The sequence below is a fragment of the Acanthopagrus latus genome, chromosome 18 (genome assembly GCF_904848185.1).
Source record: "Acanthopagrus latus isolate v.2019 chromosome 18, fAcaLat1.1, whole genome shotgun sequence".
Taxonomy (NCBI): Eukaryota; Metazoa; Chordata; class Actinopteri; order Spariformes; family Sparidae; genus Acanthopagrus; species Acanthopagrus latus.
The window spans coordinates 19,923,695-21,077,127 of NC_051056.1; the positions used below are offsets into that span (position 1 = coordinate 19,923,695).

General features: G+C 42.3%; 69 protein-coding genes and 9 long non-coding RNA genes across 183 annotated transcripts in view; 64 read left to right on the top strand and 14 right to left on the bottom strand.

The window, feature by feature from the left end:
- The window catches only part of spock1 (SPARC (osteonectin), cwcv and kazal like domains proteoglycan 1), a 122,646-nt gene extending 62,210 nt beyond the window's left edge, over positions 1-60,436 (bottom strand). Inside the window, exons 1-4 of one of the 3 annotated variants that reach the window (XM_037077871.1) lie at positions 60,291-60,436; positions 59,484-59,621; positions 5,880-5,888; positions 922-967 (exon numbers count right to left, since the gene is read on the bottom strand). In XM_037077871.1, the coding sequence (XP_036933766.1) occupies positions 922-967; positions 5,880-5,888; positions 59,484-59,618 (190 nt within the window). In that variant the 5' untranslated portion in view covers positions 59,619-59,621; positions 60,291-60,436. The remainder of the gene's footprint in view (positions 1-921; positions 968-5,879; positions 5,889-59,483; positions 59,622-60,290) is intronic. The other 2 variants (XM_037077872.1, XM_037077873.1) reach the window with 2 other exon arrangements.
- LOC119007914 lies at positions 59,864-61,545 on the top strand. Its single transcript, XR_005071276.1, has 2 exons — positions 59,864-60,178; positions 60,327-61,545. It is a non-coding gene; the product is annotated as an uncharacterized LOC119007914 (long non-coding RNA).
- Positions 61,546-90,818: 29,273 nt separating this feature from the next.
- On the bottom strand, positions 90,819-100,908 carry LOC119008066 (serine/threonine-protein kinase Nek4-like). Its single transcript, XM_037078101.1, has 9 exons — positions 99,726-100,908; positions 95,935-96,028; positions 95,516-95,607; positions 95,299-95,382; positions 95,127-95,188; positions 94,785-94,880; positions 94,507-94,561; positions 92,716-92,904; positions 90,819-91,778 (listed from the first exon to the last, which is right to left on the bottom strand). Exons 1-9 carry the CDS (start codon positions 99,846-99,848, stop codon positions 90,819-90,821), a joined length of 1,755 nt encoding a protein of 584 aa, XP_036933996.1. The 5' UTR covers positions 99,849-100,908.
- Positions 100,909-103,725: 2,817 nt separating this feature from the next.
- Positions 103,726-117,311, bottom strand: LOC119007905 (calcium/calmodulin-dependent protein kinase type 1D-like). 3 transcript variants are annotated; one of them, XM_037077853.1, is made up of 10 exons: positions 117,101-117,311; positions 116,675-116,806; positions 111,631-111,727; positions 111,353-111,444; positions 111,185-111,268; positions 110,968-111,029; positions 108,417-108,515; positions 107,870-107,924; positions 106,254-106,442; positions 103,726-105,715 (listed from the first exon to the last, which is right to left on the bottom strand). In XM_037077853.1, the coding sequence occupies exons 2-10, from the start codon at positions 116,792-116,794 to the stop codon at positions 104,789-104,791; spliced, it is 1,725 nt and encodes a 574-aa protein (XP_036933748.1). In that variant the 5' UTR covers positions 116,795-116,806; positions 117,101-117,311; the 3' UTR covers positions 103,726-104,788. The 3 variants fall into 3 exon arrangements, with proteins under 3 accessions (XP_036933748.1, XP_036933747.1, XP_036933749.1); XM_037077852.1 differs by having other exon boundaries at positions 116,675-117,311; XM_037077854.1 differs by lacking the exon at positions 117,101-117,311 and having other exon boundaries at positions 111,631-111,705; positions 116,675-116,769.
- LOC119007906 lies at positions 112,651-115,011 on the top strand. Its single transcript, XR_005071275.1, has 2 exons — positions 112,651-114,233; positions 114,769-115,011. It is a non-coding gene; the product is annotated as an uncharacterized LOC119007906 (long non-coding RNA).
- A 37,980-nt stretch (positions 117,312-155,291) lies between the features above and the next one.
- LOC119007982 lies at positions 155,292-262,983 on the top strand. 2 transcript variants are annotated; one of them, XR_005071293.1, is made up of 3 exons: positions 155,292-155,659; positions 261,409-261,521; positions 261,879-262,983. It is a non-coding gene; the product is annotated as an uncharacterized LOC119007982 (long non-coding RNA). The 2 variants fall into 2 exon arrangements; XR_005071294.1 differs by having other exon boundaries at positions 261,412-261,521.
- On the bottom strand, positions 200,012-207,414 carry LOC119007981. Its single transcript, XR_005071292.1, has 2 exons — positions 207,354-207,414; positions 200,012-200,138 (listed from the first exon to the last, which is right to left on the bottom strand). It is a non-coding gene; the product is annotated as an uncharacterized LOC119007981 (long non-coding RNA).
- Positions 217,755-223,586, top strand: LOC119007983. The gene is made up of 2 exons (XR_005071295.1): positions 217,755-217,996; positions 222,692-223,586. It is a non-coding gene; the product is annotated as an uncharacterized LOC119007983 (long non-coding RNA).
- Positions 262,984-287,205: 24,222 nt separating the features above from the next.
- On the top strand, positions 287,206-294,818 carry etf1a (eukaryotic translation termination factor 1a). 3 transcript variants are annotated; one of them, XM_037077987.1, is made up of 12 exons: positions 287,256-287,357; positions 287,526-287,616; positions 287,741-287,851; positions 289,232-289,407; positions 290,110-290,249; positions 290,386-290,524; positions 290,654-290,844; positions 291,858-291,987; positions 292,102-292,275; positions 292,378-292,442; positions 292,532-292,679; positions 294,075-294,818. In XM_037077987.1, the coding sequence occupies exons 3-12, from the start codon at positions 287,766-287,768 to the stop codon at positions 294,155-294,157; spliced, it is 1,332 nt and encodes a 443-aa protein (XP_036933882.1). In that variant the 5' UTR covers positions 287,256-287,357; positions 287,526-287,616; positions 287,741-287,765; the 3' UTR covers positions 294,158-294,818. The 3 variants fall into 3 exon arrangements, with proteins under 3 accessions (XP_036933883.1, XP_036933881.1, XP_036933882.1); XM_037077988.1 differs by lacking the exon at positions 287,526-287,616 and having other exon boundaries at positions 287,206-287,357; XM_037077986.1 differs by having other exon boundaries at positions 287,225-287,616.
- Positions 294,819-296,206: 1,388 nt separating this feature from the next.
- Positions 296,207-310,992, top strand: fbxw11a (F-box and WD repeat domain containing 11a). Of its 3 annotated transcripts, none has more exons than XM_037077983.1 (13): positions 296,207-296,364; positions 300,976-301,044; positions 301,857-302,076; positions 302,492-302,678; positions 302,955-303,045; positions 303,605-303,742; positions 305,758-305,876; positions 308,175-308,424; positions 308,548-308,666; positions 308,897-309,007; positions 309,114-309,192; positions 309,383-309,547; positions 309,663-310,992. In XM_037077983.1, exons 1-12 carry the CDS (start codon positions 296,326-296,328, stop codon positions 309,542-309,544), a joined length of 1,584 nt encoding a protein of 527 aa, XP_036933878.1. In that variant the 5' UTR covers positions 296,207-296,325; the 3' UTR covers positions 309,545-309,547; positions 309,663-310,992. The 3 variants fall into 3 exon arrangements, with proteins under 3 accessions (XP_036933878.1, XP_036933879.1, XP_036933880.1); XM_037077984.1 differs by lacking the exon at positions 296,207-296,364 and adding an exon at positions 296,544-296,817; XM_037077985.1 differs by lacking the exon at positions 296,207-296,364 and adding an exon at positions 298,773-298,848.
- Positions 310,993-315,293: 4,301 nt separating this feature from the next.
- Positions 315,294-324,338, bottom strand: fgf18a (fibroblast growth factor 18a). Of its 2 annotated transcripts, none has more exons than XM_037076068.1 (5): positions 322,710-324,338; positions 319,198-319,237; positions 318,902-319,082; positions 317,155-317,261; positions 315,294-317,015 (listed from the first exon to the last, which is right to left on the bottom strand). In XM_037076068.1, exons 1-5 carry the CDS (start codon positions 322,739-322,741, stop codon positions 316,743-316,745), a joined length of 633 nt encoding a protein of 210 aa, XP_036931963.1. In that variant the 5' UTR covers positions 322,742-324,338; the 3' UTR covers positions 315,294-316,742. The 2 variants fall into 2 exon arrangements, with proteins under 2 accessions (XP_036931963.1, XP_036931962.1); XM_037076067.1 differs by having other exon boundaries at positions 315,294-317,018.
- A 25,616-nt stretch (positions 324,339-349,954) lies between these two features.
- On the bottom strand, positions 349,955-373,244 carry LOC119007770. Its single transcript, XR_005071226.1, has 2 exons — positions 373,111-373,244; positions 349,955-350,219 (listed from the first exon to the last, which is right to left on the bottom strand). It is a non-coding gene; the product is annotated as an uncharacterized LOC119007770 (long non-coding RNA).
- si:ch73-233f7.1 (uncharacterized protein LOC100537710 homolog) lies at positions 360,069-366,735 on the top strand. Of its 2 annotated transcripts, XM_037077637.1 has the most exons (5): positions 360,069-362,680; positions 362,771-362,884; positions 365,418-365,476; positions 365,633-365,760; positions 366,051-366,735. In XM_037077637.1, exons 1-5 carry the CDS (start codon positions 360,362-360,364, stop codon positions 366,398-366,400), a joined length of 2,970 nt encoding a protein of 989 aa, XP_036933532.1. In that variant the 5' UTR covers positions 360,069-360,361; the 3' UTR covers positions 366,401-366,735. The 2 variants fall into 2 exon arrangements, with proteins under 2 accessions (XP_036933532.1, XP_036933531.1); XM_037077636.1 differs by having other exon boundaries at positions 360,069-362,884.
- A 1,166-nt stretch (positions 373,245-374,410) lies between the features above and the next one.
- Positions 374,411-388,594, top strand: LOC119007761 (protocadherin alpha-C2-like). 3 transcript variants are annotated; one of them, XM_037077654.1, is made up of 2 exons: positions 374,411-376,965; positions 388,544-388,594. In XM_037077654.1, exons 1-2 carry the CDS (start codon positions 374,584-374,586, stop codon positions 388,553-388,555), a joined length of 2,394 nt encoding a protein of 797 aa, XP_036933549.1. In that variant the 5' UTR covers positions 374,411-374,583; the 3' UTR covers positions 388,556-388,594. The 3 variants fall into 3 exon arrangements, with proteins under 3 accessions (XP_036933549.1, XP_036933548.1, XP_036933547.1); XM_037077653.1 differs by lacking the exon at positions 388,544-388,594 and adding an exon at positions 385,667-385,693; XM_037077652.1 differs by lacking the exon at positions 388,544-388,594 and adding an exon at positions 379,877-380,020.
- LOC119007766 (protocadherin alpha-C2-like) lies at positions 377,416-379,877 on the top strand. The gene is made up of 2 exons (XM_037077659.1): positions 377,416-379,232; positions 379,796-379,877. Exons 1-2 carry the CDS (start codon positions 377,471-377,473, stop codon positions 379,849-379,851), a joined length of 1,818 nt encoding a protein of 605 aa, XP_036933554.1. The 5' UTR covers positions 377,416-377,470; the 3' UTR covers positions 379,852-379,877.
- LOC119007758 (protocadherin alpha-C2-like) lies at positions 380,175-420,730 on the top strand. 5 transcript variants are annotated; one of them, XM_037077649.1, is made up of 3 exons: positions 391,720-394,301; positions 417,660-417,695; positions 418,885-420,730. In XM_037077649.1, the coding sequence occupies exons 1-2, from the start codon at positions 391,893-391,895 to the stop codon at positions 417,669-417,671; spliced, it is 2,421 nt and encodes an 806-aa protein (XP_036933544.1). In that variant the 5' UTR covers positions 391,720-391,892; the 3' UTR covers positions 417,672-417,695; positions 418,885-420,730. The 5 variants fall into 5 exon arrangements, with proteins under 5 accessions (XP_036933542.1, XP_036933544.1, XP_036933541.1 ...); XM_037077648.1 differs by lacking the exon at positions 391,720-394,301 and adding an exon at positions 412,717-415,286; XM_037077647.1 differs by lacking the exons at positions 391,720-394,301; positions 417,660-417,695 and adding an exon at positions 380,175-382,752.
- Positions 382,842-385,769, top strand: LOC119007767 (protocadherin alpha-C2-like). The gene is made up of 2 exons (XM_037077660.1): positions 382,842-385,022; positions 385,586-385,769. Exons 1-2 carry the CDS (start codon positions 383,261-383,263, stop codon positions 385,639-385,641), a joined length of 1,818 nt encoding a protein of 605 aa, XP_036933555.1. The 5' UTR covers positions 382,842-383,260; the 3' UTR covers positions 385,642-385,769.
- On the top strand, positions 385,943-388,544 carry LOC119007768 (protocadherin alpha-C2-like). Its single transcript, XM_037077661.1, has 2 exons — positions 385,943-387,899; positions 388,463-388,544. Exons 1-2 carry the CDS (start codon positions 386,141-386,143, stop codon positions 388,516-388,518), a joined length of 1,815 nt encoding a protein of 604 aa, XP_036933556.1. The 5' UTR covers positions 385,943-386,140; the 3' UTR covers positions 388,519-388,544.
- LOC119007759 (protocadherin alpha-C2-like) lies at positions 388,839-391,449 on the top strand. Its single transcript, XM_037077650.1, has one exon. The coding sequence runs from the start codon at positions 389,014-389,016 to the stop codon at positions 391,432-391,434; it is 2,421 nt and encodes an 806-aa protein (XP_036933545.1). The 5' UTR covers positions 388,839-389,013; the 3' UTR covers positions 391,435-391,449.
- LOC119007757 (protocadherin alpha-C2-like) lies at positions 394,636-397,577 on the top strand. Of its 2 annotated transcripts, none has more exons than XM_037077642.1 (2): positions 394,636-397,179; positions 397,510-397,560. In XM_037077642.1, the coding sequence occupies exons 1-2, from the start codon at positions 394,771-394,773 to the stop codon at positions 397,543-397,545; spliced, it is 2,445 nt and encodes an 814-aa protein (XP_036933537.1). In that variant the 5' UTR covers positions 394,636-394,770; the 3' UTR covers positions 397,546-397,560. The 2 variants fall into 2 exon arrangements, with proteins under 2 accessions (XP_036933537.1, XP_036933538.1); XM_037077643.1 differs by having other exon boundaries at positions 394,638-397,179; positions 397,554-397,577.
- On the top strand, positions 397,761-407,382 carry LOC119007755 (protocadherin alpha-C2-like). Of its 2 annotated transcripts, none has more exons than XM_037077641.1 (2): positions 397,761-400,184; positions 407,299-407,382. In XM_037077641.1, exons 1-2 carry the CDS (start codon positions 397,779-397,781, stop codon positions 407,365-407,367), a joined length of 2,475 nt encoding a protein of 824 aa, XP_036933536.1. In that variant the 5' UTR covers positions 397,761-397,778; the 3' UTR covers positions 407,368-407,382. The 2 variants fall into 2 exon arrangements, with proteins under 2 accessions (XP_036933536.1, XP_036933535.1); XM_037077640.1 differs by lacking the exon at positions 407,299-407,382 and adding an exon at positions 403,530-403,613.
- LOC119007754 (protocadherin beta-16-like) lies at positions 404,763-411,168 on the top strand. The gene is made up of 2 exons (XM_037077639.1): positions 404,763-407,298; positions 411,082-411,168. The coding sequence occupies exons 1-2, from the start codon at positions 404,890-404,892 to the stop codon at positions 411,151-411,153; spliced, it is 2,481 nt and encodes an 826-aa protein (XP_036933534.1). The 5' UTR covers positions 404,763-404,889; the 3' UTR covers positions 411,154-411,168.
- A 4,206-nt stretch (positions 420,731-424,936) lies between the features above and the next one.
- On the top strand, positions 424,937-428,153 carry LOC119008067 (protocadherin alpha-3-like). The gene is made up of 2 exons (XM_037078102.1): positions 424,937-427,431; positions 428,052-428,153. Exons 1-2 carry the CDS (start codon positions 425,074-425,076, stop codon positions 428,151-428,153), a joined length of 2,460 nt encoding a protein of 819 aa, XP_036933997.1. The 5' UTR covers positions 424,937-425,073.
- On the top strand, positions 427,890-430,685 carry LOC119007765 (protocadherin alpha-3-like). Its single transcript, XM_037077657.1, has one exon. The coding sequence runs from the start codon at positions 428,322-428,324 to the stop codon at positions 430,683-430,685; it is 2,364 nt and encodes a 787-aa protein (XP_036933552.1). The 5' UTR covers positions 427,890-428,321.
- Positions 430,686-432,037: 1,352 nt separating this feature from the next.
- LOC119008069 (protocadherin alpha-8-like) lies at positions 432,038-434,525 on the top strand. Its single transcript, XM_037078105.1, has one exon. The coding sequence runs from the start codon at positions 432,129-432,131 to the stop codon at positions 434,523-434,525; it is 2,397 nt and encodes a 798-aa protein (XP_036934000.1). The 5' UTR covers positions 432,038-432,128.
- Positions 434,526-435,370: 845 nt separating this feature from the next.
- On the top strand, positions 435,371-437,888 carry LOC119007764 (protocadherin alpha-8-like). Its single transcript, XM_037077656.1, has one exon. It carries the CDS (start codon positions 435,519-435,521, stop codon positions 437,886-437,888), a length of 2,370 nt encoding a protein of 789 aa, XP_036933551.1. The 5' UTR covers positions 435,371-435,518.
- Positions 437,889-438,708: 820 nt separating this feature from the next.
- LOC119007749 (protocadherin alpha-C2-like) lies at positions 438,709-630,547 on the top strand. 30 transcript variants are annotated; one of them, XM_037077635.1, is made up of 5 exons: positions 575,557-577,813; positions 577,898-578,024; positions 614,796-614,860; positions 618,280-618,365; positions 627,334-630,547. In XM_037077635.1, the coding sequence occupies exons 1-5, from the start codon at positions 575,655-575,657 to the stop codon at positions 627,639-627,641; spliced, it is 2,745 nt and encodes a 914-aa protein (XP_036933530.1). In that variant the 5' UTR covers positions 575,557-575,654; the 3' UTR covers positions 627,642-630,547. The 30 variants fall into 30 exon arrangements, 29 of the variants coding, with proteins under 29 accessions (XP_036933525.1, XP_036933521.1, XP_036933529.1 ...); XM_037077630.1 differs by lacking the exons at positions 575,557-577,813; positions 577,898-578,024 and adding an exon at positions 438,709-441,110; XM_037077626.1 differs by lacking the exons at positions 575,557-577,813; positions 577,898-578,024 and adding an exon at positions 446,294-448,720.
- On the top strand, positions 442,533-445,732 carry LOC119007339 (protocadherin alpha-3-like). Its single transcript, XM_037076944.1, has 2 exons — positions 442,533-444,999; positions 445,655-445,732. The coding sequence occupies exons 1-2, from the start codon at positions 442,627-442,629 to the stop codon at positions 445,730-445,732; spliced, it is 2,451 nt and encodes an 816-aa protein (XP_036932839.1). The 5' UTR covers positions 442,533-442,626.
- LOC119007763 (protocadherin alpha-8-like) lies at positions 456,195-458,639 on the top strand. Its single transcript, XM_037077655.1, has one exon. The coding sequence runs from the start codon at positions 456,195-456,197 to the stop codon at positions 458,562-458,564; it is 2,370 nt and encodes a 789-aa protein (XP_036933550.1). The 3' UTR covers positions 458,565-458,639.
- Positions 459,060-461,618, top strand: LOC119008020 (protocadherin beta-15-like). Its single transcript, XM_037078050.1, has one exon. It carries the CDS (start codon positions 459,210-459,212, stop codon positions 461,616-461,618), a length of 2,409 nt encoding a protein of 802 aa, XP_036933945.1. The 5' UTR covers positions 459,060-459,209.
- LOC119008021 (protocadherin alpha-8-like) lies at positions 466,462-469,097 on the top strand. Its single transcript, XM_037078051.1, has 2 exons — positions 466,462-468,916; positions 469,074-469,097. The coding sequence occupies exons 1-2, from the start codon at positions 466,571-466,573 to the stop codon at positions 469,095-469,097; spliced, it is 2,370 nt and encodes a 789-aa protein (XP_036933946.1). The 5' UTR covers positions 466,462-466,570.
- Positions 469,179-471,701, top strand: LOC119007760 (protocadherin alpha-3-like). The gene has a single exon (XM_037077651.1). It carries the CDS (start codon positions 469,284-469,286, stop codon positions 471,699-471,701), a length of 2,418 nt encoding a protein of 805 aa, XP_036933546.1. The 5' UTR covers positions 469,179-469,283.
- On the top strand, positions 472,430-474,981 carry LOC119008022 (protocadherin alpha-7-like). Its single transcript, XM_037078052.1, has one exon. It carries the CDS (start codon positions 472,603-472,605, stop codon positions 474,979-474,981), a length of 2,379 nt encoding a protein of 792 aa, XP_036933947.1. The 5' UTR covers positions 472,430-472,602.
- LOC119008024 (protocadherin alpha-8-like) lies at positions 475,436-477,932 on the top strand. Its single transcript, XM_037078053.1, has one exon. It carries the CDS (start codon positions 475,542-475,544, stop codon positions 477,930-477,932), a length of 2,391 nt encoding a protein of 796 aa, XP_036933948.1. The 5' UTR covers positions 475,436-475,541.
- On the top strand, positions 481,826-483,954 carry LOC119007769 (protocadherin alpha-6-like). Its single transcript, XM_037077662.1, has 2 exons — positions 481,826-483,712; positions 483,820-483,954. The coding sequence occupies exons 1-2, from the start codon at positions 481,960-481,962 to the stop codon at positions 483,828-483,830; spliced, it is 1,764 nt and encodes a 587-aa protein (XP_036933557.1). The 5' UTR covers positions 481,826-481,959; the 3' UTR covers positions 483,831-483,954.
- On the top strand, positions 489,298-492,356 carry LOC119008025 (protocadherin alpha-8-like). The gene is made up of 2 exons (XM_037078054.1): positions 489,298-491,807; positions 492,342-492,356. The coding sequence occupies exons 1-2, from the start codon at positions 489,408-489,410 to the stop codon at positions 492,354-492,356; spliced, it is 2,415 nt and encodes an 804-aa protein (XP_036933949.1). The 5' UTR covers positions 489,298-489,407.
- Positions 492,816-495,728, top strand: LOC119008026 (protocadherin alpha-8-like). The gene is made up of 2 exons (XM_037078055.1): positions 492,816-495,302; positions 495,723-495,728. The coding sequence occupies exons 1-2, from the start codon at positions 492,927-492,929 to the stop codon at positions 495,726-495,728; spliced, it is 2,382 nt and encodes a 793-aa protein (XP_036933950.1). The 5' UTR covers positions 492,816-492,926.
- LOC119008027 (protocadherin alpha-8-like) lies at positions 500,374-502,910 on the top strand. The gene has a single exon (XM_037078057.1). It carries the CDS (start codon positions 500,490-500,492, stop codon positions 502,908-502,910), a length of 2,421 nt encoding a protein of 806 aa, XP_036933952.1. The 5' UTR covers positions 500,374-500,489.
- Positions 552,247-561,450, top strand: LOC119007753 (protocadherin alpha-8-like). Its single transcript, XM_037077638.1, has 2 exons — positions 552,247-554,745; positions 561,036-561,450. The coding sequence occupies exons 1-2, from the start codon at positions 552,367-552,369 to the stop codon at positions 561,177-561,179; spliced, it is 2,523 nt and encodes an 840-aa protein (XP_036933533.1). The 5' UTR covers positions 552,247-552,366; the 3' UTR covers positions 561,180-561,450.
- Positions 630,548-631,715: 1,168 nt separating the features above from the next.
- On the bottom strand, positions 631,716-640,752 carry LOC119007662 (uncharacterized protein K02A2.6-like). Of its 3 annotated transcripts, XR_005071190.1 has the most exons (4): positions 640,433-640,752; positions 633,059-633,120; positions 632,873-632,958; positions 631,716-632,574 (listed from the first exon to the last, which is right to left on the bottom strand). XR_005071190.1 is itself a non-coding variant. In XM_037077468.1 (3 exons), the coding sequence occupies exons 1-2, from the start codon at positions 637,829-637,831 to the stop codon at positions 633,095-633,097; spliced, it is 3,807 nt and encodes a 1,268-aa protein (XP_036933363.1). In that variant the 5' UTR covers positions 637,832-638,040; the 3' UTR covers positions 631,716-632,574; positions 633,059-633,094. The 3 variants fall into 3 exon arrangements, 1 of the variants encoding a protein (XP_036933363.1); XR_005071191.1 differs by lacking the exon at positions 632,873-632,958; XM_037077468.1 differs by lacking the exons at positions 632,873-632,958; positions 640,433-640,752 and adding an exon at positions 634,051-638,040.
- Positions 640,753-644,813: 4,061 nt separating this feature from the next.
- On the top strand, positions 644,814-905,896 carry LOC119007663 (protocadherin gamma-C5-like). Of its 50 annotated transcripts, none has more exons than XM_037077475.1 (6): positions 875,840-876,078; positions 886,684-889,090; positions 897,836-897,894; positions 898,999-899,052; positions 901,456-901,553; positions 903,135-905,895. In XM_037077475.1, the coding sequence occupies exons 1-6, from the start codon at positions 876,032-876,034 to the stop codon at positions 903,416-903,418; spliced, it is 2,949 nt and encodes a 982-aa protein (XP_036933370.1). In that variant the 5' UTR covers positions 875,840-876,031; the 3' UTR covers positions 903,419-905,895. The 50 variants fall into 50 exon arrangements, with proteins under 50 accessions (XP_036933393.1, XP_036933410.1, XP_036933397.1 ...); XM_037077469.1 differs by lacking the exon at positions 875,840-876,078 and adding an exon at positions 879,382-879,559; XM_037077470.1 differs by lacking the exon at positions 875,840-876,078 and adding an exon at positions 879,385-879,559 and having other exon boundaries at positions 903,138-905,896.
- On the top strand, positions 661,299-664,339 carry LOC119008028 (putative protocadherin beta-18). The gene is made up of 2 exons (XM_037078058.1): positions 661,299-663,865; positions 664,312-664,339. Exons 1-2 carry the CDS (start codon positions 661,446-661,448, stop codon positions 664,337-664,339), a joined length of 2,448 nt encoding a protein of 815 aa, XP_036933953.1. The 5' UTR covers positions 661,299-661,445.
- On the bottom strand, positions 668,214-669,455 carry LOC119007687. Its single transcript, XR_005071192.1, has 2 exons — positions 669,040-669,455; positions 668,214-668,800 (listed from the first exon to the last, which is right to left on the bottom strand). It is a non-coding gene; the product is annotated as an uncharacterized LOC119007687 (long non-coding RNA).
- Positions 669,506-673,170, top strand: LOC119007680 (protocadherin gamma-A11-like). The gene has a single exon (XM_037077536.1). It carries the CDS (start codon positions 670,252-670,254, stop codon positions 672,670-672,672), a length of 2,421 nt encoding a protein of 806 aa, XP_036933431.1. The 5' UTR covers positions 669,506-670,251; the 3' UTR covers positions 672,673-673,170.
- LOC119008029 (protocadherin beta-16-like) lies at positions 679,898-682,410 on the top strand. The gene has a single exon (XM_037078059.1). It carries the CDS (start codon positions 680,017-680,019, stop codon positions 682,408-682,410), a length of 2,394 nt encoding a protein of 797 aa, XP_036933954.1. The 5' UTR covers positions 679,898-680,016.
- On the top strand, positions 683,903-686,453 carry LOC119008030 (protocadherin beta-15-like). Its single transcript, XM_037078060.1, has one exon. It carries the CDS (start codon positions 683,979-683,981, stop codon positions 686,451-686,453), a length of 2,475 nt encoding a protein of 824 aa, XP_036933955.1. The 5' UTR covers positions 683,903-683,978.
- On the top strand, positions 688,108-691,982 carry LOC119008031 (protocadherin beta-16-like). The gene is made up of 2 exons (XM_037078061.1): positions 688,108-690,486; positions 691,938-691,982. The coding sequence occupies exons 1-2, from the start codon at positions 688,108-688,110 to the stop codon at positions 691,980-691,982; spliced, it is 2,424 nt and encodes an 807-aa protein (XP_036933956.1).
- On the top strand, positions 691,944-695,169 carry LOC119007679 (protocadherin beta-15-like). The gene has a single exon (XM_037077535.1). It carries the CDS (start codon positions 692,038-692,040, stop codon positions 694,477-694,479), a length of 2,442 nt encoding a protein of 813 aa, XP_036933430.1. The 5' UTR covers positions 691,944-692,037; the 3' UTR covers positions 694,480-695,169.
- LOC119007683 (protocadherin beta-15-like) lies at positions 700,289-702,841 on the top strand. Its single transcript, XM_037077540.1, has one exon. It carries the CDS (start codon positions 700,403-700,405, stop codon positions 702,812-702,814), a length of 2,412 nt encoding a protein of 803 aa, XP_036933435.1. The 5' UTR covers positions 700,289-700,402; the 3' UTR covers positions 702,815-702,841.
- LOC119008032 (protocadherin beta-15-like) lies at positions 704,563-707,173 on the top strand. Its single transcript, XM_037078062.1, has one exon. It carries the CDS (start codon positions 704,741-704,743, stop codon positions 707,171-707,173), a length of 2,433 nt encoding a protein of 810 aa, XP_036933957.1. The 5' UTR covers positions 704,563-704,740.
- On the top strand, positions 708,637-715,766 carry LOC119008033 (protocadherin beta-15-like). The gene is made up of 2 exons (XM_037078063.1): positions 708,637-709,407; positions 714,132-715,766. The coding sequence occupies exons 1-2, from the start codon at positions 708,637-708,639 to the stop codon at positions 715,764-715,766; spliced, it is 2,406 nt and encodes an 801-aa protein (XP_036933958.1).
- Positions 734,875-757,946, top strand: LOC119008035. Its single transcript, XM_037078064.1, is given in 5 exon segments — positions 734,875-737,317; positions 741,047-743,515; positions 748,645-751,035; positions 751,990-754,587; positions 755,391-757,946. Coding segments are annotated over 5 exon segments (12,396 nt in total). The 5' UTR covers positions 734,875-734,935.
- On the top strand, positions 758,660-764,817 carry LOC119007674 (protocadherin gamma-A3-like). Its single transcript, XM_037077531.1, has 2 exons — positions 758,660-761,285; positions 764,777-764,817. Exons 1-2 carry the CDS (start codon positions 758,829-758,831, stop codon positions 764,783-764,785), a joined length of 2,466 nt encoding a protein of 821 aa, XP_036933426.1. The 5' UTR covers positions 758,660-758,828; the 3' UTR covers positions 764,786-764,817.
- Positions 765,541-768,165, top strand: LOC119007676 (protocadherin gamma-A11-like). Its single transcript, XM_037077533.1, has one exon. The coding sequence runs from the start codon at positions 765,703-765,705 to the stop codon at positions 768,163-768,165; it is 2,463 nt and encodes an 820-aa protein (XP_036933428.1). The 5' UTR covers positions 765,541-765,702.
- LOC119008036 (protocadherin gamma-A12-like) lies at positions 768,888-772,334 on the top strand. Its single transcript, XM_037078065.1, has 2 exons — positions 768,888-771,566; positions 772,321-772,334. Exons 1-2 carry the CDS (start codon positions 769,085-769,087, stop codon positions 772,332-772,334), a joined length of 2,496 nt encoding a protein of 831 aa, XP_036933960.1. The 5' UTR covers positions 768,888-769,084.
- On the top strand, positions 772,464-775,049 carry LOC119007678 (protocadherin gamma-A10-like). The gene has a single exon (XM_037077534.1). It carries the CDS (start codon positions 772,602-772,604, stop codon positions 775,047-775,049), a length of 2,448 nt encoding a protein of 815 aa, XP_036933429.1. The 5' UTR covers positions 772,464-772,601.
- Positions 775,802-778,525, top strand: LOC119008039 (protocadherin gamma-A12-like). Its single transcript, XM_037078068.1, has 2 exons — positions 775,802-778,430; positions 778,517-778,525. The coding sequence occupies exons 1-2, from the start codon at positions 775,977-775,979 to the stop codon at positions 778,523-778,525; spliced, it is 2,463 nt and encodes an 820-aa protein (XP_036933963.1). The 5' UTR covers positions 775,802-775,976.
- On the top strand, positions 778,861-782,336 carry LOC119007666 (protocadherin beta-16-like). The gene is made up of 2 exons (XM_037077522.1): positions 778,861-781,459; positions 781,560-782,336. Exons 1-2 carry the CDS (start codon positions 778,970-778,972, stop codon positions 781,758-781,760), a joined length of 2,691 nt encoding a protein of 896 aa, XP_036933417.1. The 5' UTR covers positions 778,861-778,969; the 3' UTR covers positions 781,761-782,336.
- On the top strand, positions 782,513-788,475 carry LOC119007673 (protocadherin gamma-A9-like). The gene is made up of 2 exons (XM_037077530.1): positions 782,513-785,120; positions 788,311-788,475. The coding sequence occupies exons 1-2, from the start codon at positions 782,796-782,798 to the stop codon at positions 788,458-788,460; spliced, it is 2,475 nt and encodes an 824-aa protein (XP_036933425.1). The 5' UTR covers positions 782,513-782,795; the 3' UTR covers positions 788,461-788,475.
- On the top strand, positions 785,727-791,793 carry LOC119007672 (protocadherin beta-16-like). Of its 2 annotated transcripts, XM_037077528.1 has the most exons (2): positions 785,727-787,698; positions 790,982-791,793. In XM_037077528.1, the coding sequence occupies exons 1-2, from the start codon at positions 786,010-786,012 to the stop codon at positions 791,768-791,770; spliced, it is 2,478 nt and encodes an 825-aa protein (XP_036933423.1). In that variant the 5' UTR covers positions 785,727-786,009; the 3' UTR covers positions 791,771-791,793. The 2 variants fall into 2 exon arrangements, with proteins under 2 accessions (XP_036933423.1, XP_036933424.1); XM_037077529.1 differs by lacking the exon at positions 785,727-787,698 and having other exon boundaries at positions 788,874-791,793.
- On the top strand, positions 792,534-795,105 carry LOC119008043 (protocadherin gamma-A2-like). Its single transcript, XM_037078069.1, has one exon. The coding sequence runs from the start codon at positions 792,664-792,666 to the stop codon at positions 795,103-795,105; it is 2,442 nt and encodes an 813-aa protein (XP_036933964.1). The 5' UTR covers positions 792,534-792,663.
- Positions 796,385-798,994, top strand: LOC119007682 (protocadherin beta-16-like). Its single transcript, XM_037077539.1, has one exon. The coding sequence runs from the start codon at positions 796,552-796,554 to the stop codon at positions 798,964-798,966; it is 2,415 nt and encodes an 804-aa protein (XP_036933434.1). The 5' UTR covers positions 796,385-796,551; the 3' UTR covers positions 798,967-798,994.
- Positions 799,589-802,329, top strand: LOC119007670 (protocadherin beta-16-like). The gene has a single exon (XM_037077525.1). It carries the CDS (start codon positions 799,785-799,787, stop codon positions 802,263-802,265), a length of 2,481 nt encoding a protein of 826 aa, XP_036933420.1. The 5' UTR covers positions 799,589-799,784; the 3' UTR covers positions 802,266-802,329.
- LOC119007686 (protocadherin beta-16-like) lies at positions 802,976-805,678 on the top strand. The gene has a single exon (XM_037077542.1). It carries the CDS (start codon positions 803,214-803,216, stop codon positions 805,599-805,601), a length of 2,388 nt encoding a protein of 795 aa, XP_036933437.1. The 5' UTR covers positions 802,976-803,213; the 3' UTR covers positions 805,602-805,678.
- LOC119008044 (protocadherin beta-16-like) lies at positions 806,958-809,511 on the top strand. Its single transcript, XM_037078070.1, has 2 exons — positions 806,958-809,386; positions 809,505-809,511. The coding sequence occupies exons 1-2, from the start codon at positions 806,985-806,987 to the stop codon at positions 809,509-809,511; spliced, it is 2,409 nt and encodes an 802-aa protein (XP_036933965.1). The 5' UTR covers positions 806,958-806,984.
- Positions 816,785-823,745, top strand: LOC119007684 (protocadherin gamma-A9-like). The gene is made up of 2 exons (XM_037077541.1): positions 816,785-819,513; positions 823,701-823,745. Exons 1-2 carry the CDS (start codon positions 817,132-817,134, stop codon positions 823,713-823,715), a joined length of 2,397 nt encoding a protein of 798 aa, XP_036933436.1. The 5' UTR covers positions 816,785-817,131; the 3' UTR covers positions 823,716-823,745.
- Positions 827,362-830,112, top strand: LOC119007668 (protocadherin beta-16-like). The gene has a single exon (XM_037077523.1). The coding sequence runs from the start codon at positions 827,539-827,541 to the stop codon at positions 829,987-829,989; it is 2,451 nt and encodes an 816-aa protein (XP_036933418.1). The 5' UTR covers positions 827,362-827,538; the 3' UTR covers positions 829,990-830,112.
- LOC119008045 (protocadherin beta-16-like) lies at positions 830,760-837,036 on the top strand. Its single transcript, XM_037078071.1, has 2 exons — positions 830,760-833,378; positions 836,989-837,036. The coding sequence occupies exons 1-2, from the start codon at positions 830,979-830,981 to the stop codon at positions 837,034-837,036; spliced, it is 2,448 nt and encodes an 815-aa protein (XP_036933966.1). The 5' UTR covers positions 830,760-830,978.
- Positions 837,580-840,403, top strand: LOC119007681 (protocadherin beta-16-like). Its single transcript, XM_037077538.1, has 2 exons — positions 837,580-840,005; positions 840,356-840,403. The coding sequence occupies exons 1-2, from the start codon at positions 837,624-837,626 to the stop codon at positions 840,386-840,388; spliced, it is 2,415 nt and encodes an 804-aa protein (XP_036933433.1). The 5' UTR covers positions 837,580-837,623; the 3' UTR covers positions 840,389-840,403.
- Positions 861,954-864,553, top strand: pcdh1g22 (protocadherin 1 gamma 22). The gene has a single exon (XM_037077524.1). The coding sequence runs from the start codon at positions 862,067-862,069 to the stop codon at positions 864,551-864,553; it is 2,487 nt and encodes an 828-aa protein (XP_036933419.1). The 5' UTR covers positions 861,954-862,066.
- LOC119007675 (protocadherin gamma-C5-like) lies at positions 868,652-871,312 on the top strand. The gene has a single exon (XM_037077532.1). The coding sequence runs from the start codon at positions 868,847-868,849 to the stop codon at positions 871,310-871,312; it is 2,466 nt and encodes an 821-aa protein (XP_036933427.1). The 5' UTR covers positions 868,652-868,846.
- Positions 872,064-875,137, top strand: LOC119007671 (protocadherin gamma-C5-like). Its single transcript, XM_037077527.1, has 2 exons — positions 872,064-874,702; positions 874,998-875,137. Exons 1-2 carry the CDS (start codon positions 872,249-872,251, stop codon positions 875,019-875,021), a joined length of 2,478 nt encoding a protein of 825 aa, XP_036933422.1. The 5' UTR covers positions 872,064-872,248; the 3' UTR covers positions 875,022-875,137.
- An 89-nt stretch (positions 905,897-905,985) lies between the features above and the next one.
- On the bottom strand, positions 905,986-912,316 carry LOC119007688. Its single transcript, XR_005071193.1, has 3 exons — positions 912,147-912,316; positions 907,041-907,197; positions 905,986-906,137 (listed from the first exon to the last, which is right to left on the bottom strand). It is a non-coding gene; the product is annotated as an uncharacterized LOC119007688 (long non-coding RNA).
- Positions 912,317-924,789: 12,473 nt separating this feature from the next.
- On the bottom strand, positions 924,790-1,020,596 carry LOC119007135 (protein diaphanous homolog 1-like). 2 transcript variants are annotated; one of them, XM_037076544.1, is made up of 28 exons: positions 1,019,766-1,020,596; positions 999,659-999,685; positions 998,691-998,855; positions 997,827-997,928; positions 997,005-997,135; positions 995,988-996,071; positions 995,839-995,902; positions 994,483-994,622; positions 993,536-993,641; positions 993,229-993,339; positions 992,891-993,009; positions 991,566-991,682; positions 989,129-989,244; positions 986,491-986,555; positions 984,611-984,790; positions 981,872-982,426; positions 979,258-979,372; positions 979,089-979,097; positions 943,239-943,337; positions 943,024-943,118; positions 942,632-942,733; positions 942,015-942,254; positions 941,224-941,353; positions 940,908-941,032; positions 940,569-940,733; positions 939,976-940,108; positions 935,628-935,717; positions 924,790-927,217 (listed from the first exon to the last, which is right to left on the bottom strand). In XM_037076544.1, the coding sequence occupies exons 1-28, from the start codon at positions 1,019,868-1,019,870 to the stop codon at positions 927,030-927,032; spliced, it is 3,678 nt and encodes a 1,225-aa protein (XP_036932439.1). In that variant the 5' UTR covers positions 1,019,871-1,020,596; the 3' UTR covers positions 924,790-927,029. The 2 variants fall into 2 exon arrangements, with proteins under 2 accessions (XP_036932439.1, XP_036932440.1); XM_037076545.1 differs by lacking the exon at positions 999,659-999,685.
- A 2,599-nt stretch (positions 1,020,597-1,023,195) lies between these two features.
- Positions 1,023,196-1,025,394, bottom strand: LOC119007470 (small integral membrane protein 32-like). Of its 2 annotated transcripts, none has more exons than XM_037077191.1 (2): positions 1,024,719-1,025,394; positions 1,023,196-1,024,399 (listed from the first exon to the last, which is right to left on the bottom strand). In XM_037077191.1, exon 2 carries the CDS (start codon positions 1,024,288-1,024,290, stop codon positions 1,023,949-1,023,951), a length of 342 nt encoding a protein of 113 aa, XP_036933086.1. In that variant the 5' UTR covers positions 1,024,291-1,024,399; positions 1,024,719-1,025,394; the 3' UTR covers positions 1,023,196-1,023,948. The 2 variants fall into 2 exon arrangements, with proteins under 2 accessions (XP_036933086.1, XP_036933085.1); XM_037077190.1 differs by having other exon boundaries at positions 1,023,197-1,024,324.
- A 13,828-nt stretch (positions 1,025,395-1,039,222) lies between these two features.
- Positions 1,039,223-1,092,255, bottom strand: LOC119007524 (short transient receptor potential channel 7-like). 3 transcript variants are annotated; one of them, XM_037077279.1, is made up of 13 exons: positions 1,092,188-1,092,255; positions 1,090,546-1,091,159; positions 1,082,260-1,083,022; positions 1,074,680-1,074,862; positions 1,071,488-1,071,652; positions 1,066,333-1,066,549; positions 1,064,711-1,064,944; positions 1,061,815-1,062,079; positions 1,047,058-1,047,253; positions 1,046,061-1,046,282; positions 1,043,552-1,043,632; positions 1,042,669-1,042,744; positions 1,039,223-1,042,298 (listed from the first exon to the last, which is right to left on the bottom strand). In XM_037077279.1, exons 2-13 carry the CDS (start codon positions 1,091,028-1,091,030, stop codon positions 1,042,159-1,042,161), a joined length of 3,027 nt encoding a protein of 1,008 aa, XP_036933174.1. In that variant the 5' UTR covers positions 1,091,031-1,091,159; positions 1,092,188-1,092,255; the 3' UTR covers positions 1,039,223-1,042,158. The 3 variants fall into 3 exon arrangements, with proteins under 3 accessions (XP_036933174.1, XP_036933173.1, XP_036933172.1); XM_037077278.1 differs by having other exon boundaries at positions 1,090,546-1,091,213; positions 1,092,188-1,092,230; XM_037077277.1 differs by lacking the exon at positions 1,092,188-1,092,255 and having other exon boundaries at positions 1,090,546-1,092,152.
- Positions 1,092,256-1,126,035: 33,780 nt separating this feature from the next.
- LOC119007825 lies at positions 1,126,036-1,131,736 on the bottom strand. Its single transcript, XR_005071238.1, has 4 exons — positions 1,131,673-1,131,736; positions 1,131,432-1,131,532; positions 1,128,412-1,128,519; positions 1,126,036-1,126,434 (listed from the first exon to the last, which is right to left on the bottom strand). It is a non-coding gene; the product is annotated as an uncharacterized LOC119007825 (long non-coding RNA).
- Positions 1,131,737-1,140,699: 8,963 nt separating this feature from the next.
- The window catches only part of LOC119007156 (dedicator of cytokinesis protein 2-like), a 105,942-nt gene continuing 93,208 nt past the window's right edge, over positions 1,140,700-1,153,433 (bottom strand). For both annotated transcript variants that reach the window (XM_037076575.1, XM_037076574.1), the window contains exons 36-51: positions 1,151,688-1,151,778; positions 1,150,686-1,150,796; positions 1,149,179-1,149,268; positions 1,148,082-1,148,186; positions 1,147,019-1,147,160; positions 1,146,498-1,146,579; positions 1,146,248-1,146,332; positions 1,145,056-1,145,142; positions 1,144,672-1,144,848; positions 1,144,098-1,144,181; positions 1,143,857-1,143,994; positions 1,143,295-1,143,422; positions 1,142,858-1,143,059; positions 1,142,620-1,142,725; positions 1,141,239-1,141,387; positions 1,140,700-1,140,963 (exon numbers count right to left, since the gene is read on the bottom strand). In XM_037076575.1, the coding sequence (XP_036932470.1) occupies positions 1,140,901-1,140,963; positions 1,141,239-1,141,387; positions 1,142,620-1,142,725; positions 1,142,858-1,143,059; positions 1,143,295-1,143,422; positions 1,143,857-1,143,994; positions 1,144,098-1,144,181; positions 1,144,672-1,144,848; positions 1,145,056-1,145,142; positions 1,146,248-1,146,332; positions 1,146,498-1,146,579; positions 1,147,019-1,147,160; positions 1,148,082-1,148,186; positions 1,149,179-1,149,268; positions 1,150,686-1,150,796; positions 1,151,688-1,151,778 (1,840 nt within the window). In that variant the 3' untranslated portion in view covers positions 1,140,700-1,140,900. The remainder of the gene's footprint in view (positions 1,140,964-1,141,238; positions 1,141,388-1,142,619; positions 1,142,726-1,142,857; positions 1,143,060-1,143,294; positions 1,143,423-1,143,856; positions 1,143,995-1,144,097; positions 1,144,182-1,144,671; positions 1,144,849-1,145,055; positions 1,145,143-1,146,247; positions 1,146,333-1,146,497; positions 1,146,580-1,147,018; positions 1,147,161-1,148,081; positions 1,148,187-1,149,178; positions 1,149,269-1,150,685; positions 1,150,797-1,151,687; positions 1,151,779-1,153,433) is intronic.

Below are 1,153,433 nucleotides of genomic sequence, written 5' to 3' on the forward strand. Positions count from 1 at the left end.
GCCATTCTATCCAAAACTGGACACAGTGTTATTATATTAACCGGCACAGATTTTCTAGTCTTTAAAGGAACTAATAGCCCAGGAAACTCAGACCAATGGGCGACATTGTTGATCACTCATGTAAAAGAGAAATGTCCCAAACTTAAACTTGCACACCAAAGTCATGAATACAAGCAGAAGTACCGACTGGTCAGTGGCATCCATCTACAAATTGTCTTTCTACTTCGTCTCTCTTTTGGTTCATCTTGATGCACATATTCTAGATAGGGCATTGAGCTGTGCTTTCAAAATAGAAACATTTAGAGCCACACATTGCAACTTAACACTGCATTATATATAGAGATAACAAAGGTAACTTGAACCTGAAGAAATCATCAGTCACAAAAGACATGTTTGCATTCACTTTGAGTCAATGGATCAAATGGCCTGGAAGCTATTGAAGAAAAAGAGCAGGAAATGTAAACAATGAAAACTCTTTGAGAAAGTCCCTGATGTGTGGTGAAATAAGCCGCTCTGTGTTAAACATTTTTTTATTTTTTTAATCAAGCAAAAAGAAAAGCCTCTCAACTTAATTGAAGATTTCGTGCATCACAGGAAGGTTAAAAGTCTTAGGAGATGAAATGACACGCTTGCAATTTGGCACCAAATTATACTTGTTTGAGTTCTTTAGTTTGAGGAATATTTTTCTAAGTTTGTTCTGTGATCTAAATACATCAAACCTCTCAGAGTCACAATCCAACATAAGACAAGTTGTTAGATCAGGATAAACGGTGCCTGATCACATAAAAACGAGGCAGTGTGTGACGAAGCATGCTACACACACACATTTTGGCCAGTGCTCGTGATGTAATGAGGTTTGAGATCCGCCATCGCCTCTTACACTGCGTGCACCCATGTTCACGCACAAACAGCAGGACTCACCTTGGTCTAGAGACTTGGCAGGAGCCCAGCTTTTGAAGTAGTCATCCTGGGTGGAAACACAACACAAGAAACTGTGTTATGAAAAAATAACGTAGAGAATATCACTGAATTATTTTGCAGCACAGAGAAAACAGCCCAAATACTAAACCACACCACTGAGAAGTCCCGTCCTCATTCTCCTCTCCCTTTGTTCTTTAACACTTGTCTTTTGTAAAAATGAACGATTGCAGCAAAAAAGTGGAAAGACGTTGACAGGTAGAGGCTTGTTTGGACGTTTAAAATAGGACACACACATACAGAGATGCCTGCAGGAGACACATGGGGAAGTAAAGAAACTCACAAGCTTGAAAAGGATTTAAGTAGGACAAAAACATGCGATGTCAAGGTCAACATAGACTTCTTCTCTGACGAGCATTTTGCTGTCATTATCAGGTAGAAAACTGCAGCAGGAAAAGATTTTGATTTTGGATTTTGAAGAGAGAGGCAGTGCAGTGTCACATTTAAATTGCTGGGATGTTTCCAAAATTACATTTGAAGAAGCACTTATTCTTTTTATTGTCCAGACTCCATATAGTCTACAGTCACAGAGAACACCAACTGAAACATAAAAAAGAGACAATAATTGGCTTGTCTGAGCTAAGCTCAGTTAAGAAGAGGTTTGGATTTGTTAAATCAGTGGGTCCATTCAGAGCGGATCCCCTGCCCAGCCGGCTTTTATTCTGCAGAGCAATTACGAACCTCGTTCTGACAAAAGCCACAGCTTAAACATTGTTGTTTAGCCTTACATGCATATTGCAGCTTTAAGTGAAACAATTTGAAATAAGTGTATGAATCATCTATTAGGACATACACTGTGGATGAAGGCAGGCGTGGTATAGATGGTATGTTTTCATCTCGTGGTGCAGTAGCAGCCACTGAATAAAAATAGCAGCAGCAAAAGCAAGTTGTGCATTTCAATAGAGCTCTCTGTTATGTGAACAGGTCGATGCTCAGGAAGATCAGTCGATCTGTGGGGTGTTAATGCCCGACATTAGACTTTTTCCAAGATCACTTTTTAAAGTTCTCGGCCTCGTCTCGGAATCGACCGCATTTTTACTCGGCCTCCTTTCGGTCACAGGCAAGCAGGACTCTCTCAAGACTGCAACCGCAGGGATACCACTCTGTTGTCTGTTACATACTGTCCGTGAGTGATGGTTTCTATGGGAGGGCAAGAGTAAGCCAGAAAACCTGATGAAGGTCGACGGTTAAACAGAAAAAAGGAAGGTTGTTTTAAACAATTTCGAAGTTAATTTCAGCTCCTCCATATTTGTTTTCCATGAGCAAGCAAATACAGTAAAAATACAGTAAAATTCGAGTCCACAGAATTGACCTCTGCAATACTTTGATTATATTATTTATATCTATGGCAATAAAAGAGGCTTATTAGTCTTTTGTGCGTGCAGGATGAATGGATCAGATCAGTTTTAGGAGTGCCGGTGGTTTTTGGTCTTGTCACTGTCTTGATTTACTCCGGTCTTCTTCATGACTTGGTGTCTGTAAGAAGACTGGTGAGGCTTTTGGGGAATCCTGCTTTAGAATGCACTTCTTTATTTATAATGCTTATATATAATACACCATTGTCAAGCTATTGGCTTCATTCATTTTTTAAGAATTTAAACACATTTTTACGGAACACTATTCTATCTTAAATCTATTTTTTACCTGCACTAAGGATATTTTAGGAAACATTTGATCATTCTGTTGTCTACTTGACTATATATTGAGATAATGTCCTTTTTTATTTTAATGTCATTACGACTCGGTTACCCTTTATATTATTATTTTAGTTCAATCTGTTTGAATATTTCATTGTGTATTCAGGTCTCTCTTGTTAATAAGATCTTGATTTCAATGTGATTTCTTGGTTAAATAAAAGTTTTTGTCTACATCTATAACTATAACAATGAGAGAATGTGTGACTATATTGGTCATGGGTTGGTCAAAGTGCTATTAAATCAGACTGACACTGAAAAGTTGTCTCTATTCTGCACAAAGTGGGCCAAACACACACACACACACACACACACACACACACACACACACACACACACACACACTCGCATGGCGGTGTCGTCTGCATCTAAAGCAGTGCCCACGGCGAGCCATATGTGTGTCAGCAGGGAGTGAGCCTGTGTCAGTGACACTATGTGAATGAGGCAGAGAAAACCTGCTGAGTTTAAAAGCAGAAACCTCAGCCTCCTGTATTATTGAATAAGAGAGGGAGCGAGAGAGAGAGAGGATAAATTAAGCAGCCATAGAAAACAGAAAGTGGACAGCTGACCCACTCAGCCAGTCCATGTTCTATAAATGACAGCCCCCGCCACTTGAGCCAGCACAAAAGTTTCAAATGAGGAGATGAAACCTAATTAGCTTCTCCCTTGGGTCCCTCCTTCACTCATGTCTTCACTTCTTTTTTTCTGTTACTTTATGTCCATATCTCCTACTCTGTCTCTATTATACAGTAATTCTTTATGGCTGTGCAGCAGGATGTTACTGTTGCACAGTCATTTGTGCACAGCTGAGGCCAACACCACTGAGACAAATGTGAAACCATTACAATTTAATTCTGCATTCTGACAGCAACTTTCTAAACAGTCTATTCTCTCTTCATACAGTATGAACAATCAATTTGAAGCTATAGCAAAAATGGCACAAGGCCTTAATATGTCATTAAATAGTAGAGTAACTGTTCTGATCAGGGATGATATTTCCTATACTCTATATTATGGCCCAATCCCAGTTTTTACCCCTGCCCTTTGGTCAGAGGGGCAAGGGGACATGGAAAAACAGAGTTTCAAGTGGTAGTGGTTGACATCTCCCCCTATGAAATGGGACAACCCTTCAGGACCGAAGACCCAACAATTCATTGACAATTTCACACTATCAAGTGCACTGACATTAGAGGAGTCGTGCTAACTGCAGCAACTTTGCTGCTTGATATTAGTTAAATTTCAGATGTCAGATGCCATCAGACAGGGAGGAGAATGAAATGTGTCAAAATACGGGACTCTGATGCACAAATACAATAGGAAAGGTCTTTATTGTCATTGTCACATTTACAAGGAAATTTAAAGTGCTCTTCAGTCAGCGCATTATTTATGACTATAAAAATATAAAAATTCAATTTAAGTGCTAGTGTTTATAAAAGAATAAATAGAAACATATAGCACCATACACAAACACACACAGTCATACACACCCAGTTGTCCAGTAAAAGCAGTATGAACATACATTTATAGACATTCATACTTTTTGTCATTGCACTGATCCATTTCACATTCAGATCAATTGTACTATTATTATTATAATTGTACTGTATTATTTTTTGCAGCATTGAGGGTGGTTATTGCAGTTGGGAAAAAAAAAAACTGTGTTTGAGTATGTTTGTCCTCGTTTTAATTGATCTGTACCGTCTGCCTGAAGGCATCAGTTCAAACATGGAGTGGTGTTGGGTGTCATTTATGATGTTCTGAGCTTTTTTGAGACAACGGGAACTGTGTAGTTCTTCCAGTGTGGGGAGAGGGCAGCCAGCGATCTTTTGGGCGGTGTTGATGACACTTCGGAGCGCTTTCCTCTAAGCCACTGTGCGGCTGGTGTACCATACGCACATGCAGTACGTTAGTATGCTCTCAATGGAGGCACGGTAAAAGGACACCAGCAGTCTTTGTGTGATGTATTCTCAGGACGTACAGTCTCTGCTGGGCCTTTTTCAGCAGCTCAGAGGTGTTCAGCAATAACACACTAACACTGGCTAGCTATGTGGTTCGTGGATATTGGATAATTAGGAGCTAGGAGGAAATTAGGAGTTTTATGCTTGTTATAAAGAAAAGGTCTATGACATTGTCATAAACAGCCTCTGAAAAACCTCAACGTTGTTGGGTATCTAGCCCAAACAGGTCACTCCTACCTGTCCAGCCCAACAGGAATCAGGACTCCCTTTCCTAGACATGGATGGGCAAAATGGAGGGGTGGAGCTAAGTGGTCGGGGGTAGGAGGTGTATTTGAATTGGGCCAAAGTCTAATAATATTTGCCTCCAGTATAACTTTAGAAATATTAACCACAAGTTATATACATGCACCTGATATAAAGGTATAACTCCCATGTAGAGTCCAACTAAGTCATCCTTTTTGAAAGCTTAAATTTGGTGTGCAGGCTGCCATTTTCTCCTGAGACTCTTTCTCAAGAGAAGCAGAAGAAAAAGACAAAACGATTGTACTGTACTGTCGGTCTGGGGATTCTTATTAAGATCTGGCCTTGGTCCCTCGGTTCCAATCATGACTAAATACAGCACACAGTGGCAACATGAAAATCCCCCTTTGCACAAGGGAGATCAATACAGATATTATGTTCAGGGTTTAAAGAACTTGATAACCTGAACCCCATCAAACGTAAGATAATTCCCTCTCCCCTAACATCAGCATTCGACCTCGCTAAAGACTTTGTGGTTAAGTGCTCCAAACTCACAGTGAATGGGGTCATTATGCATGATATTGATGCCCGTGGCTTCAGAATGAGATGATCAACAATCAGTATGGGTGAGGCTTTAATAACATGGCCAGTTACATTCCATTACAAGGCCAAAAGCATGTGAAAACGGGGGAGTGTCCACATACTTTTGTCCTTGTAATGACAGCTTCCCTTTAAGCTTTCCTCTAGTACGCCAGCCATGGACAGCTCATTCACATGTATTTTCCATCATCACCGCAGCAACAGTTTAATATGAGATACTACACCACGCTTTTGCTGACCCGTCACCCAACCTGCTGTGCATTTAAATCGGGCGACACCTCCTCAGCTCTGCAACGACGTCTTAAAGCAAGTGTTGTATGAACTCGACGGTGTCTGTGGCTTCCACAGAGGAACTGCAATTTGTTTCAGAACAGTTTTATCAAATTACAAACACAATGGATTTACTTACCTCCGCTTCCTTTAAATGATTGCAGGGGGGAGAGGCAGAGGGGAGACAGAAAGACAGAAAGAAAAGAAAGGAAGAAAGGTCAGTGATAATGGCACAGTATGCAACGTCTATCAGATCTATTACAAGCCTGTGTTTCTCCCTCTGAATACTGAGCTCAACTCCAGAGATTCATTTAATAGGAATCTGATTCAGAAGGTGGTAGAATACCAAAGCAGCCTCGCATACACACGCTCACGCTCGCAGCCGTATGAGATAGCTTTATTTGATGTGGCATGTAATTCGAAACACATTGAGGGGCAAATTATACAGGCTTAGAGTTGAAGCACAGCATAAAGGGAAAGGAGGGAGGGGGTAAAAGAAAGAAAGGACGACAGAAAGGAGAGGCAGGGAAGTTGTGCAAAAGCGGCGTAAAGAGGGAAGAGGTTATATTATTATTTTAGTGTCTTTTTAATGTGCTATAATTTGGTTGAGATGAGGAGAGGAACTTTGAAGGTTTTCACCATCTGAGTGAAGGTCTACAGTAAAGTTATGGCACATATCTATTAAACCATATAAAAACTTGAGATGACATAGAAATGTATGATTACTGTGAAAACATCATGCAAATTAGACACATTAGAGATGATAACTAGACGGTAAAGATGCATAAATAGAAAGCTAGATGTTGAGATGGCAAGATAATGCTCAAACTGACTCAATTTAATAACTATATTTTAAAAAAATAGAATTTCCAACGTCTCTGTAAAAGATTAATGCAATTTGTTTCATTTGCTTCATACAAATAACATTTAAACACATAAAACTTTGGATGAATTCATATATTGAACTTAAATATAGTTGAAATTATAGTATATAAGGGTCATTGTATACAGACACGCAGGCAGAGCAAAACAGATTAATGCTTATGAACAACTGACAGTAAATGATCAAACTAAAATTATAAAGTATAATACATTCAAATGGACAAGACAGTTAAAAAAAATCAACATTGTTATTGCTGGAGCTGTGTTTTTCCCTGAAGCACGCCAACAGCTAAAGTACAGCGTGTACATTTCTGTAGGCCTGCTGTAGCTTCTGTGGGTCGTCTGAACCTGTTTTTCTCAGTTTCCCTGCTTCTGTACTGTTGTGTACAGATTGCAAATGTGTGATTTGTCCTTAAAGCTGTATAAATAAAATTCACTTGAGGAGGATCAATACTAGTCAAGATATAGAGCCTCACATTCTGTCTTAACCCACGGTGTTTCACACCTCCTCTCTAGGTCTCCAGGTCTCTCATCTCATTGCATGCTTGGACTTTTTAGTTGGTCCACAGCAGCAGCAGCAAAAAAAAAAAAAATCTCCTTCTTTGTCCGCCTCCTCAGTCCTTATGAGCAGAAAGAATGCATAATGCTAATCAGTCAACCATAAGTTTCTTGTCTTCCTTTACATGACAGTGTGAAAGATCTTCTGTATTCATAGACCTGTGATGAATTCCCCCTCCTCTCCCCCTCGTAACTTCTGTATTTTCTGCTCCATATTGGCCAACTACAAGGTGACTGGTTTGCTGCCAGGGGGTTAGTTGTTGTATTTTAGTTTTTGATGTTGTTTATTAGCCAGGTCAAACAATAAAAAAACAAAATGATAGTGTTTTGCCCTTTTTGTACCTGTTACCCACAATTACTCTGGTCGACCAGCTGACCGGATGGATTACAGCCCATTTGAGGCTTACAGTGAATCACTCTGTCTGTGTGGATTTATCTCAACCAGATCCTGTGGAGCAAATAAACTCGCTGTCTTGCTGACTACAGTACCATCTGGAACATTTTCGACATGTTGTTGTTTTCTGCTGAGTTAATTTAGACCTGCAGCTGCAAACATGTTGTGTGTACAACAGCACGTGTTTCATTTTTTATCATCAGATAACAGCGTTTACCGTGTCCAGCAGAGGACCGAAGCTCAGCTGAGATCTGCCGGCACTGTTCTTTTACGAGCTGGTGTTACTTCTGGTTCACAGCAGTTGCTACAGGCCCTCTTATTATTCAATCTAAGTCTCAGGGATGACCTTTCCCTGCCTAGGACCCCCATTAATATTTTAGTGCGCTCATCTCAAAAGCATTAACTGGCTGTTTAGCTCGCTGCGACACTGCCCCAATGTCATTCAAACCCTTTAAAGTGATTACAAGGAGATAAAACTGCGCCGTTATAATCATATCGTCTTTGTTGGAGGTGGAGCTGGAACTTTCAGTCGTGAGTAACACAGTGAAGGGAGTCTTTCAAGCTTGTCTATTTAAAGTTGCAAAACACACTGCGAACTGTTTAATTAAGTCTTTTTTAAAGTTCAATTAAAATCTGTTTAAAACGTGGCACAACAGCTGTGAGTGAAAATGGGATTCCTTTATTATAATACTCTACATGATGCAGTTTATTTAGAACTGCCTTGGTTTTAATTATGGTTAATTGACTGTAGGTCTGCATTCAAACACCTTCATGTCTCCATTATATGGTGTTCTTTAGCTGTGGGGCGATCAAGTTAAACTAGGCTGCGGTGTTCAGACAGTCTCCCCCAGCATTATTGTGATCCCCAGCTTCTCGTGTCAAACTCTGACTTCCAGTCAGAAATGAGGTTTTTGTTGTCATAAACAATAAAACGTAATACTTTCTGTTTTTATTCCCGACATAAATATATTTTGGTTTAACTGTGATGGACACCAGGGTGCTGTGGCATGTAATCCAGGATTCTGATTATTCGCTGTGTGCAAAGGTGCTTCATTAACCCAAGTTATGTTTCGATTCGATTCGATTCAACTTTATTGTCATTGTGCACAGAACAAGTACAGACAACGAAATGCAGTATTACATCAGAAAAACTGACCTCCTTCTTAAAAATGATCAATACCTATTGATATTGACCAATATGAAATGTCACGGTTGTGATAGACCTGGGTGCCCATTACAAAGGAGTTCTGGGTTCCAGCTATAGTTGCACAGTTGGGCAAGATATCGTTATGAGATTAGAAGATATCCGCATAAGAACCACTGCTGTATGGCTACTACTAGTATAGTATAGAAGTGAGCACTTATGGTATATAGATAGTTATAGTACAGATTAACATCATGGCAGGACTGAAAGGAAAAGTTGCAATTACAAAGCCGTCTGCTTCAGAACCATGGACAGCGCCATGGATTAGATAAAATCCTGACATGTCCGAGCCATGGACAGGGCCACGGATCTAACATGCACAAACATTAGTTGGATAAAGGATCAATGAGTCAAGTAGACCAGACTAACATTATTCAACTTAACAGGCCCCTCTGCACCTGGACTCTGCCTGCTATAGGGATGGAAAGAGCGGTTAACATGGAGGATTCATTTTAGTCTTTTTGCTTATAAGAGCGGCGGCATCCACACTCGAATCTCACAACAACATGAGGTCACTCGGAAAATTAAATGTCAGCATGGGTTGTTGAAGCCGCGCTTTCCTTTTAATTTGTGAGGACAGTCTCAAAAAGTCGCTCATTTCCGTGATGACCTCTGTGATGAGTCATTCTGTCCCCTGGGTCTCCAGCCGGTCGGCCCTTCATTTTATTTTCTCTCCAGTTTAAAGTGATGAGCTGAGATCTCCTCTGATAGCAGATCTCAGAGGAAGTGCGTGACAGGAAAAGGTAGAGAGGGTGCAGAATTGATTCAGAGAGGGAGCAGAGCGGGAATGACTTCGGCCCGATTAGCCTCTCTCAGCAGAAGTTACCTCCACAGAACATGAGTGCGTGTGTGTGCGTGTGTGTGCATGCGCTCATACTCACAAGTTGGTATTGGTTTGCGCAAATAACTCGCATTAACATTAAAATAGGCAAAGCCATGCCCGGAGTGCTGACTGAAGATGTCATAATCAGGGGATGAGGATGCAAATCTGGCCTCTCGGTGGAAACTAAACAGCATTAAAAATTTACTGTGTACATTATGCATTTTATTCATGGGTCTGGAACCTTGCCGAATTCTTTCCCTCCCTCGTCCTTTTCCCTGTAGTCTCTAATTCATTCCCCTCTCCTCCGCCTCCTCCTCCTCCCTTCCTCTCCACCTAGTCTCTGCTCTCCTCCTCAGGCTACACCCTACTTATAGACAAGCCTTGGTCTGGGATCTGATCAGCGTCCTGTGAAGCAGAAATATGAGGTTTGTGAGCAAAACGGAGCAGAGGGTAGACTTTTTAAGAGACGCACTGAATCAGATTACTTTACTGCTAAGCCTATGCAGAAGTAAGGTATGCTGAGTTGGACCCCTGGATCCAGAGAGAAATAGCACTTGTGATGAGTCTGTTCTCTCTAAAATAGCCTCATTAGTAGGAAAAGAAATATCTGATTTGTAAAACATAACATTGTGCACTGTGTGAGGTCAACCAAGCTGGTCTTAGGGGGAAAAAGAGCAGAGGAACTTCTTCAGAAGTTTGTTAAGTCTTTGAAAAGCATCACATGCTCAGAACATTTTGACCAGCAATCTGAAGTCATGTGAGCCTAACTGGAAGAATGAGTGTAAACTAATCCGTCAGCATCACCATTACTGCAGCAACAGTGTCAAACCAAACACATTTACACCAACAGTGAAAGCGGTGCTGTTTAGCCGACCACAGTCAGCATGCATCCTCTCTAACAGATGGTATTCTGCGTGAGTGTGGAAGTTATTCAGTCTAAAAACACAAGTGTGAAACTGGCTGTGACACAAGTTTTGGGAAGAAAAAAAAAAATCATAAATAACAATATAGTTTTTGACCAACCCCCACAGTCTGGATGTGAAACCTTCTGTGCAACTCTAAAGCTGGTATCAATTCCAAGCTTATGAATAAAAGTCAACAAACTTTCAATCCGTGATTTCTTGCATGGCAATATAAGCCCTATTCACGCAGGCAAGTATCACGAGGGGCCTCAGAAATTACCACTTCACATTTGAGTTTCATGCGGGGCATTCACACTGGATAAGTGAAGTCTTTTACTTGTGTTTATCTCCTGGACATGAACTGAATGTTCAGAAGTAAAGTGTCTGTTCTACAGATGTCAAATTATTAATACAGCTCCAACTCCACTTTCTACATGTGTTACAAGTATAAATACGTTTTGCAACAGTTCAAGTAAAAGATGCTTTGTAACTACCTGAATATATAACAACCTTTGGTTGCTCCTAACCTTCTCTGTCATCTCAAAACCATCGATATAGCTGAACTCACTGCACGGTCGTCCACTGCTGTTTATTAACTTATTAAGACCCTGTCTGTGAAAAGACTCTAAATCTGTCTGAAAAAATGTAACCCCAAATTACCAACATGCTGATTTGCGCAGGACTAATATTATCAAATACAGACGTGGCTGATTCACACTGAGTTAAAATCACAGACGTCCTCTGCAATTATAATAAATTACTATTAGTCCCCAGGTGATAATAGTCCTGTTGGAATAGGGCTATAGACTGTATAATAGAAGTGACATTAGTTTTGTAAATGATGGTCCCATTTACAATAGAACATAATGCAGGGTATATTTTACTATCAATTTAAGTCCATTTTATTTATTTAGCCCAAAATCAGAAGCACATTGCCTCAGTGGGCTTTACAGTCTGTACAGCGCACGACATCCTCTGTCGTTAGACATTCGATTGAAGCCAGGAACATTTTTTAGAGGTCTCTTGCTGACATGCTGCTCAAAATTGAAAAGTAGGAATATGTAACAGAGATGAATAAAGGTAGAACAGATTTCATAGAGTAGAGAATTGTGGATATTACCTTCAGTTCATCAGCAGGGTGGGTTTGGGGATTTGTCTACCTGTCTATTCAAGCTGGACTACAGCTGAGTTTTTGGTTTATAACGTTTTTAGATGACTATAATCTGACACATTTCTTTGCAAAAACGTTAAAAAGCTAAATCTTGTACAGACACGGCTGGTTCACCGTGCAGGTTTAGGTGTAAGACGCAACAGCTGAGTTGGGAATTAACAGGGAAAACTGACGGCGAAAGAATGGAGATATACACTGAAGCGCAGATCAAGGAAGAGGAGGGTTGAAGGAATGCTCTCCAGGAGCAAAAGAAAGATGAAGACGGAGGACAAGGAGGAAAGATTACAAGGGTAGATGGAGAGGGGTGGGGGGAGGAGAACAGGCAGTGCAGAGTGAGAAGACATTAAGAGAGAGTAGAGGGGAGAGGAAGGAACAGAGATGGGAATCTGCTTTCCTGTAGGGCAACTCCACCGTAGACTATCCACCGCTCTTGTCTACAGCCTCCAGATTGACAGGCGGCATCTCATTCATGAGAACAGACAGGTAGCACTGAATATTACATGGTGCTGCGAGAGTGAACAGCACACCACACACACACACACACACACACACACACACACACACACACACACACACACAGTTTGCGCCTGCATGTGAGGAGAGCTACACAAACTCAAATGAATAGTTTATTGGAGTGTACTCGATCTGTCTCGCCTGCTCTCTCTCTCTGTCTCACACACACACAAACACAATTAGCTCGAAAACAAACACAGCCCTGTCATGAGGTCCTTCCACACTCAGATGCTACGTAGGAACAGACCAACCGATGACAACATTTGTATGAACGGCCAGTCCCGCCTCGATAAACTTAGACCTCTTCCCTTTCTGCCGACTTCCCCCTTCTCCCCTCAGCTTTCTATTTTTATAGCCTCCCTCATTCATCAACTCTCTTCCCCTCTCCTCCACTTCTCTCCCCACTGAAAACATCCCTCGACTGAACAATGTGGCTCGAAGCCAAACAGAAGAAAAAAAAACACGCTTCCTCTTCATTCTGTCCCTTCTCCTCACGTTAATGAGGGAAAAACCTTCACCGAGCATCCTGTTCTATCTCCGTCTATCTCTCCGTCTTCACCCTCTTCAGATTCTTTCTTTCTCTCTTTTCCTCCCTCTTTTCTTTTCCCTTCTACTTCCACTCAGTTTCCAGGATATTAAACATGAAAATCACTTGATTACAAGAGGTGGTACAGAAGTGGTGGGAAGAGGAGAGAGTTGGTTTAACTAGAAACTTGGAGAAAGACGAAGACACAAAAGGAGGGGGACAAAGACTCAAGGAGCTCTGGGAAACAGCAATCTAAGCACGTTCCTGGTGAGAGAGAAAAGAGGGTTCCAAGCAGTTAATACAGGAACAGAGTGACAACACAGACGGAGCATAAATGATGGAAACAATTGGAGCAGAGAGAACGAGAGCAGAGATGAAGGACAGTTCGGACTGAACTGCTGCCAGGGCATCCGCAGTCCAGACGTCATGTGGATTTCTTTTTTCAAGCAAACTTTTGAACTGATGCAAACAGTAGAATGCATGAGGAGAGCTTCCATTAGCCAGCGTAGAAAAACAAGTGCACCCTTAAAGGCAATCACTGAATAGTTTTGTGCTCAAAATTCCTTTTACCTAATGTCAGTGAAAAAACTGTGTGCGAAGAAGTCATCTAATGAAGGGAGGAAGAGGACAACGAGCAACGAAGAGCTTCACTGTAAGGGAACGCCACTCTCCTTTCAACGTTGGGCTCAACACAATATTGACATTTTTGGATTCATAAATTTGAAATTAAATCCTTTTTGAAGCATAAAGAGTGGCTGAGTGATCAGGATGTGCTATTCAGGTGCAATTCATATGCAGCTGCTGGTGGCGCCTTCATATTTTACTGCGTTCTTGTTTTCCAATTGTTAACGCTGTTGCTGAACCTCACCAGCATTGTAGAAGAGAGCAAATGTTTTAGATCAGGCAGCAACTGACTTTTGTGATTATCCGTGGCATCTTTCCACCATCCAAACTGACCAGCTCCTGGGAGGAGAAGAAGAGTATCCGGATGAGCCTGAAGCTGCTCTCGTCTTGGCTGATGTCTGGTTGCAGAGAAATTAAACGGTCAGAGAGACCCGTCTCCATCACACCACCCCGGATCGAGCTGTTGCACTCAATAGGCTGATGATGCAGCGAGCCGACAAAGAGCAGGATGAGGGAAATCGGTCGCGGTGTTCACGTCGTCGATGCTCGGTGCTCGCACGCAGTCAACTTGACTGACTGCGCTGAACTTTTAATGTAAGTGCCGCCGACTAGATTATCATCGCCATCTCTTCGCTGCAATTAAACTTTTGCCAAGAGGCAAGTTCAAGAAATGCTGTACACAATTACTTCCCGGGTGTATACACAGATGTACAGTATGTTCAGAGCTTAAATAACCGTATGATCATTGTTAGTATAGCATGAAAGAGTGTGAAACTTCCACTGGGTTATTCAACCCTGTTCTATGATGACAAATAAATCACCTTAACCTTGACAGATGGTTGTTTTGAACTCCTCACCAAACAGGAAGACAATGTGTTTCATAAGGCTTTGAGAGAAGGAATAAAGGCTTTTAGTTTTAACTCAATACATCTCATCAGAGCGATGGAATATTTAATCACCCATCTCTGCTCTCTACCTCTCCTTTGTTACTCTCAGATGTAAATAAACGGCATACTTACAAACCACAGGCTATGAACTTCATTTTAAACAGCAAACTGGTGTTGTCATATCAGTATCGGCCTTAAGAATTCACCAATGTCATAAAACTGTGGTAAAATGTGACAATTTCCCAGACAGTGATGAGTTTCAGTTGTCTTCTGTAATCTATGTTTTGCATGCCTGAAGATATCACATTTCTGTCTCAGTTACAGACAAGGAAAACTGAGAAAAGCAGCACACTGAACTGAAACTGTCAAAGTTTAGGCACTTTTGCCATATAATTGACTTGAGCGATAATCATTTAATTTCCCTCAAATATTGTGTTTATTTCTGTCAGGTTCTGAATTTACAGTCAAGGATGAAGTGAAATAAAAAAAGAAAAGCAGAACAAATCTCAGGCCAAACACTGAAGTTAAACATATTGAAGGAGAAAGAACTGAAGAGAAGGAGATCAAGGCAGAGGCAGATGGAAACTGAAAAGGAAAGGAATAAAAAGTCTGAAACACTTTGCTGGCGATTCCGACATTTTCCCCACACAAACCGAGCTCTGTCTCGTGTTTGTTTCCGCTCTCCCCGAGTCACTTTCGGCTCAGCGTTTTCTTCACCATTGTAATCCTTGCAGCGGCTCACGGCATTTCGAGGTCAACATATAGATCTGAGGCTGCGGGGCAAGACACAGGCTGGCGGACACAGTGTAATAAATAATAGATAAGACAGCATGTCACTAGATTAGTCTGACATGGCTATAGGTCTGCTGCCTGCTGCCCCGGGGCTCTTTGATTGGTGAGGGAAACTGGTCGGAGAGAAACATAATGGGAAGTGCTGCTTCTTCTTTCTGTCAACTTGACTCCTGCACTGTCAAAACTAGTGTACAGCAAGGCTGGATCCTTGATTTTCTTATCTGTGAGGTGAGCTCCAGCAGTGACTGTGCAGCCTTAAGATAGATGATGATGAATTGTCTCCGCTGCTGCTGGTAGTGAACAGCCTCAGCCCTCACGCAGTGCTTTCCCGCAGCTGCTGTAACCTTTTCTTGGTGTGAAAAAACAAAGCCGTAGCTGCCTCTTTTTCATCTTCTCCTGGATAACAAAAGAAAAGCCAAATGCTCAACAGCTTGTTCTGAACACGACCTCTTCACTCTCCCTCCTCTAGCTGACAGATGTCAGCTAGCTGAGTCTGTGGTCAACGGTTCGATTCTAAAGTAATTATCAATGCATCGCGATGCAACAATTGTTTTGGGTACATTTCCATGCATGATAACCCCATACACTACACTGTAGTCTTGATAAAAATAAAAAAAAACTTTCAATGCTAGCCATTGCAGCCATTTTGTTGTAGCTCAAACATAATCAACTCACACGTGTGTGTTCGGTGCGCATGCGTGCACAGCAGAGAATCAGCAGGCGCTTTCTGTAGCGCTCTGCAGCAGGCGAACTGAATGTTGCAGCAGGCGAACTGAATGTTGCAGCGGGTGAACTAATTTCAGTTTCAAAATTCCGATTATGAACTGATCTGCATCGAGACATAATCATTCTAGAGAGAATCGCGATGCATCGACCCCTACTACCCCCATTAAGCAGGCCGCAGATCTGTAGTGTGAACATTTTGATGCAACCATCTGCCACTGCCTGTGTGGTAGACAAAACGATATTTGGGAGGAGACGGCGAGAGAAGGAAGGAGCTTTTGAGCTGTCTCTTCTCTAGATCTTCAATTTGTTGAATTAGAGGGAACCCGGCTTATACAAAAGATACACTGGCAGTAATTGAATCCATATATTTGCATTGATGAGCTGCCAAAAGGCTCCGGAAGGGAGATAAACGAAAACACAGAGTAAAGAACACAAAAGTGAGGGTGAAGGATGCTAAAGTTCACAACAGACAAAGTATTTTTTCGGCAGCTGTTTTCCTCTCCTCTGCAAGACGGTTAGTAAAACTAAACAGAGATTTTCTCATTGTTTGAAAAGCAGAGGATATCCTGCAAACACAGAGCGATAGGAACCGAATTAGACGTTTCACAGCAGGGTATTCTGGGCATTTTTCAAGCTCAAGACTGAGTTCACGCGCAGAATCCGAATATGCTGATTTAAATTCAGCCAGCTCCAGCTTCCTGTACAAAACTATCCTATCTGTTTTAGCGCTTTCCTATCTGACAGAAATCCCAGAATCCCTGTCGGTGTCCCAGTGCAGCTGTGGCGATGGGCCAAGTGTTAAGCCAATCATACGCAGGCTCTCTTATCTGTCTGCTCCGCTGGGGAAACAAGGCAAGAGCTCAGGGGGACAGAGAGATAAATGTCCTTTCTTTACTCCGAGTGCATTACTCTGCACTGTTTAATCCTCCTCCTCCACCTCAGTTCCCTTCAGTAAGTTTCCTCCTCCCTCAGCATGTTGGAGCCGTCCTGAAACAGCCGGAGTAGTTTCCTCTCTCCCTCATCTCTTCCTCGGTCGCCTTCATTCTGCTCTGACACTTCCGCTGTCTTTTCTTCTTGTTGTCTTGTGTTGTTGTCTTATTCGCTGAGTAAACGCCAGCAGAAAAAGTTCAAAGACAGCCTGTGGGAAGAAGCTCTCACTTCTCACTGTGTGTTCGTGTGTGTGTGTGTGTGTGTGTGTGTGTGTGTGTTGTGTGTGTCTCTGTGCTGATATGCACCTGTCTCTGAGGTTTTGTCAAACTAAATGCGAGTCAAATGAATGCAGACTGAAACAGCCACGCCGGGCCCCTGACGAGCTCTCTCGCACTAAACTTTTCACAAAGTGTTTTCGGTGTTTGCTGCGTGTGTCAGGTTTTCACTTTGTTACGGAGAAATGCAGTTTGTTTCACCGCGTGGGTTTTTTTTTTTTTTTTCTGGAGGTCACCCAAACAATATTTACAGTAACAGCTGAGTTCAGCCATAATCCAAAGCAGTAAATATATCCTACACGATCTGTCTAAATACAGAGCCGGTGATATATTGCAGTTCCCAAATGAATCTGCTGATATTCGGTTTCACCCAGAATCCTGGTGAGATCAGATCGGACCTGACCGATGCAGTGACACCACAACACCACCACGTAAACAGCAGAGTGCCTGTGTGTCTCAAGGAGATCAAGAGCTGCATTTGAACTGCGCTCACTGTTTTCTGTTCTGGTATTACGGTTGTATCTGACATTTATCTGGTGTATTTCATAATTTACAAACCTGAACATTTCTCGGAGCCCTCTCAGTTGATGTCTACAGATTTCTGTTCAACAGCCAAAGACTTCAATTTACTATAGCGTACAAGAGCAAATTCTCACACTGGAGAAAACAGAACCATGAAACGTTTAGGATTTTTTCTTAAAAACAGCTCTAACCCTTAGTCTGAAAAATATTTTTTAGGATAAGAAACTCACCTTGGGACATGCTCAACACTTTTTTGAAGATAAATTGTTTGATATTCAGCGTGCTTTCCACTCATTTCACCAAGTTCTTCTTGTGTTTCAAACTGCACTTTAACGCTGTACGAGCTGTAACAATTAAATCAGAAGTTGTCTATTAAATTAATTGCCAACTACCTTGATAACGTGTTTGAGGAATATTTTCTTTTTTAACAAATTCTTGAAATTATGTTTGCCGAGGTAGTCAGTGTTCCCTGTGTCACATGGTGGTCCTGATCACACCAATCATCGATGATCGACCAATGATCGATGCTGCATATATTACATATATATTAATTAAATACATTACAAACTGCCACAAGTCTAGCCTACTATTTCACTTGTGTGACAAGAGTAAGGACAGTTGACTGACAGGACGATGGCGGATTTGGACCTAATGCTAACAGGTAATATGATAACGCTATTGAAAGGAGTTGGTTACCTCACTGAGAAGCTGGAGTTGTGCAGCTCTTAATCTAACAGCTCCTTCTCGTTCCATTGACAATGATTTTGGTAAGTGCTAAACTCAGTGAACACATTGCATTTCCTATGCCTTGTTTACTTCCATAATAAAGGTCAATCTGTGTTTTAGCAGTTAAATGCTTTGAATGTAAAGCTGCACTAGAAAGAAATGTTAAGTTTGCATAAGCAGTGAATGAACACATAAAAATCTGGTGTACCGGATGTTAGCAGTGATGTCACAAGCTTCTTAGTCAGTAGCCCTAACTCAAAATCAAAAATGAAAAAAAAAAAAAGCATTAATTGCAGCACTAACCCTTATGTGCCTGCATCACATATTAACTATTGTCTTTTATAGTTTTTCTTCTGTCATTACATCTAGGCAGGCATGAGCTTGAGACAGTCTAGTTCACTCAATGTGCTGTCCGATCATGTCTGAAGGCTAAATGAATTAAAGGCTTATGAAGGGAATATCATAATTATGTAAGTACAGTAATATTATAAACTTTTGCTCATTTATGTATTTACAAAGGGTGCATCTTATACAAGGAAACGGCACTGTGTAGAACAAATGTCACAATCTGACATAACAACAGATCCAAAAAACACACATGCAAACGGACACACAGTCTGGATATTTTTAGGCAAACACAACTGTGGTGTTGAAGGGAAGGACAGAGGATTTTAAGCAGGACGGCACTCTGGACGAATATCGTTCTTCTTCTCAGTTACACCCACCATCTCATGAACACAACAGGGAAACAACAACCTGCATCATGTCTTACCAAAGTTAGCAGTAGAAAGTACCAAGACTACTCACACAGACACACAGACGCAGACACACAGACACAGACACACACACACACACACACACACACACACACACACACACACACACACACAGCTCTGCCACCCACAGCAGCCAGGAGCTAATTTCACACAGTCTCATGGGGGTTTAAAAGGCTTACTCAGGAACAGAGTCAGTGAGGGAAACAAAGGAAAAAGTGGGAAAGGTGCTGATGAAGGAAAATAAGGAGGAGAGTGAATCGGAAAGGGGCGAATGCAGAATAAAAAAAAAATAAAACAGATGGAAGAGAGGAGAGGAGCATCAAGGCGAGAGATGAAGCAAACGTGGCGTGATTTAAGACGATAGAGATGTCTTTATCTGAAACAGCTCACTCCGTCAAACTTAAACCTACACGCACAATGCACTTCAAGATAAACAGCACTGATATTCTTCTGTCAACACTCTTCAAGGCTCAATTCCATCATGTTTTGTTACATAACAACTTAGTTTGTGAAAGCAGAGTTCAGGTCTTTTTTATATAGATATGTGTGTGTGTGTGTGTGTGTGTATGCATGTATGTATGTATGTATGTATGTATGTATGTATGTATGTATATATATATATATATATATATATATATATATATATATATATATATATATATATATATATATATATATATATATATATATATATATATATATATATATATATATATATATATATGCTGTAATTAATCCTGGTGTGTGCCACATTTTGACATTGCATACATTTGCATGACTTTTAAAACATAACAGACAGTCATGATAATGGAAGATTCTCCATTTATTGAGTAGAGTTATCATTGGGGATTCATGACAGGCAAGTATTTAAGTGAATGATCAAAATTGAGAAAATAAAATCATCATCAAGTACTTCTTGGTAAAACATTAAAAACCATGATATGGAGAAAAGTTGTGAATAATTCCCCCCAATTACTGACTTAAGACTGAAGAGATGAGTTTCCGTGTAATCCCTTACAAATGACGATTTGAGCTGCCTTGTTGGTCTTGTAGGAAGAAACCGTCTCCAGACAAAAAAAAAATGCTCTTTTGTTGCCTACAGTGGTGATTCAAAAGACAAAGGTAAGAGTCTGACAGTGTGAGCCAGGTGTGTTCCAGTCAACATTGTGGTCCGGTGGGTTTTCATTAAGGAGAGGGAGCCAACCGCCAGGAGAACAGAGCACTTTTAGGATCAGCAGGAAACATGAACCCAGATGGTGTTTGACCTTTTCCATTCTGAGCGAGTTAATCCTGTCAGATCTGTTCCCAGGGGGTTCAGTCTCAAGAGGAGCAGAATTCCCTCTGCCTTTCTAACACATGATGATGGCATACATGCAATTACACTGCCTGACCATTGGCAAGGCAATGGTCAAAACTGATCATTGTCAGTACATTTTTGGATATACATATCTTTGTAAAATGGAAAAGGGCAGGCACTTTCAAATGATACTTGGCAGGTGATTGATCACGATCGACTAGGGGTTTACTTCAACCAATCAGATCAAGTAGGAATGCACAACCCATGGAGCCTGTTGGTCAATCAAACTAAATCAAACTGCAGGAGGCGTTTGGGAGAAGATGAATATTCTGTTCAATTTTCAATTAAATATACTCTTCAGTTAGGATGTAACTGATACTAGCAACATCTACACTAACATCTCAAGGAGCCGCCATTGTTTGCAAATGAAGGGGCGCTTCTTCCTCTGTGGTCACACCTAAACCATGCCCATAGCTATAGTAGTAATTCCTCATAGGATGCTCATTGGTTGAACCAAGAGGGATTCTTGCGTGATCTTGCAAATTTAGTTGGCTTGCTTGGTAGAAGTGTAGGCCATGTGGGTCTCTTCTTGTGGAGAAGTAATACATTTTTGAGAACTGACTTTTGTTAATTCCCAAAATGTTTTTTTTTTTTTTAAAGCTTGTTTATATATCTTCCTTAAAGTAAAGTTTTGAAAAATATCACTTAGGCACTAAATCAGTGAGACCGTGTTGGCACACATAGGACGAAATATCAAACAATACCCAGTCCTAATAATGGTGGGAGAAGATCGGCGTCTGTCCTGACCAATTTTTCTTTCTGTCTCTTCACCTACGGTCACTGGACCATTTCCTACATTGGACCAAAGCAGCACAGAACCAAACACGTCACCCTCTTCAGACACAGAAATCAGACAGAACCACACCCACACAAATTGCTGTGTTTTCCTTATCGCCTCTATCAGTCTAACCTGTCATTATCTCCTCTCTCTCTTCCCTCTCTTGCCTCTCGACAAACAAACAACACCAGGTCCCTAACAAGCCCACATGGGAATCGGCCGCTTCCGACTGGGTGATCTCAACACTGATTGGTTGAGGGATGTGATTTCACTCCGCAGGGGTGATCTGTTGATCTAGTACAATTATTATTTCCTATCAGAGCATTGCAGCTGCTTCTGCATAATTGTTCTGTATGGAGGGGTCCTAATAGTACTTCAATATGAGTTATGTCTGTAATGACAAAGGGAAAGGTCTTTCTTCTTTATTCTGACTTAACAAAAAAACAAAATCAAATTTAATGAGCCCTCCTGGGAGAGGAGCCCTCCCACTGCTTTCATTGGACGATTGAAGCCTTATTCACCCTTTAGAGGTGAGATGGGGATTTGCAACACTTCTTGATCATATACAAACCCAATTACTTTGTTCACCCATTAGTGATGATGTATAGCACAGTCAGAAAGCATTAAGAAAGTCATGTGTTTGTTGTTGCTGGCCACTTCCCCCTCTTCTTTTTGCTCTTGCAAAAGAACCGATTTCAAAGAGAATTAGACATGATTCGAAAGCCACAGGTATCAAGTAAAGGTAAATCAATATAAACCTAATTCACTCTGCTGATACATTTTTGATGTACCTCACCAACTTAAAAGAAAATCTTTACAGCCTTTGTTTATGCTCCACAGTGTGAGGTTCTGAAATGAAATGAGTTGGGAATCATAACAAAAGACAAGGACCTAAAACAATAATTTAAGTGGACAATCAGTATTAATAACATAGAATATGTAGTAAGTGCCAATAAGCATATATCATTAAATCTGTCTTAATTAAATGGATGAATCTTCTCATATAATTTGAAAAAAGGACATTTTCATTTCTGTCCTGTACAGTATCAATTATGCCAACAAACACTGTCTTTAAGATACATTTCCTTCCATTAAATATATAACATGGAGCAGAAAAAAGAATAAAAGGCTTCACAACTTCCACAGTTTGAGGATGTGTTTAATGTTCCAAACAGAATCGTCTTGCTGCTCAAGTTTTTAATGTTCAACACATAAGTTACTGTAAATCGTTGGTAACTGTCGGGTTAGTTGTAGACTATGACTCTTTGACTAGGGAGGAGAAGTGAGAAACAGTTTCAGCTTAGAACTGGTTACAAATTATCGGAATCATTGGAATTGGACGCCTCCAGCAATGTTTAACTCGTGCATCTACACTGCTGGAAACTTGTAACTATGATGCGTCATGGCGGAGGAGAAGAGATTGTCATGCAGTGTTATCTGTCATGGCTGTAAAATGATCTTTCAAGTAAGAGTGGAAACACCAGCATTACTCTGAAACATCAGCATAAATTCCAGGACAGCCATATATTTGACAAAAGCACAGCCACTGCTTTTCAAACCTGCAACACATCCGGTGTAGCCCATACATTTCCTTTGTTGCAATAACATTATGACCTTCTTAGCCTTTCCTAATGCAATTTGCAAGCATATGCGGCAAAATCAGCATAGTCTCATTAGTTCTTATTTGACTGTCCTGAGAGAGATGAAAGCAGTGAGACATGTTGCCCTGTCTGAGCCTGACGAGCTGTTTCTATTCTCATTCCTGTCGCTTGCCTTGAAAGCACAACATGAACAACAAACGGTTGTTTCACAAGGTTTATGTGGGGAGTTATTGATACCATACTGTCTCCTTTAAAGCTGAAGCAGACAATTCTAGTGCTTGGTGGCCAACCCGAAGCATCAGTGTTTGACACCCTGTGAATGATACTCAATAATCAACAGTCTTTCTCTAGAATTGTCTACTTCAGCTTAAACTACCAAAAGCAAAAGACGCTGCCAGCTGGCTGGAGCAAGATCACCTGGGAGCGGAAAGTTCCTGATAAGAAAACACATCTCTCAACTTGCTGTGGGCTCAAGTTTGCAGGAAACTTTTTCTACCTTTTCAAAGAGCAAGAAAATCCTGGCAAATCCTGAGCGAGAAACCTTTGCTCCTGTCTTATTCTTTAATATGACACTTTTAAATTGCCAATTAGCATCTGCTATAAACACTGATACTTGCATCGGACAGATGTTACAGGTTACCTCTGTATGTTGTTTCTCTATCAAATAAACCATTAATAAAACCTATGCTTTTCCTTGTAGAGAAACATCTAAATATCACAGTATAAAATGTATGTTTTCTGTTTGAAAATACAAATGCAGGAAGAAGGGCTATCTCCGACAACTAGCCCATCTTTTGCTTGAGCGGTCAAGTCCAATCAATAAAGAATCAGGCTCCTAAGCAGAACTGATAATGGCATTGGTGTTATGATATGATATAAAATCTTATCAAATCCCTTTCCTTTGTATTTGCATGTTATTGTGCAAAGTGTAGCCTGTGTGACGATTGGTTCCTTGGCTGGAGGGATCCCAGCATGATTGGTTCCTTCCTGATGATGTCTGCCTATCTACATATTAACCCTTAGTAAACATGGCTGCTTTGTTGGCCCCTCATAGTAAATGAGGTTTGCTGAAGTTAAAAGTGAGTCAGCACTTGGCAAACTCTTAGTCATGGCTCATTTCAGGTGTACAAACAACAAACACAGCGTGTTCCGTCCTGACTCTTTCTGACTGCACTGCAGGATCTTCAATATTGCCTACCTGTGATGTCATAGACACATTCTAAACACAGCAGCTGCTCTGACCCCATGACGCGCTCAGACCCGATAATCCGTGTTGTGGTTCTTGAGTCATTCTCCATGTTAATTATGCTGAATTTTACATGCGCCCTCGAACAGTGAAAGTGAACTCGCCGGGCTAAGTAAAAGCTCTTACTGCTCTCGACGCTGAACCACAATATCAGTCTAGTCCCTCGTCTTTCAGCCGTGCTGCAGAGGAGGTGCTTTTACACGCACCATCAACTTGAGTCTCTCCAGCTGCTCACTGAGAAACCTTGTATTTCTGCACTCTGCGGCAACGGAGTTCACCGGCTTATTCACCATTTTATACCCACTTAAATCAGTCAAGTCGGCCTTATTGCTGATATTAAAATCTTTCTTTTCTGCTGTGTAATTACGAGATCAGTGTAATTAGACTGAAAACATGAGGCCGATACTAGAGACACTGAGTAGATACTGAGGCTTGAAGCACTCTTTCTGAACAACGGTGAGTCCCTAAAAGGAGCACTCAGTGGATTCATCTGTGCTTGAAGCTTTTACACAAAACCTCTCTGGATTGAGATGTTGAGAGCCCCGTGAAGAGCTCTCCACGCCCCTGACACGCTCTTCCTATCACGCTGTTGGTACAGTAATTCAGTCGGGGTGACGGAGGAGCTTAACAACATTTGCAGGGACCCTGCTGTAAATGCAGATTTGTTTTGGTTGAAGCTCTTGGAGTCATGAGTGTGACATTTGGCGAGCTGCTGCGAATAACCAACAAGATCTACATCATTCACTCCGACAGACAGCCTGTTTGACATTCAGCACGAGGAGTGAAGCGTGCTGTGCGCCTGTCAGGTGGGTTATCTGCAGACACTTTACCAAATAAGATCTATGAAGAACGCATACAGATCGCATACAGTCTGTTTTTCATCCCTTTCATTTGGAAAAGTATTATAGGGCTCGCCGACAAAGAAAAAGGAGACGACCAGGGACATGTTTCAGCTGCAAGTTATCACAATTGTCATTTTCTTTTCCCCATTCACTAGTGATTTCCTTCCCGTTCGACAAAGCCAGATGCCGTTAAAAACAAACACATCTATTTATCATGTCATCTTTTCCTCTTTACATCCATCAGTTCTTTTCATTTCTTCCTAATAGCTGTTAAATGAGATTTGAGCTTCTGCATGCAGGGGCGGTATTTGCAAGCTGATGGAATTTTTTTTCTCCCCTGTTTGTCTTCCTCCACCAGTTTCTGTCTTTCCTCCACAAATTCTTGTTGTGATTATAGGTATTAACCTCTGTTTGTCTGCGCGTCTGTGTGTGTGGATGTGTGGTTTGTTTAAACCCCTTTTTCGTGCAGGTGCACACTTCACACCCAATTCACAAAGCATCATGTGTGAAACACGAGGACAATTTTCTGGAGAAGAGTTGTTCTTCTGATTAATACCCTCTCTGCTTTGTTTTCTCACCAATCATCCCCAGGCACCACATGTTTGTCTTTCTACCTTTCTGAACAATAAGACTGATGGTAAATGTACCGTTTAGGGCTTTTCTGGCCGTTGACAAAGGTAAGAGCTCTCTTCCTCTTACAAATGAGTTCTTGAATTCTTAAGCAACGAAATCACCCTTGCTTAATTCTATGGCCCAGGATAAAGGGCAAAATTAATAATATTGAGCTTGCAGAGGCGATATCCTTGCTGACACCAGCTACTGATCTGGCCATGATAAGCCAGCGCTGGTAACTGAGCGGCCAGTGGTAGGAATTGAGAAGCCGACTATTCATTCGACTATGCATGTAACTCCTGTGGTTGTTTTACTTTACTTTAGATTTGCAATTTATCACTCAGGGCATTTATGATGTCAACTGGGCAACTTGTGTACCAAAATTTTGTTCACACTCGCGTCAATTTTCCCAGTCGAAAAAATATGATTTTTCCTATTATCCCTATACTACTTGAACAAACTGTTAACTACTGATTAAGCTTTCTGATTCTTCTTTTTGGCCTATTGAAGCCAATTAGTAGCCAATTATTATCCAAGTACAAATCGTTTTGTATTCAGCCATTCAGAGTGAACAGTCAGTCAGCAAAGTGAGGAGTAATCAATCGTTCCTTTTGTCCAAGTACATTTTAAATGAATTGCTTTGTATTTTTGAGTAGATTTTTACACCTGTCGTTTTACCTTTTGTTTGTGCCGTCTTTTCATTTAGCATTTTATCCTGTAGTATGGAATTCAGTACACTCAGAGGTTTTGCTGCTTCAGCCTCACTTGTTTTGGTAAACCTAGCAATGTATGACAGCTAATACTAAACTCATTTTCAACAAAGTTTGGGTCCAGGATTAACAAGCAGAGAATATTTCTGAAAACAAAAGCTCTGTGAGTGTTCAAAATTCGATTATACAAGAAGAGCCTGTTCCGACCTATTGATGGAGGCACACATGGGTGGTATGGGACTTTCAGCAACAATACAAGCTAAATTTATTGCTGCTGAATTAATGTGGCAAATTTTCTGAGCAGAAAAGGGAAAAAAAAAAAAAAAAATCAATAATCCCCTCGGTGATATCTTGCATAATCTGTCTCAACGGCACCGTCGATACCTGTTCTGGGAAGTCAAGAGATGATACGAAATATGCATTGACAGGGAGATTCTGCTGCTGTTTTCTTATACAGTATAAAAATTATTCTCATTTGTTCCTGTAATTGTGCAGGGATGTCTAATTGTGCCATTGTTGTACTCACCCCACATTCCCAAACATCTGACTTATTTTTATGTTTTATAACGTAATGTTTATTTCAAAATGATGTTTTATGCTAAATTTCAACTCCTCCACATCTAACCACCCACTGAGTAGAAATCCTGTCTTCAGACACCCTCCACTTTTGGTTTGACATCTCTCTTTCCCTCTATCTGGCAGAGCTCGTGCCCGGTTAAAGCTCCAGCTTCCCTTCCCTTCAGACTGCGAATTCAACACAGAATGAGTTGAGTGGCTGAAAGATTGCTCCTCTGACAAGGCCACAGTCAATAAGCAGAGTAATCACAAACACAATCATCATCACCATCATCACAACAGTTATGATCACCATAATCGGCATCATAATCATAAAGCTGACAGGGACGCTAATCAAAATGCTGATAGTCGAGGGGAAAAGTAATTGAAATGGATGTGAAGGTATTTATCTCCATTGCGAAGCTGGAAGGTTTTTTTTTCTTGACTTGAAGACTCACAAATGTGACTGAAGCGACGGAGCCTCTGTTAAATGCTGTATGCCTGTGAGACTTGCATGTTTGCTGTTGTGTTTGTAACTGTGCATCTGAGCATGAATGTGTGAATGCGGAGGAAATGTGTGTCAATTCAACAGGGACAGAGATGGAGGCAATATTGAAAGAGGAAAGATGTTGGAAACTGCTGTCACTTCAAGGTTTCAGAGAAGACAGAATAACGGAGCTATGCAAAAAAAAAAAAAAAAAAAAAAAACAACCCACAAAGACCTACAGTTCAGAAGACTCAGAAAAACAGAACGATTTCAGAAGTTGACACATAAAGAGTTTTTTTTTTTTTTTTTTGCCATTTTTGCTGAATTACTTAAAGGGACAATGGTGTGAGTTTCCAAGTTTTGGAGATAAATATTTTCTCTCAAATGTAGTGTAACCAGGTGGCGCTTGTTTGGAGCTCAAGGCACAAAAAATGCATTTTGAAGCAGCAACGTGTCTTTATAGAAGTCAGAATCAGGTTACTCAAGAGAAGCTCCAGACCTTGTGAAGGAAGCTTCTATCTACTCATGGACGATGAGGCTAATGCTTGTGTCAGCATAGGTTGTAAACACTAATGACGTACTTTTCTGTTTAGCTGTAAAGAAAGCCCCCAGGAAGAGCACCAGGCTTTTTTCCTGAGTGTAAATTGTGTAATTACATTGCTACATGATGCACCGACGCCCCCAAAAAACTTTTCTGATACGCTTAAATTGTGAACAAAACAGCTGTAAACTGGTGGATAATTTTTTTTTAGCGTCATAACCTTTCTGCAAATAATAATTTGAGCCATTTGGTCCAATAAAATTGGAAGAAGAATCGCAAGATGAAATCATTTTATCTCTATTAACTATATCTATTCCTGTTAGCCTTGGGCCTGACTGGAAGTTAGCTGGCTCGGTTGGCCGAGGTCCTAAGTGCACATGTTCTATGAGTCCCAGTGGAAGATCTGTGAAATTTATAGTGAACGGGGCTCTGTGTCTAACACTGTATCCAGGTTTTAACACAACGTCCTTGGCTGTAACATAGGATAGTGTCCCCACATCCTCCTGCGCAGTGATATGGTTTAGTGATTGTAGACATAAAGATTAAGAAGTAGAAGTAGTTCCAACATGAAACTGTTCACAGCAAAATCTGCAGATTATCCTGAGTAACCAGGTGATTATATCTGGACAGAAATACTGCTGACAAGTTTGTAAAATGTATCATTTTGTCACTTTGAGCACAAGCTGATCTACATTTGTACAGCAACTCACCAAAACAATCTAGATGGAGAAATAGCACGACAGGTACTGTCCCTCGATCAATAATTGATAGCTGGCAAAATACCATATCAAAGTTAATTCTGAATTTATGCTAATAGCACTGATGAAGTAGAATTTCTGCTCACTGAGGTGACATATTGAGTCGAGCTGGACACCTTCCCACAACCTGACGCCGAAACCGAGCTGCTCTTTTCCCACGTGAATCTTATCATCTTCTTCATTCCATCACCGCTGACAACATGACAACGAGTCCTGGCCAGACTGCCAAGTGCCTCATGGCTTTATGTCGAAGCTGTTATCGCCTCAAATCTTGAACGCTGTAACTGCCTTCTAGCCTGGCTGCCAGAACCTTTACTCCAGCCGGTATTAAGTGAGCACTGCAGCCTGCCTCTCCTTTAGTCTTACAAATTTGTAAGTGTCAATTTGAAACACAAGAAAAACAAACTTTCATGCCAGAGAAATCAGTATCAGATCCTGCAAAAGACAAAACAAAACAAAAAACCCCCCCCCACAAAACGGCAAGACTTGACAACAGAGCTTTAAGAGCAAACAGTGGCAGCTAATTTGCTTTACAAATTGAAGATGGTGAATTATGCAATAACACTGAGCTAAACAAAAAAAATATCTGAGAATGTTTGCCAAAATCCAAGTGTGTGTTGTGGGGAAGATTTGTGTGGGGATGAAAGGGAGCTCATATTTTCTCTGGAGTGCACTTGTTAAAAGTGTAGATAAGTCAATGAGCTCTGTTTTATCACTCTGGGTGACAGCACATTAAGCTCCGTATGGCTGCAGGCTGACGACAACATGCGCTCACTGGGAATCTTTTCCTTTTTCCGAAGCCTGTCTCGAATAGAGATGTTGGCCTCCCCGCACCCCAACAAACACCCAGCTTATTTATATAGTAACAAAAAGCAACTTCCAACTGAGACCACTCATGTTAACAGCTCGATTACATCAAGGTTTGAGTAGAACACTGCATCAAGTACAACAGTGCTATGAACAAACAGCTCATTAGAACAAAAGCCTTCACGTCCCTCTCATGCTGCCTGAGCACCTCAGATCATCATAATGGACAGTGTCATGTTCAGGGCTCAAGAGCAAAGAGGGCAGAGAGGCTTGGTGTGATAAATGGGAATAAGAACGATGATATAAATCAACACTCAGACACCTGATTTGAAGCACTGGCGTAATATCTATTCGGATGTTTAATATAACGTTGCCTTCCTGTATTGGAGAGCACCAAAAGCTCTCTCAAGTTGTACTTAACTGCTGCATAAAACTCTCATAATGAGCCTGGAATTGTTTCAGGCTTCAGACACCTTTGTTTTTTCATTGTGCCCTAAAAAGTTGCTCGCTATATTCCCACACCCACAGACAATCAATATGGAGGACCACTCGCTGATTTGACATGATAACATAGTTGATGCCATGCAACACCCTTTCATGTACTGGAGTCTTGTGCCTTACTGTATGCATGTCTATCATAGCTGAGACCGTTCAGTCAGTTATAAATTCAGTCGGACACTTGATAGGACCAAGTGTAAACACACCATGATGTCCATTGGTTGGTGGAGCACTGTTTCAGAGCCTCATCACTGGTGTTATGGCCATCACCATCTTGTTTTCTTGGAGCCAGAACTGACACACTTGGATGATCGGGTGGATGGGGGGACAAAGCCGATGGCAACCTGTTTATCATAAGGCAGCCAAGCATTCCCTTCTTTACCAGCTATTTTAATCTAAATGGGACCAAAATGTGCAAAATGAACATCATGTGGTATTGAAGAAGACTCTAAACCAGTGCCTGAGACCATGAACTCATTAGGGACCTGTTTGCAGAGGAGATCAATCAAGTCAGAAGTAGGGACAGGGAGAGAATGCAGGTTAAGGACATTTCTACTTTGTTTTTGTTTTTTTTAAATAGTCAATGAACTGGAAAGATTCTATTTTAATCAGTACAGCTGCCTACACAGGTTGCATAACAGCTAGTGTTTCATTCGCTCTGAACATCGGTCATTATGACCTGGAGCATATTTTTGTGCTTTAAGTCTATACAGCGGTTGTCTGTTCAGCACAGCCGGAGTCTGTGTGGAAAGCGGCACGAGCCCCCGAGTGTTCAGATAAGGCCATCATCCTTTTCTTGTTGGTGGCAACTGATGGCATTAAGTGTATGTTGTGGTTTACTAGCAGCACCAACAGCCAACAGCCTTGACGGTGATGAATTCCCCTCAAACAGGCAGCGCTGAAGGCCCTATTTCTCTTTTTTGTATGGCTAATCTGAATTGTCTATTAGCGCAGTGGTAGTCAAATTAATCTTCACACTTCTCCATCCAAGAAAGCTGTGTTGTTGTGCTAACTGCAGGTTCGCTCTCCTCTCAGATCTACGAGGACGGATGTGTTTCACTGCTGTGGTAAACCATGTCAAAGTACACATAAACGGCGAACAAATCAAAGTGAAATTCATGGCAAATGTCACACGAGGTCAGAGATCAAGGCAGTGTTTAAAAAAATATTGCCAACGGCTCAGGAACGATGCCCGCAGGTGGGCCGATTGGGGAATCTGCTGTTTAATACTTTAATTTCAAGCTTCTCTTATTCACAGTGTGGAAGTTTTTTTTCCGCACATTTTCCATCCATCCATTTTCATCTTTTTTTTTTTTTTTAAATGCAGGATTTAAAAGCAAAACCCATTTCATTTGAAAATGAAGGACAGCGAAGGACGACGGTATCACACTCACACACACAGAGACTCACGCACATACACAAACACAAACACAAACACAAACAGAGGCTCCAGAGACTACGATTAAATCATTTTTTCATCAGGATCTCAGGCCCCTTCGATGACACACGGCCCAATCTCATGGGATCATCACAGCAAGTAGGCAAACATACAGATGACAGAGAGGTCCTAAAATGAAAAATGGTCGAAACAGCCATCTAACAAATATTCTGCGGGATAAAAACACACAGCGGAGAGAAGCGGCACTGTCATACAGTCAAAGAGGTACAGTAGTGCAAACCCAGAGAGAGCGCTGTTTTACTCGGACACAAATCTGTTCTTTCTAAAATCAAGGCTAGTGAAACATGTTGCATTGTGGTGGTTGCAATTTCAGCTCTCTCTTTCTCACATGAAATTTCAGTCTGTTTTCTCTCGCTCACACCACCTCTTAACGAAAACGCATGCAGAAAGAGCAATTTCTGCAGCTTAATTTTGCAGTGGGCTGCACACACAGCCCTCTGCAAAATAAATCCCTTTAATGTGTGAGCTCTGTGGCTTTTACTTTGACATTTTTCATCCAGTTCAGCGCATGTAAACACACAAAAATGCACATCAAATACCGTTTTTTTTTTTTTTTTAATGCAACCGAGGCCTTCGCTTGGTGAGATTAATGCCCGATCACCAATAATGTCGTCCACAAGTCTTTGTTCTACGCTCATCTCCTTTCAGCTGATTAAATACTGTTGCCATAATACAGCAGCAAGCTGCTTTTCCAACAGCAGCTTTTGATTTGAGTGCACGCAGGTCAAACAGCATGTGCATCCTGATAATTAATTACACACAGCACCAGGATCGAACAAAATATGTACAAGACCTTGTGTGCATTTGTGCACAACAGAAGCTCCTCATTGCATATTCAAGATTACAGTGTGAGATCATTTAGATATCAGTCAACACTTTCTATTATTATCCATGATAATGTATGCATTAAAGACACAGGCTTAATAGTACTACCATAAAGACCCATATATGACTGTATGTCATTTAGATAAAAAAATATATATAATATGAGGGGCTCCTTGTCTATTTGGGTCCAGTCGTTATTGAGTATATAGAAGTACCTGGACTGAAAACTACTCCAGTGTGTTTATCACTTAATTAAACAAGAAAACACAGGCAGCAATAATGAAACACAAGTTACTATAATTGTAGTCTCGCGGCTTCCACAGACGTTTTTTTCCCTGATGTCACCTGGACTCTCCTCCAGGCTCATTAGAAAAGTGTCTGCTGCAATTACCGGGGGTGAGACGAGCCGACGTGATTGGTCATTATTCTAAAGTTCGCCCCCGACTCCACCTTCTGATACTGTAGTCCTCCCTCTAATAATGTGCTCATCCTGCTCGGTGCCAGGGCCGATCTTCTGCCTCTGGTCCCCAATATTGGAAAAATTAATTGTGTGTGTGTGTGTGTGTGTGTGCGCGCGCGCGCACGCATGTGTGCCTGTGTGTGTGCGCGCATGTGTGTGTGTGTGTGGGATGACAATGCAGTAATAAGGTTGCAGACTGGCTCCAAACACAAATCCAATACTCTGCACCACAAAGCAGAATCGAACAGATCAAACCAGGCCTCCTGTGCATGTGCATGTGGATCTGTGTGTGTGTGTGTGTGTGTGTGTGTGTGTGTGTGTGTGTCTCCACTCTTCTACATGTACATGCATCACTTTTAGGGACTATATTAATTTGGCGTAACAATCTAAGGCGCAAAGTAACGGCCATGTTTTAATTTTGTTTGCCAACGTATTCTGTCGACAGCTGATAATGTCAGGGATGAAGTCAAACAGCATTTCTTGGCTCGGGGGTCTCCGTAGAACTGAACGCTTGCATGCTGCATTGAGATCTGCAAATCAGACAGCTCTAATTACTCTGCAGCTATCAGCGAGCCACATTCATCTTGGGTCTTTTAGACAAATTGACACACTAACTATTGTGCTGCTGCATTTGCATCATGGCAGGAAATTAAAAGGATTTAGTATGCACGTGGAGGAATTATACTGGCATACAAAATCGTCATTTTTCTATGGGAGGCGAACAAAGCAACCAGCAAGCCGTGACAACACCTATTATAGAAATCCCCACTAGTGCATTTGACTTATCTGTGTTGAGATTATTGGTGGTTTTTGCTTCCGTAATATTTCATACTCCATTTTGCTTTTCTAGTATTGTGTTGTATTTTTTGCTTTACATCTCACCACCGACAGCACATTATTTTAGATGCTGCCAACATCCCGTTTCCCCGCGAGGATCAATAAAATTTCATATTGTTTTATCTCATCGTATATAGTCAGAGACACCTGCAGACTTAGTTTGCAGCTGTTGTTCACTTTACTGTCGTCTTCTGGTGTGTGCGCACACACACACACAGGCAGACACACCCAAACAGCTTGCCTGCAGGCACAGATAGACGCATTTGCCGTTTCTTGTCCTTGCCCATCAGCTGGAAATCTGTTATTGTACTTCAAAACCATCAAGTACCATTGTACTATTCTCCTTTTGAGAGAGAAAGAAAGACCTATACGAAGTGACTAAGGCTGATAATAGAGCAATTATATATAAAAAAAGAGACTACTATAATAGAAAAAAGGCAGCGACAGGCCGACATAAAAAAGGTGTGAAAGAGTGAAATGGAATAGAGGAGAAGAAGTAGAAAGATAAGGTGAAGGAGACAGACTCTCTCCCTGAAACGTGATTTGTGGACTCCCGTGTGGTAATGATGCAGCAAGGAGACACACAGGACAGACCACAGACCACTTCTTTTCCCTCTCCTGCCCTCCTCGCAGTTAATTACCACTCGTCACAAACACGCGTGGCTCGCGATGATTGGCATTCTGTTTGAGGCTCGATCCCGGCCCCGTGTTTGTTTGCCTCATTTCTACCACTAATGACTTTGCTGTGTCTTCGCAGATGTTGGAAATAATGGAGCTGTCACTGTCCAAACTTAAAGAAAAAGTCCTTCTCCGCGTCTTCCCCTCTCACTCTCATTACCCTGTCATGATATCTTTCGGTGATCAATTTCCAGACGTCAGCTTTTCATTTGTCTGCCGCCGTCCCTCTCCCCCTCGTCATCATCGAAGTCCCCCCATCGCTTCTCTCAGCGCTGACCTCTCCGCTCACTTTCCATTCCCCTCATTTATGTCGGGCTGTTGACACTCTGTTTGAGAACAGAGATTAGCATTGTGTTTGTTTGTCTCTGCGAGCGCCAGGATTCATTTCTCACACTAATGACCTGGCTGGTTATTAATGGATGATAGCAGTAATGGAGCTGTCACTTTCAAAACTCATACTATTCTGTTTGGCTCTTGGTTTCCCCTTAGTTTCCCACTACAATATACTATGTCCTTCACTTCTAGTTCTACATCTCCTCTGCACACTTTAAAATGACAATATACAGTTACGTTAGCATTTCACTATTTAACTTTATCTTCACTTATGTTGGAAATACCTGCGTTGGCTTTTGTCTTGATTGATTTGTCAATAGGAGAAAAATGGATTGCCAGCTATTTTGGTAATCGGTTCATCGTTTCAGGTCTTTTTCAAGCACAAACGTCAGACATTAGCTGGTTCCAACTTCTTAAATGTGAGGATTTGCTGCTTTTCTTTCTCATTCATGACAGTAAATGAAGAGTCTTTGGGTATTGAAGTGGTGGTCGGACAAAAGAAACAATCCAAAGAGATCACCTTGGGCTTTGGGAAACCGTAACATTTCATTTTACATTTCATAGACTGAATCTTTAAAATAATCAGCTGGTTAATCAATAAAATTAAATAATCATTAGCTGCAGCCTGAAATATGAGCCAAAACATTCCTCTCACCACCCCAAGCATCTATTTTTTTTTTTCAAGTTTAAAATGCACCACCAAACTTTCGTCAATTTAAATGAGCTTTAAAAACAAGTCGTATCAAAAGTCACTGGCCTACAGTCTGACAGCGGGGGCAGGATTTATACTGTGCACAGCACAAACAAGTGTTGACATAAAGCAGCAGTTATGGTAAAATTAAGGCACTGAAAAGTAGAACTATTGTTAATGACATGCATGAGTTTGTTTGCGTACCAGCTATAAACTACCTACACACGAACCAATCTCGAAGTTAAAAATAATGTTATTTCCAAGGAGTCAAGTAAACAGATCATATTTACCTCAGTGAACTGTATAATTAAATGGAAACACAAGACCCAGCATTTTCTAAACAGGGCTCTATGTGAAAATTTGTATAATTTATCCATATTAAGAACTTTTTTATTGGTCATACATGAGCGGATTGCAACCTGACATGGAAAATTAGACCTTCCTCGTCTTTCTCAGTTGCCTATACAACTTGGGGATGATTCCGTTTAAGTTGTTTAATGCTGTGGTCCTTGTGACGGACTCAGTTTTCTGCAAAGGGCGTCCAAGGGATGTGACTTTATGCACTTTCGTAAGTGCTCCGGCCTAGTGCCTCTGTCTGCTCTGCTACCAAAGAGCAACAGCTGCTAACGTTGGTTTAAAAAGGGAGTCTGCTTACATTAACTAATGACTGGCTTACAGCACAACACAGACCACAGAGCCCTGTCAACTCACTCAAAACACATCTAATTGTCTCATTTACAGCTAATTTACACTGCATTTCTGAATATCACCACTTTTATAGTATTTACTTTTGTTGCACTTCTGTCCAAAGCAACTTATTTACTACAAACAAATTGGGGAGCAGCTTGAGATTCAACATCAGTGACACTCTAACATGTAGATATTTGGGGGGAACCACCCCACCACCCCAGCTCCAGCCTGACTCTGCATGTTCATGTAATCTGGTATACGAAATGTGGATGTTGCCATTCACCATTACTGACATTTTAAACATCAGCCACATATGTTAGGCCTTGTGAATCCTGAGTTTATCAGCTAAACTAATCACTTTTCATTATGTGCAACAGCGCACTTTTATACAGTTACTATGGATATAGACACTATTTTTAATATAATCCAAAAAAGAGAAAAAATACACTCTAAACAAAGTTAAAGTTGAATTCGACTGATAACTTTTCAACAAAAATGTCTATAGCGACTGCACAATTGGAATCAGGAATTTGTATAGATTATCAAACTTCAGTGTCATGGATGCAGCAGGACATACACAGTATATTAAGTGTTGTACAGCAAGACTGCATGAAAAAGTATAATTTTATGTGCCAACAGAAACCCGCAGTCTTGATAGGATATGAAGACAGACAAAGGCTGCTGCTGATACATAAACTTTACCGCCTTCTGTTACCGACTGTGTGTCAGGGGTCTACATTGTGCTGGTGGGAAATACTACAGTGTTTACTATACTGAACTAAAACGAAAAATACACAGCACATGAATAACATTCCCAAAGTACTATATTAACTTAGATCAGCTAGGATGTGATTATGATAAACTAAGCCCCAGCAGTGTTTTAATTATTTTACGTCACTTCTAACATCACTTCACCATTAAATATTATATACATCAAAACAATATTATGAGGAATGTTTGATTTGAATACAAGTTAATCCTGCTGGCTTTTTCCTAACACCCACGTCAGGGTTGCCATACCCATGGTAGTTGTATAGTTTGGTGCTAGCAGGGGTTTATATCATCACTCGGGTCGAAACCATGGCAGCCGCATTATCGGCTGATTGTGCCAGTTCTCAGCAGTCAAACTAGAGGCCATAGAGTTTTTACTGTCTGTAGTGAAATCAAACTGTACTGTGAGTGTGGAGACTCAGGGGAGAACCGAGCGCGGAGCTGCAAATCTCAGCTGCCACGCTCGAGCCTGGAGGCCAATACTGTAGTTACCAAGGCTGTACCTGCTAAGACACACACAAACACACTTACAGGCTCAAAGCTGACAAACCATCTCGCCAGCGGCACAGATTTGTGTGTGTGTGTGTGTGCATCTCAGTTTGGATGTGATTGTGTGTGTGTGTGGGACTCAGTTTGACTGTGTGTGTGGGGGGGTGTATGTGTGTGTGCTTCAGTGTGCTTGTGATTGTGTGTGCAATGCAGGTTAAAAAAAGGTGCAAATCCCTGCAGTCACAATTACACACCATCCAGAAAACATGCATAATACTACACACACACACACACACACAGAGGGACACTCTAATTAAAATGCAAGCACCACCATCTGCGCTGCAACTAATATTTGACTGTTATCGGAGGTAGTTTCTTGGTAGTTTCATGATCAGAGCACTTTGTCTCTTTGTGACTCCTTTAAACACACTAAACAACAACACAAAAAACAGATAGAAAATACAGACTTACCTGATGTACCATCAGTGAAGGAAAGGATCAGACATGAAAGGAGAACAGCAAATTAATATCTTAAGGTACAAAAATTGAGATCCTTGCGCTGTTTGTCTAACACACACCCACTCATAAACAATCACAAAATCACTGCATGGCTACTGAGAAATTTTTGGGTTTTTTTCCATCAAACAACCATTTGTTTCAAGGCTGTCAAGTATCTTATTGCTTTTATTTTCATTTTTACATCAAGTAAGTCAATGCAAACTCTCTGAATAGTCACAAACACACATACAGCGCAGGACACCAATGTTTAATAAAGACTGAGATCAAATGTCTGAGTACACAATTTGCTTCGTATTTAACCAGATCTTTCTTAGCCTCGCCTTGTTTGAACCTCAGCAGTCAGAGGAAAAGTTTGTCTCACACACATGCACAAACATGTACTGTTTATTTACACACCACCTCACAAAATAGTATATTTTTCTTTGGCCTTCGCTGCAGAAGTATTAAACTAGGCCAGCTTTAAAATCTGACTCAGGAATATCACAGTCTGGATATTCTGACCCTTTCTCACTCCCTCGTTGAGTGTCCTTGTTAGACCAGCATGGGAGAGCAAGTGAAGGAAATGTGAATAAGACACACACGCACACAAACCCGAACAGGCATACACACAGACGGCAGCCAGCTAAGCCACTGACTTTTGAACTTAACGGTGCAAATATTGATTTGAGCAAAGTATGTCAGAGTCGGGCTATTTCAAAACCTTCATATGGAGACACTGCTGGAGGAGACGACCGATGGTGAGGAGAAACATTTCCTCTTGTCCATAACACACATTCAGCAAAGTCATCACCACTGCTAACCCTCTTATCATTATTAGTTAGACCCTTGAATCAAAAACTAGACTAATAAATGAAAATACATTCCGCGTCCAAAGTATCAGTCATTTCAGCCTGCACCGTGATATTAGATATCTTTGCAAATTTGCAAATTATTTCCTCAATAAATCCATGAATCATTTAGTCTATAAAATGCCCCCCCCCCCCAAAAAAATGAAAAATGCTCATCACAATCTCCAAGACCCTAAGGTGATGTCTTCACAAGGGTTTATTTTGTCAAATCGACAGTTCAAAACCCAAATTGTCTTTATTTGCTATGATAAATCACAAAGAAAAGCAGCAAATCCTCTTTAGAGTGATGGATCATGCATGTTTGACATTTTTGCTTGAGAAATGATTGAAATCCAAACACATTTTTGTTTTTTATGCCTAACCAAATCTTAAAAATGCATAATTAAAAATTCATACTCATAAGCAATAAGGGGGCAGGATATCACCAGAGTTACTGCCAAGTGCTATCAACTGTACCTGCCCTTAGCTAATTAGCTCTATTAGCCATGCAGCTCCTAGTTTGGACTGCAAGCTCAGGGATCAGGTGAGTGTCGGTGTTCACACTGCAGGCAGCTTTGGACCAGGATGGGCTGGGGCAAGATGGTTAACATTCTAATATCTGCCATTTAACCACATTCTGTTGATAATGTTAGTTAATTTATGACATGTTTAAAATGATTTCTTATATACTGTCTCATTAACTGTGGTGTTTTTATCATAAAACTCTTTTACAAACTAAAAACATTTTGTTGTTGTTTAGTTTGGAACCTGTTGTGAATAAAGTTGCATAAAGTAGCTATTAGCATTCAGTTTTTTAGCAAATTAACCAATCATCATTATCCTGACAGAGAGCTGCCAAAGAATATGTTACTGTAGTCCAGCGCAACCAGGATCCAAGCTTCCAGCAGGTTGGCTACAGCCTCATGAATCTAGTCACCCCAGGGATCCTGAAGGCATCATGGAAAGGTAACGCAGTTCCTGTATCCCAGGAAGTACAACAACTGAAGCTTGGCCAGCAGAATTTCAGGTCTAGCAAACAGCATGCTGTGTGCCATATGGGTACACACACATAATGACAGAAAAAGTATATTTAAAAAAAAGCACATATTCGGTGGAAGAGAGCTGCTGAAACTCTCACCCACTCTCTTGACAGTGAGCGTCAGAGTGGGTTGGTACTGGCTGACTCCATCTAAATGTCAGAGCTCTCACCATGAAAAGTTGCAGTAATAAAAGCGAGAAGACACAGAAGTGAGGGGTCGCAAAGATTTCATTTCAGTGTGTGTGTATGGGCGCCAGGGTCGATTAATATCTGTGCCAACGCAAGTAGTTTACAGTCTTCCTGATTACTTAAAATGCAATCAACTGAAGATCATTAAACAGACCACTTAAAGCAGCCTGAATAGACCATATATAAGTGTGATATATAACTGGGTGTGTGAACCCTTAATTACTTGTGCTTGCTTTAAAGCCCAATCCCTATTGGATTTTTGAGGCTACTTCCAATATTCATATGTAAGAGTTGAAAAGATATTGGCTGATGTTTTCTTTTAACATAATCACAAATCACAAACAAGAAAGCTCCCTCAGACTTTACAGTTTAACCATCAACTTTATTGGCCGACACTCACAGTGAATAATGCATAAAAGCTCATTTTGAACAGTAAACTTGACTGGCAATAAAAGAAAGATATAAAAGAATGAATTAAAATCTACAGTGCACACACAGTAAATATTCAATTTCATCACTTTAACCTGCATTAAATGATGGGCTCTGATTTTTGCAAGTGCAAGTGTGACTTGAAACAATATTCACACCACCAACACTACATCATGTACATGAATCATTGGTTTGGTACCATGGATTTTGTTCCCAACTTCTTCCAAACAGTGTATGGAAGAAGTTGCTTAGTAAGACATCTAGCAGTTGCAGAGCAACATTAGCATTAATTTAGAGTTGCCACATACTCGGCTATGATCGCAATCTAATCACTAACTTTGTCTGTTTTCTGCTGGTCAGTCAACTTTAATTTGCCTTAATTTGTAATAATTAAAGCAATGGGGGTGAAAAACACTATGATGCTCTGTATTTAAAGTAGTCATGTAATCCATTGTTACATAATTAGCTAAAGTCAAGTTTCTGTTCATAAGCTGAGGTGCTGAATAATGGCCAGAACATTTTTTTTTGCAGAATATTATGATGTCACAGTGAAGTTGACTTTCTTTGAAATTAGTTGTCACAACATTGTTTGACCTTTGTCAAATTTTCTCTTCGTTACCATTTAAGTTGTTGAGCAATGGTCAAAAATGTGCATTGGGAAAAATCACGGTGACCTTTAACCTTTGACCACCAAATTCTAATTAGTTCACAGCTGGTTCCAATTGGATGGTTGCGCCAAATTGAAAGAAGTCCCTTTAAAGCATTATCGCGATACCACATCCACAAGAATTGGATGGACAGCCTCCTGACCATGGAGTCATTAAAAAATCTAGGTTGCTTTAAGCCCCTGAAAACTTAAAATGTGAGGTATTTATTAAGAACAATATGAACACAATTTTATGCAAATATTGCCACACACAAACAGGGGTTGGTGCACGGAAATAAATAATATCCCCTTATGCGAATTGGCCTCCTAACACTTCAAACCAGTCAGGAGAGCATGGACAAAAACACAAATACAGAAATCTCTCAGATGAAAGAAACAAATAAACTAAAACTATTATGACTTTGCCAGAAAATGATGGGTCAGTGGAGGACTATGATTAAAAGGTTGGTGAGAAAAAAGGTTTTCAGAGCCTTTAATGGTTGGTTTGGACATACCACACTATTTCGTTTTCCAAACCTATGCTTCTTTCATTATATCTGTTAAAACCATTCATCAGCTGCTCATATATGCTTGTGAATATATATCAGTCAGGTCTTCTGTAGTTCAAATGTAAGGTTCTGGTTTAATGGATCCCTTATTATCACCAGTTGAAATGGTGCCCTTCGAAGTGAAGCTATGTCTGCCAGTATTGGCAGGGATGGACCAGTTTTATCTGTCAGTTCCAGATAAAAGAAGCCCCCAGTATCGATCAGCAGCATCCCAACTCACCTTATTATTCAGCTCAAAATCCACGAGAAAGTCACTGGGAACGTGCCAAAGGCTGGTGCTTTCAAGGTTAGAAGCACACACACACACACACACGCACACACACACACACACACACACACACACACACACACACACACACACAGACACAAACCAAAGGCAGTCAGAGAGAGGAAGTGAGGTTTAAAGAGACAGACCTTATTCCGTGTGTGCGGTTCATTAAATTGTGATTGAAGCCGCAGCTCAGAGGCTGACTCAGCAGAGTTTAATTAAAGCTGTCAAACAATTCCTGTGTCACCCTCCAACATGCATATGCATAAAAGTATTCATTTTCACATCCACGCCCATCTCACTCCGTCTCTCTCTCTCTCTCTCTCTCTCTCTCTCTCTCTCTCTCTCTCCCATCAATTGAAGTGTGACATTCTCATAATCAGTCTCCCTTTATTCATCCCAAAGACATGACTGGCTTCACTATTCTTCCCATGTCCCTCCCCCGCCCACCGCTCGATCACTGGGACTGCCGTTTTCAGTGCACAACATGCCTGCATCACCAAAACTGAGAAGGAGGAGACAGGAAAGTCAGGAAAATGATGGAGCTGAGTAAATCGCTCTGGTTATTATTGAATTGGTTTCCAGCCATCTGATAACACGACCTGCAGGGTTGTGACTGTCACAGGAGACACTGAGCTCCAGACTTCTGTCACTTTTCCCACAAAAAATGAAACTGTATTGCTTGAGAACTAAAAGCTGTTTTTGTCAGTCTACCATCTGTGTCTAGGTATTACTCGACCACATGCGTACACATTAAGGCTGGTAAACACATACATGTCTAGAATGAGTCTGTTTGTATGGAATTTAATGGTTGAAGTTATTAACATGGCAGTAGTTACCCTGCTGCATATAACAAGTAATATTTATTGTTATACATGTCTGATTTTGTCATTCTTCTGTAGCTGCATTCCCAGCATGCCAACACAGTCGTGTTACTGAAATTAGACTTGTTTTGCCTTGTGGTGACTAAGGACCGCTCTCAGTTTGATATCTTTCTTCTGAAGCATTACCTATAGATATAATTTGATTATATGCAGGTAATTTAATTCAGTTTTGCCTGGGAAGAAAGCACATACAGATTAAGTCAGCAGGAGTCTTCAGGGATAAGACAGCATTTTGTTTTATTAATTGAATAAAACAATTACTGTTTGGAAAGTATTTTCACCCTTAAAGGTATCATTTAAAGAACGACCAGAATTTGAAGGTAGCTCCAAAACTACAGGGGGCTTACTGTTGCTCATTTGCTTTAACTATCTTTGACTGTAGGGTCTAGCTGCCATTAGCAAGTAACACAGTTAGCCATGGAGTCCTTTAAGCTGACCAGAGTGTGCCCGCACCGCAACCTTGGATAGGGGAATCAAGGCAATGGGACTCAGTCAGCTGGCCTCTGAGACTGAAAGATGCCAGTTCGACAGCAGAGGATGCAGTATGGAGGTGATTTACAGCAAATCCGACAATGAATGCAGGGATGAAAAGACATGGCAGGCGGGGACAGGAGAGGCATAAGGCAGCAGAGAAGCGAGACAGAGACAGACATCAGCAGTGTGTGAAAACTGCTTGTTATTCAACCAACAAGAGGGGACTGCAGAGAAGACAAACCAAGATGTTTTAATGATTTTTATTTTGTTGATGTCAAGTTTGAATGAAGAGTACTTAACGGTGCATTAACTAGGCAATTAAGCTTGTCTTAGTTGGTAAAAGAGAGTTGATACAGTGTACATTTGTATATTTCTGTTCAGCAAGAATAATGAGTGTAACAAGATCTCCTTTCTTGAAATTGTTTGGGTTTATTTTGTTTTCTCGACACACAAGGCAGCAAACACGCCACATCTTCCAGCTGATACTACTATCAGACTGTTGCCTCAAGGTGCAAAGTGGTATTACGGAACATGAAGGGCGATGGCTATCTGGTTAGCATGCTGACTTCTATAGACATCTCTGCAACACAACACATGGAGGTCGGTGACTTAAGGTCAACACTGTTATTTCTTCACATGCTGGCGATAATGTTGGTTAAATAGTTTTTAAAGAAAGCACTGTTAATCACATATACATGTACCACAGATGTGTGTTTGTGAGTACTACTTCCTCTCACAGCATTACTAAGGATGAATTACAAGCAGCTCATTTAAATTCAAACAACATGTTGTCTCCTGCCATGCACCTTGGTAGCACAGTGTCCCATGACGACCCATATAAAACTTAAGCACACACAACACATTACATTACATTACAGGGCTCATCTTGTGAGTTGGGAAATTGCTTTGCCTACTATTCTAATTACCGTATTTACAGACCAATCAGCAACCCAGTGCGTAATTGCTTTACTTCAAGTCTTTATGACTAAATGAAAAAGAAATTTGCATCAAAAACCCACACAAACTTGGTGTAGGTGTAATATTTTAAAGGTGAACAGAATGTGATATTTGTGAGTCAAAATCCCAGTAGGTGGCTGATTTAGAAGAAAATTACAGAGCTATTTTTGTCCAATTACTCACTGTGACATTTCAGTTTGATTTAATGGCAATGTCATGCTTTCTTGAATGGTGCTCCATGTGCAAACACTGACACAAATCCTTGTTGGAGTATCTGAAAATAATTAGGTTGCATGATAACACACGTTCAAATAATTCAGGTAATCTTTAATTCAACCCTTTACTGTTTGTCACATTTATATATTTGTGTGTTATTTACCTACGAACACATGGCTTTCATCTTGCTGTATTATGACTCAGACCTAATCAGATTCCAAACCCCCCAAGATTTGTGTGTTTGCTTTGAAGATTGTGTTAAAAAAAAAAAAAAAACTGAAGTAAAATAGATATAGATATAATTAAATAATGAGTATGAATGCATTAGGTAAAAACAAAACTCAGCTGCTTGAGTTAAATGTTAAAGTAATTTACACTGCGACTATAATCAATCTTGGTATACAATACTTTGACACTTCATACACAGCTTTGTTCCATTGTATGCAGCCAGACAAGCATCTGTTCATCGACAATCTGCACTAGAAATACTATTAAAAATAACCAAATGACTTTTAAATGAGAGTTTCTCCTTCAAATACGTTACTGTGTGTTTATAATCAAAAAGTTTAAATGGGATATAAGGGATAAAAACACCATCTGGCTTAAATCTGGTTACTCGTGCCTCTCTGGGTTTGAAAGTCAGCCCGAAACAGGACATCCAGCCAGCTGTTACTCTGACAACAGCACAGCCTTTGATTGGGGAATGGTTGTGTAGTGCAGTGTGAAGTTGGCAGTGACCAGCTAAAACAAACTTCAATACCACTGCCATCACACAGAGTGGTAGCAGTCCATCTATGGGTTTAAGCTTAAACATAGTGTCAAACGCTGTTTTTATCCACATGAACTTTTCATTTCTGACCCTCAAACAGGGCAGAAATTGAGTGAGTACTCACCCCAATCTGACAGCAAAAACACACCAACCGAAGGATTAACAATGAACTGGATCCTTCTTGTTTCAGAGTGGACATAAACAACATGGTGCTGATATGTAGTGCCCGGATTACAGCTGGAGGACTCAGGAATATTCACTTCTATTCTGCCATCCTAAGAGCACTAAATTAGTGTTTCAACTAAAGTTAAACAACCTCATGAGGATCCTCAAGGAACTGACCAAATCAAGGGTCTGTTTTAATCAGAATTACGTTTCCTAAACCTAACCAAGCTAGGACAGAATACTAATATAAAGGACAATTCAATCAAACCTAATGCAGTATCAAACTAGATAGTTCTGTATCACACAACATTTGAAATCACCCAAAACTGCGTAACCATGATTCAAGCTCACCAGACCTAGGGTCCACATGAAATTGGACTCACTCAAGCCACCAAAATTGATTTGTGTCATCAAGATCCATGCAATAAAAATGTCAAAAAATGCCCTTTATCTCAACGTTTAAGAGAGTGAGAAAAAATTCCTGCACCTATCCCTTCTGATCCTCATCTTCCATCCACGTTTTGTGGATATCCATTTCGTTATTTGTGTAATCCTGCGGATAAATCAACCAACCAACCAACAAACGACCAGGGGTGTAAACATGACCCCCTTGATAAAGGTACATATGGTGATACACGGAGAGAAAGGGACAAAATACAACTGCTGGAATTGAACCCTGGTTTTTGCATAATATGAACCAACACCAGTAGACCATGTGTGAACCCTTATATATATAGTTTATCATAGCAGAAATGAAAGAGGACGCAGCAGTTTCCTGGTACTGAAGGTTCAGTATCACTATCTGGTTAGTCTTGGGAGAAACAATTTCTAACTAAATTGCCCAGAGGGCTATTGGTTTAACTGCCCCCACATACACAAACATAGAGCCCATGATTTTACATGCAGTATTCATTCAACCCCTCTGAGCTCAACTGTTGGTTGCCATTACCGACAATTCCCAGGAGTTTGTCTGTCATAAACAAGAGTGCACCAGAGAGTTACTTAGCTGCACAGAACTACAAACTGATGCAGTAAGGAATATGGAAAGGCACTAAAAGCTACAAGGAACAGATCTGCCATATCTCTGTGTCAATCTCCCTCCCCTCCCTGTCTTCTTCCCAGGAGCATCACACAAGCTGCAGTAGCAGTAACCTCCTGAATTATTGAAGCAGACAAGACATCTCTCAAACCCCCACACACACGCTCATACACACAAACAGTAACCGTATCCGTGCCCTCAGGGGGAAAATGAGATAATGACCAATTCAATCTGACATGGTTTTAGAGACCATAAACATCAGAGTGAGAGAAAGAGGGGTATGAGGTGGAGAGATGCTGACACTGATCTAAAGGAGGACTGGGGAGGTGTGAAAAAGAGAAACAGACTGGCCATGATTTATTCCACACTGTGACACTAAGAGTCGGAGGGCTACTTTCAAATGTGATTTGAGCAAGACTGCTTTGCTTGTAAAATAAAATCTGCTGCATTACATAATTGATTAGGCTTCCCCCAAAAACACAATGCATAGCCAAACAATGCTGTTTGTATGATCATCTGCATCAGCTATGACGATGGCGAAAAGCCATGATTGTGTCCATCATCTCTGTAACAACAGCTGTGATTACAGGGAACCAGCAGATGCAGACACAAACTATCAATCAAAGCGTGAAAATGCTTTATGAAATGCTTTTACGACTATAATTATAGTGATACGTGACACATTGCCATCAGCCAACAGCAAATGTTAGCATGCTAATACAAAGCTTGGTATATATATCTAAGCAGAGCCTATGCCATAGCCTGATGTACACGCTCACAAAAATGTATCTGCAGGTTGAAGCCACACAGACCACAACGACTGTGATCGGTCCACATGGTAGCAACACATTTCTGGCTTCTCCTCCAGTGATCACCAGCAGTGCTAATGCAGGTCACCTGTGGTTTCCCCAGTAAATACACCAACCTGTTGCAGTGCCTTCCGACCAGGCGTCTCTCGCTCTTCTTGGGCTATCCTTCTCTTCAAAGCTGCTTATTGCTGCTTGAGTGTCCCTTGGCTAGAGAAACGGATTAGCCAGATGTCCGAATGCCGGGCTGCCTCTCTGTGGTCAAAACAGTGGCAAACACCACCTTGCCAAAACCAGGTACTGTTGTCTTGCATCCAAACTTTGTATTGAGGGACGCACTCCCTTTGAACACATGGTCTGTCCACGGTACCTTGCCGTGAGACAAACCTGCTAACCGAAGAGGTTGGTTTGTTTACCAGGGAAAGTACAGCAGGCAATCTTTTTTATTACCACCGCCATCAACATAGACACATCAGTGCAGATATTTAAACACTCACAATGCATAGGTTACAGTTCCTACATTCTCTGCGTAGAATGTAAAATTATAAAGCAGCTTTGAGATGGTTAACACAGTTAACATTATAGCTGATAGACATCAGCATGTCAGTAATGTAGTGTGCATGTTGCTTTAAGCATTTAGCTAAAACCCCAAAAAGAAAGAGGCACCCAACTAGAAGGAAGCAAAGATAAGGAGTGATCATTCCTTTATGCTCTTAAGTCAAAACAACAAAAGAACTCATCCATTTATTCAGTCAGAAGTTATGTTGAATCATCTACATCCGAAAATAGCCCTTCTGAGCCTAATTACAGAGTTTATCGTCAGTGCTGAATAAAAACATTCTTTTTAACTTTAGATGTCTATTGGGTTATATTCCAGAGTCATCTTTCAAAACAAAAGGTTTTGAAAAGGATAAGCAATGAATCAAAGATCAGAGAACAGGAATGAACCCAAGACCTCAAACTCTGAACGCAACAAATGCATCACTGTGCCAACAGGGACTTCCTTTTTGGCAGTTTAACAAGGAGGCAAATAAGGCTGCTATGGCTCATCTCCACTCCGAGATTCAACTTATAAAACAGATTATGAAAAGACAAATCAAAAGCTGGCATGTGGAGAGATGTGGAGGGAGCCAAACCCAGACGAAGAAGCATCTGATCCTATCCTAGAACCAGCACACAGTGAGTGTGACAGCTTCACTAATGGCAGTAGCAACAGAAACACATACAAAAAACTACATTCAAAACTATTCTGACATGCATACATCCTTAGTTTTTCTCTGATATGCAGACATGATGATCAAAACAAGCTATTCATGTTTTATGCATGAAACTATACACAGTTATGTTCATACGCAGGTTGTGACAAGCTCTCTCTCTCTCTCTCACACACACACACACACACACACACACACACACACACACACACACACACACACACACTGCTATCTGCCTCTTCTGTCAAAACCAGCTCTGAAAATCTTACCATATTATAGACGCACAGTATGTTGACAGAGAGCTGGCTGCCTATCATTAGTTAAATGTAGATTTTCTAACAACGACGGCAGACATCCATGAAAATGAAATATGGTGGAAATATAGTGAGGACAGCTTGGAGCCATATGGATCATTACTGTGTGCAGGGTGATGGCATATTTATTCTGGAAATTACATTTTGAATGAGTCTGTTCTAGTGCTGAAATGATTTAGCCCAAAAATCAATAACATGATTGACAGTAGATTAGTCAACTGCAATTTTCAATCATTCTTTAATTGAATTGCTGACATAAACTTTCAATTGAAATGCAGCTTTTCTCAGTTTCACGTCATTGTGGACTGAATTAAACTTCGATTTAAGCACTGGCTGCAGCCCTATTATGGGTTTGCTGAATGTATTATAGTTTGCATTGCATATTAGATCCTTAACAGAATATTTAAACAGACGAGGAAATATACTTTAGGTTGGGATGCGCAATATGGAAAAGAAATCCTCATCAGGCTGTGGTTATGGATGTTGGCATGCTAAATGCTGATTTGGTTCCGCATTTAACCCAGAGCACAGCTGAGGCTGATGGTAACGACTCATACATTTTGTTCTGAACAAAAAAGAAAAATATCTGATGAAGGTGCTATATGAAAACTGTCGTCCCTTGCCTTTGACCTTCAGTTATTCCACTTTAGAGGAGGGACATGAAATAAAACAAATCTTATGGTAATCTATACAATAAAGACATTTTACTTAAAAAACTCCAACATGCCAGGCTCCTGGTGGTAATAGAAGAAAAGTCAGGAAAATTGAAGGGATATTCAGTGGTTAACCACTAGACCAACCAACAAACAGACCAAAACATTTTCATCTAGCCATCAGCTGTTGACTGAGGATAATTTTGCCACTGGGGGCAATAGCCAGGGTCTTCTGGAGATATCTTGATAAGAGATTTCTGAGCGAAGACTTCCTCTTCTGTTCGCCAGTCATTGTTTTAGTCTGATTAGGAACTTAAAATACAAGAACAGAGTTGGAGTTGAGTGATGGCTCTTAATATATCTGCATGTGTATACAGAAACATTTCACAAAATCTGATAAAATGATTTTTAAAAAAAAAGATAAATTGGAAGCTGTGGAATATTAAGGAGTCAGGAAATTTCACAACTGGACTTGCTGCACAGGTGGCATCCTATCACAGTACCACACTGGAATTGAGAGCAACCCATTCTTTCACAAATGTTTGTAGAAACAGTGTGCATACCTAGGTGTTTGCTTTTATACACCTGTGGCCATGGAAGTGACTGGAACACCTGATTCAATTATTTGGATGGGTGAGTGAATACTTTTGGCAATAGTGTATTAAAGGGGTAGCTACCTTAGTATAAACAGCATGCCAACATCTCTGATGGTAGACAATTATATACAATCTCCTAATATATGAAGTATCCCCTGTCAACAGGTTACAGAGGGTAATAAGGCTGGTGGGCAAATATAAACATTAGTTCTGTATGTGTAGTACAGGTGATTCTACATCATCCCTCTATGAAGAGAGATGACGCTGACTCTTACTGCTCAAACTAAGAATTAGTGGTAGACAACATTAAGTTTTTTTTTCAGTGGTCATAGGGTGGTTTCCCTGTCCCTGGTAAATCTTTAGACAAAAGCAGCAAATCCAACAGTGTTGCTTCAAACAAATCAACAGCTTAGCGGGAGAGCTTCATATCAGCTCCAGAAAGACGGACAGAAAGATAATTCCCACAGAGAGAGAGAAGGTGGGGGGGGTCTGGAGGGGCTGCCATGACTAGGCAGACTGAAACACATGTATACACACACACAGACACACACACAGACACACACACACACACACACACACACACACACACATTGTATTGATGATGAATTCCACATTGCTCACGTCTTTCCATCCTCAGTCTTTCCATCTGTTCTGCCCACAGCGTTGATGGGCTTCACATAAAAGCTCCTCCTCTTCCTCTCTTCTCCAACCATCTCTCAATTTTCTCATTTCCTCTTTCTTATCTTGAGCCAAAATTACTCTGGCAATCCTTGAGCTCTCCTGCTTTGTCTCCCTGTTTTACCTTACAACACACACGTGTGCACACACATGCTCATGCGTGCACACACAGACACACACAGACACACACACACGCACACGCACACACACACACACACACACACACACACACACACACACACACACACACACACATACGCTCACACACACAAAACCTATTTGTCCAGGACACAGGGGACAGTGACCTTTGACTAGCCTGTGACCGAATTGTCCTCCAGTGCATTTTGTGTGTGTGTGCCTGTGTAAGTCTCTCCTGTCTATTCACACCCCTATTGATTATATCAGTGCTCCAATCAGGGTTACCAGGCCCTGTAAATTTACTTATTGATCTCTCCCAGAGCCACAGGGTAGACGGGAAGCTGCGTGTGCGTGCGTGTGTGCATGTGCGTGTGTGTGTGTTTGTGAGTGCATCCATACACATGCAGGGACAAGAGAGATACGTGAACATTTTCCACCAATCGTTTTAAAGAGGCGCTACATGACACAGAAGAAAGAATGCACTTGCAGCTGCCGCTGCAATGCTTGTACCTCTCCGCACACACAGCCACAATCCTTCAGAGCAGAGATTAGAATCAGCATTTTCTCATTTGAAATCAATAGCTCAGAGTGAGAAATATGCACATAGAAGGAGAGCAGGAAGAGAGAGAAAGGATGAAGGGAGCGGAAAGCCTGAGAGGGAGAAGATTTTTATTTTTTGAAGCAACTGTTTCATTGGGAATTAGTCGGGTATAAAACTGGAGAAGGGAAACGCAGGAGAGGGTGAAGGTGATAAACAGTGTGAATAGGAGGCACAGAGGCAGCTTCGGAGGAGAAAGAGAAATGGAGGACAGAGCAGGAGAGGGATAAGAAAGAATGACAGCTGTTTGGCCAAGTCTTCGCTTAATTGACGGAAATACTGTACGTCTGCTAAAGGAGTGTTCACCCAGAGAGTTTGTGTGTGTGTGTGTGTGAGGGAGAGAGAGAGAGAAAGAGAGAGAAGGTGAAGGTGACTCAAGGGTTCATCTTGTCTGAGCTGCTTCTCTAAACCGTACCCTTCCCCTCCCCCCCGAGCTGTCCAGCCAGCCAATCAGGACACACACACACACACACACAGGGGAGCAAACATAGATATAACAGAGAGCGACCAGTTCATTTAGATGCAGTGGGAGGCTCCCAGGTGTGATTGTATTCACCATGTAGAATATGAAAGCTCAGCAAAACCTTGGCCCCCATAAATGCAAAAAGGGGAAAACATGCAATACAAGAAGCAATCGCACCAACCAGCTTTAAAATGGAAATAATAGAGTCACTGCAGCTGCTTCCATCGCAGAAAGAAAACACATAGTAACCCACAAATTGCTCCACACGCATGTGCAAAGACACAAGCGCACACGCAGCCCTCTTGTTTTGATGGAGAGCGACAGCGGGGGTCTGTGACTGGCAGCCTCAGAGAGGATGTCGCCTTGGAAGACTGAATGCTGATGATAAAAGATGACAGCGTTTAATTCTCGGCATGAGCGTGAGCTGAGACTGGACGCACGCACGCACCAACACACACACACACACACACACATACACACACACAGGTTCCACACAAACACATTCATGGCATTTTTTTGCCAAGATTTTCCACGTGCCACCAGGTCCACCAGCTAATAGATAGACAGTCTGGAAACAGCGCGCATTTACACAAATGCATGAGGAAAATATGCAGCACACATCCGATGTCCCTCACAAATAGGATTTAGTGCATTTCTGCAAAGCTGACAGCATGCAAACAGGGTAGAAGACAGGATTTCAACTGGAAGAGAGAGAGAAAAGGAAGCGGCGGAGGACGGGGACAAGGGGAAGCCTTTTTTGGGGAGAAAATAACAACGGGCTCGGGAGAGTGAAAACAACTTTTTCCCCTCTTGAGGATAAAAGTTCAGGCTGTCAGAACGGAAGCGACAGCTTTTCTGTTGCCGTTTGCAGACAGAGAATCTGACAAGAGACACACGAGAGCAGGGGAGACAAAACACGATGATGGGAGACAAAATGACAAGATTATACCACACAAGACAAACTGAGACGACATCCGGGCTGGATGTTGTTTGAAATTTACCTGCCTACCCAGCAAATAGTTGAATGACCATTGTTTGACATTCCATTCAGGACGTCCCCTCGTGGTTCAAAAGTAGTTCCAAAATGCAAAAGCGAAAGTTGTGTGGATGATACTGGCAGTCAATAATGACAACACCACAAACAGGCCTGTTCAGCTGCTCTGACTAAAGGTTATGTACAGAGTATACATTCAGCAGCTGTATACATCCTAAAAACTGATGATAAGAATAAGTCAACACAGTCATATTTTAGACTTTGATGACGTGTTAATTTCAGTCAAAGCAACACTGCTTCACAGGGGACACAGAAACCAGCCAGCCAACCAGACTCGTGCCTCACTCACTTGATCACCACGACATCCTCCTTTCTAGGAGTTTGATGCTTTATCATAAGACGTCAAAGTATACGATCAAAGGCAGCTTGGCTAAAGGCTTTTCTACAGCACAGGCTTTAAAAAAGAGAGCCCAAGATACCTCCATTTGCATTTTCATGAACATTTTATGATCATTTTTTTTCTGGTTTATAAGAGAAGGTCCTACTGGACCATCATTGAAAGTAGAAACACATCACCAGCTGGCCGGTTTTGGCACTGTGCACTGTCCGATCAATGATACATCCAAAATAAAAACAAGTTAAGTTGTCGTACAGTATCTTGATCACTTCTTACAAATACTTTCTGGCAAAATTAAGATAGAATTAAACAATCTATGAATCTGACTAGGCATCCAACGCCAACTTCTGGTGCTTCAGACACAACAGAGACATTTTGGTTGGTATACCAAAAAAGTAATGTCCACACACCCAGACTCATTATAATCTCCAGTAGTCCTGGTGATCAGCTCTCGGCACATATTCGCAACATGGATCAAAATAATGCTCACGTTACACACTGACTCTCTAATGCTAGCACTTACTGTACCTTGACCTCAATACAAACTACCCAATCATTTCCTTGCACATCATAAATCCACCAATAATAGACCCGCTCAGGCCAGAATAGCAGAGCTGGTTTGAACCAGCCAGCTCAGCAATCCACATACATTATATGTATTAGCAGACTTTACTATGAATAAAAAGCAATTACAGCCGGAGCTTTTCAAACTATTATTATCCAATGGTAAATCAAATATCAATCTTATGACTGTGCCTTGCAATAAACCGCAAAACGTTAAAAATAGTTTTGCTCCAAATTACCATAAAATATGTGCTCTCTTACTGCAGAGACATCATGAGATTGAGGCCAGCGGTTTTGACACGTAAACCGAGAGAGGTGAAGTAATTAGGCTTGTCATTTAGGAATAGTGAAGGACTATAATTACCAGCTTAAAATGCATCAATTACTCTAAGAACACTTCTCCTCAGATTCACTCAATTAACAAATACATTGACAGTTATTGTCTCTGGAGAGTCAGAAAGACTGAGAGCAGCCACATCGGGAACGAATGCGTAAGCGGCACCATAAAGAGACAGCGTGGAAATCGCTGGAGTTATACATTCATGCACCATGGCCTCATCTGTGCGTGCTGGCGTTCCCAGATTTGCATGTGGGTATTGAGGTCTTCTGTTTTACCACCCCTGCATCTACCGCTGTTCCAGCTGGACCCCTCATATTCACTTTTGTCCTGACCAGAATACGTTGATGTTGCCAATATCACAACACAGTCGCAGGCTTGCAACAAAGTTGGCCATGCCTGAAACAGAAACACAGTTGAACTCGGTGCTGCATACAAATGTGTGTATATTCGAAGTGGCCGTTTTATTTGCATAAAAATCGAAGCGTTGATTGTAACTCTGGGAAGATAGAAACACCGCTGGTATAAATGATGACAACAACAAGCGAAGAATAAGTGGAGCTATTTAATTGGTCAAAACTGTGAAGATATCCTCTGACGAGCTGTACATATTGCATGCTGGACACAAAACAAAACGAGACCCTTTTCCGCAGGACAACTAATCATGTGTTAGACCCGATCCAGACAGTGGGACAATGTCAGTGGGTGTGTGAAGAATTGGTGTAGCTCAGCCTGCAAGCCTGTTCACAAACTTCAGTCTGAGGCCAACACGGCGCATCATTTATTCCCCAAATGTGTCCCTTTGTTTCAAGAATACATCTGAAATCATGTCTACGACAAGCACACAAGCAAGCAGCAAAGACTGCAGCTTTGTTTTGACTGAAGAAATATGTTTTTCCAACAGACACAATATGATGGTAATGAGAGACATTGTTTTCACTGCGTGCCCTCCCTCGCTGGAAGTGGACTAGAATAAAACTGTCTCCATCTGCAGCGCACTTATCTTCCAACACATTACAGATCAGTTATTAGGGGGGGCGACGAGACAAAATAATGAATCAAATCCTGTTTTTCCTGTGTTTTCAAGATAAGCCACCTGAACTTTGACTGCTAAACTATTACACCGGCTCCCCCGCCAACGAATGGATGCTCATACATTATGCAGGAAGGGAGCAAGTGGCTCATCAGAGATGCAGAGTGAAACATGGCAGGCAGAGGAGAGCAGCAGAGAGGAGGAGTCACGGGTGAGGGCAGAGGGAGAGGGAGAGGGAGGAGGGGGGAGACAGAGAGGGCTACGGCTGAGGAAGCACAGGGTCATTCACCGCTCCGGAGACAGACGGAGAAAATGAGAGACGGAGGGAAGGGCGGAGGAAAAATGTGGCGTTCATGTCTCAATGAGAACTGAGAGGAGGGGGTTGACTGAGTGACAGAAAACAGTGCGTTGTGTCTAAAGTGTAAAGCTCTATGAGGACTGTTCTCCAGGAGCACAGTGGCTGTTTGGATACCATAGACTGCTAATCTGGTACAGAAGATGAAAAATGAATTATGGTGGTTAAAAAAATACTCATTCCTCCAAACAATCTATGAACAATCAATTATAATGCAGGCTTAGGATATAGTGCCCAATCCAGCTCACATCCTCCACATCTACCCCCTGATAGGATGAAATTCAGGGTCCCTCAGACGGAGCGGGATGAACTGTTTTAAACATTCACTCCTGCTTCTGTTAATATTCTCCACTCTAACAGGCAATTAAAGACAACGGACGAGGGGGTTATAAAAGGGTGTGACAGAGGGTGTTCTAACGTATATGTTAACTGTTATTTGGAAGCTTTGTGTTGTCGAGGTACCGATGTTTTCTTTGTTTTGCTTTGTGTTTTACAACGCAGTACGAATCTTTTTATCTTCTGTGGAACTGCAGGACAAATTTCCCAGTGGGGACATTTAAGGATTGTCTTATTATGGCTATCTGTTGTAGCACTGAGGTGAACATGCTATGGCTCGCCAGTGTATTCTGTGTTATTTCAACTCGTATTCTCAGTCGGCAGCCTGTTTTTGGTCATCAAAGCTCTAAAGTAAGCCGTTGTGGATTTAAAGGGAAACACCACCTTTTTTTTGTTTAACACTTTAAAGTGTGTTTTGCAGATCTTGGGGAGTGTTACTCCGTACGTGAAAATAGTCGTACAAAGCCTTTTTGTGGCTGCAGAAGAAGCTGGATGAAGTCTGACAGACCGCCTCCAGTGATGTCACTCAGTGGCTAAGTTGCATTGTGGGTAGTGAAGGAGCCAGGGTTTACAAAGAGAGAGGAATGTGTGAAATAAAAAAGATGATTCTGTATCAATTTTGATCATCTTTAACTGTCCATACTGAGTGTTGTAGGAGGAAATGTTTGACCAGTGGGCTGCTTTTCGAAACCTGGTACCTACATTACCCACAGTGAAGTCTGGCCACTGAGTGACATCAAGATGACATGAAGTTTCCTGTGGAGCCACAAAAGCCTTGCTACATATTTAATTCAAATATGCAGTTGTGTTCCCTGAGACCTGTAGACACACTCCAAAAAGCTGTGCTTTAGGCCAACATCTATGATTTACATCTTGTGATTTCACCTCAGATTTTTCGCAACTTTCATGTGAGACAGCCAAAAAAATCACACAGTGTGAAAAGGGTTACTGAGCACATCATGACCACATCTATAGCACCTTAGGACAGTCAATTAACACCTTAAATAGTTGTAAGAAGGGTGGTTTTAATGTTTGAGACTGACTGACTCGTAGGACCACATCGTCCTTTTTTTGTACCAAAGAGAAGAGGAGAGAAATGACCAAGAACTAAAGAAAGCCAGTGTTGCAGGAGACAAATTACGACCAGTGGGCCTCCCTATGTGATAGGGCAGACAACACACACACACACACACACACACACACACACACACACACACACACACACACACACACACACACACACACACACACACACACACACACACACACAGCAGCAGCAGCAGCAGCTCCAGCATTTGCTTGGTAGCATTGCTTGAAATATTAAACATAAATGTCACAGCCTTTCCACCTATCCATTGCTCCTCATCCTCCCCTCCCTCCCTCCATCCGTTCCTCCCTCCTCTCCGCTCCTGTCCTCAGCCCCCTACACTGACAGCTTCCTGTTAATGAGTTTCATTCGCACAGGAGACCACAGCAAGAAATAAACAGTGGGAAGCACACACACACACACACACACACACACACACACACACACACACACACTGCAGGTAGTAGAGCCCTGAGTGAGCGTACACAGACATGACTAATACTAGTTCACATCACCACGCCAGTACTGCATGGGAAAGGCGAGCTCTAATAAGGCCAGCGTTAGCCCACTGTCTGCTGCAATCTCTGGAGGACGTGTCAGCAGACAGCCACAGACACAGTAAGAGTACGGTATCCAGATGGGAAGGTAGTGGTTACTGTCATGATGGCGACTGGTCAGAACGGAGAGTTAGTTAAGCTTTACTGTCATTCTCCAGGATTCAGGACTATACTGTACTGTGGGAAGATTTCAAGTTTTGTCTGATTGTTTTGAAGAAAAAAAAATGTCAAGCATTAATACATCCAAGTAAGAAAAATCCTGAGGCATCTGAAACCCACCTAGGAGTCACCAGGAGGTGTAAACTGGAGGTAATGTGCTTCCCACCACTGAAAATGTGTTATGGAGATGTGCAATCACACTAAAAAGATAGAGTCTATCTCAGCGCCAACACAGCCGACCCGTGTTTGGTCTGTGTTCCAACACTGTAGGCACCCCTCTTACGTCACTTCTTGAAGCACCTAGTTTAAAGAGTGAATAAGGTCTGAGCCAGGGGATAGATGGACGGGTCATTCACACTTTCCCTCCAGAGATCGGGGTTCACGTTCACGATTGTCATCAAGACTCTGGAGTGATTTATTTTAATGTATGGAATGAAGTAACCTACAGCATATGATCTAAATTATGGGAGTAACATAACTACATCACAGGACACGTGATATGCTACTTCTGTTACAAGACAACAAGATCTTCTCCTAAACCATACAAAGTAGTTTTTGTGCCTAAACCTCACCAAACTGCAATTAATAACGTCAACTGTTTGTCAGCAAGATTTATTTTTAAAATCTTACAGAGCATTGCACATTATGTATTATTTCTAACTTGACAACGTAGCCTTTATTTTGAAAGTTTAACCAGATGCTGCATATTACATCCTGTTGCTAACTGGTGGTTTTTAAGCCAAAGCCTAACCACATAGTTTCAGTGCCTCAATTCCACATTCCAGAAGTCAGCTGTTTGTCGCTGCACATTACGTACTATTGCTAACTTGACCATGGAGCAGTGTTTCCCACACATGTATTTGGCAACCCATTTTCACATTTTATGCTTGTATTTTATGCTTGTAAAACGCCCGAAATAACGACACCAACTTAATGTTGCACATTACATATTACTGCTAACTTGACCACGAAGTCCTTCTTATGCAAAGCGATGCTAGAGGGGCAGGCCACTGACCAAGCAGGAAGTGAAGTCGTTATGTTCATGACACATTGGACTGAGTGTAGAAACGACCACCACCTTTGTTTTCCTCTGAAGCGGCTGTATGGTTGTTAAAACCACACTCTATGGCAGCTTCACATATACTCAAACTGCAGTGCCGTTCCTTCAAATACAAATACTTCACTTTCTTGAGCATAATTTTGAACCCACACCCCAAATTAGGCCTGATAATCTGGCATGGCTGAAACCTTGGTGCCCTCTATGGGTTAGAGTAATGCGGCTGCAATAGAGTCGGTTCTGGCGGATCCTGTGCTTTAATTCTTATTTCACAGAACAATTACACCTGGATGTTTGGGTCACTGCAGTTAGCTCGAAAAACCGTGCCTAGACTTTAAAGTGACTTTCAGCCCTTTCTGTATGAGGCTCCCGCTGTACTCAGGTAGCTGACCCCTCAAGCACTGAGCGCATGTTTTGAACATAGAAATCCAGGTTTCAAACATTGACTCTAATCTCAGACGGTCACTGAGTTTAACACACACTGAGGACAAGTGACTGGCGACTGTAGAGCAAACACGCTTGATGTCCCTGAGGAAACAAACCGTAATGATTCTCCGTAATGGATTACACTGAACCACGACAACCTGTGTACATACAGGTGTCCTAGCTCTTGTGTAGAAACCATTTCTGCACAGGTTGTTCTTTATGTTATGAAACACCACTGATCTCATGTAGATGCACACAATAAATCACAGACTCGTCTCATCTGATGACTGAAAGAGATAATCAGTATCAGTTATAAAAGCCCATCGCTGTGGTGCGGCCACTTGTCATGGACTGAAAATGATGAACTGTCACCACGAGCGGGGTGAAGCAGTGAAATCTGCCGGGAAATCCTCCAGATCCCATCAGTCCAAATCATGATCTGAGGCGCAGGAGCACAATGCTCTCCGTCTACGAGTCTGCTTCCTCTTTCAACCAGGGTTTGAACCTGCTGAGTCTCTACAAGGTGGATTATGCCTGCTGGCAAGTGCTCAAGTACTCAGGGGGGGTGTATCAAGGGCGTAGTGCTGCCTCGCTCTCTCTACCTCACACACACACACACACACACACACACACACACACACACACACACACACACACACACACACACACATAAAAATGAAGGTAATAACCCCCCCCCCCCTTGGCTAGATGTTGTGCCTCTCAGATCAAACTCACATCTCTGAATCTGTTCCAGGGTCTGTCCTTGTTGTACTGAGCCACGGTGCTCAGCCATTTGTCGTTACTGCTCCCGGAGACCGCCGATTCTCCGCTCAGCAAGAGAGCCACGACAGGTAGCAGGAAGAAGAACATCTTCTGGAAGCAAAGGCAGAGAAACACAAAGACAACAGAACAGAGGGAGAGGGGGGTGTTAGACGGAGCCAAGGGGAGAAGAGAGGAGAGGTGAGGTGGAGGGGGGACGCCGGGAAGTGTCAGAGGAGCGGGATGAAGTGAGACCGCGCACTTTTTATTTGCAGGACGCAGAACTCTCACTTCGTGGCGTATCAGAGGTCAGGATGTCACCGTTGCGCGTCCAAAAACGCGTCTGATAAGTGCGCACGTTTTTTTTTGTTTTTTTTTTGTTTTTTTTTAAAATGTTATTATCAATTTGCTGATCCTCCATCTGATATAATCGGATTATAAAACACCAGAGAGTTTGTCGCGGCGGCGGCAGATGGGGGCACGGCGGAAACGATTAGCTCGCGAGCTTCCCCTCCGTTAATTTATGGGGGAATAAAAAAAAAAAAAAAAAGCAATTAGCGGCGTCAACACAATCGCCAACCCCCCACCGGAGCTTTGTCTCGGCTTTCATCTGCTTTTCTCCTCCATCCTCAGTCAGACAGTCAGTCAGCACCATGAAAGTCGACAAATGCGTAACTACGGACTTTTTTCTTTCTTGCTTGCTTTCTTTTCTTCTCCAGTTTATATTTCTTTAATAGAAAAAAAAACAACAGAGATGCATCGCTGCTTCGCTGCTTCACCTACCTGGGATGTTTATTTATTTATTTTATTTTTTTGTAGGTGTCCGGTTCCTGATTCCCGTGGGGAGAAAAAATAAGTCCACAGCCCCGGGCACTCCGGCGGCACCCGACTGGTAGTAGGATTTGACTGCGAAAGAAGGGGAGCTGCGAGGACGAGCGGACCGGGAGCCTTTCTCCTCCTCCCCCCTCCTCCTCCTCCTCCTCCTCGGTCACCAGACACCGCCTCCTCTCTCTCTCGTTCTCTCTCTCTCTCTCCAATAACCGTGTCATTGATTTTCGTGTGTGTGTGTGTGTGTGTGTGGGGGGGGGGGGGGGGGGAATTCGCCGTCTCTGTTCTGGCTGGTACCAAACACAAATTGCACGTTAGTCACGCGCCTCTGTTGTGAGTTGAGAGTTCAGGCACGTGCCCCGACATAATAAACACAATTTAATTAAAAAACAAAAACAAAAAAAGCACGCCAAAGTGTAAAACAAACGAACAAACCCCCCCCCCCCACGGGTCGAGGTGGTTACTGCGCTTTTTCAGCACCTCGGACAGAGGCTGGAGTCATAAAAATGAAACGCTCCTTTAATTTCCTTTATGAATATACACACTTCATAAATGGGCCACATAACTGGGGCGTTCATTTATTTTGGGGGGGGGGGGGGGGTAATGTAACGCAGCGTGTGTAAATATTTAATCTGTGACTCTCCGCTTCATCTCTCTCTGGGTTTTGTTCGCTTTGGCAATAGTCTTGTTTCTCTTTTCTCTCTCTTTGCATAATGTGTGTCTGCCTGTGCGGAGTTCAGGGAGGAGATGGTGTCTGCCGTTCACTCTCCACCTCTGGTGTGTGTGTGCGTGCGTGCGCGTTTGAGGCAGGCTCATTTGGCTCATAGGCACCCGGCAGTGGGGTACAGTTCCTTATCTATCTCCCTCATTTTCGCATAAAAGCTTCTCCTATTCTGACTATTCTGGCTGACATCATGATTCTCATTTGAGTCGCTTTGCATCTCTTTTGGCAAAGAGTTAGCAAGATTAATTTAGTCGGGAACAAAAGCTGGAAGGAAGAGTTTGGTTTCCATTTGTGATCCTGTATTCAACTTGACCCACCAGAAAAGGCTTTGTTTTGTATTTTTTTTTGCAAACTGCAAGCTGTATTGTATATTTATGCAAATATCTTTGTTCTATTTTAATGACTCTGAGTTGTTGCGTCACCTGAAGTTCACTGCTGTTTAAGTTCTTCTTTCCAGTAAAAACTAAACCCTACAGGACTACTGAAGTTTCTCTCTCTCTCTCTTTTTTTAAATCTGGTTCTTGGTCCAGAGTCAGAGCTCATTAAAAATGAAACAGATTGAACACACAGAGGTAATACACACTGGTTTTGCAGCTGTGTTTGCTGCAGTGTGGTTTCAGGTGACACCCAAAACCATTATTTATCAGTGTTTGTTTAATATCATTTTCCACATTTAGTGAGGTATAAGTTTCAGAGACTCCGTATGGAGATTGCTCATCATGAACGAGCCTCGCTTGTACTTAAGGGCCTGGTGGTGCCTTTGAAAATACACGAATCAGGAACTGCACCAGCTGGCCTGTGAGGTTGAAAGGATACGTTTGGAGGTTCACAAAACATTTCTGGTGCTGAGCTGCAGCTGAAGAGGACGAGGACTGCTGAAATAAAGAAGCATAAATTGTCTTCGTAGCTCTTCCAGCATAAACCAAGTCTCCGAGAGCCCCGAGATCCCAGACAGATTTGAACAGACTTTATTTACACCCTCAATGTGCAGACGAGCTCTTGCACCCACTTCAGACAGAGCACCAGTTTTAGCCTTGCAGCTACAGTAAGATTTAAGGGTTTTTTTTCTTCTTCTTTTTTTAAGGGTCTGAGTAATATCTTTTGTATGGAGCCATCTTGTGTTTTCTTTCAGTTGTTAGTTCCTGTCAAAGTTGGTGAATTTCAACCATGGTGTCACTGTGATGTCACCCACTGTGTTTGGGGATGAGTTTGGCATTACTGCCTTTGACATCTTGGTTTTTTGGAGCGAGAGGTGACCATATTTGGACAATAGGGTAAAGCTGCAGAGGAAACCCTGATTGGAACTGACTCAAAACTGGAGGACATGCCATGATAGAAACTTGTCCGTAATAAGGCAGCGATGCCCTTGAAGCTTACACTGCTTTTATCATCTACGTTACTCTAAATGTGACCCTTATTTAAAAAAAAAAATGAGCATCATTCTGTATTGAAAAAAATTTAGCCATTGAAACTGTGAACTAATTAGGAAACTGTTCACTGAGTCAATGCATCAAAAGAGAAGCAGGGTGATTTTGTCACAAGTTTACATACAATCAGACTTTTTGAAACCGGTTGAGTCGCCACCTGCTGGCCTTTGTTTTCACTTTTCAGACCCAGAAATCAAACAAATGGTAAGAGATAATTATCAGTGCAGGAAATAAAACAGAATGCACTGATTTTCACATCCAAACCCTCTTCAAGTGTTACAGTTATCCTGACTTTAGCTTTTGTATACTATGTTTTAGGAACCAATCATAAAAGTAAATATAAAAGTCTGGCAATCCAAATCCCCCTCTGGGGAAGAAATGGCCAGAAATCTAAAAAGTATTGCATTTAAGTGGTTGCTTTTATTGCCATACACCTTTATTGTTATAGAACAACTCTCATTGTGTTCATGTGATATAAAATAGTCATATCAACATCCTAAATTAAAGGATAGAAATGAAGGTCTAACACTAAATTGCGGGCTAATGATGACACTTTCCTCTCTAAAAACGTGTCTCTCGCGCTTTGCCATCTTGTACTGTGAAGAGCTGTGTGAGTGTTGAAACTGGAAAGCCCAATAAGCAGCTTATGAGCTGAATGAGACACTTGATTTTGACATTTAGAAGCTCTTACGAGACATTTATATGCAGTATATGTTAACAGTTACGTAGCCCGTGTTAAATGGGTAGCCTGACATTTGCAGTAAATCTGGGTAAAGTTGGGACACTTGTGCCACTCTTGCAAATGAGATCGAGTGCTTTGTCCTTAAGCTACTGCCAAATGCCTTATTTACATTCACACTCAATTCTTAATGTTTTTTTTTTTTGTTTTTTTTTAGCCTTTTAGCTCATTTCCAGAAACACTGTGCAATGTGCATATTGCCAGTGACGATACGTTTGCTCCAAGGGGCTGGTGACACATAACAAGATATCCTGAAGTTAAAGTCAAAAAGAAAAGGCCTCTAATTATAACACATCTGTCACAGTTCATCAATAAACACAGACACAGAGGCAAAAGTGACGTGTACAATACTTTTCAGGGACCTCCCAACAACAGGAAGCTGCAGCAGGAGAGTGGAGAGTTGTGTTCACTTTACAATAGCAATCCGGCTAAGCTAGCGGAGGTTTGATGCCTCAATCTATGTGCTGGGACCCTATTTGTACTGTTGCTGAAGTTTGGTGCTATTCTGAGCATTATTTGTGGCTTTTTGATGGCAGTTTCTTGGTGGAGGTGTATACTGCAATGTATTATTATCACATGGTCATTTCTGAGGTTGCTAAAACTATGTAAATTAGTGGTCTGCAAACTTGAACGAGAGGGGGTCTTATTAGACCATGGATTAAATTTAAACTGGAATATCCCTTCAACAAGGTGCGTAGTGTTGCCACAGTACCCCAAAGCCCAACCACCCAAATCACATTCAGTGCCGTTGCTGGATTAACTGAAAAAAAAAACCCCACACATGGCAGCGCTTGCAGTCGGCCATCACCAACATGCCTGTAAGTAGCACCCAGCTTGTGCATTTATAGAGCTGCACTATGCAAAGTAGTTCATGTCAAACGGCTGTTAATAGAAAACAGACAAAGACAGGAAGGGGAAAGTAAAACATGAAATTGCATATAATTTACAAAATAAAACAGAGAATAACTAACTGAACACCCAAGCTATGACATCATGTAGTATAGCTGACAATTTAAAATGCCTGTTTTAGGCCTGTTTTTATCTAAAGTGCTAAAAATAGTGACATTACTGACAAAGTAAATTGGAAAAATGTCTGTGAGAGAGCTGATTTATTCACTTAGTGCAACCTAACAGACATCACGGTTGTGAGCAGAGGAGGTAGAAAAGGTTTTGCTTGTTACCTTCAGATTTTTACAGAGCACTGTGTTTTCAGCCCCCATATCAGATGTAACCTCAGGTTATTTGTATGCTTTCAAGTAGAACACCTGGATGCCACATACATTCATCATTTCTGACCATCTCTCATTGTTATTGTGTTGTTATGGCAGCTTAGCCAGAGACTCACCACTCTCTGAGTTCAAAGGATCCAATGCAGGCCCACTTCAGTCGGATATTCCCCTGATTTCCCCCTCTTCTTCTTCTCTTAATACCACTATCCGCTGGAAGGGGGGGCTCTAGAAGATGAAGGATGAGTGCAGCAGTAGGGGGGCCAATTTTGAATAATAAAGATCAAAATATGTGAAACACAGCAGAGGAGAGCAGTGTCCCAGAAGTAAATTTACTGTCATACACGACCCACATTGCAAATGCAGATGGTGAAAGGAGAGGAGGGGAGCGGGAGGAAACAAGAGTGATGAAACATGATTAAAGTTGTGCGGCATATGTGTGTGTGTGCTGGAGATGAGCACAAAAGAGGGGGAAGTGTGCGGGAGATGTTTGAAAGTGAGCAGTGGGGTGTGATAGACTACCTCCTAATGAGCTGTGTGTCTCTAACTTAACTTGTGCATGAGAACTTCCGTTCCACTCGAGCGACTCTGGAGAAAAGCTCCGTCAGTCTGCCAGAGAACGGACCGTGATGATCATGAAGCATATCAACGTCCTAGATGATATCTGCCGGGGTTGTCCCACTGTGAGAGGCGCCGAACGTTGCGGAAACGCAGCGTTTCCATCACACAACAACTCGCATTCATGCTCATTGCTCTCGGGGGCATCCGTAAATCCAATCATACATCTGACGTTCCACATAGGATGAAAAGAGAAAACTCATAGAGCATGAAACCCACCAGCAAATGGGATAAAGAGTATAAATGTCTCAGCATCCTGATAGATGTTCCTGCAACGGATCCCAATCAGTGCCTCATCCTGGACCGCAGTGACAGTAAACACAATATGTTGTTGACTCGGCCCAATCTAAAAACAGGACTAATTTAGCATCCAAATAATAATTGGATAATGTTCAGCACGTAAACACATTAAATCACCACAGATATCTTTTAGAAACAACCTCAAATCAGCTTTGATGTTTTCATCTGTCATTCGGGCACTACTGCATTTATATGGCATCTTTTCGTTCATAGTGAAGGCCTTGTTTTGTCATTTTCCCTTCCCAAAAGTTCTGAGTGATCACAGCACTTCTTTGTCGAGCTGAGAAAGACGTTTTCGGAGAATGGATAAAGAAAAGAAAACAGAAAAAAATAAAAATAAAGAACAAAATTTTACGAACGTGCCCTAAATAGATTGATAAAACACATTTGTACTTTAAAAGTATGTCAGCCTGGTTCAGTTCTCCACTGAGACATTTTTTGAGGAGGTGACACTGAGAACACCACAATAGCTTAGAATAGATAATAACTGAAATTACTTAGAAACTGCTGTTACAAGTTGACATAGTTACAAACACTACATAATGCTCCCTTGACCTCCCTTTATCACCTCCACATGTGACATTTCGGGCCAGAGCCCGTTGTTAGACACATGACGGGTTATATGACTGGTACAAGGAACACATTAAATCCATGACCTAACACAAACAATAAATATGATTAGTAATTTTCACTCCTCTGTATGCCAGAATTTTTTTTTTCTCTGATGATGATTGCCTCAGTGGGCGTTACAATTTGTACAATGAATAATATCTGCTGTCCTTAGACCCTCTATGCAAGTAATTAACATAATATAAACAAAACCCTGTAATGGGTGAAAAATATGATATATTTATGTGGTACAGTTAATATTGCAGATATGAATTATACTTACACACTTTGTTGCACATATTTATATTTGTTAGGTCTAGAATTGAATGTATTCCATGTATTTTTGGATTCTTGTTGTTGCATGTGGTCGGTGATCCCTCTGCACAGCTGCTTGTATGGTCCAAAACATGTGGACGTTTTAATTGCTCATGGGAGCATTATCCAATTTGCAGACATTTGCATTCGCAGACAAATTGCCTCTGCTGAGCACCATGTGTATCTCAGCTTTTGGATTTAAACTTTCTACAGGTTTCCATTGTGACATTTCAAGTTTGACGTAACTGAGCTTCCACTAGCCTTGAAGTACAGGAGTTTCTTCTTTTAGAGCTTGGAAACTTGGAACCACATTCACACTTCCTCCAACCTGTGCCCCGGGAATACAGTTATTTTCTGTAAAACGAGTCTAATATAATCAGCAAGCTTTAAAGTTCCTATGAAGCCAGTGTCATTTTTATCACATATGTCTTGCTCTGTTTCTTTGTATTGCTAGCATCAGACCCAACAGTGGCCTAAAAAAGTTATTCTGTAGTTATTGTTAAAGTTTGTAATTTCCTGGACAACGATAAAACAAACGTGGATAAATTATCAGCACTTGGGGGCATGTACTGGTTTTGGGTTCAATACATTTAATATGGGGATGTATTAGAAAGAAGGATGCTGCCATAGCCCAGCATTTCTGGGGACTTTGCCTCAGATTATTGTACAAAAACACAACTTCATAACTTGCTTTGGATCTCAACTTTATAACTTTGGCTGGGCTCAGGGTAAACACACAATCAGCACTACTGACTTCTTCGAAAGCCACTGACCCTTTGGACAGAACCAAGCTAGCTGTCTCCCCCATTTACAGTCTTCTGTGCTAAGCTAGGTCAACTTGCTTCTTGCAGAATACAGACATAAGAGTGCTATTAATCTTTCCCATCTAACTCTCAGGAAGAAAGGGAAGTAGTGCATTTCCCAAAATGTCAATTTATTCTTTTAAAATACAAAGATTTCAATTTTATGACAGGCCTATGAGGTTTGAAATGGGGGCAGAGAAGCACTTTCCCTTTAAAAAAGAGGGTGATTGACTAACTGTGTCTGATTATCATCCTAAAAGGTAAAAGAACAGAGATGCCCTAAAGCAGAGGACCACATCGGAAATTCACTACAGCCTCAGCGAAAGGAAGACTATGGGCACTATACAGTAGAACCATATAAAGAATACGTGTGCTTTTTAATCGAAGATCATTCATTAAAGAAATTAACACTCATCCAGAAAATAACAACAGAAGCTTCTCAAAAACTCATGATATTGTAGACCTCTGGGGGAAACCAGCAACACACATGATATCAAACTTCTGATGGTGGAACACAACACTCTCTCTGACATCGACACTTTAAGAGAGACGGTAGATGAAGAGATGACAGCCCCCACTAAGAGACAAACGTCAGCATAAGTAAAAGTCTGCTAAATTTTCAGACATTATGACATTGCCTGTTCCTCTATGAAGACAGACACTGAGGCAGACAGTGTGGTTATGGCCAAGGACAGTAAAGCTAGTAGTGAATAGGTAAAGATTACAAAAAAGAAAAAAGGAATGTTAAAAATATTTCAGGGGCTGTTCAGCATCACACTCTGCTGCAAGTGCTGTGTTCAGGGTCCAAAGACTACTGAGATATTCCAGGAGAGCAGAGGACACATAAGAGTTTAGTTTAATAAACCAGCAATGACACAGAGAGGTTATCTTCCTACAGCAGCCCGACGTTCGAGAGGACACAACAGAAAGAGAGATGCACTGCAATGCAGCACAGCACCAAAAGCTGCCGGGCCTCCCTCCAGGGTAGCAGGGAAGAGGTAGCGTGCAAGGTCGCTGAGGTTTCTTGACTCGGGCAATGGGGAGAGCTGTTCTCAGGAGGAGTTTCTCACCAGAGGCCGCAACCAGACACAGCAGTACCCCAGGGAGGGATGTTTGACTCCATGTCAGAGCTATTATCTGCAATGACGCAGAGCCCCCGCTTCACCTTCTTCAAATATGAATGACTTTGAGAGCTTTTTTTTTTTCTCCCACCATAAAGTTTATTTTCTGGAATGCTGCTTTGGACACACTTTATGTATAACTAAAAATATAATGCCTTATGAAGTGTGTATAAATCTTAATAGAGCAACAATAAAAGCTTAGTACATTTTAACAATGGCAGGGAAAATGTGTGATAAATGATAAAGTGATAAATCTATTGTGCTAAAACACAATATTGTTAATATATATTTTAAAAACTTTTGAAGACCTCGAATGAAACTTATTATTCTTATTTCTAGGTTCAAAATTTCATTTTTGGTTACTACTATAATAGGTTTGTATGCTTTAATGCTCAAAAAAACAGATCAGTTTTCTCAGACTGTCCAGTGCTGCAGCTCTGTATTCTCCCCTCTCTCTGAAACACTCCTCCTGTCTCTTTAAGGCCCCGCCTCTTGAATATCCAGTCTCCTCTGATTGGTCAGCACACACGTTAACCAGCACCTCTAACAAACTGGCTAGATCAATACTCGTGTGCCAAACTAGCCGCTAGGCATGACACTTGCAAATGTTTGACATGGTGACATCACAAAGTGCCAGAATTAAAGGCGGGACTTCTGACAACGCGTTTCAGGAGCAGTGGAAAAGAGGAGCTTCTGTTGGTGGGGACCTTGACCTTTTTAACTTACTTTTACATGCCCAAGATTCAATTGTTAATACGATTTTAGCCTTGACTAACAATCACTATTTCTTTATTTCTGAAATTTGCAGTAAAAAAAACAGTTTAGCTAAGTTATGTATTGGTGCTAATGGTGTAAGAAATAATAGGTCTTTAAATCTTTACGGTCATGAATGAGTTACAGGCTGCACCAGTTGATGTTCCTACCCTTTTGTTGTCTTTTGTAATACAGCATGGATCTGACTTGAACATGAATGCTAATGTGGCATTTTCTAGCATGTGGGATGATCCAAAACATATATAAGATAGAGGGTCTTCTCTATTCACGATGACAGGGTGGAAATTCTGTTAGTCACCACAGTGGTGGGGCTCACGCCTGCCTCAGAGTGGGAGGAAATAGATTGCCCTTATCAAGGTTTTCTCAAAGGAAAGTTGCAGCCATGAAAGCTAATTACACTCTAGGATCCGCTGAGAACAACAATAAAACCCACTGATCCCTTACATTTTATTATCTCTGAACTTCGCTGACAGGTATATGTGCACACATTGTTACAAACAGTCCTGTTTTGTGTGTAATCATATTATGTGCTGTGCGAGGATGTATATGAGTTTCCTGCGGATCCCCTAGGCAAAGGAGCTGGTGGGGCTTTATTGTGATCTTCTTGCCAACAATGAAAGCAGAAAAACAAAGAGAGGAAAGAAAGGGACTAATGGCTAGAGCAACAAAATACGGTGTTAGCAGTGTCCACACTTCTCTCTCACTGCAGAGTGTTGTATTAATAATGACAAATTAATGCCAGAGTTCAGCTCCCATCAACTCCAAGGTCCTAGATACTCTCTTTCACTGCTCAACAAATCACTCAATCCTTCAAACATCTGACACTGACATTCTGACAGTCAATTAAGAAGACTTTTCTCCTCCTCTGTCCATCAATCTATCTTTATATGTCTTCCCTTTCATTTCTATCTTTTGTGCAGGTCAAAATAATCCATGAAGAGCACTCTCTGCCTCGTGCCAGGCGGTCAATCTGAAAAAAAACAAAAACAAAAAACAGGCGAATTCTTGGCATGCCTGCATGATCGAAAATGTATTAATATTCCAGAAGGTGGCGTTTAACATTCAACTGGCAGTTTCTCAAAGTTCAAGCGCGCCTGACACACCAATTCCTTTAGGCAAGACAAGTGTGATGAAAGAATAATGAATCGGTTTATGTGGCTACAAAAGTACACATCTGAAATTGTTGGCCCTTGAACTATAAAAGAAGTAACACCTGTCAGTTTGTAGGTTATTTAGTGACAAGAGCTGGCAGAGGAGGATGATCCTCTCGACTCATCTCAGGAATGTTAAATCAAAACAAAATCCAGTAAAAATCCTGCATATGGTAAAGTTGCATAGTTAAACAACTCAAGAAGTTTCATCGAGAAGGTCTATCACACTTGTTTAGTTTTTTCTGAGTTAAGCAGCCAGAGAATGAAAAACTGATTATGCAGGAGATGGTTAGTGTTTTTTTATTTGTACCTGTGCACTGCTAAATATTGCTGTAGCACACAGGACATCCAGCTGCCTCTGCTGCTTGCCCAGATGAGGTGCTTGTTATTATAGATAGTTCTCTCAAATCAGCCCTTATGCATGAATTCAAAGCATTCAATCTGGACAGACTGATAAAAGAATGACTAAGTACAGTAATTGAATTGGTTTAATTGTGCATTACAGGAGAAAAAGTCTTTGACGATATGACCACATTGCGGCATTTTACAGGGCTAGTAATATCGTAAGTTGTTGCAAGACTATCCCACTGATGGAGTTGAGGCACAGTTGGTGGCCCAGAGGTGAAGAACAGCCTTGATAAAAGATCTGGATCGTAGTGATTCCTGATGATAATTAAAAGAACCAAATGAGCAGGGAAAGGTCTTATGATAGGCTCTTGGGGTGGTAGCAAAATATGAATCAATCAAATCACAACAAAATCAGCAATTATGGTAGTACACCACTGCCAGCTGTACAGGAAAGGCACATGCCTCAGGCTTTGTAGCCATCAGGGGGCCCAGGCAGACATGTGACCTGTTTCTTCAACATGTCGAGTTTTCATGAGCTATGGTTTAAGCTCGGTCACAACCCAGTGTATTGAGTTTTATCAGCCTTGGTAGTTGCACATTTATGAGGCTCAGGAGGACCTTCAACCAGTCTGACAAAATTGTTAAATCAGAACTACATGACAACAATACTCAGAAGTTGGTGTATCAGAATCCCTTTTAGTGTCTTTCTTACTTCCTCCCGTCCCTTTCTAGGCACTTTTGAGGGTAATTGGTATATATTTTCTCCACTTCTCCTCCATAACTATTCTCTTGAGTTGCTTGACTTCAGTGTTTCACCCAAGTTTATTCCTCAGTCTTTCTAGAGTCTGATCATCCAGTCTGTCATCCTCCTCCTTTCTCTCCTTTTATTTTACTCATCTCTGACTCGTCGTCTGTCTTTGTCATAGTTTCTTATTTTATTTTTTTCTTGCTCCCAAAACACAAAATTGTACTGACTGCAAGCTTTGTCTCTCATCCCTGCCTTCACTCCCCCTGCAGCTTTAAAAATGCTGAACTACATCTCCAGTTCATCGTCTGCAACTTTTTCATCCTCTGACTTTATACTACTCTTTCTGCCCCGTCTCTCAGTCACTCCGCCTCAGCTCTCTGTAGATTTTTTATCGTGGCTCAGGATGAGTGTCAGAGCACCCCTCTTATCTGTTTCTCTGGGTGTGACCCAAATTGTTTTGGACAGGCACGTCATGGCTGCCTCTGCCAGAGGTCCTTTTGTTGGGCAATGATTCAGAAAGTTGTAGTTGAAAACATTTCATGCGCTGCGAGGCGCACAGATACAAGGATACAACATAGAGAGACAACACAGCCTGCTAACTGTCTCTCTTTGAGCTGCACAGCAGGCTTCAGCACGTTTTTACATTAGATGTCAGACGGACAAACAGCATCAAAACCTTTCCAAGGGCAGTGGAGAAGTTTCATGGGTTGCACAGTTTGAGCAGGACTTCTGCTGTGCAGCTGCTGTCAGTTCAGAAAAAACATCATCAGCTCTTTGCCCATGTAACAACAGTTTGCCCCACGGCTGCAAAAACACCAGCTGAGTTGATGGGGAAACACAATGGGTGGGGCTTGCTCAGGACTGTGAGAGCTGACCAATCAGAGTAGACTGGGCTTTTTCAGGACGGGGTCTGGACAAGACTAATTAAACTAAACTGGATGATAGACAAAGGGGGTAATAGAGATGCTGCAGCAATTGGCAATATCAGAATAACAATGTGTTTTTGTTGAACATTAGAGCATGTTAACATTTTCTCATTGAACATTATGAAAAACTGTACCTTTAAACTCATTTAATTTCGGATTATTTTAAAATTAGTACACAACTAGTCCTCATAGGTCATAGCGTCATTTAGGTTTAGGTTTTGTTTTAGCTGTTTCCTGTTTTATTTCATAGATTATAACTTTGTGTGTCATGTTTTGTGTGACACTTTGTGTGTCACCCTTTTTCTGTGCAAACCTGTGTTTTCCGGGGTTTTTTTTTTTTTTTTTTTTTTTACTGTCAGTTGTGCGCCCTCTCTGAGTTACTTCCTGTGTCCCCAGTGCTTGATTAGTTTGGACTTCAGTTTTTTTTATGTTTCCCTGGCCTGTACCCCCTCTTTTCTGTTGTCTGCCAGTTTTGTTATTTCAAATACTTACCTTATTAATACCTTGTTTTTTTTTATTCACATAACAGTGAGAAAATGTACACAAGTTGTTGGTTAAGGATCAGTAAGCATCACAGTAGAGAGGGAGCAGAAGAGAGAAGAAAGAAGCATTGACCAGGTGAGAAGAGGAGTCTGACAGGATCTGTTATGCACTATGAATACTCTGTATGCTTAGCCAGATTGAGAGGCAGCGATAAACTGTACCCGGGGCAATGACTTAGATCTTCCATAGTCTCTTATCGCACACTGAAAAACAACTTTCCACACACGTACAAAGTCGAACACGCAGGGTTGCGAAAACTAATCCCCACCTTCTGTTACCACAGCAGTCACCTGTGAAGATGCCTTCCTCATGCCCTCATCTCTCTCCACAGAAAAAACAAAACAAAACAAATGAATCACTGGTGAAGGGGGAAGAGAGAAAAGAAGAAAAAAAGAGACTAACAAATGAAACACAGACAGCTTATCAGCATCTAAACAACACGCAAGGCTGGAAAAAGACTAGTGGAGAATACATATGATGGAAGAGCAACTATTCAAGCAACGACTGACAAGTGAGAGTGTTGTACAATAAAACAGAGGAGGTGGTATACAGCAGTTCAGACAGGGGCAGTGGTGGAAAGTAACTTCGTACATTTACTAATGTCCAGTATTTGAGTACAATTTTGAGGGACCTGTATGTTTCCTGCTACTTGATACTACTACTCTACAATGTTTTAGTCCAAAAATGAATAGGGATTTGTGTCACTACCTCTTCTTCTTTTGCTTCTTCCTCTTCTCCACCTTCTTCTTCTTCTTTTTCTTCTTATGTTTCTTCCTCTTCTCTTCCTTTTTCTTCTTCTTCTTCTTCCTTTTTCTTCTTCTTGTTCTTCTTCTTGTTCTTGTTCTTAATGGAGTCTTTTTAATCGTGGAGAAAATGGGGTGTTTCTTAAACTGGTATGCCGTCTTAAATAAATGATTTAAAGCCTTCTTCCACCTTCGGTTTAACACTTGATATATCTCTACTTTTTAAACCAATGTGGAGTAGACTATCAGCAATCCCATTTGAAGAGAGATAAAGACATTTGTTACAACAAGTCAAACATAGAAATAAATCAAAGAATCACTACAAACCACAGTTCATGTAAAAGTTTATTACCCTTTTAAGGTAAGATGTTATCAGAGAATATAATGGTGGATTGAATGGAGATTAAACTTCTTTAAAATGGCCTATAACTAAAGCAAACCCATGGTTTGAATAACAGTTAGATTACAGCAATCCACCATTGGTGTGTAAAAGGCTGGAAAAGAGAGATTGTAACTGGAAGGTCAGCAGCTCCTATCACAAGTCAGTGGCTTCAAAAGAAGCTGCTGCAATCTACAGCGGAGGTGTCTCTGTTACTCGAATGAAATAATGATTCTACCCATAAAGGCAGTGGCTGTAAGAGTGGGTAATAAAAAGCAAGTAGCCTGAAGGACAATAAAAGCAAGCTTCTGACATGGAGGTATTGTGTAAGTGGAGTGGGATCAGGTTATAATACCAAAGGATGGTGCTGCCTGACCAGGTGAGGGTGAGTGAAATCTTTAGAAAACTTACCACGAGGAAAACCTTGAGCATGTTTGATATTAAACTGAGACAGAAAAAAAAGATAATAGAGTCCAATCAGCTTTAAGGCCATAAGAGATGCTTGCTGTTGTGGCTCCTGAGTCACACATGGGGAACCATTGAAAGTGAATTTAATTAGTTGGCATTGAACACATCAGCATAAATAGGTTTGGAGGACAAATATTTATTTGAAGTACATTACAATATGACACAATACAATGTAATAGAATGGCCAGTTCTCCATCTTTGATGTGCCAAACTGAGCATAAGCTGCAACGCTACATACTCAAGCTCTTAAATATCTCCTCAAATGATTTACGTGTGTTATTTGTTTGTTTGTGGCCATGAGGAACAGCTCAATCGAAGCTATCGATCTGTGCCATAGGTGAAGTATCGAACCCCATCTATCTATCTATCCATCACCCTGGGTTAATAATATATTACAGCGCAGTTAGCTGATAGTTGAGTGAGACTTGCATGCCTTCCTTCACAGGAAGAAGAAGACAGGAAAAACAAACAACAGGAGAAGGGCAGAGGTGCCAGAGAGTGAGACAGCTGCACTGGGAAATGATGGAAATGAAAGTTGTTGACAGCACATAAATGGGTGAGAAATGGAGCAAAGCGAAGTGAGGCTAAATGTTAAGATGGGGAGAATTGACTGACTAACACCCCCTGAACACTCCGTGAGAAAATAGGTGTTGTCAGCAAGCATGAGGCAGAAATACTTCATCTGCATGATATTTGACAGCTTCAACTCTGCCCTGCAAGATCCGCACCCCTATGCATTATATAAAGTTAATTTACTGAGACACTGCAGGCGAACAGAGGCAGCAGTGGGGACTTAAGAAGGGAGAAAAGTTAGAAAGTAAAGTGAAAAAGTTCAACTTTATGTATACAGCAGCACTTTTATTATAACAGAGGTTACAACGGGCTTAATGAGCATTATGGACAATGCTTGTCATTCCATTCAACTCTAATAAAAGATGACCATAAAGTATAAGAGAGAAAAGGAATGAGAACAGAGTCATAGAAATGGACACAAGTACACAACAGACTCAACTCAGCTATGTGAAGTGTTTTTAGATACAATGATACTTAAAAAATGAGAGAGACACTCACTGGAAATCACTGAAATGCTGTTGACACAGTCCAAATCTGGAAATAGTTCTTTCTTCTCACCTGTCCACTCTCTTAACTCCCACAGTCGAGCTCTCAGCAAACCAAACATGCAATTATAGTGTCTATTGAACAAAGATGGGGAGGAATTAATTAGGCAGCAGCCAAGCTGACAAAACACTTCTCTGTTACAGCATCAGTCTCTGTTCCCTGCATCATACAGTCATAAAGTAATGAAGGAGAGAGTTTGATAAAGAAAAGAGTTGTCAGAGGCAGAGGCTTTAAATTGGTAATATGTATGTCCATGTTTTCTTATTAGAGAGGGATAGAAAAAAAATCTGTGTGTGAGTGCGTGTGTGTGTGTAGTGTTGGGTTACTAATTGGTATTTACTATATCAACACATTAAATCACTTTTAATAACCTCCATGCTGTATTCATCATTCAACTGTGGGGTTCCCAAAAGTCAGAAGTGTTGGCACAATAAAAGCAAGTAATGGTGATTAAAGATAGTAAAGATAATTTAATTAAAGATAGAAAAGTTGGAAAAGGATCCCGTAGTGATAGAAATGTTGAAATGTGAGAATACTGTGTACAATGCTGCCTTGCACTTTCATTCCATAAGCAGTTTTAATATGTAGTTATATCATAAAATGTGGCACTGGCACCACCAACTTGACTACTGGTGAGCTAACAGTAAAGGTAAAGACCAATGAACACAAGGCAAATAATGCAGTTATTAGCAGTTAATGGTGGTTTTGCATGTGGTGGCCAAAAGCAGCTGCTCTCTCCTCATCCTTCCTTCCTGACTGATTCTTCTCTTGTTCTGAGTTCTGCTTGTGTCCTTGTCCCTAGTGGAACCATGAGGCAGGTAGTCCAGCTCCTCCAGGATGGCACATCCGTATGTGCGGTCGCAAGGAGTTTTGCTGTGTCTCCCAGGACAGTCTCAAGAGCAGGGAGGAGATACAGGGAGACCAGCTGTTGCACGAGGGCTGTCAGAAACAGGCTCCATGAGGATGGGACCTGTTCATTTGCATTTGCAAGAGAACGCCAGAATTGGCAGCACCGCCATTGGCGCCCCATTCTTTTCACAGACGAGATGCTGTGGTGAACGTTATGCTGCTTGTATCATCATCCAGCATGACCAGTTTGGCGGTGGGTCAGTGATGGTCTTGTGAGACATATCCCTGGAGGGTCACACAGACCTCCATGTCATGTCATAGCACGTCATGTACCAGGATGAAATCCTCAGAGCGACTGTGCGCAGTGAGCCCTGGGTTCCTCCTGGTGCAGGACAATGCCTTGCTTCTTGGCCAGAGTTGGCCAGTTCCTGGAGGGTGATGGCATTGATGCCACTGGCTGGCCATCTCCTCCCCCTGACCTAAATCCAATTGAGCACCTGTGGAACGTATCTGTGTATTGGTGCATCCGACACCACCAAGTACCCCCACTGACTGTCCAGGAGCTCACTGACACCTTGATCCAGGTCTGGGAGGGGATACCCCAGACCTGGATCAAGGGATCAACACCATCTGCCAACTAATCAGGAGCACGCCCAGATGGTGCACACACTACTGAGTCACATTATGAGTTGGATTGGCCCGTGATTTCAATTTTTTACTTTTTAAATTTTCATTGTGATTTTGTATCCAGCCCTCGGTAGGTAGGTAGGTAGGTATTTAGGTAGATAGATAGATAGATAGATAGATAGATAGATAGATAGATAGATAGATAGATAGATAGATAGATAGATAGATAGATAGATAGATAGATAGATAGATAGATAGATAGATAGATAGATAGATAGATAGCAGTAGCTCTTGTGTCATCCCTAAAATGAAGAACTTTCAGTCGAAACAGGACACATCTTCATAATTCATACGATTAAGAAAAGAAGAAAAGATGAAATGATATGAATATAGATATACATGAATTGTTCATAATCCCCATGGGGAAATCTGGCTCATCGTCTCTGCACCACTCAACATCCCAGAGGGAGGCAGAGGAAGGCAGCATTAATATGGGGAATACACTCTGTCTTTTATTTTCTTCCTGTCACCCTTTCAGACACACACACACAATCTGTTAAAACGTCTTACATACAGAGGGAGGCATACAAACAACCAGATATACGTCTGCTAAACAAGATAATCCCCCCAATTCAACGTGTTTGTAGCGATGTGTGCTTTTGATCACAAATATCAGATTAAAGTTCATTCCTCTGGCATCTTGCTGCGCAGGTTTCTCCTTCCTTTTGTAGTTGACGTAGGAATGAATTTCTGCTCTCCCCATTCCACCTCCCACATGAGTCAGATGTCAAGCACACACACATGAATTCAAATTGTTTTAGGACACACGCCGGCACATATCACAGATAGCACACAAGTGCGTGGTTGTGCAGGCACTCACACACAAAGAACAATAGAGTATGTTACTCCCCCCCCCATGTGGGAGAGAGGAACCCGGTAACCATAACAATCTATTCTTTCTGTGTGTACTCCTTTTAGATTGTATTTCTCCTCCAGAATCTCTCCATCCATCTGCTGAAATCCTATTTTCATGACAAACAATGAGACGCACACACTCACTCCGTCACTGCTCCCTGTCTGCCAAACAGCCAGATGAAGGAGGACAGAGAGGAGAGGAAAACAACAAAACACAGGGAAAGGGACACGACAAAAAAGGGATGGAAACCTTTAGAATCACAGGACGATTCTTATGCAACTTTTCTGCAACATTTATTGCAAAAGTTTGATGCTGATGTGCAGTTTAGAAGTGTAGAAGTCCGGGTGGTGGTCCCTAACGGCCCCCTTAGTGACTTCATTTCAGTGAAGGAACCCAGTGACAAATCTACTGTTGTGGGCCAGAGGAGAGCTGTATACACTTGCACAGAGTCACCAAACACTTCAGTTGATTACACCACAGCCACAACAAAACATATCCATGACATGTTTGAGTGTTTCAGTGAATCCTCACCTACAGGCTGCGTCTGTGGCCCAGCATAAATTGGTTTGCTTTGAAGGAAAATTTCAAACGTGTCGTTGATCTTTTGCTGTCTGTAAACAAAAGGTTTATTTTAATTTATTATGTGCATATAATTACAGTAATGGCTGTCCAAATGAAAATATTGGCAGCGAACGTCCACAGATGGACTGTTTTTTGAGGAATTGTCAGCGAAATGAATTCCCAAGTCACTGGGAGTGTGTGATTAATTGATAGTTTTGAAGAGCTGGATTAGTGAAACTGTAATGAGAGGGATAGTGTGTGTTCACACTGTCGGCTAATGTGTTGATATTGTTGCTGCCGGCCCAAGTACTGCAATCATGTGGTTAGAATCCTGCACGACTGAAGATCTGTGTGTGTGTTGTTGTCCTTCAGACTGTCATCATAGGCTGCATCCTGTTAGATATTTCAGGAATCAGATAGCTCCGGATTGAGGAAATAGTGTGCATCCCTAGCTTTCCTTTCAGTGTTTCCCACTGATTGAAAGCATATATGTGGTGTGGGTAGGTTGGGCTGATGCTACATTACCCTATTTTGTGGTAGGTTATTTCTTATTTCTGCAAAATTCCCCACCTTATTTTAGTGTTTGCTAAAAAACTACTTTGTTCTGCTCACCTTTCTTTCCCTTCAGTTCTCCATCCACCTCTGGTCTCTTTATTGCAGACACCCCGGCTGACCTGCTCTGCTCAGTGTCTGTCTGTTTCTCTGTATGTGTCTGCTCTGTGGACTGTCTTCGTCAGCAGTATGTTTTATAAAGGCGCCCCAAAGCAAAGCTCACGTTTGGACATTTTACCTGCAATTCCATTCACACAACAGCAGGCGAGCCAGGAATGGAAAAAACATGTTATTAACCACGGAGCCGATCAAATCCAACGTGCACTGAATGACATGTTGTTGTTCAACGGCATAAGTAGGCCTTCATTAAATAAGAGAGGTTGCATCCCAATCAGTGTGTTTAAAAGAGGGATGTAATACTGGAGAGCTTCTCACGCTCCACTGATTAATCATGGATTGTGTCATTCTCTTGGATGGATAACGTTTTAAAGAATATGTAAATATATGTGTGGGTAACACATTTTTCACCCTTGCTGTTAATGATGCAGGCTCTTGAAACAATCCAAGCCAACATGGTACCAAACCAAGTGCACTTACAAGTCTTACAAGTCCTTCGTGAGGGACCCCAACTCTGCGGCTCTTCGTGAGGTTTCTTCCATCTTTTCTTTTTTTGGTAAGTCTTTCCACAGTCAAATCGAGGGTCTAAGGACTGTCTTCCATGTCTTAAACCGTACAGATTGCAAAGCTCACTGAAACAATGTGATTGTGATTTTGGGCTGAATAAATAAAATAGATTTGATTTGACCTAATTTCTCTCTCTCTCTCTCTCTCTCTCTCTCTCTCTCTCTCTCTCTCTCTCTCTCTCTCTCTCTCTCTCTCTCTCTCTCTCTGTTGTTTTTCTGTGTGTGGAAGGGAAAAGCAAGGTCAGGTTGTCCACCAGTTAATCGATCACAGGTGGCATCATTCATTCACCCAGATGAAGAAATAGAAGCGGCCGAGATAAGAAATGTAAAAACAGTTGGCCGATTGTACTTTAACGACCGTCAGTGCACCTGGGCAGCCTGCCCAAGTAAAGTCTACCTACTGAATGTGTGGAAAACACAAGACAGACAGCTCCAAAATGTAAAAATCAATATGTGGCGGCCAGTGTTGATATTCCGGCACGCTGCCACGAATACTTGAATGTGTCTGAAACCCTGAGTATGCCCTGGTGTTTTGTGAATTGACTTACAACATCATTTTATTAAAAAATAGATGCAATTTCTGTCAGTGTTGTTTTGCTTTGCTCTGTTGGTTTCAGTCTGTCTGGTTTAATAATAGTTTACACCACGACAGATTCATCTAATCAGTATCATAGTCTGGCTTTTACAGTACTGATGTGTGAATGAATCCTGCGACAAGCTTTTCCTGACACTAAAATGTGCGGCGGCTTTGTCCTCGCTGCAGTGGACCTGGGTTGGACTCCCGGCCTGGGGCCCTTTGCTGCGTGTCACTCCCCTTCTTTCTCATCCATTTTCTGTCTAATCTTCACCTGGTCTATGAATAACGCCATAAAGGCCAAAAAAACAAACAAACTTCATGGTCAGATTCAAATAACTAGTTGATTCAGGTCTTTGGGAAACAGTCAACAGACTGTAACTCTGTGAGTTTACCTCTTCTCACAGTGGCAGTGCATTTTTTAAATCTCTTTCCTGTCACTTTTTCATTTTGTTTGCGTTTTCATCACATTCATACGTTTCTGAAGTCCTCCGTTCATTCTCCTCCCTCGTTTGTTTCCATTTAACCTCATAAGCCTCTATAACAAATTCACCAATTGAGAGAAAAAGTGCAGTTACTATAAACTGTGTGCGATTAAAATGACTTTTTAATTCTAACAGACATTAAACGGGAAAGGCAAAGTGCGCCATTAGAGACAGGGGGTTGTGTTTTTTCTCTGCATTACAGTGACAAAAAGTCCTGACATCATTATCACGCCATCCATCGCTTTACCCTTCCAGCAACCGTCTATTTAATGGATTGTACATTTACATTTAAGCAGTGTCATATCATTTTGGGACACAACAGTTGTTTCCATTTGAGTACTGCTACATGGCATTGTTTACAAAACGTGAATGGAAGGAAAGCAATGTTCAAATGGTTCCTTTTCTACAAGACACTAATAAAACTTAATCAGGACAGAGGATTTGCAAACCACACCCAGCTTTAACTACTTCAAAAGGTACAGTAATTTAACAGTGCTCCGCTCCTCTTGGGTAAACGGAGGAAAAAAAACTGAAAAAATCCAATTACAAAATCCTTCCAAGAGAAATAATGAAAATTCAAATAGGTTATGTAAATTCAGCGTGTTAAATGGCTGGGGACAAGCGTGGCATGCATGCGATGGTGCACGTGCACAAGCGCACGCACGTACACATATCGGCCGTTTTCTGCCCCTCCAGCTTTCATTTTCGATATTCTAATCTGAATCCATCATTTCCTCCCTGTCACCTCTTTGATAGCGCTGCTAATGTTGCTTAATGAAATTTGTTGACAAAGGAACAGCGCTCCGTCCCGTTTCGCAACATATTGAATTAGCTGTCTGGGGAGAGCGGAGGCAGGAGGGAGAAACCCAGAAGATAGATGACCTCCTCCGGTCGCTGTCAGTGCACTGAGAACTTCGGGAGAATCTCTTCAGGTCTCTCTCTCTCAATCTCTCTGCCTCACTCTCGGGGGTTATTATGGTTTCTATACACTGCTCACTCACTTAATGCAGCATGAAAATAGAAGAGAGGAAGAGGAAAGAGTGTGAGAAAAAGGATGGCGCTAGGCGATAGGTAAACAGTAAAAAAAAAAGAAATAAAAAAGAGGAGGGTGAAGTTGAGAGGAGTCAGGTTAGAGAAAAGAAAGAGACGAGTGGACGAGAGAGATAGAGGGCCTAATGAGAGGCAGAGGCAGAATGAAATATGAGGGGCAGAACTTGAGATATAGCAACCTCAAGAGGGAGGATTGAGAGGGAGGCATAAACTTGGGGGGGGGAGAGAAAGCACCAGAGAGAGAGAGAGATTCGGGGGAAATGGTTTGGAAAAACGGCCATGGCATATAATAAAAAGGAATTGTTCTGGAAAAAAGGTCAGATTAGCGAAGAGGAGAGGAGAGGAATGATGTAATGATGTGAGCTAAATAGGAAGGAGGGGGCAGGCACTTGGTTTGGTCCGTGGAGCTCTCTCGGGACGGGAACACTTTCATATTAATGGGATCTGGAGTATAAGGGGTCAAGGTCGCGCGTGTATATAATCAAAGATAATAAAATAAATCAAGATCTGTCTTTGCCTCCTTCATGAAGAAAAGCTCACTAGTGAGGCCACTTGTGATTTAAGACGAGCCGGAGGGACTCGTTAGTGTACCAGTAAGCTAAACCTGTCCGCTGGATGTGCATTGATGAGGACTGGCATCGTTGGTTATCTTTCACACTGCTGTGAGTAAAATCCCACTCTCTTACCCTGCCAGTACTATTTATTCTGTTTCTTTTTCTTCTTCCTCTTCTTCTTCTTCTTCTCCACTGACTCTTTAATGGGAGTGGTGTAATATCTCTGCGATCCCCTTCCGCCTTTTAAACCACCAGGGTCCTTGACACTCCAATCCACCTTTCCTTTCTGTCCTCAGAATGGATGCGGTTGCGTTAAGATATATGTGAGAGGGCTTTTGTTGGTAAAAGAGGAGGCGGTTTGACTCTTAGGCTGAGATTCCTTTGTCATTTTATCATAATAAAAATGACAAAAGGGGGAAGGAAGGGGGCGGCTGCGGAGGAGTGACAAGAGTAGATAGGGAGAGTAAGCTGAGATGAAATACGGGGTGGGTTGGAGGGGAGTGCACGAGGTTAAGTAAGGTAAAGAGAAACTTGGAGATTTCAGGAAGCAGAAGTAAGCAAAGCCTGCGCAACACATGGCAGGATAATAAGACCCTCATCTATTCCATCAGCTGCACAACAGTTTCACAAAAGGACATGAAATCTAAAGTAGTTTCAGTGAAAATGTTATACCTTGTGAACAACATGTACTTCTATTTACAAAACAAGGCAGATGATAAGCATGATAATGGAAAGGAAATGAAAGGGAGTAGGAGACCAGTCAGCTTGCAGGTGAACGTATCGCCTCGAGCAGCTTCATGCTGAGAGCTTGTGCCGCTGATAGCTGCCTTTTCTTAACTCTCATTTCCCTCAGTGGCAACAACAATAAAACATATCCATGTCAGACAAAGGTGGCCTTGTTGGCTCTGCCAGATGTGCGCCTTAGGTTTTGTAGCACGGCAGATGCTGCTAGTTTCTTTGGTTTTGCAGCCTGTGGCCCTGTCAGCTGACTCATTCAGTGAACATGGCCAGATCAGGACTCAGCACAGCCTATGAGACTGACGGACGCCAGTTTTACAGCAGGGGCTTCAGTGCTGAACTGATTAAAAACCTGCGGGCCCGGTCCGGTCGGGTTATAATTTTCAGGCCCATGAGAACTCTAGCTGGGCTGCTAACTTTACTCGCTTTGTTATAGCAATCAAACACGCTGCACTCCTTTAGCTTCATACCATGCGCACGCTCCAAGTGTTTGGTGATGTTGCGTAACCCGAATGTCCACTGGATACTGTCCACTGTGTAACGGCTTCGATCCAATTTTGAGTCTGCCACAGCACAGTACGGTAGACAGCTGGCATCATGAGGCCGAAGAGTTTCCGTGATAATCACATAATCACTCGCAACCGCAGTTATAGGTATGTGTCCTAAAAACAACGACAGGAAGTGTTCCCGACCGAGGGATTAGTAGAAGAGCTTGTGTTTGTCTCTTTTTTGAGATGTGCGTGCTGGTGTCAACACAGAGTGTTTTATTTTGAAAGTAACCGGATGTTATATTGTTGTTTCGGTGCTTGACTTGCTGTCTGCTCGGTGCTAAATTCAGCTGAATTGCTGCGTCGTGCTCCGGCATCCGCCAGATATAAAAGTCCTGGTCATCTGTTCCAGAGTATTTGTAATTGCATAGCTTCTGTTCTGTTGAAGCTTTATCATTACCTTGTAGCAATAAAAAGAAGGCTGAATCTTTTAACATCATGTAGTCTTTTTTTTTTTTTACACAAAATTACATGTTGTATGTCGATAAGTATCGGTACCGATAAGGAGTATCGGTATCGTTAAAATCCTAACGATATACATCCCTACATATGACTAATAAATATGCGAGAAATTATACAAATGCCATAACGTACAAATCTCAATGGCCCCAGTCAAGACGCATTCACTGTCATGACATTAGACATTCAAAGATCATCAGTGATGAAGACAGTCTTTGCATAAGCTCTGGCAGTCCTCCTCTCTGCTTTCTGTTCCCCAATAGCTTAACTGAACACAACTGAACACATCTGTCTGTACTGAGCTGTGGATTTCTTTCGCCAGAATTCATATGCTTATAATCGGCAAGTGTTAATGCTCACATACACACCACACACCCACACACACATACACACAAAGTACAGTAAAGAGCCGCATAGGGGATTTGTAATCAGCCCATGCATGTCCTATTAATATGCTTATCGTGCCCTGCTCATTGGATTGATGTATAGATGGATTTACTATTTGCAGAATGCATATGCGCTGCTGCCCTTTCAGAAATGTGCTAAATGCCATCCTGCTGTGAGGCTGTCAAAACAAGCTGCCACTTATCCCAAGAATGTCTCCCAACAGTCGTGCATATTTCTGAGTGGTTCAGAAACATCTGGAAAGTAGCTGCCTCTCAGTGCAAGAGAAAAGGGAAAGACAATAACTGCCCAATCAATAAGCAAAGTAGATGGATTCAAGTTTCTGAGGTCTTTTCTCCACTGGAAAGTCTTGTTGGTAGGGTTTTCTGTGATGAAAATAATTACCTCAGTGCTTTTTCAGATAGCATCACAGGGGTCTCCTGTGTAATTAGGCAATACACTAAGGTTGTGTTATCTGTTGGTTTGCCAAATGACTCTCAATATTACAGCACCCATGAGCGTCAGTGTCTTTGCGAAAACACTGTAAGAATCTTTGCAGTCAGGGACCAAATGCTGCATCATTACCTCAGCAAAGGAGGTTTTCACCCGTGTCTGTTTGTTTGTCTATTCATTTGTCAGCAGTATTACACAAAAACTAATGAACAGTGGGATGGTCTCAGCCCAGAATGGACCCCATTATCTTTTGGTGTGGATCTGGGTAAAAGGACAGATCCAGGAATTTTTTTCTTACTTTGTTAAAAGCAACATTATGTAGAAATTAGCATTATCTGTGCGATTTTGCACCCCACACAGTTTCTGAGTGCAACACCACTGTCGTAAAAACAAATCCAAGTCCTGTAACTATGTAGGTCCTAACTACGAACAAAACTCAATAAGTCATACCAATGTTATGTGTTGAAATTGTATGTTGAAATAAACATGCATGTTACGCTGTGATCTGGTCCTCTCACTGAAGTTACATAGTGCAGAAACACAGACATTTTTCACCCCATTACAGCTGCACCATCAACATGATTTTAAGGTTAAAAAGTTACGTAATGCTCCTTTTGATTTTGTGAGATTTGTTAATGTCTTTGGTATATTTAGGTGGCTTGAATCTATGAGTGAGTACAAAAGGGGACTGTTGGGCCTTGGTGGAGGTATGCAGTCTACGGAGTGCCATTTTAGTAGCTTCTTAATTCACACAAAACTAAAAAAGAGAATGAATGAATTCAACCTGCTGAAGTCTACGAAACACAATTCGTGACTTCATTCCACCGTTAAAGCAATAGTTCGGGTTTTCTGAAGTGGGGTCATATAAAGTACATATCTATAGTCGATCTGGATGCAAAGAGAATTTTAACCACCTAAAACAAGGCCCACCAAAAAAAATCTGTATCAGTTCAAGTGTGCGTTGTATAGAGAAAATTCAAACCACTCTACATGGCTGCCAGACCACCCTTTCTTTTGGCACTACATTTTCTCAACTTTAGAACCTCCATATCCCTACGCTGAAACTTTGACCCAAACAGGTGATCTATGAGCCGCAAAATACAGTGCGAGGCCCAGTTGAATACGGAGATTCTACGGTTGAGAAAAGGTAGTGCCAAAAGAAAGGGCAGTCTGATGGCGATGTAAAGTGGTGTGAATTTTCTCTATACAACGCACACTTGAACTGATAGAGATTTTTTTTCTGTTCACTGCAGTACAAAGCTGAGCATCTGGGCTGGAGTGGCTCTTTGCCTCTCCAAACTGATCAGCAATTACAGTAGAGAACAGACCGACTATAGATATGTACTTTATATGACCCCACTTCAAAAAACCCGAACTATCCCTTCAAGGCGGACGTTGATTTTGCACATGTGACTGCAGCCTTACAAAGACCACCACGCATCCGCCATCAATTTCTCTGAACCAGAGATTGAAGTCAGGAGTGCGATTGGCAGTCATCTTGGTAGGAAATAGGGACACACATGCAGAAGCACACCTCACACACATCGCATTAGGAAAAGATGTGAAAATCAACACTGTTTTGATGACGGATGAAAGATTCAGAGTGTGTAAACATGAATAACGCCCAACTGGTCAGTAGTGATTACTAATATATTACATGAGACCACACCCATCTTTGAATTTGGCCTTAGTTTTTTTTTTTTTTTTATCTCAGCCAATGGCCTGTAAAGTTTCATGACTGCATCTTGTAAGACAGATATCTGTCCACAGACAGACATACATACATATAAACACCTGGCTAAGTACTCAAAACTGTTTCTGTTATAGTTTTCTGATACAAAAGGTGGCTACAGGAATCCATTTTGCTATGATGACACACACAGAGAACACAGGTTGAAAACAGTGCCAGTTGACACTGTTGCATCTGGTAACTATTCTTAGGTTTGTAAAAGTAACACCCCAAATATAATGTATAAATTGTAACCAGGCAAAGGGGAGGCTTTGTAGGGAATCAGTTTTCATGCACAAACAAAATAAAACAGTATATTATCTGTAGAGCTGACAATTATATCATTTCCTTGTCACAGGGAGAGTAAGGCCCTGTGATTAACTGCTACTATAAAGAAGACATTATTGTTTTATGTTTCAAAATGTCCTGAACTATTTATCTGCCAAAAAAAATTTCCACCAGGCCTTTATTTTAATCAATGAACAAATACAGAATAAATATGGAGCTTTTTCTCAGGGTTACACAGAGAAACTAATACGTGATTTATTACGAGTACATTTAATTTTTTTTTCCCTCGCCGGCTCCCAGTTAGTTTCAAATTTAAATTCAAAATTCTTCAGTCAGTTTCTAAATGCATATACAGCCTTGCATAATAATACAGATCAAATATACTTATCAGACCTGCTTGTTCCATAGAAACCTTGTGCCTCAAATCACCTGGTTCTGGCATTTCACTCTCCTTAGAAAGAAACAAAGTGGCCCTGGAGGACTGAAACTCCAACAACTATAACAACAAAAACAGCAACACAGAAAACCAGTTTTACTCAGCAAAAAAACAAAAAACATCTTGTGTATACACTGTTTCATGAATATGCCTTTTATAAGTGTTTTTTCCAAACATCATGTTTGCTGAGCACTTTGGGAAGAAAACTGTGAAAACATTCGATTTGATTCAGTCTCACACCTTCACAGATCAGTGAAGAATGTTTGTTTGCAGATTTAATTACTTTAAATTTGCCATTTGAGAGCCGTTATGCGAATTATTACAACTCTTAATAGCGGAACCCTTCTCGAGTGGCACAGGTGGGAAAAGTATGTTTCCATGTGAATCATTAGGTTGACAAATTTGTCTGCAAAGAGAACCCCCATTAAAATGAATTAAAATCAACAAGAAGTCATTAACTGTAATAATCAGGATGAGAACAGTTAAAATGTTAAATTATTGCTCTGAATTATTGCATTTATAAGGTGATTTGTGTGTGACTAAGTAATCACACATGGCTAAATAAGCAAGCAGCCACCTGAGCTTGAAATCCAACATTATTTTTTCAAAGTCACTGTCACTCAAATCAAAATCAATCAAAAATCAATCAATCTTTAATCAATATCAAATTTCCATCCCTTGCTTCCCTCTTTACCCTTTACTCTCAGTCATCATGTAGACCAACTTTTGTACATTCAGGTTACAGCTGAAACCCCATGTGTTCTGTGTATCTCCTCTAAACTAATTAAATCATGGAAGGACTGTCTCTGTCATACACTAACATGTAACAGTGCTTCTCTCAAACACAATGAACAGAACTGAAGAAACGAAATTATGTCAGAAAATCAGAAAAGGCGTATGAGAATCAAAAGAATAACAAAAGACATGTCAGTTTGTTTTAAACAAAGAACAACTTAATCATTTCATTTCATTCGGTGGCACCGCTGACAGCCGTCCAGGGTGACAGAGTTCAAAGTAGCATATTGAGCATTGTGCCATTTCATGCAAGGCTAAAAGCACAAAACTTACTTTCAGGTGACATAGGGGGAGGAAACCAAGCATGTAGGAAGAAAGAGAGCAAAATGGCAGCAAAAAAAGATTTGGGCTTTTAGTGCAGATGAATCAAAGGTGGACTTCAAGTGGACATCAAGCAGCTGGCTCTTGGTCCGGGGTCTTGGTGAGCCTGTTGATCTGACAGGCAATGTTAGACGTGTGTGAAAGAAAAAGACACAATTTTTAAGATAAGAATTTCAAGTCAGACTCTGACATGCAACTTTGTAAAAATAAAACCTCCAAAAGATGTCTGACTTTATTTCAGCATTTTGAGAAGCAAAAGTCAGAATTCAGATTTTAAACTCTGAATTTTTGTTGAAAATATTACCCAGAAAAGAAAGAATATTTTCAAACTACGCATATGTGCAATTCTAAAACTCAGAACTTAAGCTCAGTTGTGACTTTTTTTGTTTTCAGAATTCTGAGTGAAGAAGAAGTCACAGTGGCTCAAAGTCTCTCCTGTAAAAATCTGCCATGATACGTAAATAATTTCATATGAATATTTATGATTGACAGCAAGGTGTTAGGTACTACATAGCTTTTAAAATTGACATTGTTTTCTTATAACTCATCCTGTATGTATGAACTGTTGTTGGCTGTCTATCACATAACTTATTTCATATAAAATGTCAGAGAATAAGACCAGTGTTTATTAGTCCCAGTTAAAGCCACCTTGTGTGCTGGGGAGAATGAAAACAGCAGGTCCAGGTCTGGTTGTCTGAGGTAGTAACACTCTATACTCATTTTTGAACCAAACCAAAACAACAGCTTTATAGAGCCCAGCCAGATGGTTGAACTCAACACACCTGACTCAATTTCCCCTTACAAACTTAATTTAAAGAATGCATCTTGTTAGAGGGTGTGTAGGCAGTGTGTAATACGTTTCACTGAGTGGCTGCTGTCAACACTGACAACTCCAGCACCATAAAGGGCATGGGGTTGAAACCAATAACCTTGAAGAGAGGCATCCTCTAAATTCAGTCATGTGATGAAAACAGGTTTTAAGACCTTGACTAGTCAACAATAACAGTGAAGCGTGTTTTCAGTCGATGATTGTCTATGAGCCGAGAGCTCTGGGTAACTGTCTCATTCATGTGGAATAGTGCAGGCAGGCAGAAAGTTGCTCCTGTCCTGAACTGTCAAAATAAGGTGCACAAAAATGATTAGTTGGACAGCCACACACTGGGATTAGACAGCAACCATCTTCTTGATTAAAAGTTAAGGACTGCTGTAACAGTCAGTTATGAATCATTAAATCCGAATGATAATTTTACAGCTATCTGAGAGTTAGACCCAACCAACCACTTACTAAACAGAGAATATTGAAATAAAATGAAATTTCAAAACATTTTCATTTATTTTCATTAAAAGGCATGTATAATATTATTGACAGATTTATGGGGTTAATTATGATGAATGAGAAAATGAAATGAAAAGAGAAAATCCTTGTAATAACAAATGTATTATTTTTCAATACAGGTGTTTACAATATTTCTCTGTATTACAAATTGATTCATATGCTAATGAGAAGCTTACAGTGATTTTGGAAACACCAAGCATTTCATGTTCTTACAAAAATTATCACAAAAAAGTATGCAAAAATGATTTAAAAAATAATAATAATAATAATAATAATAATAATTGTCAAATGTCTCACAATCATGCATGTGTTGATGCTGTAAGCCCCTACAAAATAAAAGAAAAACAAGAGTAAACTCATGGTTCAGATTGCTGACAACCATACTACAACTTACTACTACTACTACCACTACTACTACTACTACAATAAATCTCTTATGTTTCAGGTTGCTACCATTGTAAAACACCATAAAAAAAGAAATACATTGTGTAGCCATCCAATAAACATTGCACAACATTGCACATTATTAAAGCAGAACTATCAAGAACAGAGTTATCAGTAATAATCAAAGCTCAAAATCATGATACAGTATTCATTATTATATATGTATACTTTATATGACTGAAGTTACTAATTTGACCAGTACTGGTTTTTGATTGAATTTACTGAGAACAATTTCAACTTTGAAATGATCTTCGAAACTCAGAATTTCACTTCTGGATTTATTATTGTTGTTATCAAGGCTATGATTATGAGACTCAGTCGACTTACATGGGTGTCGACATGCATATATTGAAAGCAACTTCTACTTTTCTATAGTAGACAGAGCTGTCAGTAGTCCAGCACACTTTCACTTTCTCTGACTGAGTGGAAATCTGATGTTTTCAGATCACTGTCAAAGTAGAAAGGCACCAAAATGCCTCTATTTGCTTAGAGCAGAAGCAGAGGGAAAAAATAGGGTGTGTCCCCTGATGTGTCGATAGTAAGGTTCCTGTGTCATTTTGGATTTTAACATGTTAGCAATGCAGGACTTGTACCAAGCAACATCATTCTATCCATTCCAGCTAACTCTCAGAATGAAGTGAAGGGATAGATGAGGTGATCGTTTTGAGCTCATCCAAGACTCTTTGCAATTTGTCTGCTGCCTGCCTGATTGATCGGACAAATTTCATGATCTCAGATCTGATCTGAGTATCATTTTGGGAAGCCTGGTTCTGTGGCTGAGGCGGGACCTCTTGCTTCATTGAGCTTGCCACTAGTGCATCCTGATCAGAGGTGGATGCAAAGTCACTGGTTTCAGTCTCAGACATTGACTCACTTGTGTCCCCATCCTCTGCTCTTTCCTCTGCTCTTTCCTCTGCTGCCTTTGCCTGTCTAATGTGGTGTAGCTCTTTTGCATCCATGGCAATGAAGAAGATGTCCACTGCCAGAAATAAACCAGACAACACACCTGTTACTGCCTCTGCCGCACGCAATGCTTTGGAAGTTTGCGCTGCAATTCTGCCAATGTTCATCACCTGAATAAGTCGAACAAGCTCAGCAATGCCTCCTAGGCCCCTCCCTGCTCTGGAGCTAAGCCTGACCAGGTTGTCTTTATTTAACTGGTTACCCTTCATGTTAAGAGTGTCAGCTAAGTCACATTTGTCCTTGATTAACTCTAAACTGTTTTTAATCTCCTGGAGCCAGGTGACAAGTGCATTCATTCTCTCTTCAAACTCTTTAATGATGCTTCGAACAGCTTTGCGATCAGAAGACTGATTGACCATATCAGTGATATTGGAGACACTAGCAGTGAGCCCACCAGCTACACCCACTCCGACTCCAACACCAGTGACAATGAGAGAAGCTCCCAAAGTGAAGGGGGCCAGTATAACTCCCACTATGGATGTGATCCCTCCTGCCGCTCCAATTACTCCTCCTGCCAGACTGACGATGGTGGTGCCCTGGTGCACACGCTCCAAACCGTCTGCCACTTTCCTGAGATTGTCCAACTTTGTCTGCAGGTCATCTACAGCTCTTTTGCTCTACAAAAAACATGCACAATATACATTTAAACAGCAGCTTAAGACCCCTAAAAAACTTGTTTTTGACAATTTCAAAATGTTCTTTAGTGCAACACACTATTCAGTCTGGTGTTAAGTGTAGTGGAAATTCTCCCTGTGAGGTTGAGAGTTGCTAAATCTCCAAAGAATTTCAGACTTCAGCGTATGAATGAGGTCTCTATAATAACACGCAGCATGGAAAGTAGGCAAAAGCGTTCTCTGCCGAACTCTAAAATGTTACCCCTTAAGTACAGAAACAGAGAGGTTACCTTCATTTACAACAGACATAAATCATTTTCTTTCCACAACAAATAACCTCTCGATGTTTGGGTGTATCCTGTCTTTCCCAGGAGAGTGACACCTTGATGCAACAGATGGGACAGTAAAATGCCATCTTATCTACATTCCTGTATCTTCCCATGTGGGGGATGTGCACCACCTGTGGCTATCTGACACTTCAAGCAAAATGGCATTCTCCCCTCCTCCTCTAACATCCTGCACCTGTCTTTATAGCACATTTAACACAGAGAGAAAGCCTATGTAATTTCTTATAGAAGTTGCTTTTTAAAGCTCTAAATGATCAAGAGAGGAAGACATTATAACTAGGAAGTAACTACCAGTCAAATTCTAGTCAAATCAGATTTAAAAAATCAAGTCTAGTCTTTCTCACTCAGTGATGAGATCACAATGCTATGGAGCCCTGAAAGTTATCAAATATTGTAAAAAGTTATGAGATACTTCTATTGCATAAGAAATACACAAAGCTTTAAATCAGGTTAAGGAAGAAATTAGGTGTGCTTAGTAAGACAGGGTCTCACTCTGCTAATGCAGACATGGCAGAATTGTGCTGCCCTAAATGGAAAGTTGGTATGAGTAAACTATGAGTGAGTTCACAACTGTGTTTACAGAAATTTCATACCTTTTCTGAGAGACATCTTATCATAATAGGACATCCCAGTATCTCTTGGACTGTTGGTCTTGATTGAGGGTCTTTTTTAAATATATCACTCAGTAGTTTGCAAAGTTCTGGTGAGAAGTGCTCTGGGAGAGATGGGTAAGGACCTCCAATTATCTTGGGAATGAGCTTGACTGAAGTCTCTGCTGAGAACTGAAGAAGAATAATTTTTGGAAAAGACTTTTTATAATTATTATAATATGGAGTATAATAGCATGATGAAACAATAAACATAGTTAAATTGTTTTAGTATATAAGTTTTTAGGTTGATCTGGATCAGACCCTATCTTTACAAGACACAAGTCTTGTTGATACACTCTGGGGTCACGGGTATAATTGGCTGGTTTTGGCCTATTTTATATTTTGCCATTGTATTTCACCTTAAAAACTATTTACCCTGCCTTATTTGGTGTTGTTATTTTCAGCACAACCTCACATGTGTGACTATACAGTTACTTTTTCATTTTGACATACCATATTAATACAATGGACGTAAAATCACAAAAAAAACCCCACAAAATCCAAGTAGGAGAAAGTTTGATTTTTTACTGTGAAAACCACAAATATGTTTAACGAACCATTTTTATTACTTATGATGCAAATATAAATTGTTGTTTGCTAAATTTGTGCATACGTTTTTCAAATTTACAAAGTTATAAGTTATAACTTTTTACATTTAAATGCAGGCAATGCCTCAGGCTCAGGCCTCCCTCAGCTTCTTCTAGCTCAAGCTGCACTGCCTGCTCCACATTCAGCAGTCTCCTCATTGTTTTGAGTCACAAAACAAAAAACGACTTCACTACACATTAAACACACTACACCAAACACTACATAACACACTAACTATACACTCCAAACTCGCTAAATGTCACAAATCTCTCAACTCTCAAAACTCGCTATCTCTGTCGCTGTTTCTATCACCGTCACTGTCGCTGTCACCCCAAAACTTCCCCCTGTTATTCAGCAACCAAATTGCTTGGTTTGTCATATAATTTTGTGATTGGTTGGTGTGGTGCCTTTTTCCACCAATAGAAGAGGGGTGTCAAAGGTCTTTTTGCTTGCAAACACTTCCTGCTTGCCGGGACTTTCATGAGAGAAGCCCGTTTAAATCATTTCTTCCTGCACCAAATGCGCAACAAACGTGACGGCAATGTTAGCGAAAAATCGTGCCGTACATTATTTATGGTAACTCCGGTTTTACTTGGCCTATCAACACAATTTGAAAACTGGTATATTGTTTGAAAGCCACTCCAACACATAGGTCGGAACCGAGACTCACTGAGGCTCCGTCTCGCTGCTACTTTATCTTAAATTGGTCACGTAATTTTTAAGCACTGGCGCGTCAATCGACCTCAGAGGGTTAACAGACTGCACCCTTTGCCATTATGATTTTTTGTTACATTTTTTTATGGTTCTGTCCTGCAACAATACAGAGGTCTTGCAGGGCTGCTTTAGCTTCATCTGTCCAGTCTGGATCCAAATAGGTGCCCTTTGACTAAAGTGGTACTGACTGAAATACTATTCCAGAGTATACATAATATTCTCATGATCATTTTGTGGATGTTCTATTTTGTTATGTATATTGTTTTGGTTGCACAGCCCTACTGGTGAGGTTATTCTTGCTGTATGCTCAACATCAAAGTTGAGCTTTTTGCTACAACATAAGACACACATATGTCAGAGAAGTACTTTACATTTTCTTTACTTACTGAGCGAAAATCATGCAAACCTCTTGCAAACCGTTTGGTAACTTACCGCTGAATGTTGAGTACTGAGCTCATAGAGTATGCATCCCATTGACCAAATGTCACTAAAAATAAAGCAATAATGTGAGAATTAAAATAATAATAATAATAATAATAATAATAATAATAATAATAATAATAATAACAATATATTATTATTATTATTATTATGTTTATTTTCAGTAATAGTGGGGTAGTAGTTGTATAGGATTCCTTTTTAATGAATCCATTCCCCTCTCGGGAAAGTCATTATGAAGTGAATTTCACCATTAGTGAAAACATTTTTACCTTTTGGCATCATACACCCCATCTGTGAAGACTTCCGGTGCCAGAAAACGTATTTTTTCCGATTGATCTGATCCAGTTGGCTGTGTTTGTTTTGAACTGTGTGGAAAAAAAGTGTACATATATATATATATATATATATATATATAAAATGGATTTATATATATATATGTATATATATATATATATATATATATATATATATATATATATATATATATATATATATACACATATACGTATATGTATATATGTATATGTATATATATATATATATATATATATATATATATATATAGAGAGAGAGAGAGAGAGAGAGAGAGAGAGAGAGAGAAAACACAGTACTTTTCATAGATTTTTCCAGATTCCCCCAAGCGCACTGTTCCATATTCAGTGAGGAGTACATTCTGTGAAGACAGAATGGAAATGAATGAAAACGGGTATGAATGAAAACGGGTAAACTGGATACATTTCTCTGGAAACACACAATCTCTGAATCATGTAAAAGGTGTAGTACCTCTGGTGTCAGATGTTTGTGAACCAAGCCTTTTTCATGCATGGTTTTCAAAGCCATGGTGATCTCAACAATCCAGCTAAGTACCTGGAAAATACACTATTTACACAAAGTGTATACTTTGCCAGCAACGCTATTAAAGCTTGTAAATATGTATGGTAGTATATAATAATATACCACAGGAGTAATGTGAAATATCTTTTGCTTCAGACAACTGTACCTCAAACTCTTGTGGAGGTCGAGTCTCTCTGATCTTTGAAGCAAGGCTTCCTCCCTGACAGTAGTTCATCACCACATAGTAAGTGTCGCACTCTTTATGACAAAAGTAGATAGAGTAATCTATTAGTATTTTGTAACGAATATTTTTCGGTATATAACTATATGTAAGATACTCCCAAATAAATACAATATAAAATAGATATAATAAGAGGTTTTGTTTTCATTTCCATCTGAACTCACAGAGTTGTTAAATCCTTTTTTAAAAAGACGGCAAGGGTATAAGTGTCAATAAAAAGACAACAACTTTGGTTTGCAGCTAATAACTATAACTATTAACTATAACTATTTTCAGTTTGTTAACAGCAATGCCTTTTCTTGAAAAAAACTATGAACTTTCATTGTGTCTTGAATAAAACTTACCTCTGAAAGAATCCTTGAAGCTCACAATATGAGGATGGCTTGTCTTCATGAGGATTTCTATCTCATTTAATGCTGGGTCAGCATTTCCGGATGTCTGTTGAAAATAACAATTCATTTTCAACAAACTAGAATCTTAAGCAAAACCCTACCCTTGCACTTTGACCTGCTGCCTCCACTTGTGCTTACAAAGTCAGGTCACTCTTTCAATCTACCTCACTGAATACAACTGTTGTGTTGTTTTGACCACCATGTTCTCACCTGATTCTTGCTCTCCTTCTCTCTCTCTCTCTCTCTCTCTCTCTCTCTCTCTCTCTCTCTCTCTCTATGGGCAATGAAGTCAAGTAACATCAAAGCCTTATTTTCACCTGAACTTGACAAATTGTATCCTTTATCCATTAATGGAAAAAGAGACATTTCTTTGGAGCTACACATTGAGTTGAAAAAAGCTGTAACCAACATATTTACTGCCTCACAATTAGTGTAATATCTTAAATAGAACAAAACAGAGACATAGAGATGTAGCAAGATGTATCACAGTGAGTTGTTGTCAACTCAAGTTATCATTAGCTCACCATTCGTTTCCTCACTGTTCTTCATGTGTCTGTGAAGAGCCCCACCTGTGTGTCACATAGCCAGTGCTACATCCACAGCATGTAAGCTCTAAGCCCGCAGTAAACAAACTAGTGTGACATGTAAATGAGTGCACATTAGAAAGGTTAATAACATGAATACATTATTTTGTTAGTTTCAGAGGGGCAGGTAATAATGAATGAAATGTATAATTATTATTTTTGTTATTATTTGGAGGTGCTGAGATGAAATATAAGTGTGCTTGAGCGCCCCTAAATAGAGCCTAAAACCACCAATGGGCTATTGGCATGGTGTCCAGTAGTATAGCTATAGGGGCTGAATAAATTTTTAGTAAAGGAGACACTCCTAATGAATTCACTGTAGGAACTTTCTTTTGAGTAATAAAATGTGGCGTACTATTGTAAATAACACATTTATATTATATTATCATTATTCATTTATTTATTTATTTTAGGTCAATTTGATGTTTATTCACATCAAACTTGATTAGGGCGGACACAATAGTTAACATTTTTTACTTTATAAAGAGTTTGTGTTATGATTTGGGCTTTCGCCGTGTGCTTTATTCTGTGCTTCATGTTTTTGATTTGCCTCTGTCTTATCAGAGGTGCGTTGTTAGAGGCTTGGCGTGGTTTTCCAGGAGGGCTGGAGCATCTGCCTCACACACCTGCAGCTCATCTAATCATCAGCTCCAGTTTTAATACTGGTCCACTCTCCATGGCCGATGGCTGACCTGCTAGCATCTCACTGTGAATTCTTGCCTGCATTTATTTTTGCTATTTCTCCGATCGCACTTGGCTTTTTCTTGACCTCTCAAGTGCTGGCATACCTCCGACACAGTTCTACAAACCACACTGCCTCCCAGCCTCCTGCATCTCTACCACCAGCTTCCACTTCACCTTGGACCTTCTGTGCCTCATTCCAGGATCTCCTCTGAAACCACTGCTGACATTGCAGTGAGCCCCACTACTCAGCCAGCTGACACACAGCCTGAGACTACACCTGTGTCTCCTCCACCAGCGTCCCTACTGAGCCGCTGCCGACCCCACTGTGAGCCACGCAACTCCATCTGCTAACCAAAACCCAGAGCCAGGGACGACTACATCTACACACCACTTTAGTTTGTTCATTCCTTTCCTAAATTCCTTTAAACCTTTTACCAGTCTGATTGTCTGCTTTTAGTTCCTGCTACAGTCTCCCACAAATCATCACTTTGTTCAAAACCATTAGTACAGGTTGGACTGACAGAATAATCCCTGTTATGAAAACATTTCTGAAGAGTTTGTTTTGTTTGTGTTTATGAATTCATGTTTCATCTACTAAAAGTATTTTAATACTTTTGTCACATTCCAGTGTCTGAATATTAATAATCAAAGGTATTGCTCTTTTTATACTTGAATTATTGTCCACACATCTATCTGTAACCAGTTATCCTTTTCAGGGTCACAAGGGGTTTGAAGACAATCCCAGCTGACTTTGGGCGAGTGTAAGTCGGCATAAGTCGGCAGTTCTTTCACCTACATTCATGCCTAAGTGTAACAGATAGATAAAAGAAACATTTTGGTGTTTTATTTTATTTTATTATTATTAATTTCACCAAAATCCTTCACATGATGTGTTTCAGTTCCGTTTTACTTGAAATATGGATTGTTAAAATTGTTGTGCTTTTATTTTCTTATTTCCTTCATTTTTACAAACGTGAGCTTTTATTTTGAAAGTTTGCGGATATGTTGTGTGTAGCCCCTTTCCCGGTCAGTCTGCGCTGTTTCTGACTGGCAGAGGTATGTTGATGAGGCTGTGGGATCAAAAAGTTTTGTTTTTGAGTTTTAGAGCAGATTTGGTGAATGAATGTTAATGTAATGCTGTTCTGAGATGTGTTTATGCTGTTTACTATCGTGTAGCTTGATTGTGGGAGCCGTTTTGAGAAAGAGAAAGAAAGTTAATTTGCTGTGATTTCTCCCTGTGTGTGTGCGCGGAAGTGAATGTGGATGTGTGTGTTGTGTGCATATGCTAATGCACTCTCCATGTAATAGCCTACATCTTAAATGGATTTTATTTTGTATTTTTTTTGTGTGTGTTAGGTATGTTGAGGGGAGGATGACTGTTTCACTCACATCCATATTGTTTCATGTCACCATCATACAGGTATGTGTGTGGTTGCTCAGCGTCCATTTGCCATGTTCAGAGATGTTAAGTAATTCCCTGTGTGGAAATATGTGATATTTTTTTGGAGATAATGCTGCATTTGCAGTCTGCGCTGTTTCTGACTGGCAGAGGTATACTGTGGAGAGGATGACTGTTTCACTCACATCCATATTGTTTCATGTCACCATCATACAGGAATAAAGTGACAGTGAGAAACCACCCCTGCGTCCCATGTTATTGAGCACAGAACACAACACAGTGTAGTTGGGGCCTGCAGACCGTTCCAGCTACATAAGGACAATTTCAAGAAACCTTGTGACCTAACTTCTTGCATATTTTTGGATTGTCGGAGAGGGATTGCTGTAGGGCAACAGTGCTAAACACTGTACTGCTGCTTGAATTATTGTGCTATAATACCATTATCACTGGCATAGAATAACAGTAGTATCATTTATTGCAATTTTTTCCTGACACAATACATAATCTAACAACAGTAGTTATCATGAGGGTCTGACGCAGCGGTCCTCAACAGGCGGCCCCAGGGCCGCATCCGGCCCACCGGCCTCCTATTTGTGGCACCGAACTGTTGTTCCTTAACCATTACATATGTTTTGGTTGGGTCGGCATGTTTATACCGGGACCTGTCTCCATGCAAATGATACACAGACAGCTGCGAGCGCTATTTTTAACTTTCACTTTCGTTTTTGGAGCAGTTCGCATATTCACATTTTGCCGGCTGTAGCACAGATGACAAGATCACACAAATGGCGTGTTCCAAGTTCACTGCTAAAAGAAAAGTGGACAGTGAAAATTGGCAATTCAAACATGAGACGGTTTTCTCTGCTGGATGAGACAGTTTCAGGTTGCTGTCAGTCAGAAACAGCAGTGACTATGGTGGTGAGCAAACTAATATTTGTTTCCTCAATTTCGGACATTGTCATATGCCAATTCGGCAATTATCACTCAACCCTAGTGCTAACAATACGCATTTTTTTTTTTTTTATTTAGTTTAGTTTGTTACATATTTTTAATATCTTGGTAGCAAGAGGTCTTACCTGAAGTAAGTCGATCTTTTTAATGAAAAATTTCTCATCTCCTTTTGTAGCAACAATAGGATATCGTGTTTCATTTTCTGGTCTGAAGCCTTTCTTTTGCAGGGTGCTCTGTTCTGACCCCATCTTTGTTTTTATCTCCTAAAAATGCAAAAGATCAAAACAACACAAAAAGCATTACAGTATTACATATCATTGCATTTTTAATTTTTTGTTTGCTGAAATGCAAATCACATTTCAAAGCTCACAGTTCAAACTTCCCATCACTGTTTATCTTTATCTGAGCCATACCTTGATCTTCACTGAATAATGGACTTATGTGATTCGTTAAATTACTTATCAACCTTTATTTACCCAAGGCACATCAGTTTGCAAAGCAGTTACATTTTTGTTTGGTCTATGTTGATGAAAACAGAACAGTAAAAAACAGAGCCTTATAATGTTATAAAATATTGTATCACATAAGTAGTTTACATACCCAGATGCAAAATCATGAATGACCCATCATCAGGGAGGCAATGCTACAACCAAAAGTGGAACTTATCTTATATTGCGAGGTGAGAAGAAACTTGATATTATTGCTTCCACCCACATAAGGCTGTCATTTTGCAGCATCCTATCAGAGCCTTTGAAGAGGTGTTGTCTCAATACAGTATTTGCACTGGTGTGGATCCTTTTTCAGTTCCTCCAGGATTTCACGGTGTGCAGCTGCACCAAGTCATTCAAAGTCATCCAATGTTGTCTAATCACCACAACTTTAGTGCAAATTTGACCTATGCTGTGGTCTTGCTATTTTCACCAGTCACAGCAGTTCAGCGAAAACGCACTTCCTTGTTTCTGGATTTGTAGATACAAACCTCTCACATTTACCAACAAAATCACTGCTAAAGGCCGTGCAAATTGTGCAAACTGTGTCCTTTGGTGGGACACATAAGAAAGTCATCTTTTGGTGAACACTTCACTGCTGCAAAACACATACACGGCATTGCTGACATGTGTGGACAGCAGCCAAGACAAATGACTGGACAGAGGCTGTTTTATCCAATATCCAATATATGTTTTATCCTATGTACAGAAATAATAGAGATTTCGTTTCGTTTTGTTTTCTTTCTGCTTATCCGTGAGGGTCGCGGGATGTTGCCGTTTCCCCTAAGGGGGCTGCAGGGCTTACTGGGGCCAAATCCAGTTTCACACGATGGGCATAGGCCAGGGTACAACCTGGATGAGTCCAGCTCATCGCAGGACACTTACTGATGGCATCTGCACATCAGGAGCAACTTTGGGGTTCAGTATCTTGCTCAGTTCCACCCAAGGTTATGAAATGTGTATGTTTAGTAAAAACATTTGTGAGTGAGAAAAGTGTGTTTTCTTGTTTTCCTGACAAACTCAATGCATAAGTGAGTCAATGGTGGAAAAAGAAAATCGCAACTACTTTTGCAATTTTCACTTGCTCACTCAATTTTATTGCAGAATTCACCTAAAAAGCATTGTAACTTCCTTTGCAACTTTTTAGGAAAGCTGCGCAAATACAGGCATTTCGATCATCAATCGCAAAAATAGTCTGTAACCCGAACAGACTGCTTTTTCATTGTTTTCACACAAACTGCATTCAGTGACTACATCTTCCTTATTCCATGAACACAATTTTCAGTCATAATCCCGCACGTGTTGCGTGCACTGCTGTTGATGAGCAAAAGCCATACGGATCTGTGTATTTGCACTCATATCCTGCAGTTATATTTGCACACCCTCTTGGGCAAATGTATTTGCAGTCACATCCTGCTTGATTACTGTTGCATAAGAACAATTTGCATGTTTCACTGACACCTCACTGTAAGCTATGAGCAGTGTAAATGCTATAGCCACTTATTTGCATTAGTTAGAGTGCTCAGTTAAATGTGGAGAACAGAGAGATGAATGAAAGCCAGAGATTTGTGTACATTTAAAAAATAAATTAAACAATATAATATTTAAATTGTGAAATAAATGAACAACTTCTTCTGAAAATTAGAAAACCTACACATGGAAAGTAGTTTGTTTAGTTATAGTACTTGAGTTATAGCAAGAAAGGTACAGGTGTGTTCACGCAATACAGTGAAAATGGTTAATTGCTCCTAATTCAATTCAAAAAACTTTATTTGTCCCGGGGGGGGGGGGGGGGGGGGGGGCAATCGAAGGCACATGAAGGAGGTGGACCCACACAAGTCAGCATGTTAAGTACACACGACAGCATGTTAGTTGCACACAAAGTACACAAAGCAAGTCGGTTATAATAAATTAGACTAAATAAACTAAAAAAGAAGGAAGAAGAATACACACACACACACACACACACACACACACACACACACACACACACACACATTCACTCACTCACTTACTCCACTACACAAAAAAGACCACATACATACACAACTCAGTATTTGCACACTCCAATCGGTACATTTTATGTTCCTTTGCCAGTTTTTCTGTGTTAATCTTTAATCACCATGCACCTGTAAATATTACAATAATATACAATTGTATTGTAATTTTGTATTGTAATTAGTATTCACTAATATATTTAATCCAGTTGCTACATTTTATGTTCTTATTACACAGTTTTTCTTTGTATATAGTTATTTTTAATCGTCATTCACTTGTAAATGTCTCATAAGAAATGTAATTTTGCATTAATATTATTCACTAATATACATCTCATATAATAACTATTAATTTCTGGAGGGCAATTAAATAATAATTATAATAATTAAACATCAACATGTTTATCCCTAAAACAATGGCATCTTTTGGTTTGGGTTTTTTTATTGGGATAGTTACCATAAGCTTCTGACACATACAGCCCCACCGAGAATATTGATGTAACCAGCTGCCACTGTTTGCGCCTGAGTCTACTCAGATAGATCAGCAGTTGTGGTCGTTTAATGGTGTGTTTATTACCAGTGAAGCAAATTTTGTCTTGTGCAAGTGTGACTGTGGGTCATTTGTCTTTCTTATTTATTTATGTTTGTCATCCTTAACAGTCAGCCTTTCATTAGTCATAAACTAGTGAGCAAGGGTACTGGTCTCTTTGTGTGTTTAAATTTAGGTTAACCTCTCAATGAACTCAGTACTCACCGGAGACTCTGTTTTCCCTCTTCTTTTCCCACTCTCCTCTCTGTAATGTGATGTTCATAAAGTAATATATATTTTCCCTCCAGCACCAGTTCGAAATCAACACTTGAATATATAAACACCCACAAACAGTGGTCACCTCTGCAGATCACTGCTGCAGTCAGATTGATTAACAGGAGTAAAGATAAATCTACTTTCTAATCCCAGAAATTAAAAGATCATCTCTGAGCTCTACATCAGTCCGTAAAGTAGCTCCGACCAGAGCATAATTTGATGGTAATCTGGATGTTTATTTCTCGAGAAGGTCTGGCTCTGAAAATTGCACCGAGCCCCAAGCCAATTTTCTAGGGTTATGGTAAGGGATAGCGTTAGGGTTAGCGTTAATTTTATAGAAAAAAATGGCAGTAAGGAGGAGTTCTGATTGATTTGTCATCAGCAACTTCTTGTACATTGCACAGAGCCTTTCCCAAAGACTTGATTGCCATCAGGGCAATGTTTGTTCACTGAGGAAAGCTTCACCATGAACAAATTATGAAATTTAACACAGTATATAATTAAGAGTAGCACTATATTGTTTCAGAATTAATCACAGGATTAACAGAAATATACAGAAAATGATACACTAACAACTAAGGATATTTAAAAGTTTCCATTTTTCCTCACCTGCATGTTCAGCGAGAGGAAAGTACTGACAGGGCTTTAAACCCAAGACCTTCATCTTGTATAGTATTAGCCATAATTTTACAGCTATGTGAGAGTTAAACCGAACCAACCGCTAACTAAACAGAGAATATTGAAATAAAGTTAAATTAAATGTCATTAAAAGGCATTCATAATTGTACTGAGAGCTTACGTGGGTGTTAATGAAAAATGACTATCAAAGAGAGAATCTTTGTAACAATTTGGATTTATTTTTCTTCAATGCAGATGTTTACAATATTTATATGTATTATAAATGGATTCATATGGTAATTACAAGCTTGCAGTGATTTAGGAAACACCAAGTTGTTCTTACAAAATTATGTTTTGTCATAATTGTTGTCAAAATTATGACAAAAGAAGTACACAAAAATGAATACAAAATAATTGTCGAATGACTCACAAACACGCATATTAATGTTAATGCAGTTAGCCCCTACAAAATAAAACAGGCAAAAGAATAAACTCAAGGTTCAGATTGCTGGCAACATTGGGCTACTACTACTACTACTACTACTACTACTACTACTACTAGTACTACTGATCTCTTATTTTTCAGGTTTCTACCATTGTAAAACATCATGAAACAGAAATACTTTATGTAACTATACAATAAGCATTGAACATTATTAAAGCAGAACTATAATGAACACAGTTATCAGGGTCATAAATGGGAGTATGAGACTAATTGTCATTATATTGACGAAGGTTCTCAGTCATCCAGGTCATGGTAAATCTGTGTGCTGACAGATTTTCACCTCTCATCCAAGAGGCTTCTTTGGTTCTAACTACCTGGAGAAGTGTTGGTAGGCTTTTAAACTCTGTGTGGGAGTGTTCTTAAAGACTTGTTGAGGACACATGTGAGCTCTGAGTTTCAGAGTCTTTAGGGCCACTTGTGGGTCATTGGTCAAACCAACCAATGCTGTGCTGAGTTCTTTTCCCAGAGAACCATTCACAGGTGGGTTTGACTAGCCCAGCAGGAGAGATGTTCTGTGTTGCGCTGGGATTTTATAACTTAACTATGATGAGACAAAAACTTTTATATTCGCTGTGTGGAAATCTGATGTTTTCACATCACCGATAAGGTAGAAATGCATCAAAATGTGTGTATTAGACCAGAGCATTTGAACAGAGCAGAGTATAAGCAAAGGAAAAAAATGGGGTGTGTCCCCTGATGTGTCATTTTGGATTTTAACATGTTAGGAATGCATGACTTGTACCAAGCAACATCAGTGTAACCATTCTAGCTCTCTCTAATACTGAAGTGAAGGGATGGATGTGATGATTCTTTCGAGCTCATCCAAGACTCTTTGCAATTCGTCTGCTGCCTGTCTGATTGATCGAACAAATTTCATGATCTCAGATCTGATCTGAGTATCATTTTGGGAAGCCTGGTTCTGTGGCTGAGGTGTGACCTCTTGCATTATAGAGCTTGCCACTAGTGCATCTCGGTCAGAGGTGGATGTAACGTTATCAGTTTCAGTCTGAGACAGTGAAGGTGCACCTCCTTCCCCTGCTGCCTTTGCCTGTCTAATGCGGTGTAGCTCCCTTGCATCCATGGCAATGAAGAAGATGTCCACTGCCAGAAACAAACCAGAAAACACACCCGTTGCCACCTCTGCCACACGCACTGCCCTGGAAGTTTGTGCTGCAATTCTGCCAATGTTCATTACTTGAACTAGCCGAATCAACTCAGCAATGCCTCCTAGGCCTCTTCCTGCCCTAGAGCTAATCCTGGACAGGTTGCCTTCATTTAACTGGCTACCCTCATTGTCAAGTGTGTCAGCTGAGTCACATCTGCCCTGGATTGCCTCTAAAATGATCGTAATCTCCTGGAGCCAAGTGACAATTGCATTAATTCTCTCTTCAAACTCTTTAATGATGCTTCGAACAGCTTTGCGATCAGAGGACTGATTGACCATATTAGTGATATTGGAAGCACCAGCAGTGAGCCCACCAGCTACACCCACTCCTACTCCAACCCCAGTGACAATGAGAGAGGCTCCCAAAGTGAAAGGGGCCAGTATAAGACCCACTATGGATGTGATCCCTCCTGCCGCTCCAATTACTCCTCCTGCCAGACTGCCGATGGTGGTACCCTGGTGCACACGCTCCAAACCGTCTGCCACTTTCCTGAGATTGTCCAACTTGGTCTGGAGGTCCTTCACAGCGTCTTTGCTCTATCAAAAAGCAGACAGTTATTAGAGCATTAAAGAACAACTTAAGACCACTGAAAAAGCTTATCTGTTTTTGATAATTTCAAAATGTTCTTTAGTGCAACACACTGTTCAGTCTGGTGCTAAGTTGCTCTTTAAAGCTCCAATTGATCAAGAGAGGAAGAAATTAGAATTAGGAAGTAACTACAGAATTCCAGTCAAAATTAGAATAACATAATCCAATTACAGTCTTTCCCATTCAGTGATGAGATCACAATGCTATGGAGCCCTGAAAGTGACGAGATGTTGTAAAAGGTTATCAGATATATCTATAATATAATACAATACACAGAATCCATAATTCAGAATCCATACATTTAAATCAGGTTTAGACAGATATTAGATGTGCTTGGTTAAATGCAGTTTATCAATTCACTAATGGAACATGGCATAATTGTGGCGCCCCGAATGTTATGTTGACAACGGAAAGAAATACACAATATGTGTACAGCATGTGCTGTGGAAGAGTGAGTTCACAACTGTATTTACAGAAGTTTCACACCTTTTCTAAGAGACACCTTATCATGATAGGACGTTCCAGGATCTCGCTGGCTGTTGGTCTTGATTGAGGGTTTTTGTTTAATATATCACTCAGTAGTTCACAAAGCTCTGGTGAGAAGTGCTCTGGGAGAGGTGGGTAAGGAGCTCCAATTATCTTGGGAATGAGCTTGATTGAAGTCTCTGCTGAGAACTGAAGGAGAATCAATTTTAGAAAATACTTTTCATACTTACTATAATATGGTTACAGTAATTTTGCTTTTCTTTAATTCTATGTTACTTTCTAAAAGTTGTTCTCTGCCATATTTGAGATTAGCATCTTGCTCAGTATTTGTCTGAAAGGCAAACAGAAGGAACCGTCATTGCCTTTTTAGCATATTTTCAGACCTTAGCTTAGTTGAATGGTTTTAGTATATACGTTTTTAAGGCTGACATCATAATTTGCTGGAGGGTTAGTGATTCTGACCTGGATCTGACCTTATCTCTACGAAACAAAGGTCTTGATGATACACTTGTGTTAACATGCTGCACCCTCTGCCATTTTTTTTTGTTTTATTGTTCTCTCCTGCAAACAATACAGAAGTCCTGCAGGGCTGCTTCAGCTTCATCTGTCCACACTTTATCAGTTTTAACTGATGGCTTGACCCTTTTGATCAGCTGGGAGTAAGTAGACAGTATAAACTGCCAAATATGGTCTGATGGGCCAGTTCATGTGTCCATTCACTTTGACTGTGTTTGAGCACAAAGCATAATTTGTATAGACACAGAACTGGTGTGCATTTTTCTAACCAAACTGTCAAAGGGAAAATGCAGCTCGATCGGGATTCATGAGAGAACACCAGAATTGGCAGGCCCACTATGGCGCAACAGATGAGAGCAGGTTCACACTGAGCACGTGTGACAGGTTTGAAAGAGTCTGGAGATGCCATGGTGAACGTTATGTTGTTTGTAGCATCATATAACGGACTGGTTTGGTGGTGGGTCAGTGATGGTCTCGGGCGGCATATTCCTGGTGGGTTGCACAGACCTCGATGTCATAGCCAATGGTGCCCTGACTGCTGTGTGATACCTGGATGAAATCTTCAGAGCAATTGTTAGACTTTATGCTGGTGTAGTGGGCCATGGGTTTCTCCTGGTGTAGGACAATGCTCAGCCTCATGTGGCCTCATGAGTGTGAAGGCAGTTCCTGGCTGAGGAAGGCATTGATGCCATTGACTGGCCCTGTTGTTCTCCTGACCTAAATCAAATTGAGCACCTATGGGATGTTATGTATCAGTCCATATAGCGCCACCGCTTTTTTACAATTTGATATTGGATTAGGATTTGTGTCCTTTGACTAAAGTGGTACTGACTGAAACACTGTTTGAGAGTATACTATATTTCACATTTTCATTCAGTGGATTTTATTATTATTTTTTTAACATATAGTGTTTCTGTTGCCCAGCCCATTTGATGTTTATGAAGTTAATATTTGCTGTACACTCAACATCAGAATTAAGTCTTTTACCACAACATAAGACACATATATCACAGAGAAGTACTTACTACATACTTACATACACACTTACTACATTTCCATACTAACTGATTGTAAACAATGCAAACCTTTGGATAACTTACCGGTGAATGTTGAGTACAGAGCTCATAGAGTATGCATCCCACTGACCAAATGTCGCTACGAAAAAAAAGTGATGATAATAACAACAAAAATGAATACAATTTATTATTATTTTGTATTATTATAGTAATTATAATTGTAGTAGTAGTTGACTGAGCTTTTATTTCAGTGAGTCCTTCTACTCTCTCTGCATTAAATACAAACAGAATAGAAAACAGATTTATTTGACTATTTATGGGACTGTTTAATTATTTGGTGTATGTAACATATAAGATGCACTGTCACTGGTCAGAGCAAACAAACTTTCTACTTCCTTTTTTATAACCCGAACCCTTGTTGTTCCAAAATGTGACAAAACAACTTTGAATATTTCTGCTTCACATTGTCAAAGCTCATTGGGCTCAAACATTGAGTATATGGGAGTGATACTCCTCTGGTTTGTGTGCACATAATTTATCTATTCTAATAACCTAAACCAAGTGACGTTGTTGTGTGGGGCCTCTAAGTCATTATGAAGAAAATTTCTCCATTTGGCAAAAACCTCTTTACCTTTTGTCATCATACATCCCATCTGTGAAGACTTCTGGTGCCAGAAAATTTATATTTTCAAATCGATCTGATCCAGTTTTTGGCTGTGTTTGTTTTGAACTGTGTGGAAGAATACAGACAAAAACCGATCAGGCATAACATTATGACCACTGACAGGTGAGGTGAATAACACTCATTATCTCTTCACCATGGCACCTGTTAGTTGGTGGGATATATTAGGCAGCAAGTGAACATGTTATCCTCAAAGTTGATGCATTAGAAGCAGGAGAAATAGGCAAGCAGATTTGAGTGAGTTTGACAAGAGACAAATAGTGATGCCTAGATGACTAGGTCAGAGCGTCTCCAAAACTGCAGCTCTTGTGGGGCATTCCCAATCTGCAGTGGTCAGTATCTATCAAAACTGATCCAAGGAAGGAACACTGGTGAACTGGCAACAGGGTCATGAAAGGTGCCACAATACACAGTGCATTGCAGTTGTGTATGGGGGTGCCAAGTTGCAAACCAGTGAAAGTGCCAACAATGGGCACATGAAGGTGGCCTGGTCCAATGAATCACGTTTTCTTTTACGTTACATGGATGGCCAGGTGTGTGTGTGTCACTTGGAGAACACCAGGATGTACTTTGGGAAAAAGGCGGAGGTGGAGCCATGTGAGCAGTTTTATGCTTTGGGCAATGTTCTGCTGGGAAACCTTGGGTCCTGCTATCCACATGGATGTTACCTTGACGCATACCTAAGCATTATTGCAGACCATGTACAACTCTCATGGAAATGGTATTCCCTGATGGCTGTGGCCTCTTTCAGCAGTTTAATGGGCCATGTCACAAAGCACAAAATGGTTCAGGAATGGTCTGAGGAGCACAACAAAGAGTTTGAGGTGTTGACTTGGCGTCTGTGAGGGACCAAAGTGGCCTCCCCACATAAAGGGGATCAGGGCAAGCCAGACTCAGGTGATGGAGGTGGGAAACAGAGCCAGCGAAGCGGCAGGTGCCAAAAGAACAGGCTTATTATTTTACAAAAAAACCCCAATGAAAATACACGTATTCAGAGGACAAAGCAAGGCAAACAATATAGCAGGAACATAGCCTTGCACCAGGCTACTTGCACTCAGAGCTCCAGAGAGCTGAATGAAGCTCCCTTAAATATGGCAGCCTGCTAAGCCCAACTGGGCCGAAACAACTAACCAGGTGGACCTCCAAAACTATAATGGCCCACCCCTTACATTATACACATAAATACCCCTCAGAACAAACAATACCAACATCCCCTTGTGACACAGACAATATTTCACTTGACATACCAAATCCCTGCACAAGGATCACACAAACCAATATACAATAGCGAAACAAACACTCCTGAGCGACATGGGCCGCGTCCCCCTTGCCCTGCACTTGATAAAGACTGCCCCTGCAGTGGCTCGTGCTTCCACAGAGGAGTAGTGGAGCTGGACCGGGAGTGGATGTGAATACCGGTGAGTGTATTTGAATGTATGCAGGACCAGAGTCGTTACCAGTGAACAGATGAAGAGCGGGACAAGTAGTGGGTACCTCACTACATGCCAGGATGATATAAAAGAGTGAAAACTGTCACAGGTGAGTTGTGGGTGTGTTGAGTGCGAGCTGTGGCGCACCGCGTTCCTGACGCCGGTGCATGGCTCATGCCACACACGTTAGCCAAGCATGGCACAATACACACATATCATAACCGTACACATCAAAATAACATTTTCATAGAGTCCTTAGAATAATATGCGGGAGTGTGTGCTGGTGTAGAGAAGAGAAGTCTCTCTTCGCTCCCTCGTGGGCCACGCCACACAGTGGCGTTCCCCCAAAGAGACTGTGAGAAGGGGGGGTGAGCTCACCTTCTCACTGCATCCAAATTCCCCAGATCTCATTCCAATCAAGCATCTGTGGGATGTGCTAGACAAACAAGTCCGATCCATGGAGGCCCCACCTTGCAACTTACAGAACTGTAAGAATCTGCTGCTAACATCTTGGTGCCAGATACCAAAGATAGTTAGATAGATCGAGTCCATGCCTACATTAGACATGTAACAGTACTCAAATTCTTCACAAATTGTCTTGGTACAGATTTTTGGTGCATGGCCATTAAACATCAAAAGCAGAAAGAGAAGAAGACACGATAAGTGAAAAGGAAGACAAACAAAACTCTGATGCGCTAAGGCTAATAAACAAGAGACATTTGAGCTATATAGTTTACCCGCAACTCTCAACTCAGCTGTGTGGGAAAGTTCCTAGTGTGGTGCAGTGGCCAATGGCAGTGTGTCATTGTGGCATTGCTAGACAGTTGTTTATGAGTGGTTACACATCGGACATGTTAACACATATTAGATGGCATCACCCAGATGTGTCAAGTATATATGAGAACACAAGTCAAACTGTGTTTAGAGTATTTTTGAGAAGCCTCTATATTTGAAAGCAGACACAACTTAAGATATTACCAAAATAATTAGAATTGACATTACATTTACATTTGTTTCTTTTTATCATCAGCATGGGAGTTCTGTATATAGTACATAAAAAAGGCCAATACCTTTCATAGATTTTTCCAGATTCGCCCAAGCGCACTGTGCCATATTCAGTGAGGAGTACATTCTGTGAAAATAGAAATGGAAATACTGCTATTTAGAAAAAACAAAAACAATGTATAGAACAATGGGTAAACATTGATACATTTATGATGATTTAAAACAGATGATGGATAATGTGGAGACACTTTTAATCTTTTAATTAAGTAAAATGTGTATTACCTCTGGTGTCAGATGTTTGTGAATCAAGCCATTTTTATGCATGGTTCTCAAAGCCATACTGATCTCAACAATCCAGCTAAGTACCTAGAAAACAAAGTATGGTACTTTTAGGATAGCAGGTATATCACAGATGTAATTTTAAATATCTTTTGCTTTAGACAACTGTACCTCAGACTCTTTTGGACATGGAATCTGTCTGATCTTTGAAGCAAGGCTCCCTCCCTGACAGTAGTCCATCACCACATAGTAAATCTTGCCCTCTTTATAAAGGAAGTAGATAGACAAATCTGTTCTTTTTTTCCTTTGAATTCACTTTGAGTTGTCAAAACAGTTTTTTTTTCTTAAATTGTTCATATTTGCATTTGCAAAAAAAAAAAAAAAAAGGCTATTTTAATAGACGCTGAGTGTAAAAGTGTCAACAATACTAATTTTCATTAAAAACTTACCTTGGAAAGAGTTTTTGAAGCTCACAATATGAGAATGATGTGTTTCCTTGAGGATTTTTATCTCGCTAGTCACTGCTGGATCAACATAGTCAGATGTCTGTTGAAAATAGCAATTCATTTTAAACAAACCACAATCTTAAGCAACTTCACTCCTCTTGTGCTTGCAAAGTCAGTTTACTCTTTCAGTCTCTCCACCAACTTCCTTACTGAATACACCTATTATGGGCAAGCTCAGCTCAAGTTATCATCACCTTACCATTCTGTTCCCCGCTGTACTCCATGTATGTTACCCCCTGTATGAGTGTCACATAGCCAGCCCTACCTCTATAGCATTTAAACTGTAATCCCACAAACAAACTAGTGCGTCTGGTGTGGGAACATTTTGGGTGAAATATAGTGGGAGAGGAGACCGGAAGAGAGTCTAAATATGGACTTAAGTAAAATAAGGTAAAATTTGTAAAGGCACTACGATGCCTGTTATGGATAAGTTTTGTTAACAGAGCACATTTTATTTATTGTTTAAAGCCATAGTCTGTAACTATTTTTTGGTTATATTTGCTAAAATTGTCATTATGGTCTGACAGTAGAAGATACCGGTCAGCTGTGTAAAAATCCACTGTCTGTGGCACCACCCAATGGCCCTAATTTGATTTACAAGAATCCAACGCTCCTAGTAGAATACAGCCAATCAGAGCCAAGGGGAGTGTCTGAAAAATGTCAATCACTTGTGTATATGCCTTCCCTCATGCAGTGCCTACTCGGCAGTGCCCGTCCCCTGCGCAGTTGCAGTGCCCGCTCTTACCCTGGTCAGATAGGTTCATGCCCAAACTGTAAACAATGGCGGAGACCAATAAGAAGACTTAGAAAGAAAAGCAGTGTAAAAAGAAAGAATTGGACAGAGCCAGAGAGAAAACAAGGATAAATATTGGAGTGGCATTTCAGAGGTGGAGGGAGCTGCGGGACTTTTAAGGACTCAAGACACAGAGTTTGCTGCTTTTCTGCTGGACAAGTAAGGACCCCTGCATGATATATGTTTAAGTTATGTTTTAACTACAAGGTTAAGATGGCAGCAGTTACAGTAATACTCACAATAGCGCATATGGCCATACGATGTTGCAGTCGAGCTACGTAGCTTGTCGCTAAATCTATCTTGTTAACTTGTATGCTAACTCTGGTGTTTAGCTGTGTGTTTATGGCTACTGATTAACAAAAGTGTCTTTCAAGAGACCGGGCAGTTATAAGACCATTACTTTGTGTTTAGGGCTCTCTGAGGTGGTTGAATTGGTTTAGAGAAATAACATTACTCATGCTTCAGAGAAAAAATGTTGCACCGGGTAATGATTAGCTGGTAGCTTTGTCTACAGTGAAGTGAGGAATATTGTTTGTTACTCAGGATATCTACAGTGATCGGCACGAGGCACTCAATATTGTGATTTAGTTGTATTCATCAGAAATAGAACTATCAGGGCTTATGTTGTTGTTATTTTGAATACAACATGGTTACCTGGTGTCCTCTGTTATCATGGTTACAAGCCTGCTGGTGCAGGGCAGGCTCCTCTGTAGGGAGGGGCTTTGAAGGCAGGGCTGTAGGAAGAAGGAGGGAGCTGGAGCTGTGCTTATCCAAATTATCTGGCTAAGTCCAATTTTTCCTCAAAGCTGGTCAAGATTGCAGCTTTAATCTGTGTGGTTTTTAAGTTCATGTTTTATTAGTTTTTTTGTTTTCTTTTTTTGTTTAAGCATGGTCTCACTTCTCCTGGTACATTATGACACTACATTCATACATACATTTATCTCTCAAAAAGAGGATGAGAATAACTTTGTTTCGATACTACTGTATCTGTTAAATGAATATTTCTTGTGCAAAATAATGTTTTCAGGCTTCCACATTGCCCCACATTGCTACTTGTTTGTGCTACTGCTGATTGAAAAAAATAATAATAAATAAAAGGAAAAAAACAGTTGGCAATTTGTTTATTATTGGTAATCTGCTATTAGTATCATGTGGGCCTACCTCCCCCAACTTATTAAAAAAAACTATATTACCACTAATAAGTGGTAAGAAAAGTTATAGATTTGTAATTTTGCTAATTTATGTATCCTTTTTGAAAAGAAAAGAAGATGCATATATTTCTCTTATTTCTTTAATCATTACCCTATTGATTTAATAATGTATTAGAAATAAGTCAAAAAAAGTTTCCTAAAAAATATTGTATTGCTTGAATTGGCCTTACTTCAAAGGTTTTGTAATTACAGTGTCAAAGAAGCTGAATCTAGCAGCATAATGCTTTTGAATCCGAGTCACTAATTGAACACCGATGGTAGCCACTCACTGTGTGGGGAACATAGTATAAATGCGGCAGCCCTCCTCGGCTCTCTCTCTCTCTCTCTCTCTCTCTCTCTCTCTCTCTCTTTGCGCTCTCTCTTTGACACATCACTTCCGGTCCAGAAGTTTTGGCTCTCGGCGGGTAGGAAGATATGCTGTCCATCACTTCCACTTTGCCAGTTGTTGATTCTTCATTCTTATGGCGCATGTATGTTGTATTGCAGAACGGCTGAGCTGACATGCCCTGCTTAGTGTGTGCTGGTCCCGTTGGATTGCGGTGGTAAGTGTCCTCTCTGTCTGTATGATCTTGGTCGATACCTTTAAAGCTAACTGTGGCATGGTTGCAGGTAAATGCCGGTAGCCGCGTGGGTGTCTCCCTCTCCCACCACCGTGTGTCTATGTGTGTATGATGTTTTTACTGCAGTGCTTGAAACCAGTATGGTATAGTGTTAATTTTGTTCTTGGATGAGAAACGTCATGATCAGCTGACTGCTGTTGCTTGGTCGCTGATAAACCACTTATCTTTTAATCTTCTTCTTCATGGCCATGTGTTGGCAATGTTTAGTTTTACTTTGACACCTTTATTTTTGTTACCCCACATGTCTTGACTTTTGATATTCTTTTGGTTTGCTTTAATTAACAGGTGTTTGTTTAGGGCAGGTGGTGTTTAGTTTCTGCATACAACGTGTTATTTGCTTTCTTTTCTTTATTAGTTGGTTTATTCTGGGCAATAGATATTTTTGGTTTGACTATAATTTGCCCAGTTTTCATTTTACTAATTTTCTTTCACTTTTGTGTGACCATTTTCTTTGCAGAGGCCAGTGCTGGTGACCTGGGTGGCTGTGTCACTTCCCTCCCTGTGTGCTGTGCTGGGGATTTTGGTTACACACAAAGTGTGTGTGAGTGTCACGTGCCTGGGTGACTTGAATATAGTTTGGACCCCTCCCCTCACTAGTTTCCCCCCATTAACGAGCCTCAGCCCTGAATAGGCTCCCTTTTAAATTTTGTGTGGATGTTACATTGTTTTGATAAGATTTAATAATAAAGTATACACTGTATTTAACTGGGAACAATGTCTCATGCCTGAGTTGAACTTACTTTCGTGCCCTCAGATCAACTGACAGAACTAAATCTTTGGGTGAAAGTCCCAAGGTGGTGTTGTTTGCAGTCAGTACAAGTGGGACCCCGTCAGCCATACTACCCTCCTGAACACAGGCAATCCAACATTGCTGTGTCTTGTGTAATGTTGCTTTCGTCAACAAAAATTATGACTAAATATCGTCGTCAACGACCCTTTATCACGTGATGGAGACGAGACACAATGTAAATAGTGGTCCTGTGACAAAAACTATAATCAACTATATAATGCAATATTGTTGACGAACAAAAATGGGACTAAATGTGGTTTACAAAATAAAAACTCTTCTAAAGTATCTCTTTTTCGTTGACCAAAACGAGACGAAATGTAAACGTTATTTTGTCTTTGCATTATTTCTGTTTCTTGAGTCTCAGTTCAGGTGCTGCATCAGGTCGCACTACACAGAAGCAGCCGACGTCTCTTCCTCAATCCCCACCCGTGCGGCATTATTAAGGAGATGCAGCTGCAGTGGCTTAATAACTCAAGACACCAAATTAAGTTAACTCTAGCCCAAAGAAAGGGACCGATTGCCGGCCAGCCAGGGTTAGGTGTTCCCTCCAGTGTCCCCTGTAAGTCTAAACCCACAGACAGTTTATAATCATATGGATGCTGTTATAATGTGTAGTGATTGAGATACTGACCCACCAAACATCCTGGAAAGTTACAAAGTTACGTTTTTTGCTCTTAAATTACATAATTACATGATCGTCATCAGTAAACTGGTTTACTGACTCACTCGCGGGGACAGACGCTGATTTCTGGGGGAAAGTCTGGGTCTGGAGGGCTGATTTATTTTCATCACAAACACTCAGTGAGTTAATGTTTTTTGCCGGTGACAGACGCTGTTTTTAGGGCAGAAATGTGAGGACGGTCGGGAGGACTGACAGGAGCTTCTTCATGAGCCCAACAGTCGGCCAGCCGTGTGTGTGTGAAAACAAAACAAGGAATACATAAAAAATACAAATAAAACATAAAATAAATAGAAAAAAAACAATGAATAGTAACATGAGGTGTGTTTGTGTGTGTGTGCTGCTGTTACCAAATGACACTGGCCTATGAGGGGAGAAGGGTACGACATAGCAAATGCAAGACAAGTAGACAAATTGCACTACTAAAGAGACTCAAGTACAAATTTCATTGACTAAAACTAAACTAAAATGTCATCAGTTTTCGTCGAGAAAAACTAGACAAAAATAGTCATGGATAATTATGACTAAAATAAGACTAAAATGCTCAGACTTTTAGTCAACTGAAACTTGACTAGACTAAAAAGAGTATAAAAGTGATGAAAACTAATGGAAACTAAAATGACAGTTTTACACAAAGACTAGACTAAAACTAAAATTAAAACAGGCCGCCAAAAAGAACACTAGTCTTGTGTCCTCCCTATGTTCGCCACATTTTTGTTCAACATCAAATTGGGTCAATGAACAATGCCATCACCACTGGTTGACAGCCGTTGTTTCATCTCACTTGACAACATTTTCATATGCCAATTAAGCAGAAATCACCCAACCCTAGTGCTTAAACATTTATTCAGTTGAATTTGAGACATGTATTTAATACACATGCATAAGTCTTACCTTAAAACTGATCTTTATGATGGAAAATTTCTCATCTCCTTTAGTAGCAACAGCATGATGTTCTGTTTCCTTTTCAGGTATGTAGCCATTCTTTTGAAGGGTGCTCTGTTCTGACCCCATCTTTGATATTTCCTAAAGACACAAATTATTAAAATAACACAAAGCATTATACATGCAGGTGTAGCATTACAGTATCATTGCATTTTTCCATTTTATATGCTAAATTTCAAGTTCAAATCACTAATTTCCCCTTGCTGTTTCTCTTTATTTGAGCCCGACCTTGACTGAATATTGGACTACGATGACCTTTAAATGGACTTTTTAGTTGCCCAAAGCCCATCGGTTTGCAAACAAAAACAGAACAATGAAAAATAGAGCCTCACACTGTGATGATTGAATATTGTTTAACACAAGTAGCTTACATACCCAAACACAAAATCACGAATGATCCAACATCAGTGCATGAGTCACTTCTCTTACAACTGAGAGTGAACCTTATTTTATACTGAGAAGTGAAAAAGTTGAGGCCTCTACCCACATAAGGCTGTCATTTTGTATCATCCTATCAGAGCCTTGGAGGAGGACAGAATTTGCATTGATGTGTCATGTGGTGAAAAGTCACATTCTATCTGATTACAGAAGTCAACATTGAACACTGTGCTGTGGTCCTAAGAGTGACAGAGTGTTCAAGTAAATGTGGTGAATTAGAACACAGAGATAATTGAAAGTGAGAGATATCGAGCAAATCAAACAATATAATATTCAAACTGTAAAAACAACTGCTAAACCTTTAATGTAGTTTGTTTAGTTAGATATTACTTGACATACAACGTAACTGACTTTTTTGTATTCATTAAGATTTCATACATTGAAATCATCTAGAAATAATCAAGTTTGCAGATTTCGCATAGTCCCACAATTCAAATCAACTGGCAGTTTTCTACCTGGAAGTGACTTTAAGTGCAGTTGAAGTTATTATTGTCTTTTCACACACACTCTGTTCTCACGCAACACATTCAGTTACTCTGATGTTATCTGTTGCTGTTGCAATGAAAGAGCTTCATCTTTCACTTTTGGTTTTGCAAAGTAGGATGACCTTAAACTATGAACAGTGTAAATGCTAATTCCAGTTATCTGCATGGGTTAGACAGAGAGGGTTCAAGTACATGTGGTGAATTAGAGTATGGGGATTAATGAAAGCGAGAGATATTTGTTTATTTCAAATCAAACAATATAATATTCAAATTGTGAAAACAACTGCTACACCTGTAATGTAATTTGTTTAGTTAGATAATACTTGACATACAGGTTAACTGTCTTTTTTTGTGATAATTAAAATTCTATACATCAAAATCATCTAGAAATAATGAAGTTCACGAATTTCGCATATTTCCACAATTCAAATCAACTAGCAGTTTTCTACCTGGAAGTGACTTTAAGTGCATCGTCGTGGTGATTTGATCTATATTGTATCTTGTGATCTCTCAGCCAGAAAATTCCACCCTCCTGTCACCGTGTGTGTTTGACTGACAAAACGTTGAGAACATGTTCTTTCAATTGCAGGCTTAAAGTTATAATTGTCTTTTCACACACACTCTGTTTGAGTATGGGGATTAATGAAAGTGAGAGATATTTGTTTATTTCAAATCAATGTAATATTCAAATTGTAAAAACTACTGCTACACCTTTAATGTAGTCTGTTTAGTTAGATATTACTTGACATATAACTGACTTTTTTGTGTTCAATAAAATTGTATACATTGAAATCATCTAGAAATAAACAAGTTTGCGGATTTTGCATATTTCCACAATTCAAATCAATTGGCAGTTTTCTACCTGAAAGTGACTTTAAGTACATCTTCATGGTGATTTGATCCATATTGTATCTTGTGATTTTTTTTTTTTTTTTTTTTTTTGTATTTCCTAAATTGTACATGAAACATATTTACATTTTTTCAATTGTTAACATACAAAACCAGGTCACATTCTCAAAACTTTGACAGTGAAACTGAGGTCTGTGGGGGGCTTACGGAGAGTGTAAGCCACACTTGTATGTGTTTGTACTCACAACCTGTTCTCATGCAACCTTTATTTTTCTCTGATGGTTAACTGTTAGTGTTGAATAAAAACAGTTTTCATATTTCACTTTCGTTTTTTCTGAGGTAACCTCAGATCACTGTGAGCTATGAGCAGTGTAAATGCTATGGCCACTTATCTGCATTGGTTAGACAGAGTGTTCAAGTAAATGTGGTGAATTAGAACACAGAGATAATTGAAAGTGAGAGATATCGAGCAAATCAAACAATATAATATTCAAACTGTAAAAACAACTGCTAAACCTTTAATGTAGTTTGTTTAGTTAGATATTACTTGACATACAATGTAACTGACTTTTTTGTATTCATTAAGATTTCATACATTGAAATCATCTAGAAATAATCAAGTTTGCAGATTTCGCATATTCCCACAATTCAAATCAACTGGCAGTTTTCTACCTGGAAGTGACTTTAAGTGCAGTTGAAGTTATTATTGTCTTTTCACACACACTCTGTTCTCACGCAACACATTCAGTTACTCTGATGTTATCTGTTGCTGTTGCAATGAAAGAGCTTCATCTTTCACTTTTGGTTTTGCAAAGTAGGATGACCTTAAACTATGAACAGTGTAAATGCTAATTCCAATTATCTGCATGGGTTAGACAGAGAGGGTTCAAGTACATGTGGTGAATTAGAGTATGGGGATTAATGAAAGCGAGAGATATTTGTTTATTTCAAATCAAACAATATAATATTCAAATTGTGAAAACAACTGCTATACCTGTAATGTAGTTTGTTTAGTTAGATAATACTTGACATACAGGTTAACTGTCTTTTTTTGTGATAATTAAAATTCTATACATCAAAATCATCTAGAAATAATGAAGTTCGCGAATTTCGCATATTTCCACAATTCAAATCAACTAGCAGTTTTCTACCTGGAAGTGACTTTAAGTGCATCGTCGTGGTGATTTGATCTATATTGTATCTTGTGATCTCTCAGCCAGAAAATTCCACCCTCCTGTCACCGTGTGTGTTTGACTGACAAAACGTTGAGAACATGTTCTTTCAATTGCAGGCTTAAAGTTATAATTGTCTTTTCACACACACTCTGTTTGAGTATGGGGATTAATGAAAGTGAGAGATATTTGTTTATTTCAAATCAATGTAATATTCAAATTGTAAAAACTACTGCTACACCTTTAATGTAGTCTGTTTAGTTAGATATTACTTGACATATAACTGACTTTTTTGTGTTCAATAAAATTGTATACATTGAAATCATCTAGAAATAAACAAGTTTGCGGATTTCGCATATTTCCACAATTCAAATCAACTGGCAGTTTTCTACCTGAAAGTGACTTTAAGTACATCTTCATGGTGATTTGATCCATATTGTATCTTGTGATTTTTTTTTTTTTTTTTTTTTTTTTTGTATTTCCTAAATTGTACATGAAACATATTTACATTTTTTCAATTGTTAACATACAAAACCAGGTCACATTCTCAAAACTTTTGACAGTGAAACTGAGGTCTGTGGGGGGCTTACGGAGAGTGAGCCACACTTGTATGTGTTTGTACTCACAACCTGTTCTCATGCAACCTTTATTTTTCTCTGATGGTTAACTGTTAGTGTTGAATAAAAACAGTTTTCATATTTCACTTTCGTTTTTTCTGAGGTAACCTCAGATCACTGTGAGCTATGAGCAGTGTAAATGCTATGGCCACTTATCTGCATTGGTTAGACAGAGTGTTCAAGTAAATGTGGTGAATTAGAACACAGAGATAATTGAAAGTGAGAGATATCGAGCAAATCAAACAATATAATATTCAAACTGTAAAAACAACTGCTAAACCTTTAATGTAGTTTGTTTAGTTAGATATTACTTGACATACAACGTAACTGACTTTTTTGTATTCATTAAGATTTCATACATTGAAATCATCTAGAAATAATCAAGTTTGCAGATTTCGCATATTCCCACAATTCAAATCAACTGGCAGTTTTCTACCTGGAAGTGACTTTAAGTGCAGTTGAAGTTATTATTGTCTTTTCACACACACTCTGTTCTCATGCAACACATTCAGTTACTCTGATGTTATCTGTTGCTGTTGCAATGAAAGAGCTTCATCTTTCACTTTTGGTTTTGCAAAGTAGGATGACCTTAAACTATGAACAGTGTAAATGCTAATTCCAATTATCTGCATGGGTTAGACAGAGAGGGTTCAAGTACATGTGGTGAATTAGAGTATGGGGATTAATGAAAGTGAGAGATATTTGTTTATTTCAAATCAAACAATATAATATTCAAATTGTGAAAACAACTGCTACACCTGTAATGTAGTTTGTTTAGTTAGATAATACTTGACATACAGGTTAACTGTCTTTTTTTGTGATAATTAAAATTCTATACATCAAAATCATCTAGAAATAATGAAGTTTGCGAATTTCGCGTATTTCCACAATTCAAATCAACTAGCAGTTTTCTACCTGAAAGTGACTTTAAGTGCATCGTCGTGGTGATTTGATCTATATTGTATCTTGTGATCTCTCAGCCAGAAAATTCCACCCTCCTGTCACCGTGTGTGTTTGCTTGACAAAACTTTGAGATCATGTTCTTTCAATTGTAGGCTTGAAGTTATTATTGTCTTTTCACACACACTCTGTTCTCACGCAACACATTCAGTTACTCTGTTCTCATGCAGCAAATTTGTTACACTGATGTTATCTGTTGCTGTTGCAATGAAAGAGCTTCATTTTTCACTTTTGGTTTTGCAAAGTAGGATGACCTTAACCTATGAACAGTGTAAATGCTAATTCCAATTATCTGCATGGGTTAGACAGAGAGGGTTCAAGTACATGCGTTTTATTTTCATTTGAGGGGTGAAAAAAAGAGATGATGTGCTAAAAAATGTCCTGACCCTCATAGCCTGGAACACCTCCTCCTCCTTAAAGATGTTTTGGGTTGAAATAAATATACATTTCTCCACCAACTCTCAGCAGTGTTTGAAGGGGAAACAAATAAGTGCAGGTACTCTTACTTACATGTTAGCAACCAGGATGGGGGGTGTGTAAGCATTTCTGGAGCCATCATTGTGGATCATGAGCCGCCCATGGAGCTTTGCACCATGGCATACTCTAAATGAACAGCCCAGTTAGTTTACACGTGCACCAAAAGGAAGCAGGCAACACTTGGGTGCACTCACTGTCCTGTAGCTGTACAGCCATGTCCTTTGAATGCAAATGATTTGAGTATCCTTTTGAGTTCAGAAGCTGTATATGGGCCAATAGAGTCGTCATGACCAGTCAGATATTTTACAACATCATAGTTGATTGAGATAATGACTTTTGGGTGTTTGAGAGATGCCTTTAGACATGATTAACACTTGTGGTCTTTCTGAAGGACTGGACCAAGTATTCAGGTGAGGCAGCATGTTAAACATCGGGGCCCAACAGAGGCTGTACATCACGCTTTTATTTTTTGACTTGATCTCACAAAACCCAGTTGGAATTGTCCTTCAACTGAGACAAAACTTTACTGATCAATACTTTGCTCACAGCACACATTTGCCAAGGCATCGTTTTGAGTATGCAATGTCACAACACTTATTTATGTCCTGGGTTGCATTCTTTTTTTAGTATGTATGATCAAATATTCTTGGCATATTCCAAGAAATTCCAAAAAGATGTCTTTTTGACCAGACAGTGTATGACTCAACAGTACTTCATTCAGTCCTTCCTACCCCTTGATTAAGCAATTCTATATAAGTGTAGAACTAATGCAGGCTCCTTTGTGTATATAAACACATCAGCAAAATCTTTACAGGTCTGTGAACATCAAATCATTTTGTTCTGGAGACACAGTCATCGTCACTGAAGTTTCTCACTTCTCAATGGCAGCAGTACTTCGCTAATCTTGACTTTTACAACTATGTGTATCTGTTGTCGTCCAGTGGTTTTCATTTACAGATAACATGTCTGGAAAAAATAAAACAGATGGGAACTATTGTTTTGGCTAACACAGTTAATTAGATATGGCATAATGGCACCAGAGGTATTATTAAAATGTTCCTGTCAGCTCAGACCATATTTCTCAACCCTAATCAGCTCCATGCATCACTAGTAAACCTGGTACACACACACACCAAATGTGTCAGAGATAACACAATCACTCCACAAACTGGTTACAGTCAGTATTGGTTTCTATCTGCTTTTTTTTTTTTTTTTTTTTTTTTATTTCTGTGTCTTTCTTCATCTCTCTCATTGTCTCCCACTGTCCTTTCATTTACTTCCCACTGACTTAATGGTCTGTACTCATTTTACATTTATGGGAATGACTGCATGAAATGTAACACCACCAAGGCATTATTGTGACTTGGAGAGTGGAAGACTTTGGTGGAGGGTTATTGTTATGATATGAAACTGGATGATTACTACCACTGAAAATGCAAGAAGATGTGCAACACTGTTTGAGTTGGAATTATAGATAGGATTATATACAGGCTGTGTCCACCGCAGTTGTTACAGCAGTGTAACAGAGTGAGACTTCTGCCCTTACAAATGATCTTTGGTCGAGTACAGACTGGAGTTGTCATGATCTCTGAGTTTCATGATAATCAAGGCCAAACTAATTCACAACAACAATAATTTTCATGATACCTATTGGGGATTGGACAACAAGTAATGCAATCAGTCAGACTGATCTTTAGCTTTGTTGACTGTGTTCTTGTCTCTTTTTAAGAAAATCAATTGCACTCAACACACAAGTGTGAGAGAAGAGAGAATCTATAAATTGTGCCTAAAGAAAGATTACACCTTATGGATAGCAAGCCAGATGAACTCATAAACACAAGATTGACAAAGGCCACAAACATCTGTGTTGGATTATTCACACAATTGTATAGTATTATTATATGTGTTGTCAATATCGGTATATTCTGACACCAACAGACAGGTTTAAATTGTGGCTTTTATCAAGTCACTCAAAAAGTTTGGCGGATCTGTGCATTTGGAAACTATTACATATTGATATTGATTAAAAGTGGTATCCCTAGATCAACATACAGAAAATATACTGGGGAGAGCAGAATTTCAACTGTTTAATATTAACACACACTAATCTCACAATCTAATCTCATAAATCGAGATCATAAATGTGATTGCTGTATATATTGGATTTATTCTTTAAATGGAACAGAAGTAATGTCAGTCAGCACTGAGGGATTCTGTGTTAATCAGTGACACAGTCAGACAGAATAAGATGGATTCTCACTGGCACCAGAGTAGGAATCATTTAAGTTTAAATGGTTATTCTCAGGGGAACTGTGCATGATAGAAACCCATTTCTCTATTCGCTGAAGTCAGAGAACTCTGTGCATGTGTGTGCACGTGTGTGTGTGCGCGTCTGCGTGTGTGTGTTTGGTGCGTGATGCCACGCAACAAATATTTGCATTAATATTAAAAACCAGGCAAAGCTGTGTGTGGAGATGGGCTAGTCTCCAGGCCCATGAATAAAATGAATAAAGCAGGCAGTTAATCTTTAATGCTGTTTAGCCTCAACATGGGACCCTGACTGTGACATCATCAGTTAGCACTTCAAGCATGACTTTGCCAATTCTAATATTGATGCAAATAATTTGGCAGTGTTTTCATCGGCTATGTGCTCAGACACACTTTCATACACAAAGCAGGAAACGGGGAAATGACTGCTTAAAGGATTATTAATTAGCCTGTAACTGAACAAAATGTCCACTGAGGTTGTCAGCAGGAGGCACACTTACTAGAATGAATGTCTGGATATGTTTCATCATACAGTATACTTACAAGACTTCTACGGTATAATAAAAGAGTAAAAAGGGCCTAGACAGTCTTAAAATTAGTTAACACTACTGCCTTAGGGAGGACTTCTGTCATTCTTAACTGGACACGTGAACGCATTTCCTCTTTTTTGCACTTTGTCTCAGTAATATCCAATCTGTGCAATATGGATACCGTGTAAAAGATGGAGAGAAAAGATCCGCTAATACAGAAACTGATGTTGATGAGGGAATATCAAACAGATGAGACTATAAGCAAGGAGTACAAGGATGAGAAAGAGGGTAAATGAGGAATCATGAATGGGTTTCCAAGTGGGAATTGCAGTCAGTTTGATTTTAAATGGCCGTTCAACTGTTAAAGTGAGGATAGAGGTGGGTGGAGACAGGCAGAATGTGGAGGGAGAGGAGAGGGATTGAAGACGAAAGGACGGAGGAGAACGTTTCGGTGGACACAGAATTTGTGAGGAAAGCCCTGGGATAGAAAAGCAGACTGAGATATGAGGAGACAAAAGAGGTTCAGAACACACACAACCAGACCTTTTTACTATTCCCTTTACAATTTACCCTAAACCTATTCCCATTAGCATCTCTTAAAGGGATAATTTTTTTTCCCACCATTTCCCAGTATGCACATGTTCCTATTTGATGACAGCATATATTTTTGATCAGGTCACGTCACAGGACTAACACAGGCAAACACATAAAAAGTCACACTCATGGACAGTCTAAAGCAGGGGTGCTCAAATACAAATCTTAGGGGCCACAACATTTTTTCAATGACTCAAAGGTCCATGTATGGAGGTCGGTCAGGCCACATGCAATAATACTGTAATATTCAAAACAAAATGTCCCTTTCATTCAAAACAACAAAATACGAACTAAAAAAAATGTCATCTCCATTTTTAACATAAATTAAAATACATAGTTGAATATTTCCTTGTTTTGTTTGCCATCAAACATTGTGTCCATCACTTCAGTCATGCATTATTTTACTTCATTGTGTCATAGATGTGACAAGAATCCTGCTTGCAGCTTGATATGACGATTTCAGTGCATTTATATGTGTTGTTCTTACCTCCGAATTTTGAGGAAATGTCTTTTCAAAATTCCTATGCTTCAATTGCAAATCTTTATCACAGCCTCTCCTGGCATATTGTAACGCCCCTTGTGGACTGTGGCGCAATGACTCTTGGTTATTCTGTTGGTGTTGGTGTAAATATGGTTCGTGAATGTGTTAGGGTAAGATGGTTGTGGGTTAATTCATGTTGTTTGTTTTGTGATTAAATGGTGTTGAGTTTTAAAAAGCATGATAAAAATTTTGGCACCGTGAGTGAAAGGGTGTTTGCCAGGAGACACTCACTGTCTGTTCCATGAACGTAACTTGAAGAAAGGATGTTTGAGATTAGCCACCATCGGATAAGCGTTTTGAAGACAAGTGTTTGCTTCCACTAGAATGCAGAACCTGTAGGGATTGTGCTAGTTAAAAAGAAAATGGACGCAAATTCAGTCTGTCATTTTTTAGTAGCAGAGTTTCAATGATCATTTCATTTAAGTGATCTATTTGGAACACGCCATTTTTAATACCTTACAACCGGCAAAACGTAGACACGCGAACTTCTCCGAAAACGAAAGTGAAAGTTAAAAGTTGCGCTAGAAGCAGTGAGTGACCCGGCTGTCTGTGTATCGTTTTCATGGAGACAAGTCCCGGCGTACACTCGCTGACCCAATCAGAACACATAGTGAAGGAATAACAGTTCGGGAGCCACAAACAGGCGGGCCAGCACTGGTGCAGATTAAACTCTTGATTTAATATGTGTCTACCAACAGAAACACTGTGTCACTTATTACACAATGACTGGAACAATTCTACTGGTGGCATTCCAATATGTATTGCTATATGTATTGTCTTAGAATTATCTTTATTTCATTCAGCTATAAAGTATATTTGTGTGTGTGTGTGTGTGTGTGTGTGTGTGTGTGTGTGTGTGTGTGTGTGTGTGTGTGTGTGTGTGTGTGTGTAGTTAGAGTATAAACACACAGTTTCAGTTTTGATTGAGTTCCCAGTGAGTCAACAGCTCGTGAATTTTGAAAGACACGTTTTGGAAAGGAGAAGTCAGTATTGAGAAAGGTGCTATCAGTTGTAAAAAGAACAAAAAAAACAGGAAGAAGCTGATAAATAACGGAAGTCTTTCCAAACAGTCAATATTTTCTCAGACTCAGCTCCCTGTTTTTGTAGTCTCTGGCTTTCGCCTCTGATTTCTTCTTAAATCGCAGATCTGAAAATGTCCTTCAACTGATCCTGGCATCACTGTGATTCTGAGCCAACCATCGCAACATCCTCCCACTTATTTTCTCCCACTGTCTCTGCTTGTATCTCTGAATTCACACTCCCCCATTCCTCCTTCAAAATAATTAGGGGAAAATCTTGAGTCAGCTGCAAACGTCAGTATCAGTCAAAGAAAAAGCTCACTCTTTAAACACTCACCAAAAAAAGTGAAATGTTTACTCCTTTTTATCTGAGGCAGTATAAATTGTGCCATGTTTTCCCAAGTTTCTTAAAGCAACATTAAAAGATGGAGAGCTCAGCATCTCTGCCAGTCCGCTCGAACCAAATAGTGTGATTTACATGAGAATATTGGTGTGTCAAAGTTGAGGCAGCAAAAACAAGAAGAGAGGGAAAATGACTTGGAAGAAGATATAGGAGGGTAAAGTGAGTATAAACACAAAAGGGAAGCTAATATATACTAAACCAAGAGTGAGGGATGCATGATAATTGCCTGAGTCTCCAACTGAAAGTGGAGAATGATCCATCTTCGGTAATCTTGTAGACCGTCTGTACTGGTTAATCACATTGCATCTGGAAAAGCTGCAGTCAAGGCTCTGACAGATGGAAAGCTGCAGTCATCCTGTCCAGTCAGCAACATGATGTGCTGGAGATGGAAATGTTTGTAGCTGCTGTGAAAGTTGCAGAAAAGAGTTGCGCTGGGAACACTTTGTTATTTCAACTTCAAAATGTTGAAATAACCACAGTACTGATGATGTTCTGGCAAACCCATGCTGTGGTTTAAGATACTGATAGTGAAATTGTTCCTATATGTGTTTATTTAATCTTATTTCAAAGGCTGAAAGCAACTGAAATGATTTTTTCTGAATTAAAAGACAGGGATTTTGATTTTAACAAATTAAAACATTCTTTGTGTGGACATTCTTCATGCTGCTGTATCGAATACATGTTTAAAATCACTAATCCAGCATTTTTCATCCACATCACCAGCCCGTCCATGGATAGACGTCCCCCTATGCAAACCATTTCAAGATACAACTTGATACAGCTGGCAACAAATGGACAAACAAGCAATTATGATGTTTTGGTTTGCTTACGATGAAGTGTCTTTGTCTGTCAGTAGTGCATCAAACTCTTTTCTCCATTTCAGCAATACATTTAGTCCAAAACACAGTAGCCCATGCATAAATAGCAATGAAACAACAACAAACTGTGATCGTGTATGCTTTTATCTGTCTAAAAGCTACCTTTTTTACATTCCATTCTGCCATTATTCAATAATTTGGGTGAAACTGAGATAGTTGCCATTTGATTGACACCTCATTTTGCCAGATATGAGTTTATGGGCCCATCCAAGACGTCAACAGCCAACAAGTGATTGCGTACATGGGACACCCACTCCTTTTTTCATCCCCTCTGTCCTGAGCCAGTTACACACTAGGGATGATTGACACATTATCATAGCTAATGAAATTTCAAATCTAAGAACATATATTTCTTTTGGCCTAAACTATATAAATTATGCAATTATGTGTAGTTTTATGCATTTTGAGCATTTTGTATGGGCTGTTTTTCCGCTTAACTACTTTTTTCTGACCGTTTCATATGCATAATTTAACGAATATAAGGAAATAAAGAACTATAATTAGTTTATGCTTCTGTTGCTCTCGGGCAGCAATGTTTTGAGGTTAGTGTTCATTTTCAGTTACATTTATAACAATTTTGAACTTGCACCGTGTCAGATTATATGATGTGGATCCATAGCGTTTTCCAGCCATTAGGGGCCTTTATATTTCATCTCCAGGCTTATTTTTGTATTTCAAAAATTCAGGCAAGTAAGTGGAATAAATATTTCAGTGCATTCAAACTCCTTTAAATCAATGACAGGAGCATTTACAGCTGCTGACTGTAAAAAAAAAAAAAAAAAAATCAAAATCAAAATCAAACCATAACCTGGAGCACAACACCATGTTTGTACAGCTTTGACTTCACTTTTGGCTGGACTGAAAAGGCATTTTTAGGATAATTTCATGAACATTTTCAGGAATGGTAATGGTTTCATCAATGAAACGACAAAAAAAAAAGTGCTAATCAGACAGAATACCATGAAATTATCATTTTGTGGTTCACTTGTCTGCAGTTATCAGGAAGCTCTATCCGGCAAAGCTAAAACGTTTTATAAGCAGTTAATGCATCAGTAAGTCACCTTATATGCACACACTGCCAGTCAAAACAAAAAACAGATATTACATTTATGGGAGGCAGCTGCCCTCTAGGGAAATTATATTGTCAGAGATGAATCTGTGTTGAAAGTGACTATGATAAGAGAGGTGCTGAGCAATGTGACATTGCTTACACTACAAGGAGCAACAAAGGGGAAAAGATAGATATAGAAAGAATGATCAAGACAGGGAGTAAAAGATGGTGACAGAAGTTGCTGTAAGTGGCAACGGAAGATGGAAACTGTTTTCATACACAAAAGGGGAAGTTTTTTATCAGACAGTGGAGAGAGTGAGAGGAGGAGGGAAGCGAAAAGAGTGTGAAGGACAAAGTGAGATCAGTGAGTAACTGGCTAATGTAGATGACATACGACTCAAAATATCTGTTCAGAAAAGGTGATATACGTCTATTTTCAGTGTAAAGCTGGTTCATCATGGGGAGGTGAATAGTTTAGTCATTTTCACCTGTGTTTGATCAGTTGTCCCATGTTTAACACTACTTGTTATTACTTTTACCTTATGGCCATCCGTATTCTAAAGCATATTATAATAGTATATAGATGATGATGATGATGATGATGATGATGACATGATATTGTACATTTTACAAAAAAGATTACAGTTTGAATACTATGATATAAAAGTTCAAGTTCAAAAGATGTAATTGTCTCATTGTATATATAATCATATTGGCCACCAGTCCCTCAAGGTAGCTGGTAGCGTCCTTCATAAAGGTCCAGTATGAAAACCAACCAACTAACACAAGCTTGAGCTAAAAATTTTGACAGCTTCGCATTCATCAACACACATACATCCTCTGAGGCTACCCAATCATATAGATTCATTTTAATAGTAGACAGTAGACACAATAGTGCAGTGCCTGTTGAAAACATGCTGTTTGGCATGCTGGTAATGTAAGGCGGTTTTGAAACCAGTCTTAAGCCTCCTGAGCTACTTACAGGCTCATCATGGCTGCCCTGATAACATCAAAAACCTGGATGATTACATCCATTTTTCTGAGCAGGACCACCACAAACAATGAGAGGGGCATCCTGGAGCAGTTGACAATGCTGCCCAGCAACGGTCAAGATTTTAACCCTGGAGGCTGATGTCAGCTAGCTTTCTTCTGTTGACAGACTTGAAATCTTCCCTCCAATTCTTGTACATGAATTAAAAAAAAAAACAACAAAGTTTTTCTCAGTGCAACGCACTATGTATAGCAAGTTGTTGCATGCTAATCTCCATTTTGTTTAAGTCTGCTTCCCTGTAAGATTGTGTGCATGAGATCAGGCCCCAAATGCTGCACATAACGTGTTGTTGTTTTGTTTTTTTCAACATATATACATTGCAACATGTCCCATCTGATAACTCTACCCAATTCAATGCTGCATCGCCTTGGATCCTAAGCAACAAATCTACAAAGTGTGAAACAGATTGGATGAACGGTTCTCAAGATACATGAACAACATCCAGACAGACAGCGATTTCTCTGCTTCATGGTTAGATAATGTTGTAACTGTCTGATGTAAATGAGGACCCACGATCTGCCTCCAGATATGCATAAAAGTAGACAATCTTGCTTATTGGCTGATTAGAGTTCTAATTTTATGCAAATACTAATAAGGTTTTTTACAAAGATGAACTCTGCAAAACATCACATAAGGGGAGAGAAAAAAATCTGACAGATAAGAGGTGAAGTACAGAAAAAAGCAGCAAGGGAAACAAGAAAGAAAAGCAGCAGCAGATTTAAGCTGCTGAGTGATTGCTGCATCAGCTTTGCGAGAACAGACATCCCGAATCAAAAGGGAAGCCTTCACTGTCGTGCAGTTGTTGTGTTACCGCAGTTATGGATGTGTTTGTCTGAACTTGGTTGTTGGTCTCAGCTTTTTCTTTTTCAGTTCCTGTCTCACTGGTTTCTAGCTGACAGACTTTTCTGTTTCCATCCCATCAGCACTGAGCGGGATATGGCCGTACAGAGCCCCACATTATGGGCTGTTAATGGCCCACCTGTTCCTATACTGCAGCTTTTGTGGGTGCGTTAGTGTGTGAGTATATATCGTTATTAATAACTCAGAGGCAAGGAGTAGTGGAAACCAGTAATGGGAGCGACATATCACACACCTGTCCCGCCAGTGCTGAATCTGCTTTTCACCGCACATCCATTTCTTCCTCATGTTCTCCTTTAGTTTTCGTGCTAGATGTGTTGTTCATGGTCATGTGAATGCGGGAATAAACAGTGTGGTTGATGTGGAGGGCTTTACTCAAATGTAAATGGTTAATCAGTTGGTGCTATTGGTATGGGGTTGGGGGTAGGGGTGGGGGTGGCGAGTAATAAATAAGATGGTAATTGAATCCATACATTTGCATTGATTAACTGTGTGGCACTAATGAAAGTTTCAGAATGGACAGATGAATTGATGTACCGTCGGTAAGTTTATAGAGTGGAGGAGAAAACGTCCATACGGAACTTGATTTGAGAAAGAGGAGAAAGTTCTTTGAGGCTACAGTTTGTCAATTTGAGTGATCGCCTCGCTTCAATAATAATTGAATGATGATGATTAATTATTCTACATGCGTAATTATTAAAAGAAGAAGTGAGTCGCTTTAAACTACAGATGTCAGCTCATTGGACTGATTACATTTATGCCTTCCTGAGATCCGAACACAGTGTGAGCCGGACTCTCTCCAGATGTGTTCAGGCAGATCCGATCATATTCTGTTCACAACGCACTTACAGCTTGCATTGTTCCTGATCCAGATAACGTGTCCGAATATACTGTAAATGGCAGCGTAAGACCAGGTGTAAATGGGCATCTATTTTGTCTGGATCTTTCTGGATGGATGGATGGATGGATGGATGGATGGATGGATGGTTAGATAGAATGAAGATCTTCTCTCTCTCTTGACACGTTGCAATTTTCCCTTTTATCGTTCTGTCGTCAAGTTATTTTTCCAAAGCCCTTTTGCCCTACCAGCTCATTAAAGCAAGTCTACAGTCCTCTGCTCTGTCTTGGTTCTGACTTTTTGGCCACAGTGAGCAAATGTCAGAGAGAACGAATGTTCAAAGCTTGTCTGTGTGTGTGTGTGTGTGTGTGTGTGTGTGTGTGTGTGTGTGTGTGTGTGTGTGTGTGTGTGTGTGTGTGTGTGTGTGTGTGTGTGTGTGTGTGTCTTTGTCTTTGTGCTAATTCATGTCTGTCTGAGGGTTTAAGAAATAAAGAAACATCTTTCTCAGGTCAGAGATGTCACCTCATTAATGAAAAACATTCAGTAATAAAGTGAAAGATTTGGCTGGATTTACATTCGGCGATGTGATGTTTGAGAACATTTTTTTTTGCCTTGCTTACAGTTTTGATCAAACTGAAATGATGACTCATATGGTGGTCTCAGTTTGCCTGGTAATTAGAAGTCGGAATGTCTCAACTGAAAGAGCTGTCCTTTATTTTTTTGACAAAACCTTGAATAACAGTTACTTGATTGTGGAAGAAAGTTATTCACCATGTGAGATTGCGAGACCACACTGACTACATTTACTGTACTGTAAAATCTAAATTAATAAAGATCCCAAACCAGTCATTGTCCATTGGGAGCTATTGCATTGCGCAGTACTCCACATGATGTATGCATCCTCCTGCATGGATGCTTTTTAGGGTGATGGATTGCACTTATTAAAGTGATTCATTTCATCTTTTTATATCAGCTCTCCCTCCCCAGAAAGGCTCTCTCAATGATTTCTCTGCAGCTGGAATTATCCTAAAATACACACATTTACACCTCATCATTTGAAATGACCTTTTCCTCATCGGTGTCTGATTGATCAATGTATCCTTACTCTGCTGATTCTAAGATACTAGAAATGGTTTGTGTCGCTGCACATTGTCTACACTGAGGCAGAAGAGTTGACATTCGAGGTAGAGAAAACCTCTAAAGTCCTCTCTCACTCCATTGACTTGTTTAATCCAACACACACATAAGCACATATAATTGTCAACCCTCCTAAGGAAGAAAGCGTGGTCATTAATACAAAGAAGGACAGAGAAAGATTAGGCTTCTTGTTAGGTCTGCAAATTGGACAACAGAAAAATCAATTCGAGCACAAACCGAGGCTAATATACATTTCCCCATGAAAGGAGATCTCACCATGTGTGTGTTTGTATATATATGCATGTGTCTTCCAGTGAGTGTGGAGGTCTCTGTCGCCTCGGATGAAGATAATATGGAGACGAGGAAGTCAGAAGCTACAGTTGAAGACAAGGATGAAAGGAAGAAATATTACTCAAGAAACCATGAACGAACCACAAACACACACACACACACACACACACACACACACACACACACACACACACACACACACACACACACATTAAACTAAGCTAGAACACCCATGGATCCATAAAGTGATCAATTACTTAATCTGTACTGACTGACAGCCTTGATTGGAACCTTGATGAAATCAATAAATGCTTGAGAAAGTAGGGGGAGGCACACACACATACAAGTTGAAGGACAGGTAAAGGTTACAGTCCCATCCAACCAACATTAGGTTTATAGTTGTTATAAATCAGGTTAATTGACAAAAATTGGCATCAACACATTAGCAAACCAAAAACAACAACTATCGGAGATACTATACAGAACATTTCTGCATCAAAATGTCTAAAAATGACAATATGGTCACTTAACAACAACTCCCATGACCCCACGCTGTTTGCGTCTTTTGCTTTGTTTTGATTGAGAGACCCCTTGTGGCAGAAATGAAATACTTTGAGTTAAAACAGAATTTTGATTTTTGAAAATGAATACACTCAGTTTCAAGCCCAGTCTCCTAAATACGCGAAAAAGTAGTATTCAGTTATGTATCGTATGTCTTCAGAAGAGTTAACATCAGACGCTTTGATGGCCATCTGTACTTACAGAATTCTGGCTATACAGAAAAACATGGACATATGCTTTAAGCCTTATATAGCCTGCATTTAAACAGCAATAAAACAAAACAAAAAACACACAAATGCAATGATCCACTTTGATTTGTTCTAGTTGACATTTCGTCTAGACCGTCCAGCTTTTCATGCCTCAGTGGTGAGTGTGGTGCGCCAATAGACCGGGACATCTGCACAAGCTGCCTGGGCAGAGTGTGACATTGACAAGTTGTGTGACTTGAAGGAAGAGTATCTTAACTTTCATGCAAGTCCAAAAAACTGCCATGCCAAGCTGACTGTAGTGAAGGAAACAATGATTTTTGTGTTTCTAGCGACAAGCATGTGTGATCTGCTGCCAGTCTGGTTTGAAAAATCTTTTATGACTGCTGTCACATCTTCCATTTCTTGAGCAGAGGGAGCTTGACACTTTCCTGTGGCATCCACTTCAGTACTTGTTGCACCATTGCTTTCTCTTTCACAGGGATGTCGGCTTCGCCTTCACATTTTGCATTTGTAGTAACTGCTGTCGAGCCAAAGCGTGGGGCTGTTGCTGGAGTGTTTGGCTTTTGAACCTTGTGTCCGCATCATTTTTTAAATTTCCAGGTGGAGCACCTGTGACTGCAGGGTTGAAATGTGCAGTAAGAGAAAGAAATGCTGGACATGACCAAACACTCACTGATCTCTCCATGTTAGGTGAGCTAATATGCTGTTAATGAGTTTATTTGCTTGGCATGTTTCCCAACTGATATTTTGACTGCTGATATTCTGTCAGACACGTTTTTCGAATGTTTCTTTTTACCGTTTCATAGAGAGCACTAAACCTAACATGCTACTTGACCTAGTCTTAGCAGTTGATCCCTTCTGATCCCAGCATCCGTCCAGCTCTCTCATAGATGACCACATCCACAGAGAAAAGCAGCAGAATTTCCACTTTAAGGTGAAAGAAAAAGAGGACAGGATGACACATGCTTGGCTTATACCGCATTGCCTTATTCTGTGTCCCATTTCTTCCCATCACTGTCACCTTCAGCCCTCCCCTTTCTGATTGTGTGTTCATGTGAAACGTTGTGGTCTGCAGATACTGTCTGATAGATTAGTGGTGATTCAGCTAGAAGAGGAAGCAGCCCTCAGATATAGGTTGCCATAAAAGAGCTGACTGGCTCACACCAGCCTGCTGGAATTAGACCCATAAAACCAAAGACTGTTAGGTCCCTCACAGGTGCTCCAGATAGAGTGCCCCAGAAACACACAATGCTCCATGTGCGCTATAGTAATGTGAGGTCACAGCTATTTACCCCACATTAAATTTAACCAAGCACCAAGGTAAAAGAAGAAAGAAAGAAAGGAAAAGACCTCACTCTGACTTCAAAATCTATACTCCTACACTTAATTTGTTCTCCTTCCCTCAGTTCTCATCATCTGTTATCTCAGGCATTAGATAACACCAAAGGGACTCCAATGACCCTAGGAAAATGCTCCATCCTAGCCCAAAGGACAAACTCTCCTATGACTGGCTGTGGGGGGTTTTGTTTCACCTTCCGGAAGTAAGACGTGGATCTGCTTTATTGTTCTGAAGCTTTTGGCAAACACCCTATTTCAGCCTTTAAAGGGCATTCTGGATTTATTGGCTTTTAGGAGGCACAACACAGCTATCAGCAACTTTGTAGCTACAAAGCAAAGGCCTTCCATCCCTTCATGAAAGCATAGGGATTTAAGCCTGCGTCAATCAATATTTTGCATATCAATATTCAGTCAGATCATGTAGAAAAGCTCATTCAAAGCGCTGAAATCACAGATGGCAAACATAAAGCTCTGCACCTTTTGAGTTAGCCTTACCTTGAGTTTATTTGACAAAATTAATGTCACCCAAAGTGTCTCTGCACACTTTAAGGGTTAAGAAAAGAAAATGACATCACATGTAAAATCCACGCACAGATATAAATGGTCCCAAAACTACAGGTGGTAATGGTTCAAGTTTAAAACATAAAGTTCAAGTAGCAACAGAATAAAATTGACTTTTCCAGCCAGTGAAATTCGAAAAGGCCAGAGTGTAAAGCAAAAAGCTGTGTTTTCGACCTGGATTAAAAAATCTCAAGGGAGATTCCCTCACCGCAGGGAGGTCCTGGGTTTGAATCTCGGCTTGTGCAGAACCTTTCTGTGTTAACGCATTCCTAAATGATGGATGAGATTGACTGATCAGTGTAGCAGCACCACATGTACCATTCCCTCTTTGTCCAGTCAGCTTGGTTATGTTTAGGCAAGAAAACTATGTGATTTGGGTTAAAATAACCACACTACTTATGTAATTTCCCTCACAAATGTACCTGTGTTACCTGAGTAACTGTTATGTAAATAGCATTACTTCACCACGTTAATAAGTTCAAACTCACTGTTGACTTTTGGTTCTGGATACAAACAGCAGTTCCATGGATGAAAGTTCTGTGCCCCTCTTCCCCTATTCAAACTGTTTAATCTTTATTGTACTTCTGTCATCTTCCTCCTTTCCAGCCTTAATAATTACTACAGCCACTAGGTGTTGCCACCTAATACGCAGCATAAATATGGGTCCCAATAAGCTGCTTTGCTTTTTGACCCATGTGGCTGTTTGCCTGATGAAGACAGGCTCTTCTGTGTGGAGTTCGCATTTTCAGCTCGTACTTCTGTAGGTTTCTTCTGGGTGCTCTAGTTTCCACTACCCTTAAAACATGTATATTAGGTTAATTACGCCCAGTGCTCCTCTAGGGATGGGTTAAATGCACAGAATGAGTCTCACTATGTTGTATGGTTGTATATGAAGAATATATATGATGATTTTCCTTTAAGGGTCTCACCCAAAAACATTTTCTGTCGGAACTGAGGAGCAGTTAAATAACCAGCACCAATTGAACATACAGGACGTGATAGAGTATGTAGAGTAGTAATACTGGAGATGCATGTAGGAGTGGATCTATTTAAAGCCTTTTAAGTCAGAAGGAGGATTTTGACACCAGCGTTCTTTAGTATTGAAGCCAATCCACAGACGTCATGACAGATGTTGTATGATCAAACTAGACTGGGTGTTATGAAAAGCAGTGAACTTGAGCATTTGAATTGGATAGAATGGGGTGTATTTTGGCAAAGTTATCTAGCTGAAAGAAGACGGTTCATGCAATTGACTTGATTTATGACTCAAAGGCAAAAAAGGGGATCATTGAACCATTTTTGAGCTTTGCTTTGGTTTATGATATTTGAGTCTAACACCTTTTACTAGCGAGAGGCAGATGGAGGAGTTTTGAGGTGACCAAAACAGAGCTAAACTGAAAAGTGAATATTTCATTTTTTGGACAGAAAACACAACTCCAGACAAAAGCCAATGTTGTTTTATGTCTGCTGAATGTGAGATCAGACAAATAACCTCTACTAACTAATTGTATAAGCTGAGGATAAGGTGGCATCTGCTTGTTTGATGCTTTTCTGCTCCCTGGTCGTCGCGAGTCAATTATTGTAGCTTAAGTATTTAAAATATGTCTCAGCACATAGAGAGGGAGAACAACACTGTCATACCTCTCTTCTAAATGTTACCCCCCAGATGGTAAATGGAGAACCTGCCGGTTCTATATCTGAACACTGAGTGTGACAACTCTTACACACCAAATCTCTCTGCTTTAGACAGTCATACTGTATGTTTTGGCCTTTAAAAGGAGGCAGCAATGGTAAAAAAAAAAAATACTGTACATCTTTTTCCTGAAGCCTGAACTTGTATAGCAGCGGTGAATTTCTGATTCTGCCAGGGACTCGTGGGTGCTTTGCAGTCATGTTGAATCAGTGCTTGAAGCTTTTTGTACAATCTCCGGATTCAGTTGTCGGAAACCCTCCACAGTGATTCAGTCGGGGTCACAGAGGAGCTTGATAACATTTCCAGAGGCTGTGCTGTAAATGCAGATTTGTTTTGGTTGCAGCTCTGTGAGCAACAAGCCGTTTCTGAGGGTTTCACTTTGGAGGTTTCGAGAGGCATTGTGAATAATCAATAACATCAACAGTGTCCACTTAGGCAGGCAGCCTGCAAGTCAAAAGATGGACACTTCTTGATTGACATGTCAAATGGGTTTCTCACCTCCTCCTTTACCAGTGTCCATGACTTACTTGTCGACTTACCACACAGTTTTGTGGTTCTCTGTTGTTGTGCTACAAAAATGAACCAAACAAAACCTCAACTAAAATGTGGAAATACCAAAGCAACGCTGAATCTCTCTCTCTCTCTCTCTCTCTCTCGCTCTCTCTCTCTCTGCAGCTCCAGGTTGATGACTTTTTCTCATCCATCTGGAAAGCCTCAGGGGGAGTAGTTCTTCTTCTCCTCTCCTGTCATAACAGCAGTCATTGTATCAGGGTGACAGCCATTCTATCGTTGTGACAAGCGTCGCGGGCAACAATGTAATGAGACATGAAGGGAGAGCAGGAATCTGTGGCACGAATGTTTGTAATGCAAACAATATCAATCACAGTCAGCTTCTCACTTCTGTCTGTGTTACACTGTGTGGGGGGGTTGTATGTCTGTTACACAGATGCTCTGCAGGGGAATGTCTCCAAGGGATAAATCCCAGGATGACTCTTTAGACACAGAGCTGAGAGGAATGAACAGTGGAACAAATGAAGCAGAACAGATTTAACCATCCCCTAGCTGGTCAGACGGTCTTTGTGTAAATTCCAACTGTGTGCAAAGGGATTGCTTTGCAATAATTTCCTCAGCTGCAGTGAAAGTCACTGGAAGTGCATGTGTTGTGACAAAAATACAATAAAGCTACACACTGAATTCACCCGATGCAGCTTTAGGGTAAGTGTGTTGTGTGGTTTTATAGGCACCATCATGCTTGCTGAACTCCACACTAGCTTTAAAGGGTTATATCAGTGGTTATGCTCTTTGGTAACGGGCCAGGAAATATAAAAACAGTGATGAAATGAAACTCAGCCTGAGCCTCAGAGAAAAAAAAAAAAAGTACAGCAACAAATCACAGCTGCCACATTCGCAGCCTGAGAGTACAGGAGTCATAACACACACGTTCACAACCTGTGATTGTGAAACTCAATTTCCAGACTGATGAAAATAAGACGTCGTCTGCCCTGGAGTCCATGTAAACTTTGATATCCCAGTGGTGGAATACAAACTGACATACTGCAATTCACTCTGCTGTTATACTGGATGTGATTAATTAATGAGAGTAAAGTTACACATCCTGAAGAAGCTATTGCAGTTCAGCACTGATGCTGCAAAAGTCTGAGGATCAAGAAGCTTTTTATTTTACTACAGCAGCTCTGTTTATCCATTCACTGGCCCATAGAGGTGTGAATCTTCAATGGCCTCATGATTCAGATGAATTAATTTGTTAATTATTCAGATGCTCTCATGATTCTCAATGCATCTTGACATGCATCCTCAGTTTTCTGTATTACAGGCCACTTACATATAAATAATAAATATATATACACACACTTAAATAATTGTTGCACTGTTGTAAGAAAAGCATTGGGTGAGATGGTGGTCAGATGGTAGGTACTGAAGCACAAATGACTGGTCTCTGCTGTGAGCCTCAGCTACCTTTTTTCCTCTGTGTCTCTCTTTTAACCATGGGAAGTGGGCAAGAGGACAGCACAAAGTGATCCTGAGGGAATGGGAAAGGATTGGAGTGATGAAACATGGCTCTGAGTGGTGACCAGAAAAAAGAAACACTGCACAAGTGGCTGAAAAGAGGCTTCTGTACGGCAACAACTTGTCGAAAAAGGGTGAGGAGCTGTGCAATCAAGAGGGACTTTGAGGGAACTGAGTTGCTGTTGCTTCTCACTGAGGTGAGCTGGTTGATGTGACTCAGGCACCTGAGAGCATCCAGGTAGAAGATGACCTTACCTGGTTCACGATAGACTAAATTTCCCAGATTGCCTCAGTGCAACAGGGATTTTATAACCACCTACACAGACTGATTTTGATTTAATTGATAATATCTCTTAGGTGTGGGTCAAATTACATGGCCTTTTTTTGTAATTGTGAAAGTAATCACAAAAAAATAGGATTTTAAAAACATGTAATCTCATCTGATTACCTTTGGATTACTTTAAAATGTTCTACATATATAAAAGAATTGACGCAACTACAAAAGTTAGGGTTCTACAAATATCTTTTTTTGTTGTTGTTTTTAATCCGTTAAAGCATCATTTTGTAGAAATTGGCATTTTTTGCAATTAGACACCTCCCACAGTTTCTGAGTACAACACCACTTGAAGTAAACATATATGTGTTACAAGACACTGTATCATCTTTTTTGGTTATCCATATATTCCATGTTTTTCAGTGCACAAGTGTGATAGTAGCTGCAGAGCGTGATCGATGAATCATATGTTTTATCCAATTTGTTTCTTCACAGAATGTCTCACGTCACATATGTTGGCGTAAATGTTGGTCAGTAAATAACTTTATATTGGAATTTTATCATACCCAGTTTAAGCTTGACCAGGTTGGCCTTCTATATAGCTTTCACTTATATATGACTGATCAAAACATTCATTTACATTTTGAGTTGCCATTATGCAAATTTAAGTTTCTCTCTAATTACAGTCTGGTGAGTAATACTGAACTTATTCTGCTCTTCTATTTTGCATTCACTCATATCATAATCATTATTTGCACTACACTGTAAACAAACTCAAATATTCTACTGCATATGGGGTATTTATTACTTTATATATAGCTGTTAGTTACTTTAAAATCAAACTGTATGAATATAATTAACCTCATTGCAGGTGCGGGAAACACGATCCACTTTTTACTTTACTTACTTTTAGTTCCTCTGCATGTTTACGCACATATACACTCATGTTGTTGCATTGATCTACATGTAAATATACCCCACAGCTGCATTAATTAAAGGAGAGATGCTAAATGAGCCTGTAGCCGCAGTCAGGAATGTGCCTTCCAAAGGAAATCCATGTCTACAAGCATCAGGCTTGGATGGCACTCTGGCAAAGCGATGCGGGGAGTTGGGAAAAATTAAAGATCCGCATCAATTTTGAGTTTCAATGCGCTTCAAGTATTGATCAGCTGTAACTGCTCACGGTCGAGGGGGAAGTCGCAGAGGGAAACACAAGTCAATGTCATGTGTTATCAAGAGGACTGATCCGATCTGATTCACATCGCTCACATTGCTCAAACCACTAAGCAAACAATACTGAGTGTAAAAAGACAACACAGCCATTTAATAATGCTAAGACTATATCCGTTTCTGGTCTGGACAGATGACAAATGACACAAGTGATTTAAAGTTATTGAGAATACAGCAATTAATCAATCAGAAAAAACAATCTAGCAAACAAGGCAGACTGCCTTTTGGTTGTGAAAGATCTTTAAATTTCACCGCCACTTTAAACACAAACATTTGGAGATGTGTCCAGTATCAACGCTTTTTTGAGGAGTGGCACTTAACACAAGAGAAACCAGAGAAGACATTTTTCCACTGCCTCATGCAATGACGGGTGATGAAATTCATTGTGAAAAGATGTGTCACACAAACACAGCAAGGAAGCAGTGATGAACTGACGGCTGTGAGTTCCCTGTGGATACAGTGGAAGTGAAGGAACAACACTCATTTCCTGGTGTCGCGCTTGTGCCTGCTGTGGTGACGCGTCGGCTATATTTTAAGCTAGACAAGCCGACACAAATATGGCAATGAAATGATACTTAAAGTGATGCAGTTCATGACAGCCCTGAATTCTAATTTTCTTAGTCCTTAATTATTTGAATTACCATCATTTTACTGTTGATTGGGATGCTGTTCTCGTTCTTTTTCATCAGCAGCGGTCGTTGTTTCTTTTTTCCATCACCTGCGTGCACAAGTTTAAATGCAGGTTAATTTATGCAAGTGTTTAATCAGCTCAGACTGGATCTTTCCTGTATTAAGTGTAAGCTCACTACAATGGCACACACCCGTAGCATCTGCCTGTGTGTTTGAATTCAGGCCAACCTCTCACGAAACTCAGCACTCATCAGAGACTGTGGGTGTCTTCATTCGTTTCCCCCTCTCCGCTCTGTAACGTTACGCTCTTGAAGTGAACTACATTTCCCCTTAGTAAATTACAAAACATACACACCCAACATGGTGGTCACCTTCATGGAGCATTGCTGCAGTCAGGTTGATAAACAGGAGTGAAGATATATCCACCTTTTAATCCCAAAAATGTAAACGTAATCTCCTTTTCTCCTCTCACTGTATCTGATGTGACTCTGGTTGCTTCTTCCTCCAGGAGGTCTGGCTCTGCACCCAACTCCAGCTGGAAAACACCTACCTTTATTTCAATATCAAGACCCTAAACGGCAGAAATGACATAGTGTGCACCTTCCGCAAGGGCACCCCAGTTTTACAAATGGGGGCAAGCTCTTTCTTTCCACCAACTCCTGAATACTGCCTGAATAAATGTTGGCAAAGGAGGTTTCTGGCCCCACTTCCCGTCCACAGTATCGTGTTTCTGTCACCCCAAATATACAGGAAATTGTTGAGAGAGTCTGCAAAAATGTTAACTACTAACAGTGACTGGGCTGGATTTCACTATTCTGACCCAAATGTATTCAACTGGGATTTAACGGGCAACCTTCTACTCACACCACTGCCCTAATACTGTATTCTCGAAATGCACTAGGACTCCCCATGATGAGCTGCACGGTGTGGCTGCGGAGAAGGACAACTGGGCTGTCCTTCTCGGACTGATACCACAGCAGGTACGTTATCTGTGTATGTAAGATTTACCAAGGAATATGTCACATCTCTGTGGAGCCTTAGGTTAATTTGGCTCCCTCGTCCCCACTCTCCACCTCTTCAGTGTCTCTTGTCAGGATGTCTGCATGGAAACAATGGCAGAAACGCCTGCCGCTGCCAATCAAACAGCCCCACTTTGATCCTCAAGAGGTGGAAAAGTTGTTGTGCGTCTTTACGCTCATTGTTTGCCTCACCTCAAAGACTGCTTACCTGTCGCCTGTCCCCCTCCTCCTCTTCCTCCTCTCCTACTTACGCCTGTTTCCCTCCTTTTCCTCTGCGGTGCTGACAAGGAGTTCTGCTGTTTACTGCCTAAGTGCTGTCAAGGAAAGCTTGTGAGGAACACTTTCTGCATCTGCACATCTAACTTCGTGTTCTAATGTTCTCTTTCTAGGCATCGCATGCCTAGTTGCCTGCTTGTGTGGCACCCACCAGCCTCAAAGATCTGTCTGCTCTCTGTATGTATAAAAGAGACAGAGCGCCTGTCTCAGCTGAGTCCCCCGACGAGGATTAGATATTGTCATCTTTTATCAGCAGTCATTTCTTTGCCAAGCTCTGACAGTCTCTCAGGGGCTGCCATTTGCTATGACGTCTTTCTCTAGTGTGTGTGTGTGTGTGTGTGTGTGTGTGTGTGTGTGTGTGTGTGTGTGTGTGTGTGTGTGTGTGTGTGTGTGTGTGTGTGTGTGAGAGAGAGAGAGAGAGAGAGAAGCCCCGTGTGGATTTTGCATATTTTTCCACCCAGTCCCTGCGTTTTACAGTGATTATATCCAAAAGCAGATTTTGACACATCTTGAAGAGAAAACCTTTTCCTCAAGTGGTTTCACACTTAAAAGCTTAAGGACTTAACAGCATATATTTATTTTATATTGGTGGCAGCCCAGTCCGTCTGCGCTTTGCAACAGGGTTACGCCGAGAGTAACACAGCATGACAGGTGTTTAAAGGAGTTTATTAATTGCCGCCTCGAGAAGATGCACAACAGAGATATATGCATTTTAATGTACACTAATTCACCTTGTGCATATCTTTTTCCAATTAGAATCGTATAGCTATCAATTCTCGCGCTAACTGACACGGACGTGTGAGGGGAATTAACGTTTTTTCTTTGCTCAGGCTGTAACATAAAGGATCAAATTAGATCAGCTGATGCTGAACAGCAGGTAGAAGAGGTCTGCCGCAGAGATAATCTAATTCCCCATTGGCGTCGCTGGGAGTGTGAACAGTCAGAGAGGGGATGAAGAGAGAAGAGGAAACATTAATCTTTAAGTGTTTAAGGGTCTGTCACCAATAAATAACCCCACAGGGAAAGAAAGTAAACAAGCTTATCACCTGCTTTTTGGAATCAGCAGGGCGTGTCCATTAATTGTTGTTGCCTGTGTCACCTGCATGGCTATTGGACAAACACGGTGAAGGTGACTTCAGTGTTTTTCCTCGTGGCTCATGAGGCACATCCAGCTCCTCCCACTCTGCAGTCAACCAACTGAAGGAAAAGCCCCTTAAAGCGAGCGCCGTTTTGCCATAAGTCAAAGTTCAGTGTAACATTTACATCCTTTATCTCTCGCTCCTTCATTCCAGCCCTTCTTGCATTTTCTCTACCACCCCTCTATCTCCTCCTTTCTCTCTCCCCCTACTATCTTTAGTGTTCAATCTTCCGGCTCTTCACTCTCTCGTTTCATGCTCCATTAATCGCTGATGAAGTGTTGCATATATAGTCATATACAGCTGCCCGGCTCACATATTCTGCCTCTTTATGCCCACTGCATGCATTTTCTTGTATGCATGCTGGCCTATGTACAGGGAGAGAGAGAGAGAGAGAGAGAGAGAGAGAGAGAGAGAGAGAGAGAGAGAGAGAGACCACAGGGTGCCATGACCGAGAAGAGGAGATTTTCATGCCACACGGTCCAGATAACAATTTAATCAACTTTAATTCAGAGGTCTGTTTTGTGAGAAAGTTTGTTTTTTGAATCTTGAAATATTTCACACTGAAATCATACTTCTGCATACAGAAAAAAACAGGCTTCGCTGAATGTTGTTGTAATTATTCATATCTCTAACCATGATGATGTGATAATGTGTTTTGGAAATTCATTTTACCTTTTCTAACGTACTTGTGTTGTTCCATTAACAACTTCCATTAAGAAATAAATAATGCAAATGTATGATTCTCTTCACTATTCCATTTTTTTCCCTCTCTTTTCCCAATTGCTGAAATGCCGACGGCTGATTCACGTTTCAGTGCTGCTTTAAAGCATGTCGTTTGCGGCGGGTTGGAATCAGGGTCCAGACTGTAAATGGGATTTTTTCAAAGCATCAAATATACAAAAGTACGTTTTTGCCTTTTAGTTTTGAGAGGAGGATGCACATTGACATCTAACTGGAGAAGGTCACTGTTAATGTGTCTTGGATCACACTTTAGAATAGCCCCTTTGACCTCGTCAGTTGTATAATACATGATCAGCTGTCCTTGTTGTGCTTGTGTTTGAAACCTTAAATTCTGCCCTCTCCGCTTCTTTCTCTCCTCCTCTTGAATCTTCTGACCTCTGCTCATCACCGACAGTGAGGGGACTTTCATTTCATTTTCGGCCGTCTTTTCACATTAACCTCCTGTTTTTCTCTGTCTCTGAGGTGTTTGCTCTCTGGAAGCATGTCAGATTAAATTGCTTTATTATCTGCTTTCATCCCACGAGGGCAGGCTGATCAAGTTTGCTGTTATTATTTCACTGAGTGGCTGTGTATGTTTATATATGTGAGAGAGGAGGTTGCCATGTCTGCTTCAGTAATTTTGCGTTGAGATTCTGTAGTCAGAAATAAATAGTAGGTGAAGAAAACAAGGGATGAGAGTGTTAGAATAGTTAAGAGTATGAAAATTGGAGTTAGATGGAAAGACATAATAAATCTGAGCTTTGCAGTCTTCGATTATCCTAAGCTGTGTCACTTCCTGCTGTGTTGTAAGTGAAAGTGTTACTTCCAAGTCTGTCTGGAAAGTTTTAATCTGGAGTGCTGTAATGCAGATCATTGCACAGTGTTGATTTATATATAGGTGTCAAGTTAGTGATTATATTGCAGACATTGTTCAGTTATAGAACTTATGTTTCGCACTGGAATACCAGGCAGTACTTTTCAGCACCACGGACAGCTCCATGCTGTTTTTCGCCTGCTGTGAAGACGTTTCTCTCTTTTCATTACAGCTAATATATTTTCTGAGTAGTTTTAATGTGAAATGTTTAAGGGAACGATGAGGCTTTGTTTAGTTTGACAACCAGACCGCATAGGCCACATCTCCACGGCAGCCATTTTCCCCTGACGTCACGCCCCAGGTTGGAAGCTCGAATGATGGGATAATGTTACGCTGCCGTCGCTCCAACATGGAGAATCTGAGAAAAAATTCATTTCAACACTTTCTGATTGATCAGCAACTTCCAGAGGGAGAAAAAAACTGGAGGGACATCAGGCCGCATTTCAAGCTAAGAACCACATTTGATAACCCGTTAGCTAACATTAGCATTCATCCACTTCCAAGCTGCCATTACTGTTTTATTACATCTGCTGTGTTTCACCGCCAGGTTTATACAAATGCGACCGAGATCTGCACTGATTGTGTTTCAGTAGCGTATAACACAATCAAATGCTAACGCTAGCTAGGAAGTGGCTTGATGCTAACATCAGCTTTTGTCTAATGAAAGCTATCGAGGTATCAGATGATGTTTCGCTGCCTTGAAATATGGCCCAGTGTCTCCTTCACCTCTGTTAGTGTGCCAGAGAATTCACACTGCAAACAATGCTGTATTTGTGTGTATGTGTGTGTGGCTGCTGACTATGCAGGCTGTATGTGTGTCAGAGGTAAATTGCTCTGGCTCCCTTTGGTGTGGGAAGCCGCAACAGCAGATAACATATTCATAGCCGGTGTTCTGTGTGAGCAAAATGCACGTGTGTGCCCCTCGGTGCAGCCTCCACTGCTTTGTTTTGTGGCAGAAGGGTTGCTTGAATCAACACTATAAAGACAGCTGTGATTCTAGCTTCAAAACATCAGCGCACACACACACACACAAACATGCACACACCGGCCAGTCGTCTCCTGGCTGTGCCTCACTTTTCATCATCAGCGAGAGTCCAACTGAGAAATCAAGACCTTTGATTGGAGCTCTGAATCTATCATCACAACCTCCTCCCCCAGTGGCTAAAATGAGCCTCTAATTAAAATCAAAACGTAATTTTTGATTTGCAGGGCATAATTATGAGATCCGCCACAAGGACACACACAAATCTGCAGCAGTCACACCCACCTCCCCCACAAATAAAGGACCTGTTCCCCTCAAGGCCAACGAGTATCTGAACTGTCACCTCGTTGTTTGACCTGTAATTTTAGTGCTGCTTGGTAAGTGTCAGAGTTGTCAGCTGGCCTTATTGGGATATGTTTCACTTCATGTTATGGGTTTACCAGAAATCCATCACCTTGTCTTTCTTACCTCAGATTATCAGTGGAGTCAGGACATTCTTTTTCAGTATTCTCCCCACATTTTCATCATATTTTTGTTTGACCAAACAATTAAAGCTTTCCTCTGACCTGAGGGCTTCATATTCCTGCTCTTTGATCCGCGACACCTGTGACTGCTAACTCTGTGGTGTGTACAAGAGCCTGTGTCTATGGTTATGGACATTATTTAGTGTTTTTCAGATTATCTTTTTTTTTTTTTTTTTTTTTTTAGGGAGAGATGGTTAATGAAACAACAACCCCACTGAGCTGATTAGATGGGCAGGCGATTCCTATTGCTGTTGCTGCAAACATCAAACCTCCAACATGCCATTAATTAAGAGACAAATTCTGCCATGTTGTTTTCTGTTGGAAAACAACATGTGCCTTTTGCCAAAAGTTTCAACACCACTGCTACACTTGTCACACTCCACATTTCCTTGAAATTACATTTTGATAGATGCTTAAAATATTGATTGTACTAATTAATGCGTTTGGGCAAAAGTGCACGCATCTGTTAAGCATTTAATGGGAGGACAAGACTGTTGGCTGTGTGAGAGCTTGAGCTAAATGCTCACTGACAGTGCTCACATGTTGATGTTGACCGGATGATAGCGCTGGATGAAAGGTCAAGGAGAGGTAAGAATGATTAAAATTCATCCTCCGGGAACCATGGACATCTGTGGACATCTGCTTTTCTTTTTTTTTTTTCACCAGATCTATACAGTGCATTACATGTTCTCACTTGAGTTTATACTTTCTCATATCCTAAGCTTTAAACTCTCCACTCACCCCTGGTGTCAGTTTTGCATGGGATGCGCTCTGCAGTCATTTTATCCATAATATGTAATATGAAGACTTTCTTAATAAAACTTGATGACAAAACCCTTCACACGTCATGACATATTATGGCTTTCGGACATTTATGTATGTTGGCAAAAGGTCACAGTTTCCTTAAATCTTAAAACAAAACTTTATTGGCTGGGTTTAGGAGAAGATTTCGTTGGGTCGAAATAATTCCATTTAGTCTCACAAATTAAGTGATGCAGGTTATGTCCAACAAACAAATCACAAAATTGATTCTTGGTCACAAACATTGATGCAAACCGCAGTCTGACCCATCTGAGCCCAGTCTGACCTGTCCAGCCACCCTGACTGACCCCTGATTCAGACTTTGCCCGCAATTTACATAAGAGGGGTGCTTCAAGAAATGATGCTACAGGGGAAACTACAGCATCAAACTGAGATGCGTGCGCTGACTATGCTGCTTTCTTTGATGTATCAGAGTGAGAATGTGCTATATCCGATGGTAGCAGTGCAAAATGGAAAGGCAGGCAAACAAAAAGAAAATACACAATGGAAGAATAATATGGAAAGTACATAATATACATATGACCTTGCTAAGAAGACGCAAGTGAAGGAGTCAGCGTGTCGAGATGTACAATGAAACTGTCTCCTCGCACTAACAAACAAACAGGTACGCTGGTGTCACACGTTGTGTGTGACAGCTGTGCGTGCTGCTGTCTTTCACTCAGTATATCTCAAAAAAAAGAAAAAAAAAAAAAAACACATGCAAGCTTCACACACTGAGGGTTTGTCCCCCACCGTTGGGCTATATGTTTACTAATGTCAAGAGATGTCAAGTTTTTATTCTGGATTTGGTATGTTAGCGGGCTGAACCTCTGCTCCTCCTGATGCTCAGGCTCATATTCAGCTGACCTTTCCCACCCTGCTCCTTTTTCACTTATTGACAAGTTGGATTTCTCTTTCCTTAAAGGCTGTGTTTGGAAACTTGCTGAAGCTGCCGTTATGTTTATATTATCTTGGAGGTTATGAAGCTGAATCAGATACAGCTGTCCGATACATTTACAGAAGCTAAAGCGTCCCATTTCACCTTTGCCACACAACATTTTGATGATCACTGCATATTACATCAGGCTCATCATTCCATCCCACATAGAAGTCAGTGCATGTTGATATTGCCGAGTGTTATGCCTGCTAGTGCTACATTATTTTAGATGGTACAAATAAGGAGCTGGAAGACTGAGATTGGTGTGTCTACATAAGCTCATTTTTTAATTCCCATAAAGCCCGATGTTTAGCAATAATTTAAGTTTGAGAGGAGAGAGGGAATGTTCATTTTTTGAACCTCTTTGATGGCGAAGTCTCTATTTAATCATCATCCATTAAGACAGGATAATTAATCAGTGGTGTAGATTAATCCAAACACTCTGACTTAAAGATCCTTCGTCTCAAGTGGACCAACAAATCTAAACACAGCGAATTAAATGAGCGGCAGATAAGTTAGACATAAGCAAGAGAAACGAACAACAGAGGGCTTCATTAGTCCAGAGTTGTACCGTAAATATTCATAAATATACAACAGAGGAGGGATATTTGTTCTGAAAGGAAATCCGTTTGTCCGACAAATCTAAACACGTAAAGAGAGGCTTTGGCTCAGGGTGTAGAGCCAGCGCCTTGTCATCGGAAGGTCACTGGTTTGATCCCCCTGGTCTGCAAGATACTGAACCCCAAACCTGCCCCTGATGTGCTGGTCGGCACCTTGCACAGCAGCCATCGCCGTCAGTGTATGAATGTATGTATGAATTACTGGACAAAAGCGTCTGTTAAATGTAAAAGCAATCATGAAAATAACATTGACTGCAAGTGAATAAAAGAAGGAAAATAGAGACTTGGGTACAAAAGGTACATCGTGCCGGTCCACCAGCTGCTGATAATGACATGCACAATTAAACATTGATTGTTGCCGTCACTTCATGCAGTTTTTATGCCAATATACAACAACTAATCTCTCTCATCTGACTGAGTCTCATTCTGCTCGTCAACCCTCGAGGTCCACTTCTTATAATCTTTTGGCCAGACTTAAGAGAATTCAAATAGTCAAGCAGATTAATGTACAAATCTCCTGCTGCTGTGGGAAAGTGTGCCTTCAAACGTCTGGCTGAGAGTGATGGAATACAAGGAAAGAACAGACGGAGGATGTCTGTAGTCTGTCCCTCTTCTTCGTCTTCTTGCATCATTGCTTTTCCGGAGTCTGTTGTTTTCCCCTCCCCTCCCTCTTTCTCCTGCCCTTTCTTTCACCTCTCCGTTTTCACCTCTTTCTGTTTCACAGCCATTTTTTTTAAAGGCATGTTTGTTTTTTTGTTTATTCTGTCCCATCCTTTTTCATGTTATCACCTGCTTCGCCTGTTCTTATAATACGTATTCACTTTTTTTCACTGACTGACTCCTTTGCTTTACTGTGGCGGAAAGCATAATGGAATTTATTTGTGTGACTGTGAAGCACAATGTTGGAGCCATATTTCTGCTAAGTCAAGAAGAGTATCACCCAGGTGTGTGTTTGTGTGTCTTTCAAGGCTTCTGTCAAAGTTGTCAGAAAAGTAAAACGTACGGGAGAATTAAGCACAGCGTTGTCACAACATAAAACTGGACCATAATTGAAATGTAGAGTTTGAGATGTATTTATACAGAGACCTACGAAACAATTTTTTTTTTTTACTGGACATCAGGCTGTAATTGTGAGTGGTTGGCAACAAAAAATGACACAGTACTTGGCTTAATGAAATAAAATGACCTGAACAACATGACCTGTTGAACGACCACATACTGACAAAATACATGTTTGAAATAATAAAAGGCTCAGCACGCCATATTGAGAAACACACACGTACACACACACGATACTGTATTGGAAATTCAGCTCTGTCACTCATTTTTTCGAGTGTCTGACTATGCATACTGTGTGTGTGTTTCTCTGTGTGTCTGCATGTGTGTGTGTGTGTGTGTGTGTGTGTGTGTGTGTGTGTGCTCGTGGGTGCATGTGTGTGTCCTCTGGGCTGGCAGACAGTGCAGTATACTGATAAGCAGAGAAGAGCCTATTAGCTGTTTGGCCTGCAGCCTGAATGTCACTGGTGATTTTTCCGTCCCCGGTCAGAAACCACATCCACACTTATCGGAGAGCCGGTGGGACATGTGATGGTCTCCATCACGTGATTTTTGTCATTACTTTATTCATTGGCCTCAACCTCGGCAGACACAAACCTTGTTTCTTGTCATCATCTCGGCTCATTCAGTTCTGTCTCTCTCTGTCTGTTTATGTTTGCCTCCAGCGTGCTGCAATCTGGGCAGAATGAATGTCAATTAGAGAGGAGGTGCAGCATGTATTGTATTATGTACATTTGAACAACAGCAAACACTGGGATTATGGCTTCTGTACTTTTTTTTTGGGGGGGGCACTTTTATTTTCTTATGTTTCATTCTTTGGGTTCTTCCTTTCTTATGCAGTGACTGCTGTGAATTTGCCTCTGAATGGGCATCAAAGACACGATTATTCCAGTGTCTTATCACCATAGCAACAGTCATAATCGTTCATCTAGCTCCATCTTTTGTGTATTGTGTGCTTAATGTGTTGCTAGTCTGTTGATGAGTTTACAAAAGTTTGTCCTGCCTTTTGAGGTCGCAGCTCACACCTGGTCAGTGACTACACATGAAAACTAACTTCTTGGATAATTCTGGCACTTATAAGTTCATGTTTTATTAAAGGGGCTCTGTGGAACTTCTGTGTTGTGCTGGAAGCCAATAGTCTGTAACATGCATGAAATCACATCTTTTGCAGTGTCACTGAAAATCCATACCCAAGACCTCCACAGAAAAATCCTCAGTCCAGCAGCATGAAGCAAGTTGTCACAACACTTGTCCACACGTTTGTATAGACAACTGAGAGGGACGTCACAATCCACTCACGTATGGCCGATAAAAGTGATAATTACAAGTAGATTGTGTTGTGGAATTTCAGCTCACTTGAATGTTCAGGAGAGATGAGGAAGACTGAGAGACACCAATGGCTTATGTTGAGATACTTTATAAAGTATGATCATGGAGGAGCAACATAACCTCATGTCTGTCTATACAGAGTGCTGCAATGATAATCCTAACGAGCCTTCTCAAGTGTCCAAATTATACTTCAGCAGGCATTGCTTCCATACGTGGTTATCTTTTTAATAACATAGCAGGGAGGGGTGATGCAGAATGTCTAATGTCTGTACAGGACACGTATGTTTGGAGAGATCATGTCCTGGATGGATCATATTTCTTCCCCCACAGACTGCTACACATTATTACATAGGGCGCTTTATTCTCCAAATTCTTATTTTCAGTAAAGCACATGGACTCCCTGTTACTAAAGGATTAATTCTCTGCTCTTCATGTTGTCATGTGTGGCAGGTAGCCATTATCATTTTTTTCTGCCAAAGGCACCCAAACCTGCTAGTGTTTACAGAATAGTCATTTAGAAAATGACATTTTTAATGCATGTCATTCACTCAAAGTTAATCATTCATTATCTGTAGAATACAGTAAGTTTGTCAATAAAATTGGTAATTTGGTCTGGTAAAGGGGAACAATGTAAAAAATTAAAACAAAATAAAACAAAAAAACAAAAAAAACGTTACTGTGCCATCTGCATTTTGATTAACAGTTGTCTCAGCTCTATAATTATGGTGATGATAATTGTTGCGATGATGACGGTTGTGTTTTTAATTACTCTGCTTATTGACTGAACATCATATCTCTAATTCGTTCTATCAGCCCACTCTCGATGTGCTCGGCTCATTCTGTCCACAGTGACAACACAGGAGAGAGGAACAAGCTCAACAGTGCCTCACCTGTCTCAAGTCTTTTAGTAAGCAATACATTAAACTGAAACTAGAACGTGAACCCACTGGTGGTGCCAAAGGAGAAGTCAGGGTTTCCAAAGAGGAACCTTAACCCACTGTCATGATTCAGTGTCTTCTTGTTGGTCTCATGTTTCCCGTTTTATTTTGATATTACCCTCATGTGTCACTTCTTGCTTTTTCAGTTCCTCCTGTGTGTTTTCTCCTTCCCAGTGTTTTTACGTTCCTTCCCTCACCTGTCCTCTTCCCTCCTCACTCCATCTTGTCCTGGTCCCCTCGTTAGTGTGTTTGTATATAGCCTTTGTTATCCCTCATGTCTCTGTCAGTTCGTTCCATCACCCTCCTTGTCCGTCTGCCTTCCCCCTGTGTTGCCACCCTGCAGTCTTCCCAGCCGTGTCTCCTCTTGTCACTTCCTGGTATGTTTCTGGTTTTTATTCCTCCTGTTTCGTCACTGATATGTACTTTGCTGGTATTACTTGTTTGTATCTTTCAGCTTTGTTTTATTAAAGCCTGTTTTCTGCCACCTGTGTGTGTCTGCATTTGGGTTCTCGCCTTTTTTGCCACGACGTAACAGCTATAGAACATAAAAACAAACATGTTTTGAACACCGAGAGAACTACAGAAACTAAAAGTAATGAAAACTAAACAAGTTAAAAACACACAACATGTAGAATGAACAATACAATGACATGTCTCAGTGTTTGTACAATGTCAAACAAAAATATGACATTGCCAAAGTCTGTTATTAACAACTTTTGTTGATTAAAAAAGACTTTGGAGCAGCGCATCACCGATCTGGGAGACGCAGAAGGAACATAAAAACATAAAGGATTTGTCTGATCAGCCCCACATAGCTGAAAGTAAAATGAATAGTTGCTCCAGTGAGTATTTTTATCACACAATTTTTACTTGGGATATGGGGGCTGATTTTGACACCTGTTAATGAAATGTAACCTGCAAAAAATATCAAGATGTGACTTCCATCTTAATTTACCAAGATTTATTGGTGTTTTTCACAGCAGGCATTTTGGCCTTGTCATAGAATCAGAGCTTTTACTTAAAACAGTCATGATGACTCTGTTTTAGTAAAGCATCTCAGTCAGCCATGATCATGTGACAGTGAGCCAGAGTTAATTATATACTGTACCAGGACCCTGAAACTGAAAAAGCAAGATGGAATCTGTCCATCACTAATTTAATTATTTACATCTTTGCATTCGCTCTTCTTGCCTCTGAAGCAACATGACAGCAAGTAAAGCTTCCAGCCCACCCGTCTAGTTCAGAGAGTCGGTACACTGCATCAAAACCAGAATCATTCGCAATGAAGACAAAATGAGTTTTTTTGTAAAAAGGCGATAAGTGCGCGGGAGAAGTGGATATTTTTCCAGCGGCGAGCCCTCCGAGGCAATACATATTCATCATTTTGCACACACCCCTCCTTAATCTGAAGAACTGAAGTGACTGGTCTTGTTTATTTATTATTGATCAAGATAAAATACCAGCGGTGTTGCCTCTTGTTGCCTGTTAATTCAGAGCAGGATAGATATGGCTATAGGGAACACCGATTTTTGTTTTGTTTTGTTTTGTTTTGGGCCTGGAAAAGCTTCTTATAATCATTACAGCGCAATGAGACCTCAATTTGTTTTGGTGACATTAATATTTGTAAGTGGTTGCTCTGTGTGTTTGCACTGTATTATCCCCTCCTCTCCGTCTCCGTCTTTGCATTTGTTGGACGGTTTTCCTATTTTCTTGTAATCTTTACAGATGACACTGTGGACAAATACAAACAAACAAATATATTAGAATGACACATATTACGCATGCGCACGTTTTTTGCATGACATGAATTCTCCTGTGTATTTGTGGTTCCTAATAGATGAGCTCTGGTTGAAGAAAAAAGAAAACAAAGCAGTGTGAATATGTATTTCATTCTTTTTTTTGTTTTGTGTTTCATTTTTCTTTCTTTCTTGCATATCTGTTTGTAATATCAATTATTCTGTCACCTCTGAACAGAAGCTCCTGTATGGGAGGTACACAGAGATACACTGTGCTTGTTTAACATTATTTATTTATTTCTTTTTTTTTAACCCAGGCCATAATCTTACAGTGTGTAGCCCTATGGAAAATTCGGCCTAGAATATAAAAGTCACGATAGATAGGGTACGTGCATAAACAGAATAAATCGAATTAAAAGGTTCAAAACTATTCTGAGGATGGATATTGCATATGGTGCAATAGAAGTGGGATTTATTGAGTTATTTACATGAGGTCAACTGACATTGTTTTCTTAAAATATTGAATTCATGATGCTGTAAATGTTTTAAGAATATTTTATTTAGTCTAGCGCATAGTTTTGTATGACGTTTATTGTCTGAGCCAATGGGATATGAGTTGGAGGGTCGAGTTGAAGGGTCACGAGGAAGTGATGGCGACAACAGCGAAGAGACATGTTGAGCTATGCTCCGTGGCACAGTCATGGTTTTACGTTGGTAACATGTCCGGTTATGCTGGACTTATGCTGTAAAGGTGTGTAGACGAACGACCAGTGTAGCGGCGTAAGTTAGTCGTGTTGTGTTGAGTTATTTCGGAGAACTCGGGCTGAGCTAACCCGGGAAGCTAACGCGGCTAGCGCTATCTTACTCGTCAAAGAGTTGTACAAGTGCAGCCTGCTCGGACATGTTGGACACGTCGTCTGGACTACTACGTTAAACACACGGAGACCAAGAGACTGAGGTATCCAACGGACAGTGGAGAGCTCAGGTAGCCAGACATCTCAGGTGAGCTGTAAGTTATAGAAGACTTCTCTGTGTTTGACGGCTGGGCGCGCACCTCGGCAAGGGTGCCAAGTGGATGTTGTGTTACTGGCTTGTATGATACCGAGCTTCATATCAGGCCTGCAGATCTTGATCAGATAACTGATTGGGTACCCACAGTATTATTTCAGTTAGAAAACAGCTGCAGGGTTTTAGGATTGAAGGTATTTTATATCTTCTTTGAAAGTGAATATTTTGGTTTGGTGTTCATGTGAGTAATGGGCAGTAAATCAGAATAGTCTTGCTGTAGAGTAATTAATACATGGTAAAAAGACAAAGTAAACACACACTTATTGTACGTGTTAACACACGCACTAAACACGCATTTAAAAATAGAGGTAGCTACCCTGTTATTTGCCAGAACAGCAAGGAGGCGCTACAGGTGTATAAATGATTCCCGAAAGATTTGGAATCAGTCCAGTAGATCACCTCAGCTGGCAGCCACAACATGGCGGCACTGACTCTAATGTAAAGCCTTTTGTCAAAATTGCATAAAATTAAAGTGCTTGATAAGATCCTCTTTGAAATGAGTAATACAAGTCTCGCTCGGAAATCTTGTGAGAGGTGAGGTGATGCAGGAAGACGGCGGTGGAAAGAGTCGGAGTTTGGAGCTTACCTCGAGAAGCCGCCAACAAGATTTTTTTTCTTTTTTTTTATAAAGTTTTGACTCAGCCTCGTTGAAGTCTAGATGAGGTCAGTTGTGACCTTTGCTAGATGAGGTCACAGCTGTAACGAGTCACCTTGCCAAATTTCAGAAAGAAACTTCTTGAACGAGACTTGTGTTTCTGGCAGCAAAAAAGATCAAAATAAATCCCTTAACTAAAAAGTCTATCATAGGGGCCCAAGTTTCCAGCTGTGTTTGTAGTGTCTTGAGTGGGTGTTTCAAGCCAAAGCACAATCTATTCTTTGCCCTAATCAAGTAGTTTTTGTACTTGACCAGACCATAAGCACAGTGTTTTCAGTGTAAAATTTAAAAAAAAAAAGAACTTAACAAGCCGAAGAGTTGTAGGATAAAAAAGAGAGGGAAGTTTGAACATATCCATGGTTTGCAGAAATGTACTCTACCCAGCGACAGGGTTAGGCCCCCAACATTTGATTGCTGAAAGGTTTTTTAAAAGGTGTTTTTGTTGTTTAAGTCACCGTGGTTTTAAACATGAATTGCTTCAAAATATGTTATTGAGTGCATATCCAGCTGCTACATTGAAAATGGGAAGCATCATGCAGGCTTCACTGATGGAAAAGTGAAGTAAGTGCAACCAAGCCACTCCACTCTGCTCTCCTAACAGCAGCTGATGGACTTTGACTTTGATGATGTGTGTGATAGAAAAGGCTTCTCTGGAGCTGAGGTTGAAATGTTGACATTGTGGTTCAGACCTGAGCAGAGAGAGGAAAACACATTTTCATTTCCACTGTCGCCAACACTTGCTGATGAAAAGTGACTGTTGGGCTGTACTGTACAATCGATGTGCAACCAGGGGAGGTTTTTCCTCTTCTTCTTTTCAGATTCTTGTGATGATGTAAAATGTCTTTCTGTGACTCCACATACACAGCATTCAACAGACTGGTGGCACTTCTTTCACTCCCTCTGTCAGTCATGCTGAAGATAATCCAATGGGGGATGGGCATATTTTCAAGAGGGCTCATTAGATACCTTGTAGAGATGGATGTAGAGAAATGAATTATTTGGGATTTGATGTTGTGTGCTGTTAGGGACAGGAGCATCACTCCTTTGATATACAACAGCGCAACTGAACAAAAAAAAAAACATACTGCATTGATTATTAATAGGACTGGGCAATAATTAAAAAATGTGCATCAATGTTAAGTGGAACTGCATTATGAACACATACAAAATATTGTTTATACTGTTCACTTGTGAAAAAAGTTAGTTGTTTGTTGAATATCAGATTATATGCCATTGTGATAAAAAAAAAATATATAAAGCAATTTATAATCAACAAAACCATAATAATCTAAAGTACACTTTCTGCAAACATTTCTCTCAGGGGCGTTTCTGATGTCAAGTTTTGAATATTTATTTACCCCCGCCAAGGAGGTTGTGTTTGTTGGTTGGTTGGTTAAAGGGCAAAGCATTAATTTGCTTGTTTATTTCCTGTACTAAGTAACTTATTACACTTAGTAACAAGGCGGAGTGACACAAACAACATTCACTTTATTACAAGACACTGCTAAACACAGAAAATAATGTTGCGGGCTATTTGCTTTTTTCTAATGTGTTGCGTTGTGGTCTTTGCATCACTTTTTTCTAATGTATTGCGTTGTGGTCTTTCCAGCGCGTTTTCTAAATGTTGCGTATGTGTTGTCAAATTGATGAAGATGTTTTCTTAATTTGCTTGTGTTTTCTCTTTTTGCACATGTTTTCTTAAGTTTCAGTGCTGTGAGCTCTCAGGGCCACCGTAGAAGAGCTTTTTCTGCGGGTGCACTGACAGCGTCACTGTGTTGAATCTCGTGGATGTTAGGAGGTTTAGATGAAAAGGCCCACTTAAGGATGTTTTTCTATCAGCCCAATATATGGATGGTTGTTGAACTTTGTGAAATCAAACAATTAGTTAATCAATAACGGTAATAATATCACTTTACACTGCTGCATTACACCCAGCACTATCCACTTGTTGGCTGCACTGCAAAAATTGACAGCATTGTATCTTCAATAGGCTCTAACAAGCTGAGATGTCAGAAAGTTATCTTTGCTGGTGTGAAAGGTCTCATTGCTGTACTATAGCTAACCTTTGGAAAAGTCTGCTGCATCATCTGTCCATCCTGTTTTCATTTCTGTCTTCTTTTCTGTCTTCAGGCCTGATTTTTTACCAGAGGGAAACTTCCTGCTTCCTCTAAGAGGTCTCAAAATGTGAACACAGATGTTGTGCGTCTCAGAGCTGAGCATGTGGACGTGTTGAGGCAGGAGTTAGTCTTTGAAATTCTCCCTCTTTGATCAGCGATGTCGGTGCCATGCTCGTGCTCCGGCTTTGTTAATGTTGGAACAATAGGCAATCGACAACAAACTGCATCTTCAATGTACTCCAGCTGGAGAATGACTAATTTAACCGCTTCTACTGATAGAGCACCTGAAGTTTGAATTGTCCTGATTTAATACTTTTGGTAGCAAAGATAAAGTCCAGCAAACTAGAGGTTTAATGTTCAAGCATTTTTATTCCAGGAACAGTTTCAGGTGCTTTATTTTAAAGGTTGAGTCCAAACAAAAAACACAGCTCGTCCGGCTTTGATGAAACTTCAATGGACAGATGATGCAACCTGTTCGTAGCTAGCTCGAGGTTCTGCATCATTCACAGAGGTAAACACAGCTCGCGCTCTTTGTTTGTTGTTTTTGTTGTCTCGCCTTCGGTCTTGTTCCTGTGCGGTGTGACTCCCTCTCTCCCCCCTGGGTTTACTTGGGACATGAAAGAGAGCAAGAATCCTTGATTTGTTTGCTGTAGTTCTTGGTTTTTAAGGCAAACAGTCCTACTTATACACAGACACACACAGACACACACAAATGTGGAGTCCATTTTCCCTGTAAAGGTACATTAATTAGCGTTTGTACTTTAATTGAATTTCTCAACAGTGCGCCGAAAATGCACCCTTTTATTTTCCATTCAATTTATTTTTTTCCAATAAGTCTCTCAGAAAACCTTATGGGAGGAATTTGCATATTAATTCAGTTTGGTTCCACACTTACAAACATACACTTCTATCTGTTAGTGCAACACATGACAGGGGCAATGGTGCAGGTGCAAACCAAGTCATTTCACACCGGATAAGAGAGAGGTTATAATGAAAGAAGTAAAATTGGTTAGATGGCTTGGAGCAGGGTAAGTGACGGGTGCATGCGAGAGTAAAGGAAGGACATTTAATCTTTCCTTCCCTCCTGAGCTCAACGCTTGTTTCCTACAGGAGCCAACAGATAACAGTCTGTGTCTGATTGGTTTAACACTTGGCCCAACACAGCAGCAACACAGTGGGATACACTCAAACATGTGAAACGGAGAGAAAGGCTGTTATATAATCAAAATATTACATTTGCTGCGAATCCCTTCCCTCCCATTTACCACGTTCTCCTGTGTTTTCATTTATCTCCCTGCATTAGTGCCTCCTCCCCACTCATCAGTGCTAATATATGGATTCAATTACCACTAATGGAGCTTCTTTATCAGCGTAAGTTTCTCCTAAAACCACCAGCGAACACACTGGTGACTTTTGTTTTTGTCAGGAAACATAATGAGCAATGTTAGATGTTGATTTTGTGCTGTTTTGTATCTGTTTGCTGAATTCAAATCAGATTGAAATTAAAATTTAGTCCTGCTCTTAAAGCTATGTGTCTGTAAAACCTTTTTTTAATGGACTATTGTTTGAATTATGCATGTGCTTGTGCGGTTGTCTGACTTGATTATATGCAAGGCTTTGTGTGTACATTTGAGATTATTCTCAAGAGGGAGTGCGTGTGTGTTTCGCCAAACTAGATGCAAAGTCATGAGTTTGTGTGTTGCCTCGTCTCCTTGGCACCGCATCTAATATTTAGTGCTACCTGTCTGTTCATATCAATGGGACGCTGCCTGTCAATCGCAAAGCTGTAGACATGAATACAGAATAGAATCCAGATGAGCTCCATCTCTTATTAATGTCCTCTCTGCTCTTCCTCCGCCCCTCTCACTGCTGCCATTCTCCTCCTCCTGACATCTCTGCGCCATCAGTCTGTGTTTCTTCTCTCTGTCGTAAATTCATTTTTCTGTTTTCCTTTTACTCCCTCGCATCATCCTCTGCCCAACTTGGACACATCCCCAGTTCCTTGTTTTTCTCTGAACTCAGTTTCTAATCTTCCCTTTGCCTCATCTTTTGTCACATCCCCTCCTGTTCTGCCTCATAAATTTCAGATTGACTCACCACATTATCCTTAGTAATCTTAACCCTCTAGTTCTAGAGCAGTTTTTCGTGTGCTTGACTGTCCTCTATTTGTTTTCCTACCCTAATCTGCAGTCAGCATCAAGTGCCACACAACATTTGATTCAGGAGAAACCTCAGTTTTTGTTTGGCTCATTTAAAGTCTCAATTTAAATGTACCCCCCTTTTTTAACATAAACAGTCAAAAGTCGGAAAGTTTAGTTGTTTACATAAAATAGATGCACTTCCATATGAATTTTTTTCTGTATCTGACTTTCCCTTAGCAAGTGACAGCAACATATTTATTATGATATTTTTAGTGTCACTAAGTTAAGAGAGTGACTAGAAGGGTTATTAGATCACAACAGAGTGTCGTCTTCTAAAGAAATATACAGGATCATCCATTGAACATGAACAACAAACAGCTTGACTACCATACAAGTGCTGCCCATTGGCCAAGACAAAGAAACAGAGTTTCATTGACCAATCAATACTGAAAGATTTTGCAGAAACAGCCAATGTAGTCTTGTCTGATTAAGACAGTCTATATTTTTCCCGTTCCCTAATCAAGGAAACTTAAGTAACGGTATATTCCCCCACCTAGAAAAGGGTACATTTCGGAGAAACTTGTAGGAAAGGCAGGTGATTCTGGAGAAAGATAGGTGATTGTTGAGTCTCACTCCCTGGTAGGGCCGGGCGATAAATCAGAAAAATCAAATAATTCGTTTGTGATTTGGGAGTTTCTCTTGAACAGGTTGCATATTGTTAAATATATTGTTCCTGTATATATATTATATACATGCTGTACATATGTACATAATCTGCTACGAAGCCACAACGTGGCATCAAGCCAGAGGCAGTAGACAGCCTCGTCTTCCTGGCCAAAATATGTTAAAAAGACAGCAAGCGCACACCTCATGTCCTGTACATCTACCAACGTGATGTTTACTATGCAGTGCATGCAGATGTTTAATTTAGTTTACATGTCTTTAGGGATACAAAATATTGTATACTTATGTTCACATTTTATCAATCCCAATAGGGAAACTGATCTGTTTTTATAAAAACATGCAATCTGGCATGTTGAATTTAAGTTTACAAAAGCATTTTATCAAAAAGGGACACATTTGTTTCAGGTGAGTTTGAAGGTGCACTGTTTAGAATGGCAGGGTAATTGTGTTTACAATAAAAGCAATAAAATAATAGCAATTCTTTTAATGATTTCTTTTTCATTTGTAGATTTCATTTGTTTTTGTCAAGGAAAATAAAGTATCTAAATTGTAGATCGAGTTTGGTGTAAAAAAAAAAAAAAATGAGATTCAGTTTTTAGGCTATGGCGCCCAGTCCTATTCCCAGGTCATCAAACACTGATGCTTTATGATGGTAATTGTCATGAAATTCTATCCAAAAGTGTCTGCACGTGATGACCTCGGAATGACACTCAACAATCAACTATCTTTCTCCAGAATCACTTTCACAACCTGTGAATAGGCCCATTTAAAAACCGATCTTCCAGGAAATTTATTATGATAGGTGTATAACAATCTATTCAAACTGATAATGACAGGTGGATTGAAAAGTCTGACTGTGAATTAATTAATTTTCTTCTCTCTGCCTCTGTTTCCGATTAACTTCGAATAGGCTCAGCACTGAATCAAATCAATTCTGCTCAATTATTTAATGGGGATATCCAGCCATGGTAGCCCAGCATTAATCACAGTAATCAATCTGCAGGAGATAAATTTAAATCGAAGTGAAGCAGAAGTTTTGGAAAAGTCTTTTCCGGGAGGTGAGCCTGTCATGTACAAACCCAAAGTAACATTTAGATTTTTGAGTCAGTCAGCATGTTGTTATCGATGGATCTGCTCCAGTGTGCTTTCATTAGGAGCTCACAGATGTGAGTCTGTTCTGTGTTTCATCATTGAGGCACAGTATTTAAATATTAACAGGACTCTCAAGCTGACGACGACTCTTTTGGCCCGTTGTGGTTGTAACTGGACTAAATGGACTATTACTGGATGCTGTCCTTGGCTTTTATGGTCAGCGGAGGAACTTCCTGTTCAGGTTTTGGATTATTACAGACAGACATTTTTAGAGCTTGAGTGTATTATTTTAGAAGTCTGCAGCAGGCCAGTTTCTGACCTGTTCTTGAAGGATTTCCGACCATTAATTCTCACCCTGCAGAGGCACCATGCCACTCTCTGACAAGTAAATGCTAAGATTCAGGTCTCTCTTGCCTGCAACACTTTAAGTCTATTGAAAATCTGTCCACCTCATCTCACAGAAAATGTTACTTTTTAGCCTAAAGGAATGCTAATGCGATTACTCAGCTATTTAATAAGACACGTCTACCAGACGTGAGCTGAAAACATCTTTTTAAATGTCGAAAAAGTTAAAAGAAGCAGCTGCAGCTTGAGGATGTGCCAACCGAAAGTGGAAAACACCCCACAATTTCGTTCTTTTTTTTCTGTTTCTCTGGTAGTTAAGTTAGATTCTCAGCCTTAGACATAAGAGAATTGAGTTATTGCTTACAAATCAGATTGGATTGGGGTAAGCCTTTTGGCCAATATGACAGCAAAATTTATATGAATAATCAGTTTTTTACAAAAAGGGGCAACATATGACTGGATAAGCAGGAGCAATATGATGAACTTAATTTATAGCCAAATTAATAGGCATCTGGTTGACTGAAGGAGGCTGGTTTGTGACCTTTTGGTAGATCTACCCTCATGAGTCATGTTTTACTTGTCACTTCCTGTCTTTGTGTTTTCATTCCTGCCTTTTTTTTGTTGCCTTTATAGTTTCACCTGTCTCTTATTAATCTTCCCTCAATTGAGTCTTTAAGTCTGCGTGTTTGCTTGCCTGTGTCCTGGTGTTATCCTGGTTTATACATTAGTGTTAATACATCCTTTTACTGCAACGTTTGTCTTGGATCAGTCTGATTTACCCTCTTACTCCTCCTCCCCTCTGTCTCTTCTCTTTAGATCATCTATCTCTGTTAATTCATGCATGTTTAACAAGAGTTGTCACTTTGCTGCAGGGACATGTGATCATGTGAACGGGTGACTGTCGCACTGTGTGTGTCTGTGTGTGTCACATAGCACTTAATCCATGAATCAGCTGTTAAATGAATTCCTTTTCTCGGTTTGTATTCAGGAGAAACAGCCTCATACCTTCCTCCGATCAGATGTACTTCACGTACGCCATTATCAACGACCTTTCCCTCCCTTCCACCAACCGATCACCTCCGTCTACTCCCTCTGTCCTTAGCAATTATTTAAAGTAGGTTCTGTTAAGTTATTAATCCACTGTTGTTAGACTTTGATAAGCATATTGAAATTCACCGCAGGATACCTGCCAAACCTGTTTCTCCCATAAAGGGGACACTGTCAGAAGGCATTACAGTGGAGCTGTGGTTGAAGCTGGCCGAACATGTTGTTTTACAGCTCATTTCTGCTGGAAACTATCGAAACATAAGGTAATTTGTAATTTATTGTTTCTTTAGTGTTGTATGCCAAAAAGTGGCCGCAGGGCTACATGGGCTTACAAGACACTACAAACATAACAAAGAGCAGAGACAAAAAAGATTTCCTACTTTTTATACTTAATATAAACCCAAGAGTGCAGGATGAGTCATCAATATTTTTATTGATTTCCTTTAAGTTACAAACTCTAAAACACCAATAAAAATACCTACAAATGTTACTGCATATCAATGAGGTATGGAGCAAGACTGGAAAAACAAAGATTTTGACCTTTTGGGACTTTATGATGTCATGATGTGGCCCGGTCATCAAAGACTCATCCGATATGCATATTGTAATGAAAATGTTTATTCACTGAGAACACAGTCTTTCCTGATTTAAATTGCCATGTTGGTGTAAAATGACCAGTTTTATTTAGAAAAGCAGCACTGTGTTTGCATTCAAGACAACATCTGTTGAGGAAGCTTTTGTCCTTGTTTGGATGTACGACACATTAACATACAGTAGGTGCACAGCAGCACTGAGTTAAACGTTAAAAAAAGTAACCTTTTACATCTCTGATTTGCATTATAAAAGCTTTTTTTTGAAGACATTAACTGTTTTATGATTACTTATTGTTAAATGCTCCCTCAGTGGCCCATTTAATAACTAACTTAATGTCTATAATTATTCTGGGGCCATTAAATGAAATAATTCACTGATTTCTATTCAGTTCACTTAGGAGCTAATAGCTTTTCATCTGCCTCGAGATGATCCTGTGGTTAGACAAACTTTGTTTTGCTGAATTTACCTAAATGGTCCAGTTGTTGATTGAATTCCCAGTTTACCTATTAGAAAATAAATGTCAGGATGACCCTCTATTCAGAAAGGTCAGCTCAGGTCAGAAATTTTGACCTTTTGAGTTAATGTTAGATAATGTCCATCATATGGACAGAAGGACTCCATTTCTGTGGAGCAACTCTTAACAGCTTGATGTATTCCAATAGGTTTCTAAAGTAATTGGCTCCCACTTGTTAAAATGATGATGTCCTTTCAAATTTCCTTCAGACCTCTCATGGAATCAGGCTATAGTATCGTGATAACATTGCACTTCCCACTTTCATAGAGGTTAATTAAGTCTAAGTTGGTCAGAGGGGAGTGAAATAAGAAGCAGAGAGGAAATGAGTTACAGAGAGAGAGATGACGGTCTGAGAAGAAAGAGACTGAAGACAGCACCTGTGGGGATAATTTGGTCAGTTTTGTTTCTAAAGTGCAAGAGCTGAGGTTTCTGAGGTGTGTGTGTGTGTGTTTGTCAGAGAAAAGACAGTTTTTTCTGTCTCTCTTTGTCCATTTGTAAAAAAGTTTCTGCTTAGTCAAGCTTGACGTTCAGGTCACTGTATCTTTCTCTTCACTCCTGTTTCTGCAGCTGTCTGTCTGTCATTCTGTCAGCGACTTTCTACTTTTATTGCTGTGTTTGCTCTCCTGAACACAGACAGAGTCAAAGAGTGGAATAAGAAGAGCAGAGCAGGACAGAAATGGGGACAGAATTTACTGACTCCCTGGTGGTCTGTTTTGTTTGGGTATGGAAAGAAGTCAGGCTCTGTTTCTATGAAATTCAGGGCAAACACAAGTGAATGCACAAGAGGGTGAAAATCCAGAAAATGGATAATTATGAGAAAAATATATTTATAAAGAAGGGTATGAAAAAAGGGAATTAGAAGCCGCAGAGACAGAGGAAGACAGAGTATTGTTTGAGTCTTTCTTTCATCACAGAAAAGAAAGAAAACCTTTGAAAATATTTTTTCAGAACCCAAATTATTGTATAACAAATGCATTTAAAAAAAAAAAAAATGTGAAAACTGAACGGATCTTCTGTTAGTAAATCACTTTTAGTACCAAGGAAGTTATTCTTCAACCAAGTCCATTTCTTGGTTTGTTTGTTGGTTAGTTGGTTTGCAAGACGATTAACACAAAAAACTTGGTACAAAACTTGGATGCAGGATGGGTCTTATCCCAGATCAGACCCCATTAACATTTGGTGCAGATACAAATAAAGGGATGGCTCAAGGGAGGAAACAGGGAATAATGCATAGCTTTTGATGAAAAAGACATAAAGCGTATCTGGTATCTATGAGTGAGTACAAAAGGAAACTGTTGGGCCTTGGCGGAGGTATACGCTCTACAGAGTGTGATTCTAGCTTCTTTCGATGTCCTGTTTGTAAGAATCTCCAGCTTGTCAAGTCAGCTAACCTGAACATGAGAACTCTTAAGAATACAGTGGGACATTTAATCTTCTCTGCGTATTTTATCAGCCACTCCCAATGACTTATATAAAGTATTCTACCTACCACTACTACCTAGTGTGCTGTGTAGGATGTGCTAAATAAAATAAGACTGTCATACCTTGCACGACTGGTGAGAAAAGAATAGGCCAAAAAAAAAAACAATTGTAGACATCTCACAATTTATGAGACGTTATTGTGAAAATACTACATTTTGCCCTGTGGACCAATGTAGCTATTACACATTTTAATGTGAGACTGGGTTGGTACATCATGTAATGTTTATCAAACCAATTACATGGTTTGGCCACTACGTAAAATGGTCTTCAAATCCCGCCACACATACTGGAGGCTTGAGAGAGAGTCATTGATGGTTCATTCAAACTATTGACCACAAAGTCAAACTTGTGCCTAAACCAAGGATCAAGCATCTAGATATGGCAGTCACATCAGGCAACACTTTATTGTTTATTGTTTAATGTGTTGAGGACTATATGACACACTTCTTACCAAGAATGGTCATCAGACTCTGTGTTTCAGACCTCACCTTGCCTCCACCCAGCCCTTTGTGTGTTGGTTGCCTCGTCAGTTGATTTTCTGTGTACCCAATGAGCCTTCGGTAAAGACTTTCAACTTGGAAAACCTGAACTGTGTGTGAGTTGTGCATGTGGGTCTAACCATGGTGCGTTTAATTCTTCTTCAAATATACATCAAGATGTCATGGCTCTCAATGTAGCCTACTGACACACAGTTCCAAGAACAGTATTTAGGAAAATACACCAATACAGTAAATATGTACACACATACATAGCTGCATGTTACAGAAAAAACATAATTTTGTTTGATTAGGAGAATTTCGTTCCATTCCAAGTCATCTCTCTTCCCCACATCCATCAATATTTAACAGCAATGGGATAATTTTCACTGACACGACAGGCATATGTATCGCAAACAACACCCCTGACAGTTGTGGCAGTGTGTGTGTCTGTAAGTGTGTGGTAGTTTTCATTTATTTTCTGTCACAACAGGTTCCACATCACTGATTACTGTGATTGGATGATGTGTTATGTGTTTTGTCGAGGTGAGACTGTTGGTTAACAAAAAAAAAAACACGCTGTAAACATTTTCTCTTTTTGAAAACAGGGAGATGAGAACTCAGCTTGAGGTCACCCGTACAGTTACTTTTTCTTTATACGACCGAACGAGCAAATGAGATCAGAGCAGTAAACAATGAGTAGCGAACACCCAGAGAGCGAGCTACAAACCCTCGGCATATTAAAATTAAATGAGATTTGTTCTTGCTGTGATTCCTCGCTCCATTTAATACAGTGCATGTGGTACCTCCCAGCGCAGACCAGAGGCGCTCAATATTGTTTTTCCGACTTCTTTGTCACTTTTCATTGTTAGACTCTGTTATGAATGTTCCGTTAGACAAAAAAAGGCTCTTTAATTATGCCTGGAACTGTGGTCGAGCAGAAAAATCAGGTTCGACATTATCGAAGCCTGAGCCAATGAACTGCTGTGGCATTTAATTTGCCCAAACACTATTAAAACTGCTTTTGTTGTAAACTCCTTTCTTTTTAATATCTTACTGTAACAGATTTTCATATATTTGATTCAACAAAACCTATGTGTTGACAGTGACTCCAATTTTGATCCATATCTTAACCATGTGGGTCACTGGAATTGAGGTGGTTTATGTGTGGTTCAAGTGTGGTGTAACAAAGTTTGGCATTATCTGGACAATGAAGAATAATGTGGCAACAAACGACAACCAAAAACCAATCTTGGTAAGCCAGGACGGATGCAGTATCACCGCGCATCAGGAGTGGGCCTCATTTCTCCCTTTCAGTTAGCCATTCTATCTAGAAATTGTGGTTCAGCACTCACTGATGGTGCATGTAATCCTGTAATCCGAATCTGTCTCACTGCCACCCCTCTCTCTTCGCATACAGTTTATTTCAGTGTCTTGTTTGGTCTTCACGCCACTTTGACTCTCCCATGCTCCTCTGGACTGCCTGTGATAATGGGCGCTGCATGCTATGTGTAATCCTCCTTTCACCAGATAATGAATTACAAACACACAGTCGCACACAAAAGTCTGCTGTGCAAACACATTTGCAAGTGCCAAGAATGAAATTACACGTCGACCAAGTATGGACACTGATGAAAGTAACAACGGTTATCTGTTAACAAGGACCTTCCTGTTTTTCTGCCAAAGATTAGAATAGTTCTGAGTCTATTTTCACTCCTGACAAAACGGAATCGAAAGGAAAGAAAGTACCAAAAAAACTGGTGGGTGAAAATAATCTTCTGAAGGTTCCTGCAAAGAAGTATATAGATTGATACGTTAACTGAATGGCCCAATCACATTATAATTATTATACATATAATTTAGCAAACTAAGGTAATGTTAAATGTCTAGGATTTGATATCATTTGGATAAGATGAAACTTCATAGTTCTGTATTTCTTATTATTTACCTTCTCCCAGAAACCTAACCAAGTAGTTGGTTTTTTTTTTTGTTTTGTTTTGTTTTTTTTTTTTTTTACCTAAACCTCACCAAACACCCCCCTTATATTATGAAAGTGCTATTCTGATTTAAACCAAAACATCTTAGCCAGCTCCTTGGAACATTGTATTGGATAGTTGGGGATACCGGAGCACCATGCAAACAAGGTGAGAACATAAAAACTCCAAAAAGAAAGGCCCTGTCCCAGATGGGATTTAAACCCAGGGCCTCCTTGCTGTAAGACTACAGTGCTAACCTCAACAGCACAATTCTTTTAAATGCAAAATATTAGACAAATTTGACATTTTCGCATGTTCATGTGATCTGCTGTGCCTGACAGAAATTCCCTTAGTCACCCCAGCAAATAATCTGATGTAATTATTTTTGGCAAGCACCAATAGAATTAGTAACAAATTAGATACAGTTATGCTTTCTAAGAAAGTCTGGGGAGGTAATGTTACAGTTTGGTATCAGTTCATACTTGAAAATTAAACTTTACATGATATAAAGCAGAAGAAGATCAATGGGCAAGAGGATCCATAATTTGAAGTTTAATTTAATTTGAAATTTAAACACAGATTTAATTCAACTGTAAGACTTGAATATGGACTATCAAAGTGTGTTTTCAGCAGCAAAACTCTCACCTTTAATCTTCTAACTGGGACTTGGATCTGCTTGATATGCTGTTGGGTCAAGTCCCTGAGCCCCAATCTCCAATCAGTGTTTAAAAGGACATGCCCCTGGTGACTGAGACAATATTATCTCCAGAACCTTTAAGACCCGATCTGATACCGGCCTCTGGCATAAAAGCGAGACTTCTTATCCCGCCATATATTATGTAAATCCTTGCTTGTGGATCCTGGGTCAGCTGAGGGCAGTGGCGGGAGACATGTGGAGCCCTGCAGGATCCAATGCAAGTTCAGCAGACGTCTGGTTAAACCACCCGCAGGGTAAGCAAGACTGTCTGCGAGATACGGCCGGACTGACCTCAGAGCTACCTGTCACCTTATCTCCCTGCACAGGGACACTCGCGTGCACACACAGCAGCTCACACGCAACCTATTTCCATCTCCATGAATTATTCTGTTTTCAGTGGGAGCTACTCACTTTTACACTCTATATTTAGATGAGCTTCTCTTACCATAAATGCATCTGTACAAACGATTACCAATATCTTAAAAACAATAAAAAGTCTGTGACGGTAATGTGGCGAGGATTGGAAATTAAAAAGAGAGGATATAAGTGAGATAAGCGATGTCATCGCACAGTATTGGTGTTGTGTTTTGAGTACATGACACAGTGTAATTCAAACTGTGTGAACCAGACTGGGAGGACCGTTCGATTACTGCAAAGCAAGGAGAGTGACAAGGTGAAGCTGAGTACAAAACTAAATTGCCAGTGGAAGCAAAGAACAAGGCGTTCAGGCCTGGACGCTGGCCAAGAAGAACTACGAGGGGCCTTGATGGCTTGAATGAAGCAAAATTGAATTTCAACAGGCACTCAGCACCTAGTGTAGAGAGTATATGAAGGGACGGTATTGAATAATTTGAAAAGATTGGAAATAAAGGGTGCTGTAGTATGTCGAGTTGTAGGAGCTGGAGAGAAGATGTTTACCTTGTCATCATGTATTCCCACAAATCCATCTTGCCAGACTTCACACATTCGCTCGCGTCAGAATCAAAGTGGGTGAACGATGAAGAACTGCTGGCAGCTACAGAGACGAGACTGTTTAACAATATCAGTGGTGGCTCCTCAAGAAGTGAGAGTAGATGCTGCTGTAGCATCATTTATATTAGAACTGGACGGTGTGTTACAATATAGAAGAGGCAAGAACAGCACCGAAGGCTTTTCTTCAACGGAAACAGTCTACCAACCGGCTTTGGTGGGATTTACCAGCCTGCTCAGCTGGTGGTGGCACTCTCGTATTGTTGATCTGATCTGTTAAATTAATGAAAAGTTACATTTATCAATTACAGATGGCTCTACCATCGTCAACTAGGGGCCAGTGTGTGTTAAACCCAATCCCAATCTTGTTATGTGTTTCAACAGCTGCATCTGAATATAAAATGCCAAAATTTGTTCCAAAAAATGTTCCTTGAAGAATAAACAAAGCAACAAATTCTCCCTCACTCACTACTAAATCCAGTTTTGAAAAAAGGAAAACAAATCCAGAATCTTTCACTAATTTCACAAATGAATGCAAAGGCATTTGGCCGGCTGAATTCAAATGAACCTTGACTCTTAGCATCAGTGCTGGCAGGAAGAAGAGAACAAAATGTCAATATTTACCGCAAAATAATAAAGCTGCTGGACCAACAGACTGAAGCCACCAGAGAACAATTAGGGAGGGAGTGTGAGAGTAATATCTAAACCTCTTTAATAAAATATGAATATATGAAAACTACCCACAGTTGATTCCCACTGGCTTTAATTGTGTGTGCAGCGCATCAGTTTTGTCCCCCCCCCCCGTCGTTGTTCATGCAGAACTATCTCCATGTAATTTCCGTCTGATGAACTCAATGTGTCAGGAATCGCATAAAGCTGTAAGCAGAGAAGGACACGAGAGTATGAAGAGGAAAAGTAGAGCTGAGAATGAGAAATACGTCGGAGGAAAGTAAACAGAGAAAGAATCCTGAGAGAAAAAGAGAAAGTGAATGAAATAGAACAAAAGAAGAGGGACGATAATGACTAAAGAGAAACAGATAAGTGAGGCCATGGGCGTAATGCAGCATCCTCTCTCTGAAACAAAGCAAGCTAAACAGATAAGCTTGTGTAACTAAGGTACCGCCTGTTTAATAAATTACCCGGCCTGAAAAGGATACTGTACGGTGCCAACATTGCTATTCACATTAACAAAACACTGATGGGGGAAGAAAAGTAATTAAACCGACTACACAAACAAGACAGAGACAGATTCTTTAATAAAACACACATGGCGGAGTGTGTGGAGGAACAGGTCCTCGTTTCAACAGAGGTGTTGTAGTTTTAAAGGCTTTACTGCCTGGCCTTGATCCCCTCGCACATTTCCAGAGTCAATAAGAATAAAAGCAACAACACAATCCCGACAAGATAATAATAGAAATACATTAGTGAGATGGATCGTGCACTCAGGAGGAGAACATGGTCCATAGCTCAGCGTGATCAGTAACTTTCGCACCTCATTAAGTCGAGGTAAGACTCTAGAAACTTAACTGATTCACAATAATCCCGACCACAGTGCATCACCTTAAATAATCAATCTACTTTTAATCTAGCATTCACTACTTTTCTCTTTGTCTTGCGCCACTATGAAGCTGGTTGCTTTTGAGAGATATAAATGATAATCACTGCGATCACGGAGGTGTTGCAAAAGCGGCAATCTAGAAATCATCCCCGTAAAGGTGTGTGAGGGTGTGAAAGGGGGTCAAGAGAAGTTAGAGGAGCCATTATGTACTTGTAATTAACACTAAGGACCTTTCGCTGTTGCCATAGCAAGCAGTTGTTTTCGTGAGTGAGTGTAGTCCGACCCGAAACACCCACACTCGCAATGTGTTTTATAATTATATGCGTAGGATGTTGGCTCGGCTCTCTCAGCTAGATTGTAGAACAATTATCAACAAGAGGTCTGACCAATCAAGAATCTATTAGAGAAAACAAGTGGTGGGTATACACATCAGCCTCTCCTGTAAACAGAAACACGATCTCATGTGCCACTTCAGCTGATGTGAAATGTGAGTGATGACAGTAGATGCTGTGGCATGTTTGCAAACTTAAACTCAACATTTACACCCCAGATATTAATATGAATATTCCATCAAGTTACAAACATGTGATACAAGCCAGGATATGAACATGGAGACAGTGCCTTCTTTATGACAATATTTCTCACAGCTATTTATACATATCTGTCTCCTGGGTAGTAACTTTTGAATATTGCTAAATTGTTTTCCGATGACATTGTGGTGTCAAACGTCAACACTGTCTCAGTAATGTTCACAACGTCTGCAACTTTCTTTTCCTCTTAGCAGATTAAACATTTATGTACCACACCTGAGTTGTAACAAAGCGATCAAGCATTTGACAGCAGTTTCATATCCACTAACCCGTCTGCGGTTGAGGCACCAAAAGTGCTTTGATCGTGGCTTCAGTTAAATCATGTCTGGCGCTTCAAGTCCCGAAGGACTCTTCCTCTATTAGGATCCTTAACCAAGTGCTGTCAGTGCCCATATTGCCTGTAAACATAACTTTAAAAAAGTTTAACAATGCTGAGGTCACTATGAGTAGATAAATCAGTGACAGTTTGACTAATGTCTTTTGTTGTTGTGTTGATAATTGTGCCAACATCACATGTCCTTCGCAAATTAGCTGCATGGCTGTGATTTCTGAAAGACATGGTTGTGATATGAAGCCCACTCAGGGCAAAAGAAATGCTGGAAGTTTTTTATAAGAATGAGTCGGAACTCAAAGCAGTTGGTTAGGGATGGTGCTCTTGATGTGCTAAAAATCAAATATAGGAACCTTGCCTTGGGCCCTTGTTATATGTTAATCCTTCTCTCTTGCCTGTCACTATCTAAATACAGCCAAAAAGGTACAAAAAAAATGTGACTTCAAGCAGGGGAAAAAAAATGTTTAGCCTTTATTTGGACAGGACAGTTTCAAGTTTTAACAGGAGATGGAGGAGAGAGAGATGTGATGAGGAAAGGGCCACAGGCTTGGACTTAACCTTGGTCCAACAACTCAGCCTCCATACATGAGGTGCACGCTCTGACAGGTGAGCTACCAGGGCGCCCTGTGTTTCCTTTCTTTGTATGTAAAAACCCTAAAATCTTTCGCTAACCTTAACCAATTTGGTATCTGATGTATGATTACACCAAAATACACACCACCATAAATGTTACCAGACTGGCTTTTTAAGGTGTAGGTAAACACAGCACACACTAAATGAAGATGAAGCAGATGAATAATTGTGTGCACACAACTCCATTGAGTGTGCATGTGTGTGGTCCTCTGTGTCTGTCAGAACCTGGCACGTCTGCTCTCCAAGTGATATGACGAGCAAACTGTCTGAAGTGAAGATCACAGCAGGCTTCAGGCCAAATGTCAGGAAGATAAGTGACACTGGGGGAAAAAGTGTGTGTGTGTGTGCGCGCGCACAGATATATAATGGCGAAGACCTTGCAGTAAGACAGCTTGAGGAGGGGATAACTTTAAGATAAGAACGACACTTCATGATGAGAAAAAGGATGTTGGAAAATTGACACAGCGAGAGAAAGACAGAAATAGAGTGATGACTTGGAACAAGAAACAAATATAGGGCTTTCTCTAAAATTAAATGTACTGTCCTGGGTGACTTAGCAACAATCCAGGAACCTGTCACACCTCTGCAACACTATTTTGTTCCCCACTTTTCTCCACTTGGCTTTCCCCTTCATCTCAGTTTTTATGCTTCCACCAAATTCCCCTGGAGCAGAGAATAAAGAGCAGGAGAGATCCATCAGCGCGTGCTAAAAAGCCTTGCTGGCTCATAAATAAAGGAGGTGGATGAATTAGGAAGTTAAATCACCTTTGGTTGTTAATGTCACTACCTGCAGACAGAAATGAAATACGTAGCTCTCAATGTTTCTCCCTCAGGTGCTGCCTCCGCATCACCGTGTGTTGAGGTGTCTTTGCATGAAGTGTGTGTGTGTGTGTGTGTGTGTGTGTGTGTGTGTGATGATCACCCTGTTTCCTGCCCCTTGTATATTTCATTTAGCTGGCTATGTTGTCTTAGTCACAGTGGGCCATTTGAGCCTAATTTACGTGCTTTTATTTTGCCGACTTCCACTGGAAATGACATCACATGTCGTGTTATTTACCACAAGGTCTTTATTAGTAGCTACTCTGGAGCTTTTGATTATATTACATGATCTTCATCAGCAAATGGCCTTTTCTCAGTTGTCACAAATGTGTTAATGTTCACTTCACCCTTTTCCAAGCACTTTAAGGACTTGACATTTATGTTGTCTTAAAAGTTGTGAGCTGCTCTTGATTTGTATTTGATAGCTTTAGCTGCCACTAGTGTTGCCTACAAGGCTACTGCTAGTTTTCAAAAGCGAGACACAACTGTAAGAATGCAACTTTGAACTAAGAACCCTGATCTCACTGTAATAGCAGAAGCAGAGTAACAACAGCTGTATCAGCCACTCGTGGCCCAGAGTTAAGGGGATCACATACAGATGGTGGTAACAGACACAACACCAGAGCACTCTCCATTAACTGAATGCCCACCTGTTCACTCTTGTTTTACCTTTGTGTCTATCACTCAACCCCTTCCACTTCTTTGCTCCCACAGTTCAGAATCTTCTTCTTCTTTTTCTTTTGCTGGGCAGAGTATCCACAGTTAATCTGATTGTTCCTGTCATGATCCTTGTTGTGTGTCTGTGGTTTCATGTTTTATTTTGAAGTTTTGCCATGTTTTACTTTTCATTCCCTCCCATCGTTTGACTTTGAAACCGAGAAATAATTTAGCATTTTGGCACTTCTGGAACCCTTGTCTCAAAGTCAGTGATTTTTTTTAAACACAGTTTATTTCTGCCAATAATCCAAAATACAATGGAAACATCCCCTAGGTTTTTTGAATGAGGGAGCCAGGGCGATTACAATTTCTGGGTTAGCCCACCAAAAATCCCCTTCCTGAAGCCCGCTATGGGAAACCACTCTATACACGGATGGTCTCATTTTTCTTCAGCTATTACACTTTGCTATCAACATTTAGGTCATAATGATGCCTAAGTCAAAAAGTTTCCTACTTGAACTAAAAACATTGTCTTCTTGGAGCACGTTGATTGGCTGAATGAAGCCGCCCAAAGAGGCCAATAAAAAGCTAAAAGGTCAGGTGAATGTGTCAACAGTCCTAATCTGCCTTTAATCTGCTTGACCAATGCTGCTGTCATGAACAAATTAAACTCTCCTTGTCCGATTTATTGTCCATGCTCATACATATTTCGCTCATGCACACAGGGAAAGCATTTCCCATGGAGGGCTGTAAGTCCATTGTCCTTCCTTTTTCTGTCTTTTCATTGTATTTATTTGTTCTATTAATGTAGTTTCTCCAAAATCTTCTCTCTAAATCTGATCCATAACTATCCTCCCACTGTGACCACTCTGGCATAAAGATTTGGACAAAGCCCACTCACATATTGATTTACTAAGCATCTATTTTTTCTTCATTAGTGTATGATCCAGTATTTAATGGCTGGTTGACAAAAACAGAACTTGTTTTTCTTTCTCTGTTAGAGTTCCTACTACAGTAAGAACTGATGCTTTAGCTTTAGTATACAATACTGTTTTGTGTAATTAGTGTTCCACATGTGTCAGAAATGTGGAAGGAATGTCTTTATGGAGTGGAGAGATAGCCAAGCCTTCAGGCTGTCATCTGAACGAGATAGAGCCATGGCTAATGCACACAGGAGGATCAAAGCTAACCCCTTCAGTAACATGGGGCTATTTCAAGGGTTAGCTTCAATCCTGACATCATGGTCTGTTAGTGCATGCTAACATGAAAGCTGTAGCTTGGGACTTAGTAACGTTGTGGGCCGTGGATTAGAAAAATCTTCCTCCGTAGAAAAACATGAGCGTTTTTACAAGAGGATGTAATCATAAAGGCTAACATGGCCTCTGTTCTGGTATGTAGCTTCTCAGAGGCTAACAGGCTTGTTTACTGTGGGCAGACATTGGTCATTTAAACTCATTGAAATGTCTTAGTGGACCCAGCCGATGCCTGTAACCTTGAACCCATCTGAGAAGTAATAAAACAGCAGAAAGGAAATCTGTTATGAAGTCAGACTTGTTTTCTGTGAAGACCACAATGACAATATTTATCAAAATAAAATATATTTTAGTTTCAGCTGCCATGCCAGGAATAAAAAAAGACTGTAAGAGAACAAAAGTTGCCCTCATCTGCATCCTCCTTATTAAATTTGACCAAATGGTTCAGTGGTTCTCCCCATTTGTTTCCCTGCCATGCGGCTGCGTCTACATGGTTATTATGATTCAGCGGATAGATGAGACACAAATAAAATGAACGCCGGCCACCTCTGGCACTACCTGCAGGCAGTGTGTGTATGTTTGTGTGTCTGGGTGTGCATCACGCACCCGTGGGGAGCCAACAAATGAACTATCTTGCTGGCTGCTTGCGTGAGTTTGTGTTGAATGTGTGAACATCAGCCTGAACAAACATACCTTCAGTATTAGAATGTTTGCTGGGCTGCAGAGACACAAAGACAGACTCTCGTGGAAACTACATTAATCTATGCTCGGGCCTAAATCTACGAAATATTCAACCTTAACCTCACAGATTTTTTTCTAAATATTGCTACATAATAAACAAAAAAAGGAAGATGAAAAAGGAGACATTTAGCCAGTGGTTCATATTGAATCACAGTCCTACAGACTTCCCTTGAAGTCTGCAGCCTAAGGCAGAAACTGTAAAACTTACATTTAGTAATTGCTCCTGGCTAAAACAAACTGCAATTTCAGAGGTCAGTCTTTATTAAAAAACATTAGTCTGAGTGGAGTTCCAAAAAGAGAACTTATGTACCTCTCTAAACTCAGTGGAGGAAGTGTGAGGTGTTGTTGCAGAGGGGAGAAAAGGTCACATATTCAATATTCAATAACCATCTTTTATCTTCACTATATTATAACTCAGCATCTTTCCTAAAGCCATAAACTGTAGGGGGGAGCCCTGATGGTGTCATTTCCCTGTAATATACTGAATAAAGGCATCATTATTTACATTCCAGTGACAAAAAGATTTGCTATTTGTAATTCTTTAGCCTCTTCAGTCTGTGTATCCTCATAGCACCGTTTTAACTGCTGAATCAAACATCATAGTCATGTAGTCCAGTGACTGGTATATAAACATTACCATCCCTTTTCTGAAACAGAGTTCAGAGGGTTTTTTCCCCCCTGTCACTGGTTTATACATTTTTCTAACGAAGTCAAAACTCCCTTTTGTGCAATGTCGTTTACAGCAGCAACAGATGAACAGATATTTATTTACTATCTACCTAATTCTTAGCTACCGGGATACCATGCATGTGTAATGGCTGACTTTCACCAATTGGAACTGGCACTTTGCATGTTAGCAGGACACTACTCATTCTTAGAGTGATTGGTAAGGCATTTCATTCTTGAAGATCGTGACTATCACTGCTTAGTCCACTGAGCTAATGCTTTCATAGTTTCAAAAGTCCATTTGTTCTCATGATACTTTGTTACTTACACTATGTCTTATGATATGACACTTTTTAACCTATGAAACATCAGTATAGACATATGTGTGGTTTGCAAGAACATTAACATTTTATCCTGGCAACTGACCTGTGTCCTTTTCATCTTAAGTAGTTCTTGGTTTCTTCCATCCATAACAACCCATGACATAAACCTTCAGCCACCTAAAACCAGCATTTGATACAGCATCTATTTTGTGGCTGTTTTGGATGAGTACACTTGAAAGTATGACAAATTGTATTTCTTAGTGTTGAACTCTGAAGCAGGAGCTGACAGTCCCAGCCTCTAATAAATGCTGCTGCCAGCCACTTTCCAACTATTACTGAACAAGGCTTGTCTAGATTCCACAGATTCCATTCAGCAAGGCATTTATTCAACCATGGCGGACAATAAACCAATGGGTGTCAGCCCCTAGTACACAACAGATTCACTGCCAGGAGACTAAAGTTCTTGTGGTGCTGTGGAGATCAGATTTCAAATTAAAAGTACACAGGTTTGAGATGATACTGTATGTAACCTGACAGAAATATGATTACAGATGTTGATGAAGGTTCTCAGTCATCCAGGTTAAGATTAGTCTAGGTGCTGTCTCAGTTTCTTGAAGACATTTCACCTCTCATTCAAGAGGTTTATTCTAACTAACTGGAGGGGAGTTGTAGGCTTCAAAACTCTGTGTTGGTGTGACCTTACAGAGTTGTTAAGGACACGTGAGCTCTGAGTTTCAGAGACATAAGGGCCGCTTGTGGGTCGGATCCAACCAGCCTTCATGTGGGTTGTTAAGGCTAGATGAGCCCAGGTGTGAATGGTTGTTAAGCTGACTGGGGCGAGAACTCAGCACAGCATTGTAGGTGGATGATAAGTAATGTCTTAGGCTACCTCTTCTGACGGTCAGTCCAGTTTGACATAGATGTGTTTGTTTTACTCAAAATATCTGTCTTCTGTGGCCCAGATGTTTACATTGTTGTCCTCAAAGGAAAGTTTCTTCTCCTTCAGATTTAAGTGGACAACCGGGTCTTGACCTGAGCCTCCATGTGTTGTTTTGTCTCATTGATTGATTCATCGATTTTGTACCAGTGTACACATCTGTGCAGTCCTGGCTGCATTGAGCAGCATAAACAACATTACTCCTTTTTATGCCAAGGTGTTTTGTCCTAAAGATGGATAAATCCTAAGGACAGAACATCCTGGTTTCTGGACATGTGTTGCTAGAAAATGAATCTCTAATTTCATTCAACACTTTGTGCACTTAAAAGCTATGCTTCTCACTCCTTCCCCTCCTGAAGGGGTCTGACAGGTATTTTATGACCAATGTGTAACCTCCAAATCACTAATCTGACCATGGAATAGTTTTACTTTAAAACATTTATGGGCCTATCATGCAGCTGTTTTTTTCTATACGCAGGTTTTTCCTCCCCTCGTTAGCTTAAACATGGTCTGTTCCATTCCTGGATAAATTACGTGCCTTGTTAACAATAGTTAAAGTCAGAGGCACACATACACAGGTATTTCTTACATAATTAATTTCCCACCTGTTTTGCTTTCATTTTTCACACATTTTGCTTGAATAACACTTCTCTCAGTGTTTTAAAAGCACAAAATAAAAGGTGTAATCAACAACTAGAGGCATGATTCCTTCAGACTTCTGACTTGCTCACTCTATAAATTTGAACAATAATCTGTATTTTATGTGAATGTAAAAAAAACAACAATTTGTAACATTTTTTAAGAAAATGTTTGGCATAATAATTTCATGACCTTGATTATGCGAAGATAAAAAGTGCCTCGCTAAAATTGTGCCCCACAAAATTGTGCCCCCACATGGGAAGCACAATTGCTCCTACATTCATCATCTGGTTTCTCATGATGGGGTTTCATGTGCTCTGTTACAAAGGGCATAAATCAGATTAAAGCCTGTGATGTCCAGTGACGACTGAGAGAGTGCTTCTTCTTTCTTCTCCACAATCGACCTTAGTGTGTCGTCTTTGGTCTGTTACTGCATACCTCTATGGGTGGCGAGGCCCATGATAACTGATGCCGAAGGGTTGGCATTGATCATCTTGTGCTTGAATTTAATTGGCACCGTTACAAAGAATAATTTATTTCAAGGGCTGAAGATAGGTCAGAGGAGTCTGTCGCAGTATTGTCATTCTCTTTTTGAAGGTCTAGATTCTTTTGAATCGATCGCAATTTACTTGGTCATGTTGCCATCTCAGACAAAGAGGACTCATTTTGAGACCAGCCAAAGCCATGACTGCAGGGTATCACTGTGCTGTTTAATACAGGCTGTACTTAATGAGGGTTTTCTATGGGATGACAAGAAACCCAGAAAACCTGATGTTTTGCCCAAAGGAACTATATTGAGGTAAAACTTGGACAATCAGCATTGAAATAAAATGTTTATGTCCATGTTAGCTTCTTTGATTTCTTTTTTGTATTTCCTTGCACACCGAAAACAAAGTCAAATTCCCACATTCAAAATTCCCCTCAGCAATGCTTTTTGATTATTTTATCAAGACATGTTTCATGATACATTGGTACACATCAAATATATTGCCATAAAAGTGGTGAATGAGGAGGAATTTTCATTTGTCTTTTCATGGATGTTTCTATATGAATGTGGATTTAGTCCTGCCTCAGCCGTGGTTATGACTTGGTCTTGTTATACCTTGGTCTTGGTTTGTCTCTGTCTTTTCCTGCCTTGGTCTTGGTTTGTCTCTGTCTTTTCCTGCCTTGGTCTTGGTTTGTCTCTGTCTTTTCCTGCCTTGGTCTTGGTCTTATCTCGCTCTTGTCCTGTCTTCTCAGTCTTGCCTCAATCTTGTCTTGGATTGGTCATAGTTTTGACTTGGTCTTGCCTTGCCTTGGTCTTGGACTTGACTCAGAATTGTCATACCTTGGTCTTGGTCTTGTCTCTGTCTTGTCATATCTTATTCTTGGTCTTGTCTTGGTCTTGGTCTTGACACAGTCTTGTCCTTCCTTCATCTTGGTCTTGATGCCTTGTTAGGGCATCAAGACCAAGGATGCCCTAACAAGGCATCCTTGTTAGGAGCTTTTACACAGAGGGTCCAATAATGTTATGATTTTCAAATAAACATGAAGCCATATTTTGGATGGTCATTTACCTACTAAACAGAGTTCCCCATCTCTCCGGATAACTTGGCCACAAAAAAAAAAATCTAATCAATCCAAAATGTATATCTTATAATAGATTTAATTAGATCTATGTAAATCTATCTATGCAAACTGGCTGCCTTGAACCACAAGGAAAATTCTTTCAACAGTGTTAGAGAGCCACTATGTTTATCTTTTCTGCTCTATTGACTATAATTGGTCAGAATCAGCAGTGGCATCCCATAGCCTGGAGGCAGAGTGGCCTCACACTCACGCTGCCGTACCTTCATTAACACCAGTAGACACTTGGAGTCTCACTGTGACTCAAACAGGAATTTTCACAGACTTGACTCGACTGGTCGGCTTTTGGCATCTGTCTGAGGGCCTTCTGGCAACATGTCCATCTGCAGCTTATTAGCATTTCCCCACTACAAATTTCACTGCATTGTTTAGAATTGTTTTGGCCTCTTTTCACATTTCCTTTACTAGAAATGGAGCCTTTCTCCTTCTTCTTAGCAGAGTTCAGAGAAGTTAGCAAACAATAAATTCACCTTTTTCTCTATCACATAGAGAAATTAAATGTATTGTTAATTTTTAATGCCATATAAATTAGATCTTCAACAGTTGATTGATTCAACGATTTGTTGTCAACTTTTTCAAATGAATCCCCAACAGTTTTGATAGTCAATTAATCACAATTTTAAATTGGGGGAAAACAACTCAAAATTCCCTGGTTTCAGTTTGGGTTATTATACTGTAATATTTATACTGTCATTAGGCTACTTCAGGTATTTCATTTTTTTTGTCTGGTTATAATGCTCTCACACAGTCATTGTAATGACTGTCCAATTCAGTCACTTGGTATGTGAGAGGCGTCTGATGGTTTAATGATGGTTTAATGGTAGAAATTGTGTGCTCTCTTCACCTACTACCCAAAACTAACCTAAAATGACCTACACACCTGATGCCCATCTGCAATCAGTGACACAAACCAAACTCCCCCCAGTGGTCAAAACACACACGCACAAATGGCTCCTACAGCCATCATCAACTCCCCTGCATGGGCTTGGAATGAAGATTCGTCTACTATTTTACAGAAATACTATTTTTATTATTTGTTTCAAAAGAGGAGTTATCCAAGGGACAATTTTAATCCTCCAGATAATTATCAAGCTAAATATCCAACATGCTACTTAATGTCAAGGACTACGGTGGAAGATGACGGTAACATATTTCCTTTCTCTAACACTGGATTTATTTATGCCAACGGTTTTACATGAAATCTGATTTTTTGTGAATATACAATAACAAACTAAATGTTTCTGATACTCTTCAACTCACCGTAACAGTCAGTCATAGGCAACATGTTTAGTTACAAAATGACAGCATTGTCATTTTGTAACTAATTCATGGCTGCTTCAGAGCGGCACACGGACCCACCATCTGTCACCGTGTGTGTGTGGCGAGTGGAGGAACCTCCGAGGGCGTGAAGCGCACTGCTCCAGGTTGGAAAACAGCTTCATATTATTTTTTTTCACTAATACAGCCGTGAATTAGCAGTACTGAAGTCATTAAAAGTAATGCAAACAAAAGAGACTGACTGAAATGTCAGTATGTGTTGGAAAGGCAGAAATATTTTTTCACATTCCATATTTAGACTATGGCGGGGCAAATTAGACTATGGCGGGCCGACACAGTCTTGTCAATGTATGGAAAACACTGCAAAACAACTATTCAGTTCATGAGAAAATTATCTTCAGTTTGATCAGCAATTATAATGATAATCAGTTGCACCCCTAATATCAATTTCCAATAATAAAAGGCATTCATATATATTCACAAGTTAATTTTATGCTTCAGAGACATGAGCAGAAATCAATGTGATGTATTCCACAGCAATTTTAATACACTATTAATTCTAAAAAGTGTAATTTTGCAAGCAGTTTGCTTCTGAATGTGTATATGAGCATTATGGTCATTTAATTGCAAGCTCTTAAACGCACACCATCGGCTCTCAGCACTGCTGTATTGAAAATTTCAGTGCTGTTGTCATGCAGCAGCTAATGGGTTGCTTCAGAGGTCAGTGCATGCTTTTTGTACTTGGGTAAGGCGTGTCGCAGCAAAAGAACCTGCGGATTTGAAAAATACTGAAAGACAAAGGCCACAGCAAACATGCCTTTGTTAACAAAAGAAGAACAAAAAGGAAAATCTCCCTGCAAACACAACAGGTCTGCTTGAAGGTGAACAACAAAGTCAAGGATTCTGTTATTATAGTAAAATGGCCACGTCAGCTTCCAATTAGTGGCATGTCGCTGTGGGCCCCGGAAGGTCTTCTGGCTAAATGTCAGATGTGACTTTGTTTTATAGAGCCTTTGAAACTTTATTTAGTGAAAATCTTAGATTTTTTGTGTAGCTGGAACACATGCATAGATTTCTAAAGCTTGTGGTGTGTGTGTGTGTGTGTGTGTGTGTGTGTGTGTGTGTGTGTGTGTATGTGTGTGTGCGTGCGTGCGTGCGTGTGTGCGTGTGTGCGTGCGTGCGTGTGTGCATATGTATGTGTTTGTTTGTGTGAAGTCTGTCCTGACTCCAAGACAGTGAGTCAGTCCATAGCGCCACGATGGAGCTAAGTCTGCTCTTTCTCTCTGAGCAGCTTGTTATACAACAAATATTCTTTGAGTTACATCAGTAATATGCAGCGATATTTTTTGCACATTAATTTTGTCCTCTTCCCATCATCCTCTTACAGGTTTTGCCCTCTATTCTGTTGTCTCCTCTCTATTATCCCACACTCCAGTGCCCCTCAATGGCCAAACAGAGTCACACCCCAGGGAATGTTTTTTTTTTTTTTTTTTTTTTTTTTTAAAAGGTAAAAAGAGCAGTGCTGTTTTGAATGTTTTTTTTCTCTTTTCTTCAACTCCCTGAAGTGTGTGAGAGGACGCACTCTCATATCTTTTGTCTAAAATCTCACTTTGAAGCAACACAAACACTCATTTAACGTTCTCTTAAAACATCTTTTGATTGCAAACAATTAAAGGCAGATCAAGAACAATTACTGGCACAAACTACAATAGCCGACTAAGATATCAGTGAGGACCCAATCCTTGTCAAACTCAGGGAAGAAGTGAAAAATGCGTCAAGGTCTCAGTGATGCTTGATCGTTTAAAGGTCGGAAATATTCAGCACTTTATGGGTGTGCTGGAGGTGCAGTGCATTACAAACAACACCATGAAAGCAATGACTATACCATGACAGAGAGGTACACAGGTGCAGCTCCCCAGGCAGGCCTGCATTACTTTTTTTAAGTCAAAGAAAGAGTGATGAAAAGCCAGTAAAGTAAATAGAGCAGCATGGGAGGATGTACAGTTGTTGAGGACAGAGATGGCTGCAGCATTCTTGATTTCTTAATGGAGGGAAGCCGAGGTACAGGGGGATAAAAATGACATCCACACAATGTGTTATGGTTTTCAAAAAAGGACCCAAATCCAAGACACTGCGGCAGACAGGGAGATTAAACAAAAAGCAGTTTTGTTAACTTAAAACTGAATTTGTAAAAGATTATACCATATTCTTTATTTAAATTATCTACAGAGATCCAACATTGCCCCCACGAGCAAGTAGCGTGGAAGGAAAACATGATAAGTTAAGTGATCACCAATATTTAGATGATTGCTAAAGTCAGTGCACTTCATCCTCTTGGGACCATGAGTGTCTCTATAAAGTTTCATCTCATTCTTTCCAATAATTGTCAAGTTATTTTAGGGCAGAAGTGGTATACTGATTTACCTGTCTGACAGCCGCACTGAGAACAGGACTTATAAAAAAGATATTGTATGAGATACCAGGTTGGTAGAGCAGCATTAGAACTGGTCTATTATTCATTGCTGTTCACTCAAGTGGTGATGGAACATTTCTGTGCTCTTTCCATTGTGCTCCTCCCATTAATTTGTGCTTACACTCACATCTACAGAGTGTTTACTCTGAGTATCAGAAAACAAGAGATGTGTTGTGTCTCGTCTGGCTGATTCAACATTAATGTCATGTAGACAGTGTCTAATCTGGTCAGTCTTCATTTTCATAACAAAGAGGCAGCAGCTGTGCTTAAAACCCATCAGATCTCTATGAACATCCACATCTACACACTGTGCTTTGATCTACATCCTTATCATGACTAACTGATGATTAACTAGCTTTGAAATCACTTTCAGCCCTTTTACGTTGGTAAGATGTGTGTGTAGGTCATAGTGGAAACAAATGAACAATGGTTCAAAGTGAGAATATCTTTGATCTTCGTCGGACACCCGACAGATGGCTCTCTCAAATGAATCTCCTGATCAAGCTCTCTATACTTCAGAAAACGTGATATTTACTTCAAAGTTTTTATCATTCCTCTAATAATACTTCTTTCTTTTTGACTGTTTTCTTATTTTGTCTCATGGCAGACTTTGATGTTTTTAATTTGAAAAGTAAATTTTACAAAAAGCCAAAGAAAAGTTTGTTAAATATAATAATGAAAATATAGTTTCATATATTTCTTGCATGCAAACTCTATACAATGAAATATGGTGTATCGGCCGATCACCCTTTACTGTGACCAGAACAGTGCAACATTAATGATAAACTTTTGCCATGCGTACGTGACACGAATAATAATGTCAAATTTACTCAAAAGAGGGTAAGCACATAATGTCAGCCTCGAGACAGTCACTAGCAGAAATGCATACCACAGAACTCTAAACTTCTGCAGTCTGGTCCTTGACTACACTGCTTTAAGTATATTGGAAGCAATGTTTGGACAGAACGTTTCCATGTTTCTGCTGTGTAGTTATTAACGGAGACATATTATTCTCAATCTCAGGTTCATAATTTTCTGCTAGAAATAGATTTACATGCTTTAATGTGAAAAAACACCTCAGTTTTCTCATACTGTCCAGTGCTGCAGCTCTGTGTTCCCCCTCTGTCTGAAACACTGTTTTAGCTCCTGTCTCTTTAAAGCCCCCCTCCTGAACACCCAGTCTGCTTTAATTGCCCAGCTCACACAACCCTGACCCAGCACTGCTAACAATAACAGAACAGCTGTGCCAAATCAATTCTTACGTGCCAAGCTAGCCACTAGGCATAAATGTGCAAATGTGTGACATGATGACATAGTGTGATGTCACAAATTCACATAATTAAAGGTCCTATATTATTTCACAATTTCACACGGCTGTCAGAGGTCCAACAACACTGTATTCAAAATGCATTGCCCCAAACCCATCCATGATCCTGAATTTCAGCTGTCTAGAGGTCGCTCAAGTGAGCTCTACTGAGAGCAGGCTATTTCTGTGCCTGCACCTTTAAATGCTAATGAGCTCCATTTGTCCATGCCTACTTGCCAGCTACGTGTCCCTCTCAGGAAGACGATGCCTCTAACGCTAGTGCTAGCATGTGCTAATGTTACGGTGGATGTGTATATGTATCGCTATTGCTTGCGGAGATGCTTTCGTTCAACCTAACCACCCAGAATCGGACCCAGAGGGAGAGGCTCCTGAAGAAGTACATACTCTGCGGCTGCAGCAGGACGTTTCAGAATGGTTAGTGTGTCTGAATAATGTTAGTTTGTTTGTATGTGTTGTTACAGTTACTACCATGTAGCTAATGGCTAACAGCTAGCAATAGCTGTGTTTGTCTCCAACACAGACTCCAAACTCTTGGACACTGTTCGCATCGTCTCTGTCTCCAGTCTGCACGTTTCCAGACTTTTTACTGTGACAGCCAAGCTCCCTCGTAATTTTATTAACATTGAACTCCCTTCAAACGCCATTGCGTATAGGGACGAAGCGGAGCTACCTAGTTAGCCAATTTCCAGCTGACTTCACCATACTCGTAGGCAACTGTAAATACTATCAAAACGTGACGACACTTACGTGTGACTTAGGTGCAGTTCCTGGGTCCGGTATGGTTGGGACTGATCCTTTTGCAAGGGTCAGTGTCGAGGCAAAGCCAGCTTTTTACTGACCCTTGTTACTGAAGCAGTCTGATGTGAAGTGGTTAGCACACACACACAAATGTACATGACCCGCAGCCAGCACGTTGTCATTAAAAATGAAACTCAACCACTGTCTCCTCTGTTCATCTGCAGCTGGGACAGAAAATTGGTACTTGTGGTGATTTTTACAAACAACAACAGAGCAATTTGCATGTCTAGCTCTGAGCGACTACATAGTGAAACACTACTAGCTTACTGCTGGACACACCGAACTTCATCTCTGGGATGAACGCTCCCCTCTCGATGTCTCCTATCACCACGCATAGGAGGCCTGCCTATGATAACAACTCCTTTTGTTACGTAACAACAGGAGCTGAATCTGAACAGCCTGTAGGAGCGCTGTTTTACCAGTGGGTGGGCTGCAGAGACCATGCAGGAATAGCTTGTTTTCCTCATTCTGGGAGTTGGCAGGCTCAGGGAGGACCAGTTTATATATGTAGAGACCAGAGAAAACTTGTTTTTCGTAATATGGAACCTTTAAAGGTGGGACTACTGATGAGGAGCAGTGTTTTGTGTGGGAGAGAATAGTTTCTGACGATGTAGACTTTGACCATTTTGAATTTCGAGATCTTTAATGTGAGAAAGAACCTACATAACACACTCAAGAAACGGGAGAAAAAAAGCATAATAGGTTAGGGTTAGGGTTGGTATAATGTTATTGTGAAAATTTAGGCTACACAAAAAATAATTGAGGTTGTTATAAAACACATTTCTGTCTGAGAAAAGAGAATAACATAAAAAAAAATAAAAAGGGAATATATGCTGTGTTAATGTATAAGCCATTTTCCACATTAAACACCAGAATGCATACACTTTTTCTGTTGTCTAGAAATAAAAAATGCCTGCCGCCCACACATTGTGCCCTACAGTCCCAGCTATTATTTACTAAACCTGCAATCAGCAATAATAACCTGTCTCTATCAGACCTCTTTGTGTAATCTGACCCGAGCCGTTCTGAGAAAAGAAGCCGTATGACAGATGACAGTGAAGAAAGAGGAATGACGGCTGAAATGATACCTCCCCACACCCTAACCTCTGCTCTTTTTCTCCCATTCCTCTTTGCAACATTAAAATCAATTATGCAATTAAGTGGGAGTAAGTGTTCATTTCTTGATGTTGCTGATGCTCGTGGACAGCCTTGAATGTCAATGAGCAGCAATGGCTCATGCAAATGAAGGAGCTAATGGACACTGCCCTGTTTTTCTCACAGTGTCACTATATCCATCATTCTTCCCTCTTCCTCGTTGTCATCTTAGCACTTATTTAAGTGTGAAACAGTGCATTCCTTTATAAAGTCTCTTTTTATGCATGACACACTTTATCTGACTGCTGCTGTCTTTATCTTAAGTGTAAATGTGGTCCACAGACAGGTTTTTGTCACACACTTCTCCTCAGTTCAGTAGGTGTGCTTAGGTAATTAATTAAAGTGTTTGAATTAATTCAATTCCCCCATTACCCCTGACATTTATCTGACAAATGACTTGTGTTATAACTCCATCTTCTTCAAGAGCATCAGTCATTGAGGCTTTGAGCCATGCAATTGTTTAATCTCATTTAATTTGACTGAGCTGTAATTAACACAACATTGATGGAGGGCCCTGTGGTGGTATCACACACAGAATACTGTATGTATCAAGACATCTAATAATCAGCGTCTTTAAGTGGACTTTATAGTTATTTTAGCATCCATTTGAAAGTTTCAGTGATGGTAAGAAATGCACTTAAGTCCTTTGTTTTGGTAGTTTTAACTTTACTTGAGAATTTCCATTTTGTGCGATTCTAAACTTTCACTTCACCAGATTTTGGAAGCAAATATTGTATAACACCGTATTTTTATGTGGCATTTAGGGAGTTTATCAGTTGGAATTTAACAATTTAACAATTGGAAACTGAGAATCTGCACATTCAGCTAAATATACACCAATCAGTCACAACATTAGAGCTCCAATTTGTTAGACAGTTGATTGCAGAGAACTTGTCATATGCCGATTCTCTGTGATTTCTGCCTCGCTTTGTTTTGATGGCCAGTATGACCTACCGACCCAAAGCGTCCATATATTTAAAACACGGACAGTTCTTTACATATGGAACATGTAATGTAGCACTCCCAATGCATCTCCTTTCCTCCACTGCTACTTAAAAAACAACAACTCCAGACTCCAACCTCACAGCTACCATTAACTCTCTCCCCGAGCTTCACAGCTGCATCTTCTGCACTGCTATCCACTGCGACACACAGACACAGTTTCATTAGCAGGCTGTCATGGATATCCAGAGCAGAGAAATCGGACTCTCTGGGGCTGAACACCTTTCTGCTCTGCTGGTTTTTTGCAAGGTCCAAGATGATCAGGAAGGAAAAAAGGCAAAACCATACCGCCTATTACTGTTTTTTGGTGCACTCTAATCTGTGGGGGCAGTGATTGTTCCTCGGTTGGTGAGTCTGATACTTGTGAAGGAGGCGTATGACACGCAGCCTGGGATATACTTGATGTAGTTGCAACAAGTTATATAGTTGTGAAAGAGGATGTGTGAGAGTGGAACCTCCACCTGTTCATTTCTGGAGTTTAAGCGAGGACTCTGACTCCAAATCAGGAGGCAGCACGTTGTTCCATAAGAAGAATTTGTCAGGAGATGCATCCACTCATCTTCACACGCACATTTACAAGCTCCTATTAATATGACAATGCTCTCATCGCTAAAGAGACTGCTGCCCACTCAGTATACTGTAGCGCATTACACCTCGGCCCTCTTAAATCATCGCCTCATCTACTCCCCTGTGTTCGTCCTCCAGCTGAGCGGAGCAGCTCCAGTTTGTACTCTTCAGCAACTGCCATCTCTTGTTAGCTCTTCCTTCAATTATCTGCTCAGGCAGCAAGCAGTCTATCAAAACAAAACTCAAACCGCAGAGAAAGACTACAGAAAACTGCGTGGAAGGATCTGGGAAAGAAGTTAACTGCAATAATTTTCTCTTCCTGTTTCCTGTTCTTCACCCTTTGCTGAAAGTAAATAAAACTGTTCCACTCATCACTCCTCACTCATTTCCCACCATGACATGATGTGTTGTAGGAGCATGGTTTCATTAAAACCATATCAACCCCCAGAGAGAGAACGAGAGAGGTGAGCCAGTGATTTGAGGAGGTCATCCATCTCGTGGGTTTTCTCCTATTCTCTCCCCTCAGACAGATAATTCAATATGTTCAGAACAGGATGGAGAGCTGTACCTTTGCATAATTTTATTAAGCGACATTAGTGGTGTTATCTGAGAGGTGACAGGAATGGAATGGTTCTGAATTAGAAACTGATAAAAGAAGGCATCAGTGGGAGAAAGGTGAGGCTGTGTGTGCAATGTGGTGTCACACACTTGTCTTCAGCCTCTCAAAGGCAGGATTTACATAACCTACTTTAGTTTCTATTATTTCTCTGGGGGGGACATTGTGATTGGATTGTTTTTTTTTGCTTTCACACCAAACAATTTCTTACCTCGGGCTTATTTCAGAAGGGAGCAGTGCTATTAGAGTGCACTCTGAAGTATTTGCTTTGTCTCACATCCCACGCGCTGGGAAATTGGTTGTGCTCATTGAGTTTCTTTGTACAAGCTTATATATCTACTGTACATCTGCGGGTCTGTTCTCATATCACTTTATTCTTGAGGGATCTGTTACCCATCCAGCAGCAGGGAAATCTTAGGGCCTCGTCCTGTTAACCTCTTGCTATAAAATCTGGCAGTCGGAGCATGAAATGTAACCTCTAATAATGAAGGAGCTAGTGTGGAAGGTGGAGATGCACCAACTAGATCTTTTGGCTCACTCAGCAACAGCTCCGTAACCTAACTCCTAGACTGCATATAAGACTACAGTGTATTTTGTGTTTTGTTGAGCCAACTGTAGAGTAGCTGGGATGAGAGACATAATGTCTAAATCTGAGTTTCTGTGGTTCAGAGTTAAGTCACTGCCTCTATTGAACGAACTCACTGTTTATCACCTGTTTATGATTAAGGGGCACAGAAGAAGAGCACACAAGCAATGTGATCTCATGAGAAGGCGTACGAAAGCCATGCTACTTTTAAGGACATTTCCTGTGTCATGTAGATTAATTTTAAGCTTTTCGTGTGTCAATAGTAAACCCGTTGTGAGTGTGAAACAGTAGTGGTTTGGTTTGGTTTATGAAAAGATCATTGTTTGAGTTAAAGTAACATCCATGACCCAACCACATAGCTGAAGTACTGGTGTGCCTAGATATGCCCATGCCATTTCAGTCTCAAGCTGACAAACCCAACAAAATCATAAGCAATATGATTTGACACGATCTTAGAAGGTTACAGATCCATCAGTATTAGACAAATGTGTAGATGCTTAGTGAAAGACCATTGCAGTCATCACAGCTCAAAGTTTTACAAGAGTGCTACAGTTATTTGGAATTTAGAGCAGCACTGAATGGAGGAGTAAAGTTGCTGCTAACCTCCACCACCTCATTTCTTGAACGAATATCATGTTATGTTTTAGATGGAACATGAATGCAGGTGACTGTCCTCAGTTTGTGTAACCTGTCCACAGCATCCTCCTCCTTATCTATCACCTGACATTTTTTCTGTATGATATGAAATTATCCTGCATAAAAAGTTGAGAGGCTTAATACTGACAACCTTAAATGACATGTGAATAGCGAAAAATGCTTCGTACTGACACATGTAATGACTTAGATCTTGGGTCGGCCTTTACCAGACACGCAAACAGATATAACATCACAAGAAGTTGAGTCGGAGTCCGGCAGAAGAAGAACAGTGAATTTGAAGGCTTCTGGTCTCTGGGTTTTTTTTAGCGGCTTCCTCTGCGTTACCAGACTGACATCCTTTACACATGATGCCTAGTGTTGCCTCAGTTTTCAGTGATTGTGTATTAGGCTGTCTGTTTAACAGGCTAAGGAAAGCAGCCCAGATGCTGCTTTACACTCCATGAGCTGCAGAGAGACGGAAGCAGCTGATACAGCGTAGAGTAGGTCAATCAAAGTTATGATGAGAGGGGTTTATTCTCGGGTGAGTCGTTGCCGTGAGCGATAGCAGTGATTGTCAAATGACTACTCCCACAGTATCCGCTGCAGCTTACTTTGATGTTCAGGGGCAGTGGTGTTGTGACAGCACATGCTGAGTTCACATCTGGGTCCCTGGGTTCCTCGTACGTGGATAACTGAGTTACGGTTGAGTTTGTTGACAGTTTAGTATATGCCCAGGATTGTATGTTCCCTGGAGCAAGCTCTGCTCTACTTTTTTACCACAGCAGCAGTTCAAATCTTCAAAGTCACAGGTGTAGTCAACAACATGTTCAGACATGGCTGCCCGTTTCATTTCGCTTTCAAAAGTATTATTAGACCGTTCACAGAGGGGTGAATTATTTGTCTTATTCCTCGTTGGTGAAGATTTGTTATTTCAAAAGGAGATACTCGATTCTGGAGACAGTAGAAGGATTCTAAAATTAAAGCCACAGGGAAATGCAAGGCTTTGACTGCTGTTAGTCTACCAGCCAGTTAGTTGGCTAGAAAGATATAAGATAATTTGAACTAGCATACATGATGTCAGCCTGACAAATTAAACACTATATCAGACGCGGGATCTTTTCTCTGCTTCCTCCCACCTCATCATTTTTAATTTTGCTCCATCCTTTCCCTCATACTGTTCTTTGGCAGCTTCAGGCAGCAGTGATGGAGTGAGTGTGTGTGTCTTATTGTTCGTCATGAAAATAGGATTTCAGCAGATGGATGGAGAGATTGTGGAGGAGAAAAGTAATCTAACGGGATCGGCAAAGAATGTAGGGAGTGTTATGGCTGCAGACTTCCCATACTAGGGGGTGGATGGGATGAAACCACAACTTTAATATTTCTACTCATATAAAGGTAAAGTTGTTTTTAAGCATAGTGCAGATTGCCTTTATTAGCATCATACACAGATAAGAAGATAATTACCATAAGCATTGAATCACAGTCCACCCATCTGTGTGTTTTGCTTTACAAACTAGAGCCCCATGATGGAAGATGTCCCGGAGATATAAACTGCAAAAAAAGGCTTTCTCTATCAGTCTTTTGTCAGTCTCATTGTGGCAAGTCTGAGGGAAAATGGGGAGATAATGAAAATAAATATGCAGAAGGCGGCACTGAACCAATGCAAGTAAAAATCACTCTTGTGTGGAGAACTAATGAAAGAATAAACCTGTGGAGAAAAAAGTACTCTCCAACGTGGGATTTAGAAAACAGAGCACTCATTCTTCCCATTATTTCATCTACAAATATGCAAAGATGTCTGTGGTTTCTACATTGTTTTGGTTTGTTTTGGAACTTAGTGCATACAACATCTCTCAACAGCCTCAGAATCAGCAACTCATGATGAAACAACAAGTTTGAGTTCAGTTCACTGATTAAATACATTTTCAGAGCTCCCTTAAAAGTTTTCCTTTGGTAAATCATTTGCCAAGCCCAGTAACAGTATGTTACTGAGTACATTTACTGAATACACAAACGCTCAATAATAGAGCAGTGACCTTCATGGATCACTGCTGCAGTCAGGTTGATACACAGGAGTGAAGATGAATCCACTGGTCATCTCTGATCTCTCCTCCCGTCAGTAGTCCGCTCCGTATCAGAGCAGAGTCTGAGATGACTCTGGGTGTTTATTTCTCCAGTGTCATGGTGCTCCTGTGACAGTCTGGCTGTTTTTCTTTTTCCAAGCTCCGGCTTTATTACCCTGGTCTCTCCACTACATCGGTGCCAGATTATTACGTCCTGTATGGTGACTACACAGTGCCACTCTTTAGTGTTCTCTTTTGCCTTTGCGCTAATGCCCGTGTCTTTGTTGGCTCCTGAAAAAACCTGTAGCGCCGTTCTGCTCTGCTTCCAGCTGGTCTGCTCTCCTGAGTTCGTCCACGCCGGCTCCAGTCAACCCTGCCTGGCTGCAAGCCTGGTCTTCTCCCTCACATTACCCTCTGGAGATCACAGTTTGTACAATAAATCCTTTACTCACTGACTTCTTGTATCTGATCTCTGCATTCAGGTCCCAAGAAAAACCTCACTGTAACATCCAGAAGGTCTTACTCTGCATCTTTTCTTGCCACTGGTGCAAAAGAATTACACTTTCAGCGATTATATTAGGGGATAATTACAGCTTCATACTCAACCATAGAGCCACTGACCGGGATGTTGTTGGGAGTGAGAACGACCTTAAACATACTTTTACTTCCACCCTACTTTTGATACTTCACAACATTGAATATCAGATTTTTAAAGTTTTTTTTTATGTTAACATTATAAAGGTGGATGACTTTTATAATTAGTAATATTTAACCACAATATCCTCGACTCAGATATGACTTTCTGGTACTTTCTGCAACACTGGCTATGCCCCAATTCCTTATTACATACTCCACTTGTGTATATAGGATGAGAGTTTGCAAGAAAAAAAATCAGCATAGTTTACAAAAATGACTTCCAAAACTGCAAAGTGATAACCGAAAAACAGTGAAGAAGGCGGAAAGATGTCGGGAACAGAGAGTGATGCTGTATCAAAGAAGTCTTGTACCATCTTGACTGCTGCCTAATTAATTCGTCTCTCTGTTTGATCAGTGGAAACTATAATTATGTGTTTGGTTTGCTCAGAGCTTGGCTGTGGGACTTAAGGAAGTGGGAGGGTGCGTGTGAAGTGAAAGAAGATCTATCTCCAGGTCTTGGACTGTGTACACAGCATTACATGACTTTCTAGTGTTTGGCTCACTGCTGTCATTCTTATCTTCGCGTTTTTTGTAACGTCTTCCTCTCGTGAAACTCACAGTCAGTACTTAAGATATTACTTTCAGATTTTAAAAAGGCGAACTGTGTGTTGATACTCAGACGAATGAACGTGATGAGCGGAACTAAACTCATTAAGTCAAAAGTCTGCTCCTCTTTCTCTTCCTCTTCCTCACATCTAATCTTGCTTTTCTTTTTTATTTCTTGCTGGCAGCTGTCTTTAATATCCAGGCTTTAGTCTCAGCATTCTCACTAATGAGTTTTAGCATCCCTCCACTCTCTCCTCACTCATTCTGTGCCTGATGGACCAAACTTTACAGACACAGAGTTTCATTTCTCACATTTTTTTTTTCTCTAACTCGCTCTGACATTTAATTGCTAGCCCTCCCTTTTCCCACCAGCCACTCTCTTTGTCTTTGTCATCTCTCTCAATCGCACTGTAATGAGATTGATGGGCAGATGAGAACAGGGCGAGGCTCCTTCCCAATCCTCTCTCTGCCCACTTTTTTTAATTATTTTTTTTTATTTTGACATGACACCATCCGAAATGATTGGCAGCTAAGCCAACAGGGCCCGTGTGCAACGCGGTTTGGATGTTCACCCTCTCACTTTTTGACAACTTTCTTCAGCTTTTCTTATCTGTTTTTTTTCGGCCCAGATGGGGACAAGCCGCAGCAGGCTGGGATAACAGCGCAGTGGTTAAACTCTCTCAGACCTTTGCACCTGTCAGCTCGGTGCAATGGGGCCGGCTGCTCCGTGGTTCTGGTGGGCCGAGGGAGGCAGGCAGTCTTGTTATGTTATGAAGCAATGCCCTTGTGCCAGGGAATCTCTCCACACACAAGTGATATCTGTAGAGGAAAGAAGGTGTTTTTTTGGGTTGTCTTCTTCACAGACTTTCCCAGCTATTTATTCTGCAGTTTTCCCCACAGGGTCATGGATTCGACCTGTGAGCTTTCATCCAGACACGCAAAGTTTTATCTGCAAACGCACTCTCCGTCCTGGTATTTTATCTCTCTTAGGACGTTAATGTGGTCTATTAGTCTCCTGCAGTGGATACAGTCATTTTTACTGAAGACTAATCTCTTTTATCCCATTTGTATTCCCTGCTCTCATCCTCTCTGCCTATTTACCAAATTGTATTTGTGTTCTTGCTCTCTAAAAAGCAATAATTCACAGTTTCAGCATTATCAATTGCAGCAGTAAAAACGTGTAAGCGCAGTTCAATCCCCCAAATTGACGCCAGGGCCGATACGAACTCATTAGGCCATGAAAGTCTCTTTCCAGTTTTTAAAAGTTAATTAGATGTTCAAATTGGAGCCGCAAAGGTGAACGAGTTTGGATCCTTTAATTCTGTTTCTTCATCGGCCCGACGCAGCCAAAGGAAACCAGTCATTCACAAAGCAAAGTCAGCCACCGAATGAGCTAAATCCCTCGACTAAATTAAATTTGTCCTTGCAACATTGTCTGACAGCCACACAGAGCTCACAGGAGGATGGATTATGTTCCTGCTCTCCACTCCTTCTCCTCCCCTCCATTCTGTCTGCTCTCTTATAATGGAGTGCCTTTGATCCCATATAATTAAACATTTGTCTCAACTGCTGCAGAGACTTGCCCGTCATCGGCACACACCCACGCACACACACACACACACACAGACAGACACTCACAGAGACGTACACAAATAATGCTCTCTCCATAATGTTGTAACACATCTAATTCATTTCAAACTGATTTTGCTTTTAAAGCAGCAGTTCTTAAAAGAGCACTTGAAAATATATTTTTATTACCATTGTTACCTAATCCCCAAAGCCACGAGTGTTGAGTGTACTAATTAACTTGTTTCAAACTGAATGTCTTTTCCTGCTTTATTGTTTGCAACCACAGTGGTGATAAGTAGAGATCTCGCCCTGTAAACTGGATCATGTTGAGAACCATAGTAGTCTGAAAATGTTACTTTGCAGAGACTTTAGAGACATTGTGATGATATTCTGCTGTTAAAAGCAAAGCACAGTGGATACTTAGAGTGAGGGATGTAAGTCTTGTAGTGTGCAGCCACCAACCAGGGCACAAAATTAACAACAGCCACATGCTGGTAAAATATTGAAGTGGCTGGAAGATTTTCTTCACTCGCTCGATAAAAAAACAGTCATTGTTATCGACCATATAGGTCAACTACGGAGACAGATTTAATTCTCCTGTCACCTCTAGGGGCTGTAGTGATTATTATGAGGAAGTGAGGAGAAGTAGTATAAAAGCATTTTACTTCCTCTGAGAACAGCTTGTTTAGTCAGTTACAGCAAAAGAATATATTCCTGAGTTTGTATTACTGCCTCATTAATATTGCAAATATTTAAAATCTGAGTTTGAATTTCTTCCCCAAAACTTCATAGTGCCCCTTAAATTAAGTGTTATTGTATTTTTGGTATTTTGTTCCCCTTTTTTCATTGTACTATTATGAGCTCTTGAATTAATTGTGTTGCAGATTAAATTGTATTTCATATTAACCTTTGTTCAACACATTGTAACAATGTTTAAAGGGTGCAATAGAAATAAAGTGTAAAACAAACAAAAAAAATACATACACAATGCTTATTCTCCTCCTGCACAAAAGACATGTTGATTAGAATATTTTTAAACTGACTGCATCGACTACTTACCACAAAGTTTGTTTGTTTTATTGTTTCGCTTTTTTTTTTTTTTTTAAAGAAAATATTCTCTTAGAAGCAAGAGAGTAGGCAGGGAAGAAGCAAAGATGCTGGAGGGAAATTCCACTAAATGAAGATTTTGAGAAACAGACCATGTTGTCACTCAGACAGATTATGTGACAGTGTTGATCCTCTGTGTTCCCATGACAATAGCTGTCATGTCCTCATCCTTCACGTCAAGGTGTCATCAGAGACCCCCGGCGACATGTCATCTGTCTTGTCTGGAGCTACCTGAATCGGAACTGAGTTGTCACAAGACGTGACCTCTTTTTGCACTGCAAGGTCGCTTCTTGTCCCCAAATTACATCAGTTTTTACCTATCGTTTCTTCCTTTGAATTAATTCATGCACCAGAGCTCCTGTTATCTCTGTTGTAACACCAAGCCAACAGTTGCTTCACCTTTCATGAGGTTGCATCTGATTAATGAATCCACAAAATGCCTTTCTGTTCCCTTGAATAACCTCCAAAATCCAACAAGACCACAGAGACTTAAATAGGGTGAAAATGTGTTTTTTAATTGCCAGCTGGAGGAACAGAGCGGTGGAGAAGAGGAACTGAATGGGACTGAAATGAGCTGATGTATTAGAGAGCAAGGTATCCCTGTGCGTCTCTTGCAGATGTTTTCACACACTATATCTGTTGTATGACTTGTGTATCTGCCACTTCCCCCACAAGAAGGCATTCAGTGAAGCAATGCACGGGTGTGTATTGTGCATATTTGTCTTTTGCAGGCCTGTGTGTGTGTGTGTGTGTGTGTGTGTGTGTGTGTGTATAAAAAAACACGCAGAGCACTGGGTTTTGTCTGCCCAGTGCCCCGGGAGTCTCCATCGATCTGAGAGACGAGGGAGACAGAAAGCAGAAAAAAAAAAGGTAATTTCCAGCCAGAAACCAGTTTCTCATATCTAACCTGCAGCTAATCGATAGCTTCTCCTGTAAGAAACACGCTGACAGTCTGACAGGCTTCTTACTATCACTTCCTCCTGGGTACTACGAAGGCAAAACAAATTACACCGCAGATGATAGCCTGGACATGTGGTTTGGGCTGCTAAAAATACAATTCATGGTCTGCATGAAGCCACCCCGAAAGAATTCAAATATTAGCCCCAACTTATTAAGTGGACAAGTCTGACTTGCCCTGAGCTATAAGCTAGCAGCGAGAGCGTAAATGTCGGCAGTTATGAGAGTAATTCTTAATGCATTTGGTGAATTAATGGCTTTTCCATTGGCTCATGTGACATTTTGGAAACTTTATTATACCATTGACGGAAATTATGGTGGGGGGGGGGGACACCTGTTTTTGTCGCGACAAACAGGGCTGGAACATTTCCTGGGCTGTCCTTAAAATATTTAGGGGTATCTAGTTCAGGAATTGCTCTTGAGAATGTTTTCTGTTTATTGCCCCCCTTCCCAACAGTGAAGTAAAATATCGACTTTTGCCTTACACCACTCGAGCAAAACATATTTCATGATTCACTATAAAGGTCACTTGGCAGGGGATTATAGAGAGTATATTCCAAGAGGTAGAGGTGTTCCTGTGTTTTTCTGGTCCTTTTCATCACGTCCTTTTCCCGCCTCACTCCACCTGTACCTGATCTCCTCGTAATTGTGTCTGTGCATAGTTTTTGTTCTCCCTCATGTGTTTGTCACTTTGTTCCGTGTTCGTCTGTCTTCCCCTCCGATGCCACCCTGTGTTTCCCACCCACGTCTTCTCCAGTGTCTCTTCGTGTCTGGTATGTTTCTGGTCTTTTGTGCCTTGTTGATTTCATTGATTGGTACTTTGCTATTGTTTTCACTTTGTTTCAGCCCTCTTTGTTGCCACTTTGTCTTCTTTTGTTTTGGTTCATCTGGTTTCTTCGGGTTTGGTACCGTTCAGCCTTGTTTTATTAAAGCTCGCCTTTTGTTCCCCCTATCCTGCCTCCTGTGTGTTGTCTGCATTTGGGTCCTCACCGTGTTTTTCAAACCGTAACTGTAAGAACAACCAAAAAGTAACGATTCTTCTCTTTCCCATCCCTCTTGTCCCTTTAGTCTGATCTGCACCAAAGGTGTATGGGGTCTATTCTGGGTCAACATCATTCCCAATCCAAGTTTTGTTGAAATCTGTTCATTTGTTTTTATGTAATCCCCCTACAACAAACGGATGCAGATGAAAACAAAACCTCCTCACCACCCTACTATTGCACATGTGGAAAAATAGTGTAAAGCCCTTTTATGGTTCTAGAGGAAGCTGCATGTAACCTGATAAACCGCCTGCAGTAATATCACTCGGTGGTTAACCCCTTCGCACCCACCTTTGTTGGTAATTTTCGCCTAATTAGCATACCCAAATGGAAAAGCTTATAACACAACAACTACAAGTCCCAGATGGATGTATGATACTTCACTTGAAAGCTGAGAACCTCTAGTTTCTGACAATGTGCTTACCCAGCATGTACCTGTGGTGGAAATTTCTGTCAATAAAAGAGTAAAGTCAGATCTGTCTTTTCGGTAAGTTTAATCCAACCATCTGCAGATGGACTCACCACACAGTCAAATTCATGAGCTGAGTGAATGAGCCCCGAGTAAAGGAGTGTTCACAATTTTATACACAGATATCAACAAGGTCAGGGGAAGAGACAAGCACTCTCGGTGCCAGCAGTGATTAAGCTACACACACACACACGTACATACGACTATCCCAATCAGACAGGCTTCTCATCGACACAAGACGTAAAGTTAAAACTTCATGACGCATGACCTGGGACTCTGTGCAAAGCATAAAATTATCAGACATAAAACATAAGACAAGAAGACGACTTTCTATCTGAGTTTTGGCTGGTTCGTGACACTGTTACAATCATATAGGGCAGAGGTTAGGTGTTCATGCATTTGCATAGCTCAAAATTCATCAACCCATAATGAAAAGGAATTTTTCCATCACAATTCCTCCCTTTGAGCATACTATGCTCACTACAGACTAGATTAAAAAAAATTCCTTCGTAAGTAATAGTGAAGGACAAAAAAAATCAAGTCAGCTTGGAAAACAGATTCTTTTCACAGCTCAAAAGACATGCTCAAACATCAGTCATGATTATTCTACAATAAGCACGCTCTGTGAGGTGTCGTCCGCTGGCTCTGGAACCCGTTTGCAGTGGCTGGCGTGAACCCAGATGGCTCTCTCTGCGATCTTCACTACCGTCTCCGTGGTCAGAAGCACTTGGAAGGGACCGTTCCATCTGCGAGCTCTCCAGTTCTTTCTCCTGAGATCTCGAATGACGACCCAATCCCCTGGCTCCAAATCATGCAGTTTGTGGGCTGCTGGGGCGTCCTTGACCTGTTTGTGAATATCAGAAAGAACAGAGGACAGGTTTGCACAATAACGCAACATTTCATCCTCACACTGACCTGTCCCTGGGAGCTGTCTCGTGCCGGGCCCAATCCCGGTGTGCAGAGGTTGACCAAACAAGATTTCAAAAAGGCTAAGGTTGTTTTTAGCTCTGATTCTAGCCCTCATGTGCATGAGGACGGTTGGCAAGGCTTTGGTCCATGACAGACCTGTTTCTTCGCAACATTTAGCAAGTTTGTTTTTCAGGGTGCCATTTTCTCTTTCTATGGCACCTCCGCTTGCTGGGTGGTAGTCGCAGTGCTGTTTTAGGTCGATACCTAAGTAGTCCCCCACACTTTTCAGGGCTGTATTTACAAAAGGTGTGCCATTATCACTGGAAATTTTAGCTGGAATTCCCCAACGTGGGATGATTTCTGTGATTAAAGTTTTGCAACTGCTGCCGCATCCTGTTTGGATGTAGGGAAGGCTTTCACCCACTTAGAAAACATGTCAACCACCACGAGACAGTATTTCTTTCCCTCACTAGGCATTAGTTCAGTGAAATCCATTTGTGAATGATCAAATGGTCTTTCAGGGGGTGGATGGGCGCCCTGTTGCGTCCGAAGACCTCCCCTGCATTGTTTGTGGCACAGATCACACACCTTTTGCAAAAAGTTTGGGAGAAGGCTGAGAAGCCCTTTGTGAACCAATATCTTTGTATCTCACTCATCATTCCCCCTTTTGACACATGATCTCGTCCATGTGTCAACTTAGCATAGTGAGGAAAAAGATATTTGGGCAAGCACGGTTTGTTGTTAGGACCATACCAAACATTGTCTTTGACACCGCAACCAGCTTGCCTCCAGTTGGCCTTCTCCTATGGAGTGGCTTTCGCTTGTAGTTCCTGCAGATCTGCGAAAGATGTCAATGGTGAGGCAGGGATAACAACACATTGTTTTGTTAGTCGCTGCTTAGCTGCTGTCTTCGCAGCAGCGTCTGCTCTGGCGTTTCCCTGTGAAATGAGGTCGGGTTTGTTAGTGTGAGCTTCACATTTACAGACAGCGATGTGTTTTGGTAGCAGCAGAGCATCGAGGAGGGAGGCAACCTATGTGTGATGTGCAATTGGCTTTCCTGAAGCCGTCAGGAATTTTCTGTTTGCCCAAATTTGGCCAAATGAATGACAAACTCCCCAGGCATAACGACTGTCTGTGAAAATGTTAACAGACTTGTCCTTGGCCAATGTGCATGCTTTTGTTAAGGCTACAAGCTCTGCGGCTTGAGCGGAATAGTTTAAGGGGAGAGGTTCAGCTAGAACAATATCATGTAATGTTGTGACTGCAAACCCTGTTTGGTTCTTTCCTGTCCCTGGGTCCCTTGATGCTGAGCCATCCACAAACAGTTCCAGGTCTGCATTCTGAAGTGGCACTTCCTGCAGATCAGATCTGGGAGAGCAGACTTCATTAATGATAGCAACACAGTCGTGCGCCTCTCCATCGTCAGCTGTGGGAAGAAGGGTAGCAGGATTAAGAACTGTACATCGTTTCACAGTAATGTTTGGGAGCTCTAGCAGAATGGTGTTGTATCTCAGCCACCTAGCAGCTGAGAGATGAGAGGTTTTCTGCTTAAGCAAAATCAAGGAGACAGCGTGGGGTACCAGCAGTGTCAGATCAGAATACCCTACAATGTCTCGAGAGGCCATCACTGCTTTCTCTGCAGCAGCCACAGCTCTGAGGCAGGCAGGCAGGCCTGCCGCCACTGAATCAAGTTTTGATGAAAAAGTACGCTACAGGCCTGTTGCGGCCCCGTGGTCTTGTAGCAATACGGAAGTCATGTACCCACCCTTTTCGTCGACTGTCTGGGTGAAAGGTCGTGAGCAGTCAGGCAGGCCCAGAGTCGGGGGAGACTGCAGGGCCAGTTTGAGGTCAGTGAATGCTTTGTCAGCGTCAGTTGTCCAGTCAACTTCGTCGTTCGCATTGAGGCCTTTCCCATGGGCGATTGCTGCCAATGGTGCCTCTATTTATGCGTAGTTCAGGATCCATTGTCTGCAATATGACGTCATACCCAAAAAACTCATTACCTGCTTTTTGGTGAGAGGCCTCGGAATAGACTGGATTGCAGCTATTCTGGAGGGAGAGAGAATCTTCCCTTCCCTTGTGATCACATGACCTAGGAAAACAACTTTCTCACAGACAAACTGCATCTTTGACAGGCTTGCTTTGTGTCCATTATCAGCCAGATGGGAGATCAAGGCCACTGTGTCTGCTACACAGGCTTCTCTGGTGGGAGAGCAAATCAACAGATCATCCACATAAGTCAACAGTGCACTATTGCTGGGCAGCCTTAAAGAATCCAAATTGTCGTGCAGTGCTGCGTTAAAAATTGTTGGTGACTCGGAACTCTGGTACCTCAGTGACGTCATCAACAAAAAATAATCAAAACAACCCTTATTTGACCTGACAAATTTTGACAAATCCCATTTTGTGTCAGGTATGAGCTCGACAGATCATACTGCAGTTACTACAGCTGAAAACCTTTTTCTGTATGTTCTCAAACTGTGGTGATACTCAACATGTGGATCGGACGTCTGTGTACAACCTGTTGCATCATTGCATGCCCTGGTCCATGGTCCCAATTCCTGCCACCCTTTCCCCTTTGGTTTGATCAATGGAATGTGAGGGTCAAAGTTCGGTACCGAGAACAAACGCTGAGAGTGGGAATCCGTCAAGGTTACAGAAGCAACACACATTTAGTCGTTCCAATACAACCACACAAGCCTCAGTTATCTTGTCCCTGTCTCTCCCTGCACCAGTTTTTTTCAAAGCTCGTATCAGGACCGAGGGAGATATGTGCTGTGCACTGAAGGTCTTGTGCTCTCACCATGTCTGCGTGTGTGTTGCGTGTGTGCGCTGTGCATGCTCTGGCTGTCTGCAGGAGGGTGTGATTTACAGAATCAAGAGCTGTGAGGGGGAGCTGCCAGTGATATGAGTAAAAAAGATCTTCTTTACCATACTTCACGAATGTGGCTGCTTCCCCAACCACCACTAACCCCTTCGGAGTCTATCTTAAACCAATACCCAAAGCACACATTAGATCTCTCCCCATGAAATTCACGGGACAGTGTTTAGAAAGCAGGAAAGAGTGTTTAAAACGGCCCTGTAGCTCATCTTCGCATGCAAGTGGAGTAGTGTACCTTTCTGTTGTTTATTTTCAAGATATGTGATAGCTTGCAGTGTAAGGGCATACATCTCTTGTGGTGTGTGTGTGTCAGTGTTGGTGCTCTCACGTGAAAGATGCGTAGGTTGCTTCTCCTCCCCAGCCTGTGCATCAATACCAGATTCGTCCGTCACTGTACTCGGCTCCCTAGCTAGTCAGTCGTCCGTTGCGTCGTTCTCTGGGTGGTTGTCTTGCCAATGTCCCATTTTTCCACATCTATGACAGGCACCAGGGCGTTTTTTTGAATCTGCCCCGGCGTCCCTTTCCTCGTCCTCGTTCGCAACCCCTTGCTTGGTGCTCGTAGGATGCCAACTGAGCCAATTGGAGTCTTTCTGTCAAGCTTGTCGCCTTTCAGTTCTTTTCATCGTTGAGGAACTTTTCTGCGTGGTTGGCCCGTTCCTCAACGGTTTCGAGATTTGCATTGTCCCAGCTCACACATTGTTCTCTCACCATTCTGCTGATCTCTGGCTTCATGCCATTCATGAAGCGGTCCCGTAGCTGGGCCTCCCAGGGAGTGACTTCATGGATACCTCCCATGACTCAGGGCTTTGCGAGGCCACTGTGTGTGGTGTGGCCTGCGGCCTGACCAGATAGTCCGCTAAGAGTTCATCGTCACGTTGTTTGCAGGCAGAAATCTTCCCCATGTCTAATTTCAGAGGGAAGGTCTGTCTGATTCTGTGACATAGTCCCCCAATGACGTCTTTGTATACCAAATTGTCTTTGCTGGCCCAGTCAGAGTTCTCTACCCTAATGTCCTCCACGGGGTAGTCGCCCGCAACTCGGGCCCACGTTGTACCCATCTGAACCATCAGCAGGCGTTGCAGTTCAGCAGTGGTGGGCTTGAACTGTCGGCAAAACGTTATGAGCTGAACCGCAAACTCCGCTCCCCCATTGCAGACGTCTGGAAGCGATGCGGCAGCGTCCTTCATGTCACTGTATGTCCAAGGCCTATAAACCAGCTGCACTCGACCCTCACTCCCCGCCACCTCCACCATGGGAGCCTGGAAGTTGTACACAGAGTTGCTCCATGTGTGGTGAGGGCTGTGGCTGACGGTGGCATATGGTGGTGGTGTGTTTAGGCTCTCAACCACCAGCAATCGCCTCGCTCTGGCCCACCCTGGGTGGAATTCTCGCCGTACGATGGGTGGTAGGTGTCGTAGGAAGGTGGGCGGCGCGGAGGACATCCCAGCTGCTGGTTCCCAGTTTACATCCGGTGGCCCTGGAGTCCTCTCGTGGCGTGCAGACGGTGCAGGTGGTGCAGACGACTTAGCTGGAGCCGAGTCCAGATCGGGATCTAGTTTGAGACACTGAGACTGAGAGGTTAGAGGAGCTGGCCCTGCCTGCCTGTTCTTATCCCTGTGAAAAGCTTCCTCCTGGCAATTTGTGAAAGCCTTACAATCTGGTTCAAATGTCTGTTTGTTCTTTCCCCTCTTCCCTTTTTTCTCCTTGCTTTCCCTTTGTTTTAGTTTGCTTTTTAAGGCGTTAAGTTGTTTGGTGCTAAAACTGCCAGCACTTGGAAACCCACACTCTCGGACCCACACATCAAGTAGATCCACACTCTTCTTACCGTAATTGGCATTCATATACTGAATGTGAGGGGAGGTCAGCTTGAGTGGATAATCGTTGTCCCCCTGAATTTTGCTGTTTCCTGAACCCATTTTGGTTTTTGTTACCCCCGAATTGTTTAGGACAAGGCGTTGTTAAAACTATTTTTCTTTCACTCGAGTGGATATGAGACCATGGAGCGGTAAAATCAACAAAAGAAATGGATAAAAGGCAATGCAATGACCTAAATAACTGTTTTCTAATAAAAACCCAATCCGCAGAATTTGTAACTTCGGGAAAAACCCACTGGGGATAGAAAACTGACACATGCACACTCCCTTTCCGTCCGGCACCCTTTTTTTTTTTTTTTTTTTTTTTTTTCAGTCACTCAGAGGAGGGAAAGAAAGGAAAACGATGCATAGGAAAGAAATGAAAAGTTAGTTCTGTCTGTGTCTGAGCAGGCCCTTGGCACTGCGACCCACTTTGAGAAATTACTTTCCCCCTAACGAGAGAGAGGGACAAATCCGGGCATCAATTTCCCACGTGATTTGCTCTACTCCCAAGAAGGAAAAACTCAGTGCTCGCTGGCTCTCAGTTCCTCTCTATCACAAACCAGAGTTCTCTAGAAAAACTCACAGGGACTGAAACCCTTTCGAAGCTTCCTTGATTCTACAGCGGTTCGAAACCCAAACCTGCCCTGTTGACACGTCTGTCACGCCCACCCAAAAGTGGCGAGAATCGATTCAAGTACGTACACACACATTTTCTGAAGCTTCCTTGATTCTACAGCGGTTCGAAACCCAAACCTGCCCTGTTGACACACCTGTCACGCCCACCCAAAAGTGGCGAGAATCGAAGTACGTACACACACACCGACGGTCTGTTGAATATTGGCTTACCGAGAAGACAGCTTCCACACGGTTCTGTAGATCACAGCTGTGAGCGAGCCACCTTGTCTCAGGCGTCAGGCCCTCACGTCTCTGCTCCTTTGATGGCGAGGTTGAGGTTTTGGAGTCCGAGCTCCCGGGTACCCTTTGAACCGTCTGCACTGAGTTTAAGGCGCTCTCTCACAGAAGTGATCCCATCCCTCGTCGCCAAATTGTGGTGGAAATTTCTGTCAATAAAAGAGTAAAGTCAGATCTGTCTTTTCGGTAAGTTTAATCCAACCATCTGCAGATGGACTCACCACACAGTCAAATTCATGAGCTGAGTGAATGAGCCCCGAGTAAAGGAGTGTTCACAATTTTATACACAGATATCAACAAGGTCAGGGGAAGAGACAAGCACTCTCGGTGCCAGCAGTGATTAAGCTACACACACACACACGTACATACGACTATCCCAATCAGACAGGCTTCTCATCGACACAAGACGTAAAGTTAAAACTTCATGACGCATGACCTGGGACTCTGTGCAAAGCATAAAATTATCAGACATAAAACATAAGACAAGAAGACGACTTTCTATCTGAGTTTTGGCTGGTTCGTGACACTGTTACAATCATATAGGGCAGAGGTTAGGTGTTCATGCATTTGCATAGCTCAAAATTCATCAACCCATAATGAAAAGGAATTTTTCCATCACATACCATACACACAACCTAAATGACATCAGTTCAAACATGGCTCTAAAACATTTTTTTTTCTTCGAAAAAAATAGGTCATTTTTGAATAACAATAACTCAGATGTGCTTTAGGTAAGGCATATGGCAATATACCACATACCTTCTACATCTTGTCAACTACACCTGGATGAAATTTCAGACTTCTCGGCCTAACCTTATGGGAGTTATGGAGTTTTTAGTTTGTGGTTTCACTGGCGTCCACAAACCTCTCCAAAACGTCTCCAAATGGCCAAATTGTGCCAAATGCTTTTTCTCACTTCTGTGACACTGGAAACATTACTGAAGCATTTTGGTGACTATAAAGCCTTCCTCCATGATTCAAAACATAATGTTTTCACACATTCATTTGATGGGTGGTCGGAGGGGTTTCCACACACTTCTAGGTGGCCATATTGAGATATTGTCATGCGACAAGACTCTACAGAATAGTAACCATTATACAAAAATGACATACTGAAGTGAATTTCAAACAAGGCTTTTATTATCTTTCAATATACTAATACTGTATGTACACAGTGGGGGAGGTAGCACTGGTGGATGCAGAGGAGGATCGTTGGCACTTCTGATGACCGCCTTCAGCAGGAGAGGGGGTTGGGCGTCTGACTGCCTCACTTTCAGGCTCCCAATCCACGTCACTGTCTTCAGACTGTGTCCTACAAAACACAATGCAATGCACAAATGTTACCAAATATAATGAAAAATGAAAAAATATATAAATGCAATTCAATAGGGTGCCATTTACATAGGAAATAAATAAACACAGATATATGATATTACATATTACACAAAAACATCAGGAAAGTAACCGTACATAAACAGAATAATTGAATTGGGGGAATATTCCCAGTGTCCGGTCAGTGAAAAAGATCTAATTCAATTTGTTTACAAGCTTGATAATAAAAAAAATCTAAATAAAAAGGAATTAGAGGCTCAAAGAGAATTACATCATAGGACAGAATTACAAGGATTACCTAGCTTTGGTTGAGTAGTTGAGGCTAGCTAGGCTAATTAGCCCCTGGGGCCCTAAACATTTAGCGTCATTTATGAAATGCTAATGTATACTGGACTGTTCACTGTAAGCATAAGAACCCCTTCCCACTAACTTTCATTCAAATTTCACTCATGGCTAAATAAATAAATCAAACATCATCAATGATAACGTTACTCACCGATCTAAGATGTCGTCGAGGCCCTTAGCAAACATCTCCTCTCTCTCAGAGTCCTACTCACTGTCTACAGTTTCATCAGATGATGCCATGATCCATTCCAGGTCTTCTTCTCGGACATATTTAGTGTTTTTTGTGGATTTCGCCATTGTAAACTGTGAAAACTGCCGTCCATTAAAATTTAAATGTCCGCTGCGAGTGCGTCTGCTGCGCAAAGTTAGCGCGCTAGCTGCCAGACGCAGCGATATTCCTCGGCTCGTACAAAACGGACCTGGGCACGCCTACCATCGTTGGAAAGGTAAAATAATTGGCTAGAAGTCTGAGTGATTGACATGTTGATAGCCAAAACGCTATCCCCGTACTAAGGCGGCAAATAACAGTAAACAAAGCCGATTGGCCCTTTAAACAAGGAGCGCTCCATGTACTTCACGGGCTGTGCTGGGGTGAAAACTGAACGGAAAAAGATGGGGACACTTTTGTTTTGTAGCCAGCAAAGTGATGAAAACAAGCATACCCAACAACACAATACAGGAACTAGAGAAAATAAACATACGGCCGGCGAAGTCTGGATTTTATTTGACAAACAAAGTCGGTAGACGGTAAACAAATGGACTTTACAGGACGATATTCACAACCTGGAATAATTTTATGAAAAACCATTTTGATGCTTTTGATCAGTGGATTCTTACGGACAACTGGAATATAAATAATTGAGGATCGGACACATATTACGGCTTTATGGCCGCGTCAAAGGTAGGGAGTCGCCGTGCGTTTCTTGTATCTCACGTTTACCATGCTGGTAAATATAAATGATTTATGGTTTAGTGCTCATGATTTCTGCAAAATCAACTGGATGAATGAATTGCTGAGATTCTACCCTTTCCAACGACGTATAGTATGTCTGTAATGATGAAAGTTGAAGCGAGTTACGTCACTGCGCACTGTAAAAAACAGTCAGTTATCTGCAATCGCCCGCCGGCGGGCGGGTGGGTGCGTAGAGGTTAACTTGCATTGTGGGTAATTTAGACACCAGATTTTTTTTTTTAAAGGAAAAAGAAAGAAAATAAGGCGATATCTCTTTTTCTGCTTTATTGATTGATTGATTGAAAACATGAGCCTACCATACCCACAGTGCTATTTAACCACTGAGTGACATCACGGGAGACAATCTGTCAGATTACAGGAAGCTTCTTCAGGAGCAACAAGAGGATTTTTATGACTTTATTCACATATGCACATACTTTATTTTGTTATATTAGTGAAGATGCCCTTTAACTCCTTGTGTAACACATAAATCTGGATCAAGATATCAGTTAGAGTTGCAGTTCTGGTAATAGTTTGTCTTCTGGCCTCATGTTTTGTGGTGAACCCAGAAGCTGATAAGAAACCATCTGTTACCTCAAGCTATGTTTCTCTTTTCCTTCACCTGCTCTCTTTTTGTCTTTGTCTCCCTTCCTAACAGGTAACAGATGGGGTTTGAACATTCTGCTGGTAGTAGGGCAGAGAGTGAGATCCACATAGAGAACATACGCAGAAAAAAAGGATCAAAGATCTAACAGTACAGCTCCTCTCCTTTATCCATGCTGAAGATGACCTATTGATTTCCTCAGTTCCTCCGGTCCAAGCATCAGTGTATTTGTTTCTATCTGCGTAATCTAACATCTTTGAGGGTAATCCCCTCTGCCCAAAGCTTCTGTTTGTGTTTGTGTGTGTGTGTGTTCGTATATGTGTGTGGAAAAGGTATTTCATAGGGTGAGATAAGAAACTGCGTACGATTCCAGCTCAGAGCCCGAGGTGGAGTTTATCGTCGTCTCTAAATCTGAATAACACACAGGAGATTCACAGCACATAACACATCCTGGCTGAGGTGTACGCTTGTTTGCCTCCTCTCGCTCATTTTCTCTTCGAGTCTCACAATATTGTTTACACTTGAGTGCCTGTACAGGGGTCTTTTCACTTGAATCAACAAGTTATTATACACACCTCTTTCTCAAACCACCACAATGGGTTTCATCCAGCGGCAGCAGGAGCACCAGCATGACTATGAAGCCTCCACATTGTATCAAGCTGTGCCAAAAAAAAAAAAAAAAGCAAGGATCGTCTTTCTTTGTTTAAAATGTAGTCATTATCTACCGGTCTACAGTTTTGAAAAGACATTATTTATTGTTTATTTATAAAGATAATAAGTCAAAATCTTCACTGCAGCTGCTGAGCCACGAGTGTTAGCACGTATGCTGTCTGAAGTGGCTGCACTGTCAGTGTTACCTTTGATAATCAGTTTGTGGTTGTTGAGACTGCAGTTGTTCAGGAGAAGGCTGCGATGTTGCTTTGCTGCGAAGTTCCAGAAATGTCTTGCTGGCTAAACTTCACCTGGCATTCCATCGGCTTGAGGGCTGGGTGGATAATATATGAATTTTCATTTTTAGGTGAAACTATCCTTTAACCTGCCTTTCAATTTTGTAATTATTCATATTCAGTTTCAGTACTTTGAAACCACATGGAATTTGCTCAGAATGCCAGATGGCTAAATGCAGCCTGGAGTCCTTCCACAACGGTTTAGGTCACAGAAGTGAAGGAGAGAGATTTTGCTCGCTCACTTTGGGCATCACAGCGGAATCAAGAGAGATGAGTGGGAGTTAGGGAAGGAAAAAACCTGGATTGTGAGTGTGAAAAGTTACGCGGGATGTATTTCAGCAATTTAAAGCTATAGAGGGAGTGAAGAGAAGAAGCACTCAGAGTGTCAGAGCAAGAAGTGAAAGAGGAGGGAGAGAGCTCAAGAGATGTAATGATCTAAGAAAAAGTAGGGTAAGTGGCCTCCATTGACTATCAGAGGATTGTCAGTTTGAGGAGAGAGAAACAGAGGGTGGACAGGCAATGTAGAGAGAAATGTCCTCAGAGGTGGAACGACAAAGGCAGCGAGGGTGACAGGAAGGGGGATCGTTATGGAGGAAAGCAACTCTGGGTGGAGGGAGAGTCATAGAAATGGAAAGGGGCGGGGGGGCTGGAGTCCGCTGAAGGTTTCTGTTTTGGGAAAAGAGCACGGTGCCTCAGATCCACTCCTGCCTGAGGAAGAGTGATATTTAGGAGGTGAACGCAGATAATGTTCAGCTGTTGGGATCCCGATCTTTCTTTTTTCTCTGCGCCAGGCCTGCAGAAATGAAGTACACTGTGAAATGTTATCCGTCTACTCTCACCAAAAGGGTTGTTACACATGCGCTAACACACGCACGCAGACGCACGCACGCACATACACACACAAACACACACACACACAGAGACAGGCTTATGATTTGAGCAGAAATGTCAGCTCGGATAGCCGTCCAGATGAGGCTGTTATTTGTCTTCTCCTCAGCTCCAGTCTTTCACCTGGACTTTATGTTTTTACGCCAGCTGAAATGACGTGACATTCTCAAATTACAGTCATAAAAAAGCACTGATTCATTCTAAGTGTATGTGAGAGAGACTTCTGAAAACGTAATCCACTTTTGCAGACAATCAAAAACTCTTATGTTTAAAAAAAAAAAAAAAAAACATTAAAAGATTGCTGAATTTTAAACAGGAACAGCAGAGTGCACACCTCCTACCTGCACGTCCTCGTGAATATTAACACACTACTATCTCTCTGCTTTGCCAAGATTGATGAATGACTTGGTTTGTCTCAGTAGGAGTGAGAACAAAGAGAGAGAACTTTTCCTTTTCAAGCCCCTACGCCGACCTTCATAAAAAGATAACAAAAGAGAGACCTCTCTTGTCAAGACTTGAAAGACAGAAGAATTGAGGTATTCTGATTATCTGTTTGTGTGTTTTCGTTTGTTTTGGGTTTTTTTTTTTTTACTTCATTGAGCCAGCTCTCTTTGACAGTATATGGAAACTCGCCTTAAAACCTCAGGATGCCTCCCACTTTGGAAACGACGACTGTTTTATTTTGTTTATTTCACCCCCATCTTAGGACACTTTGAAATCCATCACAACATGGACACCAATATCTTGCCCTTCTCTTTCAGTCTTTTATTTTCTCTCTGCATTGTGTGGTTGCTGTATTTTCTTCCCTCCTCGCTATTTCCAGCTGTTTATCACCAATTTTCAGTGTCGGTGTGAGTAATATTTTACCTTCCTTCTCTCCCCGGTGTGCAGCGACACAGAGCACTTCTGAAGGACTGACCTGAGCGAGCGTGTGTTTCATTAGACAGCCTTGATAGTCTTCTCCGTTATACGCGCTGGTCAGTTTGGTGCCATGAGTTGCAGTGGGATTGATGGAAAGAGGGGCGCGAAGGAGGGACGAGTAGAATCAGAAAAGTGGTGAGGGAGTGGAAAAACAAGGGAGTGAGAGAAAGAAGGATGGGAGGACGAACGTTTGGTACTCAGGTGGAGATTGATGGAGGCAGGAGGAGCACTGGAGAGGTTGTTGGAATGGGTAAAGAATAAATCGCCTGACCTTGCGTGTTCTTTGATCCTGGTCTGTCCTGTCAGAATCAGATGAGTGGGCGTCAGATTCAGGGTCGTTGGACAAGCCACATGAGTCAATCAGGATGAGTGACAGCTGTAACCCAAGATGGAGTGACATCTTTTTTATTTATGCAGCTGAGAAGACAAAGGGAATACAAGAGTAAAAACATATAGGAAGACAAACAACTCTGTGTGTGCACCTGGAAAGGACCAGTTTTTTTTTAATTCTGTTCTACTGTGTTTCCATCTCATCTCAAACTTTGTTATTTTCCTTCCGGTCATTCTGCCTCACTTCTCTCCCCTGTTGTTCTCCTTGGTGCATTCTTTCTCTCTTTATTGCAGCTGCTGCTGACAAATATGGCAAGAAGACAGACCACAAAACAAGGCTGTTTCTACTCTAGCCCAGCCTGTCATGCTTTGCCCTCGCCTTTGTTGTCGGGGTTTTTCCTCCTTGTTTTGGCTCCATTGGCTGCTGTTTGTCTGGCCATCTTTCAGAGATAGAACTTTGATCCAGTTGGACCGCTGCGTGATTGTCTTCCCTCTCTGTGGAGACAGCCTGCAGAGCCTCTCTTTAATATTACAATCCGAGAAACATCACAGTAACAACTGCATTCTGTGAGAGACACGACGCCCACGCCAACGAAGTCGAGGTTTATCAAGGCTATGTGATGATTACATGATGTTTAAAATTCTTTGAGTGATAGTCCTCCTCCCTTCATGACTCATGTCGTTGTACAGACAGTTATTTTATAATCTGGTTTCAGTGACCTTTTCATGTTTAAGGTTTAAAAGAAAAAAAATGCTCTGGACAGGGTGGCTGTGGCTCTGGGGTAGAGGCAGCAACTTGTTATCGGAAGGTCACTGGTTCGATTCCCCTGGTCTGCATTTTGAAGTGTCCTTGGGCAAGATACTGAACCCCAAACTGCTCCTGATGTGCTGGTCGGCATCTTGCGTGGCAGCCACCAGCATCAATGTCTAAATGTATTTACGAATTACTGTAGGTTACTTTGGACAAAAGCGTCTGCTAAATGCCTTAAATGTAATGGGCATCATTGAGTCCTTCACCTCCCCCACAATTTTTAATTACACAAAGTTTAGTAGTTCTAGTAACCTTTTTATAAAGTGAGATTGTATCATCACTGCCAACAACCACCAGCAGTTGTCTCACAGTCCAAGTTCGGGCCTGTCCTCATCACCAAAAATGACCTTATTGGTTGAAAATGAAAGCCGCTTATTATGGCCCGTATTTCTTTTTGTTGTTAGGCGGCGGCCTCTAGTGGCTGTAGCAATCGTTACGTCTGCAAAAGAAATAATAGCACAGAACTTTCATTCAGGAGACCACCGGTCATGCCCAGTGTGAAACCAGAAGTAAACAGTGAGTTATTTTGACTTACTAGCTGGTGAAGTTAAGTCATGTATATAACTCAGTGTAAATTGTTGTGGTAATTTAGATTCGTTTGTAACAGAAGATGAATAAACTTTAACTAAAACAGCAGTGTTTTCCTAAACATAACCAAGTAGCTTTCTTGCTTAAACCTAACCCATCAACCTCACCATACTGCAACTATACGACAAAGGTCCAGCATGAGTGTTGCTGTTCTGTTGCAATGGTCATGTTGTTTTTTTCCGAGCAATGACACATTACCTTTTGGGAGAAGCTGTCAATCAACAGGTGTACCAGTCGTTCATATATGAGGATGGGATGCAACGTTAGTTATGAGATGATTTGCTTGATGAAACCATTTCCCTCCTTCGACTCTTTTAATCCTCATCACATCGTCCAGTTTTGTGATAAGACAGTCACATTCAATTGTTTATTTCAAGCTTAAATGTTGCCCACAAAAGACTTGATTAGTACTTGCATGAAGTAAAAGGCCATATTGAAGCAGTAAGTTTTTTTAGAAAAGTTTGTGTTTTTTTTAATGCTGCTGTGATCTTTCATGTTGTTATTAGTGCAATTATCATGAGCATGTAGTGTCGCAATCCCCTCTAATGTTATTATCTCCCAGCACAGTCAATAATACAAAGAACTCTTATCGCTGACTTTGACCTTTTTAAATCTTGGCAAAGCTGCAGCCCTCTTAAGAGAAGCACATAGACGGGGAAATAGCAGGGGAAAAAAGAAAAAACTCTTATCTCTTGGACTGGAGAAAGAGGACACATAAAAGCTGCAGCGTACTTTGATTCAGTTCCTCTCAAGATTACTTCCTTTAAAACCCCTTTTGTGAGGAGTAACATAATTTGCTCAGCAGATTGACACTGATTTCATGCTTTGTTGCATTCTTTAAAACAAGCTAGAGAAAATCTCTGTTGTGGTAGAGTTGTAGTGACGGTGTCCGAACATTTGGAAATGCAGTTTAGTGCGCTCTGTAATGTGAGGGGGGTATAGCAATGACAAACACAGCTGCACGAGCTTATGTATAAACGCAGCACAGGTAGAGATAGTTGACAAATGCATGGGAGTAATAGTAGACTCAAATTTGCAATTAAATTTATCAGCCGAGACCAGCAGTGAAGCCACTGGAGCCATTCCCCTCTGCGGTTCATTTTGAATGGGACTGCTCTCAGTAGGGTGGGATTGCAGGGGCGCCTCAGGCTCCTGTTACAGTCAACGTGTTAATGAGAACAGCGTAATGTGACCAGGTTTCATGTGAATGAAATGTTAGGTTGCACGCGGTAACCTCATGGTCCGCACACACACGCACACTCTTCATGCGAGTGACCCTGATGTGGTTCGCCTCAGCTGTCACACTGGGTTGTGGATGAGTGTGACTCCTTGCCTTGGGGAAAGTGGTGGGTGGCTGAGACATGCAGCTGCAGCTAAGTGTGAGAGCTGAAGCGAGTGGAACACGGATTGGGTGATCCGTGCGTGTTTTAATGGCTCTGTCTTGCATGATCACTACATTTAAAGATACCTTCAGAGCATACACAGCTATCTTCAGAGCATATTTCCTGCGTTTGAAGAACACCTGCACTGGACTGCTAAGTAGATGAGGTCTGAAATTTAATCTGGCCCCCTGACTGTGCGGCAGTGAGGGATTCTTTCAGAGGTGACAGTAGGAGGTAGACACATTTACTTTGTTCTGGGCCACATTTATTCAAGATAATGACTATTTACCCAACACTGGAATAACAAGGTTTGGCACCCAGCAGTGCTCAAATCCTTTACTTTGGTAAGACCTCAAAAGTGGAAAAACTACAGGTAAGTTTTGCGTTAAAGTTTCATCTTAAACAAAAAACCTATTGCATATGTTTCACCATATGTTCACCTTTGCTTCGACTGCTTTGGTTTTTTTTTGTCCTATATACACAAGGCAGCCATGAAAAACAGAGTGCATGCTTGGATTGGGACACCTTGTATACATAAAGAATGACTGAAAAACATGAAAATAAGTATCTAAACTTAACTCGGGGATGGAGACTTGGATGCCCAAGACAGGCCTAGCTCAGAAAAGACTCCATTGGCTTTTGGTGCAATGTGACATTGTGAGATGTTTTCATTATTTCTGTTTCAGTAGTTTTTTATGGAAAAAATAGGGGAAAATGTTTTCACTCCAGCTTTTGAAATCCATCAGATGTTTTTCTTTGTCCTATGTGATATAAATCTTTTCCCTTTGCATTGACGGACAGATACAATGAAAGACTTCTACTATTTTCTGATATTTTATAGACAAAGCCAATAATCAAGAAACTATGTGAGCTGAACTGACACAACCACTGACCAACAGGCTGTTATGGTAACAGACCAAAGAACACCTCTCTGAATACCTGCAAAATTAAATTAGAAGCCTCGCCTTGGTATTTCAATAAAGGGCTATTGGATTACATTGAATTAAAGTGTAGGCCACATGTGTCTTTTCATTCTGCAGCTCGATGTTAATGCCTGAATAAAAATGTTTCAGCACCGCGGACAGAGCTCGTCCATCTGCGGACCTGTTGGCTCAAGACCTGCCACATACATAATTCATCTCACGGTTGTGTCGACATGGACAGACTAGAGGATTTTATCTCACCAAAGCGTAGAATTGATAAAATGTTTAACAATTTAGCCCATTTGTCAAGATGTAGGTTACTGTGTGATGGTGATAATACAATGCATTACTGTTGGGAGGCAGATGCCCAAAACAGAAATTGCAGTGACTGTAAGTGTAATTAAAACATGATTTCTCTTAATTGCTGGGGACCCTCAGTCCAAAGTGTGTCTATGTACTGTGAAATCCTCTTCCCCATACCTTCAACACCTGGAAATCTCCATACAAACTGAGTCACTATTCCCATGTGGATGCAGCGCTCCATCTGTTCTACAGCAGATCAATGACCCCTGGATTAACAGAGAGAGTGAGAGTGGGGGGGAGTAAAGTAAAGTGATTATTCTGAAGCACACATGCAGAGATAAGATGGATACAAAGCCTGCATACATAGATTTTATTAGAAATATTTTGATATTTCCGAAACTGTCACAAATTTCAATTATTACTTGTCTGGTACATTTTATTATAAAAGAAAATCTATAGCCTTTCGGCTAACTCTGGTGAACTTACAGGAATGTTTGATTAATGTACACTGTCCCTGTAGTTTTTTGTTTTCTATGATTTTTTCAAGGCAAATGACTTCTCTTTTTTTCTCGATGTAATAGGCTACAAAAAACTATATGACAGGTGAGAACTGTGAACAAACAAACAAACAACGAAACAAGAAAAGTAAAGGAGAACAGTAAAAGTTATGCTAAAGGTGTAGGATAAAAGAGCTAAAATGAAAGGAAGCCTCAGCTTTGCCCTTCTGACTGTTAGCTGCACTTAATGACAGAACAGAAGATCACTGACGGTTCTGGAACATCGTGACGTGTACAACACTCACATTGCATTCTGTTCCGTAACTCACCTCTGTACTCTCTGGGTTAAGCAGCTTTCTCAACACCTTATTATACAAGCCCAACTTTCTACTCCCAGGAGACAGCAGGGGCAGAAGCTGGAACAACAAACTACAATAGACTCTGTAAGTAAAAGATTATGGCTAATTGATAATGACCAAAAGTTTTATTTTAATGATGTACTTAACACTTTGAGATTTTATTTTATTTACAGAGTCACACCACATTTTTTTGATAACCTCAGTTACTAGATACTTAGCAGATTCAGATCATCTAATCTTACTAGCAAGACTCGTGACATGTTACAGAGTCAGACAGAAGTAGGATGTTACATCAGAGCCAAAGTAATATATCTTTAGATGTATTTATTTTATCTCAGATGCAAAAACAATACAAAACAAAAAAAAAACCACTAGCTTCCAGCTTACTCATGAACCAACCGGCCCCTTTCTCACCTTTAAAGCATTCGTGATAAGAGATTGCACACTGTTTCGTTTTATTCTGATTGTGTATGAACGGTTATAATTATGAAAAATTATAATATTTCACTCAGCGTTTTTGAATCTGTATCACTGATTCATTCTTCAATTTGTATAATTATAAAGATATGTGTTTGCTTTTATTGTGACCATTATTTTCTTATTGGCCTGTAGTGATATGATGCAGGATTATTCCTACATATGACACTTTATTGGAAAAATAGTTCATGAAAAGCGAAGTGACCCAGCTGAGGTGAATGCAGGGTGCTGAGCCCATTAAGGTAGTTAAGTTAACTACAGCTTTCATGTAGGGGAGAGACTTTTGGCCGCCTGCTGAGCTGAACAGCAGAGTGAGATGGGTCGATCCGTCACAGCTCATGGAGGGCCTAAAATAGGTGGCATGTCCCCATCCGGAGCAGCTGGTACTGCGCACAGCTGAGCTTTTCTTGTACAATGTAATTATAAATGTTTCTGTATGAGAGCAGGGTGGGTTTTTGTTGGGTTTTTTTGGCTCCAGAAATGTGTGCTGCGGTAGTGATGACTGTGCAGTCTCTCGTCTTTGAATGTGCACTTCTGAGAGACAAGATTTGAACCAAACGGGCCGCAGTCCCCTCTCCTCTCCTGCTTTTTCAGCATCTTTTGTCAGATTGTCTTTGTGAAAATAGTAACAGAGAGGATGTTGTTGCTGAACAAGTAGAACTGATTTGATCCTCTAAGAAAGACAAGGAAATTCTCTGGTGTTGTCTCCTCCTTTGCGTCCTCTACCGCTCGTCCTTTTACCTTGTCTTATATCTCTTTTTTTTTTTTATCCTCATGCTGATTGAAATCTCTCTGTTTTCCGGGGTTTTTATTCATAATTTAACAATGCAACATCTATGAAAAGTGTTGACAGGTGTATTGTGTCAGCAAACAGTGCAATCTAAAATCATTTCTTACTGTTCGAATAAGCGTCTGTTTGGCTGAATCTCATATTTTATCATCTGTCTTACAAACTTTTGACTTTGTGGGACTCCCAGATCTCCTGGGGGCCTAACCTTTTTGTCTCCTACAGCGCAGCCAGATCACTCCGGGCTGTACAACTAGCACACACACACACACACACACTTCCTCCCTCTTATTAGGATCTTCAAGACTCCTTGGCTGAACATCCACTGTATCAGTCTTTGTCATCTCTTTCCCTGTTTTTCTCATCTCGTCTCTTCGTCTTCCTCTTTCGTCCTCCAAACCTCAGAGCTCTTCCCCTGCTGGTTTCATACTTCACTAATCACTGATGAATCATATAGCCTTGCTCTTTCTCCCGAGCTCACTTTATCAGCCTTCCTCCGTCTCCTCCACTCTTTTCTCCCAATGCCGCTGCCTCTCAATCTGCCTCCTCCTTCCTCAGCCTCAGTCACTCCATCTCTTTAATCTTATTCTGCCCCTCCTTTTCCTCTGTTTTCCTGTCCTTCTTTCTTTCTCATTCACTTCTCTGTCAGCCATGATAAGTGAGCACAATCCTCAGCTGCCTGGAAGGGGAAGGAGCGCGAGGGGAAGAGGGGAAACTAGTGTTTCTCTGCAGCTTGAACTGTGCGTGTGTCCGTGCCGTAAAACCTTTATGAGCAGATCGGTTGGAAGAGCTTCATATTTTAACAGACACAGACACACACACACACACACACACACACACACACACACACACACACACACACACACACACACACACACACACACACACACACAGAGGCACAGCCGGTTAACCACCCTCAGGTTCCCAGGGTGAAAAATTTAATAGTCAGCCATACGTAATTAGAAAAATTACCTAGCTTCAGACCTTGATTAGAGCCTTGATGTAAGTTGTGTGTGTGCGTGTGTGTGTGTATGTATGTACCTATCTGGGTCCCCCGAAGGAGACGGAAGAAGGAATATTTTAAAGCAGAACTTAATGCGTGTAAGAGTTTAAAGTTTACACCGAGCACTGCCGCCGTAGACTGCAGCTACTGTAGAGTTTCTCACTAGGGCACGTTATTATACACACTCCTCTAAAGTGGTTTTAGCTTTAAGGCAGGCTTTCAGGCCTAGAGAGCATCGCACTTCAACACCTACCAGGGAAGCATGCTTTAATCAGTCGCCTGAATTAGTCATTCGCCAACTAGTTATACAGTGGAGCTAAAGATCTCTACAAAGAGCAAACCTCACAAGTTTTTTGCAACTTTTTTAAGGCTAATCATACATTTTTAGCAGTAGCCTCAAGACATTACAGTCTTTAACAGTTAGGGTAATGAAAAAATATTGTATGTGATGTTAGTCAAAGTCAAAGAACTGAAATTGGTAGCAGTTTCAAAAGGCCTTGAACAAACCTAACTTTGACCTGAGCTGTGTATGAGTTATTGCATGTTATATCATCTGTATAGCGATATTGTGCGTCCCTGCTGTTTACTATCTCTGATCTGCACACAGCATGTTCTCCAGTCTGGATGCAGAACAGTACGACTGACTAAATGGGCAGTGTTCGCTTCAACACCTGACACATCCAATGACAATTCACAAAGGTTATGAAATGACTGGCACACCTTGCATTTTCAGGATTAGTCGATTGTTTGTATTAACATCCACCATTTTCTCGCTGCTCGCCCTAATCGTTTTAATCAGAATTAATGGCCCCTCCCTCACCGAGATGGCACTCTATGATGTGATAACATCTGGCTGGACGTCATGTTTCTGGCTGACCTTCCAGACCAGTGTGTGTGTGTGAGAGAGAGAGAGAGAGAGAGAGAGTCAGACTGCCTGTAACTGGACTGGATCTCTAACAGATGGTGTTTGATCCCCTGCTCGTACAAACCATTGATGTCTCTAATATAGACATGTATCAAAGAGAAGCCACAGTTTAAAAGGTTATTAAATGTCAAAATTCTTGGCCCTGCTTGGAGGTATTACATCCATCATCCATCCATTTAGTTTGCCGTAATTTAAGGGTGAGGATGATTCACAGTTTTTGAGGTCTATGTCAAGCAGGGCTCAAGGCTAACAGCACTTGAGACAAACAGACATCTTCAGTGGAGCACCTCTGGGTCAAAAGGGGGGGGGGGGGGGGGGTTTGTATGCATGCAGTGTGTATATATAACCGTCAATTAGCAAATGACAAATTGAACCAAATGATATAGCAATGGGTTTCCCCACGCTGTTGCTGCAGTTTTCTCCCTCTGTGTTGCATTATATTCCAAAAAAGACATAGCAGCCTCTATCTATGGGGGACGCAAGCTACTTATCCCATGATAACGCTTCATTTACAGTTAGCTACGAGCAGCCTGTGGGCAGCTGGGACCGTCTGCATGGTAACTCTGCAGTGTCATTCCTCTGTGACGATGAGATTTCTTTCAGACAGAGAAAATGCAAAAAGACAGAAAGAGATGAGGCAAGATTTGGGATTTAAACTTAAAGCAACTAATCCAGCAAATCAGCATTAAGGAAACTTTGCCAACAAGTGTGTGTGTGTGCGTGTGTGTGCGCGCGTGTGTGTGTGCAAGCGAGAAAGAAAGAGAGTGCAAGATAGAGAGAGTCAAAGGTAGAAGATAATTAATGAGACTGGAAAACATTTCTCTCGCCAAACAACGGTAGAGACTGCAGATACCTGACGCTGCAGTTTTGGTGTGTGTGTGTGTGTGTTTCACTGGTAAGTGGCTCAGTGGTGTGGGGAGCAGCTCAGAGTAGATTACATATTAAAGGCACAATAGATCTGCTTTTATTTGTGAAAGCAGTGTTTTTCATTTCTTAAGTAACAGTAAGTAAACCTCTGTGAGAGCAGCAAGGCTTCCTCCTCGATACCAGATGTTAGACTTTGCCGACATACAAATACAACAAATCATTATCTGATGTGTGTAACAACTGGATTTGTGTGCAGTAGTCTCGGTAGCCAGACTGGATCCCTCTCCTCTACAGAACCTGTGGCTAACTCAGTTTCCTTTGTTATCCCATCGACTCTGCTAATCAATAGAGGCACTAGAAGCATGTGATCGATTTTTTTTTTTCCTTTATATTGGAAAGAGGCGGCACGTTGCAGCTCTTTTGGGTACTTTACACGTCTTGTTGTCCGATTTTACTTTACTTTACAACATTATTGTCCGACCAAGACCAGAAAAATCACCATTAGTAACCTCAGACACAATAAAAACATCACAACAATTGCACAACACACACATAATTTACAGCACACATTCAAGGAGGTGGGGCAACTCAAACTCAGTATGGGCGGGGGTGTTCAGTGTCACGAATGATATGATTGTAAAAGTGATTGCACTCTGTGAAAATGATCCTGGTTAAGTATATTTATCTCGCTTTTTTTTTTTTTCTTTTTTACCGGTGAAGGTTTCTGTGGTTGCAGCAAGAAGTGCCGAATTAATCAGAGATGTAATTCTGCCAGCTCACCTGCAGTCTGGAGGGGGGAATGTTTTTCTTCCCGTGGCACGGGATATCCATCACCTTGTCACGATGATTTCAAAGGTCACCCAGTCGACCAGGTGGGCGGGGTCATCACTGTCACTCTGCCTTCCATTGGACGGCTGGGCAGTGGTTTGATTGATGGAAAAGCCGAGGACCAGAGCTGCTTCTACTGCACAGATTGATGAATGGTTTATTTTTCTCACAAGGACACACAAGACGGATTTGTTTGCAAAATGGGCGGGGCTGTATAATTTCTGGACTCGTGTAAAATGGAGGATATGTGTGCGTTTGATTTCCTCCCCTTCAGTTTAATTTCAGTACTTGGATAAATATGTGTTCTGACATTTTTCATTTCTAGACTGAAAAATAAATGTCACATTAGGCCTGAATGGTTTATACTGTGACTGGCAATGTTCTCCTATCTGTGCTCTCTACTCACGCTGTGACACATATTTTGGTTCTTTGTATTTTGAATGTGGGTGGAACATCATCAGGATTTGTTCAGGAATTGTTGAATTGTCAGGTTGTTTTTGTGTTGCTGCAGATTTGTATTGGCGCCCCTCAACTGAATTTACTGGAACAATTATCTGTAGATTATAATAGAGAAGCACATTTGCAATTTTCTTGGCAGATTCAGATTTCTGTTTTTTTTTTTTTTTGTCTGACCTGCTGACTTCAATTTTGGTTGATTCTGATTATCTTCCTTTCTAAGAAATTAAATCAACAGCATAAAGCAGGATTTTCTGAAACTCTTTTTAATGGAAAATTAAATGGTATGTTTGTAGTAAAACATAGATTAATAAATAACTGATAAAGAAGACATGTTGAATGCTATTTGTATGGTCTGTTACTGAAATTGAAAAGTTGATTTTTGATCCGATACATCTGATACCTATCAGCCGGTTCATGCTGAAAACCCTCCGATTCCAGTCTGTGGCCGATCGATCGGTTCATCTCTGCATTATAACACACAAACTGATATAATGAGTAATGCAAAATGTGTATCTCCAGCTCACAAACACACTGTCAGTTACAACTCTACACAAGAAGGAACAAGGTGAGGTTCTTCCCTCTCTGCATAATTTAGACTACAACTATACCATGATTTACTGGGCCAGCTGGTTACCAGAGAATTGTGTTTAGTAAAATGTCCATAGCTTATGAAGCAGCTCTTTAATGTTAATGTTCTCATAAAACTTGAAATGGAAAAGCAGTCATTCACCACTTTCCCACGTCGTTTTCCTATCGGCAGATCTTTCAAGTAAATGGCCTAGTGCACTAAAATATTGGGGTTTTTTTGGGTTTTTTTTCAAATAAACAACAACAAATCACAGTTTGTGCAGGTATATATTTTCAAGTGCCGGTGCAACCACATCACGTCCTGTGAGACAAAATTATCTCAATTCAGAGGTTCAATTTGTAGCTTTTTCTGAGGCTTCAACAGCATCTTATGATCCTCATCAGCAGTCAGCTCTCAGAGCCGGTCACAGCATTGACTGGGGAAAGGCCAAGTTAATCGACCAGGAGTCAGTGGATGCTAGTAGGAGGGGTTGAAGAGTCCATCCACATCTGACACCAGACTGTCCTAAGAGGAGGGCCGGGGTCACGACCACTCGCGGTTCCACACTTCATTTTACACCTCGGCCAGCTCCATTCACTAATGAATCTCAGAAAAGGGAAGAAGTTGAAGGTGTAGCACCGAGATCATACCGTTGCACAAACCGTTACTGAGGTGAACAATAAACGTTCATTCATACATTCGAAGATTATCTGGACTTTCAGAGAATTCTGGAGGCAATACTGAGCAGTTATTTTTGAGTTGCTGTTGTTTGAGCGTGTACAGTGACAGCTCCATTATTTGTATCATCCATTAAGTGCCAGCTAAGTCATTAGCGCTAGAAATGAGTCCTGCGGCACGGAGACAAACAGACCCGTCGCCTCAAACAGGATGCCAATCAACAGCCTTGTGAAGTTTGTAATGAATGGTAATCAAACTGTGAGAGGGACAGAGAGGGGGAGAGACGGGTGTCTGTGGTCCGTCCTACGTGTGATCTTGCTGCATCATTACCGCGGTGGATTCAGTTAATTATGTTTTAGAGAGATAGTTTCGTTTCTGGTTTCCCTCCAGCGTGTCACCTCTTCAGAGTACATCTCACACTTCACTCTGTCGACTGCTTTGTTTCCGCAACCGTCACCGTGCCCACTTTGTAAGTGTTTTCTGTTTTCTGTTAGCCGCTCATCCTTTCCCCTACTTCCAGTGTTTGAACAGAAAATAAAAAACACTGAATAGGTGGGCCGGTCCACATCACCAGTTTCTCACCTTGTGAGTCAGCATGTGTGTGTGGTTTTTTTAGACATAGGCTTCTTCCTGGAGCAAATTTCAGACTAAAGACCAATTCACTGGGGACCATCAAAACAGTGCTGTCGCTACACTTTAAAGGTGTCGAGTTGAGGTTTAGCCATGGTTCAGTTAACCTGTTTAGCCAAGTTACCTTCTCATGTAGTCAGTTGCACTTTACACATTGACTTGGGGTGATGGTCGTGAGACCGTCTCTGGTTATGTTCAATTTGAGACTTGAAGTTTGCCCACGTCAATAAGAAAGATCTGTGTATCCTTGAAATGTGTTGAACTGAAAATGATTTTTAATTTTATCAAATGTAGGGTGAGACCATAATCTTAAGGCAGACTCTTGAAATGGCATAAATGCTTCTGTCACAGCATTGAGCCTCCAGAACGTTTGAAAAACAGAAAATAGGATGATGTCATGCTCAAAGCTAGAAATCATGAACATGAACATATGCTATGAACATTTTTTGATTGTCTCTTAAAAGTGAGAGTCGCCTGTCACACTTAGTCGGGCACATCAGCACTCATACTCTGCTATTAACTAATAACAAAAAACTTAATGATAAGGTTTACCAGGTTGCAGATGATAACCAGAACGGTGAAAAACATAGTAGCCATCAACATCTGATCAACCAATCGATGCCATTTTCACTGTAAACCAAAAGCAACAAGATGGAACAACTTCTCAAACATCTGAGTTACTGAGTCGCGTTGTTGGATTTCTGTCTGAAAACAGCAGCAAATAAAGCATCACGATATAAAACACAGATGGTAAAAGCGAGGAAGTGTGCTCACAGAGGCTACGCCAGGTCAACTGCCTGAAGTATTATTAACTGTAGCCAAGACAGCGTTCTCACTTAGAATAACTAGAGCTGACCAGGACAACGCTTGTTGGCTGAACATTCTCTTGACCTTATCTAATGAGACTGTTAAATTAACATCTCATGATGTATGTACTGCATGTACACACACTTCACGCACTCTCGAGAACTAAACTTATCACAGTTTACTCACACATGTACTCACAAACATGCTCAGCTATTTGTCCTGTCCTCAGTGAAACACAGTCAGGCTCACACATGCAGGCGTACAGGTACAGGTGCACTCGTGCAGGCTCAGATGCACAGGTGGAGTCTTGAATCGCTGTGTAATTGCGTTTTTGAACTCGAGCTCGCAGCTTAGCCGAGCATTCAGGTTCTCCCTCAGAATATGGACGCGCGCATACAAATCTTTGACAGAGTCCTGAATTGGTTTCCAGCTCCTTCCTCCTTGTGAACAACAATATGCCACTTAACTGGCTTAAATTGTAAAGCTTTCAATTCTAAGCAGGGGAGGGAGGTTCAGCCAGGGCTGGGAGTCACACTGTTGGTGTGTGTGAGTGTGTGTGTGTGTGTGAGTGTGTGTGTGTGTGTGTGCGTGAGTGAGTGAGTGAGAGAGAGAGAGAGAGTCCATGTCCGTGTGTGTGTGTGTGTGTGTGTGTGTGTGGGCTGGCAGACAGTGCAGTTTACTGATAAGCAGGGCAGAGACTATTAGCCATTTGGCCTGCAGCCTGAATGTCACCAGTGATTTTTTCCTCTCTGGTCAGAGACACTGTCATTGTTTTGGAGCCAGTGGAATCTAGGTTGGTTTCCATCTCGTGGTTCCTCTGCTGTTGAATTTATGGTGAAAGAATCTGTTTTTAATGAAAAACATGTCAGTTTTAGGTATAGCGATGCCTCACTCACCTGGTGTATATTAGGCTACTTACACACCACATGATGGATCACACTTACCCTTCCTTACCTGGTGCTTCTAAAAGTATTAATACCAGGGCCTGGCAACCTGCAATTAAAGTAATTCAATCAAATAAACAAGATGTTAATTAGTTGGCTGCTTAAGAGTTGCCTTAGGGCGGATTTTGCTCTTTTCTGGACGGAGACAAGCTTGTAGTTTCTACTGTTTCAAGTTCATATGCCAGTATAATAATCCACTCTATTTTAATATTAATTTGTTAATCAAATTAATTATTTAAGTTCGATACAGACAGAAGTCTCCAGGCATACAAAATGAATCATTATATCTTCCACAATGTTCAGGATTTCATTTAAACCAGCAAAATCTACATAGTCTAGCATATCAGTATAATATGAGAAGCTTATGGGTTGCATTATCAAAATTTGAGAAATAGGGGGGAAAAAAACAAGTCCGAAACAGATTCACTGGTTTGCTATAAATGCTTTTAGCACCTGTTCCTGTGGAGACTATTATCAATACAGTGAAAGCAAATTTTGAATGTTGATCTTGTTTTAGCCTCAACACTGAGCTGCGTTTTTTTCCAACAGTTGGATTTGCTCTGAACTCGAACGAATTAAAGCGAAACTCTCGCCAAAATGCAACCTAGGCTTTTTTTGTGAATATATATGAGTCAAACATTCATGTAAAAGCAGAACTGCGATGAAAGAGGCACTTTCAGGATTTACCCTATTTTCGTTTTCAGGTCAAACTCAATTTCAGCAGGAGTGCTGTGGGCACTTTAGCGGTATCATCAAAATCGCTATTTTTAAAACACTAAGAAGGCTCGACACAACGTGAAATTTTGCTCGTATTATCACCAGGGTCTCTACACAAGCCTAAGTTGCATTTTGGTGAGAGTTTTCCTTTAAGTATGTATCTACCTGTGTATATAGATGTTGGCTGCAGCGATTTGAATATCTCGGCTATCAACTTTCAGACAAAAACAAAGTGAAGAAAAGTGTTTTTTTTCTTATTCAAAGAACACAAAAATTCAAAAATCAAAAATGTAACACACATGTGGAAACAGGTTGCACTAGCTTTCATTATTGGGGAAAAATGCATTTCCCCACTCGGGCGTGCATCATAGTTTTCTGCTTTTTCATGACAGTGATTTCCTCTCGTTTCCCCTTCCCTTCTCCTTTCTACCTGTATGTTCTTAGTGTGATGTTTTACGGTGCACTTCTACACAAGGAATTAATGTACTTTTATATTTTGCATCAGTGCTGCAAAATACGTGAGCTGAGTGGAGGTGCAGCAAACTCTGATGGTCACCAGAGGCATTCCCGTAATCACGCCCCTCCCAAACACTGAAACCAGTTCGCCTCATAGAAAATACGATGATGTGGCTTTTAGTGAATTTACAGGGAAGGCAAAATTCAAAAATCACCATGAGCACACGTGCAGAGATGAGAACAAAATTGGAAAATCAAATGAAATTCACATCTGACCTGGCTTATTCATTTCTGTTGTGTGTTTTATGCCATGAATAAATAAATGAATAAATAATCCAGCAGCTGTGGTTTCTATATCCAGGCAGAGATCACAGTATGTATACAAAACATGATTGTGGTATACGTCAGCCCTTGAGCAGTTCTTTACCACAATTTTTTTTTCTTATTGGAAGTCTAGATGCACTGGCAGAGCTACTCGCACCTCACAAAATATCTGAGAGTGTTTGAAGCCTACTTTTATTTGCCCTGTTTACTAATCTATTTTAATCTGACCTAAATGTGTTTCCTAAATTCACCTTTGTTCAGTGTTATTTTTCCCTCAGAAGCGTGAACCAGATATACAGGCAAATACATCTCTTCTAGAGTAAGTCATTACCTCTGAACTCAGATCATGTGTGACCTTTTCCAGTCTGAAGCGACACTGATGCTCGTCAAAATCCCAGATCACAGCTTTTCTGCTCTCTCTGAATGGTATCAAATTAAGAGTAAACAGTGTCAAAACCACCAGAGAACAAAGTCGGCACCGCACGGTTGAATTCACCCACTTTGCTAAGCTTTTCCCACCATAGCAGCTGCTTTCCTTGTCCTCCCCTCCTTCTTATCTCTGGTAAGGGGATGGCCTGCAGGTATTTGAGGGAGAGAAATGTCATCTTCCTGCAGTATTTAGAGCAGCTCTCACCACTTTTCCTCCACAGTCTTTCCTCTGTCAGATAGATTAGTGATAATTCCGCCAGGGCCAGAGAGGAGGAACTGGCTTCAAAGAGATTGTTATAAAGACGCTGACAGTCTCAGACCAGCCTGCTGGAATTAGAGTCATAATACCTCAGACCTCGCCGGTGATCCCACAGACTGTCCGAGAACTCTCAAAGCAGAGAGCTTTGTTTGTTGTTTTGGTGTCAGTCCTTTCAGATCCACTCGGCTTTATGATGATGAAGATCTGAAAGAACTGATCAGTAAGTTGACAGAAAAAAAGACTATTGGTGGAAAAACTATTTTGAGAATCCTTTGAGTCACTTTTTCAAGAAGAAATGCCAAACATTCATCTGTTTCACTTCAATGAATATTGGGATTTGCTTGAAATGTTGTTTTTTGACTTCTTGACTACCAAAAATCAAAAATATGATCATGTCACCTTAAACTTTACACTGTACTATATTTTATGAAGCATTTGGTCAATCAATTAACCAAAAAAAAAAAAAAGATGATGTCACCGCATGATTATCATGGTTATCAGTTCAAATTAGGGAGATGAATGGAAGCTGGCTACATTAGCTGACCTGAGTCCAGTAAACTGTGTCGTGAGTAGTTACACTACACATGCACCCACCATAGTTAATGGGACTGTCACAACTCCTGGTGGTTAACTGGCTCTGGCTATTTAACTATCACGTCTCTGAGATGAACTGACTGAAAAGCGATTCTCATCATAAGTTACATAACGTTGCTTTAAAGTTGGTGTGATAGTCCATGTACTATGGAGCAGCGTTATCAAAATGCAGTCATTTCGTCCACCCTAATCCTCTCCATACACAAGCCTAGAATTTCAGTGTATTGAATTTACATCTATCATTGTAGGGTGAATTACCAGAGGTGCTGTCGGTGCCTGTTGAGCCAGGAGAGAATAAATATGGCTGAGAAGATAATTGATTATTTTCCCAGGTCTGCTCAGGAAATTCTTAATTTAATTGCAGTAAAATCTCAGATTGTTTTGGTGACATTAAAATCTGTAAGACAGTGTGATTGTGTTGCTATTGACAACAGGATGATGAGGCGGTTAGAGAGACTGTGCTAACTCCAGATGATCACGGCTTTTATATCTACGGCGATCAATATATCCATCCCTGCTGCAAAGCATCTCCTCCTGGCCAACACTCTCAGAGCACATAAACTGTGTGTTTGCTGCACACAAAGCCCAACAGGCTCACTAAAACATTTCTACACAGTTTTCATCTCAGGCTTTACACATTTTACTGCCATTCTCATTTCCCACTGCAGAGAGAATACTGGAAGGAGAGGACAAAATAGACAAAGGAACGATGAAGGTTGTACTGTGGACATGAAAGTCTAAAGACTGAATTCTATTCAGTCTGCTGTACTGCTAGTTACCTGATGAATAACTTTGTACAGTTCATTGCTTTATAAGATACATCTATACTGGTTGAATGAGATACATCTGTTTTTATTGGATTTTAGTGGAATCTCTATTTTTCACGAATTTCGTATTTTATTAAATCGCCATTTAGAGTGGATACACCCCAAGTTTTTTTCAATATCCTCCAGGTCAAAACTATGACATTAACAATAAGTCCAACTATGTGTGATCCAAAAAAAGGGTCAATACGAATATGTACCAATCAACTCCAAATGGCCTGAGACATGCTCCTAAAAAGCTCTGGAGGAATAATTTTGGTCCTGAAACGTTGTCAAATCTCATCTCTGATCCATCTCATTCACTTTGGAGGCCTGCCTCTAACCTAACCCTAGCCCAAGATCGGAAAGTGTGCAAATTCAAATATGTCCCAATCAACTCAAAATGGCCTGAATCATGCTCCTAAAAACTTCTGGAGGAATAATTTTGGCCCTGACTCTTGGTCAAGTTTCATGTCTGATCCATCCCATTCACTTTACAGGTCTGCCTCGGACCCAGCCCTAACCCTAGATGTAGCTATGTGAAACTTGTGTCACTACAAGTAGGTGACAATCAACTCCTGACACACTTAGGAACACATTTTGATGAATATTTTCAACAGCTTCAAGGTCATTTGACCTGTTGACTCTGCTGCTTGAATGAGACACACCTATTTTTCCTGGATTTTGCTGGAATTTCTATTTTTCATTCTTCACAACTTTTAGTAAATGCACCAAGTCTTTTTCAATACCTTCCAGGGTGATTGAGCCATTGACTCAAAATCAAATATTTTTCATTATATATATATTAAACGTTGTAGTGTCAGGTTTGCACAGCACAGTAATAGCACTGAAAGCTGACATCCATACGCATTATTATATGAAGTGAATATTATTGATGTACAGATAATGAACTCTTATTCACCGACAGGAGAATATTTAGCAAACAAAAGAATGTCACAGCTTGATTTTGACGTTGCTGTCAAGTGTCGCACTGTGAGAGACAACAAAGGCACTTTGAAATCTGACATGAGCAGCCAGAGTGTCTGGACTGAGACACATTTTAAACCACCTCCAAATGTAACACAATATGGTATTCTGGTGAAAGATTGTAACTCAAAGTTACAGCCCTCTGGTGGATTGTGGCTTAGGAATGTTTTATTATTTTTCATATGTGTTTGCTCCTCCCAAACGGTTACTCTGAGACAGCAGAATTGTTACACAGTGGCGAGGTAAGATCATTCATATTATACTTTGGGTCTGTTTAGACCTGTATATCTATTTAAAGGTAACTGCAATGGATATGAGTTTCTAATTGTATCTATGTGCATGAATGTGGATGTATAAACTGTAATAGTCACATCATTTTTGGAGATTTTTCTCTCTTGTTTGCCCTGCCCAGTGGGTAGTGGTTTCCACAAGAAAGAAAGAGAGACATCAGGACCAAGAGTGGTTTTTGATTTGTACACTGTTGCTCATTGTTACCTAATTTCAGTTCAACATTCCCAAGAATTACTTTATAAAAAGATCAAAAGAAAAGCCACGATTCATCAGCACATCTGTGCTACAGTACTTTGAACCCACTTCCTCAGTGCGTGTGGTTTGTCTGTGTACTACAGTGTACAGGCCCAATAACTCAATCAGTGAATCAATCAGTGCAGCACTTTTTGATGCCATCATATGCAGCAGAAATGTGGCTCCAATGTAACAGAGACACAGAGAGAAAAGCTTACCTCAATGGAGCAATCTCGTCAAACCCACTTTGGCACGTTCCAAATAGACGCTTGACGTCTCAATCTTTAGGTGCAGAAGTTACTGCCAGAAGACGTGTCCAAGTGGATGTGATGGTCACAAAGAGGCTCTGTTAGTGTGTAATCTGTCTTCTGAAGCTTTCTTTATCAAATAACTGAAATAGAAAAAATGGATGGTTAGAATGATAGATGGTCTACTGACTCTCCTGTTGTCCTTCTCGGATGACATGCTAAACTGTTCAAGTTTAACAAAGTGGACTCAAATGCACACACACACACACAGGCAAACAAGTAACTTAACAAAAAAGCTAGCTTATAGAACAAAAGCTGAAAATACAAAGACCAAACAAAGAAGCTACATAAAGTAAAACCAAAAAAAATGGCCTTATGCTTTGTGATAATAATTTCTCTAACCATCATCACAAAATCTGACGGGCACACTTAAACATATCCATATCTGTCACAAGATATTTTGAGCGGGAGTCAATTGAACACATGTGGCCACTTCTCATACAAACACAGACTTTCAGGTTTTCAGAGGAAATCTTTGTTAGCTTCTTTAGTAAAATGCTTTTGCATTGTTTAGTTGTGATGTTCTGACAAACGCATTTCACCCTTTTATATTCAGCAAGCGTAGCTGCCGGAAAACATTTTATATTCATATTTTTCCTCTCTGCTGCTACTCTCAAAGTCTTGGGACCATAAATTGAAAAAGACGGATTTATAGAATTAATCCCGCATTTGTTGTTACACAGTTCTAGACTTGCAGCAAGTTATTGATCATTAGGAGTACTGCAGGCTCCATCAATAAATATAATTATGTATTTAATAGTTCCTAAAGGGAAGGGCATATTGGCTGGATGGGATTTGGGCTGAGCTTAGCATTTACTGCAAATGCAGTTTCTTTGGCCTCAAGAAAAGCCCACACAGTAAAAACATGTTTTTTTATATACCAAAAGTTAAAAAGAGTTAGGTTTTTTTTCTCCCCTTGTATTTTCCATATCCAGTAAAACTGCTTTGTAAGGAGTTTAGTGTGACACTTGGCCATGGCCTGGAGTCAAATGTGTGTCTGCTTTCCTTTGATTCTGCTTAGAAAAGCTTGACAGACAGGTACATCAGCACAAAGGTACACAAACTCTCTCTCTCTCTCTTTCTCTCTCACTCCCTGTCTGTCACCCAGTCACTCACTAATTCACTTGCTGTCATGCACATAGCCACACAATCACACCCGGGAGGAACAATAACTTTTCATTTTCACTCTTAAGATCCATATCCTGCTAACAGTGATGGCAACATCTGTCGGCTAGAGATGAGAGACTCAGAGTGATAGTGAAACATACAGAGCAATCAGTTGAGTTCCTTCAGGAGCAGAGACAGACTGATAGGGGAAAAAAGGCAGCTTCATGTTTGTTTCTCATACTATGGAGAGGTCACGTAAGCATCACAGCCTTGTAGATGCAAACAGTGTTTCAGAACCAGAGCAGAGAGGTCAGACTGTTTGCAGCGGCACCAAAATGCCTCAGGTTTTACGCCTTGTGGTGCGGGGCGGGACCTAAAAGTGGACAGCGAGGCAGAGGTTGAGTGTAGGCAGATTTATTGACAATTCAATAATGGAATCTGTAGGGAAGGATGAAGCAAATCCTCAGCTGGAGAGTCCGTCAGAGAAAGGAGAGATGTCGGGGGAAAGGTTGCTCACTGTGGTGCTGGTGGACCAGGTGATGTGTGGAGGCTCAGGTAGAGCTGGTAGAGCTCTAGCTGCTAAATCCCTGGTAGAGATCATCTCACACCTAAAACATGCTTAATCTTAAGTGTATGCATGTGTTGTAGGTATAATTTTGAGTTATACGATTCATGAGATTCCCATGTGAGCTTCTCTCTCGGGCTAAATGGGCTCAAGAAACATCTCTGCTCTCCGACGTAGCAGTTTGTGTGGTCGATTATTACTTGGTGTGTAAAAGCAGCACATTCTCTGGCATTCTGACTGATTCCATGTCTCACACTTTCTTGACCTTTTCAGCGAATGTTTAATGAGCATTTCACCAAACAAAATTAAAAGATGCATAACTTCAAAGGAGCTCTGTGTAACAATTTGTAGTAATTTCCATGTATCAAACACTTTTTTATCCGCCATAAATAAATGGATTGTAATGTGACGGGTAAAATGTGACCTTACCCGTCTCTCCTGGTTGCCTTTACAAGCCTGTGGATGATTCATTTGAGTTGTCTGATGTTGCCGGACTGCAGATTTCTTTGTGAAGGACTTGGGTTGGACTATCCTCAACAGTCCAAAGGATGTGACCCTATGCACATTCTCGACTGCCTCGCCCCAGTGCCTCTAACTTCGCTCCGCTGACAGAGAGCAAACAGCTAACAGCAGTTTAGAAAATTAATAGGGCTGGGACGATGCGTTGACGTAATCGATTGAGTAAACATGTCGATTTGCATAACGTGCATTGAAGCGTTGCAAGGAAGCAAATCATGCTTTATTATAGTTTATATATGAGCTTGATTTACGCCTCTGTGCTTGTAGATGCATGCTCTACGCTGTAGCCTCACGTGCACCTCCCCAGTAATGAAACTCCACATTGCAGCAATGAGAGCTGCAAGGATTGTCATTGGTCCGCTCAGTAGCATCATATTCTCCGGCTTCTCCTCCAGTGCTTTGTGGTGCTATGAACACTGGGATTGTGACCTCCTGATTGGTCTCATCATGTATCTGTCACAGCAATTCTTTTTAATTTTGAGGATCAGTATTTTTCTCGTCACGCATCCGACAAACAGGGTTTATCATTGTTAATGTCATAACACAACACTGAGATGGAAATTGTGCTTGTTTTGAAATATGCCACTTTGATCATTTTTTCACAATGTGTTTTTATGTGTCAGTCAATATCAAATCAATCAAAATAATCGAAAAATGTGTCATTAGATTAAACGGATTAATTGAAAACAAATCATTCAATTGATCGATCAAAAATAACCCATAGGTGCAGCCCTAATAATGGAGCCGGTTACCATAAACTAATGACCGGCTTCCAGCACCGTTTTGAATCACACAACCTTTTGGGAATTACACGGCCGACACATAAGCAGATAAAGACGGACAGAATATGTAATGACAACACTGCACTGCCAGCATTTGACTGTCACTCTATTCTCACTTATTTTCTCACCTGTATAAATTTCAGTCACACTTGTTTCTGTTTGCAGGGAATCATATTTTTTGGTCAAATAATTCAAAGTTATTTATGAGACGATTCTCTATTCCTATCCCTCATTATGTTTTGCCAATGTTTTGATGCAGCAGTCTGCCAGTCACAAAGATGCCCCCCTTTTTCTTCCTTTATTGCTTTCTCATTATCTGTCCACCCAGTACATGTTTACCCTCTCCCATCTTCCTTTCCATCTCCTTTTTTATACTCTCCTTGTCTATTCCTCCCTCCATTTAAAATGGCCAGTGGCAGCAGGATTTTAGTAGAGTCTGGCTAATGAGACACATTTTGTCTTATCTATTATTCAGAACTCTACCGGCACCAGCCAGTGGCTTCACTGATGCCAGATTTAGAGTGACCTGACACCTGTCTTTTGCTGTAGAGCTACATGGGTGAGAAAACAACCCTGGGTTTGGATTAGAGCCATAGTCTACAAGTATTTTTTTTTTGTTATATTTGCTAAAATTGTCATTTTGATCTGACAGTAGATACAGCTCAGCTGTGTAAAGATCCACTGTCTGTGGGTCCACCCAGTGGCCATAACTTGATTTGCAAGAATCCACTGCTCCCGGGTCAACTCAACCAATCAGATCCAAGGGGAGTGTCTGAGAAGTGTCAGTCATTCTCATGCATATGCTGCTGCAGCCCTACTGGGCAGTGCCCCTCCCCTGAGCAGGCACAGTGCCTGCTCTTACCCGGTCAGATGCGTTCAGGCCCAAAACTGTAAACAATGGCGGAGAACAGACGACAACAACAGAGCTGAAAGATGCTCCACCATTGCCCACATCAAAGAGAAGAAATGAGATGACTGACGATGAAAAGCAGTGTAAAAAGAAAAAGTCGGACAGAGCCACAGAGAAAACAAGGATAAATATCGGAGGGTCATTTCAGAGTTGTAGGGAGCTGCAGGATTTGTAAGGACTTTTCTGCTGGACAAGTGAGGACCCCTGCTTGATATATGTTATGTTCTCTCTTTTAACCGCAAGGCTGTGGCGGCGGCAGTTACAGTAATACTTGCAATAGCACATATAGCCATGCGATGTTGCAGTTGAGCTACGTAGCTTGCTGCTAAATCTAGCTTGTTAGCTTGTATGCTAACTCCGGTGTTTACCTTTGTGTTTATGGCTACTGGTTAGCAAAATTGTCTTTCAAGTGACTGGGCAGTTATAAGTTAGTTTGTGTGTTCTGTATGTTAGTATGTTCTGAAGTGAAATAACGTTACTCATACTTCAAAAAGTCAACATGGTGATGATGATTACCTGAATGATTAGCTGGTAACTAATAATATAATAATAATAATAATAATAATAATAATAATAATAATCCATCCATTATCTGTACATTATATGTACGCCGCTTAATCCTCTGCAGGGTCGCGGGGATAATAATAATAATAATAATAATAATAATAATAATAATAATAATAATAATGTTTATAACTAGGGTTACTATAGTGATCAGCATGAGGCACTCCTCACGGCAATTTAGTTGTATTAGTCAGGAATAGAACAATCACGGATTATGTTGTTGTCGTTGTTATTTTGAATGTGCTGTCTTGGTTATCAGACGTCCACTTTCACAGTGGTTACGAGCCTGCTCATGCACGGCAGGCTCCTCTGTGGGGGAGGGACTTTGAAGACAGGGCTGCAGTGCAGCAGAGAGGAAGAAGGAGGGAGCTGGGAGCTGTGCTCATTCAAATCCTCTGGCTAAGTCCACTTTTTTCTGAAAACTCCAGACTGCAGCTTTAACTGAGCACCATGTCTGAGCATAAGTACAGTTTTTCATCTGCGAGTGAAGGGAAAAGTACTTTTTCCACTTTTTCTTTCCAGTAATTTTTCTTCCCACTAAAATCAAGAGCAGGGGGTCAGTCACCAAATGAAAAATACATTGGCGATTGTGTCACTGACCAGTACAGGAATTCAAGATTCAGGCTCAGATACGTTGATTAGCAGTCTGTGACCACCGTAGATTTTTACCTTTATAGGTAAACAATCTTCTTGGAGTTGATGAATAGATAGGAGAAATAGTGACAGTAGAAGAGAGGTATTTTCAATTACCGCTATCAGTACTGGTATTTGGTACTGGTACCCAATAGCAATTTCATTTTGGTATTTCTAAAAAAGTCCAAGCTTTCATGATGCAGCCAGAGGCTAAGTGTCGGCTTTTGATATTAAAAGTGCTAAACTAATATCCAACAAGACAGTGGGAAAAAAAATCTCCGTCATTTCTAACAAAAACCTATCCAACTGACTAAATAATTAAACACCTTAAAACGTCAATGAAGTTGCTGATGCCTCACTTAAAGATCTGTCGTCCATGGAGGATTCAGCTTTTTTAGGTGCTGGCTGCAGGCTTTTTTTATGTTGGCTGTGGCTGCTGCAGGGGATTAGCTTTTAGAAAGTGTTTGATCAGGTGTTTACTCGGCTTCTCCAGGCCAGCTTTAGATTTTACGTTACAATATCACAGCAAGTGTTGTCTATGTCGAGTTTGGAAAGATTAAGCACATTTCCAACTGGTAGTACCTTTACAAATTCAACATCTAACCCTCGAAATGGTTGACTTTTGAAGTAAACCTCTTCATTTATTGAATGTTCCATTGTTGAATATTGCTGCAAAGGGATGAGCTGACCTGAGTCTATTTCTTATGTCCTTCAGTGGGCAATTTCTCCTCCTGCTTGTCAGTCCTTTTTACTTTTAACTTGTATTCCTAATCTCCCTTTTCCCTTTACCGTCCTAAATATATACTTTCATGCCTTTTGGGCCTATCTTTCCTCCACAATTTCAGTCTCATTTCTGTAGCTCTATAGGATATATCTGATTCTAAATCAGTACCTAACAACACAGTGTAGACAGGATGGGAAATGCAGGCAGAGGGTAAGCAGGAGGAGGAAATGTGTGAGAGTCAGAGGGGAAAAAAGGAGTCAGGCAAGGATGCAGACCTATGAATAAAACAAGTGCATGTTTTATCTCACAAAATGATGCAGCATTGAGTTAGTGCTACTTTCAAATATGTGACTTTGTGTATGTTAGTTGCATATAGACAGAAAGGAGAAAGAGGATATTTCACTGGACTGTGTGTCATTCATTCAGTTGTTTGTGGAAGGAAATGGTTTATGCTGAACTTCAAAAGTTCCAAACTTGAAATTGCAAATTTGTACCTGAATGGGCATGATATATGTGTCATTCACCGCATGGAAAGTGTGAAAAACTGTCCCTGTCTGTTGAAATTAGAATTTCAAACAACGTCTTCCATGTTGGACGTTTTTGGACTTCATACACTGTATTTGTTACTTGCAAAGTAGGACTGCACAGTTATAAAGATATTATGAAATTGCAATATGACCAAATGCAATATCTAAATCATAGATGCTGCAGTTTGTTTTTTGATGAAGACAAAATGTGTCACCACATACTGTTATTACTGAAGCATTGTTGGACAACCTGCCTACAAATAAAAGGATCACAGTTTGACACCGATAATTTAACTTTTTTTATATATACTTTTCTATATCTATACATAATGTTCTATATATTTAACTATTGTAAAGACACTCAGGCCTTCATTATTCGTTTCTGTGAATGAGCACAAAGTTGAACCACAACAACAAATATTGCCCTCTTTTCCATAAAAAAGACTCTTTTTGATAAGTCATTGTCAGCCAAAGACTCAGAAGGCCCCAGCTCACGATACTGACAATAATGTCTACATGAAACAGCTCGTGAACACACACACACACACACACACACACACACAGAGGGACCCAAAAAATAAACAAAGTTCACATCGCTACGAGTGTGTTGCTGTGGAATTGGATTTGCAGATTTTATCGTGTCTTATTTTTTCCACTGCAGTGGTACATCTCTCGCTCTGCAAACCCAGCAGTCTATCTACAGTGTTAATATTTGAACACAACAGCATGATTAGCATCTCTTGTCACAGGCCTAATTTGTACTGTGTAAGTAACCGACTTAGTGGGAGTCATCGTTGACTGTAATGACTCCCCAGTGGCTCTCCTTAAGCTAGGGAGAAGGAGAGTATATTTTGTGTGTGTGCATGTGTGTGTGTGTGCGTGTGTGTGTTATCATATATATCTAGCTCAGCAGCAATGCACGCCTCCGATCGTTTAGCTTTCAGTGCGGCAACACCCAGATTTTCTCTTCAGTGTCTTGAATGTCAATGTCTCAATGTCTTCTCTTCCTCATTTTGTTTGCCATAAGCTCCAAGATGCAAACACACAACATAAACAGAAACTGATATTATGACTTCAGGACATAATGATTCACATATGGACAAGTGTGTGTTGTATCTTCAAATAGAATCCTGATGATGGTGACCTTCATCAGTCCAGAAATAAAATCTACTCCAGACACAAAATAAAACTAATCTAAAATGCAACTGCAGTTGCTGGCCTCTTTCTGTAACTGGGTTAGGTCACTGAATGAGAAACAGTAGCTGACAGTGGAGCTCACTCATACTTCAGAGGTGAACTATTAAACTAGTAAAATAAAATGACAAAAATCACCCAAATATCACCATTAAACCAAAAAAAAACAGTGATGAACAATCACCAATAGCCAAGATATTTGCTCAATTGGCCCGTCCTAAGTCCTGCCCATTTTCATTCTGTGGTCCAATAATAGTTGAGCAAGCTTGGTCAACTTTCCTGTTTCCTGTTGAAATTATATGTGCTAAGTGCTAGGATTGTCTATTCTGAACAGAAAAAACACTAATCTACACACATCTAATACACACTGCAGCATTTGGTGAAATGAGGCCGGTGTCACCATGTATGTTATTGTCAAACTAAGGGGGTAGGGATTTAGTGTTGGTCATTTGCCCAAAACTAATCCAGACAAATGAGTCAGTTAACCAGTTTAGAAAAGTTTTTCTGCATGAATGATTTTGTATAGTGACTATTCTTTACACTGCTGAATGATCTAGAGTCCTGATCTTGTGAGCACACTATAAAGGCTCCAACTATTAAATGTCTACAAGCTTAGTTTCTGCTTGTGATCATGATGTGAAAGAGTTTCTGAGGCTAATGTCATATCCTTTTGGGAGAATCATTTTTTAATCTTGCGTCTCAGCAGCTGTGTGAGCCAGACACTGTGAAATCCAGTCATCTATCCGAGCAGATCCATGCAGTCACATCTCCAAATCAAATCTGCCTGTTAACTGTGCCATGAAGGCAGTAAAATGAGCCTCTACCAAATGGCTCATACCAGTTAGAAAGCTCTGAAATATTCCCCCCAGTGTCCCAGGACACCCTGTCCAGCTGATGCAGCAGCTGTTGCCAGAATGCAACGGATGCATGTTACCTGTAGAAACATGGGAAGGGTGTCGGTGGTGCCATCTGGCTTATACAAATCAGTGGCACAACTCAATGATTGAAGCCCTGTCTCTGCGCACACTGGGCACACTGAGTGTCTAATAAACCCATCGCGGGCTCAGTACCAGCTTCCCTTCTGTAATGATTTTCAATTAGTTTGGGAAAGTTGGGAAACTGCTTTAAATACCATTCTCATTATTCACAGAGCAGCTAAGATCATTCTGCGGTCTAATTCATTTAATTCCAGACCGTGTGACTCAATGATTATATCCTGTTGGACATCTCTGGTTTTAATTCCCGTGTCCTCATTCGACCATGACAGCAGGATGACAATGTGTCATTAAACTTACACAACGTCCACGGCGGGGTACTTTTTATAGTTAATTCTCTATGTGCTAGTTACAGCAAAGACTACAAGACTGGATGCTTTGAACTGCAGGCATTTGACTCGTCTCCTTGTCTCGATTCGGCCAATTTTTGTGTTTGTCACAATCTGGCTGTCCTGCCAGTGTAACGTATTACAAGACAGCAAATGCATCATTCATTTTAATGGCATTTTAAATCTGCCTCACACCCTCCCTGTCCACTCTCTGAGGGAAAGGGGTGACATACATGGACATAACTGTGATATTTATTAGCTGGGCAAGAGGAAACAGACAGGAGCAATAAAACGAGGATATGATCACAAAAGACAGTTTTATACTCTTCTAATCACTTTTAAGAGTTTGAGTGACACCAGGGTGAAGCCAGGGAGGGGCAAGTTAATGCTTCTGAAATGAGCATACTTAAATATTAATTGGGTTCTGGCGAAAGATAAGGTCATTGATCAGACTAAGGCGGAATAATAAGAGAGCCAGTGGCAGCCATTGTGATCAGAACATGGAGGAGTTGAGAGACTTGGAGCAACATTGCATCTAGGGCTGGACAGTAATGCGATATCACATAAGTGTTATAATTAATTTAAAAAGCTGCATTACTGTGACGTTTCTGAGCCTTCAAGACTGTTCTGCTTGTCCTAATACTTGCCTTTATCTCGGCTATGTTCAGACATCAAGCATATCCCGTTTGTTTTGTCAAATCAGATCGGAAGGAGTGTGTGAGAGAGAGAGAGTGTCCACACCGTCATTTTGCAAGTGAGCCACCGACTTTCAACATGGAAGCATAATCCATCATCTTGCTCTCTCAACAATCACACAGTCAAGTTGCAGAGCAGACAATTAATTTCAGCGTGACTGTTCACGGACTGTTGCTCTGCGTGTGTTCTCCTTTATACTCTGCTGGTGGCAGCGTGGATTCTGCTCCACCACTCTGATGCACTTCTGTCTCTGTGGATTCCACGTGGTTGTTGCGTGTCGCATTGCTTCTGAGTGACGACAGAGGACGCTTTGGAATCTGATATGAGCGGCCCGAGTGGCTGAACTGAGAGCTTGAGAAATCCAAATTGAGTCCCATTTCAAACCACGTCGGGTGTCATCCACCACTATATTGTTGCAGTTTTGATATTGAGTTATCTGGTCAAACGATGTCATGATATTTGATTTTGTTGTCCCAGTCCTGACATTTATGAAGTACTGTTGAGGAGATATTAAAATAACATGACATCAATTTCCAAAAAATGTCCATATCACCCAGCCCTAATCCCAACCAGCTGCACTGAAGCTGCAGTCCTGCACTGGATCTGAATTTCACTGTAAAGGACAGCTGACCCAAGAGGATCAATTTACTTGTCACAAGTAGTCGTGCTCAACCTGATTAAAGGGTAAATGTGGTGTTGACCATAGCGATGAAGGCAGCTTTTTAAAGTCCAAGAAAATAACCCTTGTGATGATATCAGATTTTTGCTCAGTTGTGATCGGAGTCAAAGTTTGAAATGCGTTGGCAGGTACTGGCTCATGAAGGTAACTGCAGTACCCCGTGTTTTTGGAGCTTGACCTACATCATATGATCTAAAAGTCAGGATGTCTCAACCTTATGTTGCATAAATTTGTACCAAACTCATTTCTCTCTCTCTCTCTCTCTCTCTCTCTCTCTCTCTCTCTCTCTCTCTCTCTCTCTCTCTCTCTCTCTCTCTCTCTCTCTCTCTCTCTCGTGTGAGTCGCTCAACTTGATAAAAAATAGCTGGTTTAACAAATTAACACGTTTTCTAAAACCATTCTTTAACACATACACAAACACACCAGCAATTATTCTTAAGAGCCACTTAACTGCCACACTGCACCAAGCTCACAGCCGTGTGTTATTGTCCACTACTAAGGACATATTTCAGGCAGAGAAATGGACGGGAGAAGGACAGGAAGCTGCCTGAGACTCCTCTGTCCTGGAATTTATCTCTCTCTATACTCCATCTCCTCTCTCTCTTTCAGCCTCTATAATTTGCCCTCGATGTGTTTGGAATTACATGTCACATCAAATAAGGCTATCTAGCTTCTGCAGCCATAGCGTGAGTGTGTTTGTGTGTGTGTGTGTGCGTGTGTGTGTGTGTGTGTGTGTGTGTGTGTGTGTGTGTGTGTGTGTGTGTGTGTGTGTGTGTGTGTGTGTGTGTGTGTATCTACCAGTGCAGCGGTACCACCACCAACAACCTCAGAACCAAATTGCCATTAAATGAATCTCTGGGTCGACTTTAGCGTTCAGAATTAGCAGCAGGGGGTTGTAATAAATCTGATAGACACACAGTATATCATTATCGCTGACCTTTTCTTTCGGTTGCGCGGCCTTCAGAGGATGCGGAGGTAAATAAAATCACTGTGTTTATGTTAGAATAAAGTGCGGCGCCTTCCTGTAAGGCCCTGACATTGTGGAGTTCCTCTCGCAGTGGAGGCGTTATCGTGAGTTATGACTGCGGTGTTGCCAATTTGAATGCACAGCGCGCAGCGGCTTGGGTCGCCGGTCAGCCATAAATTGCTGCATTAAGTGTTATCTATGCACATATAGCATAAATACTTCATTATTGTGTTGAACTACTTTGGGAAATGAAATAATAGGAGTTTGATGGTGTGGGAAATCTGCTTTTGACAACCTAGATTAATGTCTGTTTCTCACTATGTCTGTTTTGCAGTCTTCTCAGTTGACAGCTAGCGAGTGTTTTTGCTGCAGCGACACTTTCAGCAAAACTAGCTGCTGATCCGTTAACCCACTGTAGGGTGGCATGCCTCGTAGATGTCTAATAACCACACATTTTCAAAGTGGGTGAGGTAGTTTATATAACCTCTGACGCCTGCATGTGTCCATAATTGACAGCATTGTGTGAATTGACTGTTTAAGATTCAAATCATAAAAAAGGGGCTTATAATAGTCTATTCTGCTGTTCTCATTATTATTCTTCTCAGTGTTGGCTTGAGACAGATCTGAGCAGTAATAACTGTTTCGGTAGAGACAGTGACTACACACACACACACACACACACAAAGGAAAAATCATTTTCATATTCAATATATACTTAATGTATGGCTTGAAGCAATGTTGTTGGTTTTTTTCATGCAACAAAAAAATAGAACACTAAATATAACTTAGATGCGTGAAAAAGAGAATAAAAGTAGAGAGATGAACAGTGTGAGCAGAAGGATAGGAAAGTTGCTATCCGTGTTTCATTATCACATGTCAAGCTAACAGAGCCATTTGTATGAAACCTTCGCCGCAGCAGATTATAGGGAGACTTAAAGACTCAGTTAGTCAATTTTCTCTTTTTTGGGGGGTATATTTTTTAGATTATTGACTGTGCTGATGTGACATTATTATTCATCCATCATTATCTTCTCTTGTTTGAGCCTACTCTCTCTCTGTCTCTCTGGTTTGTATTGTCGTCGGCTGACTTGCTAGTCGATTTGTTGGTGCGGTTGCTGGTGGATTGGTCAGTTTTATCAGGAGGATTACACAAAAACTACCAAAAAATTTCCCACAAAACTTGGAGGGAGGATAATAATAATAAATGATAATGTTGCATTTTACTGAAAGGCGCCTTTCAAAGCACTCAAGGACACCACACATAACAACAACAGTACATCAAAAAAAAAAAATCAGGAAACATTTTGCTGCATTTATGAAAAGATTAATAAATAAATATGAAGATGCAATTACATAGTTCAATAACAGAGAATAGGCAAGAGTGTGATTTTATGATTAGTCTGATACAAAGTAAGCCACTAGAAATAAGTGTGTTTTCAGGTGGGATTTAAAGGTAGAGACAGTGTCAGAAGTGCAAATGTCTGGTTGGAAAGAGTTCCAAAGGGTCAGATCGGCTGAGAGCTCTTGACCCCATGGTGGTTAGGTTGGCAGATGGGGCAGAGAGCTGGATGGTAGAAGAGGATCAGAGAGTGCGGGAGGGAGTGTGGATATAGATAAGTTCAGCAAGATATGATGGTGCCAGGTTGTGAGGGAGGATGGGTCGTGGCCCAGTATGGAGCCCAATAACTTTGTGTGAAGATCCGAATAAAAGGGCATATTTTTCGACTTATTTGTTGATTTCTCAGGGAACTATGGATGTATATATCTGCTGTATTTAGGTGGCTCTACACATCCAGGACATTGGCACCTTGTTTTAATCAGCAACACTAATTGGAGCCTGTGCTTGTGGTACAGCCAGAGTTGTGTTACATATAAAGGGACAGCACTTAACTGTTGTTTATCTTCCTGAAAGTGCTAAGCTGTGCTTTTGTGTCTTCTATCACTTCTTACATGCCACATTTAAAGCATTCACCAAAAAAGACTCCTGACAAACGGCAGCAGCACCAGACGTGTCAAGCAGTCGATTGATTACCTCGGTGACGAGGCTTTTTCAGGTAGCTGCTTCACAATAAAAGCCCTCCACTGTGACTCAGTTGAAAGCTTTCACGACCCTGCAGCACTCCAAAAATACTGATTGCATTAGCAACAGCTTATCACAGCAAGTGTGGCTGCTACAGTGCGGTAAAGTGGAGTGGAGTAGAAATCGTGAGGCTGCTGTCTGTTGTATGAAAGTGAGAAAAGGAATACTCAACTGAGACTGAAAACGAAAACCACAAAGGCTTTTTTTTAAAAGTTCTGTTTCTGTCTTGCTACCTGCGTGACCGTGCACATGTTGAGCCAGTCAGCTCGGTACATCAACAGCTGCTTGCGGAGCCCGACACAGTTTGATCCTGTTAATAAGCAGGACCATAATATCACAGGTCGGTTTGGTTATCGCCTGCACAGGGGAGCCTGGTGTGACTAAACTGTGTCACATTGAGCCAGTGGGAATGGGGCCATGGTCATGTTACCGCCTCGACTCTCTCACAGTGCCACCTGAGGTGTAGACGACCCTGCTAGATTCAGGGGGCCAGTTCCTAGATTTATGCTGTAAAAATAACCAACAGGAGTTGGCTGAGACCGTGCTCACCTGTATCTCACAAAGTGTGAATCTTTCAGTGTGAACCCTATTTTGGTAGTTGCTTCTTGCCTCATTGTTAATGACTGATAAAAAATTGTGGGGTTTCAGTTTAAATTTAAAGTTAAAGGTTGTGCTAAAGAAACAGCGCAATTGGACGAAGATGGGAAATGTCTAAGGTAGGAGATAGACAATATGGAGATAGAGAGGTGGACAGGATAAGGAAAATTGTTGGTGAAAAGATGTCAGCCTTAAGAGCTCGCGCAACCCTGGTTACCAAGCTGTGAGAAGTCAAAACGGAGGACTGACTGAGCTGCTTTGTCATCTCTGAGTGGGGGAGAAAACTCTTCCACTTGACTGAGGCAAACTGAGCCACTTAGATGAAGTAGGAGGCCTTTAGCTGTAGGTGACGGTTATCTCCTGAAGCACGTGCCCAGCAGCCAAAAAAGACAATATACTGGTTCTGGATTTTGACACATTACGGTTAAGGAACCGGCTGTCACATCGTCAGAGCTAACAGTCACCACTGTGTGCATGCCATTGTTTTGTGACTGAGAGCTGAATGACTGAGCAATTACACAGACTTCAATTGAATTTGATTGAAAATGCACGAGGTAGATTAGAGTTGTTGCAGCTCTAGTAAAAGGAGTAATTTAGATGTTTTGTGCTGCAGTTCTGCTTATCACTAAAGCAACATAATGTATTTGGCAATCCCCCACCCCAAATTCAAATCACAGGTTTTTGTAACCGTTTGTCAGATGCAGTGAAACATTATGTGTTAACTACACACAAAACTCCTCACTTCGTAACGATGTCAAGTCTTGAAGTACACGTGCATGCTCAGGCATTTTTGCTATGTGACAGTCAAAATTCCCAAAAGCCTCGCAAGCAACCCAGAACAATAAAACAAGCAGCTGTAACCTGAGCAAGGGACAGTAATAACTGGCTGTAAAATTCTGTCAGCTAAACTTGGTAATAGCGCAGAAACAAATGACAGCGGCGAGGGGTGGCTGAGAAAGAAAGCTCATTTACCCTCTTATAAGTCAGTGTTTCATTAAAATGCCGTTATTTTTGGGTGAAAGAACCACATGATGTTGCTCAAGGACACATTCGTGTCAGGGAAAACAAAACACAAATACGTTTTATATTTAGTCCCTAGCAACTTCCTTCTGCAGCGCACAGCTGTGTACCAAACTGCCATTTGTAACACATGCAACTGTGATTCATTAGAAATATTCAGTCGCTGACACAAACACTTTGATCATACACCAATTTGATTGTAATTACGCCAAACACCAAACCCTCGGAGGAAAAACAACATTGGAAGCTACATTAGAGAGCAGGTTTGTGTGTAGGTGGGTGGAGAGGGGAAATCATTTTCAGAGTACAACCCTCTAATCAGTATTTAACTTCAAACATTTGCTTGTGGGGCTAATTGAGGATGACAGATGAAGAGAGGCTAGCCTACTCGCAGAGTGTAATTGGAGGCTAATTCTCTGCGATTTGTCTCATCTGGGTGGGACAGATCAGTGGTCTGGGGAGGGGAGATAATCAGGTGAACAAATCACTGTAGTCGCGCTCTAAATTCCTGTTGAACTGCTGGACCTGATAAGCCGAGCTGATTGCAGATGAGACAACATAACTGAACGCTACATCATTTACTTTTTTTTTTTTTATTAGATCAAAAGCCACCTCGGTCAGGCCCCATCAAACACACACTATACTGTGGGAGTAAACGCTCTTGTTTCTGTGCTCGTTATTCTCCCGCAGTGTTTTAACACGATAACACTAATGCCGCTCGGCTACCATTTTTATTTCATGGCGCGGTTGTTTGTTTGTTTGACGCTTTACAAATAAGGGTTTTGGAGGGATAAATGCCTCATGAAGACGTACAATCCCAAAAGCCTCTTAAATATCTACATCTCCGTAAGTGTGGGAATAAACAAAATTGGAGAGGAGCCGCACTAATCTCGTCATCTCGCTGTCAGTCTTTTCTTTTCACTCTCAATAGCCGAGTGGCACATAAAAAAACAGACAAATAATCAGTCTAGCAGGCATTTAATCGCACAGGCAACACGCATACATTATCTGTCTGTCTCAGTCTCAGTCACAGCAAGTCTGAAAGCTCGAGTTCAGCCCGAGAAAATGTGGAAGTGGTTTAATATTTGGTGTTTTTAATGGTGTGTTGTGTAAGATCTAAATGTAGTTAAAAACATTCAATTGTGTCAGCTTTACTCAAATGTAGCTTGCAGTAGTTGTTTAGTATGCCTGCTTAGTATCGTGTTTACCTCCTAATATTTTATTTAGCATTTTTTGTATAAGAGAAAATGCAACAATGACACTGAGGAATGGTGAATATACAGGTAAATAATCATTATTTTGATCGTCACAATTTGAACAACTTGATACAGTGAATTTGTATAGAAACAAATATGTCGAATAAAAACCAAAAAAAAGTTTGAACTAAACATTTAGATGGGGGTGACCGCTGCCCCCTTTTCGTTTGAAGCAGGTGGCTGGAAATTACAAATAGTTCCTTTATTGCAGTCCGTGGACCATTTTAAAAAATAATTCAAAACTATAACAGATAACCTTATCATCAATAGTTCCTCTCAAACAAGGGTAGAAAATATAGAATGGAGCAAAAGAAGTAATTTGAGGGGAAGGGGATATGATTCTGTGAGGAGGAGATGACTGTGAGGTGTGTAGGAGGCGATTATAAGGAACAGTGAGGTGTTTTTTTTTCTGCTCCTTTGTGAGACTCTGACAGCTAAAGGAAAATGTCATTATTCACCTTTACAGTTTCTGTTGAAGCGGGGAACGTGGCAAACGAACATGGCGGAAGAGGAGACAAAATCAAGGGAAGAGGAAAATCTGTGCCATTATGGATAGACCTCTGTGCCCCTTCCCATAATGCCTCTCTATAGTTAATACAGGGCAGGTCTTAAAGAGAGCCTCTCCCGTCGGCAGCTGCGTTCAGTGTGGTGGAAGATGGGCTGATTTCAAAGGAAAAATGCAGGAGTTTGTTTCACAAAGACAGCATTTAAATGCCGTAGAAGGCTTCTTTTGTTGCTACTTGACAGTGTATGGAGTATGGCCCTGTTTGAATGGGATATTTTCCTAAGCATAGCAAATGTGCAAACACACAGATGAAAGAAATCCTACCATCCATGTGTTGAATATGAACTCTGTTAAATCAACAGAGGATGGTTACCTGGGGACAGTGGCAAGCTCAAGTTTTGTGCTCAAGTTAATATCTAATATCACTTTAATCTCAAACTGTCAGGGTTAACATTGTGAGACCAGAAAGACCCAAACGCACACGCACGGGCAGGAAGGCAAAGATGTTAAGTTGAGAAACCTCAGTCCAATAAACCAACCTGCAAAAATCATGTGAGCAGCACAAAGGTAGGTGACTAAAAGGCTGGCGACAAAAAAAAAAAAAAAAGGCAATAAGTAGAATCCAGGAAACTAAAGGATAAGGTAAATGCAGGAGACGCATGACAAAATCAGACATACTGACAAAGAGTTAGAGGCGAAACACAGGCTTGAATAACCATGAACTAATTAACAAAAGGGAACTGAAAAGCAAAACATGACACATGCGGGGGAAAAAAATACAGGATAAAACTGGAAATGAATCCAAAAGACAACAAAGCTATTTGTCAAAACATATCTGACAAACAGGGTGGATAACCAACATTGTCAGGAAATGACTCAGAAGAATATTAACTGTAAGATTCCCAGAGTGCAGTGGCGTGGGACGTAAAAGAAGCTGCTGATGGCGACAAAGTCATCTACATGGACTCACTGCTAAGTAAATACTGAACTCGCAGTCACTCCAGTTGCTCTGTAACTCTGCTGTATGTGTTGATATATCAAATCTATCCTGTGATAGTAAATTTGTTTTTATATCTTTTTCCTTTGCCTCCAAGAAGCCCCCCAAAAAGTCAAACGTGCTTTGAAATGAAAAGTAATCTGACTTAACATGTGCTCCGTCTCAGTTAGACATTTGGATTTTGTTCTTCCTACGGCTCTTAATTGTATCATTTCATCATAATGTGGCTAAATCCAAGCCTATTTTTTTTAATCCTCAGGGCTTCTGTTTAAACAGAGTCTCTCTGTCACAGTCAGTTAAGTTCTTTGTCTTGTTTGCACATCTGAATCTTTTTTTTTTTTCTTTTTTTTTCAGCTCCAGCTTTGTTCCAGAAATATTCTGGTTAGAATTCACAGAGCAGACAATTAACCAAAGCCACAGTACATTATAAGCAATACCTCAACTCCTTCGTATGGTTCATCATTTGGTGTTTAGTGACTCAATATCAGTGTGCAGTGATAGATTCTGTTGTCTTCTGGCTGTTAAAAAACATTATTCAGACACGTGATTGTTGATTTACTGTTATTGCTGTGAACGGCAAGTGATCGCTTCTCCTGAGTGTTGGGAATACACTCAGAGTAATATTATTTGGAAATAATACATTTAAAAAAAAAACATATCTTTGAACATTTCTTTCTCATAGATTTATGACGCTTGTACATCTGATTATCTCCTCTCCTGTTATTATCATTCAGTTTCGTTCAGTCCCTTTGCTCCTTTCTGGATTCTAATCATCCACACTGCTTTTTTATGTTCCCCACCATCTTCAACTATTTGAGAAACTTTTGGTTTTGTTGTATTAAAATCTTGAGATTAAACTCAAATTACTTTCCAGTAGATGGATGAGAGAGAATCAACACAGCAGAGACCTGTGGGATTTAGATAATAATTATGTGCATGCATTTCACACATACTTGAGCAAAGTGGTTTGCTCGTTATTATCTCACCAGTCTTTTGTTTCATCAGGCTCTTATGCATTCCTTTGAATCTTCATTAGACCAAACGAGCGCTGTAACCATCTGCCCAGTTTCTCTTTCCCCTCATTTGAATTCAAGTCCAAACACAGTTTCAGAGCGTTTATTAAGGTTTTTTTTTTGTTTTTTTTGGCTTAATATTTATGGATGATCTGTTCCTTTTTTCTAAATTGCTCCAATAAAAAGAAATTGTTCCTTTTATATTCACAGTGTTTGTGACTCCATGAAATAACCAGATGAAAATGTGTGTGTCTTCCTGCCCATGAAGTGTGAGAAACGCACCGTCTGATCCAACAGACAACAGACAGGACAGCCTCGACCATATTTAGTTCCATCAATCAGAACGGATGTTAAAGTTTGATTTGTTATAATTTCAGTTTAACACAATGTTTTAAACCTGCACAGCAATTTGTTTTATTGTCAACCAATCTAACATTTGCACGATTAACTGTTGATGATAATAGCAACTTTATTTATGTAGCAACTTTAAAAACCGTTACAAAAAAACAAGTCATTTTGGTAGAAATCACAATCACGTGATTACTCGTAGTAATCTTAAATAAATGAATATAAGCAGCAGACAGTGTAACATTGGAATAAAAGAAGTAAAATCTGGGTTATTAACTAACTTATTAGCTCAAATCATCTAAATCAGGTCTTAAAAGCAGTTTTATACAGCTTTTATATCCAGATGGCAGAAATGACTTGCAATATTACGTAGCTGATAAAAAGATTAATGGAATTTAATGTTGTGTTTCCGTATAAAATCTCCAGTTAACTGTAATATTTGAGCACTGCTTCACTTTGTGGCTCTTTCTTTTTCAAATTAAACAGAGCACTGTTATTTCTAAGAATTCTGTTGTTATTACTTTATCAATAATGTGGTCAAGATGGAAACAATGAAATGTAACCCTGGTGGCTCACCCTGACCTTTTCCCTGACTGTTCGAATGTGACGCCTCATTCAGACCTTGAATCGCTGTGGAACTGCCACACAGAATCTTTGCAGCATTGAACCATTTTGTATACATTCTCTGCTGTATGTGGTACTTCATTATATTACTGCTAATATGATTGTGTCGCCATGGTGACGGTCTATTGGCCAGCACACTTGATTTGATATTCAGCTGAGGGTGCCTGTGGCAACCAGAGCTGGTCGTTGTTGTGTGTGCGTGTGTGTGTGTGTGTGTGTTTGACAGTCTGTTAATGAATGTAATACTTCACACTTAGGGACAAGGCTGTTCTGACAAACCTGTCTCTACCCATGTGCATACAGAGGGAGAGAGAGAGCGATGCAGCGTTGGATCTCAGTTGCAGCTTCAGTGCCTCTGTGAAAAACTGATCTCAGATAAGATCTTCAAACCTTAGCGGTAACACTTGCTATCTTAAGATTGATCTTGGGGCCTGACTGTAGTTCGGCACCTGCAGATGATCACTGCCGCCGAGCTTCGCGAGGAAGGTCATATGGCAGATAATGTTGTTTCGAGTAGTCAGACCAAACACTGCACAAGCTTCTGATTTCTGCAGCCTAATACAACAGTATCCGTTTGATCACATTCGTATATCCGTCGCCTTGTTTCCTTTTTGTTGTCGGCTGGGTCAGCGACACGCTCGCTCGCCCGAACATTAATTGGTATACGCCTATTTATGCACAAGGCTTACATACACGCACTTTCACACAAACGTACAATCAAACGTAGAAGTGGTTGCCCTTGCTCTCTGCCCCCCAGGTGTGACTGACTTTCGCAATCTCAGGCTGCCTTGTAGTCATTAAAATGTCAGTCGTGTCCTGACATTTACTTCATTTCCCATTTTCGTGGACGAGGAAAACAGACCCATTCTCAAACAAGCTCGTACGCTCGATACCGAGAGAGAAATGCATCCGCTGTGAGGTCTCACGTTGTATGGCTGCCAGTGTCAAGCTGACAATGTCCTTGAGGTTTGTGCATCTGACTTCCAAAAAATCCAACTCCGATTTATTCATTATCTGCATTATTTTGTCCCTGTCCCATCTGTAATGGTTGGAGGCTTGCCCAGAGAGACAACGGAGAAAGAAGAGTCCTTGGGAGCAGATACGAGTTGAGCTGTTAGCAAGCAAATCTCATTCTTTGAGTCTTGTCTATCGGCATGCCCGACAGATTTGTGGGGCTGTGATTGTAATGCATTATCTGGTGAAGGCAGTCCAAAGGAGGATTACAAATGGCAAGCAGTGGCTCATTATCACCGCCCGTCCAGAAGAGCACAGGAGAGTCAAGCTGGCACAGAGACACAAGCAAGAACCCACAGTACACAGAAATGTAGATAGGAGTGAAAGACATGTCCGTCCTTGTATCTGGAATTTTGAGGTCAAGTCAGAGTTGGCGTCTCCAGTTTATTAATTCATCATGTGCTTTTTGTTTGTGCTTTTTATTAATGTGTAGGAATGTTTCATTTTCATGAATAGTCAAAATGATGAGTGATGATGATTCAAATACGCCTGATCCTCAAATGTGAGGAATGTGTTATTCACTCCCCGACCCAATCAGTTTCCATTCAGCTCACACACAGCAGCCTCATGTTTCACCTGTAAGACTCATATTTCATTGCCCATGTTCATCTTCTGTGAAGTGAAAACATAAGATTTACACAAAGTCAACGCTATAAAGAATCTCATACTTCAGTACACTGAAACAAACCCCATTTGTTTTAACTTAAAAAGTTAGTGTCTGGGCTGCATGTGAATTTCAAAAATGACTGAATTTAAGCAGACAGGCTGAGGTAATTTTGTCATGATGCAAACCAAAAAAAACTTATTTTCTAAGAATATGAACATGAGATTGTGGAGTCAACACTTTTAGTTTCTATCAACTGAAAATCTAAAGCTGAGAAAACTTAATCTGCAGGTCAGTCTGCCTATAATATGTAGTTTACTTAACTTAGTTACATCAGTTATGTTACTGTAGATAACAGCTGTAACCACAACCACCGGGCCCTCCTTAAAATAATCTGCTGGCAAGGGTCACAGGTATTATTTTGAGTGTTTGCAACCCTGGCTGTTGCTACTTCTCCTGGAGTTAATTTATTCAAACACTGGTACAGAGATGAATTCACTCCAAATAAGTTCTTCCTTGTCTGTCATTGTTGAGCAGTGGTTTTGGTTAATAGTCCCCGGTCATTATGTTCTCCAGTCAGGGTACATTGTCACTCAAATGTTAATGTTGCTGTCAGGTGAAACGGGTTTTGTTTGGCAGCTGAGCAGCGGTTGCCTCATCCAGGCATCAGTTACATTGTCTGCCATGAGCTGTCAGTCTGGCAAATGGTAGGAAGACCATTATTGTGTGTAACAATTTGATTGCACATGAAATGATGTGGCATCAGGTGTTTTCTAGATGTTTCGGTGCATTTTGTGTATTATATGTATGTTTTGAAGTCTAGAAAAACATCCTTATCCAGCTTATCTGAAGTATGGCTGGACACTGGAGACAGGAGTTTGAGGAAAGACTGCTTTAATGAAGAAAAACCAAAGAGTTCAAAATGAGTTAGCAGCTGCTCCCAGAAAGTCCACAGTGGATAATTCAGAGCTGGGTTTCTGATGAGACAACAGACGAGGCTGGATGGGCTGGTGTGTGTGGCAGGTCCGCAGCACAGAGGGGAAGAGGGTTGGTTTCAGACTGGGGAAAAAACCAGAGCAGAGGTGCACAAAATATTCCCAAGCTAGGCCCATGTGTTACCACTGATGGTTTCACAACGAACTGGCGAAGACTGGAGGGGAAAGACCGGCTTAGGACAGGTAACTGGTGGTCAGTGTAGATGGACTGACTATCAAAAAGTAGGTCAGCCACGCCCAGCCTGAGACAAAACACTGACAGACAGAGGGAGACAAAGTTTTACATCAAGAAGGGGAAAAACACAGGAGAAACAAGGGGAAATGGACAAAGCTCAGCAGATCCTAACAGATCACAACAGAGCACGACATCTCATGCTGTTCCTAAGTGCCATTTTTTCCATTCCATCTGCCGGCCTGGCTCTACTCGGTCTGACTCAGCATGGCAGCTTTTTCCCCTTCACAACTTGGCTACCTGCCTGAAGGTGTGTCTTAAACCAGTGACCTGCTTGTCCCCGCAGTACTAAGAAAGTATCAAAGAATCACACATTTCATTTACTATAACTTCTCCACAATAAAAGCCCCTGTTATTTAGCCAGCTAAAAGCTTTTTTTTTTTTTTTTTTTTTTTTATGAAGTAGCATGCTGTGTTTTCACCACCAGTCACTGAACAGTAAACACGACTGCTGAACCAGCTGAAAGCAACACAATGAAACAGTGAAACACAGCAGATGTTTTAAAGCATAAACAGGACGAGAGGAACAAAAGCGATTCAGTCAGAAGCTACAAAAGTACTTTGACTTTTACTTTTGACTTTTAAAAACATCTTTCTCTCAGTATTCCTTAACAGATGGGAGTTCAGTATCAATTTTAGGGGGGAGACTGGTGTTTGCTACACTATAGTTTCTCTTACCGGCTGGCCGTTCAGGATGACGCGTGAGCTCTGAGCAATTGGTGGGCAGCGGAATCCTAAACTGTGTGGTTTGAATGCTAATACATTCAACCAACAACTATAGATGGTAATAACAAAGTGAAGAAACATTTTGACATTAATTACAGTTTACTTCATTTACTTCAGGATAGTTACAGTTATTTTCCAGGCCGAGATGGTAGTGGAAAAAGCACGTTTGGAACCCCAGGCGAAATAGTTCAAATCAATGACAATATCTAAAACATGTGCCACAACTGTGGCAGGAATACGCAACTTGTCAGACATCACACTTGTTTACTCATGTTGCATTAATAGTTCATAAACAGTGTCTCAGTAACAGCAGCCTCAACCTCTGCGTTTATTATTGCTACTCTGCTTCGTGGAGGCGTGCACTTCCCAGCGACCTGTCAGTGCACAAACAAAGTGAGAGCTCGACACAAGCCTCTCACCCGCATCGCATTACCCTGTCACACATACAGCCAGCGACGTGGACTCTGCTGACACGCACGCTGAAACAATGGAGAGAAAAAGAGGCAGTAAGGCATTGTGAATGGAGCAAGCAGACTGCTCAAGGGAGATAAAGTCAATTAAATTCTAATCAAACCAAGAGGATACCATGCATTAGATTATGGGGAAAATAGAGACGTGTGTGTGTGTGTGTGTGTGGTTAAGTCAGGTTAGAGGGCAGAGATGGCCTGCGTGCCTTAGGAAATACAAAGTAGCTCCACATGCAGTTGATTTGTTCTGCTGTGCACTTACAAATACGAGCAGAACCAAAGTCAACAACAAACAAGCTCAGTCCAGAATGCAGCTGTGAATCGATGGCGCTCTCACTCTCACTCCGGTGTGTAAACAGTACTGAGCCAGCCATTTCAGGAGGTAAACAACACACGTATTGGTACGTAAAACAGGCAAAAAAAAAAAGCCGTGCTGGTGTTGGAAAAATTGGTACAACTTCTTGGATGCACGATAGCAGGTATGTGTCAGAAAAGGTTGCAACAGCACTGAAAGAAAAGAAATTGTGATGAGCACAGACAGTTTCAGCCACATGTGTATGTGCAGTGAGTTTGGAGGCCAGCCCTGGAGCTCTGCATATGGCCAGAGGAAATATAGTGCCCGCAGCCAGAATGGTGTCCCAGTCACACTGTTAAATCCTTAATTAACACAGGGCTGAGTTGGTGTCTAGCTGTGCTAAACGCCAGCAGCAAAAGGGGGCATTATATCTGTGCCAAGGAATCCATCTTTTGACCCATTGGTATTGTGTTTATCTGCTGCTGATTAGTGCAGCTTGAGACAAATGAGACGCAGAGGGAAGTCACACAACCAACATAAAATACTTAAGCCAAGCCGACGAGCCACCCACATCCTGACATCTTGTATTTAATATGGGTGTAAATCACCTGTTTTGCCATGATATTATATCATATGATTTCTTTGGACGACAAAGTGTGCAGCAGTAAGATTTTGATGAAACAACTGACAAGGAGACTAAACAATTGTTTTTCTGTTTTGTTTTGTTTTTTTCTAATCACAATTATTACCTCAAGCTTATGGCATTTAACATTGTGTTAATTAGACCAGGAGCTTGCAGGCTTTCCCTCCTACTCGCAGCTCCACAAACTCCATTTATGCTTTTCTTACACACCATCGTTTTAAGTCACTGTATCTCCTGACAGAACAGCACGGTTTAATTTGAGCCTGCATCCATGTCTTTTCTGCCAGTTGACACAGAGAAGCTGATCTTGCAGCGGCAAGGGCAACAAGCTGGCAGACCCTGAGACAGATGTCCTGTCTGTTGACCTGTCTTTTCTCAGAAGTCCAAAACATGTCCACACTGCTCATTTCTTCCTGAGAGGGAGGTAAATATCCTCTTCGGCTTTTTCTAGGCAGCTTGACATCACCAGCCCGATGAGTGTGACTGTCTAGGAAAGGAGGTGACACAAACGTGCAAGGGGGAATTTCAAACTAAAAGGGTATCTAAAGAGGATGATATTGATGGATGTTTTCACTTTGCACTGATGATATCGGGTCAGTATTTATTAAAGCCCTGGGATGAAATGATGACATGTTCAGGGTGTACCCCGCCACTCGCCCCATGTCAGCTGGCATCAGCTCAAGTCCCCTGGAGGATATGAGGTTTAAGGATAATGAATGAACGAATGAAATTGATAATGATTAAATTGATATACTATGTTGATCAGAACCAACACATCATTATACAATTAGTAATTAAACCTGTCACAATAATTACATTATCAACTTACACAATTTATCTTATCAACTTATTGATATGTTCATAACCACCGTATATTGTATACTGACTGTTGTGTTTGCATGCAACCCTTCTTAACAGAGCCCTAGTGTCCATTTTATTTGCTGTTTTACTTGTGGGATGCAGTTTTGTGTTGTATTTATTCAGGATATTTATCCAATTCCACTATTTTGATTTTTTTTTTTTTTTGATAAACATTCATTGCCTTTTGAAAAGGGTTTGATTGCATCATTATGCCGAACCCCACTGTAAAACACCGTAATTAATTGAGTTGAATTTGATTAGATTAATTGAAATTATGTTAATGTTTGATTATGATAAGGCCAGGCATCCCCTCAGCTCACAGAGTCCCACTCGTACTTCCTTTAAAGTCATTATACATTTCCTTGATTGCTCTAATGAGAGACTGGAAATGTTACTTAGCGACGTGAAATTGTATTTAAGGAGCTACTTCACAAATATGGTGTTTTTGTGTATACTAAGTGCTGTTCATGTAAACGTAACATTGTGTTAGCAGTGATCACATTCACTACAAGGACGAGATGAGCAGCATGGAGGGAACATAAGCCACATGTTAGCCAGGAGCGCATGGATGAGCAGTCTCGGACATCTTATCAGTCATTTGTATTCTGTCAATGAATTGTTCATTGTCATTGAACTGAAGGTAATAGTAACACTTCGTCCTTGTCTGTCAGCCGCTGTGAGTCAGTCCTTTCTGTCTGAAGTCAGTGTGCTTTCTCTCTGGGATTTAGAGTATAGCTGATATCAAAAGGGGACTGTGTGAGAGGAAAGATGTAACCCTCCTACTCATATCCATGCATGAGCTCACACACATGCTAATGCACACACAACCCTGCCCTGGGCATCATTCTTTAGCTCTAATACCACACACAGAATCACAAGTTGAGCTCAAGTCTTTTTTTTATATAAATCATTTAAATGGCCAAAACCAATCAGAACATTAACGCAACCTTGGCGGGCCTCCTGTATTATAGAACAGTGTATCCTTGGCGCCTGATTGGTCAATAACTAGGAAGCCTTGTATGTTTATTAAAATACATGCCTGACCATGTTCTCTCTTCAGTGCAGGAAGGTGTGTGAGTCTGTATGATGTCAAACGAATGTGTGCTTATTTGTTGATGTGAAAAGTTACTTAGTCCTACACATAGTTAGCTGCAATAGCTTACATTACAAGAAGGTTGTTATTTATCTCAAAGGTAACATTGTGCTCATTTTCAAGTTCATGCTTTTATTATGGGTTGCTACTTGAAAATGTTAAATCCTTTGATATTGAACGGGCCTACTCTGCTCTGATTGGACAACTGTCACAGGCCTGAGCAGGCACAGCCTACTGCATTTCCCGATCAGTTCTACGGTTGTTTTTGCAAACCACTGTGTACTTGGGTTCTGGCTGAGGCTGCTGTCTGTTTCGTTGTGACATTACAATCTTATGTAAGTCCTGAAGGCTTGTCAGAAAGCACAGTTACTAAATACGGACTGTGTGCATTTGTTACAGGCCTGACACCTCGTGTTGCCAGCAACAGGTGTGGCGTCCTGTTTTGCACAGGATGAGCACAGGCAGGAAACTTAAGTTGTGTTCGTTCAGCAGGCTATTCTCTGTCAAGGGAACATGCAGCCCTACTGCGACTGGCACTAGCTTAGGCAGATACTCCCCCTGGTGGCAAAATGAGTCTCCTTCAAAGTACTACCCAAAGCCTATTATATACATATAAATAAGACCTTTTTCACAGTTAGTTACATGAAAACAACTTCACAATTGGGACAATACATTTGTAGGCATCACATATTCCTCCATCGTTGGAGTGTTTTGATACATTTACAGTTACATTTACATGTCGCCTGGACCTGCTTAATAATTAAAAACAACACATGGTAATCTGACTTTCAACAATAAGAGACCTTTAATTTGATGAACATTTGTTATTACAAGGACAGAGTTTGTAATTAGTGTTAAGGTCGTGATGAGACTTTGACTGCTCAGATTGCCTCAAAATCCTTGTACCAAAATGGATAATTTGCAACACAGATGCTCTTTCTTGGCATTTTTTTTTTTTTTTTTTTTGGCAAAATTACAATCTGAGGCTTGATGTGTATGACTGGAGTTTTACAGGGTCCCATCTTTCATCAGGAGTCGACTCGCTGCGGTTTGTTGTTTTCATGCTCATAAATGAAATATGGCACAAACAAAAATTGGCTGCCAAAAAACCTAGCTCCTCAGCTCACATTACCAAAAGCTTGGTTTTGGTATGTAAGAATTGGGAAGGAGATCAGACTCCTCTTCTGTTTAAAGCCAAAGCAGAGTCCCATACTCTTCTCGGCAAAGTACAACTATGTGCAATTACAAAGGGGCTGTTTCTCCTGCCAAATCTAAGGTGATAGTACCCTTGATGTCTGGAGGGTATATGGCAGCATGTACTGTAGGTTATGTAGATGACTTTGATGGTTGTAATCTATTTGAAGTTAATGCGACATATAGGTCTATATTCATTTGATAATGTTGGAGGCTCTGAATGTGATGAACGATACTGTACGTAGGCCGAAGGCTGGCTGTTACTTCTCTGCGTCTGTTAATATAAATTAATAACACGCTTGAGGGAATGTGTTTGAAACGGCCAGCTGACCTCAACTATTGGAAAGACAATTTATTGATTAAGGCATTGCATTAGATCTGGTCCAGTTTATTATGTAGGAAGAAATTATTGATTAGAGAAAAACACATTACTGGAGCAGCAATTTGCGAGATGCTTGATTCTCAAAATATGTTACCCACGTATGAAAGATGCTGATGCTCCTCTGGCCTGCTTTAATACACCCGATATTAATATGTATCACAAAGGCTAATGGTTTATTTTTTCCACTTTAGGTTTTCACACCTTTTTTGCATGTTAACAAAGCCCACCTCATCATGATGCATTATAGAATAGAGCAATTGCACATTATCATAGGCTTTTAGTGCATTTGCCGTTTGCAGATCACCACAAGATACAAGTAATAGCTGACAGGAAAACAGGCACTCTCTCGCTATGCCTTATTCTTTAATCACATTAGAAAAATAGCCTGTTTATCTTGTCCAGTCCTTGACTAGAGCCACATGAATAATTGACCAGCCTTTTTCATCACTGTGATGATCACAAATAGTCATGTTCAACGCTTTATTTTCTGGATATTACATTTTTTTCCTTTAACTTTCCTATCTTTACTGAGATGTCACTGATCGACACAGACACATCATTTTTTTTTTGTGAGACGCAAACAACCAGAGAATCCAGTCCTCCTGCTCTGATAATGGATAAATAAATGGAGGTAAACTCTTGCTGTAGTTGGAATATGTAGTATTAGCACACCAGTTTAACTTGTCTTTATGTCTTTTTACAACATGCAAGCCTTTCCAAGTCCCCTCTTCTCCTGCACTCTGACTATCTTTATTATCCAATCAGTACTGGCCTCCGTCCAATATTAGAGGACCAAGGAAGAGTGTTTCATCTTATCAGTCCTCTTTCAGATGCAGTTTTTGTCTAAAGACGCATTAGGTGTGAAATAAATAGATAAATCAAGACACACAGGACTGCAGTTTACAGGGCGGGAGAGGTGCTTCATGCTTAACCTTTCTTGTAATTAAATTTTAAAGCTTACTCTGAAATGTTATGTTTCTGCCAGCAGCCCATTTGGAAGTTTTGCTGCAACTGCAAACGAGAGGACTGGATCATCATGGACCTTGTAAAGATGTTCGATAACACCTTGAGTCACAGACAAACATGTCTATTTGTACTGTAAGTAAAGCGCCACTACCACCAATGAGAATCGTCCACACTGCTTCATGATTTAATGACTGCGCTGAGTCTTTGTGTGCCAGTTTCTGCTCCTGTGTTTGCCAAGCCTTACATAAAGCCATGATGAATGTTTCAAATTTAGATTACTGACGGAAAGAAAAAAAAAAAAACTCAGTATATGAAAAGTGAATGATTGGCAGATTCAATCATGATCATAAGTGAACCGGGTCTGCTGGGAGCTGCTTAATGCCAGGGAAAATACACAGAGCGAAGCAGAAAAGCGGCTGAAGGACAGCAATCAGAAAAAAAATAAAGTGAAAAATAATAGTTATTGTTTTGCTGGTATTTTATTTTTAGGAGCTGAGCAAAGGAGCTCCCATGAGGAGCATTTTTCATATCTGCTGTCGTTTATGGAGGTTATGTACATATTCCCCTATACCATCATCTCCTGGGCTGCCTCCGCATGAAGCTATGCTAACTTCAATACACCAAGACACAAAGGCTTCAACAGTGCCTCAAACGTTTGTTTTTTTTGTTTTTTTATTTAACGGACAGTAAATCTGTGATCTAATTACCCATATCACTGCAGTTAATAAGGCATGATTAATTAGATTCACAGTGCATTTGCAGGTGTCTCTATTCTCCTCCTCCCACATTTGGGGTCCTTCAACTGCACAGAATACATAATGCACTAAACCACACACACAGCATGCAGCCACACGAATTATATGTTGCCAACCTAAAAAGTAGCGGACACCTTTAACTTTATAACAATATCACTTTTTCTGTTTATATTTAACTGCTTTACTTCAGCTTTGAGTAGATGCACATGCAGCGCCTCCACACACACACTAGTAGACGAGCAACCCTTAACTGATGTTCACCACCCTGACTTTTTACTTAATTTACATACTGCAGTATTTTCCATGATGGTTAACTGACTGGTAGACAGTGAAGATGGATTACTCAGTAATTCGAGTCAAATTGAAAGTCTGGTTTTGTTGAAATTGATATTAGGCTTTTCCAGTTAAGACATGCATTGCAGATTATTATCTTGACTGCATTCATGAAAATAATGCACATTAAACTGGCATCTTAAACTATGTGATCCATTTATTAATTTCATCTTGGCTGTAGCCTTGAGGTCAGTCTCACATGGTCTTGAAACTGTATTTGCTCGTTAAGCAACGACCACATCCAGTTAATATTTGCCGTCGAAATGGAATGGCCTGAGATATGAGGTGTTCTGCATGGATTATAAACTGAGACTGAGAGACTCTTTTCTATAAAGAAGTGTTGATATACAGCACAGGGGTCAGTGACATATTTCATACATACTGTTCCCAGGGTAATGCTCCACCTTAGGGGCAGGCAATATGACCTAAAATTTATATCATGGTATTTTTTTTTTTTATGTGCTTTGTGGTGTCATATCACAACATTACAAAAAATAAAAGAGATATTCCACTCAAACATGATTCTACCTCTTTTCAGTCTGTTGGCAGTGTCAGGGTTTGCATTAAGAGAAAAAAAGATTTAAAAATAAAGGTTTATAGAAATTGACTTCAAATAGTGTTTTGGGTACAGTAGCCTAATGATAAAATCACGTACATTTACATACAGCAGCAACAGACACATATATTCTGGTTAGGGTCACAGAGCAGATGGATCTTTTGTGTTACGTTTACAACATTGCTGTATTAAGTGCCATGTAACTAAACGGTACTCAACATCTGACCTACTACTCTGGTTATCCAGCTTCATACGTGGCTCAACCTTCACACAATTTTTTTGTTTGTCCTTTTATTACCAAATACACTGCTCCAACATTGCTCCGGCATGCTACAATGGGCGGTAGCCACATTAGCCATGGGACTTGCTGAGCTCAACAGGTTTTAAGCTGCAAAACAAACAGTAACCTACAGCAGTGGTAAAGCTTACAGCTTTCGAAGTTTGAACTCAGAAACTATCCATCGTTTAGCTTGAGTTTCAAAGCAATTCTCGTTTTTTAGCGCCGCTGGTGCTCGATTAGAAAGCATATCAGAAAGTAACATGGTTAGCGCACACATAGCCTGTAAGAGTTTTCCAGTTGCTGTGGGGGACAATTCCATCACAAACAAAATTAATCCAGGTCCTTACTTTGATGCTGTCATTGGGGTGCTCTGCACGGCTTCCACGTTCGTGTTACCAAAGTCAGGATTAGTGATAAAAACAGAGGTTACTGGATGTAACTCCGGTGCTACGAGTATGTGTTTAGCCCTCCGGCTGCAGGTTATGGCAGCCATCGTTAAGTGCGCTGTATCATAACATGCTAAAACATTTATGTCTGTAATGGCAGTATTGCAAAATACATCTTGTGGCCAAACTTGACAGCACTGGTGGTGATAAAACCGGTATACCACCCACCAGTACCCCAGAAAACCTGAGAATTATCAGTGCCAATCCAAAGCTTTGTACTAAATCAATCCACAAAATCACAAACACATAGTACGACTCTTTGAAGAGCAGTGTTTTCACCGTGTTTTTAACCCCCACAAGACATCTGGTAAAGAGTCATCACACTAACATCCTTTCTACTTTCTATTTCCTTTACATTAAATCTTTATTTTTCAACAACAGGGACCTGTTTCATTAAAAAAAAAAAAAAAACCCTAACAGAATTACAATCTGCTAACAGCCATTGTGATTTCACCTGAAACCAGTTAAGCTGCCACGTTTGTGCCAATGGGATGATATCATGATAGTTTCAATTTTCTTAATGAATTTCTAACAGAACTGCAGGAAGTGGTCCTCCCACATTATTGAGTTTTAAGTGGATTAAACTGTCCTCCCCCATTAATTATCATTCTTTAGGGCGACTTCTTCCATCCCCTTTACTCGTCCTCCCCACACCTGTCCACTCTCCTGACCTCTCCTGTTCCTCATCTCCTCTCATCAGTGTCACTACATCTTTTCAACATTTCTCTTCCCAGCCTTCCTTTCCTGATCATTTAACTTTCTGGCTTACTTTATTCATATGACATGCATGCAAACATCATTTACTCCGTGACAAAAGGAGACTTTTCTGCATTCAGAATTTCACTGATGTTGCTCTTTGTCTCGATTTGTGATTGGGCATGTTGGTGTCAGTACACTAACGCCTCCATCTTACACTGCCTCTGGACCTCTCTCTGTTATCGTTTCCTCACGGTGAAAATGTCATTTTAAAGTGATGGGAAGTCAGACAGGTCGTACGGAGCGCTGATATATAGAGCTGAAGCCAAGCACCAAATTAAAAAGCCATAACATGAACGTGGAAATGTGACGCGTTTTGCTTGTCTGAAGCTCTCACTTCCTACACAGTCTGTCAGGTAGAAATGGCTGAGTGTTCCTTCTCAGCGGTCTGTTACTTTGATTGTACATAAATAAGCTCTGACAACTTTATTGTATGTGTGAAGGTTTCATTTTCCTTCTGTCACCTCCTGCCGCTTTTCCCATCTTTATTCTGCAATAGTAATCTATTTTTTAGAGTCCCCGTGTGAAAACCAGTCCCCACTGACCAGAAATAGACACTCTGTTGGCCTGAGTGATGCAAAGCTGGGATGTAAAAATGATATGCTTGTACACACTATGTCAAGGTGTAATCTTTACAATATAGCCAGAATTTGAGGGTAGCTCCAAAAATATTGGGGGGGCGGCATATCAGCAGAGTAACAGACAACTGTTGCTCTTTGCCGGTGGCAGCAGAGTTTGTGTGGATAGAGGGCAAACTCAACCGGACTGAACACAGCCTCCCAGACCAGCTGAGGTCAGTTAGACAACAGGGGATACAGGAACGAGGTGATATTCAGCAGCTCTGAATTTGAGGATGACAAGACATGGCAGGTGAGGACAGGAGTGATGGGAAGATGGAGAGATGTGGCAGGTAGTCAAACATCGGCAGCGGGTGAGAACTTTGTGTAGAGCTCCAATATTTTCACATTTGTCTCTGTGAATTGCAGATTTATTTCAACCAGAGGCAATTTTGGAAAGACAGACTAAGGCTGTTTATGTGAGTTTTATCGAGTTAATCTTGCATTTGATTGAAGTGAGTTTTAGGATGAGTTAATGAGGCGATTAAGCTCGTCTTAGTTCAGTTCATGAGAGCAGCTATCAGATTTGGAATTCAGATGTTTACAGTTGTTTTTTTTGCTTTTTTGTCATTTCTTGACATTTTAAGAGTTATTTTGTTCATTTATTCCACTTACAGCTGACGTCTATCTGCCAGCTGAAACTACAACTATACAACGTGGTTTAACAAGAGCTAATTGGTTAGCATGCCAACTTCAGTAGATATCTCTGCAATACAGTACACAGATGTTGTTGACATATCGCATATTGACATATGCTAGCTGATTTTGGGATGTTTTGAAATAAAAACCTCTCCAAATTCCTCCTTAAATGATGGCCGATCATTTATCTAACCAGGACAAGATTCAGATATTCAGAAAAGTAGGTGGGAAGTAGGAGATTTTGTGTATCTGATGTGATCAGGAAAGTCTCCAGCAGATTGATAGTGTGATCTAACAGTAATAACTGAGCGTGTAAACAGCGGCGCAGCGTGTGATCAGGTCAGGAACTAGTTCGTGTTCACATCAGACACCAGCTGCGTCTCAAAAACAACCCATTAGGCCCCTAATGGAGAAAAGGCTGCTCTCTTCCTGTGAAGATAGCAGCCACTTGTTAATGACTCGTACACAACAGTTTGTGCTGTAAGTAACAAATAGAAGAACAGAACAAACATCAAGTAACCTCGTGCATGAAGGCAGCCGGGCTCCTTCATGCACGAAAGAAAAACAGGAGAAGGTAAGGTGGACACTTTACACCACTGTCCTAATATCCAGTGTAGAACCCTGACTCCCTCTCTTGTTGCCGTTACACTCCAGGTTTTGATTTAATCCCTCTCACTATCTCTGTCTTAAACTTCCTCCACCCTCATTTGTTTTCTGTTCTTCCATCTGTCACCTGGAAGTGGGTTTGTGCCGTTACCCTACTGTGAAATTACATAATGCTCAGAGTCAGTGAGCTGCTTTGATCTCCGTCACCTTGAATGCCAACCAGCTGTGCCTCTGTGCCACAGTGATAACATCACCATGAAGACTGACGCAGAAGAAGATGCCGCTGAAGTTCCAAAAAGAAGTTGTCGCTAAATGTCCTGCGTTGTACATTTCATAGTCCTTTTTTTAATCACTTCTGCTTCTGTTTTTTCTTTATGTCTTGTTGTGCTCTAAGAGGATCTGCCAGGTGGAAAATTGAAAACACAGTTCACCAGTTAAAGATAAAGGTTGCAACTCCACCTTGTTTTCTAACGTTAAGTCTTCCATGTCATGTTGATGCTAACGCGTCGATAGATATTATTATGCTGTTAAAAGAACTACACATACAAACTCAGTGTACAGCCACAAAAACACAGCGATAATGACAATGAACTGTCAAGGAGACACTATGGGAAGACCTGTATAAATGTGCTGTTTAAACCACACTTTTTTTAGCATTTGGATTGTGGATTGTGATTTTGAAGCCACATTAAGAAGTACTGTAAGTGGATATTTTCTGCCCCCAAGTGGTAAAAAAAACTTCGACGACAGTGTTTCCTTCCACCAAGTGATAGAAAATGTACCACCCTGAGACTGACATTATGATGCAGACAGAAGGCTGCTCAATAGAGAAACAGCTCATCAATTATGTGTTTACATGCGGAGCTTTGTTAGTGACTGCATCTAATCAGCCTCAGTCACCACCGTTCTGTCTCTCTGTGTGAATCCATAAAAGGCAGCCTTAGCCATGGGAGGTGAAGGCTATGCTCTTGTGCATCTGATGGCCACATTTAATTTTCAAATATGAGACATCCTGTCTGTCTGTTTTTCTGTTGGTCTGAAAATCATCCTTTTCTCGCTATGTTTTCTTATTTTTGCATCAGTGACGGTTGTGGCAGGAGGATTTATGTTTTCGGGTTGTCATCCATGATTAGGTTTTTATGGATCTAAGGTTAAACGTAGCCCTGACCTCACCAAACCTAGTTTTGACTCCAAAAATGATATTCTAATTCCAATTTTCTGAGTGTGAACAGACATAAATGTAAACTGCAACATGACAGGACGGTTGAAGTTTTCATTTTATATAGTCTGAATCTCAAATGTGTTATCCCCCCAATATTTTTTAGAAGTTTTATTATAGAAATAAGTTTTCCTTTTCTAGAATACGCTGTATTTTAAACCTTCTTCCTCTTCAGTCTTTGGTTTCACTCCTGGACTGTAAATTGTTTTCACTGTCTTTCTCTACCCATGTCCTTCACCGTGACAAAAGATAAAGGCCAGTGCTTCGTCCTTTATTATACACAAACACACGCACACACACACACACACACACACACACACACACACATACACGCATACACACATAGCTGGCATAGATGTTATAATAGGCTAGGAAAAGATGTGGCGTACTCTGTCCTCTCCCCTTCGTCTCTGTTTTTGCATGAAATAAATTAGTGTTTAGTCTTTTTATTAATAGAAAGGGAGTTTGTGTGCACAGACAGTGATTGCTGTAGGTCATCTGTCTCCCGGGTTTTCTTTCTCACCTCCCTCCCTTCCCAGACAAATAATTCAATATGCTGCAAACAGTGCTGTTCTTCTGTCAACAGATTTCATTAAGCAACATTAGAAGGAATTAAAAAGAGGTGAGCGGGTACAAATGATGGTTTTGAATCCAGAATAAAACGAGAAACCATAATGTTCTGTTTGGAAAAGGCTAAGGCCTCTTTGTAAAGCCTGTTTGTATAGTAAAACGTGTCAGCAGCTTCCTCTCAGGCGGAATTTACATAACATCTCAGTTCTCATTATTCTTCTTGGAGGGATTGTGTAATTGGATTTCTTTCTCCAAACTATCCAAACAATTTTGTAGCCCTCACTTACCTGAAATGAGATTTATACTGTTAAATTGCACTCTGAAGTAGTCCATCTTACTTTTTGCGTTGCGTTAGGCTTGTACCGCCGCATGTAATAGAATGTCACTGGCCAGCTCTGTGTCTAATGGTGTCTACACAGCCACCTAATGGACGCATCTGTTCATCGAAGATTAATCGCCAATTCTGTCTCAGGGAATCTTTCCCTCACCTCGTTCTGTGGGTAACATACCTGGGAATGAACGTGTTCATCGGTATACCTCTGGTATGGGGCACTTAGTCTGCTGATATGTCTGCTGAAAATAAGGTCCCCATGAACACTGTTCGAAGCTCGGAAGGTGGCAGGGTCCGCCAAATGTGATCAAAGTGGAACAGCGTGAAATTGTGTCGTCTGTTGGGCCAGTTTATTTGTTCAGTTTATTCATTCGTGAAAACATAGAGTTTATTTATTGTGTTTAAGTGTAAAGAAAAAGTAAAAAAAAGTTTCTCTTGTGATTAAATGCATATCCAGCAATGCCATAGCGCACCATTAACCGGGCATTAAACATAATCAAAAATGTGTGTGTGTGTGTGTGTGTGTGTGTGTGTGTGTGTGTGTGTGTGTGTGTGTGTGTGTATGAATGATGTACGCATGAATATGGATGTGACCTTGAATTTTAGAGATGGCAAAAACTTCCCTTTTGTTCTTGATGTCTCCCTCTGTGTACGTACTGGATGCATGTATGTACGGTCTGTACCTTTGCATCCACTTATCTGTCTGGGCGCTGCAAAGCTCATCCACCTCTGCAATTACGTCACTGCAGTAGAGCTGGTGGCTGCCCCCCGAAACTCAAATTGATTATAGAAGTTTAAGAAGCTCAGATGAACTTTTAAGATATGAGAGAACTTTTTTTTTTAATTATTATTTGACTCAGTCCAGAGATTAGAGTTAGTGACATCACAGTGATACATTTATCAACTTATAAATGGCTTGACAGGCTCATTCCAAAGTCCACAGTTTCTGTCCTCAGCACCCAAGCTAGGAGAATTACTTTGGGTTTACAAGACCAGGCCCCTACCTCAAAATGTTTTTCAGCCAGTACCCATAACCTATGATTAACTGCTTCTGATGGCGATAAGATAACCAACGATTATTATTATTATTTATTTATTTATTTATTTTATAAAAAAGAGGTTCCTTCCTTGCAATGGGCACTATGTGTGTCATTAGTAGATGTGAGCATTGATGTAATTTCTAATGTATGTATTGCATGTATGTCTGTCGTGTTTCTTTCTGTGGTGGATTTGGGTTTCAGTTAGTTAAGCCTTCAGTGAAGCAACAATCAACACAGCGTCCTCAGAAGTGACCAAAGCCAGCATGTGAGTGTGTGTGTGTGTGTGTGTGTGTGTGTGTGTGTGTGTGTGTGTGTGTGTGTGTGTGTGTGTGTGCGTGCGTGCGTGCGTGCGTGCATGCGTGCGCGAGTGTGAGACGTATGGTTATTGCGTTTTCTCCGCTGTGCTTGTTTCCACTCCCTATTGATCCGAGAAAACAAATACTGCATGAAACCCAGAAGAGTGAGGAAGATGGAGGGAAGACAGAGGAAGGGAAAGGCAGGAGGGTAATTCCCAGCCATGATCCCGTGTTTGATATCTGACTTGTGGCTCAGATCAATAGTGTGTGTTTTGTGAGAGACACACAGCCTTCCTGCCTGACTGTTTACTACAGCTTTCTCTTGGGTACATGTGAAGCCCTGAGACAACTGTTTTTCACACACACACACCCTCACAACAGCTTTATAAAGTCCATATATGGCCATCTTACCTTAATCCATGTGTACTGCCTTCCCTATCTTACTCATCATCTTCTTTAATCTATCAGGTCACATTAGTTACTTAATCACCCAGTAAATGTATACACACAGGTTTAATCAGGGGGCCAGAAACAGGACACAAAACAAAATTACTACTGGTTAATTGTGTCTTTGTAAGTAGTCAGGTTGTTTAACATGGTGAAGCTTCACAAGTGACAGAAGTAAAACAAAAACATTTCATCACTGCACAGTGCACAGTAATGATAGTTTACGGTATGACAAACCCTTCACTTTGTTTCACTGGTCATACTTGGCATGCCTGATATACATACATGGTATGACAAGAATTCAATCCAGTATTTCTTAGGAAAAATGTCTGGAGTTGGAATCAGATATCCAGCACTTCTGTCTGTGCCCATAGTTGTTTAAAATCTAACATTCACACTGTTCCTATCCCTTCCTCTCCATTGTTCCATCCATCTCCGTGTCACCCTCCCCATTCCTCCTCTCTGCTCCATTCTTATATTTGATGGTGACGGCGCTGCATAAGGGCGGATGGATGACCTACACATCGTGACTGCAAAGATGAATTACTCACATCGCCATTTCTCTTTCTTGTCCTGTTTCATAAAAGCTATTTCATTTATGGCACTTGCTCTCTGCTTGTCCTCTACTTTATTCAAAGAATGGCAAAGCCATATTCAAACTGTTAGCAACATAAAAAATCATAAATATATACTGTACTTCTATGGATGTGATGTGAATGACTGTCCAAAACAGGACTGTCCGTATGTGCAATGATGCATGTAGCAAGAACTTCACAAATTATCATGAAGATAAGATGAACATATCTGTGAACCAGTGGAGTCCAGCCCAGTCACTGAAACAAAATGTTCGTAGTTAATGCTGATAAATTCAAATTTGTATGTGTCATAAGCTAACATTCCATATTGATATGGGCACAACACATGTGTATGACCTGACTTTCATATCAGGCAGTGGACAGGATGGTGATGAAGCCAGTGACCACAGTTCAAGACTGTGTTCCAACATTTGTGAGTGTGACACCACTGGATATTTCTGGGACCCCGGGATGATTTCCAAGCAAGTTTCCAAGTTTCCATTTGTATCCATGGAAAAACATGCAGATGTACAATCTGTAGTTCCAACAACATCCCAAAAATGTGTCATCTGGAGCACTTTTGCTAGCAAATGAGTGTGGAGCTCATTTTGTTTAATATTATTCATAAGGAAGCACTACCCATATTGTAATGATGAAAAACTGGTTAAAGTTTTACTTTTAATGTAAAAAAAAAAAAATAAAATAAATATTGGTGTCATGTTCTTGTTGGCACTTTCTTTTTACGTGTCAGCAAATCTCATAGTAAGTAGGTGCTAATTACTAATTAACATATGTACAATTTCGACAATTACCACTAAATGTATTGGATAAATTACCCACGATTTGGTTTGATAATAATATTCTGCTACTTTCCAATAATCAGTTGATAAATAGCTGGTATTTATTTGAATACATGTCCAGTAAACTTCCAGCTGGTTACTAGCTTACTTTCTGCCGATCATTCCATTTGAATTTCCAACTAGTTTTTCTCTGACCTGTCAGCAGACCGCGGAACTGAAGTGAGTTATTGCCTCATGTTACTTCATAAAAAACTGTTGTACAGCAGTCTGTGTGTGTCCTTGTGCCTTGTTCCTGTCCTATACGATCTTAAAAAAGGTGCAGACACTACAAACCTGTCCATTCGGCGCCGTGCAACTCTTTTCATTCCCTCTATTTCTTTTCCTCTATTCTTTCCTCTCCTCTCTCAATGACCAATTTATTGCAGCAGTTCATCTGTCTTGCTATCTATCATCGTTTTGCACTTTAATGCCTCAGTAATCTAACATATCTGAGTCCAGGACTGTATTTTTTCTTTAGCATCTCAAAGAGTGCTGGATCAGCCGCTGTCTAGTCCACTCAGGGCCGCTTGTCACACTGTCTCATTCAAGATGACTTTACAGAGTGAATGCTTCCCCTCACAGAGACCTCTGAAGGTTTCTGTAACCACGCTGCTCCCTTGTGCTCTGAATGTACAAGTGTTCTGCGTGTATTCCCCGTGGAGCAACTTTGATGTCGGTTTGCGTGTCAGACATCTTTTAGGCGGCCTGACCCCGCCGCGGTGCTGAAAGAAACAGTTAACAGGACATGATGTCTCTGTGTATCCCGTCCCTTTGTGTGTGTGTGTGGCACCCAGTGTGCAAATGTTGTTGTTTTTCTGACTCACTGCCCAGCAAAAGCAGTTCCATCACAGGCAGCAGTGCCGTTCCTGTCCAAAACAATTTGGGTCACGCCAAGAGAAACAGAAAAGAGGGTTCCTTTGTGGGTCGTTGTGGGCCACGGTGTCTAAAGACAGCGGCGAGGCAAAAAAAGTAGAGGTGGGAGGGAGAGGTCAGAGCAGCAGGGGAATTGCGGGAGGAATAGAGTGTCGAAGTGAGCAAATTAATATTGTGTTCAAATACTGAAGACTGTCAAAGGGGGAAAATGGAAAACAGCAGAAGGGAAAAGGGAAATGAACAAGACATTTTGAGTCAGGAGAGAATGAGTCCCGCAGATGTTTAATGATTTGAGTTCAATGGCCTTCAATAGACTTTCTCATTGAGTCACTTTTCTTATTGTTTTAGCTGAAGAACATGAAATCATTCAATGGGTGGGGGGTGGGGGGGGGGGAGGATGGATGCTCACCTGTTGTGTGCATGTTTTCTCTCACCTCCTGTCACCCTGGCTGATGACAAGCTGTGAAAGTGTTATTGTGAACACACACACACACACACACACACACACACACACCCGTGTCATGTCTCCCTTCCCGGAGTGAATCCAGTGTTTACTTCACAGGCTGCCGTCTCTGTTTATCAATTAGTGCTGCCGATCAAAGGAGAGACTCACACACACTCACGCACACAGACACACACAAACTAAATATGCGGGTCAGGTATAATTATCAGATTGTGTTCCTATGGTAACAGAGACTTTGCCACAGATCCTGTGTTTTTCCTGTGTTCATTTGATGAGGAAAAAGGGAAAGAAGCGAGACGAGATTAAAATTATAAAGATATTTCTTTTTTGTCTCGGTTTGTTTCTTTGCATATTACTTTTTTACAGATGATGCTTTTTTCTGTCTCCCATCCAGTGTGTTTGTGCTGTTCTCATATACCCCTCTCCTCATTTGGGAGCCACTCTCAGTTTTGAGTGGCCAACAATAAAACATCTATGAGATGTGGAGGTTAAATATCTAGACCATGAATTGGGTTGTCACTTCCTCAAGATTTGGGGCAAGGATGTGGGGGTCCTTTTGTTCTTCTGTTTTTGTTTTTTGTATTGTTTTTTTTACTTCTTGAATTATTTACTGTAATGACTGCATGCAACTTATTTTGCATTACTGCCATCTACTGTTCATCTTGTTTGTATTCATTGTTTATACTTAATGCAAAGTGTGGTAGTGAAAAATGTCTGTCTTTAGAAAAAGAGGAAGGCTAAGTGTTTTCTTTTTTAATTAGGAAACATTTCATATGAATGTGCAATCAGGGGCAGGGAGGAAATAAAACTGTGTGTGTGTGTGTGTGTGTGTGTGTGTGTGATGGCATGACTATGAGAGATGTGTCCTTGAATGCTGTTTAATCTGTTGAGAAGCCACATACAAGAAGGCACTTGCTCTTTTCAGCTGTAATTAGGAGATATTAACATCGGTCTCTCTCTGTCTATGGGTAGGCACAAAAGCGTTGACAGTTAACCAGGTCTACTGATAAGATAAAAAGAATAATAATGATTAAAAAAAAAGACATACTGAACAAAACAATGCGCTACCCTTAATGAAAAGCTGTATTAAAATGAAAAGTTGAGAATGAGACAGGTCCGCACAGGGCAGCAAGAATTCAGCAATATACTGTAACTGGGAGGTAAACCATTAAATACGTTAAAAATAATCAGTAGTATCTTAGACTCCATTCTAAAATGTAGAAGTAACAAGTGGAGAGATTCTAAACAGACCTGATATGATCTTGTCTTTTGGTATTTATTGTTTTTCACAAGCTGACGTTTTGAGGTTGTTTTCGGCTCAGCCCTTAATTCAAACCAAGATGATATAAAGGCACATATGACCTTTTCAAGATCAGGTCAAGACAGAAAAAAAAATAAAAAATTCTGATGATTGAACAACTTAACCCTTAACGTAACCCGTTTCCCAAATGAAAGGTCGCTGTCAAATATAGCACACAGGTTTATGGCTGCTGGATTGACAAGATGTTTCTTTGTAAAATTGGGACAGATTTTGGAGAACCAAAAAAAAAAAATGATATAACATTTTTCACCATTTAGCGAAAAAGGTTTTTGAGACATCTGGCAAGGTAATAAGTGATAAAGGATTTTTTTTAAAATCCTATTCTTCACTGTTTTTCAGTTTAATGGACATACATTTACTTTTGTCCACATGACAATGGTACAGAATCTTTTTTTTAGATGTGATATGTCCTGATGGCAGATGAATATACAGTTTACACAGAACAACAAGGGGGCAAGGTTAAAGCCTTGGGGCACACCACGGGTTGGATGAACCAAGGAAGAGAAGATGTCTCTGACTCATGCTGACCCAAAAAACATTCTGTTTGATTAATTTAGACCAGTATCCCTGATGCCAAAGTAATGACTGTATCTACACTGCAAGTGTATGTAAATATGTATAGGTTTATATCATTTTAGACTGGCCAGTTGTCAGTGAGATACTAGCTCTTTGGATATTGTCAGTTATCGGGCTGGATGTTCAACAACCTAGATTTGAACTCTGGCCTCCTGCCCAGCCAATCAGATCTAGGTGCCATCAACCGAAACAAGTAAGCACTGTCCCTCTCCTACTTATTTGCCTCCATCTAGACAGCAGGCAGTCTAATGTTGAATGGCACAACTGCTTCTGGAAGAGGGGAAGCGGGGGGGAGTCAGTTTTCCCCAAAGTCTGATGAAGTCTGACAGAGGGAGTAAAGATGAGGGGTTGAGAAGATGCAAGCAGTTCAGAGGGGAGGAATGAAAGCTGCAGCCATGAATGTGTATTGAACAGTGAAGTTTGCCATTTGCACTCATTTACACACCCTATCCCCCAGAAATTGGGGCAAAAATGCTGAAAACATTACTGTATGATACAGAGAGAATGATGGCAGGGAGAAAAATATCTGATTAGCATCTACAGCTTTACGTTAGCGGAATTTGAAGAAGCGGCTGTGTTTTTATCACAACATTTTGACAAGATGACGAAAGGGAGGAGTGAGGCGGGCAATGATAAAGAGCGTGACTTACTGCCTCTTTCACGCCTTTGTTAAAAAAGCAGTTATGTAAAATTCTGTATTTGTATGATTTCCGGAGTAAAAAAATATGACCCTGAATGAAAGGAAGAGGCCCGCAGGCCAGTTTACAGCTGTCAGTCACCCTTCCATGTCCAAGGACATAACATGCCCCTCTTGGTGGTTAATCAAACTATAAAGTTCTCAGTTCTTTCTTTTTTGTATCTTTGCGGCCCTCTAAGGAAAGGAAATGGGATGGCGGGGAAGAATGGGGCATTGACACAGGTTCCATTGGCCAGTCATGTATTACAGACAGGTATTAATTACATCTACTTGTCCTTCTTCACAACAGCACAGAGCTTGAGAAATGGTCTTTGTGTGTGCGAGTTATTATAGAGAGACCGGTTGTTTTCAAGTGTGGACATGTGAAGGACTTGAGCTGAGATTCCAAAACCCAGGTTTGTTAAAAGAAGCTAAGTTTTATTTTTTGTCTGATATTGGTTGTTTTTTAATCAAATGGTGTGCCACTTGTGCCAAAATGAATACTAGCCATCCCTGTTCTATGCATTCCAAACAAACATACCACCATCTGTTGGAGCCTGTGAATTCACGTGTCTTTGCTAAATATGACTCTCAGCGACAGCTCTTTGATCCAGGTAGAGTGCTGTGAGACTGTCATCTTTCTGCCTGTGTAATCTGGGCTGCTGAAGACAGCCTGCTGGGCCTCTCTTTAAACTATTATACTAAAACATGGTGATCATCCAAGTTTCACATGTCTTTTAGAGGCACAGAGGACACTGAGTATTTAAAGGCTCCTTCAGCATTTTGTTACAATAACAGGGTCCTCAAGACTCAATTTGTCCTGGCTCCCCCATATCTTTACATAGAAAATAACTGTTTGCTGCTATATTAATGTTCAACATCTCACATAATCAACGTTTAATGTATGATTTTTTTCTCTGCCAGTCATCCATTTACTTTGCCTCTCTATACAATGCTGTGCTGTTTGTCCAACATTTAATCTGCTTGTGTGAGCTGCTGGGTTTTAAAACGTGGGGAGGAACAAGAACAAGAAACTGAACCAAAAACCATGAGCTTAAATTGCAATTTGCTGCAGTTGCAGCTGAGGGTACAGATTTTGTTTGAGAATGGCTTTATTATTGACACATTCACATTACAACTTGATTACCACTTGATTCTGTGTTAAATAAATAAAGATAGAACTGAAACCCTTTCTATCCACTCTTCAGTGAATGCTTGTATTGATAGAAGCTAATTTTCTCTTCCAACTGAGGCCTTAAAGTCTTTTTGATTTTTTATTAATAGAAAAGATGTGCGTCCTGACTCTGGGGTAAACAGAACAGTTTAATGTAATTGAATACATATTTGCCTCGAAGCATTACTATATTGATGATCTTGTTACAATTGTGTCAGAGAGATTGATATTGTCAGAACATAGTTTGTGGTTCTTTTATGTTGGATTACTTCCATGGGTGCTCCTGTTCTTCTCTCTATCTACCCCCTGCACATCTGTGAGTGTTTGTTTGGTATTCTTTTTACATCTGAGTTATTTCCCCTGAGGAGATGATGGGCTATAACATAGGAAACTCCAAACAATCAAAGACAATCTGCCAGCCTCTCTGTGAGTTTGTGTGCTGTTGTCTTCCTCTATTTGTGCAGGATATGTCAGGGGAATTTTTACAGTGACAGTGATGTCATTGTCTTTGGTGACCAAGAGAAGAGACTCAGAGTCATCGCAGAAGGAGCGAGGCAAACACAAACAGGGAGGGGCCTGGATCCACCTCAGAGGAGCCTTTGGAGTTGATGAAGACCTGGAGAGAGAAGGAGGAAACTGGATATGTTTATATAGCTTGACTCCTTCTATTCTGCTATAAGTCAACCGTGCAGGGAGTCATGTTCTTGCAGCACAGATTTTAAGTCATTTCAGTGGGTTCACAAACTTAACGATGCTTAATAATTGCAGAGAAGTCATGTTCAGCTGCTCAGTCCTGCTGAAATCCAAAATGTGATGCGACGTCTACTTCCTCTTTGTCAGTTTTTCCTCTGTCCGTTCTCTACCCTCATTCTGTCATCTCTTTCCTCTCTGTGGCTGTGTGTCGTGATCAGATCATCTGGTCTCAGTTTGAGAGGACAGAAATGTTAGCTGACTGTACATATTGTCATAAATATTGTACGTTTCTTCCAGGAAAGCCAAATTCTGGTTTATGGTTTCTGTCTCTCCATCAGACATTCACTTTCTTTGGTATTTCACCACTGGGCTCAGTACAGTGTTGATGCATGTCACATTCGCAGGCTCATAGGTGTTTGTTATTTTTTTCATATTGGGAATCTCAGATGATGGAATGATGGAAATAGTCCGAGAAACAGAAAAATCTAAGATGCAGTTGTACATATATTTTGCACAGCGCAGAATGATAATAATTTGTCTTCATGGTGATCAGGCCATCTTTTTCTCCAAACTAAGGGTCTTGACAGAGAATATCAAAGTGTTGATTATATAACATGTAGAGTGCATTATTGCTGTCTTCATATCATAAAAATTATTCATTCTTTTGTAGCCTATAGGAAATTAGCTAAGCTGAATTTAGATACAGTGTATGGACGAGTGGTGCAACGGGTTTGTCTGGGAGCCCAGTTGTGTTCAATACTTCCATGTGGGAAGAAAAGAGGGGGAAAGATCGGTTTCTATCCTCACACATGTTGTGGAAAGTGGTTTGAGAATAACACAGGTGTTGGTGTTTGCACATCAAGAAGCCGTCCAGGCAACTTTTGTGTGCAAAGATTTTAGAAAAAAACTATTGTTTTTGGCACTCAGTCTGTCGCCTGCATGAAACATGCCAACCAGCCAGAGTGGAGAGCAGAAGAGGAAGAGACCCTGCGTTATTTCTGTATTTCAACCAGTCCAGGATTGGTTCACTTGTAAATAGGTGTATAACCTAGCCTTCACAATGAAACACCAAATCGAAAACTCAACATTATGCAAACTTTTTCCCCAATTAAAACTTAAAAAAAACACCTAATTAACCTCTTTAAAAACCTTGAAAACATGCCAACATTTTATTTTTAACACCGACCAAAACAGAATTAAGAAGCTGTGCTTAGCTGTTGTTGTTGAAAATAAAGGTACAAAAGCATTAAGCATCAAAGTGTCAGACAAGAATCTGACAGCAACAAGGATTGTTTGAAAAAGTCTGATACATGTTGCCTGTGATTCTCTCTCTATTTCTGATGTCTGATGTGCTAAAAGAGTTTATGTTTAATGTTTAATTTATTCCTCTGAATCTGATAAACAGTCATCTTACAGGTCATGGTTCCTATTTTCATTAAAGAATTAAAAGCAGCATCTTGAGTGATTTGTTTGTTGTTTGTTTGTAAGTTCCCGGTGAGGGTGAGGTGTCTGCCTAGCAAATACATTTGAATTCAGACACTCATCAATATTAATGCCAGCTCAAAAAGTACTGAAATTTTTAGTCTAATTACTCAAGCCATCGACTAATTGCAGGCTTCAGTCCCTGGTTTCTGTCCTTGAGTGTCCCTGAGCAAAGCACTGAACCCCAAATTGCTGTAAATGGTTAGGATCTGCACTGCCATCAGTGTGTGAGTTTGTGTTTGAACAGCTGAATGAGAGGCAAATTGGAAAATGTGCTTTGCATAAAAGCATTATATAAATACAGTCCCTACTCAAGCAAGAAAATACTGCTTGTTTAATCAAATTAGAAGGGTAGCCTGCGACAAAAATTAACAGTTGTGCCTGTCAGAGATTAAATGATTGATGGCGACAGTATAGTTCAGTAGCAGGCATTTGTGATGTTTTTAAGAATATAAAATAATCGTATTCTCAGTCAGAAGGGTTGCTCCTCCTGCCAGTCCAGCAGAATTTGACCTTCACATTTCTTAATGAAAGTCATAAAGGTGGTTTTAAAGAAAAATGAAACAACGCTGCCCACTTTCCATCCACTGTATCATTCCTGTGGCACTTCTCTCAGTCTTCACCTCTGACCAGGACTCACTGACATCCATTGCAAGGCGCTCCTCTTTCGTCCGGTCAATGCCATCGACTTCCCTTTTGAATTTTTGAATGTGAGATATTGATTTAATCATTTAAGAGATGAATACAGCAAATGAACACAACCTCGATTATCGCTCTTTTGGTCCATTTCGTCTTATCCCAGCTTCACGGTCAGACTGAAGGGAGGCTGACTGCGACTTTATGAACACAACAAAGGTTTTATCAATAAAATAAAAAAATATGTTAAGTTATAAACAATGAAACATTTATATGGTCTGCTTTTGAACTACTTTGAAAGCTATATGAAATGCTGACTATATGAGCAAGGCTTTGGTTTCCCTGACAGTTCCACTACGTTTGTCTGAATAAATCTAAGTCACCCTGCTCCATGCAGTCTGTTCAGCGTCTTCAATTCTGTGACAGCAGTCAACACATGCCAGTAGCAGACACGCATACAACTGACACACTTACATGCACCAGAGCAGACTTACTCTACACTCACAGGGTGGATGCATGCATTGATTTGAGCATGCCCCCAGAAACATTACTGAAGTTTACAGAGTTTTTTTTTTTAATGATGTGATTATTCATTCATGCTAGAGTGAATATGAGTAATGCGTTTTTCTTTTTCCAAAATACTTTTACTCTGAGATCGACTTTTGATCATTCCCATCATCATCCCTCAAAGTAAGCTCGCCTCAGCAGCCACGCCTTCGTCTTCATTTAATACGCTATATTAAATCCATTGTACTGATAATGCCCTTTCTGTGGTCAATTTGATTAATGCAGCTCGAAGAAAAATCCATTTTCCACCGTCTTTCTCCCCTGTTTCATCCTCCCTTTTTCCCATCTTCCTTTCCCCATCAGTCTATCTGTGAGGTTGTCATGGTGGTGGCTCCGATATAATGATTTCAGACTGGTTTAAAGCTGTGCTGCCTGAGTGGTGCCATGGATTACTGCATGTACTGGACTCACTGGTATGAAAACTTGATTTTCCTGGGGAGTGACAACCAAGACCTCAGCATCGTTGGTGCCAACACAGAAAATGTTTCTGCACTGGTATAGATATTGGCCATATAGCTTCATCTGAATACAGCAGCAAAGTAATGATTCTCTTTTTTAATTACACCGAGACCCAGATGAGCACAGCCATAGAATGAAGAACTGCTGTGTTTGTGCATGTGGTAGCCGTTGATTGAACAGATGTTCCAGAACAGCTTTCGGTGCAACTTGCATTCACAAATGTGTGTTTTACTGCATGTGCAAATGTGTACATTACTCCAGTATATATTGACATACCATCAGTCCCTGGGAAAGCTGTGAGAGTGATCCAGTAATCTCTCCTTGGGGAGCGACAGGTATGCCACCAGGCTTTATCAGCTGGATGCGTTGACAGCTTTCCTCCAGGCTAACAATGGCAGGTAGCTCGTTGTTTGCTCAACTGACACTGCTTTTCTTTTCATATGTAATAGTCTGCATTGCAGCAACAGAAAATAGGACAAAATAAAAAAAATAACTCAAGCCTGAAACAGACAACTCATACTATCATTTCCCTGTGGTATCACCATTGGCACCGCAAAGACAGAGTTAGCAACTTGACATACGCTAACAGCCTGGCTATTGTCCAAAGCAGAAATCGACCATAAGAATCCCAATTTGACCTTGCAGGCCTGCATTCAGGGCTATGAAAGGGCAGAGTTAAACAGCCAGTTGTATTAATGAGTGGGCAAGTTTTGTTACTCACTGATCAAGTAGAAAGTAATACCAGTTTTGACCAGTCTTAAGTCCCTGTGGTGAGGGGAACATTTCAACAGGCAAACAGGCTTTGACACAACACTTGCACTATTCATCTATTGAATATCCGTCCATTCACTCTTGTTTTACCTCAGTTTCTATCATGCTCCCTCTTCGCATTCTTTGCCTCCTCCACCCGCAGGGGTTCTTTTTCTTCTGCAGTATAGAGTTTCCACAGTTATGCCAGTTGTTCCAGTTACTTGGCGATAGCAACCAGGGAAAACAATGCCTTGTTTTGCCATAACTTGCCCTTCGTTTATAGGGAACCAATTTAGCAGATGGTGTAATTTTTGATGACCATTACACTGTGCAATAATAGGACTGACTTGATTGATAAGTTAAATCAAAAACATTTGTCTAGTTCCAGTTTAAATTCCAAAATACACTAAACTCTTGAGGCTCCCTGAGGCGTGAAAGACAATTGGATTAAGCCCTGGGTCAGTGAGTGGTGTAGGCAGGCCAGCTGGTCCATATTACCTTTGGGTTTAACCCCTTTCCAATGCATCATTAAGACTGACTGTGTGTCCTGGCCTCCAAATTGAGGTTATTGGTCTTAATCCACTGTGCTGATAAACTCCTAATAGCCTACACTGTGTGGACACGCGGCATGTCTTGCCCTATGCCTCAGAAGACCTCATTTATATTTATGACAACCTCTACTCTCCCTTCCTGATTAGTCTACTTAATAGTAGGACACAGATCCACAAATTTCCCTCTGCCTCTTTGAAGAGCAGTCTAAAGCCTGCGGTGTGACAAAAATGTCAAAAAAAAATAAATAAATAAAACATCATACTTGCACCAGAACATTCATGCTGCTGCAATCCCATATCTTTGCACATGTCCCAGAACCGAAAGACTCACAGCAGCACAGCAGATGGCTGGCAGATGCTAACAGTTGTACATTCTCATACCCATACTGCGCGTCCTAAGAAGATTGGTTTAAGTCATAAGCAGGCTATTGAAGTGCTGATGATTGTGATCCTCTTTTTCACATGGGAGGACGGAGAAAGAGAGCCTGAGAGACAGACACACACTGAGTCACAGATTACCCAGTCAGCAGAGAGGACGTGCTGCTTAACTCCCTCTGAGGAGTTCAAAGGTTTCCTCATATGTGTTCGAGCATCAGAGAAAGGTCTGTCAGGGAAACAGGTATCACAGAGCTTTGATTTGTTTCATATTCAAGTCTCTTTCCAGTTCCCACTAACTTCTCCAAGTCCAAGATGTGTCGGTCCTCTCTGAGTTTCACAACCTCTGATTATGTAATGACCCAGCCTCTTTCTGCAAGTGTCTGATTGGATGAGTCCTCACTCCCTCGCTGTCTTTTTTACCCTCACATGTCTCAGTGATGACAGGCAAGACGGTGTCCTTGAATACCCCTGAGAGTCCCTGCGTCCACCTCCACTCTTCCCTCTCTCCCCTTAACTCTACTTAAGCAGATGGCCACAGATGGGAAAACAGAGCCCCGTGAACCTGGTGGCATCTGTTTTGGGTCACACTCTTCATAACTCTCCCACATGCATATCTACATAAACACACACAAACACACACACACACACACACACACACACACACACACACACACACACACACACACACACACACTTCCTTCTTATGGCCTGGTCGCTATGACAACACAGACTATTAGTCACTATGCCATCATTACCTGCACAGGCCATGAAAGGTCTCCAGTGATCTAATACAGAGCACAGTGTGACATTCTGGAAAGGGCAGCTATATGGGCTACACAGTTATTGAGGTGGCTGCATGTGAGGATGTAAGTGAAGCATGACTGATAAAGTTAAAAAAGTGCTATAATTCACCAAACTTGAAGCTAAAATTCAGAGGATTCCGTATTATTTGGAGAACCAATATGACAGAAGTGTCAGGAACAATGAAACACCGTTAAAATAAAGTGTATTGATCTCGCAAAGGTGCAAAGAAACTGTCAGTTGTAAAGGCATCAAGGGAAAATCAGAAAATGCGAAAACTAAAGTTTAAAGTGGCCCTTTGCAATCATTCTCTCTCACACCTTCTTTGCCTCCTCCATAACATGGGGTTCTTTGTCTTTTGCAGTGAAGAGTTTCCAGTTACCTGGGGACAGCGACCAGGAGAAACAATGCTTCTTCCTGTTTGTGCTGTTATTTAACCTTCATTTTCGCAGGAAAATCCAGCCTGCCGGCAGGCCGGATGGTATGGCAAGAGCGAAGGTTGTACGGAACAAATCTGTAAGCAGATGGTGTCATTTTTCTACATTAAACTGCGCAATCAGTATTTACTTCTGAGTGATTGAAGTTAAGGCAAAAAAAGTCGTCAACTGCCAGTTTAATAAGGGATCTGAGTATGTTCAAATAAAGTCCATCTAACAGTGAAAAGAGTAAACAATATATTTAACACACATATCTTATAGATATGATTGCAAACTATTAAAAACACTTGAAATGTTGGGGCTCTATCTGAGCTCTCTCAAAGCTCAGAAAAAGGAGTTTAAACCCCTGATATATTTACTGTAAATAATCTTCTAAGTGCCATAATAAGAAATACAGCCTAGTATTTAGCCACAGAGGCTGAGGAGCCAGCAGCCTCCTCTGCTCATCGAAATGCTCCTGTGTGACTACCAGGTAAAATGAGGAATGGTGGCCGTGGTCCGCACAGCTCCCATCCAAAGCACAGCAGGCGCCATCTATTTCTAAGCGACAGATCATTACAGCTCTGATGGTCGACAGATGGTGATGAATTGGCGCCGATACCAACGCTGGGCAATTTTCTAGGCAGTCAATTGCACAAACTGCTATATTACTTTTTCTCCATGATGTAGCCATCATGTGAGCACCAAATCCAGACAGAAGGCTCCAACCACCTCCACCCACTCCTGCACTTCACCAGAAATGGGTAATACAACAGGGCTAATCCTTGAAATTGTTGTTTCACACAGATGTTTGTTCTGAAAGAAACATTCACACTTACCAAGGCACTAACTAATATCCAGCATATGGCAACCTGCTTAAGTCTAACAAAGTGCATGCAATGATTAGTTGAATGAACACACAACAAGACATGAGCTCTAAGGGTCCCATTGAGCTATAACAGAAGCTCCAGGGGTTTGATGCTCCTTCATCAACTGATAATAAGTGAGATGCTGCCGAGGGCTTTATTTGTCCTTTAACCAATGGTGCCATCTAGTGGCTTCAACCTGTATAGACTGTAGTAATCTTTCACAGCTGCTCCATGCAGGAGGCCTCTGTGCAGATGTTCCCAAGAGGAAGTTAATATGTCACACGTACTTTCCTGTTCTCATTTATTTTTCCTTTTTGTTTCAGGCGATCACTGTCATGCCTTCTGGTGAACATTTTCTGTAAATATACCTTTAATTTATTAACTTACAAAGGTACAAACAAATTCAAATTAAAACATTTCAGGAAGCCTGACACATCAGACCTCAAGCCCAACATGTTCATCCAAAGTAAGAAATGTATGTTACAAGTTCTTTCAAGCACATAAAAAGGTACAATACAAGCTTGTGATGCACAATTTCACTCTCTAGTACTTTTCACACTGTACTTGGCCCCAGACCAAGCGTGTGCTTAGCCCCAGGTCAAGGAAGCAGTTAGCCCAGGCCGAGGAAGCTTTTACCACTGGGCTAATGAGCTGGTCATTCCGAAATTGTGGGTTAATCTCAACAATAGCCTGGTGCTTGCTGGCCTTCCTCCAGAGCAGACTTTATCCCCAGAACATCAAACAAATGTTGGGCTAAGAGGTGCCAGTGAAAAAGGGGCTAAAGTAAACAGAGACTAAACGCAACATTCTGTACTTCTGTGCTTAGCCCAGGGCTTGTAGAAGTGCTGTGTGAATTGTATAGCCATGGGCCTAGGTTAACCCTGGGCTAACAATCTGCATTGTGAAAAGGGGCAAAATTATCTCTGGGCTAAGAATATGCAGTGTGAAAAGCCCATCTTACAATGGCCACAAAACATGTATAGCATGAATTAGCATAAATGTAGATTTAACACTGAACAGAAACATTTTCATTCAAATTTTGTAATATCAGATTTTATTAAAAGTTCAAAATGTTTTCCTTTGTTACCATTTATATCATATTTATATCTCCTGCTAAAGTGACAAAGGTTAGTAAGGACAAAATATTTTATGAGAAACAAAGGGCAGCCTAATATATTTAACCTAACCTGGCTCGGCAGTTAATTGCTGCGTTGCCGGTATGACCTGTAACCTGTAATAAGAACCACACTATACTTAGACTGTACTCACACTGCAATCTCAGGCTTACACATAACTCACCCAGCATCTCTAACCCAGTAATTTGCATGTGCATCATCACCCTCAACAACAGAGGATAGTTGGATTTACTGTAACACCTTGCTGGAGCTTTTTTTTCTCCCTCTCTTTAAGAAGGTTTTCTAAACCACCAGTCACACTAATTGGACAGCTGACCTTTCTCTACCATGAAAATTGCCCACTCAGCGGTTAGGAAGCCACACTGTTGTAACACTCAAAGGCTAAAAGGATGACTGGACCCTGCTGACTTGGAAGAGAAACACTGGCAGTCAAATTTAAAATCTGGTTGATGAGCAAGTGAACTGTTTCAGAAGACAATGGAAATGTCATGCTTTGACCATAATAAATAGTACATCAAGAAGTGATGTCTGCTGTAATTGCCTTTTTCAATTGTCCTGAGACCAAGGCTGTAGCTACCAGTGAGGACACTGCATCTTGTCCTCTGTAATTCTTTCTGAGAATCTGACAGGTTGAGGATCCCGGAGAGAGTGTGGATTCTACAACTGGAATTTTTACAGACTGATTCCATTATTTTTCAGCCCAATAAATAAACAAATTACCGGTTGAGTTTTTAATGGTTGAGATAATTATCTTGTGTTGTTATCTGAATCATTTGTTGAAACACCTGAATGGACCATCTGAAAAGTGAGTGAATACAATGTTTTTTAAAAAACCTGAATAATAAAATAAGAGAGACTTGACTTAATGATTTCTGGTAAAATGTGTTTAAAAGATGGTGGACTGGAACTCAACAGCTCAGTATTTCTAAAATCATACCCACAGTCCTGTCTCAGACTATCTGTGCTTTATATTATTATCTGTACATAAACCTGAGCCTTACTCTCTTGCTACGTATGTTCCACTTACCTCAATATTTTATTTTATTTCATAACTACTTAAGTATTTTATTGTATATACTTTATTGTTTTTCTGCATATTGTACTTTGTTTTATATTGCTTCTATATATGCCCTTAAATTTGACTCTCTCTCTCTCTCTCTCTCTCTCTCTCTCTCTCTCTCTCTCTCTCTCTCTCTATCTATCTATCTATCTATCTATCTATCTCACAATAGTTAATCCTCCTGCTCTCAGTTTAACAACTGCTAGTGGGGAAAAATCTATATAATTACAGCTGAAAATGTGACATTGCATATACAATATGACATTCACAACATTCAATTTTGTTAAGGAAATGTGATTTAAAAAATTAAAGGCTGACTACAGATGTAAGAATTTATCTGGCAAACATGTTTCCGAGGTAGTCAGGAGATGTCACTCTTCACACTAAATATCTATTAAAACTCTTGAACTCTGACACAGATAAAGGTAAAGCAAATGTTCCTGCCAGCTCTGCACAAACTGTTAACTGAGTTGAAGTCACATTACACTGCCTACACATCCCATGATCCACCGATACGGACGCCCACCCACTTCCGACGACGTTCGTAGCTTCTGCCCAATCGTTGCGCCGTCTTTTATGATTGACGTGCGCGTCAGGATCTGTCATTGGTTTCTATGTGGTTTCCAGGAAGTGAACGCCACCTCCCACATGTGAGCCCCATCGCTAGCACCACGCGCAGCGTGTGGAGGAGAGAAACCGGTCGGGAAAGCAACGTCACTCCTCGGACCACCGACTCGACGTAGCGCAGCGGACAGATAGCGGAGCGGAGTTGTCCGAGGCAGGTACCGTACCGGCTCCATTTATGCCGATATATACTCGACATCTGAATAACTGGCAGTCAGTTTACAGGAGAACGGAGGGAAAGTAGGTCGTATTAGATAAGAACAGGGTGGACGCTAGGGCCTGGCAGACTTTAGGCCCCTAATTCTCCGCGCACTCTACTGACACAGACTCCCCGGGTAAAGTCTGTCTCTCGCGGTCAGTCCGGCTGCCAGTACTGGTCAGGTGCCGTAACGGACACCGCGCCACTAGTTTGGAGAGGTACCTAATCCGGCTAATGAGAACTAATATTTTGTCAGTCTTTTCAGACTGTGAAAATCAGTCAATCTGGTCACTGGCCGGTTTACCGCATATGTTTTGCACTTCTTTTTTCACGTCTTTTCAGGTGCTGAAGCGATTACAGCAGAAAGATGGCGGACGACCCCAGCGCGGCGGATAGGAACGTGGAGATATGGAAAATCAAGAAGCTGATCAAAAGTTTGGAAGCTGCCCGTGGGTAAGGAATCTATTAGAGCTGTGTGTCGATGGCCGCCCCACCTGTACTTGGGTTTATTGCTTGTGCTGATGGTGTGAATGTTGACCGCCGCAACAGCTGGAGAGCGAATAAGCGGGGCCGAATTTGGGAGTGGTTAGCTTAGCATGGCTACCTTAGCTAACCATAGCTTTTGGTGCTAGGTTGCTAACTGCTAGGCGCTAACTGCTGTCGCATTTACCCTGTGTGAATGTTGGGAACAATGTGTTTATATGAATAATTGTGTGTTTTGATGTTGCCGGGTTTGTGTGTTATGGCTGGCACTGTGCAAGGTGTTACTTAAAGCCATACAAAGGGTGTAATAGTGAAGCAACTAGCGTTAATGTTAGCTATGTTGCTAATGAGAACCGTTAACAGACGTCATCTCTGGAAAGAGGCCTCTATGGGTGTCTTTAACAAGAAAGCACGTTGATGAGGAAGGAAGGCCGGCTAGCTTACAGTTGGACGTCCACATGCCCCGTTGGACTCAGTCCACAACTTTAAACGACGCCTTTCTGACTTTTATATATGTCGATTGTATGATAGAGCGTCTTTATTCCCTCATGGGTCCACTAAGTCGGTTACCTCATGGCAGCCGAGCTGCTCGGCGTTACATTAGAGCTTTACCGGCAACAAAATGCTGAGTTGAAAATAATATCAGTTGTTTGCTCGCATGAGCACTGGCCTTGAATTATCGAACACGACGTGTGAAATGTGGGTGTTGCTACACTGGCTTGTTTCTTGCTCTGCGACAGCTTGTCGTTTGGTGCTGCGCAGAATTTGCTGTCCTGTGCTCCACCGCCTGCCATGTCACACACACAGTTGACCATTTGCCCTACATTCATCCAGCTGCTGCTACCTACCTGCCTGCGTGTGTGTGTGTGTGTGTGTGTGCAGTGCAGTGTCAGCCTGTACCGGTATGCTTTGTCTCTTGTTAGGTAGTGAATGGGGGGAGAGAGAGAGATTGAGTGGGACTGGAGCTCGGTCCTCAGCTCCAAGGGCAGAGATTGTGTACTGTGTGACTGAAAGCCCACCCTGTTTGTCCCTCAACCCTTTACCCCTTGTCAAGGTGATATTTTGCCATGGACTGTTGTGTGTTTACAAGAGCTGATTGTAAGAGTTATCTTGAATGTAATAAAATTAACAGCTTAAAGTTACTGATCCAAATGATCTGAGTTAGACAGGGTGAAACCTGTCATGTCAGTGTCATGTAATTATGTTGCTTAGCCCCATTGCAAGTAGTGGCGAAGCTCTAATAATTATGGTGTGTTGTTAGGGATATGTAAACACACACAACAATGGTATTGAATGCAGTGTATAAGTCTTTGTTTAAGCACTAACATTAAATCCTTTCTCTCTTTACAGTAATGGAACCAGTATGATCTCACTGATCATTCCTCCCAAGGACCAGATATCTAGAGTGGCCAAGATGTTGGCTGATGAATTTGGAACTGCTTCCAACATCAAAAGTCGAGTCAACAGGCTCTCTGTGCTTGGGGCCATCACCTCTGTACAGCAAAGACTAAAACTCTACAACAAGGGTATGTGTTGACAGTGTAAACTCAAATAAACGTGTGATTTTGTTTCTCAGGTGTAGCTGAACACAATGTATTCCTTCTAGGACATCTTAAAATGAAAATGACTTCTATTCATAGTAAAGGTTGGATAGCTAGTCTGATCTAGTGTGTATTTGACATTTAGTCAAGTGTTACCGATGCAAAGATGTAATTTCAGTGGCTGTGACAAAGCTGCTAAATAATCATCATTAATAGAATGTTGAAATCCAGATTTATAAACATAAACATTTTTCAGTTACTGGAATAGATTGAACTGGAAATAATTGTGAATATCCCACATCTTTTAACAGCATGTCACATTGCATTTAATCATAGGAACATATGTTGCATCACGCACCTCCTCTCAGTTTACAAGAATATAAGTGAGAGGGCAGTATTTGACTGGCAGTAGATGTGGTGTTTATAGCACTGAATTGCAAAGTGGATAGCTATAAACATGAGGGGCGTGTTTTAAACATGGTTACAGTGTAAGACTTACAAGGCAAGACATTTTGTATGTTGTCACTGACTGTTGTTTCCGTTCAGAGCCTGTAGAGCAATATATGCAGTGATGTATTTGAGAAAGCTGGGTGATGCTGGCTTATCCAACAGAAACTGAATTTTGTTTATGTATCTGTACAAACACCTGTTGAATCTAATGGCCTCTGACTTTTTCTCTCTTGCCAGTGCCACCCAATGGTTTGGTTGTGTACTGTGGCACTATTGTGACAGAGGAAGGCAAGGAGAAGAAAGTCAATATCGACTTTGAGCCTTTTAAGCCAATCAACACCTCCCTGTACCTCTGCGACAACAAGTTCCACACCGAGGTGAGAAATTTCATTTGGCTCTTAACGCATATATTTCTCTTGTAGAGAAGATTCTTGGGACACAGTCTTTCTGTAGAACACTTGGTTTCTGTCACATTCTCATCATCCGTTTTTCCCCAATTCTTTACAAACGCAGGCATTGACAGCCCTGCTCTCTGACGACAGTAAGTTTGGCTTTATTGTGATCGACGGTAGTGGGGCACTCTTTGGTACACTCCAGGGCAACACCAGGGAGGTGCTACACAAGTTCACTGTGGACCTACCCAAGAAGCACGGTACTTACCCACAATGCTCACACAACACTGAACATTTGATATGTCAGCAATCTTAAGAGAACTGATTACTGTCTAGTAGTTTGTGAAACATTCTAAAGATTGTGTCTCTTATCTTTATGTCTCTGTCAGGCAGAGGAGGGCAGTCTGCTCTGCGTTTCGCCCGTCTGAGAATGGAGAAGAGACACAACTATGTGAGAAAAGTGGCTGAGACGGCTGTCCAGCTCTTTGTGTCCAACGACAAAGTTAATGTGGCTGGAATGGTCTTGGCTGGCTCTGCCGACTTCAAGACAGAGCTAAGCCAGTCTGACATGTTCGACCCAGTAAGTAATTTTGTGTGCCTCTTCTAATTTAACAAAAAAAAAAAGCTGAACAAATTGAATATTTGCCATATATCATAACCTAATTTACTTGAATGACTTTACAAACCATTCAGAAATGATACTACTAAACAATTTAAAATCTTTTCTTACACTTACATAATTATACCAAGTAAAACTAATTATTTGTTTACATATACAAGCAAGATTAATACAACTGTATTCAATTAAGATGATTAGTAACAGCGCATCAGTTTTTCTTACAACCTCAACACACACTAGATGTACAATAACATTTATGTACAATAAAAAATATTATGAAGACCCTGGAAAAAACATGATTCGCTAACCTAGCTTAGTGTGAAGAATTGCATGTCAAAGGTAAAGGTCTTCAAAGTAAATTGTATTATATTTCTGGTAACCACAATGGGTTAATCTTGTAGGTGTTGTTAACTTGCAGCAGAAGCAGTTTATTCAAAATGTTAATGTCTTAAAACCTTGTAAATACTGTATCCAGCCATTGAATAATAACAATACCTCCCTCAACCCTTTTTTGATATCCTCTCACATTGCAAAATGTGTTCATGATGCGATATTTATTGCTATCTCCAATTGGCTGTTGTCACTGGTTTGACTTGCACCATTATACACACCAACATGAGATTGTTAAAGTCAAAATATGATGTATTTTTTTTAAAAAAGAATAGAATAATTACATGAACAAAAACTGAAGTATTAGAAGCTTATCTGCATATCCCAGATTGTATTAGGAGGTTGGCAGTTCTTTGGGTGTGCTAACTCTCGAGCAATCAAGGTCTCAACACTGGCAACTTTGTATATGCGCTTTCCACAGTTATCAGACAGACAGAAACCTGTGGGAACAAAACATGCAGCAACATAGGTCATTGCTGTCAGTATATTTGTGATGATAGCCTTTAGCATACGTCTTATGTCAAGCATTATAACTGTGTAGATATCTTTGCAATGTGTTTAACCTTTGTTTGTTTTTTCTACAGAGGTTACAGGCCAAGGTTCTGAAGCTGGTGGACATCTCCTATGGAGGAGAAAATGGTTTTAATCAAGCCATTGAGCTCTCAGCAGAGGTTCTCTCTAATGTCAAGTTCATCCAAGAGAAGAAGCTCATAGGTGAGTCACTATGTTGACACATCAGAACAAGTGTTTTAGGCTTCAGCAGTGACAGCTAAATAAAACAAAAACTTTTTTCTTAGAGATTTTCCTCATGGTTGTCCCTTTCTATAGGGCGGTACTTCGATGAGATCAGTCAGGATACGGGGAAGTACTGTTTTGGTGTGGAGGACACACTCAAAGCCCTGGAGATGGGAGCAGTGGAGATCCTCATAGTCTACGAGAACTTAGACACCATGCGCTACATTCTTCGTGTGCATGGGGCAGAGAGCAATGGAGCAGAGAACGGTACAGAGACCACAAATATCTACCAACACTGCGAAATGAAGACAAAGGCAATAACTATTCTGTTTAATGCTATCATCTTCATGTCTCTGCTGTTGATTTCAGATGAGAAGACTTTGTACTTAACGCCAGAGCAGGAGAAAGACAAGTCTCACTTCACAGACAAAGAGGTGAGCAAGACAAAAAAAGGAAAGATCCCTGTGATTTAAGACCTGTTGCCCATCATTCAATGTGTTCCTAACTCTGATTGTGTTTGTAGACGGGGCAGGAACATGAGCTGATCGAAAGCATGCCACTGCTGGAGTGGTTTGCAAACAACTACAAGAAATTTGGAGCCACGCTGGAGATAGTCACAGACAAGAGCCAGGAAGGGTCCCAGTTCGTCAAGGGCTTTGGAGGCATTGGGGGTAAGCACACTGGCTAAAGACTTGTAATTGTGCTTTTTGTACAACAAGTACCAAAGAATGGAAAAGAATGTGTAGCTCTATGACTGTTTCTTTTATAAAGTTTTTTTTAATTTTGTGGCTTGGTGAGTATATTTATTGCTCTTCAACTAGAGAGGCTAGGTTCAAACCTTCACGTAATCTCAAATTATAAAGAGTGTTTAAGAAAGACTTTCTTCTTTTCATGGAAAAGTATAGGAAACAAAAAGCACATTACACATTTTTCTCAAAACAAAAGTATACTGCAAGGAACTATGTTGTATGCTACACTGTGGACCACATACAAGTTGCTGTACCCTAAATTATTTTTTATGCTAAGATCAGCAACAATTAAGACATTGATAGCCAAGGCAGTACGACAAGAATGTCACAGGCTAATAATAATCATATGCTTCACTCTATGAGCTGTAGGCCTATACAGGGTAGTTTATGCCTTTTGAATAATTCTACTTAAAAAATGCCATTTCAGACCACGTTTAAGAACAAACTGTTGTTTGTATACAACCTAGGCTACAGCAGACCAAAGTGATGGACTGCATTTAAAATGAGCTTTTGTATTGAGGCCACTTGATTGAGATTTTGATAGAGCGAAGGACAGAATGATCCAGTGTGGCTCTCTTCCCTGTTTTTTTTGATTCACCATCCTCCTGGCTTTTGGCCACCCTTTGAGGTTTTCTCAGGTGACACGTGGTGGATGGGGGAGGTAAAGAAAATAGATATAGTGAAGACAAATTAAAAAGCACCCTGAATTCAGGTAACCTTGGTATGTGCTGCATGTTCCCCTCCCTTTTGAGCAAAGGAAGGCTGTAGAAATTCCAAACTGTACAATAATGTTTCACATTATCCTGTTCTTTCAAGTGTTTGAATGTGGCTTTTTTATCCCCAACTCTGAGTTAGTGTCTGAATTGAGTATTATGATAAATCAAATGATTTAAAAAACATATTTAACACCGTTTCCTGGCTACAGGTAAGACCTTTTCATTCTGATGAATTTTCTAGTAGAATTTAGTATAATTATAGGCCTTAATCATCATCTTTGAATCCTGATAAAGATTTTTTTTTAGAAAGAAATAAATAAAAGTTCTCAAAACATTTCCTCCTCAACTAAAAGTCAATTTTGTGCTTTTGGTTTTGTAATTCTGTAAGTAGCACTTAAAAAAAAAAAGAAAAAAAAAGAAAAGAGGATTTCAAGAAAATCATGCTTTTTAGATACAAATACTCCCAGCCCCATAGCTAATGGGGATTAGCTTATCCTAATAAAAATTCTTCCTGTAATGCTGCAACAATCTAATCAAACATGACATAAGCTGGCCAGCCATCATATTACCCTTGCTAATCTTTCATCTTTGTGTTCCTCAGGTATCTTGCGGTACAGGGTGGATTTCCAGGGCATGGAGTACCAAGGAGAGGACGATGAGTTCTTTGATTTGGATGACTACTAGGTAGTCGGGGACTGATAATGGGAGAAAAAAAGCAAAGGAATGAATGAAGAAATAAGGAAAGAAAAATGCCACCTCTCTTGCAGCAAGTGAGAGGTGCAACCGTGTTGACCATATATATGACAGACACACCTTCCAATTTACCTGTTGCATACACAAACTTGCACATACATTTCATCTGTACACAAGACAAGTACATCACACAGGCTGAAGAGGAGTGAGATTTTCTTTCATCCAGAGAGGGAGAAAGCCCTTCCTGAATAAATCCCTGCCTTAGAGTGCTGGTTCCTTCCCCTAGTTGGATTGGACTCGACTCATTTTTGTTCTTTTTGTTTTTTCCTCCTCCCCTCCATTTTGAATGAACACAACAGCAAGTTCCCAGATTCCTCGCTGCCCCTAACCCGGTCTGAAGATGAACTTTGGACTCGCTCCTCACATATAGAAAAATATATTTTCCTTTCTTGCCTCATCATGTCCCTACCCTCTCTCTCTTCTCCCCTCAATGCTTTCTCTCTCTTCTTCTTTTTTTTTTTTTTTTTTTGCATTTCATTTTTTTACTGGTAACTGCTGCTGTTGTATTTTATGAGAGTGGGGGATTTTTTTTACCTGGGTTTCTGTAGAGAAAGGGGGACAAAGTATTAAATTTGAACTGCTGAAAACCATTGCTACCTCCTCATCTGCTGTGGTCTCAATCCTGTACTGTGTCTGTCCTGTTTCCTGCAAAGGCCGAGCTTTTTTTTTTCTCTATCATGACTTTAAATGAGTATATTGTGATAAGTCATGTGTGAGTTAAGTATGCATGGCTGTATGATTCTTGGTTCATCAGTTTCTGCCTTCTCATTTTAAAATTTAATTCATTTCAGGGAAGAAAAAGTATCAAATCTTATATAGATACTCCTTAGACCCCCTGATAGAAGATGTGTACAGATAAAATTAAATGATCATTTTCAAGAATCTGACTCCCTAGTATAATAAGACTTTGTAAATGAATCTGTGCTAGTCATGTAATCAGAAATGTGCTTACCTTTCTTTGGAAAATAAGAATAAGTGTTAATTTTTATTCTAATGTCTTTTTAGATAAATGTTGAGGACATAATTACCAAAGAAGCTGTTAAATATACTCATTCCTTCTTAAGAAGTGATTCACAGGATGAACTCAGGAAGTAAAACTGCGTTAAAAAGCTTGCATGGATGTATTCTCAGAGTAGATGGGAGGAAACCAAACATCCTGCATTTTACAGCATTAAATATGTCCTGTGAAGATAACATTTCAGTTCTGGGACTTCAGGATGTGAGTAATTCAAACATATGCACTGTCAACCGTGTTTCTTTCATTCCTGTGGGAGTCATAGGAGAGCATCAACAGAGGTGAACTGAGGTAAAGGATGACTGTAGCTGAAGCAGCGCCTGGCGTACTAAGTTTTACGGATTACTTTACTGAATACAGCTAGGACCTTGTCTTTTTACATCAATCCATGAAAATGCAGGTCAAGGTTTGCGTGCAAAATTACCAAGTTAATTGAATAACCGTGTTTTTGCAAAAGTATTTTGTCACTTCTATCGCTCTTGTTATTCATGTGCATTCATTTATATTGCGCAATCGTGCGTGGATTTTCTAAAATATGTAATTAAATGGTAATTTACTGAACCACCCAAAACCTATTATCAGAAGGTGTATTTGATCCTATTAGCACAAAGATGTAGGAGCACACAGGCTTAAATCCTGCCGCCACAACTCGTGTTACGGTGATGTGTTTACGTTATCATTTCCTTCAATCGCACCTTACTTTAAAATCACCAATATTCTGCAGTATTTCATAGCAAAGCTATGCGGATGATTGATTTTGCCTTAGTGTATTCCTCTTCAGGATAGCAACAGCATCTTCATCCATTTGCCCTTTTGTTTGGGGGAGTCACCGGGGAAGCCTTGGTAGCACGGATAGCCAATCAATAAAAGGCAAAGCCGCGAAGATACGCCCCTTTTGACAAAATCCGTCCAATCGGCGCGTTTCTTCAGTGCCTGGGCGTTCCCATCCCCCCACCCACCCTTTTGACACTGCCCTCCCAAAGCTGTGTGGTTGAGCGAAGTGAATGACGTCTCTGCATTTGCGGGCCGCCGACGCAGGGCTGGGTTTCCATTTTCAGAGCGAGTTTCGGGGGGGATCGTCAACATGGAGCCGGAGATGGAGGACAAAACGCTGGAACTGATGGTAAGATTCGTTCCGTTGTGGCATCCTGAACACCCCCAGTGTTCAGTGCGAGTCCGAATTTGCGGGAAGCGCCGAGGCTCGATTCGACGACCGGAATGGGCTGAAGCAGCTTGTCGGGAGAGGTGGAGGAGAAAGGAGGGGGGACCAGAAATCAGAGGGAGGGCCTGAAATTATCGATACATTTTGCTAAGAAAGCGCCGCATACTCGTCGGATTGACAAACAGGACATATACGTCAACATCTGGCGAATCTCGAACACATGTTGTTGTGGATAAAATAGGTAAACAGCGGGCAAATTAAAAGGTTGGTGTTCAGTCGTCGGCCGAAGACAGCCGAGGATTCTCGGGGTAGCGTTCACTGCGGTGACGCTGCGCCACTTTAACTGGGCCCTGTCTGATACTTAGCCTTCCAGCTAACACAGGCTAGAAGGCGATGAACCACGTAAATTTACGGGTATGTTATATTATATACTTCACATGAAGACATTCTACTTGGTAATTAACGCGTGTAAGAGTCTCTGGAATCCCTCAGTACAGCGTTATGTAGGTGGAATCGTAACAGTGTGCTGCTTGTCTGTTTATATTTTCAAAGTGCGTAGAAGGAAGTGTATTGCCTTTTCATTCACATAGCGTTACCACGATTAGCGAGGTAGCAATTAGCTTAATAGCTAACGTGCTAACGATGCTAGGATTGACAGGTATTACCATACCAAAACAGTTAATTGGCCATGGCAGTAGACGCTGTTTGTGGTAACTAGAAACATAAACTATCAGTTTGATATCGCTTCCTCTACAAACTGTCGTATTTTGTCAACAGCTAACATGGTTTTCTCGTGAAATGACGATTTCTTGATCAGCTAGCCGTCCATGCTAACGTTAGCTCACAAATAGCTAACATTAACATAACAGGGGTCAAAGTGGTCGAAAGGAAGACGTCAATTAAGATAAAGCACAGATGTGTTTTGTCAGTGAACTTCCAGGTGGATAGAGTTGTTGAATTCGTTCGTTTGGCGAGTATTTATTGTCCGTAGTGGGAAATTCGCACAGCCTCAGTTTCCTCCACAAATGTATCATTTGTATGGCCATACTAACAAAGCAAGTTAGGCCCTAGAAAGTAATACGTATGGCTGTTTAGTGAATTAAGTGGAAGTGACATATCGTGAAGTTACCAGCATGAGGAGTTTGTGCCTCTTTTGCTAATTCTGTCCACAAATGCTACAGATGTTTATAGGCAGTGAATAACCATCGTTGGGAGAAATGATTATAAAAATAGAGACAAAAATACTAAATGAAGCTGCTAGGAGATCACCAGAATTAACCAAAGTCTTTATAAGTCTATCAATTTAAACAGCCATTTCAAAGATGAATATAATGTAATACATACACGACTTTCAAATCTGTAATTGATTCTTGATATTTGAGTTAAATCATCATAAATGCTGAAAACAGAAGTTTCCCATAAGTACTCTCACAGCCACAGAATAAGGAACAACTGGTGAAGAGGGATTATTAGGATAAATTGTATTGATTGTATGATATGTGACAGTAGCAGATGTAGCCTGAGACTTTCTGAATGTACACCTCGCCTCTATTTCCTTGCTCTGTAGAATGATAACACATATCATTCTTCATTACACACTTAATACTACTTTAGTGAATATTATGCATCAGTGCAGTCAGGGGACCTATAAAAAAAGATGTCTGGATTGTGTCTGTATTTAATTTGATTTTATTTTTTTGTCCCAGTGTTATTCACTAACCACTCATGAGAGTGGGGATGGCAGAACAGCGGTTGGGGTTTCTGTCAAAAACAATAGTGACATTAATTGACAATTAATCCTATTGCCCCTTCCTCTCCTCTACCTATCCCCACCCAGTTCATGTCTAATAATGCTTCTGTGTGTATGTTTATCAGTCTGTATCTTGTGTGTGAAGGAGTGTGTGTTCCTGCGCTCACTGTGCCAATGTGTGTGTAGCTCTAATACTGGTTTTTCCCCTCACTATCCCCCACCTCCTCCCCTCTTCTTCTCCCCTCACTTTTGATGGTTACACACCCACCTCCTCTCGATTTCAAACCAAACTTTATTTCTGTGTTTATTTTCAATTATTTTTGAATTATGACACTTTTCCACACTCCGCCTGTCCCGTTTCCTCACCACCTCCTCACCACTTCCATCCATCTGTCCATTCATTGATCCATCCATTCACTTACCTCCTTTGGTTTCCTCCTCCCAACTTCCCTCATCAACCCCCTCCTCTACTTTTCCTTTACTTCTCATCTCTGGTCTCTCGCTCCTCCCTTTCTCTTCCTCCCTCACCCTGTCCACTTCGTTCTCCTCCTCCTCCTCCCTTCCTCCCTTCCTCTCTCTCTTTCACACAGTGCTCTGTGCCTCGCTCTCTCTGGCTGGGCTGCTCCTCGGTGGCTGAGAGTTTGTGTGCACTCAGGTGCCTGCAGAGCATCCCCTCCACCCGGGCTCACAACCAGGTTCTGCCTCTCTCCTCTTAATTCTGCTGCTCCTCCTCCTCTCCCTTCCCTTCCTCCCTCGCCATCTCCTCACCCTTCACTTTTGTTCGCCCACTCCACATGACTCCTCATGCCACCTTGGTGCGGACAGCACCCACTCACCCCCTCACCCTCCTACCTCCTCACCTTCCGTAGTCCTTTCCTCCCTGTTGGAAGCACACTGCTCTCAGGTTCTTCTCTGGTGCGTTCTCAAACTCTCTCTGCTGGAAACAGAATTGTAGCTTCACAAACTGTAATTGAGTTCTTTTATAATCATGTCAAATCACAGTTCTGGCATATAAATTAGACCCCAGAGCATTTAAAAAGTCAAACAGTGATTATGCCACATCATGAAAACGGGAGACATTTACAAAAAGACAAGTTTGAATTTTAGGCTGTTAAACTTAGCATGCGTCAAGGGTTGGATGCAGGGGGTACCAGAGAAGAATCCCGCACTGAGGAGTTACATTTTCTCCTCTTCTACCTGGAGGTGTGAGGGCCGAGGTGGGGGGTCTTCCTTCAAGCTCTGAGGGGCTACATGCTTGCTTGCCTGTTTGCCTGGCCAGACCTGATCTGTCTTGTTTGTTTTTGTTTTTTTTCTACTTCCCCCCTCCTACTGTCTCTTCTTCTGCTCTGCATGGTCATCAACATCAGCAAGCCCATTCTGGCTTCTTGTCCTGTCTGCTTTGGTCTCGATACCTAACTGTTTTGTTTGTTTGTCTATGGTTGGCGCTAACACAACCGCACAAACATCTCTATTGGTTTTGCTCTCCACATGCAGCAGGGTCATAGATGGATAACTCCACTGAGCAAAATCCGCAACACCTCTTGAGAGGGTTCTGGTTCTGCTCAGAGAAGAATATATAGATAAGATAGTAATTATATTTTTAAGGCGTCTGGAGAAGCACAGAAGACAGGCCATTGTAGCTTCTTCTTCTTCTTCTTTTTTTTTTTCTTTTTTTTTGACCATGATAGCCATTTTCTCTGGCAAGACTGTGACCTTGACTCAGTCATCACTTCCACAGATGTGGAGTAAAATTGACCCTCTCCCAGTTTAAGGCCGTATGTATCTTCTATCCTGTAATGAGTTTGTAAAAAACATCTAGGAACATGGGATTGTTCAGGGAAAAAAAGTCCAAATTCAGAAGAAAACTGCAGATAATAATGCATTTGTACCTTTTTGGCATGTTTCACATGTAGTTATGTTTTTGTAGGGTTGCCCAGTTCTTTCTCATTTCCCATAGTTTGTCGTGTGTATCTTTACAGCATCTTTGTAGTTCAGGAATGTGCCAATTTGAGGAAAATTGTAAATTTACAGGATGCAAACGTGTTGGTTCAACATGGCCACGACTAAAACCAGTAAACATCAACCCCCCCCTAATAGAATAGCAGGTCTTCTGGTTGATTTGTGGATGTAATTATGAATGTAAGATTATGATATTGTTGCCTGGCTGTCCCTAATGTCCAAAGAAGTGGATATGCTATAAATACTATAAAGTGTTCATCATTATATTTTGAATGTATTAAATGTAAGAGCAAGGCTAATTGGTAAGCCCATGTTTTGTGCAATAATTATTTATTTTATTTAAATTGTATGCAGTGCTCTTGTAAAGGACTCAAAACATTGTAAGACTTTGGTCATGCTAGAAATGGGTGGGATCCGGTTACCTCACAGGTTTTTATTCCTATCCTCCTTGTATGCTGGAAGACCACTATCTGATGTTAGTTTCATTAAAGTCATGCCTCAGTTGCTGCCAGTGACATACCCAAGATGCTGCAGTTTAATTTCCTGTCCAGACTACTTAGCCCACATCACAGACAAGCAAGCAAGCAAATAGATTCCTTTTGTTGCAGTGCTCAGTTTTTTTCACTCCATATATGTGTGTGTGTGCGTGTGTGTGTGCGTGCGTGTGTGTGTATGTATGCACGTGTGTTTGTGCGTGCACGCCTCAGAAGTCATGATGGTTACCCTTCCTTGGCTGTGTTTGTGGCACTCTTGTGTCCAGCGCTGTCCACGCTGCTGCCCTGGCTCTCTCAGTGCCTTGAACACAGATGAAGAGAACAAAACTCTAACCCGCACCTTCTCTTTGTTTTGTTCTTTCATTACAGAACACGTCGGGAATGGATTCGCAGAACCTTGTGGACGATCTGTCGCCAAAGAAGAACACAGTTCTCAAGGTGTGTGTGGACTGTTTGTGTATCTGTCACCACAGCTTGCTGCTAAATTGAGAGCTACAGTGTAGTTGAATCATGATATACTAGTTCATAATAAGCTCACAGGCTTCAAAATCACTGAAAATATGAGAAAGTACACTTTAAATAATGCTAGAGTATAATTTATGTTGGATTGACATGCTGTTGAACATGACTATTTATTTTAAAGCCTATTCCCACAAACCCCCACCACTGAGCTTCTAGTGGTTTAACGAGCTTCAACCCATCGCAGTGAAAATTGATTTTTTAACGTGGTCCATTCTGCAACAGTAAGATCTCCCACTTGATCCTATACACAGACTAAAGCCCAATATGACAACTATCATTTTCAGTCCCCATTTTAATCCAACACATTTAGGCTGGAAGAATGTTCTTTATCAATAACTTGACAGATTTTTCTATATTGATTGATTAATCATTTGGTCTATATAATGTCAGTATATTGTGAAAAATGTCATCACAAAGATATTCAGTATACAATGATATAAATCAGAGCAAGAAAGAGCAAGAAATCTACATGTTTGAGGCTGAAAATGGCATGAAATCCGCAATTACATCAAACAGTCAATTTATCAACTAATGGTTGCAGCTCGACAACAAACTAATTGCAATAATGATAAAGGACTTTAAAGTAATTGAGATGAGATGTTGTATTGAAGATGCTTCTCAAGAGAACCCTAACTTGACACAATTTGCTGCATATGAAACTCTGAAAATGTATAGATACATGGTTCAAAACATTTCATAAATCTGAGTGTACCCTCTGATCCTTACAGCTTAGTAATGGTCCCGTTGTGGGGTCCCGTAAGCGTCCGTCAGAGGGGAACTATGAGAAGGAGAAGGAACACTGCATCACCCTGTTTGACCAGTGGTCGGAGGCCGACCAGGTAGAGTTTGTAGAGCGCCTGATCTCCCGTATGTGCCACTACCAGCACGGCCACATCAACTCCTACCTCAAACCCATGCTGCAGAGGGACTTCATCACTGCGCTGCCAGGTAAAGATACAGACACAGATATGAATGCGACGTTAAGCAGCAACTGCTCCAGTGCTGGCTCCATTTTGCCATGCTTGACTACACATTTAGGAATGCACAAATCTCATCATCAGACGTCCTAATTTGGAAAAAGAGATTATTTTAAGGTTAGCTAAATTTGTGTCCATCCATCCAAATGCGTTTCCTGCTGCATAGGACCAAATGTTATTTGTAAAATTCATATCTTGGTTTCTGTATTGGGTTTTCAGGTTTTTTAAGGCATTTTTAATATTTGAAATAAATCCCAATAAACACGGATTACTTTTGAAAACTAAAATCTGACAATAATGATCCTCGGGCACAAAAAACAAACCAGACGAGATACTATTAATTTTTCTGCAAGCACTCACTCAGCCCCTTCTCTTCCTCCCTCCAGCCCAAGGCTTGGATCACATAGCGGAGAACATCCTGTCTTTCCTGGATGCACGCTCGCTATGCTCAGCAGAGCTGGTGTGTAAGGAGTGGCAGCGGGTCATCTCTGAAGGTATGCTGTGGAAGAAGCTCATCGAACGCATGGTCCGCACCGACCCGCTCTGGAAAGGCCTGTCTGAGAGACACCAGTGGTGAGAAAGGACATAGACCTGTTTGCAATCACTTAAAGGGGTATCTATCCTACTGTTGCTTTACATTAAGATCTTGAAATGCTACACTCTGGAAGAATTGAAACTACTAGTTTCCAATCTGCCTGTTAGTCTTATGGCTTGTTATTAAAGATAAAAGAAAGGAAGAAAAGGAGAAAGTATAGTTGCACTTGGTTGGTCTTGAGTGTCTATTGTATGTGGAAAGAAAATCCCAGTGGATACAAAGCAGATGTCATTCTTTCATTTTTCTTGCCCCAGGGAGAAATATCTGTTCAAGAACCGCACGGCCGAAGTCCCACCCAACTCTTACTATCACTCCCTTTATCCCAAGATCATCCAAGACATAGAGGTAAGAGACAGTGAGATGGATTTTAGTATGTAACTGGACACATTTTTAGAGATTTTAGTTCTTTTTGGCAAGTTTATTGTACCAAATATTTATTTATAATATTTTTCTTCCTAGTTTAAAATTTCCCTTTTCTGTCTGTTTGGAAAGTATTGCAGTATGTCAAAAACTCTATGAAATAGGGTTGAGAAGGAGGATTATTTTAATAGTTTATTAATATGAGAATTATTTTTGTGGTTTTCATATTTCATAGAGATTTTGATGAACATTTTTACTTATTTTTTGACTTTTTAATGGTCATTCTAATGGATTAATGTCTATATGTAGCAAATTTATTAGTCTGTTTAAGTCAGAAGCCTCTGTAAATGTTGCTCCACTCATGTAGAAAAGCTTATTTAAAAAGTTGAGCTGATTACCTTGATATGTCATTCAAATCACAGCAATCTCATGACCACTATTCCTGCTCACTAGTTTCTTTCCCCTCTAATGACATTATGTAATATGATATTTGCCCCCATCTGTTTTTCATTGGTTGCTTTTTGTGTCTTCCTCTTTCCTCCAGACTATTGAGGCAAATTGGCGATGTGGGAGACACAACTTGCAGAGGATTCAGTGTCGCTCAGAAAATAGTAAAGGGGTTTACTGTCTTCAGTACGACGATGACAAGATCATCAGTGGCCTTAGGGACAATTCAATTAAGGTATGTGTGAATTGAACCTCAAGGGCATGACTTTATTTATAATTTATAAACTTTATTTATAACCCTAACCCTAACCCAATTTATACCCTGCCACCCACTGAATCCTTTTCTGAACGTGGACCTCAGCGATCTGTATAGTAGACATGGTAATAAGTATTTGTTTTAATTTACAAATCAGTGAAAAGGCAAAGAAAAGTCAGGCAATTCCTGGTAACAAAAACCTATTGCCAAGAATTACAGCTGATGGCACCTGTTATGTACAACAACAAAGCACAAGGATTTAAAAACCATCATCAATGCCAGCTGATTTACTTTACAGTTCCAACTAATAAGCTTGTGACAGCACAGGTGTTCCCCTGTACACATTTTACACGAGAAGACTTACTATCTTTGGTGAGCAGTGTTAATTTACTGCAAATGCACAGTGGACATCTCTACTGCTGCTGCTTCACATTAAAAGCATTTTACTGGCGAAATACCCATTGACTTTTTTATGAAGCAGGTTATTCACAGGAAATGCAATTTGTTCAATTCGTTTAGCTCTCACAGCTGTTGTTCATCCAAAAATGCAACTACAGTGCATATCACTGGTCATTTCTGGCACTTGTTTACAGTGGATCAGTTTGAAATATGTCAGGGAGTATTTTTATAGAGTGTTATAAAGTTTTATCTGGTTCCTTAGCATTGGCTGTGTCTGAAATCATTCACAACCGGCTATAAAATAGACTATAGTGATTTTGCCCTTTTGTAAAGCCACCTGAAGTTCAGTGGGAATTACTACACTCTGTGTAGTTGACTCATTGTATCCCACAATGCATCCTGAAAAGTAGTGTACAGCCAGTATTGTAGACCAGCTGGGTCCAAAAGCGTTTGAGCTCACTGTATAGTCCTCCATTTAGTACTCCAGATGTCGTGAGTAGGGATCAGTGAGTAAGGACACAACCATCATGTTTAAATCCCGAATATTGCCAAAAACCTTTTTGCTTTTTTTGCTTTGACAACAAATCCCAGCCATTGTCTTTTTGGTTAAGCCTCCTTACTCTTGTCACTTGGTAAGTGAAATGTGACTCCTGCTGCTCTGTGCTGTGACTCTGCTGCTGCGCAGAGCAGACACCTTGACTTTAGTGTCCGTTGTCAGTCCAAGTATTGATTGTTTTCAAAACGACTGTGTGGGTAGAGGACAAGTTGCAGTTGCAGCAGCAACACGGTGACATGGACTACTGCAGCAAGCCTAGTTAAAAATAATTAAAACCTTTTAACATAATTACTTTTTACCTCCTTTTTATAGTGTATTTCTACATGTTCCCTTGTAAATATATTTTTACAGCACAGATTTCATGTAAAGCTCAAGGAAACTTGGTACACAGTAGATAAATTGCACAACTTTTTCATGTTGTAAAGTAATGAGTGAGGGTAGTTGTTATTCCTTCTTTGACCATCACACCATTTTGCAGCAATGGAGAGATTCAGGAGCGTTGGCTGTGAGAACGACATGCATGCTGCGTGTGCGGTTGTTGTCTTCCAACCTGGCTTTATGCCTTTATGAATTGAATCTTTTCTTCTGGCTCAGTACGGCTTATCATCTTATTGTTTGTGGCGCTGAGCTAAACCAGCAGACACTAAGACAGAACACAAGCGAATTACCGGATAAAAAGGCTCAGCTCCAGACCTGTTGTGTTTTCTGTCTGCCCTGGGAGGAGAGGAGAGTAGAAGATGATGAAGAGGTGGGGTGGATGGAGGGAGGAGAAGAGCAGATTTGTCTTATTGTTCTGAAGGAGGCTGATGCACACCCAGAGTAGTGCTGAATGGCTCTTACATATAACACAGCTCAGCGCAGCAGTGGGGAAATGGGGCATGAACGCTGCTGAGAGAATAGGCCATTCTTAGAATGACCCAAATCTGTAACCTTATCAAAACAACTTATTTCTCCTCTTTCTCCTCCTCTGTTAGTATCTCCCACTCACTCGTATTCTTCCCTTCTCTTCCTCCTCCACCTGTTCTTTTTCTCATCACAGATCTGGGATAAGCAGTCTCTGGAGTGTCTGAAGATACTGACCGGTCACACAGGTTCAGTGTTGTGTCTGCAGTATGATGAGAGGGTCATCGTCACTGGGTCTTCTGACTCAACTGTCAGGTACGACGCAAATGTAGCTTCAGAAAGCACACACTGTACTGGCATAGAACTCAACGCTGCGTCAGCAGGCTTAAACCTGGTGTAAATCACTGAAGTCGCTGTCAAGTTGTTGTCAGTTATGTTGAATGTGTGGGTGAATTAATAAGTCTATGCTTGGATCAAATGTCAGTAATTTATCTATATTTACGAATCCACATTCAGTTTGAACACAGTGTAAATCCTTACGTAATAGTACAACGTAATGAGACCTAAAGCAGATGGTGTTTGAAAATAGTAAGAGTATTATCCTAATGTAATGGACTTTGACAGAACAGTTAGAACTGCAACACTGACTTACTTATTTTCACAATATAGGCATTGGACATTATATTAAGATGTATTGTCAATATTCTGTCCAACAAAATTGCTCATGGCATTATCTCTATAATCATCAAAATATTCTTAAAACTTAGGAAAAACAACAAAAACACATCGCTCTCACCTGACTTTGTGTTAGGAAACAAAATTTTTTATTGCCTCATAAAAGAGAAAACAGATCTTTTTTAAAAAAAAACAAACAAACAAACAAAGGATCTTAAATGCAGTCTTTCTTGCCAATTAAAAGATAAACAAATCCCCATTCTTTATTCTGGATCTGTAGTATCAACATAAATTTGGGAAATCAATAAAGGTAGGACATCAGCAAGCTAGCTTTTTCCATTCATGTGAGCACATCCACTATGTTCTTGATACAGGATTATCCATATAATGAAAATTCTCATCAATCATCCTATTGTGAGAGATTTTGATGATGATCGGTACTATCAATTAATCGTAAAAAAATGTGAAAAATGCTGATCAAAAACATCCCAGTGACGTCTTCAGACTACTACTTTTGTTGCTTTAAGAAGCTACATGAAACCATCAAATGTTGCAAACTGACCTGAACAAAAAATCGATCGGCAAAAAAGTTTGATTAATTAGTTTATCAAAGTGTTGCAGTTCTAATAGCAGTCAGATTATATGTCAAAACTTATTCAGATCCTCCATATTTCTTTTTGGTTTGAATACTCTACTAATGACAAGTTACTAACTAAGTATTGAGGATTTTTGTTTCATGTACAGAAGTTTAAAAAAAGCAGAATAGTTGACTTTAAAAGCTCGAGTGTGGGCGTCAAACAACTGTGTTCCTGCACAGCTTCTTTAACTGAACAGAATGCTTCACAGTCGAGATCAGGTTAGATACACGGGGATGCACTTGAACGATACTAAATCATACATATCAATAATAAATGGATTGTTATTCATATATAATTGTTCAGTCTTTCAAACTGGAGTGCATTGGAAGGATATAATGAATAGCTTGTCAGCACAGCAGCGTGTACAAAACTACGCACAGTCCAGTTTGTCTGAGGAGGTGATTTGTTTTGAAAATGTTTTTATTATTTCAAATCTGCCATGAACTTTCAGTAAAACATTTCACAAAAAATATATCACTGCTATCAATCCGGTCAAGTGCTGTTGAGTTGAACAAAGTCGATTCGAAACACAAGAAGGAGCAAAGTGAATTTTGTTTATGACGTGCATTGTAAAATGTACCTTCCTGATGTATGGCAACATGAAATTGTGTCTTATTTCATAAGGAGTTGGATTTATAATCATTACTGGAGATAGTGGGATAAGTTTTATTGCAGATATTAAAAGACCTGGCTTGCGTTTGTCTGTGTTGACACTTGCTTGGCTACTGCACACAGAAGCTCAACATTAATGCTCTTATTACTTCACACTTCAGCCGTACTCTCTGGGCTGTATCCAAGGAAAATGTGACTTGACTTCCTTAGCAACTGCTTGACAGGCACTTTGTTTGTAGGTTTAGCTGTCAGCTTTTCCAGTGTGTTCTGTGTTTGACTCTGAAAGCCCAGCGGTGTAGTTCAGTAACATGTTCTCCACAGCCAATTGTGCGTGCGTGCGTGTGTGTCCATTGTAAAACTAATAAACATAATTCTCTCGTGTCTCCATTGTTTTCCTTTTTCCTCTGCTCCCATTACATTTCTTTTCCACTCCCTATTGTCAACCTTCTTTTCTTTTGATTTGGACCTCTCCTCCCACTGCCCCCATCTCATTATTTTTTCCTATTCACCCCTTCCTTCTATCTTTTTCCACTTTTCTCACCCCTCCCTTCTTATTCCACATCCCAATTTCCCCTTCCCTCCCCATCCCACCTTTTCTCTCTCTACCACCTTTGTCCTCATCATCTCTCCATCATTCTTCCTCCTGTTTACCTCCACACGTCTCCTTCTACCTATTCTGCCTCTGCAGGGTGTGGGAAGTGACGACGGGTGAGGTACTGAACACACTGATCCACCACAACGAGGCAGTTCTTCATCTGCGTTTCGCCAACGGCCTGATGGTTACCTGCTCCAAGGACCGTTCTATCGCCGTCTGGGACATGGCTTCTCCTACTGACATCAGCCTACGTCGTGTCCTTGTGGGACACCGGGCAGCTGTCAACGTGGTCGACTTTGACGACAAATATATCGTGTCAGCCTCAGGGGACCGCACCATCAAGGTAACAAGAACAGCCTTTATTAAGTTGCATTTGAGTGTGAATTAATGGCCGATGATCCTTTCATTGAAATGGGAAATGTCTTATTCTCTAGTTTTGAAGTCTTTCTATGTTGCTCTCCTGTAGGTATGGAGCACCAGCACCTGTGAGTTTGTACGCACTCTTAATGGTCATAAGCGGGGTATTGCCTGTCTACAGTACAGAGATCGCTTGGTGGTCAGTGGCTCATCTGACAACACAATCCGGTACGTGAGTGAGACTGAACGTGTATAACGTGTTTATAGGTACATTGTTGAAAAGAGTATTGACAGATTACATAACGTACAAGTTAGACTACTTTGCTGAAACACTTTATGGGTGCAGCGTTAATTTTTTTCAACTCAATCTAAGGATAAAAATGTTGTTTTATATAATACCACTGAAACCTAAACACACACTGTAGGTGCTAATGTTGCTCATGTTTCTCTTTCTGTAGGTTATGGGACATAGAGTGTGGGGCATGTTTGCGAGTGCTGGAAGGTCATGAGGAGTTGGTGCGCTGCATTCGCTTTGACAACAAAAGGATTGTCAGTGGCGCCTACGACGGGTCAGTCTTTCTCTCTCTCTCTCACACACACACACACACACAAAGCTTTGTTCACGGAGACACATTTTGTTCCTGACGTTGTGTCATCTCATGTTTCTCTCTACAGTAAGATCAAGGTGTGGGACCTGCAGGCAGCCCTGGACCCACGAGCCCCCGCCAGCACATTATGTCTGCGCACACTAGTGGTGAGTGTCACTGAGCTTTTTGCAGCATCACACCAGGCTGAATCAGAGTCGATTGCAAAACGGAATTAATATCCAAGGCTAACAAACAGTCATTTACGTTGTACACTGCCTGACCAACCCTCAGTTTCTGCTGCGTTGCATCGGTGGCTTACCAGTACTTTAACATCATTTTATAATTCTGTGTTTTCAGGAACACTCTGGCCGCGTGTTCCGCCTTCAGTTCGATGAGTTTCAGATCATCAGCAGTTCTCACGACGACACCATTTTGATCTGGGACTTTCTGAACGTCTCGACCAACGGCCAGTCAGAGGGACGGTCTCCCTCCCGCACCTACACTTACATTTCTAGATAGCAGGTACAAAGACACACATGTTCACATTTAGTTGATGAGTCCTTAGTGTCATCATGTTATCATCTTCGGCCTGTATGTTGGACCCATTTGTGATCGCAAACTATTTTCTACCCCCCAGGTGGCGCCACCCATTGCACCCTTTCTTGGAGGAGCCCAGGGCTGATTGGCTGATGGGTGCATCCGTCGCAAAAAGGAGCCCATCTCTTCTCCTCCTTCCTCGTCATCTCTCTGTCCACCTCTCACCCCGCCTCCCCCCCGCCACCTCCACCTCCCTGCCCGTTCTGACAGACTCTTGAGCTTGTGCCCATCGCCTATCAGTACTGAGACATGCACTCACAGACACACACAGGTCAACACCGATGAGGATTCCCTCCTACAGAACCAACACAACTTTCCCAAGAAGTTCACCTTCTACTACTAATTTATGTTTTGTAAAGTACACTAATGTCAGTATTAACTTAGACATGATGTAAGTCACAAGCTCCCTTTTGTCCCCCTTGATACAAACTTAAAGCAGCTTCTGCTCCTCAGTTTTCCACCCCTGCCAAACAGGTTTCCACAGATATGGAATTGCTTATAGATATATATTTATATATATATATATATATATATATGACACGCATACACATGTATACACATACACCACACACCACACACCACACACACACAGCGGCACAGTTGGACAGAGGATGACCGGAGCTGTGATGCGGGAGACAGAGACTCTTTACTCAGCTCCAGGAAAGGAGGGAAGGATCGGAGATAGAGGGAGTGAACGAGGGAGAACTGTGTCGGGGACAACTCCCCTCTCCCCCCCACTTCCTCTCACTCCCTCTCACTCCTCCCTGTCTCTCTCTCCCCTCTTGCCCCCCCCTTCCCTTCTAACCCCCAGAGATGCACACTCGCTTGGAATATGGGGGCGCACACACTCAAGTTTGCGTGAGTGTGTGTTTGTGTATGTGGACTTGTGAAACGGCAGAACAGAGCAGAAGCGTCAAACAGACAGACATGCATGTGAGGTTGCCACGGATACGGCATCCCGGTATACCTCTGCTTTTTTTTTCTCTTTAACTCTTACTTTCTTACTGTTTTTTGTTACTGTTTTTTTTTTCTCATTTTATTTGAGTATTTTGGTTCTTAGTACAAAAATCATACTAAGCGTAGTCCTCTTTCTCTTTCCCTCTCTCTCACTGTCTTTCCCGTCATTCTTTCTTCTAACTTCAACCCTTGTTCATCTGTCCCTTTCACTCCATCTTCTCTCCCCCGTCATCTACGTGCTTGCTTTGGTTATGAGAGAAGCTGGAACTCAAGAGCTCAAATTTAGCTGTAAACGGAGTTGTCTTGTCAAAAATTGTGTTGTATATTAAAAATGATTTTTTAAAGAAGAAAATGACCTTATTGTGAATAAAGTACTTGACAGTGGTGGAGTGTTGAGCCAACTGTAACATGAATGAGTGTCTAATTGTCTGTCTGTTCTCGTCTGTGTATGTGTGGGTGGGTGGATTTGTGCTCTGCTGCCTCTTTACCGCTGACAGCACTCACAACTCTTCAGTCCTTTTGTACTTCAGACAAACAGGTGGGAACCTGTGGCTGTCTTCCTGAGGAGGACAAAGAATTTAGATATTTATTTGCAGAGTTGTGGACTTGAGTCTTTGAGTTGGACTTGAGTTGACTCAGGCCACAGTTTTGATGACTTGCAGCTTGACTTGACAAAATAAATCTAGTGTTTAATAAATATGTGATTGGACTAGAAAGTTCAAGATTTGTGACTTGAAACATTATGACTCAATTGACTGTTCAATTTATGTTGTCAGTTTAATTTTTGTTCTCAGTATTTCTGTTTGACAGTGAGAGGGAGGTGATTTTTTCATTTTATTGAAAAAGAAATTGGAGGAGGGATGCATTTAAGTTGTTTGTTTTTTGTTTTATTTTCACTCAGTATCACTTACGATACAACTTAAGTTCTTTTACCAAGAAAAAGAATGAGTTGGGACTAACTTGAGACTTTGACCATATGACTTGAGTTATGTGTCTGTTCATTTGTCATTTTTATGTTGGAAATGTGTGGTTGTTCTCAACAAACACTTGTTTTTGTCTTTTGTGAAACAATTTTAAGTTAAGGTCTTCCAAAGTGGAGTTTGCTGAGGAAGACATTAATGAAAGCTTGGTGACCAAAAACTAAAATCTTTACTCAAGGACTAAACATGTTTTCAAAGTTCAAGAAAGTATTTACACTCCACCTAAAACTGACTGAATTTACTTACAGATCAGTAACCTGGTTTTTTTTATCTTGTTTGAAATATGTTCACCTGGAACATCAGAAACCTGCTTATTGATATTGATAGTTTTGTGTCCATCTGTGTTCAGTGTAATTTTGATAACCTGCCATCCTCCTTTTTGGACCAACAAATCATATCCTGGTTGTGCATTTCCAGGTGTCTCAAAATCAGGATATGATGTTTAAACTAGCAACATATAACCCAGACAGTCAACTGAGATATGAGTGTGTAAGTAAACACACACCAATCTCTGTTTGTACTGTGAGAGAACTGATGGAATGTGTGATGTGATAAAGATTAAGAACACAAACTGGCTGCTGTTAAATGTAAAAGATCGATGGATGGTGTAAATATGGACGACAACACTGTGGTAAGTTGTTTTAAACCATCATTTCATCCCGTCACATTCTATGTCTTAAAGTCTTGACACACATTGGCTTCAGTTAATTTTAATCTACTTCTGACTTGGGAATCCAGCTTTTAATCGCATGTATTCACTTGAGCAATGTTTCAATTTTCAGACCATCAAATGAAACAATGTCTGACTGTCAATATGAAACATTAAAAAAAGCTGAGTACAAGTGACTTAAAAGTATGCAGAATTCCAGACAGTTAAAAGTAGCGGAATTCATGTTGACTCTTTTTTCATTTGGGAGCACGTTTTATATCACAAATTCACTGTTACGGTCTTGATTCTACACACTGGTGTGCAAAAACGGTAACACTTGGTCATAACTCGTTAATGAATGGTGAAATTAATGAAATGTATAGTTAATTAAACTTAAGTTTATAGTTACTTCACTGTTAGCAATTAACTTATTTACAAACCATCTATTAACCATTGTTAACCAAGTATTATTAACATCAATTTAAAATTTGATAAAAGGTTTATATAGTATTTTGCAAGGAAAGAACTATTGTCTAAAAGTTAATTAATTGTGAACTTGCCATTTGTTAATGATGTTTATCACTAAATGTTACTGCAGAAACTTACTGTAATCATTGTTATTTTTCACAATTTTGACTTGAAGTCATTTAAAGCAACAAAGTGTAACTTTGTGGAGACGAATGTTCATTGTTGAGTCTCATACACAGGTGTTCACATGCTGATTATTTGGGTTTGTGGCCCTGAGGAGAACCAGTAATCAATTCTCCACTTGAGTGTTACATAGTGTTGCTCTAACGTGAATCAAATGTTTGGTCAAGCTGTGCTGAGATGACATTACCAGTGTGTTCAGGATGGCCACCAGGTGGGAGTATAAACCCAACCATCTCCATCAGTGTTATGTGTTTATGAGACTTGGGCTCTGACTGTTTGGTAGCCAAGTTTGGAGTCTAAATAACCTGTTACTCTAGATCACATACCCAGTCCTGTAAACAGTGTAACTGTGAAGGAGGAATGTGTGTTTGAGATGCTAAAAGTGGTGCCTTTATAGAGAAAAAGGCCTGACCAGTGTGTCTGAGCTAGATAACACGTCTGTCTGGTTATTGTACAGCGTGTATCCTCTCGACCGGGACGAGGAGGGGAGCTCGGCCTGCTGACGGGGTTAGGGTTTTCAAAATCTTCTGGGTTTAGTATAGTATAGTAGAATGCTTCAAATTCTGGGAGTAACTTATGTGGGATGGATTTGTGCTTGGTGGAGCACCATTAGTATATGATGTGTGTATGTGTTGGATATGGGTGTGTGTGCTTCCTCTGGGTCTGTGGGATTTTGGCCCATAATTCCTGCAGCTCTCAGGTCACAGCTCCGTTCTCACGCACATATTTGGCATTCCTTCCCCGACATGATTACCATACACCTTCCACTCTGGGTTTGGCTACGCGGAATATTTCCATCATTCCCCGAGTGGAACTGGAGCAACGTTCCAGAAAAGAACAGCTCGCCCCACCACCCCCATACTCACTCTTCTTTAGCCCACCCCCACACCCTGTTTCCCTTCCACCCCACTGTCTCCTCCTTATACCACCCCCCCTCCAGCGCAGATTCCTGCTGCCTTGCAATAGGAATCCTCTGGTAAAACCCTTTTTTTCCCCCCCTGAGTCAGCTGTTTGTGTCTGCCGGCATGATTGGGTCATTTGGCAGCGACATCTCTTCAGTGACCTCCTGCTAGGATGGGGAAGGAAGGGGAGGAATGGTGGAGTGGGGGGGGATAAGAGCAGGATAGATGAGAGGAGAAGCAGCTATGAAACTCTATCTCACTACTGCATGTTTCCCTTCTACTGCTTTGTCTGATCCTTTCATGCTGTGTATTCAAGGCAAAAACTGTAGAATCTGGAGGTTACTGTTGATTTTTGGCGCTCAGCAGTTTGCAAAAGGTTCCTGAGTGAGGCCGGTCCAATTTAATGTCTTACGAGAACTTTGATAACTACTTTTCCTCTTGTCCCTATTACAAATCTGCTGCTTTGATTTAAGACTCTTGCAGGGGTCGAGGAGCTTTTCCGCACTCCGTATGATGAATTGTTGTGAGAAATGCAAAGGTTTCATACTTTCGCAGTAGTTCTTCTACCTGGTAGGGGGAAGAGAGTGAAGCCCTTGCCATTGTGCGGCAGTCTGCCGCCGATACTCGCTCTGGGAACATTTTGAAATCTATGATGTAGTTTTCTAATCGCTCTGAAGCCAGCTAGGGCTGCAACTAATTAAGTTTCATTGGCAATCCATCTTTTAGTCATCAGTTTTCTTTGTAACTTCCTATCAAAATATTTATATATATCCTGATACAGAAGAATTTCAGAACGTTCCTGGATAAGATCACTATAGGACCTTGTTTGTTTTTGGTTATTCTGGTTAGTTAAAGACCTGAAAGAATTAAGGAACACTCCTCAGCAAACATCAGCCACAACATTGAAACCAGTGGCAGGGGAAGTGAAAAACATCGATCATCTATTTACAGTGAAATATTCGCCCTGGAGTTTAGAAGAAGAATGCCACTTGGCCAAACACTTTGAGGGCCGACCTAACAACCCACAGGACCCAAAGGATCTAACCTGTGCCATTCACTCCAGGACACCCCTGTAGGTCTTGTGTCTATGTCTTGATGGGTCTGCCAGCTTTCTATTCACAGTGGGTGATCTGGCACAGTCCACAGCTGAGTAACACCAGAGATAATAAGGTTATAGATGTCTGAGTATAAATGTTAGTGTACAATCTCTGTTGGTTGACACATTTGTACTCCATAATGGTAAATATCCTCAAACCGCCCAACCCCTGTCTCTCAGAGCCCAAGAAAATGACTTCCAGTCACTTGTTCTGTTTAACCCAAAGCTTCTCAATTTGAAATGATATAAAACAAAGAAAACAACAACTACTTTATCAAAACTGTTGCCGATTCGTTTTTTTATGTATCAACTCATTGATCACTAAAGTCAGTCGGCAACATCAGTTGGCTCGGTCAATCAGAAAAGATCCCTTTGACAAAAAGGAGTGTGAAGCGGTAGAAAGAGGCCGACAGACACAGGAAGTGTTTCTGTAAGGTTTACTGAGTCGAGAAAGACTGCTGCACACAGAGCTGAAATAAATAAATGAAATAATTTTATCGTAATAATTATAGTAACCATCATAGTAAGATTGCTTATTTAGGGTTTCTGTCTTCTTTTATATATATAATATATATAACTTTCAATAAATTGTTCCCTTTAATATTTTTTCTCCTGTGTATGCGTGAGACTTTGGTTTGTTCCACTGAATGTCCTGGTAGCAGCATTCTGTATCCACGGTATCGCACGGGAGCATCATCCCCTGGGTCATTTCTATGGCAATGCTTTATCGACAAGGCACCCTCGCCGCCGTGCTCGCCCCTGCGCTCGTCACCCTCTGCACCTATAAGCTGAGGGTGCAGTGTCCTCGGGGGGGCAGGGCGTCAGGAGGAGTCATGAAGAAGGTCTCCAGTTGTCTTTGGTCGGGTGTTGGTTTGGTTTGCGGTGATTGGTTGGCTGTTTTTGGTGCAGCTTGGTGGTTTTTTTTTTTTTTATACATTCGAGTTCCTAAAGCTTCAGTCCCTGCGGTGAGTTGTCACGGGTCCATGCAGGGACTGAATGGTCCCTTTCCAGAGTCCCTTGCGATCCAGCTTCACTCATGGTTGTTGATGCACTCACTCACACACACACACACTAAAACACACCAAACACCCACCCACCCACACACACACACACACACACACACACACACACACACACACACACTCACTCTTAGGTACATTTCCTTGTCTTCGTCTTCGTCATGCAAACATGCATTTATTCAGCAAGTCAGTCACTCGATCCTTCCATTCATCCAACAATCTCACAGGTTCCCACCAATCTAGCAGTGAGACAAATAAGTGCGTCACATGTCAACAATCCATTATTGGTCCATTTTGATCTGTGCAGATCACTCAATCCCTTTGTCCACGCCGCCATTTTCCTGTCTTCCCTTTATCCTTGGGCTAAGCACCCACTTTCTTGTTCAGTCAGTCTTTCCCACCCTTGTTTTCTCTGCTTGGTCCAGTTGCACTCCCATACTTGATATTGTCCAGCTGGTCCAGAACAGGAGACATGAAGGCCTTGTGGTTTCTGTGGTTGTGGAATAAAGGCCTTCGAAGAGCCTGGGACTCTGGCTGCCCTTCAGGTTTCCTGTCAGTGTTTCTGGCCTATGAAGGGAAGCAGACCAGGTCCAGAGAGCTTCCAGCGATGGACCGGAAATGGTCCAGTTGGTCCAGTAAGGGAACTAAAACTGAGAGGAATGATCACTAACTAGGGGGCTGTAGTGGCAAATTAGTAGGTGTAAAGCTAAACCCCGTGAATGATTCATCTAGTTTCTGGTCAATGTTTGTCCCAACAAAGGGAGGTGTTCAGTCGTGTGCGACAGAAGAGATGAGTGGGTTAGCCATTGTCAGGCTCAGGTCAAGGCTTTGGATGACAAGACAGTGGGTACTAGCGTTAGCCACTACTAGCGGGGCCCAGTAGCACGCACCCTTTTGCCGCCCCGCCTGCCGACGGTGGTGAAGCGAAAGGGTGTGGTGAGGTCGGGCTGCTCCCCTGGCGGGAAGCGCTTCATGAAGTGTACGTCCTGCTGGTTGGGGAGGGTGTGGGGTCCGCGGCGAGGACGGCCTCTTTTAGTGAAGCCCACATACCAGCCTGTGTAGCGCGCTGACATCAGAGCTGTGTAGTGGTTTTCCAGAACCTTTTCCACGAAGACGCAGTCTGCGCTTCGATTACTGGCCTTCTGAGAGAGCAGAGAAACCACAGGTATCCACACACACACACGCACACACACATTGGGAGAAACAAAGAGAGGCTGGTCAGGAAACTGTAAGATATTTTTTATTTAAAAAGATGTCTCTAAAAGGAAGAAATCTCACCTTTCCTACCAGCTTGCCGCGGCGGTTCATGCACAGGTAGAAATTGGTTTCTTTGCCCCGGATTCTCACCTGGCTACCGAAGGTGTCGGCCTCCACTACGAGCTGGGCTTGTGAAGGGACAGACAGAGGGACAGACAGACATTAGAGCCACAGGCATTGAAGAGACATACGACATGCTGTGTTGGCAGAATTTCACAAGGATATCAAGTTGTATCAGACACATATTTAGAGGTAGAAAGACCTTCGTTTAGGGCCCACGTAGCCATAGCAAAGAACCGTTTTTCAAGCCAGCCACACTGCCAACAAGCGTGACACTAATTGCGCAGATTACCAGCCACCATTAAATCAGATTTGGCTATAAACTAGATAAGGCATTCACATTGGATCACAGTTTTGGGATTCATAGTTGCTATTAAATGTGCTGATAAATCACACACAGATGTAAATGTCTCACGCCGGACAGATGGTTGTCAGATAAGCCTGGTCACACACATGGATGTGAGGCCGCTGACCACAAATGGGCCTCGTAAAACAGATAACAGCCAGGAGTAGACGGAGCACGGTGGGCCGAGAGCAGCGGGGGAACAGTCAGACTCGGCGTCTGCGGTGCTGTTGTTTTAGAGGTGCGAGTGTGCCTCTGTATATACGCGTGTGTGTGTGTGTGTGTGTGTGTGTGTGTGTGTGTGTGTGTGTGTGTGCATGTTCATCCTTCCAGGCACCACGGCTTCACCGACCGCACATCTTCAGAGAGCGCTTGTGCCTGTTTAAAAATAAATCCCTAAAATGGTTCCTACATGACCTTAGTCAACAAAAGGGTCAAGAGAAATCAATACCTCCCTCCCTCTTGCCCTCTTCCTCTCTCTTCCCCCAACTCTCCTCTTGTCTACCTTCTGCTCTCTCACTTCATGTTTACACCTCCTTTTGCTTTATTTCTCCTTTCTCCTCTGCTCTTGGTTCCCCTGTGGAACACGTCATCACCATAGCTGGTCAGTTTTGGGTGGATTGTGTCAATATAACAGACCGGCTTTGCATCTGTGGTCCCATATCTATGGCTTGAAGTGATAGCAACCTGACATGTTTGTGAATGGACAGGATTTTTGCCACGTGAGCACACGCAGAATGTGAACTCTAGCTTTTTTTACGGCTTGGCTTTCTTCTGCCCATTCATTCTGTGTGGTTTAAGAATGGGTTAGACATCATTAGAGATGGAAGGTGGAGAGGAAGCGGGAGTGGGGGATGGACAGAGGGAGTATTGGAGGAGGGAGGGAGGGAGGGAGGGTAAAGGAAGCCTGCTGTTTTAAATCCAGAGGAGACAACAGGGAGGATGAGAAATCAATGGAGGGATCGATGAAGGAGATGAGTTTCTAACACTCAGCCCGACACTACCTGCCAGGCTTCTCCCGCTCACTCACACTTTTTTTCACTAACACCTTCTCTCCCCCCTTCTCTCTCCCTTTCTCTCTCTCTCTTTTGCTCGCTCTCTCTTTTGCTCTCTTGTGAATCATTGAGTCAGCAGCCAGTCGATGAGGTCTTTGTACTCCCAAGACAAGCTCCACTGCCCCTCTGCCAAAGCCTGGGGAGGCATGTGTGTGTGTGCTTTTGTGAGTGCGCCTGCACAGTTGCATTCTGTATCCACTCATGCATGCACTTGGTCACCCTTCAAGTCTTTGTACTCGCAGCCATCGGTTGGTGTGAGCGCACATGTACGAACTGTGCAATGCGCATGCACTGTGTGTGTGTGTCTTACCATATTTGTCTCCGTCTTCTCCTCGTGCGCTGATCCTGCGTCCGATCACCTGCACGTGTTTGCCGCTGGTGCGGCTGTAGAGCTGGTAGACCCGGTGGTGTCGCCGACTCATGGTGTCTCGCACCTGCGTCTGGTTCTCCACATGCACGCTGAAGTTTACCCCATCCACACCGAGTACCTGCTGTTAACACACACACAGGGTTATGAACGGGCTTGGAAACACTGCATGTACTACCAGCATACAAATTGTCTTTCATACTGTACGAAGAATCCTTGCCCTGCAAGAAGATCCTTACCTGTAATGGATTGCACATCACCAGCAACATCTGGATACATCTGACAAAAAAGTGAAAACAGATGAGTTTAGAAATATGTAAGCAACACTGACTGTTGGAAGAGTCATAAGTGACACCATCATTTCCATCTCTTTCTTCTCTGCCGTTCTTTCTGTTCAACATCTCTTTTCCTCATTGGGCGATTACTCACACTGCTGGGTGTGTGGCTGGCACCAGGACTTGACTTACAGACAGGCAGATGTCCAGGCATCGGCAGACAGACAACACCCAGAGCAGTGTTTATCGTTACGCTACCAGCCTTCTGTCCAAACCCACTTTCTGACCCGCTCTTGACTTTCGCCACACCAAAATCTGGCCTCCAAATGACCCGATTGGACCGTGGCGAAATGGCAAACATGCCGAGACAACTAGAACATGTTCTGGTTTGGACATCTAAGGGAATGGGCTGGCTTATTTGGCTGCCCCGTGTATGTAGACAGCTGGGCTGGACTACAGGTGTACACTTGCTGTGATGTGGCTTTGGAGAGCGGCGGACTGTGGTTACATTTAGAGATGCTATGAATAAGTGGGAAAAACGTGTGGAAAGATGATTTATGGAGGAATCGATCAGTGGGGAGTAATCGTGCAGAAGTGATTTATATTGTATCTGAAAGCATACCTTTTAAGTATTATCACTTACTCGACTATCTGGACCGTCAGATACATTTATGATTGAAACAGCTGGTTACACTTACAATTAAAATTCCTCTCACATTATCACATTGCCTAATTGAAGTTTAGACCTTGACCTTGGATGTATCAGATGTTATTTACAGCTTTAGTAAGGGAGGGATTGTGTTGCGCAAAAATCTACTCTGGCAGTCCTTGAACTGCTCTGAATTAGTGGCTGAAGACTTGATGAGGTTCAGAACCGAGTGTGTGGGCTGAACAGCAATTCTGCGAATTTTGTCTTTCCCCACCTCATCACTTGGTATCTCTCTCTGCATGCCTCTTCCCTCGCTCTCTGCGCTCCGCTCTCTTTCTCTGGCTTGACGTCTTCCCTATCTCTCCTCTACCTTATCTCTCGATCCACTCTACCTTTCTCCTATCGTTCCCTGCCTCCTATCTTTATGTTTGGGGTTAGCGGGGTGACTCCTCCACACTGTCATGGGCATGCACACAGATGTGCAGATGTGTGCGGGGTGAATGTGTGTGTGTACAGGCGGAGCACGCAGCTGACAGCTGGGCCAAAGCAAAGACATACACGCTGCTGAGAGAGGGAGATAGTGAGGAGGAGAGAGAGGTGGACTGAAAAGTACACAAATGGATAGGGAGAAGACAGGACAGGGGAAGGTGATGTAAGAATAAATAGAGGGGAGATGAGGCGAGGGAAGGCTGACAGATAATAAAAGAGGTGAGATAAAATCAGAAAGAATGGGCAGATGTGAGGAGGAGGAGGAGGGAGGAGGAGGAGGAGGAGGAGAGAGGGTCAACAAAGACTAACGTTACATCTCGAAGGACGGAGGGGAGAAAAAGTGGCAAAATGAGAGACAGTCGTGTAACCACAGAGTGTGGTCTGGCGTGAGAAGTAGACAAAAAGATAAATAATGGGAATGAAGGGGGGGTCGACTCATGCACATCTTAACACATGTCGCTGCCTCCTGACTCACACACATATACCATCTCGCTTCCCTTCTCCCCCTCTCAACATGTTTTTTCCCATGGCTGGTGTGTTGGCCCCTGACTCGCTCCTAATAGATGCAGATACCTCGGGCAGTGCACTGGAGTGTTGGCCCTCACATTTTGCCTGCGCAGCCGAAAAAACCTGAGCGCCTGTGCATTGTGAGGACTCTCAGCTGTTAAAACACCACAGCTGCACTGCTGCCGAGGACACTGCAGGAAAAGTGCCTCGGCACTGGATTCCCCCGCTCCCACAAAAACCACAGACACTCCATATTATGCCAGCCACAGAGAGAAAAGAGAAGGAGCGAGAGGAAAGAGGGAGACAGGATCAGTGGGGGATCGGGGGGGAGGGAGGGAGGGATGAGAAAACGAGAGAATAAGAGAGCAACCAAGTGAAAAGTCGGGGAGAGTAAAGACAGAAGGAGGTATGGAGAGAGGGAAAGCCCGGTGCGCCTTGGCCGGCCGCCAAAGCAAGCAAGGGTCTGACATCATAAACCTGCGTCCCAGCAGATCTACCATATGGAGGCTGCGGTTAGACTAGCAGGCCTCAGCGCCGAGGACTGGGCAGCAGCGTGGAGTGAGAGCGGTCGGCCTGGTGGGACTCAGCACAGAGCGGCGGTTTCAGCTGTGTGTAGCAGTGGTTATCGTGGTAGGCCAACACTGGTGCAGTGGGCTTCGGCACGGTGCGAGAGTTTCAGATGTTCAGCAGTGGGCCTCGGCGAAGAATAGTGGTTAGGCTAGTGGGCGTGTGAGTGGAATGAGCAGTAATGGGGCCTGCGGAGGAGCGGAGGGCCTAGACATGGAGCTGCGGCTTCAGAGGAGGAACTGTAACAGGTTGTTGTGGCAAAAAGGCCCCCTTGGCTTTTCTCACCAGCTGAAGAATTTTGGGGGAAAACAACACGGATGAAACAGTGTGGCTGATAGGCAAGAAGGAAATGAATGGAGAGATGATTGGCTCCGAAATACATAAACTAAAACCAGCAGACTAAACAGTGAGACTTGCTCCTCCTCAGATACTGCCAGGGGCGCCATCATTCATCGGTTATTAATTCATACTTTTTATCTGAGCAAGTATCTGTGGAAAAGAAAAAAAAACGGGGGTATAGGCAAAGACAGGAAGACAGATGTAGGCAGTTAGGTGGGTAAGTGGAGACAGTGTGAGAGAGACACGGACGAAGAGAGAGAAAGTCAGGCAGACACCAGCAGCAGCAGCAGCAGCAGCAGGAGCACACACCCTGTCCAGGTTGTCTGAGGAATGAGAAGTATCTGGAGATGACTGCCATCTGGGAGAAGTACAGCCGACACAAAGAAAGAAAAATAAATCCCTCGGCTTTTAACAAGACACACCTCGAATGGGCAAACTCAAGCCCCCTGAGTCTGTATCCTCCTCCCTTAGATTTGCTCTTGGCAATTTATCATTTTCCTATCCCACTAGATAAAGCCGGTGTTATTTGACTCAACTTCTGAAATATTTTCAATAGGGGGGAAGAAAAAAAAAAAAAAAGAAGAAGCATTTTCTTGGCGATGGGAAAATGGCCTTTTCTAAGCCAGCTTGGCCATCCCTGAAGTAAGTGCAGATGGTGATGGAGATGTTTATGGCAGGTTTTATGAGTAACGGGGCCCTGACTCTGACCCAGTGACCCTGAACTGTCAGCCAATCAAAACAGGGCCTTCGATGGCATGTTTTCTATGGGGACTGATGAGGAGTGATGTAATCGTTAGACACTGCTACCCTCCTCTCCATCATCTTCATCTGTTGCGAGGCCTGCCCTGAAACTAGTTTAAACAACTGCAGACAGAGATAAGACCAAAGTGGATACATAAGATTTGAACAGGATAAAGTGACTTACAAGACGGTCAGCGTGGAAAGAAGGGACCACATTGCTTCCCCCCTCCACTATGGAACTTGGCCCAGAGACAGTCTCCTCGCTCGGTCTGAGCCAGTCCGACAGTCCGGAGAGTTCCCCTCTGTGTTTTGAATCCGCTGGATGTTGTGCAGAGTCAAAGAGTCAGCGGACACTCCCGTTGGCATCGGCGGCGGCGTGCCCCGGTTCCCCCAGCGTGGGTGAATGTGCGGGCGTGGGCAATGTGGGGTGTGAGGCCGGGGTAACTGTGCCACTGTGACCGCCGGGCAACCTCTAACAGCTGTCCAGACCGGTGGAGAGACGAATGGGCGGGGGAGCAAACAGGGGGAGGTTAGGGCTTTAAAGGCTGCGCGTCCCCGACAAGGAGAGGGAACAGGTGAAAGCGCGCTCACGCGTGACAGATAACCAACTCCAGTCGACCTCGCTGACCCTCAGAGTGATGCTCGGCCCCGTGGACAGATGCGCCGCGTGCGTAATCTTCTGCGTAATCCAATGCGTAATGTTTCAGCACAACAGCAAGCTCTCCAAAATGACTTATGCTGTCGGTGAGGTGAGAAAAGAAAGTGATGGAGTGTTTGTTCCGGCACAGGCAGGAGCAGGAGGCAGGTTTAGTCCCAGCAGACCAGGGTCAGGAGCTGTTGGAGGTGGGCTACCTGGGCTGGCTGATGGAGAAAACGACGAGCTGGAGACGGGGGCTCTGCGTGCGCAGGGTAATGCAGGGCGGCCTCGGTCATGACTGCGCCCCCACGCTGGCTCAACGGGTCTGTGGCTCAGGTGACACCGACCAACAGTGTCCGACGGAGAGGGTGATGAGGTCCCGGAGCGGTCCAGCTCAGAGGGGTATATGGAGAGTGCTGAATGAGAATGGGAGGGGATAATAAAGGGGAAAGAAAGACGAGGGAGGGAGGGGTGGCTGGAGAGGATGGGAACAGCTGTGACTGGGTGGCGGACTCAGCCACCCGCGACACAGCGAGGAAATAACAGCCGCACTTTGCACCTGATTTTCCGGACTTCCCCGCTCGCCTCAGCCGCTGGTAACCGCCTGGCTGCAGCAGTCCTCTCTGCGCCCTCTCGACACAATACCAGCCAAAACACAGCACGATGACATCACCTCCGAAATGTTTGAAGGGGGAAAATGCAATCCGATCTTTTTATTTATTTTTTTAAACGTAGAAAGTTTAAGCAGTTTCTCTGCAGGGGGAAAAAAACACGAAAGTCTCCTCGTTCCGAGAAAAAAAGGCAAAACTCCGCGGCGTGCAAGAGGCGAGGAGTCGAGCTCGCCAGTTTCTGAAGAAATAAAAGTTAAAAACGGGGCGCACTGGAAAACGTGTTTACTCAAAAGCACACTGACAGATCGAGTCCCAGTCCACAACCTGCACCGTCCCTCTTCCCTTTATATTTGCCTCCCAGTTTCATTCAGACACCAGAAGAGAAAACGCAGGAGAGAACGCAAAAAAAGAGAGAGCCCAGCCGTGCGTTCTTTTTTTTTTATCCACTTCACTGGTATCATGCAGATCCTTCTCCCTTTCAGAAAATTCCAAGGTTTCCTTCCATAAAAAGCTCTTGTTGAGGGGGGCTGCACAGGAGAGGCGCGTCGGCAGGCACAGACCTCACTCCAAGAAAAACCAGAACAAGATTTTAACAGACGCGGATCAATCCTCCCTCCCTCCCTCCTCTCCTCTCTCCCCCTCCCACCTCTCTCTCTCTCTCTCCCCCTCTCTCTCTCTCTGCCTCACACACACGCACATGCACACTTATTGGATCAAAATGGGATTAGTCAGTCGCTATGCGATGCCGACCCAACTTACACTGCAAAAAAATATCCCCCTTTAACAAGTGTTCCGTCCTATATGAGAAACATCTGCTAACGAGGTGAGATAATTTCGCTTGTTTACAGTCCGCACCAACTTGTTACTGTCATTCTTCCCGAATCGGGCGATTATCTGCGGCCTCGTCTCAACTGATATTTGTTTGTGGAAATTCCTGACACGAGTCAGATGCATTGGAAACAATTCGGATGATGTCATGGTTTTTCGGGAGGAATTAATTCGCTTCCAGAAAACGCGATTTAAAAATGCACCTCAGAGCAAATCAGCCGGGCTCTCGAAAAAGTCGGAGAAAGTGGCGTGAAACAGCCGCCTCGCGCTCTGCAGAGATCCTCACGAGACAAAGACACCTGCCTCACACAAGTGAACATCTGTCTGCAGACCGGGCGCACTTCTTGCCCTCCTTTATCTCCCCCCGAAGATAACCTCACCCCTGCAGCCCCACTGGCCTCAGGATGGAGGGTGGAGGACAGCGCGCACGCACACACGCACACACACTGTGCAGCACCGCCGCACTGATGTATTTTGACTCCCCCATTTCATAACTTTTAAGTTAAACCTTAAGAGGGAAAAATGAAACGCAGAATGAGAGACAGTCGGGAGGGCGGTATGTAAGCACGGACACGGATCCAAAACGAACATTTCTCAGGGATTTCGGCAGCAACGCCCGCTCTGCGCTCCCAAAACTCCCTCTCACCGCCGCACAACCGCAGACGGTCAGCCAAGCCAACACAACACTCCTGCCATACCTTTCATTCACACACACACACACACACGCGCGCGCGCGCGCTCACACACACCAGGGCGCAGAGAGAGAGAGAGAGAGAGAGAGAGAGAGAGAGAGAGAGAGAGAGAGAGAGAGAGAGAGAGAATGGTGGGGAAAGAGAGTCAATTTGTGCGTTCGTGTGTGCGTGTGTGTGTAATAGAGGTGGGAGGGGGTTGGCCTCATACATCAGGGACAGTTATCTTGGCTCAAAGTGTAGGCTTATTCTTTTCAACATTGTACTTTCAAATCACTCTTTCGCGCGCACACACACACACACACACACACACACACACACACACACACACACACACACACACACACACACACACACACACACACACACACAGACTTCTGCAACTGGACAGGGTTGAGCTGGGCTGGGTAGGGGTACTGTGGTTGAATGCCTTTCCAGTCATGCTCCATAGACAAGCCTCTGGCCTTCTTTCCTACTACTGGCTCCCTCTGTCTTTGCACCTGTGTCTGGGCGCTTTTTTTTTGTTTTTTTTTTCTTTTCTTTTTTCGCTGCTCACCGCACGGCTGCAAGGGACACGAGTGTAAATGTTGTGGAGAGGGATTTGAGCCACATTCTGGTGATGAGGTATGGGGCCCGTCTGGTACTCTTAAGCCCAGATGGAAGAGTTCAGAACGGGGACTGTAGCACATCTTGGTACGAGGTTTTGGAGTCAGAAATAACAGGCAGCAGGGCCTGACGACGGTCTCGCACTGTGCACGAAAAGCCTGATTTAACGGTAGGAGAAGATTTGGATGTGGATTTTCCAAAAGGTTACTGATGCTGACAAACTTAGTCTCACTGTAAATCTGTAAAATTTATGCTACACTGAGATTCTTCTGGGAAACAAAGCTCAGTGCGTTGCCTTGGCTGAGCACAAGTTTCGGCTGAAACACGAAAAGAAAATAAAGGACAAAATTAGATTGAGCCCCACTCACATCTGGAACCATAGACAGTTACAATAACATATTGTTGCTCAAACATTCGTAGACTCGCCAAACAAAGCTGTACCTGTGGCTCAGAAAATGACCCACAGCCAACCCCTTCTGTGGGGAAGAAGAAGGTGGGATCTCATGCAACCAAAACGTTACCTGGGTTTGGAGAAGGAACAGGAATAAAGAGAATCAAGGGTCATTACATCACAATGTCGCTTTGGTGCTAGACTGTGATGTCAACTGTACTGAAGTCTATGCATGGAGAAACACACTAAAACCCAACACATCGATGTTGTTTGACCTCTGATAAGGAAATGTCTCCAGAAAATGAATGACGCACTTCAGAGAGAAGGTAAAGGACTGATGTTTTTATTGTCCCTCAAGTAGTAAGGGAACCCCCTGTTCGCAGCGTCTCATCAGCGACATTTGGTTGGACCTGTCTCGTTCGATCACAAAATCATCGGCCCTGTCTATCATTTGTAGAGAAAAAAGAAAAAAATCAGATCTGAACTGTATTCCTTCATCTTCACGAGGCGTTTCTTCATCAGAAGTCGTGCGACATAGATATGTGAGACACAGTGATGTAATGACCCTTCCTTCTTTATAAGATTCCTTTGCTTTGGCAATGACAGTCCTTTCACTCACCTTATCTTAATACACAAAAAAATGACACAAAGTTAAGACAGAACAAGGTTTTCAAGCAACCCCCCCCGCCCCCCCCTTCTGTCACATCACTCTTTCTCATTCATTTTCTGTTCTCCCTATCCGTCTCTTTAATCTCCCCGGCTGTTTTTTATCTGCTCGCTCTGTCCCTCCCTCTGTTTGCAGCCAGCGTATTGATTGCCCATGTCTTTGCCTCTGCAGCTCCTGCCTATTGATCCTCGGCTAAGACACACACATGCACACACACACAAAACTTATGTGCGCACACATCCCCGCATACATGGATGTCCCCTTTCCGTCCCCTCCACGCTCAAACGCCCGTCTTACTTTCATGCGGACCAACTTTGCCACACACACATCATCCATAAATGCACACTCACATGTGCACAAACACACAAAGAGACACACACCAGGACACCTATTTTTTTTTGCATATACCCTCTGTTGTGTTGAATAGACTTGGCATTGATGGACGTTATGCCTTTGTGCTCCTCTCTCGACTCATTAAAGTGAATGAGACCCGTGTGTGTGTGTGTGTGTGTGTGTCTGGGGCCCTGTAGCTGCTGTAGGTTTGGGCCCAGTAGCTTTCTCTCTCTCTCTCTCTCTCTCTCTCTCTCTCTCTCTCTCTCTCTCCCTTTGACTGGGCCTGCAGGCTTCTTCATCCAGGGAGCCTGGTCAATATGGCCATTCTGTCTAGCAATTAACATCGATCAGCGCTCGTCAATACCGTCAGCACCCAGACAAAGACCCAGGGTGCATTGCGTGTGCTTGCCCTTTCTCTATCACAGTCCAACAAATCCCCAAACAGCACTCTCATTATATGAGGGCATTCTGGCCTGACCCCAAGGTCATCGTGGAGGAGAGGGATGGTGTGCTGGACTCTGTGTTATGGGTGACTGGAGTGGAACCACATGCAGGGCTCGGAGCGCTCTGAGCCGCTGGCCCATTGTTGACTCGTTATAACCGAGTCTGTGTGCGTGTGGAGGTGTGAGTGGCGTTTAGATAGTCCTTGGATTGGATGCAAGTCAAAGCAAGTTGGCAGACAGGCGATATCGTCCCCCCTGCTGTGTACTCTAAAGTGTTTGACACTGTGAAAACTTTGAACAGTATAAATGCAATCCATCATTCTGGTGACACTGCACAGATTTGGAGTTCTTAGATGTGTCAAGTGCAGTGGATTGTGTCCAATTAGCTCCGTCTATAAGGAATGGGCTGTATATGTTTGGATGGGAGGAGGGAGCGGGAAGGCAGGCCTGTGTATATGTGGGATCTCTGCGGGGAGAGAGAGGCTTGTGGCTTTGATTAATACCTGCAGACATGGACCTTAAACTTCACATCAGATGTTGAGATGTCAGCCTAACATTGGTTTCTGGGATAGATATCCTCTGTCTGTTAATCACAGGCCAAGTTTAAACTGTTCCCCAATGTGTAAATGTATGAGACACTTAATAAAGGCCCTTTGATGACAGGGGGGCCCATGCGAAGTCAAGGAATGTGTACAGTGTGCCGGGCTTTGAAATGAGAACCTGTTCGCCACTTGTCCGCGTCTGCAAGATGAGAGAATCGACAGCTGCAACTAAGTAAGAGCAGGAATTAATTAGCGGCGGGCCGTTTGTGCGATAGTGAGCCGCGGCCGAGATGAAGAGAAAAGCAAAATATTGTTTTTATTAGTGGCGATGTTGGTGGTGCACAGCCTGCTCCCTTCTCTCGCTTAGCAAGATTAATCCAGCGAATATGAACATTTACTCTCCTCCCTCCCAGAATCCATTGCAGCTGTTGTCTCTATACTTAGACCAGCTGAAGTGCTGGAATAACTTTACTTTGACACTTTCAAGTTGGAGGGTTTGATGCTGTGTTGGATTTGTGTCAGGGTGATTATTCATGCAATCTAGCCTGTCACTGTTAGGCCAAAGCCTGGTTTTTACAGAGTGAATCGTACCCAGGTAGTCTTCCTATTCTGGCTATGGGGTGCGTGGTACGATTCTCATTATGGATGTTATTCAGTGGCCTCAAAAGTTTATCGTCATCGCTGCGGACGTTTTTTTGCCAAAAAAATCGACTGATCCAAAACATCTGTGTGCCTTTCATATTAACCAAGTGCATAACATCGACCTTAGATGCATCAGCATATGCAATCCAGCAGCAAGACTGTCTCATCTTCACCTCTGTGCCATCTGGCAAGAGTACTTGTTGAAGTTTGGACACTTTGCATTGATGAAGTGGTATGTAAAAAACATACTGAGCACCATCTTCATGCACCTGGATCGTATATCAGCATTATCAGTTACTCATGACAGAAGCTCACGCGGGGGCCAAAAACTTCTGACCGGCCCAATAAAATGAAACCACAGACAGAAATAAAGTTCAGCTAGAGCACATCTGACATTTAAATGCAAGACAGTAGAGACAGAATGCTACAGCACTGCACATTAAAGACGGAAAAACCCGATTTACTGTGGGACTGGCACTACATGCCGTCTGACACTGATTGGCAGAGAGGAGGAGGAAGAAGAAGAAGATAATTGCTTTCGACCAGTGAGGTTGTACATAAATACGCAGCGCTCAGCGGCTGGGTGGATGTTTGTTTAATTATGGTCCTTGTGGTTGTGTATGTTTGGTTGAGTGAGGGTGTCATGACCCCTCAGTGACAGACTGTGCACAGCTGAGTGTGTGGGCTTTGTGGCTATAGTGTGAATGGTTACGAGCGCATGCAAAGATTGTGTCAACAAGGGTATGCACAAAGTTGTGTGGATGTGTGTGTGTGTGTGTGTGTGTGAGAGGGAGAGTTATCCAGTGCTGTCCATGCATAATGATGTGAATTGCAGCTGTGGCTCGTGTTGGACGCCGATCCAGCATGTTGTTTTTTTTCCTTCCTTTTTCATGTTCAGGCGCTCAGCGATGGAATCCATGATCATGGTAACCTTCACTCCTTTCGTCCTTTCTGTTCATCTCTTCCACACTCCTCCCTTCTTCGCCCCCCCCCCACCCCTCCAGCGAGTGCCCTTTACTCCTCCATCCTCCTCTCCCGCGCTCCTTTGTGCTGCCTCTGCTCACCGCTCACTGTGTCCGCTTCCCTCATTTCTGTTTTTTCCTCCCTCCCTGCCCCTTTAGCCTTGCCACCGGGCAGAGGAGGAACTGTAATGTTTATGAAACCCTTTAATGTGCTATGTAATTACCCTGGCAACACCTCCCATCATTACTCACGCCAATAAAGCACCTTCGAATTGACATGTCAGAGTGGGAGAGCAGGAGACAGAGAAAGACAGAGTGAGAGAGAGAAAGAGAGGGGGGGGTACAGCACACACACTTTCCATCATTCACCCCCACCCCCACCTCCATTAATCTCTCCTCCTTTCTTTTCTTTCCCCCCATTCTCCATTTATTCATCTCCCCTTTTTTTGTTGTTTCTTTCATTCTTTCCGTCCACTGCTCCTTCCTCTCCCTCTGCATCCTCCTTCTTCTCTCCGGCTCACTGTGACTTCTGCCAGATGCCCAGGTGGTGGTCAATTACAGCACAAGTCCTTTTGGAATAACAAAAGCATTCTTTAACTTGCTTCACTGAGCCTATTTTCGGAAGACCTCTCTGTATGTTGGAAACTGGGTGAATGGGCTCGGAGAGAGAGAGAGAGAGAGAGAGAGAGAGAGAGAGAGAGAGAGAGAGAGAGAGGAGAAAGAATTACGAAAAACAACACTTACTGGACCGAGTGTAAATACGGATGCATTTAACAAGCGGGCAGCTGCAGGAGTAACCTGGGTGATGCATTCCTTAAAACAAATTGTTGTGAGTAATGCACAAATGTTTGTTGATGCTTAAAAACTTCCATATGCAATTAACACATACTCTGAGCCTCTCACAGCGGCCCCTCCCTTCCCAGCGCACCCACCCATGCTAGTCCTCGGGTCACTATACCTCCCACTTAGACAGCTGAAGCCTTGGCTCTTCTTCTGCTAGCACTTATGCTAAGTCCCCTAGCTTTTCTCTACCTTTACCGCGAGCGCTCAAAAAACCCATTTGCGGCCTCAACGTCGGGCTCTTGCTCTAATACCCTTCGCCCACCTCTGTTCATCTGCAGCTGCAGCCTCTCACTCTTCCTCTGTCCTGGCAAAATCCTCATTTGTAAGACAAATATTATAACAAATTAAGCAGCAAAACAATGGGTGGGTGTCTGCCTGACGTCAGCCTGCATTTCATTAGCAATCGCTAGGCTAACGCGTTCCATATGGAGGAGCCTGCAGGGTAGCCCCCTGCTGCCCAGCCCCAGCCTAGGCCAGCCCAGCATGGCCCAGCTCGACTCGGTTGCCACGATCTGCCCCCACCCTCAGTCTCAGTCAGCCCCTAGTTTGGACCCCATCCGGGCCCCCGCCATTATGTCATCTTTAATTTGGACTTGTCACACATCACCTGACACCTACCCCCGTCATGCTGTAACCTTTTGTCCCGTTGGAGCGAAAAAGCACTCCGGAGGCTTTCTCCCTCTCCTTTTCTCTCCCACTTTGCCTGTTGTTTTACTCTCCCTTTTCTGCTCGTTCCTTCTCGGTCTCTCACGCTCTTTCCCCCTCGCTCACACTTCTCTCGGTTGGCTTCTATCACTTACTACCTTCCTCTTTTCAACCTCTCACTCACTGTAAACCCACCTGCCTTTAACCTCTGTCCTTTGTCATTTAGACTCGGGTCAGATATGTGTGTGTGTGTCTGAGCAGAGGAAACAACTGAGAAAACCTCAGACAGGAATCTGATGACACCTCTGCTCAGTCACCCGCAGCCCTTTTCCCAGACCCCCGACAGATGAGCTGAATGACAGTGATGTATGGGAAGTGACAGTCAGAGGGAAAGTAAAGCGTCCTGGAAAGAGCTAAATTATAGCACATGACAGGATTCTGGAGTCAGACTGGTGTGTTGGACAGAGCTTTGGACTTCTGGAGAGCGGCAAGGCCGTGGGGCTGTCTCCCGTGATGGAAATATGGAATGTGACGGATGTTTGGAATTTGATAGAAGAAGAAGGAGAAGAAGGGGCAGAGATGGAAGCTGGGAGAAAAAAAAATGAGAAGAAGCGTGCAGATAAGAAAAGGATTTGTGGTAACCAGCTTGAGATTGTGTGTTCAGTGTGTACTAGAACAAAGACGCCGATTGCGCGTGCACTACAGGTGTGTTGTTGTTGGATGGGGCGTGTGTTTGCACGCGTGCCCTTTCCTGCACTGTGTATCTATGTGTGTAATCGTGTGTGTTTTTTATAGCCCTTGTGCACTGGTGTGTGTGGGTTGCTGTGCATGCCCATGTGAGTTGCTGGGTGTCTCTGGTAGCTGTCCCTCATCGCCGCTCCGTTCCCCCAGGTCTCTGCTGTTGGCTTCACTCTCCTCTCCTGTTCCGCCGTATGCTTTGTGTTCAGCTCTGCTTTACCCTCTGTTCTATTCTGTCGCTGGAAGTATGACTAACCGCAGCACTGTAAAGAGCTTTGCCAATGTAAATTTTTATCATACAGATAATATTTTTTCCCCTCTGACTGGTTTGAGACTCACAGTTGGGTTGTCGGATGATTAAACTGCATCCCTTTGAAAGCTCTATTTTTATATCTTGTAAGTCATAACTCTCCTCTTGCTTCTGCAATAAAAAAAAAAAAAATGAATGAATCAAGTAGTGACAGCTGCTAGACAACCATTTGGTCAAATTATTCTCTTCAGCTCAATAGCCTGTATTCAGCTCAGTTGGAGGAAAATGATTTTTATTATAAGGGAACTATTCTGGATCCAAATGATCTGGTGAGAACTGCGCTGACCGAAGTGAAAGGAAACTTCGGAGGCTATAAATACCCAAACAACTACATATTGGATTAAACGGTGAAAATGGAAAAGAACAGGGAGACTCATATTATACACAACTAAATTATCTTCATTTAAATTCCTTTGTATAGAGCAAAGCCAAAAAATATATTCCCACACATTTTGAAACGCTGCACGGCAATTAAGAAGCGTCTCCTTCACTCAAGACTCATGGCCGTATGAACATTCCTATGAAGCTGATAATTGACATTTTCCATACACAGATGGGAGACAAATTAAAGAAACCTGAATGGAGAAACTTAACGGATGCAGATGCTTCCACAGAGGGCACAAGGGGTCACTGCAGGGACAAGCACAGACATTTTGAGGGGCCTTTGCTATTAAACTGAAAACTGATGGAATAAGATGACTTCTATCAGCTACATCTGCTTGTTGGTTGAAAATGTATAATGTGCTGAAGGAAGCTAGCAGCTCATGTCACAAGCCAGAAAGAAGCTAAGGTGGGTGTTTGGCCTGCCGAGGCACACTAACTTCGTTCGGCATCGTGTTTGCATTCGACATGTAGCTTCATATTTATAGTATGCAATACCTAATCTGGCATAAATCAAAAGTCAAAACCATCAGATCCTCATACTTCCCCATAATGAAACTTTGTTGCAACTAAGGAGTGATTTTACATTTTGAAATCGGCTCCATGAAATGTGTCATGCCAGAATCAGGAAAGTTATCAGCCAATCACATTGTTGCAGCGAACAGTTGAGACTCATGGAATTGCAGATGGACTTCTAATAAGCAGTGAAGAGAACAATATACTGATCATGCACAAGATTACTAGGCAAGGTGAGGTCATTCACAAGTATGACATTAAACCTTAAAGCATTTTTTTTCATGCTAACTTTTGAAAGCCATTCTGTATTAAGCTGTAAAGAAAAGTTGGTGTTGTGAAACCTTGCGGGAAGAAAGCATTTTAAATGTTATTGTTGGGCAAAGTCGCCAATGTTGTTATCAGATTCAAATGTAGTTTTTATGTCCATGACCCTTGAAAGTGAACTTCTGGCTACTTCCCTATTCATTTAGATAGGTGCCTTGTCTTAACCTGTATTAACTGCTTGGGGGCATTGCCAAGATCAAGATGGCTGCAGAGTGGCAAGACTTGCCTATAAAGACTTTGATAATAACATCAAAAAGACAGTGAAGACTCACAAAGAGCTCTCAGTCAACAGCAATATTATTAAGTTTGGATGATACCGTGTTAAATGACTCAAGGCATAGGGCATCCCTTTGCTTTGCATCAGGTTTCTTTTTTTTTTTGTCTTTTTTAAACACACTGAATTTGGTCTAACTTGTATCAGTTATAGGGCGCTCGCATTCATACAGCCACAACAACCTTTTTGTTTCCTCCAGAGGGGCAGATCTGTCAAAGTGGGCAAATTGGCTTGAAGAACCTTTAACGCAACCTTGTGCTCGTCCTTGGGTCACTGAATGGTTCGATGAGCATGAAAATTATGTAAATCATGTGCTACAGGCTTTAAAGTTCATGATCTCAACACAATTAAACATCTGTCATTAGTTTTGGACTGACATGTCAAACGACACCTTTTGTATTTTATATCTTCTGGTCTGATGGTGATGGAGTTTGGACACCAAGTTTAAAGCTGTTATTTGCAGCTTGTAGTGGCTCAAGATCTTAATAAGACACTTAATGTTGTTTTTGTCTTAATTTGTTGCACAGCTGTATTTTGAACATTTGCCTACTTTTGTCTTTTCATTTCATTGAACTGTTTTTCTTTTGATTTATGTTTTTTTCGTCTCTTGTTGGCCAGCCTCCTGCATCCTGGTGTTGCTTTGAAATGTAAGTACATCAAAACACATTGGACATTTTGACAATGGCACTGGAAACAATTTCTGACATTTACAGCACTGGATGAATTATTTAAACCCGAGACGACACTTTGTTGGCTGCACCATTAGATCAAATGGAGCCCTTAAAACATCTCATACATCGTTTGCTACAGTTTTGTGCAATCAGCATGACAGATCAGATCAGATTTTAAACCCAGCGTGAAAGTTGATTCTCAATGTGAAACCACAGTACTTTCCCAAAAATATTCTTAACCCAAGGTCCACTTGGCAGCGTATTTTTGAAACTTTCAATCATATCCCCTCCTCATTAGATACAGAGATGTCACACAGGTGAGATGCAACCACCGAAGACTGAAGTTTCAGATTTGGGTGAGAGCTGAGGCACCTCAATCTGATGATATGGTTGAAATGACAAGAAAAAAAGATAGTAAGTGGACCTGGAGTGCTACGTTTTTTGTAGATTCCAACAAATTTGGGCAGAATCATTTGAAACCTGAATAACATGAAGGAGAGAGGTTTTCAGGGTGGTGTTTTCACCATTTTTAGGGTTTGTGCAGAGAACACATCAAACAGACAGTGTGCTCAGAGTATCTTTGGTGATGAAAACAACAATATTTACACCAATAACACATGAGCTCTTTCATCTCTGTTTTCATTTTACAGTCAAACAGAGACGTAAACCATGCCGACGTAGTGGAATTGTAGCACTCACGCTCTGTTTTCAACCAATAACTGTCATATTATGTGAGCTGTACTTTCAGCACGCAGCTAAAATCACAATGCTTGCACATTCAAAGTAGTGAGGCTGGCTTATAAACTGACAGTGGTGGAGTGGTAAATACCAGAGTGACAACATCAGACATTTGTTTAGTGAGTTTGGAGTGTCTGGTTGCGCGGTATGCTCAGTAGCAGTGTGTTTTCAGTGGCTGTGTCCTATGTGTGTGTGTGTGTGTGTGTGTGTTTGAAAGCATGGTTTGTTCATACGAGCACAGTTTACAATGTGTGTGTGTGTGTGTGTGTGTGTGTGTGTGTGTGTAGATGCTTGTGTGTTAAACGCGTCAGTAGCTTGCGCCTCCAGTGTGTGTGTGTGTGTGTGTGTGTGTGTGTTGGCTCTCTGTGGGGTTGTTGGTTGCTCATGTTGGTTGGAAGTTTATGATCAGTATTTTCCGGCTTGCATGACTTAGCGTGTGAAAATCCATTCACACCCAACACAAACACACACACACACACACACACACACACACACACACACACACACACAAAAGACACACAGTAATGGTGTGGATCTTGATGATCTTCCATGGTGTGTCCGTTACTGTATGGTAGTCTTGGTAGCAGTGCAGTGAGGGGGAGTCAGGGTGAGTGTGTGTGTGTGACTTTGTGTGTTTGTGAGTGCAGCTGCGTGTCGGTGTGTGTGGAATGAGTGTAAAAGACATCAGACACCACCGTTAATGGGCTTAATCAATGACAGATGAAATTCCTGTTGTTTTTCTCACCGCAGCACTGTCTGCTCCAATAGAAACACAGCACAGAATGTGCAGAGAGACTGATGGGGACGACTGAGGTTGGAAATCTCACTTACGCTCTCAGCCACCATACACACACATACACACGCACACACACACACACACACACACACACACACACACACACACACACACACACTCACTCTCATGAACGCGGCGAGGAAAGGTTTGACACTGGCACGGACCTGCTTGCATCTTGCTCCGCCGCAGAGTTTACGAATTGCATGAAATATGCATATTACAAATAAACTATGCATACACTGGTCTTTGACTCTGTTACACACACACACACACACACACACGTCCACACACACTCACTCACACACACACACTTGCCAAAGTCCTTTCTGTGCTCCAGCTGGGGACCCAGCTGCAGTGATGTCATTGCTTGCTGCCACTTTGCTGATTGTGACTCTTATTGAAAGCAGAGCACTTTGATTCAGCTTCAAGAGCGGTCACCGTGCACGGGCGGGCGCACGCAAACACACAACAGACAAACGCTAAAATAGATTGCACGCATTATGCACAGACGTACACACATGGTTCATACCATCAGCTTATTTTTTCTGTTTCAGCACAAACACACACACGCGTGCGCAGACACACACTCACACATACACACTGTCACGCACACAGTGTTTTAAGGTTGGATCATAGTGGCCATCACTTTAACAGCACTTTTCCAAAGTAGACAAACAGCTTGAATAGGAGATGAGATGGAAAGCAGGATGAGTGAGGAGGAAAGCAAAACGGTTGTGCCCTTGAAGACTTGATCCAGAAAGAGAGATACAGAGAGGGGGGAGAGAGGGGGGAGACGGGAACGTAGCATTGACAGTTTGCTTTGAGAGCAGAGATAAGAGATGAGGTTACGCAATGAGGGAATGTCTCCTTTGCCTCTTCAAGCCATCCCCAAATACATCCATCTCGCTAACACGTGTAAGTTTATGCACACAAACACCTACCACACAGCACGCTGACAAACACACACTCATAACTGTGTACAGATTTAGGTACAGACACATACACAGAGTCTCTGCCAGGACTTTTTTTTTCTCAACTATCAAGGTCTGATATAAAACATCATTCTCCTCTTAACCTCCCCAGCAGACACACATGCACACACACACACGCTGACAAAATCAGTTACAAGACGCTGTGAAAGTCCTGCCAGTGTAAAAAGCTGCAAACATATGAGAACAGTTCGGAACAGTTTCCCCATATTATGGTCCATCTGGAAGAGTCCCAGCAGCCCCCCTTTTCCTTCTGCGCTGGCCTTCGCTCTGTGTCCTCACTGCCAGTGGCACCATCTCAAGTTCTCAACCCTCCATCACCTCCTCCTCCTCCTCCTCCGCCTCCCCCCTGCGAGACCTTTCTACCCATTCATGTCCCCAGACTTTATTCGTTTGCCTCTTTCTAAAACCTTTTTGCCCTGTCCCCTTCACCGTCCCCCCCTTTCTCTCACATCTACCCCCCCCCACCTCCCCTCCCCTCTCCTCTGCCTTGTATACACTCGTCTGTTGGCATGTCCTCTGTCTTTCCAGCCTTTGAAGGCTTTTCAGGCTGCTAATAAAAGACAGGTCCCCACCACAACAAAAGGGCTCAGCGCTGCCTTTGAATAAACAGTTTATTTCGCTTTTTTTTTTCTCCCCATCATGCAACCCCCCTTCTCCCAGCCGCCCTCACCCCATCCCCAACCCTGTGTGTGTGTGTATGTGTGTGTATGTGTGTATGTGTGTGTGTGTTTTCACTCTTGGCTAAGGGGGAAATATGTGCACTTGCTATGTTTTTTTCCATGCGATCACAATGCTCTGGAACAGATTAACAGAAGACGAGGGAGGGAGAGAGAGAGAGAGGGATGAAAAAGAGCGGAAGAGGGAACAGAAACAGAGAGCAGGTAACTGTGGCAACCTTGGCCTTCGGAGTAGAGCAGTGTGTGTGTGTGTTTGTGTGTGTGTGTGTCTGTCAGTCAGTCAGTCCAGTTGTATCATCTCTGTCGCCTCAGACGTCATTGCTCAGAGGGTTGTGGGACACATGCTTTCCTCCCATCTCGGGCATCTTATCTTGTGTGCAGCGCAGCACACACACTCCTACAGGCACCTGTAGTTTGTGCTCGAAGGTAAACTCCCCAAACCACATTAGGCCTGTGTACACTGGCAACACCTGCCTTTTCCCAAGGGGCTTTCAAATAAACATCTAGTTGAAGAGAGACCTGTTTTGTCGGATAAACTGGAACAACCTGGCTTTGAATCTGAGCGTAATCCACCACATCCAGGGGAATCACGTCAAAGTTAAGTTGACAATTTGTCCTGTTTACATGTGTAGAAATATTTTTCTGGCGAGAAATGGCTTGTAAGGCATATTTGAAAAGGCATATTTTTCCCCCCGCGAATGTAAATAAGTTCTCAGTTTGTTGGACCTGGACCCAGTGCGGCCCTGCGAGCTGGAAAGACACTCTGCTACTGAACGGAGCCCCAACGGCCTCAGCCAGGAGCAGGCTGGGAAGGGCGGCGCGCTCCCTCCAGCAGACTTGGATAAACACAAATACAACTCAAAATATTTGCAATAGATGAGGTGAACCTTAATTTGTCTCATCAGTCACTTACACAACCTCGGCACGCACCTAAATCACTTGGAAGATACATTTATTAAGTGCTTGTAATGTGTGCTTTCAAGTGCTCCGACTGAATTCAGCTACTTTTTCTTGCCCGGGTTTGTTTCCCCCGCTCGTTTTCAACCCAACCCACACAAGCCGCAGCCAGACTGTAACACAACCAAACGCTACACTGGACCAAACCACAGCTCGCTGCTCCACATCCACCAGCAGACTCGCTCCCTCGCTCTCAACCTGTGGCTCCTTCTGGCTCATTCGTTTCTTGTTCGTCCACCGCTCCTCCCTCTGTCCTCTTCTGTTGTTCGCCTACCTTTTGCCTTCCTACTCCCTCCTCTGTTTCGCTCTTTGACTCTTTTTTTTTTCTCTCTTCTGGTGCTGGCAGGCGGTGTTGCCGCAGCCCCACAGCTCAAAGTAAATAAATGGTCATTTTTCGGCCTCTTTCTCTTGGATGAAGAATAACAGCGAGAGGAGGCATGTGTGTAAAGGTTTGTGTTAACTGTGTAAGTATGTGTGTGTGTGTGTGTGTGTGTGTGTGTTCATGCGCCAGTGTGTACATATCTGTGTATATATGTGTGTGTGTATGAGGCAGCAAACCACAGGCTTATTGGAGCTATTAGAGAGCTGGCTGTGCAGCACAGCATAGCAGCACCAGATGGGCAACGAGGAGTAGACACATTGCATGTAGACACATGCATACAAAACACACACACACACACACACACACACTTCATACAAACATAAAACACACAATTTGTACACAGACACATGGCGCACGTTAATATTGACAGATTGACAGACGGACTATTAATACATACTGTACACATGTGCATAAACAGACTTTGAAATGTATGCAAACAAATTGATTACACACACATACACTTGCACACAGCTAGCATGCACAGCTGCCACACACTCCCCGAGCCCCGCGATGCTCCCGCTCGCTGAATGATGGACGGAGTGAGAGTGAGGACGTATGACACCAGAGAGCATCCCTTCATCTCTGTCACTCAGCTAATCCCTCTCCCCTCTCATCCATTACGTCACTCTGCCTCTCGCCAGACGCCCCCTCCAAACCCTCACCCCGCTCCGTGCGTCAGTCGCCTACTCTTTCCCCTCTCCGTTTGCCTACTTTCCTCCTTGAGATTCATCTCTTTTTCTAGCCCCTCCCCATACTCTCCTTTGTTTGGTTCTAATTTAAGGAAAAATGGCAATTTGGTTTATGTTTTCAATTTTTGCTATGACATACTGTAAGACATGGACAGTGAGGACATGGACAGTGTGTCTTGTGCAAGTCATACTTACATTTTTAAGTAACGCTACGATGTTAAGAGACTCTATTACAAGTAAAAGTCCCAAAAAGTTTGACTTAAATTGGCAATAAACAAGTTTTCTGCTTTAAATTATCATTATGAAATAAATGTTGATTGCACAACATCTTGGCTTTACAATAAAGACGCCAGCAGTATTTAGACTGGTTCCCTAAAAGCCTCACTTTCAAGATGCAATTTGGTTTTGCCATCAAGCATGAAATCTGCCAGGAAAATGATGTTGACTGGTGATCCAAGGTCTAATTTATAAGAAAGTTGATTTTGAGTCTCATTCCCAGCTTGTCAAATAGTGACGATTTGGCATTGTTGGTCTAGTTGGGAATGAGACTAAAAAATCAACTTTTATTACAATTTGTAGCCTTAAATGTAGAATGACGCTCGGTAGAATGCATACCTCCGCCGAGCCAAGACAGTCCCTTATTTGTACTCACTCATAGATAGAAGCCACCTAAATACGCCTGATTCTGTTATGTTAAAGACACAAAAAATTCCTTGATCTGAACCCTTTATTCAGATACACACCAAAAGTGAGTGGGGTCTATTCTGGGCCGAGACCCATCCTGCATCCTCCATCCAAGTTTTGTGGTAATCTGTTTAGTAGTTTGTGTGTAATCCTGTAAAGAGAAATAATTGCCCTGATTATACAGAACAGGCCCTTTTCAGTATTTCATATTATTAAATATATGCTTTTATTAGATTAGAATTACTAATACAGTGGTGTGTAACAAGCACCTTTAAAGGCTTTAGACATGTCGACATGGCGATAATTTGAACTTCTCTGTAAACTTCTGGGCCGTTAAATCAATAACAATGCATCATATTTTATAGGCTAGGGGTATTTTTACGAATATAACAACTTATATGGAAAGTCACTAGTAAATACAGTTGTCAAAAGAATGTAGTACAAAGTATAGTACACCTCTCATGTACAGAATTTTAAATTCAACATCAAATGGAAACACTCAGCAACGTTACGTAAGTCCTCCTTTTTGAATTGTCTTTAGCATCCCTCTCATTCCCATTTTGTGTTTGTCTTACAGCTGTGTGCGTTATTGCAGCCTGTTTTGTAAATTTCCAGCCTTCAGCATTGCTGTCCAGCCAAACCTCTCTGAGTATATTGTTTACCCTCTCCACATCCCTGCTTTACACCTTGCTTAGTACCAGGGATAACCTGTCCAGAAAGCCTTCTTTATCTAATCCCAGTGATTTGAAATCCCACAAAACACACGGCTCACACTTATCTGCTTCCCAGAAGTCAAAGCAGCTCGTCTAGAGTTTCTTATTTTCCCTGCAACGTTCTCTTTGCATCTCCCTCTTGGCCGGCAGGAATTTTACTACGAGCTCCAGCATTGCCCCTAACGTTCTTCCATTTGTCATCCATCAGGCTCAGCAAAGTTATTGGAACGTTGCAGCCCTGCTTCCCGTGGCGTGGATGCGGCCGGCGGGCACGTTCTTGGGGTTGCAGTAAAACAAGCGTCTAATGACACCCCCTGTAACCACAGCAAAGGGGGGGCACGCGTCACCAGTGCTAACCCAGGAAATGCTTTGGTTGGCCACAGGGTAATTGGGACTGTCCCATGTAATTTGGGCGGAGAGGCAGGCAAGTTTGGCCGGCACTCCTGCACTTGTCTCTCCCCTGGCTGTTGGTCAACCACACAGCACCACAGAAATGACAAAGGGATGGAGGGGGGAGAAGAGATGCAGGAGATAGGGGTACCGACGAGAGATAAGGTTGGAGTTGATGAAATCGGGGGGAAGGAGTGAAGACAGAATACTGGAGGCTGCACGGAAAGAAGTCAGCAAACAGAACGCAGAAAGAAACTGTAGATATTGACGGAGCAGTCAGCTGTGTGTGTGTGTGTGTGTGTGTGTGTGTGTGTGTCACAGCGAGAGTAAAGAAAGTGAAGCGTGGCGTGTATATGGTGGGCATTATTTTTCCCCACACAGGTTCTCCTACGCTGAGGCAGATGGAAAATAGGAAAGGGGAGCAGGGGGAAATTCAGCTTAGTCAGGTCTTCTGCTCCAGCAGTGTGCTCATCGCAGTGTGTGTGTGCGCGAGGTGTGTACGTGTGTGTGTTTTCTCTGTCTGTCAGGTCCTCTTCACAAGCGGCGCTCACTTTAAGTGGGACAGACAGCTCAAAGACTAAAGAGTTCTCTGTGTGCGCTGGCTCAAAACCACAGGTGTGTATTTGTGTGCACACACTTGTGCCTCCTGTGTGTGTGTGTGTGTGTGTGTGTGTGTGTGTTTTGGTGCGGGTCGGTTTCAGATGTGGTGGTCATGCATCTGTGTTTGTTTATACATGTTTGTGTGTGTATGTGGGACCATGCAGTATGGCATGTGACCGGTTATCAGGTGTCTCAGGGTGTATGTGTGTGTGTGTGTGTGTGTGTGTGTGTGTGTGTGTGTGTGTGTGTGTCTGCATGTGTGTTTGAGTTAACCTTCCTAAACACATAACTGTGCACTAGAGTGTAATGTCTCTCGTTGTGTTTGTAGTGTCATACCTGTCTGTGTCTGCAGATTTTTTCGTATTAGTGGAATTAGACGGCTTGTTCCGCATGTTGTCTGTGTGTGTGTGTCCTGTCTGCCTATCTGTCTGTGTTTTCTTGGCCCCTGATCTTGTGTGTTTGTGTGCACGAGCAGAAATATGTCTGCTTTCCTAAGCGTGCATATAGAAATGTGCAAGAATGCGTGTGTGTATGTGTCTGTGTGTGTCTGAGTGTGTGTGTTGCAGGCTACGGGGTCACCGGCAGGTCCTCATCTCCTCAGACCAGACCAGACGATGAGGAGGGGAGCGGCTCGGAGTGGAGTGCAGCGGTGTGCTGGGTAGCAGTCTCCAATCTGGGACATGGCCTTGGGCTGCGACTAAATGAAAAATGAAAGCGCAGCAGCGGGGCCTTAAATGTTTGTAAATCGGAGACTGACTAAACCGCGCTAAACACAAAAACACACACGGAGCAGACTCCAAACAGATCTCCCGCAGAACAGCACCCCCTGACCTGCTTTCCTGGCCCAGTTCTGGCCTGAATCCAAACCTAGTCAGGTACACACTGAAGGCGATTTCTCCACCAGTGGCCTGCCCGGGGTTTATTTTCCTTTTAAAGGCTGCTTTGTTTTCATGATTAATCAGAGTGAAGGGTTCTCAAGCGGGATTCATGACCGCAATTGAACGCATTTTTAACTTCAATAAACAAAATATTTAGCAAGTGTTGTTGTTCTTTGCCCCAGATCCTTGCGTAACAGTAATATGTTTAACAAAGCACAGATGCTGTATCAGCCTGGAGACATAAGTCTGCCTTACAGAGGGAGAAAGACAGAGAGAGAGACTCTTTAAGAATGTCCTTACCTTCGGTTCAGGCGCAACACGCACGTTCTCATCCGGCTGGGAGCAAATGCTGGCTGGGCCCGAAGAACACTCTGACCTTTCTCCGGACAATGCCGACCTATTAAGTTGGTATCATGTTCTCTTTGTGACATTTGGGCTCGGCTCTCCACACGTGGCCGGCTGGGGGGGGATTTGGGGTAATACAGGAATAAGCTTAACTGAAACCACAGAGGAGGCAGGGTGGAGGAGGTGTAAAATGTGGTGGAACAGGAGATGAGAGACAGAAAGTGAGATATATACAGAGCAAGAGACAAAATGGGGTGAGGTGAGGGGGAGAGGGGTCCTGCCATAAACAGAAAGAGTATGAGGTACACTTTGCGCAGGGGACCAATAGAATTTTAAGCCTTTCTTTTTCTTTTTTTTTCTGCAGCAGTGGAGCTTACGAGTTGTTTCAATTCAGGAAGGACTCGCCAAGTCAAAACAGTTCCAGTATCCCTGCACCAGCACAGCAGACAACGCCAAACCTCTGCACAGCTGGGAAAGTCCAATCTGACTCATTTGTGGATTCCATTCAATGTCTATGCATCCACAGATGGAGAAATACTGCTGCAGTGTAAATAAGTAGTGAAATACAACACCGTGCGGCCGGCCCTTTCCTCTCATCCATTCTAACAGTAAGCACAATGAACAGTAGCCTCTGACCAAATGTCAATCATTGAGTGACGCCCGCTGCACCACTGACAGTCAAACTGGGTTCCTCCTTTTAAAAGAAAAATCATTTCCACAAGTCTCTAATGTGGTGAGAGGGATAACAACGAGCTGCTTAACGAAAAGCAGCGAAATGAGGAGAGAGATGGTGGTGATTAACTCAATTATGTTTTGAGATGTTTTTTTCTTTTTTCTTTCCCTGACAGGATGTGGGAGAATACTGACTACTGCCCTTCAGCTATAGCTTCATCATTCCCAACAAGTCTCAGCACTCATAATGTCTCGCTACAGTTATTTGTGTGAATGAAAGGGCATTACCGCCTCGTGGCCTTACTTTTAATTCATTCATGGTTTTTTGGGGAGAAAAAAGAAAAACAAAAGGGCTCTCGTAACAGTTTAAGTGGAAAAAAAGAAAAGAAAGGAAAAGACAAGAAAAGAAAAGAGAGCGGCAGTAAAGGCTGGGACACATTATGTGATATACACTGCAGATGACACTCCATGTTCCCATCCATCCATCCATCCATCCATCCATCCATCCATCCATCAGTCTGTGTGAGTCCACACTCTTGCTTCTTCACTCCTCTCTTTTCACTCTCATCTCTCCCTCCTGCTCCCTCATTCTCTGTCCTCTTCCTCTTTCATCTCAGGCCAGACATGCCCAACTGTAGCCAATTAGCATTTTTCTCCCTCTCCTTTTCTCTCTCTCACTCCACCCCCCCTCTTCTCTTCCCCTCCGTTTTTTGCCCTCTCTTCGCTCCTCTCTCTGTTTGTTGTGTAAATTAGATTTGGGGGCTCTAGACAGATTTTGTACTGTTTAAGCTCTCTCTTTTTTTCCCCTCCTCTCCCTCTCTTAACATGAATAAACCTGCTGGCAATTAAACATTTATGGAACTGGCATGCCCCCATTTATCCCATCTCACTCCGGCTTTTCTCCCTTTTCCCACCCGCTCTCCCTACCCATTCACCTCTAACCTGCTTTAATTCCGCTCTGTCACTCTCCCCTTTTCTTCTCGTGTTCTTGCACTGACGCTCGTATTGTCCGCCCGCCTCCTCACCTTTCAACACCTGCTGTACAGGTCGTCCAGTCCCTGCACTCGTCCGTCCTCATCCTTTGGTCCTCTCTCTCTTTTCTCTCTCTCTCTCTCTCTCTCTCTCTCTCTCTCTCTCCCTGGGTGGAATAGGGGAATGATTAGTGAGAACACATTCAGATTTTCCTTCCACGTGTCGTGCCAGTGAAACGCCCGTGTGCCCGCAGCATTTGGGACAGCTGTGCCAGGGAAGAAGTGGTGTTTGAGTGTGTGTGTGTGTGTGTGTGTGTGTGTGTGTGTGTGTGTGTGTGTGTGTGTGTGTGTGTGTGTGTGTGTGTGTGTGTGTGTGTGTGTGTGTGTGTGTGTGTGTGTGTTTGTGTGTGTGGGAATGCATGAGAGTGTGTTGAGGATAAGAAAAGGCCGGGGTTGAAAAGCAACAGAGCGTGGAACAATAAGCAGCACTTGCATAACATAAATGAGGAGCCGTGTAGTTGCTTGTACAGTGTGTGTGTGGTAGCAGGGTGTGTGTGTGTGTGTGTGTGTGTGATTGGTGCACATGTTTGCTGCTTATACATCACAGATGTTTGTGTACCGATCGCGGTTGATCAAGGTGTGTGCAGACGCATGTGAGTGTGTGTAGGCTATGTGTTTTCAGTCGTGGGAAATCTAATTCTGCTCTTGCAGCCCAGATGTGCTGCATGGTGCTATGAAACCTGACCCCCACCACCACCACCAACCATAGCAGCCCCCCTCTCCTGCCTTGTCCTCCAAACCCGCCCAGAACTCTGCGTTAAGACACATGTGGAAACAATTCAGTCAATGCCCTGAGCAGGGTAGCCCTCACACACACACAAACAGACACATACATACACACACTTCACACACACACACACAGAAGATACACACTCATTTCACACTCACCCCTCTCATATACTATGCACAGACACACACACGCCCAGCATATGCTCACATGTTACTCTCATCTGTCCCCCTGTTGAGGTGCTCATTGCATGGCATTTGACAGTGTGTTAACTCTGCTGTGATCCTAAACTGCTATCAGGTTGTCTACACTCAATCAGTAAGTCGTGTGTATCCCCGGGATAGCTCAGGGTTTATGGAGGAGGTGAGCAGGGGGCTACACTTTCAGAACAACATGTGCAGAGAGGAGGACGTAAATTTGGGGGGGATTCTGTAACATTGTACAGCTAGCAACTAATGCTATATTAGCCTGTGATGTACAGTGTAAACAAAAGATTTGATGTGTTGTGATGTGAATCAAGGAGACGTGTGAGTTCTTTTCATTTAACCACACTATTTTTTTTTTACATAAACATATATGTATATTAATCATTTCTGAATATAAAACACAAAATGTGAATACGTCCAATTCACTTTTTTAAGAAACATCATTCATTTTAGATTTAGCAGGTGAGTAAAGACATATTCCTATAAGCTTCTGCAGTTGCCTAAGTTTTAAACTATTTAGGTTGTTAAATAATCTTATGTCTTGGACTTAGGTTAGGACTGGGTGTTTGCAATCTCATATTTGTATATTTACCTTTAAATGTAATTATCTTAACCTTCAGAATGACCCTTTACTTGTCACCTCTGTTTGTATTAAAAGTGAAGTGCAAATGGTGGTGAAGTGGCAAGAATAACATAAACATATCATTTGTTTTTAGGTTCAGCAATAACCACCAACCAAATTCCTGTAGTCTAATTTTGTGGCTGCACTGACTGACACTGACTTGTATTCCTCATATAAACCGTTCCCTGTGTGTGTATTCAGCCAATACACCCAAAAGCCCTCGAGATGTGAGAAAAGCATTCTGGGATTCCACCGTGACATTTAGAGAATTCTGTTCTGTGCAGCCGTTCCAGTTCTCTCAGAGTATCTGCTTTTACTGCTTATTGTTGTGATTAGGGACATCCAGCTAAGCTATTTCATTAAGAGAAAACTGTTTGTACAACCTCAAACCTATGTGTTATATTTGGTAAAGTTTTTGTTCAGTGGACATACTCCATGGTCTTTATACAGATGTTTGCTTTGTTTTCTGTATCTTCATGTGGACCTTATTCTATAGCCTAATCTAAAAAATGTTAAGCATGTTATAATGTATAAGCATTATTAAACCATACCTGTCCTTTCATGAATGCTCACTGTAACCCTTGTTGTTAAGATGAGAACATGTATCTCTTAAGTGCCATGTCATAAATGTATAAGAATTCTAAATAAGCATTGTTTTACCTTATTTAACCATTAATTATTAACAACTGAGCGTCAATTCATTCCGACAACCATCTGTTATCAATATGAAATGAAAATAAACAGTTGTTAAGCATAACTTAAAGCTAAAGCTAAGTGATGGATGCTTTTACCTTAAAATACCAGCTTACCAGCTTGTCTTGTAATGGTAACTGTTACAGACTCTGGGTTTGTATTTACTTAATGGCATCTTTATGAACTATTAAACAATGTATAAATAAATATCTTAGTGAACCTGAACACTGTTAATTAACCATTAGTTGACGCTTTTTACCGGATTAACTGATATTAATTAACGTACCCTTACTGTCACCTCCATTTGTTTCACCAGATTTGGGCAATACTGTTAAGTAAGGCGAGGCTGATGTAGGTGAAGCAAATGGCAGCCACCACAGCTGAGAGAATAAGAGATCATCACACAAATCAATCAAGCAAACACACCATCCAAATATATGTACCTTTAAAACTTAATATCCCCTTCACTGAACAATGACTACTGCAATAAGCAGAGGTCTAACTAATAATATTAATGATGGCTGAATTCCGTCACACATCTATCTTTAATGTTGTTCCCTCTGACAAAGTTAAATTGACATGTGTTGACCAAGAAAAGTACAGACAACATTGTTTATATCACAATTTTAACTGCTTTGGGTTCCATTTATTTCCTATTAGCTCTTGACATAAACAAGACCTTACAGCATGAATGAACCATGAGGCCATTAACAATGTTTTTATTTGTATCTAAGTGCTCTGTTGACTTCAAGAGTTTTTCTCTGAGCCAGCATCTAGTGGTTTTTACAGGGAGTGCACCTCAAGGCACTTTTGCAAGAGCTCAAGGATCCAGCTGTGGTTGCTGTTTGACTCAGTGTTTATTGAGAGTGTGCACGCTAAAGTGAAAACAAATATCACGTAAGTCTGAACACACGATCGAGCCACCGTAACGAAAGTACCAGCACTACTCGATAAGTAAAAAAGAGTTACTGTACTTTTGCTCTGTTCACCTGCGGTGTACAGTTGGGGCACAGTTTGAAATGTGATTATCAAAGTGTGAGAAAGTGTATGTGTGTCAGGTCAGGAGAAAGGAGAGGCTGGGTTGTTTTTGATACAGCCCCGAAGTGCAGAAACAAGCCCATTTCTGTAATTTAATATTTCACTGCCTTCACATCTGGAGCTGCATGTAAAAATGGAAAATAGAGGGGTGGGATATAAGACTGACATGGAGAGAGGGAGGAAGAAAGAGGAGAGAAAAAATACACCCTCCTCTCCTCTCTACGGCACACACATTCACAGCCTTCACTCACTCACTACTCACACTATGACCACATGCTCGTCTGCGTACACACACACACACTTTTTTTTTTTTTTTACGGTAACACAGGATGCATACTTGCCGCATGCACATATACTTCTTGTCTTTCGTTTTCCTTCTCCCTCTCAATCAGTCTCCCTTTTTTTCAAACACACACACACACACCACTCTGGGGTGACTGGTGTTGTAAGTTGGCGTGAGTGTGTAGGTGATCTGGGTGTGATTACTGCTTGGCTCCCCGACAGCTCTGATGATGACATTCAGTGCTTTGAGCTCCTCTGGCCTGGGCCCGCTCCAAACACAACCAGGCAGTACACTCTCTCTACCTCGCAACCGTGCATATATGTGGCCTAGATACTACAGCAACGCGCACTCGACGTATGTGCCTAAATTTTGGCTGTGCATTCAGGTTCTGGTGTGGGAGTGTGAATTTCACGGACGACAAAAAAGAAACGTTAGCTGTGTACTTTGTTCTCCTGGAGGTCAAGTGATGTGCATCTTGCTGTGTTTAAAGGTGAGATGTGACTTCCGAGGGTCACGTCCCCCTCTCAGTCTCACACACACTCAAATGTTGTGTTATTTACAAGAAGTGCAACCTGCTCTCGAATCCGCTGCTGCTCCTCGAGTCTCCTTCTATCTGTCTGTGTTGTCGCCGCCTCTGTCTGTATCCCATTTGCTCCAAGTGTCGGTTTGCCTCATTTAAATGCCAAGCTTAGGGAGCAGCTGTGTGTTGGTTCGTTGCTATCAAGGCAGAGTCAACATATGTACACACACGCACACACATGCACACACGCACGCACACACACGCACCATCTTCTCAGTTGTGGGGCTTCGTGCCCAGATTGTGTTAATCCTCTCTGTCCTCCACATATTTCTCTACACCCATCAACGTCAACGCCGCTTTGATGAAGACACACACATGCGCGCGCACACACACACACACTTACTACTCTCCATCATTATCATTGTTTCAGCTGGAGAAGAGTCAGCGCTTTTGTTTGTAATTACGGGGGTTTGAAGTGAAAGGGAAGAATTTTTAAGAAGAGAGAGAGAAGAGGATGGATGGTTGGAAAAGGGGGAAAAAAGAAAGACTAGGTCAGAAAAAAAAGCACACCAGCGTGTCTGTGACATATTAGTCACATTTTACCGTAATTGTTGTTCGACCCCATCCCACACTTGTAAAAAAAGAAGAAAAAAAGAAATACTTTGGGAATGTGCTTTGCAGTGGATGGCTTCCAAGGTTTTGTCTGGTGTGTTCTGTACAAAGGGCAAAAGGAGCTTTGTGGCTGGCTGGTATGGCTTTAAAAACATTACAGCTATGGGTAGGGGCCTGTTCCGCTTCCTAAGCCTGGGGCTTGAGTTAGGATTGACCCCATCAAAGCAGAATAGATTGTGCCATTTGTAGAGGTACTAAAGAGTCTTCAGCTGTAGTCTTTCAGTTTCCCTAAAAATCAAAACGAATCCCTCAGTGCAAAACCCGAGATAAAGGAAACATGCCGCCTCACTTGGTTCTCCTCCATCTGGACATGTGGTGATAAGACAACCTGAGGATCTGTTAAACAAGAAAAGAAAAGAAAAAAACAATTCATTGACGGACCGATTGATTCACTTTTCAGCAAACCTATCGATTCAACATGGCAAACAGTAAGCCCGCCTGTCAGAGGCATTAGCTTGTTTGACTGAGGCACAGAAAATGTTCAAAAACAACCCTGCTGAATGATGACAGGCACGTGGCACACAGCAACATCCACACAGCTTGCAGCGATCCCTCAGGGTTCATAAAACACAAGCCTCGTTAAAGCCTGCGCCCCCACTGTGACAAGCAAGTGAAGGTCGCAGTTCAGGGATAAGGGTCGCCATGAGTAAAAATCAGAGTGTGAGGGAGACTTGTAGTAAACAATACTCGCCCGTCCAACTTTTAATCCCCCCATATTTTATCTTGTCAGTCTTTTTACATCTTTGGAGCTCGTCTTTCTCTCTTCCCCCCTTTGATCCCTTGTTTTCTTGGACAGTTCGCACAAACTCCAGTGCCACTTTCAACACTCATATTTCATGCAGCATCTTGGAAACACGCGCTGTTTTTCACTTGCTTGTTTGTGCAAGGAGAGAATTTCTACGACAGGGAGAAAACTGGTTGTGCAAAAAAACACTGCGATTTACGGCTGAAACATATGCACATACACACACACACACACACACACACACACACACACACACAAAAAAAAAAAAACGCTCAAGCACACAACTGCTTTCAAACTTGCAGCGCTTAGGGAGGTGTGTGACCCATGTACGTCCTCTCCTGACTCCCAATGTTGCCCAACAGGGAGTGTTTGTGTGGTATCCACGGGCAACGGCTGGAGAGGGTGGGGGAGGCTGATGCAGAGAGGCGGGGCTGCAGCCACACTTTCTACTCTGGTTTGTTTGCATGTCTGATTGCTGAATGTGTGTGTGCGTGTGCCTGCAGAGAGCGTGCAGGTGGGCTTATGCACGATGTCATTCCAGTATGGCCCTGTGTGAGTGTGTGTGTGTGAGTGTGTGTGTGTGTGTGTGTGTGTGTGTGTGTGTGTGTGTGTGTGTGTGTGTGTGTGTGTGTGTGTGTGTGTGTGTGTGTGAGCGTGCATGTGTGTGCCTGTGCAGTGTGTGGAAAGTGTTGTTGTCTACAGGCTAACTGTTACTGACAAGCACACACTGACTACTGGAGTCAAAAAGTTAAATGCACTCTATGCTCTTTTCTCTCCCCGGAGGCTCCCTCTTTCTGCCTCTCTAACTTTCTCTCCTCCCATTTTTATTTTCTATATTTTTCTCTCTGTCATACTCTCCCTGCTTTTTCTCTCTCCCTGACGATTTCTTTCTTTTACTCCCTCCCTCCCTCCCTCCATCTCTGATGATTTTAGCAGAGGTGTGACTCATTGGGCATCGAGCCACAATGTCAGGTAGTGAGGGGAGGGCGGGAATGAGGTAGAGAAAGAGAGAGAAAGAGAGAGAATGAGAGAGGGGGGAAGGAGAGTTGTTTTAAAAACAGCGAGGTATAGTGCGAGGAAGGAGGTGGGGGGGGCAAGAGATATGCAAAACGGAGAGGAATGTGCAAGAAGGAAAGAGTGAGAGTGAAGGAGGGAGGCTGGGGAGAGGGAGGGGTGTACAGTCAGCACAAGGAAAACATAAAAAAGGAGGGAAATGAATAATTTCTGCAAACGGTTTCCGTCACGATTGAGTTTTTTTTCCTCCTTGCATGTTTTCTCGATTGCCGCTCATGTTTTGGCCACGCAGCAGCGCTGTGCGAGCTGACCAATGTGTTTATGTGCAAACCTGTTCATGGGCAGGCCCTCCATTCATGACTTTTTTATGCCTTTAAAGTAGCTAATTACCGAGGGGCTCATTAATATATGCCCGCCTCCCTGTAAAAAAAAAAAAAAAAGAAAAAGACCTGGAGAAAATACAGAAGGGGAGGAATGGTTAGGAGATGAGTGTAGAGGATGAAGAGGGCCGCCGCAAAGAGGAGAGGTGGAGGTGGGGATGGGTGGAGAGGAGAGGAGGCACAAAAGAGGAGAAGTTGTGGTGTGATTATGAGGATTTTAGAACAGAGAGGGTTACACAGGCACATTCATGTTCATGTGACTTGTCAATCAACTGTCTTTGTGGCCCCTAAGGCAGGGGCTCTACACTCTCATCTCAGGCTTGGCACTTGCCCACACACACACACACACACACACACACACACACACACACACACACACACACACACACACACACACACACACACACACACACACACACACACACACACACACTTGGCTGATAATACGGACATTGGGGTATTTTCTTCTGCCTTGTGATGAGACATTGTACTGAATGACTTTGCTTGATATGCCCTAATGTTCAGGCCAACCCAGAGGACACACACGTTCACATGCGCACACACATACACAAACAAAAACACACACACTTGAGCTTTGACTCCTGTCCTCAGTAGACTCTGCGCCTGTGCCAGAGCCATGTCTCCGTCTCCTCTCTGTCTCCATCTTCTCTTCCTTCCTCATGTTTTTCTTCCTTCCCTCAAATCTCAGATCGTCTTGTCGACAAATCCGGAGAAATTATTACCATCAGATCCGTATCAAAACATGATGATGGTATCTGTTGTGTTGTTTCGCCGGGACCAAACATTCCCATGATGTTGTTTGTAATGTTTCAGGTGTAGCTCAAACTTCCCTGGAGTCCCTGGAGCTTCTCTCTCTCCATACTGCCCCCTTCAGATCACTCCCTCTCACTGATGAGATGCCACTGTTTTTTGTGTATCTGCTTCACTTTTGGACCAAACTCAAGGAAGCACTGGGTACACAAACATTCAGTCAGCATGTCATCTTGTTGCCAGTGTGTACGGTACGGCCTGATGTGCAATCAGTCCATCAAAACCACTATTTTACTTTGCAGGGTATTTTTGGTGCGGTGCTGCTGTTATTACATCTTGGCGTGTGTGTGCACATTATGATTAATTGGAGGGCGGCCTGATCAATCCGGTGCATTTTCAGCAGTGGTGACAGAGGCATGGGAAAGATCAAAGTCATCCTGATAGATTGCTATCACCACTCCCACCTGTTCCCTGTGGAATTTCCTCTCTACCCAGCATGTGTGCGTGCGCGTGCACGTCTGTTATGTCTATCAGACTGTTTGTGTTTCTGCATGTGTGCCTCGGTTTGCATCTGTTACCAGGTGGACGTGGACCTGTGTGTCAGCATATACGCATCTGTGTGTGTGTGTGTGTGTGTGTGTGTGTGTGTGTGTGTGTGTAGTCTGTTTCAACACGTCTGCAACTTGCGGGAATCTTATAATCTGGAGCTGGGATATGTGCTCATGTCTGTGTCTGTCTAGCCCTGCTCCACCTCTCTTTCTTCCTTTTCTCCTTCTCTCTCACTCTTTGACAGCTCTAATAAGTTGAGTAGATCAGGTTACACCCCTCGATACATGCCAACTTCTCCCTGTTTTTTCTGCTCTTTCTCTAATTCTGTCTTCTCTCCTCTTTTCTTTTTTTGCCCAGTTTTTCATTTAAACGCTGCGTCTCACCAGCAGACGGTTTCTCACGAACATGAGGATACACACACACACACTGACAGGGAGTGACACACAGTGCATGCACGCACTGTCTCTGCAGGCCTCTCAGGTTGCTGACATTTTCCATTTTTGCGCATATAAAGTAATAATAATAATATTAGTGGGTGTGACAGAGCAAGGGTCCATTCACTGCGACTGCCAGCCTCCTATAAATATCCCCCTTCTTCGGGGGAATCCGAGAAGCAGCAGAGACCTTCAGTTTACACAGCTGAGGAGCATGTGGACGAAAAAACCCTTTTATTCTCTCTCTTTCCCTCTCTTTTTTCCTCCCTCTCCTTTTCCCCCTATCCCTGCTCTTCACTTTCCTATCACATCACCGCTCGGCCTTGCTACTGTGCATCTGACATTTCTGCTTTCTGTCTTTTGTCTTCCCTTATCTCCCGTCACCTGCCTTCCTCCCCCATGATGCCTTGCACCTATCTCTATATCTCATGTGACCTCCCACCTTTTTCCTCTCAAGCTCTCATCGCTCTCTCTTTTTTCTCCTGTTTGGCCTCCCCTGATAGATACTGTGGTGACACACCGGACAGAGTTCAGCAGGTTATTGCTGGAGAGCGTGGAGAGTGATGAGGTGAGGCTAATTGCAGGTGGAAGTCACCTCTAACTCTCTTTCATCACGGCCCTGTGTTATGTTGTTTCATCACTTCCCCCTGCCGTCTGACTCTCTAGCTCACCTCCACATGCAGACACTCACATATGCACACACTCGGTGTCACATCTGCTGAAGCAATCAAAATAATCTCAGGGGCCCACACACACGCAAGCTGCATACACACATGATGTACACGTATAAACATACATATATTCATAGCAGTTTATTTACATACTTCATCATATATGGGCCTTACTTCGTGTGTATGTCAGTAAGACAGGCATAGTGAGAGGAGAGGGAGATGGGTGGAAAGTGTGCTCTGGCCTGTTGTTTTATTGGTCTTTAGCTCCTCCTAGTGGATTTTCAGTGCTAACGCCACGTCAACGTTAAAAGGCCTCTGACTTTCCTAGAAATGTGACGTCAGTGAAGTCGCCCAAGTTTCACCTTTAGCGTTGGAAAAAACGCTGAAAGGCAGCACACAGGATCAGGGTCACGCATGTTTTCTAGAAGAGGGGTTCTTCATACAGAACATATGGTAAAATTAAAATCAAATCAAAGCAGACAGCTACTAAAAGCCTTTTCTAAAAGCTTTACTCTGTTTTCTTTGAATTAATATTGATATTAGTGTGGAGAACTGAATATCACAGCTCAATCACATTAATTCATCACCAGTCAGTCGACTTAAACAGACCAGAGCCTGAAGTCACCAGCTGTGATTCACCAACAGACCACGTGATTTGCAGGACCTAAAGGAAAGCGGCGCACCTGTCCCTCCGCCTCCAGCCGCGTCACCAGCCCTACTTTTTAATATTCACTCATGACCTCATTTCTCTGTAAACTTCCAACCGTGTTTAATCAAAGCGTTAGTCACAAGCACATTTCTGAGTTTCAGGTTGAAACCCGGAAACCACAGACCTCACAAGCCAGACGCACAGATGTTTTCTTCCCCTTTTTCCTTCTCGGAAGGCATTTCATCTCAAAACTACAAGCCAAACCCTGTTATAACAGCTACAAGTTAAAGTGGTGGAGTAAATAACCAGCAGTGGTCGTGTTGTGATTTTGTAACAGAGGACCATAGACCATCCAATGACTTGCCTCCAGCATTACATACCCAGAATCTGACCATAAATATATAAATAAATAAACACACATTGCCACTGTGCTGACTGAGATTTACCCTCAACAGCAATGACATGTCACTGTGGTCCCTCTTACAGACGTGTTGCTCAGCAGCTCACATTTACCGCTTTTGTCTCCAGTAGAAGTCGCTGTTAGACGGCTCAGTATCTTACAATGCCTTTAATAAGGCGACCTTAGCTGCTCCCTATCAATTGAATCAAACTACTTTAAAGTGAGGCAGCTCAGTCTGTAAGGTGGGGGAAAGTCATAAAACACTATCATGTCCTGACCATATAAGGTGGACTGTCCGAAAACTATTAAAGATATGTTATATTTCACATGCATGCTACTTTAATGTGTTATGTTCATTATCCTATGTATTATGTCTCTACAGAATAAGATTCCGATTTTCTCTAAGAGGGTTCATTGCAGCCTGGCAATGCAAGTTGCACAACAACTAATTAGCCCATTAATAATAAGACACTGCTAGAAGCCAACCACTATGCCCCTTGGTACCACTAATATTTAATAAGGCATATGAATTATTTCATCTGAAGTGGGCGAGGTTACCAACACCAACGCTGAACTTAATGTAATTTATTTAGCTTTGTTATTTGTCAGGGGAAAGTAATCACCCCCGCCAGATGTGAACTATGAAAACAGAATAAAAGCCACAAATCTGATTAAATTAACCAAATATGTGTAATAACAAACAACGCGCTTAAGACTGTATAATACACACGCATTTATAAATAACATAACGATTTAAAAACTAATCTTAAAACAAAAACATTCTGATTAAAGGATATAAAAGGTGTTCACCGCTCATTCGGCAACAGTAGCTGCTGTTCAGATTAATATCCGGTAGATGGCGCACTAACATCACAGATAGAAAAGAGACCAAAAATACCACAGCCCATAAATAATGGCCTCTGATGGGAACTGAGTGACAACTACGGTAACTTAATTGACAAATGCTGATTGATGCTTCGGGATATCTTTATTGATGGGCTTTAACTGCGTTTTTATGTGATTTGATTTATTGAGTGGAGTGAGAGGCATAGTGAGGGAGGACAGGCCTTCAGTGGTCTGCTCACATACATTTATGCAGACTACTCGTCACATCCTCATCCTCACTTTGTTTATCTATTTTTGATTCTATGCACACATTCTTGTTTTATGTGTGCATGTCCCGCTGTTTAAAGTGCAGTGTATATCAGATTGGATATGTTTGTAATATCTTTCCAAATGAGCCTGATGAAGACTGCAGGCTGAAACACACTGGTTTCCCTGACAACACTTATTCCCCCTGGAGGTTCAGATTCATGACCTGGCGGCTGGTGAGTCAAGTTATTACTATGACCGGCCTTTATGTTTAAGACAAATGATCGCTCGGGTGACTTGAACTACGATGGTAAAATAGGCCGGTCATGATGAATCCCTCAGTGCGCTCAGTCAGAGGGGAGCAGGGACAACCCATCATGTCAAGAGTCAAGGTTAAGAAGGGCAGCGTGTGGCTGCATTGAGTGTTTTATGTGCTTATGACTGGTAGTGATGTTGTTTTAAAGACAAATACTGCTGGACCAATATTTCATCTGAGGGATGAATCCCTTGAGGTGAGCCATGTGGGTTTTTTAGTTTTTAAAATACAATATAAAACAACACAAATATATACACGCAAACACTCCTGCTGATTCTCTGAATAAATACCGAAACACACACACCCATACAAAATTATACGAAAATTATGAATAAATACTATAAACATTACAGCAAAATGCTCTATCTGATCTTATGGCAAGATCATTGTTTTCGTTTTCTTCTATTCTATATTAAAAACAGTCTGGACAGCAGCCAGTAGATGGCGCCACCAGATCACAGATGAAATTAAGTGGCTCAGCTGGCGTCCCCTGCGCCCACTGTGGGTCAAATGAAGTGTCGCCTGTACCTGCTCAACTGAAACCACTTGGGAAAATTACACATAGGCTTCTTTATCTTTAAGCAAGAAAAGAATAAATGAAAAGTTTCCAGCCATTAGTCTTTAACTTCAGTTAATCCACCCCTCACCACTCACTCCACCTTCTCCCCCCGCGTCCCTCACCTCAGTGAGGGCTGGAGCGCCGGGTCACGGTCAGGTGGTTGTTGAGCGGTAGTTCAGAGAAAGTAATGGCTGTCTTTCTGTCGGACAATGGGGTGAGCCAGGCGATAGGGGCGGATGAGACCGGCTTAATGCTCCATGTAATGCATGTTAATGTAACAGGCACCGAGGGACCGCCGGCCGGAGTGCTTTGGGATTATTTATCACAAAACATTTGTATTCTTCCGTCGGAGAACGGTTGATCCCGGATAGCTGCACACTAATCCTTCACTCCGTTAATTAAAAAGAAGGGGAAAGCAATGGAACTGGTGGTGGTGATTTTTTTTTTTTTTTCCTTTTCCAGAAATGTAATCATTTCTGGAGAAGCTTAACCATCTGCTTGAGGTTAAGTCTGCAAGCAGATTGTGTTTTCTGCTTATTTAAACCTGCGGATTTTAGTTTTTTTTTTTTTTTTTTTTTTTTTTTTTCCTGAAAAGGGGAGGGTGTTGCATTTCGGGGGCTGCTTGTTGGACAAATACATCTGGGACCATTCTTATGCTCATGAAGAATAGTATAAGTGAGACTTATTATGTAACATTTTAATTCCACACTGAGCACTTCAGTGCTGCGGTGTTCATTCAGACGTAAGTCATGACCTTTGTTATCCACCCTGGACATGAATCATACAGATATTACACCCCACTTCATCCCCCTGACGCCTAAACTTATTATTCTCTGAGTTGGCCGAAAAAGAGAAAATGTCACAAACAACCACTTTCTCAAAAAGCTGAAGTATTCCCATCAGCCCCGTTTGTTTTCTCTCAAGTGAAAAGATCACAACATCATCAGACATCGACGCAGCTCGGTTTCCCTGCGCATTCTCACAGAGGACCAGCCGCCATCAACACTATTTTCGACAGAGGATGCAGTCCTCAGGTTTCGGGGGGCAGTTTAACACGAAATGTAGAGTCTAGTGTAAAAGAAGAAAAAAAAGGAGAAAAACTTCCCCTAGGAAATAGAAAAATGTGCTTCTTGTTCTTTCCTCTCTCATCTCCATCTCTCTTGTTTTCCCCTCTTCTTTTAAAGCTGCCCGGGGGGGCCAAGGCTGTGTCGTCAGTCCCAAGAAGAGACTTTCAGATTTCCAGCCACCGTTTTACATTAGGATGCCACTCGTGTCTGTGTGGAGACGAACCCGTATTCACAAAGACATCCTTTACTTTCTCTCCTTCCCTCTCTCCAACTCCCTCTCTCTGTCTCTCTCTGTGTGTGTCTCTCTCTCTGGTTCAGTGGTTGTCTAACTGACCAGGATTAACAGGAAAAAGATTAGATCTGAACAAACATGTGCCGCACTCTAAAGAGGCCAGAGTTGTCCTCTTTGTCCTATAACAAGTGCGGTGCTTAGCGGCCGCGCTTCATCCACAGAGTTCAGTCCTCGAAAAAACATCCCTTCGGCTTTTCCTCTCGTCATCTGCGAACTGTGAACACATCACCTTTGGGATAATCCAAACTATAATACCTGATTAGAGATGAATATGATTGAGGCTTTATGACGGTGCTTTTATGTTGATTGTGTCGATACATGTTCGGGCCAACTTAAGTGAATTAATGTCGTGTAATGCGCATTTGTACGAGTGTACCGCTCGCACGTGACTGTCACTGTAATCATTTTTAAGCTCCGAGATGTTGCCACCGCTCATTTAAATACTGATTAAAATTGAAAAAACTGACCCATCAAAGATTCTTTTTGTAAAAAACCCAATTTCGTGTCTGATGATTAATGAATGGGACTGTTTTTTCTGGGCATTCATCTTCAAAGGGGTCTCATTAAAAGGCATTAAAAAACCCAGGAGCCCATACTGGCAGGGGCCACTGGCCCATTTGAGGCGAAGCGAAAGAGTGCTCAGGCCAGTGTGTGTCTATTTTCTTGTAAAAAGCGGAACCCCTGATGAATAGTTTGCTCTGTGTTGAAGCTATAATGAGGTTATAATAGATCAATGTAAAATAATGCCGCTGCCATCCTGGGCCTGGAGGGCACTGTGGTCACCATGACAAATCCTTGTCCATCCTCATCTGCCCAAGGCAGCCTAGAAAACGACACCCACAACACAATTTGTCCCCTAATCCAAATCTGGCTCTGACGTCTGGTGTCAAACTTACGCCTTCTCGTCTCTTTAATGGGTCAGAGGAACAGACACGAGGATGTGAAAGGGTTAAGCGTCTACAGTAATTAGAGTCGCACTTCGCGTCGGCGTCCTCCAATACGGAGCTGCGAGGAGCTGCGTCCACCCCCACTCTTTCTCTCTCTCTCTTCCTCTCTCTCTCTCTTCCTCTCTCCCTCTCTCTCTGTCTTTCTAACACACACAGATGCACACACACACACACACACACACACACACACACACACACACACACACACACACACACACACACACACACACACACACACACACAACCCCCACACACGCGCCTACCCACCAGTTCCTCCGACTGTCTAATACACTGTAAAATCAAAGCGCAAGCCTCCCCCGTTCACACATCACCGGTGTTGCGCGTGGAGCACGACAGAGAGGGAGAGAGGTGCTTTCACTGTCCTCTCCCCTCAGCCTAACTCTCTAGTAAAGTTATCCACACACCTAGATGTTGCAAACTTACATCTGAAGATTTTTTTTTTTGTATTTTCATTTTTCTATTTGGGACGCACTCTGCTTTTGTTTGCACTTTTTTTTTTGCACTCAGCAGCTGAGTGGCTTTATGAGGCGCAAGATGTCTAGGTGAGGTGATTTTTACGCACGCCGCTGAGATGGATAACAGACTCTCCAGAGGCAGCTGGGTACCGGTGACTGGGCTGGTTATATGTCTGCTTCTGTGTGCGTGTGTAGTGGACCTGGTCCTTGCGCAAATTCGGTACTCCATCCCCGAGGAGCTGGAGCACGGAGCTTTTGTGGGCAACATCGCCGAAGACCTGGGCTTGGATGTGGCCAAGCTGTCAGCCCGTCGGTTTCGTATCGTCTCCGGCGCAAAGAAGCAGTATTTAGAAGTGAACTTGGAGAATGGCATCCTCTTCGTCAACGAGAAAATAGACAGAGAGGAGCTGTGCGAACGGAGCCCGGGCTGCTTTTTACACTTACAAGTGGTGATTGAAAACCCACTAGAACTGTACAGAGTGGAAGTGGAGATTTTAGATGTGAATGACAACTCGCCCAGTTTCCCGTGGAGCGAGTTTAATCTTGACATCACAGAGTCGGCGGCGCCCGGCTCCTGTTTCCCGTTAGAGAGCGCACAGGACCAGGACGTGGGCACCAACTCCCTGCGCTCCTACCAGCTGAGCGCAAACGAGCACTTCATACTGAATATCCAGACGCGCAACGATGGAAGCAAGTTTGCTGAGCTCGTGTTGGACACCCCGCTGGACCGGGAGCAGCAGAAAAAGCACGAAATGGTTCTGACTGCCTTTGACGGGGGGTCACCGGAACGCTCCGGGACGGCGCTGATAACTATCACAGTGTTAGACGCGAACGATAACGTGCCCGTGTTTGACCGCTCAGTTTACCGGGCGAGCCTGGTGGAGAACGCGCCGAGGGGGACGCTGGTGCTGAAGCTGAACGCCACAGACCTGGATGAGGGCTCCAACGGGGAGGTGACCTACGCGTTTAGCGGGCACGCACCCCTAAAGGTGCGCGAACTGTTCAATGTGGACCCGTACACCGGTGAAATCCGAGTGAAGGGCGTCGTGGACTATGAGAAAGCCAGTGTGTATGAGCTGTATGTGCAGGCGAAGGACCGGGGACCCTCAGCCGTGGCAGTGCACAGCAAAGTGCTTGTAGACATCCTGGATGTGAATGACAACGCACCCGAAGTCATCCTCACATCAGTGTCCACTCCTGTGCAGGAAGACGCGCCACCGGGCACGGTGATAGCTGTTATCAGCGTCATGGACCGGGACGCGGGAGAGAACGGGAACGTCGACTGTCAGATCCCGAGCAACGTCCCCTTCCAGCTCCACTCGTCTTTTAAAAACTATTACACTCTGGTGACAAGCGAGTTCCTGGACAGGGAGACGGTGTCTGAGTACAACATCACCCTCACAGCCAGAGACCTGGGCTCTCCTTCGCTCTCCACCAGGAAAACCATCCTCGTCCAAGTGTCTGACATTAATGACAACCCCCCGCGCTTCTCTCAACCTTCATACACAGTGTATGTGACCGAGAATAATGCCCCCGGCGCTTCCATTTGCTCTGTAACTGCGTTCGACCCCGATTCTAACCAGAACGCCTATCTGTCTTATTCTATTCTCGAGGGTCAGATTCAGGGCATGCCCGTGTCCACTTATGTCTCAATCAACTCTGACAACGGCAATATCTACGCACTGCGCTCCTTTGATTATGAGCAACTTAGAAACTTTCAGATTCTGGTTCAAGCGCAAGACGCCGGGTTCCCCCCTCTCGCCAGTAATGTCACAGTCAACGTCTTTGTCTTGGACCAGAACGACAATGCACCTGTGATTGTGTCCCCGCTGCCTAAAAACGGCACGGTGGCCACAGAGGTGGTTCCGCGGTCAGTGGACGCTGGGTATCTGGTTACCAAAATAACAGCGTTAGACGCGGACGCGGGGCAGAACTCCCGGCTGTCCTATCAGGTGTTGCAGGCTACAGACCCCGGGCTGTTCAGCGTGGCTCTGTACACGGGAGAGATCCGGACTATTCGCCGGCTGGTGGAAAAAGACGCAACAAGGCAGAGACTGGTCATATTAGTCAAGGACAACGGGCAGCCGCCGCTCTCCGCCACCGTCTCTATTGTCCTTACAGTGGTAGACAGCGTGCCGGAGTCGCTGTCAGATTTCGGAGACCTCACTCTCAGCCCACAGCCCCCCTCCAACCTCGCTCTCTATTTGATCGTGTCACTGAGCACCATATCTTTAATATTCCTGGTGGCAATCATCGTGCTGGCTGCGGTCAAGTGCTACAAGGACAGAGAGACCATCAGCGGGTACAACCTCCCCCCGTTCGCCTGCTGCTGCTGTGGGGGCTTTCAGCCCGAGCCGCCCCCGGAGGTGTTCAAAAAATCCAACCTCAACCTGCAGATCTCGTCCGCCGCCAAAGTGCCCACGAACTGCATGGAGGTGAATGGCAACAGCAGTCTCTCACAGTCATATTGTTATAAAGTGTGCCTGACCCCTGAATCAGCCAAAAGTGACTTTATGTTTCTGAAGCCGTGCAGCCCGGGCAGCACGCCGAGGAACAACGAGGCGAAGAGCGCAGAAAACTCGTGGAACGCGCAGAGCCGGAGCGCATCTGTGAACAACGGAGCAACTACTCCCAACGAGGTACAGAGAAATCAGAGTGTAAGATGCCAGAGCTCGTGTTGTTCATTTCACTCACTGTCACCTCAAAATCCAGCTCAGACTTCTATCTGATCAAGAATCTAGACTATGACATTCTCACATGAAGGTCAAATTACGCATGCCAGACAGATTTAAACTCAATTTGCAGCAAAAACTGATCAAAGCCACAATTTTGCTCTTCTCCTCTCCCTCCTGTGCGTTACACAGCATGTTGTCTTGAATGTTTTTCTAATTATGGAAATAATTTATCCTAATTGCGCAGCCTATGGTAATGTTTGGCACCGGGGAAATGAAATGAGACGATGTGAGATTAGATTTTAATTGACATGTTAATGAAAGTGTAAAATCCTATCCTGCGAGGAGCATATTCTGTGCGCATACCGTGTCTTATCATCTGTATGGAATGAAGTGAGATATCAATTACTGTGTGAGAGGGAGTGGAGATGTAGCTCAAGTTGACTCCTCTTTTCAGTCTTGGTAACATTTCCAGGTGCCTTCAAGACAAAAGAAACAAACGTGGAAGAAGCTTGACACAGTAATTCGTGGATTTTAATTTTTAGTCTGTGACCTGAAAGATTAATGTCTACATCATCCACTGTCATTGTCACACACTTCTCCTGCGATCAGGGCACACACACCTGCATCCGGCGCACCCCACCTGAGTCTGAACAAAAAGCCAAGGTTATACACGTGACGAGCAAGGTGAACTGCTTGAATCCATCGGCCTTGAGTTCAGACAATTCGTCTTCGATCAGTCGGGGTTTACGACACGCCTTCTTGTTCTCAAACTAACAATATAGGACAGATAACCTCACTAACTATGCCTCAAGGGCACGGGCGCAAGCCGAGCCATTATACTACACACAATGTGGCGTATTCGCGAGGGGGGGCTGCCCATTATTGACGAAAAATGGCAAATGGCCGATTTCGGGGAGACAGGGGAGGACATGGAGAGGGGAGGGGGCAAGGAGAAGGAGGGGGGTGCAAGGACATGGCTGGACTGAGACGTGGGCCGCCTGTAGATCGGCCCCGGCGCTGTCCTCTGAATGCGTGGAGAGAGAGAGAGAGAGAGAGAGAGAGAGAGAGAGAGAGAGAGAGAGAGAGGTGGCTTCATATTTGTCGAACGAGGATGGGGGAGAGGAGGGGTGTAATGGGAGGAGGGGGGAGGAAGGAGACATGGAGAAAGGGAATTTACGGAGGCAGGGTGTCTACACCAGTGTTTTCTAATTCTAATAGACGGGGCAGCAGAGCGTAAACATGTGCGTATTGCTCATTGTCGCCTTCGTGGAAAGCGCACAGGGACAAAGACTCAGAGTCATGATACCGGACTCCACCAGGCGGACTGAGAAATGTCAGCGCGGTCACTGGCACACACACCTCTGGCCACGAGAGGGATTTCGAGGTCACGGTGATTGTTCCGCCCGCAGCCATGCTCCTTCAGGAGAGAGTGTCCTTCCTGTCGTTAATTGGTTCCCCTAATTCACCCGGCGGACGTCCCTCAGCGCGCCCACGTGAGTCGTCGAGAGGTCGCCGGTGACACATTAAAATCTCAAAGGCAAATCGCAGTGAAACTGCGCGAGCGTTGCACAAAGCGAGTACACGGGCCTCCGCTCAAGTTGATGAATTGAAGGTGAAGAGGGAGATTAAACACACATCCAACCGTGTCAGACGCGCAGGACAGGTGCGTGCACGTGTATGGCAGGGCGCTGCGTGCCTTGCGTGTTGAGCCGCCTCGGCTTATATACAGCTGCAAGGACCGCAAACTTTTTCAAGGCTCTCTGCGAGACTTTTAATTAAAAACCTTGCTCGAGGAGCATCAGGCAAATATTAATGTAAAATGATGCATAAAATCCACAAAACAATGACGTGTGTAATTTTCTTAATTTCCTCCCTGGCACGCTTTCCTTTGAAGATTAAAATCATGTTTCGTTTCATCCCGGTGGGGTTCTAATTGGTTTTGTGCGTAGCTGGCGAGGAGTGTATTTTGAATACAGATTCTAATAATACGCCAACGTCGCATTCTCCTTGTTAACAACTTTAAGTGAATTAATAGAGCGTGGAATCCATACTATGAGACTCAGACCCGGAATAAATATCACTCGTGTGCCCCCCCCTCCCCACCCACCCACTCTCACCCCTCCCGCGGCACCACAGAGGATAAAAGCAAAACTAAGTGACAGACGAGTGGTAGCTGAAGGCAACCAGCACCTCCGCTCTCGACGCGTCTGTTCCGCCAAACGTCCACGGGGCGGCAGCCGAGATCCACGAGGAAAAGAGTCCTGTCTCCATTTCAGGGCGAACACAAAGATAGACTGCTGCTCATGTCAGTTATCACTGACCTCTGCTGACTCAAGGAGAGAGCGTGAGCAGACAAGTCTGATGTCAAATCTGCTTTCGAAATAGATCCGTGCAGTGACATCTCACTGCCACGCTGTGAGCCTGAACATGAGGAGTGTGTCATTTTTATAATAACATTTAAATTCGCTTTGTGGTTTCTCTTCCCTTTTCCCTGCAGCTGAAGCAGCCGAACACAGACTGGACCCTCACAAAGAATCAGAACTCCTCCATTAAAAGGTAACACTTCTGACCTTTGACCTTTGACCTTTGACAACCCAATGTAAGCCACAAGTGACAAACTACATAGAGCCTGTATAAAAACCCTCCGGTTCAGGTATATAAAAATATTTAACTTAAGTATAATTAAGGCACAAACTTGTATCTTGTTCACAGTTATAACTCTATCAACATGGACGGCACCCTCATGCGTAAGGCCATGCACGCAGACCCAGAAAACTATGTCACCTCCATGACACCTGGACAGTACTGGACCTGGGGGACTCACATGAGAGGCATGAAAGGTAACAGCCGAAATATTTTGGGTTGAGTTTGCTGGTACAGTATGTTATATGCACCCAGCTATAACAGTACACTTGTAAAATGAGATGTCCTCTGTTGTTTACTTGGAAATGTGGTTTGTTGTTATAGTCTGACCTCCACTACCACTGACAAAATAAGGGCAATATTCTTCTTTTGTTATATGTTGTTGTTTATTGTCCAGATTCCAAAGACCTTACCAATAAATTGTTATTGAAATGAAAAGAGCGCTACAGCAGTGAGGAGTAATCTCCTTTTCTATGTCACACTACAGACTATAAGATGTCTCCTTCAACCAGTGGAGTCCCCTCTCGCCCCTGGACTCCTCGCTGCACGCCTCCTCCCCAACAGCAGCAGCCATCCATCCCCCCGCACCCTCACCCACACCCACACCCTCCCCCTCACCCACACCCACACCCACACCCACACCCACCACCTGACTACCATCACAACGTATACATCCCTGGGACACCATCGGGCTTCTGCACCCTGAGGCCCGCGTCACAGCGCAGCAGCGAGCTGGACGTCCACAATTCCTTCTCCACCTTTGGCAAGAAGCGCCGTCTTCAGATGTCCCCCCAGGGGGAGGCTGCGATGATAAATAATGACCTGTACAATGACTGACCTATCACTGACTCTCTGAATGGGTGATTGAAAATGATGGATATTCTCATATGAAAGCGGAGGGAGAGACCATTCAGTACATACAGTATAATAATGGACATGTGATTTATACGTGATCTGAAGAGGATGCAGTGTTCACTAAAAGAAATAATGAATCAGTTTTGGCTAAAATGCTGAAAGAAAAAATAAGTCCGATGGCTATTTATGTGACAAACCACTGTAATATGGCCAGTGTATGTGTCTGCCTATTATTATTATTATTATTATTATTATTATTATTATTATTATTATTATTATTATTATTATTATTATTATTATTGTTATTATTATTTAGACAATCAAACTGGAGCAGCAATTACATCCAAAATGTTTTCAAAAAGCATTAGTGGACAATAATTTTGCACATCCTTATGAATTTATATTTTTCTTTCTATGAAAAGTGTTTTTTTTTTCCTTTTTCTATGCTTGTTTGCAACAGAGCTTGTGTGAATATGACCAATAGTATGATGATGTATATGCAAGCTGCAACGTGATGCAGATAACTGTAAAGAGAAGGGGACTGTCCCCACACATGTACTGTATACATTTATGAAAAATAAAGTATTTTTTTCATATGGTCTTTTCTCATGTTTCTTAAACGTGCATGCGTGGCCCTTGCTGTGATTCATCAAACCCGGGGCTGAACACAGGTTTCGGTCGATCAACACGCACCCAGCATTTAGATGCAAGTTTTCTGTGTTTAATTAGCTAGAGTCAATTATTTTTTGGGGTGAAAAAGTTCCACAGCTACTCCTACAAGGGTGAAAAAGCTTTTCGCCTTGGTAAGCTGTTTTCACGGTGAGGAATAAACATAGTAAAATGCTAACATATGCTAATTGGAGTGCTTGCATTTCCATTTGCCCGCAGAGGATAGTGGGGTTCATTAAGTGAACAAACAGAACCTCCTCTCTCGAAATATCACTTTAATTAAGACCACGAACACGAAAACAAGCGTCAGGGGAGCAAGAGGGGGGGGCTCAGCTCCAAATGCCACACCTGGATGGGAGCTCGGGGGCCCTGCGCCTTCTCTCTCTGTGCCCTTTTACGTCTTACTTCTCTGGGAATTAGTTCCTGCCATCAACAGATGAGAGCTGGCCACTGCCCAGAAATGAACAGGGTAATTAGGTCGTCGTGTGGCTCAGATTGAAAATAATTCCGTTAATAAGGAAACGGGTGTCCGTAGAGAGCAAGGAGGAGGGGGGGAGAGCAGGCTAACCTTCTCTGCGGTGAGGTGATCCATGGGGATGGCTGAGGGGGCAGGCGTTTTTAGGTCAGCTTGGCTTACTTTCAGATGAGAGAGGATTGGAGCTATGTTCTTATTATAGAGGTGGAGGACTGTCCTCACTCTCTGCCACAGAAACTACTTTAAAATGTAAAGTAACTACAGCTGTTTTGGAATCATCAAAAAAAACAAACACGTGTTAAAAATATATTCAGAAGCTTTATGTATCGAGACATGGAGAGCAAACCAATCACGCTCAAACAAAATATCGTAGTTGGTTAAATTGTTTTGAAATGACAGAGCTGTGATTGGTGACATCATGGTCATTAAGGGTGTAAGATCTCCCAGTCTGTTCAGTAACAGTAACGTGATGCACAAAGCACATCGTGTCACTTCACGTCATTCACGCGTGTTGGTCATCTCCACCGGGAGCTGTCCATGACCACGGTGCTGAAATTGTTTGTAACCAGAGGTTCTTTTACAGCCAGCCGCAATGTCCCCAATCGTCCACAAGAGGGCGCGTCTAACACGGCTAAATGAAAACTGGTGCTAGATCTAATGTTTTGGAAGCAGTCATTACACAAACAGATACACATATTTTAACCATATTATCACATCTTTTATTCCAATTAAACTATTACTATTACTGCCTTACGACTCCAGTAAACACCCATGTTTATCTTCAGTTCAACAATATTAAAAACAGGTGTTTACGGTAATAATAATAATAATAATAATAATAATAATAATAATAGTATCAACAACAACAATAATAATAATAACTCTATTTATATAGCAAATTACAAGGTGCTAGCGAAACAGTGAAATAAAACAAAAACAACAAATGCAATAAAAAATGGGAATTTAAGAGCAATAAAAAATAAATATAAAACTATTTTTAAAAAAAGCTTTTTTAACTACTAGAATTATAGCTGCAAAATGTACATTAAACATAAAAGTGCTCATCATTTAGATAAATGGCCCATGTGAGTGTTATACAGTAATATTACCTGATAACTGAAGCATTGATGTGCAGGAAACATTTGGATGTTGTGGCTGATCATGGTAGAGCTAATGTTGACTACTTTTTGTCTATTTCCTGTGTGTTATATTTTAATATGCAAGTAACTAGTGACTATAGCTGGCAAAAGTATTATCAAAGCTCTGAAAAGAGGTGCAACGGAACTATTTAGTAGCCTTAATACTCAAGTGAGGCAACACAAACATGTTCTTAAGTGAATTACTTGGGAAAGTCTACTTAGTTACATTCACTTTTTCTTGGGCTCAGATTTTTAGAATACATACTCTTGTCATGTGGAGTGCCACAAGAAACAATGTTTGTGAGCCATCTGCATCCCAGCATGAGAAATTATAGACAACTATAACTGAAGTCATTGACCATATTCAAACAGTGTGGAGCAGTCAGATACTGGAGAAAATTAAAATCATCTATGACTCATACACAGTCACAGTCAATGTGCCTGGGTAATAATAATCTGCACCATTTTCTAACACTGACATTGGCACTGGTTTCTCCACCAGAGGGCATCATTGAGTAAGAATCGCTGCACACCAAACAAACAGTCTTATGTTGGAGTATTTTCTTTATAAACCCAGTCAGTGTGGGGCTGGGAGGTCACAATGACGTAATCCAAAACAGTGTCAGACAAAGAAAGGAGCCTGACTGAATTCATTTGGGGGGAGAAAAAAGAAAAAAACAGAGAGTGGAGGCGGGAGGGGCAGAGGATGTTCCCCTCTCTCTTTCTTCCTTTTGTTGAGACACACACACACACAAACAATCATAGTATTGGCTTTTAATCATGAAATAAAAGGTCTGTTTCTGATTTAACTATTATACTTGTAAATAGAACTGGCATGTATTAATTATTTGACAAATTTACTTTAAATGCACATATAAAGTCATATTTTATGTATGAATGCAGTCTGTTGTGCTAAATGTTTGAGTTCTGTTTCCATAAAAACATTAAAATCACTGTCCCAGGTTCTGTCAGCTAACAGAGTAACACATGATTTATAAGTGACCCACTGCAAAGTCTGATGCTTTATTGCTTTAAGTGAGACGGAAGGATAACACAACCTGGGATATAGTTGAAGAGTTTGTTTTGTGGTTATTAATTCGATTCTGGTGACTTGATTAACTGCTTTAAATGCACAATATTATCCCACCATAGATTTGGAACGAAAATACAATACTGTCAGTCAGTTGAATTTGACAGACATCAGGCTAAGATGGAAATAACACTGCAGTCATTTACATCTTTGACAATTGGAAACAGGCAAGTCTTACTTTGTTCAGTTCCTTAGTTTGCCTAAACATCAGTTTGTCTTGTTATGAAATATGAAATAGCATATTGCTGTATATTAGTTTAAAAGAAAATCAAAGGATCAGGCTCAGTAAAATGACTAGTGCTGTGTCTAATATGGATAACGTGGAACTGGCTGCAACAAGTGCAATATATGTAGAATTTTTTACTTTCAAGATTATAATCAAAGAATACTGTGTCTTAACATGCTCCACATCTCACCCCAAAAGTCATGCATCATCAGCAGACACCTTACAACACAGCACTGTAGCCTGTATGGCTCAAAATAAATTTTAAAAAGTACTTAAAACAGTGTGTTTGTGCAAATAGCCATATACCGGTTTGTTGACATTCGTGTCTTCCAGTAACTAGTCAATCTGTCGAGCGTGTGCTTAACAGGCTTAACAGGCTATTATAAGGCTTGTGGCTCATGACAGGCTGTAAGATGGACATGTAGATTATGAACAGAAAAACGAAAATGCTGGAATACGTTTCCGTCTCCACCAGTGAGGGAGTGAACGGGAGTTTGGTCTAGCTACCGGAAGACACGGATGTCAACAAACCGTTATGTAGCTCCTTGCACAAACACACTGTTTTAACTACTTTTTTATTCATTTTGAGTCATACATGCTGCAGTGCTGTGTTGTAAGGTGTCTACTGATGTTGCATAACTTTTGGGGTGAGATTTGGAGCACGTTAAGATGCTTAAAACACAGTGTAAAGTTCTGACCCTGATGCTGTTAGCTGTCAATGCTAACTCGCTGTTCACGGAGCCCTGTAATGGTTGGACCAAATGTGTTCGCGTCTTCGGTACTGGCAAGTAAAGGGTAGCTTGAGCAATGAAGCTGCATGTTTAAATTGACCGAAGTTCTCCTTTAAGTCTGAAAATACTGGATATTTTTAATGAGAAGCCATTTCAAGCCGTGTTATTGCAACAAAAGTGGATTTTTTTTTTTTTGACGAGACATTGGTAAAATTCGACAGATATATGATCTTTTCCTAAACCTAACCAAGTGTTTCAACATATTAAACATATTATTTCAAAATATCCATGAAGGATAAGAACTGTACTGTGGTGATTGACTGACTGTCTTTGAGGTGTGGGTAGAGACCTGATCACACAAGAACACAAATCACAACCATTAGCTTAAAGTAATAATAGAAAACACCTGTATGATTTATAAAGGTTTACTGGTTATTTTCATTTCCCCGGTCATTTACTAGCTGCCACTATTCTTGAAGGCTCACTATGGGCAAATGATTGTCCAGGTTTGTGTTGGCAACCTTAGGGCTAAATCAGCAAGGGCCCTGCTGATTTAGCACCCAGGTTAACTTCCCCCAAGCCCACCTGCGTGAGTGCTCCATCATTTGGTAGTGACCTCGTAGGACCTGCACTGTTGCTGAGCCTCCCTTACTTCAGAGACTGACTTTGAATATTATATAACTACATCCATGTCTGTATTCAACATTATAAAGGCAAATCAGGTCTGCTGCCTCCCAAGTGACCTTGCTGCTCTAGTGTTTATGGCATTTTGTTATTCCATACTGGACTTACACATTCTGAATGGCTGGATTGCATAGGGGTCATACTAAGTGTCAGACACCTTCTGGTGTGCATCCAGCCAGGGCATATAATCCTGACTGATGAATATTTCCACATGCAAATTGTGCATCACAGGAGGTAGCTGTACATTGCATTCAGAAATCAATATCACTACCTCCTGATCTGCTTCACTCAAGCCAATATAGGCAAAAGTGAGCCTCACGTCCCTGTGCTAATGTGGAAGGACACGGCTTTCACCCAACCATGTCTGTGAGGGAGTGCAGCTGAGGTGCATCCCTCATTACATCAAGGTCTTAACAGACACCTGCCTGACCAGCTAGACCCTAAATCTGCCCATCATGGCAGGCATGTGGGAGATCACCTCCCACCACATCGACCAACTGGAACTAACAGCAGTACAGAATGTGCTTCACCACTTTACTCCTTAGTTGAGTGGGAATCACATCATGGTGAGTGTTGAGAGCCAGTAGCTGACCTCCTCAGCTCTGAGTCAGGAGTTAGGTAAGGGGGGAGGGGACATACATTAAAAGTTACATTGAGCTAACTACTATCTCTCCAGCCTGCTTAGTGTTTAGGGAAGGAATATTTTTAAAATTGTGGCTACATGAAATAAACTGGGCGGTGATTTCATACAGAGGGATTGGAAAACACAACATTAAATTATTTTATGTTGTGTCCAACAGGTGTTGATTAAGCGCAGTATGTGATGTTATTGGGGTTACATTCGACTCTCGGTTTTCCTTTTAGTTTTCTTCAACATAATACGCTGACAAAATCACCATCCTTCACATTTAAAAGAAATATGTGTGAGACCACTGTTATTGAAGTAGTAGCTAAGTGGTTTGTGTGTTTAAAGAAAAAAGCCCTTATGAATAGCCTGCTTTAAGCATCTTTAATATCAAAGCTGCAGTCTGGAGTTCTGAGAAAAAAAGTGGACTTAGCCAGAGTATTTGAATAAGCACAGCTCCCAGCTCCCTCCTTCTTCCTACAGCCCTGCCTTCGAAGCCCCTCCCTGCACCAGCAGGCTTGTAACCATGACAACAGTGGACGCCAGATAACCACGATGTCACATTCATAATAACATCAACAACATAAGCCCTGACTGTTGGATTTCTGATCAATACAACTAAATTACAATGCAAAGTGCCAGCCGATCACTGTAGTAAACCCAGTAACAAACAATATTCATCACATCATGTCATGGCAGACGGAGTTATCAGGTAATCATTACCCCCTGCAACATTTTTGCCATGCTGCCTTTCTGAAGCATGACTAACTTTATTTATCTAAACCAATTCAACCACTTCAGAGCCTAAAGGACACAGACTAACGTTATAACTGCCCGGTCTCTTGAAAGACAATTTTGCTCACCAGTAGCCATAAAGACAAAGCTAAACACCGGAGTTAGCATACAAGCTGACAAGTCAGATTTTCCATCAAGCTACATAGCTTGACTGCAACATCAGCAATTTGCACAATAGCGAGTATTACTGTAACCGCCACCATCTTAGCCATGTGGTTAAATAACAGAGATAAACATATATTAAGCAGGGGTCCTTACTTGTCCAGCTGCTAACTCTGCGTCGCTCTTGAGTTCTTACAAATCCGGAAGCTCCCTCCACCTCTGAAATGATGCTCTGATATTTGTCCAAGTTTTCTCTCTGGCTCTGTCCAATTCTTTGTTTTGACACTGGTTTTCTTCCTCAGTCTTCTTATTTCCCCTCTTTGATATGGACAATGGTGGGGCTTTTTTTTTTTTTGCTCAGTTGCTTCTCCGCCATCATTTACAGTTTGGGATTGAGCTTGAACATATCTGACCAGGTAAAAGCAGGCACTGCGCATGCGTGGGATGGACACTGCCCAGTACACGCTGTGCAAGGGAGGGAGGGAGGGGGGCTGCCAGCGGCTTATGCACTAGAATGATTGACACATCTCAGACACTTCCCTTGGCTCTGATTGGTTGTGTTGATCCGGGACTAGTATATTCTTGCAAATCAAATTACAGTCACAGACAGTGGATTTTTACTCAGCTGACCTGTATCTTATTCTACTGTCAGATCATAATGACAGTTTTAGCAAATATAACACAGAATAGTTACAGACTACAGCTTAAAGTTAAGTTTGGAAAAAAATAAATGCTTAAGAAATGACTCAAATTATTTTAGTGTGAATTCAGTACACTTTGTTTAACTTGACAGTTCTGTTGACCTCAAAAAAATGACATCATCATTCCTAAATGACAACAATCCTCTATCATACATATGAACTATGTTAAGTCAAGCGTGTTGTTTGGCCAACCTAATTCTGAACACATTTCAACATACTAAGAAAAAAGGCACTATTTAACCATTTTGCATGCAACCCATCCTTGGATGCATCTCTCATCAGGAAGTTCGTTTCACACTTCTGTCTTTGTCTTCAGCCCTGGACTAACTCAAACGCAGGATGTTATCCAGGAGAACATATCATAAATATTCTTCCCACAGAGACCATCCTGTAATTCTACCTGTAGAGGTTTAAGTTTTCTGATACTCTCATATCTCATATCAGGTGATTGCTGACTGGGTTGTCACACAAATCTAGTCACTATGCGCCAAAATACAAACAAACATGGTTAACTTGGTTAAAATAACTTGTGATGATGACGCTGACTGCATTTTGTCTGACAGATAACAGATTAAACAGAAGCTATTTCTGAGGGAATACTGAACATTTTTGTCAACTGTCTCTGTCCTGTGAAATCATATTTTGTCCAGTTATTCGTCAACAAAGCTGATTCTACAGTGTACAGTCTCCGCCACAGGGTGCCACTGTGGACCACTAAAACATAATGCATCTCTCTCCTCCAGTCATTACAGCGACACACCCATTTATAAAGGGTGCAGGACACAGCATCCTGGAGGATGTGCCTTTTTTATTCTTAAATTAACGACTTGAACCCAAGCCATGCCCTGAGGTTTTTAGTCAGATCCTACGAATTAACCAAAACATCCAGTTGTTACAATCTGGATTACTGTTCCCTGAGGACGAGAGGATGCATCTCTGGGCCACTGCCTTTGTCTGGTGCGCAGTGTGGCCAGGCGCTTTGTCTGTGACACGGTACTCCATAGCCGAGGAGATGGAGAGGGGCTCTGTTGTGGCTAATCTCGCCGCGGATTTGGGACTTGATCTTGGAGGTTTGGCACAACGAGAGGTAAAACTTGATATTTTCCATAACAAAAAATATCTAGATGTCAATAAAAAGACAGGAGAGCTATATGTCGTGGAAAAGATGGACAGGGAAAATCTCTGTCCGACGAAAACAGCCTCCTGTTTCTTAAAGCTTGATGTCATCATAGAAAGCCCCTTACGTATCTTCAACATCGAACTCGGAATAACGGACATAAATGATAACGCTCCACATTTCCGACGAGACAGAGTCGAGCTAGACGTTTCAGAATCGGCCACACCAGGAGAGAGATTCTCCCTGCCCAATGCTGTGGATCCAGATGTTGGCGTCAACACAATTAAGACATACAGACTCAGCGCCAGTGAACATTTCACCATTGAAATTCAGACGGGCAGTGATGGAACTCAATATGTTGATTTGGTGCTGACAAAGTCTTTAGACAGAGAGAAGACCGCCGTTCATAATCTAATCCTGACAGCTGTAGACGGCGGGATCCCTGTGCGCTCCGGCACTGCAAATATTATTGTGAGAGTACAGGACACAAACGATAATCCTCCTCGGTTTGACAAGCAGACCTACACGGTTAATATGACGGAAAATTCCCCGATCGGAACCTTAGTGATGAAGCTGAACGCCACAGATCTAGACGAGGGTGTGAATTCAGAGATGGTGTACTCGTTCACCCTGTACACGTCAGAGAAAACACAAGAGGTGTTTGCATTGAATCCTAACACAGGGGAGATAACAGTTAAAGGTACTATTGATTATGAAGATATGAAATTTTATGAGATGCACATTGAGGCCAGAGACAAGGGTACACATCCCTTACTAGGGCAATGCAAAGTGGTGGTCCAGGTGACAGATATGAATGACAATTATCCAGAAATTACAATACAGTCAGTGAAAGACACAGTGGACGAGAACATCCCAGTGGGAAGTGTCATAGCTCTGGTTGGCATTAGTGACAGAGACACCGGCGATAATGGGAAAGTGAGTTTATCCATAAATGAGAGACTGCCCTTTATTCTCAATAAGTCATCAGACAGACCCACGCATTATAAGCTCATAGTGTCAGAACCCTTGGATCGTGAATCAGTAGCTGAATATGACATCACGTTGATAGTGACAGATGCAGGGACGCCGACTTTATCTGACAATGAAACAATACATCTGCATCTACTGGACGTCAATGACAACGCGCCACAGTTCCCTCAGTCGTTTTATACTATACGTGTGATGGAGAATAACGCACCTGGGGCCCTGCTCAGCTCACTCACTGCGTTTGACCCTGACCTCCATGAAAACCAGTATCTGGTTTATTTCATCCTGGAGAAGGAGATAGCCAACACCTCCATGTCCATGCTGTTCTCCATCAATCCAGAGAACGGCAATCTTTACGCTCTGAAAACTTTTGACTATGAGATCGAGAAGGAGTTTCTTTTCCACATCGAGGCCAGAGACTCTGGCTCTCCTCCTCTCAGCAGCAACGTCACCGTCCACATCATCATCGTGGACCAGAACGACAACGCTCCGGTCATTGTGTCTCCGTGGCGCGCACACGGCTCTGTGGTGGAGGAAAAGATCCCCAGATCCACTGATAAAGGCTCCCTGGTTGCCAAGGTGATAGCCTTGGACACCGACTCGGTGCACAACTCTCGGATTACCTACCAGTTTCTACAGGTGACTGACGCCACCTTGTTCAGTCTGGACCAATACAACGGAGAGATCCGGACTATGAGGATGTTCAGTTACAGAGATCCGCGCCACCAGAGACTGGTTGTTATCGCCAAGGACAACGGGCAGCCTGCTCTCTCTGCTACAGTCACCATCAAGCTGTCCACAGTGGAGACTGCCGTGAAGGCCTACTCTGACCTGACTGAGGTGCCTCTAGAATACGACATCTTCTCAGACCTCAACCTGTATTTGGTCATCGGTCTGGGCTCGGTGTCTTTTCTGCTGCTCATCACCATATTGGTCACCATCGTGCTCAAGTGTCAGAAACCCAAGGCCAGCAAAGCGGCTCCTCCCTGCAGGAACAGTGTGCTCAGTGAGAGGAACTCCACCATCGCAGACTCCACTCTGGTGTCCAACGATGCCTACTGGTACAGTCTGTTTCTCGCAGAGACCAGGAAAGGGAAGCTGGTGGTCAGACAGCCTGTGCCAAAGGGCTCCAGATACATCGTGTCCAGTTTACCGAGAGGCACAGGGCTGACAGACACTAGTGACTCAGCTGCTTCTACTCTGCAGGTAAGAATCAGCTACAGGGATTTATTGCTGTTATTTATTTATTAACTTTTTCAAATTATGTAGTTCTATACCCTCTTCGAGCTATGTATGTTTGCAACATTTAACTATAGTTGGATAATTTGATAAACTGTGCTACTGTGAGCAGCAAAAGCAGCTGTGTTCAGTTTGAAAGTCATTTTTAGTTTGAGGTTTCCAGGGTAGTTAAAGCTTTAAGTGTAGCACCTGATAATATGCAAAGAGTGGCGCTGTTTACTCCAAAATATACGAGCCCGTGAACGCCATGACAGTGAATCTGAGTCAGTGAGGCAGACATTAGAACACCCGGACAGCTCCGTGGTGCTGAAACTCGCAGCAGCCTCAAGGAGAAATTACCATTTGATTGTGACAAAATCTCGTTGGGATTTAAACAACACACAAGTGTTTTAATTGACGTCTGAAAGGACACTTGGATATATTTGGAAATGTGCGTTATATTGGCTGAACTGCAGTGAAGCCACACACAACAATGGGGTATGTTGTAACAATGCGTTCTTGTAAAAGGTACGTGCTGCTCGTTTTTCTCCTTTCTTTCGTTCGTAACATTTCGTCTTCAGTGACTCATTATTCAATACCAGAGGAGATGAAAGAAGGATCGGTTGTGGCAAATCTTGCTACAGATCTCAGCCTGGACGTTAAAACACTGAATCAGAGGAAGATGCGTCTGGACATCATTGCAAATAAGAAATATCTGGACGTGAACAAAGAGACTGGGGAGCTGTATATTGTGGAGAAGATTGACAGGGAATATCTCTGTACAAAAATGCTGACATTGTGCTATTTAAAAATGGAAATAATCCTAGAAAACCCAGTGCGAATTTTTAATATAGAAGTAGAAATTTTGGATATGAACGACAACGCCCCACAATTTCGAAGAGACGTCATTCATTTAGATATCTCTGAAGCGGCACCGAGAGGAGAGAGATTCTCTCTGAGCAACGCAGTTGATCCTGATGTTGGAAGCAACTCAGTGAAAACATACCATCTGAGTGAAAGTGAACATTTTAATATTGAAGTCCAGACCGGAAGAGATGGGTCGAAATTTGCTGAATTAATCTTGAAAATGAACTTAGATCGAGAGCAGCAAGCTGTTCATAATTTAATACTCACGGCTGTAGATGGAGGCACACCTGCTCGATCAGGTACTGCAAGTGTTATTGTTCGAGTTTTGGACACTAATGATAATGCTCCTACATTTGATAAAGTCAGTTACAATATAAAAGTGATGGAAAATTCTCCCATTGGAAGTCTCGTTGTTCATCTCAATGGTACAGATTTAGATGAGGGGTCAAATTCTGATATAACATACTCATACAGTTTATATACGTCAGAGAAAACACAAGAAACATTTCATCTGAATCCTTCCACTGGTGAAATCACTGTTAAAGGAATGTTAAATTATGAAGATTTCAAAATCTATGATATGGAAGTGATAGCCACTGATAAAGGAGCCAATAGTTTGTCAGGACAATGTACAATAAAGATTATTGTGGAAGACATGAACGACAACCACCCAGAAATATCTATTAAATCATTTCAGAGTCCAGTCAATGAGAACATAGAATTAGACACAGTGATAGCTGTAGTTAGTGTCAGTGATAAAGACTCAGGAGACAATGGAGTGGTGGATCTTCATATTCCAGATAATATGCCTTTCAAACTGAGGGAGTCCTCTGATAACTATTATGAATTAGTGGTGTCAGAGCCGTTAGACCGTGAGAAGGTCCCAGAGTATGACGTCACGTTCACCGTAACAGACAGAGGTTCTCCTCCTTTATCTGACAATGAGACTATGACGTTAGAGCTGCTGGATGTTAATGACAATGTTCCACAGTTCCCTCAGTCGTTTTATACTATACGTGTGATGGAGAATAACGCACCTGGGGCCCTGCTCAGCTCACTCACTGCGTTTGACCCTGACCTCCATGAAAACCAGTATCTGGTTTATTTCATCCTGGAGAAGGAGATAGCCAACACCTCCATGTCCATGCTGTTCTCCATCAATCCAGAGAACGGGAATCTTTACGCCCTGAAAACTTTTGACTATGAGATCGAGAAGGAGTTTCTTTTCCACATCGAGGCCAGAGACTCTGGCTCTCCTCCTCTCAGCAGTAACGTCACCGTCCACATCATCATCGTGGACCAGAACGACAACGCTCCGGTCATTGTGTCTCCGTGGCGCGCACACGGCTCTGTGGTGGAGGAAAAGATCCCCAGATCCACCGATAAAGGCTCTCTGGTTGCCAAGGTGATAGCCTTAGACACCGACTCGGTGCACAACTCTCGGATTACCTACCAGTTTCTACAGGTGACTGACGCCACCTTGTTCAGTCTGGACCAATACAACGGAGAGATCCGGACTATGAGGATGTTCAGTTACAGAGATCCGCGCCACCAGAGACTGGTTGTTATCGCCAAGGACAACGGGCAGCCTGCTCTCTCTGCTACAGTCACCATCAAGCTGTCCACAGTGGAGACTGCCGTGAAGGCCTACTCTGACCTGACTGAGGTGCCTCTAGAATACGACATCTTCTCAGACCTCAACCTGTATTTGGTCATCGGTCTGGGCTCTGTGTCTTTTCTGCTGCTCATCACCATATTGGTCACCATCGTGCTCAAGTGTCAGAAACCAAAGGCCAGCAAAGCGGCTCCTCCCTGCAGGAACAGTGTGCTCAGTGAGAGGAACTCCACCATCGCAGACTCCACTCTGGTGTCCAACGATGCCTACTGGTACAGTCTGTTTCTCGCAGAGACCAGGAAAGGGAAGCTGGTGGTCAGACAGCCTGTGCCAAAGGGCTCCAGATACATCGTGTCCAGTTTACCGAGAGGCACAGGGCTGACAGACACTAGTGACTCAGCTGCTTCTACTCTGCAGGTAAGACTGTAGATTGCATTTGGTTTTAATATTAGATTTTCTGAACTTAACTGGCATCTCAAATTGCATTTTACAAGTTGTGAGAATACAAATACTAAATTAGTCTGATGACTCTATTCTGCAACATCCGCAGGAATCAATCTTTTAAAATCCACTTAAACTGCAGTTAGTTCTGATGTCAAACACAGTGTTTCAAAATGCAAAAGGTGGCGCTGTTCTCTCATTAAAAAAACAGGCAAGGCGGCCATGACAGTGAATTTTGTCATTCAGGCAGTTTGAAGAAACGGGACAGCTCCGTGGTGCTGAAACGCCACGACTAAAAACGCGATCGCTCTTTTTGTGAGCAAATACATCACCTGGATTTAAACCATAATAATATGTCTTAGACCAGGGCCGGAAATATAAACTTGGATATATTTGGAAATGTGCGTTATATTGGCTGAACTGCAGTGAAGCCACACACAACAATGGGGTCTGTTGTAACAATGCGTTCTTGTAAAAGGTACGTGCTGCTCGTTTTTCTCCTTTCTTTCGTTCGTAACATTTCGTCTTCAGTGACTCATTATTCAATACCAGAGGAGATGAAAGAAGGATCGGTTGTGGCAAATCTTGCTACAGATCTCAGCCTGGACGTTAAAACACTGAATCAGAGGAAGATGCGTCTGGACATCATCGCAAATAAGAAATATCTGGACGTGAACAAAGAGACTGGGGAGCTGTATATTGTGGAGAAGATTGATAGAGAATATCTTTGCCCCACAAAGTCGTCAACGTCTTGTTATCTCAAACTGGAAGTAATATTAGAAAACCCACTGCGAATTTTCAATATAGAAGTAGAAATGTTGGATATGAACGACAACGCCCCACAGTTTCGAAGAGACGCCATTCATTTAGATATTTCTGAAGCGACACCCAAAGGAGAGAGATTCTCTTTGAGTAATGCGGTTGATCCTGATGTTGGAACTAATTCAGTGAAAACATACCATCTGAGTGAAAGTGAACACTTTAATATTGAAGTTCAGACAGGAAGAGATGGGTCTAAATTTGCCGAATTAATTTTAACAAAGACTTTAGATCGAGAGAAGCAAGCTGTTCATAATTTAATACTCACAGCTGTAGATGGAGGCACACCTGCACGATCAGGTACGGTCAGCATTATTGTTCATGTTTTGGACACTAATGATAATGCTCCGACATTTGACAAAGTGAATTATAACATAAAAGTGATGGAAAATTCTCCCATTGGAAGTCTCGTTGTTCATCTCAATGCTACAGATTTAGATGAGGGGTCAAATTCTGATATAACATACTCATACAGTTTATATACGTCAGAGAAAACACAAGAAACATTTCATCTGAATCCTTCCACGGGTGAAATCACTGTTAAAGGAATGTTAAATTATGAAGATTTCAAAATCTATGATATGGAAGTGATAGCCACTGATAAAGGAGCCAATAGTTTGTCAGGACAATGTACAATAAAGATTATTGTGGAAGACATGAACGACAACCACCCAGAAATATCTATTAAATCATTTCAGAGTCCAGTCAATGAGAACATAGAATTAGACACAGTGATAGCTGTAGTTAGTGTCAGTGATAAAGACTCAGGAGACAATGGAGTGGTGGATCTTCATATTCCAGATAACATGCCTTTCAAACTGAGGGAGTCCTCTGATAACTATTATGAATTAGTGGTGTCAGAGCCGTTAGACCGTGAGAAGGTCCCAGAGTATGACGTCACGTTCACCGTCACAGACAGAGGTTCTCCTCCTTTATCTGACAATGAGACTATGACATTAGAGCTGCTGGATGTTAATGACAATGTTCCACAGTTCCCTCAGTCGTTTTATACTATACGTGTGATGGAGAATAACGCACCTGGGGCCCTGCTCAGCTCACTCACTGCGTTTGACCCTGACCTCCATGAAAACCAGTATCTGGTTTATTTCATCCTGGAGAAGGAGATAGCCAACACCTCCATGTCCATGCTGTTCTCCATCAATCCAGAGAACGGGAATCTTTACGCCCTGAAAACTTTTGACTATGAGATCGAGAAGGAGTTTCTTTTCCACATCGAGGCCAGAGACTCTGGCTCTCCTCCTCTCAGCAGTAACGTCACCGTCCACATCATCATCGTGGACCAGAACGACAACGCTCCGGTCATTGTGTCTCCGTGGCGCGCACACGGCTCTGTGGTGGAGGAAAAGATCCCCAGATCCACCGATAAAGGCTCCCTGGTTGCCAAGGTGATAGCATTGGACACCGACTCGGTGCACAACTCTCGGATTACCTACCAGTTTCTACAGGTGACTGACGCCACCTTGTTCAGTCTGGACCAATACAACGGAGAGATCCGGACTATGAGGATGTTCAGTTACAGAGATCCGCGCCACCAGAGACTGGTTGTTATCGCCAAGGACAACGGGCAGCCTGCTCTCTCTGCTACAGTCACCATCAAGCTGTCCACAGTGGAGACTGCCGTGAAGGCCTACTCTGACCTGACTGAGGTGCCTCTAGAATACGACATCTTCTCAGACCTCAACCTGTATTTGGTCATCGGTCTGGGCTCGGTGTCTTTTCTGCTGCTCATCACCATATTGGTCACCATCGTGCTCAAGTGTCAGAAACCCAAGGCCAGCAAAGCGGCTCCTCCCTGCAGGAACAGTGTGCTCAGTGAGAGGAACTCCACCATCGCAGACTCCACTCTGGTGTCCAACGATGCCTACTGGTACAGTCTGTTTCTAGCAGAGACCAGGAAAGGGAAGCTGGTGGTCAGACAGCCTGTGCCAAAGGGCTCCAGATACATCGTGTCCAGTTTACCGAGAGGCACAGGACTGACAGACACTAGTGACTCCGCAGCGTCTACTCTGCAGGTATGACCAAGTTAAAATTTCTTCTGTACTTTCTACTTTTTAGTACATTTCACGTTGCCATATACCGAGTGATGGTATTAAGATCATGACGTCATCTAACAAAGGTTAACCAGACAACATAACTCTTTTCAAAAATATCTGCAGCATTGAAACACTTTGAGGTCAGGTTTCAACGTTTACAGCCTGGTCACTTTTAAATTTGCCCTCATTTTTGATACACCTCCCTGCGATTTGCGAAAAGCGGCGCTGTTTACCCGAAAAATACACTAACCCACAGACGCCATGACAGGAAAGCATTGCAAAAACCGCAGAGCTCCAAACAGCCGGACAGCTCCGCGGTGCTGAGCTCACGCGGAATGCGATGTCACCGTTTTATAGGTCCACATCTTCATGGAATAATATTTTCATCACTATGCGCGGACTGATATCTTAAAAGCAAATTTGTAAATCAGTGGGTATATGCATTGCATGGACTAATGCACTTTTCTCAGTGAACAGAAGAACGGTAATGCCGTCCGACCTAACAATGCATTCGTTGACAAGGTACGTGTCGCTTGTTGTTCTCCTGTCATTCGTTCCTCATGTAACTGGCTCAGTGACTCATTATTCAATACCAGAGGAGATGAAAGAAGGATCAGTCGTCGCAAATCTTGCTACAGATCTCAGCCTGGACGTTAAAACACTGAATCAGAGGAAGATGCGTCTTGATCTAATCGCCAACAAAAAATATTTGGATGTGAACAAAGAGACTGGTGAGCTTTATGTTGTAGAGAAAATTGACAGGGAATTTCTTTGTACAAAAACGCTCACATTGTGCTACTTGAAAATGGAAGTAATACTTGAAAATCCATTGCGAATATTTAACATTGAACTTGAAATTCTGGATATGAACGACAACGCCCCACAGTTTCGAAGAGACGCCATTCATTTGGACATAGCCGAGTCAACGCCTGCTGGTGAAAGATTCTCATTGAGTAATGCAGTTGATCCTGATGTTGGAAGCAACTCAGTGAAAACATACCATCTGAGTGAAAATGAACACTTTACTATTGAAGTTCAGACCGGAAGAGATGGGTCGAAATTTGCTGATTTGATACTGAAAAAGGCTTTAGACAGGGAGCAGCAGGCTGTTTATAATTTAATACTCACAGCTGTAGATGGAGGCACACCTGCTCGATCAGGCACTGCAAGAGTTATTGTTCATGTTTCAGACACTAATGATAATGCTCCTACATTTGACAAAGCTAGTTACAACATAAAAGTGATGGAAAATTCTCCCATTGGAAGTCTCGTTGTTCATCTGAATGCAACAGATTTAGATGAGGGGTCAAATTCTGACATAACATACTCATACAGTTTATATACGTCAGAGAAAACACAAGAAACATTTCATCTGAATCCTTCCACTGGTGAAATCACTGTTAAAGGAATGTTAAATTATGAAGATTTCAAAATCTATGATATGGAAGTGATAGCCACTGATAAAGGAGCCAATAGTTTGTCAGGACAATGTACAATAAAGATTATTGTGGAAGACATGAACGACAACCACCCAGAAATATCTATTAAATCATTTCAGAGTCCAGTCAATGAGAACATAGAATTAGACACAGTGATAGCTGTAGTTAGTGTCAGTGATAAAGACTCAGGAGACAATGGAGTGGTGGATCTTCATATTCCAGATAATATGCCTTTCAAACTGAGGGAGTCCTCTGATAACTATTATGAATTAGTGGTGTCAGAGCCGTTAGACCGTGAGAAGGTCCCAGAGTATGACGTCACGTTCACCGTCACAGACAGAGGTTCTCCTCCTTTATCTGACAATGAGACTATGACGTTAGAGCTGCTGGATGTTAATGACAATGTTCCACAGTTCCCTCAGTCGTTTTATACTATACGTGTGATGGAGAATAACGCACCCGGGGCCCTGCTCAGCTCACTCACTGCGTTTGACCCTGACCTCCATGAAAACCAGTATCTGGTTTATTTCATCCTGGAGAAGGAGATAGCCAACACCTCCATGTCCATGCTGTTCTCCATCAATCCAGAGAACGGGAATCTTTACGCATTGAAAACTTTTGACTATGAGATCGAGAAGGAGTTTCTTTTCCACATCGAGGCCAGAGACTCTGGCTCTCCTCCTCTCAGCAGTAACGTCACCGTCCACATCATCATCGTGGACCAGAACGACAACGCTCCGGTCATTGTGTCTCCGTGGCGCGCACACGGCTCTGTGGTGGAGGAAAAGATCCCCAGATCCACCGATAAAGGCTCTCTGGTTGCCAAGGTGATAGCCTTAGACACCGACTCGGTGCACAACTCTCGGATTACCTACCAGTTTCTACAGGTGACTGACGCCACCTTGTTCAGTCTGGACCAATACAACGGAGAGATCCGCACTATGAGGATGTTCAGTTACAGAGATCCGCGCCACCAGAGACTGGTTGTTATCGCCAAGGACAACGGGCAGCCTGCTCTCTCTGCTACAGTCACCATCAAGCTGTCCACAGTGGAGACTGCCGTGAAGGCCTACTCTGACCTGACTGAAGTGCCTCTAGAATATGACATCTTCTCAGACCTCAACCTGTATTTGGTCATCGGTCTGGGCTCGGTGTCTTTTCTGCTGCTCATCACCATATTGGTCACCATCGTGCTCAAGTGTCAGAAACCCAAGGCCAGCAAAGCGGCTCCTCCCTGCAGGAACAGTGTGCTCAGTGAGAGGAACTCCACCATCGCAGACTCCACTCTGGTGTCCAACGATGCCTACTGGTACAGTCTGTTTCTAGCAGAGACCAGGAAAGGGAAGCTGGTGGTCAGACAGCCTGTGCCAAAGGGCTCCAGATACATCGTGTCCAGTTTACCGAGAGGCACAGGGCTGACAGACACTAGTGACTCAGCTGCTTCTACTCTACAGGTAAGAGTGTAGTTTGCATTTGGTTTCAATTCGACATTTTCTAAAGTGAAGCGGCATTTTATTTTGCATTGTAGAAATTGTGAGAATAAAAATACTAAATTAATCTGATGATTCTATTCTGCAACATCCGCACAAGTCAATCTTTTAAAATCCACTAAAGAGACTGCAGTTAGTTCTGATGTCAAACACAGTGTTTCAAAATGCAAAAGGTGGCGCTGTTCTCTCATTTAAAAAAAAAACAGCCAATGTCGCCATGACAGTGAATTTTGTCATTCGGGCAGTTTGAAGATACGGGACAGCTCCGTTGTGCTGAACCGCCACGACGAAAAACGCGATCGCTGTTTTTGTGCGAAAATATGTCACCTGGATTAAAACCATAATGATATACCATAGACCAGGGCCGGAAATATAAACTTGGATATATTTGGAAATGTGCGTTATATTGGCTAAACTGCAGTGAAGCCACACACAACAATGGGGTCCGTTGTAACAATGCGTTCTTGTAAAAGGTACGTGCTGCTCGTTTTTCTCCTTTCTTTCGTTCGTAACATTTCGTCTTCAGTGACTCACTATTCAATACCAGAGGAGATGAAAGAAGGATCGGTTGTGGCAAATCTTGCTACAGATCTCAGCCTGGATGTCAAAACACTGAATCAGAGGAAGATGCGTCTGGACATCATCGCAAATAAGAAATATCTGGACGTGAACAAAGAAACTGGTGAACTGTATGTTGTGGAGAAGATTGACAGAGAATACCTGTGCAACACAAAATCGTCTTGCTATCTGAAACTGGAAGTAATATTAGAAAACCCGGTTAGAATTTTTAATATAGAGGTGGAAATCTTGGATATGAACGACAACGCCCCTCAGTTTCGAAGAGACGTCATACATTTAGATATTTCTGAGGCGACACCCAAAGGAGAGAGATTCTCTTTGAGTAATGCGGTTGATCCTGATGTTGGAAGCAACTCAGTGAAAACATACCATCTGAGTGAAAGTGAATACTTCAATATTGAAGTTCAGACCGGAAGAGATGAGTCTAAATTTGCTGAATTTATTTTGTCTAAGAATTTGGATCGAGAGCAGCAAGCTGTTCATAATTTAATACTCACGGCTGTAGATGGAGGCACACCTGCTCGATCAGGTACTGCAAGTGTTATTGTTCGAGTTTTGGACACTAATGATAATGCTCCTACATTTGACAAAGTCAGTTACAATATAAAAGTGATGGAAAATTCTCCCATTGGAAGTCTCGTTGTTCATCTCAATGCTACAGATTTAGATGAGGGTTCAAATTCTGACATAACATACTCATACAGTTTATATACGTCAGAGAAAACACAAGAAACATTTCATCTGAATCCTTCCACTGGTGAAATCACTGTTAAAGGAATGTTAAATTATGAAGATTTCAAAATCTATGATATGGAAGTGATAGCCACTGATAAAGGAGCCAATAGTTTGTCAGGACAATGTACAATAAAGATTATTGTGGAAGACATGAACGACAACCACCCAGAAATATCTATTAAATCATTTCAGAGTCCAGTCAATGAGAACATAGAATTAGACACAGTGATAGCTGTAGTTAGTGTCAGTGATAAAGACTCAGGAGACAATGGAGTGGTGGATCTTCATATTCCAGATCATATGCCTTTCAAACTGAGGGAGTCCTCTGATAACTATTATGAATTAGTGGTGTCAGAGCCGTTAGACCGTGAGAAGGTCCCAGAGTATGACGTCACGTTCACCGTCACAGACAGAGGTTCTCCTCCTTTATCTGACAATGAGACTATGACATTAGAGCTGCTGGATGTTAATGACAATGTTCCACAGTTCCCTCAGTCGTTTTATACTATACGTGTGATGGAGAATAACGCACCTGGGGCCCTGCTCAGCTCACTCACTGCGTTTGACCCTGACCTCCATGAAAACCAGTATCTGGTTTATTTCATCCTGGAGAAGGAGATAGCCAACACCTCCATGTCCATGCTGTTCTCCATCAATCCAGAGAACGGGAATCTTTACGCCCTGAAAACTTTTGACTATGAGATCGAGAAGGAGTTTCTTTTCCACATCGAGGCCAGAGACTCTGGCTCTCCTCCTCTCAGCAGTAACGTCACCGTCCACATCATCATCGTGGACCAGAACGACAACGCTCCGGTCATTGTGTCTCCGTGGCGCGCACACGGCTCTGTGGTGGAGGAAAAGATCCCCAGATCCACCGATAAAGGCTCCCTGGTTGCCAAGGTGATAGCCTTAGACACCGACTCGGTGCACAACTCTCGGATTACCTACCAGTTTCTACAGGTGACTGACGCCACCTTGTTCAGTCTGGACCAATACAACGGAGAGATCCGGACTATGAGGATGTTCAGTTACAGAGATCCGCGCCACCAGAGACTGGTTGTTATCGCCAAGGACAACGGGCAGCCTGCTCTCTCTGCTACAGTCACCATCAAGCTGTCCACAGTGGAGACTGCCGTGAAGGCCTACTCTGACCTGACTGAGGTGCCTCTAGAATACGACATCTTCTCGGACCTCAACCTGTATTTGGTCATCGGTCTGGGCTCGGTGTCTTTTCTGCTGCTCATCACCATATTGGTCACCATTGTGCTCAAGTGTCAGAAACCAAAGGCCAGCAAAGCGGCTCCTCCCTGCAGGAACAGTGTGCTCAGTGAGAGGAACTCCACCATCGCAGACTCCACTCTGGTGTCCAACGATGCCTACTGGTACAGTCTGTTTCTAGCAGAGACCAGGAAAGGGAAGCTGGTGGTCAGACAGCCTGTGCCAAAGGGCTCCAGATACATCGTGTCCAGTTTACCGAGAGGCACAGGGCTGACAGACACTAGTGACTCAGCTGCTTCTACTCTGCAGGTAAGAGTGTAGATTGCATTTGGTTTAATTTCGACATTTTCTAAAGGGAAGAGACATTTTATATTGTATTGTAGAAATTGTGATATTACGAATATTAAATTAATGTGATGATTCTATTCTGCAACATCCGCACAAATCAATCTTTTAAAATCCACTTAACAAAGTGCAGTTTCTTGTCATGTCAAAGATAGAGCGTTCCAAAATGCAAAAGGTGGCGCTGCTCCGTAATTAAAAACAGACTATGGCCGCCATGACAGTGAATTTTGTCATTCAGGCAGTTTGAAGAAACGGGACAGCTCCGTGGTGCTGAAACGCCACGGCGAAAACGCGATCTTTCTTTTTGTGAGCAAATACATCACCTGGATTAAAACCATAATAATATGACTTAGACCAGGGCCGGAAATATAAACTTGGATATATTTGGAAACGTGCGTTATATTGGCTGAACTGCAGTGAAGCCACACACAACAATGGAGTCTGTTGTAACAATGCGTAATCGTAAAAGGTACGTGCTGCTCGTTTTTCTCCTTTCTTTCGTTCGTAACATTTTGTCTTCAGTGACTCATTATTCAATACCAGAGGAGATGAAAGAAGGATCGGTTGTGGCAAATCTTGCTACAGATCTCAACCTGGACGTTAAAACACTGAATCAGAGGAAGATGCGTCTGGATATCATCGCAAATAAGAAATATCTGGACGTGAACAAAGAGACTGGGGAACTGTATATTGTGGAGAAGATTGACAGGGAAAATATTTGCCCGACAAAGTCGTCAGCGTCTTGTTACCTCAGGCTGGAGGTGATACTTGAAAACCCATTAAGAATTTTTAATATAGAAGTAGAAATCTTGGATATGAACGACAACGCCCCACAATTTCGACGAGACGCCATTCATTTAGATATTTCTGAAGCGACACCTAAAGGAGAAAGATTCTCTTTGAGTAATGCAGTTGATCCTGATGTTGGAAGCAACTCAGTGAAAACATACCATCTGAGTGAAAGTGAACATTTTAATATTGAAGTTCAGACCGGAAGAGAGGGATCGAAATTTGCCGATTTGATCTTAACCAAAGCTTTAGATCGAGAGCAGCAAGCTGTTCATAATTTAATACTCACAGCTGTAGATGGAGGCACACCTGCTCGATCAGGCACTGCAAGTGTTATTGTTCATGTTTTGGACACTAATGATAATGCTCCTACATTTGACAAAGTGAATTATACCATAAACGTGATGGAGAATTCTCCCATTGGAAGTCTCGTTGTTCATCTCAATGCTACAGATTTAGATGAGGGGTCAAATTCTGACATAACATACTCATACAGTTTATATACGTCAGAGAAAACACAAGAAACATTTCATCTGAATCCTTCCACTGGTGAAATCACTGTTAAAGGAATGTTAAATTATGAAGATTTCAAAATCTATGATATGGAAGTGATAGCCACTGATAAAGGAGCCAATAGTTTGTCAGGACAATGTACAATAAAGATTATTGTGGAAGACATGAACGACAACCATCCAGAAATATCTATTAAATCATTTCAGAGTCCAGTCAATGAGAACATAGAATTAGACACAGTGATAGCTGTAGTTAGTGTCAGTGATAAAGACTCAGGAGACAATGGAGTGGTGGATCTTCATATTCCAGATAACATGCCTTTCAAACTGAGGGAGTCCTCTGATAACTATTATGAATTAGTGGTGTCAGAGCCGTTAGACCGTGAGAAGGTCCCAGAGTATGACGTCACGTTCACCGTCACAGACAGAGGTTCTCCTCCTTTATCTGACAATGAGACTATGACGTTAGAGCTGCTGGATGTTAATGACAATGTTCCACAGTTCCCTCAGTCGTTTTATACTATACGTGTGATGGAGAATAACGCACCTGGGGCCCTGCTCAGCTCACTCACTGCGTTTGACCCTGACCTCCATGAAAACCAGTATCTGGTTTATTTCATCCTGGAGAAGGAGATAGCCAACACCTCCATGTCCATGCTGTTCTCCATCAATCCAGAGAACGGGAATCTTTACGCCCTGAAAACTTTTGACTATGAGATCGAGAAGGAGTTTCTTTTCCACATCGAGGCCAGAGACTCTGGCTCTCCTCCTCTCAGCAGCAACGTCACCGTCCACATCATCATCGTGGACCAGAACGACAACGCTCCGGTCATTGTGTCTCCGTGGCGCGCACACGGCTCTGTGGTGGAGGAAAAGATCCCCAGATCCACCGATAAAGGCTCCCTGGTTGCCAAGGTGATAGCCTTGGACACCGACTCGGTGCACAACTCTCGGATTACCTACCAGTTTCTACAGGTGACTGACGCCACCTTGTTCAGTCTGGACCAATACAACGGAGAGATCCGGACTATGAGGATGTTCAGTTACAGAGATCCGCGCCACCAGAGACTGGTTGTTATCGCCAAGGACAACGGGCAGCCTGCTCTCTCTGCTACAGTCACCATCAAGCTGTCCACCGTGGAGACTGCCGTGAAGGCCTACTCTGACCTGACTGAGGTGCCTCTAGAATACGACATCTTCTCAGACCTCAACCTGTATTTGGTCATCGGTCTGGGCTCGGTGTCTTTTCTGCTGCTCATCACCATATTGGTCACCATTGTGCTCAAGTGTCAGAAACCAAAGGCCAGCAAAGCGGCTCCTCCCTGCAGGAACAGTGTGCTCAGTGAGAGGAACTCCACCATCGCAGACTCCACTCTGGTGTCCAACGATGCCTACTGGTACAGTCTGTTTCTAGCAGAGACCAGGAAAGGGAAGCTGGTGGTCAGACAGCCTGTGCCAAAGGGCTCCAGATACATCGTGTCCAGTTTACCGAGAGGCACAGGGCTGACAGACACTAGTGACTCAGCTGCTTCTACTCTGCAGGTAAGAGTGTAGATTGCATTTGGTTTAATTTCGACATTTTCTAAAGGGAAGAGACATTTTATATTGTATTGTAGAAATTGTGATATTACGAATATTAAATTAATGTGATGATTCTATTCTGCAACATCCGCACAAATCAATCTTTTAAAATCCACTTAACAAAGTGCAGTTTCATGTCATGTCAAAGATAGAGCGTTCCAAAATGCAAAAGGTGGCGCTGCTCCGTAATTAAAAACAGACTATGGCCGCCATGACAGTGAATTTTGTCATTCAGGCAGTTTGAAGAAACGGGACAGCTCCGTGGTGCTGAAACGCCACGGCGAAAACGCGATCGCTCTTTTTGTGAGCAAATACATCACCTGGATTAAAACCATAATAATATGACTTAGACCAGGGCCGGAAATATAAACTTGGATATATTTGGAAACGTGCGTTATATTGGCTGAACTGCAGTGAAGCCACACACAACAATGGGGTCTGTTGTAACAATGCGTAATCGTAAAAGGTACGTGCTGCTCGTTTTTCTCCTTTCTTTCGTTCGTAACATTTTGTCTTCAGTGACTCATTATTCAATACCAGAGGAGATGAAAGAAGGATCGGTTGTGGCAAATCTTGCTACAGATCTCAGCCTGGACGTTAAAACACTGAATCAGAGGAAGATGCGTCTGGATATCATCGCAAATAAGAAATATCTGGACGTGAACAAAGAGACTGGGGAACTGTATATTGTGGAGAAGATTGACAGGGAAAATATTTGCCCGACAAAGTCGTCAGCGTCTTGTTACCTCAGGCTGGAGGTGATACTTGAAAACCCATTAAGAATTTTTAATATAGAAGTAGAAATCTTGGATATGAACGACAACGCCCCACAATTTCGACGAGACGCCATTCATTTAGATATTTCTGAAGCGACACCTAAAGGAGAGAGATTCTCTTTGAGTAATGCAGTTGATCCTGATGTTGGAAGCAACTCAGTGAAAACATACCATCTGAGTGAAAGTGAACATTTTAATATTGAAGTTCAGACCGGAAGAGAGGGATCGAAATTTGCCGATTTGATCTTAACCAAAGCTTTAGATCGAGAGCAGCAAGCTGTTCATAATTTAATACTCACAGCTGTAGATGGAGGCACACCTGCTCGATCAGGCACTGCAAGTGTTATTGTTCATGTTTTGGACACTAATGATAATGCTCCTACATTTGACAAAGTGAATTATAACATAAACGTGATGGAGAATTCTCCCATTGGAAGTCTCGTTGTTCATCTCAATGCTACAGATTTAGATGAGGGGTCAAATTCTGACATAACATACTCATACAGTTTATATACGTCAGAGAAAACACAAGAAACATTTCATCTGAATCCTTCCACTGGTGAAATCACTGTTAAAGGAATGTTAAATTATGAAGATTTCAAAATCTATGATATGGAAGTGATAGCCACTGATAAAGGAGCCAATAGTTTGTCAGGACAATGTACAATAAAGATTATTGTGGAAGACATGAACGACAACCACCCAGAAATATCTATTAAATCATTTCAGAGTCCAGTCAATGAGAACATAGAATTAGACACAGTGATAGCTGTAGTTAGCGTCAGTGATAAAGACTCAGGAGACAATGGAGTGGTGGATCTTCATATTCCACATAATATGCCTTTCAAACTGAGGGAGTCCTCTGATAACTATTATGAATTAGTGGTGTCAGAGCCGTTAGACCGTGAGAAGGTCCCAGAGTATGACGTCACGTTCACCGTCACAGACAGAGGTTCTCCTCCTTTATCTGACAATGAGACTATGACGTTAGAGCTGCTGGATGTTAATGACAATGTTCCACAGTTCCCTCAGTCGTTTTATACTATACGTGTGATGGAGAATAACGCACCTGGGGCCCTGCTCAGCTCACTCACTGCGTTTGACCCTGACCTCCATGAAAACCAGTATCTGGTTTATTTCATCCTGGAGAAGGAGATAGCCAACACCTCCATGTCCATGCTGTTCTCCATCAATCCAGAGAACGGGAATCTTTACGCACTGAAAACTTTTGACTATGAGATCGAGAAGGAGTTTCTTTTCCACATCGAGGCCAGAGACTCTGGCTCTCCTCCTCTCAGCAGTAACGTCACCGTCCACATCATCATCGTGGACCAGAACGACAACGCTCCGGTCATTGTGTCTCCGTGGCGCGCACACGGCTCTGTGGTGGAGGAAAAGATCCCCAGATCCACCGATAAAGGCTCCCTGGTTGCCAAGGTGATAGCCTTAGACACCGACTCGGTGCACAACTCTCGGATTACCTACCAGTTTCTACAGGTGACTGACGCCACCTTGTTCAGTCTGGACCAATACAACGGAGAGATCCGCACTATGAGGATGTTCAGTTACAGAGATCCGCGCCACCAGAGACTGGTTGTTATCGCCAAGGACAACGGGCAGCCTGCTCTCTCTGCTACAGTCACCATCAAGCTGTCCACAGTGGAGACTGCCGTGAAGGCCTACTCTGACCTGACTGAGGTGCCTCTAGAATACGACATCTTCTCAGACCTCAACCTGTATTTGGTCATCGGTCTGGGCTCAGTGTCTTTTCTCCTGCTCATCACCATATTGGTCACCATCGTGCTCAAGTGTCAGAAACCCAAGGCCAGCAAAGCGGCTCCTCCCTGCAGGAACAGTGTACTCAGTGAGAGGAACTCCACCATCGCAGACTCCACTCTGGTGTCCAACGATGCCTACTGGTACAGTCTGTTTCTAGCAGAGACCAGGAAAGGGAAGCTGGTGGTCAGACAGCCTGTGCCAAAGGGCTCCAGATACATCGTGTCCAGTTTACCGAGAGGCACAGGGCTGACAGACACTAGTGACTCAGCAGCGTCTACTCTGCAGGTAAGAGCGTAGTTTGCATTTGGTTTCAATTCGACATTTTCTAAAGTGAAGTGGCATTTTATATTGCAATGTAGAAATTGTGAGAATACAAAAACTAAATTTCTGTGATGATTCTATTCTGCAACATCCGTACAAATCAATCTTTTAAAATCCACTAAAGAAACTGCAGTTAGTTCGGACGTCAAACACAGTGTTTCAAAATGCAAAAGGTGGCGCTGTTCCCTCATTAAAAACAGACAAAGGCCGCCATGACAGTGAATTTTGTCATTCGGGCAGTTTGAAGAAACGGGACAGCTCCGTGGTGCTGAAACGCCACGACGAAAAACGCGATCGCTCTTTTTGTGCGCAAATATGTCACCTGGATTAAAACCATAATAATATGCGATAGACCAGGACCGGAAATACAAACTTGGATATATTTGGAAACGTCCGTTATATTGGCTGAACTGCAGTGAAGCCACACACACCAATGGGGTCCGTTGTCACAATGCGTTCTTGTCACAGGTACGTGCTGCTCGTATTTTTCCTTTCTTTCATTCCTAACATATCGTCTTCAGTGACTCATTATTCAATACCAGAGGAGATGAAAGAAGGTTCAGTTGTGGCAAATCTTGCTACAGATCTCAATCTGGATGTCAAAACACTGAATCAGAGGAAGATGCGTCTGGACATCATTGCAAATAAGAAATATCTGGACGTGAATAAAGAGACTGGGGAGCTGTATATTGTGGAGAAGATCGACAGAGAATACCTGTGCACATCGAAGTCGTCTACGTCTTGTTATCTTAAACTGGAAGCAATACTGGAAAATCCACTTCGAATTTTTAACATAGAAGTAGAAATTCTGGATATGAACGACAACGCCCCACAATTTCGAAGAGACGCCATTCATTTAGATATTTCTGAAGCGACACCTAAAGGAGAGAGATTCTCTTTGAGTAATGCAGTTGATCCTGATGTTGGAAGCAACTCAGTGAAAACATACCATCTGAGTGAAAGTGAACATTTTAATATTGAAGTTCAGACCGGAAGAGATGGGTCGAAATTTGCTGAGTTAATTTTAACAAAGACTTTAGATCGAGAGCAGCAAGCTGTTCATAATTTAATACTCACAGCTGTAGATGGAGGCACACCTGCTCGATCAGGTACGGTCAGCATTATTGTTCATGTTCTGGACACTAATGATAATGCTCCGACATTTGACAGAGCTACTTACAACATAAAGATGATAGAAAATTCTCCCATTGGAAGTCTCGTTGTTCATCTCAATGCTACAGATTTAGATGAGGGGTCAAATTCTGACATAACATACTCATACAGTTTATATACGTCAGAGAAAACACAAGAAACATTTCATCTGAATCCTTCCACTGGTGAAATCACTGTTAAAGGAATGTTAAATTATGAAGATTTCAAAATCTATGATATGGAAGTGATAGCCACTGATAAAGGAGCCAATAGTTTGTCAGGACAATGTACAATAAAGATTATTGTGGAAGACATGAACGACAACCACCCAGAAATATCTATTAAATCATTTCAGAGTCCAGTCAATGAGAACATAGAATTAGACACAGTGATAGCTGTAGTTAGTGTCAGTGATAAAGACTCAGGAGACAATGGAGTGGTGGATCTTCATATTCCAGATAATATGCCTTTCAAACTGAGGGAGTCCTCTGATAACTATTATGAATTAGTGGTGTCAGAGCCGTTAGACCGTGAGAAGGTCCCAGAGTATGACGTCACGTTCACCGTCACAGACAGAGGTTCTCCTCCTTTATCTGACAATGAGACTATGACGTTAGAGCTGCTGGATGTTAATGACAATGTTCCACAGTTCCCTCAGTCGTTTTATACTATACGTGTGATGGAGAATAACGCACCTGGGGCCCTGCTCAGCTCACTCACTGCGTTTGACCCTGACCTCCATGAAAACCAGTATCTGGTTTATTTCATCCTGGAGAAGGAGATAGCCAACACCTCCATGTCCATGCTGTTCTCCATCAATCCAGAGAACGGGAATCTTTACGCACTGAAAACTTTTGACTATGAGATCGAGAAGGAGTTTCTTTTCCACATCGAGGCCAGAGACTCTGGCTCTCCTCCTCTCAGCAGTAACGTCACCGTCCACATCATCATCGTGGACCAGAACGACAACGCTCCGGTCATTGTGTCTCCGTGGCGCGCACACGGCTCTGTGGTGGAGGAAAAGATCCCCAGATCCACCGATAAAGGCTCTCTGGTTGCCAAGGTGATAGCATTGGACACCGACTCGGTGCACAACTCTCGGATTACCTACCAGTTTCTACAGGTGACTGACGCCACCTTGTTCAGTCTGGACCAATACAACGGAGAGATCCGGACTATGAGGATGTTCAGTTACAGAGATCCGCGCCACCAGAGACTGGTTGTTATCGCCAAGGACAACGGGCAGCCTGCTCTCTCTGCTACAGTCACCATCAAGCTGTCCACAGTGGAGACTGCCGTGAAGGCCTACTCTGACCTGACTGAGGTGCCTCTAGAATACGACATCTTCTCGGACCTCAACCTGTATTTGGTCATCGGTCTGGGCTCGGTGTCTTTTCTGCTGCTCATCACCATATTGGTCACCATCGTGCTCAAGTGTCAGAAACCCAAGGCCAGCAAAGCGGCTCCTCCCTGCAGGAACAGTGTGCTCAGTGAGAGGAACTCCACCATCGCAGACTCCACTCTGGTGTCCAACGATGCCTACTGGTACAGTCTGTTTCTAGCAGAGACCAGGAAAGGGAAGCTGGTGGTCAGACAGCCTGTGCCAAAGGGCTCCAGATACATCGTGTCCAGTTTACCGAGAGGCACAGGGCTGACAGACACTAGTGACTCAGCTGCTTCTACTCTGCAGGTAAATGAATTAGTTTCATCAAAAAAGTTTAAAATGTTTTACTTAACCAAAATCCCTCTCAGAAACTGTCATTTTTCTTGTTTTCCCGGGTCCAGTAGTTGTGAAAGTGACATGTTAAAAAAATAAGAAACATGAACAAGGATTTGGTATTAAGCCGACTAAAAAAATATGTTTTCCAATTATACAATCCAAATAAAAGAAATCTTTGAACAGAATCTAGTGTACAGTTCAACATTTTAAACATCACTTTGATTAATTTCAAATCAATCCGACGTTGTAATACACTCCATGCAAATATAATCATGCTTAAACGCGTTTTCTGCATTTTAGTGTCGCTGTTCTCCAGTAAAATATCCCTATCGGTGACTTCATAGGCGCCATGACAGTGTTTCATCCAGAGACAGACCAGACGGCAACAAAAGCAGGGTGGACAGCTCCCGGTGCTGAGCAGGCTCTAATGGATTCATTTCGCGTGTATTTTTCTTAATCCCACATCCTTTTATGATTAGCGTCATCAGAGTATATAACCTTTGCCCTTTTTTCTCTGCTTCATCTGAACTGACTCACAGAAAAGGGAACGTTTTATTAGCGGGGTAACAATGCACATGCTTAACACTGGGAAATCTTGGAGGAGGTATGTGGCTGCGCTGTTGTTTATTTTTACATTTGTGGACACGGTTGTTGCTGTTACCCATTATTCTGTACCCGAAGAATTAGAGGAAGGGTCGGTGGTGGCCAATTTAGCTTCCGATCTAGGTTTAGACGTGAAGACTCTGAGTCGGCGCAAGATGCGGTTAGACATCATATCCAGCAAAAGATATCTGGATGTGAACAAAGACACAGGGGAGCTTTACATCGTTGAGAGGATCGACAGAGAGTTCCTCTGTGCCATAAAGACACCGACATGTTTCCTGAAAATGGAGGCTATTGTGGAAAACCCGCAAAGAATATTTTACATCGAAATTGAAATAACGGATATTAATGATAACGCTCCTCACTTTCGACGAGACACCATAAACTTGGACATTATGGAATCAACCCCAGCTGGCGAGAGATTCTCTGTTAATAACGCAGTGGACCCAGATTTAGGATCGAACTCCGTTAAAACATATCTTCTGAGCGAAAATGAGCACTTTGAGATAGAAATTCAAACCGGAAGGGACGGATCCAAATTTGCTGATTTAATATTAAAGCAGGGTTTGGACCGAGAAAAGCAAGCAGTGCACAGTTTAGTACTGACTGCTGTGGATGGCGGAGTCCCCACTCGCACGGGAACGGCCAGTATCATTGTCCGTGTGCTAGATACTAATGACAACGCCCCAACCTTCGTCAAAGATAATTATGACGTTAATATTATGGAAAATTCTCCTGTAGGAAGCCTTGTTCTGAAGCTGAATGCTTCAGATTTAGACGAGGGGACAAATGCACAGATTGAATATACATATAGCCTGTACACATCCGAAAAGACACAAGGGACATTTAACCTGAATCCGTCCACTGGCGAAATAACAGTGAAGGGAATGCTAAATTATGAAGATATTCGGAACTATGAGATGGAAATTATAGCTACGGATAAAGCGGTCAAAAGTCTTTCAGGACAGTGCAAAGTAAAGATTTCTGTGACAGATATGAATGATAACCATCCAGAAATATCAATTAAATCATTTCAGAGTCCAGTCAAAGAAAATGTGCCATTAGACACAGTGATAGCTGTAGTTAGTGTCAGTGATAAAGACTCAGGAGACAATGGAGTGGTGGATCTTCATATTCCACATAATATGCCTTTCAAACTGAGGGAGTCCTCTGATAACTATTATGAATTAGTGGTGTCAGAGCCGTTAGACCGTGAGAAGGTCCCAGAGTATGACGTCACGTTCACCGTCACAGACAGAGGTTCTCCTCCTTTATCTGACAATGAGACTATGACGTTAGAGCTGCTGGATGTTAATGACAATGTTCCACAGTTCCCTCAGTCGTTTTATACTATACGTGTGATGGAGAATAACGCACCTGGGGCCCTGCTCAGCTCACTCACTGCGTTTGACCCTGACCTCCATGAAAACCAGTATCTGGTTTATTTCATCCTGGAGAAGGAGATAGCCAACACCTCCATGTCCATGCTGTTCTCCATCAATCCAGAGAACGGGAATCTTTACGCACTGAAAACTTTTGACTATGAGATCGAGAAGGAGTTTCTTTTCCACATCGAGGCCAGAGACTCTGGCTCTCCTCCTCTCAGCAGTAACGTCACCGTCCACATCATCATCGTGGACCAGAACGACAACGCTCCGGTCATTGTGTCTCCGTGGCGCGCACACGGCTCTGTGGTGGAGGAAAAGATCCCCAGATCCACCGATAAAGGCTCTCTGGTTGCCAAGGTGATAGCATTGGACACCGACTCGGTGCACAACTCTCGGATTACCTACCAGTTTCTACAGGTGACTGACGCCACCTTGTTCAGTCTGGACCAATACAACGGAGAGATCCGGACTATGAGGATGTTCAGTTACAGAGATCCGCGCCACCAGAGACTGGTTGTTATCGCCAAGGACAACGGGCAGCCTGCTCTCTCTGCTACAGTCACCATCAAGCTGTCCACAGTGGAGACTGCCGTGAAGGCCTACTCTGACCTGACTGAGGTGCCTCTAGAATACGACATCTTCTCGGACCTCAACCTGTATTTGGTCATCGGTCTGGGCTCGGTGTCTTTTCTGCTGCTCATCACCATATTGGTCACCATCGTGCTCAAGTGTCAGAAACCCAAGGCCAGCAAAGCGGCTCCTCCCTGCAGGAACAGTGTGCTCAGTGAGAGGAACTCCACCATCGCAGACTCCACTCTGGTGTCCAACGATGCCTACTGGTACAGTCTGTTTCTAGCAGAGACCAGGAAAGGGAAGCTGGTGGTCAGACAGCCTGTGCCAAAGGGCTCCAGATACATCGTGTCCAGTTTACCGAGAGGCACAGGGCTGACAGACACTAGTGACTCAGCTGCTTCTACTCTGCAGGTATGGGAAAACATCTTTTTAGCCTATGTGACACAAAGATGTACATCCTGAATATTGAAGTCCATGCTTTGATAACAATAGTATGGCTTTGTCATGTCAGCAGGTTTGAATTTGTCTCCTTTCTTCATTTTTTATGTATTCACAAAGACAAACTAAAAAAGGAGCCAGCCATCATAACTTAAAGTGTCAACGTTAACATTAACACTGTGGTAGATAAATTACCTTAAAGTCTTTGGCAACTAGTTTCCAGTAAAACTAAGTAACTAAGTACATTTACTTGAGTACCTTCTTTAAGTACAAATTTGAGGCACTAACACACACTAGCGTCTGGGCAGCTTTGACTAGGCAGGTATTGGAAAACCTTATCTAAACATGTCCTCTACTGATATGCACTCAATGAATCTGACAAAATTGAGTTCAATGGATATTTGACCCTCTACTCAACGAGTATGAATAAATGTAAGGTTCATATCATTACGTCACCTCGTTTAAATTCTGATCACCAGTGTGTTGATCCGGGCTTTAACCGTGCTGTTACTTTATCATCTTGTTCAGCACGTATGTGTACAGACAAATTTAATCGCACAAATCATATTTCGTAAAAAATTGTATTCATCACTTTAATTGGAAATCAAATGATAATTTACAAATATGATCATTTCAGCCTAAAATGTTCGATTAAAGCTGGTGGCAGCCACATAGGACACAAAGCGTCGCTCTTTACCACCAAGAAATACGTCTTAGTGACGCAACCGTGACCAGACAGCGGTTGAAAGAACAGATCAGCCATTTCTGAACAGCTCCCTTTTCAAGAAACCCGAGGTTGTAATATTATCACTCGTTTGAGGATTTTCATACGGTGGCGCTGCTTTGGAACTGAATTGTTGCATCTGCAAACTGGTAGAGCTTCATATTTCCGACGACCACAAACGCATGATGATGGATTTTAAATCCCGTTACCGATTTTGGAGAAGGTATGTCTCGCTGTTTCCGTTGTTATGTGTAGCCTTCTCTACTACATCTGCTGTTACACACTACTCAATTCCCGAAGAGATGGAGCAGGGATCAGTGGTCGCTAATCTCGCGTCGGATTTGGGTCTGGATGCAAAAACCCTGAACCGCCGTAAAATAAGACTGGACGTCATCACTACTAAGAGGTACCTTGAGATTAACAAAGAAACGGGAGAGCTATTCGTTGCTGAGAAGATTGACAGGGAATATATATGCAACAACAAGAATCCATCGTGTTTTCTTAAAATGGATGTCACAATTGAAAATCCGATTCGGCTATTCAACATTGAAGTTGAGATAATGGACATTAATGACAATGCGCCAAAATTCCACAGAGATACCATGCATTTAGACATATCCGAATCCACCTCCCCAGGAGAGCGTTTTTCACTAACAAATGCAGTAGATCCAGATGTGGGGTCAAACTCTGTTAAAACATATCATCTTAGTGAAAGTGAACATTTCTCTATTGAAATTCAAACAGGGAGAGACGGGTCAAAGTTTGCGGATTTGATCCTGAAAAAAGCTTTAGACAGAGAGAAGCAGGCTGTTCATAATCTGATACTGACTGCAGTGGACGGTGGAGTCCCCACGCGCACAGGTACAGCCAGTATAATTGTTCGCGTGCTCGATGTGAATGACAACGCCCCTTCATTTGACAAAGACAAATACGTCATAGAAGTGATGGAAAACTCTCCAATAGGCAGTCTAGTGATCAAACTGAATGCTACTGATTTAGATGAAGGCTCGAACTCTGATATTGTTTATTCATATAGTTTGTATACATCAGAGAGAACGCAGCAGATGTTCAACTTGAACTCAGGAAACGGTGAAATCAGAGTGAGAGAAATGATCAATTATGAAGATTTTAAGATTTATGAGATGGAAGTTATTGCCAGCGACAAGGGGCCGAACTCTTTATCTGGACAGTGTAGACTGACAATACAGGTGACAGACATGAATGATAATCATCCAGAAATATCCATCAAATCATTTCAGAGTCCAGTCAAAGAAAATGTGCCATTAGACACAGTGATAGCTGTAGTTAGTGTCAGTGATAAAGACTCAGGAGACAATGGAGTGGTGGATCTTCATATTCCAGATAATATGCCTTTCAAACTGAGGGAGTCCTCTGATAACTATTATGAATTAGTGGTGTCAGAGCCGTTAGACCGTGAGAAGGTCCCAGAGTATGACGTCACGTTCACCGTCACAGACAGAGGTTCTCCTCCTTTATCTGACAATGAGACTATGACGTTAGAGCTGCTGGATGTTAATGACAATGTTCCACAGTTCCCTCAGTCGTTTTATACTATACGTGTGATGGAGAATAACGCACCTGGGGCCCTGCTCAGCTCACTCACTGCGTTTGACCCTGACCTCCATGAAAACCAGTATCTGGTTTATTTCATCCTGGAGAAGGAGATAGCCAACACCTCCATGTCCATGCTGTTCTCCATCAATCCAGAGAACGGGAATCTTTACGCACTGAAAACTTTTGACTATGAGATCGAGAAGGAGTTTCTTTTCCACATCGAGGCCAGAGACTCTGGCTCTCCTCCTCTCAGCAGTAACGTCACCGTCCACATCATCATCGTGGACCAGAATGACAACGCTCCGGTCATTGTGTCTCCGTGGCGCGCACATGGCTCTGTGGTGGAGGAAAAGATCCCCAGATCCACCGATAAAGGCTCCCTGGTTGCCAAGGTGATAGCCTTGGACACCGACTCGGTGCACAACTCTCGGATTACCTACCAGTTTCTACAGGTGACTGACGCCACCTTGTTCAGTCTGGACCAATACAACGGAGAGATCCGGACTATGAGGATGTTCAGTTACAGAGATCCGCGCCACCAGAGACTGGTTGTTATCGCCAAGGACAACGGGCAGCCTGCTCTCTCTGCTACAGTCACCATCAAGCTGTCCACAGTGGAGACTGCCGTGAAGGCCTACTCTGACCTGACTGAGGTGCCTCTAGAATACGACATCTTCTCGGACCTCAACCTGTATTTGGTCATCGGTCTGGGCTTGGTGTCTTTTCTGCTGCTCATCACCATATTGGTCACCATCGTGCTCAAGTGTCAGAAACCAAAGGCCAGCAAAGCGGCTCCTCCCTGCAGGAACAGTGTGCTCAGTGAGAGGAACTCCACCATCGCAGACTCCACTCTGGTGTCCAACGATGCCTACTGGTACAGTCTGTTTCTAGCAGAGACCAGGAAAGGGAAGCTGGTGGTCAGACAGCCTGTGCCAAAGGGCTCCAGATACATCGTGTCCAGTTTACCGAGAGGCACAGGGCTGACAGACACTAGTGACTCAGCTGCTTCTACTCTGCAGGTGAGACGCTTTTGCTGCTCCAACCCCACTGTCGTCTGTAATACAATATGCGAGCTTTTCAATTTGTAAATGGTTACTTTTTATATGGCCATATAGGACTTCGGAATTTGCAGTTGTCTTCTGAAAAATCTCTCCTCCTGAAGGGCTGCAACTCTTGACAAATCACTGAGACACGCTCACACTTATTTCCTCTCATTTATTGAAAGTTTGATTTTGTCTTACCTTCAAGACACTGTGGGCATGAGGAAATGTCATTTAGATATGAGATACACACAGATAACCTCCGGGAATTACCATTAAATACAGCAACATATAAACGTGTAAATCATAATATTCTATAGCAGTTATTGATTTTTCAACATTGCAACACTTTGTTCCAGTGCTTATATTATTGTATTTCCATAGGTATCCGAGTTGTTAAAACTGACATTGATATATGTTTTATAAATGAGTACATAACAAATATCCCGTCTCCATACTGGTAGTAAAGAAGGATGAAATTTAAACTTTCACGAGGTTTATACATGCTTAAAACATGTAATAATTCAGTGGCTATTTACAATCTGTTCTCTTTTCATGAATCGGTTTTTCTCGCAAAAGTCATTGAGGTAGGGCTTATAGTCGAAGTTGCAGAGGTTATGGGGCAAGCGTGTGTACTGCACATGGTGAAACCCGGTAACGAACGAAAAATATAACTGATGACATTCAGGAAATCCATTAAAGTGGACTAACAGCGTGAAAAACTAAATTTAAATTTTCTTTTGCCGTAATGGATTGGTTTTACGCACAGACATCTGTACGTAAAGGTCAAGCGCGCTGGCAAGGGCTGTGGCATCATACATTTGGACCGATGGAATATTGTGTAGCATGTCTGTTATTTATATCTAATAGAATAACATGACACGGAAAAGGTTATGAAAACACTACAACGAAATAAAATCGAGTGGTTCTTGCCCTCACACCCCTCGAATAATCTCGTCTAGAAACCTGGAAAAAAAAATCCACACAGATAATTGATTAAAGGTTTCTTTTAACTAAAATCTAAATTTCACCGCCATATGATCTTTTTGTAACTGAATGTTAACATCCCGATATTCTGAGATGTGCACAGACTCCTAAAAGACGACTCGCGTCGCTGTTCTCCACAAAAACTTACTCACTGATGAAATCATCGTTCTCCTGATATTTCATTGGAGGCTGGGCAGGCAGACATGTTGCACGCAAACCTCTTCTGATTCCAGCATAAAGAAACGTTTCACTGGAAGACCCGCGGTGACTATCATCATTTACTTACGGGACTGTTTATCCTTTCTCTAATACAACATCACCTTCCAAGGACTCAATAACGGATTAATTCGCAATGGCTAATCAACATCGCTATTGTTCCCGGCAAGGGTACGTTTCCGCGTTTCTCTTTCTCTCTGCCATAGTGAACACTGTCTCCGCCGTCACCCTTTATTCCATCCCCGAAGAAATGGAGGAGGGATCGGTTGTTGCTAATTTAGCATCTGATTTGGGATTAGACGTGAAGACTCTGAATAAAAGGAAAATGCGCGTAGACGTTGTAGGCAATAAAAAGTACCTGGACATCAACAAAGACACAGGAGAGCTGATTATTTTGGAAAGGATTGACAGAGAGTTTTTATGCCCACTGAAGACTGCTACATCGTGCTTTCTTAGATTAGATGCTGCAATTGAAAATCCAATACGAATGTTCAACATTGAGGTGGAAATCACGGACATTAATGATAACGCTCCTCATTTTCGACGAGGAACCATGCATTTAGACATCTCTGAATCCACCTCTGTTGGAGAGAGATTCTCTTTGAATAATGCTGCAGATCCAGATGTTGGAACGAATTCTGTGAAAAATTACAATCTAGGTGAGAATGAACACTTCTCTATTGAAATTCAAACAGGACGAGACGGGACGAAGTTTGCAGACTTGATCCTGAAAAAAGCTTTAGACAGAGAGAAGCAGGCTGTTCATAATCTGATACTGACTGCAGTGGACGGTGGAGTCCCCACGCGCACAGGTACAGCCAGTATAATTGTTCGCGTGCTCGATGTGAACGACAACGCCCCTTCATTTGACAAAGACAAATACGTCATAGAAGTGATGGAAAACTCTCCAATAGGCAGTCTAGTGATCAAACTGAATGCTACTGATTTAGATGAAGGCTCGAACTCTGATATTGTTTATTCATATAGTTTGTATACATCAGAGAGAACGCAGCAGATGTTCAACTTGAACCCAGAAAATGGTGAAATCAGAGTGAGAGAGATGATCAATTATGAGGATTTTAAGATTTATGAGATGGAAGTTATTGCCAGCGACAAGGGGCCGAACTCTTTATCTGGACAGTGTAGACTGACAATACAGGTGACAGACATGAATGATAATCATCCAGAAATATCCATCAAATCATTTCAGAGTCCAGTCAAAGAAAATGTGCCATTAGACACAGTGATAGCTGTAGTTAGTGTCAGTGATAAAGACTCAGGAGACAATGGAGTGGTGGATCTTCATATTCCAGATAATATGCCTTTCAAACTGAGGGAGTCCTCTGATAACTATTATGAATTAGTGGTGTCAGAGCCGTTAGACCGTGAGAAGGTCCCAGAGTATGACGTCACGTTCACCGTCACAGACAGAGGTTCTCCTCCTTTATCTGACAATGAGACTATGACGTTAGAGCTGCTGGATGTTAATGACAATGTTCCACAGTTCCCACAGTCATTTTATACTATACGTGTGATGGAGAATAACGCACCTGGGGCCCTGCTCAGCTCACTCACTGCGTTTGACCCTGACCTCCATGAAAACCAGTATCTGGTTTATTTCATCCTGGAGAAGGAGATAGCCAACACCTCCATGTCCATGCTGTTCTCCATCAATCCAGAGAACGGGAATCTTTACGCACTGAAAACTTTTGACTATGAGATCGAGAAGGAGTTTCTTTTCCACATCGAGGCCAGAGACTCTGGCTCTCCTCCTCTCAGCAGTAACGTCACCGTCCACATCATCATCGTGGACCAGAACGACAACGCTCCGGTCATTGTGTCTCCGTGGCGCGCACACGGCTCTGTGGTGGAGGAAAAGATCCCCAGATCCACCGATAAAGGCTCCCTGGTTGCCAAGGTGATAGCCTTAGACACCGACTCGGTGCACAACTCTCGGATTACCTACCAGTTTCTACAGGTGACTGACGCCACCTTGTTCAGTCTGGACCAATACAACGGAGAGATCCGGACTATGAGGATGTTCAGTTACAGAGATCCGCGCCACCAGAGACTGGTTGTTATCGCCAAGGACAACGGACAGCCCGCTCTCTCTGCTACAGTCACCATCAAGCTGTCCACAGTGGAGACTGCCGTGAAGGCCTACTCTGACCTGACTGAGGTGCCTCTAGAATACGACATCTTCTCGGACCTCAACCTGTATTTGGTCATCGGTCTGGGCTCAGTGTCTTTTCTCCTGCTCATCACCATATTGGTCACCATCGTGCTCAAGTGTCAGAAACCCAAGGCCAGCAAAGCGGCTCCTCCCTGCAGGAACAGTGTGCTCAGTGAGAGGAACTCCACCATCGCAGACTCCACTCTGGTGTCCAACGATGCCTACTGGTACAGTCTGTTTCTAGCAGAGACCAGGAAAGGGAAGCTGGTGGTCAGACAGCCTGTGCCAAAGGGCTCCAGATACATCGTGTCCAGTTTACCAAGAGGCACAGGACTGACAGACACTAGTGACTCAGCTGCTTCTACTCTGCAGGTGAGACTCTTTTGCTGCTCCCACCCCGGTGTCGTCTGTAATACAATATGCGAGCTGTTCAATGTATAAATGGTTACTTTTTATATACCAAAATAGGATTTCGGAATTTGCAGTTGTGTTCGAATAAATTTCTCCTCCTTAAGGGCTGCAACTCTTGACAAATCATGTATACACACCCATGCTTATTTCCTCTCGTTTATTGAAAGTTCAAAGTTGTCTTGCCTTTAAGACACTGCAGGTATGGGGAAACCTCATTTAGACAAATGATACACACATATAACCTCCGAGAATGACCATCAAAGACAGCAACATATAAACGTGCGAATCATAATACTGTATAGCAGCTATTGACTTTTCAACATTGCAACACCTTTTTTTCCAGTGTCTATATTATTGTATTTGCATAGGTATCTGAATTGTTAAAATTGACATGTTTCATAAATGAGTACAAGAAAAAAATATCCCATCTACACAGTGGTAATAATGACATATGAAATTCAAACCTTCACAAGGGTCTTAAATGCTTAAAACATTTGATAATTCAGTGGCTATTTACAATCTGTTCTCTTTTCATGAATCGATTTTCTTGCAAACTCTATTTGGGTACTGCTTATAGTCCAAGTTACAGAGGTTACGGGGCAAGCGTGTGTACTGCACACGGTGAACCCCGGTAACGAACGAAAAATACACAACTGATGAAGTTAATGAAAATAATTGAAGTAGACTAACAGCGTGAAAAACAAAACTTCATCTTTCTCTTGCCATAATGGATTGATTTTACGCACAGAAATCGGTGCGTAAAAGTAAAACGCGCTTGCAAGGGCTGTGGCATCATACATTTGGACTGATGGAATATTGTATAGCACGTCTGTTATTTATATCTAATAACATAACACGAAACGGAATTGCTTATAAAAACAATACAACGGAAAAAAACAACAAATAAAATCTTGCAGTTCTTGTCCTCACGCTCCTCGAATAACCTCGGCCAGAAACCAGGCGAAAAAAACACAACTCATGTAATTGATAACAGTTTTTAAAAAAAAACAACTAAAATCTAAATTTCACCTCCACATGATATTTTTCTAACTTAATGTTAACATCCCCGATATTCTGAGATGTGCACGGGCTCCTAAAAGACTCCTCACGTCGCTGTTCTCCACAAAAACTTACTCAATGATGAAATCATCGTTCTCCTGATATTTCATTGGAGGCTGGGCAGGCAGACATGTTGCAAGCAAACCTCTTCTGATTCCAGCATAAAGAAACGTTTCACTGGAAGACCGGCGGTGACTATCATCATTTACTCACGAGACTGTTTATACTTTGGCTGACACAACATCACCTTCCAAGGACTCAATAACGGATTAATTCGCAATGGCTAATCAACATCGCCACTGTTCCCGCCGAGGGTACGTTTCCGCGTTTCTCTTTCTCTCTGCCTTAGTGGACACGGTTTTCACCGTCACCCATTATTCTATTCCCGAAGAAATGGAGGAGGGATCGGTTGTTGCTAATTTAGCATCTGATTTGGGATTAGACGTGAAGTCTCTGATTAAAAGGAAAATGCGCGTAGAGGCTGCAGGCAATAAAAAATATCTGGACATCAACAAAGACACAGGAGAGCTGTTTATTTTAGAAAGGATTGATAGGGAGTCATGTCCTTCGAAGACAACTACATCATGCTTTCTTAGATTAGACGCGACAATTGAAAATCCAGTGCGAATGTTTAACATTGAGGTGGAAATCACAGATATTAATGATAACGCTCCTCATTTTAGACGAGGAACCATGCATTTAGACATCTCTGAATCCACCTCTGTTGGAGAGAGATTCTCACTGAATAATGCAGCAGATCCAGATGTTGGGACTAATTCTATTAAGGATTACCATCTCAGCTCAAGTGAACACTTCTCCATTGAAATTCAAACAGGGAGAGACGGGACGAAGTTTGCAGACTTGATCCTGAAAAAATCTTTAGACAGAGAGAAGCAGGCTGTTCATAATCTGATACTGACTGCAGTGGACGGTGGAGTCCCCACGCGCACAGGTACAGCCAGTATAATTGTTCGCGTGCTCGATGTGAACGACAACGCCCCTTCATTTGACAAAGACAAATACGTCATAGAAGTGATGGAAAACTCTCCAATAGGCAGTCTAGTGATCAAACTGAATGCTACTGATTTAGATGAAGGCTCGAACTCTGATATTGTTTATTCATATAGTTTGTATACATCAGAGAGAACGCAGCAGATGTTCAACTTGAACCCAGAAAATGGTGAAATCAGAGTGAGAGAAATGATCAATTATGAGGATTTTAAGATTTATGAGATGGAAGTTATTGCCAGCGACAAGGGGCCGAACTCTTTATCTGGACAGTGTAGACTGACAATACAGGTGACAGACATGAATGATAATCATCCAGAAATATCCATCAAATCATTTCAGAGTCCAGTCAAAGAAAATGTGCCATTAGACACAGTGATAGCTGTAGTTAGTGTCAGTGATAAAGACTCAGGAGACAATGGAGTGGTGGATCTTCATATTCCAGATCATATGCCTTTCAAACTGAGGGAGTCCTCTGATAACTATTATGAATTAGTGGTGTCAGAGCCGTTAGACCGTGAGAAGGTCCCAGAGTATGACGTCACGTTCACCGTCACAGACAGAGGTTCTCCTCCTTTATCTGACAATGAGACTATGACGTTAGAGCTGCTGGATGTTAATGACAATGTTCCACAGTTCCCTCAGTCGTTTTATAATATACGTGTGATGGAGAATAACGCACCTGGGGCCCTGCTCAGCTCACTCACTGCGTTTGACCCTGACCTCCATGAAAACCAGTATCTGGTTTATTTCATCCTGGAGAAGGAGATAGCCAACACCTCCATGTCCATGCTGTTCTCCATCAATCCAGAGAACGGGAATCTTTACGCACTGAAAACTTTTGACTATGAGATCGAGAAGGAGTTTCTTTTCCACATTGAGGCCAGAGACTCTGGCTCTCCTCCTCTCAGCAGCAACGTCACCGTCCACATCATCATCGTGGACCAGAACGACAATGCTCCGGTCATTGTGTCTCCGTGGCGCGCACATGGCTCTGTGGTGGAGGAAAAGATCCCCAGATCCACCGATAAAGGCTCCCTGGTTGCCAAGGTGATAGCCTTGGACACCGACTCGGTGCACAACTCTCGGATTACCTACCAGTTTCTACAGGTGACTGACGCCACCTTGTTCAGTCTGGACCAATACAACGGAGAGATCCGGACTATGAGGATGTTCAGTTACAGAGATCCGCGCCACCAGAGACTGGTTGTTATCGCCAAGGACAACGGGCAGCCTGCTCTCTCTGCTACAGTCACCATCAAGCTGTCCACAGTGGAGACTGCCGTGAAGGCCTACTCTGACCTGACTGAGGTGCCTCTAGAATACGACATCTTCTCGGACCTCAACCTGTATTTGGTCATCGGTCTGGGCTCGGTGTCTTTTCTCCTGCTCATCACCATATTGGTCACCATTGTGCTCAAGTGTCAGAAACCCAAGGCCAGCAAAGCGGCTCCTCCCTGCAGGAACAGTGTGCTCAGTGAGAGGAACTCCACCATCGCAGACTCCACTCTGGTGTCCAACGATGCCTACTGGTACAGTCTGTTTCTAGCAGAGACCAGGAAAGGGAAGCTGGTGGTCAGACAGCCTGTGCCAAAGGGCTCCAGATACATCGTGTCCAGTTTACCAAGAGGCACAGGACTGACAGACACTAGTGACTCAGCTGCTTCTACTCTGCAGGTATGGGAATACATCTATTTAGCATATGTGACACAGACGTACACCCTGAATATTCATCAATTCCACTCTTAAGTGACCATAGTAGTAATCGTGGTTCTCTTGTGGTGTTAGCGGTTCAGAAATTGTTCCCTCCTCGTCACTTATTTTTAGTTATTAAGCATAAATAGTTATCAGCTGTCTCACAAGGAAACAGGCATCACAAGTAGAAATGTATCTGTGCACATTAACGCATTAGAGAAGTCTTCTTACACTCACTGGCAGGTCATTTCCAGTGATAGAAAGAAAGAAAGTACATTTACACCAATCCTGTACTAAACACTTTTGTTAGGTACAGTAGTTGTACTATACTCAATTACATCCATTGTATGCGTCTTCATATCCCTACTTCATTGTATATCAGAGGTAAACATTGTTGTTTTTACTGAACTACATCCCTTTACCTACTTTAATTCAAGAGAGAAAACACTGATACATTGTTACAGACTGAAGTCCCCTAATACAGCCACAGGTGTTCTCAGGTCAAATCTGTGCTGAGATTTGCATGAGGTTATCATCCACTTAAAATAATGATAAATGTGTAAATTGTCCCACCACAAAACTAACAATAGAGCTCCTGAACTTCTGAAGTATTTTTTGCTGTCATGTTACTTGACAGGATGATAATGTGGGTGTGCAAACTATGATATTCAAAGCATGTGACAAAAATATGGACACATTTACTCATCTTTCTGGACTTTGAAGACTCCAGAATTAATCATTTGAAAATGGGCTGTGGTACATAGAGACAACTTTTAGTTTTGATACTTTAAGTGTGTTTTGCATAATACTTGTATACCTCTACTCATACATCATTTTGAATGCAGGACCTGTACTTCCACTTGAGTATTTTTAAGTTGTAATATTGGTACCTTCACTTAGGTAAAATATCAGGGTACTTCATCCATCACTGGTAGTTTCTACTTAAAATCTTGAAATAGTTTTATGAACTTCAGTAATTTAATGAATAACCTACTCTTCCCCTGTCATAAATAATTCTTTCTTGTTATATCAGCCTGAATAATTCTGTAAACATTAGTGTTTCTTTTTTTCTTTCTTTCTTTTTTTTTTTTTTAAAGAAAAAAGAAATTAAGGAAGATGTGAGGCATACTGACATCATAAATCAAATTTAACTGCAGTAACAATTATTGATGATGCATTCACGGTCACTTTATTCATCATGTGTGGCACTGTTTCAGTGACATCCGTGCGTGAAACTCGTAGAACAAAAAGGAAATGCGTTGCTCTGATAAATGTTTTATGTCGTTACAATCACCGTATACAGCTGTAACAACAACAAACAAAGATGAAGTTTCTAAAGAAATGCAAATACACAACATCGACTTGAAGTGAAAAGTGTCTGTCATGTATTCAGACTTCCACCTCCCGACCAGGGAATACAAGTCCAGAAAACGCAGCTGAAAACGTCACAAAAAAAAAATGATTTCAGCACAAACTCTTATCAGAATCCACTCTCACCCTGTCTACGTTTAAAACATTTATTTTATTTTTTTGTCTTAAAAAGTTGTAAAGTCTTCTGCAAGAGTACTTTCGTCGCTGCTCTCCATGAAAACACGCCCGCTGATGAGGTCATCGTTTCCTCGGGAGTTCATTGGAGGAGGCACTGCCAGACATTCTGCTACATGAGCGTCACACTTGGGCTGAGCGTGAAGGGCCGTACTTCCGTTTGTTACTTCAACAGGAGGACTGTTTATCCGCGTTTCAGCACATTTCAAGGATTTACATACGGAATCTGAACGATGGCACCTCATATCACTCTGATGCACGTGAGGGGGTACGTTTCCGCGTTTCTCCTTCTCTCTGCCATAGTGACGACGGTCTCCACTGTCACCCATTATTCTGTTCCAGAGGAAATGGAGGAAGGATCTGTTGTTGCTAATTTAGCAGCTGATTTGGGACTAGACGTGAAGACGCTGAATACAAGGAAAATACGCGTAGACGTTGTGGGTAATAAAAAGTATCTCGACATCAACAAAGACACAGGAGAGCTGTTCATTCTGGGAAGGATTGACAGAGAGTTTTTGTGCCCCTTGAAGACAACTACATATTGCTTTCTTAGATTAGATGCGACAATTGGAAATCCAATACGAATGTTTAACATTGAGGTAGAAATCACGGATATTAATGATAACGCGCCTCATTTTCGACGAGGAACCATGCATTTAGACATCTCTGAATCCACCTCTGTTGGAGAGAGATTCTCTTTGAATAATGCAGCAGATCCAGATGTTGGAACGAATTCTGTTAAAGATTACCATCTCAGCTCAAGTGAACATTTCTCCATTGAAATTCAAACAGGGAGAGACGGGACGAAGTTTGCAGACTTGATCCTGAAAAAAGCTTTAGACAGAGAGAAGCAGGCTGTTCATGATCTGATACTGACTGCAGTGGACGGTGGAGTCCCCACGCGCACAGGTACAGCCAGTATAATTGTTCGCGTGCTCGATGTGAACGACAACGCCCCTTCATTTGACAAAGACAAATACGTCATAGAGGTGATGGAAAACTCTCCAATAGGCAGTCTAGTGATCAAACTGAATGCTACTGATTTAGATGAAGGCTCGAACTCTGATATTGTTTATTCATATAGTTTGTATACATCAGAGAGAACGCAGCAGATGTTCAACTTGAACCCAGAAAATGGTGAAATCAGAGTGAGAGAGATGATCAATTATGAGGATTTTAAGATTTATGAGATGGAAGTTATTGCCAGCGACAAGGGGCCGAACTCTTTATATGGACAGTGTAGACTGACAATACAGGTGACAGACATGAATGATAATCATCCAGAAATATCCATCAAATCATTTCAGAGTCCGGTCAAAGAAAATGTGCCATTAGACACAGTGATAGCTGTAGTTAGTGTCAGTGATAAAGACTCAGGAGACAATGGAGTGGTGGATCTTCATATTCCAGATAATATGCCTTTCAAACTGAGGGAGTCCTCTGATAACTATTATGAATTAGTGGTGTCAGAGCCGTTAGACCGTGAGAAGGTCCCAGAGTATGACGTCACGTTCACCGTCACAGACAGAGGTTCTCCTCCTTTATCTGACAATGAGACTATGACGTTAGAGCTGCTGGATGTTAATGACAATGTTCCACAGTTCCCTCAGTCATTTTATACTATACGTGTGATGGAGAATAATGCACCTGGGGCCCTGCTCAGCTCACTCACTGCGTTTGACCCTGACCTCCATGAAAACCAATATCTGGTTTATTTCATCCTGGAGAAGGAGATAGCCAACACCTCCATGTCCATGCTGTTCTCCATCAATCCAGAGAACGGCAATCTTTACGCCCTGAAAACTTTTGACTATGAGATCGAGAAGGAGTTTCTTTTCCACATCGAGGCCAGAGACTCTGGCTCTCCTCCTCTCAGCAGTAACGTCACCGTCCACATCATCATCGTGGACCAGAACGACAACGCTCCGGTCATTGTGTCTCCGTGGCGCGCACACGGCTCTGTGGTGGAGGAAAAGATCCCCAGATCCACCGATAAAGGCTCTCTGGTTGCCAAGGTGATAGCCTTAGACACCGACTCGGTGCACAACTCTCGGATTACCTACCAGTTTCTACAGGTGACTGACGCCACCTTGTTCAGTCTGGACCAATACAACGGAGAGATCCGGACTATGAGGATGTTCAGTTACAGAGATCCGCGCCACCAGAGACTGGTTGTTATCGCCAAGGACAACGGGCAGCCTGCTCTCTCTGCTACAGTCACCATCAAGCTGTCCACAGTGGAGACTGCCGTGAAGGCCTACTCTGACCTGACTGAGGTGCCTCTAGAATACGACATCTTCTCCAACCTCAACCTGTATTTGGTCATCGGTCTGGGCTCCGTGTCTTTTCTGCTGCTCATCACCATATTGGTCACCATTGTGCTCAAGTGTCAGAAACCCAAGGCCAGCAAAGCGGCTCCTCCCTGCAGGAACAGTGTGCTCAGTGAGAGGAACTCCACCATCGCAGACTCCACTCTGGTGTCCAACGATGCCTACTGGTACAGTCTGTTTCTCGCAGAGACCAGGAAAGGGAAGCTGGTGGTCAGACAGCCTGTGCCAAAGGGCTCCAGATACATCGTGTCCAGTTTACCGAGAGGCACAGGGCTGACAGACACTAGTGACTCAGCTGCTTCTACTCTGCAGGTATGGGAAAAACATCTGTTTAGCATACGTGACACAGACGTGCACCCTAAATATTCATCAGTTCCACTCTTAAGTGACCATAGCAGTCATCATGGTCATTCCCTTGTCATGTCATCGGTTGAGAATTTGTTCACTCCCCTTCAGTTATTTTGAGTTATTAAGCATAAATAGTAACCAGCTGTCTCAAAAGGAAACAGGCATCACAAGTAAAAATGTAACTGCCACAACACAATTCAAGATACAAAACACTGATACACTGTTATAGATTAAAAGTCGATAATACACCCACAGGCGTTCTCACGTTGAAGTTGTGCTAAGATTTACATCAGGTTATCATCTACCTAAAACAACGATAAATGTGTCAATTGTCCAACAACAAAAGTAACGAGAGCTCCTTAAGTTCAGAAGTATTTTTTGTCATGTTGCTCGACAGGATAATGATGTGTGTGTGCAAATTATAATCTTACATTTATGTATCTTTCTGAACTCTGAAGAATCCAAAATTGTATCATTTCAAATGTGCTGTTTTGCTAGAGACCACTTTTAGTGGTGGCTTTTAGTTCATACTTTAAGTGTATTTTGCAGAGAATACTTGCATGTCTTTTACTCATATATAGTTTTGAATACAGGACTTTTACTTGAAACTGAACATGTTTAAACTGTAGTATTGTTACTTTCAGTTAAGTAAAGGATCTGAGTACTTCATCCAGCGTTGCCAGTTTCTACTGAAATCATGAAATAAGTAATTAAATAAATCATCTACGCTTCCCCACCCATAAAACATATTTTCTTGTTATATTAGCCTGAATAATTCTGCAAACTTTAGTTTTTGGCTGAAGAATTGAAGCAAGATGTGAGGCACACTGACATAATAAATGAAAAGTAACTGACAGTCGCAAATATCGATGATACAGAAGTTAAGCCATGGTGTCGCAGAGAAATCTAGGGATGTGATTATTATTGTTTATTAGGCCAGAGAAATATGTTGTATGCATTAAGAGCATGCTTACACTGTCATACCATGCAAGATAAACATTTTGCCACACACGTTCCATTTTCCTGCAGGCCTGCTTGAGATCTTGGGTTTCATTCGTAACCAGGGAGTAGATTTCTTTGGTCCTTTTGTATTGTTAGAGACAAGTGCCACAGAAGGACAGAAACAAGTAGTGAAATTCTTTTTAGAATTTTTCCCCAGATTCTGTCGCAGTTGCAAAAGGAGCCAAGACCCCAGGCAATTTTTCATTGAGTGTCGCTATGACTGTCAGTTTTATTTGACGAGAAGTAAAAGCATTTGTGTCACCGGGACAAGGACAGGCAAATGATGCTTCAAATGTAATATGAAAGTGGTCTGACATAGGAGAAGAGAGGACGATAAGAGGTGATAATCAGGGCTGACACATTTCATTCATGGGAAAGGATCAAGTCCAGAGTGTTACCTCTGGAATGAGTAGGTTCATGATCATGCTGAAAAATAGCTTCACTTAGACAGTCAGAGGGCTTATACAAGTGGATATTGAAATCCTCAATAATTAAGGATCTTGTCTGAAGTCATAAGATCTGCAACACAAGGAATAAGGCTCTTGAGGACTGTAGATTACCACCAGGTAAAGCCTGTTCCCTGGACAAGGCCATTGCCTCTTGATGAAGATGGTTTTAGAACCAGACCCTCAAATGAAGTATATATAATATCCTGGTTGGAGGTTAAACTGAAAATGTGTTGGTGCCTGATCATCAAAACAGTATAAAAGTTTGGTTGATTCACAGCACAGAATGAAATGTGATTCCTACTATGCCTCTGATGTTTTCTCTATTTATGTTTTGCACCAAAGATGATTACTTGTCTCAATTTTTGTGTGTGCGTGTGACGTCTTAACACAATGGCTTGTCGTCAAATACAGCAACAAAATTCAGTGTCACTCGACACGTGTATCTACATCGCTGGATGATCTGCCCTTGCTTTTTTATTTAACAGACAGCATAAAATATACCAATAAGAGCCCAACTGTCAGTATATCTATCTATCTATCTATCTATCTATCTATCTATCTATCTATCTATCTATCTATCTATCTATCTATCTATGCATCTGTCTATCTGTCTATGGAGGTAAGTATGCTGCTTAAAGAACAAACTATTATATATCTGAATGTTTTAACCCACTTTTATAGACTGGATTGTATGAAGCTGCAGTATCTGTTATAAAGGATCACACTAACTTGTATATTTGTGGTATTTTTCAAAGATAACGCTTCATTCATAGTGCCTCGGCACCACTTTTGTGATCATAGGATGCATACACAAATGATCCTTCTTTTCTGCTTGCAATGACCTGACCATTGAACTGCTTGTTTTGTTCTTCTCCCCGCTCTAAAGTACCCTAAATGAGGGAAGTCCACTCAGCAGCTGGAGGTATGCAGGAGTCTCACTCCCCCGACCCGGATGCCCTTTTTACTGAATGATGTTACAGATCTCAGTGTTTGAATTCTTTTTTTTGGTGTTTGTTTTCTTTTCAGTGGTTGGATTTTTCTTTTTTTTTTTTTATTATTATTATTTTGTCTTATTTGATTTCCCTCAGAGACGGAGATTTTTTTTAATTAACCTCTTCATGATCTACATTCTGGTTACTGATCCTCATGTTACAGTCTAATCCTTAAAGCCCACTAGAGTAATCTATGTACATTAATTAGCCCTACAGAGCCTAAAAGTATCACTCTAATGATTTTGGGGAAAGAGACATGAGACCACAATAATAATAATGGATAATACACTGAGTCTGACTGTCTGTTGCTCAGTCCTGCAGACAATCAAATGTGGTGATCCAGATGAAGTCGTATTATAACAGTGTTCCTGTCCTAGTCATTGCTTTTTCTGAACAAAGTGAGAGTGAAGCATAGTCAGTCCCTGAGTCACACACCTGATTCCTGGGCCCGGTCAACATGCTGCTCTACCTGAATCGATTGATCACAGGTCTAAAAAAGAAAACAAATTTCAACTAACAATGCTGCCATTTGCCAGCTTTTCTTTCTTTACAATCTGGCTTCTGCTGTTAACACATCATGAGACATTTCTTTATTTGAATCACTATGTTCTCAAAAGGATCCTGTGCATGTTAAGATTAATTTGTGTTCATCCCCTGACTGACCCATCAGTAATAGAGAAGGAGTGTGTCCTAGTTGTGAATGTTTATGAGTGGGAATGGAATGTGCTGTATCCGTATTATTGGGTTGGTTATAATTCTAGTGTCACTGACATCACACAGACACAGATTAACACTTTTGAATTTTCTGTCTGCTGTAGTGTGAATTATGACCTAATTCTTTGTGCAGGCGAGGCGCAAAGTGAAACCAGTCGCCCAGTTACCTAGCAACCACCCTCCTTCACATAATCTTGGAGCATGGTATTCATAGATAGAGCCCGTGCCACATCACCACTACATGTTGAAGGATCCCCCTCACCCAGTCTGCCCCCTGCCTGAAGCCCCTGTCTGAGAGATCGGACGTCGGCTGCATGAGATATGTCACTTTGGCCAGTCACAAGGCTGTCCATGTCGTGCTTTGTTCCCAGATTCGTCTAATTTGTCTCTTTGTCTCATTGGCAGGCATCCACCACCAGTAGCGGCAGTTCCGCCTAAGGCAAGACCTTCAGCTGCGTACCGGATTTGACGCTGACAGGAAACCAGAGGAGAGGAGAAAGCCCCTGCCCGTAAAACTCCCCCTCCATGTCCACCCTGTTCAGTCTGATCCTTGCTCCGCATGAGCTGCCATGCTATGACACCAAACGGACTAATCAATGACACGACCCTCCCCCCTCTCTTTCTTTAAGCACATGAAAAGCCAATTAACACCGCCTCTCTGTCCATTCAATATGCATGATAAGACTGCATGGTTTCAACCACACTACAAGACCTCCATACAAAAAAAAAAGTTCATATTCACCAAGAAGCAGACTGGACAAAACACAACACAAATGGATTTTCAAAGAAGCCACAAACAAGGACTATTGGATTGGACACGGGAATGTTAAAATGCCTTTAAGAGACTGTTTTCCCTCTCTAAAAATGAAACACATGTTGGATATCATTTTGAACCTCTGTGCTTTGTCCTGCCCCCATAACAGCTTCAGTGTATAATATACAAGTTATCTAAGAAGTGAAACAGCACAATTAAGTAAATGTCAGAAAAGCACTAACCTACGATTTCAACATATGAAACAAATGGGAGTCAGTATTTTATAAATGTGATGTAGCTTTTAGTAGTTTTATGTTTGTACTTGACTTTGTGCATTATATGTGAACTAGGCCTAAGTATATTAACGAGAGCGCTAAGAGTTAATTGTGTTAACCAGTACAACAAACGGATAAAAGTGAGGCCTTTAGCTTTATTACGTATCTGCCTTTCATTTGTTTTTGCATGGATCAATCAAAGTATTGACAGCTTTGGATATTTTATGATATTGAACAATCCATTTTCTGTAACTATGCCTCAATGCTTGGTATTATACAAAACAAGACGGAAGATTACATTTTGATTTGACAGCAGTGAAGTACAACAGTATAAACCCTTTGTCCAAAATCATGAGATCCTCTGAGAAGGACAACAAGATCTGTAATCTCACCCTTTGTCCTGGTTCCTGGGCAAGAGGGAAATGGCTGGCAGCAGTGGGACAATTCTATTGATTCATTAAATTATTCAGCTTAAATTTAGACGTGCTTGAATGTTATGTCCACTTGGATGGAGAATATGAGACTAGAGGATGGAACTGAACACATATAAACACAGAGCGTCTTTGAGAATGGATTGATTAATATCTCTATGAATACTGTATATACATCATAAACATAATCACATACTTTCACTTTTTTTCTTTTTTTTAAATTTCTAATGCCAAACTCTGGATGTTCCCTAGTATCTCCTGAGGATGTGTAACAAGTTGAAAAGTCAGAAGTTAACATGGTGACTTAGCGTTTACTTTATAATACTGAAATGACATAGTTGTGGTTGATTTTACCCAATTAAGGCTGTGCTCATGTTTATTACTGACTACTTTATGTATCTACATATGCAACACATGAATACAGATATGACATATACAGTATATCATCTTTAAATATGCCTTTCTTTTCAATGCCAATACTGAACTTTTAAATGTGAAAGAAAGCAGTGCCATCAGATTTATGAGCCAACTCGTGTGTGAAACAGTAAAATGATCAGACATCATTTAGTCAAGCTCTTCAGCACAGCTCACATTGCATTACATGTATAAAGTTGAAACGTTTTACAGACAAACATATACAGTAAGTGCTTTTGTACGGTGGTACTTTGATGGTGCAGTATGTAATAACCTGTGTAATGTGAGCTTACTGTATGCAATGGTCTGGTGTGTATGATCTATTAAATACAAAAAACAAAAAACAAACAAAAAAAAAACTGAACAGCAAACCTAAAGATGGACTTCTGAATCTCTTGAGTTTTTGCATCAAATGGTATAATGTTTCTTTGGGACAGCAGCATTTTTGTAAAATTGGGTTTAATTCTGGTCTGAGTTACAAAGCAAAGTCAAATTAAGTTTGTGATGGGACAATGTTAATAAGTTAAAGGCCTACTTACCTGCATTATCAAGCCCGTCTCACCTTTTTAGCAATGTAACTGATGTGGTTAAGTTTCACTTCACTTGATGCGCCAATTTAAAAGAAAAACACACTGAGCTCATTTCTGAAACAAATCACAGACACTGAAAACACTGAGTCAATTTATGGAAGAGTAATTAGCATGAATGAGCACACAGTGCACAGTGTACAGTTATTGAAGTGGTAAGGTTGGATATTTGTTGATTTTTCTGATTCAGGGGCTTTCCGGACCTTTTGAAGATCATCTGGCCCAGATAGTGAGTTGAGTCAGGGATAGTTATGTACTTGCATTCTTAACTCATGGAGAATACTTTATAGTGGCACAGACCACCCACACGATACTGTTAAAAACATATAGTGTCAAAACAGTCTCACTTTAATGTGGACCACTTGCTAAACCAAAGTATAGATCAGGTGTAACACAGACATGTTAGATTCCTATACTGAAGGATGAGTTATTTTATGTGTATGTAGATGCTTGTGTATGTAGATGGGAAAAACTGAGAGAATCTTTTTTTAATTATGGTCAAAAAAGGATTTACTTGCAAGGTTTTAGCAGGCAATGTTGTATGGATCACTATCTTAAAGGCTAGAACTGGTATTAGTATTCCCAAATGGAGATGCTCCCCCAGGATGCTTGTAACTGGGGCTTCTATTTTTATCTCATCATTTTCTTTTTTTCCATCACTGAGACAGTGTTAGTACGGTGATGAAATTAGAACATCCATGAGGGAAAAAGTTGTGACTTCCCACTAGTATAATTTAAGTAGTGATCCAAATAAGACCGTCAGTGTTTGTCAAATATTGGTTATACATGAAATAAGGACAGACAGGAATCCATATAATAATGAGTAATAATGAGGTAGAGTTTTCTATATCATACATGAATGAATTAACTGGTCTGTTAGTTAGTGTTTGTCTGTGCTGTCTGATTTCTTAAATGAAATGCATTACTTACCTGCTGCATCCTATAATGTTGAATTCAAAGTGTGTCTAATCATTACAAAATACATACTGGGCAAGCAAAGAATTCTGAACAATCACACTGCTATACACTTTTTTATATCTAATATTTTTTGGCATCTGAAAAGTCATTGTAAGAGTAAAAATCTACATATAAGCTGAAAGTTCTGGTTGAGCTTCCTGTCTCCACTGTCGACTCCTTAATCCTTAATGGTATTACGCCACTGCAGTAGCAAGCAATTTAAGTGCACAATATGTGTGAGTCAAAACAAGAGGACATTTCCACAAGCAGGCGTTTGAGGAAGTCTGTGACAATACCTTTCTAATGTATGACAACAGTGGAAACTGGCTCCAGTTAAGAGCCCCTTCTGTTCTGGTCTCACTTGGCAGAGTCAACACTTCCACCATGTGTGAGAACATCACAGCCATCCTCATCCTGGAAAGGAACACACAGTTAATAATGATTAAAATTTAGATGAAAATAGCAGCCACATTATGTCTCAACTGAAGTTTGACAGTGAAGTAATGAATTGTGCTAAAGGTCACAAGTTGAACAGCTGAAGGGTATATTTAGTCAATTGAAATACATTTTATGATAATCTAAAACAAACACTCATCAGAAGATTGTTAAGTGTTAATGCACATTTGCAGACAATGCATGCTTTCAGGGCATTTTTTTTCTTTTCATCTGAGGCCACATCTGTCTCTGCCTGTGTTTGCATGACCTCATCTCCCCAGAGAGATGAAGTCATTTGTGAACAGGAGAGATTGGAATTCATTTTAATTCATTAAAGAAAAACCTTCAGACGACCCTCAAATTTTGGTAGTACTGGTTTAATACTGAGGAGGTGTGTGTGTCTTTCTAATAATGTTTTAAAGAATACAGGCTTTTACAGTATTTACAGTATAGGGAATTTAGTTTTGTTATCATTTAGTTTGATTGCAGCAAAGTGAGAAAGGAAACGGTCCCTTTTCTTCCACCACTTAACCCTGAGAGGAGACACTGCCTGATGTCTGCTGCTCTGCTCCACTGGCAGACTAGCACACTGACACAAGGATGCACCAATGTGGAAAAAAACACTAGAACAACCACCAGCTGGCAGTAGCAGGCTAACACATGTGCACCATATATCAAACTCCAATGTATTCTATGTATTACTATATCTGGGGTCGAGGATATTTGTAAACTAAAGAGAAACGTATGATTTTAAGAGAAATATCTTACATGTGTCTCCTTAACAACAACTCATGCCCTCCCATTGATAGCCCCATTAAAAAAAATGTGTTTATTATAGTTGTATAATTTTATAAACCACGAGGGAGAGATATTACTGTGAAGGGGAATATATTTTGGCATGATTTGGGCAACCAAATTATCAGGGCGTGTGGATACAGCTGATTTTCTTTGTCTGCAGCATTCACAGCGCCTGCATCCCTCCCCCTCTGCTTCCTCAGCCCAGCTTCCTTTCAGCACCACGGACAGTGACCTGCCTCCTGGAGCTGCGTTGCCATGGCGACGTGCTGTCTGTTCGCTGGAGCTCGCGGTGTGCAGTGAGGCTGTCTGTGATTTAATATTCAGACACCGCCCACCACCACCACCTCACAGTGCAACATCCGCAGCCTGCAGACATCATCTGAGCATCTTCTGTGAAATATCACCGCTCCCTCTGTCTACTGAGGGCGAATTATTTTAAAGGACATGAGGTGCTTTGAAATGTGGTAGAACTGGTGCAGCATGGGGGGGGGGGGGAATGGAGGCAGACACGGGAGGAGGTGTTGCAGAATGCGGCAGCGCTCGTGAGCGCGCACGTAAACGTTTGGCCTATTTCCAGAACCGATACGCAGCCGCAGCATGTGGGAGGGGTGGGATGCGAGGAAATGGGTTTTTCTTTTCTTTTTTTTTTTTTTCTTTTAAATGTGGGTCACTTTATTTCCTGGTTGTTGTTAGTCCAATCGTTATTTCCCCCCTTTCTAACAAAATCCATTATTTCTTCCACGCTGTGCTGCAGTGTGATGAGGCTTCAGCGTGACGCACAAGGCACGATTACATATGAACAATGCAGACACACGAGTGGGCTCCTCGGAGCTGCACTTGCAGGTTGAATCCATGAGATGTCGCTGCTCACCGCTGCAACAAGAGGAAGATTGTGGGTGTGTGCTGAGTAGATGAAACACAGAGCCGAAGCAGGCTGAATGTTAATGTCGACAACTCTACTACAATGTCCCAAACACAATGACACGTAAATTACCGCTTTATGTTAGGGTTCGTAATTTTTACTTGTAATATTATATGCATACAGCTCTAGAATTTCCCTGTAAACAGCTATAAAATAAAGCCCAGAGATAGCCGTATGGTGCAAATATGTGACTTTATGTTTGGGTTTTACTCTTCTTTCAGGGAAATCACCTTTACCTCATACTACAATTAATACAGCTCTTTCCAGGACAAGTCCTTGTTGATGTTGTAAAGAAGATCATGTGCATTTTCTGATTGTTTGTTGTCATATTTGCACACTTTGTTGCCAACATTCTTTAAAATGTCAAGTAAAAAGTAAAACGGATGCGTACTTACTTTCTTAATAAATAAGTGAAGGCTAACAATTGAAGGTTTTATTGTTACTTTAATTACACGATCTTTGACTAGATATGCGAGTTGTAGGGAGTGGATATTATAAAACAAGACATCATATGATAAAAGGCTTCAAATTAACAACATAACGTGAAATAGGAGATTTGAGAAAATTTGAAATATGTATTTTCAGAATCCACTTGTAAGACTCAACTTTTAACACACGGGTGCTGCTAAAATGAGACCATTTTCTTCTGGACTGATGTAATTATAACTTCAGCTCTCGCTCAGAGCGCCTACTGGCTGAATGTAGATGTGGGGTAGTATTTCAGCAAAATCACCTGGGCTACACTGTAGGCTCAGCTGAAAGCACCATCCCTCCAGTGACAACAGGTGGTGCTGTTACACTAAATATCACTACAGAGGCTGTGTGTGAGGAGGCTTTCTTTTGCATGTGCATTCAGTAACAACCCAAAGAGAGAGGTGAAAGAACGCACGCTCGTTCTTCAGTCAGTATGATGGTTCCCGCGGACATGAATTGTATTTTAATCGCAAGAGGAAACTGAAAATTCAAGAAGAATTTTGCAGCGGGTTTAAGACCGTTGATTCAAATATTTTTGCTAAAAAAAATGGCGATAACGGATATCAGAGGAAGACGGCTGGATGTGTGGATTTCCTTTTGTCTGGCTCTGCTGATTGGGACTCATCTGGAGGGAATATCTGCTCAGATACGTTACACTATTCAAGAGGAGGTAAAAGTGGGCACCGCTGTTGGAAATATAGCCAAGGACCTTGGATTAGATCTCGGGAGGCTGGCGGACAGGAATCTGCGCGTCGTGTCGGGGACAAAGCAGGATCTGTTCAAGGTAAACCCGAGAGATGGAGTTCTGTTAGTGAACCAGAGAGCTGACAGGGAGGAGCTGTGCGCAAAAACGGTTCCGTGCATCACAAATCTGAAAGCAGTGGTAGAAAATCCTCTCGAGATGCACCAAGTCGTAGTCGAGATTCTCGATGTAAATGACCACTCGCCGAAATTTCCTGAGGAGAACTATACATTAGAGGTGCTGGAGTCCGCCGTAGTCGGATCTCGATTTCAGATAGAAGGAGCCCACGACCTGGATGTTGGTTTGAATTCCTTACAGGCATATAAAATAAACCATAACCCGTATTTTCGCCTGGAAACAGAGGAATTTGGGGAGGATGGAAAGGTCCCATTCCTGATATTACAGCGGCCTTTGGATAGAGAACAAGCCGCTCAACACTGGTTACTACTAACAGCTACAGATGGGGGCAAACCATCAAAATCTGGTACTATAAACATCACTGTCAATGTATCGGACGTTAACGACAACTCACCAGTATGTGATAAACAAATTTATACCATAACAATAAAAGAAAACGCACCTGCAGGGACATTCCTGGTGACAGTAAACGCATCAGACTCAGATGAGGGGATAAACAGTGAGATAGAATATACTTTACGGAGTAAACACAGAGGACTCTCATCAGAGCCTTTTGATCTGGATAGTAGAACTGGCAGACTAACGGTGAAGGGAGGCCTCGATTATGAGGAAAAGCAAGTGTATGAGATTAAGGTGCTGGCTTCAGACAAAGGTGCCGTGTCCCTCTCCACACACTGCAACGTGGTTGTCAGAGTGGAAGATGTGAATGACAACCCGCCCGAAATAGAAATCACATCCCTTTCAGGTCGCATCCGAGAGGATGCACCTCCTGGCACCGTGGTGGCGCTGATGGCTGTGACGGACCTTGACTCAGGTGTGAACGGGCAGGTGGTGTGCAGTGTTCCCGCTCATTTACCTTTCGACTTAAAGCCGTCACCTGACGGTCAGTCTTACTCTTTGGTCACCAAGGACTACCTAGATAAAGAAACAACATCTATGTATGAGATTACAATAACAGCAAAGGATTTAGGTAGCCCCACTCTGTCCTCCACAAAGGTGATACAGGTAGATGTGCTGGATGTTAATGATAACAGACCTTTGTTCACTGAGAGCCCATATACGTTTTATGTGCCGGAAAACAACAAGGCTGGAATGTCCATTTTTTCTGTGAGTGCGTTAGATGCCGATGGAGGTGAAAATGCGGCAGTCTCATATTCACTCAGCCGGAGTCCAGGTCCCACTGTGACCTCATTTTTGAATATAAATGAAGCCAATGGCACCATATCTGCGCTGAGAAGTTTTGACTTTGAAATCCTGAAAACGTTCCAGTTCCAAGTTGTGGCCACAGATTCTGGAACTCCGTCACTGAGCAGCAACGTCACAGTGAACGTGTTCATTCTGGATCAGAACGACAACGCTCCAGTCATCCTGTATCCAGTCAGCTCCAACGGTTCTGCTGAAGGTGTGGAGGAGATTCCCCGCAATGTGAACGCAGGACACTTGGTGACTAAAGTCAGAGCCTATGACGCTGATATAGGATATAACGGCTGGTTGCTCTTCTCACTGCAGGAAGTCACTGACCACAGTCTCTTTGGTTTGGACCGCTATACAGGACAGATCAGAACACTTCGCTCATTCACAGAGACAGACGAGGCTGAGCATAAACTGCTCATACTGGTCAAAGACAATGGGAACGTTTCTCTCTCAGCAACAGCTACTGTCATTGTCAAACTGGTGGAGCCCAAAGAGGCTTTTGCTGCCTCTGATGTTAAAAGCGCCACTAAAGTTGACGAGGAGGACAATGTGACATTTTATCTGATGATAACTTTGGGCTCCGTCTCTGTACTTTTTATCATCAGTATCATCGTGCTGATCGCGATGCAGTGCTCCAAATCCACAGACTATACTTCTAAATATCTCCAAGAGACTAATTATGACGGGACTCTGTGTCACAGCATCCAGTACAGATCTGGAGACAAACGCTACATGTTAGTTGGACCCAGAATGAGTATAGGATCTACTATAGTCCCTGGCAGCCATGCTAACACTCTAGTGCTCCCTGACAGGAGGAGGGGATCTGGAGAGGTAAGAGCATTATTCCGATTTTAATTCAAGAAATGTTTTTTGCTCTGCTGATCTGAAATTGTGCTGTCCATGGTGCTGAAAGGGTTTTTTTTTTTTTGGCGGATTTTCATTTTGCAATGCAATTAAGGACAAGTTGACGTAAGTTTTGCTCTGAATTAAGTTTAAAATACACGTTCACTATTCAGTATTGTTACATTCGGTCACACGTTTGTGAATCAATCCGTTTTGATCAAAACTGACCTCAGTAGCAGACATGAAAGGTGTGATTCTTTTATGTGGCTCGATGACATTAACCGAGCAAATTCGAAGTTGATGTGACAGCATACCATTTAACAAAAGATGCATTGTATTGCAGGTGTTATTCATCGTGCTGTTGATGATTCGAAAGTTGCACAACAAGCTGATCAGGAGGTTGCTGACATACTTAGAAAACATGTAGCTGACTTGCTGGAGAAGTCAGACGTGGGTATCCTCCACAACGTGAGACTGAGATGCGTTTTAACTCATCAGCTCATCGCATGTCCTTTAGGAGTTGGCAGGATGGAGGGACATATGCGTGGATTGCAGTAGAGAAGGAGGTGTTGAGGAAAAAACACTTGCGATGTGATTTCGTGTTGCAGCTCACAGGCCACATGGTGTCAGTGTGTGCTAACGGTTGTGTTGCTCAGTCTAAACAGGCCCTGCCCATCTCGGGATCATTTCTGATGGAGAGTCTTTGCTGACGGTGTACACATCGTAGGCTCTGTATGTAGTAACATACACATCGTTTTATATATTTGTGTAAAAGCGTCGATTTGAGAGTCGTGAGGTGGATCTAATTAGACTGCTCTGGTGAGCAGTTGGATCACTGTATTTGCTTCACAGAAAACCTTCATTTTTTTTGCTTCACAATGGGAGAACGAGGACAAAGGCAGCGAGTGAACTGCTGCTGGGTTGCCGGGATTGTGTTGCTGTGCTGTGTGGAGCGCATTGTGGCCCAGTTAAGATACTCCGTTCCGGAAGAAGTGCAGGTGGGATCCTCTGTTGGAAATGTGGCCAAGGATTTAGGACTCGACATCAGCACTTTGACAGACAGGCGGTTTCGTATTGTTTCGGGGCCCAATCACGCTCTCTTCCAGCTGAGTCAAAACAATGGGGGGCTGTACATTGGGAAAAATGTGGACCGGGAAGAGCTCTGCGAAGGCATCAAGGTTTGTTTGATAAACCTGAAAATTGTGGTGGAAAGTCCCCTGGAGATACATTACGTCGGTGTTGAAATAACGGACGTTAATGACCACTCACCGACGTTCCCAGAAAGCGAGCAGCGGCTGGAAATAGCGGAGCACACTCCTCCAGGTACTCGTTTCCAAATCCATGCAGCCAGAGACCCTGATGTCGGCGCACAGTCAGTCCGATTATATAAACTGAGCCAGAATGACTTTTTTGACATCGAAATCAGAGACAGCGAGGAAGATAAGATCCCGTTCTTAGTGCTGAAAAAGCCTCTGGACAGGGAGCAAAAGGCAGAACACCATTTAGTGTTAACTGCTCTTGATGGAGGCAGTCCGTCAAAATCTGGGAGTCTGAATTTAACGATCACAGTGCTGGATACAAATGATAACCGCCCTGTGTTCAGCAAAGATATATATACTGTGGTACTAGATGAAAATTCCCCGATAGGAACTCTTGTGATACAATTAAATGCTACAGACTTAGATGAAGGTTTGAACAGTGAAATTGAATACATGTTTGGAAAAACACAAAAGAAAAAAGTGCACGAAACATTTGAATTAGACAGCGTGACAGGGGAGATTCATTTAAAAGGGAACGTGGACTTCGAGGACACTGAAATTTACAGATTAGATCTGCAGGCTTCAGATAAAGGCCTGCCACCTTGGACAGCTGAGAGTAGAGTTGTAATCAAAATAAAAGATGTAAACGATAACAAGCCAGATATTGAAGTAACATCACTGTCTAATGTAGTCCCAGAAAACTCAAAGCCTGGCACTGTCATCTCCCTCATCAGTGTTACTGACAGAGATTCTGGTCTTAATGGAAAAGTTATTTGTAAAATCTCAGGTGATGTTCCGTTTGATCTGACGCCATCCATTGAAGAAAATATGTACTCTCTTGTCACAAAGGGGCGTTTAGATCGAGAAACTGTGTCCCATTATGACATCACAATAACAGCTACTGACTGCGGTGAACCTCCACTTTCCACAGTGAAGACCCTGAGTGTCCAGGTGTCTGATGTCAATGACAACAAGCCGATTTTCAGTCAGAATCCCTTTGAACTCTACCTGGTAGAAAACAATGCCCCGGGCGCTTCAATATTTTCAGTAAGCGCTGCTGATAAAGACCTGAATGAAAATGCACTAATAACATATCACATTGTGAGAGGTGATGGGCAGCACAGTGATATCACATCTTTCCTCAGTGTCAATTCAGATAATGGACACATCACAGCATTAAAAAGTTTTGACTTTGAGGTTCTGAAAACGTTCCAGTTTCAAGTTGTGGCCACAGATTCTGGAACTCCGTCACTGAGCAGCAACGTCACAGTGAACGTGTTCATTCTGGATCAGAACGACAACGCTCCAGTCATCCTGTATCCAGTCAGCTCCAACGGTTCTGCTGAAGGTGTGGAGGAGATTCCCCGCAATGTGAACGCAGGACACTTGGTGACTAAAGTCAGAGCCTATGACGCTGATATAGGATATAACGGCTGGTTACTCTTTTCACTGCAGGAAGTCACTGACCACAGTCTCTTTGGTTTGGACCGCTATACAGGACAGATCAGAACACTTCGCTCATTCACAGAGACAGACGAGGCTGAGCATAAACTGCTCATACTGGTCAAAGACAATGGGAACGTTTCTCTCTCAGCAACAGCTACTGTCATTGTCAAACTGGTGGAGCCCAAAGAGGCTTTTGCTGCCTCTGATGTTAAAAGTGCCACTAAAGTTGACGAGGAGGACAATGTGACATTTTATCTGATGATAACTTTGGGCTCAGTCTCTGTACTTTTTATCATCAGTATCATCGTGCTGATCGCGATGCAGTGCTCCAAATCCACAGACTATACTTCTAAATATCTCCAAGAGACTAATTATGACGGGACTCTGTGTCACAGCATCCAGTACAGATCTGGAGACAAACGCTACATGTTAGTTGGACCCAGAATGAGTATAGGATCTACTATAGTCCCTGGCAGCCATGCTAATACTCTAGTGCTCCCTGACAGGAGGAGGGGATCTGGAGAGGTAAGAGTTTGATAAAAATATATACAACATGCTCATATGTATTCCATGTTCTTACTACTTTGTGGTCAGTGGCACGTTTTCTATGTTATAACCTGTCTATCGCCTCGAGGACACAGAGTACCACCAACGTACCTAAAGCAAGCTCGGTACATATCGGCTGAAGTGTGATGCGTATTATTTGCATATTTACTCGTTCATATGACTCTATTTGGTGATACTGTCGCCACTTTTTTAGACTTTTTCTGTAAGGGATGATGGTCTTCTTTGTTTGTTTGCTTTGCTGTTATGACACTAGCTATACTGCCCCACAGTTGATCCTGTACTTAACTTGCCACCGATTTTTCATGTGCAAGTCTATACAAGCTGATTAGTGAAAATTAAATAGTTAATCGTCTGGCATCGAGGTTGTGGACTACAATATGACTGTTTACCACATTACAGAAATGTCATGTCATGTCAGGTCATTGTCTGAACCGCTTATCCCTTTCCATGGGGTTGCGGGGTGTTGCTGCTGGAGCCAATCCCAGCCTTGTCTCAGGGCGAGGGCAGGTTACTCCCTGGATAAGTCGCCAGCTCATCGCAGGGCCCTCACTAGTGAGCAACGTGGGATTCAGTATCTCGCTCAAGGACGCTTCGACATGCAGCTCAGCCCATTACAGAAATGTTTTGCAGTCTATTCTTAAATATAGCCCCATGTAAAAATGTCAAACAGTTGAAGTTCTGTAATATATCCTTAACCTGCATCCAAGTCCTGGACTACAACGAACAGGGAAGTTTGAGTTTGAATTTAGTTTAGTCAGGAGATTTATCAGATTTCAATACACGAAAATGTTTCAATCGGTACTTCAATATTTAGAATGAATGCCACGGATCCAGATGAAGGCAGCAATAGCGAAATTGAATACAGCCTCGTTAAAACTCTGAAGAAAGAAGTCTATGACAATTTAAAGGTATGTCAGTTGATTTGGTTGAGCAGCATACTGCGCATCAGGCTGGACTCTTGTTCTCAAGCAGTCACGTGGGACGTTTGTTTCACATCTCTGCCCATGGTGCTGAAACGAACTTGCTCTCTTGTCCATATAAAACAAGGTGCACATACAGTAAGTCTATTGACTACACATATTCGATGCATATTTTGACACACAGATTGAAGACCTTGATTAGGTGTTTCCATGCTGAAATGTTAATGGTGCATGAAGTCTGAATGTGGTGATCTGTTTAGATTGCAAACAGCCTGGTGCTTTAACAGTGACCTCTGGGTGTCAGTATTACATTAGGAAACCACAGAACTCGTTGTCCCTCCCCTCGCAGAGCTTTTGTTTGCCCCCTGGAAAACGCAGACTTCATTTGAATCAGCTCGCCACTCGATGGAATCGTGTTGTCTTACTTGTAATTTTGCCACAAACAGCGGGTTTGACATAGTAACTGATTGCAGTAACGGGATTTTTTGCGCTGATGAGTTGGTGGATAACGATGGGGATCCAGAGACAAACCAGAGGAAGGGTCTCCTCCTTGTTCTGCTTTCAGTTCGCTTTATTGCTGCTCATCGGTAAACGCGCTTTGGGAGAAATCAGATATTCTGTTCCAGAGGAGGTGAAAGAAGGAACTGCTGTTGGAAATGTTGCAAAGGATCTTGGACTCGACGTCTCCTCTTTGTCTGACCGACGGTTCCGTGTTGTGTCTGAATCTAAGGAGACATATTTTGAGGTAAACCAGAACAATGGGGTTCTCTATGTCCGGAGTAAGATCGACAGAGAGGAGCTGTGTCAGAGCACCGGCGCATGTCTAATGGAGTTAAAAGTCATTGTAGAAAATCCTTTGGAAATACACTACGTGGTTGTAGAAATCACTGATGTAAATGATCATTCTCCTACTTTCCCTGAAAAAGAACAACGATTTGAAATATTTGAACAAACATTACCAGGAAGACGATTTCAGCTCCATGCTGCTCGCGACCCCGATGCTGGAATTAATTCTATTCGTACATACACATTGACGTCAAATGAACATTTTGAAGTAGACATCCGCCAAAGTGACGAAGATAAGGTACCATTCTTAGTGCTGAAGAAATCGTTAGACAGAGAACAAAAGGACAAACACACGCTGCTGGTTACAGCAGTTGATGGAGGTAAACCTCCAAGATCAGGAACACTGAACGTTTCTATTATTGTTCTTGACAGTAATGATAATCGTCCAGTGTTTAGTCAGGAGATTTATCAGATTTCAATACAAGAAAATGTTCCAGTCGATACTTCAATATTTAGAATGAATGCAACGGATCCAGATGAAGGAACAAATAGCGAAATTGAATACAGCCTTGTAAAAACTCTGAAGAAAGAAGTTTATGACATTTTTGAGTTGGACAAATTAACTGGAGTGATTCAAGTAAAAGGAATAGTGGATTATGAAAAAAACGACGTTTATAAACTGGATGTTGAGGCATCAGATAAAGGAACACCTCCACTGACAGGTGAGTGTAGAGTCATTATCAAGATAAAAGATGTCAATGATAATCCACCGGAAATAGAAGTAACATCTCTGTCAAATACAGTGTCTGAAGACTCAAAACCTGGAACAATGATCTCTCTCATCAGTATGAGGGATAAAGACTCTGGTGTGAATGGAAAAATAATTTCAAGTATAACGTCAAACGTGCCTTTTGAGTTAAAACCTTCGTATAAAGAAAACATATATTCAGTTGTCACTAAAGGATTTCTGGATCGAGAGGAGGTGTCACATTATGAAATAATAATAAAAGCCACTGACTGTGGTGAACCTCCCTTATCTACTTTTAAAACTCTCAATATTCAGATATCAGATGTAAATGACAACAGACCACATTTTGAACAAAATCCATTACAGTTTTATCTGGTAGAAAATAATGTGGCTGGAGCGTTAATATTCTCTGTCAGCGCAACAGACAACGATCTGAATGATAATGCAGCGATTTCATATCATATTGTGAGAGAAGGAAGTCAGAATGACATCATGTCTTTCCTGAATGTAAACTCTGATAACGGACACATCACAGCTCTAAAAAGTTTTGACTTTGAAGTTCTGAAAACGTTCCAGTTCCAAGTTGTGGCCACAGATTCTGGAACTCCGTCACTGAGCAGCAACGTCACAGTGAACGTGTTCATTCTGGATCAGAACGACAACGCTCCAGTCATCCTGTATCCAGTCAGCTCCAACGGTTCTGCTGAAGGTGTGGAGGAGATTCCCCGCAATGTGAACGCAGGACACTTGGTGACTAAAGTCAGAGCCTATGACGCTGATATAGGATATAACGGCTGGTTACTCTTTTCACTGCAGGAAGTCACTGACCACAGTCTCTTTGGTTTGGACCGCTATACAGGACAGATCAGAACACTTCGCTCATTCACAGAGACAGACGAGGCTGAGCATAAACTGCTCATACTGGTCAAAGACAATGGGAACGTTTCTCTCTCAGCAACAGCTACTGTCATTGTCAAACTGGTGGAGCCCAAAGAGGCTTTTGCTGCTACTGATGTTAAAAGTGCCACTAAAGTTGACGAGGAGGACAATGTGACATTTTATCTGATGATAACTTTGGGCTCAGTCTCTGTACTTTTTATCATCAGTATCATCGTGCTGATTGCGATGCAGTGCTCCAAATCCACAGACTATACTTCTAAATATCTCCAAGAGACTAATTATGACGGGACTCTGTGTCACAGCATCCAGTACAGATCTGGAGACAAACGCTACATGTTAGTTGGCCCCAGAATGAGTATAGGATCTACTATAGTCCCTGGCAGCCATGCTAATACTCTAGTGCTCCCTGACAGGAGGAGGGGATCTACAGAGGTAAGAGCATTATTTCAATTTTAAGTGAAGTTGTGTTTTTTTGCTGTGCTGATCTGACACTGTGCTGTCCATGGTGCTGAAAGTTTGTTCCTGTTTTTTTATCTGTGGATTTTCATTTGGCAACGCAATGAGTGGCAAGTCGACTTAAGTGTAGTTCAGAATTAAGTTCATAGTTCCCATTCAGTCAGCATTCTTACACCCTGTCACACATTTTTGTGAATCAATCTGTTCTGTGTGAAACAGACCTACGTAACAGATTTGCAATATAGGATTATTCTATCTGGTTCAGTGACAATAAACAGGAAAAATCTAATTGCTGTGGCTGCATGCCATTTAACAATATTTTTAAGACATCCAGATGTATCTTGCCCACCGCTGGAACAATCTTATAGTTTCTATTCATTTGTCATTCATTTATTAGCTGACCCTTGAATAGAGTAATATCCATTACAGTGCATTAGGTCTCAAGGGAATTTAATGAATACTAATTATTCACCCTTAGCAATAATGACACAATTATCACTGCTATAATCACATGACAAAAGCAAGTCTCTTCATTTATTGTCATGCTATACAGAAATGAAGGGAACTTATCTACCTTGAACGGTAGAAAAATAGATAATCCCAATCTAAAACTGTAAAATATAGATTCAGAAATGGTCATCAGAGGTATAAATTAATTGTAGTTAAGGAGCTACAGTTTGCAAACACACTGGTTTCAGGCTTCATGTCGCGGGTTGCTCATACAAAGGTCATAATGTGCCCAGTCCACAAGGTGTCAGTGTCATATCAGCATCAATTGCTGAGCTGGTTGGTCCTGCCCCTCACAGACACGTTTTGTTCTGGTCGACAGAGAGGAGACAGCACCTTCAACAGAAACGAGTGGTGCCGTTGTTGCATTTGTACAGAAACGTTGAAATTATGGGATATGTTCCAACTGTTTATTTTGTGGAATAGGCCATTTCCTTTTTTCGTAAGGACCTGTGAGTGGATGTTGTAATAATCAAACCTGAAACGATGGGAGCCGGAGGACAAAGACGAGGAATACAGTCATGGTGGTTTGCCCTGCGCTTTTCTGTGCTGCTCAGCTGTGTGGAGCGGGTTTCAGCTCAGATTAAGTATTCTGTTCCAGAGGAGGCAAAAGTGGGATCTGTTGTTGGAAACGTCGCTAAAGATCTCGGATTGGACATCAGTTCGCTGGGAGAACGACGGTTTCGGATTGTCTCGGGAACTAAAGATGCTCAGTTTGAAGTAAATCAGAACAATGGCGTCTTGTACGTACATAAGAACATCGACCGAGAGGAGCTTTGCGAGAGCGTCTCTCCGTGTTTGATTAACCTTAAAATGGTAGCTGAGAACCCCATGGAGATACATTATGTGGGGGTAGAAATCATGGACGTAAATGATCATTCGCCGAGCTTTCAGGAGGAAGAGAAAATATTAGAGATTTCTGAGTCCACCCTTCCTGGCAAACGTTTCCAGCTGCCAACTGCGCACGATCCAGATGTTGTCACCAACACTGTGCGCTTGTATAAATTAAATCAAAACGAATATTTTAGTATACAAATTCGAGAGAGAGGTGAGGACAAGATACCTTTCGTAGTTCTGCAAAAGGCTCTGGATCGTGAAAAGAACAGTGAGCACAGACTCATTCTGACCGCAGTTGACGGTGGAAATCCACCGAGATCAGGGACGCTTAATGTCACAGTCATCGTTCTCGACTCAAATGATAACCATCCTATATTCAGCCAGGAGGTATATTCAGTAACAATGCCTGAAAATGTCGCCTCAGACACAAGTGTAATCACGGTAAAGGCGAGTGATGTGGATGAGGGCACAAATGGAGAAATTGAGTATTTTTTCGGTGGCCAGCTTGACCGGAAAATATATGACATGTTTAGCTTGGATAAAGACACTGGTGAGATTCGAGTGAAGGGAGAAATTGACTATGAGAGGGTTGACGTTTTTAAGTTGGACGTCCATGCCAGTGACAAAGGACAGCCACCGATGAGTACGGATTGCAGGGTGATCATCAAAGTGCTCGACAAAAACGATAACAAACCTCAAATAGAGGTGACGTCCCTGTCAAACATGGTCTCTGAAGACTCCAAACCTGGAACTGTGGTTTCTCTTATCAGCATCACTGACCAAGACGCCGGATTAAACGGTAAAGTGATCTGTAGTCTTTCAGAAAATGTGCCATTCGATTTAAAACCATCATTCCAAGATAATATGTACTCCTTAGTTTTGAAACAGCGTCTGGATCGAGAATCAGTTTCGCATTATGACATCACAATAACAGCTACAGACTGTGGCCAGCCCCCCCTGTCTACATTCAAAACTCTGAGTATTGATGTTTCAGACGTCAATGATAATGTCCCACAATTTCCCCACAACCCGATTGATCTTTACCTGGTAGAAAATAACGTGCCTGGAAACCCAATATTTTCTGTTACTGCGTCGGACAAAGACCTGAATGAAAATGCTGCCCTGACTTATCATATAGTGAGAGAGGACGGTGGTCAGGGGAAAATTACAGCGTTTTTAAATATAAATTCAGATAATGGTCAAATATCCGCTCTAAAAAGTTTTGACTTTGAGGTTCTGAAAACGTTCCAGTTCCAAGTTGTGGCCACAGATTCTGGAACTCCGTCACTGAGCAGCAACGTCACAGTGAACGTGTTCATTCTGGATCAGAACGACAACGCTCCAGTCATCCTGTATCCAGTCAGCTCCAACGGTTCTGCTGAAGGTGTGGAGGAGATTCCTCGCAATGTGAACGCAGGACACTTGGTGACTAAAGTCAGAGCCTATGACGCTGATATAGGATATAACGGCTGGTTACTCTTTTCACTGCAGGAAGTCACTGACCACAGTCTCTTTGGTTTGGACCGCTATACAGGACAGATCAGAACACTTCGCTCATTCACAGAGACAGACGAGGCTGAGCATAAACTGCTCATACTGGTCAAAGACAATGGGAACGTTTCTCTCTCAGCATCAGCTACTGTCGTTGTCAAACTGGTGGAGCCCAAAGAGGCTTTTGCTGCTTCTGATGTTAAAAGCGCCACTAAAGTTGACGAGGAGGACAATGTGACATTTTATCTGATGATAACTTTGGGCTCAGTCTCTGTACTTTTTATCATCAGCATCATCGTGCTGATTGCGATGCAGTGCTCCAAATCCACAGACTATACTTCTAAATATCTCCAAGAGACTAATTATGACGGGACTCTGTGTCACAGCATCCAGTACAGATCTGGAGACAAGCGCTACATGTTAGTTGGCCCCAGAATGAGTATAGGATCTACTATAGTCCCTGGCAGCCATGCTAATACTCTAGTGCTCCCTGACAGAAGACGTCCGTCTGGAGAGGTAAGACTTTAAAAAGAAACACTAGAGAATACAGCAGTTCATTTTGACTTGCCCGCTGTCCATGGTGCTGAAACGCTTTGTTTCGTTATCAAGCGAAACAGAGCACTTAAAATTCTAGAACTGATTGATATGTTTGAAAATGTTTGTTCAGTCTGTAATTGACAGTTGCATCCACTGCAAAAAAAAATACCAAAAAGTGGCGAAGTGATTTTTAAAAAAGAGTTAGTACTGACTGTTGTTGCGCAGTTTGTATGGGTTTTGTTGTTTAGTTACGGAGCAACCTTTGACTGACAAAACATATGAGCCTGATTCTGACTGCCTTCCACAGTAAAACACGTGAGCATTTGTAATCAACAAGAAGATAGTGCACCAGAGATAATGTAAGGTACAAACAAAGTAAAGTTTTGAAGTGAAGACATAAGACACTTCCTAATACAAATTATCTCAGGAAGTGCATCACTTAACACACAGAAAGAGGACTAGAGAGAAAGCAGCAGAGACTGTATAAATGTGGGTTTCGTTTTTAGTTTCCTTTCTGATCATTTGTATTATTTTCTGAATACAAGACGTAGTGATTTGGACAGTAATATGATATCATTAAATATAAAGTACAAGTCCATATAATGTCTGTTACTTTCATTTGATGACCTCTGGGTGTCACTGTAACATTGGGAAACGATAGAACACGTTGTCCCTCCCCTGAAAAAGCTTTTGTTTGCCAGCTAGAGGAGAACAGGCATTTGAATCAAACACGCCGGGCGATGGAATCGTGTTGTACGTTTTGAAAACTATGCGAAGCACAACGGTTTGGACATAAAGATTTGTTTTTTTGTCTTGACAAAAATCTTGCTCGTGTTTTCTCTAAGTTGAAGTATAATGATGGGGACGGACGGACAGAGTCGAACGCTGGAGCACTATTTGCTTGTGTATGGTTTGGCTCTGCTGCTGTTTTTCGGAGAGCAGGCTGTGGCTCAGATAAGATACTCTGTTCCGGAGGAGGTGAAAGAAGGAACTGCTGTTGGAAATGTTGCTAAGGATCTTGGCCTTGACATAAACTCGTTAAATGACCGACGGTTCCGTGTTGTGTCCGGATCTAAGGAGACATATTTTGAGGTAAACCAGGACAATGGAGCTCTGTATGTGCATACGAAAATCGACAGAGAAGAGCTCTGTCGCGGTACCGGTGCGTGCCTGATGGAGCTGAAAATCCTTGTTGAAAACCCTTTGGAGATGCACCACGTAATAGTAGAAATAACTGATGTTAATGACCACTCACCTAGTTTTCAGGCAAAAGAACAGAGATTTGAAATAGGTGAACAAACATTACCAGGGAGGCGATTTCAGCTCCACGCTGCTCGCGACCCCGATGCTGGAATTAATTCTATTCGTACATATACACTGACGTCAAATGAACATTTTGAAGTGGACATTCGCCAAAATGATGAGGACAAAATACCATTTTTAGTGCTGAAGAAATCATTAGACAGAGAACAAAAGGACAAACACACGCTGCTGGTTACAGCAGTTGATGGAGGTAAACCTCCAAGATCAGGCACACTGAACGTTTCTATTATTGTTCTTGACAGTAATGATAATCGTCCAGTGTTTAGTCAGGAGATTTATCAGATTTCAATACAAGAAAATGTTCCAGTCGGTACTTCAATATTTAGAATGAACGCGACAGATGCCGATGAAGACACTAATAGCGAAACTGAATACAGTCTTGTAAAAACTCTCAGGAAAGAAATCTATGACATCTTTGAATTAGACAAATTAACTGGAGAGATTCGAGTAAAAGGAATAGTTGACTATGAAGAAAACGACGTTTATAAATTGGATGTTGAGGCATCAGATAAAGGAACACCTCCACTGACAGGTGAGTGTAGAGTCATCATTAAGATAAAAGATGTCAATGATAATCCACCGGAAATAGAAATCACATCTATGTCAAATACAGTGTCTGAAGACTCAAAACCTGGAACAGTTATTTCACTAATCAGTGTGACAGATAAAGACTCTGGTGTGAATGGTAAAATAATTTCCAGTATAACATCAGACGTGCCTTTTGAATTAAAACCTTCGTATAAAGAAAACATATATTCAGTTGTCACTAAAGGATTTCTGGATCGAGAGGAGGTGTCACATTATGAAATGATAATAAAAGCCACTGACTGTGGTGAACCTCCCTTATCTACCTTTAAAACATTAAATATTCAGATATCGGATGTAAATGACAACAGACCACAGTTTGAACAAAATCCATTACAGTTTTATCTGGTAGAAAATAATGTGGCTGGAGCGTCAATATTCTCTGTCAGCGCAACAGACAAAGATCTGAATGATAATGCAGCGATTTCATATCATATTGTGAGAGAAGGGAGTCAGAATGACATCATGTCTTTCCTGAATGTAAACTCTGATAACGGACACATCACAGCTCTAAAAAGTTTTGACTTTGAGGCTCTGAAAAAGTTCCAGTTCCAAGTTGTGGCCACAGATTCTGGAACTCCGTCACTGAGCAGCAACGTCACAGTGAACGTGTTCATTCTGGATCAGAACGACAACGCTCCAGTCATCCTGTATCCAGTCAGCTCCAACGGTTCTGCTGAAGGTGTGGAGGAGATTCCCCGCAATGTGAACGCAGGACACTTGGTGACTAAAGTCAGAGCCTATGACGCTGATATAGGATATAACGGCTGGTTGCTCTTTTCACTGCAGGAAGTCACTGACCACAGTCTCTTTGGTTTGGACCGCTATACAGGACAGATCAGAACACTTCGTTCATTCACAGAGACAGACGAGGCTGAGCATAAACTGCTCATACTGGTCAAAGACAATGGGAACGTTTCTCTCTCAGCAACAGCTACTGTCGTTGTCAAACTGGTGGAGCCCAAAGAGGCTTTTGCTGCTTCTGATGTTAAAAGTGCCGCTAAAGTTGACGAGGAGGACAATGTGACATTTTATCTGATGATAACTTTGGGCTCAGTCTCTGTACTTTTTATCATCAGCATCATCGTGCTGATTGCGATGCAGTGCTCCAAATCCACAGACTATACTTCTAAATATCTCCAAGAGACTAATTATGACGGGACTCTGTGTCACAGCATCCAGTACAGATCTGGAGACAAACGCTACATGTTAGTTGGCCCCAGAATGAGTATAGGATCTACTATAGTCCCTGGCAGCCATGCTAATACTCTAGTGCTCCCTGACAGGCGGAGGGGATCTGCAGAGGTAAGAGCTTGATAAAAATGTCATATACAATCTGTTTATATGTATTCCATGTTCTTACTGCTTTGTGGTCAATGGCACGTTTTCCTTGTTATAACCTTTCTATCGCCCCGAGGACACAGAGTACCACCAAAATAGCTGAAAACAACCTCGGTCATATTGCATATCGGCCTAAGTGTGATGCGTGTTATTTGCATCTTTACTCCTTCATATGACTGTATTTGGTGATACTGTCGTCGCATTTTGAGTCCTCTTCTATAAGGGATGACGGTGAGCTTTGTTTCTTTGCTGTGTTGACACGATCCACACTGCTCCACAGTTGTGTCTGTACTTCACTCTCTACCGGTGTGTCATTTACAAGTCTATGCAAGCTGATGAGTGAAATTTAGTTAATTTTCTGGCATCGATTTTATAGACTACAATATGACTGTTTACCACGTTATAGAAATCATTTCCCATCTGTTCTTAAATATAGCCGCACGCAAGAGTTGCAAACTATGTTTGGCCTCAGTGTTTGTAATGTATACTTAACATGTATCCAAATCCTAAAGTAAAACAAAGAGGGAACTTTGAATTTGCTGGTGTTTCCGTTGATTTGGTTGAGTAGCCTACTGCACATTAGACTGGACTCGTGTTCTCGGCAGTCATTTTAGACGGTTGTTTCATATTTCTGCCCATGGTGCAGAAACGCACTTGTTTCTTTGCGTCCATATAAAACATAATGCTAATTAGGCGGAGTTATTGAATGCCTCTTTTTTTTAGTGGGTAATGTGACCCGTACCCAGAAGAAGAGAAGGTGTACTTCCGCTCCATGCGTAAATATGCCGCCAGCGGAGTCAAGACTCCCTTTTTATTTAATTCTGTAATGTGTTGGTGGTTGTTGGATCCGCGGCCTGTGTTCGCCAGTGCATGTAATAACTAGTGCCGTAGAGATCTGGCATGGTATGGTCTGTATAGTGTATTAAAATGACATGCGGAAAATCCCACGTGTTGCCTGCTGTGTGTTTGAGCTAACCGGAGCCATCGCCACTATAAGCGGATCATAAACTTCCCTTCGCCGCCCACGTTACAATGCACATACAGCAAGTCCATAGACTACAGACATTTTATTAACTTTAGTCAATTAATACACCTTTTCCACACATTCTATGCCAACTTTGACACACAGAGTGAGGACCTTGATCAAGTGTTTACATGCTAACATGTTAGTGAAGCATAAAGTCTGCATTAGGTGATTTGTTTTTTTGTTTTTTTGTTTATTTGTTTGTTTGTTTTTTAAAGAGTAGACTGCAAACAGCCTGGTGCTTTAACAGTGACCTCTGGGTGTCAGTATTACATTAGGAAACCACAGAACTCGTTGTCCCTCCCCTCACAGAGCTTTTGTTTGCCCCCTGGAAAACGCAGACTTCATCTGAATCAGCTCGCCACCCGACGGAATCGGGTTGTCTCATTTGTAATTTTGCCACAAACAGCGGGTTTGACATCGACATTGATTGCAGTAACGGGATTTTTTGAGCTGATGAGCTGTTGGATAACGATGGGGATCCAGAGACAAACCAGAGGAAGGGTCTCCTCCTTGTTCTGCTTTCAGTTCGCTTTATTACTGCTCGTCGGTAAACGCGCTTTGGGAGAAATCAGATATTCTGTTCCAGAGGAGGTGAAAGAAGGAACTGCTGTTGGAAATGTTGCAAAGGATCTTGGACTCGACGTCTCCTCTTTGTCTGACCGACGGTTCCGTGTTGTGTCTGAATCTAAGGAGACATATTTTGAGGTAAACCAGAACAATGGGGTTCTCTATGTCCGGAGTAAGATCGACAGAGAGGAGCTGTGTCGGGGTAGCGGCGCATGTCTAATGGAGTTAAAAGTCATAGTGGAAAATCCTTTGGAAATACACTACGTTGTTGTAGAAATTACTGATGTAAATGATCATTCCCCTACTTTCCCTGAAAAAGTACAAAGATTTGAAATAGCTGAGCATACACTACCAGGAAGAAGATTTCAGCTCCACGCTGCTCGCGACCCCGATGCTGGAATTAATTCTATTCGTACATACACATTGACGTCAAATGAACATTTTGAAGTAGACATCCGCCAAAGTGACGAAGATAAGGTACCATTTTTAGTGCTGAAGAAATCATTAGACAGAGAACAAAAGGACAAACACACGCTGCTGGTTACAGCAGTTGATGGAGGTAAACCTCCAAGATCAGGAACACTGAACGTTTCTATTATTGTTCTTGACAGTAATGATAACCGTCCAGTGTTTAGTCAGGAGATTTATCAGATTTCAATACAAGAAAATGTTCCAGTCGGTACTTCAATATTTAGAATGAATGCAACAGATCCCGATGAAGACACTAATGGACAAATTGAATACAGTCTTGGAAAAACTCTGAAGAAAGAAGTTTATGACGTGTTTGAGTTGGACAAAGTCACGGGAGAGATTAGAGTGAAAGGAATAGTTGACTATGAAGAAAATGACATCTACAAATTGGACGTGGAGGCATCAGATAAAGGAACACCTCCACTGACAGGTGAGAGTAGAGTCATTATAAAGATAAAAGATGTCAATGATAATCCACCGGAAATAGAAGTAACATCTCTGTCAAATACAGTGTCTGAAGATTCAAAACCTGGAACAATGATCTCTCTCATCAGTATGAAGGATAAAGACTCTGGAGTCAATGGAAAAGTAATTCCCAGCCTAACTTCAGACGTGCCTTTTGAGTTAAAACCTTCGTATAAAGAAAACATATATTCAGTTGTCACTAAAGGATTTCTGGATCGAGAGGAAGTGTCACATTATGAAATAATAATAAAAGCCACTGACTGTGGTGAACCTCCCTTATCTGCTTTTAAAACATTAAATATTCAGATATCAGATGTAAATGACAACAGACCACATTTTCAACAAAATCCATTACAGTTTTATCTGGTAGAAAATAATGTGGCTGGAGCGTCAATATTCTCTGTCAGTGCAACAGACAAAGATCTGAATGATAATGCAGCGATTTCATATCATATTGTGAGAGAAGGGAGTCAGAATGACATCATGTCTTTCCTGAATGTAAACTCTGATAACGGACACATCACAGCTCTAAAAAGTTTTGACTTTGAGGTTCTGAAAACGTTCCAGTTCCAAGTTGTGGCCACAGATTCTGGAACTCCATCACTGAGCAGCAACGTCACAGTGAACGTGTTCATTCTGGATCAGAACGACAACGCTCCAGTCATCCTGTATCCAGTCAGCTCCAACGGTTCTGCTGAAGGTGTGGAGGAGATTCCCCGCAATGTGAACGCAGGACACTTGGTGACTAAAGTCAGAGCCTATGACGCTGATATAGGATATAACGGCTGGTTACTCTTTTCACTGCAGGAAGTCACTGACCACAGTCTCTTTGGTTTGGACCGCTATACAGGACAGATCAGAACACTTCGCTCATTCACAGAGACAGACGAGGCTGAGCATAAACTGCTCATACTGGTCAAAGACAATGGGAACGTTTCTCTCTCAGCAACAGCTACTGTCATTGTCAAACTGGTGGAGCCCAAAGAGGCTTTTGCTGCTTCTGATGTTAAAAGTGCCACTAAAGTTGACGAGGAGGACAATGTGACATTTTATCTGATGATAACTTTGGGCTCAGTCTCTGTACTTTTTATCATCAGCATCATCGTGCTGATTGCGATGCAGTGCTCCAAATCCACAGACTATACTTCTAAATATCTCCAAGAGACTAATTATGACGGGACTCTGTGTCACAGCATCCAGTACAGATCTGGAGACAAACGCTACATGTTAGTTGGACCCAGAATGAGTATAGGATCTACTATAGTCCCTGGCAGCCATGCTAACACTCTAGTGCTCCCTGACAGGAGGAGGGGATCTACAGAGGTAAGAACTTGATAAAAATGTCATATACAACTAGCTTACATGCATTCCATTTTGTTATGCACATTTTCCTTGTTATCACATATCTCCCTGATTACAACGAGTGCAACCAAATAGGTAAAAGCAAGCTCAGTCATATTACACATCTGCTTTGTGTGATGCGTATTAGTTGTAATTTTACGCCTTAGTATGATTGTTTCTAGTGATATTGTCGTCACCTTCTGAGTCTTTTCCATGAGAGATGTAGGTAGACTTTGTTTGTCTTTGCTTTGCTGTGTTGACAAGAGCCACACTGCTCCACAGTTGTGTCCGTACTTCACTTACCACCAGTGTGTCATTTGCAAGTTTGTGCAAGCTGATGAATTAAATGTAATTTGATTTTCTGGCATTAATTTTATAGACTACAATATGACTGTTTACCACGTTACAGAAATGTTTTGCCGTCTCATCTAAAATATAGCCGCATGCAATAAGGTTAAAAAAAAAAGAAAAGAAAAGAAAACAAGTTGAAGTTCTGTGATATATCCTTAACATGCATCCAAGTCCTGGACAACAACGAACAGGGAAGTTTGAATTTAAAGGTATGTCCGTTGATTTGGTTGGGCAGCATACTGCGCCTCAGGCTGGACTCATTAGGCTCCTTCATGTTGATCTCCAGCTGACCTCCAGCAACAGCAAGATCTGCTGGCAGTACCTGGGTAGCAACTGCTCAACAGCCACCTTGCTCCCGCGATAACTTAAGGTCATGTGACATCGAATGCGGAGCAGAAACCACTCCCATCCAGGTCATTACAGACACAATTTAACCAGCATACATCACGATGTAGGCAGCCCTGCGCAGCGCTGCACAGTGCTGCGTGGTCATGAACTCCCACGTGTACTCAAGCAGTCACGTGGGACGTTTGTTTCACATCTCTGCCCATGTTGCTGAAACGAACTTGCTTTCTTGTCCATATAAAACGAGGTGCACATACAGTAAGTCTATTGACTACAGATATTCGATGCATACTTTGACACACAGATTGAAGACCTTGATCAGGTGTTTCCATGCTGAAATGTTAATGGTGCATGATGTCTGAATGTGGTGATCTGGTTTTTTTTTTTTTTTAAGAGAGTAGACTGCAAACAGCCTGGTGCTTTAACAGTGACCTCTGGGTGTCAGTATTACATTAGGAAACCACAGAACTCGTTGTCCCTCCCCTCACAAAGCTTTTGTTTGCCCCCTGGAAAACGCAGACTTCATCTGAATCAGCTCGCCACCCGATGGAATCGAGATGCGTTATTCGTAATATTGCCACACAAACAGAGTTTGACATAGAAATTGATCGCAGTAACGGGATTTTTTGCGCTGATGAGTTGGTGGATAACGATGGGGATCCAGAGACAAACCAGAGGAAGGGTCTCCTTCTTGTTCTGCTTTCATGTCGCTTCATTACTGCTCGTCGCTAAACGCGCTTTGGGAGAAATCAGATATTCTGTTCCAGAGGAGGTGAAAGAAGGAACTGCTGTTGGAAATGTTGCAAAGGATCTTGGACTCGACGTCTCCTCTTTGTCTGACCGACGGTTCCGTGTTGTGTCTGAATCTAAGGAGACATATTTTGAGGTAAACCAGAACAATGGGGTTCTCTATGTCCGGAGTAAGATCGACAGAGAGGAGCTGTGTCGGGGTAGCGGCGCATGTTTGATGGAGTTAAAAGTCATTGTAGAAAACCCTTTGGAAATACACTACCTGGTTGTGGAAATTGCTGATGTAAATGATAACTCCCCTAGTTTTCAGGCAAAGGAACAGAGATTCGAAATAGGTGAACAAATATTACCAGGGAGGCGATTTCAGCTCCACGCTGCTCGAGATCCTGATGCTGGAATTAATTCTATTCGTACATACACATTAACATCAAATGAACATTTTGAAGTAGACATCCGTCAAAGCGGTGAGAATAAAGTACCATTTTTAGTGCTGAAGAAATCGTTAGACAGGGAACAAAAGGACAAACACACGCTGCTGGTTACAGCAGTTGATGGAGGTAAACCTCCAAGATCAGGCACACTGAACGTTTCTATTATTGTTCTTGACAGTAATGATAATCGTCCAGTATTTAGTCAGGAGATTTATCAGATTTCAATACAAGAAAATGTTCCAGTCGGCACTTTAATATTTAGAATGAATGCGACAGATGCCGATGAAGGAATAAATAGCGACATTGAATACGGTCTTGTAAAAACTCTGAAGAAAGAAGTTTATGACATTTTTGAGTTGGACAAATTAACTGGAGAGATTCGAGTAAAAGGAATAGTGGACTATGAAACAAACGACGTTTATGAACTGGATGTTGAGGCATCAGATAAAGGAACACCTCCATCAGCAGGTGAGTGTAGAGTCATTATCAAGATAAAAGACGTCAATGATAATCCACCGGAAATAGAAGTAACATCTCTGTCAAATACAGTGTCTGAAGACTCAAAACCTGGAACAATGATCTCTCTCATCAGTATGAAGGATAAAGACTCTGGTATGAATGGAAAAATTATTTCCAGTATAACTTCAGATGTTCCTTTTGAGTTAAAAGCTTCTTATAAAGAAAACATATATTCAGTTGTCACTAAAGGATTTCTGGATCGAGAGGAGGTGTCACATTATGAAATAATAATAAAAGCCACTGACTGTGGTGAACCTCCCTTATCTACTTTTAAAACATTAATTATTCAGATATCAGATGTAAATGACAACAGACCACATTTTGAACAAAATCCATTACAGTTTTATCTGGTAGAAAATAATGTGGCTGGAGCGTCAATATTCTCTGTCAGTGCAACAGACAAAGATCTGAATGATAATGCAGCGATTTCATATCATATTGTGAGAGAAGGGAGTCAGAATGACATCATGTCTTTCCTGAATGTAAACTCTGATAACGGACACATCACAGCTCTAAAAAGTTTTGACTTTGAGGTTCTGAAAACGTTCCAGTTTCAAGTTGTGGCCACAGATTCTGGAACTCCGTCACTGAGCAGCAACGTCACAGTGAACGTGTTCATTCTGGATCAGAACGACAACGCTCCAGTCATCCTGTATCCAGTCAGCTCCAACGGTTCTGCTGAAGGTGTGGAGGAGATTCCCCGCAATGTGAACGCAGGACACTTGGTGACTAAAGTCAGAGCCTATGACGCTGATATAGGATATAACGGCTGGTTACTCTTTTCACTGCAGGAAGTCACTGACCACAGTCTCTTTGGTTTGGACCGCTATACAGGACAGATCAGAACACTTCGCTCATTCACAGAGACAGACGAGGCTGAGCATAAACTGCTCATACTGGTCAAAGACAATGGGAACGTTTCTCTCTCAGCAACAGCTACTGTCATTGTCAAACTGGTGGAGCCCAAAGAGGCTTTTGCTGCTTCTGATGTTAAAAGTGCCACTAAAGTTGACGAGGAGGACAATGTGACATTTTATCTGATGATAACTTTGGGCTCAGTCTCTGTACTTTTTATCATCAGCATCATCGTGCTGATTGCGATGCAGTGCTCCAAATCCACAGACTATACTTCTAAATATCTCCAAGAGACTAATTATGACGGGACTCTGTGTCACAGCATCCAGTACAGATCTGGAGACAAACGCTACATGTTAGTTGGCCCCAGAATGAGTATAGGATCTACTATAGTCCCTGGCAGCCATGCTAATACTCTAGTGCTCCCTGACAGAAGACGTCCGTCTGGAGAGGTAAGACTAATGTATGATTTTACATCACTACTTAGGATCTTGTTTTGGCTTAGATTTCCTGTAGAATGAATGACTTCATAATTAATTAATCTAAATGTTTGCTTTTGTAAAAGAGCGTTATTGTTGTCATGTGATTTCTCCTCAGCAATGTTTCATGTTTTGCCTCTGTCGAATTTGTATAAGGTGTTCTGGTCATTCAGCCCACACTCTTACGAGCATAATATAGTTTTGTACCGTGATTCTGATAAGGACCTAGGACGTTAGGATAGGGCCATAAGAGACGATTGTATATCTTATTTCAGGACACTTGAAAGGTTACTTTGTCCATTTGTTCAGTAAAGCTTTCATGCTAACACTGATGTCTGCTGTCCATGGTGCTGAATGTTTGTCTCAAGTACCTTAAGTCCTGAGACGGTTTAACATTGCAAATACTTTCATAGTATTTGACAGGGTTCTGGGTGTGACTGCTGCTATAAACTGGCATTTTGCACAGCTGTCGGCTGCCTAGTGGTAAGTTTGCCTATGGTGAAGGCCATCTTGAATACTCAAAGTTTTTGCAGCATTTTTTGAGACTTCGTGCCGGAAATCTTTCAGTTCGGTGGAATGGTGTCCAAAATGCATTTTTTCCTTCATACGAAATGACTGCATTGAATGGTCCACTGGGTGTCAGTGTTACAGTACCGATTTGCTCAGACTTCATTCAGAATAGACTCTGCCCCTTTCAAGCGTGTTCTTTTCAGCCCGACCACAAAGAATCACAACGTTTCGGATTTTGATCTCTGCATATCCTCTGCGACCGTGGTTTTATAACATTTAAACTGAGGAGAACTGGAGGCGTTTTGAGCTGAAGATTTTTGTGGGCGCTGTTTCAAATGATTACGTCGAAGAGGACAAAGGACAAAGAGGCGGAATGATGTCCTGGTCGTGCGCTCTGCTTTTCTCTCTGCTGTGTTGCTTTGGCGAGCTGGTTTCAGCTCAAATAAAATACTCGACCCCTGAGGAAGTGAAAGTGGGAGCTATCATTGGAAATGTTGCCAAGGATTTGGGCCTCGATGTCGGTACCCTGGCGAACAGGCGTTTTCGCATTGTATCTGGAGCCCAGGACGCGTTGTTTGAGGTAAACCCGAACAATGGGGTTCTCTATGTGCATAAAAATCTCGACCGAGAGCAGCTGTGCGATAGAAACGGTGCTTGCTCAATAGATGTGAAAATAGTTGTTGAAAACCCACTCGAAATTCATTACGTCACGGTGGAAATAACAGACGCGAATGACCATGCACCGACGTTTGTTGAGAAAGAGAAGGTTATAGAAATAGCAGAAAATACTCTGCCGGGAGCACGATTTCAGCTACCAGGCGCCCGTGATCCAGATGTTGGAATAAATTCAGTCCAGCGCTATAAACTGAGTCAGAACGAACATTTTAATCTGGAAATTCGAGATAGTGGAGAGGATAAAATCCCACTGTTAGTATTACAGAGGCCCTTGGACAGAGAGCAAAAAACAAATCATAGCTTGATTTTAACCTCTATGGATGGAGGGACACCGCCGAAATCAGCAAATCTTAATCTTACGATTAAAGTTCTGGATATCAACGACAACAGACCAGGTTTTTCAAAAGACGGCTACTCTGTGACATTACAAGAAAATGTTGCTTTAGAGACGGTAGTGATAAAAGTCCATGCAACTGATCTAGATGAAGGAACTAACGGGGATGTGGAGTATGCGTTTGGAGGTGACACTAATTCTAAGGTGTTGGAGCTTTTTAGTCTAGACAGAAATACCGGTGAAATTCGGACAACGGGACAAATTGACTATGAGACCGCTAACGTTTTCAAGTTAGACGTCCAAGCCTCTGACAGAGGTCAGCCTCCGATGACAACGGACTGCAGAGTTATAATAAAGATCCAAGATGTCAACGACAATAAACCAGAAATAGAAGTGACGTCAATATCGAGCATGGTCCCCGAGGATTCAAAACACGGCACCGTGATTTCTCTGATCAGTGTCACAGACATTGATTCTGGCCTCAATGGCAAAGTCCAGTGCAGTCTGACGGGAAATGTGCCGTTTGAATTAAAACCGTCGTTTAAAGAGAATATGTATTCATTAGTGACAAAAGAAAAACTCGACAGGGAAAGTGTGTCACATTATGACATATCGATCACAGCGACAGACTATGGCGAGCCTCCACTTTCAGCGTTCAAAACTCTGAGTATTCAGGTGTCAGATGTGAATGATAACACCCCAGAGTTCTCACACAGTCCACTGGATTTATATTTAACGGAGAACAATGCTCCTGGCGCATCAATATTTTCCGTGAGAGCATTTGATAAAGACTTAAACGACAATGCCGCTGTGTCCTATCGTATGATAAGAGGGGAAAGCGGTCATAATGATATGGCATCTTTTCTAAATATAAATTCAGATAATGGACAAATATCCGCTCTAAAAAGTTTCGACTTTGAAGTTCTGAAAAAGTTCCAGTTCCAAGTTGTGGCCACAGATTCTGGAGCTCCGTCACTGAGCAGCAACGTCACAGTGAACGTGTTCATTCTGGATCAGAACGACAACGCTCCAGTCATCCTGTATCCAGTCAGCTCCAACGGTTCTGCTGAAGGTGTGGAGGAGATTCCCCGCAATGTGAACGCAGGACACTTGGTGACTAAAGTCAGAGCCTATGACGCTGATATAGGATATAACGGCTGGTTGCTCTTTTCACTGCAGGAAGTCACTGACCACAGTCTCTTTGGTTTGGACCGCTATACAGGACAGATCAGAACACTTCGCTCATTCACAGAGACAGACGAGGCTGAGCATAAACTGCTCATACTGGTCAAAGACAATGGGAACGTTTCTCTCTCAGCAACAGCTACTGTCATTGTCAAACTGGTGGAGCCCAAAGAGGCTTTTGCTGCTTCTGATGTTAAAAGTGCCAGTAAAGTTGACGAGGAGGACAATGTGACATTTTATCTGATGATAACTTTGGGCTCAGTCTCTGTACTTTTTATCATCAGTATCATCGTGCTGATTGCGATGCAGTGCTCCAAATCCACAGACTATACTTCTAAATATCTCCAAGAGACTAATTATGACGGGACTCTGTGTCACAGCATCCAGTACAGATCTGGAGACAAACGCTACATGTTAGTTGGACCCAGAATGAGTATAGGATCTACTATAGTCCCTGGCAGCCATGCTAATACTCTAGTGCTCCCTGACAGGAGGAGAGGATCTACAGAGGTAAGAAATTTAAAACATCGTTTTAATCTGTTATATCCGGATTTCAAAAGATTTGTTTCTACATTTAATGTCTCATTCATCACATACAAACTGCTCGTTTTTATACAATGGCATCTAAGATTGCAAGTCAACGCTGAACATGTTAAATGTGGCTCCATAACTCCGTCTGCAAGAGCAACTCTGCTTTGCTTTGATTGGTTGCGTTTCCTGCTGATGACCACATACATTCATAACCATGATGAATGATCATAAGCTTGAAATACATAAAGGAGCTCATCCTTCGAAAAAAAAAAAAAAAAAGCAGTCAGTCCCCTGACTGTGATCACTCTCCATGGTGCTGAAATGAAAGTTTATCGTTATCCAGCAAAACAGATTAAATATAGTTTGTATGAAAATTGTAAGCACTACGTTTTTGACAGGGGAATTGAAGCTGTTGCAGTGTTTCTGTCGCATTTTGCAATATGCCTGGACTTAGTGGTCTTGAAGTAGATTTTTTTTATGTCATTAAAGGGAAAGTTGGCTTGAAGTTGAATTATTTCTGTTGTTAAAGGGAAAGGCTGTGCACCGAGTTGTGGCTGCTGTCAGTGGTGCTGAAATGCATGAACACGTCAAAAATAATGCAATATTTAAAACAATCCCACAGTGAATAGTATTCTGTTAAAGATCAGAGGGGTCATTGGTAGATGCAAACAAAGTTAAGGAATGTATCGCTTCAAAATCTTTAAATTAACGTGTAATGAGTCAAAAACATGTGATGATGTAGACCAATTAACAAGGCACTTTACGCATTACTTTTTGCTCCCACGAGCTTAGAATATTAATTTCAAAAGACAAAAATATTTATGTGGTCAAGTTTGTTCTCAGTCATTACCTCTGGGTGTCACTACTACACCAGGAAACCTCAGGATACGTTGTCCCTCCCCTCAGGACGCTTTTCTTTGTCATCTTAGCAGAGCAACGATAGGGTTTGAACGCAACACACCCGCCGCTGAATTGAATCTATGAAGATGGATATTAAGCGGATTGGACATGAATCATAGTTTGTCGCATTAACAGCCTCGTTGTGTGTTGTTGGATAACGATGGTGACGGATACAAAAATTCGGAGGATGGACTGCTTCTGTTTTGCTCTTCATGTCGCTCTGCTGCTGCTTCTCGGAACGCAGGCTGTGGCTCAGACAAGATACTCGGTTCCAGAGGAGGTCGAAGTGGGAACTGTTGTTGGAAATGTTGCGAAAGATCTTGGCCTCGACATCATATCTTTGACTGATCGGCGGTTCCGCGTTGTGTCTGGAAGTAAGGAGACGATTTTTGAAGTAAACCAGAATAATGGAGTATTGTTTGTCCATAAGCATATCGACAGAGAGGAGCTCTGTCAGGGCAGCGGTGCTTGTCTAATAGAGCTAAAAATCCTTGTTGAAAACCCTTTAGAAATGCACTATGTAGTTGTAGAAATTACTGATGTTAATGATCACTCTCCTAGTTTTCCTGAAAGAGAACAGAAATTTGAAATAGCAGAACAAACACTGCCAGGGAGGCGATTTCAACTGCACACTGCTCGAGATCCCGATGCAGGAATTAATTCAATTCGTATATACACTCTAACTTCAAATGAATATTTTGAGGTCAATATGCGTCAAGGCGATGCTGGCAAGGTACCATTTTTAGTGCTAAAAAAATCATTAGACAGAGAACAAAAGGACAAACACACGCTGCTGGTTACAGCAGTTGATGGAGGTAAACCTCCAAGATCAGGAACACTGAACGTTTCTATTATTGTTCTTGACAGTAATGATAATCGTCCAGTGTTTAGTCAGGAGATTTATCAGATTTCAATACAAGAAAATATTCCAGTCGGTACTTCAGTATTTACAATGAATGCAACGGATCCCGATGACGGCAGCAATGGAGATATTGAATACAATCTTGGTAAAACTCTGAAGAAAAAAGTCTCAGAAATATTTGAGTTGGACAAATTAACTGGCGAGATTACAGTAAAAGGAATAGTGGACTACGAAGAAAATGAAGTATATGAACTCGATGTTGAGGCATCAGATAAAGCAACACCTCCGTTAACTGGTGAGTGTAGAGTCATTATCAAGATAAAAGATGTCAATGATAATCCGCCAGAAATAGAAGTCACATCTCTGTCAAATACAGTGTCTGAAGATTCAAAACCTGGAACTGTCATTTCATTACTTAGTGTGAAGGATAAAGACTCTGGTGTAAATGGAAAAATTATTTCACATATATGGAATGACGTCCCTTTTGAGCTGAAACCTTCCTATAAAGAAAACATATATTCAGTTGTCACTAAAGGATTTCTGGATCGAGAGGAAGTGTTACATTATGAAATAATAATCAAAGCCACTGACTGTGGTGAACCTCCCTTATATACATTTAAAACTCTCAGTATTCAGATATCAGATGTAAATGACAACAGACCACATTTTCAACAAAATCCATTACAGTTTTATCTGGTAGAAAATAATGTGGCTGGAGCGTCAATATTCTCTGTCAGCGCAACAGACAAAGATCTGAATGATAATGCAGCGATTTCATATCATATTGTGAGAGAAGGGAGTCAGAATGACATCATGTCTTTCCTGAATGTAAACTCTGATAACGGACACATCACAGCTCTAAAAAGTTTTGACTTTGAGGTTCTGAAAAAGTTCCAGTTTCAAGTTGTGGCCACAGATTCTGGAACTCCGTCACTGAGCAGCAACGTCACAGTGAACGTGTTCATTCTGGATCAGAACGACAACGCTCCAGTCATCCTGTATCCAGTCAGCTCCAACGGTTCTGCTGAAGGTGTGGAGGAGATTCCCCGCAATGTGAACGCAGGACACTTGGTGACTAAAGTCAGAGCCTATGACGCTGATATAGGATATAACGGCTGGTTACTCTTTTCACTGCAGGAAGTCACTGACCACAGTCTCTTTGGTTTGGACCGCTATACAGGACAGATCAGAACACTTCGCTCATTCACAGAGACAGACGAGGCTGAGCATAAACTGCTCATACTGGTCAAAGACAATGGGAACGTTTCTCTCTCAGCAACAGCTACTGTCATTGTCAAACTGGTGGAGCCCAAAGAGGCTTTTGCTGCTTCTGATGTTAAAAGTGCCACTAAAGTTGACGAGGAGGACAATGTGACATTTTATCTGATGATAACTTTGGGCTCAGTTTCTGTACTTTTTATCATCAGCATCATCGTGCTGATTGCGATGCAGTGCTCCAAATCCACAGACTATACTTCTAAATATCTCCAAGAGACTAATTATGACGGGACTCTGTGTCACAGCATCCAGTACAGATCTGGAGACAAACGCTACATGTTAGTTGGACCCAGAATGAGTATAGGATCTACTATAGTTCCTGGCAGCCATGCTAATACTCTAGTGCTCCCTGACAGAAGACGTCCGTCTGGAGAGGTAAGACTTTAAGGGGCTTTATTTAAATATGACGTTCCGTTTGACCTGCTTTTTCACGTTTTTAGCATGTCTTGAAAGTTGTTTGTCCAAAGAAAAGTACCGAAGTGAGTGAAAACAATGAATATGTTGCAGTGTCTCTGATAAGTTTTATTTTTTGTTTTTATTTTTCATTTTTTAAGCAATATTTGTGAACGTGTTTATTCTGTCACTGAAATACTGTTGTGATTGGAAGAAAAGGCTCTGCAACGACTGCTGTCCGTGGTGCTGAAATGGGTTTACCTGAATTGAATTGTTAGAGGAAGGTACTGAAAAGCATAATTGCATCATCCCTATATCTATGTTAGCAAACAGTGTCAATTAATGAGCATCTATGAAAGTGCATAATCGATCTGTAAGTTGTCATGGTGAAGGAGAGGGACTTGAACAGATGGAGAAGGACATAGCAAAAAAGAATAGAAGAGTAATGCTATGACATTATGTTGAAATTGTTTTCTCAAAGATATTTCCGTCGGTTGTTTTCTTGCAGTTGAGTAAAAACTGAATTACATTTGGTCAAATATATCCCTGCTGATAACCTCTGGGTGTCACTATTACATCATGAAACCATAGATGACTGTGTCCCTCCCCTTTCAAGGCTTTTGTTTCCTCACGAAGAGGGCAAAGCCGTATTTGGATCATGCCGACCAGGCGATGGAATACGGTTTTGCGTTTTGCAAATATGCGATAGTCAGCGGGCTGTACATAAATAACGGGTTGAGGCATTAACAGCCTCCTTGTGGTTTTTTTTTTGGATAATGATGGGGATCGAAGCACAATTTCGAACAATGGACTGCTTCTGTTTTGCTCTTCATGTCGCTCTGCTGCTGCTTCTCGGAACGCAGGCGGTGGCTCAGACAAGGTACTCGGTTCCAGAGGAGGTCGAAGTGGGAACTATTGTTGGAAATGTTGCGAAGGATCTTGGCCTCGACATCACCTCTTTGATTGATCGGCGGTTTCGCGTTGTGTCTGGAAGTAAAGACGCTATTTTTGAAGTAAATCAGAATAATGGAGTATTGTTTGTCCACAAGCATATCGACAGAGAGGAGCTCTGTCAGGGCAGCGGTGCTTGTCTAATGGAGCTAAAAATCCTCATTGAGAACCCTTTAGAAATACACTACGTAATAGTAGAGGTTACTGATGTTAATGATCACTCTCCTAGTTTTCCGGAAAGAGAACAGAAATTTGAAATAGCTGAGCATACATTACCAGGGAGGAGATTCCAACTGCACACGGCTCGAGATCCCGATGCTGGAATTAATTCTATTCGTACGTACACTCTAACTGCAAATGAACATTTTGAAGTAGACATCCGTCAAAGTGATGAGGACAAAATACCATTTTTAGTGCTGAAGAAATCATTAGACAGAGAACAAAAGGACAAACACACGCTGCTGGTTACAGCAGTTGATGGAGGTAAACCTCCAAGATCAGGAACACTGAACGTTTCTATTATTGTTCTTGACAGTAATGATAATCGTCCAGTGTTTAGTCAGGAGATTTATCAGATTTCAATAAAAGAAAATGTCCCAGTTGGTACGTCAATATTTCAACTAAATGCGACTGATCCAGATGAGGGCAACAATGGAGAAATTGAGTACAGCCTTGGTAAAACCTTGCGGCGGAAAATTTATGAGATATTTGAGTTGGAGAGATTAACTGGGGAGATCAGAGTGAAAGGAATAGTTGACTATGAAGACAGTGACGTTTACAAACTCGATGTTGACGCATCAGATAAAGCAATACTGCCATTAACTGGTGAGTGTAGAGTCATAATAAAGATAATAGATGTCAATGATAATCCACCGGAAATAGAAGTAACATCTCTGTCAAATACAGTGTCTGAAGACTCAAAACCTGGAACAATAATTTCACTCATCAGTGTGACAGATAAAGACTCCGGTGTCAATGGAAAAATTATTTCCAGTATAACTTCAGATGTTCCTTTTGAGTTAAAACCTTCTTATAAAGAAAACATATATTCAGTTGTCACTAAAGGATTTCTGGATCGAGAGGAGGTGTCACATTATGAAATAATAATAAAAGCCACTGACTGTGGTGAACCTCCCTTATCTACTTTTAAAACATTAAATATTCAGATATCAGATGTAAATGACAACAGACCACATTTTGAACAAAATCCATTACAGTTTTATCTGGTAGAAAATAATGTGGCTGGAGCGTCAATATTCTCTGTCAGTGCAACAGACGAAGATCTGAATGATAATGCAGCGATTTCATATCATATTGTGAGAGAAGGAAGTCAGAATGACATCATGTCTTTCCTGAATGTAAACTCTGATAACGGACACATCACAGCTCTAAAAAGTTTTGACTTTGAGGTTCTGAAAACTTTCCAGTTTCAAGTTGTGGCCACAGATTCTGGATCTCCGTCACTGAGCAGCAACGTCACAGTGAACGTGTTCATTCTGGATCAGAACGACAACGCTCCAGTCATCCTGTATCCAGTCAGCTCCAACGGTTCTGCTGAAGGTGTGGAGGAGATTCCCCGCAATGTGAACGCAGGACACTTGGTGACTAAAGTCAGAGCCTATGACGCTGATATAGGATATAACGGCTGGTTACTCTTTTCACTGCAGGAAGTCACTGACCACAGTCTCTTTGGTTTGGACCGCTATACAGGACAGATCAGAACACTTCGCTCATTCACAGAGACAGACGAGGCTGAGCATAAACTGCTCATACTGGTCAAAGACAATGGGAACGTTTCTCTCTCAGCAACAGCTACTGTCATTGTCAAACTGGTGGAGCCCAAAGAGGCTTTTGCTGCTTCTGATGTTAAAAGTGCCACTAAAGTTGACGAGGAGGACAATGTGACATTTTATCTGATGATAACTTTGGGCTCAGTCTCTGTACTTTTTATCATCAGCATCATCGTGCTGATTGCGATGCAGTGCTCCAAATCCACAGACTATACTTCTAAATATCTCCAAGAGACTAATTATGACGGGACTCTGTGTCACAGCATCCAGTACAGATCTGGAGACAAACGCTACATGTTAGTTGGCCCCAGAATGAGTATAGGATCTACTATAGTCCCTGGCAGCCATGCTAATACTCTAGTGCTCCCTGACAGGAGGAGAGGATCTGGAGAGGTAAGACATCTTTAAATGTTGTTTGTCAGGCCTTTGAAGTTTTTCCGAATCAGAACAAATCATTCAGCCTTTTCAGCTCAAAGACAGTTTCAGTAATAGATGTCAATTTTTAAAACACATTACTTTCATCTTTTTCACTCATGTATTCAACAACCTGTCCCGGCTAGCTATTCTATACTATGAAGCTTTAGTATTCGTCGGTTTTTCTATACATTTTACATTTTTTTATAAAGCGGCATTCCACTTCCAAATATCCAGTGAGCAAAATACATATATAGCATTGTGAGTGATACTTTCTTAAGAGTGAGTCTGATTAAATGTACGATGGCCACTGAGTGTCTCTTCATGTAGAGTGTTTTTTTTTTCTATAGGACTTTATATAATCCGTTGTTGTGAATTCATCGCATGGTGGCACTAAACAACCAGAAATGCGCATCGCACCGGTTCTCCGTGCATAGCTCTGTGAGACTGCCTCTGAAGCATTCAGGAGGGCAGACCATTATACTCCGATCGGATTTTTTTTTCGTACCGAGGATTTTCTTGTCCATATGACCCGAGTGCGTTGTGATATACTTAGGCTTTCTTTTCTTCAGTTGATGGATATGTAAATCGTGCGTAGTTTCGTTTGTAATTTCTGGATTTATCACTTGGTTCAAGACAATGGAACGAAGCGGAGGGGACTCCTGGCGACAGGGAAGGAAACGGCTCGCCCTCGTCCTGGTTTTGAGTCTGATTTGGGGAAAAGCATCGGGACAAATAAGATATTCTATATCGGAAGAGATCAAAGAAGGTACTGCTGTTGGGAACATAGCAAAGGATCTGGGAATAGATCCAAATATATTAAAAGCAAGAGGATTTCGTATTGTTTCTGGCACCACTGAGCCCCTTTTCCAAGTGAATGAAAACGATGGGATTTTATACGTAAATCGTAATATTGACCGAGAGGAGGTGTGTCAGCGGACCAGTGTATGTTTGATTAACCTTAAAACTGTACTAGAAAACCCACTGGAGATCCACTATATCGCAGTTGAGGTGTTAGACGTCAACGACCATTCGCCCTCTTTCCCCGAGAACAACAAAAGGCTCGAGATTTCAGAGTCCACGTTACCAGGGACCAGATTTCAGCTTCATGCTGCTCGCGATCCTGACGGTGGTATGAATTCAGTCCAACAGTACAAGCTAAGTCAAAATAGTCATTTTCGCTTGGAAGTGAAAGATCGCGGGAAAGATGGCAAAGTCCCTATTTTACAGTTACAAAGCCCGTTAGACAGAGAGGCCTCCAGCAGCCATAGGCTCCTGCTGACTGCCCTGGATGGGGGTAAACCTCCTAAAACAGGCACCATGGAGATATTAATAGATGTTTTGGATGTGAATGATAACGCACCGGTTTTTACAAAAGATGTATACTCTGCTGAGATAAATGAAAATTCGCCAATTGGAACAATAGTCATCCTAGTAAATGCCACAGACATGGATGACGGGTTGAATGGGGAAGTTAGCTATTCTTTTGGGAATGTTAACAGTAAGGTGCGCGAGCTGTTTGATGTCGACCCGGGCACAGGTGAGATAACTGTCAAAGGACAGTTAGACTATGAAGTGGATGACAGTTACGAGATAGATATCCAAGCATCTGATAGCGGTACTGTTCCACTTAGAACTGATAAAAGCGTAACTGTAAATATTAAAGACGTAAATGACAATGCACCTGTAATTGAGGTGACGTCACTTTCTAACCAGATTTCAGAGGATTCCAGACCAGGAACGACCGTAGCACTGATCAGTATTACTGATTTAGACTCTGGGGTGAACGGAAAAGTGATCAGCTTTGTTAAAGGCGATGTCCCTTTCACACTAACGCCGTCAATACAGGACAACATGTACGCTGTCGTGACAAAGTCACAGCTTGACAGGGAAAACAAATCGATGTATGACGTTACAGTAGTGGCCAAAGACGCAGGTGAGCCAGCCTTAACATCTGAAAAGACACTGAGGGTTGTTGTCTCTGACGTAAACGATAACAGACCAGAGTTCTCAATGAGCCGATATAATTTTTACGTGACTGAGAATAACCCTCCAGGAGTGTCGGTATTTTCTTTAATTGCGTCTGATCGTGACGAGGGAGATAACGCGGCTATTTCCTATCATATTCTCAGAGATGCTGGTCAACACAATCAAGTGACAACATTTCTAAACATAAACCCCGAAAATGGAGATTTTATGGCCCTGAAAAGTTTTGACTTTGAAGTTCTGAAAACGTTCCAGTTTCAAGTTGTGGCCACAGATTCTGGATCTCCGTCACTGAGCAGCAACGTCACAGTGAACGTGTTCATTCTGGATCAGAACGACAACGCTCCAGTCATCCTGTATCCAGTCAGCTCCAACGGTTCTGCTGAAGGTGTGGAGGAGATTCCCCGCAATGTGAACGCAGGACACTTGGTGACTAAAGTCAGAGCCTATGACGCTGATATAGGATATAACGGCTGGTTACTCTTTTCACTGCAGGAAGTCACTGACCACAGTCTCTTTGGTTTGGACCGCTATACAGGACAGATCAGAACACTTCGCTCATTCACAGAGACAGACGAGGCTGAGCATAAACTGCTCATACTGGTCAAAGACAATGGGAACGTTTCTCTCTCAGCAACAGCTACTGTCATTGTCAAACTGGTGGAGCCCAAAGAGGCTTTTGCTGCTTCTGATGTTAAAAGTGCCACTAAAGTTGACGAGGAGGACAATGTGACATTTTATCTGATGATAACTTTGGGCTCAGTCTCTGTACTTTTTATCATCAGCATCATCGTGCTGATCGCGATGCAGTGCTCCAAATCCACAGACTATACTTCTAAATATCTCCAAGAGACTAATTATGACGGGACTCTGTGTCACAGCATCCAGTACAGATCTGGAGACAAACGCTACATGTTAGTTGGACCCAGAATGAGTATAGGATCTACTATAGTCCCTGGCAGCCATGCTAATACACTAGTGCTCCCTGACAGGAGGAGGGGATCTGCAGAGGTAAGATTAATGCTTTGGATATTTATTTTGTTCTTTAAGTGTACTAGCTAAAACGTCCTAATTGCTTCGGATTGTGTACATACTTGGACGATCATATGTCAGGAACCTATCTTCAGTGACGATCAACAGTAGAATTTCCTTTTATCAGGAACATCAAAACATGTGGGTGTGCTCGGATCTGAGCTGTTCGTTGCCTATAAGGAGGTCAACATAATAATAATAATAATAATAATAATCTATGGATTGCATCCCTGGTCTGCTTACTGTCAAACTTGCCAATATATATATATATATATATATATATATATATATATATATATATATATATATATATATATATATATATATATATATATATATATATATATATATATATTTTTATCTCTCTTGTAAACTTTTATTTTCATCTGGGACCGCTATGATTACCAGGCATACTTTAAATTGATGGAATATATAGTTATATTCCATTGTAAAGCAAGTTTGAGAAAATCACTTGTATCACTCACCATGTCTTTTTGATTTTTTTTTTGCAATGTATTCAACAGGTTTTGACCAAAATCTGCCCATTTCATCTGCAACAACCCCATACCCACACTTGTTGTTTTGTTCCGTGGATGAATTTGCTTGACTATCTCGTAACATACTTGATAACTGAGTACAGAACTCTTTTGCTGAGGATATTAGTTTTTTGAAGAGCAGTGATCACTGTCCATGGTACTGAAATCCATTGCCTTTACTGTTTGCAGGCAGAATAAAGTAGCATAATGCTGCCTAAGCATGGTAACTAGTAAAATTTCATCAGATCAGTTAATTTGCATTAAATCGTAGCAGCCTCACTTGTTTTGGTTATGAGAATAAAATATGAGTGCTTCCATCAACTTTAGGGAGTTTGGATAGTTTGTACACTTTTGTTTTGATTTTTCCAGGTAACTTTCCTGAAAATCTTAAGTGATAAACCTTTACTCAATTTAAAGTGGTAAAAAAAAAATACTGTCCTCTTGGTGTCAGTGTAACATAAACGAGGAACTACCAGACGCCGTCCCTCCCATCGGAAAGCTTTTGTTTGGTAGCTCACAGCAAAGGATACGTCTGTTACTGGGAGTAGGATGAGACCGTGTTCTCCGTGGATGTAGAACATTTATTTGCTGAGGAAACAGACGTGTGTTTCGCTGGAGAAAGATGGGGAGTGAAAGGCAATGTAGATTAATTGACCACTGCTGGCTGGTTTTTCATTTTTTCTTACTGCTGTTTTTGTTCGGAAAGCAAGCCGTCGCTGAACTGAGGTACTCTGTTCCAGAGGAGATGAAAGAAGGAACAGTTGTTGGAAACGTTGCTAAAGATCTCGGTCTGGATAAAACATCTTTGATTGATCGACGGTTCCGTGTTGTTTCTGGATCGAAGGACGCGTTTTTCGAGGTAAACCCAGATAATGGTGCCTTACAGATCAGTAGGAAAATCGACAGAGAGGAGCTGTGTCAGGGTAGTGGTGTGTGCATCATGGAGCTGAAAATCCTTGTTGAAAACCCTCTGGAAATGCACCATGTAGTTGTAGAAATTACTGATGTAAATGATCACTCCCCGATTTTTCCAGAGAAGGAACAGCAATTTGAAATAGCAGAACATACACCTCCGGGAACGCGATTCCAGCTACATGCGGCCCGTGATCCTGATGCGGGAGTGAATTCTATCCGCACATATACAGTGACGTCAAATGACCACTTTGAAATAGATGTCAGTCAGAGCGACGAGGATAAAATACCATTTCTAGTGCTGAAGAAGTCCTTAGACAGAGAGCAAAAGAATAAACACGTACTAATCGTTACAGCAGTTGATGGAGGCAAACCTCCGAGATCAGGAACATTAAATGTTTCTGTTGTTGTTCTTGACACCAATGATAACAGACCAATATTTAGTCAGGAGACATACCAAATAGAAATAAATGAAACCATCCCAGTGGGTACGACTGTTACAAGAGTGAATGCAACAGATCCAGATGAAGGGACGAATGGAGAAATAGAGTACAGCCTGAGCAAAACATTAGTGCGCAAAGTTTACGATGTCTTTGAATTAGACAGAATAACTGGGCAAATCAATCTGAAAGGGGCGTTGGATTTTGAGGAATCGGAGATTTATAAACTAGATGTCCAAGCATCAGATAAAGGAACGCCTCCATTAATAGGGAGGTGTAGAGTCGTTATAAAGATAAAAGACGTAAATGATAATCCACCAGAAATAGAAATAACATCTCTGTCAAATACAGTGTCTGAAGACTCAAAACCGGGAACAGTTATTTCACTAATCAGTGTGACAGACAAAGACTCCGGTGACAATGGTAAAATAATTTCAGGCATTGCAAATGACGTGCCTTTTGAATTGAAACCCTCCTATAAAGAAAACATATATTCAGTTATCACTAACAGATTTCTGGATCGAGAGGAGGTGTCACATTATGAAATAATAATAAAAGCCACTGACTGTGGTGAACCTCCCTTATCTACTTTTAAAACTCTCAGCATTCAGATATCAGATGTAAATGACAACAGACCACAGTTTGAACAAAATCCATTACAGTTTTATATGTCAGAAAATAACGTCGCAGGAGTGCCAATATTCTCTGTCAGCGCAACAGACAATGATGTGAATGAAAATGCAGCGATTTCATATCGTATTGTTCGAGGAGGGACTGGAAATGACGTCACATCATTCCTCAACATTAATTCAGATAATGGACAAATATCTGCGCTAAAAAGTTTTGACTTTGAGGTTCTGAAAAAGTTCCAGTTCCAAGTTGTGGCCACAGATTCTGGAACTCCGTCACTGAGCAGCAACGTCACAGTGAACGTGTTCATTCTGGATCAGAACGACAACGCTCCAGTCATCCTGTATCCAGTCAGCTCCAACGGTTCTGCTGAAGGTGTGGAGGAGATTCCCCGCAATGTGAACGCAGGACACTTGGTGACTAAAGTCAGAGCCTATGACGCTGATATAGGATATAACGGCTGGTTACTCTTTTCACTGCAGGAAGTCACTGACCACAGTCTCTTTGGTTTGGACCGCTATACAGGACAGATCAGAACACTTCGCTCATTCACAGAGACAGACGAGGCTGAGCATAAACTGCTCATACTGGTCAAAGACAATGGGAACGTTTCTCTCTCAGCAACAGCTACTGTCATTGTCAAACTGGTGGAGCCCAAAGAGGCTTTTGCTGCTTCTGATGTTAAAAGTGCCACTAAAGTTGACGAGGAGGACAATGTGACATTTTATCTGATGATAACTTTGGGCTCAGTCTCTGTACTTTTTATCATCAGTATCATCGTGCTGATCGCGATGCAGTGCTCCAAATCCACAGACTATACTTCTAAATATCTCCAAGAGACTAATTATGACGGGACTCTGTGTCACAGCATCCAGTACAGATCTGGAGACAAACGCTACATGTTAGTTGGACCCAGAATGAGTATAGGATCTACTATAGTCCCTGGCAGCCATGCTAACACTCTAGTGCTCCCTGACAGGAGGAGAGGATCTACAGAGGTAAGAGCTTGATATGCAAGTATGATGTTTTATATTCAGATGTGTATCAAATCATTTGGGGTTCCTGGACTGGTGACTTAATCAGACTGTTGAACCTAAGTTGAGAAACATCATAATTTATTCTCAGTTAAGAAAAAGAATAGAAGTTTGTCGGCCAGTTATATTGTTGCACTTGACTTTCTGATTATGCAAGCAAGAGCTGCTGTCTGATGCACAACTTAATCTCCTCTCATTCTTTGTCTCTGTTAAAAAACCTTCATAGACTCTCGAAGCTATTATAAACACCACATTTGTTCGCATATAATGATGTGAATATCCCTTCTCTCCTGGTGACAGAAAGCAAATGATTATATTATAATGATTATAATTCAATTCTTAACAACACCTGCCTACACTCATGAGCTGTTAGGGTTATTATGTTCATAATATGTATCGCCATTCTGCAAAAGGCATCATATTAAGGAAGCCACGGGAGGTGGTTAAGGCAGAAAAAGGATGCGAGTTTGCTTTGAATCGCTGTCCAAGGTGCTGAAATGCATAGACTTGACTGTTTTCCTGCAAAACAACAAGCAAAGCTTAAACGAATGTATATTCCAGTCAGAAAACTCAAATCTGAAATGTTTATTACAGCAGCAAAACATAGATAGAGTTTGGTGTCGAGGCTCTGACTTCCTAACTCCCCGCATATATGTTTACATAGAGATATTGGAGAGGACGCTGGGGCTCAAAGAACATGTGGCAACACTGACTCAGTGAGGTGGTGGCACTGGCAGGCAGAGGCAGAGATGGGAGATTTCTGCAGTTTAAATTGACCTTTAAATTAGCAATGTGTCTTTGGTGGATCAGGGTGGAGAGTGGGGTGTGTCATGTGTATATCGGTGCAGCTCTGGTTGTCTGCCTGAACCAGCTCGCAGGCGTCGCTCCATTAAGCGTAGCGATGTTTTTTCCCTTCTTTACACTTTCTTTAAATTGCCACTTAGAAGACATACCTATTGAGATTCGCATTGAGCGTGGTGTTTCACTACTCCGTGCTGTTTGTATCTATTTAGAGCAAAAGGAACAATCATACTTAAGAATTTTGGAGCGTTGTAAACAGGATTATGCGTTTGTGATCATGCTGGTTTCTCAAAAGCAGATTTATTCCTGCTTTTCTTGTGATTTGTCCGATGGATTTTCTAACCAAATCATATGCTCTGTACGTGTCCTTTCAAGACGCTGAATCGTCTAAAATGTTGCCCTCTTGGTGTCACTGTTACATCAGTAAGGACATGAACCGCTCTCAGTCCCTCCCATCAGAAAGCTTTTGTTCAGCGCCTCACAGCAGAGGATACATTTGTTTTGAGCATGCGAGTCGAACGAGACCGTGTGGTGTGTTTTCTAAACATGCTATGCTAAACGTGTTGGATATATACATTTGATTTTGTGCAGAAACAGACACCTGTGTGTATCTGTGTTGTTGGATAACGATGGGGAGCGACGGACGATGTCGATTTAGTGACTGTCGCTGGTTTGCTTTTCATGTTTCCTTACTGCTGATCATTGGGGAGCAGGCTTTGGCTGAACTACGGTACTCTGTTCCAGAGGAGATGAAAGAGGGAACTGCTGTTGGAAACGTTGCTAAGGATCTTGGCCTGGACAGAACCTCTTTGACTGAGCGAAGAATCCGCGTTGTGTCTGGATCTAAGGACGCCTTTTTCGAGGTAAACCCGGACAATGGCGCCTTACAGGTCCGGAGAAAGATAGACAGAGAGGAGCTGTGTCAGGGAAGCGGTGCCTGCGTGATTGAGCTGAAAGTCCTTGTTGAAAACCCTCTGGAAATACACTATGTAGTCGTGGAAATTACTGATGTAAATGATCACTCCCCCATTTTTTCTGAAAAGGAGCAGCAATTTGAAATATTTGAACAAGCGTCTCCGGGAACGCGATTTGAATTGCATGCGGCCCGTGATCCTGATGCAGGAATTAATTCTATCCGCGCATATACAGTGACGTCGAATGACCACTTTGAAATAGAAATTAGTCAAAACGATGAGGAAAAAATACCTTTTTTAGTTCTGAGGAAATCCCTAGACAGAGAACAAAAGAATAAACACGTACTATTTGTTACAGCGGTTGATGGAGGAAAACCTCCGAGATCAGGAACATTAAATGTTTCTGTTGTTGTTCTTGATATCAATGATAACAAGCCAATATTTAGTCGGGACACATACCAGATAGAAATATATGAAAACGTCCCAGTAGGTACGACTGTTACAAAAGTGAATGCAACAGATCCAGATGAAGGGACCAATGGGGAAATAGAGTACAGCCTGAGCAAAACATTAGTGCGTAAAGTTTACGACATCTTTGAATTGGACAGAATAACTGGGCAAATCAAACTTAAGGGAGAGCTGGACTTTGAGGAATCGGAGATTCATAAACTAGACGTTCAGGCATCCGACAAAGGAACACCTCAATTAACAAGCAGGTGTCGAGTCATTGTAAAGATAAAAGATGTCAATGACAATCCACCAGAAATAGAAATCACATCTCTGTCAAATACAGTGTCTGAAGACTCAAAACCTGGAACAATTATTTCACTCATTAGCGTGACAGACAGAGACTCCAGTGTGAATGGAAAAATTATTTCCAGTATAACCGAGGATGTTCCTTTTGAATTAAAACCTTCTTACAAGGAAAACACATATTCAGTTGTCACTAAGGGATTTCTGGATCGAGAGGAGGTGTCACATTATGAAATAATAATAAAAGCCACTGACTGTGGTGAACCTTCATTATCTACCTTTAAAACGCTCAATATTCAGATATCAGATGTAAATGACAACAGACCAAAATTCTCCCAAAATCCATTACAGTTTTATCTAGTCGAAAATAATGTGGCTGGAGCGTCAATATTCTCTGTCAGCGCGACAGACAATGATGTGAATGAAAATGCAGCGATTTCTTATCATATTGCTCGGGGAAATGACGTAACAACTTTCCTGAATGTAAACTCTGATAACGGACACATCACAGCTCTAAAAAGTTTCGACTTTGAGGTTCTGAAAACGTTCCAGTTCCAAGTTGTGGCCACAGATTCCGGAACTCCGTCACTGAGCAGCAACGTCACAGTGAACGTGTTCATTCTGGATCAGAACGACAACGCTCCAGTCATCCTGTATCCAGTCAGCTCCAACGGTTCTGCTGAAGGTGTGGAGGAGATTCCCCGCAATGTGAACGCAGGACACTTGGTGACTAAAGTCAGAGCCTATGACGCTGATATAGGATATAACGGCTGGTTACTCTTTTCACTGCAGGAAGTCACTGACCACAGTCTCTTTGGTTTGGACCGCTATACAGGACAGATCAGAACACTTCGCTCATTCACAGAGACAGACGAGGCTGAGCATAAACTGCTCATACTGGTCAAAGACAATGGGAACGTTTCTCTCTCAGCAACAGCTACTGTCATTGTCAAACTGGTGGAGCCCAAAGAGGCTTTTGCTGCTTCTGATGTTAAAAGTGCCACTAAAGTTGACGAGGAGGACAATGTGACATTTTATCTGATGATAACTTTGGGCTCAGTCTCTGTACTTTTTATCATCAGCATCATCGTGCTGATTGCGATGCAGTGCTCCAAATCCACAGACTATACTTCTAAATATCTCCAAGAGACTAATTATGACGGGACTCTGTGTCACAGCATCCAGTACAGATCTGGAGACAAACGCTACATGTTAGTTGGCCCCAGAATGAGTATAGGATCTACTATAGTCCCTGGCAGCCATGCTAACACTCTAGTGCTCCCTGACAGGAGGAGGGGATCTGGAGAGGTGAGTAAATATTTACATTTCTTATATATGCTGCAGCTCGTTCGTCATGACTGACCGACTCGGGGGTCGGAGGACTTTCCCATTCAAAATATCAACACATGCTCAGTGAATTTCAGTAATGACCACGTGATAAATGCATTCTCCAACACATTCACAGGGTGGCAGTACCTTATCAGTATAGCGCCCAGCAGGGCCTCTGTACAGGATATAGTCTACATGAGTCCGCCTTGTACGTTCAGTCTGGTGAGGCAACATTTAGCTGGCAGACCTGGAATACGCGCACGGTGGCGGTTTCTGGATTTTGTCAAATACATTCCAAGGAGATATAATCATTCTTGATGGACGCGCGAATCTAGACACGTGGAGAATGACGGACGCGTTTGGATTCGTACATTTACCTCAAAACATGAGACAAAGAGGATGGGAGACATGGCGAAAGCGACCACATTTGCTCGCCGCTTTGGTTTTGCTTTTATTTTTGAGAGCAGCTTCGGGACAGCTGAGATACTCCATATCTGAAGAGCTCAAAGAGGGCAGTTTTGTTGGGAATGTAGCGAAAGACCTGGGGATAGACCTGAATTTGATGAAGCAGAGGGGATTTCGCATTATGTCCGGCTCGACCGAACCTCTTTTCCAGGTAAATGAGAATGACGGGGTCCTTTATGCGAACCATAAAATAGACAGAGAGGAAGTGTGCAAGGAGAGCAGTGTGTGTTTAATCAACCTCAAAACTGTTCTCGAAAACCCACTCGAAGTACATTATGTCACAGTGGAGATAACTGATTTGAACGACCACTCTCCCACATTCCCAGAGAAAACAAAGAGGCTGGAGATCTCAGAGTCTGCGCTGCCGGGTGCGCGATATCAGCTGCAAAATGCCCACGACCCGGATGGAGGCACGAACTCCGTCCAGCAGTACAAAATCAGTCAGAATGAACATTTTCGTTTAGAGATTAAAGATCGCGGGAGGGATGGCAAAACTCCAATTCTACAATTACAAAGACAGCTTGACAGAGAGGCCAAAAGCAGCCATAAATTGGTGTTGACGGCTATAGATGGAGGAAATCCACCCAAGACAGGCACAGTTGAAATATACATAGATGTTATAGATGTTAATGACAATATGCCGGTGTTCACTAAAGACACATATTCAGCCGTGCTACAAGAGAACGCTCCTGTCGGCACGACAGTCATCCAGGTTAATGCGACCGATTTAGACGACGGTACCAATGGGGAAGTTATTTATTCGTTTGGCAGTGATGTAAAAGATAAAATAAGAGAGCTGTTTGATATCGACTCTGTTACTGGGGAGATCATTGTGAAGGGTCGTGTAGACTTTGAGGAGCAGGACAGTTATGACATTGATATACAGGCCTCTGATAAGGGAACCCTTCCATTTAGGACAGATAAAAGTGTTATCATAAAAATTGGAGATACAAATGATAATCCTCCTGAGATAGAAGTGGCATCGTTGTCTAGTGCTGTTTCAGAGGACTCCAGACCAGGAACAACCGTAGCACTTATAAGCATCACTGATTTAGACTCTGGAATGAATGGAAAAATAATCAGCTATGTCGCTGAAGACAGCCCTTTTACATTAACTCCATCAATACAAGACAACATGTTTGCTGTTGTCACTAAGTCACAACTTGACAGGGAACAACAATCAACATATGATATAACAATAATCGCTAAAGATGCAGGTGAACCTGCTTTAACATCTGAAAAGACCATAAGCGTGTTTGTGTCAGATACAAATGATAACAGACCCCTGTTTTCAGTGAGCCCCTACACTTTCTACATCAGCGAAAATAACCCCCCAGGAGCCTCTGTGTTTTCTGTTAGAGCGTCTGATCGTGACGAGGGAGACAATGCACTTATTTCCTATTATATTCTCAGGAATGCGAATAATGGAAACAAAGTGACTTCATTCCTCAACATCAACTCGGAAACTGGAGACATTTTGGCTCTAAAAAGTTTTGACTTTGAGGTTCTGAAAACGTTCCAGTTCCAAGTTGTGGCCACAGATTCTGGAGCTCCGTCACTGAGCAGCAACGTCACAGTGAACGTGTTCATTCTGGATCAGAACGACAACGCTCCAGTCATCCTGTATCCAGTCAGCTCCAACGGTTCTGCTGAAGGTGTGGAGGAGATTCCCCGCAATGTGAACGCAGGACACTTGGTGACTAAAGTCAGAGCCTATGACGCTGATATAGGATATAACGGCTGGTTACTCTTTTCACTGCAGGAAGTCACTGACCACAGTCTCTTTGGTTTGGACCGCTATACAGGACAGATCAGAACACTTCGCTCATTCACAGAGACAGACGAGGCTGAGCATAAACTGCTCATACTGGTCAAAGACAATGGGAACGTTTCTCTCTCAGCAACAGCTACTGTCATTGTCAAACTGGTGGAGCCCAAAGAGGCTTTTGCTGCTTCTGATGTTAAAAGTGCCACTAAAGTTGACGAGGAGGACAATGTGACATTTTATCTGATGATAACTTTGGGCTCAGTCTCTGTACTTTTTATCATCAGCATCATCGTGCTGATTGCGATGCAGTGCTCCAAATCCACAGACTATACTTCTAAATATCTCCAAGAGACTAATTATGATGGGACTCTGTGTCACAGCATCCAGTACAGATCTGGAGACAAACGCTACATGTTAGTTGGCCCCAGAATGAGTATAGGATCTACTATAGTCCCTGGCAGCCATGCTAACACTCTAGTGCTCCCTGACAGGAGGAGGGGATCTGGAGAGGTAAGACATATTTCAAATTAAAGGTTTTTCTCCTTCCAAAAAAATATTGTAGTACTATCAAAGACCTTTCTAGAAGACAGAGTTATATGAAAACTTTGAAGTGTTGTTTTGTTGGTTTTATTTGTGTATTTGCTCACTACACACATAACACTGAATACTTTGCTAGTGCATTTGTATGGTTTTGCCAACTATTGCACTGAATATGCTGGTAGTTATTCGGCTTACCTGTTGTGTAATTTAAAAACAACTTGCAGTAATTATGCATTCTATGTTGAAAGACTACCTGTATTTTTATCACATGCTAGGCAAACTATTCAACAACACGTGGAAAGAGTTTTGTTTTCACAGGTGTCAGTTCACTGAACTGATCCCAGTGGGGAAGCTGGTCATGTATTGATTGTCGCTGTCCGTGGTGCTGAATCCCTTGTCTGGGCAACATGCGACACTCACTTGAGGCATGACAGTTTAATGTTTGCTGCAATTTAATGTCACAGTTAATGTCTTCCTGGACTTCAGTTAAATGAAGGTGTACGAACCTCTTTGCCTCTTCTGTGCTGTGTAAGTGGGAATATGGCAAGTCATTGTTAATAATGCATTCTTTTGTTGTTTATGCATTTTCTATGTTTCAAAATTCAGTGCTGCAGTGTGATTCGCTGTCACTTGGTGTCAGTATAATGACAAGAAATACTTCCACATGTTTTCGTCATAGCTACTAGACCCATCCCCTTCCTTTAACACCATCACGGACTGAACCTTTTGACGCACAGACGGCTTGAATTTACAGTTTACCTTCTATAAATCGAGATGCTCTGTGGCATAATGGTTGGATTATGGCAACGAATGTGACGGGGGGATTTTGCGTCAGTATACGAGTATAGCTCTTTCAAATCTGCGTTTTGATTGACTGTTTTATCTTCACATCATGGAACAAAGGCGACGCGATACACGGAGAGCGCGGACAATGTGGGGAGCCTACATGGTAGTTCTGGTTACGTTCTGGAGCAGAGCCTCGGGCCAATTCCGATATTCCATCCCGGAAGAAGTAAAAGAAGGAACTATTGTTGGAAACATTGCTAAGGATTTAGGTCTCGATAAGACCACACTGAAAGAGAGGGGGTACCGTATTGTGTACGGCTCGACAGAGCCTCCTTTTCGAGTGAATCAAGACGACGGTATTCTGTATGTGAACCGCAAAATTGACAGAGAGGAAGTGTGCGACCGGAGCAAGGTTTGTGTGATTGACTTGAAAACCGTGTTAGAGAACCCACTGGAGGTCCACTATGTAGCTGTGGAGATTGTCGATGTGAACGACCACGCACCGAGCTTCCCCGAAAATAAAAAAATTCTAGAGATTTCTGAATCTGCATTACCAGGAGCGAGATTTCAGTTGCAAGCTGCGCGTGATGCTGACAGTGGTTCACTGTCTGTTCAGCAGTACCGGTTGAGCCATAATGAACATTTTCGGCTTGAAGTGAAAGACCGTGGTGAGGACCGTAAAACCCCGAGTTTAATTCTACAGAAGCCACTTGACAGAGAATCTGTCAAAACTCACGTGTTACTTCTGACAGCTATTGACGGAGGTAAACCTCCACGATCCGGTAACATGACAATAATTGTTAATGTTTCTGATGTCAATGATAACCCCCCAGTTTTCACCCAAGAATCATATACTGTGCAGCTAAAGGAAAATTCTCCTCCTGGTACAACTGTTGTTCAGGTTAATGCTACAGATCTGGATGAGGGTTCAAACGGTGAAGTTATGTATTCGTTTGGCAATGACGTAGATGCACGAGCACGTGCACGTTTTCATTTAAATCCAGTGACTGGAGTGATTACTGTGGCAGGATCTGTAGATTTTGAAGAATGTAACAGATACGAAATAGACATCCAGGCATCAGACAAAGGTGCGGCCACACTCACGACAGATAAGAGCGTTATTATACATATTGTTGACATGAACGACAATGCACCAGAGATTGAAGTGACATCTTTTTCACATGCGCTCCCTGAAAACTCAAAACCAGGAACCACAGTGGCCTTGATTAGTGTTAGAGATTCGGACTCTGGTCTCAACGGGAAAGTTATGTGTTACATAAACCAGGATCTTCCCTTTATCCTCACCCCATCTTTACAAAATAACATGTATTCTCTCGTCACAAAATCGCTGTTGGATCGAGAACAAATATCACAATATGATGTAACAATTGTCGCTAAAGATGCAGGTGAACCATCCTTATCGTCTGACAAAAATATTAAAATAATAGTGTCAGATGTGAATGACAACAGCCCAGTGTTTTCTCAGAGCCCCTATACTTTCTACATAACTGAAAATAACAACCAGGGTGCGTCTATTTTTTCAGTCACGGCGCGAGATGACGATGAGGGCAGTAATGCTCTTATTTCGTATCACATACTAAGAGATGCAGGCAGAGAAAACCTGGTTGCATCCTTTTTAAATGTTAACAGTGAAAATGGAGAAATTCTAGCGCTTAAAAGTTTTGACTTTGAGGTTCTGAAAAAGTTCCAGTTCCAAGTTGTGGCCACAGATTCTGGGGCTCCATCACTGAGCAGCAACGTCACAGTGAACGTGTTCATTCTGGATCAGAACGACAACGCTCCAGTCATCCGGTATCCAGTCAGCTCCAACGGTTCTGCTGAAGGTGTGGAGGAGATTCCCCGCAATGTGAACGCAGGACACTTGGTGACTAAAGTCAGAGCCTATGACGCTGATATAGGATATAACGGCTGGTTACTCTTTTCACTGCAGGAAGTCACTGACCACAGTCTCTTTGGTTTGGACCGCTATACAGGACAGATCAGAACACTTCGCTCATTCACAGAGACAGACGAGGCTGAGCATAAACTGCTCATACTGGTCAAAGACAATGGGAACGTTTCTCTCTCAGCAACAGCTACTGTCATTGTCAAACTGGTGGAGCCCAAAGAGGCTTTTGCTGCCTCTGATGTTAAAAGCGCCACTAAAGTTGACGAGGAGGACAATGTGACATTTTATCTGATGATAACTTTGGGCTCAGTCTCTGTACTTTTTATCATCAGCATCATCGTGCTGATTGCGATGCAGTGCTCCAAATCCACAGACTATACTTCTAAATATCTCCAAGAGACTAATTATGACGGGACTCTGTGTCACAGCATCCAGTACAGATCTGGAGACAAACGCTACATGTTAGTTGGACCCAGAATGAGTATAGGATCTACTATAGTCCCTGGCAGCCATGCTAACACTCTAGTGCTCCCTGACAGGAGGAGGGGATCTGGAGAGGTAAGCTTGTTTCTATGACTAAATCAAACTTTTGTTTAAAATATGAATTTGTCTTTTTATCACTTGTACTGCTTCACGGGGTTACATGCGCTGGCACACACACATTTGACTTGTTTTGTGATTTTATAATATACTCTTTGGTCTGATCTGAGTGATAATGTCGCCGCCCATCGTGCTGAAACCTCCACTTGTAGCGCTGTCAGTGTGTTTTATTGCACTACAGCCAATGGCATGGACACTGTAATGTTTCTTATTGAAACCGTCAGTATTATAACGAAAATGTCAGACTTTGAACTGTGTATTATATGTCGATGAACAAGCTTTATGGACACTTGGTGTCAGTATGTGAGCAGAAAAGTGTTTCAAGAAGAGCTCTTTGTCAGATATATGGGTCCTCCCCTTTGTGGGATGGCTTTTGTGCTACTGGCTGCATCCTTTGCACTCACAGCGAATATTCGGCACATTACGCGTTTGATAATACACAGCAAATTGCGCATATTATCATAATTCTATCCGTTTTTCGTATGATAAAGGACTTCTCATTGTGACTCATCGGGATATATTTTCAACTGCTAATTATGGAGCAGAAGGGACTTGGAGGATCGAGAGAGCAATGGCGCTGCATCGCTTTCATTGTTTCATCAATTCTGCTTTGGAATAGAGCTTCGGCGCAGATAAGATATTCCATCGCTGAGGAAGTTAAAGAAGGAACTGTTGTCGGGAATATAGCGAAGGATTTGGGATTAGACAAGAACACATTGAAAGAGAGAGGATGTCGTATTGTTGAGGGCTCAACACAGTCATTTTTTCACATCAACCAGAATGATGGAATACTGTATGTTGACCGAATAATTGACAGGGAGAAGGTTTGTGAGCGGAGCAATGTGTGCTTGATCAACTTAAAAACAGTGCTGGAGAACCCTCTAGAAATTCATTACGTGACGGTGGAGGTACTGGATGTGAACGACCACTCTCCCACCTTCTCATCGAAAGAATCACGCCTCGAAATTTCGGAGTCGGTCTTACCAGGCTTGCGCCTCCAGCTGCAGGCAGCACGCGACCCTGATGTCGGCCAGTTTTCAGTACAGGAGTATAGACTTAGTCCTAATGACCATTTTCGTCTGGAAGTGAAAGATCGCGGGAAAGATGGGAAAATACCGCTTTTAGTTTTACTGAAGACGCTGGACAGAGAAACAAAGAAAACTCATAAGTTGCTTCTTACAGCAGTTGACGGAGGGAAACCATTTAAATCTGGAACAACAGAAATAACTGTTGACGTCATAGACGTCAATGATAATATGCCAGTGTTTAATGAAGACACGTATTCGGTGCTTTTAAAAGAAAATTCTCCAATTGGCACAACAATTATAAAAGTGAATGCTTCTGATTTAGATGAAGGCTCTAATGGCGAGATTGTGTATTCATTGGGCAAAAATGTGAATAGCAGAATAGGCGAATTATTTCGTGTCGATCCAAGTACAGGTGAAATTATTGTTCAAGATCTGATAGACTTTGAATTGGAGGAGAGTTATGAAATTGATATACAGGCGTCTGATAAAGGATCAGCTCCTTTGAGGACAGACAAAAGTGTGTTGGTGAATATTGTTGATTTAAATGATAACACTCCTCATATAGAGGTTACATCATTTTCAAGGGCAATACCAGAGGATGCGAGACCGGGAACCACTGTGGCATTAATCAGTGTTCTCGATAAAGACTCTGGTCTAAACGGGAAAGTTATTTGCTTTTTTAATGAAGATGTTCCGTTCACATTATCACCTTCAACACAAGACAACATGTATTCTATTACCACAAAGTCTCCTCTAGATAGAGAAAAGCAGTCCATATATGATGTTACAATAGTTGCAAAAGATGCGGGTGTGCCATCGTTGTCTTCAGAAAAAAGCATAAGTATTGTTGTGTCAGATGTGAATGACAACAGTCCACAGTTCTCAGCGAGTCCTTACACATATTACATTACTGAGAACAACTCTCCAGGAGCTTCACTGTTTTCTGTGAAGGCATCAGACCGTGACGAGGGTGATAATTCTCGGGTTTCATATCATATTTTAAGAGATGGATCAGAGAAGAACAAACTCCATTCACTGAATCTTAATATTAACTCTGAAAATGGAGAAATTGTGGCACTAAAAAGTTTTGACTTTGAAGTTCTGAAAACGTTCCAGTTTCAAGTTGTGGCCACAGATTCTGGAACTCCGTCACTGAGCAGCAACGTCACAGTGAACGTGTTCATTCTGGATCAGAACGACAACGCTCCAGTCATCCTGTATCCAGTCAGCTCCAACGGTTCTGCTGAAGGTGTGGAGGAGATTCCCCGCAATGTGAACGCAGGACACTTGGTGACTAAAGTCAGAGCCTATGACGCTGATATAGGATATAATGGCTGGTTACTCTTTTCACTGCAGGAAGTCACTGACCACAGTCTCTTTGGTTTGGACCGCTATACAGGACAGATCAGAACACTTCGCTCATTCACAGAGACAGACGAGGCTGAGCATAAACTGCTCATACTGGTCAAAGACAATGGGAACGTTTCTCTCTCAGCAACAGCTACTGTCATTGTCAAACTGGTGGAGCCCAAAGAGGCTTTTGCTGCTTCTGATGTTAAAAGTGCCACTAAAGTTGACGAGGAGGACAATGTGACATTTTATCTGATGATAACTTTGGGCTCAGTCTCTGTACTTTTTATCATCAGCATTATCGTGCTGATTGCGATGCAGTGCTCCAAATCCACAGACTATACTTCTAAATATCTCCAAGAGACTAATTATGACGGGACTCTGTGTCACAGCATCCAGTACAGATCTGGAGACAAACGCTACATGTTAGTTGGACCCAGAATGAGTATAGGATCTACTATAGTCCCTGGCAGTCATGCTAATACTCTAGTGCTCCCTGACAGGAGGAGGGGATCTGGAGAGGTAAGATTAATGCTTTGGATGTTTTAATTTTATCACATTCTCCAAGAAACTTTGAGTGGAAATGTTATGATTATCAGTGAGAAGCCTCTTTATAAATAGCAGGGAGGCCATATCTTTCTGTTTAGCATCATGAACTAGTTACAGACTAATTTGTTTTTTCTGATATCATAATATTTGAAGACAGCTTTATCATACCAATGGTGGCGCATTGTTTTGCTATTTCTCATCATACATATTATTGATGCTTGTATAACAGCATGTTCTTTCACAGTGTATGCCGGCTTTGGTTCATGCTGTTGAGCGTTTGAGTGAAGTCCACTAATACCTTCATTGCTCGTTTTGTTTGTACCTGAAATGCAAAAAAGAAAGACTCCAGTTCCAACATGCGACATACAAGTCAAAGCCGCTGTGATGAGTGGGGTCATCACCCCTAAAAGATTTTAAGATTGTCCTTGATCTACTAAATGATCACTGCAGTAATCTGTGTGTATAACCATCTCAACGCTTGGTGTCAGTGTAGTTTAGCGATTCTGTGCGTCTGGTCGCACTTGACGTCACGAGCTTTATGTCTACCGAGCCCTTGCATTTATTCCCAAACAGCACACTGGAGCGTCAGGTCGTGTTCGGCAGCGGACGAGTTGTGTTTCATTTTATGCAGTTTTTGTAAGAACAGACTTCGGGTCTTGTTCAGAAACATGACACATTAAGTCTAATTTGTTTTATCGTGGCAGTAACAGGACTTGTCTTTTTCACCTCCGAGTCATGGAACAAAGGGGATACAAAGCATGGAGGGAGCGACCCCGCTGGTTTGCCGTCATGGTTGTTTTGGATATTTTATGGACCGGAGCTTCTGCACAGATCAGATATTCGATATCCGAGGAGGTTCAAGACGAAACAGTGGTCGGGAATATAGCTAAGGATCTGGGACTGGATAAGAGCGCGCTCAAAGACAGAGGGTATCGCATTGTGACGGGCTCAACTGAACCCCTGTTTCACGTGAATCAAAATGATGGGATCCTGTATGTGAAAAGGAGAATAGACAGGGAGGAGGTGTGCGACCGGGTCAGCCCGTGTTTGATCAATCTGAAGACCGTTCTGGAAAACCCGCTGGAGATCCACTACGTAGCGGTGGAAATACTTGATATAAATGACCACACGCCGGTCTTTCCAGAGAAAGAGAAAAGGCTTGAGATTTCCGAGTCGGCCTTACCAGGAGCGAGATTTCAACTGCAGGCTGCACGCGACCCTGACGCGGGCCAGTTCTCCATTCAGCAGTATAGACTCAGCCATAACGATTATTTTAGATTAGAGGTGAAGGACAGAGGCGAGGACCGTAAAGTACCATTTTTAGTGTTACAGAAGCAGTTGGATAGAGAAACAGCCGGGAAACATAAGCTCCGCCTAACAGCTGTTGATGGAGGTAAACCGGCAAAGTCTGGCGCTATAGAAATCATTGTAGATGTACTTGATGTTAATGACAACTCTCCGGTGTTTACCAAAGAACTCTATTCTGCCACACTTAAAGAAAATGTTCCTGTTGGCACTGTAGTGATTCAGGTGAATGCCACAGATTTGGACCAGGATGCAAATAGTGAAATCATATATTCATTTGGTAAAGAAGTTGATGCAAGATTAATGGATGTTTTCAGCATAGATGAAAATACTGGTGAAATTCTAGTAATTGGTCAAATAGATTTCGAGAAAAGTAAAAGTTATGAAATTGACATTCAGGCGTCTGATAAGGGACAAGTCCCTCTAACGACTGACAAAAGCGTGATTATAACTGTTATTGATGTTAATGATAATGCACCCGAGATAGAAGTTACCTCATTTTCTAACTCTATCAAGGAGGATTCAAAGATAGGAACCACCGTGGCCCTGATTAGTGTCAGTGATTTAGACTCTGGAATAAATGGGAAAGTGATATGTACAATCAATGAAGATGTTCCTTTTACTTTATCTCCATCATTACAAGAAAACATGTACGCTGTTGTAACCAGGTCGCAGCTGGACAGGGAAAGGGTTTCTAACTATGATGTCACAATTGTTGCGAAAGATACAGGTGAGCCATCATTTTCAGCTGAAAAGACCATAAAAGTCGTGGTGTCAGATGTGAACGACAACAGTCCACAGTTTTCATCAAGCCCCTATACATTTTATATCACAGAGAATAACAGCCCCGGAGCCTCAGTGGTTTCAGTTAAAGCCTCTGATCTAGACGAAAGTGACAATGCTCTCATTTCATATCATATTTTGAGAGAAGCAAGCGGAGAAAATAAATTGACCTCATTTTTAAATATCAACTCAGAAACTGGAGAAATTCTGGCTCTAAAAAGTTTTGACTTTGAAGTTCTGAAAAAGTTCCAGTTTCAAGTTGTGGCCACAGATTCTGGAACTCCTTCACTGAGCAGCAACGTCACAGTGAACGTGTTCATTCTGGATCAGAACGACAACGCTCCAGTCATCCTGTATCCAGTCAGCTCCAACGGTTCTGCTGAAGGTGTGGAGGAGATTCCCCGCAATGTGAACGCAGGACACTTGGTGACTAAAGTCAGAGCCTATGACGCTGATATAGGATATAACGGCTGGTTACTCTTTTCACTGCAGGAAGTCACTGACCACAGTCTCTTTGGTTTGGACCGCTATACAGGACAGATCAGAACACTTCGCTCATTCACAGAGACAGACGAGGCTGAGCATAAACTGCTCATACTGGTCAAAGACAATGGGAACGTTTCTCTCTCAGCAACAGCTACTGTCATTGTCAAACTGGTGGAGCCCAAAGAGGCTTTTGCTGCCTCTGATGTTAAAAGTGCCACTAAAGTTGACGAGGAGGACAATGTGACATTTTATCTGATGATAACTTTGGGCTCAGTCTCTGTACTTTTTATCATCAGCATCATCGTGCTGATTGCGATGCAGTGCTCCAAATCCACAGACTATACTTCTAAATATCTCCAAGAGACTAATTATGACGGGACTCTGTGTCACAGCATCCAGTACAGATCTGGAGACAAACGCTACATGTTAGTTGGCCCCAGAATGAGTATAGGATCTACTATAGTCCCTGGCAGCCATGCTAATACTCTAGTGCTCCCTGACAGGAGGAGGGGATCTGCAGAGGTAAGACATCTTTAAGTGCAAACTGTGAGGACTAATTGAATTGTTTGTGAACTGTACATATCAAGTATGAGCATCATGCCTAATGTGTTGCATGACACTGGATTTTTGCTTTCCCTGGTTTCCTCTGGCAGTTGTGATCTTGTGTCATTTCTAGGACTTACATGCTGTGAGAGTGAGAGTAATTTAGGTTGACTTGAGTAGTGACACTTCATTTCTTAATTTTTGTAGTCACTCACTTTGTCAATACCAACTCTATTAATTCTTACCCCATGCCTGGTTTGACATAGTTTGATGAATCTCCCCAAGGAAACAATAACTGAATAACTTGAAAGGATGTGAAAATACTTTAACAGCAATGGTCACACTGAATTGCAATGCTTCGTAATAAAGTCCCTGGTGCTGGAAGTTGTTGACTTCATCTGTAGATATAAATATAGTTTAAAAAGTGCCCTAATTCATGACATAATCATTATCCTGCATGTAAATTATGTTTATTAATGCTCTGTAGAGCTTTAAAAACATATTCAGGTATTTACTGTTTTTGACAGCAGGTTTGTGGTCACTCATCTGGAGCCCTCTGATCTCTTTCTATGTACTCAGCTGACTTTGCTGGGTTCATTGTGATTATGAACAAAGCTGCCACTGACCGCATGTGCAGAATGTTCATATATTTTCTGCAGTAGGAAATAAGCTCGCATGGTGTCAGTGTAATGTAAAAAGTCCGCGTTGCCCGGGCTTGTCGTCACTGCTGTTTGGTTCCACCTCCTGATAACACTCTGACTTCGACACCGGCAGGATCGTCTCTCTGCTTATATTGCGTAAATGGTGGATTTGTTTTCTGGTCATATAGAAAGCCAATGATTGCTTAAATACAAGTAATTGGTGTATTCCGTCCTTGGAGCATAGTGATTTTTCTCGTGATGGATTACTGATGATTTCGGGTCTAACCATGGAACAAAGAAGATACGAGGGAGGAAGGGCGCGAGGATATCTGGTCGGCTGCGTGGTCGCGGTGCTTTTGTGGAGCGTGGCCTCGGCGCAAATACGATATTCAATCTCTGAGGAAGTGAACGAAGGAACTGTGGTTGGAAATATTGCGAAAGATCTGGGATTAGATAAAAGCACGCTGACAGAAAGAAGGTATCGGATTGTTTCCAGTAATGCGGATCCGCTTTTCCATGTAAATCAGAACGATGGCATCATGTATGTGAGCCGAAAGATTGACAGAGAAGAGGTGTGCGCACAGAGCAGTACGTGTTTGATAAATCTGAAAACCGTTCTAGAGAATCCGCTGGAGGTGCATTATGTTGGAGTGGAGGTGCTGGATATAAATGATCATTCTCCCAGTTTTCCAGATGAGGAAACAACGTTGGAGATTTCAGAATCCGTGCTGCCTGGAGCACGATTTCAGCTAAAACCTTCACGGGATCCAGACAGTGGTCATTTCTCTGTACAGCAGTATAAGATAAGCCAAAACGATCACTTCCGTCTTGAAGTTAAGAATAGAGGAGATGATGGCAAAATACCAATATTGGTTGTTCAAAAATCTTTAGACAGGGAAACAGCGGAGAGCCATTCGTTAGTACTGACGGCTCTGGATGGAGGGAAACCTCCCAAATCTGGTAATATAAATATAATAGTAAATGTTTTAGATATTAATGATAACGCACCTGTTTTCTCTAAAGAAGTTTATTCTGTGACTCTCAATGAAAATGCTCCAGTAGGTACAACAGTCATACAAGTGAATGCAACAGATTTAGATGAAGGTTCAAACGGAGAAGTAGTTTACTCGTTCAGCAAGAGTATGCATAAAAACATATTAAATACGTTTGATATCAATACATCCACGGGCGAAATAGTTGTTAAAGGTCTTATAGACTATGAGCAAAAGGACAAGTATGACATAGAAATTGAAGCATCAGACAAAGGTTTTGCTCCTCTGACAACAGAAAAAAGCGTCATAATCCAGATAGTAGATGTGAATGATAACGTACCTGAGATTGAAGTTACCTCATTTTCAAGCTCCATCCCTGAAGATTCCAGACCTGGAACTACAGTTGCTCTTATCAGTGTAAATGACTTGGACTCTGGTCTGAATGGAAAAGTTATTTGTTCCATAAGTGATGATGTTCCTTTTACATTATCACCATCCTTACAAGAAAATATGTATTCATTAGTCACTAAATCTCCTCTGGACAGAGAGAAACAGTCACATTATGAACTAACAATAACTGCAAAAGACGCTGGTCAACCTCCATTATCATCTGAAAAGACAATCAGTGTTGTGGTGTCAGATGTGAATGACAACAGTCCAGAGTTTTCACTGAGTCCATATACTTTCTATGTCACTGAAGCTAATGAGCCAGGTACCTCTGTGTTTTCTGTCAAAGCTTTTGATCGTGATGAGAATGACAATGCTCTGATATCCTATCATATTCTCAGAGATGGAAACCAAGAAAACAAATTGGCTTCATTCCTTAACATTAACTCTGAAACTGGAGACATTTTGGCTCTAAAAAGTTTTGACTTTGAAGTCCTGAAAACGTTCCAGTTTCAAGTTGTGGCCACAGATTCTGGAACTCCGTCACTGAGCAGCAACGTCACAGTGAACGTGTTCATTCTGGATCAGAACGACAACGCTCCAGTCATCCTGTATCCAGTCAGCTCCAACGGTTCTGCTGAAGGTGTGGAGGAGATTCCCCGCAATGTGAATGCAGGACACTTGGTGACTAAAGTCAGAGCCTATGACGCTGATATAGGATATAACGGCTGGTTACTCTTCTCACTGCAGGAAGTCACTGACCACAGTCTCTTTGGTTTGGACCGCTATACAGGACAGATCAGAACACTTCGCTCATTCACAGAGACAGACGAGGCTGAGCATAAACTGCTCATACTGGTCAAAGACAATGGGAATGTTTCTCTCTCAGCAACAGCTACTGTCATTGTCAAACTGGTGGAGCCCAAAGAGGCTTTTGCTGCCTCTGATGTTAAAAGTGCCACTAAAGTTGACGAGGAGGACAATGTGACATTTTATCTGATGATAACTTTGGGCTCAGTCTCTGTACTTTTTATCATCAGCATCATCGTGCTGATTGCGATGCAGTGCTCCAAATCCACAGACTATACTTCTAAATATCTCCAAGAGACTAATTATGACGGGACTCTGTGTCACAGCATCCAGTACAGATCTGGAGACAAACGCTACATGTTAGTTGGACCCAGAATGAGTATAGGATCTACTATAGTCCCTGGCAGCCATGCTAATACTCTAGTGCTTCCTGACAGGAGGAGAGGATCTACAGAGGTAAGACATCTTTCAAATTAAAAGGTTTTTCTTCTTTCAAAAAGAATTTGCAGTATGAAGAGTGGCATTTGTAGCAGAAAGAGTTATATGAAAACTATGCAGCTGTTTGCGGATGACTTGATTTGTGTATTTGCTCCCTACACACATGACACTGAATACTCTGCTGGTGCAGTTGTATGGTTCTGCAAAGTATTGCACTGAATATGCTGGTTGTTCTTTGGTTTTCATGTTGTGTAATTTGTCATTTTTAAGGGGTCATTACATCTTTGGGAAATGCCGCTAATTCTGGTTGAGAGTCAGGAAACATTGTGGTCCTGGCGTGGTACTACTCTATGTCAGAGAAAAACAATCCATATTGCACATAAGTTGTATATGAAGATTGGTTATTGAGTTGAATCTGCTGGTTGTTCTTTGGTTTAGATTGGGGGATTAATGCTTTGTGTGTTTTACAACACATTTCTTTTTTCATAGGTTATCCTGCAGGGCTATATAATATTCACACCCACTGAGCATTCAATGAGTAATTTGTTGTCCATGGAATTGTCACTAGTTTGTAAAACCCCATCAGCATTCGAACTTCTCTTTTTCAGTTTTGACTTTACACACTGGTTGCTATTTTCCGCGTTTTTCAGGGCATGACATGAGTAATACTTATTGGTACATTTTTGTTACAATGCAAAGTTACTTTCTTGATAAAATTATTGCAGTTATTTCGTAATCTTCCTTTGTTCATATATTGCTTTTACAGGTGTAGTAGATTTTTAGATAATGTGTAAGTTAAAAACATGGGACAGAGTTAAATGACAGCTGACTGACGGCGGATTCATGCTCGTGCTGCAGCGGTATCTTGAGCCTCACGTCTCTGTGTCGAGACTGAGCTGAGAGCAGTGGTGATCGCTGTCCATGGTGCTGAACGTGTTTAGCCTCATTTCCCAATGATTTGTTCCTCATACAAGGAAGATGGCCTAATCCCAGCGACTAAGTTCATACAACTGTATCATAAGAAATACTTGATATCAGCAATTCTCCTGCAAAATCCTCAGCACATTTTTTAAATGCATTTGTTTTGCAATCTGAACTTCAAGACATTTTTACTTTTGCTTGTTTAATGAAAAGGAGTCCACCTCCTCGTCTCTTTAAAATCACCTTGTGCAAACGTTTAGATCGGACGGGATATATAAAATGTATCAATCTGCAAAGCTTTTAAAACGTTTCTGCAAGGCGACGTTTGGTCGCATGGTGTCAGTGTAATGTAATAAGTCAGCAGTACACGGTCTTGTCGTCATTGCATTTTGGTTCCTCCTCTTGACAACAATTCACTTCTTATTAGCGCAGTCTGTCCTGCGCTTATTGTTGCATTTGTGAAGACCCTGTTTGCCATCATCACTGACGATGTAGGAAAGGAGGGAACTATTTCATACAACAAAGTACTGGATTCTGTTTCTACAACAAAGCTTTTGCTCTGGTGATGGATTACTGATGATTTCGGGTTTAACCATGGAACAAAGAAGATACGAGTCACGATGGGCGCGAGGATATCTGGTCGGCTGCGTGGTCGCGGTGCTTTTGTGGAGCGTGGCCTCGGCGCAAATAAGATATTCAATCTCTGAGGAAGTGAACGAAGGAACTGTGGTTGGAAATATTGCAAAAGACCTGGGATTAGATAAAAGTACGCTGACAGAAAGAAGGTATCGGATTGTCTCAAGTAATGCGGATCCGCTTTTCCATGTAAATCAGAACGATGGCATCCTGTATGTGAGCCGAAAGATTGACAGAGAAGAGGTGTGCGCACAGAGCAGTACGTGTTTAATAAATCTGAAAACTGTGTTAGAAAACCCGCTGGAGGTCCACTATGTTGAAGTGGAGGTGCTGGATATAAATGATCATTCTCCTAGTTTCCCTGAGAAAGATAAGAGGTTAGAGATTTCAGAGAACGTGTTGCCTGGAGCACGATTTCAGCTAAAACCCTCACGAGATCTAGATAGCAGTCATTTCTCTGTACAGCACTACAAACTGAGCCAAAATGATCATTTCCGTTTGGAAGTCAAGGATAAAGGTGACGATGGTAAAATACCGATATTAGTAGTCCAGAAATCTTTAGATAGGGAAACAGCAGGAAGTCACTCATTAGTCCTGACGGCTCTGGATGGAGGGAAACCTCCAAAATCTGGCGAAATGAATATAATAGTAAATGTTTTAGATATTAATGATAATGCCCCTGTTTTCTCTAAAGAGGTTTATTCTGTCATGCTGGATGAAAATGCTCCAGTAGGTACAACAGTAACACAAGTGAATGCAACTGATTTAGACGAAGGACCCAACGGAGAAGTAGTTTATTCATTTAGCAATAGTATGAATCAAAAAATATTAAACCTTTTCGATATTAATCCATTAACAGGTGAGATAATTGTGAAAGGTTTAATAAATTATGAAGAAAAAGATAGGTATGAAATTGAAATAGAAGCATCAGATAAAGGTCTTGTTCCCCTAACTACAGAGAAAAGTGTTATTATTAAGATAGTGGATGTGAATGATAACGCACCTGAGATTGAAGTTACCTCATTTTCGAGTTCCATCCCTGAAGATTCCAGACCTGGAACTACAGTTGCTCTTATCAGTGTAAATGACTTGGACTCTGGTCTGAATGGAAAAGTTATTTGCTCCATAAGTGATGATGTTCCTTTTATGTTATCACCATCTTTAAAGGACAAGATGTATTCATTAGTCACCAGATCTCCTCTGGACAGAGAGAAACAGTCACATTATGAACTAACAATGACTGCAAAAGACGCTGGTCAACCTCCATTATCATCTGAAAAGACAATCAGTGTTGTGGTGTCAGATGTGAATGACAACAGTCCAGAGTTTTCACTGAGTCCATATACTTTCTATGTCACTGAAGCTAATGAGCCAGGTACCTCTGTGTTTTCTGTCAAAGCTTTTGATCGTGATGAGAGCGACAATGCTCTGATATCCTATCATATTCTGAGAGATGGAAGCCAAGAAAATAAATTGGCTTCATTTCTCAACATAAACTCAGAAAGTGGAGATATTTTGGCTCTGAAAAGTTTTGACTTTGAGGTTCTGAAAACGTTCCAGTTCCAAGTTGTGGCCACAGATTCTGGAACTCCGTCACTGAGCAGCAACGTCACAGTGAACGTGTTCATTCTGGATCAGAACGACAACGCTCCAGTCATCCTGTATCCAGTCAGCTCCAACGGTTCTGCTGAAGGTGTGGAGGAGATTCCCCGCAATGTGAACGCAGGACACCTGGTGACTAAAGTCAGAGCCTATGACGCTGATATAGGATATAACGGCTGGTTGCTCTTTTCACTGCAGGAAGTCACTGACCACAGTCTCTTTGGTTTGGACCGCTATACAGGACAGATCAGAACACTTCGCTCATTCACAGAGACAGACGAGGCTGAGCATAAACTGCTCATACTGGTCAAAGACAATGGGAACGTTTCTCTCTCAGCAACAGCTACTGTCATTGTCAAACTGGTGGAGCCCAAAGAGGCTTTTGCTGCTTCTGATGTTAAAAGTGCCACTAAAGTTGACGAGGAGGACAATGTGACATTTTATCTGATGATAACTTTGGGCTCAGTCTCTGTACTTTTTATCATCAGCATCATCGTGCTGATTGCGATGCAGTGCTCCAAATCCACAGACTATACTTCTAAATATCTCCAAGAGACTAATTATGACGGGACTCTGTGTCACAGCATCCAGTACAGATCTGGAGACAAACGCTACATGTTAGTTGGACCCAGAATGAGTATAGGATCTACTATAGTCCCTGGCAGCCATGCTAATACTCTAGTGCTCCCTGACAGGAGGAGGGGCTCTACAGAGGTAAGACATCCTAAAACAAGCATTTTGTGTGTGTGTTTGCATTTCTGCAAAAATTACTTCCAATAATTTGAGCATTCTATGTTTAGGAGGATATTTCATATCAGTTGCATGTGAAAGACAGTTTAAGCAGACAGAAACTTGTTTGGAAACAGTGGCATGATTGCCAACTCTGTGATTTGTTTACCTACAACACACACAAAACATGCACAGTACTGTATGATTTCCAAGTGCTGCTGTATGGTTTTGCAAAGTTGACTAGTTTTTGATTTTACATTCCAGGTGTGATTGAGAATGCTTTTTGGTCATGATTTGACAGTAATACGTTTTTTCCCATTAATTTGTTGTTTTCCTTCTCATAGCCTCTTCCTATTTTAAAAATAAAATTCACATGATATTGACATAAGGTCATATTCCAGTTGTTGTTGCTCATCTGTTTAGATGATACGGGTACTGACCCCAGTGAAGAAGAGCTATATGACTGCAGATATATGATCTTGCTGCACCAGCAGAATTACTTTACCAACACTGTACTCAGCCTTCGACATCACGTGAAGTGAAGTCTCACATACAAGTGCACAACGTGGCAGCATGAAATAACAAAACATGCAGGAGGAGTATGATATATTAATCTGCAAAATTAACTTGAAACACAATTGTAATTCATTCCTCAGCTGTGCCTTGACTCAGCTGTGGTCGGTCTGTGGTGATCGCTGTCCATGGTGCTGGACGTGTGTGGATTCATTTGCAGTTGATTGTTCAAATAATATAAAAAACATTAAACCACAGAATAATGTAATCGCGCTGATTGAATTCATATCAATGAGGTTTTCAGTTATCTTTTTCTGTGAAAAGTTGTCTACCGTTTAATTTTTTATCCAATTATTCGACTGTGCTTTGGTCAGAGAAACTATTTGATATTCATCTAACATGAAATGAACCCTTCATCCTCTCTGCAGAGGGACGTTTGGTCGCATGGTGTCAGTGTAATGTAATAAGTCAGCAGTACACGGTCTTGTCGTCATCGCATTTTGGTTCCTCCTCTTGACAACATTATCACTTCGGTGTTAGCGCAGTCTCTCCTGCGCTTATTGTTGCCTTTGTGAAGACCCCGTTTGCCATCATTACTGACAATGTAGGAAAGAAAGAAATCGTAACATATTACAAAGTTCTGGATTCTGTTTTTACAACGGAGGTTTTGTTCTTGTGCCGGATTACTGATGTTTTCGGGTTTAACCATGGAACAAAGACGAAGCAAGCCACGATGGGCGCGAGGATATCTGGTCGGCTGCGTGGTCGCGGTGCTTTTGTGGAGCGTGGCCTCGGCGCAAATACGATATTCAATCTCTGAGGAAGTGAACGAAGGAACTGTGGTTGGAAATATAGCGAAAGATCTGGGATTAGATAAAAGCACGCTGAAAGAAAGAAGGTATCGCATTGTTTCCAGTAATGCGGATCCGCTTTTCCATGTAAATCAGAACGATGGCATCCTGTATGTGAGCCGAAAGATTGACAGAGAAGAGGTGTGCGCACAGAGCAGTACGTGTTTAATAAATCTGAAAACGGTGCTAGAAAACCCGCTGGAGGTGCATTATGTTGGAGTGGAGGTGCTGGATATAAATGATCATTCTCCCAGTTTTCCGGAGGCAGAGAAACGGTTGGAAATTTCTGAATCTGTGTTGTCTGGAGCACGATTTCAGCTAAAAGCCGCACGGGATTCAGACAGCGCTCATTTCTCCGTGCAGCAATATAGACTCAGCCAGAACGACCACTTCCGTCTTGAAGTTAAGGATAAAGGAGAAGACGGGAAAATACCGATACTGGTGTTGCAAAAGTCTTTGGATAGAGAAGCAGCAGAAAGTCACTCATTAGTATTGACAGCGCTGGATGGAGGGAAACCTCCAAAATCCGGTGAAATGAATATTTTAGTGAAAGTTTTAGACGTTAATGATAACACGCCTTTTTTCTCTAAAGAGGTTTACTCTGTTACGCTCTCCGAAAACGCTCCAGTAGGTACCACAGTCGTGCAAGTAAATGCAACTGATTTAGATGAAGGTCAGAATGGAGAGGTGTTTTACTCATTTGGTAACAGTGTGACTAATAAACTACTTAAACTTTTTGATATCAATATATCATCAGGTGAGATAATTGTCAAAGGTCTTATAGATTATGAGCAAAGGGACAAATACGAAATAGAAATTGAAGCATCAGATAAAGGTCTAGCTCCTCTAACCACAGAGAAAAGTGTCATTATTAAGATAGTAGACGTGAATGATAACGCACCTGAGATTGAAGTTACCTCATTTTCAAGCTCAATCTCTGAAGATTCCAGACCTGGAACTACAGTTGCTCTTATCAGTGTAAATGACTTGGACTCTGGTCTGAATGGAAAAGTTATTTGCTCCATAAGTGATGATGTTCCTTTTACATTATCACCATCCTTACAAGACAAGATGTATTCATTAGTCACTAAATCTCCTCTGGACAGAGAGAAACAGTCACATTATGAACTAACAATAACTGCAAAAGACGCTGGTCAACCTCCATTATCATCTGAAAAGACAATCAGTGTTGTGGTGTCAGATGTGAATGACAACAGTCCAGAGTTTTCACTGAGTCCATATACTTTCTATGTCACTGAAGCTAATGAGCCAGGTACCTCTGTGTTTTCTGTCAAAGCTTTTGATCGTGATGAGAACAACAATGCTCTGATATCCTATCATATTCTCAGAGATGGAAGCCAAGAAAATAAATTGGCTTCATTCCTGAATATTAATTCTGAAAGTGGAGATATTCTGGCTCTAAAAAGTTTTGACTATGAAGTCCTGAAAAAGTTCCAGTTCCAAGTTGTGGCCACAGATTCTGGAACTCCGTCACTGAGCAGCAACGTCACAGTGAACGTGTTCATTCTGGATCAGAACGACAACGCTCCAGTCATCCTGTATCCAGTCAGCTCCAACGGTTCTGCTGAAGGTGTGGAGGAGATTCCCCGCAATGTGAACGCAGGACACTTGGTGACTAAAGTCAGAGCCTATGACGCTGATATAGGATATAACGGCTGGTTACTCTTTTCACTGCAGGAAGTCACTGACCACAGTCTCTTTGGTTTGGACCGCTATACAGGACAGATCAGAACACTTCGCTCATTCACAGAGACAGACGAGGCTGAGCATAAACTGCTCATACTGGTCAAAGACAATGGGAACGTTTCTCTCTCAGCAACAGCTACTGTCATTGTCAAACTGGTGGAGCCCAAAGAGGCTTTTGCTGCCTCTGATGTTAAAAGTGCCACTAAAGTTGACGAGGAGGACAATGTGACATTTTATCTGATGATAACTTTGGGCTCAGTCTCTGTACTTTTTATCATCAGCATCATCGTGCTGATCGCGATGCAGTGCTCCAAATCCACAGACTATACTTCTAAATATCTCCAAGAGACTAATTATGACGGGACTCTGTGTCACAGCATCCAGTACAGATCTGGAGACAAACGCTACATGTTAGTTGGCCCCAGAATGAGTATAGGATCTACTATAGTCCCTGGCAGCCATGCTAATACTCTAGTGCTCCCTGACAGGAGGAGGGGATCTGGAGAGGTAAGACATCTTTCAAATCAAAAGGTTTCACTTTCAAAAAGAATTTGCAGTATGATGAATGGCATTTGTAGCAGACAGTGTTATACAAAAACTTGTGTTTTTTTTATGATTACATTTCTCTATTTGCTCACTGCACACATAACACAGAATACTTTGCTAATGCAGTTTTATGGTTCTGCAAATTATTGAGCTGAATCTGCTGGTTGTTTCTTGTTTTCATTGTGGGATTGATGCATGGTCATCTCCATGGCAGGTTTCTCTTTCATGGGTTAGCCTGGATGGCTTTATATATTTAGGTTGACTGATAATTTTATGAGGGAATTCTAGGTCATGATTTCTTCAATAGTTTATAAAACGCCCCACCAGCATTCTGACCTTGCTCATAGGCTGAACAGTTTTGACTTTGCATACTGGTTGCTATTTACCATTTCCTGCAGTTCATAACATGCTTAGTAGTGGTTGGTCTTTTTTGTTACAATCTTAAGTTCCTTTTTCAATTCAATATTTGTGGTTATTTAATAGGCTTCCTATTTTCATATGATATTTGTTGACGTGCAGACCATCCAGCTATAGTTCAGTTATTGGAGCTACTGTGTGTTCAGATGAGGAGAGTCCTGCTCCCAATGAAGGAGAGCTGACTGATAAAAGATAGATCAGGGTACTGCACCATCAGTGTCAATGTACCAAACTTCACTAAGTGTATCTAGACTGAGCTGCAATCAGTGTGGTCGCTCTCTATGATGCTGAACGTGTTTGGCCTCATTTTCCCAATGAATAGAAGTCCATTTCCTCACCTGCAATTAATCGATCATGTACGTTTTGATAGCACAAACAATTCCACGTTCATCTAATGTGCTATAAACCTCCTCGTCCTCTCTGCAGCGGGACGTTTGGTCGCATGGTGTCAGTGTAATGTAATAAGTCAGCAGTACACGGTCTTGTCGTCACCGCATTTTGGTTCCTCCTCTTGACAACATTTTCACTTCGGTGTTAGCGCAGCGTCTCCTACGCTTATTGTTGCCTTTGTGAAGACTCTGTTTGTCATCATTACTGACGGTGTATGAAAAGAGGGAACAATTTCATACAACAAAGTGCTGGATTCTGTTTGTACAACAAAGCTTTTGCTCTGGTGATGGATTACTGATGATTTCGGGTTTAACCATGGAACAAAGAAAATACGAGGGAGGAAGGGCGCGAGGATATCTGGTCGGCTGCGTGGTCGCGGTGCTTTTGTGGAGCGTGGCCTCGGCGCAAATACGATATTCAATCTCTGAGGAAGTGAACGAAGGAAATGTGGTTGGAAATATAGCGAAAGATCTGGGATTAGATAAAAGCACGCTGACAGAAAGAAGGTATCGGATTGTTTCCAGTAATGCGGATCCGCTTTTCCATGTAAATCAGAACGATGGCATCCTGTATGTGAGCCGAAAGATTGACAGAGAAGAGGTGTGCGCACAGAGCAGTACGTGTTTAATAAATCTGAAAACTGTGTTAGAAAACCCGCTGGAGGTCCACTATGTTGAAGTGGAGGTGCTGGATATAAATGACCACTCTCCCACTTTCCCGGACGAAGAAACAACACTGGAGATTTCAGAGTCTGTGTTACCTGGAGTACGTATTAAACTAAAAGCGTCGCGTGATCCGGACAGTGGTCATTTCTCTGTACAGCAATATAAACTTAGCGATAATGATCATTTCCGATTGGAAGTTAAGGATAAAGGTGACGATGGTAAAATACCGATATTAGTAATACACAAATCTTTAGATAGGGAAACAGCTGGAAGTCACTCATTAGTTCTGACGGCTCTGGATGGAGGGAAACCTCCGAAATCTGGCGAGATGAATATTAAAGTAAATGTTTTGGATATAAATGATAACGCACCTGTTTTCTCTAAAGAGGTTTATTCTGTGACACTCAATGAAAATGCTCCAGTAGGTACAACAGTCATACAAGTGAATGCTACTGATTTGGATGAAGGACTAAATGGGGAAGTAGTTTATTCATTTACTAACAGTATAAATCAAAGGTTATTAAAACTTTTTGATATCAATCCATCAACAGGTGAGATAATTGTAAAAGGTTTAATAAATTATGAGCACAAGGACAAATATGAAATTGAAATTCAAGCATCAGACAAAGGTCTGGCTCCATTGGCTACGGAAAAAAGTGTCAATGTCAAAATAGTTGACATGAATGATAATGCACCTGAGATTGAAGTTACTTCATTTTCGAGCTCCATCCCTGAAGATTCCAGACCTGGAACTACAGTTGCTCTTGTCAGTGTAAATGACTTGGACTCTGGTCTGAATGGAAAAGTTATTTGCTCCATAAGTGATGATGTTCCTTTTATGTTATCACCATCCTTAAAGGACAAGATGTATTCATTAGTGACCAAATCTCCTCTGGACAGAGAGAAACAGTCACATTATGAACTAACAATAACTGCAAAAGACGCTGGTCAACCTCCATTATCATCTGAAAAGACAATCAGTGTTGTGGTGTCAGATGTGAATGACAACAGTCCAGAGTTTTCACTGAGTCCATATACTTTCTATGTCACTGAAGCTAATGAGCCAGGTACCTCTGTGTTTTCTGTCAAAGCTTTTGATCGTGATGAGAACGACAATGCTCTGATATCCTATCATATTCTCAGAGATGGGAGCCAAGACAATAAATTGGCTTCATTTCTCAACATAAACTCAGAAAGTGGAGCTATTTTGGCTTTGAAAAGTTTTGACTTCGAAGTTCTGAAAACGTTCCAGTTCCAAGTTGTCGCCACAGATTCTGGAACTCCGTCACTGAGCAGCAACGTCACAGTGAACGTGTTCATTCTGGATCAGAACGACAACGCTCCAGTCATCCTGTATCCAGTCAGCTCCAACGGTTCTGCTGAAGGTGTGGAGGAGATTCCCCGCAATGTGAACGCAGGACACTTGGTGACTAAAGTCAGAGCCTATGACGCTGATATAGGATATAACGGCTGGTTACTCTTTTCACTGCAGGAAGTCACTGACCACAGTCTCTTTGGTTTGGACCGCTATACAGGACAGATCAGAACACTTCGCTCATTCACAGAGACAGACGAGGCTGAGCATAAACTGCTCATACTGGTCAAAGACAATGGGAACGTTTCTCTCTCAGCAACAGCTACTGTCATTGTCAAACTGGTGGAGCCCAAAGAGGCTTTTGCTGCTTCTGATGTTAAAAGTGCCACTAAAGTTGACGAGGAGGACAATGTGACATTTTATCTGATGATAACTTTGGGCTCAGTCTCTGTACTTTTTATCATCAGCATCATCGTGCTGATTGCGATGCAGTGCTCCAAATCCACAGACTATACTTCTAAATATCTCCAAGAGACTAATTATGATGGGACTCTGTGTCACAGCATCCAGTACAGATCTGGAGACAAGCGCTACATGTTAGTTGGACCCAGAATGAGTATAGGATCTACTATAGTCCCTGGCAGCCATGCTAACACTTTAGTGCTCCCTGACAGGAGGAGAGGATCTGGAGAGGTAAGACATTTTTAAACAAGCATGTTGTGTGTGTGTTTGCTTTTCTGCAAAAATTGCTTCCAATAATTTGAGCATCCTATTTTTAGGAGAAACCCCATATTTTCATCAACATTTTTCGATCTGGAAAGTAGATGTACAGGATAGTTTGGCAACTAATACAAATCCTTGATTGATATCAGCGAAACACAGGGGTCCAGAATTGGCCCTACCTTAAGTATGTGAATGTAAATCATATTTCATATCAGTTGCATGTGAAAGACAGTTTAAGCAGATAGAAACTTGTTTGGAAACAGTGGCATGATTGCCAACTCTGTGATTTGTTTGCCTACGACACACACAAAACATGCACAGTACTGTATGGTTTCCAAGTGCTGCTGTATGGTTTTGCGAAGTTGACTAGTTTTTGGTTTTACATTCCAGGTGTGATTGAGAATGCTTGCTGTGGCTTGTTGGTCCTGATTTTACAGTATTACGTTTTACTATTTATTTGTTGTTTTTCTTAGCATAGCCTCTTCCTATTCTGAAAAATAAAATGCACGTGATATTGACATGAGGTCACATTCCAGTTGTTGTTGCTCGTCTGTTTAGATGATAAGGGTACTGACCCCAGAGAAGAAGAGCTATTTGGCTTCAGATATATGATCTTGCTGCACCAGCAGAATTACTTTACCAACACCGTGCTCATCCTTTGAAAACAGTTGAAGTGAAGTCTCATATACAAGTGCGCAACGTGGCAGCATCACATAATAAAGAAGGCTGGAGTGTATGGTATATTACTGTGCAAATACAACCTGAAACAGAATTGTAATTCATTGCACAGCAGTGCCTTGACTCAGCTGCGGTCGATTGGTGGTGATCGCTGTCTATGGTGCTGGACGTGTGTGGATTCATTCGCTGGTGATTGTTCAAACATTGTATCAAACATTAAACCACAGAATGATGCACTCTCGTTTATAGAATTCATATCAAGAGGGTTTTCAGTTAGCTTTTTTTCACTGAAAATTCGTCTCCCCTTTAATTTCTTTTCCAGTTATTCGACTACGTTTTAGTCAGACAAACTATTTTACATTCATCTAATATGAAACGAACCCTCCCTCCTCTCTGCAGCGGGACGTTTGGTCGCATGGTGTCAGTGTAATGTAATAAGTCAGCAGTACACGGTCTTGTCGTCATCGCATTTTGGTTCCTCCTCTTGACAACACTGTCACTTCGGTGTTAGCGCAGTCTCTCCTGCGCTTATTGTTGCCTTTGTGAAGACCCTGTTTGTCATCATTACTGACGATGTAGAAAACGAGGGAACAATTTCATACAACAAAGTGCTGGATTCTGTTTGTACAACAAAGCTTTTGCTCTGGTGATGGATTACTGATGATTTCGGGTTTAACCATGGAACAAAGAAAATACGAGGGAGGAAGGGCGCGAGGATATCTGGTCGGCTGCGTGGTCGCGGTGCTTTTGTGGAGCGTGGCCTCGGCGCAAATACGATATTCAATCTCTGAGGAAGTGAACGAAGGAACTGTGGTTGGAAATATTGCGAAAGATCTGGGATTAGATAAAAGCACGCTGACAGAAAGAAGGTATCGGATTGTTTCCAGTCATGCGGATCCGCTTTTCCATGTAAATCAGAACGATGGCATCCTGTATGTGAGCCGAAAGATTGACAGAGAAGAGGTGTGCGCACAGAGCAGTACGTGTTTAATAAATCTGAAAACTGTGCTAGAAAACCCGCTGGAGGTCCACTATGTTGAAGTGGAGGTGCTGGATATAAATGATCATTCTCCCAGTTTCCTGGAAAAAGATAAGAGGTTAGAGATTTCAGAGAACGTGTTGCCAGGAGCACGATTTCAGCTAAAAGCCGCACGGGATCGTGACAGTGGTCATTTCTCTGTGCAGCAATATAAACTCAGTCAAAACGATCACTTCCGGTTGGAAGTTAAGAATAGAGGAGATGATGGTAAAATACCAATATTGATTGTTCAAAAATCTTTAGACAGAGAAACTGCAGTAAGTCACTCATTAGTACTGATGGCTCTGGATGGAGGGAAACCTCCCAAATCTGGTGAAATGAATATTTTAGTAAATGTTTTAGATGTAAATGATAACGCACCTGTTTTCTCTAAAGAGGTTTATTCTGTGATGCTGGATGAAAATGCCCCAGTAGGTACAACAGTCATAGAAGTGAATGCAACAGATTTAGATGAGGGACCAAACGGAGAAGTGGTTTATTCATTTAGCAACAGTATGAATCAAAATATATTAAACCTGTTTGATATCAATTCATTAACAGGTGAGGTAACTGTGATAGATTCAATAGACTATGAGGAGAAGGATAGGTATGAAATAGAAATTGAAGCATCAGATAAAGGTCTAGCTCCTCTAACCACAGAGAAAAGCGTCATTATTAAGATAGTAGATGTGAATGACAATGCACCTGAGATTGAAGTTACTTCATTTTCGAGCTCCATCCCTGAAGATTCCAGACCTGGAACTACAGTTGCTCTTATCAGTGTAAATGACTTGGACTCTGGTCTGAATGGAAAAGTTATTTGTTCCATAAGTGATGATGTTCCTTTTACATTATCACCATCCTTAAAGGACAAAATGTATTCATTAGTCACCAAATCTCCTCTGGACAGAGAGAAACAGTCCCATTATGAACTAACAATGACTGCAAAAGACACTGGTCAGCCTCCATTATCATCTGATAAGACAATCGCTGTCGTGGTGTCAGATGTGAATGACAACAGTCCAGAGTTTTCACTGAGTCCATATACTTTCTATGTCACTGAAGCTAATGAGCCAGGTACCTCTGTGTTTTCTGTCAAAGCTTTTGATCGTGATGAAAACGACAATGCTCTGATATCCTATCATATTCTCAGAGATGGAAGCCAAGAAAATAAATTGGCCCCATTTCTCAACATAAACTCAGAAACTGGAGACATTTTGGCGCTGAAAAGTTTTGACTTTGAGGTTTTGAAAATGTTCTCGTTCCAAGTTGTGGCCACAGATTCTGGAACTCCGCCACTGAGCAGCAACGTCACAGTGAACGTGTTCATTCTGGATCAGAACGACAACGCTCCAGTCATCCTGTATCCAGTCAGCTCCAACGGTTCTGCTGAAGGTGTGGAGGAGATTCCCCGCAATGTGAACGCAGGACACCTGGTGACTAAAGTCAGAGCCTATGATGCTGATATAGGATATAACGGCTGGTTACTCTTTTCACTGCAGGAAGTCACTGACCACAGTCTCTTTGGTTTGGACCGCTATACAGGACAGATCAGAACACTTCGCTCATTCACAGAGACAGACGAGGCTGAGCATAAACTGCTCATACTGGTCAAAGACAATGGGAACGTTTCTCTCTCAGCAACAGCTACTGTCATTGTCAAACTGGTGGAGCCCAAAGAGGCTTTTGCTGCTTCTGATGTTAAAAGTGCCACTAAAGTTGACGAGGAGGACAATGTGACATTTTATCTGATGATAACTTTGGGCTCAGTCTCTGTACTTTTTATCATCAGTATCATCGTGCTGATTGCGATGCAGTGCTCCAAATCCACAGACTATACTTCTAAATATCTCCAAGAGACTAATTATGACGGGACTCTGTGTCACAGCATCCAGTACAGATCTGGAGACAAACGCTACATGTTAGTTGGACCCAGAATGAGTATAGGATCTACTATAGTCCCTGGCAGCCATGCTAATACTCTAGTGCTCCCTGACAGGAGGAGGGGATCTGGAGAGGTAAGACATCTTCAAACAAGCATTTTCACATATGCACAAGAGTAAGGCATTAAGCCATAATCAAGTTGTTGAGACAAATGACACTCAAAATAGATACAACGGTAAAAACAGTGTGACCATATTCATGGCTTATAGGGAAAGGGTTTATGATAGGTAAATCTTAATTCATCATTCAGATTAGTTACTTCTGATCATAATTGCGCTTAATTATAGCAGCTATGGTGTTTCAAACTGCACATATTGTATAGTGTACTATATGCCTCTGCTATACTTTTGAAAAGTGTAGTAGTGGATGCATTGGCAACCCCTCAATTTACCTGAGCAACTTTCGTTCTATGTTGCTTCAGGATATATACATTTTCTTTTAAAACATTGTATGCCTGCACTTTAACTAATCCACAGTAAATAAAAATAACATTGAACCTGTGCAAGGTATGACAACATAAAGAGAGTTGGACAAGCCAGTGTCCAGGATGCATCATCAACTAATTCAAAATGGAAGACTGCTGAAGGTTTTCGGACTAATGTGAAGTTAGTGGTAATCGCTGTCCATGGTGCTGATCGTGTTTGCTCTCATTTCCCAGTATTTGGTCATGTGTTTTATCAAATCACAGCGACCTTTCTCTGCGTTTTAATGAAACTCTAGCGAAAGTTGAGTCAGGAGGACTATTCTGTTGCATGGTTCGGCCTGTAGATTATTTCCCATCACATCCTATCATTCAGTCCTCTGACGCATCAGCTGTTCACATCAGCTGTTCAGTTATCCAATAGCGCAGTGACACATCGGCATTGTTGGCCTATCAGCTTGCTGCTGTTTTTATTTTTTTCTAAATGTGATTTTCTCTGCCTCTAGTTCATTCATGCTGTTGTTTTGCAGACATTATCTACAGTAGTAAAGCATGTATTTAATTCATTCACTTCTCACCTGATTCAACTACATATACCTTGTGCAGTACCACAATAGTTGAACATATCCCGACGTGATAAGTTGAATAAACATTAAAAATGTTTGTTTTTATTAATTCATAGCAGGCTTGGTGTTGAAAGTGGGCAATCACGTCATATTCAGATTCAACTCTATTATTTTTGGTGCACTGATTTCAGATGAATGCGTACGAAAAACACACAGAAAGAAAATTCCCAATTAAGCTAAAGTGCTACCGGCTTTTGACGTGTTGCAGTGAGGATTTAGGTCGCATGGTGTCAGTGTAATGAATGAAGTCAGCACGGTATGTGGTTGTCGTCAGTGCGTTTTGGTTCCACCTCCTGTCGGCTCCCTCGGATCAGTATTTACGCAGTCGTTTCTCTGCTCGCTGCTTCCTTTGGAAATACTCGTGTTTGCCCTCATGTCTGTCGTTATAAGAAGACGATGAATGTCTTTACAAGTGCAGTAGTTGGATTCTGTCATTTTAACGCAGTTGCTGTTTCTGTGACGGAGTACTGATGATTTCGGGTTTAATCATGGAACAAAGAAGATACGAGGGAGGAAGGGCGCGAGGATATCTGGTCGGCTGCGTGGTCGCGGTGCTTTTGTGGAGCGTGGCCTCGGCGCAAATACGATATTCAATCTCTGAGGAAGTGAACGAAGGAACTGTGGTTGGAAATATAGCGAAAGATCTGGGATTAGATAAAAGCACGCTGACAGAAAGAAGGTATCGGATCGTTTCCAGTAACGCGGATCCGCTTTTCCATGTAAATCAGAACGATGGCATCCTGTATGTGAGCCGAAAGATTGACAGAGAAGAGGTGTGCGCACAGAGCAGTACGTGTTTAATAAATCTGAAAACTGTGTTAGAAAACCCGCTGGAGGTCCACTACGTGGGAGTGGAAGTTCTGGATGTGAATGATCATTCTCCCAGTTTTCCGGAGGCAGAGAAACGGTTGGAGATTTTTGAGTCCGTGTTGCCTGGAGCACGATTTCAGCTAAAAGCCGCACGGGATTCAGACAGTGGTCATTTCTCCGTACAGCAATATAAACTCAACCAGAATGACCACTTCCGTTTGGAGGTTAAGGATAAAGGAGAAGATGGTAAAATACCGATATTGGTGCTGCAAAAGTCTTTGGATAGAGAAGCAGCAGGAAGTCACTCATTAGTGCTGACAGCGCTGGATGGAGGGAAACCTCCGAAATACGGTGAAATTAATATTCTAGTTAAAGTTTTAGATGTTAATGATAACACACCTATCTTTTCAAAGGATGTTTACTCTGCTACGCTGTCTGAAAACGCTCCAGTAGGGACTACCATCGTGCAAGTTAATGCAACTGACTTAGATGAAGGTCAGAATGGAGAGGTGTTCTACTCATTTGGTGACAGCGTGACAAATAAACTACTTAAACTTTTTGATATCGATCAATCATCCGGTGAGATAATTGTCAAAGGACTTATAGATTATGAGCAAAGGGACAAATACGAAATAGAAATTGAAGCATCAGATAAAGGTCTGGCTCCATTAACTTCAGAAAAAAGCGTCATTATTAAGATAGTAGATATAAATGATAACGCACCTGAGATTGAAGTTACCTCATTTTCAAGCTCCATCCCTGAAGATTCCAGACCTGGAACTACAGTTGCTCTTATCAGTGTAAATGACTTGGACTCTGGTCTGAATGGAAAAGTCATTTGCTCCATAAGTGATGATGTTCCTTTTACATTATCACCATCCTTACAAGACAACATGTATTCATTAGTCACCAAATCTCCTCTGGACAGAGAGAAACAGTCACATTATGATCTAACAATAACTGCAAAAGACGCTGGTCAACCTCCATTATCATCTGAAAAGACAATCAGTGTTGTGGTGTCAGATGTGAATGACAACAGTCCAGAGTTTTCACTGAGTCCATATACTTTCTATGTCACTGAAGCTAATGAGCCAGGTACCTCTGTGTTTTCTGTCAAAGCTTTTGATCGTGATGAGAACGACAATGCTCTGATATCCTATCATATTCTCAGAGATGGAAGCCAAGAAAATAAATTGGCCTCATTCCTAAGTATCAACTCTGATAACGGACACATCACAGCTCTAAAAAGTTTTGACTTTGAAGTTCTGAAAAAGTTCCAGTTCCAAGTTGTGGCCACAGATTCTGGAACTCCGTCACTGAGCAGCAACGTCACAGTGAACGTGTTCATTCTGGATCAGAACGACAACGCTCCAGTCATCCTGTATCCAGTCAGCTCCAACGGTTCTGCTGAAGGTGTGGAGGAGATTCCCCGCAATGTGAACGCAGGACACTTGGTGACTAAAATCAGAGCCTATGATGCTGATATAGGATATAACGGCTGGTTGCTCTTTTCACTGCAGGAAGTCACTGACCACAGTCTCTTTGGTTTGGACCGCTATACAGGACAGATCAGAACACTTCGCTCATTCACAGAGACAGACGAGGCTGAGCATAAACTGCTCATACTGGTCAAAGACAATGGGAACGTTTCTCTCTCAGCAACAGCTACTGTCATTGTCAAACTGGTGGAGCCCAAAGAGGCTTTTGCTGCCTCTGATGTTAAAAGTGCCACTAAAGTTGACGAGGAGGACAATGTGACATTTTATCTGATGATAACTTTGGGCTCAGTCTCTGTACTTTTTATCATCAGCATCGTCGTGCTGATTGCGATGCAGTGCTCCAAATCCACAGACTATACTTCTAAATATCTCCAAGAGACTAATTATGACGGGACTCTGTGTCACAGCATCCAGTACAGATCTGGAGACAAACGCTACATGTTAGTTGGACCCAGAATGAGTATAGGATCTACTATAGTCCCTGGCAGCCATGCTAACACTCTAGTGCTCCCTGACAGGAGGAGGGGATCTGGAGAGGTAAGACTTTTCTTTGTGAAAGTCCTGGCTTGTTTTCACTCATGATGATAATAATTTGTTCCTTCATTCATTAGTTTAGTCACGTACTGGATATGCTGCATGTAAACTGCTTGGCATCATGATATGGTTTTGTGAAGCAGGACGCTTGACTGAAACCCCTCATTTTATAGCTGTCCTTTAAATTACAGTTGTAAGTATAACAGCAAGTAAAACAGATACCAGTATCACAACAATTTGATTGTCTAAGAACCCACTTGGGTCGAACTTTTTGCACTTTAACTTGGACTGTGTTGTGTTTTGAACCTTCGGGGCATTTGTGACAATATTTTGTGTTGAACATGTGGCTGGGCCGAGTTCTATAGACCGTTGATTGCTCTTCAGGGTGCTGAAACCTTTTGCTCTCATGAACTGATATCTGGTTAAAATGTGAACAACCTCATGCGTTTTCTTTATAAATATCCAATGAATGAAGCTCAGCATTGTTATATGGAATCCCTAAGACTTGTGGGGGGATTTAATGTCTGCATTTAAATGACTTTACGTTCTTTGCCGACACGTTGAATCATCTGCAGAAGGCATCACCTCACCTGAAGTATTACAACATTTACGCATGAGGCCAACGTAAATAAAACATGAAACTTTTAAAGTAAATAGCTATGAACCTTTGATTTTCTTGCAGTTTCCAATGAGATCGCATGGTGTCAGTGTGTTTTGAAAAATAAAGTCCTTAGCTTGTCGTCACTGCCTTTTGGTTCCACCTCTTTGTAGCGCTCTCAGTTCGGTTCTGGCAGAATCGCTTGGCGGCTCGCTGCTGCCTGTATTAGTCATGTCTCGCTTTTTAAAAATGTTTTGAACCGGACTGATCCTTTGCATAGCCGGATGTATTGGATTAATTTCTTCAAAGACGATTATTACCCGGTGAGGAATCGTTAACTGTTTCGTACTTCATCATGGAACAAAGGGAATACGAGGCAGGACGGGCGAGAGGACGGTGGATCCGCTGCGTGGCCGCGGTGCTTTTGTGGAGCGTGGCCTCGGCGCAATTAAGATATTCTATCTCTGAGGAATTGAACGAAGGGACTGTGGTCGGGAATGTAGCGAAGGATTTGGGATTAGATAAGAGCATGTTGAAAGACAGGAAATATCGCATTGTCTCTAGTGCTGTGGATCCGCTTTTCCGCGTAGACCAGAACGATGGCATCCTGTACGTGAGCCGGAAGATTGACAGAGAAGAGGTGTGCGAGCGAAGCAGTACCTGCTTGATAAATCTGAAAACAGTGCTAGAAAACCCGCTGGAGGTGCACTACGTTGGAGTGGAAGTTCTGGATATAAATGACCATTGTCCCAGTTTTCCGGAGGAGGAGACAACGCTGGAGATTTCCGAGTCTGTGTTACCTGGAGTACGTATCCCGCTGAAAGCTGCACGAGATCCAGACGGTGGTCCTTTCTCTGTTCAACAGTATAAACTCAGCTCAAATGATCACTTCCGTCTGGAGGTTAAAGATAAGGGAGAGGATGGTAAAATACCCATTTTAGTTGTGCAGAAATCTTTAGACAGGGAGGCAGCAAGAAGCCACTCACTGGTGCTGACTGCCGTTGATGGTGGGAAACCTCCAAAATCTGGAGAAATGAGTATTCAAGTAAATGTTTTAGATGTTAATGATAACGCACCTGTTTTCTCTAAAGATGTATATTCGGTTATGCTCTCTGAAAATTCTCCAGTGGGTACAACGGTCATACAAGTGAATGCAACTGATTTAGATGACGGTCAGAATGGAGAAGTAGTTTATTCATTTAGCAAAAGTGTGAGTCATAGATTATTAAACCTGTTCGACATCGACCCTTCCACAGGTGAGATAATTGTTAAAGGCTCAATAGATTATGAGCACAAGGACAGATACGAAATTGAAATTCAAGCATCAGACAAAGGTCTGGCTCCTCTGGATACGCAGAAAAGCGTCATTATTAAGATAGCTGACGTTAATGATAACGCACCTGAGATTGAAGTTACCTCATTTTCGAGCTCCATCCCTGAAGATTCCAGACCTGGAACTACAGTTGCTCTTATCAGTGTAAATGACTTGGACTCTGGTCTGAATGGAAAAATTATTTGCTCCATAGGTGATGATGTTCCTTTTACATTATCACCATCCTTACAAGACAACATGTATTCATTAGTAACTAAATCTCCTCTGGACAGAGAGAAACAGTCACATTATGAACTACTAATAACTGCAAAAGACGCTGGTCAACCTCCATTATCATCTGAAAAGACAATCAGTGTTGTGGTGTCAGATGTGAATGACAACAGTCCAGAGTTTTCACTGAGTCCATATACTTTCTATGTCACTGAAGCTAATGAGCCAGGTACCTCTGTGTTTTCTGTCAAAGCTTTTGATCGTGATGAGAACGACAATGCTCTGATATCCTATCATATTCTGAGAGATGGAAGCCAAGAAAACAAATTGGCTTCATTCCTAAATATCAACTCTGATAACGGACACATCACAGCTCTAAAAAGTTTTGACTTTGAGGTTCTGAAAATGTTCCAGTTCCAAGTTGTGGCCACAGATTCTGGAACTCCGTCACTGAGCAGCAACGTCACAGTGAACGTGTTCATTCTGGATCAGAACGACAACGCTCCAGTCATCCTGTATCCAGTCAGCTCCAACGGTTCTGCTGAAGGTGTGGAGGAGATTCCCCGCAATGTGAACGCAGGACACTTGGTGACTAAAGTCAGAGCCTATGACGCTGATATAGGATATAACGGCTGGTTACTCTTTTCATTGCAGGAAGTCACTGACCACAGTCTCTTTGGTTTGGACCGCTATACAGGACAGATCAGAACACTTCGCTCATTCACAGAGACAGACGAGGCTGAGCATAAACTGCTCATACTGGTCAAAGACAATGGGAACGTTTCTCTCTCAGCAACAGCTACTGTCATTGTCAAACTGGTGGAGCCCAAAGAGGCTTTTGCTGCTTCTGATGTTAAAAGTGCCACTAAAGTTGACGAGGAGGACAATGTGACATTTTATCTGATGATAACTTTGGGCTCAGTCTCTGTACTTTTTATCATTAGTATCCTCGTGCTGATTGCGATGCAGTGCTCCAAATCCACAGACTATACTTCTAAATATCTCCAAGAGACTAACTATGACGGGACTCTGTGTCACAGCATCCAGTACAGATCTGGAGACAAGCGCTACATGTTAGTTGGACCCAGAATGAGTATAGGATCCACTATAGTCCCTGGCAGCCATGCTAATACTCTAGTGCTCCCTGACAGGAGGAGGGGATCTGGAGAGGTAAGATCAATCACTTCATTTCAAGGCGGACTTGGTATTAATGCTTGTGATAGATGAGATGCAGATCACGTATTCAGAACAGCTGGATAGAACTGGATGACAGACATATGATTAATCATTGGGGGAAACGAGGAGTGTGTTGTTATGAGACTGTTGAGTTAAGTTCCTGGTTTACAGGTGGTTGTATGGTTGGTTTTCACACAGCCTATAGTGTTAATTGATTCATCAACAACACTTTGGGCTGACGTTTGTGTGCTGTTTTTGGCTTACCTCAAGAAATTTTAAAACCTGATGAAATATATTGACCTCATGTTGGCTTTGGCTTCAGAAGAGAGAATGATGTGGATAGTTGTGTGTTGTTAGTACTTTTTCTCATCAGTATCATCATTCTGAATGTCATGCAGCGCTTCAACCCAACGGACTATACTTCTGCATAACTATAAAACTCTTACTATGACGGGTCTCCAGTACAGATCTCGAGATATACAATACAAGTTAGTTGGACCCGAATGAGTATAGAAAATACTGCAGTCACGAGTAGCAATGCAAATACTTTTGCAGAAAATTAGTACTCGGAGAGGTCACATAGATTAATATAAATAATATTAAAACTTCAAGTCATTCAAATAAGTTATACAATCATTTCACCGCAGTCTGAAAACACACATTAACCACAACTGGATAGAATATGTGATCATTAATTACATTTAAAGGAAGACCCTTTGATTGTTTCAAATGCAGTTTTTCTGTCTTTCACCTAACAGCATGCTTTTTGTTGTTGTATTTACATAATGTTGCCTTCCTATTGTAGGATAGTTGGGGATGTGCTGCGTGTTAATGCTGACACTGTCAAAGGAAGCAGCCTCAGAATGTGTGTCCCGTGATTGCAGCTGGTGAGTCTGAGCGCACTGGCATGTCGCTATCCGTGGTGCTGAAAGTTGTTAGTTTTTAGAGGCAGTACATTCCTCAGAATAAGAGTTTTTGGAGGGGGAACCGGTTGTGACTTGAGTCCAGTGCTTAAGAAGAAAAAGCCTCTTTAGGCAAAGATTTCTCAACACATCTGCGGGCTCTTTAACTGCTTTGCCTCGCGGTTTCCTTGTTACATGAACTTTTGATTTTACTCATTTTTGTTGGTCTAACGGTGCTGTAATAATGTCCTGAATCGCATGGTGTCGGTATAATGACAAATTGTGTCCCCGGAACTTTACGTCATCACCATTAAAATCCCACCGTGTGTTTCGGCAGTACGTACAAAGGGCTTGTACAAGAAACTAGCTCCGTGCGATTCCCAGGATTGTTTAGCGATGGAGCGAAGTTTGCACAGGGTTACGGCTGATTATTATTTCCTAAACATACACGTATAGATCCAGGAATTAGCGGGCTTACATTTTTTGTTGTTTTTTAATTTGCTGTACATAATGGAACAAAGCGGGCGCCGGACGTGGATCGAGCGGTGGAGATGCGTCGCCTTCATGGTGGCTTTGGTTATGCTCCGGAGCGAAGCTTCTGCTCAGATAAGATATTCCATCTCCGAGGAGGTAAAAGAAGGAACTGTTGTTGGGAATATTGCGAAGGACTTAGGCATTGATAAGGCTACGCTGAAAGACAGGGAGTATCGTATTGTTGGCAGCTCAACCGAACCTCTTTTCCGTCTGAATAAGGATGACGGTACCCTGTATGTCGGTAGGAAGGTGGACAGGGAAGAGATCTGTGAGCGGAGCAACGCGTGTATAATCAACCTAAAAACCGTGTTAGAAAACCCGCTTGAAATCCATTACGTGGCCGTAGAGGTGCTGGATGTGAACGACCACTCCCCCGTGTTTCCAGAGAAAGAGAAGCGGCTGGAGATATTTGAGTCGACACTGCCGGGAGCGAGGTTTCAGCTCCAACCTGCACGGGACCCCGATGCCGGTCAGTTCACCGTGCAGCAGTACAGACTGAGTCACAACGACCACTTTCGTTTGGAGGTTAAGGAGAGAGGCGAGGACCGTAAGATGCCCTTTCTGATTCTACAGAAGCAGTTAGACAGAGAGGCTCTGATAGAGCACAAGCTACTGCTCACTGCTACTGATGGAGGGAGACCGGTGAGGTCTGGAACAATAGAAATACTAATCAAGGTGCTTGATGTTAATGACAATTCACCAGTTTTTACTAAAGACGCATATTCCGCTAGTCTAAATGAAAACTCCCCCCCTGGCACGTTAGTTATTCAGGTTAATGCGACTGATTTGGATGAGGGTGACAACAGTGAAATTGTTTACTCATTTGGTGAAGAAGTGGATTTGGAGTTACAAAAATTATTCAGCATAGACCCAAATACCGGTGAAATTAGAGTGACCGGGGTGATTGATTTTGAAGAAAATAAAAGTTATGAAATTGATATACAAGCTTCAGATAGAGGCACTATCCCCTTTTCAGTAGACAAAATCGTGATAATAAAGGTAATCGACCTGAACGATAACCCTCCAGAAATTGAAATTACATCATTTTCAAAATCAGTTCCAGAGAATTCAAGAATTGGAACAACAGTAGCTTTGATCAGTGTTAATGATTTAGATTCAGGTCCTAATGGGAAGGTGTCCTGCTTTATACGTGAGGACGTTCCTTTCACCATATCGCCATCTTTACAAGACAATATGTACGCCATAGTGACCAAATCTCAACTAGACAGGGAAGAAAAGTCTTTTTATGAGCTCACAGTTGTTGCAAAGGACACTGGAGAGCCATCACTCTCATCTGAAAAGACAATTAGTGTGGTTGTTTCAGATGTGAATGATAACAGACCACAGTTCTCACTGAGCCCGTACACCTTTTACATTACTGAAAATAATGGCTTAGTAGCACCAGTATTTTCAGTGAAGGCATCTGACCTTGATGACAGTGACAATGCACATATTTCATATCACATTCCGCGGGACAACAGTGGAGAAAGTGTTGGTCTGTTTTTGAATATTAACTCTGAAACTGGAGATATTCTGGCTCTAAAAAGTTTTAACTTTGAGGTTCTGAAAACGTTCCAGTTCCAAGTTGTGGCCACAGATTCTGGAACTCCGTCACTGAGCAGCAACGTCACAGTGAACGTGTTCATTCTGGATCAGAACGACAACGCTCCAGTCATCTTGTATCCAGTCAGCTCCAATGGTTCTGCTGAAGGTGTGGAGGAGATTCCCCGCAATGTGAACGCAGGACACTTGGTGACTAAAGTCAGAGCCTATGACGCTGATATAGGATATAACGGCTGGTTACTCTTTTCACTGCAGGAAGTCACTGACCACAGTCTCTTTGGTTTGGACCGCTATACAGGACAGATCAGAACACTTCGCTCATTCACAGAGACAGACGAGGCTGAGCATAAACTGCTCATACTGGTCAAAGACAATGGGAACGTTTCTCTCTCAGCAACAGCTACTGTCATTGTCAAACTGGTGGAGCCCAAAGAGGCTTTTGCTGCTTCTGATGTTAAAAGTGCCACTAAAGTTGACGAGGAGGACAATGTGACATTTTATCTGATGATAACTTTGGGCTCAGTCTCTGTACTTTTTATCATCAGTATCATCGTGCTGATTGCGATGCAGTGCTCCAAATCCACAGACTATACTTCTAAATATCTCCAAGAGACTAATTATGACGGGACTCTGTGTCACAGCATCCAGTACAGATCTGGGGACAAACGCTACATGTTAGTTGGCCCCAGAATGAGTATAGGATCTACTATAGTCCCTGGCAGCCATGCTAACACTCTAGTGCTCCCTGACAGGAGGAGGGGATCTGGAGAGGTAAGACATCTTAAAGTGCAAACTGTGGCGAGTGACTGTATTGGTTGTTTGTTTACTGAACATTCCTTCACTTAGCCATGAAAAACACACAATGTGAAGTTCGATACCATCCTGAAGAATTGCAAGCACAGTATGATAGTGTGGAAAAACATGCTCAAATCATTATAACTGGTGCTCACAGTAGTGCTCCCTGACAGGAGGAGGGGATCTGGGGGGTAAAGCACATGTATGGCTGTATCCCCAGATTGTTTCTGCTGGCTTTGATATTCAAGTGCTCCCTTCATTGATTATTTCAGTCAACCATCCACTGCATGTGTACTGTCACCTATTTGTTATTTTGTAGTCTCCTGTTTTCCCCCTTTACTCTGAAAAACACGTCTGTTTTACAACAGACTTTGTGATTTTAGTTTTCAGGGTGTCTGTGATTGACTATATAAATTCACACCTGTGGCTGTCCTGAGTTATAGCTGGTCTTAATCGCTGTCCATGGAGCCCAGAGGTTCTAAAGTCCCATGTCTTGCCTAATATCTGAAGAAGTAAAAGGTCATCGCCTTGGCTTATCGATCAGTGTATGAGGATAATGACAATATTGATAATGACAATAACAATAATAATTATTGTTGTTATTATTATTGTTGTTGTTGTTGTTGTTGTTGTTGTTGTTGTTGTTATTATTATTATTATTATTATTATTGCTGTTGTTGCGTTACTGTAACTGGTTTGTAAATTTTTTTATTACCATATGGAGTTCACCTTCTTCCTGTTTTAATTGCACCTTCTGCAGGGAATAGAAGCGTTTAACTACAACTAAAGTCATACACAAATATTTTGTCATTGAAAGTGTATCTGCATTGTATCATCAGCTCGCATGGTGTCACTGCTCGTGTAAATGAAGACTCTCGGTTGAACATCCTCCACGTCAGTAGTTTGGCGCTACAGTATTTCGCGACAGTGTGCGCTTGTGCGTCAGGGCGATGGCTTCACATGTGTGACTCGTTCGCCAGTATTTTCCTGATATCGAACAGTTGTGTTGGTTTTTTTCCCCCAACAAAAATGCGGGTTCCTGTGTAAACGCGCATTGTAATCTCTGAACCTTATATTCGTCTTGTTTTTATTTATTTATTTTTTGGAATCAATCATGGCTGGACGAGGACGCGGAGCGTGGCTGGAGCCCCTGGTCGTTCTCATTGTCTCTTTGGATCTTACTTTTCATTTCGCTTCGGCACAGCTACGATACTCTGTACCCGAGGAGCTCGCCGTGGGTGCTGTTGTTGGTAATATCGCGAAAGATTTAGGGCTGGATGTCGGTGCTTTGACTGCTAGAGGATTTCGCATCGTTTCCGGATCGACCGAACCCCTCTTTCAACTGAACAACAATGGCATCTTACACGTTAACCGAAAAATAGACAGAGAGGAGGTGTGCGAACGGATCAGCACCTGCATTATCAACATTAAGACGGTGCTGGAGAACCCGTTAGAGGTGCATTACGTTAGCATCGAGGTTTTGGACGTGAACGATCACCCTCCCACCTTCTCCGAAAACGAGACGCATTTAGAGATTTCTGAATCCTCCCTACCTGGGGCACGATTTCAACTACAAGGCGCCCGTGATCCAGACAGTGACATGTACTCTATTCAGCTGTATAGGCTCAGTCAAAATGATCATTTCCGTCTGGAGGTGAAGGATAGAGGAGAAGATGGGAAAATTCCTGTTTTGTATTTACATAAACCGCTGGACAAAGAGACGGCGAGAATTCACAGATTGCTGCTGACAGCGGTTGATGGAGGGAAGCCTGCTCGGTCAGGAACTATGGGAATTATCGTTAATGTCCTGGATGTAAATGACAATATGCCAGTTTTTGACAAAGACTCATACGCTGCCATGCTTAATGAAAACTCACCTATTGGCACGACTGTCATGCAAGTAAATGCCACAGATTTAGATGATGATTTAAATGGGGAGGTGGTTTATTCATTTGGAAATAATGTTAATAATAGATTGCGTAAACTTTTTGAGGTTGATGCAAATACAGGTGAAATTATTGTTAAAGGACTTATAGATTTTGAAGCAAAAGACAGGTATGAAATTGATATTAAAGCTTCTGATAAAGGACCAGTCCCCCTTGCTACAGAAAAAAGTGTGAAAATAACTATTGTGGATCTGAATGACAACGCACCTGAGATTGAGGTGACATCCTTTTCAAAAGCAGTTCCCGAAGACTCCAAACCTGGAACGACAGTAGCATTGATAAGTGTGAATGATAATGATTCAGGTGTAAATGGAAAGGTGATCTGTTACATCAGTGATGATGTACCTTTTACATTAACACCATCTTTACAAGACAATATGTACTCTATAGTCACCAAATCTATGCTGGATAGAGAGCATCAGTCCAAGTATGATGTAACAATAATTGCTAAAGATGGAGGTGAACAACCGCTGTCATCTCATAGGACAATAAGTGTGACTGTGTCAGATGTGAATGACAACAGTCCAGAGTTTTCAACAAGTCCATATACTTTTTATGTTACTGAGAACAATGTTGCAGGAGCCTCTTTATTCTCAGTGAGTGCTCATGATGGTGATGAGGGTGATAATGCTCTCCTATCATATACAATTGATAGAAATGGGGATGAACACAAGAAAATTACATCATTTCTCAATATAAACTCTGAAAATGGAGAAATTGTGGCTTTAAAAAGTTTTGACTTTGAAGTTCTAAAAAATTTCCAGTTCCAAGTTGTGGCCACAGATTCTGGAACTCCGTCACTGAGCAGCAACGTCACGGTGAACGTGTTCATTCTGGATCAGAACGACAACGCTCCAGTTATCCTGTATCCAGTCAGCTCCAACGGTTCTGCTGAAGGTGTGGAGGAGATTCCCCGCAATGTGAACGCAGGACACTTGGTGACTAAAGTCAGAGCCTATGACGCTGATATAGGATATAACGGCTGGTTACTCTTTTCACTGCAGGAAGTCACTGACCACAGTCTCTTTGGTTTGGACCGCTATACAGGACAGATCAGAACACTTCGCTCATTCACAGAGACAGACGAGGCTGAGCATAAACTGCTCATACTGGTCAAAGACAATGGGAACGTTTCTCTCTCAGCAACAGCTACTGTCATTGTCAAACTGGTGGAGCCCAAAGAGGCTTTTGCTGCTTCTGATGTTAAAAGTGCCACTAAAGTTGACGAGGAGGACAATGTGACATTTTATCTGATGATAACTTTGGGCTCAGTCTCTGTACTTTTTATCATCAGTATCATCGTGCTGATTGCGATGCAGTGCTCCAAATCCACAGACTATACTTCTAAATATCTCCAAGAGACTAATTATGACGGGACTCTGTGTCACAGCATCCAGTACAGATCTGGAGACAAACGCTACATGTTAGTTGGCCCCAGAATGAGTATAGGATCTACTATAGTCCCTGGCAGCCATGCTAACACTCTAGTGCTCCCTGACAGGAGGAGAGGATCTGGAGAGGTAAGATAGATGACTTAATTTCCAGGAAGTTCTGGTATGAATGCTTGTGATAGATTAGGATCTGATTCTGATGATCAATTTGTGCCGAAAATACTGAATCACACCATCATTTCAGAACAGCTGGATAGAAATTGATCACAGGCTTATGATGGAAAGTGAGGAGGTTGTGTGTTGTTACAAGACTACGTTAAGAGTTAGTCTTTTTTTTTTTTTCAACAGGTGCTTGTATGGACACTTGATTCATGAATACGACAATGTGCTTAAAAAGGAAAACATCCCAAGAAATTATACAACCTGATGAGAAATACTGATGGTGTTTGGCCTGTGTGGATTGTAGTGCAATTGTGGTCGAGATAGTTTTAAGGATGAGAAGATGTTTCTGTAAATAGCATAAAGCATACTCTTTTGTAACACTGAGGACAGCTGCTTTCTAGAACAACAAAAAAACCTCTTGCTGAATAGAATGGATGTTATGTTACTGTATTTCATCACATGTGATTTCTTTGAGATCATTGAGAACTTTGTATGCAGTATGCTCACCCACTTGGACTATAAATAATTTAGACTGTACTATGCCTATTTCAGGTAGTGGTTGTGTCATAGGAAAGATTTGAGCTGATGGTGGGTAAACCTGATGAAACACAGAAAGGTCTGGGTTCAGCTCAGTATGAAGTTTAGTTTATTTCAATAACCACTGACCCCATGTTAGCTTACCGTTAAAACAACACAAGTCTCATTTGCTGGCTGTACAAAGCAGTTTGCTCCCAAAACTGGAGTTGAAGCTTTTCCTAACATCTGCATTAATTCAGTTACTGCATCTGTTCCCACATGTCTGATATAATGTTCTCTCAGTACATAAATTTTCAGATATTCCTTTTAAAAAGACATGTTACACATCATTTGTGTTTATGGTCTGTGTGTGTTACATCCCTATACACACATGTATGTTTTTGCTCTTGTCTTGTTACATGTGTAAAGACAGCAACTGAGTGACTGAAAGACTGACTAGAGGTCAGTGCTCGCTGATGTAGTTGAGGTGATTCAATGGGCCATGAATGGCTGCAGACACGACAGAGCGAGGCATAGAGAGGCAGAGAGAGGCAGAGAGAGAGCCTGCGGCTGGTGTGCAGTGAATCACAATGTACAGCCAGTCAGGTGGGGTTGGGGGACTTTGCGTCAGCAGGAATCATCATTCATTACACGGCTGCATAGCAGAGAGCTGTATTTTTTAAAATATTTGATTGGATTTTTGTGCTTCTGATTTACTAGGCGGTTTTGTCAAAGAGTGTATTTATGTACTATACATACAAGCTTCAGTGCAGATGAGCTGTTCTGGCTGACTGAAAAATAGGTCATATTTTATCACATGTGTGAAGGTCTGCATGCTCGGCTTCTGGGCTGATTCTCAGTCGAACACTGTGTGTTGCCCATAGCAACGCACGAGGAGATCCACCTCTCAGAGTCTACTGGTTTCACAGACTAGCATGCGCTCGGCAGTCTTAGCAACAGCAGCAGAAGAGGATGAAGGAGGAAGGGAGGGAGGGAGAGAGAGACTAGTAGAGGAGGGGGGAAGGGAAGTGGCTTTTGTATGGTTCATCTACAGACACCTCACAATATTTAATGGAAATGGGTTTATTTAGATAGAAACACATGGATTATGGCTGTGAAATCACCACATTAAATCAGGCAACAGATGGTGCAGATATAGCACCAATAGTCAAGGCGGGAAGAGTTGAGCTTCTAATTAGATATTTTATGGTATTGAGATAATCTTTTCTCTCCAACAACTGGGTCAACCTTAGATTCCCTCCCTAGAAAATGACTGCCAGAAAAAAAAAAAAAAACATGAATTTTAAACTGTCATTAGATGCATCTTTATTGAAAAGCTAATGGCATATGTTGACCCAGTGAGCAGCATGTGAAATAAAGCAGTAAGCCAGAGTGGAGTATGCACGCAGGCACAGAGAGGATGGGTCCAGCTTCAGAGGACAGCAGCAACTGAGCTTCATGAAGGAGAATCTCAACACACTTCCCCTGCAGCAGCTCCTCCATCCACTTATATTCAGTGCTCTACTAGAGAGTGATCACTGCCTCTCTGTGTGTTTGTGTGCACACAAATTTTATGGGCACATGTTTGTGTGTGAGATAAAAGAATGCGTGGCATCGTGTGTTTCGCAGAACAGCAGCAGTGCTAAGCTGTGCCTGGACAGCAGATGCCCGGAAAAGATTTTATTTGACATGATTAAAAATGAATTCATGTCATTAAACCTAAAAAAAGTGCAGGGTAGTGTCAGGGCATGAAATCGGTTGCCTTCTGTTTTGTTCCTTTGCCACACGTTTTTGTAGGAGGAAAAATCAGATGAGAAAAGAGGAGTGGATGAATTATTAGCATGGTCATGAGCTGAATTAGGAAAGCTTCTGGGATGTGGCTTCATTAGACATTATGTTTGAAGTTAGCAACTCGATTCTAAAATAAACTTCTATTGTTTGTAACTACATGATTTAAGATTAAATGATACATGACATGATTTAAAGGCTACAGTGCAGCAGGGCACTGTACACTGAAAGCAGCATGTGTATGTTATCATTCTGTATGCTCCCTTTGGCGGGGGTGTGGCTGCTTGCTCCAGTGGCATTGTGTGTCTGCTTGGCTGGCTCAGCAGATCAGTGCAAATGTGTTTGCATGTTGAGTGTCTGCACTGAAAATCAGTCACAGTGCAATGACCCTCGTGCTTTTTGTGTGTCTGTTGTGTTTGTTAAGTGGGTGACAGCGTTTCCCTCATTAAACCACGTTCAGTGTCGCAGGAAGAGAGAGGGTGAGAGAACAAGCTACACATCACCGAGAGAGAGGAGACACAGCTCTTACAGCACCACAGTATCTACTGTAATGTGTTATCATCTTCATTCACACCTACAGAACAGCTGACAGCTCTCTTCCAAGCAAACACTTCTTCCTGTGTTCCGCTCTTGGCTTTGCTTACTAACTTTTTCTGCATCCACCTCCCTAACCCTTTCACCCATATGTTAGGTGAACCTTTAAAAGCAACCTCTCTTGTGTTACCTCCCTTGTAATTTACTGTCCAAATTTACTCCTTCTGGCAAACTCATCTTCATGTTCAATACTGCAATATGAATTTTATTCAGTAACATGCCATTCCTCGTAGCACTCCCTGTTGTATTCTGCCTCTGCTCTGTTTTGATTCTGCTTTTGCTTCCTTCCTCTTTGCTGCTTCTGTTTCTGCACCACTCCTCTCCTCTTTCCTCACCCTCCATATTGGTATCACTCCCCCTCCCCCACCCCCACTCTTGGCCTCCTTTTCCCGCTTTCATGTCTCTGTCCATCGTTTCCTCCCTCGTATGCCACCCTTTTCGGCCTCACAACCGCTTTCTGTCCTTCTTTCTGTCGCCTATCCCCTCTGTCGTTCAGCCACATGCTCTTTAGATGTGTTGCTGTGTGCCTCATGCCTGTGGGGTTGTGGCCGCGGATGCTGCATGCGCTGTTGTGTGTCAGTAGGGCACATTCTCCCTTATTGCTCCAGCTTTGTTGGGAGGATGGCGCCACTCACATTGAGGTCAGCAGCAGTGATGGTAATCTAATTTACACACACAGTCGGGTACAGGGAAAACAGCTACTATCTTTATGTTCACTCCTCACACACACACGCTCATGCTCATAGACACACACGCACACACAGGGCACAGCGTGCACCAACACATCACACACACTCTTACGTGGCTAATCCGCCTTATTGAAAGGCACTTTCACAGCAGAGAGGGGGTGCGACAGACAGAGGGAGAGATGATGTGCAGGGAACAAGAAAACAGAGCATAAGGAGCACTTGCCCCAGTGGTGATCTTGGGACTTGCTGAGAGAGAGAAAGAGACACACCCACCAGGAAACAGTTATATAAATCCAGACAGCGTGCAAAAAAGAAAAAAAAAAGTCCTTCTTGACTGAAAATAGAGTATAAGGACGTGTCTTTTTTCATGATTTCAGAGTTTCTTCTGATATATTTATATTTTATGCCACCAGCTTCTTACACAGGAAGTTCGAACCCAACATCTTTCTTTTTTTTCACAGCACATTTCATCTTCCCTCCTGGACCAAACTTTTATCACAGAGTCGTGACGAGTACCGACAGCAGCTCTCAGACATGCAGAGTTGACCAAACAATAACACTGGCTGACCCACGTCACTCAGAGCACTCACTGGGTATATAATTACCCAGATAATAGAGCCACTTAATGATGTTTAATAACCGTATATTATGTATGCTCATTCTCACTTTGCTCTGTATACGTATACTGTATGCCCGGTTGTTCCGGACAAGTCGTTAGTTTTCACTGTTGCATGTCACTAGTGCTTTTCTCTCTACTTCTGAAAACTTTTAGTCTCCCTTCCTCTGCCTGCACTCTCTCTGTGTGATACATCTTTTTATTTATTTCTCCAACAAACCCTGCCTTCTACTGTTCCACCAGGTCAGTAATGACATAGCTTATCTTACTTTCTGCTCTCTTGTCCTGTTTTGGTTGCAGTTTCAAATAAGTAAAACACATCTCAAGCTTTCAGTCTGGCAAACAAGCCATGAACAATGACACCATGAAAAAAGCCATGTCTATAATGTTAATCAGTAGCATTGATTTCATCCGCTGCCCTAGCACAGCACACACACAGCACTGAGTTAGGTCTGGCAGTGCAGCATTACTCACAGCATCTTACTTAAACTTGGTAGTTAGCTCCGTCTTTCTAGAGTGATGACCTTCTATTTCGTGCTTTACTTGTTATCAACATCTATAAACATATATCCATAAGGGGTTAATTCAAAGTGTTAGTAAACTTTTCTATGTGTCATTAGGTATTGATTTTTTTGATCACCCGTCACTAGCAGTTGACAAGATTGACTGGAGAGTTATTTTTAACTCATTAAGGTGACTGGCTCAATGAAATGAAGAAGGGAAGTATATCAGCTTAGGTTGCTGACAATTATATTGTGATGTTTTGTAGTGAAAGGGGCTCTATGGAATGATTTGTGGCAATTAACATGTGTGAGTCGCTAAAAAATATGTAAGCGGATTGTTACATGATGTGAAAAATTCACATATTTCACATCATGACCTTTTCCATCTCACTTGGTTGACTCTGAAAGCCTGTGGATAATTTAAGTTGTTGAATGCTGCTGGACTGTGGATTTCTTTGTGAAGGACTCATCTCAGTGTCTCCCTTTGCCCTGCTAACAGAGAGCAACAGTAAGTTACGTTACTTTAATAACATTAACAAACGATTGGCTTCCAGCACAACACAGAAGTTCCACAAGAAAAAATGGGCTGTTTCAGGTTCTATTGTGTTGTGCCAAGTAAACTGCTGTCCAGATGTTTCTGAGCATTTAATTATCCTGCTGATGCTGGATGCACTCTCTCTGTGTTTGTGTGCTGGTGACGTGTGTGTTTGTTTGTATCAGCTTTTCGTCCTTGTGGACCATTCAGTTGATTGGGTGCTGGTGAATCAGGAGGTTGTTACTGTGAATGTCAGCAAGCACAGGCACTGGTGCAGTGCAGCTTATGGAGTGTTTGGTCAATAATAATCTCCGTGTGGTGCTGTATTTGAAAGCAGAGTGGCAGTGAAACGTTTGATCAAGAAGTGTGACGTCTCTATATCAGATTGAACCTAATATTTATGAATATGTCTCTGTATTACAGTATTCACTGTTTATCATTATACATTGCTTTGTTATGCTCATGCAGCAGAGAAAACAGACTTTTTCTCCCATAGCCTACCCCTACCCTATTTGAAAGCAACATTAAATCAAGTGAAACAAGATATGCAGATGTACTACATTTTTTTGCCTCTGGGTTCACAGGGCAAAATCAGAGTCAGTGGGCCAAACATTTCATGTAGGCTGCGCTCACAACCGTGGGCTAAGACTCCCTGGCACTGCTCCTTTCACTCGTGTCATTTGTCCTAGAACATGACGAGACTGGTTCAGAGCCATGTGTGGCTTTGATGTGAATTGGCCAAAGCTAGTCCCTGCTCTTAGTATATGGGTCAAACCTGGTTCTTCCATGTTGATAAAGAGACATGCTGGTTTTATTTTTGAGCTTACCTGACAAGTCTGGCCTGGTTACCCTTTCATCATATCAAATAGTAAAGACTGATTGTAAATATTTTATCACATCTGAACAATTTCTTTTTCGATCTCACTCTTCTCACACTCACTGTCTCTATCTCTTCCTCGTTCATGCCTGGTATATTGTGTGAGTGGGTCTGACCCTTTCTCCTCTCCACCACTCGGTTATATAAGCCCTCAGTTTCATTATGGTTCAGTCCATTGACTCGTGGCTGTGTGGATGAATCCTATACATTGGATCTTGCCACTCTCATTTTAGAATCAGTCCATTGCAGCTGAAACAAGGCACTGAGTTCTTTCTGCAGGGTTTTAGCCGGGTCAGCCTCCATGAGCATTAACAACACTGCACTAATGAAACCATTCGCACACACTATCTTCATGTGTCATTTTAAATCCTTGCTGGGTAGTATGAGCTTAGCTTAGTGTGCTGCATTATGCTGACATGCTATCTTACTTTATTTTGAAATACAATGATCTGTTGACAATGCAATAATCCCCCCCCCCAAAAAAAAAAAAAAAAAATCACATTAATACAATGACAATGCTGAACATGTTGGCCTTCCCACATATCTGTCTGTCTGATGTAATAACCAGCACTTCATAGCTATGTTAAGTGTACTTGTTTAAATATTTTTTTTTTCCTGAATCAACAGAGATCAGAACAGATGTGGGTCTGCACTGCTCTTGTCTGGCATCAGTGCTCATACAGTCACAACATCTGCTGCTGTGCTTAGGTCATCACTGCATGCCCGCAGGATTGAACTGACTGAAGGGTCAGCGTAAGGCTGCATGCAAGACACAGCTGGTTAAAAAAAAAAATCCACTTTAAGTTCATCTTGTTGCTAACCTAAAAGAGTCCTGAGCTCTGGATTTAAAGGAGGTGAGGGGGTTGTGAACTCTGATTGAAAGAATGTATGAATGGGGTAAGGGGAAATCCAGAGTCAGCTGTTGGGACTTTGGATGCAGCCTTAGTAAGAGGATTGCCTTCTTACAGCAGTATCCCTGCGCTGCTCACTGTGGGTGAGATGTAGTATACAGCCACAGTTGCCATAAACTTGTCTGATTAATGCTCTATGTTGTATTTATTCCTGGCCACACATGGATGGGATCAGATGTTGGCTGTGAGAGGGATCCAGCCTCTAGCTGCAGGGTTCCTCTTCCCCCTGTGGCCATTTGCCCCTACCTAATGCTCCCTACTAAGCATCTTGGGTAATTTTAGCTAGTGCATTCATAACTTCTCTGAATGTTGCCTGTTTGGGTATTCACACCCAAAAAGTTGTCAAGTCAAGCTTATGTGTGTTAAGGAATTGTTTAATGTAGCTACAACATTAACATTAATTTTCACTTTTTATACTTTTTCACATGGATAGCCTGGTTTGCAGAATGCTATATCATGAACTATAGAGTAGAGAATATAATAAGATATGGGATAACAGCCTGGTATGGCAACTTGTCTGCAATTGAGATCACAGATCTGGTACAGACTGCTATGACTATTTAAATAAAACAATATGAGCAGCCTGTTATCAAACTCACATCCTCCACTCAGACCTCCTGCTTTTACCCTCAGTCAAATTATTTTCAGGGTCTCCCTGAGCAGGATTATGTTAAGTTTCTCTAAACTTACAGGTAATGTAAGATGTTGGCCAAAGGGCCTGTGTAATATGTCACCACAGACAAAAGATGTGTACCTGTGCCTGAAGACTGTGACATGGAAGAAGATAAAGGCCTTTAACCACAATTGTCTGAATACTAAGACAGATAGGACTCTGAATCTCTTTTTGAGTATGTTGCACTAGTTGTATATTGAAGTTTATGAAAGCGTTATGAAGAAGCAATTTGATGAAAACTAGCAGTTAGACTGGTTGTCAAACTGTTGGCTTCTGTTTAAGTTAAAATTGTTAAGAGTTACAAGGCTTCACCTGACATCAGTGACAGATTTACTACAAAACAGCCCTTTCTATTAAAAGAAATGTGGAATGTGCTAGGCACTGAGCCTGCGTGTTTACAGAAATACATTGCATTGATCTGTGGTCTTCTAGGACTGCGCAGGAAGTAACTGTGCTGATATCATGTGAGGATTTGTGAGAGATTACATGACATAGATACAGTATGACTATGTTGATGCAGAGAGAAAGCCTGTTTTTATTTCTGAAATGGTCTGAGCGTCATTTGGTTCCTTGTGGTCATCTTCTTGAGTGTGAACATGCGAGCTGCTCTGCACAGCGGATGAGTCATCTCATCCCACATGTAGCTTTTCATTTTGCAAAGCTGGTCAGCTGTGTTTATTTTTGGGTGAACCATCTGTCATGACAGAAAAAAATTAAGTCGGGAACTTCAGCATTTAGGGTTAATGCTCGTATTATTCTCTCATTATATCAGGGAGATTTGGTTATGTGATGCCTTGCAGCCAGACACACTGGCTAGAGTTATGTATGTGTGTGTGTGTGTGTGTGTGTGTTTACATGTGAGTCGATCGCAGAATACTCTGACATGTTTCCCGCCATCTTATCTAGTGGGTGCGATGTATGAATAAAACAATGAGACATGGGTGTGGAAGATGAGTGTTAATGCTGTAAGCCTGACTCATATCCCACTCTCTCCTCCCACCGACTGCCTCTCTCCTCTCTCCCTCTTCCCCTGCCTTTGTTCTCATTCTCACTACCCCACTTTTCTCCAGCCTCGCATGCTTTCCTACTCATCTTCAATTGTCATTTCATTTCCTTTGCTTTCTCATTTCCATCATTCCATCTCTTTGTTTTCACATCTCTTCATTCTCAGCCTTACACAAAGAATCTGTTTCTCTGATTTTCTTCATCCCTCTCCTCCTCCTACGCATCCTGGTTTCCTCTGGCTGGTACTCTCTATTATGCCCCCTCCTGTCTCTTCAAGTAACTGCAAGCTGATAGAAAATGGCTGACACCTTTTAGATGCTCTCTCCCTTGTTCTTTACCATATCTCTCCCGTTTAAGTCTGCTCTTCTTACTTTGGTTGCTAATTGCCATTGGAATACATAGCTTTGTCCATTAGCCTTCACTCAAACATGCACGCTCCTTTTCTCCTCTCTCTTTCTGACCACAGAGACAGCCTCTCCTCTCTACAGTGCACCCGGTTTCTGTAGAAACAGGAGCTGTGGGTAGAGCTGGATATTTCAGAGCACTTTTTTTTTCCCTCTCATCCTTATGAGTGCAGCACAAACAGGGAGATGGGACACATGAATAATACCTTAGTGTGACTCTTTACAGCCACAGGCCTTGAGCCCTAAGGCATGAAGCAAAATAATCTGAACTCATCCTCTGTTACTGTGTGCTTGTGTCCTGTATATGAATATTGTGACTATTGAGGCTATTTGATGTTGAACCCACTCGGCTTTAACAAATGTAAATAGCTAGTGCATATGCAGCATGAGAAACGTCTGATGCACTGACGAGGCATGGCTTTAATGTTTTCGTACTTTGTTCCCTTTATTTGACTTACAAATGTGTCTGTGGGTTTTCACTCTTGATCTTCCGATGAATTGGACATGGACTGTATTTAACTGAATGCAAGAACATGATTTAAGATTGGTTGTGTGGGCTCGTGTCAGTGTGTGTGTGCATGTTAATAAATATGCAATGAAAAGTGACCTACTTTCTATAATACCACTGAACATTTTGTTCTAATTAGTATTAAAATCACAAACAACTTCATTTCAGTTGTTTATGAGTTTCATGAGGGTTAAGGTTAGGGAAGCTGCTGTTTAAGTTTCTTTTATACTTATTCTATAAAAGGGACTCATGTGTGATAAGGCTGAAGTGTTACAATATTGCCGCAAACATTTGTTGATTGAATGCGATGCTAATTAGGATCAACGCGTGTCATATGTACTATATGATAAGTGTTTTTTTTTCTAGCTCTGAACTGACAGCGCTTATCCAATCTTGCCTCCTCTGCTGGTTCCTGGAGTAAAGCTTCAGGCCTGATGTTATGGCTTCAGTTAGTGTGTGTATGTGAGGGCTGCATTATAAGTGATCATGACTACTAGTGACAAGTATATATTGTTTTTAAATCCCAAAGCATCAAAGTGACACCGAAGTATGTGACAAGTTTGGGAATGAGACCCAAAACAACTTTTCTTACAAATAGGAGCTTTAAGATATGGTGTGTATTGCTGTACAGAAACACTGTTTAATGGATAAGTAATTAGGGCCATAAGCACATGCCCATAGCTGTCAGTACAACAATCACATTTGATTTTAAGCCAAGGGCGTCTCTATATGTCAGGCGACAACGCTTTTGTCTCAAAGTTAAAAATAAGAGAACTTTTTTCTTGCTGAATGATGAATTCTGGACCTGCTTTCTTGTTATTTTGACAGAATATTTATGTGAGGGCTATTGTCAGTCAAGTTTGCTCATTTTCAGATTCATCTTTTCCTACATTTTAACATTTCTACATTTAACACCATTGTTTTCTTCACGTAAGTGCAAGTTTCACATTTAAACACTGTAATTAGTCATTCAGAGAGTGTGATATCTTTCACTACCAGGGTGATGGTAGATGTATTTTAGTAGAAATCATTATTGTGGATTTGACATCATGATGTAATTTCTTTGGAATTAATTGTGCAGCCCCTGGTGCATCTTTCTGAGTCTCTGCCTCATGCAGCTTTTGACCTACAATCCAGTTCTCGGTGCACTGATGTTAGTGTGTTGGACCATTTTTGCTGTGTTAAGGCTGACAGTTTGGATATCTTTGATAGCAGATAACAGGATCAGGTATCACATTATACACTGAAAAGTCAAACTGAACTGTCCACAGTAGAGACTGGGCTAGATAATCTAAGCATCACATTACTGTTAATGAAGTGAGAATCTGCTTAATGTGAGCAGTGGAGCAAAACTGAGCAGAGACAACAAAGGCGTTAAAAACATGCTCCCATAATAACAAGAGTTCGGCCTGCTTGTTTACAGACTACTGTAAATGGAGTCTTTGCGATAAGACCAGAGTATAATTGTTCCCTAAGCCCTTGTTTACCCCCTAATGTTTGTCTTAATCCTAACTCACTTTGGTTTGTCCTCTAACTGAGAACTGGAGAAGTAAATTGAACTCATGGTGCTTCTTGTGGAGCAAAGATATCTAAAGTATGAATTAGTATGAATAATACACTCATTGCCCAGTGAAATAGAAATGTAACCCTGCTGAAAACATTATGCTTGTGAAAACAATATATCAGATCTCTGTGTACTCTATGGGATGTAAGTATTTGTTGAACCAATTGGTTTAAACATTATCACTGTTCATTCAGGTGTTGTAGTGGATCTAAGTGGAAATTACTGTCATGCGTTCTTTCATTTCTGCTACTGCTGTCAGTACTCCCAGTTGTCCTGGATTAAGGCTTCTGTAAAGTATGTAAAGAGATAATTCTACTATGCTGCCCCTTTAATACGATTAGGTGGAATCATCTTAACGATGCCGCGAAGAGTAGCTTTAAAAGGGCAACAGCACACAGACAGCAAGCTGGAATGTCACTCACCCTTAAATTCTGGGCTAATGTCCAGGCTGCTTTTTATTTTTTTATTTTTTTTTTCTGTGTTTTATCCTTGTAACAGGGCAGTTGCTTTGGCCCGGTCTTTGATTATGTTGTTAACATCAAACGTGATAATATGTACGTGTAATATTTGCTGCATGATTTATTGCGGTATATATTCCAGTAAATGTTGGCCAAAGTGAGGGGGTGTTTTTTCAACTTGCAGGTCTTCTGGAGGCTGTAGTTTTTAGAGCTGCTGAATTGTACTAAGAGGTGATACTCTACCCATTGAATGGAGCAGACAAATACACTACAGCCTCTAAAAGAGTATTACGATGTGGTAGCATTCTTCTCAAATACTCTCAACAAAAACTGAACATTGTAACTATCATGAAAGCAGTATTTATTGCAGGGCTGTTGCATCAGTGTGCATTAGTTTCAATAAAAAGGCAACTCTACACACACAACCAGCATACCACACGCATACAAGCTAAAATGCACACTCATGTTCCACTTCTCACCACATTAAGGGGCTTGTGTGGCTACTACACATGCCGGGCTGACGTCTTTGTAGCTGTTTAAGTTTTGATGCTGATGAGAGTGGAAGATGGTGTTTGCTATTCTCAGAGAGCGGCAGCAACAGAGCCCAGGCTTAAATGATTCGTAGGCAAGTCATTACTTTATAAATAGTTTTATTCATTTTCTGTGGAAAGTGGAGCAACCTCACAAAACCATTTCAACCGTTTCTAACATCAGACTCTCTGCAGGCCGGCACTCTCCTCTATTATTCAGACCTGTTTCTTTTTTTATATACCGGTATATGTATATATTTAAAGAAATGGGCCAAGCCCTTGCGCAGCAGACCTGCACCTGCAATGCACTTATCATGCAGCACTGACTGCTGCACATTCAGTGCTGCATGACTAATAGGAAAGTAAAAATAGACATTACACAATACTACTTTGATACAAGTATAATCTGCTGATGTATTGATAATTTAAATGAGACACAGAAGAAGTGGATATACTATTCGTTACAGCTGCAGTTTGCCTTTACAGTTTGTCCTTGTAAATTAAAATATATGCAGCTGATCTAAAAAGGATACTGGCTGATGGGATTATCTCTGTCTTTCCCTCTATGTTTTGATATGTATCAGACTGGATGAGAAGTCGCAGGTATTGTTAAACACATACACATCTCCCTTCCCATCTGGGACAGTTGACATTTTAATTTCCGCAGGCAGAGGAAAAGTATGGCAGACACCGAGGCTGGGAGTGTCTCTGTACTACTGATACAATTTTTCGAGTGTGTGAGCGTGCTAATCTAATATAGTGCCTTATACGTATCATTGCCTGCCTCTGACATCAGCGTGTGTCTGTCTGTGCAACACTGCCTTAGATAACAAAGGAAAGGGTGAAAAGGCTCCCCCTTGTGGCTAAAAAGCGGAACTGATTCGCCACTTCTGTGCTGGAAGTGTGTCTGTGTGTCAATACATTCAATTATTTACCATGTTGCCACTCTGTATGTGGTAGTGTATTGACTGGTATCAGTATTGAGTTTCTGTGTCAGTATTGATCCACAGATAGTGGGTCCTGCCCCATTTTTTACATTCCGATTAAAGCCAAACACAGTTCTCGCCCTCTTCCCCCGTGAATTGTTTGATTGACAAATCTAGGTTATCCACGCCCGAACATAAAGCTAGATTTATTCTTAATCCCGAAAAAAAATGGTTTGGTTCAGGCTGCTTCTGTGTGTGACTGATTGACAGGGAGAGAGAATAAAGGAGATAGAGAGCATCTGTGTCCTTTATATTCAAAGCCTGTATAAAATTTGTTAATGTAGGCAATGTTGCTAATATATGCATTTTAGTTGAATGTCACACACACTTTGGAGTTTGCAGCGTTGTGATGAGGTAAAAATAAATGCCCTGTCCTTGGTTTATGTATTGTGTTCTCATCAAGAGGGGTGCGGACGAAGAGGAGTAGGGAGGGGCACTGGCGGGGGCTGCATCTGCTTCACCATGGATACAGGAGGGGAGAACGTGAATCAATTACGGGTGCTATCGGACTGTGCCTTTGTCTCCAGGCACAATGCTGAGCCAATCAGAGTGTCCATTACAGTCACATTGATTCCAGCCAACCAATCAGGCTCCCTTGCTACCTCCGCTAACTAAAGCTTGCTGTACACCTCCTGTTGTATCGACAATTTTGATTAATGGTCTGTTTTTGTAAAGCACACCGTGACTGTGCCTCTTCTCATACACTCTGTTTGCAGCATGAGATGTTTTTTTTTTTTTTTTATTTCCTCATCACATGAGATGCAGCTGACAATCCTCACTGAGCTATAATCAAATATACATGTATTATATGCACACAGACTTCCTGTTTGTATCTCTCACCATCTGTTTACGGATCTCGCACCTCTCTGATACACGCGCGCGCGCGCGCACACATGCACATGCAAATCAACCCTGTGCCTTCCTTCCTGCAGTTCAACTTGATACAGAGACATTTGGATTAGCTGCTGATTATGATCTGTTTTCACAGATTTCACAGATATCACAGATTCAATAATATGCACCCTCTCCAGTTGACTTTGTGTAATTACTGAAATTGTAGTGGCAAGGATCCATTATGATGAGGATATGTACTGGCTTTTTACAAACAAACTAATGCAATAAATGAATGTACTTACATTTAATGCACCCACACCAGCTGTTTTATCAGTAATAGATATAGGATCAACCATCAAATCAAGTGTCAAAATGTCTGCAAAGTTGTAAAGAATCAAGCAAAAATACTGTTTATAATATTGACTGGGCCTGTAGAGTGACAAAGTGAGTTAAAATCAAAATAAGAGTCCTTTCTCCCCCATGGGGCAATGGCAGCTTGCAACAACATCAAAGAGAACAATCACCTCGGCAAACAATAGCACGCCGTCTCTCTCTGGCCTGTTGTTTTACAGTAGAGTAACTAATTATGTGATTTGTGAGCATTGTGCCATTACTTTCCAAATGAGTGAACAAATGAGTGTGTTGGTGTGCCTCTAGTTTTATCTCAGGGGTTTGTGCATGCGTGTGTGTTTGGGCATGCTCCATATTGCTGTGTCCTGGTTTTCATCATGTTCCGGCTCATGTTTCCCCGACCCGCCCCTGTCCTACTTACTCCAGAAACCAGTGGAGGCGAGCGCAGATTTAGAAATAAATGATTAAGTGGTAGTTGGATTAAATACTAGGAGCGATTCGTCTCCCTCCCCACTCCATGATTGATTCAGTAGAATGCACTTGTAGGACATTTACACACATCTACCTATCTATCTATCTATCTATCTATGAAGCCATGGATGATATCTATATCGAACTGTTCCTATTTGTGGGGCTACAAGTGTGAGTGCAGTCGTTTTGTAAGTCTTCTCTGTGCAGGGTTGGGGTCATATCTCCTGATTTCCCCAAGAACATCCCTGTCTATTTTTAGACTTCTTTATCTTCCAAGGACCATTTCCTTGCCTCCCCTTCATATTTGACTTCATTTGGGTTTCCTCTTTTGCGATAACACTTCCCTATTTTCTGTTTCTATTACATTATACCAGTTTTGTTGCCGCCTTATCTGTGTTCATCCCATTCGCTTTATCAGAGAATCTAAGTCATTAGTGCAGTGCTGCAGTTGGGTGTGGTTCCAGTCACTGTTTGTAAAATCAAGTGCTGTATGAGCCATGTCGCAGCTGTTCACAGGGAATCATTATATGAGTAAGGTTCAGCACACAAAGAAAAAGGAATCCATCTGAACAAGGTAGTGCTAGAAGACACAGAGTAAAGGAACATGCACAAGGAGTAGGTTGCCCCCTTGTGCCGTGATTAGCTCTATTCCACACAAAACAGCACAATGACATCAGTATCTCGTCACATCAGGCGGGATGCAGTGTGTGGACTGCAGGAGTGGGGGTGGTCCCCAGAGCCCTGGCCCACAGAGGGTATTGTGGGTTGGGCATGGCTTGATGCAAAGGTCAGGCTCTCTGTGGGGGCTGTGGGAGTGGATGAAGATGGAGAAGCAGGCCCTGCTGCTAAAGTGGATCTGTCATAGTGAATATGCTGCTGCAGTGCTACATTACCAATGCATGAGCAGCCCAACTGTGGACAGCCTGGTAGGCTATGCATAGGAGTGTGGTTTGAGTTTGCTTGGGTGAGTTTGTGTGGGAGTGTGCGTGTGCGTGTGTGTGCTTTGTGCCTGTCACAGCGATGTGATCTGATTGGTTCAGTGAGATGAAAAGGCTGTGTGAAAGTGAACACTAGCAGATACAAATGTGGAAGTGGCTGAAAAAATCCAGTGTTCTACTTTCTATATTATCCCATGCCTTTTGAAAAATAAACCCATAGGCTCCTACATTAGTGAGGGTGTGTGTGTATGTATATGTGTGTGTGTGTGAGTGTGTGTTTGTGCACACATGCATCATGTCTGTGCCTGAGAAGGCGTTGCTATGGAGACAAGAGAGCTGTGCAGAAGGAGAGAGGGAGACTCGCCTTGGAGCATGTTCAGCTAGCACCCATCCCCCATCTACTCACACACAGATGAACAGTACAGTACACACCCATATTACGCACACACTTGTTCACAGGCTCTCTTGCACACACACACACACACACACACACACACACACACACACACACACACACACACACACACACACACACACACACACACACACACACACACACACACATACACACACACACACAAATATACACATGAACACACAGACACAACCAACTGCTGACATACAAAGAGATATCATAAAATCATGAGGCGGAGAAAGAGGAATAGCAGCTAATTTGGTGACTATATGTGGTGGTAGCCCTTTAATAATGCAGTATATCCAGCTAAAACACTGCTGATGATTGCTTCCGCCCCTGCCACCCCCTCCCTTCCCCTCCCTTCCCCTCCCCTCCCTTCACCTACCACTCCCTGCTCCCTCTGCCCCTTTGATCACACTGCTCTGGTGCTCTCCTTCTGCATCTCCTTGAACTTCATCACGGGATTGGTAAACCACAGACGGAGGGCACACATGTATTTAACCACTAGATTCATTATGCACAGCTCCCTGTGTTCGGGGAGCAAATCCTGTGTATTTCTTCTAAACCACTATTTGTTCACTATTAATTATTCAGCAAACCAATTATCATAACCTCAGGAAATGTGACTTTCATCAATGCATTCACAGTTTATGAATAAAAAGTGATAAACCATCTTTATGAGGGTTGGTTTAATCACCTAAAAGTTATCAATTAAAGGCCCACACATGGCACTGTCTATTTGTGTGTGTGTGTGTGTGTGTGTGTGTGTGTGTGTGTGTGTGTGTGTGTGTGTGTGTGTGTGTGTGTGTGTGTGTGTGTGTGTGTGTGTTTGGTGCAATACAGAGCTATTTATAGAATGACTGACCCCCTCTGCAGATGCTTCCCAGAGGAGCCGTATCTGACATTGGAGGAGGGGATGTGTGTGTCCAGCATCTTTCATTTCTCCATGACACAGTCAGCTTTTCCTCCACATGGTTTACTTGTGGAGTGTAAACGCAGACAGTTTCATAACTTGGCTTATTATTTCTTGGAGCGTGACTGTGATTACACATTTCAGTGGCTTGTGCATTTAACCTACAAAATAAGGTCACGGTGTCAGCAGGCCACAAAGCAGGATCCCTGATAAGATTAAAGCTTTCATAAAAGATAAATGCTCTTGACAGTGCTGAATAAACTGTAGCATCAGAGGTCCATCTGTGTCATGATGATTTTATGACAAAGACAATCCAGACTAAAGTACTGTGAGGTTGTAACTGTATAGACAGTGACCTACAAATAAACTATGAATCACTGAATTTCATCATGGGCCGTCTGGGTCTGATGGACCAGGTGGTCTCTGCATGTGTGTGTGTTTGTGTTTGGTTCAGTAGAATGTACTTGTAGGTTATTTACACACATACAGTGCCCTCGTAAACAGTGCATACTATTGTCTCTTGCCATACATTAGGGAAATTGAGCACACAGGTCAATCTTTACGACCTATTATTAATATTGCATTTTGGGGCTAACGGATGACTGCGGCTCAGTGTGTGATGGTTATTAATATTTTCAAATCAAATCATGTTTCCTCCAGAATGGAAATAGGACAGGAGTTTCTGAATCCAAGGCTTAATCCTGGGATTACAAATGAGGGAATGTTCATAAGCTCATGACTACTGTCGCTGTGGAAACGTGGAGGAATCCTGAAATACACCGAAATGCACCACAGCACACGGATGCTCCCTCTGTGTTCATGAGCTGTGGAACAATAGAGTCCAATTAACTTCATTTATTGCCCCCAAGGCTGACAATGACAAGAAAGGATTAGGGAGTGATGTGGGAGCAAGGGGAAGTAAATGTTTGATTTATTTCTAAATATTTGGGCTGTGTTCTACTGCAACTTGGTTGTGTCTAAGACCATTATTTAGGTATATGGTTATTCAAATGTGAAGTAAAACAAACAAAAACAACAACAACAAAACATTAATCATAGCTAAAAGTCTTAACTATTGAGGAAAGACTGGCTGACCAAGAACAGGATGCAATTCAGAAATGGACTCCAATACTTTTCTGACAGCAATGGAAAGCCCTACGTCACACATCACCAAAGATAACTTTAAGCATAGTGTACACAAATAAGCAAATGACTGCCTGAATTCTGCATGCACATATGCAATGCATGGGGAAGGAGAGAAGTGGAGGGAGGTGGAGTGAGATTACAATAAGGACAAGTGCTGGTATGCTGTCAATGGTGCTGAAATGCGCTGTTCAGCTCTCTCAGTGAAGTTGTGATTATGAATATTTTCTCAAGTGAGGTAAGGACTGCTGAAGAGGAGGGTGCATTAAATTGTCACCACTGCCTGCAAGTCCCCTGTTCCCCCACGTGGCGCCGCTGTTGATCCATCAGAGACAGCGGTACTGTCTGATAAACCTAGGCCCCTCCTGTTTTCAAGCGACTTGGACATTTTCTCAGTCTTTGTTATAAAGAGAGGACGGTGGAAGGAACAAGATTTTCACTCATTCAAAGCGTGTCAGAGCCTCCATATATACACAATACCTGACCGTGACTGGGAGTCATATCAATGCTTTGTTCATACTGGATGGAAACATGTCTTCTCCTCGCAGATGGAGCTATTTCGGGATTTATCTAGGGCTTTTTCTTCTGGGGTGTTATTGGGAAGCGGTGTCTGGGCAGCTCTCATATTCCGTGTCAGAGGAGGTAAACCAGGGGACTCCTGTTGGAAATATCGCCAAGGACCTCAGCCTCAATCCACAAGACTTGGAGCACCGTATGTTTCAAATTGTTTCTGGATCAAAGAGGACATTTTTCGAGGTAAATCTAAAGACTGGTGTTCTTTATGTCAGTGAGAGGATAGACAGAGAGGAGCTCTGCGCGGAGGAACTCAAATGCTCAGTAAGTGTAGAAGCCGTGATAAATAACCCGCTGAAGCTGTATCGCATTGACGTAGATGTTTTAGATGTAAATGACAATGCCCCGTTGTTCACTACCAAACTTCAAAATCTGTTTATCGCAGAGAGTACTCTACCAGGAGTGAAATTTGCATTATCTGAAGCAGCTGATGCAGATGTGGGGAGAAACGCAGTCAGTACATACAAATTAAGCCAAAATGAGCATTTCTCTTTGGCAGTGCACAAAGCAGGTGACAGCGTGTCTGCTGAGCTCGTGTTGCAGAAAGCTTTAGACCGAGAGAAGCAGCCTGTTATCACCATGACTCTGACTGCTGTCGATGGAGGGAGCCCTCCGAAATCAGGCACCTCGCAGCTCGTTGTTAATGTTTTAGATATTAATGATAACATACCGATATTCAGTGAAACGTTATATAAGACGAAAATTCCCGAAAACACGCCAGTGGGCACGGTAGTCATGGCTGTGAACGCCACCGATGCCGACGAGGGCCTGAACAGTGAGATTGTGTATTCGCTGAGAAGCAAAGATCAAGATCACGTTCTCGACATCTTTGAAATTGAAAGTCAAACAGGTGTCATCAAAGTCAAAGGTAATATAGACTATGAAGAGCGAAAAGCTTTTGAGATACGTGTAGAGGCCAGCGACAAAGGGCAGCCTCCGATGTCAGCTCATTGTAAAGTGCTGGTGGAGGTGGTGGATCTCAACGATAACGCTCCTGAGATCACCGTGACGTCACTACATGGCACGGTGAAAGAGGACGCTGCTGTAGGCACCGTGGTCGCTCTAGTGTCAGTCCTCGATAAGGACGGTGGGAAAAACGGCGATGTGAAAATTCAGATTAAAAATGAAGCCCCCTTCAAACTCGAGCCGAACTACAAAAACTACTTTTCTTTGTTAGTTGACGGGCCGCTGGACAGAGAGAGTGTCGCTAACTACAACGTCACTATAGAGGCCACTGATAAAGGAACCCCGTCACTGTCGAGCACAAGTGTGCTGTCAATACACGTGTCAGATGTTAATGATAACGCTCCTCTGTTCCCAGAGCCCCAGATTAATGTTTATGTGAAGGAGAACAGTCCAGTAGGAGCAGTTATTAAAACTGTTACTGCGACTGATGCTGACGTTGACCAGAACAGTCAGGTGAGATATTCATTTTTACAAAGTAACACGAACACATTACCGTTTTCTACAATGATAAACATCAACTCAGAGACTGGAGATATAGTCAGTCTGCAGTCTTTTAACTATGAGGAGACAAAAACGTTTCAGTTTAAAGTTCAGGCCACAGACTCTGGTGTTCCTCCGCTCAGCAGCAACGTGACTGTGAACGTTTTGATACTCGATGAAAATGACAATAATCCAACAATTCTCGCGCCCTATTCTGAGCACGGCTCCGTTAACAGTGAGAGCATCCCCTATTCTGCTGAAGCGGGATACTTTGTGGCAAAGATCAGGGCTGTAGACGCAGACTCTGGATACAATGCACTGCTGTCTTATCACCTGTCAGAGCCCAAAGGAAACAACCTGTTCCGGATCGGAACCAGCACCGGAGAGATCAGGACTAAGAGGAGAATGAGTGACAATGACCTGAAAACTCACCCCTTGGTGGTGTTGGTCTCTGATAACGGAGAACCCTCCCTGTCAGCTACTGTGACTATTGATGTGGTGGTGGTCGAAAGCACAGCTGACATCCAGACTCAGTTCAGACATGTGCCCATAAAGGAGGAGAGCTTCTCTGATTTGAACCTGTATCTGCTGATCGCCATCGTGTCGGTGTCGGTCATCTTTCTGCTCAGTCTCATCAGTTTAATAGCTGTCAAATGCCACAGGACAGACGGCAGTTTCAGCAGGTACGGAGCCCCCATGATCACCACCCACCCTGACGGGAGCTGGTCTTACTCCAAATCTACTCAGCAGTATGACGTGTGTTTCAGCTCAGACACGCTCAAGAGTGACGTAGTAGTTTTCCCTGCACCGTTTCCGCCTGTTGATGGGGAACTGATCAGTATAAACGGAGGAGACACTTTTACCAGAACTCAGACTTTACCCAACAAAGAGAAGGTAAGACAACTATGTTAAAGACTTACTTTTGGACACATTTCCGCACTGTATTCATAAATGTGTTCGTTGGCTTGATGTAGAAATTACATATTATTTTAAGTATTATATTATATTGGTAAGTGTGTTTTCAAATATGTATCGTAAATCAACTATTGACAACAGAAGATAACATAAAGTAAGCCTCTGATTCATTCCTCTCACAGCTCTGCCGTGTGTCGTTCTCCATGGTGCTGAAATAAGCGCACAGTGTCTTGAGTGCAGTGTGTAGGGAGCAAAACAGATTCCAGACATTTAATCTACCCGAAATAGTTCACAGTGCGTTGTTCTAATGGTACCCGGCATATTCCCTGGAACTTTCTTACCATTACATTACATTTCTATTGATACATAATGTACAACATATATCAAAAGTGTCTCTTTATCATTTGGTTACCTTCATTTCTAGACCAAAGAGAAACAGAGAATGCAGTAATGTTGATCTGCATTTTTTATCTGTATCTTACTATTCTGTTGACATGTAAATGAGGCAGTTGATTCGTTTCTGGTGTCTTGTGTCGTGCGACTTTTTGTTAGCTGTATGTTAATCTGAATGTTCAGCAGAATTTAAGTTGCCTGATGTTGTATGCACTTATGGTACATGACCACACGGGGACACTGTAGACCATGACATCTGAACATTATTTCAGGAGGCACAAGACTCCTCCCAGAAACACAGGATGAGGATGATGATGTTTCTCTCGGCTTTGTTACAAAGAGACGCAGAGCGAGAGAGAGAAGAGGGCGAAATACATTTTCCAACTGACTCATGAAAATGAAAGAAACTGGACTTGTACACTTTACTTTGACTATGAATGAGTGACGGGAGGTTGGACTGAGATTCATGCCTTTCTCGGATTGGATATAATGATGCATTTCTCAAGAAGATCGAGGCTGGTTCGGATATGTTTCGTGGCCGTGCTGCTGAACTATTGTTGGGAAGCGGTGTCTGGACAGCTCTCGTATTCCGTATCAGAGGAGGTAAACCCGGGGACTTCTGTCGGAAATATCGCCAAGGATCTAAATCTTAATGTCCAGGATTTAGAGTCTCGCATGTTTCAGATCGTTAGCGGATCAAACAGAAAATATTTCGATGTAAATCTGAAAACTGGTTTTCTTTATGTGAATGAAAGAATAGACCGTGAGGAGCTTTGTGCGAAGGCTACAAAATGTACTGTCAGTGTAGAGGCCGTGATCAACAATCCACTGAAGCTTTACCGTTTGGAGATTAATATACTCGATATAAATGATAATGCACCTGTTTTCTCTGAGCAGCTGCAGACACTTGATATTGCTGAAAATACTTTACCGGGAGTGAAATTTGGACTGATAGAGGCATCGGATTTGGATGTAGGCAGAAACGGTGTTAATACCTACAAGCTCAACAATAATGACTATTTTTCTTTAGAAATACACAAAGCAGGAGACAGTGTGTCTGCAGAGTTAGTACTGAAGAAATCTTTAGACCGCGAGCATGACTCTGTTATAAAGCTCACACTGACTGCAGTAGATGGAGGAAATCCATCCAGATCAGGAACATCGCAAATTATTATCAACGTTTTGGATATAAATGACAACCATCCTGTATTCAGTAGACCTTTGTATAAAATTCAAATTTTTGAAAACTTGCCGACGGGATCTACTGTGATGATACTGAATGCAACAGACGCTGATGAGGGTTTAAACAGTGAAATAGAGTATTCTTTGAGGAAAAAAGGGCAGGATCATATTCTAGACTTGTTTCATACTGATTCTAAAACAGGTGCGATTTTAGTAAAAGGAAAGATTGATTACGAAGAGCATCCTGCGTTTGAGATTCACGCACAGGCCAGTGACAGAGGGCAGCCTCCCATGTCTGCTCATTGTAAAGTGCTGGTAGAGGTGGTGGACCTAAACGACAACGCTCCCGAAATCACTGTGACGTCACTGCTAAACACAGTGAAGGAGGATGCAGAAGTAGGTACTGCTATTGCACTTGTCTCTGTACTGGACAAAGATGGAGGGAAAAACGGGGCTGTAAAGGCTGTTATTACAAATGATGCCCCCTTTAAATTGGACACAAACTATAAAAACTATTATTCGTTAGTAGTTGATGGTCCACTTGACAGAGAAGCTACAGCGGATTACAATGTCACTATCGTAGCAACTGATGAAGGGATTCCGCCTCTCTCCAGCACCAGCACAGTGATTGTTCATGTTTCTGATGTCAATGATAACCCGCCTCGTTTCTCAGAGCCGCTCATTAATGTTTATGTGAAGGAGAACAGTCCAGTAGGAGCAGTTATTAAAACTGTGACTGCAACTGATGCCGATATCAATCAGAACGGTCAGGTGAGATATTCATTTCTACAAAGTAACACGAACACGTTGCCGTTTTCTACAATGATAAATATCAACTCAGAGACTGGAGATATAGTCAGTCTGCAGTCTTTTAACTTTGAGGAATTAAAAACGTTTCAGTTTAAAGTTCAGGCCACAGACTCTGGTGTTCCTCCGCTCAGCAGCAACGTGACTGTGAACGTTTTAATACTCGATGAAAATGACAATAATCCAACAATTCTCGCGCCCTATTCTGAGCACGGCTCCATTAACAGTGAGAGCATCCCCTATTCTGCTGAAGCGGGATACTTTGTGGCAAAGATCAGGGCTGTAGACGCAGACTCTGGATACAATGCGCTGCTGTCTTATCACCTGTCAGAGCCCAAAGGAAACAACCTCTTCCGGATCGGAACCAGCACCGGAGAGATCAGGACTAAGAGGAGAATGAGTGACAATGACCTGAAAACTCACCCCTTGGTGGTGTTGGTCTCTGATAACGGAGAACCCTCCCTGTCAGCTACTGTGACTATTGATGTGGTGGTGGTCGAAAGCACGGCTGACATCCAGACTCAGTTCAGACATGTGCCCATAAAGGAGGAGAGCTTCTCTGATTTGAACCTGTATCTGCTGATCGCCATCGTGTCGGTGTCGGTCATCTTTCTGCTCAGTCTCATCAGTTTAATAGCTGTCAAATGCCACAGGACAGACGGCAGTTTCAGCAGGTACGGAGCCCCCATGATCACCACCCACCCTGACGGGAGCTGGTCTTACTCCAAATCTACTCAGCAGTATGACGTGTGTTTCAGCTCAGACACGCTCAAGAGTGACGTAGTGGTTTTCCCCGCACCGTTTCCGCCTGTAGATGCGGAACTGATCAGTATTAACAGCGGAGACACTTTTACCAGAACTCAGACTTTACCCAACAAAGAGAAGGTAAGACAACTATGTTAAAGACTTACTTTTGGACACATTTCCGCACTGTATTCATAAATGTGTTCGTTGGCTTGATGTAGAAATTATATAGTGTTGTAAACCAGAATAATTAAACTATTTGAAGGTGTATGTCGCTGACCATGGTTCTGAAATGAGCACCACACTGTGTTGTGTATCGGCCGGATAGTGCAACACGGAAAAATGGTTTGAAGCGTCATGTCCTGCCACGTAGATTTGGAATTCCTGACAGTTTTCTAGCGTAAGATGCAATCATCATTTTATCACATTTCGGGAAGACATTTGACTTATGTCAGCCTATTTCAAGGCCTTCATTTTCTTTTATTTATTTTCTTTTGGAAAATAGGGAGCTTAAACCATATCTGTACAACATATCAGTAACAGGTGAGTGTGTTTTGGTATAGGTTAAAAAAACAAGGCAAATGTTAGAAAATGACAGAGAAGGATAATAAGAGAAACACTACATGGCATTTCGTTATGATCGGTTGACAAAGTTGTAATCATTTATTCACGTTACTATGAGACTGGTCAGTTTTCGCAGTTGGTTGATCAATCCACTGCTGTTGCCTGATGTTGTATGCACTTATGGTACATGACCACACGGGGACACTGTAGACCATGACATCTGAACATTATTTCAGGAGGCACAAGACTCCTCCCAGAAACACAGGATGAGGATGATGATGTTTCTCTCGGCTTTGTTACAAAGAGACGCAGAGCGAGAGAGAGAAGAGGGCGAAATACATTTTCCAACTGGCTCATGAAAATGAAAGAAACTGGACTTGTACACTTTACTTTGACTATGAATGAGTGACGGGAGGTTGGACTGAGATTCATGCCTTTCTCGGATTGGATATAATGATGCATTTCTCAAGAAGATCGAGGCTGGTTCGGATATGTTTCGTGGCCGTGCTGCTGAACTATTGTTGGGAAGCGGTGTCTGGACAGCTCTCGTATTCCGTATCAGAGGAGGTAAACCCGGGGACTTCTGTCGGAAATGTCGCCAAAGATCTAAATCTTAATGTCCAGGATTTAGAGTCTCGCATGTTTCAGATCGTTAGCGGATCAAACAGAAAATATTTCGATGTAAATCTGAAAACTGGTTTTCTTTATGTGAATGAAAGAATAGACCGTGAGGAGCTTTGTGCGAAGGCTACAAAATGTACTGTCAGTGTAGAGGCCGTGATCAACAATCCACTGAAGCTTTACCGTTTGGAGATTAATATACTCGATATAAATGATAATGCACCTGTTTTCTCTGAGCAGCTGCAGACACTTGATATTGCTGAAAATACTTTACCGGGAGTGAAATTTGGACTGACAGAGGCATCGGATTTGGATGTAGGCAGAAACGGTGTTAATACCTACAAGCTCAACAATAATGACTATTTCTCTTTAGAAATACACAAAGCAGGAGACAGTGTGTCTGCAGAGTTAGTACTGAAGAAATCTTTAGACCGCGAGCATGACTCTGTTATAAAGCTTACACTGACTGCAGTAGATGGAGGAAATCCATCCAGATCAGGAACCTCACAAATTATTATCAACGTTTTGGATATAAATGACAACCATCCTGTATTCAGTAGTCCTTTGTATAAAATTCAAATTTCTGAAAACTTGCCGACAAGATCTACTGTGATGATACTGAATGCAACAGACGCTGATGAGGGTTTAAATAGTGAAATAGAGTATTCCTTAAGGCAAAAAGGCCAGGATCTTGTTTTAGACTTGTTTCAAATTGATTCTAAAACGGGTGCGATATTAGTCAAGGGCAAGATCGACTTTGAGGAACATCCTGCGTTTGAGATTCGCGCACAGGCCAGTGACAGAGGGCAGCCTCCCATGTCTGCTCATTGTAAAGTGCTGGTAGAGGTGGTGGACCTAAACGACAACGCTCCCGAGATCACTGTGACGTCACTGCTAAACACAGTGAAGGAGGATGCAGAAGTAGGTACTGCTATTGCACTTGTCTCTGTACTGGACAAAGATGGAGGGAAAAACGGGGCTGTAAAGGCTGTTATTACAAATGATGCCCCCTTTAAATTGGACACAAACTACAAAAACTATTATTCGTTAGTAGTTGATGGTCCACTTGACAGAGAAGCTACAGCAGATTACAATGTCACTATCGTAGCAACTGATGAAGGGACTCCGCCTCTCTCCAGCACCAGCACAGTGACTGTTCATGTTTCTGATGTCAATGATAACCCGCCTCGTTTCTCAGAGCCGCTCATTAATGTTTATGTGAAGGAGAACAGTCCAGTAGGAGCAGTTATTAAAACTGTGACTGCAACTGATGCTGATATCAATCAGAACGGTCAGGTGAGATATTCATTTTTACAAAGTAACACGAACACGTTGCCGTTTTCTACAATGATAAACATCAACTCAGAGACTGGAGATATAGTCAGTCTGCAGTCTTTTAACTTCGAGGAATTAAAAACGTTTCAGTTTAAAGTTCAGGCCACAGACTCTGGTGTTCCTCCACTCAGCAGCAACGTGACCGTGAACGTTTTAATACTCGATGAAAATGACAATCATCCAACAATTCTCGCGCCCTATTCTGAGCACGGCTCCGTTAACAGTGAGAGCATCCCCTATTCTGCTGAAGCGGGATACTTTGTGGCAAAGATCAGGGCTGTAGACGCAGACTCTGGATACAATGCGCTGCTGTCTTATCACCTGTCTGAGCCCAAAGGAAACAACCTGTTCCGGATCGGAACCAGCACCGGAGAGATCAGGACTAAGAGGAGAATGAGTGACAATGACCTGAAAACTCACCCCTTGGTGGTGTTGGTCTCTGATAACGGAGAACCCTCCCTGTCAGCTACTGTGACTATTGATGTGGTGGTGGTCGAAAGCACAGCTGACATCCAGACTCAGTTCAGACATGTGCCCATAAAGGAGGAGAGCTTCTCTGATTTGAACCTGTATCTGCTGATCGCCATCGTGTCGGTGTCGGTCATCTTTCTGCTCAGTCTCATCAGTTTAATAGCTGTCAAATGCCACAGGACAGACGGCAGTTTCAGCAGGTACGGAGCCCCCATGATCACCACCCACCCTGACGGGAGCTGGTCTTACTCCAAATCTACTCAGCAGTATGACGTGTGTTTCAGCTCAGACACGCTCAAGAGTGACGTAGTGGTTTTCCCCGCACCGTTTCCGCCTGCAGACGCGGAACTGATTAGTATAAACGGAGGAGACACTTTTACCAGGACTCAGACTTTACCCAACAAAGAGAAGGTAAGGGCATGATGGTATTACGTAACTACGCACGCCATTACTACATTTAAGTCCAGAATTGGACTTTTGGGACTTCAAAGAGCTTTGTTCCATGCTAGTGACTACGAAACGAATCTTTGAGTTGCAGTTAAAACACACATTTTCAATAACCTTGGTGTTTTTATTTAAGGCTGTTGTAAATACGTGTAAGGTTTCTGATGTTACTTGCCGCTGATGTGTTATTCCGTGTGTTGATCGCTATCCATGGTTCTGAACGCACATTTCTGGCAGTGGTTTGTTTCTAACCAGGTGACAGAAACTGAAATCTATTCACTGACAAGAAAAATACTATGTTTAATTGTATGGAAATAGCCACCTTGTTGGTTAGAAGTTTACATAATGATTCATATCCTTGGCAATAATTATTTGACAATATAGCATAACAGATTGTGCCATTTATCAGCAACCTTATTTAAGTCTCTCGATTGACTTTGTTCATGGTTTCTTTATTAAATATTTTTGTGTGTCTCTTTTAATTGAAATTACTAAATTGAGCAATCATTCCGTAGTGTAGATATTTTCAATACTGTCTTATACACACAACATGCTGACTCAGTTATTAAAATAGGTTTCTCACTTTACCAGAATACATAAAAAACTGACCTAGAGCATCAGTATAATAACAAAGACGGTTATGCTGACTGACCCTTTAAAATACAGAACTGCTTGACTGAATGTTCTTTGGGAAATTAAGAATGAAAGGGTCCTGCTAATATTTTAATGTGTTGATGCTGGATGTAGTACTTCCAATTGTCCACATGAGGACATTGTAGACCATCACATTTGAACTTCCGATGTGGAGGCTCGGGGCTCCTCCCAGATTCAGAGGATATGATGATTTTTCTCCGGCGATTGAAACAAAGAGACTCAGTGGACGAGCGAGAACGGTGCAACGACCGTTTTCTTATTGTGGTATAAATGTGCAGAGGAAATAATTTCGCGTAGTCCCCTGTCATGTTTAATTTCGCTTTGTGAGTGAGATTATTGGCCGATTTTATCTCTATGCCTCTTCTCGACGGGTGGAATAATGCATTTAACGAGCAGGACGAGCTCTGTGTGGATATATCTCTTGGTAGTGCTGCTGGATTGTTACTGGGAAGCGGTGTCTGGGCAGCTGTCTTACTCCGTCGCAGAGGAGGTGAATCTGGGGACTGTTGTCGGAAACATCGCTAAAGATCTGAGCATCAATGTCCAGGATTTGGAGTCCCGCATGTTTCAGATCGTTGCTGGATCAAAGAGAAAATATTTCGAGGTAAACATGAAGACTGGTGTCCTGTACGTTAATGAGAGAATAGATCGAGAGGAGCTCTGCGGAGACGAGCCCAAATGTTCGCTCAGTGTAGAAGCAGTTATCAATAATCCATTAAAAGTGTACCAGATTGAAATTACGATTTCAGATGTGAATGATAATTCGCCTTCTTTTCTTAGCACGTCAGAAGTATTCGACATTAGTGAGAGCACAGCAGCAGGGGCTAAGTTTCCTCTGCATCCTGCTGATGATGCAGACGTCGGTAAAAATACAGTAAATACCTATAAGCTCAGTCAAAATGAATACTTCTCTCTCGCTACACATAAAGGTGAAAGTGTATCTCCCGAATTAGTGCTTCAGAAAGTTTTAGACAGAGAAAAACAGTCTGTGGTCCGACTTACACTCACTGCTATTGATGGAGGAACACCTGCTAAATCAGGCACTATGGTGATTACAGTCAACGTCTTGGACAATAATGATAATCCTCCTGTATTCAGTCAAACTCTGTACAAAGCCAGAGTGAATGAAAACGCCAAGATTGGAACGTCAATAGTAACAGTAAATGCTACTGATTTAGATGCAGGACAAAATGCACAAGTGTTGTATTCGTTCAGTAAAGCAGGCCGAGGGAAACAAACTGATCTGTTTGCTATAGACGAGAAAACTGGAACTGTAACAAACAAAAAAAATATCGACTTTGAGGAAAATAATGCTTTCGAGATCAGAGTACAAGCCAGTGATGGAGGTTCTCCTCCTCTCACCTCACACGTCAAATTATTGATTGAAGTTTTAGACGTTAATGACAATGCCCCTGAAATTTCTGTGACGTCACTACTAAATGCGGTTAAAGAAGATGCGTCCATTGGCACCGCCATTGCACTTGTTTCAGTACTTGATAAAGACGGAGGTAAAAACGGGATGGTGAACTGTAAAATTTCCAACGACGTCCCTTTTAAATTAGAGTCAAATTATAAGAATTACTATTCGTTGGTGGTGGACGGTCCTCTAGACAGAGAGAGCGCGTCTCAATACAACATCAGCATCACTGCTACTGATGAGGGCAGCCCCCCACTGTCCAGCACGAGCGTCATTAATGTACACGTGTCTGATGTGAATGATAACGCACCTCTGTTCACAGAAAACATAATCAATGTATATGTGAAGGAGAACAGTCCAGTGGGAGCAATTATTAAAACTGTGACAGCAACTGATGCTGACGTTGACCAGAACAGTCAGGTGAGATATTCATTTTTACAAAGTAACACGAACACATTACCATTTTCTACAATGATAAACATCAACTCAGAGACTGGAGATATAGTCAGTCTGCAGTCTTTTAACTTTGAGGAATTAAAAACGTTTCAGTTTAAAGTTCAGGCCACAGACTCTGGTGTTCCTCCGCTCAGCAGCAACGTGACTGTGAACGTTTTAATACTCGATGAAAATGACAATAATCCAACAATTCTCGCGCCCTATTCTGAGCACGGCTCCGTTAACAGTGAGAGCATCCCCTATTCTGCTGAAGCGGGATACTTTGTGGCAAAGATCAGGGCTGTAGACGCAGACTCTGGATACAATGCACTGCTGTCTTATCACCTGTCAGAGCCCAAAGGAAACAACCTCTTCCGGATCGGAACCAGCACCGGAGAGATCAGGACTAAGAGGAGAATGAGTGACAATGACCTGAAAACTCACCCCTTGGTGGTGTTGGTCTCTGATAACGGAGAACCCTCCCTGTCAGCTACTGTGACTATCGATGTGGTGGTGGTCGAAAGCACAGCTGACATCCAGACTCAGTTCAGACATGTGCCCATAAAGGAGGAGAGCTTCTCTGATTTGAACCTGTATCTGCTGATCGCCATCGTGTCGGTGTCGGTCATCTTTCTGCTCAGTCTCATCAGTTTAATAGCTGTCAAATGCCACAGGACAGACGGCAGTTTCAGCAGGTACGGAGCCCCCATGATCACCACCCACCCTGACGGGAGCTGGTCTTACTCCAAATCTACTCAGCAGTATGACGTGTGTTTCAGCTCGGACACGCTCAAGAGTGACGTAGTAGTTTTCCCCGCACCGTTTCCACCTGTAGATGCGGAACTGATCAGTATAAACAGCGGAGACACTTTTACAAGAACTCAGACTTTACCCAACAAGGAGAAGGTAAGATCAGCCCATTTGCAATGGTCTACAGCTCAAGATGATTCAGTGTTTCCAAATGCTGGCTTTGTTCGTCATTCATATAATTTTCCCTTTCTTTTTTAGTTAGATCTCACTGAATGTGCTCAGTTGTTGTGTAAAATGATTTCCTCGAGTGATCCCACTGAATCGTTTTTAAAAAATGGTGAATATTTGCACCTGTAATCATCTATGATTGCAGGCCTAAAACAGTATCTTCAATGCAGTAGTCGCTGTCCATGGTGCTGAAGACCAGAACTAGCCTAACCCAACAAGACCATCATGTTGGTGTTGTACTATTTAATTTTTTCATGGCAAGCAATACATTGAATTGGTTTGGGTGCAAGTTATGTATTATAAATTTGATGGTGGGTCAGATTTCGCTGTTTGTCTGCTTTTTTGTCCATTTGATTGTTATTATAGTTCATTGTGAACTGGTTGAATAATTTTATACCGAGGCATTCCTTTTTCTGCCAGATCTTGCAATTTGCTTTCATCCTGTCTTCTTTGAGCATATCAATGATGATCCTTTGAGATTTTCTACTTTTTGAAATACATTAAATGTTGCATATTACCAGATAATACGACAAATTAATTCAGTTTGTTTCTAAGAAAGAAATCTTCTCTGTCTGGCTTTCTGTTCGTTTGAAAGCTGGTCACGTTGGGATGAGAATTAAAGACAGGTGATTTGTGTCATGCTATATTCTTCCTTTTGATTTGTAATGTAATCAGTCCACACGTCCATACGGGGGCGCTGTAGACCATAAAACAGAAAAGGTTTGACTGAAGGCCTGACGCCCCTCCCAGATTAAGAGCGTGATGATGTCTTTCGTGGGCTTTGACACAAAGAGAGGCAGACGCACAGAGAGAAGACTCGGGCATTACCTGCATTGTGGGGGAATCACAGGGAAAAGGGACACAGTTTCCCGTAATACTCGACATCCATTTGGCTCGTTCCTATGCTTAACTCACGTTGCGCGTTGGATTATGTTTTCCATAAACAGGAGTCCCGTGGTGGCGTACGTGTTGTTTGTGCTGCTGGATTGTTACTGGGAATCGGTGTCTGGGCAGCTCTCCTACTCCATATCTGAAGAGGTGAATCCGGGGACTTCTGTCGGAAATATAGCCAAGGATCTAAACCTCAGTGCTGATGAACTGGAGTCTCGTATGTTTCAGATTGTAAGCGGATCCAAGAGAAAATATTTCGAGGTAAATTTGAAGACTGGTGTTCTCTTTGTCAATGAGAGAATAGACAGAGAGGAGCTTTGTGCGAAGGCAAAGACGTGCACAGTGAGTGTAGAGGCTGTGATAAATTCTCCCTTGAAGCTATATCGGCTAGACATAAACATCCTAGATGTAAATGATAATCATCCCACTTTCAGTACGAATTCGCAAAGTATTGAAATAGCCGAAAGCACACTACCTGGGACGAAGTTCCTTGTGCTGTCGGCCTATGATGCCGATGTCGGAAAAAACGGTATTAGCACGTACAAGCTAAATCAAAATGAGCATTTCTCATTATCAGTGAACAAAGGAGAGAGTGTTTCTGCCGAGCTGGTCCTTCAGAAACCTTTAGACAGAGAAAAACAACCGGTGATTAAACTCACATTGACTGCTGTGGACGGAGGAACGCCTCCGAAATCTGGAACATCACAGATAATAATCAAAGTCTTAGACAACAATGATAACATCCCAGTCTTTACCAAATCATTGTATAAAACAACTATTACTGAAAATGTACTGCTTGGCACATCAGTAATAACAGTAACAGCGACAGACGCTGATGATGGACCAAACGGTGAGATTTCATATTCACTGGGCAGCAAAGATCAGGATCATGTTTTGGAAATATTTCAAATTGATGAGCACACAGGGTTAATAACGGTTAAGGGAAAGATTGACTTTGAAGAGCACTCGGCTTTCGAGATACGCGTCCAAGCTAGTGACAAAGGCTATCCTCCGATGGCAGCCCAGTGTAAAGTACTAATAGAGGTGGTGGACTTAAATGACAATACTCCTGAAATATCTGTAACATCATTAATGAACAGAGTGAAAGAAGATGCAAAAGTGGGTACTGCTGTAGCACTAGTGTCAGTTATGGACAGGGACGGAGGGAAAAATGGTGCAGTTCACTGCGATATTAAAAATGAAAGTCCCTTTAAATTAGAAACAAATTATAAAAACTATTATTCTTTGGTAGTAGACGGACAGCTGGACAGAGAGAGTGCTTCACATTATAACGTGACCATCACAGCTACAGATGATGGAATCCCTCCTCTCACGAGCACCAGTGAAATTACTGTTGATATTTCAGATGTCAATGACAATGCACCTCGTTTTTCAGACAGTTTAATCAATATTTATTTAAGAGAGAACAGTCCGGTAGGAGCTGTCCTAAAGAGAGTATATGCAGTTGATGCGGACATTGATCAAAATGCCCAGGTGAGCTACTCAATTCTAGAAAATAACAGTAACTCAGTCCCCCTGTCCACAATGGTGAACATTAACTCAGAGACTGGAGATATAGTCAGTCTGCAGTCTTTTAACTTCGAGGAGACAAAAACGTTTCAGTTTAAAGTTCAGGCCACAGACTCTGGTGTTCCTCCACTCAGCAGCAACGTGACTGTGAACGTTTTAATACTCGATGAAAATGACAATAATCCAACAATTCTCGCGCCCTATTCTGAGCACGGCTCCGTTAACAGTGAGAGCATCCCCTATTCTGCTGAGGCGGGATACTTTGTGGCAAAGATCAGGGCTGTAGACGCAGACTCTGGATACAATGCACTGCTGTCTTATCACCTGTCAGAGCCCAAAGGAAACAACCTGTTCCGGATCGGAACCAGCACCGGAGAGATCAGGACTAAGAGGAGAATGAGTGACAATGACCTGAAAACTCACCCCTTGGTGGTGTTAGTCTCTGATAACGGAGAACCCTCCCTGTCAGCTACTGTGACTATTGATGTGGTGGTGGTCGAAAGCACAGTTGACATCCAGACTCAGTTCAGACATGTGCCCATAAAGGAGGAGAGCTTCTCTGATTTGAACCTGTATCTGCTGATCGCCATCGTGTCGGTGTCGGTCATCTTTCTGCTCAGTCTCATCAGTTTAATAGCTGTCAAATGCCACAGGACAGACGGCAGTTTCAGCAGGTACGGAGCCCCCATGATCACCACCCACCCTGACGGGAGCTGGTCTTACTCCAAATCTACTCAGCAGTATGACGTGTGTTTCAGCTCAGACACGCTCAAGAGTGACGTAGTGGTTTTCCCCGCACCGTTTCCGCCTGTAGATGCGGAACTGATCAGTATTAATGGAGGAGACACTTTTACAAGAACTCAGACGTTACCCAACAAAGAAAAGGTAAGAACATATTTGTATTCAACCCTCATAGTAGAAAATAGATAAATGTTCCATTGCACTTTGTGTTAGATAAGATAATTAGTTAAGTGATGCTGTAGTAGTGTTTACATTATTATTAAAAAGAGTCTTACAAGTCCTGTATAGAATTCAAAAAAGGAGTATTAAATTGACTGTCCTTTTGAATTCAAAAGGATATTGTGTCACGTAAAACTAATTCATGTCACCGAGTTTGTAGTTTGGTATTGTTGACTCTTAGCTTGCTGTTCAATAAAGTTCAGTTCAGTGTGTCTTTTTGGCTGCAGATGTGCAGTCTCGGTGTTTGTCGCTATCCGTGGTGCTGAACAAAACTTTTCTTAAAAAACAATACAATGGGTCACATATTTCCTGACATATCTATTAGAAAACTATTTTGATTCAGTCTTAAGAGTCAACTTCCTTCAGATAAATTAAAGTCAGTTAGTATTTATTGATGTCTTCTCATTGCCAGTACTGAAAGCCTTTTGTTTGAGCATTACGTTTATTTCACAAAGAGGTTGTAATTGATATTATTAACATTATATTACAAAGTTAATCTCTTAATCAATAGACTGAAATTTCTTGCGTTTTAATTCATCGTTTGACTATACAATTGTTTAATGTAGACTGAGCACTGAGAATGTTGTCCATTTTCCACTGTCATTATGATTGATATAGAGTGTACGTAGAGATTGTGTCCACAGGGGGACGCTGTAGACCACCACATTTAGACGGCCTTTTCGGCTGCTCGGGGCTCCTCCCAGATTCAGTCGATGATATTCCTGTGGGCTTTGTTACAAAGAGAGGTCGGACGACAAAGCACGGGTGTGTTGCTGGTCATGAAAATGCGGAAATGTTTGTTTGAAATATTTTGTTCTTGATCTCGATCTTGGGGTTGTTTTGCAGTATTATCCGGTTTTGCCTTCATGCTCTTTCGACGTGTGGAATAATGCATTTACCGAGCAGGACGAGCTCTGTGTGGATATATCTCTTGGTCGTGCTGCTGGATTGTTACTGGGAAGCGGTGTCTGGGCAGCTCTCTTACTCCGTCTCAGAGGAGGTGAATCTGGGGACTGTTGTCGGCAACATCGCTAAAGATCTCAGCATCAATATCCAGGATTTGGAGTCCCGCATGTTTCAGATCGTTGCTGGATCAAAGAGAAAATATTTCGAGGTAAACCTGAAGACTGGTGTCCTGTACGTTAATGAGAGAATAGATCGAGAGGAGCTCTGCGGAGACGAGCCCAAATGTTCGCTCAGTGTAGAAGCAGTTATCAATAACCCACTGAAACTGTACCGGATTGAAATTACAATCTTAGATGTCAATGACAATTCCCCGTCATTTCGAAGAACGTCACAATTCATCAATATTACTGAAAATACAGTAGCAGGGGCAAGGTTTCCTCTGCATCCGGCTCATGATGCAGACGTCGGTAAAAATACTGTTAACACCTACAAGCTGAGCCAGAATGAACACTTCTCTCTCGAAACAAACAAAGGGGAGAGGGTAGCTGTCGAATTAGTGCTCCAGAAAGTTTTGGACAGAGAAAAGCAGTCTGCTATTCGACTCACACTGACTGCTATTGACGGAGGAACACCTGCTAAATCAGGTACTATGCTAATTATAATCAACGTCTTGGACATAAATGATAACGCTCCTGTGTTCAGTCAAAAGCTGTACAAAGCCAGTGTGTATGAAAATGTTAAGATGGGGACATCGATAATAACACTAATTGCTACTGATTTAGATGCAGGACAAAACGGACAAGTGTTATATTCGTTCAGTGAGGTAGGCCGAGGGAAGAAAACTGATCTGTTTGACATAGATGAAAAAACTGGAACTGTAACAAATAAAAAGAATATCGACTTTGAAGAAAATAATGCTTTTGAGATCAGAGTACAAGCCAGTGATGGAGCTTCCTCACCAATGACCTCACACGCCAAATTACTGATTGAGGTTTTAGACGTTAATGACAATGCCCCTGAAATTTCTGTGACGTCACTACTAAATGCGGTTAAAGAAGATGCGTCCATTGGCACCGCCATTGCACTTGTTTCAGTTCTTGATAAAGACGGAGGTAAAAACGGGATAGTGAAATGTAACATTTCCGACAATGTCCCATTTAAATTAGAGTCTAATTATAAGAATTACTATTCGTTGGTGGTGGACGGTCCTCTAGACAGAGAGAGCGCGTCTCAATACAACATCAGCATCACTGCTACTGATGAGGGCAGCCCCCCACTGTCCAGCACGAGCGTCATTAATGTACACGTGTCTGATGTGAATGATAACGCACCTCTGTTCACGGAAAACATAATCAATGTATATGTGAAGGAGAACAGTCCAGTGGGAGCAATTATTAAAACTGTGACAGCAACTGATGCTGACGTTGACCAGAACAGTCAGGTGAGATATTCATTTTTACAAAGTAACACGAACACGTTACCGTTTTCTACAATGATAAACATCAACTCAGAGACTGGAGATATAGTCAGTCTGCAGTCGTTTAACTTCGAGGAATTAAAAACGTTTCAGTTTAAAGTTCAGGCCACAGACTCTGGTGTTCCTCCGCTCAGCAGCAACGTGACTGTGAACGTTTTAATACTCGATGAAAATGACAATAATCCAACAATTCTCGCGCCCTATTCTGAGCACGGCTCCGTTAACAGTGAGAGCATCCCCTATTCTGCTGAAGCGGGATACTTTGTGGCAAAGATCAGGGCTGTAGACGCAGACTCTGGATACAATGCGCTGCTGTCTTATCACCTGTCAGAGCCCAAAGGAAACAACCTGTTCCGGATCGGAACCAGCACCGGAGAGATCAGGACTAAGAGGAGAATGAGTGACAATGACCTGAAAACTCACCCCTTGGTGGTGTTGGTCTCTGATAACGGAGAACCCTCCCTGTCAGCTACTGTGACTATTGATGTGGTGGTGGTCGAAAGCACAGCTGACATCCAGACTCAGTTCAGACATGTGCCCATAAAGGAGGAGAGCTTCTCTGATTTGAACCTGTATCTGCTGATCGCCATCGTGTCGGTGTCGGTCATCTTTCTGCTCAGTCTCATCAGTTTAATAGCTGTCAAATGCCACAGGACAGACGGCAGTTTCAGCAGGTACGGAGCCCCCATGATCACCACCCACCCTGACGGGAGCTGGTCTTACTCCAAATCTACTCAGCAGTATGACGTGTGTTTCAGCTCAGACACGCTCAAGAGTGACGTAGTAGTTTTCCCCGCACCGTTTCCGCCTGTAGATGCGGAACTGATCAGTATAAACAGCGGAGACACTTTTACAAGAACTCAGACTTTACCCAACAAGGAGAAGGTAAGAACATATTTGCATTCAACCCTCATAGTAGAGAATAGTTAAATGCTCCATTGCACTTTGTGTTAGATAAGATAATTAGTTACGTAATGCTGCAGTATTGTTTACATTATTATTAAAAAGAGTCTTACTAGTCCTGTATGTGACTCAAGAAATCGGTGTTAAATGGACTGTCCTTTTGAATTCAGAAGGATATCGTGTTACGTAAAAGTATTTCATGTCACTGAGTTTGTAGTTTTATATTGTAGACTGTTAGCTTGCTGTTCAGTAAGGTTCAGTTCAGTTTGTCCTTTTGGCTGCAGATTTGCAGTCTTGGTGTTTGTCGCTATCCGTGGTGCTGAACTAAACTTTTGTGAAAAAACGGCCATTCCAAGAACATGTTGCAAGAGAAAACGTAATTAAAGTCCACAGTGTATTGAAATACAATTACATGTATTTTGGCATTAAAAACTTACAATGTGGCACATATTTCATAACTCATTTATTAGAAAACTCTTTTGATTCAGTCTTAAGAGTCGACTTCCTTCAGATAAATTAAAGTCAGTGAGTATTTATTGATGTCTTCTCATTGCCAGTACTGAAAGGCTTTTGTTTGAGCATTAAGTTTATTTAACAAAGAGGTTGTAATTGATATTATTAACATTATATTACAAAGTTGTTCCCTTAATCAGCGGATTGGAATTTCTTGCTTTTTAATTCATCTTTTGACTATGCAATTGTTTAATGTAGACTGAGCACTGAGAATGTTTTCCACTTTCCAATGTCATTATGTTTGATGTACAGTGCACGTAGAGACTATGTCCACGTGGGGACGCTGTAGACCACCACATTTAGACAGCCTCGTCGGCGGCTCGGGGCTCCTCCCAGATTCAGTCGATGATATTTCTGTGGGCTTTGTTACAAAGAGAGGTCGGACGAAAAAGCACGGCTGTGTTGTTGGTCGTGAAAATGCAGAAATGTCTGATTGAAATATTTCATTCTTGAGCTCGATCTTGGGGTTGCTTTGCCCGGTTTTACCTTCATGCTCTTTCGACGGGTGGAATAATGCATTTACCGAGCAGGACGAGCTCTGTGTGGATATATCTCTTGGTCGTGCTGCTGGATTGTTACTGGGAAGCGGTGTCTGGGCAGCTCTCTTACTCCGTCTCAGAGGAGGTGAATCTGGGGACTGTTGTTGGAAACATCGCTACAGATCTGAGCATCAATGTCCAGGATTTGGAGTCCCGCATGTTTCAGATCGTTGCTGGATCAAAGAGAAAATATTTCGAGGTAAACCTGAAGACTGGTGTCCTGTACGTTAATGAGAGAATAGATCGAGAGGAGCTCTGCGGAGATGAGCACAAATGTTCGCTCAGTGTAGAAGCAGTTATCAATAACCCACTGAAACTGTACCGGATTGAAATTATAATCCAAGATGTGAATGATAATTCCCCTTCATTTCTAAGCACGTCACAGGTAATCAACGTTAGTGAAAGCACCGCAGCAGGGGCAAAATTTCCATTGAAAAGAGCTCACGATGCAGATGTCGGTAAAAATACTGTAAACACCTACAAACTCAGTCAGAATGAACATTTCTCTCTTGCTACACATAAAGGAGAAAGTGTAACTGTCGAACTGCTGCTTCAGAAAGTTTTAGACAGAGAAAAACACCCTGTGATACGTCTCATACTGACCGCAATTGACGGAGGAACTCCTGCTAAATCAGGCACTATGGAGATTACAGTTAATGTCTTGGACAGTAATGATAACGCTCCCGTATTCAGTCAAACACTGTACAAAGCCAGTGTCCATGAAAATATAAAGATAGGCACATCGATTATAACACTTAATGCTACTGATTTGGACGTTGGTCAAAATGGACAAATATCATTTTCTTTTAGTGAAATAGATCAGAGGAAACAAACTGATCTGTTTGCTATAGATGAAAAAACTGGGACTGTAACAAATAAAAAAAACATCGACTTTGAAGAAAATAATGCTTTTGAGATCAGAGTACAAGCCAGTGATGGAGGTTCTCCTCCTCTCACCTCACACTCCAAATTATTGATTGAAGTTTTAGACGTCAATGACAATGCCCCTGAAATTTCAGTGACGTCATTACTGACTGCGGTTAAAGAAGATGCGTCCATTGGCACCGCCATTGCACTTGTTTCAGTGCTTGATAAAGACGGAGGTAAAAACGGGATAGTGAACTGTAAAATTTCCAACAACGTCCCTTTTAAATTAGAGTCAAATTATAAGAATTACTATTCGTTGGTGGTGGACGGTCCTCTAGACAGAGAGAGCGCGTCTCAATACAACATCAGCATCACTGCTACTGATGAGGGCAGCCCCCCACTGTCCAGCACGAGCGTCATTAATGTACACGTGTCTGATGTGAATGATAACGCACCTCTGTTCACAGAAAACATAATCAATGTATATGTGAAGGAAAACAGTCCAGTGGGAGCAATTATTAAAACTGTGACAGCAACTGATGCTGACGTTGACCAGAACAGTCAGGTGAGATATTCATTTTTACAAAGTAACACGAACACATTACCGTTTTCTACAATGATAAACATCAACTCAGAGACTGGAGATATAGTCAGTCTGCAGTCTTTTAACTTTGAGGAGTTAAACACGTTTCAGTTTAAAGTTCAGGCCACAGACTCTGGTGTTCCTCCGCTCAGCAGCAACGTGACTGTGAACGTTTTAATACTCGATGAAAATGACAATAATCCAACAATTCTCGCGCCCTATTCTGAGCACGGCTCCGTTAACAGTGAGAGCATCCCCTATTCTGCTGAAGCGGGATACTTTGTGGCAAAGATCAGGGCTGTAGACGCAGACTCTGGATACAATGCGCTGCTGTCTTATCACCTGTCAGAGCCCAAAGGAAACAACCTCTTCCGGATCGGAACCAGCACCGGAGAGATCAGGACTAAGAGGAGAATGAGTGACAATGACCTGAAAACTCACCCCTTGGTGGTGTTGGTCTCTGATAACGGAGAACCCTCCCTGTCAGCTACTGTGACTATCGATGTGGTGGTGGTCGAAAGCACGGCTGACATCCAGACTCAGTTCAGACATGTGCCCATAAAGGAGGAGAGCTTCTCTGATTTGAACCTGTATCTGCTGATCGCCATCGTGTCGGTGTCGGTCATCTTTCTGCTCAGTCTCATCAGTTTAATAGCTGTCAAATGCCACAGGACAGACGGCAGTTTCAGCAGGTACGGAGCCCCCATGATCACCACCCACCCTGACGGGAGCTGGTCTTACTCCAAATCTACTCAGCAGTATGACGTGTGTTTCAGCTCAGACACGCTCAAGAGTGACGTAGTAGTTTTCCCTGCACCGTTTCCGCCTGTAGATGCGGAACTGATCAGTATAAACAGCGGAGACACTTTTACAAGAACTCAGACTTTACCCAACAAAGAGAAGGTAAGATCAAAGTTGCACAGTATCTTAAATACGCCTAAGTTTGGTATTTTCACCAGAATGGCATGTTAAAATTTCACATATTATAACTGCAAAGAAAGCTCTTTTGGTCAAAATATGCAATGTCTTGTTAAAACAAACAAACAAACAAAACTTTAGCCCGTGTATTGTTAATTATGTAGATTAGTAAATCTCACTCTCATACTGTAAGGGTAAGGGTTTTGTTTTTAATCGCTGTTCTGTGCATGCCATTACTTCCTCCAAAAACTATGATATTCTTTCAACATTATAATCTATAGTGTGACCATGATGTCTCTCCATTTCAAAATCAATGATGACACTCTGGAAATAATTATCAAGCATGGCAGTGACATGTGATCAATCAGATTTGATATGGTTCTTTACCACTCGCAGCATGCTTCTTCTGGTTGATTTACATGAACATCAGGTATAATGTATTTATTGTTCCAGATTTATCATTCATGTTGGCCATGAGGACACTATAGACCGTGACACCTTAGACACAATTTGCGTTCTAGATGTCGCGGCCAGGGGCTCCTCCCAGATTCAGTCGACGGTATTTCTATGGGCTTTGTTATGAAGAGAGGTCGGACGACAAAGCACGGCTGTCTCGTTGGTCGTAAAAATGCGGGAATATTTGTAGGAAATATTTCATTCTCGATCTCGATCTTGGGGTTGTTTGCTGTATTGCCTGGTTTTTCTTTCAAGCTCTTTCGACGTGTGGAATAATGCATTTACCGAGCAGGACGAGCTCTGTGTGGATATATCTCTTGGTCGTGCTGCTGGATTGTTACTGGGAAGCGGTGTCTGGGCAGCTCTCTTACACCGTTTCAGAGGAGGTCAATCTGGGGACTGTTGTCGGAAACATCGCTAAAGATCTGAGCATCAATGTCCAGGATTTGGAGTCCCGCATGTTTCAGATCGTTGCTGGATCAAAGAGAAAATATTTCGAGGTAAACCTGAAGACTGGTGTCCTGTACGTTAATGAGAGAATAGATCGAGAGGAGCTCTGCGGAGACGAGCCCAAATGTTCGCTCAGTGTAGAAGCAGTTATCAATAACCCACTGAAACTGTACCGGATTGAAATTATAATCCAAGATGTGAATGACAATTCTCCGTCGTTTCTCAGCCCTTCGCAGGAAATAGGCATTAGTGAGAACACAGCACCAGGGGCAAGATTTCCTCTGCACGCTGCTGACGATGCAGACGTTGGCAAAAATACTGTAAACACCTACAAGCTGAGCCAGAACGAACATTTCTCTCTCGCCACACATAAAGGGGAGAGTGTATCTCCCGAATTAGTGCTTCAGAAAGTTTTAGACAGAGAAAAACAGTCTGTGATTCGACTCACATTAACTGCTATTGACGGAGGAACACCTGCTAAATCAGGCACTATGGTGATTACAGTCAACGTCTTGGACATTAATGATAATCCACCTGTATTCACTCAAACTTTGTACAAAACCAGCGTGTATGAAAATGCAAAACTAGGCACGCTGGTAATAACTCTAAATGCTACTGATGTGGACGCAGACCTCAACGGTGAGGTTTTTTATTCGTTCAGTAAAGTTGGTCGAGGGAAGCAAACTGATCTGTTTGCCATAGATGAAAAAACTGGAAGTGTAACGAATAAAAAAAATATCGACTTTGAAGAAAACAATGCGTTTGAAATTCGAGTACAAGCCAGTGATGGAGCGTCCTCCCCGATGACTTCACACGCCAAATTATTGATTGAGGTTTTAGACGTCAATGACAATGCCCCTGAAATTTCTGTGACGTCACTACTAAATGCGGTTAAAGAAGATGCGTCCATTGGCACCGCCATTGCACTTGTTTCAGTACTTGATAAAGACGGAGGTAAAAACGGGATGGTGAACTGTAAAATTTCCAACAACGTCCCTTTAAAATTAGAGTCAAATTATAAGAATTACTATTCGTTGGTGGTGGACGGTCCTCTAGACAGAGAGAGCGCGTCTCAATACAACATCAGCATCACTGCTACTGATGAGGGCAGCCCCCCACTGTCCAGCACGAGCGTCATTAATGTACACGTGTCTGATGTGAATGATAACGCACCTCTGTTCACAGAAAACATAATCAATGTATATGTGAAGGAAAACAGTCCAGTGGGAGCAATTATTAAAACTGTGACAGCAACTGATGCTGACGTTGACCAGAACAGTCAGGTGAGATATTCATTTTTACACAGTAACACGAACACATTACCGTTTTCTACGATGATAAACATCAACTCAGAGACTGGAGATATAGTGAGTTTGCAGTCTTTTAACTATGAGGAGTTAAACACGTTTCAGTTTAAAGTTCAGGCCACAGACTCTGGTGTTCCTCCGCTCAGCAGCAACGTGACTGTGAACGTTTTAATACTCGATGAAAATGACAATAATCCAACAATTCTCGCGCCCTATTCTGAGCACGGCTCCGTTAACAGTGAGAGCATCCCCTTTTCTGCTGAAGCGGGATACTTTGTGGCAAAGATCAGGGCTGTAGACGCAGACTCTGGATACAATGCGCTGCTGTCTTATCACCTGTCAGAGCCCAAAGGAAACAACCTCTTCCGGATCGGAACCAGCACCGGAGAGATCAGGACTAAGAGGAGAATGAGTGACAATGACCTGAAAACTCACCCCTTGGTGGTGTTGGTCTCTGATAACGGAGAACCCTCCCTGTCAGCTACTGTGTCTATTGATGTGGTGGTGGTCGAAAGCACAGCTGACATCCAGACTCAGTTCAGACATGTGCCCATAAAGGAGGAGAGCTTCTCTGATTTGAACCTGTATCTGCTGATCGCCATTGTGTCGGTGTCGGTCATCTTTCTGCTCAGTCTCATCAGTTTAATAGCTGTCAAATGCCACAGGACAGACGGCAGTTTCAGCAGGTACGGAGCCCCCATGATCACCACCCACCCTGACGGGAGCTGGTCTTACTCCAAATCTACTCAGCAGTATGACGTGTGTTTCAGCTCAGACACGCTCAAAAGTGACGTAGTGGTTTTCCCCGCACCGTTTCCGCCTGTTGATGCGGAACTGATCAGTATTAACAGCGGAGACACTTTTACAAGAACCCAGACTTTACCTAATAAAGAAAAGGTAAGATTAAATATTCTCGTTTAATTGAGTCTAATTTCCGCTTTTATATCATGTATTATGTTACAAAGTGCAATGACCTTTTCTTCGCTGTTCCGATACTGAAATCAAGTTTTGGATGAAAGCAATGTGGTTGACATAGCGTGTATGTCTGCTGACATGTAGTTCTTCACTCTATTGGTCTTTGAATGTTTGGTCTGAAATGTCACAGACAACGTGCCATGTTGTCTAAATATATTGTATTGTTTCCAAGAAGCTGAAATAATTCGCTGTTCTGTGTTTCTCCTGCCATTTTCTTTCCTCTGATCAAACCTTTTTGGATATTCTTTCAACCGTTTAATCTATAGTGTGGACCATGATGCTCTCTCCATGGTGCTGAAATATGCAGCTATTACACTCTGGTAAAATTATAAAGCATGGCAGTGGACATGGTGATAAAGGAGATTTGATATGGTTCTTTACCACTCGCAGCAATGATCTTCTTCCTGGTGATTTACATTGTAAAAAATCATTTATAACTGTATTTAGTTCATAGCCTTGCAGTTCTTTCAAGTGGCCATGAGGCGACACTATAGACCGTGACACCGCCAACTGGTCGCTGATGTGGACAGGCCCCTCCCACATTAAAAGGATCGTGTTGCCCGTGCTTTGTTAGAATGAGACGCAGGGTGAAGGGGGATGGATATAGAAAACATCCCGGCACATAATTTCGTCTTTCAAACGGCTTTTTCGCCTTGAACAGCACAGGGCACGTTGATTAAAGGATATATGTTTTGTCTCGTGTGTGGAATAATGCATCGGCCGGGAAGAAAGACCTCCATTTGGATTTATCTCTTGCTTGTTGTCGCGGTGTTTAACTGGGGAGCGGTATCCGGGCAGCTCTCCTATTCCGTCTCAGAGGAGGTAAACCCGGGGACGTCTGTTGGAAATCTCGCCAAGGATCTAAATCTGAACGTGCAGGATTTGGAGTCGCGTATGTTTCAGGTCGTTGCCGGATCAAAGAGGAAGTATTTCGATGTAAATTTGAAGTCAGGTCTTCTGTACGTCAGTGAAAGAATAGACAGAGAGGAGCTCTGCGCGAAGGCTGCAAGATGCAAAGTAAATGTAGAGGCTGTGATTAACAATCCATTGAAACTGTACCGTATTGAAGTTAATATTCTTGATGTGAATGATAATCCCCCTTCGTTCAGTGCCAACTCACAAACTATCGATATAGCAGAAAGTGTACTGCCGGGAGCTACGTTCCCTGTTTTGTCGGCCTACGATGCTGATGTAGGGAAAAACAATATTAACACGTACAAGCTGAATCCCAGTGAATATTTCTCATTAGCGGTGCACAAAGGAGAGAGTGTGTCCGCAGAGTTAGTTCTTCAGAAATCATTAGACCGAGAAAAACAGGCTGTAATCAAACTCACGCTGACCGCTGTTGACGGAGGGACTCCTCCAAAATCAGGCACGTCAGAAATAATCATTAATGTGTTGGACACAAACGATAATTTCCCGACGTTTACCAAAACGTTGTACAAAACAAGTATAACAGAGAATGCACCACTTGGCAGTACAGTAGTAACAGTAACTGCCACTGACGCCGATGAGGGGGCGAACAAAGACATTGTGTATTTTCTAAACTCGAAAGATCAGGACCATGTGTTGGACATTTTTAAAATCGATTCAGAAACAGGAATAATAACAGTTAAAGGACAAGTTGACTTCGAAACAAATCCTGCTTTCGAAATTCGTGTGCAGGCTGCAGACAAAGGCCAGCCTCCGTTAACTGCACAATGTAAAGTGCTAGTGGAGGTGGTGGATCTGAATGACAATGCGCCTGACATCACGGTGACGTCACTGCTCAGCACCGTGAAGGAGGACGCTGAAATTGGTACTGCCATTGCACTTGTTTCCGTTCTAGACAGAGATGGGGGCAAAAACGGTGAAGTCAAATGTGAGATAATGAATTCAGTCCCGTTTAAACTGGAGACAAATTATAAAAATTATTATTCTTTAGTTATTGGTGGAGCTTTAGACAGGGAACTCGTTTCCCACTACAATATCACTATCAGAGCTACAGATGAAGGAAGGCCCCCTCTCTCTAACACTAGCACAGTTATTATTCAGGTGTCTGATGTAAATGACAACACACCTCGCTTTTCAGAAACTGTAATTAATATGTACGTGAAAGAAAACAGTCCAGTTGGGACGGTTTTGAAAGCAGTATCTGCAACAGATGCTGACATTAGTGAAAATGGTCAGGTGAGATATTCATTAGTCAGTGATAATGACTTAGTGCCGCTGTCTACAATGGTGAACATCAACTCAGAGACTGGAGATATAGTCAGTCTGCAGTCTTTTAACTTCGAGGAGCTAAAGATGTTTCACTTTAAAGTTCAGGCCACAGACTCTGGTGTTCCTCCGCTCAGCAGCAATGTGACTGTGAACGTTTTAATACTCGATGAAAATGACAATAATCCAACAATTCTCGCGCCCTATTCTGAGCACGGCTCCGTTAACAGTGAGAGCATCCCCTATTCTGCTGAAGCGGGATACTTTGTGGCAAAGATCAGGGCTGTAGACGCAGACTCTGGATACAATGCGCTGCTGTCTTATCACCTGTCAGAGCCCAAAGGAAACAACCTCTTCCGGATCGGAACCAGCACCGGAGAGATCAGGACTAAGAGGAGAATGAGTGACAATGACCTGAAAACTCACCCCTTGGTGGTGTTGGTCTCTGATAACGGAGAACCCTCCCTGTCAGCTACTGTGTCTATTGATGTGGTGGTGGTCGAAAGCACAGCTGACATCCAGACTCAGTTCAGACATGTGCCCATAAAGGAGGAGAGCTTCTCTGATTTGAACCTGTATCTGCTGATCGCTATTGTGTCGGTGTCACTCATCTTTCTGCTCAGTCTCATCAGTTTAATAGCCGTCAAATGCCACAAGACAGACGGCAGTTTCAGCAGGTACGGAGCCCCCATGATCACCACCCACCCTGACGGGAGCTGGTCTTACTCCAAATCTACTCAGCAGTATGACGTGTGTTTCAGCTCAGACACGCTCAAGAGTGACGTAGTAGTTTTCCCCGCACCGTTTCCGCCTGTAGATGCGGAACTGATCAGTATAAACAGCGGAGACACTTTTACAAGAACTCAGACTTTACCCAACAAAGAGAAGGTAAGAACATACGCACTGAGTGCATCTTATTGTTGCCATTCCTTTATGGTTTGTATCTGTATGGTTGGTATGATTACTGACAGTAACAATATACTTGGTTCTTTGTTTGTACAAACAACACGCTTTCAGTTTGTGATAAGTTGATATAGACCTGCTTTACATGCACTGCTCTAATCTTCCCATTTTGGCTGCCAACTCTGCATTTAATGCGTGTGTCGCTGTCCGTGGTACTGAACGTGCGTTTCTGTATCGGTTCTACCGGCAATCCCCATAACAAATGGATATTATACTGTATCGGCAGGTCTAAGAATAAGAACATGTTTGAATGGTCATGGATGTAATATATTTGCAAGTGAAATTATATATTTATTTTAATGACAGAGTGTGAAAACAAGTGACTTGTTTCCTCACAGTGACGGTCGTATTGCTGCCTTTGCAACAACTTTTTTTACTTTTAAACATTCCAGAGTGCTGTAATGAGTAATCTCTCAAAATATCTTGTGCCAGTGTTTGTTTGGCTTGTTATTTCTGATGTGTGTGCCTCAGCTTTGACTGATTCTAACCTATTAATCTTGTATCTTGTATAGGGTGACTAACAATAAATGTGTACTACCTAACCCACAGAAATGAGAGAAATCCCTTAATGTTATCTATTTCTTTATTTAAAAACTTAACTATCTAGTTAGAGACATTTGTTTTCCTGATACATCCTGACAACATTTGAAGTTAAGAACACTGCCTTTCACAATTATCTGACGTGGAGCCTGACCTTTAATGCTGAATATCAATTCAAATTACTGTTAATTTGCACAATTCAATACATCAATAGTGATACTGTCAATATATATCAAAATATATTGTGGTTTCTATGTATCGAAATCCTTGCAATGACTTAAAATGTAGAAATAAGTGGTTGTCAGTGTTGCAGAGTGAGGAGGGATTTTCCACGTTTCTAACTCGTGCAGTTGTTGGAAGTTACCACACAGTGACGCTATAGACCGTGACACAGAAATTGTTGAGGCTCCTCCCAAAGTAAAGACAGACGGACTTTGGTTTTCATCACAAAGAGACACGGGAGGAGAAGGCAGGGCACAATGGAGTCATCGTGAATAAGAAGAGGAAAATCGAAATAGTGCTGACTAAAACTGTTCGTCTTCGTGTAATTTCACGGTCGAAACCTCGGCGTGGATGTATGTTTTTGTTCTTCTTCGGCGGAATGATGTCTTTACCGAGTAGCAGGAGGTCTATTGTTGCATATCTGGTGCTGGTGCTGCTGGATTGTTGCTGGGACGCCGCGTCTGGGCAGCTCTCCTACTCCGTCTCAGAGGAGGTGAACCCGGGAACGAATATCGGAAATATCGCCAAGGATCTGAACCTCAGTGTGCAGGATTTGGAGTCCCGTTTGTTTCAGCTTGTTACAGGATCTAAGAGGAAATATTTCGAGGTAAATCTAAAGACCGGATTTCTGTATGTCAACGAGAGGATAGACCGAGAGGAGCTTTGTGCAGAGGAACCCACATGCATGGTCAGCGTGGAGGCAGTGATAAACAACCCGTTGAAGCTTTATCGTGTAGAGATAGAAGTTAAAGATGTGAATGACCATTCTCCATCCTTTAGCACGAAATCACAAATACTGGACATAGCAGAGAACACCCTGCCTGGATTTAGATTCGCGTTGTCGGAGGCAAGCGATGCTGACGTAGGTAAAAATGGTGTCAGTGCGTATAAGCTCAGCCAGAACGAACATTTCACTCTTGCGACACACAAAAGAGAGGACAGCATATCCCCAGAGTTGGTGCTGCAGAAACCCTTAGACCGTGAGAAAAAGGCGCACATGCAGCTCGTGTTAACTGCGTTAGACGGAGGAACGCCACCAAATTCAGGCACATCAGAAATTGAAATAAATGTACTCGACATTAATGATAACGCACCAGTGTTCAGCAGCACTCTTTACAAAGTTCAGACGCTTGAAAATGTCCCGATTGGTACGACAGTCTTCACCTTAAATGCGACCGACGCTGATGAAGGCACAAACAGTGAAGTAGTGTATTCTCTCCGTAGTAAAGATCAGGACCATATTCTGGATATTTTCAAAATTGACCCTGACACTGGTGTTATTTCAGTGAAAGGAAAAATCGACTATGAAGACAGAAAAGCTTTTGAGATCCGAGCAGAGGCTAGAGACAAAGCCCAGCCTCCCCTGTCTGCTCATAGTAAAGTGCTGGTAGAAGTAATTGACGTCAACGACAACGCTCCTGAAATCACCGTGACGTCACTGATGAATACAGTGAATGAGGATGCGGCTGTAGGCACTGCTATTGCACTTGTATCCGTTCTAGACAGAGACAGCGGCAAAAATGGTGAGATGAAATGTGAGATCTTAAATGCGGTTCCGTTCAAATTGGACACAAATTATAAAAACTATTACTCTTTAGTGGTTGACGGACATTTGGACAGAGAGGTAACTCCTCAGTACAATGTCACAATATCAGCTAGAGATGAAGGGAGTCCTCCTCTTTCGAGCATCAGTATTATTACTGTTCACATTTCTGATGTCAATGACAATGCACCATCTTTCCCGGAAACGGTAATAAATGTTTATGTGAAGGAAAACAGCAAAGTAGGAACAGTTATTAAAACAGTTACTGCATGTGATGCTGATGTCAGCAACAATGGTCAGGTGAGCTACTCATTGTTAGACAGTAATAGTAAATCTCTGCCTCCACCCACAATGGTAAACATCAACTCAGAGACTGGAGATATAGTCAGTCTGCAGTCTTTTAACTTTGAGGAGACAAAAACGTTTCAGTTTAAAGTTCAGGCCACAGACTCTGGTGTTCCTCCGCTCAGCAGCAACGTGACTGTGAACGTTTTAATACTCGATGAAAATGACAATAATCCAACAATTCTCGCGCCCTATTCTGAGCACGGCTCCGTTAACAGTGAGAGCATCCCCTATTCTGCTGAAGCGGGATACTTTGTGGCAAAGATCAGGGCTGTAGACGCAGACTCTGGATACAATGCGCTGCTGTCTTATCACCTGTCTGAGCCCAAAGGAAACAACCTGTTCCGGATCGGAACCAGCACCGGAGAGATCAGGACTAAGAGGAGAATGAGTGACAATGACCTGAAAACTCACCCCTTGGTGGTGTTGGTCTCTGATAACGGAGAACCCTCCCTGTCAGCTACTGTGACTATTGATGTGGTGGTGGTCGAAAGCACGGCTGACATTCAGACTCAGTTCAGACATGTGCCCATAAAGGAGGAGAGCTTCTCTGATTTGAACCTGTATCTGCTGATCGCCATTGTGTCGGTGTCGGTCATCTTTCTGCTCAGTCTCATCAGTTTAATAGCTGTCAAATGCCACAGGACAGACGGCAGTTTCAGCAGGTACGGAGCCCCCATGATCACCACCCACCCTGACGGGAGCTGGTCTTACTCCAAATCTACTCAGCAGTATGACGTGTGTTTCAGCTCAGACACGCTCAAGAGTGACGTAGTGGTTTTCCCCGCACCGTTTCCGCCTGTTGATGCGGAACTGATCAGTATAAACAGCGGAGACACTTTTACCAGAACTCAGACTTTACCCAACAAAGAGAAGGTAAGCCACGAACAATTTCCTTGATCTGACATCTTGAAAAGTATTTGTTCTTTTACCCCGGATGGTACCACAAGTAAAAATAATCAGCAGTTTTAATCAATTACTGTTAAACTGTTGTACACCATTGTTAATAATGTGACAGTAGCTCAGACATGTATCTGCAGTATCTTCTGTGTTAAACTGGATGCTCACCGGTTTCATGGTGCATTGTTACACACTTCAAAGCTGTCAGGTGTATTGATCGAGGAAGGTTTTATCAATTAAGAACAATTTCAGGACAACAAGGTTGAAATATTTTTTTTAACTGAGTGATACAGAATTTTGTTGACATTGAGGCGCTGTCCATGGTGCTGAAACCATATTCTCTGTCCACTATTCTCTGTATTCACACCCGGCTGCTGTCTGCTGTGCTGATACTGTGCAAACGTGAATGAAACGTTCAGAATGACAGAACAAATGCAGATCTAATGGGTACATATTGTTTTATGAACAGTTGTCTTTAAATATTTCAAAATCCACCCATTAATGTTAGAATTTTATCCAGATTATATATTTGTCATTATCTGGGTTTGTGTAGTTTATGTTGTGGGGCGTCTGTCAGTGTACAAAAGTGTCACTAGATGTCGCTCGAGACCACGCAAAAATATTGTGTACACCGTTTAGAAACTCCTCCTCTATTCGTGACATAAAAAAGAAACGTCATCATCTAGCAGTGCTTAGTGAGAATAGCATTCAGACGAGTGAAACCCTACAGAGAGAGGACACACAGCGAGGATGGATATATAAAACGTTACTTTTTATATCTCGTGGATTGGCCAAGAGGCAGGAGAACAGGATTTGTTGCTTTCTCCGCGACAGCGATGGCTGCTCGGGAACAATGGGATAATATCGTGGGTCTGTTTTTCACGCTGCTTTGTCTGTGCGACTGGTCCGTGGCTCAGATATCCTACTCCATTTCAGAGGAGGTGGACAAAGGGACAGCGGTGGGAAATCTCGCGAAGGATTTAAATCTCAGTGTGCAGCAGCTCCAGTCCACCGGTCTTCAGCTCACCTCTGGGTATAACAAGCGGTATTTTGACATAAACCATGAATCTGGAGTACTTTTCGTTAACGAGCGGATAGATCGGGAGGAGCTCTGTCCTAATACGGTAAAGTGCACTCTAAACATAGAGGCCGTACTGAGTAACCCACGAAGCCTCCATCGAATTGAAGTTGTGATTAATGATATAAATGACAACGCTCCGTCTTTTCTGGAAGAAACAACCACAATAGATATGTATGAATCTTCATATGTTGGAGAAAGACATCCGCTGCCCATAGCTCATGACGCAGATGTAGGAAGTAATTCGGTAAAGACTTATAAATTAAACCCGAATGAACATTTCTCTTTGGATATACAGAGCAGCGGTGACCAGAGCGTGTCTGCTGAGTTAGTGCTGCAGAAAGCATTAGACCGAGAAAAACAGGCTGTTATTGAACTCACACTGACAGCGATAGATGGAGGAAAACCTCCCAAAACGGGGACTTTACATATAAGAATTAATGTCCTGGATGTAAATGACAATTCGCCCTTGTTCAGTAAATCTCTTTACAAGATCCAAGTTGTAGAAAATGCAAATATTGGCACAGCGTTGTTAACTCTGACAGCGACCGATTTAGATGACGGTGTTAATGGTCAACTTGTATATTCTTTCACGGAAAAGGGACGATTAAATCCTGATGACACATTTGCCCTGAATGATAACACTGGAGAAATTAGTGTAAAAGGTAATATTGATTATGAGGAAAATCAAGCATACGAGGTTCGTGTTCACGCACGAGATAAGGGCACTCCTCCTCGCATTGCACACAGCAAGGTTTTAGTCGAAGTTATTGATGTCAATGATAATGCTCCAGAAATCTCCGTGTCTTCACTCATGAGTCCCGTTAAAGAGGACGCTGAGATAGGCACAGCTGTCGCTATGGTCACCATTACTGATAAAGACGGAGGTAAGAATGGTCTGACACATTGTCAAATTACAGGTTCCGTGCCATTTAAGTTAAAATCTAACTATAAAAACTATTATTCATTGTTGGTTGATGGCCCTCTTGATAGAGAGAGTGTTTTACAGTATAATGTAACAATTACAGCTACAGATGAAGGAACTCCCTCTCTGTCCAGTACAAACGTCATTAATATTCAAATTTCTGACGTCAATGACAATCCTCCTAGATTTCTGGAACCTGTGATTAATGTGTATGTGAAAGAGAACAGTCCCACTGGAAGTACTATGTATACACTGACGACGTTAGATTCAGATTTGAATGAAAATGCAAAAGCAACGTACCATTTAATCAACAGTTCACCTAAAGCCACCCCCATAGCTTCAATGGTGACTGTAAACTCAGAGACTGGAGATATAGTCAGTCTGCAGTCGTTTAACTTCGAGGAATTAAAAACGTTTCAGTTTAAAGTTCAGGCCACAGACTCTGGTGTTCCACCGCTCAGCAGCAACGTGACTGTGAACGTTTTAATACTCGATGAAAATGACAATAATCCAACAATTCTCGCGCCCTATTCTGAGCACGGCTCCGTTAACAGTGAGAGCATCCCCTATTCTGCTGAAGCGGGATACTTTGTGGCAAAGATCAGGGCTGTAGACGCAGACTCTGGATACAATGCGCTGCTGTCTTATCACCTGTCTGAGCCCAAAGGAAACAACCTGTTCCGGATCGGAACCAGCACCGGAGAGATCAGGACTAAGAGGAGAATGAGTGACAATGACCTGAAAACTCACCCCTTGGTGGTGTTGGTCTCTGATAACGGAGAACCCTCCCTGTCAGCTACTGTGACTATTGATGTGGTGGTGGTCGAAAGCACAGCTGACATCCAGACTCAGTTCAGACATGTGCCCATAAAGGAGGAGAGCTTCTCTGATTTGAACCTGTATCTGCTGATCGCCATCGTGTCGGTGTCGGTCATCTTTCTGCTCAGTCTCATCAGTTTAATAGCTGTCAAATGCCACAGGACAGACGGCAGTTTCAGCAGGTACGGAGCCCCCATGATCACCACCCACCCTGACGGGAGCTGGTCTTACTCCAAATCTACTCAGCAGTATGACGTGTGTTTCAGCTCAGACACGCTCAAGAGTGACGTAGTGGTTTTCCCCGCACCGTTTCCGCCCGTAGATGCGGAACTGATCAGTATAAACGGAGGAGACACTTTTACAAGAACTCAGACTTTACCAAATAAAGAAAAGGTAAGCCACGCCCAATTTCATTAATCTTATATGTTGAAAAAATGGTCAAACGGATGGTACCTAAAAATAATATTGATCAGCAGCTATAATTAATTACTGATGAACTATTGTACACCATTGTTAATAATGTGACAGCAACTCAGTCATGTATCTGTAGTCTCACCTGTGTAAAACTTGATTCTCGGTGGTTTTATGGTGCATTGTTATGCACTTAAAAGCTGTCTGGTGAATTCACCCACTGTTAAGTTGATCGAGGATGTTGTTTTATTAATTAAGAAAAATCGCAGGACATCAGGGTTGAAATCTTTTTAACTTAGTGATACAGAACTTTGCTGGCATTGAGGCGCTGTCCACGGTGCTGAAACCATCTTCTCTGTCAACTGTTTCCTGTCTTCACACCCGTCTGCTGTGCTGATATGGTGAAACGCAGTGAAACGTTCTGAATAACAGAATAAATGCAGATTTCACTGATATATTTTGTTTACAAACAGTCCTCTCTGAATTTATGTGAACTTTATCCAGCATACATTTTTTTTTCCATCAACTGTGTTTGTGAAGCTTATGATATAGATATCATCTGTTGTGGGCAGTCGTTCAGTATACAACATTGTCACTAGATGACGCTGGAGACCACTCAACCGTCAGAGTTTGTAAACCCCTCCTCTATTCGTGACATAAAATAGAAACGTCATCATCTGGCAGTGCTTTGTGAAAATAGCGTTCAGATGAGTGAAACCCTACAGAGAGAGGACACACAGCGAGGATGGATATATAAAACGTTACTTTTTATATCTCGTGGATTGGCCAAGAGGCAGGAGAACAGGATTTGTTGCTTTCTCCGCGACAGCGATGGCTGCTCGGGAACAATGGGATAATATCGTGGGTCTGTTTTTCACTCTGCTTTGTCTGTGCGACTGGTCCGTGGCTCAGATATCCTACTCCATTTCAGAGGAGGTGGACAAAGGGACAGCGGTGGGAAATCTCGCGAAGGATTTAAATCTCAGTGTGCAGCAGCTCCAGTCCACCGGTCTTCAGCTCACCTCTGGGTATAACAAGCGGTATTTTGACATAAACCATGAATCTGGAGTACTTTCCGTTAACGAGCGGATAGATCGGGAGGAGCTTTGTCCTAATACGGCAAAGTGCACTCTAAACATAGAGGCTGTACTGAGTAACCCACGAAGCCTCCATCGAATTGAAGTTGTGATCAATGATATAAATGACAACGCTCCCTCCTTTCTGAAAAAACTAACTACAATAGATATGTCTGAATCTTCATATGTTGGAGAAAGACATCCGCTGCCCATAGCTCATGACGCAGATGTAGGAAGTAATTCGGTGAAGACATACAAACTGAACCCGAATGATCATTTCTCTTTGGATATACAGAGCAGCGGTGACCAGAGCGTGTCTGCTGAGTTAGTGCTGCAGAAAGCATTAGACCGAGAAAAACAGGCTGTTATTGAACTCACACTGACAGCGATAGATGGAGGAAAACCTCCCAAAACGGGGACTTTACATATACAGATTAATGTACTGGATGTAAATGACAATTCGCCCTTGTTTAGTAAATCTCTTTACAAGGTCCAAGTTGTAGAAAATGCAAATATTGGCACAGCGTTGTTAACTCTGACAGCGACCGATTTAGATGACGGTGTTAATAGTCAAATTGTATTCTCATTCACTGAAAGGGGACGATTGAATCCTGATGACACATTTGCCCTGAATGATAACACTGGAGAAATTAGTGTAAAAGGTAATATTGATTATGAGGAAAATCAAGCATACGAGGTTCGTGTTCAAGCACGAGATAAGGGCGCTCCTCCTCGCATTGCACACAGCAAGGTTTTAGTCGAAGTTATTGATGTCAATGATAATGCTCCAGAAATCTCCGTGTCTTCACTCATGAGCCCCGTTAAAGAGGACGCTGAGATAGGCACAGCTGTCGCTATGGTCACCATTACTGATAAAGACGGAGGTAAGAATGGTCTGACACATTGTCAAATTACAGGTTCCGTGCCATTTAAGTTAAAATCTAACTATAAAAACTATTATTCATTGTTGGTTGATGGCCCTCTTGACAGAGAGAGTGTTTTACAGTATAATGTAACAATTACAGCTACAGATGAAGGAACTCCCTCTCTGTCCAGTACAAACGTCATTAATATTCAAATTTCTGACGTCAATGACAATCCTCCTAGATTTCTGGAACCTGTGATTAATGTGTATGTGAAAGAGAACAGTCCCACTGGAAGTACTATGTATACACTGACGACGTTAGATTCAGATTTGAATGAAAATGCAAAAGCAACGTACCATTTGATAAACAGTTCACCTAAAGCCACCTCGATAGGTTCAATGGTGACTGTAAATTCAGAAACTGGAGATATAGTCAGTCTGCAGTCTTTTAACTATGAGGAGACAAAAACGTTTCAGTTTAAAGTTCAGGCCACAGACTCTGGTGTTCCTCCGCTCAGCAGCAACGTGACTGTGAACGTTTTAATACTCGATGAAAATGACAATAATCCAACAATTCTCGCACCCTATTCTGAACACGGCTCCGTTAACAGTGAGAGCATCCCCTATTCTGCTGAAGCGGGATACTTTGTGGCAAAGATCAGGGCTGTAGACGCAGACTCTGGATACAATGCGCTGCTGTCTTATCACCTGTCTGAGCCCAAAGGAAACAACCTCTTCCGGATCGGAACCAGCACCGGAGAGATCAGGACTAAGAGGAGAATGAGTGACAATGACCTGAAAACTCACCCCTTGGTGGTGTTGGTCTCTGATAACGGAGAACCCTCCCTGTCAGCTACTGTGACTATTGATGTGGTGGTGGTCGAAAGTACAGCTGACATCCAGACTCAGTTCAGACATGTGCCCATAAAGGAGGAGAGCTTCTCTGATTTGAACCTGTATCTGCTGATCGCCATTGTGTCGGTGTCGGTCATCTTTCTGCTCAGTCTCATCAGTTTAATAGCTGTCAAATGCCACAGGTCAGACGGCAGTTTCAGCAGGTACGGAGCCCCCATGATCACCACCCACCCTGACGGGAGCTGGTCTTACTCCAAATCTACTCAGCAGTATGACGTGTGTTTCAGCTCGGACACGCTCAAGAGTGACGTAGTAGTTTTTCCCGCACCGTTTCCGCCTGTAGATGCGGAACTGATCAGTATCAACAGCGGAGACACTTTTACCAGAACTCAGACTTTACCCAACAAAGAGAAGGTAAGAGGCACAAAGAATTAACACTGCTAATGAGTGTATATTTTGTTTCCATGTATATCTCCAGGTGCTTCAAGTGAGGGCAAAAGCGTTCGCAGTACACTGTAATTATGCCTTGCTGTTTTAAAGGTGGTGCAGGTATTGTCTTTACATCACAGATAATAGAGGTTTATTATTAAGGTTCTGACAAAATTACACGTCTTATGGATTGGATATTGTTTATCCATAGTCTAGTACTGCTGAATGGGAAATGCTCTCTCCATGGTGCTGAACTCTCTCTGCATCCATTAGACTTTTTGACTTCATGTACTCAATTTCAACTTGTGTTACACTTAACATGGTCTGTCTGTGGGTCGGATCATGTTGGGGGAAAATCCATTTCAAATACATTCTGTTTTATGTAAACTGGTAAAGCAATTTAAACATATTCGGGCGTAGACGTTTTCTATCATAGATTTCCATAACAATATCATAAGGTGGCAAAGTAGCAGGGAACGAAATTAAGGCATTTAATCTATATTGCATGTTCTTTTTTATAAACGTGCTTTTTAGTTGTTTTGGTGGTGGAAGCTTATTATTATATATGTAGCAGCAAAAGAACAGTCTTATACAATCGTTATTTATTTAATTTATTCAGTTTTTTTTATTCAACAAAGATCAATACATTGCCTCTCTTTCCAGTTATAATATTCTTCTCTGTTTAATCTCGTTTCCAATGACGTGGATACTTCTGCTATTCCTACCGTTTTGCTTTTACAACAAACAAACACAAGCCTTCAGCAGTCAGCTCATAAACATTCATTATGTATTGTTAACGAAAACACTAACTCATGAGGTGTTGTTGGTAAGAATCCACTGTGTTCTGTCAGAGGAACGCAAGATGTCGCTGGAGACCACGGGTTTAATCGTGTTCATTAATGACTTAAAACTCCTCCTCCTTCTCCTCCTCCTCCTCGTCGGTGAAATCAGACACAGCCTGTACGTTTCGTAGGGGATGGGTTAGTAAACCATTCGGTCTGAGAGATCGTTTTGACACGTAGTGAGCTCGGCTGTCTTTTGGATATTTTACGTTTCTTGTGGATCAATGACGTTTGTTTGGCTGGGCTTCTTATCTGAAGAAAAGGATGGGTCGTCAACGGTGTAGAGAGGCAGAATGGATGCTGTGCGCCATTCTTCTTTGTTTATCTGACTGGTCTGCTGCTCAGATTTCGTACTCCGTTTTCGAGGAGGTGGACAAAGGCACAGTGGTGGGGAATCTTGCAAAGGATTTAAACATTCAGACACAGCAACTGGAGGAACGGGGATTTCGGATTGTTTCGGGATACAGTAAGAAATATTTCGAGGCAAATGTAAGAACGGGAGCCTTGGTTGTTAACGAAAGGATAGACCGCGAGGAGCTTTGTCCGAATTCACCTAAATGTTCCCTAAATATAGAGGGACTGTTGAGCGATCCTATGAATATTCATCGCATTGAGGTCATCATTGTTGACATAAATGATAATGCACCATCCTTCCTCGAGCAAATCCATGTGTTTAATATATCCGAGTCTTCTTCATCGGGAGAAAGGTATCCGCTCCCGATAGCTCAAGATGCAGACACAGGCAGCAATTCAGTGAAAACCTACAAGTTAAGTACCAACGAGCATTTCTCCATTGATGTGATGAGCGGAGGAGACAGCGCGTCCGCTGAGTTAGTGCTGCAGAAAGCTTTAGACCGAGAGAAACAGCATATTATTAAACTAACTTTAGCAGCTGTAGACGGAGGAAAACCTGCGAGGTCTGGCACGATGCAAATCATTGTCAATGTGATAGATGTCAATGATAACACACCGTCGTTTAGCAAGTCGCTTTATAAAGTGAGAGTCAGCGAAACTGTACCTACAGGTACAACAATATTGAAACTAAATGCAAGCGATTTAGACGAAGGTCCACATTCAGATATCAGATATTCTTTAATGAAAAGAGGAAATGTGAATTCTGCTGAAAAATTCACCGTCATTCCGGAAAGTGGTGAAATCGTTGTAAAGGCCAATTTGGATTATGAGGAAAGTAATGCATATGAATTAAGAGTACAGGCAACAGACCAAGGCGCGTCCCCTCGCAGTGGTTATTCTAAAGTGCTGGTAGAGGTGGTCGATGTAAATGACAATGCACCAGAGATCTCTATAACCTCACTAATGAGTCCAGTGAAGGAAAGTGCTGAAATTGGAACAGTGGTTGCGTTAGTGACTGTGACTGATAAAGATGGAGGGCAGAATGGCCTTCTTACTTGTAAGATTAAAGATTCAGTCCCTTTTACATTAACGTCAAATTACAAAAACTATTACTCTTTGATAGTTGACGGTCTCCTCGATAGAGAGCTTGTGCCACAGTACAATGTAACCATCACTGCTATGGATGAAGGTATTCCGGCTCTTTCCAGCACTGCTGTAATCACTGTGCAGATTTCTGATGTGAATGACAACGCGCCTAGTTTCCCAGGTGCCAACATAACTATTTACGTGAAAGAGAATAGTAAGGTGGGAGATGTTGTCGCAAGGACAACTGCTGAGGATGCAGATGCAAACGAAAATGCTAAATTAATGTATTCATTACTGGATAATTATCCAAAAGGTTTTCCGATTTCATCAATGGTGAATATAAACTCAGAGACAGGAGATATAGTCAGTCTGCAGTCGTTTAACTTCGAGGAATTAAAAACGTTTCAGTTTAAAGTTCAGGCCACAGACTCTGGTGTTCCTCCGCTCAGCAGCAACGTGACTGTGAACGTTTTAATACTTGATGAAAATGACAATAATCCAACAATTCTCGCGCCCTATTCTGAGCACGGCTCCGTTAACAGTGAGAGCATCCCCTATTCTGCTGAAGCGGGATACTTTGTGGCAAAGATCAGGGCTGTAGACGCAGACTCTGGATACAATGCGCTGCTGTCTTATCACCTGTCAGAGCCCAAAGGAAACAACCTGTTCCGGATCGGAACCAGCACCGGAGAGATCAGGACTAAGAGGAGAATGAGTGACAATGACCTGAAAACTCACCCCTTGGTGGTGTTGGTCTCTGATAACGGAGAACCCTCCCTGTCAGCTACTGTGACTATTGATGTGGTGGTGGTCGAAAGCACGGCTGACATCCAGACTCAGTTCAGACATGTGCCCATAAAGGAGGAGAGCTTCTCTGATTTGAACCTGTATCTGCTGATCGCCATTGTGTCGGTGTCGGTCATCTTTCTGCTCAGTCTCATCAGTTTAATAGCTGTCAAATGTCACAGGACAGACGGCAGTTTCAGCAGGTACGGAGCCCCCATGATCACCACCCACCCTGACGGGAGCTGGTCTTACTCCAAATCTACTCAGCAGTATGACGTGTGTTTCAGCTCGGACACGCTCAAGAGTGACGTAGTAGTTTTTCCTGCACCGTTTCCGCCTGTTGATGGGGAACTGATCAGTATTAATGGAGGAGACACTTTTACCCGGACTCAGACTTTACCTAATAAAGAAAAGGTAAGAGGCATAAAGAGTGAACACTACCAATATGTGTATATTTTGTTTCCGTGTTCTTCAGTTTTAAATGAAGTTCTTAAAATATGTACAATTGCCATGTTTTAAATATTCTGCTATTACTTTTTCGTGTGATTATGAAGTTCGTGCACTAGTCAGGGGTAGTCACGGCCTGAAATCACAGTAATACATGAAGTAGCTCCCAAGTTGCCATAACAATGATTTCCACTTTTTACGCCAACATATTGTCGTTACATGAACTCAACAAAATTGCAATTTTTTAGCTACCAATCTTTTATACCACATCAAAGACAGGGAGCTCATTTTCTCTTATGTTTCAAGGATGTCTCTGAGAACAGGGCTATTTGATACTTTTGGCTCTAGACAGATCATTTGTACACTGGGCTCATGTGGTTTAAAGCCTGAATGTAGTTACAACGCTCTCCTTGGTGCTGAAATACCTCACAGCAACTTTACGATTCTGTTAGCTCTCTGAATCTTTCCATTGTTAAACCCTCTCTATTTCTTCAGAAACTGTTAGGGATTGGGCTACTTGGATGACTGATTATCTAATTGTTTGCTCAAGTGATCTGAAATAACGTAAAATGCTTAGAAATAAGTGACCTTGAATTGCTCCTTTAATTTTCAGACTTACACATAAGAACGGGCATTGTTAAATAACTAAAATGAAACATAAAATCTCACCTTCTATTTTGTTTCCATACTATATGCAGTAATCCACAATATATGTGGCAAGGATTTAAAAGACCACGTCTGCTATAATACAGTAAACCAATGGGCTAAGTGTCTCAAATTTATGTTGATATATGCGTCATTTACCACACGATGTCGCTGGAGACCACAGATATGATTGCGACATTATGTGTAAAACTCCTCCCTGCACGGGGAACCTAACACCATCATCCGCCTCACTTTAGAGAGACGCTGGGACAGTACGGTGGTGAGAAGCTCTGCCGCTGGATACTCTTGTTTACGACGGATACATACATGAAATGGAAATACATGTATAGCGGGAATCGGTGTGTACTGTACAACGATGGGGAACGAGGGATACGCCTGGATTCGTGCTGTTACTCTGCTGTGTCTTTGTGACTGGTCCGCTTCGCAGTTATCCTACTCCATTTCCGAGGAGGTGAACAAAGGCACCGTGGTGGGAAATATCGCAAAGGATTTGAATCTGAATGTACAAGACCTGGAAAGCAGGGATCTACGTGTTGTTTCGAGTTACAGTAAGAAATATTTTGACGTGAATTTGCGCACCGGGAACCTCTTTGTTGACGAAAGGATAGACAGAGAGGAGCTTTGTCCGAACACAGCGCAATGCTCCGTAAGAATACAGGCCGTTTTAAGCAATCCAATGAATGTACACCGCATTGAGGTCAGTGTGTTAGATATAAATGATAACTCGCCAGAATTCATTGAACAGTTGCATCCGTTAAACATCTCCGAATCAATGTCACCGGGAGAACGATATCTTCTCCCAATAGCAGAAGACTCAGACATAGGCAGCAACTCTGTGAAAAGCTACAAGCTGAGCCAAAATGAATATTTCTCGCTTGATGTGCAGAGCGGTGGAGAACACGGTGTGTCTGCTGAGTTAGTGCTGCAGAAAGCTTTAGACCGAGAGAAACAGCCAGTGATTACACTTATTCTAACCGCTGTGGATGGAGGAAAACCAGCTAGATCTGGTACGTTAAAGATACATGTAAACGTAATAGATGCAAATGATAATCCACCAATGTTTAGCAAATCACTTTATAAACTACGTGTGCATGAAAATGCAGCGCAAAGATCAGTTATAATAAAACTGAATGCAACAGATTTAGACGAAGGCATGAACAGTAAGATCTCGTATTCCTTAATCAAACGAGGTAGTACGGATCGATCCAATATATTTGATTTAAATCCAGAAACAGGAGAGATCACTGTGAAGGGAACACTAGATTATGAAGAGACTCCTGCTTATGAAGTCAGAGTTCAAGCAAGGGATCAAGGTATATCTCCTCGTAGTGCACATGCTAAACTGCTGATAGAGATAATTGATGTGAATGATAATGCCCCAGAAATATCTGTGACGTCACTCATGACTCCAGTGAAAGAAGACGCGGAGCTGGGGACAATCGTTGCTCTGGTGACAGTGAGTGATAAAGATGGAGGAAATAATGGAGTAACTAACTGTAAGGTAGTTGGCTCTGTTCCCTTTAAACTCAAGTCCAACTACAAAAATGACTATTCATTGGTAGTAGATGGACCACTGGACAGAGAAAACACTTCTGTTTACAATGTCACCATCAAAGCCACAGATGAAGGAAGTCCTCCTCTGTCCAGTATCAGAGTCATCACTGTTCACGTTTCTGATGTCAATGATAATGCACCTCGATTTATGGAACCTGTGATTAATGTTTATGTGAAAGAAAACAGTCCCACAGGCTCCGTTATTAGCACAGTAACTGCCTTTGATCCTGATTTGGATAGTAATGCAAAACTGACTTACAAATTGTTGGATAGTTCTACAAAAAATATTCTAATTTCGTCGATGGTAAACATCAACTCAGAGACTGGAGATATAGTCAGTCTGCAGTCTTTTAACTTCGAGGAGTTAAAGACATTTATGTTTAAAGTTCAGGCCACAGACTCTGGTGTTCCTCCGCTCAGCAGCAACGTGACTGTGAACGTTTTAATACTCGATGAAAATGACAATAATCCAACAATTCTCGCGCCCTATTCTGAGCACGGCTCCGTTAACAGTGAGAGCATCCCCTATTCTGCTGAAGCAGGATACTTTGTGGCAAAGATCAGGGCTGTAGACGCAGACTCTGGATACAATGCACTGCTGTCTTATCACTTGTCTGAGCCCAAAGGAAACAACCTCTACCGGATCGGAACCAGCACCGGAGAGATCAGGACTAAGAGGAGAATGAGTGACAATGACCTGAAAACTCACCCCTTGGTGGTGTTGGTCTCTGATAACGGAGAACCCTCCCTGTCAGCTACTGTGACTATTGATGTGGTGGTGGTCGAAAGCACGGCTGACATCCAGACTCAGTTCAGACATGTGCCCATAAAGGAGGAGAACTTCTCTGATTTGAACCTGTATCTGCTGATCGCCATCGTGTCAGTGTCAGTCATCTTTCTGCTCAGTCTCATCAGTTTAATAGCTGTCAAATGCCACAGGACAGACGGCAATTTCAGCAGGTACGGAGCCCCCATGATCACCACCCACCCTGACGGGAGCTGGTCTTACTCTAAATCTACTCAGCAGTATGACGTGTGTTTCAGCTCAGACACCCTCAAGAGTGACGTAGTGGTTTTCCCCGCACCGTTTCCGCCCGTAGATGGGGAACTGATCAGTATTAACGAAGGAGACACTTTTACCAGGACTCAGACTTTACCCAACAAAGAGAAGGTAGGCTATCATGGAGATTAATTTCATTCAGTACAACTAAACTGCAGCAGCATAACTCGCCTCCTTTCAGAATGTGTTCCATTTTGCTTGCACTGGTTTGAGCTACACATCTCTGTTAAAACAAAACACAAAATGTATTCTGTAATGATATTGTACTTCACATCTTAGTCTCATACAAACTGAAATAACCAAGGTGTTTGTTTGTGTCTTAATATGCCATGTGATGAGTAAAGGTTTTTTTTTCGAACTATCATTTGTAGTGAAGTTGACTCCTGGTAATAGTATAAGTCACCCTGACCCCAGCAGGTCTGTGTTACTATGGCAAGAATCAACATGGTGCTGATCTGATGGTCATTGGTTCCATTACCATTCTGCTCTCTAACACTATTTTTCAACTTTGAAATGAAAATAGCTCTTGATAATCCAAAATCTTGTGAAATGGCGCTCTCCGTGGTCCTGAAGTCAGGCTTGTAACATGGTTTCTGTGCCTCCTACTGTCAAAAAAACGTTGGTTCGTCACTTTATTTAATAACACTGTTTACTGAATAGAGTTTATATTGTTTTTAAATCACATGAAATAATTATTTTGTCTTTTTGACTTTATATAGATACATTCCTGTGTTTTCACTTTTAAGTGGCTTGTCTGGCTTTGGAAACCTCCATCACTGAATGTCTGTTGCACTCTGAACATTGAACACATTTTCAGAAGCTCACCATTAGTACTAACAAGCATAATCTGGATGATGGTGATGGACTTTTAGCAGTTTATGATTTACTGCCAAATCATAGTGAGGTTTTGGGCTTCATTTCGATACCCTATACATGTTTTGTGTAGAGATATACTCCAAATGAACTGAAGAGGTAAAGTAAAACATATCCACCGTTCACCACAAGATGTCGCAGGAGACCATAGATCAGAATGTGTCTGTATATACGTATAAAACTCCTCCTTCCCGGATGGGAAAAAATGAAATCGTCATTGGCCCACATAATCTCCTCGGCATTCGGTGGTGTTGGGACGAGAAATGCTGGAGTTTAAACGGGGAAATTTGCTTTTGTAGGAATTACCTATACATTGGATTAATGCGTTACTCGGTTCAGCTCCGTTATGGCACCAAGGATGTATTCACGCCGACAAAATGAACATGCCTGGATTCTTGTTGTTGCGCTGCTTTGTCTTTGTGACGGCTCTGCCTCACAGATATCTTACTCCATCTCCGAGGAGGTGAACAAAGGCACCGTAGTGGGGAATATCGCCAAGGATTTGAACGTCAATGTACAGGATCTAGAAAGCAGAGATGTCCAAATCGTGTCGAGTTACAAGAAGAAATATTTTGATGTGGATTTGCGGACCGGGAACCTCGTTGTTGACGACAGAATAGACAGAGAGGAGTTTTGTCCAAATACGGTAAAATGCTCCTTGAAACTACAGGCGGTTTTAAACAATCCAATGTCTGCACATCGTATTGAAGTAAACCTTTTAGATATAAATGACAACTCGCCTGTTTTCACTGAACAATCGCAGTTATTGAATATCTCGGAATTACTGTCACCGGGGGAGCGATATCTTCTCCCAATAGCAGAAGATGCAGACATAGGTAGTAACTCCGTTAAAACCTACAAGCTGAGTCAAAATGAATATTTCTCGCTTGATGTGCAGAGCGGTGGAGAACACGGTGTGTCTGCTGAGTTAGTGCTGCAGAAAGCTTTAGACCGAGAGAAACAGTCGGTGATCACACTCGTCTTGACGGCTGTGGATGGTGGTAAACCACCTCGATCAGGAACACTTCAGTTAACTATCAATGTATTAGATGTCAATGACAATACACCGACATTTAACAAATCTCTTTATAAGGCACGTGTCAGAGAAAATGCGACCCCAGGAACACTAGTTATGAGGTTAAATGCAACAGATTTAGACGAGGGAATGAACAGTAAGATCCTGTATTCATTTATCAAACGTGGCAATATGGACCGATCAAATGTTTTTGATCTAAATCCAGAAACAGGAGAGATCACTGTGAAGGGAACACTAGATTATGAAGAGACTCCTGCTTATGAAGTCAGAGTTCAGGCAAGAGATCAAGGCACTACCCCTCGTAGTGCACAAGCTAAACTACTGGTAGAGATAATTGATGTGAATGACAATGCCCCAGAAATATCTGTGACGTCACTCATGACTCCGGTGAAAGAAGACGCAGAGCTGGGGACAATCGTTGCTCTGGTGACAGTGAGTGATCAAGATGGAGGAAACAATGGAGTAACTAACTGTAAGGTAGTTGGCTCTGTTCCCTTTAAACTCAAGTCCAACTACAAAAACGACTATTCATTAGTAGTAGATGGACCACTGGACAGAGAAAACACTTCTGTTTACAATGTCACCATCACAGCCACAGATGAAGGAAGTCCTCCTCTGTCCAGTATCAGAGTCATCACTGTTCACGTTTCTGATGTCAATGATAATGCACCTCGATTTATGGAACCTGTGATTAATGTTTATGTGAAAGAAAACAGTCCCACAGGCTCCGTTATTAGCACAGTAACTGCCTTTGATCCTGATTTGGCCAGTAATGCAAAACTGATTTACACTTTGTTGGATACTTCTGCAAAAAACATTCCACTTTCATCAATGGTGAACATCAACTCAGAGACTGGAGATATAGTCAGTTTGCAGTCTTTTAACTTCGAGGAGTTAAAAACGTTTCAGTTTAAAGTTCAGGCCACAGACTCTGGTGTTCCTCCGCTCGGCAGCAACGTGACTGTGAACGTTTTAATACTCGATGAAAATGACAATAATCCAACAATTCTCGCGCCCTATTCTGAGCACGGCTCCATTAACAGTGAGAGCATCCCCTATTCTGCTGAAGCGGGATACTTTGTGGCAAAGATCAGGGCTGTAGACACAGACTCTGGATACAATGCGCTGCTGTCTTATCACCTGTCTGAGCCCAAGGGAAGCAACCTCTTCCGGATCGGAACCAGCACCGGAGAGATCAGGACTAAGAGGAGAATGAGTGACAATGACCTGAAAACTCACCCCTTGGTGGTGTTGGTCTCTGATAACGGAGAACCCTCCCTGTCAGCTACTGTGACTATTGATGTGGTGGTGGTCGAAAGCACGGCTGACATCCAGACTCAGTTCAGACATGTGCCCATAAAGGAGGAGAGCTTCTCTGATTTGAACCTGTATCTGCTGATCGCCATCGTGTCGGTGTCGGTCATCTTTCTGCTCAGTCTCATCAGTTTAATAGCTGTCAAATGCCACAGGACAGACGGCAGTTTCAGCAGGTACGGAGCCCCCATGATCACCACCCACCCTGACGGGAGCTGGTCTTACTCCAAATCTACTCAGCAGTATGACGTGTGTTTCAGCTCAGACACGCTCAAGAGTGACGTAGTGGTTTTCCCTGCACCGTTTCCGCCTGTAGATGGGGAACTGATCAGTATAAACGGAGGAGACACTTTTACCCGGACTCAGACTTTACCCAACAAAGAGACGGTAGGTTATTCACCAATGTTATCCTAAAAACATAAAGTAATTAACTTACAGCGTATGAGTAATAATTTGGCGCATTTTGATGAATATTAACGCAGAAAGTCGATCACACTTGTTGAAACTTGAAGTGGTCTTTTTACAATACTGCAATTAAATGTTAGTAGATCTATAATATTGCTTGACTACAAGTTGTAACATGACTTCGAACTGTCTCAGAATATGTGACTCATGTTCCCTACTTGAAGTGCTGTGTCTCAAAACTAAGCCTGAAATTGTTTTGTGAGTAAACAACTTGTTCGTTTTAGACGAACATTCAAACTGGCTCAAAGCTTCTGACTATATTGAGCTCTCCGTGGTGCTGAACTTAGTTTTGTGCCAGTCTGTTGTAAATGTTGCTGCTTCAGAGACTACTGAAAACATAAAATAAGTGATTAAATTATCTAAGCTGATATTTAACTTAATTTAAACAGCTATGTTTGTAACCTCATGAGTATGACTGGTATCATTCTGCTGTGATCTGGTGTTACCTAAAGTTGAAATTACTGAAAGGTGCTGTCCGTGGTTGCGGAATTCTGCATTGAGTTGTGGTGTCTGTTCCATCCTGCTGGTAAATCATGCTAGTTTCTTTGATTTATAATTGTTTCAAAGTCATTTCTTTATGGTTGCATTACATAATTGGTCCTTTGCAATAGTTTGTTTAGTCAGTGAATTTTTTTTTTTTCTTTTAAATGTGATTCTGGGTCGCAAGACTTTAAATTGTAAAATTAAGTTTTACATTGTGGACTTAATCACTCATGTCATTCATAATAATATAAATGATCAGGGTTTGTAAATCTTGAATAGTATTTGTGTACCTATCATTCACCACATGATGTCGCAGGAGACCGTAGATATGAAAGTGTTGTAAATCTAAAACTCCTCCTCTCTGTGGGAAAAATTAAATCGTCATCAGCGATTAGTCCATTCGCGGAAGGTGCAGTGTCGAGAAGGACAGGGGGCGAGACACAAAAACATTTCTCTGGACGCTGATAGCTCTACTGAGGATAAATGATCGTTTGGATTCAGTTTTTTTGTTGCTTCAACTATGTATTTTCGACGACGGAAGGAATATGACTGGATTCACATTCTCGTGTTTCTTTGTCTCTGTGACTGGTCCGAGTCGCAGTTATCCTACTCCATTTCCGAGGAGGTGAACAAAGGCACCGTAGTAGCAAATATTGCGAAGGATTTAAACCTCAACATACAGGAGCTAGAGAACAGGGATCTACGTATTGTTTCGAGTTACAGTAAGAAGTATTTTGAGGTGAATTTGCGGACCGGGGACCTCTTTGTTGCCGAAAGGATAGACAGAGAGGAGCTTTGTCCCAATGTAGTAAAATGCTCGTTGAAAATACAAGCTGTTCTGAACAACCCAATGACTGCACACCGCATAGAGGTTAACGTTTTAGATATAAACGATAATTCCCCTGCTTTTGTTGAAAAGACGTATTCTTGGAATATTTCCGAGTCATCTTTAACAGGAGAGAGATATCTTCTTCCAGTAGCAGTCGATGCAGACATAGGCAGCAACTCAGTAAAGACCTACAAGCTGAGCCAAAATGAATATTTCTCGCTTGATGTGCAGAGCGGTGGAGAACACGGTGTGTCTGCTGAGTTAGTGCTGCAGAAAGCTTTAGACCGAGAGAAACAGACGGTGATCACACTCGTCTTGACGGCTGTCGATGGAGGAAAACCTCCGAGATCAGGATCATTACAAATAATTGTAAATGTAATCGATGCCAATGATAACATACCCACTTTTAGCAAATCGCTTTATAAAGTGCGTGTTCGTGAAAACGCAGCACATGGAACCTTGGTAATAAAGTTAAATGCAACAGATTCAGACGAGGGAATGAACAGTAAGATCCTGTATTCGTTTATCAAACGAGGAAATATTGATCCTTCAAATATATTTGATCTGAATCCAGAAACAGGAGAGATCACTGTGAAGGGAACACTAGATTATGAAGAGACTCCTGCTTATGAAGTCAGAGTTCAGGCAAGAGATCAAGGCACTTCCCCTCGTAGTGCACAAGCTAAACTGCTGATAGAGATAATTGATGTGAATGACAATGCCCCAGAAATATCTGTGACGTCACTCATGACTCCGGTGAAAGAAGACGCAGAGCTGGGGACAATCGTTGCTCTGGTGACAGTGAGTGATAAAGATGGAGGAAACAACGGAATAACTAACTGTAAGGTAGTTGGCTCTGTTCCCTTTAAACTCAAGTCCAACTACAAAAATGACTATTCATTAGTAGTAGATGGACCACTGGACAGAGAAAACACTTCTGTTTACAATGTCACCATCACAGCCACAGATGAAGGAAGTCCTCCTCTGTCCAGTATCAGAGTCATCACTGTTCACGTTTCTGATGTCAATGATAATTCACCTCGATTTATGGAGCCTGTGATTAATGTTTATGTGAAAGAAAACAGTCCCACAGGCTCCGTTATTAGCACAGTAACTGCCTTTGATCCTGATCTGGACAGTAATGCAAAACTGACTTATAAATTGTTGGATAGTTCTACAAACAACATTCCAATTTCATCGATGGTAAACATCAACTCAGAGACAGGAGATATAGTCAGTCTGCAGTCTTTTAACTTTGAGGAGTTAAAAACGTTTCAGTTTAAAGTTCAGGCCACAGACTCTGGTGTTCCTCCGCTCAGCAGCAACGTGACTGTGAACGTTTTAATACTCGATGAAAATGACAATAATCCAACAATTCTCGCGCCCTATTCTGAGCACGGCTCCGTTAACAGTGAGAGCATCCCCTATTCTGCTGAAGCGGGATACTTTGTGGCAAAGATCAGGGCTGTAGACGCAGACTCTGGATACAATGCGCTGCTGTCTTATCACCTGTCAGAGCCCAAAGGAAACAACCTGTTCCGGATCGGAACCAGCAGCGGAGAGATCAGGACTAAGAGGAGAATGAGTGACAATGACCTGAAAACTCACCCCTTGGTGGTGTTGGTCTCTGATAACGGAGAACCCTCCCTGTCAGCTACTGTGACTATTGATGTGGTGGTGGTCGAAAGCACGGCTGACATCCAGACTCAGTTCAGACATGTGCCCATAAAGGAGGAGAGCTTCTCTGATTTGAACCTGTATCTGCTGATCGCCATCGTGTCAGTGTCAGTCATCTTTCTGCTCAGTCTCATCAGTTTAATAGCTGTCAAATGCCACAGGACAGACGGCAGTTTCAGCAGGTACGGAGCCCCCATGATCACCACCCACCCTGACGGGAGCTGGTCTTACTCCAAATCTACTCAGCAGTATGACGTGTGTTTCAGCTCAGACACGCTCAAGAGTGACGTAGTGGTTTTCCCCGCACCGTTTCCGCCTGCAGATGCAGAATTGATCAGTATTAATGGAGGAGATACTTTTACCAGAACTCAGACTTTACCCAACAAAGAGAAGGTAGGTTACTCATCAATGTTATCCTAAAAAACATAAAGTAATTTCCTTACTGCTTATGAGTAATAATTTGGCGTATTTTGATGAATAATAACGCAGAATGTCGATCATACTTGTTGAAACTTCAAGTGGTCGTTTTACAATACTGCAATTAAATGTTAGATCTATAATATTGCTTATCTACTAGTTGTAACATGACTTCGAACTCTTTCAGAATATGTGACTCATGTTCTCTACTTGAACTACTGTGCCTCACTACTAAGCCTAAAATTGTTTTGTGAGTAAACAACTTGTTTGTTTTAGACGAAGAGTTGAACTAGCTCCCAGCTTCTGACTCCACTGAGCTCTCCGTGGTGCTGAACTTAGTTTTGTGCCAGTCTGTTGTAAATGTTGCTGCTTCAGAGACTACTGAAAACAAAAAATAAGTGATTAAATTCTCTAAGCTGATATTTAACTTCATTTGAACAGCTATGTTTGTAACCTCATGAGTATGACTGGTATCTTTCTGCTTATATCTGGTGTTACCTAAAACCGAACTTACTGAAAGGTGCTGTCCGTGGTTCTGAACTTCTGCATTGATCTGTGGTGTTGGTTCCATGCTGCTGCTAAATCAAACTTGTTTCTTTGATTTATAATCGCTTCAAAGTAATTTCTTCATGGTTGTATTACACTGTTGGTCCCTAACAAGAACTTGTTTAGTCGGAGAAAAAAATATATATATTTAATTTTGATTCTGGGTCAAGGCTTCGAATTATAAAATTAAGGTTTACATTGTGGACTTCATCGGTTATGTCATTCATAATATTTTTAAATTATCAAGGTTTCTAAACCTTCGATTGAATTGGTGTACCCATCGTTCACCACATGATGTCGCAGGAGACCGTAGATATGAATGTGTTGTGAATCTAAAACTCCTCCTCTCTGTGGGAAAAATGAAATCGTCATCAGCCATTAGTCCACTCGTGGAAGGCGCAGTGTCGAAAAGGACAACAGCCTCCTCACAACAATATTCCTCTGGACGTTAAAATCTCTACTAGGATAAATGATCGTTTGGATTCAGACCTTTTGTTGCTTCAACGATGTATTTTCGACGAAAGAAGGAATACGTCTGGATTCACATTCTCGTGTTTCTTTGTCTCTGTGACTGGTCCGCTTCGCAGTTATCCTACTCCATTTCCGAGGAAGTGAACAAAGGCACCATAGTGGGAAATATTGCGAAGGATTTAAACCTCAACATACAGGAGCTAGAGAACAGGGATCTACGTATTGTTTCGAGTTACAGTAAGAAATATTTTGACGTGAATTTGCGGACCGGGGACCTCTTTGTTGACGAAAGGATAGACAGAGAGGAGCTTTGTCCCAATGTGGTAAAATGCTCATTAAAGATACAAGCTGTTCTGAACAACCCAATGACTGCACACCGCATAGAGGTTAACGTTTTAGATATAAACGATAATTCGCCTGCTTTTGTTGAAAAAACGTATTCTTTAGATATTTCCGAATCATCTTTAACGGGTGAAAGATATGTTCTTCCATTAGCAGAAGACGCAGACATAGGCAGCAACTCAGTAAAGACCTACAAGCTGAGCCAAAATGAATATTTCTCGCTTGATGTGCAGAGCGGTGGAGAACACGATGTGTCTGCTGAGTTAGTGCTGCAGAAAGCTTTAGACCGAGAGAAACAGTCGGTAATCACACTCGTCTTGACGGCTGTAGATGGAGGAAAACCTCCGAGATCAGGTTCGTTACGAATACATGTTAATGTATTAGACGTCAATGATAATATACCCACTTTTAGCAAGCCGCTTTATAAAGCGCGTGTACCTGAAAATGCTGCAAGAGGAACAGGGGTAATTATGTTGAATGCAACAGATTTAGACGAAGGAATGAACAGCAAAATACTGTATACGTTTATCAAGCGTGGCACTGCGGATCCATCAAATATATTTGACCTAAATCCAGAAACAGGAGAGATCACTGTGAAGGGAACATTAAATTATGAAGAAACTCCTGCTTATGAAGTCAGAGTTCAGGCAAGAGATCAAGGCATTTCCCCTCGTAGTGCACATGCTAAACTCCTGATAGAGATAATTGATGTGAATGACAATGCTCCAGAAATATCTGTGACGTCACTCATGACCCCAGTGAAAGAAGACGCAGAGCTGGGGACAATCGTTGCTCTGGTGACAGTGAGTGATCAAGATGGAGGAAACAATGGAGTAACTAACTGTAAGGTAGTTGGCTCTGTTCCCTTTAAACTCAAGTCCAACTACAAAAATGACTATTCATTAGTAGTAGATGGACCACTGGACAGAGAAAACACTTCTGTTTACAATGTCACCATCACAGCCACAGATGAAGGAAGTCCTCCTCTGTCCAGTATCAGAGTCATCACTGTTCACGTTTCTGATGTCAATGATAATGCGCCTCGATTTATAGAGCCTGTGATTAATGTTTATGTGAAAGAAAACAGTCCCACAGGCTCCGTTATTAGCACAGTAACTGCCTTTGATCCTGATCTGGACAGTAATGCAAAACTTACTTACAAACTGTTGGATAGTTCTACAAAAAACATTCCGATTTCTTCTATGGTAAACATCAACTCAGTGACAGGAGATATAGTCAGTTTGCAGTCTTTTAACTTCGAGGAGACAAAAACGTTTCAGTTTAAAGTTCAGGCCACAGACTCTGGTGTTCCTCCGCTCAGCAGCAACGTGACTGTGAACGTTTTAATACTCGATGAAAATGACAATAATCCAACAATTCTCGCCCCCTATTCTGAGCACGGCTCCGTTAACAGTGAGAGCATCCCCTATTCTGCTGAAGCGGGATACTTTGTGGCAAAGATCAGGGCTGTAGACGCAGACTCTGGATACAATGCGCTGCTGTCTTATCACCTGTCTGAGCCCAAAGGAAACAACCTGTTCCGGATCGGAACCAGCACCGGAGAGATCAGGACTAAGAGGAGAATGAGTGACAATGACCTGAATACTCACCCCTTGGTGGTGTTGGTCTCTGATAACGGAGAACCCTCCCTGTCAGCTACTGTGACTATCGATGTGGTGGTGGTCGAAAGCACAGCTGACATTCAGACTCAGTTCAGACATGTGCCCATAAAGGAGGAGAGCTTCTCTGATTTGAACCTGTATCTGCTGATCGCCATCGTGTCGGTGTCAGTCATCTTTCTGCTCAGTCTCATCAGTTTAATAGCTGTCAAATGCCACAGGACAGACGGCAGTTTCAGCAGGTACGGAGCCCCCATGATCACCACCCACCCTGACGGGAGCTGGTCTTACTCCAAATCTACTCAGCAGTATGACGTGTGTTTCAGCTCAGACACGCTCAAGAGTGACGTAGTGGTTTTCCCTGCACCGTTTCCGCCTGCAGATGCGGAACTGATCAGTATAAACGGAGGAGACACTTTTACAAGAACTCAGACTTTACCTAATAAAGAAAAGGTGAGTTGTTTGTAGTCTTTCAATCCCTTTTAAACGTCTGAAAAGCCCACGAAGTGCTTCATTTCCCGTTCTGAGTGTCCTAGTTTATCACAGTGCTACCTGCAGTCTGTCGCCAAATATCGTCTGTTGCTTTCACGTAGCTTAAAATATCTACAATATGACATAAATTCATAATTAAGACAATCTAGTGCATGTTTTATATAATTTTTCATTCACACAGATAAATGAATAGTATAAAGTTGGCAATATCCTGCCAGTTGGTTTGTATGGCGCTATCCGTAGTGCTGAAATCATACTAGAGTCGTCTTTGCCCTCTTGGGTCATCAATCCAGAAACTCTGGCATAACAGCCTTGAATCATGTTATCACCATTTTATTCCAGTCATTTAAAGCTGTGAATTAATAAGGTCTTTATACATCTTTGCTTTTAAGTTGACACTAATGTAAATCCATTCCGTTTATTACGTCCTGAGCTGTCTGCAAACAGTAAAACATGATAGTACTGTTGACATTTGTCATTGACTATCTACACGTAGAATATTGTCTATGCTTTTGATCAAATGTCTCGAACATGTCTTTGATTTGCTTCCCTTCCGCAATCTATGAATATTTAGCGTGATGTTTTCTTCAAAGTTGTGTTTATACCATAAAGAATCCACTGTCAGACATAGACTGTGCTACTCGTTATTTTATATTTTCATTTTTAAGTTGTAACGCGTGGGGTCGCTGCTGACCACATCTTTTCATGAGCTCGGCGTTTTCAGTCTCCTCCCTTCCGGGTGAAGCGTCACCGGGACTGCGAGTGCTTTGTGAGAGGAACACGGATGGCAATGAAAAGGAGACGAGTCGAGTGGACGGGATCAAAAATGTTGGCCGATCGAGTGCCGCTTTGTGGATAAATACATTTTGCATGTCGTCAGCTTCTTTTGAACCAGCGATGGGCAGTGGAAGGAATAAGGAAATTCTCTGTTGGCTGTTTTTCCTGTTTGCATCAGACTGGACCGCTGCTCAGATTTCCTTTTCTGTTTCCGAGGAGGTGGACAAAGGGACTGTGGTGGGGAATCTCGCAAAGAATCTAAATGTCAACGTCAGAGACCTGCAATCGAGGAATCTAAATGTCGTGTCTGGACACAGTAAGAAATATTTCGAGGCAAATTTTAAAACGGGGGACCTTGTTGTTAGTGAGCGAATAGACCGCGAGGAGCTTTGTCCAAACGCTGTAAAATGCACGCTAAACTTAGAAGCCATACTGAGCGATCCTATGGTACTCCACCGCATCGAGGTCGTCATTGTTGATGTAAATGATAATGCACCTACCTTCGTGGAGAAGTCATATTCACTCAACATATCTGAATCGTCACCTACGGGCGAACGCTTCTTGCTTCCCCTGGCTATTGATGCAGACACGGGAAGCAATTCAGTCAACACTTACAGGCTGAGTCAAAATGAATACTTCTCTCTAGACGTACAGAGCGGCGGAGAGCATAGTGTATCTGCTGAGTTAGTGCAGTTAAAAGCTTTGGATCGTGAAAAACAAGCTGTCATTAAATTAACGCTGACAGCTGTAGATGGAGGAAAGCCTCCTAAAACAGGAAGCTTACACATAAATGTAAATGTTCTGGACGCCAATGATAACACGCCGTCATTCAGTAAAACACTCTACAAGGCACGGGTCAACGAAAATGCGATAGCTGGATCATTGGTGATTCAAGTGAGTGCCACAGATTTAGACGAAGGGGACAACGGGAGGGTTATTTACTCTTTTGTCAAGCGTGGGAACTTCAATCCCGCAGATGTGTTTTTAATAAATGCAGAGAGTGGGGAGATCACGGTGAAGGGTGATTTGGATTACGAAGCACAGCCAGCATATGAAATTCATGTAAAAGCAACAGACCGAGGGTTTTCGCCTCGAAGTACAAATGGAAAGCTGCTGGTGGAGGTAGTCGATGTGAACGACAATGCCCCGGAAATCGTGGTGACGTCACTCATGAATCCCGTTAAAGAAGATGCTGAGATAGGAAGCGTTGTGGCTTCAGTGACAGTGACTGATAAAGATGGCGGAAAAAACGGACAAACTCACTGCAAACTGATTGGTTCTGCGCCTTTTAAGCTCATATCCAATTATAAAAATTATTACTCTTTAGTTGTAGACGGACTTCTTGACAGAGAAGCGCGTTCTTCGTACGATGTGACGATTGCAGCCGCTGATGAAGGAACCCCACCTCTTTCTAGCACTGGTGTTATTACTGTTCAGGTCTCTGATGTCAATGATAACGCGCCAGTTTTCCCCGAACCCGTGATTAATATTTATGTAAAAGAAAACAGTCCTGTTGGAGCACGTATCTACACGATAACTGCAGTCGATCCTGATACAAATGAAAACGCTAGAGTGACATATTCATTAGAAGGTGATTCAAAAAATATTCCTATAACATCTGTTGTAAACATCAACTCAGAGACTGGAGATATAGTCAGTCTGCAGTCTTTTAACTTCGAGGAGACAAAAACGTTTCAGTTTAAAGTTCAGGCCACAGACTCTGGTGTTCCTCCGCTCAGCAGCAACGTGACTGTGAACGTTTTAATACTCGATGAAAATGACAATAATCCAACAATTCTCGCGCCCTATTCTGAGCACGGCTCCGTTAACAGTGAGAGCATCCCCTATTCTGCTGAAGCGGGATACTTTGTGGCAAAGATCAGGGCTGTAGACGCAGACTCTGGATACAATGCGCTGCTGTCTTATCACCTGTCTGAGCCCAAAGGAAACAACCTGTTCCGGATCGGAACCAGCAGCGGAGAGATCAGGACTAAGAGGAGAATGAGTGACAATGACCTGAAAACTCACCCCTTGGTGGTGTTGGTCTCTGATAACGGAGAACCCTCCCTGTCAGCTACTGTGACTATCGATGTGGTGGTGGTTGAAAGCACAGCTGACATTCAGACTCAGTTCAGACATGTGCCCATAAAGGAGGAGAGCTTTTCTGATTTGAACCTGTATCTGCTGATCGCCATCGTGTCGGTGTCAGTCATCTTTCTGCTCAGTCTCATCAGTTTAATAGCTGTCAAATGCCACAGGACAGACAGCAATTTCAGCAGGTACGGAGCCCCCATGATCACCACCCACCCTGACGGGAGCTGGTCTTACTCCAAATCTACTCAGCAGTATGACGTGTGTTTCAGCTCAGACACGCTCAAGAGTGACGTAGTGGTTTTCCCCGCACCGTTTCCGCCTGCAGATGGGGAACTGATCAGTATAAATGGAGGAGACACTTTTACCAGAACTCAGACTTTACCTAATAAAGAGAAGGTGAGTTGTTTGTAACTTAAGAGTCGATTTCGGACATATTTCATCTGCAGTTGTGAAAACAACGTGATACAAAGTGATTCTTTGACGGATATAATTGTAATTCATCAATACATGACAAGTGTTTCCCAGAAAATACATTTACTAGTATGATGTTGAATACTTGAGACTTTGTGTGGGATATTACTAAAAGCAGGTGCTTAATAATAGTATTTGAAGCATAGAAGATGGTCAAATGAGAGCTCTGTTGTGGTGCTAACTTGCATGGACGCTGTCCATGGTTCTGAAAGCTGGATGGCGTTAATGCGTGTGTGAACAAAAGCTGCCGTGCTTTGTTAAAACCTGAATAACAGACTGTATTTCATGTTTTTTACGACATGCTGTGGCATAAAAGCAAAATTTATATATTCTTTACTCGCACTGTGTCTTGAAGTGAACGTGGTTTTACACAATTTCGATTGAAAAGCTGTTACCACTTTTTTAACCCTCTGCACAAAATTGGCCGTATATAACGAACATGCCTTGCATACAATATCACTGAAATAACAGTTGGTGTCGCTGGAGACCACAACATTGACGTGGCTCCTTTTTACCCAGACTCCTCCTCTCCGTGCGACGCATCAGTCGTCCACTGGTGCTTTGTCAGAAAATACACAAATGGTCACAAGACAGTGAGGGCTTCGTCTGTTATTCACCTCAAGTGCGGACATGTTCGAAAACTGATTATATCTATAATTCCGTGGCAGCGATGGGACGTGCGGGGCTAACAGCCACGATCTGGATACAAATCATAGCGTTGCTTTGTCTGTGTGATGGCTCTACGGCGCAGCTCTCGTTCTCCGTGTCCGAGGAGGTTGACAAAGGAACGGTAGTGGGAAATCTCGCTAAGGATTTACAAATTAACGTCCACGACTTGGAAACACGGGATTTACGAGTGGTGTCTGGGAATTCTAAGAAATACTTCGACGTGGATTTAAAAACTGGTGCCCTGTTTGTCTGCGATAGGATTGATCGTGAAGAGCTCTGTCCGAACACGGCGAAATGCTCCCTGAATATAGAAGCCATTCTGAGCCACCCGATGCATTTGCATCGCATAGAGGTACAAATTATTGACATTAATGACAATGCGCCATCTTTTCATGAAAATGAGAAGACTTTCAATATCTCGGAATCTTCTTTTACTGGAGAGAGATATCTTCTCCCGATGGCAAACGACGCAGACACGGGCAGTAACTCGGTGAAAAGCTACAAGCTCAGTCCAAATGATTATTTCTCACTGGACGTACAGAGCGGCGGAGAGCACAGTGAGTCCGCTGAATTGGTGCTCCAGAAATCTTTAGACAGGGAGAAGCAGTCTGTTATCCACCTGACTTTGACTGCTCTGGACGGAGGAAAACCTGCACGATCAGGGACATTAAAAATAATTGTAAATGTCATTGATACAAACGACAATGTTCCAGTATTTAGTCAACCTCTGTACAAGGCCCAAGTCAATGAAAACGCTCCCATTCAGACATCTATAGTGACTGTAAGTGCTACAGATTTAGATGAGGGAATCAACAGTCAAATAGTGTATTCATTTATTAAAAGAGGAAATTTCAATCCTGAAGCTTTGTTCTCAATAAACCCAGACACAGGGGAAATAACTGTCACAGGAAAAGTAGACTATGAAGAGAATGCAGCATATGATATCCGTGTACAGGCAAGTGATAGAGGCACGCCTACTCGAAGTGTTCATGGTAAAGTGTTAGTGGAAGTTATTGATGTTAATGACAATACACCTGAAATCATTATCACATCTCTTATGAGTCCAGTTAGAGAGGACGCTGAGGTGGGTACAGTGGTCGCTTTGGTGACGGTGACTGACAAAGATGGGGGTAAAAATGGTCTCACCAATGCTAGGATTATTGGGGAGGTGCCTTTTAAACTGAAGCTAAACTACAAAAATTATTATTCATTAACGGTTGATGGACCTCTTGACAGAGAGAGTGTTTCTCAGTATAATGTCACCATCGTAGCCACTGATGAAGGCATTCCTCCTCTCTCTAGCACCGATGTTATTCCTGTTCACATTTCTGATGTGAATGACAATGCCCCTCTGTTCTCAGAGCCTGTAATTAATGTATATGTGAAAGAGAATAGTGCAGTGGGAGCTACCATCTTTACCATATCAGCAGCTGATCATGATACAGGAGAAAATGCAAAAGTAATGTATTCACCATTAGATGGAATCTCAAAAAGTATTCCAATAACATCTGTTGTAAACATCAACTCGGAGACTGGAGATATAGTCAGTCTGCAGTCTTTTAACTATGAGGAGACAAAAACTTTTCAGTTTAAAGTTCAGGCCACAGACTCTGGTGTTCCTCCGCTCAGCAGCAACGTGACTGTGAATGTTTTAATACTCGATGAAAATGACAATAATCCAACAATTCTCGCGCCCTATTCTGAGCACGGCTCCGTTAACAGTGAGAGCATCCCCTATTCTGCTGAAGCGGGATACTTTGTGGCAAAGATCAGGGCTATAGACGCAGACTCTGGATACAATGCGCTGCTGTCTTATCACCTGTCTGAGCCCAAGGGAAACAACCTCTTCCGGGTCGGAACGAGCACCGGAGAGATCAGGACTAAGAGGAGAATGAGTGACAATGACCTGAAAACTCACCCCTTGGTGGTGTTGGTCTCTGATAACGGAGAACCCTCCCTGTCAGCTACTGTGACTATTGATGTGGTGGTGGTCGAAAGCACGGCTGACATTCAGACTCAGTTCAGACATGTGCCCATAAAGGAGGAGAGCTTCTCTGATTTGAACCTTTATCTGCTGATCGCCATTGTGTCGGTGTCGGTCATCTTTCTGCTCAGTCTCATCAGTTTAATAGCTGTCAAATGCCACAGGACAGACGGCAGTTTCAGCAGGTACGGAGCCCCCATGATCACCACCCACCCTGACGGGAGCTGGTCTTACTCCAAATCTACTCAGCAGTATGACGTGTGTTTCAGCTCAGACACGCTCAAGAGTGACGTAGTAGTTTTCCCCGCACCGTTTCCACCTGTAGATGGGGAACTGATCAGTATAAACGGAGGAGACACTTTTACCAGGACTCAGACTTTACCCAATAAAGAAAAGGTAAGGGTGATGATGCATAAAACACAGGGCTTCCAATAATTGAACACAATGGAAACACGTCTTAGAATGTGTGTTCTCCTTGATAACTGTCCAGTTGTTTGTGATCTAATGTACTTCTTGTCGTGATGCCATATTGTAAGGGTAAAACTTTCAAACACTTGAGATTGAATTACTTTATAATCATTTTTTACATAATTTCTTGCCTTGATTTCTCTTGTCTTGATTTCACATCACCACAAGATGTCGCTATCAGCTCACAGAGTTAAAATACTTGTTTTATTTTGCGACGCTCCTCCCATTTCATCTCCGAGAGGTTTGTAATTCTTTGTTCGTTGGAGAAAAGAGCAGAACCTCGCTGTTATGAAGGGCTCTGATCTGGATGTATCATTACTGAGCAATGTTACCGCTGGACTGATTTTTTCACATTGACTTGTATAGCAAGCTCTGGACATAATGCAACAAAGGAATATATTCCGTCATTGGATTTATTTTTCTTTCCTCGTGTCTCACATATGGAGTCTCGCAGCAGCACAGATCGTGTATTCTGTTACGGAGGAATCGAGCCCGGGTACCAATGTGGGAAATTTGGCGAAGGACTTACATTTAGATGTACAAGAACTGGAAAATCGAGGTTTTCAGATTTCAGGACCTAATACGAGGTATTTCGAAGTAGATGTAAAGACTGGGATACTGTTGGTGAAAGACAGAATAGACCGGGAGGAGCTCTGCTCCCGCAATGTGAAGTGCTCCCTGGAAGTGGAAGCCATTGTCAACTCTCCGCTGAATCTCTATCGTTTTGAGGTTAAAATTCTGGACATAAACGACAAAGCACCCTCTTTTCGCACACCGGGGATTGCTTTAAATGTGTCAGAGTCAGCTTTTCCCGGTGAAAGATTTGCACTACCAAAGGCTTTTGATGCGGATGTCGGTAGTTATTCGGTTAAGAGCTACAAGCTGAGTCAAAATGAACATTTCACCCTGGATGTGCAGAATGGTGGGGAGCCGACAATGTTCGCTGAAATGGTGCTGCAGAAAGCCTTAGATCGTGAGAAACAACCGATAATCAAACTAACACTGACAGCTGTAGATGGTGGAAAGCCGCCTAAATCGGGCACATTGCTTATCACCGTTAATGTCCAAGATGTAAATGATAATATTCCAATATTTGATAAGTCGTTGTACAAAGCGACAGTGCCCGAGAACACGCCGCCCGGTGCCACTGTAATTTCAGTACATGCCCGGGATTTAGATGAGGGTCTTAATGGAGAAATACTTTATTCGTTTATCAACCAAGACGATGATAACGACGTACATAAATTTGCCATTAATGCACTAACAGGAGAGATTACGGTAAAGGGTGAATTGGATCACGAAAAAAGCAATGCAGTTGAACTCCGTGTACAGGCAAAAGACAAAGGACCAAATCCAAGAGCTTCTCACTGTAAAGTGTTGATTGAAATCACCGATGTTAACGACAATCCACCAGAAATATCAGTGACGTCTTTAGTTAACGTAGTGAAGGAAGACGCGCCCGTCAACACAATGGTGGGACTTATAACGGTGAGAGATAACGACGCAGATAAAAATGGCGTGGTTCAGGTTAGAATAGTTGATTCGGTGCCGTTTAAAATTAAGAACACATATAAGAATCATTATTCTTTGGTCGTTGATGGACCTCTCGACAGAGAACGAGCGTCTCAATATAATATAACAATAACAGCGACTGATGAAGGAGTCCCACCTCTTTCCGGTACAAGCGTCATTACAGTCCACGTTTCTGATGTCAATGATAATGCACCTCGATTTAAAGAGCCTGTAATAAACATTTTCGTCAAAGAAAACAGTCCCGTAGGCGCTGTTATCTATACTTTGACTGCAGATGATCCGGATGTAGACGAAAATGCAAAAGTAACGTTTTCAGTAATTAATAATAATCATAAAGATAATGTAATAGGCTCGGTTATAAACGTAAACTCAGAGACTGGAGATATAGTCAGCCTGCAGTCTTTTAACTATGAGGAGACAAAAACGTTTCAGTTTAAAGTTCAGGCCACAGACTCTGGTGTTCCTCCGCTCAGCAGCAACGTGACTGTTAACGTTGTGATACTGGATGAGAATGACAACAATCCCACGATACTTTCTCCATATTCTGAGCACGGCTCCGTTAACAGTGAGAGCATCCCCTATTCTGCTGAAGCGGGATACTTTGTGGCAAAGATCAGGGCTGTAGACGCAGACTCTGGATACAATGCGCTGCTGTCTTATCACCTGTCAGAGCCCAAAGGAAACAACCTGTTCCGGATCGGAACCAGCACCGGAGAGATCAGGACTAAGAGGAGAATGAGTGACAATGACCTGAAAACTCACCCCTTGGTGGTGTTGGTCTCTGATAACGGAGAACCCTCCCTGTCAGCTACTGTGTCTATTGATGTGGTGGTGGTCGAAAGCACGGCTGACATCCAGACTCAGTTCAGACATGTGCCCATAAAGGAGGAGAGCTTCTCTGATTTGAACCTGTATCTGCTGATCGCCATCGTGTCGGTGTCGGTCATCTTTCTGCTCAGTCTCATCAGTTTGATAGCTGTCAAATGCCACAGGACAGACGGCAGTTTCAGCAGGTACGGAGCCCCCATGATCACCACCCACCCTGACGGGAGCTGGTCTTACTCCAAATCTACTCAGCAGTATGACGTGTGTTTCAGCTCAGACACGCTCAAGAGTGACGTAGTAGTTTTTCCCGCACCGTTTCCGCCTGTTGATGGGGAACTGATCAGTATTAACGGAGGAGACACTTTTACAAGAACTCAGACTTTACCCAACAAGGAGAAGGTGAGATGCAAACCTCAACAGCGAGCTTGTAAGATTTGTATAGACCGTCTGCTCGAGTATCTACATTGCTGATCTGTGTCTGAAGTGTGTTCCCTCCTCCTCTGCCTGCTTTTGGCGCTATCCATGGTACTGAAACTTCAGCAGCCTGTTCGAGCCTCTTTGTCACAAGAGTGCTTGCTGTCTCTTAGGACCATCACACAGAGGACAGCGCAGAACTGCTGGTGGTGTATATTTCTCCCTTTATTTAGAAAACCCTTTCTCTACATACTGATACGTTATATCATAAAGTTGTCATAAAAATGGCGTACGGTCATAACGTTGTGGAATCAAGCATCATGGCAGTTCTATGTAAACAACTCTTCATACTATAAATGAATTTTACATGTATTTATATAATAATGGACGACAAGAAGATCTAAAATATGGCTGTAGGCTAATATATCTATGTATAGAGTACTAAAACGTAGGGCTTTAGACACAACATTATCAGACTGTATTGCCCTCTATGAGCTCTTTGTCATCGTGGATCTCTGACGCACTGACTTTGAGCAAGATTTCCAAAGAAGTCAGTAACGTTTGAAGGACCATTTCTACAGTATTGACAGACTGATCCATGGAGATTGCTTGGTGTACCGTGGCTCGACTTACTCACAGACATGTTTACAGAAAGCAGTTATGTGTACGAGAAAGAATGAACGAAAATGGTGGATGCTGTTGGTGTACTGTACATTATAACCTAGCCAGCTAACTAACCTTAAGCGCAGAGGAAGTGTTACGTTGGGTATGATTACTCACTGTCAGAAGGCTTGGAAGGTGAAGTAGTTGTAGCTTGGTTTGTCTCGGAATACAGAAGTTGTAGTTGGTCATCTTTAATCCAAAGCGGTTCGAATTGATTAAAATGGCTACCCAGTCACTGCAAAACGTCCAGAAGCGTTAAAACGTAAGCAATCACTTCCTCAGTGTATCATAACCCACTTTCCCGGCATTTGTTTGCTTCAAATAAATAACAGTGAGCCTCTCCGTGACCTAGGTAAAGACACCACTTCCTTGTTGTCAAAGCCTTCACACAGCATTAAAGTTTAAGCACTTTAAACAAGGGATTTAACTGCTAGCAAAGCGGCGACTAGCAAACAGACTCACAGTGTGTATCAACGGTATAGTAGAAAAAACGGTTTGTGTAAAGTTTGGAACATATTTGTGACATTTTGACAATTATAACACATTAAGTTGGTATGTTGAAAATGAACCCAACTCACAGGAGATAAGTGTAACTTCTTGGCAACGTGTCAGGCAAAGTGCAGAGAGTTGGTTTTCAGTCAGTGCGGATATTTACACGACATCTGTCCGCCAAAAAGCCAAAAATCAAAATGGCGCGCGTCACCAGCTTCCGTTCCTATGATACCGCTGCAGTTGGCCCAGTGCTGTCGCGTGTGGCTCGACGTTGTATTGCAGGCAGTCTCGTGACAGCTAACGTTAGCTTTCGGCCGTTGAGGGCGTTGTGGACTCCACGTGAGTCGTCTTACGTGATGGAAATCACCGCAGTCCATCCGAGTGAGTCCATATGCTCTTACTTTATATCCACTCTTTCATTTTACATTAGATCATCGTGTTTTGGTCCGTTGAGATTAAGCCTGCCTGTGAATAACGTTTGGCTAATTGCTAACCCTGCTTCTTATTATGTGAAGGAGCTACTGGATAATTTAGAAAAACAAGAGGTAAACAGAGCTAGGGAGCAGCTTTTGAGGAACCTGCTGTGACCTACATTCTTCCCATGCTCTCTGAAACCAGTTAGTAGCCTGGACTTGACATGTTTTGTGATGAGGAGCCATTACACATGGCAGCAGCTATGTTTCTTAGTATTCCTATAGTTGTCTAGCTTGCACATTTTGCATATTGTCCGGTTGCTCTTGCAAATGGGTCCTTCTTCAAACTGCTTGCTGTCTTTCATTGGTATTATCACAAGGCAGTTTTGTCAGAAGAAAGAATGTTTGGTCACTATTGCCTTCTCTGTGAATACAGTCAGCTGATTTAGCATTTCCTGCTATCTTGCTCATGTAAACAGGGGTTTTCTTCAGTTATTCAGGTTTATTAGTTCATAGCACAGGTCAAACTTGTGCTGGCTTTTGTGTGAGGGGCACCAAACTCAGTCTATTCATCACATCAGTCATTTAAACCTGCCATACATGACAAACACAGATGTTATTAATATCATTAACAGTGGTTCTGTTCAGTTCAAGTGCCCTAAGCTGTGGTAGTGAGGAGGCATGCACAGTACCATGATCCTGATACCGAAGCAGCTGATTGGAATTTACGCCTTTGCTTTTCACACTGTTCGTGTCAAATATTCTTCGCAGAAGACAGATGAAGGTGTAATTTGTCCCTCCTTGTCAGGTACAACAGGAAAGTGATGGAGATGTCAATCAAGCACAATTTGTACGTGCCCAAACACAGTCTCCAGAGAAGGTCTAATTAAGCAAAAATAAGTGAAAACACCTGTGAGTGTGTGTATAGACCATGGGTGTGTAGGGCCTTTATGTCTCTCAGGCTTGGAGAGTCAGTCTTAAAAGACAGAATATGTGTTTTTCGTTGATATTTCCCTGCTCGTATTTGCTCTACTCTTGCAGTGTGTTTCTCCCGAGATATTTCCATCGCCTCCTCTCGAGTCACACATCTTTCCTCGTGTTGCTTGATGTTAGAGCTTTTTCATTCTCTCTTGCTTGTACTCCACATTGTGCCCAGGCCAGCACAATTATGTATGAATTCAGTTAGTTTTGTAATGCATTTGCCTTTCTTATTTTATCATTAAATCATGACCCAATGCTCTCTTGCCTTAACACTGCAGCTGTTCGGATCTGCACTCCAAGACTCCAGTGTATTGTGAAACACATCTACTTTTATGGGGTAGTGTGTGATGGTGTGTTTCTAAAAATAGATTAACACCCTGAGAAAAGGGTCGCTCATTGCCAAGCTCTCTTTTTCACTTTGAACATGAAAGAATGGTGAGCCTGGGGAATTATTTGTCCTAATTTGTTGTTTCTTCTGTGCCCTAAAATTACAACGGATTTTCATGTACACTTGTGTTATTTATTTAAATAACATGCTCACATCATCCTGCAAATTGTGCATTGAGCAATTAGACTGGTTGTACTTGTTTCTTCCTTATTTTATCATATCCCTGCTTGCATCGTGTCTCATTTCCTCTGCTTGATATTCTTCATTTCACGCCTGGTCCTTCTTTCCCTTCCTCCTCTTCCTCCTCCTCCTCCGCCATGCTGTCAGACCTCTCCTCTCTCCCCTCCCCCTCTCCTTCAACATCACTCCCTGTAGAAAAGGGGAGCAGCTGAGAGAAACTAACAGGGAATTAACGTTCATCTCAGCAAACATGCGAGCTTACCAGCGTCGGGGCACTGTAAACACGATCTAATATACTGCCATTAACATCCGTGGCGTGTGAGAAGTGTCGAAGCAGCCACGATCCGCTCACGTCAAGTAGGACGAGTGGATTGAATTTTCCAGGTTAAATCAAGCTAATGTACACTCGTGTGGTATTTCTATGTGTTAAATAAAGTCAGCATTGCTCTTAGCTGGTGGAATGCGCATGGATATCCCCGATGAAGCCCACTGTAGTGCACTGTGTTGCTTGTGTGCATCTGTGTGATGCTTTGAGTCACTCAGACGATGTGACCTCATTTCAGGGAGTGGTACAGCACAAACAAGCGTGGCCAGATCTGTCACAACTGCGTCCGTGCGGTCAGTAGTGAGGAGAGACTGGACCAGGGCTTTTTTCTGCGCTCTCGAACAGACCTCGGTGCTCATACAGAGCATGTGTGGCGCTCTTAAGTGGGTCAGCGTGCGAATTAAAGATGGCAGCGCGCTGTGCATGCGCCATCTGAATGGGGAACCTGTGTTCGGTGACTCGCCTCGCTCTCTGCTGCATTCACAAGGCTCTTACATACACAGCGGCTCCTTTCCTGAAACAATGCCTGGAGCTGTCTCTGCGTTAAAGTGGTTCAGTATGTGTTCTGTATGCTGCAGCCCTCTGTGAGTGCGAGCGAGGGAGAGAGGGAGAAGGGGGGGAGGGGCAGGTAATTTTCCGCTTCTCGCTGCAGCAGAAGCAGCAGCAGGGAGCTTCAGTACCGATCGAGGTATCAGGCTCAGCTCGGCTCAGCTCTCCCTCCTGCTCTGCTCTGCGGCTGGGCGGGGCTGACAACACCTAGTGTCAATCACAGCCAAACCGGTTGGGCGGGGCAAAGAATCAGGGCGGATGAGGAGGAGAGGGTTTTATTTTATTTTTTTAAGTCCATGCTGCCATCAGAACATCGTGTCTCTGTGTCAGTGTGTTATTGTCTTGTCACAGCATGATTTTTTCATGGCAAGTGTGGCAGTTTGCATATAGCACAACTTGCTGGTGTTTTATATACAATCATGTTAATAATAACTATATATGCACATACTGAGAGAGCTGAAGCTTTGTGGCAGTATGCATACATGATGACGTGGGGGTTTAGAGTGTGTATTCGATAAAAGCTTCTAACTCTGCATCCCCAGTGTTGCGAAATGCCTTAAATTATTGATTCTACAGTGCATTATCCTGGTTGTGGCAGACAGCAAAGTGGTTCACAGCTCATGGATTTGCAGTGTGCCACAGTAGAGCCAAGTCATTTTGGTGGATTAGGCAGATGGGTTCGACAGACGGACCAAAGAGAAGCATGATGTAGAAATGTCCTTACCTCACCATTTTTTAATACAAGGTGACAGAACAGCAGAGTGGTAAATAAAGAAGGAAAGAAAATGTATTTCTTCTTCTTCCTCATCTCTCTGTCTGCCTGTCACACACACACACACACACACATCTTATGTAGCACTTCCTGTTTTTCTCCTTCACAAGGGTGTGTCCTTTGTGAGAGTGAGGTTAGCGCTGCTATCTGTCGTTACCATGGAGACTGTTCTGAGCTGTAATGAAATGATGAACTAGTCTGTTTCCAGGGAGCCGCGAGTACGTACCCGCCCCCCACCCAGACATCAGTCCCAGCATGTGTTGCTTGGAGGCAATCAGGAAGGAAACAGGGTGGACACAATGGGAGGCAGGAGAGATGGAGAGGGAGACAAAGAGAACGATGCTAAACGAAGGCGAGCAGCATCTCGAACAGAAATGCCAAGTCAGACGGAGGCTAATGGAAGTGAGCAAGCGAGGGAAAAGTGTGCAAGATTAGAATATCATTTCTAAAAAAAAAAATAATAAAAAAAAGGGAGAGGGTTTTAGTGGAAGTCACAAATATAGCAGCACAGACTCGAGCCTTGAGCATGAGATAGTGAGAAAACCAGAGCTTCGCAGGATGAGATGGACAAAAAAACACATTAAATACAGGCCCTGCAGCTGAGTGAGAACATCACAGGCTTACAATTGGTCACAGATAAAAGGGAAGAACTTATCAGCACCCCTCCCCTTCTCCCCCACTTCCACCAAAACTGTCCTCCATCCATGCTCCTTCTTAGTGGCATCGGGATGTTGTTGCTCTCATTAGATTAGCTTTGTCATGCTCACAACCACGGGTTCCATCCTCTCCCATCCGGCGAGGATACAAAGCCAGGGCATCCTAAGAGGGAAGTATCCAAAGCCTGCCTGCGTTTCGTGATAGCTTTGTTCAATGCCACAACAAGAATCTGTTTGATTTATGCATAGGCTGAACCAGGGCAACCAAGGAGCTGTTTAACCCTTGCAGGGCCCCAGAGGGAGGGATTTTTCTGCTGCTTTTAGTTCTCTCATGCCCTTTTATTTTTGAAAGCAAGGTACACAAGGGATCAGCCCAAACAAACATACCAAGAGAATGGCTCCTCCACCCGCTTACTGTGTCCACCTGAGTAAAAGGATTGTGGGCACCGTGGGAGTTTTGTTTTGGAGATTTAAAGAATGGGAAAGTTCTTGTGCAAAGAGAAAAGTATGATGAAAGGGAGGTATGAGAAACAGCTTTGTCATAGGCTTATAAACCTATTTACTATATAACACCAGTCACCAGTCTGTCTTTACTGATGCAGTTCAGCAGCATGTATTTTGAATCATTGCTCGTTTCATTTGAAAGAGACCAGAGAGCAGGTTGTGTTATTTTGTCTGTTACAGAGCCGTGATTACATGTTTAATGAGGTGGAGCAATAACCTTAGAGACTAAATCCTTAAGTTCAGTTGGCTTTGTTCTTTGTATACATCATGTTGCTCTAGAATCCATGTTTAAGTGTGTGCGTAAAGTGTATTTGATACATTTTTCTTTAATTCTAGTTACTGCTTTGATAAATACTCATATTGCCCTTGCAGTGCTGTAGGTTCTGCCATCAGTATTCTTTAAGCTGCCCTTTCTCGTCTCACCTCTGGAGGGTGCCTTGTCTTATATCTCACTTTATCCATTGCGGTCACTGTATTGGCAGTGAGAGAGAAAATGACTGCCACTGCAGTCTGACGTCTGTGCCCTCCTTCCCTTTCCCTCTCTCTCTCACACTCTCTTTTTCTCTTCTCTTTCTCTTATCCCCCTTTGCTCTCTATCTCTCCCTCTCAAACACACACACACACACACACACACTCATAGCTGGGATTATGTTTTAGTGCTTTGGCTTAATGAGAAAGCCTCTGTGGCTGGGCAGTGGGGTGACGATCACGTGTCCAACCCTTGTACTACCGATTTGATCCAACAGAGGGACCAATTTCACTGTCTCTCCCACCTCTACCTCCTCTTGCTCAGCCTGCTTCTCCCACACTAACAGTAGGTCTCAATATGCAGTGCTCCTGCCTTCGACTTTTAACCTTTCTTTTTTGCTTACTGAGGCATAGCTAGAATACAGTGATCGTGAGATATGCTGAAGATGCTGTTTTGTTGTCATACATATTTTATCATTTGTTTCAGCTGAACTTACAGTACAACGTGAACATACCCTAATGACGCATTCGATGAATTGTTAATACGATTTGCTCATGACTGCTGAAATATTTCCTCTTTCCCTCAAGAACTGTTATTTTGGTTGTAAACATCTCATGACCACACCCTCCAAGCCTTGATATGTAAAATACTTTATTTTGTAAGGCATCTGTTAAGAATGCTGTTTCTGTCACATCTAAGAAAAGGGCTGTTTTGCCTTTTTTTTTAATGGGCTAAATCTGCAAGGAACATTTCCTGACACCACAGACGCTGCTGACACCCACACAATAGTCTCCAGACATTTCATCCACTTTACTTCTCACCTTCTCTTTACTGGCGTTAAGAAAAAGGAGAAGAGAATTCAGAAATCAGTGCACGAAGTGGCACTCGAACAAAGCTTTATGATAAAAGGTTTTGACTGGAAAATATGATTTAAAAACTGTGGATCAGCAGTGTTAAATTAGGGACATAATTGTTCTCCTCTTTCTCTAAATGCTTTAATGTAATGCCCATAATGAACCTGTGAACCAGTAGGTGTAGTCAGTATAACCTTTAAGAGCCTGCATGCTCCTGTTCCCTGCAGTCACTGCATCTGTTGCTCAGAGCTGTTGATGGCTGTTCCTGGCAATTTAAGAGTGAGAAGTAAAAAAAGGTCAAAATATGTTCTGACATTCTTTCAGACAAAGGTCTGTCCTCAGATAGTGTATTTGTAGTTGTGCATTACACTGTGTGAGAGACAGTATGCCTACAGGCTCAAATGCCCTTTAAGTTTGCATGACTACGTTTGTTTGTATATGTGTCGACTGAGAGAGTGATGTAAGGAGTCCTGCTTCATGATAGCCTGGCCGTGGCCCTGTCTTCTGTGAATCTCCACTGTCATCTGAGTCATTTAAATAGGGGGGATTCCAGATAACAGGCTCTGAGGGGAAGTAATATGAATGGCTTTTAGAGTGGCCGCTTACAGTATTAATGAGGTTGAGTTTTAGTGTAGAGAATATTATTAATATGGTGGCCACCTTGCATAATTGATGGGATGGGGGGAGGGGGGCTGTTAATATTCTGACATAAAGTATGAACAAAGAGGGAGTCTGAATTTTTAAAATCTGAGTTATGTCTCTTCCCCAAATCTATCACAGGCCTTTCTCTATTTTTTTGTCTGTCAGTCTGCAAAAGGGATGATCTCTTGTGTTTGCACTTAAGAACCCAGCCAGCCCTCGGCTGTTACAGCGGAAGTCTGTCGGGGGCGCAGCTGGAGAGTCTCCAGGGTGGAGAAGGGGGGGAGAGACGCTTGGGGAAAGTGTGAATGTGGAGGGATTGGAAGGGGGTTAAAAAATATATCAAGATTAGGTAAATTAAGTGATGAAATAATGAAGGAAGTTGTGTTTTCTTTCTTTTTTTTAAAGACAAGATAGCCTCCAATAAAAAAATAACTCAAATTAGCCAATTAACGCCTTGAAATGAGTGTTGGTTGATGCGTAACAGGCGTCTGTCTGCAGGTGGAATAACGTTGATAACTTTATCTGCTGCACCCTTGAGTGGAAAAAATGAAATAATCCACAGCTCAGCGGCGTGCAATTAACGCAGAAACAGATGGGCGGATTTGAATCAGGTATGAGCGGACTTACACATCCAACACACCGGAGAAAGGAGGAGGAGAGGGGGAGAGGAGGGAGGGGTGAGATTGGCACGCAGACAGGTGCAAAGGTCAGGTGTAAATCCGGCGCTGTGTTTGTTGTTGACGAGATAAACGTCGCCTGTTTTCATTTTGGTGGCACTGCCAAACACGGAGGTCCACACGTCCCGCCGGGGAAAGCTGCTAAATGTCACGGTTGGCCGGGGCAGAGCGCACATGCACACCATCAGAGACTGTGAGCCCCGGCTGAAAGGAACTGTTATCACCTCTGCGCAGTGGGATATTAATGATGGAGAGGAAAACATGACAAATCCCATTAAAGATTTGCAGAACCACTAAATATAGGCAAATATTTACATGACGTATTTCGGTGCAGTCCTCACACTTTGTTACAAACTGACGCAGAATCCGAAGAAAGGATCATTCTTCTTCGTTCGGCGGACATTTGGCCACGTCTCCAGCGCCACATTTCGCCTCCTCCTCCTCGCCACCTTGGAGTGTGAAGAGTCGCTCTCCATCCACCCATCATCCACTAGCAGCATCCGAGTGACTCACTGTCCTTTCCCCGCGTCTCCCGAGATGCCAGGCGCTGTCATCGCCGTGGGCGGACCGGGCGTGGGTGAGAGTGGCAGCGCACCAGGAGAGGAAAAACAGATCATGTGGGCGGCGGACGCTCATGTTGGCCCAGTGGCCCGGGCGAAGCGAGAGGGCACGAGGTCTCGCGAGGCCACGTGTCTTCGCAGCATACTATTTGTTTAGAGAAAGGCAAGGTTTTAACGTCGGCACTCGAGCGGATGCGTCGTTGTATTTATAATCTTGGTAACTTAGCAACACTGTTTTCTGCAGGCGCGTCTTTACTGCACAGATAACACAGAAGAGTGTCAAGTTTCCCTCTATCTCTGTCGTGCTGACTGAAAACAGGGTTAAGGTCTCATCCAATTAATTTGAATCAAATTTAAATCTGAATGTAATTGAGGAACATTGTTCTGAGGCCCGAGTAATTAGAGAGCAGCCAGCTGCTACAGTGCGCATGCGCCGTTTCTGCAGGCTACGGCGTCAAAACAGTGGAATCGCATAATGTGAGTCTTGTCGTTACACCTGAGACAGGACTGGTGAGATCTGGCAGCTGTAGGCTAATTTGTATATATCGATTTTATGTGCATTATGCAGGGCAGCGTGTATAGATGTCGTGTTGTGGTTACTTTAATTATCAGTGCCTGCGTAACCATCAGAGGCCAGTGTTGTATGTTTGCCAGATGCAGAAAGGGGTCACATCTGGAGCATCTTGTCTGTGACCCGGTTGGCCTCGTCACCAGCGAACATGCCACATGATCACCAACCGGCTTTGTGTTTTACACGGGGGGGCGGGGGGGTTTGAACCTGTGACGCGAAGGGGCTCTGCAGCACCCACCGCATCCAATAGCGGTGTGAGCACAGAGCACTGTCAGCTGTCACTGTGGGGGGGGGGGAAGGTGATAGGAAAGAACAGAATAATGTGTGTCTGTGCTGACAGAAGTCCCCCGTGTCCCAGCGCTTTAACTCGTGGACAGACACAGGTTCACAGCTCTGTTGGAGTGATTTAACCCCCCCAAAATTCACCGGTTCATTCCCTTTTCTTGTGATTATAAACTCGAAGATATCTTAATAACACTCCTTTACTGAGGGATGCTACACTCAAACCAGTTCGCATGGAGCTTTTTTTTCTTTTTTACAGTGGGTTTATTTATTAATTTATCAGATCCCTTTATTTTCCCAAAAATATGAAAAATAAAATATACTCTGCATGTATCAGAAATCTGCTTCTCCCCGTTTGGCTCTCGGGCTCCTGGATAATTGTGAGCTTCCATCAGTGGGGAAGTCTAAACGCCAGGCTGGTTCATAAATCAGATTCCCGGCGCACAATGAAAAGGGCGGTGGCGCTGACAAAAAAAAAGAGGGAAAACGATTGTGTCGAATCGCATTTGCCACCCCAAAAAAAAGAATCAGCGGTGTGCCGATGGTGTTGTCGGCTCCATGTGCGGTGTCCACATGTGCCGACGGATAAAACTCAGGAGTTTTCGCCTTTTGTGGTTTTATTCTTTTTATTAGATGACGCTCGATCATTTTATCGGAGGTGCTGAAATGCAGCCAGCACCGCTCGAGCGAGTGGCTCCCCCTCCCCTTTTGCCCACAGACACCATCACCACAGCGCAGGGAGGGAGAGGGAGAGAGAGAGAGAGAGAGAGAGAGACCAATAGGCAGCATCAGTGAAAGTCAGCCTTGCTGGGAGGATAGAGAATTTTAATAACAGCACCCGTACAGACAAAGGAAAACATGGATGCACAGGGGAAAATTCCCTCTAAACAGGCACCAGAGAGGATGCGGTGGTCGTCCTGCACGTAGTCGGAGTTATGCGCGGACTATTCCCTCGTTTTTAATGAGGCGGGTGGGGACGCACAGCAAGCTGAAAAGGCGGAAAGATTTCTCAAACCCGTCTGCAAATTCTGCCTGCCTGCGATGGCTGTGACGGCGCGATGCTGTTACAGCCTAAAGGAGAATGTGCCTTTGTCGTTATATCTGGTTATTTTCCTACTCAGTGGCCTTACAAATGCGCAAATCCGATACTCCATCCCGGAGGAGCTGGAGAACGGCGCGCAGGTCGGTGACATTGTCCGAGATTTGGGTCTGGACCTGAGGAAACTTTCCACCCGCCGAATCCGGATCACGTCGGACAGCGGCCGGAGATATTTCACCATCAATCACAAAACTGGAAAGCTGGTGGTGAGTGACCGCATTGACCGAGAGACAGTTTGTGAATTCAGTGGCACCTGTTCGCGCAACCTGGAGGTGGTTTTGGAGAACCCGCTGGAGGTGCACAACGTGGAGGTGGAGATTTTGGACGTGAACGATAACGCGCCGCAGTTCCCTAGAGATGAATATCAGCTCGAGGTGGCGGAGTCGGCGCTCACCGGGTCACGCTTCCACATCGAGGGAGCTCAGGATGCAGATGATGGCTCCAACTCTGTGAAGCAGTACCGCCTCAGCCCAAACGACCACCTCACCCTGGACTCTATTAAGCCCTTTGCCAATAACAAGCACATCGAGCTTATTCTCAAAAAGCCCTTTGACCGCGAGCAGATGCCATCTCATCAGCTCATCCTGACAGCGATGGATGGAGGCACCCCGCAGAGAACTGGCACGGCCAAAATCAATGTACGCATCCTTGACGCCAATGACAACGTGCCTGCGTTTGACAGCTCCGTGTACAAAGTGAAACTGTCTGAAAACTCTCCAAAGGGCGCACTTGTCATCAAGTTAAATGCAACAGATCCTGATGAGGGCTCCAATGGGGACGTGTTTTACTCCTTCAGCAGTTACACACCAGAAAGAGTCAGACAGATGTTTTCCATGGACACAGACACAGGGGAAATTCGTGTGAAAAACAATATAGACTATGAGGAGACAAACTCCTATGAAATGTACATCCAGGCTATGGACAAGGGGCCGGCTCCCGTGGCAGTTCACTGTAAAGTAGTCGTAGAAGTTTTGGATGTCAATGACAACATTCCTGAGATTGTACTGTCTTCACTCTCCAGCCCTGTGAGAGAGGATGCCCGGGCTGACACGGTAGTAGCATTGATCAGTGTGAACGACCGAGACTCTGGACCAAATAAACAAGTCACCCTGGAGATCATGCCCAATTTGCCTTTCAGGATCAAGTCCTTCCGGAACCACTACACCATCGTCACATCCGCTTTCCTGGACCGGGAAACCATCTCGTCCTACAACGTCACTGTCAATGCTGTGGATGGAGGCACGCCACCCCTGTCATCCCAAATGACCTTTAAGGTGGACGTTGCAGATGTGAATGATAACCCACCTCGTTTTGAACAGACATCATATACTGTTTATATCACAGAGAACAATGCCCCCGGTGCAGCTTTGTGTGTTGTGAAGGCCACAGATGCTGATGCTGCAGAAAATGCTCGCATTACCTATACTGTCCTTAATGACAACAACCACGGTATCCCTGTAGCCAGCTACGTCAGCATCAAACCTAATACAGGTGAGGCCTATGCCCTGCGAGCCTTTGACTTTGAGAAGCTGCGAGAGTTTCACTTTCAAGTTAAAGCCCAGGACAACGGCGTGCCTCCGCTCAGCCGTGTAGCCACAGTGTATGTTTACATTATGGATCAGAACGATCATTCGCCCAGGATCGTCTACCCACCGTCCAATGGGAGCCGCACCATAGAGACCCTGATGAAAAATGCTGAAGCTGGTGTGTTGGTCAGCAAGGTGACGGCGTGGGATGGTGATGCAGGGCAGAATGCTTGGCTGCTCTACGCTCTGGAACAGACCAACACAGACGTTGACCTGTTTAAGGTGCACGAGCACACAGGTGAGATCCGCACCACGAGACGGGTCATCGAGGACAATTCCACCTCCTTCGTTTTGACAGTGCGGGTGCGTGATAACGGTCTACCGCCACTCTCCTCCATCACCACCATCCATGTGCACGTCTTGGAGCTGCCACCAAAGTTAGCCCCTGACCCCAAGCGCATCATCAGGCCCAACAGTCCCTTAATGTTTTCCAATGTCACCCTCTACCTCATTATTGCCCTGAGTGCCACAACCTTTGTGTTCCTCGTCACCGTCTTCGTGCTGGCCATTGTGCGTTGCCATGCCTACTGCACCCAGCCTGGCTCCTGCTCCCCATGTTGCGTGTCCAAGAAGAGTGTTCCAGAGGGGGGCACCCAAGCAGGTGGCGGCGGGGGTGGAGGAAGAGCTGCAGGTGGAGGAGGTGGTGGTGGAGGAGGAGGAGGTGGTGGAGGTGGTGGAGGAGGAGGAGGCGGAGGGCAACCAAACAACAATGTGGCCCTGCGCCGTGACCTCAAAGTGGAACCGCATTATATTGAAGTGCGGGGAAATGGGTCTTTGACCAAAACATACTGTTACAAGACATGCCTGACCGCCACATCAGGAAGTGACACTTTTATGTTCTACAACACTGGACGGCCACACAGTGGCACCTGGGGCTCGGGCTACGTCACCAGCCACAGCGGACAGAGCCAGTTATTTGTGCGGCGTCTGAGTATGCCAGACGCAACTGCCATTCAGGTGTGTGTCTGGTGTGATGTTTGTGTTTGTTATTTTAGATTGCCTCACAACAGTAAATGACACACAAAGCACAGGCCATAAAAGGAAAATTCTCAGAGAGCTATGGCTCAGGTTTTGCTTTGGGGTGGTGTTCTTGCAGTAGGATTGCAGTTTACATTTATGGTTTTGGAGCTGTTGAAGCCTTTTGTCTTTGAGGTTTAACAATACATTTCCTCGCTTCTGTTTCAGATTGTTTTGTGAGGCATATGAACATTTAATAAGTATAAGGGCCACTCCCAGGATCTATTTAGTCATTAAAGATCTCTCAGGGAAGTTTACATGATCTGTGTCTATCAGGATGAGGAAAGAGACACCTCCATTTTGTTTAAGTAAATGTTTCTATCATGACTTTTAGTGGTTGTTACATTAGGTGCCTTTTATTTTGAGCTCTGCATCTCAAGCTGTTATACTCAAGTGTGGGTAGCTTCTCTTGGTTGTGTGTTTACTTGAGTGGGCAGGTGGGCGCACTCTAGATAGTGTCTTTGTGTGTGTTCCTTCGCTTGCTAAAGAGCATTTGTTTGGTGATTCAGAGTGCAAAATGTTAAAGTGCACCTGTCTTCCAAAGTTCTGCAGAGATGTGCAGTCTAAATAGTTTTAAAGAGGCGTTTCTTGCTCTCTTTCTCCGCTCCTTGTTATTACTTCTTCTTTCTGAATAAACCAGTACACTTCAGTAGCTCATTGACTTTTGACCCCACACAGCCAGTGCCATTTGTCCGCAATGGGCTGTGTGCCACGACATTCCAGTCCAGTAAGTCGAAAGGGCAATCAGTGGTCACTTCTATAGAGAGGGAGAGTCTGGGAAACAGTGCAGCCTTTGCCAGCTACGAGGGCCACAAGTCCCACTGCACCAAAATATCCTCTTCTGGTCACGTACCTCCTCTCTGGTACTGAGCAGTAAGCCAGAGTTTGGGAAATCGGTGAGGAAGGCAGGAGTGAGGCAGAGTTTCAGTCTGATTGAAGCTTCATATCATGGTTTCTTGGATCTGTTTTCCTCATGTAAAAACACGCACAGAGTTGTTTGCATCATTCCTGGTTGTAGTAGAACAAACAGTATTATTAGGATAGAACAAACACCATTTGTTTTCTACATAATAGTGTTTGCCTCTCCAGGTCTTTCTGCAGAAAAACAGATGAGCATATAGTTCAGAAAATGGTGAAAAGATGAGCAGAGGAATAAAGAAATGTTTGAGATAATTGCTCCCTTAACACTTCATGTGTTCCTCATTAGATGCCAGTCATGTTTGTTCTTGCGGTGTAATTAACCGATGTGTTTCTCTGTGCTGTGCGTGGATTGGCTGGCGCAGCGCAGATGAGGCGGGGGATGAAAGGTGATTGGACAGAGTGTTGATGGCGGAGGTGTGAGCTCTGTATCCATGCTAGGAGTGCTCACTCAGAAGGAGGGGGGAATAATGGAGAAAAAGGCGAGAAAAGGGATGAGTAGCCAAACCGAAAGCTTTCTTTTTTCCCTGATTTACAATGTACAGCCAAGGAAAGGAAATGAATACAGTTAAAACCCGTGGGATTTTCCATTCTATTTCCACTTAATTTGGTTTCTCCTTTTCCAGTGATGAAACACAATGTATTGATTTCTCCTCCTTGGTACAATTCGGTTGTTTGTCTCTTCCTCTCGTCTATTTTTTGTTTATGTTCACTGTGTGGCAACCGGTAACAATCTAGTTTTGCCTGCATGTCTTCCCTTGAGAGTATATCAGACTGTGGACATGTTTAGGTTCCAGATGCTTGTATCTAATGTGTGTATGTGCGCGTGTGTGTGTTTTCATTTGCCCCCCATAAACACCATACGGCCAAGCAGACCTCTCCCTTCGGCCACTGGCTTGCTGCAACAGGGCAATCGTTTAGTAAAGCCGTTTAGTCCCATTTGTAGACAATCTGGTCTTATTTACAGGGCTTTTGTCTCATTCTCTTCCCGTGCAATTAATACCACAATATTTTTTTCTTTGCATGATCAATCTAAACTATTGATCCAGCCACTGATTGCTTTATGAGGAGCGATTGTCTTCAAATATTCAAGTGTATCCTCAGTTTCCAGCACAGATGAATGTCTCTGATGCTGCAGTTACGTGTGTCCCTGCACACATTCTGCTCTGTTTGATTGACTCCAGGAGGAATACCAGGCTTCTCTCATTAAGACCAAATATTGGATTTCAAGGGTGATGAATGTCCACTGCAGACTCATAGAGGTCAATGCAGCTTCAGCACCAAGTGAACATCTGTCATATTTGAAAGGAAATGGATTGCAAATGGGTCTCTTATGAACTGCATGGCCAAGCAGGGGGAATTCAGTATTCTCAGTCTGATTGGGTTTAGCTTTTTCACTGCTTTAGGTTGAGATTAGTGAAAATGCAATCTCTTCTCATTTATGTTGCCAGGTTAACAGCCTATTTTGCTGCACTGTGAGCGCTATTTTATAGCAGAACCTCTACTACATTGGTGAGGCTTTACAATGTCGTATATTTGTGCTAATAGAATTTCCTAGAATCACGCTGAAATCTCATACTGGCATGTCAGTCCTGGTGTCTCTTTGTGTCCCTCTGTTCCAATGTGTCTGAGTCTAGCTGCAGGGCCGAGGGGGTTAATCTGATATCTCCCCTCCCTCCCCCCTCCCTCCTCCACCTGTGACCTTCACAGGGGTGAGATGACGGAGGGCGGTGGGTGCAGGCTAAAATGTAGACTGGGCTCTGCACAGTTACCATGGTGAGATGTGTCAGACTGACTCAGGCAGACTGTGTGCCAGTGAAACTCAAGGTTTTGATCAGTGTAAAGAGGATGTAACAGGGAGAAAGGACTCAACAACACAGGAGAGGGGGTGGTGAATCTACAGAGGCAGAGCAGAGGAAGGGAGGGGCTTGTGGTGGGAAGGAAAATTACAGCAGAAGCCATGATGTAGCATCACTGAAAACATCTAGATATTTCAGTTATTTTATGATGCCGTTTATGATTTTCACATTCAGAATTTTCATAGAGACTAGAGATGACAGGATGGAGTGTATTAGATAGACTGCTGTAGATATGAATCCAGTCTGTATTCACCCCAGTCAGCAGTGTGTCCATGATAATGGAGCATACCTTGATCAGCCTAGTCCAAGGGGACTAACCCTGGATGTGCCAGGGTCAGTGGGCCGCTGGGGTGAAACCTTTCAAAGTCATTTCTTTTTTTGGGGTGGGGGGGGGGGGGTAGGTGAAGGCTTGGATTCGAGGAGAGGTGATGTACCTCTGAGCTTAAATTCATCACTCTCCTTTGGAAATCCAAGCTGTCATTGCTATGATTGTGTGTGACTGAGTTTGTGTGTTTATGTACGTGCGTGATGCACATGCACTTGCAGTTCTCGCCATGACTTATTAATGAGACAGTATTGGCTTTCGCCTGTACTTAAGACTCAATTCCTCTCACTCTCTCTTGCAGCCCAAAGTGCCGAGTGCAGACTGGAGATATTCAGCCTCCCTGAGAGCAGGAGGTGTAATGCAGAGGTAAGCGTCCCATTTTTTTTCCTGCCACTTCATACCTCACCCAGCCAATTTCATCGTGTTTTGTTGAAAACCAAAAAACATGTACACCATTATTCACCATGATGAGATTTAAGCAAATAACATGCACCATTGTCTATTGTCTGATCTTAAGCACCACCCACCCTTTCGTAAGACTTATTGTTACTTCTGACAGCTTTGAACAATACACTCAGCTGCCTAAAACAAACGTACAGTTGACTGTGGGAGTGGTGCAACATATCCTCATATAGTTTACAGAAATGGCTTCAGTATGTCCTTGAAGCTTTACTTTCAATATGTAAAACAGGCTAATATGAACATAAATTGACTGAATTAATGCAAAGTCATCTCTTGTCATTCTGCAGTGGCGATAATATATGAGGATAATAGCTTCATACTAAAAGGTCATTCTCTATTCTCATTAGTCATATCAGTTTGAAGGAAACATACATACACTATTTATCTAACTTTCCTTTGCCTATTAGGTAGAGTAATTTAGTCATCTGTTTTAAAGATTAACCCCCATATTCTCTTGCATATCTGACAACACCCTTTCGGTTCTTTCCCAGTTATTTATAGCTGGAGAACCAGTGAATGCACAAATTATGATGTCATTAATTAGCTTAGTTTGTGACCCACAGGCAAGCTGTTGCCTGAATGTAATTTGAATGACTTAATAAAGGACATGTAGTCAGATGATAAAAACCTTTGAAAAGATGTCTTGATGTTGGTGTTTATATTGATCTGACATTGAGGTCTACCACAGAGTCTAATCCACTCTTGACATTTCACTAAATCCTTTTTAGTTGGTTGAAATGGAATAAATAACATCAATATGAAAAGGGTACAGTGTGTCCCTTTTACAAGGCCACCAGTCAAGTGTTTTGAAAGTCCTACCCATCTTTGTATGTGAGAGCTGGGTGAGGAATTTAGGTTCGAGTAGTCTGAGATCATCTTTGCCGACAGCTGTTGCTCAGCTATGATTCATGCTGGGGGGAGAAAAGGGAATGAGTTTGCATCAATTATTTCCCAAAAAAATGAATAACTAAATGTACAATTAATGTAAACTGAGTAACTTGATTAAAACAAAATTGAACAAGCAGAAATTGTTTATATTATGATGATATAAAGAGGAGAAAGTATCCCTCTTTATATTTCTATAGACAGATGGAGAACTGACAGGAGGGAAGGGTAAGCAGAGAGGGGGTCAGTGGTGGATGAAGGGCAGGTAGTCAGGTGGAAAGATGGCCTATCAGGGACGTGAGAATCGCTGCATGGCCACACCAGTGATCACATTACCCATAAGGCACCGGGCTGCTACTTGCTGTGAGATCAGATGGGCCCGACTAAATCAAGGGTCATGATAGTGAGATGGCACCATAATTATAAAGTCACAGGATTAATGAGTTAAAGTTAACTATCCACTTATGATCATCGATCATATCTATGTAATCTATCCACTTCCTATGGATAGATATGTTTGGGACATTGGCCTTAAACAGAAAACAACTGATTTTCCAATTAATATGTTCGGGAAAATTAAGGCGTATTTCTTGGTAACACATAATAGAAAAATATGTATACACAGAGAAACTTTAGTGCTGCTGTCCATGCTTCAACCATAATGCAGTGCCTAGTATCTTTGTTTTTGAGTCGAGTAATGCAGTTTAGTTTACATGAACACTATCTGTGTAAATAATGTGTATATGTATTCATGTGTGACACGCTGATGTCCATGTCAGATTAATAACTCTGCACCATCCGAGTGTCATTAATGACACACTGATTCCCTCATAATTACAGCTGGGATTAATGAGTGTTAATGTGCCTGTGTTGAACCAGTCTAACATATTAAATCTGTCTCGTGACTCACTCTGATGTGTTTTACGTTGACTGTCCCCCCCAATGTGCCATTAGCAAGCCCCGCCGAATGTTCATCTGTAATCAGAGCTTGTATGAGAGATTTTCAGTATCGCACCCAGACACCATGTAATGCACTGACCTATATAAATTTGTTTAAAATCTGATGGACTTTGCAGCAATTCCTCCTAATTGTGTTTTTAGGAGGCTGTGTTGTTATCACTGTAGTTCTAAATATTTCCTAATGAGAAAGATTTATGAGTTTACAGACAGTAGGAGAAGATGACGAGGAATGACATAAGCTGAAAACTGTATCATCACTCCAGTTATTGTCATTACATCTTATCACTGCTACTCGATGGTGCTGTTGCTTAGCAGCACTTAAGATGGCCTCCATCTCCAAATCACTTTTGAGGTCTTCACAGAATCACCAGGGATACATAGGGATCTAAATTTAAGGTTTTTTTGTTTTTTTTTGAAACCATTTTTAGCATTATTAAACTACAGCTATGAAGAATTTTTACAACATTCTCTTTTAATTATTTTTATTTTTAAGAAGCACAATAATTATTGATGCCAATACAGATTGCCAAGAAAAGTGTTTTTACTTTAAGGGACCTAGTTGACACAGGTAGACAGGTAGTTTTAGAATGAAAATCTGGTGTGGTTGATGTGTTTCTCAAACATAAAAATCCCTAGTAACTTCAACAAAATAAATTCTAGATTTGAAGAGTCTTTACTCTGCTGTTAACACACAGCAGCTTGAAGTTAATTTTAACATGGGTGGTGCTGGCTAATCATAGACAAATAATTTCATAATACTATCTGTTAGTCTCTTCATGGCTTGAATAATGGCTCATGGCCAGACTGCAACAGTATGTTTGTGTAATCTGGGTGAACTGACCTTTTAAAAGCAGTTTAGCCCTCCTTGCTTCGATCATATCATAAAGCAGTGGACATTTGTGAAGAATTACAGGTCTCACCTGCACTTTGATGATGAAAATGGTTACAAAGCTAGAAAATGTAATCCTTCCCTTTTTATATCAGTGAGAGGCAGTGAGGGAGAGCTGTGTTTTCTAGCAGCATTTCTGTTGCTGCTCATCACTACAGAGAGTGTGGCATTTTTCAGTAGAGGGGAGGGTGCTGGAATCTCACCGAGCAAGTGTGAAAATGTAAGAGCGGCCATCTGTAATCCATAATCCTGAGAACGTCAGGAAAATGTAGGGTGAATACTTTAATCCTAATCTGAATGTTGCATTTCTGGGATTGTGTCTGCTTCATACCCCCAACTCATAACTGCATACAGAGTACCAAGGTTTGAATTTACAATATTGTGCATTATAGGGACCATATGGAGAGAATTGGATATGTGGGAGCTTTGTAACATGAAACAATAATACCAACAAGTTTAACAAATTATCTAATCATGTTTATTGAAGCCTTCTGTCGTGCATCTTATTATGACATGGCTTTGTGTATGCTGTATGTACGAATATGTTTCCACTGTGTTTTATGTGCATGCTTGTTTTTTTGTGTTCCAGCTCAGTGCACATGGAAGAGTCCTCAGTAATGCAGGGAGCCCAAGGGGTCCTGGTCCAGAACTGGCCCACTGCATCCAGCGCCGCTGGTAAGACTCTGTCATGCTACTTTCACCTCAGCCAATCACATCTAACTTACAGTGAGCAGTGGGTTAGTAAAAGAAACATAAATAAAGAGGTCTACTTGGCACTCATGGACATCGTCTCATCCTTAAGGTCCAAAATAGTGATACCCATCTACAGTTTAGTGGATCTCTGTTAACACATTCCATGACACAGATTCAGACAATACCAGCACAAACTATGCCAACATCTGTACATTCCTAAAGAGCTTATCAAACCACAAGAGAGTAATAAAATGAGGACAACGGAGGTATCTGCTACGAGATCGCCCCAACCCACTCCTAACCCTTCGCGCTGCTGCAGTGAGAGGAAATGACACATGCAACGTAGGCGTAGATGGATATCTCTGCTCTCTGCGTCAGGAAGGGAGACAATACAGAGCAAAAGAGGGAGAGAGCGAGCAGATAGCTGTTTGGATTATCAGCTAGATGTTTACAGAGACATAAGCCACTGAGCCACAGAGGACAAACATTCGAGAACACATTAGAGAAGAATAATAAAACACAATTACATTAGCTTTTCACTTAATGTGGATCTCTCTTGTTCTGTAGCGCTTTTATACACACACTCACAAAGAGCAGGATCGGGGGTTGGGGAAATAATCGAGTCTTGGATGCATAGCGACTCATAGCGAAAAATTTGGGCATTGTAAAGCTAGATTTTCATGTTGCTCTTCTATCAGAAGAGCAATCTTTTGACAAAGGAATTTCCATTGCAAAACAGTCTCGGCAGCACTTTTGTTTCCAAGTAGTCAGTTTGAAAATAGTTGGTTTATTTACAGGAGTCAAAACTATTAAATATTTCTGGCCATCTGGCCATCTGGCCCTCGTCAAGGGTGGACAAGACCTCACAGAAGGCTCAAACAAGGGCTTATTAGAAAACAGTGCTTTTAATCGTCAGAGCAGGAACACTGGAGCATAACAAATCTCTAAACGACAGCACACTCGATGTTGGATGACATTTCATGGACATCATAATGTGAATGTCATTGCATATGATGCCATATTCCCTGCCCCTAACCAAGACTTCTGACCAAACATGCTCTTACACAGTGTCAGATGCCTGTGTGCTTTGAGGAGCAAAAGTTCTCAACTTACGACTTTTTTCTTGTGACAAATGGGGTCAAAAGGGATTAGGACTCACATAGAAAGAAGAGTGGGCTGGTAAAGAAAAAATGGTGGAGACAGGTGAGATAACTCGACAGAAATATCCACAGAGAGAGGACTGGAGCAAGGAAGGGACAGTGCAATTAAGTTTAGATAAAGAGGCGATTTGTTGTAATTAAGGATGTAGAAATGGTTTGGCCCGCTGTCTTTTATAGACAGGAGGCGGTGGGCTGGGCATGCAGACAAACTACCCACACACCGACTACTGTCGCTTCCTATCCACACACCCAGCCGCCTCCGCTCTGCCATCGATTTCTTGCCTTGGCTGAGGACTTACAGCCTGCAGGCACTTCAAAACATGATAGATGGAGAGATAGAAAGATCAACAGAGAGAGGGAGAGACGACAGAGAAGAGAACAGGCAGTTGTGACGTCCTCAGGGCGGGTCAGCGGTAACGAGATCAGCTGGCAGGATTTTAAGGTGGTCTAATTAAGCCGTGGCAGTTCGAGAACAACACGTTGCGTTTGCACTAACCTCTCCATGCCTGAAGGCTCACTGTCCCTTCTTTATTTCATCGTTAATCAGGTTAAGAATGGAAATATTAGCTGAGGGCTGTATTAGCTTCAGGTCACATTTGAGGGTTGGATTAGGGATAATTCTGGGTTAGATAATATGAAAAAAGTATCACCCGATCTGCCTGACTGGAGGACAAGCTTGGGAAAGATTTATGTTCTGACTTTCAAGTTGTGTTATCATGTCTCTGAAATGAGAGAGGTGCAGATATTGATTCAGTGTGGCCTGTCACATCCCTGTGAGTCATAGTCAGAGCTATTTATATCTAAATCGTCTTGTTTGCTCGACAGGCTGTGGTCCTTAGGTGGGGAGCAGGAGTAAAGGAGTTTGGATTGTCAAGGAGATTGTTTAGGTCTGGGTGTTGTTCCGACAGGGTGCTGTTTTGCCTCACAGTCTATTTTTTGCTTCGATGTGAGACACAGAGGTACTGCTGACAACGCCCCTGTTTTCTGCCTCTCTGGTTTCGAGCATGTGGATTTGCGTGTTTGTGTCAATTTGTGTGCCGTTGCATCTTGTTGTGTGTCTCCATGTGTACGTGCCTGTGTGTGTGTGTGTGTGTGTGTGTGTGTGCTTGGCCGTGTTTCTGAGTGTGTTGTGGCTGCCTGCTTTGTGTGCCGCTCCCGCTGTGACAGATGGAGCGCAGCCCACGCCCAGATTAACAGACCCACATTAATGAAATCAGGGTTCTGCTCGCTGTCTAACTCTCGCTCCCTATCCGTTCCTCACTCCTTCTGTGTCTTTCTCCTCTTTTTAACCACGGGCAAATAGGCATTCAGAGAGAACTGTGCAGAAACGCAGGCGTCCCCTGGAGAGATGGGCATGGAGGGAGAGACAGCAACAAGGGACTGAAAAGAAAGAAGGGAATGAGCAGTGGAGGATGAGGTGGATGGGGAAGGTAGAGGAGCGGTGGGCATAAACTGTTTGGGAAGGAGTGACAATGAGTAAATCAAAGTGATCGAGTGTGGCAGTGGAAGGAGAGGAGGCTGCATGAGGCTGCTGTTGCTAGGGGAGAGTGGTTAGACTAGACGGAGAGAGAGAGGGAGAGGGAGAGGGAGGCAGAGCGAGCTTGCAGCATTATTCTCCATCAGCACAAGCACTGTCACCACGACTCCTACCAATGTCCTACTGCCTCACTGGAGGATGTAGTTTCCACGGCAACCATTCATGGCCCCTAATATTGGCAGGAGAGCGAGGCAGGGAGGGGAAGGGGGAGCTGTTATATAGTGGGGAGTGCGAACATATGGTGTGGGACAAAAGGTGCTGAAGTGACGGAGGAGGGGGGGTTAAGGTGGAAAGAAAAAGTAGCATCAGGAGGTGAAGGACAAGACCAAGGGAGGTGCTGACTGAAATCCAAGTACGTGAGCAGGAGCGACAGGAGTTAAAGGAGGGAGGGATGTGTTTAGAAAGTGAGAGTTGGAGGTAAGAGGTGTAAAGTGAAGGAGAGAGCAGGGGAGTGAGTAACAGGAGGAGAGTGACCTACATTCAGAGGGGCGGTGGTGTACTGCAGAGGTGGATGCAGGTTGGCTGTTTTTCCGTATCACCCCAGATCGCTCGCACACATACACACTCACCGCAAGGTATTCACAGAGGACCGCAGAAAGACAGATATGATTAGAGTTAGCAGTAATCAACTGCAGTGGGCACCTGTCAAGGCAAAAATAGACCCAAGGGTGGAGGCAGAGGGCCAAGTGAGAGAGGGGAGAGTGTAGTGAGATGGTGGAGAAAAAGTTGGACAGGAGGAGACTCTACTGGGGATTCATCCATCATTTTGTGCAGTGCCTCAGGGCTCGACCAAATGATCTGCTATGTAGCATCAAAGGACCAGGTCTTTTTACAGGTCTATTTACGTTAACTGTATCTTTGTCAGTCTCATTAGCAAGAATGTGTGAGTTTCTGTAAGTGGTTTCTCTGAGTGGTGAATGAAAAGCGGCGAGGAGGATGAGGTAAACACAGGCATTTAGTTCAGTTCAAGGCTGTGTGTCATACTTCAGAGCGGTAGTCTTTTACTGAGGGTGTATTTGATGGGAAAAGATTGTTGGCAAAGTTGAAAAAGTCTGGAAGCTGCCAGAGACTTTTCACTGTTTCTGGATCCCTCTGCCCCATCTGCCTCCTGTTCTCCACTTCAGTTAGTTGCCTTCCTTTATTGTCACTCATTTATGTTCCCATCCTGTGCTCTCTGAGTCTTTAGATATCTTGCCAACTCTCTCTCCTTTTTCTCTTCCCTCTGGAGAATAAATCAATTTCTACTTCTCCATGTATTATTTTAGGACCTACATGCACTAACATATACACGCACAGAGACACAGGGATAGAAATTCAGGCTCCCACACACACACCTACATTCAGTGTTATTTTTATTGCGTTAAGTCCTGTCACTTGGGATTGCTTGTGTCCACCATCTGCCACATGATCCAGCTGGGAGCAGACAGCAAGGTGTTCAGCCTGGCATGAAACCCAAACAGACACACACACACACACAAACACACACACACACACACACACACACACACACACACACACACACACACACACACACACTCACAAGGTGCATATGCAGAGTTGTAAAAACCAGCAACCAGACGTCATTACTGAAACAAAACAATTGTTTTATTTCTTTATTTTATTTCCTGTTTGCAGAATTGGGAAAATATGGTAATTTGTGCAGGGCAGGCACAGAAATGTCTTCCTCCATCACTGCACACAGACACATGAATAGGGTTCAGGCTTTGAACAGACAGCAACATCACATTTTGTTTGTATCAAAATGAGCACACGCTGCAGACACAGGTGCCATCCTGAGGATGGGTGTGGTCCCAGCTGACTGTCATAACGATCACACATTTCTCCACCACTGCAGTGTGAGCGAAAAACACAGAATCGCACCTTCAGGATCTTTTTTTAATCTTTTTCTTTCTCTCCCTCCCACCCTCCGTTTTTGTTGGTGAGCATCGTGTTTCATATCTGCATCCTTGCACTTCCTGGCCCCTCTCCTCATTCCTCCTCCTCCTCCTCCTCCTCCTCCTCCTCCTCTTCCTCCTCAGATCGTTATGTAACGCTGCACCGCGCTCCACTGCGCTTCTGCCCAACTGGCCGATGCTAGGGCGAGACAAGGGTATGAATAAAGTAGACGTGGCAAAGTGGAACTTGGGTGATTTAAATGGCTGTGAAAACCTTGGGCGGCACAGGGGAGCGAGGGGACAATCAAATGCAGAGACACCGGATTGAAGACTCAGACTCGGGGAAGGAGATGTGCAAAAAATCACTGTCTGGGATGCAAAATTATTGATTATATTCACTTGTGTGTAGTGGTAGTTAGATTCATGGAGATGATAAAAGAGTTTGGGGCAACAATCATCACGATGAAACAAACTACCCTCATCTCTAATGTGCCTGGAAGCTATCATTGACGGACAAGCTGCTTAATACCCAATCACATTAATGTAACCATAAACACTGATAGGCTTGATTAGGACTCTTGTCAATAACTGGGAGGGACGGGTGTTAGCTGGCTGAGTTTTCACGCAAGATTAGATGAAAGGTCAGGGGAAATGAGCGATGGAGAGAAAGAGGGAGGGTGGCGAGGAAAAGAGAAGGGGGGTGGGGGCTGTGTGAGAGGAACAGAGAGGAGAGAAGGGAGGAAGTTTTGCTCTGCAACAGCCATCGACAAATCAGATTGGAGCGATGGCCGTGTGAGGATCAGTGCTGGGCGAGGTTAGAGTTATCATGAAGGACGAGATGCAGTGAAATAGCGAGTGAGAGGTTAAATACAGAGCGAACAGATGTGTAGTTGGCATCACGGGTCAGAGCCCATATCATCAGTGTTGTCTGTAACATCCAAACCACATATGTTCTTGGAGATGTTTTACAAAGTACTAAAGAAATCCCCTCAAAGCAAGAAAGAGAGCAAGATTACGATATGACCTTTTCTGTTGCACCAGAGTGTAATAGAGCCGGACTACAGCGTGTCCCATGATTTCTCTTATTTTTGAAATGCAGCAGCAGACATTGACCCTTTTCAAGAGAGTTAACTAGACCCGTCTTACCCTTTTCCATCTGTCTGCTCTCAGCATGACTCATCACTCTCCAGGGTGTTGTTTTGTTTGTGGATGTAAGTTTGCATCGGGGGCACTGGTGCCTCATCAAGTTCCCACATCGAATTAGACAAGTAATTTCTTAGAGGCAAGACGGGAGGACACTTAAGAGCAAAGCCTCACCCGCACCGGAGTATTCTGCATTTTTCATTTAGTGTTATTGTGCTCCTTTCCTTCTGTTTCTGCCTTCTTACTGAGATTGTAGAATCAGGGTCATGTTTTTTTGCTTGGGGAGTAAGATGAGGACTTTTCAACTGGGGGAAGACTCTGGCCTTGTAAATGAAAGTGACTCTAGCTGTCTCTGTGTCTGCATGCAACGGAAGCAGAGACTGGATTTAGCCTGTCCCGCCCTGATCTTCTCAGTCTCTTTGTCAAATTCGGTCTTCTCTCTGCGGCTCTTGCAGCTGTGTTGTCGCAGTTGGTGAAAGTATAAGGGCATTTTGGGGGAAGAGTGATGTGAAACAATTGAAATGCACGACCCACTTAGTTTTTTTTTTTCATTGGTCCCAGGCTGATTTACCTCTTTTAAATAAATGTGAGAGAATTAAGCATGATAAAGCAATGACAATTGAGACTCAATCTGCCAGTTATTTATTCAGATAATCAGTTAAAAGCTTGCCCTATAAAGTATAAGAAAATAGAGTAAAGTGCTAATATGAATTTCCTAATTCAGAAGGTAACATTTCCAAATTGCTTGTTTAGTCCAAAACCCAAAGCTTTTCAATTTACAATGTTGGTTAGTCAACAACTTAATGAATCGACTTATCATCTAATCTCTTATTTAGATTAGCATCAGTTTGTTTTATGTTAAATAAATTCAACTAAATGCAATTTTCTGCATCAACTTGGACAATTTCCCTGCAGTAGGAGGAGCTTTACAGCAGTGCAGTGCGTGCCGCTGTGACTGATTAGGATTGAATGCCAAGTAGAATATGTCATGTTTGCAGCGGATGGACTCCATGAACCCTTCACTGTAAGGAGAGCTGACCAGGAGATTGTGATTGAAAGTGGTAGAATATGTGAAGGGAGTAACAATCAGGGCTAGAAAAATAAAGAGGATTGGGGTACGTTATATTCAAAATTCCAACCGACAAATTAAAGTTTATTAATTCTAGTGCCAAACGCGAACATATTAACTCCATATGAGACTCTTGTGATGACTCACTTTCTCTACAATCACCCAGGTCACCATAACTGTAAAAAATCCCGCTAACACCCGACAACACATTCATATAGGGTTAGTTATTAGTACGAGGTACATAATGCATCCTCTTTGTCCAACTATATTTCGGATGACAGTTGACTTTGTAGAAGAGATGCAGCAAAGTAGCGAGCTTAAACCGAACATAGAGTGTGTATTTTGAGGCTGGCCCAGTAAGATAAGATTGGAAGCTGGTATTCTCTGCCCTGGGTAGTGCATGAGGTCAGGCTTCTTCTTCCAGACAGTGTTCCTTCTGGTTGGATGGAGCCCGGCTCAGTTAATCTCCCCCTTTGGAAAGAACTCAGAAAAAGGAGTGAGGGAAATAAAAGGAATATGTGAAGCAAGTGTGGCAAGTAGGTCGTCGCTTTGAGGGAAGAACCCGAAGTGACTGCAGTCTTTTGCTGCTTGTCTGTACTAAGTTCTGTTGTAGGCTGCACATAGACGTTAATGTAATAGCACAAACACCTACACAATGAAGTGAAGGTGCCATTTGCGAAATCTTTTAACCATTAATTTGTACATGGGGACAAGACATTTCTTTTCCTGGCAGATCAATAAGTTTAACTCCTTGAACACTACAATTTATCTGTTAAAAATAAAATGCTGCTTTTCTCATTAAATAGTTCACTTAAATTCCACTTAAATACCACAGCTCTACTTTATCACCTATTCAAGCTGTTAATGTAATGATGAAGTGTTTAATGTTTCATCAGATGGTGCCATGGATGTTAGCTTTGGCCAGTAGGGAGCCTTTGATTCATTGCCTGCTGAGCAGACTCTCCCATTAACTTCCACCACCTCCTATCTTTTATAGCATGTCCTGGCTCCTCCTTGTGGAATGCAGCTCATTATTGACCGATTAGATTTTTCTTTTTTTTTTTTTTTTTTTACAATGGTTGCTGAGGGTAACAGTGAGCTCCGCTTGTGCTGGCACAGTAGGCCTGATTCATGTACATACGTGCTCAGGGCAGTGCGCCTTTTGTTTAATCTGCAGCAGCTAATTTTACGGTCAGCCGCTGAGATTGCCTCCCACAAGCATGCTCTGTGAGCTCAAACAGTGCCATTCAATGGGGGATTTGTCTGAAGAAAAATAGAAATACACTGATACTAAATAGAGATACTTATTAATTTCATAACAACAGGCTGCTGTTAATCCCTATTTGAGAGAATGAATTGAATTAAATAATGTCAGTTACAAATACAGATCATGAATAATTTGCATTCATATATAGAAAGGTTTGTGAAGCTAATGCAGCAGGAGTCATTAAATTTACATCTGATGAAATCAAAGAGAGATGGAGGCACATAAAGCAATGCAGTAGTAGCTTCACTCAACTTTAAATTCAGGGATTCTGTATTTAATAAACATCCAGGTTGCATTATTATTACTATTTTTTTTCATAAAAGAATAACATTTTTTTTAGAAATAATATAATCGTATAAAAGAGGTTTTGCACTTGTGAGATTTCCAACTTTATGCCTGCTGATATCTGCACCTGCTCTTCAGAGGCAAATACATGGCCACATAAAACTGACCCATAAATTGGGGGAACGTCTGTAAACTCAGCAGAATGTGTTCTGCCAACAACATCTCTGGTGACATCTCCTCTTGTTATTATTTGATCAGTTTTCACTTACGTTGGCATGCATGAAGGACAGACACAATCTGTACCTCATTTGCAAGCAAATTGTACTCCGAAGCAGGTGCGCTTCATAAACAGCCTTCGTAACGTCCATTTGGTTGCAGAATACATCACAGATGAGATGCAACAGGCTCAGTAACTCTCACTCAGCCTGTCTGAGGAATTCTGCTTTTTACATTACAATTGCGACTGAGTGGAATATAATGCAAATTCCACACTGTCTTTGAGTAACAAAACTGTATTCATTCATTCTGATAACCACAAAAACTAAATAGATAGCACATGATAACCCGTTGTCCATCTCTCTATGTTTCTTCCAGATGCTGAAGGAGGAGAGGTGTCGCCCCCAATGGGTGCTGGCGTAGACAGCAACAGCTGGCACTTTCGCTACGGCCCCGGAGGTCCTGGTGCACCCCCACAGCACCTGAAACCAGGCGAGGTTCCCCCAGAAGCCTTCATCATCCCGGGCTCCCCCGCCATAATATCCATCAGACAGAACCAGGGAGGAGAGGACGACAAGAGCGATTTCATCACCTTTGGGAAGAAAGAGGAGGCCAAGAAGAAGAAAAAGAAGAAGAAGGAGAAGAAAGACAAGAAGGATAAGGGCAAGGATGATGGAGATGAGTAGAGGAGCGGAAAGAGAAAACAGCAAGAAGAAAAGGGCGTTGTTAAAACAGAGGTACCAACCAAAGTCCAATGGGCAAAAAGAAAATGTGAAAACAACTAAAGATTTTCCAATTTGTTACCTATTTACACTGCTAATATTTTAAAGCTCTTTTTGTTATCAACCTGGCCTTACCAAGATTTATTTTACCTTCAGTCCCCTACTGAGGTAAATTATTGATCTTGCCTTGATAAACAATAAAATGATTGATTTTGCTCCACGCCCCTATGTGCCTATATACACCCCGAGTCAACTCATGTCAGTCATCTTTCCCCAAAAAGAAGGACCACTCTTTGGCCTTGTCTTGAATTGTTTCTCCTTTAACCCACTGGGCACGTTGGCACCTCTGTCTTACCCCCTCCCAACTATGATGTGTAAACCATTCTCTCTGAGAGAAGACAAATACTTTGTACAAGAACAACAAAAAGCTCTGTGCCAGCTAAGGAAAAGAAGAAAGACAACACAGATGGAGACATACGTATGTCATCTGGAGCTGGACACACACTAATTGTAAATAGCACAGGAGAGAGTCACTGAAACTAAGGCTAACATGACACTGCTGCAGATTCCTCTGGTATTTACCAACAGTGTTTCCTGAGATCTCAATGAAACCACATGCACACACACGCATGCTCACACATTCAAACTTGCAAACGCATACATACACTTACCATGGCAAAGAAGACACGGAAAGCACTTGAGACCTAGAGAGAAGGAGGGAAATAAAAGAAGGGGAGAAAGTCAACTGACATCAAAGAAATGTGCTTAAAACTAGACACTGCAAGCTTTTGCCCTGCACAGTCGCCTTTGCGGTGCGCATGTGTATATGAACTCTCTCTGGATGGAAGCAGCATCCTTTCGTGATCACTCTGTATTTGCTCACTGCTTTTGAAGGACACAGAGAGCTTCATCTCCAACTAGAACCCCAACTGAGGAATGCAGAGCACACCGGAAAGATGAAGCGATGGGAGGATACGTCGCATCCCCCTGAGGATCACAGAGGGGAGAGTCCAGTTGAGCTGGCTTGTGACTCCGCTTTCAGTCAGTGGATTCTGACGAAACCTTACAGAATATTAGGAGAGTCTTGAGATTTAAATAACACCTTCTCTGCTCCCCCTGCTGCAGCAAAAGCCTGATGCTTTCTGCTTTGAATGTTTGGTAGCAACCAGTCCTTACCTGATACCTTGAGTTTACAACTGCTCACCTGCTTGTACTTGCCCCCCAAGCCTCCACGAGCCATCCTCTCCTCCTCCCCAACTGCCTTTTTCCCCACAGTCACCCATCCCACTGACTGCCTCTTCACGGGATGATGAAGTCTGTGAACTCATTTTTTCATTTATTCTCTAAAGAGATTCACTATTACATGCTTTTTCTTTTTTTTCCTCACAGCTTTAACTGCTTTTTGCGTGTCATGCCCTCCCCTATTTACCCGTCAGACACTGCCCCTAACCCCCGCTCTGACCCCCTGCTCAGGATCGATCCTGGGAACGGCCTGCTCTGAACATTGTGGTGTGCTGAGAACAGCATGGAGTAATGTGGATGAGGCCTGGGGAAGCCCAGTCGGGGAGTCAGGGGTCTAAGCCCTGAACTCTTGTCAGATGTCTCTCCAAGTGCACAACGGTTCAGTGCTTTTAACTTGCGAGTACTAGAGTACGCTGTTCATTTTCCTGTTTGTAGCCGCTGATGAGAGGGGACCAGGTGGGATGAAGCAGAATACAGGGGTGGAGGGCTGGTATAAAGCGAGGAGACAGGTGCCACGGGCTGGCCCTCCCCCCCATGTACAAGAGAAGAACGACATTCTCCAAATTGATTGTGTAGGATCATTGAGTCACATATTAGCTTTTTATGTACGCTGTAAATGTAGCGTAGAGTTTTCAGAGATTGTCTCTACATTAGTAATTAAAATCTGCTAAAGAAACGGGCATCTGAAGATCCCCATCCCGCAGCTACATCCCACCAATCCTCTCTCAGGAGGTTTTGAAAAAGGGGCGCACACATGCCTCAAGATCTGCTTCTGTTGGTTTCCCCTCCCCCTGCCTGTAACTTGTTGCCACGTCCCCAAAGTTTTGCGGCTCAGTATGACGTCACTCCATTAAGTGGCTGCTGCATGTACTGCTCTAAGGAAACACATACTATATAGAGAAATATATATATAAATAGATAGATGGCTATGATTTTATTCTTTTGTATTATCATTTTTCTTCATTACTCACACAGGAGATATTTGTATGTACTTCTGTCCGCCAAACATCTATGTACTACAATCTTCACGCTCCACAGATGTTGTATGGCATCCACTAAACCTCTTTAGATATTTGTAAATGCTATAGTGTGATACCTTTCAACGCAAGTTTATTATTTTTCTTTTACCAACTATGATTTTTGCTTTTGAGAACAAGCGAAGCAAGAAAAAAGGAAAAAAAAAAAAACACTCTGTGTCCGGTTTTGACATGACGATCTAACTAACACTGTAATATTGTAACTGAAATATGTATGATCCTATGATGAGCTATCACTTCCCTTTCACTCTTAAAAAAAAAAAGAAAATGACTGAAAAAAAACCTAAAAATGTTCCAGTGTAAAAAAAACCGAACGTATATGTAGTGTATGCTTGTGTTTAGTGAGTGTTCATGCTGTCATTCTTTCCCAATGTATGGTGGTGAACTATGGTGGCAATGTGCTGTCCTAAATGGACGAGCCCAGATCTGTTGTAAAACCTTTTTTTGTACACCCGCTCATCAACTGTGACAGTGAAGTAGTGAATTTCATTTATTTCATTTATTTTCAGACTTTTTTTAATTTTACCTAAATGGAAACAGTGGTAATGTGTTTTGTTTATAAATCACTAATAAAGTTTTCTTTCTTAAAAATAAATGTGAATTTATTGTCTCCGGGACGCTTGTTGAGATGGGACAAAATACAGAATATGATTGAATTTGGATAATTTAGTTTATGATTGTATTACAAATTTAATTCATTTTGAGTGAACAGCTCAACTGCAATTTTTAAGTACTGTGTAATAAATGACACTTTTTAATTAAAAGATAGCCTTATGTAATGAAAACCTTAATTAAATTACTGTATCATTATTGTTCTCATTTTACAGTGTCTTTTATCTCGGGAGAGTTTAGAGGAAAAGGGGTCAGTGCAACACTCCAGACGAGTGAGAATGAATCGGTAAGAAGGAGTTCATCTCTTCACATCAGTGAAGGGCACAACTGATAAACTATCTACAGGCTACACGTGCACTCATCCCACATCTTTCTCTGCACTGACAAGCACTCAGATTTGAGACACAGGCAGAATGACCCGCCCAGTGCTGATGCCTCATTTGTCCTTGTTGAAAGCCACAGCCACAGATGGTCCAAACATTCCCTTGTGAAAGGAAGCGTCCAGAAGCAGCATAATTTAATAGAGTGGCTAAGTAGATTTACTGTATCCCAGTGGGTGAGTTTGCACAAAAAAAGAGATCACAATAGAGAGACATCAGTCATGCTGGCCCAGATAAAATGCAACATTGATAATCAATACCTTTATCCAGCCATCCACTCTGGCAGCCAGTTCAATAGTTTCCTAAAGAGTCATTTAGAGCTCTATAGAACAACAACCGATTTCGCTTTGTGATCTTTTACTTGCATTGAATAAACACAATTTTGTACTTATTCACGGATTAGTGTCAAACAGATTTGTTTCTGCATTCTTGTGTTTTTATACTGATGCTGAAATATGTAAAGCTAATGAAGACTCCCTCTCTCCTCCTCTGAGTTTCATCTTGCACTCAGAGATGGGAGGTGGCAGGGAGAGAGGTTCAAGAGTTCATGTTCTTTTTTTTTTCTTTTTTTTTTTTTTTTAAAAGGGTTAAAAAACAAACAAACAAACAAACAAAAAAACAAAAACAAAAAAAACACTGGATTCAACAATGCTGCATCCCATTCTTTATTTCAATGTCTCCAGGAGACAAAAAACTGTTTCTATGGTTACAGCTATTTTGGGAATGGTCTCTATGGCAACAGCCTTATATACTTAGCAAACACAGGGTTGAAACTGTGGGGTGCACGGTCAAGGTGTGTGTGGGGTGTGTGTGTGTCCTTTCATGTCCCACGGGCAGCACAGAGGACGAGGCTGCTGATCCGATGATGCAACAACAGAAACGGCGTCTCTGACATTTCACAGCAGATCCGCGGGAGCACAACACTTTAACAAAAACCACTAACGCCCACGTATTCAAAATGCCTACAGTTACATATTCCCATGAGCATTCACAAGACGTGCTCTGGTCTTTCTGAGTTTTGGCTCGTTCGAGTTATACAAACAAATTAACAAACAAGCGAACTGGCTCAGTGTGCAAAGAAGTAGCCTGCAGTGTTTGGTCTGCAGAGCGGTGAATCTCTGGCTAATGAATATGGATATATATTATGGCAGAGTGAATAGAGACATGCAGGCAGAGCAGTTGGGCCACTGGGCTCACATTCTTTATAAGCTGTCCAGTCCAGAGAGAGGAACCTACGCCCGTTTATACACAACATAAACATAGATTATACTGTGCAGTGCGTAAGTCTTAAATCATGTGATATGATACGAACTGACCTATAGAGGGAGATCAAACGGTGAAACATAAATTGCAAATTGTGTCTAAAAGGGTCTTTTAACACAAAATGAGACGGATTAGGGCAAATCAGTTTACTAGAACTGAAGACTACATGTGTTTGTCTTAGTAGGAGTGTTGGCTGGTGATGTTGCCAGCTGCAGTGACTCAGCACAGCCATCATCCTGCTGAGGAAGGCAAATGGAGTGACTTGGAAGCAACCACGATGAAGATGGAAAGATTAATGTGCACAATATTTTTTGTTGGCCCGTGGCAACAACGGCAGTACACATCACACTGCAGTGACACAGCCTGTGTGTGAGAGAAAGTGCAAAGGAGTTAATGGAAACAGGGGCAGACGGGAGGTTGAGAATTAAGTAAATTTGTTTCAGCCTGTCATGATTAATGCAAATGAGCTTAATTGGCCCACTGGTACCCCAAATATAAATGCATGAGTCGTAGTGGGATTGTGGCCTTAGTATTTGTTGTTTTAAAGCATCTATCTATCTATCTATCTATCTATCTATCTATCTATCTATCTATCTATCTATCTATCTATCTATCTATGATACCGGGTATGCTTTTTCTCTCAGGTGGGCTTTTATCAGACCTGTTCTGCTGACTTGCTCGTGCTTCATATTCCAAAAGTATAAGGTCTGAACTCAGAATAATTGCTTTTAATCTCAGTGCGGCCTCCTGAAAAAAAACAAAAAACAAAAAACAAAAAACAAAAAACAAAAAACAAAAAAAAAGAATACAACACCTCGCTGAAACCAAATAAATCACAAAATCATACCTTCTGGCCATTTCAGAAATGTGATCCTGCAACCAATCACACACTCAGGTAACAGAGGGTCACTGAAACAGACAAGCACAAACAATGGAAACATCTATAAGTTTAATTATCTACATTTCAGCAACAAAATAACAGTATTAATTGTAATATTTCTTCAATTGGTTTTAATCTATCTATCTATCTATCTATCTATCTATCTATCTATCTATCTATCTATCTATCTATCTATCTATCTATCGCCTGAGCTGGAAATGAATGAAATATGCGCTAAAACACTGACTGGTCTCTGTTGTGTTGTTCAATAACAAGCGTGACGACTTGGTATCCGTTTTAACATTTATTCTTCTTCTGCCTATCTTATTCACCATTACAACTGTATATTTAACCTAGAGTGTCTCCCCCTAGTGTCCTGGCAACCTATTGGTCTTGAACTCATCAGGTCTAAACCCAACCCATATTACATTACACCACATCCCCCTTACTGAGAGCTGAAGAGAATATTAACTGTGGCTCCTAAAAGGTTCCTCTCACATAAGATTATCACGATCCATATATTCTTTGAACCTCTAGACTTTTCTTTTGCATCTCCAAATAAACTCATATAACATTCCATAACAGTGTGGTCTTTTACTTAAACAAACATTCAGACCCCATATCTAAACACAATTCAACCTTGGAGTTTTACATCATACACATTTGTTCTTTTTTTTTTTCACATGCTTTTTTTTCCCTCTTTCACAGGTTTAGTCTGTCCGGTCTCTTTATTTCTCTGCCTGACCTTGATCTCATGATGTCAGGTGTGTTTACAGACTTTGTGGGTGGTGGAGGAGTCTCTACACCTCCATCTGCTTCAGGTGGCTGTTCAGGTTGTTGCTCACGCTCTGACCCTGACTCCGGCATTGGAATCAAGTGGCAACGATTCCGCCGCAGTGTCCCTTGTGGTCCTGTGACCAGGTATGATCGTGGACTGCTGTGTACGGATGTCACTTTACCTTCTTCCGCTGCATCGGAAATCCAGATGTTGTCTCCAGGTGACAGCTTACCCAGATCTCGTGCTCTGTGTCTGCTGTTGAAGCACTTTGCACCTGCCCATCTCTTCTCCCTCTCTTTCTGCTGAAGCACTTGAAGGTCTGGAAGCGTTGGACGCAACCTCTCAGGCAGGATAGGCAGTGTAGTGCGCAGGCGCCGTCCCATGAGCAATTCAGCAGGGCTGTAACCATTACTCAGGGGTGTCGCTCTGTAAGCTAACAGGGCTCGGTAGGGGTCTCTGGTCTTCTTAAGCAAGAGTTTGACGGTTTGAACCGCACGTTCGGCTTCGCCGTTACTCTGTGGATATTTAGGACTGCTTGTTATATGCTCAAAGCAATAGTCAGTTGCAAACGCCTTCATCTCATGTGCAGAGAACTGTGGACCGTTGTCACTTACAAGGGTCTCAGGAATACCGTGGCGTGCGAACATTGACTTGAGATGAACAATAATGTCCATAGATCTTGTAGGGCTGAGCTGAGCTATCTCTATGTATCGTGAGAAGTAATCGACCACTAAAAGGTAAGTCTTTTCTTTCAAAATGAAAAGGTCCGCCCCTAGTTTTTGCCAAGGCCTATCTGGAAGTATGGTTGGTATCAGGGGCTCTTTTGGATTAACTCTCTCTTTGATGCATTCTCTGCATTTGAGCACCAGCTCCCGTATCTGATTGCTCAGTCCAGGCCACCATACAGTCTGACTAGCCCTCTCCCTGCATTTCACTACCCCCTGGTGGCCCTCGTGAATTTTCTCAAGAACATCGTCTCTCATGTTCGCAGGTATGACTAACCTTGAGCCACGCAGGAGTAGTCCATTATGCACACTCAAAGCTGCTCTCTCGTGCCAGTAGTGTTTGACGGGCCCTTGCAACTGGTTCCTGTCAGGCCATCCATCCACACAGTATCGCATGACATGTGCGCAGACACTATCATCCTGTAGCTGTTCACGGAGCTCTGTCAGGTACCTGCCGCTGGTCGGGAGGTTGTCCAGCAAAGACTCCACATAGATATTTGTGTCCTCCATTAAGTCATTGTCACTTCTGGTCACTGCATTTTTCAGTGGAGAACGTGAGAGAGTATCAGCGGAGGTGAGGCTTTTCCCAGGTGTATGGAAGATGGAGTAGGAGTACCTCATTAGGCGCATCCTGAACCTTTGTATTCGTGGTGGCAAAGCATCCAGAGCCTGACCTCCAAGCAAGCTCACCAGAGGTTTATGGTCAGTTTCGAGCTCAAAGTGTAGTCCTAGAATGAAATCGCTAAATCTCTCGCAGGCCCATGTCAACGCTAATGCTTCTTTCTCTAGCTGGGCATATCGCTGTTCTGTTTCTGTCAGCGACCTGGAAGCATACGCGACTGGTAACCACACCTCTGCCTTCTTCTGCAACAATACCGCCCCTAGCCCATAGGATGAGGCATCTGCAGATATCTTAAGAGAGCTGTTGGGGTCGTACAGTTGGAGAACTGGTGCAGAGGTCAGCTCGAGTTTCAGACTGCAGAACGCTTTTTGCTGGTTGTGTCCCCAGTACCACATGTTCTTCTTAGACAGGAGTTCTCTTAGCGGTTTGTCCTTCTCAGACAGGTTTGGGATGAACTTTCCAAGCTGGTTCACCATTCCAAGGAAGCTCCTCAGCTCACTTATGTTGGTTGGTTCTCTCATGTCTTGTACGGCTTTTGTTTTTTCAGGATCAGGTTTCACCCCGTCTGCTGAGATGATGTGCCCTAAGAACTTCACCTCTCGTCTCCCAAACTCGCACTTTGCCATGTTCAGCGTGACACCTGCCTTTTCAGCTCGCTCCAGGACTGCATGTACTCTGGCATCATGCTGCTCCTTTGTAGCTCCCCAGATGAGGATGTCGTCCACATGGCAGACAACACCATCCAGGCCTGCCGTGACTTCTGATGTCATCCTATTCTGGAAGTGCTCTGGGGCGGAGCTTATTCCAAAAGGTAGCCTGTTGAAGTGGTAACGCCCAAATGGCGTAATAAAGGTGGTGTAGAGGGCAGATTCTTTCGACAGTGGTATCTGCCAAAAGCCCATGTTTGCGTCGAGCTTTGAGAAGTACTGGGCCCCTGTGAGCATGCCTAGGGTGTGTTCAACAGACGGCAAAATGAACTTTTCCCTGCACACTGACTGGTTCAAAGGTGTCATATCCACGCAGATTCGGACTTCGTCTTTATTCTTTTTAGGAGCTACAACCATGCCACAACACCACTCTGTTGGTGCCTCGACACGGCTGATGACACCAAGCTTTTCCATTCGCTCTAACTCCTGCTTCACCTTCCCCATGAGAGGCAGTGGTACTCGCCGTGGTACTTTAAGAGAGAAAGGCTTGGCATCCGGCTTGAGTTTTATAGTGTAGGGCTTCTGGACCAACCCAAGTCCGTCACAGAGCTTAGGATACGCCGTTCTTACTGTCTCTTGGTCTATGGCGTCCACTCTAGCTACCAGTTTAAGTCTTACTGAAGCTGGCCTGCTCAATAGACCCATGTGCAGATCTTTGACGACGTAGATTTTCTCTGTAATGCTCCTGTCTTTATATGTGAGTGTTTCGGTGGCTGACCCCAGGACCGTCAGTTTCGCACCACCAGGACCATACAGCTGTTTCAGGGCTCCGCTTAGCTCTTTATCTCCATGCATGTGAGTTTTGTAGATTCGCTCGGGTATGGCTGTTACATCGGCGCCAGTATCTATTTTAAAAGTTACTTTGCTGCCTCTTAAAGCTACATCAGCTGTCCATGGCTCTTCACCGGAAGACACCACTCCTAGGAACAATCCATCCATGAATGATCCATCTGTGTCCTCTGCGAGCTCATTCACTGTGCCGGCTAGTCTACACACTCTCCCATAGTGTCCTCGTTTGCCACAGTTGTGGCATTCAGCAGTCTTTGCTGGACACTGAACAGCAGGATGAGGTGGTGATTTTCCACATTTGTGACATGCTTTATGTTCTGTTGCAGTCTGCGCCATTTTCTTATTTTTTTGATTTCCCTGAGTCTGTCCTTTTGCTTTAAATTGTTTTGCATTTGGTGCTTTTCCTTTGTTTTTGTGCAATGCATCTACGGCTACTTTACTAGCAGTGCTCAACTCTCCCCTCAAGTCGGTCTGCTGCCGCTTTACTTCCTCTGACTGCCTAGCCATCGTAACCGCCTTGGTGAGAGTGAGTTCCCGGTCGAGCTGCATTTTCTCAGACAGTGTGGAATCTTTAAGTCCAACCACCAAGCGATCTCTCAAAAGTTCGTCATGCAGTTCACCATACTCACAGCTCTCTGCTAGCGCATAAAGTGACGTGAGGAATGCATCCACTGTTTCTGAAGGCTGCTGCACTCTTTTATTAAACTTGGCCCGTTCGTAAATCACATTTTTCTTTGGAACGAAATATTTATCGAATCCTGTCTTCACTGCATCGTATTGCTGACGCTGCTCATTTGTAAGCACTAACCCTCGTAGCACGTCGTCGGCCTCATCCCCCATGCAGTAGACTAATGTGTTCACTTGGTTAGCCTCAGTGGAGTTATTTAGGTTACTTGCCAGTCTGAAACGCTCGAACCGTCGAATCCATTTCTGCCATTCGTGTGGTTTAGCGAAGTCAAAGGCTTCCGGAGGCTTGATGGTAAATGTCGCTGTGGGGATAGCGTTAGCGTTAGCAGCTCCTTGCCCGCCAGGCGCAACAGGTGCTTGCTCGTCTTCCATGCTTAACGGTAACTTTTCTCTTTTCTTTCTCTTTCGTCGTCGCTTACGGGATCTTGACATTGCACGCTGTCCCAAGTCCGCAGCTTAATGTCCCCGCTTCTGACACCATGTTGTGTTGTTCAATAACAAGCGTGACGACTTGGTATCCGTTTTAACATTTATTCTTCTTCTGCCTATCTTATTCACCATTACAACTGTATATTTAACCTAGAGTGTCTCCCCCTAGTGTCCTGGCAACCTATTGGTCTTGAACTCATCAGGTCTAAACCCAACCCATATTACATTACACCACAGTCTCCTCTTTTAAAATCTGTCCCTTCAGTAGCCTAAGACACACAAACACTGCAGTCACAAGGCGGAGGTCATTGTGCTACTGTGCCAGCGGCTGTGCTGTAACGTAACGCAGTGATGGACTTCATGAGCCATCATGCAGTGCGTGTATGACGTATGGTCACTGCCAGGAACGTTCCATCATCCTCAGTGAGTTAAATCTAGTAAGGAATTTATAGATGATGGTTTGTTTTCAAAGTCAGATATTTCCCGAGCCTGTTAACACTGAGGTTAACGTTATAAATCCTTACTGCTTATACATACTACTTGACGGCGGAAGCACATTTTCTTATTCATTCAACCTTTCATTCACAGTGCACTTGCTCCATGTGCAGGAGCGCCAAGCAAAAGGCGCCATCTCCTGGACGAAGTATCACAGCACATTTGGCAACAGCTGCAGGATAAGTAACTGAAGGTGCTTTTTTTTTAAATGACAAGAGATTTTCTTTTTGAGCTTTCACTCTATTGACAATCAGAATCACTTACATAAGAAGGTGGCGATGAGCTAGGCAATATGTACTTTTAATCATTACAAGCTTCTAATCCATTTTTTTGTTGTTGTTGTTGTTTTAATGTTTTCCAAAACTATCATCAATTGTAAAGTTTAAATCGTGAGTATTATAATATTTGGTGAAGGGTTGATTGATTCAGTCTCTAATTCAAATCGTTGTCCTTATTTTCCTTATTTTGTCTTTATTTAAGACAAAATGGATCCCTGCAGCAAGTGGCACACTCAGGCTGTCTGAGGCGCAGGGGGAAAGAATAAGAGAGGGAACCAGCTGCATGTGGTGTGGCCCACAATAACAGTTTTGGCCAACACAGAGGCTAACTTAGTACACAACTTATAATAATGTATAGGGAGGCCTTTTTGGCAGTGCATCGTGTTTTCTCTATGGGCTTTATCATATTTCATCTACCAAAGAGGCATTCACTTTTTTCTGACAATGTTTGTTTATGTACTACAAAAGGTGAGGACTTCAAGGGATAGGCCAAGGTTAGATTAACATCAAGTAAATATGAAATGTGACGAAAAAATATAATGGTAGAAGTTGACAGCTATCTAGCTTACGATCAACAATGGTCCTATAGTCCTATATCTTCATGATGCAGGGGAAGTAAAAATGTAATGTCACAGAAGAATTCTGTCATATGATGTGCATATACACATTACTTAAATTCAGCAAATTTAAAGATATAATCATGCTATTATGAACACTGTTGTCCTGGAGTACTGATTTAAAGTCTTATCCATGGGATGGTATCCAAAGGAACAATGCAAGTCACTGAATTTTCTTAAACAAGGCCCTGAAAGGTATTCACAATGAAAGCCTTGTTAGGATGTGAAGGTAGCAGATGACAATCAGCATTGGTGCCCCCCAGGGATGTGTGCTCTTCCCACTGCTCTTCTCCCTTTACAACAATGACTACACCTCTGGAGACCCATCTGTTAAACTACTGAAGTTTGCAAATGACATGGAGGTCAAGCGCTCCACTGGACAGTGATGAGATCCATCATTGTCTGGTTTGGATCATCCAACCAACAAAACTGGAAAAGACTACAAAAGGCAGTCAGGAATCCAGACAAAATCATAGCTGCCAACCTGCCTTCCATTGAGGACTTTATACCTCTCCAGAGTGATGAGACAGGTAGGAAACATCACTCAAGGCCCATCACACCTTGGACACAACCTGTTCCAACACTGAAGACACTGTATGCCAGCACAACCAGACACAAGACTGGTTTCTTCTTACAGCCAGCCATCTGATGCACTCTTAAATCAATCATACAATGCAATAACCCTCTAATACAAATTACTCACTTTCATCTTCCATCTTAAAATGCTCTTCTTTTAACAAATACATATAATCATGCACTTTCACTGTCAAAATATATTCTGCTTGCAGTCATATGTGTAATGTACATATGCATATGGTGTACATATTCCATCCGCCTCAAGTCGCACATTCATCCAGTATTTATTTCTTTGCACTTCTTGTTCAAATTATACAATTCTTGTAGCTAATTATATGCGTTGTTTCCGGCGCTAATAAAAGACCAGAGAGCTTTTAATTTGAAATTGAAATAGGAAGTGTTCAGTGTTATATCAACAGCACAATTAACTATTGACAAAAGTGTTTCGTAACAATCTTAAATATAAATATCAATGTGGAAATCGTGCATCTAAATCTTAAGTATGAACATTGTGCTTCGTAAACTAATTATTCAAATTGATATTTAAATATTCAAAGGAATGCCGCCTTGGCGGAAGTTATATTGGTCGTCCTGCAGTGCCCTTCCGTAAATGCATGCGATTGGTGAGTGACGCTAACCGGGTGGCTGTCCCGGCCTCCTCTGTGTCATTTAATCCGCGTTCTGATTTAAATGTCCAGTGTGAAAGTCCAGACATTTAATCTCAACAACTTTGAATGTCGCCTTAGTGTTCAGAACCTCTGCAGCAACGAAACAACGACATACCATAGTAACAATGGCAGTTAACGTCTTCACCATGGCAACAAACACGGAAGTTAGTGTTAAGCGTTAGTAGCTGTGGTACTAAGCTAGCAATTTTCAAGTCCAGTAAGCTGCTTTTTTGGGTCTTTTTCAAATGCGAACTGGTTGGACAAGTTACCGGACTCAACCATGCAACGTTGACGGTAAAACACGTATTTGAATGTCGTTGCCCTGTGTATGTTCATGGAAGCTCCGCACGTTTTCAGCGTTGGCGCGCTAACGTTAGCGAACTATAACAATTTTAGCTAGCGCTTCACTTAGGTTTAAGATAAATCCAGCACAACTGGGCACGTAGCGCGACGAACCTCCCCATAACTAGTTAAGGGGTTTAATGTCAATTAAGATTAAATGTGCTCTAATACAGTTAACTTAGTTTCCCCTATATATCTATTTTCTTCACACAGAGGGAAACAATTTCAATTTGGGACTTTGGAAGTACACCATATTAAAGGAGAGGTGCGTTGCTCTAACAGTTTGGTTGGGGCAAATGCACTTAACGTTAACCATTCACCTAGATGGCCCCTTTTCTCGTAAATGCTTAATATCTGTGAATGGGCGCTTAAAACATCAGTTAATTTCCCCCTATATATTTATTTTCTTCACATGGAACAAGAATAAATTCTGTCTGAGTTTGGTAGTGCACCATATCAAAAAAAGAGACCTATGCTAATGAAAATGTATTGTGACAGCATAATGACCTACAATTAAAAATGGCTGTCTTGTCTTATGTCAAGCCTATTTCACCCACCATAAGCAAGTAATTAAGCACCTTTGCCAGCCCATCAGTTCAATTCGCCTGAGAATGTTTGCATGAACTATATTTAACACTTGAAATCTATATATCATTTTAAAGATCTACTTTTAAATAATACAGACGCAAAATACTGTGTGTTACTGTGTGCTAGGTTGTTTGAAAGGGTTTAATTCATTCAGTATACTCAGCAAAATTCAATGGTGTTGTATTTTCTTCTTAGGTTTCTGTACCTTCTGAGAGAAAACCCTTACTTATGGATTATCCTGGACACACGTGAAGATTATTTTGCCTGCTAATCTCTGAGAGGAAACCTTTACCTGTCGATAATCCTGGACACACGTGAAGATGATTTTGTCTACTCATCTTTCCAAACTACTATACTGGTGAGTGAGTAAAATTGCATTCTTCTTTTTTGACAACTAAGAATAAAGGTAACATTGAATGCACTCGTTGCATTAAATGGTATGGTCGTACTGAAACTAAAATATCAAACAATCTTCAATTCTTAATGCTACCAAGAAAAGGTAGATGCACCTTCCAGTTTGTTTGATTCAGTGGGTCAAATGTGCACAGTATGAAAATATCATTGTTTCCTATCCCATTGCTTGTGTGTGATTGTGTGTCTCATGGAGCTCATTGCCTCTTTAAGGAGAACTCCAGCATTTTACACATCAATGTCCAGTTACAGGACTTGTGGTGTACTACTACATTTGTAATAAAACAAACAGATGTATTAACCTTCTGTGGCTACAAAGAGAGCTGTGCTGAATTTGATAGATTGCCTCAAGGGATGTCACTTGTGTCAGCATCGGCTGGTCTTGTAGACCGTAGTCAGTGTTTTCCTGACACTTTTGTCTGGTTGTTCCAACTTTCTTACTAGCGTGATTGTCAGTGTGATTTTTACATTATTGGCCATACATCCCATTATCTACTGCAAGACCAAGATTGTCTGACATGTTGAACATGGTAATGTGATGTAATTAAATGAGTACAGATGCAGTCTGTCAGTTGCAGTTGGACAGTGCTTAATTCTTATCTTTTTAGTTCTATTTAGCTCTTTCACTCCTACTCCAGCTGCAGCACTCTTTTGAATAGTGCTGTCACAAGTTTAAATCAAAAATTGTTTATCGTTGAATCACTGAAGGGTGTTATTTTTTTGTTGAACTCCAGAATCTTTTTTGGTAAATATTATTTTCCAAACCCTGACCTGAAAAAAGCCACCAGTATAAAGTCAGGCTCTTGTTGTAAAATATTCTCATGTTTTTACAGACTAATTTGAAAATGTAAATGGAAAAGTAGTACTCAGAATAGTCTAACCATCTGTACAGGATTTTTTTCTCAACATCAAATATTTTAAAAAATCTTGACCTAGTAGGGCTTGGCAATATGATATATATTGTTATTGTGACATGAGACTATATGTTGTTTTAAAGGTTACAATAAAGTGATGTAACTTTTTAAACTTACCAGACTGTTCTATTTCTTCCAATACTTGCCTTTACACATGTAGTCATCATATCCACATTAGTGATGATTATGTTTTGAGATAGTACCAAAGTCATCGCTACAATATTGTAACAAAAACGGAAAATTTGCTTATTTGATCAGAAATATTGTGTTATATGATTTTGTTGCCCAGTCCTAACATTTCTGAAGTGCTTTTGGCTGCAGCATATTCTGCCTTACTGACTGAGCGGTCCAACTGTCGTAACATCACTCTGTCTTCTGCAAAGACAGAACAACGGAGTCTCGTAAATCTGATGGTGGGGGAGCCTGTTTTATGAAAAATAACAGATGATGTAAGCCCTTCCTTCATCCTGCTCATCTCATCTAGAATACCTGACGATCACATGTTATCCAAATCTATCTTTCTGGGAGTTCAGCTCAGTACTCATTACAGCCATGGACATTCCTCCATAAGCAAACAAAGAATTCTGTGGGAAGGTGTATTGACATGAGATGAGTGATGTTAAAGGGGATCTACTCCAATCCAGTTTTGAGGACATCGGTGAGTTTGCAGATGTAGGTGACTAGCTTCATAGAAACTGTAGCAGAAAATGGTGTTCCCACAGATCAATCTGGGCCACTGTCATTGCAACATAGGGGTAGTCAGTGGTGATATGGAAGGATATAAAGCAGTGTCCTGCAGGGGTCAGCGCTGACACCTCACTGGGAGTGGAAGAAAACACAGGTCTTATCAGAGCAGGAGCACAGGAGGAGACTGAAGCAGGTCACCACCAGGAAAGAAGCTGGTGCAGATGACTTCCCCAGGCAGATTCCTGTATGGACATTTTGCATCAGTGTTCAGACCCATCTTTAACCTCCCTCTGGCCCATGTTAGGGGGACTTAACATAGACTACAGATATTGACACTGTGACAGCAAAAGACCACGCTCCCATCACCTCACAGCGAGGGAAATTTAAGGTTTTACATGAAGTCCTGCTATCTTTCTAATCTGCTTTTTGGTGCATCCTGATGGGGAGCTTAACCACCACGTATGGGAACAGCTCCTCTCAGGACAGAATTCTGTGATTGGCAGAGTGCATTAAGGGTACTGATAAGATAAGATGTTCCTTTATTGACACCTGGCTTTAACAACATGGCCTTTTTGTGAAGTGTTTCTTATCTGTTTTTATTTCGTATTTTCTGTATAGTTTAACTTTTATAATTTCTTCTACTTGTCATACTAACTTTACCTGGGAGTTCTGATGGAGCTGTATGTATCTGTGACAAATCCAGTCCCAAGCATTTTTAGAAGTCAGTTTTCAGTATAATTATGATTATTATCTCAGAATTATATATCCAAACAAATCAGGTGCCAGTTAATATTCTATGACTTGGGGGACCAAAATGAAAGCTCAGAAGAAAGAGTTTATTTTTGTAGTGCAAGCCCTCCTATGCCATTTTGTCTCTGTCCATGGTTCTGAAACAACTATTGCTACTGCAACATTATTTTCTTTTCATTTCAATCCATGATTATTAGCATCAAAAGCTTTCACATCATGTATGGTGTATACGATCTGCTCAATAAGCAAGTTCTGCCCTGGAAATTTTGTATGGGACAGCATTATCAAGATTTTGATTTGGCTCTTTGTAGTTAGATACTCGTTTGGTGTTTAAAATGACTCCAGATAAAAAAGTTTTTATAAAATGGGCATTTTCTATTATGCGTTACCAGGTACCCTTTTCAAGGTGAATATTTATATGGAAACATTACATATTTGATTATAATGTCTATTTTACATGTGGCACACAGTGAGAGTGGGTGAACATAGAGTGCGTTTAGACTTTGTGGAGAGGGTTTCATGCAGATGCAAAGACTGAAAAGTGACTCATGGTGCCGCTGTAGGCCAGCACAAAAGTATCGCTGACATCTCCACCCACTGCTACTGCATTCAAATCGGTTGTAATATCTCAGAAGACGCCGTTCATTCAACGGCTTTTTTCCTTTGTGTCCAATGTCGTAAATTCTTGGATTTTTAAATCAGTTTTGGAATTAGATTTTTGGATAAATACGGTTTTCTGCGTAAGTCGTGGACGTGTTTCTTTTCCGAGGATGGGAGACAAAGGATTGTCGGCGCTTCCAACGATCTTCTGCTTCGCTTTATTTATTGTAGCGCTGCAGCTCGTTAATGGCGACCTGAGTTATTCTATTCCAGAAGAGATGAAACACGGGTCTGTTATTGGAAATATAGCCAAAGATCTTGGGCTCGATCTGAGGACCGTATCTTCTCGAAAGGTCCGTGTGGATTTCGAGGGGACTCAAAAGCGTTACTGTGACATTAATCTGAGCACCGGAGATTTGATCACATCGGAGAGAATGGACAGAGAAAGCCTTTGTGGCAAAAAACCATCGTGTGTTGTTAAAGTAGATCTGGTGTTGGAAAATCCTTTGGAGCTTCATCGACTGAGTCTTCATATTCAAGATGTTAACGACAACTCACCAAAATTCAAGAAGAATTTGATTGAAATGGAAATAAGTGAGTCAGCTGAAAAGGGTAACCGCTTCTCTATACAGGAGGCCCATGACGCAGATATCGGTCAAAATGCTGTTCAGAGGTACAACCTACAGAAAAACGACCATTTTATTTTATCAGTTGACAGCAACAGAGTTGAACTCGTACTGGAGAACAAACTAGATCGAGAAAAACAAGCAGATATTAATCTGCTCCTCACAGCTCTAGATGGAGGCTCTCCTCAGAGATCAGGTACTGTAGTCATACACGTCACTGTGCTGGATGCTAATGATAACGCCCCAGTGTTCAGCCAGGCCGTTTATAAAGCCAGTCTGCATGAAAACTCTCCTCCAGATACCATAGTGATTACTGTTAGTGCTACAGATGCAGATGAAGGAGTGAATGGAGATGTGACGTATGACTTTGGTCACGTGTCTGATGACGATGTAAATGTTTTCTCTATTGATCCTAAAACGGGAGAAATCAGAGTAACTGGAGTGATTGACTTTGAAGAAGGCGGCTCTTTTGAAATAAGGGTGGAAGCTGAGGATGGTTTAGGACTTACTTCTTATGCCAAAGTTATAATAGATGTTACTGATGAGAATGATAATGCTCCAGTGATATACCTGAAGTCACTGACTAACCCCATACCTGAGAACGTGTCACCTGGTACAGAGGTGGGCATCATTAACGTGCAGGACAGAGACTCAGAGAGTAACGGACAGGTCCGCTGCTCCATTCAGCAAGGAGCCCCTTTTAAGTTGGTTCCTTCTATTAAAAACTATTATTCTCTGGTGACCACAGGACAACTGGACCGTGAGCTAGTGTCTGATTACAACATCACAATCACTGCCACTGACGAGGGCTCTCCACCTCTGTCCTCCTCTAAAAGTGTTCAGTTATCTGTAGCAGACATCAACGACAACCCACCTGTGTTTGAGGACCAGTCGTACAGCGCATATGTGAGTGAAAATAACAAACCCGGCTCCACTTTATGTTCCGTTACTGCTCGAGACCCCGACTGGAGACAAAACGGCACAGTGATTTATTCTGTGTTACCCGGTGAGGTGAACGGTGCCCCGGTGTCCTCCTATGTGTCTGTTAACGGAGACACGGGGGTGATCCACGCTGTGAGGTCGTTTGATTATGAACAGTTGAGGAGTTTTAAAGTGCAGGTGATGGCCAGAGACAACGGTTCTCCTCCTCTCAGCAGCAACGTGACCGTCAGTGTGTTCGTATCGGATGTGAACGACAACTCTCCTCAGATACTGTACCCCGCCCCGGAGGGCAACTCCTTCATGACCGAGCTGGTCCCCAAAGCTGCACACGGAGGCTCTCTGGTGTCCAAAGTGATCGCGGTGGACGCGGACTCCGGACAGAACGCCTGGCTGTCCTATGAAATAGTGAAATCCACCGATCCGGGACTTTTCACTATCGGTGTCCACAGCGGAGAGATCAGGACACAGCGGGACATTTCTGAATCTGACAGCATGAAACAGAACCTTATTGTGGCAGTGAAAGATAACGGACAGCCCTCTCTGTCTGCCACCTGTTCCATGTATTTACTTATTTCTGATAACTTGGCTGAGGTGCCAGAACTGAAGGACATTTCTTATGATGAGAAGAATTCCAAACTGACCTCTTATCTGATCATCGCGCTGGTGTCTGTGTCCACCTTTTTCCTGACCTTCATCATCATCATCCTGGGTGTGAGGTTTTGTCGCAGGAGAAAGCCCAGACTGTTGTTTGATGGAGCAGTCGCCATCCCCAGCGCTTATCTCCCCCCTAATTACGCAGATGTTGACGGCACAGGAACTTTACGCAGCGCCTACAACTATGACGCATATCTGACAACAGGATCTAGAACCAGCGACTTTAAGTTTGTGACATCTTACAATGACAACACACTGCCTGCTGACCAGACTCTGAGGAAAAGTCCGTCAGACTTCGTGGATCCATTCGACGATTTAGAGACTTCTGTAGAGGTAGGGCCTGTTACAAGTAATTACTGGTTATAATTCATTATTGTTTGTTTATTGAATCCTTTTCTTTTTTGGGTGCAGCATGTGTTACCATCTTTAAACTTGAAATTATTATCATTATTTTTTGGGTATTTAAAGACAAGATTTTGCATAATTGAGGGAGACATTCGTCTTTCTGGGGACTGCCTGCCTCGTAAATGGCGTCAGTAAATGAAGGCATTTATATATTCTTTTCCATCATTACCTCAGTACCACGTGACTCCTTACTAGTTTTCTTGTTTGTTGCCCTCCTTACTTTACTTTCTCCAGGAGTTGTCTACAAATATATATCAACGCTGTCACTCCTTCCTTCAGAAGGGTACTCTTTGAATATGATTCAGTTGCAAAATACGGTCTTGATAGTTCAGGTCCTTGCTTTTATTGAGCTGCTTTTGGTGGATTAATTTGAATTAGATAAGATCACTATTTAGTAAAACAAAATTACTTGTGATAAAGGAGTTTGTTTCTCCTGGTCGCTGTCGGCAGAGAACCTGAATTTCCCGCTGATACACATTGTAGAGCATTTTTATGAATGGAGCTGGCATAGTATTATCTTTTTTTAATACAAGCGTTTTGCGCAGTTTGTCATGAGTCCCAATTTGACTTTTTACAGCATGTGTCATCGAGTATCAGTTATCTGCGACTGGTGAAAACATTTTCCATTGTCTACGTCAGCCAAACTGTGGCTGTGGTTTCAGGTGTAAGAAAAGTCAGTTATTTAATTTTGTGACGCTGTCTCTGTCATTAGTTGAGTCAAAGATCACTGATGAAAAGACCCACTAAATGTTCAATTTCTTTTTGCTGTCAGCCTTGTGCGATCCAAAGTGTTCTGTCCATGGTGCTGAAGTTCTCCTCGGCAGCCCAGGCACGAATGCAGCCGGATATTTATTTTTCTCCTCATTCATATTGTCTACATTTAAATAATGGAGCGATATACAGCCGCCTCACATCACAAATTCTTGTGTTAGTTACAATCATTGTTTTCGAGTACTCCAGCAATATAACTCCTTCGTGTTTTTCGACGAAGGACTGGCCCCACATGAACAGTTGATTTAAACGTGTGTCACCATTATGTAATTTTTTTCACACTCTGTGACAGAATAAGTATTAGATACCAGCGTGAAGATAAAACAAAGTACTCATGGTGTCGCTGTTGGCTGACAGAAAATAGGCACCCACCACTCCACCCACTACTTCTACATAAATATCAGCAGCAGATGTTCCACTGAAGAAAAGCTTACATTTCTGACCGTGTTTTATCGTAAACACTGGTGTTGAATTGGATTATTGCGCGTTTTTGGACTACTTTTATGTCTCTGCACTGGAGAGAATAATTTCCACAAGCTGAGGAGGCAGTTTTGTGTCAGGATGGGAGACAAAGGATTTTCAACGCTTCGTCCGATCCTCGCCTTCATCTCCTTTTTTGTAGCTCTGCAGCTCGTTAATGGCGACCTGAGTTATTCTGTTCCAGAAGAGATGAAACGCGGATCTGTTATTGGAAATATAGCCAAAGATCTTGGACTTGATCTGAGGACCTTGTCTTCCCGAAAGGTCCGTGTTGATTTCGAGGGGACTCAAAAGCGTTACTGTGACATTAATCTGAGCACCGGAGATTTGATCACATCAGACAGAATGGACAGAGAAAGCCTTTGTGGCAAAAAACCATCGTGTGTCGTGAAAGTAGATCTGGTGTTAGAAAATCCTTTGGAGCTTCATCGACTGAGTCTTCATATTCAAGATGTTAACGACAACTCACCAAAATTCAGGAAGAATTTGATTGAAATGGAAATAAGGGAGTCAGCAGACAAGGGTAACCGCTTCTCTATTGAGGAGGCCCATGACGCAGATATAGGTCAAAATGCTGTTCAGAGGTACAACCTACAGAGGAATGACAACTTTATTCTCGCGGTTGACAGCAACAAGGTCGAACTCGTCCTGGAGAATACACTTGATCGAGAGAAACAAAAGGAGATTAATCTGCTCCTCACAGCTCTAGATGGTGGCTCTCCTCAGAGATCAGGTACTGTAGTCATACACGTCACTGTGCTGGATGCTAATGATAACGCCCCAGTGTTCAGCCAGGCCGTTTATAAAGCCAGTCTGCCGGAAAACTCTCCCCCAGATACTGTAGTGATTACTGTTAGTGCTACTGATGCAGATGAAGGAGTGAATGGAGATGTGACGTATGACTTTGGCCACGTGTCTGATGACGATGTAAATGTTTTCTCTATTGATCCTAAAACGGGAGAAATCAGAGTAACTGGAGTGATTGACTTTGAGGAAGGTAGTTCTTTTGACATGAGGGTGGAAGCTAAAGATGGTTTAGGGCTAACTTCTTATGCGAAAATTATAATTGACGTTACGGATAAGAATGATAATGCACCAGTGATATACCTGAAATCCCTGACTAACCCCATACCTGAGAACGTGTCACCTGGTACAGAGGTGGGCATCATTAACGTGCAGGACAGAGACTCAGAGAGTAACGGACAGGTCCGCTGCTCCATTCAGCAAGGAGCCCCTTTTAAGTTGGTTCCTTCTATTAAAAACTATTATTCTCTGGTGACCACAGGACAACTGGACCGTGAACTAGTGTCTGATTACAACATCACAATCACTGCCACTGACGAGGGCTCTCCACCTCTGTCCTCCTCTAAAAGTGTTCAGTTATCTGTAGCAGACATCAACGACAACCCACCTGTGTTTGAGGACCAGTCGTACAGCGCATATGTGAGTGAAAATAACAAACCCGGCTCCACTTTATGTTCCGTTACTGCTCGAGACCCCGACTGGAGACAAAACGGCACAGTGATTTATTCTGTGTTACCCGGTGAGGTGAACGGTGCCCCGGTGTCCTCCTATGTGTCTGTTAACGGAGACACGGGGGTGATCCACGCTGTGAGGTCGTTTGACTATGAGCAGTTGAGGAGTTTTAAAGTGCAGGTGATGGCCAGAGACAACGGTTCTCCTCCTCTCAGCAGCAACGTGACCGTCAGTGTGTTCGTATCGGATGTGAACGACAACTCTCCTCAGATACTGTACCCCGCCCCGGAGGGCAACTCCTTCATGACCGAGCTGGTCCCCAAAGCTGCACACGGAGGCTCTCTGGTGTCCAAAGTGATCGCGGTGGACGCGGACTCCGGACAGAACGCCTGGCTGTCCTATGAAATAGTGAAATCCACCGATCCGGGACTTTTCACTATCGGTGTCCACAGCGGAGAGATCAGGACACAGCGGGACATTTCTGAATCTGACAGCATGAAACAGAACCTTATTGTGGCAGTGAAAGATAACGGACAGCCCTCTCTGTCTGCCACCTGTTCCATGTATTTACTTATTTCTGATAACTTGGCTGAGGTGCCAGAACTGAAGGACATTTCTTATGATGAGAAGAATTCCAAACTGACCTCTTATCTGATCATCGCGCTGGTGTCTGTGTCCACCTTTTTCCTGACCTTCATCATCATCATCCTGGGTGTGAGGTTTTGTCGCAGGAGAAAGCCCAGACTGTTGTTTGATGGAGCAGTCGCCATCCCCAGCGCTTATCTCCCTCCTAATTACGCAGATGTTGACGGCACAGGAACTTTACGCAGCGCTTACAATTATGACGCATATCTGACAACAGGATCTAGAACCAGCGACTTTAAGTTTGTGACATCTTACAATGACAACACACTGCCTGCTGACCAGACTCTGAGGAAAAGTCCGACAGACTTTCTTGAGGCTTTTGGCGACTCTGACAATTCCCCCCAGGTAAATATTTCAGAGTTATAGTTTCGATATTTACTTCACCTTGCACTTCAGAGGATACAATCAATTAATTATTATGATGAAAAATTATGCTATCCGTTGGTCCATACAGTTGACCAGCTCCTCGATTTTTTAAATGTTAATTATTTAATTAAATGCTCTTATTATGGACACATCATTTACAACTCTTCTAAAGCAATGTTTGTTTTATTTGTCAGAATGTTTAAATTTTCGCAGGGTACGTGTGCCAACACACCCAGATTCAGATGTGTACAGTTGGGAATCTCGTGCATTGTAATACAGGGCATCAGTCTTGCCATCTTTGTGAAACAATCATTAACAATGTCTGAGGTATTTCTTGTCTTGAAGTTGAAGTATGCCTTACAGTGTAATGTGTTTTATTGCGTTTTTTCCTAATGTAAACATGTAAATGAGCTGGATTGGGGGGAAAACATAAGTCAGTTCAGGTCATTTAGTTCAAAAAAGTATTTACTTCTATAGCTCCTTTTTGGTAACATCCACCTATTTGATTGTTTATTTCCAGTTTTGCCAGTTCTGTTTAACGTTCACACGTAGTAGCAATGCAAGGTAAACATATACATATAAAAGTAATTGTTGCAAAAAGACGTGTTATGATATAGGACGCGTACAGACTCGGTAATAGCCAACACAATGATACCACTCCAGTAGTCTCGTTAAGTGATACTGTGTAACGCGTTTATGATTATGTTTTTTTTTTCTTTTTTCTTTTTTCTTTTTTCGAGGTTGGGGGGGGCTTGTGCTCGATATCAGGCAGATGCGACCTCAGTAAAAGTACATTATCCTTAGCTTACAACTCCAGTCTGTCGGTTCTCGGGAAGAGTGACGGAATGACTCTTTGCATGTCTTTATTTGGAGATGCTATTGATTTAACAGAATAGCATGTACGTTGCAAGCTAATGAAGCTACAACCCATTTTTGTTTCAGGCAACAGTGAGTTTTTCTGAAGGTGTTCTTCAAAGCTGACGTTTGTGGTCCGCCTTATGTTGCCGATTAAGCTCTGTCCATGGTGCTGAAAGGGTACATAGTGGGCGCACTCAAAATAGTTTTAAAGCAAGTCTGTGTATGCTGCCTCCAAATAGTTTACTTTTTAAAAGCATAGAAGCCACAATGAAAACAGGAAAAACAACTTTAATATATCTAAAGTAAATCTTAACACTTCAATTCATCTTTCCTTAATGAAACAATTGTGTTTGTCAATCAGTGCAACACGCTTGCTGCTCTAACTGTTAGGTCTTTTAAAATTAAACAAAAATGCATTCAACTACACACACTGTTTGATCATATCGACAACTGTGGCGATATAACAATGATTTAGTTTGAGTAAACGTTTCTTCCCTTTAATCTGCGGGGGTGTCACCTTCTGCTCTTCATATTTATATGGGGATATTTTGATAACAAGCCATTCACCTGACAGCCACATACTTATGTTATCACATGCTCTCTCTTAAATGAACACATTGTGTCGCTGTCTACCAGTTTACTAGGAACCATTGCAACGCTGTGTAGCGCAACGTCTCCACCCATTGTTCCTAAACGTTGTGTATCCAGTTATATGAAACGAGCTGTGGGATCGTGTTGCTAATTTCTGTCTTTGGATCATGCTGATGTAATGCATCTCACACATATTCGCTTGTCGAGCTAAACATATTTTACGATATCTTCCTCTCACTGTGGATACTTGTCATTTTCAAAAATGGAACGCAAAGGATTTTCAAACCCTGGCCTGGTAACCCGCTTTGTCGTCTGTTTGCTCGGGCTGCAATTCGTATGTGCCGAGGTGAGCTATTCTACCCCAGAGGAGGCGAAACCAGGAACAATCATTGGAAATATAGCCAAAGATCTTGGTCTGGATATATCTACGCTGTCAACTCGCAAGGCCCGCATTGATTCCGACGGGGATAACGAACAATTTTGTGTTATTAATTTGAAAAACGGGGATCTAAGTGTCGCTAAGCGTCTTGACAGAGAGACTCTTTGTGGCACAAAACCATCTTGCGTTTTTGGCCTGGAGCTTGTACTGGAGAATCCGTTAGAATTACATCGTATAAATTTACACGTTCAAGATATCAATGACAACTCTCCACAATTCAAAAGAGATTCACTCAGAATGGAAATACACGAGTCCGCAGAAAAGGGCACTCGTTTCCTAATCGAGGAAGCACATGACGCCGATATCGGACAAAATTCTGTTCAGAGGTACAGCCTGCAGAAGAATGAACATTTTATTCTAACGAATGATGCTAGCAAAGTTGAATTGGTTCTAGAAAACAAACTCGATCGAGAGACACAACAAGAGATTGATTTGCCTTTAACAGCTATTGATGGTGGCTCTCCTCAGAGGTCGGGCACTGTAATGATACACATCACTGTGCTGGATGCTAATGATAACGCCCCAGTGTTCAGCCAGGCCGTTTATAAAGCCAGTCTACCTGAAAACTCGCCTCTTGAAACTGTGGTGGTTACAGTAAGTGCTACAGATGCAGACGAAGGAGTGAATGGTGACGTGACATATGACTTTGGACACGTGTCTGACGACGATGTAAATATTTTCTCTATTGATCCTAAAATGGGAGAAATCAGAGTAACGGGTATGATTGACTTTGAAGAAAGTAGTTCTTTTGAAATGAGAGTTCAAGCTAAAGACGGTTTGGGGCTAACTTCTTATGCCAAAGTTATTATAGATGTTACTGATAAAAATGATAATGCTCCAGTTATACACCTGAAATCCCTGACTAACCCCATACCTGAGAACGTGTCACCTGGTACAGAGGTGGGCATCATTAACGTGCAGGACAGAGACTCAGAGAGTAACGGACAGGTCCGCTGCTCCATTCAGCAAGGAGCCCCTTTTAAGTTGGTTCCTTCTATTAAAAACTATTATTCTCTGGTGACCACAGGACAACTGGACCGTGAACTAGTGTCTGATTACAACATCACAATCACTGCCACTGACGAGGGCTCTCCACCTCTGTCCTCCTCTAAAAGTGTTCAGTTATCTGTAGCAGACATCAACGACAACCCACCTGTGTTTGAGGACCAGTCGTACAGCGCATATGTGAGTGAAAATAACAAACCCGGCTCCACTTTATGTTCCGTTACTGCTCGAGACCCCGACTGGAGACAAAACGGTACAGTGATTTATTCTGTGTTACCCGGTGAGGTGAACGGTGCCCCGGTGTCCTCCTATGTGTCTGTTAACGGAGACACGGGGGTGATCCACGCTGTGAGGTCGTTTGACTATGAGCAGTTGAGGAGTTTTAAAGTGCAGGTGATGGCCAGAGACAACGGTTCTCCTCCTCTCAGCAGCAACGTGACCGTCAGTGTGTTCGTATCGGATGTGAACGACAACTCTCCTCAGATACTGTACCCCGCCCCGGAGGGCAACTCCTTCATGACCGAGCTGGTCCCCAAAGCTGCACACGGAGGCTCTCTGGTGTCCAAAGTGATCGCGGTGGACGCGGACTCCGGACAGAACGCCTGGCTGTCCTATGAAATAGTGAAATCCACCGATCCGGGACTTTTCACTATCGGTGTCCACAGCGGAGAGATCAGGACACAGCGGGACATTTCTGAATCTGACAGCATGAAACAGAACCTTATTGTGGCAGTGAAAGATAACGGACAGCCCTCTCTGTCTGCCACCTGTTCCATGTATTTACTTATTTCTGATAACTTGGCTGAGGTGCCAGAACTGAAGGACATTTCTTATGATGAGAAGAATTCCAAACTGACCTCTTATCTGATCATCGCGCTGGTGTCTGTGTCCACCTTTTTCTTGACCTTCATCATCATCATCCTGGGTGTGAGGTTTTGTCGCAGGAGAAAGCCCAGACTGTTGTTTGATGGAGCAGTCGCCATCCCCAGCGCTTATCTCCCTCCTAATTACGCAGATGTTGACGGCACAGGAACTTTACGCAGCGCTTACAACTATGACGCATATCTGACAACAGGATCTAGAACCAGCGACTTTAAGTTTGTGACATCTTACAATGACAACACACTGCCTGCTGACCAGACTCTGAGAAAAAGTCCGTCAGACTTTACAGATGTATTTGGAGTGTCAGATGGGTCTCCAGAGGTAGGAATTATTTCTTATCTTGAACATTCATTCTAACCATTTTCGTCCTTTTTAACAGGGTTACCCATAGGAATGTCTCTAAGATATTCACTTCAAATGAAGTTGTTGGGCCTGTGAGAGGTCTAACAATCTTATCATTTGATGTAGAATTCATGTCTTGCATTATTCTTTTCACTCAGCATCTATTCTATGTTCTTTTTTGGTCAAAATAGCAGTCAAATGGATACTCTGGCACTCTCAACCACCCTGCAGCATTTCAAGGAGGGAACTGTGACAGTAGGGACTTGACTGTCTAGTGTGAAGTTTTACAGTCAGTATTTGGACATATAGTTTTGCAAAACTAGTGTCCTTATGCTTTTTTACTATAGCATACCAAAAGGTTACACCATGTTCCAGTAAATTTGACTCACAAGATCTGTTGTTATCATATAGTAATTGTCCTAATAATAATAACTCAGAGAAACTTTAGGGTGACAGATGATGACATGAATGTTGTTGTAGTGGTCTTGAATGGCTTTTTGAAGGTAACTGTCAATGTCAGTACAGTAGGCAGTGTGGGAGATTCTGCATCTCGACTTTCCTTGGCTCATAGGAGACTGTTGTCTGTACACACAAACATCCTTATCTTCATGGTTTTTTTTTTTTCAATTAGATTTATTATGATTAAGCACAACTTTGGTGTACAATTGTTGTTTCACTACGCTGACCCTGTTCAGCTGCCCAGTCTTCATTCATGAGAGCTCTAGGTTGTACCACTTTTACAGTACAATGCCTTAAAGTATCTTTTTGACAATGTTGCTAGAGAAGGTTCAGTACTGTCTTCCATCAAGTCGTTTTGTGCCTTTCATGCCAGAATGTACTCTTTCAGTGTTTCAGAGGCAAGCACTTATCTTGTAATTACATTTTTGTCTCAAAATATGAAAATTGTCCCAATAATGAATGTCAAAATGCTTATTCTGATCTCTTTGGCATTTATTGATGGCTTGTTAGTCCAAATTATTATTTTGACAAAGAAATAATTCACCAAAACAGTCTTAATGTAGCTTAAGTCTTTTTTATTTTAGCTGAATCACTTAGCTGTAGCATATCCATGTTGCTGTATTGTCCTGACTAAGAGCCTTAGTTCCTTAGATTATTTCAGGCAGCCCTGGACAGGTTTTTGTATGTTTTTTGAGAACTCTAAACTTCTTGTGCAAATTTTAATTATGTTTTCCAAAGTCATAATCAACCACAAGAAAAAAAACAAGGTAGAATAATAATTGTAGGAAATGAATGAAAGGCACATATATCACTTTTTTACAAAGTAAACCATCACAAAATAAATTCAACGTAGAAGCATACAGCATAAACAACAAAAGCCATCCAGCACTGGTAAAAAAAAAACTCCAGCTAATCTTCATGCCAATCACCTTACAGTATGTTTTCAAGGGGATTGCATGTTTCTCAGGTCTATCCACCAGCAAACAGTAGAGTGTAATTACAACACATATTGACTTGTTTTAAGATTTGAAGCCTAGTATTCAGTGGTTCCCATTTTGAAATTCCACTTTAAGACCATAGCTTCTGTTCATCTCTCCAATACATTCATGCATTATCCTCCTTTGTGGTACCCTCGTTTATGAAATTATGTGTGGACTGAAGCAATGATATGCATCTGGAGCCAGAGCTGAAATTGTGTGAACCAGACTAAACACGACTCATTTGCAGGTCTGCCACAAACTATTTGTTTTCTTTTAAAGTCAACAAACCAAACCACAGTAGCATTTTAAAGGTGGGATTTTCTTTTTGTCAAACCAATGTTGTGGTATTTTTCTTGTAAATTAAGCAGTCATTATCTATAACAAAACAGTCAGAGTATTAATATTCACCACTTTTTCTTTTTGCGCCAAGATTGGTGCTGATTTATGATAAAACAAATCAGAAAACAGCTCGAATCGCAGCATTTAGTGTTGATCTTCCACATGCAGAAATTTAATTGAACTCGTAGTGTCGCTGTTGACCAGCAGAGGAAACACCTCCACCCCTTGCTCGTGCTTTGTTGCTCTCGGCTTGATTTTCTCCTCGTCGAATTGCACCATTGGATTTGCTTTGGACAGTCGTTCGTTTGAGAAACATTTTGCAAGTACAACTGATGATCGATTATTTTAATGCGGACAGCGCGATTTTTATTAATTTATTTTTTGCACAGGAATAAACCACACCATTTAACGTTTTTGAGTTGTTTTCCATTCTTGTCCCAGGATGGCACACAATGGATGTTCGGCGGCGGGCCTGCTTTATATCTTTGCTTTCTTTCTTCATCTGCTTCACATTGGTCACGGAGACGTAAGCTTTTCTATCCCTGAGGAAATGAAACTCGGATCTGTCATAGGAAATATAGCAAAGGACCTCGGCTTGAACGTGGGGAAATTATCAGCTCGAAAGGCCCGCATTGACGGCGAGCTGAACCGTGAACGGTACTGTAACTTAAACCTTAACACCGGAGATTTGATTGTAGCTGAAAGAATGGACAGGGAGGCTCTTTGCGGGGAAAAGACATCTTGCATCCTTAAATTTGAGTTGATCTTGGAGGAACCTCTAGAGTTGCACCGCATATCACTACAAATACACGATATCAACGACAATCCGCCAGTTTTTACTAAAGATGAAATCAAGATAGAAATCAATGAATTGGCCGTGAAAGGATCTCGGTTCCGTGTTTTGGAGGCACATGATATTGATATCGGGCAAAACACTGTTCAAAGCTACGCATTACAGACGAATGATTATTTAGTGTTAAAAATTCATTCAAATTCAGATGGGGGGAAATTTCCAGAACTAGTGTTGAATAGGGAATTAGACCGCGAGGAACAGCAGGAATTGAGATTACTGCTCACTGCACTAGATGGAGGTAGTCCTCAAAGAACTGGCACTTCAACCGTGCATGTGACTGTCCTAGATGCTAATGATAACGCCCCAGTGTTTAGCCAGACCGTGTATGAAGCCAGTCTGCCTGAAAACTCTCCTCTAGATACTACAGTGGTGACAGTGGCTGCAACTGATGCAGATGAAGGTCTAAATGGTGAGGTGACTTATGAAATAAGTCGTATTTCAGAAACGGGGAGAAGAGCATTTGTATTAAATCACACTACGGGAGAAATTAAAGTAATAGGGCCTCTGGATTTCGAAAAAGAGTCAGTATATGAAATGCGCATAAACGCCAAAGATGGATATGGCCTTACGTCAGATTCCAAAGTTGTAATTGAAATCTCCGATGTTAATGACAATCCACCTGAAATCAATGTAAAATCTCTTAATAATCCCATACCCGAGAACGTGTCACCTGGTACAGAGGTGGGCATCATTAACGTGCAGGACAGAGACTCAGAGAGTAACGGACAGGTTCGCTGCTCCATTCAGCAAGGAGCCCCTTTTAAGTTGGTTCCTTCTATTAAAAACTATTATTCTCTGGTGACCACAGGACAACTGGACCGTGAACTAGTGTCTGATTACAACATCACAATCACTGCCACTGACGAGGGCTCTCCACCTCTGTCCTCCTCTAAAAGTGTTCAGTTATCTGTAGCAGACATCAACGACAACCCACCTGTGTTTGAGGACCAGTCGTACAGCGCATATGTGAGTGAAAATAACAAACCCGGCTCCACTTTATGTTCCGTTACTGCTCGAGACCCCGACTGGAGACAAAACGGTACAGTGATTTATTCTGTGTTACCCGGTGAGGTGAACGGTGCCCCGGTGTCCTCCTATGTGTCTGTTAACGGAGACACGGGGGTGATCCACGCTGTGAGGTCGTTTGATTATGAACAGATGATGAGTTTTAAAGTGCAGGTGATGGCCAGAGACAACGGTTCTCCTCCTCTCAGCAGCAACGTGACCGTCAGTGTGTTCGTATCAGATGTGAACGATAACTCTCCTCAGATACTGTACCCCGCCCCGGAGGGCAACTCCTTCATGACCGAGCTGGTCCCCAAAGCTGCACACGGAGGCTCTCTGGTGTCCAAAGTGATCGCGGTGGACGCGGACTCCGGACAGAACGCCTGGCTGTCCTACGAAGTAGTGAAATCCACCGATCCGGGACTTTTCACTATCGGTGTCCACAGCGGAGAGATCAGGACACAGCGGGACATTTCTGAATCTGACAGCATGAAACAGAACCTTATTGTGTCAGTGAAAGATAACGGACAGCCCTCTCTGTCTGCCACCTGTTCCATGTATTTACTTATTTCTGATAACTTGGCTGAGGTGCCAGAACTGAAGAACATTTCTTATGACGAGAAGATTTCCAAACTGACCTCTTATCTGATCATCGCGCTGGTGTCTGTGTCCACCTTTTTCCTGACCTTCATCATCATCATCCTGGGTGTGAGGTTTTGTCGCAGGAGAAAGCCCAGACTGTTGTTTGATGGAGCAGTCGCCATCCCCAGCGCTTATCTCCCTCCTAATTACGCAGATGTTGACGGCACAGGAACTTTACGCAGTGCTTACAACTATGACGCATATCTGACAACAGGATCTAGAACCAGCGACTTTAAGTTTGTGACATCTTACAATGACAACACACTGCCTGCTGACCAGACTCTGAGGAAAAGTCCATCAGACTTCGTTGACCCTTTTGAAGACTTGGATGCATCTGTCGAGGTAGGAGCCATTCAAAGTACTTCGCTGGTCACATTCAAGCTCCCTTTGCGAATTTTTAGTATTTGTTTTTGTTTTATTGGGTGCTCAGAATCAGCCGTTTGCACAATGGAGGGAAACCTTATTTTTTCTTGATCCTGCTTACTTCGTAAATTACGTCAGTAAGTAATCAGTCCTTTTTGCCATTTGTCACTCAATGCCAAATGACTACTTATTTTGTGTCGACGTGTTCAACGTGTTCTTTGAATTTTTTCCCGCTTGTTCAGACATAGTTGTCGACTTTTTCAGTCCTATCTCAGAGCGATACATTTTTATATTTGTTGACAAATTGTTCTGTCTTGATCGTTATTTTTCATTCGTTTGTTTAACCAAGCTGCCCGTTGCGGACTCACTGAAATGAAACTACATTGCCATTAAAACAACATCACTCGCAAGCAAGGGCTTACTTCAAATTGAATATCCTGGTGAAGAACCAGACCTCATGAGAAATTGTATAGAGACAGCAATATTTCTATCTTAAAAGCTGAGTCACAAGTTAAGCTGTCACCGAATTATGTTTTCTTTAATCAAACGTTTTATTCATGCTCTCGTGAGTTTTCACTTTCATATGTCTCGTTGTAAAACAACCTTTCAGTCATCAGCATGTGTCACTGATCATTAATTATTAGCAAGTGATGCAAATATTTCTCCGATTTCTGGGTCAGCATAACTGTAGGTAGTTTAAGGTTTAGGTGCAATTTTGAGTTAAAGTTTAAACGCTTGTACCATCTGTCTTGTCATATCGAAAAGCATCTGTCCATGGTGCTGAAACACTGCTCTGGCTCTGCTGAAAGTTTATCTTTTCATCATCCATGGTGTCCACATTTAGATAATGATGATATTTTATATGTGATTTAAACTTTAGGTTGTTGTAATTTACCTCACTGCCTCGGTCATATGGAGCGCTCAACAGTAGTTTGATATTACACTTATCCCATGTCACATTACAATCGTGGTCTTGGTGACTGTTAGAGTTTAGGACTCAATATTTTAAGTTTCCTTCTCCGTCGGAGGCTAATGCAATACTCTTTGTTTTCTCAACTCATATATAGCAAATTCTGGATAGCAAGGTTAAAGTTTTTTTTTTTTTTTTTAAAGCTAACTGAACTCTGTTGAACCAGACAGAAGAACATTTACGCCTGCAAAACTTAGCCAGTGCCAACGGACATTACGTCATTTTTTGTTTTGTTTTGTTTTCATAAAGAGAAAAATGTAACCCTCGTGAGCTGCTCACCTAAACTAGTTTAATAGCATCTTAATTTTTTTTTTTTCATATTTTGTGAGAGAAAAGGTATTGCATGCTAGTGTGGAGATAGAAAATGACTCATGGTGTCGCTGTTGACTGACAGATGATAGGCATCCACCACTCCACCCACTACTACTACAGAGACACCAGCTGCAGATTTTCAGCCCAAGAAAAGCTCACATTACTGACGGTGTTTTATGGTTCATACTGTTGTGAAGTTGGATTATTGCGTGTTTTTGAACAGCTTTCATTTGTTTGTTCTGGGAAGTAATATTTCAACAAACTCAGTAAGCGGTTTTGCGTTAGGATGGGAGACAAAGGATTTTCGGAGCTTCATCTGATCTTCGCATTCGTTTCCTTTATTGTAACGCTGCAGCCCGTTAATGGCGACCTCAGTTTTTCTATTCCAGAGGAGATGAAACGCGGGTCGGTTATTGGAAATATGGCCAAAGATCTTGGGTTGGATCTGAGGACGTTATCTTCAAGAAATGCCCGTGCTGATTTCGAGGGGACTCAAAAGCGTTACTGTGACATTAATCTGAGCACCGGAGATTTGATCACATTGGAGAGAATGGACAGAGAAAGCCTTTGTGGCAAAAAACCCTCGTGCGTCGTGAAAGTAGATCTGGTGTTAGAAAATCCTTTGGCGCTTCATCGACTGAGTCTTCATATTCAAGATGTAAATGACAACTCACCAAAATTTAAAAAGAATTTGATTGAAATGGAAATAAGTGAATCGGCTGAGAAGGGTACCCGATTCTCTATTGAGGAGGCCCATGACGCAGATATAGGTCAAAATGCTATTCAGAGGTACAATCTACAGAAAAACGACCATTTTATTTTATCTGTTGACAGCAAGAGAGTTGAACTCGTACTGGAGAATAAATTGGATCGAGAAAATAAAGAGGAGATCAATCTGCTCCTCACAGCTCTAGATGGAGGCTCTCCTCAGAGATCAGGTACTGTAGTCATACACGTCACTGTGCTGGATGCTAATGATAACGCCCCAGTGTTCAGCCAGGCCGTTTATAAAGCCAGTCTGCCTGAAAACTCTCCTCCAGATACTGTAGTGATTACTGTTAGTGCTACTGATGCAGATGAAGGAGTGAATGGAGATGTGACGTATGACTTTGGTCACGTGTCTGATGACGATGTAAATGTTTTCTCTATTGATCCTAAAACGGGAGAAATCAGAGTAACTGGAGTGATTGACTTTGAGGAAAGTAGTTCTTTTGAAATGAGGGTGGAAGCTAAAGACGGTTTAGGGCTAACTTCTTACTCTAAAATTTTGATCGATCTTACTGATAAGAATGATAATGCACCAGTGATATACCTGAAGTCACTGACTAACCCCATACCTGAGAACGTGTCACCTGGTACAGAGGTGGGCATCATTAACGTGCAGGACAGAGACTCAGAGAGTAACGGACAGGTCCGCTGCTCCATTCAGCAAGGAGCCCCTTTTAAGTTGGTTCCTTCTATTAAAAACTATTATTCTCTGGTGACCACAGGACAACTGGACCGTGAACTAGTGTCTGATTACAACATCACAATCACTGCCACTGACGAGGGCTCTCCACCTCTGTCCTCCTCTAAAAGTGTTCAGTTATCTGTAGCAGACATCAACGACAACCCACCTGTGTTTGAGGACCAGTCGTACAGCGCGTATGTGAGTGAAAATAACAAACCCGGCTCCACTTTATGTTCCGTTACTGCTCGAGACCCCGACTGGAGACAAAACGGGACAGTGATTTATTCTGTGTTACCCGGTGAGGTGAACGGTGCCCCGGTGTCCTCCTATGTGTCTGTTAACGGAGACACGGGGGTGATCCACGCTGTGAGGTCGTTTGATTATGAACAGTTGAGGAGTTTTAAAGTGCAGGTGATGGCCAGAGACAACGGTTCTCCTCCTCTCAGCAGCAACGTGACCGTCAGTGTGTTCGTATCGGATGTGAACGACAACTCTCCTCAGATACTGTACCCCGCCCCGGAGGGCAACTCCTTCATGACCGAGCTGGTCCCTAAAGCAGCACACGGAGGCTCTCTGGTGTCCAAAGTGATCGCGGTGGACGCGGACTCCGGACAGAACGCCTGGCTGTCCTATGAAATAGTGAAATCCACCGATCCGGGACTTTTCACTATCGGTGTCCACAGCGGAGAGATCAGGACACAGCGGGACATTTCTGAATCTGACAGCATGAAACAGAACCTTATTGTGGCAGTGAAAGATAACGGACAGCCCTCTCTGTCTGCCACCTGTTCCATGTATTTACTTATTTCTGATAACTTGGCTGAGGTGCCAGAACTGAAGGACATTTCTTATGACGAGAAGAATTCCAATCTGACCTCTTATCTGATCATCGCGCTGGTGTCTGTGTCCACCTTTTTCCTGACCTTCATCATCATCATCCTGGGTGTGAGGTTTTGTCGGAGGAGAAAGCCCAGACTGTTGTTTGATGGAGCAGTCGCCATCCCCAGCGCTTATCTCCCTCCTAATTACACAGATGTTGACGGCACAGGAACTTTACGCAGCGCTTACAACTATGACGCATACCTGACAACAGGATCTAGAACCAGCGACTTTAAGTTTGTGACGTCTTACAATGACAACACACTTCCTGCTGACCAGACTCTGAGGAAAAGTCCATCAGACTTTGCTGAAGTGTTTGGTCACCCAGATGAGTCCCCAGAGGTAGGCCACTTTTTGTATCTAAAATTTAATGTCATGTATGACTTTCCAAGAGCATCGCCATGCTCTTTATTTCAGAGCACAATTTGTCTCTCAAGTCATGACCATTCTATACCTTTTTATATGCACCTGTCGGCATAAAACTCATATTCATGATGTGAGAACTATAATATTACAACTGATTATCAGCCATTTCTTTAATGTAGTGCGTCAGATTTCAATTTTGCTTAGCCATGACTTTTTACCTCCAATGCTTGATTTGTGTTTTATACTGAAACATGTCTGTGCTTAGCGGACAAACAAGCTGTTGATCGAGACTTGTTGGTGCTTTTCAAGTGACTGATGATAGTCAGCTATGAACTTGTTTTAGAATTTCTTAATTGATGAAAAACTGAAGTTTGTCCAATAAACATACAAATGATTCAGGACATTGATCTAGCCGTCTGACATTGCCTAACTGCCACATATACTTGTTGAATTTCAGTTACCTGTATTTGTTAACCATCGAATAATTCATAGTAAAATATGGCTTTCTAATTTTCATTGAATAAATGTGAAAATAAGATTAAATTATCCTGTAGGCCTGGTGAGGTTTAAAATGGGTACTGGAATGACATTCAATCTGGCGCGTACTCCTGACAAGGCCTTGTCCACATGAATTCAATGAAACGTAATACAAAATCAAACTTGACAGCTATGTTTCACTTTAGATTTTAAGCCAACCATAATTTCTTAATTATAATTTAAGATCATCAAATCAAGGATCCGGAGGATATTGTACTTCCTCAAAGATACCAGCCACCTAAATATGCCTCTTTCATATTGTCTGTCTTTTAAATTTTTTTTTTAAATCAAATGTAGAATGGACGATAGAAGTTTCTTGGTCTATTAGTCGCAGTTCAAACGCTGTCCATGGTGCTGAAATGTGTTCTCTATCTGTGCGCCTGCAAAACAAACCCACAAAATCACATTAAGGTGATTTCCCTTAGTGTTTTGATATGGAGTCATTGTAGTATTTATCTCTGCAGAAACTGACTCTTAGCATCCTTAGAGTTGTTCGTTTGTAATATGCCAAACAAACTCACGGCGTCGCTGCTCACTTGCAGATATGAGGAGGTTCATCTCTCCACCCACTGTAAAAGGAGTAATTCTACCATCAAAACCAGAGCTGCCATTGTTGCAGGGGCTGCGTACACTGATCTTACCTTTACGTTTTAATTTTTAGCGGCAAGGACAATTTGCGTGTCCTTGTCTTCTTTCCACAAAAACAAACAATGGACCTCAAAGGACAATCGTTACTGGGTTTTTTCTGCAGCGTTGCTATCATCGTACATGTCGCCACTGCAGACCTCAGTTATTCTGCTCCGGAGGAGATGAGACCCGGATCCATTGTTGGAAATATTGCCAAGGACCTCGGCCTTGAAGCAGGGAAATTGTTCACTCGCAAAGCTCGTGTTGATACAGAGGAAAGCTATCAGCACTACTGTGATATTGACCTCAAAACTGGGAATCTTGTGATCAGGGAAAGGATCGACCGAGAGGAGTTGTGCGGTGAGAAGGCTTCGTGTATGCTCAAATTTGAAATGGTACTAGAAAGCCCATTGGAGCTGCACCGTATTTCACTGCTCATCCAGGATGTGAACGATAATTCCCCAGTTTTTCCAAAGGAAACAATAAAACTGGAAATAAGTGAATCGGCCGACAAAGGAGCTCGGTATCGTATTAACGAGGCACATGACGCTGACATCGGACAAAATATGGTTAAACAATATATTTTAGAAAAGAATGAACATTTTGTTTTATCTGTTCGAGATGATACTGATGGATCCAAAAATGTCGAGTTGGTCCTCGATAAAGAGCTAGACCGTGAAAGAGAAAACGATTTACATTTCGTGCTGACTGCTGTTGATGGTGGTAATCCACAAAGATCAGGAACTGCCAATATACACGTGAGTGTACTGGATGCTAATGATAACGCCCCAGTGTTTGACCAAGCCCTTTACAAAGCCAGTCTGACTGAAAACTCTGCCCCTGATACAGTTGTCGTCTCAGTGAGTGCTACTGATGCAGACGAGGGAATCAATGGGGAGGTGACATATGAATTTAGTCGCATTTCAGACAGGGCTAAAAAGGTTTTCTCTCTGAACAGTAAAACTGGAGAGATAAAAGTCACAGGCCCACTTGATTTCGAGAGTAATCCTAAATATGAAATGCGCATAAATGCGAAAGATGGTTATGGACTTTCATCTGACTCTAAAGTAATGATTGATATCACTGATGTGAATGACAATGCTCCAATTATACACCTGAAATCACTGACTAACCCCATACCTGAGAACGTGTCACCTGGTACAGAGGTGGGCATCATTAACGTGCAGGACAGAGACTCAGAGAGTAACGGACAGGTTCGCTGCTCCATTCAGCAAGGAGCCCCTTTTAAGTTGGTTCCTTCTATTAAAAACTATTATTCTCTGGTGACCACAGGACAACTGGACCGTGAGCTAGTGTCTGATTACAACATCACAATCACTGCCACTGACGAGGGCTCTCCACCTCTGTCCTCCTCTAAAAGTGTTCAGTTATCTGTAGCAGACATCAACGACAACCCACCTGTGTTTGAGGAACAGTCGTACAGCGCATATGTGAGTGAAAATAACAAACCCGGCTCCACTTTATGTTCCGTTACTGCTCGAGACCCCGACTGGAGACAAAACGGTACAGTGATTTATTCTGTGTTACCCGGTGAGGTGAACGGTGCCCCGGTGTCCTCCTATGTGTCTGTTAACGGAGACACGGGGGTGATCCACGCTGTGAGGTCGTTTGATTATGAACAGTTGAGGAGCTTTAAAGTGCAGGTGATGGCCAGAGACAACGGTTCTCCTCCTCTCAGCAGCAACGTGACCGTCAGTGTGTTCGTATCGGATGTGAACGACAACTCTCCTCAGATACTGTACCCCGCCCCGGAGGGCAACTCCTTCATGACCGAGCTGGTCCCCAAAGCTGCACACGGAGGCTCTCTGGTGTCCAAAGTGATCGCGGTGGACGCGGACTCCGGACAGAACGCCTGGCTGTCCTATGAAATAGTGAAATCCACCGATCCGGGACTTTTCACTATCGGTGTCCACAGCGGAGAGATCAGGACACAGCGGGACATTTCTGAATCTGACAGCATGAAACAGAACCTTATTGTGGCAGTGAAAGATAACGGACAGCCCTCTCTGTCTGCCACCTGTTCCATGTATTTACTTATTTCTGATAACTTGGCTGAGGTGCCAGAACTGAAGGACATTTCTTATGATGAAAAGAATTCCAAACTGACTTCTTATCTGATCATCGCGCTGGTGTCTGTGTCCACCTTTTTCCTGACCTTCATCATCATCATCCTGGGTGTGAGGTTTTGTCGCAGGAGAAAGCCCAGACTGTTGTTTGATGGAGCAGTCGCCATCCCCAGCGCTTATCTCCCTCCTAATTACGCAGATGTTGACGGCACAGGAACTTTACGCAGCGCTTACAACTATGACGCATATCTGACAACAGGATCTAGAACCAGCGACTTTAAGTTTGTGACGTCTTACAATGACAACACACTGCCTGCTGACCAGACTCTGAGGAAAAGTCCAAGTGATTTTGCAGAGATGTTTCAAGATTCGTTGGAGCCTCTCGAGGTAGGCGCATGTGCGGTGTAAAAGCCATTCTTCTGTTTCCATTTATTTCACCTACTCAAATCAGTTTTGGTTTCCTCATTTTAAACACATCTATTTTATATCTAATATCCTTTACTTAATGACGTAGAAGAACACAGAAGAACATGTCCATGGTTACAACATTCACAGATAAAACTGTAAATATTTAATTTTGATCAGCAATGTTTGTGTACCCATTTAACTGGCTTTTGCAATCTTTCGATGCAGAAAGTCAATGACATCAAAAAATACAAGCACAGTTTCTTCCCATGAGTTGCAGTAGCACATTCATGATGCTAACTAGTGTAATTTCTGGACTGCTTGAATGGCTATTCATTTGTGTCCAAGAATTTCACTGTGCTTCCCCCATTTTCACTCAGTATTACAGCTAAATGTAAATTTGTTCATCAGAATTGTTCCATATGCACACATCAAGTACGAGGCTGGGCTAAGATTTAATCTTTATGAAACACCTGTAACCCGTGAGAGGGAGTAATCTATCTGTAGAAAGCCTATGGCACCAGTCCTGGCCCTAATATGCTTGGTGTCAGTGTTTAGGGTTCACCAAAATACATTAAACTAAAAACTAAGGGGTTGATTCAGCTACAGATTTCTTTCATCTACGAGATTCTTAAGGAGATTGGCAGTAGCAGACTCTATGAAGAGTAATAACACCTCCATCCCACACACCACACAACACAGGTTCATGGAAGATATAAAACATTTATATATGTTGTCAAGGAGTTCTGTTCATTTCCGTTTCCTTACATACATTATCCGCAAATCATATAACTTCAACTTGAACACCTCAATTTAACTCACCTTCCAGCTATAATGTACAAACAGGACACATTCCAATCTCACAAACATTGGAAATTGAATAACTCAATTGAATTGTCCATACAACAAAATGAAGTGTACTACTCAGTCTTTTCAGTTTACAGTCTTTGCCCCTTAAAAGTTGGAATTTCGTCACTTGAGATTTAATATGAAATAAATGTCAACAAATGTCAACTTAATTGTTCCATTCTAAGCTGCTTCACAACATTGGTCTGTGTTCCTTTAAACGGTGGTATCAGTTGTCAAAGTCTGTGTTGTGACCAAAGACCCCCCACAGATCTCAGGGGAAAACAAGTGCAGATGAAATTAAATCCTCTCAGTCAAATTCCAGGCTTCATGCTTCCTACCGCCCCCTTGGAACGGCACACATCGGCATCCAAGTGAAACCGCTGCACCCACGAGCAGCGAGGGTCTGGACTGCGGTTGTATGTTCCCTGAAAACAAACCAACCTGCACACATTTGTGCAGATAAATTACTCTTCAGTTTAAAACTCTCCCTTTACTTGATACTGGAAATTAAATAATTACTTACAATAAGCACAAGAACATTTTTTAAATGAACTATCTTCGGTGTCTTTCTTACAACTCTCAACCCTCTGGATTTCAAAATAACGCACATCCAAACCTTACAGTGCATACACATCAGCTTTAAATATTGCAAATACACACAATAACCTCATCAGCTTTACCTGAGCTACAGCAGCAGCTATGAATGTAGCACTTAGCTTCTTGGCCTCAATTACGCCGATAATGTTGGCGGCTAAAAAGCTCATCACTATCAACCACAACATACTCAATACCTTACTCACACACAATATCCTGACTGGTTTTTGTTTAACGACTCTCGGAAATAAAAGTGACACAGTACTTGACAGTTTCACATCTAAATTGCGATGCTAGCCAGCTAACTCGTGAAGCTAACTCTCCAGGATATCCACGTTAATTGAAGACAGCGCCCATCAGAGTTTCTCTCAGCGACTCCTCTCAATAGTAATTTGGCAGCTCGGTAGTTTCCCTCTCTTGGCAAGACTACTAACTCCTCTCACTTTCACCTAAACTTTGGGAAATTAATTATGACATTGTTTTGCATCCTACAAGTCTAATGTATTCACCTGTCTTAGCTGCACGCTGTGCGGTGCCCATTGGGGGAGGGGAACCTCCCTGTGCGCCGCTTAACGACGTAACTTTCAAGTGATGCATTTAAGGAACATTCGTAACTCTGTGAACTGCAGAAAATAACTCGAGTTACACTTACACTGCTAGGAACACTTACATAGTATTAACGTAACTGGGGTGTAATCAGCGATGATAACGGTTCCCAGAGACACATGATTCACGTGAAGACCACGCCATTTCATTGTCAATCGCCTAGAGACGTGGGAAAACAGAAAAGAAAGGAAACAGTACATGGTGAACTGCGGCCTGACCCTTGCTGTGCGTTATTTCATACCGTGGTATTTATGCATGGTGCTGAAACCATATCAACCCTTACAGATTTCGCCTCTCATCACTGATGTGCAATAACGCAGTTTCACGAAGGTAAATAAACACTGGCATTTGTAACAGAAAATTCCCCTCTGCATTTGTAATGGTCATTTATTTATGTTTGGATTTTACCATTGTCTGGACTACGATATTGTTTGTCGTTCTCATCTTTTGTAATACCCACAATTCACTCACAGTGTCGCTGTCCACTAGCTTTACTAAATGGTGTTAGATTATCTTGCCCTACTCGGCGCACATTTCCAGATCCTAACAGAGGCATCGTCGGTTAAAAACGGTGAAGTCGCACCATTTCTAGTCGGACTAGCACTTGTTATTTGACGAGGATTCCAGCTGTCTGGGCATTTTTATTCAACAAGTCCTGCTTCTGGTGGATTTGGCCCTGGTCTTGCCTGACAATGGGACACAAAGCATTCTCAGCGGTCCGCCTGGTCGCCTCGGTTGGAGTATTTCTTCTAGCGCTGCAAATCGTGTGTGGCGATGTGTCTTATTCTGTTCCGGAGGAGATGAAACGCGGCTCTGTTGTTGGAAATATAGCGAAAGATCTGGGAATTGACGTCGGCAAACTGGGTGCTCGAAAGGCGCGTATTGATGCAGACGGAAACAGCAAACGCTATTGTGACATCAATCTGAGTACCGGGGATATCATTGTTGCCGACAGGATTGACAGAGAGGGCCTTTGTGGTAAGAAGGCATCTTGCGTCTTAAAACAAGAACTTGTTTTGGAGAATCCGTTAGAGCTGCACCGCATCAGTGTTCACGTTCAAGATATCAACGATAATTCACCACAGTTTAAAAAGAACACAATAAAATTTGAAATTGGTGAATCAGCCCCCAAAGGAAGTCGCTACCGTCTAGATGAGGCCCACGATGCAGATGTTGGACAGAACGCTATCCAGGGTTATAGTATTGAGGCAAATGGAAACTTCAGATTGAATGTTATCGCAAAAAGCGGAGGGGGGAAATACAGCGAGTTAGTTTTAGAAAAGGAGCTGGATAGAGAACAACAGCAGGAGCTAACGATTGTGCTAGTGGCAACAGACGGAGGCACACCACAGAGATCAGGCACTGCAGTTATTCATGTAGCTGTGCTGGATGCTAATGATAACGCCCCAGTATTCAGCCAGGCCGTTTATAAAGCCAGCCTGCCTGAAAATTCTGCTTTAGACACCGTTGTGGTCACAGTGAGCGCAACTGATGCAGATGAGGGAATTAATGGAGAGGTGATTTATGAATTTGATCACATTTCAGATGAAGATAATAACGCATTTTCTCTTGATCAGACAACCGGTGAAGTGAAAGTCAGTGGATCAATAGATTATGAGGAGCTGTCCGCATATGAAATGCAAATTACAGCCAAAGATGGGCTTGGATTAGTGTCATCCTCTACATTGATTATTGATATAACTGATGTAAATGACAACGCCCCTCTTACTTTCATTAAGACGCTGACTAACCCCATACCTGAGAACGTGTCACCTGGTACAGAGGTGGGCATCATTAACGTGCAGGACAGAGACTCAGAGAGAAACGGACAGGTCCGCTGCTCCATTCAGCAAGGAGCCCCTTTTAAGTTGGTTCCTTCTATTAAAAACTATTATTCTCTGGTGACCACAGGACAACTGGACCGTGAACTAGTGTCTGATTACAACATCACAATCACTGCCACTGACGAGGGCTCTCCACCTCTGTCCTCCTCTAAAAGTGTTCAGTTATCTGTAGCAGACATCAACGACAACCCACCTGTGTTTGAGGACCAGTCGTACAGCGCATATGTGAGTGAAAATAACAAACCCGGCTCCACTTTATGTTCCGTTACTGCTCGAGACCCCGACTGGAGACAAAACGGTACAGTGATTTATTCTGTGTTACCCGGTGAGGTGAACGGTGCCCCGGTGTCCTCCTATGTGTCTGTTAACGGAGACACGGGGGTGATCCACGCTGTGAGGTCGTTTGATTATGAACAGTTGAGGAGTTTTAAAGTGCAGGTGATGGCCAGAGACAACGGTTCTCCTCCTCTCAGCAGCAACGTGACCGTCAGTGTGTTCGTATCGGATGTGAACGACAACTCTCCTCAGATACTGTACCCCGCCCCGGAGGGCAACTCCTTCATGACCGAGCTGGTCCCCAAAGCTGCACACGGAGGCTCTCTGGTGTCCAAAGTGATCGCGGTGGACGCGGACTCCGGACAGAACGCCTGGCTGTCCTACGAAATAGTGAAATCCACCGATCCGGGACTTTTCACTATCGGTGTCCACAGCGGAGAGATCAGGACACAGCGGGACATTTCTGAATCTGACAGCATGAAACAGAACCTTATTGTGGCAGTGAAAGATAACGGACAGCCCTCTCTGTCTGCCACCTGTTCCATGTATTTACTTATTTCTGATAACTTGGCTGAGGTGCCAGAACTGAAGGACATTTCTTATGACGAGAAGAATTCCAAACTGACTTCTTATCTGATCATCGCGCTGGTGTCTGTGTCCACCTTTTTCCTGACCTTCATCATCATCATTCTGGGTGTGAGGTTTTGTCGCAGGAGAAAGCCCAGACTGTTGTTTGATGGAGCAGTCGCCATCCCCAGCGCTTATCTCCCACCTAATTACGCAGATGTTGACGGCACAGGAACTTTACGCAGCGCCTACAACTATGACGCATATCTGACAACAGGATCTAGAACCAGCGACTTTAAGTTTGTGACATCTTACAATGACAACACACTGCCTGCTGACCAGACTCTGAGGAAAAGTCCGTCAGACTTCGCAGATGTCTTTGGAGATTGTGATGGTTCTCCTGAGGTAGGCACATGTTTCCCATAACGTTTGACTTCATCCCGATGATCCAGCCATTAAAAAAAAGATAAATCAGAATGCAAATTATAACTGAAGGAACGGTTATAATTTATACTCCCCTTTTTGTGTTTTTACGATCCTTTGAAATATAGCATCCATTTGAGTTGAAGTCACCTTGCGTAAATTACTTTAACTGGTTTCTAAACCCACAAACTGTATGGTCACCCATCGAGATTTACTGTGGGATGCAGTTATTTGATAGTATGTTTTAATCCGAGTAGAGGGCTGTTGATATCGTTTGCATCCTTTCCCTTAAAACAACCTATTTGTTAACACAGCATCTGTGTTTCTGCCTCTGTCTTCTTAATAGAGCAGCAGCTTCAGCTTGTTCTTTGTGTCTCTGTCCTTGGTGCTGAACCTTGCTCTGGCTTTTGTGAAGTCAAGAGCAACTTATTTCCATTTTCTACCTTTTCATTTTTTATTATTTTACTTCACCGTTTCAGTAAGAAATGTGTCTTCCTTAACCTCCCCTACATTTTGTACTAAACATTTAGATGTGTTATTAAATTTACACTGTGCTATATAGTGAAAAAAGATCAGGAAAACATCAGTGAAATTAGTTGAAAATTGATTTAGGTCAATGAGTAATATTTCTAGTTGTAAGTGTAGCTAATTAACAAAGTATTTCCATTTACTTTTGCTAATGTTACTTATCATATATTATAGAAAGTATGGCTATTCCTCGTGTTTTGGTCCTACAATAAAGTTGAACTGAATTTTTTCATTCCATCAGCTGCTGTCACTCCATTGTTTTTCTTTTGGTGTTGTTTTTGTGAGCATCATGTTTCTTTTAATAAGAGCTTATCATGTACTACTAAGTGGTTTTTGGAGGATCTTGGAGGCAGAATTTTGTCCGTATCTTGATTAAATATTGAAATCTTTTTAATTTTATTTCATTGAAAGAGAGAGTGTGTGTGTGTGAGAGAGAGAGTGATAGACAGAAAGCGTCTTACATTTCTAATTATAATAGTGCTTCATTACACCTTTTTAGATACTTCATTAAAATGTCTTTTCATTAAAACTTGACTAAGTAACCTTACAATGTGTTAACACTCACTTCTGAAAACTGTTATGTTTAATTTTTAGTCACAGTGTCACTAAAGACCAGCTAAGGAATCAAATATCCAGTGTGCTCTGCACACCAGCCATCATTTTTTCCACCCATGTATCCTGTAAAGCCTTCAATACAGATGAGGAATGCTTAAAAAGGCATGTATTTTGATTACGAATTTGACATTTGATGCCTACACAAACCTTGAATAATAGTGTTGTGACAGTAGTTGCATAAATGCTTAGATGTCATTGTATGATGACTGAACTGGTGCTACCACACTTCATAATCAGCACTGTTTACTGATCATTTGTAGTCTTGTCTGATTCTTTTTTTCTTGTGCAAGCAGAGCACTTGCACAATGACTTTGAATCCTGTTCAGTTTACACTTTGTGTCTTTCAACTGAGTATGTGTGTTTGTGTCCCTACTGGCTTAGAGGGAGTGGTCTACTACAGGATAATTTACAGAATAGTTACATTCTTCTTTGTTACAATGTGATGGGTTGATCATGTTTTCTGATCATTCCATTACACATCTTTAATTATACAACACAATATTGTGGACATAACTAACCAGGAGACTGGACAGCATTTGAATGATCACTGGAGTTTTTTTTGCCTGTATCATTTTCATGCTGCAACTAACATAGTGATGATGGCCATGGCCTGCTTCGTTGGCTTTGTATTCACTTATTGTGTGATCTGATGATCAGGTGGACTTTAAGAAATTCCAAACTGCTGTTTAAGCTTCATGACAGCATACAATGGACTTATCAACAATTTTTGGATTTCACTATTTAGTCAAGATACTTGTTGCAGTTTGCTTTATTTTTCTGTAGGCAAACTACATTGAGTTGTATATAAACGAGCTATGCCTTTGTCCAAGTGAGTCTCATCATTTAGAAATTAAAATTGTGAGTCACATCATGAAGTTCTTTGAAACTAATGTTTTATTTTAATAGAAACAACGTTTTTAAAGTGAAGTTACAATGATACATCACCATTCCATTGATTCATGAGATTTTCATCACCTATCTACACAGCAAAACTGTACATTACTGTAAGTTTCAGGTTGTTATGGTGGCCTTTTTCATAAAATCAAATCAATCATTTGCACATCTTTCAGCCAAATGTTAAGCCAGTATATGCTACTCAACGGCTGAAGTTGCAGTATTGAATTTTGATATTTTTGATGGGTTTTACAAGCACATTCAATCTGACTTCTGCTATAATCGATTACCTTCTTTGTATAGCACACACCTGGAAAAAAAAAAAAAAATCCAGGGTATACTGATTATGTTAACACTCATAAACAATGTTTCCACTGCAAAAATAGTGAAGCTGTTTCCATGTTCCCCTCATATGATGCCTTCTGTCACTTCTTTGTCCCTGCATGTGGTGCTAAATTGAGTCACGCTGATTACTAAATGTTAGAGGTGGGTGACACTGATGAGCGTTGTGTTTCATTAACCCCACCTTTTTTACTTTGTTTTTTGACACAATTTTCTGTGGCATTTTTAATGGAGTTAATCAAAATGTTTGTGCACACATTATTTCATTATTGAACCAAATTGTTATTATCTTTTCAATGAACAATCAAATGAAGCAATTGGTAAAGTGGAGTTCAGTGTCTCTGTGATAGTATATAACATGGGTTGATTTGATTCACAGTTCATGAAGAACGGAATGCAAAATCAGTTTGTCAGTAGTCACTAAATATCACTGGAGCCTCTGCAGAGCAGGCAATCACTACAGTTTGAGTTTTGTCATTTGTAGTAATGATCATATTGAACAATATTTTCAATGTAGTCATTATAAGACACGAGTAATGACTGCTACAAAGTAGGGTTTTGCCTTGATACTGCCTGTGGAGTCGTATGCAGTGCTATAACTGCCTGAAACTCTTGGTGTCACTGTGCACCAACAAAGGCCCAGAGTGTCCGCTGCGTAATCCATTCTTTTCCACCATTGCAAGGCGTTATTGTTGTGTGGTGTGTCTGTAGGTTGAGGACGGTACAAAAGGCCGACATCGTGATGATATTTGGATAGTTAATTGCAACGTCGAACAAAACCGTCTTTTTTTTACTTCGACTGGCAAGGGAAGGATTAACGCTTGGCCGATCATGAGGAATACAGAGCACAGAGGATTTCCTATGATTCGCTGTTGTGTTTTTCTCCATTTCATCAGCCTGCGTTTCGCGTATGGAGACGTGAGTTACTCTGTCGCAGAGGAGATGAAACGGGGGTCTGTAATTGGAAATATAGGCAAAGATCTCGGCCTCGGGATTGCCACACTTTCCTCGCGTAAAGCTCGCATTGACACGGACGGGAATGACAAGCGGTACTGTGATATTAGTCTGAACACTGGAGATTTGATTGTCACCGACAGGATCGACAGAGAAGGCCTTTGTGGCAAGAAGGCGACTTGCGTTTTAAAAGAGGAGCTTGTTTTGGAAAATCCTTTGGAGCTTCATCGTATCAGCATCCATGTGCAGGATATAAACGACAACGCCCCGCAGTTTAGTGAGGACTTGATTTCATTTGAAATTAGAGAATCAGCAGACAAGGGAGCTAAATTCCCACTGACTGAAGCCCATGATGCAGATATCGGTACAAATACTGTACAGCACTACAGTTTACAAAATAATGAGCACTTCACTATTAATGTAGCTACAGAGGGCGGTGGAAGAAAATACTCCGAATTGGTTTTGGTGAAAGAATTAGACCGAGAGCAAGAAAAAGAACTGAAACTATTGCTTACAGCTGTAGACGGTGGTTCACCTCGGAGATCAGGCACTGCGACCATTCACGTCACTGTGCTGGATGCTAATGATAACGCTCCAGTGTTCAGCCAGGCCGTTTATAAAGCCAGTCTGCCTGAAAACTCTCCTGTAGATACTGTAGTTGCTACAGTTAGCGCTACTGATGCAGACGATGGACCAAATGGTGATATTACATACAACTTTGATCATTTATCTGAAGACCATGTTTCTTTGTTCTCCCTTGATCATAAGACCGGAGAGATAAGAGTAGTCGGCTCTATCGATTATGAGTCCGAGACCTCCATTGAACTGCGAGTAAGAGCAAAAGATGGACCAGGGCTTACCTCATACAGCACAGTAATTATAGATATAACAGATGTAAATGACAACCCACCTGTTATTAGTTTGAAGTCACTGACTAACCCCATACCTGAGAACGTGTCACCTGGTACAGAGGTGGGCATCATTAACGTGCAGGACAGAGACTCAGAGAGTAACAGACAAGTCCGCTGCTCCATTCAGCAAGGAGCCCCTTTTAAGTTGGTTCCTTCTATTAAAAACTATTATTCTCTGGTGACCACAGGACAACTGGACCGTGAACTAGTGTCTGATTACAACATCACAATCACTGCCACTGACGAGGGCTCTCCACCTCTGTCCTCCTCTAAAAGTGTTCAGTTATCTGTAGCAGACATCAACGACAACCCACCTGTGTTTGAGGACCAGTCGTACAGCGCATATGTGAGTGAAAATAACAAACCCGGCTCTACTTTATGTTCCGTTACTGCTCGAGACCCCGACTGGAGACAAAACGGGACAGTGATTTATTCTGTGTTACCCGGTGAGGTGAACGGTGCCCTGGTGTCCTCCTATGTGTCTGTTAACGGGGACACGGGGGTGATCCACGCTGTGAGGTCGTTTGATTATGAACAGTTGAGGAGTTTTAAAGTGCAGGTGATGGCCAGAGACAACGGTTCTCCTCCTCTCAGCAGCAACGTGACCGTCAGTGTGTTCGTATCGGATGTGAACGACAACTCTCCTCAGATACTGTACCCCGCCCCGGAGGGCAACTCCTTCATGACCGAGCTGGTCCCCAAAGCTGCACACGGAGGCTCTCTGGTGTCCAAAGTGATCGCGGTGGACGCGGACTCCGGACAGAACGCCTGGCTGTCCTATGAAATAGTGAAATCCACCGATCCGGGACTTTTCACTATCGGTGTCCACAGCGGAGAGATCAGGACACAGCGAGACATTTCTGAATCTGACAGCATGAAACAGAACCTTATTGTGGCAGTGAAAGATAACGGACAGCCCTCTCTGTCTGCCACCTGTTCCATGTATTTACTTATTTCTGATAACTTGGCTGAGGTGCCAGAACTGAAGGACATTTCTTATGATGAGAAGAATTCCAAACTGACTTCTTATCTGATCATCGCGCTGGTGTCTGTGTCCACCTTTTTCCTGACCTTCATCATCATCATCCTGGGTGTGAGGTTTTGTCGCAGGAGAAAGCCCAGACTGTTGTTTGATGGAGCAGTCGCCATCCCCAGCGCTTATCTCCCTCCTAATTACGCAGATGTTGACGGCACAGGAACTTTACGCAGCGCTTACAACTATGACGCATATCTGACAACAGGATCTAGAACCAGCGACTTTAAGTTTGTGACATCTTACAATGACAACACGCTGCCTGCTGACCAGACTCTGAGGAAAAGTCCGTCAGACTTCACAGATGTGTTTGGAGACTCTGATGGTTCTCCTGAGGTAGGAACGTTAAACGTGATTGATTTCCCTGTGACTAAAATGCTAGGTACTATTTCAGATCCATTGGCGGTGTTAAATTAGTACTGATATCATCACTTCTTAGAAGTCATTCTCACAACATAAATTTCCCACGATTATTTGTGACATTCGTGATGGCCTTTTGCATTTAGAAATATCAGGAAAACACTGATAGAAAATGAATGAGAAAAGATTAACAAATTCCTAATTTTGTTGTCCTTTTTCAATAACTGACATGCTCAATTATTTTTGGTTTCCGATTTGTTTTTCTGAACCATCACCCACTCAGATTCTAGATATAACACAGTTTGCACTCATTTTGCAGTAGTTTCCCTCAGTTGCCTTTGGTACTTTGTTAGACCCCAGAAAATGGAGTGTTTGTTGAGTTTCTGCAAGATTCCCCCAAAATCTTCCCATTGCCACAGTGTTTCCAGTGTTATATGCTCTTTTAGAAAACCTGTTCGTTGTTGATTATTTTCCTGGTTTTGCACTCTAATTTAACTCCAGTGGCAAAGTTTCAACCTGCTGTTTCCTCTGTGCTTGTTGTTGTGGATAAGGTTTGTTTAGATTGACACATTCTTTACTTGTTCAAAGCTCAAAGGAAACCACCTGTATCTTGTAAATCATATGGCCTAACGCTCCTCTGACAGGTCTGGATTGTCATTTGTCACATATGCCGAACATTTATATTCTTCTTCAGCGGGTAGCTACATTGTCTTCAGATCTGAGGAGTCTTCATGTTTAGCACATCTTGAGTTATTTCCTCTTTCTAATGCCATCTTCATCTTTGCTTTTCTGAACAACTATGGTAAGTATTTACACTGGTGGCAATTCTCTTGCTGGTTTTAACGTGATGATTAACATGTCATTGTTGACTATGTTTTGAAGTAACATGGAGCTGTTTGCTCAAGTGCCTACCCGTTACATAAAAAAACAAAAAACACAATGAACAGGCTGTGTCGTTTTTTTGTTGTGTTTAGCAACGTTGAGTAATTCCTTTAAGTTATACTTTATCTATTCATTTTTTTTTTGTTTTTTGTTTTTTGTTTGGCTTTTATAATCTCATTCATCTTTGCTTTGTAAATTCTCTCTGCACGGTGAGGAAGGTTCAGTTAAGATGAGTTTCTCTCTCAAATGAGAACATTCCATGAAGCACTTTACCAATTTATTTGGTCTTTTTTCAAAACTTCAGTGGTTGTCAGTGGTAGAGGATTTGTCAGTGGCCGTCTGTAGCCAAAGCAGTTGTCTCATCGCTTTCTTCGCATTTTAAGGAACATTGAAGTACAATGATGTATCCACGTAACACTAATATGCTTAATATGGAATACACTGGTGAAATAATGCATACTTTTTCAAAGTACCCTTTATGTTTGATCTTTAAAGTGCCTGAAGTGATTTCAATTCATCATTCACCTTGTAAATTAATATACTCTCTACGCTGTTTTCACAATATACTGGCTTGTAGAGACAAGGCTTTTTGTGGAAGTCTGCACTTTCTATATTAAACTCACGATGTCGCTATGCACCAGCTGTAATATATTGTGTGTCGACATCCACCCACTGTTGTCGATGCATAACGTGGCTGAGGGTGCAGCAGTTGATCTGAGAGGCAGAGACCTGGTTTGGAGTGTGCTGATTTTATTTCAAATCGTATTTTTTGCGCTCTGTTCCTGTACACCGAAAAGGAAACGTTTGCTGTTCCAGATCTACGTCGTGATGGCCATCAGTGGACCCCCATTACAAAGCTGTGCCGTTGCTTTTCTGCTCCTTTCTTTGCGTTTTGCCAATGGGGACACTAGCTTTTCTTTTCCGGAGGAGATGAAACGCGGATCCGTGATCGGAAATATCGCCAAAGAACTTGGACTTGAAACAAGCAGACTCTCAGCTCGGAAGGCCCGCATTGATACCGATGGAAGTGACACGCGTTATTGCGACATAAACCTCCGTAACGGGGATCTGACTGTTTCCGAGAGGATTGACAGAGAGGGCCTTTGTGGAGACAAAGCATCCTGCGTTTTAAAACAGGAGCTCATGTTAGAGAGTCCTTTAGAATTACATCGGATCAGTCTGCATGTCCAGGATATAAATGATAACTCTCCGCAGTTCAATAAAGAATTGATCCATATAGATATAAGTGAATCGGCGGACAAAGGTGCTCGTTTTCCGATAGAAGAAGCGCATGATGCAGATATAGGCAAATACTCGGTCCAGGCGTACAACCTCCAAAGTAACGATCATTTTGTTCTGGGCGTTGGAACAAATTCTGTGGAGCTTGTCCTTAACAAAGAGCTAGACCGTGAAAATTTAAAAGAAATCAACCTGCTACTTACAGCTCTAGATGGTGGCTCTCCTCAAAGGTCAGGTACTGTCGTCATTCACATCACTGTACTGGATGCTAATGATAACGTCCCAGTATTTAGCCAGGCCGTTTATAAAGCCAGTGTCCCAGAAAACTCCCAGCTTGATACTGTCGTGCTGACAGTTAGTGCTGCTGATGCAGACGAAGGACTAAATGGAGAAGTTACATATGAGTTTGGACACATTTCAGGAGAAGTTAAGTCAATGTTTACCATAGATCCGAAAACAGGTGATATAAAATTGACTAAAATGGTGGATTTTGAAACAGCCTCATCATTTGAACTCCGTGTCACAGCCAAAGATGGTTTGGGATTAAGCTCTTATGCCAAGGCCATCATAGATATTACTGATATAAATGATAACGCCCCGGTTATATATCTAAAATCACTGACTAACCCCATACCTGAGAACGTGTCACCTGGTACAGAGGTGGGCATCATTAACGTGCAGGACAGAGACTCAGAGAGTAACAGACAGGTCCGCTGCTCCATTCAGCAAGGAGCCCCTTTTAAGTTGGTTCCCTCTATTAAAAACTATTATTCTCTGGTGACCACAGGACAACTGGACCGTGAACTAGTGTCTGATTACAACATTACAATCACTGCCACTGACGAGGGCTCTCCACCTCTGTCCTCCTCTAAAAGTGTTCAGTTATCTGTAGCAGACATCAACGACAACCCACCTGTGTTTGAGGACCAGTCGTACAGCGCATATGTGAGTGAAAATAACAAACCCGGCTCCACTTTATGTTCCGTTACTGCTCGAGACACCGACTGGAGACAAAACGGGACAGTGATTTATTCAGTGTTACCCGGTGAGGTGAACGGTGCCCCGGTGTCCTCCTATGTGTCTGTTAACGGAGACACGGGGGTGATCCACGCTGTGAGGTCGTTTGATTATGAACAGTTGAGGAGTTTTAAAGTGCAGGTGATGGCCAGAGACAACGGTTCTCCTCCTCTCAGCAGCAACGTGACCGTCAGTGTGTTCGTATCGGATGTGAACGACAACTCTCCTCAGATACTGTACCCCGCCCCGGAGGGCAACTCCTTCATGACCGAGCTGGTCCCCAAAGCAGCACACGGAGGCTCTCTGGTGTCCAAAGTGATCGCGGTGGACGCGGACTCCGGACAGAACGCCTGGCTGTCTTATGAAATAGTTAAATCCACCGATCCGGGACTTTTCACTATCGGTGTCCACAGCGGAGAGATCAGGACACAGCGGGACATTTCTGAATCTGACAGCATGAAACAGAACCTTATTGTGGCAGTGAAAGATAACGGACAGCCCTCTCTGTCTGCCACCTGTTCCATGTATTTACTTATTTCTGATAACTTGGCTGAGGTGCCAGAACTGAAGGACATTTCTTATGATGAGAAGAATTCCAAACTGACTTCTTATCTGATCATCGCGCTGGTATCTGTGTCCACCTTTTTCCTGACCTTCATCATCATCATCCTGGGTGTGAGGTTTTGTCGCAGGAGAAAGCCCAGACTGTTGTTTGATGGAGCAGTCGCCATCCCCAGCGCTTATCTCCCTCCTAATTACGCAGATGTTGACGGCACAGGAACTTTACGCAGCGCTTACAACTATGACGCATATCTGACAACAGGATCTAGAACCAGCGACTTTAAGTTTGTGACATCTTACAATGACAACACACTGCCTGCTGACCAGACTCTGAGAAAAAGTCCATCAGACTTTGCAGATGTGTTTGGAGACTGTGATGGTTCTCCTGAGGTAGGAACCATTTAATTTCACTGAACTCATGATTTACATCCTGAAGAAGCTATGCGTTCATTTTCTCTGACTCTGTTCAGTCATATTGATTAATAGGTCATTGTCTTGTTTCTCCTAATTTTTGACCTTGAACGAGATGCAGTTTTAGGCAGTGTTCTGTATCGATAATAGCATAGCTATAATAATAGCAGCATGTGTATTATCGAGATTGGTTTTCTGTGTAGTTGTAGATATAGTGATCATTTTCTTAAGCTAGGACTGGATTCAATCATTTTCACAAGGTTTCGTTCCTTTCTTTGGTCACATTTTTAAACTATTCCTAAGTATTTGACATTTAAGTGCATTGCATTAACATTTTACGTCTCACTTCCGTGAGCACTTGCAAGTGCAGCTTCTTCTTTGTGTCGCTGTCCTTGGTACTGACCCTCACTGTTGTTTTTGTGATGTCTTATCGTGGGCAGCCGTTTCCTGTTTTGTACTGTCTTTTCTTGAAGTTTGAGGTTAGATTTTAATTTGTTTATCCTGAAGCATCTGCGTTACTTTGAGTGATTAGTTTTCCGGTCCCCTCTTACGTTCATAGTTCTTTAAAAAAAAAACGTTTAAAGAAAAAAACAAAAACAAAAAACAAACAAACAGACAAACAAAACATGAAAACATCACATTTGTGAAACAAACGAATATATTTCCCGGTCAATGACAAACGTGTTTTGAAATGCTTTGAATTAACGGATTGATTAAATTTACTTTTACTGAGATTATTTTAATTCCAGGAAGTATCATTTTCACCTTTTTATTTTTCAACCCGATTTTAATGTTCAATTGAAAAATACAATGTATTCTCTCAGTGCAACATAAAATACACGCTGTTGCTCTGCTGTTCTTGTGTTAGAATGACTCATGTCTTTGAAAGGATTTTAATGTGCGATTCTAGTGGTGTTTGGGGGAAGCTGAAGGCAGATTTTTGCATTTTTCGGATCAAAATATTCAGTTACAATCTATTTAATTGTATAAAGGACGAGAGAGAGAGATTTTTTTTAGTGAATGTATTATATTTACAGAGTGACACTTATACAGACGGTATGCGATGAAAAACGAAATATAGGTTAACATTTGGTAAATGTTGTCTTCATATGATCTTTATATGAAATTCCTTAAGTTGATAACTTCAAGTGGTTTACTCTACTTGCCTGCAAAACCCTGGAACACAACAGACACGCATCCCACTTTACTTGGAAAAGGAATAAAATCGGATTGTGCCCCATTACAAGCTGTTATACCATTTTGTAATGCGTTTTCATTTTAACACAGAGGTCATACAACGTGTGGATGTGGCAAGGGAAATTGCATCACTTTTTGAAAACTGCTATATTTCAGTTGTACTCACGGTGTCACTATAGACCAGCTAAGGGCTCGAATGTTAAATCTGCTTTGCACACCACCCAGTATTTATATCGACCATCCCTGGGCTCCTACAGCCTTCAGCAAAGACGGTGAATGCTTGAACGATACATGTATTGTTGCAATAATGTATTAATACTTGAAACGACCTTGTTTTAAGTGGTGTGATAGCCGACTGACTGAGGATGATGCATTTACGGAGCGTTCTTCAAAGCTACGGCTTTGTCTTTTTCTTTGTTGTGGTGCGCTACGCACACGGAGACCTGAGCTATTCCGTACAGGAGGAGCTCAAACGCGGATCTGTTATTGGAAATATCGCCAAAGATCTCGGACTGGAGGTGGGCAGACTGTCTGCTCGCAAAGCTCGGGTTGACATGGAAGAAAACGACAGACAATATATCGGAATTAATCTTCGAAGCGGGGATTTAGTCGTTGCGGAGAGAATCGACCGAGAGGAGCATTGTGGAGAAAAGCCTTCATGCGTTCTCAAATTCGAGTTGCTGTTAGAGAATCCATTGGAGCTGCACCGGTTGTCTCTGCAGGTGCAGGATGTAAACGACAATGCACCAATCTTCCCGAAGGATGTTGTAAAACTTGAAATAACAGAGTCAGCTGCCAAAGGAGCTAGGTATCGTATTAATGCAGCACAAGATGCAGATATAGGCAAGAACTCAGTTGAAAGCTACATTTTGGAACAAAACCCTCATTTTGTATTCAGTATTCAAACGACAAGTGCTGGCAGTAGATATGGTGAGCTGGTTTTGGATCAAGAATTAGACAGAGAGGAGCAGCAGGAATTGAAACTGTTACTGACAGCTGTAGATGGAGGCTCTCCTCAGAGATCCGGGACAGTAGTCATACACGTCATTGTCCTGGATGCTAATGATAACGCCCCAGTGTTCACTGAGGCCGTATATACAGCCACCTTACCAGAAAACTCACCTATGAAAACTGCAGTTATCACTGTGAGGGCATCGGATGCAGATGAAGGTGTTAATGGAGAGGTTACATATGAATTTAGCAGAATCTCTGATAAATTACAAAAGCTGTTTTCGCTCGATGACAAAACTGGAGAGATCAGTGTGTCAGGTGACATAGATTATGAAGAGGGACGCAAATATGAAGTCTTTGTTGAGGCCAAAGATGGTTACGGTCTCTCTTCCGACGCGAAGGTGATTATTGACATCACTGATGTGAATGACAACGCCCCTGTTATACACCTGAAGTCACTGACTAACCCCATACCTGAGAACGTGTCACCTGGTACAGAGGTGGGCATCATTAACGTGCAGGATAGAGACTCAGAGAGTAACAGACAGGTCCGCTGCTCCATTCAGCAAGGAGCCCCTTTTAAGTTGGTTCCCTCTATTAAAAACTATTATTCTCTGGTGACCACAGGACAACTGGACCGCGAACTAGTGTCTGATTACAACATCACAATCACTGCCACTGACGAGGGCTCTCCACCTCTGTCCTCCTCTAAAAGTGTTCAGTTATCTGTAGCAGACATCAACGACAACCCACCTGTGTTTGAGGACCAGTCGTACAGCGCATATGTGAGTGAAAATAACAAACCCGGCTCCACTTTATGTTCCGTTACTGCTCGAGACCCCGACTGGAGACAAAACGGGACAGTGATTTATTCTGTGTTACCCGGTGAGGTGAACGGTGCCCCGGTGTCCTCCTATGTGTCTGTTAACGGAGACACGGGGGTGATCCACGCTGTGAGGTCGTTTGATTATGAACAGTTGAGGAGTTTTAAAGTGCAGGTGATGGCCAGAGACAACGGTTCTCCTCCTCTCAGCAGCAACGTGACCGTCAGTGTGTTCGTATCGGATGTGAACGACAACTCTCCTCAGATACTGTACCCCGCCCCGGAGGGCAACTCCTTCATGACCGAGCTGGTCCTCAAAGCTGCACACGGAGGCTCTCTGGTGTCCAAAGTGATCGCGGTGGACGCGGACTCCGGACAGAACGCCTGGCTGTCCTATGAAATAGTGAAATCCACCGATCCGGGACTTTTCACTATCGGTGTCCACAGCGGAGAGATCAGGACACAGCGGGACATTTCTGAATCTGACAGCATGAAACAGAACCTTATTGTGGCAGTGAAAGATAACGGACAGCCCTCTCTGTCTGCCACCTGTTCCATGTATTTACTTATTTCTGATAACTTGGCTGAGGTGCCAGAACTGAAGGACATTTCTTATGATGAGAAGAATTCCAAACTGACTTCTTATCTGATCATCGCGCTGGTGTCTGTGTCCACCTTTTTCCTGACCTTCATCATCATCATCCTGGGTGTGAGGTTTTGTCGCAGGAGAAAGCCCAGACTGTTGTTTGATGGAGCAGTCGCCATCCCCAGCGCTTATCTCCCTCCTAATTACGCAGATGTTGACGGCACAGGAACTTTACGCAGCGCTTACAACTATGACGCATATCTGACAACAGGATCTAGAACCAGCGACTTTAAGTTTGTGACATCTTACAATGACAACACACTGCCTGCTGACCAGACTCTGAGGAAAAGTCCATCAGACTTTGCAGATGTGTTTGGAGATTGTGATGGTTCTCCTGAGGTAGGAACGTTAAACATGATTGATTTCCCTGTGACTAAAATGCTAGGTACTCTTTCAGATGCATTGGCGTTGTTAAATTAATAATGATATTATCACTTCTTAAATATCATTCTCACAACATAATTTTCCCATGATTATTGGTGACATTCGTGATGGCCTTTTGCATTTAGAAATGTCAGGAAAACACTGATAGAAAATTAATGAGAAAAGATTAACAAATTCCTAATTTTGTTGTCCTTTTTCAATAACTGACATGCTCAATTATTTTTGGTTTCCGACTTGTTTTTCTGAACCATCACCCACTCAGATTCTAGATATAACACAGTTTGCACTCTTTTTGCAGTAGTTTCCCTCAGTTGCCTTTGGTACTTGGTTAGACTCCAGAAAATGGAGTGTTTGTTGAGTTTCTGCAAGATTCCCCAAAAATCTTCCCATTGCCACAGTGTTTCCAGTGTTATATGCTCTTTTAGAAAACCTGTTCGTTGTTGATTATTTCCCTGGTTTTGCACTCTAATTTATCTCCAGTGGCAAAGTTTCAACCTGCTGTTTCCTCTGTGCTTGTTGTTGTGGATAAGGCTTGTTTAGATTGACACATTCTTTACTTGTTCAAAGCTCAAAGGAAACCACCTGTATCTTGTAAATCATATGGCCTAACGCTCCTCTGACAGGTCTGGATTGTCATTTGTCACATATGCTGAACATTTATATTCTTCTTCAGCGGGTAGCTACATTGTCTTCAGATCTGAGGAGTCTTCATGTTTAGCACATCTTGAGTTATTTCTTCTTTCTAATGCCATCTTCATCTTTGCTTTTCTGATCAACAATGGTAAGTATTTATACTGGTGGTAATTCTCTTGCTGGTTTTCACGTGATGATTAACATGTTGTCATTGTTGACTATGTTTTGAAGTAACATGGAGCTGTTTGCTCAAGTGCCTACCCGTTACATAAAAAAACAAAAAACACAATGAACAGGCTGTGTCGGTTTTTTGTTGTGTTTAGCAACGTTGAATAATTCCTTTAAGTTATACTTTACCTATTCATTTTTTTTTGTTTTTTGTTTTTTGTTTGGCTTTTATAATCTCATTCATCTTTGCTTTGTAAATTCTCTCTGCACGGTGAGGAAGGTTCAGTTAAGATGAGTTTCTCTCTCAAATGAGAACATTCCATGAAGCACTTTACCAATTTATTTGGTCTTTTTTCAAAACTTCAGTGGTTGTCAGTGGTAGAGGATTTGTCAGTGGCCGTCTGTGGCCAAAGCAGTTGTCTCATCGCTTTCTTCGCATTTTAAGGAACATTGAACTACAATGATGTATCCACGTAACACTAATATGCTTAATATGGAATACACTGGTGAAATAATGCATACTTTTTCAAAGGACCCTTTATGTTTGATCTTTAAAGTGCCTGAAGTGATTTCAATTCATCATTCACCTTGTAAATTAATATACTCTCTACGCTGTTTTCACAATATACTGGCTTGTAGAGACAAGGCTTTTTGTGGAAGTCTGCACTTTCTATATTAAACTCACGATGTCGCTATGCACCAGCTGTAATACATTGTGTGTCGACATCCACCCACTGTTGTAGACGCATAACGTGGCTGAGGGTGCAGCAGTTGATCTGAGAGGCAGAGACCTGGTTTGGAGTGTGCTGATTTTATTTTAAATCGTATTTTTGCGCTGTGTTCCTGTACACCGAAAAGGAAACGTTTGCTGTTCCAGATCCACGTCGTGATGGCCATCAGTGGACCCCCATTACAAAGCTGTGCCGTTGCTTTTCTGCTCCTTTCTTTGCGTTTTGCCAATGGGGACACTAGCTTTTCTTTTCCGGAGGAGATGAAACGCGGATCCGTGATCGGAAATATCGCCAAAGACCTTGGACTTGAAACAAGCAGACTCTCAGCTCGGAAGGCCCGCATTGATACCGATGGAAGTGACACGCGTTATTGTGACATAAACCTCCGTAACGGGGATCTGACTGTTTCCGAGAGGATTGACAGAGAGGGCCTTTGTGGAGACAAAGCATCCTGCGTTTTAAATCAGGAGCTCATGTTAGAGAGTCCTTTAGAATTACATCGGATCAGTCTGCATGTCCAGGATATAAATGATAACTCTCCGCAGTTTAATAAAGAATTGATCCATATTGATATAAGAGAATCCGCGGTCAAAGGCGCTCGTTTTCCGATAGAAGAAGCGCATGATGCAGATATAGGCAAATACTCGGTCCAGGCGTACAACCTCCAAAGTAACGATCATTTTGTTCTGGGCGTTGGAACAAATTCTGTGGAGCTTGTCCTTAACAAAGAGCTCGACCGTGAAAATTTAAAGGAAATCAACCTGCTACTTACAGCTCTAGATGGTGGCTCTCCTCAAAGGTCAGGTACTGTCGTTATTCACATAACTGTACTGGATGCTAATGATAACGTCCCAGTATTTAGCCAGGCCGTTTATAAAGCCAGTGTCCCAGAAAACTCCCAGCTTGATACTGTCGTGCTGACAGTTAGTGCTGCTGATGCAGACGAAGGACTAAATGGAGAAGTTACATATGAGTTTGGACACATTTCAGGAGATGTTAAGTCAATGTTTACCATAGATCCGAAGACAGGTGATATAAAATTGACTAAAATGGTGGATTTTGAAACAGCCTCATCATTTGAACTCCGTGTCACAGCCAAAGATGGTTTGGGATTAAGCTCTTATGCCAAGGCCATCATAGATATTACTGATATAAATGATAACGCCCCGGTTATATATCTAAAATCACTGACTAACCCCATACCTGAGAACGTGTCACCTGGCACAGAGGTGGGCATCATTAACGTGCAGGACAGAGACTCAGAGAGTAACGGACAGGTCCGCTGCTCCATTCAGCAAGGAGCCCCTTTTAAGTTGGTTCCTTCTATTAAAAACTATTATTCTCTGGTGACCACAGGACAACTGGACCGTGAACTAGTGTCTGATTACAACATCACAATCACTGCCACTGACGAGGGCTCTCCACCTCTGTCCTCCTCTAAAAGTGTTCAGTTATCTGTAGCAGACATCAACGACAACCCACCTGTGTTTGAGGACCAGTCGTACAGCGCATATGTGAGTGAAAATAACAAACCCGGCTCCACTTTATGTTCCGTTACTGCTCGAGACCCCGACTGGAGACAAAACGGGACAGTGATTTATTCTGTGTTACCCGGTGAGGTGAACGGTGCCCCGGTGTCCTCCTATGTGTCTGTTAACGGAGACACGGGGGTGATCCACGCTGTGAGGTCGTTTGATTATGAACAGTTGAGGAGTTTTAAAGTGCAGGTGATGGCCAGAGACAACGGTTCTCCTCCTCTCAGCAGCAACGTGACCGTCAGTGTGTTCGTATCGGATGTGAACGACAACTCTCCTCAGATACTGTACCCCGCCCCGGAGGGCAACTCCTTCATGACCGAGCTGGTCCCCAAAGCTGCACACGGAGGCTCTCTGGTGTCCAAAGTGATCGCGGTGGACGCGGACTCCGGACAGAACGCCTGGCTGTCCTATGAAATAGTGAAATCCACCGATCCGGGACTTTTCACTATCGGTGTCCACAGCGGAGAGATCAGGACACAGCGGGACATTTCTGAATCTGACAGCATGAAACAGAACCTTATTGTGGCAGTGAAAGATAACGGACAGCCCTCTCTGTCTGCCACCTGTTCCATGTATTTACTTATTTCTGATAACTTGGCTGAGGTGCCAGAACTGAAGGACATTTCTTATGATGAGAAGAATTCTAAACTGACCTCTTATCTGATCATCGCGCTGGTGTCTGTGTCCACCTTTTTCCTGACCTTCATCATCATCATCCTGGGTGTGAGGTTTTGTCGCAGGAGAAAGCCCAGACTGTTGTTTGATGGAGCAGTCGCCATCCCCAGCGCTTATCTCCCTCCTAATTACGCAGATGTTGACGGCACAGGAACTTTACGCAGCGCTTACAACTATGACGCATATCTGACAACAGGATCTAGAACCAGCGACTTTAAGTTTGTGACATCTTACAATGACAACACACTGCCTGCTGACCAGACTCTGAGGAAAAGTCCATCAGACTTTGCAGATGTGTTTGGAGATTGTGATGGTTCTCCTGAGGTAGGAAAGTTAAACGTGATTGATTTTCCTGTGACTAAAATGCTAAGTACTCTTTCAGATGCATTGGCGGTGTTAAATTAATAATGATATTATCACTTCTTAAATATCATTCTCACAACATCATTTTCCCATGATTATTGGTGACATTCGTGAGGTAGGACCACATTTCATTTTACGGACCTCGTGTTTTCCACCCTTAAGAGTCTTAAGGGTGGAGACGCAGACGTCTTAAGTTAAGACGCAGTTGTTGTCTTTCACATCACTATTTTCAGTTGTATTTTCTTCATGTAATGGGGGCGTTAGTGGTGGTGATGGTGATTATCACACACTCTTTTAACGCCTGTTAAGAAACATCTTCATCATCAAGACAAACACCTTTACAGTGCAAAATTAGCAACACCCATTTACTGGTAAAATATGCATGTGGCTCGTTGGCAGTCTTTTTGTTTGTGATAACAATGCATCTATAATTCAGAAAAAAAAAAAAAATCTTACCGTCGTATGCAGATATTTCAAGTCAGGTGCACATTTGATTAGAAGCTGTTGGTATATAGTTCGTAATATGTTCCTCAAAATGTTCTGTCTAACAGCTTCGGAGTCTCCGCTTTTGTCTTTTGAGTAGAGCTGCAGCTTGTACTATTTGTTGTCTCTGTCCCTGGGGTTGAAGTTACCTGGTGTTTGTTTGATGTCTTGTCATGAGCACGTTACATTTGTCTCTTATGCCCTTCGATTTTAAACCTTTTACATTACAGTCTGACACTTGTTATTCCCCTTCTATTTCAATCCCCCACATTAAATTTAACTCGAAAACATAATTTATCCTATCCGTGCTAAATAACAGGCATTCTGTCTTCTACTGTTGCCTGGTTGTTTCACTAAATCATCTGTATTTAATAAGATCTTCATATGTGATTTAAATGGTGTTTGGAGGACTCTGGAGGCAGATTGTTTAATGTTTCACTTTAATATAATTCATTAGAATGTGTTGGATTCTAATTAGAGAGGGAGAGAGAAGGAAAGGATGTTTTGCTTCCAAGCGAACCTGTTGTTTTTACTGTGTAACACATACAAATATATATATATATAGGAAAATACTGTTTAACATTTGCTGAACGTGCTCTTTGTACTTTGGAAGAAAAGACAACATGGACATTTTCCTGTCCATCGAACTGTATTACACGAACAACATGCCTCTCACTTAACTTTGAAATGATATAAAACTATTTAGCGTCTTGTCACACTTATTGAAAGCTTAATCATAGCTCGTTTTTCTTTAAACATTTAGGCAACACAACGTGATGATGTGGTAAGAAAATTCCATCACTTTTTATGAAACTGCCATGTTTCATTTTTACTCAAGGTGTCAGTATAGACCAGCTCAGGAGTCAAATATTCAGTCATCTTTGCACTCCACCCAACATTTCTGTCGACCTCCCCTGTGTTCTGTGTAGTCTGCAACACCGATGACAAAGGCCTGGACGAAATTCATCGACTGAATAACGTATTTTAATGTTCGAAACTGATGTCTTTCAGTTCAAGTAGTGCTGTGTGATGATGATGCATTTACGGGGCGTTTTTCAAAGCTACGGCTTTGTCTTTTTCTTTGTTGTGGTGCGCTACGCACACGGAGACCTGAGCTATTCCGTACAGGAGGAGCTCAAACGCGGATCTGTTATCGGAAATATCGCCAAAGATCTCGGACTGGAGGTGGGCAGACTGTCTGCTCGCAAAGCTCGTGTTGACATGGAAGAAAACGAGATCGAATATATCGGAATTAACCTTCGAAGCGGGGATTTAGTGGTTGCGGAGAGAATCGACCGAGAGGAGCATTGTGGAGAAAAGCCTTCATGTGTTCTCAAATTCGAGTTGCTGTTAGAGAATCCATTGGAGCTGCACCGGTTGTCTATGCAGGTGCAGGATGTAAACGACAATGCACCAATTTTCCCGAAGGATGTTATTAAACTGGAAATTAGAGAGTCAGCTGACAAAGGAGCTAGGTATCGTATTAATGCAGCGCAAGATGGAGATATAGGCAAGAACTCCGTTGAAAGCTACATTTTGGAACAAAACCCTCATTTTGTGTTCAGTATTCAGACGACAAGTGCTGGCAGTACATATGGTGAGCTGGTTTTAGATAAAGAATTGGACCGAGAGGAGCAGCAGGAAATGAAATTGTTACTGACAGCTGTAGATGGAGGCTCTCCTCAGAGATCCGGGACAGTAGTCATACACGTCATTGTCCTGGATGCTAATGATAACGCCCCAGTGTTCACTGAGGCCGTATATACAGCCACCTTACCAGAAAACTCACCTATGAAAACTGCAGTTATCACTGTGAGGGCATCGGATGCAGATGAAGGTGTTAATGGAGAGGTTACATATGAATTTAGCCGACTCTCTGACAAATCACAAAAGCTTTTTTCACTCGATGAGAAAACTGGAGAGATCAGTGTGTCAGGTGACATAGATTATGAAGAAGGACGCAAATATGAAGTCTTTGTTGAGGCCAAAGATGGTTATGGTCTCTCTTCCGACGCAAAGGTGATTATTGACATCACTGACGTGAATGACAATGCACCTGTTATACACTTGAAGTCACTGACTAACCCCATACCTGAGAACGTGCCACCTGGTACAGAGGTGGGCATCATTAACGTGCAGGACAGAGACTCAGAGAGTAACAGACAGGTCCGCTGCTCCATTCAGCAAGGAGCCCCTTTTAAGTTGGTTCCTTCTATTAAAAACTATTATTCTCTGGTGACCACAGGACAACTGGACCGTGAACTAGTGTCTGATTACAACATCACAATCACTGCCACTGACGAGGGCTCTCCACCTCTGTCCTCCTCTAAAAGTGTTCAGTTATCTGTAGCAGACATCAACGACAACCCACCTGTGTTTGAGGACCAGTCGTACAGCGCGTATGTGAGTGAAAATAACAAACCCGGCTCCACTTTATGTTCCGTTACTGCTCGAGACCCCGACTGGAGACAAAACGGTACAGTGATTTATTCTGTGTTACCCGGTGAGGTGAACGGTGCCCCGGTGTCCTCCTATGTGTCTGTTAACGGAGACACGGGGGTGATCCACGCTGTGAGGTCGTTTGATTATGAACAGTTGAGGAGTTTTAAAGTGCAGGTGATGGCCAGAGACAACGGTTCTCCTCCTCTCAGCAGCAACGTGACCGTCAGTGTGTTCGTATCGGATGTGAACGACAACTCTCCTCAGATACTGTACCCCGCCCCGGAGGGCAACTCCTTCATGACCGAGCTGGTCCCCAAAGCTGCACACGGAGGCTCACTGGTGTCCAAAGTGATCGCGGTGGACGCGGACTCCGGACAGAACGCCTGGCTGTCCTATGAAATAGTGAAATCCACCGATCCGGGACTTTTCACTATCGGTGTCCACAGCGGAGAGATCAGGACACAGCGGGACATTTCTGAATCTGACAGCATGAAACAGAACCTTATTGTGGCAGTGAAAGATAACGGACAGCCCTCTCTGTCTGCCACCTGTTCCATGTATTTACTTATTTCTGATAACTTGGCTGAGGTGCCAGAACTGAAGGACATTTCTTATGATGAGAAGAATTCCAAACTGACCTCTTATCTGATCATCGCGCTGGTGTCTGTGTCCACCTTTTTCCTGACCTTCATCATCATCATCCTGGGTGTGAGGTTTTGTCGCAGGAGAAAGCCCAGACTGTTGTTTGATGGAGCAGTCGCCATCCCCAGCGCTTATCTCCCTCCTAATTACGCAGATGTTGACGGCACAGGAACTTTACGCAGCGCTTACAACTATGACGCATATCTGACAACAGGATCTAGAACCAGCGACTTTAAGTTTGTGACATCTTACAATGACAACACACTGCCTGCTGACCAGACTCTGAGGAAAAGTCCATCAGACTTTGCAGATGTGTTTGGAGACTCTGATGGTTCTCCTGAGGTAGGACCACTTCATGTCTATCCAGTTGAATTGTTCAACAGATAATTCTGTGGTGTTTCCTAACTGTTTACCATGAGTGACTTACAGTTTTGGGCAGTTTAGCATGTGTGATATCGATATTGGTTGTCTGTTTAGTTGAATATTTACTCATCATTTGCTTGAGGTAGGACTGTAGTAAATCCTTTTCACCTGTTTTCAATCAGTTCTTGGTCCAGATTTTTAACATTTTCCCACGCTGTTTACATTTAATTGCATTGTGTTTACATTTTTTGCACCCCATGTTCATGAACACATTCTGATTACTTATGCTGAAACATACAGGATTATCTGTATATTTTTCCCCTTTGGTCTTCCGCTCATGTAGTTTTTGATCCTCAGTGCTTTTATTTTGGTCCCTCTTTCCCAAACTCCTCCACTGAAACTTCAACTGTAGAGCATATATTTCATGTTTTATACATTTTTTTTTTTTTACTGTTCATGTTTTTTTTGTCAATCATGTGATAAGTCACGGAAAAGCCTGCAAATAAGGCACATCATCTCTTTGTCCCTTTGCGTTGCTTTGTCTACCCAGCACTGGTGTGTTCACCTCTGTGTCTTCAGTAGAGTTGATGAAGCTGCAAGATGTGCTTTGTGTCTCTGTCCTTGGTACTGAACCTCGCTGTTGCTCTGCTGATGCATTTTCAAGGACATCTTACTGTCCTGTCTATTTCATTTACACCATTTAGAAATGTAAACATGCTTTCCTTTCCTCATATTCAGACATGCAACTTCCACCTTTTAAATGACATTGAAGTTATATCCTCCATGATGTTGGAGGTGGTGTAGATACTTGTCTCTTTAGTCAGTAAAGTTTGATGCATTTAATTGACTCCCAATATCTTGCGATTGACTTCAATTATGAAGTTATGAACACAAGAAGTGTATGTTTCAAGCTAATGCATTTAGTACATATATTTAATTTTAAAAAAGTTGGATTAATTATTTGGTTCGTAATTAATGTGTAATCATTAATAATTAACAATGGCAGCATGGCCGACTTCAATCTCAAATCAAAGACGATTTTTATCTGTTATAATCAGCATAGTTGGTGAATCTTTGGACACTAGTTGACTTTATTGCTCCAACACCAACATTTTTGAAAACGTTTTTTCTCCTTAACCCAGCATCTACTCGAAGAGACCTACACACAGAAACAGAGACCGCCTGATAGACTTCTCTTGAGCTTGTCTTCAAGGAATAAATATGACAGAATCAAACTCCAAGACCCTTGTCACTGCTGTCTGAAATGTTTTAATTGAGTAAATTGACAAATATTATATGTAGTATGTAGCTTGGTGCAATTCAAAAGCAGTTTTTAGTCACACATTACTTAACATAAACATGTGTAGACTGTTCTCTAATCAATGACACTGTTGAATCGTATCTTTTCATGAGAGGTAAGATTATTTTGGGGGGAAATCATCTTACCCTGCGATGGACTGGCGACCTGTCCAGGGTGTCCCCTGCCTTCGCCCTAAGTCAGCTGGGATAGGCTCCAGCCCCCCCGCGACCCTGCAGAGGATTAAGCGGCGTACATAGAATATGTACAGATGATGGATGGATGGATGGATGGAAATCATCTTAATTCCAAGAACCACCATGTCCCTTTACTACAAAGGAGGAAAATAACCCACTTAACATTTCTTCGTGAAACGGTTTGATTCCTTAGTTTTCATTGAAACATCAGAGGTCAAACGATAGTGCAGTGGATTTCAAATTAAACTGCTATATTTGACTCGTACTCAGGGTGTCAGTATAGACCAGCTAAAGTGTCAAATGTTCATTCTGCTTTGCACACCACCCAGTATATGTATCGACCATCCCTGTGCTCCTACAGCCTTCAACAAAGACGGTGAATGCTCGGATATGACATATGCTGATCCAGTAACGTATTTAATACTTGAAACGACCGTGATTTAAGTTGTGTGACAGGCTACTGACAGAGGATGATGCATTTACGGAGCGTTCTCCAAAGCTACGGCTTTGTCTTTTTCTTTGTTGTGGTGCGCTACGCACACGGAGACCTGAGCTATTCCGTACAGGAGGAGCTCAAACGCGGATCTGTTATCGGAAATATCGCCAAAGATCTCGGACTGGAGGTGGGCAGACTGTCTGCTCGCAAAGCTCGTGTTGACATGGAAGGAAACGACAGACAATATATCGGAATTAATCTTCGAAGCGGGGATTTAGTCGTTGCGGAGAGAATCGACCGAGAGGAGCATTGTGGAGAAAAGCCTTCATGTGTTCTCAAATTCGAGTTGCTGTTAGAGAATCCATTGGAGCTGCACCGGTTGTCTCTGCAGGTGCAGGATGTAAACGACAATGCACCAATTTTCCCGAAGGATGTTGTAAAACTTGAAATAACAGAGTCAGCTGCAAAAGGAGCTAGGTATCGTATTAATGCAGCACACGATGCAGATATAGGCAAGAACTCCGTTGAAAGCTACATTTTGGAACAAAACCCTCATTTTGTGTTCAGTATTCAGACGACAAGGGCTGGCGGCCGTAAATATGGTGAGCTGGTTTTGGATAAAGAATTAGACAGAGAGGAGCAGCAGGAATTGAAACTGTTACTGACAGCTGTAGATGGAGGCTCTCCTCAGAGATCCGGGACAGTAGTCATACATGTCATTGTCCTGGATGCTAATGATAACGCCCCAGTGTTCACTGAGGCCGTATATACAGCCACCTTACCAGAAAACTCACCTATGAAAACTGCAGTTATCACTGTGAGTGCATCAGATGCAGACGAGGGTGTTAATGGAGAGGTTACATATGAATTTAGCAGAATCTCTGATAAATCACGTAACCTGTTTTCACTCGACGAGAAAACTGGAGAGATCAGTGTGTCAGGTGATATAGATTATGAAGAGGGACCAAGATATGAAGTGTTTGTTGAGGCCAAGGATGGTTATGGTCTCTCTTCCGAAGCAAAGGTGATTATTGACATCACTGATGTGAATGACAATGCACCTGTTATACACCTGAAGTCACTGACTAACCCCATACCTGAGAACGTGTCACCTGGTACAGAGGTGGGCATCATTAACGTGCAGGACAGAGACTCAGAGAGTAACAGACAGGTCCGCTGCTCCATTCAGCAAGGAGCCCCTTTTAAGTTGGTTCCTTCTATTAAAAACTATTATTCTCTGGTGACCACAGGACAACTGGACCGTGAACTAGTGTCTGATTACAACATCACAATCACTGCCGCTGACGAGGGCTCTCCACCTCTGTCCTCCTCTAAAAGTGTTCAGTTATCTGTAGCAGACATCAACGACAACCCACCTGTGTTTGAGGAACAGTCGTACAGCGCATATGTGAGTGAAAATAACAAACCCGGCTCCACTTTATGTTCCGTTACTGCTCGAGACCCCGACTGGAGACAAAACGGGACAGTGATTTATTCTGTGTTACCCGGTGAGGTGAACGGTGCCCCGGTGTCCTCCTATGTGTCTGTTAACGGAGACACGGGGGTGATCCACGCTGTGAGGTCGTTTGATTATGAACAGTTGAGGAGTTTTAAAGTGCAGGTGATGGCCAGAGACAACGGTTCTCCTCCTCTCAGCAGCAACGTGACCGTCAGTGTGTTCGTATCGGATGTGAACGACAACTCTCCTCAGATACTGTACCCCGCCCCGGAGGGCAACTCCTTCATGACCGAGCTGGTCCCCAAAGCTGCACACGGAGGCTCTCTGGTGTCCAAAGTGATCGCGGTGGACGCGGACTCCGGACAGAACGCCTGGCTGTCCTATGAATTAGTGAAATCCACCGATCCGGGACTTTTCACTATCGGTGTCCACAGCGGAGAGATCAGGACACAGCGGGACATTTCTGAAACTGACAGCATGAAACAGAACCTTATTGTGTCAGTGAAAGATAACGGACAGCCCTCTCTGTCTGCCACCTGTTCCATGTATTTACTTATTTCTGATAACTTGGCTGAGGTGCCAGAACTGAAGGACATTTCTTATGACGAGAAGAATTCCAAACTGACTTCTTATCTGATCATCGCGCTGGTGTCTGTGTCCACCTTTTTCCTGACCTTCATCATCATCATCCTGGGTGTGAGGTTTTGCCGCAGGAGAAAGCCCAGACTGTTGTTTGATGGAGCAGTCGCCATCCCCAGCGCTTATCTCCCTCCTAATTACGCAGATGTTGACGGCACAGGAACTTTACGCAGCGCTTACAACTATGACGCATATCTGACAACAGGATCTAGAACCAGCGACTTTAAGTTTGTGACGTCTTACAATGACAACACACTGCCTGCTGACCAGACTCTGAGGAAAAGTCCATCAGACTTTGCAGATGTGTTTGGAGACTGTGATGGTTCTCCTGAGGTAGGACCACATTTCATTTGACAGACCTCGTATTTCCCACCCTGAAGACACAATGTTTATCTCACTTCCCTATTTCCTGTTGTATTTTCTTTATGTAGTGGTGTCGGTGATGGTGATTGTTACACACTCTTTTTACGGCTGTTAAGAAACTTCTTCATCATCAAGCCAAATACCTTTAGAGCCGAAACTTAGCAACACCCATTTGATGGTAAAATGTGCATATGGCTCGTTGGCAGTCTTTTTTGTCTGAGTAGCTAGATAATACATTTGTTTGTGATAACAACATATGTCTAAATAAGAAAAATATTTTTCCTACCATCGTATGCAGATATTTCAAGTCATAGTCATAGTTTTTGATATTTTACCCAAAGTTTTCTGTCTAACAGCTTCGGAGTCTCCGCTTTTGTCTTCTGAGTAGAGCTGCAGCTTGTACAGTTTGTTGTCTCTGTCCCTTGGGTTGGAGTTGCCTGCTGCTTGTTTGATGTCTTGTCATGAGCACGTTACATTTGTCTTGTATTTCCTTAGATTTTTAAGCATTTTACTTTACAGTCTGACACTTGTTATTCCCCTTCTGTTTCAATCCCCCACATCAAATTTAACTCGAAAACATAATTTATCCTATCAGTGCTAAACAACAGGCATTCTGTCTTCTACTGTTGCCCGGTTGTTTGAATAAATCATCTGTTTTTAATAAGATCTTTATATGTTACGTACATCGTGTTTGGAGGACTCTGGAGGCAGAATGTTGCATCTTTCACTACAATAATAATTCATTAGAATTCGTTTGATTCTAATTAGAGTGGGAGAAAGAAGGAAAGGGTGTTTTGCACCTAAGCGAACCTGTTGTTTTTACTGTGTATGACAAAGACACGCTGTTGTTCTGCTGTTGTGTTGGAATGAATCATGTCTTTAAATGATTTCAATGTGCGATTCTAGTGGTGTTTGGGGGAAGATGAAGGTAGAGTTTTGCATTTTTCTCATCGAAATATTCAATTACAATCTGTTTAATTGTATAAAGGAAGGGAGAGAGAGAGAGAAAATATTTTTTTAGTGAATGTATTCGAGTGACACGTATACAAACGGTATGTGATGAAAAGCAAAATATTGGTTTACATTTCATGAATTTGTGTCTTTCTATGGTCACTATAAAATTCCTTTAGTTGATAACTTCAAGTTGTTTAATTTCCTTGCCAATAAAACCCTGGAACACAACAGACACGCATCCCACTTTACTTGGAAAAGAAATAAATCGAGTTGTGCCTCATTACAAGTTCTAATGCCGTTTTGTAATGCGTTTTCATTATAACACAGAGGCCAAACGACTTGTGGATGTGGCAAGAGAAGTTGCATTACTTTTTGAAAACTGCTATATTTCAGTTGTACTCAGGGTGTCACTATAGACCAGCGAAGGACTCGAATGTTAAATCTGCTTTGCACACCACCCAGTATATGTATCGACCATCCCTGGGCTCCTAGATTCCACAGTAAAGACGGTGAATGCTCGGGCGATACATGTGTTGTTACAATAACATATTAATGCTTGAAACGACCTTGTTTTAAGTGGTGTGATAGCCGACTGACATAGGATGATGCATTTACGGAGCGTTCTTCAAAGCTACGGCTTTGTCTTTTTCTTTGTTGTGGTCCGCTACGCACGCGGAGACCTGAGCTATTCTGTACAGGAGGAGCTGAAACGCGGATCTGTTGTTGGAAATATCGCCAAAGATCTCGGACTGGAGGTGGGCAGACTGTCTGCTCGCAAAGCTCGTGTTGACATGGAAGGAAACGACAGACAGTATATCGGAATTAATCTTCGTAGCGGGGATTTAGTCGTTGCGGAGAGAATCGACCGAGAGGAGCATTGTGGAGAAAAGCCTTCATGTGTTCTCAAATTCGAGTTGCTGTTAGAGAATCCATTGGAGCTGCACCGGTTGTCTCTGCAGGTGCAGGATGTAAACGACAATGCACCAATTTTTCCGAAGGATACCATGAAGCTGGAAATTAGAGAGTCAGCTGCCAAAGGAGCTAGGTATCGTATTAATGCAGCACAAGATGCAGATATAGGCAAGAACTCCGTTGAAAGCTACATCTTGGAACAAAACCCTCATTTTGTGTTCAGTATCCAAACGACAAGGGCTGGCGGTCGTAAATATGGTGAGCTGGTTTTAGATAAAGAATTAGACCGAGAGGAGCAGCAGGAAATGAAATTGTTACTGACAGCTGTAGATGGAGGCTCTCCTCAGAGATCCGGGACAGTAGTCATACACGTCATTGTCCTGGATGCTAATGATAACGCCCCAGTGTTCACTGAGGCCGTATATACAGCCACCTTACCAGAAAACTCACCTATGAAAACTGCAGTTATCACTGTGAGGGCATCGGATGCAGATGAAGGTGTTAATGGAGAGGTTACATATGAATTTAGCAGTATCTCTGATAAGTTACAAAACCTTTTTTCACTCGACGAGAAAACTGGAGAGATCAGTGTGTCAGGTGACATAGATTATGAAGAGGGAAGCAAATATGAAGTCTTTGTTGAGGCTAAAGATGGTTATGGTCTCTCTTCCGAAGCAAAGGTGATTATTGACATCACTGACGTGAATGACAATGCACCTGTTATACACCTGAAGTCACTGACTAACCCCATACCTGAGAACGTGTCACCTGGTACAGAGGTGGGCATCATTAACGTGCAGGACAGAGACTCAGAGAGTAACAGACAGGTCCGCTGCTCCATTCAGCAAGGAGCCCCTTTTAAGTTGGTTCCCTCTATTAAAAACTATTATTCTCTGGTGACCACAGGACAACTGGACCGTGAACTAGTGTCTGATTACAACATCACAATCACTGCCACTGACGAGGGCTCTCCACCTCTGTCCTCCTCTAAAAGTGTTCAGTTATCTGTAGCAGACATCAACGACAACCCACCTGTGTTTGAGGACCAGTCGTACAGCGCGTATGTGAGTGAAAATAACAAACCCGGCTCCACTTTATGTTCCGTTACTGCTCGAGACCCCGACTGGAGACAAAACGGGACAGTGATTTATTCTGTGTTACCCGGTGAGGTGAACGGTGCCCCGGTGTCCTCCTATGTGTCTGTTAACGGAGACACGGGGGTGATCCACGCTGTGAGGTCGTTTGATTATGAACAGCTGATGAGTTTTAAAGTGCAGGTGATGGCCAGAGACAACGGTTCTCCTCCTCTCAGCAGCAACGTGACCGTCAGTGTGTTCGTATCGGATGTGAACGACAACTCTCCTCAGATACTGTACCCCGCCCCGGAGGGCAACTCCTTCATGACCGAGCTGGTCCCCAAAGCTGCACACGGAGGCTCTCTGGTGTCCAAAGTGATCGCGGTGGACGCGGACTCCGGACAGAACGCCTGGCTGTCCTATGAAATAGTGAAATCCACCGATCCGGGACTTTTCACTATCGGTGTCCACAGCGGAGAGATCAGGACACAGCGGGACATTTCTGAATCTGACAGCATGAAACAGAACCTTATTGTGGCAGTGAAAGATAACGGACAGCCCTCTCTGTCTGCCACCTGTTCCATGTATTTACTTATTTCTGATAACTTGGCTGAGGTGCCAGAACTGAAGGACATTTCTTATGATGAGAAGAATTCCAAACTGACTTCTTATCTGATCATCGCGCTGGTGTCTGTGTCCACCTTTTTCCTGACCTTCATCATCATCATCCTGGGTGTGAGGTTTTGTCGCAGGAGAAAGCCCAGACTGTTGTTTGATGGAGCAGTCGCCATCCCCAGCGCTTATCTCCCTCCTAATTACGCAGATGTTGACGGCACAGGAACTTTACGCAGCGCTTACAACTATGACGCATATCTGACAACAGGATCTAGAACCAGCGACTTTAAGTTTGTGACATCTTACAATGACAACACACTGCCTGCTGACCAGACTCTGAGGAAAAGTCCATCAGACTTTGCAGATGTATTTGGAGACTGTGATGGTTCTCCTGAGGTAGGAACCATTTAATATCACTCCTGAAAAGCCATGGTTGTGTTCTGCACTTAAAGTTTTTGTCATATTGTTCTTTTTCGTGGTTTTATTTAGCTATATTCGATTTTGAGGTTCTTCAAAAGTCATGATATCAGGTAGAGCTTAACCACAATATACACACAACATTTAAATGTCTCTCTGACAGTTATTCATGAGTAAATTTGACTCAATCTGGTCGTTTGTTTGCTCTTTCTGTTTTCCACTGAGGGAAAGCTTGCTGAATGATACCTTCCTTGTTTCTCTGTCCTTGGTGCTGAAATCAGTTTTTCTGTTGAAATCTTCTCTTTGTACATTGATGTCTTTCTTCTGTTTTGCTAAATGTCGTTTGAGTCATCTTGCCATAATATAATCATTCTATCATATGCTGGTTTTTCTTGATTTGATGTCTTCATACAAGTATGTCTTTCATGATGTGGTTTCACTTCGAGTGTCTCTTCTGGGTTGATACTGATTGTAACTTCATAGCTATTATTGAACAATCGGATGTGGCATAAGAGCAGTATGAAGAAATTTGAAATAGAGCCTCTGTGTTTGGTCTACTTGTCTTGTCACTTCTCACTTTCGTAATTTAGTCATATGTATGTGAAATTGCTCATGTGGGCATCTGTGAAAATGACGCTTTGCCTAAGTAAATATCACATGCAGGCTTTCACAAAAAACGTGCATGTCTTTTTTCCAACCTAAATCTGTCATTCCATGGTCAGTTTATTTCACATAAACCATGTGTTGTTGTCAAGTATCAATAGTTCCATCACCAGTAGAACACAAAATGGATCGAAATCAAGTGTCAATAGTTGAAGTCAGCTTTTGACAGTGCAGCTCACAGAACTACCAGCATTATAATGAAAGCTAGACAGTGTTACTTCGTGCTATTCCAGTATTGTTCACGACAAAAAAGACAATATATTTACTGGACTGTTGCAAAGTGCTGAAATGTTTTTTAGGTGATCAGGTTTTGTCATCTTTTTAACTCTATATCATCTATTTGCTTGCTCTCTTTTACGTGCCAGTGGGGGAAAGCTCATGCATTATGCCCCTTGTTTCTCTGTCCTTGGTGCTGAACTCGGTTTGATTAGTCGATGCGTCTTTACTGGCAGTTTACCTCTGTGTTTTATGCTGGTGTTAGTTTGTGTCTTGCTGCAGTTGGTTTTAATGAGGTGAATTTGAAAATGGGTTTTCTCTGACAACTCTGATTTATGCCCTCTTAAATGTAAATTATTCATATTTACCTCCTAAAATGTGTACTTACATGAGTTAATGTAGTGCAGCCTTTCACAGAACGCAAATGCCTAATGATAAAATATCTCAAGCTAATTCAGTGTTTAGTTCATATTCATGTATTTGTTTTGTGTTGTACCAGTTAGTAACACTGTAAAGATGAACATCTAGTGTTTCAAATGCAGGTGCAGTTATGTTTTGACAGAGCGATTCAGAATGGCTTTCAGAGACTTTAATTAATTTGATGCTTTTTTACAGTTTTAAATGGAAAGAAAAGTCCTTTCCACTCTTTTTGATTAACCTTTGCAAAACCTGGTTGTCCCTCTCAACCTCCTGAACATGTGCCTTGCTTTGTTTGTTTATTTAATGAAATCACTTTACGTAATCGGTCCGTCCTTTAAATATCTAAATGGAGAGAAGTCAAAGCTTGCCTTGTTATACCTACAGAAATACTCATGGTGTCAGTGTGTACCAGTAAACGAGAAGGCTCGGTCTCTCCACCCTTCTGTCTCAACGAATGTGAAGCCTGACTGCTATTGTACCGCAGCTGACAACAACTGCTTCGTGTCAGACTGCATTGTGACAGTTTTTCTTTTTTGGAAGGAATCACGAATGCATCGCTGACACATTTTGACCTGCTCAGTGGTAGTTTTTAATGTGTGTGCTGCATTTCTCGCAGTAACGATGGGATCCAGCAGATTTGCGCTGTTCTGCGGCCTTGCTTTTATTGTCCTTGTCCTCCACCCCGTCTGTGGAGACGTGAGCTACTCTATCCCGGAGGAGATGAAACGTGGATCTGTGATTGGAAATATCGCTAAGGATCTGGGACTTGATTTGGGCCGACTGTCTGCTCGCAAGGCGCGTATCGATACTGAGGATAACAGTGTTAAGTACTGCGGTGTAAATCTCAACACCGGAGACTTGATCGTCCAGGAGAGGATTGACAGAGAAGGGCTTTGTGCGAAAAAAGCGTCATGTGTTCTGAAACAGGAGCTCGTACTGGAAAATCCTTTAGAGCTGCACCGTGTTAGTATCCGTGTTCAAGATATCAACGATAATTCACCGCAGTTTAAAGAGGAGTCACTTAAATTTGAAATTCATGAATCAGCGGACAAGGGTGAACGATTTCTTCTTGGTGAGGCGCACGACGGAGACATCGGAGAAAATGCTGTTCAGGGCTACTCACTTCAGCAGAATGATCATTTCAAATTAAATGTAAACACAAAAGCAGGAGGACGAAAATATGGCGAATTGGTCTTAGACAAAGAATTAGACAGAGAGGACAAAAAAGAGATAATGCTGTTACTTACCGCGTTTGATGGAGGCTCTCCTCAGAGATCAGGTACTGTAGTCATACACGTCACTGTACTGGATGCTAATGATAATGTACCAGTGTTCAGCCAGACTGTTTATAAAGCCAGTCTGCCTGAAAACTCTCCTCTGGATACATTGGTGATCACAGTTAGCGCAACTGATGCAGATGAGGGAATGTATGGTGAAGTTATTTATGAATTTGATCATGTTTCGGATGAAAATAACGTCTTTTCTTTAGACTCTAAATCTGGAGAGGTGAGAGTCACTGGAGCCATTGATTATGAGAAAGTGTCGTCACATGAAATGCAGATAAGTGCAAAAGATGGTCTGGGATTAGTGTCATACGCAACATTAATAATTGAGGTTATTGACGTAAATGACAACGCACCTGTTATATATTTAAAATCACTGACTAACCCCATACCTGAGAACTTGTCACCTGGTACAGAGGTGGGCATCATTAACGTGCAGGACAGAGACTCAGAGAGTAACAGACAGGTCCGCTGCTCCATTCAGCAAGGAGCCCCTTTTAAGTTGGTTCCTTCTATTAAAAACTATTATTCTCTGGTGACCACAGGACAACTGGACCGTGAACTAGTGTCTGATTACAACATCACAATCACTGCCACTGACGAGGGCTCTCCACCTCTGTCCTCCTCTAAAAGTGTTCAGTTATCTGTAGCAGACATCAACGACAACCCACCTGTGTTTGAGGACCAGTCGTACAGCGCGTATGTGAGTGAAAATAACAAACCCGGCTCCACTTTATGTTCCGTTACTGCTCGAGACCCCGACTGGAGACAAAACGGTACAGTGATTTATTCTGTGTTACCCGGTGAGGTGAACGGTGCCCCGGTGTCCTCCTATGTGTCTGTTAACGGAGACACGGGGGTGATCCACGCTGTGAGGTCGTTTGATTATGAACAGTTGAGGAGTTTTAAAGTGCAGGTGATGGCCAGAGACAACGGTTCTCCTCCTCTCAGCAGCAACGTGACCGTCAGTGTGTTCGTATCGGATGTGAACGACAACTCTCCTCAGATACTGTACCCCGCCCCGGAGGGCAACTCCTTCATGACCGAGCTGGTCCCCAAAGCTGCACACGGAGGCTCTCTGGTGTCCAAAGTGATCGCGGTGGACGCGGACTCCGGACAGAACGCCTGGCTGTCCTATGAAATAGTGAAATCCACCGATCCGGGACTTTTCACTATCGGTGTCCACAGCGGAGAGATCAGGACACAGCGGGACATTTCTGAATCTGACAGCATGAAACAGAACCTTATTGTGGCAGTGAAAGATAACGGACAGCCCTCTCTGTCTGCCACCTGTTCCATGTATTTACTTATTTCTGATAACTTGGCTGAGGTGCCAGAACTGAAGGACATTTCTTATGATGAGAAGAATTCCAAACTGACTTCTTATCTGATCATCGCGCTGGTGTCTGTGTCCACCTTTTTCCTGACCTTCATCATCATCATCCTGGGTGTGAGGTTTTGTCGCAGGAGAAAGCCCAGACTGTTGTTTGATGGAGCAGTCGCCATCCCCAGCGCTTATCTCCCTCCTAATTACGCAGATGTTGACGGCACAGGAACTTTACGCAGCGCTTACAACTATGACGCATATCTGACAACAGGATCTAGAACCAGCGACTTTAAGTTTGTGACATCTTACAATGACAACACACTGCCTGCTGACCAGACTCTGAGGAAAAGTCCATCAGACTTTGCAGATGTATTTGGAGACCCCGATGGTTCTCCTGAGGTAGGAACACCTTTCATTTCACTGACCTCTTATTTTCCATTCTGAAGACACAATGCTTCTCTCTTCCTTCGATTCCCTTCCAGTTTTATTCATCTCATTTGGTGATCATAGTCACGCGATTTTTTTATTTGGTATGGTGTGGTATTAGATTCTTCGACATTTTTACCCCTGCCTGATCCAGCCAAATACCCTTGCAGCACAAAGTTACCAAGACCCAGATGCTGGTAAAACAGCCAACTCATATTACTTTTTTTAGGTCAAAGGGCATCAATAAGTCAGATAATGACTTTTCTAATGTCCCTTACAGATATCGGATGTTATGTGGACCTTTGAGTATAGGCCGCTGGTCAACTTGTCGTGTCATTTCCAGCAAAGCGGTCTGTCTGAAACAGCCTAGGAGTCGCTGCTTTGTTTCTCTGTCCTTGGTGCTGAAGCTTCCTCTCGCCTTTGTGGTGTCTTGACATGAGAAACTTATTACTGTCTTTCATTGTTTCGCAATTTAAGCGTTTTAGATTACAGTCAGATACATATTAATGCCCCTGGTGCAAATGTGTGCCGTTTGTAAACAGTATTTCGACCCTCTGTTAAATTCATTGTTTGTTGGTTTACACCACAGTGGAACAAGTGATAACATTTTGTGTTCAGTGAGAAACATTTGTTTGTCATGCTTGTCAGTAACCGATTAGTCCAATTTAATGCTATTAACCTTCCCTAGTTACTCGGGAAGCTCTGTTATCCCCCCTTTGTTTCAATCGCCCCAAAGAAGTTCAACTTAAAAACATAATTCTTCGTACCAGTGCTACATGAATTCCATTCTGTCGCGCTGCTGTTGTTGGGTTGTTTGAATGAAACATCTGTTCTAAATAAGACCTAGTTATGTAATTCAAGTATTGTTTTAAGGACACTGGAGGCAGATATTTTGCGTGTTTCAGACGAAATATTGTATTGGAAATATGTTTAATTCTAATGAGAGAGGAGGGCGAGAGGGACTTTTGCCTCGAAGCCAACTTGTTGTATTTACCTGGTCCCACTAAAGAAAGTGATGATTAAGGTCATGCTGCTCAACATTTCCTTAATGTTTTCTTTCTACTATCACAGAATGACAACAGAGACATAATCATGTCTATCAAACCGTATTACACGGACAACACTCATCTAACTTAACTTGGTAAATATATGAATATATAGCGTCTCATCACACTTTTAAAAGCTTTAGCATACCCTTTTTTATTTAAACATTTAGGCCAAACGACCTGCTTCGAAAAAATTCCATCACTTTTACGAATCTGCTATGTTTCATTTTTACTCAAGGTGTCAGTATAGACCAGCTCAGGAGTCAAATATTCAGTCAGCTTTGTACTCCACCCAACATTTGTGGCGACCTCCCCTGTGTTCTGTGTAGTCTGCAACACCGACGACAAAGGCCTGGACGAAATTCATCGACTGGATAACGTATTTTAATGTTCGAAACTGACGTGTTTTAGTTGATTTAGTGCTGTGTGAGGATGATGCATTTACGGAGCGTTCTCCAAAGCTACGGCTTTGTCTTTTTCTTTGTTGTGGTGCGCTACGCACACGGAGACCTGAGCTATTCTGTACAGGAGGAGCTCAAACGCGGATCTGTTATCGGAAATATCGCCAAAGACCTCGGACTGGAGGTGGGCAGACTGTCTGCTCGCAAAGCTCGTGTTGACATGGAAGGAAACGACAGACAATATATCGGAATTAACCTTCGAAGCGGGGATTTAGTCGTTGCGGAGAGAATCGACCGAGAGGAGCATTGTGGAGAAAAGCCTTCATGTGTTCTCAAATTCGAGTTGCTGTTAGAGAATCCATTGGAGCTGCACCGGTTGTCTCTGCAGGTGCAGGATGTAAACGACAATGCACCAATTTTCCCGAAGGATACGGTGAAGCTGGAAATTAGAGAGTCAGCTGACAAAGGAGCTAGGTATCGTATTAATGCAGCACACGATGCAGATATAGGCAAGAACTCCGTTGAAAGCTACATTTTGGAACAAAACCCTCATTTTGTGTTCAGTATTCAGACGACAAGTGCTGGCAGTAGATATGGTGAGCTGGTTTTAGATAAAGAATTAGACCGAGAGGAGCAGCAGGAAATGAAACTGTTACTGACAGCTGTAGATGGAGGCTCTCCTCAGAGATCCGGGACAGTAGTCATACACGTCATTGTCCTGGATGCTAATGATAACGCCCCAGTGTTCACTGAGGCCGTATATACAGCCACCTTACCAGAAAACTCACCCATGAAGACTCCAGTTATCACTGTGAGTGTTGTGTTGTTCAATAACAAGCGTGACGACTTGGTATCCGTTTTAACATTTATTCTTCTTCTGCCTATCTTATTCACCATTACAACTGTATATTTAACCTAGAGTGTCTCCCCCTAGTGTCCTGGCAACCTATTGGTCTTGAACTCATCAGGTCTAAACCCAACCCATATTACATTACACCACATCCCCCTTACTGAGAGCTGAAGAGAATATTAACTGTGGCTCCTAAAAGGTTCCTCTCACATAAGATTATCACGATCCATATATTCTTTGAACCTCTAGACTTTTCTTTTGCATCTCCAAATAAACTCATATAACATTCCATAACAGTGTGGTCTTTTACTTAAACAAACATTCAGACCCCATATCTAAACACAATTCAACCTTGGAGTTTTACATCATACACATTTGTTCTTTTTTTTTTTCACATGCTTTTTTTTCCCTCTTTCACAGGTTTAGTCTGTCCGGTCTCTTTATTTCTCTGCCTGACCTTGATCTCATGATGTCAGGTGTGTTTACAGACTTTGTGGGTGGTGGAGGAGTCTCTACACCTCCATCTGCTTCAGGTGGCTGTTCAGGTTGTTGCTCACGCTCTGACCCTGACTCCGGCATTGGAATCAAGTGGCAACGATTCCGCCGCAGTGTCCCTTGTGGTCCTGTGACCAGGTATGATCGTGGACTGCTGTGTACGGATGTCACTTTACCTTCTTCCGCTGCATCGGAAATCCAGATGTTGTCTCCAGGTGACAGCTTACCCAGATCTCGTGCTCTGTGTCTGCTGTTGAAGCACTTTGCACCTGCCCATCTCTTCTCCCTCTCTTTCTGCTGAAGCACTTGAAGGTCTGGAAGCGTTGGACGCAACCTCTCAGGCAGGATAGGCAGTGTAGTGCGCAGGCGCCGTCCCATGAGCAATTCAGCAGGGCTGTAACCATTACTCAGGGGTGTCGCTCTGTAAGCTAACAGGGCTCGGTAGGGGTCTCTGGTCTTCTTAAGCAAGAGTTTGACGGTTTGAACCGCACGTTCGGCTTCGCCGTTACTCTGTGGATATTTAGGACTGCTTGTTATATGCTCAAAGCAATAGTCAGTTGCAAACGCCTTCATCTCATGTGCAGAGAACTGTGGACCGTTGTCACTTACAAGGGTCTCAGGAATACCGTGGCGTGCGAACATTGACTTGAGATGAACAATAATGTCCATAGATCTTGTAGGGCTGAGCTGAGCTATCTCTATGTATCGTGAGAAGTAATCGACCACTAAAAGGTAAGTCTTTTCTTTCAAAATGAAAAGGTCCGCCCCTAGTTTTTGCCAAGGCCTATCTGGAAGTATGGTTGGTATCAGGGGCTCTTTTGGATTAACTCTCTCTTTGATGCATTCTCTGCATTTGAGCACCAGCTCCCGTATCTGATTGCTCAGTCCAGGCCACCATACAGTCTGACTAGCCCTCTCCCTGCATTTCACTACCCCCTGGTGGCCCTCGTGAATTTTCTCAAGAACATCGTCTCTCATGTTCGCAGGTATGACTAACCTTGAGCCACGCAGGAGTAGTCCATTATGCACACTCAAAGCTGCTCTCTCGTGCCAGTAGTGTTTGACGGGCCCTTGCAACTGGTTCCTGTCAGGCCATCCATCCACACAGTATCGCATGACATGTGCGCAGACACTATCATCCTGTAGCTGTTCACGGAGCTCTGTCAGGTACCTGCCGCTGGTCGGGAGGTTGTCCAGCAAAGACTCCACATAGATATTTGTGTCCTCCATTAAGTCATTGTCACTTCTGGTCACTGCATTTTTCAGTGGAGAACGTGAGAGAGTATCAGCGGAGGTGAGGCTTTTCCCAGGTGTATGGAAGATGGAGTAGGAGTACCTCATTAGGCGCATCCTGAACCTTTGTATTCGTGGTGGCAAAGCATCCAGAGCCTGACCTCCAAGCAAGCTCACCAGAGGTTTATGGTCAGTTTCGAGCTCAAAGTGTAGTCCTAGAATGAAATCGCTAAATCTCTCGCAGGCCCATGTCAACGCTAATGCTTCTTTCTCTAGCTGGGCATATCGCTGTTCTGTTTCTGTCAGCGACCTGGAAGCATACGCGACTGGTAACCACACCTCTGCCTTCTTCTGCAACAATACCGCCCCTAGCCCATAGGATGAGGCATCTGCAGATATCTTAAGAGAGCTGTTGGGGTCGTACAGTTGGAGAACTGGTGCAGAGGTCAGCTCGAGTTTCAGACTGCAGAACGCTTTTTGCTGGTTGTGTCCCCAGTACCACATGTTCTTCTTAGACAGGAGTTCTCTTAGCGGTTTGTCCTTCTCAGACAGGTTTGGGATGAACTTTCCAAGCTGGTTCACCATTCCAAGGAAGCTCCTCAGCTCACTTATGTTGGTTGGTTCTCTCATGTCTTGTACGGCTTTTGTTTTTTCAGGATCAGGTTTCACCCCGTCTGCTGAGATGATGTGCCCTAAGAACTTCACCTCTCGTCTCCCAAACTCGCACTTTGCCATGTTCAGCGTGACACCTGCCTTTTCAGCTCGCTCCAGGACTGCATGTACTCTGGCATCATGCTGCTCCTTTGTAGCTCCCCAGATGAGGATGTCGTCCACATGGCAGACAACACCATCCAGGCCTGCCGTGACTTCTGATGTCATCCTATTCTGGAAGTGCTCTGGGGCGGAGCTTATTCCAAAAGGTAGCCTGTTGAAGTGGTAACGCCCAAATGGCGTAATAAAGGTGGTGTAGAGGGCAGATTCTTTCGACAGTGGTATCTGCCAAAAGCCCATGTTTGCGTCGAGCTTTGAGAAGTACTGGGCCCCTGTGAGCATGCCTAGGGTGTGTTCAACAGACGGCAAAATGAACTTTTCCCTGCACACTGACTGGTTCAAAGGTGTCATATCCACGCAGATTCGGACTTCGTCTTTATTCTTTTTAGGAGCTACAACCATGCCACAACACCACTCTGTTGGTGCCTCGACACGGCTGATGACACCAAGCTTTTCCATTCGCTCTAACTCCTGCTTCACCTTCCCCATGAGAGGCAGTGGTACTCGCCGTGGTACTTTAAGAGAGAAAGGCTTGGCATCCGGCTTGAGTTTTATAGTGTAGGGCTTCTGGACCAACCCAAGTCCGTCACAGAGCTTAGGATACGCCGTTCTTACTGTCTCTTGGTCTATGGCGTCCACTCTAGCTACCAGTTTAAGTCTTACTGAAGCTGGCCTGCTCAATAGACCCATGTGCAGATCTTTGACGACGTAGATTTTCTCTGTAATGCTCCTGTCTTTATATGTGAGTGTTTCGGTGGCTGACCCCAGGACCGTCAGTTTCGCACCACCAGGACCATACAGCTGTTTCAGGGCTCCGCTTAGCTCTTTATCTCCATGCATGTGAGTTTTGTAGATTCGCTCGGGTATGGCTGTTACATCGGCGCCAGTATCTATTTTAAAAGTTACTTTGCTGCCTCTTAAAGCTACATCAGCTGTCCATGGCTCTTCACCGGAAGACACCACTCCTAGGAACAATCCATCCATGAATGATCCATCTGTGTCCTCTGCGAGCTCATTCACTGTGCCGGCTAGTCTACACACTCTCCCATAGTGTCCTCGTTTGCCACAGTTGTGGCATTCAGCAGTCTTTGCTGGACACTGAACAGCAGGATGAGGTGGTGATTTTCCACATTTGTGACATGCTTTATGTTCTGTTGCAGTCTGCGCCATTTTCTTATTTTTTTGATTTCCCTGAGTCTGTCCTTTTGCTTTAAATTGTTTTGCATTTGGTGCTTTTCCTTTGTTTTTGTGCAATGCATCTACGGCTACTTTACTAGCAGTGCTCAACTCTCCCCTCAAGTCGGTCTGCTGCCGCTTTACTTCCTCTGACTGCCTAGCCATCGTAACCGCCTTGGTGAGAGTGAGTTCCCGGTCGAGCTGCATTTTCTCAGACAGTGTGGAATCTTTAAGTCCAACCACCAAGCGATCTCTCAAAAGTTCGTCATGCAGTTCACCATACTCACAGCTCTCTGCTAGCGCATAAAGTGACGTGAGGAATGCATCCACTGTTTCTGAAGGCTGCTGCACTCTTTTATTAAACTTGGCCCGTTCGTAAATCACATTTTTCTTTGGAACGAAATATTTATCGAATCCTGTCTTCACTGCATCGTATTGCTGACGCTGCTCATTTGTAAGCACTAACCCTCGTAGCACGTCGTCGGCCTCATCCCCCATGCAGTAGACTAATGTGTTCACTTGGTTAGCCTCAGTGGAGTTATTTAGGTTACTTGCCAGTCTGAAACGCTCGAACCGTCGAATCCATTTCTGCCATTCGTGTGGTTTAGCGAAGTCAAAGGCTTCCGGAGGCTTGATGGTAAATGTCGCTGTGGGGATAGCGTTAGCGTTAGCAGCTCCTTGCCCGCCAGGCGCAACAGGTGCTTGCTCGTCTTCCATGCTTAACGGTAACTTTTCTCTTTTCTTTCTCTTTCGTCGTCGCTTACGGGATCTTGACATTGCACGCTGTCCCAAGTCCGCAGCTTAATGTCCCCGCTTCTGACACCATGTTGTGTTGTTCAATAACAAGCGTGACGACTTGGTATCCGTTTTAACATTTATTCTTCTTCTGCCTATCTTATTCACCATTACAACTGTATATTTAACCTAGAGTGTCTCCCCCTAGTGTCCTGGCAACCTATTGGTCTTGAACTCATCAGGTCTAAACCCAACCCATATTACATTACACCACAGTGAGGGCATCAGATGCAGACGAAGGTGTTAATGGAGAGGTTACATATGAAATTAGCAGAATCTCTGACAAATCACGTAACCTTTTTTCACTCGACGAGAAAACTGGAGAGATCAGTGTGTCAGGTGATATAGATTATGAAGAGGGACCAAGATATGAAGTGTTTGTCGAGGCTAAAGATGGTTATGGTCTCTCTTCTGAAGCAAAGGTGATTATTGACATCACTGACGTGAATGACAATGCACCTGTTATACACTTGAAGTCACTGACTAACCCCATACCTGAGAACGTGTCACCTGGTACAGAGGTGGGCATCATTAACGTGCAGGACAGAGACTCAGAGAGTAACAGACAGGTCCGCTGCTCCATTCAGCAAGGAGCCCCTTTTAAGTTGGTTCCTTCTATTAAAAACTATTATTCTCTGGTGACCACAGGACAACTGGACCGTGAACTAGTGTCTGATTACAACATCACAATCACTGCCACTGACGAGGGCTCTCCACCTCTGTCCTCCTCTAAAAGTGTTCAGTTATCTGTAGCAGACATCAACGACAACCCACCTGTGTTTGAGGACCAGTCGTACAGCGCATATGTGAGTGAAAATAACAAACCCGGCTCCACATTATGTTCCGTTACTGCTCGAGACCCCGACTGGAGACAAAACGGGACAGTGATTTATTCTGTGTTACCCGGTGAGGTGAACGGTGCCCCGGTGTCCTCCTATGTGTCTGTTAACGGAGACACGGGGGTGATCCACGCTGTGAGGTCGTTTGATTATGAACAGCTGATGAGTTTTAAAGTGCAGGTGATGGCCAGAGACAACGGTTCTCCTCCTCTCAGCAGCAACGTGACCGTCAGTGTGTTCGTATCGGATGTGAACGACAACTCTCCTCAGATACTGTACCCCGCCCCGGAGGGCAACTCCTTCATGACCGAGCTGGTCCCCAAAGCTGCACACGGAGGCTCTCTGGTGTCCAAAGTGATCGCGGTGGACGCGGACTCCGGACAGAACGCCTGGCTGTCCTATGAAATAGTGAAATCCACCGATCCGGGACTTTTCACTATCGGTGTCCACAGCGGAGAGATCAGGACACAGCGGGACATTTCTGAATCTGACAGCATGAAACAGAACCTTATTGTGGCAGTGAAAGATAACGGACAGCCCTCTCTGTCTGCCACCTGTTCCATGTATTTACTTATTTCTGATAACTTGGCTGAGGTGCCAGAACTGAAGGACATTTCTTATGATGAGAAGAATTCCAAACTGACTTCTTATCTGATCATCGCGCTGGTGTCTGTGTCCACCTTTTTCCTGACCTTCATCATCATCATCCTGGGTGTGAGGTTTTGTCGCAGGAGAAAGCCCAGACTGTTGTTTGATGGAGCAGTCGCCATCCCCAGCGCTTATCTCCCTCCTAATTACGCAGATGTTGACAGCACAGGAACTTTACGCAGCGCTTACAACTATGACGCATATCTGACAACAGGATCTAGAACCAGCGACTTTAAGTTTGTGACATCTTACAATGACAACACACTGCCTGCTGACCAGACTCTGAGGAAAAGTCCATCAGACTTTGCAGATGTATTTGGAGACAGTGATGGTTCTCCTGAGGTAGGAACCATTTAATATCACTCCTGAAAAGCCATGGTTGTGTTCTGCATTTAACGTTTTTTTCGTATTCTTCTTTTTCATGGTTTCATTTAACTTTAATCAGTCTTTCAGTTCTTCAAACGTCATGATGTCAGCTAGAGTTTAACCGCATTATACACACAACATTTAAACGTCTCTGAGACAGTTATTCATGAGTAAATTTGACTCAATTTGATCGTTTGTTTGCTCTTTCTGTTTTCCACTGAGGGAAAGCTTGCTGAATGATACCTTCCTGGTTTCTCTGTCCTTGGTGCTGAAATCAGTTTGATCTACTGAAACCTTCTCTTTGTACAGTGATGTCTTTCTTCTGTTTTGCTAAATGCCGTTTGAGTCATTTTGCCATAATATAATCATTCTATCACACGCAGGTTTTTCTTGATTTGATGTCTTCATACAAGTATGTCTTTCATGATGTGGTTTCACTTTAAGTGTCTCTTCTGGGTCGGATGTGGCATAAGTGCAATATGAAGAAATTTGAAATAGAGCCTTTGTGTTCGGTCCACTTGTCTTGTCATGTCTCACTTTCCTTATCTAGTCATATGTATGTGAAATTGCACATGGGGGCATCTGTGAAAATGGCGCTTTGCCTAAGTAAATATCACGTGCAGGCTTTCAAAAAAAACGTGCATGTCTTTTTTCCAACCTAAATCTGACATTCCATGGTCAGTTTATTTCACACAAACCATGTGTTGTTGTCAAGTATCAATAGTTCCGTCACCAGTAGAACACAAAATGAATCCAAATCAAGTGTAAATAGTTGAGGTCAGCTTTTGACAGTGCAGCTCACAGAACTACCAGCATTATAATGAAAGCTAGACAGTGTTGTTTTGTGCTATTCCACTATTGTTCACGAAATAAAAGACAAAATATTTACTGGACTGTTGCAAAGTGCAGAAATGTTTTTGAGATGATCAGGTTTTGTCATCTTTTTAACTCTATATGATCAATATGCTTGCTCTCTTTTACGTGCCAGTGGGGGAAAGCTCTTGTATTACGCCCCTTGTTTCTCTGTCCTTGGTGCTGAACTCGGTTTGATTAGTCGATGCGTTTTTAGTGGCAGTTTACCTCTGTGTTTTATGCTGGTGTTAGTTTGTGTCTTGCTGCAATTGGTTTTAATGAGGCGAATTTGAAAATGTTTTTTTTCTGATAACTCTGATTTATGCCCTCTAAATGTAAATTATTGATATTTACCTTCTTCTAAAATGTGTACTTACATGATTTAATGTAGTGCAGTCTTTCACATACCACAAATGCCTAATGATAAAATATCTCAAGCTAATTCAGTGTTTAGTTCATATTCATGTATTTGTTTTTTGTTGTACCAGTTAGTAACACTGTAAAACATGAACATCTAGTATTTCAAATGCATGTGCAGTCATGTTTTGACATAGCAAGTCAGAATAGCCTTCAGAAAGTTCGATTAATTTGATGGCTTTTTACAGTTTTAATTGGAAAAAATATACCACCCTTTTTGCTTAACCTTTGCCAAATCTGTGTGTCCCTCTCAACCTATTGAACATGTGCCTTTCTTGGTTGGTTTGTTTATTTAATGAAATCAGTTCACGGAATCGGTCTGACCTTTAAATATCTAAATGGAGAGAAGTCAAACCTTGCCTTGCTATACCTACAGAAATACTCATGGTGTCAGTGTGTACCAGTCAACGAGAAGGCTCGGTCTCTCCACCCTTCTGTCTCAACGAATGTGAAGCCTGACTGCTATTGTACCGCAGCTGACAACAACTGCTTCTTGTCAGACTGCATTATGACAGTTTTTCTTTATTAGACTGGACCACGAATGCGTCGTTGACACATTTTGACCTGCTCAGTGGTAGTGTTTAATGTGTGTGTGCTGCATTTCTCGCAGTAACGATGGGATCCAGCAGATTTGCGCTGTTCTGCGGCCTTGCTTTTATTGTCCTTGTCCTCCACCCCGTCTGTGGAGACGTGAGCTACTCTATTCCGGAGGAGATGAAACGTGGATCTGTGATTGGAAATATCGCTAAGGATCTGGGACTTGATTTGGGCCGACTGTCTGCTCGCAAGGCGCGTATCGATGCTGAGGATAACAGTGTTAATTACTGCGGTGTAAATCTCAGCACCGGAGACTTGATCGTCCAAGAGAGGATTGACAGAGAAGGGCTTTGTGCGAAAAAAGCGTCATGTGTTCTGAAACAGGAGCTCGTACTGGAAAATCCTTTAGAGCTGCACCGTGTTAGTATCCGTGTTCAAGATATCAACGATAATTCACCGCAGTTTAAAGAGGAGTCACTTAAATTTGAAATTCATGAATCAGCTGTCAATGGTGCACGTTTCCTTCTTGGTGAGGCGCACGATGGAGACATCGGAGAGAATGCTGTTCAGGGCTACTCACTTCAGCAGAATGATCATTTCAAATTAAATGTAAACACAAAAGCAGGAGGACGAAAATATGGTGAATTGGTCTTAGACAAAGAATTAGACAGAGAGGACAAAAAAGAGATAATGTTATTACTTACCGCGTTTGATGGAGGCTCTCCTCAGAGATCAGGTACTGTAGTCATACACGTCACTGTACTGGATGCTAATGATAATGTACCAGTGTTCAGCCAGACTGTTTATAAAGCCAGTCTGCCTGAAAACTCTGCTCTGGATACTTTGGTGATCACAGTTAGCGCAACTGATGCAGACGAGGGAATATATGGTGAAGTCACTTATGAATTTGATCATGTTTCAGATGAAAATTACGTATTTTCTTTAGACTCTAAGTCTGGAGAGGTGAGAGTAGCTGGAGCCATTGATTATGAGAAAGTGTCGTCACATGAAATGCAGATAAGTGCAAAAGATGGTCTGGGATTAGTGTCATATGCAACATTAATAATTGAGATTAGTGACGTAAATGACAACGCACCTGTTATACATCTGAAATCACTAATTAACCCCATACCTGAGAACGTGTCACCTGGTACAGAGGTGGGCATCATTAACGTGCAGGACAGAGACTCAGAGAGTAACAGACAGGTCCGCTGCTCCATTCAGCAAGGAGCCCCTTTTAAGTTGGTTCCTTCTATTAAAAACTATTATTCTCTGGTGACCACAGGACAACTGGACCGTGAACTAGTGTCTGATTACAACATCACAATCACTGCCACTGACGAGGGCTCTCCACCTCTGTCCTCCTCTAAAAGTGTTCAGTTATCTGTAGCAGACATCAACGACAACCCACCTGTGTTTGAGGACCAGTCGTACAGCGCATATGTGAGTGAAAATAACAAACCCGGCTCCACTTTATGTTCCGTTACTGCTCGAGACCCCGACTGGAGACAAAACGGTACAGTGATTTATTCTGTGTTACCCGGTGAGGTGAACGGTGCCCCGGTGTCCTCCTATGTGTCTGTTAACGGAGACACGGGGGTGATCCACGCTGTGAGGTCGTTTGATTATGAACAGTTGAGGAGTTTTAAAGTGCAGGTGATGGCCAGAGACAACGGTTCTCCTCCTCTCAGCAGCAACGTGACCGTCAGTGTGTTCGTATCGGATGTGAACGACAACTCTCCTCAGATACTGTACCCCGCCCCGGAGGGCAACTCCTTCATGACCGAGCTGGTCCCCAAAGCTGCACACGGAGGCTCTCTGGTGTCCAAAGTGATCGCGGTGGACGCGGACTCCGGACAGAACGCCTGGCTGTCCTATGAAATAGTGAAATCCACCGATCCGGGACTTTTCACTATCGGTGTCCACAGCGGAGAGATCAGGACACAGCGGGACATTTCTGAATCTGACAGCATGAAACAGAACCTTATTGTGGCAGTGAAAGATAACGGACAGCCCTCTCTGTCTGCCACCTGTTCCATGTATTTACTTATTTCTGATAACTTGGCTGAGGTGCCAGAACTGAAGGACATTTCTTATGATGAGAAGAATTCCAAACTGACTTCTTATCTGATCATCGCGCTGGTGTCTGTGTCCACCTTTTTCCTGACCTTCATCATCATCATCCTGGGTGTGAGGTTTTGTCGCAGGAGAAAGCCCAGACTGTTGTTTGATGGAGCAGTCGCCATCCCCAGCGCTTATCTCCCTCCTAATTACGCAGATGTTGACGGCACAGGAACTTTACGCAGCGCTTACAACTATGACGCATATCTGACAACAGGATCTAGAACCAGCGACTTTAAGTTTGTGACATCTTACAATGACAACACACTGCCTGCTGACCAGACTCTGAGGAAAAGTCCATCAGACTTTGCAGATGTATTTGGAGACTGTGATGGTTCTCCTGAGGTAGGAACCATTTAATATCACTCCTGAAAAGCCATTGTTCTGTTCTGCACTTAGAGTTTTTTTTTTCATATTGTTCTTTTTCGTGGTTTAATTTAGCTTCAATCAGTCTTGAGGTTCTTCAAAAGTCATGATGTCAGGTAGAATTTAACCGCCATATACACACAACATTTAAACGTCTCTGAGACTGTCATTCATGAGTAAATTTGACTCAATCTGGTCGTTTGTTTGCTCTTTCTGTTTTCCTCTGAGGGAAAGCTTGCTGAATGATACCTTCCTTTTTTCTCTGTCCTTGGTGCTGAAATCAGTTTTATCTACTGAAACCTTCTCTTTGTACAGTGATGTCTTTCTTCTGTTTTGCTAAGTGTCGTTTGAGTCATTTTGCTATGATATAATCATTCTATCATACGCAGGTTTTTCTGATGCGATGTCTTCATACAAGTATGTCTTTCATGATGTGGTTTCACTTTGAGTGTCTCTTCTGGGTCGATACTGATTGTAACTTCATAGCTATTATTGAACAATCGGATGTGGTACAAGAGATGTGTTTGGAGATCTGGAGGAGTCCTCAGAAGTACGATTAGTCTATTTGACGTCCTAATTTACTCCTAAGAATACGTTTGATTAATTATGCATTACAATAACACACTTCTGTTTTAGTTTCAGACACATATCATCCCACTAACCGTTCCTACGTTTTCTATCTCGTTCATGATCTACTTCATCGTTCTGTTTTGTTTTTCTCTTTGAACAATGGTTTTAGACATTTTTCTTTATTTATGTAGTTCACATATTGACTGTTTTGGTATCAATATATTTTTTTAAATGCGTTCCCAGTTTTCCCTGAACATTCACTCTTAGTATGTTTCAACACAGTTGTGATCTCATTTCCAAACTGCAGTTTCTGGTCCTCATTCTGGTATCATTGTTGATGACTGGCTTGCTCTGTTTAATCAATCACCATACCTTCTTCAGAACACAAGCACTGTTTCAAGTTGTGAAATGAAGCTCATTATTAGTGGAAATGCCATGACCTGATTTCTAGTGTGAACAGATAATTAAAAGAAGTAATGGGGTTCTGGATATGATCTGTCTTCCCTCACAGGTGGAGTAAATCTCCTGTGATTGAGTTTTTTTTTTAATAACTTTGAGATGTGTGCATTGCTCTCTTTGCTATTTCCTCAAATGATTCTTTATCTTTGCATGATACTTCTGGAGGTTGTGGGACCTACAGTGTTGGAAATGACTGTTATTGTTTATATTTTTTGACCTGCGTTACGGATGACACACCTTTTAAGGGTGTTGTTTATCGTAATGTGAGTCATCTTTACTTCTTTTATCACCAGCACCAACAACGTAGTCAGAGTTGTTTTCACTTTTTGAACCTGTTAGTGTTTATACCATCACAGTACAGCGTGGTCCTAGAGACGTCTCATTCCTCCAGAAATAATGTTGGGAATTTCAGCAGATATCTGTATTTCTCTCTGTCTGTGGACAAATTGTGTCAGTGTGATAATACCTCAGCTGTGCATGATGCAGTCACAAAACCTTTCAGGTATATAGGTGTGAGATAAAAATGAAGGTTAAATCCAAAGATTGATGTCATTGGACCAATGTATATTGAGTGCTGATGTAACATTGAGGTAATGACTTGTGACTTTTCATCCTTTGAAACGTCAAATGTTGATGGGAGTCATGGCTGATATGATTCCACCTCAAGATTGTCTTTAGTTACACATGTAACCGCATCTAGTGCCCTGATGTCTACAGAAATGATCACCATAATAGCAATAAAATATGATATCTACATATTAAATGTCTATATCACTTACCAACTAGACAGCAACATACAGTTTGCTGTGCAATGGAGTCTTACCAATCAACATCAATATATACTGCCATTAATAAATGATTTCTGTCATGTGATCACATGGTTACTATTGAAGAGGAAATTATGTCTGTGGCCACATATGCCACCATATATCATGTACAGTTGTTGAATTTATCGTTCAATATTTTTGGTTAGCAGTGACCTTTATCTATAGTCCAGGGAGATATGTTCTTATGATATACAGCAGACTTTAAAATGCATCTTGCATCTGTGATGACTGACTCAGAGATGCTGTTGTTTGGTAATACCTCCATATACGTATACCACAGGTGGAAGACACTTTCTAAAGAATGTAGGTTTACTTTAAAATCCATCCCATTCCCCTTTATAAACACATACTGAATTGTCCTATATTCTTATGTTGGGTTATTGTCCGATTTGGCCACAGTTTAAGAAAGAAGTAAATAATGTCATTGTATAATTTTTGTATTATAATTTTAGCCTGTCAGCTCTCAAATGAGGTAGTTGTCACACAGAGATACCTTCAGTGCTTGTGCTATTTGTTGTGTTTTTGAGAAGACCTCACTTTCAGACTGTGTCCCTGGATCTCTATTGTATTATTTTGCAAGATGATTTTAAATCTATTTCATCTCTGAGAAGAAAACAATTCCTGCAAAGTGCTGGCTGAGCCCTATATACCCATCATCAAATTTGGGGAATTGAGATTAAATTCCTGCAATAACTGAAATCACCATACAATCTGTCGCTTTCCAGTGTTGTGTAACATCTGTGGTGGTAGAGTAGTATCGTCCCCCACAGCAGTTTTTCAGACATTGTGATTTTTTTCTTGGTGTTGTCTCTTAATTGTTCGTTGTCTTTGTTCCTGAGATACAGCCTTAACAGTGGTTGTGTCTTGGTCTAAATTTGAACACTTTTTTCTACTTACAAACTTAATGCATGCCTTTCACTCTGAAAGGAGTTTGAAAGATGAAACCTTTGTCAACAAAAGTTAAAGCTGGTTGTAGGATGTCAGACCAAGAGGGAACAAAGACGGTCCAGATTTCTCCAGGATCTAGTTGCAAACTTGGTGATGTCAGTATGTAGTTTATAGACATAGATGTGGTTCGCGTATATTTAAGTTATGAGGAAGTCAGCAAACAATTCATGATGCGCAACTATAACTGTACCTTGAGATAAAGTGGCAACCAGTGACCAAAATAATAATAATGACGATAAAAATAATTCCACTAGTTAAGGGTAGGTTTAAGGCAGTTCATTCATTGGGGATGTCTACTACCTTAATCCCACTGAAGACATAGTGTTCGGTATAACAACTTAGTAAATTTCCATGATGTGCTTGCAAAGGTGACTCAGGTGTGTCATAATTGTGATATAACCTGCAAACTTGCCTACTGAACACTTTTTTTAATGCAGCAGTAAGCAAATCAACACAGATATGACTCAGAACTTTATGCTTATTAATTTACAAGTGTTGCATGAAGCCTGCATACACAATATATTCGTAAGAACAAACGATGGCTTTAAAAAGGGCATCCAGTCTTCAGACCTTGGTTTGAGTCGGTCATGAGTGCGTTGAATTAACACACAGTAGTGCTTGTTGCAACTGGTGTCCTGATTTGGACTGACTGTGGGCGAATGTTATGAGTGTTGTAAAGATCGAATTAGAAGTTTATTCTCTTTTATTCTGAAGACTAGTGGATAAAGTTATGTGGGCTGAAACTAATCTTAAGCTTCCCTTTTTATTTTTCCATTCAGTGTTATTGCTGAATTTAACTCACGGTGTCGCTATACACCAGCCTTAAGACTGTTGGTCCTCCATCCTTTGTGGACAGACGTTCTTGTACGCCCATTGCGTGCTCTTTACATATCCTGAATCACGCTGAAATGCTGGCACATTTCGTGTTGCTTAACGTATTAGGAAATCGTGCTTGAAGATGAATTCCAAATTGAAGGCGTTTGGGCTGTGCAGCTTCTGTTTCCTCCTTCTCTTTTCGCATGTCGCATGTGGAGACCTGAGCTATTCTTTTCCGGAGGAGATGAAACGAGGATCGGTCATTGGGAATTTAGCCAAGGATCTCGGGCTGGAGACGGGCGCTCTCTCTAACAGAAGAGCCCGTATTGACACCGACGGGACTGACAAACGTTACTGTGACATCAACCTGAATAACGGAGAGCTGATTGTTGCCGACAGGATTGACCGAGAGGGGCTTTGTGAAGAAAAGGCTTCGTGCATCCTGAAACACGAGCTTGTGCTGGAGAATCCTCTCGAGCTTCACCGGATTAGTCTTCACATTCAGGATATCAATGATAACTCGCCTCAATTTAAGGAGGAATTGATAAATATCGAAATTCACGAGTCAGCAGTCAGGGGAGCTCGTTTTGTGATAGAAGAGGCGCACGATGCGGATGTGGGGCAAAATTCAGTTCAGCAGTACAGCCTTAAAAAGAATGATCATTTCATTTTGGCTGCTAATGGAAACACGATACACCTTATTCTTGATAAAGAGCTTGATCGTGAAAAACAACAAGGGATCAGTCTGCTCCTTACAGCTCTAGATGGAGGCTCTCCTCAGAGATCAGGTACTGTAGTCATACACGTCACTGTGCTGGATGCTAATGATAACGAGCCAGTGTTCAGCCAGGCCGTTTATAAAGCCAGTCTGCCTGAAAACTCTCCTGTAGATACTGTAGTGGTCATAGTGAGCGCTACTGATGCAGACGAGGGACTTAATGGAGATGTGACATATGAATTTGGACATGTTACTGAAAATGTGAAGAAGATGTTTAATATTGACAGTAAATCAGGTGAGATACGAGTAATTGGCGCTGTTGACTATGAAACTACCACATCATATGAAATACGAGTAAAAGCAAAAGATGGATTGGGGCTGTCATCTTATGCGAAGGCGATAATTTCTATCACTGATGTGAATGACAACGCCCCTGTCGTCAATTTAAAATCACTGACGAATCCCATACCAGAAGACACCACACCTGGTACAGAGGTGGGCATCATTAACGTGCAGGACAGAGACTCAGAGCGCAACAGACAGGTCCGCTGCTCCATTCAGCAAGGAGCCCCTTTTAAGTTGGTTCCTTCTATTAAAAACTATTATTCTCTGGTGACCACAGGACAACTGGACCGTGAACTAGTGTCTGATTACAACATCACAATCACTGCCACTGACGAGGGCTCTCCACCTCTGTCCTCCTCTAAAAGTGTTCAGTTATCTGTAGCAGACATCAACGACAACCCACCTGTGTTTGAGGACCAGTCGTACAGCGCATATGTGAGTGAAAATAACAAACCCGGCTCCACTTTATGTTCCGTTACTGCTCGAGACCCCGACTGGAGACAAAACGGCACAGTGATTTATTCTGTGTTACCCGGTGAGGTGAACGGTGCCCCGGTGTCCTCCTATGTGTCTGTTAACGGAGACACGGGGGTGATCCACGCTGTGAGGTCGTTTGATTATGAACAGTTGAGGAGTTTTAAAGTGCAGGTGATGGCCAGAGACAACGGTTCTCCTCCTCTCAGCAGCAACGTGACCGTCAGTGTGTTCGTATCGGATGTGAACGACAACTCTCCTCAGATACTGTACCCCGCCCCGGAGGGCAACTCCTTCATGACCGAGCTGGTCCCCAAAGCTGCACACGGAGGCTCTCTGGTGTCCAAAGTGATCGCGGTGGACGCGGACTCCGGACAGAACGCCTGGCTGTCCTATGAAATAGTGAAATCCACCGATCCGGGACTTTTCACTATCGGTGTCCACAGCGGAGAGATCAGGACACAGCGGGACATTTCTGAATCTGACAGCATGAAACAGAACCTTATTGTGGCAGTGAAAGATAACGGACAGCCCTCTCTGTCTGCCACCTGTTCCATGTATTTACTTATTTCTGATAACTTGGCTGAGGTGCCAGAACTGAAGGACATTTCTTATGATGAGAAGAATTCCAAACTGACTTCTTATCTGATCATCGCGCTGGTGTCTGTGTCCACCTTTTTCCTGACCTTCATCATCATCATCCTGGGTGTGAGGTTTTGTCGCAGGAGAAAGCCCAGACTGTTGTTTGATGGAGCAGTCGCCATCCCCAGCGCTTATCTCCCTCCTAATTACGCAGATGTTGACGGCACAGGAACTTTACGCAGCGCTTACAACTATGACGCATATCTGACAACAGGATCTAGAACCAGCGACTTTAAGTTTGTGACGTCTTACAATGACAACACACTGCCTGCTGACCAGACTCTGAGGAAAAGTCCATCAGACTTTGCTGATGTCTTCGGAGATGTTGATGAGTCCTCAGAGGTATGAATAGCATATTTGCCGTCCCATTTTACTCCTATACGTTTGATTAATCATGCATTTCAATGACACACTACCGTTTTAGTTGTAGACATTTAGTGTCACACTAACCTTTCCTGGGTTATCTATTTCTTTCATGGTCTACTTCATCGTGTTGTTTTGCTTTTCTCTTTGAATGATTGTTTTAGCCTTTTTTTAATCTGTAGTTTACATACTGACCGTTTCCCCCTGCAGTATTTTTGGCATTTCAAAAGCTGCTTTAATTTCAGTAGCTCGTTTCATTTTGAGTTCTTTTCACTTCTCATGTTCTGTTTCTGTATATGTTTTTAAATGCGTTCCCAGTTATCCCTGAAAATTCACCCTTCATTTCTATATTTTGACCCAGTTGTGAGCTCATCTCCCAACTGCAGTTTCTTGTCATCATTCTGGTGTCATTGTTATTGACCGGCTTTCTCTGCTCAATCACCATATTTTATTCTGAACATGAGCAGTGTTTCGAAGGTCTGACTTGAAGTTTGTTATCACTGGAAATGCCATGACCTCATTTCTTGGGTGAACAGGTTTTTAGAATAAATAATCATGTTCTCGATATGATCTGCCTCTCCCTCACATCTGGAGTAAACTCCTTTGATCAAGTTTTTTGTTAAACGCTTCTAGAGATATGTGTTACTCTCTCTGCCATTTCCTCAAATGATTCTTTATCTTTACATGGTACATCTGGAAGGATATGGGACCTACAGTTCTGGGAATGATTGTCATCTAGCATTTGTTACCGTTTTTATTTTTTGACCTGCTTAAAGGATGACACATCTTTTAAGGGTGTTGTTTCTTGTATCATTAGTCATCTTTACTTCTTTCTCTCTGTCTGTGGACAGATTGTGTCAGTGTGATAATACCTCAACTGCCCATCATGCAGTCACATAACTTTTCATGTGTATTGGTGCAACATTAAAATGAAGGTTGAGCTCCAAAGATTGGTGTAGTCAGACCAATTTGTATTGAGTGCTGATATAATAATGTAATGACTTGTGAGTATTCAGGCTTTGAAACGTCAACATGTTGATGGGAGTCGTGGCTGAAATCATTCCATCTCAAGATGGGATTTAGTTACAAATGTTACTGCATCTAGTGGCCTGAAATATTTACAGAAATAAACACCATGATAGCAATAAAATATGATATTTACATAATGCATATCTATGTCACTTATCAGCTAGACAGCAACATGTAGTGTGCTGTGTAACAGAGTCTTACTAATCAGCGTCTATATGCCAATCATAAATGATTTCTGTCATACAATCACATGGTCACTGTTGAATGAGAAATTATGTCTGTGGCAACATATGTCACCATATGTAATGCACAATTGTTGACTTTATTGCACAATGTTTCTGGCCAGCACTGATCTTCATGTATAGTCCATGGAGATATGTTCTTGTGATATACAGCAGACCCTAAAATGTATCTCATGTCCTGGATGACTGACTCAGACATGCTGTTGCTCTGTTAAAGCTGCATAGGTATACCACAGGTGGAAGATACTTCCTAAAGAATCGAGGTTTACATTCAGTCCATCCCATTCCCCTTTGTAGACACATACTAAATTTGACTCTCTTGTTGTGTTGGATTATTGTCTGATTTGACCACAGTTTGAGATAAGATGTCTTTGTATCATTTTTGGATCTTAATTTTAGCCTGTCAGCTTTCAAAGTTAGTAAATCACCTTGATATTTGTTGCTTTGCAGTGTTGTATAACATTAATGGTGGTAGAGTAGTGTCCCCCAGCAGTTTTTCACACTGTGATTTTTATTCTCAGAGCGATCTCTTTATAGTTGGCTGTCCTTTTTCCTGAGATACAGCATTGACAGAAGTTGTTTCTTAGTCTAATCTGAACCCTTTATTCTGCTTACAAACTTAATGCATTTCATTCTTGAAGGAGTTTGAAAGATGAAACCTTTGTCAACACAAGTTAAAGCTGGCTGTAGGATGTCAGACCAAGACGGAACAAAGACGGTCCAGATTTCTCCTGGATCTAGTTGTAGACTTGGTGATGTCAGTATAGAGTTTATCGGCATGGATTTAGTTCACATATTTAAGGTGTGATGAAGTCAGCAAACACCTTATTACAATTCATGATGCAAAACCATTACTGTATGTTAAGAAAAAACTGCAACCAATGAACAAAAAAATAAATAATTCCACTCATTTATGTTAGATTCAAGGCAGTGCACTAAATGGGGAGTTGTACTATCTTAATCCCACTGAAGACATAGTGTTTGGTATAACAACTTAGTACATTTCTGTGATGTGCTTGCAAAGGTGACTCAGGTGTGTCATAATTGTGATATAACCTGCAAACTTGCCTACTGAGCATTTTTTTTAATGCAGCAGTAAGCAACTCAACACAGATATGACTCAGAACTTTATGCTTACAATTTACAGGTTTTGCATGAAGCCTGCGTACACAATATAGTCATCTCAGCGAACGGTGGCTTATAAAAGGGCATCCAGTCTTCAGACCTTGGTTTGAGTCAGTCATGAGAGCACTGAATTAACACACAGTAGTGCTTGTTGCAACTGGTGTCCTGATTTGGACTGACTGTGGGTGAATGTTATGAGTGTTGTAAAGATCGAATTAGAAGTTTCTTCTCTTTTATTTTGAAGACCAGTGGATGAATTTATGTGGGCTGAAACTAATCTCAAGTTTCCCTTTTTATTTTTCTATTCAGTGTTATTGCTGAATCTAACTCACGGTGTCGCTATACACCAGCCTTAAGATTATTAGTCCTCTATCCTTTGTGGACAGGCGTTCTTTTACGCCCATTGCGTGCTCTTGACATAGCCTGAATCACGCTGAAACGCTGGCACATTTCGTGTTATGTGGTTTAACTGTGTTGTTGCATCGGTTGCTTAACGTCTAAGGAAATCGTGTTGGAAGATGAATTCCAAATTGATCGCGTTTCGGCTGTGCAGCTTCTGTTTCCTCCTTCTCTTTTCGCATGTCGCATATGGAGACCTGAGCTATTCTTTTCCGGAGGAGATGAAACGAGGATCGGTCATTGGGAATTTAGCCAAGGATCTCGGGCTGGAGACGGGCGCTCTCTCTAACAGAAGAGCCCGTATTGACACCGACGGGACTGACAAACGTTACTGTGACATCAACCTGAATAACGGAGAGCTGATTGTTGCCGACAGGATTGACCGAGAGGGGCTTTGTGGAGAAAAGGCTTCGTGCATCCTGAAACACGAGATTGTGCTGGAGAATCCTCTCGAGCTTCATCGGATTAGTCTTCACATTCAAGATATCAATGATAACTCGCCTCAATTTAACGAAGACTCGATCAATTTAGAAATTCGAGAGTCAGCAGTCAGGGGAGCTCGTTTTGTGATAGAAGAGGCGCACGATGCGGATGTGGGGCAAAATTCAGTTCAGCAGTACAGCCTTAAAAAGAATGATAATTTCATTTTGGCTGCTAATGGAAACACCATAGAGCTGGTTCTTGATAAAGAGCTTGATCGTGAAAAACAACAAGAGATCAATCTGCTCCTCACAGCTCTAGATGGAGGCTCTCCTCAGAGATCAGGTACTGTAGTCATACACGTCACTGTGCTGGATGCTAATGATAACGCCCCAGTGTTCAGCCAGGCCGTTTATAAAGCCAGTCTGCCTGAAAACTCTCCTGTAGATACTGTAGTGGTCACAGTGAGCGCTACTGATGCAGACGAGGGAATTAATGGAGATGTGACGTATGACTTCGGACATGTTACTGAAGATGTAAAGAAGATATTTAGTATTGACCGTAGATTAGGTGAGATACGAGTAATTGGCGCCGTTGACTATGAAACTACCACATCATATGAAATACGCGTAAAAGCAAAAGATGGATTGGGGCTGTCATCTTATGCGAAGGCGATAATCTCTGTCACTGATGTAAATGACAACGCCCCTGTCGTCAATTTAAAATCACTGACGAATCCCATACCAGAAGACACCACACCTGGTACAGAGGTGGGCATCATTAACGTGCAGGACAGAGACTCAGAGCGCAACAGACAGGTCCGCTGCTCCATTCAGCAAGGAGCCCCTTTTAAGTTGGTTCCTTCTATTAAAAACTATTATTCTCTGGTGACCACAGGACAACTGGACCGTGAACTAGTGTCTGATTACAACATCACAATCACTGCCACTGACGAGGGCTCTCCACCTCTGTCCTCCTCTAAAAGTGTTCAGTTATCTGTAGCAGACATCAACGACAACCCACCTGTGTTTGAGGACCAGTCGTACAGCGCATATGTGAGTGAAAATAACAAACCCGGCTCCACTTTATGTTCCGTTACTGCTCGAGACCCCGACTGGAGACAAAACGGGACAGTGATTTATTCTGTGTTACCCGGTGAGGTGAACGGTGCCCCGGTGTCCTCCTATGTGTCTGTTAACGGAGACACGGGGGTGATCCACGCTGTGAGGTCGTTTGATTATGAACAGTTGAGGAGTTTTAAAGTGCAGGTGATGGCCAGAGACAACGGTTCTCCTCCTCTCAGCAGCAACGTGACCGTCAGTGTGTTCGTATCGGATGTGAACGACAACTCTCCTCAGATACTGTACCCCGCCCCGGAGGGCAACTCCTTCATGACCGAGCTGGTTCCCAAAGCTGCACACGGAGGCTCTCTGGTGTCCAAAGTGATCGCGGTGGACGCGGACTCCGGACAGAACGCCTGGCTGTCCTATGAAATAGTGAAATCCACCGATCCGGGACTTTTCACTATCGGTGTCCACAGCGGAGAGATCAGGACACAGCGGGACATTTCTGAATCTGACAGCATGAAACAGAACCTTATTGTGGCAGTGAAAGATAACGGACAGCCCTCTCTGTCTGCCACCTGTTCCATGTATTTACTTATTTCTGATAACTTGGCTGAGGTGCCAGAACTGAAGGACATTTCTTATGACGAGAAGAATTCCAAACTGACTTCTTATCTGATCATCGCGCTGGTGTCTGTGTCCACCTTTTTCCTGACCTTCATCATCATCATCCTGGGTGTGAGGTTTTGTCGCAGGAGAAAGCCCAGACTGTTGTTTGATGGAGCAGTCGCCATCCCCAGCGCTTATCTCCCTCCTAATTACGCAGATGTTGACGGCACAGGAACTTTACGCAGCGCTTACAACTATGACGCATATCTGACAACAGGATCTAGAACCAGCGACTTTAAGTTTGTGACATCTTACAATGACAACACACTGCCTGCTGACCAGACTCTGAGGAAAAGTCCATCAGACTTTGCAGATGTGTTTGGAGACTCTGATGGTTCTCCTGAGGTAGGAACATGTATCATATCATCTGCTCGAGATGTGTAATACCTTGGCTATATTTTACGCACTCTCTCCCAGAAGAGCAGTGTGACAGTGACATTCATTTTCAAGATTACTCACTATCATCAAACACTTGGCCTTCCCTTTTTCACTCACGCAATATATTCTATCATAACATTTGACAAACCTCAAGTATAAGCATTTGAAACAGACTATTAGAAACATATTTCTAAAATTAACCTCTGTATCACTGATCAGTTGGCTTCTATGTGACTCAGTTTGAGTGATGACCTTTGACAGATTCTACATGTTGGTTGACACAGTGGAAACTGTGTTTGTGTCCATATATGTATGCTGATGCTCTTATGTCATTTTCAGTATGTGACTTATTTTCTTATGCTTTCTGGCAGATACATCTCTGTTTCTTGGTCTCTCCTCTAGAACGTAGACAAAACAAACAGAAATATTTCACTTTTAATACATTTGAATTCATACACTTGCAATTTTGTGCTTCTTATCCCATCAACAACTTCAAACTTAGGTTGGTTCCTTGGTGTCAAAATACTGTTGCTCGGATTGTTCATAATTTTTTCATTGCTTTGATCAGAAGTTTCTTCTAAATTAATGTACACATTGGTCTCACACTCAAGATCAGAGAATTCACATCATAACGAAACATAACAGACACACACTTACACACTTTGATATATGAATGAGACATGCAACTATTGTCTAATGGTGGTTCTTCAGGTGATTGGCCGTACATGTATAGTTTGACAGTCTATTGAATCAAGTCCACTACACTTTATTTAGGTGTGTTTGTTCAGGCTTACATCAGTTTGACTTTTGTTGTGGTTGATTGCTGTTTGTTCTGACCATTGTGCTTTTGGAATACAAATAATACAAATATAAAGAGGAAAAACAAAGCGTTTATTTTGATGCAGTTTGTCAGTTTGCAATGTAGTGTGGACATGTATGCAGTGATTGTGCTGGCTCAATGATATGCTCCGAATGAATGGCTTTTATTTTAGTCATTACCTTGTGAATCATGTGTGTGTTTCTTCCAGGCTGTTTTCATTGTGAAGATCCAGGCTTGGATTTGTGTTAAAAACCAATAAAACATTTTCTTTTTATTATCATTAATTTTTTTATCGGGTTGTGACTTGACAGAATATCAGTCATCTTGTTCATCAAAATACAGTCTGTGTTTCATACAGGTATTATAGACAGTAATGCTGACAGAATGTGGGACTTTCCCTTACAGGTGGCCCTTTTTTTTATATAGTAGAGTGAATTTGGTAACAGTTGTTCTGCCTGATCTTTTTCTATGTATTGACTGGTTTTATATTGTAAGTCTTAACTACATGTGTCAAGGCTGTGCTGTCAGGTCTGCTAGTTTTTGTATCTTTTTTATAGTGAGGTTAGAATGTATCTGTTGTTGTCTTGTTGAAAGTCAGTGGTAAAGTTTATCCTGTCATTATTCTGTGATGGTCCGAGGGATTTCTTTCCCTTATATTCTTCATTGAAGAAGAGAAGAAAGTCTGATTCACTCCTTCTCTTGCTGTATGTGGTGTGGAAGACAGTTATTATCACCCTAAACTACCATAGTTTTTGTAGATCTGCAGTGTTTTACAAGTTTGTCTTAGTATGCTCACAGGTGGTCTGTAAATCCTTAAAGACCAGGTCTATTTTTGCTTAAACAAGAGACAAAACAACACTACATTTACAGTATCTGCATAAAGTATCTTGAAAAGAGGAGATTCCCTTGCTCTGCTCTTCGGACTTTTCTTCATCTGCACATTAGATATGATATTGGGACCCATCAGGCCCTGTTTATTAAATGAGCTCTTCTTGAATGCAAGAGCAGTGTGCAGGAATCAACTTCATTACACGATTTAGAGCTCTACTGTGATGTGTTTGCATAACAATATGTTGGCTAAATGACTGTTTCTGCAAGTCCATATAAAGCGTATGAATCAGAACAAGTGGCAGTCAAAGATCCATATCTCTTCCTCCTTCTGTCTTTCTTTGTTAGCTTTGTGATATCAACAGGATTAGATTTAACAAGCATGCATTAAGTTTACAATGGACATAAACCTATGGGTTAGTCCTACAGTTACAACCATTGAAGGAAACTCAAAACAGAGAACAAAAGTAATTGATACTTGTCAGAACACAAACAGTACAAAGTTTTGCGGGGACTCTTCTCTAATTTCAGAGTGTATATGTTGAGCTGAGGAAGAAAGGAGATTGATAACAGCAGCTTTTACTTTAGTTTCCACATTAGTTTCATCAACTCCACACAATTACTAGTTTGGTTCCCCCTTATATGTGATTTACTCAATTTAGCTGAAAGTGATTTAAGCTGCTGGTAAAGTCTATACATTTACAAATATCTAAACAAGGGCGTACTTGTAGCTGCCCCTCGTACAGCGGCTGTTTCCTCAGCTGCTTCCTTTGTCTGATTCCGACATGTGACCCTTTGCTGCATGTCCTCCAGCGTCCTCTCTCCTATAATTCCTGTCAGTATCTAAGGTGTCCTATCAAAAACGAAAAAACAAGACTTTAAGCCCACATTATCTGAAAAAAAAAAATGTAAATTGTTAACTGTGAAGTCTAGTGCTTCGATACGAGAATGTGCAGTAACTTCTCTTTAACATATCACAGACTACTTACAGAACTACTTCCCTTTTTAATCCAACTATAGATGCAGGTGCTCATGCTAAACCCTTGCAAGCTGGCTGATGTGTATATCATGATTAAAGTGACAACAGTAAATTCAGCCTCACCACTTTTACTTGTAGGGCATATTTTATTTCATGTTTTGTTCACACGGGACACAATCAGTCAGCAATACTTCTAGGATCCAGAAGTTAAAAACAGGCATAACCACACTGATCAGGGCATAGAAACAGCTGAGGCTAAACTTTTTAGGTCCAAGATATCCTGTATGAAAATACTCCTGCAGACCACCAGGTTAATATTGCACAACTTACACACTCAGATGGGTCCATTATAGGTTTAATGTATGCAGCAATGTTATGATGAAGACGTCGCAAAATGACAGGTTGAACACTGTGTGAGAAGATCAGGTCTGAAGCACAGGACCAAGAGTGGGTAACTGCTGCTGTAAATATTGCTTATACATTATATTTATTGTAGTTTGTGTTTTATTTACAAATGAACAGTATTTATATTCAAGCTGTAGCAAAATTGATCTGTTTCTTTGATTTTTTTCGTCGGTGTTTTTGTTGAATTTAACTCACGGTGGCGCTATACACCAGCCTTACGATGAATCCCTCCGTCCATCGTTGTGGACGTACCTTCCTGTGCCCTTAAATTGCAGTTGCCATTCGTGTTATGTGGTTGAACTGCCTTTGTCCGCGTTTTTCTTCGACCTGTTAAGAACTCGTCGTTGATGATGGATCCGAAAATAATCTTGTTTTACACACGCGGGTTTCATTTCCTGCTTCTCTTTTCGCACGTCGCATATGGAGACCTGAGCTATTCTTTTCCGGAGGAGATGAAACGAGGATCGGTCATTGGGAATTTAGCCAAGGATCTCGGGCTGGAGACGGGCGCTCTCTCTACCAGAAGAGCCCGTATTGACACCGACGGGACTGACAAACGTTACTGTGACATCAACCTGAATAACGGAGAGCTGATTGTTGCCGACAGGATTGACCGAGAGGGAATTTGTGGAGAAAAGGCTTCGTGCATCCTGAAACACGAGATTGTGATGGAGAATCCTCTCGAGCTTCATCGGATTAGTCTTCACATTCAAGATATCAATGATAACTCGCCTCAATTTAACGAAGACTCGATCAATTTAGAAATTCACGAGTCAGCAGACAGGGGAGCTCGTTTTGTGATAGAAGAGGCGCACGATGCGGATGTGGGGCAAAATTCAGTTCAGCAGTACAGCCTTAAAAAGAATGATAATTTCATTTTGGCTGCTAATGGAAACACGATACACCTTATTCTTGATAAAGAGCTTGATCGTGAAAAACAAAAAGAGATCAATCTGCTCCTCACAGCTCTAGATGGAGGCTCTCCTCAGAGATCAGGCACTGTAGTCATACACGTCACTGTGCTGGATGCTAATGATAACGAGCCAGTGTTCAGCCAGGCCGTTTATAAAGCCAGTCTGCCTGAAAACTCTCCTGTAGATACTGTAGTGGTCACAGTGAGCGCTACTGATGCAGACGAGGGAATTAATGGAGATGTGACGTATGACTTTGGACATGTTACTGAAGATGTGAAGAAGATATTTAGTATTGACCGTAAATCAGGTGAGATACGAGTAATTGGCGCTGTTGACTATGAAAGTACCACATCATATGAAATACGCGTAAAAGCAAAAGATGGATTGGGGCTGTCATCTTATGCGAAGGCGATAATTTCTGTCACTGATGTGAATGACAACGCCCCTGTCGTCAATTTAAAATCACTGACGAATCCCATACCAGAAGACACCACACCTGGTACAGAGGTGGGCATCATTAACGTGCAGGACAGAGACTCAGAGCGCAACAGACAGGTCCGCTGCTCCATTCAGCAAGGAGCCCCTTTTAAGTTGGTTCCTTCTATTAAAAACTATTATTCTCTGGTGACCACAGGACAACTGGACCGTGAACTAGTGTCTGATTACAACATCACAATCACTGCCACTGACGAGGGCTCTCCACCTCTGTCCTCCTCTAAAAGTGTTCAGTTATCTGTAGCAGACATCAACGACAACCCACCTGTGTTTGAGCACCAGTCGTACAGCGCATATGTGAGTGAAAATAACAAACCCGGCTCCACTTTATGTTCCGTTACTGCTCGAGACCCCGACTGGAGACAAAACGGTACAGTGATTTATTCTGTGTTACCCGGTGAGGTGAACGGTGCCCCGGTGTCCTCCTATGTGTCTGTTAACGGAGACACGGGGGTGATCCACGCTGTGAGGTCGTTTGATTATGAACAGTTGAGGAGTTTTAAAGTGCAGGTGATGGCCAGAGACAACGGTTCTCCTCCTCTCAGCAGCAACGTGACCGTCAGTGTGTTCGTATCGGATGTGAACGACAACTCTCCTCAGATACTGTACCCCGCCCCGGAGGGCAACTCCTTCATGACCGAGCTGGTCCCCAAAGCTGCACACGGAGGCTCTCTGGTGTCCAAAGTGATCGCGGTGGACGCGGACTCCGGACAGAACGCCTGGCTGTCCTATGAAATAGTGAAATCCACCGATCCGGGACTTTTCACTATCGGTGTCCACAGCGGAGAGATCAGGACACAGCGGGACATTTCTGAATCTGACAGCATGAAACAGAACCTTATTGTGTCAGTGAAAGATAACGGACAGCCCTCTCTGTCTGCCACCTGTTCCATGTATTTACTTATTTCTGATAACTTGGCTGAGGTGCCAGAACTGAAGGACATTTCTTATGATGAGAAGAATTCCAAACTGACTTCTTATCTGATCATCGCGCTGGTGTCTGTGTCCACCTTTTTCCTGACCTTCATCATCATCATACTGGGTGTGAGGTTTTGTCGCAGGAGAAAGCCCAGACTGTTGTTTGATGGAGCAGTCGCCATCCCCAGCGCTTATCTCCCTCCTAATTACGCAGATGTTGACGGTACAGGAACTTTACGCAGCGCTTACAACTATGACGCATATCTGACAACAGGATCTAGAACCAGCGACTTTAAGTTTGTGACATCTTACAATGATAGCACACTGCCTGCTGACCAGACTCTGAGGAAAAGTCCATCAGACTTTCCAGATATGTTTGGAGATTGTGATGGTTCTCCTGAGGTAGGCACATCTGTCACATTATCTTTCCCAGATGTGTAATACCTTCGCTATATTTGTATATGCGCGCGCGCGCACACACACACACACACACACACACACACACACACACACACACACACACACACACACACAGCTCACATCCCCCCCCACACACACACGCGCGCGCGCACACAGACGCACACACACACGCTTTTTTGGTCTTTGTGATGTTGCTCTTTGTTATGGCACTATTTTTTTTCTTTCTTTTTTTTTTATCTTGGTGAGTAAGTCTAACTGGTCTACCTAATTTCTCTGTCCATGGTGCTGAACTCATGATGTTTAATCCCTTTTTTGGTCCTTTGACTTTTTCGTCATATCATTGCTCAATTTTGCGTCATACTGAATTTTATTTGTTCCATCTGACATTGGAATACATTTTTCCGAATTATAAAAAACTGTCTTTATTAAAAGTTTTTTTGTTTAAAGCGTTTCTTACTGGTTTCACTAGTCCCTTGAGTTGACACATTTAGTGAACTCCCTCGAAATCAACTAAAGCAGACCATGGTTATTCGAGTTTAGTGATAACAACTTAAATAGTTCTTTAGTAACATGATTACATTTGTTTAGAGAAATACAGTAATTTATCTAAAAAAATACAATAGCCCTACCCTCTATTTACTTTTGAAGCAAGTGCCCTTTTCTCATATAAAACATTTCCATGTTTTACCTTATTTTTCATTTTACTTTATCTTTAAAAACAATTATTGTCATTTGTTTCCAGTTGAAGGCAGACATTCATTTGTGTTTTGTTTTTGTTTTTTTCATTTTTTTTTCAACTTATGCCTGAGAAAACAGTTGGGGATTGGGTTGAACAGTTTGTTATACAGCTGAATGTTGATTGACTGTTAGGACTCCTCCTGCCATCAGTTTTATCAACTCCACTTCATATGTTTATACCAAATACTAACACTGGATGTTAATCACTAAGGAATATTAATTGTTTATCAACATAACTAAATGTCATGAACAAGTTTTTGACTTGAGATTTAAAACTGCTGCACATACATAACTAAGAATCCTTACATACATAGATTGAATTTGTTTTTCTTTTCTTTTACTTAACTGTTAGTAGTAAGTCAAACCAAACAAATTTGAATTAGCTTCACGTATATAAGACGTGGGATGAAGTTTGATAATTTCCCTAAAGTCCCTGCCCTCTATTCTCTTCAATTATTTTCAGTGGTATATCCTAATGCCCTAACTTTCAAAGAGTTTACTATGTCTCAGTAGCTCTAGAAATCTCCATGTCAAGCAGGATCATTAGAATATGTTCAGTAATCAAACCATGTGGCCCCTCTCAATCGATCATATGCTCCTGAAATCAGTGGGAACTTCCACATTCCTTTCTGTGTGGTCACTTTGTTACCAAGACAACTTCAACCTTCTGAAGTCACTCTATTTTATAGTTATCAATGATGATAGCACAAATAAAATGTCAACATACCCTTGAAAATCCCTTGAAACTCTGAATATCACAAAAACATATGACATATGAAGAAGATTGACTCTTAATATTGTATGAATGATATGTTACTTGCCATCCAGCTTCTGTTTTGCCTGCATTTATTTTTAGTATATCTATAGTATATACAGACAGATCTACCAATGACAATCAGGGAATGTGGTGTTATTACACAGAAATTGTTTGTAGACCTCACATGACTGATTTAACTGTCTGTGAGTGTGATGTTGTGTGAGTGTTCATGTGCTGGCTGTTCAGCTGCAGAGTTCTCTGTAGCATGTAGGGAAGAAATTGTTGTAAGTTATGCCCAGGTTGGGAAATTTCTGGAATAATTTCTCCGTACATACAAGGCCTAGATGCTGGGCATTTGGCATCAGTGATCATTTCTGCAGATCCAACTGTCTCTCTCTCTCTCTCTCTCTCTCTCTCTCTCTCTCTCTCTCTCTCTCTCTCTCTCTCTCTCTCTCTCTCTCTCTCTCAGTTCAATTCAAGGGTCTTTAATGGCATGACTCCATACTATACAATGTTGCCAAATCATCTTAACACCAACTATAACAGTAATATTAATAGTAATAATAAACATAAATAGATAAAATAAACAATAACAATAGAAAATGGCATGGAGAACAACAGGGACTATGGATGGTGGGTAAGAGTAATATAAGAATATATCAAATTGATTTTTAGTTTATCAACATCAATTATCAGCAATGTGTTGCGGTGGGCTCACAGAGTTACGGAGCTCATGGCAGGCTTCTTCATATCTTGCTGCCAGTCTACAGCACTCCTCTCTGTCTCCCAGTAGGACTGGAAGTCTCAAATCTGGGAATATTTTCATTATTTTTGCAAAATATTGGTCTCTGAAACTTTCATATTGGTTGCAGTAAGTCAGGAAGTGCAGCTCTGTCTCTACTGTTCCCTGGTCACAGTAAGAACAGAACCTCTCCTTTCTTGGCAGCCAGGTCTGTCTGTGCCAGCCTACTTCTACTGCCAGGTTGTGCTCACTCACTCTGTACTTTGTCAGTGTTCTCCTCAGTTTGGTACCAGATACTGTGGTCAGGTAGGCTGCCAAATTGTACTGTCTGTTTAGGGATATGTTTCCATTTTGCTCTGGGATTCTATTAGTTCTGTCCAATAATCCATGTATTTTTCTTTTTCTGTCATCATAATTTGGTTGGGTCTTCGGTTCTGAGTGCTTTTGTCTTGAAAGTGACGTGGTTGTGGTGTAATGATCTGAGTGGTTTATGGTTCGCGCAGCCTCAGGGCCAGTAGGCAGAAGGGACTGCTTTGTGGGTTCGACTCCTAGCATAGGGCTTTGTAGGCTCTCTCTGTCTCTGGCTGTCTTTGACTCACTCTGTGTCTGTCTATCTGTCTGTCTGTCTGTCTGTCTGTCTGTCTGTCTGTCTGTTGGACCTCTCCTGGTGGCCACTGTCATCTCCTCAAAAATAGCATGAATGTATCCAGATTCAATGCAGTGTAATGCACTACAGCACCACAAACTATAGTCTGACAAAGTACATTGATTAATCCACACATCTCAGAGAATACCAACAAAAATAAGCTTTGTGGCATGCACACAGGTACTATTAATTGCAGAAGTATTGCTGCTTTTGTAGGAGTCCATCTATTGCTTCAAACATGAATGTTCTTCTTGTGAAATATTACTCTGCCACAAACGGATTTTTTGCCTGCTCGTATGTAGGTCACCGTGCACGATGATATTAAAATATCAGCAAACATAATGCATCCCATAGCATACTGTCCACTGTTGCAATAATCATCCCAGTCTCTAGATGACGCTCTTTTATACTGTCTGACTCAGAGATGCGCTGTCGTGCCTCACTTTATCTGTGCCAGTGGAACTGGAGCATTGTGTTAGAGCCGAAGGCTGTGTAGGCATGCGTGTTCTGTGTGGGTGTGAGGGAGAGAATGAGAGAGAGTGCATGAGTGTGTGAGTTACTGAGAGAGAGAGAGAGAGAGAGAGAGAGAGAGAGAGAGAGAGAGAGAGAGAGAGAGAGAGAGAGAGAGAGAGAGAGAGAGAGAGAGAGAGAGAGAGAGAGAAATGGAGAGGGGGAGATGGTGAGTGTGTGTGTGCGTGCGTAGTGGAGAAAATGGGATAGAGAGGGAGGAATCCAAGCTGACAGCTTCCCTAATAGAGCATGATTAACTAGGCTACAGAAGCAGGGAACCGTTGGGTTACAGCTGCATTTTTCAGTCGATAATTTTACATTGAGGATTTAGTCAAAATGTCGACAGAACATCGGCTTCTGAAAGCATGTTTAATAATAGACCAGCGAAAAAACTTGAAAGGGTGGATGCGTTTTTTGCTGTTTATCCCCCTTTTTGGCGTGTCGTTTGGAGAAGTCCGCTACAGCCTTCCCGAGGAGATGCAGCGGGGCTCGGTTATCGGGAATGTTGCGCGGGACCTGGGGCTGAAAGTAACGGATCTTGATGCTCGTCGAGCCCGTGTTGTTGCCGAAGGAACTCGACAGCTGTGTGAGCTGGACACTGCGTCAGGAAATCTTTTGATCAGCCAACGGATAGACCGAGAGGAGCTCTGCGCACAAGCCAATGTCTGCATCCTACAGTATCAGCTCTTACTCGAAGATCCCCTTCAAGCATACAGTTTAGTTTTGGACATTACTGATATAAATGACAACAGCCCGGTGTTTGCCGCAGGAGAGATCAAACTAGATTTGGTCGAATCCACAGTTCTGGGGAGGCGCTTTCCCTTGGAGAGCGCGCATGACCCCGATCTGGGAACCAACTCCGTCCGTGAATATAAACTGAGCCCGAATGAACACTTTGCACTGGAAATGAGCACACAGATAAACGGCAATGGTTATCCTGAACTTGTTCTTAAAAAACCCTTGGACCGGGAGGCGCAGGCTGAACATATACTGAAAATCAATGGAATTGATGGCGGGCGCCCAGTCAGATCAGGGACTGCTTCTATCTTTATCCGTGTTCTGGACGCCAATGACAATGTCCCAGTTTTTAGCCAACGAGTTTACAAAGTCTCTGTGCCAGAAAACTCGCCCATAGGGACTCTCATTGCGACGCTCAATGCCACAGACTTAGATGAAGGTGTTTATGGAGAGATAACATTCTCGTTCAGTCACCTGTCAGACATGATGGGGGGAGTTTTTGAAATCAACCCCCTGAGTGGAGAAGTTCGGGTGGCAGGTATTATTGACTATGAAGAGGCCAGTACGCATGAGCTGGATGTTCAGGCTAAAGACGGTGGCGGTCAGGCTTCTCACTGTAAACTTGTAATTGACGTCATTGATGTTAATGACAACAAACCTGTGATAGAGATAAAGTCAGCCTCTGCTAACGTGGCTGAAGACTCTAAACCAGGAACCATGGTTGCTCTGATTAATGTTTATGACTTGGACACTGGCAGCAGTGGGCGCGTCACGTGTACAATTCCAGAGGACGTTCCATTCAAACTTGTCTCAGAGGTCAAAAACTATTTCATGTTGGTGACTGACGGGATCTTAGACAGGGAGTTTCAATCAGAATATAACATCACAGTGACTGCCACTGATGCGGGCTCTCCCTCCCTCTCCGGTTTAAAAGTTTTAAAAATCGTGGTTACTGACATAAATGACAACCCTCCAACTTTTACGCAGAAAGAGTACGATGCCAACATCTTGGAAAACCAACCCGTTGGTACATTTGTGATGAAAGTGAAGGCAGAGGACACCGACGACGCGTCTAATGCTAAAATCCTGTACCAAATATCGAGGGACACAAACTCAGAAGCGTCCTCCTTCCTTACCATCAACGCAGAAACGGGAGAGCTGTTCACATCGCGCCTCTTTGATTATGAGCAGTCAGTTCACTTCCAAATCAAGGTGACGGCTCGAGATGGAGGCGACCCTCCACTCTCCAGCACCTGCACCATAAACGTTTTTATTAAAGACCAAAATGACAATGCACCTGTCGTCTTGTATCCCGTCCAAACCACCGGGTTCATAGCTGAAGACATGGTGCCAGTTGAAGCGCCTCGGGGTTACCTGGTTACGAAGGTGGTAGCTGTGGACGCCGACTCCGGCCATAACGCCTGGCTTTCATACAGAATCATCCGAGCCACGCGGCCCAACCTGTTCATGGTCGGACTGCATACGGGAGAGATCAGAACTGTGCGAGCATTCATGGAGGACGATGAGCCGAAACATACTGTGTTAGTTCTAGTGACGGATAACGGGCACGAAAGTCTGTCCGCCACCGTCACAGTCAGCATAGCAGTTGGAGACGGACTGCCAGTTTTAAACGAACTATTTGAGTTTGCAGAAGAATCACCGGACAGCGAAAACATAACTCTCTATTTGATTATCGCCCTGGCAGCAGTTTCCTCTCTTTTCATCCTCCTAATCAGCGGGGTGTTTTATTTCAAACTGTGCAAGCGTAGTTATGTTTACCGTTCAACCACCGCCAATCTCCCGGTTTTCCCCGGGACCTACTGCCCCCCTAGTTTTACAGATCTAAGCCGTTGTGGGACCCTGCTGAAAGATGAGCGCTACGATTCCTTCCTGACCACCGGGTCCTGGAGGGGCGATTTCCGTTTCGTCTCAAACACAGACACTGACACACTTAAGAAGAGAAGTGCAGCATACCAAAGCACCCTTAGGCGCACGAGTACAGATAGAAATACTCTGAAGGTGAGGGCAGGTGTACCGCATCCTCGTTACGTGATGCAGTAAGAGTCGGCCCTAACACAATGTAAACATGTTGTAAATGAATCACTGTACTGTGACCTCAATGTGAATCCTCTGACTGCCAAATACATTCTGATAATTAGATTTTGTCATAGTTGTATACAAGTGCTTGTCAAATATATTGTGGTTGTATGAGTTAATAATAATAATAATAATAATAATAATATTTTTTTTTTCCACGGAAGTACCTGCATGACCACTTGTCAATCCATCAATATGTTTTGCTATAAGCTGTGTGTGTGTATATATATATATATATATATATATATATATATATATATATATATATATATATATATATATATATATATATATATATATATATATATATATATATATATATATATATACATATATATATATATATATATATATATATATATATATATATATATATATATATATATATATATATATATATACATATATATATACATATATATATACATATATACATATATACATATATATATACACACACAACCTGAACCTAATTTCTCCAAGACCAAACCTGAACAGTCTCATAGTATCATAAACACAGTAATCTGTTTTAGTTTAAATAGTTTTTTTAAAAAAGTTTTTTTAATTATTTTATTTTTATCAAAGACTGACAAATCAACATATATTATGCCTTTGTGACAGTGATGTAACCTATGTGATACTTTATATAGAGTTGATGTGTCTTATTTTTCCTTCCTCTCTTTGAAATTCATAGAGGATATTTCTGACAGCTGTGTATGATAGTGATACAGTTGTGAATTATGTTTTCATCTTTTGCTTTTTATGTGGCATATTTGTCTTTGGCTCTTTTATTTCTTTTTGTTAATTGGCCTCACACGTTTATTTTGTCGTCACTTTTTGACATGGAATACACTGCCGCCAAGTTTTGACAATGCTTTATAATGTTTTCACAAAATAATACATAATGACATGTTTGCGACAGAGACATTATAAAAGCTTTGCACTAAATGCTATGAATCAAACATTATGTAAACAGAGTATGATTGCATACTGATGAAAAATAAAGTGAAGGGAGAGAAGACTGTGTTTGGTAATTGTCCAGTGACATTGCTCATGGAGCCATTTAGTGTCCAATGTGTCAGATGTTGCATTTGAATCTGCAGACATCAGTAGTTAATGTGATGCTTAAATACCAGTGCTTAATATCAGTAACCTTGGTGTCACATATAGAGAAGGAAATGATGATTTTTTTCAGCTCATGCATTAGATATCAATCTCATGTCTAGCACAGTGCTGCCAGTGCTGCTACACAACAGGAAGAAAAATAGTAGAATAGTGTGTGTATATATATATATATATATATATATATATATATATATATATATATATATATATATATATATATATATATATATATCTGCAGTGCAACAGTGCAAAACAAAACAAAGGGGAAGAAATTAAGAATTTGTAAGTGGCAACGTTTCAATATGTATGAATTTTGAAAAGTACCGTAGTTTGGAGCTGCAGTTAGGTCAGTGGGTAGAGTCTTATACAACAGTTTAATGCTGATGTGTGTGTGTGTGTGCGTTTGTGTGTGTGTTTGCAGTATTCTTGCCTGCTACTGAATGTGTCATGTAGTGAAGCAGAGAGGTTTTGTCATCAAAACAATTCCCGTGTGAATTCATGTGTGTTCCTGTGTCATGTTACAGCTGCAGGCTCATTTGTGCTCCTAATTTCAGCCTTGGACGGAAAAGGGAAAAAGCAAGCACTGTTTAATTTTTTTATTTAATATTATCTGGGTCACAAGAACAGTTCTGAGCAGTGCGGTTGACATATTGGAGCTTGATAGAAAAGTATGTCAGTTTGACAGCATGACTGATTTCAATTAACACAAGCATCACAGAGTTTTCAGTGTTACTTTAATAGTGTGAGTGGTTTAGTTGTGTTTTACAGAAACATCTCACCTAGAGAAATGTTGGAAAACCGATGTCACATGATATGCAGTACATAACTCGTCAAAGTGAGCATTTTCTAATTGCACCTTCACACTTTAATAGTTTCTGTGTATTTGTTTAGAACACATAAAGAATAGCTTTTACTAGGTAACTGTGTTGGCATCAGTTTCAATGACTATTGCACAGTGCTTTACTTTTGTTGTAATGTTTTAAACAGTCACATACTTTGAAAATGTGATTTCTCTAAATAATTGTGCAAAAACAGAAGGACTTGCTAAATCCAGTATATGCAAATCATGAAACACTGCAGGTCTTCAATGTCCAGAATATTTGCTGCACCAAATAATTGACAGCTGGTGCAAACCTGCTCTTCATCAGACTGAAGTGACTATGCACCATGCCATCTTATGTACACATAAAGAGCAGCCACATGAGCAGTCACAATAACTGTATATAGCAACTGTGATAGTCTCTGAAAAGTAAGAAGTATACCAATGCACATGCATAGATTGAAATGATATTGCACACAGGCCCTGATAGTGATTTGATACTCAAAAGGGTCACCTTCTCAAACAAATATCAGTACATTAGTCTTTATAAATGCACACAACAAGTCTATATCATGGAGGGAAGACTTTACATCAACGTCTCATTCAAGAAAATACAGTAATAATGCAGCAAAGATACAATACTACATACCAAAATTGTATGACCATGTTTTCTTGTATGGGAATGTTCTGTAGACACTGATGTAACGCCCTCTCTCTATGATATTGTGGTGTATGTGTGTATTTATATAGACTAATGTACTGATGTGTGTTTAGGAAGGTAGGTAACACTTTTAATATCATCTCACTGTCAGTTACTATATCTATCAGGGACTATGTGTAATATTATTTTAATGTATGCAAAGTCTATGCACATTGGTCTAACTGTCTTTTCAGATACTGTTAACATTCCTGCGTGTGTGACTGCGCTCATGTGTTCATAAGATGTTGTTGTGCAGTGTCACTACAGTTGGATGAAGAGCAGGTTTGCTCAAAATGTCACCACTTTGGTGGATTAAATAATTTTGATAATGCAGCCCTGCAGTGTGTGAACCTTTTTTTTTTCTTTTCTTTTCTTTTTTTTTTTTTTACGTGTCACTGCTCTAAATAGAAACCTCACAGGATGACAGTTTTAATTAGGCCAGTTATAGAATTAAAGCTAGCTAGTAGATTACCACAAAAAGTATCCAACCTCAATTTAAAGGTGAAGACCGTCTTTATGTGGCAACGATCACACACTACCGGCTGCCAACTGATAAAGGTACCTTTTGAAGACTCAAGTCAAAGATGAAAACACAGCTCCATAAAACAGCAAAGCAGTCCAACATAAGAAGTCAATAAATAGACTGCATTATGCAACTGATGAACTTTGACATCTATCAGGAACCAGACAATTTGTTTGAAATACGCCATGGTTTGGTTGTATCTTGATATAAAGCAGTCTCTGACAGTTCTATTTTAGCACTTTGTTTGCAGTGACATCATTAGCACAGTTATGGAGTAACAGTCTCTGATATATCACAAGATCAACATATAAATATTATTCATTATTTCACCATACAAATATAATGCATATGAATGTAATGGAATGTGACACGATCTAATTCATTTGTCTATCAGGATTCATACTAACTGTTTTCCTTTTTCTCTTCTTTTTTTGATGCACTCCTTGAATGAAACTTCCTTTTCCATCCAGCAGGTAAGACGATTTTCGCTTTTCTCTTTCTGTCTGACGCAGTACACCACTCTGTAATGCTCTCTTATGTCCATATTACAGCCTCATCAACACCACACTTAACACCCAAAATCAATGGGGAACACAACTGACCTACAATGAGTTTCTATCCTTTTATACATCTCTTTTCTTAACTCTCTCTCTTTTCTTCTGTATCTCCTTTTGACCACACACAAACAGTATTGAAACCAACTAATAAACCTAACATTATGGATGTTTATAAAACCCCAAAATGCTGCTTTAAAAATTCAATCCATGCAAGACTGAAACTGTAGCTAACAGTCTTGTAACAGAGGCATCTGTGTTGCTCTATTATTTTTGTCTGCTTTGTGATTCCACCCTTAGGCTTGAAACTACATGAATATTAATCATCGGGCTGCTGCCGTGCAGTCATTGCCTGAATAATGCACAATCATGATGTGCAGAATGTTATGCTCTGCAGCAGTTCATGCTAATGTTTCGAGTGGGCAAAGCTCCACCATGACCCATTTAAAAAATACTCAATCCTACCTGAGCAGACATGTTTTAGCCGCATAGCAAAGAAATATACTGCTGAGAATTGTGTCAGTGTTCATTCGTGCTTGTGGATGAATGTTGCAGTAGTTGTACTGTCGATGTTAATTCCAGTGCTCAAATGTAGGTCACTGGATTTATCAGTCAGACTACATGAGGAGAGAAGAGATTATCTATCTATCTATCTATCTATCTATCTATCTATCTGTCTATCTATCTGTCTGTCTGTCTGTCTGTCTGTCTGTCTGTCTGTCTGTCTGTCTGTCTGTCTGTCTGTCTGTCTAGCCCTGCACATCGTACAGATTTATTTTATGTTCGTCTTGTCCACATTTGTGCCACATGTTACCCCCTTAGAGGACCTGGAGGGAAGTTGTGTGATTACTGGGACTATTTTGCCCAAATCATGCAAACTTTCCCTAAAGCGCCGACCTATGTTTTTCCTAAATTGAAACCTTTAAGTGGTGACAGGATACTATATAACAAGAGTGATAAACAATCAATCTGTAAATAATGTTATCTTCGACTCACCTTTATTCCTTTCTGAATTTCAATGTTGTATAGTCACACAATTATAGGTTAGACATAAAGGGCTGATAAAGTTTGGTTACATTTGAGTATGCAGACAAGACTGTTACCTGTCCCCACACCGATGCTGATGGTGTGGTTTTACTTGGTCACTGTTGGTGGTGCTGTTGCCTAAGCAGACTCTTTGTCCAACATGAGTCTTATTACTAGTCAACGCCCGTCTCCGAAAGAAACAGGCGATGGTTATGTGCATATAAGGGCGGTGTATGGCTTTGACAGAAAACACCAAACTATTCTGTCAGTATTTTTGCGAGGTGCAACTCTCTATACGGATAACTGTAATTTATGATCTGATATTCTCGGGAGGAAATGGATATTCAGAGGAGCAAAGGCACTTCACTGGATTGGCGACTCTCCATTTTTCTTTTCTCTGTTGTTGCTGCGGCGAGTGGACAAATTCGTTATTCTGTACCGGAGGAGATGAGGAAAGGCCTTTTCGTCGGAGACATTGCAAAAGACCTGGGCTTGGATATCAAAAGGTTGGTTTCTGGTAGGGCTCGACTTGTTATAGATGGTGAAAACCAATACGTCGCGCTGAACCAGAACAAAGGGCATATCGTTGTCAATGAGATAATTGACAGAGAAAAATTATGCGCCAAGAAATCGCCCTGCAGCTTTGGCCTAGAAATTGTCCTCGAAGATCCACTTGAATTGTTTTCCATTACCATCGAAATACAAGATGTAAACGACCATGCTCCGGCTTTTCCCAAAAAGGAGATTAATTTGGAAATAAGCGAATCGACGCCCACGGGCACTGTGTTCTTGCTTGATAGCGCAGCAGATCCCGACGTAGGAATAAATTCGCTGCAAAGTTACTCTTTAAAGACAAACGATCATTTTGTTCTCAAACAGCACACTCGAACAGATGGGAGTAAGTATGCTGAAATGATGCTTCAGAGCAGTTTGGACCGCGAGAAGCAAAGCGAGCATACACTCATATTGACTGCTGTTGATGGTGGAGAGCCGCAGAGGTCTGGAACAGTGAAAATACATGTATCTGTTCTGGACGCAAACGACAACGCACCTGTCTTTACGCAGTCCGTTTACAAAGCATCTGTCTTGGAAAATGTTTTGCGAGGTACAGTTATCGCAAAAGTCAGTGCTGTGGATGCCGATCAAGGTTACAATGGTAACGTCTCATACTCGTTCACCCATTTAGAGGAGGACTCCTGTCCTTTCGAAATAAATTCTCACTCGGGAGAGGTTAAACTCACCGGTGACATCGATTATGAGGTTTCTCCAAATTACGAAATAAACCTTCAAGCAAGAGATCCATGGGGTGTAGCAGGTGCCAGCAAATTAATAATCGAGATAGGCGATGTGAATGATAATAGTCCAATAATAACAATGGCGTCATATGCTGGTAAAATTTCCGAGGATTCAACTCCTGGCACAGTTGTGGCGCTGATCAGTGTCCAAGATAAAGATTCAGGTAAAAGCGGACAGGTGCATTTAAATATAGAAGAAAATCTTCCGTTCAAAATTAAATCGTCTCTCAGAAACTATTACACATTGGTCACGGATCAAAATCTTGACCGAGAAAAGCGTTCCAAGTATAATATCACTCTCACTGCAACAGATGAGGGCTTGCCTGCCTTATCAAGCAGGAAAACTGTCTCTTTAGACGTTACTGATGTTAATGATAACGCACCAGCTTTCAGCAAAAGTGTTTACAGCACTCAGGTGATGGAGAACAATTCTCCTGGTGTCACTCTGCTTCAGATCCACGCCACAGATCCAGATCAGGGCCAGAATGCACGCATATCATATTTTCTGATTGACGGTGAGGTCAGTGGAAATCCTGTCTCCGCATATTTCTCCATTAATACTGAGAGTGGAGTCATTCAGTCTTTGCGTTCTCTTGACTATGAACAAGTGAAGGAGTACAAAGTACGAGTCAAAGCGCAAGATGGAGGTTCTCCACCCCTCAGTAGTAACACGACAGTCATCGTGCGTGTCCAGGACCAGAACGACAACCCTCCTCAGGTTCTGTACCCGGTCCAGACTGGAGGCTCTCTGGTGGCTGAAATTGTGCCTCGTTCAGCAGATGTGGGCTATCTGGTGACTAAAGTGGTGGCTGTTGATGTGGACTCTGGACAGAATGCCTGGCTCTCCTATAAACTGCAGAAAGCCACAGACAGGGCGCTGTTTGAAGTGGGCTTACAGAATGGAGAAATCCGAACTATCCGCCAGGTGACTGATAAAGATGCTGTGAAACAGAGACTGACTGTTATAGTGGAGGACAACGGGCAGCCCTCTCGTTCAGCTACAGTCATTGTTAACGTGGCGGTGGCCGACAGCTTCCCGGAAGTGCTGTCGGAGTTCACTGACTTTCCTCACGACAAGGAGTACAATGACAACCTGACTTTTTACTTAGTGCTGGCTTTGGCTGTAGTGTCCTTCCTGTTCATCACGTGTTTAGTGGTTATTATATCAGTGAAAATCTACAGATGGAGACAGTCTCGCGTCCTGTATCACTCCAGTCTCCCTGTGATTCCATATTATCCTCCACGTTACTCAGACACTTTGGGGACAGGGACTCTCCCACACGCGTACGAGGTGTACCGGACGACTGACTCCAGAAAGAGTGACGTCAAGTATGCGCAACCACTGACTCAAAGTTTGGTTAGTGTGGATGGAACTGAAACTCTGCAGAATGGAGAGCAGTCATCAGCCATATCTCACATGTCCACTCTGGTAAGTTGGCTTGTAGGATTGTTTGCGATACATACCAGCTCTTACTTCTGTTGCAATAGCAAAATCTCTATAGAGTGTGTTTATTATTAATTGTTGCTGGAATAATGAGCACATAAAACCATGTTGCACAGGATCATGTTGACAGCTGTTCCTCTGTCCATGGTGCTGAAGGGCTGCCCTGCACTAAGATAATGTTATTTGAGGTTGCTGGGCTGGGTTGCTTTAGAGATACCCTGGTTGATTTCAGTTTGACAGTTTGGTGACTAAAGTGAACAATACTTATTTATTTATATATTTATTTATTGAATATATGTGTATATTTCTTTCAGGGACCTTTCGGCTTCTGCTTTGTTTATTTTTCTAGAGACAGTGACACGCTCACTTCGAAGTCTGATTTTGCCATGAAATATACAGAATATTAAAATCACAGGCTTCAACAACACAACACATTGATTATCACGTATCAGATTTACAGGTTTGCCAACAGAAAAGAAAGCTTTGATTTCTACATATTAAGTAGAAGTTTCTGGATAATTATAGAGAGCCCTTTCTCGATATATATTTGTCTTTATTCCCATTTCCACTAGAAGCCTAAAATCAGGGGTTTGAATGAGAAATAATTAACGTATTTATATTGCTAAATATGCAGTTTCTAAAGAGCATAACACCTGAAAGACCAAATTTGTTGAGTTGGATGTCTGGCTGTACGAGTTTCACATTTTATCCTCTGAGTGACGCTGTTGCCTGGTAAACCAAGTCTACTGTTCCTCATGAGGCAGGGCTGTTTCCTCCCCTATTACTGCGTTTCACAAGAAGGGACGGTCTGTGTGTCATTTGAGCTGAAGCTCATCGGATAAGCAGTTGATTTACTCCTCTAACGCTTCTAGGTGGACCTTGAATGTATGTGTTTTCAAGACTGAGTTGAATTCTGCGGTCCATTATTCTGTTTGCCAGAGAACGCTGTTTTTTTAGATGGCATTTAAAGAACATCACCGAGACAGAGGAGTAAGATGGCGATTGTACGGGAAATTGCGTGGGGCAGTCTGCCTGGTTATTATTCAGTTCATTTTTCTTAATCAAGCGGAGGCACAGATCCGGTATTCGATCCCGGAGGAGATGAAGAAAGGATCTCTTGTTGGTAACGTCGCACAGGACCTCGGTTTGGATCTGAGAAGGCTCCGTTCTGGTCGGGCCCGTATCGTGACCGGAGAAAACATCCAGTACACCGAGCTGAAGACAGACAAAGGGACCTTGGTGGTGAATGAGAGAATAGACCGAGAGCAGCTTTGTGGAGACGTCACACCGTGCAGCTTTACCTTTGAAATTTTATTGGAAAAGCCAATGGAGCTGCACCCCGTGACCATAGAAGTATTAGACGTAAACGACAACGCTCCTTCTTTCCAGAACAGCCACTTGGAATTTGAAATAAGCGAATCAGCTGCCCTCGGGTCCCGTTTTGTTCTAGAGAGTGCGGACGATGCTGATGTTGGGGAAAACGGTCTGCAGAACTACATTTTAACTCCGAACGACAATTTTGTTTTGAAACAACATGTTAATCCAGACGGCAGTAAATATGCTGAAATGGTGCTTCAGAAAGCCTTAGACAGAGAAGCACAGCCACGCCTGTCCCTCAAACTGCTGGCTGTGGACGGAGGAAATCCACAGAGATCTGGTACAGTAAATATAGAGATCCGTATTCTAGATGTTAATGATAATGCGCCTGTGTTTAATCAGTCTATTTATAAGGCCGCAGTGACTGAAAATGCACCAAAAGGCAGCCATATTGTTACTGTGAATGCAAGCGACATAGACAGCGGTTCAAACGGAAAGGTAACATACTCCTTTTCAAAATCTAAAGCAGGAGTAGCTGATCTGTTCGATATCGACGAGGCTACTGGCCGGATATATGTGGCAAAGGAAATAGATTTTGAAAAAGACAGAAAGATTGAGTTCAGGGTTGAAGCTAAAGATCAGGGCGGATTGACTGATTCTAGCAAAGTTGAAATTGAGGTTATCGACGTAAATGATAATGCTCCGGTCATTAATGTCATGTCATTCACGAGTCCTGTCTCAGAGGACTCCCCCGTTGGTACCACCATTGGCATAATTAATGTTAAAGATCTTGATTCGGGTGAAAACGGACAAGTGAGGTGCACGATCGAAGGCGATGTTCCCTTTAAAATTAAATCGAACGTGAGAAATTATTATGCATTGATGACTGATGCTGCGTTAGATCGTGAAAATCTGCTGGAATGTAACATCACTGTTATTGCCTCAGACGCAGGATCGCCTCCCCTCTCAACCAAAAGAACCTTTTATCTGAAGGTCTCGGATGTTAATGATAACGCTCCAGTGTTTCTAAGAGGCTCTTACACTGCCTTCGTCGCTGAGAATAACTCTCCAGGTGTATACTTAATGAGTGTTACCGCTAAAGACCCCGATGAAAACCAGAACGCCCGTGTTTCCTATATTTTAGAAGAGTCTGAGATTGGCGGAACTCCTGTTTCTGCGTATGTTTCTGTGAATGCAGAAAGTGGAGTGATACACGCAGTGCGCACATTGGATTATGAGCAGATCAAACAGCTGATTTTCGTCGTCAAAGCGCAGGATGGAGGCTCTCCTCCACTCAGCAGTAATGTGAGTGTGAAAATAATGATCCAGGACCAGAACGACAACCCTCCTCAGGTTCTGTACCCGGTCCAGACTGGAGGCTCTGTGGTGGCTGAAATGGTGCCTCGCTCAGCAGATGTGGGCTATCTGGTGACTAAAGTGGTGGCTGTTGATGTGGACTCTGGACAGAATGCCTGGCTCTCCTATAAACTGCAGAAAGCCACAGACAGGGCGCTGTTTGAAGTGGGCTTACAGAATGGAGAAATCCGAACTATCCGCCAGGTGACTGATAAAGATGCTGTGAAACAGAGACTGACTGTTATAGTGGAGGACAACGGGCAGCCTTCTCGTTCAGCTACAGTCATTGTTAACGTGGCGGTGGCCGACAGCTTCCCGGAAGTGCTGTCGGAGTTCACTGACTTTCCTCACGACAAGGAGTACAATGACAACCTGACTTTTTACTTAGTGCTGGCTTTGGCTGTAGTGTCCTTCCTGTTCATCACGTGTTTAGTGGTTATTATATCAGTGAAAATCTACAGATGGAGACAGTCTCGCGTCCTGTATCACTCCAGTCTCCCTGTGATTCCATATCATCCTCCACGTTACTCAGACACTTTGGGGACAGGGACTCTCCCACACGTGTACAACTACGAGGTGTGCAGGACGACTGACTCCAGAAGGAGTGACTGTAAGTTCGGCGGAGCTGGTAGTCAGAACGTGTTGATAATGGACCCCAGTTCTACAGGGACGATGCAGCGGATACAGAGTGAGAAGAGCATCCTGGATGAACCAGACTCTCCTCTAGAGGTCAGTTCAATGATGTGGTCTCGTCTCTGTGCCATTATTTGTTTGTTTGCGTTTGGTTTCATTGATGGTGAACATTTGCACCCTATACAGTTAATTTCAGCACCTTGGAAAGCTCTCTCGCTCTTTAGAGGGAGTGTTGCCTTTTTATTGATATGAAGAACTTGACCACGTTGCCTTTAACTGTCAGTCAGTAAAGTGCTTTTTTGACAGGAATATTGCTCTGACTTACTGTTTTGTGTTATTGTGGGCTGATGTCCTGCTTCTTTCTAAATATGCTCATTATATGTAGTGGATCGCTATAGTCTGATATGCAGTCACTGGCTGTAGTTGCAAGCAAATGGTTTCCATGTCACATGAATTATCATCATGGAAAACAAAGTTGCTCCCTTCACTTCATATTGTTTAAGATCAACTAGTTATACGAAGCTCCTTGTGTTTTGTTTTCCAGCGTGTAGCAGATACATGAGAGACGTCTCGTGTTTTTTCTCTTCTTCCTTTTTTTGACGTATGATTCCCCGGTGTTTATTCACGTGCACATATTTTGGATCTGATTACATGACAAAAGGAATACACAAAAATAGTGAAATTGTGTTGTAATGATGTTGTTTTTCGGCGGAATACTCTATTGATATATAGTGATTATCCATCTTGTATATTTTATCCAACACTTAATATATCCAGACGTCACCATGTTGCATGGTGTTACAGACTTTGTACTCTAAGGGACGCTGTTGGTCAATCCAACAGAACCTGTAAAACATGAGCACACTGTCTCCTCCCTCAACACAGTGGTCTATGAGAGAAAAGGAGACAGGGTGCATTATGTGGGCTGATATACAAGAAAGACAGACTCACAGTTACTGAAGTCTCCATCCAGATTCATACAGAAAACTGGCCAGAAGAGATTATCGTTCTTTTTTTGTTAAGAGTTATTTCAGAATAAGTGTCGTTCTTGGATCATTGTTGGACATATTTTCGTGTTTTTTTTCCCCTTTGCTATGGCTCGTGGAATATCAGCCTACACTCGGTGCGTAAAATGGCGCTTTGGCTGCGGACAGAATTGGCATCTTCTGTTCTTCCTTTTTTATGTCACTTCTATGGTGAGCGGACATATTCGATATTCAATCCCAGAGGAGATGAAGAAAGGCTCTCTGATCGGTAACGTAGCACAGGACCTGGGTTTGGATCTGAGAAGGCTTCGTTCTGGTCGGGCCCGTATCGTGACCGGAGAGAGCATCCAGTACACCGAGCTGAAGACAGACAAAGGGATTCTAGTCGTCAAAGAGAGAATAGACCGAGAGCAGCTTTGCGGAGACGTGACACCGTGTAGTTTCAGCTTCGAGGTGATTTTAGAAAACCCCATGGAGCTTCATCAAATCACAGTTGAAATCACAGATATAAATGATCATTCACCCTCGTTCAAACGAGACAGAATGCAATTTGAAATCGGCGAATCAGCTAATGCAGGTGCTCGTTTTTTATTAACTAGTGCAGAAGACCCAGATGTAGGTGTGAATGGACTCAGAGAATATTTTCTGTCCGAGAATGATAATTTTGTTCTGAAGCAAAACTCTAATGCAGATGGAAAGAAGTATGCAGAGATGGTGTTGCAGAAGCCATTAGACAGAGAGACGAATCCGCATCTGTCTCTAAAGCTAATAGCTGTCGACGGTGGAACTCCGCAGAAATCTGGTACAGTAAACATAGATATCACTGTTCTTGATATCAATGACAACGCACCTGTATTTAATCAGTCTGTGTACAAAGCTACAGTGATGGAGAACTCTCCCAGAGACACTTACGTCACCACTGTTAATGCTACTGACGCAGATGTTGGTTCAAATAGTGTAGTGACGTATTATTTTTCGGATCTGAGTGGTGGACTTGGTAATTTGTTTACAGTAAATGAAAATAGCGGTACTATTTCAATAACAGGATCTATTGATTATGAGAAAGACAAAAAGTACGAGCTCAGGATCGAGGCAAAAGATCAGGGAGGATTATCTGATTCAAGTAAAGTAGTAATTGAAGTAATTGATGTAAATGACAACGCCCCAACTCTTAGCGTCATGTCATTCACCAGTCCTGTGTCAGAAGATTCCCCTGCTGGAACAACTATTGGCATCATGAATGTAAAAGATCTTGATTCAGGTGAAAACGGACAAGTTAACTGTGGAATCGAACAAAATGCACCTTTCAAGATTAAATCTAATTTGAGGAATTACTACACTTTGGTAACAGACAATGTATTAGATCGTGAACGTGTTTCAGAATATAACATCACTGTAGTAGCAACAGATGCAGGAATGCCTCCTCTCTCCACAAAGAAAACCTTTCATTTAAAGGTGTCTGATGTGAACGATAATGCTCCAGTGTTTCCACCGAGTGTTTACAATGCGTTCATCTCAGAGAACAACTCTCCTGGTGTTTCTGTTCTCACGCTGAGAGCTAAAGATCCTGATGAGAACCAGAACGCCCGAATATCTTATATTCTGGAAGATGCAAATATCGGTGCGTCTCCAGTTTCTGAATATGTTTCTATAAATGCAGAGAGCGGAGTGATACACGCAGTGCGTTCATTTGATTATGAGCAGATCAAACAGCTGGTTTTCGTCGTGAAAGCGCAGGATGGAGGCTCTCCTCCACTCAGCAGTAACGTGAGTGTGAAAATAATGATCCAGGACCAGAACGACAACCCTCCTCAGGTTCTGTACCCGGTCCAGACTGGAGGCTCTGTGGTGGCTGAAATGGTGCCTCGTTCAGCAGATGTGGGCTATCTGGTGACTAAAGTGGTGGCTGTTGATGTGGACTCTGGACAGAATGCCTGGCTCTCCTATAAACTGCAGAAAGCCACAGACAGGGCGCTGTTTGAAGTGGGCTTACAGAATGGAGAAATCCGAACTATCCGCCAGGTGACTGATAAAGATGCTGTGAAACAGAGACTGACTGTTATAGTGGAGGACAACGGGCAGCCCTCTCGTTCAGCTACAGTCATTGTTAACGTGGCGGTGGCGGACAGCTTCCCGGAAGTGCTGTCGGAGTTCACCGACTTTCCTCACGACAAGGAGTACAATGACAACCTGACTTTTTACTTAGTGCTGGCTTTGGCTGTAGTGTCCTTCCTGTTCATCACGTGTTTAGTGGTTATTATATCAGTGAAAATCTACAGATGGAGACAGTCTCGCGTCCTGTATCACTCCAGTCTCCCTGTGATTCCATATTATCCTCCACGTTACTCAGACACTTTGGGGACAGGGACTCTCCCACACGTGTACAACTACGAGGTGTGCAGGACGACTGACTCCAGAAGGAGTGACTGTAAGTTCGGCGGAGCTGGTAGTCAGAACGTGTTGATAATGGACCCCAGTTCTACAGGGACGATGCAGCGGATACAGAGTGAGAAGAGCATCCTGGATGAACCAGACTCTCCTCTGGAGGTCAGTTTAATAATGCCATCTCGTCTCTATGCCATTATTATTCTTTCTGTTTTTTGATTACATTGACGGTGAACTGCTGCTTCCTACTCGTCATTTTCAGCACCTTGGACAGCATCTCACTCATCATCAGTTGGTAGGAATAGTGCTTCTCTATCCACATTCAGAACCTCGAAAGTTATCTTGTTCTTTAATTTTTGACAGTGACATGCTTTTTGACACACATCGCTTTCAAATGGTTGCATTTTTTCTAAACACATACTCGTAGCTTGTATCTAATTTCGCTCTTGCAGCATGTGAAATTTCAAGATGGTCTTCGTTTGCATACACTTGTGATTCACAATCAACCACTATTACCAAAAGTCTGAATTTTGTCTCCCTCCCTTTCACCGACTAGTGATACAATTGTCTTTTTTCTTCTTCTTCTTCTTTTTTTTTTTTTTACTTTGTCAGTGTGGCGGATATATTGCAGTGTGTTGTTTCTACACATATTTGTATGTTTTGAGTGCTATTTGCATAAAAAAAAATAGTATACCTAAAGTCAGGGTGCGATCATTTCCTTATTTAATGTTGTGTTGTCCGCTACACTGTATTGAACTATTTGTTTTTTCCACCAATCAAATCCTATCAACTACTTAACTTCTCCATATTTCATTCCATGCTGCATGGTGTTACAGACTTTGTACTCTAAGGGACGCTGTTGGTCAATCCAACAGAACCTGTACAACATTACCACACTGTCTCCTCCCTCAGCACAGTGGCCAATGAGAGAAAAGGAGACAGGGTGCATTATGTGGGATGATAGGCGAGGAAGACAGGCTCTCTTCAGTTTATATATCTATTCAGATATATACCTTTGATTGAACGTAGATAACCATTCTTCTTTGTTGAGAGTTATTTCAGGATAAGTGTCGTGCTTGGATCATTGTTGGACATATTTTCATGTTTTTTTCTTTTGCTATGGCTCGTGGAATATCAGCCTACACCGGGTGCGTTAAATGGCGCTTTGGCTGCGGACAGAATCGGCATTTTGTGTTCTTCCTTTTTTATTTCACTTATATGGTGAGCGGACATATCCGATATTCAATCCCAGAGGAGATGAAGAAAGGATCTCTGATCGGTAACGTAGCACAGGACCTGGGTTTGGATCTGAGAAGGCTTCGTTCTGGTCGGGCCCGTATCGTGACCGGAGAGAGCATCCAGTACACCGAGCTGAAGACAGACAAAGGGATTCTAGTCGTCAAAGAGAGAATAGACCGAGAGCAGCTTTGCGGAGACGTGACACCGTGTAGTTTCAGCTTCGAGGTGATTTTAGAAAACCCCATGGAGCTTCATCAAATCACAGTTGAGATCACAGATATAAATGATCATTCGCCCTCGTTCAAACGAGACAGAATGCAATTTGAAATTAGCGAATCAGCTAATGCAGGTGCTCGTTTTCCACTGACTAGCGCAGAAGACCCAGATGTAGGTGTGAATGGACTCAGAGAATATTTTCTGTCCGAGAATGATAATTTTGTTCTGAAGCAAAACTCGAATGCGGATGGAAAGAAGTATGCAGAGATGGTGTTACAGAAGCCATTAGACAGAGAGACGAATCCGCATCTGTCTCTAAAGCTGATAGCTGTCGACGGTGGAACTCCGCAGAGATCTGGTACAGTAAACATAGATATCACTGTTCTTGATAACAATGACAACGCGCCTGTATTTAATCAGTCTGTGTACAAAGCTACAGTGATGGAGAACTCTCCCAGAGACACGTACGTCACCACTGTTAATGCCAGTGACGCAGATTCTGGGTCTAATAGTGTAGTGACGTATTATTTCTCAGATCTCAGTGGTGGACTTGGTAATTTGTTCACAGTAAATGAAAAGAATGGTATCATTTTGATAACAGGGTCTATTGATTACGAAAAAGACAAGAAGTACGAGCTCAGGATCGAGGCAAAAGATCAGGGAGGTTTGACAGATTCAAGTAAAGTAGTAATTGAAGTAATTGATGTAAATGACAACGCCCCAACTCTTAGCGTCATGTCATTCACCAGTCCTGTGTCAGAAGATTCCCCTTCTGGAACAACTATTGGCATTATAAATGTAAAAGATCTTGATTCAGGTGAAAACGGGCAAGTTAACTGTAGAATCGAACAAAACGCACCTTTCAAGATTAAATCTAATTTGAGGAATTACTACACTTTGGTAACAGACACTGTATTAGATCGTGAACGTGTTTCAGAATATAACATCACTGTAGTAGCAACAGATGCAGGAATGTCTCCTCTCTCCACAAAGAAAACCTTTCATTTAAAGGTGTCTGATGTGAACGATAATGCTCCAGTGTTTCCACCGAGTGTTTACAATGCGTTCATCTCAGAGAACAACTCTCCTGGTGTTTCTGTTCTCACGCTGAGAGCTAAAGATCCTGATGAGAACCAAAACGCCCGAATATCTTATATTCTGGAAGATGCAAATATCGGTGCATCTCCAGTTTCTGAATATGTTTCTATAAATGCAGAGAGCGGAGTGATACACGCAGTGCGTTCATTTGATTATGAGCAGATCAAACAGCTGATTTTCGTCGTGAAAGCGCAGGATGGAGGCTCTCCTCCACTCAGCAGTAACGTGAGTGTGAAAATAATGATCCAGGACCAGAACGACAACCCTCCTCAGGTTCTGTACCCGGTCCAGACTGGAGGCTCTGTGGTGGCTGAAATGGTGCCTCGTTCAGCAGATGTGGGCTATCTGGTGACTAAAGTGGTGGCTGTTGATGTGGACTCTGGACAGAATGCCTGGCTCTCCTATAAACTGCAGAAAGCCACAGACAGGGCGCTGTTTGAAGTGGGCTTACAGAATGGAGAAATCCGAACTATCCGCCAGGTGACTGATAAAGATGCTGTGAAACAGAGACTGACTGTTATAGTGGAGGACAACGGGCAGCCCTCTCGTTCAGCTACAGTCATTGTTAACGTGGCGGTGGCCGACAGCTTCCCGGAAGTGCTGTCGGAGTTCACCGACTTTCCTCACGACAAGGAGTACAATGACAACCTGACTTTTTACTTAGTGCTGGCTTTGGCTGTAGTGTCCTTCCTGTTCATCACGTGTTTAGTGGTTATTATATCAGTGAAAATCTACAGATGGAGACAGTCTCGCGTCCTGTATCACTCCAGTCTCCCTGTGATTCCATATTATCCTCCACGTTACTCAGACACTTTGGGGACAGGGACTCTCCCACACGTGTACAACTACGAGGTGTGCAGGACGACTGACTCCAGAAGGAGTGACTGTAAGTTCGGCGGAGCTGGTAGTCAGAACGTGTTGATAATGGACCCCAGTTCTACAGGGACGATGCAGCGGATTCAGAGTGAGAAGAGCATCCTGGATGAACCAGACTCTCCTCTAGAGGTCAGTTCAATGATTTCGTCTCATCTCTGTGCCATGATTTGTACGTCTGCGTTTGATTATATTGATTGTGAACTGTTGCTCGCCACACGTCATTTTCAGCACCTTGGACAGCATCTCTCTCAGTCTCAGTTGATAGGAATACTTCTTCTCTATCCACATCCAGAACCTCGAAGATTATCTTGTACTTCACTCTTTGACAGTGACATGCTTTTTTTTTTTTTTTTTTTTTTTACACGCAAGTCAGTTTGAAATGGTTCCTATTTGTGTGGAAAAAAAACTTTCACTTGCTGGTGTCGAATTTTGCTTCTGCAGCTTGCATATTTTCCAGACGGTCTGTGCGTGCATTCAGTCATGATTGTTTAAATGGATGGTTTGCTTGTGACTGAGATTTTTGTATTGGCACTTAAAGGTGCTCCATTTACTGCTCGATTTAACCATCAACTCTTTTTACAGAAAGTTTGCACTTCGTCTCCCATCCTTTCACCGACAAGTGATACAATTATTTTTCTTCCTTTCTTTTTTCACTTTTTTCCCGCTGTTAATGTGTCGGATATATCGCAGTGCGTTGTTTCTACACATATTTGTATGTTTTCAGTGCTATTTACATTAAAAAAAAAACAATTATATGCCTAAAGTCAGGGTGAGATTATTTCCTTATTTAATGCTGTATTTTCCGCTACACTGCGCTGAAATATTTATTTTTTCCACCAAGCAAATGCTAACAATCACTTGACATCTATATGTTACATTCTATGTTGCATGATGTTACAGACTTTGTACTCTAAGGGACGCTGTTGGTCAATCCAACAGAACCTGTACAACACTACCACACTGTCTCCTCCCTCAGCACAGTGGCCAATGAGAGAAAAGGAGACAGGGTGCATTATGTGGGCTGATAGGCGAGGAAGACAGACTCGCTTCAGTTTATATATCTATTCAGATATATACCTTTGATTGAACGTAGATAACCATTCTTCTTTTTTGAGAGTTGTTTCAGGATAAGTTTCGTGCTTGGATCATTGTTGGCCATATTTTTGTGTTTTTCCTTCACTATGGCTCGTAGAATATCAGCCTACACCCGGTGCGTTAAATGGCGCTTTGGCGGCGGACAGAATTGGCATCTTCTGTTCTTCCTTTTTTATGTCACCTCGATGGTGAGCGGACATATAAGATATTCAATCCCAGAGGAGATGAAGAAAGGATCTCTGATCGGTAACGTAGCACAGGACCTGGGTTTGGATCTGAGAAGGCTTCGTTCTGGTCGGGCCCGTATCGTGACCGGAGAGAGCATCCAGTACACCGAGCTGAAGACAGACAAAGGGATTCTAGTCGTCAAAGAGAGAATAGACCGAGAGCAGCTTTGCGGAGACGTGACACCGTGTAGTTTCAGCTTCGAGGTGATTTTAGAAAACCCCATGGAGCTTCATCAAATCACAGTTGAGATCACAGATATAAATGATCATTCGCCTTCGTTCAAACGAGACAAAATCCACTTTGACATCAGCGAATCCGCTAACGCAGGTGCTCGTTTTTCGTTAACTAGTGCAGAAGACCCAGATGTAGGTGTGAATGGACTCAGAGAATATTTTCTGACTGAGAATGACAATTTTATTCTGAAGCAAAACTCGAATGCGGATGGAAAGAAATATGCGGAGATGGTGTTGCAGAAACCATTAGACAGAGAGACGAATCCGCATCTGTCTCTAAAGCTGATAGCTGTCGACGGTGGAACTCCGCAGAGATCTGGTACAGTAAACATAGATATCACTGTTCTTGATATCAATGACAACGCGCCTGTATTTAATCAGTCTGTGTACAAAGCTACAGTGATGGAGAACTCTCCCAGAGACACGTACGTCACCACTGTTAATGCTACTGACGCAGATGTTGGTTCAAATAGTGTAGTGACGTATTATTTCTCAGATATCAATAGTGTTCTCAGGGATTTGTTTATGATTAATGAAAAAACAGGCGTCATTTCAATAACAGGATCTGTTGATTATGAAAAAGATAAGAAATACGAGCTTAGAATTGATGCAAAAGATCAGGGAGGATTATCTGATTCAAGTAAAGTAGTAATTGAAGTAATTGATGTAAATGACAACGCCCCAACTCTTAGCGTCATGTCATTCACCAGTCCTGTGTCAGAAGATTCCCCTTCTGGAACAACTATTGGCATTATAAATGTAAAAGATCTTGATTCAGGTGAAAACGGGCAAGTTAACTGTAGAATCGAACAAAACGCACCTTTCAAGATTAAATCGAATTTGAGGAATTACTACACTTTGGTAACAGACACTGTATTAGATCGTGAACGTGTTTCAGAATATAACATCACTGTAGTAGCAACAGATGCAGGAATGCCTCCTCTCTCCACAAAGAAAACCTTTCATTTAAAGGTGTCTGATGTGAACGATAATGCTCCAGTGTTTCCACAGAGTGTTTACAATGCGTTCATCTCAGAGAACAACTCTCCTGGTGTTTCTGTTCTCACGCTGAGAGCTAAAGATCCTGATGAGAACCAGAACGCCCGAATATCTTATATTCTGGAAGATGCAAATATCGGTGCGTCTCCAGTTTCTGAATATGTTTCTATAAATGCAGAGAGCGGAGTGATACACGCAGTGCGTTCATTTGATTATGAGCAGATCAAACAGCTGGTTTTCGTCGTGAAAGCGCAGGATGGAGGCTCTCCTCCACTCAGCAGTAACGTGAGTGTGAAAATAATGATCCAGGACCAGAACGACAACCCTCCTCAGGTTCTGTACCCGGTCCAGACTGGAGGCTCTGTGGTGGCTGAAATGGTGCCTCGTTCAGCAGATGTGGGCTATCTGGTGACTAAAGTGGTGGCTGTTGATGTGGACTCTGGACAGAATGCCTGGCTCTCCTATAAACTGCAGAAAGCCACAGACAGGGTGCTGTTTGAAGTGGGCTTACAGAATGGAGAAATCCGAACTATCCGCCAGGTGACTGATAAAGATGCTGTGAAACAGAGACTGACTGTTATAGTGGAGGACAACGGGCAACCCTCTCGTTCAGCTACAGTCATTGTTAACGTGGCGGTGGCGGACAGCTTCCCGGAAGTGCTGTCGGAGTTCACTGACTTTCCTCACGAGAAGGAGTACAATGACAACCTGACTTTTTACTTAGTGCTGGCTTTGGCTGTAGTGTCCTTCCTGTTCATCACGTGTTTAGTGGTTATTATATCAGTGAAAATCTACAGATGGAGACAGTCTCGCGTCCTGTATCACTCCAGTCTCCCTGTGATTCCATATTATCCTCCACGTTACTCAGACACTTTGGGGACAGGGACTCTCCCACACGTGTACAACTACGAGGTGTGCAGGACGACTGACTCCAGAAGGAGTGACTGTAAGTTCAGCGGAGCTGGTAGTCAGAACGTGTTGATAATGGACCCCAGTTCTACAGGGACGATGCAGCAGATGCAGATTGAGAAGAGCATCCTGGATGAACCAGACTCTCCTCTAGAGGTCAGTTAAACAGTTCAAATTCACATGTGGTCTCTGTGTTCGTCAGTCCGTACACTCACTTTCAGCACCTTGGACAGCGTCTCAGTCAGTTTCCGTCGAATGACATGAATTCTTCCCCTTCAGTTTAAAAAGTCACCCTATAGCTTACCCTTCCTATTGGCAACACATTCGAACACTGAACAGAAATCCTCTCACAGATGCTTTGTTTGTTTTCGCGACATTAACAGTATACTAACGGCTTTTTCATTTCCATATTATTATTTTTTTCTGTAGCGTAACACCTTATACAGAAATGTCTTGTTGTAGGAATGCATAACTCAGGTTTCATGATCATGACTATTTTTTATTACTTCAATGATTTTTAGCTCATATGTGTGTTTTACTTCGTTTGAGAACGGGAGTTTCATGTATTCAGATGGATTGGCTGAGTTGTAGCAACAGTCTTGGAAATTAAGACTTCACTGTCTTTTCACTTCTTCCTCCAATAACGCGCATGTTTCACTGGTTCCTTTTCAATGCATTAGTTATAATAACTTGTTCAACTGATACTTGATTTGATTTACAAATGTAAATGTGATTTTGTATTGTATAAAAATCAAACTATTGAACATGATACTCGTATGAGTCTCATGTACAGTGTTGGTTCTGTGGTCTCAGCCTGGTGTTCACTCTTTAGACTCTGAGGGACGCTGTTGGTCAATGAAATATTTTCTGTGTTGTGTCGTCATTCAGTCCATCCCCTGACTGACTGCACAGTAAAGAAGGCTCCCTGTTTAATCGAGGTTTGAGGCGCTAAAGAGAGAACATGGTCTCTCAGACTTACATGTAAACGTGGATGACGTCTTGAGATATTACCGGGACACATTAGAGACTCTCAATCGTCATATCAAGTGGATATAAATCGCCCTTTTCTATTCTCTGTAGCCATGATGGCAGATCAAGGATGTTTCACCTACATATCCGCAAGATGGCGATTGTTTTATGGATTTCGACGACAAATAGGACTGCTCGTGTTGCTGCTTCATGTGGTTAACATGGTAGGTGGACAGATTCGTTACTCTATCCCCGAGGAGATGAAGAAAGGATCTGTTATTGGTAACGTAGCGCAAGATCTTGGTTTAGATCTGAGAAGGCTCCGCTCTGGGCGGGCCCGTATCGTGACCGGAGAAAACATCCAGTACACCGAGCTGAAGACAGACAAAGGGATTCTCGTCGTGAATGAGAGAATAGACCGAGAGCAGCTCTGCGGAGACGTAACGCCATGTAGCTTCAGCTTTGAAGTGATTTTAGAAAATCCAATCGAACTTCACAGAATAACTGTCGAGGTTTTAGATATAAATGATCACGCTCCAGTCTTCCCAAATAGAGATAAGCCTATCACTTTTGAAATAAGTGAATCAGCCTCAGTCGGAGTGCAGTTTCCTCTGCAGAGTGCGGAGGATCTAGATGTGGGGCAAAACGCTCTGCAAGATTATATTTTATCTCCAAACGACAATTTCATATTGAAGCAACATGGAAATCCAGATGGAAGTAAACATTGTGAAATTGTGCTGCAAAAGCCTTTAGATAGAGAACAACACGCACGATTGACTTTGAAACTGATCGCAGTGGACGGAGGAACACCACAGAGATCTGGCACAGTAAATATAGATGTCACTGTGTTAGACGCAAACGACAATGTTCCGGTTTTTAATCAATCCGTGTATAAAGCATCTGTGATGGAAAACACAGTTAAAGGCACAAGTATTATCACAGTAAATGCTACAGACGCTGACAGCGGTTCGAATGGACTCATTACTTACAGCTTGTCTAAAATGAAAGGCAGCGCAGCAGATATATTCAGTATTGATGAAAACACCGGCACAATTTCTGTGTCCGGTCAGATAGATTTTGAAAAAAACAGAAAATATGAAGTTAGAGTCGAGGCGAAGGATTACGGTGGCCTAATCGGGACAAGTAAAGTTATTATTGATGTTGTTGATATCAACGACAACGCCCCGGTTATAAATATCATGTCATTTTCCAGTCCACTGTCTGAGGATGCGCCTCCTGGTACAACTGTTGCCGTTTTCAACGTAAAAGATGCAGATTATGAGAACAACGGGGAAATTAAATGTTCGATAGGTGGAAAACTTCCCTTTAAAATTGAATCCTCTCTGACAAACTATTACAATTTGATCTCAGATCAACATTTTGATCGAGAATCTGTCTCAGAATATAACATAACAATAACAGCCACTGATTTCGGGACTCCTCCTCTTTCCGGTTCAACAAAGTTACATCTGAAGATATCTGATGTAAATGACAACGCACCATTATTCGAAAAAAACAGCTACTCTGCTTACGTCACAGAGAATAATTCCCCTGGAATTTCCATTTTTGCTGTCAGCGCGCGAGACTCTGATTGGAATCAAAACGCGAGAATCTCTTATCTTTTAGAAGACACACAAGTCAGCGGAAGTCCAGTTTCTACTTATGTGTCCTTAAACTCTGAAACTGGAGTTCTCAGCGCAGTTCGTTCGTTTGATTATGAGCAGATCAAACAGCTGGTTTTCGTCGTGAAAGCGCAGGATGGAGGCTCTCCTCCACTCAGCAGCAACGTGAGTGTGAAAATAATGATCCAGGACCAGAACGACAACCCTCCTCAGGTTCTGTACCCGGTCCAGACTGGAGGCTCTGTGGTGGCTGAAATGGTGCCTCGTTCAGCAGATGTGGGCTATCTGGTGACTAAAGTGGTGGCTGTTGATGTGGACTCTGGACAGAATGCCTGGCTCTCCTATAAACTGCAGAAAGCCACAGACAGGGCGCTGTTTGAAGTGGGCTTACAGAATGGAGAAATCCGAACTATCCGCCAGGTGACTGATAAAGATGCTGTGAAACAGAGACTGACTGTTATAGTGGAGGACAACGGGCAGCCCTCTCGTTCAGCTGCAGTCATTGTTAACGTGGCGGTGGCGGACAGCTTCCCGGAAGTGCTGTCGGAGTTCACTGACTTTCCTCACGACAAGGAGTACAATGACAACCTGACTTTTTACTTAGTGCTGGCTTTGGCTGTAGTGTCCTTCCTGTTCATCACGTGTTTAGTGGTTATTATATCAGTGAAAATCTACAGATGGAGACAGTCTCGCGTCCTGTATCACTCCAGTCTCCCTGTGATTCCATATTATCCTCCACGTTACTCAGACACTTTGGGGACAGGGACTCTCCCACACGTGTACAACTACGAGGTGTGCAGGACGACTGACTCCAGAAGGAGTGACTGTAAGTTCAGCGGAGCTGGTAGTCAGAACGTGTTGATAATGGACCCCAGTTCTACAGGGACGATGCAGCGGATACAGAGTGAGAAGAGCATCCTGGATGAACCAGACTCTCCTCTAGAGGTCAGTTAAACAGTTCAAATTCACATGTGGTCTCTGTGTTTGTCTTTCGGTATTTTCACTTTCAGCACCTTGGACAACGTCGCAGTCAGTTTGTGTAGAATGGCATGAATTCTTCCCCTGCACTGTGTAAAAGTCACCCTACAGCTTACTCTTCCTATTGTCAACATGTTCTACAATTTAACAGAAATCCTCTCATAGATGCTTTGTCTTTTTTTCAGACATTAATAATACGTCAACGACTTTTTCATTTCCATATTAGGTTTTCTGTAGCGTAACTCCTTATACAACAATGCTTTGTTTTGGCGTTGCATAACATTGTTTTCATGATCAAAACCTTTCTTTTTATCACTACAATAACGATTGCTTAGCTTATAGGCGTGTTTTACTTCGTTTGAGAACCGGAGTTTTATGTATTCAGGTGGATCGGCTGAGTTGTAGCAACATTCTTGAAAATTAAGACTTCACTGTCTTTTTTCTTCTTCCTCTAATAACGCTCATGGTTGATAGTTTCCTTTTCAATACATTAGGTTTAATAACTTTTTCAACTGATACTTTCATTGATTTAAAAATGATGTGATTTTGTATAGTACAACAATCAAAATATTAATCATGATACTCGTATGAGTCTCATGTACAGTGTTGGTTCTGTGTTCTCAGCCTGGTGTTCACTCTTTAGACTCTGAGGGACGCTGTTGGTCAATGAAATATTTTCTGTGTTGTGTCGTCATTCAGTCCATCCCCTGACTGACTGCACAGTAAAGAAGGCTCTCTGTGTTTAATCGAGGTTTGAGGCGCTAAAGAGAGAACATGGTCTCTCAGACTTGCATGTAAACGTGGACGACGTCTTGATATATTACCGGGACACATTAGAGACTCTCAATCATCATATCAAGTGGATATAAATCGCCCTTTTCTATTCTCTGTTGCCATGATGGCAGATCGAGGATATTTCACCTACACATCCGCAAGATGGCGATTGTTTTATGGATTTCGACGGCAAATAGGACTGCTCGTGTTGCTGCTTCATGTGGTTAACATGGTAGGTGGACAGATTCGTTATTCTATCCCCGAGGAGATGAAGAAAGGATCTGTTATTGGTAACGTAGCGCAAGATCTTGGTTTAGATCTGAGAAGGCTCCGTTCTGGGCGGGCCCGTATCGTGACCGGAGAAAACATCCAGTACACCGAGCTGAAGACAGACAAAGGGATTCTCGTCGTGAATGAGAGAATAGACCGAGAGCAGCTCTGCGGTGACGTAACGCCATGTAGCTTCAGCTTTGAAGTGATTTTGGAAAACCCGATGGAACTTCACAGAATAACTGTGGAGGTTTTAGACATAAATGATCACGCTCCGGTCTTCCCAAATAAAGACAAACCTATTTCCCTGGAAATAAGTGAATCAGCTGTAGTTGGCGGACAGTTTCCTCTGCAGAGTGCAGAGGATCTAGATGTGGGGCAAAATGCTCTGCAGGAGTATATTTTGTCACCAAATGACAATTTCATATTGAAGCAACATGCAAATCCAGATGGAAGTAAATATGTTGAAATGGTGCTGCAGAAACCTTTAGACAGAGAGCAACACCCACATCTGTCTTTGAAACTGATTGCAGTGGACGGAGGAACACCACAGAGATCTGGTACAGTAAATATAGATGTCACTGTGTTAGACGCAAACGACAATGCCCCAGTCTTTAATCAATCCGTGTATAAAGCTTTTGTGATGGAAAACACAGTTAAAGGCACAAGTATTATCACTGTAAATGCTACAGACGCCGACAGCGGTTCGAATGGACTCATTACTTACAGCTTGTCTAAAACGAAAGGCAGTGCAGCAGATATATTCAGTATTGATGAAAACACCGGCACAATTTCTGTGTCCGGTCAGATAGATTATGAAAAAAACAGAAAATATGAAGTTAGGGTCGAGGCGAAGGATCACGGTGGATTAACTGGGACAAGTAAAGTAATATTTGATGTTTTTGATGTCAACGACAACGCCCCGGTTATAAATATTATGTCATTTTCAAGTCCATTGTCTGAGGACGCGCCTCCCGGAACAACCATTGCCATTTTAAACATAAAAGACGCAGATTCTGAGAAAAATGGACAAATTAAATGTTCGATAGATGGAAAACTTCCCTTTAAGATTGAATCCTCTCTGACAAACTATTACAATTTGATCGCAGATCAACATTTTGATCGAGAATCTGTCTCAGAATATAACATAACAATAACAGCCAGTGATTTTGGCTCACCACCTCTTTCCAGCTCAACCAAATTACACCTTAAGATTTCTGATGTAAATGACAACGCACCGTTATTTGATAAAAACAGCTACTCTGCTTACGTCACAGAGAATAATTCCCCTGGAATTTCCATATTTGCTGTGAGTGCTCGAGACTCTGATTGGAATCAAAACGCGAGAATCTCTTATCTTTTAGAAGACACACAAGTCAACGGAGGTCCAGTTTCCACGTATGTGTCCTTAAACTCTGAAACTGGAGTTCTCAGCGCGGTTCGTTCGTTTGATTATGAGCAAATCAAACAGCTGCAGCTCGTCGTCAAAGCGCAGGATGGAGGCTCTCCTCCACTCAGCAGTAACGTGAGTGTGAAAATAATGATCCAGGACCAGAACGACAGTCCTCCTCAGGTTCTGTACCCGGTCCAGACTGGAGGCTCTCTGGTGGCTGAAATGGTGCCTCGTTCAGCAGATGTGGGCTATCTGGTGACTAAAGTGGTGGCTGTTGATGTGGACTCTGGACAGAATGCCTGGCTCTCCTATAAACTGCAGAAAGCCACAGACAGGGCGCTGTTTGAAGTGGGCTTACAGAATGGAGAAATCCGAACTATCCGCCAGGTGACTGATAAAGATGCTGTGAAACAGAGACTGACTGTTATAGTGGAGGACAACGGGCAGCCCTCTCGTTCAGCTACAGTCATTGTTAACGTGGCGGTGGCGGACAGCTTCCCGGAAGTGCTGTCGGAGTTCACTGACTTTCCTCACGACAAGGAGTACAATGACAACCTGACTTTTTACTTAGTGCTGGCTTTGGCTGTAGTGTCCTTCCTGTTCATCACGTGTTTAGTGGTTATTATATCAGTGAAAATCTACAGATGGAGACAGTCTCGCGTCCTGTATCACTCCAGTCTCCCTGTGATTCCATATTATCCTCCACGTTACTCAGACACTTTGGGGACAGGGACTCTCCCACACGTGTACAACTACGAGGTGTGCAGGACGACTGACTCCAGAAGGAGTGACTGTAAGTTCGGCGGAGCTGGTAGTCAGAACGTGTTGATAATGGACCCCAGTTCTACAGGAACGATGCAGCGGATTCAGAGTGAGAAGAGCATCCTGGATGAACCAGACTCTCCTCTAGAGGTCAGTTCAATGATTTCGTCTCATCTCTGTACTATGATTTGTATGTCTGCGTTTGATTACATTGATGTTGAACTGTTGCTCGCCACATGTCATTTTCAGCACCTTGGACAGCATCTGTCTCAGTCTCAGTTGATAGGAATACTTCTTCTCTATCCACATTCAGAACCTCGAAGATTATCTTGTACTCTTTGACAGTGACATGCCTCTTCTTTTTTTTTTTTTTTTTTTTACAAGTCAGTTTGAAATGGTTCCTATTTATTTGTGTGAACAAATACTTTCGCTTGCTGGTGTCGAATTTCGCTTCTGCAGCTTGCATATTTTCCAGACGATCTGTGCGTGCATTCATTCACGATTGTCTAAATAGATGGTTTGCTTGTGACTGAGATTTTTGTATTGGCACTTAGAGGTGCTCCATTTACTGCTCGATTTAACCATCAACTATTTTTACAGAAAGTGTGCACTTTGTCTCCCATCCTTTCACCGACTAGTGATACAATTATTTTTCTTCCTTTCATTTTTTCACTTTTTTCCCCCTGTTAATGTGTCGGATATATCGCAGTGCGTTGTTTCTACACATATTTGTATGTTTTCAGTGCTGTTTACATTGAAAAAAAAAACAAAAAACAAAACAATACTATGCCTAAAGTCAGGGTGAGATTTTTTCCTTTTTTAATGCTTTATTTTCCGCTACACTGCGCTGAAATATTTATTTTTTCCACCAAGCAAATACTAACAATCATTTGACATCTATATGTTACATTCTATGTTGCATGATGTTACAGACTTTGTACTCTAAGGGACGCTGTTGGTCAATCCAACAGAACCTGTACAACATTACCACACTGTCTCCTCCCTCAGCACAGTGGCCAATGAGAGAAAAGGAGACAGGGTGCATTATGTGGGCTGATAGGCGAGGAAGACAGACTCTCTTCACGTTATATATCTATTCAGATATATACCTTTGAATGAGAGTAGATAAGCATTCTTCTTTGTTGAGAGTTATATCAGGATAAGTGTCGTGCTTGGATCATTGTTGGACATATTTTCGTGCTTTACTTTTGCTATGGCTCGTGGAATATCAGCCTACACCCGGTGCGTAAAATGGCGCTTTGGCTGCGGACAGAATTGGCATTTTGTGTTCTTCCTTTTTTATGTCACCTCGATGGTGAGCGGACACATCCGATATTCAATCCCAGAGGAGATGAAGAAAGGATCTCTGATCGGTAACGTAGCACAGGACCTGGGTTTGGATCTGAGAAGGCTTCGTTCTGGTCGGGCCCGTATCGTGACCGGAGAGAGCATCCAGTACACCGAGCTGAAGACAGACAAAGGGATTCTAGTCGTCAAAGAGAGAATAGACCGAGAGCAGCTTTGCGGGGACGTGACACCGTGTAGTTTCAGCTTCGAGGTGATTTTAGAAAACCCCATGGAGCTTCATCAAATCACAGTTGAAATCACAGATATAAATGATCATTCGCCCTCGTTCAAAAGAGACAAAATCCTTTTTGATATCAGCGAAATCGCCAATGCAGGTGCTCGTTTTTCATTAACTAGTGCAGAAGACCCAGATGTAGGTGTGAATGGACTCAGAGAATATTTTCTGTCCGAGAATGATAATTTTGTTCTGAAGCAAAACTCGAATGCGGATGGAAAGAAGTATGCAGAGATGGTGTTACAGAAGCCATTAGACAGAGAGACGAATCCGCATCTGTCTCTAAAGCTAATAGCTGTCGACGGTGGAACTCCGCAGAGATCTGGTACAGTAAACATAGATATCACTGTTCTTGATGCCAATGACAACGCGCCTGTATTTAATCAGTCTGTGTACAAAGCTACAGTGATGGAGAACTCTCCCAGAGACACTTACGTCACCACCGTTATGGCTACTGACGCAGATTTTGGCTCAAATAATATAGTGACGTATTATTTCTCAGATCTCAATAGTGGACTGAATGGTTTGTTTATGATTGATGAAAGGACTGGTGTAATTTCAATAACCGGATCTGTTGATTATGAAAAAGACAAGAAATATGAACTTCGGATTCAGGCAAAAGATCAGGGAGGTTTAACAGATTCAAGTAAAGTAGTAATTGAAGTAATTGATGTAAATGACAACGCCCCAACTCTTAGCGTCATGTCATTCACCAGTCCTGTGTCAGAAGATTCCCCTACTGGAACAACTATTGGCATTATAAATGTAAAAGATCTTGATTCCGGTGAAAACGGACAAGTTAACTGTAGAATCGAACAAAACGCACCTTTCAAGATTAAATCTAATTTGAGGAATTACTACACTTTGGTAACAGACAATGTATTAGATCGTGAACGTGTTTCAGAATATAACATCACTGTAGTAGCAACAGATGCAGGAATGTCTCCTCTCTCCACAAAGAAAACCTTTCATTTAAAGGTCTCTGATGTGAACGATAATGCTCCAGTGTTTCCACAGAGTGTTTACAATGCGTTCATCTCAGAGAACAACTCTCCTGGTGTTTCTGTTCTCACGCTGAGAGCTAAAGATCCTGATGAGAACCAAAACGCCCGAATATCTTATATCCTGGAAGATGCAAATATCGGTGCGTCTCCAGTTTCTGAATATGTTTCTATAAATGCAGAGAGCGGAGTGATACATGCAGTGCGTTCATTTGATTATGAGCAGATCAAACAGCTGCAGCTCGTCGTGAAAGCGCAGGATGGAGGCTCTCCTCCACTCAGCAGTAACGTGAGTGTGAAAATAATGATCCAGGACCAGAACGACAACCCTCCTCAGGTTCTGTACCCGGTCCAGACTGGAGGCTCTGTGGTGGCTGAAATGGTGCCTCGTTCAGCAGATGTGGGCTATCTGGTGACTAAAGTGGTGGCTGTTGATGTGGACTCTGGACAGAATGCCTGGCTCTCCTATAAACTGCAGAAAGCCACAGACAGGGCGCTGTTTGAAGTGGGCTTACAGAATGGAGAAATCCGAACTATCCGCCAGGTGACTGATAAAGATGCTGTGAAACAGAGACTGACTGTTATAGTGGAGGACAACGGGCAGCCCTCTCGTTCTGCTACAGTCATTGTTAACGTGGCGGTTGCAGACAGCTTCCCGGAAGTGCTGTCGGAGTTCACTGACTTTCCTCACGACAAGGAGTACAATGACAACCTGACTTTTTACTTAGTGCTGGCTTTGGCTGTAGTGTCCTTCCTGTTCATCACGTGTTTAGTGGTTATTATATCAGTGAAAATCTACAGATGGAGACAGTCTCGCGTCCTGTATCACTCCAGTCTCCCTGTGATTCCATACTATCCTCCACGTTACTCAGACACTTTGGGGACAGGGACTCTCCCACACGTGTACAACTACGAGGTGTGCAGGACGACTGACTCCAGAAGGAGTGACTGTAAGTTCGGCGGAGCTGGTAGTCAGAACGTGTTGATAATGGACCCCAGTTCTACAGGGACGATGCAGCGGATACAGAGTGAGAAGAGCATCCTGGATGAACCAGACTCTCCTCTGGAGGTCAGTTAAACAGTTCAAATTCACATGCGGTCTCTGTGTTTGTCATTCGGTATTTTCACTTTCAGCACCTTGGACAGCGTCGCAGTCAGTTTGTATAGAATGGCATGAATTCTTCCCCTGCACTGTGTAAAAGTCACCCTACAGCTTACTCTTCCTATTGGCAACATGTTCTACCATTTAACAGAAATCCTCTCATAGATGCTTTGTCTTTTTTTTCAGACATTAATAATACGTTAACGACTTTTTCATTTCCATATTAGGTTTTCTGTAGCGTAACTCCTTATACAACAATGCTTTGTTCTGGCGTTGCATAACATTGTTTTCATGATCAAAACCTTTCTTTTTATCCCTACAATAACGATTGCTTAGCTTATATGCGTGTTTTACTGCGTTTGAGAACGGGAGTTTCATGTATTCAGGTGGATCGGCTGAGTTGTTGGAACATTGTTGAAACTGATGACGTCACTGTCTTTTCTCTTCTCCCTCTAATTAGGCGCATGTTTCATTTTTTCCCTTTTCATTGCATTCGTTATGATGACGTGTTGAATTGATACTTGCTTTAATTTACAAATAATGTGATTTTGTATGGTATAAAAACCAAACTATTAAACATGTTACTCGTATGAGTCTCATGTACAGTGTTGGTTCTGTGTTCTCAGCCTGGTGTTCACTCTTTAGACTCTGAGGGACGCTGTTGGTCAATGAAATATTTTCTGTGTTGTGTCGTCATTCAGTCCATCCCCTGACTGACTGCACAGTAAAGAAGGCTCTCTGTGTTTAATCGAGGTTTGAGGCGCTAAAGAGAGAACATGGTCTCTCAGACTTACATGTAAACGTGGTTGACGTCTTGAGATATTACCGGGACACATTAGAGACTCTCAATCATCATATCAAGTGGATATAAATCGCCCTTTTCTATTTTTTTTTTTTTTTGCCATGATGGCAGAAAGAGGATGTTTCACCTACATATCCACAAGATGGCGATTGTTTTATGGATTTCGACGGCAAATAGGACTGCTCGTGTTGCTGCTTCATGTGGTTAACATGGTAGGTGGACAGATTCGTTATTCTATCCCAGAGGAGATGAAGAAAGGATCTGTTATTGGTAACGTAGCGCAAGATCTTGGTTTAGATCTGAGAAGGCTCCGTTCTGGGCGGGCCCGTATCGTGACCGGAGAAAACATCCAGTACACCGAGCTGAAGACAGACAAAGGGATTCTCGTCGTGAATGAGAGAATAGACCGAGAGCAGCTCTGCGGTGACGTAACGCCATGTAGCTTCAGCTTTGAAGTGATTTTGGAAAACCCGATGGAACTTCACAGAATAACTGTGGAGGTTTTAGACATAAATGATCACGCTCCGGTCTTCCCAAATAAAGACAAACCTATTTCCCTGGAAATAAGTGAATCAGCTGTAGTTGGCGGACAGTTTCCTCTGCAGAGTGCAGAGGATCTAGATGTGGGGCAAAATGCTCTGCAGGAGTATATTTTGTCACCAAATGACAATTTCATATTGAAGCAACATGCAAATCCAGATGGAAGTAAATATGTTGAAATGGTGCTGCAGAAACCTTTAGACAGAGAGCAACACCCACATCTGTCTTTGAAACTGATTGCAGTGGACGGAGGAACACCACAGAGATCTGGTACAGTAAATATAGATGTCACTGTGTTAGACGCAAACGACAATGCCCCAGTCTTTAATCAATCCGTGTATAAAGCTTTTGTGATGGAAAACACAGTTAAAGGCACAAGTTTTATCACTGTAAATGCAACAGACGCTGACAGCGGTTCATATGGACTCATTACTTACAGCTTGTCTAAAACGAAAGGCAGTGCAGCAGATATATTCAGTATTGATGAAAACACCGGCACAATTTCTGTGTCCGGTCAGATAGATTATGAAAAAAACAGAAAATATGAAGTTAGGGTCGAGGCGAAGGATCACGGTGGCTTAACTGGGACAAGTAAAGTAATATTTGATGTTTTTGATGTCAACGACAACGCCCCGGTTATAAATATTATGTCATTTTCAAGTCCATTGTCTGAGGATGCGCCTCCCGGAACAACCATTGCCATTTTAAACATAAAAGACGCAGATTCTGAGAAAAATGGACAAATTAAATGTTCGATAGATGGAAAACTTCCCTTTAAGATTGAATCCTCTCTGACAAACTATTACAATTTGATCGCAGATCAACATTTTGATCGAGAATCTGTCTCAGAATATAACATAACAATAACAGCCAGTGATTTTGGCTCACCACCTCTTTCCAGCTCAACCAAATTACACCTTAAGATTTCTGATGTAAATGACAACGCACCGTTATTTGATAAAAACAGCTACTCTGCTTACGTCACAGAGAATAATTCCCCTGGAATTTCCATTTTTGCTGTGAGTGCTCGAGACTCTGATTGGAATCAAAACGCGAGAATCTCTTATCTTTTAGAAGACACACAAGTCAGCGGAAGTCCAGTTTCCACGTATGTGTCCTTAAACTCTGAAACTGGAGTTCTCAGCGCGGTTCGTTCGTTTGATTATGAGCAAATAAAACAGCTGCAGGTCGTCGTCAAAGCGCAGGATGGAGGCTCTCCTCCACTCAGCAGCAACGTGAGTGTGAAAATAATGATCCAGGACCAGAACGACAACCCTCCTCAGGTTCTGTACCCGGTCCAGACTGGAGGCTCTGTGGTGGCTGAAATGGTGCCTCGTTCAGCAGATGTGGGCTATCTGGTGACTAAAGTGGTGGCTATTGATGTGGACTCTGGACAGAATGCCTGGCTCTCCTATAAACTGCAGAAAGCCACAGACAGGGCGCTGTTTGAAGTGGGCTTACAGAATGGAGAAATCCGAACTATCCGCCAGGTGACTGATAAAGATGCTGTGAAACAGAGACTGACTGTTATAGTGGAGGACAACGGGCAGCCCTCTCGTTCAGCTACAGTCATTGTTAACGTGGCGGTGGCGGACAGCTTCCCGGAAGTGCTGTCGGAGTTCACTGACTTTCCTCACGACAAGGAGTACAATGACAACCTGACTTTTTACTTAGTGCTGGCTTTGGCTGTAGTGTCCTTCCTGTTCATCACGTGTTTAGTGGTTATTATATCAGTGAAAATCTACAGATGGAGACAGTCTCGCGTCCTGTATCACTCCAGTCTCCCTGTGATTCCATATTATCCTCCACGTTACTCAGACACTTTGGGGACAGGGACTCTCCCACACGTGTACAACTACGAGGTGTGCAGGACGACTGACTCTAGAAGGAGTGACTGTAAGTTCGGCGGAGCTGGTAGTCAGAACGTGTTGATAATGGACCCCAGTTCAACAGGGACGATGCAGCGGATACAGAGTGAGAAGAGCATCCTGGATGAACCAGACTCTCCTCTAGAGGTGAGGTGCAATACATAGATTATACACTTGTGTCAGCTCTTTTCCTGTGAATTGAAATTACATCTCTAAACGTATTTTTCTCACAGTTGAATTGAAAACCACTGCACATGGTTCTTTCAGCGCCACATTGCGGACAGCTCTCTTTTAACTGAGATCATTTTCTGCCCTGATCATTTTTCACCTTTCACTTCTATTAATATCAGAATCGCCACCGTTTGTAAACTGTACTGATGCTGATTATAATATTAATAATATAAACAATACTACTACTACTACTACTACTACTACTATTAGTAATAATAATGGTGTTGGTGTTCTCGTTTCGGACTCTGAGTGACGCTGTTGAACAAGGATATAATTTGTACCCATCATCTCTGTGGTGCATTCAGGGGCGTTCTTTGTGAGATCATATTGAAGCGGCCGTTCAGACAGCACTAGACAGCTATTCACAGTCGAAAAAGGAAGTGTCTTTTGTTAGTATTATTGCGCTTTTTCCTCTCGTTTTTTGATATTTGAACAAATCACACCTCGAGGAGTGGATGTTAATGAATTCAGATCGAAGAATTTCGCGTGTTTTTTCCTCGGAAATTTCCCTCTCTGACATGGCGTATCAGCAACCACTCTGCAAATGGCGTTTGTATGTCGGACTGCAGCGGATAATGATTATGTTGTTGTTCTTTGTGTTAAATAATGTTGCTGGACAGATCCGCTACTCTATCCCAGAGGAGTTGAAGAAAGGCTCCCTGATTGGTAATGTAGCGCAGGACCTTGGTTTAGATTTGAGAAGGCTTCGTTCTGGTCGGGCCCGTATCGTGACCGGAGAAAACATCCAGTACACCGAGCTGAAGACAGACAAAGGGATTCTAGTCGTGAATGAGAGAATTGACCGAGAGCAGCTCTGTGGAGATGTGACACCGTGCAGCTTCAGCTTTGAAATCATTTTAGAAAATCCCATGGAGCTCCATCACATAACGATTGAAGTGTTAGATGTGAATGATCATCCTCCTGTGTTCAAGAAAGCTGACATTATGTTAGACATAAGCGAGTCAGCTAACCTAGGGGCGCGATTTGTGCTGGACAGTGCGGAGGATCCCGATGTTGGCGTCAATGGGCTGCAGAATTATGTTTTAACCTCAAACGACAATTTCGTTTTGAAGCAGCATGTGAATCCTGACGGGAGTAAATATGCAGAGATGGTGCTGCAGAAGCAGTTAGATAGAGAGGAGGCTCCTCATCTCTCTTTAAAGCTTGTAGCAGTAGACGGTGGGAACCCACAGAGATCTGGCACCGTAAGTATAGACATAACGGTTTTAGATGCAAATGACAATGCTCCTGTTTTCAACCAATCAGTGTATAAAGCCACTGTGATTGAAAATGCTTCAAGGGGCACGAATATCGTCACTGTTAATGCTACAGACGCAGATAGTGGATCGAATGGTTACATCACATATTCAATATCAAACGTGAAGAGCAATATCGCTGATTTGTTGTCCATAGATCAAGTCTCCGGTACATTATTTGTTTCAGGTCCAATAGATTTTGAAAAAGACAAGAAATATGAGCTTAGAATTGATGCAAAAGATCAGGGGGGGTTGACGGACTCAAGTAAAGTAATAATTGAGGTGACTGATGTAAATGACAACGCCCCTATTCTCAACGAAATGTCATTCACGAGTCCTGTGTCAGAGGACTCTCCTCTAGGCACAACTATTGGCATTATCAATATAAAAGATTTCGATTCAGGTGAAAACGGACAGGTATCATGTAGAATAGAGCAAAATGCACCTTTCAAGGTTAAATCTAGTTTAAGGAATTACTACACTTTGGTAACAGACACTGTATTAGATCGTGAACGTGTTTCAGAATATAACATCACTGTAGTAGCAACAGATGCAGGAATGCCTCCTCTCTCCACAAAGAAAACCTTTCATTTAAAGGTGTCTGATGTGAACGATAATGCTCCAGTGTTTCCACAGAGTGTTTACAATGCGTTCATCTCAGAGAACAACTCTCCTGGTGTTTCTGTTCTCACGCTGAGAGCTCAAGATCCTGATGAGAACCAGAACGCCCGAATATCTTATATTCTGGAAGATGCAAATATCGGTGCGTCTCCAGTTTCTGAATATGTTTCTATAAATGCAGAGAGCGGAGTGATACACGCAGTGCGTTCATTTGATTATGAGCAGATCAAACTGCTGGTTTTCGTCGTGAAAGCGCAGGATGGAGGCTCTCCTCCACTCAGCAGTAACGTGACTGTGAAAATAATGATCCAGGACCAGAACGACAACCCTCCTCAGGTTCTGTACCCGGTCCAGACTGGAGGCTCTGTGGTGGCTGAAATGGTGCCTCGTTCAGCAGATGTGGGCTATCTGGTGACTAAAGTGGTGGCTATTGATGTGGACTCTGGACAGAATGCCTGGCTCTCCTATAAACTGCAGAAAGCCACAGACAGGGCGCTGTTTGAAGTGGGCTTACAGAATGGAGAAATCCGAACTATCCGCCAGGTGACTGATAAAGATGCTGTGAAACAGAGACTGACTGTTATAGTGGAGGACAACGGGCAGCCCTCTCGTTCAGCTACAGTCATTGTTAACGTGGCGGTGGCGGACAGCTTCCCGGAAGTGCTGTCGGAGTTCACTGACTTTCCTCACGACAAGGAGTACAATGACAACCTGACTTTTTACTTAGTGCTGGCTTTGGCTGTAGTGTCCTTCCTGTTCATCACGTGTTTAGTGGTTATTATATCAGTGAAAATCTACAGATGGAGACAGTCTCGCGTCCTCTATCACTCCAGTCTCCCTGTGATTCCATATTATCCTCCACGTTACTCAGACACTTTGGGGACAGGGACTCTCCCACATGTGTACAACTACGAGGTGTGCAGGACGACTGACTCCAGAAGGAGTGACTGTAAGTTCGGCGGAGCTGGTAGTCAGAACGTGTTGATAATGGACCCCAGTTCTACAGGGACGATGCAGCGGATACAGAGTGAGAAGAGCATCCTGGATGAACCAGACTCTCCTCTAGAGGTCAGTTTAATAATGTCATCTCGTCTCTGTGCCATTATTATTCTTTCTGTTTTTTGATTACATCGACGGTGAACTGCTGCTTGCTACTCGTCATTTTCAGCACCTTGGACAGCATCTCACTCCTCATCAGTTGATAGGAATACTGCTTTTCTATCCAAATTCAGAAACTCGAAAGTTATCTTGTTCTTCAATCTTGGACAGTGACAGGCTTTTTGACACACACCGCTTTCAAATGGTTGCATTTTTTTCTGAACACATACTCATAGCTTCTTGTATCCAATTTCGCTCTTGCAGCTTGTGAAATTTCAAGATGGTGTTCGTTTGCATACACTTGTGATTCACAATCAACCACTATTACCAAAAGTGTCAGTTCCCTTTGTCACCTGACTCACACTCCCTGGCTCTATGCACCTTCTAATCCCACCATTCCCTCCCTGTTGAGTGTGTGCTGTATTTGTTGACTCCAGCGTCCACTCTTTGAATTTTAGCTTACATTAACAGACAGCTAGGATGAAATCTTTGACCTGCCTAAAGTAAATCCATATTTTTTCTCTTGCGCAGAAACTAGATATAAGACGTTGTTTACTTATTTCTACTTTTTTCTTCCATATTAATTGACTAATGACTTGTCAGTGTTTGCAGAACACAGTTTACGTAGTTGAGATGCTGCGTTTGATTGTATAGAATCATTTTGTTCTCTGATTTTCCACCACTTCTCTCTGGTTCCTGCTGTGTTTTCTCAGCACTCCCAGTGCTACCTCGTCTTTCAGTACCACAGACAGCGACACTCCTATTCTTTCACTTTAGTCAACTTTATCCCCTTTGAAGTAATCTGTCCTTCCAAACAGTAAAAGATTAAATGGGTTGTTATTGCTGTTTGTGTATTGCGTTTTGTTGTGTTAATTGTCCAACTAAATCCTAATTTTCAACATATTGCACTTTGCCAATACAGTATTTGTACAAAAAAAAAATAAAAAAATAAAAAAAATGGAGAACTACCTGCAAAATTCCGATACCTGCTCAGGCTCCAAGTCTCAGTGTAATGAGTTCAAGGTTTGGACTCTAAGGGACGCTGTTGGTCAGCAAAACAATTTCAGTGTCAACACCCAGCCTTTTCCTCCTCCCTCACCACCACAGTTTAGCATGACAGCGGAGATTCTGTCCTTCGTGTGAGGAGAGGGAGTGAAGAGGCGATTATTTATACTTTGTCTTTGGAATATACCAGGGACACGTTGGTATCTACAAGCAGTGCAATATATTTGAGCAGGACTACGAGCTCATATTTGTTTTCTTCGAGTGAGGACGCTTCATTCATCCAAGAGCTATTGTTTCTGCCATGGAAGCTGGACACCAATCCTACGCCAGAAGTGTAAGATGGCGATTCCGTTCTATATTACGGTATCAAATGGGATTTCTCGTTTTGCTGACGTGTCTTGGCGATAGAGTGGTCGGGCAGATTCGTTATTCTATTCCGGAGGAGATGAAAAAGGGCTCCGTTATAGGCAATGTGGCGCAAGACCTCGGTCTGGATCTGAGGAGGCTCCGCTCTGGCCGGGCCCGCATCGTTAGTGGGGAGAACAACCAGTACACCGAGCTGAACACAGACAAAGGGATTCTGGTCGTCAATGAGAGAATAGACCGAGAGCAGCTGTGTGGAGACGTGACGCCATGCAGCCTCAGCTTCGAAATCATTTTAGAAAACCCAATCGAGCTTCATCGAGTCACTGTCGAAATTTTAGACATAAACGATAACACCCCTTTCTTTCCAAATAAAGACATCCAATTTGAACTGAGCGAATCTGCGACGATCGGAGCCAAATTTCCCGTTGAAAGCGCAGTTGATCCTGACGTTGGACTGAACGCGTTACAGAATTACATTCTGTCTCCCAATAATTATTTTGTTCTGAAACAACATGCGAATCCAGACGGCAGTAAATACGCTGAGTTGGTGCTTCAGAAGCCATTAGACAGAGAGGAACACCCCCGTGTCCTTCTGAAATTAATAGCTGTCGACGGTGGAAACCCACAGAGATCAGGTACGGTGGATATAAATGTGTCTGTTATAGATGTAAACGATAATGCTCCTGTATTTAACCAGTCCGTTTATCGGGCCACCGTCGTTGAAAATGCTCCGAAAGGAACTTACATTACGACCGTTAACGCCACTGATTTAGACATCGGTAGTAACGGGGAAATAATGTTCAGTTTCTCAAAAATAAGAGGCAACACAGTGGATATGTTTAGTATTGATGAAAACACAGGTGTCATATCAGTAGCTGGACTTATAGACTTTGAAAAAGAGAAAAAATACGAGCTTAGGTTAGAGGCAAGGGATCGAGGAGGTCTGACTGGGACCAGTAAAGTTATTATTGATGTTAGTGACGTCAATGATAATGCTCCAGTTATTAATATCATGTCATTTTCTAATACAGTATCGGAGGATGCCCCTCTCGGCACGACAATAGCTGTAATCAATGTCAAAGACGCTGATTCAGAGAAAAACGGACAGATAAAATGTACAATAGACAAAACGCTTCCGTTTAAAATCCAGTCATCATTAACGAACTACTATAATTTAGTGGCGGATCAACATTTTGACAGAGAGACGACTTCTGAATACGAGATTACAATCACAGCCACCGATTCAGGTTCTCCTCCTCTTTCTAGCTCCGTCACGCTGCAGCTTAGAGTCTCTGACATCAACGATAACGTTCCGTCGTTCGACAGAAACGCATATTCTGCTTACGTCACGGAGAACAATTCGCCTGGAATGTCGATCACCTCCGTTAGCGCGCGAGACTCTGACTGGAATCAAAACGCGAGAATCTCATATTTCCTGGAGGACACGCAGATCAGCGGCAATCCAGTGTCCACCTACGTGTCGATAAACTCTGAAACTGGGGTTTTACATGCGGTGCGTTCTTTTGATTATGAGCAAATCAAACAGCTGCAGCTCGTCGTCAAAGCGCAGGATGGAGGCTCTCCTCCACTCAGCAGTAACGTGAGTGTGAAAATAATGATCCAGGACCAGAACGACAACCCTCCTCAGGTTCTGTACCCGGTCCAGACTGGAGGCTCTGTGGTGGCTGAAATGGTGCCTCGTTCAGCAGATGTGGGCTATCTGGTGACTAAAGTGGTGGCTGTTGATGTGGACTCTGGACAGAATGCCTGGCTCTCCTATAAACTGCAGAAAGCCACAGACAGGGCGCTGTTTGAAGTGGGCTTACAGAATGGAGAAATCCGAACTATCCGCCAGGTGACTGATAAAGATGCTGTGAAACAGAGACTGACTGTTATAGTGGAGGACAACGGGCAGCCCTCTCGTTCAGCTACAGTCATTGTTAACGTGGCGGTGGCCGACAGCTTCCCGGAAGTGCTGTCGGAATTCACTGACTTTCCTCACGACAAGGAGTACAATGACAACCTGACTTTTTACTTAGTGCTGGCTTTGGCTGTAGTGTCCTTCCTGTTCATCACGTGTTTAGTGGTTATTATATCAGTGAAAATCTACAGATGGAGACAGTCTCGCGTCCTGTATCACTCCAGTCTCCCTGTGATTCCATATTATCCTCCACGTTACTCAGACACTTTGGGGACAGGGACTCTCCCACACGTGTACAACTACGAGGTGTGCAGGACGACTGACTCCAGAAGGAGTGACATTAAATATATGCAGCCGATGAGTCAAAGTTTAGTGAGTGTGGAAGGAGCCGGGACTGATGCACCGCAGGTGGAAAAGCCTTTGTCAGGCACCTGTTCTCAAATGTCAACTTTGGTGAGTGACTTATCAAATCTTTAAAACATTCCTCCTTATTTCCTCGATGTTTTTCATATGTCATTTAGTTTATTTAGGGTGAAATTCAGGTGCACATCTGTTAGTCATGCTTTTTTGTGTCACTCTCCATGGTCCTGGAGTGGTCATGGATTCCTATTGAATCACCCATTTTGCAAGGTTTTCGGTCTTGATTGTTTTGATTTTTTTAAGTATCTGTTGCAGCAATCAACAACTGTATTTTTTCTCATTTGTAGCAGTTAGAATGAAAAATTAAGATTTGCAGTGTGCAATGTAGTCTAAGTCATCATCTGTGTTTTACCATGCTATGTCAGTTGAGGTCTTTTCAATATTAAGGTTTCATTAAATACGAATTTAACATGATTTAACTATGATCTGGCGCCTGGTCAGTGAGTTCATTCTGCTCTTCTCTCTTATTTTATTATGTTAGAACATAAACACTTTATGGGTTTTAAAAGAGACATTTAAACTCTTCCCACTACTGTGCACATCACAAACATTACCGTGGATGGGCTCTGAGCGCCGCTGTTGATACATCACTGACTAGCTGTGTAAAGCAGCAGTGCAGTGTTCCACCCCTTTAATGCATTTCACTGTTTTCCTGCTGAGAAAGAAGACGGTCTGGACTGTCGACTTCTAGCGTGTGGCGTTAGTCGTTGATTTTCTCAGCTGAAAACACGTTTACCTTTCCAATTTGTGGATTTTATGACATCGGTTTTTAATTGACAGCGATCACTGCGTCTTTTCGTCTGGATTTATGATGGATTGTTTGAGGATTTCCGCTCGTAGAGGCCGATGGCCAGCGCTGTTTTTCATTCTTTGTCTTCTCAAGCTGAGCTCAGTGTGCGGACAGGCTCGGTACTCCGTACCGGAGGAGCAGGCGGAGGGATCTTTCGTTGGAAACATTGGTAGAGATTTGGGTTTGGATGTGGCGAGGCTCGTTTCAGGTAAAGCTCGTATTATTACCAAAGGAAGCCGACAGTACGTTGATTTAAACCGAGACAAAGGCACTCTTGTTATCAAAGAGCGGATCGACCGAGAAGAGCTGTGTGGGAAGACGACGCCCTGTAGCTTCAACTTCGAGGTCATTTTGGAAAATCCGATCCAGCTTTATCGTGTCACAGTTGAGGTCATAGACATCAACGATAACAGTCCGTTGTTCCCAAAGGATGAGATCAGTTTGAAAATAGCTGAAAATGCTGCAGCGGGTACTCGTTTCTCACTAGAGAGTGCAGACGACCCTGATGTTGGTGTTAATGATATTCAGAAATACACACTTAAACCATCAGATCATTTTAAATTGGAAGTACAGAGTCAGCCTGATGGAGGAACATTCATCGAAATGGTTTTACAAAACTCGTTAGACCGAGAGAAAGAGGAGACTCACACACTGGTGCTGCTCGCTTCAGATGGAGGGGAGCCACACAGATCAGGGACGGTGCGTATTCATGTCACTGTGCTGGATGCTAACGATAATGCACCAGTGTGTAGCCAGCCTGTTTATAAAGCTGATGTGAAGGAGAACTCTGCTGTCGGATCCGTGGTCACCACTGTCAGTGCAAATGATGCAGATAAAGGAGTTAATAGTGAAGTAACTTATTCTATCGGTCATGTAGCCAAAGATGCAAAGCAGCTGTTTGAAGTAAATATTAACACGGGAGAGATCAAAGTTGCAGGTAAATTGGATTATGAAAAATCAAAAACGTATCAATTAAATATTCAGGCCAGTGACCACGGGGGGTTTACAGACACGTGCAAAGTTCATATTCAAATAATTGATGAGAATGACAACATCCCTACAATTCAGCTCATGTCGTTTTCTAACTCCATCTCCGAGGATTCTCCTCCAGGTACAACTATAGCTGTTGTTAACGTAGATGATGAAGACTCTGATGGTAACGGTGTCGTCAAGTGCTCCATTAACTCTGACGTGCCTTTCAAAATCGAGTCTTCATTAACAGGATATTACACTATAGTAACAGAAGACTTCTTAGACAGAGAAAGTGTTCCTGAGTATAACATCACCATCACCGTCTCCGACCAAGGCTCTCCTCCTCTGTCTAGCAGTAAAAACATCAACGTTAAAGTGTCTGACGTGAATGACAGCCCGCCAAAGTTTGATCAGTCAGAATATAGTAAGACTGTCCCAGAGAACAACTCTCCTGGATTTCCAGTGTTTACTGTCAGTGCTCGTGATGCAGACTGGGGCCAAAACGCTCGAGTTTCTTACTTTCTGCAGGAGAAACAGATTAATGGGGCTGCTGTGTCTTCATTAGTGTCAGTGAATTCTGAAAATGGCGTCATTCACGCTGTGAGGTCGTTTGATTATGAGCAAATCAAGTGGTTCGAGTTTAACGTGACTGCTCGCGATGCTGGATCCCCTCCTCTGAGCTCAGTGGCTACAGTCAGAATTATAGTCCAGGACCAGAATGACAACCCTCCTCAGGTTCTGTACCCGGTCCAGACTGGAGGCTCTCTGGTGGCCGAAATGGTGCCTCGTTCAGCAGATGTGGGCTATCTGGTGACTAAAGTGGTGGCTGTTGATGTGGACTCTGGACAGAATGCTTGGCTCTCCTATAAACTGCAGAAAGCCACAGACAGGGCGCTGTTTGAAGTGGGCTTACAGAATGGAGAAATCCGAACTATCCGCCAGGTGACTGATAAAGATGCTGTGAAACAGAGACTGACTGTTATAGTGGAGGACAACGGGCAGCCCTCTCGTTCAGCTACAGTCATTGTTAACGTGGCGGTGGCGGACAGCTTCCCGGAAGTGCTGTCGGAGTTCACTGACTTTCCTCACGACAAGGAGTACAATGACAACCTGACTTTTTACTTAGTGCTGGCTTTGGCTGTAGTGTCCTTCCTGTTCATCACGTGTTTAGTGGTTATTATATCAGTGAAAATCTACAGATGGAGACAGTCTCGCGTCCTGTATCACTCCAGTCTCCCTGTGATTCCATATTATCCTCCACGTTACTCAGACACTTTGGGGACAGGGACTCTCCCACACGTGTACAACTACGAGGTGTGCAGGACGACTGACTCCAGAAGGAGTGACTGTAAGTTCGGCGGAGCTGGTAGTCAGAACGTGTTGATAATGGACCCCAGTTCTACAGGGACGATGCAGCGGATACAGAGTGAGAAGAGCATCCTGGATGAACCAGACTCTCCTCTAGAGGTGGGTTATTTTGTCCTTCACCCTCCTTAACCAACCTTCAGTGCTTTAATTATAGTGTAATTTGCAGATTTCAGATATGACTTGGTGTTGTGGTTTGTCTCACTGCCTTCTCAAAGGACATGTTCAGCACCACGAGTAGTGGACAGCTCCTCTTTGAGTTCTATCGTTCAACTGAAGATTGAAAAAGCGATTAAAAGAGAATTAACACTTTTTTCCCCCTGAATTACTCTGATCCATTTAAATGTTACCTACTTGTGATGCTGTATGCACTTGATGAGCTGTTTTTTGTCATTTGTAATTAGAACATATGTGTTGACTTTGTCTTGTCCTTCAAAGCTTTATTGCTTGGAGAAAGAAAGCAAATTTAATGGTACAATGAAAGCGTGTTTGCAATCAGCAACATTGTGGCATTGCAGCAGTTTGCTCTTCCACTTGATCTCTTCCTGTCATTTAAATAACCGTATCAGCTGCTTCTTGTATATCTGCAGAACACAATGAACATATCCCACTTACACACATAGAAGCAAACATGAATGCACACGTTAGCCACACGCTCTTTGCTCCTATTCAAATATCATAGTTTCCCCTTTTTCTCTACTCACTGCACTTGTCATTTCATCATTGGACTCTAAGGGCCGCTGTTGGTCTTTAAAGCACATTTAGTGCCTTTGAAATGCAGCTACACCTCCCTGTATTTCTCTTAGTGTCCCGCGGAGAGCAGCTCATTCGGTCTCCATTTGGATTATCCGACTAATGTAGTCGTTTTCACACCGTGGATCATAAAGACATCAACAGGAGGACGATAGGGGGTAACGGGACGGCTTTTTGTGCGATACCTTCGTGTGGAGTTTGGGTGGATTGCTTCGGGAATATGCCTTTTATCAGCAGTGAACCCACGGTTAAATGGCAAGTACGGGCCTTCATCCTTGTTTTTCTCATAGACGCGACAGTCTGTCAAATCCGCTACTCCGTCCCAGAGGAGATGAGAAAGGGCTCCTTTGTGGGAAATGTGGCTGAAGATTTAGGTATCGACGCTAAAAGGCTGAAATCAGGCGGTGCCCGGATTGTTAGCGGGGAAAGCAGCGAGTACATCCGGCTGGATGCAGACAAAGGGATTCTTGTGGTGGGCGAAAGGATAGATAGAGAACAGCTCTGCGGGCAGATATCGCCCTGTAGCTTGAATTTTGAAATGATAATGATGAATCCAATGCAGCTGCACAGCGTCGTGGTGGAAGTGTTGGATGTAAATGATAACGCGCCCGTGTTTCCTGAGAAAGAAGTGCATGTAGAGATAGTAGAATCGGCTCTACTAGGGACCGAAATATTGCAAGAGAGCGCCACCGATCCTGACGTAGGCATCAACGCTTTACAGGGCTACACGTTACACCCCACAACGCACTTCAATATTAAGGTCCTGTCCAGCCCAAATGGTCATAAATATGCACAGCTGTATCTTTTTAGTGCCTTAGACCGCGAGAAAGAAGAAACGCTGCTCCTCACGCTTACTGCTGTGGACGGCGGTGAACCACAGAAATCAGGGACACTAAAAATACGTGTAACTGTGCTCGACACAAATGACAACGCTCCAGTCTTTACGCAGTCAAATATCAAGGCGTCTGTCAAAGAAAATGTTCCAAAGGGAACTTTAGTCGTGCGCTTGAGCGCTACGGATGCAGATGATGGGATGTATGGCCGCGTCACATACCACTTTAATCGCATGTCTAGTAATGTTGCAGAGCTATTTCATCTGGATGAAAACAGCGGCGACTTAACGGTAAACGGCATGATTGATTATGAAGAGAATAAAGTATTTGAGATCAGCGTGCAGGCAAAGGATCATGGTGGACAAAGCACATCCACAAAAGTCATAATTGAGGTGATGGATGTTAATGACAATGCACCTTTAATAACGATGACCTCGTTTTCCACTTCCATCGCTGAGGATTCTCCCATTGGAACCACTGTGGCGATCATAAACGTTAAAGATGTAGATTCAGGCAAAAATGGGAAAGTAGACTGCTCAGTTAATGGCAACATCCCGTTTGCAATCCACTCATCTCTAAAGAATTATTACACTCTGGTGACAAACGGTGTCCTTGACAGGGAGCGTAATCCTGTTTACAATATAACTTTCACTGCTGTGGATGAAGGCAGTCCGGCACTGTCGACTAACAAGACAGTAACACTCCGAGTATCCGACGTTAATGATAACGCCCCAGTATTTGAACGGAGTTATTACGAAGCTAATATCATGGAGAATAACTCGCCAGGGTTATCTGTATTTTCTGTGAAAGCGCACGATTCTGACTCAGGCCAGAATGCACGTGTTTCTTACCTGCTAATTGATACAGAGTTAAATGGTAACCCCATATCCACCTACATATCTGTTAACGCAGAGAGTGGAGCCATACAAGCAGTTCGATCATTTGACTTTGAGCAAATTAAAAGTCTAGATATTTTTGTAAGAGGACAGGATGGGGGCTCCCCGCCTTTAAGCAGTAATGCCACAGTTAAATTAAATATTCAAGATCAGAACGACAACCCTCCTCAGGTTCTGTACCCGGTCCAGACTGGAGGCTCTCTGGTGGCTGAAATGGTGCCTCGTTCAGCAGATGTGGGCTATCTGGTGACTAAAGTGGTGGCTGTTGATGTGGACTCTGGACAGAATGCCTGGCTCTCCTATAAACTGCAGAAAGCCACAGACAGGGCGCTGTTTGAAGTGGGCTTACAGAATGGAGAAATCCGAACTATCCGCCAGGTGACTGATAAAGATGCTGTGAAACAGAGACTGACTGTTATAGTGGAGGACAACGGGCAGCCCTCTCGTTCAGCTACAGTCATTGTTAACGTGGCGGTGGCGGACAGCTTCCCGGAAGTGCTGTCGGAGTTCACTGACTTTCCTCACGACAAGGAGTACAATGACAACCTGACTTTTTACTTAGTGCTGGCTTTGGCTGTAGTGTCCTTCCTGTTCATCACGTGTTTAGTGGTTATTATATCAGTGAAAATCTACAGATGGAGACAGTCTCGCGTCCTGTATCACTCCAGTCTCCCTGTGATTCCATATTATCCTCCACGTTACTCAGACACTTTGGGGACAGGGACTCTCCCACATGTGTACAACTACGAGGTGTGCAGGACGACTGACTCCAGAAGGAGTGACTGTAAGTTCGGCGGAGCTGGTAGTCAGAACGTGTTGATAATGGACCCCAGTTCTACAGGGACGATGCAGCGGATACAGAGTGAGAAGAGCATCCTGGATGAACCAGACTCTCCTCTAGAGGTTGGCTTTGTCTTTTTTATAAAGTTCTATTCCTTTAAAACTGTATGTTATTTTTGACCATAAGATGGCTGGTGTCAATTAAAAATGTATCCTTACCAGATAATTACTCTGATCATTTTGTTGACACTGATATTCACCCTGCTTAAAGTGGCATTACATAAGACATAGTTTTTTGCAGTATCAATAATATCAGTGCTCAAGTGTTCATCAAAAGTGGACTGATACACATACATGACAAGAGTCAACCTGTAACACAGTTAACATGAACACTTTAAACCTGTTTTATCCGCCAAAGCGCACTAACTGGCAAACATAGGTACCTTATCCTTTCTTTTATTGTATCTATTTTAACTATGCTAATGCAATCTGAATGAACGTCAGATATACAGAGTCACACTGTAAGAGTTACACGGTCTCAGTCCTTCCTGTCAGTGCCCGTCAGCACCATGGACAGAGCAACACTGTGCCCCTCTCTCTTTTTCAGTTCACTGCTTCACTGAGCCTGTGTGTGTGTGTGTGTGTGTGTGTGTGTGTGTGTGTGTGTGTGTGTGTGTGTGTGTGTGTGTGTGTGTGTGTGTGTTTACTGATGTGCACGGCATATTATCTCTATTGTCTTAGTATTGGACGTGTCAATATTATCATATTCGAACATTTTGAGCAGCACCCCTGAAAATCAGGAGTGTGTTTGTAATGTGCAGTTCAGCGAATCCAACTCACAGGGACGCTGTTGACCAGCCTGCTGAGATTTCAGAGCTCATTGCAGCTGTACCTCCCCCATCATCGCCAAATGTTACGAGGGAAGAGAAAAAAGCATCAAAAGGCAAGTTGTGGAAGAGGGAGATGATCGAACACGGAGATACCAGGCGAATTATCAGCATTCTTGGGAGTTTGGATTACTGATTTTTGTATCTGAAACCCTTTCACTGGATAACGGATTTGTTACAATTATTATGGACGGGAGAATGTCGGACAGAACAATGAAACGGCAAGTCGGCCTGCTGTTGTTTGTGACGGTTGTTTCTCTCGGCTCGGTTTTAGGGCAGGTCAGCTACTCTATTCCTGAGGAAATGCCGAAAGGATCCTTGGTCGGCAACATCGCTCAGGATTTAGGTTTGGATGTGAAACGGCTGAAATCAGGGAAGGCTCGTATTTACACCGGAGAAGGTACAGAATACATCGAGCTGAATAAAGAAAGAGGAGTCCTTGTAATGAAAGAGCGGATAGACAGAGAGGCGCTCTGCGGACAGACGACGCCCTGTGCTCTTGATTTTCAGATAATATTGGAGAATCCTATGCAGTTTTACAGCATCACTGTCGAGATCACCGACATTAACGACAACGCCCCCGATTTTAAAAAAAGGGAAATGAAATTTGAAATTAGTGAGACGGTTCAAATGGGATCTAAATTTGTCTTAGAAAAGGCGGTTGACGTCGACGTGGGTATTAATGGGCTCCGGGGCTATTCGCTAAGTTCAAGTGACACATTCAATTTAATCCCGTATCGGATTGGCAGCAGTAGAAATGTTGAGATGGTTTTAAAGAAGCAGCTTGACCGAGAGAAAGAGGACCGCCTGTCTTTAGTGTTGACTGCTTTAGACGGTGGCGACCCGCAGCTCTCTGGAACGATCCAAATATTCATTACTGTGTTGGATGCTAACGATAATGCACCTGTTTGTACTCAGACAGAGTATAAAACTAATGTGAAGGAAAATTCGTTGAAGGGAGCTGTTCTGACCACTGTTAGCGCGTCTGATGCAGATGAAGGTCCGCACGGACACGTACAGTATGCGATTTCTAATGTTCCAGAGGGCGCACTTGACCTCTTTCATGTAGATCAGGAAAGTGGTGTGGTCACATTAATGGGAACACTTGACTATGAAAAATTTCGGCATTTTGAAATTGATGTCCAAGCATCAGATGAAGGTGGCAACTCAGATGTTTGTAAAGTCATGATTGAGGTGCTGGACACAAACGACAACCCACCTGCTATTAATATTATGTCAACATCATCCAGTATATCTGAGGATGTTAAACCAGGCACAGTTCTGACAATGATGAACGTTCAGGATCCAGATTCAGATGAAAATGGCAAAGTCCACTGTGTATTAGATGACAATGCACATTTCAAAATCATGTCAACATCAAACAATTTCTTTACTTTAGTGACAGATGGTGAGTTAGACAGAGAGATCGCGTCACAGTATAATATCACCGTGACCTGCTCTGATGAAGGAGTGCCCTCCCTCTCCAGCAGCGTCACTCTCACCTTACAGATCTCTGATGTGAACGACAACGCGCCTGTCTTTAAGAGGAGCTCATATGAGGCCTACATTGTAGAAAACAACACACCAGGCCTCTCTATATTCACAGTGAGAGCCAGAGACGCTGACTGGAACCAGAATGCTCGTGTTTCTTACATCCTGGAGGACTCCTCTGTTAACGGAGTGCCAGTCTCCTCATATGTGTCCGTCAGTGCTGATAGTGGAGTCATCCATGCAGTGCGCTCTTTTGACTACGAGCAGATCAAAGATTTCCACTTCAGCGTCAAAGCGCAGGATGGAGGCTCTCCTCCACTCAGCAGTATTGTGAGTGTGAAAATAATGATCCAGGACCAGAACGACAACCCTCCTCAGGTTCTGTACCCGGTCCAGACTGGAGGCTCTGTGGTGGCTGAAATGGTGCCTCGTTCAGCAGATGTGGGCTATCTGGTGACTAAAGTGGTGGCTGTTGATGTGGACTCTGGACAGAATGCCTGGCTCTCCTATAAACTGCAGAAAGCCACAGACAGGGCGCTGTTTGAAGTGGGCTTGCAGAATGGAGAAATCCGAACTATCCGCCAGGTGACTGATAAAGATGCTGTGAAACAGAGACTGACTGTTATAGTGGAGGACAACGGGCAGCCCTCTCGTTCAGCTACAGTCATTGTTAACGTGGCGGTGGCCGACAGCTTCCCGGAAGTGCTGTCGGAGTTCACTGACTTTCCTCACGACAAGGAGTACAATGACAACCTGACTTTTTACTTAGTGCTGGCTTTGGCTGTAGTGTCCTTCCTGTTCATCACGTGTTTAGTGGTTATTATATCAGTGAAAATCTACAGATGGAGACAGTCTCGCGTCCTGTATCACTCCAGTCTCCCTGTGATTCCATATTATCCTCCACGTTACTCAGACACTTTGGGTACAGGGACTCTCCCACACGTGTACAACTACGAGGTGTGCAGGACGACTGACTCCAGAAGGAGTGACTGTAAGTTCGGCGGAGCTGGTAGTCAGAACGTGTTGATAATGGACCCCAGTTCTACAGGGACGATGCAGCGGATGCAGAGTGAGAAGAGCATCCTGGATGAACCAGACTCTCCTCTAGAGGTTAGTTGTACAGAAATTATAATGTAATGTTTTACTAGTTCATCTGGTTCTTTTATCTTGAACAATGGCGCCAATTCCTCATACATGCTCAGTTAAATTTGAACGTTTGTTCCCCTGTCATTTGGGTTGGTTTATTGACTCTTCTTGAGTATTCCGGTAATATATACTTCCTTTAATTTGAACAAACTATTTTCTTAAAGTTGCACTTTTTTTTTCTTTTCTTTTCTTTTCTTTTCTTTTCTTTTCTTTTCTTTTCTTTTCTTTTCTTTTCTTTTTACAGATTTATGTTTCAAGAGTCTTATTACCCAAAGCCATTTGAATTTTTCTTCCGAGTTATAGGTTTCCGAACGTTATAAGATGGTGTGAGTCTAAGGAAATACCTTTTTATCTCAATTCAGCACCATGGACAGCGCATCAGGTTCCCTCACTTCTTGAGCAGTGAATACCAGAGTGGTTCATTGTTGCAGTGTGACATGTTGCCTAAATGGAAGTCCTTCCGCACTTTGAATCGTGTGCACATGATGTCTTTTTATTTTGTTTCTTTGACGTCAGTTTACTTCATGTTGGAGAGCAACAAACTTGTTTTTTTGTAATGAGGAATGCTCACACTTTCTCATACATTTTTGCGACGTTGGACTTTATCTTCATGACTACTGAATATGCAGGATTCAATAGTTGATTGAATCTATAATTAAATAAAGTGTCCCTCGAAACCTTTATGTTTAATAGGATGACCTCTCATTGATATAGTACTGAGTGATAAATGTAAAGCATTAGATCGATCATTGTGATTTCCACTCATGGAGCGAGTTTGAAGACCTCTTATCTCTCCCTCTGTCTCTCTCTCTCTCTCTCTCTCTCTCTCTCTCTCTCTCTCTCTCTCTCTCTCTCTCTCTCTCCCTCTGTGTGTGTGTGTGTGTGACAAAATATATGATTTTTCTACAGCGACACTTTATGTTTACCCATCACTGTTTGAATCTTATTTACCAACCATTTTTGTCTTTTTTTTATCTAATTGGTTTGACCTGACAGGCTCTGCTCTATTTTCCCAAGAGAACGTTAAAATAATACTTTTCACTTTGAAATTTGTTTTAGATTTGACAATATTGGTCCACCTGCATCTAGGACCAAACAATATTGAAACCACTGATCACTTTCCATTTTTCATAGCATTCTGTAGTTCAGCTTTGTGAACTCTTAGGGCCGCTGTTGGCCAGTCTGTGTAAGTTAAGGAGAAGCAATCAGCAGTTCCTCCCCCATCATTTCAGATAGAAAACGAGAGAAAGACACACGGATCAGCATAGAATACGACGATCAGAGCTCTAAACGCACATTTGGACGGATACTGTTCTTTTACATTGATTTTTGATTTACCTAACTTGTGATTATATACATCGGAGGACGTAATACGGATTATATTCGAAGAAAAGATTATTTTTTCCAGGAGTACCACGACGTTACTTTTACAGGATCATGACGGACAGAACAATGAGACGGCAAGTGCTGCTGTTTGTCTCGCTTCTCTCTTTTAGCTCAGTGATTGGGCAGGTCAGCTACTCCATCCCAGAGGAAATGCCGAAAGGTTCGTTCGTGGGTGATATTGGGCAAGATTTGGGTCTGGATGTGAAAAGATTGAAATCAGGAAAAGCCCGCATTTATACGGGAGACAGTGCAGAGTATATCGAGCTAAATAAAGAGAGAGGAGTCCTACTCGTCAAAGACAGGATAGACAGAGAGGAGATCTGCGCACAGACAGCGCCCTGCGCGTTGCATTTCCAGGTCATTTTAGAGAATCCAATGGAGTTTTATAGCATTAACGTCGAGGTTACAGACATCAATGACAACGCCCCGATTTTTAAAAGAGGTGAAATGAAATTCCGGATAAGTGAGTCAGCCATCACCGGAGCAGTTTTCTTGCTGCAACAAGCTGTAGATCTGGATGTCGGTGTGAATGGCCTTCAAAGTTATCTGTTAAGGCCAACCGATAATTTTATGTTGAAGTTGCAAAATCAAGCAGACGGAAGCAAGATGATCGAAATGGTTTTACAGAAACCTTTAGATCGAGAGAAACAGGATCATTTGTCGCTTGTATTGACTGCAGTAGACGGTGGTGACCCGCAGCTCTCCGGCACAGTTCAGATACATATCAGTGTGCTAGATATAAATGATAACGCTCCAGTATTTACTCAGAAAATCTACAAATCCACTCTAAGAGAAAACTCGCCCTCAGGGACACAAGTAGTGATTGTTAGTGCTTCAGACTCTGATGAAGGAAGTAATGGCAAAATATCTTATGCTATACAGAATGTACTCGATAACGTTTCCGAATTGTTTGAGATCAATAGAGAGACCGGAGAAGTTATACTGATCGGCAACACTGACTTTGAAAAAAAGCGACAGTATCAAATACATGCCCAAGCCAGTGATGAGGGAGGATTAACTGACTCATGTAAAATAATAGTTGACATAACGGACACAAATGACAATAAACCTGTTATAAATGTCATGTCAAAGTCAAGTGCAGTAAAAGAGGACATTCAACCTGGCACTGTAGTGACGATGATAAACATCCAAGATCCAGACTCGGGTGAAAATGGAAAAGTTCAGTGTTATATCAATGAGAATATTCCATTCACAATGTCCTCAACGTCAAATAATTTCTTCAGTTTGACAACTGACAGTGATCTGGACAGAGAGAGAGCCTCTGAGTATAACATCAGTGTGACCTGCTCTGATGAAGGAGTGCCCTCCCTCTCCAGCAGCGTCACTCTCACCTTACAGATCTCTGACGTCAACGACAACGCGCCTGTCTTTGAGAGGAGCTCATATGAGGCCTACATTGTAGAAAACAACACACCAGGCCTCTCTATATTCACAGTGAGAGCCAGAGACGCTGACTGGAACCAGAATGCTCGTGTTTCTTACATCCTGGAGGACTCCTCTGTTAACGGAGTGCCAGTCTCCTCATATGTGTCCGTCAGTGCTGATAGTGGTGTCATCCATGCAGTGCGCTCTTTTGACTACGAGCAGATCAAAGATTTCCACTTCCGCGTCAAAGCGCAGGATGGAGGCTCTCCTCCACTCAGCAGTAATGTGAGTGTGAAAATAATGATCCAGGACCAGAACGACAACCCTCCTCAGGTTCTGTACCCGGTCCAGACTGGAGGCTCTGTGGTGGCTGAAATGGTGCCTCGTTCAGCAGATGTGGGCTATCTGGTGACTAAAGTGGTGGCTGTTGATGTGGACTCTGGACAGAATGCCTGGCTCTCCTATAAACTGCAGAAAGCCACAGACAGGGCGCTGTTTGAAGTGGGCTTACAGAATGGAGAAATCCGAACTATCCGCCAGGTGACTGATAAAGATGCTGTGAAACAGAGACTGACTGTTATAGTGGAGGACAACGGGCAGCCCTCTCGTTCAGCTACAGTCATTGTTAACGTGGCGGTGGCCGACAGCTTCCCGGAAGTACTGTCGGAGTTCACTGACTTTCCTCACGACAAGGAGTACAATGACAACCTGACTTTTTACTTAGTGCTGGCTTTGGCTGTAGTGTCCTTCCTGTTCATCACGTGTTTAGTGGTTATTATATCAGTGAAAATCTACAGATGGAGACAGTCTCGCGTCCTGTATCACTCCAGTCTCCCTGTGATTCCATATTATCCTCCACGTTACTCAGACACTTTGGGGACAGGGACTCTCCCACACGTGTACAACTACGAGGTGTGCAGGACGACTGACTCCAGAAGGAGTGACTGTAAGTTCGGCGGAGCTGGTAGTCAGAACGTGTTGATAATGGACCCCAGTTCTACAGGAACGATGCAGCGGATACAGAGTGAGAAGAGCATCCTGGATGAACCAGACTCTCCTCTAGAGGTTAGACTGTTTTAAAACTGTTTTCTTAATGATACTTCGTGTAATCAAGTTCTGTCTCTTCTCTTTATATTGGTTTCGTGTGTAGTGTACGTTAGGACAAAAACCCTTTTCAACTCTGTTCTGTGTGTGTGTGCGCATGCCTGCGTGCATCTGTGTGTTTGTGTGTGTGTGTGTGTGTGTGTGTGTGTGTGTGTGTGTGTGTGTGTGTGTGTGTGTGTGTGTGTGTGTGTGTGTGTGTGTGAGAGAGAGAGAGAGAGAGAGAGAGAGTGTGTGTGTGTGAGAGAGAGAGAGAGAGAGAGAGAGAGAGAGAGAGAGAGAGAGAGAGAGAGAGAGAGAGAGAGAGAGTATTACTTGTCCTTTATTTGATGCAATCTTAAAATTTTGTTGTCTGATTAAGGTGTTCCACCTCTCCAGTCAAACTGCGCCTCCTTAATCGATTTAAAGGCGCACCTTTTGCACCTTTTGCGTGAAATGCTGACATACCTGGTCTGTCTGCGCTCCTGGGCTTCAATACTTTATTCTTTGTTCACGTCTGTGCAGTACTTTAAATTGAACTCGTAGGGCCGCTGTTGGCCAGTCAGTGATAATTGTGGGCCAGGTTTCAGCAGTACCTCCCAGTCGTCTTTTTTTCTTAAACCAGAGAACAGCAGACACGCAGTAGGGACATAAAGCTGTGAGCGAGCCGGTAGCACCGACACGGACGGCTGCATTTAACTGTAATTCATCGGTCGCTTAAAACTGATGTACATTCTGAGGAAATACATCGGATTTTCTTTCCGACGGATATCGGACTGTAACGGGATTTGTGCTTCGTGGGAATACCGGACAGAACAATGAGGGGGGAAGTGCTGTTGTTCATCTCTATCCTTTCTCTCACGTCAGTTGTCGGGCACGTCAGCTACTCTATTCCCGAGGAAATGGCTAAAGGGTCTTTAATCGGTAACATAGCACAAGATTTAGGTTTGGACAGAAAACGACTGACATCTGGCAAAGCTCGGATTTTTACGGGAGACAGCGCAGAATACATCGAGCTGAACAGAGAACGAGGCGTCCTCCTCATCAAGGAGAAAATAGACAGAGAGGCGCTCTGTGGACAGACGACGCCCTGCGCTTTGCATTTTCAGGTTATTTTGGAAAACCCTATGGAATTATACACGGTTGTTGTCGAGATTACAGATATCAATGACAACACCCCAACTTTTGAAAAAGCTGAAATGAAATTCAAAATAAGCGAATCTGCTGTAATCGGAGCCAAGTTCATGTTAGAGAGGGCAATAGATGCTGATGTTGGTATGAACAGTCTGCAGAGATACACTCTCACCAAAACCGAGAATTTCGTTCTGAAATTAAAAGAACAGCCCGATGGAGAAAAGATAGTTGAAATGGTTTTACAGAAACCTCTTGACAGAGAAAAACAAGAGGAGATATTTCTGGTGTTAACTGCAGTGGACGGAGGGGAACCAAACCTATCTGGCACAGCACAGATACATGTTACAGTGCTTGATATTAATGACAATGCACCCGTTTTTACAAAGACGGTGTATAAAGCTACAATACCTGAAAACGCCTCTAAAGGTACAGTTATAACCACGGTCAGTGCGTCAGATGCTGATAAAGGATCAAACTCAAGGGTTACGTATTCAATTTCAAACACAGCTGCAGGTGTACGAGACATGTTTGAGATGAACGAAGTAAATGGGGATTTGATTCTGAAAAGTAGTCTGGATTATGAAAAGGCCCGTTTCTATCAAATACATGTGCAAGCCAGTGATGAAGGAGGGCTGACGGATTCATGTAAGATTACGGTTGAAGTGATAGACATTAATGATAACAAGCCAGTGATTAATATAATGTCACAGACTAATGTCATTCTCGAAGACTCTAAATCAGCAACAGTTGTTACTATGGTAAATGTTCAGGACTTAGATTCTGGAGATAATGGCAAAGTTCAGTGTGCAATCAATGAAAATATTCCTTTTACATTGAAGCCGACTTCAAGTAATTTCTTTAACCTGATAACAGACAGTGACTTAGACAGAGAGAGAGCCGCTGAGTATAATATCACAGTGACCTGCTCTGATGAAGGAGTGCCCTCCCTCTCCAGCAGCGTCACTCTCACCTTACAGATCTCTGACGTTAACGACAACGCGCCTGTCTTTGAGAGGAGCTCATATGAGGCCTACATTGTAGAAAACAACACACCAGGCCTCTCTATATTCACAGTGAGAGCCAGAGACGCTGACTGGAACCAGAATGCTCGTGTTTCTTACATCCTGGAGGACTCCTCTGTTAACGGAGTGCCAGTCTCCTCATATGTGTCCGTCAGTGCTGATAGTGGTGTCATCCATGCAGTGCGCTCTTTTGACTACGAGCAGATCAAAGATTTCCACTTCCGCGTCAAAGCGCAGGATGGAGGCTCTCCTCCACTCAGCAGTAATGTGAGTGTGAAAATAATGATCCAGGACCAGAACGACAACCCTCCTCAGGTTCTGTACCCGGTCCAGACTGGAGGCTCTCTGGTGGCTGAAATGGTGCCTCGTTCAGCAGATGTGGGCTATCTGGTGACTAAAGTGGTGGCTGTTGATGTGGACTCTGGACAGAATGCCTGGCTCTCCTATAAACTGCAGAAAGCCACAGACAGGGCGCTGTTTGAAGTGGGCTTACAGAATGGAGAAATCCGAACTATCCGCCAGGTGACTGATAAAGATGCTGTGAAACAGAGACTGACTGTTATAGTGGAGGACAACGGGCAGCCCTCTCGTTCAGCTACAGTCATTGTTAACGTGGCGGTGGCGGACAGCTTCCCGGAAGTGCTGTCGGAGTTCACTGACTTTCCTCACGACAAGGAGTACAATGACAACCTGACTTTTTACTTAGTGCTGGCTTTGGCTGTAGTGTCCTTCCTGTTCATCACGTGTTTAGTGGTTATTATATCAGTGAAAATCTACAGATGGAGACAGTCTCGCGTCCTGTATCACTCCAGTCTCCCTGTGATTCCATATTATCCTCCACGTTACTCAGACACTTTGGGGACAGGGACTCTCCCACACGTGTACAACTACGAGGTGTGCAGGACGACTGACTCCAGAAGGAGTGACTGTAAGTTCGGCGGAGCTGGTAGTCAGAACGTGTTGATAATGGACCCCAGTTCTACAGGGACGATGCAGCGGATACAGAGTGAGAAGAGCATCCTGGATGAACCAGACTCTCCTCTGGAGGTTAGTTTTCCACAAGATACATATTTGTTACATCCACTAATCGTCCAGGCCCAAATGCGGTACATTGCCACATTGAGATCACCTCGTCAGGAATAGTTTTGTGCTTCATTTTTGCGGTTATCCTGATTCAGCACCATGGACAGCGTTCAGCGCATGCGTGTTGCTTATATGCCATATAAGGACTCTAAATACTGTAATTACTAGAAAAAAACCGTCTTATTTCGCCATTTCGACCTCTGTATGCTTTCTCTCTCTGTCTGTCTGTCTCTCTCTCTTTCTCTCTTCCCCTTTGTTCGCATGAATCTGTGTGTGTCATTTGAAAGCCCCTCCGTGTTCTTCAGTTTGAATGATTAGTTTATGTATACATCTGCAAAGATTGTCATCAAGAATCATTCCGTTAGATCGTGTTTATTTTATCATTCAGCACCACGGACAGAGCAAGAGAAAACTGTGTCTGCTCTTCACTCAGTAGGCTGCAGTAACTTGAAAAATCATTAACCTTTTTGTCCTTTTCATCTTCTTTGACTCTGTGATATGTGTTGCTGCCTGCGTGATTGTATTATGGTATGCTCCATGTTTTACTTTTTATCATCTGTTGCTTTGGTCATGCTTGTCATTCTATGCAATGCAGACAGATATGAGCGTTAACGCTTATATAAGGGTTCAGTTCAGCAGATTGGTCTGATGTGTCTCTTGCCTTTTATGAAAGTCCCTTCAAGTTGGTTTACCACGGTAATCTGCCATGTAGTTCAGTCCATTGAACAGAGAGGGACGCTGTTGGCCATCGAGTTGCTAAGGAAGCATTCGTTGCAGTACCTCCCCTAGACCTCAACATATCATACTGGGAAATAGAGAGAGGCAGAGTTAACACTCGGGGCTGCCATGAGCCAGGACGACACGATAGGATTCCTTTGTTCGACCATTTCGGAATAAGTGCCATCTTTCAGACCAAATACGGGTACCTGCGAGTCAAAATCGTAGCCTGAGGTGGAGAAACAAAGGATTTTCTGGGTGTTTTTCTTCACAGACGTGTCAACGGGAACGATGGGATGGCAAGTGCTGTTGTTTTTCTCGGTGCTTTCTCTCAGTGTAGCGCAGGGGCAGGTCAGCTACTCCATTCCGGAGGAAATGGCAAAGGGGGCTTTAATCGGCAATGTAGCCCAGGATTTAGGCTTAAGTGTGGAACGACTGAAGTCCGGTAAAGCTCGTATTTATAGTGGTAACAGTGAGGAACATATCGAGCTGAAAAGAGAGAGAGGGATCCTGGTGATTAAAGAAAAAATAGACAGAGAGTCTCTATGCGGTCAAACAATGCCCTGTGCACTTCATTTCCAGATGATCCTGGAAAACCCGATGGAGTTTTACACGGTAACTGTCGAAATTACCGATATAAATGACAATCCTCCCACATTTGAGAGAGTTGAGAAGACATATGAAATTAGCGAATTAACCCCTTCAGGAGCTCGATTCGTGTTAGAGAAAGCCATAGACGATGATGTTGGTGTAAACGGCTTGAGCAGCTACGCCCTAAAACCCAGTGATAATTTCGTTTTGAAAACCGTCAGCCGGGGAGACGGAACTAAACATGTCGAGATGGTTTTACAGAAACCATTAGACCGAGAGAATGAAGAGCATGTGTCATTAATACTAACTGCTCTGGATGGCGGAGAACCACAGCTCTCGGGGACAATGCAGATTATCATAACTGTGTTAGACGTCAACGACAACGCGCCTGTGTGTTCAAAACCGGAGTATAAGGCAAGTGTTACAGAAAACGCTCCTGTTGGCACTGTAATCACTACTGTGAGCGCTACAGATATGGATAAAGGCAATAACGGAAAAGTAACATACATGATTCCAAAGTCTGGAGCAGCGGGTCTCTTTAAAATCGATGCCAATGACGGACTGCTGACCTTAAGTGGAAATGTAGATTATGAAAAAAGGAGACTGTATGAGATTGATGTTCAGGTGTCAGATCAGGGGGGATTATCCGACTCTTGTAAGGTAATAGTAGACGTGACAGACATTAATGATAACCCTCCATCTATTAACATCATGTCTAAGTCAAACATGGTATCAGAGAACATGAAACAGGGGACGGTTGTGACAATGCTGAATATACAAGATCTGGACTCTAATGAAAACGGCAAAGTCATGTGTGTTTTAAATGAAAATATTCCCTTTGCCATTAAATCCACAACAAATAATTTCTTTACCGTTGTGACAGACAATGACTTGGACAGAGAGAGAGCCTCTGAGTATAATATCACAGTGACTTGCTCTGATGAAGGAGTGCCCTCCCTCTCCAGCAGCGTCACTCTCACCTTACAGATCTCTGACGTCAACGACAACGCGCCTGTCTTTGAGAGGAGCTCATATGAGGCCTACATTGTAGAAAACAACACACCAGGCCTCTCTATATTCACAGTGAGAGCCAGAGACGCTGACTGGAACCAGAATGCTCGTGTTTCTTACATCCTGGAGGACTCCTCTGTTAACGGAGTGCCAGTCTCCTCATATGTGTCCGTCAGTGCTGATAGTGGAGTCATCCATGCAGTGCGCTCTTTTGACTACGAGCAGATCAAAGATTTCCACTTCCGCGTCAAAGCGCAGGATGGAGGCTCTCCTCCACTCAGCAGTAATGTGAGTGTGAAAATAATGATCCAGGACCAGAACGACAACCCTCCTCAGGTTCTGTACCCGGTCCAGACTGGAGGCTCTGTGGTGGCTGAAATGGTGCCTCGTTCAGCAGATGTGGGCTATCTGGTGACTAAAGTGGTGGCTGTTGATGTGGACTCTGGACAGAATGCCTGGCTCTCCTATAAACTGCAGAAAGCCACAGACAGGGCGCTGCTTGAAGTGGGCTTACAGAATGGAGAAATCCGAACTATCCGCCAGGTGACTGATAAAGATGCTGTGAAACAGAGACTGACTGTTATAGTGGAGGACAACGGGCAGCCCTCTCGTTCAGCTACAGTCATTGTTAACGTGGCGGTGGCGGACAGCTTCCCGGAAGTGCTGTCGGAGTTCGCTGACTTTCCTCACGACAAGGAGTACAATGACAACCTGACTTTTTACTTAGTGCTGGCTTTGGCTGTAGTGTCCTTCCTGTTCATCACGTGTTTAGTGGTTATTATATCAGTGAAAATCTACAGATGGAGACAGTCTCGCGTCCTGTATCACTCCAGTCTCCCTGTGATTCCATATTATCCTCCACGTTACTCAGACACTTTGGGGACAGGGACTCTCCCACACGTGTACAACTACGAGGTGTGCAGGACGACTGACTCCAGAAGGAGTGACTGTAAGTTCGGCGGAGCTGGTAGTCAGAACGTGTTGATAATGGACCCCAGTTCTACAGGGACGATGCAGCGGATACAGAGTGAGAAGAGCATCCTGGATGAACCAGACTCTCCTCTAGAGGTCAGTTAAATAATGTAACTTCAGCTCAGTGTTTTTTTCGCCCTTGATTTTAAACTGCATCGATAGTCGCCTGCTGTAACCTGTCCACCATTTTCAGCACAATGGACAGCACCTAATGTTCTACATCCTGACTTAATGACAGGCTGTGGTATTGTTTTTCGCCTACCGTGCTTTGATGTGAATGTTTTTCTTTTTTGTCCTTTCATGAACGGCAATCTTTTTTTTTTAGATTCCTTAATTTCTTTTTAGTGAAACTTGATATCTAATATTGATTAAACATCCAAACGGTCTTTTTCTGTTTTTTTGTTCCTTTTTAGATATATTAATTTTGACTTTAGATGGCGTGGTTTTATTCTCTGTCTAACTTTATAAATAAGAAACTTTTTCAGACAGTTTAGGTGAGCTTAACGTGTTCATTCCTTAAAGGAATTTAAAAAAAACATATACACTGCAACCTGTCTTCTTGCAAGACACTAGTGATTATTTTGAAAACAGTGTCAATAATTATATTTATTCCTTTCAGCAATTTTAACAGAAGTAGTGACACTGGAAGTATTCGTCAATATTGTCTTGTCATTCATGATGTTTTAGCGCTGTATACCATTGTGTTACTCAAAAAACTCCTGCAGTGTGGCAGTTTAATTCTCATTCAGAGTTGATTCACTTCAGCACTGCGGACAGCGACCTAAATACTTCAGACACATGTTTATCTTGTCTGTCGGCTGCTGTACTGACAGTGTAAATATTGGTCTATTCCTGTGTTCTTGTCATTTATTCCCTCATATTCTCATTGTGTCGACAGACCTTTGAATTCCGTGGTATTTGTCTTGTGTTTCTTTCATATGATTTTATATCCATCTATCCCTTATACGTCTTCAGTATCTGACATACCGTGTCTTTTACTATTCTCTTTAAATATATTATTGTAATGACCTACTTACACATGGCGAATATGACTCAGGTCTTCATCTCGCAGTCTATTGGACTGTCCAGGATATTACTTCAGTAGATGTATTGTAACGAAATATTCGGATGGTTTACATCGTGTTCTCCGGAGCTGTATTTTAGTTGGTGCTCTGCAGTTTTATAATGTGGACTCTTAGGGCCGCTGTTGACCAGAGTGTTGCTGAATGACAGCAGGGTTGTAGCAGCACCTCCCATGTAACGTCGACACAATACAGGGAGATCTCGACGGGGAAAGAACGGACATTTCTGACTGCGAAACATCTTTAAAAAAGAAGAGGAGACATTTCGAAATGCAAGGGATTTGCTTCTAACGAGTGGATTATGGAGCTGTTTCTTTGAGTTCTGACGTCGATATATAAGAAAGATCTGTTTTTGTGGAATATAAACCGACTGTGAGGCCTCAGTGGGAACATTTCGGATAGAACAATGAATCGGCAAGTACTGTTGTTTGTCTCTCTCCTTTTGATTGACTCGGTGTTTGGCCAGGTCAGTTACTCTATTCCGGAGGAAATGTCGAAAGGCTCTTTAGTGGGCAACATAGCACAAGATCTAGGATTAGAAATAAAACGTCTGATATCCGGCAAAGCTAAAATCTACACGAGGAACAGCGACCAGTACATGGAGCTGAACAGAGAGAGAGGAGTCCTCCTCGTCAAAGAGAGGATCGACAGAGAGGTGCTGTGCACAGAGACGGCGCTTTGTGCTTTACATTTCCAGATTATTTTAGAGAATCCGATGGAGTTTTATACAGTTACTGTCGAGATCACAGACATTAATGATAATGCACCAACGTTTGAAAAAAATGAGATGAAATTTAAAATTAGCGAGTCAGCGATCACCGGGGCAAAATTTGATCTGGAAAGGGCTGCAGATCTCGATGTTGGAATTAATGATCTTCAAAACTATGTATTAAAACCAACAGATAATTTCTCTCTGAAGCTGCACAACAACGCTGATGGGAATAAAAACGTTGAGATGGTGCTACAGAAGCCTTTAGACAGAGAGAAACAAGAGCAGATATCTCTCGTGTTGACGGCTGTAGATGGAGGAGAGCCGCAGATGTCAGGAACAATGCTGATTGTCATCACAGTTTTAGACGTTAATGATAATGCTCCTGTTTTTACACAGCAGACATACAAAGCTACAGTTACTGAGAATTCACCTAAAGGAACTGTTGTAGCCACTGTTACAGCTTCAGATGCTGATCAGGGCTCGAATGGTAAGATAACTTACTCAATCACAAATACGTTAGACAATGTCAGGAAAATGTTTGAGGTAAATGAAGAAAACGGAGGAGTATCTTTGATTGGAAACATAGACTTTGAAAAGTCAAGACATTTTCAAATAAATCTACGTGCGAGTGATGACGGAGGGCTCACTGACTCTTGTAAGTTGATTATTGATGTGAGAGACGTCAATGACAACAAGCCGGAAATTAACATAATGTCAAAGTCAAATGTCATCTCAGAGGATGCCAAACTAAACACAGTTGTAACTATGATAAATATTGAGGACTTAGATTCCGGAGAAAACGGAAAAGTGCAGTGTTTTATCAGTGAAAATGTTCCATTTAATCTAAAAACATCAGCTAATAATTTCTATAGTTTAGTGACAGACAGTGATCTGGACAGAGAGAGAGCCTCTGAGTATAACATCAGTGTGACCTGCTCTGATGAAGGAGTGCCCTCCCTCTCCAGCAGCGTCACTCTCACCTTACAGATCTCTGACGTCAACGACAACGCGCCTGTCTTTGAGAGGAGCTCATATGAGGCCTACATTGTAGAAAACAACACACCAGGCCTCTCTATATTCACAGTGAGAGCCAGAGACGCTGACTGGAACCAGAATGCTCGTGTTTCTTACATCCTGGAGGACTCCTCTGTTAACGGAGTGCCAGTCTCCTCATATGTGTCCGTCAGTGCTGATAGTGGAGTCATCCATGCAGTGCGCTCTTTTGACTACGAGCAGATCAAAGATTTCCACTTCCGCGTCAAAGCGCAGGATGGAGGCTCTCCTCCACTCAGCAGTAATGTGAGTGTGAAAATAATGATCCAGGACCAGAACGACAACCCTCCTCAGGTTCTGTACCCGGTCCAGACTGGAGGCTCTGTATTGGCTGAAATGGTGCCTCGTTCAGCAGATGTGGGCTATCTGGTGACTAAAGTGGTGGCTGTTGATGTGGACTCTGGACAGAATGCCTGGCTCTCCTATAAACTGCAGAAAGCCACAGACAGGGCGCTGTTTGAAGTGGGCTTACAGAATGGAGAAATCCGAACTATCCGCCAGGTGACTGATAAAGATGCTGTGAAACAGAGACTGACTGTTATAGTGGAGGACAACGGGCAGCCCTCTCGTTCAGCTACAGTCATTGTTAACGTGGCGGTGGCGGACAGCTTCCCGGAAGTGCTGTCGGAGTTCACTGACTTTCCTCACGACAAGGAGTACAATGACAACCTGACTTTTTACTTAGTGCTGGCTTTGGCTGTAGTGTCCTTCCTGTTCATCACGTGTTTAGTGGTTATTATATCAGTGAAAATCTACAGATGGAGACAGTCTCGCGTCCTGTATCACTCCAGTCTCCCTGTGATTCCATATTATCCTCCACGTTACTCAGACACTTTGGGGACAGGGACTCTCCCACACGTGTACAACTACGAGGTGTGCAGGACGACTGACTCCAGAAGGAGTGACTGTAAGTTCGGCGGAGCTGGTAGTCAGAACGTGTTGATAATGGACCCCAGTTCTACAGGGACGATGCAGCGGATACAGAGTGAGAAGAGCATCCTGGATGAACCAGACTCTCCTCTAGAGGTGGGTTATATAATGACGTTTCGTCTTTTTATTTTCATTTTTCTTTCAGTGTGTAGTTGCATCGATCGTGTACTCTTCCACACTGTTTCATAGTTTTCAGAACCATGGACAGCATCTCATTGTTTGCATTTTCAGTCACTGATGGGCTGTTCTAGTCCACGTCTACGTTACTTTGCTTTGGATGCGTTGTTTGCTAAACCGGACTGACGTCAGACTGCTTTGACCTTTTTTTTTCTTTGTGCAGGTTGTTTTTTTACAGTTACCTTGTGGCATTCTATAGCAAATGATAACATGCCACATTGAGCGCTGGATACGGCATCAAACATGCTGCTCATTTCTATTCATTGTTCTATATTTCGAGTGAAACTGAATGTGGGTGTATGATTGTATATCCAGACTGTCGATGTATTATTCATTACAAAAGCCAGCGACTTTTTAGTGTGTATGTTAACACTGGTACATGCATAACTGTGTCTCAATGACAGCTCTAGTGATTGTCAGTAGTGGTGGCCCTTCATAAGACTTTCATTATTTCATCACCTCGGACAGCGACTCTCTGGACTCAGCTTTTTCTTCTGCGTCCGCACTGTTTCAATATATTAATTACTCATGTGTGGAAATAGGTTTATCTTTCTATTCGTATTTATCTTTCCCCTGAATTATACAACTTTATAAGAGTGAGGCTGATTTGAGGTGGCGACCCATTGTATGTGAAGAGATTAATGTTACTTATTCAGCTTTTATTTCATCATTTCAAGTGAGACCTGTCTAAGAGTACGTTTTCTGCAACGATGAATGAATGCAGGCTTGGTGTAGTTTTGTGGAATGGACTCTTAGCGCCGCTGTTGACCAGAGTGTGCGCGGCTGAGAGTAGATTTGTGGCAGCACCTCCCTTATATCATCGCCATAATGAAGAAGGAACACGACGGGACAGAACGGACATTCTAGATATGTTGAATTTATAACAGACACGACGAGCTCCGGGACTCTTCTATCGATTGCGTGGATCGTACAGCTGCTTTATTTGTGATTTTACTTTGGACTGGATCTCAGTTTATGGAACAAAAAACCGGACTGTGGAGCCTCGCTGAGAATATACTCGGGTAGAACAATGGAGGGACAGGCGCTGCTGTTGATCTCTCTCCTTTCGCTTGGCTCGGTAACTGGGCAGGTTAGTTACACAATACCAGAGGAGATGGGGAAAGGGTCTCTAGTCGGTAACATAGCACAAGATTTAGGTTTAGAAAGCAAACGTTTGACTTCAGGTAAAGCGCGAATTTATAGCCGAGACAGCGACCAGTACATCGAGCTGAACAGACAGAGAGGAGTCCTCCTCGTCAAAGAGAGGATCGACAGAGAGGCGCTCTGCAGACAGACGACGCCGTGTGCTTTACATTTCCAGATTATTCTGGAGAATCCGATGGAGTTTTACACGGTTACTGTCCAGATCACTGACATTAATGATAATGCACCAACCTTTGAGGAGGGCGAAATCAGATTTAGAATAAGTGAGTCAGCTGTAATCGGGGCAAAATTTGTACTGGAAAGGGCGGAGGATCTTGATGTTGGACTCAATGATCTTAAAAGCTACGAATTAACGCCAACAGATAATTTTGCTCTGAAGCTGCACAACAACGCTGATGGGAATAAAAACGTTGAGATGGTGCTACAGAAGCCTTTAGACAGAGAGAAACAAGAGCAGATATCTCTCGTGTTGACGGCTGTAGATGGAGGAGAGCCGCAGATGTCAGGAACAATGCTGATTGTCATCACAGTTTTAGACGCTAATGATAATGCTCCTGTTTTTACACAGCAGACATACAAAGCTACTGTTACTGAGAATTCACCAAAAGGAACTGTTGTAGCCACTGTTACAGCTTCAGATGCTGATCAGGGCTCGAATGGTAAGATAACTTATTCAATCACGAACAATTTCGGTGATATCAGGAAAATGTTTAAGATAGATAAAGAAAGTGGTGAAGTTACTTTGATTGGAAATATTGACTTTGAGGAGTCTCGAAATTTTCAATTAAATTTGCGTGCCAGTGATGATGGAGGACTCACTGATTCTTGTAAGTTAATTGTTGAGGTGCAAGACGTAAATGACAACAAGCCGGAAATTAACATTATGTCAAAGTCAACTGTTATATCAGAGGATGCTAAACTCAATACAGTTGTTACAATGATAAATATTGAAGACAAAGACACAGGAGAAAACGGAAAAGTGCAGTGTTTTATTAGTGAAAATGTTCCATTTAATCTGAAAACATCAACAAATAACTTCTATAGTTTAGTGACTGACAGTGATCTGGACAGAGAGAGAGCCTCTGAGTATAATATCAGTGTGACCTGCTCTGATGAAGGAGTGCCCTCCCTCTCCAGCAGCGTCACTCTCACCTTACAGATCTCTGACGTCAACGACAACGCGCCTGTCTTTGAGAGGAGCTCATATGAGGCCTACATTGTAGAAAACAACACACCAGGCCTCTCTATATTCACAGTGAGAGCCAGAGACGCTGACTGGAACCAGAATGCTCGTGTTTCTTACATCCTGGAGGACTCCTCTGTTAACGGAGTGCCAGTCTCCTCATATGTGTCCGTCAGTGCTGATAGTGGAGTCATCCATGCAGTGCGCTCTTTTGACTACGAGCAGATCAAAGATTTCCACTTCCGCGTCAAGGCGCAGGATGGAGGCTCTCCTCCACTCAGCAGTAATGTGAGTGTGAAAATAATGATCCAGGACCAGAACGACAACCCTCCTCAGGTTCTGTACCCGGTCCAGACTGGAGGCTCTGTGGTGGCTGAAATGGTGCCTCGTTCAGCAGATGTGGGCTATCTGGTGACTAAAGTGGTGGCTGTTGATGTGGACTCTGGACAGAATGCCTGGCTCTCCTATAAACTGCAGAAAGCCACAGACAGGGCGCTGTTTGAAGTGGGCTTACAGAATGGAGAAATCCGAACTATCCGCCAGGTGACTGATAAAGATGCTGTGAAACAGAGACTGACTGTTATAGTGGAGGACAACGGGCAGCCCTCTCGTTCAGCTACAGTCATTGTTAACGTGGCGGTGGCCGACAGCTTCCCGGAAGTGCTGTCGGAGTTCACTGACTTTCCTCACGACAAGGAGTACAATGACAACCTGACTTTTTACTTAGTGCTGGCTTTGGCTGTAGTGTCCTTCCTGTTCATCACGTGTTTAGTGGTTATTATATCAGTGAAAATCTACAGATGGCGACAGTCTCGCGTCCTGTATCACTCCAGTCTCCCTGTGATTCCATATTATCCTCCACGTTACTCAGACACTTTGGGGACAGGGACTCTCCCACACGTGTACAACTACGAGGTGTGCAGGACGACTGACTCCAGAAGGAGTGACTGTAAGTTCGGCGGAGCTGGTAGTCAGAACGTGTTGATAATGGACCCCAGTTCAACAGGGACGATGCAGCGGATACAGAGTGAGAAGAGCATCCTGGATGAACCAGACTCTCCTGTAGAGGTTAGACTGCATTAAAGTTGTCTCTACACTATTAAGATAGTATTTATCTTTGAAATTTAAGCCTGTTTTTTTTTTCCAGTACACATAATGCGAATCGCTGGATTAGAGATCATCTCCATACCGTCTTAAACTGTCTCTATTTGCTCTTTAGTCCTTTCAACTTAATTGTCGTCATTAAAATAGATCCATTATTGTGTCCATGTCTTTTAATATCTCTGTGCTGACTTTCAGTTGTTTGGTATGGATTAAGTATGAATATCGATGTTGCTTTCCTCTTTCTTAACTTGTTTTTGGATTCTGTCATTTTTGTTTTTTTTTACAGTCTGAATTTGCGTGATGCTCAGAAGCTCAGCTGACTGTCTCACTACTTCCTTCACATACCCATAAACCTGCTCTTTTATTTTTTTTTAACCACTGATTTTGAACACAGACTGGCGACTTTTCCGCATAATATATCATGTGGTCGACTTCTTGTCTTCGCAACAACGTTTTTGTGGGCATTGGTTACAGAAAATATGTGTATGATGACAGGAGTTGTGAGATGATGTCCGTCGTTCATCAGAATGTATCCATTTCAGAACGTTGGACAGCGACATTAAATGTGTCTGCCTCTCCTACCTTGATTCAATGTTTACAGTTTGTGTGGCGAAATCCGCTTGTACACAATTCCGGTTTCTTGCTAAATCGTTTCAACCTCCTTGAATCTATATTGTGTTTTCAATCCCTCAATCAAAGTGCTTCAGTCTGTTAAATGTCACACAGTATGTAAATGCAGCGCTGCGTAGTCAAGGTGGCTTAAATATGAGTGCAAAAACGTGCAACAACACCTTTCAAAGTAAAACGAATACGATTGAGAACATGTTGAGCTTCCCATTAGTTTCAAAATCACTTTTATTAAATTTCAGACTTTGTCACAGACCGTCTTGTGAGCAGGGATTATTGTGTTGGTTGTCTGCAGTTTGATGTTATGGACTCTTAGGGCCGCTGTTGACCAGAGTGTCGATGGCTGACTGTGGGTTTGTAGCAGCACCTCCCATGTAACGTCGACACAATAAAGAAAGAGCTCGACGAGAACGAACGCACACTCTAGTATCGTACCAGATTGGAAAAGAAAACATCGACCTTTGAGACTTTTCTTCCTTCTTTTTGGATTATGCGGGCGTTAAACTGAAGTTTGATTGTGGAATCGACATAATATTATGGGATACAAATTCTCTGAATCACACGGAAATAATTTGGAATAGAACAATGACGAGGCAAGTACTGCTGTTCATCTGTGTCCTCTCCGTCGGCTCGGTGCTCGGGCAGGTCAGCTACACAATACCGGAGGAAATGGCCAAAGGATCTTTAGTCGGTAATATAGCACATGATTTAGGTTTACAAACGAAACGTCTTACGTCTGGTAAAGCTAGAATTTTCACCCGAGACAGCGACCAGTACATCGAGCTGAACAGAGAGAGAGGAGTCCTCCTCGTCAAAGAGAGGATCGACAGAGAGGCGCTGTGCAGACAGACGACGCCGTGTGCTTTACATCTCCAGATTATTTTAGAAAATCCCATGGAATTTTACACGGTTACTGTCCAGATCAATGACATTAATGATAACGCACCAACCTTTGAAAAAAATGAGATGAGATTCAAAATAAGTGAGTCAGCTGTAATCGGGGCAAAATTTGTGCTGAAAAGGGCTGTAGATCTCGATGTTGGAATCAACGATCTTAAAAGCTACGAATTAAAGCCAACAGATAATTTTGCTCTGAAGCTGCACAACAACGCTGATGGGAATAAAAACGTTGAGATGGTGCTACAGAAGCCTTTAGACAGAGAGAAACAAGAGCAGATATCTCTCGTGTTGACGGCTGTAGATGGAGGAGAGCCGCAGATGTCAGGAACAATGCTGATTGTCATCACAGTTTTAGACGCTAATGATAATGCTCCTGTTTTTACACAGCAGACATACAAAGCTACAGTTACTGAGAATTCACCAAAAGGAACTGTTGTAGCCACTGTTACAGCTTCAGATGCTGATCAGGGCTCCAATGGTAGAATAACTTATTCAATCACTAATACATTAGATGACGTCGGCAGAGTATTTAAGGTAAATGAGGAAACTGGTGAAGTGACTTTAATTGGAAATGTTGACTTTGAAGAGTCACGAAACTATCAAATAAATTTGCTTGCCAGCGATGAGGGAGGACTCACTGATTCTTCCAAATTAATTGTCGATGTGCTAGATGTAAATGACAACAAGCCCGAAATTAACATAATGTCAAAGTCTACTGTGATTTCAGAGGATGCTAAACTCAATACAGTTGTTACAATGATAAATATTGAAGACAGGGACTCAGGAGAAAACGGAAACATGAAATGCTTTATCAACGATAATATACCTTTTACTTTGAAAGCATCAACAAATAATTTCTATAGCTTAGTAACAGACAGTGATCTGGACAGAGAGAGAGCCTCTGAGTATAACATCAGTGTGACCTGCTCTGATGAAGGAGTGCCCTCCCTCTCCAGCAGCGTCACTCTCACCTTACAGATCTCTGACGTCAACGACAACGCGCCTGTCTTTGAGAGGAGCTCATATGAGGCCTACATTGTAGAAAACAACACACCAGGCCTCTCTATATTCACAGTGAGAGCCAGAGACGCTGACTGGAACCAGAATGCTCGTGTTTCTTACATCCTGGAGGACTCCTCTGTTAACGGAGTGCCAGTCTCCTCATATGTGTCCGTCAGTGCTGATAGTGGAGTCATCCATGCAGTGCGCTCTTTTGACTACGAGCAGATCAAAGATTTCCACTTCCGCGTCAAAGCGCAGGATGGAGGCTCTCCTCCACTCAGCAGTAATGTGAGTGTGAAAATAATGATCCAGGACCAGAACGACAACCCTCCTCAGGTTCTGTACCCGGTCCAGACTGGAGGCTCTGTGGTGGCTGAAATGGTGCCTCGTTCAGCAGATGTGGGCTATCTGGTGACTAAAGTGGTGGCTGTTGATGTGGACTCTGGACAGAATGCCTGGCTCTCCTATAAACTGCAGAAAGCCACAGACAGGGCGCTGTTTGAAGTGGGCTTACAGAATGGAGAAATCCGAACTATCCGCCAGGTGACTGATAAAGATGCTGTGAAACAGAGACTGACTGTTATAGTGGAGGACAACGGGCAGCCCTCTCGTTCAGCTACAGTCATTGTTAACGTGGCGGTGGCGGACAGCTTCCCGGAAGTGCTGTCGGAGTTCACTGACTTTCCTCACGACAAGGAGTACAATGACAACCTGACTTTTTACTTAGTGCTGGCTTTGGCTGTAGTGTCCTTCCTGTTCATCACGTGTTTAGTGGTTATTATATCAGTGAAAATCTACAGATGGAGACAGTCTCGCGTCCTGTATCACTCCAGTCTCCCTGTGATTCCATATTATCCTCCACGTTACTCAGACACTTTGGGGACAGGGACTCTCCCACACGTGTACAACTACGAGGTGTGCAGGACGACTGACTCCAGAAGGAGTGACTGTAAGTTCGGCGGAGCTGGTAGTCAGAACGTGTTGATAATGGACCCCAGTTCAACAGGGACGATGCAGCGGATGCAGAGTGAGAAGAGCATCCTGGATGAACCAGACTCTCCTCTAGAGGTTAGAAATGTTCACCTTTGGTTGTGTCAAAGCTGCATGTTTAAATGTGTGTCTGCTCGCTCACATCTTAACTTCAGCACCTCGGACAGAGGCAGTAACCCCTCCACCGCTTTTTCCTCTCCTTCAGTACTTGCCATACAGCTCGAATAGTTTGGCTGCAGTTGATGTGAATATTCTGACATTTATTTTTCATGCTCATACACAAAAATTTGATGACGAATGTATGCAAAGTTCGACAATATTGCGATTAATTTAAACGTTTTTTCATTATTTCGGTAGCGCATACAATGCAGATTATTCTACTAGTTTGAGCTGATTTTAGGTTTACATTTCTTGCAATGCCACTCCATGAACTCAACGGGCCGCTGTTGGTCAACGTGTTGCGGATGTAGACAGGATTTAAAGCAGATCCTCCCATGTCATGTCGTTATTCCAGAGAAAGAACAAGGCGGAGAGCAGTATTCACGGACAAATTGTCTTCTCGATGGCTACCTCAAGCTGATGTATTTTCCTTCAACACTTGCGGATTTTATCGATATTCCTTTACCCTTTTATCCTCACGTGGAAATATTTTCATCGTGAAATCGAGTCTGACACGCTTTTTGTGGCGCAACGTAAACTGTGGATAGAACAATGAGACGGCAAGTGTTGTTTTTCATCTCGATATTCTCTCTCGGTTCAGTTCTCGGTCAAGTCAGCTACTCCATTCCGGAGGAAATGGCAAAGGGCTCTGTTGTGGGAAACATAGCACGGGATTTAGGTTTGGATGTGAGAAGACTGAAATCAGGTAAAGCCCGTATATTTACAGGCGACAGCGCAGAGTACATCGAGCTGAGCAGAGACAGGGGACTCCTGCTCGTTAAAGAGAGGATCGACAGAGAGTCGCTCTGCAGGCAGACGACGCCTTGTGCTCTGCATTTGCAGATTATTCTAGAGAACCCAATTGAGGTTTTCCGAATTACAGTAGAAATAACCGACATCAACGACAACAGCCCCAGTTTTAAAAATGACGAGAAACGTTTTGAAATTAGCGAGTCTGCAGTTATAGGATCTAAATTCGTGTTGGAAAGAGCGGTTGATGCCGACATCGGCGTTAATGGTCTGAAAAATTACAGCTTGAAACCTACAGATAATTTTGTACTGAAAATACAAAGTCATGCAGATGGAAATAAAAAGGTGGAAATGGTTTTACACAAGCCGTTAGATCGAGAGAAAGAGGAACACATATCCCTGCTGTTAACAGCTGTAGATGGTGGGGAACCTCAGATGTCCGGTACCGTGAAGATCTATGTGACCGTGCTCGATGCAAACGACAATGCTCCTGTTTTTCTGCAGTCAGTTTATAAGGCAGCCATAGCGGAAAACTCTCCGAAAGGAACAACACTGACAACAGTGAGTGCCTCTGATGCGGACAAAGGAACAAACGGGGAAGTGTCATATTCAGTGTCGACCACTATGGACAGTGTGTCTGACATATTTACCATCAATGAAAACGGTGAAGTGATTTTAGTTGGAACAGTAGACTATGAAAAAGCCAAGTATTATCAAATTGATATTGAAGCTAATGACAGTGGTGGTCTTTCTGATTCCAGCAAGGTGATAGTTGATATTATTGATGTTAATGATAACAAGCCTGTAATCAGTATACTCTCCAAATCTGATTCGATCCCAGAGGACTCTCCCCAAAATACAGTCATAGTTATGTTTAGTGTCCTTGACCCAGATTCAAGTAACAATGGTCAAGTGACCTGCAGAATAAATGGAAACATACCCTTTACTATTACAACTTCTTCAAATGATTTATATAGTTTAGTAACAGACAGTGATCTGGACAGAGAGAGAGCCTCTGAGTATAACATCAGTGTGACCTGCTCTGATGAAGGAGTGCCCTCCCTCTCCAGCAGCGTCACTCTCACCTTACAGATCTCTGACGTCAACGACAACGCGCCTGTCTTTGAGAGGAGCTCATATGAGGCCTACATTGTAGAAAACAACACACCAGGCCTCTCTATATTCACAGTGAGAGCCAGAGACGCTGACTGGAACCAGAATGCTCGTGTTTCTTACATCCTGGAGGACTCCTCTGTTAACGGAGTGCCAGTCTCCTCATATGTGTCCGTCAGTGCTGATAGTGGAGTCATCCATGCAGTGCGCTCTTTTGACTACGAGCAGATCAAAGATTTCCACTTCCGCGTCAAAGCGCAGGATGGAGGCTCTCCTCCACTCAGCAGTAATGTGAGTGTGAAAATAATGATCCAGGACCAGAACGACAACCCTCCTCAGGTTCTGTACCCGGTCCAGACTGGAGGCTCTGTGGTGGCTGAAATGGTGCCTCGTTCAGCAGATGTGGGCTATCTGGTGACTAAAGTGGTGGCTGTTGATGTGGACTCTGGACAGAATGCCTGGCTCTCCTATAAACTGCAGAAAGCCACAGACAGGGCGCTGTTTGAAGTGGGCTTACAGAATGGAGAAATCCGAACTATCCGCCAGGTGACTGATAAAGATGCTGTGAAACAGAGACTGACTGTTATAGTGGAGGACAACGGGCAGCCCTCTCGTTCAGCTACAGTCATTGTTAACGTGGCGGTGGCGGACAGCTTCCCAGAAGTGCTGTCAGAGTTCACTGACTTTCCTCACGACAAGGAGTACAATGACAACCTGACTTTTTACTTAGTGCTGGCTTTGGCTGTAGTGTCCTTCCTGTTCATCACGTGTTTAGTGGTTATTATATCAGTGAAAATCTACAGATGGAGACAGTCTCGCGTCCTGTATCACTCCAGTCTCCCTGTGATTCCATATTATCCTCCACGTTACTCAGACACTTTGGGGACAGGGACTCTCCCACACGTGTACAACTACGAGGTGTGCAGGACGACTGACTCCAGAAGGAGTGACTGTAAGTTCGGCGGAGCTGGTAGTCAGAACGTGTTGATAATGGACCCCAGTTCTACAGGGACGATGCAGCGGATACAGAGTGAGAAGAGCATCCTGGATGAACCAGACTCTCCTCTAGAGGTCAGTTGTGTGGAATGACATGAAGTGTGGCATCTCGCCCTCCTATAGCTCTTTTGTATTTATTACCGAGGCATCGCTCACTGAACTTGTAGATTTTAAAAAGCTCATGATGTGGTTATTCTTTCGTCTTTGGCCAGTTTTGCATTCCTATTAGAGGCCACCCTTTATACTTTCAGAAGACACTGTAATATCCACTACTATTCATTTTAAATGTCTTACAAAGTTGTCTCTTGTGTAAAATTCAGTAACATTTAAGCTTTGATAATTTTAACTGTAATCATACAAGCCTGACCCTGATCAAACTTTATACATATGACAATAGAAGGAATTCTTACAAACAGTCTAGCACTTTATGCCAAAAAAAATACAGCTGTTGAATGTAATCCAGTAATTTACAGAACTGTTCAGTGTCCGACTTTTTTGTTGACTTCGCAGTTTTCTAACTAGTATAAGGAAGTCTTGAGGAAGAACTTTATGTAGAATATAATGGGATGACTGACAGAGTGATATTTCTTGGGCTGACATGTCACTTAGTATATCACACTATAGTACTAACAATTCCTCTGCTCACAGTTTCTCAGTATTCTCCTCGTAAACATTCAAAATATCATCCTTTGAAATGATCCTGGAGGTGCTGATGTGAGAGTTTCAGAGTTTCAGCACAAACTATATGACTGAAATGTTTTGTTGTCCTCTCCAGGGTTCTTTAGATCACAAACTCTTTCTTGCATGAGATTGAACTGGCTGCACCTCCATGATTAAAAAAGTGAAGCTAAGAAGCACATTGACATCATCCTTGTTGTGCATGTATGTTATTTACATTTCCCACCTCCTGTTGATATACTGTTAGTCCCAGCAATGACAGACCAACAGAAACAGATATACAGTGTTTGTCACTTTGAATTTAAGTTTAAATGTGTGGATAATTAATAGAGAATAGTCAGTAAATGTGTAATATCTTGTCAGAATGACATTTCTAGGGTGCATATATGATGATGAGTCGTCTTTTGCTCCAGCTCTGTGGCAAAGAAAAAGGGCAGGTGAATGATTTTACTTGTTGAACTCCTCAGCTTGGTGCTGGTCATTGCTGATTACCAAGAAAATGTTCCTGCTTGAAATAAGTTTTACCAGCTTCTCAAAGATGGCCTGTTGGATTTCTCTTTTCAGTGATCACTTTACCATCTAAACTTAAAAAGGGCTATTTATTACAGATAATTTCAACAATTTACTAGAATTTATTGACATACTGTTTTTTTCATAGATTCCTTTTAGGATACAGTGTATAACAATCAACAATCTGATATCTGTCTTTGAATAAAAACAGATGATTAAGTTCATAATGAATGACCATATATTTGTGAGATACTTTAAATGTTTCTGTTATTTCCACGATTTAATTAGGCAGTTACATATTTGTTTAATTTCTGTGGAAGGAAGCCGTTGCTTGATGAATTTTATAACGACTGCAAGTCGTTTTTCTGGCTTCATATTGAACCTCCTACTGACATGGTGTAGTTTTCTGCAGTGCGAGTGTTTGGACTCTCAGGGCCGCTGTTGGCTAATGCAGAGCCTTCCCCCTCATCATTTGTTATATTTAACAGAGAAAGAGACTCACACGAAGCACACAACCGTCGACGCAGCGACCGGGACATATCCGCCCTGCGATTCATTCACTTCGGTTTCGAGATACTAAAAGATAATCACTCTTCCGCTGGATTACTTTGTGATACGGGGATCTCAGTGGTTTGGAATATCTCTTTACATCTTCAGTGTTTGTCGGAGATAAAATGTCGGACAGAACAATGAGACGGCAAGTACTGTTGTTCATCTCGATTTATTCCTTCAGCTCAGTGATCGGTCAGGTCACTTACTCCATTCCCGAGGAGATGTCTAAAGGCGCTTTAGTTGGAAACATAGCGCAGGATTTAGGCTTAGACGTGAGAAGACTGAAGACTGGTAAAGCGCGCATATATACAGGGGACAATGCGGAGTACATCGAGCTGAATAAAGACAGAGGAGCCCTGCTTGTGAAGGAGAGAATCGACAGAGAGGCGCTCTGTGGACAGACAACACCTTGCGCTTTACATCTACAGATTACGCTGGAAGAACCCATTGAATTCTTCACTGTTACAGTCGAAATTAATGACATTAACGATAATGCACCCAGCTTCAAAAAGGATGAGATGAAATTTAGGATTAGTGAGTCTGCTGTCATTGGAGCAAAATTTGTGCTAGAAAGAGCTATGGATCTAGACGTCGGTGTGAACGGGCTGCAGAGTTATTCGCTAAGACCTACAGACAATTTCCACCTGAAACTCCAGAATCAGCAGGATGGGAGTAAAAAGGTGGAGATGGTGTTGCAAAAACAACTAGACAGAGAGGCGCAGGAGCACCTCTCTTTAGCTCTAACAGCTATAGATGGTGGTGATCCTCAGCTGTCGGGAACAATGAGAATAGAAATATCAGTGCTAGACGTTAATGACAATGCTCCGGTATTTACCCAGGAAGTATATAAGGTAACTGTAGCGGAGACTGCACAAAAGGGCACAATATTGTGTACCGTTAGTGCTCTAGACGCAGATCAAGGTTCAAATGGAAGAGTGTCATATTCGATAACAAACACGTTGGATGATGTCCCCGTTATTTTTCAAATCGACGAGGAAAATGGTGTCGTAGCTTTATCTGGAAACCTGGATTATGAAAAGGCGCAGCACTATGAAATACACGTACAGGCTAGTGATGATGGAGGACTAACTGATTCATGCAAGATTATTGTAGAGGTGACAGACACGAACGATAATCACCCGTCTATTAATGTTATGTCTAAAACAAATTCAATATCGGAAGATTCTAAGCCAGGAACTGTGGTAACTATATTTAATGTAGAAGATCCTGACTCTGGTGAAAATGGCAAAGTCGCATGTAACATCGGTGAAAACATGCCATTTCTGATGAAAACGACGTCGAAAAAATTCTTCAGTCTAGTGACTGACAGCGAATTAGACAGAGAGAGAGCCTCTGAGTATAACATCAGTGTGACCTGCTCTGATGAAGGAGTGCCCTCCCTCTCCAGCAGCGTCACTCTCACCTTACAGATCTCTGACGTCAACGACAACGCGCCTGTCTTTGAGAGGAGCTCATATGAGGCCTACATTGTAGAAAACAACACACCAGGCCTCTCTATATTCACAGTGAGAGCCAGAGACGCTGACTGGAACCAGAATGCTCGTGTTTCTTACATCCTGGAGGACTCCTCTGTTAACGGAGTGCCAGTCTCCTCATATGTGTCCGTCAGTGCTGATAGTGGAGTCATCCATGCAGTGCGCTCTTTTGACTACGAGCAGATCAAAGATTTCCACTTCCGCGTCAAAGCGCAGGATGGAGGCTCTCCTCCACTCAGCAGTAATGTGAGTGTGAAAATAATGATCCAGGACCAGAACGACAACCCTCCTCAGGTTCTGTACCCGGTCCAGACTGGAGGCTCTGTGGTGGCTGAAATGGTGCCTCGTTCAGCAGATGTGGGCTATCTGGTGACTAAAGTGGTGGCTGTTGATGTGGACTCTGGACAGAATGCCTGGCTCTCCTATAAACTGCAGAAAGCCACAGACAGGGCGCTGTTTGAAGTGGGCTTACAGAATGGAGAAATCCGAACTATCCGCCAGGTGACTGATAAAGATGCTGTGAAACAGAGACTGACTGTTATAGTGGAGGACAACGGGCAGCCCTCTCGTTCAGCTACAGTCATTGTTAACGTGGCGGTGGCCGACAGCTTCCCGGAAGTGTTGTCGGAGTTCACTGACTTTCCTCACGACAAGGCGTACAATGACAACCTGACTTTTTACTTAGTGCTGGCTTTGGCTGTAGTGTCCTTCCTGTTCATCACGTGTTTAGTGGTTATTATATCAGTGAAAATCTACAGATGGAGACAGTCTCGCGTCCTGTATCACTCCAGTCTCCCTGTGATTCCATATTATCCTCCACGTTACTCAGACACTTTGGGGACAGGGACTCTCCCACACGTGTACAACTACGAGGTGTGCAGGACGACTGACTCCAGAAGGAGTGACTGTAAGTTCGGCGGAGCTGGTAGTCAGAACGTGTTGATAATGGACCCCAGTTCTACAGGGACGATGCAGCGGATACAGAGTGAGAAGAGCATCCTGGATGAACCAGACTCTCCTCTAGAGGTTGGAAAATACTAACATTTACTATGTTATAATCTTATACACAACACTTAAGTACTGGTGAATTAATTTTATGTTACAATTTGTTTCCGCAGCACTACAAATCAGACCATATAGAAATGGTTGAGACATTTGGACAATGCTCTAACAGTCACATTCAGCACCATGGTCAGCGACACTTGACCACTGATAAACGCCAGTTGAATGTCATTTCTTTCCCTTATTCTTCTCTGTTTTATTCCTTCTATCCATTTCAATCTTTAAAAACCCTGCTCGTGTTCCTATGTCATTTAAGTATGTTACTAAGCCTCTTCCACATATTATTTTTAAATACACATTTTGGGAAATATCAGTAAGATATTTTAGTGGCCGGAATGTGTGTGGATTTAACTCAGCCTGATAACCAGTGTGACTTTGCACTCACTCTGATCTCTTTGATTTCATTTGATGTAATTTGTATTTTCAACTCAAAGCGTCGCTGTTGGCAAGCGTGTTGCGATGTATCTAGATGTTAGTTTTTCCTCAGTGTGTCCTGCCCCTTCGTGTCGGTACGTTTGACACAATCAGAGAAAGAGGGAGCACACGGTCCGCGCTCATAAGTCTCGCTGCGACGAATGGAATAACTGGACTCTATAATTTGATTCCTTCAGTTGGATTTCTGACGATATTTGCGTTATTTGCTGTCGCGTCGGCTGCATTGGGAATGTTTTTATGTTAACGATGAAGGAAACGACTGCGGACAGAACAATGAGACGGCAAGTACTGTTGTTTCTCTCGGCCCTGTGTCTGAGCTGCGCGCTCGGGCAGGTCAGCTATTCAGTTCCCGAAGAAATGACCAAAGGATCTGTAGTTGGTAACATAGCGCATGATTTGGGTTTGGATCTTAAAAGGCTGAAATCGGGTAAAGCTCGAATCTATACAGGAGCCAGTGTAGAATACATCGGGCTGAATAAAGACAGAGGAGTCCTCCTCATCCAGGAGAGGATAGACAGAGAGGCGCTGTGTGGAGAGACGACGCCTTGTGCTTTGCATTTCCAATTAATTCTGGAGAATCCGATGGAACTGTTTCGTGTAACAGTAGAGATTACCGACATAAACGACAATACTCCCAGTTTCACTAACGCAGAAAAACGCTTTGAAATTAGCGAGTCTGCTGTGATTGGATCGAAATTCGTGTTGGAGAAAGCTTTTGATTCCGATATTGGAATGAATGGATTACAGCGATACTCGCTTTCTCCAACTGATAATTTTGTATTAAAATCTGGAAACCAGGCAGACAGAAGCAAAAAGGTGGAAATGGTTCTGCAGAAGCCTTTAGATCGAGAAAAGCAGGAGCACATCTCACTGTTGTTAACTGCTGTAGATGGAGGAGAGCCGCAGATGTCAGGGACAATGCAGATATTTGTCAGTGTCTTAGACGTGAATGATAACGCACCTACATTCGCTAAACCGCTATACAGAGCAAAAATATTGGAAAATTCTCCAAAAGGCACAAGTGTAACGACGGTGAGTGCATCTGATAAAGACATCGGATCAAACAGGGAAGTGTCGTATCTGATATCGCCCAGTGAACGTCTTTTGTCTAATTTGTTTAAGATAGATTCAAATACTGGTGAAATTATGCTGGTCGGTGAAATTGATTATGAGAAAGCGAAAATATACGAAATTGACATTGAAGCTGTGGACAGTGGAGGACTGTCTGATTCCACTAAAGTGATTGTTGACGTCATTGATATAAATGACAATAATCCTCATATCAACATTGTGTCTAAATCTGACTCCATATCAGAGGACTCACCTCCAAGCACTGTTATCGCGATGTTAAGTGTAAATGACCCAGATTCAGAGAGTAATGGAGAGGTAGAGTGTAATATAGACCCTAACATTCCCTTTAAAATACAAACCACGTTAAATGGATTTTATACATTAGTCACAGAGGTCGCTTTAGACAGAGAGATCGCGTCACAGTATAATGTAACAGTGACCTGCTCTGATGAAGGAGTGCCCTCCCTCTCCAGCAGCGTCACTCTCACCTTACAGATCTCTGACGTCAACGACAACCCGCCTGTCTTTGAGAGGAGCTCATATGAGGCCTACATTGTAGAAAACAACACACCAGGCCTCTCTATATTCACACTGAGAGCCAGAGACGCTGACTGGAACCAGAATGCTCGTGTTTCTTACATCCTGGAGGACTCCTCTGTTAACGGAGTGCCAGTCTCCTCATATGTGTCCGTCAGTGCTGATAGTGGAGTCATCCATGCAGTGCGCTCTTTTGACTACGAGCAGATCAAAGATTTCCACTTCCGCGTCAAAGCGCAGGATGGAGGCTCTCCTCCACTCAGCAGTAATGTGAGTGTGAAAATAATGATCCAGGACCAGAACGACAACCCTCCTCAGGTTCTGTACCCGGTCCAGACTGGAGGCTCTGTGGTGGCTGAAATGGTGCCTCGTTCAGCAGATGTGGGCTATCTGGTGACTAAAGTGGTGGCTGTTGATGTGGACTCTGGACAGAATGCCTGGCTCTCCTATAAACTGCAGAAAGCCACAGACAGGGCGCTGTTTGAAGTGGGCTTACAGAATGGAGAGATCCGAACTATCCGCCAGGTGACTGATAAAGATGCTGTGAAACAGAGACTGACTGTTATAGTGGAGGACAACGGGCAGCCCTCTCGTTCAGCTACAGTCATTGTTAACGTGGCGGTGGCGGACAGCTTCCCGGAAGTGCTGTCGGAGTTCACTGACTTTCCTCACGACAAGGAGTACAATGACAACCTGACTTTTTACTTAGTGCTGGCTTTGGCTGTAGTGTCCTTCCTGTTCATCACGTGTTTAGTGGTTATTATATCAGTGAAAATCTACAGATGGAGACAGTCTCGCGTCCTGTATCACTCCAGTCTCCCTGTGATTCCATATTATCCTCCACGTTACTCAGACACTTTGGGGACAGGGACTCTCCCACACGTGTACAACTACGAGGTGTGCAGGACGACTGACTCCAGAAGGAGTGACTGTAAGTTCGGCGGAGCTGGTAGTCAGAACGTGTTGATAATGGACCCCAGTTCTACAGGGACGATGCAGCGGATACAGAGTGAGAAGAGCATCCTGGATGAACCAGACTCTCCTCTGGAGGTTAGAAAACACTAACATTTCATTTGTTTTAATCTCATGCAAATCAGAGCTATAGAACCGGGAGATGTTATTTAATTAGGTAATTTATCTCAGCAGAAGTAATAAAACAGTCCACATATAAATGATTGAGACGTTTGGACAATGCACTAACAGTCCCATTCAGCACCATGGTCAGTGACACTTGACCACTGCTAACGCCAGTTGAATGTCATGTGTTTTTATTGTTCATCTGTTATACACTTTCTATACATTTCATTCTGTAATACACTGCTTCTGTTACTTCACCATTCTATTGCGTATCAAATACTCTTCGCCACATTATTGTCAAAATACACATTTTGCGAAATATCAGTATGATATTTTAGTGGCCAGAATGTGTGTGGATTTAACTCAGCCCGATAACCAGTGTGACTTTGCACTCACCTGGTTCTCTGAGAATTTTTTGATGTAATTTGTATTTTCAACTCAAAGCGTCGCTGTTGGCAAGCGTGTTGCGATGTATCTAGATGTTATTTTTTCCTCAGTGTGTCCTGCCCCTTCGTGTCGGTACGTTCGACACAATCAGAGAAAGACGGAGCACACGGTCCGCGCTCATAAGTCTCGCTGCGACGAATGGAATAATTGGACTCTATATTTTGCTTCCTTCAGTTGGATTTCTGACGATATTTGCGTCATTTGCTGTCGTGTCGGCTGCATTGGGAATGTTTTTATGTTAACGATGAAGGAAACGACTGCGGACAGAACAATGAGACGGCAAGTACTGTTGTTTCTCTCGGCCCTGTGTCTGAGCTGCGCGCTCGGGCAGGTCAGCTATTCAGTTCCCGAAGAAATGACCAAAGGATCTGTAGTTGGTAACATAGCGCATGATTTAGGTTTGGATCTTAAAAGGCTGAAATCGGGTAAAGCTCGAGTCTATACAGGAGCCAGTGTAGAATACATCGGGCTGAATAAAGACAGAGGAGTCCTCCTCATCCAGGAGAGGATAGACAGAGAGGCGCTGTGTGGAGAGACGACGCCTTGTGCTTTGCATTTCCAGTTAATTCTGGAGAATCCGATGGAACTGTTTCGTGTAACAGTAGAGATTACCGACATAAACGACAATACTCCCAGTTTCACTAACGCTGAAAAACGCTTTGAAATTAGCGAATCTGCTGTGATTGGATCGAAATTCATATTAGCAAATGCTATTGATTCCGACATCGGGATGAATGGATTACAGCGATACTCGCTTTCTCCAACTGATAATTTCGTGTTAAAATTAGAAAACCAGGCAGACGGAGGTAAAAAGGTAGAAATGGTTCTGCAGAAGCCTTTAGATCGGGAACAGCAGGAGCACATCTCACTGTTGTTAACTGCTGTAGATGGAGGAGAGCCGCAGATGTCAGGGACAATGCAGATATTTGTCAGTGTCTTGGATGCGAATGATAACGCACCTACATTCGCTAAACCCCTATACAGAGCAAAAATACTGGAAAATTCTCCAAAAGGCACAAGTGTAACGACTGTGAGTGCATCTGATAAAGACATCGGTCTGAACAAAGATGTATCTTATCTGATTTCTACCAGCAAACGTCTAATATCTGAACTGTTTAAGATTGATTCAAAGACTGGTGAAATTCTACTGGTCGGTGAAATTGATTATGAGAAAGCGAAATCTTATCAAATGGCTATTGAAGCTGTGGACAGTGGAGGATTGTCTGATTCCACTAAAGTGATCGTTGACGTCATTGATATTAATGACAATAATCCTCAAATAAACATTGTGTCTAAATCAGACTCCATATTAGAGGACTCACCTCCAAACACTGTTATCGCGATGTTAAGTGTGAATGACCCAGATTCAGAGAGTAATGGAGAGGTAGAGTGTAATATAGACCCTAACATTCCCTTTAAAATACAAACCACGTTAAATGGATTTTATACATTAGTCACAGAGGTCGCTTTAGACAGAGAGATCGCGTCACAGTATAATATCAGTGTGACCTGCTCTGATGAAGGAGTGCCCTCCCTCTCCAGCAGCGTCACTCTCACCTTACAGATCTCTGACGTCAACGACAACGCGCCTGTCTTTGAGAGGAGCTCATATGAGGCCTACATTGTAGAAAACAACACACCAGGCCTCTCTATATTCACAGTGAGAGCCAGAGACGCTGACTGGAACCAGAATGCTCGTGTTTCTTACATCCTGGAGGACTCCTCTGTTAACGGAGTGCCAGTCTCCTCATATGTGTCCGTCAGTGCTGATAGTGGAGTCATCCATGCAGTGCGCTCTTTTGACTACGAGCAGATCAAAGATTTCCACTTCCGCGTCAAAGCGCAGGATGGAGGCTCTCCTCCACTCAGCAGTAACGTGAGTGTGAAAATAATGATCCAGGACCAGAACGACAACCCTCCACAGGTTCTGTACCCGGTCCAGACTGGAGGCTCTGTGGTGGCTGAAATGGTGCCTCGTTCAGCAGATGTGGGCTATCTGGTGACTAAAGTGGTGGCTGTTGATGTGGACTCTGGACAGAATGCCTGGCTCTCCTATAAACTGCAGAAAGCCACAGACAGGGCGCTGTTTGAAGTGGGCTTACAGAATGGAGAAATCCGAACTATCCGCCAGGTGACTGATAAAGATGCTGTAAAACAGAGACTGACTGTTATAGTGGAGGACAACGGGCAGCCCTCTCGTTCAGCTACAGTCATTGTTAACGTGGCGGTGGCCGACAGCTTCCCGGAAGTGCTGTCGGAGTTCACCGACTTTCCTCACGACAAGGAGTACAATGACAACCTGACTTTTTACTTAGTGCTGGCTTTGGCTGTAGTGTCCTTCCTGTTCATCACGTGTTTAGTGGTTATTATATCAGTGAAAATCTACAGATGGAGACAGTCTCGCGTCCTGTATCACTCCAGTCTCCCTGTGATTCCATATTATCCTCCACGTTACTCAGACACTTTGGGGACAGGGACTCTCCCACACGTGTACAACTACGAGGTGTGCAGGACGACTGACTCCAGAAGGAGTGACTGTAAGTTCGGCGGAGCTGGTAGTCAGAACGTGTTGATAATGGACCCCAGTTCTACAGGGACGATGCAGCGGATACAGAGTGAGAAGAGCATCCTGGATGAACCAGACTCTCCTCTAGAGGTCGGTCCTAATGTGTTAATATCACTGTAACCTGTTCGCATGTTCTCTGTAATGAAACATTCTTTACCAGGCGCTTCATATCACTAGTTTGCTATCAGCACCATGGTCAGAGGCGCGGCTGTCAACTTGGACTTTGTTTGCTTGTTTTTTTTTTCCAACTTTAATACATTTTCCGATGGCGAGTCTGTTTGAAAGACTACATGTGTTTAAGTCAGCAGGAGGTGTTTCGGGCCGCACATATCATTTGTTTGCTATCAGCACCATGGACAGAGGCGGTGTTGTCGTATTGGGCCCTTGAATATTTGAGAGTTTCGAGTGTGTTTGCGAGATTGTGTGTTTATATTTGCAAGCGGAGTGTGCATTGGGTCAATGTTTTTCGGAAGTGATCTGTCAGTCTATGTCTTTCAGTCTGTTTGTTTGTCATAATATGCCAATTTTCAAGTTGCATATAAATGATTCCAATTATTCAAACGTATTCGTGTTGGTAATTATGGTTCGAATTTCAGTCTTCGTCCATATAACAAATTGGCTTCATAATTGTTTAATTTCTACTGTGTTAGAATGGAAAATACGATGACCTTCTTTAACCACAGTGGGGAGTAAGCCGCTCACTATCCTGTTGTGCGCGAATCATATCACCTATTTAACTGGACTTTTCGTCTGTTACACATATCAACTGTGTTCCCTCCTTTACAGTATGTTTATTTTTCCTCCGGTGGTTTCTGTAGTTCATTGCTTTGTACTCTTAGGGCCGCTGTTGGCCAGTGTGTTTATGTCTCTCGGTGCATTTGAAGAGAAACCGCCCCCATCATGATGCTATCGGAGAGAGAAAGAAAGGCACGGGGCTGCGACGGCGGCGTGCACTTAAACGACAGCATCGCACAAGCTCGTGTTTTATGCCGATTTGGACGATTATGGAGGGATACATTTCTGCAGTTTTTCATGAAATTTAACGGACCGTACATATCCGGATACAGAGGAACATAATTCGTCTCATTGAATTTCGCAAGGAAAAAAAAATGTCGGACAGAACAATGAGACGGCAAGTACTGTTGTTTTCACTGGTGCTTCAGCTCACTTCGGTGCTCGGACAGGTCAGCTACTCCATTCCTGAGGAGATGCTGGGTGGATCTTTAGTCGGTAATATAGCTCAGGATTTGGGTTTGGATATAAAGCGACTGAAATCAGGTAAAGCTCGCGTCTATACGGGAGACAGTGCGGGATACATCGAGCTGCACAAAGAACGAGGAGTCCTCCTCATCAAGGACAAGATAGACAGAGAGGCGATTTGCAGACAGACTACGCCTTGTGCGTTACATTTTCAGATCATTTTGGAGAACCCCATGGAGTTCTACAGTGTCACAGTCGAGATCACCGACGTAAATGACAATCCTCCCACGTTTGAAAAAAATGAAGTCAGTTTTAAAATCAGCGAGTCTGCTGTTATTGGATCGAAATTTGTCTTAGACAGAGCGATAGATCTTGACGTCGGAAAAAATGGTCTGCAAAAATACGATCTTAAACCAACAGATAATTTTGTACTGAAACGAGACAGTCAGGGTGACGGGACGGAAAAGATTGAGATGGTTTTACAGAAGCCTCTCGACAGAGAAAAGGAAGAAATGATATCACTGGTTTTAACAGCGTTTGATGGAGGAGATCCGCAAATGTCAGGGACAATTCGGATTTTCATCACGGTGTTAGATGTGAATGATAATGCGCCTGTTTTTACACAGTCCACCTACACAGCCACTGTGTTTGAAAATGCCCCAGAAGGCACTGTTGTCACCAGCGTTACTGCGTCAGATGCAGATTATGGAATGAATGGCAGAATAAAATATTCAATTACAAACAGTTTGGATCAAGCACATGCACTGTTTCAGATAAACGAAGACAGTGGTGAAATAACATTAATTGGAAATATTGACTATGAAAAAGCACGGATTTACCATATTAATATACGTGCAAGTGACGATGGTGGACTTACAGATTCATGTAAAGTCAGAGTTGAGGTGGTGGATGTGAACGACAACAAACCAACAATTAATATCATGTCGAAATCAAACATGATTTCTGAACACTCTAAATTGAACACTGTTGTAGCAATGATGAACGTTCAAGACCCAGACTCAAATGAAAACGGTAAAGTTCACTGTTTTATAAACGATAACACCCCTTTGACTATAAAGTCGACATCTAATAATTTCTATAGTTTGGTAACAGACAGTGAGTTAGACAGAGAGATCGCGTCACAGTATAATGTAACAGTGACCTGCTCTGATGAAGGAGTGCCCTCCCTCTCCAGCAGCGTCACTCTCACCCTACAGATCTCTGACGTCAACGACAACGCGCCTGTCTTTGAGAGGAGCTCATATGAGGCCTACATTGTAGAAAACAACACACCAGGCCTCTCTATATTCACAGTGAGAGCCAGAGACGCTGACTGGAACCAGAATGCTCGTGTTTCTTACATCCTGGAGGACTCCTCTGTTAACGGAGTGCCAGTCTCCTCATATGTGTCCGTCAGTGCTGATAGTGGAGTCATCCATGCAGTGCGCTCTTTTGACTACGAGCAGATCAAAGATTTCCACTTCCGCGTCAAAGCGCAGGATGGAGGCTCTCCTCCACTCAGCAGTAATGTGAGTGTGAAAATAATGATCCAGGACCAGAACGACAACCCTCCTCAGGTTCTGTACCCGGTCCAGACTGGAGGCTCTGTGGTGGCTGAAATGGTGCCTCGTTCAGCAGATGTGGGCTATCTGGTGACTAAAGTGGTGGCTGTTGATGTGGACTCTGGACAGAATGCCTGGCTCTCCTATAAACTGCAGAAAGCCACAGACAGGGCGCTGTTTGAAGTGGGCTTACAGAATGGAGAAATCCGAACTATCCGCCAGGTGACTGATAAAGATGCTGTGAAACAGAGACTGACTGTTATAGTGGAGGACAACGGGCAGCCCTCTCGTTCAGCTACAGTCATTGTTAACGTGGCGGTGGCCGACAGCTTCCCGGAAGTGCTGTCGGAGTTCACTGACTTTCCTCACGACAAGGAGTACAATGACAACCTGACTTTTTACTTAGTGCTGGCTTTAGCTGTAGTGTCCTTCCTGTTCATCACGTGTTTAGTGGTTATTATATCAGTAAAAATCTACAGATGGAGACAGTCTCGCGTCCTGTATCACTCCAGTCTCCCTGTGATTCCATATTATCCTCCACGTTACTCAGACACTTTGGGGACAGGGACTCTCCCACACGTGTACAACTACGAGGTGTGCAGGACGACTGACTCCAGAAGGAGTGACTGTAAGTTCGGCGGAGCTGGTAGTCAGAACGTGTTGATAATGGACCCCAGTTCAACAGGGACGATGCAGCGGATACAGAGTGAGAAGAGCATCCTGGATGAACCAGACTCTCCTCTAGAGGTCGGTCCTAGTGTGGTAATTTCAGTGTAACCTGTTTACATGTTCTCTCTGATGAGTATTATTTACCAGGCGCCATATATCACCCGTTTGCTATCAGCACCATGGACAGAGGCGCTGTTGTCGCCCTGGACTTTGTGTCCATGTTCTGTTTGACCTTTAATACAGCTGGCAGGGGCGAGTGTGTGCATGTAAGTCTGCAGGGGGTGTGGGTGGGGCCAGTATTTTTCTGAAATGCTTCCTTGTTGCAGGACTTCATTAATTGTACTTTAGTATTATTTTTTGTGAGCATCAGTGTCTGAATAGCTTAGGTTTCATGCCTCTACTGAAGAGGATACGTGAGCTCGCTTGCACTGATCACTTCATTTCTTGACATCCTTGTCTGCTTGTTAAGTGACTCTAACCTTTTTTGTTTCTTTCTTAATGATACAAAACCTGTCTACCCATTTGGTTTTGTAGCACAGAGTTTGGTTAGATGATTAAAATAAGTTATTTGATTTTAACTCTTCATAGTTTAATTTTTATCCTGATTGGACTTTCAAGATCATTCTATACATTCACGAAACTATCACATGATACTTTTGCTATTGTAATATTCTATTGCGAACAATACATTTGGATAGATCTGTAATTAGATAGTGATATCACAGACTTTAACCCAAACGGTTCTGAGGGTAGTAAAATACTAGTTTGCAACTAATATCGCTTCTTTAATAATAATAAAAATTAATAATGATAATAATAATAATAATAATAATAATAATAATAATAATAATAATAATAATAATAATAATAATAATGATGATGATGATAATAATAATAATAATAATAATAATAATAATAATAATAATAATAATAATAATAATAATAATAATAATAATAATAATAATAATAATTGTGTTTGTTTTTTTCCATCATCAATCACGTTTCTCTTCCTCCTTTTCCCAACATATGCTGTTCTGTGTATTGAACAGAAAGGGCCGCTATTGGCCAGAGTGTGGCAGTCTCCGACAGGGCTGGTAACTGTACCTCCCCCTCAGATTGTGACATGGCAGACAATAAAACAGCCTCTAACCGCCTGTCCTCCTTTATATGGAAAAGTACTCGCGGACACGGAAAGCTGCTATTTTTTTCCTGAACATTTCCTTCGTGCTCGGTCGGTAATTTTGACTATATTCGTATGGATTACAGTTTCCTTTAAACGACACTGGATTACACCGACTAAACAATGAGACGGCAAGTACTGTTGTTCATCCTCGTCCTCCCTCTCGCTGCGGTGCTCGGGCAGGCCAGCTACTCCATTCCCGAGGAAATGGAGAAAGGTTCATTAGTCTGTAATTTAGCTCAAGATTTGGGTTTAGATGTCAAAAGGCTCAAATCGGGTAAAGCTCGTATTCATTCGGGAGATAGCGCAGAATACATTGAGCTGAACAGAGAGAGGGGAGTCCTCCTCATCAAACAGAGAATAGACAGAGAAACGTTGTGCGGAGAAACGACGCCCTGTGCTTTACATTTACAGATGATTTTGGAAAACCCAATGGAATTGTTTAGCATAACAATAGAAATCACAGACATAAACGATAATGCTCCGAGCTTCGCGTCGACCGAGAAGCATTTTGAAATCAGCGAGTCCGCAGTTATTGGGTCGAAATTTGTTCTGGAGAAAGCCATCGATGCTGACATTGGCACGAATGATCTCCAAAGCTACTCACTTAAACCGACACATAATTTCGAACTCAAACTGGAGAATCAGGCAGACGGAAGCAAAAAGGTAGAGATGGTGCTGCAGAAGCCTCTCGATCGAGAGCAGCAGGAGAAGATATCACTGTTGTTAACTGCTGTGGATGGCGGACAGCCGCGTATGTCAGGTACAATGCAGATAAATGTTAACGTATTAGATGTAAACGACAACGCACCAATTTTCACTAAGCCGTTATACAAGGCAACACTAACCGAGAATTCCCCGAAAGGGACGAGTGTTATAGCCGTCCGTGCGTCTGACAAAGATGGAGGATCTAATGCAGAAATTTCATACGCTATTTCAAATAGCAAGCGTCGGTTATCTGACTTATTTCAGATCGACAGAAAAACAGGAGAGGTTATCTTGATCGGTGAAATAGATTATGAAAAGACGAAGCTCTTCCAGATTGATATAGAGGCTTCAGATAATGGAGGACTCTCTGACTCCAGTAAGATCCTCGTCGATATCACTGACGTCAATGACAACAGCCCTCAGATGAAAATACTCTCTAAATCAGACAGCATTCTAGAGGACTCTCCTGAGAGTACTGTCATTGCTGTGCTAAGCGTAAATGACCCAGACTCTGAGAGGAATGGGGAGGCGAAGTGTAATATTAACAACGACATTCCCTTTAAAATTCAAAACACCATGAATGGATTTTATAGTTTAGTTACTGAGATAGCGTTGGACAGAGAAGCCTCCTCGCAATATAACATCAGTGTGACCTGCTCTGATGAAGGAGTGCCCTCCCTCTCCAGCAGCGTCACTCTCACCTTACAGATCTCTGACGTCAACGACAACGCGCCTGTCTTTGAGAGGAGCTCATATGAGGCCTACATTGTAGAAAACAACACACCAGGCCTCTCTATATTCACAGTGAGAGCCAGAGACGCTGACTGGAACCAGAATGCTCGTGTTTCTTACATCCTGGAGGACTCCTCTGTTAACGGAGTGCCAGTCTCCTCATATGTGTCCGTCAGTGCTGATAGTGGAGTCATCCATGCAGTGCGCTCTTTTGACTACGAGCAGATCAAAGATTTCCACTTCCGCGTCAAAGCGCAGGATGGAGGCTCTCCTCCACTCAGCAGTAATGTGAGTGTGAAAATAATGATCCAGGACCAGAACGACAACCCTCCTCAGGTTCTGTACCCGGTCCAGACTGGAGGCTCTGTGGTGGCTGAGATGGTGCCTCGTTCAGCAGATGTGGGCTATCTGGTGACTAAAGTGGTGGCTGTTGATGTGGACTCTGGACAGAATGCCTGGCTCTCCTATAAACTGCAGAAAGCCACAGACAGGGCGCTGTTTGAAGTGGGCTTACAGAATGGAGAAATCCGAACTATCCGCCAGGTGACTGATAAAGATGCTGTGAAACAGAGACTGACTGTTATAGTGGAGGACAACGGGCAGCCCTCTCGTTCAGCTACAGTCATTGTTAACGTGGCGGTGGCCGACAGCTTCCCGGAAGTGCTGTCGGAGTTCACTGACTTTCCTCACGACAAGGAGTACAATGACAACCTGACTTTTTACTTAGTGCTGGCTTTGGCTGTAGTGTCCTTCCTGTTCATCACGTGTTTAGTGGTTATTATATCAGTGAAAATCTACAGATGGAGACAGTCTCGCGTCCTGTATCACTCCAGTCTCCCTGTGATTCCATATTATCCTCCACGTTACTCAGACACTTTGGGGACAGGGACTCTCCCACACGTGTATAACTACGAGGTTTGCAGGACGACTGACTCCAGAAGGAGTGACTGTAAGTTCGGCGGAGCTGGTAGTCAGAACGTGTTGATAATGGACCCCAGTTCAACAGGGACGATGCAGCGGATGCAGAGTGAGAAGAGCATCCTGGATGAACCCGACTCTCCTCTAGAGGTTGGTCAAATGGTTAATCTGTTTTCAGCGCTTGCTGGCACTATGTGACTGATAAGTAATTGTAAAGGCGTCAGTTAGGCACTATATCAGCACCTTGGACAGTGACAATGACACCACAGTCCCACATTTGCCCCTTGTCTTTGACCCTCCCTGTAAATAGTCTCTTTTCATGTATTATTTTAATTCCTATTTTATACGAATGGATCACTATAGGAAGAACATTTTTTAGAATGATTATTCCGGCAGGTTGGACGGGCTACTTATACGTTTATTACCATGTCCTGACTGTGGTATTTGAATTTACATGACACCATTACTGTTTTTATGTACTTTCACCATCTGAACTCATCGGGCCGCTGTTGCCCAATATGTTGCAGTTCCGAGTTGCTTTTGTAACTGGGTGTCTCAGTCATCCTCCTGGCACAATGCTGAGGCACAGTCACATACGCAGCATGCACACCTCGGAGATCAGACCGCGCTAGCCTCCGACATTTTCAGCCGGAACTCTATTTTTTAACGAGCAGGATCTACATCATGTTTCTCTTCCCTTTGTGATTCACACGTCACAGGAATCTTACTTGCCAAACGGAATTAAACTCGGTGGTTGTGGTGCGACAGAGCTGTCGGACAGAACAATGAAACGGCAAGTACTGTTGTTGTTCTCCATCGCCTACCTCGGTTCTGTGACCGGGCAGGTCAGCTACTCTATTCCGGAGGAAATGGCTAAAGGCTCATTGGTCGGCAACATAGCACAAGATTTAGGTTTAGATGTCAGACGGCTGAAGTCCGGTAAAGCTCGTATATATACGGGTGACAGTGTTCAGTACATCGAGCTGAACAGAGAGAGGGGAGTCCTCCTTATTAAAGAGAAAATAGACCGCGAGGCGCTCTGCAGACAGACAACGCCTTGCGCTTTGCATTTTCAAATTACGTTAGAGAACCCGCTGGAATTATTCCCGGTGACTGTTGAAATCACAGATGTTAACGACAACGCTCCGGTCTTTCAAAAGGAGGAGAGGAGGTTTGAAATAAGCGAGTCAGCGGTCGTCGGCTCTAAATTCATGCTGGAGAAGGCGATGGACCCTGATATCGGACAGAATGGTCTGCAGAGATACACTCTGAAGCCGACCGACAATTTTGTGCTTAAACTCCACAGTCAGTCTGATGGAAACAAAAAGGTAGAAATGATTTTACAAAAGCCGTTAGACAGAGAGAAACAAGAGCACATATCTTTAGTTCTGACCGCGGAGGACGGAGGAGAACCTCAAATGACGGGAACAATGCAGATTTATGTTACTGTGTTGGATGCCAACGACAATGCTCCTGTGTTTAGTAAAGCTGTTTACAAAGCGAGCATTACAGAAAACTCCGCCATAGGAACACTTGTTACAAAGGTCACCGCTTCTGATGCAGACAAAGGCTCAAATGGAGAGGTGACCTACGTCATCGGGAACAGCATGGATACCGTGGCGAAGCTATTTCACATTAGCAGTGAGGGAGATGTGATACTACACGGTGCAATAGACTATGAGAGAGAAAGGAGTTATCACATCGATATAGAGGCGATTGATCTGGGCGGGCTCTCTGATTCTAGCAAGATAATAATTGATGTGATTGACGTGAATGATAATAGTCCTGTAGTAAATATGATATCAACATCAGGCTCAATACCAGAGAATTCAGCCCACAAAACAGTTATAGCTCTGATGAGTGTAAATGACCCTGATTCTGAAACCAATGGCAAAGCTCAATGTGTGATAAATGAAAATATACCATTTACAATTACACCTACGTCGAGTAATTTCTATAGCATCGTAACAGACAGTGATCTGGACAGAGAGAAAGCCTCTGAGTATAACATCAGTGTGACCTGCTCTGATGAAGGAGTGCCCTCCCTCTCCAGCAGCGTCACTCTCACCTTACAGATCTCTGACGTCAACGACAACGCGCCTGTCTTTGAGAGGAGCTCATATGAGGCCTACATTGTAGAAAACAACACACCAGGCCTCTCTATATTCACAGTGAGAGCCAGAGACGCTGACTGGAACCAGAATGCTCGTGTTTCTTACATCCTGGAGGACTCCTCTGTTAACGGAGTGCCAGTCTCCTCATATGTGTCCGTCAGTGCTGATAGTGGAGTCATCCATGCAGTGCGCTCTTTTGACTACGAGCAGATCAAAGATTTCCACTTCCGCGTCAAAGCGCAGGATGGAGGCTCTCCTCCACTCAGCAGTAATGTGAGTGTGAAAATAATGATCCAGGACCAGAACGACAACCCTCCTCAGGTTCTGTACCCGGTCCAGACTGGAGGCTCTGTGGTGGCTGAAATGGTGCCTCGTTCAGCAGATGTGGGCTATCTGGTGACTAAAGTGGTGGCTGTTGATGTGGACTCTGGACAGAATGCCTGGCTCTCCTATAAACTGCAGAAAGCCACAGACAGGGCGCTGTTTGAAGTGGGCTTACAGAATGGAGAAATCCGAACTATCCGCCAGGTGACTGATAAAGATGCTGTGAAACAGAGACTGACTGTTATAGTGGAGGACAACGGGCAGCCCTCTCGTTCAGCTACAGTCATTGTTAACGTGGCGGTGGCGGACAGCTTCCCGGAAGTGCTGTCGGAGTTCACCGACTTTCCTCACGACAAGGAGTACAATGACAACCTGACTTTTTACTTAGTGCTGGCTTTGGCTGTAGTGTCCTTCCTGTTCATCACGTGTTTAGTGGTTATTATATCAGTGAAAATCTACAGATGGAGACAGTCTCGCGTCCTGTATCACTCCAGTCTCCCTGTGATTCCATATTATCCTCCACGTTACTCAGACACTTTGGGGACAGGGACTCTCCCACACGTGTACAACTACGAGGTGTGCAGGACGACTGACTCCAGAAGGAGTGACTGTAAGTTCGGCGGAGCTGGTAGTCAGAACGTGTTGATAATGGACCCCAGTTCTACAGGGACGATGCAGCGGATACAGAGTGAGAAGAGCATCCTGGATGAACCAGACTCTCCTCTAGAGGTTAGACTATAACAGTTTTCATCATCAAACTCATACTTTTATATGTTCATTTTGATTTCAGTATTGTCAATTTGTACCAACACAATCTCAGTACCTTGGACAGCGATATAAAAGATAAATCTTGAATAGTGTCCCTTTGTACTTCTCCTTCACCTGAACATTTACTCTTTCATTCACTCTGAGGTTGGTTGCCATTTAAGCGGGCCAGTATTGGTATTCATCTCCTCGTATTTGATATTGTGCTCTTTGACATATTTTTTTCAATGAAATCATAACAGTAGTGTGTTCCTAATGGTGATCTCGTCAAATGTAAAAAATAACTGTGGTGCCTTTTTTCTGATCTCGTGCAGTTTCGTGTTGTGAACTCAGTGGGCCGCTGTTGACCAGCGTCTTGTCGTTTAAATTTATCTTTATACACGAGGACATCCCCTGTGCTTTCACAAGGGAGACGGACTCCGAAGCACAACGTACCGGCGACCGCGGATGAAACACCATGCTCGGAATATCGTATCGGAATAATTTCTTCATCTGTTGTTGATTAAGAAGACTCTGCTGTATTTTTGATTCCATCGGTGACGCAGATTGCAAAAGGCAGGAGTGCACGTTAGTCTGGCTCGATGGATGTGTCTGATAGAACAATGAGACGGCAAGTACTGTTGTTTTTCTCGGTCCTCTGTCTCGGTTCAGCGCTCGGCCAGGTCAGCTACTCGATTCCCGAGGAAATGGCCAAAGGCTCCTTGGTCGGAAACATAGCTCAGGATTTAGGTTTAGATCTGAAACGACTGCAATCGGGCAGAGCTCGGATACACACTGGAGAGAGCGCAGAGTACATTCAGCTTAACAAGGAAAAAGGGCTGCTCGTTATCAAAGAGAGAATAGACCGTGAAGCTCTCTGTGGCCAGACAACGCCTTGTGCGTTACATTTTCAGATTGCCTTAGAAAGCCCAATAGAAATTTTCCCGATTACTGTCGAAATCACGGATATTAATGACAATGCTCCCGTTTTTGACAAGGAAGAGAGGAGGTTTGAAATAAGCGAGTCTGCGGTCATCGGCTCTAAGTTCATGCTGGAGAAAGCAATCGATCCCGATATAGGGCTGAATGGTCTGCAGAGCTACACACTGAAACCTAATGATAATTTCATACTGAAATTGCACACTCAGTCTTCTGGCAGTAAAAAGGTAGAAATGATTTTACAGAAGCCTCTAGACAGAGAGAAACAGGAGTTTGCATCACTGCTGTTAACGGCTGTAGATGGAGGAGAGCCGCAGAGGTCTGGGACTATGCAGATTCACATTACCGTTTTAGACGTTAATGATAATGCTCCTGTTTTTACACAGAATATTTACAAAGCAAGTGTCAAGGAAAACTCCCCCACTGGGACACTCATCACAGAGGTGAGTGCCTCTGATGCAGACAAAGGCTCGAATGGAGAGGTTAGCTACGTAATCGGAAATAGCATGAGGAGCATTTCAAAATTATTCCATGTTACTGAAGACGGTAAACTCATATTAAATGGGTCTATCGATTATGAAAAAGCCAGAAACTATGAGATTGACATAGAGGCGGTTGACAAAGGCGGTTTATCTGATTCAAGTAAAGTAATCATTGATGTAGGTGACATTAATGACAATAGTCCTGTTATTAATATGATTTCATCATCAAATTCAATCGGAGAAGATTCTCGTCTCAACACAGTGGTAGCTGTAATGAGTGTAAATGATCCTGATTCTGAGGAGAACGGGAAGGTCCGATGTGCAATTAATAAAGATGTACCGTTTAAAATCACACCTTCATCGAGTACTTTCTATAGTTTAGTGACAGACAGTGATCTGGACAGAGAGAGAGCCTCTGAGTATAACATCAGTGTGACCTGCTCTGATGAAGGAGTGCCCTCCCTCTCCAGCAGCGTCACTCTCACCTTACAGATCTCTGACGTCAACGACAACGCGCCTGTCTTTGAGAGGAGCTCATATGAGGCCTACATTGTAGAAAACAACACACCAGGCCTCTCTATATTCACAGTGAGAGCCAGAGATGCTGACTGGAACCAGAATGCTCGTGTTTCTTACATCCTGGAGGACTCCTCTGTTAACGGAGTGCCAGTCTCCTCATATGTGTCCGTCAGTGCTGATAGTGGAGTCATCCATGCAGTGCGCTCTTTTGACTACGAGCAGATCAAAGAGTTCCACTTCCGCGTCAAAGCGCAGGATGGAGGCTCTCCTCCACTCAGCAGTAATGTGAGTGTGAAAATAATGATCCAGGACCAGAACGACAACCCTCCTCAGGTTCTGTACCCGGTCCAGACTGGAGGCTCTGTGGTGGCTGAGATGGTGCCTCGTTCAGCAGATGTGGGCTATCTGGTGACTAAAGTGGTGGCTGTTGATGTGGACTCTGGACAGAATGCCTGGCTCTCCTATAAACTGCAGAAAGCCACAGACAGGGCGCTGTTTGAAGTGGGCTTACAGAATGGAGAAATCCGAACTATCCGCCAGGTGACTGATAAAGATGCTGTGAAACAGAGACTGACTGTTATAGTGGAGGACAACGGGCAGCCCTCTCGTTCAGCTACAGTCATTGTTAACGTGGCGGTGGCCGACAGCTTCCCGGAAGTGCTGTCGGAGTTCACTGACTTTCCTCACGACAAGGAGTACAATGACAACCTGACTTTTTACTTAGTGCTGGCTTTGGCTGTAGTGTCCTTCCTGTTCATCACGTGTTTAGTGGTTATTATATCAGTGAAAATCTACAGATGGAGACAGTCTCGCGTCCTGTATCACTCCAGTCTCCCTGTGATTCCATATTATCCTCCACGTTACTCAGACACTTTGGGGACAGGGACTCTCCCACACGTGTATAACTACGAGGTGTGCAGGACGACTGACTCCAGAAGGAGTGACTGTAAGTTCGGCGGAGCTGGTAGTCAGAACGTGTTGATAATGGACCCCAGTTCTACAGGGACGATGCAGCGGATACAGAGTGAGAAGAGCATCCTGGATGAACCAGACTCTCCTCTAGAGGTTAGAAAGGTGTTACATCAAACACGCCCTCCTTTCTAACTTGTTATTAAAAGAATATTTAATCGACTGCGCCAGCATGTGGTCAAATCTTTGGTCTCTTCTTTTCAGCACCTTGGAGAGCAACCATGAGTATTTATTCATTCGTGTCATTCAATGTGTCAGATAAGATAATTATAACTTCTCGTCCGTTCATTTGAATATTGGTGATCTTTTGAAACATTTTCCAGCATAAGTATATTATGTTACATATAAGATATCCATGTATGTTTGTAATGTGGACAGGTTACTGTTCTAATCTACTTCCAAAATGTAGAAGTTATTTTCTCGCCTTTTTCCACTTCTCACACCACATCTCTGCAGTTTTCCTCTCTGAACTCAATGGGCCGCTGTTGCCATGTCTGTTGTAGTTGTATTATACTTACGGCAGCACCGCCTCTTCATGTCGGTGTATGAGAGAGGAAGGGCAGGCGCGGAGCGCATTGTCTTCGGTAGAGGGACCGATATACACGACGAGACAGTTTTAATAAGTTTGCGTCAGAAACGAGGACTATTTTTGATTCACAATATGTTTGAGTGACTGGCCATCTTACTGTCGGATTTTAAGATGATTTCTTCTTTCTTTTTGTCGGAATATTTTCAAACAATGAGACGGCAAGTACTGTTGTTTGTGTCGATCCTCTCTCTCAGTTCAGTCTTCGGACAGGTCAGCTACTCGATTCCGGAGGAAATGGCGAAAGGCTCTTTAGTTGGTAATATTGCTCAGGATTTAGGGTTAGATGTTAAACGACTGAGGTTGGGTAACGCTCGTGTTTATTCTGGTGATAGCAGAGAATACATCGAGCTGAACAGCGAGAGAGGAGTCCTCCTAATCAAGGAGAGAGTAGACAGAGAGGCGCTGTGCGGTGAAACAACGCCTTGCGCAGTTCATTTTCAGATTGTGTTAGAGAATCCTATTGAATTTTACAGTGTGACCGTTGAAATCACAGATATTAACGATAACGCACCAACCTTTGAGAAAAACGAAATCAAGTTTACAATTAGTGAGTCTGCAGTCGTTGGGGCAAAATTCGATTTGGAAAGAGCAGTAGATTTAGATGTTGGTACTAACACTCTCCAAAGCTACGTGCTCAAGCCAAGTGATAATTTTTTACTGAAACTGCATAACCAGGCCGACGGTACAAAGAATGTTGAAATGGTTTTACAAAAACCTCTGGACAGAGAGAAAAATGAATTCATTTCTTTGGCGTTAACGGCGTTAGACGGAGGAGAGCCACAGATGTCTGGAACAATGCAGATCCTCATCACAGTGTTAGACGCTAATGATAATGCTCCTGTTTTCACACAGCCGATATATAAAGGCACTGTGGCTGAAAAAGCCGCTAAAGGCACAGTAGTGACGACTGTCAGTGCCTCAGATGCTGATCATGGCTTAAACGGTAAAATATCTTATGCAATCACAAATACCTTTGATGACGTCAGACAAATGTATGAAGTAAACGAGGAAAATGGCGAGTTGAGGTTGATGGGGCGGTTAGATTATGAAAAGAAAAGATCTTTTCAGATCAATGTCCGTGCAAGGGATAATGGTGGACTAACTGATTCTTGTAAGGTGATTGTGGATGTTGTCGATATAAATGACAATGAACCAACGATTAAAATCATGTCTAAATCAACTGTTATATCAGAGAGTGCGAACCCCAACACAGTCGTTACAATGATTAACATACAAGACCCAGACTCAGGTGAAAATGGTAAAGTTCAGTGTTTCATAAATGAGAATATTCCCTTTGTATTGAAATCAACGTCAAATAATTTCTATAGTTTAGTGACAGACAGTGATCTGGACAGAGAGAGAGCCTCTGAGTATAATATCAGTGTGACCTGCTCTGATGAAGGAGTGCCCTCCCTCTCCAGCAGCGTCACTCTCACCTTACAGATCTCTGACGTCAACGACAACGCGCCTGTCTTTGAGAGGAGCTCATATGAGGCCTACATTGTAGAAAACAACACACCAGGCCTCTCTATATTCACAGTGAGAGCCAGAGACGCTGACTGGAACCAGAATGCTCGTGTTTCTTACATCCTGGAGGACTCCTCTGTTAACGGAGTGCCAGTCTCCTCATATGTGTCCGTCAGTGCTGATAGTGGAGTCATCCATGCAGTGCGCTCTTTTGACTACGAGCAGATCAAAGATTTCCACTTCCGCGTCAAAGCGCAGGATGGAGGCTCTCCTCCACTCAGCAGTAATGTGAGTGTGAAAATAATGATCCAGGACCAGAACGACAACCCTCCTCAGGTTCTGTACCCGGTCCAGACTGGAGGCTCTGTGGTGGCTGAAATGGTGCCTCGTTCAGCAGATGTGGGCTATCTGGTGACTAAAGTGGTGGCTGTTGATGTGGACTCTGGACAGAATGCCTGGCTCTCCTATAAACTACAGAAAGCCACAGACAGGGCGCTGTTTGAAGTGGGCTTACAGAATGGAGAAATCCGAACTATCCGCCAGGTGACTGATAAAGATGCTGTGAAACAGAGACTGACTGTTATAGTGGAGGACAACGGGCAGCCCTCTCGTTCAGCTACAGTCATTGTTAACGTGGCGGTGGCCGACAGCTTCCCGGAAGTGCTGTCGGAGTTCACTGACTTTCCTCACGACAAGGAGTACAATGACAACCTGACTTTTTACTTAGTGCTGGCTTTGGCTGTAGTGTCCTTCCTGTTCATCACGTGTTTAGTGGTTATTATATCAGTGAAAATCTACAGATGGAGACAGTCTCGCGTCCTGTATCACTCCAGTCTCCCTGTGATTCCATATTATCCTCCACGTTACTCAGACACTTTGGGGACAGGGACTCTCCCACACGTGTACAACTACGAGGTGTGCAGGACGACTGACTCCAGAAGGAGTGACTGTAAGTTCGGCGGAGCTGGTAGTCAGAACGTGTTGATAATGGACCCCAGTTCTACAGGAACGATGCAGCGGATGCAGAGTGAGAAGAGCATCCTGGATGAACCAGACTCTCCTCTAGAGGTTAGGATGTGCTAGTTATCTGTTCCGACGTTGAATTCACGTTTTAAATCGCTTGCTTCTTTTTTTTCAGCACCCTGGAGAGCGCCGTGATAACTTATTGAACCGGTGTATATTTTTTAGTTGCAGTTCTCGTGTCTTTGAAACTTTTTTATTTTAATTTCACACAGTGTATTTTTTCTCACACCTTTGCATGTCATGACCTCCATTTTGTCACCATTTTGTCTATCAAGTAGTTGGAGTATGAAACAATAGTGTCCACGCACTACAGAGGTTTTATTAGCTGGTAATCTCGCCATGTCCATTTCTTTTACTCTTTCACGTGTAATGCTACATTACAAACTCAGAGTGCCGCTGTTGGCCAGCCGGTATCAGATTTACCGCAGACTCATTGCACCTCCCATCATTTCCTTTATTTTAGAGAGAGAAAGAGGCAGAAGCGGAGCTCACTGTCTGGGATTTACTGGAGCTACTGAACAGGAAATCTTATTACACGTTGGGAATATGCCTTAAAAACTGTCGTTGACTGAAAAATCCCGGGGGCAAAAATCCTAAAGGCTTTCAGGGTTTACACTGGGATATCGTCGGACAAAACAATGAGAGGGCTGCTGCTGTTGTTTGTCTCGCTCCTCTCTCTCAGCTCGGTGCTCGGACAGGTCAGCTACTCCATTCCCGAGGAAATGCCAAAAGGTTCTCTGGTAGGCAACATGGCAAGGGATTTTGGTTTAGATGTCAAAAGACTGAAATCGGGTAAGGCTCGAATTTTTACTCGAGACAGTGACGGATACATTGAGCTGAATAACGACAGAGGAGTCCTCCTCATCAAAGAAAGGATAGACAGAGAGGCGCTCTGTGGACAGACGACGCCTTGCGCTTTGCATTTTAAGATTATATTAGAGAATCCGATGGAATTTTATAGTGTGACTGTTGAGATCACAGATGTTAATGACAATCCTCCATCCTTCGAAAAGACCGACGTCAAATTTAAGATAAGTGAATCCGCTGTCGGCGGAGCTAAATTCATATTAGACCGGGCGGTTGATCCTGATGTAGGCTCAAATGGATTGCAAACATATAAACTTGAACCGGCAGATAATTTTGTTGTTAAATTACACGATCAAGCTGATGGGACGAAAAACGTCGAGATGGTCTTAGAAAAGCCTCTGGACAGAGAGAAACACGAACATCTTTCTTTACTCCTGACGGCGGTGGATGGAGGAGAGCCGCAGATGACAGGAACAATGCAGATTCTAATCACTGTTTTAGACGCTAATGATAATGCACCTGTCTTTACACAACCGATTTATAAAGCCTCTATACAAGAGAATGCAGCAGTAGGAACAGTGGTAGCGACAGTTACTGCAACAGATGCAGATCATGGACCTAATGGTCGGATTACTTATTCAATTTCTAGTATGTTAGATAATGCCCGAGGGTTGTTTGAAGTAAATGAAGAAAGTGGTGAAATTCGGCTAAAAGGAAATGTAGACTATGAAAAAGCGCGAATCTTTCAGATAAACATTCGTGCAAGTGATGATGGAGGACTAGTAGACTCCTGTAAAGTGATGATCGACGTCATCGACATGAATGACAATAAACCCGATATTCATATACTGTCAAAATCAAACGTGATACCAGAAGATGCCAAATCTGGTACTGTTGTTACAATGATAAATATCGAGGACGCTGACTCCGGTGAAAACGGCAAAGTACAGTGCAGTATAAATGAGAATATTCCTTTTGAGATGAAGTCCACAACGAATGATTTCTATAGTTTAATAACAGACAGTGGTTTAGACAGAGAGATCGCGTCACAATATAATATCACAGTGACCTGCTCTGATGAAGGAGTGCCCTCCCTCTCCAGCAGCGTCACTCTCACCTTACAGATCTCTGACGTCAACGACAACGCGCCTGTCTTTGAGAGGAGCTCATATGAGGCCTACATTGTAGAAAACAACACACCAGGCCTCTCTATATTCACAGTGAGAGCCAGAGACGCTGACTGGAACCAGAATGCTCGTGTTTCTTACATCCTGGAGGACTCCTCTGTTAACGGAGTGCCAGTCTCCTCATATGTGTCCGTCAGTGCTGATAGTGGAGTCATCCATGCAGTGCGCTCTTTTGACTACGAGCAGATCAAAGATTTCCACTTCCGCGTCAAAGCGCAGGATGGAGGCTCTCCTCCACTCAGCAGTAATGTGAGTGTGAAAATAATGATCCAGGACCAGAACGACAACCCTCCTCAGGTTCTGTACCCGGTCCAGACTGGAGGCTCTGTGGTGGCTGAAATGGTGCCTCGTTCAGCAGATGTGGGCTATCTGGTGACTAAAGTGGTGGCTGTTGATGTGGACTCTGGACAGAATGCCTGGCTCTCCTATAAACTGCAGAAAGCCACAGACAGGGCGCTGTTTGAAGTGGGCTTACAGAATGGAGAAATCCGAACTATCCGCCAGGTGACTGATAAAGATGCTGTGAAACAGAGACTGACTGTTATAGTGGAGGACAACGGGCAGCCCTCTCGTTCAGCTACAGTCATTGTTAACGTGGCGGTGGCCGACAGCTTCCCGGAAGTGCTGTCGGAGTTCACTGACTTTCCTCACGACAAGGAGTACAATGACAACCTGACTTTTTACTTGGTGCTGGCTTTGGCTGTAGTGTCCTTCCTGTTCATCACGTGTTTAGTGGTTATTATATCAGTGAAAATCTACAGATGGAGACAGTCTCGCGTCCTGTATCACTCCAGTCTCCCTGTGATTCCATATTATCCTCCACGTTACTCAGACACTTTGGGGACAGGGACTCTCCCACACGTGTACAACTACGAGGTGTGCAGGACGACTGACTCCAGAAGGAGTGACTGTAAGTTCGGCGGTGCTGGTAGTCAGAACGTGTTGATAATGGACCCCAGTTCAACAGGGACGATGCAGCGGATACAGAGTGAGAAGAGCATCCTGGATGAACCAGACTCTCCTCTAGAGGTTAGAATCCGCTAGGTAACCGTGTGACGCTTTAAATCCCTGTCGTTTAATTTTCAGCACCCTGGAGAGTGACATGATTACATCTATCTATCTATCTATCTATCTATCTATCTATCTATCTATCTATCTATCTATCTATCTATCTATCTATCTATCTATCTATCTATCTATCTAGTCTATCTAGTCTAATGTAGTCTGATATAGTCTCTACAAGTCATAACATATCACTCAGTATTTATACAGCCATTTCTGCTATTTCTTTTCTCGTCCCTAAGTGCCGCTGTTGGTTAATGTGAGGAAAATGCAGCTCTTTCCTGACTGAAGTCCTCCCTCCTCTGTCTGATGCGTTGTTAAAGCTCGATTTTATTCGGAACTGCAAGCCTCACAAATCCAGCCGCCTAGCACTCAGCAATGATCTCATGATCTAACATTTTTGGCAGATTTTAATACGGTAGTTTTGTTTTTTCGTTCGGATTTCGAAAGCAACATGACGGGTGTTCTTTGTTGTTCGGCCGAAAAGAAATCCTCATCATGCTTGCTGCTCCTTCTCTGCATCTGCGTCGCAGAAATGGCTCTCGGACAGGTCCGTTATTCTATACCCGAGGAGATGGCGACAGGCTCGGTTGTCGGCAATATCGTTCAGGACCTTGGCTTGGATGTTAAGCGGCTGAAATCTGGGCGTGCTCGGATATTTACCGAGGACGGCAGTGAGTACATTGGTCTGAATGCGGAGAAGGGAACTCTGGTCGTGGCTAAAAGAATAGACAGAGAGGAATTGTGCAAGCAAGTGTCTCCCTGCTCTCTTCATTTCCAAATCATCCTAGAAAACCCAATGGAGCTGCATCGAATTGATGTAGAGATTACAGATATTAATGATAATGCTCCGTTTTTTTCGAAGAAGGAGTACAATTTCCAGGTTATTGAATCTGCCTCACCAGGAGCTCGCTATTCGCTGGAGAGCGCCAGAGACCCCGATGTAGCGCACAACACCATTCAAACATACAAACTGAACCCGACAGATCATTTCAAATTAAATGTTGTTTCTCGATCTGACGGGTCAAAATATATCGAGATGGTCCTTCACACGTCGCTTGACAGAGAGAAACAAGAAGAGCACAAGTTAACTCTGACGGCGTTTGACAGTGGTAATCCTCAGAAATCGGGCTCTGTCAAAATAAATGTCGTTGTGTTGGATGCAAATGACAATGCGCCAGTATTCAGCCAGGCTGTTTATAGAGTAACTGTTTCTGAAAACGCGTCAAGGGGCACTGTGATCTTAACAGTCAGTGCCACTGATAATGATAAAGGAGGAAACGAAGAGATAATGTATTCGTTTTCCCAGCACACCGACAGCGCATCCTCCCTGTTTAATATAGATCCTCACAGCGGAGAAATGACCGTAATTGGTGTGTTAGATTACGAAAAAGCTAAACATTATGAAATAGATATTGAAGCCATAGACAAAGGAGGGTTGACAGATACAAGTAAAGTCTTAATTGAGGTGACCGACCAAAATGATAACGCCCCTGTCATTAGCATAATTTCCCTCTCCAATCCCATACCAGAGGACTCGGCTCCGGATACTGTCATTGCAATGCTCAACATCAAAGACCTGGACTCAGGCAAAAATGGCCAAGTTAAGTGTCTCATTAGTCCAGATCTACCTTTCAAAATCAAGTCATCATCGACTAATTTTTATAGCCTGATGTCTGACGATGTTTTGGATCGTGAAACAGTGTCAGAATATAACATTACCATAACAGCAATGGACGAGGGCTCCCCTCCTTATTCTAGCAATAAGACTATTAATTTAAGAGTATCAGACGTAAACGACCACGCTCCAATGTTCCCACGACCATTGATGACTGCTTTCATCACTGAAAATAATTCTCCTGGCATGTCACTCATCTCTGTTAAAGCCACAGATAAAGACTCTGGGAACAATGCGCGCATTTCCTATTTCCTTGAGGATACTCAGCTGAATGGGATGTCAGCCTCAGCTTATTTTTCAGTGCATGCAGAGAGTGGAGAGATACTTGCTGTGCGTTCCTTCGACTATGAGCAGACAAAAGAGTTCCATGTTCGCGTCAAAGCGCAGGATGGAGGCTCTCCTCCACTCAGCAGCAACGTGAGTGTGAAAATAATGATCCAGGACCAGAACGACAACCCTCCTCAGGTTCTGTACCCGGTCCAGACTGGAGGCTCTGTAGTGGCTGAAATGGTGCCTCGTTCAGCAGATGTGGGCTATCTGGTGACTAAAGTGGTGGCTGTTGATGTGGACTCTGGACAGAATGCCTGGCTCTCCTATAAACTGCAGAAAGCCACAGACAGGGCGCTGTTTGAAGTGGGCTTACAGAATGGAGAAATCCGAACTATCCGCCAGGTGACTGATAAAGATGCTGTGAAACAGAGACTGACTGTTATAGTGGAGGACAACGGGCAGCCCTCTCGTTCAGCTACAGTCATTGTTAACGTGGCGGTGGCGGACAGCTTCCCGGAAGTGCTGTCGGAGTTCACTGACTTTCCTCACGACAAGGAGTACAATGACAACCTGACTTTTTACTTAGTGCTGGCTTTGGCTGTAGTGTCCTTCCTGTTCATCACGTGTTTAGTGGTTATAATATCAGTGAAAATCTACAGATGGAGACGTGAGCGCCTGTTTTACAAATCCAATGGGAATCTTCCTGTTATTCCATACTACCCACCCCTTTACGCAGACGTAGGAGGCACCGGTACATTGAAGCCGGCGTTCAGTTATGAGGTGTATGGAACTACTGACTCCAGGAAGAGTGATATAAAGTGCTCCCGCCCCTTCAGTCAGAGCACTCTGAGTGTTGACCATAGTGCCACCAGGACAGTGCCAAGACATAAAGCAGAGTCAGAGAATATACTCATAGAGGTGAGATCAGCCTCTTCCTTGCTTCTGTGAAACCCCTTGGTTCCATATTTTTGTTTGGTGTTTCTGTCTTGCTGTTGGCACTCATTATTCTGATAGCTGTGTTATGAATACTCACAGGAACATCAACCCAGTTTGAGACTATTCTTATCATCCTAAAAATAGTCTTCAAGTATCTCTTTGCATCTCACAGTTTTTTGTGGTTTCGTTACAGTTATATTTTGGGATAAGAATTGAATATTGTTGGAAAATGTTGCATTTAAAACTGAATGGAACATGTGTTTGTCTTTCTCTAGTTAAGCAACTATGAACACTGGACTTCATATTGTGCCCACCTTCATGTCACTTACCTTAAAAATTATTTATATGGATTCATTTGTCATATATTGCTGGCAGCTCTATGCATTGTCTTGCACTGACAAATTACATATTATGCTGACAAAACAAGTAGAATCATGTTTGACTACTGATGCTTAGATCCTATTACACTTTGGCTCATAAAGTACAGAAGCAATACAGAAGCCACAATTAAAGAAAAAAACATTCTGGATTTCATCCCAACTACAGCGTTGCTCCAGATTGCTTCTGCATAGAGACACACAACCACGCAGTGCACTACATTTCTGTGACCTACTTCACTTCATAACACGGTTAAGGCAAAGGCACAGAAACTCAGAAAGAAGAGGAATCAGGGAGGGATGCAGGCAAACTATAACAAAGGCAGGTCATGCAAATCAATACAGAATACAAAGACTGACAATGATCAGATGTATTACAGTTAGGTTTATATTTGTGTTAGAGGATGAGAGGCACCATCACAACTGGTGCTGGGGAGATTTGGAGCGAGGGAGAAAAGCAGTGTGATGGAGAGGATGAGAGATGCAGCGGGGGAGGGGAGGAGGCACGTGGTAAACCAGCACAGTCTCCACCATCCTTGTGCAGCATTGGTGTTAGTGCAATGCTCGGCAGCCATTTTGATGTGCAGACCTCTTTGTGTGCTGAAATACAGGACTAAGGGAAGCTGTATGTGTGGAACAGTTGTGTCAGGTGAAGGACACGGACAGGATGAGAGATTTTTTTGAGAAAATATAGAGAAATGGACAAGAGGGAGAGACAGAGGGAGTAAGAGAGATCTACATTTGTTATATAACAAATGACAAGGGGATGTGAGAAATGAGGACAGAGGCTGAATGTGTCTGAACAAGAAAAGTGTAATGAAGAAAGGAAAACTGACCTAGAATTTATTAAAATTCCAACTGTCCACAAAGTATATGAAGCCATGGTTTTAATCAGCATGATATAAGCTTCTAGTAAGAGTTACACAATAACAAATTAGATTTTCCCCTCCCATATAAATCTCCCTACATTATATTCACGTGTTGAGAAAAACAAAGGTGTGTGTGTTTAATATCTATTGTCTTCTAGTGTCTTTAGACCAAAAAAGACTCTCAAAGATTAATTTAAAGACCCAGCTTGATGCGTGAGTGATGACTAAATGCTTGTATGATGTGGTCTGTTAATAGTTATGCCTGCTGGGGTTGCTTAAACATCAGAGGAAGTATTAAATCATAATGTGCCTTGTCTCTTCACTCTGGGTGGTGAACGGGTTTTAGCAGTAAAAGCTGCTTGATGTTCAGGGGTGTGTGCATGTGAAAATAGAAACTACTAAAGGCATAAACCCAGGTTAACGGTGTTAACCCCCATATCCGCTGGAAGCAGTTTGTCATCATTATTAGCCCACATCTGTGACTGTTTTACCTGTTTCAACTGTGTTTAAACCACAATGTCTCATTTTCTCAGGTTTGTTAGTGGCGCAGGTTTTTTACTGAGTACCATAAATTCTTTCGGGCAGTGTCTCCATAGGGGTCAAAGCTCACAGAAACGTTTTAGCAGGCAGCTAAATGGTTCAGCCTGTTTCATGCCCTCTACCTCTTCAGTGTGTTGTTGTTTTATCTTCTCTTCTTTGCGGACCCTACCTTGAAGCTTTTATTCTTCATTTTGGTATCCTACACAAAGCCCAGATCATCAGTTTGCTCAACTTGTTACTGGCCACAAAACTACAATCACGTGCAGAAGCCTCTGGTTCCCACAGGCCCACGGCTCTTGTTTAGGTTTCCCGCCTTCTTAGCCGAGCTGTCTGGTGAGCAGCTGTGTGTCCATGTGTGTGCCGTTGGGGCTCATCCACACACTGTGCACTGTGTGTGTTTGGGGATGTGGTTATGGTTAATCCTTGTACTGTAACCCCTCATTGTGTTTTTGTTTACAAGATATCCCAGATATCTGAGACCTCTGGCTGTGACTTAATTCCCACAAAGCAGCCATCCTACACTTTAATACACTGAACATGATATCAGCAGAGGAAGAACAGTAGTGTAGCCCCAGTGTATAAGACTCTCTCCACTGATGCCTGCTGCTGCCTGTCCCTCTGGGGCTGTTGTTTTGTTGTTTTATACAAAAGGGTGCACTTGAACTTGTACAGGATGGGGCAGAGCAGTTAAAGAGGATCGTTATTCTGTTTCTAATCATGATTGGTTTGCATGTAACAGTGATTGACATGTGTCTTTGTAAAACATGTAGAAATGGAAAATTATTTGATCACCTGATTTTACTGTATTCCTCAGGTGCATTAGATTGATGACAAGATGATAATTGATTTGAACACAGCGTTTATTTGCAAGAAAACTGAGGAGAATACAAGCAAACACATGCATAGTATAACTGACTGTACCTTTCTTTGCATGAAGTAAGGCAAACTGAACATAAATTCGCATAAGAACATACAGGAGCTGTTATCTTTTGGTTTGTGTGTCAGTGTCTTGGAGAAGGAAGTGTGGAATTTATGCATAGCTGATTCTCTGGGAAGGATTACACCAGGGATTACCTCGAACACTTTAATATGGGGCAATGCCAAACTCGTGTTGAGCACACACAGACCCAGAAACCTAGCCACATAAGTTAGCTTTAGCTGTAGTAACATATATTCTCAAAGGTGAAATTCCTCACATTTTGATGTCAGTGTAGGATGATTGTATGTGTGTGCGTGTTTCTCCTACTCAAACATTTACAAGTTCTAATCAATCCATATCAAGTTCCACGCCCTGATACTTTTAATGTGGTTATGAAGGACAGAGCCTTACAAGTCCTTAACAATGGAGTTTTAGGGCATTTCACTTATGACATTGTAGTTACATCATATAATTAGCATGGATTATATTCACTTTATTACTTTGTATCCTAACTGGGGAATGGTAATTTACTAGAATTGCTATTTACTCGATCACAGTGGTCAACATTGTGACAAATTGTTGCTAAAACTGGGTGGCCTCTGTTCAGCAGTCATTCTCGGTTTCCAACAGTCTTCCTTTTTCCTCCTGATCTCATTTTCTGCATCCCTCCCCTCCCCCTCTCCAGCTGCACCACTCTGCTGCAGAGAAAGAAAGACACAGAGAGAAAGGGAGAGGAAGATTGCTCAGTGTAGGACATTTTGTTTAGTCTATAAAAAGACACCATGTGCCATAGTGTGTCATTTTATCTCTGTGTAGGTCATAACAAGAAGAAAGATCTCTTATGTGTCATTTTCAGCCGTTCATCAAGAGATTCTGTATCACCGAGAAGTCCTTGAACATGGGCTTTGTGTGATCAACATATCATCAGTGCGCGAGTGTGTTTGAGCATCATTTCTCTTCCTGTCCTCTGTCTTCTCATCCATCCTCCCTGTTGTTTTTGTAGCTCTCTTTTCTTTTTATACCTCCATTGCCAATTCACATGATGCAGGGTGGGATGCGAGCAACCGAGGTGGGATGTGTTACCATAGCAACAAGCTGACTCACGGGCAGGACTGTACCACTTTTCTTTGAGTCACAGGGGGATCAGCAGCAGATACAGCCTCTTAGCTGTGATGGCTCTGTGTATTTGTTGATACTGGGAGGACAGGAGACACCCCTGCTTTGGGCAAATAGGTGCAGCATCCTCAGACCTGGGGTGGCTGATGATGGAGGAAAGGGAGGGGGGGAGGGTGATCATGGCTGCTTTTGATTTCTGTTTTAATCGATGCTGCCCTGTTTTTTTTGTTTTTTTTTTTGCCTTCCCTAGTTTCAGCAGCCCTATGTCCATAATTAATATATTGACTAATACAGAGGCAGAAATGAACCAAATTATTATTCAATTCTTTCTTTTATATGAAAGGAACAAAGGCCTTTTTTTCCTGATTTTTTTTAACCTCATTTTCCTGGTTGACCTGTTTATTTTGTATGGGTGTGGATTATGGCCCAGCACTGTGATCTTGTGCTACTACCTAATATTTCACTACAAAATGTGTATTTCCTACAGTGTACAATTTTAACTAATAGCAGTTGCTGCTTTGTCTAAGATGCTTAAATTTGCTCCCACAAAGACACTGCAGACATCAGCTGTGACAAACAGAGGGTAACACAGCAAAGAATCTCATTAATAAGGCATGGATTTGTCTCAGGGCATCGCCTCGAGGCCCCCTGCTGTTGTGATGAGGGTAGTGGCTTTGTGCACCAGTGCAGTGCAGTATTTGGTTTATGATTCATACCTTGGTGGTGTTGACAGGGTTTTCCAAGTCTTTAATACCCGCAGTAATGATTGTGTTAGTGTTTTAGTTCAGGCTGAAATGGTTTACATGCCTTTGTTTAAACGAGGAGGGGATTTTTAAAAATATATTTCACATTGTAAAACATAGTGTAACATACCAGGTACTGTTTAGTGAATGCTGATGAAAATTATTCACAAAACTATGACTTGATACATTTTTGGCATATCAGCCACACTCCATCCACTGAGATTCTGCCACTGTATATCTCAGCAATGTTATTTCTTTTGTTTTTTAATCACACAACCCTGATTTCAAATAAGATGGGATAATGTGCAAAATGTAAATAAGAACAGAATGCAATAATTTGCCAAGGAGCTGTGTTTACAGACAACGATGTTATGTAGTGATATCCCTGATATCATGTGCTTCACCAAGTGTTGAACCTTGCCCTGTCCTTGCTTGTGATAGAGATTTCAGAGGATGCCACTTTTCATACCTAATCATGATGCTGTCACCTGTTGCCAATTTAACCTGTTTACCTGTGGAATGTTCCAAACCGTTTGTTTTTTGTTTGTTTTTTTTGTTTTTTTGTTTTTTGTAGCATTCAACAACTTTCTCAGTCTTTTGTTGTTCCTGTACCAACTTGTTTGAAACATGGGTGGCATCATAATCAGTACAGGTGTAAATTTACAAAAATCAATGTAGTTGATGAGTTAAAACATTAAGCATGTGCTCTTTGTACTGTTTCAATTGTGCATATATCGAATAGGATTTTATCACATTCTGTTTCATTTATGTTTCACTCATCATCCCAACTTTTTTAAAATCAAAATTGTAATAATCAGCTCTCTAACAAGGATGGTGATGCCATAACACAGATTCTCGTAAGCTCTTTTCTCTTTCTCCATCTTTCTCTCTTACTCACTAACACACACAAACACACTCATATGGCAATGTGTTCCCTATTTTTTGGGTTTGATGCTTCAGGCTCCATGTCCTGGATTGACACCCAGCTGGGTTTATTTTTTTACATTACATTCTGACAGGCGCTCAATCTTTTTATTATTAACATACTTACCAGAGGCTGATCAAACAACACATAATCGTTTCCACATTTGTTAACTTAAACAGATTATGTGCACTCACAGCGGGTTGTTTTTGTCTGCTCATGAGAGTCAATTTATTATTAATAAACAGAAATTCCATACACATTCAATCACCATACAAATTCACAACCCCATTTGTGGGGAGCCACATGGTAAGTATTTGTGTTTCTGTACCTCCCAAAGCCAGACTCTGTATGCTGACCACCAGTCTAACTAACTTCCTTTCTCTCTTGTTTCTCTCTTTCATGCGTCCCCTTTGTTGCCTGTGGCTGTTCCTGTTTCCTCCCTGACTCCTGTTTAATCCTGACTCACCAAATAAGGTAAGCAACGGTCTTCATCTATATCACAGCACACATTACTGATGCACTGATGACACAACAGCACACTGTAGATCACCGTGCAGGAACAGAAATCAAACAAAGACATAGCAGTGACATGTTTTACAGTGTGTAAACGTTATGCATTGGCACTTAGTCAAGCAGCTAATCAGATTTTCCACAAGCAACACATCTGTTCACATACATCACAGCACATCTGTCAGCACTGATGATTGCTTCAATCAGGTGTTGATGGATGAACATTTTGTTGACAACATGGATGAGTGTGAGTGGTCTGATGTGTTTTTTCTGACTGGGCTGTTAAACTGAATTGCACTCATTATCACATGAACATATTTTTTAAGCTACACTGTAATTGAATTTTAACATTAGTTTTTGGGTGTAAAATGATAAGTTGAACTTTTACATGGTAATTTATAATCTGAGAATACTTTAAATCAGTGCTCTTGCTCGTTTGTACATACACTCTTTATCAGTGCTCATTTGAGCAAGACAGTGGAATAAGTTGAACAGCTCTCCTTACTAACAGGTTTACGTGGTTTAAAGAAAGTATTAGCAGTGAATACCAGCTGTTAAAGTAACTCCAGCCAGAATAAAGTTACACTGATTATACTGTCTTTACTTCTCTTGGATCCACGCTATATAGATCTTAATAAAGCAACACATTACAGTTATTTTTTTTAAAAAAGTTACAATGCAGTGATTAAATAAAGAACAAGACAAATAACAGCAGAGAAATATTTTTGATAATGTGACACAACCATAGCATGTCAGGAGGATGTTAGACATATCATAGAAAAAAAAGTTATGTTATTTATTACATGGTAAAGTATGTGCATACACTCAATTGTCAGTGTATTGGGTACACCTAGATTAGAACTAATGCGGCCTAATACATCAGTCCTCCAGTACATCCAACCTTTATGAAAGTTATAATGATTTGTTTTTGTTAAAACTGTTCAGTGAGGTGTTGATTCAACTGTGTGATAATTTGAAGAGAGTTGTTTCTGTTATTTAGCCTACATTCATTTGTATAGATAGGGTGGACAAATTAACCAAAACACCTGTGAGTTTAGCAAAGTGCAATTCACCAGCATTACAAAATGCAGCCTTGAAAATGAACCTACAGTTCCATCAACACCTCTCCAAAAGAGTTCCAACAAAAGCTGACCAAAATATTACTACTACTACACTTACTACTATAATATTTCCACAGAATTATTGAGGACTGTTGTATTGGACTGTGTGAGCTTAAAGGATGAATACACTCAAAAATGATAATTCAGTCAGTATCTATGCCCATTCCAGTGGAAAATCAGATGAAATTATTTAGTCCACAAAACATTTCTGGAGTTTCACAGCAAAACAGCATTGCAGCATGCTCCAAAGTCTGAACAAACAACTCAAAATAAAAATACAATGGTTCCATACAGTTGGTCCTGCGTGATCCGAGTCCCCATCTACTTTTATGAGAATGCTGCAACACTGTTTTGCCGTCAAGCTCCAGAAATATTTAGTTGACTATAAACCACTAGCTTTCTCTGCATGGGGGTGAATAGACAATGACTGACTTTTCATTTTCAGGTGAACTCCATCTGGCAGATGTATATGCAACTGAACTACACAAATACTAGAAAAGACTATAGAATGCAGGCCAACACGGCATACTACAGCTGTAAACAAACCCCACAACTGATTTAACACACTGACTTCTAACATAGTAGTCTTAACATAACTTGGATATGAAGTATGTTGGGTTGTATTTACAGATGATCTCATATTTAATTGCTTTATGGCTTATATGTGGTTTTCTTATCATTCATTCTCAGTTCAACTGATACATGGTATGGTATTAACTAAAAGTATGCATTAATTACAGTCATTTTCATGTTTATCAGTGACTGAATGAATATGAATGATATGCAAACTGACAAAACAAGTTTGAATCCACTGTGGACCTTGGTCCAATTTTGTGGTCCTTTTGTGTGTGCTTGTTGATGAGTGTTTACCATGTGCTAAACTGGTGACCTGTCCTGCGTGTAGTGGGATAGGCTCCAGCCTGCACAGCATGAGATGGTGTGAATAATAAATGAATGAATAAATGAATGGAAGTGAAATATCAGTAAGGTGTGGTAAAAAAAATAAATAAATAAATAAAATGAAAATGAAACCATGTTAGTCGATGCAGCCTCAGCACTTTGTACTGTTGGTCAACATCGGATGGTGAACACGTGCTATATGAAGCTTAACACGATATTTAAACACATGTCTGCAACCACATGTTTCATCATAATTAAACATTGTGTGTGTTTCTTTATGGAAATAACATTCCTGGACTATAGGCAAAATAGTATAGAAAAATATTATGCTGACTTCATGATTTCATCTAAAGGTCTCATTATCTGACCTCTGAAAGTTGCTCTTTCTCTTCCTCTTCTCATTGATAAAAAAGTATCAGGTAAGCACATTGATATATTTTGTATTTATCCAAGACTTTTAAAAGTATGACAGTACATTCTTGAGCATATTTTACTATTGTAACATTTAATGTAATGTGTTTACTGCAGTATTTGTACTCCTGTACCTATTCCTCTATTCATAGTAAGTAGTAAAAAATAAAAAAAATAGCTGGAAAGTTGAAATTGTGTTGTGGTCCTGGCTGCTCGCTGTGCTCAGTGAGAGCCTGTGTAATAAGGTCGGCTGCCTCTCTAGCCTGCAGCAGCAGCAGTTGGCCGCCTGTGTGGCGCTGTCCACTCGTGTGGTGCTGAAATCAGCTCGGCGCTCTCCCCCTCCCTCTGCCTGTCTCTACACTGCCTCTCCACATCTCCCTCTGTCGCCCGCCTCCATTCAGAGCAGAAGACTATTGCATACTTATTACCTTACTGAGCTTATTTTTTTATTTGATCGTTTTGATTTGAAGACGTTTGTATTTGTTTTTTTGTTTTATCATCCGCAGCACCGAATTCCGCGTGTTTAGCTTTATTTTTATTGAAAATGTCATATTATCCCCGATTGTCCCCGATCATCTATGGACATCTATGAATTATCTAAAAGTATTTAAGACTGTAATCTGTCCTATATGCTATATGTAATATATATTCTTAATTATAATCATAGTGTATTTTCATAAGGAATGCTCTCTCGTTCTCTCCCTCCCCCTCATCTCTCTCTCTCTCTCTCTCTCTCTCTCTCTCTCTCTCTCTCTCTCTCTCTCTCTCTCTCTCTCTCTCTCTCTCTCTCTCTCTCTCTCTCTCTCTCTCTGTCTGTCTGTCTTTACACACACACACGCATTTATTTATTTAGATATGATATCTGTCAGTCTGTGGGAGAGACAGAGAGAAGCAAAACAGGAGTAAACGCCTTCCCACACCATCTGCGCTTCCCCTCCCTTTTCCTTTGCTCTACAGACCTCCATACGGGTATTTTTACGTTGGCTGCTGACATAATTATTTCTCTGAGGCTCGTTGAGAGCGCTGAAGACGTCATGACGTAGGCAGGCTGCATTGGCTTTCTCTGGCCACAGGAAGGCAACGAAGAGCCTTGTCAGCCACAAAGGCATGTGCATGCATGCAGGTACTCAGAGGCAGGAGGATAGATGGATTAACACAAAGCATTAGATGAATGATCCTACAATGACCAGTCATTCAATTATTTATAAGACACTATTATGGCATCTATTTTCTACAGCTTTGATCCATGATTAATGCACTATACTGTATTCATATTTATGTTGACAGTCGTCAGATAAACAATAAGGGAACATTGTAGGCTGTCTGTCGACACTATGTATTCAGTAGTGTGATGATATTTCATGTGACGGAGCCATAATAACTAGGATGCCTTCTCTATGCATCATATTTTTACGTCACTGCTCTGTAGACGTTCACTGGTGCTACGATTGGTGGAAATGGGTACACTCTGTCCGCCAATGAAAATCGGAGCTGTACAAAGAGATCTACTCTCTCTCAGCGAGTAACCTCAGCGTCGTACCCATTACAATGATCTGCACAGGAGGAGAGGGATGCATAGGCAGACACAAAGCATGAATGTCTCTGTTATGTATGAGGACGCGTATACATTGGATTATAGACCATTTTTATTCGCTCAATTGAGAAGTTGGGATTGGGAGGAAGCGATATGGGATTTATGGAACGTGGAATAATGTGGAACAAATTGCCAGTGTGGCAGGTGTTTTTGTGGTGGCATCATTTCTTTCTCTTGTGGAGTACAATAGACGGACAGACTCGCTACAGCATCCCGGAGGAGCTGAAACAGGGCTCTGTGGTAGGAAATCTAGCCAAAGATCTGGGTTTGGTTGTATCTGAACTGTATCGACGTAAATTGCGGATCACCTCAGATGCTGGTAAGCAGTATTTTAACATAGACTTGGGGAAGGGAGAACTGGTGGTGACTGATAGGATAGATAGGGAGGAACTGTGTGGACAAAGACCGTCGTGTTTGTTGCCGTTGGAACTAGTAATTGATAACCCCCTGCAGCTGCATAGAGTTGAAATTGAAATACAGGATACAAACGATAATTCTCCTAGTTTTCTAAATAGAGACAAAGTGTTGCAAATTGCAGAGCTGGTAAATCCTGGCGCGCGATTCCCTTTAGAGAGTGCACAGGATCCCGACGTAGGCACCAACTCTGTACGCTCTTATCTCATTAGCAAAAATGACAATTTCAAATTGACTGTTAAAACACACAAGGACGGAAGAAAGATCCCTGAACTGGTCCTCGAAAAATCACTTGACAGAGAAAAGCTGCCTGTACATAATCTCATCCTCACTGCTGTAGATGGTGGAGATCCGGTGCGTTCAGGGACATCTGATATAAAAGTCATAGTACTTGACAACAATGATAATGCTCCGCAATTTGAGAGACAGGTATATGAAGCTAATGTGAGCGAAAAAGCAACACCTGGAACAGAGATATTGCATGTTAAAGCTACAGACGCAGACGAAGGACTAAATGGAGAGATTGAATATTATTTTGCAGAGCAAACTACAGATTTGACTTTAACATTATTTAATATTGAACCAGCTACCGGAGCTGTTGTTGTCAAAGGACATTTAGACCATGAAACGAGCCCATTACATAGATTTGACATAACTGCTAAAGACAAAGGTAACCCTAAGATGGATGGACATTGTAGTGTCGAAATAAAAGTAGTTGACATTAACGATAATGTTCCTGAAATAATTGTGACGTCATTAACGACACCTGTTCCCGAAGATTCAGCAATCGGAACAGTTATTGCACTGATAAGTGCAAAAGACCCGGATTCGGGCGACAATGGCAAGATTAAGTTGAGCGTGTCATCTAAATCCCCCTTCAAGTTAAATCCATCGGTTTCTAACCATTACTCTTTAGTGACAAATGGGCCACTTGACCGTGAAAAAAATGCCCAGTATAGTGTCAAGATACATGCTACTGATTCTGGAAGGCCCCCTTTATCGAGTGAGAAAGTGATACTTGTTGAATTGTTAGATGTAAATGACAACCCACCAGTTTTCTCCCAGCCTTCTTATGTCATTTATGTAAAGGAGAACTATCCTCCGGGGAACATTTTGTGCTCAGTGTCAGCAGCTGATGCGGATTCTGGCGAGAACGCGAAGATTTCCTACTCCATCTTGGACTCTAAAGTGCAGGACGTGTCTGTCTCCTCTTATGTCTACATCAACTCAGATAACGGCAGCATCTACAGCATGCACTCGTTTGACTATGAGAAGCTGAAGGTGTTTCAGATTCAGGTTCAGGCAAAGGACCAGGGCTCTCCGTCTCTCAGCAGCAACGCCACCGTCCATGTTTTTATCCTGGACCAGAACGACAATGCCCCCGCTGTTATTTACCCCTCCTCCGCTGCCCTGGGCTCCCTCTCTCATCAGAGGATGCCCCGCTCCGCTAAAGCGGGTCACCTGGTTACCAAGGTGACGGCCGTGGACGCTGACTCGGGCCATAACGCCTGGATCTCCTACAAACTGGCGGAGGCCACAGACGCCTCTCTGTTCACTGTCAATCTGTACACAGGGGAGGTGAGGACTAAACGCGCTGTGTCCGAGCAGGACGACTCCTCTCAGAGGCTGCTTATAGAGGTCAAGGACGACGGGGAACCGGTCCAGTCCGCCACCGTCACGGTGTCCATCCTGATGGAGGACGGCCTCCACGAGCCCATCTTAGACCTCCGACAGAAAACGTCCGAGCCCAGCAAGAAAAACGGCAGAATCACCCTTTATTTGATTCTGTCTCTGGCCTCGGTGTCCGTGCTGTCTGTGCTGACTTTTCTCATCTTAGCGGTTAAATGCATCAGGAGCAGCAGAAGCAGCGGGAGTTGCTGCATGAGACGGAGCGACTGTGATGATTACAAGAACCCCAACAGAAACCTGCAGATTCAGCTCAACACTGACGGACCTATAAAGTACGTGGAGGTCCTGGGAGGAGACATGTTGTCTCAGAGTCAGTCCTTCAGGTCCTGCATGTCTCCGATGTCAGAGTACAGTGATTTCACTTTGATCAAACCCAGCAGCACCACTGACTTTAAGGAGGTGATCAGTGTCCTGGATGCGTCTTTACCCGACAGCACCTGGACCTTTGAGAGCCAGCAGGTGAGCACAAAACAATAGTAGACTTATTTTTTTGCAATTTTATGTTGCTTGCTTTTGTAAATCTAATCATCTTGTAACAAAATTTGACAGCAGTCAGTCAGTCGCTTACATAATCTATTAAACGTTTGGTTAAAATGTTGTAATATAAAAGAAATCATAGTTCGCAGGAATGAGTTCAGAAAGTGTTAGAATAATTGTGTTCAAGACATCTGTCAGTATGGCCTCACATGCGCACATTCACATATATCCCATATCTGAATAGTTCAGCACCACGCAGGCGGACAGCGATTCTTTGTGGAATACAGGGAAGCGGGGCGTGTAGGTTGATCTTTCTTTCTTTCTTTCTTTCTTTCTTTCTTTCTTTCTTTCTTTCTTTCTTTCTTTCTTTCTTTCTTTCTTGTCTAAAACAGCATTTGATTGAAGTACAGGAGAACAAATAGAATAGATGCTGTGACTTTAAGAGTGTAGATCAGCCTCTGTTTCATTGGATGGTTGAGGTGGCTGCTGTGCACCAATAGGATTTAGAACTGTACAAAGCAATCTTGTCCCTGCCCCCATTCAGTCCCTGAGCTGTAACACAGAATGCAACGAGCTCAAGGAGAGACAGCAATGAGCTCGGATTTTACAATAAGGAAATGATATATCTAAGCTCACAGCCATGTTCAGTAATCATGGAAAATTTCCTGTTGGAATATCATCTGCGATGATGGGTTTCAGCATCGTTCTATACAATTTCTCGATTGGAATTATTGCGTTATAGCGGACTGAGGATGACAAAGACAATAGGATACCGAGACTGGAGGTGGCAGGCGCTCTGGTGGCATCATTTCTTTCTCTTGTGGAGTACAATAAACGGACAGACTCGTTACAGCATCCCGGAGGAGCTGAAACAGGGCTCTGTGGTAGGAAATCTAGCCAAAGATCTGGGTTTGGGACTAACGGAGATTTTTGACCGTAAGCTGCGTGTCGCCTCTGAGGCTGGTGAGCAGTATTTCAGTGTGGATGCGGGGAAGGGCGAGCTGGTGGTGAATGACAGAATAGACAGAGAGGCTTTATGCGGACAAAGCGCCAGCTGTGTGTTACCTCTGCAGGTTGTAATTGAAGACCCATTACAACTGTTTCGTGTTGAGGTAGAAATACAAGACATTAATGATAATGCGCCAAGATTTCCATCAAATGATATCACATTGGAGGTGGCGGAGTCTACGGGTGTAGGGGTTCGTTTTCCGTTAGAGAGCGCTTTAGATCCAGATGTTGGCAGTAACTCATTAAAGTCGTACACTATCAGTAAAGATGAATGTTTTAATATTAGAGTTAAAGAAGTTGCCGGTGGAAGGAAAGTCCCTGAATTGATTTTAGCAAAAACTCTAGATAGAGAGAAAAAGGCTGTTCATAAGCTCATGTTGACAGCTCTGGATGGAGGCAACCCCGTGAGATCAGGGACCGCTCAGCTGTCTATCAGAGTCCTTGATATCAACGATAATGTCCCAGCTTTTGAGAGACCATTGTATAAAGTATCTGTTAGTGAAAATGCTGCAGAAGGTGCTTTGATAGTACAAACGAAGGCGACAGATATGGACGATGGTCCAAACGGAGAGGTGGAATATTCATTTGGAGCTCACACACCAGACACTGTTCTCTCTGTTTTTAGCATTGATCATATAACGGGGGCAATATCTCTAAAAGGAAAACTAGATTTCGAAGTAAATTCAAATTATGAATTAGATATAAGTGCTAAAGATAAAGGAAGTCCGAGAATGGAGGGGCATTGTACTGTGCATGTTGACGTTTTAGATGTTAACGATAATGCCCCAGAAATAATACTCACCTCTCAGCCGAAGCCAGTGCGCGAGGACTCGCCTAGTGGCACTGTAGTAGCTTTAATCAGTGCCCGAGACCTGGATTCAGATGTTAACGGTAAAGTCACACTACAGCTCCCCAAGAATTCTCCATTTGCCCTTAAACCATCTTTTTCTAATAATTACGCACTGGTTACTGCTGGAGCTTTAGATCGAGAAAATATCTCCGAATATAGTATTGAGATAACAGCCACTGATTCAGGCTCTCCTCCTCTGTCCAGTAAGAAAATAATACCTGTCAGCATCACTGATGTGAATGACAACCCTCCTATATTCTCTCAGCCCTCCTATAATGTCTATTTAAAGGAGAATGGGGTAGCAGGGTCTATACTGTACTCAGTATCAGCGTCTGACCTGGACTTTGGTGAAAACGCTAAGATCTCTTACTCTATACTGGACTCTAAAGTGCAGGACGTGTCTGTCTCCTCTTATGTCTACATCAACTCAGATAACGGCAGCATCTACAGCATGCACTCGTTTGACTATGAGAAGCTGAAGGTGTTTCAGATTCAGGTTCAGGCAAAGGACCAGGGCTCTCCGTCTCTCAGCAGCAACGCCACCGTCCATGTTTTTATCCTGGACCAGAACGACAATGCCCCCGCTGTTATTTACCCCTCCTCCGCTGCCCTGGGCTCCCTCTCTCATCAGAGGATGCCCCGCTCCGCTAAAGCGGGTCACCTGGTTACCAAGGTGACGGCCGTGGACGCTGACTCGGGCCATAACGCCTGGATCTCCTACAAACTGGCGGAGGCCACAGACGCCTCTCTGTTCACTGTCAATCTGTACACAGGGGAGGTGAGGACTAAACGCGCTGTGTCCGAGCAGGACGACTCCTCTCAGAGGCTGCTTATAGAGGTCAAGGACGACGGGGAACCGGTCCAGTCCGCCACCGTCACGGTGTCCATCCTGATGGAGGACGGCCTCCACGAGCCCATCTTAGACCTCCGACAGAAAGCGACCGAGCCCAGCAAGAAAAACGGCAGAATCACCCTTTATTTGATTCTGTCTCTGGCCTCGGTGTCCGTGCTGTCTGTGCTGACTTTTCTCATCTTAGCGGTTAAATGCATCAGGAGCAGCAGAAGCAGCGGGAGTTGCTGCATGAGACGGAGCGACTGTGATGATTACAAGAACCCCAACAGAAACCTGCAGATTCAGCTCAACACTGACGGACCTATAAAGTACGTGGAGGTCCTGGGAGGAGACATGTTGTCTCAGAGTCAGTCCTTCAGGTCCTGCATGTCTCCGATGTCAGAGTACAGTGACTTCACTTTGATCAAACCCAGCAGCACCACTGACTTTAAGGAGATGATCAGTGTCCTGGATGCGTCTTTACCCGACAGCACCTGGACCTTTGAGAGCCAGCAGGTGAGCAGAAAAGTACCATTGAGCTTATAATGAAAAGAAAAGAAAATAGCATATAGCAATAGCATCTATCTATCTATCTATCTATCTATCTATCTATCTATCTATCTATCTATCTATCTATCTATCTATCTATCTCTCTCTCTCTCTCTCTCTCTCTCGCTCTCTCTCTCTCTCTCTCTCTCTCTCTCTCTCTCTCTCTCTCTCTCTCTCTCTCTCTCTCTCTCTATCTGTCTGTCTGTCTGTCTGTCTGTCGACATTGTGTCGAGGCATCCATCACTTTTCGCGTTACACGTTTGAACAATTCAGCACCATGAGAGCGGACAGCGACTGTGACGTGCAGCAGCGGCCAGTTGACGTCGGAAAGTGTTGATTTATTTTTTCATTAAAACAATTTTGCCAATAGATGTCAGATGAATATATTTATATATATGGATTCTGCTTTTTCTGTGATCAGAAATTACATTTGAATCTTTTTAATCAACTTAATGTGCAGACTGTTAACTGTGTTTTATATATATATATCTATATATCTATATATATATATATATATATATATATATATATATATATATATATATATATATATATATATATATATATATATATATATATATATATATATATATATATATATATATATATATATATATATATATATATATATATATTATGTTTGACGAGGCCAATGTTTGTTTATATTACTTCATGTTCAGTGACACCGGTCATAATCATCCAAGACGAGAGCTCGCAGCAAGAATAGATGCTGTCTCTTTAACGGTGTCGATCAGTGTCCCTCTCATTGGATGTAGAGGTTGATGCTGTGCACCAATAGGATTCAGAACTGTACAAAGCAATCTTGTCCCTGCCCCCCACGCAGCCTTAGCGCTGTAACACTTTGAATGCAAAGAGCTCGAGGAGAGACGGTGATGAGCTCGTATTTCATTTGATTTTTACGTGTGAATTTAGCATACAGCAATGCGCAGATTTTGTAGGAATGTGTCTTTGGGGCTTTTTCCGACTATCACGGATACCAACATTATTATGAACAAAATCTCGATTGGAATTATTGTGTTATAGCGGACTGAGGATGACAAAGACAATAGGATACCGAGACTGGAGGTGGCAGGCGCTCTGGTGGCATCATTTCTTTCTCTTGTGGAGTACAATAAACGGACAGACTCGTTACAGCATCCCGGAGGAGCTGAAACAGGGCTCTGTGGTAGGAAATCTAGCCAAAGATCTGGGTTTGGGACTAACAGAGATTTTTGACCGTAAGCTGCGTGTCGCCTCTGAGGCTGGTAAGCAGTATTTCAGTGTGGATGCGGGGAAGGGCGAGCTGGTGGTGAATGACAGAATAGACAGAGAGGCTTTATGCGGACAAAGCGCCAGCTGTGTGTTGCCTCTGCAAGTTGTTGTTGAAAATCCCTTGCAATCTCATCGAATTGAGGTGGAAATAAGGGACATAAATGATAATTCTCCTCATTTTCTGACACAGGAGATTAACCTGAAAATACCGGAATCAGTTGCACTTGGCAAACGCTTTCCGTTGGAGAGTGCAGAGGACCCTGATGTTGGAAGCAATTCGTTGAAAACGTACTCTCTGAGCAAAAACGAATATTTTTCTCTCAAATTTAAAGATGCAAAAAATGGTAAAACGGTCCCAGAATTGGTGTTAGAGAAGCCTTTAGACAGAGAAAAGAATGCTCTTCATCAGCTGGTGTTAACAGCATTAGATGGGGGAAACCCGGTTACATCTGGCACCTGTAAGATAATGATTAATGTACTCGATATAAACGACAATTTTCCAGTATTCACTGACAACGAGTACAAAGTATCTTTAAAGGAGAACAGCACAAAAGGAACATTTGTAATTAAACTTACAGCTACAGATGCGGACGAGGGCCTTAATGGTGAAGTGAAATATTCTTTCGGGTCCCGCACTCCAGATTTTGTATTATCAACATTTGAAATAAATGATCGTACAGGCGAACTCAAATTGAAAGGACCATTAGATTATGAAACGTCTAAATCATTCCTTATTGATATAACTGCTAAAGACAAAGGCACTCCCGAAATGGACGGTAACTGTCGTGTGCAGTTGGACGTAGAAGACATAAATGATAATGCTCCAGAAATTGTGCTCACTTCAAAACCCAGTCCAGCACGTGAGGACGCACCAAGTGGCACAGTAGTAGCTCTGATCAGTGCACGAGACCTTGACTCTGGTAATAATGGTAAAGTTACTTTACAGCTTTCTAAGCGTTCTCCGTTCACTCTGAAACCATCATTCTCTAATAATTACGAGCTGGTCACCAGTGGACCTTTAGACCGAGAGAGATTCTCCGAATATAACGTTGAGATTACAGCCACTGATTCAGGCTCTCCTCCTCTGTCCAGTAAGAAAATGATACCTGTCAGCATCACTGATGTGAATGACAACCCTCCTATATTCTCTCAGCCCTCCTATAATGTCTATTTAAAGGAGAATGGGGTAGCAGGGTCTATACTGTACTCAGTATCAGCGTCTGACCTGGACTTTGGTGAAAACGCTAAGATCTCTTACTCTATCCTGGACTCTAAAGTGCAGGACGTGTCTGTCTCCTCTTATGTCTACATCAACTCAGATAACGGCAGCATCTACAGCATGCACTCGTTTGACTATGAGAAGCTGAAGGTGTTTCAGATTCAGGTTCAGGCAAAGGACCAGGGCTCTCCGCCTCTCAGCAGCAACGCCACCGTCCATGTTTTTATCCTGGACCAGAACGACAATGCCCCCGCTGTTATTTACCCCTCCTCCGCTGCCCTGGGCTCCCTCTCTCATCAGAGGATGCCCCGCTCCGCTAAGGCGGGTCACCTGGTTACCAAGGTGACGGCCGTGGACGCTGACTCGGGCCATAACGCCTGGATCTCCTACAAACTGGCGGAGGCCACAGACGCCTCTCTGTTCACTGTCAATCTGTACACAGGGGAGGTGAGGACTAAACGCGCTGTGTCCGAGCAGGACGACTCCTCTCAGAGGCTGCTTATAGAGGTCAAGGACGACGGGGAACCGGTCCAGTCCGCCACCGTCACGGTGTCCATCCTGATGGAGGACGGCCTCCACGAGCCCATCTTAGACCTCCGACAGAAAGCGACCGAGCCCAGCAAGAAAAACGGCAGAATCACTCTTTATTTGATTCTGTCTCTGGCCTCGGTGTCCGTGCTGTCTGTGCTGACTTTTCTCATCTTAGCGGTTAAATGCATCAGGAGCAGCAGAAGCAGCGGGAGTTGCTGCATGAGACGGAGCGACTGTGATGATTACAAGAACCCCAACAGAAACCTGCAGATTCAGCTCAACACTGACGGACCTATAAAGTACGTGGAAGTCCTGGGAGGAGACATGTTGTCTCAGAGTCAGTCCTTCAGGTCCTGCATGTCTCCGATGTCAGAGTACAGTGATTTCACTTTGATCAAACCCAGCAGCACCACTGACTTTAAGGAGGTGATCAGTGTCCTGGATGCGTCTTTACCCGACAGCACCTGGACCTTTGAGAGCCAGCAGGTGAGCAGATGACATGTTCATTTTGACCCCCATCATAGTTTCTTAAAAGTTTTTGTTTAATGGTATGTGGTGATGTCTGGATGTCATCCTACAATCGTGGCTTTTTTCTTTGAAAAAACGGCAAAATCTCAATCTTGTTTTTTATCAAACTCATATGCTGAATAACATACACACACATACATACACCACTGTTGTAAAGTTTTTGTCAAGTGTGGACTTGTGTTAATGCTGTTTTCCTGATATATTTAGCAACAGCTCTCCATATCAACAACTCACAATTTACTAAGAACATTTGACCCCACAACTCAAAACATTGAGGATGTGCGCTTTAGTTTGGTGGTGGTGGCAAACTTTATTTTATTTTACTTTTCATTTACTTGTGATTAAAATTAGGGATTTCTGACTTAAAGGACGGCTCTTACCCTTTCTTACATACCATGTCAGAGCTGATTAAGTTTTGACTTGGCATACATTTATCATTTTGCTGCGTATTCTGTTCTGGGAATTCACATTCTCTTCGATCGTACAAATTGTTTCAGCAGTACACTTATAAAAACACAGGTATGAGAAAGATTTTGCACCCATCACACACAGCAGGGCCTGTAGGCTGATTCTCATGAGCGCAGCTGTGTCTTTAAAAGCTCAGCTCACCCTCCTTCCTATTGGATGCTGGCGATGGATGCTGCGCACCAATGGCGTACCGAATTGTACAAAGAGATCTATCCCTTCCCCCTTGCAGCCTCGGCACTGTAAACGGTAACAATGCAAAGAGCTGAAGGACGGTGTGATGCGCTCATATCTCAAAGCCGAAAAGGAAATCGTGAATTTAGGCTCCAGATATGAGCAAAAATCATATATACCAATTTCTGGGAAAAGCTAACGCTCCCCGGATGTGGATATTACCTTCGTTTTTCTCGATGTGGAAAAACATATTCTAACGGATCCGGGATGACAAAGACAATGGGATACCGAGACTGGAGGTGGCAGGCGCTCTGGTGGCATCATTTCTTTCTCTTGTGGAGTACAATAAACGGACAGACTCGTTACAGCATCCCGGAGGAGCTGAAACAGGGCTCTGTGGTAGGAAATCTAGCCAAAGATCTGGGTTTGGGACTATCAGACATTTTTGATCGCAAGCTGAGTGTCGCCTCTGAGGCTGGTGAGCAGTATTTCAGTGTGGATGCGGGGAAGGGCGAGCTGGTGGTGAATGACAGAATAGACAGAGAGGCTTTATGCGGACAAAGCGCCAGCTGTGTGTTGCCTCTGCAGGTTGTTGTTGAAAACCCTCTAAATTTACACCGTATTGAGGTGGAAATAAAAGATATAAATGACAATTCGCCTATTTTTCATACAAAGGAACTGTCTTTAAAAATTTCTGAAACAGCAGCAGTGGGAACTCGTTTTCCCCTGGAGGGTGCAGAAGATTCTGACGTTGGCAGTAATTCTGTTAAATCCTATATGTTAACTAAAAACGACTGCTTTACTTTGAAAATGAAGGAAGTGGAGGACGGGAAAACGGTCCCGGAGTTGGTGTTAGAGAAGCCCCTTGACCGAGAGAAGAAGGCTGTTCATCAGCTGCTGCTCACTGCATTAGACGGAGGAAACCCAGTCATGTCTGGGACCTCAGAGATCACAATCACAGTGCTCGACGTTAATGACAATTTTCCAGTATTCGAAAAGAATGTGTATAAAATTTCGTTAGGGGAAAATACTGCAAAGAACACGTTTGTTATTAAAGTTACAGCAACTGATGCAGATGAGGGCCCAAACGCAGAAGTTAAATTCTCTTTTGGCTCGCGGACACCAGATTCTGTCTCATCAGTATTTGAAATAAATTCCCTGACAGGTGAAATACGTTTGAAAGGAGACTTAGATTATGAAAGAGCCACGTCTTACAAAATTGAAATAACTGGGAAAGACAGTGGGGTTCCTGAAATGGAGAGCCAGTGTCGTGTACAGATCGATGTTATAGATGTTAATGATAACACTCCAGAAATTGTTCTCACTTCGAAACCGCAGTCGGTGCGCGAAGACGCTCCAAGTGGCACAGTGGTGGCTTTGCTCAATGCACGTGACGCTGACTCCGGTAATAATAGCAAAGTGACATTACAATTACCCAAAGGCTCTCCTTTCACTCTGAAACCATCGTTTTCTAATAATTACGCACTGGTTACCAGTGGAGCTTTGGACCGAGAGAGATTCTCCGAGTATAGTATTGAGATAACAGCCACTGATTCAGGCTCTCCTCCTCTGTCCAGTAAGAAAATGATACCTGTCAGCATCACTGATGTGAATGACAACCCTCCTATATTCTCTCAGCCCTCCTATAATGTCTATTTAAAGGAGAATGGGGTAGCAGGGTCTATACTGTACTCAGTATCAGCGTCTGACCTGGACTTTGGTGAAAACGCTAAAATCTCTTACTCTATACTGGACTCTAAAGTGCAGGACGTGTCTGTCTCCTCTTATGTCTACATCAACTCAGATAACGGCAGCATCTACAGCATGCACTCGTTTGACTATGAGAAGCTGAAGGTGTTTCAGATTCAGGTTCAGGCAAAGGACCAGGGCTCTCCGTCTCTCAGCAGCAACGCCACCGTCCATGTTTTTATCCTGGACCAGAACGACAATGCCCCCGCTGTTATTTACCCCTCCTCCGCTGCCCTGGGCTCCCTCTCTCATCAGAGGATGCCCCGCTCCGCTAAGGCGGGTCACCTGGTTACCAAGGTGACGGCCGTGGACGCTGACTCGGGCCATAACGCCTGGATCTCCTACAAACTGGCGGAGGCCACAGACGCCTCTCTGTTCACTGTCAATCTGTACACAGGGGAGGTGAGGACTAAACGCGCTGTGTCCGAGCAGGACGACTCCTCTCAGAGGCTGCTTATAGAGGTCAAGGACGACGGGGAACCGGTCCAGTCCGCCACCGTCACGGTGTCCATCCTGATGGAGGACGGCCTCCACGAGCCCATCTTAGACCTCCGACAGAAAGCGACCGAGCCCAGCAAGAAAAACGGCAGAATCACCCTTTATTTGATTCTGTCTCTGGCCTCGGTGTCCGTGCTGTCTGTGCTGACTTTTCTCATCTTAGCGGTTAAATGCATCAGGAGCAGCAGAAGCAGCGGGAGTTGCTGCATGAGACGGAGCGACTGTGATGATTACAAGAACCCCAACAGAAACCTGCAGATTCAGCTCAACACTGACGGACCTATAAAGTACGTGGAGGTCCTGGGAGGAGACATGTTGTCTCAGAGTCAGTCCTTCAGGTCCTGCATGTCTCCGATGTCAGAGTACAGTGATTTCACTTTGATCAAACCCAGCAGCACCACTGACTTTAAGGAGGTGATCAGTGTCCTGGATGCGTCTTTACCCGACAGCACCTGGACCTTTGAGAGCCAGCAGGTGAGCACAAAACAACAGATCGGCTTCATACATTTTCAAAAATTGTCGTCATGAAAAAATTAAAAATCGCCTTTAACGTAGGAAATGATGGTGACTTGTGTGGTGTGCCGCTGAGAAGCTGAATGAGTGTTGTTTTGATTTATTTTATTGTTATTATTGTCGGCTACAAGTTCATGGGTTGACTTTTAGCATGAGTAACATTGGTGATGAGTCTTCTATGTTCTGGTAATGATCAGTACCCCTATGTAAACGTCATCCAATAAGCATTCAAAGACCTTTGTTGTCTTATATGCAGACAGTGCTTTTGTTGTACCCTTGAACGCGGGAAATAGTGCTGAGAGAGAAATGAGGAGATCCGCACGCAGCTCTTGCTTTCACTCATGTGAAGAAGCAGAGAGCGTTTCCCTCTACCGGAGACCCGATGCATTACCGACAGATCACTGCACAATCAATCAACCTGGAGTTTAGTTATTACTAACAGATCACTGCATAATATATTAACCTGGAGTTGAATTAGTCTGTGATGAGTTACTCCTTCATGTCACATAACAACCCGTTACACTTTTTTATATGCAACGAAAAGTGGTTTGTTTTTGTTTGTTTGGTTTTTTGTTTTTTTTTTTATCAGGTTTTGTGTCTTATGAGACTGAACATAATATAAACCTGTTTTTTTAAACTATATCTATTTATTTTGTCAAAAGATATGTGTTGTTTCAAACAGTGTTCAGGAAAATAAATCATTTAATGACCAGGTTTTACCATGAAAATTGCACTTAAATAGCACACCTGTTTACATATCTTGATTAAAGTTTTAGTAATCGAATCATCAGTTATTAGCATTGTTTGGGGAATATGCAAAGTCAGAATTTGTCATGGCAGCAGTCCGGAAAATAATTATATACTTATCCTTTTCTCATGTGCTTCATCTAATTTCAATTGCATACAAAGAGATTTCTCAAAGAAGTCAGATTCAACTCTCTGCCATGGTTGTGCTGCAAGGGAGGGGGTGCAGTTGCCTCACCAGCACTGTTACCTCTCTGTGATTGGATAGCAGAGATGAATGCTGTGAACCAATGGCATACAGAACTGTACAAAGAGATCTACTCCATCCCCCCATTCAGTCTGACCACGGTAACACTCACAGTGAACGGTGCAGGAGAGGAGATGCGCTTATTCGAAGGCGTCTGGAATTTAGACATTTATTTTTGCCAAATATTCGGCGATTTGTAGATATTGGAGTGTCAATCCTGGCGGTGGGATTAATGTTGAGCTGGTCATGTTGTGTGAACAATACCTCGATGGGAAATAGCGGTTTCTAACGGACCGAGGATGACAAAGACAATAGGATACCGAGACTGGAGGTGGCAGGCGCTCTGGTGGCATCATTTCTTTCTCTTGTGGAGTACAATAAACGGACAGACTCGTTACAGCATCCCGGAGGAGCTGAAACAGGGCTCTGTGGTAGGAAATCTAGCCAAAGATCTGGGTTTGGGACTATCAGACATTTTTGACCGTAAGCTGCGTGTCGCCTCCGAGGCTGGTAAGCAGTATTTCAGTGTGGATGCGGGGAAGGGCGAGCTGGTGGTGAATGACAGAATAGACAGAGAGGCTTTATGCGGACAAAGCGTCAGCTGTGTGTTGACTTTACAGGTTGTAGCAGAGAATCCGCTACAGTTACACCGGATAGAAGTGGAAATAAGAGACATAAATGACAATTCTCCTATTTTCTCAACAGAGGAGCGATCTTTAAAGATAGCAGAATTAACTGCCACAGGCGTGCGCTTTCCTTTAGAAACAGCACAGGACCAGGACGTTGGCAGTAATTCGGTAAAATCGTATACTCTCAGTAAAGATGAGTGTTTTAGTTTAAGAATCAAAGAGTTGTCTGGTAATCGAAAGGTTCCCGAGCTAGTGTTAGAGAAATCTCTTGACCGAGAGAAACAAAGTGTCCATCAGTTATTACTGACAGCAGTAGACGGAGGCAATCCAGTCAAAACTGGAACCACAAAAATTATAGTAACTGTACTCGACAACAACGACAATATCCCTGTTTTCAAAAAGGTGCTATATAATGTAACTATACATGAAAATAGTGTCGCTGGCTCGGTGCTTTTGAAAGTTGAGGCAACGGACGCAGACGAAGGTGTTAATGGAGAGATTGAGTACGTATTTTCTGAGCACACACCGCAGTCATTGTTATCCATTTTTAAACTGGATTCAGGCACAGGTGAAATATCTTTAGTGGGGCCGTTAGATTATGAGAGCAGTGCAATACATGAAATAGATATCACAGCAAAAGATAAAGGCGTCCCTGAGATGGAGGGCCACTGCCGTGTGCAAGTAGTAGTTATAGACATTAATGATAATGCCCCAGAAATAGTTCTCACTTCAAAACCAAACCCAGTACGCGAAGACGCACAGAGAGGTACAGTCGTAGCCTTAGTCAGTGCACGAGACCTTGACTCTGGTGATAATGGTAAAGTTACTTTACAGCTTTCTAAGGGTTCTCCTTTCACTCTGAAACCATCATTCTCTAATAATTACGCACTGGTTACCACAGGTACATTAGACAGAGAGAGATTTTCCGAGTATAATATTGAGATAACAGCCACTGATTCAGGCTCTCCTCCTCTGTCCAGTAAGAAAATGATACCTGTCAGCATCACTGATGTGAATGACAACCCTCCTATATTCTCTCAGCCCTCCTATAATGTCTATTTAAAGGAGAATGGGGTAGCAGGGTCTAAACTGTACTCAGTATCAGCGTCTGACCCGGACATTGGTGAAAACGCTAAGATCTCTTACTCTATCCTGGACTCTAAAGTGCAGGACGTGTCTGTCTCCTCTTATGTTTACATCAACTCAGATAACGGCAGCATCTACAGCATGCACTCGTTTGACTATGAGAAGCTGAAGGTGTTTCAGATTCAGGTTCAGGCAAAGGACCAGGGCTCTCCGCCTCTCAGCAGCAACGCCACCGTCCATGTTTTTATCCTGGACCAGAACGACAATGCCCCCGCTGTTATTTACCCCTCCTCCGCTGCCCTGGGCTCCCTCTCTCATCAGAGGATGCCCCGCTCCGCTAAAGCGGGTCACCTGGTTACCAAGGTGACGGCCGTGGACGCTGACTCGGGCCATAACGCCTGGATCTCCTACAAACTGGCGGAGGCCACAGACGCCTCTCTGTTCACTGTCAATCTGTACACAGGGGAGGTGAGGACTAAACGCGCTGTGTCCGAGCAGGACGACTCCTCTCAGAGGCTGCTTATAGAGGTCAAGGACGACGGGGAACCGGTCCAGTCCGCCACCGTCACGGTGTCCATCCTGATGGAGGACGGCCTCCACGAGCCCATCTTAGACCTCCGACAGAAAGCGTCCGAGCCCAGCAAGAAAAACGGCAGAATCACTCTTTATTTGATTCTGTCTCTGGCCTCGGTGTCCGTGCTGTCTGTGCTGACTTTTCTCATCTTAGCGGTTAAATGCATCAGGAGCAGCAGAAGCAGCGGGAGTTGCTGCATGAGACGGAGCGACTGTGATGATTACAAGAACCCCAACAGAAACCTGCAGATTCAGCTCAACACTGACGGACCTATAAAGTACGTGGAGGTCCTGGGAGGAGACATGTTGTCTCAGAGTCAGTCCTTCAGGTCCTGCATGTCTCCGATGTCAGAGTACAGTGATTTCACTTTGATCAAACCCAGCAGCACCACTGACTTTAAGGAGATGATCAGTGTTCTGGATGCGTCTTTACCCGACAGCACCTGGACCTTTGAGAGCCAGCAGGTGAGCAGAAAACAATAGTAGACTGACATGATACTTTTATGTCACTTTTTTGCCAATTGTAAATCCTTTTACACAGTGCCTATAAAACATATGGCACATGAAATAATTAGATGCAAATTACATGTTTTTTTTCTTTATGTGTCGGGTTCAGTAAACATATGATTTGGTGCTCTTTTGATTTTCTCTGCTTTCTGTCCTGATCTCAGTTTATACTTTAATATCGCATCATATAATTTTGTTCGATCATTATTGTCAATTTAACAATGTAAACAAGATCTTGAGAAGTTTATCACAAGGTTTTCACTTCAACTCAGTCATATTCTCTTTATTTGTTTCTGCCATAAGGGCCTACATTGTTACAGAGTTTAGGTTTTGTATTTAGCTCTGTTTATGGGGTATCTTACAATTTTGGACTGCTCCTTTTATAGTCCTATGAATGGCCCTTTGTTTCAGCACCCCATATGAGGACAGCGACAGCCTGCACAGGGTTGCATATTAAAGGGTTTACTGCTTTCGACTTTTCTCATTCAAATCACAAACACTGTTCAATCAAAAGTTCAAATAAGCAGAAGACAGACTGTATTTTATAATTCTATTTATTAATAAGATTTAATTTTTGGTGTGTTATTGGTAAAGTATAACAGCTGGCCTCGTTTCGTTTCTTCTTCCGCTCTCTCAATACATAGAGTCAGGCTGTTTCGAGTGTGACTGTGTCTTTAAAAGCGCTGCTCACCCTCCTTCTTACTGGTTGGTAGAGACAGATATGGTGCACCAATGAAACGTTGAACTGTACAAAGAGATCTACTCCCTCCCCCACGCAGCCGAAAGATCCGTACACATTTTCATTGTATGGAGCTGGATGAGAGGGAGTGATGCTCTTACCGGGGTTAAAAAGAAGAAATGCTGTATTTAGTTTTTGGCATGAAGTGATTTTGGATCTTTGTTTTGCATTAATGCTTGATGGCAATGGATGGGACCTATCTATGTTTTGATTACCTCAATGGGAAATAATTCTAACGGATCGGGGATGACAAAGACAATAGGATACCGAGACTGGAGGTGGCAGGCGCTCTGGTGGCATCATTTCTTTCTCTTGTGGAGTACAATAAACGGACAGACTCGTTACAGCATCCCGGAGGAGCTGAAACAGGGCTCTGTGGTAGGAAATCTAGCCAAAGATCTGGGTTTGGGACTATCAGAGATTTTTGACCGTAAGCTGCGTGTCGCCTCTGAGGCTGGTGAGCAGTATTTCAGTGTGGATGCGGGGAAGGGCGAGCTGGTGGTGAATGACAGAATAGACAGAGAGGCTTTATGCGGACAAAGCGTCAGCTGTGTGTTGCCTCTGCAAGTGGTCATTGATAAACCGTTACAATTGTACCGAGTTGAAGTGGAAATACAAGATATTAATGATAATTTTCCAAGGTTCCCTTCGCAGGATATTATATTAGATATAGCAGAGTCGACAGCGGCAGGGGCACGTTTTCCTTTGGAGACTGCAAAAGATCTTGATGTGGGAGTAAATTCAGTGAGGTCCTATACATTGAGTAAAGATGACTTTTTTAGTTTAAAGATAAAAGACGTTTCCGGAGGGAGGAAAGTCCCAGAGCTAGTCTTGTCAAAGCCTCTGGACAGGGAGAAAAGTGTTAGACACCAGCTTCAGCTCACAGCTATAGACGGGGGAAACCCAGTGAAATCTGGTACCTCTCAAATTACCGTAAATGTCCTTGATATCAATGATAATTTTCCTGTATTTGAGAAAAATGTTTACAAAGTCTCAATAAGCGAAAATAGTGTACAAGGTGCATCTATCCTAAAACTTATAGCAAAAGATACTGATGAAGGTCCTAACGGAGAAGTGGAGTATTCATTTGGAGCTCACACACCAGACGGTGTCTCCTCTGTGTTTGATATTGATTCATTAACCGGAGAAATACGCCTTATAGGGAAATTAGATTTCGAGACGAATGCAAATTATGAAATAGACATTTGCGCAAAAGACAAAGGAACTCCAAGAATGGACGGACACTGCACTGTCCAGATTGAAGTCTTAGATGTTAACGATAATGCGCCTAGTATATTTCTGACCTCCCAACCAAACTCTGTGCCTGAGGACGCACCAAGTGGCACTGTGGTAGCTTTAATCAGTGCCCGAGACCTTGACTCCGGTGACAATGGTAAAGTAATATTACAGCTGCCCAAAGGCTCTCCATTTACTCTGAAACCATCTTTTTCTAATAATTACGCGCTGGTTACTGCTGGAGCTTTAGATCGAGAAAATATCTCCGAATATAGTATTGAGATTACAGCCACTGATTCAGGCTCTCCTCCTCTGTCCAGTAAGAAAATGATACTTGTCAGCATCACTGATGTGAATGACAACCCTCCTATATTCTCTCAGCCCTCCTATAATGTCTATTTAAAGGAGAATGGGGTAGCAGGGTCTATACTGTACTCAGTATCAGCGTCTGACCTGGACTTTGGTGAAAACGCTAAAATCTCTTACTCTATCCTGGACTCTAAAGTGCAGGACGTGTCTGTCTCCTCTTATGTTTACATCAACTCAGATAACGGCAGCATCTACAGCATGCACTCGTTTGACTATGAGAAGCTGAAGGTGTTTCAGATTCAGGTTCAGGCAAAGGACCAGGGCTCTCCGTCTCTCAGCAGCAACGCCACCGTCCATGTTTTTATCCTGGACCAGAACGACAATGCCCCCGCTGTTATTTACCCCTCCTCCGCTGCCCTGGGCTCCCTCTCTCATCAGAGGATGCCCCGCTCCGCTAAGGCGGGTCACCTGGTTACCAAGGTGACGGCCGTGGACGCTGACTCGGGCCATAACGCCTGGATCTCCTACAAACTGGCGGAGGCCACAGACGCCTCTCTGTTCACTGTCAATCTGTACACAGGGGAGGTGAGGACTAAACGCGCTGTGTCCGAGCAGGACGACTCCTCTCAGAGGCTGCTTATAGAGGTCAAGGACGACGGGGAACCGGTCCAGTCCGCCACCGTCACGGTGTCCATCCTGATGGAGGACGGCCTCCACGAGCCCATCTTAGACCTCCGACAGAAAGCGTCCGAGCCCAGCAAGAAAAACGGCAGAATCACCCTTTATTTGATTCTGTCTCTGGCCTCGGTGTCCGTGCTGTCTGTGCTGACTTTTCTCATCTTAGCGGTTAAATGCATCAGGAGCAGCAGAAGCAGCGGGAGTTGCTGCATGAGACGGAGCGACTGTGATGATTACAAGAACCCCAACAGAAACCTGCAGATTCAGCTCAACACTGACGGACCTATAAAGTACGTGGAGGTCCTGGGAGGAGACATGTTGTCTCAGAGTCAGTCCTTCAGGTCCTGCATGTCTCCGATGTCAGAGTACAGTGATTTCACTTTGATCAAACCCAGCAGCACCACTGACTTTAAGGAGGTGATCAGTGTCCTGGATGCGTCTTTACCCGACAGCACCTGGACCTTTGAGAGCCAGCAGGTGAGCACAAAACAACAAATCGGCTTCATACATTTTCAAAAATTGTCGTCATGAAAAAATTAAAAATCGCCTTTAACGTAGGAAATGATGGTGACTTGTGTGGTGTGCCGCTGAGAAGCTGAATGAGTGTTGTTTTGATTTTTGTTTATTATTGTTATTATTGTCAGCTCCAAGTTCATGGGTTGACTTTTAGCATGAGTAACATTGGTGATGAGTCTTCTATGTTCTAGTAATGATCAGTACCCCTATGTAAACGTCATGCAATAAGCATTCAAAGACCTTTGTTGTCTTATATGCAGACAGTGCTTTTGTTGTACCCTTCAACGCGGGAAATAGTGCTGAGAGAGAAATGAGGAGATCCACACGCAGCTCTTGCTTTCACTCATGTGAAGAAGCAGAGAGCGTTTCCCTCTACCGGAGACCCGATGCATTACCGACAGATCACTGCACAATCAATCAACCTGGAGTTTAGTTATTACTAACAGATCACTGCATAATCTATTAACCTGGAGTTGAATTAGTCTGTGATGAGTTACTCCTTCATGTCACATAACAACCCGTTACACTTTTTTATATGCAACGAAAAGTGGTTTGTTTTTGTTTGTTTGGTTTTTTGTTTTTTGTTTTTTTTTTTTTATCAGGTTTTGTGTCTTATGAGACTGAACATAATATAAACCTAATTTTTTTAAACTATATCTATTTATTTTGTCAAAAGATATGTGTTGTTTCAAACAGTGTTCAGGAAAATAAATCTTTTATCGACCAGGTTTTACCATGAAAATTTCACTTAAATAGCACACCTGTTTACATGTTTTAATCAAAGTTTTAGCAATCGAATCATCAGTTATTAGCATTGTTTGGAAATTATGCAAAGTCAGAATTTGTCATGGCAGACGTCCGGAAAATAATGATATAGTTATCCTGTTCTCATGTGCTTCATCTAATTTCAATTGCATACAAAGAGATTTCTCAAAGAAGTCAGATTCAACTCTCTGCCATGGTTGTGCTGCAAGGGAGGGGGTGCAGTTGCCTCACCAGCACTGTTACCTCTCTGTGATTGGATAGCAGAGATGAATGCTGTGAACCAATGGCATACAGAACTGTACAAAGAGATCTACTCCATCCCCCCATTCAGTCTGACCACGGTAACACTCACAGTGAACGGAGCAGGAGAGGAGATGCGCTTATTCGAAGGCGTCCGGAATTTAGGCATTTGTTTTTGCCAAATATTCGGCGATTTATTGATATTGGAGTGTCATTCCTGGCGGTGGGATTAATGTTGAGCTGGTCATGTTGTGTGAACAATACCTCGATGGGAAATAGCGGTTTCTAACGGACCGAGGATGACAAAGACAATAGGATACCGAGACTGGAGGTGGCAGGCGCTCTGGTGGCATCATTTCTTTCTCTTGTGGAGTACAATAAACGGACAGACTCGTTACAGCATCCCGGAGGAGCTGAAACAGGGCTCTGTGGTAGGAAATCTAGCCAAAGATCTGGGTTTAGGAATATCAGACATATTTGACCGCAAACTGCGCGTTGACTCCGAGGCTGGTAAGCAGTATTTCAGTGTGGATGCGGGGAAGGGCGAGCTGGTGGTGAATGACAGAATAGACAGAGAGGCTTTATGCGGACAAAGCGTCAGCTGTGTGTTGCCTCTGCAGGTTGTAACAGAGAATCCGCTACAGTTACACCGGATAGAAGTGGAAATAAGAGACATAAATGACAATTCTCCTATTTTCTCAACAGAGGAGCGATCTTTAAAGATAGCAGAATCTACTGCCACAGGCGTACGCTTTCCTTTAGAAACAGCACAGGACCAGGACGTTGGCAGTAATTCGGTAAAATCGTATACTCTCAGTAAAGATGAGTGTTTTAGTTTAAGAATCAAAGAGTTGTCTGGTAATCGAAAGGTTCCCGAGCTAGTGTTAGAGAAATCTCTTGACCGAGAGAAACAAAGTGTCCATCAGTTATTACTGACAGCGGTAGACGGAGGCAATCCAGTCAAAACTGGAACCACAAAAATCTTAGTTACTGTACTCGACAACAACGATAATGTCCCTGTTTTCAAAAAGCCGCTGTATAATGTAACTGTACATGAAAATAGTGTCGCTGGCTCGGTGCTTTTAAAAGTTGAGGCAACTGACGCAGACGAAGGTGCAAATGGAGAAATTGAGTACGTATTTGCTGAGCACACACCGCAGTCATTGTTATCCATTTTTCAGCTGGATTCAAGCACAGGTGAAATATCTTTAGTAGGGTCGTTGGATTATGAAGTTGCTCCAATACATGAAATAGATATCACAGCAAAAGATAAAGGGGTTCCTGAGATGGAGGGCCACTGCCGTGTGCAAGTGGTAGTTATAGACATTAATGATAATGCCCCAGAAATAGTTCTCACTTCAAAACCAAACACAATACGCGAGGACGCGCCGAGAGGCACAGTTGTAGCCTTAATCAGAGCACGAGACCTTGACGCCGGGGATAACGGTAAAGTGACGTTACATCTCACTAAAGGCTCTCCTTTTAGTCTGAAACCATCGTTTTCAAATAATTACGCACTGGTTACCAATGGTGTTTTAGACCGAGAGAGATTCTCAGAATATAGTATTGAGATTACAGCCACTGATTCAGGCTCTCCTCCTCTGTCCAGTAAGAAAATGATACCTGTCAGCATCACTGATGTGAATGACAACCCTCCTATATTCTCTCAGCCCTCCTATAATGTCTATTTAAAGGAGAATGGGGTAGCAGGGTCTATACTGTACTCAGTAGCAGCGTCTGACCTGGACTTTGGTGAAAACGCTAAAATCTCTTACTCTATCCTGGACTCTAAAGTGCAGGACGTGTCTGTCTCCTCTTATGTTTACATCAACTCAGATAACGGCAGCATCTACAGCATGCACTCGTTTGACTATGAGAAGCTGAAGGTGTTTCAGATTCAGGTTCAGGCAAAGGACCAGGGCTCTCCGTCTCTCAGCAGCAACGCCACCGTCCATGTTTTTATCCTGGACCAGAACGACAATGCCCCCGCTGTTATTTACCCCTCCTCCGCTGCCCTGGGCTCCCTCTCTCATCAGAGGATGCCCCGCTCCGCTAAGGCGGGTCACCTGGTTACCAAGGTGACGGCCGTGGACGCTGACTCGGGCCATAACGCCTGGATCTCCTACAAACTGGCGGAGGCCACAGACGCCTCTCTGTTCACTGTCAATCTGTACACAGGGGAGGTGAGGACTAAACGCGCTGTGTCCGAGCAGGACGACTCCTCTCAGAGGCTGCTTATAGAGGTCAAGGACGACGGGGAACCGGTCCAGTCCGCCACCGTCACGGTGTCCATCCTGATGGAGGACGGCCTCCACGAGCCCATCTTAGACCTCCGACAGAAAGCGTCCGAGCCCAGCAAGAAAAACGGCAGAATCACTCTTTATTTGATTCTGTCTCTGGCCTCGGTGTCCGTGCTGTCTGTGCTGACTTTTCTCATCTTAGCGGTTAAATGCATCAGGAGCAGCAGAAGCAGCGGGAGTTGCTGCATGAGACGGAGCGACTGTGATGATTACAAGAACCCCAACAGAAACCTGCAGATTCAGCTCAACACTGACGGACCTATAAAGTACGTGGAGGTCCTGGGAGGAGACATGTTGTCTCAGAGTCAGTCCTTCAGGTCCTGCATGTCTCCGATGTCAGAGTATAGTGATTTCACTTTGATCAAACCCAGCAGCACCACTGACTTTAAGGAGGTGATCAGTGTCCTGGATGCGTCTTTACCCGACAGCACCTGGACCTTTGAGAGCCAGCAGGTAAGCAGTGAGAAGAACAGAGATATATATATATATATATATATAAATATATCCCCAAATTAAAACTTGCAGTTTTCTAATTGTCTTGAACATATTTTTTGCCACAGTAGCTGAAGAGTGTGTTGGACACTGAATAGTTTTTCGAGCCGAACGTTTCAGCACCACAGTTGTGGACAGCGACTCTGACCTATTGGGCGGACTGTGGGTACTAGAGCAGATTGTTGTTGGTGACCTATACTCAAGCGGTAACATTGGAAACACATGAACATATAACCAATACCTTTAATGACCAATTTTACTCATTACATTTACTGGACACTGTATTTAAGTAAAGCTAAAAATGGTGGTATTTACGCATTAACACTCAAACCTGGGGGGAATACTCGTGGTTTCAGTGAAATATAATGATAACAGTAAATATAATTTATAAATACATGGGCTGGTATTTTAATATATATACATAAATTTCATTTACATAAGTAGTGTGAATGTTTATCAGCTTCTCCTGGTGGCTCACCTGCTCTGCGATGACAGAGTAAAACGGGTTAGTGTGTCTTTAACTATGCTGCTCAGTTTTCCTCTCATTGGATGAGAGAGATGGAGGCTGTGCACCAATAGCAGTGAGAACTGTACAAAGAGATCTACTCCCTCCCCCATCCCATGCAGCTTCAGCACCAAACCACAATGCTCGGGGTGGGAGGAGAGTAGGTAAATGGCTCATATACTCGGAGTATAAGGTTATATTTTAATTACATTTTTGACAAAGAAGATGCATCTTTTTAACGGATTATGTCCACACTGTCGGAGTATGGATTTTGACTCAGTGGTCTATATTCTTGTGGAGTGGAAATGACGTATTTTACTGAATCAGTGATGACAAAGACAATAGGATACCGAGACTGGAGGTGGCAGGCGCTCTGGTGGCATCATTTCTTTCTCTTGTGGAGTACAATAAACGGACAGACTCGTTACAGCATCCCGGAGGAGCTGAAACAGGGCTCTGTGGTAGGAAATCTAGCGAAAGATCTGGGTTTGGGACTGTCAGAGATTTTTGACCGTAAGCTGCGTGTCGCCTCTGAGGCTGGTGAGCAGTATTTCAGTGTGGATGCGGGGAAGGGCGAGCTGGTGGTGAATGACAGAATAGACAGAGAGGCTTTATGCGGACAAAGCGCCAGCTGTGTTCTACCTCTGCAGGTGGTCATTGAGGACCCGTTACAGTTACACCGAATTGAGGTTGAAATAAGAGACATAAATGACAATTCACCAAATTTTCTTTTAAATGAATTATCTTTAAAAATAGCTGAATCGGCTGCAGTTGGCACCCGGTTTCCTTTGGAGAGCGCAACGGACCCCGACGTTGGGAGCAATTCACTGAAATCATATACTCTTAGTAAAAACGATTGTTGTTCCCTTAAAATAAAAGAAATAGAGGGCGGTAAGACTGTTCCGGAACTTGTTTTAGAAAAGCCTTTAGATCGAGAGAGAAAAGCAGTTCACAAAATATTACTAACAGCTTTAGATGGTGGGAACCCGGTCAGATCTGGAACCTCACAAATAACTATAACTGTGCTTGACAACAATGATAATTTTCCCGTATTTGAAAAAAACCTTTACAAAGTATCCCTGGGTGAAAAAAGTATCAAAGGCGCTGTAATTATAAAACCCAAAGCGACAGATGCAGATGAAGGTTTAAATGGTGAAATTGAATTTTCATTTGGTTCTCGGACACCAGATACTGTGTTGTCAGTCTTTGATATCAACCCTTTAACGGGTGAAATCACACTGAAAGGGGAGTTAGACTATGAAACTACCAACTCGTATGACATCGATGTAACTGCTAAAGATAAAGGCAGCCCTGAAATGGAGGGTCACTGTCGCGTGCAGGTTGATGTTACAGATTTCAATGATAATGCTCCAGAAATCGTTTTCACTTCTCAGCCGAAGCCAGTACGTGAGGACGCACCAAGTGGCACTGTAGTAGCTTTGATCAGTGCACGAGACCTTGACTCCGGTGACAATGGTAAAGTAATATTACAGCTGCCCAAAGGGTCTCCATTTACTCTGAAACCATCTTTTTCTAATAATTACGCGCTGGTTACTGGTGGAGCTTTAGATCGAGAAAATATCTCCAAATATGATATTGACATAACAGCCACTGATTCAGGCTCTCCTCCTCTGTCCAGTAAGAAAATGATACCTGTCAGCATCACTGATGTGAATGACAACCCTCCTATATTCTCTCAGCCCTCCTATAATGTCTATTTAAAGGAGAATGGGGTAGCAGGGTCTATACTGTACTCAGTATCAGCGTCTGACCTGGACTTTGGTGAAAACGCTAAAATCTCTTACTCTATACTGGACTCTAAAGTGCAGGACGTGTCTGTCTCCTCTTATGTTTACATCAACTCAGATAACGGCAGCATCTACAGCATGCACTCGTTTGACTATGAGAAGCTGAAGGTGTTTCAGATTCAGGTTCAGGCAAAGGACCAGGGCTCTCCGTCTCTCAGCAGCAACGCCACCGTCCATGTTTTTATCCTGGACCAGAACGACAATGCCCCCGCTGTTATTTACCCCTCCTCCGCTGCCCTGGGCTCCCTCTCTCATCAGAGGATGCCCCGCTCCGCTAAAGCGGGTCACCTGGTTACCAAGGTGACGGCCGTGGACGCTGACTCGGGCCATAACGCCTGGATCTCCTACAAACTGGCGGAGGCCACAGACGCCTCTCTGTTCACTGTCAATCTGTACACAGGGGAGGTGAGGACTAAACGCGCTGTGTCCGAGCAGGACGACTCCTCTCAGAGGCTGCTTATAGAGGTCAAGGACGACGGGGAACCGGTCCAGTCCGCCACCGTCACGGTGTCCATCCTGATGGAGGACGGCCTCCACGAGCCCATCTTAGACCTCCGACAGAAAGCGTCCGAGCCCAGCAAGAAAAACGGCAGAATCACTCTTTATTTGATTCTGTCTCTGGCCTCGGTGTCCGTGCTGTCTGTGCTGACTTTTCTCATCTTAGCGGTTAAATGCATCAGGAGCAGCAGAAGCAGCGGGAGTTGCTGCATGAGACGGAGCGACTGTGATGATTACAAGAACCCCAACAGAAACCTGCAGATTCAGCTCAACACTGACGGACCTATAAAGTACGTGGAGGTCCTGGGAGGAGACATGTTGTCTCAGAGTCAGTCCTTCAGGTCCTGCATGTCTCCGATGTCAGAGTACAGTGATTTCACTTTGATCAAACCCAGCAGCACCACTGACTTTAAGGAGGTGATCAGTGTCCTGGATGCGTCTTTACCCGACAGCACCTGGACCTTTGAGAGCCAGCAGGTGAGCAGAAAACAGCAACGAACTGTGTGATGTGGTTTGAAGGATGAAATTATTTCCACTAATTAAGTTTGTCCTCATATATATTTACCAATGCTCGATTATTTATCGCGTGGTTATAGGTTACCATTGGAAATGTGTTATTGATTCTCTTTAATAGAAACCACATCGAGGAACAAACTCGGTATAAATGGGAGTTTTTCGCTGCTAACCTGGGTCAGGACTAGGGTGGTTGTAATTCCTTTTCTTAAGCTGCATAACAGAGTACATTTTTTTCATAATACATTTTATGCACTTAAGCTATTGATTAAAATAAAATATGTACCCATACACATAGACACATACACCTTGGGTGTGCTGTACTAAGATAATGTGATACTGGTCACATCACTGTCTTTCTTCCCAACCCCTTCCATTGTCTAATTTATACTTTATTTTGTTTGTTTGTTCTTTGTATTGTTCACAATGATACTTATTTTTGCTGCTACTAATGGAACAAAATATTATTTCTCCTAAATTAGTGCTACATAGCTTGAATATTCAAACTGTGTGCAGCGTGACAGTTCTGTAGTTACCATAAACTTTGAAACGTTTTGTAGATTGAATGGGGCTTCGTATTAAAGTAAAGACAAACTTTCCTCTGAGGTACTAAGAGAAGGCAGAAGCCCAGTTTGGAAACCATGCCCCCCTGCGGATACAAATAGCATTGCTATAAATAACAGCTGCCTGAGTTTGACTGCGAGGAGTTCTCAATGAGAGCACGTGACTGAATCTTTCAATGAATCTTACTCAGTAAGATAACATCTCTACTTCATATTTAATCTTTCTTGGATAGTGTAAAATTCCACCTTTCACAGTCATAACGTATTCCTCCCTCTGTTATTCAAATGTCATTGTCCTCTCCAACTTATAAGCTAAGATACTTGCCTGCCAGTGGAAGTGAAGCCACTGAAGAGTTTTCAGCCTGTGTGTGTGTGTGTGTGTGTGTGTGTGTGTGTGTGTGTGTGTGTGTGTGTGTGTGTCAGAGCTGGTCCACCCCTTGTCTTCCAATGAGAGGGTAGGCCTCTGTGGCCTCTCCCCGCCCACGAGCGGAGTAAGGCGGAGGAGACAGAGCAGAGTTTCACTGGAGGCAGAAAGTCCTCTGATTTTCATTCTCGTTTTTCTTTTAAACTACGGCCGTCATGATCACTTCAAAACTTCCCATCGATCTGTTTTTAAAGCGGAAATGTTTACTATCGCGCCCGGCAGCCTCGTTTTAACAGTACTATGGATACGTTACGGTGAAAGAAGAAGTTGAAAACTTTCCCGTTCTCCGATCCTCGGAGCGCAGCACAATGGACTCCAGACAGAGGAAGCGCTCCGGAGGAGGGAGGCTGTGGAGGCTCTACTTTTATCTCGCCTGCCTCTCCTCTGCGTCCGCTCAGCTCAGCTATTCTGTATCGGAGGAACTAAACCCGGGCTCTGTCGTTGGAAATATCGCTAAAGATCTGAGTCTCACTGCTGAGGGGATTGTTCAGAGGAGGTTACGGGTGGTCTCTGAATCCACAACGCAGTATTTTGAGGTAAAGCAGGCGACCGGAGAATTGGTTATTAAACAGAAGATTGACAGGGAGCAGATGTGCGAACTAAGTTCAACGTGTTCACTAAACCTTCAAATACTTCTGGAGAATCCTTTAGACATCCATCGCGTCGTGGTGGACATCCTGGATGTGAATGACAACTCACCGCAGTTTTCAACCAGCAACATTTCTTTGGAGATATCAGAAGCGGCCGCGCCGGGCACCAAGTTCCGCTTGGAGAGCGCACACGATCCAGACATGGGGACCAACTCGTTACGCACTTACCATCTCGCAACAAATGACTTTTTTATTTTGAAAGTGGAAACTAAAAGTGACGGCAGCAAGTTTCCAGAGCTAGTTGTGGATAAGGCTTTGGACAGGGAGACGCAGGCCTCGTTTCGCCTGATGCTCACTGCTGTGGATGGGGGTCAGCCAGAGAAATCTGGCTCAACACTTCTGCTCATTAAAATTCTGGATGTAAATGACAATGCGCCCGTCTTTGACGAGCCGGTCAAGAGAGTTAGGCTATTAGAAAATGTTACACGGGGCACTTTAGTAACGAAACTGAACGCGACTGACGCGGATTCGGGGAGCAACGGGGACATATCTTTCCTGTTTAGTAAATACACACCGGAAGGCGTTCGCAGCCTTTTCAGTGTGGATCCTAAAAGCGGGGAGCTCAGTGTGAAGGGTGTTGTGGATTATGAGAAAGCTGCTGCATACCACATCACGGTGCAGGCCAGAGATGGAGGCTCTCCCGCTATGGAGGGCTCCTGTAACGTCATAGTGGACGTCATTGATGTGAATGACCACGCGCCAGAGGTGACACTGACATCAGTGCACAGTCCTGTTAGAGAGGACTCTGCACCAGGGACTGTGATAGCCTACATAAGTACAAGGGACCTGGACTCTGGTTTGAATGGGAAGGTTACAGTAACCGTCCAACCAGGTTTGCCATTCAAACTAAATTCACCTTATGAAAAGCACTACAGCCTCGTTACTGCTGGAAACCTGGACCGTGAGACAGTGGCAGAGTACACCGTGGTCATCAAGGCCACTGATGCTGGTTCCCCTCCCCTTTCATCACAAATCACCTTTGTGGTGGAGATTTCTGATGTAAATGACAATGCCCCCATCTTCTCCCAGCCCTCATACTCTGTGGACATCCCAGAGAACAATGCTCCCAGTGCCCCTATCGCTGTGGTTTCAGCCACCGATCCAGATGTAGGTGACAATGCTCGCATCTCCTTCTCCATCCTTCCTACTATGGTCCAGGGCTCACCTATCTCTTCTTATGTCTACATTAACCCAGAGAGTGGCCACATCTACAGCATGCGCTCTCTGGATCATGAACAGCTTAACGCGTTCCGTGTTGAGGTGCAGGCCCGGGATGCAGGGGTGCCCCAACGGACAGCCAATGTCACTGTCCATGTTTTTGTGGTGGATGTAAATGACAATGCACCAGTGATTGTACACCCCGCCCACCCTAAAGACAAAAGGTTAGAGCTCACTGTGCCCCCATCTGCTGGCCCAGGCCACCTCATAAATAAACTTGTAGGGGTGGATGCAGACAGTGGGCACAATGCATGGCTGTTTTATTCCATTGCCCCTGGACCAAATGCTGGCATGTTCCGTATTGGGGCCCACAGTGGTGAGCTCCGCACAGCCCGCAAGTGGGCTGAGGAGGAAGTGGGCTCAACTTATGACATCATGATTATAATTCAGGACAACGGCGATCCGCCAAAGTCCACTTCTGTAAACATTACAGTAACTGTCGATGAGAAGGGTACGGCCATCGATGCTCCAGCAAGCCCTCGTCACCCAACGTTCTACCACCGCTCTGGGATGTCAGACATCACCCTGTACCTGATCATCTCTCTAGCTTGTGTATCAGCTGTGTCCTTCATCACCTTTGTTGTTGTCATTGTACGCTGCCTACGGCACCGTGGCCCAGGAATAGGAGGCTCTGACTGCTGCTGCTACGGTCGCCACAGGTCCAGCCGCTACCATCAGAGGCCCAGCAAGGACCTGCACCTGCAGCTAAATACTGATGGACCCATACGCTATATGGAGGTTGTGGGAGGCTCCCAGGATCCGCACACACGCACCTACAGACCCTGCTACTCCACCATATCCAGCCGGAGTGACTTTGTATTTATGAAGCAACCCATGCTGAGTCATAACAACACGCTCAACACGACACTCAGCAGGAAGTACCTTATGAACTCAGCCTGTGAGGTGAGGGATTACATGGGAGAACAAGCATGGCATTAGAGAGATATGCCATTGTGGGATAGGACCAATACATGTGTTTCATGATTTATAGACATGTTTGAGAAATGCTTGAAGTTTCTCAAGAAATGTTTATCACATGCACTCTTGATATTTTGATGGTATATTGATACCACGAGTGGGTTCATCAAAGTTTTGATGCTTTGACTCATAACAGTAGAGTGCTACCCTAGATATTCTCAGTCACGTAGCTCTGCAGTATTTTATCTGAGACTCTGCTTGCTCCAGCACAAAGATCCCTCTTTCTACATGGCACAAAAGCTCTTAGAGCTTTGTTGTCCTACTAGACAGGTTTGGGCTTAATATTTAATCTGGCCCTGGGCTAGGAAATATGGTTACTATCTCTGAATTCCATAACTAAACTGGCAGAGAGGATCTGTTCTTAATGGATAAGGGAGATACAGATACAGTCAGGCAGATATAACATAGTTGGAGATGGTTGAAGAAAAGGCAAAGAGAGGGGAAAGAGGGGAACATAAGTGCTCCTAACAGATGGAGAGGAGGAGACAAACAGATGAAAATAGGTCCTGCAGTGTTGGCTCAGTGGAATGGCTGGGAGACAGAGGAGAACAGGATGACAGAGGGAGAGATGGGGTTGAAGGAGAGGAAAAGGACCAAGCAAAGAAAATGGTGAGAGGGGTGGGGAGGAAAGAGTCAAAGAATAAAGCAGTAGCTGAAAAACAGGAATTCATGGGGTCAGTGGCCTGACCCCTGACTTCCTGTTGTCCCCTGAACCTTTGGTGATTGGTTCCAGGACTCAGCATCACATGAGCCAAGCTGTTCTCACATCCCTCCTCAGAAATGGCACTTTCTTTTCCATGTGTTCAGAGTGGGGTGTGAAAAAAGGTTAGCAAATGGAATAGTGGCATGAATGAGACCCAGACAACCTATTTAGGGTTTTAATGCAGTGGAGGCAGTGTTAGGGAAAGAAAATGGCTGACACGACCATCACTAGGATGAGTCAGTTTAGGGGACTTAAACAAAAAAATAAGTTTAAGGTTTTTATCACTTTTCAAGTCCACTCATCCTCACCACGCAACAGGATTTGTATCTATCCTGGTGTGTGTTTAATATCCATACGAATCTCCTGTTTTTCATGAGTCTGTATTAAATATCCACTCTCTCTGTGCTGAATTAGGTTGGCCCTGAGGTCAGCAGGGTACCATCTGTCTCCCTGCTCTAGTGACACGTGTGCAAATAGGACAACAGAGAAAAAAGAGATAGAGGGAAGGATAAAGGGAAAAGGAAGGATGGCTTTTACGCACGTGTGCCACAGCGACAGACTGCACAGACTATAATGGCCTTTAGAGCAGGAGCCATCACTGTGGGTGTTTATATGCCTGCTTGTGTACAGAGGAGCCCTCCAGTAGTGTGTAATTTTAGAAGGACCCCGGGGCCTTAGTGCCCGATTGTCTGTCACTTCCCACTCCCCAGAGATCCCAGAGTTGGGATCCTCTGTTCATTTGCTGTGTGCTGTTTTGGCATGCTTTATTTAAGCAGGTGCTGACACAGAAACTTTGTGAAAAAATTAAGTTTTACAGTTATACACTTTCTTTGCACTCAACATGTAAATCTTTGCATAAATGGAAATATTCCCATAATGAAACTGATTTCCAGTTCAGTGGACAAAATATCATATAATCCTGATGTCGTGAGTTTGACTGACTGATTTGCCTGTTATCACTTGCACTTCTACTTCCTGTTATTCAGTTATTCCCCCCTCTATACTTGTAGAATTCTAGGATGTGAAAAATACTATGACCGTGTGTCAGTTTTCAGTCTTTGAGTCCATGCGACCTCATAAGGGCTGGCACGTGCACTGAGTTTGGCCAAGTATTTTGTAAATATGCTTTCTTTCATGGATGATAAGACTAAACATGCGACAAACTGGCTCATGCAGTTCATTCAGGAAAACTGTCCTCAGGGCATTTGTCAGTTGAGTTACAATGTTTGTTTAAGGGAGAGGAATATTAAAATCAACACCACACATTGTGCTCTGTCTCGATGCTCAGCGCTACCTTGTAATGATAGTAATGATTCAACAGTGTAAGGGACACAGCATCTTAGAGGTTACGTATACTGTTTTAAAATACATTTTCAGTTTTCTGTTGGTCTAATCCTTGCTGAGAATTGAGAAGAGAGTGAATGTATGCCTATGTGCTGACGATTTTATGGTGTGGCGTGTATGTGTGCATACGCTGAAGGTTATCAGAGCTACAGAACAGACACGACTTCCTCTTTTCAGACAGAGCACCAGCTGCAGTCCAGCCTCAGCTCTTTTAACACTAATACGATTTGTGTGTGCGTGGTAGGAAACTGAATCTTCCACAAAGAGTACCAGATGGACCTGTGTGAAGTGTTTGTGTGTGTTGTATTGTTTTCCACCCCTATCAGAGAGGGAAAGAGAGAAAGGGATGAGATTGCATTGATTTTCTTTTGTACACCTGGATAAATCATTTTGCAACACAACAGAGATTTGGTTGAGCAGTAAACCAGCTGTTTTAGCAAAGATTCACATTCACTTGCCTCCAAATCTGGTGAATGAAGCCCAGGTGTCCACATGTGCTGCTAAGTCCAGCTTATACCCTCTGTTGAATCCAGTGCTCACATGATGAATATCCATCTCATCCCTTAACATGGTAGTACTTCAGCTGACAGACACCATGTTGCCATTTGCTCAGTCATGTTGTAATTCACCTGGGGATTCCTCAAAGCTCTTACAGCTGTAAAGGAAGCAGACTTACAGTGTTTAAAGCTTCCATGCTGGCATGAAAGTCTTTCTATTGAATGAGAATTCAGGCCAACAGAACTGTAATCTCTTCCACTGGCTAGTCTCCCTGAGTAGACTATTTGACCCACTCTCTGTAGCTTGTGCCCTTAACTTGCACTGTGGAAAAAATAGCCTTGTACATTTTCAACATCTTGATCCTCTATCTGAAGGGATCAACTCACTTCAGAGACTACGTAACAAAATAAAAAGCACTTCTAAAAATTCTCAGATAATTTCAGCTAAAGTCCAATTACATTTTGATCTGGGTCTGCATGCCATTAAACCTGGCTTGGGGTTTGTTTTCCCTGGCAACTCCTGTTGTCCAAACCACCTTGAGAATTCAGCAACTCTTAACAGTTTGTGGTTCAGTTCAGTGAAAGATTGAACTCTCTCAGTTTGACTTTCTTCTTAAACAGAGAATAGTTGCATTTGTATGGACATTACCTGTCTGTTTGTTCCGTGTAATGAAGCATGTAGGATAAGAGCACATGAGGTGTTTACCTTGAGCTAGCAGTGCAGTCCAGTCAGTCCATTACTCTTTATTCTCCATGCCTGCGGTGGGATCTGACCTTGGAAATGACGAGCGTGTGTCCGTGAGCATTTGTGTGGTGAGAACGAGTCACACAGCTGGAATGCTGGGCCCCTCGTTGGATGTTTGCCTCCACTCAGGGCTGATCTTTTTTCTCTCCCTACCAAAGCTCAGACAGACTCATGTGCCCACGCACATAAACTCATCTTTCAGTCCATTTTTAGATAAACATCGACCAAGCTCTGCTATGAAGAAGAGGTCAGATTCGCCCTCTTCTTCTCATCCTCAACCTCTATCCTTTCATGTTGGTAATAATGACAGCCTCTGAGTTCTGGCATTGGAATGTGTTAGGAGGACATAACCAAGCAGACCTTTTTCTTTTTCATAATCCCGAATGTTGAAGGACTGATTGTGTTGAATTACCACTAAGATGAAACAGTTCCTTCTATAGATGATACTGAATCTTAATCCACTGCCAACTGTTTTTGTATTGTCGCATGAAAACTGATGGCTATGTTGCCTCATTATCATCCACACTTCCCCCGTAGCCTTCACCGGTCCATAGACCAGACGATACACTAGAGTTCCTTCTTTTGCAACCTTATTTAGGTTGATGTTGATTTCTTAGTAATTCTTTTTTTGTGGCGAGGCAGTCAGTTGTTTTGTCTGCATGGATACTGAACACTGTACCCCCTTTTCACTTGTTCTTTTTGTGCATCCACTAAATTACGGTGGATTTGTCTCTTAGTTACCTGTATACTTTTACAGTAGATTCTCCAGTGTATCCTCCAGCACTGTTCTTTTAGTGTAGTTATGTTTTTAGGGATTTTCTCCTTGTGTTTACTCCCTTGCTCTCTCGCCTCGTCCCATCGCTCCCTCGGGTAGAACAGCTCTTTTAATAATGCAGCACATCATCCTGCTGGCCTCGCTCTCCCGGGAGCTCTTGTGTCGATTAGGCGGCAGAATCTGGAGCCAAGCCAAGAGGTCTATTCACTGCATCACTGCACAACAAGAGAGCCTGAGAGAGAGGGGAAGAGCTAGAGAGATGGAGGAGACATGGTGGCATGGTCGGTGAGGTAGAGATTGGACAAGAGTGCAATGGGCTTAGAGACATTAATAAAGAGCAGCAAGGACACGTAGATGTGAGAGAGGCTTTTATCACTGCAGAGCCATTCTAGCCTAAATTCTTCTTCTTTGATTCATCTTCTGGCTTCATTGGTTCATTTCTTATTACACTGTTTTATAGCTATTTTCTTATTTATGTGATCATGTAGTTCTTTTCTTTGATATGATCTGCCTTTTGTTTGTAATTGTGAGTCCCATTTTATCAGCAAAGCCCCAGTCTGTTTGTTTATGAGCGTGTGTGTGTGTGTGTTCCTCTGCAGCATTTTATGCTCCACAGCTTTTGGAACAACATGGATGCCTGAGCATACACATATTTGTTGCCATCTGTAATCCTTTATTGAGCGTCACTGAAAAACCGATTCTTTCTTCAGACACACACCATCACACACAGAACAAGGGTACACCTCGGAAACTTCTCACTGTTGTTGCAGTGAAACATCCAATTCATGTTGAATCTTCTGTTCTCTTCGCAGCAAAAGCCTCCCAACAACGACTGGCGCTTCACACAGGGACAGAGACCCGGACCTAGCGGGTGAGTAAACTGACACACACACACACACACACAAACACACTGCTAAGATGCCCAGTATGTGAAGGACATGTTGCTGTGCTGCACAAGGCGAACTTATCATAAAGATAGAGGGAGTGATGAAGGATGAGGAATTAAAAAAGCGGGGGATGGTGGATGGAGAGTGCTGTAACCATAAGAACTGGCTGCTGATTGTAAAGCAGTGATGACATCAAAGTTACAATACAAACATCTGAACTGGACTTTTAGTCCCGCTGTAGTGATGATGCATTTTTTTTCACTGCATGATTCTGTTCAGTGAATTCAGACTGTTGATTTACACTCCTGACTGAGCATCTCTGCCTGTTTCCAGGCTGCTCTATAAAATGGCTGCCGCAGCTTCCACTCCCACTCCCCCTCCTCCTCCTCCTCCTCCTCCTCCTCCTCCTCCTCCTCCTCCTGTTCCTCTCCTCTCTGCGCTCTCTGAGCCTGTGCGCCATCACTCAGTACTACTGATGAGGGACGGCGACCAGAGCTAGAGGGGGGATGGGACAGCGTATTTATCCTTCTTGTTCTTTCTTCACACACTGATATCTGAGAGCTCGTACTGACTAGTTCCATCACATTTAATTTCCACACTTGTGACTCATCTGTGAAACGACACTAGACGAATTGTGTTCCTGTATTTCAGTTGCGTGTTTAACTGAGCTTTTGTGTTGATGGTTGACGATGCTATTTGTCGATACTCTGTGGGCTCAAACGGGGCGCGTGCAGTTTTCACAACAATGATTGCACAACACATTCTCTGAGTCAAGGAAACATACCAGCTGGGGCAGAACACCCCTATGAGCCAAGTCAGGAAAATGTTAGACACACAAACACGCGGCACCGTCGTTATGGAATACCACAGGGAGTTTGGACACATTGGAACTGATTCATGTCGGCGGTGGAGAAAAAATAAGCCTAACTCTCTCCATCGCTGGTATTTTAAATGGACATGAGAGACTCAACATATTTTCCACTGATTTCTAGAGCACAAAGTCGCAGCAGTTTCCTTTTCCTTAGACTAACTCCAACTTTCAAATTCACAATGATTTTTTCAGACTGTATAACTTGTTGTGTTTTTAGTCCCCACATGCCATACGGTACACACATACGATGGACTCCGAAGGATGGGACAAGGTACCTATTTAGATGTAGACTGTATTTGGTTATTTTCTATCCTTAGTAGCTGATCAGTGTTAAGTTTTGTTCACTCCCTGGCCTGATCACACATCAGCTGATAAGGGCAGAGAGTGGCTAAAATATTTTAAATAGTGCACTGCAGTCAAGTGCTGTGCTGTGTGTAGATGTACCTAACCCATAGCTTCTGTTAGTCTCCCTAAAAGTTTGATGGGGTTTGTTGATCGATGTGCATAGGCCACAATGCCTGCTGTGGCGTAGAAAGGACTGTGACACTTTTGAGTTTGCGTGCAGTGTTTTGTAGATTTGTTATGCATTGTATGTGTGCTATACATCTGGTCATTATAGCGTGAGAACTCTTGTTTTTTCTCCTTCTAGAAAGACTGGCTTACCGTACAGTGTTGCCTTCGATGTTTGTCTGTGATGGTTGTAGCTCAATCACCACCCACATTTGGCTTCTTCATGTGAATTATCCAGCTAAAGGAACAAAGCCGAGACAATGCAGACAGCTGTCTCGTGATTGATTACTTTCAAATGCCTGCTGGCGGTTTAAAACGTTAAAAACAGTTCTCCAGATTAAACTCCTGTGGTCAACATACAGATGAGACAGATGTCAGCATGGTCACCATGTGACTGGCTAAATGGCCTCCAGTTAAAGTTTCAAGTTAAAATCTAGAAGGTTTTCTTCAAAACAACAAGGGAAGCCATCCGCAGACATTTAACATGTCATGTAAGGTTGCAGAGGAAAAACGATAGCCCTGTCTGGCCAACCACAGACATCCCTCTGGAACACAGTTCACAATCAGGAAGTGATAACCCTGACCACAGGAAGCGCTTTACACAACCACAGGATGTGATAACTACAGAGAGATGCTAATTTAGCACAAATGAAGCATTCCCTTTTATCTTAAGTGATATGAAGAGAGGCACAAAATGGCTGCCCCTGGCTCCAGGGACCTTACACTTACCCAGCCTGTTTCTCATTGGCTGCCTGGCACAGGACATACATGTTTCTCTCCCTCGGTCTCTCTCTGGCACTGAACTGAAAACCACTTCAGAGTTTTGGCAGAGAGACCTGGCAACCTGCTCTTAAACAAATTGCTGTTTTTTGTTAGAATTCCTTTTTCACTTTTTCCCCTCACTGTGTCCTTTACTTTCTTTTAAGAGCAGACCAATTTATGCAGGAGTTCTTTTTTTTTGTCAGTCTTAAATAAAAAAGAGCGTCCCTCTCCACATCCCATGCATTTAACACAATATTTATTACATACATTCCAGCTTCCCTCATTTATTACTCCAGCCTCTATCTGTGAGGAAGATGAACCTGAAACCTCTGAGTCCTTTTAATCCCTGATGTGTTGTTTACTATCCTCTTTGGAGCTGTATACTTCACTGCAACCTCCATCCCATGTCCCTGTGGGATAATGATCCTCTGCTAAATGCCCTCAGTTGGTTTGTTATACCCCAAACAGTCAAATAAACCAATATATTGCACACACAGAAGCAACATTCAAGAGGCTGAGAGAGTAGTTCAGACCATAAATAGTGATTTTCTCTAGAACAACTCTAAAAGCAGCATCCACAGTGATTTTATCTGATTTTCTGTGACTTTGTTGCAAGTAGCATTTTTCATTTTTTCTTCTTTTTCTTTTAACATAGTGTACAAGTAGGGGGAGACATCACACTGATGTGCTGTAAAAATGAAGATAAGGCCTTGTTAGCACTTTGGGAGAAAGAGCAAAGCTGGGATTAAAGCACCGTGACCCAGTTGTCAGTTGTAGGAGTTGTGTTGGTGTGTCACAAGTGTGGGAATGGAAATAAGTAGGTGGGTTTAATAGATCGGAGGTCTGCTTTCTCCTTTGTTGCCCCACATGCAAATTGCAGACTGTAAGTAAAACAAGCCTTTGAAGGTGAAGTTTGCCCAGATGGAAATGTTCAGTGCTCACTGAGCGCTGCGTGTGTGACTATGCAGACAGCTATTTCCTTTAAAGGTGGCTTCATTAAATATTTAATCAGATTTACTAGACGGCGCAGTGCTCATGGTCATTACGGAGAGAGAGAGAGAGAGTGAATGTTGCTCGGTGTTTACTGTGTGTGAGTGTGCGAACACGCTTGCTACTGTGTGTCTGTGTGCAGACACAATTTGCACATGCCTTAACTAGAGTGTGTTTAAGAGTGTGCCTTTGTTTGCGACACGCCCTGTTTTGTATACTATACTTTGTTATCCTTGCCGAGGTCTCCTCAGGCTGTGTGCCTTTGCCATCAGCTGCTTTGCCTTTACATCATAAACCACCAACTGTTGAAACCAGTCAGCTAACCACACACACACAAACATGCACACACTCACAGTGCAGTGGATGAGCCACTAGTTGTTTACAGTTGTTTCCTTCCTCATTTTTGCCACAGGGCAACTGGAGGACCCGAGGTTGCCATGGGAACTGGCCCCTGGCCCCAGCCCCCAACTGAGGCTGAGCAGCTTCAGGCCCTGATGGCTGCAGCTAACGGTGAGTCCTATACCACCTCTGTCTATCAACTCATCCTGTCTTTTCCACATCCATGTCTGTCTTACATAAGCTAAGCAAGGGTGTGCGTGGGCAGGGGCAGGTTATTTAGTTTCCTGTTTGGTTGGAGGGCAAATGGCCAGACTTGCTTATTGATAAAGCCTCACTATGCCTACATTGATGTTTCCATGGGGTTACGTGCGCTAAAAAGCGTCCAGACGAAGCCTCATATGACGCCGGACGTCAGTTTGATGTGTTGAACTGAATAACATAAGAGAGATGCATGTTTCCACTGTACACATGAATCACATGCAGAGTGTTTTATCATAAACAGATGACTACAACATGACAACATGAACAGTTATATAATATTCAACCTGCAGGTTCACACATAACCATAGATTCCCATATTTCGGAACGTGTCTACTGTCCTATTTCTCTGTTCCTGCAGTGACTAGCACTGAGGGGAACACAGTGATTCATCTATGGGCTGTTACTGTGGAAGCCTTCGTAATAACCTGGAAAAATACACATCGAGTGGGCTGAGCAACACAACATACAGCGACAGTCTAACACACAATACGTAGAAATGATGCAGGGACAAACTCAACAAGACGTATTACCTCATAGACCCAAGTCATTGTTTCCACTGTTATTTTAACCATTTGACACATCACACCGCCCTCCCTCCCTCTTCACACACACCCTCCCCCCTCTTGGACACTGCACCGGACATGGTGTGATATTTTTCCATTGTAGTGAACAGAGAGAGAAAAAGCCTCTGTCTTGGGCTGCGCTGTAACCTGCATGTCAGCACAAAGTTAGACAGAAGGAACGGTCAGTGCCATCAGGAAGGAAAGAGCCAACAGTGCATGTGAACACTGAAGGTCGTCTCCGTCTCCTCTAAACTTAATGTCACTGTGTTGATAAGCACAACGCAATGAATTAATAAAGCGCTGCGCTAGAGCAGAAAGAGTATTAAAACACAATGCGTTCTGTCACTGCTTTGGCTTTTTTGGAGGCCAGTGTGCTCATGTGTGTTTATATAGGCTGACAGGAGCTACAGGATTGGGGGAGGGAGCGTTTGTGTCTCTGGCTCTGCAATGCAGGGGCTGTGGGAGAATTATGAGCTGAGCAGCTACGTCATGCTCGCGCACATACTCACTCAGGGCCGGCGTGATAAAAAAACAGAAGGCAGAGGAGTTTGCTGGGGAGATATAGCCTGTAGAAAGAAAACATCTGCACATAATCAACCATTTTGTAATACCTTCTTTTGCCTCTTTTGCTCATTTTGTTTCAACTCATGCCCTCATTCTTTAGTTTCGCTCACTGCACGCTAGTGTTTAGCTGACCATTGCAACGTGTTTAAATTAAATCCAATGTTCAATTAAGTACCTTAACTTTTTTATAGGCTTTAAAAGTAATCCGATTAGTCTTCTTTTAGGACCCTTTTTTTCATTTCACTGCTTGAATATAACACTTGCAACACTAAAACTTTCAATTTCTTTTTGTCTAACAAGTTTCATCCCTCTCTCCTCTCCCTCCTCATCCCTTATTCCCCCACTCTGTCTCTCTTCTCCCCAGAAGTGAGCGAGGCTACCGCCACTCTGGGACCCGGCACAATGGGCCTGAGCACCCGCTACAGCCCCCAGTTCACCTTGCAGCACGTGCCCGACTATCGCCAGAATGTCTACATTCCTGGCAGCACGGCCACCCTCACCTCCAACCCCCAGCAGCAACAGGCCACGGCCCAGCAGGCCACCCAGCAGGCGCTGCCCCCACCCCAGGCCTCGGCCCAGCCCGAGCCCCCCAAGGCCGCCCAGACCCCTGCTTCCAAGAAGAAGTCCACCAAGAAGGAGAAGAAGTAGAGCTGGACGGAGAGAGGTGGAGATAAACCCGGCCTGATCTGATGAGAAATTCGACCTCCCATACCCTTCCCATTATGTATCTTACTGCTCTGCTGTCACTCATGCTAGCCACGGTCTAAACAATGACAGCAAATCACTTTTGACCACATGGACGATGTTGATGGTTCTTTGAAAGAGTGTCTAAAGAATCTGAATGTGCTGAAGGCTGTTACTGGTGTTGATAACCCGTGTTGTGCTGAAGGTCGAGTATTTCTCATGTAATCTTTGTCGGTGGATAGTTTTGGCAGGGTATGGGGGGTTATAGTAATTTTTTTGTTTTGTTTGTTTTTTTTTATTTTGGCAAAATCAAATGGACTTGGACAAAAAGATTCAGTGTAAGGAACCTTGCTGGGATGACAAGGCAGTGATGTATTCAGAGACGAAATGTTAGTGTCGTTCATGTTGGATTTATTGTGCTCTTTCCCTGAGGAGGAAAGTCATCTATTGTAAAGTACGCTAGTTGCCATCCATTAGATTCCTATATAGGGTCAGCCTTGCAGGGTCTTAAAGCATAAGTCCTGTAGATATGAGGCTGTCGTTTGACAGGTATTACAAACTCTTCTGCATGCTCTTTAAGGTTCAAACTGCATATACTAGTTTAGAGTTGCAAAACTATGCATTGCAAAAGCAAAGAGGAGGAAAGTCCTGAATCTGTAATCCTCCCTCCAATCGCAGGTCAATATAATGCACATGTAGCATTTACTTGACACAAAATGAGAATTACTTTTGTAATCATAGTTTAAAAAAAGGATTTTAATGATATTTTTATGACCTGAGCATGCACCCAGAGGAGTGGCTGGCAGAGGGTGGGGGTGGGGGTGGCGGCAGCGGCGTGGCCTTGCGTCGTGTCCTGGAGTCACGGGCCATGCTGTCCATGCAGGTGGTATAGCAGCAGGGACTGGCTCCTTGTATAACAGCTCCAGATGGGCACAGACATGTCGCGCTGCCCTGCACCCTCTACCCTCCCCTCTTCACACCCAGCTCGTGTCCTCCCCTCACTCACTACCCCACGTTGAGAGCCAAACAAAGAGAAATGCACTGTTCGTATTCTGATGAGATGATGTAGGGGTAGTAATCACTTCAGTCTTTAGGGAAGTGCATAGATGTGGTCAACTTAAGTGCTTAGGAGTTTTCTAGAGACCTTGCAAGCCACTAGAGTATTTCCCCTCACTATCTATGAAGTGAAGACACTTCTTGATGTGACACAGTAACACGTTTTTCTTTGGGAGATAACAATTCGATAGCATAGAGGAAATGTTTGTATAAGATATGAAGTCTTTACTTTGACGTCCATCTGTCTGTCAGGCCTCTTGGCCAGATACAACTGCATGAGAAAAGGCAGCTTGCAGGCTAGGCCAGGAAGGAGTGTGGGGGCTGTGGTGAGGGGTACACAGACTGGGGTGGCACCATGGCATCAACCAGGGGGGTGGGGGAAAAACACCTTGGCTCTACCCACTGAATGTACAGAGGAACCACTGTTGACCCGCCCACCCCTGAAACTTTCTCTAATGCACTGACCCAGGTAGAGGTCAACAGAGCCAAGCACAGCTTTCCCTGTTGGTGAGGAGATGCCACTCGAGAGCCCTTTGAAAATATCCCTCCTCCTCATTGAAATCGATAGGAAGCCCCAGCCTCTCTACCACTCCCCTCTCCCCTCCACTCCTCTCCACTCCCCGGCCCTGTGAGGCTCTTCTCCCACTGTAAATAAACACGAGTCCTGTCAACGGTATGAGCCAGTTGTTTGTATAGCAGGGACCACGTCCAACATTTTCAAAACAAGAGTCCCTCTTCCACAAGGCGTGGCTTACTACTGGAATGTGTTGCATTTTGTTTTTCAAGAAAAATAAGAAAACCACGGTTTAAAAAAAAAAAAAAAAACAATAATGGATAAAAATCTGAGATGTTCTTCAACAGTTTGTGTTGCAATGTAGTAACTAAGCACCATGGAAGCCAACTAACTCTTCAGTGTAAATAAATGAATTAAAGATAACTTTAGATAAGTAAACAAAGTGACACACGTAGACTAGTTAACTTGTGATATGTGTTGCGCATATTTTTGTGTTCATTTTCTCTCTACTATCTTTTATCACCCTGTAAAGAAACAAAACAAAAAAAAATATGGAAAATGTTTCTATCCTTCTGTAACCTCTTAATGTTCTTTTGCGGTGATTTTATCTTGTGCATTTGTGAAAGAATGCCTCTCATTCTCTTTCTGTCCATATGAACAAATGATTATAAATATTATATATGTGTAAGTCCGTCCGCTGCTGAATTAATACTACTCTATCCTGCTGTATTATCTTTCTTATCAAATGCTTAGCCCCCCACGCTATACCCCTGTGTTACTCTTATTTTTATGCTAATATTTATATTGCTGTTTTATTTTCTCTTGAACACTGACATTTCAAATAAAAAGATTCTGAAATTCATTTAAAAAAATGACTTGTGTGTGAAGTTTGTTTTATTGCTAATATGTGTTAATTTCATACAGACTACAGTTTGAGTGAGTTAACTTTGTGCATCATTTAAGACCCAATGTGTCTGCATTAAAATCTTTGCTTGGGGCTTTTTCTTTTCCTGTGTGACCTACATTCGGCAGGACTGCAGCACTCCCACTGTTTCCCATGAATCTTTGCTGTATACCTGGTCCGTTTCAGGTTTTCTGTGGCAGAAAAAAAGGCTGTAAAAAGAAGATAAAATATTAATCAGTTATAAAAAATTTACATTTTAAAGTGAGCAAGAGAATTATTTTAGTAAAATCAAAACCCCAATTAGGAGTGTAATGTGATATTTTAGATAATCTTTCATTTTGATGCAGCAGTACAGATGAGACACTTCCTTAACTGCTGTTTATTGGCAAGCATGTCCACTGATTTGTCCTCAGAGTGGTGTTTAATGCAATTGATATAGGTATCATCAGAAGGTTAAACAAAAAACAATAGCTGTAAATTGACCTCATATAAACACCTGACATCTGCTATTGTTTCCATCAATCTGTGTTTTGTATTCAGACGACACAATGAGGAAATCAGAAAAAAGATCAGAAAAACCTCTATAATCACACGGCTCATTCCACCTAAACTACCCGTCTCCTCCTCTGGCTTCATCATACTAAAGCCACATGTTCTTAAGCCTTTTTCTCTCGCAGATCCTGGGGCCACTACAGGGAACATGGTAGCCTGCTCAGGCTCTTTGTGCCTTTCACAAGGTCTTACACAATAACATACGTCCCTATAAATAGCCCGTTGGACGTCACCAAGCAAAACAAAAGGAGCGGGCTCTGCTGCAGATGTTGGGGGATGGAGGGAGGAGGGCTGGAGAGATGACATGGATGCTGTTCATGAATCATGGCAACGCCAGTTAATGTAATTTTTTACAAGTGAAGGTTACAGTTGAAGATTACGCAAGACCAAATGCTATGAGACGCGAGAGAAAACATGAAAAAGGTCACATGATTCATTTAGAATAAACTAGTTTGCTTGGTTAACATTCCTTCTCTTAGATTTAATAAAATCATTCTGAGTCAACAATCCAGTTATTCACACAGCAGCATTCCCACATCAAACACTGCAGATTCACATACCCAAAATGGCCGACTCCTCTCACCCTTCTCTCATTGTGTTATGTTGTTGCCACAGCAACTGTCAGCCCACAGCGGCTGGATGCTCTCCTCTGTTCTCCACATCTTCATTACAGATCCATGCAGTGGCCATTATTGGCTCCGCTCTGAGCTGAATGACCTGCAGGAAGACAAACATATTCAGCCATTAGTCAAAGCCGGACACTTTTTTTCTGTCAGAGTCATAATGCAGGAAACATGGCAGAGTGGAGGGGAGGATATCCCACACACAGCCATGAGTCAGAGGTAATAACACACTGGGTTTATCCCAGTTTGATTCACTGTGACTTCATCACAGAGCTATTCTAATGTTGAGGAACAATGAAAGGAAAGTAGTAGTATTTATAAAGAGTACATTAGTTATATACTGTTTGGCAAAAATTAAAAATAGGACATGTGTTATTGTTCCCATTTCTTTTTAAATTAAAGGTCCAAGTCTTTTTCTGCACACACAAAAAGGTTTAGTTCTCTCAAATTCTGTCAGAGAGCAATTTTACTTTGCCAAGATAATCCATCAACCTGATAGGTGTGGCACATCAAGATACTCATTAAACAGCATGATAATTACACAGGCACGCCTCGGGCTGGTCATAATACAAAGTCACTCTAAAAAACAAAAGGTCTCACAACATGATGCTGGAATAATGTCACAAGTTTTGAGGGAGTGTCTTTTTGGCACACTGACAGCAGGAATGTCCATGAGACCTATTGCACGACATCCAACTGGCTCCAGGACCTCCATCTACAACTTCTTTTACCTGAATGATTGCCAGAGACAACTGACACAACAGTTGGTTTACAAAACCAAAGAATTTAGCACATATTGTCAGAAATCCTCCAAGGGGAGCTCACCTGCGTGCTCCTGCCCTCCCAGTTGTTGCATGGCACTGAGCATGTTTGGGATGCTCTGGATCAACACGTACTACAGTGTGTCACATTTCTCTGCAATATCAAGAAACTTTGCACAGGTATGGAGGAGGAGTGGACAAGATACTGACTGGCATTCTTGTGCGTGTCATATCCATAGTCCACATCTGATGAGTCAGGCTAGAGTAGAGTATCTGTGACCAAAACATGCAAATCTGTGGGCCTAGTCTTGTGAAAACCAGTAAATCTCTTGGGGAAACTGCACATTACAAAGTGGCCTTTTCAGTGCCCAGGCAAAGACAAACCTAATAGATTCTCCTCGTACGACAGAAGTGCTCACTAACACAAATCTGAGTACCAACTTTGAGAGAAATAAACCTTTTGTGTGAGGAAAGTCTTAGATCTCAGAAAGTGGGAGGAAAGACAAAAGTGCCACATTGATATTTTTGTTAAGAGTCGCTTTAGAGTCACTTTGTCAGCTGATGGTTGTCATCCGGTGATTCAGAGAGACTCCTGCTGTCCTCACTGTCCCCATGTATCATCCATTTCCCCGAAGGGAGACCCAGCAGAATGGAGAGATTGTTCTTTTATTGCCCCGTTTAGGTCCCCCCACCCTATCTCGCTTAATTAAGCACATTCCTACTGATTACACACACACAGACGTACACACAATAGAGTGACACACACGCAGTCACACACACATGGAAAAAAACTTCAAATCAGTGATGTATAGCAGTGCTGTCCAAAGAAGGGAAGTCGTAGCAGACTGGAACTTCACAATGGCCTGCCTGTGAGCTTAATAACATTAGTCAGACAGCCTGGACACGAGAGAGAGCAACAGGCATCATCATTTCCTGACGTGTAAGCAGGCATGTGGCACACTCACACACACCGGTAAGTCAGTGAAACGAAAAGAAGTCGAAACTTTGCAACACACTCACAAACAAACAAAAGTGTGGAGAACCAATTTTCTTGAATAGCCTCATGAACAAAATTGAATCTAACTCGTCTAGAATCAGAGCAGACAGAAGAGCAGAGCTGTTTCTCGTCTCTCACAGTGTAGTGAGCTGCCAGACGAGTCCAGCCAGAGGAAAACCAGGATCTGATTTCAGGCTGGGGAGGATCAACATCTAATCCATGTGAGGGAAAGAGCAGGATGTGATGTCACAGCTGCTCGTGGCGGGACAGGATGTGAGTTTACGCGCCTCTTTTAACCCCCCCCCCCCCAGAAGTGCAGCAAAAGGAAAGACCCCCCCCACCCCGCGCCATCCTCCCCCCTCTGACTTCCTCTCTTCTTCCTTCCCTGCACCCCCTCCACTCCCCTCCCTCCTCCTTCCTATCCTGCAGCTGTCTCTGGGTCACCACATGTTGGAGGACAGAGCACGTCTCTGTGGACACACTGCAGGGATAAAGACCAGCTTAAAGTGGACTTTGACCGGGCAACGACTCCGGGATGAAATGAACATGGTTAGTGTTCCACAGTTAAGTTAAACATGGCCTAAATCCGGACAGAGCACTTAGTGGAGATTACATATGAAAGTTTCAGGCAGCAGTGGGTTAATGTGAGCTCTTCTCATGCAGAGACAGAGAGAAAGAGCCTCTGCTGAGTTTTGGATGGATGTTCCTAATAAAAAATTAACACAGAGAGAAAGGAATGGTCCTGTTGGCACACTCAGCCAGCTCCAAAAATACACCCCAACTGTCCTGCACGACAACAAGTATGAAGTCCACTGATGAGTTACTTTAAACTTCCTCTCTATATTCACGATAATTCTCCGATAATTTCCAAAAAGCCTGTTTTTCGTTTATCATGTCAGCTGAGAGGAATGTGCCCATTAAGCGCGAGTTCATCGGTCTTGGGCTGAAAGAAGAGGAGCAGGCCATTGAGCAGGAGCGCTGGAGCACTGGAGCCTGAACGTTGCTAAGGCTAACAGAACCCTGATTTAAAGAGACACAGTAATGTGCTGGCTGCTGGCTCGGCTAAATCACAGAGATGGAGCTGTGGCAATGTGGAAGAAGAACACAATGCTCCCTTTCAAAGCAGCAAACCCTTTTTCTCTTCTTCTGAAAAGCCCCCTCTCTACTCGGTCTCCCTCTCCCGCTCTCGCCTCATCTCCTCTGCCAAGAGCTCTCGCGCCTGTTTTCTCAGCTGGGAGGATGGAAATCAGACAGAGGGGAGACGGGGAGATGAGGAATGAAGGGGGGGGGGAGACAGGCTGGGGGATAGTGAGAGTCGGGGTTAATTGCCTTGTTATGATTTTACTGCAGCAGGTTGGAGGGAGAAGATGAGAGGAAGAGTCACATCAGGTGTCACTTCACTTTGTCACAAGAATCAAATGTGCTAAAAACAAATCAACAAAGTTATGTGATCTGCAAAAACGCAAAATGAAGCTTTAGTTCGGTTTCTATTCGCTCGGCAAGATGGAACAATGTGTGTGTTTTGAGGGGATCCAAAGCTTCCATCTGGTGCAGTGTGGTTTGAGGGCATCTCCTGCCCCCACCCTGTTTTTACACTCTGTCCAACACACACACACACACACACACATACACACACACTACTCTCAACCATAACCTCAATCCCTCTTTACAAGCCGTACACCCCATAAGCCCAATAACCTCCCCCCATCCAGCAGCGACCACACCCCCCAGCACAGACAGTGCAGAGTATCTAATCCATTTCCTCCACCACTGTGGTTGTCATGGAAACGCAAAATTCCCCATCCAAGTGACGAGGAAAAGGAATGGAGCAGGGAGGGAAGCAAGGAATTAAATATGTAAGGATGCAGCACAGAAGCCAATGAGCTAAAAAGTATTCTTAGGTATTTAGCTGTTTCTTCACCATACCGTCATAGAGGTGTGTGTGTGTCTGTGTGTGTCTGTGTGTGTTTGTGGTGACATGTTGGCACCACTGCATGAGGGATGCTGTGCTGCATGCATTGGATTTTGTACATTGCATGGCATTAGCTCGGGAAGTAAGTGTGTGTGCTCTGTGTGTGCGTTCTCAGAGGTCGGACACGCTGTGAATTTGCAGCGCCTCAGACATGCAGACACTGACACAGAGGCATGTCGACAACTCAGCGCCATGGCGACAGGTGTTGCCGCGGAAATGGTGCAGCTGCTGCATGGATATTTCAGGCTAACAAGCATGCACCATCAAGCTCCTCGACGCTCCCCCTCCCCACTCCTCCTGAAACAACACACCCCTGCCTCATGCTGAAGCCCAGAATGCAAACACTGAGGGGAGTCCATCTTGAACGTTATTACATATTCAGCTGGCTGTTCGATAAAGGAACGAGCCAATGAAGAATCCTCAGCCACCTTGACACAATAACTGCTGTCCTCAAAAGAAAACTTACAATAAATCACAAACTTTAACCAGAGAACTTAATTTCATATCTCACAGAAAGTGTTCACAACTATGAGAAATATGCTTATTTGCTTTGCTGCAAAGGGGTGTATGAGAATGTCAGTACCCCCATCATGAATGGAGCTGAAGCCGGGAGTTACTTAGCCTAGCTTAGCATAAAGACTGGACGGGGTAAAAGATCTCCTGCCTCAAAGTTAAAAAATTCCCCTATTAGCGACACCTAAAGCTCACAAAGAACATGTATCACCTTTCATCTGGACACAAACAGAAGCTGGTGGCTTTACAAAGACAACTTTTAAGACATGTTGTGTTACCTAGAGACAAGAGAGGCAACGTCATCAGACATCACCTCGAATGATCCGTTTGTTGAGCAGTGTACATGTCATGGATGGATTAATTATGCTCAGTCCATGTTTCCTTTTTCCTCTGTGCTCAAGCATGAAGTTAAGGTTAAGTGTGGCCTCTGTTCTTATCAGGTATGATAGTATAGTAGCTGTAAGTCTGCGTCTTCTGCTATGCTCTCCAAACTACCAAACTGTTACGCTGTCATGGTGGCAAGCTCCCAGGAAGTCACTGCTCATCAAGAGGCCACAAGAAAGAACAGCTAGTCGTGTTTTTGCAATGTAGTGTGATACTTGATTTTTAGAGCTGCTGGTAGGCAGATTTTAGAAGTAGGACTCAGACGAGATGTTTCTCCCTGCTTCTAGTCTTTATGCTATGCTAAGCTAATCACCTCCTGGAAAAAAATGTATTGCTGTAAGAGTCACTTATTCTTCATCAAGAGCAGCTCAGGATAAGCTCATCCACAAATGATAATTCAGTCTCTATCTACTCACCATCATGCCAGCGGAAAGTCAGGGAAGTTTTTGGAGCTTCACAGCAAACAGTGTTACAGAATCCTCATAACGAGTGAAGCAGCTGAGAACTTTAAATTTGAAAAACAACTGGAAAAAACTATAAAATGGCTTCATACAGCTTGTCCAGCATAAGCGAATTCTCCTGAAGCCCAGAGATCCCAAATTGATTTTAAAAACATTTTTCACATCCTTTTTTTAAACTGAAATCTTCATGGCAGAAGACCAGAGAGACTGTTTTAGTGTGAAGCTCCAGAAACGTTGTGTGGACCATGAAACCTCCACTGACATTCGACTGACATGGAGGTGAGTAGAAATAGAAAAAAGATGACGAAATATCATCAAACTGCTGCCTAATTTTCAGCTCATCTATAATTGTACATGGTCATGACAATGTGAGGGAGACAAGTCGGGCCAACACTTTTATATGCCCATGTGGAGTTAAAGAACAAGCAAGCAATGAATATTAGGCCTCACGTTCTTCATAGTTTTAAACCTTGCATAATTCTAAAATGAACAGTCATCTAACCACACCAAAGACTGACGCTAAAATCTATAAAGAAGACCAAACTAAACTGACTTCTAACAGGCCCAAACAACACAGATACACAAACACAACTAACACAACAATATTTGCAAAACCCTGAGGAATAACAAACTGGACCCAAACACATCTGAAAGCAACGAGGGGGATCATGGGAATATTTTGGGAGCAATAGCTCTCATTCTGACAGTGGTCTGAATGTCAGCCATGTTGGTGGAACTGGGCTGCATGCTGGGAACCAGCAGGTGTTAAACCCATCAGCAGTGGAGGACATGCAAAGCTGGGAATTCACTCTTGGACCATGGGGAATACTCAAAATTCAAGACATGCCAGAGGTTTCAACTGATTATAGAAATATGTGGAAGGGGAAGACAAACACATGCCTACAGCATGACGCTCACTCCAGCATCCATTATGTAAATTTAATGTATTTTAAGTGTGCAAGAAAATCCATAAGCGCTGTGAGCTGGTGAGGACGAGAAAAAAACAAGAGCTATATTTGTTCTAGTTTCTGCGCTTTCTGACGCAGTGCAGTCAGACTGTGCACAATCAAACTTCCTAAGTTACCACAGCATCTCATTTGGAAAATCTGCATGAATCATGAAGTTTGTTTGCATGGATGTGTGTGTGTGTCGGTGTCGGCGTATGTGTGTATCAGCAGGCAGAGGAAACAACCCTCCGAGAGGATTAATTAGAAAATACTGCAGGACCTTCTGAGAAATAAGGAGGGGGAAAAAAGGAGGAGGGAAAAGCGAAGGAAAAACAAGCTCCAGTGCCCCAATTTACTGCTCTCATGGCACGTCACCCACCCTCCCTCCCTCTATCTCTCTCTTTGTTCTCCGGCTCCCATCATCTACTCTGCATTTCTCTCAGCCAGAAAAACTCATTTCAGTGGCTGAAATCATTTCAGTTTTCTATTCCTGTCCCTGCATCCTTGTCTCTCTTTTGCTTACACAGATAACCAAACACTCCCTACCCTAGATAAAATGGAGGTCTGTCAGTCTCTGTTTGTGACCCCGCCTTTCCTCCATCCATCCGTCCCTCCATCCATCCATCCATCCACCCCTGCCTTCCCTCCCTCCTTCTCCCCCTTCAGTGACCTCTCTGTGCTTCCATCAGAGGTGGTGGCGGAGGAGGTCCGGAGAGCAGTGTGTGTGTCATTCGTCTGCCCGGGTCCATAAAGCTCAAATATTCATGTGCCCGCTCCGCACCGCGCAACAACAGATGATGTCGAGCCGGCAACAGACTCACAGTTTCCATGGCAACCTCCACCATCCACCATCCATCCCCTCCTCCCTCTGCCTCAGCCTAGAGAGGGAATGGTGGCGACGGCGGCGGTGATGATTACCTCTCTGGCAACATGTAGCAGGGAGTTGGGGGGGAGACATGTAAGCATCACACAGAGTCGATCACTTGTAGAGGAGATGATGAAGTCAGGAGTGGAAGGAAAACTACAAACAATTCATGCCGATCAGAGAGAAGGGGTGATTGTGTATTGTGAACGTAAGACAAAAAACAACTCTCTCAGGAGGCGTCTCCCTGTCCTGCTGCTCCTCCATGCAGCTCCCGCCTCTCCTGGTCTCCTCCTCCGTGATGCTTCTTTGTCCTCTCAGCCCGGCACAGGGACTGTAAGCTGCTTACTCTAATACAGCTTCACAATGCCTCTTATTACTCCTCTTTTACCCCCCACCCACACTGCCTGCCTGCCTGCCTGCCTGTCTGTAAAATGGACTGTAACGCAGTGCACTGGCCCCCATCCTCATGCACTTCTTAGTATCTCTTCTGAACTTTCCTCCCTGCAGAACTACGTCTCTGGAATGGATTTTAAAATGCAGCACTTGACCCATCCGTCCTTTACCTTATCGCTATAGGAGCGGTGACTCATCCTGCCTGCACGGTCCAGTGGTGCTAACTGTCCACCAATCTCGGTTTAGTCATTGTTTACAGGCTTGATCTTTCCCTCTCATCGCCTGCTGCAAACCTTATTTTATGCCTGACTGACTAACATCCACAGTTTTTTTTCATCACCCCTCTGTTTCAGCTGCAGCTATAGCATGTTCACATCTGCGTTGCCTTTGTCTATGTAGGTCATCCCTGTCCCTTGCATTTGTCTTTGTTTGCTATACCCTTTTCCTCTGGGTAACGCAACCTCAGCCTCCATTTTGAGGAGGAAACCTCAAAAAAAGACTAAAGACATTAAGCCCAGAAAGAACATGCAGCGGGGAAGAGACGGGGAGGGCATGAAGGAATAAAAAAAGGGGAAGTGATGTGAGAAGAGAAAGAGACCTGAGAGAGGAAACACAGACGAGACAGAGACAAAAGGAAAAAAAGGAAAGAAATCAAGGAAAGTCGGGTATGGGTGCTGATTTTTGCCAGCAGGAGGTGAGCGTAACTATGGTTACCAGGCAAAGGAGTGATGTCATCGCTTGTAATAGGTGCTTGGCATTGTGGGGGTATTTTTTTTGGGGGGGGGGGTTGGCAGTGCAAATCTGTTCTTCACCCTCAGCACTTTATTGTCGCACATCAGGAGAAAAAAGAAATGGTGACAATCCTGTAAATGAGCTGGTGAAATTTTGGATTTATGAGTTTAATTTAGTCTCTGCAGATAATAAAAAGATGCACTGGCTCAACATCAGACATTCACACTGTGTGTGTGTTCCAGCTCCAGCGTTACCTTGCAGTTTTACCTGAAGCTCTTTTCTGAATCATGTCCTCCAAGCTCATTTGTTTTCATTTGTCACCACTATTTCCCAGAACCGAGACAACAACATATTTGGTGTATTTGCAATAATAATTTGAATGATTTATCTTTTGTTTAAATAAAAGTGTGCTCATAGTTTTTGTGGATCTAATCAATTTATTTAGGCATCAAACTCCACTGAAAAATGAGTGTGTGAGTTTCCACTTTGGTTGTCATGTTGATCACGAAGATTTCTCCACAGTAAACAGCAAGACTCAAAGAGTCTCAATAACACGGCTCTTGCACGAATCATTTCTCAGATTCACAGTAAAAAACTCTCCATCTCCACCCTTCAGAACTGCAGCAAGAAGCATTTTATGAGCTTTAAATGTCTGTCTCTGCTTCAGTCTGCTCTGTTTAACCTCCAAATGTCACACTGGATGTCGGCTTCTTCACTTCACCCCTTCTTCACCCTCCCGAGACGAGGGTTATACATTATATAGGACACACACACACAAATGTAGACATGCTCGTAAGACATGCATGCATGCACAAGTTCACACACATACACACACACACACACACATATATAACATAAGGACCACACCCAGACATTTATTCCCCTCAGAGGAAATCAGACCACTGCAGGCTCAGCTAATGTAGGTCAATTGACTGACAACTGCCCTACCTCCACCGATGTGAGCGGACAGCTAGAGAGCAGGAGGGAGGGGCGCGTGCGCACACACACACACACACACACACACACACACACACACACACACACACACACACACACACAATTTGTAAAAAAAAAAAAAAAAAAAAACACACACACATAAGAAGAACAAATTCTAACGGCTTCAATCTTTTGTTCTACAAAACATGAAATTGTACCTACTGACTGAAAGGTTAACATGCAGGTATAAACAACACACACATGAACGTGACATCATTAAATGGGTCAGGGGCTCAGACCCTTGTGATCAGAGAATGACTTCTCCAGACAGACACAACAGCCTCGAGGCATCCACGTGGACACCAGCATCACTTCTTCACATCAGTGTTAACAGTCAACATCTACAGCAACATCCACATATATCTTGATGAAAGAGGACTTCATGAATGAAGATCATTCAACTGTTTACCTAAAAAAACAAAACAAAAAAACAAACACATAATCAGTGTACTCCCTGCCCTGAGAAAACATGTGGTTTATCCCGTCACAATAAAGCACCTTCAGGGACAGCGACGAAGCCCACAAACAGGGCAGCATTATAATTTCTGCATCTCGAAGAGCACTAGTTATTTTCTCGGAGTGAACACAGGAACAGAATCATTACTGTCTTTTTATAAACCACAGACATTCAGCATCAGCCACAGAGCAGCTGCATTGTTCCAAGAGCACCAAGAACCTGTCTTGTGGCGGCGTCTGCCTTTTTTTAACTTCTCTTTCAATCACTGGTGACTAAATACAGCCTGATAAACCATGCAGGAGAGAACTCTCTAATGAAAGACTTCAACAGCACTGACAGACAGTCGAGGAAGTGCTGGTGGAGACAGACAGTCGTCCTGCACTTTCACATTCACAGACTAGGTTCTGACTCTCAGAGACGTCACGCATCAGTCAGCTGTGTCACATAAACACGCTGTCATAACCATTAACAACATGAGGAGCTGCATCTCAGAGAGGACTGTAAGATTATGACACGAAATATGGCCAGAGGTTGTTAACATGTCACTGTAAGCTGTGTGTGTGATATGAAGTGTCAGGATTGTGTCTTTCTCACATTGATGCAGCGTGGACTGACACTGATATCAACAACTCTGCAAGAGCATTAAGCTTCTATTCTCATCTCTTACGTGTTTACTAAACATATAAGGAGCCCTGTAGGGTAAGACTTTATATTAAGGTCCTTGTAATAATGGTTAATTAGACCTTTTTACATCCTTAGAAGACGCTTATTGACAACCTAAGACTAGATACGTGTAAAGGAAAGCTTAATAAACACGTTTGTTGTTGTGAACAGTGGTTCACAACCTTTTTGATGCCAAAGTCTTGTTCTTGATTAGTGCGACATCATCTTTAAGGTTAATATCTGACAGATCTGAGATTTAATTTAATAACTAAAAAAACAATTTTCTCCCATAATGAGAATATTGTTGTGATATATACACAGTACTGAGCACTTTACACAAAGGCTCCCCCAGAAAGCTTCCACATCAACTTGAAATCATGAACTTCACCAGCACCTCCACCTCCAGTCTCGTTCATCAGCAATAAACAGAACAAATAAATGTATCGTATTCCCTGTGGTTATAGATTAAAGGCAGAGTTTCCATTTCAGTTTACTGCTTTCAATGACCGTCTCTCATTCCCAGTGTTGTAATCAGAATAATTGATGCCTGAGGGGAAATTGTCCATTTAGTTGGTCCCTGTAGACACTAGAGACAGATTTTAATTTTAAAGATAAAAATAGAGAGAAGCAAAGAAATAAGGGTAAATAAACATACATCTAATGAAATATAACTTTAAACAATATGTGTATTTAACTGTAATGTGTGACAATTACATACATACTTATGTAGAAGTATTTAGATTTAGAAATATAATTGTTACTAGAAACGGAGATGTAACATATGTGCCTGGTACTACACTATAACTACAGTGTAGATGATATTGACAAATATTGCAGTATGTAACAGTTGACAATAGTTAACAGTGTGAATAAATACTACATAAATACTACAAACAACAGCAGAGTATTATAAATCATACGGCACAAAAATGGCAGCGAATGTCAAAAATACGGGCAAAAGTGTGACGATGAGAAATTAGCACCATACAAGAACTCTGCCATCCTCATGACAACATCATCATCCAAGCAGTTTATTAACTGTTAACAGTTTCATATGAGTCTCATGATCTAACATGTGCAGGATGCTATCATCAACACTTCTATAGACTATAAGAAACACCCCTGGTGTTCCCGGCAGCCTGTGTGCACGTGGCCGATACAGAAAGAGGAGGGGGGGGGGTCAGAGAGAGAGAGAGAGAGAGAGAGAGAGAGAGAGAGAGAGAGAGAGAGCGAGAGAGCACTGTGGCTGTGCCTGGTGCTGTGTGACCCCCCGGTGCTTATTGATATTCTGTTGGCATCAGCCTTCAGCGCAGCCTGCAGAGCAGACAGACCCTCCTCTCTCTAAACCTCTCCCATATTTAGGGGAGAAATTCATCCCCGGAGAGAGACGATGATCCGCCGGGATGAGCCGTGACATTGCGGATTAAGGGGGAGAGAAAATGCTCAAAAATGAAAATTGTGGGTGGTGGCAGGATGGGTGTGTATTTATGTGTGTTAGAGTGGTTCAGTGGGGTTCATGGTAAGGAGATCAGCATGCCTTAAATATCTAAAGGGGAGACAACAAGTCTGTGTGTGCATATATTCCTGTTGCATTTGATGTTTCTCACAGTGTCATCACGCTAGCTGACTGTACGAGAAGTATCTAGCTTGCGTCCTCGCCACTGGATGACGAGGAGAAGAAGAAAGAATACTGTCCACACTTCCTCAAATAAGTCACACAGAGGCCTCAGATAATGCACGATTCTCTTTACAAAAGCCCCATCTGCTCTTTAATAGGATTTAATGCTTAAGTTGTCACTGTATGGTGCTGGATGTCTTCAGATCTGACGCTCACAGCAACACACACACACACACACACATCAAAGTCCTTTTCACAACAAGGTTCTAGTCACATAAGTCCAGGCTAGTGCGAGACATGCTTCACTTCCAGATGAGCAAACAGGCAAAGGAGGAGCACAAATAGGCAGAAAAACCTGATGACAGGCAGATATGGGATGGAGAGATGATCAGAAATGAAAGGATGGAGGAAGCCAGACAGAACAAAGACAAGTAGGAACCAATTTTAAAGAGCACATAAGGAGAAACAGAATCCTACAGTGCATGTATACAGACACAGACTGACACAGATTTCTGCATCAGTCAGACAGTGTTTTTTATCTCTGCACCCTGCTGTTTCAGGGCCAGTGCCGTGATGATGGAGATGTCACTCAGTGGTGTGATGGCACAGCCAATCGGTTGACTCTCGCTGGCCCATGTTAATTGTCTGCTAATTGTGTGTCACATGGAGAGTGTTATACAAGCAGCCGAGTAATCTGATCAAGGGGAGGTATTATCAAGATATGATGACCGAAAGAAGCAGGCAGGCACATTTACACACTGAGACGCAGGCGTGTGAACTCGTGAGCTCACTCGCAGGCAAATGCAAAAACCATGCAAACAAGCACACAAATGCACCAACAGACACACGCTCAGCACATATCCACATATATATGCAGTCATAAGCATCAGCCCTCCTTTTCTTTTAAACATTCTTCGGCCAGTCAGTCAGACCCCGTTTCTGTGCACTTTAAATGCCACAGTAGTGTGTATTTCTTTCCTGTAACAGCAGGAAAGTTGAGAAATGGCCAATCTAAACAAATGAAGCGGAGCTTTAATCCACAGTTCTCAGAAACTGAGACTGACACAGAGAGAAGCGGTGGAGTGTACAGCCAAGTTAAAGACAAATGAAACAAATTTATTTCAGAGCCCTGGCAATGTGGACGCTGATGGCAGCCAGAGAAGTGCACGCACACACACACACAGACACACAGACACACAGACACACACACACACACACACACACACACACACACACACCCCAGCTACACACACCCCACCCAACCACCCACGCACACACAACATGTCTGGGTCAGAGAGAAAGAGGACAGACAGTTCATGTAGAAGTGATGAGAGAGAAGATACATACAGAATATAAGAGATTATATGTTGCCTGCATGTCTTGTTTTCTCTTCTCCACACGAGGTCACATATCCTCCCCTCCCCTCCCCTCCCCTCCCTCCTCCAGGAGGCGGTGGGGTGGCAGATATGCTCCGAGGTTCACTTTGCTACCTGGAGACCGACAGCCTCCCTCGGCCAGCCAATCAGAGGCTGTGAAAAACAGACTCCTGCTCCTCCATTGGTCCACCGCTCCCGGGAACTCATTCCACTATCAATGGCCATGTCATTGTGTCGTCTGGCAGTGCTGAAGCCAATTATACTGCCCCCTTTCTTTGTTCAGACCTCTTTTTCTCCATCGGACCCCCTTCACGCATATAAGGACGCACATACACACACACACACACACACACACGGTGACACACAAGCATACAAATCTCCTCCGACTCCCCACAATGTCACAAGAGACCGAGGGAGTCTGGGAATCAGGGGACCTGAAAGTCATAGCAATGAGACGTCATTATGAATCACAATCAGCCCCTATATCCTCAATCCAACCTGAACCACAATCAACACAACTATAAACAACACAGCTAGACTGAACCGAAAGCTAAATATGTTCTATTTTTAGCTCTTCTGCTAAACTTAACCCCTCCTCTGATTCTCCTACAGGTGGTGTCTCTGCAGCCATGGCTGTGCAGGCGAAGACAACTACACCTGTTGACTGCATCCTGTTTCATACTGCAGTGTTGAAATTTGTGTTATTTTATCACAATCTGGTTTTGACTTTCACAAAAGAGGGTTGTTAACTGCCAAACCACAAACATGTGCCACAAGATATTAAAAAAAACATATACTGTAAATGCACTGCATTTCACAGTGATGCCAACCAATTAACACGATCCTTCTACCTGATGCTAACAGTCTGCAGTCTGTGAGCACATTAGTTTCACCAGATCTCCAAAAACCAATTGTGGGACAAGAGTATGTTTGTTGTGGAAGAATGTCACTTTATACTAATGCAGAAAGGAATTTTGATGCGAGTGTATAAGTTAACTTTAAAAATTATTGTTTCTGTGATACCTCACAGCTTGTAAACATGTCCTGAGTCATTTTGTTGGTTCAGTTGCACGCTGCTTTTGTTCGTATGACCACATGATATTTTTTTTTCTCCATAAACCAATAAACTTATCCTTGTGATAACAGCATTCGCTGCTTTCTACACAGCTATTAGATAAAAAGCCAGATTTGAGTTGTTTGGCTTTTGAAAACTACTGCCAATCAATGTGTTAGATGTCAGACAAGGGATAAAAATGCTGTGTATTCCCATATAAAGAGCAATGCCTGGTTATGCTAGCTAGTGGTGACAATGCTAACATGCTCATATCTAGCTGGTTTGATGTTTAACATGATAACCATCTTAGTTTAGCATGGTAGCAAATACCAGTTAGCGCTAAATACATGGCTGATGGGAATGGTAGCTTTCCAGGTATTCCTACTGGTTCAGTATTCGAGAGATTCTAATTTTGACTCGATGACGACGCTTCATAAAAAGTACGAAATCTGTTTTTACAAGAAAAGGGACACAAATTTCAAATTTCTTGGCAATCCATCCAAGAATCTATCTAAACATTTTCCTCGCTCATAAGTGTGTGTGTGAGTGAAGGATCTATAAAGGGACGTGGCTCTCGGTCCATTGTGTCACTAAGAGCCCCACCTTGTTTTCAGACACTGACTCTTCTGCTCAATAAAACGTCAAACTGAAGTCAAAACCAGAGTTTGCCGTCTATCTGGTTTCAGCTCCCTGTGGCTGCCATGAACAGGATGTGCTCACTTGTTTACACAGACTCATGGTGTGTAAACAGTCACAAGCAGGAGTGTATCAGGACATAAACACACACACTCCAACACACCCACACCTATAGGTCACATCGTCTCAGTGATGCAAATGTGTGACTGTTCACACCAGCAGCACTGTGGGAGCGGCTGAGAACAAAGTCTGTGGCTTTTTTTCCTCATCTGGAGAACTTCACTTCTGTTTGTCAGCTAATCACTCCATCACAGCCGGCCTTCCCTCGCTCTTTTTAGATCTCCAAACCCTCTTTGATTCACTCTATATGCTCACGTCATTCATTCTCAACACTCCCCACTGCTTTTAATTGCAACTCTCACCCTCTCTCCCCAACTCCGCTCCAAACTCTTGTTGTCACTCGAGCTCTCTCCTCCAGGATTAAAGAGGCCTCTTTGAGACGCTGTTTCCTTATTACTGTGTAAATTATACATGTGTTGAAAACATTCCTCCTGCTTGCTTCTAAAAGCCTCATCGTCCACCGTCTCTTATCCTGACATTTCCTTCTTTCACACCCGAAACCTGTCATTTAGAAGCAAATGAACCCACAGAAGACAAAAGTCCATGTTTGTCTCCTGACAGGATTTAAGTTCCCTGTATGGAGTGAGACTACTAAAGACCATAAATTCCAGTCTACATATTGACTAGCGAGGACATCCTCACTGCAGTTCTACCGCACAGAGACACAAGAATAGCTTCAGCAACCCTCATGTGGATAACATAAGGAACAGACTGAAGGGCCCTGTTTGCATTTTCACTTTGATAAGAATCAGATGCTGCAGAGCGGCTGTCTATTTGTGTCTACAAAAGAGACAGGAAGGAGTGACGAAGACACACATGGATACAAAGCAATCATGCAGACATTTTTGATCCACCATCTCCTTTAGTGTCGAGCCAGAGTCATTACCACCCTGTGGCACGTGTGTGTGTGTGTGTTCAACCAACAGTCGTAAAGATGATGAAAGGAAGTCAGGGGCTTTCTGGTTAAATTAACGGGGAAGTTAATGAGGTGAAAGGACGGCAGGCACAGCTCAGGTTCACTAAAGAGCAGAAGCTTTCGTTTACAGGGCACAGGAGGACTGTTGGGAAATGGATTCCTTATTCTCCATGAAATGACTTTCCAAAAGCAGAACTCATTATTTGCTCCAACTCTCTGTGACGTCAGAGATGAGACGGCATTGGTAACTGCTCCATTTAATGTGAGGACGAAGAAAACTTTGTGCGCAGGAAGATAAAAACTGAGTTATTCTTACAGTTAGTTTGCAGAGGTTTAAAATGAAACCCTCACTTCATGCTCATACTGAAGGACATTATCCATAAACTGAGAGCTCCCCTCAGCTTCCCCTGGAGTCTTTCATTGCCCAATAAACTACTTTCTTCACTTTTAACTGTGAGTGATGTTTATCATTTTCTCAAAAACTGACTAACCTGAACATGGAGCAATTCGGATTTCATTCTCAGGAGGATAAAGGATATAACTGATGGTTTTCTCTGTCTGTTTTTAATTTAAATCAGATGCAAACGTGTGACCCAGCTGCAGTGAGACTGAAAACATCCCGTCAGAAACTGTGAGAGCTTTCTGACATGTGAAAGGAATCAACACACCTTAGACAGAGAGGCTGAGGCCAGAGAAACTATTCCAGCTATTTTTGGATAGTTGGTGTGACAGAGGAGGGCATTCCCAGAACAGGCCTGCCGGGTTGACCACTCACAGGGAGGAGATCATGACTTGTCATAGTTTATGCTGGGAAACTTTTCCACAATGAGTCAATGATGCTGTGAAGGAGACAGAGATACAAGACGATAATATCTGATCAGTCAGGTGGAAGGACAGGCGTGTGAAGCAGCTGCTCTACCAAAGTCCATTTAAAGTTGTCTATCAAACACTTGTTACAGGAACATCTGGATACTCTGGCCTTAGTTCGTCATTTTTGGAATCACAGTTCAGATGTCAGACATCAACACAGTGTCGAAGCAATTTGTGAAATTGCCACAAAATATAATCTAGCCAATCTGTGTACATCAAAATGAAATCTAAGTTGCTCTTGTGACTCTTAGCACATCTATCCCGAAATGACATTTCATCTTCAGTCTGTACTAAAAGTCACAATAAAATCTTAAGAATAACATGTTGTCACTATTTTACAAACTGCAGTGATTCTAGTTTGCAGGCGTGAGTGATTGAGTTCCTCCTCCTCATTTGCTATAGTATCTGTGAATCCAGAGTATTAGTTGAGGTGACAGAAGAGAAGGGACTCAATGATGGAAAAAAAATATGTCATAAGACATCAAGTGCTCTCTTCTCTCCCACAAACACACTGATTAACGGGGTGGGATCATGCTGAACACTGGCGATCAATGTTGGAAAATAACTCTGGAAACCCTGGAGCAGCAGAAAATCCTGGAATTCATCTGCAAAAAAAAAAAAAAAAACCCAAACTCCTCTGTTTATTCATTCTTCTGCTGCCTTTGGCCAATAAAATATGAGCAGAAACGATCTGGTATTTTACTGTGTTTACATGAGAGAGGAGGGGGAGTGAAAAGTATGGAGAGCTGAGTTTCAGGAGGAATTCACTAGAAATCACACTCACTCACACACACACACACACACACACACACACACACACACACACACACACACACACACACACACACACACACACACACAGACATTCTATCACACATAAACAGATCACACACTCACACACTTTCAGCGTGTTACATAAATCTGACACAGCCCAAAAAAAAAACAGAGTCACATCTTTAAGTTACTTAAGACATTTTTAATATTTCTGTGTAGCAAACAGAATGACTATGTGCATTATTCTGTATACATAGAGCAGACCTCTGGAGAAAACGAAAAAAAATCTTGTCTCAATTCAAATACATTAAAATAATCAACCGTAAAAATTCACATAGAAAACAATCTCTTTAAAATAAAAAAATTAATAACTCAAATTAGAAAACAACAAAGATTCCAGTGATGTTCGGAGATCCTTTTTCATGTGTCTGTTGAAAACAGACAGGTTTCATTATGTGGTACAGTCACCTGGCACTGTTCAGCTGAAGCGATGGGCACAATGTCGCACACAGCTGAGTCTCTGGTTTCAATGCAGCCATGACATATTTTGTGCTGGAGAGCGGGCGGTCTAATTATTCAGTGTTACCGGATTTAAATGAAGCACCAGCACTCGACCAGAACAAGGATTTATACACCTACTGTACTTGAAGAACTCTCATTTCTTTTTTTAACTGTTTAAGCACCAGTTCCTCCACATCTTAAGAAATAAAACGCTGGTGAACCCAATAGATTGTTCTGATTCCTGAACTTTTGGGGATTTCCCCTCAATCATCTATGATATGAAGCACTGATCTTGAATCAGCTGTTTGTTGAGTCCACCCCTCTACATCCTGAGGCTGGCTACAGTATTGTGTTTGCATAGGAATAAATATTGCATGGAGCAGCTGACATCACCTGGCAGGATCACTGTCAGATAGTACACCACCACATCATGGCAACATGTCTGTTGATGGCTACTGAATACAAATAAGAGCAAGGCGGCCAGACATTCAGCAACTACTGTTGCAGTCCAGTGGGAGGGGAAGTGGGTGAGCAACACGAATACACACACATACATACATACACACATACACACACACACACACACTTGTCTCAGCAGTTTTTGGGCAGTTTTCCAGTGTGCTATATCCTCAGCAGAGAGACCACAAAGCTGTTTATAAAACCCAGCATTTATGACAACATGGTCGGTACCGTACTGTAATTACAGATGGCAACACACATGCACACACACTCAAATCTACATGCACAAACACACACACATATGTAGGAGACTGAGCGTGCACACAGAACTAAAAATAGACGGCTCACTTCACACACTCAGATATTCTCATACACATAAACACACAGGCATGTAAACTGCTCAGGATAGGTTTTGTGTGGTAACACCCTTTTTAAGTTTCTTTTTGGTTTAACTGACTGTAGAAGAACTTTCTCCTCCGGGCTAACTCTACTTCCCTCCAGAGTTAATGGGAATGTTCATGTTCATGTAAGCAGGTTATCTTCATATGACTGTTGTGGGCACGTGTCTTAACATAGCTCAGACAAGTTGATGCAAATTATCCCTCCTTTTTATGTGAAATCTAACTAATACATGCACAGCAGTGAATCCCTAAATCCCTTCTCAGTGAAAAAAAAAAACAAAAAAAAAAACCACACACTGAAACAAACACTCAGGTGATGACTGTTGTTGGACTGGATCCACACGCGCACACACCAGCCCAGTGTGAACTGTGACAGGACCAGTCCTGGGAGTGAAATGATAAGACTAGATTTCAATTGGTTGGCACTTTTTTTTCAATAGTACATCAAAATAGTCAATGTTTACAAACAGTATATCAGACAATTACAAAGCAATATGTTTTAAAGGTGTAAAAAAAAAAAAAAAAAGTGAAAAAGCGCATGGTGTTGGCCTGGAACATCCAGAGAAAACTATATGAAGCACCTGCAGGATGTGCTAGATTCCAGACTCTCCCGGTTGAAAAATTGGGATTTGGAAATAACCGCAAATAAAGTGTGGATCCCTCCTGAGTAAGTCTTTGGAATCGCTCAAGATGCCCTGTGATGAATGACAGGTGAAAGTCAAATGATGCAGAAATAATGTGAAACAGACAGAATACAAGAACAGATATGTGCACATGCCGAGGAAAGAAAATCTTTATGACAGTGTCAAAGATCCAGAGGTTGACGAGGAACATACAGGGGTTGAGGTGAGAGTCCCGTCCTCACGCTCTGCCTCTCCCTGTCCTCGCAGAAGACACAGTCAATGCTAGCCTACAGGATGCTCCTGTTAAGACAAAGGGCCTTTTCTTTTTCTCAGTAAACTAATCTCAGATGGGTATTGGCCCCTGGAATGGTTAAGAAATACATCTGTGTTTGGATATCACTGGCTCTGTGGTTAAAAAAACTTCCCACCCAGGGTGCCTAATTGGACCGGGTGGGAACAGCGTCCAGTAACTCCTCTAACGACTCTGCTCCTTCTAATTTAGGCTCCTCTTTCTCCTCTGACTTCTTCTTCTTAGCGGGCACTTTGCTGGACGTAGGTGCGTCTTCCTGCATCAGCTCTTTGGCCAGGATGTTGGTCACTGCATGACCAGCTCGTCGGTGGTTGGCTGCGAAAGAGAAAGACAAAGTGAGATACGTGGAGAGATACTAAATTTGGTGTTTATATCATAACAAGTTCATGCCGATATGTCAGCACATGCCCTGAAGTGACATACTCGAAAAACATAAGTGAAAACATGTCAGTTAGCCCAACAACACCACATCAGCAGCCGGATGTTTTCACTGCAAATCATTAGAGACAACCAGCTCAATTAGTTACCAAACTGTCGCAACTGGGCCGCACACAGTCACAAGTACGAGCCTCTGAGAACATCACAGGCTTGTGTTTCGGATAATAAAACACAATACGGATGCTCCCTTTCCTTCCCAACATACATACACGTGCATAACCATGACATACAAACACAAAAGTGGCTAAATGGTGTGGTGGTGGTGTGTGTGTGTGTGGTGTGTGGATTATTGTGGCATCTGGAACGACTCACTAACATCAGATTAGACTCAACATGATCCTAAAGAAAAATAAAAAAATAACAGACCTCAAGATGAAAAAGAAAGTGGGGCTGATGAGATGAAGGAATAGAGATAGTGAGTAGGGAAGGACGAAGGAGGGAAGGAAGGAAGGAGTTGGATGGAGGGGTGAGACGCTATGAAGAGCAGGATGATTCATACTGTGGGAGGATTTGAGAGGCGGGGATAAATGAAAATGAGACAAACATAGATGGAGAGACGGGGTAAGAGGAAGAATGTAAGGAATGAGAGAAGCAAGAAGGAAAATAGCTCACAGAGAAACAGTGGATGGGGAGATGAAAAAAAAAAATAAGTGCACAGAGAGGGAGAGAGAAACATAGCGAGTGTGACAGATTGTGCCCTGAGGATGCTGTCGTTTTTATTCTTCTACCTGCTTACGCTGTTATTTCCTCTCCCCCACCCACACACACACAGCAGCAGCAGCACTTGCTTCTATCTCTCACTCCCTCCCCTCTACATCCTTTACCACTCTTCTTCTCTCCTGCGTGGGAGGACAGCTGTGCCGAAGCGGCCATTTTGAATTATATAGGTCAGTAGGAGATTGTGTTTGTGTGTTTGCTGTTATTTTATGCCTGGTGTAAGTTCACAAGGCTTCACTCCCTCTGAATGAAAGATTAACATCAGCACAGGACACATTTGTTATCAGCACACACGTAAATCACTGATGAGGGGGGACAAAAAAAGGGATCGTCATGATGCAAACCAGCAGACATACGCATGCAAATGAACCATGATAACACAAACAACAAACCAAGACTTCACACATGGTTCTGATGGAAGCAAAAAAAAAAACCACACACACAAAAACAGGAGTTACCGAGCAGGTCTCCAGAACTAGCTGGGACAAAGACACAATTGAGTCTGTGGAGAGAGAGGAGAATGAGGAAGTGGAGATTCAGAGTCATGTTCACAGTTGTCTTCTTTATGTGCGAGCCTCAGCTGGACCGATCAGCACAGACAGCTGGGGTGTCAAATTATCACCTCACACACTTTCCTTCAGAGAGGCACACAGATCTTCATCTTTAATACATGGGAACACTTTCTCTCTTTCTCTACCCTCACATCCGTCCTCCATTTCTATTTCCGTCCTGTTCCAAACGTCTCCCTTGCGCATAAACTTACTAATTAGAAATTATGCAAATGACCCCAAAAAACGAGAGAAACAGTGTGCGTCAGTGTGGGTGTTAACGCATGTGTACTGTGACGAGCTCGTCCTAAAAAATCCAGCCCGCAGAGAAAAGCTCTTCAAAGGACTGTCAGCCCGGTTCCTCTCGTCTCTCATCCTCCTCCACTTCCTCTAGAGAGAGGAGACGGAGAGGAGGAGGAGAGAGGGGGTGAGAGGCAGGATCAGAGAGGGGCTGCATTGGGAGCAGCATGGGAAAAAGATGGATTTAGAAAGAAAGCTACAAAGTTAAGTAATGAGAGGAATATTTCAGAGAAGTTGTGCAAATATTCTCCAAATCTAAATACAGTTAAAAACACATAAATGCCAACAGCCCTTAGAGCAAATACATCACCTGATATACAGGTTTAACTGAGTCTATCAAGGTGGTTTCAAATATCACGTGACAAAGATGACTAATCGACAAATAAAAATGACGACAAGGATCAGGCTGAAAATATTCTAAATGTTTGTTATTGTCAACAAATCCCATGAAAAGACCAGATCCAGCAATGTGTTAGTCTATCTCTCTCAACTTTGATGGCTTACTAGTCTTTCAAAACACAACAGGAAAATGTACTTCAGTTAAACAAACAAAACAAACAAAAAAAACCCAGACTTCTCTTTTAAAGGGACAGCAACTCACACCAAAATCTAGCTGGGTAAACAGAACTACAGGTAAGATAAAAAAAACCTGACTGATACAACACAATTGCTGTAAGTCTCATGTGGCTCTAGAAGGAGGTCTAATCCCAAAGAAAATAATTAATAATTTTTGGAACTTGACCCAGACTGTGGATTAAAACTCAGGATATCTCGGCCTGTTGTTTCAATTTTGCCCACTCATTTACAAGATTCCCAATCTTGAGGAAGTGCACTGTAAAAAAAAAAAGAAAAAAAAGAAAAAAAAAGATGTATCAACCCTTTAACACGTGGCACTACAAACATACAAACACAGGAAATGGTCAGCATGCTAGCTGTGTTGTTGAGTAAATGGTCCATGCACTTGGCTTGAAGCCTGGTGTGTGCAGCGGTAGGAAACAACTTGTCGGGACTCACAACAAAGACTGTTTTTTGTTGTGTTTAATGGAGACTGAATGAGAGTGTTTGCACACTGAGGGGCAGTTGGTGGCACAAAGAGTATAGTGAAAAGATCATCTGTAACACATTACACTCCAGGAGACTCAATAATGACTGCCTGATGAGGGAAAGATTGCTTTGTTATACAGTATGCGTGTGTGTGTGCTGCCATTATGAGTGGAAAATACAGAAACAGTGAGAGGTGAAAGGATATAATGTAGGGCAGCTTGAGATGAGAAGAACTAGCTCAGGGGCTTTGTTCAGGTGCAGCTTAAGAAACATAAATTCTGCATGTTGTGATGCCAGTGGTTGACAAGGACGCAACCAGCTTTATTCTCTTAGTTTAACGTCTGTGCAGCAGCTGCAGCTGTCACATGACAGCAAGGAAACAGTGCCACGATTCGCATGATGGTGTATTTGCAGATATAGGCTGGAACCCTTTCAGTGTGTCTCCATCTTAGCAGGGACTTATATCGCCCTCCTCAGGCTGCACTGTGTAACACACTGCTGCTCTGCACTGAAGGACTGTGGGAAAGAGTGACGTCATGTAGCACCACTGCTGGCTTGTTTATGTGGGTTAGCACTGATGTCTAAGCACTGAATGGGCTCAACTGGTGCATATGGGACTTGCTGGCTTGTATGGTCTCGCTGGATGCTATGTATGCATGTGACATCACCACTTCTTCCAGCGATGGCTTGATTGATGAGCTCTCTCTTATTGGTCTGAATGATCAGTCCTCTGTGTGTGAACATCTGTGACAGCACAGATCTTTGCAGGGGTCTTTTTCTTTTTTTGTGTAGGAGCAGACCGTCTGCAGAGCCAGCGTGTGCCTATTGTTGCTATCCCCTTTATCTCCGTCTCCCTGTTGTGATTGGTGCTTTGTCAACTAGTTGCTACTGTGATTGGTCGCTCTGGTAAGGGTCATGACCCAGCAGATGGGTCCTTAGTGAGTGCTTAGACACATCATTCCTCCGCACACAAATGCCCTCAAATTGCTTTGAGCATGTACACAAACAAATTAGCCACATGTAGCCAAGCTGACATGTCTGTATCCATACAGAAAGACAAAGATCATAACTTGCTATTGACAGGACAGAGACAGGGTTTGATAGTGTTTACTAAAGTATGCCAGGCTGTCTGTCCCCTGGAATGTGACGTGCCTGTTTGGGTGTATGTATTGGTATGCAAACATGCATGTGTGCCTTTGTATCGGCGTGCAAGCATCTGGTGTTTGTGCTTTGTCAGTGTGTGTTTAGAGTGGGGGGAGACAGACGGAGGGCAGACAGCTGTAGCTGCTCCTTCTACACAACCAGCACAAACACACACAGTGAGCTGAGGTACAGGTCAAAGGTGAGGGGGTATTATAGCCTCGGCAGCCTCGTGGCTTCCCTTTCAGTCACACTGCTGCGACACAATGAGCGTGACAACACTCTCAATAGGCCCTCAGTAGTTCTTTACACCAACTTTGGTGACGTCTGCAGTCACCACAGCTGTAAGGGGAAGAAAGAAAGAGGAGGGGACAGCAGGGACACACTTCATGTGATGAAGACCCTTACATGCACAATAGGCACTGTTTCCTCTGTGAATGTTTTGTATAAAAGTGGTGATGGGGGGCGAATTTTTGGTATTTGTTCCGTGTCCATCCCTGTTGGTCTTTTAGCACTATATATTGATTGTAATTGATTGAAGGTCTGCTTCTATACACAGGACCTTTTACTTATTTGTGTCTTGCTATTCTATTATCCAGTTATTATAATTTCCCATTTTATCTAACTGTAATGGTGATGTTCTTAGTGTTCTGAATGAATGTGGAGGAAACACAGATAGTGATCAGTGGTTCAATAAACAATAAAATAATAAATATATGATTGTCATTTTATATCAGCATTATGTCAATATTTGTAAAATGTAACCTAATTTTAAGTATACACATCCAAACACATCTGTAATAGATTTCAATATTATTTGTGTAGGGTGGTCATTGAAAGTTGGATGCAGTTATAGTTCTGACATGGAAACATTTAAACTGTGATGGCAACATCATGTTTCAGCATGTCTTTATTCTTTGTATGCTATCACAAAGGCCAATCCCAGAACGCTGCCAACATTTGATAGGGGATTTTTAGTTTCACAAAATGTCATGCTACTTGGGTTTCACAAAGATTTGGGACTTTTCATGTTGTGTTCAAGAGTTCTACCATCATAGGTTGAAGGACATTACAACACTATTTCAAGTGATCTTAAGTGCAACTTCCACTTTAATGTGATCGGGATGCAGGTGCGTGGGGATGGGACACAGTATTGGATGTGTGCTGACAACCTTACAGTATGAAGTTTATGCTCCAAGACATTTTCAAGCCTTGTAAATATTTAGAATTGCAATGCATTTGTCATAGAAACCCCTTAAATGTATCTAAATTAGATTATTTTTGGATCCCGTAACTATTATAACAACATTTGACACGGAAAACATAAACTGGAATAAACACAAACATCTGGAACATGTTGACTGTTCTTAAACATGTTCTCTAATTTCCTGAGTACTGTAATTGAGTATGCTTAATTCTAGTCTTGAGACATTATGTATGTCTGTATACAAACAGTAATCTGAGATGTCCTCTACAAAATAACATCTGGGCTTCTGCTTGGACAAAATAATTGATCTGACTAAAAGTGACATGCTGCAGCAGCTTGATGCAAACATTAGCATTTCATTATAAAACAACCTATCTAACTGAATATACCATACTTAGCAAAAAGGAACACATACTAACTGAAAACTGAGCAAAACATGTTACTGTATTACACTTCCTTTATAAGTTTATGAGAAACATTTCACCAAAATGATGCCACTTGATAAAGGCAACATTTGACATCATTGAGACACGAAAGATTCAAGAACACACAAGTTTTTCCAACAGCTGTGGCTCCTTTATGCCATATTGTGTTACTCTACACAGAACAAAAGAAGTCTGATTTTTTTTTCTCAAATCTAATTCTCTTTACCCACCTTCTGCCCCTTATGCAGTAGCTTTTATGGATGTATTACACATAATGGAGTAGACACTAAAATACTCACTATGTGTACACAAGCTGGACGGAGGAGTGCTTTTAGCCTGCTGATAAAGGCTGCCTGTGGCCCCAGATATTTATCAGTCGAGCCAGAATCAGGATGTGCCTCTTCCTACTGCAACTCCACTAAATTAAGACCTCTGACTCAACCAACCAGTCAAACATGTGCACGCACACATAAAAACACACGCCTATTGTGTGGGTGAAGACCTTCAGGCCACTCCTGACTGGAAGAAGCAAAGTGTGTAACTGGAAAAGAGCTATCTTAAACACAAGTGATGAAAATATAAACTTCTAACAATGCTGAGATTGACTGAAAACCACAGTGAGGCTTCACACACTCCACATCAACCGTGGAAAACCCTGAACTTCGGTAAAAGAAAACAAAAATGACAAGACCGGGCGAAAAAGGAGACAGAGGGGGAGATTCACTCCACCACTCATATTTTCCTCCTCTCCACTGCCATACATAACTGTTCATAGGGAGGAAGACTCTCTCTTTCCCTTGAACACACATGTTAAGGTATTTCCTGTCAGTTTGAGGTGGCCAAATAGTACTATGGGTGACTGACAAAACCCTCGAGTGGGCCCCATTTTTCCCCATACAGTGCTCCTGCTTCTCCCTCCTTTCACTGTTGTCACAGTGAGTTTAATGGTGATGAGCCTGAGCTGTTTGTGATTAAAGAGTTTGCAGCACTTAAGAGATTTTCTCTGCTCAACTTAGTGGACCACTGAGGACCACCTCTCACACCCCCTTTTTAATGGCACAATTACAGGTTATGGGCTATACAAATGCATTTAGTGACTGAGAGAAAGATAGGATGAAAGACGAAGAGACCGAAAGAAAGAAGGAAGCAGGAAAGAGTGTAGTCGACCCTCTGGCTCTGAGCTATTCCAGTCTGGAGCACCGCTTCACATCTGGCTTCTATTGAGAGAGGGATTGGGTTGCACACACTCTTCCCCGGCCTCTCTTACGTGTGAATACTCAACCCACACATGAATGCATGTGAACAAACACACACATACAGGCTCTATCTTGCTCTCTCTCCCTCTCAGTTAATGGGCACAGGACACTTTCCCACTCACATGGTTACACACGAGTTTCCTACCACCAGGTATCATGTTACAAGCTACAAGCCTAACAGCTCCAAAGCCTCGTTCTGATTTACATTGTCCATATTATTGCCAAAATATGCTAGGCTTGTAGATTTAAAGCAAAAACGAGGGGGGAGAAATACTCCCTGGTTTCTAGTAAGTGAGTAAGTGGATTGGGCAGTGGGACAGCAGAGTAAGTAGCTAACCAGATTACTGGGCTGTTTCTATGAGCTTACAGACTGAACAACATGCCCTGAATGTGAATCAATACAGGCTGGAGTTGTGTGAGTGTTTCCTCTCACACAGGTCAGGACACACACCTCTGGCAGGCCCAGTGATTATAAAAACAGCATTGAATTTTTTTGTAGCAAGATAATGGAAATGGAAAAAAAATCTTTGGAGTGGAATATCGATGCTAATTGATCATCGCCTACTTTAAAAGTCAATTATTGGTTCATCATTAATGACATATAGAATATTTTGGATGTTTTTCAATCAGAAAACTGTTTTAACCAACAACATGATCATCATCCCTTGCGTCCCTAGAGTGGAATCATTTTGAAACTATATATTTTATGATCCCAACAGTAAGCTTGGGTTTCAAAACCTACCATAAAACTATGACAAAAATGTTTACAAAAATAATGATAACACCTTTTCATCTGATTACTTTTTATTGCATCTCTCTTCTTATATGTTTTACTCTGTTTTTTATCTCATACTTTATTGCATTTCATTCTATTTGAAACAATAATGTCATGTGTGGTGTTCACTTTATATTTGGATTTTTAAGCACATTCAGTCTGTTGTGTGAAATGAGCTAAATAAATAGACTTGACTGTCTACTGCTTCCACATGCCGACTGTTTGTGAGAGTTGCATATTACACGAATGACTGGCTTCCCAACTAGCTGTTATATCATGAAATCATGCTCATGTGTATGGTCAAACTCTGATTGAAAGTGAGCACAGAAACTTACAGCAGATGAATGTTTCTCTTGGTGTCAAACTCTGCACATACATAATTTTGCACAGTGACGGTAAAACATCCAAATATGTTCTGTATATTGTTCTGTATATTGCCATCTCTGATACCACTTCCTTAAACTTTCTGCCACAGTCTGGTCCCCCCTCCTTAGCTCTACATTCAAACTCTCCTTATATTTTCCAATCCCACAACCACACCCTCACCAGTTGTTCCTCTCTTAAGGATCCTTCTGCGAACACCCACCCTTGGCACCCTCCTGCTTCTGTTGTTGGTATGCCAAACATTGGTGCAACTGGCTTTGCCCCCCTGAAAATTACCACAACCCACCACAGTCTCTGATCCTCGCAACAGATGGAACAGAAACAGGGGAGCACAATCATGTTATGTGTTGACTGAAACGTGGAGATGCAGAGGGAGAGTGAGCTGGAACAAATGAGCCTTATAATGCGACATGTGCATCAGAACAGGAATGTGCTGTAAATCAAGAAAGACATGACACTTTGAAAATTGAAGATTTGCTCTGCTTGTGTACCTGCTGGCCGTGGTCCTCTCTTTCTCCTGAAAGCAGCTCCAGACTGCAGTGCCTCCAGCAGGCCGTCCATGATACCAGTTTCATCACCCTCTGTAAACACAGCATCAAAACATGACATCAGCAATGCATCAACAAACGCTGGATGAAATCAATATGTGGAGTCCAATTTTAACTTTTATTTATGTAACACATACACACTACTCCATCATCACTACCGTGTTATTTTAAGTCAATCCGGCCCTGTCATACAGACTAATTTTCTTTCCCAACAACAAGGGAGTGTTTAGTGGTTTTTCTGAACCCTCTACCTATCGCTGTCTCACACAGACACACCAAGACACACGTGGGCAGTGGGGTTATTTACCAGCCACGTTAGCAAATTAGCTACATTAACCCAGATAGGCAGTGACCTAGTTCAGCTACTGTCACTGCTAGGGGCTGCACACTGCACTTTAAGGGAGATATAACACACACGACACACCCACTGAGAAAAAACCTCCTAATAAAGAACCTTAAAATAATACAGATCTAATGAGTAATGGTGGCTTACAGTATACTGACTAGGAAGGAATCTTGTGTCTATGTATGTGTTCTGGTACAGTACAGTTTGTATGGGTGGTCTCATTGCTTGTTTACATCCACATTGTCGGCACAGACTCTGTGTCTGGTGGCCTTAAATCAGGGATGAGGGGGCCACAGCAGAGGTTAGGGGGCTACTCTGTGGCATGCTGCTGTGTGTACGAGTCAGTGTGTGAGTGATTTGTTTGTGGGCAGGATTCAGTGGCACCGCTCAGCAGCTCAGGCAGATGGTTTTAATTATTTCTATTTGAACCTGAATAGAGACAGAGGGGTCTGGAAAAAGGGGCAGTGAGGTTGGGGGTTAAAGGTTTATGTCGTCACCTCCCCCCAACCTCCAAACACAAACACATAGCTCCACGCACACGCACACAGACACAGACAAACACACACACACACATACACAGACAATATTTAATCCTGCAGTAAGCCATGAAGCAGATGGCCTGTGGTCTCGCCTGTCACGTCAGAGAAAGTCTCGCTCACTTCCCAGGCCTTCCACAGCTCACATACACCCCTCAATGTCCACATCCACGAACTGCACACACGGCTGAGGATGATGTAGGCCATGTTTTTCTCCTTCCGGGGAAACACATCTGGCACATTTCCACTCACACTAATCACATGGTTGGCTTAAACCACTGGTTTAAGCACATAGACACACAAACCTATTTGTGAATATGCACTGGAGGCAATAAGGGGACCACACAATGACCTGACTGTATGCAAAAACAGGCGCTTTGTTGACCGAGTGAACTCCCAACTAAAATCAGAATATCCTAGAGCGTGTCCACTGTACAGCATATTCCATCCAGCTAGAGTGTTGCCTAGGGCGACACCATTTCAAAGACTCTCATCTGTGTTTTCTTTATCAAAGGGAAGCTTCACAATGTTTGGCTTGTTAGTAATTAGTAATAGGCTGATACTGGGGGAAAAACACACTTGTTGTGTTCAATGACTTGTTGATAATCATGTGCTCTTGCTAATCCACATGATTCTGTGGAACATATATTGCGTTAATGGTATTATTATTGGCAGTCAATACAAAATCAATACTGACATGGCCTCTAAAACTGTGGTGGCAGAGTCAGACCCTGTACATTCATGCACAAATGGAATTACACATACGACAAGTGTGCATCATACAAACAAAGCTGGGTAATGCCTGAAGCAGGTAAGAACATAAGACGGATTAATTAGTGTTAATAGCATTGGATAAAGAGCTCTTAAAGATGTCTCTGTGGATCTGATCTGCACTGCGCACACGCTGACACATATCTGGCACACACACATAGGGAGGACGGCATCTTGTGTGGAGCAATAGCACCCCTACTGGATGTTCACACAAAAAGACATGAGGACATGAATGGAAAAATTTACACAGAGGAGTGATAGCAAATACAGAAAATAAAACTGAGAAAAAGCTAATCATGTATGAAAAAGAATGACTGTTACAGTAGGCTGCAGAGAGAATTTCTATTTTCTAATATGTCATGATCTTTCCTCTCTTTCCCAGCTGCCTGAGGTGAGACATCAGGCCACTCAAGCTTATCTCATCTCATCCCCCGTCTCACCCTGTCCTTTTCTCCTCTCCTCCCCTTTTCTAAGAGGCAACAACACAGTCTAATCCCACAGAGAGCATCTGCTGCCCTACTCTCCTCCTTCAGTCCCCCTCCCCCACAACACTCCTTCACTTGCTCCCTGTGTGGAGCGTGAGCACTCCTAGTGGCCTTTCCCATACCAGCATCCATGTGGGTGTGTAAACTAAACATGCACACACCCATAAAAAAAGCACACAGCCTCTAAGACTTTTACAGACAGTACTGACACCTAGCTGCAGAAAAAGGGAAAAGGTCGGTTTCCAAGTGGTCTGGCATTTGTCCAAAGATGAGTGTATGACAGCCAGGGATGGATTTTTGATTACTGTGGGAGACAGTGTTTATAAGATAAATTTAGGGCAATAAAAATGGACTTTCGGGTGTGGCATCCAAGTACTAATCCAGTCTGGAGCCCTGAATCCTGAACATACATATTTCACAAGAGCAAAATAAAGGCCAAATAAAAGCGATTAGAGTACTCAAAGATGAAATAAGTAATCATCTAACAACCCTCAGAATAATCAGCTACTCTACATCACATGCTCAGCACACTGTGAGGCTCCACTGAGTGAGCGCCTGTCTGTCTGACTCACATGGGAATGACAAGGCCACAAACTGCAAACATACTCTGACCTTCCTAGGTTTAACCAACAACTGGGATATTGTGTTTACAGAGGGACAGAAAGTGAGAAAGAGGAACATTCAGAGAGTCATGAGAAAGAGGAACATTCAATGATAGCACAAATACTATATGATGGTGGAAGAAAAAGGGAACAAGGTGGATGAAAGCAAAGGTGCAGCTGCTGGAAACAACCTTTTCATAAAAGGGTTATAAACAAATACGGAACAAAGACCTGGTGTGTAAACCAGATTGTGTGGAAGTATTTAAATAGGGTGGTGTTGAATGACTACCAGCTACAGGAGCAGTCAAATATGCCACCTGTATGTAAATGATCTCTAACGCACATACACACACTCATCCTTGAAGCACTATTATGTTCCAGTCACGCATGCCTCTAGAGGGCTGAGCATGAAATTTGACTACCTTACTTTCTACCACAAAATGTCTGCTCCATGCTTTTAACACACAGACTAAATATTCCAAGTAGAGCCTGAGAGCTTTGCTGGGTCTTCTAGTGCCCCTTTAAATGAACGGCAGACACAGGGGGAGGGAAAGAGGAAAAAAGAAGAGGGAGTGATGGAACAAAAGCAAGAAAGAGAGGAGAGGAGAAGCCAGCTGGAACATGGAGCCCTAGGAGAAAGGCCAGAAAGACTTTATAAAAGAGGTTCACAAAACGAACACACAGAAACACATTTGTACACACGCACAGAGCAGAAACAGTTTGGCCAAAACTACTCCGAACACACAGGCAAATGCAAAACAGAAACATTCAGAAGAAAAAGACACAGTAGTTTTGTAACAGAGTGCAATGAGGCTGCAGAACATATTGACTGTGGAACTGTGGAGTCCCAGGAGAACCCGAGTGGAGCCAGAGAGTGGAGGAATGTACTGAAACTAGGTCACAGTCTGAGAGAAGGGGGAAAAAGTGCCCATACATAAATGAGTGTCTGCAAGGCAGGATTTGAATGTTAACTGTGTATATGAGGATGAGAGTGAGAGTATGTGTGTGTGTTACACAGCACAATATGCTTTGAGCAGTTCTCAAAGTATAACAGCATCTCATAGTAGAGTGGAAACATGTTTTTGGTGATAAAGAGATTTAGATGCTCTTTCTATGGAAATAAAATCCCCTCCACTCACCAGAGGAGTGAAAAGAGGTCAAGCGGTTCCTTGCTTGTATACATCTCTCCTTGTCCTCACTCACTGTGGAGCTTATTGTTACTTGCTTAATTCAAAACGCAGGTCATCAACATTAGATTAACTCCGGTCTATAAATACTGATCGGTTGCTCTTTCTTTTCTCTCTCACACACACACACACACACACACACACACACACACACACACACACACACACACACACACACACACACACACACACACACACACACACACACACACACACACACACACACACACAATTATTCCACAGAAGCATGGACTCTGAGTGCCCCCAACTGGAATCTGAGGGAAATACAATTGGAGAGATGCAGAGTGTTCCCTCTCTCTTACAGTCATATGCAGGTAAACAAACATGATCCAGCAATTGTGACCTGCGTTGATGTCAAGGAGCTGGTTCTTCTTGAGTTTCTCCTCCTTCTCCTTCTCCGCTTTCTCCCTGGCCAGTTTGGCCCTCTTGATCTTCTCTTCAGCCTCCTTCCTCTTCTGATTCTCCTTTACTGCTTGCTGGTAGGGGATGAAACAGAAATAAAAGAAAGTGATTCTTAAAAGAAAATGACAGGTGTATGATGGAGCTGATGGATGTCTGCGTGTGTAAACATTACTTCAAAACCAGTGGATGACGGTTATCCACAATAACTGGTAAAACAAGTTACCTCCTGCTGGAGCCCTCCCAAACAGCACATTTACAGCTGATGTATTAACTGACAATATAGTGGAGCCACTCTTATGTCATTGGTTATTATGTCAATACAAACAGCTGCACAGCCTTTCTTCTCCTACTGGTTTGACATTTGTCTTTTATCTTTCCCTCTTTCATATACTTATGTTTTTGACTCCACTTGTGTGTATGACTTTGTGCTGTAGGTGTACAAATTTAGTTTGAGGATGGTTAGTAAAGACCGAAAAACCACACATGCACCCTTTTGAAAAGGATCAAACTTGATTCACATGCACAAATACATACCAGGAACATGTTTTTAAACGTGTTGAGGTCACCAAAGAATTCTTCTGCAGAGATTTTTTTCGGGTCAAAGACAAAGAACTCTCCCAGGTCATTGTATTGCTTCTCCATATTCTTATGCAGCAGATCCAGCTTCTCATGCTGCTCGCGGGCATTAGCCACAAAACTGTGGAGACATGATGTTAAGGAATGTAGAAAAAATTTCTCCATAATTTACCAAGACACAGAATATATTGTTTATGATGATGGGATCTATTTCTATTTGTATTTCAATTTCTACATTAGCAGACATTTTTAATTGCTGAATAATCATACTGAATATGTGACTGAAAAAAAGGATATGGACATCTTCTCTGCAAATAGATCTTTGTCATTTTGAGGAGGAGGGAAGGTCTCCAGATCTCTTTCCAGAGTCTTGATCTGACGGCCCATCAGCTCAAGGTTCTTCTGAAGTATCTCTGCAGAAACTGCGGGAGACATTGGAGAAACATACAGTAACTACAGTACATACATAGCTCAAAACTAACTGCTGTTTTTCATATTACTATAGTCACTTCATCACACTTTATCAATAAGATGAATGTAATGTGCAACTGGTGTTGCAGTGGATGATAATTTGTTGGGACAGAGATGTATATCAGTTACATGTCCCATGTACCTCTGCTGGCCTTTTCCACATGGATAAGCTCGTCTGTGAAGCTCATGACATCAGGATACTGCTCCTGGCACACATCAGCCAGGAAATGGAGCAGCGTTTGCTTCAGGTCAGCAGATTTGGTGTCACGCAGCTGATTGGAAAAGAGATTGACTTAAAAAGGGAACACTGACATGGCAGTCAATCATTAAATGTCAATGCTTTGCATTTTTCTGTTTACAGACATCTGTAACTGGATTTGCATTTAATTCCAGCATTACTGCACTTTGTCTGTGCGTCCCTGTTGCCTATGCGACATCATAAAAACCTCTTAAAATGAATTAAAATGAATACTGACATCACTGTTGTTTCACTATATTGATAGAGTTATGGAGCCCTCCGTACATGTTGATATGTGTGTTATATATACTTCACATCTAAGGTTAATACTGAAAAGGCATAAAGAAAAACCTGCATGTTGTTGACTATGTACAGTATATGTTTTTACGTAGACCCCAACTCATCACTCAACTTTAAATAAAAAAAGGAATATTATATAATAACATTTGTTTTTTGTTTCTGTTTTATTGTGAGATTCAGATATAATTCAGTGTTATAAACAAATGAGGCCAAAGACATGGGAAAAGAAATTAATTTAGTGTTTTTTGTCACTGTGGTCACACTGCAGACCGGGCACTGTTAAGATGAAAGCTAGTTTTCAAGAACTACACAATAGATAAGGCGAAAGGCCTTTCCAGTAAATTCATTCAGTTTTTTATTGTGTGTGCATATAGTAAGTCTGCGCCTTATTTTACCTTGCACAGGTATGATATGGTAAAGCCAAATGCCTTTCCATTGCGGGAGCCAGCATTCATATAGTTCCCAACAAGGAGGGTGATTTCTAGAAGCTTGGTAAAGGCTTGGCTTTTCATGAGCTCCTCGCAGGCTGCTGTCACAGACACCACATCTGGCTTGATGTTATTCATCTGCTCCTCAAACTGCAGCTTGAACAGGATGGCCTGAAGCCGTGGCATCAGCTTCTTCACGCTGGACATCTGGAGAGACAAAAAAAGAACAGGGGGTTTTGAGACCTATTCTGAAAATGTTTATCACCACATTGATTGTGTGTGTGTGTGTGTAGTTGTGAATGAGTGAAGGGGATTTCATGTATCACACACATCTTCCACAGCCAAACAAAGCAGTCTGTGTTCAACAGCATGTGGATTTTCTGTGTCTAACATATTAACAACGGTGTGACTTTATCTCCATATTTAAAAATGTTCTGTGCCTCATTTGTCACCACAATGATTTCCCTTTTAAATTTGTGGTTAGTCATGTCCAAGTCAGCAGGAAATAGAAATTAACAGATTTTTACAAAAACAAAATGTTCTGCTTTGTGTGTGTCTTTGTTTGTGTATTTATGTTTCCTCACCACAACTCCAAACTGCTCAGACTCAGCCAGGTCATCATATTCATCCTTCATCTCTCCCAGGATGTTTAACTGCTCTTGTGCCGGCAGGTTTTTGATCAGATTCTAAGCGGTAATAAGAGGAAAATATGGAAAATATACATGACTAACAGGATCTGGACACACTTGTGTTAGTGCCACTCATATGTGTCCCAAACTACCCCTTGAGCAAAACAGGGATCAAAGACAAAAACAAAAATACATTTCTTCTGTGGGTTACCTTCACAAGGCAGAGTGTCAATGTTACAAGAGTAAACTATGAAACTTTCAACCAGTCATTATGTTATATTCATGGATGAATGGTTTCATATGCAGCACACTTATATACCATCACTAGACAGATCTGAGCTCCGTACCTGAACCATGGACTCCGTGAGGATCTTCTCATTAACCTCCAAGACGGCGTTCTTGATCTCTTCATACGGGAGACGGAATGATCCTAGGAAAATGGCTGTGTGCAGAAAGACAACAGCACAAATCATGAGTCAGATGAACATTGTGTATTGTTGGCTGTTCAGTCAAAATGTTCACTATATGGGCTCATCAGGCTTTCAGGCATGTGTGGACTTACAAAGGTTCTGCGAACTCTTGCCGTCAAGAATCTTCAGCTCCTTCACCTTCTTCTTCTGCATCTGCTTCTTTTCGTCTCCCCCATCCTGCTCCTTTTTGGCTGGAAAGGTGGATGGAGAAAAGGGGGAGGATTGTGGAAATATTGAGAATGACAAAAGAAAGAGGAGACTTTGTTAGAAATCATATGTTTTTGGTGAGAACAGCTGGATATGAATAGAAATAAATGTGAACAGAGAGACAGTAATCAGTGGGTTCTGTAGTAGAGACAGAAGTGAATATGAGGGATGAAAAGAAGGCCTGTGTGACTGCTATAAAAACTGACAGACTTGGCGTGGCCTTCACTTTATTCGCTTTCTCCCAACTGTATTGTGTCATGGAGGTGTTGAGATTATTGTATCAGTTGCCCTGGGTAAGATGGCACTGCTATGAAATGGCACCAGGGGAAAGATGTCCCTAGTGTATGTGGGCCTGGCAAATATGTTCGGACATTTATAAGCTGTAAGGCATTTAAAGTTGCAATCAGATTTCAGGCAAGTGTGTACAGTACACTACATTACACACACACACACACACACGCACACACACTTGACAGAAACCTCTCACATTAACGTGTTCTGGCAAGGTCAGGATTTTGACTGTAAGGATGTGTCCGTGTGTGTGGGGGTGAATGTGCACTGGATGAGAATCAGGAGTGAAAGATGAACAAGCACATGGGTTTGACCACACTGCGAACAGGCACACCAGGTCAGAGGTCAGCTCACGTCAGAGTGCTGGATGTCACGGCTGTTCACTTCCTGTCAGTATTATCTAACCACTCATACTCTACTTAACTTTTCTGATCTGAACCAATCTGAAAGTGCTGCAAAAATACTGTATGTCATGATTAAAATTATCAGTTGATCATCAATTTCTTTCTTTCTTCTTTTTATCACTGATAAATCTAGTCATTCTTTATATATTCTAAACATGCTTTGGTTACAGCTTCTCAAAGGTCAGGAGTTTGTTGTACTTACATAATAAATGAAATGCCTTTTAACAGTGGGTTTGCCAGGCTCTCTGACATTTAATAGACAAATTAGTTAACAATTAATAGATAACTAACACGACTGCTAGCAGGGGCCTAAGCTGTAAATGACAATGAAGCTGGAATTAGATTAAATTTACACCTACAACTATGTCTCAACCACAACTATTGCTATTCACTGACACCCAGTTTTTTTAAAAAAAAGAAAAACTTTATGAAAAAATGCAAACATTTCTCATCCTTTTTTGTACAAGGTGCACTATGAGCTTTTTAGTAATAGTTCTAGTAACTTTCTGATGGGCTCTATTTTTTACAAAGTCAAATGAAAACATGTGGCTTTAAAGTAGATTTAAAACTCATGGTAGTTCTTGCAAGCATTATTCCTTGTATCAAGCCCTCAATCTATTATAGGCCCAAAAAGGTCAAATAATAAAATAATCAGCCGAGCATCTCTACTGTCTACTGTTTGTTTCAATCACTCTTTAGCTTATGTCTCATCCACCAAACATCCCTGTCTGTGTCTTATCTTTACAAAGACCAGACAGTTACATGGACGTAGAATCACTCTCTGGAGAAGAGCCAGAGAGTTGTGGTACAGCACGTACAGTAAGAGTATACTGTCTCTTCGTCATTTTCTGTCTGAAACACACAGACAAACAACACCACCCATCTGTTTCCACTGACCAGTGATGACCTCATGTAGTGATATCAGAACCTAAATTTAGAGTTTCACTACAAAAGTCAATACTGGACTGAAACTACTGTAACCACTGTAAAATACTGACTAAATGTTGTGTAAACAGACCTACTCACTTACAGCTACTTCATCACCAGTGTTACTTTATTATCATTCATAGTAATTAGGTTTAACTAACCTCTAGCTCTCTATGCTGCATTTCTGACCTTACTTTTTCATTTCCTCACAGTCATTCCACCATATTTTACACAATACACTCACAGTCTGCTGCGCTTCTCTCTCATTCAAACAGCAACACTGTAAGTCTTCTCCACACAGACACAGGGATAGCCACTGCAGCACAACAACTCATTCATCCATCTGTTCATCCTTCCATATGTCCAGTCAAACAGTTCTTTGTCTCTATGTGAGAGACCAATCAGTCTGACAGTCTGGTAACAAGTCCAGGCCTCTTAACGAGCTCCTCATCTCTCCATTTAGACACAAAACAGTCAGTGGACTGTATCCTCAATAAGTCCCATTGTTCCACTCAGCTTCAGCTTTATGAAGCCCCTCTCTCAGAATCAACCTCTAACTATATCTTAAGTTTGGCCCAAACTTTCAGGCAATATGATCCGTTTCCCTATAGTTTGCATTGTATCAGTATATCAGCTGTTTACATCAGCTCCATGGATAAGTAACACTATTGTGTGTCCAACACACCAGTCAAAGTCCCTGCTGAGAGCAGGAAACCACAGCAGGAAGTAAACCATTACACACACACAGGGTAGGAAAATCCATCAGGACATCTGAGAGGAAACAACATAAATATCTTCACACAAACACATCAACACAGCTGAAAGGTTTGGAAGAAACTCAAAGGAAGTGACAAGAATCTACAAATAAACATCTTTGGAAAGAGACAGAAACAGGGGGACTGAGAGCAAAGCAAAAAAATCCAATTCTTCAAGACGAAAGAGAAAAAAACACCTCTAAAACAGAGCGGTGAGAGGAATAAAGAGATCTGTCAATAATTTTAATAATATCAGCAAAAGCTTATAACCATTACACACTGTACACACTTATGCACATGCAGTCTAGCACAAAGTAAAAAGGTTACTGTGTAGATCTAATCTGGATAGTAAGGAGAGATAATCCAGTTGATCTGGGACAAGACTAGTGACCTAGTGACAGCATCCTGTCACTAGGTCAGTGAGTGCCTATGTGTGAGCCGATGAGGGAGCATGCGTTTATGTGTGTGTCTGTGCGTCCAGGCTATAATCACTACAGAGCCAGCTGCGCTCTAGCCAATGAAATCAGGCGTTGCTATGAAGACATCACGGCTGATTCATAAAATGGGGTCTGGTGTGCAGATTGTAAAATGGCTGCTCTGTGGTTTCCACATGCAGAGCCGGCTCCTTTCATTTATGAGCCGATGGCACCTCTAGTGTTGGCTATGGAGTGCTGCGCCATGTTACACTTAGTCATTGTGGGGGAGGAAGAGGAGATGACTGAGGCAGAATGCATGTGTGACTGGACACGCACACACGCCACATACACATGCACATACTAACACACTTGTGGAGTGCTGACATCTTAACATCCACATGTTTTATCATCGCAGCTGTCTTTTTGTTACACTGGAACACAAAGAAGGGCCCTTTTGTGGAAACAAATCACTACCACCCCTACTACCACACAAACACACATACACACACACACACACACACACACACACACACACACACACACACACACACACTCACTTCTCTTTTCCTGGAACACCTCCCCCCCTTGTCTAACCAACAGCTGCTTGGCACTGAGAGATGATGAGGAAAAAAAGGGGGGGTCAAGTCTTTTTGTGTGTGTGTGTCTGTGGGGGGGGGGGGTGTCTGCGATACTGGGCACGCACACATGCATGTGTATGTGTAATGAAAGACAAACTAAATTTTTCCATTTCTGACTTCTGTTTTTAATTAAGTGGGAAGAGAAAAAAAAAACGGAGTGATGGCGAGGAGGCGAAAGGAGGGGTGCTCACACAGAATCATGAGGAGCCAAGTCATGCAGAGAGTCTCTGTCAATATGTAACTAAATGTGTGTGTGTGTGTGTGTGTATGTGTGTGTCTGCACAAAGAGGAGTCTGTTTATCAGTCAGCAGACCTGAGTGTGTGAGCACCCCCCCCCATTCCCTTCCTCTCTCATTCCCTCACTCCTTAAAAGGACAAAATGTGTGCTGGACAAGGTGATGGGTAGCCAGGCTTGGAGGAAGAAAAAGAAAATGGAAAAGACAGATGGAAAGAGAGAAAAAAGAACACAAAGACAGTGAAAATGGATAGTGCACTTTCATCCCTGACTACTTTTAACTATTTTCCCAACTCAAAGAATAGTTTAAGTCCTCCCTCAGTAAGCACAGCCTCTTCTCTTTTCTATCTCCACTTCTTTCATGTGCTCTATTCATCCTCTTGTCACCACTCCCTGCTTGTGGAGCCCTGCAGTTTATTTTTAACCCACTAAAAGCTTTCAGATGACGTGCCCCATTGTATATCTGTGGCCCAAAAGTGTTTTGCATGGGCCCTCTGGTGGCAGGATAGGAGAAAAGCATGACATTAACTTTATATAACTTCAACTAAGTTTTTTTCCATTCAGCATTCCAGGGCTGGAGACTGTCTAAACTAAAACAGAGGAGAGGGTTTATAGTTTCAACATCAATATCTGTGGGCTGAGCAGTACTTTGGAAAAAGTTGCTGAGGTTGCTCAAGAAAAAGAACCACACAGAGACACAAACAACTCTTTTGCCAAATGTTAATGTCAACAGAGGTTAAAAACATTACAGGGCCACGTAATAAGAATGTAACATGCTTATGGTTTTAGAAACGTTTACTTAAAGACTGCCAAAGTATTAATACTGAAAGAGGAACAAGAAAGAGAAGAACAAGAGAGGGGGGCATGAAGTTCTTTGTTTAAAGTAAACAGAAGGGCAAAACTATGGCAGACAGAAGGACAGCTGTAGCCTTGGTCCCTTTAAACTTTAAATGTCCAACATTCTGTCACTCTATGTAAGAGTGTGTGTGCGTGTACGTTACAATGAAAGCAAGTTTGACAGAAGGAGAATAAGGGGGTTTCCACGGTAACCTCCAGTCTGAAAGAGCCCCTTCATCCTGTTTTTCACCGTGAAAGGAAATGAGGGGAAAAAAAATTCCTGACTGTGTGTGTATGTGCATGTGTGTGCTCGTGCCTGTGTGTGATTGTGTGAAAAGGACCAGATGGCAGGGTGGGGCAGTGAGGAGGGGGGACCGGGGGCAGGATGTGGGAGGGCCAGGGTGCAGGGGGAGGGCTTATGGGAGGGGCTAAGAGCATGCTCACTTGCGCACCCCTGGTGCATGATCAGTGTAGCTGCAGTTTGTATTTTCTGCTATGAACTGAAGTTGGATATTATCCCATGGTTTTTGCTCTTGGAACATAAAAAAAGCTGTTATTTATAGTTAAAAAAAATCTACAGAAATATAGAAGGTTTGTTTTGTTTACAATCATTAGACAAAGCCTGCAGGCTCCAAATAACACACCTTCAACAAAGCTGGAAGGACACCCCACCTCTGAAAGTTTTTAAAGTTGATTATTTCTAATCTCAGCCTACAGGAATGAGTTTGTTTGAATCCATAAAACATAGTTTGCCCTTTTGTTGGTCCTAAATAATTAACAGCTGAAAGCACAATAGCCTGTGCATAAATTCAACTTGATTAAATTCAAAATTAATATCTTAGCTCTGAGTCTTCAGGCTTTAAATGAGTAACAAAACAAAACTCATACAAGAAAATGTTGTGACAATCATAGATATGTTTGAGTAGTTTGACTTTAAATGAATTTTGATTATTTTGTTAACATCTGGTAGACTGACAGCTTCATATTACTCTAAATGGGAAGAACTCTTTCCCCAAAAAACTATAGTCTACCACAGACCTTCAATGGTAACTCCATAAAAAGTAAATGTTCTACATCTGCCTTGCACTAAAGAAAATGAAAAAAGTCCACTTCACAAAAAAGTATTGTTGTGTATATATATTTGCATAGATTTGATTTAAATGTATTGACTAGGAGGCACACAAAGAGGGGTCCTTCAGTGAGGTTACAGTTTATATGTGGAGTCACAGTGCCCTCCACTGGTGAATTTGATGTACTGCTCTTAGACAGCATCAGGCTCACAAACCACTACAACTGGATACACTGTTTATTACCTTCACAGTCCATGTCACTCACCATCCAAGTTGTGTGTGCATGAGTGTGTGTGAAAAAGAGAATTAAAAATAATAACATACTGATCGTGTGTATTTGTGACAGTGTAGGGGGTACAGATGTGGGGAGACAGAGTGTTGGACACAGTGGGTCTGTGTGTGCCAATGTTGTTCTCTCAGGGCCATTCTGACCTCTCTCTGCTCTTCTGGCCATGAAGGTCTTCAGTGATGACGCACACACGGCATGTAACGGCATCACTGATGAGACACACATACATAGACACACACACACACACACGAAGTATGCTGCCTGCATTGCTGATAAGGTGCACTACAGTCGACACACAGACACAGCACTACCTTGAACTCAAATTCGTACTTGCTGAAACCACACAAACAACCCATAAATCCCCATAGCAAATAACAGAGGACACAGACAGACCCCCCCCACACATGCGCACGCACACACACATATACACACACACTCACTCACAGGGAGAGGTGAGCTGCTATGGTGTGCTTATTAAATCAGTCCTATATCAGCCAGTCTCCTTGGGACAGCAGAAAAGATTTACTACAGCAATTACACAGGCTAATTACAAGGAGGAGAGATAGAGGGAGTCGGGGAGAGCTACAGAGTGTAAAGGAGAAAGGGAAATCAAATCAAAAGGAGCGAGAGCAAATAAAGGTGTGAAAACTGAGACAACGAGAGAGCAAATAATGGGGGAGAGAGAGAGAGAGAAAGAGGGAGCGAGGGAGAGAGAGAGAAGTTGGCTTAAAGGACAGAGACAATGAGGATGTGACCTTGAGACAGCCATAACACCTGCGCCTTGAGTGGGGTACATGGACGACAACAGCAAAATGGGTGAAACTCACCAACCAGCTGTGCGTGTTTGTGAGTGAGTGTGCGTGCATGCGTGCGTGTCTGTGTGTGTGTCTGTCTGTCTGACTAACTAACTGAGTGACTCACTGAGTAGACAAGTAGTTTTTCTGTGGTACTCTGGTAGTCTGTGTGGTGCTTTGGTGTTTGTTATTCACAGTGTGAATGTCCTTGACGCTGCACTGGCCTTCACAGCACAGCGCTCCCTCTACGGGGAGGAGAGTGAATTACATCAGTATGCTGGCTCCCTCACTGTTATGCTGGGTATCAATCAAGCCTGATCCCCATTCCTAGTGCGGTGGAAGGCTGGTGGTGACATTTGCAGACATGCACATGCATTATAAATGTGTGCATATGTGTATGTATGGGGCTGACTGAAAAGACTGGTACTTACAGACTGCTATGAACATCTGATGGTCTCATATTTGAATATATAGTCTATAAGCAACTAGGAAATGCTAATAACTTGATTCTTAGTCCTTCCCATGCAAGAAAGACAGAATGCCCCAAACTTCCTAACCTTCAGTCAATAGTGGGCATTCACAAGATCTTGCTCATGGACACTTAATCCTGTCAAGGTGCTTGATCTCAGGTCATACACTTGAATGTTATTCTCTTTAAGTACAGAGGCAGCAGCCTGCCAAGCGTACTGACATTTCCCTGCCTGTCAAGTGTACAGTCCATCCAGACCGTTTCTGTGACACATGCACAACCATGCAGGAAGTCTCATTTACATGAGCTCAGAGGTAGAAATGAAAACTTATAAATTGGGTTTCTATCTCAATTAAAAAGTTAGATGAACTGTAACACTCATGCACCCCATGAGGCACATTTTGCCCTGGGCAAAAAGGATTAGGTTCTGCGCTCCTGTCAGCCCGCAAATATTCATTATTACCTTATGGAAAAGATAGCAGACAGAGAGCAAGTGGGAGCAAGCATGAGGGAGAGTGCAAAAAAAAGGGAGCATGAGTAAGTGATAGAGAGGCACTTTATGAATACAAGCAGTTCTGACTTATGCAAAGCAAAATAGATGAAAGGAGGACAGAGAAAAATGGGGGTCTACACGGTGTCATGCCATGGAGGACAGTTAAAAGCTCGTCGCAGGGCTGGAGCGCACACTCATCCTCTGTTAATCCCTCAGTTTCTGTCCTCTCGTCTCCAACCATCCATCCCTTCACTCGTCTTTATCTCTGCTTCAGTGATGAGGACAAAGGAAAGCACTCACTCATTTTCTCCCTCCTTTCCCAGTTTTCTCCCCCCTCCTTTCTACTTCTCCCGGTCTCTTCAGGCAAGGCTCGCAGGCCTGATTAGCAATTGTGACTTGACCGCATGGTGGAAAGATTGGCACACACGCACAAACACACACAGGAGCATGTACACACACATGCATACAAACATATGTGGCAAAGAGGAGGACAAGGGCCAGTTTCACTGGGTCTAATTACCCCCTGAGCAAAGCCCAGAGACAACCAAGGGGCTGGAGAGGAGGAGGGAGTTTTGCCTTTTCTAATGTCAGCCATCGCTCGCAGGACACACACATGCACTTGAAGAAGTGTGTCTGACTGGAGGCAAAAAGATTGAGCTGTTTTCTGTGCTTGTCACTATGGCCTTTTCCACCAACATGTTAATATGACCAAACCAAAGAAACTACAGAGGGAAAAAAGAGATGAGTTCGGAGCAATGCTGGAGGAGCTATAAAGAGGACGAGTAACAAAATGGAGCAACTGTGAGGAGAGGCAGTATGGTGGGGAAGAGAGTGTGGAGCAAAAATGATGGGAGATGAGGATGAGGAGACAGTGTGAATGGGCAACAGAGTGATAAAAAAGAATAGGGGAATTATTTATGATAAATAATACACAAGACAAACAGTCATCTCCACATATATACATACCCAAAGCTCAACATTTGAACTAAAATTAAGTGTATTTTTTTTACAGCTTTAAATCATCAGAAAATCAACACTGATCCTTCAATCCATACTGCTGAGAACACGCTGAACACTTCTTTGCATTTGTGTATGTGAACCTTTTCCTTTGTTTCAAATGCTTTGGGAAAACTACTGCAGGTGTTTGAAATACATCAATAACATGGGATCATAGTCAAACTAAGTAGCTGCAGGGGGATGACAACCGTGATCTGGAAACCTCCACCTTTGCGTGGGAACCTGGGGAGAAGTCTCTCTCATCAAAGATCAGGGTGCTGCAGGGTTTTCTAGTTTGTGAAATCAGTTTTACCCCTCCCCAAAAGAGAGAGAGAGGGGAAAAAAAATAAATCCCCCAACCCCACCAAATAAACTAAACAAGAGAAATAGATGTTTAGACAGACGTGCAAATCCTCTCCTAGAACATCTGTCTGCTGGCCTCTCGCTGGAATTGGCTGTAGCTGGGGCTAGACAAAAAGACACACATGCATGCACACAAAGACACAAACAAAAACAAAAATTCACAGAAGCACACACTTAATCCCACCATGTGCTTAGTGAGCCATCAGGGGACGTGTTGCCAATCAGGCAGCTATGTGAGGCTGGGCGAATGAAAACAATCAAGGAACAACACACAATATGGCTACAGGACTGGCACGTATTTGTGTAAGTGACAGCGTGTGTATGTGTGTGCACGCCTGCATGATTGAGTTCACAGATTCATACACACATAATGCCGAGCCGAGAGCAGCCTCTGTGCTTGCTCGATGCATTCCTAGAGGGACTGTGTGTGGAGAGATTTTCTGGGTCTTCTGTAACTAAAAGAGATTGATGTAAGAGTGGCATATTCGGGGAAAGAATCAATGTTTAAGGATTATCTTCAGATGAAAGCATCTGCAATATAAATGTGATGTAAAGATCATCTATTCCACTGGAGTGCTGCCTCAAGGTTTAACCTGGGGGCTGGTCTGAATGCATTTTGTGTTTCCTTGGGCTGCTTGGTAATGGTAAAATAAGATCATACTGTGATTATTTTGACAGATATTATGATTGCTGTGTGATTCACGATTAGTGAGAACGGTCATTTTTGAATCACAGTTTCCATTTTAATTTATAAAAGACACCTGAAATCATTATTATGGGACTTTTGTTGGGTAAACAAACAGGTTCTTACATCTGGAAAGCGAGATTTGAAGTCCAAGGGGGTCCTTCTCATGATGTTTTGTCACATTTTAACTCTGAAAAGCTTCTGTAATTTGGATACTGCATTTGGCCATATCGGCATTTGGATAATATGTTGATTAATTGTGCAGCAGTATAAACAATATGACAGTAGAGCACTAATTATAATGTTTCAATATATTGGCCGGATCAAAACCAATCAGACATATGTAAATAAATAAATAATAACAATAAAATGTTAAAAGAATTTCATGTTACATCAAAAGAATGCTCCCAGAAATACTTAAAGCCTTTAAAGAGTAAACATTATGCATGCTTTAAGCACTTGCTCCAAACATTTCCATGTCTCTTTATCACCACATTTAAGTATTACTATTAAGTACAATTGCAAAAAATAAACTTTTTGCCCACAGCACTTACTGTGTCTTTTGATCATGAGTAACGTATACTTTTCGATGCCAGGAAAAACAACATATGATGCATCGCTTTATTTCAGTGAAGGGGAGGAGGAGGAGGGTGACGGTGAGAGGAGGAGTTATAAGAAAACAAAGAAGAAGTATAAACTGCTGCACCTGTGTAAAGCCAGGTAACATACATGTCAGCACAACTGTGGATGTTTTAAATTTTTAAATTACAGGTTAGGATCTTCCTTTAAATACACAAATATGAAATTATTGCATTGGAAGTAAGATCTAAAATGTAAATAATTATTGGTATCAGTTGAAAAACAATCCATGCATCCCTAAAATTAAAGGAAGAATTATACAGGTGAAACACCAGATTATGAGTATGTTTGAATTGAAGCATATTCCTATCCTTAGGAACGAACAAACTGTTCATATGAGCCATTTTCAAAACTTTCAAGACTTCTTTTAAACCCTGTAATGTAACACAAGACTGTGTGGTATTTCTTCATTCTACCTGTTGTTTGTACCGCAGACCTGTGACCTAGCGCGTGTGTGTATGTCTAGCAAGCTATTACTCTTCTCTCTGTCTTGTCTCTTCTCACGGCTCAGTGAGTGTGTCAGTCTGCATTGGCCCTCTTTCAGAAGCTAGTGAGAGATGGCAGCACCATTAAAATTTAACCCACTATCTCGCCACTCACCACACACACACACTGACAAGAGAGGCAAAGAGAGAATGGCAGAGATAGCCAGACAGGCATACACGGATATATACAGGCATGTATCTAACCACAGATAGGCACATACACAACCGCACGCGTGTACACACACACACACACACACACACACACACACACACACACACACACACACACACACACATTCCGGAGGAGTGAGTTAGATGTGATAGCGAGAGATGGGGAGCGACGGAGCGAAAGATCCCATACAGATGGAAAGTAAAGAATAAGATGGAACAGATTACTGTTTGAAAACCACACACGTACCCACATACACACACATCTGATGCATAGATGGCTGTGGAAATGAGTGGCATCAATTCAGCAGGGGAAATGGAGAACGTGTATGTGCCTTGCGTCCTATCAGTCCACACTATCCCTCTCTCTAAATCCACATTTCCACACTTTCTATTACTTTCTCCCTCATCAGCTCTGGCTTCTCACTCCTTCAGCCATCCGTCTTTCAGTTTCCCTCCCTCTCGTTCAATATTTTTTTGATGCATAGCTTTTTCATTTCTCCGTCCTCTCTCTCTCTCTCCATCTTGTTTTTTCTACAACTCTCTCTCTCTTTCTCTGTGTGTTCCTGTCCTTTTCTGCCCCAGTGGAGTGTGGGATAGCAGGCAGTGCTGGGAGGCCTATGGTCTCTTAATTAAGAAGCAAGGCGGAACGAGGCCACAGTTAACAAGGACACACACTCTCACACACAGACAGACGTTTGCATTGCTTTACTTGTAAGGACCCGCATTATCTACAGGCTCCAGTACTAAAGTGAACTCTCAGTAGTAATATGGGCACTGCGAAAAAAAAAAAAAAAAGATCCTGATCTGTTTGATTGCAATCACGATCCACTATCTAAATTGCAATCTATTTCTCAATTTTTAAATGTCCTGGAGACCGTAGCCAGACTGGGAATTGCCCATGAATTTTTCAATTTGCACCATTAAAACGCAATATTGCATTTGATTAAGTTATTTTTGGCACAAGCTCCTTATCTGCCATAATGCTAGCTATACCTAAAGTTCACTTATTTACAACCCGAGCCATGTGAAGTAATTCTTCCTATCAGCATGATCACTTTGCCAGCTATATCACTCTATTGGTTTTCAACAGAGGAGAAAACAGATGTATGTGGACATTACAATTCATCTTAAAAGTCGTCTGTGGATGCCTTGAGGATCACTTTTGGTCGAAAATCATCAGATCGTCAACCCCGTATCACCATGCTTGACCTGATCCCATACTCTCTAACACTGATCTAGACCTTATTCAGACCTTCAACCCAAATCCTAATCCTCTATTTGCTACTTTAAACTTTAAAACTGAGAAATAGCCAGAAGTGTCCACACTTTACCAAACTTCGCTTCACACATGTAAAGCTCAAATTCTACTACACAAAGATGGAAGTACACACAAACAGACACAAACAACATAGCAGACACTGCTGAAGACCACTGTGCTCCAGTCCCACACACACTCACTCAAGCTTTCCTCCTCTTTCACACATCAAAACACCTAATCAGGGGCTGAGGACCTGGGTTGAAATCTGCGGGGCTAGAACTCAATCAGCTAGTGCAATCAGACACAGGACACACACACACACAGTCACTCATAAGCATTCATTCACAAGCAGGGCTAAAATTACACACATGGATGACACACACGTAATAAGCCCTGAGCTCACGGACGAGAGGAAGGCCATCACATTATTCAGTCTACCTCATCACCACTGTAACCAACACACACACGCAACACGCGGAGGAGGCGGGATGGAAGTAGCTATTTTGAGAGCGCGTGCGTCCGTTCTCTTCGAAGGTGACTTTGGGCTGGCTGGAGTGGTAATTGGGTACACATACAAATGCCTTTTTCTTCCTCTTCCCCACGATCTCTTCAAAGTCTCTCTTCTACTCCCCCCCATCCACCCACCGTGATCCCCCTCTTTCTCCTCACTGCGGCCCCTGAACGTGATTACATTTCCGACATGAGTGAGGGGTGAAGAGAGCGAGCAGTGGAATGAAGAAAAAGTGAGAGGGACAGATGATTGACTTGAAAAACAAAGAGGGTAAAAAAAACAGCTCTTTCACTGGATGGAAAAAAAACCAAAAAAAAAACCAAAGGCATAGACACACGCATATACATTTGACCCCCTCCACAGAAATACGCACACACACATATATACATATATGTGTATGTATGTATGTATGTATGTATGTATGTATGTATGTATGTATGTATGTATGTATGTATGTATGTATGTCTGTATGTATATATAGATATATAGATATATATATATATATATATATATATATATATATATAATTTACTTGGTTGGGGAGCGAGGCAAAGCGGACGAAAAATACACGAAATGTCACTCAGACTGTCACCCTGATCTTTTCTGTTGAGACGCATGCAGACACACACATACACAGTGCAATGGCCATCTCATTTCCTCAGACGAGTGACATTTTCTCTCTCTCCTTCTGGACTCCGTCGCTGTGGTGATAAAATTAGCATTCCTTTCCCTCCTCTGCGTCTCCCTCCCTCGACGGCTGGACAAGAGGTGAGGACCACAGGGACAGAAGAAAGGAGAGAGAGAGATAGAGAAAGAGGAAGAAGAAAGAAAGATGGGAACAAAAGAAGACATTAAGAGAGAGAGAGAGAGAGGAAAAAGCCTGAGAGAGACGTGGAGACAAAGAAACAATCTTAGTGCAGAGTGTGATAGGCGTAGATAGAAGAGGGATGGGAAGACAAAGACAGGGAGAATGAGAGAAAAAGAAAAATACAGCAAGTGGACAGAATGCAGACTTGTGGAGAGAATGAGGGGGAAAAAATATACCCTCAGGAGATTTTTATCACCATGACAACCCTCTCCTGTCTCCTTTGCTGTCCAGTTGCATGATGAACTCCCGCTACTTTAGTGGACCTCTGCGTGGACGCAACTTCCACTCACTATTGCAGCCCGATTGTAAATCTATGGTTAAATTATCAGCGACAACAAGTTTCAACACAGTTTTAAAAACTAATCAAAAAGAGATGTGTGTTTGAAGAGACAGCAAGGACAATATGCAACATCCCAGAATTAACAGCTGGACGATCATGGTTGAGCTTACTTTGTTTACTCTGCGCACGTCCGTGCATGTGGGCGGGTGCATAAATCCGCATGTGTGCATGTCTCTACAGGGACAGGGTAGAGGGCCCACAGAGTATAATTAAAAGCCAGAGACACAGAGTCCTTGGGAGCGACTGCGGCAAGAACTTTATGGTGAGAAAGGGAAAGAAAAAAAAACTGACCTTTAAAAACACTGAACGAGACAGCGCGAAACGGTGAGGGATGAGAAAGGTGTAATGGAAGGTGGGATTCTGGAGATAGACTGAATTAGATTATGCTCAATTGAATGCGGCAAACAAAGAACAAAAAAAGTGAGAGAACAAGCAGGGAGGGAAACATTACTGGACTGGACTTGTTTGTGGGGGAGGGACAGGAGGAAGAAGACAAAGAGAGGGGACGAAAGATGAGGCGAAAGAGAGGGAAAGACAGAATCCTAATCAAGAATCTGAGGAACAAAATAATAAGGCTGCCTGACAGCAAATGTCAGCCCAGTAAGGGTAGCAGATGGAGGGAGAGAGAGACACAGTGGAAGGAGGGAAGAGGGAGGAGGAACGGAGGAGAAGAGATACATCCAGAAGGAGACAGGTGGGGCTGGAGTGATGGAGACACCAACACGGCTCCCTCCAGGAGGAAGGAATACAATCTTTCGGATGCTAAGAAGCAACACATCGCCAGGAAAGATATTCCCAATCTCCCACTGGAGGGAAACAGAGCCGGCAGGTCAGGAGGGTGAATCCTCATATGATGGTGTACGTGTGCGCAGCGTAAATGTGTGTGCTGGTACACTAACACATTCGCTGCCTGGCTGGGAAATGTTGCCCTTGAGCCAACCTTGACTGCTGTTTCACTCGAGCTACGCTTTGCTTTAATTCCCATATCAAAAGCCATCTCTCTTCCTCCCTCCCATGTTACTTTATAACAACTTGATGGTGAGACAGGATCCCGACTGTCTCTCACAATCACCATGTAGATTTTTATTTATTTTTTGCTCATTACAAGAAGATGCAGAGATGCTGGAGATGACAACAGGGAGCATGGATGTGATTAATATCTCTAATTAAAAGGACTCTAAAGTGCTTTTTTTCCTCAAATAAATTACATATGTAGATTTGGTTTAATTTCAATGCAGAGTTTCAAAAGTTTTGAGAACTAGGGCATTACAAGTACTGCTGGGGGAGAAAACACTGATATCTGTCTGTTTCTTACAATTCTATATCTTCATGATTAAAATGAGTGAACTTTGGCCACCGTCTTTAAAATTTAAACACTCAACAGTGTCAAAAAGCCAGACAAAAAGTCAGCAGTGAATTGGATAATATATGCATTCTCTTAAGGTGAACATGAGCGCTGTGAATCTTAAAAGGAAATCAAACTTAAATGAGTTAAACAGTTCTTTCAAGTTATCCTCAGGTCAATAGTGTAGAGCCAGGTTATTCAAAACTAAAAGTCCACTTAGGCTTTGCACAATGTAATCTTTAATCAAAGATGGTTTCTTAAAGAAACCTCACAATGTTTCCTTCTGATATTTCAGCAGACTTTGTTCAGAGTTCAGTTCATAAAGTGGTGAATCTTATTTGAGTCAGACATTCAGTGACTGTGTCATTTTTAGATAGACATAGAAGCAATTCAGGTAATAGTTGAGTGCAAATACCAACAGGTGGCAGGTAACACACAGTAGTGAGACTCCCACAGTCAGACTATACAGCTAATTTTAGCTTCAGCTGCTACAGTTGAGTTTAGATCTTTCAAAACCATAAACTGGTTGTCAGTCATCATTAGCAATTACTGTTTGGTAATTTGTCACCATTATAGGTAGTTTACAACACTTGTAGTTCTCACAAATGGACTTTTGGATGTCATATTTTTGTCATCAGCAGCATCTGAGAACCAATTTTATAACCACCAACCCACAATACAGAACAGAAAAAAGCTCTCAGGTGTCAAGCCTTCTAAAATCACTTTTTAATTCATTATTTTAAGTCACATGTGACCTTGATTTACCTTTTCATATGTTGGAAAGCAAACAAAGGTGCTGGGCCAAACTACAGGCAGAAGATTCAGAAATGCTGCATTTTTTCTCGAAACAAATAGGAAAAGGGAATTTTCATAGGATGTTAATGAGTAAATGTGAAAATTTGTATTTCTTATCAGTTTTGCTGGCATATGGTTTATTTAGTGAAATTGCTTTTCATTTTGTTATTAAACAATGTTTTTTCCAGTGACACTAATACACATAACAAAGCATGATTAGTTGTTTCATGCTGGATGTTTTTTTTTTATAAAAATAATGAATAAATAATAAAACTAATTTTGGAGCTTTTCACACGTTGCATAGAGAAAAACAAAAATCCATAATTACACAGATAACTGTAAATAGTTTAATACTGGCAAATCTGGGACGAAACAAAAGAAAAAAATCGACTATACAAACAGACAGACTTTGTTTGGCTTTCCATACAAAAGCTTAGAAAACAAGTTTGTGTGTCCAAGTTAACTCTAGCAAGGCTGAGATGTCTCTCACATTAAAGCCATGACTAAGCTCCCACACATACTCACACAGTACATTTGCTAGTTTAAACATCATTGTAATCTATTACGAGATATGTGATAAATTCAAATGATATTCATGTGACATTGCCTGCCATTACATCATCATTAGAAATGGAAATGTCTGAAGAACCACAGCACTCACTTCGCCCTTGTCAACTGAAATCAGACTTAAATTTAAAATTAAGAACTCTAAATAGAAGAACACCTCAATATTTCAATCCAAATATAATAACTGTACAGGACATGTTCAAATTTGGATTATACTTTAAGGATTAAGTACGTATAGATACTGCAAATCCCAGCTGGGGATGGAAATCTTGACAATTATCTAAACTTCCCTAGGGATAATAGCAGGCATTCATCCCTGAGCTATATCTCCACAAGAAGGTCAAAAAGAGATGGAGGTCATCTACCACGTAAAAAAGCTGCCCCTGCATTTCCCCATAAACCACCGTTTCACCATCACACCTCAGCCGTCCTCCTCAGTAAGGACATCTTCCCAATCACTTGTTCTCTCATTCCCTCCCTCCCCTCATCTCTCTCTCCCGCTACACCCAGTGAGTAATGGCGGGAGCAAAGGATAGTGGCAGAGAGCTATAAAAGTGTAATTTGCTCCATTTTCCTTGGGAAACCAAATTCACTTTCTGTCCTGCGTTACAATCTGTTAACATTCAGATGGCCAGCATTGCAGACGGCGCATTACCCGCCTACACTCGCTACTAATGACCCTCACACAGAGTGCACACATACACACACTCACGAGCAAGGAGAGCAAGGACGCACAGGCTGCAAGTGTATAAAAAAAAAGTACAAAGTGTATACGAGCAACCTTGCAACTGCACACAGCATTACACAAAGACTCAAATTCTGCTTGTAATGGACTGAGAGAGGGCAAAAAGGGGAAGGAGAAGGGAAAGAGATATTATAAAGAGGAACGGTAGATGGGATGAAACTGTGTAGTGAGGCTAAGTATGTTTCTCTGAATCTAATTAAATAACTTGTTCAATTCTCAGGTTTCGCTCACTTTGCTGCCCCACAAGCCTTTCTCCTCGACTAATCTGTCTTTCCTCTTCTAATTCTCTCCAAGGCTTGTTCACATGGTCTTTCTCTAGTTTTTCCTCCATTTCTTTCTCCTCCTCGGTGTAAATCTCCCAAACTCTTCTCATCTCACTCTATCTCTTTGTCTTCTTGTTCACGTCTCCCATGCCCGTCTATTTCCTTCCCTCACTTGTCCGCAAATTCTCTCTCGCACTCTCATCTCACCATCCCACCCTTGCAGCAATCCTTTCTCTCTTTCTCTATCCCTCTCCTCCATTTCCACCACTCCTCTCTCAGGGAGCTAATAGCCTCCTCCTTTGTTCTTGGAGAACAGCGGGGAACAATGGCGGAGTGGGGCTTGTCGTTGTGGCAACAGGCATGAGACGGGGGGGGGGGAGACAAAGAAGAAAGGCAGAGAGAGAAAGAGCAAGCACAGAGGGGATGCTGGTTGTTAGCCGGGCGGCGGGGAAGCGAGCGCTGGCTAATTACACTCGTTTCTATGCACACCGCAATTAAACCCTGACGCACACACATACGCCGCCTTCGCTCAGAATATCCACCGCCAGCCACACACACACTCGCTCTACATCATCAGAGAGAAAGAGCAAGCAAGAGAGGAGGTGGCAGAGAGGCAGAAAAAAAAGAAATGACAAGAAAAGACTGAGGCTATTTTAAATCAATGCTACTGTTCTCTCAAGTAGCACAATAAAAGTTCATTAAACTTTAGCTCAAACACAATCAGCTTCATCAAATCTATCTAAATACTGTAAGCTGACATTATGGAATGAGGTGGCGTGGTGACCTCTTCACAGCCACACTTTCTCCACCTTTATCTAAAAGTCAAACACACCAGCTAACCAACGGTTGCTGTAATGTCACCGGTTGGCCTAAATACTTTATCACATTAATGCTCCCTCTCCGTTGTATTCCTCCCACTCTGTATCTACCATCAGTTCATCTCCATCTAATCAGCTCATCTGCCTCCATCTCTCCGCAGGATGATCTCCCTCTCTCCAGAGATGAAGAGCTTTAACTTCACACAAATTAACAATGAGGGAATATAGTGCAGGGAGTGAAGGAGAGGTTTGCATAAATGTGTGTGTGAGAGAGAAAGAGTAAGAGAGATGGAAATGAGGAGACTTACATCCAGGTCACACCACCCTGTAGGGTAGAACTTATGCTCCATCTCATAAACACCACTTCCCCGTTTCTTATCCATGCCCGAACACTTTTTTCCATTAACACACGTCTCGGAGAAACATGTGTTCCACGCTGTCTGCACGGCTATTCTATTATTCATGCAGTTTAATGCTTGCCCAGAGTGTGTATATACATGTGTCCGTCGAGAGTGTCGGACGTTCATGTTAAAAAGCAGGAACATTTCACTACACATCTGAAGACCAGCTAATGTGGTTCCTCGCATTGAGCTTTCAGTGTTAACAAAAAAAAAGTGCTGCAAGAGAATGTGCATGTGTGTGCGTACCAGTATGCACACAAAAAGCACAACTTCACACAGCACTGTGAAAACACACACACACACACACACACACACACACACACACACACACACACACACACACACACACACACACACACACACACACACACACACACACACACACACACACACACACACACAACACACGCACATACACACACACCCAGGCTGCCAATGAGGCAGATGAGGAGTGAAAGGAGTCACATTAAACAGCCAAACTTGTCCTGTTTCGCTTTCATAGCCCCAGTCCATTTTCATAATGCATTAAAACCACCGCTGAGAAGAGAGGGAGACATGGAAAGTAGAGGAGATGAGGGGGGGGGGGTTAGAGAGGAATGAAGGCACAGAGAGAGAGGGAGAGATGGAAAAGAGGAGAGAGGGGACATGAAACATTCTCAAAGTAATCTAAAGCTAGTGGATGTATGGGGGTGTGAGGAAACAAGATAAGGATGAAGGGAGTGGAGGAGCTAGAAAAGAGAGCTCGTCTCAGAGGCAAGATATGGGAATAGAAAGTGTCTGATAGAGGCACAGACAGATTAGGGAGGTGGATAAAAGAAGATGGGATGCACTGATAAAACAAGTAAGGAGGATGGCGAGAGATTGGGAATACGATTTAGTCACAAACTTTGATTGTGTGTATGCTATGAATGCACATGGGTTTTTTTCTTGATGTGTGGATGCATTTGTAGTGCTCTATGTTGTGTATGAGTGTGTGTGGTTGTACAGTGGCAAGGGGCAGGAGGTTTCTCTGTTTCAGCACCAGCAGGCTGATGAGAGTTTGGGGCCAAACAGCCTGGAGGCAGAGCTGGCCTTGTTACTCTCTCCTTTCTTCTCTCTCACAGACACAAACAATCTCAGTTTAAACCAAACAGAGCCACAGCCGCCGTAACAAGCCGAGCATTTTGAACCTCAGATCATAACAGTAAGACAGTTAAGATGCTAAAATATCTAGAAAGAATATGCACTTGTTTCATACATAACAACGTCAATAACAGTTCATGTTAGCTTAAAATATCTTGATGTCCCCCAAGCAATTACTGCACCAATGGATACTTAAAGACACATTTACTGTATTTGGGCCTGCATGTTGTAGCCTTTAGAGCTCCGTTGCATGACATTTTTGCTATTAAACTGACAAAGTCCAGTGATCCGTGTAATGAAAAAGGATTTCCAGTACTGTTGATCCATCTGAGAATCAACACCCCATTCTGGGGCTATGTGCAGCCTTCAGCTTATTGTTGTGGTTCATCAGGTTGTACAGTTCTGACCCAACAGCTTTCTGTATGAAACTATGGGCACTCCCTTTATAGTGTTGTCACAATGTTATGTGTGATTGTGTTTCTGTTTCAAACATGTTATCTGGTCAACACAAAATATTTAGGGGGTAAAGCAAAAAAATGGCTCAAAAAGACCATATTTGTCTTTTAGGACTTCTGTGAGAGGTCCTGGGGAAAAAGGTGGATACATTTTCAGCATCGGGTGGCCCCATGACCCTCTGTGTTTGTTGCAGGAGTGAAATTTGCAGCTATTTGCTAAGACAATCATCATGCAATTTTGGTAAGCTGATGGTGTGATGTGGTTTGCCGTTCTGAGTAAGTTTAGGAAACTTTTTTGATTCAGTTGAGGATGAGAGTCAACTTTGTAATACTTGAATCTTGCTTGGGGTACATAATCCATCACAGCTAACTCTATGCTTGCTTTTCCCCTTTGCCACAAAGTTACGTTATTGTCATCTGTGAAACTCCTCTGAAACTGCAACGGTGATGCATTTATGGCCTGGAGAGCAACTATCTAACACACATGAACTCAAATTTTCCTTACATTATGCTTATCCTTTTGTTTGTCTTCAGGTAATGATTTTCTGACAACCTCTGATATATCAGGAATGTATTAGTGTGAAGCAAGCTCTCACATCTTCCCCTAACAACAGTTCACAAAGTTTATTGATGGATTACTTATTTAAAGCCAGTTTAAAATCTTTACAAGTTGATTTGTTTACCGCGCTGACACGGCGCAGAAACCAACAGAGGCCTAGAAGGCAAGAAAAAAAACAGTCAAACATAAAACAAAACAATGGTAATCAATAGTGGCAATTTATTGTACATGATTTGGAGGGGGGCGAAAACGTGCAGTGCACGCACTACAACCCATTAAATATCTATTAGCTTTCAATGAAATCTACGGAGAGCTACTAGAACAAATGACTGATCTTCTTATCAGTAGGGAAGTAAAGAGTTAAGGAAGCAGTCTAATATGGGCTGAGGCATCCAAAAGCCTATCTCCTCCAAGTCAATGGCGTGAAGGCTATCTCACACACACCTGACAGAGACAGAGTGCTGCCAATAGTGCCAGGGGGAACAAGAGAGAGGGAAGGTGGCAGACAGTGAGAAAGAAAAGCGGGAGCAGAAGACAGCTAAAGAAAAGAGCATAAACCAGAGGCATTAAAAGAGAGATGGATGGATAATGGTGAGCACAGTGCTCAGATGAGTATTGCTTGCTTTGTTTTGAATGCTTGGTGCTCATTATGTAAAAACCTGACAGAAGGAACATTAGAGGGGGTTGAACATTTTGTATTTGTGTGTTAAGAGAGCAGACGACTGATAGAGGCAGTGTGCTATAAAAGCACTAAGAGCTCCAGCAGCCACACGCTAAAACTTTAATCAGGCATTAATAAAAACAATATCATTACTGTCTGCCTCAGGAAATATCAACACACCTCACTGAATATGGCAGGCAGGCACACACACACACAATACTGCAGTCCAAGAAACACTCATGCAGACATAAACAACTTCATCGCATTTTCCCCCGTTTTTTACTCTGATCCCTTCTTCATCCTTCCGCTTTTCTATTGCCTTTCATCTACCTTTTAAATCATTGTGTGAGATAAAGCACAGACAGAGTACAGCTATACGAGCACACAAACATCCACAAATGAGCAGCTAGATGGGTGGAGGAGCAAAAAAGCAGCAACACTGAAAGCATTGCCTCAAGGACAAAGGTAAGCCACTCAACTCTTGTGTGAAAGCAGAGCTGCTTCATACAGCAAAGGAGCCGAGAGTTGAGTCAAGCACTTGTAAGTAGTGCAGCTCCCCTAACACACCATTCACCACAAAAAACATAAAGAAAAAACTATGAAAAATGGGAAGCCAGACACAAAATGGACATCCAGAGATGCACACCTGAATGCTGTAGCCTCCTTGAGAGAGTAGCAAAGCTATAGAAATCTCTCTCACACTCTCAGTCCCTTTAACAAAGCCAGGATGGACCTCAAAAGCCAGGATAATGGTGGCACAGAAAGCAGAAAAGGAGCAGCAGAAAACAAGGGTGAGGAGAAGACAGAAAGCCATTACGTGTACGTTCCTGCCGAATAAGAAGGGAAGGAAGTTGAAGGGAAAAAGTGTGCGAGGATGGATGAAGAGCAGGGAAGGGTAATAAGTGACAAGGAGGGTAATAAGTAAGGCACTCAGAGAAGGGAGGAGGGACAGCAGAGAGAAAGTGAAAAGAACGAAAAACTGAATGAGAAAGTAATAAAGTCAGAAAATTCATAAAAAATGACTTTACTTTTATTAGTTCTAAATAATCCTTGCCCTACATATGCATTCAAACAGAGTGAGACAAGTGTATGTGCATGCATGGGAACGGATCACGCATCGATAACATTACACTCCTTAATTCCTAATTAATCCTTCTAAACTGGATTATGGTGCAGAGCATGACAAGGCCAGGATTCCATCCTTCACCCTGGTGTGTGTGTGTGTGTGTGTGTGTGTGTGTGTGTGTGTGCGCGTGTGTCCATGTCTGCGTGTGTGGGGAACGTCACTTTACTGTTTTTCAGCTTGAGGTCTCATAAGGCTGGCCTGTCCTCGGTAACATGATGTTGGGAAATGAAGCTGACAGTGTGGCGGTAGTCCCCTATGACACAAACACACACATACACACTCACACAGACACTCACAGTCTGTCTTGCACACACACACACACACAGGGAGTCCCCAGACTACAGGTCTTAAAATGCTTATGAATTATTGTGTTGAGTGGCAACAACTCTAAGCATTACTTTACACATTTTAAGTGAGGACTCATGGGGGATATGTGCTTACTCACATAACAAGACACCGGTCCCCTGACACAGGCACTTGTCCTGGTTCGAAAGCTGTCACAGAAACTGTCCCATGTGATGTATTTTGCATTATGCTGAAGTCTGGAATAAAACTAGAGGGTTCTACAGACACAAATACTCATGAATCCATTATACGTTCTACTCTACTTTGTAAATGAGCAGTGTGTTTGATAGCAGAATAGCTTCTATTTCTGTTCACTCCAATATTTTTTGCAGAGGCAAGGAAGCTAAAACAATAGGAAAAAAGGAAGTTATGAACCACCAGGAGCAGACTTCATGTGGTTTATGTCACAGGTAAATCTTGGAAGATAGGGTCATAATGTACAAATGAGATATGAGATACAAATGCTAGACATACATGCAACATACAGTGGGGTCCAAAAGCACAGGACCACATTGAAAAACTCTAATATTGTCAAGTAAACCAGGACCACACCACACCACCGAAGTTTAGTTAACTTAATCACACATACAGAATTTGAGGAATAAAAAAATTCAAGACAGCTGTCCCATTGGAGTACTTCAGAGCCATTGGAGCCAACCAGTCTCTATCCTTCAGAGAAATGCTATACCCTCTGGTTAGCATTTTTGTGGAATAGGATTCATACTGCAGCAGGATAAGGAGCACCAAACACACATCAAAGCTTTGCAAAAACTACATGAAAACAGTCTCTACTGTGATGGACTTTCCTCCAGTCACCCGACTTCAACCCCACTCGCACATTCATTGGGGAGGCCATGCATTCTGTGACATCACAAGAGGCTTTATGGAACACTGTCAAATCATGCTGGGATATAATGAGTCAGCAGGTTTTACATAAAGTTGTGCCTCCATGCCACCTCCAGTGCATGCCATCAATAAACCAAAAGGGCAACATTACCAGATACTAAGATATTCTTAGTTTTCACTCAAAATGTGAAGCTGATATTATCATTTGCAATTCAAAAAAAGTATATAGGATTACATTGTAAAACAAACACGAAATAGAATAGTCTCAAACCATTGGACCCACTGTGGATGTCATGAATTTAGGATTATGTAACTGATGTACAGAATACTAGGACATCAATTAGAATAGCTTTACTTGTTACGAGGGGCAATTATATCCATATAACTGCAACATTTGTGGAGTTTGAATCTATTACTAATTAACAACCTAAAAATCTTTATTTGATAACGTCATGAAAGTCTACATTTTATCAAACAGTACCAAAATCTTTGTGGTAACAAACTATCAACTGTATAACTATTAACCTGTTGTCAACAAGTTACTACAATCGTCCAACCATTTGATGTTACTATAACTGTGTTATACATACAGTCATAGACAGCTGTTAAGATAGGGATGGCCTTTTTATACGATTTTCTTATAAGCAATGAAGGGAGAATGACAGCTGTGAAGTGACCAAGCTGTTAATCATTTTTCCTTTCAACTATTCTTTGCACCCAACAGGTGACTGTAATGACTTCATGTGCTCACAATGTAATCATGCAAAAAAACTTGAGCACTTACAGTAAACAAACATAATAGCCAATGGAAAGTGCAAGTTGAAAGTGAATGTCTACTAGGTACATTTGGACTACAGCATACATTAATAATGTGCAACATATTGTACTGTGTTACTGTGTGAACAACATTGTTTTCTCTGTGCTCATTAAACCATGCTCGCTACAGAGAAGATTGGAGGGGGTGGAGGGCGCAGAAAGGGGAAGTGGTGTGATGGATGGATGGAGGGGGTCACAAAGGGATAGAGAGTGAGTTGGGGGGGGGGAATTAGCATGCTTTCATGCATTCTACACCTCAGTGGAGCACCACGGGGCCTGTTGATGCCTCTAAGTGCTATGCAGTATTAAGCAGACAATCTCTATGGAGGCCCTGTGGCATAGTGTGTGTGTGCGGTGCATGCTGACTGACCGCTAACTGTGTACAGTTAAGTACCAGACCCTAAATAACCTATTTGGGGCGCAGAAAGAGCAAAGTGGAGAGATTCAGTGGAGAGCCAAACACTGTCAGACGAGCGATGCATTAAAATGCTTGCTGTGACGTGTTCCACTCCTCAGAGAAGAAAAACACAGGGAAAAAGAAAGGCACAGAGAGAAACATTAACCGGTCTTCCTCCATCCTGTCTGTCTATACTGACAGAGGAAATCCATGCAGGACACTCATGTTGATCAATTTGCATTTCAATAAAGGCAGCCCATTTGTCTCTTCTACAGCAGCCAGCAATGCACAATGTCACTATGATCAACCTGAACACCTGAACTCTGCGCAACTCTCTCATTCCACTTTTTCATACTCAGAAACTCTCAAACCAAACTTAACTCAGTTTCCTCATTTTACCTCTCCTCAATCTCCATCTACTCAATCACTCTCGTCACTTCATGTCTCTCCACCTTTTGATCATTTGTCATTCCCTCATTCCCTCCCTTGGCGCTCTCTTCCAGCGTACACAGATCACTCCTGCCTCCATTCGTCCTTCTGTGAGCCTCATTCATTCTGTGCCTCTCCTTCACTCTTCCCTCAATAACGCCATCCGTCATCTCGTCTACTGAGCTGAGATTAGTCTCCATCCATCTGTATCTTTGACAATAATCTTTCCCATTGTTTTTCTAAAGGTTTTGAAAGTCAATTAATAGTATCTAGAATAAATCTAAGAATAATTAAGAAAAAGAAAGAAAAAATATTAAAGCCTTAACCTCACAAATAGTGACCCGTTGGGCTCTCAAAGCAGTCTTCAGATTGGAGGTGGGAACCGACCACTCTCATCCGTCACTGTATGTAAAAAAGATTTTTTTTTTTCTCGCAAACAATGCAGTGGCCTTCATGTTTGTTTCCTTCATCTGGCTTCAATCAAGCAGCATACTTGTTATCATCAATCCAGCTCTGCAAAAATGTGCACTTTCCCATAGTGGCGGCAGGCTTTTATCTTTCTTGGGTTTGCCAACTACCTTGTGAGCCAACAAACAAACAATTTTTTTGTAACTTTCTTCAATAAAAGCTGTAGTGCTACATCAAGTGCTACCCACATTTCTCAGATTATGGAGGAAAGTGAAAGAAGCATGTTTCTAATTCTATGCAGACAGCCCTGAATACCTACCAATGACAGTGTCATTTAAGATTTTTATTCAAATGAAATCCAGTCAGAAAAGAAACCTGTCTTTATACAGAGAATACAACACTTTAATGATTTGAGAATGTTTTCAAGAGCCGCCAACACTTTTATCTCTGTCTTATCATTATCAGCATTATTTCCAATGCTGTTATAGTCTGTTGCTCTTGGAGTATTAAACCGCCATCTTCTTTGAGGCTAGAATCAAAGAAACCAGTGAGTAAGGAAAACCTGTGGAGCAAATATCAACATGGAACTTTGAAAAGCAAAAAACTCTTTGGGTTTTTCAAAAAACTTTCCAGAACAGACTTTAAAAAACATTCTTGGAGAGATCTTTAGAAGTCTCTTGCGTACCACTCCATTCACCCAAACAGACAGGAGATGCTGCTGATGCTGTGTGAATGCACAACAAGACCTGAAAGGTTTGCTCGACTCGCTGCACATCTACAGTAACGGTTCTGGCAGACAAAGCACTTCTAAGTACAATACATAGAACCAAAGACAAAGACAGATACAGTACACATGCAAAGCTTGTGACTTGCATTAGCTATAGGTACTGTATGTCAATGTGCTATAGCTTGTAATGGATGGTGTCATTTAAACTCAGTTGAAATGGCACTGACTCAAGTCCGCCTTCTGAAAACTCCAAGTACTGTGTCTACTGTGTTGTACCTCATATTCTTGCCATGAAAAAGGAACAGGCAGATTTGTTAGGGAGGAATGGTTTTGTCTCTGAAAGCGGTCAAAAACAAGCTGAGAAATTATTAGAGAATTCAACGGGGTTTTAGTCACTCCGCAAGGCTTTGTTCAAGCTAAAATTGAATTTCAGGGGTTTTGGGTGAAGTTGGACTTCAATTTTCACGTCCAGTCAAGCCGGACGGCCCTTCTGAAATTGTACAACTCCAAAGCCCACTCACACAGATCAATACCTAAAAAGTGGTAACTCCATTCACACAATGACAAATTACTCATCTCTCCCTTTTTCTTTTCTCTTTTTAGTCCCAAATGCCCTGCTACCATCAGCCCGCTTTGCCAGTCTCAGTTTCACCCAGAAGTTAATCTGCTGGGTGGAGTGATGAGCGCTTGGGGAACCGACAAGAGGAAGATGAAGGAGATGAAGGCAGAGCGAAATGGGAGAAAGAGGGGGATGGGGAGTGAGAGATGGCCATGCATTATTGAGCATATACAGAGTGGAGTTTTTAGGGGATAAATGTGAAAGCATGTTTAGGGACAACCTTTTCCCTTCAGCCTCCCCCTACTTCTCCCTTGCTTCATTACTTGCCCTGCCTCCGACTTTTCCTTTCCCCATGAGGACGGCCACATCTCTTATTCAGTGGGGAGGTTAAAAATTCAAAGCTAGGAGGGAGGAGGTGGAGGGGTGGAAAGAGAGTACCTGAAAATGGTCAAAATGAAGGAATGTCTTTGGGGAGTTTTCTCAAGTGCTAATCTAGAGAGCTCCTTGCTTTGATTAGGCCCGTGTCTGCATGTGTGTGTGGCAGTTGTGGTAGGAGAGTATGAGGACCGGGGAGGCAGATGAATAGACAGAGAGAGGAAAAGAGAGCAGGAGAGGGTGTAGACATACGCTTCCACGCAGTGCAGTGCAGTGTAGCACACAGCATGGTGAAAAATTAAGGTGCCTGCAGGGCAAAGCAGAACCCACGTCTCACAGAACACGACACATGCAGATACTGAGTAATGGAGCAAGGGTTTTCGGCTGCAAACGCACACATATACACACACGCTAAACATGTAGCTATAAGCAGCACAGAGACACTGGAGCAAACCAACTGTAACTGACCAAGTAGCATATACAGCGGTACCCACACGGTATTATTGATACTCACATAAACAATGCATTTAAGTCTGACTTCTTGTGCCTACACATCCTTGACACATACGTTTTAATTCACACACACACACACACACACACACACACACACACACACACACACAGTCACACGGTTACTGGTTGCAGATTAAGGTCAGAAAGTAGAGCGTGGCCAGGTCCACCAAGCTTTGTAAATACCATCGCTTTCTGGTGTAAATGCCACTGGGTTATCCATATTACCAGGGGCCATGTTATACCAGCAGCAATAAAAGCTGGCCAGGTTACAACACACACACACATACACACGCCAAGCCCAGAGTGCATGCACACGCATAAGGAAATAAACAAGATAATGTGCACCTTAAGAAAGTTGGTACAAGTGTTTGCAAACTTTGGGTGAAATTGATCGTTTTAATATGTGTGAGTGTGTGAGAACCCTGCAGACATGGTCTGGGCCATCAGCATAATGGGGAAGATACTCTAATAGCACTCTAATAACTCACTAGCAAGCTAACACCACATCAGCAGCAGCTTTAGGCAACTGTTAAACAATTCGACTGAGATAGGAGCTTTGGACTTTAAAGGACACTTTCAAACGCCTGTGTTGCTGCCATCTATCTTGGCTTTTCTCATTTTACAGCTTGCTTTATCTCCCCCCCACCCCAACAGTCTTCCGTCAATTTTTCTGGTCGCAACCCTCGTTCATTGTCTCCTTTCATAAGAACCCCTTTATCAGGCAAAGATAAGAGAAGAGAGATGGGGAAATCAGGAGAGAGGAGAGGGAGAGGAAGAAGAAGGAAGGGAGATGGGGGTTAATGCTCCTATCTTGTCAACTCCATCTTTGAAGTTGTTGCTCTTTAGCGCTCCATTTTTTACATATGCTATCGGTGACATCAAACTAGGCTAAGTCTCCCGTGTGTGTGTATGCAAGTGTGTGTGTGTGTGTGTGTGTGTGTGTGTGTGTGTGTGTGTGTGTGTGTGTGTGTGTGTGTGTCACTGGCCTCAGGGACAGGTAGCTAATATTGCAAAAAAATAAATAAATAAAAATAAACAGAGGAGGAGCTGCTGCTGCATGGCAGAGCAGTCAGGCACATTGCACTTTGCCTCTTTCTTCTTCTCTCTTTATCCTTCTCTTTTCTCACGATTAACATGCTTTCTAATCATAGATTCAGTTTGACTTCCCTTCCTCCTCAACCCTTCAATACCAAAATGAAAGAACCTCTACCTTCACAAACACTGACACCTCAGAAACACACATATGCAAGTACAGGCACACACACACAAAGCGTACATGTATATAAAAAAAACAGAGGGGGAGGAAAAAAAGAGTATGCCGCTGTGACCAAGAGAAGCAAAACAGGAAAGAAGAGTGGGTGGAAGGAGTGTAGGTGTGCATACATATATCCCTTCATTCCCACCCCCTTGTGTCTCTGTTCATTTTTTCACCCGCCTGGCCAGGGTGAAAGGAGACAGAATCACCAACACTAGGAATACTTAGCATCTGTAACAAGCTTTTGAGCTTATCAACCAATCCCTCAATTAAACACACACACTCGCAAACATACTCACAAGCACACGCATGCACACACACAAACAGGTCCGCTCAGTCCCTGCTCAGCTGTCATATCACTGGGAACATTTAAATGGTAATGATGTTGGGATGAGAGATTGGAACGCTGGCTGACTGGCTGGCTGGTCGACCGGCTGGCTGGTTGGGAGAGGAGCCGAGTGAAGCGAAGAAGAAGGCCTATTCCGTTTAAAAACAGGATAATCTCCAGAAAAGAGAAAAGGCAGCAAGGAGATTAGGCACACACAGCGGTAATGCTCCGGCTTGAGTACACTTAGCTCATTTGCATGTAAAACAGAGGAGAGAGATATAACGAGGGAGGAATGGAATGAAGAGAATGAGTGGGACAAAAGCGTGCGTGTGTGTGTGAGCGTGCTTACATGTGTACGCTTCTGCCTGTGCATGTGAGTGAGCTGTTGCGGTTGGCAGCAAGAGCCAATGCGAGCACACACAGATGTGTTTGAACCTGATAAGGCCTGATGAATGAGCGGCGTTTTGCGGCTGTTCCTCAACCATAAAGAGATGGTGAATGAGGGAGTGCTCGCTATTGCCGCACTGAGAATACACAGCGAGGCTTAGAGAGCGAGCAAAGCCAACCTAATGCACCGCTACTGTTGAAGGCTTAAGAGGTATAGTTAGGATTTAAACTTAAGCACTGGTGCGTACACAACGTACAACACCAAACACAACCTGTGAACATCAGATCTTTTTCATGTACCAGTTATATCTATCCGTTGAAAAGCGAGTCTATATATGGGGTATAGGTGCTCATAGACACCAAGGCACACAGACCCAAAGTTTTCCATCTGTGTGATCATTTGTTGTTGGCGCAAAGGTGGGGAGAGGAAATAGGGATTACTTATATAAGTGGAGAAATGGCCGCTTCCAGAAATGGAGTGAATAAGAGAGAATAGAAGGAGAGAATGGTGAGATATTTTCCCAGCTCTTCCTACAGCATTAGTGACCCCTTGCATTAACCTGCTTCTCTTTCTGCAGCCCCAGCCTGAACACTGCATGATTTATTAACAAGGCCTTCCACTGTGGGCTACACAAGTATAAACATACACACACACACACACACACACACACACACACACACACACACACACACACACACACACACACACACACACACACACACAGACAATTTAAAACACATTACACACACAAGTTTTTCAAAGCCAATACTAATTTAGCAGTCGCACACAAACACTGTTATGGCTTAACACAGTGTGCCCATTCCTCATTTAGTCATCTAAGTGCTTTATTAGTACATATTTTAAAGAGTCTCAGGAGACTGCAGCTCTGGGTCTACACATCCCATAAACTGCTATCTAAAACTCCCCCTAATTATATATACACATGCACGCACATGCGCACGCGCACGCACACATGCACACACACTTTCAACAAAAATTTGCAGATCTCAAATCTGCAGCAGCATGGACGGCCATGTGCACTTTGCATGACTAACAAGTCAATCTACAGTGAAAACACATCACAAAGCTGTATCTTTGTTTCTGCAATCACTCTGCTACTGTCAAAACAGTGTGTTTCAAACCATGTTGAATTCATTCGCACTAGCATTTTTCCTTGCCTGACTATGACCTTGAGCCAGCATACAACAAACAAGTCGCCAAATGTTGGGAACAGCTGTAAGACCTAATCAACAACATTGCACCATAATTCTCCATGCCTCTTGGTACTTTACTGTTAATACATTACATATCTCATCTCATCCCTTTAACTGATTGGTCTACAACCTGAGAGAGGCCCAAGGCACGCGCACAAGCACACTCACGGACAAGGCACTTTCTTGCTGATTGGTCGCTCATTAAGGTGAAGAGTGAATGGAACAGATTTAAGAGGAAACTCAGCAACACAAATACACATGCACACACACATGCGCACACACACCTACAGAGAAGGAAATTGATTTCTTCAGAACACAGGGAGATCAAAAGGCTTATTATAATTGGTTTGTAAATGTGGCTGAGCTCACCCACCCACTCTCTTGAGCAAATACACCAGCACACAGACACCCATGCACTGACAAACGTGTCAAATGTGTTCATCTGCAATGATCTCGTCTGCATTTTTTAGGATGCAAAGGGAATAAAGGACATTGCTGTCGCCTGTGTAGGTGTGTTATGCAGCTAATACTGCGGGTGGCATCACATAGTGACTCTTTGGGGTGGGGGTCTCCACCAAATAGGAGAAATGAGGTTGTTTAACTACAACAGACCACAGAAACACAGCGACAGAGACAGAGACACATTAGAGGGAAGAAAAGTGTAAAGGCTGGAGAGTCGGGATATGAAAATGATCCTCACATCATGAGGATTAATAATCATATATGCTCCTGGCCCTTTTCTCTCCTTTTCTTTCCCGAATCAAATTAATCACCACCGCTCCCCCTAGCCCAGCCTTTCCCTCTGCTCTTTTTTTCTAACACCCCCCCATCTCTAGCTCTCCCTCTCATTCTTTTGCTAATTGGGCTATCTGAGGTGCCGACTTCAATAGGCACCTGCTATCAAACACGGATGAAAAAGTGAGAAAAAGGACAGTTCAGGAGATTTTTTATATATATATATATAAACATATATATATATATATATATATATATATATATATATATATATATATATATATATATATATATATATATATATATATATATATATATAAACATATATATATATATATATATAAACATATATATATATATATATATATATAAAAACATATATATATATATATATATATATATATATATATATATATATATATATATATATATATATATATATAAACAGTGTATGAATTCTAGCCTTGTCACTGGCCGCCTGCACTTTCCAAGCAACTGTCTAACTAAAAAAGACCTTCTTTTGGACTCTGTTCGACCGTTAATATAGTATTATTATTATATGATAAGGAGGATAGAAGAAAACCAACACAACAAAGTAGAAAACAGACACGTACAGACACAAGTACTTCAAAGAGAAGATATTAGAAGCAGTAGCTTAAGGGAGAATGTGGGGATAAGCTTGCCGCCTGAAACCTTATACACTACACTAACTGCTTTAGAGTCACACATACTTGCTCATATAAACAACTTGGTTGTTTACGATTGCAAATAGTCATATCAGGTCTCCAGTTTTAAGCCAGTGGGAAAAATTACAGTGGTCTTTTCCACACATCCGACATGACAAAGATGGCAGTATAATAGCATCCTATCTGCACCAAAAATGCTGCAGTGAAATTTGGCTAGTTCTATCCTCATAAATTCTTATGAATGCTCTGGATGAAGCTTAAAATAGAATTTTATATCACACTGAGCTGTATAGATGTACAGTGTAATAGCTTGCCATTATCTTAGACTAGGCATCAGTTCAACCAAATTCGAATGCTCAGAACATTAAAAAAAACGCAGCATGCAGTCTTATTAAGAATGTATCATCACATATTTTCTTTCCAAATGGTGGCGCTTGGGGTAAAATAAAGACATACACCACTTAAAATGTACCTTCAACCTCAATATGTGTCAGGGGGGCAAAATATGGTTTATCGACACCACACGAAATGGATACACTGGACAGAAAGCCAGCAGGTTGTCTACAAGCAAGTCTGAAAGAAAATGAAGTGACGACTCCCAAAGGTGGTGCACCTCCTGAAAACCCTGACAGTTTGCATCCTTCATAAGGCCTTGCTCAACATATTGACTTGCCTATAAAGTGCAGATTTTTCATTTCCCATGTTGACAGCTTAGCTCTATATGTCCGTCCTGGTGAATAAGATGTACAGCTGCACAGTACTAATAACGGCGGCCTTGGCTGCAATGCTTGTTCGCAAGGCAAGTTAAGTAGTTTGAGAGGAGAGAGGCGAGAAGTCTTGAGGTAAAGAAGGCTCGACAGGAATAAATCAAGTAAGGTGGAACTTTTCTCCAACAGCAGTCTGGACATGTTATGTTCTTGTCTGACCACAAAGTCACTGTCGAAAATATGTAGTGAAGCAGACTCAACTCTAAAATACATTTAGAAGGAAACGTTCTGTGTGCACAAAGTTGAAAGCAGTTAAATTACATCAGATGCATTATTACATTTAAAAAGAAACTAGAAATAGCAGCGTCAGTGACATATTGGGATGCCCACTCTGAGAGGGAATTTGTAAGATCTGCTCTGGTTAGGGCAACATAACCAAAGTTCTATCACTTCTAATTAACAGAATCAATAAAGGTTTGACTTATGTGCCCAACACTTGAATTCTGACATGTTCAGCAGCTAGGGAGTACAAGAACAAACAGGATAACTGGCCTGAGCTTACCTATTGAGCTTGAAACTGATTTCAGTGAGGGAGAGAGAGAACAGACAGAGACGTACAGACTGCAAATAGAAATAAGCACATAAAGAGCAAAAGATACAACCATGTACAGCCAGAGGGCGTGTCTCCCACCATCAGCTCTCTGCTCTTCCACGAGCCTCAGAAGTCACCCCTGACCCCGCCACGGGCATACTACCCCCCTGCACATCTGTGTTCTGTGTGGGTGTGAGTGCATGCAAACCCAGCTGTGCTGTTGGGCAGCTGATGGAGAAGAGGAAGAAGGGTCAGAAAGGGTCAGTGGTGGCTCGATGTGGTGTCGGCCGGCTTTCGCTGAATAACGAGGAATGGGAGGCGCAAGAGGAGGAGGAAAAGGAGCAGGAAGATGAGGAGGCATCCAGACTTGGATGAGGAGAAGGAGGAATGTATTAGGCCTAAAGCGGTGTGTTAAAGCAGGAGAGGGAAGGACAAGAGGTCAAGGGTCAATCTGCATATGCACACACAGTGTGGCTTAAACCACACAGGTGGGTTAACAGATTCAAAAGAAGCACAGGAAATCAGCAACACAGTAAATAATAATATACACACCTGGTCTCTCTGTCTCTTTCTTCTCTCTCTCTCTCACACACACACACGCGCGCGCGCGCACACACACACACACACACACACACACACACACACACACACACACACACACACACACACGCACGCACGCACGCACGCACGCACGCACGCACACACACACACACACACACACACACACACACACACACACACACACACACACACACAGACAGGTGTGGGGCTATGAAAAGGCCACGGTGTCTTTATAGTCAGCTCTCAGAAAAGGTTATTAGACATCAACCGGAACAGGCGGCTGTCTCAGCCAATAAAAAGTGGAGGCGTGGGTGCACCAACCAAGAGGCTGTTTGTGTGTGGGGGTCAAATCAAGGAGTGACAGGCGGACGTAAGGACTTGCCATACAGGTGAATGCAGATGGGACAGCTGCCAGCGCTGACATTTAACTGACATCAACAGCTAGCATCAGCCATGTGTGCATGTGCACTTTTGTTTATGTATATGACATGAGAGGTGTGTCTGTGTGTGTATGAAGACTGAATCTGAAGGTCAGATGGAATTATATACACACCCACACACACTGTCTGTATGCGATTTCATGGTGTCCTGGTTATGGAATGAATATGGAGGAGTTAGAGCAGAAGGCTCAGTGACACTGGGACAAGGTGATAGGAGTGGACAGGTGTGCGTGTGTGAGTGTACGCCTGTGTGTCAGCGCTTTGTGCCAGGACAGCAGGTGGCTAGTCAAAGGACATCAGTGACCTTCTCCTTATCCCTCCCTCTACCCTCCTCCCATTGTCCATCTCTTCCTCTGTCCCCAAGTCCCACTTCATCATACCCAGTAGTGAGCGTCTCTGCACAACAAGTCATGGGCACATTGAGAAGATGAACAAACACACACAAACACAGGTGTGGGTGGTTTATTCATGAACTTGTGTGAGATGCTGTTTTGACACAGCGTCGTTGAATAATGTAAATGTGCAGCGTGTCCTCCGAGCAGAGGAAGGGAAGGGTGAGAAAGGCTGGAGAAGATGTGTGAAAAAAAAGAACTAAATGGAAAGTGTATGCGTGATATTCTTACCTTTAGTGGCTGATGGAAGCAGAGCAGGAGAATTGAAATAGACATGGTGTCAGGGGAGAGAGGGGAGGGGTGTGGGAGAGGTGAGAAACGGAGAAAGACGTTGCTCATTACTGGGAAACACAACATGATAACAGGAATAGTAGTAGAAACACACAAGCCACACACTCACTCTTTGTCTGCGAAGAGAAGGCCAAGGTGAGTTTGGCAAGGAGCTCATTGCTCTCAAATTTCTCCTCGTTTGCCTTGATCCAGAAACTTTTTTCAGATAGGTCTTCAGGTCCAATCTGAGCGGACGAAATGTCGATACATACAAAAGGAGAAAGATGGACACAGAGGGAGACACTGAGACATGTCTTGGATAAGCATATCATCAAGTTGACTAAAAATGGTCATCTGTGCACCTGGCAAATGAGGAGTTGTGCAGATAAAGAAGTCAGCAGAACAAAAGAAACAGCAGGGCTAGGAAAGGGAGAGGCAGGGGTATGATAGTAGAGGGAGAGAAGGAGGTTGAGGGAAGGAAGGAAAGCACAAAGAGGAAAGGGAGAGGAGGAAACAAGTAGTCATTTTCTCTAATCTTCACACACTGTCGCTACCACAAAGCATCTTGAGCTTCACACACAGGAAGTCAAAGACATGCAAAGGGTTCCACTTTTTTCCTCCCCTTGTTCTGTCTTTCTTCAGCCTTACCCGGAGCTCTCTCTGTAGCCTTCCTTTTGTCATACACCTTTTCTGCATGAAATTAACTTACATAGGTAAGTTTTTAAACGGGTAAACTCTGCTAAAAAATGTGAATGACTCCTTTCCGATACCAAGTGCCTTTCTCCCTCTTTTTTGTGTTTTTTTCTGGTGAGTCACATTTCATGTAACGAAAAAGGCCAGCCAAAACTATTCATACACCACCATTCTTAATTTCAATGCTTGTCATAACATCACACCAGAAAGGGGGGCACAAAACAGTGTGTCTACCTCGGTGTCAGTTTCCATCACTTTTGATCAGAGCTAAATCTGATTGCACCCTTTCCCACATAGGACAAAAGCCAGATGTAAATGGGTGTTAGTGGGTTTTTTTGTCCAGTGTGAAAGGGTTTAGTGTTGCTCTGTCTCTCTATTCTGGTCACAAGTCACAATTAACTTTGTGTGTTTTTCCTTCATTTTCCAAGTGTTCTCATCAAAGGAAAAGAGAAAGAGAGAAAGTGAAACGGAGAGAGCAGGCGAGAAAGCAGTGGTAGTAAATTTATAGATATCAGTCCTTTCATTATGGACAAAGCCTCAGGGATGGGGGCGTTGGACAGAAAAGACAGAGAGTGGGGAGAAGAAATGTGATATGGGGATGAGCTGAAGGAGCAAGAAAGAAAGCAAAAGAGCACGCAAAAATGGAGGATGAGACCAAGCCAGAAAAAAAGTTAATTTAAATTACAAAAGAATACTGTCCTTTCTAGCAGCAATTTAATTATCTTTCAGTGGCGCTGTTAAAAGAAGAAGGCTTATTAAAAAGCAATTTCTGTGACATCCTCGTCAAACACTCTCACCAGCCAGAGAGGGAGGGAGAGAGGGAGAGAGGGAGAGACAGAGAGAGAGAAAGAGAGAAAGAGAGAGAGAGAGAGAGAGAGAAGCTAAATGCTGATGAAGTCTGGTGAAGCCATTAAACAGTAGCTTTAGGCTAAAGAAAGACAGAGGGTCGTTTTGATGTTTTAACCATCACAGATGAGAGGGAGGAGAAGAACATGAAGCACATAGTCATGAGATACACGTATGCATGCAAGTCACTTTAGGTCAAAATCTGCCTGTTAAAGCTCCATCTCACATTTCTCGCACACTGTTGCACACAAATTAGACACTGAGCTATTTATAACTGCACAGTAAAGACACCTACACACTTTAAATTACATTCAAACTATATGATAGAATCCCTCCCATTTCTTTATATGAGCATCATATAATGATGCAATAATGAGGAACTTAAACAAACTGTAGTATACTGGCTCACATGGAAGAACCATCACATTTTCAATACTGAGATATTTTGGATCAAGACAGATTATCATACTAACAAGCAAACGCAATGAGTTGGGACATTTCTGAATATGCCATGGGCCCAATTCAACCAAATATCTGTGGCAGGAAGTACCCACCAAAATGACTTTGCAACATATGGTGTTATTAAACATTTAAGCCAAGTGTCTACAACCCAGATCCCAAAAAAGTTGGAACACTGTATTAGAAATAAAAAAAAAAAACAGATTTGATATTTTGCAAATCCTTTGATTTTTGTAAATATTTGCTTACTCTAAAATTGATGCCTGCAACACATTTCAAACCAATTGTGAAATGGCAATTAAAGACTTTGAAAGTGGTGGAATCATCCCCCCCAAAAAAACACCTGTTGGAAAACATTCCACAGGTTAATTTGTAACAGGTGAGACTATCATGAATGGGTGTGGAAGGGGCATCCTCGAAAGGCTCATCTGTTCACAGGCAAGGATGAGGCGAGGTTAACGCTTTGTGAACAACATTACTACATTAGCATACAGCACGCACTTTACACAAAAACTTTACGTTTAACACTCTTTAACACGTCTCCCAACTTATTTGGAACCATGGTAATGCATACGTGTTCTTCCAAAGGGGCAAAGGGTTAGTCATATCATCTTATATGTATCAATGAGTGTAGGATGTGAACGCTAATTTCTTTCCCCGACTATTTTTTTGATTGTTAAGTAACTGACAGTTTTCCATTGACTTTAGAACATCGATTATCCTGAACCATTTATCTTGGGACTGACCTTCCTCCAGTTGGCTCTCTTCAGCTGGACTTCAGGCTTGTACTCCTTCTTAGGCTGGAGTCCATGAGGCAACTGTGGGGGTGCAGGTGCACCCCAGCCCCCCATGCCTGGCACTGGAGGCATGCCGAAGACTGGCGGTGGAGGAGGAGCACCGGGGAACCCAGGCGGTGGTGGTGGTGGTGGAGGTCCCATCCCAGGTAAGGGTGGAGGTGGTGGGGGTCCTGACATGCCAGGGAGGGGTGGAGGTGGTGGAGGTCCTGGCATGCCAGGGAGGGGTGGAGGTGGTGGAGGTCCTGGCATGCCTGGTAAAGGGGGAGGGGGAGGGGGGGGAGGAATACCAGCATGACCAGGTAAAGGAGGGGGCGGTGGGGGAGAAAATATGCATGCATGACCTGGTAGAGGTGGGGGCGGAGGTGGAGGGGATATGCCTGTGTTCTGGCCAGGGAGAGGAGGGGCAGGCGGTGGAGGGGGGGGCAAACCGGGTGTTGGCACAGGAACAGTAACGGTGATAACTTTAGTCTTGGCCTCTTCAAGATCTTTAGACAGGTTTTCAATCTGCAGTGAAGTAAGAAAACAGTGTTCTCATGAATACTGATTAATCCACAACCTGGCATACTACTGCATATATTTACACAATATACAGCATTGTATCACATAAGCATATCTACACTATACATTGTTTGCTGTATACTTCTCAAATTAGAATACATTTTGTACAGATTTGCCAATGTTCAATCATCTCCAATATACAGCCATGCCAACAGAGTGATTAGATTTGAGACAAAAGGCAGAACAAAAGATGGAAAAGAGTGACATAAAAAGGGATTAAAGTCTGGGCAGGATTGCATTTTGGGAGAGATGTGAAGAGAATGGAGTGCAAGGCGCGGAGGGAAAAACATGGCAGGGGGGAATTAAGTCCACAGGGGAATTCAAAAGAAAAAGTTTTAAAGAGGAATGCAAACTTCTAAATTAGAAGTGAGGCTGAAATACATTTTTTATTGCAACACTGACATACTAATTCAAGTATTTACATCAGTGAGGCTCCAATTCTTGATACTACTGTCCAAGTCAATAGAGAATGCCAGCTAATACTGGCATATGAGAGAAGAGTTGGATACAGATGGAAATATACTTTGTGCAGTCTAAAGCACACAAGTATAGAGAAGTTATTTTACTATTTCTGTTCTTAGATGCATTAAACGTAAACAGAGTGCATGTATGTGTGTGAAAGAGTTTCTGTATATGGTGTAACAAATTGTTTGTGTTGTTTCCTCGTCGGACTATGAAAAAAAGATAGTAACAGACATGAAGGGCCTCCAAGGCAAGCTTTCTTAGTGAGGCAGCAGATGAAGCAATGGGCACAGCATCACACGCAGTGACAGTGAGAGATCTCTACATGTGAAGAAATCTTCGATGGGCAGTGCCTCAAACACAGAGAAAGTGAGCCATCTTAGTATGAGAAGCTTGTTAGATGCCTGGCTGGTGATGCTGTTGATGCGTTGGACAACTGTGTGTGCATATGCATGTGCGTGTGTGTGCATTTGGGCTTTTGTGTGGAGAGAAGACGACTCTGCTGGCATCAGCCACTTTGGATGAGGCTCATTTTTGAAGCACTGTAGTTTGCTTACTGAATGCACGCATGCGCATGTGTGCACACACACACAGACACACACAAATGCATACACATGCACACACACACACACACACACACACACACACACACACACACACACACACACGAGCATCTTCATGTGGTTCTGAACACACATGCACAGAGGCAGACTGTTCTGGGTCACTTGGTGTGTTTGTGAGTTTGGGTGTCACTGTGAGGCAGAGTCCAGCTGGTGTGGCAGCAGGACACTGACAGCTAAACAATCCTCATCTTGGCCTCCCTACTGTATGAGCGTACACACACCAGCACACACATACAAATAACACCCTACGTGTGTATCTTGGCCTTAAAAAAGTCAGTTTGTCCCATCTCCATCCTTTCCTTTCCTTCTTTTTTCTTCTCCCTTTAGTCACTCTTTTTACTCATTCTGCTCCACTTTCCATGTTTTTATTGAGTATCTTAATCTCTAAAGATTTGGCTTCTATTCACAATATTCTTTTAGTTTCTTTTTCCCTCTTTCATGCCATGCTAGCAGTTGGCTAAAGCATTTAAGGCCAGGGGGCTTCTGTGTTTGTGTGGGTGTGCATAGATGTCTGACAACTTTTTGATGCTTAGAATTCTGCAATACTGCAATTCTCTAAACCTTGAATTAGTCTACTTCCTGCAGCTTTAGCAGACGTTTCTGTTTTGTGTGTATGATTGAAGGACATAAAACAAGGCATGGCGAAAGATTCAATTATCTGGCCCAGTCTTTATTGTTGCAGTCCGAATGTTTTGGTTATTTTATACTCACAATGAAATACTGTATTGAGCCTGCTTGAGCTTGCCACAAAGACCTCTTCTGTAAGGGTCATTCTGGGTTCAACTGAATTCAGTATTTTCAAACGTTTACTTCAAGATGAATTCACATATTGAAAAACTTGGTAAGGGAACTTGACACATTCAGGTAATTGGCTCAATATTCCACGGCAAACTGCCTTAAAGTTTCATTTAGAATGTGAGTTCTTTCAATTAAAAAGGCATTGAGCCCCGCATAGACAGGTGTGTGTGTGTGTGTGTGTGTGTGTGTGTGTGTGTGTGTGTGTGTGTGTGTGTGTGTGTGTGTGTGTGTGTGTGTGTGTGTGTACCTGCTTCTGCAGAGTGCCTAGCTGTTGTTGTAATTCATGGTTCTCCTTTTCTTGCTCCAGCTTAGATGTGGCCAGCTGTTCCTTCTCTTGGCTTAAGTTTTGTAGTTTGTGTTCATAGTCGCCCTCAAGTTTCTTCAGCTCCACCTGCAGCTCATGGCGTGCGGTCAACTCGGCATCCAGCTAATACACATGGAAAGGGTCAAAGACAGGGTCAGACTCATTACAGTATCCTTAAAACAGTTAGAGGTTTTGGTGACTTTACAATTTTTTGCAGTGGTTAATTTCAAGGTAGTTTTGAGGGCAGTAAATGACATTTTCTCAGAATTCACTCAAACACTAATAAAAGGTCCCATTAGTACCAGGACTGCCTAGATACTGTGCCACTGTGAAACAAATGGTGTTCCTGATGTTTGATTTATGTGTTCAGCTAATCATGCACCCCCAGCGACCAGTGACAGGAAACACTCTAAAACATTAGCTTGCTACTTGATACTATCCCTAATGTGAGTCTACAAAACCAACTAACAATATTGGTTTTCCTGCTCAAGATTGTGTGGCATTCTTGTAATGAAATACAGACTATGTAAAATGAAATGAGAATATATAAAATATGGCTGCAATTCAGCAGTGGCACTTCTACAGGATTAAGGTTGAGCGAGAAGACAGCAAAGGTCAAAACTTTTTTGAAACAGCTTCATGATAGAAGACACATAAAAGGTTTAGAAATACACCAGGTATAAATATCAACACTGAAGCCACCAAAACACCAGGATTCTCAAGTGAAATATGGGAGCAAAGTGTGTTGTGTGCCTCCACAGGCTTTTAGCCATCCTCTTGAGGCTGCAGCAGTTTCTGTATCACAAAGACTTGTGGAAGCCATTTCCTGCAGTCTAGTGCTTTCAGTTTCATTGTATAATTTACACTGCAAATTGGTGTCAATTATTGAGTTACAATGCTTCGGTGCACTTGTATGAATTCACCGCTCACATTCATTTTAAAGCCTTCACGCACATGAAAACAGACAGAGAAACATTTAGCACCAAATTTTAATTATCTAACTTTCATACATTTTCAAGGATTTTCCTTCTAGGACACTTGAGAAACAGGATAAGAGTATTTAAACAGATGAATCCATGAACACACAGACACACATGGCTGTTTAATTTGCCGACAGCAGATCCGTTACTCTCGCTGTCAGTGTCCTGACAGCCTCATCCCTAATTCCTGCCAGAGTCTGCCTGCAATTACCCCATCATACACAACCAGCACTCTGATGTGTGTGTGTGTGTATGTGTATGTGTGTGTGTGTGTGTGTGTGTGTGTGTGTGTGTGGTCAAGGAAAATTAATCCAAGTGTGTTCATGTAATGTGTGCTTGTGTGGATGTGCTCAACTGATATGATCCCATGAGAGAGTGTGTGTCTTTATGCATGCCTGAATGAAGGCTAGTTTCAGCTCCCTCTTTGCAATTATCCTGTCACTGGGACAGAAGCATCAGGGTAGCGGCACACCGCCATCAAGGCATTTTACCCCCTTGTGCGAATGTGTGTGTGTGTTACATGCGTTTTGTGTCTGCCTGTAAGAGTATTTTTCTGTCGGGTGGCTGTCAGACATGTGTACGCTCATTCTCTCAGTCATCCTCTGTTCCTCCCTTTTTCTCATTTGTCATCTCATGTCAGCCAGACACCGGTCGCACAGAATTTCATTGCAATCCCAATGTGTCTCTGTGTGTGAGGGGAAAATGTACCATGACTTTTACAATGTGTTATTTTCTTTTCTGTCTATATGACTGTAACAACTTGTGCTGTATAAATATGTCTATATATAAGGCATGCTGTCGTGTGTACATCATGAATTTCAAATGTGAACGTGTGTATTTCACCTTCTTCTCCAATTCAACTGCCTTGGCCTCGCTGGTTTCTACTTTGGTCTGGTCCACCATGTTGTCTGTGGAAAGGACAGAAGAAAGGAAAAGAGAAAGAGAAATAGAAAAGAGGCTGGTGAATACGATAAAGGTTTCAGACAATGTACCTGTGCACGTGGCTGTGAAGACATCGCACCCTTCAGTCTGGCACATGCTGTGTGCACACACATTCACAAACAGATGCATACACACAGAGAAAGCGTCCGAAGTTTCTCCTTTTTTTCCCCTTATCACAGTACTCGAAAGTCAAGATCCGTGGGACGATTGTGAAAGCATCTCATTATAATAGGATGCTATCTGTTCCACGCCATTTCTACACATCATTATCTTTTAAGCCTTCTATACATACACAGCTCTCTGACTGTGTGTGTATGTCTGACAGAGGTGGAAGCACACTAATATGCCACCATGCGAACACATCTCCCACCACTTTATTCAAAGTCTTACATTCATCTTCCTCTTTCTGACAGACTGCAAAAAATAAAAGACAGACCATATAACACTCTGGGAGTAATCCATTATCAGAGGTTCTGCTTGGCAGAGGACAGGGTGAGAAGGACACAGGCTAACCAACAGGGTACTTTTACAGAATAATTGCAGGGTCTACAGGTGGTTCAGTGCCCAAGGGCTTGCCGAGCATGTGCAATAAAAGAGCTAATTAACATGAAGATGAATGCCATGAAGTCACTGGATCAAAGACAGCTAATCATGATGCCCAGGGGAGGGATCAAACAGATAGATAGCAGAGAGCTAAGAGCTGTGAATAGCTAAAATAAAAAATGAAAAAAATATATAAACTTATAGAAAGTCAATTACAAAGATTGTGAAGAGATAAAGTTTGAGTCTTCAGTTGCAATGATATCATGGTGAGTGGAAAGAGGAGTTGAAACTATGCAGGGTTTCTTATATCTAGATAAACTAAGTAAGCGAGGCGAGGGATCCATTTTGTAAAAGAGAAGGTTTTTTGCCGGATGAAAGAACCTCACGATAATATGCCAACCCACATACAATTTCAGAGTATGCATTTGTGTATGAGTTTACATAGTTATTCGATGTGTAGTGGTGGGGAGGGGGGTACTTCTGTCATAGTGGCTAGGCTAAATGGGACAAACTTCGAATAGAGAGCACTAAGGGAGCCAGAATGTGGGGGAAAATACTGTGCTGAATTTCAGAGTTCAAAGAAAAACACTAAATAATGCATGCAGGGCAGAATTGGGCTGCTTTCCACCGATAATAACTCTGGCAGCCTTAAAGGAGGCCAGCCAGCCTGTGTGTGTGTCAGGACGCATTTAGAAGCAGTGCAATTAGAGCCTCCTGCGGTGAGCAACGGAGACCTGCCATAAAGGAGTATTGAACACTCGAGACATGGCCTGCACCTCCATTTTGCTCCGGTTTAGTTTACTGTAGTCAGCAGGTGTCCTAGTCAACATTTATAGCTGTCACTCAGGTACACACATTTTAGCATTTCCTGTTTGGATTCAGTAGAGTGACAGGAAGTCACACAGATCAATCCTCATCATAATAATATCTTGATCTCCAGAGAAAAGTTATTGTTAGCCCTGGGGCTGGTAGCAAATCTGTGTCTTGGATGGGGAACAAAATCTATTGTCCCGTTCTGAGTAAAGTGAAGTTAATATCAGGCTTTAGCAATCTGAGTTAATCAAATAAAATCAGTACGTTCCAGAGTTAGTCTTTTTTATTATTCCCTTCTTCCATTTTCCCTAGATACTGTATTCTTGCTGAGTTGCAGTGGAGGCACAGAGAGAGAACTTTTGTACTGAAAGGACAGCAACTCTGGAAGGTAATCACTTGATCTGCTCGACTCAGACTGCTGAAGTCTCACTCTACTTTGGGATGTATTTTTGCATAGAACAAGGACTCCAGATTCTGCCCCACTTTCACCTGCATTGAAAGCATATCAAGACAGGATCTTTTAATGACAAGCATGCAAAAGAGGGATAACCACTGCAAGCACAATCAGTTTCAATGTTAAGATGACCATTCCTTGAAATTTGTGAACCTCTCTTTTAATTATAGGAAATGCTTACAGATACATTATATGGGCTGACTTTTACCATGTTCACGCTACAGGTCCCTGAAAGTTACCATTTACCACATCTATCATTGTGTGTCAGGGATCAGAATAGGACACATATTTCTCACCCACTACATTATGAAATTTATTAGTCTGATTAAGCCTTTGTTCCTTAGTAAGTTCCGACAAACCTGTAGCACAACTCAGCCTACACTGATCCACATTCCCTCTCTGGCTCCACCCTGTGGTATTTTTGGGCCACTACACATTTGTCATCCATATAGATAGAAAATGTAACATGAATTATGGCCAAGTTAATGTTAAATTTGTCATTGACAGCAACACAATAATCGTGTAATTGATTGGAGTGGGGTGATCAAAAGTGAAATATGACTGAAAATATTGCATAACAATGTTAGATTTTTCTGGTCGATTTGTGTTCTATATCAATTTGGTCTCTAATGCCCATGAAAGTGCATGAATACAGTTGTCAATTCTAAGGGTATTGGGTGATGGGTAAGAACACACCATGTAGTTTGTGTGTTTTGGTTTCCAACTCACCTATCAGGCCTTCAATGTTGAGGCTGAGGTTGCGGCACTTGAAGTCAGGGTCCGCTCCATTCCTGTGAAGCACGATCTGAGCAATACACTCGTCTATCAACTTGTAGTACTGAGGCCTGCAGGTGGGAGAGTGATGGATGGATGGTGAGATGGATTAGGAGACAGGAAGAAACGGAGAGATGGGAGGAGGATAAGATGAAAGGGATGAAGGAGGAAGGAAGAAAACAATGGAGAAGGAGACTCTGTTGTATGTTTTTTACAATACCAGCCTAGTCTGGCACATGATGTGTGTGTGTGTGTGTGGGGGGGGGTATTGACGGCGAGCAAGCCGGTTCATTTGTTGAGACAAATGTGTGAACACGCAAGCTTCGTCACTATGTCTGAATCTGAGATTGGCTGTCTGTGTGAGCATGACGGTTTGAGTTTCTTGTCACAAAGATTGATTGTGTGCGACTGTGTTCGTGAGAGTGTGTTGGTGTATGTCCAGCGCTCCGTGTCTGATCAAGCCAACTTCACACAGACACTCAATTTTGGAGGTGTCTTATTCCCTGACCCCATTAGATGCTGCCAGAGTCACAAACTCAATACTTTATTTATTCTGTCTCCCACCCTCCCCTGTCTCTCTTAGTCACTCTGCCTTTGTCTAACACTTATTCCACTACTTCACTATTCTTCAAGGTTTTTTTTTCTACAGCTACGATTTATCCATGGAGCGAGAGAGACATCTAGTGTCATTCTGTAAAACTGAATGTATATGGCTGGATCCAAAATTAGGCATTTTTCATGAGCCTGAACACATTTCACTTAGAAATTACATATACATATATATCATTAAATTGTATATCTGGATAAAGGTGGTTGGTAGGCCTGAGGCTGCATACATTGCGATAAATTCTTAGATAAAAATACAGATGTCAGTGTATTAAACTAGCTAATTAGCCAATTACAATCTTTATACATGCACAGTGTGCATGACCAAGTATGACCATTCATACTTTTGGGTTTTCTAAGAAATTGCTAGGCTTCAGTCTCTACTTGAGATTGAAATACAGTGAGACCAAGCATGAAAAACGACTGAAGCAGCAGGTGCTCTTTCATTCATTCCCACACAAGTACTAACCCTTACATTCCCTGTACGCCACTCCTTCAGTCTCTCACCATCTACCTAGCAATTTACCTCAACTCTCAGCTTCTTGTTCATTATTGTCTCGCCCTCCACCTCCCTTCTCTTTTCATCTCTGTAATTATCAAGCTGTATTTTCTACCACTCTACAGCTCTCCCTCCCACCCTCACTTCCTGTCTCTCTTTGGAGTCCATTACAGAGCAGTCCTATTGTCTTCCACTGGATCACCTGGATGGCGAAGACAGGATAAAAAAAAGAGAGACGAAGAGAGGGGAGGCTAAAAGACTTCAGCTGGGACTATTTCTCTGGGCTAAATTACGGTTATCCATCCTCACATTTCTATTCCACAAACTATATTCCAAATACACCACAATTTCTTGCTGTTCTGATACCATGGAGGCAACACTGGACCAACACAGCTATCTCAATTCAAATGTCTGCAGGCCTGCACATGTTCTTGTGAGTTCGGCTGGTTTTCAATGATGATGAGTGAAACAAAGCATTCGTCCTTTCTGTGTTGAGAGGTGTGAAAGCAGACACGTGTAGATGTGCATTCACTATGCCATACAACTCTTGTCCTTAACATTATGCTACTCGCGTCTCGTCATTCAATCATTGGCTCTTCCCTTCTCCTCTGTTTCCTTCACTAAACCCTAGACACAGGGAGAGACATTAGCATATTTCCAGTGATAAGAGGTGATGATGTTCATTTCTATTAAAATGGAATTGGACTTCTTTGCATGTATTAATTTCTCAGCCTTTGAATGGTGCTCTAGCAAAACAAACAGGGAAAGGAGGAAAGGGCTGAGAGGAGGATGTCAAGAGCAGGAACTGAGGAAAGGGAAGAAACTCCTTCCCAAGTTCTGCATATGTCTTGGTTATTCTTTTAACAGGACTGTTTGGGCACTGCTGAAGAAACTACCACTGATAATTACATGAGCACTGTACGTGTATGAAATGGCTGTGTGATCGACAAAACAGCATTATTTTCTGACATGAAACTCAATGTTATACAACCACTATAATTAGAAAACTCTCCTTTATCTTTGGTTTGTGCTGCATGCAGCTTTTCTCTGTGTGCCTAGTCATTCAGAAAATTAACAATTAGCATTATTCTTGTTTTTATTACCCATAAATGTATGTTTCACAATAATAGAGCAGCAGTGATCAGAAATCAGTAAGTCCCAGATGGCATGATATCTAAAGTCTTGTCACAAAACAATATTATATTAACACCAATACATGAATGTGTGAGCAGGGGCATATGTTTGAGAGTAGGGACATGTATGTGTGCGTATCTGTCCATGTGTTACCTGGCCAAATAATCATTACGGATCAGCAGCAGGTGCTGCATCAGGGACAGGAAGTGGCTCTCAGCCTTGGAGTCCTTCACAGTGTTGACTACGATGTCAAACACTTCCCTCACATCACTGAAGCAGAGTTAAGGCTCAATAACAAATGAATAGAGTTACAATAAGAATACAAATATTAAAAAATCTGCCTATACACATCTTCAAAAATCAGTGACAATCGATGACAGAAAAAATCTTGTAACAAAATTTTGTGCAAGACACTGTTTGTGCACTGCAGAATTATTGTGACATACAAGTCTGGAACCACTTTTGTAGTCCGTCTGATAATATTTTTCTATAGGGACAGTGGTGCAATCTCAGAATGTTTTGAACAACTACCACCATCTGGTCCATCACAAAATTATGTTTCAAAATTCATTTTCCTACTGTGTTACATTATTTTTGTTTGCAGGTAGCAGATAACAGTGTTGTATTGAGGACGGCATCCTGCATCTTCACTGTTTTGTGGTCCCCTTGGAGACACCTGGTGTTGAAAATTGTAACAGCATGCCAAAAGCAGCATGGAAATTTACCACAGTTGGTGAATTTCCTTTTGAGCCCTTTTAAAAACAGATAGATATAATAAACTTTTAGTAGAAGTACACTTCTTTTAATCAAAGTCCACACTGGATTACCCATTATGTGTAAGAGCCGAAAACAGTAAAAATTAAGGGGCAGGACAAAGCAACATGTCCTGGGACAAGACAAAACAACTGTAGAATAGAATTACATAGAATAAGCTATTAAGGGGCACATCTCAGGTCCAGCTGCCTCACTCCTTTTACAGTGTGGTCAGATTTTCATGTGTTCAAAATTACATCAAAGTGCAGTAGCTCAAACCATCAAGTTCACATGCAACAACTGAAAGTAATATGTTTTGGTTACACTTATCTGTATAAACAAAAACAAATAGTTCAGATATGGCATTAGAGCACTGACAAAGAACAATTATGCTTGTTAAGAATGAACACACTGCATCATCCTTGAAGAAATTCAGTGGCAAGGTTGATTGTACAGGGAGAGAAAAGGAGCAATGTGATGTCAGGCAGATAGCCGAGTCATTATGCAGGACGTATATGCACATAATTCTATATAATACTCCAAATCAGTCTGAATTAGACAATCATAATTAAAGTTATTCCTTATATTATCAAACTAGCGAATTAGTGTTAACATAAAAGCACAAGCAAGCAAAGTTATGATCTAAACCAGAAAAGAGATTTTCAAGGTCAAAAAGCAGACTGAGCATTTCTACAAAGTGACAATTTTGCCCAGTGGAAGGATATTCCATCTCAATTCGGATGTCATCTAGACGTGCTTTGAGGTCCTCAGAGTCATCTTCAGCCTGCTCATCAAACACTGTGAGTTGCACCCTCAGCTCTTCGTTTTCTATCATGCGCACCTCCTGCAGGGAGAATGATGGGGGATGAAAAGGCAGGGGGGGAGCATGGCAGAAAGAGAGTGACAAACATCTGAATTTAGACAGTTGAAAGAAAGTTTTACACCACATATAAGTGTGTGTCAGCCACTTAACAAGACATAGCCATCAAGAGTGAGAGAGACATGACTTGGATGTGCAAATGTGTGTCACTTTGAGAGAAGCTCCAAAGAATGTTTTCGGTACCGTCAGCTGTTCTCTGAGTCCCAGCCTTAGTAGTTCAGAGCGAATATGGATCCTGAAGTCCAACTCTTCTCCCCGGCTGATCAAGGCGTTGATCAGCTGCATGCATCCACCCTGGAAAAAAAACATTATAGAGTCAGCTCCATGCTTCATGTTTTACACTAAGTGGATAGATGATAACTAGAATACAACCACTTATTTGTCAGCTGAGCAAGTCTTTTACAATGCAGATTGCTAGTGCTGTCTATCAAATGCAACTAGATTGGTATCATTTGTCACAAACAGTATGTGTGTGCATGTGTCTGTATACCTTAAGAGCAATGTTGTGATTGTTCATGCCAGCAAGGAGAGGCTGAAACCTCTCAATGTCCCGTCTCTCTGCCTCCTCAGTAATGGCCTCCAAAACACGCTCATGACTGCAAAGAACAGTTAAGCACATCATATAAAATGTTAAAACTAAACAAATACAAATACACAATTAAAAAAAAACAAAACAAAACATGCATGCAAAATGAAAAAACACTCTGTGTTGCATTATTTGATGGCCTTTCTAAACCTGGCACACAGGGCAAAGCTTAAAAGTCCAGTGTGCTGGATTCAGGGGAAATTACGATGAAATTAGAGGTAGTGATATGGCCTTGAATTTCACACATTTTTAGGCCATATAGCAATCGTCGATATATACGATGGTATTTTGAAATCTTCTCCAAAGCTCTTCATAAATGTAAGGTTTGGACAACAAAACTGATTATCACAATATGTTTGAGATAATAGCCCCTTCTTAGATATCGCTATGGCAACGTTAGAAAATAATCACCTGAAACAATGAATGACCATTTCTATCTATCTACAGAGGGAGAGGGTCTTCTCCCTTGGGTTCTGCCATGTTTCTACAGTAGCCCAGAGTGCACAAACCAAACACTGGCTCTGGAGGGGGCCTTTTGTGTTTTACATGTTTTAAGCAGACATCATAGGGGAGGGTGTGACAAGGGATATTTCATTTGTTGCAGTCTATACAATCTTACACACTGGACCTCTAAAAAGAGCATTTTATGCAATACATGTGTTCATATGTTAAATTGTTGATGCCAAACAGAGCAGTTCTGTCAATTGATATGACACTGCACAGCACTTTTAAACTAACTAAACCAGATTTACTACTACTGCAGTTAGAAATTATAGTCCTGGACAATCACATCATGGTACTTGTTTATAACTTATCAAATTACATGGTGTCAACATTTCATTCATGCTTACAGGTTCTCAGGATGTTCCAAAATGGAGATGGCAGAGAGCAGCTTGACAGCATCCACCATCATATGTGGCACCCGAGGGTTGATGGCTTTGACCAGCAGGGGAATTCCCTCAACTGACTCCAGCATGGATTTCAGACCATACTAAAGAGGAAAGAAAGGAAGGAGGAAGAGAGAAAGTAGAATGAGTTAAGAGCTTTATGGTTTCTTGTTAATAGCAAAGCAAAGACGGGGCTTAATTGGTTCAAATTATAGTATTACCTTCAGGGCTTTTGTGTGATATGGACTGGACCCCATTTTTGCGTGTATAGGGTTAGGGGTGAAGAATTTTCTCCTTGGTGCAAGGTAATAAAGACTGGTATTTATTTTTATGACTTTGTTAACTCACAGTGATCTTGATTTGATGAGCTGTTCCATGTAATAGTAAACATGCCTCCGGGAGAGCTTTGGATCATCACGTAATGGTGGACACTATTTAAGTACTCTGTCACTTTGTTAATGTTGTGTCTTAAGACAGGAGGTCTTTGCTACCAAAACATCAACCTTTTTTACATAAATAAATGCAGAGTTTAAAAAAAAAAAATGTGTGTGGGAAATACTTGTTTTCATTGGAATCAAATTTCGGTGTTTACATTAAGAGAATGAATATTTATTGGACCAGATAATCTGAAAGCAACAACCCTGGAAATGACAGGCATATATTTTATTTTGATAAAAACAAAAGTAGTTTTGCAGTTGGTTGAGCACAGGCTGTACTTGGTAATTGGTTACCAAGTTTTTACAACAGACTGTTATTATTATCCTCATATTGCCATTGACTACACTAAGGCGATGACAGATTTAATGTTTGATAAATGAAATTCATAAAAAAGATCTAGAACTGACCAATACCACAACTTTCACAAACAATGCCCAATTTGGTTCATTTCACGCTATGTCTTTGACTCCTTGCCTTTTAATTATTTTGCTTTTCTGATAATGATCTAAGACAATCAGAGTGTAGTATTTTGTCATTTCTATGTACCACATATCATTGCTACTCAATAACTGTGTGATGAGTAATTATAATATGTGACAGATTTTGAAGGGATTAAGATTGATTACCTAAATTTAGACACATCATCACACTCTCAAACATTGTCTATGACTGCAATCACTGTAATGAACTGGCCAAAGCTGGTCACACTGACTTCATGATGCCCTCAAGAGGAGAAATAGTGACACTACAACAAATACAGGGATTGGAATAAATATTGTTCTATGAATAGTTCTGTCACTTACATGCAGCAAGCATGTGCAGTTATATCGATGAAAGGATTAGGTATTTTGATGTGAGTGTAGCAACAGTCAATTTTCTTACCTTGTTGTTCATGAAGGCTTTTAGACAACGAATTATCTCATGTTGACATTTCACTCCCACCATTCTAGTTGGTGAAAGAAGATGGACATAAGAAGACATAAAAACAAATTCTGTGGTTATTCCAAATTCCTGTTGTTTAAGTGTCTTACGGGTACTCGTCTTTGTCCTCCTGTAGTCTTCTCAGCAGATTCAGCAGCAGGGCCAGCCCCTCATCTCCAAAGTTCTGCACCCAACTGGAAATGACAAGACGGCAAGATTTTTCAGAAAAAAGCATGTTAAAATATTTTTTGTTGACAAAGAATTACTAAATAGCCTTAGTACATACACATTTGCTAAATAGTTTGATTTTGTGAAGATGGCCCAGGTATAATGAATAATTGAATTTATTTGAGCAATAATTGTATATTACAAAGCAAATACAATGGTTACAATCGCTAATCCCAGATGAGCAACCTAGTTGAACTAAAGATGTCAGAAGAAAAAATAAATCTACACAAATTGATATAATTTAAGTTAAACATCTGAGACAGACTTGTATTTGTTCAATATTTATGTTTTTACTGTCACACATCTAAATCATCACTGCTCTGGAAAATAGGTTTTAGAAAATGCATAACAGAGTACATTGAATAGAGATTAGCTGTGTGAGGGACTGCGTAAGAATATGTTTCTTTTAAGTCACTATCTAATAAAAGCTTATATTGCAGCAATTGAAACACAAGTGATGAGGTCTGTATTACATTTACACATCAGGACACTGCCACTCTTAATATTTTTCTTTGCATAATGGCTCACGGTCCGTCAAATTACAGACTGATGTGAATTATCTATGATTTTAAACCCTCTCAGGTAGACTGACATTTGGATTCAATATCAGGGGAATGACACAGTTAATTTCAAGCAGTTCTTGGATTTATCTGGCTCAGTGTTTCTATTTATTTATTTATTTATTTCAAGTATTTTTTTGGCCTTTTCTGGCTTTATTGATAGTACAGCTGAAGATTGTGACAGTAAACAGGGTAAGAGAGGGGGAGTGACGCGGGTACCCGGGCCGGGAGTCGAACCCACGTCAGCTGCAGAGCCTCGGCACATGGGTCGCGTGCACTACCAACCGAGCTAAGCTGGCTCAATGTGTTATCTTTATACGGAATATGTAGCTATATTACCTGACAGGGTTGTTATTGAGGGAGACTCGCAGAGATTCCAGACAGCTCAGCAGCTGTGTGTCTCTGTAGTCTGATTTTAACTCCTGGATGTACATCATGGCTGATTTGGAGCCCTCCTTCTGGTCTTGGCCCTAATCAACAAACACAAACAAACACAGCGGGTAAACAAATACAAAATAGTTTGTTTTCTTGCTATTATATCTGTCTTCTCACAGGTTATAATTGGTATTATTTCCACAAGAGAGCACAGCTGCAGGGCTCCGAGGGCAACAGTCAAGCCTAATTTGAAAGTTTGATTTGCTTTATTAAAGGGTATTGTGTGTAGGATTTCTCTCTTAATAGGCTTATTTCATAGTTAAATGAACAGTGCTAGCTACCATCTGTGCTTGGTTATGTTGGTCCTTTGGGCTATCTGCTTTCATCACATTTGAATATATTACTCCTGCTGCTGCTGCTACTACTAGAAGGGTAGCTGGTCCTACCAATGATGGTTGTGATATTTCTCTGACTCTAGATCTACAAGTGAATGGATTTGTTTTATGTATAAAACAATCAAGCCTTCACTTAAGTACAGACAGTCAAGGAGAGGCCTTTGTCTGCATATTTGTCTGATCAATTAGTCGAAAGAGAATAAAGTCAACCACTAACACTCAGTCTGGCCTCATGACAGGCCGGCATCTACCACCATGTTTTCAGCGTCGAGTAACATATCATGTAAAGGACCAAATGCTTTGTAACTTATGACTTTAATGAACCAGTGCTAAAAATGACTGCAAATTCCCTTCAGTACATTGTGTAAGCAATATCTATTTTGGTACTGACAGCTTTAGATGTGTGGAGATACTGGGAGACCATCTCTCGTTTGATCATAATGTCTTTTTCCCGTAGAGGCTGCTGCTTCTCCTCATTCAGGTTCATATCCACCTGGAGAAAGACAGGAGAAAGAGGATAACAAGAAAAACAAAGGAGGATGAAGGCATAAACAAAGTGGTAAACAAAGCATTTTGAGACAAGAAGAAAGCATAATGAAAAAACGTTTTAACCCAAGCAATTAATAAACAGAAAATGCATACTAAAATGAAAATGAGCAGAACTATTAGGTAATACTACATTACTTAGAAACACTTCTGATATAGTTTTTTAGTGAGTGGATAACACCAAGAATGGCTGGGCAATATATAGCGAAATTATATCATTAACATGATACAAGACTGTATCTTGTCCTAAATTGCGGATATCTTTAGATTGTGTAGAAGCGTCTTTTCCTGGTATTAAAGGCTGCGTTACTGTAAATTGATTTTCTGAACTTACCAGGCAGTTCTACTTGTTCTCATAGTTGCCTAGAACCATTTAGTTATTATATCCACATTACTGATGATTATTCATCAAAAACCTCTTTGTGTTTATATTTTGTAAGAGCACCAGTACTAATCCCTACAATATTTACGCAATATCAAAATTTAGGTAACTGGTCTAAAATATTGTGATTTGATTGTTGTTCACTGAGACCGAACATTTGTGAAGTTCTTCTGAGGAGATTTTAAAATAGAGATTTTATTGTACTGCAATGTAGTCTAAAAATAGGCCATATTACCCAGCCCCAAGTATAAGCTTCCACGGCTGTAAAGGGGAGATAATGAATCTTACACACATACAACACACATCAACTTTCAAGATCTTTCTCACCAGCATCTGTTCGAAGAGCTCCAGGACGTACTCATCTGAATGATTGTGCATCATCGCACTCTGAGCATTTATCTCATAGTTGGCAGCTGAGGAGTGTCGCTGATTGGGATTATGACCAGGTTTCTCCTTGTCCTTTTTCATCCTCATGCTGGTGAAACGCTCCAACTGGATTAGCAGACAACATGACACAGGTTAGAGGAACAAGGTTAGTGAGAAAAAAGTGTAGGGATCACTGTAAGGTTAAGGTAGCAAAACCTAGTCATCTCACGGTTTGAAGACAAGTCTACTCTTTAATGTTCAATGACTGAACATTCCCAAAAGATGTTTTTTCCTTCGTTTTCAGGAAATGGTATCATCTAATTGGTAGAAAGTTTTCAAAAATGTGAGATGATGATTAGGGATTGCAAATGTAAAAGGTGCTTGCCACGAATATTGCAACACAAAGTCAACATGCGGTTAAAACTGGCAGGTGCAAAATGCACAATTTGACCAAACAACGGGGGATTTCCTTCCCTCTGCTTTTAATGACTTTGTGCAATACATTGCCAAGATTTGTGCTTAGAAATATTGTCATTTACTGCCAAATGAAAAACACTTACAACACTTAAATATTAACTTTACGATTCATGAAAACCTTGGCACATATTATAACAGTGGCCCTCCATACTGGTTGATAATAATAACTGGTCAATAACTATAATTTGGGCATTTTCCTGTTTGAGGATCATGAAGCTTTATTTTCTTATGTGCCAAGTTATTCATTCCATTAGTGTGCATTTTCAAAGCATGCACATACAATGTGAGTTCAGAAAAAGACAAGAGATATTTAAGAACATCTGGTTTAGGCTTGCAAGACAGACAGCAACATGACATTAAATGAATAATGTTGAGATGGTTTATCAAAGACCACAAAGACAGATGGAGGAGTGAAGCACACGGGCGATGGGGACAAGCCGTTAAAAACCTACCTCGTCCGGAATCAGCCGTTTGAGTTTCTGTAAAGGATGATTGGATAAAAGGGAGGACAATAGCATACAAGGGTTAGAAAAAAGGAAAAAACGAAGGGGCAAAGCAGTGACAAGAAGGGAGGCAGATGGAGGGACAGAAAGATAAATAATTAGTCAGAATTCAATTACGACAGGAAACCGATCAAGGAAAACCATCTACAGAGTTCATGAGTGACTAACAGCAGGACAAGGGGAAAAAACTATACATAAATTAATATCATAACTCTATTTAGACATTCACACATCTCTCTAGCAATCTAACACATTCAAAATTGGAGATCAATTTGGGTTAAACAAGACATCTGAAAGCTAGTACTTACATGTGTGAACTATTATTAACAGATCAGCATTCATAAAAAGGCAGAGGGACAGCAATACATGTTTAAAGAGGAGAAAGTTGCATTTTAGCTCTGAAATACACTTGCATGTCTTGGCCACTAGGTGTCAGGCTATGTCCAATGATGTCCCCAAAGGAAGCTCAGTGTCAGCAGTAACACTTTCAAAGTGTGCAAACACATACTCGGACTAAGCCCATGCAGAGTTTATAACATCAGAGAATAATCACAACCAACATCAGTTTCTCAAAATATAATGAATTAAATTCTTTTCAAGAATCTAAGAGTAGGATGATACTGACATCTTGCTCTTTAATGCAAATGTGCCTAGTATTCAAATTTAAAGGAAAGCTGTTTTCCATGTATTTTGACAGAGGAAAGCAAAAGGCAAAAAGAAACCTCCAACAACCTACGAGACATGAAGATGAGTCTGGACATGACATCCGACCCGCTGTTCCCACATCAAACAGCATGTAACCTTAGGGGTTGGTCTCAACCGCAGCAGTCTGAGGGTCAAGTAGTCACACAGAACAGAATCTACTCTTCGCTTTCACACATTAAATGCAGAGCTACTGACAGATGTTTCGTCTCTGTCGTTAGCTAAGCCCTGGGGCTGGGAGGTGCACTAGCATCTCTAGGTTTATCCAAGCTTCCAGACAAACACAAATATACAGTGTAGTTAGTTCGATTAGATAAAATCGATGTATATTATATCAAATTTTAATGAAGACAAAAAAGATTGGAAAAATAGATTCTTATTTCTAGACAAATAGGAAATCATAAATCTAAAAAATATAGACACTATGACTGCATTTACATGTAACTCTAGTAACTAATTCAAGATATTCAACGTTTCAGGTAAGATTAAAGAATATTACACCAAATACATCCAATAATAAAGGAGTGTCACCGTATTGTTGAAGCAGTTTTGCCAATGGATTAGTGAAAAGTATTAGACAGTATGCGAAGGCTGTCGTTATGAACATGTACAATACAACAGATAGCACGAAGTCTAGCGTTTTCAAGGAGAATTGTGCTTTCCTCATACACAATGAAAACAAGTGATGGGAACAATATTTTCTGAAGGAAGTGTGCTCCTTCTTAAGGTTTCTATTACTGGTAAAATATCTCAACAGCATAAAGTGACACCATCTATTCAGTAATATATCTGGTGTTCATCATTCTACCAAGATTTTTTTCAGCTACTTGTAAATCTAGTGAAAGCTCCACTTAACCTCGACATGTTGCTCAATGCCTCTTAGCTCTACATTAAAATGAGTTGTGTGATTAACAGTTAATTTATCTTGAAATACTTAAGAGCAAAATAACAGAAGGTTAAATGAAATACTGTTGAAATACATCTTAGTTTAAGAAAAAAAGCATTGATACATTTCTAACATTTCTCTCATGAAACCACCTTCCCTGTGAGCTCTATAAGGCCATCATTCTATAAGAAGTATGAGCAAATATGAGCATGTACATGCGTTGGAAACCCAAGAGGATCCAAATTGTTATATTGGTATACTGCATTTTGTTTCATTTGTTTAATTCCAATGCCTGCTGCTTTCACATGGCATTGAATTAGAGTGACATGTCACAAAAACTGGTTTCATGTTTCATTGTTCTAATCAAGCTTTAAACCAAAAGTCACAACTGCCCTCTCTAGATACAAATATAAATAGTAAGTCTTGTACAACTATAAGCTTCTGATATATTTTTCTTAACATTTATTCACAGATTTTGTGTTTTCTGTCCCTTTACTATATGCCACAGCTGCACAGGTTTATTGAACATTTCTCTGTGGCAGGAGAACAAGGGATAGTGAGAAGGGAGAAAGAGCGAGAGAGGGCACTCTGATCATTCAGACAGCAGTCGAGAGAAGGATATTTCCGCTTACACAGCAGCCATTAAATAACAGACCCACACAGGGGCAGAAAATAACACATACACACATGTTGTGGTGCTATTAGCCCATACAACTGAAATATACAGCCGATAGCAGGAACAGTGAATTCTGGGTAATTAATAGGAGTTAATAGGTGTGTGTCTGTAAGAAAACACTAGAGATAGATGGGGAAGGAAGAGACAAACCATTCTTGAACTGTGAGTGTAAGGTTCCGCTTTTCAACCCACAAGTACAGTTAAGAATATAAGGACTCCAGAACAGGATCAATATGGGTGTAAATATAAACCAGTATGATTCGGAAATGGGTAAATTTAAAGATATGACTACACCAATACACGGACCTCTGAATCGATCAACTTGTCGGTGGCCCGATTTTAAAGTTATGAATCAGTTGAGTGAAGCTGCTACTTCCTCAGAGTGTCTTCAAACTCTCATAAAAGTTCAAAGGTGCGAGACTCTTGCAAGATGCAGCACAGAAACATTAGCATAGCATTTCCAAGTAAACAGCTCTTAAGTACAGTATCTTAGCATTAACCTGGTGAGATGGCATGGTGAAACCTGTGCAGAAGATGAGGATGCTACTAAAGCTAGCACTAGCAAGAACACACACCCACAACTCAGCGAGGTCTAAGGTAATTACGACGTCTATAGCCCCGTTTATTGCTCAGGGCTTACGGCCTGTCTGCTTTTGAATGTGTTGCTATCATTAGTTGTATTCTACAACTGCTGGTAGTACTGCACACTGTTAACTGTCTTTGTCAACTGAATCTATCTACTGAATTTAACCATACTGTACACTGTTTACAGTCTACTGACAGTTGCTGCACAGTGCACACTGTTAAATTAATCTAAATTGTTTAATTTGTTATCAGTTCTAAATATTTGTCTGATTGTTAATCACAGGTGTGATTTTATACACTGATCATTACAAGGAAGCAGGAGGACACAGACAGTCAGGGACATCCAGTTCACAGAGGTCCAAAGCAGATTGATCCAGCTTAGAGAGATCCTGCTCATGGAGATTCAGACAACAGGATAGTTGTTCCAGGATGAGACAACAGGTAAGTTTTTTAAACAAAGAGGTCTACGCAGATTAAGATAAAGATATACACAATAGTAAGTAAAATATATGGGCTTCCCTGGTCTTCTGAAATATTTATTTGAAGGTAAGGAATGCCACATTTATATAATTGGCATATTCTAATTTACAATAGAAAATAAATGTCTACATGAAAAAAAAAAGCTGTATCGCATTGCACCAAAATGTTCCATAATAAATTAGCCCATGCATCTAGATATGTCTCGATTTGTCTTATAAGGGACAGATGCACACCCCTAATAATTTACCAGTTTTGAGTCAGAATTGTTTTTAAAGAGGTCAAATGGGCCTTTAAGTTCTGTCTCTGCATCTGAGAAGAACCATATAAGCGGTAATGAACTCCTTCACAACCACTTTTAGAACAGCTCTGAGCAGCCTCCACTAAATGGATCAGCCAATACCAGCTATGATCCAGGTACCACGTTAACATGGCTGTATACAGCAGATACAGCTTAGGGTGGATGTTTTCCACTATTGGACAGTCCCTCTCTAGTAAAATTTAAGTGTGTGTGTGTTTGACATTAGAACGCCGTTTTCACATTCAATGCTTCAAGTTAAAATTTTCTCTGCGCTGGTGGCCAGAATGTGTAGAATCAAAGCCCCAAGTGCACATGCACCGAGACTGGACTTGACAGAGAAGTAGGAGACATCTTGTGCCCTGCCATTAACTTGAACCTAATCGCAGCATGTAAATAACACCGCCTGAATATGACTAATGTTTGGCGCTAAATCTACACATCATGATTTCTGTCACAGTGCAAGTGATTCACCGTTTTCTCAATTTTGTCCAACAGTGCTTAAATGAATAGTTGATGAATGTAATAGTGGAACAACAAAAAAATAATCATAACTATCACAATGTAATTTATAAAGCAAATCTACCAACCACGTACTAGTTCCAGCTTCTCAATTTTAAAAATGTTGTCTTCTGACGGTTTAAGGCCATTGTGATTTAAAGATCTGTTGGGTGTAATCTGAACAAATTTCCTTAGGAGCTCAGTATTTGTGATAGACATTTTTCACATTTCATAGACCAAATGATTAGATGTATTTTTCTTAATTTACAGATTAAACTGTAATTACAGTTCCCGCTGCTTTAGTTAAGGAGGCTTTTCTCCAATTCTAAATCTAAACCAAGCTCACAAAACTTCTTGCCTGCCAGCTAAATGAGCTGATTTAGATAATCGGCCATGATGTGCCCGTCTCCTTGTAAACTAACAATTACAAGTGCTGTGCATCTTTTTTTTTTTTTTCTCCATGCCTCATTAAAAATGACATTTTATGACCTTGCCTCTTTGGCCTGTGTCTGCTCCAAGGAGGTTTTCACTGCAGACCCATGACCCCTGCAAAATAATGCCACACTGTTTTTCTGTGTCCACTTGCTGAAGTGTCAGAGCCAGACAGAGTTGTAGTGATTCAGTCTGTGTTATGGGATGTCACAAATCACCCTGCTACAATACTTTCATTTACCTGCCACTGGCAAGTTGAGAAATTTCAAGTGCAACACTGGGGATGGATAAGATATTTGTTTTGCTTTATTTTGTACTCAATGTTAAAGTAACCTATGTTTCACAATAGGCGTGTTTAACTGCATATTCTACAAACAGAAGTAGGGAAATGCCTCGAATATTAAATAATACTGGGGTTTCCCCAAGGAAATTGGTAATCAGAGGCCTGGACAATTAATCCATTTGATTGGGTTAAACAAAACAATATGCTACAGCAACAAAGTTTCCCCAAATTCAGCTATTCAAGTTGTGATATGCAAGATATGAAATTAAGATCTATGACGGCTATGTTTGAGTTAGGGTATGTATGTGTAAAGTGAACCTTAAAATGAATGCATGTAGGATTCTGGAGGCCGGTATATACTTTTTCTTTTTTTTTTATAAATTAAATAATATTTACGATAGCAAGAAATGAAGAATTACACACAGTGTGCTGATTTGTAATTTTCTGTACAGGAAAAAAACCTTGAAAAGCCCTTTACATTAAACACATATACAGAGAGACAAACATACAAGTTCTCCAAAAAGAGCATAGTTAAACTGCTTTGAAGACAGCAGCAGAAATATGGAGGATATAGAATGGGTTCTCTCTGTCTAGTAGTCTGTCTGTAAGAGCAGACCGCTGAAGAGAGCGTAAATCAGCAGATGCATTTGGCTTATTATAGCCATATAATGAGTTAGTCTCAAACTGTTGCTGATGTTTCTTTGTGTACGTGTACTTAGACCTGCTTGTGCATACAAATTTGAGTAGCAGGTCTTGAGATTGGCGAGTGAGATTATGTAAATCAAAGCAAGAATGAAAACCAAGGAGAGGCAGACCGGCAGAAAGCAGAGAAGCCACTTTCAGAGGCAAATGAGTGAAGCATTCACAGTTCTGTCAGATGATCATTCAAAATGGATGCACACTCGGTTAATGGCTGGGCTTTCCAACAGGGAAATTGCGTGATTTTACTGACTGATGCAAATTGCAAAGGATGTGTCCTGGGCATCAAATAAGCACCAGTCCCATGCTGGTAAAATATGCAAGTGACTGGTAGACTTGTTAACACACCAAAAGAGACAATGCTAACTAAAAAGTAGCTGGTAAAATGTGAACATTTACAAGCCATTTGGCTGGTGGAAAAAGCTGATTTTGCACCATGGATGTGACATTTTGTATTAATAAACAACAAATATTGTCTTGCATTTGTCGTAACGCTATTTTCACCTGTCATTAGAGCACCCAAAATACTGCTGGCATAAATACCAATACCAGTGTGCAGGCACCAGCTTTCCCTCATTCATACAGGCCTTTACAATAATGGCATAAACAGTATACACTGTACACTACATGTTGCCAGTACAGATTGGACTGGGATATCCACCAATTAAAAGTTGGTTTTGAGGCACTAGTAGAGATATGAATATTCACATTTTCTTAACTATGATTGTGCACTAGGACAAGGCCTCTGCAATCCACTATGTTCTACTGAAGAGATCTAAAAGTCAAACTTAAGATGGATTTACATATATTTGTTTTGTCAGCATGATTCACTTATTAGTCATGACCAGACAAATTTGTTGTCAAGCCATGCCAATTAGTTTACTGTATTTTTTATGGTTATGATTCTGCCTCTGCCCTGTCTGCAGTTTCACTTAGTTCCTAAATTGGCCTACTATCACAAACAAACATCCATTGTCCAGTCACAAAAAGTCAGAGCCAGTGACTTGCCAGGGCAAAGTGCCAAAAAATATCTTTGACAAAATAAACCAGAAAGTGCTCAATTGTAATATAAGAGAAATTCATTTAAAAAAGATTTGTATTTAGGAGGTCATTGCCAATCTATAGATGCTTTACAAACCTTTATAGACTCTAAGCAGACTTAAAACCTTTTAAATTCTGATTATCAAATGCCTAAACCATTAAGTAATACCACAGAAATCACTGTTCTCATGCCTTCACTGGTTATTTATAGAGGTAGATAGAAAACAAATGACCTGTCTGTGAAGATGGATGTGGAGTTATTTCTGTGTTCTGTGACTTGAAATAGGTAATGTGGTGTTAGGGTTGTATCATTTCTTTCTTCATATTAATATTGTGTGAATAGGTCTGGGAGACAGAGTTGGATGAGAGAGGGGAGTAAGAGGACAGGTGAGGGGCTGAGTGTGTGGAGTGTGACGGTGGTTGGGCAAACAGGGTGCAGATATGGAGGGTAATGGAATATAAGAGAATTAATTTATTCCTACTGTATACGTGTTGAAGAAAGTTGATTACAATATCAGCTTGTATACTTAAAACAAATCTCTGACCACTGAACATTAAGTAGAGGAAAAGGGTTGGTATGTGTGGTCTATGTCATCTTGTTACCCGTGCTGAGTTAACACTGCTTACAGCGTTGCCAGGGCAACATACTGAGTGTACTGATGATATCTTAGAGGGGGAAGCAGCGCTTGGGCCGGCACACCCAAACACAGCTGAAAACTTTCCTATGAATACAGCCTAAGCAGGAAATTACCAATAGCAGTGACATATTGCACACATTCAAAGCCGTATGGTTGACACGGTTTCAACCTAAAAAGCCTTGAAAAGCAAGAAAAAACAAAATTATCTATCAAATGCTCATTTGAGCATGGCAGTAAAAGAGCAGGGTCTGATAATGACGTAGTCACTGTTTACAGGAACCCTGCCTGTTGACACATGCTTAGTTAGTTAGTTACAACTTCCAAGCAACCTGTGACACAGAGAAAAAAAACATTGATTATAGAGTCCAGAAAAAACACTGTGAGACTGTGAGAGAGATTACGACTGTATGTCAGTCCAAGTGGGGCACGTTTGCTGCATGACTGCTCATAGTCCAAGGTCTACTGTTGTTAATGGAGACACAAACCCCCCCGCCCCCCACCCGCCTCCACTTAAAACAAGGGAGGACACTGTCGCTGTGTCTCTATACAAGCCTGTCTGCTCTAAAACTGGCTGAACAAACTTAAATGCTTTACCCATGTCTGTGCCCTATAAAGGACTTCAAGGGTCTTGCGAAATGTTAAATGGTCCTGTTAAATTAAATACTGTGTAATACAGTAGAGGTCGATGTTTATCTGTTTTGTGTCATTAATTCTGCGCTGTGCATAGGCACTGAATTCCCTGGGATGACAGCGATTACTTTTTCAATGACTCTGGCAAAGTGGCACTGTTCCTGAGAAACATCAGCAACTTGCAGTTTGCAAGATACTCTAACATTTGCTGATGTTTTCTCCTTGGTGTCGTGAGAGCCCTGAGACATCTTTTGGGAGCTAATTATGGTGGTAAAACAACAAAGACCACATTAATTGAGACTAACTACAATTAGATACCTGATATATAGCCCTCTACTTTGATGAGGATGTTAAACATGGGCCACAAGCAGCACCTCACAGACAACTGAATGATAGGCCTGCTGCTGGAGATGGCGTTGAGATGGGGATGATGATGTTATAAGGAGAGCTAATCTCCCTTAGAGCAAGATGACCCAAACTGACAGGGCACCATTGGCTTTGCATGTTATGTTTGAGATGATTTTTGGAAGAAAATGAACTAGAGAGGCCAAATGGGAGGGGATCAGATTAACTTGGGTTGATGACTTTCAAGAGTTACAAAATCCTGTCCAATAGCATTATAAACTGTTGTGCAGTTTTGTGGCATTAAATGCAATAAATCCCACAGTGCCACATCTCAAACTCAACTTCCTAGATCATACGTCACTGATTAATCAGCAGTATGTGAACAACTAATAGTTGGCCCCACCACTATTTTCAGTTCGAAAGCCAAGTTACTGTAGAAGGCAAGAGCTTAATCCATGAAGGTGCAAACAGGAGGTATTTCATCTGAATTTCTCACTCATCATAACATGCTCCTCTCCTTCTCTCCTATTCTAATCAATACAGCTATACACACAGGCTTTATAACAGTTTGCATTTCATACATGAATACCCTCAGGCTTTAACTTTTTTTGACTACATGAACCAAGAAATTTCTAATCTCTTGTACTGACAGATTTGTCAATACAAAATAGGCATATTAAAATACTGTGTAGGAAAGTAATGAAAAGAGGTTTTACTTCCAGGCCCCTGATAAGCCACATTGTCACTTTTAGCAATAAGTTGAACAATGTCACAGTGTGGCGAGCTCTCAACTTCCCCTATGTATTAAATCACTATACAGTATATCAATGGTTCTCCAGCCCCAGGTAGTACAGTTTCAAAACACACAGCCCTGTGTTACCTTTCAATCACCAGAGCAAAAATATTCAGAAATAAATTGTCCGATAACCTATAATAATAAACCCTAATATGACTCTGGAGTAATATCAGTCATTCTTAAAATGACTGCTTGTGGGGGAACAAAACCAAGGAGACAGCCACACATGCACACCAAAAAACACAACAAGGAAATTACATCACACACCAACTTACGTCACACACCAATAACTGCAAGTTGTGCATAGGAAACAAAGAAAAAGCCTATAATTTGGGGGGATAATAAGAATGGGTCTCACAGAAACACTCGAGATATTTAAAGGAATGACTAAAGGCAAACACCACACAACTCAATTGTGCCCTTGGGAGGAGAGAGAAAGGGGGTAGGCGGTGTCTTTGTTCATACGGGTCAGGAAAAAACAACAGAAGCCCTAAAATACTACTGTCCACCCCCAACTACCACCCACATCCCCATCTCACTACAATATCAGCAATGCAATCATTACAGACATTGTTTTATTCTCATCATTCACAAGATACCAAACTGTAGCAACAATAAATATTCAATGACAATGATGACTGCAATAACCAACAGAACAACCTTATACATTCTGTGAAATTCCACAAAATGTTGAGGCGAAAATATTACAGCAAGTGCAGTTTCCTTTTAATTCATTTTCATATATCCTGCTAGTGTGCTTGGTTCACTGCCAAAGCTGCCTGCTACCCTGATGCTGCAACATGTCCCAACAAACTTTACCTTTTTGTTTCATGATTGCACGATTCACAGACCACAGCTTACTTTGCACCTCTTACCTCAATACCAATTGGAAAAAAAACTCTGGCTGTGGGGTGTAAAGCCTTCAGAGTCATTTAAATAACGGCTGTATCCTGATGTCTAGCGTCTTAGAAGTGATGATGCTGCCACACAGCACATCTAAACTCATCCACCTACACAGGTCGTCTGCTCAGGAGCGGAGTGGAGCTTCCATCAGCATACTTTGCACTTTGCGGTAGCATCACTCACACACAACACAAGTTCATCTACTGTATACAAATCTCAAACTTTCACCACCTAATTACCACAAGAACTGGTAAGTATCACCTACGCACACATTCTCTCCACCCCCCTCATATCCTCACACACTCAGTCCACTGTACCAGCACACAGAGACTTGGCTGATATGCATGCATCAGTGACTGCTCCTACTGATGACTAAAGCCTTCAAAATCAACCGAGACAGAGGCAGGGTTTGTTCCTGTGATGGCTGAGAGGCCATCATAAGAATAACTGTACGAAATGAGAACTGCCTAATAATGAAGCTGCATAAAGTGACGGAGGGAGAGCACAGGAAGGTTCTCAGTCTCTTACTGGTGTTGTTGTGTCCCTGTCCACCTCTGTGTGTACGACCACAATATGAATTCTGGCTTCTGCCTTCATATGCTTGAATGCAATGAATCTCCAGCTTGTGGGCTTAGGTGAGTAAAATGTGAGTAATACACTGTAATTTTCATAGCAATAATTACATTTTTGACTTATCTTATAAACACAGTTTAAAATTCCAAAAAGTACCTCTCAAATCTGTTAAGAGCAAACCCTCCATCAATAAAGGATCTCTGGAACAGACAATAAACTCGACATCTACAGCTCTGATGGGGTTGCATCAGGTATCAGTCAGTTGATAATCTCATTGCACATAGGAGAAGTGTCTGAAAGTGCAGATGCAGGCTACAGGTAAGCTAGCTGTTCTGCTAGCTGCTCTTTGAAGTATTGTCTTTTTCCTTAGGACAAAAACAATACTTTTTTAAATTTGAAAATGTTTAATGAGCCGTTCTCTACCTGAAATATTATAAACTAGCTTATAGTTATGTTAGTTTTCTACTCTTATTTTGAATGTAGTTTTTGCAGGTCTTAGACTGGGCAGGAAAGATGTTTGGGAAAAACACTAAATCACTGAATGTGACACATTTGTCAGTGCCAGTGATGTCCCAACGCCTCAACCATACCTGTCAGGTACCTTCAGCTGATGATGAGCTGTGAAGAATCCCATATTTTGTCAAACATATGGTGTATGTGACTAAGTCAATATCTCCTATTGTTATTGCCCATTATTCCTCACATAATTTCCCCAAGCCAATTTTGGCAGCAGACTATTAATGAAGTGCTATTGAGCTGTGTGCACAGTCAATGAAAATTAAAGCCACAGAGCTCTGTTGAAAAGGGTGCCTCACATATATTTCTACGCATCATTTGGGATTAACTCACGTTTAACATTATTGTTATTGCCTGTGGTCTGAATCCGTTCCAGCTACCTGTTACCGGACTATAATTACTAAAGCCTCTGCTATACTTCAGCACACATAGTGATTATAATGTGAACTAATAGCAGATTTCAGGTTAATCTTGGTTTCCTACACGCCTCGCCAAGACACAACAGGGTGTGCATCTGTGACCAGCAGCTAAATTTCTCCCACAGACTTAAATGTCTTAACACTGTGCTCAATGCTGGCAACAGGCATAGACTGCCCTCCTACACACACTCAGTTGTGTGAGCGACACGTAGGCCCATGCTGTTTACAGTCATGGTGTTGAGATACACAGAGCAGTCTGAGATTAGCTGTAATCTGTCAGGGGGAGAGTGGGGAGAGTCACAGAGAAGGACTGACACTGTAATCCTAGCTAAGCCCCCCATACACAACACAGGTGTCACACGTAGAAGCAAGAGCACTCATATCTGTAAGGATCTGTCTGCAAGTTTGTCTACCCAGCTTACAAGTGTACTCCTCTTGTTAACAAGCAGACAGTACCAGTACATACATACATACATACATACATACATACATACATACATACATACATACATACATACATAGAAACTGGGGAAACAACACTGCCACCTCCTTCTCTGACGAAGATTGACAGAAAACACTACCTCTCTCAAACGTTAGTAGAAACTGGAGAGGACACAACATATTATGCAGTTGCAGAAAAATAATCCGAGGTTTTGAAAGGTGTGAGGGGAAGGATTTCAGAGCTATTTGACCACCCGACAAGCATACTAGCAGCTGAATAAGCAACATCATATCATAGCCAGCTCAGTAAGTCTTTTTTCACAGCATAAACAAGAACTACAGGCTCGGGCTCACACTCACAAACACACGCATGAAACAGCTCAATTTCTGACTGACTAATAATCACAAAACCTGAAAGAGAAATACAAGAAGTATCGAGGCAGCTGATCATGTAAAAATAATAGCGTCATCATCATCATGTTACATCATGTTCAATTGATTTTCAATAATGTTTTTAGCAAGAAATTAGCAGAACACCCCAACTTCATTTAGAATAGTGGTAATAAAAAGCAATATAATAAGCAAGATGATATTGTATTGATAAAGTCGAAGCTGTTCGGCAGAAACTCAAAAGCCTTCTATATGCTGCTCCAGCAGTTCTGTCTTTTACAAGCACCAGAGAAGAAAGCTAATCAGAGATGCTGCAGCTGGAAAACACATAAGGAAATGTTGTCGTATACATTACCAGTATAAAATGGGGAATTCAAACTTCTGTGTGACCAGTCTGTGGCAGGCAAATATGTTGGTAAAGCAGTGGTTAGACCAGACAATTTGTCATTTTTTAATCAAAAATGCCAAACATTCTCTCACTTTGAGTTTCTAATATGTCAGAATTTACTGCCTTTCTTTGAGGAAATACAACAGTGAACTTCTGATGGACATTTCTAACTATTTTTTGACATTTTGATGACCAAACTAACTCACACTCTATGCCTGCGTATGTAAGTACTGTTCCTAGGAGCCAACTGCACTGTATGTTTTACATGTCTCCCAATCACGACATACCTGATTCAAATGATCAACTTGTTATCAAGCGCCATGGAAGCCTGAAAACGACCCGGTTATCTAAGTCAGGTGTGTTGTAGCCGGGGGACAGGTAAAACATGCAGGACAATATATCCCCAAGAACGGGACTGAAAAACACTGCTCTAGGCTGAAGCCACTACACTTGAGGTGGGATCACATTACCATGATATGTTTTTCCATTTTTTTCTGATGACAGTGAATGAAATTTAAATTGCGATGCAAATGGTAGTGAAAGATTTCAATGTTTCCCTGTAGGTCGACTGCTTTGGCAGGGGGACTTCTTAGACTTGGGACAGGCTATCTTAACTACTTTTCTGGTAAAAGGGTTGAATGTTGGATTTAAAAGGAAAAATTCAACAACAGAAACATCACACTGACCTGGGGTAATACAGTTAGTCAGTGTTATCAATCTCCAGTCTGGAATGTTTTAATCCTGTCTACTAAGGCTCCAATAATAAAACCCCACTCTATGTTTTAATATTATCCAGGCTTCTAATGCATCTAAGCCTCCAAAGGTTTGATAGTGGGCTGTGTATATGTGTGTAAACATATTTATTCGACCACTGGTACCTCCTTGCACAATTGATGGAAAGGAGGGAAGGAGAGAGATAAGGTTAAGTAATAATGGGAATGAATAAGGAAGCATCCTGTTCGCTATTTTGGTACAACTTCCTGACAAAGCCCTCAGAATTTAAGAAATAATATCACAGGGTGGAAAACCGACATATCTGTGTGCATGCTTTTGTGCATGCATGCATGCATACAAACACAACTAGAAAAAGTAAGAAGGAGAAGTGAGATTGAACAGATGATGAAATGAGTGTGTGAACAATAAGTGAACACCCAGATCAGAGCAGTTTAAACACAAATTTCATGTCAGTTTACATTGAAGTATCTTTTCATTAAAGACTGATGTGCACAGAGGTAGCAGTTTATTTGTATCAAAATCACAACAATAAACATTGTGTGACAGAGTGTCTTGATAAGCCAGTTTTTTTTTTAACTGAACAGAGTAGTGAAGGCCTTTGAAAAACATATGAGCAGGTGAAACTGACTGTGGCAAATATTCAACAGCTCAGGGCAACAAACTGTATGCTCAGATGAATTGTTCAAAGTTCTCCGTTGAGGAAGGGGAAATGAGCATGACAAAGAATGACATGCAGAGAAACAGAAAGCCGTTTCCTCTATAGCCTCTCTGTATCACACTTAGAGACACGCATGGCTGCAGCATAAGGCCTCTAATCAACACAAACCACAAGACATGAGGTTATGCCCAAACAACACACAAGTAACACAAAATAGTCATCTGCACCAACACTTGTCACAGCTTATCCTCAGAGCGCAAGCTGGCTGTTGACTGACCTCACTCTTCGACAAACATTAATTGTTTGTACCGGTGTTCAATGTCGTGCATTGTCCCTTTAGGACTTAACATCACCCTTTGCACAGTAGCCTAAAAATACCATATGTAATATCTAAAACAAAAAAAGGTTCCCCATTAAGCCTGCAGAATGCTGTCTCAGGGGTTTGACTATTTAGGCAGCAACGCCAATTCTGCCCTCTGTGAATTTGTTCATGGTGGCTCAAAAGAGAAAAGCAACATTGTTTGTCAACTCCACGGCTTCTCCTTTAGACATTCAGTCAATTAGGCGGATAGGAGAGCAAGTGCTAACAGAAAGTACGGTAGTTATCAGGAGTTAGCAAAATGGATTGCATCTTTCTATAACATATAAACGTCTAATTTCACCAAGGCTGAATCTTATTGTTACTTTCATTATTATCCTGCAAATTACTTTTTGGATTAATTGTACATTTTTTTATTGTTCATAATCTGTCAATTATTTTCTCGATAAAGATTCATCAAGAAGTTGTTCAGTCTATCAAATGTCAGGAAATTGTGAAAAATGTCGACTAGCATTTTCCAGAGCCAACAAAACTTAAATATAAATCACTTTAAATTGAAAAAGGAGTAAAGCAAAAAGGAAATATTTACACTGAAGTAGCTGGAATCGAAGAATTTTGACTACTACTACTGAAACCGATTATAAAAATACTTGGTAATTAATCATACTAATACCTTGTCAGACCAACAGTCAAATGCAAGGCTGGACCACCATCATTAGATTGTACCCACTGACTGCTCATCTGTGAGATGTCTCAAGTACTATACGGTCATCAGGTACTAGACGCATTGTAATGAGCTGGCACAGGCTCATGAAGTCAGCTGTGCAGTCTGAGATAAAAATAATCCCATCTGAATAAATCAGCCATTCAGGTGAAGGTGAGATTACTTTGCAAGTATGGTATTTCAGTGCTCCAGTGACTCTGCATTCCTCTGTGTGCCTGCCCCAACAAATTGGTCACTGGCACTTTTATTACACAACTCAGCCCTCATATCCAGTCAGAACAGGCTTCAGAAAACCAAACACAGCCCTCAGCTGAGCCAACATCTGCTTGTTTTTATCTGTAGAGTACAGTAACGACAGAGCAAGCAGAGAACACAATGCATGTTAATCATCATGCATCATGCTCATCCATTGCAAATGATTCCAACACGTGTCATTATTCATTATGTCAGTACTGGTGTGTGGACAGGATATATGTCTAACCTGAGATTGAATGACAATTGCAGCAAGCCAGGCATTTAAAATTACAGCCAGAAATCAATATGAAAGAATCTAAAGATAAAAATAGCTGCAAGATAATCCATCAAATGTCTCATTGAGTTAGCAGAACCGCTCCGTGTGAGTGAAAACGTTCACTCATGTTGCAACCAATTATTTTATCTTTGACAGCTAACACCTGCCATTAAATCACTGACTTTGGGTGTGACCACAGGTGTCACATGCTTCAAAGTTTCAACCATAGAGAGAAATTCAGAACGGTTTCCTGCTCTGGGTGATTCAAAACCTCTCTACCCTTTGGCTGTGTTTTAGAGTCAACTTCAGTAATTTACGCTTTCCATACCCACCACACCACCTGTAACTTGTTATTATCACTGACTGCACCCACACTCGTGCACATTTTCTGCCTTCCTTAATTTCCTTATCTGCATTTCTCCTTTTTGGCTCCTTTCCCACACCTTCTTTTGCCTTCCGTCAAACACTTCTCTTTACTCCCTCTCTCAATTTGTCCCACCCCTTCTTCCACACCAGTCCCTGCTCATTGATGGCTCACTTGCTTTCCCTTGCTCAGTCCTTCTCTCTAAAATATTCCCGTTCACTCTGAGCCAAGAGGCCCATGCCACTAGCAGTCCATTAACCACTCCAGTTTCACGCTGGCACTCAGTCATCCTATTCTTCAGCTCACAGTATGCTCTTCTTCCCCATGAGATGTAGAGAACAGGAAACTGTGTGTGCCTTCGAGGTGTGTGTGTGTGTGTGTGTGTGTGTGTGTGTGTGTGTGTGTGTGTGTGTGTGTGTGTGTGTGTGTGTGTTGGGGGAATAGAACAGACATAAAAAGGGAAAAGGGCAAAAGAGACCCACTGTGCACAAAGCAAATTTTTAACTACTCCACTTGACTTGGACGACTTGAGTCAGAGTCTGACTGAAGAGTTGTGACCTGACCGGTGTATTTCATGGCGTTATCTTAAATGAAGCATTTGCTGAGGTGGTTCCCCCAGGAAGTAGGTGCACTGTTGCACAAAGGCTCATGCAGGCACAAGAGTTTATGCTTCACGAGACGCACACTTAGCTTTGCAATTAATCAGATGTTAAATGTTGAACACCAACATGTCAAAATATGTTCTCACCGGCAACTATTTGGACAGCAACTCCATATGCAATACTGCATACAAAAGTTGCATACTTCAATTGAAGGTTTTTGTTCATTAATGTTGTGACTGGTCATGCTTAAGTGTATTGTGGTTTTTCATTTGAAGCAGCAACATAAATGCATTACTTCAGATAAGAAGGGGTACAAAAAAAATCCAATTGTACATCAACATTAACAATGCCAAAGCCATTAATGTCATAAAGAAAGTCAATGCAAATTATCTTTTAATAACATGACAGAAGTAACCTAATAGTATAGGCTGGGGTAGCATTCATGAGAAAGCTGGCATATTTTCAAGCTGTATGGATATTCAACATGAGAAAAAAAAAATTATGTACTGTTAAGATACCTGCCTGAGGGTTCTCTGTTTGGTACCAACTACAACAGGTTCCAGTTCAAGAATGCAATGTGCATCTGCTCGTTTGCTCTAATGCTTGTATGACACAAATTATAACTTTGCCAGTTATCAGGACTGGTTCTATTCTTTTCAGTTAAAGCTCAGTTGTAGGTAATGCAAGCAACCCATCCCTTTTACAGAATCATATCTCTGAAAGGAGAGTGCGATCACACTGGCTCAAAATCCAACCCATGGTATTATCAAACTGAAATGACAATCAGAGTGGCACTCTGCAGAGTGCATTCCTCTGCCAAGGGTCAACAGTCCCCTTTGTACTCACTCATAGATAGCAGCCACTAATATTTACTTAATTTGTTTTAACAATAAATCATACATTATTCCCTGAAAAGTCTAAAGTATCTCACAATGTTAAAGAGTATTTCATTTATCTGTCCCTTTATCCATATCTGAACCAATATTTAATCAGGTCTATTCTGGTCCAAGACCCATCCTCTATCTTTGACAGAGGTAATAAGAAATGCCAATAACTAGTAAATAACCTAATAAGCAATGAGAGAAGTCCAAGGATGTACCAGAAGCCCCAAAAAAGCATGCCCAAGTTGCACAACTCATTCCAAATATTGGTTATTGTTCTTCTCATGAACTATTTCTTATCAGGGGCTGAAAGAAAAGTCTAGCTACTTGAGAAACATTCCAGCAAAAAAACAGATAACCTGCCAAACTCAACAAGATGTCCCAGAGCCAGAATCTGTGATCTACAGTTCACCTTGTATCCCAAACAACTGCCCAAGGCTGTGATCCCTGGCTAATCCACACGCACGCCTGCCTGCTGGGTTGAGCCAGCCTTTTTATGTCAACAGCATTCATGGATGCTGATCTTTTCTGTCTCTGTGGGCCTGAGGAACACAGATAGTGCTTCAGGGAGCACAGCTAATGTGACCTGCTTTTGGCTTAAAATCAAATACATGGATCATCCTCAGCTACAGAGGTACATATAAGCACAGCAAATCACGTTAAGCATTCCAATGAAACATAACTACAGGTTAGATATGCTGAGAAAAACAGCACGCATGTGAATTGACACACACACAGTCCAAGGGGGGTTGATGTCGGGGGTTAGGCAACATTTTATGCGCGGAACGATGATGGGTAGAATATAAAAGGACAAAAATGTCGATCTGTTATAAATTCAGCACGCTGGAAACAGTCCAGTATCTGTCTGAATGCCAAACCTAGTTGAAGTGGCAGTTCCATGGCATTATTCCAACATACTGTATAAAAAGTAATCAAATCTGTCTTAGATTCATCCAAAAACAGTGACTGTGTCCAGAAAAAGAGATGATGACTAAAACTGGATAGCACTCACTTCTTCATTCAGTCTCAGACATCACAATAAAGAGACATTCACAGAAGTGTGATTTAATAAATACCACAACAGGACACCACATACACATCATGAAATCATACATATCACATCGAATCATCACTGGTACGTTTGAGGAGAGGCAAATGTCGAGAGTGATGAAGTCCGATAAGCTAATGCCATAGACAAGATAGCTAAGCGGGACGGCATCACAACGCAGACCAAGCATGCCACACATAATTTGACACTCCTTAAACTCCTTCTGAACCCTGACTGTGCACGGTGTAATAAATATTCTGACTGAATGGGCTCAAATTGCAGAGTTAGTGGTGTACTGTTGTCAAGGACATACTTCTCTGTATGGACTACTACTCTGAGGTGGGCAGTCTAGCTACACACACACAGACATGCATTCACCCTCAGACTCATGTAAGCAGTGTTATCACAGGACATTGCGCAATTGGTTTCTGTCTATGACTAATGTTTACTAACTGCGTCACCTAAACCAACATCCACATTAACACCATTGATTCCAACACTTTTTTTTTAAAGTAATTAAAACTTTTTCTGTCTCTTGTTCTTAAAAGGCTGAAAAAGACAAGACTGTTGTGCTGTTACAGTACAGTATGGACCGCTTTTTAATACTCCACTGACTGTGTCTGTATGCCAGTTTAATATCATGTGCCCATTCTTGTCATCAAAATCATGTCTTCACCAAAGACAGAGTACAACCCTTACCACACCTGCTTGGCATTTGTGCTATTTTTGGGCTCCTTGACTGGTGGTACTATTTACATGAAAAGGTTCTCAAATAAAGCCTGGATAAACTGCTCTGTACTGAACTGTTCAGTTTGCGTTCATCCCTGCCAACAGGTTATAAAACACCTTGTGGTTTAAAATGAGGGGGCACCAGATGTGTCCTCTGTGCATCCTCTATGGTTACCGCTTGTCACTGTGTGGAATATCAGTTTTCACCTGTTGCTAGACATGGCCAACGGCTTAAGTTACGCAACAGTTTTTACTGGCTGGTGACAGGCATCGTTGCTGATGACTCTTACTGCTCCCATCAAGACACCACACTGAATCACACATGCTGACACAGCCAGGTAAACACAACATGATCTCACAGTGATTAAGTCACCTTGGGAAAATTTGATGCCACACCTTACCATAGAAGGTTCTGCCCCTAATCTGACACAACTAACATGTTCTGTTTAAAATGAAGTCCCCCCCAATAAGAAAAAAAAAATCAATCAATCTTGACTTAGTACATGTGTTCACACTGATGTGTGACAGTTGTTGACGTGCTGCAATGTCAGCACCGCATAACCTCAGCGTCGTTGCACAGCCCAGCTCCACAAAGTTGGAGGGACAGCTACTTCCTCATGTGTTGACATCAACTTCGACCTGAATCATGAGTCCTACGGGGCTAGTACTGCAACCTGTATGACAGCTTGTGCACAGCTTTTGGGGGTGAAATTAAAAACAGGTATGGTGGTGGTGGTTTTGTTCCTTCACTTGACACATGAAAGAACAAAATGTAACATCAGTTAAATTGGGAGCAACACTTTTGAGCCCTCGTCCCTTCGACCAACACCGACGTGCAACAGGTTTAAAACCTGTGGGATACTCACAAATTTCTTTTTCCCATCTCCATCCTCGTAGTTCTTCTTTGACTTCTTGTCCTTCTTGGGACCAGCAGCTGAGGCAGAGTTCCCCGTGTTGGGATCCATGTTCATAAATTAATCCGTTTACTTGAATTAGGTGTCAAAATAAACCCGTGTGGGCGGTAATCTCCCAACACGCAAACGTAGAAAACAAAAAAACAAAAAAAAAGAATATTTCCTCGGAACGGTGTGAAAAGGATAACTGTGAAATTCCCTTAGGCCTAGGCTAGTCCCCTGGCTAACTAGCCACAATTAGCACTGTGTTGCTAATGATTTGGTAGGAAGCCAACGACTCCGAACGAACCCCCTCGCTAAGCCGCCTGTCTGTGTCAGTGAAGGAGGGAAATTCAAAGCACAAGCCCGAGAGTCTTAGGGGCGAAAAGTACGAAAACAGCCTGTCTGAGCTCGCAGACGGCAAACGAGACGTCTATCCCGACTGTATAAACGTCTAACACAACCCCAAACTTTAACAGTGTGAGTTTTGAGTCCCGAAAAGTATGATACTAACTGTGCTAACGTTAGCTTTAGCTAGGCTAGCTTGTCTGGCTACAGTAGGTAAAAAAAAACAAACAAACAAAAAAACCGCTTCCACGAGTTGTTTCGGTGACTACAACACGGCTGAAGGGCTGTTGTTACGGATGAGTTGTCCCGACGGCGTCTCCCAGATTAGTTTCCATGACTGCTACAACTTTAGTTAACTTTTTTTTAACCCCTGAATGACAGAAGTGGGGGAAGCGACTGCGTCTGTAGCGCCGGAGGAGTCTTCCTGTTCTTCTGACAGTCCGCTCGGAGCTGCAGGGGGAGGAGCCTGCGCGAGGCTGCTGCTACACCTGAGAGGATTTAACTGACACCAACAGCGATCAGTGCACAGATCTGTGATCACTGCACAGATCTGTGATCAGTGCATAGATCTGTGGGGCTCATGGATCATCCCAGCACAGTGGAGGTGTTATTGTAAAAAACGAGGATTCGTATGTCTGTAAGTTTGCTGTTTCCGTGGCATCGCTGTTCATTTGGATGCTAGACTACAAGCCCACACAGGAAGTGGCGTATTCATGTGTTGTGTCATAATTGTGTCACAATGTAGAATCCACACAGAAGAGGTGAAAAGACACACAGATTGGTCAATCCAAATGTAAAATGGGCAGTGTTGTAGTAGAATAAGTCACCAGCAGCAGGCAGCACACAACAGGTAACCTGACTGTTACTGCTGAGCTATGTAGTTATCAAATGAACACTAACTTCTGGCACCATTCCCCCATAGACTACACTGAAGTTGATCTAGTTGTTCATGTAAAATAAATCAGTGAAAGGGAGACAAGTTTTCCTGAGCAATTTGGAAAATATAACTTAACTAAAGAGCTGTAGGCTGCCTTTCTAGAGAGGTTGTGTTGCCTGTAATTAAAGGATGATTTAACCCGAAAATTAAAAATGAAGTCACTATTTTCTCAGCCTCAGGCTGATGGGACGTCAGGTGAAGCTTGGCGATCCACCACACATTTCTGGAGCCTCAGTGTTGCAGTATTCTCCTGAATAAATGGAATAGATGGGGACTTGTTTGTTTTTTGTTATTTAAAAAATAAATAAATAAATAAAACAAACAAACAAAAGAAAAAACAAATTGGCTCCATACAGCTAGTCTGGCTGAATCCAAGTCTACAGAAGACCTGAGAACACAAATTGATCTGAAAAGACACTATTTACGCCCCGACAAACGATTGAGCTTTGGCATCCACATTCACAGTGTGCATGCTAACACTTTTAGCTTAGCAGCTACGGTGAAGACTTCGACTTAAGAACGTGTAAATGATGTCTTTTCAAGTTAATTTGGTATCTCACGATGTCTGGAAGCGTGGATGTATGGAGCCATTCTAATGTGTTTTCACATTTTAAACAGGTCCCTGTCTACTTCAGTTGTCCAGACCAGTGCCGCGATCCTGTTTAGCTGTGAAGCTTTAAAAATATTTTGCAGCTCCCAAAACTTCACCTGACTTTCCATCTGCAATAGAGTGAGTGGGTACTAACTGATTTTTCATTTTTTGGTGAACCTGTCCTTTGAAGGATTCTGTGGGATGTGATCTCTTCTTTGCCGTTTACACTTCTGTCTGTGACACACATCTCTGTCTCCTCGACTTTTTAAGGTTTAGATGTAAGATTCGTCAGAAAACATCTGCTCAGACATCTATGGTAATAATTACACCGGCAATTTATCTTATCTCTCATATCTAGAGAGGAATTCGAGAGAGGGGGCCAAGCCATACCTGAGTTGTGCAAGTGTCATGATAATGGTTAGAGTTCAGTGCTGCAATTATCTCTCCTTCCTTGTTGAACTACCAACACAAGTGGTGCTGCTTCATTTGTCTTGTGCATTTTTTATTTTTTATTTTTTTGTATAAATATCATGTTTCAACGTGGCCGTCTCGGGCACATTTTGTTCTGTAACCACAGCGAGTAAAAAAAAAAATAATCAGACTCGGGGCGCCACCGTGCGGTGACAGGCGCTACTGCGTCACCAGAGACACAGCGTGCCAGGCAAAGTTAATGCACCAATAGGAAGCGGTTGGCGCAGCCTCCTTTATAATGTCCCCTAAAATGATTTCCTCGCGCTCACGAAAGGAAATGATCTTTAAATATAAAAGGCAATCGCAGCAAATGGTAGAATCAAGAATGCGCAGTCCTCTGAACATGCTGACTAAAGGCAGATGTGGCCTCCTGTCTCCCACTTGCATTTTTTAATGCTTCCTCTCAGATCCAGAAGATATTCTGATTACGCGCCACAGACAAACAATAATCACCAGCGTTTAGCTCATCAGTGCTACATCTCGGATGAAGCATCCAGGGGTCACTGAATGAATATTCAGAGGCATTCAGGCTCCACTTCTCCCGGCTTGACTCATTTTGAGATATAATTTTCGATACTTGAAATTCAGTGTTTTCTTACCTCTCAGACAGTCCTGGACACACACAAACACACACACACACACACACACACACACACACACACACACACACACACACACACACACACACACACACACACAATGAGACACGCGGGGACAGGATTACAGAGATAGGCTCATCCGTCTGTCTTGGTATGTGAGCGATGTTTTCCAACAACAAGATTGGAGAGGATTTGCGCACCACCGGTGGCACTGAAACCGACAACAGTTTGGTTTATCGCACAGGTCTCGTCATAAACTTCAGCCTCGAGTGTTCATTCTGCAGGACGTCAGCGCGATAAATTGTTGGGGGAAAGGTTAATTAAAAGAGAAAGTGCGCATCACGGCTTGCGGCCCCATGAGACTCATGAAAACGTCTCTACGTGCGTATGAAATGATTTACAGTTGGCCCTGCGCGCCAGCTGCAGCATCATCCCCCAGCGTCCATTCACAAACAGGTGTAAGACTTCCAGGTCTGTTTGAATATCTTTATGTGTATATAGGCCTTCAGTATGTCATTTAATCATCATTTTACAATGGACCAAAGGGGGGACCGCGTGTTGATTGCATCATTTTACAAGACAAGACAGTTAAGTTACAGATATACAAAATATGTTATATACAAACTACTGTAGACTCTTTCTTTGTCGACCTAACTCACGTTTCCATGAAAAAAAAAGAAGATTCATCTCGTCAGGGCCGGTGAAGATTACTGTGAATTTAGAGCCAAACTACGACTTTAGGAGTAACATGTAATGCAATAAGCCATTTGTGTCCAAAGTGCAGTGCGGGGGCCACCAGGGGGCTGCAGGTGATGATGGATTGTTTCACATTTCATTCATTAATCACCAGAAAACACAGCCTGTGAGTCACTAATTTGATCAGGTGTTACACTGTTATCTCTCCACCTGCAGCGGGCCCATACACACTCATCTACTCAAACAGCTCCCCGGTGGACTGAAGCGCTATTTCTGGAATAGATGGGGCTGTGGGCCTTGGGTTATGGGCAACATTTGGCCCGTAAGGACTTTGTCTACCATGTCAGGGTTTGTTGGGGATTCCAGGATTTTAAATGTGTCCAAGACAGCTAATAAAGGCAACATCGTCATGAGTTCAGTACGTGCAGCAGCAGTTCAGGGGGGATCTAGTCCTTGAACCCACCCCCCACAGAGTCCCATCAGGGTCCCAGAGATTGGTCTTGGTGGTGTAGCCTACTTGTAGGAGGTCCTGGCCTCTCTCAGCGACCTGTCATATGGCATGGAGGCGAAGAAAGAGTTCCGGAGCTGGCAGTTGATGAAGAACACAATGAGCAGCACTAAGAGGAAGAGCAGCAGGCACATGACGATGTAGGTGATCAGGTCCGGTTTGTGGAGCTCGCCCTCCCGGAGCCCTCCTCCCCCCCGGCCCGCGGTGGGTCTCAGGAGAGCGGCCACGCTCACCGAGCCGCCGTGGGAGGCGTTCAGGGAGGAAGGGGCGTGCGTGGAGGACTGGGCCATGAGGGCCAGATCGAAGACCGGGGTGTCGGTGGAGTTGAGGAGGATCTGCCTCAGCATGGCGCCTAGCGGGCTCTCCGGCTGCGTCGCTCGGCTGGAGGGTGGAAAGACACGGAGAAGGTTAGGTAGCCTACTGACCCCGTCTGCGTTCAGTCTGCGCGTCCTATTTCTGATGCAACAAAAAAGAATTGTGTGAAAGATTTTGGAACGAGCTTGCATTAAAACAAATCAGGTTATCAAGAAATATAATGATTGACAAGGTCGCTGATACACTTCTTCCAGTGACACAGATAATCTGCACTGTTTGCGGAAAACAAATCAGGTCATGCCAGAAGTGATCATAAATAGATCATAAAGTGGGCTGCAGCCACTGTTAACACTGGATTCCTAAAATTGCCTCAGGACCTGGTGTTCTGGCTCTTTGTGGATAGTCAAAAACAACATTATACGAACCGGATCACATGGTTTTAGTCAAGAGAATTACTTACTTTGGTGTGCGCTGCGAAGACTTCCGCAGGTGAGCTGGAAAAGACAAAATCCCGGCTCCGCATTCCTCAGCGTCCCCGGTTCCGTCCGCTCCAGCCCCGCCGAGGGCGCGCTGTGGAGACGCGTCGGGTCGATGGCTTTAAATGCTCGCCTGCAGACCATATGTCGCTGGGAGGGATATTAAAGCGCCGTCTGCTGTCACATTAAATCGAACTGATCAAATCAAACGTGTCAGCGGAGATCACTGTCCCAGTTTAAAGTGCACATTACCAATTCCACTTGTTGGCGTTTAAATCCCAAATGGTCCTGCCGCGCGTGTGGTCGAGCACAGGCAGCTTTATCGCAGGCTACTGTATCCAAGATGACTCTAGGGTAAGTGAGAGGTGGCGAAGTTCAACGGCGATCCGTGGTGCGCACACATGTCTCCTTGTGCGTCGTGGTGCGCAGTAGAACAAGCTCGCCTTCGCCCGTGCGTACAGGGCGCAGCTCTTTTATCCAGTGGAGGATAGATCCTACCGACGGTCTGCCCTCATGGGATCATCGATTCAGTGTGACTAAAATTGGACTAAAGAGGGGGTTTAACGCGCGAAAGAGCAGCAGACAGGGTCGTGAACGGCTTCCCATCTTTGTCCTGGGCTGCGTGTGTGACAGAGGGAGAGGGAGACACAAACACAAACACACACACACACGGGGGGAGAGAGACAGAGAGAGAGAGAGAGAGAGAGAGAGAGAGAGAGAGAGAGAGAGAGAGAGAGAGAGAGAATTGCAGATCAGGAGAGGTGAAGGAGGGCGCTCTGGAGCCACGTCACTGGTCAGGGATGTGCGGATGTGTGTAATTGCAAAGTCTATCTATCTATCTATCTATCTATCTATCTATCTATCTATCTATCTATCTATCTATCTATCTATCTATCTATCTATCTATCTATCTATCTCGAAAAAGTTGACTCTGACCCACTTCTGGGTGGTGTGGGGAATGTCTCACACTGGGGTGATGAGAGAAAAGGAAAAGGTGTGAGATTGGTGAGTGCGTGTCAGAACTGGTAGGTTGTGATTACATTTTAAAAAGGGGTCCCTCTACCCTGCAGTCTATTGTCTGAGCCTCAGCTCCTGAGTCATCTGGCACCACTGTCAGCACAGGCCCTATAGGAGAGACTTAAAGAGCAGCACCCATGTGTTTGCTCTCTCCGACACAAATTTGTCACTTGACACTACAAAAAAGAAGGCGCTAAAGCTGGAGGGTTGGAAGCCACTTTGCTCTTATATGATGCTTCAGACATGAGCGTGCATACAAAGGGCCTGGGGCCCTGAAAGCTCTGCCGATCTGTTTCATATTCATCTGCACCTGTTCTGTCACAATAGAATGGCTGGCAGACATAGAGGGGAGGGCAAGGACAGAGGAACACACACACGCACACATTGCAGCGAAAACCATCCCCAAATTGTAAAATGACTTTGAAACCACATGTACATGTGCACAAACAAACTTTGAGGCAAGTGACAAATAAACAGACAAATACCAAATAGTGTCCTGGTGTTCCAAATCAACTCAGTATTTGACAATAAAGAGGATTACAGTGGACCAGAGTTTGGTGTACGCCACATGGGAAATCTAAAAACAGCCTCAAGCCTTGTTTACATACACTGAGGGACAGCAATAATTGTGACGGCTAAGGAGATTACTGTTTATTATTGCTTTTTGGATGTGGCACCCAATTCCTGCTTTGCTAAGGGCTTGCTGCTATCCTCGTCCCCATCACACACATGCCTGTACACACACACACATGCCTGCACACACACACACACACACACACACACACACACACACACACACACACACACACACAAGCACACACACAGAAAGGCAAATCCGAAGTCACACAAAGGAAAATTTGACCCATTTTTCCTAGAACTATGTCAGTGCATTCAAGTGGTGATTGAGTTGAGTTGTAGTGTTAGATTTGCAAAACTCCACTGCAAGGGTGCTAACAGACCGCGCTCACACATCATAACCAGGTGTTGTGGTTCAGTTGAAGGCAAAACAAAGAAGGGCAACAAATATTGTGCAGCTCTTTGTATTGATTTGCCAAAGGCTTTTGACACAGCTGATAATGACGGATAGACTTTGCAGTATGAGTTTGTTATTTTCATCTGTTTGTTTAGTTGAGAGGGACGGGGCGCAGCTTCTTAACTTTGTGAGAGTAAGCTATAAGCTGGTTTACATCTGTAGTCCCAGGGCAGGTGGCAGAGATGATATCTCTGATAAGAAGAAATCAAACACTATAGAATAACACATATATATATACATAGTTACAAGACAATACAAATCCACTATAAAACCACAGCATCAGCAACCAAACAACAACAATCATAACAGCAAGACAAAAGCTTGGTGGGGATGCACCCACACACCACTCACTCACACACAAATTTCCGAATCAGTCGGTAAACATGATTTATGCAATACGAGGTCATATTTATTTTTAAACACAAAGCTGACTTGGTGTCAAAAAGCCTTGAGAGCCAACCGTAAATCTTATGTGCAATAATGGCAGTGTCATCTGCATACATGTGTGCTCCTAGAACTGAGCCTTGTGGTACAAAGACAGAGCAATAAATCGATGATTAAACCCATCTCTAACCCTGGTGCAGTGTTCTCATTGTTAGATAGGGCTCCATCCACAAATAGAAAAATATAAATAACATTATAAATAATGAGGAAAAATGTAATACATGATCAAATCGTTCTAAAATCCCAACTTTGAATAGACTGTGGAAGTACACACAGCACTATGATACCATACAAGTATTAACAATGGTTTTAATGAATTTCATTGATAATCGTTTTATACAGATATTATCCCAGTTTATGCATCATATGTGTTTTCAAGTCTTTCAATTATGTTTAAAGAAATAAAACAATAATGTGTGTGCGTGTGTGTTTGTGTGTATTTATATATAGAAAGAGAGTGAGTAAGAGTTGAGGTAATGTGATCGCAATATACTATGACATAAATGCTGATTGATGCCTCACCCTTTGACTCATTGTGAGAGTTATCAGGCTTTGCTCATTAGCTGCAACCCGTGACAATGGAATTTTGATTAGCAATTGTGAATTGTAATTCTCCATCGAGAGTAGTGTCGTGCAGAACAATGGCCTCTGTCCTCCTTAGTCTTTGTTCCTGTGTTCTCCCTTTGTGTCCTACTCGCACACACTCAAACAAATAAACACACAACACAAACTGTGCATCACTGGGCTATTTTCCATCCCGTCTCTGCCTCTCTAATACCCACACATCTCTTTTCCATTTCTCTCTTGTGTGGTCTGTTCCTTCCCTCCTTCTCCATCTCTCTCTCCCTCTCTCTCTACACTCCTTTCTCCATCTCTTTTCTGTTTCTTAATCCTGTTAATCCATAAAAAAACAGGAGGGGAAAAGACAACTCATCCATGAAGCACCGCGCACAGAAATTGAGATAAACAAGAAAACTGAAAGTTTTCTGGGATTTATTTTTCCGAGTTTAATAACGTTGTTTTACAAGACGATAAAAAAAGAGAGACGGAGAAGTACCTTGAAGAAGCTTAATGTTCCTGATGATGAGACATAACCAAAGCAAATGGTGCGCCATGCAAGCCAACATGGATTATGTATGTGTAGCCTTATACACACACACACACACACACACACACACACACACACACTGATGAGACATGCAGCGATTCCCCCCTCCCTCTGCACTGTCAGCTAACTGGAGAATTGCGTCTGCTCAGGGGTTGTTATTTTATTACTCTTATTTCCCATTATTTCCAGGAGGGGAAAAGGATCAAGGATTTTTTAAAATCCCCCCTCACAGCCCTCTGCCACTGTTTGTTAACACCATTAAGTTTCAGTCACCTCAAATTATGCCATGTCAAGTGAGGGTGAAGTAAAGAGCGCCAACAAAAGCGGCGGTAATCTGCACTCACAGCAGTGCTTTTCCTTGGCCATTACTGCTAATTCCTCGGAGAGCAAATTGCTCGGGTCTACTGACTTTTGTTTATTCTTGCCTCATGAAAGAGTAATAATGTTTTGTTGCTTTCCACAGCATGAGCCCCACAGAGCAGTGGAGTCATTTGGCGCACAGGAAAGGAGTCCGACAGACACCCGAACATGCTATCTGTAGAGTGTGCATCTCTGCCTTTCACTGGTAGGTTAGTTCATGAAAGACAAAGTGACCAGAAGCTGTAAAATCAGTTATAATCAATATATCTAAACAGTGCTACTGTCTCCTCTTGCTTGCGACGTACACATAGTGTCCGATAACGGCGATTCTCCCAGACAGACTCTCCAGACTAAAACACACAAAAGCCAGAGTGAGACAGAGTACAGTATGTGAACATTGATGCAGACACTCCAGTCTTGCGTACACAGACACACTACACGGGAGACGGTGGACATGTATAAACCACAAGCATCCACACACACGCACGCACAAACACACACACACACACACACAGCTACACAATTATATAAACAGAGGCAGGCTGAGAAAGCGAGACAGACAGAGAGAGTTAGAGAGAGAGAGAGGACACATGCAGTCACACTGCAACACAAACGCACACATAGCACAGTCAATAGGATCACTAATGGTGACACAAGCAGCTTGGACTCCTTTATCTCTTCTGTCAATACAATTCCATTTTCTGTCTGACTGATTTCCAACAAGGACCTGAAACAAACAAAACAAAACAAAACCCTAAAAAAAAAAAAAGCAAAAAAAAAAAAAAAGCATGCAAATGTCTCCCCCCTCTCATTTTCTGTAATTGTCTCCATTTTCTTCCAACCATCTCCACCTCAACCTCTGTGGAAGAAAATCAGCTGGCAAAATAGGATTTCTCCCTGCCAGCGCATCAAACGCCCCCATTGGCAGAAATCAGACGTTCCACAATTAGTCACTTGATTATCTCGCCAGAACACCAAACGCCGCTTCTCATCTCAGGGAGGCATAAAAGGAGAGGCTTTTACTTTCCCATCGCAGTAAAAAATGACAAATAGATACTCGAAATGAGCAGCAGCTGTCGTCTAACCCCTGAGTACACTCACACACACACACACATACACGCAGTCATGCACACAGATATGCAGACACACAGACACACAGACACACTAACACATGTTCAATTACACACATTATTAATTCAAATCATTTTCTGTGAGGAAAAACATGGAAATGCATGATACCAAAGTGATGGAGGATGTGTTCAGATCCTTAAAGTACTACACTGTAAAAATATTCACAGTCTTGCAAAGAAAATGTTACCCACGAGTGTAAAAGTATGCAAGAAAAAAGAATGCTCAGTTTTACTCACAAGGGCGTCGTTGTATGTCGAAAAGTGTTCATCAGGGCTCAGATGAAGAGACATTGTTAAAACAGCCCTCAACATGCGATTTCAGGCAATCTAATGGGAGCATCAATATATGAAGTGCATCAAAAGGGCAAAGCCTGGCTACTGAAGTCAACGATGCAAAAACACGCCACGTAAAATGCAGACTGATAATTGATGGACAGCTTATCAATCACACGTATGCATCACATCCTAACTGAAATGCCATGTCAGTGCCAATATTACATTTAATCAGTCATTTGAATGACACCTGTCTGTGTATTTGTATACATTGTTGGGTTTTTTCGGTTCAGTTCATAACAAAACACAATATTTGATATGCTCCTCATACGTTTTGTGTACAAAAAAGTCTTAATTTGACTTGTAAAGTTTCTTGGTAACATAATATTTCCCTCTGATAGAATGAACTCACATTTACTAAAAGCACCGTACTATTTTGAAGTAAATGCAGTATTTCCATTTCCAGCTAATTCATACTTTCATTCCATTACATTTTGGAGGCAAATATGGTACTCTTTTACTCCATTACATTTTTGACCACTTAACATACGTGTCACTTTAGTTTAGGAAATGTTGATAATCTGTGTACCCTGAGTATACAGTGTATACATACATGTATGTATGTATGTATATGTGTAACTTACATGTACTTGCAGTTCTGATACTTTCCCAGACATTTACTTTTCATACAGTTAATATCAGACACTTTAGATCTTTTACTCAAGTTCTATTCCTATGGGTGACTTTCACTTTTAACAAAGTTATATAATAGCACATTATCTTTAGTTGTGCTCAAAGCATGACTTTTGGGTACATCACTACAAAACTGGATGTAATGAAGTCGAAGCAGAAAATCCCATGAAAAAGAAAAGAGTGAAGTACAGTACATGGCTACAGTATAAGTCTACATTAAAATTACAGTGAAATTAACATCATCTGACACATATTTTGCAAACATGACACATTTTGCCAGCGTGTATTCTTATTTATTCTCCATTTTACTGCAAGATGGGATCAATAACTCTTTCTTTTTTAATATGTACACAGTGTGGGCTCGGATCCCAGTGCAGGTCAAGTGGCCTCTCAGCTCTACAGCAAACAAAGCAGACTCAGCCATTCGAGGCCACCAGGGTGTTCTGTGCGATGTGAAGTGTGATTTTAAGGACGGTAAACAAACAACAAGAGAGTAGCGGAGGTGCTGAGGCTCAGCCAGCTTCACTTTTTACATCCCTCTTCATCTGCATTTCAAATGTGAATCATTTCAGGGAAATTGTGTTCAGGATCAGCAAAGGAGTTTTTTTTTTTTTCTTTTTTTTTTTTCGGAAGGGATGGGAGGGAGTGGTTCTGGTCCAGTAGCCATGCAATAGAGTTGAGACTCACCCCAGGAGCATCACACATGCAAAACATGATGAAAGAGGGGAGGGCAGGGGGAGGTGTCCTAGTAAAGTAAAGGAGGAGATCAAGTGGGAAATAATAAATGCAGTGTTCCTTATGAAGGTTAGCTCTGATCCCACCGTGAGCGTGCATGTGTTTGTGGTGTGACGCTCTGCTGCTTGTAGGCTGAGTCAGAATGAGCAAAGAGCAGCAGGAGACAGAGGAAAGCAGACAGGAACAAACTGAGTAACAACTGAGTAACGTCCTGTTTTCCAGAGTGAGGCAACGGACCCTTGTGATTCAAAATGTGACAGAGAAAAGAGACCAACAAATAGGCTGCAAAGGAAATAAGTTGCCGAGACGGACAGAAACAAACAGCAGATTAGAAAGAAGATGAGGAGACAAACAGAAAATAGGCGGCTGAGCGAGCTGAGTGAGAGGGAACGTGAGAAATGACAAAAACAGAGCCCAGCACACAGAGGAGAACAGAGAGAGAAAACGGCAAAGTGAGTCAGAAGATGAATGGACGAGTAACAGCTATGGCTGGCCCATAAAAGGGAAACTATGTTGTAGGTACATAAATACACTGAGGGGAAATGTTGCTGTATATGACGAGCAGCAGCGCCGAGGCTGTTGTAAACATAACTTCCTCTCCACGTCTCACTCATTTCACAGTCACGCGTGGCTCCTACGCAGAGTGAATGGGAGAATATCTGCAGTCCAGGAACCCTCGTGGTGGTTCCTGCATTGGGTTCCAGCTGAGCTGTAATGTTAGTTAGCTCAGTTAGCATAGTTAGCTTGCCTCCCATCCATGAGTAAATGCACATTTTCTTTTGTGTGACAGTATGGAAAGAAAATTGTTCCTACATGAAACTGCTCAAAATAAAGTCTGTGGATTATCTTCTCTGGAAAGCTGATAGTGAGTGACATCTAGTTTCATTATAGAAAGAAGACATCTCTATGACCGCTGTCTCCAGAATTCATAACTCACACCATGATGCATGATCTCTGTTGATGACATCAGCGGCAATAATCCACAGTTGGATTTTGATCGGTCCATCAAATGAGAGTCTTTGGACTTTTCTTAATGTAAGCTACGATTCTGGTGTTTCTTATGGTGTTTCATGGTATACCTGACTGGTTTCTGAAGATTTGATTTGTGGGAAACAGTGACACTAAAACAGGTCTTTCGCTCAGAGGGAGAATTCAGGAGCAGAATAAATCTTAAATCCCACTAAGGAGGAAGGAATTCTCACAAGTGTAATCATCCCTCAGATTAGGTTAAACTGCAGGTCAAAGACTGCATGCTTGATTAAGCTACCTTGTACACCAAGAAGCATCAAGGTTCCTGCCAGGCGGGCTCTGTGAATTGCTCTGCAAACCACTGAAACCCACAAATGCATAAAATGTGGTGCTCACATGAGTAGAAATGATTCAAGGACTTCGGTTACAAAACAAAAAAAGCAACGATACTTTATTTTTATGGTTGAGACGACGATGATGATGCTTTCTAGGGAAAAAAAATCCACCCACGTGTGAGATGCACACCTGACAGTTATCTGGTGCCTACGTGCAGTTTCAAGCTCTCCACTCGCAATTATAAGTGCAATCATCGCTGCTGTACACTCCCATTCCTCAGCACGGCCTCGAGGACCGGCGGAGCCACCTGGAGGGTCTGTCAAGGAGTTGTCATATCAATACCTCCATCCATCTTGATCCGACGCGCTGTTGCTTTGAAGAATTGGTAAACACTTGAAGGGCCTTTTCTTCTGATGGACCCCCAATAGCCGTATTCCTCCTCCTCCTCCTCCACTCCATCAGACCCCCGACTGCCTCAGAAATTAGACGTTGGCATTTCACTGATGAATGAATGAATGAATGAATGAATGTTGGGGGAAAATGGATGTATGATCTTCATGTCAGAGAAGTAAAGAACAGGTTGGGTTATATTTTTTATGACTATGACAAAGGTTGCATTTTTTTTTTCATGATTCCATGTTCTTCAGCCATCTTTTAGTGTGTTTAAGCGATGTGTCTTGATTAGATCCTCACCCGAGGGCTTTCTAATGACATACTGTGAGAGACCGAGATGGCTAAAGGAGGAGATTGATGCCTCGGATTGGAAGATGCACCCGTGGTAAAAATGATGAATGACAAACAATTTGTCTGCAACACTCAGAACCACAGAGGGACATTGGAGTCTAAGCCCATTTCTGTGTTAAAGCGATACTCCGGCGTAAGTTTAATCCATGGTCTAACACACACACCGAGTCAGACCCCCCCTCGAGAGATCAAGTTTTCTGACCGCTAGCTCATGTAGTTTTAGCAACCTCAGAAAAGACTGCACGATAACAATACACTGCAGTCGATCAAAAAGCCACTCAGAGCCACAAATAATGCTCAGAACAGCACAAAACTTCAGCAACAATACAAATAGGGTCCCAGCACATAGTTCGAGGCATCAAACAACTCTTAGCTTTTCTGGATTCCTATTGAAAAGACAACACAACTCACCATTCTCCTGCAGCAGTGTGCTCCTTGTGGGGAAGCCCTGACGAGTCGATTACCGAGTGCAGTAGAGTTCCGCAGTTCAAGGATGAAAATGTATGATTATCATTCCATGGAAATGCAATCAAAGGTCATATGTGTCTTGCCTACCTGTTTATGTCAGTTATTATCAATAGCTGACAGGGAAAAGAACGGAATTGAGCATTTCTAATTGCACTTGGTAATCGACTCATCAGGTCATCCCCAAAACGAGCACCCATTTCAATAGAAATCCGGCAAAGCTTGCAGTTGTTTGATGCCTCAAAGTTTGGTGCTGTTCTGAGCATTAATTGTGCCTATGAGTGGCCTTTTGATGGCAGTTTCTTGGTGGAGACATAGACTGCAGTGTATTGTTAACGCGTGGTCTTTTCTGAGGTTGCTAAAACTACATAAGATAGCAGTTAGAAAACTTGATCTCTCAAGGGGGGTCTTACTCTGTGTGTGTGTTAGACCGTGGATTAATTTTACTGGAATATCCCTTTAAAGCCTCCTTTAACATGTGAGTGTAAGCTCTTGTTCGTTTGTGTTCAAACAAGTTAGCGTTCCACTGTTTAAATGGGAGTGTTTATGACAGACAGTCTGGTGTGTGAGCATGCACGCATATGCGAGTGTTCTCGCCTGAGTAAGTGTGTAATGTGCGCCGATTTTCTGGCAGAGTGAGGGGGAGTGTAAACCCACCTTCGTGTGCGTTTGTTCAAGCTTCTAATAATATATATGTGGATCGGTAAGCTGCTATGTGTGTGTGTGTGTGAGAGTGTGTGTGCGTGTGTATGTGTTTAGACAAGCAAGTAAGCATATTTTGTTTGTACATGTGTGCTAAGTTTGTCTCCGGAGGGGGCTTCCAGGCAAGTAGGCGGGAGGCATGTTGAAGAGGGAGTCTAATCTCTCCCTCTCCAAATCCCTGGAATCTCTGTCTTTTCCGAGGCAGGAGGTCACATCGCTCAGTGCTCTGCCAGGAGAGACAGAAACAGAGAAAGACAGATGGAGGAGGCGAGAGGGATGGAGGAGGGAGTGTGGGAGCAGAGAGGGAGGGTGGGCTGGAAACACTTCCATGCCTTGGGCCTCTGGGACAAATTACACCAGAGAAGGGATGTCAGTTAGACTGTGTGTGTGTGTGTGTGTCTTAGAGCACACACACACACACACATACCCACGCACACACACACGCACACATACATTATTCAATGCAAGCAGCTCACAGGTCATGCACAACTGATCATGAACAGACAGACTTCCATAAGATGTCATCTAGTGATTTAAACAGACAATGCACAAACAAAACACACACACACACACACACACACACACACACACACACACACACACACACACACACACACACACACACACACACACACAGACAGACACCCTTAAGGCCAAAACTCATATCAAGAGTCAGGGGGAGAGCACTCAGTGAGATCAGATAAGAGATAATTTCCTGTGAACTTCCAAAAGAACATCTCCCATGGACCGTCTTTGTTGCTATGGAGATAGTCCAGTAAGGATCCTGTCTGCTGTTTACATGTCAGGCAGCAGCTACTTACCCAATGTACTGTACCCTTCTGTCCAGTCAGTAATTTTTTTTTATTTATTTATTTTTATTTTACTCTTGGGTTTCAGGCAGGGATGGAAAATAATTCATTTTAAATGTAGAGGTTGCTGCAGTGAGGAAAGAAAGAGGTGCTGAAAAACTTCGACTGGCTCGCTTTTGACAGGCTGAGTAGACTGAGACTGGGTGCACCATGAGTACGATGTATGACTCAGTTGTTTTCTAACTGCAGTTCATTAACCGTATCATGAATATCCTCAGAAGGGTAAAGTCTATCACTATCTGCATGTGCCATCCTCTGTTCGTCTGATAGATATGCTGTTTCATATAGTTACTAACAGTAGTCATATTCACTGTACGGTCTGATCTTTGTGGTTTCCCTGTAGACTGCACACAGTCACTCACACTATGTTTGATTAACATTATTCATTATTAATAACAGCTATCCAGTATGTGAGTATGTGATTTGGAATCAGTGTTTCTCTTTTTGATTATTTGTTGTTTCTATTGTAATTAAAATAAACGTATTTGCAAATGCACTACAATAGCTCTGATTCAACATGTAATCTTCAAAGTAATTGTGGTGAGTGGAAGCTTATTAGTAGCAGAACATGGAAATACTCAAGTAAAGCACAAGTGCCTCAAAACTGCACTGAGGTTGGGTCTACATGCCCTGACGCCATGACAAAGCCTGGCAAGGGACACTTCTGGCTTCAGCCATAACAGACAGTGTGACTGCAGCGAGGTAACAAAACTTTACAGTGTATTTTTTCTGTCACGTATTAGTCTGTTTACCACCATGAATATTTTTTTCCACAGAAAATGTCAGAAGCTCCCGATTTGATTCTGTGTGCAGAGGTTTGGACATGTCACAGTTTTTTTTGTTTTTTTTTTTAACAGGTTTACAGTTTGTGAGTTCTGATCTTGAACACTTGTTCCTGCATCTGTTCCTGTGTGTACTGTAGGCCAGGTGAAATACAGCCCCTCACCCACAGGACCAAACTGTTAGTGGGCAACTTGTTACAAATACCGTACGTGACTGCTGAGGAGAGAACGCCAACCTTCGTTCACAACACACTATACAATTCAGTAGTTTTAGCAATTCGTCACTTTAGGAAATATACATAAAAAAAAATTAAAGACCCAGAAAAAATATTGAGGACATGACCTCAGTCAGCTACAGTACAGTTCTGTTTATGTGTGTGTGACTGTGCTGTGCAGCATGTCTCGGACTGAATTACGTGTTCCTTCTTTTTGAGACAGTGTTTTGGCATTTCTGCTTTATTGGCCTGCATATATAGTGCAGCAGTGAGTGATGGGGGGGAGAGAGGAAGAGTGGAGGAAACAGAGGGAGAGGATGTGACAAAAGGTTATAAACCAGACGCGACAACGTGATCAGGAAAGGATGCTCCCCCTGAATTGATTGATTTATTCATTTATTGTTCCATGGATCCAAAACTTTACTCTGAAACAGCAGTATTTCCATGTGTGAGCTCATCCAGAGGATGTGGGTCCTGCAGATGGAGACTGAACTCGCACAAAGTGCATTTTCCTCCACCTTCATCATCAGCACTCGCACAGGAGAAGAAGAGCCCGAGGTCTGTGCATTTTAAAGATCCACATAACGTGATTTATGGTTAACAAAGTCCACAAAACAAATACCTAGGGCATGAACCTGTCAGTTTGAAATAAATGTAGAACCATTTTGAATTAAAATACCTCTCCCGGACACTTTCTACACAACCCAGTGTTGTTTCATGAAAGTTGACACACAAAGGAAACTGCACTCAAAAACAAAACTAGAAAGCTGTTGACCCTCGTTATATATGGCCTGAAAGCTGAACATTTTAAGGCAGGTTTCAGTGCCTTTGCAGGGGTCGTTGACTTTTGTGTAATGGCAGATGAGACAATAAAAGGAAGCCGACAGCCTGAAACAATGCAGACAGAGAGTGTGAATGAATGGTGCGGACTAAGTGGGGACTGATAAACATCTGGACACATGCTGGAAGTATGGAGTGTTTACATTGGTGCTGCAGAGGGCAGCTTTCAGGATGTCTCTGACATGCCATGTGTGTTGTTGAGGTCAACACACACACACACACACACACACACACACACACAGAGGGGTTTTAGGATCCTCTTTAAGGCAGTGCCACTCTCTCACAGACTGTATGTTGAGTCTGCAGTAGAGTAGCGGAAATGTACTTTGTTTATGGGATTGCTCCTGAAGTGCAGCTCCTCGTCACATGAGAGGGTTTGGACTTTTCCGTTGGGGGGTGGAGGGGTGTTAGTGTTTGGCATGTAATGTTAAGATGGAATACCTGCTTGTCCAGCCCAGCCGCTCATATGCTAACTGCTGTGCAATTTATTCTGGTTCTCAGTGCAGAACTGAAGTTTATTCTGTCGTGCTGTTATTTGTTTTTTGCAGTCCTGAGTGTCTCCAAAACCTTTTTCCTTTCCAGGAACCTTGTTAGAGATTTGGCCTCAGTGAAGCAGCTAACAGAGTGGTATTTGCATTGTTACTTTGGTCACACTGAGGCCTCACGACAGCTTCTTTATCCTGTACTGTCTTGTATTTTGGTTTTATTTATTTATTGTCTACAGTTTTTGAAAAATCATGTTATGCTCTACTGTTTTGAACATAAACATTTAGGATTATTAAGCACATCTTTTGAATTTGTAGCACAGTGTTGACAACAGTTGCTCTCATATGTAAAAATCAATAATGCCTCAAACACGAATTTTGCGATGCATCCTGCTGTCACTGCATTTTCAGAAAGAATTTTTTGCATTTGACCTTTTTTATGCATTTTTAGGCAAGTGTTTTTTGTTCGGTCATGGATGGCATGTGCACCATCGCCTCCTGCAACAAAGAGCTTGATCAATCAACACGCACATCTGTTTTGAAAGTGAGTGAAAGAAAGATGCTGTTAGCCTGAAGCATTGCATTGAGGTAAGGTATAAACTTTATTTGTGGCTATGTAAGATTAATAACTGTTATATGATGACGATAAAGTTGTTTTAGTGCCGTACCACCAGACTACAGAGCAGCTTCTTCCTCTCAGCTGAGACTCCTCAATTCATCCTCAGCAGCCATAAAAAGACTTTCTGTATTTTCTGACCTGGATAAGTCAGAATCCGACCTTGTGACAGCCAATAAAAACAACTACATAAAACAGTCATGTTCTCTAAGTCATATAGAGGCATCAGTGTCAAACTGAGACTGTTTAATTTCTAGTAAAAAGTTCCTTTTCTTTCTTGTCTGAATAACTCGAAATAAACAACACGGACATGCCTGTAACTGCTCTAAAAACAGTCTGAATATGAACATGAAGGCCGTTTTGTATGTTTGTATATGATTGCAGTACTGTGTAGAAACGATGTGATTTAATGCAGTGTGTAAGTGCATGTTTAGTGCAGTTTGGGTCCTCCCAGCTGCTCAAATCAAAGCACTTGTTCTGAGCACAAGTATCTGTGTGTGTTTGTGTGTGTGCATACCATAGCCAGAATGCAGAGCAACACTGCAGCCACGTTTGGTTTTGCTCAGTGCCTGAGAGGACAAACACTAAATATTAAGACTCAGTCGATGTCCATAAGATTTCGCTGGTCAGCACCGACACGTGGAGCACTCCAATGATAAACAGCCATTGTAGAGCTCACTGTCTTTAATTCAAGGATCAAAAATATGACAATTTACAGTACAAGATTTTGCTTTAATCAATATTTCTTGCGCATAAGTTAAAAATACAGTATTTCAGGTAATTTTGTTTTACAGGAGTTGGGACACTTAAACTCCTCTTTAGGAGTCTTTTCAGCAGTAGCCTGGTTGTGCACACAGAAAATAGTTGCTCTTCCTCTCTCTCTCTGACACACACACACAGACACAGACACGCACACAGACACAGACACACACACACACACACACACACACACACACACACACACACACACACACACACACACACACACACACACACACACACACACACGCATATAAATACAAATAAATAGACACAAGTTTAAGTCCCACTACTTATTTAAAAGAAAACATGACTCTAAACAACATTTTGTGTATCGGAAACAAAACTTGGTCACTATACGTTGAAAACCTCATACTGTAAGTCTAAAGAGTCAAATATTATAATTATGGTTTAAAGCCTTCAGATGTATAATTATCACTCGACTTCAATGGTGCTACGAAGTGTGCTCGGGCCTACTACACCTCAGAGTGAGGCTTTTAGTTCTAGAAACTATACCTTTAAGACTGAAATGTGGATATATATGTTATGAAATACATGACTTATCTCACAGTCTTGAAAGTTGAAAGTCTTTAAGGATGATGTTATAATGAAATCAAGATTTGAATTGTTTTGATGTATAATGAAAGCCCTCTAAATGTGCTAATTGGTGCAGTAGGCCCCTGCTGATTCCACACAATAACAGAATAATAAAACTGGGGTGTTTTATCTTGATGTTTTGGTTTTGAAGGGGCTCATATGATGCATTTAAATGATCTTAATCCTTGGAGGAACCCATTCAATCTGCTGATTAAATTCAAAATACCAAATCTGTCTCATTCACGATGTTTTTTAAATGACAATACACCCGGACCAGTGCTGTGTGACCGCTTCCCAGAGGCAGCGAGAAACAGAACGTCGAGCCATCACATAAGAGGATTTTAAGAAGTGACCGAAGCATTCTAACTAGAAATAAAAACAATCTGAGAGAATCTTGTTCAAGCTGTTGAATCCTGACTGTGTTTGGAATTCAGCAACTTGAACAGAATATAAACTATGGGTTAGTGGCTGTTTTCTGTTGACAAAATCCAAGAATAGGCTGCTGTTACGGGAAGGACAGATACTGTGGCTGCTCCCACATGTCACCTTTAGCACCCTATTTGTATCTACATCTGTAAATTGTTTGTTTGTTGAGAAAGTTTTCAACTTAGCACAATAAAAAAAGATACATTTCTAATGAGCAGAATAAACAGACTGCGTGTTATCATTGGGATCACATTTTCTCTCCAATTAAATCAACAGTTCAACTCATCCTCATGTCATCAGAATCACTGGTGAAGTCTACCACAGCTCGGTTCGTACTGCAGCTGGATGTCTAATAAGTCTCCAGGAGAAAAACAAGACCATAAAATGACTCCACACAGTTTCTGTGTTCTTCAGTGTTTTATAGCCAAATGATTGCACTGTTGTTTCCAAAAGATTAAAATCTCTCATCACTCATCATATCTCTCCGTCTGCCGCACTTTCTAATCTCACGAATGTCTGGTCGCCCTGAAGCAGTCAGATGGAGGAGCTTTTACTTCCCTCTTGTGCTCCTCATAAACACTAACCTCCTGCATTTTTACAGCTGTGAACACAACTCCTCGAGGACATGTCGCTTTTTGTTTTCTACTTAAATAAAAAATGTGTAGCATGGAGACACTTTTGGTGATTTTCCACCGCCACTTTTGGCCACTCTGACGCAGTGTGCTGCAAGGGCACAGTGAACATGAGAATATCCAAAGCAGTGATCAAGGTCATAATATGTTTAACTGGCTTGGAGTTTTTCAAATATGCATGAAAACTGGACTTTTACTGGTTTTGCGCATCTCATTCTGAGTGAGACGAGAGACATGCCGCCAGGAGTAATGTTACTGTAACTTGTTTTTTGCAACTAGTAATCTCTCAGATCTCTTGGAGACGGTCGACACGGAGCTGCAGTACCGTATGCCTAATCAACACACAAACGTCTGTGATACACACTAAAATGAGCAGATAATGTTACATTTCTCGGTGGTCGTTAATGACTTGTTTCCCACTTTTTTTCCTGAATCATCCGACTCCTGATCGTAAGTTGTGCATCTTGGAGGGAAATGCATTAATTAGATAGCCTGGTGTATAAAGGGGTGCACAGTGTCTCGACAGGTATCGCCACCCTCGTCCTGACAAAGTAAAATACTTTTATTCAGATGTACCCCCCACCACCACCACCAATCTCCAGCCCTCCCTCTAAGTTTTCCCTTCACTTGGGTCTCCCTCTCTCTCCTCCAACTGGGTGATGCGCTGATATCTCTTAGAAGCGGATGCGGGGGCCCTCACTGCTGCGCCGCCTCAGTCTTCTGCCCTGTGGTGCCTCTTCATATCTCATGGCGCTTGTGTTCTCCTTCTCATTCGTCTCCCTCTATCCTCCCGCCCTTGCTAGCCTGCGAGCCGCTGTCTTCTTCTCCTCCCTCTTACTCCCTGAAGATGTTGCCTTTAATTAGAATTCAGCTGTCAACACAAACCCCCTCCGACTGCCTTTACTTCACCTCTGACCCCGTGACCTCACGCTCACTCGCAGCCGCCGCTATCTTCTTCTCACATTCCCCCCTAATTGGTCGTTGCATGTACAAAACACTTATCTTTTGCCTTGAGTTAGCACATTTTACCCAATGTGTTCTTTCTATCTCACAAACATCCTGCCCCCCTCCACCATTTTTCTCCTTCTTCATCTATGAATGTTTTGAAAATATATAATCTGACCCTGCTTTCTGCCCGCACCTCCTCCGGCCTCCTCTCCCCGTTCCCTCTCTCTCTCCTTCTTGCGAGTCGTGTCAGTGTCTCATGGTGTTCTTGCCAAACTTGTCGCCAAGTTGTTGGATGAGCAGAGCCAGCTCCCCGGCGGCCTGGGACTTCTCCTCCAGGAGCTCGTAACGGAGGCTGGAAATGTCTTGCTTAATCTCCTTCAGCTCGCCTGCAACACAGTCAAACACGGACACTCAATCGGGGCACGTGAACATGAGCGTATATGGACGTGTGTGCGGGTAAGCGAAGCCCTGAAACTGTGCTACAGTTGAAGTGGGAGGTTTGAGTTCACACATTTTATTTTTCCACAAGTTCTGACTTCTGATTTTAAACTCAGAATTTTGACTATTTTTTTAGAAAACAGTCAGAATTGTGAAAAAAAAAGTCAGACCTCAAATAATCTTTTACAGTGTCTCTAATCCTCTTCCGTAGTCGTACCGCTTGTCTCTCACTAACTCACACACACACATGCCCTGAGCAAATAATGACACAGTGAGAGTGGGTGCTTAATGAAGAGGGACTTTTTTTTTTTTTTTTACCTTCGTTGACTTCATCGTTCTCTCTGTCCACTTGAGCCTTCAGGACGTAGCGCTTAATCAGGCGCTTCATGATATTCTACGAGGAGGACAGGAAAGGAGCAAGATTAAATAGGGAGAAGGTGACAAGTGTGACGTGACAAAGCGCGGCACAGAGAACAGCACAATGCCTCAGAGACTGTGTGTGAAATGTCTAGTATTGATCTGCAGCCTATAGGGACGTCCCACAGCTGCTGCTGACGTCCGGCTGTCGAGCTCTGCATGTAGGCAATCTGGATGTGGGTCGATACCTGTCACTGCACATACAGCGCACATACAAAGGTCCAATCGAGTGACATCTATGTTAGTGCATGGTGTGAGTGATCTTATGTATTGTAAAAAGAAATCACAAAAAAAACACACACAAACAGGGAGAGAAAGGCACGGCAAAAGAATTTAAGATCCCCCTGGGGGCAAAAGGTGAAGGGCAGACGCAGGAGGAGAGCATCTCGTAGCTCCTAACTGTGATATTTTCAGCTCATTTACAGAGCGTCTGCTTTCAGTCTCCCTCAAACAGCTCATTAGAGGCATTTTCAGCTTCACTCCGACGCTCTCTTTCTCTTTTTGCCACTCCTCCTCTTTCCCCTTTTGCTCGCAATCAAATGTTCAATCCTGCCTTCCTCTCAGCTGCTGCCCTTTCATCCCAGCTCTTGTTAAATTCTTTCCTCTCTCTTGTCTCCTTCCTCACTCCTCTTTACCTCTGTCGTTTATACGGGTTTCTCTGTACCTCCTCCGCCCCTCTCATTTTCTCTTTCCGTCTCTCTCTGCACCTCTACTTTTGTCCCGGTCTATTTTTCGTTGCACGTCTTTTCATTCCTCCACCCACCTTCCGCTTCCTCTTTCTTACCTGGTATCTTGTTGGGTGTTTTCTAGATTTTCTGGGGATGAACTCTTCTCCCGGGCGCGGATGAGACCTGAAGCGCTCATCCTGTTGCAACAGTGGGACAAAGAACAGAGTCCAGAGTTAACATCACATTTCAATGAATTTCTATTAACTGACATCCAGCTCTAACTCCACAACCTTGCTTTGGAGCTTGTGTGTCATTTCAGCACTGCACCGTCAAAGTGAGTTTCTAACTGAAGTGTGGACACACGCAACCGTCTGCTATTCAATGTGCACTAAAGCTGCAGAAGAATGGAGATCTCTCAACATAATGGCTGAATAATTTTAACAGTCTGACAATGAATAAGGCTTTTTATAAAGCCTTAAAGTTTAAAGCCCTGATGAAGACAAATCCAATTGTTGTTGAGGAATTGTTCGACTTATCTCGGAAGGCAACAGAATTTGTCTTAATTATGAATGTAAAACATAAACAGTGTGCATTTATAAATGAAATATTGAAAGTGTCTGCACTAAATAAATAAAAAAAGATTCATTCTAAACAACTCCCAGAGTTATACGCTGAACAGAAAATCCATAATATAGAATAATTTGTCATTTATAAGCTGAGAATTTCAGTTACAGTAGAGACCATTCAGGCTGACATTCGTGTATGGTCTCATTGATTTTACATTCATATTCCTGAATTACGTTTCTTTTCTTCAATTTGCAGGGAAACTCATTTTGTACCCCTGAAAGAACTGAATGTACAGTAATTGATTTAGGACTTTGTAGAACAGAGAACACCTACTGCTAATACCAATGATTTGCTGAAGAGAGGCAAATTAGCCTTTTTATACACTCGTTGCTTTATTGAACCACACGACCAGATGGGAACTACTGTTTCAGCTTCGTGTGAATCTTTTATGCAGAGGCTCTGCCAAAGCCCCGCTGACAAAGCTTAATGCTCTTTGTTGTGTATTGTGATCTAGGCCCTATCAACAACCTGCTCTGCTGGCCTCTGCTGACTCTGTTCAATTAGATTCTATTGTTTTTTTTGCTTTTGGCAAGAAGTTAATTGTCTCTTGTACTGTGAATATTTGAAATATTGCCATATTCACCACAAGGCATCTGCATCCACTAATAGTATGTGAGCAAACGCATAAACATAAATATGTCAACTTTTATCAAATCCACATACAAACTTTTAATATAAAATATATTAACAGAAGCTCCTCAGTCAGTTTCCCTTAAATATATCAGCCTCAGTCATTAAAACTTTGCCAACTACTGTCTTGGTTATCTTTCTGAACATATGCTGCTTTAAAACTCACATAGTGAAATTTCATTCAGTGCACTAACTTTTCTCAAAGTCCCACATGAGAAACACATGGACCAAAGGACTGAAATAAGGGAAATTGATTCAGAATGCTGCCTTTTCTAAATCTGACTTGACATTTTTGAAGCTGCACTGTGGTCGAGTGTGAGCTTACGTATTGATCGCTCACCTCACCTGCCTCACTCTGCAGTTAAACTGTCAGGGCTGCACAGAACTTTAGGAGCTCACAGAGGCAGCGGGGTGTAACCCCTCCTGTCCCTGTCCGTAACCTGCCCAGACATTTGAGCAGACGCAGGCAGATCTAATGGCCTGACTAATAGCTTAGCCGAGGTGAGCTGTTTGAGCTGAGGAATCAGACGGAGGAAATGCGGGCGGACGAGGCCGGCACTAAGATTGATTCTGTGTTAAATGGCCCATGCTATGGACAGAGGGGGGAAGTGTGAAAAAGCGTCATCCCAGACCCTCGGTGGGAATATCATGTTTTTCCTGTGAGTTAACCACAGGGCCATCCAAACACACGAGAAATATTATAGCTGCTGATGTTACAGAAATAGACAGTGATGCAACAAACAGTTGACCCAGGCCTCCACAAGAAGGCAAGTCCAATTAAAGAGCTTGTCCTTTGCTTGCTTTTGCAGTTTCATCAGTCCTTTAACTGAAGCCACATGGGAAGCAAAACATAACCTCATTTAGGTGGGAAGAACCCTGCAAGAGAGGATTCTCTAGATGTAAACACATTCATGCTAATCAGTATGTCCACGACTGCTCAGAAGCAAAGGAAGCAAACTCGAGGTGAACTGAACCAAACACCATTACAAAATTGCTGGTTGCAGCTTTTACAGTGTAAATTACCACCTTACAGCGCCAATTTCCTGTTGTCTGACAGTAATACGCCAAATGGGAGGCCAGAGAAACAAGTTGCATTTTGTCAGTAATTAGCTTGTAATTACTGACTCCCATTGCAGCTCCTGGAAACTGTCGGAATAATTGAATCAAATCACTTACGAATGAAAAATCATACTGGAATGAAGAAAAACTGTTTTGGTGTGGAAAATCATTAATCTGCCATTTTTCACACAGTCAAAGACAGTGTCAGCCTGTCACACAGGATAATAGATGCAAAATAGCAACATATTTTTTACTCTGTGTCTGTAATTTGTCAGGAGATTAGGAGTCAGGAGAACTCCCCGGACTGACCTTGGCCTGTGAGTTGATCATACCCAGCTCCAGCTCGTTGTTATGGCGACGGCTGTTGGCCTTGCAGAGGTGGATCAGGCAGTTCTTTATGCGAAGGACCAGATAGTAGAAAGACTTTGGGCTTGGGACCAGGTTGAAAGGGGCAGGCAGGGTGCGGCCCTCGTCAAAGTAGGAGAGCCACAGCTTGGCACGGGCGAACTTCCACTCGACGTCGGCGTCCTCCTGCAGAGACGACCGGGCAGACACAGAAATCAACCAGGCTGGTGATGGGTGACGACTTGAGGAAACCCGTTAAACTGAAGAAACCTTTGAGGAAAAAACTTACCGTCTTCTCACTAGCTCACTAATAGATTTACCAATACATCTGCTGAGCCTTGTGGAAGATGCGGGTTGGGATATCAAGAGAATAGAAAAAAAATTCTCCTAGAATCTCTTTAAACTGGTGTTCTATTAGTTCATGTGGATGTTTGCAAATTTCGACAGATGATTGTTGTTTTATAAATAATTCCCATAACTCCCATGACTGTTATGACAGAAACAGTGTAGAGTAACAAGTATCAAACATACAACAAAGGATAGCGTTGGTCTGTCTAGGAGAACTGAACGAGACATCCATTGGATGTGCTGAAGATAAACAACTGAGCATCTATCTGTCCACTGATTTTCAGCTGCTGTCTTTTTGTTTTACTGGGATGGAGCACGAACAAAAGAATGATTGTTTCTCTGGTTTTCAAAACAGCTCTGATTTTTTGGCAAAAAGTGACAGTTTTCTGAGTGAGAATCTATTTGGTGACAGCTTTGCAGTGCAACTCCTGCTTTAATTTCCCATTCTGCGTTTTTTTTTTTGTTGCCACTGTATTGATTTTTACAGCCTGTGGTATTTTCATCTCGCTCTCTAAGCCTCCTGCAGCCACAGAGGTGATCAGACCATGATCCTTATTGACTTGTTGACAGCATCACACCCTTTCTGTACTGAAGGACAGTCTTATTTAGCTACCTCTATCTCCTGGTACGAGCTGTTGATCATGGCGATGAGCATGTTGAGAAGGACGACCACCATGGTAACATTGTAGACGCCGTACAGCACGTAGCCGATGTTCTCTATGAACTTGTGGTCGTACTTCAGCACCACTGAGATCACTTCGGACAGCCCGAAGATTGACCAGAATAGAGTTTTGAAACTCTCCTCCACCCTGCGAGCAAAGAGAGAGAGAAAATGGCGCATGACACACATAAAGGACCAGCGTGTTAGCAGCTAATCGCACTTACACTCAAACACACAAAAGGCAGTTTAATGTTGTTAGGTTTATGAGGTGGCACTGATTAAATACCTGATGAGTCATGTCAAATTTTATCTCTCACACACACTCACACATAGAAAAACACATACACCCACTAGTACAGTTACTGCACATAAACATAGAGGCAAAGAAAGAGCAGGGAGTTACAAAACTTCAGCATCTGAGAGATCATTTGGTTTATAGAACAAAGTTAATTAAGTCTGTAGCCTTGCCCTGTGGCGACCTTTACGCAGAGTAGATACTGAAATGTCACTGTGGTTAATGAGAAAAACAATAAAGCTTTCACTCGATAGCTTAAAATGAATGTGTCCATGGTCTTTGTTCCATCTGTATTTAAAAAGATAAATGAAGACACATTTCAACCCAGGGCTCATTAAACTCACGGAACATTTTCAAAAACTTATGGTGGCGAGATTAACTTAATTCAATTTCATCTGAACGTCATTGTGAATTAAATTTCCGAGAATGTTCATTGTAGAGACAACAGATACACTTGTCGCCCCCCCCCATACCAATATATGACAAATAAAGCACTGTATTTGTTGTTTGATTAAAAAGAAAACGTATGTGTGTTTTTCCTGAGGTCCACAGTCAAATCTCGGTTCAGCCAGAAAGCTCGTTCTCTAACACTGACCCGGTGTGTAAGCTGAGGTAAAACAGCACAAAGCTGCAAAACCTGTGAACATTGACATTCAGGTACATGTCTGTTGTTAAATATTCCATGAGCTTGCAAGCATGGGCTTGAGATGACAGAGGCGGGTGGGCTTAGTAGGGAGGAAGGAGCCGCCTGCTCAGATTGCTGGAGGGGCTGGAGGTGGAAGGAGGCTGCGGGGAGAGAAGATCTGTGGGCTCCTGGTTAGCACTGTAGGCGTCTTCCAACTTAAATTCTTTCAAAGGGACATGGGTTCATTGGCAGGCAGAGAGTTGGTGAAGGCATAGAGAGAGAAAAAAACACACACGTGAACAAAAGAAGAGACAGACTAAAGACACACACATACACTCTTCTTCTTCCTCACACACAAGCAGATACTCCTCTGAATGCTGCAGATTTAACCTTTCAGGTGGAAATCAAAGCAAACACTTTAACCTTCAAGACCAGATCTGTGTGTGTTCTCTCACTCTAACTCAGGTGTTAAACAAATCGAAGAATATGCTTTGCCCTTACACAAGATAATTTATTGAAAAATACATTGCTTTCTACTAACACTGATTCAAAAACAGTTGGGATGCCATGTTGAAAATGTAGATGAAAACAGAATGCAATCATCTTTTTTGAAATTGGAAAGTATGGCTCCTGCCAGGTAGAATAGCCCTGTTGAAACTCTGTCTTTTGCATATTGCTAAGCATTAAGCTCAGCCTTGTTCACTGTCACTCCTCAGTGAATCCCTTTCACTGCTCCCTGCGGATCTCTGAACTTCAGATAGTATGATTGATGGTCAGCACATATCATGTGTCTACAGCTTTTAACCTTTGAATAGATCATTTCAAGTTTTCATCGATTTCTCTGTGTTAACATGTCTCGCCAATGTGCTCACCTGCTAACATGACTGATGTGTTTAGGATATTGGGATATATGTCTAGTCAATATTTGTTGTATGTGTGGCGGTTATGCACAGAGCCTTGTCCTGAGTGCTGAACATTGTGTTAATATACAAATAACTAATTGTTTTTTTATTATATAATTGCTACAACCAAAAATCAGTTGAAATTACAAGAGACTCTTCACCCACAAACCAAAGACCGTGAAAATGTTTCAAAACACAATTTTGAAACAGCTTTTTGTTATTTCACATGAAGTATTTTTGAACTTCAGACAACCTGGCTCAATTCGGCTGCTGCTGAGACCAACTTTCGAACTCGCTGCTTTCGACACTTCCTGTACCACACAGTACAAAAGAGACAGTTCGGCAGATCCGGGGCTCGCCAGGTTTGTTTAGAGTCAGGCGGCACAGTAGATTCATGCTTGTCCGCCTGTGGAGATTATTCCTGGCTGCATCCTGACTTTGGCAACACTCCCCCTGCAGTCTGAAGGATAGTTAGACAACTCGCCTGTCAGTGTTTTTAGTTTGGATTTAAATACTTTTATCACCTCCAGTCCACTTCTTGTTTCTGCTACTGTCATGATTGACAGATTTTTTTTTTTTTATTTACCGTACTTTTTTAAAGAAGTTCTAATCAGTATATAGCCTACAGCTTTGTGTTGTTGTGTCCTGCAGTGTCTGTTTATAGAGTGGCAATGAAAGACTTGAGCCGACGCTATGTTTACTGCCCCTTTCTTAATCCCTTTCAAGCCTTGACCACTGACCTCTGTTTTAATCTTGTCATGTCAAGGAAAATTCAAATGATTCAAATATACCACACAGAACCTTTGACTGGTTGTAAGACTGTCTCCACTTGATATGAATACATACGCAAAAATGAATAAATAAGTAAATAACCATCAGCAAGAAGATTGGCTACTTCTATGTAGTTATTAAAGCATTACTGGGTTATATTTCAAAGGTTACGCACTCCAGAGTATTTTGCCATTGTCATTACCTAACAAATATTTTTTTGACCATTAACTCCATTTTGTGCTAAAATGGAACAATGATGATTGACTAAAGTTGAATCTGTGATTGATACGTCATATCAAGTTTAGCTGTATAGTCGTCTAGTGGCAATACATTTTCAAGTCAGGTTCCAGTTTGTCCACGAATATCCTGCAGCTCCTAAACACAAGGACGACCTTATGTAAGAGCGAATGCTATCGCTATCCCTGCTCAGATCCAAGCTACTGCTATTTATGCTAATAATAGGGACTTCAAGCAGTGACGTTAGAGGGACTGCTACAGTGTCTACCACATAATCAAACAGTTCACAATGGCAGTGGAAAATAGATAATTCACACAATTGCCAGATCAAGATCTTTATTAATGGAGGCGATGGCGCTCATATTTCTTTTGTCCACCCGGGGTGCCAGAATCAGCAAAAACAAATTACAATTCTTTGGAGCTGCTTCAAACAAGTACAGCATAAGTTTTACTAGAAACAGCACAGCACAAATCATAAACTGAGACTTAAAAGAACATTGATATGCTTCTGACCACAGAAACGTAGAAACATTTGTTATTATCATTTTGAGAAAATAAGCCTTTCTTTGACAGTGAACATGGATACAGAGGCATACACATTATCATCCCTATCACTATCAAAAGTGCCAAGACATCAGATTAACATCGGGCACGGGAGGTACCTGTTTGTGTGAACAGAATCCATTCACAAGCATTAATAGTAGTTTTTCTCGAGTGGTTTTCCTCTTTGTGTTGCTGTAATAGGTGGCCCAGGCATCAGACTGCTGTGAGAAAGCAGCAACCGAAGGGCTGTTATCAGCAATACAGCCTTCTCACTCACTATTCCCATCACACGCATCCAGCCGCCTATCGTACAATCAGGAGAGCTGTGGAAGGTGATTTTGGTAGACTTGCCTCGAAAACCTGTTATTTCAAGCCGTCCCTCTTTAAATAAAGTCTCATCACTTATCTGGAGCCTCTGTTACAAGATAAAAAATACTTCTTCACAGCTTTGAAATACGAAACTAAACAGAAAAGGGGAACAATTATCTGGTCACGATTGTGTTAAAGCCTAATTATCTTTCTAATCAAATTACTGAGTCATCCAGCTTTCCCTTCCCACCCGTGTGAAACGCTCACCCGATTTAGATTTTCATGTTCCCAAAATATGAGCGCAGACATGGACGAAGGGCTCTGTTCCAGGCAACTTTAATGTGCCATTAAAGCAGATACTGGCAGGCACAAATGCACGCACACAATTAAAATTAAACTCACACTGCGGACTATTCATATACACTATTCATCTGTTCACCTTGGTGGACAGTTGACTATAAAGCAAATTCAAACGATATGTTGGCGGTGATCTTGGCAACACATAAAAGCCGCCCTCCTGACAGCACCATCTGAGTCGAGCATGTATTACACATGGCTTCATACATCATACCCCCTTCTATTCATAACACACTAATACAGGTGAAAATGAATATGGATAGGTGTACATATGAGAGTCGAAGAGAGCCTTCTTCCATTCTGGATAATGTTGACTCATGGGCAGCCAGTGCTGCACTGCATAATCATTTGTTTTGCTCACCTTGTTTTCTGCTTATTTAATTCACCGAAAATCAACGTGAGATGCCTCTCAGGGAAGAAGTGCAATTACTGAACATCCAAAATGTATCCTTGGAGATCGCCAACATTGATAAATTTGAATTTGTTTGTTGGCTCCTGTGAGCCGAGGTACTGGTCATGTGTGTATTATGCAATATGCTGTTAGTGAGACAAATGAGACGCTCGATGCCCCGGATAATGGGAGAATTACAATAACAACAACCTAGGAATAAGATTAATCCAAATCGAACCTGCGCGTCTGTGTGTGTGTTTTATAACAGCAGTACGGCTGGCAGTGAATCAGCAGGGACGACGGGCATCTGCAGACGGAGACGGACAGTGTGTTATTATCTGTTATTAAGATTGGCAGCTCCCAATAGGCTGAACGCAACATGGCGCCTTCATGCACACGCACACTCACACACACACACGTATGCATGCGCACACACACACACACACACACACAAAAACACACTCTCTTAGCCTTGTAAGACACTGGCAGTAAAGAACTACTCACTCTTCCTCTCTAGACCACACACATTAACACACTCACCCCACATACAGCCTGGTGTGTGTCTGTGCATGTGTCTGTGGGAGTCTGGTGAGTCACCTCGGCACCGCGGTAGCAGTCCAAACCCAATCACAGAAAGGCCCAATCAACCTCTTCCCCCCCAGAGACATGCTCTCCGTCTCTCTCCTTCTCTCTTGCTTTACGTTTGTCTCCATCGTTGTTTAGCCCTCCCTCTATAATCTCTGCCTCTAGTTGATGTTCTCTATCTCTCTCACCCATTTTCTCATTATATTCCCATTGCCATTGCTTTTATATCTATTCTCCGCATCACCCTCCCTCTCTCCCTCCCCCGCACTCATTCCATCTTTCATCCCAACAGCTTTTAGCTATTTCTGTCACTCAATCTATTCTTTTGATTTATACTTTTTCTATTTTTTCCCATTATTTTTGTCCCCTCTCTCACATCTCTCTCGTCTTTGTTTAATCTGCAGCAATATTCTCACGTTGGCTGAATGTAAATGCAAAATGCAAATGTAGACTTTGTGACGTCTGCGGTCGTCGTCTGCTCTGTCGCCCTCTTTTCTGCCCTTTGGTCATCAGCCAGACGTTACATTTCTGCCTCTTGACCACTTCTTGTCTGTTTTCTTTCTCCCCCCCTCTCGTGGAAACGAGTGTTCAGACAGACAGGCGAGAATAGACGAAACATCTTTAAATATTAAATTGAGTTTAACTTTCTATCTCTCGCACCAAAGGAGTCGTCACCATGGCGACTGCAAGGGCCTTGCCCACCTTGGCTTCTAATGAATGAACGAATAAATGAATGAATGAATGATTGCTGCTCCTAAGAGATGCTTGCCTGCCTTTGTGTGTGTGCTTGTGCTCGATAGGAGGACAAAAAGAGACGGAAAGCAAAAGGGCGAACTGAACAAAAACTGTGTGCGTGTGTGTGTGTGTGTGTGTGCGTGTGTGACTGACAGCAGGAAAAGCTGAGGCAGAAAGAGTGCACTGCAGAAGTTTTGTTGTGTTTTCAGGCAATTTGTGAGAGAAATCTTATTAAGCGGGGAATACAACACCACAAGACGAGCAATTAGCAGTGTTTTGATACCGAATCAAGCTCGACATCAAGAAACTTGTTTTTTATTTGCCCGCTCCCTCACTGTCTGTCTCCTTCTCTGTCTCTCTTTTATCTGTGTTGTCGAATAAACCAATGTGTCGGGACTGATTTTGCTGACTATTGTTTGTGATACCAGCCTGACAATTCTGATGATGTACAGTATGTATTTGATTTTGCACATTTAATTAACCAATGAAACTGTCAATGGAAAGATTTGTCAAACCGCCACCCAGAATAGAAATTGTCCAATTATAGCTGAGCACCTGTAACCAGGCAAGCTTCAGATTTCTCCATCATTTGCGTGGTGCTGTAGTAAGACCACACTCAAGGAGTTTGTAAGGTGATTTCTTTATTAACCTTAACAAAACCAAAGAAATCAAGGATTTGGGGAAATGATCATTCCAGCAACTCCAGCAAAACCTGATAAATTATTAGTACCAGAGAGGTTCTCTTGCCAAACAACAAGCTTACTGATGAAGACAGGAGTTCTTTGACAAAATAGTACAATGATCTGCCAGAGGAACAACTGAGAACTGTCTGAAAGCAATTCCCATCTATCTCACTGAAACATTGCCTTGTTGGTTACTGTCTGTTATATCAGGTTCTCCTGAAATATTAAAACTGAAACATACATTTGGAAAATATGATCAACTACATTTAAATGTCAACTTTGTATTGCTTGTCAAAGAATGTAAGCTAAGCAAGCAAGGATATCATATTATTTTTGCCTCATATTATTATTTTGTCTTTGTTCTAAAGTTTTGGTGAAACCAGTGGAATAACTGTGGCAAGAGAAACCAAGTTAAAATAAAAGCATTCCCTTGATGAAGCGGTGTTATGTGAAAGTCTCTTCCCTCGCTGATACGTGTTCTTCCTTACCAGCAGGACTTACCGGCAACTCTTCTACTCGATCGGTAATAAAACCTGCCTACTTCTCAATACAACCCAGTGTTTTACTCTGCTTTTTCATACTGAGATGGAGGATCCTTGGGAATTTTACAGTTGTTGTTTTTTTTGTACGGGGGTGGGTGTTCGAAAAGCTGTCTATTTCAGCTTTAAATAAAAGCACTGATACTACATTGTGAAAATACAATAACTGCATTCAATACTTAAGCAAAATTATTCAGATTTCTCAGCATAATTTAATCTAAAGTATTCTAAAGTATTCAGTACTGCGTAGAAAATCGCTCCTTGTCAGTGTTGTACTGTTGGATTTAAATTATTGCAGCCGTCATGTGTTTGTTGCATTTTACTTCTGAAGGTTGAGCACATTTTCAACTTCTGTATTTGGGCAGTTTGATTTACAGCATTGCATCACGTTCTATCACATCATCATAGCGTTGCTGTCCTGTAAGAACCACGTGTCTCAACTTTTCATAGGTTCAGAGTAGCAGCCTGTTTTCAGCTCTGAGACGATGCATTTTAAAGCTCATCCTAGAGGATTTTTAAATAGCTTATTTAGCTTAAAAGCTGGTGAAAGGAAAACTTCATCCCTCAGTTGATGACAAACATTCACATTCAAAATCAAATGGCTATGAAAAATTGCAATCTAACAAATAACAAGTAACTAAAGCTGTCACACAAATTTACTTTAGCAGGGAACAGACTTTTTTTTCTTTTTTTTCCTCCAGTTTTTTTCCAACTGAGGGAGCCAATTATGACTCTATTATGTTATTTCATGTGCCCATAGTTAATTAATTCTTCATGTGATCGTTTAATTAACAGTAATGAGGCCTTTACATGACCACATATGGAGTGATGATGCTCTGGAGCTTCTTAACTCAACTCAAGGGACGAATTTTATTGAAGGATTGGTGTCAAATGACGGCCTCAGTGTTTTCAAAGGGATACAACTGAATGTTCGACATCATTTGTCGTGATTATGAAATAAAAACTTTGAAAAGCAGTGACATTTAAAAGCCCATGTTTGTCATGTAGCATGGATTCTTTACCTCTTTCTGTCACAGTTGTCTCTCAATCTGTCTCACCTTAGTTATAGAACGTCTCCAAAATGAAACCTTTGCCTTGCCTTCAGAGTTAATCAGTCCTCTCTTTTGCTCAGCCATCTCTGCTCTCTTAGCCGCCTCCCATCATCCTCTCTGACCCGTCTCTCTCACCAGGATCTCAGTCTTGCCACCAACTTCCAACTCTATCCATCAATAGACTCAACAGCTCACACCCTTTGTTTTGTTCTCTTCTTCTTCCTTACACTTTCTCTCAGAATTCACTTCAGCCTCAACTTCAGTACAAGCTTGCATATTCATCTCGGCATTTCTATGTGCCATCCTTTATCCACTCCACCACTCTCTTTTGTGTCTGCTCTTGCTTCCCTACCCTCTCTGTGTCTTTCTCTCTCTGTGTCTTTCTCCATTTACATTGCATTACATGGCTTTGTCCTTGGCTTTAATCTGATATGCCTCCGATCTCGGCCGTACCGTCTCGGCGCTCATTGTGTCTTTTAATTCAATCATATTTCGCTGGTATGAAAAGAAGGCCCATGTTGCCAAAGCAACTTAATGACTCAAACCAACGTAACCTAAATTAGCACATTATGGTACAGAAAGAGCAGGAAGTGAAGCGGTAACACTCACTTACTGCTGCAAAAAAAGAACTGCTGTCAGAATCTTTATACTGCAAATACTATGAGTTGTTTTGTTTCCTTTGTTTTCAATGAATGGACTCTAAATCTGTCCAAAGCCTGTGTGGCTGTCTGTTGTTCAGCCTGTTTGACCTTCTCTCATCCTCTCACTTTCTCTCTCCTTTTCCTCCATATGTATACTGGCCATTCTACCACATTTTGCCTGAACAAACATCCGAGCCAAAAACAACCCCATCTGCATTGGCATCACTCCCTGTGGGCCTCTCCTCATCCCATTAACTCCATCTCCCTCCACCCTTCTCCTCCTGCCAGTGGACCGTTTGCTATGCTTGTGCTGCATTTATTCACTATCACTCCCACTGTTTCACTTATGAGTAATAATTATTTTTAGAGATACATGATACATACTGGTCTGATAAATTGTTGGTGCGACTGGGGAATCTATATTATCTGCCATTTATTTGTGTCTGTGAAAATTGGAGCTGATAATTAGTGCCAATAACATTTAGTCAAGTTGGTTTGCTGAGGGCAAATAAACACAAAGAAGAAGAAGAAGAAGAAGAAGAAGAAGAAGCAGCTTGAGGTCCATTGTGGACTGGATGAACTGTGAATTTGGACAGCAAGTTTCACAGACTTCCAGTGAACGTACCTGCAAAGTCTACAAGTCTGTAAGTACAGTGAAGTCTGGACATTTGGATGCAGCCAATTACAATTTGTGATACATCTTCTGCACGTGTTCCGGGAGGAGTGATAAAGTCAACATTGTAAACAAAACATCTGAGCCCTTTTACTCTCAAATGTGCATATGCTTCAGGTTAGGAGGCAGGTAATTATCCGTTATTGTATCAGAAGAAAGAAATACATATTGAGCACTCTAATTATTTTCATTGTTGTTTAATAAGCAGATCACTTCAGTGATTAATTGTTTAATTGTTTGATTTATGTCTCAAAATTTTTCTAAATGCTCATTACAATTTCTGAGGAAGAGCCCAAGATGACATCTTTAAAGTCCAAAACCAAAGACTCATCAGAATGGTTGCCTTTTAATTTTCTTTTGATTGAATAATCGTCTTATTTCTGCACATTTGCAGCATCAGTCTCATCACTATTTTTTTTTCCCCAGGGTCATTGCAGCCCCACGTTGATCTTTCCCTTTACTCTGCCCCAAAATATGTGCAGCGTCACTTTTCTATTTCATCCATCTCTCCTTTTTTTCTGCCTTTACTCCCCTGTCCATCCACTCCTTTTCCGCCTGTCTCTCTGTGCAGTGTTGTCAAGCATGGTTGACTAGAACATGAAGACAGGTCCACTGGCCCGACCGAGGCTGTCCAAATCAGAATCCTGATAAGCGTCTGTGTGTGTGGACTGATTTGTACATAAATGTTTGTTTGCCCACCTCAGCAGCACCATATGCAAAAAACAAACAGCGAGGGCGAGGATGTGTGAATGTGCGTGCCCCTTGTGTGTGTGTTGCCACTTAAGTGTGTTTGCATTTGAGAAAAACATTAACGTGTGGGCGCTGAACAAAGAGCATGTGGTGTGTGTTTTTGGAAGTGTGTGAATCAGATATCCAGTCTTCTGGGGACAGGGGCATGTGTGGCTATTACTGCTCAGTCCTCATTAAGCCTCATCCAGCTGTGCATGTATGTGTGTGAGTATAAGTTTAAGCTTGTGTGGTTAAGTCTATGTATGACAAAGATTGACATCCTCCTCCTCCTCCTCGCTCTTTCACTATATCCCACCCTTCATGTCCCTCCTTCCGCCCCCCCAAGCACCAAGCGGCCCCTCCTGGGGTATCATTACTACCTCCACCTGGCTCCCTCCTCATCCTCCTGTATCAGAGCCATCAGACCAGCCCTTTCTTCTGCCCTCCATCAAACACGCCCTGTCAGATAGCTGAAGTCACACAGCCCACACACACACACACAGAGCTTACATCCATACAGGCACATCTGTTGGGGGGACCAAGAGAAAAGATAAGACAAGAGATAGACGGGAGAGTTGTGCCAAACACGTTGTAGTCACACCTCGTAATTGAATTGAGCGGCACAGAAAGATAAACATGAATAGACACAAAAGAAACAAAAAAATGAGCAGAGACAGCAAATTCTGTCACATTTACAGACACATTAATGAAGAAAATGGTTGATTGGATTGACACTGTTCAGTCAGGCATTCATTCTGTAAACCATTATAGAGAGAGGGTAAGATTTAGAACCAGACTGACCCCTGGTGGAAAGACTGACAACAACAACAGAATTAAAGGGCTGTCCATCATGCTAGTACATCTTTATGCAGCTCCCACCAACTGAAGTAGGCAATGGAAAAACTGTCACACAAAATGAGGAACTCAGGGCCATTTTCTTGCCAAAAAACAAGAAATTCAATCAGAGGTTTTCCAGTTGAACCAAAGTAGTTTCTATTTTAAGCAGCGCTGTGCTAATGCTGATTTTTGAAGTCAGCCTTGATGTTGATCTCTAAAGCAGAGAGGAAATGTGATAAAGGGACAATGTACAGAGAGCTGGATTATTAGACTCATGATGGAAATGAGTGCGTAATGGAGATGATATGGCACTTCCATCTGCAGGGCCCAGGGTCTTTTCTACTCTTGTCCTTTGCTTTCTCAGAAGTCTTCATTTTGTCTGACTCACGGGTTGTGACCACAATCTTCCTCACCGTCCGTCTCAACTTCCATTAGGCTCTGTTTCTACCTGTCTATCTGCCCTCCTTTCTGTCTGTTAACTCCGTCTCATGCCACTGCTCCGTCTGTCTGCTCATCACGTTGCCTGGATCTTTGGCTCCGTGTGGGCAGCCAAGCAGAACTCACAGACTCTAACACCTTCTCTGCGCTTGGGCTCAGCTGAGGAGCTGCTGTATATGCACAGCAGAGAGGTGTAGGGTAAGTCTGCACGACGAAAGTCAAGTCTTCACACTAGAAGTCCAATCACACACCTTTTATCATCAGTGATTCTGTCCAAGGTGAAGGCTCAGCAGGTCATTAGCTTGTAAATTGCTCCCAGGCGTCACATACCTCACACGTGATGGCAATACGAGAGGATAATGGCAGGATAATAACATCTGGAGCATTAAAACAACTGGGGCTGCACAGCTGTAACATACAGTAGATGTTCGACCCAATTTACTTTCATGTGCCTTAGTATCTGTAAATATGCAAAACACTAACAATCTGAAACAAAGTTGTGTTTATAGGCTAAGCTCGGTCCCACACCTACAGAACCATGAGTAAAGCCTGTGCATCATGTGGACATATACACTCAAGTGCAGGCAGGTGCACAGACAGGTGTGAAACCAGATAAGGGGAACAGGCAGCCAGACAGATGGACAAGCGGTCCTGCAAGATGAAGTCTGCCAACGAAACTAAATCTGACTCGCTGTGCAGCTCGCCAAAACAACTCAAAATGATGTGGTGTCAATGCTGCCAGGTCACTCTAACTTTATCATATTTAATCCTTCAGTTTGGTTCTATTACAGAGAGGATGTGTATATAGAAGCCAAATAATGGACCAGAAGAAGAACTACCATGTGGTTTAGTGGGAATATTCCCAGCCAGCTACGGCAAAGAAGACGACAGCGCAGGTTCTGTGCTGATGAGGAGACAGATGTTGATGCCTGGTGGTTGTTTGTCATGGTTGGACGGTCTGGGGATACAAAATTAACTAAGGGGAACAATTCACAGTCACAATCTTTTTATGTGCACAAAAGCCGGTCAGGTGAATTATCACAAAAAACGAAGCTTGTCTCTAACCTGATACCATCTTTAGAAATATATTGAGGTCACTTGTGACTTCTTTAGTCCAGGCAATGCATACATCTGTACTTTACTTGAGTGTTTACATTTTTTCTTTTACTGTACTTTACTCTCTACTCTACATTCTCAAAGCTGGCCTGTTACATTAGTTTTAAAGGCTCACTATATAGTTTTGGAGAAGAAATGTTAACTTCTTTGAGTGACTTCTTTATGCCTAAGCAAACTAAATGATCAAACTCTCTTCGTTTTCATTACTGAATAAACTTTTCTGTTTAGCAAGTGAAAGAACAGAGTATGACAGAGTAATCACAGACCAACTTGTAAAGCATGTTTTGCTCTATTGGATCGAGCACAAATGGCATAATGTCATCTGTTTAAATCTGCAGATGTCGCCCTCTGAGAAAATGAATAATGACATAGTGACAGCGAGAGACCGCAGAGAGAGTTTTCATTTCGACGTGAATGATGATAAACAGACCTGCTGAGAGAATCTGTCAGCAGCCAGAGATGGATAACTTTCCTACAAATACGAGACAATGACAGTGAGAGATCTGCCGTCGTGTGAAAGAATGAGCGCTCAGACACGCCGATAAGATAAAATGAGGGAAGGAGGCGGATTGTTCAGATTGATGTGTTGCGGGACTTGTTGGACAGGTTGACTGCTTTACAGGCAGGTTGATGTATAACAACACAACATGTCTGTGGAAATTCCAATGTAAAATGTATAGACTTTGAACTATGAGAGTAACATTTAAATACATATCCGAGCAATGTATGGTTGTTTTTTATGCACTGCAGCCTTCAAGTGCAATCTGCATATCATTTAAAAAGTGCACTTGACCATTTGAAATGGATGACCCTGAGAATGTAGTTAAATGCAGCACTTAAGTAGGTAAAGTGCATTTAGAGTACTGTGAGTGTTGTTATGATTGCCTTTGTAATTTCAGTGAGATGATTTTCAATTATCATATAGTGTCTGACCTGATTTTTTTTCCAACAACCCTGCTGATGCCTGAACAACGGTCTAGGAAGAGAGTTTGTTAAATCCTGCTTTGGTACCCTGGAGCTTCATAAAGCGTGCTTTTTCTTTTCCTTCAATGTTTTATATCCGTTCTTGTCTACACCAACAGAAGCTCCTCTCTCCCACAGAAAATACTGCTCCTGAAACGCCTCATTAGAACTCCCGCCTTTAATTCTGTGACTTCCTGACATCACACAACAACACCATGTTGCACATTTGCATGAATAATGCCTGGCAGCTAGTTTGAAATGTAAGAAGTGATTTAGCACAGCTTCTCTGTTGTTTTTACTGCTGCAGGGTCTTGCATGTGTGAGCCGACCAATCAGTGCAGACTGGGTATTCATGAGGGGGGCCTTAAAAAGACAGGAGCTAAAACAGAGCATATCAGACAGACAGGGAATATGGCGCTGTAGCAATGGACAGTATGAGAAAAACCGCGTTTGTGGGGCATTAAAGCATGTTAACATATTCAAGTAGTAACCCAAAATGAAACAATGAACCTCAAAATGTCTCCTTTCAGCGATGGGAAAGTTCTTGTGCCTCAGAGAAATTTCACCAAATGGTTTGACCATTTTGAGACGCTGTCAGAACATCTGCAAAATCTCCTCTGGTTCTCTCCAGACCGATCCAAAATTAAATGTCAGTGTCAAACATTTAAACGACACCAATGCTGATACATTTTTCCCACAGTTCAGACGAACCTCTCACTGACACTTCTATTTTCATTTTTGACACAGCAGAGTTGATCTCTCTTCCACAGTACAGTAAACACAAAATGGTGCCAGGGAAAGCCCAAATGAATACCCATAACTTTGGTAAAGCTGTGAGACAAAACCACAATTCACCAGTGTTTGTTATAGATTGTAGTTAGCGAGCCATCCCTTTCACTATTCTTCTTATTAAATTCAACAAAACAGACCGATTGCTTGCGTTATACCTGAGGGAAGATTAAAGTTCGATCTGTGCCACTGATAAAGCACCATGGATTTAATGAACCCAGCACAGTCTCATCAGGAGGATATATGACGATTAATATTGTCCTGGGATTTCCTTGTTCCATGGCTTTGTCTGGCAATTATAGCAGTATGCAAGCCAAATCCGATACTTTTGACATGAATTCTTTTCCTTCTTTGCAGTCAATTCTTGTATGAAACGACCAGAGTAGAGCCGTCAAGCAGCTACATTATGATCGACCTCTTTTCAAAGCGCACACAACCACCACCTAATCATACGGTCACACACATTTACCAAATCACTCTGACAGCAAGAGGAACTCACGTGGTGAAGGCAGGATTGTACTTGGCTCCCAGGTAGTATGAGTACAGGTTGAACATGCCGATCATGAAGGCCACAAACACCATGATAAAGATGACCATGAACTTGAAGATGTCTTTGACCGTGCGCCCCAGTGAGATCTGCAGGGGGCCAAAGCTCTCATTGGCCGGCAGGATGTAGGCAATGCGTGAGAAGCTCAGCACCACGGCGATGGCGTACAGGCCCTCCGAGATGATCTGGGGGTCGGAGGGTCGCCACTTGTTCCTGGCTGAAGAAGAGGAAAAAGAAAAATGTGTGCAGCTGAGTAACAGCTATTGATGTATCATTTAAATGAACTCCTGCAGAGACAAACCAGAGGTGGTTGTGTTATTGTTTGAGTAAAATAGAGGGTAGGTCAGCAGACATTTTCACACTAAATCTGGTGCATCAGATAAGCAAGCATAGCTGTAAAATTAATGATGAAACAACAATAAAAACAACATTATAATCATCAGCTTCATCTGTGGATTTAGGATTTTAATATTTTTATGATATCAAATCCAAACAACTAATCAGAGTTTTTTTTTTACTGTGCCATAATATCCTCTTCCTATCCTAATATTTATAATTTATTTATTGCATACCTTCAGCTCAATGTTGCATACTTTTATTTATTTTTTTCTGGCTATGTGCAGAACAAACTGTTGGTTGCAGAAGGATCTAAATGTTTACAAGAGATGTCCCTAAAGAACATAATCTTGGCTTTTAGGAACACTGATGGAGGAGAAGACGCAGTAAGTAGATGGATTACGTGAGGATGGGAAGAGATGTGAGGGAGCCATTGCAAAGAGAAGGGATGAAGGGATAGTGTGTCCAAGGAGAAGTAAGGACACAGAGATAGAGAGAGGGAACGTAAAGGAGGGGCACCAAGAAAGGCAAGGTCAGATCGAGAGGAAAATTGAGCTAGATGGAGGAATGAGATACAAAAGAGATTGATGAAGTAACACAAAGACCAAAATCAGATAAAAATGAAGTAAAAGAATGAACGACTTCATTTGAAGATGTAATTTACTGATAAACTGTGAAAGTCTAGTAAAGTAGGCTTATGTCTTTAAAGTGGAGCTACAGAGAACAGCTTATATGAAAAGACACTGCAGTAATATACAACTTCATCACTTCACTGACGTGTCATAACAGAGTCAGTCCACCAGATGACAGCACTGATGAAGGTTCCCTTGGAAGGCCACTATGAAGTGTACAGTCCAGTAGCCAGTAGCCCCTTGGCAGTGTTTCAACATGTTGTAGAGGAGTTTTTGTGGAAGTGAAGCAAAACTTTCATGATGTGTTACAGGTTATATAGACTTGTTTAAAATTGGTTACTAATGACTATCTGGGGTGGGCTCTGAATCTAAATTTTTCTCTTAGTATTCTGAGCTTTAATATATATACTTGTAATTGTAAGAATATCATTCAAACCTGTGCATGTGCATAAGTGTATGCATGTGAAGTCATTGAATTTGGCGTGTTGCCATCAAGCTGATGGTCAGAATAAATATGCAACAATTTCATTTCTATCCAAGTGAAGAATAAACTTCCATCTTCCAGTGCTGCAGCTCAAGGTTTTAGCTTTTCATGACATTGTTACACAAAACACTCATATGATTTGTTATTCCTTATCAGTGAATGCTGTAGCACAACAATGATTCAAGCACCTCATTAAAGCTTTTACAATCTATTATATGGTGTCGAACAGGCTTTTTTTGGGGGGGGGACACACTGTGCTGGTAGATAAGAAGTGAGTTTTTGTCAGACTAAGTGACTGTTTTCCAGACTGAAGATTGGAGGATAAGAACAGTTATCACGCATAGAAATAGTCACAATGGCTTGGAAAACAAAGAGAAAGACTGTCACATTTGTAATCTTTGGGAAATGTAGTGCAAAAACACTCTCACAATCTTGATCTTATCAAATGCAAACATCACTTACATTCATATTTTAGGCTTGGGACAGAATCCTTCCTGTACAAATACTGTTAAAATAATTCAATAGTAATTTAATGATTTTTTTATTCATGAAAAAACATCTTTAAACTGCTGTAATACTAATACTAATTTTTTTTACGCCCTTGATCGTTTGCCTCAAGGTAACCCATCTATCTCTAGCGTCCTGGTGCTGCATGCACGTTGAAAATCCTGATGGGAAAGAGATTAAGCTTATGACAAACGAGCCAATGAGATGCAGCAGTCAAACTTTGTGTGTTGCCAAATTGTATGCCAAATGTCTTTTTCAGAAGGGGACCTGAAAGCAGCTGGATAAACAGTTTTTACTATGTGCACTTTACCCAACCTGGATACATTGACTAAAATAAAGAAATAACAGAAAAATAGAGATAACTGTCAAAAGGAACATTACATTGCAGCCAGTAGCTGAGTTTTGGCTGATGCTAGTAAAATGCTAGAATAACATCAATTAAGACATTGGAAAAGGACCAGTTATCTCCATCTACAACCTAAAACAACTTGCAAATGAATGTCTTGAAGATGTCAATGAACTTGTCGATACCACACTTAAAGCTTCACTGTTCATGAGGGGGTTTCACTCTTCATTAATGAGCGCAGTAATGGCTGCAGGCCATTGTGCTAACAATTACATCAGCAGTGGCTACTGCATAGAACCTGGATCAAACATCAAATCAAACATGGAGCCCTCTTCAGCTTTTATATTTTGTTGTTGAGCAGGCATTACAAATCCTGTAGCGTGTGTTGGCCTGATTCACTGTGACCTGTTCCAGGGCTGGCGTCTCGCTCTCTCTCTTTTTCTCTATACTCTAAATCTCATCATATTTCAAAGTACTGAGTTCAGTATCAAACCTCAATCGTGTAATACATTTTCAAATATTAACTAGACGGTAACTACTTACCGTAAGTGAAATAGGCGACTTCGTCAGGCAGCGAGGCATTGCTGAGGTCCTCATCTGGTACATGCATGTCTACATACTGCTGGGCTTTGGTGGCCTTGAGGAACGCCATGAAGCGTGCCGTGAAGGACGCCACAAAGATTGACAACATGCCAAAATCCAGAACGTTCCATAGGTGCATGATGTACTCTCTGGGCCCGTCACTCCAGATCTCCTTACATTCCGACCAAATCATACCTGAGGAATAGAAAACATGGATGTAACTATGTGCAAAAAATGGAAAACGCAAGAGAGCTGAAGAGGCTCTGACAGGTTCTAATGCTATCATAAACAAGGTTATACCACACACATGATCACAAAAGCAACAAGCACCGACACCAGTGTTGACAACAAAGCTTATAATTTATACAAAACCACTCCAACAACCCTACTCATAGCTCGGGTGTGCACACATCTAATTCCTCCGACACAACAACTGTGTCATTCTCTATTTGGAGCCAAAACAAGGAGAAAATTGCTTACTGAAAAAAGCCCTCTGATCAGTACCATCTCTATAACAATTACTGGGCCTTCAAAACATGCTGCTGGAATTACAATTACCCTGCTCTACCTAAGCCACCAATCACTGCTCATACATACACACACACACACACACACACACACACACACACACACACACGCACACACACGCACCTGCTGCCAAAAAAGACCGCGGATGGGAAAAGAATGGTGCCATTACACGTAAACAAATAAAAACAGAACCATGTGCACCAACATACACAAACCACTCACATAATGTTATTATATGGGTGTGTGTGTAGATGAAAGGAAGAACATCAGCAGATGGGAAGCAGCTGAGGTCTGACAGATATTGCCCATAGGCTATTCATCTTTTGTGTTTGTCTTTGTCTGTACATCCTGTGTGTCTCCCTGTTTCTTCAGGCCTGCCTTCTTGTATGCTCCATCCCTCTCATAACTTTCACCCATCTTCTCCCTTTTGTCTCCATCCCTCCGTCTTTAGTTAATTCAGCACCACATCTCAAGTCAACCTCCAAATTTTGCCTCCAGTTTATCTTAAGGACACAGAATGGCCACTGTTGCAAGTCTGGGCTGTGCTATATCCACCTAGGAAACTTGTATTTGATCTTTGGAGGATAAAAGAGAATGAACTGTCGTATTGCCAAAACACTGGCTTTCATCCACTCGGTTAGCATGGTGCCGCATTAATCTTTAATTCTGCCTCATATCAAAGCTGGGCAAGAAGGGTCACAGACTCTTTTACTTTTTATCGATTTGAGCAGAGGGTGTTGTAGAAAAACTCCTTTGGATTAACATCAAAAACTGTTTAAAGCCTTGGTGGGTATAATCAACATAAATCTTCTGCATGTTGAAAAAGTACATTAACACTGCTTAAAAAATGAAAATGTTAAAAGAAACACCCTCCAGGAAATGTCCTGTCTCAACTCTCTTCTATGCCATATCAAGGTTATTCCTTATCGTGATGGAAAATCTGCCTTGACAGCGATTATCTCAAATCTATTTGCATTTTAACTGGCTGTAACTGTGCAGAATCTTAAACACGTCACAGTGTGTGTGTGCATTGTGTGCGTGGCAAGGCGACTTACCCAACACCCACTTCATGATCAACATCTCTGTCCAGGAGAACTGGGTGGTTTTGACTCTGAACACCTGTCGTGGGTGGTCCGTGATGGTCTCGTTGGGCAGGTTCTTGACACCCTCAAAGCGGTCGGAGGCGTTGATAACCAGCAGACCCAGGAAGATGGTGAAGGAGACGGCGTGAGCCACAAACTTCATGAACGGGCTTCGTAGAATCTGACCTATCTGGAAGTCAAAAGATAATTTTACAAAGTTCATTTGCTTACAAACAGATTTCTATTTCAATATTTGTTGACACAGAGCATCATTTGTATTCAATGTGTATCTGGCCAGCTGTTCTATGTACAATAATAAGTCTCCTTAAAGCACAAGCTTGCAAAATCAGTTTTTGTGCAAGGGAATCAGGCTGAAGATACATGTTAGACTCGTAATTTACTCGATCAGTTACAGAAATGACTATACACAAGTGTAAAAAGCAGCCAAACAAAACATCTGTTTCTGTTTCAGAGATAACTGTGTTCATGCTTTTTGCAGAGTTTCTGAGATTTCGCCCCTCAGGAGATCAAAATCTGTAAAGCATCACTACACAACCATCATAGCGGGAAAACAGCATCTGTTGTAATTCATGGATGTGCTTAACCACCGATCACTCCCGCAGCAACATAATGCTAGAGTAACTCGATGCCAAACAATCAGCAGAGTTTGTGGAACCGAACCATATGGGGAGAACGTGACGTGAGGAGGTGCTGCACAAGGAGCGTTAAACACGCCGCCGCACAGAGGGACCTTTATAATTGCAAAAAATATGTACACACACACACTCACACACACACACACACTTCAAACCCCGTACAGACGTCATTGAGATCCCAACATTTGCCACTCTCTAAGCCTGCTGTGTTCAATATTAACTACCTACAGGATAGCTCTGCTCTCTGCATGCACACTAACACATCAGATTCAGTAGCTGTCCCCATGCCACACACACTACTATCCCCTGTGGGAAGAGATTGTCTGGTGTATCTTAACCCTGCAAAACCTCCTCCAAACCTCCTCCTGCCACTGAGATGACTCTGCCCCCTCCATTTACCCCATCTGCGCCGCTGATAAGGCTGATCCATTCCACCCGCAGTTTAAATGAGATGGTCATCCAAGATCAGGCCTGCAGCGGTGTGACGACTGCAAACCCCACGGGTTTCTTTTTTATCACTGTGATGGTGACGAGAGCTGATCTTCTTGAAATGTTGGCCGCTGGCAGCAGATGCATGCGGACTGAATAAAAGAGGTTTGGTGTGAAAATGGGAATCTCACCAGGCCAGAATGGAGCTGCTGTGTCCTTTATTATTCCCTAACATCTTTTCACTTGGGAGAATCAAGCCTTACATACACTGTATGCAGACAGACAGCCACGCTGAATAATTACTTACAATGTCCAGGTAAGAGCAGAAACCTGCCATACTGTGGATTATATTTCATGTCCACTCCTGAAAATCTGTCACTTCTGAGTCTCTTTTCTCGTTATCCTCACGAACAGATACACCATCCAATCAACAGAGATTATCTAAATGGTTATTTGATCTAACTTCCAATCACACAGAATTACAGTTCAGATCCATAAACCTTTTGCTCTTCTTCCCAAGCTTAATCACTTTTAGGTTTGAACCCTTACCGACCGATTAATATACTAGAGGACTATTCAATGATGTCATTGCATTACTGATACATGGATTGTGAGCCTCTCCTGTGTGTATCAATACTGACTGGACTTTTTTTCTCATAGTGACCTCGGTTTGAATTTCCCAAGAGAATAGAGAAGAAAAGGCAAAAAAGACCAACAGAAGGACAGAGACATGAATTAGATAATCACAACCTATAAAAAGTGGGGTCCTTCCCTTTTTCCTGTCACTGTTTTTCCTTTTGTACCCCTTTCTTGTGTCCTTGTTTTATTTAATTATTTCAATATTTCCTTTTCTCTTTCCTCCTTCTTTCTTTACTCGTGTCCTCCTTAATATCTTTCCATTTCGTAGTCATTGTTTTTTCCTTTAATTTCCTTTCTTTCATCCTTTCCTTCCTTCCTTCCTCCTCTTCCTTTACTGTTAGTTTCCATCTTGTATTTCCTTTCCCTTTTTCCCTTAATTCTTTCATTATTTCCATTATTTCTTCCCTTGTTTCCTGTGTTTCCTCATAACTGTCATTATTTCCCTCATTTGATTATTTTTTCCTTTCCTTGTTTCCTTCTTTTTGATTCCTTTTTTGGATTCCCCTTTCTTTTCTTATTTTGTTTCCCATTTCTTTCTCTTATTTTCTTGTTTACTCAATTCCGTCTTTTCTTTATTCATTTAATTTCAAGCATCCATTCATTTTCAACCTGACTAGAGGTCGAATTAGCCAATTTTCATCACAGAGTACATATACATGCGTATGCAGTATAACTGTGGTGCAGTTACAACTACAATATTCTCTCTGGAATGCAGTGGAGCCTAGTATAGATTAGCATAAAATGAAAATTCACAACTTAAGTACAAGAGCACCAAAATTACTGTAGTGAATGTACTTTCCACCACTGGCTGGATCAATATAATTGTCCATCAACAATAAAATGCTACAAGATGACCCTTCCAGGGTAGCAGCTGTGCAGTTTAAATCTAATCAAATATTGAGATTATTGACTTTTTCCTTGACGTAAGCACAAAGCTTCCTCTAGGAGGAGAGGAACCTGCCGGCCAGTCCCAGGCAACACTTTTCTTTTTACATATCCCTTGTTCTCTTCTCTTATTTCATGTTTCATCTCTTTTCTGTCATTCAGGAAAGCCGAAAACTATCCCAGCGAGATCCGACCAATATGTGTCCCATCTCCCAGCATGTATTCATCGCTTTTCAACTTTTTTAATCAATGAGAACCATTCGGTATCAAATACGCATCTGTTTCTCACCACCTCCCAAAGCCTATCTCTTTGATGACTTACTATTTGTTTTTGAACAACAAAAAATACCAATATCTTCTTCATCTCCCCCGCTGATATGAAATGTAATATGGTTCGGGCCTCTGATAATGGCTTGTTGCCCTGGCGTAAAAATGGAAGAATATTATGAGCTGTAAGAGATGAGCAATTGATGAGATGAGCAGATGAAAATTGCATGATTAATGGCAGGTGTGGGGGGGGGGGGGGCGGCAATGCTGCACACAGTCAACCAAAACACATCAAAGCTTTCTCTTTGTGTCTGTCATCGTGTCTCTATCTATTTCATTATCAGAATAATTTAATACAGCTTTGTGTCTCTGTTGAGCTTCTGTCACATTGTTATTAGAGCATGAATAAACATTAATTTTGTCTCTCATTTGTTAGTTTGATTAAATTGTTATACCACCATCTGAAGTTGGGCCTTAAATGCCTATTTTCAGTATTTTCAGTCATGAACTGGTCTTTAATAATGTTACTTCTTATACTACTGATAATATCAATACACAGTTTTGAGCTGCTTTGTATCTTATATTAATTCCTCATTTCTCCACGTTGTTTTCATTCTGCTCTCTCAGCTGTGGCAGAAAATGACAGGCTGTTGCACACAGGCTCATCATTTTAATCAAATATAATCAAATGTATGGATGTGCATGGCATGGGATGGTGGAGACGCTCTCAGCATTACTGCTCTCAGTTCTCCCTCGCACACTTAAGATCAGCTGCTTCCTCTCGATTAGCGAACAAAATGACTAATTCAACAGTCACACCTGACACGAACCACTCCGTAGTCCTCCATACTGTTTCTGAATCCACCACAGAGTGCGCACACAGACACACAGTCACACACAGCACTTGGTGATGAGGTAGAGGATTATCCAGGTTGATGAGCAGATCTGCACACAGTCTCTGTATGAGTATATGGGTGTGTGGCCTCTCTTATACTGTGTCATTTTAAAGATTATAATTTGCCTGATGGAGCATTAACAAAATGTGGCTGTAGGGCCCCATAATCAAATGGTGATTATACGGCGCTCTTGAAGTCGCAAATCTGTAGTGTGTGCCATGCTAGTCTTTTTTGTTTTGTCCCGCTAACACTTTGGTCTAGACTTAAATATCTACTCAAACTACTGGAGGGATTAGCATTACATTTGGGTACAAAACAAGCTACCTGTACAGTATGTGTCTTTGACTCGTACAGATGGTAGATTTTGGATGGATTATGACTTAAGCGTGAAGCTATGCTAGAATGGCTACTGGTAGCATGTTCATAGGTGCTGCAAAAGGATTGGAATGAGATTGTTAGCATGCAAGCATTAACCCCAAATCCCTTCTGCACTTAAAGTGTTAGGGTTTAAATCCATACAATCATTTTGTGATATTTAGTGAGTTGTTTAGCTGCCAAGGTTTGCTCTCTGGCAACTGACATCCATTATTATTGCCACAAGCATATACACAGCATGTTGTGGAAAAATGTGCCAAAGCATGAGAACATCCATATTAGAAGTCACAGCACATTGAGACAACGGCAACAAGTACACCTCACCCTTTAAAAGCTTACCTTGGTTCTTTAGCGACCCGGACTTTAGCATGAAACTTGGGTCTTCCGGTTTGTAAATGTAAAATATATCCTAAAAAACATACTTTTTAAAATGGTTACAGACCTTTGGAATATAAAACTGTTAATTCCTTTTATTTTGGACTTTAATTTTGAGTAACCAATAAAGTTTTGCCCTTTGGCATCATCATAGCACATTACTTACAATCGTACGATGAGTAAGGATTCACACAGACATGAAAAGTTTTATGTTGACCTATTGTCACTGTGACCCAGTGGTGCAGCACCTGGGTGTCAGATATAGCATCATTTGCTTTGAAATTGGAGGGTTTTGATGAAAGCAGCCGTGGACATGAAGATGTAATTGAGGCCACCGATGATGCCGGGTTTGTTTTTCAGCTACTTGTGAACCAGATCATTAAAAAAAAAAAAACCTGTGCGCATGTGAATGACAAAGTGCACTCAGATGATAAAAGATCTGAATGGTAACTGAAGAGGGAACCGTATATGATTGTTTTGGCTACCTCCACCTGGGGGAGTTGCTGTCTTCTGCTTGTGTCCGTGTCAAGTCAAGTACATTTTTGTCTATGTAGCCACCTCCACCCTCTGTTGTTAGACCCCCCTGTGCACATGTGTGATTCATACCTTGCTACATGGCATTATCCAGTAGGCAATAGCCAGGAAAGGGAGACCTACGGCGACCCCCAGCACTGTCCAGCACTTCACCCCAACGGACTGTTGCCTCAGACCCGGCAGGTTCTCATACCAGATAGTCAGTAGCTGCTGCTGGCAGTTGGGATGAGCAACAAACTGGAGAAACAGACAGAAAGAGACATATAAAATCAATGTAGAATAAAGGGCAAGGCGACTGGGACATGGGGCAAGAAAGATGAGAGAGGAGAAAGAAAGAAGAGGGTAGAGAAAGGAACATTTTAATACATTTTAAAAAAAAAAAATTCCCAGATCCCGTGAGGGGTGTGTAATGTCTTTAGCAGAATATTAAGCAAACAGTGTGATGCTGCGTCTCTGGCAGCTACACTGAAATGGCCCCCGGTCACAAACAGGAAGAGGGAGGATTATTTAACAAGCTGGAAGCGAGCATAGTTATCTTGGGGTTCAGTATTTTGTTAAAAAAAAAAAAAAACCTGTAGATAAACAACACACTGAGAATAACAATCTGATCTCACAAACTATCCTGGAGCCTTTATACACACAAACACTCAATGCTGCTAACAGGCTCATGCTTCACTAATAATGATACAATAATATAGAATTTATAGGAGACATTCTGAAAGGGGTCATCCTGCAATAATGCATTTATGTTTTATACTGAAGCAGAGTTTGCTGCTTTGGAGGTACATATATATTTATATTGCTACATCACAGTAACGTTCTCATACTTCTTCCACCACTGGATTTACCCCAGGAAACAACACACCAGGGACAGTGTAAACAAAATTACCCCAGTGGTTGTTTCAGCAAAGCTGTACAAGTTGGAACATGGTGCAGTTTTTTGGGTGTTTGACTCTGAAAATCCTGTTTTTTGTGTTTTTAACATAACATGGAGTTGTGTCTCCTATTACAGAGTAGGATTGTTTATCTCTTCCAAATATTGCTTTTAGGGTCCAACTTGCATTTGAGCAACTGCTGCATTCTTTATGTCCCACTCCAACATCCCGTTAGAATGATAGTGCCAAAAGCAGCGGATTAAATGTATTCTCTAAATTTGTCTACAGATTTACATTTAGGGCATTTAGCAGACTCTTTTGTCCAAAGCGACTTACAGTAATTCATACATACATTCATACACTGATGGCAGTTGCTGCCATGCAAGGTGCCGACCAGCACATCAAGAGCAGTTTGGGGTTCAGTAACTTGCCCGAGGACACTTCAACATGCAGACCAGGGGAATCAAACCACTGCCAACCGCTGAATAAAATATTACAATGATCATAAAACGCAGCAATGCTACACAAGGTGTGTCCCTGAATTCACCACAATGAAGAACAAAAGTAATAGGGTTAAAAGATTAACAATATTCTTGGGCTACAGCTGGGTGTGTCAGCTGCTTTTACATTCACATCTGTTGTGTATTTATTACAATCAAAGAAGATTCTTCCCAGCATGTTTGTACTCACTGTTGCCACTTGACTTCATTAAGAATGAAAAAATATAAACAGCAGGCTGGGAAAAATCTATTTAACATACAGTATGCAAAAGAAAGCAGGCAGCACTGAGTGTTTGTATTCGCTACTTAAACATGTTTGCTTTATCAAATAAGACTCGGTCTGGTATTTCAGGATCTGCTGACGACTTCACTCCATGACAGGACGTGATAAATGAAAGCCTCCTCTGCTCTGCTGAGGAAGGAAAGGATAGATGTTTTGTTCCAGCTGGAGGAAGGATGTGGACGACAGAGCGATCGATGTTCAGTAGGAGGTCGACCAGTGTAACAATCAAACTCTGAGTCTGTGTATTGTTTATCAATCATATCTAAGATCTGAGCAACAGGTTAGCTCTGGTCAAACCTGGTCTGTCTTGATTTTCCCTTTGTTTTCTCTCTTTATCAATTTTTTTCCCCACCCGTCACCGACCCTTCTCGGCTGTCGCATAAAAGGGAGCATTTATCTAAGCTGACGATCGACATCCTCTGCTCCCATCCACCAATCGAAAGGCATACGCACGATGTGTTAATGTGCACACAATCAATCATTTCAGCATTCAGAGGGGAACAATACACACTGCATACCAAATCGTGGTTAACAGTGTAGTTTTCCAGTGGTGTCCAGTGACCGGTTTATAAACCCACTGACCCACGACATGAACCCTGCCTGAGTACATCAACATATCAACATGAAGTCAGTCTCCACCTGGTTTCCATGGCGATCTGCCCCTCCCTCTCCTCTGGCTTGCCTCATGTATAATTAGCTCTCTGTGTATTGGTCACGCTCTCTTGTACAGGGTAAAAACACAGCTCGAACAGGCTGTGTAGCCCCAAACACACACACATACACACACACACACGAACATACACCTGGGATATACCTGTTTAGAGTAAATATCCAGCTCATGGAGGTCAAAGAGAGAAAGGGTGAGAGAGAGAGCGAGTGTTGTAGGGAGAAATCGGGAAAAAAAGAATTCGATTTGACATTTCGTAAGAACGCCTCTGCTCAGCAGGGATTAGCTCTCTGACATACAGGCCAGTTTGATGTTTACAGAGGTCCCTCAGAGGACACACGCATGAAAATAACACATAATGTGCGTGCACGTGCATAAAATTTCTAAAAGACGCTAGCTTACAAAAAGTACATGTTTAAACACTGAAATAAAACACATGTAATCCTCCCCAAAATGTATTATTAAATTATGGCAGGCATTGTATCTAATTGACTTCTGAGGAAATAACTAAAGCCGACATTTAAAAATGTGCTCAAGTTAAAGTTATAATTAAGAGCACCCACAAATTATAATTAACCCAATAAACCAAGTAATCCTGAAGAGAACAGGATGTGGATGGAATGGTTTTAATATGTTGGGAATCTTTTTTTGACCATCATATAAAGTACCTGGCCGGGATTAAGTGTCTTGCTCAGGGACTCTTGGTAGGGTGGATATGTAGATCCTCCAACAATGCCTCATATCAAAACCACAAAACAGGTTGTTTGTCAGTGCTTTTCAAAACCTACGGCCATCATCTGGAGGAAATTGCCAACGTATGAAAAAATAATCCATGATTACATCATAGTGATTGTTGATGGTAATAGAGGACTGGATTCTTGCAACATGATTTAAGATTTTACATGTGTAGTTTGATTGAATGTGAACAAAATGTCTCACCTTCTTGACTTCATACTTAATGGCCAGTTTGACGCGGCTGAGGCAGGGTCGGTTGTAGGGGCTCGGAGGGCACAGGTCCACGTCACCGTTCAGTATGGCCTCCACTTCCTCTGTGTTCCGACAAAGGTCCAGCACACCCACCACAAAGTCCTTACACTGCATGGAGAGCTTGCGGTAGTCATTCTGCACAAGTCAGGGCGTGGATGTGAATAGTAAGAGACAGGGAGAGAGGGAAGATAGAAGAAAGGACAGGCGGGGAGAAAAGAAAGTTGACTTCAATCACGATCATTCAGACAGCTGGTTTCAGACAGTGGAACATATGCATCAACTTGTGACTGTGCCTCAGCTGCCCCTGGTGGGTCCTAACCTTGGAGTTTGGATTTGAGAAATGTTAACCTCATGGAGACATTTGTTCTCATTTGCAAATATAATTTGGCTACAGTGTAATAAACTGAAGGGAAGATACTGTGACGCGGTTCATGACCTTTCCATTTAGAAATAAATCAGCTTAACTTTGCAAAAAAGAAAAGAAAATTGTCAGGTGTATGTCTGACCTTATGTCTAATGCAAAAAGCTGGATTATCAGTATAAATGATATTTGTCTCTGGAGGCAGACCGCTTCACTTGTTTTATTTTAATAGCCAATCTATTCCACAATAATAGTCTTTGTTACATTATGTGATTTCATACATCATTAGAAACAGTGATGGGCACAACAGAATGTACTTAAATCCCACAAAAGCTGACATAAGGGATCCATGTGCTTTGTTGTACTCATTTTAAAGGTTCATTTAGTACATTCCCACACACCTGAGTTGATGCACAATTTGAATTTTCAGAACAAAGAAAAACTTGAATGTAAATGCCCGAAATTGTCTTCCTGGGTGGGAGACAACAAAGGAAAACCATTTAGCAGAGAAATACAGGAGTTACCGTTGCAGTCTTGTTACTCTCTAAAGAACATTTGCATAACAGTTGTTGATTTGCATTTTAATTTGCCAGCATTTTCAAAATTCAGTACCTGTGATTAGTTGAATAGGGAGAAAAAAAGATAATGGAAATCTGCATATTTATAAGGGCAATCTATTTATTACGAAAATACTTTCTCACGGAATAATAACAGTGACCTGACAGGAATTTACGCTCACATATACTTACAGATTAAGGCAATAAATGTGCAGCCAGACCAAGGCCTAACACAAGTCCATATTGTTAAGAAGACAAGACAACAACATGCAAGCACCTCATCAGGATAGGTGTGTGTGCTTGTTCTCCATGTTTTTTTAATGGACACATCACTATTGTTATTTATTTATACACCCTTGATTGACGGTCTTGGTGGAATAAAGCATGAACTGAAGTGTCACCTTTTTTTGGGAGTTTTTGAGAATACAGTGATGCCATACATTCCTTCAGAGGCCCCATTGTCCAGAGAGACTCATTTTTTTTAATGACTTGAGGACACCAGATTAAAAAAAAAACATCTTTCAGGATCTATGAGGTTAATTTTTCCTTCCTCAGCAGGGGAGGCAGTGTACGCAGTGTGTGTGAACTGAAGTGGCCTGAAGACAGAAGGGCAAAGGGCTGACAGAGTGTGAAAGGAAGGAGAGGAGAGGGGCGAAAGGTCACAGGAATTGCAAATTGCAGTGAAGTGGACAAAGTCATATTTAAAGGGTAATTCCACCATTTTAAATATAGTATGTTTCCAGATCTTGTAGATTAATACCGCATATGTGAAAAAAATAGTATAAAGCCTTCTGAGGATCCAGAGGAAGAGACGTAATCTGATAAATTGCCTCCAGTAATTTTACGCAGTGGTTGAATTGTGGGTACGCAGTTAACTGATTTAGCACTGCACTCCTATAACACTGTTGGACTGTCCGATGTATGTACTGTATGATTCTGCTTATTCTTCTTCCCTTTTAAAACCTGGTCTCTGCACAACACACAGCCACTAAGTGACATCACTGCATACATTTGATAGACTACATGGTGCTTCCTCTGGAGCCGTAAAAAGCTTTATGCTACTTTCCTTTTCCACATATGCAGTGGTACTCCCTAAAACCTCTTAACACACTTTAATGTGTAAAACTGGTGGAGTCACCCTTTAACTACAAGGGTCCCAGAAGTGAAAGCCAAATCCTCTATTTGCATTTGATGATGGTGATTGGCACTACAACATCGGGGTCCCACCGAGCCCCCAACTCATTGAAAGATAACCTGTGAACAAGATAATGACTTGTTAAAAAAAAACTTGCTCAAAGTGGTGATTACCACCATTAAATGCAAAAATACAATTTGACCTTTTACCTCTGACAATATGCAGGTTGAATATGACTTTGTCCGTTCCACTACAACTCACAAATCCTGCTAGACCTTTCAGCACTCTCTCCTCCTGTTCCTTCACACACCTTCAACCTTTTGCCTCTCTGTCTTGTGGCCACCACAGTTCACTTCTCCCCCTTTTCCATCTCCCCTTGTACTGCTCCCTTGTTCTGTTCCTTAACAGTTGGCTGAACAGGTAAACAGCTTCAGTCCCAATGGACTGTTTCTCATTTCACATTCACCAGTGTGTTTGTTCTGTGCGCAAACATACCATAACAGTGTGTTAGATTATACACACTCTCATCAGAACCTTTTCACAGATCTCTGCAAATAAGAATTAGTTTAGCACGCACTTTTGGTGTAAGCAGAAATTATATTAAGTATTAATGTAGGGTGTACTTTATTTTTTTCTTTTGCTACATACAGCTTGTCTTGAATATAAAATGATTCACAAAATCAGTTTAGTTCCGTCACGGTGTGTTCAGACTCTTACCAAACAACTGCAATATCTTGGAGCTTAGCTTGGATTTGTCATGGGAAAAAAAAACAAAAAGCTGAACTGCATGTTAGATAAGCATTGTCAAAAGTCCTACTATCTCCAAATAAAAAAGTACATTCTAGGATTCAAGCGTCTATCAGCTTGTCGGGGACATGAAGGAAAAGGCACCATGTGGTGTATTTTACCTTCAGGGCTGAAGTGAAAAAGAAAATCAATTACCTTTCTCATGTTTACATTCAGAGAAAGGCAAGGCTTCAGGGAAATACATGTACAAGAAAAAATTCTTTATCAATGATTATGAGACACACATCAAGAACACAAGTGCACAGGCACCACACACATACAGCATATGTGAAAATCCAATCACAGTTCAAGGTGCATGTACGTGGTGTGTGCCTCGCGGGCCGAGATAAAGGAAAAAGGGGAATGATGTTGTGCGATTGAAAATGTAGACGGAGCAGTGTGAAGCAGAGAAAGATTACGGACAAGTGGACAGAGGGGGGACATGAGCTGAGCATCAGACATGGACAGAGGGAGATGTAAGACAGGGGGATGAGAAGAAAAGAGGGACAGAGAGAGTCTTTATTACTGTACTTCACTGGACATTCACCACCATCGGTGTACCTCTTTGCTTTGCTTTCTCTGTGGCTGTGTTCCTTTGAATTAAATCAAACTAAAATGGCACAAGTGCAGAGTAAAATATGGTTTAAAAGAAATTGAACAACGGCATCCTCAGTCTTACTTTCTTTCACTCTTTTGCTCTGTCTCTCCTTAGGCTATGTGGTGTGTGTGTGTGTGTGTGTGTGTGTGTGTGTGTGTGTGTGTGTGTGTGTGTGTGTGTGTGTGTGTGTGTGTGTGTGTGTGTGTGTGTGTGTGACCAGGGGCTCTTTTTGAGAAATTCATGGGCTGTCTTGAGAAGGAAGATGTATGAAGATAAATGTTAGGCTGTTAAGGAGGCCCTGATACGCCTTTAGCTGTCCCCACATAAACATCCAACATGCAGCACGAACAGCACTCTTATCTCTGCACACTGACAGGTTGAATATGTGTGAGAAAGTGGTGTTTGCTTGCACTTGACTGTGCGGGGGTTTCCGTTAGCGTGCTGCCTGCCGGGCCTGAGTTTACCCCCCGTCGGGCTATGGATAAGGGAATGTTTTTACAAAATGTAGCCTATTTTTAAGATGTTAGTTGCAGTGGGGTGGCGCGGCTGGAAACAGATATAATGGTTGGAAAAGCCAGAGACATCTGTTGGGTAAAACATGAACACGGTATAGGAAAACAGCAGGCAACACCTTCATTGTGCCGTATCGAGTATCGACGTGGCTAATGTCACCTAGCAACCTTATCTAGTATCACAGTTAACTACTTCATTTGTGATATGATGTCAAGGAAGAAAAGTAAAAGTGAAGAAACCTTAGACTGCTCCTTCAGACAGCAGAAACACTCAATGTGATGGTGATGAGGAAGAAGCTGCAAACATCCATGACTCAACAATAATGGCAGCCCAGTACTGTAATGTGCAACTTTCAGCAGAGGGAAGGAAATGAGATAGATCACTCAATATTACACCTAGATTATACAAACAATAAGCAGCCACAGACAATTAATTTTGTTTTGAAAATCTTGATCAATGGCATTTTGAACTCAAGACATCTTCATCTTAATCTTAACTATACACAGCTGTAAAGTTTTATAAGGTATCTTGTGATTGAGACACTATGATGTTGAGACAGACAGACATATCAACACCTGGCAAAGTATTTAAAACCAATTCTGTGTTAGCTGCTGCTGCAAAATGTGTCTCCAGGCCCACATTTTGTGATGGTGACACACGCTGATGAGGTGAAAACATTAGCCGACACTACTGAGGCTGCCAATTAAACATATTGTTTTTTTCCAAAGCTAATAATTGAAGTAGCTTAATGAGTGAGCCGTCTCACTCTCTTCTCATCTCTGTTGAGAGTTGTACATATGCAGCACCAATCGGGTAGCTAGCATGGAAGAAGAAAACATCGCTCTTGTAATCAAGATCACGTGTCTTCGTAAGGTTCCATCATGAAAAAAAGGCTGCTGTTCACATGGCACATTAATGAACCACAGCACATGCCACAGAACAGAGTCACAGACAGTGTCAGAGGCCTGGAGACAGCCTTTTTTAGGGCCGGGCATTTTCAGTTGCCAGAAAATCTATCATCAAGCTTTTCACTCAAGAAAGAGCATTAACTGCTGGGCAACTGCTAAAAAAATGAGAAGACTAGAAAACATGTCATGGCCCTGTCGTGGTTGAAATATTGCTTCAGTGGCTTTTGACGGTGATATGATACTTCAAGAAACTTCCTGGCATTCAACATTGAAAATCTCATATCGTTTTGAAAACTTTTTGAGTGATTGGGTCTCATAAAGGTGTCATGACATGTTATATTCAGTGACATGCCCTAACTCTCATTCCCCATGTTTGATTTCCCCATATGGAACATTACTGTGTCGGGCTACTGGCGCGCCGTCTTAACATTATTTGATATTTTAACTTAATGAGTGGGTGATGTGAAGAGGGACAGGAAGTCAAAGACAGAAGACAGGGGGGTGATAATGAGATGGTAATGAGACAGATGAGCTCCAACACAACTCTGGTCCCTCAGGTGAGCCAGTCTCATTAACGTGTCTGGAGATGGGAAACAGAGTGACAAGCAGAGAGGTGGAATGACAAACATGAAGGAGGGCAGAACATTTGAGTAATGGAGGAATAAGGACAGACAAAGAGGAACAGAAATTCAGCAACACAAGGGTGGACACAAGAAGACATAAAGCAGAGCAGTGTGTTAAACTCTGAGGGCAAATATACCTGTGTTTCATCTGACAAGTGCTTTAGTGATCACACACAACTGTACATTGGTATAAGTAATATATACACACACAAAAATCATGAAAGAGAATATACCACGAGATCTGAAACAAACAGTGCGTGTTCCTAACAGTGAACATTGTCCACTGTTTATTTGTCTTGGGATAGAAGGGGATCATTCTGTTGGCTTTGAAGGATGATACACAGAAAAAGGGGAAATTTTCTCAAGTGAGTATCAACAATCACAAAACTATAGAGCCAGTAAAGTGGCTTTTAACAGGTCTCCATGTCACAAATCTCAAATCATTATCACCAAAGCAGTGTGGAAAGATAGTAGAGAAAGTGATGGTGTATCTATATCTCTGAAGATCGGGAGCTCTTTAGATACAATGTATGGAAACATGCGTTCAGGACAACCCCAGTTCAACTTTTCTGTGGGATTTTGAGTTGATTTGCTAATCTTTAACATTTATACCAGCTATCCTTATCAATATATCAAATAGGGCGCTTAGGGCACTCAGCAGTACTTCCACCAAAGCCAAACACTCCCCTTTAATTCAATAAAGCCTGATCGGATGGCAAACTCAATAGCCTTGGATAATTCTAAATTTGACACCACCCATGACTGCTTAACCATAACTTATGCTCACCAAGATCATCAAGGATCTGCATCAAATTGTACTCACTCATAGCCAGCCAACTGAATATGTTTCTTTGCCTTATTCCCTGAGCAATTAATGAAACCAATTGGATCACTGCCTTTTTTTTCCCCCCGATCTGCACCAAAAGTTATGGGTGACTAGGTAACCCCTCTGACAAACCAACCAACAAACAAACAGCAAACAGACATGGGACTCGACAGAGGTAATAAAGTTTCTGATTGCAGTGGCCAGCATTTTGAGACTGCTCCTCTTTCTCGGTGGGTCTAATTTGTAAGTGAGTGCGCTGGCCCTAATATCCCAATCCAACTGATTTGGGACAGGTGTACCAGCTGGCACAGTAGGTGAGAATCATCTCCCTCTCCACCTCAGGCCGTTACATAAAGCGTGCCCAGACCTGTCACACAGTGTGAGTGAGCCCCTGGGCCGAGCCAATCAACCTGCCTCAGGACGGAAGCCAACACATCCGGGCAGGTTTGGTTTCTAGAAAAAAACAAAATGTGGGTGTATGCATGTGGACGGTTGTAGTCAAAGATGTAAAGGTCTTAGATTCAACCTCTTCAAACAACATCATTAACTGCTACACACAAGCAACTCTTCTTGTTCTCCAATACACACACGCACACAAACACACACACACACACACACACACACACACACACACACACTCTCACTCAATCACCAGCATTATCATGGACACTGGGTTCATTTGAGTGACTGCATCATCTAGAGTGCTTTCTTTTTCCTCAGTAAGAGCGTGAACACATCTCATATTTTACAGTAAGTGTTTCCCTTTAAAGTTCTTTTTTCACCACAGGCTGAGGAAAGATTGCACTGGTAACAAGAAACTGAGAAGAGTAATAAGTGGGTGCAGTGGGAAATGCATTCAAGATGAGAGTCAAGCGATAGTTTTAAATCATTGGCAGAGATGGATCTGCAGTTTTGCATTCAGCAAGTGGCCTGTTTAGTCTATAAACCCCTGAAAAAAGAAGAAATGTCAAACTGTACTCATACTTGAGGTGATGAATTACACTATTTTACATTTAAAGTATTTGTGCTTCATCATTCCCAATGCATTCCACTTCTTCACCTTCCTCCTATATACTACTCTGCTAAATTAACCATTTTCCAACTCATATAAAATAATCTTGTTATGTTTGGGCATGTTATGTTATGTTAAAAAAGGAGAAGATTTAAAGAAAAATACTGATAAACTGGCAAAGATGTCACGAAAAATATACACAAACCACTGTACCTTAAATTCTGTCTCGATGTTGGCCAGTCTTGCCAGTTCATTGCTGAGCTCGAGGGCGGTCAGAACAGGGTCTTCACTGCTGAGTGACAGGTAAGCGGCACTGGCCAGGCCCTTATATGCATTCATCCTGGAGCGTGAGTGACTGAATGAGTCTTTCTTCTGTTTCTCCACACATTCTAAACACTTGCAGAAGTAGTCATGTGGCCTTTCTATGCGGGCCCCCTTGGTCAGAAGGATGTGGACTATCTCATACTCCTGGCAGTGAGCAGCTAGGATGACAGGCGTGACGTCATGCGAAAAACGTGTGCCATCCTCATCATAGGCGTAAAAGTCATCATCACGCATCTCCTGCTCCAGTGGGCTCAAAGTCAGTCGGAGGCCTCCTCGAAAAGCAGGGTGACCGAGAATGGCTTCAACGATTCGAACATAACCCTTAGAGATAGCCAAAAGCAGACCGTCCCCAATCCTAGCCAAACCCTCCTTCTTAAGAAGCAGCTCAGTCACTTCTAGGTGCTCGTTCCCCACTGCCAGCTGCAAAGCATTCTGGCCCATGTAGTCCACACAGTTGAAATTGAGGGTTTTGGATTCTTCCAGCATTTTACGGACCACGGGAATGTTTCCATATTCTGCAGCATCCATAAAACGCTCCTCCTCTGCAGTGAGGGGCGAGCCGCGCTCATTGAACATGTAGGCCGGGCCTCGCACTGCCTGGCGACGCCCCTTCTCTCTCAGCGTGGTGTGCCGGCGATGCATGGCTTCTACCCTGGTGACAGAAAAAAGAAGAGCAGTCAGTGAGGGAGTAATGAAGTAATGAAAGGTGTGGGTAAGAAATGTGGAGAGCAAGAGAGCAAATGACAGAGGCAAGGGGATAAGACAGGCTCATTAGTTACATAAACCGGTGTAACAAGGCAAACAAAATCATTACTGTCTCTCCGTGTGGACGTCCTATGCAGACAGGGACTGGTCAAACACAGTCAGCAGTGCTTAACACAGGCTTCTCCCATGACCCCCGAGGAGGGCCCACCATGACATCTATGATGTATCTGTCCCTGGCCAGATCAATGAACCTCTACAAGGGTCAAAACTCAATGCAAGGCCACCAAAGGTCAACAGCTTTTGATTGGCAAGAGAGAGATGAAGCTGTCGCCTTAATTGGTTCTAGCATGACAAACTGACACTTTGAGTCAGTGGTCATCCAGCGAAGCTCTTCAGCCATCTGTCAACACACTAGTGCTGACTTTCTTCCCCTATTATCCCATCCAAATGCAGTTCATCATCATCGCCACATTATCCTCGAAAGTTTAATGCTCAGATTTAGCCTTTGATTATTTACTATGAGCCTACACACCGTGTACACAGACTTGGGCATTGCCAATACAACAACTATCAGCATGTAGTTGTTATACACTCTATCCAGTGGGGGGCATTCAGATGGCTTGTCCAATCACCTACAAAGTGTTTTTTCCATTTCATGCCCTTATCCAAACAGTAGTAGCTTCTTTCCAAGTGGTTCTGTGACACAAACCATCTGTCAAGGTTTACCACTGAAGGCCAGTGAGTAAAGATTGTGATTCAAAACACTTGGTTATTCATCAGACATGACAAAAGCAATTTGTTTTTAAATTTGAGTAGGCCTGACATTACTGCAACTGAGATTATAAAAACCCATTTGTGCGAGCAGACCAGTCAGGCACTGACTATTGTTGAGTGTTGCGTTTGTATCACCCTCAGCATTGTACGCTCGTTCTCAGAAGTGTCGTCAACTATCTGTTAAAACAGCATTAAGTTAGTTACCAAGCTAATGTCTATCAAAATCCACATTCAGTATTTCTCTTCATGCAACATTCCAGCTCTCCCCCAGTGCTCTCCAAAATCTGTCTTCCAACTGCCATTAAACAACAAAAACATAAAAAGATAAGGACACAAAAAAAATTGACAAAGAAAAGGATAGTGTGATGGTATGATGAGTTCAAGCGCAATGCTGGAGCTAGAAAACACCTGTTTCTTTCAAATCAAGTGGAAACACATCTAACAAACAGCTGTCCAAAACAAATAACAAATAACAAGAAAACAGCAGTCGAACAGCATATCCCTGTTGTTTTTTAAAGTGGCCTCTAGATGTAACAGCAGACGTGGCCAAAGACATCACTAAAGCAATTTACATTTACATCACGTTTACATTTGGGTTTTTTTCACAGCCCTGCATAAAAATATGACCTATGTGAGCGTGTTTGTCCAGTGTTTACTGCTTAATGCACTGCCAAGCAAGGTTAAGCAGCATTTTATATTCTCCCCACCTGTTGAACAAGCTACCTCAACACCTGAGATCTGCTGAAACTGTCAGCTCATTTTACTCAGGGCTTCAAACATTATTGTTTACCTGCGTTCTCCAATAATATAGAACCTCTTTTTAATCACAAACTATTCAATTGCTGATTTTTTTTCTTTGTTTTAGTGTCATTTAAATGCAGTTTTAAACCTTTTCTGGTGTCTTATTTTTATGCATTTCTATGCCCCTGCAGACCATTTTGAATTGCCTTGTTTCTAAATGGTGCTGGTTGACACTAATTGGAACAAACTTCACTTGCACTACTGTCTGTTGAATATAAAGAAAAGACCTGATGTGTTTGGAAGATTTTGTAACTTTTTTTCCTGCTGTACAAAACTCTTACCGAATAATGACGTCACCCCTATCAAATAGTAATTTCAGCATTTGATGGGTATTATTTTCTTTACAATTCAAATTATCTTTGTCTCCTGAAATTTAAAGTGCACTGCAACATATGTCACTTGTCTTCATTTGTTTTTCTTTCTAAATGGAGCATTATTCACAGTGCCTCACAGTCCAAACCCAGCAGAACATGCTGGGTTCATCAATAATGCCATGTGGGCCATTTTACTAGCTGTACCTTGCACAGAACCACTGGTAATCACCCCTCTTACCGTAAAACACATTCTACTGGCACCATTGTTTTCCCTCCTATTGTATTTCAGAGAGACAGAGATCTATCACAGTGACATTGTCTGCTTTTTGGCCTGACACTATGACCCACATCATGAGAAAAGCCTTGCTGTTCCCCAAAGCTAGAAAGACAAAAGAGATTGGAGGAAGACTGAGAGACAGTGTGGGAGTGGAGGAAGAGATACTGGATGTGGGTAAGCTTTGAAATGGGGAAAGTGAGAAGGGTGAATTAGTTGTGTTGTTGCTGGAAAATTACCCCGAACAGTTTAGTTCTCCAGTGTGAAATAACCAATTTAGACTTAAGATTTAATTTATAAAACGTTACCATGATACTGTGTCACTCAGAGCGCAAGTGAAGCGCGTCTTATTGAGTGGACTAAAAGGAAACACACCAGCTTGCTAACTTAAATAGAATGACTGTGTTCTCTGAATTGGTCCAGTGACATTACAAATGACTCGGGGTGACTCCAGCTTCCCAGTGAGACCTGCAACCAAAATAAAAAACGAACATGTAAGGTTATTTGGTGGTTCAGGCTATTTGTAATTCCTTTTTTACCTTGTGGGTGTGTGTGTGTGGGTGTGTGTGTGTGTCTGTGTGAATGCACAAAAGACCGGGCATTGAAGGAAGGGGGTGAAAATGGAAACCTGGACATGGTGAAAAGATTCCCCTGGGGGTGCGAAGGATGTGGAGAAAGCGAAGAGAACTCACCAAGGCACATCACTGTGGGAGAGTGTGTGTGTGTGTGTGTGTGTGTGTGTGTGTGTGAGTGTGTGGGTGAATGCATGTGCGAGATACACAGAGACAGTGTGTGTCCCAGTGTGTTTTAAAGGGTTTAAAAGGTCTGCAGCTCTTGATTGATTTTCGATTTACACAATCAGCTGTGTGTGCCTCGGGCTGCCAATCAGTGGTACATGGCAAAGTCTCCCTCTGTCTCTTTCTTTCATCACACACACACACAATTGATATCTATCCCACAAATTAACACACACACATAAGAATACGAATGCAGACATAAGATTCACCCGCGTACGGCAACATTATCACCATCAGCATGCATCGAGAACATAAATGTACATATAAAGTTATTGCTTCTTATGGAAGTACTTTGTGTTGGTGGTTTACCACAATGCACTACGCTGTAGGGTGGAGCTCATAACAACCCCAAACCGCCCAGCTATACACAAATGCAGACATATTTGTAAGCATTGGGAGGATTTGTCATAAATGAGGGGACAGTGTGGCTGCCAGCCCATTTAGATAACCTCATAGTCGAGTAATGAATCGCCATTTTCCATCCCTCTCTATCTTATTCTCCATCCATCTCTGACTGCTTGGGATTCTGATCTGAAATAGAATTTACCTGCATCATTTCTGTGCGGAATTACAATCACAAAGATAGGAGGAGGCAGACACAATGGAGATGGATGGATGGAGAGAGAGCGTGTGTGTGTGTGCGTGTGCGTGTGCGTGTGTGTGTGTGTGTGTGTGTGTGTGTGTGTGCGTGTGCAAGAAGAGGAGAGAGGATGGAGATAAACAGCTGACAGAGGAGACAAATGAGCAACTGAAGGACATAGATATTTGTGTATCTGCTTATAAACCTAGTGATTGAGATTGTGTTTTGAACATCATAATACATTATTATATAAGTTAAGATTGAAGGATTTGTTATGTTATCATCATTGGATTCTTGGCTCTAGCACATGGCTCTAGCAGATCATAATGCCATGCAGCAGGAAGAAGAGCTCCCAAAATACAACTACATTTTAATCCAACCTGTCTCAGTAGATTCATCTCTCTGTCGACCTGTTGAGTCCAATATTCACCCACCTTTACTGATTGATTTGCCTAAGTGACACCTAAAAAACATATGTGGGTTTATAAAGCTCTGTAGATGTTTGACCGTCCTCACTAATTACTTCCTGTCTGAAAGCAGAACCAGAATAATGAGCTGGAAGTCGGTGAAAGTTGCAGTGGATTGTAGAAATGGGTCTTGATTCGCAGTGTTCATTTGATTAATGTTATATGACTGTTTGAAGTAACTTGCAATGTGATTTAATGTCAATAGTTTTTTAATCCCCAAACCACCAACTGCCCCAGCTGTTACTAGCTCCTCATTTGCTGCTGTATCCAAGTCAAAGGCAGCTGCAGATCAGACCTGTCCAAGCGAGCAGCTTCCTCTCCTATTAAAACTAAACTGTCAGAAAGGGGAGAAACGATCTTGCACCACTGTGACTGATGATTCCAGCTACATTGCAACAAACCATTGCAAAAGTAGTCGTTTATTGAGCCAAGCTGTAAGTCTTTCACAACTATAATAATGCATTTTTTATTATGTTATATTGGCAGGCATTACTAATGTAAAGTAAGCTGTCCTTTGATAAAGGTAAAAAAAAAATTGGCTCTGCTTTGAGTTATACAGTATGACTTCAATTTTATGTGCCAAGGGGCCTTTGGAGAGTTCTGATTTCTGAGAGTTAAGAGCTGTGCAGTGGAGGTACCAACTCAAGAAGATCACTATTCCTGACTACATGCAGGAATAATAAATAAAGCCATCTGAAAATGTGTTTTTCTTCTAATGGCTGTCAGCGAGGGTGTGCTTTCGTTGGATTCATAAAAAATGTTGTGCAAAGAATCAAATGTGTAACTTGAGCATTTGTGATCTATGAAACTCAAAGAAGCTTCAATCGATGGTCCCTGCTGTCCTATTTCCCCTCATATAAGGCAGCATAAATGAGGGTTTAGCCACGAATAGCCACAAACCAAAAGAGAAAATCAAATGTTTTAAAAGACAAGATCACAGCGATGGTAGAGGAGATTGAACCAGACATCATTCGCTTTTTTTCGGTGGACTAAATAGCCCCATTTCACAGGAGATATTTTGACTTGTCGGTGCAGGAAAGACACAGATGTGGCCAATAATGTTGACATCGGTTCAATTATTTTAAGTGTCCCAAGAGGTGAGTGTCAGTGAGTGAGCATGCACCATACCAGTGCTCTGGAACAAGCTCACCTAAATGGAATGCAGCCCTCATTAATGTTAAAAATCCTACCCATGCTTGTCTGGCCTTGACAAGTCGAAATGTCTGCTGTGGAAAGAGTCTACAGTGGGTTGACAAACACATCTCAACATGCAACTTGGCAGTGTGCAGCTGCAGTAAACCTCATTTAAAGTTCTCCACAGGCTTCGATACGTTCAGATGCATCCCAAACTACAACACCTCGATATAACCAGCAGGGAAATAACTTCAATAAAGCCTAAATGTTGTTGAAAGATAACATAATATCCACATCAAAGTAAGCCTAACCATAACCCTTAAAAATAACTAATTATGTGTCATTTCAGTTAAAGTTATGCTTTTTTAAACATTGATGGTAAGTCAGTTTTCATAAATAAGGCCCACGGTCTTTTAAACAGTGCAGCTTTTGGATTTATTTCTCAATGAATATTAGCAAACAGAAAGTCTGTTTTTGGAAAAATCACAACACTTTGCTGATGAGAAGATTACTTGAAAAGCACCTAAAATGTAGTGGAAATGTAGACAAAGCACTTTCAGGGCAGTTTCAGTATAGAATGAAAAACTATTTATCTTACCATGAGCTCTTCTGTTGTGAACTCTTTATAATCAGTTTAGATTCATCACAACATCCCCTTTCCTAAAGCCAAATGTTCTAAGGTTAACCCACCAAGTTCATTATTTTCAGTTTAAGCAGTCAGCTAGTTTAGGTCGCTGTCTGTGAACTAGAGACAAAGAAAAGAAAGTAAATGTGGTTTGAAATCAAATTTGAGGATAATGAGTGAAGAGAAGTTTTGACTCAGCAGGAATATTTACAGAAACTGACTAATGAGATGGTGTGTTATCAGTGCACAGACATGAGCGAAATATTTTAGAGCAGTTACACTCTCAGCACTCTCTCTCTTCATCACACACACATACAGACACTCTTTCAAGCAGCAAATTGCCAATTTTTGAGATCAAAGGTGAGTATACCCTCACCATATTCTGCTGGTAATGAGAAACAGGCATGTTCACCCTCTCTTACACACGTGCGCACACACACACACACACACACACACACACACTATTAGTGAGAGCATACATGCTTCTTCTTCATGCAAGGCCTTTTAAGCTGAACACTGGTGTATCAAAGGGACAGACCAGATCAAAGAGCCAACACTGAGGCCTGCCGTCCTCAAAATCTTATCGTCAAAGCCAAGCTGGCACGACTACGTGAATACCCATTAAGTGCCACCATTTATGTCCAATATGTGCCTGTGGACATGTCCTGCATCTGTCAAAATGGTCTGCAGATCACCTATCTCTCTGCGAAGTGGCTAAATATACAGGACGATTTGGTGAAATCACGTAGGATGTTACATTTGCAAAATGGCAGGGAGGTTTCCCCATCAGAGTTTTGTGTGCGTGTTTGTGAATATTTTGTGCGTCGAGATGAGTGTGACATTGTGGGGACGTACTGTGCAAGCTGATTTATGTAGTCTGTTCCGGCTCAGTGTCACATGGTTTTTTGCCCCGGTGACTCTCTCTTACTCAGACTTAAACACACACACACACACACACACATACACACACACACACAAAATCCCTGTTGACTGCTGCTTATGCATTCATGCACTGGAACCAATCAGTTCTCCCTGCTTTCTCTCAACCCAGGGAACAATGTAAGCCCCACAGACACAGCAGTTCATTCAATCTCCCACACCCTCCACTTCCTTATGCATACTTCCTGTACATGTATGCCTTCTCAGGGGACACACTGCAGTCCAAACACAACCACCACACAGTCTGCTTAATATGATGAGATGGGAAAGGACAAGAGAAAGCTTCAGTTACAGTAGCTGACATTTAAAATGAAAGCACAAAGCTGGAATAACATTAAAAAGTTAATTTTCTTAATGCACATATTGCAAATGTTCCCTACATGATGCTTTGAGATTGAGGCAGTGTATGCAGCAATAACAAAAGAAAATCCAGTGATGGTCCCATCAACTGTATTACAGTACATGTGATCAATAGAAGCACAGCTGAGTGTCACACACAGGTGATGCAGCCAGCTCAGTGAAAATCCTGTCTCCAGAACTGACCTCTACTTGTTGACATCCCAGGTGGATTAGTTGCTGATTAAATTCTCTCCGCCTCTGCCATTTCTAAAAACTATCACCCAGGAGCCTCTTTGCGTCACTGCACATTGCTAAATACGCACATGGGCTCCACACGGGGCCACCAAAATGGTCACTTTACTGTGTTTATCACATCTCTGGGTGGATTAACAAAAGTTGTGGGTTAATATTAAAAGGGTGACTCACGTGTGCCTGGATTCGGAGTTGAACTCGGTGTCGATGTGCTCGGCAGAGTGGTGGTTCCCGTGGTCCGAGAGCTCCGGAGCCCTGTGGATCCTCTGTCCGTGGTGCTGGAAGCGCTCAGAGTTCGCGCCGCCTCTTCCTCTCCACTTCGGGTACGGGTCATCGCAGCGGTCGTACACCGCGTCTAACCGCACATCCCGCCGCGGACGAAGCGGGGAGCCGGCCGTGTCTCCGATGCCACGGAGTAACTTTGGCGGCGTGAGGTGCGGGGAGTCCCGGTTCTCTGGCGACGGGTGACGACACTCCGGAGAGGCGAGATAAGGCGGGTCCGTGTCCCCCAGCAGCGGAGAGGCGGAGGAGAAGAGGTCCAGGGGCCGCGCAGAGGAAGGAGATCCTCCTCGGGGAAGACAGACGGACAGAGTCGGGGAGGGAGACTCGGAGAGGTGCCCTCTCTCGCCGCCATCGCTTTCCTCGCCCTCGTCAGACATTGGAGGAGTTCGTGAGCAGCATATACTTCAAATAATCTAACCTATGTGACGGACATTTAACGGTGTTTGTCAAAGTTTCCGCCGCACAAGTTTTCTCCTGAGCGGCGCAGCGACGAGCCGAGCCTCCACCTTCACACAAGAGCGCGCGAGCCAATTAGAGAGCACGCGCGGGGGAGACAGCCCCTTACAAAATGGGGGAAACGAACAAGTGGCAACATGACAACCTACATTCAACATATACATCACACCTGCTCACACACATTAGTACATTTAGACTACTTTTGATAAAAACAAAAAGGCTGTTCAATTTCAGTCTTTATCTGGTTTTTAAAACACAGGTTTTTATCCCACTACACTATTCATGTAAGCTAGTTTGGTTAATTAAGCTAGTTAGCTCACAAAAGTAAGAGGCCCATTAACATAAGTATCTTTCTTGCAAAGACCAAGAAAACATAAAACATGATGTTCTCTCTTTTTTTGATGAGCTAGGCTACCAAATTTAAAAAAACAAACAAAAAACAAACAAACAAAAAAACAATGGAAAGATAAAATGATGAACCTCTGTGCTGCAAAGATGGCATATTTTTTTTGGGTGACTGGAAAGTTAGCTAAGCGCTGGTTACCTCAACCAAACTGAACTGGATTTTGGATTGTTACCTAAAATAAGCTCTGTGACAAACTCAAGCTTAGATTATTTTTCACATTTCATTCAGAAAAATAATAATATTCACAGATGAACAGCACTTTTAAGATTTTTGAAGCATATATAACCGTACGATGTTGCTAAAAAGCTAACATGTGTTAAGGCTATCTGCGAACTTAGGCTGTACAAACTAAACAGCTATGGCACGACTTCAGCGTTGCTGCTACGCTGTAGCATACAAGCTTTACTTTAAACTGATCGGTCTACAAGTTGTAAAATGGATATTCCGGTGTGAGTTTAATCCATGTTCTAACACACCGTGACACCGAGTAGGACCACCCCCTCAAGAGATAAAGTTTGGGGACCGCTAGCTTACGTATTTTTAGCATCCTAAGAAATGACTGCACAACAACAATACACTGCAGTAAAAGAGTACAAGTATAAACCGCTATTAAAAAGCCACAAATAATGCTCAGAACAGCTCCAAACTTCAGCAAATTGTTGCCGGATTCACCACCAGAGAACCCTCATTGTTGTGGGGAAGTCCTGTGAGTCGATTACCGAGTGCAGTAGAGTTCTGTAGTAATGACCATCGAGCTGCAGAACTCTACTGCACTCGGTAATCGACTCACAGGGCTTCCCCACAACGAGCCTGCAGCTGGAGAGGTGATTTTTGTTTATCTTTTCCAAATGTTTCGAGGCATCAAATGTTTGGTGCCTCGAAATATGTGCTGGGACCCTGTTTCTAATGTAGCTGAAGTTAGGTGCTGTTCTGAGCATTACTTGTGGCTTTTCAATGGCGGTTTTATACTTGGACCCATTTACTGCAGTGTATGGTTGTGGTGCGGTCGTTTCTGAGCATGCTAAAACTACGTAAGCTAGTGGTCCACTTGTTAGCAATGGCTGTTTTTGAGACACCTAATGCTTCATAATTCAAATCACTAATGGTGTATAAGCCAGGCATATTTTATTTTATAGAACAAAACATAAAAAATCTCTTAATACTGTGTCAACCACAGACATTATGTCATTTATTTAATCTAAAAATCCAAAAGAAATCACTGACCATTGAACAGGAAGTGAAGAGATGGTCACCCATTTATGGTTTTTAGGACTCATTCATGTGGCACTCTACTGTAAGAGCCACTGAAGGGTTGAGAAAGAGAAGGAATCCATTTGAAAGAGTCTGAGGTTGGGGAGTGAAGAGGATAACATGCCTGCCAGTTGTATGCCAATTAATGGGACTGAGTTGTGTGCCAATTAATGGGACTGACATAATGTTGTTACTGTGTCAGAGAACAAACAATTAATACATTAAGTATCCCACATCTGATGTAAGGGGTGGGTTTGTTGTAGGATATATTTAGCCCTTGCTTGCTCTTTGGTAGGTTTGGACAAACCTGAACACATACTTTTTAAAGGTCCTGGTCTTCAGATATAAAGAGGAGGATACTGCAGTGGCTGACTGTCAGTCTGTTAGCGTGTATCCTTGTGTGTGCAGTCCTGTAATTACAGCCAGAGACCCATTAGTTACGATGGAGACTTCCTGCACCCCCCACGCAGACAATAAGCAGTCCCATCCCAGCTCTTTGATCCCTGTATTTATGCACACGACACATACACACAGATTACAACTAATCAAATTAACACACATCTCACGTGATCGACTGTTTTCATTGGTGTTTTATATCTGAGGGAAAGAGCTGACAAGAGGTCCATCGATTTTCTAGAATATCTGGGTTTCCAGAAAACACAATGCTGCCAAGTTTTGTTAAAGAAAATTATTTTGAATTATCAATAACCTACTGATTCTGGAATCTAACTATAAAGCAAGGAATCACTGTCTCATTATCAATCTGTCTCTCTATCCATTTGTCTGTCTGTCTGTCTGTCTATGTTATTTACATATCTCAAGAACTCTTCATCTGATCTACTTTACACCTGGCAGGTGTGTTGCTGAGGACCCAAAAGAAGTGCAGTGTCAAATTTGGTGTGATTTCAACATGCAACATGTTCAATATTCATACATTTTGAATAAACAATGAACACCGATCTGTGCAGCAGACTGAAGCTGCTCACACTATGGCACTTTTCGAATAAACCCATTTTAGAACGGGGTTGTGTCACATAAAGAAGTCACATTTTCTCCTACAGAATCTTAAACATGTACATACTAAATTCTAAAATAATGGTACATCGTACTCCACAGATAAGGTTATCGTACCAGTGGGAAGAATGCACCACTTCACGTGATCCCTCTCTGATGGGGAAACAGACATAAAGAAAACGCAGATCAGCGTGGTGCAACAATTTGCTGTAGAAATGTCTTGAAAAAAACAAAGCAGAAGGTCTGTATGAGTGGTTAGACATGTTCAGCACACGTTTTCTACGTTCAGCAAGAACTGGAGGAGAGATTTTTAGAGTAGTATGCTAGCTAACCTCAAGAGATGAGCGATCAATGATTACCGTTGCCTGTCAGCACTGTCAGCTGGTCTGGGATGCCTCATTGGTTATAGTCATTAGTTATGGTGGCCCGGTTTGGAGATTTAATCATCGAGATTTTGATTCAAATGTTTGTTTGATATTATCAGGGTGGCCCTGAAGACTCTCTGAGATAGGATTGGATCTGTGAACCATTCACAGTACTAGAAAATCCATACCAAACTGCATGTTTTCAATGGCACTGCACTAGTTCCTGTTTGATATCAAATGCCCATTACCCATCAACACTCGATATTCCTTGAATTGCTTTGCTGTAAATTACAAAAACACAGGAAGACAATCTTTTTAGATTGATGAGTTCAGCTGTTAACCATCAGGCCTCAGGGATTCACTACTGACTTTTGGCTCACTCCAGTAGCTTGAAATTACTCAACTAAATGACAAAGTAATTTCCAGGAAATAAAAGCTACATATAATTTCTTTTCTCGGAAATGAGCAAAGCAAGGCAGCCATAAAATAATTTCATGTCAGACTCTCACATTTTCCACACATTAGAGTGATAAGGATTAAAATGAAATAACCAGTGAAGCAGCCCTGCAGGATTAATTACATGTATGATAATGAATGCTTTAATGATACTGTAGACCTGGTGCAAGACACTCCTGAAGTTTGTGGGTTCAATTTTGGCAAGCTTTCATAAAATGAAATTGGCTCTGGCTTTAATATTCAAACCTGCAACCTTGAGTGGAGGAACATCTATTGGCTATGTATTAGTGCTGAGGTTTGCTCTTAATCCACCTTAAGTTTGAGCCAATATAAGGATGATGAATTGTGTAACACTGTACATTCAGTCCAGAATCAGTTGAATGTCAAGAGGAACAGAGCTCAGAGCAACAGAGACCAGTGTGTGTGTGTGTGTGTGTGTGTGTGTGTGTGTGTGTGTGTGTGTGTGCGTGCGTGCGTGCGTGCGTGCGTGCATGCGTGTGTGCGTGTGTGTGTGTGTGCCTGTTCATGTAAGGGTCTGCCATTGTATCTCTAGTGCCATAATGCATTGGGCTTTTGAAGTAGAAAAGGGTTGCTCTGAGTGTATGTGTGCACAGTACAATAAGCTACTTTTTGAAAAAAGGTTTATCCTGACTCCTGTTGTTGTTTTGACAATCAGCCAAGCTTATAGAACATTTAAAGTGCCATTGACAGTAGCACAATATTGAAGAGGGGAGCTTGTGTCTTTGTGAATAAGTGCAACAATTATTTAGTACTCCAGTTGTCCAAGACACGCACTTAATCTTCCTGCTTCGCTCAAGCAAGTCGCTGCAGATTTGCACACTCCTTTAGGAATGTTAATAAGATGAAAACAATGGATTCACCCAGAAATATGATTCATCAGTAGTCTTTAACATAGGGTCTCTCGACTTGTTTAAATGTTCTGGTCTCACGTCAATCACTGGTGCCACAGCAGGAGTTTTTTAACAAAAAAACTGTCAGGGGCAGAACTCCTGCTGAGAAGTCACTGATTGCAGGTGTTTGGAAAAGCTACATGATTGAAAGTTTCAATCAACAGAGAAACGGTGCAGCAGTCTTTTTGTGATGTATGTGAGTTTCTGAGGAAAGAAAGTAACCAGTTCATTTGCTTCAGAAGTTGGAGTTCAGATTTTGTTTTCCTATAAAGACAGAGATAAAAGAACAAATCTCTAGAACAAAGGTCTATCAGAGTCGCATTAAACCCTGCTCCAATCTCCTCTGGCAGCCCAAACATTAAACACTTTCCTTTCACTGTTCATATTAAAGTATAGAGCCATCACATGTTAGATGACAGAAGAACACATGTAAAGGCACACAGATCTGGTGTCAAAGCAGAACCCATTTCTCTTTACAGACTCTGCACCCCACTCCGTCATCTCCTCTAGCTGCTCAGTCAGTCTAGTCAGTTGGACAACCTGTTTGGGGTTTTTCTATACTCTGGTGACAGCGGACAGCATATGTGTTAGTTTGTTGATGCCAGCTATCATTTCCTCCAGAGGAAAAGAAAGGGTTTTCGGTTTTAAGGGTCACAGTCCTGTGCATCAGATTTCACAGGTTTATGTGTCAGCGAATGTGGCGCAGAAATTTCACCAGAAGGAGCTGACAGTCCATGAAGCCCTAAGCTGTTTATGTTGTTGGCTGACGAAGGAAAGCTGCAACCCTGCTGTCCCAGCAGGTTGACATGGTCTTCATTCCCTTCAGGTAGGTTGAACAGCAGGTCTCCACCACTGATATTCTGACCACAGAAAGAGTCCCAGATTATAATGGATTTTCAACATTGTCTGTGCATTTTATGATGCAACAGACGCATCAGTTACATTTTATGATGTTATTAGAAGCTGAATGATTAAATCAAAGTGATAGGGAGGTAGAGGGCACACTCAAAACAGCAGCATGAAAAAGTAGTCTCCCTGAATGAACTTTCACCAGGGCTTCATATAATCTGTTATTACAGTAACTATGATAATATTCATATAATGCACATCCCCAGCTCCTCAAATATCAGTTCTTTGAGTTCATGGCTGACCATCCCAAAGTCCAGAGTTGCTTACTGTGCCTTTGAAAGGTGTGTTTACATACAGCTACAGACAAATCCAGCATAGTAAGCCTTTCAGAAAGCATTTCTTAGAATAAAAAACGTCACCTGCATATGGAAAAGTGACAGAGATAATCTCCTTGTCTCACTTCTGTATATTCAAGCTCAATATATTCACACCTACAGCATGAGGTCAGATGAAGCCTACACATGACACACAAGAATACAGCCTAAAGAAACAGGTGATTTATTGAACAAGTAATATCGTGAACAATTTGAAAAATATTATTATAATCTTGGCTGAAGAGTAGAGTTTGACCCATGTGTTGGAAGGCTTGTAAAGCACTTGATGAAGGTAACGAACAGATTGTGTTTTGGGGAATTGTTCTCTCATTTCTTTTTTTTGAATCATCATCGACCTCCTGAATGTTTAAAAGCCTCCTACAACTCCAAAACGTATTTTTTTTCTTATTCCTGCGCCTGAATGTTTCACTGTGCAGGATGATGTTTGTTCAGAGTTTCATATTCATCTGCAGAAAATGAAATATATGTCTGAGTGAAAGAAAACTTTGAAGTAGTTTGAAAGTCAGATCCAACATTCAACGTACAAAGGCGTGACGTGAAATTTTGAAGCCATTAGTTGAATATGGAACATGGGACATCTTATGTCCAACAGTTAAACATTCGAAATGTGAAATATCATGTTCAAATATGCTAGTGTTTTAAATGAGGGAGATGGAGGCGGTCTAATTTTTAAAATATGTTTAATTTCCAAGGTGGAAGGAGGTTGTTGGTGATGCAGCTCAGTTGTCTTCTGGATCCATGCACTTTACATTTACTATAATTTGTATCAGATACTCTGTCAATTCAGCTTGTAAATGGTGATTTTGTTGTTCTGATCTATTGCATGTCTGTCCATCCTGGGAGAGGGATCACAATTCTGTGGCTTCTGTGTCTAAAGACAGAGGATGTAAAGCCCACCTTTCCTTGTCGTGCTCAAAAAATTAATCAAGGTGGCAACACATATTTGCATATACAAATGTTGCTGCATGTGAACATATTTTTTTAGGAGACAGAGTTGCCCACGGAGAGAAAGTGACAGATGGTAGAAAGCGTGACAAAAATCAATCACCACTCAGACCCAGTGTCAATTTTTTTAATCTCTGCATCTGTCTCTCTCTTTTTCACACCCTCTCCTCGAGTCCTCTAGCTGTCAAACATTTTCTCACCCTCCCCTCATTTTGTCCAGTTTTATTTCTTATCACTGTTTCATCAGGTCTGGAGGCGGAAGTTTTTCTGGGAGTCGGTCACATGCTGAACAAAGCCTAACAGGATTATAGAGGGTTTCATTTGAAAAGTAACATTTAACATATTTTTTATAGCCTGTATGGATTAGAAAACTGTATTTTTCACAAAAAAGTGCTTTGGGGAAACACTGATGTGGAGATTCTTGGAAAATCTCAAATTATGCAAATCCAGTGGTTTTCAGACTTCACCAGTAGAGGATTCAAGTTTTCAAATCCTAAGAGACACTAGAAACATCTGGCTCATTTGGCTGCGGCATCTTACCCTTTACTAAATGTTGGTTGACAAATATCTAGCTGAGATGGCTTCTTGATGGAAAAAATGGTGGAGCGATCAGTGATCAGGATTTGTTGACTGAAATCACATTCACTGCCTAAGTGATTGAATAAGACTAAGTTAGTGCTATCATGGTACCATCAATCAGCGGTAAACATGGCAACTAGGCTTCTTGTCCTATTGACTTCAACACGCCAATCAGTGTTAATGTGTCAGAGGAGGAAGGGCATGGATGCCAATCAGTCACACCCTCCATCGACCTCCTGATAATTTTATTGGTTACTTAATCAATAGCACGTCTTGCCATGATTGGGGGAGCCGCGATCCCCTGAGGACAGCAGATGTTGGCGATGTTTCCCTATAGATTTGCTCTTTGTATGTTTAAATTCTCTCTCCGACTCCGGTCAGTGTGGTTCTTTCACAGCTGGGTTTGAAATAGCGGGCAAATCCATATTCTATGCATATTTTATTGGTACAGAGCAGGAGAGGCGTTGAAAGGTTTGAAACTTTTTATTATGTCTCCTTGCCGGGATTTGATGAATGACTTGTGACAGAGCATTTAATGAGGTATTCTGCCAACTGGCTTTTATTAAACATAACAGATGATTTTGTGTGTGGCTAGTGTGCAGGCATCTGAACCACAGACCCCCTCCAAAGCTAGTATGTAAGCACTCACACGCACACACACACACACACACACACACACACACACACACACACACACACACACACACACACAAAACAATGCAAATCCATGCAAATAAATGCTCTGAGAAAAATTCCCCTATTTTTCTGTTTCCTCTGTTATTACGGAAATACATTCACGGCCACTTCTGACGCACCAAAAATATTTCAAATGGCACGAATTGTTCAAACACCCTATCCAGCTTACGGTAATTGCCATTTATTATTTACACATACACACACTCAAACTCTTGGGTGCCCATACAGCAACAACACGCTCCCGGCAGTAATGTTATATTAGATTGTGACTCAAATGCACACAGCTGACGTCTAAATTCATTTACAACCCAATGAGCATCACTAATATGAGACTTTTAGGTATCAAAAAAAGATAACCTTATTTGTGTCCCCTTTGCTTCGGTGCATTCACCTTGACACATGACTCAAAGTCTGGCTTTTCTTCAGGCTTTGCAGTGTGTGTGTGTGTGTGTGTGTGTGTGTGTGTGTGTTATTGTACCTGGCCCTGGAAGGGGAATATTCAGCAGATAAAAAATTCAAGGACGAAAAAAAAAACGTATTATCAAAAACAAATTAAAAGAGACCTGAGTCAGCTCACGGCTTAAGTAAATGGTGAGGTGTAAATGGACTTGCATTCGCGTTGAGCTTTCCTAGTCTGCCGACTACCAAAAGTGATTTATGATGCTTGTTATATTCATCCAAAACTTATAGGTGCTGCTTGATGTGAATATGAATTTCTTCTATTTGGCCCAGTGAATGCTGCCACCAGAGGGCCGAAAGACAACCTGGAAAATTAAATCAGCCCCCACCCAGTCGCCCAGACACAATTCTAGTTATTAACGTTTCGGTGAACCACAGATACATCCAAGGTTGACATTTGTAGCAAACGTGGCATTACATGCTCACATTATAGGCTTATGAGCTAACTTTCACTTACAGGGAGGAGGTAAAGGCGTGGTGGTGGTGTTAGTACAAACCAAAAACCTGTCAAGTTGGAAACTGAAGACAGACAAATCTGTGGGCAGATTTCAAGCTGTATTTGAGCTCACTGACTATTTTTAACAAGAAGGCGAAACATCTGCAGCTGTTTTCGTGGTGATAAAACTAAGTGAGACCCTGGGACATTTCTAATTGGTTTTGTGGCAACCAAAACCAGGTTGTGTATTTCAAGCCCTACCACGATGTCTCCCTTACACTGACCAAGAGTTTTTTTTTTCTTGGTCTTATCTGTGGTTTTGCAGAAATGGACTTAGTAAACATTTAGTCCAGTGATTTAGATTTAGTGTGTCATTTCCTGATTAAACACGATGAGTAAATCACTATTTTGTCCTTTGTGTCCCTGAAAAACTGTGACATGGTTTGAATGGAGACGATGACTGGATAAGTCGCGCCTTCTCATCGGGAATTCTTTATCGTGACATCCTCGTCTATTCCAGCACTTGGATGCACAAAGCCAATCAGCACACAAAGCCAATTCTAAGACAATCATTTTTTCCAACTGAGAGCAAATTGGTGTGTCACTTTACTGACAATCAGAGAGAGTCCTCACAGTGGAGCGGTGGCTCAGGCTGATTTCTGCTCTCTGAGGGTGAGAGCTATCACAGACTCCAACTAGTAGTCCACGTGAAGCCAGGAAAGTGGCTTCTTCCCTCCATGCAGAGCGGATCATTGGAGTGATACCTGCCGCCAATTATCCTCACCAGTGGCCTATGCTGTGGGGGGGATTAACACCGCCTCTGGGACTGAGGCTGCTCCCTCGCCTAAACAGCCGGAGCAGCGGATGTATGTGGGGGGAAAAAAACATTAAAGTCACAGAGGCATTGAATGAGAGCCCTCCTACTAAGTAAACAAACCAAGTGGGTCGAAGTTAAATGAATGTGCACTGGTGTCAATTCGAATGAGAATCTAATTTACAAATCAGCGTTGATTTCACAGCAGGATCGAATCTGAAAGCGGCTGGCTGATACCGTCATCAAAAACCTTCTACAGCAAAAGATCCACTGTAGACTGTGCACTGGTGACACATTATTTGTCACGCAACATTGGATGAAACATGTTCAGTTGTTTGTTTTTTTCGGGTAGAGAAATCCTTTGCCAACACTGAAACCCTTCTTTCCACCCTGGTATGGAAACTGGCACGTTCTCCATTCCTTTCATTTGAAAGCTGAGGAACTTTTAAGTACATTTTACTATGTAGGGATACTTGCATCTCTCATGTAAATTCATAAGCATGTCATAATATCTTCACTGGATTTCATAAATCAGATACGACACTCTTTTGTGCTGCTATTTCATCACTGAAATCTGTGACTGTTTCAGTAATGGCATCATAAATAAAAATCAAGGCGCATTACCAGCCCTTTCTCCTCTCAGTTATCATCAAGTGGAACATATTTGCCTTGTGACTGTCTTATAATGAAGGTAAATGTAAGGGAGTGCAGTTGAGGAAATAGATGCAGGACTTTATGTACTTATGCAATATTTTGACACAGAGAGGCAGAGTTTGAATATTTGCAAGCTGAATATTTACAGATGTTGTTTTTTTTCACATAAAACACATATTAGATGCATTTCCACCACTATGTTCCTGCATGTACTTCGCTATCATCCGAATGCACTCAACAGGAACAAACTCAGCTATCCTCTCATTCGGCCCTCGTCTCCCTTCTGTTTGTACATCCATCACAGTTTGGAGGTCTGTGCACTTGTCAAAACTTGTCAGCGCTTCAGTCCACATGATATAATTCCCCAGTTTCTGCTCTTAGTGAAAGAACAAACTTTTTACAGCCCCCTTTCAAGCACACTGTGGTGAGTAATTGATCCTAAAAAGGACAGATTCTGGTTGAGTACCATTCCAACGGCTCCACGCAAAGTATCTCCATCAGTGAAAGAGGGCTTCTCTCTCTGAACTGTAAATGACTCCAGGATAAATCCGCCACCAGCCTTGTGGTAAACCCACACAATCCTTACCCCACTGCCTTGTTACATCTCAGGTTTGTTTGCCAAAAGCCCCTCATTTCAGTCTCACCCAGCCCTGACAGCCATGGGAAATCCATGGCTGTAAATTGAAAAAGGTCCTGAGAGAATGAAGTGAGTGGCTACATTTACTTTTTCACACTTCGGTGCAAAGCAGTGAAAGTGTCACAAGGCTGCAGTGGTGTGTGAGTCCAGGAGCGGGTTCTTTTCCATGACAGCTAGTGGTGCCACTAAATGTATTTAACTGATAGGAAGGAAATATGAACACTAGAAAATATAAAAACAAATAATCAATAGAGCTATATCTTAATCCTTCACAATTAGTATCGTGTCAAGACTGGTCCTAGACCTCTTTAAGAGGGTCTTGTCTTGGAATCGAACACATTTTAATTTGGCCTTGTCTGAACAACGTTTACAAAGAAATATCACTGTATTGTTTACCACATACTGGACCTGATGATGGTTTCTATGTGACGCTGAGTCACCCGCAAATACCTGATGCTTGCACACAAAATTGTGTAATGTGAGGTCGATGGTGAAACATGGAAAAGAAGTGCTGAATAAAGATGGTTTAGAGGAGTAAAATTCCTTCATGCAATGCTTTCTGAATATGCAATTAAGATATTCCTGACGCTATGTATGTACATCCACATATATAGGAACTGTATAAGCAAAAAAAAAAAAAGGAATCTACACTTGTCTTGTTTTGGTGCTTTTATCAGATTTCCTGATACACATGAAAATACATAAATGTATTCTAAAATGCATACAACATTTGGTGAGACCAGCCTGTTTAAGATTACACTCATTCGTTTTTACGCATGGATATCAGTTTATTAGTCAGGGTTCGTACATCTCAGCCTGTGAAAACAGTCCTCTGTGGCTCATCTGTGTGGAGCTTTGTCAAGTCTGAGAACGTGACGCAGTCATTTGTTTGAGCATGAGAGAGTTCCTGCGGGACTTCTTTGAACAGCAAGCTTGCAATCTGTACTGCCTTGCACTGTAATGATGAACGATGAAAATACAACATTTAATTTAAAATGAGTTCTGTTCTGTGTGAAAGAAAACGTGTTTATTGACAGTAAGATTTCACAAAGAAGAGCGAGGATTTTTTTTAAGTTTGCCACTACTGCTGGCGTATCTGATGACACTGTAGCTTAGTAAGAATGGTGATTTGCAGGTGTGGGCGTCTTGTTAAACTGCACTTTGAGATTCTTTTCTGTGACAGACAGGAAACACAGGGAGGGGAGGCAGTCATGAATCACAAGGTACACACTTACCTCATCCACCAAGACGTCCCACACCCGGCTGCATGTAGTTGAATCTTTTTTTTCTATGTTTCTCACAATAAATGAAAGGTTATACTCAACTTGACCTGAAGTTTAGTAAAAAAAACAACAACTGGTCCTTGGTTTATGACACCAATTGGAAACAGTCAATCTCCAGTCTGTAGCTGTCCTCTGCTCACTGATATCTGCTGTATTCTGGTCTTGGTTTTGATGTGCACATACACCTGATACAAAACTGAGCATCAATTCTAATCATTTCCAGCTCTCTCGCTAGATGTGTGGAATAATAGCTTCAGCAGAATTGGAGCTTATGAAAAGCAATCGCTCTGCAGAACTCGATAAGTTGGTTCTAAAATGAATTTGATCTTGCGACTATCTCCTGATTTCATTAGTCAGCAAAAACATTTTCACGGCTGCCAGCTTTTTGTTTTTCTTCCATCCACCACCCTATTGCTCCATGGTTTACTCTATGTACAGACTGTGTGTTTGGGTCTGTATTAATCTGCTATTCTCTCAGCGTGCGTCTTCTGTGCTGACTGCAGAGCTGTTTAATTAGCATATAAAACAGGTCGACACTGTAACCATAATTCAAAGTCGAGGCGTAAAATCAAACATCAGACATACAAAATCAAATCAAATGAGTCAATTCATTTATTCATATTTTTCTTTAGAATGGTTAAATTTCAAATGCTCACAGATTCAAATTCAGCCTCCTTTCATGCATTTTTTTATAAGCACACACATATTTAAATATCAACACTATGACAAAAGTCTACAGGGCCAATATTCAGGCAGGAGATCCCATTATTAATACCAAGCCTCAGTAGCAGTGTCAAATACACAGACTGCCTTAGCTGATGCTCCGCTGGCTACCTGGCAGACTGAGAAACTATCTTGCAGTGGCTGCTGAAATTCAAATGAGATGTCTGCTTTTTTTTTTCTCAGCCATTTAAATGAGGTGAAATATTGGTTTTCAGTGTCAGCTAATCATCATGCCTGTATGGCCCGAGGCTGTTAAATGAAAGAAAGTGAAGGGCCACACTTCATTATGAAATGGTGCATGCAAACACTAAGACCATGCATTTCATATTATATATTTCCGCACTACAGGTTTAGCTTTAACCTTCAGTGCCTTGCTGTTATGATCAGGAACATCGTACGACCTGATGTGAAGAAGAGACCAAAAAAAACGTATCTGCTTCCCCCACAGCAAACATTACATTTCCCCAACAGCGAGGCGCTTGTCACCCCTAACACCTCTTAAAGCATAACCAACATAACTCTAATGTTTTGCACGCACCGGCTCATTGAATGAGAGCTGCATTTCGTTCTTCTTCGCTTGGAGGCATCAGTAGATGATTTGCCAGATCAGCATGTGCTATTAGCTGACTAGGAAAAACTGATTCTTATCTAATATTTCTGCAAACCTCAGTATGATGGCTGCAGCTCCCTCTGCCATCCAACATCCTCCATCGTGCTATGATGTCAAGATGTAATCTAAGTCCCGTATGTAAGCTATATGTCACCAGGCAAGAACAGAGGGGGATATAGTGCCTGCTGCAGAATCCCTCAGTGTGCTTCTTGGATTCTTAAAGCTCACAGGCATATTTTCTGAATACATCTCGACTCAACTGTACATCGAAGTCCAGTAACTTATCTTTTAAATCAAAACATTTCAGCCAATTTGTACAGTATGCTGTGGCATTAATGTCTTTTAAATTGACCATTTATCGCTAATGTTTGCTCAGATCCATTTGGTGGGAACAGCTGCTGGTCTGCTACAGGGAAATGCTTCGGATGTTCTCCTGCAGCAACACACCTGAAAATAATGATCGGCTCTGCTGAAGCCTGATAACGACCCCTTCATTTGAATCAGGTGTTTTTGCAGCAGGGACACATACAAAAATGTATAGATGGCTTCCAGGACCGGGATTAAAACCACTGTACTGAAGTATTGGTGTTTTTAATGTTTCATAATATAATTCATAATAAAGAATGACTTCACCCAAAAATGAACATTTAGGGATGGGATTAGTTGTATATTTTATTACATCTTATTGCATTTTATTTTTTCCCCCGGTTGTTTTAGATTTTAAAACAAGACATCTGACCCTCCATCTACACCAGGGTGAATAGTTACAGACTGAAGTTTCCCTTTTGGGTGAACTCATCCTTTGAAGTCATGCGTCTCCTCACGTGTTAAATAGGATCTGCACAGTAAACGTATACTTGGAGTTCATCACATGTTCCCACAATCCCAAGAATTGACATTTTGAAGATGCAAGACTTTCACTTGAAAGCTTCATTATCCCTGGGATCATCTCGAAAGCTTTTTTTTTTTTCTATCATGTACAATGTATACCAAGTAGCTCACAAAGCGAATCAGTACTGTGTGCTGTTAAGTGTTCAATCACATCTGGATGAAAGGATTTAGGAATTATAATGGCAGCCAGATAACAAGGAAATCATGCAGGGTTGCACAGCTGTACCCCTATGTGTAGATCAAGTTTAGGTTTTAGGGGGCTGAAGACAAGGAGAAGGAGTATGTACCTGAAGAGGTGTACACCAGTTTATACTGTGTGCACTTGTCTTGTTTTACGAGCACAGTGTGAGAGTTAATGATGAAGACTTGTCTGCCTGAGGTGGTGAGAGAGCGCAGTGTCTGCACTGTGTGTTCAAGGTGCTGTACCAAAGCAAACATCTCCCCCATAAAACACGGGCGTCGTTTATCCTGCCAACACACTGCACGCTCCAGGTTCCTGCTCATTAAACAGGAGTTTGTGTCTGTGTGTGTGTTTGTGTGTGTGTGTGTGTGTGTGTGTCTTTCTGGACTGTAGGTCTTCCCATGGAGCGGAAGACGGTAGCTGACACAGACTAACAAATTGTAGCAGTCAGATGAAATCTGTATTTTTTTAAAAAGTGACATGTTTTCCAGTGCTTAAAAAAAAAGCCTTTTGTTAAGTCAGGTGGCACTGTATTTTTCTGAGATCTGTTGGGTTCCGAAAAATGTTTAAAGGGGCACTCTGTAGTATTGAAGAAGAAACTCAAACTCAGATTTTTAATATGTACAATATCAGTGAGGTAATAATCCAAATTGAAAATAAAATAAAGAACAAAAATATTTTTTTTTACTATTATTGGATTAACAAGCGGTTCTCAGAGGTCCCTGGAACACTGTTTGAATCTGAAAAGGTGGCAGGGTCCGCCACATATAAATGAAGTACAACAGAATTAGACTTTGTTGTAGCAGTTTGTTTAAATAATGAAGAGTTTGATTACTGAATTTGTGGAAGCGTGAAAATCAATCAGTTAAGATCTTTCTCTTCCAAATCAAATTTCTGTCTCAAAACTACACATTGCACCTTTAATGAGCAAAGAAGTTACAAGAATTCACTGACATCACTTATACAAATGTCCCTGCTCAGATTTTTGCTTATGTGTACATTTTAATTGTAGTTACTCCCGGCTTCTCTGTAGCTAGTTGCTGAAAGAGAGGCGATGTGTGTGTGTTTTCCACTCAGAGGTGAGCAGGAAACGGCGGCTTGTGCAACTAATGGGGCTCAGGTGCTCATCCATAGACTGGGGCCAGGACTTTTCCTTTCACTGCGTATGTAAACCCCCGAAGAGACAAATACACGCACAGGTGTTGCATTTTGCTTACATTTCCTTTCAACTCCCATGCCTCCACCTCTCCCTCCTTTTCTCAATCATTTCGCCTCCTTCTCCAGCCTCCATTGTGAATCCTCCTCAGTCCATCACACTCACACAGCATACAGGTCTGTCATTTCTCCTCCTCTTCCTCATTCTCCTCAAAAGTGTACCCCAGAATGAAAGGTGAGAGTTTGGAGAGCCCAGAAAAAAAGACAGCAGTGTTGTGTAAAATATGGATGAGATTGCCCAGTGAAGGTTTGGATTATTTGAGCTCCGATACCAGACGTGGTGGAGACGAGGGAGGGAGGGAGGGAGGGAGGGAGAGACATGGCAACCTAAAGAATCAGAGACTTACTTCTTAATGCAGCCAACACACACCGTGATCTGCTGGAGGAAGTGAGGCGGGCAGTGAAAGCACAGACACAGAGCAGGAAAAAGGTTATTCTGTCCCCACAATCAGGCGTAAGAGGAGATATGAAGAGCTGGCTGAGAATTGCAGCGGCTTATCTATCATGGCGCAGAGCAGCCACTTGTCTCTGTCACATTGTCTCTCTCTCTCTCTCTCTCTCTCTCTCTCTCTCTCTCTCTCTCTCTCTCTCTCTCTCTCTCTCTCTCTCTCTCTCTCTCTTATTGTCACTGTCCCTCTCTCCCTCTCTGTCTTCTGCTTTATGCACACCACTGTCTCTTATCACCGTCTCTCAGTGACACTTCACCTCATTTGCAAATTGAACATCAGAGGAAAGGAGGTGTGTTTTCCGTGTGTGGCTGTATATTTGCTCAGTTTTGGCTTCAGGACAGTTATTTGCAGTATGTAATTATTTTTTCACCTCGCATCACGAGAGACTCAGCACATTTTCAGGAAACATGGCTCCCTGTTTTACTGGTTATCCGTTTTCCAAGGCTGGTCTCAAATTTTTCTCTCCTGTGTTATTCCATCTGTGGACCGACATGTAACATTTGTTTCATTTGTTTTTCAGGAGATTTTTTACATTTTTTTTTTTTCTGGTGATCCCTTTTCTTTACTCTTCTTACACTTGGACTCGTGCATGACTACAAAACAAAAAAAATCATTTGTGATGTATCAAGATTTTTATTTTTTATTTTTGGACATTTTCATTTATGTATTTATTTATATAGATCAACAGAAAAAAAGAAAAAAAATCTACATTTTTTATTTTCTTTTTACACATGAAAAAACTCCTTTTTTTCACCTAATTTCACAAATGAAATTTTTCACGTGTTATCATAGATTTGGTCTGAAGACAAAATTGATCACCATAAAACAATAATAGAAAAAAATCATCTGTTGCCACTCAAGGTTTCAGTAATAAACCACGCACCATCAAAACTAGAATCAAAACCATGACCTCATAAGCAAGGAAAAAACTGCACCAAAACAAAGCCCTGTGTTCTACACTGACTGATGCATATCTTGCATAATTCCTCTGTAGAGGCGACAAATCGACAAAGTGACCCCACACTGACCTTCAAATCACATTTTTCAGCACAAGTAGCAACCTGTCAGACAGAGACAGGAGGTGAAAGAAGGCGAGGGGGAGATTAAAGTGCACGGCTGCGGGTTATGAAACACATCTATTTCACCACAAACACACATGCACACAGTGTGATATTTTCAGAGGCTGTATTGATCAGCAGAGAAGGCGGCAGCCAAGTAATAATGACTCTGGAGGTTTTGCCGCTGTAGGACGTCAGACTTCTGACATTTTAAGAGAGAAAAGCTTCGTTCAGAGATTGTTCAGTGTGCGAACACACACACACACACACACACACACACACACACACACACACACACACACACACACACACACACACATTCAGGCATGCGGGCTGTCTTTTCTCTACGGAGAGGAGAGCTCATTTAATCCTCTGTACTACGCAGCACCATTCATCAAGGACAAACTGTTCCTGCTTCCCAAAACAAGGCAGACAAGGTTGCACACACATACAAACATTTATACTTTCTGAAAATACTGAATAAATCTGCCAAATAAATGGCTAATTTGTTTTAATTATGCATCAAATGACTTGTAATTAACATACTGAGAGACTTGATTGATATAAGTCACACTCTCAGCTCATGTTGTGGTCAGAGGGGTGTTTGCATGTGAAATACTAAAGAAAAAATGAGGAGGTTCCACCAACATCTGCTCACCTGCTAAGAACCAGCGATTGATCTACGTTCCCCTAAAGCTATGTCAGATCTGACTGTGAGTTCAGAGGATCACTCACTTGTTCTTCATTAACTTCACGAGCTTTACTCTTGATTGAAGGCAATAAAAAAGAAAACAAATGACTCTCAGGATGATGAATTGAAAGCGATTTTTTTTTGCTCCCCCTCCTCCTCCCCTTTCTCTCCCTCTCTAATGGCCTTAATGAATTATTTAAATTGAGTTAAACAAGACGCAAAGTTTAATTAACTTGGGCTGCCCCTGCTGAGCTGGAAATTTAACTTTTTTTTCCTTTTGTCTTCTCTAAGTTAAGCACAGACATTATATTGCATTTCAAAAGGGGGTGAGACAGAGACACAATACAATGGTTAATTATATGTACATCCCATTCTATTCACTGTAATTTAGAGTTACATAAAAAGCCCCGGGACATTACGAAAAAGGCTTCCAATCTCACGTCAGCAGATGTCAATTATCTTTATGATCTACCCAAGGCAACAAGGAAACATGAGTGTAAATAACGCTCCACTTATTGGATCTGTCTGATGCAGGACATCAGCCAGTGCACCAGGCAATCCCAAATCACTGTATACACAATGAATAATTAACTGTCTCCTATGTCTATTTACCTGAACGCTGGGAACTGCCTGACTTGTTAATTTAGCTTCTCCTACAAAATACTTACAACAGCAACACGTGTCGTCCAGTGACTAATGCTTTCCTCAAGGATTATTGGCAAATCTGGACACTACACCAGATAAGCAGACATCATTTGCAAGAAAAATGTGACCAAGGCAAGAGTTAGTTTTAAGTCTGGCTTTCATTCGGTGGCAAGATCGTTGTGAAACAGACAGATGCTGAGTTGGCGCCCTTGCTGATGGCCCCGTGAGAAATATTAGCTAGCTTGCTATCTACTGTGTCGCTGCTGCACTTCCTCAAGGTTTGGCTGTGTTAACTGTCGTGGTGACAAGTAGCAAGAAAACATACCAAATCTTGCACGATGTCACAAACCACTCATTCATGTTGACATGAAAGTGATGTAGATATCCAGATGTGTCCCCCATGCAGGGGGTCAGCCAAGGACATTTTCAAAAGGTTTTGTGTTCCTACATTTCCCTTCAATATCCTCCCACAAGATTGTTTGGAAGCACTTTATAGTAAATGAATGAGCAATTAGTTAAGGTTAGGGTTAGGATAAATTCATGAAAATGGAAATGTTGGAACATAGGGCCTAATTATCAAAAAAAAAAAAAATGTACACATGTGGGAACATAGGCACCCTCCCCCTGTAGATAGCATGTCTGCTTTTCTTCCTTTTTTCAAAGAGATCCAATCTGACGGGCCAATTAATATACAATTAAGTGAAACTTTCTGATGTTTCACTCACTGCACTTCCAGTTACTGCAACATTAGTTCTACAAGATCCATCTCTTACTGCAATTTGACGAATTTGTCGACTTCCACTGACAACAAAACCGAGATGAAACGAGACAATTAATTATACGACTCAGAAGAAAAAGAATTGCCTCAAGGGACTTGCACAGCAAACGACACCCTCTGTCCTTTTTGATTAGGATAACTTACCTTCTTACTACATGCCCTCCCACCCCTCCCCCATTCCTGCGAGCAAAGTCATTAGCATGCAGCATATTTTAACTCAGAATGATCACATTTCGCTTATGCAACCATTTGAGATGTCCCATTGAGCAACACAGAGGAGATTTTTGAGCCCCATCAAAGTAGGAAGTGGAGTCCCTCTCTTTGCAAACAGAGTCTTTCCCCGCAGCTAATTCAATTTGTCAAGCTTGGTGTCCAGGCCTGATAAATATAATAGCACATTCAGGGGTATTAGGGAACCCTCATTTTCTTTTCCCGACTCCACTTTGCGCTTTATCTGGTTTCAGCCTTCAAAGAGAAAGAGAGAAAGAGAGAGGGAGGAAGACAGAAATGGAAGGACTTTATGACAACACGAGGAAGGAGGTGAGAGGAAGACAAGGGGAGGAATGATAAAAGAGGACGTGAACGAGACGGGCGCTTGCAGTGTCTTGTCTCCCGTCCGATCTTATTTCCAGCTGGAATTATATTTCATTAGCGCTCATCACAAACTTATAATTCACAGCCGCTCAGAGCCTGTCCTTTCTCCACTCCCCTTTCACTTTCTCCTTCAGCCAAATTTAATTAACAAGTAAAAAACTACAAGCTCTCCCATGGGAAAATACACACAAACAGCCCCTCAGAAAAGAGATGCGTCCGTTTATAGTTTTTTGCGTGGGAGCCACCCCCACCCCCGCACTCCTGAACATATGGGATGAGGACGGACAGGAGACGAGCGGCTGCACTGTATATATAGCATCATTCTTCTGAAGGGGAGGTCGTCGTGAGACCATCTGAACAAGGGAGACGGGAAACATACGAGAAGAGGAGAAGCCAATAACAGCCTTTTACAGTGATAAATGGCGCCATACACAAGAGCAATAAAAGAGTTATACAACAGCTCTTTTATGTCACCTCTGCACCTCCTCGTTAAAAACTATCCCATGTTTCTGTTTCTGGCATGTCTGGGACATGGGCACAAACAAAACCACGTTGACAGGTAAGGAATGCCTACAATCGAACTGATTCCACAGTATGTCAGTGTTTATTGTTGGTTGGTTTGTCAGCAGGATTTCACAGAAACTACTGGACAGATATCCATTAAACTTGGACGGAGGATTGGCCTCCACCAAGAATAGACCCCATTAATTTTAGGTGTGGTTCTGGATAAAGGCATGGACTTCTTTAACATTGGGAGATAGAGCTTTTTTTTCTACATTTCTGTTAATTTCTAATTAAACAACACATGGATCTTGATCCCTAACCCTCGTTGTCATTTTCAGGTGGCTGGACTCTATGGGTGAGTAGTATTTGATGCAGAGTTATTGGTGGTTTAAGACAATGCAGGGCTGTTGATATTGGATTAGGTTTGATTGAATTAAAGGGGACTGTTTTGGCCTTGGTGGAGTGCCACTCTAGTTTATGTGAAGTCTGCAGTAAGGCTTGTGTTTTTAATTTCATTTTTTATTCACTGTATTTATTTTCATTTGCACTTAGAGTAAAAAAAATAAAAAAAGAAAAGTACATTCTTACAGGTGTGATCTGTTGTTTAAAGTTTACTGCTTCATGCTAACGTGATTAATTATTAAATCAGTAGTATTAGATATACTCAAAAGATCAGCACAGACATTACTGGTACAAAATATTATGGCCAGTACACTGTTCCTCATCACACCTGCATTTCAACTCCTAGAAGTATAAAACCAAACTGCACCATCGCTTTATATACAGAAATATGGGTGCATGGAGATGAATTTAACCAGATTCACCTAATTTAAAGTGGAAACCCCCTTTATTTTCAAGTGGTATAATAAACCAACCAGACTATGAGATCACTCTCCATTTTCCCCAGAGCAGCAGATACCAACCACACAGGACCAAACACGAGTTCATTCATTTATTTATAATATATAAAACAAAGGCTTCAAAGCCACTAGAGTTGGAGCCAGGCTTAAACTGTGACCAGAGGCAGACAGATTTGGCATAATGAAAACAAAGGTTTACAGGGAGCCAATCGAAACACAGATGATTTGATTACTACAATCAGCATTTTCTTCAGAAGCATAAAAATGAAAAGAAAAGAAAAATTGTTTTGAAAACTTTTGGAAGGAAAAAGCAATGTTAAAACCTGTCGAGGTGCAGGTAAGAATCAGAGAGGAGCTGATCCAATCACGGAGCTGCAGCCATTCAATTGATTTTGAAAAGCACTGAAGCTTTTAGACTTGGATCTACATCATTGTGGAGTAGTGACTGATTATTTGCTTCAGTTTCACACCGATATGGAGTCTAAGCTCAGGATTACAAAATCAAGAGTGAATCATTATGCAAGGATTACACCTGATATCTTTCTTATTCAATTTCTTTTTTTTTTTCAATTTCAAATTTGTCTCAAAGGAATCATGCATCATTACTTAATCTTATATCTTAATACCTCTTTACTCAGCCTTCACTCTCTGATTGAGCCTCACAGTACATGTTGCTTGGCAGTGGAACAAATCTCTGAGTAAATGGAACAAATGTATTCAGCTTCCTTTGGATTTGTACGACAAGTACGATTACTCTTGTCTCAAGTGCATTAATTAGACTTTTTATACTGTGTGCAGATTTGACCAATGCATGAATCAATGCTGGGTTATGCACCATCCAATCAGCACATAGATTCATACACAAGGCCTTTTATCACGTCTCGACATGTAATGAATAAGGATTCAGACACTACGATAATTATCTGTCTACTATTCTATGAACCCTGAACAAACAGACTCTGACATCGGTCGTATTTTCACGAACTTGCTTATCAGCCTTAGAATTTAATTTTCAACAAAGATGATGTGATGAAGCGAACCCCAAAGAGTCTGTTCAACAGCACCAATGGATGTAACATGCTTTTATATCACATTTCTGATCAGCATTGGATTTTTTTTGCTCCAGTTTATGCTGCTGAATCAGAGCCAGTGCTAGCTGGCAGCCTCAATTATCCTTATCATTTAACCATGGAGAGTGATCAAATATGAATGGGAAATTGGGCAGTGTTGCACAAACAAAGCACAAGTGTGCTGATATTAAAAACACGTTTATAGATGGCAAGGCAGCCTGGTGAGAGGGAAAGATTAATGCGGGGCGAGATCAGTGTGTACAGTGAAACTGGTGGCCATAGTTACTCTGTGTGTTTCCATGTGTTTATAGAGAACATGCATGTGTCTCTATGTGTGCGGGATTCAGCTTAACACAAAAACAAACAAGTGTGTTCGCCAGACCATTAACACTCGCATTTGCATCCAATCAAATCACCATGGGTGCCCTGTGAACCTAACGAACATTTCTTTAAGCCGCCCTGCTTCCACAGAGACAGACGAGGATAACCGAACCATATGAGTTTTGTTGTTCTCATGCCAACATTTACTCATTTAAAAGGGGAAAAAAACAAAACATTCAATTCAAGATCCAAAAGAAGATGTCAACATTTAAGATACTTGGTCTCTTCAATGATGCTGAAAGCTACTGTGTGCTTTAAGGCCTTCCTGCTATGAGTCCATCATGGTAGAATACTCATGCACATGGCTGAAAATCTTCACATGATTTGTTGCACAGCATAGGACATCATCATTTTCCAGCTGACCCCACCAACTTCAAACCAGCGTGAGGAGCACAGGGACAGTCAGAGCACTGAGCACTCAAACAACCAAAACTGATCAAATTTGCCTGAAAAAGTCAATTTATGTAGAAAGTGCCATTTGAGACTCAAATAAGACTCAAAAATCAACTTTGCTCACAAACAGCACCTTTAACTGTCGTCAAGAGGGCATATCAGCCTATAGAAAATGTTGAACAGTATTTTGAAGAGAGAGAAACTGAGCAACCATCTGCTTCAGCTGCAGGAAGGTAAAGAATTATTAGTTAGCCGTCATTAATCACCTTAAAAAGGTATCCACACATCGTAGACTCCGCCTGCTCCACCAGATTACCACCCCCTCTGATAACATTCACGACTGTAATGGACAAAAGTACACAAAAACATGTCGATTTCAGCTGTAGCCATCTGCATTGCGTCAAAACAAGCCTCCCAGGACTCTCCCAGCGAAACACAAAGTCTGTCTGAGCTCATGTCAGCCGGGTTTCGATGCGATTTCCGTTTTACTTGAGACATGAGACAGAAGGCACAGATACAGTTTTTAGCAGAGGAGATGAAAGGGGAATATCTCCTGATTCGAAAGAGATGGAGTGAGAGACATCAGAGAGCAGAATCAGTACACCAATAACACCCCCAGGCCTCATTTCCTAATCACAGCTCTAATGAAGATGAATGAATGCGCAGCCCCTTTGTGACGTAAAGTGCGTGCCTATGCACACACACGCAAGCACTTTACGTCTAATGAGCGGGAGCATTCGCAAGTGCTCACTCGTGTTTTGCATGTGTCACTGTCGTCGCATGTTAGCATCGTTTTACGCATGTTTACCTGCACACTCCAACTAATAAATATATGATCATTTCCAGAGTGCATACTGATGTAACTGCTCTGCATAGTTAAGCCACCGTAATGACTTATTATCGAGGGAGAAATATGAAGGCAAAGTATCGGTAAGCTATCAACTGATTAGACAACACAGACAAACAAAATGTCAGCTCAGCTCGGTAGTTAGGGTGGCACGGCTGCTGTCGGGCTGACTGCTCATTAGTTTACTGCAGACACACAGAAAAAAAAGCCTGTCTCTGCGCCATGACTCACAGCGGAAAGCACATGTGAAAACTGGGGACGTAAACCGAAATGCTAAATAAAATTACTGCATGCTTTTTTAACCACGTCATTTTCTTTCTCTTGTCTTTGTTTCCACTTAGACCCCACATGTTCCTCAACGGATCTCCCTGTTGTTTCCTCTCTCTTTTTTATCTTTCGCACAAGAGTGTTTGCGGCGCTCTTGCTGTGCTGCTGGAGCTGCTCGGAGCTTTGCACAACAGTAGGCTGTCTTGATTGCCACAGTTTATTAGGTCGACGTCTATGGGTGGGGGGGGGGGGGGGGGTGAAAAGCAAGATAAACACAGAAAGCAAGAATGACTGAATTGCAGTACACATAAACACACATGCAAACTATAAACATGTATAGAGAGAATCCACATGTCTGTATACATCTCTGGATACTATATGAATGTGCACACAGACTCCACACATACAGACAGGAAGACACATTAAGTAGAGACAGAGGAGGAAGACCAGTGGTTCAGTGAATGCAGTAAACTCGATTACAGTACTTGTTAGATGAGGGGGAATTGACCTTGATTGCACAATATCTAATATCCAATATTGACTCCTTCCGGTACACAGATGTGTTACAGTGTGTCTACACGCTCCAGATGGCTACTCATGAATAAGTAAACATCAACGGAGTGATTCGGTTGATGACTCCGTCATTCGCAAGCAGGAAAAGGCATGAGCAGCCGAACGTAAGGAAATGTAAGCGGGAATTAATTAACGGGGGCCGACACAAAGAAATAGAGTCATTACACGAGCCACGTCGCGCAGGATAGAAAGGTTAGCAGGTAATGTGCACTTACTGAGAAACATATTACGGTCATTACCCTGCATTATGGAAAAGTTACACACTATTTGCATGCATAACTTACACACACGCACACACGCATACACACTTGCAATAATAAACTCTAAGTGCTCATAACCCCCTGGAGATGAAAGTAACAGCTGATTAACCAGCTATCAGGCCCTATGAAGACCCCACAGGTAATTTATGACAGCCATTATCACTGTCAGGTACCCGGCACACACACACACACACACACACAAGTTTGCTAAAGAGAACAGCAGTATGAGGGCGCGACAGCATGTAAGTGTCAGTTTGTTATCAAATAGGAAGTCGCCCTCAAACAAACTTACATTTATGAGCTGAATCATACTGCATGTTCACAACATGATTTTGTAGACGCTGACTTCATTTGTGAGATTAAAGCAAAAAGATACGAACACAACACAGACCTCGTTTCCTCCGCAGCTTTTAAGACCGTCTCCTATTTTGTGTTGAATTTCAGTTAAATGAAATGTAGAAGTGAATCTCCTTCTTGGCTGGTTTTGACTGTGTGTTGGCTCATCCCACTAAAATTAGGGCTGAATACCAAAATTACATTTTGTCGATCCATTATTTAGAGTAATATAAACACTTTTCTCTACAAAATCTTTTCCTACATTTAACAGAAGTTAAGATCAAGGAGTAGTTTAATTGTTATTGGGAAATAAACTCATATGCTTAAAGCTCAGAGTTTGATGAACGGATTGATTCCAGTCTCCTGTTTGTGTACTACATATGGCATGAGTGCCAGGAGTCGATTAGCCTAGCTTAGCATTAGGACTGGAAACAGGGGGACACAGCTGGTCTGGCTAAGCAAAATGTAAAACATCTACCTATGAGCACTTTTAAGCCTCTATAATTAATTAATACTAATATAATTTATTTGTTTAATATGTAATCAAACCAAAATGCAAAAGATTATAAGTCTAAGTTGTGGTTTTACAGGGAACCAGGCTGAACCTCAACAGTCCCCTTTATACTCACTCACAGATACCCGTCACCTGCGCCTCGTCAAGCTCCATGCATTATTCCATGAGAAGTGAGAGATCCACTTTGTAATAAGTCTGCATCAGTATTTGACCAGTTTTAAATGATTGTCTTTCTTACAAAATGGACCTTTAAGGAAAATGTCAGAAATCTTGCATGCAATAGAAAGTGAGAAAACATATCTGGATCTGTACCAAAACTTCATGGGGTCTATACTGGGCCATCCTCAGTCCAAGTTTAGTGGAAATCCGTTTTGCAGTTTTAGTGTAAACCTGATTACAAACCAACCAAAGAATGAAAAAGGGTCTTAACATAGCGTCCTTGCAGGGTGTTTTATGTGTGGGCTAAACTTAAAGGAGCCCTCCAAAGGTCCTTAAGAAATTGCGAATACCAGTATAATGTATAAGGTTCTTTATCCTTATTGACCTTCTGCAAGATAGAAACACAAACGCCCCCTCAGGACACACTGTATTGTTTTCCTTTGCCATGTTTTGTGTGGATAAATGAGATATTGTAAAGTGGGTGTTGTGTTGGTTGGATTGATGAGACCTCCGTTGTCACAGCCCTCCCACTCTATTAACATCCTGACAGCAAGAAAAATGAACTTACCCCTCTGTTGTGTACCTCCTGGTTCACGACTGATGAGCTTTTAGCATCAGCGGGAACAAAGCAATCCAAAGCACACGCACAGTCCCCAGGTGCACACATGTTTAATACACACTTACACACTTCCAATTTGACTTGGCAGCCACTGTGCCGATCGACTGTTTTTCTACCTTATTATTCCTTTACTTTGGAAATCACTGCGGATAGATTTAATTTGCATCAACAACAGGGCTGCTGCGTCCCCTCGGTTCACATTCTCACAAACAGACGCACACTTGAACAAAGAAAACGCAAATATCTGCCAAAACTTAAAACCAATCACGCTCAGAAGCTCCTGCAATTCAGCTTATTTGAAAATCTATTCAGAAGCGGATCGCTGCCGCTGCTTCAGTCATGTTTCATTTATGGAAATCAGAGGATTTTTTGTTTGTCGAACTAAAGAGACCGGTCTTCTGCTGGAACGACAGTGAGCAGCAAAATCACACAGAGCTGCAAGTTTCACCGCAGCTTTCACGAAAAACAAAATCCAATTTATATTAATGAGCATCTACACCCTAGGAACTCTTTCTCCAAGTTTATTAAATTAAATAAAGCAACGGAGGAGTGAGGGAAGAGCAACGACTGTAGGAAGAGTGGACATCATAGCTGGTGTACAGAGCCGCCCAGGCGTTAGCAGCTGACACCTGACTCTCCAAGTCTCTGCAGAAAACAAAACGGGGCACTGGTGGAGCGCTGACAGTCACATGTGTTTCCCTTGGAGAGAGTCACTGTGTGGCTACCTGTGTCCTAGCTAGGAATCCTGTTAAGCTCCGAATACAGAAAAGTTAAGGAGCAGCTGTGTGTGCAAGGCATAAACTTAAGCACCCATGTAAACTGATGTGTTCTGCCTTTGTACTGGCATGGAAAATAGACCTCAAAGTCAGGCCCTTTTCATTATTAGAAGTCAGCCAGCAAAACCACTCAAACTGCAGTTTCAAGTCCAAGCAGGCATATTTACACACTGTAGACAAGAAAAAACCTGTCTGTGTGGCACAGTTGGTTAAAGGTCTAAAAGTGGTCTTGGCGTCCTTCCCTCTCTAACACTCTGCTTCACTGCCGCTTTGAAACAAAAAGGGTCACACCTGCACTGGCCACCACCTGTGGCCCGCTGCATTAATTAGTCTGCTGGGCAAGTCCGTGCATAGTTCAGGGTCAGTTTGTTAAAACAACTACATGCAAATCAAACCCTGTAAAAACACAAAATAACACAACATGCGATATAACAAACATCAAATCACAATCAAAATGAACAAAGTGACAAAACATACAACCCTAAAAACTGACCCCGTCACACCTGCACTGTTTCCGTCTGACTTCAGTGTTTTAGTCTTTTGCTTTTTCACACTGTTCAGTTTAGTTCAGTTGAAATCTTCTGTCTAGGGTCAGCAGCGTACAACAGACTTATCACATTATGATTGTTTTCTGTCACACGTGTGATCTTCCAGCAAGCTTTTCCACTAGGAAGCAGTGTGCTGTGTTCTCCAGCTGAGATGACAACAAGGGAGGTCCACCGCCAAAGGGATAGTGATTCAGCCTGTGACACTGTGGATGAAGCCAGCTGTGTTTGAAGATTCTGCTATAGATTTGTTCTTAAATGAAACACTGATGGGACGTATCGTCTATCCAGGGAACGTGTTAAAGAGAAAGAACAGCGATGACGGGGGCAGTAACACGCAAGCATTTCTCCTCTGAAACACTGCAGCAGTGATTCTGTCGGGATTTATTTCTCCCTTTTGTCTCCACAGTTGACTTTTTTTTTTTTTTAACAAACCTGCTTCATTTGGCGCTGACAATCTGACAATCAATATATGGAGAACAATACCCAGAGCTTGACTTATTTACAGTAAGCCCTATTTACTGTCTCAGCTCCCTCCATCTGCACTTAATCCCTGATTCATGACTTTCTGCCGTAAACTTTTATCTAAACGGCTCTCATCGTTTTTTATGCTCTGCGTCTCCAGTCGTTTGTCTCTCTTCCTGTCACTCACTCAGCCCTCTAATAACATCATTCCACTGGGAGTAGATAAGTGTAGCTGTTGTGATAAGGAGCTGGGCGAGGGGAACGACGCAATCTGTCTCCATCTCCTCCTCCTTGCCACAGCAGTTCTGATCCACTGGTGGATACGAAACGTCAGCTCTATTGATGTGCAGAACAGCCCGGTTGGTATCTGTGATCTGCAGAGGATGCGGCGTCTCATCTACAGATGCTGATGTTGTTCCTTCACTTATTTTCTAATACTGATGACTAAAGGTTTGGAGAGGATGGTCATGTTGTAGAAACTCTTTCAAGGGATTATTCAGGATTTAACAGGTTAAATTCCTCAGGTTCGGTTAATCTTTGGACTTTAACTGAAGCATAAATTGATTCTGAGCTAATTTGCTTCCTCGGGGTGCATGAAACTTCATCAAAACACATTTAACGATCTCACCTTCACTCAGTATTCCTATAAGCATGTTCAAGATACACTGTTTGCATCCACAAGCAGGGATACACCTTTTTTCTCCAGAGCTAATTAGTTATCGATTGTATTCTGCTGATAGATTCAGCCTCTTTTCACGTATTGATCCCGTCTATCTCAAAGCAACACATTGATTTGTGTGAAACTGTGCACTTAGCATGACAAATACATACATTTTACATAAATAAACATCCATCCATCGTCTGTAACCACTTTATCCCTTTTATGGGGTCACACGTGTTGTCTCTGGGCGAGGGCAGGGTACTCCCCGGACAAGTCGCCAGCTCATCGCCCTCACCGATGGCAGAGGCCGCCATGCAGGTGCCAACTGCACATCAGGAGCAATTCGGACTTCAGTATCTTGCTCAAGGACACTTTGTTGAAAAACATGCAGCTCAGCTCAGCTCAGCGCTGGGATTTGAACCAGCAACCTTCCGATCACTAGCTGACCTGCTCTACCCACTGAGCTACAGCCGCCCCCACAAATAATTAAACGTATCAAACTTGCTGAATTTATATTACGGCCCAAATAATTATACATTTGTCAAAGATAGCATTTCATGAGGTTTAAGAAGTTTTTCACTGACTCAACAACTCACAAGATTGAGTTATTTAAGACGGAATGATGGGGAAATTTCTCTCCCTGCTTATCTCCTTGCTGTTGCCACTCACATAGCTGATGTGGCTGCTTTGTCCTGTATCCTGTTGGTCTACAAGTTTGCTGTTATCATCAAGTTATTCTGGCCATTCAAATGCATACAAAAAATGTGTAAATGTGGCGCGACATTTACTGTGATGTCATTCTATAGAGTGATGACTCAGCACCCCCAACTGTAATTGACATTCAGCTCGTTATTTGATTTGCCCTTTAACAAATAGTCTGATGAAAATGAATCTCACCGTGTCACTTTACCACTGGCGTGACTGGGGTTCACACACCAGCCTTGTCACATGGCAGGACATTTAACATGAGTAAATCAAAGCCCTTAACTTAGAGAGGAGGAAGAAGAAGAAGTCGAAGTTTAGTGGCCTTGGTGTGCAACTTTGATAAAGTTGTGGTTGCTGCTGAAGTGTTGATGCACATTGCGAATGAAAGATTCATGTCCAGTCCGGCAGGTTTTTATAGAAAATGTTGCATCGGGATGAATTGATGCCCACCGATGTGTCCTTCCATTTACTTTTAAATTAACTACATGCTCAAATCAATGGAAACATCCTCTGTTGTGAATATGCAACTGTGTAGTCCTTGAATATAAAAAAAAAAACAGATCAATCTCCTGGATAATAAATAAATCATGTTTTTGGGAATGCGCCTGTGCTATCACCAGTCTCTTATTTAAACTTTGACAGTTTCCTTCAACTCCACTCGATGTTCATCTTCCGTTTCTCCATCTTTAATTCCGTCTCGACTGCTGGGTGGAAAGCTTTCTGCTCACCTGCTTTCCTTTTGGATGACCAGTGGGCCACTCCACCACCTGCTCCCGTCGGCCTCCAATACAAGCCTTATTCATTTATTTGTGGTAGCGGTATTATTTTATTTATTGAGGCCTGAAATTGAAGTGCATTGGCAGATCACAGATTTGATCCCTTGTCCCTGAAATGTGCTGGCAAGGGCCGGCAAATCTTGTCACCAATCTGATGACACCTGCTCCGGGGATAATTGCTTTCAAAGAGGCCGATGTCCTGCCACGCTTACGCTCTCCCTCCATCCCTCCCACCACACACAGACAGACAGACACACACACACACACACACACACACACACACACACACACACACACACACACACTCACCACCTCCTCTCTCAACTCCTCCAGCAGAGACACACATCCTCTTTTAAAAAACTTGCGCTTGTTCACAGTTTCTCTCTCTCACCAACTCTGTCACCTGCCTTTTGACATTTTCTGTTCACCTCCATGTCATTCTTTGATCCCTCCACATCTATCTCCTTGCTCCCAGGCTCACTTGCTGTCTCTTTCGAACTCCCTCACCCTTCACCTTCTTCCCACATTTCAAAAGCTACACATGGGGTCTCTGATACATGCCCGAGACTTTCTTCTTCTTTATCCTCCTTCCCCGTCTCGAGTGAAGAGGATGACTTGCAGCAGCTTCATATCACAGGCCTTTTTTCATCCCAGATACGTCGACTCATCGTAGCAAGAAAAAGTGACACTGAAGGCACAATATTTAATATCTGCCAGTTGGGTCCCTCAATCAAAACAAACTGAACTGCTGTTTGTTGTGTGGGGGAAGTCGGCGGAGCAGGGTGGCAAAGTTGCTGCTCTGCTGTGGTCGAGGGCAGAGCCAGGCCCAGTGGAGGAATAAACTGAGTCACATGGGATTCTGCTCTGATCCTGAGTCATACACCTCACATAGGCTCAGTGATTAGGGTCTAACTTTTGGGATTAAAAAGTAGATTCATCTTCGCTTCTGTTTATCAACCTGAGTGTAGCGGTGATCCGCAGATATGGCCTCCATTGTTGGGTATTCACGAACCGCAATGTCGGCTGCCGACTGGAGCTTGAGGGGAAATTACCAGTATGTCATGAATGTAACGTTACAGAGAAGAGATGGGAAAAAGAAGAGAGGGAAACCAGAGTCTTTGGTGTGTGAACTGAATGGAAATACACAGACACACACACACACACCATCTTCGTGCGTCGTCACTTGTTATCTTACGGCTAATGTACAGCAATTTAGTCTATCTGGGGCGGATAAAGGCTTGAGCGAACATGTCATTAAACCACCACCACTGCTGATGAGAAACTATCTAATATGACTCAGTTACAAATGTTTAAGTTTAGTCTCATTTGCCTTTTTCCTTGGTTCCTCTCTGACTCCCTCCTGGGAGTTATAGCACCAGGCGACCAAATGAGACATACCATTACCTTTAGTAAACTTGTGAATACGCACACTGCTGGAAATATTTGGGACAATGTAAGTGCACAGCTCATCAAAGCGCTGTCATGGTCACGGACATTTGATTGCAGAGGTCTTATACATTTTATGTGTCTACATATTTGATAAAGGCTCAGTAAGATTAAGTGCCACAGGAGCAGCACGCACAGTGCAAGGATCACCTAAATGTGGCCACTGAATCAGTTTAAAAGGAGCCCTCTGCTCAGCAGGACTGCTCAGATTCTACACTGCAGCACATTAGCACATCACCTCTGGCAAGAAACTTCAACAAAACAGACAAAGTCTCTGGGGTAGTCCCCCGCTGATCCCGACATGAGCCAGCCTTTTCAAGGTATTATGTTTTTGAGCTCCCCCCTGAGTCTACCTTTTATTCCTCTTCACCCCTGAAATAACCCACCGTCCATTTATTATTTTCTTTACGCATTACTTGCAATTTACACAGGGTGGTTTCTCCTCGGTAATGCATTTTTGTTCTCAGTGGGAGATTTGCTCAAAACTTTTATTATTTTGCCAATGCAAGCAGATAATTAGAAGTTGATTCTTTTCATCTTCAGGGAGTTGCTTTCCTTTAAGGTATTAATATAAGTTTATATTAGTTCTAACATATACCTAAGGGTATAAACCCCAGCCCAAACAACTATGAACCAAACACAAAATACATTTAGTTTGAGAGCAAATGTGATGATGTGATGGCACTGTATGGTCAAGCTGATTCTATTTCATATGTGTTTTATCCTTTTAATAGTCTCTGTATGGACTTTTCATCATTGCTGCCCCAAGAGAGAATCAATCAGTGGTACCAAAGCATATAAAACATCAATGAGGCTACCCCCTTTCATTTAAGACAATATTGTATCGACAAAGAAAGAGTCCTGTAGGAGAACACTTCCTTGTTTCCGTGAAGTCAGGAGATATTAAGGCCATCCTGGATCTCTGCAGTGAACTGTGTCATCACTGTTGCCCGCACTGACTGCAAAAAAGCTCGCAAGCCCTGATGCAGCCGCTGGATCAATCCAGTGATCTGACAGACTCGTATTTCTACAGAGAAATAACTGTTTCAGCTTACAGGAGAGAATGTGTCTGTATTATTATCTCCCCTGCTGCCTTGGACATTCTTTAGATACATGAATGTGGTGCCAACTTCACACACCTGGGCTTCCTGAGCTGCTCCTCAGCCAATAGACGGTACCTGGTGCGCCGAGTCTCTTCAATCTGTGCACATTTTGCACAATTTTAGACTTTAATATTGCATGCAGTGCATACGCCGAAGTCCAGTTGATTGGCCATTCCTTCTCATTAACATCTGTGGAGAGCAAATGTCATGTTTTGGGGCCTTAGTTTTGTTGATTTCTTGTTTTATTTTTGTAGTTATATCCTCCTGTGTCTTGTATTCACATTCTGCTTCCAGATCACCTGTGTTCCTCCTCACGCCTGATTAGCCCCCACAACCTGTCTCACATCAGCCTTGTTAGCCCTGCCCTCACCTATACCTCACCCCCTTGTTAGTTGTGTTGTATTTAAGTCTGTGTTGTTCCCTCACTCCATGATGCTTTGTCTGTTTTTGTCCTAGCATCAGTCATCAGTCCCAGCATCATCCTTGTGTGCTCCCTGCGTTCCTCATTTGTTCCCCGTTGTTTTTCCTCAGTCTTGTTTGACTTCTGTATTTTTCTTTGCCTCTTTCGCTGTCAGTCTTTTGTCACCTGCCATTTTCTTGTTAACACTTTCGGATTTTGGACTTCAGCTCGTTAAAGCTGACTGTAAGTCATCAGTGGATTGTCAGCCAGATCAATACTTAAGGCTGGGATGCACTTTTGGCAGTACAAACACAGGCAAGGACTTGGCTCAGGAACTGGGGATAATAAAGTCAAGAAGGAAGGAAGGCTCCACCGGATTATATTTATGTGTGTGGTTTTCTGTCAACAAAGAAAATTAACGAGTACAGTAATGTTCCAAGTAGTATATTACGTACAGTACATCAAGCAGCAGTCCTATCAATTAGCTGAACAGAAACATACAGCCTGACGTGCAATATAAACACATCACTGATCTGTTAGGACTCTAATTATTAGCCCAGCATGCAGGCACATATGCAGCTAACATAATTCTCAGGGGGAAAATGAAGTAGCTACTCTTACACACAGACATACAGCCAAACATATACAGCATGAAGTACGTCTGATAACTTTGTTGACTGGCTTTAATGCAAATGACTGTAAGTGTTCATGGTTACGATCCACTCACACATGCAGTAGATTCTTCAGAAACAGCATTCAACGGCCTGTAAAAGGACAAGTAGCACATAAATTACAACTTACTTTTGTCATTGACACACACAAATTAACCAAACCATAGGTGTAGAGCCTTTTGTATGCATGTAAAGAAAGCTAATGAACTCCTTTTAACCCAAACCGTAATCTTTTCCTAAACCTAGCCAAACGGTGACGGTCTCAGAGCCCTAACCACAGGCTCAGTCCTGTTACCACAACGATGAAGGTCACCTCACAATAGATCTGCTTACCACAGAAGTAAATGGGAAATGATTGCCGCATCAACTGCGCTCACAGTTGTAGTTTAGCACATGCACTGCACACAGTTTGAAAGTAAATTGTCTCTTTGTTTCTTGTACATAGATCGAAGAGGCGGTACAGACAGTACCGTATTGTGAAACCCATTTATGTGAAGGTAGACTCGTGTCAAACCCAGATCCAGAAGTGGGTTGGTTAATGTGCACTCACAGCTAATGGGAAGGCTGACTTGCATCACGGTGTTGGTGTGAATGGGGTAGCAGACAGTGATGCATATTTAACTACATTCTCCATGGAGTTAAACAGGTTTAAACCCAAGTTATTTAAAGTCATTATTGTCTAACTATTGGCAGCGCTGTCCTTGATACACACTTCTTCTTCTTGACATGCATTCTTTGCAGCATCTGAAACAAAGACTCACTCTTAAGTGAATTCTACTCATGCTAGCCATTGAATCTCTCATTTGTTGGTGCCTTTGATCATTTTTTTTTGTTGTTGTTGTTGTTCTGCGTCTACCTCCTTTTATCTTGCTGGTTGTCAGAGAAGAGAGATGGCTGTGCACTTGTATCTCGATCAGAGAGAACAGGAGACGGTGACTCTACCTGTTTGATACACGCTTTACATCAGTGACGCACACCGGCTTCTGGGAAAGTGTGAGAGGAAAACCATCTGGTGGAAGGAAAAAAAAACAAACACGTACAATAGTTCACTCTGCAGCCTTTCAGCAATATTAATGCAAACAGAGCGTCAGTGCAGGAGTTTACATTTCCAACGTGTGCTTGTATGTTCTCACACTGGATGACATTGAGATGGAGCCCGCTGATCTGTAAACTCCAGAGTAATTAATAAGCCCACTGTGCATCACAGGGACGTGAGAGGTAGAAGAGGAAGAACACCGCGATGAGAAGAAGGAGGGGCACCAATGAGAAAGCTGTGTTTAATTAGACTCATACAGAGAGCTGGCCGTCCAGCGGGACCTGCCAGTTTCCTTCATAAAGTCTTACACCAATTACCATTCTGCTAAGAGAAGAACACGCAAAAGGAGAGCGAGAGAACAATGGAGGAGGGTGAAAGTGTTGGGAAGGCTCTGGCTCTCCGTGGACAGAGCACACACTGCACTTTGCATTCACGACAACTCAGATTTAAAACGGCTTTCTTTACGTTTTGTCATCACATTCGCAGATTGCTGACGTCGTCACTCCTATTTCCTCCCATATTTTACAGCCAGCAGTGCAAATTACATTTTAAACACGGTGGTAAGCTCGACGCACAACAGTTTAGTGAGAATGAAACAGAACATGAGCAGCGACCGGCAGGACTCCAACAAGGAGGAATATATTCTGCAATGCACACAGGTCCAAGTGGTGTGCTGTGAGTTCGGGTCTGCGCTGCTCTGATTACGGGCCGAGCAGAACTCCGAATCCATCTGGCAGCCAGGCACACACAGATGGAGGGGAGGAGGGGGGGTGTTACCGAGGGCTCAGGGACCATCACTCCTGGATCTGGATGTCCTGGAGCTTTTTTGAAAGGGTGTGACTCTGAACTCACAGCTCCTCTCTCTCTTTATTCTCCATCTCTCTCCAGGTTGCAATTATTCTCAGCAGTGTGCCTCGCTCGCTGGAAAGCAATCTCACTCTCATCTGCAGATGGACTGGTCAGGTATCTATCTGTGCCCAGGTTCACAAATCTTTTTTTTTTTTTTTTTTTTTTTCTGTCTCTCTGGTACAATTTGTCTCCGACTTCTAGGTGGATTTTGTTCTAACAAAATAGACCATATTTTACACCTCTGTCTCAGACCATCATAACTGTTGGTGCTTTAGTTTCTCTACACTAGCTCTGTGTTTTGTGGTATTTTAGAACATTTACGTGTGTCTCGTTAGCGTTTACATGGACCCTAATATTCCAGTAAAAATCAAAGTAAACAAACAATCAGAAGAAAAATGCCCCATGTTAACGTCTCGATCAAAGGAGACTGATCCAATCAGATCAGGAGAGGTGGTGCAAACCTTTGATGTTCTCATCAGCAGGAAAATAATAACCATGTAAACACTTCTCGTCTGAGGAAGTCCAGTTGCCTATGATTTAGCCCTCAAAATTACCATGACCTGAATGACTGAGAACCTTTTACCGTCATGATCGTCAGATCGTTTTTCTCTCTGACCCCATGTTGGCCGAACATGTGCAGACGGAATATATTTATTTCAGCTAGAGAGAAAAACGCTGACAAAAGCAATGTCACATATGATGTGTGTCACAATAACATGGTGGGAGCAAAACAAAACTGCTCTGTGGTCTGATACAACTTATTTGTTGGAGGTCTTAAAGGAGAGAACGATTAGAAATAGAAAAGCCTCGATGGCTGAAAGGCTTGAGGCAATACGTTGAACGTAATCAGAGTCCACGGAACCACTGACCATCTCAAGAGCTGCCGAAAGTGTTTGAAGGCAGCCTACTAACGGCTAAAATCAAAACGGACTTACGGATGAACAGGACTTGCCAGTGGAATCTTGGTGTTTACAGCACTAGAATTTTGGACTCGTCTAAGCTGTTTTACTGGCTTTAGACAGATGTGACTTAGGTTGTTTGCACAAATTTCCGACCTGCAGTCTTTCCATTATCCTTCACCGCTTCTCCAGTTATACTTACTGCTGGTGCCACAGTCTGACTCATCTCATCTCCATTTCAACACAATTCGTGCTCATTCTCCTCCTTCTCCACCTCTGGGCAATTTCTTGCCATTTCTCCTCTCCCCACCTACAGATGAGATGAGAGGAAACAAGTATTAAGGAGGAGGAAAGGGAAGATAAGCAAAAAAATGAGGTGTAAAAGAGTGGCGGAGGGAGATAAAATGGGGGTGTAAGGAAATGTGGAAAGGTAATGGAAGATTAAGGAAATGGAAACAGGAGGCAGTGAAGTATGGAAGGACACGATGAATGGAAGGAGCAAACATGAAGGGGCAAAAAGGCTGATGGAAGGAAGGAAAAAATGAACGGGAGGAAGCAAAGCATTGCAGAGGAAAGAATGGAAGTGATGGATGGAGAAAAAGGGTGGAAACACTGAGGGGGAAAAGGAAACAAAGATTGGAAGAAGTAAAAAAAACAATGTGGAAAAAATGGACGATATGGAAAAGGAAGGGTGAATGTAGAACAACTCTTCCTCTCTCCGGTTTTTCCAGCTCAGTAATGACAGACTTGTTGTGAGCTGTTGCAACAGATTGGCATCATAATCCATCACCAGGGGAGACAGTGGCCACCCTGCGTGACACAGACACGCTGTTACCGACACACACACAAACACACACACACGTTCATATAGTCATACACACCCACAGACACATATACATACGCATATAGATGCATGCATGAGGAAGTTTGCTAAGCCCTTGCCCTTTGAATGGAAGAAGATAAGGGCCACTGTAGGCGCGTGAGGGCGCAGCAGAGAGTGGAGAGCGGCGAGGTGGCGAACGAGAACAGGAGGTGACAGAGGGCGGTTTCCTCGGCAACCAGGCCTCTGGTGACAACCGGCTAATCAGTGGGCGGACAGTCCGATAGCTGGGGTGATCCCCACGAGACCTGTGCTCATTTCCCCTGAGGATCGCTGGAACTGTTTTACATTAATGGACAGAGTGTGGCTTTTCACACAATCCCCTTAAGGGAAGTCGAGACAAAGGCTGCCGCTCCGCTGATTGCACACTTTGTTTAACTAAAGCTTAAGTCTAATTAGTTGGAACTTTGATGTAAACAAGACTTCAGATTGTTTTATTTTACAATTAAAAAAGTGCTTGAAAATGAAATAAAGGAAAACAAAAGGAAGTCATTAAAACATATAACCCACACTACCCACACTATATATATAACCCACCCACCCCAGTCCATATATATATATATATATATATATATATATATATATATATATATGGACTGTCCCCTGAGGCTGTGAGCACAAGCATGATTTAGGCCACATTTTGCATTTCTAACTTGAAATTAAAAATAGTTTTATTGGGATTTTTACCTTTGGATTAAAAGATCATGTGAAGTGCTTTAGGGGTGAAAATGACATTGTGCTGTGTCACACACAATAATCAAGACATCCGTTGCAAGTATTCACCCCCCGCCGAGTCAGTACTCTGTTAAATCACTCTGAATTGCTGGAGTAGGTACAGTTTGTCTCTACCAGCTTTGCACATCCAGGCTGCCATTTCTGTCCATTCTTCTTGGTAAAATCACTCAGTTTATGTCAGATTGGATGGAGGCAGCCTGTGAACAGCACATGTTCAAGTCTTGACACAGACTCTCGACTGAATTGAAGTCTGGGCTTTTTGGACCAAATCAATCCTTCTCTGTATTAAATCATTCCGGTGCCACTCTGGCTGTAAGCCGAGGGTCATTGTCCTGCTGGAAGGTGAACCTCTGCCCCAGTTTCAAGAAGAATTGGCTCACAATTGGCTGGCTCCATCTCACTCTTAATAATGACCAGTTTCCCAGCACCAGCTTGAAGCTGCCATCACTGGGGATGGTGTCTTCAGGGTGATTGGCAGTGTAATGGTCTCATTTGACCAGTCTATCCATGTTTTGTGTCTCCAACTTGTCTTTTGATAAATGACTATAAAGATTTCTCACAGCTTTCTTCACACCACTTTTCCGTAAAGTCCAGATTGGTGGAGTGCACGGCCTTGGACAGATTCTCCCATCTGAGATGTGGATCTTTCCAGCTCTTCCAGAATTATTATTGGACACTTTGTTCACTGGTTAATGCTCTTCTCTGCCTGTCCATCAGTTTAGGTGGAAAACCTCTACTTGGCAGATTTGCTGTTGTGCCATATACTTTTTCATTTTTGGGTACATCCCAAGTCTCTTATTTGATATTTCCTGCCAGGTCAATGACTAGTTATCCTGTATACGAAATGTAAATGTTATGTAGAATTTATGAAAACCTCCAATCAGTTGTATAAAGATTGCGGGGCCCCTACTGAGTTGCTGAGAGAACATAATTTTTAAATATCAAACTATTATTGTTATATTTCTTTAGAACTTTTTGTACTTTGGCTGGAAAGGTCGACATGTCAAGTGGTGTCCCACACTCACACAACGATTTGTCCATGTGGTGTAAAATTCCCACTTTTGAAGCTACAGTTCCCAGTGTGCAGTCAGCTAATTATTGCACACTAACCCTCGAGACACCTGTGATCAGTGGAAACCAATTCTAATGTTGACAAATTAAGAGATGAATTAAATAATGTTTGCTTACATCCAAGAATGCACACACTAAATAGGTCAGGCTCCCCTGAGCTGTGACACTGGTGAAGTCAACCGGCCCCTGAGGCTGTAAGCACAAGCACCGTTCAGGCCCTCGAGGGATTTCGTTTTTTTAATTGAAGTCGTGATCTTAACTAGAAATGCTGCATGGTCCAGGCTCGAGGCATCGATAACAGTTGTCTCTGACAGAGGGCAGATCAGAGGTCACAGCGTTGAGCGACAGACCAAAAAAGCACCAACCAGATTCTCCTTCTGGGGCCAACACTACATTTTAACATCTATGACATCTAGGACTGCCACTGTTCACAGTTATTATGTATGCAACTAAGATAAGATGAAGCATAGATATATTTTATTTGTACTGCTTTTATCAATATATTATCCAAGTCCAAAACTCACAACACAACTCACTTCGCCGGCTACTTCTTTCGTCCACCAACAGATAATATTGTCTCCATTCGGTCTCCCTCCATCTTCCTCCTTCTCCATTTCCTCTCCTCTGCAGCCGGTCTCTGGCATACACAGACTGTCATTAGGCCGCGGAGATATCTGATGGAAACTGTATTGCCACAGAGCACACACGCAGAGAGACACAGCACACACTCGCACGGGCACTCCACATGACAGTTTCACGTACAGTGTGGCCCCTCACCAATTAGGTGTTTCGATCGGAGATGTCAGACTCGCTCATCCTCCTCTGCCGTCGGCTGTCCTGCTGCTACCTGTGAATGTCATGCTTGTTAGTCTCACTTACATAAAACGTGAATGGGTGACGTGCAATCCCGCATTCAAAACTTTCTCCTGCCACTTCCAGTGATCCGCTTGGTCGAAAAGAAGAAGAGCCGCCGCTGCCGCCCTTAGCGCTCCTGACTGGTAGAAAGCATATGTCTGACTCTGCCCCGCCTGCAGAGTTATATCCCGGAAAATTTGTGTGGTCTTAGTCATGGATATGGTGCAGCGCCCTCTGTTCTAAACAAGACATTTCGTCACATGTGAATTGCATCATGAGGATAACTTCATTCTCCCGCCATCCACACTGGCCCTCTACAGACTTAAGTATGAATGTTTCATAGATTCACTCTTGCCGCAGTATTGCAATCTCTGTATCAACAGTTAAACTTTATTTGTTGAAGCGAATATGGTTTGGCTGCAGTTCTGACTCATATACTGTATCCTATGGTCTTTCCCAAATTCTCAGATAAATAAGCATATTTTGGAGCGGGCACGACGTACTGCAGATCATCACCGCGGCTGTCGACATGCTGCCAACTTACATCCGCTGGCACTGATTAATGCATTCTGAGTCTCGAGAAGCCGCCGGTTTTCAGGAGTCACATACTTTACGTGTATTCAGGCTATATTTGGGTTTTTGGCTCTGACAGTTTGAAGGTACAATGTAAAAGACTTTTGGCTGAAAACACTCATTACTTAACTAAAAACATCAACAGCATGTCAATAACAGTTTTGATCTTATGGCAGCTGTGTATTATGTTGCAAAGCATGTTTAGCATGCTAACCAGCTAGCTCTGCTATGTCTCATTCCAAATAGCCCTGCACCACCACCATGTGTGGAATATTTTTGGGTTGTAGACAAAAAACAAAACACTAAAGGATGTCATCTTGGGCTTTGGATAACACTAATTGACATATACATTTAACTTAATTTTAATTCTAATTTTTTGGAGTCCATAGACCAAAACACTAGACAGAGGTAATCAGCTGAGTCACTAGTTGCAGCCCCACCTGACACAGTTGCAAAGGTACATTTGTTCCCCAACAAAGTGTATAAATAAGGACATATGTAAAATGATGCCTCGAGTTATCGTTCAGAAAGCAGACATGCAGATGTTCACACATGTCAGCTTTCATTACAGTAAATGTGAGGCTTAACTGTGCATTGGAATCTGTCATAACTTCTGCAAAAACTGTAACACTGTCATGTCTTTCCTGTCCATTACCCGACGACACACTCCGACACCCTGCCATCCGCAATTTTGTGATTTTTAAGTCTGAACCATGTGCCGCAGTGCATCATCCAGTACATATGTGCTACGGTATATTACACACATATATAACCCGTACTAAGAAGCCTCCAGGCACAGATTACATGTGGTACATTACACACACACACACACACACACACACACACACACACACACACACAGACACACACAAGTCCTGGAAGCGGCACGCTGCTTTGATGAGCTGTCAGATTACGGATTACCAAGGAGCGCCATTAAAACTCACAGCAGCACTGTTCCACTTTCTGCTCCCGCCATCAGCTGTTTGCGGGAAACCTGTCAGAGAGATGGAGAGAGCACCAAGAGTGTTAGAGGGGAGGGCCGAACGGGCTGGAGAGAGCGGGTAGAGGGGATGAAGTGTTGGCGAAGTAAGAACTAGACAATTACAAGGAGGCAGGGAGAGGAAAGTGAACTGACAGTGGGAGGAGAAGAGGGTGAGAGGAGGCCGATAACTGGCATGTTATCAGGCCTGATTTATAGAGTTGTGTAGGCTATTCAACAGCTTATGTTCCTAACACATTGGCTTCCTCCATCAAACAACAGTGGGAGAGCTCAGCGGCAACACATTTCAACACTGCACTCTGCAGGCTGGAGCTGGAACATCAACCATCAGGGGGAAAAAAGAATACAGAATGATTACACAGACTGATATTAGTTGATCCTGATTAGTCATTTTGAACACTTGAGACTCTTTTTTTTCAAATTCTGCTGTGGTCACTATTACTAAATGCAATAAAATGTAAGTTGCAGCTCTTAAAGCCGCCATGTTTTTAGGTCTCCACTGTTTTCCTACTCGAGAACAATGTTGTTGAAATGCAATAGCAGAGCTAATCGTCGATGGCAGCTGTCGTGCTATGTAACAGATTAGACAGTCACATCCTGGGTGACACTCGGTGTGGAGATGACGCAGAGTTCATCTCACACAAACAGGAACTCACCCAGCCTGTCTGGGATCATTAACGCAGTAATTAAGAAAAATAGAGGAAGTGAGAGGACGGAGAACACTTTGAGGAGACAAAAAGAGAGATTACACACTGTTGGCTGCATTCTGCTGTAATATTTCTTTGCTACACCGGCTTTCAGACTCTCTGATATTATTAACCAGACGCCAAGGACTCACATTATGAAGTGACAAATATTCATAGTGTGTCCTAACCCCGGCTATCTTAAGACTACTGAATTCAATTTTTGAGACCTTGACCGGACAGAGGGAAGAAGCAGCGGATCAAAACACTGCTGACCGAGGCCAAACTGCTGGAATGAGGGAAGTGTCCTTGTGCATAAATTTAACTTTGGTGGGAGAGGAGAAAACTACCTGCTTTAAATTACAGCATAGGCCTTGGAATTGAAGGTGCAACGTGTAAGAATGCTTGGTAAAAACTTTCAAAAACATGGACGACACGGATCTTTTGTGCTGCAAAGAATTTTTTACCATGCTAACCAGCTAAACCCTGTTCCGTACTGCTGCAAAGCCCTCATGCAAGTCACATACACACCAACTCTCTGTCAGTGCTTTGTGCTCCCAGTCTTGACACGGCTAACTGAGCTAACTAGCTAATGGCAGCCACATTAGCCACATTATCAATCCAGTGTCGTCAGCTACAACATCATGTCACAGCTGAAGGGACTTCCTGCTCCTCCCTCACTCAGAGGCAACATCGTCTTCGGCAAGATGGCAGTCATTCAGCCAAAACATGACGGGGAAGTCCCAACTGTGGAACTGACAATGTCTTCTTTTGTGTTCAACTTCATCCTGAAATGTCCCTCCTTCTGTTGAGGAACGAGACAGTTAGGCATAGGTGATGTCATGTGAACACAAAATCTGCATTTTTCTCTGTGAAGACTATTATGAACTATTATAATACATATATAATATATATCTATATGTATGTTATATGTGTGTTAGTCATTCTGCTATTTTATTATCTTTTTTTTATTGCATTAATCTGTGATATTAACACTTTCTTGTTGTTAATTTCCTTCCTATTTATTCATAATGCTTATTGTGCTTTGGCAACACATATAAAATGTAATGATAATAATGCCTGATTTAATTGAACTGAATGACTGCAAGACTATAACAGAAACAGCAGAAGCAAACTCAGCAAAATCAGACTGGAATCAGATAAAGTAAAGCAGTCTACTGGTCTAACATTGGACCAGGAAAACCAGAGGTTTCACCTTTCTGATTCCACGCACGCATCTTCCTTAAAGAAACATGGTGTCTTCGATACCCACAATGCAGCGCAGCCACTGAGTAACGTCACTGGAGGCAATTTCTCGGATTACGTGCAGCTTCCTCTGGAGCCACAAATGGCTTTTGTTCTTCTATTTTCACATATGCAGTCATGTGTAAAATTGGCGGAGTTACCCTTTAAGTTGCTGGAGACCCTGGCCTGTTCCCAGGTAACTTTGAATAAAATCACACAAAACACAGCTCATAATAGTCTTCACGGAGAACAATGCAGGTTTTGTGTTCACATGTTCACCTGTGCATAACTTCACTGTCTCATTCCTCAACAGAGGGGAAGACATTTCATGATGAAGGTGAACACAAAAGAAGGCATTATCAGTTCCACGGTTATGACTTCTCCTCCACCTTGCCGAGGAGGATGTTGCCTCTAAGCGACGGGGAGCAGAGAGTCCGTTCAGCTGTGACGCTTTCTTGATGCAGGAGTGAAAAAAAACAGAGATTCACTGAACCTTTGATTCCCCACAGGGGCGACTTGCCACTCTGATGTGAGAAAACACTCAACCTGTCTGTACAGAACAATCTGACTTCTTCACCTCTCCTGCTCTCACAGCAGACCAGAATGTGTTTTATCATTCAGGTTTTCTTTACGGTGCTGCGAAGTCTCACAGAAAAACACGATTCTTTAAATTTCTTTGTCATATTTTCCTCTGAGGGTTTCACAACAAAGCCATTAGTCTGTGCAACCATTCATCACTCATCTCCTTAACCCAACAACAATATTCTACTGCCCCCTGGTGGACAAGCATCACAGCTACAACTCTCATTATGAGGCTGTGGCTCACATGAATCTGCAAAACAATAACTGCGCTGCAATTTCAGCAATAATGACAAAGGCTCATGAGGAAGTCGTGCAATGCTTATCTATAATTTGCTTGAAATTAGCTATAAACGAATTTGCTTCCGCTGGGCCCAGATATTAGTATCACTGTTTTCACATTACCACCTTTATTACTTTGCCATCAACTGCTCATTATGAAATTCATTATGGTTCTCTGACGGAGTGGAGCTGCTCAGCCATGTCCGTCATCCTCCGCTCAGGCTCGGTGCAGACAACAGCAACGAACAGCCTGCGGATCTCACAGGCCCGGGAAGAGCTGTGTGTGCAGCTGTGTCACTCTGGAAAGGTATTTCAGACAAGCCAGCAGTGAAATGCATCTATAATTTACTGACCATTGAAAACCTTCTCATGTTCAGCAGCGCTTTACTCGCGTCCACAAGGAGTAGCAATTCAAATAACCTTTAAAACAATCTTCTGGGTGAAGATGAGCTGCAGTTCTCCTACCATTATACAGTTGGGGTTTTTTTGTATAGTCTATAGTCTTTTTTGTAGTATATGTGCATGTTTCTGTCAGTTTATGGGTTCATGATACGTTTATTAAACACCAGACATCAGAGGAACAGCTGCACATTTTTTTTTTTTTTACCTTCATCGTACCCCATAAAAAATAATTCAACAGATTATGTTCATGGGAGTCCTGCGAAACAGCTCCTCGTTTTACAGCTGTAACAACTGCACAGGATATTACAGAGGGGAAAAAAACGAATGTAAACTCATTTGTTTTAAAGTCAAAAAGCCAGTGGGAGCTCCTCTCTCCCACAGAAATCACTGTTCCTGAAACACCTCGTCAGTAAACCCGCCTTTAATTCTGTGACTTTGTGACATCACGCTACGTCACAATGCCACGTATTTGTATTATTCATACCTAAATTCACAGTTAATGTGATGCTAAGTGGAAGCTGAAAATTGGACAGTGCTGACTGGCAACACAGTGCGCATTGCCGACCAATCAGAGCAGAGGGGGGAGGGGCCTTTAGGAGACAGACAGGAGCTGCAGCAGCAGACAGTTTGAGGCAACTGATGCGGTTTTTGAGCATTAAAGCATGTAAACCTATTCTAATAATAATCCGAAATACAATAATGAATCTGAAAATTAGCATAATATGTCTCCACTGTAAAAAAAAAAAAAAAAGAATCAATATTTTCACATTTAGCTTCAGGGTTTCTCTTTGCAGACAGAAATCCTGCTCAGGTCAAGGAAGCACAAGGTTTTGTTTTTTTGTTTTTTTTAAATTTATATGTATTGATCGATGGACACATTACAAACACACACCTTATATTCCTGCATGTTGTTTACAGAAACTGAACTGAACTGAAACTAAATTTCAGTTAGGTACAAAGCAGTTGCATCCTCTGTGGTTGTGCAGAAGAACCTATAATTACAAAATCCTGTATAATGTAATATAAACGGGTTTGCATTTCCCAGATTCTAATACACTTAAACAAAATGTGCTTATTGATCAACTGCGTGCTGCGATTGCCAATAACTCCCTCGTGTAAAGCCTGCACGATGCTCTGAGGATTCAGGGTATCAATACTCCTTATATAATGACTAATTAAACAGGCACAAATGTTGAACGTCTGAGCTATTGAATTATATCCATTAATACGACGTGACAGCACCAAACAAAATGAAGCTCCAATTAAATCTTCAGACTAAATGACAGGAGTTTGATGTGTCTTCAGAGGCTAAAAGTAACACTAATAATGAGTACGTGATGTGTGTATTTAATTCTTGATGGGGCTTTCCATCTTGAAAGCAAAGCAGCGACAGAGCAGGATCGTTAACTTTGATATCAAATTGAGAAACATTACAAGCCATGAATTGTGACTTATATTTTTGAATACATTGAATCAAATAATTTAACCCACCAGACGTTTTATCAGTCACTATCTTTTTTGTTTTCGGTTAATGTACACACTCTCCTGATCAGTCTCGGTGTATCAGATGGAGATGAATCTGTTGGTCAGTTGAGAGAAGCAGCGTCTTCGTTCTCTGTGAGAATAATACTGCGTTATACACCATTTAACTTAACCACCAACCCCGAATCTCCCTCCTCCTCCTCTTTTTTTTTTTTTTTTGCCAGAAGTAAGATAGATGTCTGAAATCACTCTGTGGTCACGGAGCAGTGGTTTAATCAGAGGACCCACACTCCAGGCTCAAGCAGGACTTTTAAAAAAAAAAAAAAAAAAGACCAGCCTGCAACTTTAAATTGGCTGTGGAGAGACTTGCTGGTCAGTGTGGCACCAGATAATGGAGATATTAATAAGGGAAAGGAGAAAATGTCTCCATTGTTCTAAATCACCTCTGACTGAGAACCAGGAGGATGTAAAAGCACCGGCGGGCAAATGTGAGGTATTCATCCACATCTACGACTCATTAAAACAGCCTCATCTGAATGATTTTCTCCAACATAATGACCTTTCGCCAATGCAGGTGACACATTAAGCCCCTTTATTGACTGAGCTGGCTGCTAACACATAATCGTCACATGCAATAACCTCTCTGCCCTTTTCCCAATTTATCTTCATATCTTTATTAAAATGTCACTAAAGTCGATGAAGAAAGTGAGACTTAAGCTAATTTCCTGCCCACCTCACTTCTTCTCTTCATGTCGGGGAACTGAGGGGCTGCATTCAGATCAAACCAAGGATGACTTGCAGTATCTGGAGGGAATCAGAGCCAAAGTGAGCGAGCGAGGGCGAAATAACACAAGTCATGAAGGGAAGCTCCACGCAGGCCTGAAGGCTGTGATGTTTCTCCACCTAAAATTCTGTCTCTTGCTGCCGGCGGAAAAGAGGAAACCAACTCAATCACCCGACGAGGTTGTTTTCTCCTCCGGCCTACACAAATTTTTCACATCGAGGGAGCCCTGCAGACACGTCCGTCCTGGGTTGTTCTTTCATAATTCACAGTCTCTATCACCCAGCATTCAGCATTCAGAGGAAAGCTTTTTCAGGGAGCCAAAGAGCTCATATTGAGCAACATCAACATAGATTAAAAAAAACAAAAAAAAAACACAGTCACTGCCACAGCAGAGCTTTTCATTCCTGCACACCAAGGACTTTGTGGGGACTCTAAAAGGTCAACTTGCATCTATGACATCGTCTGAGAACAATAAATAATGTGTAATGTAAGTTTTAGTTTTGTTACGTCCTGTTTTATGTTGCAAGTCCTGTGTGTCACGTTTTAATTTACACTTCCTGTCCTTGTCTTTTTCCCACCTGTGTGTCATTTGTGTATTACAGTCTGTGTTTTCTCAGTGTGTAGGATTTTCTGGCATCTAGTTGTGGGTTTGTAGATTGCAACCAAATGAACACCTCTTCTCACCGTCCTCTATCAAGAGCACTGACATCCTAAGAAAGCTCTCTCTAGAGTCAGTGTTTGGTTTGTCAGTTCTGGGCTACTGTAGAAACACGGTGATGCAACAAGGCAGACACTGTGTAAGGTAACTGAAACTTCTGAAACTGAAAATTCTTCATTTCAAGCAATTATACCCTAATGAAAACATAATTATGAATATCATATTCAATTGTTGCCAATAGAGTCCCTTAATCATACGCACTGGACCTTTAATGCTGCAGTCTTCACTCTGGTACATTTGGGAGAAAACACAGTACCACTGTTGTATAATATTTGCACACTTTTTTGCAATCGCACTGACACCGAGGGAGGCAACCGGCGAAATAATGAGAAAATTACAAAGTGCAATGTATTTACAAATTGAGTGCCAAGAAATTTTTCTTTACCTCTTTTTATATTTCTCTTTTTCTTCACCTCTATCTTTGTAGAACTTGTTCCAGGAGACAATTAGCTTAGCTTAGCATGAAGACTGGAGGCATGTGAAAGCAGCTAGCACGGCTCTCTGTAACGCCTTTAAAGCTTGGTCATTAACTTGTTATACTATGCTTGTGAGAGGAGTCACCTTCTGCACAACAAGTAGAATTCAATATGTTACTAAGTGAGCTTTAGAGATGGCTCTTTTTGATTTTGTTGCAGAGAAAAGCTCGCTGTTTTCCCTCGCTTCCACTTTAAATGCTGAATTGAGCCAGCAGAGTTGGCAAACAGACAATAAAAAGTGGTCCAAAATTTGTCCTGTAACTCAAAAAGCATTTATCTCCCAAAGTTTTATTTGTTTTCAGACTTTAACCAAAAGTAAATGTTGTTACAAATCGTACTCAAGCACAATAACAGATTGGCCTAAACTGTGTGCAAACAACAAATGTTGTGGCGTTTGTGCACTTGGCTCCAGAGTTTGTTGCTCCCTATTATATCTGAATTTATCAGACTTTGTTTGTTGTATCAGTGCCAAAGCTTTTTCTGGCAGCGCGTTTCAGTTTAAAGTCCTTTGGGAGGACACAGTAACCTTTGTGCTTTATCAAATTATTATTTTTCCATTAACTTCAGTCAACAACGCGGGAAAGTATATAACAAGTCGCTTTTTAATGAAGCACATCAGCGGGATGGTTTGTGTTTGCTCATTCATGTTGAAGCTGAATTGATTGAAAAGCTTGTAAGGTGGCATTTAGCCTCACTGGGAATCATTTGAATTACCAGGAAAAAGGTCATGGTGCAAAAATAGCCTTTATTGATAGGTAAAATCAATTATATTAAGGCAAGAGCAATACAGGGACTGACAGGAAGACTGACTGAGAGGGAGTGAATACATAATTGGTTGTGCCCCGCAGGTTGACATGAGCTTCTTTGTCAAAAACAAATGCAAAAAACAAAAAAGGCAAAGGAAGACGGAATTAATGAGGCGGATTTCAGAAGTGATTTGCGCTGTCTTTGGCTGCATCACTGGACTTTGCATCCTCTGATTTGGAGCTCTGTTGAAACAAACAGACAAACATGCATAATGAAACCACAAGGTTTACACTCAGTCAGGGCCGAACATGACTTAAAATGGCTCCATGTTGTTTAATTGGAAGACTTTTGTTGGTGTAAAAATACTCACACATCGGTAAATTTTGGATCTAGTACATTTTATCTACCTATCCTCTCTCAGCGACAAACAGCTTAGCGCATCACCCAAACAAGTGACCAATCAGTACGTGAATTGTAGTGCTGATCTGTGGAACAACATGAAACCAGTTGCTCTCACCTTGGACTTGAAGAGGAGGTTGATGACTCCCTTTGAGCGCCTGTCAGCCGTGCGGTCAGAGGTCCCACAGACAGACATGCTCTTACTGTCCCTCCTGGCTCTGACGGTGTCCCCCTCTTCTGGGCCCCCCACCACCGCCAAGGACAGACCTGTGGACGGAATCAACTTCAGTGTTAAGGTGAACCGTTTACATGAGTTTTGTGACTACTAGCACTAATCCAAAAAAATAAAACAGCATGCATCTTGTTTCCACTTTACGACTTAAAAGCTCACGGGCACAGACACAAGTTTTAAATTGTTCTCTTGTAACTGTTCTGCTGATGAACTGTGTGCTCAGGCTGTACAGTTTGTAGTCAGCAGGGCTAATTAATCTGCAGCAGTGTATTAACACCACAGTCAGTGCTGGCTCAGCTGGCCTCGTTCAACATGGCAGGATGCCAGAGAAACATGAGTAAATTGTGGCCTGATGTACTATTTGGAAGCGCAGGGTTACGTCACTGTTACAATGAAATATGAACTGGATGAGTCTGCGGGCCAGTTTGGAAAATTACAACCGACATGTCTGACTGACTAATTTACCACCTTACATCAGGATTTGTGTTCGGTCAGGCAACACTCTCTAGCTTGCCAATTTTGTTTCACTGTATATACAGGCGCTCTGCTACAGCCACAACAATTAGACAATTGATCGATCCGAACACTGGCTGGTTTCAGCTTCTCAGATGTTAGGATTTGCTGCTTTTCTTTGTCATTTGGTGAAGAATCATTTTTGTGCCATGGGTTGGACCAAAGAAACAAAATTAAGACGTCACATTGGGCGCTGGTAAATTGTGATGAGCATTTTCCTTCATATTTTTGACATTTCATGGACTTTCTGATTAATGGTGAAAAGAATGTGTAGATGATTTTATAATGAAAACTTGAATAGTACTCAGACCTCTGCAGAGGCCCAACGGTCCCTTTTAATTCAAACAATCCCAACCCAACATTAAATCATATTTAAATGTGCCAGATCCAGATTTTTATTTGGACTTGCATCAAACTGATCTTACTCATAGATACCAGCCAAGAAAGTGAAAAAAGGTGTGAGAAAATTCCTGGATCTGTCTGCACCATAGACAGAATGCGGTCTATTCTGGGCCGAGACCCAATCAGCCAGACATGGGCAGAAACATAACCTCCTTTGCGGAGGTAATAACGTTAGCTGCAGCCCTACACTGCATCTCAAAAGTCATATTCCTGCAACCGTGTGTGTGTTTTTCCTTATAGTCAGCTTTCACAGAAAAAGAACACAGTACCTCCTCTCAGGTTCCTACGTTGACTTTGTTAGTCCGTAGCTGTAACTCAATTACAGGACACTACTTATTGTATCGTTAGTCACCTGTGATGGCGGGCAGGGATCTGGAGTTGGCATTGGTCAACAGCACATTTCCTTCGTTTGGCTCAGATAAGTTGGTGTCACTGCGGAACTCCTGTTTCTTGGACAGCTAGAGGGAGACAGAGATCACACGAATCTCAGCAGCTGCAGCACCTCCATAAATTAGACACCCCTTCACTCGCTTCTTTCCCTCCCTCCCCTCTCCTCCCGTGCTCTACCTCCCACTGGAGCTCGTTCTCACCCGTTTGCAGTCCAACGTGCTTGTCCTTTCTCTTTCCTCCGTGATGAAGATCATGCTGCTCCTCTTCTTCTTCTTCTTACTCTTTCTCAGCTTGACCTCGGCGTCGCCCACCGTCACCACCACCTCCTCCGTTGTGCTTGCGCTCATGCTCCCGCTGGAGCGCTGAAGGGTCCAGGAGGTCGGTGACTCGGGGGGGAGGTCCCTGGGGAGGGTTTGAGTAGTAAATAAACAGGGCTGAATGTTGAATTTCCATATTCAGTTTGTTGCTACTTTTGCAGTTTGAGACTGACTGTATGCTTTAATTGAGACAAATTGGTGGCCATTTTATTACTACGTAGTGGATGCAACCTGTGGATGAGATGTGTCATTCTTTTGAGGTTCTCTCAGCACTCGGTGACCAGGCGGATTCACTCATCAACACGTATGTGTCTGCCTACCTGTCAGCATGGAGCTTGGTTGGTGTCCCACATTCAGATCCCTGCAGCGAGTTGATGGAGATGATGGACTGACGAAAAGAGCGCAGCATGGAGCGAGGACGAGTGGACTTCCTCTCATCCAGGTCGGGCTGAAAACAGAGAGTCGAGCTACATTATATTGCGCTAAAAAGCCAATAATCTTGCTTGGATAGTGACAGTGAAACAAAGCAGAAGTGCATCATTAGAGAATGCAAGAGGAGCATAAACAAGTGAAGTTGCCCTTAAAAACAGCATGTCATCTCTCCCACTCATCATTAGTGTAATTGCTCCTGAAGGGTAGAGCCAATTTGCGAGTTAATGACCGTATTTAGCCCCACTCAGTCCACCCAAACTTTGCTCTGGTTGTAGAGAAATTTAAGGGTACAAATCCCACGTCAATGCTCCACTCTGAGGCTCTTATGAGCACTTTGATCTTTAAAATCCGCCAGGGTCAGCTAATTTGCGGCTTAATTAACACAGCTGCACCACAGCAACTGTGAATCCAGAACGTGTTTTTAGACTACAGACCGCTACCGGTTCTTACCAGCTCTCTCACTCCGTACTCCTTCTCCACCTTCTTCTTCAGCTGTTTGAAACACTCCTCCATGCGCTCGTGGAAAGGGCGCAGGTCGTCCATCACCCTCTTCCCGTGGAGAGAGATCCCCCCACCGAGTAACGGGATCTGTTAAAAAACAAAAAGTGTCAAGAGAATGCCCACATAAAAGTGAGGCAACTACACGTGGTGTTTACATGTGTCCAAGAATGTGAGCTGGCGTGTTCAGTACCTGCCATGCGATGAGGTCTTTGAGGCGCAGCAGTTTATCTCTGTCCTCAGGGTGCTGCTGGTTGTACTCGTCGGTAAAGAACGCCTGATACAGATGATATATCAGAAATCCATTTAATGACTTTTCCATCCAATTGCACTTTCAAAACACGCTAAAAATGATCTTATATTCTGACACTGACTGGTGTTTGAAACCGACTGCTTATGATATTTGGAGTGATGAAAACAGCAGCCTCAGGAGATGTTGCTGTTGTTGCTTTTTGATACTATGTGAATTGTAGTCAATTCATCACAAGAGATTAATCTTGCAGTAAAGCAGTCCCTCAAGCACAGATAACATTTAAGGGGGTCAGTCATCATAGAGAATCGCACATTTTAAAATTCTACAAACACACTCACAATGAATCTGAACATGTTTAGAAGAAAACAATGAGAAAAACAATATACAATGAAAAGAAATAATGACCCATAACCAAGGCTGTAATTATCATAATAATCAAGCTCAGTTTAACTCTCATTGGGCCTTGAAAAGTGTATTTTCTCAAAGGGGTATAAATTCAGTGTTGATTCTTTACCTTCTCATACTTTGCAAAGCCGCCCATCACAGCCGGGTCCACGATGCCGTTGAGCAGCATGGAGAGAGGGTTGATGGGAAGGCTCCAGTCCGCCTGGTATTGGTTTATCATCGTCAGAATCTTCTCATTGGTGGACTCCATGGTCTCTATGGCGTTCTCCAACGGAGACAAGGTGGTCTGGACAGAGAGTGGCAGGAAGAGCAGAGCGAGGGAGGAGAGGGACGTGAAAAAATAAGGCGAAAAGAGACCGCAGAAGAAAGGGATGGATTCCAGAAAATGTGGGAAATATATAATAAGAAACATTGAAATACAACCCCCGAGGCAACAGTTCAAAGCAAACACACACGTGTCAATCACTGAGTGAGAACACAGCTTCATACTTACATGTTTCATGTCAGTAGCCTCAAACCAGCGCAGGATCCCTGGCAGCTTATACACAGTGGTGAAGGTTGTGCGTTCGATCCACATGGACTAAACACAGGGATGAAAGGAAGTAAAAAACACAGCCGATAGATGAGTTTCTGCCACTTGTGTATATGCATAACATGATACCAAGACACTGATGCTGCAGCTGAAAAAGAAAAAATCAAAGTCCTGCTCAGTAGTCTGCTTGCTTAGATACTGTCTGTCATGGTTAAAATGTCTAGTTTTCCAGTTATATCTTGAAGTACATTTAAATGTTTCCCTGGTGATGGTTCCTGTTCTTGTAATATAACACATTTGATGTCTTGGGACCACTGTGAGGGTTAGAGTGTTGGCAGTGTCATTGCAGGAATATCAACTAGAGTAAAGTTGATTGGCACATTGTTCATAGGTGGAGATGAAGTGCAGTTACAGGCGAGGCCATCAGCGACTGTCCCGTCAAACTGTGCAGGATGAATCCAACCACAGAGGGTTTAGTACTGTGAGTGTAAATAGAAGTGTTGTGGTGCTTCCAAAAGACTTTTATTTGCTTTGTTGTGATATTTTGCACTTGTAGTTTAATTAATGTCTGTCTGTGTTGTGATATTGTCTTTGAAATCTTAATTTAGATCTTTAAGATTCCTCAGTTGTTCTTTTCTTTCCCTTTCCAGTTCCTTCATCATTTTGCATCCCTTTTGGTCCACCATTCAATTCCAATTCCTTTAGAAAACATTCTCCTTTCTTCTTTTCTGCTCTTCCATTGGCGGATCAGATCCCTCGGAAAACAAATCTTCCTTTCTTCATCTCACTCATCCTGCAAAGGCCTGATTCCTTTTCTCAGTGTTTTCCCTCTGTTTTGTCTCATTATTATTTTCTTCAGAACCTGAAGGCCTGCCTTTGTTAATTTTATTGTTCAATGCACATTCTAAACTTGTACAATAATACCAATATCTTAGGTTACATCTCAAGCGCTCATCTGAAATCTTGAAACACAAACAAATGTCTTATCATATACAGTAATTGTAAAATGGGCTTCTTTTTAATAAAATCCCATTATATTACAGAACTGAAACTCATCTTTTCAGACTGATAACGATGCAAGGATACACTGAAAAGATTTATGACCACAGTCCCTGTGGTCATAAATCTATAAATCTATAAATAAAAAACTCACTGCAAACTCATTGTTGGGGTCCACAGGTCCTTTCCTCACAGGCCTGGAATAGTGAAAACGTTGCACATAGTTGGACTTGTAGAAGCTGCAGATGGTGGAAGAAGAGTGAGACAGAGTTCAAAATCAAACAGAGGAAACTGAAACAGACTTTACATAGGAGTCAGACGTAACATCATCATCTTGCCATTTGTTCCACAGACAATTACAGTTTTCCCCATGAAAATATGAGTTAAGATGCTGTTTGACTGACTTGATAATCTGGTCAGGGCAAGGTTTGTTCTTCAGGCGAGGAGGAATCTCAAGGACTGGCTGCACTGTGAAACACTGGATATCTGATTCAAATCTCTAAGGGATGAAACATCAATACGTGATCGAGGGTATCTCTACATCCTTGTGTCATCTGAGATGGATGTGACCTCCAGCGGCTGGGTTTAAATATGCAGAGGCACACCAAAACAACATTTAGATCCAGACGAAAAAGATCTAGATGTCCAGATACGTTTTCTTGTGTTTGGAGTAAAAGGTCCCCTGATGTAATTTTTCAAAAAGTACCAGATCACAGATTCAGATTTGTTGTGACTTTTCTTCAGCGATCCAAAAACAATTAATCTTAAAGTCAGTGCAGAGTAAATCAATAAGTTTTTCTCTCTCAATGCATTAATCTACAAGAGTTCTTGTATAGACTGCAGACTATGTACAGCATTCACATTTACATTTGCATTGTTTTCTATGTACATCCACACGTGTGGTGTTATGGTGCCAGAAGGATACACTGAAGTGGAGAGTTCCTGATATCATCTCCGGGCATGGTGGTGGTGTTGAGGCGCACAGCGCTGGGGAACTGGCTCATCAGCTGGTTCTGAAAGTCTTCTCTGCGTTCATACTCCTTGCCGCGGTGAATGAACACCTTGTTCTGAAGCCATAGGAAATAATTGGAGTTCATAATAACAATGAAAAGATGCACCTTTGTTCATTCTGTAAGCAACACAGGCTAGATTCTTGTTTGACTTCCTCCAATAGAACAGTCCAATATGGTAGACATATGTTTTTCCAAGGCAAGGTAAGTTTACGGCAATAGTACATTTCATATAAGAAACAAAAATAAAACTGTAGTTACAATAGATTTAAATGATTAAACAACTGCAAAATCATCAGTATCATGGAAAAGGCAGTGACAAACAAGCATTTTAAGACCTCAAGTGTTCTGAGCTGAACTGAAATCTGCCTCTTCCTTTTTGCTTCTGACCCTTTGGACAGTCAACAAAGCTCGCCCAGATGATCTGAGAGCTCTGGATGGCTCGTAAACAGAGCAGCAGATCAGAGATATATTTTGGCCCCAAACCATTCAGTGCTTCAGTAATAGCATTTTCAAATTGATTATTTGATGCTTAGGAATCCACTGCAAGGCCCTGAGAACTGGGCTGAACTTGGTGTTCCACTTTGTTGGTTTTAGTGAGGACTGGAGCAGCAGTGGTCTGATTGTTTACAAAAACATTGTGACTGTGTTTTGTGTGGTGGTTCATTTCACCTCCACTCATCGCCCATGCTCTGAGTCTTTGGCATACTCCTTAGCACAGCAGATGAACACACCTTATGAATACAGGAGCAGGAAACAGTGGAATATTTCAATCCTGTAGTTTGCTGAACTCCACAGATCCACAATGTCCCCATTAGGTTCTCAACGTCCCATAATGTTAACTATCTCACTGGCGTATTTAGAAACTTGTCCACTGCTGCAAAAAGCTTCAGTGCTGATAAAGTTTTCTGACCTTTTTGCAGAAGCAGGAGAGTCAGCGTGTGTGTGCTGAGAGGTGAGAATATTACAAACACAAACCCTGAGGAAAGGAGGGTAGCCCTGGCCATAGTAGCCCACTGCAAAGTAGTCCGGCTTCGGCCGCAGGATCTTCATAATGTTCTCATAGAACTTGGCTTGTTTTTCCTGCAGATAGAGAGATAGAGAGACAGAGAGAGAGAAAGAGGGAGACAGGATGTGAGGACGTGTTCAGGGGAGAGCTTCAGATGTGCACTGTGTGCAGCCGTAGCAGTTTTATCAGCTTGTGCCAATGACAGAGCTACCCTCAGCAGAATGCTGGGCCTTTGAGGGTGATAGATGTAGAAAAAAATAAAGTGCATAGCATCCAAGGGCAATGTCTGTCATTTATATAACCACATCAATTCAGCATTAGCTAAGAGAGCCACTGGTGCAGTCATAAAGAGAGAGAAAAAGATTTCTCCATTGTTAGTAAAAAGTGTTATTCTCTGTTGGGAGGGTAGAAGAAGAGTTGAGTGAAAGAGAGACAGAGGAGAAGGTGGCGCTAAAGAACGAGTTGGGATTATTAGGAGTATGGAGACAATCACATCCGCTGTGGTCCTAAAGGAAGAGATGAAAGGAATAGAGGAGTGACTGAGAGGACAAAGTGAGACGGGTTAGGAGGGGTTTGAAGATGCTGAGAAATCACACTTTCTGAGGTCATATGGTAATAATGCAAGCTTGAAGTTTAAGAGTTCTTCATGCAGAAGATCAGATTGAAATGAGGATTGTGTCGAGTCAATTAGTTTTTCATTTTGGATGACTGATTGTGACGTATGAGTGCAGACGATGAACTTAGTGTGGAGACTCATAGGGAACAATACGTGCTGAGGTTAAGATGTTCCGTACAACTTAGCACTTACAGTCTGGCTGCTGGAAGGTTTTCCTAGATTTAGCTTTCAAGCGCTAAGTAAACAACAGATGAAGTGATGTTACTGCAGTTATAAAAACCTGACACAAAATGGCCCAAATTCTCTTCCCTTTCTTTAAACACTCCCTTTTATCCAATAACATTTATAACATCTATAAAGGGAAGTCTGGAGATGAGATAATGCAGAAAAAATGAGATGATGATTGTTGTGCAGAAGATAATGTGAAGATTTGAGATTGTTGAGTATTACCAGTCTCCTGCTGAGCAATTCGTAGTCAAAGATCTCGTTTTCGTACTGATCAGCGAGTTCCTTACACAGAGTGATGGCCTCTTCCCACATCTAAACACACACACACACACACAAACACAAAGGCAAAGAGAAGAGTGTCCGTCATTGCACCATCTGCTAATAAAGCGGCAGCAGCTGTGGTGGTGGGAATTGATCTCGTGAAAATCTCTTTTTCCAGGTCCCTGGCGAGAGAAAGGGAAATGTCTCTATCCCTGCTTCAAAGAACACAAAGCACTTTTGGTGAATACAAAATGACTGTGACACCAACATGGTGCTCAGAGACTGTGACTGCAACACTGTCTCATCCCTTAAAAAATACTGGAGGTATGAACGAGGAAGGGATACTTCCTAGTCTGTGCACTGATTTTTCGGCTCATCCCCAAGGAGAGAAAAACATTTTGTCTGGTTCTGTGATCTCGTTTTTTTGTGTGAAATGAATTCGGAAAGATATGTTAATTTTCTAAAATCAAAGCTTTAATACTCTCTCCAGAGTCATGATTCACTTTGGAGCTGCGAGCAACACTCTGTGAAGGTGTCTACGATGAGTTTTTACTGGTTATGAAAGTCTCAATTTATTACCGAAGCCTCTTTATGACCTACTTAAAATCATCAACTGCTTTTTCTTTATCCTTATTATTAACGCCTGCCAACAGGTCGCATTCGCTACGAAATTATAACACTAGTGGGGAACGTTAATGATGAATGAAAGCTTTTTCAAGAAATTGATTGTTACTAAGCAATCAAATGCGTAAGCTGCAGTAATGAAGACCAGTAGACTTGTCATTGAGATTAGTCAACTATGCCATATATATTTGTGTGTGTACTGTCTTTTTATCGTTGGGATATCAACAGTTGAGTATTCTACTTTGGTTTGCAGTGATGGGCAAGTTATTTTCAAACTACTTTTGAGTTCCTTTCACCAAAAATAACTGCAGGAGTACAACTAGGCCTTATAAAATGGATGAGGGTAATACTGTTTTGCTGATTTATCCTTGAATTAACATGGCCTCCATTAATACTGAAACCTTTTATGATCACTCAAATTTCATTGGTTATCGTGTTCAGCTGCATTTAAAACAACATTCGGAAAAAGACACTTGTCACTGCAGTGTGCTCTGTCTTAGTGCTAAAGCTGACTGGCTTTCCAAACTGCAGGTGCAAGTGAATGTCCAGGGGCTGTCCTGCGGGTCAGAAGTGAGCAGAAGAAGGTGGGGACACTTTCATGTCGTAGGCGGCAATATAATGAAAATAAACGTTCCTAACAACAGCCGGCAGGAAGAAAAGAACATATGCCTCCTGTCAAGAGAGGTTTTATGGTCACGCAGTTGGAAGACAGTAAGCGATGGACTTCATAGGACAATACAACAACCCTCACTGAAGAAATATTATTATCAAGGAATGGACACAATTTAAGATTTTATGACCACTTCAAAGACGAGATGTGATGAAACAATAAAACAATGCTGACCTTGCCCTTGTCGAAGTAGTCAATGATGGTGTCGTAGAGCGTCTCTTTGAGTTGCCGCTGGGTCTGGGAGCCGTGGGACTCGAACTGGGGGCTGCACGTCTCATCCAACCACTGGAATGGAGGCACAAAGACAAAAGGTGAGATACAGTATGCACAATATTAGATATAAGAAAAAAAACTCTAACTCTGTTTCGCACCGTCCCATTAATCATAATGTTAAAACAAAAGAGGGGAAGGACTTAAAGAGATCCTTTGTTGTAATAAATCAATATCAGCCTTACGCAGAGTGTGCACAAAAACATGAAGCGCAATGCTCATTTATTATACATAAATGAGGGGATCGTTAATCTTCCATTACATAAATCAAATCCATTTAGAAAAACAAACAAAAAAGCACAACGTGATCTTCAAAACTGACTCATGTCATTGGAACTGTTCCATCTGCTCATGAAATTGGGGAGGAGAAGGGATTAGAGCTGTCTGTGTATTAAAGCCCGCTCTTTGCCTTAATGTGAAGGGGGCATGACGGGGCAGACACCGACGATGAATGGAGATTATAAAAAACATTATAGAGTTCAACTGCTTTGATGTAATGACACCAGACAAGACAGAGAGAGAGAGACAGAGAGATGCCCCTGGTCCTCTGTCCTTCTCTCTGTGAAACTCTAAGTGTCTAATAAAAGAGATGAAGGAACAAAAGAGGTCAAACACACTCAGACACATGCGTGAGCACACAAACCGGCCCACACACACACACACACACACACACACACACACTTTCCTCATCAATCACCATAGCGATGAAGCCACAGTGGCCGATGCCATGCCATAAACTCACCTCGGAGCTTCATCATTCGGAGGCCAGAGTCATAGCAACCATTTATCAGCTAATAAAAAACTGTCTCACTCATGGCAGACGGACAAGTAATTAGGCAGAGCATGACACTGGCTCCAGCATTAAATGACAAAATATCTCTTTATAAGTGTGTGTGCGTGTCCTACCTTGAGCAGGCGGGAGTGAAGCAGCAGTGTGTACGCCGCCTCGGTGTAGTTCTCACCCTCCAGGTGAAGGTCCCTCAACTTGTACAGGTACCTGAGCACACACGTGTACAAAACCCACACAGTGACAGAGGTCAAGCAAAACATGCAAGTCAGACATCACTCCACTAGATGCCACTGTTGGGCAACTTGAAGTGCAACACACGAATGTATCACTTTGTCATTCAATCCTTCTCTTTCTCACACACACACACACACACACACACACACACACACACACACACACACACACACACACACACACACACACACACACACACACACACACACCACCTATACATACCCTGAAAGACACAGCTTATGGATGTCATTCAAGAGTGCACACACACACACACAAATAGGCGTAAACACAAAAACAAGATTCAGTGCATGTCTCCTTAATGGTCCGACAGATGTTTGGGAGCCCAATAATGTTTCCTCCTGACTTGGAGGAAAATGGGAACATTTGGCTTCTGGTGGACTCACCTTTACTGCCTCATCTTTTTAGTTTTCTGTCTCCTTCTCCCTGTAGAAAACATTTTGCCACATGGCCAGAGGCTAGACTGAAGCAGGAGGCTTTGGCTTCTTGATTCCTCTAAATGAACAATCCCCCATACACTTGGGCGGTAAGGCTGCACTCTGAGGTCAATCGTTCACTCCGTCCGGCTGAAATGTTGAAGGGTCTTTTCTTCTTTTTTTCCCCCTCATCCCATCTCCTCATACGTCTTTCCACTCACTTTTAACCAACTCAATCCCAGCCCAATCCACTGACTAAACATCTCATTGGCCCCAGGATTGTTTCTGTCATTCTAGGTTGTTCTAATCACACTGGTGTATCTTCAAGCGTTTATTCCTCTGATAAGTTTGGTCTTAATGAGCTATCTGACACTATTAAAAGGCCGTAAAACATCGCAGCTGACAACTGAGCCCTGCTGGCTTCAGTCCTTCCCTTGCGTTCTTGAGTAAATCTGCATGTTCATCTACTTGTTCGGTTGACTAACCCATCACTGTCACTTATTTATCTCTTTTTCTCTCCATCCCTCTGTGACTCCTCTTGTTCCTTCATTTCTCTGCATGAACCACCACTGATGCGCCTGTCAAAAAGTCGAACTGGGTGACATTTGCAGAATTTATCATCTCAATTTAAATAGGTCTCATTTTGCCCTCTAATTAATTAAGTAAAGAGGAGTTTATATAATTACTGAATGGAAAACACTAGCCATAGCATGCTTAAATTGAAACATCGTGAGTGTTCAGTCTATAACTGCTGAAAACTGGAGCATGTTGCCCTCTTTAAACGTGATAGTAGCTTTCACCTGATTCCAACAAGATGATTCTAAGCATGTTATGTCTTCACATTAAAACTAGAAGTGGGCCAAATAATCAATACAGCAATATAAGGCGATGCTTCCTCTTGAGATACAATTATCAGTACACTGGAGCCAAATATTTTCACATTAATCAAAACATGAGGTGCATTGGAATGATGCACTTGTGAATATGGACAAGTTGCATTTGGTGTGTCTTATAAAGAGCCGCTAAAGTAAGACTGGGAGTACTTTTTGTACATTGTTTCATCTCAGTTACTGTCAAATTCTGTGATACTGACACCACAATGCAATGATTGAATTCCTCATCCCTGCAGTCATACAGATATCGTGAAGTATCTTTAGAAAACTGTCTGGCAATGTATCGATTATCGTGGTATTG

Excerpts from the sequence above, each read along its gene's own strand:
- LOC119007135 (XM_037076544.1), bottom strand. The coding sequence starts at position 1,019,870 with ATGAACATGGATCCCAACACGGGGAACTCTGCCTCAGCTGCTGGTCCC. Across the intron at positions 998,856-999,658 it reads AACGGCTGATTCCGGACGAG|TTGGAGCGTTTCACCAGCAT; the intron begins GTAGGTTTTTAA and ends CTGCTAATCCAG. Across the intron at positions 927,218-935,627 it reads GAGAGGACCACGGCCAGCAG|CCAACCACCGACGAGCTGGT; the intron begins GTACACAAGCAG and ends TCTCTTTCGCAG.
- LOC119007662 (XM_037077468.1), bottom strand. The coding sequence starts at position 637,831 with ATGTCAAGATCCCGTAAGCGACGACGAAAGAGAAAGAAAAGAGAAAAG. Across the intron at positions 633,121-634,050 it reads TTCCGATGCAGCGGAAGAAG|TGACCCTCTGTTACCTGAGT; the intron begins GTAAAGTGACAT and ends TGTCTGTTTCAG.
- LOC119008027 (XM_037078057.1), top strand. The coding sequence starts at position 500,490 with ATGATTTCGGGTTTAATCATGGAACAAAGAAGATACGAGGGAGGAAGG.
- LOC119007339 (XM_037076944.1), top strand. The coding sequence starts at position 442,627 with ATGAGCTGTTGGATAACGATGGGGATCCAGAGACAAACCAGAGGAAGG. Across the intron at positions 445,000-445,654 it reads GGAGGAGGGGATCTACAGAG|CTGACCTCCAGCAACAGCAA; the intron begins GTAAGAACTTGA and ends GTTGATCTCCAG.
- LOC119007674 (XM_037077531.1), top strand. The coding sequence starts at position 758,829 with ATGTTTTTTTCTTTTGCTATGGCTCGTGGAATATCAGCCTACACCGGG.
- LOC119007679 (XM_037077535.1), top strand. The coding sequence starts at position 692,038 with ATGATGATGCATTTACGGGGCGTTTTTCAAAGCTACGGCTTTGTCTTT.
- LOC119007763 (XM_037077655.1), top strand. The coding sequence starts at position 456,195 with ATGGGGATCGAAGCACAATTTCGAACAATGGACTGCTTCTGTTTTGCT.
- LOC119008029 (XM_037078059.1), top strand. The coding sequence starts at position 680,017 with ATGGCCATCAGTGGACCCCCATTACAAAGCTGTGCCGTTGCTTTTCTG.
- LOC119007672 (XM_037077528.1), top strand. The coding sequence starts at position 786,010 with ATGATGGATTGTTTGAGGATTTCCGCTCGTAGAGGCCGATGGCCAGCG. Across the intron at positions 787,699-790,981 it reads AGAATGACAACCCTCCTCAG|GTTCTGTACCCGGTCCAGAC; the intron begins GTTCTGTACCCG and ends AACCCTCCTCAG.
- LOC119007668 (XM_037077523.1), top strand. The coding sequence starts at position 827,539 with ATGTTAACGATGAAGGAAACGACTGCGGACAGAACAATGAGACGGCAA.
- LOC119007680 (XM_037077536.1), top strand. The coding sequence starts at position 670,252 with ATGGGACACAAAGCATTCTCAGCGGTCCGCCTGGTCGCCTCGGTTGGA.
- LOC119008044 (XM_037078070.1), top strand. The coding sequence starts at position 806,985 with ATGAATCGGCAAGTACTGTTGTTTGTCTCTCTCCTTTTGATTGACTCG.
- LOC119007767 (XM_037077660.1), top strand. The coding sequence starts at position 383,261 with ATGCCGTCCGACCTAACAATGCATTCGTTGACAAGGTACGTGTCGCTT. Across the intron at positions 385,023-385,585 it reads CCCCAGATCCACCGATAAAG|GGCTCCAGATACATCGTGTC; the intron begins GCTCTCTGGTTG and ends CCTGTGCCAAAG.
- LOC119008022 (XM_037078052.1), top strand. The coding sequence starts at position 472,603 with ATGGAACAAAGGCGACGCGATACACGGAGAGCGCGGACAATGTGGGGA.
- LOC119007670 (XM_037077525.1), top strand. The coding sequence starts at position 799,785 with ATGAGGGGGGAAGTGCTGTTGTTCATCTCTATCCTTTCTCTCACGTCA.
- LOC119008069 (XM_037078105.1), top strand. The coding sequence starts at position 432,129 with ATGAGTTGGTGGATAACGATGGGGATCCAGAGACAAACCAGAGGAAGG.
- LOC119007754 (XM_037077639.1), top strand. The coding sequence starts at position 404,890 with ATGGCTAATCAACATCGCTATTGTTCCCGGCAAGGGTACGTTTCCGCG. Across the intron at positions 407,299-411,081 it reads CAGCTGCTTCTACTCTGCAG|GTATGGGAATACATCTATTT; the intron begins GTGAGACTCTTT and ends TCTACTCTGCAG.
- LOC119007686 (XM_037077542.1), top strand. The coding sequence starts at position 803,214 with ATGGGATGGCAAGTGCTGTTGTTTTTCTCGGTGCTTTCTCTCAGTGTA.
- LOC119007682 (XM_037077539.1), top strand. The coding sequence starts at position 796,552 with ATGACGGACAGAACAATGAGACGGCAAGTGCTGCTGTTTGTCTCGCTT.
- LOC119008025 (XM_037078054.1), top strand. The coding sequence starts at position 489,408 with ATGTTTTCGGGTTTAACCATGGAACAAAGACGAAGCAAGCCACGATGG.
- LOC119007524 (XM_037077279.1), bottom strand. The coding sequence starts at position 1,091,030 with ATGTCTGACGAGGGCGAGGAAAGCGATGGCGGCGAGAGAGGGCACCTC. Across the intron at positions 1,064,945-1,066,332 it reads GATCATGAAGTGGGTGTTGG|GTATGATTTGGTCGGAATGT; the intron begins GTAAGTCGCCTT and ends TCTATTCCTCAG. Across the intron at positions 1,043,633-1,046,060 it reads TGATCAACTCACAGGCCAAG|GATGAGCGCTTCAGGTCTCA; the intron begins GTCAGTCCGGGG and ends CTGTTGCAACAG.
- LOC119008033 (XM_037078063.1), top strand. The coding sequence starts at position 708,637 with ATGCATTTACGGAGCGTTCTCCAAAGCTACGGCTTTGTCTTTTTCTTT. Across the intron at positions 709,408-714,131 it reads CACCCATGAAGACTCCAGTT|ACCACAGTGAGGGCATCAGA; the intron begins ATCACTGTGAGT and ends ATATTACATTAC.
- LOC119007768 (XM_037077661.1), top strand. The coding sequence starts at position 386,141 with ATGGGGTCCGTTGTAACAATGCGTTCTTGTAAAAGGTACGTGCTGCTC. Across the intron at positions 387,900-388,462 it reads CCCCAGATCCACCGATAAAG|GGCTCCAGATACATCGTGTC; the intron begins GCTCCCTGGTTG and ends CCTGTGCCAAAG.
- LOC119008045 (XM_037078071.1), top strand. The coding sequence starts at position 830,979 with ATGTCGGACAGAACAATGAGACGGCAAGTACTGTTGTTTTCACTGGTG. Across the intron at positions 833,379-836,988 it reads AACCAGACTCTCCTCTAGAG|GTTGGTCAAATGGTTAATCT; the intron begins GTCGGTCCTAGT and ends TCTCCTCTAGAG.
- LOC119007766 (XM_037077659.1), top strand. The coding sequence starts at position 377,471 with ATGGGGTATGTTGTAACAATGCGTTCTTGTAAAAGGTACGTGCTGCTC. Across the intron at positions 379,233-379,795 it reads CCCCAGATCCACCGATAAAG|GGCTCCAGATACATCGTGTC; the intron begins GCTCTCTGGTTG and ends CCTGTGCCAAAG.
- LOC119008036 (XM_037078065.1), top strand. The coding sequence starts at position 769,085 with ATGATGGCAGATCGAGGATATTTCACCTACACATCCGCAAGATGGCGA.
- LOC119008024 (XM_037078053.1), top strand. The coding sequence starts at position 475,542 with ATGGAGCAGAAGGGACTTGGAGGATCGAGAGAGCAATGGCGCTGCATC.
- etf1a (XM_037077988.1), top strand. The coding sequence starts at position 287,766 with ATGGCGGACGACCCCAGCGCGGCGGATAGGAACGTGGAGATATGGAAA. Across the intron at positions 290,250-290,385 it reads ACAACAAGTTCCACACCGAG|GCATTGACAGCCCTGCTCTC; the intron begins GTGAGAAATTTC and ends TTACAAACGCAG. Across the intron at positions 290,525-290,653 it reads GGACCTACCCAAGAAGCACG|GCAGAGGAGGGCAGTCTGCT; the intron begins GTACTTACCCAC and ends TGTCTCTGTCAG.
- LOC119007683 (XM_037077540.1), top strand. The coding sequence starts at position 700,403 with ATGATGCATTTACGGAGCGTTCTTCAAAGCTACGGCTTTGTCTTTTTC.
- LOC119007673 (XM_037077530.1), top strand. The coding sequence starts at position 782,796 with ATGGAAGCTGGACACCAATCCTACGCCAGAAGTGTAAGATGGCGATTC. Across the intron at positions 785,121-788,310 it reads CTGACTCCAGAAGGAGTGAC|TGTAAGTTCGGCGGAGCTGG; the intron begins ATTAAATATATG and ends AGAAGGAGTGAC.
- LOC119007675 (XM_037077532.1), top strand. The coding sequence starts at position 868,847 with ATGACAAAGACAATAGGATACCGAGACTGGAGGTGGCAGGCGCTCTGG.
- LOC119007470 (XM_037077191.1), bottom strand. The coding sequence starts at position 1,024,290 with ATGCTGAGGCAGATCCTCCTCAACTCCACCGACACCCCGGTCTTCGAT.
- LOC119008032 (XM_037078062.1), top strand. The coding sequence starts at position 704,741 with ATGGGATCCAGCAGATTTGCGCTGTTCTGCGGCCTTGCTTTTATTGTC.
- LOC119007761 (XM_037077654.1), top strand. The coding sequence starts at position 374,584 with ATGCATCTCTGGGCCACTGCCTTTGTCTGGTGCGCAGTGTGGCCAGGC.
- LOC119008020 (XM_037078050.1), top strand. The coding sequence starts at position 459,210 with ATGGAACGAAGCGGAGGGGACTCCTGGCGACAGGGAAGGAAACGGCTC.
- si:ch73-233f7.1 (XM_037077636.1), top strand. The coding sequence starts at position 360,362 with ATGGATAACAGACTCTCCAGAGGCAGCTGGGTACCGGTGACTGGGCTG. Across the intron at positions 365,477-365,632 it reads CAGAACTCCTCCATTAAAAG|TTATAACTCTATCAACATGG; the intron begins GTAACACTTCTG and ends TCTTGTTCACAG. Across the intron at positions 365,761-366,050 it reads TCACATGAGAGGCATGAAAG|ACTATAAGATGTCTCCTTCA; the intron begins GTAACAGCCGAA and ends GTCACACTACAG.
- LOC119007758 (XM_037077647.1), top strand. The coding sequence starts at position 380,344 with ATGGGGTCTGTTGTAACAATGCGTTCTTGTAAAAGGTACGTGCTGCTC. Across the intron at positions 382,753-418,884 it reads CCGCAGCGTCTACTCTGCAG|GCATCCACCACCAGTAGCGG; the intron begins GTATGACCAAGT and ends TCTCATTGGCAG.
- fbxw11a (XM_037077983.1), top strand. The coding sequence starts at position 296,326 with ATGGAGCCGGAGATGGAGGACAAAACGCTGGAACTGATG. Across the intron at positions 296,365-300,975 it reads ACAAAACGCTGGAACTGATG|AACACGTCGGGAATGGATTC; the intron begins GTAAGATTCGTT and ends CTTTCATTACAG. Across the intron at positions 305,877-308,174 it reads TCTTCTGACTCAACTGTCAG|GGTGTGGGAAGTGACGACGG; the intron begins GTACGACGCAAA and ends CTGCCTCTGCAG.
- LOC119007684 (XM_037077541.1), top strand. The coding sequence starts at position 817,132 with ATGAGACGGCAAGTGTTGTTTTTCATCTCGATATTCTCTCTCGGTTCA.
- LOC119007663 (XM_037077469.1), top strand. The coding sequence starts at position 879,456 with ATGGGACCTATCTATGTTTTGATTACCTCAATGGGAAATAATTCTAAC. Across the intron at positions 879,560-886,683 it reads TGGAGGTGGCAGGCGCTCTG|GTGGCATCATTTCTTTCTCT; the intron begins GTGGCATCATTT and ends GCAGGCGCTCTG. Across the intron at positions 901,554-903,134 it reads CCTGATGGCTGCAGCTAACG|AAGTGAGCGAGGCTACCGCC; the intron begins GTGAGTCCTATA and ends TCTTCTCCCCAG.
- LOC119007676 (XM_037077533.1), top strand. The coding sequence starts at position 765,703 with ATGATGGCAGATCAAGGATGTTTCACCTACATATCCGCAAGATGGCGA.
- LOC119008028 (XM_037078058.1), top strand. The coding sequence starts at position 661,446 with ATGGGAGACAAAGGATTTTCGGAGCTTCATCTGATCTTCGCATTCGTT. Across the intron at positions 663,866-664,311 it reads TATCTAAAATTTAATGTCAT|TTACCTGTATTTGTTAACCA; the intron begins GTATGACTTTCC and ends GTTGAATTTCAG.
- LOC119007760 (XM_037077651.1), top strand. The coding sequence starts at position 469,284 with ATGACGGACGCGTTTGGATTCGTACATTTACCTCAAAACATGAGACAA.
- LOC119007678 (XM_037077534.1), top strand. The coding sequence starts at position 772,602 with ATGGCTCGTGGAATATCAGCCTACACCCGGTGCGTAAAATGGCGCTTT.
- LOC119008066 (XM_037078101.1), bottom strand. The coding sequence starts at position 99,848 with ATGGGGTCAGAACAGAGCACCCTGCAAAAGAAAGGCTTCAGACCAGAA. Across the intron at positions 95,189-95,298 it reads ACAAACATCTGACACCAGAG|AATGTACTCCTCACTGAATA; the intron begins GTACTACACCTT and ends CTGTCTTCACAG. Across the intron at positions 94,562-94,784 it reads GGGGTGTATGATGCCAAAAG|TGACATTTGGTCAATGGGAT; the intron begins GTAAAAATGTTT and ends CTTTATTTTTAG.
- LOC119007757 (XM_037077642.1), top strand. The coding sequence starts at position 394,771 with ATGGGGTCCGTTGTCACAATGCGTTCTTGTCACAGGTACGTGCTGCTC. Across the intron at positions 397,180-397,509 it reads CAGCTGCTTCTACTCTGCAG|TGTCGCTGTTCTCCAGTAAA; the intron begins GTAAATGAATTA and ends TCTGCATTTTAG.
- LOC119007681 (XM_037077538.1), top strand. The coding sequence starts at position 837,624 with ATGAAACGGCAAGTACTGTTGTTGTTCTCCATCGCCTACCTCGGTTCT. Across the intron at positions 840,006-840,355 it reads AACCAGACTCTCCTCTAGAG|TTTCGTGTTGTGAACTCAGT; the intron begins GTTAGACTATAA and ends GATCTCGTGCAG.
- LOC119007749 (XM_037077606.1), top strand. The coding sequence starts at position 608,732 with ATGGCTGTGACGGCGCGATGCTGTTACAGCCTAAAGGAGAATGTGCCT. Across the intron at positions 611,333-614,795 it reads CAGACGCAACTGCCATTCAG|CCCAAAGTGCCGAGTGCAGA; the intron begins GTGTGTGTCTGG and ends TCTCTCTTGCAG. Across the intron at positions 618,366-627,333 it reads CACTGCATCCAGCGCCGCTG|ATGCTGAAGGAGGAGAGGTG; the intron begins GTAAGACTCTGT and ends TGTTTCTTCCAG.
- LOC119008031 (XM_037078061.1), top strand. The coding sequence starts at position 688,108 with ATGGCCATCAGTGGACCCCCATTACAAAGCTGTGCCGTTGCTTTTCTG. Across the intron at positions 690,487-691,937 it reads ATTGTGATGGTTCTCCTGAG|TCTGCAACACCGATGACAAA; the intron begins GTAGGAAAGTTA and ends TGTTCTGTGTAG.
- LOC119007765 (XM_037077657.1), top strand. The coding sequence starts at position 428,322 with ATGGGAGAACGAGGACAAAGGCAGCGAGTGAACTGCTGCTGGGTTGCC.
- LOC119007753 (XM_037077638.1), top strand. The coding sequence starts at position 552,367 with ATGCATTTACCGAGCAGGACGAGCTCTGTGTGGATATATCTCTTGGTC. Across the intron at positions 554,746-561,035 it reads CTTTACCCAACAAAGAGAAG|GTAAGAACATACGCACTGAG; the intron begins GTAAGATCAAAG and ends AACAAAGAGAAG.
- LOC119008039 (XM_037078068.1), top strand. The coding sequence starts at position 775,977 with ATGATGGCAGAAAGAGGATGTTTCACCTACATATCCACAAGATGGCGA.
- LOC119007764 (XM_037077656.1), top strand. The coding sequence starts at position 435,519 with ATGGGAGCCGGAGGACAAAGACGAGGAATACAGTCATGGTGGTTTGCC.
- LOC119007769 (XM_037077662.1), top strand. The coding sequence starts at position 481,960 with ATGATTTCGGGTCTAACCATGGAACAAAGAAGATACGAGGGAGGAAGG.
- LOC119008067 (XM_037078102.1), top strand. The coding sequence starts at position 425,074 with ATGGCGATAACGGATATCAGAGGAAGACGGCTGGATGTGTGGATTTCC. Across the intron at positions 427,432-428,051 it reads GGAGGAGGGGATCTGGAGAG|CTCACAGGCCACATGGTGTC; the intron begins GTAAGAGCATTA and ends TTCGTGTTGCAG.
- LOC119008021 (XM_037078051.1), top strand. The coding sequence starts at position 466,571 with ATGGGGAGCGACGGACGATGTCGATTTAGTGACTGTCGCTGGTTTGCT. Across the intron at positions 468,917-469,073 it reads GGAGGAGGGGATCTGGAGAG|GGTGGCAGTACCTTATCAGT; the intron begins GTGAGTAAATAT and ends ACACATTCACAG.
- LOC119007905 (XM_037077853.1), bottom strand. The coding sequence starts at position 116,794 with ATGGGGTCAGAACAGAGCACCCTTCAAAAGAATGGCTACATACCTGAA. Across the intron at positions 111,445-111,630 it reads CTTCAAAAACTCTTTCCAAG|AGGGCAAGATTTACTATGTG; the intron begins GTAAGTTTTTAA and ends TCCTTTATAAAG. Across the intron at positions 108,516-110,967 it reads TCTGGAAAAATCTATGAAAG|TTCAAAACAAACACAGCCAA; the intron begins GTATTGGCCTTT and ends TCTTCCACACAG.
- pcdh1g22 (XM_037077524.1), top strand. The coding sequence starts at position 862,067 with ATGGGATTTATGGAACGTGGAATAATGTGGAACAAATTGCCAGTGTGG.
- LOC119007759 (XM_037077650.1), top strand. The coding sequence starts at position 389,014 with ATGGAGTCTGTTGTAACAATGCGTAATCGTAAAAGGTACGTGCTGCTC.
- LOC119007671 (XM_037077527.1), top strand. The coding sequence starts at position 872,249 with ATGACAAAGACAATGGGATACCGAGACTGGAGGTGGCAGGCGCTCTGG. Across the intron at positions 874,703-874,997 it reads GGACCTTTGAGAGCCAGCAG|ACAGTGCTTTTGTTGTACCC; the intron begins GTGAGCACAAAA and ends TCTTATATGCAG.
- LOC119008030 (XM_037078060.1), top strand. The coding sequence starts at position 683,979 with ATGATGCATTTACGGAGCGTTCTTCAAAGCTACGGCTTTGTCTTTTTC.
- LOC119008043 (XM_037078069.1), top strand. The coding sequence starts at position 792,664 with ATGGACGGGAGAATGTCGGACAGAACAATGAAACGGCAAGTCGGCCTG.
- LOC119007666 (XM_037077522.1), top strand. The coding sequence starts at position 778,970 with ATGTTAATGAATTCAGATCGAAGAATTTCGCGTGTTTTTTCCTCGGAA. Across the intron at positions 781,460-781,559 it reads AACCAGACTCTCCTCTAGAG|CACCTTGGACAGCATCTCAC; the intron begins GTCAGTTTAATA and ends CGTCATTTTCAG.
- LOC119008026 (XM_037078055.1), top strand. The coding sequence starts at position 492,927 with ATGATTTCGGGTTTAACCATGGAACAAAGAAAATACGAGGGAGGAAGG.
- LOC119007755 (XM_037077641.1), top strand. The coding sequence starts at position 397,779 with ATGCACATGCTTAACACTGGGAAATCTTGGAGGAGGTATGTGGCTGCG. Across the intron at positions 400,185-407,298 it reads CAGCTGCTTCTACTCTGCAG|GTGAGACTCTTTTGCTGCTC; the intron begins GTATGGGAAAAC and ends TCTACTCTGCAG.
- fgf18a (XM_037076067.1), bottom strand. The coding sequence starts at position 322,741 with ATGTGGTCCCTTCTTTCCACGCTGACCGTCTT. Across the intron at positions 317,262-318,901 it reads AGAAGACGGAGACAAATATG|CCCAGCTCGTAGTGGAGGCC; the intron begins GTAAGACACACA and ends TCCCTTCACAAG. Across the intron at positions 317,019-317,154 it reads GCGGCAAGCTGGTAGGAAAG|AAGGCCAGTAATCGAAGCGC; the intron begins GTGAGATTTCTT and ends CTGCTCTCTCAG.